Genomic DNA, 1063502 nt, shown 5'->3' with positions numbered 1-1063502 from the left:
TAAATATTGAGCGAGGTACAAAGTTGATTTATTTACTACCCTGCAGCACACGTAAATGCAAACTGAAGTTTGTTTCTGCTACTCACAAAACAAAATATACTGTATACATAAAGGGATGAATTAAAAAATACACCACATTTGTAAACCATGCTATTATTGATAGTGCAGTGTGGATGATGAAACGAGGATTATCACAGCCTGAGGAGAGAAGCTGCTCTGTAGTCAGGTGGTACGGCAGCAGATATATATATGTATCTTTTCCAGTAGGCAGCATGGTGAACAGACTGTGGCTGAGGTGGGTGTTGTTTTATAGTATCGTTTTGGGCTCTGTGCCAACGTCTCACTTCACTGATGTCACTGATGCTCTGGAGATGGGTACAAATGATGCTCTGGGTGGTTTTAACCAGCCACTGCAGAGTTCTTGCCGTCATGTTCCCTGCATGAACCGTGCCTGTTTGCAATGTTTCCAGTCAGGATGCTTTTAGTTTCTTCTCTGTACAAGACTTGGCACAGGAATTATTGACAGAGCGTGAGCACCTATCATTGTACCTGCCAATGCCACATTTGGGTTAAATCTTAGACCATTATAACCAGCAGCTGCGTGGGAAAACAACGCAGATTTAACCATACACATTTTTCGCTTCATCATTTTTGTATTTGGGTTTAAGAATGCATATTTTTTTAGTGTGTAGGTGTCATAAAATATGTTTCTGACATCAGTGTCAATTTGGTAAGAATGACACCGCTCTCCTTTTCTCCAACCATGGCCAACAGCTGAAAGGCAAGCATTCTAGACTGTGAAACATTTGTGAGAGCTCTTAGACTCCTACATTGGAAATTTGGCCAGCAACACTACTTGATTTTACAGCAGTTAGGAAAATAAGTAAGTCAGTAAAGCAGTTGAGGTAGCTGACCGAGGCTCCCTTATTAGCATTGACTGTTGTCCCAATCAGAGCTCATTTTGTCAGACCCAGCTTTGTCATTGTCATGTTCCCATTCTTCTTTTAAATGACTCGATGCATATACACCAACACATTTGTCATCATCACCAGCCTTGGGACGCTCTTTCTTTCCAGCACTGCTCTCATTTAAGTGCTCCAGTGTCAAAGGAATTGCTGCTCTGCACTAAACCTGACACCCTGTGCTGCACTATCATGTTACTGCTACAGTAAACGTTTTCATCAGAGTGTCTACAAAGTCAGAAGAACTTCATGTTTTCCTTTTTCTTCCCAGTCTGCAAATATTTTACAAATGCAGCATAAACATCAACTTGTTACTCTTGGCATGTTAGCCCTGACAGTGTGTACGGATAATATATGAAGCAACATATCCTAATTGGTGACCATCAGTAATACATGTTCTGCCAACGTTTTCTCACAGCTTCACTACAAATACACAGTCTTGTAGGAGCAGTTTATAAAGAATGTAGAGTAAATGTCTCTAGCATGTTGCTGCAACCGCAAATGCCAAGTGATGTCTGACGTCCGCCCACAGTATCCTACCTAAGACTATTCGATGAGTCATGTCAAGTTTACATTCTAACTATTCTACACTGAGCTTTCTGTAACATTACAGGAAATCTCATGCAAGTAATTCCACTCGGGATCATTCACTTGAGAAACTCGTACTTACTGGCTCTCAATAAGTCTCAAGCCAAATTAATTTGTGCAAGACTGTTTACAGTTTGACGATGGCTGTGAGAAAAATCACTCTTACACACACACACGCATGCACACACACACACTAAATGTTATTGCTACAATGAAGTGCCTCTTTAACTAATTCACTGATAAATGGATTCTCTGATCCATGGATAAAAAAGAATGTATTGTGCATCTGTGGAGTGAGGACTATCTAATATCTTAAAGGGCATTTTTTCTTTCCTTTGGTTCTGTATATGGTTCAGCGTGAAAATGTGTACGGATGCTTTTTCTCCGACAAAGCGAGCTATTTCTCAGGAAATGCGCTGTCTCCTTCATTTATGTATGAGTGAGCTCTGGGGTGTTCAGGAGGGTAGGCATCACAGGCATCGCTCTTCAGCCCTCAGTCTCCCGACTCCATGTGGCGCTCATCGATTTTAGCCCCTCGCTGCTGAAGTGCACCATCAATCAATACAGTAACAAGTCTTCATTTATACTTGAGAAATGCAGTTTCCAACTCAGTGGGCACGAAGTCTTGGTGTTGTCAGTGCGGTCGGGAGAGAGGTGCTGGTCTGCATCTGGCCTTGGGCCTCATCTGCCCAACAACTGATACCCGACTGTAAACCACCATCGTGACACAACAACACAGACTGTACATGCAGTGTAAATATAAAATGCAACCATGAACAGCAGTATTTCAGATGCATTGCTTTCAAATGTTAATGTGGATACTTTTCTGCAACCTAAGGTCTCAACACTTATTCAATTAGATGTCTATATTGTGTTTCTCCCTTACAGCCACCTTGACAACTTTATAGTGCACGAGGGCAGTCCCCTGGAGAGGAAGCAGTGGTTTATATGAGGCTGTGTTCTCCCAAGGCCACTCGTTTAATGTAAAGCAACAGACCAAGGTGTTTTCAATTCATCATAGCCAGGATTTGTATTGTGAAGGCCCATACAGACATGACTCTGCAGAGTAAAACTGTTGTCAAAGGTAATGACATTTTCAAAGATGTTACCTTGGTTGTTACATAGCCGTTCCATGAGCTGATAGTTTGCTATTTGACCAAATGAATATTAGATAAGGTTCCAACTCTCGCCACTGATAATAAATCAGCATATGAGGACAGTAAATACACTGTAGAGATCCTTATTGCTATTTAATTTATCACCTGTCGGTATGATATTCAAGATCTATCTTGATCTATATCCACTGCTGTCACATTAAATTCATATAGGGACTAACACTAGGTCAGTGGTTACCTGCGACATCATTATAATATGCCAATAAAGAATAGGCTTACTGTACATATATTGTGTGTTTAATAGGTTGACAGTTCTGTTTTACCCCAGAGAATATCGTTTGTTTCTGTAATCGTCCTGAAGGGACTCACAGTTAAGCTCTTATTTATGAATCATCACGTAAACTTTACAAGCTTCAATATCTATCGATTAAACACTTTAGTCAGAGAGGCGACAAATGTCATGAGTAGGCAATCACGTTAGATCAGATGCATAAAAATGCAGACAGTGAAATAATTCAGTGTGAGTAGTTTGCAAGAATAATACGATATAAATAAAGTCTGAGGGCCAAGGCCCCACAACATATGATAGTAAAGGCTAACTCCGCCGTTTTTACACATTTAAATTTGTTTACAGGTCATGGGGAGTACTACAGTGTATGTGGAAAAACTAGTATAAAGCCTTTTGTGGCTGTAGTGGAGCCATCATGTTACATGATAAATAGCCTTTAGTGAAGTCACTCAGTTGCTAGGTTGCATTATGGGTAAAGGAGTAGTGCTCCAGAAGACCACACACTTAAATGTGTAAAATTGGTGCTGTTGCCCTTTAAGGACTCAGCAGCTTTGGCTCACTTTTCACCTCATGTTTCTGCTGTGTATCATGGTATCCTGTGTGCTCGCTGCTACATGGACTCAATCCTGTAAACTGGTCGTCTGTGATTTCTACTTTAAATACTATCAGCTAACCGCATCACTGTATTTTATATATGATAGTGGCATGGACCTCCCGGAAATGAGAGAGAACATTCATACACACTTTACAGGTTTGATTTAGTGCTTGCCAAACTCCCCGTCTTCCTCTGTAAAAATGCTTTAAATGGCTTTAACACCATATCATCAGGATGAGAGATCTGAGCAGAGTCTGTTCCGAACCTTAGAAATTAACATTCTTGCAAAACGTTCAATAGCAAAATTCATATATCTGTTGGCTATGTGACAATATGATTACTTTTTTAAACAGAACACAATGAAGAAAAGATGCTCTGGGTAAATCATTATTACTAATTTTAAGTTTAATGTTTCAGTGCACTGATGTAATTAAGGACAATATAGTTTATTGTTAAACTGTAAAATAACCTGCCTCCTTTGTTACTTGCACATAGTGAAGTGTTGGATAACCACATTTTAAGGTCACTGCAAATTATTTTTCATATTTTGTGTATATCTTGGAATATTTACCACTAAATCAAAGCTGGAATTTTTCTCACTTCCTTAAATCAGTCTCAGCATCGGCCCCAGAAATCCAGAATTGGTCGAGATGCAGAGGTGCCCTGGACTACATGTTGTTTTCAACTGTTTTAAATATTGAAGCTCTACCAGTTGTTATGTTAAGTGCTATATGTCACTGCTGTACATTTTTTATGTGGGTGCATATTTACTCCATACTGCCAGATGACCAGGTCCCTCTTGTAAAAGAGATGATGTATCTCAACAGACTTCCTAGTCAAATAAAAGTTACATAAAAATACACAAACATGTCCAGTTTGGTGGTTCTTTTCTGAAAACTCAGATTGGAATAAATATGAAATATGTTGTTTCTTTTTAAGCGTGAATCATGACGTACATTTACACAGAAACTCCACCAATTTTACACGGTAAAGTGGGTTTACAAGTCTTCGGTAGTACTACTGCATAAGTGAAGACAAGTAATAAAAAGCCCTCTGCAGCTTCAGAGGAAGCTGCATGTAATCTGACAAAATGCCTCCAGTGATGTTACTCAGTGGTGATATTGGATTGTGGGTAATGTAGGCACCAGGTTTTGAAAAGCAGTCCACCGGTCTGCATTGCGCCCCTATAACACTGCTGGAGTCCTCATGGACAGCTTAAAATCCAAATCCAAATCCATACAGCAGAACCATAGATATCACTTTTATTAATCAGTGCATTCTTTTTCCTTTTAAAACCTGCTGTCTTCATTACCCACAAGGCAACTTAGTCACTGAATTACATCACTGGAGACAATTTATCGGATTACATATGTATGTATGTGCATATGTGTTCACTATAGTACACTTTGATGTACACAATCGGTGGAGTTACCCTCAGTGCTGAGAGCAGATGTAATGGTTGAACCTCTGAGCATGATATGGGATCACTGGCTGAGAAACTGAATTAAATTGATAATTCAATCGCTCCATCCTGCTATTTCACTCTATTTCCACACACTAGCTCCACATTTCCTCTCTTCCTTCACTTCCACTGTGACTCTCATCCCTACAGTACACCCCAGGATGACAGCTGCCGACCTCACCACCACCACCTCTACCACCCCCCCCCCCCCCCCCCCCCCCCCACCTTGCCGGGACGCTGGGTTGGTACGGTCCGCTCCTCCCCTGTCCTACGTCTCAGCGATGGTAGTTCCTATTGGGAGAAGGTCAAATGACTCCGCATGTCTGCCTCTGTGTACATTCCCGCGATGGTGCACGCCTGACGAAGAAACACTTCTGAAAAAAAAGAGAAAAAAAAAAAGAAACCCCGAGTGTAACCGAATGCAATTTGCGAACGTGTGCAGCGGCTCCTCGCATGATGCCCCTCTGAAAGTAAGTACCGGCGTGCAGCGGCGGCGTGTGTGTGCTATTTCCGAAACGATTCACCCGGTTTATATTTTGATATGGCCGGATTAGTCGTTTCCCTCATAAAGGTTTAATGTTAGTAAAGTGTTGTGTTTCCGTGCGGCGGGTGCAGCTCAGGAGCCCGGATGCTTTAAAAATAGTTATTTTTTAAGGGGGGGTGGTGGTGGACGCTGCTTCTTCTTGTGATGCTTCCAGACGGTGCAGGTGAAATTCAGGTGACGGGGTCGTTGTAGTTCTTCCTCAAGTCGACACTGTGTGCTTTTAAGTGCAGTTTAAACTACAGCCAGATGGTCGCCTTTATCTCCTTTACCGTTAGCAGTGCTGACAACACGTTTATCAGCCATTTCTCTGTCCTAGAGTACATTTTAAGAATGCTCAGTGAATTAGTATCCCAGCAAAAAATAGGTTGGGACTCCCTGCATGAATAATGAAGGAACACTTAGAAGTACCACAGCAGAGTGAAGAGAGGATGAAGTGCAATAAGGTCACTGAACTCTATAGAGGTAAAATATAATCATAAATAGAAATGTAAGAAATTGACATAAAGCCAATATGAACTCAGAAGTGTCTGCAAAGAAAGTTGGTCTTCCTTCATGAGTGAGTTGATAATTGGATGTTGGCTGTCCTCCCTGTAAGTGGCATCTGAGGTCAGTGTTTACATGGGGGTGTGGAAAATTCAGTCCTCAGCAGCTAGAAAGCTCAGAGGAAGAGAGACTTATTGAAGTGAGTCATCGGAGTCAGCCCAAAACTCCCCCCCCCCCAAACCCTGCAGGGTAGCATGCAGATAAGCCTATTACACTATTGCATAATGCAATAAGGTATAGCCACATAAGGTGCACAATGAGCTGCCTCCAGGGGTAAGATGGTTGGGGGGGGGGTGTCTGTATATTGTCCAGGCTCTTTAAGCTCTTATTATACAGCTTAATGAAACATGTCAGCATGTTCAGGCACTGTATCCCCCCGTCCAGAGACACACTGGGCTTTGCTGACACTCTCTGTAGTTTGTTGTTTAAGGACTGTGAGTTGTTCAAGGTCGAGTCAAAGCCAAGCGAGGCGTGGGAAGTGACAAGTGTTACAAGTCATGAAAGTGTGTCACAGTGCGAGTCGTCGTGTGATGATGGAGGCTCGTGTTGTTTAACTTTGTCCACAATAGTTAGACAACGCTGACTTTTTTTTTTTTAAATTAGCATAACAAACTAGTCATGTTGATCAGTGTCATGTTTGAAAAATGCCTGAAAATGGACAAAAAGTCACTTTGACGGTAACATTCATATTGCTTGTTTTTTTTCCAACTGATCATCCAGAATAGAGGTGGGAATCACAGACTACCTCATAACTCATGATATAGAGCCATTCACAGTGTGTAAATGACAGTATCGGTATTCAGCAAGTCTGCGGTAATCAATGCATTGCAAGACAATCATCTAACTGCGATCCCTGTGTTACTGAAGAATATGACAAAAAGGCAAAAGTCCATGAACTGAGATGAAACCATGTATTAAAAAGTGTCTAAAACTTGTCCACGTGTGCCATCATTCCAATGTAATATAGCCATAAAGCGGTGTCAAAATGAAAAGGAACAATACAACTATAGCTCACTAGATTATTTTCAGTATGTGTAAATTGAGTTTACAGAAAGTTGTATTGTATATGTCATGTTGTCATGAATTGTGGGATGAAGTGATACAATATACAACACACAAATCTTTACCATTGAGAAGCTGTAAATATGGAGGTTTTGCTTGAAACAAGACTCAAATGTAATTAGTAGTTTTTCAAAACAGTTGCTGAAAGAAGGTCGGCTGCCTAAGCAATCGATTATTAATTGTTTTTCATTAATGATATATGAAATTCTTCTGACATATTTTCATTAGAAAACTGTTTTTTTTTCTTTTTTTAACTAATATGATCATGAAACGCTACATTGGGAGTTAACAGAACAGATAAAGTTGGAAAAACAAGTTACTTGAATATGAAGTGAATAACACAAAACCAGACTTCATTTTAATTGCGGAGCACCTGTCTCAACTCATCCAACAAATTCCAGCACATATTGAGATAACTAACTGGCTGAAATTGTATAGAGGAAATGTTTGTATTCTCTTAAATTACAAATTCCTTTGATTTTGATTTAAAACATTTTGTCACAGCAATATTTCATATTAAGTTTTGATATCCTTAAATTTTTTTTTTTTTTTTTTAAATAAAAAATTCTTTTGATATTTTTGTGCCCATCTCAGAGTTTTGGTTAATACCGTTTCAATCAGCTCAAAATCTTAATTGAACCGATGAATCTATTATTTATTAATCAATAACATCAATACTAACCATCTTGTTGTTGTAAAATGTAAATTTGGACTAATCTATTCTACTAATAAAATCCACTTGTTGGGAACCTCCTTTGTTATACAAAAAAGAACCATCCCATCTGTCACTACTGTAAAGGATGGCTGTGTCACACAAACACACACACATACACACACTTTGAGTGATGACTCTAATGATTAAATTATGCACGGTCCTGCTGGCTTTGATTAATCTTTCACCCTGCCATCATCATTGAGGGCTTGCTGTTACCAATTGATTACTGCTTTGAGATTCCTGTTGATGAAACGGAGCAATATTCACTTAGTAGAATTTATTATATTCATGTTATTTCAAAAAGAAACAAATTGAATTAGCAGGCACCTAATGAAGATGTATTTCAAGTAAATCAAACTGTACTTTCACGCTGCTGGTGCTTTGTTGTCATGCTGATAAGGCGAAGTTGTCCAGGACGAGGCTTCATGTTCATCGAGATGGCTACGCCAGAAATGAGTATCTCTTAGATTCGTCTGTGAGAGGTTCAGAAGTCATGCAGTGTTTTAACAGCTGCAACTATCTTATCTGTCTCTGCAGCCTCACTAATGTGTGCGCACATGCACACATGCACACAAGCAGGTAGAGGCGAGAACCTCTGTGTTACCCTGAGGAACACAAACACAGAATTACTGACATCCAACGTGATTGGTTGCTAGGCAGATTTTCCTGAAGAGAAGACAAGTGAAAAATGACGGTTAAGCTGCTGCTCTTTGAGGTGTTGCCTATTAAGATATCAAGTAGGAACTGCTTGTATATTGAGGCGATGCTATCTGACCTTCCATAATAAAAGATTAAATCAGTTGTTCTGTATAACCTTGAGTGGAGATATAAGTGGTTCCACAGGGATTCTGTGGTTTCCAAGTACTGCAGTTTTATGTTAAACTGACTGGTATAACGTTCTCCCCGAGTCATGAGTGGTTCTCACTTGTTCTTTAATAGTGCCATGTAGCCAGTGAGGAATTGTTACTGCATGTATTTGTAATGCATATGGTTCTCCAGTGGTTCTTTGAGAGCTCTTAAATCAAACGGCCCAGAGGGAGCCACCACCACTGGTAGAGAAAGCCTTAAATCTGGCTTTGTAACTGGTTGGTGCTAATCTGTGTTAAAACCAAATAAGCACTCACAGAAGTTGTTGCAGTGAAAAAGAATAAAGAAGCTGTTTGAGGTTGAGTGATCCTTGTGCGTTGCCACGTGAGAATGATAATCTAGAATTATAAACCTCTAAAAGAGGGTTTTGTCTGCAACCAAAATTACCTTCCCTCTGGTCGTGTACCGAAGTTTCGACTCTGTTGAGTACTTTGTTTAGTTGCTCAGTCCCCTCGTATTCTGTTCTGCAGGCCAAGGAATCATGCGGTATAAAGGCATAGCAAGCTATATTCATGAAATATGTTGAAATGAGCGCACACATACTTTACTTGCACATTGCCAACTCGGCAGCATTCATTCCATACATCACTTTTATAAAGACAGTTTATGTATGTACCTCACTGCTTTTTTCAATATTCTGCTGTTTAACATTATGGAAAAAAAAAAACTTTTAGTAGAACAAGTAGCTGATAAATTGTGATCATTCAACCCAATTAAAGATGCACTGTGGACTTTTCTTGTAAACAAAGTTTATTTTGTAGCATTTTTAGATTTGCTCTCTACCACAGAAAACACTGCTCCTGCACTGCCTGAAATGCCTGGTTCGGAGTTGAGCCTTTATTTCTGTAATTTATGTGCATCTGGCGTTGTATAAATATATATTTTTATATATCTATTATGAGTTATGTACACTCCAGTCAGTCAGCAGACATACAGTTGTTACTGCTGTAGCAGCGTTATTTTAGATCACACTACCATGCTCTGCATGACCCGCCCTACTCTTTCTCTGATTCTGTTAAGTAATGCCCATGTGCAACTCTCACAAAATATTGAACAGAGGCAAAATGTCTGTAGCTAAAAAAAGAGTGTTCCAGACACAGTGAATTAAAGTATGTATAGCTGTTCTACTATAAACCCCAAATAAAAGTATGAGCCTGGAACTTAATATGACTTCCTTGAGACTCTTGCTGCCTCTGATGAACAGTAAACCTCAGTTCAACCTTGGGATTATTTCTTCCTATAAATTGTTGTTTATAAAACAACAAAAAAATAAAAATGCTCATTACATCAAATGTCTTGTTTCCTCTGGCTAACAGTCCCTAACCTCAAGTTTGTTTTCTAAAACAGACAAAAACAGCAGAATTTCACTTGCATATGTTGCAACCAGAGGATTCAGGTAATTCTTTCTTGAAATAATCACTTTAACCATAAATAAATTAATTGCAGTAATAATGCAGTGCTACCTGAAATAATCTCCTTTGTTCCAAACCTACTGGTAATAATTTAGAAAGTAGTAAAATAAATGTTCTCCGGTATTGGCAAGCGGCTGCATGTGCATTTGAATTTGGTCCTCCTGGTGCCAGCAATAAAACTGCTAGATCAAGGGATTTATTCAGCATTTTTTTTAAAAGCGTTAGCAGTTATTAGTTGTCACAGACTGTACTTTTGGTGAGTTTTTGGAATAATAGAGAAATGTGTTGTTGCACTATACTGATGAATAGCAATGTACAGAGAGAGAGAGGGAGGGAAGGGGAGGGTCTTGAATCAACAAGAAAGCAATTAGATATTGACAAGGGCAGTGACACAGTGATTTGTTGCCTTCTGTTGTAATGTGATTCCAGGAATCCAGTTGAAGATTAATTTTAAGGCTTCCAAGAAATACTTTCTCATTATGTTGCTTTATGGGTCCGTACTGACTTGAGGCGTTGTTTACAAAGATGCAGCCGATATTCTCAGACAGGACGGTGCTTTAATGCCGCCGTGACGTGTGGCATGGTTTGTCAGAAATTACTTGTGTTTACAGGAATGAGTCTTAGAGAAAGTTCCAGTGATGATTTAAGTCTTAATCTAGAGAAAGCTGTTATCACACAGCCAGACTGCAGGCTAGAAAGAAGCCCCCTCCGGCCCACCCTCGTTTTGGTGTAAATACCCTGAGGAATGTTTTGTTTTCTCACTCCTCTGTGTGAGATTTTCATCCCTTTTTGTCTGGCTTCCTCTCTGTTATCCCACTGTCTAATGATGATAATCTCCAAAGAGATTTACAGAGGATAGACATTGTCGACTGACGTCGTGAGAAAAAGAAAAAAACAAACAAACAGAAGAACAGTAGTGGGATGGCCTACTGTCGCAGTTGTAGGATGTAGCTTACATGATAGCGGGCGGGTTTGGTCTGAGTCCATAATAGCTTTACCCTACGTACAGTAAACAGCGCCATGGGACTGGTTGGAGGATTACAGAGGATTTGCCATGCTAAGCCAGAGGAACCCAGCCCAGTGACCCCCTCATGTCTCCTCCTCCCTTGAGCAAAGCAACAGACCACTATCTTCCTCCCAGTCTGCTCGTCCCACAATGCATCGGGGGACGGCCACGTGACCCGGATCACTGATTATCGAATAGGATAAAGGATGGCGGAGGCCGTCTTTGGATGTTGATGTTTCATAAAGTGATTAAATGTGTTTCCCTCGAATTGGTTCGGGAGTGATGAATCTGCGCTCGTTCCTCCTGTTCTGCCGTTTGTCACCCCTGCACAGGCAGGCGTTTTCAGATAAATCTGCCGATTTTGCTTTAATGATGAAAGTTATCATTCAAATAGCTGTCAGGTGAATTAAGGGCATGTTCTGAGTGCATTTCCCCCCCTGCGAATGGAGTGATAATGTGACAGCCAGATGACATACATCACAAAGCCTGCACCACGTAACTTGATGGGAAGAAGGCGATGCTGTCAGCAAACTTAAATCTGATTTGGTCTCATCACTTAAGTTGAGCGAACATTGCCTTTGGTTCCACTATGGGACACTGCTTGAAAGCTAATTGAATCAAAGCAAGGGGATGGGGTCGTTTTTGACTGACACTCCACGGGCATTTGTCTCTGTCAGCCTAATATCATGGAGTGAAGTGACTCAGCAGAAAGCAGTCCCCCAACCCAACTGTGTACGTGGCCTTAACTCAAACTGACAGTGTTCCAGCTCCCGTACATACCTTGCCATGAGCTACTCTGCTGGAAAGCTGAGGTTTTCTGTTTTTTTTTTTTTTTTTCCCCCACCATTGTCATCATCATGTGCAGCCTCCATACAAACCTCAGGAGCACTCAGACAGAAATAGATCAGCTCAGGAAGGCAGAGGTTTATTTTGAGAAAATGGTGAACTCTGAAGCCAAAATTCTCAGTATTTTTTTTTTTTTTTTTTTGGCATAATGTAATCTCATGAGGCTGTGTAGTTCCTGAATGGAATGACGTTGCAGTGTACAAGCAAGCCAGAGCAGAGAGAGTCATCGTCCCGGGTGTGAGGACTGACTCTGTTGCTAGGCCCCTCGTGTCGACATCTCTTCAAGTGGTTCATTTTTTTTTTATTTATTTGTTTTTTTTTATCGACCCTTTCATTGACTGTGCCATCTTTTTAATAGAGCCACAGTATGACACATTTTTTGTAATGTGAAAGAGATGGTGTCGCACAATGTTGGTGTTGTGATGGTAGCATCACATCAGAACTGCCTTAGGTGGTTTTATAGGTGGCTGTATATGAGTGAGAGATCTTTATTAGTGATGTTATGATACCTGAACTTTGTACGTCAGTTGATAGCGAGTACCGATCCAATACAGGTGCATTTTTCTTAAAATGATCATTGGAAGATTGTAATGATGAGAGGTCAGACCTTGACGAGACAAATAATATTTGAAAAGTAGTCCACAAGTGGTAAATGGCAAGCTTATATTCTTTTATGAGTTAAAGGCTACTGTTCAGCTTAAGGAATTAAAGGCCCTGTTTATACTAAATTGTGGTGATGTCCAAAATGATTGGTGATTGTTTCTCTGTGTTGGAATAATATTGACACATTTGTTTCAGCTTCTAATAAGGTTTGTGAATCAGTAGTATAACTCTGTTGGTATGATGTAGTATATGTGTTTCGGCAGCGATCAAGAGTCTTGATAGTTGCCAGTTTGGGGGGGGGGGGGGGGTAAAAATGACTGAGTTCTGCCGTATGCACCCTGCATTTGCTAGCCAGCTGTGTGGAGAAGCAGCACATAGCACCAACAGGGAAGCAGAGCATTGTACTGCTGAACACGACTAACATATATCTGATTAAGTGTACGGTATATTTATATAATGTTATTATAGCATTTTTGGTGCATTGGTACAGCGCGGGGCACAGCTGTGCTTGTGTGGGGGAACACAGATGTTGTATGGTTGTGGGAATGTAATCCTAACTGCTAGTAATACACTGACTAAGGATAATTACCTCATGCAACCCCACATGAAAAGACCCAAACTCTTTCAGGTGTGACATTTGTCATGTATAGAGACACAAGGTTTAAATCTCTTCATCTAACAATACATATAAAGCTAAAGCCAGCAACAAAAAAATGGGCTTATACAAGTTGAAATGGTTATAGCAGATAACTTGGTTAAACTACAAATGTATTATTAATTTAAGTTTGAGTTTTGTACTTATCAAACAAAGGAGACACGGCAAATGTCTTAAAAAGTGAGCTTTAAAGTTGCTGGTAGACAGCTTTTTGTTTCTTCTCTTTCTTACCTTCTCTCATCTCTTTACCCATGTCTTTGTCTCCGGTATCTAAGCTAAGCGTTTTTTGTTTTTTTTTCTCTGTGTCATTTCCACACAAATTGCTTTAACGCAAACAGTTTTTGATGAATACTCTATTTCTATTTTGGTACAGATTCACACATGGTTGTTTCACAGGATGTCAGGCGTTGTGTCTTTTGTATTTATGTTTAATATGTTCTCATTTCTGACTGTCAAGGCAAATAAATAATCTGTGAAGGTTGTGTGCAATAGTCTTACAATCTTAATTCAAATGTACCAAAAGAAAAATTGAAACATTTTTGTGCGTGAGCCCACATTATATTCCATAATATCCATTAAGCACTTAATTGCTATTTTCAAATATGAGTTCTCAGACCATTAATTTTACAGGGAGCTCACTTTACAAGCATGCTTTTTTTTAAACCTTGTTATCTCGTATTGAGACTCATTATTGAAATACGTTCAGAATGTTTAATAAAACATATGAAATGAACTCAGCCAGCCTGAACTTGCATTCTGTTTAGTGGAAATGGTGATTTAAGAAACATTTATAGTCCTCCATATTTTAACCTCATTGCAGTGGCATTCCCATAAGCACAGAGTGTGCATCTAATATTACCCAAAGCACTCTGTCTATAAAAGTTACAGCTGTTGTGATACAAGCTAGAATGAGCCTCCTGGTGCTCTATTAGGTGGTGGAATAGGAGGAAGTAAAGTGGAGAACTCGGATCCATTAGTTGCTGTGAATCTCTCAGTTTGTTATAACTTATTATCTCACTTTCTCATTTTGTCACAAATTCAGCTTTTGTGTCAAAATCGCTCCAGTTACAGAAAAAGAAGTTAAAGTCAAACTGAGGTCCATTGTCATTATTAGTCATAGTATCTAAAATGGATATCCTGATTATAGTGTCAATACAGGAATACAGTTAAGGCTGCGCAATCATTGGTCACTGAAATCAAACAAAATGAATTCCTTTAATATGACTATGAGATTTTTAATTTGCAGGGAACATGCTCTAATCTGGGCAACCCAGCAATCCAACAGTGACGCCACTGACCTCGAGTATACTGCCGAGTTCCTCCGGGAGACGGAGATAAGATGCCCTCGGGCAGATAACAACCATGCATCGCAACCATTAGACCAACGCAAGTATGAGAGTCAAAAATGACAGAGAGGGTGTTTATTCGTTGCCCAGTAATTGACTGAGCATTTCCATAATAGCATTGTGTTTCCTGCCAGGCTAATGTGACCCCTATTAGTTCAGGAAACGTACTGCAATCAGGCTACGTGTGCGCTGCCAGACACAGCCAAGGAAATTAACTGGGGAGAGAGGAGAGATGAGGACTACAGGGGGAGAGATGTAAACAATGGTGAGGTGCAGACAATGGGACAACCAGGGGGACAGGAGTGGAGAACAGAAGGGAAGATGAGTCATATCACTGCAGCAGAACGGACCCTTATTGAAATACCACTGCATCAGCTAGACCTCAAGCTAGGATCGGTTGGTTATTTTACAAGTATTTACTTTGTTGTATTTATAGAACATCTCTTAACATACAGATAACAACTGAGAAATCAAATGCAAGAAAAATCCAGTATCTGTGGCTGTCGCAGGCCTCTGATAAGCACATCTGGTCATTTTTTTTCATTTGGCCTGCATGAAACGACAGAATGACCCACCTCTCTGCCCACATCATGTACATGCCTACCAGCGCGCATTGCCCTTGCACTCATTGCATATGACTGGAGTCTTCCACACGGCCAGGAGGATCGAAGCTGTCAGTAACTATGAGAGAATGCAGCCAGAATTTCCCAATGCTAACCTCCTAGCTTCACAGCGGCGAGCGCTAGCAAAAGCCATGTTTGTGGTTCACATTCATGTTGATAATGTAAGATGCTTTCTTCCATGTGGAGGGAATATCAAACGGTTGGATACAGTTAGTGACGGCAGCTATGCTGCTAGTCTGCAGACGTTTCTGTTCAGCAGCTAACCCCGTCACATTAGCACAAAGCACACAGCGCCAGGTAACCTTTTCGGACTAAGCTACTGAGTGTTCGTGACGGCTGTTTTCCTTGCGTTTGAATGACTGTGGCCTTTAACAGAGTTATTTGTGTATTCATTAGACTAAAAAAGCTTAAAGGAAATTGTGGAATGTAGCAAACTAGCCTTTCACACCGCGAAGCAGTCTAATCAGGCAGTGTGTGTTAGTGTGTTTTGGAGAAGTGGTTTTGGAAGGAAGCTTGAAGGATGGGAGGGGATTTGAATGCTAATGTGGCTTGCTCTTGGTTGTTTATCTAATCTTAACAACCCCAGCTTTAACAGATGTGCTTTTTTTATTTATCTGGGTTAAATTCAGATTTTGGTGAAACTATACATGAATTTTACACTCACAAAATATTTAGCTGTTGGATTCTCTTTATTGAAAGCTTCACTTTGAATCCCTGTGCAGTGACTATAAGAAATCAGGGACAGTTTCTGTATTAAAGCTGCACCAGGTATTGTTCACCCTTCAAACCTGCTGTAGCTAACAGTACAGTCATAATACTTGGAATCAGAAATGACATTGGACAAAAAAAGGGAAATTGCTAGCCAGGATTCGGTCTTCCTCTTTAATGTTTCTGTAGCCTGGAGAATAAGATGGCCACACATTGCTTTGAAATGCTTCAGCTGTACCGACCGTGTTACATGACCGCTGTGTTTTCTTTCCTCTGTACTTCTTCATGGCTGTTACTGATTTAGCTGCATGCTGGGCCAGCTAATCCTGCTTCTGATCAATACTCCACTTCTCCTGCTCGCAGCCTGGATTTCATCCAGGAACCAGCACCGGCTGATATCTTTATTTACCTTCCCTTCTCATCAGTCATTCATAAAGCCAGTGGCAGGGAGAACTGAAATTAACATCATAAACTGTGCAGATGTGGTACAGTGGATAGATGTTTGTCCATTTGCCTTGGCTGGGGTAGCATTAGGCCTGATGTTGCACTTCTGACTTGCTTAGCTCATCGCTGTTTTGTGTGAAATAGCTCTGTCAGCCCTCAACTTAAAGCTGCGCGTGTCAGGCTGAACACATCACCCCTGTGTCATCCTTGTTTTATGGCCGGCAGCGTTCAGCAGAAGAGCAGACCCGAGCGCCGGCCCTACCTGCTGTCCCCCCTGTATGTCTGAGGGATTTTCCTCAATCCATTACATGCTTGGATGCTGATAGTGTTTGTCAGGATGCTCTGCATGCCCAGAGACAATTAAGCTGAAACACAAGGCTGGCTTAATGAAGCTCGGCAGCAAAAACATCCTCAAACAAGGTTCTTTTGCAATAGAGACAGAAGTAGACGAGGTCCATACATGACGGCAGGAACCGCATTGCTCCACTGGGGCATTGCTGCGGTGTAGGTTCATGCCTTGGCAATGGTGCAGAAAGAAAGAGAAACCATACAAATAAGCTTAAGTTAAATGCAACCTTCAGAGGCTCTATGATTTACTGAAACGCTTGCAACTACAGTATACATTCCACTCTCCATTTTAGGCAAGGGGCTTCTGATTCTCTTGCAGATCTGCCAGCACATTTTTCTTCATCTGCTGCTTAGTTGATCAAACCTATCATGATGTTAGTCAGAGAAAATGTACTAGTCACCTACTTAGCTCAGTTCATCAAACACACAGAGGAAGGCCCCATCCCGACACACCCCTTGCTCAGCCCTACCCCTCCATTTTTCAGCTGAACACTTTACAGTTGTGCTTCCTCATGCTTGTTTCTCCAATCTTAGCAACCCCATACGGTAAATTTAGATTTCGACTTGAATAAGTCACTCGCAGAATTCTTCTAATGAGTTGTCAGTTTTTCTGGGGACCTGATCCTAAATATGAATGAGAAGAATAGAACAAATGCAATGTTGCATGACCGAAATGAGACAGTGGTCAAGTGCAATAACCTCTTTGAAAAATGTCATTTTCGAAACGATGTGGAAGCTGGCTTCATTTCAATTCATGTTTTGTGCAACTGCTCCTATAGTATCCTCTGCTTTCCTCTCTGTTGCCTTCAAGTAGTTTTTTTTTTTTTTTTTTTTCATTTTGCTGTATATTGCTTAAAAAAGAACTTATTGGTTTGTACTCACTTTAAGCCCACTGGCAGGTGAAGCTGGCTTCATATAATCCCAAATAAAGTCTAAATGTATTTTCAGTTTTTGTCTTGGTTCAGTATAGACCACTGAAGGCTTGAAGGCCTGTTATTATTTTTCTGAGGGGAGTGCTGAGTTTGGTGAAGTACACTGTGTAATCATTTTAAAGCCCTGCAACACTGTGACGAACGGGAGGATGAGTCACATTCCAACAGGAATGGAGAAGGAAATTATTCGACTCTTTGAAATTATCTCTCTCGCTGCTCCCTGGGCTGTGAATTTTCCCTCAGATTAGATAAACAGGTCCTGTTAATGAAATGAAATATTTTAGAATAATTGGCTGTCGCCGCACATGTACCTGCAGCCCTTCATGACAAGGTATTTCTCATCTCATTAATGTCCCCCTGCTGCCATAATGGTATGACGTTTTTCAGATGGATTAAAACTGAATTTGTTTAAATGCCGTGTACATAATAAAGTTAAAGGATTTTCAAAACTGATGTGTCTTAACAACTGTCGTATGGAGTCCCATGATTTGTATTTCCTTTTGCGATCGACGGTTACTGTATTCCATGTGTCAGTGTAGTCTGAGTGGGACAGGTCTGGGCAGATGATTTGTAAACGGCAGCAAACTGTTGTGAAGATGATTTACGTGTCAAATGGTTGGTCCACGTACAGAAATAACAGATGGCGTGTCTAGCATTTAAATATGCTGTGGTGTCATAATTAAAGACACCTGAAACTAATGGAGCTGATTATAATGTAATCAGACACATTTAAAAGTGTTTTGGTGATTCCTGTACAGTGCAGACTGAAGGCTGATGGACAACTGTCTGACTTGATTGCAGTGTTTGGGGTCTGTCCCTTGCTGCTGCCGCCAGACATCATCCACTTTCAAGCTAAGCCGCAATGCATCTTATACGTGCCTAACAAAGCCAGCATAAATGACTTCTATCATGCAAATTAGAGAAATTAAATATCCAAAGCAAATTTGGCCCTATTTATTCCCTATTTTTGATATTGGCATAAAATCAAAAGTACGACAATCACAGTGTTAGTTGTTTTTTTGTATCACATTCATAAAGGAACAATGTCATTTTTTTTATTTTCCGATTTTGGATTCTCAGTTGAATATCAAATGAATGAATATGGCAATTTTGCAACACCCTTAATGCATTGTATGATAATTGTTAAAGAAAGGACAGCAGGTATTTTCTCTCTTGGTGTCTTGTCAGATTCAGTGTTTGACAGCAGCCGGCAGGCTTAGTGAAGAAGAGAGATGAACTGAAACTGTGGCATACCGTTTGCTCCCAGTGCCATTGTTTATGACCACAATGGCTTGTAAATGGTCCCAAGTGACATTTGCTGGGACACTGGCTTTACTGTGTGCCTAACTAGCAAATGTTAGCATGCAAACATACAGCACTAATTTGGCTTGGTATGCCATACCTGCCAAATATAAGGATGTTAGCTTTGTCACTAAGAGCATGTTGGCATTATGAGGATTTTCAGACAGAGGGGGAATGACAGAGAACTGATGTGTTTTTTGAACATTAAAGCAAGTAAACCTATTCTAGGAACCAAAAATAACATATGAACATATGAACCAGAAAATGAAAATGAGTCTCATTGTCTGCCACCTCACAGTGAGACAGCTCTAATCCATAATCCAGCTAATTGCATTATCAGTTCACGTCATACCTTGAAAATGATGCAACAGAACAATGTGATTTTACTGCAGGTTGTATTTAAAATATATTTATGTCTGCCAAATATAACATGTAGAAATGATAATTAGACATTTAAATGGCTTTCAGGGCTGCCCTAGATTACTTACAGAAGTGAGTACTGTACCTCTGCGCATTGCGTGTAACCCTGAATGAATTATCAGATGTTTCCACTGTCACACTACTTTGTTAATCTTTATTCCCACTTATCCAGCTCTCTCTGTTCCACCTGCCAGTATATGAGAGAGAAAACCCACTCCGGGGAACATAATGTGTATGTGCTCACATTCTCGTGCTCCTTACTGATGGAGGGGGGGAAGGAAGGTAGATGGAGCCGATCCCGGCTACTTTAATCACCCCATTCTCCTTCCCTTTCCTTCCCTCCTTCCCATTGGCCCTCCACTCATCTCATTACAGAGAGGAGAGGGTGAGAAGTGAGGCCTGCGTAGACCTCGGCATTAATTATTGAACCCCATCTTCTTTTACTCCAGCTCCTCCTCTACGGTCTCTGATAACCTATACATAAAGAGCAGAGGCTAACTCCCTGCCATTATACAATGTGGTAGGTATAGCGCAGACATATGGAGAGACAGGGATACTTGTTTGGGGTTTCAGCCGCCCCGAGACTGTGCCACTTAATAGCCTGCGTGTGACACGCTTGCCTACGGAAGCAGATATCTGGTTTTATTGGTTCACCTTTCCTCCAGTCGAGCTCCAGTGCTAATCAATTCGGCCCTGTTTTTGAAATGGGTGCTGCTGTGGCGATGTAAAGCAAATAATTATTCAAACTGACATTTGACTCCGTGCATTGTCGTCGTCGTGTTGGTTGAGTTCTGCTCCGCTCGCTGCCTCCTGCCGTGCCCAGTCAATTTGAAGCGCTCAGTTGGAGGCCGGCTAAAGGAGGTCGTCGGAGCGAGCGTGGCCGAGGCATCTAGACAACTTGAGGGCGATCTGACTTTGATGCTGAAAATCTCACGGTTATCTCCCTCTGTCCCCCCCCCCCCCCCCCCCCTTTTTTTCTTTTCTTTGTATGTGTGTGCGTGCATCTGCGTACGTGTCTGTGTGCGTGCGTGCTTCCCGCAGGTTTGAAAAGTCGACATCGAATCTCGACCTCCCAAAGCCTCTGAGCAGGAAAAGAAGACGCTGCCAAGATGTTCAGCACCAAAAGGTCAGCACAATGTCACTTTTGATCTATTCTTATCCGCTCATAAAAATACCAGCTGAAATCTCAGGGCATTTTAAAATGGCTTCTGCTGATAATGGCTGACATTTCTGGTCAGTGGCGTTCTGCAGATGACGCTGGACATGAAAAGACATTTATGCGAAGAAGTGTGATGGTTGATTTCAGGTCACCGCACAAAAAAAAAAAAAGAATCACCCAAAACAACACAAAACAAACTTTTACCTAGGATATTGTCTGCCTTTAAACAGAAGTGTAAATACTGTTACACAGGCTTAGTAGGAAGTTTAGGAAATCCAGGTTACACGTCTCCTCACCTGTGTGTACATTCTGTATTTTTAATGCGGCCCGTGGTAGCGTACAGTCTGCATAAATCATTTATCAGTTTGGCTTTTCTGGATGTTGACTGCAGGGCAGAAGTGGTCACATTGCTCAGCCAGTGCGTGTGAGGTTGGTTAGGTTGATCAAAACAAAATGCTTTTGGTCGTGTTGTTATAATCCCACAGTTTACAACTCGGGTGTGGTTGTACTGGAAACATAACTGAGAATAGCCCATTCATTCTTCCACTGAAAACACAGATTAATTTCTCTTAAATAATTAATTCCATGAATTCTAATTGAACAGTGCATTGAGAATCAATATGGTGTAATGTGTAGGCTTACCACCTTTAAAAACTAATTTTGTTTCCACAGCCTTCAGCTGTATAATTCAGGGGGGGTTCCTGTGCAAACACTGCAGCCTGCAAGACTGCAGTCTTTCAGCAGGAAATGCTAAAATTGAAACAGTGAAATATACAGTAACTTATGTATGGACAGCCCATAACTAGAAGAGGAAAAAAAATCATGATTATTTTCGGATTTATTGCCTAATTTTTTCTGAGATATTGAATTAAAATGTACACAGTTTGTGTAGAAAATGTATTTTTATACATAGATGACATTGAAAATACAGTTTGGACAAAGGAAATAACTGTAGGCCAGTCGGGCCCTGGTTCCCTTAACACAATGACACACAGTGTAATGGTAAAAGGTAAATGGACTGCATTTATAGCACTTTTCTAGTTCTCCTGGCCACTCAGTGGTTTACAACACAAGTCAACATTCACCCATTCATATACACATTCATTCATACACTGGTAGCAGAGGCCCCCATGCAGGACATGACTTAGTCAGCAGGAGTGATAACCATTTATACACACACTCACACTGATGGGACAGCCAATGGGAGCCCTTTGGGGTTCAGTATCTATTCCTCATTAATCCACTATTAATCGTAGTATTTCTGATTAGGGGACAACCCCTCTACTGCCTGAGCCACAGCAGTAAGACTAATGCTGTATGTTTAAAAAGTGATGCAAGGTTGGCTTCTTTTCTTTCCAAAACCAAAAATAAAAGAGCAGACGTGTTAGATGTTGAAAAAACAGTGTTTTTCAGCTCTCATGTGATTTGCAAATGTTGCCACGTCTGCCGAACGATCTCACCGGCTGCAAAAGTAACCCAGCACAAATTCCAAGGCCAAGATTTATTTGTATTTTTTTACACTTTAACCAAGTGTTAGATTTCATTGTTATCAATACATTTTTCCAGTGGCACCAATATGCCCGTGGTATCATTGTCAACAGAATGTGCCTGCAATAACAAGGTGCCTGACAGGCATGGCATTAATAACTGATGTGGACGGGACTCAGTGCTCTGATTAAGGTCATTGATTCTTTATTCTGTTTTGATTTAGCCTGGAAAGCGCAGACTTTTTCTTTTTCCTGATATCTGTCTCTAAACCTGCTGTACTCTGACATAGAAAGTACCTACATTTCACATCAACTTTTAATTCCTTCCCACAGTCCCCTCCTTCTTCCAGTTGTTGTCCCGAACTCTGGCTTTTGGGCTAAAAATCGTTATTGTTTCTACAGATCTGTTCTATAGTGACATGTAGTTTTTAGTGTTCTGCAGCTGATCCTTACAGTATCAGATGAGATTCTAATACTCACCTGTACGGTAGTACAAACAAACACCCACACCCTGAGCTCAGGGCTTCATATTGATGGCAGCAGAATCCACAGTGTAGGACCCGCATGTAGAGATTAGACTGACATTCACCCCTCAACTCCTGATTTACACTGACAAAGAGGAATCGCCACTACATTGGTAAGATACTGATTACTCCTTTGCCTACACTCTGACTGTCATACAGTAGCTTCACATATAAGCTACATAAGGTTTAAAATATACATTTTTTTTTTTTGTCAGGACAAGGATGTCCACAAAAAGAATAAGTGAATGTGTTTATAGCAGTATGTCTCTGTTTGGAGAACGAGCTGTAGGGGGAGGTTAATGTATCATTTTGCGATGGGACTGAGCGCTGTCACAATGCGGCATCCATCCACCTGTCTCCTCGCAATGTGTGTGATCATCATACTGTGGGTGAGTGGATGATTAAACCAAGCCAGCTCTCCATCTTCAGGGAGCTGTGTCAGCACAGTCGATGACACGGATACGCTCAAAACGACTGTAATAGGCTGCCATCTTGAAATTCAAAGACTCCAAAAGCTCATTCACATTTTTTGCTGAATACGGAAACAAAGTGCTTTCTCTGTCTCGCTAAACTGCTGAAGGAAACATAAAGTGGAGGAGGAACTCTGTGTATCTATCAGAGACTGCTACGCGCTGTTGTGGATTTCGTCCGTGGGATTTTGATATTGGTTCTCCTGTTGGGTTCCCTCGAGTCATCTCCAGCAACACGCACAATGCAAGAGCGTAATTAAAAGTCTTTCATTAAAATGTAATCAGTCAAACGTCTTAACATTGCAGTTTACTGTTTGATTTAAATGGAATGAAGTGTGGAACATGGATGATAAATCCACAGCGTTAGCACTTTGTGCCTCTGACTTTGTTGAGTGCTCTCTCTCCTGATGATATGAACTGTTTCATTATTATGGATAAACTATAAACTGCAAGTGCATATATCCACATCCTAATTGTTTGTGTCTACATGTCCTCATTAAAATGTAACTGGAGCGCCGTTAATCTGAGTCTTTCTTTCTGGATGAGAACATTTATGAAGTGACGCGCCATAGCTTTGATTTGAGTTACGCATTTGAACTGTTAGTGGCTACAGCAGCCTCTGCCTGCCTGCATTAATCAACTCCGTACAGAGAAAAGGTGGGATTGTTATGGAGTTTTTATGAAATTTCAGTTGTTTTCTGCACATCCTGAAATGTCAATCACAACCCCAACCCTAAGGCCTGCTCCAACAATCAGACTGAATTGCCATTTTATCATGCCATCTTTTACTTGAACCCTTGTCAGTGTCCTTAAGCGTCAAACTACGATGCTCAACCTACCCCCCTAAGCTTCAGTTTTGTGACATCCATGGTCAAGTTAACCATAATAAATATGAAAAGTCTGGTTAGACTTTCAAAATAATACCTGCTGATGGATGTTGTGAAATGGTTGTGGCAGTGAAGAGACCATGTTTACGGTTGAAATAACTATGTTACTTAAGTTGAGTCCAAAGCTCCAAGAACTCAACTAATTCTAAAGAAACAGGTAATTCCCACAATACTCCTGACTGTAGGCATTTTTGAAGCAATCTTTTTGCAGGTGTTGTTCAGTGTTTATTTCTGTCATTGCTCCAAGCAAAAGGGTTTCATACATGGCTCCTTCTCTGTGAACCAGTGTGGGTGGACAGGGATTCAGTTCAGGACCTAGAGGAATGTTGTTACCATGTTTTCAGCTGTTTGACTGTTACTGTTTATCCCATCCTGTCCTATTCTTTAGCCCTCTAATCGACATGCCATCTGCATGGATGCACCCTCTAGAGGTAACTCTACAATTGTGATCCAGCTCTCAGAATACACTGGCATTAGCAATGTTTGATCGGTCATTTTTGTGGCAATGCACATTAATAGGTTCAGCCCTCCTGTAACTGCAGTTCAAATGCAGAACCCAGCATCAGTTTGTCCAGTTTCCAGTTTAGGTCACTCAGCATTAGCGGACTAAGATAATAAGGATATGTTTTTTGTCAACAATATATTGATTGACTGTTTGTTTTTATCACATTTAAGTCCATCACTTTTCATTTTGCCACAGAATCCTGCGCTGTCAGCTTTGAACACCATCTGTCAAGTGCCACAGCTTGATCTGAGATGTTGTGGTGGAGACTGGTCTCTGAAGGATACAGATAAAACCGTCTCTGATTTCCTGTTGCTTGGCCAGCCTGAGTCCAATTTGTCCATTTGATTTCCCTGTGACTGGAAATCAGCCACAAGCACCCTAAAATCCAAGCTGGATTAGCATGGTTCTTATCCAGACTCTCTTCCTCTCTCTCCTGGAGCAGTCTGGCAGGTCAGATGGAGGGCTGAAAGATGCCATGGGCAGTTATTGTCATAAAGTCCTGCTGCTCTTAATCCAAAATGATTACTTTTTTTTTTTTCCCTATGCTGACTAATGTACAGTCGTGCTGAAAGGTTTAAATGCACTTGTAAAGAACATCTATATCATGGCAGTCTTGAGTTCCAATGATTTCTGCAACTCTATGTTTTTTTTTGCCATCAACAAGCTTCTGGTTGTCCTCTGGTTGCATTTTTCACCGCTGCCCTTGACAGAATTGGTGACCCAAATTCACCCAAATTTGTAAGCCTCCTGGCTTGACTTGTCTCTTCAGCGCAGTCCACAAAATCTCGATGGGGTTCAACTCAGGATTTGGGAAGACCATTCCTAAACCTTAAATCTAGCATGATTTACCCTTTCCTTTACCACTTTTGGTTTGTGTTTGTGATCAAGGGCTTCTTTCTTGCACGGTAGCCTCTCAGCCCGTGACAATGCAAAACACGTCATGAATGTTTCTTGTGATAAAGTAGTATGTGTTCCACTCATTCCATCACAGAAAAATGACAACTGTATAAATCATTGGAACTCAATAGTGCTGTGATATACTTTTCCTATCTATCATAGGTAATACTTTTTTCAGTGATAAAGCTGACAGATAATAAACAAAAATCTAGCGAAGTTTGAAGGAGCTACCGGCTGGTGCTGCTGTTGCCATGTGGACGTACCGGGACTGTGCGGGTGTTTGCTTGGATGGCTCTCTCAAAGAGTAATTTGGTTTCCACCCTTGGTTGTCAGCCATATTGGCTCATCAATTGAAAGTGGTTCCTCCAAGCTGTTTTTTGGAAACTGTCGTGACAGGAACAGGAAATAACAGTTGTGCAGGCAGCAACTTGTACAGAGATCTTTGGAGAGACAGTGTGAAGGTGTCACAACTGGACCAGTAATTGCTTTCAGTGGGAGCTGTAATTAAATTACAGCGATACGAGCTGGACTCGTTAGTGGCAAAACAATAGACCTGAAGAGGGTTTTTTTTTCGACACACATCTTTTCACAGCTTTCTTTCTTCTTTTTTTTTTCATCTGACAGCGTTGATGTTAAACATAGCGTGACTTGGACGTGTGCTAAACATACATTGTGGGATTCCCCGTCATTGTGATGCATTGTGGAAAGGTGGCTGCCTGTGATAGCCGATGGCTTCTTCGTCAGCCTCGCTGGATGACTCATCGCAAACAGTCCAAACAATGAAGAGAGCAAACACCTTTTTATCTGTTGTTGTACAGGCTCAGCTCACGATATCCACAGTGTGTCCTTGGCTTACTCTTGTAGCATGATGACATAGGGTTCATGTATATGGCACCTCCACCCTTATCTATAACACAATCAATGTGTCACATCCCCATCATGGTAATTAAGCTTATAATGAAACATTAGTAATTACAGTCTTCACAAAAATATCAGATCTGACATTGACCCCCCACTTATCCTGACCTTCGTAAGGAGTAATTGGATACCTCACTGTCTGTACCTCTGAGCTGTTGATCGACATCAAGGGGCCTTGCACTTGATTACTTATGTATGCGGAGGGAAGAGAATGGTGTCTGGGGAGTAGAGTGCATGCTGGGATGTGTTAACCCCCTGCAAAGGCCTGCTGATCCAATCATGATGAACAGGCTGCCATCGCGACACTGCACACTGGTTGTCCTTCGGGCAACCTTGAAGGGTGTTCCAACGGTGTGGCTGTGACTCCGGCAAGGAAAGCCACAAAGACATTATCTGTCCTGCACTTTGAAGACTTTGTAATGTAATATACATTAGGTTGGGCAGTGCATGATTGATTTAGTTTGAATACCAAGTGAGTTTTTGCATCTGATTATGCTGCAACTTGGCCAGGGAGAAAGAAGTTGTGTCTGAGAGGCTGGCAGGTGTCCATTATAATCAAATAACGGGGCAATTCAGTAGCCCCAGTCAGCTTTTTAAGTATCTTTGTAACGCTGTGCACCAAGTACAATATTTCAAGAGGCAGATAAATCTAGGAACAGAAATTCTGCTTAGTCCTGCTGTCCCACTTAAAGACAATGGTCAAAACTCTGAAAATGAGGATGTTTGAAACTGGACTTCATCAGTAACGATAACCTTGTAATTGCCAAAGTATGTCCTATATCTGGGAACCAGAATGACAAGTACTGAGTCAATGAGCATCTCTGACAGTAATTTTTGAATTGTAAACAAACCTCTAGATTATAGCAAAAATATGTTTTATGGAAGGGAAAACAAACGTCTCCATGTAAAATATTCCACTCACACAGGAGACATACAGACAGCTTAACACTCAGTAGATCTGGTGACAGTACAGGTATCACAGTGGAGCAATGGTGGAGGTTAATGTGGGGAAAAAAAGTTATTTATGAAAACATCCAAGGTAGTCGTCAGTTTTTTGTGTCAGTCCTGAATTGATTAAAGAACTTGAATCTCTTACGACTCTTCATTTAGCTCTGATGTTCAACAATCAAACAACCGACTGATCCATCATAGAAGAAGCTCAGACAGATATAAGGATCAGAAGATCAGAGTGCAGTGCAGCTACAATGTGTTGCCTTGTGTTGAATAAGTGATGATGAACCCTGAAGAATGTGGAAGGAACTCTTTAGTATTACGGTCTTCACCTACATGTAAAAGAGACAAATATTATGTGTACTATGTGTGTATATAAATATTTGTATTTGTGGGACAAAGATGAACTCATCCAATGCTCTGCTCACAAAGGACTTCATTAATACCTGCAGGCCTCTGGGTGGGCTGTGTGTTCTGTTTGAACCTCAGTCCTAACTCGTGTTACTGCTGAGAACACACCCAGAGTGGACTAGAGACGCCTGTAAGAACAATGTGGATATAATCAGTCTCACGGCTGGAGATGTCCAAGTCGCTCTGTACCTCCACTGCTTAGCCTAACGATGCAGACGGCAGCAGCATTTTGATCAGGCAGCCGTCGATGCAGTAGGTCCTGGCCATTGGAAGCGACAGCAGCAGTAATGGAGGCTGAGAACTGCTAAACTCTGCAGGAAAGTGATGAGGAGGGGGTTTTTTGCTGACGCAGGAAAGAGGAAGGTATCAAAATGCCAAGAGACACATTAATTCTCCTGTTTCTTCTTGGTCCTAAACAGAGTAAGGCTGGAATAAATATGCAGGAAAAGGTTTTGTATGCGTCAGTGTTTGTGCACTATTGGTGTAACAGAATGTAGATCGGCACGCATGTGAACCAAAGATCAATTGCAAAATCTGACCACTACAGTGTGAAATAACATTTTACTGCCGCTGTTGATTTTTTAAAAGAAATGATTCCCTAAATCTCGATGCAGAGTTGTAGTGGAAAGATAGACGAGACAGGAATGTACTATGTTCTACTCTAAAACACAGTGACTGTGTCGGGGGGCAAGCAACTGATTGAAAAACCGTCACTTTCGCATCCACTGAGAGAAGTCCTGCAGGTAACAGCAAAAAAAAGTTCTGTTCCACCGTGTACAGTTTTAGTCCTCCCTGGTCAGGAAATGTGGCTCAAGGGACAAACTTCCTCCATTGGAAAACACCCTGCAGCAACGCTAACACAGGCCTGAACCAGCACCACACACAGCAACAGAGGGAGCGGCTGCACTACGTCATTCTTACATCATCAACTGGCCACTAGTCATAAGTTATGCAAATGTGTGAAGCAGTGTGATGTCACAAAGTTTCTGAATTCAGGGCGCGACTACTGGCAAGGCGTTTCTGGAGCACTGTAACTTTTGAGAATTCTTACATGCACAAGAACATATATAAAACCTTTAAAGAAAATGGAATAAACGATAATAAATCTCCTTTTTCAAGAAATTTAACCCATATATGTTTTTAATCTTTTTTTTTTTTTTTGTTGCTGATTAAAAAAAAAAATCCGATATGTGACTCAAAACTATAATGCAATTAGAATCATGACGTTTGATTTGTTTCATCCCTGTTGTGAACCACGGCATACATTGTATACTTATTGTGTTCAGATACGCTGCTGAGTCTATTTCAGCTGTTAAATTCCATCATCATCTTTACATTGACCGTTAATATTAAATGTTTTAGCTGACGGATCTTTCACATCGCCCCATCTGTTCTACCTGCACAAGTCAGTTCTCTCCGTATAATGAAGGCATTGTTCAGTCCGACTTCTGTTGTTGATTGAAGGCAGTTGATTTGACCGACTCACCCACTCCACATTGATTTTGCATGCTATTTAAGGAGAGATTGACGTGGAGTTGAAGTCGATAATCAGTGGCCAGAGATAATATCATATCTCCTGCTGCGCTCGGAGGGTCACAGCCCATCGGGTTTTGAGGAGGAGAAGACGCCATTTGTTAGAGCTGATGAGGCCAGTTTACAGCTTACTGGAAAGTCTTGGTGATGGCATTAAAATCCTGACCTCATGCGCTACACTGTCTCCTCTAGTTATCACGAGGATAACCACTACCATGACAACTGCAGACGTATGTTGTGTCTGTCGAAAACACATGGCCTTGGTCCATTTCAAGTGCACTCTAGCATCTACGCTGACAGATGGCATCCTCCCACTTTAATTAGAGTAAAGTTCACATTAGTGCCTTTCTCTATTCTGGTGAAAAATGGCAGAGCCTTTTTACAATTAATTTCAGCCTATTATTTTGGGAAATGGTGGCCTCCATGCAAGTATACCCCGCCGATATCTTTTATGTTTTCATATGACAGGTGGGTTTGGTAGCTTTGGTAGTTGCAGGACAAAACAATAGGAGCTAACGACCACTTTCAGACCTAAGTAGCCGCTGCTCAGATGTTTCAAAAGACCTGTTAACGTGACAAGAGCATTGAGCCCTGATATTTTTGTGACATTTAGTGTTTTGCAAGCAAGAAACCACTTGCACTTTGCACTACCTTAGATTGCTGCCAGTGTCATTCATTGCTAATTTCTGTTGAGTAAAAATGAAGCGTTGTCCAAGTAAAAAGAAAAGGAATGTGCCAGAGATGTCGTCTGGACATTATTCAGCGGGATAGCTCGGGAGCAGCAACTTGACTCCTTTGTAATTCTAGTTTATTCCTTGTGGTCTCTTTCCTTTTTTAAAACCGTGTGCCTTCTTTGTCCAAATGCAACTTCACCACCAACAGTTAGGTTGGAGATGTGGGTGCATTATGCACAAGTGACCGCTAATGTAGCCTTGAGGTGCTGTCCTCAAGCAGAGAAGAGAAAACCACTACAGAGCTCTGGTACGCTCACTTCTTTCTATCGCCACATCTCCAGATTGTTGTACCTTCCTGTTAAACAGCCTTAAATGTCACTGCACTTGCATGCTGGAGAAAACATAAATAACCTTATACAGTTGGTACGGTGAACCTATTGGTTCACAATTACAAATCCAGCAGACATCGAGCAACGTAAGCGCCTACTGGGAATCATGTTTCTGGCCACCACACAAATGTAAGCCACATTAGCAGGTTCATCTGCTGACAATCATCTGCCTGTTTTTTATTTTTTTTACACATCACGTGTCATGATGCTTCACCAGGATGAATCCATTAAGTGTCTATGCATTGCATCTGTGTTTATTAGGGGTTACTGGGCTGCTCCCAGTACACACCCAGTGCATGTTTGTCTTTCTTCGTAACATGTGCGCAGCATTCTCTGGCAGAGGGGGGTAATCAAAGCAAGTGGTTGGAGATTGACTGTCGCTCCACACAAAGGATCCACCTCACCTCGTAAAGCCACAACATCAACATAAAGCAACATTAAAAAAATAGCATAAAGGTCACAGGTTTTGGTTTGAACATGTTTTCCCTTTGAGGCAGATCATGTGCTGCTGGAGGGCTGCCCCACCCCCCCTCCTGTTCCACTACCCCCCCCAGCACATGTCACTCAATTTGATGAGAGGTCTATTACAACCGAGAGCTGTCCACCTCTAGCTCGAGGCTATAAATCGTCAAGAAAAAAAACCAACAAAAAACAACAGGAATGTTCAGTGTTTTTTGTTTTTGTTTTTTTTGAACAGGTCTTGTCCCCTTGTCACGTGTTCCTCGCTGCTTTCTCCCGTTGTTGCTGTGACCTTTCAGGGCTCGACAAGCTGCGCGACAGCAGTAAACACCCAGCAGCAGGGTTCATGTAGATTTACATGTGACTTGTTATATAAAACACTGGCTAATAATTAATGTGGTTTCAGTGTGTGAATTGGTGCATGTTATGGTTTTAAGGGAACGAAGGATTTGGATTTTTTTTTTTTTTTTGATTTCACACTTGCAGCTGAGCTGAGGCCCCTTGATAAGCTCATGCTGGGGGAGGAGACCCAAAGACACAGCTATACGTATCCTCAGGAGCCCCAATCAGTCGAAATGTATTACCTCCCATATCAGATCAATGTACAGAGGTTGAATGTCACCCAGTGAAATTGGTGAAAGTGAGCCTGCAGGCCTTGGGCACCAGCTAATGAAATTTTGATGCAGCTTTATTTAGAACTATATTTTACAGGATTACGTTCCAGGCTCCGTTTCCAACTTCAAAGGCTGGCTTTCACCACTGCTGGGGGTAGCAAGCCTAGCTGAAGCACTTCCCCACAACGGGAAGGTTCCTAACAATTTTGTGCCTGGTTTTTTTTTTTCTTTTTTTTCTTTTTTTTTCCCTCCCTTCTTCCGTCATTCAGAGGGCTTTCAAGTGATCAGTTCTAATCTGACTCATTTTATTTTTCATCCCTTTCCCACTTGGTTCTGTTAATCCATGAAGTGAGATATGCGGCACGCTTGTGTGTGGCTCCCTCGATTAGATTAGATTAGTGCTTTCATCACTTGTGGCCAGATGAGAGATAGGGTGACTGGGGTGGTGGGGGGTTGTTTGTAGAACTGCCAGCGCTTTCCATTTAAATGGTTCTGGAGCGGTGACAGATTTACCCCAGAATTTACCCCAGAATAAACACTCTGACGGGCTGTGTATGTTTGATCATGTTAATATTTCTGCCGCTCATATCCGTTCATATCCCGTAGTTGATGCTAATGCGTTTCACAGGTTGCGTGTTGCGGTTGCCTCAGTGTGTGCGTACAGTCGCGCAGCGCGATTAATAGTATTGAGATGACAATCTTCACTGAGGCCTCCGTGCGATCTCATTTTTGTTACATTTCTGCTGTGTTTGCATTAGTGGGGAGATTGATTGCATCAAACCAAGCACTCCCAATTTCTCCCTAAGCTGCATCAACAAATGACAAGTGTGTATTACTGCTTGTGATGAACTGTGCGCAGAAAGAGGAGGGGGGGCTTGATGCTGCTGTTGATACGTCTGAACATGTGTGAGAGAACTGGGAGGAAAACGCTTCCATGGAACAATGAAAATGTGTCAGTTGTGGAAACTCAACAATGGCGAAGGAGAACAAATGGATATATCCACCCCCAGCACTGAGGCGAAGGCTGAGCTCCCACAAAATAAGTTGTGCAGTCTGCTGTGTAGAGCCACATGCGACAGTGATGTCAAAAGCACCCATGCTGCTTTGCAAGCAAATCTTGCGTCACCATGACGGTGCACAGCCTCTCATAATGTCTATACATTACAACATCACGAAGCTAACAGGGAGAGTAAAACTAGACTGTAGACGCTATATTGAACTTCTCCTCTGTTAGCCAACAGATCTGGCTCTGGCCCCTACGACAGAATAAGGGATTAATTCTTTGTAGGCCAAATGCTACTCAATGCCAACTGTTCATGTTGTGCAACTTGCATAAACGTCGAACACTAACAGTAAGGATCAAGCATCATTTTGAGGCCATGAGATTTACGGTCAAGCCAACTGTGAGATTAAAATTTGACAGTCTGTTTTTTGACCTTATGACATACACTCTGTGATGCTCGAGAAAAAACACTGTAGGCTCAGAGGACTGAAACAGGCTGATACCTGCTAGACATAGAAAAATTGGTGTCTACACAGAAAAAACATTTAAGTTACGTGTCCTAAGGAGCAGATAAAAGACCTGGCTGGTTATTCGTACAGCGTGTCTACAGAGGAGGTGTTTCAGACGTGTATTTCATTCATCTGTCTCACTCCATTTGAATAAATTCACCTGCGTAAACCTGCGTAACGGCTGACGTTTCACGCGTGTGATACCTGCAAGAATATGCCCCAAAGTGAAACTTGCATTATTAATGAACAAGTCATTTTCTTTTTTTCGTTTTACGTGGAGCGGAGTGCAGGTGACCCGTACTCGATACTGTGCCTGAAAGCACCTAATGTAGACTAGACTGACAGAGGACTGATGCTGCTGCTGCTCTACTTATGTGTTGCTTTCCCTATGCATGCTGTGTGAAAGTGTTCACTTCAGCGTTCCATGCAGTTGTATGTGAGTGTTTTTTTTTTAGGCAGTGTGTCTTCTGGAAAGTCTACACTATATTAAATATATCTTCATTAGAGGGTAACTCCAACAATTATTCACTCTAAAGTGTGTATACCGGACTTGAGGAGGACAGCTTTGTTCCTGAAAAAGTACTGTAAGGTGTTTTGTGGCTCCAGAGGAAGCTGCATGTGATTGCCTCCAGTGATGTCCCTCAGTGGCTAAGTTGCATTGTGGGTAATGTAGGCACCATGGTCTGAAGATGCTGGGGTAATGTTTTGTATTTTGTCTGAAAATGCTGACATTTGATTATCAGCATAGTCGCTAAATCATTGACATTACTCTAATTCTGACCAGAATCACAACAACCCTTGCATTCAGGTTAGAAAGCAGATTACATCATAAACCCCAAGTGTGTGCTGCATGCAGTCATGTAGAGGTCCTTAGCATATGATAAACATCCATCTTGCATTCAAGTACAGGCAGCCTTCCCCTTTGACCTGCTCCTCTCTGATTACAACCTCCCTCTCTCTGTTCCTCTCATGTCTTCCTCTCTCTCTCGTCGTCCTCCTGCGGGATGGATGGTTCGCGGCTCGGCTAGGTGCGGCAGCTGGCGCCCCAGGAGATCACTGACCTGGGGTGAACGCCGGCAAAGAGTCAAATTAACGTTTTATTTCATTACTCACGTCGAAGCACCAGCAGTTCTCAATGTCAACCAGAGGGTAAGCGCTGCTCAGCCAGGGGGAAACAACAAAAACATCAACCGCACCATCACATCACAGGAAGAACAAACACATTTACACATTTACATCTCCACCACCGGAAGCAAAGTGGGTGTTTATTTTAATTTTCTATGTATCTTAGACTGTAACAGTTATTTGTAACGCCAACAGCATCTCTGTCTTCCTGTTGTCTCATCCTTTCTTTATCTCTGAGGGCGCAGTATTATGTCATGCAAACCGATTGGGCCGGCAGTAGCCAGAGAGCAGCAGAGAGAGCACCTCCGGGTGGTTGGATGTGTTTGTTAAGCATGATAATTCACTGTTGGGAGAGAGCCAGAGGAGGAAAAAAAACAACTGCCACCATTTCAAAGATAGTTTGCCTCTGTTACTGTGCAACGTTTCTCTAGTCAGGGCTTTCATCCTGGTGGCTCAAATTATTTCATATCTTACATAAGGCCAGATTAAGAAAAAAATGTATAAATATCTGCCCCCCCCCAAAAAAAAAAACAAAACAAAACAGCGAGTCCAGACAAAACGGCTTCAAACAGCCCACAATTAGGAGTCAGATATGCAGCATGTACAGCTATCTCCCACTGCCTTTGCATCTAACTCAATTTGCTGACTGCTGTGACATTTTTGTGATCAGGGAAAAGTGCAGTGGCTGAATTTATTGTTGCAGGGCCTCTGCTTTTTGATGAATGCGCTCTGAGCTCATCCTTATCTGGCAGGAAGCATTTAAATATGAATCATACCATTTGTTTTTCTGCATTTCCGAAGTAGCTGACTGACAGTGGAATCTTAGGACAGCAATATGAGTTATGATGACTAAAACCAAAAGGCTCGGAGAAAAGAAAAAGACTCGTCATGTAAGGGTAGAGCAGCATGTAAAACAAATGTAGGGATCATCGTTTTAGTGTCTGTCATACACTGTAAGTAGGTTACATTTGTTGGTGAGGTATGCATATCTTCATGTATATTGTCATATGCAGTTGACTGGATGGATGGATGGATAATATCCACATATCACTTATAAGAATGGATTATGTCACTGTTCAAAATTAGATTATTTTCAAAAATACACATCGTGCTGCTCTATGATGACATTTGACCTCCAAATCATCAGCTTCCAAAAGGGTTTTAGCGTTGTGGTTAGCATGTGAAGTTTTCCACAACAACAGCCAGAATGCTCTGTGTCGCACTGGACCAGTGAACACTCCCGCTGATAGGTGAAGTACGTGACAGGTGATAGCTGATGGCGGGTGGTTCTTGGTTTTTTTGCTCATCACCTGTTTGGAAACAGGAAACTGTACGGCGGCTGGCTGGAAACAAACAATATCATATTACGGCTGAACAGTACACTAAAATATGTGATTCTGAAAACATTTGAGGACAAAAACAAGCAGCGCAGTAACATAATATTGGTTTATACGGTAGTTTATCAGCACTGCACAGTTTAGACATTTGAATCAGAGTTTCGACAGACACACCTCAATCGATTCGATTCAATTGGAGCTCCCGATCTCAGTCTGACTATACTTTGTTTCCGTGGATGCATTTGCACAGAAATGCTGTACAGTCTGTAATTGATAAGATGGCCCTAACATTTGCCATATTACTTTTTTGTGTCATCTGGTGAATCTCAGCAAAGATGCCATTAAATGATAAATGCACAAATGCACAACACACTGGATACATTTGGAGTACAGACCCATAAGTGTCACGTCAGATTATTTAATCTCGATTTGTAGCTAATGTATCGTCCAACTTAATTCCCAACCTTTTCATTCATCAGTTAATTGAAACTGATGTCACTTTTAACTCGCAGTATGTCATTTCTGCCACGAGGGGTCTTCTCAATGAAAAGATGTAAGTAGTGTGGGATCATGGGAGTTGTTGTTGTCTTCGTCAAATATCACAATTGCAGATGAAAATCTATCAGTGTGACACAGACAGACGTGCTCATGACCGAGGTAGTGTTTTAAAGTTTTATTCACGTTATGTTTAGTGATGTTCACCTCACATTTATGGATTTCTTTGGGTTTGAACATAGCTGGTTGATGGTCAGTCAGTGTCGTGGTAGAATGTTTTTCATTTCTCATGTGGATAAAACAGCATCTTAACATTGATTCATCGACCAAAGTATCACTTTTGCTGGTCACATGATCAGACACTTGGTTTGGTTAGGTTAAACCCCTTTGATCAGATGGGGACGCACAGCCTGTGGTGCTCTCTAGCAGACCTTTTGTTCAGGCTTGACTTTAGAGGTCTCAGTAATGGATGAGGAGGAGATATAGTGGTCTCAGAGCGCTGTTAAAAACTAAAAGCCACAAGCTTTTCTTCATTAAGACGTAAACCAATGTGACATTGCCTGTGATTTATGACGTTACAACAGATGGCATAGTAAATTTTCAACGTCATTACTCAAGCTGATATCACTAATGCGAAAAGTACTGCAGTGCCTTCTTATGGAGGGACCATTGTCGTGAGCAGGATTGTTGATCCCACATGTACAAAGCGAGTGTGGATAAGATGAAAACTGTGTGAACGAAGCCTCATCCCGACGATGACACATTGCAGGCGTCACAGCCCCACGAGGCTTACTTAGCTGATCACATTTGTCAGGGAATCAAATACAAGGCTGTTGCGAATATCCCAAAGAGCTCTACAGGTTCAGTCCTTTTGACATAAAGGCCCTTCAGCCACCTACACTCAACACCCTCTCAACCAATAGCAAGCAATAAAAAAGTCGAGTTTGACACGCAGTGGGAGAGTTGTAGAGGAATCGGAGCGTCGAGACATTTTCGCGGGGAGCGTGGGTATTACAACAGAGGGAAGAAGGTGCCAGTTCTGCTCATTTTCCACAGGGTTCACAAGAAGGCCAAGGTAGCCGACAACGACACGCCAGTGCTCATCAGCCTCCTCCACGGAGCTGGCTCCTCGCTCCACTTACTCCACTGTGTCGCCGTCTTTTTCCTTCCCCTCCTACAGCCCTGAAGTAGTGCAGCTAAAGTGGCCTTGAAGGCTGTAGAAAATGGACCATGTGCTCTAGTTTGGCAAGATTTTGCCTCGTTTTCCAGGTAATAGAGATTCTGAGGTCGCTTCATATTCACCCCATAGCTATCATCGTCTTATTGATCTCTTCATCTTTCTCTGTGAAACAAGTGTTTCACACAAGTTGTGAATGATCAGACATATCTTGTGTTACAGTCAGTGAAATGGCATCCAAAACAACAAGCAGAGGGATGATCACGTTATCAGAGTCAAGCATAAAAAAAATAACAGTAAAAAAGTGTAGCCAGATGTTGTAATCAACCCATTCGCCAAAACACATGTTGGAAATGCATATTGCTGCAAACATCGAATATGCTGACACTTTGCATTTCTGTATGAAAAGTCCACTTGGTAAGGGTCCAGAAAAGACATGTTTTTGATTTCCTGGTTCTTTTGGCACCAACACGGCAGGAGATGGAACCATCTTCTTGTCAAGAATCTCCACTTATGTTGCCACAAAGACCGCTGGAAATTGTCCTGACATCTCATCAAAAATGTCCAGGTTTGTTTTCATAGATATGGCTGGAAAATTTCTCCTTCAAAGTATCCAGTGGTTTCACGCTTACAAATGTTGAAACACTCACTTTGCAGCCGCCTCACCCGCCCACCTGCTGATGGGAAAGTTAGGCTGTACTGTGATAGGGACACATGTTTTAGAAATGTTGTCATTTCCTGGCACTTTCTAATAAATTCACTTTTGAAGAATGGTGTGGTCAGCCAACATTTTTTTTGCCCCTCAAAACCTGTGCACAATTATTCTTTTTCATACACACAAACACATACACATTTATTCATTTATTTATTTTTTTTTTTCAGTTCCACTGGAGCATCTCTAAATGATTTCTGACAAACCTACCCGGTGGTACAGAGGCATCTTAAAATAAACTGCCCTTTTCCCTCCATCTCCTCCTGACTGCTGCTGAATTCAAATCACATCTCTCCCCCCCTTTCCTGAGCGCCGTTGCCTAAGGTTGGGCCTGTGACTCATCATAAAAGAGGAGAGTTAGATAATGTGGTGCCGCCCTGAACGCAACACACACAGAGGATAGAAAGAAATACTGTATTAGAGCAAAGAAATATGGTCGGGTTCGATAGTGCTCTGTGGACATTAGGTGAATGCACATGAGGTGAGCCTGTGCAGCGGGATCATACTAATGAGCTCCTGTGCATAGGGGGAATAGGAACAAATGATGGAGAGGATGGTATAGGAAGCCTAAAGAACTGAAACATTAAGACAGCTGCAGCTCAGGGCAGGTTTATCATCTTTTTCCATAGCTGGTGTACAGAATTCCAGGATATCGTTCCCTAGAAGTTATCATCCAAAATGGGTCCAAAGTCAGGAAATAATCATGAATTATTTATAACTTTATTTCCCGTTCATATAATATAAAGTCTAATAACCCGTGTGTCAAGTTAATACATTTAAACTATAACTTATTAATAATGTCATAAATGATGAATGTCCTCACGCTTAATTGCCAGTGTTCAACAAAACAAAGTCAAATAAAAACAGCCACTTGCATATTAGAGGAAAGCATAGAGTAGAACATCTTTACCTGGTTTGTGAAAACTATGTATGAGGGCAATATTGTTCTGTCTTTACATATTAATACAAGACATGATTAATTTAAAGAAACAGATTTTTGTCTCCATCAGTAATGCTAAGCTGTCTCACTTACATTACCTCAAAATGCACCATTAGTTTGAGTGATACGATTTAGGTAATTTTCTGCAATCAGCATATAATATACACACTTCCTTTGATGTCGTGCAGTGCATGGTGCACATGGTACTGTAGTGCACTGTAAATACCGCTTAATAAATCATGTCACAGAAGAGGTGCTCCTGTATTTCCCAGTTGTCAAAGCAAATCTGCAAATCGTCGAGCTGCATGGCTGTAAAATATAGAAGCGATTTAACAGCTCTATATCTGGCAGAAGAGTATCAGAGCGAAGAACATTTGACTTTCATCAAACATGAGCTGGTTATAAAGGAATTCCCAGCTCTGCCGTATGTGTGCTTTGTGAATTGCACATTGTTCTCTTGTGCATTCGTCTCAAAACTTAAAAATGACTCTGCTCAGTCGAGGCCCATAGCTTTTCTCTCTTATTCCGCGCGTTCTTTTGACATCATGCTGCTGCTCTGTCTATATCTGGGTAATACAGTCATGTATATTGTATGGTGGCCCATGTGTGTCTGCTCCACATCCCGGCATCAGCCAAATCTTAAATCTAATTCTAATCAAATGCGATTCACTCTCCCGACCTGTGAGCTGTGAGCTATGAGCTCTGCGGTCTGATTGCAGCTTGTGATGTGTTTACAGTCTAACGGTGTTGATGAAGTGCTGGGAAGGTTGTTCTCCACCAGCCGCCGCTAAATTAAAATGAGGAGGTGTGATAGGACCTGTCATCACCAGCTTCAGCGCCTCACGCACGAGAGGAGACGTGTCACAGAATCAGCAGTGAACTGCTTGCTCACCTGTTTTGATTTCGGTAAATTAGCACCACTGTTTTGAAATGGCTTGCATCGAAGAAATAAAGGGTTTCCCCATTAACTGTCGAAATTCTGAGTAATGATCTTACACAGTTGCAGTTTACAGTTGACCGTTCGTTAAACTGTAACCGAGTGCGGCAGGCCTGTCGAGCTTCTGTCAGGGTTTCTCCTCATGTAGAGGCCGAGGAAATGGAGCTGTAGTGAGAGAGATGCTTGACATCTAAAGGCCTTTTTTTGCATTTCCAAAATCAATAAGTCAAGAGCAGAAGTGTAAGGAATGGATTAAACTATGTGCTGGTGTGCTCTTACATAGGCTGCAAGAGTTAGCATGGCTAACGGCAGTATAGCTTGTATATCGTAGTAACTTTAATCCTAATTGCTTCCTAGGCCAACTAAGGACCACTTTGTTAGCTAACTTCATTGTCTGAGTTTCAGGTTATAACGACGAAACTAAGAGGGGTGGGCTCAGCCGTCGTCTCCTTTTTAATACTTTCACATAACAGAACCTGAGAACCTTCGAGGGAACTCTGAACTGCTGATGGAGGAATTTATCTTAGAGACACGCGCCTTCCAGAATCATATATTCATTTCCACTCCACTTGGCTTGTGAAATTGAGACATCCATATTTCATGTCCTGCTCGTGTTTTCCTGAGAACCTCCTCTCTCCCACAGACCCGTCCCTGCTGCCCTGCCATACAAATCATTTGTTTCTGATATGTTTTCCATGTGGGCCTTGACACCCGTTCTCTTGTGGATGTCACAGTGGCGTGCTGAGAAATGCATGAATCCCATTTAAAGAGCATGTAAAGCAGTGAATGGGTGGCCAGCGGCAGTTAACTCGGGAATTAAACTGTCCGTGTGGCGGAGTAGCTTTAAAAATCTGTCAGCGTGATAGCCTGCAGATGCACATGCAGTTAATGTCTGCATAAATGGAGCGTCGCTTGCTAATGCTGACGTCTGACAGGTTAACAGTAACAGCTGTGTGGGCGTGAATGTCCGATGATGGGGACCCATGATACAGCTACGTTTTCCTTTTGAATACCAACAGACCCTCAGCTGTAATGAGCTTTGTTCTTCTTGGTTAAGGAGTTGATATACACTAACAGATCGTATCCATCCAGAGTAAAAAGCCGGCCCGAGCTTTAATGATGCAGGGAATATGGCGAGGTCAGACCAGACTGTCTGCTCATCTCACTAATCAGCCGCCCAAAACAGGAAAGGAACAGAATGACTCGCAGTATTCAGTCTCCTCTCTTAACTTGCATCATTTTGTTTTCCACGCTCGCCCTCCGTTGGACCATTTTTCCATCGTTGTTCACAGCATCAGTCCTCTTGTTTACTATGTGCTGTAATGAGAAAAATGAAATAAGATTGTGATTCCAATGATGGAATGAGACTTTATGACCAGCAAGCATGTGGACACCTGCATGTGATTAGATTGGATGAAGCTACTACAGCTGCACAAGTCACAGCATAATATTTTGGCAGCATCCTAACTTTATGGACCTGGAATTTTCTTTCACAGAATGTCACCTCAGAGTTGCATGAAATACCACTGTGTGCTGTTACATTTAGATTTCCCTAAGAACCAAACGGTGCCCCCCAGACGAAGGCCTCAGAAAAACCTATGTACAAGTGTACCTACATTAACACTATTTCCACGTCTTCTTCACAGATTTGGTCAAAGCAGATTCATGGCCACCTCATAATCATCCCACACACAGTCAGTGTGTGTCGATAACAGTGGCTCTTACAAGGCCTGATTAATGATCTGTTTTGTGACCCTAAGGAGGGGTGCAGGAGGCGGACACGAGAGACAGCGCAGTAAAACCAACAAGGCTTTTAAGGCTGCTCCTGTAAAAGGACCATTTTACTTTAAAGTTGACCTTGTCGGTTGTCCTCGCACTCATACAGTTCGTACAGCTCTGAGAGCTGCTTGTGCATTTGTGAGTTCAGTGATATGATTTCAGAATTTTTCTCAAAATAGAGAGGGAAGCTTTTAGCAAAACGAGAATTCAATTTTTTAGTTGTTGGACATCAACAAACTGATCACAATCATAGATGTTCTGAGGAGTATTGCTGTCTTAAAGCATGATGTTGACAGTTGATTCTTGATTCTGCTCCCGGCATGAAGCCAGCCCATCCAGAGGCGGTGCTGTGTTGCCATATGGCTGTATGCAAGGTGACGTGTCTGCTGCGGGCACAGCGGGAAATAAGTTGCTTTAGAAAACCTGCTCTCCACATCGCCTCCCTCTACTTGTGTTCATACAATACCAACCTGGCCTTGTCCGGAACCTGCATGGATTTGTGGTCTAACTTTGTTCATTTAACACTGTTTTGAAAGTGATTACTAATTGTTCTGGTGAGAAGGAAATGGTGGTGACAATTGCCCTTAACTACAAGGTGACATGTATACTATTTGTTTCCGATTAGCTCAGAGGAGAGCTAATGAGGGATAACTCTTCTGCCTGACTAAACTTGTATTTTTAGTGCATGGCAAGGACAAAGCTCTGCTGCTGTAGCAAACACTCGGCTCAACATTTTGCTGCCGCTCCATGTGAAATGATTCAAATTCAGATATATTTGAATGTACAAACCATGCTTGTAGGTATCAACCATCAGCTACGGTTTCGTAGATGTTAACGCACATTTTGACGTTTTTCACTTTGACATCTTCCACAGATCAAACCGTTAAACAGCTTCACGTACATTCAAGCAGGGTAGACCCTGATATGTCACACTGCAAAGCCATGTAAAAACGAGGCGTCGGCTGCGAGAACTTGCTCTTTACATGATGGGACGTTCCAGCTGCCGGGACCGACAGCGCTGTCGTCCTCTGCAGAAGGCATGTGCTGTGCGTTCCCCTCGCCTATCCTCCTCAGGATCATCCGGAGTTCAACGTGACACAGAGGCAGGGGAGCCTCTCAAGACCTCGAAGGAGTCATGACCCATACCTGTCAGCCCGTCGAGAGGAGATATCATCAAAGCCAACACTCGGTGGTATTTAGCTTGCATCGGCGCTTTATCAAAGGATAGATGACGTCAGAAGTTCTGCTGATGGGAAATTTGAATGCCTTTGGAGTGTTTTCTCAGAAGGGGTGCTTTTAGGTTATAGAAGGAGAAACTTGCATGGCTTTTTGACTTTCATTAGTCACCGCTAAAAGTGTGCCCTTCTTGGGAAATGGCTGTATTGTGCTTTAAGGTTAATTTCCGAGCACAAATGGTAAATGGACTACAGCATTTGCCACATTCACCCATTCACACACACATTCATATGCTGCCATGCAAGGTGCCAAGTGCACGTCACGAGCAATTTGGGGTTCGGTATCCTGTTCAAGGACACTTCGACATGCATCTCAGCTCAGCCCGGGGGAGGCGGGATTGGAACCAGCGACCTTCCAGTCACTAGACGACTCGCTCTGCCCCCTGAGCACAAATGCCTCTAGTATAAAGCGATTGGTGCCGCACACTATGTCGATACCATGGTGTACTGGTCTGAGCTTTGTGGGTATAGTTCCTTCCGACAAACGGACATAAAGACAGATGGTATCATGGGTATGTTGATGGAGGGTATGCAGAGAGGTGGGTTGGTAAAGGCAATAGCAATGAGATCTAAAAGTGAAGCGGAAGAGACAAATTTAAAAGCCTGCTAAGAAAAGCAGCCACATATGCGTGCACACTGTGATTACCGCCAGGGCCTTGTGTATAATTCCAATCAACAGCTTTTCATTAGGCGGCAGCAGAATCCCAGGCTGTCTTCTCCGGGGCTGAGTCATGTTGGAAATTCATTTAGCAGGCCAGAGGTATCTCAACACACTGCGCCTGCTTCCATAAAAGATGCAACAAAAGGGACGGTCTTCATCTGGCCTTGTTATCCTTGACTTGTTTGACATTTGAAACTAACATATAGTCCAGTGTAGTCATCCCCGTTGCATAATATTCACTCCGAGGCTGAAGGCCCAAGGACACATGGCCACAATTATCATGAAAGGTCATTTAGTGTAGTAGAATACGGCGCATCCACTCCGTTGCATACATAATTCAGGAGCAGGAGCGCAGGGGGAGAATATATTTGCTTGTAGACTTTCTTGCTAGTCAGACACAGCACAACCTGTTTAAACCTGCTCCGGAATTTTGTTGAAATGAATTAAATCAGCAATCCGGTTAAGTGATAGAGGAGAGATGTGCCGCTGTGCTCAGGGCAAACGTCTGAAGTGTTTATGTCAGAATCATCAGAATCAAATGGGTGAAGGACACAGTTGGAGCCATACCAGCAAACTGCCTCTCACAGTGTGCAAGGCATTTGAGCTCCCTGTTTTCACCCCATGGTGTCGGTGCTTATACTGTTGAACTCTGCCTCTAGTTAATGTTTGATGACTCATACTGAAGTAGCACATACATTTGACTGTTGAATAATCATGCACAGTGTAGCTGAAGCCGCTCCTGCGTGGTGGATGTTGGAAATGATGTAACTGGACTCTGCGAGCTCGTCTGTTTCCTGACTTAACTTCTGAGACCGGAATAAATTTAGATTACTCCTCAACGAAATGGAGGAGTTGAATGCGTTGGCCAGTCTTTTAAATTGAGTAGTCTGGTGAAACTGTATCGAGGCTCTGAAGCTCGGCAGGAAACATTGCAAATGCGTGTGCGTGTGTTTGTGTCTCAAATTGATTAGCTATAAATTATTCAGTGATTTCTGCCGCTAATGAAGATTCATCTCTTGGTGTACCTGTGAGTAGTCACCCGCAGTGGTGTGTGTGTGTGTGTGTGTGTGTGTGTGTGTGTGTGTGTGTGTGTGTGTGTGTGTGTGTGTGTGTGTGTGTGTGTACATGTGCAGGAACTGGGAAATCAGCTCTGCTCAGAGGTGTGAGTGAGAGGGAATCCACGCACAATGTGTGTTTGTGTGAGAGAGAGAGAGAGAGAGCATTAAAGCACCCAACAAAACGTGCTTCGCTCCAAAAAGAAAAATGAGGAAGGTGCTCGCTAGAAGGACTAGATTCTTCACCCCCGAGAACTTTACGGCTGCGTGCTATCGGCTGTCTGCTCTGAATGTCAAAACAATTCAGTTTTGCCCCGGTTAGCCCGGTGACACATGCAGCATTGTCTCCTACGTGTGTTCTTTATGATCCGCGGAGCTGTGTTGTCACTGAGCATCTTCATTCGAAGCTGTCAGACAGCTGCGGCGCATGAAGACTTTGCATCATTAGTTCTGCGCGCGCGTGTGTGTATGTGTGCATGTGTTTCTTTCGTGACTCTTGGTTGAAAGGTGTCGCCTCTCAGTGTGTTTGGACGAATGCATCCGACGCCACACTTTTCATATGGAAGGGCTTGTTAAAGAAGTACGTGACTGCCCACAGCTGGCTCATCGGGGACAGGTCTGGAGGAGGTTAAAGGGGCAGATCTCGAGCCAAAATGCTCCCAATAACTTCAGGCTGCTGGAAGCTGTGAAACACCTGTTCATGTTGCTGCACTAACCTCCTGTCACCAATAGAGGCCAGTAAGAAGATTACAAACCACTTGTAAATGTTGACTTTTAAGCTGTTGATGCTTTCACAAACAATTGCTTTTGTACTTGCACGCTGCAAAGTAGTAACCTGGTTTACCATCGTGATGTAAGCCCTTTCTAAATATAAATCTGACGAGATTAATGTCTACTCTGATAATGAGTTTTGATGCAGCATAAAACTATTTATGTAATGCACCGTCTTTCCCTCCGAGCTCACCCCTCCTGCCGCACTGGCCTGGGCCGGTCTGATTAAAAGCCTGCTCTCCACTGCTCCCTTGTCGCTGGCTTGATTCAATACATCACAGGGCAAAATGGAGATAAAGCTCTTTGCGTTTCTATTTGCCAACAGAGGATTTATTTTAATGTTTGCTCTGGATGTTCTCTTAATGAGTGTTGCCGATGTTATTTTTTTTCTTAATCCAATAACAACTGAGACACGTGACAACCATTGGCGAAAACGTCAGATTGAACAAGATATTACCAGAACCAATGCACATGATTCATGAGGGGGATGCAGTTAAAGTATCATAGGGAGAGAATCATTACACGTAGAATGTAGAAGAACATGTAGAATTATATAACTACAGTTAAGATTTGGATGTCTTCTTGGATTAGCTGTCACAATAAGATCGCTTTCTATTAACAAACAACTGCAACTGTTTCCTCTGAAAATATCTTGTTTATTCAGTTGTGGAAAATATAAATATTTCCTAATTTGTACTGACTCAGAACTGTTGTAAATATTAAAATTCTGGGTTTATTTTTTCATCTCCAAAACTACATAGTGCCCCTTTAAACCACTGGAGGTCAGCAAAAACTTTATTTTCACGGTGTGTTAAGTTACTGTCAAGGTAAAATATGTACAAAATTTGAAATAAAATGTAAGCCAAATAAAAAGAAGAAACTGAAATGTTTAGAAATGGTTTATATTGATAAGGGGAGCTTTTTGTTCACAGCCCTGGCTTTTTTTAAGAAGCTGAATAATTTGTATGTACTGTAAATGGTCAGCCTAGTCTTGAGTGCACATTCGTGTTTTAAGATGTGTTTGTTTTGTATTTCTAAAAGAAGACAGAAGACGGCATTATTGGTGCCCAATGTGAAGTAGAACAGATATATGTCATTGATCCAACACAGTGAAGAAGACTGCTTTTCTTTTTTCCGGAGTGAGCTAAAATTAAAAAAAAAAAAAATAGCTAGCTTGTGATTTTGTTAGGCAGGGAGACCCCGTTAATAAGATCGAGAGAATGATGAAAATGACAGTAAATAATTCCCTGTACTGGATCCAAATGTTGTCATGCTTAATGTATGTCATTTCAGTTTACCCCATGTGGCCATCATTCTTAGACAATAACTGTAGAGTGTTGACCATAGATCCAGCCAAATGTGTTGGGTCAGCATGGTCCCTCTCACTCTTCATCATTAACTCTGTCTAATACTGGACACGCAACATGAAGTAAAGTTCAGTGGCGCAGCTTTAGAAAAAGAAACTGTAGCCAGCTCTCTAGTGCAGATCAAATCTCCACACTGCTCCTCTGTGGTGGACAGATGCTCTGCGGTGTGCTGATTCAGTATATCAACTATTATATCCATTATTATATATCCGTACTGTGACATATGGTGTCTCTTTCACAACTCTGCAACACTTTGCGCCATGTTTTTACAGACATAATTTTGTTGCACAGTACCTAAAGAACAAGCGAGGCACCACGCAACCATCTGTTCCTCCGAGGACAAAATGACTGCATCACTTTTAGATCGTTTATAATGTAGACAACTCGTCTGACGTGTGCTGAGAGAGGCTCCAACAGCCTGCAGCCCGCCACAGGATCTGTGGAATATGGATGGATAGCATAGTCTCAAATGTAGAAACAAAGGGGAGCCTTTGTTTTGGTATTTATTCCTCAGTTCAAACGGAAAAGCTGCTGCCCTTCTGGTGGTGTTTTATTTACCATCCACCACTGACCAGTTACATACAGTTTCGTATGTTTTTTGGTTTTTTTTGTTGTTGTTTTTTTCTCCTGGACTCTTGAATTTCATTTCTACTAATCACCCCAGTAAGTTATTTCCATCCAGGCAGGCAGATCAGCATTCTGCAGCGCTTGTCCGTCAGGAAGGCATTACAGTGCTCAGCCATTTTTCACCCTCTGCTCAGAGACATCATTATGCAGTGCCCAACTCAAATCGGGCCAGGGATACGGATGGGCCAGGTGGAGTTTCATTACCCAAGAATATTTCAGGGCGAGAGAGGCGTTCCTCATGAAGATGGAGTCCTGGTATTGTCCTAACCTCTTCATTCTGCTCTCTGCGGCTCTCCGGCGGGGCTTCACAGTGACGGAGAGCCTTGTGGTTTAGTCAGCCATAAAAACTGCTGAGCCATGTGACTCTATTACCAGGCTACTGACAGCCAGCATAGAGACAGCACAGTTGATTTGTAAGAAAGTGTGCTTCCACCATCCATAACTTCACTGACTGACCTTAAACAACTCTTTTTGCTCTCTGAAGTCTGACAAGTGAAATTGGTATATCAAAATATCACTAGAGTAACATGTTAGCACCACTACATTCAGATTTGATGCAAGGTAGTCACAGCAGAAACAGTAGCATTATTAAGATTGTCAAATATGGAAAATCAGTGAAAGCAATGTCTGTGACCACATGTCCACTAATGACCAATGAAGTTTTAAATCTGGCTTTACAGGATCTTGACCCTTCAAGTTGCCATGAAGTAAAAAAACAAAAAAAAAAAAAAATGTTGTACTTGGAGTGCTTCGGCGTAGTTGTGTTTCCTGTAAAACCAGCAGCTTTCCTCATTTAGAGGCTGCACACAGCCCTGGTCAGGAGGCATTTGCTGGTAGGCTGCTGGTTAGCAGCTGTACCTTTTTTTTGTTTTGTTTTGTTTTTTTAGTATTTGTTTGGCCTTTATGGCTTTATTGATAGATTAGATGAAGATTTTGACAGGAAACAGGATGAGCGGGCCCCAGGCTGGGAGTCACACCCTGGTCCGCTGTAGTGAGGACAGCCTCTATACATGGGACACCCGCTCTACCCACTGAGCTAAACAGCGCACCTACAGCCGTTACTTTAATAAAGATTTCTGTCCAGAGTTGCGGCAGAGGAGCGAGAGAACATGAAAGTGAAAACCAGAAAATACGCTCTCGATTTAAAATGATCCAGTGTCAGTCGGCAAATAGTTGTAAATGTGTTTTTGTACTAGTTATAAATTAGCTTTTGTACACTGAGCCATGACACCTGGCCCCCAGACGCACTCTGCTCTGGCAGTATCCTTGTTTGTCATGCATTCATGGCAGTGCAATAAAAGTTTACGCATTTAGCAGACCCAAATAATTGAATACACCCCCAAGTGCAGGATTAATCACAATGTTTTTTGGTTTTTTTAAAGCATTTTCAAAGATGTTACAGACTCAAAAATACAATTTTTAGAGAAGAAAAAATCAGTATTGGAGCTGATACTGGCATTTATATATGGAGCCAGACATATGTGATTTAAAGCACATATGAGTTTGATTTTAATACAGACGTAATACTGCTTTTGAAAATGTGTCTTTCTATGAATATGGAACTTGAACAGGGAATGTTGACATCTTAAGCTTTAGCAACCAGATCTGTAATGTGTTATCAGTAAGACTTAATGTAACCGAGGTGCGCGCTCGTGTTACTGAAACAAAGTTTACTTTGTTTCACCATCGCTATATCACCGTATTTAACCTCACGCAGCAACTAATGGATACATGACCTCACTGCCATGTGTCCCGCAAACGGCTGTGTTCCAAAAGAAAAACAGTACTAAAGAGTTGTTGCGTTTTTATATTTCACTGGCTTTCAAAACAAATGCACAGCCAGATCAAGACCTTTTACAGCAGCAGGCGGTGGTGCTAACACAGCTTTTGTCCACAGGAGCTCCCAGAATCAACACGAAATGAAAGTTCCGTCATAGCCGCTTAAACGGATAAATATGACACCAGTTATCGATCTTCTCATCTAATTCTTGGCAAGAGAGAGAATTAGCATATCTCCCAAAGTGTCCGGCTATTTATTCCTTTAACACATGCTGTAGACTCAGCAGCTTGGCCGTAGGCCTAATGCAAATTATATTTTGCTGTGCTGCAAGTTGGCAGACACTGGCTACAGGTCTGTGTGTGTGATTAGAATGACACAGAGACACAATTCTTAATTTGCTAAATGTGAAAGATATCAGTCCAGTAATGATTCACTGTGAGTCCTCAGCCAGCAACTCTCTCTTTCTCTGTCTTGCCAGAGGTGCTATTGAGTTTCCATGACAATGATAGATGGAAGTGGAGCTAACGGAAATGTTAACTCTGCAGCTTTTATTGCTGCTGTTTCAGGACAGGACAGCACTTCACTATGCGGTGAACCGCACGTCGAAGCCTTCGTTTTTGTTTTTGTTTTTTCCAGAGCTTCGGGATTTGAATCCCTGCGCAAGAACATGTTGCGTGTGTTGCCTCTCCTTACAGCTGTAATGTAATGGGACAGCACGCTCAAGGCCAGCCTCCATTCAGCACCCCATACTTACAAATACTGTCACAATAGGAGCGCTGATCCTGAATCACCAGTCGGGTTACATTAATATAATAACAGTAATAGTGCCGTGGTAGAATACATATTGGTTGCTATTGTCAAACCACACCAGGGGAACATGAATGTCCCCTTTTATCTGCCAAGAACGCACCACACAAGCCCTGAGAGGGGTAAGTCGTCTTTAACGTGGCCATGAAGTGAAGTAAATAAAAGCAATGATGGCAGAATTCCATTTAGCTTCCTCACTTTCGGGGTCCTGGTAATGCGCATGCTGGCTTGCTGAAGACAACTAAGGCAGCATTAATGTTATTAGTAACGCCTGTGCCTTCACCTGCTGTGAAAAGTCAGAATGTCCGCTGTGAGATCGGCCCCAGTTTGTTTGTAGTGAAAGGCGATGGAAATGCACAGTTTCCCCTGCCGGATTCAGTGACTCGCTAATTTTACCTTCGAATTGGATCGAAAGGAAGATAGAAAAACATGGACTGAGGGGCTGAGCTAAAAAGAGATTGCAAAATTACTTTTTTCTTCAGATGTTTTACAAGATGTGAAAATGTAATTACTGTTTGTAGTTGAGTCCTATTCAAGTTTTATTTTCAGAGCGGAAGAAAGTGAAATATTCTTCTCTTCTGAAATCAAATTTCAAACTTCTTGAAACAAGTTGAATTCCATTAAAACTCAGATCCTTGTACATATAGAGTATTTCACACTTAAGAAAACAGGATTTTAAGTCTTACCTTTTAAAATATTTGTAACTTGAGTGAAGGTTCCAAGCCAATACAATGTGATGAGTCAAGTGAAAAAAAATGAAAAAATGAAGAATATTTTTCTTATTCATATCAGTAAGTCTGTTTTAAGTGAAATATACCTTCTAAAGACAAATCCTGCTTCCATTTTTATAAATGAATGTGCTGTAATGATGTGTACAGTGAAGCAGGGCTACATGTTGGAGGGTAGAGGGCAGTAGAAGTATGGCTGCTAAACCAGTGTGCCCAGCATGGTAATTGTATGAGCAATGGCACTGGGATCTGAGGGAGTGGAGTGCCTGCCGTCCCAGCCACGTTTTGTGAAATTGTGGGTAAAGCTGAGGAGAAAGAAAACATAGATTTGGGTCAGCGCTGGCCCGGAGGAGGGGAGCTGTCACACAGGAACAGGCCTGTTCATTGGCTGCGTCTATCTAGGAGGCAGCGTGCATGCTGCCATCAGGCGTGCACAATACTGGGGAGATTACTGCGCGCATGGCCTACAGCCAGGCTCCCATACTTTTTGCATTTTCATTTCCGTCACGTGGATGCAATCTGAAGCCATGTAGCTTTCCAGAATGCTGTTTGCCGTTTGCTCATTTTTGTCTTTCTCTACCATCATTTTCACCGAGTTGTCGTCCAAGTTAGCATCTTCTCCCCCCGTTCCTAACACTTGAATGGCGCGTAGGTAACGCTCCACAAGGCATACCTTCTGGTGATGCGCCCCCGTTGCTGTTTCATACACGGGACTTTAAGAGAGTCACAACCTTGCTTAATGAAATGAGTTGTCAAGGCCTCTCTCATCACCATATCGCAGATGGAATCCAGATATACTTTCAGCTTTCACTGATTACGTCTCCGCTGAGTTGCCATCACAATAAATGGGGTGCTAATGCATTAAAGGAACACAGACACACACACACACACACACACACACACACACACACACACACACACACACACACACACTCTCGCTGATGGCTTGCAATCTCATGCCCACTCAGAGCAAACAAGAGCAGAGACTGGAGTGACTCATCACCAGATGGCTGAGTGTGGCACATCTCTGCCACCAGGAGCCCTTATGCTTTTACCACCTGGAACAGACCCAAGTGACTCGGCCTTGGAGCCCTGCCACCCGGGATACACAGGGAGGACCAGGCCAAACATGGCACATAACACATCCCCGTCCCATCCCCATCCAGCCTGGAACTTTTCCCTCCTCTTTTATTTCCCCGCTTCTGCCCTACCAAGCCTGCTGTCTCTGTTTTGCTCGCTTTGACAGCTGCCCCATCCTTTTTCTTCTCCTGTCCTGTCCATCTCAATCTTTTCCTCTGTCATCCCGTCTACAGTACCTCCCCGCACACACACACACACACACACACACACACACACACACACACTCCTCCTCCTCCTCCTCCTCCTCCTCCTCCTCCTCCTCCTCCCACCCCTCAGGTCTTGGCTCAGGCATCAGTAACAGGCTGAAATCGGCTTGGCCAGCTCAAGCCCTGCCCCTCCTCCCCCCTCTCCTCCTCGTCCTGTCTGTGTGTTCCTGCTTGTCTGGGTTATATTGGGTAAATAAATTAGCACAGTGCCCCACTCGCCTAATGAGGACAAGGTCACATGACAAGCCTTTTCCTACGCTTAAGTTAAGCAGTTTGAGGGATCGATTCCATTATCTCCTCTGCGCAAGAGTCAATGGAACCCCTCCTGAAGCCTGCAGGGTATGTACCTACTATTTTCAGTGGATTTCTGCTTTTTAACCAAAAGCAATTTCTTTTCCTAATGGTCTCTTAAAAGCAGCTTTATTTTTAAATTGAGGTTTGTTTTGAAGGAAGTGAAAGCATAATGAGGGAAAGCTACAGCATAATCACAAATTCTGCCGTGCAAATGGAGACCAGTGTTGAAGGTAAACTGTGGAGAGACCTGTTTGTTGTATCGGGGCTTTTTAGCAAGTAAATCAAAGGCGAACTAATGGCAGGGCTTTTTCCAGCGAGAGCTTCTCCCACACAGCTTGAGCTTTGAACAGTTTAATAGCAAATTCCTTAAGTGCTATGGTGAATACTTGATATTCCAAGAAATTTCCATCTTCAAGCGAGGCTCCAAAGCCTTTCTGATAGCGGTTTGGGAACTACTTTCAATCGGTTCTGTTTGGGGATTGGAGGGGGAAAAAAAGGCTCTTATTCGTAAATGAAAAGACATAGTCGACAACACTGACATTTCCCCCCCCAGGAGAGCAGAAATGGAGAGATTTAAAAGGCTTCATGGAATCGTAGAGGAAACAATTGGTTTGTCAGAGATGGGTTTGATCAAGAAACAGGTAATTTTTCAGCGGTGGCTGTAGCGTCTTAATAGGCCACTTAAAAATCCCCTTCTGGTTTTTTGACACCAGATGGTACAGTCGTCATTAGGCTGCAATGACAAGCCTTCTGAAGTGGAGCGAGCTGAGCGTCACTTTACACACCAGCATTTCACACACACACACAAACACACACACACACACACACACACACACACCATTAATTTGCAAGATCTCCCTGCCATTGTATGAAGACACAAAATCAGCCATCCGTCTGGCTAAATAATGGGAAAACTTCACAGTGGCCTTGCCAGCAACCAAAAACGGTAATGGACTGTTAGAGTAAAGGCCTTTTTTTAAGACCGTAGTGGATATACAATTTTGGAAACAGGTAATGGTTTAAAAAGCGTTGTTTTGCTGTCCGTCCTTTCTACCAGGAGCTTTCATGTAAGCTCATTAACGTTTACACAGTTATTGTGAAGAAAGCATCTGATCTAATACCTAAAAGAAAACCGAGAGAGCCGTGAATTTGAAGTTGAGAGAGCTGCAGTGATCATTTGATCAGTAACTGTTTTGATAATTGGCACAAGCATCAAGAAAAGAAAAATTAAAACTCTCTGAATCTAGCTTGTGAATGTTTTCTGGTTTCTTCACTCCTTGCAGTAAACTGAAGATTTTTAGGGTCAGACTTGGCTGAAAGTTTTGTGCATGTCTGTTTTATTTTATCGCACCAGAGATCAGAAAGCGTAACCTCAGGAACGGGAATGTATTCTCCTAAAAATAACATGATTTCACGATTTTAAAACAAGTTCCGTGCAAAACAACAACACATCTGCGTCCCACAAGCTCAGGCCTTCGGTGAGATCCCAAGAAAAGTAAAATGGCAAATGTGTTGTTTTTTTTGCCATGAACAAATGCTTCAGGCCTCAGTGTGCTTCGAAGTTTGGAATGTCTAACAGCTTGGGAAGAGCTCTCCTTGACCGCACAGTCGAGGGTTTTGGCTGCATCTGATCACTTCAGTAACTTTCCCATATACAAACAAAAATTCAGCAGTCCTGTCCGCTCTCTGCAGCGATGGGCCAGGTGAGCAGAGGCACCCTTACAGAATGGAAGTACATGTGTTTTTTTTGTTTTATTATTGTCACTTTTCTTTTATACAAGTGAGGTCTGGCCCTCAATCGTTAATAATTTGAATCATCAGTCGACAAGCCCCCGAGGTGAATATCATTTTTTTTTTATGTAAATCATTTCATCTTCTTTTGTTGACTGCATCAGAGGATAACAGCTTAAATGTTTTACTGTCTGTCTCAAGTTGCTTGACTACAAAAAAATGATGGACATACGGGTGTGATAGACACTGAGGCCAGCGCAACACAACTCATTTTTGGCCCTTGCGTCCAAGCTCTCAGCTGTAGAACTGAATGCTGGCAAAGTTAACTAAACTGCAACCCCCTCTGTTGCTATCAGTGTGATCTAAACTTCAGCTGACAGCACTGTCACTGCGAGGAGTTTTTAATGGAATTATGATACTTTTAACGTCCCTGCCTGTGGGGAAAGCTGATCACAGGTGATGAACAAAAGAATCACAACACAAGGTGTCACAGTGAGATTCATGTAGGTGTTCAGTGTGGAGTAATTCACCTGCAGGTCTGCTGAACTGTGCTGTAACTGGCCGGATGCCGTGAATAGAAAAGATGGGTCTTCACTGTAGGTAAGGTGTGTATTAAAGTATTTATAGCATTTATAAACATGAGAAAAATGCTACAGATTAGAAAAATCAAACTCAGTCAAAAGTCAGATTTGAACACTTTTGCATTGAGATGTGATTGAAGACATTTTATGACCCAGTTTGCATGAAGTTCACCGAACCCTTTTTACCACCACAACTTGAAATAAACCTGCTGGGTTTAACCACACCTCAAGTTCCCAGGTAACTTGCCTGTATATCCCCACCTTCCCTTGGGCGAGATCCTTATTCGATCCTTATTATTGCCACCTTATTGGATCTGCGTCTTAATGATTTGGCAAGGATCTGGTGCTCTGGTTGTGCGTTACGTAGGTCCATGTCCACACCTTGGCAGAGTCAGTGAAATGAGCGCTCCAGGACATGTTTCTAATCTCCACCACTGTACCTTTAATCCACTTTGATCAGAAAAGAGTGGATTTGACGTTGTGGTGTGGGCAGGAAGCTGGTGGCCCAGATAGACTGCCTGATGAAAGTTGGTGGAGAAAAGGAGAGGAAGAGGGCATACGGCTATGTGTCTCCTCAAATTATACAGTCGTCTGCTAATACCAAGTTAAAAAAAAAATAAATTGCGCTCTTTCCGTCCCTGCACTCGCTGCCCGAGTAGACATCCTCCATATTTTCTGGTGAGATAGACCCAGAGATCTTACACATTCACACGAATAGCGGCGTGAAATACCACATAATCTCTCAGTTTAGACTTCACTCGTATGGCCACAGGTCATACATGTATCGGATTAACTTTAAGATTGGGGAGGCATGTCGTACATGTGAAAGTCAAATCAAATCTGTTCCACATGAAAGGGAAAAACATCAGAATTCAGGACACTTTCCAACTGCAGGGTGAACATGTGAGGCCTGTGAGAGAAATCTACAAGCACTGATCCTACTGACATGTAGCCCTCCTGTGGCTTAATGATATTTGCCAGCGGCTGGATGGCTGGATCACTTTAGTGTCCTTAATGTTGCGCGTTGCTGCATGTCAACGCCAGCATGTGTAAAGTCTGCAGGGATCATAAATACTCAACGGTGCCTGGGATCACCACAGTAAATCTGGTTGGATAAACGCGTCCTTTTAACATGACATATGCATCTGTGCTGACACAAACACACACGCACACACACACGCACATGGAGAGCCAGCATTAGCTGTAAAGTTCCCACTCCTCACTTTGCGTCCGCGACTCTCGACCACTTGGCCGAACCGCACCATCTGTCCCGAATGAGGACAGCGGACAGTTGATGAGATCGAGGCTTCGTCTGACAGGGTGGGAGATGCTGCTGGGGGTTTTAGTTGGGACACACGTGTCATATGAGGAATGCAGTGCAGTGTTTGTGGACAGGGAAATGTGCACACTTTTCTTTTTACGCGTGTTTTGCTGAACATTAAGCGTGTTCACAAATGCTTGAACACGTGAAGCTAGTGCATGAAGCTATTATGTGTTCTGTTTGTTGATTATCAGACAGGAATTAATGAGAACCGAGTCGCACATTACCAGGCGCACGTCATTGACCGTGTGTGTGTGTGTGTGTGCGTGTGTGTGTGCGCATGAGCGAGTGAGGAGGTCACACCTTGAAAGTCGTGCATGTGGCAGCCGCATTGTTCTCTGTCGGTTGTGATTAACATTCAACCCGTGAGCAACAGTATGCAGCGTTTATGTGTGTAGTCAGCTCTTTAGACGTGTCTAAAGACATTAAACTCTGACAGATATCCAGCTGTTAGGGTTATGTAAGCTAAGAACATTTAGTTCAAGCAACTTTATGAAAAACATCCCCTTCATTTGGGAGGCTGCCTTGCGTGGATGGACAGCGGTGCCCACACAAGCTTATATTGTGTGTAGCTTGTATTGTTGTCGTGTGATCGCACCTCCCGTCTGTGCAAATATCGAGAACACATTTGGTTTACAGTCTACTCAGCTTAGTCAACTTATTTGCATAGAGCAGTTAGAACTTGGGATGGGAGAGATTGCGATAAAAACACTTGTTTTTCTCATATGAGTGAGCTTGAAGAAGCTATTTAGCTTGATAATGTGCAGTTATATACCTATTTCCTGATTTATTGCCACAAGAGGAGCCGCATCTCTCAAGTCAATCCAAAAATTTTAAACCTGTCAACTTGAGTAAAGGCTCGACTTTGCCATCGCCATTATAATGTGAGCCAGGTTAGTCGTGACATGAAATTTTCCTGTATATAAGAAATTGCAGTACAGAAATGCCAAATATGTTTGAGATCATTTAGGAACTGCATCAGAACCGATCTTATTTAGAACTCTTCGGTAATTAGATTTACGGCATCCTTATGAACATTTATGTTAATGCCCTCAGAATTTGAAAAGTCAGCTGATGTTATATGAGTTTCCTTTTTTTTTATCAGCCTCAAAAATCCGATGTCGGCTGCCCTCCATATTAAGTGTAGTAGTACATTATATGATACATAAGTTGATCTGCTTAATTATGCTTGAGATTAATCAGCAGCTGTGGAAGTTCAAGGAACGTACCTGTATTGTCTTGTAGTTTTAAAACTTGACGTTGTTTCATTATGTCGGCCTTTCCTTTTTTCAGAGCTCACAGTTGGAGGATTGTTGTTTCTCCCTCTGAATTTGTATCTGGTTCTTTCATCTTGCTTTTGTTGGATCTTCTTTTTTTTTAATATGCAAAGCAAACAGTGGGAGCTTCCAAATTTGTTATCTACTACTGTAAATTACCATAGAACACAAGAGCGCGACATGTGTTTACCCGGTTCCTTTAGACGGAGCTGATAGCATTGGCGTGCACCTTCCCGCAGGGGTTTCACCGCGGAGTGAGGTAAACAAAGCAAATGTGAGTCGCGGTGTGGATAAACTCATTTGCAACCTACCGCTAAACAGGTTCGCATCTGCACTGCCATTTTCGGAGGGCACTGAATTAGAAAACGCGTATTTATGTCAGCAGCTATTAGGTCAAACACACGGGGAGGCAGTGTCTGTCTGTTTCCATCTGGATCATCGAGCAGATATCAATACTGCATCGTTCGGTGTGTGTGACAGCGACTCCAAGAGTGTGTGTGGACGGTGTGTGTTTGTGTGTGTGTGTGTGTGTTGCTTCTGAGGAGGTCTGAACTTGGGTGACCTGTGTGTATGTGTGTGCTGAGGAGCAGAAGTCAGCACACTTGTTTGTTTAGGAAGTTTGCAGGAGATTTGCACTGATGAATTAATGGTGGCAGAGCAGTGGTGCAGAAGACGCTCTGGGGGAGACAGAGAGACAGCCAGAGAGACAGAGACAGAGAGAGAGAGAGAGAGAGGAAGCGAGAGAATGGAGGGAGGTTGCCGCTCCATCCCGACTCCCCGTGTCTAAAAAACCCAGCTGGGGCCGACTGGCGCTCGCTCGGCAATGGTGGCGGCGTGGGGTGGGGAGGAAGGAGGGAAGGGAGGGAGAGTCAACACGACAAGGACGAAGCAAAGACAGGCCACAGGCTCACTGTGTGTTATCGTGTCGGGGGGGTGACGGGCGAGCAGAAGTTATGCTGAGCTGTGGCTGCAGCCCGCAACATCGACACGTCACTGCTACAACCAGCGGGCCACGGGAGGAGAACACTCACTGTTTGATTCACGGGGACTCATATCCGCGTGTCACCATTCCTTCCCATGACTGTTGCAGTGCAATAGGCTCTCAGAGTGCAGCTGGAAATCCAGACGGGAGCTGTAGTGCGTACAGACACACACACACACACACACACACACACTTGGTTGTAAACATGCAAAGGCTTTTGTTCTGATGAGAATCTCCCACTGATGACATAGTCCATAACCAGTGACCCTAACCCTTACCACTACATACTTAACCTTGACCCTTACTCCTAAATAAACCTAATCCTCGCTCTAATCCCCACCCGAAACGCAAATCCTGCAGCGGGTGGACAAAATAACAGAAACACCTGTAGAATAATCACTACTTTGAGGCTCTTAAGGTATAAAAACTGTGTTGAGTCATTAACATGTGTCTTGAAGGCCTTGATTCACCTCTACAGTTGTTTTTTGCGACCAGTCCATCATGCTGAGTTAGATGATGTAGTTACATGCCGGCACAGATGAAGCGCCGAAGCTGCTCTGCTATACACTGCTCATGCTACACCTCTTGCGCAGACATGTACGTGTAAAGCTCACCAATTGACACTATGCATCTTTTTTGTTCTATTTGTACAAAGATGTGGTGTTTGCAGTTAATACGCCAAGTTTGCCAGCTGTTGGCAGTAGCTTCATATTTTTCACATGTTAAAGCTAGATCAGTCTTATTGATTATTGGCGAGAGAGCGTATAAGATTTTCCTTTCACTTTTTTAAGCAAACATCGACGAGAAGTCCAGCAAAATATCCTGAACGATGGAAAAAGGTGTGTGACACTGGCGGTAACTTCACCGGCTGACAGAGCTCATGTGATGTCGCTGCTCCGGGTTCGGACCTCGCCTGACGACAGAATTAAAGCATCCAACACATTACCTGAAGACTTACGTTTTTTTTACTGTAACAACAAATGTTGGTCTCACAAAGCCGCATTACAAATCTCGGGCCCATTATCCCCAGCGTCCTAAAGCAGGTATCTGTTTCTGAGCCATTAGGGGCTAAAAATACACAGCGACCTCATTAGGGGCTAAAAATACACAGCGACCTCTTAACCGCCAACGTCCACTTTGTTGATGGACGGGTATTAGTCAGGATAAAGCCGCTCAAACGATAATAACTGTTTGGCGACCACATTTTCCAGTTTCACTCCTATGGATAGATGTGACACATAGGTCAAATAAAGGCCTTTGTCAGAGTGTGCATGTAGGATCACTAAGCTGTCCTGCAGGTCACCCACAGTGTTAACTGCTGATCCTCTCCGCTCAGTCCAGCATGAATGGACTGTAAATAATGCACTGGAGAGTAGGATTTTGTTGCTAGTCAGTGAGGGGGTGAGAAACACATTTTAGATGTGCCTACCAATGCACTTCTCTTTCCTTGCAGCACGAACCATTCGGAGTACGTCGCTGTGCCTTGATTGTTCCTGCAGTCGTCTGCGCTCCAGTTATTCTACTGACAGCAGTTGTTCGTAATGACTTCTGCCGCGAATGCTAGGATGCGCTTTTGCTGAAATTGCTTTGTTTTTTTTTCGAACAGTCAATAAACGTATACATGTTTTATGGGCATGTAATGTGAGGGGAAATGTACTGAGGCATGAACCTTGTTAATTTTCAGCCTGGCTTGAGATTGCAGGTAGGGTATTTGAAAAGCAGTTACAGGAGAGAACGAGGTTAAAAGAGATTGTTTGAGCCAATGACGTGAGGAAAGAGCCTCAGTCCCGCAACCTCTGGCATTCTGAGCAATCACAATTCTTTGAAAATAATGACGTTCACATGTGAATGCTTTATCTCTCGTCTCAACAACCCTGCCCACCACGGTGCCAGTTGTTCTCTGATGGACTGACATCTTCAGCTGGAGTTCGTCGTTCAATTGAAAAACCTTTTTTATTGAGCCGAGTGTCAGCAAATGAGGAGAAGCAGCATGGCCGCTGACAAAGGCGGGGCAATTTGAAGATTTCTCAGAAGCAGAGGAGTAGATTAGAGGGTGTTGAACTGGATAAACCTGTCAGCAGCATCTACTCTAGACCTGCTGAAGTACCGCATGTACAGGTTGTTGCAGCCTTGAGGCCAGCAGGCTCTCAAATTCACAGAATCACTCTACATAAGTGTTGGATTGATTTGCAGCTCGGGCACATTTTGTCCTCTAATCCCTTTTTTTTATCTGCATGCCTCTCTGTTTTCCTGAACAAGTATGAGATCGACAAAGAGGGTGGCCTGCGTGCTCTTAAAAACAACATACGCTTGACCGCTACAGCTGTGCAACCCAATTCACCTACAGGCCCCTTAATCACAGCATACACTCTCGATAAACAGTGCACCAAAATATCATCTTATACTGAATTCCATCAGTTTATGTTGCTAATTAATACCAAAGCAGCTGGGCAGTCCGTCCACATTCCTCTGAAAATACCTTATTGTGAGGGAGGTGGGTTTATGCTGGCCGAGCTGCAGGAAGCGAACAGATGTCCCATTTGAGCCGAGCTGTGCTGCGAATATCAAGTGTAGCTGCCTGCGTGGTGCTAGTTGGCTGCTGTAGCAGCAAGACAGGCTGTTCACTAAGTGCTGCCCGGTGGGAGAGATCAGTCATCTCTCTCGCTCTCGCTCAGCCTATACCCTGACACCAAAACTGCAAGTAGCATGATGACCTGTAGTCTCATTCGATTGGATGTGACGGTACTTCACGATGAGTTGCCGGTTTCTTTCGGTCTATGCACCAGGACTTTCAGGTACCATGGGGCGGCTGTAGCTCAGGGGCAGAGCGGGATGTCTAGTGATTGGAGGGTGGCTGGTTCGAATCCCAGCTCCCCCTGGCTGAGCTGAGCTGCATGTGGAAGTGTCCTTGAGCAAGATACTGAAACCCAAATTGCACCTTGCATGGCAGCTTGGATGGATCTGTGTGTGAATGGGTGAATGTGGCAAGTACCATTACCATTTTACTATGAGAACTAATGGGACTTTGTGTGAAGGAATACTTTGACATCGTTTAGAGTAAAAACATCATGTTTAGCTTTACCGTTGGTTATGTGTCAGACACAGACACAGACACTTAGAGTCTTTGCTGCTTGTGTGGTCACAACAACTCTCCATAAAGTTTTACCACCTGTAAAACCATGTGCTATTACTACACACTATTATTGTAATATGTGTAATATGTTAAATGAAAGCAACAAAAGCAAAAATTAAAACTTTTTTTTCTGAACTGAAAAATGTAATGTTGTGCTGTTTGCCGACTTTGTAAAAAGCATGTGCCTTACCTTGTGACAACACAAAGCGTTACCAAGCCAACGTCTCCAAATACCTGCAGACACTGATGTTGAGTCCCTGATACGTAACGCTTTTTCATTGGCAGTAACCTCAGTCATCCAGAGGCTGTATACAGCTGTCAGAAGCCCTCCACCCTCATGTCCAGCCAGTGATGAGTGTCAAGTTTAAGCTTTGGTTAGTGAGGCAACAATCCCGCCTACAGTCCGTTTTGCTGCTCTGCCGCTATTAGTGCATTAATATGTGTGTACATCTCTCTTGGGATAAAGCCGCTGCATGCATTCGGTCCATTTTCCGTTTACATCTTTTTTAGAGGTTTTAATGGAGTCACTAATGGCGTCCTTTCAGCCATGTTACAGCCAGTTAACTAATACATCCGTGGCAATGAGCCTTGTTGTCATGCAGATTATAACACGAGGGCGTACAGGAGCGCCATCAATCAAAGCTACGGTAAGCTCCACCTTCAGGATGCATTGATTGGCTTTGAGAAATTTCAAATCCTATTTACAGTTTACATTGATTCAGCCCACATTCAAACCACATTTCCTGGCATCTGTTCCCAGGCCAGCAGTTGTATAGAGCTCGCTTTAAATCAGCAACACACGAACCCTTGCAGTGTGGCTGCGGGAAGGCTTTTCTCACCATTTTCACAGCACAATTTAGGTCAGACATGAGTGCTGTGGTTCCACTGTAACAAAGGTATGAGTGATGGCCTTTCAATATGTCAAACATCTTTCTCACTCTTACTCGGGCATATGACGATTTTCGTTTGGCGAAACAAGATGCAGTTTTTCAGCATTGATTTTCGCCAGTTAATAATGTGCAATAAAAAGAATTCACTTGGCAACTTAACTTCATCTCTGCTTGTTTGAATAATTAAGTCAGATTAGAAGTCCACAGAGCCTGGGGAAGATTGATCCTTTCATAAATGCGACTGCAGGTTTTTCATTAATAACAAGCTGTTGGATTTGCCTGGCGCGCTTCACATGCACTCAGTTGGACTCTTCTTCTCCCTACTGAATCAGTTCGAGTCAGTTTTAATGTGATTGACAGCTGCCCGGAGACCTCCTGGATCCGGCTCTGTCTTCATTTGCCATGTCCATCGCGACTGTCACTTTCCATTTAGGAGCTGTTCTTTCTCTCAGTGGTCCGGCGAACACCCTTGTCTCGCTCTCGTTCTGGGAGATCCGGCCTCTGACGCTCTGTCATCCTTTCTTATTGAAATGTTAACTACCTGCCCAACTCATCTACTTTTTATAAACATATCATACATTCCCCCTCGTTTTAAGTGTGTTGGGGGGGTGTTTAATTGTAGGAACACACACCATCTTGTAGTTAACCATGTTAGATTTATTAAACAAGACAACTCCCATTTCCTCTGCGTTTCAGCTTTTGCATCAGTTTAATTGTATCACAGTTGAGTAAGCTAATGTCTGTGCTCAGTGAATTTCAGTGAGCCGCAGAATGTGCCAAGTGCTGCCAATGGTGCCTGCTGCAGAAGGGCATCAGGTTGACCAGCTTGAGCCAACCAGCCTGCCAACTGACAATACGGGGGCAGGGAGGGAGAGAGAGGGAGAGAGAGGGAGAAGCGTGTTGTGGGAGGATAAAGTCGAATAAGAAGTAAGCGGGAAAAGAGGAGAGAGAAGGACTAAACTCAGGACGGTGAGGCAGGGAGGGAAGGTGGGGGTGGAGATGTGTTGCCGGGTCACTCCAGGTAACTGCAGCCATTTGCGCGAGCAGCTGCAGCAGAGAAGCCATAAGCCGGAGGACATTAAAGCCCGTCTCATGAATATACATCCTGATTTATAGGTGTCCTGTAACAGATATTGCCCCCTTTTTGAAGCATCCAGGATTCGTGTGACCTGATCAGACGGTGCCAGTGACACCAGTGGTGACAGATGTCGGTGCCTCCAGCTGTGTGTCCTGCAATGAACAGATGTGCCAATGAGAGCAGTGGTACACACAGTCAGTGCATGGATCTCGTGACTGTGGAAAGTTTAGTGGAAAGACTGTACCGCACACATGAAAAGCTTGTGCTTTTGATCAAGCAAATTGATGGATTGGATGGGTTATACACTGGAATTTCCCCCTAAAGAAGGATTCCTTGGTATCCTCCATGACATGAGTTTACATTACTTTCAAGACTGAACATCATTATTTTAACCCAGGTAGTTTTTGTGCCCAGATCTGAATGAACCATGGCCAGTTTACAACATGCATAGCAGGCCGTAAGTTATCCTAAGTCTCAATATTGGATGTTTGTCAGCAAGCTTTATTTTGAAAGGCTAGCGGAGCCCTTCGCATGCAAAGCTGAGTGAGCTGAAGAGCATCACGGTCCGAAACATACTGTAAGGCCACTTGACCGAGTTGCTGGATTTGATGACTTGGAAATGAGAGCACGTCGAAGTGTTAGACCATACTTTCCTTGAAACTCGGCCACACGCAAATCTGTCTTCCAAGTTTCTGCTCTGCGTGTTCTGAACTGATCATATAAGGCTGAAAAGATGATTCCTAGACCTTCAGTTCAGCCGAAAAACTGTGTGAAAGTTCAGATTGTATTGAGCAGCATGTGATGCCAGCATCAGAGAGGTGGGCGTCCGAGTGCTCTCCACAGGAAAACAAAGGCTAAGCCAATCCAGGGCCATTCTGCCAGTGATGGCATGCGGCTCCCTTCATGTGTAGAGCCCGAGTCTGTCCGCATGGAGACAGTGGGGATGCTCTCTGCTGATTCAAGGACGTGGTGCAAATGAGATGGACGGGGTCTGGCACAGGGGCTTTTTTGTTCAAATTAGAGTGGGCAGCCAATCAGAGGTTTGTGCTTCAGCAAATGAGCGCGGATACACTCCCACCTCTGCTCTGGGTCAGATGGGATGCTTATGCTTGTTTATCTGTCTTTCAGACACACTTAAAGGAGACAGGGAGCGGAGAATGTTTTTTGTTAACTTTCTATTGATTCAGTCTTGTTTTCCAAAACGGTGCATCCAACAATCACACGAGCACAATGAATCGCTGAACCCTCTGCCCACACTGGTCTCAAAGCTTCTCCAATAACAACCAAATGGACTAATTAGTAACCACAAACACAGAAAGCAAATTGACCCCAAGAACGAAGCAAAAATAAATTCCTGCAACCGTAAATTCCTCTAACAATGTTTTCATAGGTGAAATGGGCGCCTGTCTTCACTGAGCTTCTTACCCTCTAAAGGGGTATTAGAGTTAAGCTCAGAGGCCGGGGAAAGTGCAAGCAAGTATCAAAGCAAAGCTTAATTTATACAGGACCTTACTTCTTAGTTGGAAGTGCTGCACAAAGCATTAGCTATTGTCGTAGCGACTGTAAATCAGTCACTTCTCTAGTGCAGATGAGAATTGGTCAGACACCAAGCTCCAACACTATTTCTTCTAGATGTTCTTTATTGTTTGCAAGCAAGAGTCATAGAGGAGATGCAGTCTGTCCTCAGCCTTTTATAATAATTAGGAACAATACATTCAATTTGTAACAGTAACAAGAATACACAGGATCCCTTTAAAAAGACTATTCCAGTCATCCTATGATACACACACACACACACACACACACACACACACACTTCTTATACACTTCAAACATTGTTGTGTGTCATACGTCAACCTAAGATCAAAACACTTATACACCGAAGAGACTTCACCTTCACCTTACCTGAGTTCCTTTATGTTAATTTTCACAGCACATTAGCCTGCATGCAATACATGAATACATCCATTCACACTCTGCAACCACATAGGCATCACAAGACCGAACTCATGTTGGAAGCACACCAACAATAAGATTTGACTTTACATGAAAATAAAAGTTTTGTACGTAAACACAGTATGTCAAAATAAGAGGGCACATTTGAGAATTTCTCTCACACTATCGAGGAAGTTGCAGCTACAAAAACGACTGCGTGTAAAGTTGGTGTGAAGATAAAACATTAGACATCAGTAAATGCTTTTAAAACAGACATAAACAATTAATGTTGGTTAAAAAGACATTAAGAATGTAGGAATAAAAGAAATGTAATGAAATAATGGTTTTAAATTGTGTGTTCATTTAAATATATCTGTGTTAGGGGTGCTGATGGGTGGCTGTTTTCCCTGTCTTCAGTCTTTATGGCACTGTAGGCTAGGCTGAACACGTATAATCGTGTAAGTCTTATAAGTTCAACACTGAAAGTTAGCGTCTCTCAGTCAGCAGGTCAGCTTAACATGCAGAAATGTGAAGTGTTACGAGAGGGAAGCACTCAGATCAAAATATCAAGAATAAAGTTTCAAAAAGCGGAGGCTGAAAGGAAAATTTATCTTGGCTGAAGTGGAGCAGCTCTTCAAAGAAACGCCTCTGAAAAATAGATAACTGCTTGAAGGCTCAACTAGCTAAACTAACATAACAGCATCGTAATTTAGTATTTCCTCTATGATAAATGAAGTACGCTCTTTCTAGGAGAGACCTTTTGAGTTATTACAAGGAAATCAAATCAGCAGAGCTATAAGACAAAAGTGTTACCCGAATTCAGAATTTTAGTTTCCAAAAGGCCCCAAGCAGATTTGACCTCTGTCTTTCATCCATCTGTAATGAAATGTGAGCACAGGATCTTTCCCTGCAGTTTAATAAGTGAATCTCTAGCAGTATTCTCAGGTTTCACATTATTGTTAGCTGTTGCTGGCTGTGTGAAACTCTATATAACATTTTTTTTTTTTTTTTTTTTTAATCACTTTTGTTGCTCAGAGATTTCTCTGCATGTTATTCTTTCTAACAAATGAGATGCAAAGTGGGAAGCCAATAACTGTGATAATTAAAACTCCCCTTTTCATCTCGGCTGTCTCGCCTGCCCCTCCTGCTCCTCTTGGCTGTAATCATCTCGCATGTCAACGCTCCACACGCGACTGAAAGCTGCCAATACTCGGAACACGTCTCTGATTTCTGTGCAGCCACAAGACACAGCGGCATTGTGACGTCGCATCCATTTCTTGGTGCTGACCAATCGCGTCGCTGCCTGTTGCCGGCGCTCGGCAAATGGGAGCACAGGAGCAGAACCGAGGCTAGCAACGAGGAGGAGGAGGAGGAGGAGGAGGAGGACACTGGAAGACTGCAGTAACGGTCCCAAGGCCCCGCGGATACACACTGAATCGAACGCCGAAGGCTGTGTGTGTGATTCGAGCGGCCGAGTCTGACGAGGTGTGTTTGTGTTGGTCGCCCAAGATGGGGACAAAGGAGAAAGTGTGCATTCTTTTTTTTCTCTTCTCTTCTCTCTTCTTCTATACGTTTGTATTCGCTGCTGTAGTGATACAGAGAGCCAGAAAAGTGAGGGAGAAAAACATGGCCCGGAGTCAGAGCCACACACTTAATGAAGCAGTGATGTGGGGTTTTTTTTTCTCTTTTTCTCTTTTCCCCCTCCGCCTTGTGTCAGCTAAGATAATTCCTCTGTTAGTCAAGTGAAAGGCCATGGCCGAGGGGAGTTTCTGTGTGATATTGATACATTTTTAGGAAATGAATAGCAGCCTTTCCCCCCACAGCCACGTGCTTATGAGCCAAACTGTTGATTTATAGACCAATTTTTGATCGAAATGGAGCCGTTCAACATTGTTGGCAGATGCTGCTAAGTGATGGAGAAATCATTAGACAAGGCTCGAGGGCTGGTTGACTGGTGAGGCACTTTGTGCGCTGGTGTCTTCATCCGGTATTGTTTTAATGTGCATGTATGTGTTTGAGTGTGTGGCTGGTTAAGGGGTGATAAGTGTCCAACTGGTGTCTGGGAGATTTGATTTTAAACTCTCAGCCCTACACCAGGTCAGACTATACATTTAAGTACAGATAAACTTGTTTTTATCATTATGGGTCTGTGGTGGTGTTCTGACCATTCACTTGAGTAAAGATTCCTAAAGGTTCTGCATATAAAATCCAGTGTAGTAAGTAAAGTTACAGAAGTATCATCAGCTAAATGTATTGAAAGTGTCAAAATTACACTTTCTGCAGAAAGATGGCCCCTGTGACTGAGGGATTATTATATATTATATTATTGATATGTTCAAAAAGGTAGATTAGTGCACAGGTAGCCCTTCATTTTTGTATCTTATTAAGACAGAGCTTTTAACTGTAGAATGTAGAAGAATGGTCCCTGATTTAAGAACAAAGTCAAAGGGTCACAAAAAGAAATTTGTGACATAATACTGAGGTAGGATAGAGGAAAAAACAAAGCTCTGTCTGAATATGACAGCAAATATGTCTAGCACCTTTTTCTTTCATTGAGAATAATATTAATAGTCTTTACTCTTATATTAAACCACTGAAGAAGTTTAAAGGTGAGAAGTGCCCTGCATTCAAAATTTCCTTCAAGAACGTGTTTAGGATTTAGCGGCATATATTGGTGAGATTGCTGATTGCAACCAACTGAACACCCCTCGTCTCACACTCCCCTACATTGGTAGGAAAAATGATGTTTCTTTCTTATCCATTCTGGGATGCTGTAGAAACGCTGGTGATGCAACATGGCGAACTCCGTGGAAGAGGACCCACCTGTATTGTATTTCAGTTACGTCAATAGATAAATCCTTCACAGTGGACCCTATATATAAAAATGAATTTGAAGCATCGAAAGCACTTATATTATATACTCCTTCTGCTGAGTGTGCTCAACATTTGAGTACATGTCCTTTTAATCAACGACAAATGTGGTGTTTGTCATAAGTATGGTTGGGGAACAGCCTCCATATCTCTGATTATGGTTTAAAGAAACAAACAGTGGTCCCACATCTTGTTAAAGCTTCCATCCACTCTGACCTACTCTCTTTTAGATCTTTAGGTATCTTTGGTATCGAGCAACAAACTTCCTTCTTTTCCCCCTGACTAAGAACATCATTCCTGTGGCTTCGTCACTTAAACACAAATAGATGTGATGTTGGGGCATTTGCTGAAACAAGGGATTCCGTCATTCTTTAGGGGAGGACAGAGAGCTTTTCTATGGCTATGGCTTGTCGAGGTGAAGCTATTTGATCCACTACAGGACAGTTTAATGTACTGAAAAAGAATTAATTATATTACGTATGCTCACTGCAAGTAATTAGCAACCAAAGCTGCCAAACAAAAGTCCAAAGAACAATATTTACTTTGACATTTAGTCGAGTAGAGGTATAAAGTTGCACAATTCATATTGATAAGTGTAGATTAACAATCTCAATTGGATGTTTAACTCTTTGGCGCAAATGAATAGCCAGTGAGGCTGTGGAACATAGAAAAAGCTGTACAAAGCCAACACTGCTCTACAACAGGCAGCCAGAAGGTCATTCAGAGTTTCCCTGGTTGTTTTCTGCAGTTCCGTCTTGTCTCAGCATCGGATCTCACTCCCTTATTACAGTGTAACAGCTCAGACCGAAACGCTCTCGCACACACTGAGCTTTTTCATCTTTGTATTCTCCCTTCCTCACAGGCAGCAGGAGTCGGCCTCAGTTTGCCTTCACCGGTGGGAAACAAAAAAAGCGAGGCATAAAGAAAGTCAAAGAGAATGTTGGGGGTCTCAAAGAATTTTGAAAAAACAGGGGGAAAAACAAGCATTTGCTGAAAAGGAGATGTGTCAGGAATGAAAAATCACATCAAACCTGATACGCAGCGGAGGGGGAATGCAAAGTGGACACCCACTCAGGGCGGAAAAAAAACGGTACATCTCATTTCTCAGTAATGGGAATGCTCTTTAATGTGTTACATAACAAATAAAAGTGATGGCGGGTTTCACTTTTTGATTGCATTGTTCAACTCCGGCTCAAGGACTGTCACTTAAAAGATGCTTCCACGCGGCGCAGTCAAACGCCGAGTGACAAATGCGTGCTGTTTCCCAGATAACACGCACGCCTTTAACGGCCCGAAGAATCGAGGACGCAGAGAATGAATAGCGCGGTGCAGGTTCTCACATCTCAGTTCACCTTTTTAATTGATTTGTGGCTGGCCTTTAGCTGCTACTCTCACCACTTTGATACAGAGGCAGACTAAGTTTAAAGCCTCATTGGTCCAAACTGCCACATAGCCCTTTGACTCAGAATTGCTGCTCTGGCATTTAGCAAGGGCAGATGAGCGTAATGCGGCGTAGAGCTCCATACATCATTATGCGGAGGTGTCCGACAGCAGAGCAGAGAGCGCCGGGGTCCAGCCGTATTTCATTAGGCTTCCGGATGCAACAGAGGGCCTCATTAACATGCACCGCCACAGGTTGTTGCTGCCCTCTCTCTCTCTCTCTCTCTCCCGTGTGTCGGCATCAGGAGCACAGCTTCCATCCGACGGCCTTAGCGGTGGCTGACTCATTCTTATTAAGCTCTAGCTAGTCCACAGTTGTCCAATTGTTTTGTTATGATTGCTCGCCTCGGAGACCGCACAAATTGAAATCCCTGCAATCCATTTCAAATAGTAATTTGATAAAAAGTCTGATGGCTCGTTGGTGTGAAGGCGAGAGGGTGCTGACAGGGGGGATGATTAGCAGATACTCTGGACATGATCCACTGAGGATTAGGAGACATCTCATGCTCTTGTATGTAAACCTAATGAGTCCTCATCCAAGTTTCCTGCGATGAAGATGATTCATTGCCCTGTTAGTATTTATGATGCATACTTGATTAACCATGTCTGTAAAACAAAGTGCCTGGGGCTGATATTGTACTTTTTTATTGGTACAAGGGCTGGGCAGTGTATCAGTATTACAGTATATCGCTATTGTGATAAGAGACTATAGAAGTTCTTAGATTTTGGATATGGTTAGATTGAGGTATCACAAAGGTTTTGACTCAAAGGCTGCATTACTCCTCAGGGAAATAACTGACTCTTTAGCTGCTAGGATTTGGATTTGGATTTGAAAACCTTGCAATGGCTTGGTAAAGATCTAAGAGCCGTGAGTATTAGTCCCTGTGTTTTCACTAAGTTGGGCTCCTTTGCATTACTAAATGTGATGAGGTGTTTTCCCTCTCTTTTCTTATGTTACACACGCATCATTGAGCGTAATGGGACTCTAAGGCATCATTACTGTCAGACAGGTCATTGTGTTGTAACAGACTGTAACAGAGTATGACGTCAACACAGCCCTCCCCCCTTAAAGGCTTTATATAGCCCAGCAGCACCCTCTCTGCTGCTGCTATATGTAAACACCAGTTCCCTGAAAAAATGTGTTTTATTGTTGCTGCACGGCAAGCAATGGGAAGCGATGCAAAGAGGAGGAATGGAAGGCGATGCAAACACAGCCCCCTTTTCTTTTTTCTTTTTCTAGGTCTAATCCCTCTTAGTAGGGAAGTGATAAGCGTGTTTTGACTTAGCCCCAAATTTCCTGTTGTTTATGCATCCTTTGCCAAACCACGTGGATCCCTGTAGAGTCGGATAATCTCAGTGATGCCAGTTTGGCAGGGCTGCAAATATACCAGTGCCTCCTGGCCCAGGTCAGATCACAACAGCGGGGCGGAAAACAAAATGCCTCCGCGCCTGTTTGCCTTCATTTTTTCCCTCCCTCTATTCATCTTTGTGTAAGCATTTGCTCATAGATAGGAATCTGTCACAGCTGGTGGCTTTGTTGACGTGTGCCTCTCATCCCTCTCCAGTGCTCATGAGATGGAGATTGGTGCAATCATAGCTCAGGACGAAGCTTATTTACCCAGGAAAAAAAAAAAAAAAAACCTTCCTAACGCACCATGAGTAGCCAGTTCCTCACTGGTGTGAGAGGAAAAGCCTCTTAATCTTACGATTTCCCAACGGGGTCTGTTTTTTTTTTTTTTCACATTTGTGTGAAAGGGTTTCACATTTTTAAGAAGGGCGTGTGTGGTGTTCACAAGGATTTTCAGTCAGGTTGTGAAACTTGTCGCTTTCTAACACCTCACACATTCAGCTTGATGTGGAGCAGGATAACAGGGACTCATTGATATACAGTATACATTACATGTAAAGCTGTAAATTAATATAGCTGTATTTCTGCTTGACACATAATTCCGATCGACTGTGCATCATGAGTAATTTGGCTTGCAGAGTTAAACATTTGACGTTTCTAATCGCACCGTAATGATCCTATTTATTTCCAGTTGTGGCGCTCTGTGTAATAGGTTTGGATCTTTTTTTTTTTTTTTTCCAGAACATGCCGGTTTTGGCTTGGTCGTCATTAAAGTACACTTAACAAGTTCATCGAAACCTGCTGTCACCATTTGGTTTCTAAGTTAGATAAGGAATATAATACAAGACTGAAGCTAAAGTATGCACATTGCATCACAGCTCTCAGGGTTCTATTACCTGTCATACTGTAAACCCAGTAATGTTGTGTTCACAGCTCAGCTAATGAACATAACGAAGGACTGTGCCGGCCGCGAGCCTCCTAATGGTGTAGAAAAACATCCGTAACTTAAAAATGAAGGGACAAAAATGGTGTCCTGTGCACGGTTTGTCACATTCTTGTCACTGAGCTGACTCGTGGGAGTGCGACCGCCGTCCCTTGTGGGCCGGCACAGGTGATCCGTGAGAGGACGTTGTTACCAGAGTACAGAGCCCCGAGGCAGTGTGAAATGTTGGCACCACGCTGCCTGTGAGCGCAAGAAAATGCTGACCCTACCTTATACGCTGTATACTGCAGCAAGAAAAAATAAAAACAAGCTTAATTGGACAGAAACTCAACAGTGGAGGGCTGCAGAGGGGAACGATTGGGGACAGTCAGGAGAGCACCGCCCTCTACTGATGGACCCAACAAGGGGACAGAAATGAACCTGGGATCTTTGTCACATCACTGTCAGTTTACCTCAGTGATCAATGGAAGTGTTAGCATTCAATTTTAGCCGTCTGAGCCCTTCTGTCAAATCGTTACAGTGTCGTATAGCATCATATGGAATGGCATTGTATGGCATTAGGCTTGTTGCAGTGGTTAAGTCCTTTCCCCCTTTTCACAGAATTAAACATTTGTCAAAATGGTATAGAGAACAGAAGCGGGTGGATCTCTCTGTGCAAGCAGCATCTCCTGTTCCTCAAGTCAATACATTCAATTCAGCCTCTGCTATTTCGATTTTTGGACACCAGTAACCTTTTCACTGTGTCAGTTATTATAAATGGTGATGCATGTCTGCAGTGACACTTACAGGATGCACTTTGGTTTCCAAACCAAAGTTAAAGGACAGTGTGAAGAGCCTGGACAGGAGGAGACACGTGTATGCTGGGGCATTGTATGACCAATGCTGCAGTGCTCTGCTTCAGTTTGGATTCATCTCTGACTTGTCTCAGTCTCCTGGGTGATCTGACTTGGATTCTTCTCAGAATGGGTCAGTGGTCATTAACAGTCCAAGGCCACTTGGCTGCGTTTTCGGCTTTTCCGCTGACAGTCACTGTAGAGCAGGTCGTGCTTTTAGTTTCCATTCTGTCTTCACCATGTAACAGCCGAGCGTCCTGATTTTCGATACGTTTTAAACACAGATGAAAAAGAAATCACAATTTCATGTTTTGCAAGAATATGTCATCTCTTGAATTATTTTCTGATTTTCTAGTTGTTTAGTCGTAAACATGATTTTAGAAAATAATGCAACATTTACTCAGATGTCATTTTCTATTCCAACCCCCCAACTTTTCAATTCTGAAGGACTGTATGGAAGTTATATCACGGTTGTTTTGACTAAGTGACAGCCAACAATACAACGATACAACAATAACAGCAAGAAAGTGTGATGTAGAAATGTGAATGGCCACTGCGTGTTCTTTTGATGAATCTTGACGTGGTCTCAAGCCTGTCTTGACTCATTCCTGTCTCAAATTTCAGCCCAAATAAACTTTTGTTATGATTGATGAATCATTTTAGTCGATTTTTCAAATTCAACATTTTCTGCTTGCAGCTTCTTAGATGGAAGCATTTGCTCCTTTTTGTTGTCATCCGTGGTAGTAAATGAAGAGTTGGTTGATCATTGAGTCGATCGTGAACCTTTTTTTATCTGTCAGTTTATACTGAACTGCTGAAAGTGGCATTAGTGTTGTGCTGAAATTATGAGTAACATGTTTTTGTTTTGTTTGTTTTTGTCTTTTCTAAAATGCCGTAGTGTTTCCTTATTGTTTATGTAATGTGTGCTGCATGATCTTGTTGTCCTAAGTTGACTCCTGATTGTTACCCTCAAAAACAAGGTCCATTTGGGATCCAACTGGTATTAGACTGAACCTGACTGTCATGCTATAAGAAAACGAGCACACGTGAACATTGATGCACTGTGTACACACACACACACACACACACACACACACACACACACACACACACACACACACACTGTATGCATTGTGTTTCCATCTGTATTTGTGGGACACACACTTTGACATACTGATCCCGGATCCTGTCTTACCCTTCTCATTTGACACACACATACACACTCACAATCTCATACACACACACACACACACACACACACACACACACACACAGTGTTTTGATAGCATTTGGCCTTGTAGCTCAGTGAAACAGAGCTAGAAGAGGGGCTTCTGCTCCACTGATGAGACAGTAATTAGTACCAACTCCTAAGGGAGTGGAGATAGACTTCACACAGCTTTTCTCTATCGCTGTCTCTGAGCCTCTCTCTCTCTCTCTCTCTCTCTCTCTCTCTCTCTCTCTCTCTCTCTCTCTCTCTCTCTCTCTCTCTCTCTCTCTCTCTCTCTCTCTCTCTCTCTCTCTCTCTCTCTCCACAGCCATTAACAGCAGCAGCAGGTCTCCTCTACTTCTCACTCATTCTCCAGCCTCATTATGTGCCATCCAAACAAACAGGCAGGCAGCTTCCTCAAAATAGTCATTAGCACAATCTGCCACAGTACTTCTTGTGCCTTTTGTTTAGCTTTGGGAAAAACTTCCACCACATGCACTTCTGTAAAGAGGAGAAGGAACATAAGGTAAATCAATAAAAATAAAAGAGGAACACAGTCCATTAAGGGCTTTTTTTAGTCTTAGTGAATATATGTGTAGAAAGTAGTCAGCGAGTGTTTTTTTTTTCTAAACTAAATGGACTTTGGGGAACAATTCTGTGAGGCAGAACATAATTTCTCCTGGTGTTTATTCACAGCTCTGCCCACTCCTCTGAACCGTTTAGGTTTGTTCAATTTAGGAGGAACACACAGACTGTGATAGACAGCATTTCCATGGAGATTATGCATTTTCATTAGCCAGTTAGACACTATGTCATGTGTGCCACTTTGGTCCATCAGGGGATGGGCACTTGGGTGAAATGGGCAGAAAGATTCTGTTCGCTTCAGCAGTTTTGCTGGAATGATTGAAAGTATGTGCGAGGAGGCGCAGGGCTGGGAAATCTTGTACTGCTGTTTCAGGACTTTTTTCAGACTCTAGATAGATAGTGTTTCAGCAGCCGTTTTCCCCTTATTTTACTCAAATTGTTTACTTGAGTGTGTGTGTGTGTGTGTGTGTGTGTGTGTGTGTGTGTGTGTGTGTGTGTGTGTGTGTGTGTGTATAGAGTGTCTTTGTTTTGTCTGTATGCACAAGCAAGTGTGAGAACATACTGTATGTATGTAAGTGGATAGACCTGCTTCTGAGTGTGCTGGGATTACCTGTTCAGATTAGCACAGTGGACTCCTTTATAAACTGTCCAAACCCAAACCCGGGATCTCATCATCCTTTTAATTGGCTTGGAGGAGATGTCGTGGGCAGATTTGATTTGACCTCGCTCAGCCAGCCCAGAACCTTTTGATACGTTTTACGTCAGCAGTCCACTTCCATAAATTGCCTCAAGTCATGTCGGCTACTTTAGCCGCTGCTAGCAAAGGAAACACCCAAATCCAAATCCAAACTCATTTAGTCTTTTTGAAGTGTGCGTAATATACGCTCAACAAATTATTTGCCTAGACAGTGGCTTTAGGTAGAAGGTAAACACTATTTTAAAATGCATTACTTGCAGAGTTGGGTACTGTACGCCTCTGCCTAGGTTGCTGTCAGATTGTTAGCATTACCCTACAATGTTAGCATAACCCTACATTCAAAGGTTTCATGTAAAGATGGCTACACACCGCCTGGACAATAGAGCTGACATGTGCGATAAGTTGCGACGGGGTTTCACCATCATATTTTATATCTCTGAAGTTCTCTAATGTGTTACTTTTCTCAATAGGTAACGCAGTGATGTAACAAGTTACTTTTCAATGGCAGTAATCTTGTAACGTTATGTGTAAAAGAAAAAAAAGAAGAAAAAAGGAAGAAAATGTCTGTTTTAAACTGTTAAATGCAAAATTTATTGAGTCCAAAAATGAGAGAGTTCCAAATTTCAGGAGTCATAATTTTGAATGCACAACATCATCTTTTCGCTCTGAGCCTGAAGTGAGGAATTACCAAAAAGCCCTTATCAGAGAGCCTTGGAGACCTAAACGTGATGTAGAGCTACAGTATATCTCTAATGTAGACAGTCTGACACTTTAAAAGTGATCACAAGAATCTTGAACTGGATCCCAAATTTAACATGCAGCCAGAGTGAAGAAACCAAAATGAAAGTTATATGAGACCTTTGATGAAGGCTTTGCTGCGGCATGGTTGACCACTTGTAAACCATCCATGTTTCGGCTAGAATAAACACCTGCAACATTTCCACCAGCACAGACTACCATAGCACCAGCATTTGCTCTTCAGGTTTTAACCCAATGAGAGCAAAGTCTTAACTGTCCTTCCAGTGGGGGATATCGGATATTGCTTCATCCCTTTTTACCATAGAGACGTCTCAGCACTGGGCGAGCAGAAAGATGCTAATAAATTCACCCCTAACAAGAGTGTGATTAGCCTATTGATCCTCTCTCCCAACTTCCTTGCCGCTGCAAAAAATTGTCTTGCACAGTTACCTTTCTGTGACATCGTCAACCTCGGATGCAAACAGGCTTTGATTCCTCTGCCCTTGAACAGTGAAGGTCGTTGGCGCACACCACAGTTTTCAATCATGTAAACATGACGCTAATGTGTTCTGCTTCTGTGATTTGCTTTTGCCTTGCAGACTGAAAAAGAAGTCTCAGTCGGTGGATATTGCCAGTCAAGGTTTCTCCCCGACTCTGGTGCCAGCCTCGCCCCTCAACAAGGCTGCACCACCTGTTGCCAAGACAACCGCTGTCCTCGCCGTGCAGGAAAACAACACGACCAACTCCCAGCGCCGCAGCCCGCGGTGTGGCGAGCTGAAGAGAGGCTACACCATAGGTAACTGACGCGCGGGCTGGGGATTTGCTTTGGGGTTTGTTTGCGTAGCAGAAAAAAGTTTATTTGTACATACATTCACTCAGTTTCCCAGCCAGTCAAGGGACTCAAACCAACAACCTCAGTGTTTTTATTATCAGTTTTTGTGCAAGTCAAAGTTAGAATTTAATTATCAGTTATGGCCAGCAGCTAGTCTGGCACATACAGTTTGGCACAGCTGCTCTTTTGTTACTGTTGGTGGTGCTGGGTCAGGCATGTGTAAGCTGACCAGTCGGAGAAGACTAGGCATTCAGCATTGGGGCCTTAAAGAGACGGGAGCCAAAAACATCTCAGACAAAAGGGGGAATACATTGCTGCAGCACTGGACAGTATGAGTAGACGGATGTGCTTTTGGTGCACTTAATCATGAACACCTATTCTAATAATAACCCAAAGTAAGATTATGAACCTGAAAATGAGCATAATGTTTCTCCTTTAAACTTTAATTTCTCCTCAGTGTATTTACTAGAATATTTCATGGATTTTGGTGTGTAATTATTACATTATTATATTACTGATTGCTAATGAGGTTCTTGGGAATGCTTATTACTCTGTGTGGGTGTGGGGGATATTTGAAGTTCACGCACTCTCTGAACTGTTGACATGGACTTCCTACTTAGACAAACTTCACCGTGTCACATCGACGGCCGTCTCTCCCCGTTCCTCAACTTCTAATTCATTTCCTGCCTACAAATTATAATTACGTGACTCTGATGAGATTTATTCCTGTGATGAATCCTATTTTTGGTGGGTGAGGTGGCGGAAGTGTGGGGGGGGGCAGCTGTCTGCGGCGAGTTTATTTCTGTGTCGGCGGGTAGGTTGCTACTTTGAGAGTAAGTACACTTGAGGGAGCTGACTTCTCATAGATGATGAAATGAGTTTGGGGTAAACTAATTCCAAACTCATAAATGCAATGCGTCTCTGTTCGCTTCATTGATGTGACTGAGTTAGTAAGCTGCTCGGGTCAAGGTTAGGAAGAGGGAACGTGCAGGGAGAAGTACGCAAGCAAGTCGTTCTTACATGCTGCTGAACCAGCTGAAGGTAATCTCAAGATCCTGTTTTTGACTGATTTCTTTTTTATTTGCGGCGACATCGTTGGTGCCTGTTGCTGTGCTGTGACTTTCCAGTGTGCCTTGTTTTCCCCAGCTCCATTTCCTTGATATAGCCTTAATGCATGCCACAACTGCATTTATTCTTAACGTACTGCCGTTGCTGCTGATTTCAGGCCTGCCAATACAAAAACTTTCCTGAAACTTTTAAAGTTGGAATCAGTGTTGTGTCAGCCACCAGAGGCAAATATTGACACAAATGGATATGAACCTTCCAAAGCTTCAACTGACGCCAAATAATGTTGTGCTGAATATGTCACCCAAGGTCTTAACATTTCATATATGTGTAAATCTGAAACTAAAGTGGAAAACCAAGGCTTATTGTTTCAGGTCTATACAGTGGCTTAATATTACCCTGGAAACAACAAACAGCAAAGTGAGAGTTGACAAAAATGATGGCATATGTTGCCTTTTATTGTCACGTTACAATTATGAAGCTGTGTCAACCTTCGTAAGCAAACTACAGTTCTACAAGAAGATTGGCTTTTTATATAAAGTTAATGCCTGTTAATGGGTCGGATTCCACTCAAATTCATAACAATATGAGGGAACACTGATAATTTGAAAATGAGAAATGTTATTAACATATTATGCTCATTTTTAGGTTCCAAATTTTATTTTGGGTCGCTACCGGAATAGGTTTACAAAAAGTCACAGAATTGGAGGCTAGACTACTGATGAGGCTTTTCAGGAGCAGTGTTTTCTGTGGGAGAGAGGAGCTTCTGTTTGTGCGGTTGTGTGGGCTTTACATTGTAAACCCTGAAGGGAAGGAAACAAACAAAAAAGCATCATGGGTCTCAAAAATCTTTTTTCTTTCACTGGCTACCAGAATCAACAACAAATACGAGTTCCTTGGAGCTGCTTCAAGTCTCTGTTCTTTGGACAGTTTTGGTGACATCATCATCAGAATTAGATCAATCCACATAGGGGAATCAAATTGTGGTGATTGACAGCAAGTCATGCAGCACTTTGCTGCTGCTAATGTGTCTACTTCTGTGTGCTCAAGAGTCACATAGAGCTCATGAGGACGTGACAATGAGCACTACTAGACTGCAACTAGACCTCATGTCACAGATAATGATAAACAGATGTAAATGGGAATCAAAACAGACACTTTGTTCTGTAATATTGTAAGCCCAATAGTTACTGTGTTCAAGTTGCTCACTTTTTAATCAGCAGCTGCCAAATCGCATGAATTAGGGCAGAAACAGGCTACCAAATGATCCTGTATAATTATAGTGATTGCTCAGACGGATTGCGCTCTTGGCTGTTCCCCATAAGCAGATGAATTTATCGGTAGTTTAGCCATTGAACTCGCGCTAAAATGACATATCTTCTATTACAAAAATCCATTTTCAGGAGCAATTCTGATTGCATCAAAGGCAGTACCCTCCTTTCTGGGTGGTTTCCATCAGATTTTAGGTCACACTGGAGGTTGACTGAGAGCTCTAACCATCTGCGGATGTGAGTGCATGAATACAGTTATGAGGTGCATTAAAGAAAAATTGCTCATGTGACTTCAGTCCCTGGCCGAAACGAGAAAGTGTCATCAGTGTGGATGTTTGATAACTTGAGCATCTCAGCTGAGTTTATGCTGATTCATCTGCATATTTTCCCATTGGCTCTCTTAAAATTGCTGTCTGTAACTATTTTTTGGTTATATTTGTTAAAATTGTCATTATGATCTGACAGCAGGATAAAATGCAGATCAGCTGTGTAAAAACCCACTGTCTGTGGGTCCACCCAGAGGCTGTAATTTGATTTGCAAAGATCCACCGCTCCCGGATCAATGCAACCAATCAGAACCAAGGGGAGTGTCTGAGAAGTGTCAATCAAGCTTGGTCAAGCCCAAACTGTAAACAATGGCGGAGAGGCAACAGAGCAGAAAAATGCCTGAACCATTGCCCACGTCAAAGAGAAGAGATAAGAAGACTGACGAAGATAAGCAATGTAAAAAGAAATAATTGGACCGAGCCAGAGAGAAAACAAGAATAAATATCGGAGCGTCATTTCAGAGGTGGAGGGAGCTTCAGGATTTAAAAGGACTCAAGAGCGACGCAGAGTTAGCTGCTTTTCTGCTGGACAAGTAAGGACCCCTGCTTGATATATGTTTTAACCACTACGCTATGGTGGCAGCGATTACAGTAATACTCGCAATAGCACATATCACCTTACAATGTTGCAGTCAAGCTATGTAGCTTGTTGGTAAATCTAGCTTGTATGCTAACTCCAGTGTTTAGCTTTGTCTTTATGGCTACTGGTTAGCAAAAGTGTCTTTCAAGTGACCGGGCAGTTATTGTGTGTTTGAATTGGTTTAAAGAAATAACGTTACTCATGTTTCAGAGAGGCAGCATGGCGAAAATGTTGCACCGGGTAATGATTACCTGGTAACTCCATCTACCGTGATGTGAGGAATATTGTTCGTTCCTCAGGATATCTACTTATGTTGTTGTTGTCGTTGTTATTTTGTCTTGGTTATCTGGCGTCCTCTGTTACCGTGGTTACAAGTCTGCTCGTCCACAGCAGGCTCCTCTGTGGGGAGGGTCTTTGAAGGCAGGGCTGCAGGGCAGCAGAGAGGAAGGAGGGACCCGGGAGCTGTATCACTCACATTTTCTGGCTAAGTTAATTTTTTTCTCAAAACTCCAGACTGCAGCTTTAATAGAGTTCTTGGATAATTTGAATTTCGCAGCATGTCCTTGAGCATGCGGTCTGGGATTAGTCATGTAAATCAGTGCAGCAGTTTAAAACTTTGCAGCAGTGGCTGTTCTGCCATGGCTGGCGGTGTCTTGGGGGTTGTGAGGAGCATGATGTCACGTGGAGTCATAGGTCACCATTTGAAATTGCTAAGGGGGAGAGAGCAGAGGGAAGGTGAAGCCGTGTCATTCCGCTTGTGTACTGCTGGTGTCACACTCTGATAAGCTTTCTACAGACTCATCGTGTATCGACCGTGCTTCTCAGGCCAGCCGTCAACAGGAGATCGGATTGATCTGCGGTCACTTGTATCAGTTCGGTCGTCGATAATCAATGAAGGAAATTGTGTGATAAAAGCTCGGCAGGACAGGTGGAGCGACTGTTGATGGTTCGGCCTGCTCTTATTCTCCATTATCTGTTCACTGGCAACCGTGGGCCCTTTTTTTTAAAAGCGTGGGGGTCGGAAGTCACAGTCATTCAGCCATTAAATGAATGCGACTGTGACTTATTGTGCTTTTACGGCTTTTAACTACAGAGTAACAAATTGTACAAGCCTCTAAAGCATGAGTCATAGCAGTTCATCATTTGCTCTAGCTAGCGTCGGTCTAGTTAGACCACATTAAGATCAGTGGCAGAGTTTTCACCATATGACCACAGAAATACCGCATCTGTCACTCATTTACGCTGTTGCATCACATAATGAGACGTTGATTAGTGACTGTCCCGTCTCTCCAGCGCCTATCTATATGGGATCCAGTAAGTGAAGCCCCTGTGGCATTTTTATATAGTCAAACCCAGACCAGGCTGCTCCTAGAGGGCTGATCATGCTAATTTATTCTAATGGGATAGTAATAACGTGGCAGGCGGCTTGCTGTGCTGTCTGCCAGGCCTCAGACAGACCTGTCATTAGAGGCACACGGCACATTCGCCGGAGACGTTTTAATAACCCGAGCGATGAGCCCCCTACCACGATGACACCAGCCGTGGTTCTCACCTACTGTATGAGGAGGAGCAGCGGTTGATAAGTTCACAGTGTTTCATTATAACAAGTGTGCTCCTTTTGTCGCAGCTGTTGTAGCGTCCTCACACTCTGAATGAAGAGACGCAGCAGCAACGCGAGCTTTGATGAGTGACAGTCCTCATTCAGGGTGAGCTCAGCAAAACAAATACGGGAGGAAGCAACATGAGAGGAGGAAGATGGGCCATGTTTAAGCTGTCACACTGACTCGTTTATAAAATATATTATAATCTACTGTATATTATACTGTGGATGGGAAGGGGAGGGGAGGGAAGGAGTAGAAAGGAGAGAGAAGAGAAAGAAAAGGACACAAGTAAAGCAAAACGAAGGAAAGAAGGGAATAAGAAGGATGGAAATAAGCATTATGATAATAAAAAGAAAGTGGTGGAAAGAGGAGTTAAAAGGAGATGAGTGAAAAGGAAAAGACATGCAAGGAGAGGCAGGGAAAGGGGGATAAAAGAAAGAGGAGGGGAGGAAAAGAATGACACAAGGGAAGGAAAACAAGGGAAAGAGGAAGGAAATTAGCAGAATGGAAAGGAAACGGGAATGAAAGAAGCCAAAAGAAGAAAAAGAAGTGCAGAAAAAGACATGAAATAAGCAGCAAAAGAGTAGAGCGTAAGAAGAGGAAAAACAGCAAATAAGAGGAAAAGAAAGGAAAGGATGCAAAAGGAGGGACATTGGAAGAAAAATAAAGCAAAGGAGAGGCCAGAGTGCCTGTGATCTCCCAGATGCCTGCAGCGTTGCTCTCCGAGAGGGTGTGACACTTAACACCAGCTCTCCTCAGCGTCTCTGTGTGACAGCCTCCGAGTCCCACCGCCATGTTTGACCTTTACGTCATTGTAGTCAGCCTGTAGCCTCCACTGTGAGCTCTACGGGCTGGCAAGAAGGCCTAGCAGCAGATGATCCAATTGTCTCCGTAGCTGTAGACTCATTAAATATGACTTGCAGTGGTCCTGCCCACAATGAGTGCGTTTGAAAACTGTTACATCACACAATGTTCTTATCCGATGTGTGCTGCACAAGTGCTCTTCTGTCTCTTTGTTTGACGAGGCTGACTCATGCTCTCTGTGCCTATATACAGTACATGTGGGTCTGCTTCTGAGTGTGTTTTGGCAGACTAAAGTTTACTATGGAAACAGTTTATGACTACATTAGGTAAGCACTTGCAGGCAGGAGATACGCCACTGTCCTCCTGTAGATGTCTGTGTATGGGTGCAAAAGGAGAGCCGTCATAACGTGTCGCTGCAGATAATGGCTTCTAAGAGCAGAGCTGCTGCACTTCTTCCCTCCTTACATCCCTCCACAGCCCCCCCCGCCCCCCATCCTGTTATTTCTGCTCTTTCTGTCATTCTGTTCTACAATCCTCCTCTGCTCTCTCACCTAGTCTCTCTCTATCTCTCTCTCACTCTCTCTCTGTACCTTGTCTCTCACTCTCTCCATCTTCACTCTCTCTACCTTGTTATCCTCTAATGTATTTCCTGTGTGTCTGACCGGAGGGTACAGGCAGAAGGGTAATCTGTCTCAAGGACAGACGGACAGCACCAACAGATTGCTACAAACTGTGGCAACAACCTTGGCTGCAGTCTTGAGAAGAGGCATTTTATCACATTATGCCCGCTTCAGACTTATTTCCACAGTCAAGAGACAGCAGAAGTCCTACATGTACACAAATATACAAGAAAAGGATGTTACATTGAAGCTTTTGCTGTTTGCAAAACAGGACATTTTTAGAAAAGTTTTGACCTGTAAGACTTTTAATTTACAATCTATAAAGCATTTTTTTTTATTATGTTTTGTCCAGATATTTTATGTCAGTAGTGTTCAGGGTGCTTAAATCTACTAAAAGTTTTAAAAGTGTGGTGTGTGCATGCGTGTGTGTGTGCATGCGAGAGTAATCACTCACGTTACCTCAGTGAGTGTGCGTGACTTGCAGGCAGAAACAGAGGTCTGACTCTGCTAACGCAGCATTGTATCTACAGCAGGTGACAGAGGAAATGCTAATAAACCAGACAGAACCACACGTGTGTGTGTGTGTGTGTGTGTGTGTGTGTGTATGTACCCTGACGCCCCAAAAGCGGCAGACCCTGCCCCGCCACCATGTGACTGATTATTCCCCTGTTAGTTATTCATTGGATTTTCACTGCAGGGTCGAAGAGGGGATGAACCGCTGCTGGGGGAGCAATACGCTAACTGGCTGTAGGCTTCCACCAAGCCTTGCTTGATATGCAGTTTCATGAAAGGGACTTGTGGGCTAGAATTAAATTAGCAGCTATTCAATAGATTGAAGGAAATGTCAGGTTGGAAGTTAAGTCACCCACCTGTTGCTTCCTTACTTCTGGTGCTTGTGTTTTTGCTTGAGTGTGGAATCATAGATTGAGCTCTTGTCCTTGAATCAGTATGTTTTCAGCATTCAGCTGTAGCTGATAGTCACAGCATGATGTTGCATGAGGAGCTAATCACTATGCTAGTTGACAGTTATAGCCAGTGCTTAAGGCGGTACACCGGTGTTGCTCTCTTTTTGTGTTTGATGTAATTGTCTCAGGTGGCATGTCTCTTGTGTTTACACATCCAGATCCTAGCCAGGGGTGGCTATTACACACAAACCACTGTGAGACACATTTCTGTTTTCTCTCTGGAAATAGGACAAATCTGTAACCATCTTCAAAGGAGAAACTGCTGTGTTTGGCCTTGGTTCGATATTCTCTGGATGATTTGAATTTCCATTTGCTAGTCAACCTTTTATTTTTATGCCCAAAAATGTGAGAATAGTCCACTCTGAAAGCTTGAGGAACATGTGGCTGAAACTAATGAGTACAGTACATGCCTTTCATAGTGATGCCATGTCAGCTGTCCACATCTACATGTTCTCTTGGACTGTGATAAGTTTGAGTGCTGGAGTCTATAAATGATTTGATGGCAGAAGTCAGTTTCAAGGAATGACGGAAGAACACAGTGACATGTGTAGGCCACTGAGGATAAAATACCCTCTGAGGTCCTGATGTGATGTCTCCAAATGGAGCAAGTAACTATACTGAAGTGAAGTACGGCAGCACTGCACCCACTCCAAAGACACGGCTGCTTTTTCATCAGTCTGTAATTGTAGCTATTTTCCATTGATCATCTGTCTCACTTTAAGTCTAACCAGCCAGAGAGATGCAGTTGTAAGCTAAGGGAATAACATGTACTGTATGTGAGACATATATAGCCTGTTCTTAGTTGTTTATATTGCCTACAAATGGCATGTGCCTCCAAGCAACCTCAGCTTTTATCTGTTGTATATTTCGCACAATATAACATGCAGCTACTAACATGTCCACACCTTTTGTTCATGTCAGTATATTTTGGCTAATGCCAAATCTTAATGCAGATCTTATGGACATCTTATTTCAATAAGTTCTTACGTTAAACTAGCCATTTCAGTCAGTAAAAGTGCCCATTGTGCAGTACTTCAGCTTTAATCCAGTACAAATGGGAAACCTGAAAAAGTGAATGACTGAGAGGGAGTTGGTCACCTCACTGAGAAGTTGAAGATGTGCAGCCGGTCGAACAGCTAACTGCTTATCTTCTGTCAACACATGCTGAAAATGTTTTTGCAAATGCATTTATAATGACAGTGCACTGTCAAACAGTTGTGTTTCCTGAGACTCATAATAAAAGTAAAATGCAACTTAGTGGCATGGCCCTACAGATGGCAATGTCACTTAACCTATCCATTGATTTGGCCCAGTCTTGAAGTATCTCATCCACTGTTAGAGCTCATGGACTTTGGTTCAGATATTCGTGGTCCCTTCAGGAGGAATTGTAATAACATTTTGGATTAGCTTGCTGATGTTAGCGGTGAGAAGGTAAGAAAGGAGCCTTGGGGGAGTTTGCACTTCTTTTTTTTTTTTTCACTTTTCACGTAAATATAATCAATGTCCTCCTGAAGAAGAGACTGACTTATGTACTATAATATGTACTATTAACTCTGCTTCATTTAGATGATAGTGTCCCCTCCGCCTCCTAATGTGGCCATTCAGACCAATATAGTTGACATAGAACTAGTTCTACACGCTTGGGGATCTCTGTTGGTGATTTGTATGAATGATGTCATTTTTGAAGAAACTGTTCATTGCTTCCATAAGGCTTTGAGGTTGGAAGAACTGATTTCAGATAGATGTCGAAAGTAATTTATTCACTTCACAGCAAAACTTTAAAAGAGATTTGTGGTCTGGAGAAAAGTGTTTTAGCAGCACTTTACCACTGCCTTTATCCTTTTGGACATTAGTTTCGCATTTAAATCAGACAAGTGGAAATATCCTATTCACTCACTTTCATGCTGTTGTTACAGACCATGTGAGATGCAGACTGTGAATGAGTGGTGGGGGGGAGGGTGAACGGGTGAGAGAGAATTATGGAGTGAAAGTGAGAAAAGGGGAAGAGAGTAAGAGCTACCCGTCACGCTCTGACAGCAGCACCCACAGCCATGCCACAGTGCCTTTGCCAGCAGAGCTGCTTGTGTGCGCTGAGATAAGGCCGAGCCCTCTTGCCTTGGCGGTATAGGCTGGTCACGTAGCACCAGAAGGCAGCTTAGCCCCACCACAAATCCAATGGAGAGTCGTTCTTTCTTTCACTTCCTCCCACACAGTCTCTTTCCGCCTCGTCCTCACTTTCTGTCTTCCTGTCTTTATAAAGGTCTCTGGCTTCCCTTTTCTCCGCATCTCCGTCACTGTTTGACACCGCATATTCACTCCATAGATCAGTATGTATCCTCTCTCCTGTCCCCTAGCAACAGCTGAGTTAACAACAACAACAACAACAACAACATCAAGCAGGAGATGACTTGTCAGAGCCCACTATAGTGCAACTTGTGTGGATGTTTGGTTTGGTTCGGCAAAAACCATTAAGAGGAGATGGTCGGCTATTTGTAGTCTATAGATGAAAAACAATTAGTCAATGAATCTGAATCAAGAGATCAGCTTCTTAAATGTGCCAGATTTCTGCCTTTCTTTGTCATATGTCATTGTAAATTGAGCATTTTTGAGCGTTTTTGACTTCTGGTGGGACAAAACATTTTAAGACATCACCTGGGAAAAAATTATGGGATTTTTTTTTTTTTTTATTATGAACGATTAAATGAGTATTTGATAATGAAGACAGTTGGGAATTGCTGCCCTTTAGCATGTTTGCAAAATCTGTAAATCCATTTAAAGTCAACATTTGTTACTGAATGCCATAAAGCTAAGCCAGAGGTGGAAGACATGACGAGTTACTGAAAGGCTCAGTGATTACTGGTCATGGTGACGTGCAGTAAATTCCATTGATTATAGACTTGACTGCAGCTATATGTGATATAAAGTTGGAGTTTTATCAAAATCCAGATCCAGTATATAATCTGATTAACGAATCATCATGCTTTTGGATCCCTTATCAAAAAAATAATGATTCTGATAGATTAAAAAAACGCCTTTAGCAGACGTGCAACTTAATCAACTTGTTGTGATGTGACCATTAAAATAAAGCCTAATCCACTTGGTCTTGTTAAAATATTAAAAATACAGTTCAGTTGCAGTCAAACAAAGCTAGTTAAGAAGGACTTTTACGGAAATCAGTGTCACAATTTTGATAGATAGCTGAAAAGTTTATTACAGTTTGTAATATTTGTCATTTCACCAGCGAAACTGACAGACAGTGCGAACTTATAGTGATGCATGTTTAATGTTTTCCATATTGAGTTTTACACTGCTCTTTGCCATATAAAATAGATGAGAGGAGATGTGTGCTGAGACTTTTGTCAGTGGCATATCTTGATGCCAAATGATTTTGGGATCCAAAATGGACCTGGACCCCTAAATGACTGCTAAAGGTTGCATTAGTGTCATAGTAGTAAATAGATATAATAGTCACTGGAGGGTGGTAAGTTTGGTTTAATCAAGTAAAACCTGCAGGTCTACCTTTGTTCTTACTTACATTACATAAGCTGTATATTAACATGACTGACTGGTGTGTTTCCACTGGTGTCAACTTACGTAGAAACTTAGAATATTCAAATCAGGTCCCTCATGACACTGAGCCACAACACCCGAACGTTCATCCATGTGCAAACACATCTAACAATGAAATAATGAAAACCAGCGATACATATCTATTCACTGGGCCTTTAATGTCAACACAGGCCAGCGTGCGATGTTTGACATCTGTCCTCAACTGAAAGGTCTGTATTGCACAAAGTGTTGTCGTCAGTGTGAATGACATTTTAGAACTTTATTTACACCGATTTTAAATAATGGTGCAGACCATTATACCAGCATGAAAACAGACTGCATTTATAAAGCACTTATCCGAGGCCCTTTACAATATTTGCTTCTCATCTCACCAATTCACACACACACTGGTTTCAGTAGGCATACTGTGCAAGGTACCAGGGAGTCCAGTGTCTTGCCCAAGGACGTTCCTGTACCACAGATGCTCCACAGCACGTCTATATTGTCCAAATTATGGCTTGATACAGTCTTGAAATGTGGGTTTCTAGCAAGTTAAATATGTTTCTCAAATTCTAAGTCTTTACAATAACAAAAGGCACATGAGCTTGGCACACTCTGGGGAGTCAAGGCAGACTGGGTAATATTGTACAAGAACCTCCCCAGTTAATCCTGTGAAAGTGGTACTGCCTACAGGGTCTCATAGTCTACACTGTGTGTTGATAAGAAAAGCCTGACAACAATGTGCCTCGAGGGCTGCATTCACATAAAACAGCACCAGAGGCAGCCAAATCACACTGCTCTTGCAAACTGTAATTGGGGTATCTGATATGTCTGGATCTCGCCCGCTGGTAAACAAAAAGCCATGATTTGTTTCCTTCAGGTGTTTCTAGTGAAGCTCATGCTCAGGTCTGATGGAGTTGTAGCACACAGACAGGAGTGTCCTGGTTGTCCCCGTGTAGATGTGTCCCCATACACAGCTCACTTTAATAACCACACGGAAATAAAACGGAGGTGGAAGCACTTACACACGTTTGCGCTCCTCCGGAACCTGGGAGGGCTTGGAAACCATTTCCGCAAAGGTTAATAATATGTTTGAGCTGTCCCCAGACAGCAATGGAGCACTTTGACACTAACTTGGTTACAGGCGGAGAATGTCACCTCTGTTTTTCCAGGTTTTGACTTTTTACTCTGCGCTTATTATTCTCCGAGCTCCCTCCACGTTCTTGTCCAGACTAGACTAGCTGCTCTGCAGAATTAATCACCGCTCCGTGCTGCTGTCCAGGACCTTAGCTTCTTTCACAGCAACAAATAATAGCAGATAACAGGCGATGCAAATGGAAACAGCATGACTATAAAGCTGTGTTTTTTTGACCAGAGACGGTTAGCCATATTAGGAAGTCGGAGAGAGGCTCCCTGATTGATTTATCCTGGCCTTGTCCCTGTTTGTCCCCCAAGAGAGGATGAAAAAGCACATGGTGCTCTCTGGCTCCATCAATCTTCCACTAACCAGATTGCATCCGGAGGAAGATTCTTGACTGAATTAAGGTGAACATCCATTTTCGGCCAAATTTTCAGAAATTGACTTTTGTATTGTAACTCAATGTCAAAGAAGATAGAGAGGTGGCTGCCAAACATTTACAGCAGAGGTCAAGATTTGTGATATCCGTGCATGGACTTATGCATGCAAGACACATGCAGACATAGCTGGGATATGAGAGTCACTTATCCTCAGGCTGTCTCAATGTCATGAAGATCAGTATGATGTTAGCTGTGCAACAAATGGTCTCTATTTGTGTGACATTTGTCCTTTCTTAATGTCCTCAGAGATGACACATGTGCTTTTAAGCTGCTCCTGTGTGTCCATGTCTTGAAAAGGACATAATATTATATATGTTATATTATCGAGAGCTTTTCAGTCACCTTTTTCAGTGGTACTAAATGCAGAACTCTATGCACAGCTCATTGTGCTGTCATGTGAGAATCAACACTGTGTAGATCTAAATCTCTACAGTGTAGTGAATCACCGCTTGGCCGGAAGCGAAGGCCACAGAGATTTGTAGCTACCAAGGCCACAGTGTTTTTTCGTTTTCTTCTTTTTTTTTCTTTTTTTTTTTTTTTACTAGACAGCAACAAAAACATTAACGTTTTTTTTTGTCTTTTTCTTTTTTATGTAGTGCAGGAAAGCAATGTAAGGGAAGAGGCTCACTGCTGGATTTACTGCAGTGCTACTGTAAAAGATCTGTGGGTCGGATTTATTGGCCTGCCGGTGTAATTACGTTGACCGGGAGTCTCTTGGTGGTCCTCTTCTCGTTGGGCTCAATTTATAAATGCCACAGAGCTAGTAATCCCACTGTTTCCCCACTTAGTTTGGAAAGGGCTCTGGCCATCCTCTGGCTAGGATTGATTACATATAGCTCAAATGAAGAGTAAGCAGTTTTCTGCTGTCGAACGCCAGCACCGGCCCCTGCTATTGATTCACTGTACAGCACAGGGAAAATAAGATCTGCCACTTCACAGTAACGGCTCATACTTGTTTCCCTTTTACTCATGAATTTATGGGCTCCTATTATTTAAACACAACTCTATTTTGCCTGTATGTAATGTATGTACATTGGTGCTAAAAAACTGAAAAAACCCTGTTCATGTAATGTCAGCCAGTGCAAAGCACTTTTTCTTTTCAGAAATGAGTAAATTAGTCAATGCCTCTAAGGAGCAGATAAACCATTATCCATTTATAAATTATATTTACATAACAGTTAATTGAATTTACAGACACATGGAGTGTCAGTGGAAACTGATTAGTTGCACTAGTTTATATCTGATATGTAGGCCTCTGCTTAAGTGTCACAAATATTGTTATTGTGGATCGTTAATAATGATGATTTATTATCGAAACAAAGCCAACAGTGTTTGCATGCCGGAAAATGTTCAGTATCAGTGATGACATCCAACTGAAGTATTATTAAAACTGAGCGTGGGAGTTCATTCTTGATCTCGGAAAGGGTTTGTACAAAAATAGAAAAAAAAATAACTCACTCACTCACTCACTCTGATTGGCTTTTGCCATGGCTTTTAGCCATACCTCACAGTCCTCCTCTGGAGATCTCATTTGCTAATACAGAGGAAGACCATGACATGCAGTTGAAAGATCAAGCTAGCTATAGACCTACATCCACTGAGGAGGACGACTGTACGATGTAAATTCAAACCTCTGCAAAAATCTACAAAGTGTACTCCAAAAAACTGTCATGTCAAAACTCTGACTTAGTATTTTCATTACAACAAAACTTTCCATCATATTGAGCTGGTGTTTAATAAATGATGTGTGACTTATTAGAGGAATAACCAATTTGAAAAATCATTAATGTGTAAAACTTGAATAATAAATGCTTGAATAAATACATTCTGTTTATGTAGTTTTCCTTAACTATATATGCAATAATTGTAAAAGAAAACACAAAAGTTTATATATAAGTTTGCATGAACTCAAGATATTTGATTTATATGCAAATTGACATGTAAAGAAGATGCCTATAGTCAATATTTTAGCCATATTTTTTTCTCCAATAGAAGTTCAATATTCATCTCTCCATGTAGTGGTTTCATTATTAAACTGCCTACCCTACGTACGTCTAAGAGATTCACAGGAAATGATACAGCATCTAATCCATTGTTTTCATTTAACTTAAGTTACTGATTACACATTTATACATTTCACTGTAGATCGGTTAGAAATACTGTATTGAGTTATGGAACAACACAGATGATTACTTTTTATGAGAAACCTTTCTTGTTGTATAAAAAGCTTGTTAAAATGTAAAACCTCACATGATTTAAGATAGTAACTTATTGTTATAATATAAACTGTTTCATATTTAACAATATATTTTTAAGTGATAACATTATACCATTATCATATTATAATGTGAAATGTTTCATGTTTCATTATAACGTCAAACACTTCACATCATAACAAGACAAGTATTCTTTGTATTGAGTTGAGTTTGTATGTCATAAAAGAGTGAAAATATCTTATTAGAAGGTGAAAAACATTTAGTTTTTAACAAGAAGCTTTTCATTTTAAAATACCGATACTGGTCTGTTTTTCTTTTCTGGTGTGGCAGCAGTACTCTTATGTATAAAACTGTCCTAAAACTGCAAAATGTAACTTTTTTTTTTTTATTTGGTAGGTTCAGTCAGAATGCTGTTTTTAAGATTTTTAAAGAGAAAACACAACTGAATGTTTCAGCATAAAAGGCCATCAAAATATGTTTAGCCTTGACAAAAGGAAAAACTCATATTATTCCAAGCACCTTCATTTACATAGTTTTACATACATGGCATTACTGAGCAAGCATCACTGTGGTGGAAGAGACATGCTTAAGTGCTTTTGGGTTTGTTTTTTGTAGCCTCCTTTGTCCTTGTAGGTTTTATCTAATCAGTGGATCTGATGACAAAAGATGGGACATTTGGATCCAAGCCAAAAGGGCTGGAAGTGAGCTTGAAAGAAGACATGAATATGACTCATCCACAACCACCTTGACCCCTACCAACCCCCCTCATCATCATCTTCAAGCTCTCATTAGAATGTGGAGGACTTTGCATTGTACATGCTCCGGGGCCACGTTTGCTATGCACCGGTTTATCCAAGAGGAAGAATGGCTGCGGGACAGGATTTAGCCGGCCAGTGCACTACGCTGTCTTCTCCACACGGGTCATTGCTCTGGACATTCACTGGATGGCAAGGATCTGGAAAACTGTCACAAAGAAGCGGGGTAGCAGAAGCTACATGCATCAGGTCTGAATGCCTCCTTTTTTTTCACTCTGGCTACGCAAAGTATCACAGAGTTACAGCTGTGTGGAGTGCACGCAGGCCTTAAAGGACAAACTTGTTATGAAAAAAGGCTTTAAAAATGGCTCTTGTCATTGGATAATTCAATTTGGCCCTATTAAATTCCAGTGGGTTATTTAGACTAAGTGTGTTGTCTATGTTTTTGCTATTGCCTCATCTAAAATCTGGTTATGCCTTCAATTCTGCAGCACTTTGTAATTATTATTATGCTGTGTTTTTGTAGAGACTCAAAACATCATTGAATTAAGATGACAACACATTGATCATACTCGCGCTGTATGGAGGATGCTGGGTAATGGCTGCGTGGAGTCAGTTCTCAGTCAAGCACTGAGCATGATATCAGTCTTCTGGTCAGACATGATCACGTCTAGCCTGTGGGCCTTAATCTGCCACCTTGGCATGATTGACACACGTTGTCTGTCCAAGCATATATGTATTCATATACTGAGTGCTGGGATGTAAACAGGATGGACTACTACCAGTTAAAGCTGATGGAGGCTGTATTCTGTATTGGTAAAATACTTTTATGTTTGAAGACATTCACATCCCAATAAACTGCATAGTTCTTACATATATTAATTTCGATTTTTACATCCTAAAAATGAATTTTACTATGATATTGACAACAGGAATTCAATCACTTAATTGTCTGTTGAGGATACATTTTATCTCTGTCTCTAAAACTTGAAAGAATTTTTAAAGATTTGGGGAAATGTTCTTTCTTTTTGAGAGTAAGTTGAGAAGAACAACATCATTCTCATGTCTGTGCAGTAACTATAGAGCTAGGCTAATCACAGTCATACTCTTGGTCTATAGTTGACAGCTTTACATGCATCTGACACTCAGACAGAAAGCTAGAAGCATATTCACCACAATGTGCAACCTTTCTTTCTTTAAGACATTCCAACTTTCCTATTTGCTCTTTTTTTTTGTCATATGTGCTTGTTGCATTTTTTGCTTTCTTACCTCCTGTCTCCCTTTCTGTGTTAAAATGACTTTATTGACTCCAATATATGAAAAAGATATATTAGAAAGGTACATTTGTGTCAAAATCCAGCTCTCAGCTCTCGTCATCCCAGCTATCCCTTGTGTAATAAAAGGTTGTAATACTGTTTATTTCGTGAGATTGGAAGAAAGTCCGACATTGTGTTCTTTCCCAGCACTACATAATAATAGCTATTGATTTGTGGCTCGGTCCTACAGGAAAAAAAAAAAACGAGCATTACATATGTTGCGTGATGGAAGGCAAAACATTTTTTCAGCCAAAGGGATTGCTACATTATAACTTCTGTGCCAACAGTTCAGCACCACATTTGACTCAAGCGTGTTTCATTAACAGAGTTAGCGTGACTCTTGCTAATGAGTTCCCCCTCTCACAGGTAATTATGTCTTCATTGGCTCCTAATTAATTCATATTCACTCCTATGGACTACAAAAGGTTGCATCCTCTTAACCACGCTAACGTCTCATACTTGGAATGATGCAATATGTCCCGGGCTAGTAATTTAACCAACAAATTATTAATCCGGTGCATCTCCTGGGGGGAGAGATTCATTATCCAATTTAGCATACTTGTGGAATGGGTCATATCAGGTGATAAATGGAAAGCGTCCAGTGTGAGGACAGTTTTACAGCAGATTGAGAGCGTGCAAAACCTCTTGTCATCCTTGTTGGATTTAAGATGTCCATTCGGCTCTAATTTCCTCCCATAGCGCATTGCTGTATTTCTTTGCTGTCTGATTATAATGCCTGTCGAGGTGAAGAGGCTTATGTAGAGCAATCTTTGTGCTTTTGTGCTACTGCTGTAGCTGAGTGACTCATGAGAGGCTTTTTACGGTAATGATGAAATATATGGCGGTGTCCGAATTTAAAAGGAATCAATTAACTCCTTTCCAAGAGTTCAGCACGGATAATAAAGTGGACACTGACATAACAGAGCATTTGCTTTGTTTATTTGCCTGACAATGCCTCATTCTCACAGCCCCTCTTTCTGTGTCCCTGTCAGGTTTATTGTGGGCTCAACCTTCAGCGCAAGGCTGGGCTTTATTATTTTAATAAATTGCCCTGTATGAAGAGAGCACTGGTGCATGTCTGATGCATGTCCCTTCCTCTTCCCTTCCTCCCTCGCCCTCTCTTTCTTCCTAATCCACCAACATCGTGTTCTTGCCCCTGAAATTAACGGCACACTTGCCAGGGAATAAGATGCATTCATAAAGGAGGAAGAGGGAGGTGAAACGGCTGAGGGAGAGAGCCCAGCGCTTAGCAGACGGATGTGTTCTTCCTGCTAAGCCAGTGGTCATCAGTCGTCGGGGCCACCCAGCCTCTCGGGGCGGCCTCAGACAGCGCAGACATCCACAGAGGATAGATGACCGTGAGCGGGGGCAGTGGAAGTGGCGGTGAAAGATAGCCCGCCCTGACGCCACCGGTCATCGATCACAACTAGCCACCCTGTAGAAGTGTCCTGAGAGAGAAACCCTGGCAATAACAGTGGGTTGAATTGTTGAGACAGCAGGTCAGTGTCAGACTGGATGGCACCACAACACCTCAGCTTCACCCCCTTGCTTTCTGTCTCTTGCAGACGGCATTAGGCTGGAATACTGAGGCTTATTTCCACACATCATGTATTAACTGAGCGAGGAGGCTTTTTCATCCAGCAAGCTCATTTGGTCTTTATTCTATATTCACTTTACATAAAACTCTCAGAGCAACAAAAGATCCACTTTTTGGATGATTTAGTTTGCTCCTTTGGTCACAAATCTGACTTAAAGTGAGGAGAAACTCTTGGCCAGGGTTTCCTGAATTAGTTAGAGGGAAAAACCCTGATGCATAAAAGAGCACAATTGGCTGTGACAAGCGGCTTATCTTCTAAAATTAGGACAGTGTCTCTGATGTGATTATGTTTTTTTTGCTTGGGTCCTATTTTTTTATCATGGGTAGGGGTAGTGTTGTGGTAGATGTGTCAGTGCTTGAGTCTTTGATGCAATATCTGTAACCCTGTAGCAAAAGAAGCTTTTTAGTCGACGTTAAAGATGGGAAGCTGCCTTGGAAGTTATTGGATACCTTTACTCTTGTTTCTATGTACATATATCTGCATATAAGTGCAGAATCTGTGGGGACAGGATTTCGGTATCGAAAGCTTCTGGTTTCCATTTGAATGGCCTTTGGTTGCAAGCAGGTAAACAAAAGGGCCAGAACTAATTGGCTGAAATGCCATCATGAAATCCATCGACTATCGTCTGACCAGCTGGCGAAGGAGAAAGTCTTGGCCTAGATATCCATTATTCGTTATAAAATGTTCTGTGGGCTACATTGGAGGCCCCAAAACATCGCCCGCCGACCACAGAGGCTAAATCACGATAGCTAATGGGTTCCAAGATTGCCTCCTCTCTCTTTCTACAGGCCAAGGCCCAGTGGTGGTTGGGTAACTGTATGTCTCCATTATGGTTAACTGCCAATTTTTCAAAACACTCAAACCACTTTCAGTGTGAGCCTGAAGGTTAACACTTGACCTTACAAATGTCAGCTTGAAAAAAGAAATTCTCCAAACAAGGTTAAATGTATTTGTTGCTTAGCTTTGAATCAAATCTCATGGTCTTCCACAGTGGAGGAAGGTGCTCAAGTGTCACAGAGATGTTTGATGCAACCTCCTCTATGCAGTTTTTTTTTATGTTCTGCCCAAGATTATTTTGGTGCATTACCTTAGAGACCAGAGATGGAGACGAGCAACATGTTGATTGGGGAGTACAAAGGTCCCCGAGCAACATGTTGATTGGGGAGTACAAAGGTCCCGGGCCAGAATCAAGCCAGTTATATGGTACGGTGTGCCTCTTATACAATACGCCATGAGGACAATTGTGCTGTTCCAAAGTTTACATTGGTTTTTGACTATCTTATCCCATTTCTTCCGATAGTCCGAAGATCAGGTGAATCAGAAGGTATAAACTTGTTTGTTTAGCTTTCTTTTGTATATGAGGCTGCAATACTGAAGTCTTTCAAATTGTATCGTCTCTCATTGCATGCTTATTGATAGGGCAGAGACTCACAGGTGGTATCAAATAATGAACAATGGGACAAGTTCCATAATTGTTGGTATAGTCCTTTAACTGTAGCTAACCGAAGCTGCATGACAGGAGGCTCAAGTACAACATTAACATAAAAAATAAAGACACTGATAAACAAGGTCTGAGTGGCAGCAGTCACACTTACGTAACCTGAGTGTTGAGTAATTAAACTGCCTGCTACTCTAGATGATCAGGTGACTCAGCTTGGCATTGTCACGTTCCTTACGAGAAGCACACAACATTTAATTCATGTTTGCCTCTTATGAATATTTGGGCCCTGCTGCCAGAGTGAAAAACATGTTCATCTGTTGTAGCGCTGACAGCTTTGGAGAGACGACGCCTCACTTCCCCGATGAAAACACCTCTGTGGAGGAGGGATTTCTGACAAGGGCTGTTAAACACCTGTGATTGCAGCCATTGTCTGGATGCCTCGGCCCGATTCCCGCAGCAGCTAACTGTCTTTATAGGTCGTCATCTTGTTTACGTGCCTTGCACAGGCTGCGGGATAATAGAGCGGAACGCCTGTGAAACACGGGACGGTGCTTGCTGTATGCTCTGTATTTACACTCCAGCTCCAGAGATGCTATCTAGAAATGCCATATGAGATCTGTGAAAATATCTCAGGCCATCACTTTTACCATAAACACCTCAATGAGCCTTTCCAATAACCACACACTGCTGTAAGGCTTGTTTGTGTTTGCCAGCAGGTGCATTTGTGTCGCATGAGTGAACTCCCTGCTGCTTTTATGTCATAGTGATTTCCACTGTAAACAGGAAAATTCTTGGAGGGAAGAGCAGATTGCTGTTGTGTGAAAATGTGTGTACAGTGTGCGTGCGTGTGTGCACATGGTAATTCAGCCATTCCAGCGCACACAAGCTGGTGTTCACACCAGCGTGCTGCTGCTCTGCTTACGTAACTGTGCTTGTGTATTCCGTCCATCCATTGACAGTGGAAAAGCGGCAGCTCCCCAGTGGCTTTCGTGTTTGTTGTTCCGTAATGAAAGTGTTCCTCTTCTCAGGATTAGGCTGCAGCCTACCTGGCTCTCAATAGGAAACTGCTGAGATTAACACTCGCTCCCCAGTGCCCCGCTCTCAGACGATGACAAAGCCTCACACAGAAGACCCTCTCAGGGCTTTTGCTGGCAGCTGCTGACACCAGGAGGTTTTTACACGGGTTCTTGTACCACTTTCAAGTCATTAAACAGGATGATTCCCTCACTAGTATATTACTACACTCTCAAGTGCTGATTTGATCATGTTGGAAATTAATAATTGGAAGATATGAATTGTGCTTTCACTATAAACATATGCACAAATTAAAGTGTACTCTAAATACTCAAAGGCAAACTCTGTAATGACCTATATGCCATTAAAAAACAGGGTAATTTGCAAAACAAATCAGAAGAACATAACTCATAAATGAATGGCATGTGAGTTTTTTAATCACCTATTAAATACAGAAAACAGACAATACATCAAACATGCTAGCTTAAGTAGACCAAAGTAACTCCCATCATTTCCATGCAATGAGGCTCATGTTGTTGGATGAGCACAGAGGGATTTCTTTCATTTTCCCTCTCTGGTCACACTAAAGCTTAATTAGAGAGTGGAGCAGTTCTCAGAGAAAATTGGCCTTAATAACTAGATTCAGCTTTATTGTTTGCTGCTAGAATGTATATCTCTCAGCCGATGAGGTTGAAACGCAGAGAGAAGTGGAAGCCAGTCAGCCTCCCTCCGAGGATGTTATGGATGATTTGATGAGCACTCTAGGCAGCTGTACAGCAACACAGTATATCACGCAGCTACAAGGCCCTGTGGGGTGGCACTGGGCCGGTCTGAGACCTGTCTAACTACACTGTCCAAGTGCCAAGTTTACAAGCAGGGCCCTGTCCAAGGTCAGACAGGAGCAGGGGGCCAAATAAAATTCACTGACTGCAAGTCCATCAGCAGCCCTCTTGTACATCAGTGTTAGAGTTGTTGACAGAAGTATTTTTTTTTTAAAAAAAAATGGTAGTTTGGTGCTTTTTCCTGTTTTATATTCCTGTAAGTCAAGGATGCACGTTTTTTTCCTTTTTTTTATTCAGCCAATACTGATTGCCGACGGTAACCAACTTCTCATGGCCAATACTGTGAACTAATCATTTCACTTTTATGTTATTTCACAGGTTGTGCAAACCTCAGGTTGCTATGCAGCTTCTCCTACTCTTTCTCCTTTTCCTTCTCCTTCGCTCTCTCCCCCTTCTTCTTCTTCTTCTTCTTCTTCTTCTTCTCCTGCTCTTTCTCCCTCTCCTTCTCTTTCTTTTTCTCTGTTTTTATTGGCAGATCACACACCAGCGTTATAGGTGCATACCACTACCTACTGCTTCAGACTATGTACATGATGACTATGATGATCCATATTTCTGTTATGATTGCTGCTCTTGTTGACCTAAACCTTTCACTGAGGAAGGACACCAGAGCACACACTATCCAGTGCAACCAGCAGATGGAGCACATTCAGTGTTGAAAATGGCCCTGATTCAGTTTCAAATCACATTGGTTCACTGTCCTCAATTATAACAGCTGTTCCAGCCTCGGCCCACCTACTACAGATGCCAGGAGAGAACCACAGGTAGTTCCCCTGTCAGATTACAGCTTGAAAGAAACACTCCCCTCTATGCCTTTTCTGATATGAATGAGTAGAACACATGTAAACCTCGTTTCGAACATTTCTCCAATTCATGTCAAACATTGCGAGGAATTCGTCACACTCCTGACTCCCGTCTCACCACAAAGCTGCACTTAAAAATGAATACTGCATCACGAGCTTTCCAGTTCACTACCTGAGCCTGCTGCCCAATTATGACACCCTGTTCTGCCCTGTTGGTTTTCCCCTTTTCCACATTCATTTACGCACCTCAAAATGCCATCTCCTCCTATCCCTCACCAGACGAGCAGACACTTATATGTCACAGGTCTCACTATGCCCCCTCGAGTCGCACATAGGCGCAGAGGAGTGCTCCAAATGTGAGAGTCTCAATTTATAAGTATGTTACTATGGTGGGTGTCAGCTGGATGTCATTGTCCCCGGGTGTCATACAGCGCCACAATGAAAAAGTTATGAAAATATCCTGGCAACAAAATCAGGGTGGGTCGAGCTGGGTTGCATTTGTAAACCCTATATTTATTAATTATTTATTTGCAAAGACTTTTCAAAGTTCAGTTTTTACCCATGACCTGAGGTATAATAACCTTTTTTTTCAGTAGTTTGAAAATTATTCATTTAGAATGAAATGCAAGCCTAAATAAATAGTGTGTCATGCAGTTAAACATAAACTAACCTATGAAAATGTTGTCTGCCATACACTTCCATAGGAATTTGGTGTTAAATCACACAGACTGTATTTTAAACATACGTGTATTGTCAGCTGTGTTAATATGTGCCAGTAAGGCAGTAGGCTGCTGTTGCCCCACTATGTGGCGCCACATGACTCCGTTAGGGGCAAATAAAAAAATAAAAAAAAAAGTTGCACTTGTTGACGTATTTCCAAGAGTTCCTGTTTCGGAATGTACACAGCACAGATAGTGATTGAGGCTTTTCACACTACGAGTTTGAGCCCGTTACGTTTCGCTGACACTGCGTTTCGTGCAATGACAGCGGGCTTTAGAACACTTTGAGCGCTTAGTTTTAAGCTAGCCGAGCTAGGTTTTGCAGCACTAACACTATGGACTACATATTATCTGTTACGGGCAGCGGCGCGAGAGTTGTCAGAGACGTAATAGCACAGAGACTGTGGCCCGGACCTGGACAGGACACTGTCCAAAACCAACAGCACCAGGCTGGAACAACACACGACAGTAACACCGTCCACTCCAAAACAGGTCAGTCTAAAATTCAGTCATAGTTAGCTTACAGTTTGGGGGCAGAAGTCAGCTTCTCCGGGAAGCCAAACCTCCAACGCATGCCTTCCTGCAGAGCGTAGAGCCGAACTCCCTTTCAAAAAACAGTCAGTTAAAGCGCCTGTCATCCTTTTAAAAGTTTTCTTATCTGGTAGAGCAGAGGTTAAGACCTAGAAACAAACATGTGTCACTTTCCAATTCGGCCAAGTTCTATTCTATTAAGTGTCGCTTATTCTGATATTATTTCAACTTGTAATCCGGTCGTTTCCGCACCCCTCGGTCTGTGTTCAAAGCATTAAGTCAGCGTGACATACAAAAGTTGAGTTATTTGAAATACAGCTACGATTTTTGAATCTCACTGATGTCACTCGCTTATTGGCAAGCGACTTTCATATTACACAACACAAATGAGTGCATGACATTAAACGACGAAATTATTAGGCGAAGTTTGCACCAACTCAAACATACTCTGCTGTTGCTGTCAGCAGAACTCGCATATTGACATGTCATTTTCCGTGTTTTAAAAACATAAAACTCAGTTTTACAGGGGCTGTTTTGTGAATTAGCCTACTCCAAGTTGGTAAATAATATCAGTGGAGACGGTGAATACAATAAAGGGGATCCTCATCCATTTTTCCTCTGATCCAAAGCTAAGAGAAAACACATAGAACCTCTGCCTGCGAATGACCAGACCCACCTTTTTTTCCACAGAACTTGCACATGTCATCAAACTTAGGATTCATACGGTACGTGTCAGTTTTTGAGTATGAAATGTGGAGATGGTGTGAGTACATTATGCAACACTTCCTGGACAGTGTAATCATAGGACTGAGGGTCTCTGCCTGCTTCCCAGCCTGATCTTCCTCTATTTGAACTGATGTTCGCTCATAAAGTAAGTTCATGTCCTCAGTGGTTGCACTTTGCTTGTCCAGTTGTGTTGTGAGGACAGGCTGCCCGCAACAACTGAGGCATTTCAAATATTTCACATCGGCAGGCAGTGCATGCTCAAACGGTCCAGCCAGTTTGTGAACAAGTATGTCCTCAAGGCTTTTCACATCGGGGAGTATCTCCATGTTAATGAAGATTGGATTTTTTTTTTTCTTTCCCCCTTTCTGCTTTGCCTCTCACACATAATTTAATATGAGACCCATCAGTGCCTCCTCTGACTTTGAATTAAAAGCGGAGAAATGTAGCACTGTTGAAATGAAAAGCAGAAACGGATCTGAGCTCTCGGCCACACGATCCGTCGAAATATCACACAGAATGCTTTGCACTATTAGATAACATTAATTGGTTGTTCTGGAAACACAAAGTTGCAGAGCGAGGGCACACTCTCGCCCTACTCTGGTTTAATGTACAGTGTTTTTGCAGCTTATGCAGAGTGATCAGGCTCCAGAGCTTGGTGGCAGGCAGGTTAATTGTTCGATCTAATTAGGACAAAGATTAATCAGATGCATGCTCTGCTGCTCTTGAAACGCCATGGATGGCAGGGTGGGTTCATTAACAGTCCCTGTGCCTCTCTCCTCCAGCGACAGAGTGGACCGTGGGGGCGGCTTGTGTCTGCAGGCTACTGCCCCACTCAGGGGAAAATAATGAGACTAACTAGACGTGGAGTCAGGTAGTGGAAGTGAGAAGATGATGTCGGAGATGAGGGTGGGCATGGAGGTAGTGTGAGTGAAGTAGTGGGCACTGCAATGTGTGACAGGCTGAACACTGACAGGACAAGTGGCCCTGTCCACACTTACCCAGGAAAAACAAGTTTGACACCTGTCTGATCATCACTCACTTGAGCAAATGTCTGGGCTCGAGATGCTTTGTGAGGAATGAGACAGCACTTTGTAAGTTTATATTATCGAGACACAGGCATTTGTCTGGTAAGTGAATCTTGTATTTAATCTGTGCTTTAAAACCCAGGGTTTATTGCTCACTTTCTGAATAGAGTTCTGTATTTTATTAATAATGTTTTTACCAGACAAAATATAAGAGTCCCATTCGCATGCTGTGTCTGAGACTTGAGTCACGGCTCAACGTACAATCACTTGCTAGCACAGGACCAAAATTCTCCACTCAAGTCGTGTCATGACACCTGAGGCAGATTCATCTGCTGAATTAAAAATGCAATATGCGGTTTAGGGCTGCAGTTATTAGATTCAGCAAGACAAATTCCTTGTTGGTGTATATACTTATTGGTAATAAATCTGTTTCTGATTCTGATTCTGATTAATTACAACCATTATCAATAAATCTGATCATTAATTTCTTCATTGATTGGATCTCAAAATATGTCACAATTTCCTAAAACCCAAGCTGCTGGTTTCAGATTGCTTGTTTGATAAGCCCTCAAGCCCTTTTTGATTTCACAGTGGGACAGCCCTGAGCTTTTACAGATTAATCAGGAAATCAGAAAGTTCAAGTTCACATGCGTGGTCAGTCGGAATGGGGAGTTTTAAACTGACGAGGGACCGATGCATAAAAAAGAGACAAAAGTAGAGATGTAGTTTTGCTTTTAGCTGCATGGAAAAAAATCACAGCTTCAAAATGACGAATTCTGACATCTATAATTGTTTTGCAAAGACTGTTTGGCATCCTCTGTGTAGTTGCTATTGTTAATATCTCACAGCTATCTGGGATATGTGTTTAGCTGGCATTTGCACTGAGATGAATGGACTTGCAAAGACTGAATTGAAACTCCTGCAGGCTTTCCTGCAAGGAGGCAAAAGTATAGACGACATAATAGAGAGATTAAAAAGGACCATCAGAGACACCGTGGAAGGCTTTCAGGTATCTACTGTTAACACAGAATTGCCACACCTTCTGTAGCCATTGAAAACACATGCTACGGCACAGCATGCTCCTGCAGATCATCCTCCAATCATACGGTTTGCTCTAATCAGCAGCTTATGACTCTTCCCTGGGTGTCCTGAGAGAGTGTCCTGGAATCTCATCCATAACACAATGGTATACTGTACTGCTTCAGGTTTCTAATGCAGAGTCAATATAATGTTCTCAAAGATTTAAGACCTGTGTATAAAATCTGTCATGGAGAGGGAAGAATTGGTAACAAAGAAAGAAGTCCACATCCAAAAGTGATGGCAGATATTATTTTAGGCCATACTTTACTACCAATCTTTTGTTTAACCAAGTCTTACAATTGACTCTATATTGAACTGAAAATGTGAATGTCACAGCTCTGTGCTGCAGCATCTGAGTATTGAGCAATATATATGATTGATCAGATTTTCCATTTGCTGTAATGCAGTAATTGTCAGGTAAAATTCCAGTAAATAACATTAACCAAATTATAGTTTAATGAAGCTTCTGAAATTAAAAAAAGAGATTGGTAAATTATTATTAGTATTATTATTATTATTATTATTATTATTATTATTATTAAGTTAGTTATCTTGTGTCCCCTCAGTTTTACTGTTCCAATGTGAATTTACTTCTGGACATGCTGTTAAAGTGGCCATAAGATCACATAAACTGACCGTGTGCCCATATATTATAAGCAGATGATTCACCAGTGCCACTGTGCATGGTTGTCCTCTTGACATTGATATACACTTATTTGTTACTGTTCACATTCAGCCCACGGCTGCACCAGCTCTGCTGAAATTATCAGGATGATTCAGAAAGTGCAATCTGCTGATGCTCTCAGCACTGTAATAGGTGATTTTAATCACCTTAATTTCCCAAAAGTCCTTGAGCAGTTTGTCTCAGTATGTCACTCGCTCTACGTGCCATATGTGATTCTCCTGGGATCTGTTATGACTCTGTCAAGGGAACATAAGTGGTAGGAGTCTCAGTGAGATCACCGGACCACAGCATCGTACACCTGCTCAGAGAACCTCATTCAGGGTCTGAACTAATGACTGCTCTTTGATTTTTCAAGGATCTTTGTCCACACAAACAGGCCTGTGTTTTTAAGAGTCAACAGTATCAATGATCACACTGACACTGTATCTTTCTCCAAGGACTTTGTCCCCAAAATGTTGACAGTCTGTCCCACTAACAGGGTGATGCATCTCCTGTAAGGAAAACTAGAGGTCAGTTTAGAGATGAAAACAAATCCATACTGAAATAGGGACCCAGAAGCTAAGCTTTGTAGCAACACATTTATGACTGCATGACAAGGAAGGAGAACTGACTGGAACAGATGACAAGACATATAACAGGGTGAGAGGTCTGAAAAGATTTAAATTAGACATGTGGCCAGTAAGCTTAGTAATGCTATACATGTTGTGATTGCCATTCCGAGATCAGCGAACAGCTTTTTCAACAGCAGATGTTTCAAAGAGGCCAGAGGATGAGTGCAAATGCTGAGTTAGAGCTGATGTTTGAGAGAAGGTAATTAAGACCTGTTCTGAGTGACTTAACTTCATCTTTAGCGTCTTCATCACTCCAGCTGAAAAGAGAACACAGCCACTGGATAGCTGCCGCCCTCATATTCGAGGACTCCACACCTGCGGTAGTAATTTTCCTTCAAAATGAATCTAATCAAAATTTTTTAAAAAACTGAATCCACAGACTTAAGAGGAGCATGCATATGACGTCAACTGGAGTTTTCTAAAGAGAACTTTTGAAGGTTGGATTTGGGTTTACAGCTTTTAAACTTCCTCACCATACTTTTTCTTCGCCTCTCTAAGCTGATGGACTTTTCTTGGCTCTGCTGGCTCTGGTAAACATGATGGACAAAGAAGCTTTTTCATTTGCTGATTGATATTAGAATTGCATCTTTTTATAATCTAGTCAGTGGGAAGCTAATATGAAGAGACATTTGATCAGCTGTACAGATGATTGTGTCATTCTGCAGCAGGAGGTCAGGGATCACATTATGAAAAACGTACTTCTCAAAGGCTCCCGAAAACTTTCCAAGACTTTTCGAGACGCGGCACACCAACAAAGACTAGTTGAGTCAATTGAGTAAAATAATGTGGGCTGAAAATAATCAGTTTAATTCTATAAAATATAATTCCTGCTCACGTTAACTTATCAAGAAATAAAACACTGTCTGGCTTGCCCAAACAAAACACAAATGTGTTTTTGCGAGGCACAACTGGGCTAAATGTTATCTGAGTTGATGTGTTGTGAGAACAACTTGTTCCATTCTCTATTGTCCTTATCAGCTGATTTTTCTGTATGTCCTCTGGGCACACAGTGGAAGGCCTTAACTTCAGTACGACAAGGCACTCATTAATCCACACTGCAGCTAAAATACTTCAGTCAAGCATAAATGATTGGTTTTGTAATGATTTGAGAAATCTTATTCTACAGTATTGACTCATTGTTTAGTGTTGCGGTCATATGCCACAGGTAGTCATTTTTTAATTATATGGTGTTGTTCTTTCTGTGTTATGCTTTATAATAGCAATTTAGTATATTTGAATGTGGCTCAGTGACTATGAACGAACTTTATTTTATGTTAAAGCAGGAGCAGGAGCACAGTTAGTCATCTTAGTTTTTATTGCTGATTATTGTATGAGGCTCTAAATGTAATTGCAGCATTTCTTGAGGTTTAAACTGTGCTGCAGATTATAATTTACATAATAATAAATTCTTGTTTGGAGAAGCCCTAAATACATTGGAAAATGTAATGATGATTATAGTGATTTCTTTGAGTGTATTATTATGATATACAGGTTTATGTGATGAATAGATTGATTCCCTGGTGTAACTGATATCGCTGTTTTGGTGTTGTTCCTTGAACAGTTAATGTTGCTGCAGGACCATCTTTTCAACTTATGAAACACTGTCCAAAGCCACACCTGGTGAGTCCGAGTCTGAAGACATAAGTGTGGCGAAAAGGGGCAGAAAAGCTGTTTTCATGAAGAATGGCAGCGCAAATTTGACAGAATAAGGTATCTCAGAGCAACGAATTCCATGAACTGCAAATTTTGCAGTCGATACCCGCAACATATGGGGAACACAAAATTTGAAGGTAATGCTGGCACTGCACAGTTAAACCATAACACATTGGTCAAACACAGTGCTAGTCTATGGCGTAACATATGCTGTGACCTGTACTCCAATGAAAATGCAACTCCACTGTCAATGCATTTATAAGGCAAGAGAGTGTTAATCAGTGTGCTGAGGAGGCCAAATTAATATTTTAGTTTAACACAGTCTTTTTTGTTGCCAAGGAAGAACTACTCTTTACCAAATATTACATACATTTAAAGTATTGGTTAATGGATGGGAAGGTTTTCAGTTAGGGGCCACTGTTTTCCTAGTAGAAATAGTTAATCTGGAGCCCTGCCCATTCACAACACAATTTTAGAATGAAACTGCTCCCGAGTGTATTTTTCCTATCTTTCTCCCAAGTTGCAAAGCTATGACATTACAAAAACTTGACTGGTCAGTTTCAGTGATGGTCCTGGAGCAACATCAATAATGATGTTCTAGGAACAACACCAATCAGGGGCTATCGGATATGTGTGTGATTGTCTACTGTGATACAAATATGCCCTGGTGGTTTTATTTTAGAAGCAAGAATCCATGACAATATAATACAATAATTACATGATTACATGGGAATAAATCCCAGTTTGTTTTTAATACATTTTTTTATTCTGTTGTTTTGTAATATCAAATTTTTTTGACAATACTTGGTAACAAGTAGAACTAAATTTAAAGGCCAACCTTTACAGTTGGCAGTCGAAAGGAAATACTGGGGCTGTTATGAATTGTAAAGTAAACACAGCTCTCAACACAGACTGGTCAAGGTGGGGCTGCTCTAGTGTCTGCAGAGAATAAGTGCCAATATGACAGATGGCAATGAGGTCAATGATCAGACTTTTCCCTGTGGTTTTTAATGCGTGGATCAACTCCTGAATGTGAAAGTTTACTGCTGAGGAAAATTTCACGGTTTTCTTTTTCTTTTCTTTTTTCTTACATCTTCCCCCTGTAAGCTTGCTGTATTGTGAGACTGTTTGTGAAATGAGTTTTGTTTTATTGTTAAAGAGAGAGACGGTTCATCAAGTTGTCAAGTCTTGCACCCCTGTGTGCGATTTAGTCATGCAGACGGATTTGAGGGGATGCTGTCTTCATTCTTTCCTCTTAATCTCAGCGGAAGTGTCTCACTAAACGGAAAGCAAGCTGTCTCTGGTGGTGATACAGACTCCAGTTTCTGGTTTGCCATTACAGACTGTGGTTAGATGGGAGGTGCACTTTGACGAGCATTTTACATTACTCACTCTGCTGATTGCTGTTATTTAATGCTGTAGTTGGAGATCTTTTCAGATATCTGTCTTGTAAGGAACTATCTTGCAATATAGTATAAAGTGTAATTACAATTTGAAGTCCAGCATTCAAATTGTACTTAATTATTTATCAGTGGACTGTATCAAATGTACATGCTATAGTTATGCAAAATGATCTTAATGTTTTAATGACATATTTTATTACATTATAAATGATTCCTTAAAGAAATGAGTCAACATTTTGGGGAAATTAAGTGTTACTTGTGAAGATGCGCACTCATGTACTCCGTTTTAACTCCATTATACGCCGTATCTACTACTAAAGTAGCCAGTGTTAAGAAAAAATTAATGTACTAAGTTGCTCTCCAAAAACTTATTAAATGCAACTGTTAATATTACAAGATGTATCAATATGTGACTGTTACACAGGTGTCGCCTACCTGCACCCAGTTCATTTGGCCCATACTGCCGGTTCAAATCTCGACTCCTGAACAGGACCCTTTGATTTTGGCTCAATAAGAAGATCTGATAATGCGGAGTTTGTGTTTCTCATAGCTGAGCTCATCACTTCTCCTGCTATTGATCGGAGCTGTAACCTGAGAGGTTAGTGTTGCTGACAAGATGGAGATTATCAGGGCTCCAAAGGGCGATTTAAACCATCAAAGATGCAATTTTGCGTCACAAAGGGCGACGACACAAGTGTTCTCATGCCAACCCTGCTCATTTCTTCAAACTGTTTTTCACCAAGTTTTCTCTTGAGGCAATTGAAAGGTTGTTTCATTGAGGGTGATTATATAATGATAATGAGTGGATGCTGGCTCTTCTACATATCATCGCACATGAGTTGAGCCACAGTGTTGCATTACTGTCATTGTAAAGATGAATCAGAAAGTTGTTGTGGAAGCTACCGCGAGTGTACATTATGTATATGCATCATCGCCATCGATCCAGCCAATGCAGCATTAGACCTCTGCCATACCATTCATCATGTCCCCCTTTACCTCTCCAACATACACACACACACACACACACACACACACACACACACCCTCCCACTCTTAACTTTGACTTGCAAAGATGTATTGCTCAAAGTGCAATAACCTCAACGCCAAAGGCTGAAGGAATCACAGGGTGATTAGCGAGGCAGGCATCTGAATGCATGAGGAGGAGGAGGATGAGATTCCGTTTTGAGCCGTTTTAACTGTGGATCAAAGTGCTTTTACCATACATTTTACTATGTTATAGTGAGCTACCAATGCAGTTTTGTCTTTGTTTATGCCATTGTATACATCAACAATTGTTGCCATAATCTCTCTCTAGTGAAAGTGAGAGAGTAGGCAGTAGGGCTTGAGTGAGGGCAGATTTTCCTCTAGTTCCACCGTTTGGGGAGAACCCTGCAAAACATGAAGTCAGATTTAAGTAGGTCCTTGTACTCACGTGTCATACAGACTCAAAGACATGTGAAAGAGTCACAAACAACCTTAAAAGGGTAGTGTTCATAATTTAAATTGAGTGCTGCCTGCTCAATTGGGAAAAGCTCTTTGTGAGGTCATTTTATATCCTGGGACCTTGCTGAAGTTTGAGATGACATCTAGAGTGCTGGGAGTAGAAGTATGAGCCTCTGAAATTAATAGATATCAGTCATCTGCATAGAGAGACAGCTTATGTAGCAAAGTTCCCCTGTGTAGGGGGAAGTATTGTGACATTATCTTGTTTGTACGAACTGCTGCCTGTGGCACTGAGTATAGCACTTTTATCCAGGAGATAAAAGATGGGCCAAATTCAAATTTCTCCAATACTGAAAAAAGATGGACATATTCAATACAATCAAAAGCTTTATGGGCATTGAGTGAAATAAGAGCTTCTGGTGCCTTGGTCATCTTGATGCATAAAAGAATTTTTAATAGCTAGCGTAAAATAATAAATGATTGTCTAACTGTGATAAAGCCTGACTGGTCTGTGTGAATTATTTAAGCATCATGGATTCCACTCCACCGGAAATCCGCTTAGTCAGTATTAAAAAAAAAAAAGTGTTGAGGTTCAACACACAGCCCTAGCCTGACATATTTACTCAACCAACCTACCCTAAACCTAATATAACAAAAACAGCAAATCTTCACGTTTATGGAGCTGAAAACAGGTTAGACTTTGTTATGATAAATGAAAATAATCACTTCATATTCCTGCTGAATTATTTTCTGTACTCAATTTCATCTCCTAATTGGCTGTATACTTGTGAACACAGTAACAAGAGCATCACATAACAGAAACTTGAACAGTGACTTGTGCAAAACACAATCATCATTTAAAAGCAACTTTAACAACTCAGTTTCAAGACATTATTTATATGATAAGACTATCACATTATTAATATAAATGTAATGAGAGCAACGAGTGGTAGCAGGGTAATTAATTAATTAATACTTAAATTAACAACCTCAGCAGCACAGCTTGTTATGGTGAATGTATCAGTATGATTACAGTGAGGCAGCTAAAGTGCTTCTCCTTTTCATCCTGAACAATACAGTTTTACCACAGGCTTAGACTACTACTGTATAATGCAGACAGGTTTGCCACTCTTATTTTTTAATAACACCTTTTCCCTTTAAGTCTGCACCAGGTTCGTCACTATGGAAACAGTAGTGTACACGCTGTCGGAATATTAATTAAAATGAGAGTGTGTTAGCATTAACAAACCTCAATAGCGAAAAGTGTCCGGCTTCAAATATTGAGAGTGTGGAAAGACAATCATCTTGCCGTGTAAAGAGTTTAGGCAACATTACCAGCGACACAACAGGAGTGTTATTAGCCATCATGGGGAGAGTGTTAATGAGAGGACAGGGCAGATCCAGCGCCTCCTGTTCTAGCATGGACGTGCCCACACACATACACACACACACAAAACTGCAGTTCAGCAAAGTTTCCCATAAAAGCTGAGTGGTGTATAGGTTGGTCCATGGAGGCTGGCAGTGTAATATAGAGCTGAGTGGTACTGAGAGTGTTGGCAAAGGGATGTTGCCTGTCACACTGTGTTCTCTGTGTTAAGTTGACAGCTCCACTAGAGCCATGTACTGTATATTCATTACAATGGAAAGACTACAGCTTATGCTAGCACTATAGCAAAGTTACACAGCAATAATGGCCTGTTTCTTAATACAGTGCTGTTGGCACTTCCCCTCTATTACGTGGTGTTCATAAGTCTTCTGAGACAATGGGACTGAGAAAGTTGACATTTGCTGTTGTTGGTATGATACATTCCCCTTCAGGAAACTTACAGTGAGAGAAGTAATTAGATGATCCATAAGTGTCATTACTTTTCTTCTGGTGAGAGACATTAAAGAATTAAAAAGTCTGAAGAAAAAACAGCCCAGCTTTATCAAATGTGATCCGGTCATTTAAGACTATAATAGCTCCTCTCTGTCTCATCATGGTGGCCCGTCTCCCTTAGCAGTTAGCCTATTAAACAATCGTGTACCTAATTTTTCTGAAGGCTTCATATTAGGCTTATTTTTAGGTTAATACTTTTATTTTGTGTGTTTCATAGAAAATATTTACACTCTTTAGTGTTGAAAGCATTTTTTTTTCATATTGTTCATTGCTGTAGCACCTCTTTTCACTCGTTTGCCTGAACGCTCTGTTTTGGAGCCTATAGTGGTGTCTCCATAGGGCCCCCCTCCTCCTGAAAAGCCCATTCTGCCTTGATTTGTTCATCTCCCACAGGCCTGAGCAGGCACCATCCACCGTGTTTCTGCACCTTTTCTGCTGGTGTTTTTGCAACCATGGGCATTGCAGAGGGTGGTGACTGTATAGTTGTGACGTGACAAAACTTACAGAAGCCAGCTCATTTGAAGGCACAGTTTCTGAATTAAGAAAAACATTGATTGGCCATTCTTATGCTTTCATGTTTTTGTATACACCTAGACCTGCTTTATAATAAAAAAAAAGACAGGAAAATCTTACTTTTTAAGATGTGGGGACCTCTAAATGTGTAATGTGACCTCTAAACTACATTAAAACTTTGCTTTTGGTCAGCATAACGCACTGTAGCTTCCAATACATAGTGGATATATTCATTTTGCACATGAGAGAAAAGGCCCATGAAACTTGTAGCTCCTCTTCTTTGCTGCAATACAGTTGTCATGTCCACCTATTAACTTGGTGTTGAGATAACACTAGCTTAGCTTTAAACCAGTTTATCACTGTGACCGTCAGCACTTTTTACTCCTGTTTTATTTGAGTAAGCATTTCAGTGCATATACTAGCTGATCAGTGCCTTTTTACAGACTCTTGACTTCAAGTCAGAAGTAACCACTTTCTGTGGCCCTCTTCATCCAACATGGTGCCTACTTGTCAGGATAAGAGCTTTCACAGTATTTCTTCTAACTATATTATATGTGTGTTCCTAAGAACAACAGTAACTAGATGCAAATTCTTGTAGCTGCATGATTTTGATGAACACAGAATGACCCATCCATTGCCCAACAAGGTGCAGACATCGCTACGTTTGAAATCAATTTTCTGACCCCTGCTTTGCTCTGCTCTCCGTCTTGTCAGCCTGTGTCACAACACATTTTGCTGTCAAGGCAGAAAACCAAACGGCAGAGCAATATTATTTGGGACTGTGAAACAGCCTTATCTCTTTACCTGACATTCATATTGGATTTCTGAGTTAACTAGCTAGCAAGCCTATTCTGATTTGAAAATGGCGTATGAACAGTGCTAGATGTTGCATGTATGCGTTGATGTCCGGAATTCCCGTAATGATGTGCTGTCATTCTGTTTGAGGAAATGTAGCAGCCAAAGTGCATGATACATAACTGCAGTTTCACATACAATAGGCTTGATAAAATAAGTCCAACTAATGAGTCAGTTTTATATTTGGTGATTTATAGGTTCCATTTGTATGCAAATCTCATTCTTTACTTGTCAAATACTTTTTTGCTTGCAGGTCAGGTAGGCTGCTGATACCAAAATGTCATTTATTGATGAGTTGGGAATAAGACTCAAAAGTGGACCTTTAAGGAAGTAGTCTATAAAAAATAGAAAACTTACAGCCTAGTTACAGCCTCATTGAGTTGCTAGCATGGCTGTCGACTCTAGTTCTTGTTGTTATTATTTGATAAACTTCAATTGATTATTAGAAGCCTCTCTTATAACAGTATATGTAATTTTATATCCCAGTAGACCACCAGATCAGTCTGTTTTAGCAAATCCAGCCAAATAAAAGCTAGGCAAATGAATATACTTCACATTGATGAAAATATGTAAATCCAGTGTTAATTCATTAGCAGCATTACCTGCAATTGTCCAATACGCTGTAGGTGGTAATCAGTGGTCATTTTCTGAATGTCAGCTTATCAATACTTCAGATAATCTTTTAAAACTAAAATGAACAGTATGATTCAAAATCTCTCAACAGTGACCACAGAATTGACTCAACAACTATTGACAAAGTTTTCAGAAACACTAACTATTGTAAGCCTCAGAAAATTCAAAGATGGTGTTACAGTATTTCTAGCTTATTGCATTATATTTCACAGGTATTTCTGTTACTGTGGCCTGTCTATGTACAACACACTGCTGTTCTCTGTCCGCCCTCCCTCACAAACTTTTGAGGACAGTCTCCAGTTCGTTAACTAGTCCTGCACAGCACCTGCTCAGTGTGGCTGTAGTGCAGGGCTCTTGCCTCCCCTGCTGTTTAGGGCTTTTCTAAAAATAACATCTGGGGAGGGCTGTATTGCCAGCAGGCAGGGAAAACAAGGGAGCAGAGGGAAATTGGCTGCTTGTGTATTCTATCAGACCATAAGGGAATGTTAGTCAGATAGTTGTTGACTCTCCTATTCCCTGCCTGCTTCAGTTTGTCATAGCTGTGCATAAAGCAAGGGGGAACTATATATTTAGCAGCCATGATTCATTCTCAACAGATTGCACGGGTACAGAACACATCATGTTTATAGAGTTAAATACAGTAGCATTTGCATTTAGCTCGAGAATCGTCCAGATTTCGTCCATGTCTTGGCAGGTTTTGGATTTGTTACAAATTCCCAAAGGTGTTCATGGTATCTGTGTGTTTTTAATGAAGGCACATTTCATTGTTTTTCTTTTCTATGGATATCCATCAGCAGATATAAAAGAATGACTGGAGCTTTGCCCTTCCCAAGCTTTTCATAGTGATGTCCTTGAATGGAATTGTCAGTGTTTCACTGCACAATACTTTATGAATAAGCCATTCCTTTTTGAAGGACAGAGGGAGAAAACCTATGAATGCATACATTTTGAAAGACATTTTTGCCCATATCTCTGAATAAAAGAAATAACAGAATTTTTAATTATCTTTTCAATAGTTCTTTGTCCTCGAGACACCTCATTTCAGAAATATGTCACTCAGCAGGGTGTTTATCACAGTTTTCATTTCACAGAACCACACAGAGACATTAAACCATGGAGATGCAGAGATTCAAGATCACATACACTCTAATTATGATTATTTGTAGTGGGTGTTAAACAAGAGCAAAAATCGTCGCCCTGATACCCACTGTGCTCCTGTCTTGTCCAGGGTTGTGTGGTTTTAAGGCAGTATGGTGGACCATTGTCACGCATTTTTTGTTAAGTTGCTCAGATAGGCATGACTTCTTGTGACCGTTTACATCCCCGATTGGTGAGAGGAAGCCTCTGTTTTTCCCGACACTCAGCAGCTCTTTTCCATGTCTGAGGGAGTCGCATTGCTTCTCTCACAGTTGACCCACTGTAATTGTAATTCAGCTCATTAATGAGCCAAGTAAAACGTTCTTTATGGGAAACGACAACAGTAAAATAGCTTATGTTGTGGCAACTGTTGTCTTACTTGGTTGAACAACAAATTAGATAACTAGCGACCTCAGCTCACCTCTGTCAGAAAATTTTCCCACTGTGCTGCTCAGCCGAGATAACTGGGTTTACTTTATCTAGATTGGCATTGGCCACAGGCCCTGTTTCTTCACGCCTTTCCCCATGCAGCCTCTGCATCTCCAGATTCTGCCATTTTGAGCATGTTGTATCACGCTGTCTCAATGCATGACGTGTAATGTGTTGCTGCCATGGTAAAGAAACAGAGTCTGTGTGTTAGAAGAGGAAAGAAAATCAAACTGAAATACTATCGGTTAGTATTCTGACGGTAAAAGCATCCTTGACTAAAAATCAAAATTCCAATACATCACTGGATGCGGATGGATCACATGTAACAAACAGGCTGTGATTTGTGGACTTACGATGTAGCTTCCCTCTAAAGAAGCGGGGCTTATTTAGAGACAACAGATGCTCCTGGTTGCCTGTGGAGTGGGATGAAACTAGAGCCTTTGTTACTGAAGATGCCCTGGTGCTGAGCTCCGCTGTGTGTCTGGAGTGTGAATAAAATGCCCATATCTTGTGCCACCATCCATGGTGAGGTTTAATTTTAGACCAATCACCGGCTCATGTGCAAACACCCCTGCAGCTGCTAATGCATATCTGTTGTTCTCTTTTGCTCTCCGTCACTCTCTCCTGCTCCTCTCATTCTGTATTGTTTGGAGTCTGATCTTGTGTTGAACCTGACTGTGCTCAGCCTGTGCCAGTTTAGTGTTTACAGATGTGTAGAAGTATGTTAAGCCACAAGAATAAAACAAAACACTGCACAAATCTTTATAGTCTTTGCAACCCTGCTGCTAACAAAGCAGATCGACACCTCCGCTGTTTACTTACTGCATCAGGTTACATGCAGTCTGCCAGACTGCCATGACCTGCAATTAAGCAGAGACACAGTGGATTATATTTCATAACAGGAAAACATGGAATCACAGTTGCAATGTGTTGCCTTTTAAAATAGCGACCAAAACGCGATCCTCCACAATCCACAGGCCGGGTTTGTGTTCTCCCGCTGAAATCATCTTTCCAAGGTTTTCATTTGGATGCTGAATAATTGATTTGGCACACGCCCACAGTTTGTGCAGCCATTGTGTTGTTTTTCAATACAACTCCTTTTCCAAGGTTTTCATAGTGCTATAGGTTATTTTATATCCTAACCACTGCTGGGCAGTGCTGGCAAAATGAAATATCACCATAATTCTGAGAGAATGCCTCCACATTGAATAAAATACAAATTATCTGGAGATGATTATTGGTCTTTTTCAATGATGATATACACAAAGAATTTTGAGAAAGTATTACTAGTAATGCAGATGACCAAATAAACAGGGACGTTAATTGTTGGATTTGTACTCTGATCTGTTCCCAACTTGGGGATCTAAGGGCTCAGCCAGCACTGAAACAGCATAGATCTGCTACACAGAATTTTACTTACTATTATAGACTTTTCTTAATTCTTGGGTTTTAGTTTGGGTTTTAGTTTAGCTTTTAGTTTCACCTTTTTGGGCCACAAAATCATCACTCACAGAACAAGCTGAGAAGGGAAAAGAATGCAGTAGAGGTCCTCAAAAAGATGGAGCTGATCCAAGAAAACCCAAGCACAGTCATACATAATTCCAATAAACCTGATGATAATGAGACCAGATCCAAACTGCAGTTGACCTGAACAGAGGGAACCAAAACTACAGACGGCAGTATGATAAGCTATTAATCATAAAGCATCTAGGACTGGAAAGAGCATCAGTATGATGATTATTATTTTATATGCTTCAAAGACTAACTGATAGAGAGAATGCTTTTTTTCACCTCCTGCACCAGCAGTAAAACCCTTTGTAGCCAACCATGCAACATTTAGAGAGAACATGATCATTTTTTTAACCAATTTAACCAGGGCTGTACCAAATGGTTCTGAAGTTTAAAGACTTAATTCATATGTGGGCATTTTAACCATAAGTCATCAGTTGTCTTCGCTTGATAGCTGGGCCTCATTCCCTGGTTGTTTAATACTGACGCTGGCTGGAACAAAGCAGCTAACTCACAATTTTTGGTATTTTTGGAATTAGACTAAACAATCGCTTACCTTTTAACAGGATGCCCAAGCAACAAACTAACAACAATGACAAAAAATCTACTTCCGCTCCAACGCTGTCATAATAATTGACTTAGGAATCATGTTTTTTATCTGTATTCACTGGGTCGTCAGCTCCATTTTGTACTTTATTATACATATATGTATTATACTTTATTTTTATTTTTGGGCAATGATTAAATATATGAAACTTATTTCAGCATCCTCAATAGAATCTTTAATATGACGTGTAAATCAATACAATAATGTAAAAGCATAAATCCTTTACATAGGCCACTGATTTTTATTTAAATATTTTCCCCTGCAGTGCTTATGAGCTGATAGTATTATAAACAAAGCCTTAGAACATATGTAGTCTCATTTGACAACATCAGTATGATATCCATAGATTGCCTGCATTTTATGAAAAGTAGACGAGAGGAATCGCAGATTATCACTGATATTTACACCTGAGGCAGCTCTGATTTCCCCTCCCCTCTCACTTTCAGCCAGGCTGTCCTGAGCCCCAGAAATAGCAGCACTGGTGTATGACTCATGTTTTGAGCTATCTGAGAGGCCTGATGAGAAAAACACAAATAAAGGGACTGATGAGTCATGTGCAACACCGACAAAAGAAAGACATTTAAGTGAGGCTTCTCGGGGCACTGGGTCAACTTATGTCCAGCATAAATCCTTCATCAAAGCTCCCCGAAACCTCTTCAGTCAGTACCATTCTTGACCCTCACACCCTATGTTTCCAATCAACACTGCCTTGCACATTATTCCACAAATCCATATGTCCTTGTTCTCATAAGTCAGAGACCAGAGTCAGCCCCTACTCTAGATCCTCTCCATTCCCAAGAGTCCCCTTCCAGTTTCTTTTATCTCCCATCCGATCCTTTGCTTCTGTCTTTCATCAACTTGCTTCAATATTCCATCCCCCATCTTGCCTTCATCTCCATGCTTTCTCTCAACCTCATTCTACCCCCCAGCTTCAGAATGTGCTTCCTTGCATAGATTTCTGTCACCATCAACCCTACATTAATTTGTCCTGTGTATGCCCAAAACCAGCCATGTCTTGTATACCTCTGCCTTCTACCCTGTCTTGTACCCATACAAGTTGTAGTAGTACCTACCAGCTTTATCAGCGCTTTTCACAGAAAGAAGAAAATCTGGATTATTCTTTTTAAAATGCCTACACACCTAAACAAAGCTACAACTAAAGTTCTGAACCTCTACCCTATCTTCAGTTACCACATCCCTAAACTACATCCTAAACTACATGCTCAACCTACATTTAGCAATAAACCCTCCCTTCTCCTCCATCCACCGTCTGGTTCAGCCCCCACTTTCCTTCTTCTCCATCTCCAGTGTTAGCGCCCCCCTCTTCCCAGCTGAATCCATCTTCTCCTCTCAGGCTCCCATCCAGAGCGGCAGTACCCTGATGGAGGTCGGCCTGATCTCCGTCTGCTGTGAAAGGCAACGGGGAGGAAGGCAAGGTGAACTGGTTTCAGCGGCTGTCACTGCACCGCACGGCAGGCGAGGAGGAAGAAGAAAGAGAGAGAGGACAGTGTGATAGAGGGAGAGCGAGGGCAGGGGGGTAGAAGCAGAGCGAGAAGGAGAGAGAGGGAGGAGAGAGAGAGAGAAAGTGGTCCGGCGCTCACAGCTCACATCGCTGGCTGGCTGGCTGGCTCGCTCACTGTTGACGAATGAGCTGTCTACCCACGGGGCTGGGAAACGGCAGCTTGTGACAAGCTGGGGAGAGAGGAACATGAATGTAATGCGTACCTTGCCTCGCTTGCTTTCAGATACCGGGCAGAAGAAGACTCCAGAGAAGAAGGATGGGAGGCGCATGTCGTTCCAGAGACCCAAAGGGACCATTGAATATTCTGTGAGTAAAGCACAAGCAACTCTGCTCTTTCTGTGTTAATGTCGCTGTGTGCTTTTGACGCTTTTCTGCTCCAGTGCTGCTGCTGCTTCTGCTTCTATGTGTGTGTCTGCTGCTGCTGGTGGTTTCTGTAGCTCTGACTAGCTCCTGTAATATTCTTGCTGTAGCCGTTGTGTTTGTGTGTTGTGAAGGCACCGTGTCTGACCATGCTTGGTAGCTCATTAGTGAGGGGAGAGGCATTTTGTGGATTTTGCCAGTGTAACACGTGTACCTCATTCTCAATCTGTTTACATAAAGGGGACTGTGTTTGTGTAGACCGACGTGCGGGGTAGCTGATAGAAAGCTCATGGAAACAGTGTACCCTCTGTTAAAGAGTCCCTGTGTAGCAGCACAACACTCAGCTCCATTTTGCATGTTGATGTATAGAAAGGAGACAGTAACTGTAGCAGCTCCGTATGTATCCCTCCAGCTGGCTCGGAGCAGGACAGACGAGCAGGAGCGCTGGCAGGATGTGTATTTGTTTTTCCATTCGTTCTCTTTGCCACCTATCGGAGAGCATTCCAACACAGAGCTTGCAGTGCTTGCGAATGACCTTCCAACTGCGTTGTCATTTCTATTGATTTAGCTGTTGTGTAGAAGAAGGGGAGGGAGGGTGAGGCGATTGAGAGAGAGTGAGAGGGAGAGAGAGAGAGAGAGAGAGAGAGAGAGGGTGAGGGTGAGTTAGCGAGAGAGGGCTCTGGTTCCCTGGCGTGATCTGAAAATGGAGCCTGTCTCTGCTTTTGCCTGGTTGTGTTCTTCAAATGACCCTCAAATCCAGCTGCAGTCGGACTGCTTTTCCCTGCCTCTCTCTCTGCGTGGCAACAGTGAGGAGTGGGATTGCTGTGGCTCTGCTCCGGCTGTCTGCCTGTCTGCTGAAAGGAGAGGAGGAGATGAAGAGAGGAAGGAGAGAGGAAAGGGGGGGGGGGGGCCTCTCTGTGGTCTCTCGCTGACATTCCAGTCTCTTCCCCCAAACTCCGTGTTTTTTTTTCCCAGATTTCTGGCAATTGTTTTGCAAAAATGTGAGTTTCTGCAGGTTTTGCTCCTGGCCCCAGGAGCTGCTGTAGCTTTCGCTGTGATTGGATCCCTTTCCCCCCATCTCCAACACCTCAGCAACACAAACGCCACCTCCACATCCTCCGCCTCCCCAACCTGTCAGTCATCCAAGACTTTCTGATTGACAAGGCCCTTGTTTATCTTGCTGATGTTTGACCAACCTAAACCTCAACAACAGGATATTTGTCAGACCCCAAGCACTGTGCCATGGCCCTGATATGAGCAGAAGGGCCACAACAAGTCAGCAAGATGGACAGAAATGCCTGTGGTAAAGAAAATAGGGAGAAATTTAATGTTTAGCTTGGGGGGAAAAAGATTCATATCTCAATCACACAGCATATCAATCAATGTTCTTGTCAGCCATCGCTCTTTCCTCCTTTTTGCCCCCCACCCCCCACTAGATTGCAGCTACTGTGATGGATGTATTGAGCACTGCCGATAATTGTGTCCTGTAGTCTGACATGCTGCAGCGGCACGTAGCGACGAGGTTTAGGGCCACAGAGAGCATTTAAGGCGGTATAACCATGCCTCCCCTACACTGTGACAGACACATGGTCACCAGTGTCCCAGTGATTGAGAAGCAGCTTTATCTTAAACTCATCTCCCGCACCGGGGGGACAGCAGACGATGTTTCCTTATTTCGCTCTCCGGCAGATAAGTTTATCATCTATTGCCTGGCGCCCACAGGAAAAGGGAGGGTTTCCTCTTATTCTGCCTTATCAATACAGTCTGTCTCCCTCACCCCTCTACATCACAAACAGGGTTCTTTCTCTGACCATTTTTCTTTTTTTTTTTTTTGGTGTTGAGAAATAACCTGAGCAGCTGCAACCCATCTGCCTAGACACTGATAATGCCAGTCCATTCAGCCAAGTCCAGCTATTGGCTGACCTGATCCAATTAAAAAAAAAAATGTTTGACGTGTGTGGGAACAACAGAGATAGATGAGGAGACAGAAAGACGTAGATAGAGGCAAAGAGCAGCACAGAGGTGACTCCCTCTTCTCAATGACTGGATGAGAGGATGGCCAGTCAAAGTCAAACTAAAAGAAGAGCTGAGAGAGAGTAGGCAGCAAATGTCTGTCTCCAGACGCACCAGCTTTATCACACCGTGGACATAGATGCTCGATTTTGGATGCTATTTTGGATTTTGCCCAAACTCCAGGGACCCATGGGATGTCTTGACTAGCAAATAGCTACAAATAGCTTTAAAGGAAAATTCTGGTTTATTACTTTACTTTATTAACTTTGGTGTTAGCTTTGGAAACTGAGGGAAGACACGCACCTATTTTTGGCTGCAGAAATACATCAAAAGAAGCATGGGAAAGCCTTACAACTCGTCATTTCAGTTTAATTCCTTTGGTCATCATTTCCATTGGTAATGCAAATTACATACTCTCTAAGGTCATTTTGATTGATCTTGTGAAATGGTGAAATCGCTACAAGGAGATCAGACTGGGGAAGAAACACAAGCAGTCAGATGGTTCTAGAAAGGTTACAGGTTAGGAAGGTTATTTTGGGGTGAAACCAAAATCATATCCAAAAGATAATTCTTCACTACACAGGAGCTCACATTTATGGGTAGGTTGAACCAGGATGTTGGTTTCTTAACTGAAATGGACGTTCACAGCAGGCGGTCTATGTGATATCACCGTGTTGGTGTTGTTACTATAACATCATAATTATTGTTGTTCTAGGACGATCGTTTCCACTGACCAGTCGTGTTGTTTTGATGTCTGTAACACCATGATGCTCAAGGACCATCATTAAAACTGACCAAGAAGCAACAGAGCCTGCACTTGGAACCAGCCATTGCAATTGATTGGGCTCTCAGGACTCTCACCTTGGTGACAGAGGCTTAAGACCTGTCTGATCAGAGCATCATAGTAGCACAGGGATTGTAAGACACTAGTGATGACTACATCCCCATTTAATTAATTACCTGGTCATCTCTCTATAGCTTGCAGTCAAATGGAGGCATAGGTTCCCCCAAATGTATAGCAAGATTTTTTCATTGTTCGTAGTTTAGTTTTGTCATAACCAGAAGCAACCATGGCCCAAACTACAAAGGTAACATCCACGTTGTGATATTAACCGAACTTTTTTTAATGTTGAGTCATGTTGAATTTTTTTGGCCCGAACCTTCCAGCCCACACTCTGTTTCAGTCTATTGCAGTGCACTCAGTAAAAACTGGCACAGCAAAGCTCTTATTACATTTTGTATAGTGACACTAGAGAGCAGTTTTTGGGGGAAGGACTGTCTGGATTCCAGTTTGCAGGCCTAAGGAGGAGGTTGTTAGCATTCACGATGTTGTTTACTCTTGCCAGCAACATGATCAGTCAGATTATTATATGTTATTGGTATTATAAACTGTTTTCTAGTGGCCTGTGGTAAACCAGTAGTCATAAAAATGTGCATTCGCTTTACAACATTTGAATATTTGGACATGTGAGCATCATGGCTCTAGGGATGGCAATGTTGGTCAGTCAGTCAACTGGTGGGTCCAGATTGAAATATCTCATCATTGTATGCAGTGCTAATTAGCAAATGTTGATGAACATGATAAACACATGTACCTACCTCTCAAATGTTAGTATTGTCATTTTGAGCATGTTAGCATTAGCGTTTGGCTAACAAACACTGCTTTGCCCAGGTTCAGCCTCACAGAGTTGCTAGAATGGCAGTAGACTTTGTTCTTTTCTTTTTGTAAAAAAGGCAAATCTATCATTGTCAAGCCTTGTCAAAACACAGCAAGGCATCGAGGAAGTTCCTCAGTGAAAGTGTCTGAAAATGACAATGAGTGATTTGAATTGGCAACTATCTGATTGAAGGATGAATTAACAAGACTATAATTCTGAGCAAGCATCCCGGGCCAGCTTTCTGTACTTGACAGTTTTTGATACTTATTACTGCAGGCTTGATCCAGTCTGTAACAAAACAATAGTGAGGGTTAATACCCAACTGCCAACATGTTTGCATACACTTAATCTTCAGTTGTATAAATGCCACTGTACTGTATTTGATCTACAGTAAGCGCCAGATCCAGTGTCATGAATCCACCAGATCTGGATAAGGTAAAAGGCTAGTAGAGCCAAGGTCTGGCAGTCGCACCAGACTGTAGGTTGAATGGATTTCTGCAGGCTTAAAGGAAGCATGGCAGGCATTGGGGAACTTGTGGACGTTAGATGAGTCATACGCCACACCAGGTGTGGGGGCATGTGCGAGACACATCCTTCAGCAGCAGTCTTAACTCTGCACCCTCCTGACAATCAGTCACTCTGTTTACTTTATTCACTGTTGGGCACGAGAGGAGAACCCTCTGTTAAATCTCTTTCTCAGCTCCCTGTCTGTGCGGAGAAGAACACGTCAATGGATGATGAAGGAAAGATGGGACTGGAGGGGTGTGTGGTGGGCAATGGGTAATGGATGTGGAGAAGATGGAACCTGATGGATGGGTGGCCTGATGTACAAAACAGCGGACATGACCCAGATGTCAGCATCTCACTATCTTACCTTTCATTCTTATTTGAACATGCTACAAGCTAGGGCCTGTATTGATAATGATTGGCTCAGTTGTACTGCCATTTTTGGTGTGGTGACACCTCCAGTCAAATCAAACATTAGCCAGCTTTCGAGCCAGAGTGTGCAATGTTACAGTGACACTATAAAAAAACAAACCTTCCCATCGCAACAACCGCCCTGGAACATACCATCCCCAAAAAAAGAAAGGCAGAATCAAAGCTGTCAGCTGGCCTCTCATTTTTAGATTTTATAAACAGGATTAACATTTTTGTTGTTATTCAGCCAAACTTGAAAACACTTTGGTTGTGATCTGGTAAACATACATCATAAAATCGCTCAGTCTTTATTCTTTACCAAATATTTTAGAGAATTAACTTGTCATTATTGCCATGTTAGTCAGAAATTCATCACTGAAAATGGTTACCTAGTAAAGCTTTGAATGTAGTGAAAATGAGTTGATTATGATTTATGAGTAACCTACTTCTGTTTGTCTGATATGTAATAAAAAACAGTTTTGAAGAAACATTTTTTTCATTGTCTAATATAATATATCAAATAATTCTTCTCCAGTCATTTGAATCCAGTCAGCAGATATACAACTTATACTGTATCGATTTTTTCCCCTCTCATTGAATAAATAGAAGTACTGACCCCCTCCCAGAAATAGGTGTCGGAAGTAGGAAGTAGGAGGTCGAAGCCTGGCACAAGAGATTCATCAGAGCTTGAAAGTGAGACAGCAAACTTGTTAGGTGTCACCTTAAAAAGGACAGAATAATGGGAATTTCTCCCCCGTCACTTATAGCGGGTCTAAATTTAGGCCTGCAAACGATCAGCAAGGGTGTAGTTGCACACAAGAGACATGCCATTACGATAGTAACGACAAAGTCACCATGGCAACTGTCATGCTAAACCCTGGCTTCACCCTTCATTATAAAATGAGGAGCAATAGCTGCTTTGATAGAGCATTATGGGTGATTAAACCTTACACTGATGAGCTTTATTTCCGGTTTGATGACGATACATGGATTCATTGGGTTGTTATGGTGTCTCTTTTACTCTTCTATCTTTTTAATGTTTTGGGGATTTTTTTGTTTTGTTTTTTTTTTCCAGTTTTTCTCTCTGTGACTCATTTCCGCATTTTTCATTGAGAAGCTGAGGCAGTCTAAGTGCGGGAACAGGTCCTACATAAAACTGTAGCTTAGCCAACATCTGTTAAAGGTTACCAATAGACACCTTTCTGCTTAATAATCTGACCAAGGAGCTGAAGCTATGAGATTGCATCTTCTTCCCTTGGTTGACCTTTTGCAGTCATAGATTTGCTCTCATGTTCCATACTTAATGTTCTTACCAAGATGCCAACAGTCTCTTTAATGGAGCTATTAGTCTTTGGCTGTCCGGCCTGACCACCTTTGTTGAATCTGTGCCTCCTCTTCTGTTCAACAAGGTGACCATTAGCTAGGTGTCAGTCACTCTCAGTATGGCTGCCACGGCCTTCGTCTACCCTTCTTCTCGAAAGGACAGATGTCACCCAAAGAGGAAGGAGCTTAATTATTCATCCCCAGTTTGAGATGAATAATGGGTATTATTGATTCAAAGGATAAGAAGATAGGGTTCACCTGTCATTAGTGGCTATGATCCTGATTGTGATAACTCCTTCTCTTACCCTCCCTTCCTCGTTCTGCTGTCAATGTGTCAATAACAGGTCTTTATCAGTGGGTCACATTTGCATGTCCTCTGCCACTTAATTGAGTTAGAGACGGCTCCTCTTACAGTACAATCAATTGCTGCACGTCATGTGTCATTTCAGAGGTGCCTTGGTGGTTCTGTGACGTATGAAGTTAGCTGCGTTGCGAATATTACTTGTCTATGTGGGGCAAGTGATTAACGATGCTTAAAAGGCAAACTTGAATCATACTATTATTACACCACATTAGGTGCCAAGACCAGCCCACCACCTGGCCTTGCCAGTGTTTACCTCTTTGAACACCAGATATTTTTACCCATATTGATTGGCTGAGCTCTTGATACAGGAACAACCAGAGCAGCTATTTGATACTACAGCCAGCAGCTTTCATAGGTTTGGCGAAGCTTTCAAATATCTGGTTTGTAGAGGAAAAAGCAGAGGTTTCTTCTGCATAAGCCAAATACTTGACCTCTCATCACAGAATGAAACCACACAAAACAGTGTTCTTGCTCTAAATGTCCTGTAGACCTGAAAGTCCTATAGGCTGGCTTTGTGCTGAGCAGCACAGGAGCTATAAAGCTAAAAATAAGTAGTTCATGGATGAGACAGTAGCAAATAGCACCCAGGGAGAATCGATGCTCTGTGCTGAAGCCGCCTAGACGAAGGGCTCTGACACTGTAGGAGCCCTTCTGATTATTAACTCTTTTCATGTTCCATACTTTGAGGTCTATCTTAACAAACCACCACACAAACACAAATGCTGAACAAGGGACTGTAAATAATGATCTAATAGCTAATAAGATGGGATAGCTGATTGTATATGACACACAACAGGAGTAATTTTGCATGGTCAGGCTTACTTTGAGCTTGGTATCCTGCTTTTGTATCCTAACTATGTTGTTAATACAGAGCAACTGCGTGTTTGTGCTCGTCATCGTAGAGTCATGGATACTTTGCCACTCTGGGTCTGATCTCTGTGACATCCGCCATCCTCTTTGAGACAGGATATTTATCAATCGGACGTGCCGTTGTCTGAATGAACAGTATGATTCCCTCTACAGACCTGATGAGATGACAAATCATGGAAGACCTTGATACTGTCGTAAGATGTCTAAGAGCAGTTGTTAATAACACAGTTAAGAGGAGATGTTTGAGATGGGACACATAACTGTCACCTCGTCCTCCTTATGTCTTGTTTGTGGTTTTGCCTCAGTGATTTCTTTTATTCACTAAGGTGAAAGGCACCAAGGTGTTTCTTAGTTTCTGTTGTCACACTTCCTTGTCTTTAGACCATATTAACTTGAATTGACTAGCTCAAATTCAGACAAATCTAAGATCAGAGAGTGTTGATTCTTAACTTTTTTGGATATGAACTTTACATGAAACATGGATAATCTGCATCAGTGTTGTTCAGCTTTGAATTTTCAACATCTTAGTTACCCTTAGTACTTCACAGCAGAAACAAGCATGTTCACAGCCTGGCACAAAAGAAAAAAAGTTTTTTATTTTATAGCTAATTTCCCTGTTCAGGACAACTGTACAGGGTTGATTGTTTTTATACCTCAGTCATTTTATTTACTTTAAGGCTTAATGTTACGTATAATTAAGGCAGCTAGCTTACTGGTAGCTGTCTAGCTATTTAGCAACCAGGGTGATGTCACAGAGGCTATGTCCATATTTTATACCATCTATGGGATGAACCCATTTTGATTTGCTGGATTTGGCCTCTAAGTCTGATCAACAGTAACAGTAACAGTAACACCTTTGTAGTGTCTATACATATAACACACACTACACACATACGGTAATATGTATCTTCTAATTATTACAATCTATAATTTATGCCATCCATGTTTTATCAGTTTATCCTCATGATATCGACCATGGTATCAATATTTTTTCACGTTGAATACAGTTAGGTATGAAACATTGTGTCTCGATAACATGTCAGTATCTTTCTCTCGGAGTATATTTGATATAATGCATTTAGTGGGATATTTTAAGAACCTGATCATAACATGCAGCTTGAATGCATCTTTGTGCAGTAAGTGCAGCTATATTATATTGTTGATGGTAACCCTGATTATTGATCTCGACAGCATGTAATATAATTTGCGCACAGGGTTAAAATGGGTAACCAGCTGTAAACTAGCATGTACTGTTGAACCTAATCTATATGAGTTTCTTCGATCAATGAAAGGCCTACAGTGACACCTGGAACACACATTTTGGTTTCTCAATCCCTCCTCTATTGAATTGAATGGTCTGATGAACAAGCAGTGAAAATGTGAAGCTATCAAATAGCATTTTTGAAATATGAGGGATGTCATCTAAATTGATTTGTTGTCAGAAAATGATCAAATAAATGTGTGAATCATTGTAATTTTTTCCCTTGTTAGTTGCTACACCAGCACTGATGAATAATAAAGAGTACTTTGTTTGCAATCTGTTCCTGAATATCCATGTCTGTGTTTTAAGGGTAAAGGAAGCCTAAAGGTTTGCCTATGGTCTTCACTTCCTTTAAATCTTCTGTTATCTATTTGCAACCAGTACAAGCTGAGAGTAGTTTATCCCCTCCCATCGCATCATGAGCTGCAGTGTAGTTCTCATCATGAAACCTCTGCAAGTGAAACTATCTCAGTCAGCCCTGCACAGCCTACCAACCAAATCCATACTGCACAGTGCATCCGTGCTCTGCCTTGTTCATTGTTGTCCAAACAAAGTTGCACACACTGCTGAGTCAGGGAGACTGTATCCCAGCAGTGTGACTGACCTCGTATCTGATTAGTTTGTTCCCCCAGAGGGTAGGGCAGCAAAACTCAGTGTGGCCTGCAATCTGGGCCTTGTTTTAGCACTCTCAGCCCAGATTTTTCCAAGCCCAGCTAGTGCAGTTGTCACAGTCCAGCCCAGTTTACAGATACAGGAAGAAATTATTTTTTAAGGAATAACCTGCTGTATTTCTGCCATCATTAGCTATTTCTTTATCAGTTACACAAAGAAGGGTTTTCGCAGAGACATATCTGTGTTGTCATTTCTTTGGTTGTCTGAAGTGGTGTTGGTTCACCCATAGCCTCATTATGGATAGGTGTTAAGCAGAATTAATTCATTTTAAGCAATTAAGATAATCACTTAAAAATAATACTCTATATTAGCACTCTTTGAAACTGAACAGTCACATTTTTCCAGATCGTAGCGAGCACCTTGGTCGGGGCCCCTGATTGGAGAATCACCCTAGAGTGCATGTTATGATGGTATGGCAAACCGAAGTATCCAGCCCTGCCCCAGCAAGATTCAAGCTGAGGACCCTCTTGCTGCCATACCTCAGCCAAAGAAAATGACTGGAAACTTGTTTAAAGTTGTATAAGGGTTTAACCCAAAGCATGTTTTCCAAACCTAACAAAGTGTCTTTGTTGCTGAATGTAAGCAAACGGTGACTAAAAACAGAAAATAACAAGTTGAAGTTGATGTGAAATGGATTTGTGCTGGAAGTACAATGCACGGTTAACATGTCTCACTGTTTCCTGCAGGGGTCTTTCACGTTTGAATGTCTAGTTTTCCTGCTTCTTGCTGGAAATGCACCACCGTCTCTTACTAGATCAGACTAAGAGCAAATATAGTACATATTTTATTTCATGTCAAACACTGATTTCTCTGAGGTGTCACATAACTGTCCATCCTGTCTCAGTCCTAACCTGACTACCCACAACTGCATAGCTCCTGTCATAAGCCTTGCCCCAGTCTCCAAAATCCTGCTCAGTCCCATCTTCAGAAGAACCTCACGCTAACAGGCTTAATAACACAATTTGGGTATTTGTACTGCTGAGTGCTTGGTTCACTAGCCTCTCTGAGCCACACATTCTGGGGATGATCCCATCTGGCTCTGTTGTTCCTTTGCTTAAATACACTTTATATATTTCAAATAGTTGAAATATTAATTCTGTTGAAAACTTAATCTTAGCCCAAGCAGTTTTTATCTCTATGCTACCGAGTTTACTAAGGATTTTGTGAGTGAAAGATATGAAAGCTTCTAATATTTAATTTCACTGTGACTGTCAGTTGCAACCTAGAGACGAAATGGTGTGTTTCTGGAGCTGAGATAGTGAAGATAGTAGTAGATACTCACTGGAAAACATTCACTGGTTGCTAATGGATTCTGAGTTTTCTGCTTCTTCCCCTCGATGTTGTCATGTGTTGAGACTTGATCATGATCCTCATCATGTCATGTGTGACTACCTTACACACAGCGAATTGTGTTACTAATGTTCCAGCTTCTCTGTCTTGGTTCCCCTTCCTCAACTACCTGTCTGTGACTGTGCTGTGTCTGTCTGTCTGTCTGTTTGGGCAAGAATATCCTCCTGGAAACAATCTGTCATGTCAAGAATTTGGAGAAGTTGTCATTCCTCTGTGTTTTTGTGGCACACACACTAACACACACACACACACACACACACACACACACACACACACGCACACGTACACACACACACTGATCGCCACGGAAGCAGTCCCATGACTGTTGCACTAAAACACACGGTTCCATTATCCTGTCCTAATTATACACAGCTCAGAGTCAGCCCAGCCTGTCTGGATTTCAGGGGGTTCTTTCCCCTGAGCACACTGTATTCACTTTTTCATACCACCTTCCTCACATGCAGGCGCTTTTTGACATGGTTGTCATCCTTATTTGGAAGGTAGAAACTCCCACTGGGCATGTTAGATGCTTAACTAGTTCAGACACGTGGAGCACATCTCGGTTGTATGGATTTTTACTGGTGGAGACGAGCAAATGCACCTGTGTCACACTGCAGGGTGCAGCAGCTGAGCACCGGTTATAGCCACAACAGCAGCCTCAATGATACGTTTAAGCTGGACTGAGACTAAATATTGTACTGCAGGTTTGTATACTTGATATGGCTCCAGATCTTATGCTTTATCAAATTGAAAGTACTGAGATAGTTCTTAAGTCATGGAAATATAGAAACACCATTGTTCTTGTTTTGCAGTTTAACACTATAACATAACATTTGGCCGCTTGGTTTCAATACTTGGACAAGCAAGACAGGGATTTGACAAATAGTTTTATATATTATTACCTTTTAATACTCTTTTTACTGCTAGCAATAGCCTGCACCATGATATAGTAGCATCCAGGACCGAGTTCGACATGGGGAACTAAAACAGTGAAGCCATGAACCAGACTTTTTTTTCTTTCCTATATCCTCGCAAGATAAGGTAGTTAGGCTGTACTGAATAGTTTGCCTTTTAGTTCATAATCAACATTCTAATGCTGTACATGCTAATGATTACAGCTACACTACACTTTCTAGCTTTAAGCCCCTGCACAATGCTTCATCATGGGGAGAAATCTAAATCTTGGCGGACCTACTGTGCCGGGTAACAGTTACCAAGCTATGATGGAAGAATCACTGTTTGGTTGTTCAGCGGATCCATTTGAAAACATCACCTTGGATGTGGGAAATCACAAGGGGATTTTTGCACAGTTATCTATGGCTTTATAGACTTTATATAACGATGAATCAAATAATTGAGAGATCAATCAACAATGAAAACAATCATTTTAATTCATAGTTGTAGCCCTAGACTTTCTGCACATAAAAGAGTAATGCTTGTTTGAAAGTGAAAAACAGTAGATGTTGCTACCCGAAGCTGCTGACATTCATGTCAGTTCATGTTTAACCAGCAACATTGCCTCCCATGAGAATCTATTCCTGGTCAACAGCTGACAGCTTTAATTTGCATAACATCCCAAAATCTAAGATGCTCAAACCAAGCAACATTAAAACCTTTTATAGCAATAAATACACAACTTTACACAGTTTTCATATTTTCTCTCACCGTCGCTCATCTGTGTCACATCATCAAGTCTTCTCTGTACAGCTTTATAGAATTGTCCTGAACAGGAGCAGGAGTGTGATTTTTGTGTCCTCTCTCTTGTTTTGTGGTCCAGGTGGAATCGCGGGACACGTTGAACAGCATTGCGCTCAAGTTTGACACCACACCCAACGAACTGGTTCAGCTGAACAAGCTGTTCTCCAGAGCAGTGGTGCCTGGCCAGGTGTGAACCGCCGTGCACGCCTCCACTGATATATTCAGCTGCATCACTTCATCACTGTCCCACAGCAACCTCACATCTACAGCATCTCACCTTGGGGTCGATCTCTTAATAGCTGTTTTTGACAGTTCATAATGCATTCTCAATGGTTTGACTTTATTTCACAATCACGTGGGAGTTTAGATGGAGGTTTTTTTGGGGGAATGTGCATGCGTTTATCCCTCGTACTTGCTCAGAGCAGTTTGCTGACTCACTGTTCACATCTGTACTTATCTGTCACCCCACTTAATTGCCTGCTAATTACAGTGTCCGTTGTCCCATTAGGATGCAATTTATTGCAAAAGACCTAATTTGTTTCTAAAAAGGTATAATAATGTGTGTGATCCTAAAATTCTCCCAAAGATGCGTCAGTTCCGACAACATGACACAAGCTACCCATCTTTAGGCAGCTAAACACAATGCCAGCTTCCTTGTTTTTTGTGTTTGTCATGTTTTTTAGCCATAAACCCACATTTTTATTTATTCTTTATTTATTTGTTTAATGGGGGAACATGACAGTCATCCAAAATGATATTTTGTATTTCTTGGCCCCAAAAATTAAATCCTGACAAGTGGAGACAAGGCATGTAGATCAGTCCCGCTGGCATTCCACATCTCAGCTCCTGGCAAACAATGCTCTGTTGAGCTGCATCCAAACAATGATTTGCGCCCCATATTTGATTTTTTTTTTTTTTTAATTCAGAAAGCCCCACGCTCGGCAATATCAATGTTCTTATCTAACTTTAAGCAAGAATGCAATAAAATATAATTATCCAAAAATCAGTTATCGACAGCTAACCATCCCTGTCTTTGTCATTGAACTCAAACCTCACTTCATGAAAACCATGAACCATCCCTACAAATTCTGACATGTTGATTTAGTCACTCTCACGTTCTCTATATGTGGGCTGTATGCATGTGTGTGCGAGAGAGATTATGTTTTATTGCCCCTTGTGTGTGCATGTGTGGCATGCAGTGTGTGTTTGCACAGAGGCAGTGCCTGTGTAAATACAGACGTGGACTGTGTTTGCAGGTTCTGTACGTTCCTGATCCCGAGTGCGTCTCCAGTGTCGGAAGCTCCCCCTCCCTCAGTCCCATCAGCCCCCTGTCTCCCACCTCCTCAGAAGCTGATTTAGAGAAGGTGACGGTATGTTGCAACACATCCGATGCACAATTTCACACTCAGAATATGTTAATAGAAAGGTTAAAGAACATTAACCTTTATTTTAAAATGCTACTGTATTTATGGATAGAATTGTAAATGCAATAGAAGTTATTGGTTATTTTTGTCACATTTTTGTTTTACGTAGTAGCCTCAGAACCACGAAAAGAAAAGGAAAACTTGGGCACATTTAATTATTTGCTGAGGGCCATTGTTTTTTATAAATGGTAATGATATGTCAGTAGTATTAAGCATTTTGTTGCTCCAGAGGAACTCCTATTTAATCTGATAAATTGTCTTCATTGATTACTCAGTGACAAAGTTGCACTGTGGGTAATGTATGGAACAGGTTTTGATAAGAAAGAAGAAAGTGTGGAATAAAAAAGGTCTTGCTGTACAAGATCTATAACCAAACTTTAAAGTCTAAAATTGGTGGAGTTACCGTTTAATTTGGTATGAGCTAGTTCACCATGATCAATAGGGAAATTAAACAGAAACAATACAACAGAAACTGTGCAATCCATAGGTACCTGATTAAACAGTGGCTCACACTCTATATCTGTCACCACTATATACAAGTGTCACACAGCCACACGTACACACACTAATACCATACAGGTGCACACTGACTTATCCTCCAGCCATTACTGTCACATTTTAAAGCTCTGTTCATTGTCAGCCTAAAGGTGAACATCCAGCATGATGTGTCATGCTGTCAAGGACAGAACAGACAACAACAGGGGCCTATATATTTCCAAGGAGAGGTCAGACAATAAAACCTGCCTTTTATTTTCCAAGAGGGGATAGGAAGTGATCTGTGTGAACTGTAATTCACATATAGGACATGTGTGGTGCTTCACCATAATAACTGCTTTTCCTGTGTTAAAAGCACTACTTGGGAGATTGAAATTATTTATTCTTGTGCATTCAGCTAGAAAACATTCATTTTCTTCATTGTGCTTCAAAACTGTAAAATAGAAATAAACAAAAATAAGGAGGTGTAGTTTAGTTGACTTTATGCTAGAGGGATGTTAAATCACACAAATATAATTCATTATAATTATAAGAATTTCATATGATTCATAAACAGGATCAAAAGTTTGCTTACACAAGTTTTACATAAGCCATAATTCAACCTTGTTTTTATGAATTGTAGTCGTTGTTCTTGTAATATGCAAAGGTATATTGCCAACATGCAAACTCATGGTTTCAAACCCAACTCAATCCTAACTACCTTGTTCTGAGATATTTTTTGTAGTTTGTCTTTTCCCAGTGTTTTTCTCAGATTGAAGAGTCGACACAGCTCAAACAAGGACTTCTTTAGCCGTTTTGTTAACTTTCTTTGCCAAAACCCTCTTCCTGTTGTTGACTTTCCTCGTGATCACTGATGCCATACTCTACCCAGATTACACTTTTAACAAACATCCTAGATAACTAAAAGAAGCTGCAGTAAAGATCTGACTATCTAGGACAACATTGTTTAAATTAGATTCGAAAAATAATTAAACTGGCAATTGACTTAGTTTGTTGCTGTAAAAATATCATCATGAATTACTATAAATGTTGATTTTACAATGTAATGCCTATGGAATAAAGACACCATCAATGTTTAGATTGGTTGGTTGGTGTAAACCTCACTTTTACTATGCTCACGTCACAAAATTTCCTGGAAAAAATCAAGTGCTGAATGGTGATCCATTGGCACCATTTCTGTCTGCTTTTAGGTAGACTAAATTAATGAATGTTCTCACACTGACCTATGAAAGGCAACACAGATTGCCAGAGCAACTTCTACGGATTAACATTTTGTGGTCCCTTTCAAATGCGATGCTGATGTAAAATTTCCAGAGCATTTACAGAAGCAATTGCATGTGTGAAATGGGCTATTAGAAAAACTGTCACTGCTAATGCTTGGCTCTTAATTTGTATCTAGGCTGGTGGTTGACAGCAATATTGGTTTGATTCATTAGTGTAGTTTGTATACATGAAGATGGAAATGCATTGCATTATCACATTGTTATAAATGTGGCCAGACTTGTTTCAGCCCACCTTCAAATGCTCACTTTTAGTGGTGGCATATTTAATGTGTTATAGTGCATGTAAACATTATATGGTGATAAGTCAAGGTACCCTCTCAATTAAAGAACAACACATTACCTCACTTTATTATAGTGTAACCTTGTTGTTTTGTGGTGGGGTTTTATCCTACTCTGATATATGGTCAAATCACATTTGTGTCTCATAAGAAACAGAGACAAGGTTAAGGCAGGTTAGAGGCCTGTTGTTTGTGTGTGAAGTGACTTCAGGTCTGGTCCAGTGAGGCGTACACATCCTGTCCTCACAGCTCTAAGACCGGCAGGATGAGCCATCTCCCTCAGGTACCATATCTGCAGCATCTGAATGAGCCAATCACTAAGCACCACAGGAAGCCCCATAGTCCCTTAAGAAATATGACTGTTTGCCGGTCTCCATGGAAACGGACGTCTTGTTTTGCCGCTTTTGAGAGAACATGGATACTGCTGTCTCAATTGCAATCACTGTCACTCCTGCTCCACTCGAGTTCAGAAACCCTCCCACCACATGCGTGCCCCTTCCTTTCGTCTTCTCTCCTCTCTGTCCGTTAATTTCTCCACGGTTGCCAAAAGAAAAGGGCCCCCGTTCATTTACTACTTATCTATTTAGGTCACGCCTGCGAGAACAGGAGCATATTCCATGGCTCTCCACGGGCGAGGATCAGAGAGAAGGGCTGTGACTGCAGAGAAATTAAGCCTTTAAAAGTGATGCCGTGTCTGATATTTAGAGCAACTAATGAACGGAGCAGCTCGCTCTCCCAGACAAGCAGCCAGGCAGCAATTATTCCAAGCAGAGGAAGTGTGCATGGAAGGCAGAAGGGAGGGCGCATTACCTCACCCGATTTGCCAACTCTGTATGTTTGTGGAGGCGTTTGTGTGTGTGTGTGTGTGTGTGTGTGTGTGTGTGTGTGTGTGTGTGTGTGTGTGTGTGTGTGTGTGTGTGTGTGTGTGTGTGTGTGTGTGTGTGTGTGTGTGTGTGTGTCTGCGTTTATCTGACTGTGTGAAATTGTGCGTCTGTATCTGTCAACTCTGCATGTTTGTGTGTATCTGCCTGCACTCTCCTATCTCTCTCTCCCCGATCGAGTCAGTCGGTAGTCTTACAGAAGCGAGCAGCATCCAGGTGCAGTTAGTTTTTAAACCACAGGAAGGACCTTTAATAACGCACTCAAACGCTTTTTTTTTTTTTTTCCTCCAGAATCCCCGGCATCTTTTAATTACAAGCCTATTTTGGTGCTCGGCACACTCATCTCAATGAGGATATTATCCAAATAAATGCTTCTGGGAGGTGTATAGTAATAGCAATGCAAGCAATAAATGGCTAGTATGCCCCCGATGAAGCTGAGTGCACTGAAGAGAAACTACTTTTCAGATGCTTCTCCCTTACTTTTGGATATAAAAAGAGTCACATCTAGCACCAGATGTTTGAAAAGCCTGTTAGACGTTCATATTGCCTGACAAAAATAATCTAAGCCACTTAACACAACGCAGGTTTTGACTGGAGAATATTACTGCCATATGTTTTGTGTGGCTATTCATTCACATCAGAAGTGAAATCATATACATTTATGAGACATGTTTTTAGTTTACCATGAAATAAAGCCAGTACAACAGAACACAAGCATCACAAGCCGAGTGCCGTCTAGTTCCATTATGCTGGATAGAAGGCAGATTTCTCTACTGCCAATATTTCCAAAACTCATCATGTCACACGAAAACAGTCCAGATGGATAAATGGCACTACAGGTAGTATTTGGTGAACTAGCCAAGTGCCTTGGGACAGAATTACATACCTCAGATTGTGCAGACACCTCCATGAAGATGCTTTGGAGCTTTATTGTCTTCAGAAATTGTTTTATACAGATCTTTTTGCCCATGGCCCAAGTTTTTGAAGTTAATGATTAACTTTAAACAAACATGTTATGTCCAGAGTTCAGAGATTGGCATGTTTGGCATAATGTTTGTACGTAAAGACTGAAAAATATGAGTTTGACATCAATAACAGAGTGAAGATATTTAACATAAGTCTCTTACTGTATGAATACTCTTCTAATTCCAAACTGTAAAATCTATTAGGTATTTACTGTGATATGCATTTATGCACTTTGTTAGAAAACACTGTCCTTGTTTCAATTTGCAAGGTAGAAGTTGCAGCCAGGTTGTTCAGTGTTTTCTGATAAGGCAGCTCTGAAGTGTCTTCATGCTCTCGGTCTGCCTGCTGGCCTGCTGGTATTGGCAGCAAAAAGTAACACATCTTGCAGTCATGGATCGTTGGCTGGCTGTCTGGATGACTGTGTGTGTGTGTGTAAGTGTGTGTGTTCGTGTATGTGTGCATGCATGCATGGGTAGCTGGCTGACTTTCTGGCTGGCGGTCTTGCTGTCGTTGGATTATTTGGCAGTCACCGGCTCACTGGCATACTTGCTCTCTGGTCATCTGTGTGGGCAGGCGCGTCCTCTTTGTCCTATCCAGACCATCCTCCTGCTCATACTGATACACACACACAGACACACACACACACACACACACACACACACACACACACACACACACACGCTTACTCACTGTGGTGGCACAGCTACTACTGTGACCTTCCCTGTCTCTTCCTTTTTTGGCGCCTCTTTTACCTCCCTCCTTCCTTCCTTCCTCTTCCGCTGTGGCACGGTCTAAAATTAGTGATGGAGGAAGTAGAACCAGTTTAGATTACCTACACGTCTGGTGCCACATACGTGCAGTACTGATGATCTCACTCAACTGAACAGGTTTCATCTCCTAAAATCCAGCACCTGCTTAGCCTGCTTTGTTTTAATGACAACACTGTGGTTCGTCCATAAGAATAACACATTTAAACTGGCCTTCTTGTCTTTTAGCATATCAGATTCACTTTATCAGCTCATCAGGGAGTCTGCTAGGCATCAGGCTGTAATTTCGGGTGATATGAATAACAGGACAGACTGTACCTCAGACTGTGATTTCTGGCTACTGACGTTTGATGAATTCCAATTATTGTGTGCTCCCCCTTGCAGAACACAGCAATGCCCACAAGGTGGAGCTGTGGATTGATTTTTGATCTCACCATTTGTCACTGTCAAGGTCAAAGCCAGATGGCACCTGCAGACTCCCTCTGAGACAGCTTTATTATTACATTAAGGCAAATGTTACTAGAACACATTCTATACGAGAGAAAGTCTGCTAGATTTGTTAAAGAAAACTTTTTTCTTCAGATACAGAGTGTCTTTCACTGATGCGTTGCCTTTTTATATTTACAATACATCCCTCTGTCCTTCACTACCACACTATGGCCTGGACTGAAGCCATATTTCACCGGAGCCAGAGCCACTATCTAGTATCTACTATCTATTTTTTTTCCTCTGCTTTTAGCTGAGAGAATTATTGGAAACTAAAAGGATATTGATCCCTGCAGCCCCACCACAGCAGTCGTCTACCACTGATCCACCCATCTCCTGTCCCTACCATCAGTGTCAACCAACCTCTTCCTGTAGAGTACATTATTGTGATGGTTTCCTCCATCGAAAACCTCCATCAAAACCCCCAGAGACATGCTCCTGGTGGCCCCCGTCAGGCGTTGTTTTGCCCAGCACCCCTCCTCTCCTTTTCTCACCCCGGCTTTTCTCTTCCTGTACGTCTGTTTGGATACTCTTCCATCCTACCCTCAGTTCCTCTCCCCCCCTCACAGTGGTTACTCGCAGTCTGAGGCCAGCGCAGCAGCTCTTTCATCTTTGAAATTCAGTGCAGCAGCCAGTCCACTATGCTGCACTGTACTCTTTCTCTCCCTTTGATGTCACGCACACAGAAAAAAATCTTGTTTCCAAGACTCTGACTGGAATCTGGTCACTTCGGGACAATGACATGTCGTGGCTCACCTGAAGTGAGGTCAAATAAAGTCAGGTTGTCTTCATTAAAGACTTTTCAGTAAGTTTGTGTTAGCTCACCCCCCTTTTACTCTTGACTAAGACTACTCACAATTGCCTTACCTTACTTTACTTTACCTTACCAGCTTCAATGAATAGTTTGTATGAAATTGAAGGTAAATATGGGGCATGATAAAGAGACGCGGAAGCTGAGTGTCATTCCTCACAGTACCACACTCCAGCACCATCTGAGAAAATATTGGATGCCTTGAAGGCCAGCGCTGGATAAACACTGGTCATATATTAGAGGATTTTGGCCACGCAAAGAGAGCAGCAGCCCAGAAAAGCAATATTCACTTGAAATATGTGAGGTGGCTGAGCCAGGGTGATGCTTACCTAGCCTGACACTATATTGATCTGTCAGCTATATATATACTGCCGATCCTAATATTGTCAGGTTGTGTGATTAGCACCTCAGTCTTTGAGGTTTTGGAAAGACTTTTTGTCATTTTTATATTACAATGTAATTGTCAACAATACCAACATGATCTTAAGTTCATCCAGTCAGTGGGCAATATGTTAAACATTCTACAAGGAGCTTTTGACTGGTGATGAAATGGTCTCAGTTTAAAGGTGATGCCTGTACATAAGTATACAAGACGATCAGCAACGAGATTAGCTATTTCTGTGAATTATTATAGATATTCTTAATATTTGAATTATTTGACTTGTCCTGAGGTTGCATTTAGTGGTCTCACAGGAAAAAAGGAAAGAAGCTCCTCTGTAGTATGGGGACACGGCACTACAGAAAAGTTGACTTTGTTTCCCTCTTATGATAGTACAGTTATTACTCTTACATCGCCTCAAATGGATACATTACCTCAAAGCACAGATCAAGATCTTTAGACACAAGGCACTGGTGCTCATAGAGTTTTTGTCCACAGGGGCTGCCAGAATCAACAAATAATGAAAGTTCCACGTAGTCGCTTTAAGTCTTCATCCGCAAGAAACAAAGGAGCAAGAGATTACAATTTACAGTTAGACATTTAGCAGATATTTAGACTTGCAGTACAGCATGTGTCACCAAAAAACAAAAAAGTGACAAAGTGTAAATTCCTCATGCATTCGAAGGGTAAATGGCCGTGCAGCTGAGACAAAATGTACCAACAGTGTTCATCAAATGACGTGATCCTTATTCCTGCAGTTCTTTTAGGACAGTTGTTGTACATAAGATAACTGAAATGAGTGCAGGTTCTGTCCAAAGAAAATAGATCATACAATAATGGAAATAAAGAATTTAATATAGCACCGATCGTCCTCCCCCATTAGGTACCACGCATGAGCAGTTACCCGGTGAAATTAAATTGTCTAGACATTGAGCCAAGGGTTGTTTGTTTCCGACTAGACTTTCACATCGAAAGATGAACAAAAGGACAGATTGTCAGCTTTTGACAGTATGCTTCCATTGGCAGCAATTAAACAGACCAAGTTCATCTCACTGTTGGTTCCTCTTTTTGCTGTGTTTGTTTTCGGCCTGTTATCATCCCACACAGCAACGTAACCTAGAAATACAACTTCCACAGCTTTTGCTATGTGCAAGTCAACATTTGGCATTGTATCGAAAGATATCATTACCTGTCATCTCGTGTTGCCATATGAGCTGCAGTTCTGGGCTGATGGACAGCATGCACGTCTTCCCAGTCCTCTTTTTGTGTGGGACGTGTGATGGGTGTTATCTTCCTATTAACACATAACGCCCATTTTTATCATACATGCCAGATTTAATGAGAGGGAATGGGAGACAGTGTTTGTTCTGCATTTCTATGAGGGAGGACATGTTTTGTCATCTGTTGCTGCTCATTCAAGCCCAGGTGTGTGCTGCTCATGTGAACAGCGCATGTGTTTCTTGTCCCAGCTGTGTTCTAGTCAATGTTAACTTTCATTTTTTTGGGTGGAAATGGCTGCTGCTCTTTACACATTTAACCTTGGAGCATGAAGGCCGGCTTGAATGAGTCACTAGGAAGTGACTCCCCGGGAAGTGGAGCAGTTAAGTGAAGTTGTGTAGGTGAGGTGTGTTCAGTTGAAGTGGATGACAAACGGGTTTAAATAGACATGTTCCTACGCACAGTCCTCATGTTGAACAGCTGGGCCTCTGAAATTCATGCACAGTAGATGCTCTCAGGGATCCTGCTCTTTTTTGTTTTAAGGATGTTCTTGAAACTTAGTGCCGATCCCCCTTCTCCTAATCCTCATTTTGCATTTTTAGGTCTCTTTTTCCACTTCTCACTCACGGAGGCTTGTTTTGGCTGTAACAGATTGGCCCGGCCCCCTCAGCCTTCCCTGGCTGCCAGTGTCTGGGCTGCTTGTGTCGGTGTGGGTCAGTAGCTGCAGGCTGTTTGTCGACTGTGCTGGGAGACGGAGAGGGGGAGGTGTGGGGGTGGGTGTCAGAAGGACAGCAGACAGTTGTTAAGGGCTCGGGCTCTCTTCTCTAAGCTCTTCACTGCTCTTCACTTCACTTCTCCACCGGTTTTTGACACCCTCCCGGTCGAAGTGCCCCCTGGATGAAAACTCCCACTCTCTCCTCTCTGTCCTCCTTTTCCCTTTTGTTCTTCCGTCCTCACTCCAATCACTCTTTCATTGCCTTTAGCTCTCTTTATCTCCTTGTCTTTTTATTTCCCCGCAGCAGCCTTGGACTGCTTTCCTTTTTTAGTTGCTTCTGCTACAATTACTACTTCCTTCTTGACTTCGTCATCAATATTTCTCCAGTCCCTCACACCTTTCTTCTTCCTTTCTGATCTGATTTGTTCAACAGTCATACAGTCTAACAGTCAGTCCATACTGCAGACCGCTGTTCAGACAATCAGACCAACAGTTAAGTCCATCCTACAAAATGTCTCCCAGGCAGGCAGTGTCCCTGAAGACAATTATTCAGACAGACATGGCAACAGGCCACTGGTAGAAACACACAACACCTCGTGTTTCCAGCCCAGCAGATGCACCATCTGTAGCAGATTGCTGAGATACCATGGGGTACACGAAGAAGCAATAACAACTGCTTTATCATGAGCGTGTCAATATATTTTCAGTCCTGCTCATATCTGTAAATTATTCTTTATAATGTTTAATATTTCTATTATTTTATATATGTTATATATTTCATACATTATTTTTATCTTTTCCCAGTGAATGTGTTCAGTTTACATTGAGCTGTACAAAGAATAAGCTTCTACTCCATATACATGAGGGATTCCCTGATCCACACACTCACACAGACTGATAGATTTGTGTTAGTGCATGAAGTACAGCTGCTAAAATACATGACGCACAGGGGGAACTAGTTTTGGAGAGCAGGGTTGGGTCACCCACAGAAGGGTCAGGGTGAGTGGGTTGACCAGGGTGGCACAGTCCTCTACTCCAGTCAGACGATGATGGGTATTTGAGTTGTTATCATATGGATCACTGAGTGGACCTACTGAGTCCCGACCTACTCAAAATGACTACAAAAACATGAAAAAGTACTACTACAAAAAAGATGTAACATGTCAAGAGACAGATGCAGAACAGCCGTAAAGAGAAACACAACATCTGAAAAAATGCACACTGTCTCAAAGAGATGCAATCCCACAACACAACAACAGAGAGGTGCAAAATGACCACAGAGAGAGAGACAATGGCTGCAAACACATTGTTTGATTTATTTTAATTAGTAAATGATGGAAAAATAGAGTGAAAATCAATTGAAAGAATTTCATGTTAGTAAATCATGTGTAGTAATATTGTTTATCGAGCATTCATTCATTACGCTGAACAAAGAGTACAACTGTTAATAGTGTATAGTTTATTACTGCAAGGAACCAGGATTTTAAATTGGTCTTAACACATCTTTACCCATTTTACCAATTTGCCCTCTTCTTGAAACATTCACTTAAGTCTTGCCCTCCCGATCAGAAGTTTCTAAACCCCTTTTACTCAATGACATGTTGAGTCAAACTTACAGTAACTAGGTATCAAGTCATGCAAAAAGCACAATAATCGCAGCTTCAGTCTCACATGAGTGTTTTTCACCTAATTGCCCGTGTGAAGCTCAGGCACACAGGAGGAGCATTCATTTGGATTATCTTTGGGTTCATTTTAACCTGATTGTCCCACTGTGCAGAAAATGTATGTTTATATATAGATATTACATTGGAGATTCAAATACATGAGTTTGATGAAATAAGACACAAATTAGTTGCACCACTTATTACCAAGTGAACCAAGCTCTGCCTGTTCAACAGTGCTTCTTACTTAGCCTGTTTGCTTGAATGCTATTTAGAGATTCAGCCATGATGCATTCATATAATAATTGTGTGTCGGCCCTAGGATAAAGTGGAGCATAGCTCTGACAGTTTATACTTTGTCTATTTTACATTCATCACTTCATATTATTTAACTGTAAAAAAAAAAAAAAAAAAAAAAAAAGTAAAATGTACCTATATGTGTTTATTGTAACAAAGGACAAACTGGTCAATTCTCAAGAACAGATGATAATCAAGTGTTATAGAGGTATGTTCTTACATATGGTTGCTTCTTCCTTTGTCCATTATCAACACCCCCACCTATACCACCTCCAGGACTCTGATGCACTCCCCAGACCAGAAGGTGTTCACCCTCCGGTGTTCCCAGCCCTCCGCCAGTCCAGAGTGGTGTCATCCACCTCCGAGGAGGAAGAGGCCCTCACAGAGAAGTTCCTTAAGATCAACTGCAAGTACATCACAGATGGCAAGGTACGATACACAAATTAATGACTATAGGCACAGTCCCTCTGTATTCTCCTCGTCATGTCACATACAAATAACTACAAACTGCTGTTGGCTAAAGAAAGAATTGTCATCAGCAAAAAAACCTACTGTGAAATCTCACCAATGGGAGAGAGAAGACAGGGTTGTATTGCTTTTATAGAATCATATAAACATGCAATAGAGCTACCAGCTACAGGTGTTCATCACACTTAGTATTTCAAAAGGATTTACTGTAAACGTGGAATTATGAGGCAAATGAAAAAAGTAATGCACTAGTAATGAAACCCCACAGTATAGCTGTTGTAAGTGCAGTAAATCATCAATACCATCAAAGATCAAGTGCTTCTTTTGATTTATTTCACAATAGTACAATGTAAAATCAACAAACAACAACTCAACTTCAGCAGACCAGAAGTCCAAATGCTGCACAATGTGATAAACATTTTTTTTGATATCCTTTTTCTTTTTCAATCGCTCCTTATGTTATGTGCCCTCCATGGTTTTTGCAGCCGTATATTAAACCACAAACTGAGGCAGACGCAAACAAGACATTTTGAAGGACAATCACAAAGCACACTGATATCCTATAAAATGCTTTGTAGTTTGATGTTGTTTGGTATTTGTGGAAGAAATAAGTAAGGAGGATGAAATGAGAGTACACTATGTGTGGGCAGATATGAATAACCCTGTGACCCGGAACATGAAGAGAGGCATCTCTCCTCCTGACTATACTTTAATTATGCTAATTATAGTTAATGTTTTTCAGATGACTGAGTTAAATTCAGAATCTTACAGTTCGATGTTCAAATTTTCTTTATTTCTGTATATTCCCTTTTTTTGTACAACCGAGATTTGATTCTAAAGGATGTTGGTCTCAAAAAGAATTGGGCAGTTTGATGGAATAATAAAACAATAACATCAATATTGAATAAAAAGACCAGCCCTTGGGTAAGAAAACATTCAATGCATGAACTTAAATGTTACTTTTAATACATTTGACCATTTAACACACACACACACACACAGACTTACTGGTCATGTGAGGTGTGTGTTTGGTCAGTTTAATTCAGAGCAGGTATAACGTCCGCCAGTTCCCTGGACGTCCTGCATTGAAGTGTGTGTGTGTGTGTGTGTGTGTGTGTGTGTGTGTGTGTGTGTGTGTGTGTGTGTGTGTGTGTGTGTGTGTGCGCGTGCACATGTCCTGCTCTCAGACACACAAAAATCACAGATCCATGTTATTGAACTGCTGCTGATTCACTCCCAGGCACCAAATGAAAGCAGTGAAGTGGTCAGAGCTGGCAGTCGATAACTTGTACTTGATTTAAGACATTTGTGGTCCAAAATGGATTTGGGCTCCAGTTGTTTATCATGTGGCAGTTCTGTGGATCAAATCATTCCTCATCCGTCCATCCCCTTTCTTTTCACGTGCTTATATATTCAGGGCGCAGTCAGTGGGGTGTTGCTGGTGACACCCAACAACATCATGTTTGACCCTCACCGGATGGACCCCCTGGTTCAGGCCCACGGGTGCGAGGAGTACGGTATCATGTGTCCTCTTGAGGAGGTGCAGTCTGCCGCCATCTACAAGGAGATCACTGACCCCAAGATCAGAGAGACTGTGCCAGAGTAAGAAAAACACTGACTTATACTTTGTTTTAGACAAAATGATTTGAAATATGCATGAAAAATAGTTCTATGATGAGTAGACATCGAATTATGTTAAGATTATGCAGCCAAAAACACTGACCTCCAACTCCTACATGCACCCCTATTTTTACACTTTCATCCACAATTAAATACCACATATCTGTCTCAACAGAAATGCAGCTACCTTATTGTAGTCAGTGTCACTCTCTGCTGCACCCATTGTCGGATTGCATCAGCGGCCAACCAACAGTGTAATTCCTTCTACCCCCCACATACCAAAATAAAAAGGAAACGGCAATTACACCAGGGTTAATGAAGTATGCCTTCACCCTCCTACGTTCTGATTGCTCAACTGTTTGTGCAGTAGGAAGCAGCCACTTCACAGGATTCACTGGTGTTTCCTCCCACAGATTCGTCTGAGTAATTTATTTATTTATTTTTGCTTCACTTGGATTGTTTTAGTGATGTTGAAGACTAATTTATGAAAAGACAACTATTATGTCACATTCGCACCTCCGTTTCTTTGTCTTCTGGTGGTAGCAGGGTCTGGGCAGTGCTGTGTTTAGCTGGTTGAGTGTTGCATGTGGAGCAGTTATTGTGCTGGAAAATGACTGTTTTTTGTGCCAGGCCCAGCTGTTTTCTCAGCTGTGGGCCATTGTCTGTGTCTCCTCTCCCCCTCTCTCTGCTGACCTCTCTGTCTGCACACACAGCTGAGCAACAAGTGCCAGCAGCATGTGATTCTGCAGTGTGCCGGTTATATACAACTGTTTTGTCTGTTTGCGTGCAACTTCATTAGAAGTTTTCAAGAAGAATAAATCGGAAGTTTGTATTAGCATGCATTACAAATTTTTTGCGCAGTTGTAATTGGGACAGTAAATGGGAAAACAGTGTTATCAAAGCATGTACAAAGTTTATTCAGCAGTATGCATCTGGGGACACAACTTCTCTCCATGCAGGTTTTTATCATGTCTGGTCTTGTGCTGGATTTGTACTGTAGTCAGAGCTTTGTGCTGCTGGCATGGCACAAATGATTTTCCATATACTGCAACAGGAATGGCGGTTAAAAGTGGTTACTTTCAGAGTTCATCTAACCAGTTCACTGTGGTTTCAGACTTGTTTTTGTTGCCAAATTCAACTGCTTTGCTAAAATTTGAAACAAAATTGTTCACAGGGAACAGACTGCATATATGACAGGTTCTATTGCATTGTTAGAAAACTGTTTTGAATTGCCCACTTATGTAGCATCATTGAACTTATATCCTTCAGTGTAAGTTGTCAAGAACTATCAAGTCTTCATCTCTTTAATTTTGTAATGTTGTGTGACAGAATATTATTATTAAGTCATTTTAATGAGATGACATAATTGAGTTGCATTATCTAATTTGTTAGTCACATTTTATTGGGTTGTGCTCCAAAATTAACCCATAGTAACTATGAAAATTAAGTTTCAACATGTGCATTTTGTATTCTGACTTTTAATAATAGATAATGGTTCATAAATGTGGTTGATGATTGGAAAAATAAATCAAAATCAAAGCGACAGGTTCTGGATAGTACATTTCCCACGATGCAACTAAACTGTAATAGTATGAGATTTGTATAGTATGATAACCATCTCTCAAGATTATTCTGTCTGTCATTTTTATTATAATTTCACAAAATGTTATGTTCTTACAGATATGAAAAGTGTGTTATTTTAATAACACTAATGCATTATGTCTGTATGAAAATGCAAACTTCATCATAACCAGTGGTTTTCATACCACGATATACCTTGAAACCAGTATACAGCTGTGCCCCTAAACACAACTGAAATGGTCAAACTTCCTGGTCACCGTTTGTATTACAAGCTTCTCTGTAACAGATATGAACTGTCAAGCTGAGATCAAAGTTATTTTCTCAGACTTGGGACGGTTCCTCCACAGAGGTTTCATACTGTTGTTTTCACAGGCTGAGGAATACTAACCATAACAACTAAACTTATCTACCTGTGTGAAATAAGTGTACTACCTATATCGGATTCACAGACAATGCACCTACATGCTGAATGATTTTATTATGTAAAGATTTGCCTCTGTCTCATTGCTTGTCTGTCATGTTGTCAGTGACCTGGAGCCTCTTCCAGCCGAAAGACACCCCTCTCAGCAGAAGGACCCCGAGCAGCGTTTGAGGGAGCCGGGGGCCAACGGCAGTGGCAGCGCAGCCCCACGCAGCACCGAGGGCTCTATATCCGAGGACGTCTTCACCGAGCCAGAGCTGTCTCCCATTCGGGAGGAGGAGCAAGCGTCAAATGAGGACCTCCGTCTGGACAAGTCCTCTTGCGCCTCCACAGAGTCTGTGCAAACAGTCACCCAAGTAGAGGCCACAGTTTCCAGCTCCCAGGCCCCAGGCAGTGCCCGCGGCTCAGTCAGCCAGCCAGAGGAGCCCACCGCGGCAAAAGCAGAGGACAATCCACCAGACACTGCCGCAGAAAATGATAGCCAGTCCCCCATGGGATCCAAGCAGCACAGTGTAGAGAAGCCACCAAGCACACCCACTACCACCAGCAGCAGCACTAGCCAGGCCCAGGGTTCGAGCAGCAGCACCTCTCGTCCAGGGTCCCAAAGCTCAGCCACCCCTGGTGCCGCAAGCACCACCTCCGTCTCAGTCAGTCCACAGGGGGATGCCAACGAGGGGACAGAAGTCTCCAGAACGGACACTATGCAACAAGGCAAGGAGGAAAAGGAGAATGTAGAGCAGACGCCAAAGGACGGCACGGAGAACTCTGCAGAAGGTAAACATACTTTATTAAGTAACAGGTAGAAAAAATGTGACTTGAGGAAAACAGGTATAGGACATTTCAGGTGATGGATCTGGCCTCATGTTGTCTTTGAGCTGCAACCCTAGATCCATATTCTTCTGAAGATGATCAAAGTGAGTTTCTGTCCTCTCTGGCTGCCTCAGAATCACTTCTCTCATGTTGGTTCCTGATAACCTTTCCGGTTCCACTCTGCCTTGGTGCTAGTAATTGGAATATAAAGACGAAAGGAAATGGCAGCCTCTCTGTTGTTATCAGCTTGACGGAGCTAGTCTGGCTTTATGGAGCTTTATGTAGCTCTTTGATCTCAGGTTCTGGATGGTCTGGGCCACTCCTCTGGGCGATAAGCTAAAGCCTCAAACACCACAATGCCACAAATACACCTAATACCCAAAGGGGAAACACGGTGACGATGAAACCCAACATCAAAACGCCTTCAGAGACAGCATTCAGAGAGGTGTTATTTATGTTTGACGTCTGTCTGTGGTTTTGCTTTCATGTGGGTTTAGAAAAAATAAGTCAGTTCCACAAAGCCGGAAATAAACTTATGTTGTGTTCATTGCCATGTTGAAGATTAAAGGATCATACCAGTGGTTTTAGATGTTTTAACCTGTCAGCTATGGGTAGGAAGTTTTATTTTCATCATCACAAACATTCGGTATGTCCCATTCCAAGACACTGCCATTAATCAAAGATAAAACAGGACAACTTCCAGAAACTTTTTTTTTTTTTAAAAACTCAATAAAAATATAATTTATAACTCTATGTATTCTTTTATATATTTTCTAGCAACATATGTTCTAGACACATATGTTACTAACATATGGAAACATATGCAGAAATGTCAAATAAATCATGCACAGGAACACCAGTAATAATGTTACAGTATGTTACAATTCACAAATTTGTCCCAGACTACACAAGTAACTTCTTTAATACTGAGTCTTCCAATGAATTAGCTAATTCTATTACAGAGAGTCTGATATTTTCATGCAATTTCTAAGAATAGACTTTTTGATGTGTTATATCCTATTAATTTAGTTTAAAGACTAAAAACAGAGCCAGGCTAGCTATTGTGCTTTTTCCGGCCTTTGAAATTTTGGAATATTCCCCCAAATGTTGAACTTTTCCCATTAAACAACTTGTTCTGTGTCTAATAGCTGTTGCGCTTCAATTATTGCCATTCATGTTCTGATGAAAATATCATAAGAATGATGTGTATTCATTCATGAATAATTTCTTTAGCCGTTAGCTTATCTTTTATAGTGAAAGATAAGGTGGCCCTATTTGTATTATTGTCTGGCTGCTCAACAGAAATGTGTGTCATGTAAAAAACAGAGGCCAATTTCACATCATACTTGCGTGTTTGAACTGCTGACAACATAACTTGTAAATTACTTTATAGTGGTGTGCTATCAAATTACATTATCCTTGAACGCACCAGCAAGTAGTTTTAAAACAGCCCATTGTCTCTGTATCACCGCACAGTGATGGCAAAGCTTTATAAAGGTAACAGAGTATTCACAGTGATGGATTACCCATCCCCAGCAAAATGATGTTCAATGTACTGAAATAAATGGAGTGAAGTAGTGACTGTGTGGAAGTTAGACTTTTACAAAGGAAAGCAAGATGTAAAGAGAAAATGGCTTGGAAATATTATGCAATTAGTTGTTAAAATATACAAAACTATGGCAGCATCCATTAATCAGTTTTTGTTTGGCACAGCTTTGGTCTTGTTATGTGTCAGTGCCCTCAGTCTGTCACACTCACTGACTCACTTGTGTCCAAATAACCCATTCTAGTTGGACACGTAATTGTGATTCCAAAAAGATTTCTCTCCCCAAAAGACAGTGGGAGAGAAATTTACCATTTTCTCCCCAGCAATTATTGTCACACGGAGAGCCGGGCTGTAAAAGCAGCTCTAATTCACTTGGATCCCAGCAGGGCAGCCCATTATTCTATGCGTATTAGCACAGCCCACACAAGTAACAGCAGCAACTTTGAAAAACAAGCTATATTAACACAGAATTAATGCTTTTTGGAAATTGAATTTTTCACACTGAGCTGTGTTGTCTTAGCAGATCAAGATTATTTTGTATTATGCTAGTTATGTTGAGCTGCCTAACCTGGACCTAATAATATTTGCCAGATTAATGTCACTGCCACATATTGTGCATATATAGGTTATCTAGTTCAGCTTCCTGGGGCTGTGACCTTATAATAAACCATTGATTGTGTACCACGGGCCGAAGACTCAGTGCCACTATTGATTATAGTGTGCCACTCTACTTATTTCTTTCATTTGTTGTGTTTCCGCCAAAATGACTAATGCCACCAGTAGCCAGTGGATATAAGAAAACTAGGTCACATGAATAATCAGTTATCAGAAAGAGAATGCATAGTTACTCAAGAAGATTTAATTTGTTTTTAGGTGACAGATATTTGATACAGAACAAGAACTCGTGATTTTTATAGGAACTGTTGACATGTTGGGAAATACACTTGCTTTTCAGAGGTGTATAAGTATAGACAGTAGGGAGAAAATTAAAAAGCTATGAACCTATAAGGAACATCCAGGTAAATGTAAAACTGGACTTCAAACTTTTTAGGCTTCATGAGCAGCTTTCCCAGTCATGAATTTGGCCCTGCCTCAAGTGCTGCATCCAGATGTACATGCTGGAAACAGATGAACAGCTAGCCAGAGCCAGAGTCCAGAGCTAACAAATCTACAAGACCTGTAAAGCTCACCAGTTAAGTTGTTGAATCTCATTAGTTTGCTTTGTTTCCAAAAAGTTTAGGTAAAAGCCAGAGCCAAACTTGCTCTTTCCATCATTTTCCAGTCTTAATGCTCACAGTAGCTAAGCTAACCAGAGGTTGACTGTGACCTAATATTTGGCATTATGACATGTTATGTTATGACATGACATAATATAATACTTATAGGACCATACGATGATCTACTCCTCTAGGTACAGAGTCTGCAGAGAAGCAGAAGCATCGCTCTCACAAGTTCCTGTGTCTGCGGGTGGGGAAGCCCATGAAGAAGACGTTTGTTTCTAATGCCAGCGCATCCATGCAGCAGTATGCTCAGCAGGGCAAGAAACATGAGTACTGGTTTGCTGTGCCCCAGGAGAGGTGAGTGCCTCTGCTACACCTCCCACTACCCCTGGACATTTGAATACAATGAGTCATCTCTGTGGTATCCTGAATAATGACAGAGCAGCCTCTGTTAAATAGGGGGATCAGTCCATGTGCAGTGCCGCAGACTTTATTTTTTATGTAGAATGCTGCAGGGATTTGAACCATGCGAACTTAACTTACATAATAGTGAGCTGAGGCACCTTACCTCCAGTACTTTTAATATTTGAAACCAATCAAATATGCATTCTTTGTCAGGTCTGACCCCCTCTGTGGCTTCTGCCCATCTCCCTGCACTGCCTCTGCTAGACAGCAGAATGATTTATTATTCATTCACTCTGCAGGAAACCGACACACACACTGGTGCACACACACAAGCTCTTTGCATCGTCTTTTAAAAGCGTGTGTTTTTTCTGTTCATTTTGTATCCTCAGCATGCTTTACCCCAAAGATGCTCATGCTCTTTTTCCGACCTGCCATGAATTCTGTAATGTTTGATATCAACTGAAAATAGCCCTGGCTTGTTTGTGTATTTCCAAGTTGGATCACTCCATCTGGATGTACAGTTTGCCAAGTCAGCAGTAGTCATAATTACATTAGCACTGTTGAAACTTGAACACATAACAAGAAATTGATGTGCCCTTCCACACAAGTTGCCTAATTTGTTAATGTGGAAAATTGAACTCAATTGCGGCAATAGCTTAATTTGATAAGTCCCCTGTCTTAAAAAAAGCCATTCATCTGAGCCAAATCTGGAATTGATTGTACATGCCAAAGTCATTGGTCTCCGTCTATAGCACAGTGGTGCCACTTTGTCTATTGTATCTTCTAAGAGATGAAGAGCCAAAAGGGCAAAAATGGAAATCATTTCATGAGATAATTCTGATCACCATCCCTGAGTTTCACAGCACATGTCTTGTTTTTTAGTACATGTGTCTATACTTTAACAGCATCAACACACATATTTCTCTCTCAGGCTGGTAATCACATTTGAATCAGACAAGCAGCCGTGTCTTTTGAAGTTAGTCATGGTACCATAAATGCTTCGAGGTTATGCAAAGTCTTCAGTGCCTCAGTGCAGTAATGACACTGAAATCCCCCTCTCCTCATTATTATTCACTGTGAACTTCAGTTCATATGAAGACTTGCTTGTTGCAGCTTTGTTGTTTTCATCCACAGGTTGCTTAGCTACAACATTTCCCACCTGGAAAACAAGCTTGCTGTGATCCACACAGCTCTTGGGGATGACAGCCTAGGGACATGGCAGATTCAAACCTTGTATTTAAAGACAGGGCTTGTACATGTTACTGCTCATTATCTTGGCACTCTAAGCAGGCTACGGTGCATGTGGGCGGAGCGATCATAAGCTGTTCGAACTGACAACACAGCAGCTCATACTTTCTTCAGACACTGCAAGACTCTCTGTAGCTTGACCTAGATGGGAGGCGACCCGCGTGATGTCTCTTTAAGTGCCCTGGCAATAGTGTGGGAAGAAAGGGAGGCTATTGAGTGAGCCATACACAGCCATGACACTGAATACAACCTACTGAATCTGCCACAGCTCTTTCACGTCTACAAGCCAAAGCAGTGCATGACACAAACTGCGCTGTGTATTTGCCAGTAACTTTTTCACAAGTTTTGCCATACCATCATATCATACCCTAAACTGTTTACATAGCTGACATTTTTTGTTTTAAACAGAGATGTTGTCCCTGCCCAGGGCAGGACTGCAGAAGTAAATTAGCTTTTAGCTAACTGTGATATGGTTAAGATTATTTGCACTGTCCCTGTCAAATAAACAAATATCATTACCACTTAACGTTTTTTAATATCATTTTGATAAGGCATCCAAATACGTATCTAGACACATAGACTTCAATACAATTCAGGGACAAAGCATTTTGAACACAGGACAAGTCAATGCAATACAATGGAATCTAATGCAGTTTTATACATTTGTTTTCCATGATAAATTAAATTCTATAAAAGTGATATTACTTGAGATTTGTTGGTCTGCATTGAGGTGTTCCAAACTTGTTGTAGAGTGGAGATGCAATCCAGAATTAGCAGCAAAGCTTCAATCAACAGATTAGTAAATCTGGGAGCATGCCATTTAACTTTTGACCAATTGTCCTGGCATTTTTAATGTGAAAACCAATTTCCGAATCTTCTAAGTCTTTACATCCATATTCACAATTTTAATGTGTATTGTGAAAGTTACCAATTGAAGTGACAAACTGGCAAAGAACTTTCAGCTGATTCTCATGAACTCTTTTCCAGCTGCAGCTCCTGTTATATCCACCAAACCCTACCTACACTTACACTTACAGACAGTTATAGTTCACGAGTAACTGGTGAATACATTGGAACATTTAGCAGCTAGAGAGCCAGATATTTTTCTTGTGAGATGGTAGAGAAAAGACCTAAAAGAGTGAATATTGGGCCTGGATTAATTGGTTGTCCTGAAATGACTCCAAATGCTAATGTTGCTCTGTGGCTGTTATGGTGTGGAGATAAGCAAGTGATGGCACAAATTTTTGCCTTGATAACTTGTATACTAAATGATAATATGCACATATTGTGTTTATACATTGTTTTGCTGCCCCCAAATGGACATAAAAAATCAATGTGTGCAGACTGTTTTTTCCCCCAAATATGCCAACAATTTCACAAAATGTGCTAGCTTGTGTGCCAAAATACTTAATAACATAACAACAACACATAATATTGCACTGAGAAAGCAGCTTTAACACTGCTTTATTAGCACAGAGGCATTGAATGACACGTCAGAAGATAAATCTCTCCAGCATTTAGCCAAGCCTCTACTCTCATAGTTATTCCTGTGTGTCTTTTCCCAGGTCAGACCACCTGTACGTGTTCTTCATGCAGTGGAGCCCAGACATGTATGGTGAGGGGGTCAGGGGGATGGGACAAGAGCCTGGGTTTATGGTTGTCAAGAAGAATGAGGTCTCAGAAACGGCTGAGGACGAGCCCATCACTGACCTCAATGTAAAGGAGTGGGAGGTAAGGTTTACACAGCTAAAACTGTTCCCTCATCTTGCTTAAAGTGCACTTGTTGTGTTGTCTCAAACCTCACAGACATGGATTAAAAAATATTGTTTGATCCATAACCTGTGAAACCAAAATCTTACGTGGTGTATATTTAAGTTTATTGTTGTATGTTAAAGTACATTTGAGATAAATGTGTTGATTTTCTTTCATTATGCAATGCATAGTGCAAGTGTATTGTGCTGACTTTGGTTTTTTATCCATCAGAATTGTGTAATCGTCAAGCCTAAGTTTTGTATTACGCTTCTGTATTTTGTGTACTGCTGCATATTTCTTGATTTGATAGTAAATTTTTGTGTGACCTTTCTATCACATGTAAGTTATCTGAGTTGTGTGAACACTTGCTTTGCTTGGAAATGCGCTTCTCTGAGCTTCCAACCAAAGTGTTTTGCATGTTTGTGTAATCGTTCACTCCTATCAGTCGATGTATTGTAGTTTCATCACGTGTGTGACTGTCACAAGTGTTGGTCAGCATTTGGCAACTTATTTTGCTGAATGGCAAATTATGAGTTGCTCAGCATATGCAACAATCCTGTTTTGGGTTGTAACCACACAAACTCATGTGGCACTGATGAAGGTTCAGACTGTCTTCCCTTTCAGTCAAACTAACTTCTCAAATTGTCTTTATTGTACATTTACAGAATGTAGAAGTAAGTCTAGGAAGAACTGTTGCTGGGGTTGTTTTTTGTCAGATGAGATTGTTAACAAGCCTGTTGATAATGAAAAGGATGCATTCATTGTATGAAGAAATTGATACGATGGAAGCAGTGCCCTGGATTTAAATTTTAATGTAAATGAATGATGTAGGAAACAAAGTGGACTGATTTGTTTGTCCTTGGACATCTGGCAAACAGAGGCTGCATGATCAATTACATTTGAATAAGTAAATAGGAACCTGCTGCTTTAGTTTGTCCTGCTGACCATGCCTGAACCAAATAGATCTGCCTTACTAACACAGGTTTGTCAAACTAATGGCTTTGTTTTGCAAAAAAAAGACTCGAATTTACTTGTAAAGCTAGTCAGCGTTTTATATTTATTATTTTATTTGTTTCGGCTTTGATGTGAACGATTGACGTGAATGGTGTTTTGTCGTTATTATTATTATTTCTTTAATCTCTGTTTATCGAAATGAAGGTTTATGGGACAGTGGTGTTACTGTGTCTTTAAACCAGTCGGGTATGGGACGGGATCGTCGTTTTTCGTTAAGCCAATGGCGAGCCGGGGAGTCTCCTGTCCTGCATTGTTATTGGATTTTAGCGATGTCACACAAATCGTTCGGCATAGAGACCCCACTGGAAAATAATGTTTCTATTTTAGTCGAGCAGGCTGCCAGGCTTCATACCAACTCCGTTTTGTCTCGGGGCTACACGGAGAGAACTTAAAGGATCTGTAATGTGACTTCCCAGCTTCAACCTCGCCCAGAAAGCAAGACATGTTTTCTAGGAGGGTGAAAGACCAAGAGAAAAGGCTGACCCCGAAGTACACATGTGTACGTTTCTTACGCTTAGTTCTTGTTTATGGTCTCCAGCAATGTATATTCGTGTATGTTCTCATGCTGTTGTTGTTAGCAAGCCATGCTAGCTCGCTAGCGAAGCTAACTAGCCTGCTAGCCATTTAGCCGGTCCGGTGTAGTTCAGTGACCGGTGATAAACAAAGTGGCTACTATCTGACCACTGTTTGTCAGTCAGGAGAGTGCTCTCATCTGTTGTCTGTCCTCTATGCGCCGTGTGATGGGATGTGTGTGGCTCTGTGAGCTGTCTCAAAGTTTCCAAAGCTAAGTGCCAGTTAATAAATGTGCCTCCTCTTTTCATTCACCAGTTTCTTTAACATTACATTAACAGATATTTTTCAGAGATAGTAAATACCATGTTGTCTTTATAGTTTGTTTAGTGACTGTTTATGATACATTTGACACAGTATTTGCTTCACTGGTCACATCCAAATGCTGACCTTTTTCATGATATTGATCTCTTCAGAAAAAGGACATTTCATTAACATTGAAAAGTCAGCAGCAAGCTAGCATGCAGCTAGCTTACCCCTTTTCAGGGGACAAATGTACTAAAGTGCCTTCAGCTGGAGGTGAAGTGAGGCGCAGATGTATTTTTAATGAGGGCTGTAGTTTACCCTCTCTGCTACATTATTGAGAGCTGTAAAGGGGCAGCTTGCTACAAAAAAAAGTAATTTACACCAAAAGTAACAAGGTGAGTGAAAGATTAGATGTAATTAAAGGCAGCCTATGATATCTGTGCCTAGACAGTTTGATACTTATTGAAATGTAGACATAAAACTGTCTAAATTCACTGTATGTATGTGTGTGTGGCAATGATGGCTTTGTTTGTCTCGTGCATGAGGCTTTAAATATCTTCCCTGCACTGAGACACAGTGGACTATTACACGCCAACGTTTTTTCAGTGGCAGAACAGAGGCGGCAGCTCAGTGTGCAGCGTGGGGTGTAACTTTGTTGGAATGTAGCCATGCTTAGGAGGTCATTGTTTTGGTCTGTCTGGGCTGTAGTTTTTCGGATTGTTCCTGACAAACAGAGAGTGCGTTAAAGCTCACGGACTTGCCAAGTGTTGTTGCATCAGTCGAAACCTCTGTTATTTTGTGTTGAGTGTTCCAGCATCAAAATCATGTGTTTTTCTGAACAGCCTTTACACTTATAAATATTTTTGTATCCAAGAACAGTTAATGGTTTAACATTTGCTTTCTGCTGCAGTGTTTTTCTTTTGGTCTACATTAACTTTTATAACCGAAGCATCTGGTGGTGACACTGAACATATTACACAAACATGCAAAATGACTGAGTACTCTGAAATGCCCCATCCCCTGCTCTATTACCTAAAGTAAACTCAGGTTAACATTGGCTTTCAGCCTTTGTTGTCAGTTAGTTTCTCCAAATTTCAGACTTTTAGCTTTTTTATAGAAAGATTTTACTGAAAGTACACTACTTGGTGCGAATAATACCTTCCAAAACTCACACTGTCCTCTTCATAGTCGGCAACAGATTGGCAGAGTTTTATGTTCCACCTGTTCCTGTCTTTGTACTACCAGGTAGTGTCTCTGACGGAGTACCACCGTCGGATTGACGCGCTAAACAGTGAAGATCTGCGCTCTCTCTGCAAACGACTCCAGGTGCCCTGACCAGCACTGTCTGCCCCCTTTCTCTGCTCTGCTCAGCCCTGCTGCTGTCCACATCAACATGGTCTCCCATAGGCTCTGTTACTGCAAGCTTTAGCTGCTACTGATATTGCATACTAACCTCCAAAACTCATGTTCCTGTTGCTTTTCATAGAGTAATATACATAGGTTTAATGAGTTTTTGGGCTCACAAAACCTATTCCCAAAACTTTGCTGTACAAAATTAACTTGAAATACATCCTCTAGAATTTGACTCAAAAAAGATCTATCAGGTCTTCACAGAAAACGGGTTCGGCTTGTTTGGAGTGATGAGGTTTTCACGTGACAGCAGCCTTATCTCCGTGTGTCAGGCTTTTCCCCTTAGACTTGTGTCATGATGTATTTAGTGCTTCAGCAAACTAGATCAGTCTGATTATGGCGATAGTAATAATTTGCTGTCTGTGGTGGCTGTAGACACACATGTAGATTTTGTATAGGCCACACATATGACTGCCTCTTAAGGAAAGTCACCTTTTTCTTCTTAAAAAAAAAAAAAAAACTTGGATGCTCAAATGAGCTGAATACAAATAATGTGGCCTATGGTGCAGAATGACCAAGAGATATTAAAGGACAAAGAGATGGTGTGTTTGTGAGAGAGTAGAAGTAAGACGTCTCTGTCAGGTTGAATGATGTTTTCTGAGGACAATGCAGGTAGGTCCTATCTGAATGAGAGCTGAAACATGAGAGCATCCCAGCCACCAGTGGTGAAGCGCTCCACAATCAGCCTCTGTTATCGAGAAAGATAAATAACCCGAACAGTCCACTGGCCTTAGAAAAAGTCAAACAGTGGAGTGCAAATTATTCATTGGGTTGATTTCCCATTCACTTTGCATTCTCCTCTCCCAGACAGTGTCTCTGTCTCCTAGTTCTGCCAAACCAGTCCTGCTCATCTGGCATTGGAGAGTGACAGGAGGATATTCACCTGTCATCATCAAATTGTTGGATCATCAGTGTGTTGCTAGCAAACGCTGTGTTTATGATTTTGCAGGAACTTGGAAAAATTGGAGCATTTGTTGCTCGGGTCAGGCTATGGTTAAAGGCTAGTTAAATTATGTTGACTCCCCAGCCTTATCATAGTGCTATTTAATAAAACCCTTTTCCTCTTTGGAGTTTATCACCTCAGATCATACATTTTGCTCATCTCTCTGTGTCAAAATAATACAAGCCTATAAATAGTCCTAGTTTTAGCAGTTCACAACTTGTGAATTCTGACTGCCTTAGTACTGCAAGTCTCACAAGTTAAACTTGCTGTATCAGTAGCCTTGTATGATGCAAAGCAGAACTGTAAATGACAGTAATGACAGTAGCTGTAGTTGAACCCACTCCATCTCAGTCCTTTATGGAAGTCAAACTACTCCTTGCCCTTGTGTACATGCCTGTCTGACATTTATTTGTACTTGTAGATCACCACCAAGGAAGAGGTGAACTCCAAGCATGGCGCATCCATCAAGACAGAGCTGGAGCCAGACACATTCAAACCCAACCTCAGAGAGGCCAGTGATCTCCTGGAGGCCGACCAGATAGAGAAGGTAAAGACTGCTTTATAAACCTGTTCTAATATAACACTACATACAAGTATGCTGTTCATATATAGACGTTAGTGACTTGTTTGGTGATATTCTATACTTATGGTAAACAATTCATATGAAGAAAAATGACAATGAATTGATTCTGCTTTTGTGTGTGTGTATATCAAAGATCGATATAAATAAGCTCCATTGTGTCAAAACCATTAAGAGCATGTTAATGAAGCATGTTGTCACACTGGGTGACATGTTCATTTATTCCACAAAACAACAGCACTGTAGTTGCATTTTGGCTAGGCCTATACAATATGAGTGATGACAATATAACTTGCGATGAATAAACAAATATTCAAGTTTGCATATTATTAACTATACAGTTAATGCGTCTCTCCTGAATCCAGATTAAGTCCATATAGCAGTGTGACCGAGCAGCTCCGTCACTAATTGTAGCGCATATGCACACACACAGCATATTTCTCTGTGGTGTCGCTGGCTGCAAGCAGCACACAAACACACACACATTCGCAGTGAGAGGAAACTTTCATGAACTCGTCACTTTCGCCAGCCGTCTGCATACCACAAATAAGTCAGTGTGTGGGGAAACACTGTGTTTTTAGTGTGAACCTGGTGGATTGCAGGGCTTGTCACAGATGAGATAGTAAAGTTGGAAATTATAAAGAAATTGACTTATGCTTAACTATTTTTTTCTATTCATGGGATACGTGAATACAACTGAAAAGAAAAATCTACTAACCTCACTCATTAAATGGATGTGTTTTATCTCAGATGTAGTCTGTGTTACCTGTGGTTGGCTCAATTGCTAACATGCAAAAATTGAGGAGTTGCTGATCATTTCACTGTCAAATGTTGTCACATCTGAAACAAACTAAGTCATCCCTTCCAGAGCTCCCTTTAAGGATCATTTGTCAACGGCATACTTGCACATCTGCCTCGCAGTTGTTCGAAAGGGGGTGAAGACTGTACCTGTGACAGAACACAAACAAAACATTTTTGAGACATAAACTTTGTATGTTGTTTGAGGTGTGGTGTACGTCTAGCAGGCTGTGGAGGTTAATACACAAACATTCACACATGCATGGCTCCAAATGAGTCCCAGTTGGCACAATGACCAATAGATTGCCAATATGCGGCTTCCTATAATCACCCTTAGGACAGAGCTCGGAGCTCAGGCACAGCTCACAGCAGAGTTGAGTTGAGCCAAGTCGGGGCTCATCTTCGCGTGGCTACGTTTCCAGCTTGCTGATTACAGGAAAGCTTCAGTTCCACCAGTGGAGGATGTGCTGCTGAACCAACATGAAAAAGGACTGACCAATTATTGGAAAGCAAACAGAACGGTTAATGGCCTTTGTTCCACTCAGAGGAAATGGTGCAGCATACTGTAAAAAGTTGTCATTTTAATTCCATGTTTCAGTCAGCGTCTGTTTTATCTGTCTATTAACACGAAGCATACTCTGCACTGTTCCTCCAGTGCCTTTGTTGGCTTTATCTCCCCATGCACCACAGCCGCCGTTAATCCTTCAGTCTGTCAGTAGCAGGGCAGCAGGCTCTCTCAGGGAGTGCTGGACCTCTCTTTCTCTTGAGACGGCTCTGTGTTTGGAGCCCTGTTACTATTCTTTAAACGCCAGACAGTGTTAAAAGGTCACCGCAGATGTAATTGAGCATTGGTTGCTGTGGCCTTTCTGTGTTTCATACCCTCTCTCTTTTTCCCTCCTCCATCCTTCCTTGTTCTTTATTACCCCCCCTCCCACACACACACGCACACAGCTTGCCCGGAATCTCCCACCACGGACCATTGGGTATCCATGGACGTTGGCTTTTGGTACGTCAAAGCATGGCATGAGCATTAAAACACTGTACAGAGCCATGCAGGGCCAGGACACCCCAGTGCTCATGGTCATTAAAGACAGTGATGGCCAGGTAAGCTTTCAGAGGCCTTAATTCATCATGGCAGATTTCTCTGGTTGATGGTTTAGTTACATCTCAAGTGTACAGTAGTCAGTTGTTCTTCTTCTTTGTTTCCAGGTATTTGGTGCGTTGGCATCTGAGCCTTTTAAAGTCAGTGATGGCTTTTATGGCACAGGAGAGACCTTCCTCTTCACCTTTAATCCAGAGTTTGAGGTACGACACCTTCCTCACTGTGAGGATTGGGTTTAAATTTTCTTAAATTCTTACATAATTTCAGGTTCACATTTTTATTTTGGGTGTGTACTAGAAAATGCTGTTGTTCAGAAACATAATATTTTGCTCATACTGTCTATTGTTGCAGCACTGCTTTTCACCCTCTTAGTCCCCATCTCTTAAAAACCGCCCTCCCAAAAAAATCTGGTCAGCAGGCACTGCCAACAGTGTTTCCACATCAGCTCTGCTGGTGTTTTTGTGACCACTTGCGGGCTGGGGGTGTGGCTAAGGGTGGTGACTGTATAGTAGTGACTTCACAACCTTACAGAAGTCTAGATGGCTTGTTAAAAGGCGAGCTGTGTGCCTTTCTTTTTGAAGTGAGACTTTTGATACTGCAAATCTTACTTTCTACAATATTGGCTTTTAAAAGTTGTGCATTTACATTTTCAGTTTTGCTAATATGTGCAGTACACTCTCAGAAGACATAGAGCAGCACTAGTGTACATGTGGCTAATACTGCTTTTTGAATATTTTCAAATTAACAATGGGTCAAATGACTGTTGGTAAAGGGAATGGTGACAAGCCATTAGAAAATTACTACCCAGTTCTACAGTTCTTCTCACCTCAACAAAATTTTAGCATGTTCATTGCTCATTCTTTTGCTTTTTCTGCTAACTTGACTGTTTTAATTTAGGCTCATCACTGTCAACAACCAGGTTTCTAGCTATTTTCGATGAAAAGACTTTGATGAGCAGACTGTGCACCAAATAACAAAAACCTTTATTAATAAACAAGCTGGTGAACACAGTGGAGCTAAAACCAACCTGAAAGGAGAGCTAATATTTGATTTACATTTATCTGGTGGACACAAATATGACTTCAAATGAATGCTAATGTTGCTTTGTATCTGCTGGATGTTTAAATAAGCAGCTGTTTGCGAATGCATTCACTAGGTCAAGTGGCACAAATAAGAAAAAGGTTTTAATGCTGTTAGAAGATACTGTTGTTGTTCCACCAGGGCTCAAACACTTCTTACATTAGAGAGTAGAGGCAGTATTGAAACACATGCATATACACACATTTCCAACACAATTCCTCTCTAAGTCTTTTTCAAACTTGTTCTTAGTTCCACACAACAGCAAAGTGTGTTTATTTACTACATACTTGAACACAACTGTATAATGCACTGTGTAATAAGTGCAGTGCGATACACCATATAATGTATTCTGTGAATTTGCTCGCTTGTCACATACCATTCTCGATGCATGTGACACTCTGAACACATGCAGTAATACAGATCTGTTTGTACATCCTTATACAGGTTAATATTCAACGTGTTATTCTTGAGAAACACCTCACAGCTCAGTGACATTTAATGTTTGTAGCTCACAGTCTTGATTATGCTCTCTAGTTGAGAGTATTTACACCGCATCTTTACAACCCAAGGTCACTGAGATGCATGGGCTGAAAGCAACACATTGACTGCATCTGGGTTAATAACAAGAACTTGTACCACAAGGGAAAAGAAGTGGTAAAATGCTACTCGCTACTCTTCGTATAATGTCAAAGAACTGATTTATATGGCTTACACTATAATGTAAGTTGTTACTCTCTAGGCGCCTCACAATTCAATTCTGATTCAGAGGGCTATTATGCATTTAGATAGTCATTATAAATCTGCATCTTGATTTCTATATATTATTTATTTATTCTCACTGTGTGACTACTTTCTACTTTTAAAGAGGTCATATTATGCTAATTTTCAGGTTCATACTTATATTTGGGGCTCGTAGCAGAATAGGTTTACACATAAAAAAAACGAATATACACATTTTTCTCATGTGGTGCATTGCTTCAGCATTAGCATAGTTTGGAGTGAGACATCTTGCTTCTGTTCAGTCTTTAGTGAGAGTTTCACATGGACATTACTTAAGAGGCAGATGCAGCCAATCAGAGGCAGAGTAGTGCAGGTCATGCCAAATGAGGTAGTGTGATCCAAGGACGCTAATATTGACTGAAAACACAGCTACAGCTGGTAAGCATGTTGTGGTACAGTCATATTATAAGCTACAGCAGTAAAGGCTCGACTCCACACCAGGTGTTGGAGGCAGTGCAGGAGCAGTGCTCTCTGGGGAAAGAGTAACTCCCTTTGGCCTGGACTTTGGGTTTTTTCACTCTGCAGACCTTTCACATGCACAAAAATGCTACAGATCTCGTTCCATATTAGTATTGATAAAGTGTGAACATAACTGCCATTAAATACTTTTGCTAAAGATGCCTTTTGTTCACAAAAAGTATTTTGTATCCCTGAGGATATGTAAACTAAATTAAACATCTGCATGCATTGCATAGTAAACATGACATGTTGGTAGATGTACAGGACATGAGGTGTGTGCTGGCTGTCTTTTTAACATGTTTTTGGCCAGCCAGACGAGCCTGTCTGCGTCCTCTGGCTTGAGGCATTTCCATTGTGGCTTTGGGGCACATACCAGTTTTTGGCATGTGGATGAACTTCCGGCTTTTCCACTGTATATACGGGCCATATCTATATGCGATATGCAACGTGACTGCATCCGTAAAAGCTGTTCACCGTGCCTCTTTCTTCTCATACGGGACACAATGATAAATGATTCCGCTAATTTTGTCTGCTTCATAGCGGGTGTTTGTGGGCTGCCGCACTCCTGTGTATCTTGTAATGAACAACAAGTGTCCCGCTGTGATAACATGCGTCTGTTTGAGATGCTGAAATAAATGGGTCGGTCCGCTGCCTTCAGTTCAAACAGACCGTGGTTAGTTCAAGGTCCGACACTACAAAACCAAGCTACTGACGAGACAGTGCCTTTTAAGGAATAAACTCTTGGCTTGCTGCCATGTTGTTGTGTTTGTGTCTCTGTGGAAAGTCAAAGCGGGGGGAGGGCATAGCCCACTATAAACTACGGGAGCCTATGAGGAGTCGTAGCAGAGCAAGTTAAAGAGAAAATAGGCTTTACTTTTTTTCTTTTTTTTTAATCATCCTAAACCACAAACTCGAATTAATTGATTTTACAAATGTATCGCCTATCCCTAGTAAACATTGAATATGTCTTACAACATTTTTCTAATACATGCTCTTTTGTGTCTGCAACAGGTGTACAAATGGACAGGTGACAACATGTTCTTCATCAAAGGAGATATGGACTCCTTAGCTTTTGGTGGAGGGAGGTGAGCACACAGTAACAGGAATGTAACAATTCAAGCCACATCTGTTTGATTTGACTCTGATGTTGCAAGAGAACCTAACGTGAGGCTACCAAATGAAATAATGATACAAAGAAGAAGATAAAGTGTGCTGATTCACATAGGCACTTTGAGAAATATTGACTTTTGTTCTCTTTTCCTTTAGTGGTGAGTTTGGCCTGTGGCTGGACGGAGACCTCTACCATGGGAGGAGTCACTCCTGTAAAACATTTGGGAACCCCATGCTCTCGAAAAAGGAGGATTTCTATGTGCAGGACATAGAGATCTGGGCTTTTGAATAACAAAACAGTGCACCACAGGGAAAAAAAACAAGTCCTGCTAAGGGCAAACAGAGGAGTCCTCCTCCTTTAGAACAATGGCAACGTCCCAAACCTAACTGCACATCACCAGGGCTCCCCAGGCCGGAAGCCAGCTATCGGATGCTTGTTGTGCGTTACTACTGCAGTTATTACGGAGCTTTTTTTCTTTGTGAAAAATTACCTTTGTGTGTATCTTGTTACAGCCTTGTGCAGCGTCTTTGCAGAGTAGGGGGAGTGTGTAAAGCAGTGAAAAATGATGGTGAGATGAGGTTGTGTCAGGGGGATGAAGAGAGGGAGGCATCCAGGCTTGAAGAGGCAAGGACCATCGGAGCTCCTCTCATTTGAGAGGTGGTGAAGATGATGGCGGCTGAGGTTTGGGACTGCTGCGAGAAGAGAGAACTGCCCCACTGGTCCAGATTGTGTATCTGAACTTTACAGAACCTCGAGGAGTCCCTGCACCCTCTCAGACCCCCTAGAACTTTGTTCATTCAGTAGGATGTTACTCACTGTGCTGTCAGCCTTGACGGAGAGAGACCCAGTTTGAGGGAAATAAACGAGACAAAAGCTGAACACATTCCATTACTCTTGATGATGGTGGAGTGTCAGAATAAGTTGTGATTTGCAGTAAAACTCCAATATATACAAAACTCATCAGCAGCAGGATACGATGACACTTAACTCAGAGAGGAGAGGATATTTGCCGGGGGGAGGGAGGGGTCGGTCTTTTTCAGTACAGTACAGTTTTGGGTTGTCTTCTGAGGCTAAACTATAGAGTATTGTGTATTGTAGTCCTCCTGTTGTTCACTGTCATAGCACATCATCTGAAAGCACATAGCTATAATCAGATCACCCATCGTCGTAATGTTCTGTTCAGTGGGTGTATGTGTGAGTCCAGCTAACACCAGCTCCTCTCGCAGGATGCTGGCTGTACTGTTTGTAGACAGTAACGTGTTGCAATAGATTTGTGGAATATGCAAATAACTGTCCTGTGACCTCAAATACCCGCAGGTCGTGGCATTTTTGCCGCCACCTGTCGCTCTTTCAAGAGAGAAACTTGTAAAGCTTTTACGTCTTGATACACAGTTGCTTTTCTGGGTATCATTTGAAAAGCCTGAGACGTGGTTAACTGTTTTACATGCATATATGACAATTATATATTGGTATATATGATTATATATGGATTTATATAATCATATATATTTTGCTGTTAAGTGTGACAGTGATCTCTTTGTGCTGATATTTCAGCTATTACAATATAATGTATATTACCCTGTAAATTAATGTTAAAATAGTAGATTTGTTCACTATATATATATATATATATATATATATATATATATATATATATATATATATATATATATATATATATATATATATATATATACCAGAATCATATATATACATATATATACTTATATATATATATATATATATATATATATATATATATATATATATATATATATAATATATATATATATATAAATATATATATATATATATATATATATATATATATATATATATATATATATATATATAAATAAAGTGTGGATTGGTGGGTTGCTTCTAGCACTTTAATCTGGTGTAAAAGCGTCATGGCCAGGTTCTTATATTCTCTTAGCAGTAGCTGTACAGTACTTCTTTGTTTAGATCATTAAGATGTTAACTGTTAGTAGAAAGCTTGCTGCTACCAATATCAATAAGGGTTTGCCCTAATGCTCTGTATGTCTAAAAAGGAGGATTACTCTAAGGTAGGAAGGGGGGGTTGAACGTGGTCAGATGTGGCAGCAGGGCTGGTTTCTCTCCTCATGTGGCTGTCAGGTGAGTCTCAGTAGGTACAGGTAGGTATGCAGGCAGACTGACCTCTGACAGGCAGATGATGGCGGGCGAAGGGAAGTGTGTACAGAACATTACCCTCCCCAGGAGCTTTCTTCCCCCCTTTCTGGTCTTCCACACCAGTATTTGTGTCCTTGTGGAGCGTCACAAAGAATAATATGGATAATTCTTCCAATTATTTCACCAGAATACAATGTATCAGTGATGTATAAATAACAATAAAGCTGAATTAATTGTTGTAGCCTGGGATATGACTGGATTTGTGCCGTGTCTTTTTCTTAAGTTTCGTTACCTTTGTTTTAAATCCTCTGACTTCATGACAAACCAGCGATAGACAGTGGTTGCTGGTATATTGAATCAAAAATGTGCCACTTCAGCAGCGTTGAATTAAGATACATTTATCTATTTATAAATGTCATTACAAATTGTCCAATTAAAGGTTCATCACCTTAGAATAACAACGAAATTTCAGATTAATAATTGAGCTGTTCAGTATTGGCAGGGGTCCTGCTGCTGCTCTGTAAGTTTTATAAGTTAATTAAGTCATTCACTGCACACACACACCTTTAAATTATTTACCTGGGCAGCTGTCTTTGAATAAGAGAAATTATTAGGGGGTAAAAACTACATGTTCAGGTCATTCATTTAAAAACAGAACAGTGAATTAACTGGTAAATGTAATTATGGCTTTATTGGTCTGTTTACCTTCATGCTGCGTCCTGTAAAAGCAGATTAATCTAATCGATTGATGATAGAAAGTAGATTCTTAGTTGTGAACTCTAGTTAAAAATGACTGTCGACCCTTACAATGGAGCTCGGCCACTTTGTAACTGACCATGGTTTGAAGTGTAGATGCAGGAGTCAAGAGACATAGCCAAAGGAAATGGATTCAACATCTTTAAACGTACTGTGACCACAACAGAAAAACCAACATAGCCTGCCTGACACATCGACCCCTTGGTCTTTGAAAATCTTTACATGCTTGTGCATCTGATGAGTGTGATTGTACTGTACCTACAGTTCTTACTGTGCCTTGTACAGTGACCTTGAATGAAGTTAGATTTCTTTCTAAATAAAACCACAAATTGATCAACTTGGTTCACCAGTTAATCTCATAGTGTCAGTGCTCCACATCTAGAAACTATAGTGATGAACATTAGCATTGCCACAATGTAGAAATTGTTTTAAAAGATGAATTTATATGGCAAGAATAACAAATGAGGCCCCTCTTTTGTCTACTAGCTGCTTTTACAATCATTAGTTTGTTTTTAGATCATCTTACCCACCTAGTTTATTTGTTCTTTTTACACCCCTGACTTATTAAACATAGAAACATTCCCTGGTCACTAGCTAACTACTACATTTATTCTAGTAGAAAAGAATAATTCCCACTGTGCTTTATTCAAACCAACCCAGATATAATTAGCCGAAGCAATATTGAAAACTCTTGCAGTCTCAACAGGTTATCATGGTCCAATACATTTCTCCTGCCTTTGGATGCTGGAGCACAGCAGGGTACCACAAGCCATACCATTGATAGCTGAACTGTGATAGGCAGGATGATAAGCAGGGCCTCTGTTTAAACAGAGCTCCTTCAGCTGTGAGTGAGCGCCATCTAATGGTTGCATTTGGTAGTGATGGTCCAGTAGGGGTAACACCTAAATGTACTGGCATGCCCCCAGGGGTCCATTAGGTGCTCACTCTGTGCTCTGATTATTCTCAGATATTTAATCAATACAAATAGCTGCAATTATACAAATGATCCAAAGAAGTCTGATGTAATAAGACAGGAATACTGAAAACAACAATTCTTGTCCGCAGGTATAATTTATTTAATGGCCCGTCAGGCCCACGGCAGGCACACCTTGAGTTTTCTTCCACGTGTCAGCTCAGGACAAAACAACAGCTGAGCATTATCCACCGCCTGCTCCTGATGCTGATCGCTCCTTCTCTCACAGGTCCAAGTCAAACCCAAACTTCCCCCAAGCAACATGCCGTGTCAGCTCCTTACTGACACCCGGCAGGACCAAAATAGTGCTGGGATCATTCTCGGGTTCTGAGATTGTAGTACTGTCAGCTGCACTGTCAGCATGTTTTAGGCTGGCTAAAAAGCACCAAAGTGCGCTACAAAAAGTCCCTTATCACAATAGGTACAGAGCAACAATATCAGGAAGGCAGGAAATGATCATTACAGGAAAGAATGTATGTGATGTGAACAAATGAACTGAAAGCCTTTTCCCAAACAGAATCATGGTGAAGTATGCTGAATTTTTTTTTTTTTTTTTTGAATGAATATGAAAACCCCTTCCTGTTTTTATGACCTCCCATCATCAGTGCTTTAGATTAAAACGAATTTCCACATTAAATACAAGCCACGGTAGCTCAACAGCAAAATGTACAGAACAAAAGTGGCTCTATTGCAAGATCCTCATAAAATTCAGATGCCATGTTCCACACAGCAGTTCTGTTTGGCAGGAATAATTCCACAATGTTGAATATTCAGTGTAATTCAGGGTGTGAGTTGATACACTGTACGTGCAATCCCCTAGCATATAGGCCAGAGTGTGGGTGAGCACAAACAGGTTTACACCAAAGGCATTGTTGCATAATATGTCCAAATTAAACAAGGCATTAAGTAGGCCACTGAGACAATGACATCCTCAGTAAGGCAGGGGGATACTGTAAAAAAAAAACCCCACGATAATAAAAAATCACGATCATGATTTAAGATGGCCAACAGCACCATTCTCAGCAGGAAGGCACACAGAGAAACTACTGACAAAAAAAAAAACAAAGTTTTGTTTTGCTTCCAAATAAGCCACGAGTCTGTTAGCACCCGGCCTTTCTGTGTCCGCATGAAGTGCTCCTCAGTACACCAGGTACTTGAGCTCAGAGTAGATGAGAGGCAGCATGACTGTGCAGGCCCGGTAGAGGATGGCTCCGCTCTTGAATAAAGCTCGAGGTTTGGTGCTCCAAGACTCTGACTTGAAGTTGAAGTATATCGCGTACAGTGCCACGGCGAAGAAGTGTCCGATGAGGGTCATGGGTTTGGGTGACAATCTGATGAAAAAAAAAAACAAAGATGGCATTTATTGTGTTTTTAATGTTGTATTCAAAAGCACACCATGTCATTTCTGCCTCTGAAAGTCTCTCAGTCGAAAAATAATAACAAAAAAGTGGCAACTAAATAAACAAAGTGACCCTAAAGGACGACAGTTTCATTCTGCTTCAGTTTGTTTATATTTGGCGGACCCTGCCACCTTTCTAGCTTCACTTCTTTAATAAGTGATCTTTACTTTAATGCTAACTTTAGCTTGGCATGAAGACTGGAAGCAGTGGGGAACAGCCTGGCTCAGTTAGAAGTTATAATACGGCCATCTCGCTAATTACCACTTAATATCTTGTTTGTGAATCTGTACAAAAACCAAAGTGCAAAAGCAAGTTGTCATTTCACAGGGAGTTATGCGCCGGATTATCTCTTGACTTGACACAGTAACTTCCTGGAGTCCAGTCGTCAACGGGTCGTGGTGCTTACACTGAGAGGAGTCCAATGGGCCCGTTAATACACTCTCCGCCCAGCTTGAAGTACCGGAAGCAGGCTCTCCTCAGCTCGTGAAGAGACTCTGTTTAACACAGAACACGCACATACACACACGGATCAAAAAGGCGATCAAGTGTTGTTTGAAATGATTACAGATTTTTTTTTTTACTTTTAGTACTTTTATTCACTGCAAAATAACAATCGTGTCTGATCCCCCGTCACTGTTTTTCCCGTGTGTTATTAGATGCAGAGGCAGGCAGAGACTCACTGTCAGTGGCTGCGAACAGCTCATACAGGGCCTGGGCCAACACATTCACCACGAAAGAATGTGATGACTTGCGTTCCCAGTGGAATTTTTTCTTTGCCTATTGAGAAGAAGAAAAAAAAAAGCAGAGTGTAATATTGCACGCTGGTCTGCAGTCTCTCACCCACAGCAGAGGGAATAATAGGACAAGCCAGATGTGCTGCAGTAGAGGCTCCAAAAATAGCTTCTATTATCAATGAACCTTGCTGCTGGCACTTGTGTTTTGTTTTTTCTGATTTCATAAATTTTTCAACAGTCTTAACGTGAAGACTTGTCAGTCCTGACAAGAAAAGGGTTCATGAAATGTGGGCATGAGAACGGGGCAGGTGTCGTTCTTGCGTTCACCTGCAGCATGGCCTCGTCGTCGTACAGATCGGGGATGTTCTTGAGCAGATTCCTCCAGATGCGAACGTCGTTGAGCGCGACGCTCATCCCCCCTCCCGTCAGAGGGTGCCTCATGTTGTAAGCGTCGCCCAGGAGAAGCACGCCTGCAAACGACAGACCGCTGTTTGTCTCACATCCAAAACACATGACCAGTTGTTGTCTTTGTCTCTTTTTTTTTTTTCTTTCTTCTCAGCGCTTTGTAATCTGCCAATTAGTGTCAAACACGGCGAGCGGGACGGCCGCGTGGAAGACGACTTGTACCGTTTCTCTGTGTTTTTATTTCAGATGTTTAGACAGTTAAAACCTTCCGGGAGTGTTTAAGTTTGTCACCGCTCAACATTACACCAGAGCTACAACTCAACAACGCATACACACACGAGTTAAATAGGAAGATGATACCACTCGTGTGTGTGTGTGTGTGTGCTGAAGCTTCACATTTACCATACAGATATGAAAATTATGTTTTTCCTCTCATCCAACTCTCAGCAACAATTCCCATGGGCTTATTTCCTAAAATGACTCATCTGTATAGTGTATGTATTGTCCAATTGGGTAAAAAAAAAGATATTATTTACACATTTTCCAAAACCCTCGGGAAGAGCATGCATTTATATCAATTTCTGAATTCAACTTAAAAATTCGGACTTACTGCTAAATTGGGAAAGCTGTTTAATTGGATTTGTCTCACAGTAACGACCAAAGTGATGCACTACACAGTTTCCAGGACATGCACTGTACACAGGCCGGAATCAGATCAATAGATTCCCTCTGGCGATCTCTAACAACGCGGCAGTCGATAACACTTCAGTACCTGGCTTGTTGACAGGCGAGGGAGGGAGGAAGCTCGCAGGCATGGACCTGAGTCGATCGTTCTGCAGCGCCACCATGAAAGACTCCTTTAAATGCTCTGCGGGGAAGAGAGAAAGAGAGAGCGCAGGCGGTCCGTCACTCAGCCACCTCTGCGGATGAAAAACCCAAAGGTGCACACCGGGCACACGCACAAGAAAAAAGCCCTTTTTCTTTTTTGGTGTCTGAATGTACATTTATCAATGTATCAGTGTGACTGACTCCACCGTTTCAGCAGGACTTCTGTCAAGGTTACCCGAGTCAGAGCTTTGATACTGTGGCTTTGATATTTCAGCTGAATAGCAGAGCGCACCATGAATGTCAAATCCTTCAACTGTAGCTTCCTTGGCCGCACACACACACACACACACATACACACACAACAGCACAGGAAGCGGTCCAGATATATTCCTGCCCACCCAAGAAGTCTGGCATCACTGCTTCACGAACAAACTCTGGATGGCTTTCATAAAAAAACCCGATTACAAAACCTCTGATCGTTTATCACGCTGCAGGGATTCTTCCTCAGGCCGAAGGTCTTTTCACATTAGCGATAATTAGAGGAACAAAAAACTCGAGAGACATTTTCAAAATGAAGTTCACGTCTGCCCTTTTTTTTTTCTTTTTTCCTTTACCTGGCAGCTGTGGGCAGATCTTCTCAGCCATGTACTCTGAGAGGTTGCGAGGCATGTCCCCCCTGATGTCCACCAGCACCCTGGTGTCTGACGAGGAGATCTGGTAGATCAGAACCGGGCTCGGGTTGGCCAGCACTAGCTCGGCGTGGTTGGCTTTAAACTGAGGACAGTCCTGGAGAGAAGCACAGTGATGACTCAGATATGAAGATAATAATAACTGAAATCCCGAGCCAGAGTTTGTCATGAGTCCAGCCGAGTTTGCAGAGTCGTTCACAGATACACGTTACATTGGAAACAGAGGGGGGGCCTTCAAATTAAAATATCATTAATGTGTACAAAATGATCACAGATTTAGCTACTTTACTTGGCACACCTGCAGCATCTAACTATGTTGTTCGATATGCACCCATATGAAAACTTTCATTTCACAGAGCGTGATGCAGAAGAAAATGCTTGGAGTAAATTATAATGATTAAATTCCCAGTGAAGTTTACTGTTTGAATCACTAATGTAATTTGTGATCATGTATATTGGCCGATACTTCGATATCTATATATTTTTTTAACTACCTGATATCGTAATCTGGCCCCAAAAATCAAGTATTGGCTGGGTTGTGCTAAGTTTTAGCATCAAGGTCACGGTTCTGTTGTTGTTGTTGTTACTGAGCTGCATCATATTCAGAGGTATTTCTAATATTCTGCGTTCATGGCGGGGCAGTTTAAAATGTCTCAGAGCCCACGTTGTCACCTTCAAGTTATTTTTTTCTGCGCGGACCAGACGAGTGTCAGTTGAGTCTCATATGTGACAGAAAACTGGCTATTAGGAAAGATTCATGTTCATAAAGCTAGAAACAGACTGTGTGTCTGCCTCCTCAGTGGTATTTACCTTCATGAGGCACCCGACAAAGTGAGAGGAGGTGTGAGCTTTCCCCGAGACCAGACTCTTTCTGAATTTGGAGAAACAGCCGTCGGCCACAACGGTCAGCGCTGCATGGACTTCCTGCAGGACACACACATCACACACACGCTCAACACTTGTATCTTTCCACGAGGTGAGGGGGGCTGGAAAGTGGAGTATACAGTTGCAGAGTTTGCCTCTCCTCACCTTGATGTCTCCGGTTTCTTTATCTTTGTACTGGACTCCGGTTACACAGCCTTCCTCCTCCAGTAAGCTGGTCACCGAGCCTTCTACGATTGTGACACTGGGGGGCGCAATTACACAGTTCAGAGACAGCACAGTCACATGCCAGTGAAGAATAGATGACAGGAAAAGAACAAACTAATCTAACAGGCCAAAATGCACTTGAGATATTAAGAGCTCCTCGGTAAAACTATCATTTCTTTGAGTTAAAATACAGCACTACATTTAACTAACTGCATAAGCAGTCCTTTACATGGAAATAAATCTGACATAAATACTGTCAAAATACTCAAGAAGTAAAATCTGAGGCCTGTAGACTTAAGGGAATTTACATCTTATTAGGATTTTGAGTCTCATTGTTTGGACACGTAAAAAAGGGAAATCGCCTCAACTTGTGCACTGCTTTGAGATCAAAAGTGCACACAGGCAAAACCTAATAATAGTTTTACTGTCACGTACAACATGAAAGTGTCAAATCTTAACTCGCAGTCCACGACTAGTGTTTTTTTTTTAAAAGATGCAGTTGAAAAAGTCCACCAAGCGGATCCCGAGTTAAGATTATTCATGTGGTTTGATTTCGCATGACAGAGTATGCCGAGCACGAACGCAAGATGCGAGGCGGCCACCAGATTTCAAATGACACTCCCGCACATTTGATCTCAAACACAGTCCGAGCGGCCAGATGGTCAGCTGGCACGCGGGCTCTATTCTCAGGGCTCTGCTCACTTTGGCTCGGCCAGCGCGGCCCTCCTCAGGCCCATGATGAATCGACCGTGATGGAAAGCGCGTCCGCACTGGATGCTCTCCTCCGCCTGGGGGTAGGGGATCTCCACCTCCGTGCTGCTCTCCATGTCATGGATCACATAACCGTTGACCAGATGGGCGTCCAGACCCTCCACTGCACCTGAGGGAGGACACGCGCAAACAGGTTGCAGTCGCAGTGCACACAGTCATCGTTCACTCAGTCTGCTGCTGCTTACACAGACTTGTGTGTGGGATTGAATGCATAAAGGCTGAATGGAACACTGTTGGAACTGGAAGGTTTGGTTTAAAATAATGAAGGAGTGCAATATACTCCGGTACTGTGAACTTGATTGTTTTTGCAGCAGTCAACACTGTGATGCCACTAGAATTTAACATTAATGTGATTGTCATGCCTGGCACACCTGAGAGAGCGGTTCATTTAAATCGATATCCTCTGGAGTAATCTTTAAACGTGTTTCAGTATTAATGATGATAATATATCATATCATACTTTATGATTCTTTTTAACTCATAGCAGAACATGATGTAGTCACTGTAGCGTCATTTCTGATAACCTCAGACTACATTTAGGAGATACTGAGCGAGTCCTCACTTGCTAAACTAATAAATAAATGATTTGAGGCAGACTAATCGTGTCAAATAGATCAAAAAAATCTGCTGGGTTTTTCTTGATCGAAGATCCAGAAAACATTTATTTTGGAAGAGAGTTTTAGAGAAGTAAAAATGAAAATGTCATTGGAGCAGGAACACTGTTATTTCCCATGCGGTCAGACAACTGCAGATTAAATAAAAGGCATCATTCTGTGTTGAATTTCCCTTTCAAAACTATTCTGACACGAAGCAGGTGGAATTTATATCAGTATTCACTGAAAACTTGGTTTAAAATGTTTGTCAAAAACATTCCCTACTTAGGACTGGATCAGCTGAAATCAGAGTTAAAGTAAAAAATAAATGAACAACTCACTCAACAGCTTTGTTAATACTGTACTGGTCAGATCTCAACTGACAGCGGTGGCAACATGAGCAAACAGCCAAACAACTGTCACCAGATTCTGATTTAAATGCAGCTGGTTCTGATTGGTGCACAGAAACAAGCATTGTCACCTGAGCCCGCCCACTTCAAACAAGTGTGAGGAGCGCAAGCAAAAGAAAACCACAGAAAGCTCTGATGTGAATCACACACAGCTGTATCTAACTTTGACAAGGTGGAGTGTTTCGTGTAGTGTGAGTGTGTTTCTCTTAAGACGCTCGCTGAGAAATCGTTTTTTCAGTGGAACTATAACAGTTATGCAAAAGGTCTATGAGGCGGAGGCCCCTGATAATGTGTCACTATTCTCTGAGTCACTACCAGCTTCTGTCACTGACCTTCCAGTCCCAGCTCTTTGAGTGCTCTGTATCCTCCAGGCTGCAGCAGCTCCCCCACGATCCTGTCAGGCTCCTTCATGTCTCTCTCCACCACCATCACCCTCTTCCCATCCCGGGCTAGGACGGCTGCCATAGCTGAGCCAAGGACCCCGGCCCCAACGATCACCACATCTGGCTCCGGTGCCGCCGAGGGGCCACTGGCTGAGGCGCTCTGCGACGCAGAGGACGTTATGTCCACTCTTTTCCTCATTCTCCGGCCCTGGAAACAACAGAGAGTCTCCTTACACGCAGAGTCCAAAGTGATTTGCACTGACAGGCAAACACTGGAACATGTACATTAACCAGGTATGTCCCTCTGATGTAAGCAGCTGTCCTCCAGGTGGAACATAGAAGTACACTTAGGTGCTTTACCTCAGTACTAATTCAGAGGGAAGAATCATACTGAACCTCAGAAGACTGATGTGACACCTTTAATTACTAGGTACTATACAAGTAGTCCTTAACACACAACATAGAAAGAATCAAGAATTAATCAATTGAAAATGTGACTAATTGGCACTATTTTCATAACATTTGAGTTTTTTTTCATGTTAAAGTATTTCAAGTTTCCAGCTTCACATGTGTGAAGATTTGCTGCCTGTTTAATCATTTTTCATAATTTTCATTTGTTTTTAATAATGTTTAGGTTTTAACTGTTTGTCGAACAAAACAATGTCAAAAATTCCACTTTGGACTCTGGACTGAGAGTGAGACATGTAAGAGCTTTTACAATTTATCATTTAATCAATTACAGTAACCAGCATATTAATCTATACTGAAAATAGTCATTAGATGCAGTCCTTTACAAAATACATCAAAATGAGCTCTAGGTCAGCCAGTATCAGTGGACATATCATTACATAGATAAAGATGTAATTGCATGACTTAGTCACAGGGGACATTTTACTTTAGTGAATAACTTTAAGTTCAATACTATGAGTATATTTTCCACATTATACCAACATACTTTAACTCGGGTCAACATTTTCAGTGCAGAAATTATAGTTGTGACATCACTTGTATTTAATTGAGAAATGCTTAAATAAAAGTTAAGAAGAAGAAACCGCGGTTTTTCTTTTTTTTTTTCTCAAAAGAAAACGGAAATAAAACAAATATGGTAACTTTAACCTCAGTTATATGGGAAAACAAGTATTTCCCATGCAGATATCTCTTTGTCTTCCTTTGTCCACACTAATAAAGCCATCGCGTCTCCGAATGAACTGTCTTACCTTTTTACACTTGTTCTCTGCTTTCTCGCTGCTCCCTGTTGAAGACTGGGGGATAAAGTTGCTGATGACAGGTAAAGACGACAGGAGGCTCAGAGGCAAATGGATCACCTGAGAGACTCTGAGCTTCTGGTCCTGAAAGTACCTGGTGTATGAGAACAGCAGCCCGGCTGTAAGTAATAAGGCTGCGGCCATCACCAGCTCTTTAGGAGCCAGAGTCAACACTGTGTCGGACTTTTTATACAGGTATGTGAAGCTCGCTATTCCCAGGAAAGTCCACATCTTTTTAAATTGTGAAGAAAAATAAATAAATACGAGGGGGAAAAAATCAGTTAAATGGTGAAAGCACTTGTGAGAAACGGGGTTGTGGGCTGACAACCAAAGAAGAAGAAAGAAATTGCAAAAAACCCAAACAAATAATTACCAACAATAATTACCCCTCTTCAGATATTGTTTCTCATGTGCTCCACAAAAAAAGTCAGCCGGCCCAAAACAAAGTATTACCTTATTATCTCATGATAACTTATCCAGGCAGTCGGAGCGATGCTGCTGAATATTTTATGATAATGAGAAACACGGACCACTTCTGATTCGCTGGTTTCACATCCCGCCTCCTCCACAGCCCGACCCCCCAATCAGGAGGGACGCGACGGTGAGCAGAGCTCACGCTATCCGCCGATTGGACGGCCGCTCCGACACCGGGCCTCCCCTTGGCCGCTGATTGGACGGCCGGCTGGCAGGATGGTAGTATGATGTGATGTCAGGGGAAAAGGTGCGTGTGTCATTTCACTTACGGAACAAGCGGCTGAATGAGAGGGCGACCTGCTGCAGAGATTGTTCATGTATGACAAGAGACATCACTCTGTGGCGTAAACCCGGACCATCCTTGAGTTCCTAGCTGCTCTTGCGCGACATCTCGAGATGACAAGACGTTACCATGGCAACCAAAGTTGTGCCAGCTCTATAAATCTCATTAACAGATCACAAGTTTAAAAACACACACTTTCACATGCTATATTGCCTGATAGTGAATATTAGCACATGCTCGGTGTTTGTAACAGGAGGTCAAAGGGCCACAGCTACCCTTCACTACACTCAGGGTCCTGCATCTGAGGCACACAGGAGAGACATTCATGGTACCCACAAAAGGTGGAGAGTGAGACCTCTTTTCTGCTTCTGTTGGTAAAGTAAAGCTTTGTTTGGCTGCAGTAAAACCTCTCTTTGCATATACAGGGAGTTTACCTGCAAAGTACACAAGATCATGCATCGTGGCTAAAAACACTAACAGATTGCTGCTAAAAGACTGTGGAAGAAGCTGTGGTGAAAAGAAAGCAACTGATTCACTTAGTTTCTTTTTTTTTCTGCACAGAACTGAAAACCTTGCTTGCAATCAGTCATATAGGAAAACATTTAAAACACGCAGTCAAACCAAACTGGATTATGTTAGGCAGAACTAACTTCGGAAATGGATAAATACACATACAGGGTCCTCAGGGTACCAGCTGTTCATCATATCACTGGAATTATGTCAGATCTGGAGCCCAACTGATATATCAGCTGGCCAATAATGGCGTACCACAGATATATTGGTGTCAGTGTATATCTCGTCCAATGTGTGCCGATATGAAAACTTATTTTCAGACACAACAATGCAGAAAATATGTCTGTGATGATTCATGATTATAAATTTACCAGAAAGGTTTACGGTTTCAGTGCACCGCGATAATTTTGACTATAAAAGTTTACTGTGAAACTGCAAAAGCTCCTGTCTCTGTTACATAACTTAGTCAAGAAGAGTGTCTAATAACAAAATGTACTGAAATTTACTCCTAAAAGTATCAATTGGAATGTAGTTGCAACCCTACAAACCTTTCTCCTAAAATCAGAAGTTAGCAATATTACGTTGATAACTTGTTTTCAAAGATATGTAATTATGTAGTTTTCTTTTATTTGTTTTCCCTCTCAGCAATATGTACTGTATGTTTATAACAATGTGAGATTTCACAAACTATGCTAAGAGATGTTCACTTACAATAAGGTCTAAAAATAGACAGACTGGATTGTATAAATGATCAGACAAATGGGGCGACTTTGTCAGGACAATGTGTTTTATTTCACAGTAAATATCAGTCTTCAGCTAACATGAATGATGCCTCTTGATGTTACATTGAATGGCAGATGAGCACTACAAATACATACTGATACACATCTGCAAAAGTCTAGATTCAGTTAGGCTTTCACTCGGTCTGTCACCGATACTACAGCATTTCAGGTCCCTTCCGACCCTGTTCAACATCAGTTTTTGTACTTTTAATTTGCGAACCAGCTTGAACAAGTGTAACTGTTGATCCCAGTGGATTACCGAGGTGCTCTAACTTTCTAACGCTACGTTTGATCTGCTCGCTCGGGTTTGAACACCGGTACCGACGCAGAACAGCTTCTCCTCAGGGTCATCGGTTAATCATATGCAGACCCAGATCGTAAAGTGCTCATATGTAATGATTAAAGATGGATTCATACTTCTCTTGCTTCCCTGATGTTACTTTCGGCTCCCCGTTCTGCTCGATGAAGGCCTGAGGACACAAAACCCAGAATATCATACATCTGAGACCAACATGTCTCACTGAAGATTTCTATTCCCTTTAGTGGCAGGGAGATAAGGTCAAAAATGTATGGTTATAGGCTCAAAATGTGCAATATGGAAAAACTGGCCACAAGTTGAATTCACGCTCAAAACAAATAGGGGAGATCATATCGCTGAACTAACCGCTAACTGCTGCTACCTGTAGCTGCCACTAGCAAGTTAGCTCAGTTAGCCCCGTGGCTAGCAGTCCAGACTGGTTGCTCCGAGCACCTGGAGAGTGTCGGTGTTTGTAACGCTAGCAGTGGAGCTTTGGAACAGGACCAGCCAGTTAGCATGCTAACCTTGGTAGATATCTCTGCACCACAATACATAGACATAATGTCAAAATTCCATACAGGAGCAATAAGTCTTCCTCATCCATCTTAATCGCATCTGACTGATACTGTAATTAAACCTAAACACAATACAAAGGATGAAATATACAGACCATCAGATAAACATATTAAGCGATAAGACAACAGAGGCGGTTGGTTAACAGTGTGAGAAGTTAAATACACAACAGTCCCAATTACCTCCATTTCCTCTAAGGTGGCAGAACCGTCCTCCACCTTCTGTCCGATGCCGTGACCGAAGCTCGAGTATCGCTCCTATTAAAAATCACACACACCCAGTCAGAGACCAGACATGATGTAGCACCTTTTATAACATCACTGTGCCTGACAGTTAAAGTCTATCTGCACACGTACCTTCACCATGCCAGCGATGAGCCCGTCCTCAAGAATGCGGACAGCATTTCGGAGTCCTCTTGCGAAGGCGTCCATGGCCCCGATGTGAGCGATGAACAGGTCCTCCAGGTCTGTGGACTCTCTGCGCACCTTGGCGTCAAAGTTCAGGCCTCCTGGCTGCAGGCCGCCCTGTTCGATGATAGTCTGCGGGAGATTAAACACAGAAGAATAACTATGTTTCCTGTATCACTGGGCTCACCTGAACTGGCCTTGTGCAGCTGATGAAGTACTGACCGCGAAAGTGAGCCAAAACTTTTCTTATTTCAAAATTCCCCCTTGTAAAATGTTGTCAGGGTGCAATAGACTTTCATAAGAATATCAAAGCTGCACTAATCAATATTTTAATGTCAAAAAATGATCGAGTGACTGTGTAAGGTGAGAGGGATCCATCCTTGTGATGAACACAATAAGGACGATCACAGGTTCTGCAGTATTTCTGTTCTGTTCATTCTCAGGTTCTCTCGCCAGCGACCTCCTCATAAACCCTGTTTACTGCCGCAGAACTCTGCTGATCTCAGCTCTCGTCTCCTCATAAACCAACATGAACCATAAACCACATAAACATGCAAGTGTGTGCTAACATTTGCTATATGTAAAACACTGAGTATATTAGCAATGTTAGCTAAAGCTAATTGTTTCCCATATAACAGTGTTCAGACAATTTCACCTTCACAAACATTGCAGCCAGTAAATGGCTTTTACAAACTAGTGCACTCAGCAGAGTGCAGCCTTCTGCCAGGCTCAAGAGCACAATTGTATTATCATTACATATTGGGTATGGAACAGATCTGCAGAATCGCTGGTTCGAGATGGGACCAAACTCTTCTACAAATGCGAGTTTTTGAGCCATGAGAAAGGCCAAAACATGACCTGCATACAGATTAGTTATTGCAGGTTGTAAGATTGGGCCAACTGCTGACAAGGGCAAAAGTCACAGCTTAATGATACACTCAGAAGGGTTTTATCAATATTTATCTGAATTCACAACTCAACCTGCAGTCAGGGGACTGAAATTTGGCACCAGCTGATCCAGTGTGATCGGGTACTTGGTAGCACCAACATACGCGAAACAAAGTACTTTGCGTCCCCAACAAAAACGTGGACTGACGCACTGCAGGTGTCTGGAGGGGACACCTGAGCTCACCTTCATGACCAAGGTGGTGTTCCTGATGTCCATGGGGAACTGGTCTGTGTCCCAGCCCAGGTCAGGAGAGCCAGTGTTTGAGTCAACTGAGCCCAGCATGCCAAGCCTGTCCATTAAGCAGCGATGACACGTACAATCAGAACAACGTCACAGTGCTGAAGTCAGCTAAGCTCAGATATTGAGTCAAATGTCTGGGAGCAGTGAAGATGTCTCACGCTGAGGCCATGACAATGTCATGCTCATACGAGTGTCCTGCCAGCGTGGTGTGGTTGGGCTCGATGTTCAACTTGAAGTGACTCTCCAGCCCGTAATGCTGAAGGAATCCTATAACACTCATGGCGTCTGAATACACAGAGACATATGACGTGTAAATACGACGGGCACATCAAACAAGCATAGTCACCAGCTCACGTCTGTGTCGCCTCACCGTAGTCGTACTGGTGTTTGCACGGCTCCTTCGGCTTGGGTTCGATAAGAAACTGGCACTTCAGCCCGATCTTCTCTTTGTACTCTGGTGACAGATGTACAGAGCACATGAGACTGAAGGCGCGGCCCATCCTCACCAACACTGAGATCAATCCTGCGGTGTTCATGTGCACACTTACTGACGGCCATTCTGAAGAAGCTGGCCATGTGCTTCAGTTCAACAGCGACATCGGTATTATGGACAGAGAGGAAGCCTTCCCTCCCTCCCCAAAACACTGAGGAGACAATGACAGAAAGAGGGGGCAGTGTTATTACACTGACGGAGTGTGTGGATGTTTCACACACCACCACGTCCTACCGAAGTTTTCTGCGCCCAGCTTCTTGGCGACATCGAGCCCTTTCTTCACCTGAGCGCCAGCGTAGGCCAGGACGTGACAGTCGGGGTTGGTGGCTGCACCGTTCATGTACCTGTCACAGCAATGACATGTCACGAGTGAGAATGCAAATAGAAATTCTGCATTGCTACTTCTAACGTGGCCCGCAGGATAAGATTAAAGCCTAAATGAGGGAGGAAGTTGCTGTTAAACCTCAGGATTCGCTTGCCAGGTTTTCAAATTAAAACACTGACCTCGGGTGGGCAAAGAGATTGCAGGTGACCCACAGCACCTTGATTCCAGTCTGAGTCTGCAGCTGGAGAGCCAGGTCTGTTATTTCATCCAGGTTCCTGTTGGACTCCTCCAGGGTGGAGCCCTCAGGGGCCATGTCCCTGTAGAAAACAGAGGACAGACACGGATCAGAGTACTAGAATACACATGGAAACATCTAAACCCATAGATTTCATTGTTTCTCATATTCTTTTAATGCCATTAAGTGGGTTAGGGTTTATTGTGGCAAACTGGCTTTAAAGACAAACAAGGTTTTAAGGATTTTGCCCACCACAACACCACTGAGCATGTCCTGCTGGTACTGGTTCATCCAGTGGAGGATGTTTGAGAGGCACGGACACAAAAAAGTCAAAGTGGGCACCAGCACATAGAAAGCTGTGATACAATTATGGTGAAGACAGGGCACTTCACCATGTTTTGTCCCCCCTGAATCCTCCACTGAGTTGATCTAATACTTCATTTAAATCATTACAAGTTAAATCGTATCTGAAAAAAAAGGTGTGTTACCTGTCATGGAATGTGTAATATTTCACCTGTGGAAAAACGAGCACATAGGGAGCACAAAGAGAAGAGAAATTATAACTCACACTAATGAAAATGTTTGTTACTAATGAGCTCAGTGTAGCGGTGACATTCATTATGAAAGGGAGGCGGTTTCTCTCACGCCAAGCTTGGTGAAAAACTCAAAAGCAGCCCGGAGTCGCTTCTTGGCTGATTCCATCGGGGAGCCTTCATTCCAGGGCCGGTGGAGGGTTGGAAACCCGAAAGGATCAGCACCTAAGAAACACAAGTTAATAATACACCGTAGATAGACACAATGCTGAATTCATTCTATTTATTTAGAGCCAGATGAGGAAAAGATGAAGAGGCTTAATTCAGGGGCCTGCTGTGTAGGTGTTACAGTACCGGTTCCACAGAAGGAGTGCCAGTAGCAGACGGAGAACCTCAGCCAGTCCTCCATCTTCCTCCCCATCAGCACCTGCACACAGGAGCAGTGTCACCTCACGCTCCCTCTGTATTCACTTGGTTCTGTATGTAAACTATTGCACATCATGTGTGCCTACCTCCTCTGCATGGTAGTGTCTGAAGCACATGACCTCTCCTGGTCCAGCACTGGGTACATACGAGATCTTGGGAATGCCTGTGCAGCAGAAATCAAGTATTCAGTGAAACAGATTTCCAGTGTCCAGCCGTCTGAACTGTACCCTGCATTGCATACGGCTGTATATAATCTGCACATAGACTTCAGGCCCGTGTCAATAGCCAGAAGCAGTACCAGTGTCATCCATTGCACAAACACTTTGGTCTGGTCAAGAATCGGATTTATCCGGATTGCACCTCAGCAGAGCTCCAACACGAGGCCTCCGACACTTTATGTCCACAACACACACGCATACACACAGCAGGGCCTGTACACGGTGACCCCGAGCGGTGAAATAAAACTTTATTTACCCGTGAAGAACTCCTCCTGCGCTGCCATGTCTCGATCACAACTTGCTCGGTTCCTGCAAGTGGGCTGCAACTGTGTCCGCGTCCCTGCTCCCGGAACAAAGAGTGCAGTACCGGGTTCACACCACAAGGTGTCACTGAACCCCTTTAAAACAAACATGATGGCCTCCATCCGTCAGTTCAGCTGAGTCAGCTGCTGCAGTCCTGTCAGTTTGCATTTTTAGCAGAAATTTACAGGGAATTAAATAATTAATTGATTATAGCAGCTACATGTGTTCTATCAATACATGTCTCTCATTAGTAGTCAAGACATGTATGTATGTATGCGCACGTCCAGGCACATATGTTTTGAATATAAAACAGAAACAGTTACTTTTGTACGCATTCCTTTTTATTTAACTACTTTTTTCTCTACCTCTTTGAAACATCAAACATATTTAAGTTTAATGATGTAATTATATTTTCAATTATCTTGCAAAACTTTTTTAAATTCCTGTCCTGACCCTTCAGTGCTCTTGTGGGTGACACACTTGAACATCCTACAGTGATGCTCATACTGTGTATATAAAATGTAATGTGTGGGTTTAGTTTTAGCTATAGTTTTGTAACACTTACAAAATGTGAAAATACATATAATATATAAGTATGTTTGCAGTGTATGCAGAAAACATATTTGGTCACGATATATGGAAACACAGTCTATTATTTACCATCTATATTCATATGTCAACAGATTATATATTTTCAAATGGAATTTTAAGTAAGGCTGAGGTTATTTTGTTTGTCACTGAATTAAAAAAAAAAAATTAAAATTGAGATTGTTATTTGTGGCAGGAATTTTATTCTCCAGTTGAGTCTGTGTGGATCAGAACTCTCCTCTTATTGTCTTAATGCCTTTATGTCTTAAAAGGTACAATACAGATAAACCCGTCCTGAAATAAGAACTGCATAAAACTGCAACATACATGACTTAACTTCAAGGCTGCGTATCCAAAGGAGATGTATTTTACTTTCATGGGCAAGTCCCTAAATTTCAGGTGCTTTGGTTTGCTACCTGTACTTACCAAAGCGGGCAGTGAATCTTTATCCTTGCCGTGAGAGCAACACGAGAAGCAAATGTGAAGCACTGAGCCGTGAAGTGAGCGTCACCAGCACACACAGTACCATCTGATGCATGTTTATTTTCCATTACAATGGCGCTTTTATAAAACATCTGATGCAGAAACATCAACAGAAACGTAGAAATCATAACAGGAAACCATACACACTGAACCCATAAATACATATTCACACACTTTAGAAAAGTACACATTATCCTTTAGAGCCTTTGGTCTAGAACGTTAGCCAGGTGGAAACAACAGACATTAGCAGAAGAAGAGTTCTCTGTGCACCACTGAAGCCCTATTATATTTCTCAGCAGTACAGAATATGCAGTGCACACACGGCGCCGTTCACCTTCTCCCATCGCGACAGAATGTTTTGCATTGTTTAGGGATTTATGACCCTGTGTAATCCTGACGGTTGTCCATTTTCATAATGCTAAAATCTTTGCATAAGAGAAAGATAGAATGGAAGGCAAAAGAAATACAACCAAGCACCAGGCACTGTAGAGTGAGGCACTTGAGCACCTAACACCTCTGGTTTGGCATCATGACGTTTGGCACATGAGGGTGGTGTTCTTAATTGTGTTCATTTGTGTGTCAAGTGTGTGTGTGTGTGTGTGTGTGTGTGTATGTGTGTGTGTGTGTGTTTGTGTGTGAGAGTGACAGTGAGGTGGGCCAGAATAAAAGCCCTGTCCAGGAAAACTCTCACAGCCGCCTTCTGCGCTCTCCGTACCCGCTGTGCATCTGAAAACGTCTGCTGTAGGCAAGTCACTTACATTCGCTCTCCACATATTTACACTTCCACCATAGAAACTACACCCTTTTGCACTCCAAGAGTGATTTCTGAGCAGCTCTCTCACAGAGCTTTAAAATGAACAATCCATATTAGTTCATCCAGATGACTTTACTGAACCACAGGCAAGGCTTCCTGTCGAGTCTGTCGAGTCATGAAAACGCACTCCATTGTTCCACAACTTTTATCTTTCCCACTTGCACTCCCTCGTTTTCCTCATGAGGTTAGAGGAGTGATCCTGGGCTGGGCTGATGAGAGGGGGAGCTGTTATGATGTGGAGGAGTCCGGCTGGCTGAGGTCCTCCTTCCTCTTCTTCTTCTTCTTCTTCCCGCTGCAGGGCTTACAGACGCAGCACAGGATGCAGGGCGAGGCCAGCAGGAGGAGCGGAGAGGTCACCAGCACGATGATGCTGACCCCCACCAGGATACCCACCACCTGAAGGGCATCATAACATTTTCAAAAGCTGCATTAATCAGTATTAACAGCGGGTGAAAGGGGTATGGAATGTGAGAGCCACACCTTTCAGTGAAGAATGTCAGAGCGTTTTTTTCCATCTCTCAGCTCATTGTTTGGATTTTAGGGACGAACACTGTGTATTTTAATTCAAATCTCAACTTTTCAGCCCTGATATAAACCTACAGCACACTACCTGCCCTGCACGAAACAGCCAACAGACAAAGTTAGCGCCTATCTGATGAACGCAGTGGAGCTTTTAGCAGCTGAAGAGCTGGATCTTCCTCAGGTGTCGATGCAGAGAAAAACAGAGCTAAAAGCAGAGTGAATATTGGAAATGGCCAAGATTTTCAGAAACAAAACTAAAATTGAAAAGGATTTTAATGTTGCTCTGTGTCTGCAGGATATGCAGCTAACACATCAAGCAACACCAGCTTTATCAAGTGATGATGTGTCAGTGTTAGATTGAACGACCTTCCGACTGGCTGGACTCATAAACTAGGAGACACTGCCACCAGTTGCATTAAATAATTACATTTTTGAAAGAATCCAGTTACTCCCCAGTATTTTGTTTGTGGTGCTAAACCAATGTCAAATATTCAGACTTAATAACATCCAATATTTCCAATGTTTTAGCAACAGTTTGAGTGTAGCCCTGTCCTCTTGTAACTTGGCAACGGCCCCACGCACAGAGAACACGGTTCTACATGTTAGGTGTGGAAGAATCTGACCTGCTCAGAGCCCCTGACCTCAACCTCACCCAACACCTGTGGGACGAACTGGGATGTCAGCCGTGAGTCACATCGCCCAACACTGCCGTCTAAAGTCACTTAATGCTCTTTTGGCTGATGGGTCACTGTTGCAGCAGCATATTAAATGGCTCTGGTAGAGGAAGTGATATGTTCAACAGTCACACGTTGGTGTAATGTTCACATGTCCATGTATTTTTGGCCATGTAGTGTACACCAACAGTTAGTATGGTCATCTATCGAAGTCTAAATTTAGAAAACATTTGATACCGATGTTGCTTACAGTATAATTTAAAGGCACTGTCACTGCCGTCAGGTTCGGAGGCAGCTGAGAGGGAGTTACATGGGCAGAGGAATTCGTGACGAGCAGATCATAAAAACTGTTAGACCTGTTAGGCGAGGGTGTAACCAAGTCAGTCATGAGTTGTTTTGCAAAGGCGCTGCCCTGCTGCACTTGGGCTCTGCAGACTTGTACCATTCAGGAGGTTCGCCGCAAACTTGATAGCAGTCATGTGATAATGGCATTGGAGCAGGAGGAGTGGAAAGAAAGTAGGGTCAGTGGCTGATCGCAATCATTAAGTTGAACGCGCAACGTCATCGCAGGGCAGGAATCTGAGATTAGTGCTGGGATTAGTTCAGCTTAATGTCTGATAAAGGACAGTTTGGGCACACTGGTGGAAAACAACAAGGAGCTAACACAGACTTTATGGGTCTTAAAGAGAGAAATTCAGCAATAAACGTAGCAGCTGATGAGCAGAACAGAGCTGACAAAGGTTCCCCAGGTCTGATGGTGAACACGACTTGATTTTTGCACCGCTTTCGACTTCTGTTAAAATGTTCAGCAAAGTGAAACCTGCCAGACTGGAAGTTTTACTGTCCTGCGTGGGCTCCTGTAACGTCCTCACTGCAGATTATTTCAACAGGGGCGAACGGAACTGACAGCCAAACAGTGCAGCAGCTGGGACGGAGTCCAAAATCTTTACAGTCCAATCCTGGTAGAGTGATGGCACAGTTTTACTAAAATCAAACCCATGCATGTAATAACCTACAACCCACAGATGAGTGGCTCTGCAGGCTAATCCATTCAGTCAATGACAGCGCCACCACAAACCCCGAAATGAATACTGTGCGTCTGCCCTGCTGTCTGCCAAGTGGCCTCACCTGCGTCCTGTTCCACATAACTGAAGCCCTGGAGTGTCCCAGCTTGTTTCTGCACGGTCCCTTATCATAATGCCGCAGGAAAATATCACCCTGCAATTACAAAAAACACACGTTAAGACATGAAATCTGCATACAGACATTACCAAGGAACATTCAGGGACAAATTAAAGACAGGTTAAGATGTCAGGAGCTCGGCTATAAAAAATGTAGATACATCTGAACAGGTGGCTAGGCAGCATAGTTCCCATGTGTTAAGGTGGGTAGCAGGGGAGACTCACATCCAGATTCTGCAGACAGTACCAGCAGAAGGTGTGTTTGCAGCTCTTACACAGCATCTGTGCACAGCCCTGGTTCCTCTCGATGTAGATACCGCACATAGGACACTGCTTGATTGGCATGTCAGAGTCACTGTCAGAGCGGGCCCTGAGGGAAACACAGGGGAGGTGTCAGGTATGGAGTAACCAGGGACATGCTGTATGAAGCCATGCAGGCCTCACCAGTCTCCAGGCAGAGTGTGAAATCGTTATGTAGCAGCAGAGTTGCGGGCCAGTGCTCTTTTACAACTGGGTTAATTATTTTGGGATTCAAAGGTATGAGGGGAGTGTGCTGCAAGTACAATGCAGGGCCATAGCCACTGTTAACAACACTGACTTAATGTTAAGTTCACCTTCGACAAGAATAAAGGTCAAATATTATGCTCATTTTCAGGTTCACACTATAATTTTGGGTGCTTACCAGAAAATGTGCATGTGCTTTAATGTAAAAAAAGAAAAATATAATTTTTTGATCAACATCCTTTTTGATGGATGTGAAAAACAGCTACTGGCACTGCGTCTGTGTTCAAGATGTGTCGCGTGCTGCTGAAAAATCTCCTATAACATAATCAGATGTCAGACTGAGTAATCAAATGAAAGCTTCATTTCATTTCAGTGTGATTATCAGCCGAGTTTCATTGGATCATCGTGTATGTGGGCGGATAAAATGAATTCAGTTAAGTCAAAAACTACTAAGGTGGACAGAGGACAGTAGTTCTAAAACGCCGGCTACAGCTCAGGTACATCGAGATGGTGTTTGATGAAGAACCCGGCGGTCTGAGGCAAAGTTATATCATGTTGTCAAGTTCATCTTGAAAGCTGAGCGTCCCCGTGCCTGCTCCATCCTGCTCAGCACACTGCAGAGACCACCGCGTCACTGCAGTGTACGGGCTCCTTCTGTACAGTCAACTAACTGGCTTGGCGCCCGCCCTCCTCCTCCCTTTGGCACGGAGACAATGGAATTCCAATATAAGTCAGTGACTCCCCAATGACATCAGTCAGTCTGGCAGAGCCACAGCTCGGAGCAGCACAGTAATGTAGCTGTACAACGGGGACGACACAGAGGGCACTGCTGAGGAACACCAAGCTATTAATCCTGAAGTAATGTTTACATTCAACTCGGGGCCTCTGCTGGGAGGGGAGGAACGACACGGCACTTGTATAGTCAACTCAATAACTGTCAGGTCTTTTTTATATTTAATGCAAGTGCAATATTAAAAAAAATAGGAAATTTGTCTACACATTTACACTTCAAACAGTGATTAGTGAAAAAAAAAACATTAATTCAATCATGAATATTTTAGCAGTTTGTTTACAGCAGTAACAAGTTTTGTCCTGACGAACACCCTCATCCTGCTTTCCCCACAGTATGATTTTCAAAGCACAGCTCAGACTGTGTGGCTGCAGTCAGTTGGGCGCCTGACTGACCTGCTTTCATGAGAGGGTGAGGGTGACATCATGGGCTGGCGCTCGGGGCAAGTGTGGCCGTCCTGCCACGGCCCTCTGCACCCAGAGCAGAAGACGGCGTGACAGGTCAGACACGGCACAGCGGTGGGCTGGCCCTCGGTGCTCGGCTGCAAGCTGCACACCGCCTGGCATTCAAGCACCGGGCACCAGGCTTTACTGGGGTCCAACTGCACTCCTGGGGAAAGAAAGGAAGAAGGTATGGAGCAGATATGTAGTAGCTGTTTTGCTATTTTCCACAAGTAATCTGTATCAGTATCAGTCACGCTCCTGATCTGACCTGGATCTGATCTGAAAATGCGCTTGGAAATGTCGCTGCATGGTTTGTGACTAATAGCATACACGATGAAGCAATTAGTTAGAAAATATGCAAATCCTCAGAAAATTGGGGTAATTCATTTGATAATTTCTCAAACTAAAAAGTCAAACATTTACTGCGTCCAGTCCAACTTTGGGTTATGAACTTTAATTGGTAGACCCAAGTCAGCAGATCAACTGACAAAGAAAACATGCAGCCCTGTAATGTTATAACAACTTCAGGGACGTGGTGAAGGTAAGAGTGCCGGGGCAGCTTCTTTCCAATGCAACTCTGTGTACTTGAATGGCTGCCAACAATTAAACAACATCAAACACTGCACTTCATTGTCTGACTTGCAGCTTGTCTCTCTGCCAGCCTGTTAATATAACAGGTCCCTTAGCTACACACACATTTACAGGATTATAAATATAACACACCAGTATATACATAGATACCTTATATATACTGTATGTAATCACCACTAATGAAAGTGTCTATTATCCTAACAAACTTTTGTAAAGTAGTGTTCTAGACAAATCTCACCTTACAAAACCTTATTGCACACTTAGCATCAGATTCAGAAACACCTCATAAAGAAGACAAAAGAACTGAAAAATAGACTCTAGCATCTCTTTAAGGCTGCACTGACGGTAGCTAATGCTAACATGCTCACACGCTCACAATGACAATGTTAACATGCTAATCTTTGCCAGGTTTGCGATCTTAATTCAAAGTGTTAGCATGCTGACATTAGCAAGTTAGCCCTAAGCACACAGTTTAGTGAGGGAGGCAGGAGCTTGGTCTGTGCAGACCTGGCTTGGGGAACTGAAGGGGGGGCCTGCTCGAATCCAGCACAGACCAGTCAGTGTGGAGCGTGAGGTCAGTTCAACTCTATCTGTGAAATAACAACTGTGTGACTACCCATGAGGGACTGATAAAGTCTACAAAAAGAATATAACAAAGCTGAGGAGGATGGGAAATGTCATGTCTTTGAGCTGATGATGATACTTGAAAAAGCATATTAAAAAAGTTATTATGGCTAAAAACGTCCCACAAATATGTTGTTCTAATTCCTAACTGGTTATCTGTGAAGGCAAAGGACACGCCTGTTTATACACTCGGAAGGATCAACATTCAAATGCAACATGCAAAAAAAAGAAAAGAAAAGAAATCTGTGTAACAACCCCAGTAGAAACTGGAGCTTTCATGATGTGCTGCAGCAGCTCATACTTTCATTGTGAATCATAACAGATGGCAAACATTGTTGCAAAACAGCCTGCACTTTGCACTTCTTTATACTTCCAATATTATGAGTCCTGTGATTTATGGCCAGAGTAAACGATAACTATTATTGGCTTCACAGCGTATTGTTACTGTTCAACTGGAAAAGACCAATATAGCTACAAGGCAAACTAACCTTGGTTTGCAATTTGTAAATGTCAACAGAACCCTTCCTGCTCTCAGGGTCTCCGCTGCAAAGCCGAGGCTTCACCAGCATTGTGGTGCAATCAGTTACAAATAGGTCACGCAATTTATTAGCACTGAAACACTCATTACTTCCAGTTTTTTACAGAATAGTCACATGGACCTCTTGAATTGTTATTGAATTTCCTGCTGCTGATGTTTGTGTTTAAGTGAAGGTGCTAAAGCTACACTTTCAGCAGCCCCCAGTGTAAGACTGGACCAGACCAGGAGAGAAAACGGGGCACACACACACAATATCCCAGGCATGTGAAGCTCAGCACACTGTGGGGCTGCTTAGCGTAATGCCGCCAGCTGAAGGGCGACCTGAAATAGCCCACTGCCCGACACCAGTCTCCAGCATGCTAATGCAACAATACCTACCTCTCTCAAACTTCAGACGTTGATACAGCTCCACCTGATCTTCTGGGGCTAAGTAGGCTATCTGCAATCACAAAGCACGGGGGGGCTTAGTCACATTATTACATTTAACTCTTGGTTCTTAGTGCATGCAAGAAGTCTGAAGGTCAAGTTTGTACATTAGGGTCAAGATTTAAATGTCTTGTGGTTGCTGAGAAGCTGATTCAATAGCCAAGATTCTCAAAGTTTAACAGTCATAGTATATGATTGTTGTCTAATCTAGCTTGGGTTCCCAAGCTACACACAGAACACAAAAAACACAAAACTAAGATGAGTTCAGGAGTCTCACAGCCTGAGGAAGTTAAACCTGCTCTGTAGTTTGATACCATATACAGTATAGATGTTACATGTTCGATATCCTTTGCTGATACATCTAGGATCAACTGGTCACCTAGCAACTGCAATTGTCTGCATTGGTCTTAAGAAACTTCAGAAGATAGTGAACTGCTTCTAAAAGAAAGAAAGTGTTGGTTGCAACATTTTCTTAATGACAAAAAAAGGCTGCCAGTATTCCGCCATTTTATTTATACAACAATCAAAATGCCATTTTTATGTTGCATCCATTGTAAGGCTGCAAGGTGTCATCTGCATACAATCCCTCAGACCAATATTAGCTTATTGCAGCTAATGCTGAAACAAGCCGGCAAGCTCTAGAAAAAATGTATTCCTTACTCAAATCTTTTAAGACTACGGACAGACTTGAATTAGTATTAACACTACTTACTATGCATGTTATTCCCCCACAGTAATACTGTTTCCATGTCCAACATCTGCCCTAATTTCACTATTGGATAATAGGGGATAGAAATTCGACAATCAAATCAGTTTTAATTGAAATGGGCCAATGAGCACCAGCTAAAGCAGCTTTTCTTACAATTAGTGTCTGAAAGCAGTCGTATCGAGACAAAAAAAAACATCACAGATGAGGAACTGAGGGGCAGAGTTCCCATCTGTTTGTGCTGTTAGAGTTCTTCTGATAAATGTGCGACAGCTTGTGGAGTTTCACTTTCTGTGTGAGTGCTCGAAATTACCTCACTGTAATCTTCGCAACAAGAATTTCCTTAGAAATGTCACTGAGACTGGATACACGGCATTTTCGCAACACTTCCTCATGATTAATCCAGCACACATAATGTACAAAAAAAAAAAAACAAGGGTGAAAATCTAATTTCTTTACGCATCTGCTTGCAGCCCTGCCAGCTGTAAACAAACTGGCGTAGCCAATAACCTAGAAATTCAATGACTTTTCAAAAATAACAGTTTAGCTAAACAGGTTTTGAGTTCAGGCTGTGCATCAACGTCATGTTTGTATGTTGTGGCCGGTGAAAACTCTTTGAAGCTTTCACTCATGACCTACATATCATTGGTATTAAGCAGGGCATACCTCAGAGTCCAGTAGCACTCCAGTCTTTTGGCAGGCCATATCTGGGCAGGTGATGGGGGCCCCCCCACCCTCCATGATGGCCAGCTGAACATACTGCTGCAGACACTGAGAGGGAGAAACAGCACCAGCAGCATTAGTGTGGACACTGAACAGGAACAGGGAGAATTGTACCATCATTCATAACGGCATACATATTTACCGTCCACAAGACAGAGCAAACAACACATCAAAACATGACATTTGACAAACGGAGTAAAAGCAAAGCAAGCAAAGGAAAATCAGCTGTTGTGTAAACAGGGCAGGCAGAATACCAAACAAACATGAGTTCATATCAGCGTTCACACGTCACAAGTCATATGGAAGGGTAGGACGAACCGTTTAAACATTGCGCAAAGGCAGACAGTTTTGAGGAACAGAAAAGGGAAACAAGTTTAATTGTCACTTTTCTCTGGAAGATGGAAAAACAAATCTGTGGCGGAAGCGCGGCACGTGTTTTCAGGGCTCGAGCCGGGGCTTATCATGTGCTTTCTCGTAAAGCATGATGTACTGTTCATCCTCACACCGTCTGAGCTCTGCGTGGAGGAGATATTTCAGCTTAATAAAAATGAAGTCCAACTGATAAGCAGGGTTTACTGTATCCATTTCCCTGCTTCTTCCCCCGTGACATGGTGCACGCGTGTGTGTTTTATCTGTGCGACCTTGTGCGTACACAACACTACACAACTCCAGCCAGCCTGGACAGAGATTAACACCTGCCACTATCGAGCAACCTTTGTGTGTCAGGGCATGATACCATCATCCCAGTTCCGATAGGCCAGGCAGGCGTGTGTTAGACAAGAGCAGAGTACTAGCACAACTCTGTACTTTTGTTCTAAGTAATTGAGCTCTGTATTCTAGTGGTAGCACACTCATAAAAGGGACTGAGAAAGAGTTTGATATATCACAAAAAAATTCCAGCGGAGAAAAAGAACGGTAATGCGAGGCCAATCCTGTGTTGAAACCACTCCATTTCACTGGAGCTGTCGTGTGCAAGATTTGCCCATAAAGGGTCTATTTTAAGATCCTAAAGGAGGAAGTGGTGCCGCAATAAAAAGGAGCATCCCATTCCAAGTTATTTAAATGTCGGAGATTTGCCTAAATTGCCCAAAGAAAAGTTTGCTGTTGGATCACTTGTGCAATCTTCACCGCCTACAGAAGGTGACTAAAGCCGTGAGCAACGTGAGTATCGAGGAGACTTGCGTTTTCTAGAAAATCTAAATATAGACTGGCAGCCTATTCTGTTTCAACAACAAAGGTTTGATTTCCAAAGCAGCTAATGTGTCCTGAGGAGTTATCCTGATCAAAAACAACACTTTGACAAGAGGATCATCTGCTGTAAATGTGTGTCTGTCCTCTCTTACCGCTGAACAGAAGACACAGTTGCAGCTCTGCAGTTCCCTGGTGGCTGCAGGCGGCTGCTCGCTGAGGCACAGCTTGCAGAAGACCTCGGGCCCTGGATCTGGATTGATGCCGGCCTCGGGCGTCCCCGGAGCCGAATCCCCAGCTTCCCGGCTCGGTGTGTGTCTCCTGCTGGCCATGGTGGGGCGAGGTATGCAGGGATGGGAAGGAAGGAGGAATCAGGCTGCTGCTAGCCCTTCTGCTGGGGGCTGAGAGGAGCTACAACCTCCATGTTCCTGAAAGCACAAACAACATGGATCCCTTCAGTGGAGGTGTATCACCTTCCTTCCTTCGTCGTAACTGCCAGGCCCTCTGACAACACTGCACCCTGTTTCAGGAAACCTGTCGGCTGTTCTGGTAACTGGCAGACCAGCAGCGATTACTTCACTTATCCCTGAAGCAACACATTGTCATTGTCTCGTTACTTGAGAGACGGATTAGTCACTGTTTAGAGCTGCGTGGCTCATGAAGTCAAAATATAATTATCTGGAATTACTGCAGTATTATAGATTTCTCATCATGCCGGTTATTTCTCCATAAATGGCTGTCATTCTTCGGGCCAAATCCCAAGGTCAGTGTTTACAGGGCCAACAGTTATTGACCAGCTCCTTATTCATTCTGACAGCATCAACTGATTGTTTAGAAACATGGTAAATAGCTTACGGAGGTAGCAAGTAGGTCCTTAGCACAAGCTGTTCTGTTTAACATGTAATGCCTACATTAAGCAGAATTACAGGGGCTGAAGGGCGGAAATAAAAAAGTTCACTCAAATAAATCAATAGTTCTGAAAACACTAGAAAAACATCCAGAGATGAGAGGATTCATCAGGATATCACAGAAGGACTACATTTCTCAAAATGTTTTTTTTTTGTTTCTGATGTCAGATGAGAACATTTGAACAATTTAGAGTAGAGGTGCCGTAATTACAATATTTTTACAATATATACTTTTCATTCTTTTTTAGAGTGATGAGGAGTGAAACCAAAAGTGGCCACTGTCCGATGTTACGCATGAAGCTGTCCAGTTTGAGTCTTCGCTGTAACAGCGCGAGCTGAGGTCGCAGCACCGTTAAAGACGGCATAAAACTGTTTTTAACGGAGTTTAATTGTCGTCATTGAAAAGCAACAATATTTTTGTCAGGCGACTGTTTCTACATTCATTCATGGCAAGTTAAAAAAGTTAACTTGATGGATATCTGCTGGCGTTTGCATGTCCATCTGGGTAAGATGTTCTGGTTAAGAATAATGTTTAGTTTCATATATATTATTGTTTTTAATGTTTATGTAATATATTGTTTGAATATAAATTCACACAAAGTATGCCTAAGTAAAGAAATGAAGAGGGTAATCACATCACAACAGGCTACAACTTGTTATTATAAAGCTAAATATAAAACCTTGTGAAGGGGCATCCTCCCGTATGACCCTGTAACGCCCCTAACGTCTGTTCATAATAAGTCCATTTTCTGTCGTCCCAGGAGGAGGACGATGTGCTGCCGTTTGTTTCCAGCCCTGCAGCATGAGAGCGAGCAGCAGGCAGAGCTCACAGCTGACCGAGTTAACAACTCACAGCGGAGCCAAACACACACAGCAGGACTGAGAGTTTCTGTTCAGAAGAATGTGAAGCCTTAAAAACAGTGAACTATAGTTTAATGCTACAACACAACACAACTTTAAAATGCACTGAAGTACTGAGTAGAGTCTGTAAAGGACGTTGAGCCTGGAGTTACACGTTGCATCTGTGTACATCTGATCAATATTAAACCAACCGGCTACAAGCAGTGACTGCATGGGACTGATATAACTGAGACTGAGGTTTATTTCATTTGAATCAATATAAGATGAATACAGTTATTCATTTAGTCAGCATGTTAATGGTGATTTTACTAAGCATTAGTGACTAAAAACTCCAGGTGCTAATAAAGTGAAAAAAACGTCCCTTTGATCAGCTGATACTGCTTCCAGAGATCGGTGATCCTTATCAAGCACCCTTCACATTTACTCACCCTACAACACAATTACTGAATTTGATTGACTGGAGTTGTAAAAAAATATTGTATAACCTTAATCTGATTCAGTATATAATTAACTGACATCTGAGTATTGGCCAATAGTTTGAGAACATTTTGAGGAGTTCCATGAAAGTGGGTACAGACTCTGGGTCAAACCATAATGTCACAGCCAAGTATTGCAAACTAGCTGCTGGGCGTACCCATGCATTGACGTTCCCATAGCGCGCAAATCTATGCAAACTGAGGAAGAGCACATTCGGTACATGCAAACAACTGTGTGGATGGTATCTCCACAACATACACACAGTTTAATAATGGAAAAATAACCCTGGATCTTAATTGTTACATAATTGTAGTGTGTGTCACAACTGTCAACACATTTAAGACTGTCGACTGTCCCCTACAGGCACAGAACTGAAGTTAAATATGTCAAATGGAGGTTTTTGTGTGGAATTATTTATTTCACTCAAATTTACAGCAAGCAGCTCTGAGGCTGTCTTAAATTGAGGGTTATCAGCATACTCAATATGTTTGAAAATAATATAAAAAAAATAAAATAATAACGCATAAATGCTGATGTTAATGAGATTTAATGCTTACTGTGCTCATTTTAGTTTAGCGTGTTAGGATCCCGTCATTTGCCAGTTAACACTAAACACAAAGTACAGCTGAAGCTGATGGGAATGTCAATTCCCAATTTTGCAAGTATTTGGTCATAAACCAAAGATCTGGTTAACGTTTTGACCAGATAATGGTTCCAAGTGTCCCAGTCATAATGTGAGCATTGCACCAAGCCAACACTTGTCAATGAACACTTAAAGACAGGTGAGGCTATGAAATGTCAGGGGATCACCAGAGTTATCAGAATGTATCCTAAGGGGTGAAGGAGTCTCTCTACGAAATTTCATGGCACTGTTTTTCAGTTGTCTAGAAATGTCCTTAGGTGTATAATCACCTGTAACTCAGAACTAGTATGTTATTGTTACCCAAGAATGAGCCATTTATATCAACAGCGAAAACAGCCACCATGTTCCTTCAGAAACCCTGAGTGGAAAAAAATCTAAAGACAGCTTGATACGTTTTTAGTCACCACCATAGGGGAGGGTGAGATGACACCAAATTTTACACACTGGACCTTCACGACAAACATGTAAACCTTGCAGTGGTGCTAAAGGTAAAGTCGGGGAATAAAAAGTTAGAATACAAAAAAAAAATCTGTTTAACACAACATCAAGCTGCAACTTCCACCTTGGGTTATCAGACATCATGCACTAGTTCCACACTACAGAGCAGCACTACACAGGTGTGTGGATAATAAAGGCCTAATCTTGTGTTGAAGGGAACCAAAGTCACCAAACCCAAAAATTATCCCTTTGGTTCCGTCCAATCCCAAAAAGCATGAGAAATAATAACGCCATAATCTGGGATTTGTGATTAATCCCGTAGATAACAGTGGTTGGGCACAGAACAGGGTCACACAGGAAGCGGTGGCGTTAAAAACACACTCTGCAGACTGAGCGGCTGTTGAAATCACACATTATCCCGCTCACAAGGCGCTCTATTTCAGCAGGCTGTTAAAAGTTGGCATGGGAACTTTGGAGCGGCTCAGTCAATACAGCCACCACCGCGGCTGTCCTAAATTTCAGCGAGCGCTCTTCTGTCATGTGCTATCGATCGGTGGCGACATACATTCAGATCGCTGATAGTGGCGCATTTGTGTGGCTGCTTGTGTTAGTATTTCTGCACTGTCACGGTGTATCCTCCTGCACCGCCAGCTGAGCCGGCTGCAGTCATCATCCCACAAAACCCCCGTCCTGCCCAGGCGTAAGCAGCCCCGCGGTCCCACATGGGAAAATAACAGGTCTCTAATCAGCCGGCTTCGCTGCACGGAAACTCCAGTGTGTATCTAATAACAATGTGGAGCCATTTATTCGTAAACATCTTCCAAGTTTAGAGGAACCTGAGAACACCTGTGTATTTTCTGTCAACACACGAGGCTGGTGGAGGTGTCTCTGTCTTGTCTGACAGATAAATCAGTGTTGCTCCACCCTTGATCGTAGATATGAGTAAGTGTGATGCGTCATAACCATATTTGTGCCTTTTAATAAACCGTATAAGCCATGGTTGTCAAATCTAATGACACACACAGAGAATGGATTTTAGTTTGAAATGCGTTCGAGGGCCAAATCACTGTCTGAACTCCCTTTCAGAAGCATTTCCACCCTGAATGTTTGCAGATGTGACTGAATTTCAGTACTTACTGTCAGTACAAAATGCTGACGGCCTTGACGCTTCCCAGGACATACATCACTGCCGGTATCAGCTTTCGACAAAAAAACCTGCTCGACTGCTGCAGTCGCAGCCCAAGAGCAAGCAATTAAAGCTGAGAAGTCCACATTCAAACTTGACTCTCCTCTGCTCGAGCTGTTCATTAATCAAAAACGCCCGTGTGTGCTAACAGCTTCCTTTTAGGTGTGGAGCTGGCCATTCAGTGATTAGCAGTCCCGGGCGGATTAAGGTCTAGATCGCATTCCAGCCAAGGGGGAGGTGTGTGTGTGTGTGGGTGTGTGTGTGTGTGTGTGGGTGTGTGTGTGTGGGGGGGATCCGAGCATCATTGCTGACCAGGGGGGGGGGGCAGAAACGGAAAAACTAGATCTGCTCGGTGAAAGAAAAAAAAACTGCCGCTGCTTTTACACAGACTGCCACTGTGTTGGGAAGCAGGCAGCTGGGACTGTGTGCTGGTGGAGTGAGTAGCAGAATTTCTATGGCATCATTTGTACAGCTGCAATCACTCCCCTCCCTGGCCCAATAACCTGTGTGTGTGTGTGTGTGTGTGCGTGTGTGTGTGTGTTTGGGAAGGAGCCTCCAACAAAGAGCAGCATAAAGTTGAAACACATGAAGAAAATGCACTTTAACCAGAATCAGTGTGCATGGTGGGCACTAACTCTTACTGCTGTCGCTTGAAACGTGCATTATCTCCAGAGTAACATCCTGACAGTGTGCGTCTGTCTCTCCGGTCACCCTGAGGTGGGTGTAGTATGTTTCAAGACAGAATACATGTGCATCGTCTTACCTGTCACTGTGCACGCGACCAGACCACGCATGAAATCTGACACATCTGCATCATCACCACACACACACACACACACACACCTCAAGGTTGCATTCTCGGATAGGTCAAAACTGAAATTCTGACGCATTCACGGTGTAATATTTCTTAAGGTCCACGCGTTTTTTTAGAGGGGGGGTCTCTGTGTGATGCAGACAAAAGCCAGAAGGGCAGAGGAGAGAGAGGGTGGAGGTGGAGGGGGAGAACCTACCTTGCCTGTGGACCACTGGGTGTAGGAGCTGCCCGAGTCCAGATCCACAGCCGCAGTGCTCTCCCAGTCACACATGTGTTGTTACAGCCCGCTGTCGTAACAACCTCCGCTGTCAACGCCTAATTCCACCGCAGACCCGCTGCCGCCTTTCTCACACACGTTACCGCGCTCGAAGAAAAACCTGAAAGCATGTTGGGAGCGTCCTGCTCGCTCCTGTCTGGCCCGTGTCGGTGTGTGTCTGTGTCTCAGCCCCTGCGCGTTGTTTCCATCCAGGAAGCAGTGGCCGCTCTCTCCGCTGCTCTCCACTCTTGACTGCTCCTGCCGGTTATTTCACTATTTTCATGCTGCTTTCAGGTGCGGTCGGAGAAATGGCAGTCGCACCGTGAACGGCTCAGAAACGTGATGGAGTGTGGAGGCCACACACTGACAATGATAAAAAGTGAAAAAAAAACTGTAACTTAATACATCAGTGAATGGTTAGATAATTAATAAACCAAGTGACTGGTGATGAATGAAAAAAGAGGCGGAAAAACGTGTGGATTCTCAGAGGAGGTATATTAAAACTGGATGCATCACACCAGTTCTCACAATGATCTGAACACTAACTTGCTAATGAAAGCCTATGACCCTGTTTTGTTTTTTGTTGTTGCTGTTGTTGTTGTAACACTGAGGTAAATGATGGGGAGGTTTACTTTTCTAAAAACTGAACTGAACTGAATAATACTGCAGATCATTTAACGCATGATTATGATATACAGTTTCCAACTCAATATATTCCTATTTAACTTCTCTAACAAAAAGAAACAGATAAATACTATATAATATTATCCTATTACTATATAATCCTAATATTTCTCCCTTCGAGTTATATTCCAGGTCATGTATAGACCTTGAACCTTCATAATGGGAAAGGCAGTTTGCATAGTAAGCGCTGTAAAACTAAAGGAATACTGAACATACTGAATACATTACATTTTGAAAAATCCTTGTACGGTGGGATTTAAAATAAATTCTTGATCTTGGACCATGTCGACAGGTTATTTTCAGGAAGCGTGAATGAGGACTTTTCAATTCTGTTATATATTCATGTTTGTTAGGTCTTATCGTTTGTTTGATATCTATTAAGCTGCTGGTTCTCCTTTTTTAATCTTAGCTTGTGTTTCTTTGGCACTTCCAAAGACTACGTGGCATTTTGTTTTAGTTGCACACCTCACTTTAAGAGGCACATTTTGGGAAACTTCTCTTATTCAATGTCCATATATGGTGTCATCCATATCTATCATTGGGCAAACACTTTGCCGCTCTACCAGTTCAGTAATATGATCTGGAAGAATATGACCAATCCTTACCAAACTCATCCATGTGTGTATGCCTCATTGGCTGACATGCAGGCCTGTGTGTATCTGATTGGTTACTTCCATTTACACTTTTGATATTTTGGCCTCACAAGGTTGTTTCTATATACTACAAGCTTTGGCTGAGTTTTGACCCCTTAAGACTATTTCTCTTCTCATACAAATTCAGCGTCGAATAAAGTTGGTTGAAGTTTCCCAACCAACTCCTATTACGGTGATATTCTCAGCTTACCTCCGAAGACGATAGTCCTGTTTTTTCACACCAGGCACTGACATTTAGCTTTGCATTACTGAATTTCTTACAATAGTATGGCATTGAAAAGATTTCATCACTCATCGTTTCAAAGGCAGGCTGTGTGGATTACTCTTGCTTTGTGTGGCATGCAATCAGGCATGCGTTCCTGTTGCATCATTTCCTCCTCTTTGTTCAAGCGGCTTCAGTGCAAAACAGGTCCAAGCCGTCTTATATATCCAGGTGTAAACAACATGTACTACTGTGCTAGCTCTGCGTGCATCCACATGTTTTATGAATCCTAACTCATAAATTGAGGCCCCTGCGTCATCTGCGAATTAAGAGAGTACGAGGTGCAGTGAAGGCATCAAGACAGAATAGGTGAGACTCGGCAGCGGGGCAGAGACAAATTCCCTGTTTATGCAAACTCAGGAAAATTTACATCAGCCTATGACATAACTCGATATTGAGAGTCTGCAATATCACTGATGTATCGGTGGCTGTATATCTTGCTGACTACAGACACATGCTTGGAAATACTGTAGATCCGCAAGTGTCACGCAGTAATGTCATGGGGCCACGGGCCAATCAGCTCTCTGCACATGCTCGGTGTTTAGATTACCCACAACAGGAAGACAGCCAGTAAACAAAGGGTTTTCTTCTGCCTTCGACCGTATGGAAAGTCCAAGTTAAAGTGCGCATGCGCTGCTATGAAGGGGACTTCTCCAAAAAAAAAAAACATCTGTAGGCTATATGAGTCTGTGTTAGTCCCTCGGAAGAGTAAAGTGTCACTGCCACATGAACGATGCACAACTCGGACCCTCTGTCTCTGAGCCCGTTGAGGGCTGACAACAGCCAATTAACTACAGTGAAGGAGAGATCCACGCTCAGTCAGGTGGGTCTTTTTAAATGATATATATATGTATATATATATATATATATATATATATATATATATATATATATATATATATATACACTTTCTGCCAAGTGCTTCGACTCGTGGTTGGGAGTTATTTCTAGAACAATCTGAGTTTAGACCGCGTGTAAATCAAAGTACTTGTCTGTGACTGAGGTCCGCCTGTCAGACACACACCTGGGCAGAGTTAGCCCAGGTGTGACCTGCTGCCGCTGTACATTTGACTGTACGGTAGCATGGAAGAGTTTTCAAATTGTTGATCTCAGTGCTTCTGTGGATTGTCCATTGTATAGTGATCCTTTTGCACCAGCCCTTGAAGGGAGACACAGAGACTCTGAACACCTGTTTGTCGTCTTGTAAATATATGCTATAGAATATGCACGCAGGCAACGGGTTCTTTTTTTCTTTCCCTAAAACAGATTAAAGATAATCCCATTAGTTTAATACTGATTTGATTTTGTGATTTATTTAAGAAGAAAAAGAGAAACCTGCCACCATTTACGGATACTCTCAGATTTTTTTCCCACCCTATGACATCATAAAGTTTCCAACCACAGCGAAGGCGCATGTGATCTAAAAACCCGAGCTGAGCTGTGAGATATACTGCGATCTGTGAGCTGTTGTCTGTACATCAGCAACATTTTAAAAAGTTAAATAAGAATGGCATAGTGTGACGTATTAGATCCCGTGTCTGTGTCTCTCCTGTAGGTGATAAGGTGTAAGGCTGCCAGCATGGAGAGAATCCTCCAGCTGGTGCACCGGGTGGCGCAGAAGAGCTGCATAAGAGCCTGCGAGCTGTTCTGCTGCCCCATAGACACCGTGCTGTATGAAAAGGTCACGTGTTGCTCAGGTAAGATTGAGATGTTCTGATATTATAGAATGATGACAAATCCCCCTTTATCTGCTCTGATATTGTCATGTTTACTTGTATGCTTGTAGCACAGAATATGAAAATGTAACTCCTCGCCTCTTATTGTCTTTAAAGCTCGAACTCAACAAACTATGGATGCTAAAACTGCACAAGGTAAGTTCAAGCTCAGTGTCTCTGTTCTTTCCTCACATCTTTTTTTCTTTAATTGCACTGTAGGTCTTATTGTTCTTGCATCCTCAGTAAAAATTTCCATGGTTGGGGTTTTTCCAACCTCTTATTTATCCATATATTTGTAACAAATAAACAGTTGAACTGCTGCAGTTTTAAAAGATGCCGGTGCCTTTTCCACCATTTAATGCATCAGTTTGACACAAACTGGTTTTCCGTCTCTGTGTTTTACATGAGTAAGGATGACTGGAACAAAGCCTGTCAACCAAGTAAATTAATATTAAATCATTCAGTCAGCAGCACCTTTGCACTGACCCAAACACTTTCTTTTCTGCAACCTTTTTCCAAATATACCGGGAACTCACAAGGAGAACCCTGAGATAGTGACACATCTCTCTTACGTCACTCTGGAACAACGACTTCCCTTTCTCATATTCTCTTCCCTTTTCCCCTTTCTCTGCCTCGCCCACACGTAAGCACTGGCAATCCGGAGTCCGCCGTCGACCATTTTAATCGTGAACATCTGCAACTCAACCTTGATCGACTGCGTCATTGGCAACGACACCTACCCATCTGTGATGGCGGAGAGTCAGCCTCTGATGACTGAACCTCAGTTCCACATGCACGGTTGGTAACAGCCAAACATACATTATTCTACAGAACATTCCAAGAAACTGAAAGCACTTTGAGCTGCGATTTATACTCAGCTGTGTTGTATGAGTTGCCAGTTTTTTTTTTTAAATAGTTTTACTGGACACATCACAGCGCTCAAGCTGCACTGATGAGAAATTAAAACATGTCATTTGTTCACGTGATCCAGATCTGGCCAGGTGCAGCTACAGCTGTGGACAGCAGGGGCCAGCACAGACCACCCCTGCTCCCCTGCCGTCAGCTGAGCCTCCACACATCAACATCCACAGTTCCCGGCTCAACTGTGTCATCTTCGGAGACAACAACTACATGCATGCCGACCAGAGCCACTCGACAGAAGCAGAGGAAGTGTGACGCTTTGGACGCACAGAGCTGACACTCACACTACCCACTCACCTGAAACTGGCATCTTTGGAGGGAAAACAACTTTAACTCAGTGTTCGGTAAAACAATCTCCTGACCACTGTTCGCCACAATCTATGTTCTGACAGTTGTCATGGGCTTGGCCACCATTGGCTTATAGACCTAATATCTGTCTTTTTTTTACTCTGTCAAAATGAGTTTTAGGGTTACATCTAACAGAGCTGGAACCAGTTACTTTAAATGATAAATCAGTGACTGCAGATCACCGAGTCATTGTTTCAGCTCTGCTATTTTGACCTTTGACTTCCATAGCAGTATCGGCTCTGGTTTTGGGTCTGACGTGACTCAATCCAGGTCTCGGCACTGATTTAGAAACATAACCATCGCTCATCATCACAGTTCTCCAAGTGTTGCAAGTGTCTGTACGCACAAACAAACGTCAGCTCTCCAATTTTATCCTGAAAATAACGGTTTCCTGTTTCGCAATGTTGGGCCTTCTGCTCCTCTGTCAGATGTGAGGACATAAAGTTGGGATTATTTTACTGCATTAATTTCCCTCACGGATGTGACTTTGGCCTGACTCATCTCTCTATGATCTTTTGATCTCTCTGTGTTTGATGTGTAGCGGTCAGATATGCTGACTAGTGTACTAAGTTTTGAAAGATGTGAAGATGTGTTGCTGTATAATTCAGTTCCCCAGCTTGTTGTATATTGTGTGATTGCAGGAACAAGCAGTGTTGGAATGCTGTTTGACTGTGACTGAAATCCTTATCATGTCATGATAAAGGCGTTGACATACGTTCAAATGTATGGCCTATGGTCATTAACAGTAGACTACTTAGTAGTGTTTGTTGCTGGAAGTCATGTTGATTTCTTGGAATTGTATTTTCTTGTTTTTAATCTTAAATCATTGTTTTACTGAGGTCAACCTGTACATAGAATATGGAGTAAGAGGACTTTGGATTAAAGGTGCTACTATTTTGTCTGCTCATATCTTTACATACAGTATGATATGATGCTGATATGCTCCATGTTACCTTCACACTATGTACTACTTATCTTAATCTTCTGAAATTAATGCTTGTATGTATTTTATTTTGTTATACACTGTACGTTTTAAATGGCAAGAACATGTTTTTACATTTTTAACGAAAGAACAAAGAAAAAATACAGAGTTTGATCAGGAATTGCATGACTCTTTATTATTGAATTCTGTGTGTTATTCAAAAGTCTCCAAGGAGTAAAGTCATTTCTTTTTCTTTTTCTTTCCATCCTTCTTCTTCTTGCCTTTCTTGTCTTCCTCTGCTTTTTTAAAACTGCCAAGTCCCCGACGGACCATGCAGCCTCTCCACCAGGCCTGTAGCTGCGGGGTCAGAGGTCACAGGATGAGAATTAGGAATCAGACCAATTCATCTGATCTGAGACGTGATTGGATGTTGTTACCTTGGTGGCAGTTCTGGCCTCTGCCTGCTGTTGCCGCAGTTTCTCCTGCTCCTCCCTGTCTTCTAACACCACCTGCTCCATCTCCCTGAGCTAAACACAATTCATTCAATGTTCATCTCATGGTGACTTTTGCATCCCGTTCAACATTGGCACATATTCACTGAGTCGTGTTCAGCACTAGAACTGCTCACCCTCCTCTTCATCTCCATCAGTCGGTCCAAATTCACAGTTTTTTTGCAGCCCACAGTGTTGAGCTGCTGCTCCTTCTCCTGCTGCATTTGCTTTGTGTCCTGCTGCCACTGCTGCAGCTGCCGCTGCAACTCCTGGATCAACAATAGCAACTAGATTAGCTGCTGCAGCATTTGATGGATAGTTACAATGAAAATTGTTTAATAAAACAAATATTTTTACTAAAACAAAATGATTAGCTGCTGGTGCAAAAAAAATATTATAAAATATTTGAGATAACTTTGAGAGACATTCCCCCCCCATCTTAAGAGTCCTCTGTCCTCTTAACTTGAAAGTATTTCTAAGTGGTAAGATTTGAAAACCTTTTTGTATTCCTGAATTTGCAATTACGAGCATTAAAGGAAGTTTTTTATTTTCATCTTTTACTCAAGACCAAAGTTTAATAGCTTATTAATACAAGGCACAGTGACCTCTAGCAGCTCCAGAGGCATTTCTACAGGACACAAGAACTGGATTTATACTAAACCTGTTCCTGTGTTGCAATAATAATTGTTGATAAAATAAAAAAGTTAACAGTACTGTTGCTGTGCCAACCTCATGGTGATTTTGCAGGAATTTCTCTGACTCCTCATGAACTCTCGCCTCCTCCTTCAGCTGTCTGTGCAGCAGCTGAAAGACAAGGAGATAAAACAGGACGTGATTTGGACACTGTTAAACTCTGGAGTCTCAGCGTACATTTGTCACTGTAAAAGTCTGACAAAAATTTAAGAACACCAGTAAACTGCATATTTTAGACCGTCAGTTTGAAAACATCCATTTCTGTAAATGGTTGGACTGACCTCCACCTGGTCCTCCAGCAGCTTCTCAGCCTGGCTGCACTCTTTTTGTGCCTGCTGGAGCTGCAGCTCATTGTTTTTCTCCACAATCTTCTTCCTGTGCAGAATCTTTAATGACTGTTCATGCAGCTCGTGCCTCAGGATATTGGCAAACTGGTACATGTCCTAAGAGGGGGTAGAAGTCAAAGCTCTGAAGCACTGCATTCACATGTTTGATTATACTCTCAATTAAAGGGTCAGTTCACTCAAATAAACAGAATCACACTCACCCCTAACAGATATTCATGTACACAGTTTTGATATTTGGATCGCCCCTCACCTGCAGTTTCTTAGTTTTCTGTTGGAGCTCCGATTTTTGACTCTGTAGACTTCGTTTTCTCTGCTCCAGCTGTCTCTTCGCCTCTCTGGGTGGAGACATACACACATTAGTGATTTGATGCATACATACTACTTACTCTCTCCCCCTTTAATTTTAACTCCTTTTACCCTTTTCTCTCTTCCCTAATGCAACACTCCCCTGCTCTCAGAAAACCTACAGCACTGTGTCGACAAGATCAGTAGTCGGGCATTCTTATGACAATTATGATAAGTATTATAGTTTTCAAATGGTGCAGTGCTAAACCTTCTCATGTTCTCGGCCTCCTTCCTCTGCTCCTGTTCTTCTACCACTCGCTGCAGAGAGCTGAATCGCTGCTTCTCCTTCAGCTCCACATGCAGCTTGGAGAGCTGCTGTGAGATGTACTGACTGCAGAGAGGGACAGGGGACAAACTTAATCAGAAAAAATGTTGATGAGACATAATGTGATTTTGTCTGTGCGACTCACCAGTCCCTTCTCAGCTTGGTTAGCCTGGCCTTTTCCTGAACACACACAGGAGAAAGAAATCGTGACATGGAGAATAGGCTGTAGCTATTACACACAAAACAAATAAATAAAAATATGATTTATGGGAAGCAACAGACAGCTGTTTGACAGATGTTCCTCTGGACTGTGAACAGGTTATAAAGACAGTTCTTCTCACCTGTACTGCTGCGGCCCCTCTCTCCCTGCTGATCTGCACCATCAGAGTGTGTCCCACTATGTCCAACTGATCTGAACAGTCCTCCAGTACAGCGGCCACAGTGAGACTCTGGCTCTGGGATAAAGACATCCTGTGGAGAGTGTAGGACATTACCGACACTTGAAATAAAAAATAAAATAAAAAAAGTTGTACTGCTTGGTGCTGTTGGGAAAATGTAAGATTTCAACAGCTCATCAATATGCCGAATTTATCAAAATACGATTACTAGAACTGTCATTTAGTACAAGGCACGTCATTTAAAAATACGCACCGTTACACCAAACTAAGAGACGTTTATGATGGTTTCTGGTGTAGCTATTAAGTCCAAATAGTTCACTCTATCAGGGTGCAAGCTAACTTTAAGTTCCGCGGGAGCAGACAGTGTCAGCATTAACAGGTAACAGTCACTTACTTCAGTTCTCCCCGTAACAGCCCATCTCCCTCTGGAAAAATATTAGTTTGTCATTCAAGAGAAACACCATCATTTTCTCAAGCACGGCTAGCTAATGTTAGCCGACAGTCTGACCGTTTACACGTCACCATGGCAACACATCAGCCCGGTAACATGTGACACTATTTTTTATGACGTGGTCATTATCATAACGACTGACCCGACGTTAAGTAAACTTTAACTGTTACTGGTCCAAGGACGACCGGACCCAGTACACGCGCATTGAATATGATTCGAAGGTAATTAATTAATATGGACTCACCATGGATGCAAAATGAGCTTTCAAGCTAATTGTAGCAATGATGCAATGGCATAAAGAACAAGTAAGTGAACATAAGGCTAATAGGGCTAATATATGATAACGAATTATCATCACACCCAGATATTAATCGTTACCTAATGATTAATAACTAATAACTAACAGTCTCTCAGTGTGTTCTGTAGTCATTCACCAGTATCTATAGACTTCAAATTACAGGTACTCAGGTATTAGGATTAATTAGTTATCAGGTCCTTCCTGATTCATTCTGCTGTCCTTCCTTAGAAACCAAGCAATGTGTGTATTTTATTTTCAAGGAAAACTAATGAAAGGCCTGGACTCAGGGCCAAAGACAGCACCATTATCACTTAGCGAAGAAGTGCAGTATAATGCAAAAGGGTTAAAAGAAACATTTTGAGACAATGATAATTTACCCTTATATAAAATATTGGAATAATTCTTTTTGGCAGATAATTTAATGTTTGGCTTGTTAACAATGAAAATACAACACAAGGGTGTGAGGAAGACAAACTTTCCACAAAAAAGTGCACTCATAAAGTTTTAGCATTTCCCAAACACAGTAGTTTTTTACTTTGGAAATGATATGGGAGCGAAACAGAGTCAGGATTACAAATGGAAGTAGAAAAGTCTGGGGACATCTGGTGGACAGATAAAAAAAAATGATAATAATAATGCTGAAGGGGGACAGGAAAGATTGAGATGTGGTGGTCCTGCATGGCCACAGCTATCTCCACAGTGCTGTGGGTTAGGGTTAGGGTTAGCAGAGCAGACATTGTGACAGTGAGGAACTTCACTGGCTAATATAATGGGTGTGTATGTAAATGTGGGAAATCTTGTTGGCTTTCAATTGATTTCAGATGTAGGATTTACAGGTTTGGCTGTAGAAGCCCCAGAGCGACAAGCACACCAGCAACTCCTCCTTAAGCGGCAATGTTAATTTTGAGACTAAATTACTGGAGGAAAGCAGACGGAACCAGTTTTGTCTCTCGCTCTGGTGCCCTCATTTTTTTTTACTTTTCAGAAAAAAAAACAAAAAAACAAACGACATGACCAAGTTCAACAATGTCTCCTGTTACTCAATATTTAAATATTTTGGCAGTAACCATTACAGTTTTTTTTTTTAAAAATCGCAGGGGTTTGGGAGGCATTTTCCTATTCATTCTTATGGAGACATTTTCATCTTTGGCTCTGCTCTGGCTCCAGCATGTGTGCAGCCATTTTAAGCTCTTTCTGTCTTTAACTTTCCACCTTTTTTCACCTTTTTAGGCTCTTTCTGCCCACATACTCCACAACTTTTCGGCCTTTACAGTCTTTTTTCATCTTTTTAAGCTCTTTCAGCCCTCTCACTCTACAGCTTTTTGGCCTTTTTCACCTTTTTAAGCTCTGTAAATGTTCAACTTTTTCAGCCTTTTGAAAATTCATTTTTTTTCTGCAAATTCCTGACCATTCAACCTTAAAGTTTTATGCATTTTTGACAGTACATTCAGCAGATTTCCGAAATTGCTTCAGCCTTTAGCATTCACACTGTATTTTCGCAGGAAATGCAATTTTTCTAGTTGATTTTTAAAATGAGCATCATTGAATTTCTCTGTCTCATCAAAGTCATGGATAAGTGTAATTCAAAGTCATTTTGTTTATTCAGTTTATTCAGGCGTGAAAACAAAGAAAGCTTGATTATTTAGAGAAAATATATATATATTTATAATATATACACTTTGAAATAACAGGCAGGTACACACCACAGGATAATCGGGCCGATTTTTGAATCTGTGCGTGGTGTGCACTACGGAGAACAACACACACTATAAGATCAGCAGAGAGAGATCTTGTGCGATCTGTCTTTTGTTATCATCAAGTGTGTGGTCTCCTAATCTGTGAAGGTTTGAAAAATCCTGTAGTGTTAAACCAAAACAAACATTCTGCTATAGCAACAGAACAGAACAACATCAAAGCAGACAATCCAAGGAGAATGATCAAAGCCCTGGTGATGTCATGAATTTTAGAATGTTCAAATGCTATAAATACAGGACCTGACTTTACACAGTCATTTGTAATCAGACCGTCACGATGAGAGGAAGGAAAAGCAGAAAAGACTACCGTACAGAAGAAGGAGGCAGTATGAGAGATCGCTCTCAGGAAAGGAGAAGACAGAGAAGCGTGAGCAAAGAGGACACAATGGTCCAACAGAGTAGGAAAAAAATGGCAGAGAAGAAGAAAGGGGCTGAGAAGGTTCTGGAAAGTACCATGACTCCCGATCAAATAATAGCTGAGAAGCCGAAAGAGGACACCAAGAAGATCGCCTCTGCCGTGAAAAACGCAGGTACGTCTCTGGACGTTGAGCGCCACTGCTGGCAGCTAGACACCTGGCTGCTGGACGAGACAGAGGAGTCCAAACCTCTCGTTGAGGATCAGATGGACAAGCAGATGGACAAGGAAAGTACATCCGTCATTCAAGCCACCAAGGGCTGCAAGCAGACGGTGCAGGATATGCAACAGGAAGAAGAGGAGCCTGTGAAAAGACCCCAGGCTTCCCACCAAGTCCAGCTTGAGGAGAACAGAAAGGAAACCAGGAAGAGTGCAGCTGCCCTGAAAAAAGCAGAGGATCATCTGGAGACTGAGCGCCTCAGCTGGCTGCAGGAGAAATGCTCATTGCTGGAGGAGATGGAGAAATCTGCAGCTCTCTATGAAGCTCTGCTGGATGAGGAGAGATGCAAGAACAAAACCCTCGCGGCTGCTCTGAAAAATGTTGAGCAGAAGCTGGAGAGTCATCAGGTGGAGTGGCAGGAGGAAAAGACTTCCCTCATTCAAGCCACAGAGGGCTTCAAGAAGACTCTTCAGGATATGCAACAGGAAGCAAAGGAGGCTATGGAAAGATCTCAGGCTTCCCATCAAGTCCAGCTTGAGGAGCAAAGAGAGGAAACCAGGAAGATCACAGCTGCCCTTAAAAGGGCAGAGGAACTTCTGGAGACTGAGCGCCTCTGCTGGCAGCAAGAGAAAATCCCCCTGATGGAGGAGATGGAGAAATCTGCAGCTCTCTATGAGGCTCAGCTGGATGAGCAGAAATGCGAGAACAAAACCCTCGCGGCTGCTCTGAAAAACGTTGAGCAGAAGCTGGAGAGTCATCAGGTGGAGTGGCAGGAGGAAAAGACTTCCCTCATACAAGCCACAGAAGGCTTCAAGAAGACTCTTCAGGATATGCAACAGGAAGCAAAGGAGGCTATGGAAAGATCTCAGGCTTCCCATCAAGTCCAGCTTGAGGAGCAAAGAGAGGAAACCAGGAAGATCACAGCTGTCCTGGAAAAGGCAGAGGAACTTCTGGAGACTGAGCGCCTCTGCTGGCAGCAGGAGAAAATCCCCCTGATGGAGGAGATGGAGAAATCTGCAGCTCTCTATGAGGCTCAGCTGGATGAGCAGAAATGCGAGAACAAAACCCTCGCGACTTCTTTAAGGAATGTTGAGCAGAAGCTGGAGAGTCATCAGATGGAGTGGCAGCAGGAAAAGACTTCCCTCATTCAAGCCACAGAGGATCTCAGGAAGACGCTGCAGGAAAAGGAGCAGGAGTGGGAGGAGAAAGAAAGCTCCATGAGGTCCCAACTGGAAGATCTCCTGAGCAAGAAGAAGAAAAAGAAAAAATGGTACAGATGGTTCTTATGTTTGGCCTGATCTACGTTCAGGAACTGTGACTGAATCAAACACACGCCTGAGCTATAGGTGGTTTTCCCCGGGTGCTCCGGTTAGCCAACCTTTATTAAAGAAGAAATTCTTTAATAAAAACTTTTAAAAAAAAAGTTCAATCAGTTCAGGCGTGTAAAACTAGGTACCGGTTCCTGATCTGGGTCTTACTTTCTATACTTCTAAACGAACCATTAAAATGTCCATTAGTCTTTGCACCATCCACGCCAAAAGGAACGTCATCGGCTGGTCAAGATCACAACAACACAAAGGCTCTTTTAAGAGCCACCTGACAACACCAGACTATACAGTATCAGTAGAACCAGTACCCGTTCCTGATCTGGGTCTGCAAGGGACTCCATCTAAGTTTTCAACACTAACTGTCCTTTGCCGCTGAAATGGTGAGCTTTGAAGGCTTTCTTCTGTGTGCCAGTCACGTCACCATGGCAACTACAGGAACCACAGCAATGAAGCGATAAGATGGCTAACCACTTGTACACCTAGTAATACTAGTTAAGAGTATCTTCTGATTTTAAACCATGTAGCTACAGTTGTTTTCGTCATAAAGCTCTGCATTCAGAGCCAAATTTAAAATAAAATAAAACAAGCCAAAGGCATTTCTTAACAGAAGATTATTGTGTATTATTGTGAGTTACTTATTTCATCAAATGGCTATAACAACTTTCAACCTCTCCTTGTCCCTCATACTTTGAGCTACAGACAACACTCCAACTTTTAAAGAGTAACAAGACTTTGAACTATTCAGAATCAGAAATCCTTTAATGTCCCACAGACAGGGAAATGTTGTTTGTCACAACAGCAGAATATTACAAGAACAGAGCAACAGCAGAAGTATATTGGGCATGTATTCAGCTTATTAAGATCTTTCACGGTTTTGAAATCAGTTTCAGTTTTAAGGATTTTTAGCTTGTCTTCTGATTTTAATAATGGGTGTGTATTGCATGAGCTAGAGTGTGTGACATTGCTAGAGTGGCGAGCAGCTGGAAAAACTGGAGGAAAAAAAAAAGGAAGGAAAAAAAAAATTCTCTTCAGCTTGATTTTTACATCATGTAGGAGATACACTACTTAAAAGGTAATTAATCACTGGTGATTAATTGTAGACTCGTAAATAGGCGAGCTTCATTGAACCGAAGCTGAATGTCAAACAAAACCAAGGACCACAAATGAAAATGTGTCCGAGGACCAAAAACGAAAGTAGCAGCTAAAACGGCTGAACAAAGTGCAACGGAAAATATTTAACAAAGCACAAATCAAAATGTAAAAATCTAAAACCAAAAACACACGGCAAAAGGCGACAAAGGCAGAAAACAAATAACATCCAGGAATATTTGTGTGTGGTCTCCTAATCTGTGAAGGTTTGAAAAATCCTGTAGTGTTAAACCAAAACAAACATTCTGCTATAGCAACAGAACAGAACAACATCAAAGCAGACAATCCAAGGAGAATGATCAAAGCCCTGGTGATGTCATGAATTTTAGAATGTTCAAATGCTATAAATACAGGACCTGACTTTACACAGTCATTTGTAATCAGACCGTCACGATGAGAGGAAGGAAAAGCAGAAAAGACTACCGTACAGAAGAAGGAGGCAGTATGAGAGATCGCTCTCAGGGAAGGAGAAGACAGAGAAGCGTGAGCAAAGAGGACACAATGGTCCAACAGAGTAGGAAAAAAATGGCAGAGAAGAAGAAAGGGGCTGAGAAGGTTCTGGAAAGTACCATGACTCCCGATCAAATAATAGCTGAGAAGCCGAAAGAGGACACCAAGAAGATCGCCTCTGCCGTGAAAAACGCAGGTACGTCTCTGGACGTTGAGCGCCACTGCTGGCAGCTAGACACCTGGCTGCTGGACGAGACAGAGGAGTCCAAACCTCTCGTTGAGGATCAGATGGACAAGCAGATGGACAAGGAAAGTACATCCGTCATTCAAGCCACCAAGGGCTGCAAGCAGACGGTGCAGGATATGCAACAGGAAGAAGAGGAGCCTGTGAAAAGACCCCAGGCTTCCCACCAAGTCCAGCTTGAGGAGAACAGAAAGGAAACCAGGAAGAGTGCAGCTGCCCTGAAAAAAGCAGAGGATCATCTGGAGACTGAGCGCCTCAGCTGGCTGCAGGAGAAATGCTCATTGCTGGAGGAGATGGAGAAATCTGCAGCTCTCTATGAAGCTCTGCTGGATGAGGAGAGATGCAAGAACAAAACCCTCGCGGCTGCTCTGAAAAATGTTGAGCAGAAGCTGGAGAGTCATCAGGTGGAGTGGCAGGAGGAAAAGACTTCCCTCATTCAAGCCACAGAGGGCTTCAAGAAGACTCTTCAGGATATGCAACAGGAAGCAAAGGAGGCTATGGAAAGATCTCAGGCTTCCCATCAAGTCCAGCTTGAGGAGCAAAGAGAGGAAACCAGGAAGATCACAGCTGCCCTTAAAAGGGCAGAGGAACTTCTGGAGACTGAGCGCCTCTGCTGGCAGCAAGAGAAAATCCCCCTGATGGAGGAGATGGAGAAATCTGCAGCTCTCTATGAGGCTCAGCTGGATGAGCAGAAATGCGAGAACAAAACCCTCGCGGCTGCTCTGAAAAACGTTGAGCAGAAGCTGGAGAGTCATCAGGTGGAGTGGCAGGAGGAAAAGACTTCCCTCATACAAGCCACAGAAGGCTTCAAGAAGACTCTTCAGGATATGCAACAGGAAGCAAAGGAGGCTATGGAAAGATCTCAGGCTTCCCATCAAGTCCAGCTTGAGGAGCAAAGAGAGGAAACCAGGAAGATCACAGCTGTCCTGGAAAAGGCAGAGGAACTTCTGGAGACTGAGCGCCTCTGCTGGCAGCAGGAGAAAATCCCCCTGATGGAGGAGATGGAGAAATCTGCAGCTCTCTATGAGGCTCAGCTGGATGAGCAGAAATGCGAGAACAAAACCCTCGCGACTTCTTTAAGGAATGTTGAGCAGAAGCTGGAGAGTCATCAGATGGAGTGGCAGCAGGAAAAGACTTCCCTCATTCAAGCCACAGAGGATCTCAGGAAGACGCTGCAGGAAAAGGAGCAGGAGTGGGAGGAGAAAGAAAGCTCCATGAGGTCCCAACTGGAAGATCTCCTGAGCAAGAAGAAGAAAAAGAAAAAATGGTACAGATGGTTCTTATGTTTGGCCTGATCTACGTTCAGGAACTGTGACTGAATCAAACACACGCCTGAGCTATAGGTGGTTTTCCCCGGGTGCTCCGGTTAGCCAACCTTTATTAAAGAAGAAATTCTTTAATAAAAACTTTAAAAAAAAAAGTTCAATCAGTTCAGGCGTGTAAAACTAGGTACCGGTTCCTGATCTGGGTCTTACTTTCTATACTTCTAAACGAACCATTAAAATGTCCATTAGTCTTTGCACCATCCACGCCAAAAGGAACGTCATCGGCTGGTCAAGATCACAACAACACAAAGGCTCTTTTAAGAGCCACCTGACAACACCAGACTATACAGTATCAGTAGAACCAGTACCCGTTCCTGATCTGGGTCTGCAAGGGACTCCATCTAAGTTTTCAACACTAACTGTCCTTTGCCGCTGAAATGGTGAGCTTTGAAGGCTTTCTTCTGTGTGCCAGTCACGTCACCATGGCAACTACAGGAACCACAGCAATGAAGCGATAAGATGGCTAACCACTTGTACACCTAGTAATATTAGTTAAGAGTATCTTCTGATTTTAAACCATGTAGCTACAGTTGTTTTCGTCATAAAGCTCTGCATTCAGAGCCAAATTTAAAATAAAATAAAACAAGCCAAAGGCATTTCTTAACAGAAGATTATTGTGTATTATTGTGAGTTACTTATTTCATCAAATGGCTATAACAACTTTCAACCTCTCCTTGTCCCTCATACTTTGAGCTACAGACAACACTCCAACTTTTAAAGAGTAACAAGACTTTGAACTATTCAGAATCAGAAATCCTTTAATGTCCCATTTGTTGTTTGTCACAACAGCAGAATATTACAAGAACAGAGCAACAGCAGAAGTATATTGGGCATGTATTCAGCTTATTAAGATCTTTCACGGTTTTGAAATCAGTTTCAGTTTTAAGGATTTTTAGCTTGTCTTCTGATTTTAATAATGGGTGTGTATTGCATGAGCTAGAGTGTGTGACATTGCTAGAGTGGCGAGCAGCTGGAAAAACTGGAGGAAAAAAAAAATTCTCTTCAGCTTGATTTTTACATCATGTAGGAGATACACTACTTAAAAGGTAATTAATCACTGGTGATTAATTGTAGACTCGTAAATAGGCGAGCTTCATTGAACCGAAGCTGAATGTCAAACAAAACCAAGGACCACAAATGAAAATGTGTCCGAGGACCAAAAACGAAAGTAGCAACTAAAACGGCTGAACAAAGTGTAACGGAAAATATTTAAAGCACAAATCAAAATGTAAAAATCTAAAACCAAAAACACACGGCAAAAGGCGACAAAGGCAGAAAACAAATAACATCCAGGAATATTTCTGAGCTTGGACACACGAGGGACGCCAAGCAGACAGAAGCAGGAACAGGAGCAACGAACAGACAAAGACAAGAGGGAGAGCAGAGACTTAACACACAGACACTAACGATGAGACGAGGAACAGGTGAGGAGAGAGAGCAGGGAGGAGGCCAGGTGAGGTAACGAGGAGGGGAAGCACAGAGGAGAAGACACTGACAGACAGAGGGAGACACACCGCAACAAGGGAATACTCAGGAGAACTTATAGGACACAAGAGGGCATGGAAAATCAAAACATAAGACACAACACACAGCACAAAGGCATGGAATCTAGTGCCATGACATAACTAATTCAGGGAAAATTAAATAAGACTGTAATGAGTAAAGTAATAGGATTCAGTGATAGCGGGCTGATGGTGAAATTATGAGTCGGCTTGTATGTATTAAATATTAAGGTAGTAATTTTTAATACTACCGGTACTCTCAATTCTTTAGTTTAGTTTATAAGACAGAAGTCAGAACTCAGACGCCAAATCATCCTCATGTGTATGGATCCAGCTGTATGGAGACGTGTCGGTCCAGTACCCAGGGGGAAGGCTGGTACTCTATTGAGGAACTCTTGGTCCAAAGGCCCAGCGGGGTGTCCGCCTTTTGAGCGCTGGGGGCAGGGTCGGTCTTGGTTGGAAGTACCCAAAGTCTCTTTCGTTTGAGGCCACATGTACGGCTGCACTCTTCTTCATCAAATGAGGATAGTCTTGGAAAAGACTTTTTCTTTGTGGTTTCTAAGGGTGGTTCATAAGTTCTGATTCTTCAACTTCTTCTGAACTACACAGTGGAGGTGCTGATAGTGTCACTCCTTCTGTGAAATTATGAGTCTAAAGTCCTGAAACTTTTTAATTAAACTAAACTTTTGTTTTTAATGTTTGTTAATGTTTGGAAATCGTGTTTACCTTTCCCAGAACTTCACCATGGCTTACAAGTGGAATTTTGTCTATTTGAAAAGATATGACATAAGTAAAATCACTTATCACTCAAAAAGATGCAGATACTTTGATCAGGTATTGCATTACAGTTTATTGTTGTAGTCATCATTTGTTGCACTCTCTGCAGGGAGATACAGCATGAAGGTAATACAGACTGAAGGTACGAGCTACACCGTAGTACATGCATGATGCTGTCACACTGTGAAGTTTCTTCTGTGGACATCCCTATCCTCCCCCGAACACACCGTACTGGGAGAGTCTCCCTCTCAGAGACACAGATTTACAGCAGTCTCACTGTCAAGATACCAACGAGGCAACACCGAGCTGATCTACGAACAAACCAGTAGAAACAAAGTATGTACACATACAGTAGATGACTGTTCAACATATGCGTGTGATCATAAAAGGCAGTTCTTAAGGCAGAAACATCTTAATCAGGAAGATGAGGAATGTGATGAGGAACCAGACAGACATCCAGGCCTCAAGTCAGGTGCTTCTTCCTGCCAGCAAGACTGTGACTGATGGAGAGAAATCATAAAGGCGTTTTATTAAGACTTTAAATATGTGTTGAACGGCAAGACGGTATGTTGTTAACTGTTCCTGCCTGAACAGTGAACTAGGTTTCATGGTGTCAATCTGTACAAACACATAAACATGAGCTTGTTGCATTATTACTAATCTTTACACAATACGGATACAAGTCAGGAACTTAAAGTAGTTAATATATACTATATATTTACCATTGAATTTATTTATAGGTATTTAAAAATGCAAAAATATGCTATCTCCTGTAAATTATTTAAAAGCAAGTCTGAAAAGAATCCTCCACATGGTACGGCAGGTAACAGTGTTTCTATACCTGCTTTTGTGCACATCTGAGTGATCTCAGTAAAAACAGTTTCAAATGAACATAAAGTGTGAATGTATGATGAAGAAATGTGCTTAAAGGGTAGCTCCACACATTGTACACATTAAAGTGTGTTTACAGGTCTTAGGGAATACTATTGCAAATGTGAAACTAGACAATTCCCCGCCGGGGAATCGCAAGAGTGGGCTGTGCGCTTTGCCCCGTGACGAAAAAACTATGAGAGCTAAGGCAAAAGTATGATATCACGTTGATAATTTGGAGTTTTAGCTACATTTTAAAGTTGATGATGATAGCATACTGAGATGTTTGTGTGCGCTCAACAATGTGGGACGAGTTAGCGACAGAAAAAATGGCTCTCAATGTACAGTGGATTGTAAAATAAACAGAGAGATAGAGAGAGAGAGAGACAGACAGATAGAGAGATATATATATATATAGAGAGAGAGACAGAGATAGAGACAGACAGATAGAGATATATATATATAATAGAGACAGAGACAGACAGAGAGAGAGAGAAAGACAGACTCTCTCTGTGCAGGCCCAGCTGATCTCGGTTGCCACGGTGATCGTTGCCGACCACCGTAAATCCGACCAAAAAAGCGGACACATTGTGAGAGAGAAGACAAGTGTGGCTACAACTCTGGAAAATATCACTGTTAATGAGCGTAATTTGTGGCCGGGATCATCATGGAAAGAGAAAATTTCTGAGTTTTGTTTTGAGTCTCTCTCACTCTGTCAGTTGGTCTCCTGCACTCTGCTGCGCGAACATTCCACCATACACACTCATTGAAAACCCTGAATTTTCCCAAAATCACTCATCATCGTTAAAGGGTCAGAGTTCAAAAACTATACATCGTTGGAAAAAAGTTCAAATACAACTTAAATAGACGAGACCTGTGCCTACGTTTCAAAGTTTGAATGGTTGGCGAGCACAGCCCACTATGGACACCTATAGCTCTGCTATAGAGGTGTCCATAGTGGGCTGGCGAGCACAGCCCACTAAAAAGTAGAACAAAGTGTTAACTGGCTCCAGAGGAAGCTGCATGGAATTTAAAAAAATGGACTCCAGTGATATCATTCAGCAGCTAATTGCAATTAGTGTAATTTAGCAATTTAGTAACTAGTGTAATTTAGGCACCACATTTTGTGAAGAAGGAAGAATGTGTGGATTTAAAAGGTGGTATCTCAGTGCTGCACTACTTCACACACACAGCATCTTAGTCACTGAGTAACATCACCTCAGACAGCTTATCAGATGACATGCAGCTTCCCTTAGAGCCATGAAAGGATTTATAGTACTTTATTCACTGTAGTAGTATCTGTAGTAGTACTTCCCAAAACCTGTAAACAACTGGGTGTGTAAAACTGGTGGATTTACCCTTTAAAGGCCCTCAAAACTTTTTTTTTTCTGTCTGATCCTCACTCTACGCATTGGAACGGAACATTATATCTCAAAGTTAGAGTCGATTTGGTTATATTATGAGGTTTTTTTTGTATGTTAATTTTTTGTGCTCTTGTGCTCTGCTCACTGGTTTGAAAATGGGCATCATGGGAGATGTAGGCTATGGGATTTTATTGAGCTTGACCTGTGTCAACATAAAAAATTTGGCATTAAAAATATTGCAGACTCTGCAACATTTCAGGTGATCTATTTGTACCATCATTTCTCTTCGAGATCTGGCGAAACGACTTCTCTTTTGTTAACATACAGATCAGGATGAAGTTATTATTTGGCACTAAATCTGCATAAAACGGTTTCTATTCTAAATGTGATGCCAAAGGAAAAAAAAAAAGACACAAGGATATTTCGAGACTTTCCTCTGCTTTCTCAAGACAGCAGGAGCTTGCTCTCAAGCAGCTTGGTGATGGGGGGACAGCAAAATAAAATTTAAAACAGACGGTGACTTTTCATCGAACAATCATTTACTGTACACACACATGTTAAAAAAAAAAAAAAACCCATACAAAATGATTTTTACTTTGAGTGTCACTCTCAGTTACAACACGATCCCTCCCTAGGCCTTGTGTCCTCTGTAGTGCCAGTGCCTGAGGAAGCCAAACACACTTCAGACCTCCTTGTGCTTATTGATTTGAGTGTGAGTTGGGTTGGACCACGCAGTAATGCCATCGGAGGGGAGGGAAGTTGACCCACTTTGAGGCCTTGCCAACAGTTCTTGTCTCTCTACTCAAACACCGCGTCAAGAGATTAAAGGATCATCATGATATGGTAAAAAAAAAAGAGAAGATTGTCCGATCTACAGTATGCTGTTGTCTGTAGGAGCTGTACACGATCATCAGGACACAGCAACAAAACACCACCACCACTGAGGTTCATATCAGCCATTCTGACAGCTTTATCTGACTGAAGTATACATGAACAGCAAGATCATATCCAGTGCTGAGTCTTTGCAATTGTGCCATTGATGCTGGAAGCAGCCAGAGAGAGATAAAGATAAAGAGTTTTAGATCTCCTTGATTGTCCGTTCAGAGGGCCGGTACTCCTCCCTGCCTTTAGGGGAGGACATGTAGAAGGACTGGGTCTTGCGTTTTAGGCGAGCTCTCTTTGTGGCCAGGGAGAGGCTGTGCTTGCTGGAGGCGATAATGTCAGTGATGAACTTCTTGCAGTCCACGCACACCTCCATGGTGGCCCAATCCTCCGTCAGCTCCGGGGGAAGCTCCAGTTCTTCATGAGACTTTAAGGAGCCGTGCTTTGAGAACCTACAGAGAAGAGACACAGGATGAACACAGCAAATCCTCACATTTAAGGAACTGGAACCACCAAATGTTTGGCTTTTCTTTTTCTTTTTTTTTTTTTTTGCAGCTCTGGAATTGTTTTAGTTTATTTGGTCAAAGTTCTGTGTTCATCACAGTGAGGCTGTGGTTTCATTGTTTTAGTTTGGATTTAAAAATATATATATATTTATGGTACTTTGTGTTTTTTGGAAGGTGCTTTGTCATGATTATTTATAATACATGGTAATGAAATGTGTTTTTTTATGTACTCAACTGATCATTGATCGGATGAGGAAGCTTTGTCCTTTGTGTAAAAATCTCACAAGTAGCAGTTGATGAAGTGAACAAATCAATGAAGATTTGACTCCTCTGTGTATTTTTACCATCTGTTGACACAGTACATTTCAGCCACTAGATGTCACAGTGACAGTGTACTATGGTACACAGATACAAACTGGATATACTGTATGAGCAGTAGCTAATATGATAGAAGATATGTTGTATTTTTATTTTGTTAAGTTTTTTCTTTTATATTCTGTGATTATGAGCAAAGGTGTTTTCATCTTTTGTATGTTTTAGCATTTGTAACAATTATAACAATTCATTTCTTTTTAAGTATGTGCTCTGACTCACTACAGTGTGTGTTTTAAACCACTGTGCCAATATAATACAAACTTTCTATAGGAGAATGTGCATTATATCATGACATAAATAGTATGACTTCCTCTATCTGAATAATTATGCTCTTACTTAGACATGGTCTTCTGAATGCCGTGGCGCTGTGGGCTGCCACTGGATTTCTCAGATTTAGCAGCAGCTGCTGCTCCAGAGGCTTTTCCAGCTCCTTTAGATGCTCCTGTTGTTGCTTCTTTAATAGGGGAGGGCGCCGTGGCCCCTTTTACTGCTGACGGCCCCGGACTCGGCCCTGGCCCTCCTGCCACAGACAGTCCTTGTCCTACAGCAGCCATGGCACTTAGCCTATCCCTGGGGAGAGTGCTGGTTGAGCCAATGGAGTAGATGGGCAAGCTGGAGTAAGGTTTGGATGGCAGCCGCATCTATTAGAGTGGAAAGACGTGAATGTTAATGGAGAGAAGCATGATGGTTATTGGCAAACAGTTCTGATGTCAATCAAATAATCAGATAACTTAATCCTTAAGTTTGCCTTCAACAGTATTTGCCCTTATTTTTAATGTGACACCACAATACTGACAGCTGCCTGATGAAAACAGCAAGAGGCAGTTTTTCCTGCTGCACAGGCATCTGATTGGACTATCTGACCTACCTTTTTGCAGCACTGCGAGCACACAGGTCTGCAAAGAGAAAACAAGGAAAACAGAGCAAGTGATGAATGAAATCTGCCAATCTTCCTCATGAATAGTTTTTGTTTGATGTGCAAAAGGTGAACATGTTTTACTTTTTGCAAAACTGGCAGATGTAGGACCAGGTGAAAAAGGAAAACCTTTTGGTTCGACAACAGAAGCAAAGCTGCAATTAAAAAAAGACAAAGAGAGAAAAAAACAGTCATGCAAACATTCTATTAGTTTGACAAAAATGTGATTCGTGGGAACTCTGAAGAAAGCTGTGTACTCTTTCCTTCATGATGAAGTCAAGAGCCCAACTCATTCACTTGATGTCTCACACTGTGCACCAAACAAGGAAGACGTGTCACAAAAGAAGTTACCTTTCCCTTCTTCATAGCGTTGTAGATTTCCTTGTACTGCTGGAACTTCTCCAGCTCTGCCTTAACCAGCACCTGTCTGATGTGCATCACCTCCTCTACGGTCAGAGACAGACACTCCACAGGGAAACAGAACTCCTCCTGCAGCAACACAAGCACGTATATTGTACGGACACACACAACTGTGAGTGATTCTGGCAGCGGCAGCTCTAACACACAGAGCTCAGTGTTTATCATTCAGAACACATGCGGCCATCCCTCTGCACCTTTCAGCATGGCCTGTGTGGGTCCAGCCTGCATTTGGCTCACAAAGCTGTTCTCACTGTTCTTACTGAAGAAACAGGCGGATTCAGAGAGGGCTCATGATGCGTAAACAACTGGACTGACGGGAAGACATGATCCCAGCAGCAGCGCAGGGCAGCGGAGCTCCTCACACACTAGCCATTAATTGCCTGGAAGAGATGTGTGTTTCCTGCCTCTTTATACTTTCTGTGATACATACCTGTGCAGCTCGCACTGATCTTTGTTTTGGACTCGATTAGTTCATTTCGCATTAAAAAAAATGTTAATGTGGCTGGTGTGTTTTGTTTGTTTTTTTGTTTGCCATGACATCCTGTTGGAAGCATTTCAACAGTCACACACATCGTGAGTCACTGACTGACTTCTGTAGTACAAGTTAATCCACAGTATTTCCTGCTGATCTCATGACTCCTGACAGCTACAGAATGCTGTTTTGTGACTGAATGGGAGGAAAAGCATGGGAAGAAGCATTAGACAAATTCAAATCTTGAGAAATATGTGTTACTGAACTGTTTCTTTATACTAAATTATAGTGCTACAAATTAACCAAACTATGGAGGTCGAAATCACACGATTTATTGTACTACTTCATACTCCCCGGAACTCACAGACGTATGCTTCATTTTTCGTTGAGCACCACTGCTGGTTTAAATGAATTTTAGTTGCGGCTACCTACTGTCTGGGTGTTAAAATGTGATCTAAAGCAGTAGGCTGAATGATTATTAAAGGTCCCATAGTGTGCTTATTTCAAGGTTCATGCTTTTAATTTCAGTGTCTACCAGAAAATGTTTGCATGATTTTTCTGGTACTGTCCTTTGCTGCAACACATCTATTCACCCTCTGTCTGATCACTCTGTTATAGTGTCTCTTTAAGGCCCCCCATCCCTACAAGCCCAGTCTGCTCTGATTGGTTAGCTCAGACGGGCCTGGGCGTGCAAGCATGAACGGCAGGAAATCTCACTTTCTGCAGTATGGGACCTTTAAATAAATAAATGGAATTGATCACTAGCTGCATGATCACACATCAAATAAAAAGCAGTCCTCCTCAGTTTATTATGGAAGCATTGTGCTCTACAGGGGAATGATCTCTAGTGAAGCAGGAAGCAGTAGGAGAGGATGGGCAGCTACAGTTATTATCATTATTCCAGAACGGACTATGGGAGACTGGCAAACCTTGGCCGACTCTCTTCCTCTGATGTAAATGCCCCTGCACAGGGCAAAAACTGCCTTCATCAACCCCAAAACAAATGCCTCGATAGGGCTGGAGCTCCGCAAAGGTTGGAGAGTGAAGGGAGAAGGGCGGAGGAGAACCTGAACGAGAGAAGGTGAAGGCGTGTGTGTGGAGGAGGAGGTTTCCTGCAGTTACCAGGGGATAATATGAGCACATACAGTGGATTCAGTGATAGAGGAAGAAGAGGGAGGAAATCCAGCAGGACACATGTCAGGCAGATATAAAAGAGAGATGACAGTGAGTGTTTCATTTCAATCCCGTCTCATTTGTTTCTCTGTAAGGATCCTGCCCTCCCCCCGCCAATTCTCCAGTTCTCCATCTTTTCTGTCTCTTTATTAAGTTACTGGACAGGATCTGTGGTCGGGGCTGGATTAAAACTTTGCCAAGCAACGCTGCCCTCAGAGAGCCAACAGCAATATGCTGTCATACTGCCGCGCCATTTGTTGTTTGTAAAGGCTCTTATGAACCGTTTGAAAATAATAAAACCACAAGGAATGTTTCGTAGTCTGCCTCTTTTTTTCAACTTAAGCATCATTTTTATCTCACATTTCCTCCATTGAGGATAAGCAGGTCTTAAAAGGTGTCTGACTCACCAGAGACTTGGAGTTCTGTTTGGAGGGCGGCAGAAACTGTTTGACATTGGTCGGGGTTTCCTTCTCAATGGAATGTCTCCTCTGGGGGGTCTTACGCCTCTCTGGCTGGGGTGTAGAGGAAATGGGCAGGAACATGGGTGGAGCTGCTGGTCAAAAGAGACACAACAGCTTAAATGGTAGGTTTCATTTCAGGGTTTTCACGGTTTAGTTGAGAAGGCATTAGAGCTGTTTCAGGGATATAGAAATAATTCCTGACTCACTTTTCTTCCCCACCGCAGACTCTGGGGATGTGTCATCCATCACAGATGTAGCCACACTGGAGCTGCTGGCTGATTGGCGCCCAATAATCTCATCCTGAATGAATGTAACAGCCAAGCACTTCATAATTATAGGCGCCGTACATGCCAGATGTAATTTCTGAACATTCGTACCAAACATGCAAACTCATACTGACGTCAGAGTCAGAGCTGTCCAGCTCGGCGAGGCTGGGAGCCTTCAGGAGCCTCTTCCTCTGAGGCACAGACTGAGAGCCGGAGGGTTCGGCCCTTGGAGATGCTGATCCATTGGTCAGAGACAGAGAGCTGGACGTCCTCCTGCCCATGTATGGACTATACTCATCTGCACAGAGTCGCACACAGGGGAGTCATTGAGATAAAAGGAGGATAAAGCGCTTGAGATGAATCTCAAAACACCTCCTCGTGTGATTCCTTGCATCCAGTGCTATTCTCGTTCTGCCTGTTCTGTTCTGCCCACTGGAAAGAGGGGCTTTTTTCAAATCACAGCTTTGATATGAGGCAAGACGATGCGATGAATCTGTAAAGAGGACAGAGTTTTGAGATCCATTCCAAGGTCAAAGAGGTCGGGAAGGGTGAGTTAAGTTGGTCTGAGGGGAGGCAGAGGAGCAGGCTGGTGTTACACAAAGAGCATGGATGCCTCTCTCATGAAATATTCAACCTCTGAACTCTTAAAATTGGATTCTCTCTCCTGACATCCTCCAGGGTATATTTTTGGGGGGAGCTGAATCTCTGAAATTGACAAACTGACTAACAAGATCATTCTACACGGAGAGGAGTTGTTACTGTATGTCAAAAACAGCCACCTGCCAAGCTGCCTGACACTAGCTGTTGTTGTTTCTAGGGGTGCAAAATGGTTGAAAAGAGGGAGGGAGGGAGGGTAAGAAGAGGAGACAGAGAAGTGCTGCAAAAGACAGATAAAGAGCTGCAGCTGATAGGATCTGTGGGAGCCCTGAAACCTCTCTCGTTTCTCCTTTCAGTCTCTTGTTTGTTGGGAAAAGCATCCACGTTGGCTCACCATTTCAGCTGCTGGACTGGAACTAACTGTCCGTCTGCAACCTAAGATGCCTACGAGACTACATCACCAGGCTTTGGATTTAACTCCAGACACGAATAAACCAGCCATAATCGGCCCCAATGGTGCAGTCTACCTGTATCTCAGCCAGGCTTCAAGCTTCAAACACTCAAAGCGGATATATTAGTTTACAGCCAGGGAGGTAGACAGACAAGGCCATTAGGTTTAGGGTGAACAAGGCCTTCCAAAACACCAGCAGGTCATACTTTACCTAGTCCAATACGGAACATATCCTGTGGCATACTGCGAGTCATGCCAAAACCTAAAAGGGGACACCTCCTTCATTAGGATAGATATAAGACTACTCCAATAATTCATTATGTCCCAATAATATCAGGATGCTTTTCCGAGGTGTAGCTTAAATCACAAGAGGCTGCTGAATACCTTTAATGTGTGTGTGTGTGTGTGTGTGTGTGTGTGTGTGTGTGTGTGTGTGTGTGTGTGTGTTTTTAAAGCTGTTGTGCATTAATGTGGTATGTCTGCAGCCACACAGATGCATTGATTATTTTCATGTCCTGTATATCACTTTGGTCTGATTCTTTCTGCCACTTTTATGTTTACCCGTATGAATGTTGAAAAATGTTGATCAATCTTTGTTTTTGATTCCAAAACACATCAAAAGCAAAACACACAGCGTTCATGGCATCAGCAGTTCAAAACTAGGGTAAATGTCCCTTATTTGGATTATCGCTAAAAATTTGATGAGCAGAGCTACCTGGCCACTTAAGCCAAAGATAGATACAGCTTAGAGAAGCAAGTCTCAGTGTGGAGAAGAAAAACACACACATTTAACTCTCATTAACTTAACTTACTATCCTCCCTCTGCTCCCAGTCCTTATGCTAAGCTGAGCTAATCACCCACTGGCTACATAGACATCTTTGACAGAATGTGAACGCTTGTTGTTTGGTCACACTCTGTTGATGATGTTCTAACCATATCTTACAAATTTCTCCTTCAATGTTTTATCATTTATCACAGGACTAGCTGTTTCCCCTTGCTTGCAGTACTTATGCTAATCTAAGATAACCACCTGGCTCTAGATTCATATTTAGTGCATAGCCATGAGAGAGGTTTCTATCTTCACATCTAACTGTGCCCGAAAGCAAACTCTGTGATTTTCCAAAATCTGAGGCTATTCCATAAAACTGTGGAAAATGCATTATAAACACTATAATATATAAATCCATTTAGCCAGTTACCGAAAAGGAAAAAAAACAACAACAAAAAAACACCTGCCAGACAAAACTAAATTGATCCAGAGGTGCATGAGTTGTGTAACCACCACGCTTATATCTCGTGAAATGGATTTCCCCCCTGAGGCAGTGTTTTCGTGTTCCTGATTAAAACCTTAATCATGTTTATTAGAGTGTCAGTGACTTGTGCCATCTCCCCCTGAAATATGGAGCAAAGTAAGATTCAACCTGCTCACTCCGAATGAAAATGATCCATTGTAGAGGGCAGGTCTCACACACACACTCACACATTATCAGTCACCATGAATGAGTAAGCGTGAGGCGATAAAGCTTGTGGTGTGATGAGAGACACTAGCTTCAGTAGGAGGGCAGTGGAGCCCAGCAATAATCTGATTCGCCTGCCTCAGCAGTATTTCCTTATCACCTCAATCAGAACTGTCTCTTTAGGTTGGTCATATGAATGTGAAGCAAAAAACATCCCCACTGAGAGAACATAACTCAGTTTGCTGAGTGTCCAGTGCTGTGCAGAGCATGAGGCTGCACACTGATCCGTCTGCACCATGATTAAATTCTGCAAAGTCATCGGGGTACATAAAAGACTCTTTTGTGTGAAGCTGATGGGTCTTGAGGAGACGGAGGTGGCAGGAAGTCTTTCAGCTGTTCCCTTTCACTCCTTGATTAGATATCTGGATGCAAACATATCTAATTAGTATTCACAGTATAGCAGTATATTTGATAGATGATGTACTTAGCAATGGTAAGACTTTTCTTAGTGGTTGGAAATCAGTAGGCTGATTAAATTCTGTCCATTTCTCTCACATGAGCTGCATATAAGACAAAGTATATGAGCTGTACCAGCTCTCAGTAGCACCATCACACCGAATGACTTCCTCTGAAGAAAGATTTGAAGTGCACCGAGGCACCAAAGTCATTTCACAACTCTTGCTATAATCAGTAGCATTAAAACTCAATGATGGAGATTTTTTTTTCCTTGAGGCCTGCCAAATGCTAACGAGGATTCCCTCTTGAACGATCAACTAATCAGAAGAAGTAGATTTGAAAAGGAGGAATAACGTAACATGTGTATTACTGTGAACAAAAGTATAAATCCACACTTTCAGCTTACTTATCTTGACTTCTGCTCTCACTTGCTAGGTAGCAAACTCTCAGTCAAAGGTTGATGGGCACTGTGCAGCCAGCCTGTCATGTCTGGAGTAACTACATGATTGTGGAATAAAACATATCTATGTAGAGTTGCTTTTATCTAAGGTGCTTCATTGTTTATTGCCATAGTTTCATTTATGAGGTTTCATTCGTGGTTTTCAATAAAATGTTATCCATTGTCTTATCTACTTATTATATTCTGTTTCACTTCCATTTCTTTTAACATTTTCATTTTACGTTTCTGGAATTCATCAGTCATGCAAACTTCTATTTATTGTTGGTGATTTATCTTTTTACTTTTGTCTGCTCTGTTTTTTTTTTTTTGCTTAGTGAAGCACTTTGGGCAAATCAAGTTGAGTTGAAGCTGAGCTATTGATATTGTGATAATCAATATGAGTTCAAATCCTATTTGTATACTTATTGCCATCATAAAAACAAATGTGTGGGTTTTTTTTAATTAGCTAAGCTACTCTTAGATCTTCTAATGTTCCCCCTGATAGCTGTACCTGGGGTAAGAATGCACCTGGTTGAGTCACTAAAGGTCCAAACACCAAAAAATAAAAGTATTTACATTAGTTTTATTTCTTACTCATTCAATTAGCTTATATTCTTTTTTTTAAGGACTAAAAAAGGATGTATACAACACCAACCATATGTCCACCTACCCACCAAATTCCCTAGAAAAATAAAATCTTGTTGGTCCATTCTGTCAGTCCATGTGTCACTCATCATTTGACTCCCATCATTGTCCTCCTACTGACCAGTGTCTCACATCACCATGATTCCACCTCCACAGACCACGGCCAACCATCACCAACCACTGAAGCATGACATGAGATGCGTGCGCGGTGCGCTGATACACTGTGTTTGATGTGTGTGCAGGCTGAGAGAGCAGATGAGCAGCCAAACAAGGAGGGAAAGAGAAAGATATTTTAAAAAATAAAAAATAAAAAAAAAGCCAGGTAAGCAGCAGGGTAGACTTTACCTGACGCATCAAAACTGAAAGACATGCTAAGTGGCCGAATTACTGCAACGAGAAACAGTCATGGCATTGGAAAGTTATTGCTTGGGATTAGGAGTCAGATTAAGGCAGGTGTTATATAATACATTCAAATATTGTGATCTGCTTCTATTTGCAAAGAAATGCAGGGCTATAGCATGCTCATACTTTAGTTTTAGGTATAACCACCCTCTTAATAGGATTTCAAATAAGTCACAGCCAATGGTGAAAGATTACTGACACTGAGAGACAACAGCGGTAACAGTGTTGTTAGTGGTAATGGAATTGCAGACACTTAGCATTAATATTAATGTACGACTTCCACTGCAGATCGCCATGTAGTACAACAAAATGATAAAAGGCATTAGTTGCAACACAAATATGAAAAGTTAGAGAGCATTAGCTACGACAGCCAAAAGCAGAGGCACAAATAACAGTGCAGTAATGTGTAACAGGAAGCTAAACAGAGTAGCTCAAAATAATGAAGCTATTTACACATTTCTCAACTGGATTTAGTTGCTTTGCACATGATGCCCGGCAGGTGCAAGCATCAGCTCCATACTTCAGCTTAAAAAGTACATTTCAGACTGAAGTATGTTTTTTTTTTCATGTGCATGAGGGTGAGCATATTTTTTGTGAAACAAAAGTGTAAAAAAAAATAACGACACCATGGAAACAGAGGCGCAGAGCATCCTTACCTAGCCTTCCCCTGCGGACCTCACCAGGTGACACAGGTCGAAGTTTCCTCTCTGATTTGATTCCCTCCAGGATCCGCTCATGGAGAGTCGGAGGAGGCTGGGTCTGTGGCTTCAGCTTACGAGCCGACACCTGGCGCAAGTTGAGCAAATTGTACATAATAAGACAGAGAATAAGTAGAGTGGAGTATAACTAGGACTAACAAACAGAGAGTACAGACATGTTCATCACTCCCTCCTCATATCTCCTGTGACTGATTGTTCATCTCATCACCAAGACCTGAGGGCCCTGCTGAAACAGCGCCCGCTACTTCTGCAGTAAGATTCATATCAGCAGAGAACTGATGAACGCAGCATTTCACTGAATTCCCAGTGCAGTGTGACACTGGAATTAGACAGCTGCAACATTCATATTTCACAGAGAGGCTGTGCTTATTTTTAAAATTCTGATTTTTAATCTACTACATTTTAAAAGAAATTTACTTTTTATGTGATGGCATTAAATAAATACTATCCAGACTAGAGCATCATTTTTCCCCCTATAATCTTTGCATTTTTACTCTCATTCACTGGATTAGTTCACCTTTGATTCTCTAAAATGTGCTCAAATTAAACAAGGGATCAATTCACCCTTTGGCTGAAATGGTCACCGGCTGATATACACATGACAGAACTCAGAACTGGTTAGTATGTAAATACACCCTGCTTTGCTTAAAAAGTCACAGACCTATAAAGGTAGGAAACCCATTTTCAAGCTAAGTATTCATTGAAGACAGTCCACAGGTCTGTTCAGGCTGCCTGAGGATGGGTTGTGATATTTAAGCCCGTGGACCTTAAGTTGTACTTACAGGGTTGAGAGGTGGTCTGGACCTGATGAACTCCAGGATGACTTCATGAGCGCTCTTCTTTAACCTGGGTGGGATGTCCCCATTTACCTGGAACAACAGATTAGGGTCAAAATGTAGGAAAAGTTAAACACAGACATGAAGACTGAAGCGACCCAAGCAGCAGGCATCTGGCATCAATATTACCATGTGGTCCACATTGGACACTGACCATGACTTTGCGCAGTTTGTAGCGTTTGGACCTGATGTCGTCCATGAGCATCTCATAGGGAGTGAGCTGGTACTCGATGGGCAGGGGGTTGTACTGGCGCTCCTGCACCTTCTTCAGCTTGACTCCTTCACGCAGGTCCCTCATCACCTGAACCCAGAATCGAGCCTGACGGAGCAAGCAAAGGGCAGCGTGACAAAAAGGGGAAGCAGCAAATACCATGACCCTGCGAACATGAATTTATTTGGACAACAGCGATCATCCATTCTCTGACCTCTCTGTGCTCACACAATAAGGAGCTTTCATCAAGGGGAGCAGTATCCATTGCAACATGGCTCCTGAGGTTTCGTTAATCGCTGCCTATTCAGAGTGTGACATGCATTCATAGTGATTTCTCTATGTGAACATGTAGTCATGAAGAATCTTCGATGTGAAACCATAAGGGCATATGATTCCCCCAGTTTGCTTTAAGTGAGCTAGACTTGAGATCAGCTGAGGCTGGAGGTCAGAGGTCAGAAGTCCAGTTGCCTACCCAGTCATCATTCTGTAGCTCATTCAGGTCTCGGCCAGGCTCCTCCGATGACTCTGCCTCCATCTTACGGAGATTCTGGTGGAAAGAGGGAGAGAGACAGACACAGTTTGTATATGAAAGAAGAAAATCAGAAAGGAAATAAATAAATTTAAAAAAAGCTAAATAGGGAAGGATAAAAAGCTGGACCAACAAAGTCACTGCTGTGTCTCCAGTTCTGCCTTGTGGAGGAAAAAACACTCTGGTGCTATTCTGTATTAATTGAACACTTATGTGATACACCACCAGGCACCATTTTCGCATTAACACTGTATCTTCACAAGACTGGTGCCACCTAAAAATAAGTGTTCACAGTGTATGAAAGATTGTCATTTTACATTTGCTTGACTGACATGATAGGATGGTTTAAAGAGGCTTACAAAGAATACAACTCGAAGGCAAAACAACACAACAACACTTTAGCATTTTTCGCCATGCTAGCAGCTATGCTCTAGTGACGACAATGTTGGATGATTGGTCATTGGTCCACACTGAAATTATCTCTCCTACTATTGGATGGAAAGCTATGAAATGTCTATCTTTGACAGTTCTTTTTGCCCAAAGCTAATTCACATGTAAAATCACATGTCAGCAAATGTAAGCCTGCTTACATGCTAAGTAAAGAATGCGCCCATGGTCCACATCATTATCTGCTAAACACTAGCATACTAGCATTGTCACCGCTTAGCATGTTAGCATCACAAACACAGGCTTTGGTGTCGTTTTTTTACATTAACTTCACTGTGACTGCTAAGAATCAAACGTACCCGATGTAGGCCTTCAGGTTGGTTAGCATGGCTGTGGACTCATTGACTTTCACTGAATACGTTTTGACATGTCACAACAGAAAATGCAGTGTAAAAAATGAAGAGTAAACAATAGCACAGTAACGATGACTGAATTCCTTTTAGCTGCTTCTGTTTCAGAGTATTGTTCATGCTAGCTGAACTAGCTAGCTAGCTAACTATCACACTGTCATGGCTTACTGGGACACTTGAATAATGTTATTAATGACACCTGTGCCTTTTCCTTGACCATGTCAAGTCAAAATGTATTCTGTACAGAAAAGGCCCATTCGCAAAATTACTGACATGTTAGCACACTTATTTAAGACGGTGAACACGGTAAACCTATGAACTTTAGCATCATAACATTTGGCGAATGTTGGCATAACAACCACTAAAGATTTAACCATTTTTTACATTTACTTCAACAGCAGCTAAGAATCTAATTTAGACTTCCATCTCAGGTTTTTGTTTTGTGCAACAGCTCGGAATTTTCTTTAAGCTCAGTTTTCTGGAGCATGCTCCCCATTTACAGAGACTGTGTCCTCACTGCAGCACACCATAGGTTCACATGTCAACCTGTGGCCTTTTGCTGCATGCCCAAAATATAATAAAAATCCCCTTTTTATGTTGGATACAACTTAAAAGTGACAAGACATGGACCTGAGGCAGGCCCTGAGTGAGGCAGTCGACAGTAGCCCTAACTCCTCCATCCTGACACCTGTGTGAACCTGCACAACGTGAGGCAATTAGTGTGTTGTAAAACACTAAGGGCCTGACTGACAGCATGTCTGTGGGAAAACAAGGAGCTATAGCTGCATTCCTCTGCTGCTTTCTAAGTTCAGCTGAGGACAGTGCCTGTGTGTGTGTGTGTGTGTGTGTGTGTGTGTGTGTGTGTGTGTGTGTGTGTGTGTGTGTGATAAAGAGAATAATAGAGAAAGAGGAAGTAGTAGAAGGAAACAACAGCATTTCAAAGCAGCAGGCTGATGGAATAAGTTCCCTCTGGTTAATATTAGCAGTGGGACCATTCTTGTCGTGTCAAAGCAGAGTCTGATAAGACCATCGGGGGACTGGAGTCTCCCCGGCCTGCACCGACCTCGACCCACCGTTGTGAAATCACAGTTAACCATCATCCTGACGGGGAACAGCTGCCTCGACTGAACTGTTAGGCTTAATATATCGCTTACATAATGTGACTCACAACATATTGCACTTTGCTGCATTGTAACTCTGCATGCCTTTAGTGTATACAGTACTTCAGCATCATGAGGTAACACTCAAGAGCTTAATGGTTTCTAACAGCCTGTCTAATTAAAACACTCAAATCCAGCCAAAGAGCATAAAGAGAGATTAGTTCAGTTGCTTTTAAACACCATTATCTTGTTGGTATGAGTGGCGTGTCATGAAATCACATCAAAGCCGCATATTTCCATTTCAAAAGGTTTGATTAAGCAGTGTTCTCTGCACTTCTTCGGGAGGGCATTTTAACGAAAACATGCACGGCGGCCCTTGTGTGGACAACACCGCTCTGCTGCTGCAAGTCCACATTGAATAATTAGAGCAATTACCAACTGCATCCACAACCTCATTTATTTCTAGTATATAATTCTGCTCTGTTTGTTATTCATTTTCAGCTCTCAACAGCTGACAAGAAGCATTTATCCGTGAGCAAATAGGAGGCTGAGTTGTTTCTGTAAATCGCCACTAATTCTTGCTGTGAGTCTCCAGCAGCAGGAGGCGTCTTTGCGGAGAGACGACTCTTTGGCAGCCATGGCTGGCACGGTGGATGGATAAAGATAGATCCCCCTGTGGGCTGGCACAGCTCTGCCATGCACACTGGCAAGCGGGGGTGGGAGGGCTGCGCCTGGGTGCCTTTGACACACATAATGTATATATGGACACTGAGGCAGAAAATCAGACAAACACAGGCGCAGACTCATATGCATACATTAACAGACAGGAGCTGTCACCCAACTGTTACACACCCACTCGTCCTGCTCACACTGAATGATCTGTGAATGCATCATGCAGGCGTAAATATGCAGTCACACAGTCACATGCAGGTACACATACTGGTCTCACACGCACCAGTTCACCACGAGGCTTCACAACATTTAAGTCTTCCATATGTGTTAATGATGACACCTAAGTAAGGTCTCATATACAATTTGCTTCAAGTATCGGGAGACGGTCAGGTTTTCTGTTGGCCTAAATTTTGTAATGTCCTCCGTTGCATTTCATATTTTTTTTAACCTCAATGTCATGTCAATATTTGATGTAAAATCAGGGGTCATTAGTCTGGAGATGATTAACGTCCGACCAACATCAATGATGTTACTAGCTAAGCTAAAAAAGGGTATAAGATGCAATAGAAACGTAGGATAAAATAATAATCAGTCAGTACACCACATTTGTTTCATGAGGGTCCAAAGATTCCCATTTCATTAAATATTTTTGATCTTTGTCCTCTTGTAGCTGAAGTCATCAAGTTACATCATGTTAAATCCTTGTCCTTTAAAATAGCACGCAAGAATTTTGTACCTGTGTTACACGAACTGCCAAATACAATGATAAACAAAGTGTTTTTTAAAAACATTACTTCTTTACTCTCTAGGCTAAAGAGGCCACAGTCCCTAAGTTTCCTCCTCCTTAGTGTTGTTTCTCAGCCTTCTCCACCCCAGCAATAAGTCGTCTCTCCTAACAGAGAGTTATGTAACCAACCAAATCCCCTCTATTCATTCAGATGCATTACGCACACTGAAAGGGCAACAGCAGTAGTGCATAGCAGGAAGGAACCCTGAGGTGGGACACACACACACACACACACACACACACACACACACACACACACACACACACACACACACACACACACACACACACACACCACTCCTCACGGGAAACATTCCAACCCACAGCTGAGCTTCAAAATGCTCCTGAGCAGAAACAAAGCCCAAATGACTCCTGCACTTCATCTAAATGAATGTGTTGAAGAATAACAGAACGAAGACCTGCACAGAAACAAAGTCATGTCGTTGTGTTTGGAGGAACAGCCTCAATGTGAGCTTGATGGGAAAAATTAACTGCTATAACGCATCAGTGATGAAATTATTATACAATGAGCACATGGTCATTCTCCCAAAACCCCTTTTCAAGCCATTTCATCGAGTGGACAGCGATGATTATGATACATTCTTACTGTGCAAACCTGCTAATTACACATCACTGAGGAATATAATTGGACATCACCAGCAGCTCCCTTTTGAAGAAGGACAAATGACCCATAACAGACAGCGCTCCAGTCATACATCGAACATTAATCCTTTCTGGTATGTGAACAAGGTGGAAACATGTTACATCACAGACCCACCTACCTACCAGGACCCTCTCTCACATGATTACTTGACTCAAGCCTGTCTGAATATCAGCTGAGAGACCCTGAACTAAGGGTCACCATGTCTCTGGATATTAGTATATACATCTGACATGCGCAACAAACGTCGCTCCTTCTTCACAGTGGCCCATTATCAAAGTTGCTGGCAGCAGGTATCTTTTCTGTATATTTGCCATTTCATGCAATAAAAAACTGCAAAGATGTACATATATATCATTGTTTTTGACAAGTTGGTACATCCTCTAAAACAGCGTGGATGCCATGTAACTAATAATAAAATCTACTTATAGTTATTTTTTTGGATTATTAATGTCATTTTTTATGTTATTGTAGCTGATATCTGGGGGGAGCTTCTGTTGCACTAGTAGTGGACAGCACAAGTTAAATGTCGATTAGTGTACCAAATCTATAAACTCAGTCCACTTTTTGAAATCTAGTGTCATTAATGCAACTGTCAGAAAATAATGGCAACAACCCTCCCGTGTATATACCTTTATATCTCTGAACTTCTGATGTGCACCACACATTATTACAACCCTGAAAGTGTTAATTCTCTGCAAAGGCAAATTAACATATTTTTTTTGACTCTGAACTATTCTGCTAAAGATTGCTGAACTAAAATACAAATTAAGGATAAATAACATTCAAAAGACCCTCTCCTGATCTTTCAAAAAAGCCAGACTTCGTCACATACCTTTGTTTTTATTTTAAGTTTTGTATTTTTTGCTTTAATACATCAACTTAAAATATCCCTAAACCTTTCATTGAACAGCATCATCAAGGTGCAATTGTCGTACAACTGTAATGGATAAAACAGCTTTATACAGTCACCAGAAGACCAAAGTAAAGCCTTATAACATACCCTATGTCTTCTAATGTTGCAAATTAAAGCTGCTATAAGCGTTGTTTTATTCCTGTCCGCTTTGGAGTTAGCAATCCCCTCTCTCCCCTTTACGTCACAACACTTGCAGGACTCCTTTCCTTTTTGAAGGCAACTATCTTTGCCTCTCTCTTTTCTGTGTCCTAACTGGTTAAGTGGGCATCAATACCAGAAAATGTTGTTTCTGTTGAACTGTATGAGCAGGGGGAGGAGAGACATGGGCTACTGACCAAACACTTTATAATAGTGATGAGTGTTGGCACTCATTTTAACAAGTAGGTATCGCTTACAGCAGCTTCAAGTCATTAAATATAGAGATTTAAAAGACCCAGGGTTTATTCAAATGGATATATGTATCAATAATTCACGATTTGAAAGGTGCTTTTCAGGGATGTTTGTCCGCAAGTATTTGTTGTTTTTTCCTTGTGTGGTGATTTCTGAAAAACAACAGTCTGGTATAAGCAGTCGAAAACATGTGTCAGCTGTTGTGAACAATGAAAAACGCCAACAACGAGGGTTAAGCTGTCAGTGAACGCCGTGAGTCGCAGTTATTGGATGTTATGTCATAGCTCGAGGAATATAGGCTGTGCGCTCATGTGTCTGTTCATTTCTTTATCCACAGTCATTACCACGGATGCCTTTCTGTATCAGCTGAGCTCCTCTGCTTGGTCACACAGGAAACGCGGCTGTCTGACTGCTGTCTTAATGTCTCTCCGCGTGTGTCTCTCTGTTATGTCCGCGCCTATTACACGCTACAATACAGCCCTCTCTCACAGAAGTGATGGCGCACTGGAAGAGAGGCAGGATGGCGCACTAACATAGGATTTTTATGCTCCGCTGGTTTGCTCATCTAAACCTTTTATACACAAGAGCAGAAGGAAAAACTGATTTTTAGACTGGCATCCATGCTTAACGTTAAATACTACAGCACCTACTGCTTTCACTTAGGTTAACATTACCAGAGTCACCAAAGACGGACATCAATTGTATGTGTGTGTTTCGAAATACATAGGGAGTGTGTATGATATGCATATCAGTCATATTACTTTCAGATGACTCATTGTCACAATGTATATCAGGAGTTCCACCGTGTTGACCCCTGCCAAAACTTTGATTAGTCTCCACAGAGAGTGAGGCTCGTGTTATTAGGGGTTAATGAGGGTACGTAAGGTCACAGTGCTAAATCTTCTAAAGTGACACCCGGCTATGTCATGCAAAGGTCAGTGATCATCCTGTAAGGAAGAGAGTAGAGGGGGAGCTTTTAAATAACACTGGTGTTATAAATCAAGAGTTTATGCATTCACCATACCCTTAAGTTACATTGCTATATATTTTCTGTGTACTGTGTAACTAAAACACACACTCCAGCAGCTAAAACTGCAATCAATGTGTCTAAAACAAAGAGCAGCACAAGCCCGCAGCCACGATGACGGTGACAAGGACCCACCTCTTTGGCACTCTTGATCTTCTCCAGGAAAGTGCGTAGCTCCCTGGTTTCTGTGTACAGAGCCCGGCACACTGCCTGGTAGTGACTGGGGGCGTCTGATAGGTTGGGCAGATGGACCATGCACAGCTGCAAGAGACAGTGAAGTAAAGCGATGTTTAGTACACAGCTCACGCGGCGCCCTGTCGCAGCCATGTTGGAGGTTATCGGCACTTTGCCAACAACCACCTGTGAACACATTTCTAAAAGAACGATGATAAGTTGACTGCTGGCTTGGCAGCTAGCAATGTTACACTGTTACATGTCATCTTCATTACCAATTCATCTGCCAGGTATTTACTCGACAAGTCAATCAATCGTGTGGTCTGTAAAATGTCAGAAAATAGTGAAAAATGCGAACAGTTGTTAAAGAAAATTTCAGAAGCTGGAACCAAAGAACTTTGCCATTTTTTTTTATCAAAAAAGTCTAACTTAACTGAAATGACTGATTCATTTCCTGTTGAACAACTAAGCCTGGATGTCCCAAACACACGTCTCCAATATATGTTTTGTGTCAATGTTGATTTCACAATTTTTACACACCAATTTGCCCGAAATGTTTAAATGTGCTCTCAACTTGTTTTTCCCCTAATTAAACAAAGGCTACCTACATACATACCCAATTATCACCTTCTGTAAGTATGTAATATTTTCACCTGTGTCCGTTTGTTGGTTCCATTGGTTGGCTGGTTTGTTGTTCTGTACAAACGGCGAAAAGGCCTTAAATCTAATGGGACTCTTGGGGCTTGGCAGAGCTATGCATTTCTATCTATATTTCTCCTCTGCACCTGCACCACACTGTAGGATTGGCGATGCCTATCCGTGAAGCCTTGCCAAAGGATGTAAAGGATATTGCAAAAAAAAACGAAACGCCCCCCAAAACAATTTGCAGAGACACTTGTAAACAACTGTTTTTGCCTTCTGAGCACAATCCACAAGACAGCTATCCCTGAGGTCATCCATGCTGCTACACACACACAGAAACACACAGAGAGAATTTGAGGGAAAACAACAGTGATGACAGAATAATGTCCTTGTCTCTGTCAGAGGAACAGAAGGTACCCTTGGTGAGTGCTAGGCATGCTCTTGGCATCTATTTGTCCAGACATTGTTCTTCCATTTAGAGAAAATGTCACTTTCGCAAAAAAATACCAGACAGCCGTCTGCTTTCACACATGGAATAAGGAATAACAAAGTGTTGCATCTAGGATAGATGTATACCCTATTGTTATTTTTGTAAATGAAGTGAATAAACGTGTTACTTAGTTAATGACAGTTAATACTGTATTCCATGTCATCCAGGGTGAGTAAAGTAGGACAAAGGGTAAACTAAAGGAGCATAGAGAGTGAATAGGCTGAGGGAGAAATACACTGAGACAACAATTGGAGTTGACAGCTAGCCCACCATCGGGTCGGCCACACTGCTCGCATACATCTCCTTGGAGGGCAGTGTTTGTGTGTGTGTGTGTGTGTTTGTGTGTGCAACTGGCTATGTGGTCATTATGTAAACAGTGTGAGGCGATGTGAGGACTGACACAGTGACTCTGTGCACCATAGGACATCAGAGATACATGACTCCCAGCAAGGATGAGGCTGGCAGCCAGACTGCACCGTGGTAGTAATCTGTGTTCGAAGCCACGTTTAACATTATCATCTCCTCACACGCCGACCCTCCCTGATATCGTCTGGTCTTGGAAAGTCATCTGTGGATTACGTTCAGTCTAGAACTGTCTTCCCATTTTAAGCTTCTTTATACTTGACACTCCGCCACTAGATTTATTTAACAGCTCTATTGCGTAGTTACTTTAATATGAACATTTATGTGTAAAACATTTGATGAGATTACAGGATGTGACATGTTGTTCCATGAAAACTATGTCAGTAATGTATAAACAGTAGTTAAATATTCTCCACCTCAAACAGTGTATGTCTTTAAATGCTTACAAGGAAATGTGTCGGTAATAATAATCCAACAATATAAATGATATAATCATAAACCACTGAACGGAGTCGTGCTTTACTTTTGATACTTGATGTATATTTTACTGACAATACTTCCTTCGCTAATGCAAAACCCTGAATGGCAGACTTTCATTTGTAAACAACATAATCTAAATTGTGGTTTTGAAGCTAAGGGTAAGTAAATGATTTGTATGAGCTTTGTCCATCACTAAACTCCGTGAATTCAGATTCCTCCCAGCTGCACATCCCTAAGAAATGATGACTTAAACATTTCTAAATGGATCTCCTGTCTCCTAATAGCTATTCAACAACCTATGTTCAGGGAAGGAGCTTGGTGGGACCCATGCCCACTGCCGAGTGGCTGTTCTCGGCTGCCTCCAAGAACAGGCACTTGTAAACTTGGGTGCCCTGGTTGTCCACTGAACAACCACAGGGAGGGTGGGAAGTCAGTGGGCCACAGTGAATTTACTGTTGAATCAAACAACAAATGAGACCAGAATTAGCAAGATAGTGTGCTATTTCCTAACTGTATGTTCAGCGGTGGTCTGGTGTTAATGGTATATGTCTCAGCAGCTAGTGGAAGAGCTGATACAGCGGATTGTGAGCTGTAGTTTCCCTGGTAAACACACCAACCTCTCCAGTGCTCACAGCTGTAGTGTCTGAGGGCTACATAGGCAGAGTGGACGAGTGAGGATAAGAAGCAGGGCAGTCATTTGCTTTGAAATATTTTTTTGGAGCAACCCAATGACTTGAAGTGTAACATTCACTCTCATTTTAGCTCTGTTTTGGTTTCCACCAGCTCCTGATGAAAAGATTTCTCTTTTTAATAGTGAAATGCTCGACCCTGCTGAGAAGAATGCTGATGATGGCCATGAGATTGACCCAGAACAGTGTGGACCTCTTGGACAGCTTGAACATAAAGCATAGTCATTTGATCCATTGCTCATCCAAAAATATTTGAGTGCAGGTTTAAAATTGTATTATCTGTTCATGCAACTGCCTTCCCCAGGAAAAGTCTACCTGAAAACAGGAAGTGATGTGTTTTATATCTCCAGCGATAGCAAAAAGTTGTTTGCAATCAGTCATGAGGGCAAATGGCCAGTAACCTTAAGAATAAATTAGCCAACAATGACCAAACAAAGATACACATGACAGCAACAGTCACTTTTCTACTGTGCCTACCTGAAGGACATCTCTGTAGCCGTGAACACTGGAAATGTTGTCAGGGTCATCCTCTGCTTCATCCTCTTCCTCTGTGGCCTCATAGCCTTCATCAGGGCAGGCATCCCTCTCCGTCTCGGCCATGTTGGTCATGAGGTCAATGAGCTCCTCCAGAGGAGGGCTGAGCTCCCTCTCCTCATTCTCCTTCAGCCCGTAGTCCAGAGCCTTGTAGATCATGATGCCCAGGGACTCAATCACCTGAGAGAGAGAGGAGATAACCAAAAGGTAGCGTCACATGATCTGTGCACATTCGTGTTCTTGCCACTCCGGCATATGAAATTCGTGATGATCTGTGTGCTCTCATGTCTTGTTTTGTTTTGTTTTAATCAATGAACGTTGTAATGTCCTCCTGCAGCAAATAACTAAAGCCTGGTAATGAAAATGGATAAATTCATTTCAAGCAAGCAACACTTTTAATTTGTGAAGAACACATCTTTTATCTTGGACACTGTTCTGTCGTTCATCTGCCACATAATGAAAACAAATATGGATAGCTGTCTTTGTTATATAATCTGATCCTCTTTTGTGTGCCAAGCCTGAGCTGAACAGCTGTAATATGTTGACCCCACGACCTCAACCTTTGATGAGCGAGCTCCCTCAGCCATTCATACACACATGCGCAACTACACTCGCTCATCGGCTTTTTCCAGGCTGGTCCTGGGAGCAGATTACAGGCGGGGGGGGTCTTGTGATTAAGTGACGCAGCGAGGAAAACACCATCCTCGCATCATACACGTCCACGCTGAGATACAGTCAGTCTTTTAGAGAATGTCAGAATTCACAAGGCAAGAGCCGAGGTATGTAAGCGGTCAGCTGACATTTGTTCACTGTCTGGGATTCATCCTAGATTGCGAGGACATGTAGACTAGAAAGGTTCTTGATCCAAAATGTTAGTATAAAATTCTCACACCCAAAGCCGGTCTTTAAGTGGATTTATGTATTCAGCCACGATGGCTTATTAACGGCATGACATTAGCATTATGACACGGAGGATGCATTTGTCTCAAGGGACTACCTTTGCCTAGCAACCAATAAAAGCATCCACAACACACCCAGCAGTTTTTTTCCAAAAACAATTTGACGTTTGGTGAAAATACAAGTGCTCACAAAACTCTGGACACACACTGTAAATAGTTTGAGATGTTTTTAAAGCTCTTTTGATACTTTGTTATGGCCATTAAAAACCTTAACTTGAGCACACCACCTTTGTTCTAAGTACAGTGGAACCCTGGCTTACGAAGACCTCATTTAACAAAAAATTCAAGTTACGAAGGCACTTAACGGCAATATTTTTGCCCGTGGTACGGCAAAATGCCCGCGTAACGAAATCCCACAAATACAGGAAAATTCACGTTAATTTCAAATTTCCCGCGACCGAAATTAAAAAAAATTATAAGTTTAAAAAAACATCATTGCAGTGTACGTACGTACATTAATTAACGTAAATGTAAGTTTTAGTTTTAATGTTTAGAATTAAATTCCATAATGTTATGTACATGTACACATACGTATGTATGCATGCATACGTATGCTTTCTTCAGCCTCCGCCACCTCCACCAAGAACTTCATCTTCAGCCAGCATCGCCTCACTCAAAAGGTACATACATAATTTATTTTATTGATATTTATTTATACATTTATCATTTATAAATTATTTTCTTCATTTCAGATTATATTTTGGAATATTCTTAGTGGGTTTTTTTCAAATATTAAGTCATATTTGTAGAAGAAATACACGACTGGTAGGGGGCCTGGAACGAATTAGGCTATTCATAGGGAAAAAGGTGCTTCGACTTACAAAAATTTTGACTTACGAAAGACCCTCTGGTACGAATTCATTTCGTAAATCGGGGTTCCACTGTATATATACATATTTTAAAAAAAACCTTAAACCTGCATTAACTGATCATTTGACCACTTTAGGGCAGCTTAAGATAAACACACAACATATCAGCTTATGAAGTTTTCGTAGCAGTATGTGACGCATATATGTATGTTAGCAAGCAAATGTTTCTACATATCCAGCAAACACACCGCATATGTCCCATTAGAGTTCATCTTGAGGCGTGTTTCTGGTCACCATTTATGTAATGTGACTAATTACCTTATTTCGCCACAACTCAGTACAGCAACACTTTTTCAAAGGTTCATGCAGATTGACACAAGCTTTTGAGATTGCTTTGCGAAACCACACTATTGTTTTCACAGCCAGGACGGAGGAGTCAGCTGAGCAGCAGTATCTCATTTCATCACATCTAAGTGGTAAAAAAAAAGTCAGACTAAGAAGACAAACAATAAGCTCAAATCGCCTGTAGGAAAATGGAAAATGTGACTTTGGTGGTGTCTCACATTGACCTCTGGCTAATCTTAGAAGTCTGACACACTGGAACACACTGCAGTTATACTTTTTCTTGGGAGACCACAACCATTCCTCAAAACTGAATTCGCACAATTCTATAACCTGGACAAAAAGGATCATGTAATACTGTCAGGAAAACCAATGGCTGCCTACATGGTGGACACAATGCACAATAATATAAGATAACAAAAAAAAACAAAAATAGAGTGGATCAATTATAATACTCTTCGAAATCCTTTTTTTTTTTTTTTAGAAAATGCCGGCCAATGGTAAATATATAAGATGTAAAAGATTAAAACACATAATATTTCTGTTCCAGGGGATGTCTGGCAGGGCCAGTCATCTTCTCATAAGCACTTCATAAGGGCCAACAAAATCAGATATCACAATATCAGCTTGTATGGCTAAATGTTGAACATTAACATGACAGACTCATAGTGCTCACGTTAATTAATGTGCATTGTCCCTTCTTCAAATAAAATAATAATATTTCTGACCAACAAAGCCCTCATTGGATACCGATATGGCAACAGTATTGCAGAGGTGACTATCGGTAATTTCACAAAATCTCTACACAATCAGATTCATGATCATCAGTCATGGGAATATAATAACAAAGTGGTAAAGGCAAGTGTATTAGAATGAGCAGAAAAGTCTGGTGAGTTTTACATTTAAGTTTTAATCACTTTACTGTAATGCAACCTTTAAAACCAGTAAATGACAACACTTGTGTCATATGGCAGTATAATGATATAAAAAATCTCAGATGGTATATTGTCTCATTTTACAAAAACCATATGTATTGTTTATATTGCCCAGCCCTAAGTGGTTGGTGCTTGTAGTTCAGGAGAGGCTAGGCTTAGCACTCAATCTGGCCTGGAATTGGACAGTCATGGTGGATAAAGGCAGCAATGCCAAAGCCAAGACAAAAGACAAGAGTGGGAAATCACACTGGGGATTATTCTGCAGCCCTGAGCATTGAGAAAAGACTTGGGGAGACAGCGAGACAGCATATAAACCACTGAGAGGAGAGAAAATGAAAAGGGGGGAATGAGGGGATGCAGGAAGGACGGAGAAAGACAAAGATCAGAGACCGACGACAGGAAAAGAAGCAGCGAATGAGACGATGAGGGTCATCAAATTAGATCGGAAAGGTCGCGGGGGGAGGAGAAGGTGAGACATCAAGAGAAACTGAATCATAAAGACTGTGTGTGTGCGTGTGTGTGCAAACGTGAAGATCAAGGGCAGATCAATGGACATTAATAGTGGGAGGAGGAGTCGTATGAGAGATCTGTCCTCCTCTCCCCCATCAGCACCAAGAGCTGAGCTGGGTTTTCCTCAGGGGGGAATGGCTGAATGCCACCTCTTTGTCTAAGCTCCACCCGGATCCACACCCAGTGATATATGACACCATGCAGGCGCACGCACGCACACACACACACACACACACACACACACACACACACACACACACACACAATGCACATGCAGACATACACCTCCAGGGACCCGGTGTAACCTCAGGCTATAACTGAGAGATCCCCAGCTGGAGCAGCCTGTAGTAGTAAATGGGACAGATTTGGATTGCTGTGCCCTGTCAGGCAGCTTATGCTTTCATGTGTTAATTTTGTGAATTTTCAGATTCCTATTTCTTATCTCATCTAAAATCCACGTCTTCAGGAATTCAGTCAAAGGCTAAAACATAATCTGATCTGCAAAAATAGATTCACTACAAGTTTCATCTTTCTGATTTTATAACATTCACCGACTGATAAAAAAAAAAAGGATTCAGAAATTAAATGTTCAATCTTACAGAGATTTAAGGCATCAGAAGGCTAAGATGTGCCATGTTTTGTAAAAACATTATTAATCTTTCAGTCTCTGTACCCTGCATCTTTGGTTTACTGTAGAAGTCAGAACACAGTACAGTGTCAGGAACTGCATGAAAGATGTTGCAAGTACAGCAACATGCCCACGATATTATCAAGGTTGAATCTGTGTCCATTCTAATCAGCAGTCTTTCAACTGACGCTACATGAGACATTGCTTAGCACAAAACTCTTACATTTTGTGTGTTCTTTTCTTTATATATGCTTCTTTACCTGCAGTACTTCCTTCTGATCTTTCTTTATACTGTCTTTTTTTTTCTATTTACCATGTTTACTGTTGTGGAAACCTACTTACCAATAAAACTTGTTTCTGATTCTGACATAGATCGGCCAATGTTCTACAACCAGGATGTTCATATGGGTGGCTATCTGTTACTGTTAATGAATGGAGTGGCGAAAGTTGCAACGTCAATTAGTATTCTTCTTACACAAATGATCCTTTATAAATTCATTCATTGGTTGTAACTCTCCCCAAAATGAGTATTTAGAATAAAAAATCTTCAGTTCCCTAATTGTTTATTTTGTGCTAACAGAAAGTCAGGATCTCAGGATGGGATAAACAGGGTCAATTCTGAGTCTTAGATAATTATACTATATTTTTCTTTTGGTATACCTTTCTCTTAATGTTGGCATGTACTGGAAGTATACCAAATGTCTGCATGTCCTCACTGGTGTTCTTGCTCCTGTCCTCCACAGGCTGAGAACTAACATATGTAATATAGGGGACCAACAGAAGACTGAAGTTTAAAATATTTTTTTTTTAAATCACAAAGGAGATGTGTTTTCCCCTGTCACAATCTCACATTGTGCACACTTCAACTTACTCCCTGATCATGACAGCATCCTGTTTAGGCTGTCACTCAAGCATAGAAAAGCCTGATGGAGTAATTATATACACAGTCTTCACAAATGATTAAATGCAAACTGTGACTGACTGCAGGAAATAAGAACTTCGCCCGTGACTGTGAGGCGAATGAGCATGAAGGCAGCCGAAAGCCAACGTGTCTCCAGTCCACTTAGAAATCTCCCCCGACCGGTTCCCAGGCTGCCGGGCGGCCAAGCAGAATGATGGGATGGAAGGAGGAAAGGGGTGGAGAGAATTTTTTTTAAAAAAAAGAAAGAAAGAAAGAAAGAAAAAGGAAAAGAAGGGGAAAAAAGTGGGAAGAGGATGTCAACCAAAGGAGATTTGTCCGTGATGCAAATTGCAGCCGCGGCCATCATCACAGGCAAGAACAGCATCAAACAGCTTGGCTTACATTTCAGCTTTCCTGTCACGTAGAGGAGGCAAGCCGGCCAAAGGCACAAAATAAAAACCTCTGTGACACACAGGGAAATGTTTTTTACATTGTTACCCAAAGCCACTTAATCGCTGTTGTCCTCATAACCTCACCTGAACTTTACATTGGTCGCAGTGACCACGGCGAAGTTAACGTGTCCTCAGTTATACACATAGGAGCACTATATCACCTTTATGGCCCTCTCTCCAACCTACAGCCAGTATCCATCTGCCATCCACCTACATTTCTGATATCACACCTGAAGGACTATTCAGCTTTTTACACTGCAAGCTGAAGTGTTTCTTAAAGGGAGCCCTGACTGTTATGTGCAGGTGTCAGTTTCTGATGCGGTCAAGGTTGAATTTCACTACAGCTTTGTAAAAGCAACCGTAGCACACAGTATAACCTCAGGTGAACACAAGCAAACAACAGAGCTTCATGTCAACAAGAGAACATAATATCATGTAACATCTAACCTTACTTCCAGTGCAGTACGTTATGTAATAGGACCCTCTGGGTTAAAATGGCCAGGTGTGTGCTGCCATGTATTGACTGTTAACATATGAAGACAATAAATGAAACCTTCCAATGCGGAGATTGAGAGTAACCAAGTGCAATTACAGAATACTGCAATTAAGTACAACTTTGTGTGTTGTGTTTGAGTGTTTCCATTTTCCGCCACTCCATTTACCACCTCCACTTCACCACAGTTTGGAGGGAAACACTGTACTTTTTCTTCCATTGCATTTGTTTTTATAACTTCAGTTACTAGTTACTTTGCAGACTGCATGCTGTATCAATGGCCAGAAGCTCTCTGACCAGCGTTTGAAATCTAATAACATAGCATACCAAGACACATAGCAACGTTCAGATTTAAAGAATTAACAGGAAGTTACCAGTTGTGAATTCTTTGTTTGAGTGATGAAAATCAGAATGATATATGAATGACAGAATGAGAGAAACATGAGCTTGTGACAGCACCGTCTGACTGAGGAAGGTCAGGAAGGATGACGCCTAGCAAGGAGACTTGTGGTAAACTGGTTTAGGGATCTTACAATTAGATGATGTGGTCACCAGTGCATGCTTAGTGGACTCAGACTCCAGCTGTTAGAGACTGTGAATCACATTAGTTTTAGTTATGTCGCTTTGTGTGACTCCCACGGACACCAACACCAGAGCCAATTTGCACTAATTAAACGCTAACGCAAATCTATTGGATCTACTTACTTGTACGCAAAAGCCGTCCTTCTATCAGTGCCAGCCAACCAGCAGAGGATTACCAGAATCAGCACAAACTGGTCAGCATTAAAGGATTGTGAAAACAATGTGAGGATTTCTCACATTTACATTTACTCATTAGTGGGTTTGCAGGAATTAGGTCATGGCAGGGAAATAAAACAGGAAGCGAGCTAAGTAGAATGTTTATTTCATTTTCAAAAAGAAAGCCCGACGAAGAATTATCTTTCTTCGGTTCTTTTACACCCTTAGAAAAGACCCTGCATCATCTGTCATTGGGATCTGACTACAGGAGCCAGGAATCAGGCTCAGTGCCAGTCCATCTGGGACATTTAATATTAATTCTTAACAACACATCCTGGGTTTCTAAATGTGACACTAATGAGCAGTTTACTGTCTCATTGTCTCTTCCTCATAAAGATAAGTGATGCACAACCACTCACGTTGACTAGCCAGCCCTACACAGCACTGTGTCAGCGCTGTAGAGAAGACCGACTAGGGAAATCTGTATGGCATTTTCATCGTCTAACATGAGAAACGAAAGCATTATTTATTTTGGATGAAGAAAAATACACTGTATTGTACCAAATCCATTCAAATATCTGCCAGGGTCATCCTCCAGATTGGACATATTGAATACGTTTTCTTAAAACCGGAGGACCCGCATAAAACAATTCATAATACACAACTCCTTATGCAACTAACCTATCATGTGATTTTAGCAAAAATCATTCTGTCCACTTTATAAAAGTGATTACCACAGTGACTGGAATACTGGGGGACGGAACAAGACAAAAAGTACACTGGGTGAACATGTTTCTTCAAAGATTTTCCCATAATGATAAGAAACATGCGTCATAACATGTTTCGATTCAACGTGACTCTGAGAGGAGAGTCGCGTATTTCCTCCTGGGCACAAACAAACGCTGTGGAGATTCCTCTCTGAGGCCTGACTATGCTGCTGTGACCTCTGACTGTCATATGACTGAGAACAGGCATAACGTCACATACAGAACAGAGAGCACACTTCAACTGAAGCGCGTACATTTCTATACCTTCATTGTCTGTTTTTACATCCCCTCCTCTGCATCTTCTCCCTTTTATGTTCGCTACAGCTCTTTCTTACCGTGCGCATACAAACCCTGTGGAAAGCACAAGCGCAGATGCTTTTCCTGCCAGACACTCGACTCCTGAAGTTTCTGTTTATATTAAACACCGAATGTGACACTAAACTCTAATCCCTTCCCAGACTTCAAAGCTTAGACGTTAAGAGATCACGGAACACGCGCAGTTAAACTTTGACAAGAGGGGAATGTGATCAAACATAATCCACCCATTTCTGAGGTTACACTGCATCATGGGACCAAGACGGTCGAGCTAGCATGGCTGCAGGGGTCATCCGAGCACATTCCTTGCAAAAGCTGCCATATGAAAGGAGGAAATGGGTAGCTGAATAACAGAGCTATGACATTTGAGTAAAAACATAGAAAATTGCAGACAAAATCATTTATTTCTTTAGCTGTAGTGATTACTGTACAAAGAGCCTTATGCTGTGCTGTGCAGGAGCTTGGCTCACTGGCTCTGAGGAAAAAACAGCATCATCTGACATTCACAACCACATCATTTGCTAGGGTTCACACTGTTTGAAGCCATGTGTGGATAATGTGTGTCAGCGTCGACTGCACGTATGTTCCTGTTCATCCAGCTTTGGGCTGATTCCACGCTGTACGCTTGGGGGGGAAGGACTCTGCTTCGGGATTTCTTTTTAGGCTGTCAAGAATCAAGCAGCTCCAACAACTTGCTACCAGTTTTGTTAGCCAGTCTGTAACGCACTGCATTGTGAGAAAACTCATTTCTAGTGCAAAGCTGCTTAGCCGGGATTTGTCTATATAGTTTCACTTTCTCTGCTTCGACAGGAAACTGTGCGTGTGTGTGTGCTCGAGTCATTTGCTGTCCATCTGTTTATACTGAAATCCATCCCCAGAGCCCCCTGAGAACTACGGCACATTGTCTCCAATAAACTGAGAAGAGATCCACAGTCGATGTGCAGCTTCACACACACACACAAAATATATTCCGATGGAAACCATTCTATCAACTTTGTGTTCATCAAACACATTAGCAGCATCTGCAAATTAGCATCCAGCAAAATATTCGTAACACACAAAAGCGGAAGAGCTTATCCCTGCACACTGTCAGACTCCCCCCCCCCACAAGCTATCACGGCATCACAGACATTAACAGTAGCTGATGTTAGCGCAGAGAGCGCGTGGAGGAGGGGGACATCTCACGTAACCCGTTAATTATGTCTGAAACGGCTCCCAGAATGTTCATCAAACAGGAGGCCTCACTGGGTGACATTTCAACCAGCCAATCAGAGGAGCCAGCTGGGACTGTTGGAGGAAATAACTGGGTGAAGACAGAAGCTGTGGAAAAAGGGGGCGGGGGGGCTGGGACACATGCCAGGGACTGGTCTTCCATTCTGACACAGCTCATCTCATGTTTGTGATAAAAATGTATAACTGACATTATTTACAGGTGTGCGGATGAAACAGTATTTTAGTGATAGACACTTGGAAAGCAATTATCTTGTATTGTCTCTTTACACTTTTACTTGCATTCTAGCACAGAGCAGATGAGAACAGATACCACTCCGATGTCTTGGCAGGAGGTTGTTTGCTTCGCTTAGCATAAAGACTATTGCAGTTGGCACCAGCCAGCCTGATTCCATACAGCTCACTAACTAACACTCTGAATCTTGTATGTCAAATCTCTCCACGAACAGAAAAGTAAAATACCAGTTACATGCTGTGAAGATACAAAATGTAATCATATGACTTTTACACTAAAATGAGCGAGTAGTTGCAGATTTTTTTTAAACAAGTGTAGGTCCACAAAGAATAGGTGATCAGCTCCTTTCCCATTGCCAGGAGAGCAGTTTGCCTTTCCGGTTTGTGTTTTTTTGCGTGTGTCATGTTCGACATCACGAAAGCAGCAGGTCATCCAGAAGGCATTAAAAGTTTAGGAACACAACATCATTCTGAATTAGAAACATTGTTTTTTTTCTGGAGCTGATAACAGAAGTTGCAAAGGAGTTAGACATCTCGCTTCTTTCTTATCCCTGTTGAGAGCTGCACATGCACAATACCGATCAGGCAGCTTACCAGGTTCAGTGGGTGACACAGACGCCACTGACAATGTAGTGTTGGTTACTTTTATAATATCTTTTATGTATCCTTCAAACTCAGAATGCTGCACATTTCTCCAGTGCTGTCTGAATAGAGACGGATCGAAAAGTATCAACAAGCCAGCGTTCTCCACTACAAGAGACGTCACAGTGTCACAGAAATTAGCGTGTCAACCCTGTGGTGTTGTGTTTTCATCACAGCCGATCGGAGCCAGAGCCGGTAAACACCCGCGACTACACCACAGTCATTTGACATGGGAGTTAATGCCAGTCACAGACGCAAGAGGGCTATCAATCGTTTCATCCAACTCTCAGCCTGGGAGTAACCAGCGCAATTCACACAATGTGGAACTGCTGTATTTCTTTAAGGTATTACCTTCTGGCAATTGGTTGATGACATCAACATGTTAGCAGAGATGTGATGATAGACATTGATAGTGCAGCATACCAGACAATCTCTGTTAAAAACTTGTATTGGAGATGTTTGTTTTGCGACATTGAATGTGGCGTTGAGCAGCAAAGCAGCTTGCCTATTGTAAAAATGACGTTTGCACGTGTTATATTTATATTAAAGGTGGTAGTTCAAGCAGCAGGGGTCCTGCAGCAGCTGGATTGCGGGCACGAGGATTAGCACATCACACACACCCATGGCTTATGACGGTTTCAACCACGGCACTACCTGACACTGGCTGCACTTGAAATAATCCTGCCAACTCTAATCTTAATGGAATCTCTGATGCTGTGACTGGCCGCCCACTTTGGCTGTAACTAGCTAATGTAAACAGCAGCGGAGGGTAAATATTTAAAAAGGAAGTAATGCTGTTATGCTATTGTGGTTAAAGGTGCCATTATCGCTCTCTCATACAGTATATTGTCATTCATAAATACCTTACTAATTGCATGACTGGTTCCTTTCCACTAACACTGAAGTTTCCCAGCCTTCATGCTGTGAGTTTAATGAGGTCGTCAACAAAAAACATTCCAGACAATGTTTAATATGTAGTTACACACCAAACGTGCTGCCGCTACTTTAACACTGCACAGCTATGCCCACATAATGCTGTTAAAACCTCTGCAAGCATGCAATGATGGAACACAATAACTACAAGAGAGTTACAGAGCAGTCACTCACCTCTGTTGTTGTGCAAGGGCTGTATTTACCTGCAGGGAAACAAGAACACAGTGTTGTGATAGCAGCTGAGGTAAGCCGGAGCATGACGCAGCTTACACACACATTGTTCAGTTGATACACATTGAGTATGAGTTCACCTCATGACTTTTGGTTGAGCAGCTAAATATCACATAATATCATGTGAAAATGTATGCCTACATTGTCTAATCATCCAGTACAATCACTAGGCAGGAGGTATCGACAAACAGTCTCAAACTGCATTAGGGTGAAATGCTCCCATATTGAGAGAAAAAAATCACAAATATGGACTGCAGCTGAGCACCTGAAACTGAACTAATATCAGATGTTACATGGAATTCCTAGTGCCAGTTTAAAGAAAAAGCTTGTATCCTGACACTTCAAACATATGGATTTTTGTCATCTTCTGCCATCCTACACTCTGTCCTGTGGTCTGGCACTCACCATTATAGCTTAGTTAAGTGTGATTACACACTCTCTTCCTCATTAAAACAATTCCAGGGAAAGTGCCCTGAGCCGTAGTTATCGTTACGCAAACTAGACCAGTTTTAATAAACGCTCAGTTTCATTTCTAATTACTTTCTAAGTAGAACCATGGCGACAAAACTCCTCCCAAGAAGCCATGAATGCGCTCCCTTCAAACAGGAGTCCTGCTTTAATGTGTCTCCAGGCTACGTCGGCGAAGCTTTTACCTCATGTACGCACAGCATGATAACGGAAGACCCTGTTAACAAACGGCCTTTTTGTATTGTCACGCGCAGTAACGCAGCACCACAACAGCTCTGACAACATCTCATGACGTTGACTTGCATCAGCAGATTTGAATGCCGTGCAGCTGTAAGGTGAATAGAAGTCAGACATGGTGACGTGTGTGTGTGTGTGTGTGTGTGTGTGTGTGTGTGTGTGTGTGTACTGCAGTTGGATGGGCATACAATTGAATGTGCTTTCTTAATAACTATATATAACGTATGAGGACGGTATCAGCATGAGTTTAAATATTCATGAGTCTGGGCATAACGCAAATATTTACCAAGTGTCCTGCTTGTTTGCTGTCGGCTATCCAGACATGATACTAAGTGTCAGCTGCCCCAGATAAACTGCTGGATAAAACAATACTAGATGTGGATGTGGTTTTGAGTGACAGTGGGGTCTTAAATGTACCCTGTCTGCTTGAAGTCAACTTCGCTGATGACAGCTTTAATGGCCCTAAATGCTTCAATTTTCCTCCACAGATTTGTCTCGTCGTTTACATGAATGACTTTGTCCGACCAGGCGTGTGCATTCGGGGGGGGGTCCTGTACTGAACAGCACAGATAAGTGGCTATTAGGCCCCGGCAAATCATCCAGAAAACTAAAACCATGTGTGTGTTTAAACTGATCAAAACACTTGCAAAGCATTCCCAAAATGACTTGGAATTGCTCGAAGACATGCACAGCTGTGATTCCCAACCAGGGGTATTTCTGCCGTTGGACAGATGAGAAGTTTTACATATTTAAATATGACTGGATTCACAATTACGTGTTGCAGTAGTGGCATTAGCAAGCAGGCAGAAGAAGACTGCGGTAATGTCTATTCGATTGAGATAGTTATCTAATAGTAATGTAGATCATTTAAAAGGAACAGATTCACAATTAATAATGCTTCAAGTAATGTACAGTGGCTGAATTAGTTAGCTACAAACAGGCCGAGCACAGCATAATGGTAAGTGGTTGAATTAGTTAAAATAAATAAATAAAAAAACAAAAGTAATGATTAAATAAAAAACTAGCTCATTGGAACGGATGAGAAAGCTAAAAGCACCTGATGGATAGGTTAATGGTTGATGTAGGCCAAATAATATTTAAAAATAAATAAATAGCTAGCTCAGTGTAATGGATTAACAGTTGGCGAGAGTAATCGATGGGCTAATGCTTGAATCAGTGAGCAGTGGATTAGTAATGGATTAATGATAAAAAAGAAAAAAAAGAAAAACGAAAAAAGAAAAACTAAAAGTATAAGCTGTTGAAATAGCTGAAAATAAAAGACACAAACAAGTATTCATATAAGCCACTGACTGGTATTGAACAGCAGCTTTAACTGTTTTATATGTCTAACTATATCCCCCTCTAACCGACATGGTAATAATTAACTATGTCCCCCTATTTCATGCCTGCCTCGAGGAGGGAAATCTGTATGGGCTGCTGCATCTCACCTTATCTGAGAACAGAATGTATGTAGGCTATAATCTTTTGCACATTTGGTGTTTGATGTTAAAAAGAAAAAAATGTTTTAAAAAAACAGCGAACGTGTTAATCTTTGAAAGAGCAGCACTAATGCTGAAGCAATATCAACAATAAGGCAACATGACGGCTACACGGCACAACAGCTCAAAACAATCTTGACACGTTTAGCATGACATTACACGAGCAGCCGAGGAATAAAAGCCCGGGCTCCCCTCTCCAATGGTTGCGTCCACGCTCCTAAAAATAGCCCATTCATTCTGAGCATATAGACCTACAGGCCACAAACCAGCACCAACACCGTCGCAGCTGTGCCTCTCAGATTTTCTCAGGGAAGTTGATTAGACGGGGCGTTTATCAAATCAGAAGCCACAGCATTGACTCAGCAGTGTTGTGTGTTGCGTACTGTAGCTGGGTTAAGAGCACATCCCTCAGGCCCTCAGGTACCATCCATTACAGACAGGGGGAATAGATAGGCGTTCACTCAGGCTGCTCCTCACTCTGCGCCGTCTCACCGAATGTGATTACAGCCGGAGATGGACATGCCAGGCCTCGGTTCTGACAGGACTCTGTAATGCGTTTGGTTCAAGTGCATGTTATGGTGAACAGACACAACCATCACATGGCGAGTGGTGTCATCCTGCATTGTGTTGTCGTGGTTTGAACTCTCACCGATCCCTTGTTAGAAAGATTTGTATTAAGTGAGATACAAATGCTGCAGAAACAGTGGAACTCTCTTCCACCTGAGACACAAATTGACTTTAAAGCACAGTAAAGTCACTATAAAGGGACTGCACAGCCCCTAAAGGGATATTTCCAGTGTATTGCAGTGCTTTGTAATTTGGCACACTTTGCTGCCAGCACTGTCTCCTCTCACTTTCTTGGCTATTCTCAGCTTGGCAATAGAAACAGTGTCATTCCAGCAAGTTGTGATTCATATAGCAGCTTATTAATGATGGTTTAATCAAGGAGGGTTCTCATGTCATAGGTATTAGAAACCAGCTGATATGGGGTATGTTGTGGGGGGGGGACCATCACTCCACATCTTCTTGGTCTATTCACACAACATGGAAATTGACCCGGACCTTGATCCGATCATTGGCTGTGCACATTTCAGCCAGTAATCACATGCTGTAATCAGATGAAGCTGAATGAACAGGCTGATCTGATATGGGGTGAGAGGGTTGTTAATGAGAGATGGAGCCCACATGATGCAGCTGCACATGCCTTCAGTGAGGAGAAGACAGTGAACATCAGACTGAAAACACTACACCAGTGTGAGGGGGGCCATGCCAGTGAGAGCAGCAGGGGGCCTCTGATGCAGGGGGTCTTCCTTTGTTTATCAGAGACCAGGTCATGTGCTCTGGAGCTAAAACCCCTGGCTGTTGTTTTCCTGCAGCAGATTATAAGCACCTGATCTGTAAGAACATGGAAAGCCTCCACATGTGCAGCCGAAAAACATGTGCACATGCTCTGGCACATTAAATTGCTATTGGTGGTTACACACAAGTTTGGCTGTTGGGATTTTGTAGGCCGTGTTGTCCTCCTGGAATTTATTTAAGTCTTTTACATAAGAGCAATCACAACACCTCAGCCCCGTTATTTGAGATCGGAGGGACGGCCTGGCCTACATCCAAGTGGCTGAAGTCGCACTTGGTCTGTAATAATGTTTTACCTTCACGGGCTTGCTGCTCCACCCTCACAGACCCGTCTCTCTGGATCCTAACATCACCCGGTCCGGAGATCTTCCTCGGAGCCGCCGCTGATGATGCTCCGGCGGCGGCGGCGGCGGAGGAGGAAGAGGAGGAGGAGGCGGCGGAGGAGCTCCTCCTGCCCCGGTGCTCCCTCGCCAGCGTCCTGCAGCATTGGTAACACACCGCCCAAGCCTGTTCCTCGTTGATGGGCTGCCCATACAGCCTCAGTATCTCCTCCAACGTGAGACCCTCAGCTCCCGCTTCCTCCGTTGTGCTCATCGCGTTGTGATGCTGCTGCTCATCCCGGCGAGTCGCTGCAGCAGCATCCGTCAGCCCTCCGTGGTCCCCGCGTCGCTGCTCGGCCATCCTCTCATTATCTCAGCGCAGGAGGCCCGATGACGAGAACAGGTCCAGGCCGATATGCGAGACGGAACCTGGAGGCATTGATGCTCCCCTGCTCCTGCTCCCCGGGGCAGCAGCAGCAGCAGCAGCAGCAGCAGCACCGGTGGTTGTTTCCCCGCCCGCCTCGGCTCAGGTGTCGGTACCAGCAGTGGTGAGACGGTGTGTGGAGGTTGTGTGTGTCCGCTGCCGTCAGCCGTGTGCGGTGTTTCTCACATCACAACTCAGCGGGCCAGGCTCACTCCTTCATCACATGATCTCTCTCTCTCTCTCTCTCTCTCTCTCTCTCTCTCTCTCTCTCTCGCTCTCGCTTTCTCTCTTTCTCACACAAACGCGCGCGCGCGCACACACACACACACACACACACACACACAACGAATGTCCCTGCATCTGTCTCTGGCTTTTGAGAGATTGATTGATAGAGACACTGGCAAACTAATGATGCAATTTGAGATGTTCTTCTTTTCTCTTTCCATATTCAGTGTGGTTTATTCAGGTTCACTTCATTCAGATTGTGTAAGAGTCAAATCTGGATTACAAACTCGGTTAAGCAGGTAATGCTCCCAGGCCCCAGAAGCCCAGGGGCCCCATAATCCTCAGATTCAATGTCAAATGTTTGTAGATGGTTCATTTATCAACCAGTTTTTTACGGGAATGATTTGATTTGTGTGCATTGTGCTTACATGTAGATATTCTTAAATAAATAGTGTTTAATCAAATTGTCACATGCTGATCGGCACACAGAAATCTTGTCTAGGGTCTCAAACTGGATGGTTTCTGGCTCTAGAGTGCAATTCAATTGTGAATGCAAGTACATTACTCAAGTACTGTCATTTAGTACTATTTTGAGGTACTTGTACTTTATTTGAGGATTTTATACTTTCATTTTACTACATTTTGGAAGCAGATGTCGTGATTTTTACTCCACTACATTAATTTTATCACTTAAGTTACAAGTTACTTTGTAGATTGCATGCTGCTGCCCTGTTATTTTAAATCAATTTATTTTATTTGCAATCAGATGAAATTTTTAAAAAAATTTCCAACAGAAAAAAAAATTCAGATCTGATAATCGGCCATAGGTCAACCCATAGTATACTGTGCTATACATATGTAAATACATTTTGGATTTACCTTTACTTATAATTTTGATATTCTAGCACATCTATTGCCAGAAAACTAGTTTTGATACTTGAGTAGATTTAACCTTTATACTTATAGATAAGTATAGATTATAGATTTATCCGTTTATACTTTTACTCAAGTACTACACAAATGCATGACCTTCACTTTTATCATGGTAATATTTTTGCACGTTAACTTGCAAACGTTGCTCAAGTATGACTTTTGGGTACTTTTTACAAGACTGCACTTTCATCACTCTTATTGGTATGTATCACATTATTTCCATCATAGATCTGTCAATCTTCAACCTAAGCAGAGGTTTTAGTTTTCTTTTATTGATATTAATTGTGTCCCATTGCTGCAGTAGCATTGTCTCGTTTTGAATTGTTGTGATTTAGATTCAGCATGTTCCTTGATGATTTTATTCCAGCAACATTTCCTATATTGTTTTCTGGATTGTTTTATATTGTATTTCATAGAATATGTGTTACCCAGTGCTGCCCTGGTTCATCCAACAGATTGACTCCTAATCAGGCACATTACAGACACCTGAGTGATGGGTGGCTGAGTGGCTCTACCTCAACCAGTCACAACATAATAGGGATTACAAGGAAATGCATTAATAAAAATGAGCCAGTTACATAACACCAGCAGGGGCACTTGACATAACCAGCACCAGCACTGTTGGTACTTGGAATCTAATTTGTCACTTCTAACAGAGTATTTCTATAATGTGGTGAGGGTATGCACCAAAACACTTAAAGCACATTGAAACATACAGGCAGCTCATCTAAAGTGTATTCGGTGCCCTCTGCTGGCTGTTGTCATCTGCAGCTGTGCTCCTTAATGACGCTGTAGTTTTCTAGTTGCTCGGTGGATCACAAATGAGTTCTGCTTGAAGAGGAACGTTTCTGGAAATTGCCCGTGGCGCTGCATGTGATCATGAGTCACCAGGAGGCTTCACAGAGGATCATTCTTTACTACACAGACATGCTGCCTGAATCTCTTCTTCATTTCTCTCAACATTTCACACCAACATCCTACTATTCTCAGTTCTCTTCCATCAAGAAGAAGAAATAATACACACATACCAGTTACACATTAATCAACTTAAAAGACACATGCGATATGATGTATTCACCAATCATATTTATTCAATCAATGGTTTACATGATACTCTGATACAGATCTCTTTATGACAGCAAATATACACAACATAAGACAACGCACATTCATTTAACACCTCTGTTGCACGACGTCTGCACAGGTGAGCCGACAATCTCAGAAACACGCACCAGATCTGGTTGCCATGGGTACAGTGATACCATTTCCCATATGTAAACACAAATCTCTGAACACCGACACATAAGATGCAGCTATCAATACACACCAGCACATGCGGAATGACAGTAAAATGCAACTCTCCAGTAAGATACCTTGATCCAGTTCACATTTAAAAAAAAAAAAAAAGGTTACTCATCTGTGTGACATGAAAAGAAAAGAAAAGAAAAGAAAAGAAAAGATGTAAACAAAAACAATTTTTAAAAGGTTTTTTTGTCCCTTGGTTATAAAAGTGGCAGAAGCTTGCTGATGAGTATTTTCACCACAAGGAATGAACATGCAGCATCGTGATTCGCCAGCTGATGAGGAGAGGCGGCGGTGTGGAGACTGACAGTGGGGACAGGGGAATGGGGGGGGCGTGTACCAACACTCAATATAAAGAAAATGTGGAAAATGTTAAACTTTAAAGTCCAACAGGTTGCAGTCGATCTTGTAGTAGACATAAGGATAATACTCCTGTTGGCTCAGGTTCAGCCCTGGGATATCCATCGCAGACTGGAAGCAAAAAGAGTGCAGGCTGTTAGTGTGTGAAAGCCACTTTTTGAGTGTTTGGAGGTTTATCTGTAATCATCTCACAGATGAGGAGTTGAATGAATCACCGTAATGTTAACACTACTGTTCAGTACAATGCAGGCACACTACATTGAATCCAATACTGAAAAATAAAACATTATCTGATGTGGTGCAGCAAAGGTTCAGGGCAGAGTTCTGAATAATTACTGAAATTAAATCAGTTTTTGATTTTTTTCATTTTTTTGATATATCCTGTACAGATAAAGTGTTATATTATCATGATAATAAAAGTGGCTGGTTGGGGGAGCCAACGTCGCAGAAAAAAATACAAGAACATAACCTATAGTGTCAAATGAGTTCGGAGAAAAACAGCATTCATGATGATGAAGGTCCTCAGTCATGGTAAATCTAGGCGCTGCAACGTAAGCAACTGGACTTGTTTCAGTTTCCTGAAGATGTTTCACTCATCCAAGAGGCTTGTTCAGTTCTAACTAACTGGAGAGGAGTTGGCTGGCTTTTAAACTCTGTGTGGGAGTGTCCTTACAGAGTCGTTAAGGACACTTGTGAGTCTGAGTTTAAGAGTCATTAGGGCCTGTCACCTGTGGGTCACTGGGAAAACTGGCCTTAACGTGGGTGAGCCCAGGTGTGAATAGTTGTCAAGCTGTCTGGGGAGAGAACTCAGTACAGCATTGTAGGTGGGTGATAAGTAATGTCTTAGGTCAGAGGAGGTGGCCTAAGAAATTACATATCACCCAATTACAATGCCACTGAAACAAGTCCAGTTTCCTACGATACAGCACCGGGGATCAACAGCATTTAGCACATAGCAAAAAAAAGGTTTTTAAAGGTTAGATCCTTATCATTTAAAGGTATTTACACAAACCTGTCAAAAGACCAGGATGACAAGACCAGCATCATGCCTCAATAAAAGGCCTGAATTATTTGATATGTGACTAGAAATACACACTGAAGACCTAAAATAGAGAGGGACACACCACCGCAGCTGTCATTTTTGTTGTAGTAACCACTCATAGCCACTGGGGGGAGCACCTATTATTCTCTGACACACAGGAATGTCTCACATCAACGCAGACTACTTTACACACTAATTTCACGCATAATGGACAATGAACAATTGAATTCAATCAAATCAAAAACAGGGGAAAAAAATGAGTGTTTTCAAGCAATGAACATCCAATATTCATTATGTGATATTATAGTATGTATAGTCATTTTGGCTGATTGTTATTTGGATCTATGCACATTTGTAATGGAGGTATTGTATCGAATAACATGTTGTAATAGGTATAATGTTGTATTGTGTTTATCATTTCAGTTACAGATTAAATACATTTTTAGATAGTATTTCTAATTTCTGTCATGGCAATCACTATGTTTTTATAGTTGCAAACACTTACCAGTATGTTGTTTTAGCACGTGCAGTGTTATTCTTGATGATATAACCTTGTATATAATCACAGTACTCACGTCAATGATTGCTGCTGCGCTGCTGTCCAGATGTTTGTACAGGTCATTGAGCACCTCCCTCAGCTTCTTCATGGTCTTTTTGCTTGGCTGCAGGAGCATGGCCTGAAAGTTCACCGGCAGCCCGTACCTGGAAAAAACACAATATATGAATACACTCATCAAAATCTTCTCAACTGCTGTTAATAAAAAGGATGTGAGCAAAATCAGATGATACTTTTATTTTTTGTTAGATGTGTGGGTGACATTAAGCTTGTATTTCTGAGCGCACTACCTTAGAACAGATTCCACAAACACCCTTAGTGCTTTAATGTGGATCCATGCGATGAAGGCCTCACTGAAGTTCACTTTCAGCCATCGTACGAGAGGGCCCTGCAGAGAAGAGATGCAGATTAGGGTTATATTCCTGTTTGGATGTGGCAGTCTTGAGTCTCGTCCAAACAGGACAGGACGTTTTATCTTGTTGCAATCAACAAGAAAAAATGTTTATTATCAAAACTAAATTAAACCTTTTTTTTTTTTTCAAACAACATTTCTATCTCTGTTCTCAGCTCTGCTTTAAAGATACATTAATTACAGCAGTGGATTTGCACAGTCAGCTTTTTCTGAATTCTGCTGCTGGCACAGCACTTTTTTTCTTCCTGGTTAAATTAAATAAAAATAAAAGATGGCTTAAAAACAATCAACCCAGCTACACAATCACAGTTGGAAGATGCCCAGAACAGCCACAGTCTGATCTGTTGGTCACTGAGCAGCTCAACTGGAGCAATTGGGGTTAAGAGTCTTGCTCAAGGGCACCTCCGTGGTGGATTTATAGATTCACCGTCTGTTCACAAGTTTGCATCTCTAACCTTTAGGCCACCACTGCTTGTTGCTCACTCGGTGCGATCAAAGTGTTTTTTTCTTAGTTAATTCTGGGTGTCTGAATGTTCGGTAAATTACCACTCGAAAAAAGCCTTTTGAATTTGAACCCATTACCTTTTGAAAAATGGTAACTTTGGTTAATAAAGGTATCTTTGCTGAAAAACAACAGAGCCTAAATCCTAACTGTAGGATGTAAGTGCTTAATGGCTGTTAGTTTATCTTCATAATGTACTAAAAATCGATCCAATGGCTGGACTGGAAAATAAAGTATGATTGGTAATATTGAAACAATTTGTATGGTAGATGATGAGCTACATTGTGTGCCAGGCCACTTGAGTGTTTTCTCAAAGAAATCAGCACAATGCCTTAAATTACCCACTGTTAAACTGTATCAGCGAGGACATTTAAGCAGAAAATTCTTTCCCGTTCCATCACTTACAAACTGCTTCTTCTTATCTGTGGAGAGCCGTGTCATCTCCTCTTTGTCTGCCTTCATCTCCTCTTCGTTGTACTGGAAGTCTCTGACTGTGAACCTAGAAATAAGACGTAGAGGGCAGAAAGCAGCTTTGTTTAATCACCACAGTGCTATATAGTTGATATATTTAGTCACGGCTATTTATTTTTGGAGTTTTGTTCATTTTCTCTTTTAAATACTTTTCAGTTGTTGTGCTTGTGATTGTCCTGTCCAGTGACAGTGTGTGTTTGCTCAGCCTAATAACTCTTACTTGTTCTCTCTGGCTTTGTGCTTGAAGTCATCAATAGCTTTCATAAATAGGGTGACACTAAACAGTCCACTGTCATTGTCTTCAAACAGCAGACTGAAAGAAAAGAAAGGTACAGATTACACTGCTGGTATTATACTAACAAACAAGATTAACACCAAAGTATTCACGGAAAAAAATCACCTACCAAAAACGCAGATATTTCTCTGGATTTTCATTCATAAAATGTGTTTCAGACATTTTATTTGACATGATGGCATTACTTACTTTGAGGATCGGGGCACCACCATCTCAGCCAGTGTTTCATATGTTTTCTGCCAGTCAGCGTATGCCGTCCTGAAAGAGCCAAAGACGAGGAGATGCTACGTAAGCATCCAATATATCTCAACAACCTGAACAACCCTGTAACATGCTTAGAAATCAGCCGTCAGTATCCAGACATGCTTTCAATACTAGCCATACTAGAGCAGCACTCACTTTGGTACAACTACCAGCAGAGTGATGAGGTACTCTGAATCAAGTACAAAGTCTTCCTTCTTGACAATGTCAGCAAGGCTCCTGGTCAGCAGGCTCCCCCTGGTGGCGAACAACAGTGTTACAATAACATGCTACAGGGCAAGAACGATTTTTTAAGATAATAGTTGAATAAGCTGGGGAAGAAGCTATTTGGTCTTTCCGACTTAGATGTAAACTGTACATTGATTGGCTAGCTACATTACTCCCTGTGAAAAGCTCTCAGCTTTAGACTTACGCATTCTTCCTCTCTAAGTTTTGCAGGTTTCCTTTCAGGTTGTTGTAAGCTGATGCCCGGGTCTTCAAGTCGTTGTCAATCTGGGTTACTTGCTATAAAAAGCAAAAAAAACAAGGTTTATTTATGACTGTCAGACAAAATACAGAGTAATATACCCTTTAAGACACACCTATTTTTCTAATCTTACTTAGAGACATACCTTTGAGATGATTTCAGAGATGTTTTTAAGTGACTGTTTGATGGGATATTTTGCCATGTCCCATTGAAATCTTGTGATGTAGGTGACAAGATCAACTAAAACAAGAAGACAACAAAAGACCTGTCAGGCTACTATCATCTTTTTATTGCATTATAGTAAGACAGAAGTTGAGTAAAATACATTACATGCTAAAGGGCTGTTACTTTTCCTTCCCAGGATTGTAATATATCCATCTCCGAACTTTTTGCAACCTCCCCAGATACAATGGAGCTAATGAAATGTAGTTCGTAGCAATGCAAAAGGACTTTTCTTTTCAATTCAACAGCAACAAGGCTTTCTAGAAACTGTGTCCCTGTTGGATAATCCATAGCTCTCACTGTGCAGTATTAATTAGAACTAAATTCAACTAGAGAAATAGTCCCAATGAAAACGGTTGAAAAGGTCTTTATAAATAGTAGTAGTAGCCTGGGCATCGTTGTGTCGAGTTGTTATTATCATTGCTGCCCAGTTTACTTGCTTGGCATTCAGTGTGTGCACAGGTATTGGATATTTAAATGTAAGACTGTTTCAAGATAACTTTTCACCAAATTTGAGACTATAGTATTAGATTCAACTGTTGGCTGTACAAATGAGGAATTCAGAGGAGCTTGACCCATTTTAAAAAATGGGATGAGCAAATGAGATTAGATAAAATTAAAAGTTAATCTCACACATTCAAATTTAAGACTATCTAATAACTTTTAAGAACATTTTTTAATTAAATCTAAGACATTTAAGGACTTTAACAGATGCCTGCAGACATCCTGTTCTTATATTCCTTTTGATAATCACAGCTTTTTCTGTGCTAAATTAATCGGCACACACTGTGTTGTAACCATCACTGTACCTCCGTTGGCCAGCAGGTTCTCCTGCACTTTGTCTCTGCTGTCCTCCAGCACATCGGCCATGTACTGAGCAACCTTCTTCACCACACTGTGAACAGCCAGGAGACATCAAAACACTGTGACCAACACACACTGCATGCACAGTTTAAACCCCACACGACCACCGCGACCTCACGCCCCAAATTTAAGACAAACATACACACACATCAAAAACTTTCACGTATTCTTGTTAAGGTATTTTCCCGACAAGGCGATTTTTTAACATGGCAGACCTGCAGAGTTAATGATTTTTAACCACACTGTACAGCAGCACATCAAAGCACGTCTGTGTCTTCTGTAGAGATGCCAGGAGAGACTGAGAGCCAAGTCACATCTCATGATGAAGTATACGTATAACTGCTGCTTTGGTTTCATTTTTACTTTCTAGCAGACATTTTTTTATCATTTCCATCCATCCATCCATCATCTGTACACATTATATGTACGCCGCTTAATCCTCTGCAGGGTCGCGGGGTTTTTATCATTTCATTTCATTATTTCCATTTATATCTATGTTGTCACATATTTGCCAGGACTGCAGGATATGGTGAATAAAAATACCTTGGAATTATTTGATAGATGTTGCCATATGATAAATGATGAGTGGGAACGATTGTTTTGGCGTGACAGTTTTTTTTTTCAGTTTTCAATGAAAAGGCTATTAAAAGCATGATGATTTGACATCATCACACCAAACAAAGATGTTTCGGACAACTGCAGAAGATTTGTAGACCAGAGCAAGTCAGCAGCTCCATGGCACTTCATTATGATGCTGATTTGTCACACAGTTTACCTATCAGAAAACTGCAGCTTTGAATTGTAATTCAAATATGTCACTGTGCTGATAATACATCAGTTAATTGTGCACACTCACATTAAGAGACAATCTCATCATTTTGCTATGTGCTTTTTGTTTGTAATCATGCTTTTTCCTTGGTGCGCTATGTATGTGACTTAGCTGTATATTTGTGTATTTTTGTGTTAGCGCCTTGTTCTGTGGGAAACAAAATTTCATGTCCATATGCTCTCTATCTAAGAATTACACAAACTTGAACTTCATATAATGACAAAGTCAGTGAAATAACTTGAATCCAAAATAATCAGATCAAAACAGGTGAAACTTTGAAACACTCATTAATTTAGGTTTTGTTTTCGTCCAGATAGTCTGGTTGGGTATGTCAAAAAAAAAGGAACCAGACCAAAGACAGACTGTAGTCAAACAAGTGAAACCGTGTTGCAAGGCGGCTCTTTCTCACAGTCTTGGAAAGATCTACAGAGGAAGCAAAACAGAGCTCAGCAGTAATGTCTGGGTGTGAGTTTTGGATGTCAATATTTCCAAAAGACTTTAAACTGCACTCAAACATAGTTGCGGCACATAAGTCATCAGGTATAAATATGACCAAAGAAAGAGCTGCTTCTCTGTCACCCAACTGTAAATTGCCAAGTTTAGACTGAGAAGCCTGCTAGCCTCAGGCCACTGTGAAATTCCTCATTGTTACAAGGTAAGGGAAGGGATTAGGGAATGGTAAACTGGCAACATCAGACAGTCAAGAGCGTTATAGAGGTTAGAGGAGATTTGAAAACACAGACTGTATTCAACATAATCGTTACAACCCTATAGACACACATTTAATCACTAAAACAGGCATTACAGATAGAAAAATGTACTGGTCATTCTAATCAGACAACAGCATGCGGCATACCTTTCAACAAAGGAATCTAATTTGGCCAGTTCATCCGACAGCCCAACCAAGACATCTAGTGTTCCCACCTGTATGTGAACACAAAAAGTCGAACATCAGCATATCAAGCCTTTTGACTCATCAGTCCTGAGATTTGGGTCGTTTTTAAACGGGGTCAGCAGGTTTGTGTTTAAACAGTGACATCTGGGGCTCAAACCGCCTACAGTGACATCCAGGGGGCCCTATGTGCTTAGGATGGCGCCTCTTTGTCCAGAGCAGTTCATGCATCGCTAACAGTTCCAGGAGAACATTACAGCCCCATGTGGCAGCAAGGTCAGCGGGGTTACTTCACCTTCAGCGAAGAGAGGAGCCGAACCAGACGAGCCGAGGCTCTCTGTGGATGAAAATCTCGCCGAACCGCCGCCTCACCATGCACGCAACGGATCGGTGCACAGGCTGCTTCCCGTACACACAGTCAGCTTATTCTTGACAGTGGATCACTCAGAAGGTGAGCAATTTTCATACGAGCCTTTTAAACTTTTACGTTTAAAATCAACATGTGACTTCTTTTTTTTTTTTTTTAAATAACAGATGAAAAAGTAATTATGACATTAAATTGTATTTACATTCAATGACCTTAATTCCTGCAAAGTACTAGCTCTGTGGTGCAGCATGGGAGAAAAGGTTGATGTTGGAAATGCATGCTAACCTTGAGATCTGGGATGTTGAACTTGTGGTTGGTGGAGAGGTTGTTGGTACGTGTGGTGGCTGCCATCATTTTGTCCCATGTTTGCTGGCAGGTCTTCTCACCAGGGGCAGAGATCAACCAAAACTCTGTCATGGTCACAGCTCTGGTGCAGCTGAGAGGAAACTGAGAGGAGAGGTCTATTTAGACTTATGCATGCTGTGTTATTATTCATCTCAACAGTTAATAAAACACTGAGAAACACTTAGTCGGTCCTCTTTATCAATAGCACTGATATGGCGACAACAGAGGTACAACAGTTGGGTTTACAATACATGACTTCATAGCTATAGCTACACTTTAGCTCCAGAAAGCTGCTGGTGCTGTTGTAATGAAATGCCCTGACACTGTTTACCACCAGGCGAGCTAACAGAAATGATGCTACACTAGCAACAAGTCCAGTACAGGCTGACGTTACTCTTTTGCAAACACTGCATAATTTCATTCCCTGGCTGCTTTCTGGCTCTACACAACTATATATAAGAATCAAACAGCACATATAAAGCGACGCCGTCAAAGATAAGATGGTTAAGGTCAGGCAATATCCACAAGGGATTAGCTACCGTTAGCCACTTAGCTTCGCCCACAACAACAACAACAACAACACCACAGGTGGACATTGCTGTTGTTGAACAGTGTTACTCACCTGTGAATACAAAATTTGTCCGTAAACTAGAAAAATAGAGCTGGTAATAGCGTTTCTACGGCTTGATAATGTTCATAGTTGCCATTCAATACAGTTGGTGAGGTCTCCTGACAGCAGCATCAGAGTCAGCTGATCTGCAAGAGGAAGCGGAAGGCCTCTCACACACTGTGCTCACCGGGGACTCAGCAGCGACCCCAGCTGGCGGGTGTTGCTCACTGCAGAGCAGGTAACCTTAGATGATGGCAGTGTAAGTGTGAATGAGTTTGATGCCCAGGTTCAAAGGCACTTCAGCAGGGTACATGATTGTGAACAAACGCGATAGAGGACTATGTCCTCCAAACAGAGGAGGGTTTGAACAACTGCGCCACACTCTATTTGGAACAATTGTGTCAAGATTTTATGAATGTTATGTAACAGTACATAGCTCAGTGGCAGCCATTATGATTTAGAATGATCAGGCTGGCATTTCCATGTCACAGTCAGTTTTACACAAACATATTAAAGGTACACTATGTAAGATTTTTTTTTGTTTTAAACAGTTCAAAGTTGTTTTCATATTATCAACCGAACGTGAAGAAATAACAGTTTTGGTGTCAATGACATCTATGTTTTGTGTTGCAGAGATATCTACTGAAGTTAACATGCTAACCAGCTAGCTCTGGCCCAACACTTTGTACCTAAAGAGGTGAGAGTCCGATAGGTCAGCTAAGACTGCTAGCTACATGGTTGATTTGGCTAACTAGCTAATTGCATTCACAGTTACTCTGGTGATGCTACGCCCCGCTTGTTTGGGGTATGATTTCAGCAGGTGGCCAGTTCTTTCACATAGCGCCTATAAAGCGAGACAACATTTTTCCATTCTTGATATGAAATGTAGCCAGATTTCTTTCATCGCACAGGATGTGATAAGAGCTCCATCCCAGACTTGAACGTCAGTCAAAATTCCAAGTGCATTATTACTGTATTAGACAGTAGGAGACAGGCAATATCAAATGCCAAGTCAGCAGCATTTGAGACTTCAGAGTTACTAAATTTAGGAAAGTCGGGTCAGGTTTCCTGACTTTGGGTGTCTCCTGCACAGAATCTGAGGAAAACGCCCCCAAAGGGACATGTTTATAGTTCAGTGGGTCTGGGGTTCATTGTTTGGGACACAATGCTTGGTCTGCCTGGAGCCAAACCTCGACATCAAATGGCAGGGTGAGCTTACCCATGGCTGGCAAGAAGCCAGTCTGTCGGGATGTTATCAGGACACACACACACACACACACACACACACACACACACACACACACACACACACGCCATAATCAGTCTGTCTGCAGAATGCAGACTACCGCTGAGAGTCTGGTGCGTGATGTTCAATAAGAGAGAAAAATGTTGTTTGAGCAACAAAAAGCACTGAATGGACAAACCCCTTTTTAAAAGATGCTTAAGCCATCTGCTCTCACGCACACCCTTTAAAACTTGCATGGACTCCTGTAGCTCTCTGGAAACAACCATCAACAATTTCTCATGCACTTTTGACTCAAAGTTGTGTTAATGGTTGCTGATTAAGGCCTTGAAATGTGGAATAAAATAATTAAAATAGCTTACAAATCTTGAAGCGTGGAAGGAGGAGTATTGCCATCACCCTTTCCTCTTCATCCATTCATTTAGACAAATGCTGTCTGATTTTCTTTGCACAACACAAGTTTTTATTGGCTCACTTGCACTTTCCCCCGAATTTAGGTCTCTCTTTGCTTTGCATACACTGTGTCACTGTACACATCCCCAATTTGATATCACCTGGACTACAGTGACCTACTGCTATGAGAAATGGACGCTCACTGACATACACACACATACCCTACATCCGGGAGTCTACCATCTGATCATAAGGTTCGAGGTTTTGTATGTGTATGGAGCACATGACCAAACATTATGGGGAGAACAAATTGTTCCCCCTTTTTGCTGGGGACCCCTGATGAAACCCTTTCAAGGATCCTGCTTTGACAACCACTGGCCTATGTAATACTTATGTAATACTTAGGATAAGCATACAGAATGTAGGCTCTATCTGTGCAGGTGCCCACACGCACAAATACAGGCAAATCCTGTTTGGCACTCCTCAAAAGGATTTACTTGCAGAATACAAATCATAGTGTCAATCAAATTCCATGGTAGTGTTCTTTCTCACAATGTTCTCTTACAGTAAACCATGTAATGATCTCATCTCCTGACAGAGTTATCTGGTGAACTCATTATAATGAATTATTCTGTAATCTATCTCGGCAGAAAGGAAACAAAGGTGAAATGTCCGGAATTTTTAGATTGTGTTATTGTTTGACCATCGTGGTCTATCTCGCTGTATCTCTCCACCGCTTTGATACTATTGTTAAAAATGACATGTGCTCGAAAAGCCCAGAGATAACGATAGTTCTTTATATGTGGCATAAACCAAAAATGGAGCCATTTTGCATTAATATTTGGGTGTGTTAAAAAGATTGCAGTCTGTAGTTGCAGTTATTGCCAGGGAAGAAATTCACCGACGGTCACAGTGACATTGATTTAGCATATGTGCTCTGTTCCTGCAGCCTGTTGCTTTTATATTTCGCTGCTTAACATTCAGATCAGTGTGAGGAAAAGTTTGTTTGGAGTTCCTTTTTACTAAGCAACATTCTTTGGCAAAAAAAAGAGCTGCTGAGTGACCTAACAACACTTACAACACAGCGGTCTGTTGCGTAAGACCAATTCATGGTGGGGTGAACAAGTCACTCATGTCCATGTAATGATTATGTGAATTACTGTCGTTCAAATGTGAGGACATACTGTGGTGTTTCAGGTTAGTTAACTAAATGATTGTGTTGTATACTATGTATTAATGCTTGTTCATGACATTCATTTCATGCTTAAAAGACAAAGAGGGGGATCAGTTTTGTTGAGTTTGCCGCATTATTTTATCTTTTCATCGCTGATATATGTTGTTTATTCCTCTCTGACTGGAGGCTGGTGGTCAGTCGGGGTCGATGTGTGCCGGGTGTTTCTAATTCTGTGTGTTGATGTCATCTGTTTGCAATGTTTGCAAATAAGAATTCCTGCTGCACAATGCAGCCACTGGAGTATTTGCCCTCACAGTGGGTGGTACACATGTCTCGCTGTCGCATACTCGGTGGCTGCGATGGCTATTATGATCCAAACAATGGAAATCAAACATTGTGCGTTACTGGAAGCCACTTTAGATGCTATGCGTGATTAGACTTATATATACATGGTTGCATTTAGTGTCAGAGAGAACAGGCACAAAACACGGAACAGCTTTTGTGTTGCAGCTCGCGGAAAAGACGTTGCCTGCACAGCCTTCACAATGGACTCCAAGCAGCAGTTTTATTAGTGCAACAAACGCTGCTATTGTTTGTTTTTTCCCTGTTGGGTGCTCAAGGCTCATCTAACACTCTGAAGAATTCAACAGTAACACAAATTCACAAGTGTTCTGGTTAGTTTGTGCGAAAACAACACTGCACTGTGCACTGTTAAGTCATGCTGGCAAATCTGGATGGTAAAGATTTAAGTAGCTCTGTTGTTCTTGATTGACATATGATTTCAGTGGAAGTAAGGACTGGGTGGACTGGGTTAAAAAAAAAAACACGTGTTGAATCCTAAATGCCAGCACTGAGCAGTATTTAGCTGTGAGAACCTAATTCATCGGAAGTGTATTCTTAGGATACCTATGTCAGTGTGTTTATAGTCATCAAAGACTGCACTGCATGTCCCTCTCACTCAGTCTCGTTGAAATTAACTGAGCCAAGGGCACGTCAGTTGGCTGAGGACCGAACAGACACTGCTCAAAATGGACTTTGAGTCCAGGATACAGGCGTGAGTGGATCATTACACCAAACAGAAATTCAGAGATGAACTTAATACACATTTTCATTGGTATTTTCCCTCCACTTGTAAATCAAATCTCCCAATAAATTCTACTGTTATAATTTGACATTTGATGTGGGGATTTTCATGCCCAGCTCTGTTATTAATGTGGGGTCAGAAGAGAGCCAGTGAAAACACTTCCCTTCTGTTTACCTAACAGTAGCCGAGACTTCCTTGGAACCCTCCTCCTCCAGTGTCGAGGAGGGAGACATGCAAATGTATCTCCTTGGAAGAAAACACTGCCCCAGACCCTGAATTCTCAGAGGCAGGCTCAACTTCTCAAAGTCACAACAACAAAGGCAGAGGAGCAGAGAAATCCAGTTCAAGCTCGAACTTGGACATGCACCTTTCGACTCGTAACTCGCGGGACTGATGCTTTGCAGGTGTTGATTTAGTTCTGGGAAGAAAAAGGAAAATTCAGCAAACTTTATTGGACATCATTTTGTCCTCATTACTGAGCCATGGGGAACACGGTGAAGACATAACACAGGTAAATCTTGGAAATTGAAATTTGACAACAGCCTGTTTAACTAACAGTATATAAAAATCAGGTTATAAATGCATCTTAAGTCCACCAAGGTGTGATCTTGTTGCTGAGGATACATTTTTCTTTGACTGTTTCTGGAATATTTCCTGAAATTTTGTGGGGGGAAAGTGTAGAATGGCAAAACACGTCATAAGATTATGACTATAATTGTTGTTGTTGCGCTTATCATTACTGTTATCATTGCACGTTATGGTTGTGACTGATCATTGTAGACATTTATGGCCATGTTATTAAACACTCCACACGTCACTTCTTATGGTTATTGTCACACTGAGGTCGTTGTGTTTGGTGGCGCTGGTTTTGACAGCTCTGAACTCCGCCCATGTAAGAGGTGTCAAACTCCCCTCACTTTCAGCAGAAGGAAACCGGAAATCTTTTTAAATACTATTTGTTATTTTTAAATAATTTTTTAATCAGCTGTCGAAAAACACCTTTATTTGATTAAAGTGTAATTGTATTGTGTCTTTATCCTCACAGTGGCGTTTTGTATTATTCAAAAACGTTTCAATATTTCAGTGACGTTGCATTTTATTTTGATACTGTAACCGGATATTTGACTGTTAATTTACGTGGTCTTGTTGCTACCGTCTGTCGGTCCGTCCGTCCGTCTCAGCGCACACACTCGACCTCCACTGTTGCCTCCGTTCGGTCGTAACAAATGATCCGTACAAGCTAGCCCTCATCGGCAAAATCTCGAAGGACAATAACTCAACCCTGTCCACCACGTCCATGGCAGATATCCTTTTCTCTTTTAGTAACCCCACCAGTGTTTAAAAATTCCGCCTAAAAAGAAAAAGCGTTCTGTCCCCTCTTTTGGGTTTTCAGCAGACGTAAGTAACGTTAGCTAACCGCGTTGTTAGCTTGCTACTTAGCATGTTGTTTAATCATCCGAACAACGTAGCCTCAGTTTGCGGACAAGCCATAAATGCTAGCTATCCGAGATGGAATATAAAGTCATATTTAGTAGCATTGTTACTTTCAAAATTAGTAATTGACTATTGCACAACAACATATATCTTAGGCGAGATTGTGTGTTGCTAGGTAGCTAACGTTAAAACCCTTTGCTTACGTTACCAGTGGATGCGAAGCGACAAGTGAAGATGGCAAGCTAGGCTACTGTAGCTGCAACAGTAGAAATAAATGTGGTTTTGCTTTGGCAGAAAACCGCTTGGTTTTTGCTTAACAACGAGCGGCTATATGGTGTGTTGTGAGATGAGTTTGGGTGTTTTCATTCATAGCAGTGTGAATTCAACAATTCAAAAATGCTAGTCATGACTGCGGTAGTTCAGTTTACCTAGATATGGACCACAGTTTAAAAAAAGAAATGTTGGTAAGACTAAAAAACACCCATTGCAGACAAAGTAAACCATTAACAGTATGTGTTATACCAGTGCTGTACAATTCCACGCCCCCTGCTTATCAACGTTACCAACCACTTTACAGATTTGATCGTAAACACTGTATAAATGTTAAGATGGTGGGGTTGTTCTCCTTCTCTGAATTGTTTCTCTGTCAGTGACTGATTGCTGTGCTCTCTGGCCTCATATGTCCGTCTGCAGGTGTATATTAACTATCCAGAGGATCTAGGGGCAGCTCTATACCGAGAGCCATTCGACTTCAACGCCGAGCCACCTTGGGATCCTAGCTGATAGTGGACGAGTTCATCCCAGGACTCATCCATGTGAGTACATTTGGTTTAAATTACAAAGATTAATACATCCTCTGTTTTCCTAGTAGAAACGTGCAAATATCTGTTAAATGAAAAATGTCACTGTATATGTTCATGTGCTGTGAGAATTTATTTCAGCGTAACTATTTGACAGACGGAATAAAAAGGGTGCATCAACAAGCTGCATGCTCGACATGATTCACAAACAGTCTGTAGTTATTTTCAAGCTTGCATTTCAGATCTATTTTCAGCTCTTCTATTAAAATAACAGGACGTGGTGCTCCGGACTGCTTTTATTTGCAGTAGTTACTCTCTTGCCCTGTTTTGGTTGTAGTACAAGAGATTTTTTTGATATAGATATTAATCCTTTTAAAATGACTGTATTTTTTTAATGTTTTGTAAGATGTAAACTCCCCTAACCCACCTCTTACAAAAGGAACATGTTGTGAATGAGTGACATAGTTAGGCATTTTCTAAGTTACATACAGTCTTGGTTGATTGAAGAGAGGATTGTGTTGAGTCATCTCACTGCCTTTTTAAACCTGTGTACTTGCAGATTATTAAAAAAGAAATACTTCATTTTTTCATTACATTTTCTTCATAATGACATGTAGGTGGCATTGCAAATTTCCGCTCGGTTAATCGGTTTTTGTCTGACTGTCTCTCCATTATTATTCTACAAAACTTAAGATGTCACTGGTCATACTTCAGAGGGTTTGGTGGAAGAGTAAAACACACTTGCTCCTATTCAGACAGCACTGAAAAGCTGGGGCCAAAAGGTGTTTGTAGAAAGGACGACATACTTTGTTGTCTCGTGTGAACAAATGTAACCCCAGAGGTGTGTCAGCGTCTTGATCATCCTGTGGTTTCACTTCCCTTGTATATGCATCTGTCAATAACTGCACTTTTATGGAGCATCAGCCCTGCCTTGTCGCAGTTGTCAGCAATATAGCAGGCTTTCTAAGCACATTGTTCATCTCCTAAAGCCCAAGCTATGTCCCATCTGGTCCTGTCCAGACTACTGTGCCTCTCCGATGTATTTGTGCATCATTTGTGAAAGTAAAGTTGTGACACCAACGCCGCCAGTATTGTACCTTGTTTAATGCCATCAAAAAGAACCGTTACGGGTCACCAGCTCAGGGATTCACGGTGATTGTTGGCAGTAATTGATGGTAAAGTAAATGAACCCCGTGCCCCAGACTCTGTGTTTTCACAGCAGCTTTTCAGAAGAATAGGCCTCTTCCACCGAGCTATCCTGTAATGTGGAGCCTGCTCTCTCCTCTGATTGGGTGCTCACTGAAAAAAAACTTGTTTGATTGGGGATTTCATGAGAATGCTTTAGGTTCCAGCCACTGAATAAACTAGAAAAGAGTTGGACAACATGAATGAATATGCGTTATCCAAATATGATTTAATTGTTTTCCTTCTTGAATTTTTAAGTCTTATGCTTTCTTTTCTCTTTTTCTGTATAGTTTGTTGCATAAGTCTAGGACCCCAGGGGCTCGAGAGGGAACGAGCAAGAACACTTTGGACTAGCCACATTCTTTATGCCTGTCGGATTAGAAGAAAACGGTTGAGAGGATGAAGGGAATTGCTGATGAACCACAGTATTCTGTCGGCCTGTTGGAGGCAGGCGCAACCCTTGGTGACGTGATTGACAATCACATTTGTGAACAAACTTTGGTAAGGGCTCTCACTGCTACAAATATGAATGAACTTGAGTTTCTTTAGATTCTCTCAAAGATAGGTAGTTGGATTATTGTGTTGTTCATTAAATATGGTAAAGTTACTTGCAGCTATGCTTTAGCAAAATCTTGCAGTGTGTATTTTTCTTATTGATTATCATGTATGTTTCCTTCATCTTCAGTCAGAGAAGAGTGCATTCTTTGTAGCAGACCTGGGAGTTATAATGAGGCAGCATGTTCGCTGGCGAACCCACATGGCCCAAATTCGACCCTACTACGCTGTCAGATGCAACAGCAGCCCAACTGTTATTGAAGTTCTTGCTGCTCTCGGAACTGGATTCATTTGCACCAACAAGGTACTCTTTCAGAAACATGATAGATAACTGCTGTCAGTTTCAGTTTTCTCCACAGAAAAACACCACAGCTGCAGTCCTTCATAGTGCATAGGAAATTACTAGGTTTAATGTTTTTAAAGCAGTTTACTACCATTATTTTACACTGTACTAAATTGGGTCCAGTTATACCCCCCTTTCTCTACCAGAGCAGGTATTGGTACATTTATGTGGTTTATTATTACACAACTCATGGTCCAGAAGCTGTAGAATAGACACCACCCAGTGGTCAGTAGACCTCAGTGATGACCTGACCTTTTTGATATTATTTATTATCAATTTTACTACAGTGAACAATACTGTACGTAGCATCATGAAATGTTTGTTGACTAAATGTTTTAATAACACTGTTTTAAAGGAATACTGTTCTGCCATCTGTCTCTTTGTATTTCAGTCTGAGCTCGAGCTGGTACAGGGCCATGGCATTCCCTCTGAAGATATCATCTACGGAGGTGTTTGCAAACAAGTTTCCCAGATTAAATACGCTGCTAAGAATGGCATTGACCTCCTTGTGTGTGATAATGAAGCAGAGCTACGTAAGATTTCTCGCTGCCACCCCAATGCCAAGTAAGTGCTTAAAAAGTATTGGTGCCAGTGATCATGTGACCTGAAAGCTGCTGATTAAACTTTTCGAGTAATTGGATTTGTGCAAATGTGCCTTGAGTCATTAGAAACTATTAATCTTAGAGGATATCAGTATGTTTCCAATCTACTTGTACATTAGGATTGCCATTAATAAGAGGCTTCATGTCAAATCAAACTGTATAAAATTTGGTCTCAGCTGCATACATTTTGTGATTTTAATGTTCTAGCGTCACAACTCTTTTGAGGGGTGTACCCTTTGTGTTTTAACTCATCTGGTTTCCTTTTTTCTCGGCATGCAAGTAACCAAGAGTTTTAATTTATTTCAGACTGCTGCTACAGGTCTCAACAGAAGCATCCAGCCAGGATGATGAGATGAGCATGACTTTTGGCTGCTCCCTCAAGGACTGCAGGCATTTGCTGGAGAGGGCTAAGGAGTTGGGTGTGCAGGTGGTTGGAGTCAGGTGAGGCCTGCAGAAATGCAATATGGGTAGTAATGACGCACTTAGAGGGAAAATGTACAGAACACCCAGTAATTATTGTACCTCCACTCTTCCTTGAGCAAATGATTCAGTCCATCCTGCTACAGGATCAAAGTTATTGTGAAGGGTTCAATGTTTAATCATTAACACTTGTTCTTCCTTGCTCTGCCCTCAGGTCTCACATTTCCAGCTCCTGTGAGGTTGACCAGGTGTATGTTCATGCCATATCTGATGCCCGCTGTGTCTTTGATATGGGAGTAAGTAATGTTAAATCCTGCTATGGTGCTAGTCAGTCTGTTCATTTCTGTGATTCTGTGCTTAATGTTTTGAACACCTGTGACTGCTCCAGAAATACTCACTTGTGTTTTGGTTACATATTTACAAGCGTTTGTCTGCCTCAGGAGGAAATTGGCTTCGACATGAAAATCCTGGATATTGGAGGTGGCTTTGCTGGCACTGAGACTCAGCTGGAACTGGTCAGTGTCTAGTATGATTTTATACGTAATACCACTACAAATGACACAGTGGTCAGTTGACCATGTATAGGCAAGACTGGTGGAGAAATATGTCACAACATGGATTTGGTGATACCCATTGTCTCTGACTAGAATAGATTATAACATGTCACTTGTACTGCATTTGAAAAGCTTTCTCTTGAAATAATGAGAAGTAAATAAAATGTATTGTTACTGTCCAATATTCAAAGTGGAATGTAAAACTGATTTCTTAAATGACCTTCCCATTTTGGCACTTGTCATCTCTTTTTCAGATCAATAGTGCAGTCATGTCTATGGTGGACCTGTATTTCCCTCCTTCTACTGGAGTGTCCATCATTGCGGAGCCTGGCAGTTTCTTTGTGTCCTCTGCTTTCACTCTGGCTGTGAACGTCATCTCCAAGGAGGTGGTGGCACGGGATTGCCACGCACATGGTCTGTAGCATGATATTCACATTTATATATTTATTAAGATGTTAGGGCTTATTTACAAACAAGAAAAGGAATATGAGTGTGTGACTGATAACCAAACTGTAAGCATAAATTGACATGTTGCATTCAAATTACTTCAGCAGTTGTATACAGCAGGTTTCATGAACAATCTGCACTGCCATGTAAAATGTCCAGGACTTGGCAAGATTTCAACTCTTGGATTAAAAATGCATCAACAGCTGCACTAAAGAAACTAGACAAATGTGTGACCCATAAACCATAATATGAAACCAAATGTAAACCGCCAGTTTGAAATTTAATCCACTGAACAGATGATCCATCCCCCAACGAGGAGCCAGAGTTCCAGTACTACATGAATGAGGGAGTGTATGGATCATTTGCCAGCAAGCTCTCTGAAACATTGATTGCTGCTCCATCTGTTCACAAGGTGAGTATCCAAGATTCTCTATAGGTCAAGATGTTACCACATTCAACCTTTCCATATAAAGAATCAGATTTCAGGAACACCATTTTAAATATGTGTTTATATTGCTGCATTCTTAATCGACTATTTAGATTTGTCAGCCCAGACCTAAGCCAGTGGAATACATTTCACTAAAGTTTTCATCTCCTTTTGGTGACAGTGTGTGTTGGATTTGTCAGTAAAAGATCTCTGCTCTTTGTTTTAACAGAAGAGCACCCTGGATTCTTCAGTGTTCAGCAGCAGCCTGTGGGGCCCCTCTGGGGATGACCTGGACCAGGTAGTGGAGCACTGTCTGTTGCCTGAGCTCAACATTGGAGACTGGCTCATTTTCACCAAAGCAGGGGCCTACAGTCTGGGTCAGCCACTCTGCATCACCACAGACTCGCCATCAACCCCAGTATACTACGTCATCTCTTCTAGAGACTGGTAAGAACTTCAGTGGTGAGCTTATTTTAAATGTGTTTGTTGCGGAGTTTATAGATATGCAGATTTTGTCCTTGACTCATGTTAATTTTCCTCCACCAGGTTTGAGATGCAAGACACTGGTGTCAGTCATGAGGCTACACTGAAGAACTTCTCCTTGGTCCCTTATTTTCTCAATTCCTGCCAAACGGAGGCTGCGCTTTCTGTCCCAGCTTAGCAATCATTGCACCAGGAAGACTTGTATCTTTCCTTTGCTGGTTTCTGCTGCTTCCTCTGGCCCTACATTCCAGTGCGATGAAGTGAAATGACTGCGCAGATAGAGCTTGAATTTGCAGGGACCAGACCAAATTCTTCTCGCAAATCCACATGTAAAGTATAGTAAGTGATTAAACCAGGAACAACCCAAGTAGATGTTCATTTATATGCAACAAAATGGATGACTCCAAGAAGACGGATGCATTCTTCCCTTTGCTTTGGGCATCCCATGGCACTACCGTTTACAATCATACAGTAGACACATAATGATTTAAATGATTATATTTGACAGATGTATTATCTATATCTCCATTACTGTTGCCAGTCTTGTAAAGTAAGATGTCTATCCCTGAGTGAAGCACTGTATTTAAACAGAAACACAGTTCTGAGATGTTGTAGGCTGTTTTGCTAAAAGATGTGTATTTATAATTTTAATTGGTTGTATAGTTTATTTTGTGTGATTTTGCTTTCATGATAACATTTAAAATGTGTTGTTCTTCTCAGTGTTTTGAAATGGAAACTTGCATACATGGAGGCGCATTTACTGCGTGCCAGTGTGATCAATGCAAAGTGTCTCCATGACATCCATATAAAGTAGTGTAGTCTGCTCTGGTGTTAGTTGGGATGCTAATGGCTCAGTGTTCACCAGTAATCTGGTGTTTCAGTGTTTTTATTAAGTGCTGATTAGCTTGCTTGGACCAGCAGGTGACTGCTATGCCATCACATAGCAAAGCAGGTTTATTATACAGTATGTGCTGCAGATGTAACAAGGGAAGTGTTGATGGATAAAGAATCAGTTGACTTTGGAATGGAGACTTTCTAAAACGAGAATCATTTATAATGCTCAAACACTTGCTTTTTTGCTATTTCTATTGAATTTGTTCAAGAGGAATTCTTTTCAACATCAATGGCTGTTGAAAGAGCAATAGTATTTCCCAACTGTGGAAATATACTTATACAAGTGTGTGTCATATCTTTGAAATTGTCTCCCCATCTGTGTCTAAGGCATGATGAATTATTGGGCATATGTCTGTTTAAAACTTGTATCTGTGCTTGTCAACGTGAACAGTAATAAACACCTCATTGACTGGACTGTGAATCATTAATATTTAGGTTGGGTATGTCATGGTGCTATTGCAAAGACTAAATAATTAAACATTTTCAGAAATGCTTTGATAACATAATGTCTTCTAATTCTCAACCTGGAAAATATGATGACAGGCTTCAGTGGTTTTGGTTTGATGAGCTTAATTTCTGATTGCTCAAAATAATGTAGAAACTGTTGCATGAAAAACAGACAGACAAGACAAAAACTAAAAACTATCTGCACACATCCAAGAGAAAATTTATTCAAGTTTATTATTCTATTTTCCCCGCTAGCAAACAGTGCTGTGCAAAATTGTTTGATAACAAACGGACTCTCTTGTAGCACAAAAGAACAATGCTGAACATTCTTTGGTCAAATATCAAAAAGTAAACCTATTAAGTATTAATTTATAAAAATTAAAATTGCTAACATTATACCATCTATAAGTTCAGTGTAACTGCTCATTTTGAGGCGGTACAGGTGCTTGAAGCAGAATGTAAACAGTCTCATTACCTCGTTAATATGCAACTCTAATCACAAAGGGATGACACGTAAAAATCAGGTACACACACTCTTCCTCCTGCATTCTTGACACTCGGACACAAAAAATCTCACATTCAGTTTCACAGTTTTTACTTTGGGGGCTCATCAGGATGCCTCATGGAGAGTTTGCTGAAGATGAAGCAGCTAGGTCAGCAGACTGGGTGACCCCTAACGTCCAGAAGGGCGTCTTCCTCGCTGCTAGGTGTCGCCGGGCGTGCTTGGCTAGGTGGTCGCTACGCATGAAGCGGCTGTGACACATGGGACAGGAAAACCTTTTCTCTCCAGTGTGGGTACGTCGGTGTCGCGACAGCTCGTCTGAGCGAGCAAAACGCCTCTCACAGCCCTCCCACTTGCATTTGAAGGGCTTCTCACCTATTGGGAGACAGACAGTGAAGTGCTGTGCTGACTTTGTAAAATGTACATACAAAAAGTGTGCAATAATTTAAATACATATCTTATTTAAGGTGGCAAATCCTTCATATTTTACCTGTGTGTGTCCTCATGTGGGCCTTGAGGTGGGAGCTCTTGAAGTAGGTCTTGTTGCAGTCCTCGCGGGGACAAACGTGACTGCGTACGCGGGACACTTCTGGCTGCAGTGGGCATTGTCTTTGTTCCAACGTGGCACGGCCAGGTGCGGGGGCGATGGCGGGCAGCTTGGTTCCACCAGGGGTCGCTGGCGCTGACTGAACGTAGAGGGTAGAAACTGCAGGCTGAGGGACGAGGAGCATTACGGGGCCTCTTGCCACCTGAGCCCCCAAGAGAAAGACCTGGGCAGGAGGGGCTGCTTGGGTTTGTGGTTGTGGCGGTGCCTGTTGTTGCTTGTGCTGCTGCTGTAGTGGTGTGTGCGCAGCGGTTATTGCTGATGAGATAGGTAGTAGATGCTGTCTCTGGCTCTCAGAGGCTGTGACAGGTTTCTGTACAGCAAGTGTGGAAGAAGAAGCGATGGGAAGAATCTGGCAGTAGACAGGCACAGGGGACACCCCAGCACCAACAGCTTGAACAGAGGAGACAGCCTGAGGTGTGTTTGATACAGTCTGGCTGGCCTCAACCACATTTGGCAAAGTCACAGTGGAAGGTTTCTGTGGTACAGCTGCATTAGAGTCAGACTCTATTAAAATACTTTTCCCAGAATCTCTACAGTCCATCCCATCTTCGCAGATGAAATCTGTTTTAGAGTCTTTTGTATGAACCTGAGTAGATCCGTCGGCTCTGGAAGAAGAGTGGCGCTGGCATTCTGAAGTGTGGCGGATCACGCTGGTGCACTGGAACTTGCTCTGAGAAGCAGCAGTGTGTGCGCGGAGGTACATATCCTCTGTTGGCTGCCAGCTTGGACTTCCAGCTGCTGCATGTTGGTGTAAGGGTGCTGGTGAGGGTGGACGGGTGGCCTCGAAGTGGGGCGGACTGTATGGCGGCGTCATACACTGGAAAAAAAGGAGGTGTCAAATTAAAGCGTATGCAAGTTTGGTGCAAAATGCGAGCGGAGAGCAGATCTCATAAAATACAGTGACAGTGACGGAACTATCCTTTAATAAGACACCTCTCCACACATGTTAATCACTTACCAAAGGTGATTCCTGTAGCACAGTACACCCGAGGGGGGTAGAGTCATCCTCTGAAAAGTCTGAGGATGGCGTTAAGGGTCTGGAGTGTCTGAACCTGAAGTTTTGGGTCTTCCAGTGCTTAGTCATGGACACCAGAGCTTCCACAGCCTCCAGGTCACCTCCACACAAAGGGGCAGGCTGGAATTCACGACGGATGCCCGAGTGGAGCTCTTCAACTTCCATGTTTCAACTCTGATAAAAAATGTTTTTAAAAAGATTGAGAATATGACACACTGTAGTCTTTTGGTGAACTTTACATCCACTCAAGTATGCATAGAGTTCTTAATGTAAGCAGACACACACACAGTCTCTGTGTACCAGCATGCTCAATTAATGTTTTTTTTTTTTAAAGTTCACTGATTTTGACATTCATCCACATTTGCTGAGAATGTAAGGCAGCATGTGAAGTGAGCATGATCAGCTGCTGCTCTTCAGCACTGGGGCCCTTTCACCTACTTCCCTGGGGGACAAAAGCTCCAACTGTGCTGCTTACACAAACAGTCCCACACTTAACAACCCCTCCCTGACCTGCCCTGCACACGCACACACACACACACACACTACAGTCATTCTCCTCGGTGACCATCACTGGTGAAGCTGGTGTTACATTAATGAACTATGACCTAGATATAAAATATAGCCAAAATGTGGCTTGACAACCGTCATTAGGAATGAAACCAGACAAAAGTGATTACCTGTGTTACATCAATATACCTCGGATGTTTTACACGTATTTGTCGTCATCACTCAAAATGACATTTAAGATATAACTGATGACACTGTAAAAAAAAAATAAAAATAAATAATAATAATAATAATAATAATAATAATAATAATAATAATAAAAACATTTACTTACATCTTATGAGTGTGTGTGAAGCGTTCAGGAGCTTGGTCTCACTGCCGAGACGACTTGCTGTCTTGTGTCTTTGACATGAATCCAATCAGTCGATGGTTCCCCAGTTTTCCCCTCGGCCTCGTTCCCATTCATCGTTTCAAACACGGTGGGGAAGCAAGGGGCGTGGCTTTACGCCTCGCCCAATCGGACCCAAAGGTGTGTTGAGCGCCGACCAACTGGAGAGAGGCTCGACGCGTGATCGGAGGCTGACGGCGCCGTGGAGGCAGCGTGGTACACAACCAACAGCGTGGGCGTGTGAAAAACATTCCTGTCTGCACCCCCCCCCATCGCCCACCCCCAAATACATACACACACCACACACACACACCATCGACTTGGATGGATCACTTCACACTCAGACACCTCCTATGATTAGGTTTATTTTATTATGGGGAGATGAAGCTGATGAACAGCTCTGTGATAAGCAGCTGGCAAGGTGCATGTTCTTAATATAGTTCACTCTAGATTTAATATCATATTTTAGCATCATAATAGATGTGTCTAAAGTACTTTCATCTTTAATCACAACAGGAAGTTTGTAGTGCAGTGCAATTTTAGTGTGTAGGCTGACTGACCCAATAGAAATGTGGACGACTGCCATCGCTAGTTATTGTCAGAGGGTTCCACATTGGATGATGGATCTCATCCACTTTACCTGAGAGAGATGAAACTCCTCTCAGACTATATTTGGCGACATTTTAGGAATACATTTAATTTATTTGTTAAAGTAGAAATTGTTATTGGCAAAATTTCTTTAACAGCCAAATGACAGCAGCCGCCGTCAAGGCAGACAAAAAGTGTCGATCCCCGAGTGCGACCTAACAGGAGGGAGAGTAATGGTGGACCGCTCCTCAGGCCTTCCTGTTAGGTCGCACTCGGGGATCGACACTTTTTGCACGCCAAAGATACAGCTGCTAACGTGAGTTGTTCAAAAATCTTCTTTTTAGTAAACTCTGTGTACACAAACAATGTTCTCAATGCTCGTGTTCATGTGTAGAGACCCTGGTGATACTACGAGCAAAGTTTCATGTTGTGTTGAGCCTTCTTAGTATTTTGAAAATAGCGATTTTGATGCTAGCGTAGAGTGCCCCAGCACTCCATTGAAAATGAGCTTGCCCAAAAATGAAACTATGGTAAATCTTAAAAGAGCCTCTTTCGTCATAATTATGCTTTTATGCGAAGGTTTGACTCATATACATTCACAAATTAAGCCTAGGTTGCTTTTTGGTGAGAGTTTCTCTTTAATGCAAAGCAATAACAGGTAAGCTTAAAGGTGCACTGTAGTTTTGGGGATGGCATTGAATAAAAACAATTTCATACTATTTGTTGTGTTTATATTTGCTCAACTCTTCTTAATAGCCACTTTTCTATCTTAGCTGAGCTTATTCCCCTCTGAGGACCTCATGTTTATTCAGTCAGTATTCAGCAACTATTTTTGTGTTTGTATTATTACCTCATGAATATGGTAGCATGGATTTTGAATTTCTTTCCCAAAGATTGCACAATGCACCTTCACTCAGTCAAACATGTTATAATAGGAGCTGGGCTTAGACATTTTGCTCTTAACAGTTTTAAACATTTCAGTCTCGCTTATTGATTCAATTTCTTCTTTCAGAATTTCTTCTGAAAGTCAGATTTTTCTTTTGGTAAACTGGAAGAGGCGTGAACTAGCTACTGTCTTGTGTGGGGAGACAGAGATCAGCCAGCAGGAGATAGCCTCAGGCAGCCCTGTGGATTAGGTAAGTGTCAGCTGTCTAGACCTTCCTACACAGCACAGAGAACCAGAACAAAAGGCCGGCTGTGGGCAGACAATGGAGAAATACACATGCAGTCTGGGACTGTGGGATGTTCCTCAAAAGCGTTTCCAGGAATGACTTGCTGGGAGAGAAAGGCTGAGTAACAAAGAGAATTGATTAATAATTGACAATATATTTTTTATCTTCAGGAAGATAACTCCAATTTGAGTGTTCTACAGTAGGACAGCTACTTCACAGTTCAAAACTAGTATCATAAAGTAACAGTACTAATATGTTGAATTGTCTTTTACAATGAAATCCCTTTCGATGTATGAAATGTCAGATTTATGTTTACCAAATGTATGTACTAGCCCAAAAACTACATGAAACATGGAATTAGTGTATGTACAAAAGTAAGTGAACCCCCAGCTGCACTGACAAAGTCAAGCGGGTAACAGACTCAGGTGAAACACATTTGGGTGCTTGATTAATCATTCAAGCAGACCAATGAAATGAGACATCCTCAGGAAAGGGTTTGTCCAGCAAGAATTAAAAGAGAAGTAACCAACCGAACCACTGTAGTTCCATACAGGTCAACACTGCTGAGAGGAAAGGAGGTATCTGAGGACATGAGGAAGAGAGTAGTGATGGCCCATCAGTCTGGGGAGGGCTGTAAGACATCTCCAAAAGATTCCAGCTCCATCCATCCACTGTAAGACAAATCATTTACAAATGGAGGGCCTTCAACATGACAGCAACTCTGCCGAGAAGTGGACGCCCATCAAAACTACATCTCGTGTGTGTCCATTATTTTAAAGGTGTGCTTTGCAAATTGGAATTTCAATGTAAATTTAATGGGGTCATTTGAATATTTTTTACTGAAGCAGTGGCCGTATCTGGAGGGCTCACAAAATTTCAAGCAGCACTGCAACTTCAAAAGGGAGCAGGTCCACTGCCACACAGACTGCCATGTTTCTACAGTTGTCTGGAACAGACAAACCAAACACTCACTTTAGATAGGGCCTTTTTTTTTCTTTTGATTTTTTTTTTTTTTATGCACACACTAAAGGGGAGGGCGTATTTCATTGATTGCAAGCTGCAATTTCATTAAATCCTACACACTGGACCTTTTAAATTCTTTTGCTTTTTTTGTGCATCTTTATAAAGCTGCAACCACAGCCTTGTTCATTTTACTGTGTGTAACATGGTCAAGCACTGAATTGACTGATGCAGTGTCTTGTGTATACTGTATTGTGTTACTGCAGCAATTAAAGGACTCCACCAATTCTATGCATGGAAATCAGTTTACACAACATGAAGAGTGCCATCCTGTGAGAACAGCTTCTCTTGTCTTCGGTGGTGCTGCTGGAAGCTTTCAAGTCTGAAAAGAACCCAGATGATATCATCACTCAGAATTCAGCATTTTCTAAGTGCGACCCTTACAGTAACATTTGTTTCTGACCATCCCCCCCTGCACCCAACCTGCCCCGAGCAATGCTAAATGGCGAAATGGTTGGACTGGCCCTGTTAAATGATGCACCTTAATGATGGAAGTCACTGAAATGTCAAATGGCCTCAGCTATACTGAACACTGAGACTTTACAACAAACTCAGTGCTAAAACCACATTAGTCCATCCTCTTTTGCCACTTGGGGGCAGCAGAACAAACACAACCTTGTCATAGTTTCACCTCATAAAGTTGCTACAGCAAAAGGGTAAACTAAATAGAATAACAAAAGACAGCAGCCTCAGCCTGTTCCCCCCGCTGCTGTTTGGCAAGCAATACAGATGCCACCAGACTCTGAAGCAGCTACATTCCTCAGGCTGTTTGACTCCTTAAAAAGCAGACTACACAGCCATAATTTTGTTGTACAGCCCTGGTTGTAAAATGATAATTTCACAAATCTTAAAAATTGGATCTAGACACAATTACCCATTTATACTTCTGGCAGACACAGAACAAAATTAGTGTTTCGGGCGAGCTGACCAGTGCTCACAGTGAGCTGGTAGTCGCTTGGTAAACTGGTAAACACTCCCACATCTCTTGGTGCACCAAGACTATTTTCTTCCCTCTTTTCTGCCCTCACCATATCTAGTTCTCTGGGCAATTCATAATGGCACTAAATAAACTGAATCACCTGCGATGCTAACCTGGTCACATTCTTGCCTGCCTGCTTTTCTCTGGCAGTGGTAATGTTTCTCTAACATTGCAATAATGTTGGCCTGGCTCCAAACAGACACAAGAGAACAAGAGCACAGTCCAGTGATGATACAACAGAGCTTCAAAAGTCCACTTCTACCCAGGAACTAGAGCATCCCGGCCTGACGACTTCTTTGCCCCACACACTAAAGCTAGTGTACTTAAACAATGACTTTTTACATTAATAACTGAAATGGATGTCACATTGGTTAAATGAATTGTGAACATTAGCAATATTACCTAGTATCTTTTATTCACTGCAGAAATTCAGATTATAATACTTGAGAATTTGATGATACTGGCTGACATGCACACCATCATGCGAATACGTTGAGTTCTGGCACTTCAAGCACTGGACATCTGACAAATCTTTACCAAAACAGTGATGCTAATAGACTAAAAGGTTCTGCTACCAAGCAATTTCAGTTGTTGAAGATATCATAATCTATCTATATCATCATAAACATTTTGCATCCTGTTGAATTCATATTGCAGAACTGTCTCTTACAGTGCAAAATAAAATTATTAAATGACCTCTGCAATAACGGTTCATGGTCTGTTATCCCTCTCCACAGGCTTATCGAGCTCCTCACACAGCAAAGTGAACAGTCGTGTCACAAAAGAACAAGCTTTTCATGGGTCCTGTGCCATGTAACTGGTCAGGTTTTGTAAGCATGATGCAGCGGAGACCCAGATTCCTGGCCAGTGTTAACTAGTTACAATGGCCATGCTCATTTGAGCAGAACTTCACAACATCCTGGTGGTATTGTGCAATAGACAAATGGATTTTGTTGGAATCTGGTTGCAGCATTGCCCCAGATGTTGAAGAGGTGTTCAATGGCAAGTGAGACTGGGCCAACCAAGACTCACTATTCACTTTTGCTGACACTGAAATGGATGTTTCTCTCTCTCCCCAAACAGTAAAAGCCTGTGCAAGACAGTGGACTATCTCATTAGTCCTCCTTATTCCTGGTATGCATTCAGGCCAGCGTAATGCCCTTTAAGCTGTGCAGCATCTGTGAGTGGGTGTTAAGAGTGGAAGGTTTGTGCCTGATGCCTGGAATGACCTGGTGTTAACAGGCAGAATTCTCCCCTCATGGTCAGTCCTGCCCTAGACTTGTGAAGATATGCCACAGACAGCAGTAAGAGGAGTTATTTTAAAGTCTCACTCTCCAACCAGAGATCGTGTTACTACTTTGGGATCAACTTATACTTCAGTTTGTGAAATATGCGTGACTGACAGGAGCTCGTGCTGGTCCTCTAATCTTGGAATGAATGCCGAAGCTGATATGTAAAACGGTATTGATCATAGCTTTAGTGCTCTGGGTCAAGAATTCAGTTTCATAACAAGTCAAAAACCTTGTCTCTTTGAGTAAAGACTCTTTTATCCATGTTAAAGGCCTTATTTTAAATCTGAAGTGTGCAATTATTTTAAGAAAGATGGTTGATTATTGAGCGTCATTCTCACTCTGTTAAATCAGCAGCATCCCAAAGCATCAATATTTGACGACCTGGGAATGAGACTCAGGTATACATCAGCTTTGATCAAATTAGTTTTTCTGCATGAATATACTTATTTTCTCGATCCTCAGACCCACTAACCTGGCTCTCATGACAGTGCAGTTTCCTGGCACTGACTCTTTGTACCCATATTTAACAACACTGGAGGTCATTTGATAACCTGGTGCTCGATACCTAAAAATAGCTCTGTGGATTTCTGGGGTTTTGTTTGACTTGGCCCTTGAAAAAGGTTGCAGGTTTCATTAACCTGTGTGTTGAGCTGTGTAAACACGGGGAAGACATCCTAAATGTGTGTTTCTGCTGGTTACATGACATGAGGCATTTGTATCAGAAAGTAAGGCCAAATTATCAAATGAAAACATACAGTTTCATTCCAAATAATGATATCTGCAATATCATTACACATTATTTGGACACCAACATTATGGTTTGTTTTTTTTTTAAGGATTTTTATTTGAGTTTTTTAGGCTTTATTTGGATAGAACCAAGAAGAAAGAGAGGGAGAGGGCACATGCAGTGAAGGGCCACAGGTTAGAATCACAATCACAATCAGATATACTAAATGATAACAACAATGACAATGCATACAACACTGAAGTATTGTATAAGTAAATAACTCAATGAAATACAATTAGAAATAGTTTAATTAAAAAAAGAGGCAGAGCGGTTTATGTGACATTTGTCTTTTTCGGTTTTAGCAGACCACCTGATACATCGATTCGGTTTGAGATGGTTATTTTGGTTTGTGTGTACATGTGCCGCAGCTGACAGGTCAATGAGGAACCTGACCTAGGCCAAGAAAAGGCTAGAACACGTTCTGTCTGCGTCATGCTTCATTTCAGATTGCCATGACATCTCCCTTAGTAAGGAACCTCTCAGTTTCCTGTTCCTGAACATGCTTGAATAGTTTCATCATAGTTCTTCAATCATAATACAGAAATATTTGACAATTGGCCATTGCTGGACAGTTGCAGAGGTCTGAGGCTACCTACCTATAGTATGTCTATATGCTCATATGCACACGTCTCTCTCTGGTCTTTGGCAGCAGTGCAGGAAAGGGACAAATACTTTCTGGTTTAGTGTGACTCTCAGAGAATCTGATGTCATCATGGAAGGTAAACCCTGCCACCTGCTGGTGTAAAAAAAACCCACAAAGGTTTTTAATGGAATATGCTGTAGATTAGAGAGATTAGCTACATATCCTTTTGATTTCGATTTGTAAATAATGATTTTTTATTTGCTTAACAAACTGACCAAGATTTCGGTATTTTTGTAATGGTTAATTGAACTTAACTTTTTCGTAAATTGATCGAGCATTATCCAACAAGGGATAATAAAACAGGCTGTTCAAGCAATCAGATCAGCAATCTGATTTGATCCATGCCATGTGATGATTGCTTCTGTCCCCTCTTCTCCTTAATGTCTGCCATATCTGGGCCACTTCCCCCTTACATTCAGTCCACAGGCCAAGAAATAAACTATCCTCAAAGAAGACTGTCAGATTTACAGATTTAGGTTAACCTTAAGCCTACATTTCTCCCTCCTGTGTCTTTTTTTCTTTGAACCAGGGTGCATGCCTGCGCCACTGCTGCTGAAATCATTTCTCGGATTTCACAGAGTTCAGACGATGTGGGAATATTGCACGCTAAAAGTTTTCCATGGGAGGAGGGAGGCCAACGTGAGCAAATGCCCAGTTCTCTTCCCTTTATAGAGCTCAGAACTGAGTTGGTTCAGTTTTAAATATAATTCTGGTGTAAGAATAGCAGCATTAAATTGAAGGTCCCACATGATTCTTTCCATTCCCTGGGTGATGCTGACAATATGCCAATTATAACTGTGATGTTCCTTTAAGATTTTGGGACATGATGTTAAGTTTTGGTTGGGCACAGAATGGCGGTTACTCACTTCATGATATGCAAAACCAAAAATGCATTTAGTACTACAATCTAATGATTCTAAGACTATTATAAGTACTGTAATTGTTAATACCATAACTACAGATTTTAGGGCTGTATCTATTTTCTTTTTAATTCTTCTAGGCGAAATGGAGGAACTGTATTGCTGTTAAAAAAAAAAACAAAGTTGCAATTAGAAATATCATGAAAGTTCACCTTGTATAAGTCAGCACTTTATATCAGACAGAATGATGAGCAAACATTATCTAATTGTTTCTTTCGATTCTTCGATTCATAGATGAACAAAGACGTTTCTTTGAATTATGATGCAACAAATAGGCATGTGGAATTATCGCTTGTGCTGTGTTGTAATTACACACACACAAAAAAACGCTGATTTTCTTGTTTTCCTTCAGTGTTGAGACGCCCGGATGATCGATCTTCCTTGTGTTTTCCTATCCCCTTTCCCCCTGCGTTTTTGGATTGCATTGTAGGCTATTTCTATCGTCATAGCTTGTGAATAAGTAACTTCACTGAAAATGACTGCAGGTGCTAGAAAACGCCAATAAACAACGATGCATTGGCTGATCTGTCTGAGAACAAAGACTTTGGAGTGGTGTGAAAGTGTAGTATTTTTGATTACAGTCTTCCTGCCTTTCTTCTTGAGGCCAATCCCGTCCAATTTAACACATTTCCTGTTTGTGCTCGGGGTCCAACCAGCGGAGCGGTTGCATGTGCACTAATCAACACACAGAGAAGAAGCTTGGTAGAGTTAAGATGGCGGCATGTGGGTGAGGAGGCTGGGATCTAAACTCGAGGTTTTTCGCCATTAAACGATTCCTATGAATCCGCATATATACAGTAATCGAAAGAATATCAATTTCCACATCTTTCACACGTCTGTGTGTGATTTTGGATTGACCCCATGACATCTATACACTTCGTGGTTCACCCGCTGCCCGGGACCGAGGATCAGCTCAATGACAGGTATTTTGTAGCGGCCCGTGGAGAGGAATTTAAATCAATATGTATATGTGGTGTACGGGATAAATGAATCGAGACTGCATTTACGAACGAGGCTGACATTGTCATGCGTGTGAATTCGGGTTTAAATTAATCTAAATGACCCCCCCGAGGGTTGAAATAAGGCCCGGCATCTTGAACAATCCTCGTTAGCCTGCTGCTACCTAAACATTCGGTCCAGTGCTAACATAGATGCTAGCCCGTTAACTGGCTACCGTACGAATAGCTAACGCTAGCAGGCTGTTTCCTTGGTTCTGTGGAAGGATTGGCTCACAGTCAAAGTTGAGATAGACAATGCGGGTTGGGGGATGGGGAAAAGAGAGGGAAATAAAGGTCGTAAAACACATTGTTGTCGAAAATATACGAGATTTCGTGTGTAAATTATACATCCACTCTTTTGACATGTGTCAGTGTTTGTTTTCTGGGCGTCTCGTTGATTATCATGATCAATGAAGTAGCTAACGTCAGCTAACTGATAGCTAGTTGCTAATGCTAGCAAGCGAAATTGCTACCACGCTCTTGACAAAGCCAAATATTTTTCTTTCGTTGTCTTTGTGTCGGGTTATTTTTGAAATGTCAACAGCACAATATGCTTGCGAACACAACTGAAATTGAACACCTAATGTGTCTATTTACAACATTGCGCACAGAGATAAATATCTAGTAAATGCAGTGAAGCACAGTTAGCACCATTGCATACACATTAATCCTGTTATCTACTTTAATAAGTGGGTAAGCCATGGCTTATAAAGTGTGTATGAACCATGGTGGATTTTTAAGTGTTCACGATGAGGCATCATTTTCTTTCTTTGCTTTGTTACCGAAACACTAAGTGGTTACAGTAGATTCAATTGCACACAATGTCGTTAGTAGTGACATGCTGTTGACATGCATCACACTGAGTTTAATGGGTTTTCTTAAGGAAATATCGATTCTGAACAGATCATTTTTCAGAAGTAGTTGTAAGAAAGGTCCAGGACATTGTGTGTGACCTGTATTTTGGCAGAACATGTGATTTATGATAAACCTATTTATATCATCCATTGAGATTGAACTGATTAATGAGCTGTTCTACTTAAAGACAAAGAGGTTGTGAAGTGTTTTTAGAATGACCTTGAGATTAGGAACTGGATATAGGCTCAGGGTGTTTGAACACCTTTTTTCGGGTTAGTGTGTATTGAACTCTGAGGGACCAGTTGTGATCTGACTGACAGTTTACTCTGCTGGTAAGGAATCTTGTTGAAAAAACACTCAAACATCTTGGTGGTATGAACCATTAGTTCCTTAAAGAGGTCATGGCTGTTCATCCCCAGGCATGCATGCCATTGCATGCTACAGTCACCATGTGCTGCTGGGAGGCCCCCCTCCTCTCTTCTCCATGAAGGAACTTGCAGTTGTCAAAGCAGATAAGTGCTTCTATCTGAAATAAAAAGGCTCGGTCCAGCTTGGCTCATTAGAAGAGCTTGCCTGGCATGAGCATCCGGTCACATTTCCTCATCCAAATGCCAGTGGTTTGTTTGACCTAACTGAGGTCTGCCTGGACACATTAGTTTTGCACAGTGCAAATAGCATTCCCTTGTAGTGAGATGGAAGTTCACTTTTTAAAAACACAATCACAAAGTGCTTAGTAGTGCACAGTAGACGGTGTCTCGTATTGAGGGGTGTCATTTGTTTGAGTGATTGGTCAGTGAATGACTGACATGTACCCGCTTTGCGAGTCGTTTTCGCTTACCTTCCTGTAGTGTTCGAATTGATGCATGGGAGTTTAATGTGCTTCTGTATTGCGAAAAGATTTCTACTTTTACCATTTGCGTGGCACTCATTTACACTTAAGGGTGAGTTTTATGCTGACGGATAAGAATGCTATTGCCTTTTGAATATATGCCAATTGGCATTTGTTGCTGTCCTTTCTTCTGAGTTTCAGTTAGGCCATTGATCAAAGCATGTGCCTCAGTGCATCTATAGCTGTGTGCAATGTACAGGTGTGGAAGAACCAGTTTGCTAAACTCTATATTCAGGAGTGAGGCATTGGCCAAAGAAGTGGGATGAGTTGCCAGTTGATGGATATTTCTTGACAAGGCGAATCTCCGAATCTGGGCACATGTGTGGCTTTGCATAATCGTAAAAATGCAATCTGTCATGTGTATGTGTTGTGTGACATGATAAATTGGCTGCAACTAATTATTATTTTCAAGTCAATCTGTTTAATATTAATTTACTGATTAGTTGATAAATAAACAGAAATTCACATTTTTCTGAAATTGTATAGATCAGAGATGTCGCTCTCAAATGTCTTGTTTTGTTCACAAACCAACGATATTCAGTTTACTGTCATAGAGGATTAAAGAAATCAGAAAACTTACATTTAAGAAGCTGGAATCAGAGAATTTTTACCCTTTTTTTCCTCCCCTTAAAAATAACTTAAAACCAATGAATGGATTATCAGGATGATTGACCGGTAATTTAATGGCTGACCACTAATCAATTAATCATAGCAGCTCTCATGTTAAACAGCAATCAAATTAGACTGACTGCTTTTAAAAATGATGGGCAGACTGTATTTAATGTTTAAACAGTTTTCCATTACATTATTCATTTCTAATTCAGACGTTGTTAGATTGCGGTGGCAGGCTTGAAACAAAAGTAGTGAGATGGCAGGAGATGTTCAGGGATTTCAGAAGTAACGGTCTTATTTATATTCTGTATGGTCAGTGTACTGGCAGATGCAGTATTTGGATGGTTATGAATCAATCTGGATTGGCTTATCACAAAAGCATGACCAAAAAAATTGGTTAATTGATACAAAAATTACTGTTGTAGCACGCAACATTGAATTATGAGTATACTGTTCTGTTATTGCAAACCTGTTTGTATAACTCAGGAGTCTTATTCATTTTTGAATTTGGGAATAATTTTGGATCAATGCAGCGCTTGATTTTTAACCCAATCTATTTAAAATATGCTTCAGTTCTGACTTTTGTCTCTGACTGGCATCTCCCCCATAGCAACAGCTACTGAGGCCCATTTTTGGAGCTATTTGACACACTAAACTGATTCAGACAATTGAATTTGTTATAACTGAAGTCCAGAAAAAAACTTTTTTAGTTGAATTCCTTAGGAGTTCCTTCTCTGGCATCATCAGGTTAGAGTCTCCCCATCAATCAGAGCTGTGACCTGTGTTCTGATGTCCTCTTGGTTGAGGGCTTATGACAGATGTTTACATGTTTAGCATCAGCAAAGCAGCAAGCACACAGTCATCTGTCACAACTGATGTTACAAGCAAAACAATCTAAACTTTTATGCCACTGTCATCTTGTTGCCTGATCTTGTCATGACTGGCATTATTAATGTCCAGTGTCGGTTGGTTAATAATACGTGGAGTAGATGATGTGCTCCTAATTTTCCTCATATTTTTTTGATGATTGTTTTTTAACAATTGGGAGTCAGTGATATATGCTAAATGTCCTGGAATTCATTATTATTACATTAGTTAGGCCTTAAACAGATGTTATATGCTCTAATATGGTCTTTATCTTTTTGTCAGGCTCCGTGAGGTTTCAGAGAAACTCAACAAATACAGCTACAACAGGTGAGTTTGTGTAACCATGTTGTTTGCTGCTTAGCTTAATTGGATTAGTTGCTGTAAACAGGATATTGTTTATTATCCTGTATACTGTCTCATTTGTCTCTTGCCTTTTTTTCCTTTCCAATGCAGTCATCCCCACCTTAGTCTGCTGGAGCAGGCCACCTTAAAACAATGTGTTGTCGGTCCAAACCATGCTGGATTTCTCCTTGAGGTAATTCTACTAGACTTTACCCCGTTAAAAGCATTAATCAAGGATCTAGAGTTCATATTTATTATTTACTGCCCCCTCAATACAGTTAATTATAATAGGAACATTTCATTTAAGCTGGTTTGCTGTTACCAGATGATTTGGGATTCTGCTTCTGATTTACTTTTCAGTTGTGTAGCAACTGTGGACATGGACTGGATTGAATAGATTGGAGATGTTGCTTATATACAGGACACCACTCCAATTAGGATAATCCAGTTCAAACAGGGTTTTAGACACACTGCAGAGGCATGTAGTTATTGACTTAAGTGAACTGGACATGCATGTGTATAAGTGTGCTCGGGATGTGTGTAGCATTACCTATTGTTGTTGTTCTTTGTACTGCAAAAGTGTATTAACAAACATCAGATGGATAATCTGATGGCACAGGCTTTGATGTGGTTATGATAACATGACCTCTGAGATGAATGAGCTGCAATAATTTGCATATAGACTCAGTATTTCAGTTTTCTATCTATTTTATCAATTGCACTCAACAATACATTTCAGTTATCTGTCTTCATGAGTCAAATCTGTGACTCTAAAACCATGAATGCATCTCTTCTAGGATGGGCGTGTGTGTCGAATCAGCTTTGCTGTCCAGCCTGATCGCCTGGAGCTCAGCAAACCGGATGGCAGCGATGGGTGAGAAACTTGTTTATGATGGGATCTGTCCCGGAAACTGTTTTAGCTTTGGCACTGAGTTGGAAAACAGATTGCTTGTGGAAATGTCTATCACAAGATGCACTGAGCATGCTCAGGCTTACTGATGGTGGTTGCTGTGATTTCATTTTGGCACTTGTGCCCTTTTTGGCTGAGTATGACGCATTTGGACTTGATTTCACGTGATACTCTTGCTCTTTGCTATAATGGTTTGCTTCTATAAGGAGTGAAACAAATCTTCATACATGACAGGTCTATTCCCAGGAAATCCTCAGACAGGCAGCTGTTGGACTGGGTGTTACTTTGTTGTTGTTATCTGCTCAATAATGCTCACTGTAGAGCTGCTTTTTCTAATTTCCCTACAAAGTTGCATGTATTTAAGGGACATACTTACCAGTGTATAAATACTGCTCACATTTATTCTAATCTTGACACCAAACAACCATCTACAAGTTGGGTTTTGTAACTTTCTGACAGTCAGCTTGCCTTTGGTTGTGCAAGTGTGTGCTACTTAATGAAAACACCTTTTTTATTAGCTGCTCTGTTGTGTGTTGGCTATGAGCATGTATTTTTGGAGAATGTCTCATTGGTAGTTGTCAATATACTGCCAGCAGAACAACATCCAACAGTGATTTCAGAGTTTTCAGGGCCCCTCTAGCTGCTAAATATGCATGTGAATCAGGCTATAAAAGGCTGAGGAGCTCCCTGCTCCAAACCTTTCTGTGGGATACATGCTTTGTTCTGCTGCAGACTTGCAAAAGAAGATGAGATGGTTTCAGATTTTAAAAGCTTTTCAGTTAGAACCATTGTAGGCTGCTGGAATGCCTACAGAAGACAGTATGGCAGGCTGTGTCTTGTGCAAGTTTGTCGGCTTATTGAACATGGCCTAATATTGCAAATTATAACAGAAGTCACATGGTTTGTGCCAGTTTGACTGTCTATATGAACTTGGTGTTTATCTGTAATGAAACTCTGTTTGTGTATTGTATTGCCCTTTGTTACACTATGGTACTAAATGTGATTGTATTATTTTGTTGGAAAGTGTCTAAATTCAGTCTAAGTAGTCTCTGTTATATGAAACATTGGCAAAATTGTCTCAATATCCCTAACCACAGAAAAACGACTTTTATATAACTGTCTGCTTAGGATACATCAATTAAGAAAATTGCAGTGAACTACTTTTGGTCAAGCTTAGAAGTCAATCCATTATAAGAAATCTTGAAATAGGAGAAAGCAGTTGCAGCCCCAAAACCCCAAGAACTTTTAAAAAAAAGGAAAGTCTTGAAAGCGGAACGAGTTGCAGCCAATTCTGATTCCCAAGGGTGTTGCCATGCTAGTCTCCAAAATACCCCCTCCCATTTCACATTATAATAAAGGAAATTAATCCTGAACCAAGGGGTATCATTTAAGAAATACCTGTGGTAATTTTAGTTTCTGTAAACCCAGGTAATAAAGAAAGTCTTTTGGTCCTCTGTGGGACTTCTGTAGGTTTGTAACCGATCTCCCATCTTTTGTTTCCAGTTCAAAGTTGAGCAGTGGTTCAGGGACAGGAAGGAGCTCCAGGCCAGGCAGGACTAGTGATCCGCCCTGGTTCCTGTCTGGCTCTGACACACTTGGCAGACTGGCAGGCAACACCCTTGGGTAAGTTCTGGCAGGGTTGACAGAGATAAAATGGTCCTTTTTTAAAGCTCAGTGTTCAGAGCAGAGCACTGACGCTGCAGCGGGTTAGGGGTGTATTCTCCACAGGGTTCCTCATTCTGAGACAGAAGTTCAGGGTGCTGTAAAGTGTCTCAGATAAATGTGTCCACTAAACAACATAGATTCCGCTAGATTTCCCGTATGCTGTTGTTTTCCTTGTGCTTTTGTGATGTTGACCGCTGCACTTCTCTCTTCAGAACATAGTTGTTGTTTGTCCTAATTTTCAATTTCCAGAATAAACTAAACTTGCACCCTTACACTTTAATAATGAACTCAAATAAAATTATTCTTTCAATTTCCAAAATGTGTTAAATTCATTATACTACAATGAAACCTTTTCTATTTCAACGCCTGATTAAATTAGGAAAAATGCCACAACTTAATTTCTTCCCTGCTCATGTAAGCTGCCCTGTCTCCGCTGCCATAAAGGCCGAATCCTTTCTTACCCAGATGCGTGCGTGCTTTGAGTATGCTCTGTTAGTCAGATGGTGTTTTTGGCACTTGTATCTGACCATGGCCTTGCATTATATGTAACAGGAGTCGCTGGAGCTCTGGCGTCAACGGAGGCAGTGGAGGAGGTGGGAGTGGAGGAGGAGCAGGGGGAGGTGGAGCAGGAGGTGGCAGCAGTGGAGGAGGTGGAAGTGGAGGTGGAGGCGGTGGTGGAGGCACGTCAGGCAGGTCATCAACAGCAGCTCGTGATTCCCGTCGACAGACCAGGGTGATCCGTACAGGAAGGGACCGTGGCTCAGGACTTCTAGGTAGCCAGCCTCAGCCTGTCATACCAGCTTCTGTCATCCCCGAAGAGCTCATTACTCAGGTACATCTTTTCCTTGTCAAACTATCCCTGTGGCATTTTCCTTAAACCTTTTCCTTACTGAAACAAATATTCTATAAATATTTGAGCAAAAATGAGTATCAATAAAATCTGTTTTCTGCTTTGTTGTCCTTGTGCTTTTCCCCAGGCCCAAGTAGTACTTCAGGGGAAGTCCAGGAGTGTGATCATTAGGGAACTCCAGAGGACCAACCTGGATGTCAACCTCGCTGTCAACAACCTGCTGAGCCGTGATGATGAAGATGGAGATGATGGAGACGACACGGCCAGCGAGTCCTACCTCCCAGGAGGTTTGTCAGGGAAAGAAAAACAGACGGGACAATGGCTTCGTTAGATTGATGATGTTGTGTTTTTTTTCAACAACAGCACTTTTCTGTTACTTACATCACCATCTAATGTAAATGTGGCATGTTGACTTATGTCAATGATTTAATTATGATTGCTGTAAGGGTCCTTAACAGTATTTAGCTAATCCATTCTTCTTTTGTCTTGTGTCTTTATCTCATGCAGAGGACCTGATGTCCCTGTTGGATGCAGACATCCACTCAGCACATCCCAGTGTGATTATTGATGCTGATGCCATGTTCTCTGAGGACATCAGCTACTTTGGCTACCCCTCTTTTAGACGTTCATCGCTGTCACGCCTGGGATCCTCCAGAGGTAAATTAACAACTCATCTCTGACGAGAACAGGGGAGGCAGGTTGCTGGACAGGCTTTGGTGATGGCTTTTGTCTGTGGGGATAGAGCTTTAATTGCTTATTAAATATACAGCAACACAGTAGACAAGTTGGAAAGCACTACCATTTTGATGTGAGATGGACTATAAAAAGGTTTTTTAACAAGCAAAGCTGTTTGTTGACAGATGTTGGCTGTAGGGCTAATGTTAAAAGGAAAAAACATTGTTGGTAGTGGAGAAAATATTTCCCTCTTTGCTAAATGTATTAGCTGTACTAAGCTGTATTGTTTTTAAACAAATTAAACATAAAAAAGATATAAATTTAGTGTTTGTTCCTGGGGAAAATGTTGTCAGTCTGTTAAACTGGATTTGTAATGTGGGTGTTTGGTGTTCAAGGCTATAAGTGTTTGGTGTTGTATGCTGCATGGCTGTAGTACATACTGTGAGCTCTCTGAGAAAGGCCCGCTAGGCCCACCTGTCTTAACAGGGACCCTTTAAGGCAGTCTATTCTAAAATACCTACCTAGCCCACTCTTAGCCCATATGCATGCTTTCTTTCTGTCTATCCACTTCCTCCTCTAGCTCGCATTTTAACATATGAACGCGCAAACTGACTCACCCACCAGTTTAATTCTGACTCCCACTCAATCTGTAGTACTGCCATTTTGATTTGCATTATAGTGATTCTAAAAAAATCTTTTTCTCTCTATTCTTAAAACTATGTTGACGGGTCTTTCCCAGAGAGTGGCTTACTTCTATCCAACTGGTGTGACCTTATTGCATACCAGTTCTCCTTCTTCCCTTAGAGCGCGACTCAGAGCTGTTGCGTGAGCGTGAGTCTGTATTGAGGTTACGTGAGCGCCGGTGGCTGGATGGGGCCTCGTTCGACACCGAGCGAGGCTCCACCAGCCGTGAAGGCGAGCCCAGCTTGGACAAGAAGAGCATCCCGGTCCAGAGCCCTGTCTCCTTGGGAGAGGAGCTCCAGTGGTGGCCTGACAAGGTAGGAGGAGCACAATCAGAGCTGTTGATGAAATGCCTCCGTGCAGGATTTTAAAACACAAAATTATAAACCTGTACTATGACATTGCAAACTTTATTTATTTTATTTCCATTGATTATGGAGGTATTATGGTGGACTGGATTGGAGTCCACTGAAAGAAAATTCAAATCGTTAGAAATCGAGACATTTAGTTTTGTGTTACCTGACATTCACTGAGATTTCTAATTTTCTTTGCAGGATGGTGTGAAGTTTGTGAGCATTGGAGCCATGTTCTCAGAGCTGGTGGCAGTCAGCTCCAAAGGAGAGCTTTATCAGTGGAAGTGGAGTGAACCTGAGCCCTACAGGAATGCCCAGGTGTGTACTGTACTATATATTTTTGAAACAAGATATGCATTTGCCAAATACTGTGACATGCTTAATTTCTAGAAAGCACAGGTTGTTAAAAACAAATTGGAGAGGTAGTATCACTTATGTTTGATCTGTCCTATCAGAATCCTTCCATTCATCACCCACGTGTGTCCTTCCTGGGCCTGGCCAATGAGAAGATCACCTTATTGTCTGCCAACAGCATCAGAGCCACTGTAGCTACAGAGACCAACAAGGTAAATTATGATCCCCTCTGACCTAAGAACACACGTGCTCTGCTTTGTTCATGGTAACAATATTTGTCCACAGAATAAGTTGTATAACCATATGATTGCGGCTGAATTTTAGTTTTGTATTGTTACATTACTGTTATTGACCAGTCACCGCAACATTTCACATTTATATGATATTTAGTTTAATAACTCATCATTTGTTTCTGTGTTTGGTATAGGTGGCCACCTGGGTGGACGACACACTGAGCACAGTAGCCTCTAAGCTGGAGCACAGTGCTCAGGCTTTCCCTGAGCTGCAGGGGGAACGTATGGTGTCACTGCACTGCTGCGCTCTCTACACGTGTGCACAGCTTGAGAATAGCCTCTACTGGTGGTGAGATAAAATAGTGTTTTCCAATGAAGCTATATTGAATAGGACATTTCTTTTTGTTTTTAACATTGAGTCCTCAATGTCCTCAATGTCATCATAACCCTGTGGAGTGTGGCAAGTCAAAACAATCAGTGGGAGCTGAATATTAGACATTGTGTTTCTCTGTGATGTAGGTTGGGAAAGATTATGTTATCAGTATCATTGGGTGTATAAGTTTTGTCCACATTTATAGTCACTTGAGGTAGCAATCAGCCACTTTGTCAATTAAAAAATGAAATAGTATGAACGGAAGGGAAGTTTTAATGCTTCATTGTTTGCATTTCTACAGGGGTGTTGTGCCTTTTAGTCAGCGGAAGAAGATGCTTGAAAAGGCCCGAGCCAAGAACAAAAAGCCAAAGTCCAGCGCTGGCATCTCCTCGATACCCAACATCACTGTGGGAACACAGGTCAGAAATAATTTTCTTCATGCAACTTTTGTCTGCTAGTGAAAAAAATGTCTGATCTTCTATGAGATTGACTGACTAAGCTCTTCTTCTGTTGTGAGTTATTTTTTTAGACATTTCTTTTTCAAGAATCCTGGTGTCAGCACAATAAAAGCATCAGAGTTGGTGTAAATAAAGAAATATATTCATTCCTTCTGTAGGTGTGCTTGAGGAATAACCCCCTCTACCATGCTGGTGCAGTGGCCTTTTCTGTCAGTGCTGGGATTCCCAAAGTGGGTGTCCTGTTGGAGTCTGTCTGGAACATGAACGACAGTTGCAGGTTCCAGCTACGCTCTCCAGAGAGCCTCAAGAACATGGAGAAGACCACTAAGACCCAGGAAATCAAGTGAGTTTCATTCTATAGAGAAAAACACGGTCAATTTTTGGATCAGAATAGTCTTCCTTGTGTGGGTATGTATGTGTATTATTGTAAGTCCAGAGGTTAAATTCATTCAAATCATCACTCTATATTGCTCTTACCCACAGGACGGAAAGCAAGCCGGAGCTGGTGAAGACTGAGATGGGTCCTCCTCCATCCCCAGCATCTACCTGCAGTGATACCTCTTCCATTGCTAGCAGTGCCTCACTGCCCTACAGTATGTCTGCTCCGTTATTGCTATTTCTTTCTCTTAACCCCAAGCTCTCTCAACAGCACTCAAGTCTTGACTTTCCTCTCTATCTCTCAGGCACAAAACCAATTTCTGCCTCACTCTGTGCTCTCATTAGTCCTTTGACTTTGAAACAGATGGTGCACAGGCTTTCATCAGCACGTTTTTTTTCCCCTGTCTGTTTGCCTGTGAAGCAAGTATGGCCAGCTCACAGTACATACTGTCACACATTTGGTTGCCTTTTTACCTCTCTACCATATGAACCATACGGCAAGCTGTGTTGATAATTAATTTTCCTGAATCCACACAGAAGTTTTCATCACCTGGTCAGCAGTATATTTTAACTTTCCCAACCAGGAGTTTTGAACCATTTGCAATTACTGCATGTACGTAATTATAGAAAGTCTTATTTTTATATTCTTTGATCAAAGGCCTAAAAGTTTACCTAACTACTTGCAGAGCGAAGGCGTTCTACTCCAGCTCCCAAAGAAGAAGAGAAGGTGAATGAGGAACAGTGGCCCCTCAGGGAGGTGGTGTTTGTGGAGGATGTTAAAAATGTCCCTGTGGGAAAGGTGGGTGCATTTGAAATATGGCAATACATGGATCAAAATTTGCAAGTGTAGTTCATATCTTGGAATAATGAGTCTTTTGAACGTCTAAGTTTCTGTTTACTCTCAGAGTATCAGTTGTGTCCATGTTCTTTCTCAGTGGGATTTTATGTTCTGATGTCCAACTTTTGTGACTCAACATTACATTTGTATTTTGTCCCAGGTGCTTAAAGTGGATGGTGCGTATGTTGCTGTGAAGTTTCCAGGGACATCAAGCAGCATGAGCAACCAGAGCACTGCTGCTCCCACTGATTCAGACCCATCATCACTGTTACAGGACTGTAGGCTCCTCAGAATAGATGAATTACAGGTATGGACATAGATTGATATATTGTGTGAACTTTGAATACAGACATGAAGACAGAGTATGTGTGCAGGTGAGAGCATCACATTCATGAACTTTTTGTTTCCTTCAATTTGTTCTGACAGGTGGTCAAAACTGGTGGGACACCTAAAGTTCCTGATTGTTTTCAGCGCACACCTAAAAAGCTCTGTATCCCAGAAAAGGCAGAGATTCTGGCAGTAAATGTTGACTCCAAAGGTGGGTCTTTGTTGATAAAAGATGTATATATGCTTTTGTGATACATTTTTGGTGTGAAAATTAAGATGTATCCCTTTCTCTCTCTCTCTCTTCCAGGAGTCCATGCAGTTCTGAAAACTGGTAACTGGGTAAGGTACTGTATCTTTGACCTGGCCACAGGCAAAGCTGAACAGGAGAATAACTTCCCCACTAGCAACCTGGCCTTCCTGGGGCAGAGTGAGCGCAATGTTGCCATCTTCACTGCAGGACAGGTGAGATAATCTCCCAACTAGGTGACATGTGTTTGCAGTATTGTTCCTGACTTTAGGTAGACAGCCTTTTTATGTACAAATCTTAAATGTTGAAATTGTTTTTCCTTCAGGAATCTCCCATCATCCTCCGAGATGGAAATGGCACAATCTACCCTATGGCCAAGGACTGCATGGGTGGAATACGAGATCCGGATTGGTTGGACCTGCCACCTATTAACAGCCTGGGAATGGGGGTGCACTCTCTGGCCAATCTCCCATCGAACTCCACAATTAAAAAGAAAGCTGCTATTATTATTATGGCTGTTGAGGTAATTTACTCTGTCAAACCGGTGTCTATATGTTTTTACCAATAAAGCCACAGTGAATAATCATATTGAAAGCAGTACTTACTCACCCTCTTTGTGTCTTTCAGAAACAGACACTGATGCAGCATGTCCTGCGTTGTGACTATGAGGCGTGTCGGCAGTACCTGGTGAACCTTGAGCAGGCTTTCCTCTTGGATCAGGGCAGTCAGGCCCTTGGAGCGCTTCTGGATCATCGCTGTGATGGAAATCGCAACATCCTCCATGCTGCTGTCTCTGTCTGCTTCCCTGTCAGTAACAAGGAGACCAAAGAGGAGGAAGGTAAGCTGGTGTTTCAGATGATTGAACAGAATGTCCCTGAGAACCAGGTCTAACACCGACATAATAAGAAATTCTTTCTATACTTAAATTAGATTTGAGAAAGCAGTTCATCTTGATTGCTGGTTACATTCTCTTCCTAATGTCTCTCAATTTTCAGACTTTGCCATCTTTATTTGACAATGAAAAAAATTGAAAAGAAAATCACCTTTCTTTCGACACAACGTGGTTTTTAGTCTGCTCACCTTAGTTAAATTTAGTTGCCTGGCTCCCTGGGAGACTCCTCTTCATGCTAAGTGACTGTGTTTTTTCATTCCAGAAGCTGAAAGGTCTGAGAGAAACACATTTGCAGAACGTCTGTCTGCTGTGGAGGCAATTGCCAATGCCATCTCTGTGGTTTCAAGCAACAGTTCTGGGAACAGGACTGGCTCCTCCAGTAGCAGAGGGTAAATAACTAATTATACTGTTTTGGCGGTGCTTAGAATATATAAGGAGAAATGGTCTGTATAGAAAGTGTTATTTGGAGTACAAGACTCTTTATAGGAAAGGAATTGTTTTGCATCCTACTTTAGTGACCAGCTTCCCCAGCTGTATTATAATGTAAGCATATCTGTTTTTTTTTTTTAACAGTGTTATTATTTATCTTTTATTTTTGTCCTCACCAGGCTTCGTCTGAGGGAGATGATGCGGAGATCTCTAAGAGCAGCAGGCCTCGGCCGTCATGAGTCTGGCCCTTCATCCAGTGACCACCAGGACCCTGTGTCACCACCCATTGCCCCACCAAGTTGGGTCCCTGACCCCCCACCTATGGACCCTGGTCAGTTCCTCTTTACAAGAATGTATAATATTTTCTCTACTTTTGCCAATATTAAGTCTACTACGCTCCAGCAAAACAAACTGTCTTCCCAGTTTGTGTAAGCTCACATTGCAGTTATCAAAGTAGTCATCACCATGTATCCTTGTCTTAATTTGCCATTTGACTTGTAAGCATCAATCCAGAGAGACTGCAATCAAAGCATAAACATCTTTGTCTGCTAGTGACATCAGCTCGCCCAGTTGTGTTGCCTCTTAAGTTATTTTGCCTTAGTTGCCAGTCTGAAGCCTTGCACATCTCTTTTGAAATGTCTTTGTGATCATGAATGTAGTTGTTCTTCTTTTCCTCTGTGAATGAATCTAAAACTTGTTTTTTTTTTTTTAAATTAAATCCACAGATGGTGACATAGATTTCATTCTAGCACCAGCTGTAGGTTCACTCACCACTGCCTCCACTGGGACCAGCCAGGGACCAAGCACCTCTACCATACCAGGTACATGCTACCTTCATCATGGAAACTGTGTCCCAAATCCATACAACTTACGTAATATATTATGCACGACATGCTGTGATTTTCAGTTTATTTTACTAGTTATTGTACAAAACTTTCTACACACAAATTATACAATATGTGTGATGTTGGCTGGCACTAAAACTGCAACTCACTATGCAAAGTCAATTGCTAATTCAGTGCTAATAAAAGGCAAGGCAAGTTTATTCATATACCTTATCATTCAGATTTATAGAAAATTGTGATCATGACAGGAAATCTTTATTATTGTGTGGACAACTTAAACATGCATTGGTCTGGGAAGACAGTTTGAAATTATAACTGGCCACTCATGAAATGGTGTTTATTACATTTGTACTAAGATAATGACACTGTAGAAAGGTAGAGAAAAGGCTGCAAGTTATTTCTCTAAAGGAGTAATCATCATTTCCATTCTGTTACCTTCTTGTACAATTTAGATAATCTCTAATACCACTGTAAATCAGACACTATATGTGTCTATGTCTCTCATCTATATCCATCATGAAATGGACTGTCTTCTCCAAATGAACAGGGCCATCCACTGAGTCATCTGTGGTCGAATCTAAAGACAGGAAGGCCAACGCCCACCTCATCCTAAAGCTGATGTGTGACAGTGTTGTTCTGAGGCCACACCTACGGGAGCTGCTCTCTGCCAAGTATGATTCTTAATTTCTAAATGAAAAAGGTTACTGTACCCAAATTGAATGCCCTTTCTTGTCTATTTAGAATGTCTTTATCTATCAGCTGCTCTATGCCTATCTGCTCCTCTAAAGAGCTTATGTATATTGTTTGCTAGGGATGCCCGTGGAATGACCCCATTCATGCTGGCAGTCAGTGGGCGAGCCTACCCGGCAGCTATCACTGTGCTGGAGGCTGCTCAGAAAATGGCAAAGGGTAAGTTATTAAGCCATCATTCTGCTTTCTGTTGGAAACTGATTTGTCATTTACAGGGACACAGTGCGTGATTATAGACCTGGACTTGAAATCTTTATGTACATATTTTGTAGATGAGAATAGGGAGGGAGAAATAAAAGGAAGTTTGCCTGACCAATCATCCACCATCACTGTGAATGTATTCAGAGAAAACGGCATACTTTTTGTGAATCTGATGTAATTTTAAGTGGTTAGGTAACAGCTGGAACATTGGAGGTTGTCCATGAGTTATGTGAATACTGACCTATTTTTGCTGCCCTGCTTTCAACAGCATTCTGACTTGCATTTCTCAGTATCCATATTTTCCTTTTTGTTCCTCAAATTCAGTGGGCGACCCTGGCATTGCCGAGAAGGAGGATGCAGATTCTGTGTTCATGGAAATGATTTGCCCCTCGGGGACCAACCCAGACGATTCACCCCTCTATGTCCTCTGCTGCAATGACACCTGCAGTTTCACTTGGACTGGAGCTGAGCACATTAACCAGGTCAGCCTGACAGGATGCGTGTACACTGAAATTTAGAGAGCGCTCATCACCATCACCTCGTCATCATCAGCAACTTCCTTCTTTATCTAAGGATGTGAATTTCTTTAAATCATTGTAATGTTTAAAGATGATTCTGCAACTAGTAACCAACTAAGTCAAACAGAGAGACACATAAAAGGATCTCAAATTTTTGGTACTTATTTAATTAGTGGCGCTTTCCAAGGTAGCAGATTTAAATATTACCAGCAGGCATCAAAATAGTGAGAGCCTTCATATTAGACATGCCTGACTAGCTTCTGTAGCTTCACAAAATGCTCATTTTTCACTGCACAAGTGGAATTTGACTGGTTTTGCAGACTGTGTTTGTTAAGATCATAATGTTCAGTTGAAAGGTGGCATGCTTAATCACAATGACTTTGTATTTAGGATATCTTTGAGTGTCGTACCTGTGGTCTGCTCGAGTCCCTCTGCTGCTGCACTGAGTGTGCTAGGGTGTGTCACAAAGGACATGACTGCAAGTAAGTTTGCGTTTTGAGAGTGACCTTTTTTTTATCTTTGTAAAGGTTTCAGTTTTCATTAGATCGCTTTTCATAACTGTTATTTCTCACTAGATCGTATGTATGATCCTAAATCTGCTTCTATTCTTTCCTAGGCTGAAGCGGACATCCCCCACAGCATACTGTGACTGTTGGGAGAAATGCAAGTGTAAAACGCTGATTGCCGGGCAGAAGGCTGCTCGCCTGGATCTGCTGTACAGGTTACTCACAACCACTAACCTGGTCACAACACCAAACAGCAGGTAAGACCTTTGTGTTCTCTGTACTGAATTTTGCTATCTTCCCTTAACATAGAGTAGTTTATTTTCTGTTGTGCTTTATAATTAACATTTAATGGGCATTTTAGGCTTAATCAGCTTAAGTGTATTATGGTGGACCACTACACACAGAAAATATTTTATATTGTGCAATTGAAGAAAAAGTGACTTTTCTAATTGATCTTTGTTTGCATCTGCAGGGGAGAGCATATATTACTGTTCCTGGTGCAGACTGTTGCAAGGCAGAGTGTTGAGCACTGTCAGTACAGACCACCACGTATTAGAGAAGACAGGAACCGCAAGGCTGCTAATGCAGAAGGTCTGTTTAGAATCATGTCGTACATTACGCATCTACAACCATCATTGAAGACTAACAATTTTCAATGTTGTAAACATTCTTTAAGTACTAACTGCAGTGTAGGCTGCACCTCTTAAACATTCCTTCAAAGGCATTTCTTTCCCTTTTCCTCTCTCAGACTCTGATATGCCAGACCATGACCTAGAACCTCCCCGCTTTGCTCAGCTGGCTCTGGAGAGGGTCCTGCAGGACTGGAATGCCCTCAAGTCTATGATCATGTTTGGTTCTCAAGAGAATAAAGACCCGTGAGTATCAGAGCAAAACGGTACTCCCAGCATTACAGTTTGTTACAGCCTTATAATGCTACAGTTAGAAGTATTAGCCAATCACTTCCACACAGTGCAGTTTACAGGTTAGTGTGCTGTGGAAAAAAAATTGTATTGCAAGTTCTGTTTTTTGGTGTGCGTCCTAGGCTTAGTGCCAGCAGCAGAATTGCCCACCTCCTGCCTGAAGAGCAGGTCTACTTGAATCAGCAGAGTGGCACCATTCGCCTTGACTGTTTCACCCACTGCCTCATTGTCAAGTGTGCTCCTGACATCACTGTAAGTCTAATTAGACGTCGTCTTCTCTGATGGCATGCATGAGGGAACAAGATTATTATTTTCGCCCTCTGCTTCTCTTTTTATTACACGCTAAATCTGAATCGTGTTTAATGTAATCTCAATGTCACACAAAACACGAGAGCACCTACATATGTTTTATTTGCTTTTGAGCCACTCTTGCAGTGGGAAGTATTCATCAAATGAGTTTTTTTTATTTTCCTGTATTAGTTCATAGACACCTTACTAGGTACTCTAGTAAAGGAGCTGCAGAACAAATACACTCCTGGCCGGAGAGAGGAGGCAGTCAATGTCACCAGGAGGTTCCTACGCTCTGTAGCCCGGGTGTTCGTGATCCTCAGCGTGGAGATGGCCTCATCCAAGAAGAAAAAGTAAGAACACACAGCATTAATATTTTCAAAGAGAGCTTTACATAAAAACTCTAGGAATGAATTGTAACTTGATTGAACAATGATTAGGGCCAGTTCTACACATTTGAATTTTAACATTTGAATTCATACACATACTGATTTTTCTCAATTTCCCTTATACAGCAACTTCATCCCCCAGCCCATTGGGAAATGTCGGCGAGTTTTCCAAGCTCTGCTACCATACGCTGTGGAGGAGCTGTGTAACGTTGCAGAGTCACTGATTGTTCCGGTGCGAATGGGCATAGCAAGACCTACAGCTCCATTCACTTTGGCCAGTACCAGTATAGATGCTGTTCAGGGCAGTGAAGAGCTCTTCTCTGTTGAGCCACTGCCTCCGAGACCCTCACCAGACCAGTCCAGCAGGTCAGTTAGTTTTGGTATTTATTTTCCTATTTTTGGCATGTTATTTTCACTGTGTAAAAAATATGCTTATATTCTATTGGTGGGTTGGTTAAGGACCCCAAGATAATGTACCAAGGGAAGATATGACTTGAAATTTTTCAAGTTATTGAGCCATTAACTACATGAACTACTTGAAGAGAAAAGAGAAAACAAGACGGTTGATTTTTTTCGTATTCACCAGATAATATCGATAATGACTTCTTGTGGTGTGTTTTTTCCCCAGTTCCAGCCAGACAGCTGCCTCTTATATCATCAGGAACCCCCAGCCTCGGCGCAGCAGCCAGTCTCAGCCTGTCAGAGGAAGAGACGAGGAGCAGGATGACATCGTATCAGCAGATGTGGAAGAGGTGGGGAGCCTCATTATAAAATCATTAAGGCCATAATGAACTTTACATGCAAGTGAATCCATGTATTTTGGTGCCTAGTTTCAAAGAATGCATAATGCTACCTTGAGCCCACACCCTGGTTTCCTCTTCCTGACATTTAGATGATTTAAATATATATAAATTGGTATACTCTTATTTCTGTAAAATGTTAGGCCAGAATAAGACAAGCGCTGTCTACGATTTCTCTGTAAGGATCTGTTGTTTTTCTCTCTCAGGTTGAAGTTGTAGAGGGAGTAGCAGGTGAAGAAGACCATCATGATGACCAAGAGGAACAGGGAGAGGAAAATGCAGAGGCAGAAGGGCAGCATGATGAGCACGATGAGGATGGTGAGACACATGCATACTATTTATATATTTTTACAGTAATGTTGGAGAATTAATGACACTGAGGTTGTTAACAAAGTTTTGTGAATAATTACATGATTCTGAGACTTTTACCCAACAATGAGTGAAGCATCTGTTTGTTTCTGTTTCTGCTTATAGGAAGTGACATGGAGCTGGACTTGCTGGCTGCAGCTGAAACGGAGAGTGACAGTGAAAGTAACCACAGCAATCAGGATAATGCTAGTGGCCGCAGGAGCGTCGTCACAGCAGCCACCGCTGGCTCTGAAGCAGGTTGGTCAACAGCTGTTTTTAATCTTTGAGTTTGGATTTATTTGAGATTGAGATTTCTTTTAAATGCCCTTACTTCATGAAACATTCACCTCAATTTTTAAGTACTGTTGTTTTTTTATTTTTTGTGGAAATGCGGTCACCTATCACTGAATTCCTTTCTATTTTGTAAGGCTGCTTACTAAATAGACATTGCATTTCTGTCTTGCTGCACTGTTGTGTATTTTTTTTTTTCTACCTTGAATTCCAGACTAATTCAGTCCTCACAAAGTCATTAGTGCTTGAGAGTCAGCATTTTGGATTGTGGGGATTTATGTTTGGAGAGCTAATGATACAGTAGACAAAATGGTCCCTGGCTGAATACCCCATGTATTTCATTTGCAGGCAGTAGGGTGTCCTTGGCATTTCCTATTTTTGGTATGAGCTCCTCTTTACTTCAATGCATATACAGATGTCAGGACAAGAGTGAATTTGCAAAGTGCATACACAGTATCCTGCTGAGAGTTCCTTCAGTTCGTCCCTTTCTCACATTTCACTTTTACTGTGTCATTGTGTCATTTTTAACTAATACTGTCCCTCATCACAAGTGTAGTCTTGTTGTTCTTTCACCCAAATAACATACTAATCAATCCGTAGCTTTTTAAATGGTGTGGTGTTTTTTCTCCTTGGTCATCTAAAATGTCTTTTTCTTACTAATGATGTTGGTGTTTCATTTCCACTTAGGATATTCAGTACAACTGAGACAGTGCTGTATTCCAATTATTCAAAAAATGCTGATTTAAAAAAGAAGTCATGTTATTTATTTCAACTTAATCAACTGAGAGTGCAGCTGTTTTGCATTACAGCCTCAGTGTCATATTAGTGCTGATTGGCCTTGTAGTGGTGTGACTCACTAACACGCACTCCTGCTTGGATAAATCTGATGTGAAAGACAAAAGAAGGGGAGAAGAAATGAATACAAAAACCATTAAACTTGTCTCTATCTTTTTTTTTCCTCATCCCTTATTGTCCTCCTCCTCTCTGAAGGTGCCAGCAGTGTCCCTGCCTTCTTTTCAGAGGACGACTCCCAGTCTAATGACTCCAGTGACTCCGACAGCAGCAGCAGTCAGAGCGATGATGTTGACCAGGAGACGTTCCTTTTAGACGAGCCCCTGGAAAGGACGACCAGCGCCTCCCATGCCAACAGTGCAGCCCAGGCTCCTCGCTCCATGCAGTGGGCAGTTAGAAACACCCCCAGCCAGAGGGCCACAGGAAGTGCTCCCACCAGCTCCTCGACACCAGCTGGTCAGTGGCGCTCTGTCAGCTTGTTGCTAAAATGTGTTTGTGGATCCACATGTATGTATATAATTCTACCTGTTATAATCTTTTTCACAGCAAGCTCCACAGGCCTGATATATATTGACCCTACAAACCTGCGTCGCTCCAGCGCTATCAGTTCCAGTGCTGCGGCTGCGGCAGCAGCTCTGGAAGCCAGCAACTCCAGCAGCTATCTGACATCTGCCAGCAGCCTGGCCAGGGCCTACAGCATTGTCATCAGACAGATCTCAGACCTCATGAGTCTGATTCCCAAGTACAACCATCTAGTCTACTCACAGTACCCTGCTGCTGTTAAGCTCACTTACCAGGATGCAGTCAACTTGCAGGTAAGATACACTGTTATAATGTGGTGATCAAATTAGACTCTAGTCCCCCTCTAAGGCGCCAAGATACTGGTCTCTGAATGGATATATAGTATTTTCATTATTTTTCTCTCAAGACTTTTTGCCCACATTGCATATGTTAAGAAAAAACACAACCATCATGGTACGATGGTAAAATATATGTCATGTGTTGAACCAGAACTATGTTGAAGAAAAGCTGATTCCCACATGGAACTGGATGGTGTCCATCATGGATTCTACAGAAGCTCAGTTGCGATATGGCTCAGCCCTGTCATCTGCTGGAGACCCGGGCCACCCCAGTCACCCGCTTCACGCCTCTCAGCACTCTGCTCGGAGGGAGCGCATGACGGCACGTGAGGAGGCCAGCCTCCGCACTCTGGAAGGACGCAGGTAAAAAAAAACAAAAAAAAAAACAAGTTTTGTAATTCTTCTACTACAAAATTATTGGTCAACTGGTAACTGTTTGGTGATTAGTGATGGGAGAGCATGTTTAGTCTTGACATACATAAAATCAATCAACAAGAAGACCCGAGACAGCCATATACGGGGAAGGCTATTAAACTTCGCAGTTGCTATTTCCATGAGTCCAACTGTGCATGTGCATAAAATTCTGTGGTCCACACTGTATCAAAGTGGTTCTCACTTCTTTTGTCTGTGTTTTGTATTTGTTTCAGGAGAGCAGCTACCCTGCTGACAGCTCGTCAGGGCATGATGTCGGCACGGGGCGACTTCCTGAACTACGCCTTATCACTGATGCGCTCCCACAATGATGAGCACTCTGATGTGCTTCCTGTGCTGGATGTGTGCTCACTGAAACATGTAGCATATGTTTTCCAGGCTCTTATCTACTGGATTAAGGCCATGAACCAGCAGACCACTTTGGATACCCCACAGATGGACAGAAAGAGGTAGATATACTCTCTGTATTAAAAAAAATGTGAAATTACTTTAACAGCAGTTAAATTTAATTTGGTCACAGCTACAAAGCGAAAAAGATACCAAGATGCCTGAAATGTTTTTAGCCATATAATCAAGAAATGACAGTTGCAATCTATGCTTCTAGACAACTGTCTGCATGAAACTGCATATGATAACCAACAGGGAACAAAAAAAAACGGTTTCAGATTATTTTGTGTGTCTTGCTTGACTTGACAGCAAGAATGATTGGTGTTAGAGAATTTGAATAACCATGGTTTTAAATTAAATACTTGTTGTAATTTAAATATTTTTTAACAATGTTTGTAATCCACTTTAACTTCAATTTGTAGGAATCGCGAAATTTTGGAACTTGGTTTGGACAATGAGGATTCTGAACATGAGAACGATGAGGACACCAATCAGAGTAAGCTAAATAACTCGTTTAGAATAAAAGTCGAATATGAAATAAGTGTTTTATTTCCTTCTTGTACGTTGTATGGGTCTGACAGTGTGTGTAGTGTATGTTTGTATGTAAATGAAGTATCAAAGAATCTTTTGTTGTGTGCTGACAATTGTTTGTTTCACCTCAGGTTCAACTCTGCAGGACAAGGATGAGGACCCAGTTCCAGCAGAAACGGGTCAGAACCACCCTTTCTTCCGGCGCTCTGACTCCATGACCTTCCTGGGTTGCATTCCACCTAACCCCTTCGATGTCCCCCTGGCTGAGGCCATTCCACTGGCAGACCAGCCCCACCTCCTGCAGGTAACAGCTGCTGCTCAGTCAGTTTGTGTGACTGTCTGGGTTCTTATGACACAATGAAGTTGCAAGGGTTATAGGTGCATAGTCCATGACCCACATAAATGTAACAGCATACGAGTATGCCACAAAATGCCTTACAGTGACATTGCTGGTAACTACTGTTAACTGTGGAACTCCTGAAGGTGCAAGTCAGCTTCCTGAAATTTCTGTCATGTCAAAAATTCAGCTGATGTCTGATTGTCCTTCAAGCTGTTAATGACAGCCTGTTGTGGAGAGCCTGTGCAAACACTTTTGAGTGAACATGCAGTCAAATGCTAGACTAGCTTAACTGTTACCATAATATAACATAATGGCCAAGCTCTGTCATTGGCTTTGACTGAATTTAGTTTCTTCTCTTGCAGCCTAATGCCAGGAAGGAGGATCTGTTTGGTCGTCCCTCTCAGGGTTTGTACTCCTCCTCCTACATGGCAACCAAAGGCCTGGCTGAGGCAAGCATGGACAGGAACTGCCTGGAGGTAAACATGGGCTCCTCTCTACCCTCCCCCTCTCAGGTATACCACCCCTCTCTTCACTGGACAAACACGCTGCCAGCTTTGTTCTAATATCCATGCATAACAAACACCATTGAAATGCTGAAGTAACTTCCCTTTTGAGTAGAAATCTGTAAAAACTATCCATGATTCATTAGTTCCTTATTATTTCCAATGGTATTTGAGAACAGTGGAAATAATAGGCAGCAGGAAATAATGGATATTTTGGATAGTCTTTTTGCTGTCACTGAAATTTAAGTGTGGATATTGGAACACAGTCTGTGTTCTGGCTCATTTCCATATTTCCATTCTTTCATCATCACACTGTCATTATCTCATCATCAGTTTACATGACTAAATAACCACTCTGAACCCCACTAAAACAGATCCTGCCCACCAAGATGTCTTACTCAGCCAACCTTAAGAATGTGATGAGTATGGAAACTGGCCAGAGGAGCACTGGGAACCAGTCACTTGCAGAGCAGGAGCTGGAGGCTTCAAAACCAGGCCCTTCACCCCATGACCTCGCTGCCCAGCTGAAGAGCAGCCTTCTTGCCGAGATTGGCCTCACTGAGAGCGATGGACCACCTCTGCCATCATTCAGGTATCAAACTAGTCTGTGCTCTAATGTTGGTATAGTTAATGCAACCGCTGGAAATATTCCTCAGCAATAAAATGCCATCTGTTTCACTGAAAATGTCAATTTATACAAACAGTGTGTTGAAAGAAATTCTAGGCATCAGTTCATTCTACATCCTATACAAATGGTAACACTGGGCAGAAATGACAACTGTTAACATTGTATTAGAGACGGAATGATGTCTTGACCTACTATAATTTTGTTTTCATATTCTACTGAAATGCAATAACTGCATCAAATGTTGTTCCCCTTTTGTTTTGTCTTTCCAGACCTCACTGTAGTTTCATGGGGATGATGATTTCACATGACATGCTACTAGGTCGCTGGCGTCTGTCACTGGAGCTCTTTGGTCGTGTCTTCATGGAGGATGTTGGAGCTGAACCTGGATCGGTACACTTTATCTAAATAAGCATTTAATATGATTAAGCAGTGATTGATCCTACATTTCCTACTTTTTTTGCTTAAGAGTAGATAAATAGATACTTGCTAACAATCAGCTGAAGGATTGTATACAGCTGCAGTCCTGACTACTTACTGTCATTTTTCTATTCAGTATTTAAAATATGTTGACGTGGATAATGATTGTTTTTGTGGTTGCTCATCCCAGATCCTCACAGAGTTGGGTGGATTTGAAGTAAAGGAATCCAAGTTCCGTCGGGAGATGGAGAAGCTGAGGAATCTGCAGTCCCGTGACCTGGCCCTGGAGGTGGATCGGGATCGAGACCAGCTAATACAGCAGACCATGCGTCAGCTAAACACGCACTTTGGCAGGCGTTGCACAACCACCCCCATGGCCGTGCATCGAGTGAAGGTTACCTTTAAAGATGAGCCGGGCGAAGGCAGCGGCGTGGCCCGCAGCTTCTACACAGCCATCGCCCTGGCCCTCCTCTCCAACGATAAGCTGCCCAACCTGGACTGTGTTCAGAGTGTCAGCAAGGGCATGCAGGCCAGCAGTACGTGTCATCACGATTACAATTCAAGTATGACAATACATAGAAACTACACTGTATTAATGAACCTGTTTTCATTGTTACATTCAGTAGTACTTTTTTGATGCTTTGATCCATTATGCCATATGTTAAGAGATTATTTTCACATAGAAAAAATCATATTCAAAGGCAAGCTTGTTTTTCTTCGATGTGTGTGTATTTGTCTGTAGATCTAATGCAGCGCTTGAGAAACAGAGATCGGGAAAGAGAGAGGAGAAGTGGAGGGCTTCGAGCAGGATCTCGGAGAGATCGAGACAGGTTAACTCTGGTTTAACACATATATACCCCTTTTACAATAAACAGAAGAGTAGGCGTTGTGTGAGTCTGAAACAAACCTGTGTGTTTATATTCTGCAGAGACTCGAGGAGGCAGCTGTCCATAGATACCAGGCCTTTCAGGCCTTCATCAGAGGGAAACCCCAGCGATGAGCCCGACCCCCTGCCTGCACACAGACAAGCCCTGGGTGAAAGGCTCTACCCACGTGTTCATGCAATGCAACCGGTAATAAATCATCTGCAATAAATCATTTGTATCCATTTCAGAACAGGTCAATAGATCTTGACTACCACCACTTGCATGAAATTGTCATTACCTATTCAAAAGGCAAGATTAGGAAACCATTTGATTTTAGAGAGCACAGTACCTGTACGTCATTGTCACCAAGCACCATCAATTTTCAAATGAGTTGTAACATACTTTGACTACTACTGTTTTACTATATGTATGGCTACCAGTCTGCTTAACTGGAGAAATTGATGGTTTCCATCACTGTACTTAACCCAGCTGTGTGTTTGTCTCCTCAGGCGTTTGCCAGTAAAATCACAGGCATGTTGCTGGAGCTGTCCCCTGCACAACTGCTGCTGTTGCTGGCTAGTGAGGATTCTCTCCGGGCCAGGGTAGAGGAGGCCATGGAGCTTCTCATCGCACATGGAAGGTATTGAAAACTGATCAGACGTGCAGATATAGATGCTTAACAAAGTGTCAACTCTGCTCACTATAATAACACATATGGTCCTACTCTCAGGTGTTGTCTGAGTAAACTGTAAAGGACATCAAAATGAAATTGTCCTGAACTAAATCTAAGCTCTGTCCCCCCCCTAGGGAAAATGGTGCTGACAGCATATTGGACCTGGGTCTCCTGGAGGCTCCAGAGAAAGCACAAGTAAACTCAACATTTCTTTTTGCACCTTATACTATCATAACATGTAGTTAATCATGTGATTGTGGGATGGCACATTAAGCAATACTTCTCTTGTTCAGACTGATCAGTCTTTGCACAATTGACAGTCTTTCCTCCTTGCTCCTTGTGTGGTTGTAGCAGCAGGAGAACCGTAAGCGTCATGGCTCAACACGCAGTGTGGTCGACATGGAGCTGGACGACCCAGATGACGGTGACGACAACGCTCCTCTCTTCTACCAACCTGGCAAACGAGGCTTCTACTCTCCTCGACCTGGCAAGAATACAGAGGCCAGACTGAACTGCTTCCGTAACATTGGCAGGTAATGAATTGTCTTCCTTTTTAGTCACACATGAAGAGAATTGTGTATAGCGTTTGATTCGTCAAACATAAATACGATTTTACCAAAATCCTTAGAAAAGGACAGAGATTGGGTCGCATCTTAAGGAAAGTAGGAAACAGTAAATGAAATGTATTTCCCCCACAGGATACTGGGGTTATGTCTGCTTCAGAATGAACTCTGTCCAATCACATTGAACAGACATGTCATCAAAGTGCTGCTTGGGAGGAAGGTAAGAGAAAATGCAGTTTTTGATATATTTTTGCATCCACATTAAGGCCTTATTACATGATTATGGTGTTTTTCAGAATTGACTTGCTACATCTCATCTCGCTTCTGTTACTGCAGGTGAATTGGCATGATTTTGCCTTCTTTGACCCGGTCATGTATGAAAGCCTGCGGCAGCTGATCCGCCATTCTCAGGCTGGTGAAGCAGATGCAGTGTTTGCTGCGATGGACCTGGCCTTCGCCATTGACCTCTGTAAAGAGGAGGGAGCTGGACAGGTAAAGGACTACATTGTCATTGTGTCAAAGAATGTACATTTAAATACAAAAATACTTAATTTGTGTTATGTCTAAAAACAGGTTAAAAGTATGATTTTAAATGATGATTTATCCTTGGTCTAGATGGTACAAGGAACATTTTTCACTGGAAATTTGTGAATTGAAATATGAGATTGATGAGGATTTTTTTAGTACAGTACTATTGTTGGTTGGAGCACAGTAACGATTCAGGCTCCAAGTATTAGTAATCTGCCAAGAAAATCAACCACTGTGTTTGGCCTGCTTTCTGTTTGTTATAATTATTTGCATCATAGTTTGAGCATTCGAATTTTGTAACTGAAATTAAAATACTGTCAATATTATAGCAATAAAAATGTATGACAAACATGTACTGAAGTGTGAAGTGTTTGTTGATAACTTTTTCTTCCTGGTTCAGGTGGAGCTTCTGTCTGGTGGAGTCAACATGCCAGTAACTCCCCTCAACGTGTATGAGTACGTGAGGAAGTATGCAGAGCACAGGATGCTGGTGGTGGCTGAGCAGCCTCTTCATGTAAGTAAACTTGTTTAAAATGTGACTCCCTACTAACTGCCACAAAGATATTCAGTGTTCTACCAAACTTCATCTCAAAGTGTGTAGGTTTTTTTATTGACCATAGACAAATGTTTTGTCAGTTCATCAATTAAGACAATGTCTGTGTGTTTCATAGGCAATGAGGAAGGGTTTGCTAGATGTACTCCCTAAGAATGCCCTGGAGGACTTGACAGCTGAGGACTTCAGGCTGCTGGTCAACGGCTGTGGAGAAGTCAATGTCCAGATGCTCATTAGCTTCACATCTTTCAATGATGAATCTGGTATGCTGCTGTCTTTAGATCTTTCACCGTCTTATCTCTGTTTTCTGCATTAACTCAGACAAGACAGATTTACTGTCCTACATGTTTTTTTGTGACATTGTAAGCAAAGACTTGTTCTTCATCCAACAGGGGAAAATGCAGAAAAGCTACTGCAGTTTAAACGCTGGTTTTGGTCCATAGTGGAGAAGATGAGCATGACCGAGAGGCAAGATCTGGTAAGTCTGTTCTCATTGGAATTCTCCTACTAAACAGAGACTGATCGGGGCTCTCGGCAGTGCTTAGCATTGCCATGAATTATGTGAGATGCATTACAGAGCATTCTCGGTCAGGTCCCCGATGCTGATGAACAATCTGAACAATGATTGTTGGGTAGCTACAGTAGTCTTTTAGTCTCTTTCTTAAACAAACTTTCCAAAACTTGTTATTGGAATGATGAAAATGTTTTTTTAGACTGTATTAGATGTCTTATTTTTAGCCCCGCTTACAGAGGCACAATAAGTGTGTTTAATACAGTCTAACTTGGTTAATCAAGTCAGTTGTAACTTAAGTCCAGTTGGGTGCCTTTGAGGGGACGCTAGCTGGGTTTTTGAGACTTCTGCCCATTTCATTCGGGACTTGTTAGTCTGGAAACATGTCAGTGCACAACCGGCTTACACAAGAGCCCCACTATAGTCTTTAATGGTTGCACCTTTTTTAGCCATGCATTCCAAATAGTAAAAAAAACAATGCAGGAGCAGTTAGGTGTTGGTCACTGAAATTTCAGCTCTTTGTGTTGTTTCTCCACATCTCAATCTTTTCTCTGCCTGTTCTGTTACTCTTAATTATCCTCCATGTTACCTACAGTGTACATCTCTTGCACAGGTGCAATAGAATAGGGATATAAATGAATTTGTCTTCTATTGGTTCCAACCTTATTTTGATTTATATGTGAGTAAAATGTCTGTTGCATCCTGTGGAGACAAGCCTTAAGTCAGGAATGTCATTCAAAGACATTAAGTGATGTGTACAACCAGCACTAGTGAATGCCAACCAGCTAAGACATATTCAATAATATAATTGGTTCAAAGCCTCTCTCTCTTGTTGCCCATTTTGGTTTTTACTCATCCCAGTACATACACATTTTAACAAAATAGAAAATATCTCAATTGCAAATGGAAAATGTGAGTAATGATTTTCCTTTTCCCCAGGTGTACTTCTGGACCTCCAGCCCTTCTCTGCCTGCCAGCGAGGAGGGCTTCCAGCCGATGCCCTCCATCACCATCCGGCCTCCAGATGACCAGCACCTCCCCACAGCCAATACCTGCATCTCACGTCTCTACGTGCCACTCTATTCTTCAAAACAGATACTCAAACAGAAACTCCTGCTAGCCATTAAGACCAAGAATTTTGGTTTTGTGTAGAGGTTCGACAGAAAAGAGTTTAAAAAAAAAAAAGGAAAAAAGAAAAACATGTTTACTGTTGTGTAATATTTACCTAGCTCCATTTTTCTAGATTTATTTTTTGTCTATACAATTTTATGAAATTCGACATACTGTCGCTATCTCCCCAGGCGGTAATATTTGTTTGTGTTGTGAACACAAACAGCTTGTTATTTTTATTTCAATTTTTATTGTTTTTTTTTTTTCTTTTGTGTTGATGAAGAAGAGGTATACAGTCCAGAACATTCCTGCATTGGCACTGTAAAATGTAAAGCCCACAGCCCTGCTCTATTGGCTTAAACCTTTGCTTCCCAGGAATGTGGTTTGACAGAAGGCTGTCTGCCGAAACCCAGCCAAAGATGACAGCAGTAGAAGTATTTAAAAGAAGAAAAGAAGACACTGTGATTATAAGTTTTTCCTTCCCTAGTAAAGTACTATCACTGACAGTTCACTGCTGCCTTTGTGGAAAGTCCTCTTTTTCTTGTACAGGGGGAGTAGGGAATTTCAAAATAAACTTGGATGCAAATAAGTTGTCCAGTCTTTTTTTCATTGTTTATATTAGGAGTAGTGGGGAATCACTGTTAGGTTAGTGTGAGAGGAGGCTGTGAACATGTCACAAAGTTTATACTTGCTAGACATCTGTTTAAGACCATTTACTCTTTTACCTCTGGTCTTCATAAACTACTGAGTAATTGCTGTTGTAGTGTTAATAAAATTGTCATTAGCTGTATTATTGAAATTATTGTAATCATGCAGTTTTACACTAGCTTGTTGAGCAAGGACGTTTTTGTATGTTTGCATTATATGAATAAAGAAATGTAAAAGAAAAAGCTGCAACTACAGTAAAAGTAATACTGTTTTAACGAAGAGTTAGAAAAAATACACTAAATCCAAGGTTTTCTTTAGTATGACTGTTCAGCCAATCACAGAGGAGAACTCGTGGCCCGTCCGTTATTGGAGCTGTCACGGCCCGTTTGTGTTGCCTTCAAATGAATTGTCAAAAAAAGGAAATAGTTGAATTCAGTTGAGGAGGCAGGGAAAGTCCGAGTAGATGACACCCAAAATCGGACTTTTTCCAAATTTTCTGCGGGTAAAGCACGTTGTAAACAACGTATAGCAAATATGATACAAAAAATGTTGCCAAATAACGATTTAATGCAATGGAATACCCGAAGCAATACCTCTGCCTAATAAAACACATAGTATATGTGTTGTTTTCAGAATTACAATAGCTACGAAAACAACATACATATTTTTTTTAAACTTTTGTCATATGACTGTTACAATGTACATTTAGCACTGCCACACATACGGATGCGATATTCAAAGTGAAAATCAAGTTTACAAGCAACAGTGAAGGCAACACTTCTCCTCCAGTCAAAACGGAGCCATATGAGGTGAACCTGCTTCACTCGCGGTCACAGTGGATGTATGGTGGTGGTCAGCTAACGTCGGCGTATTATCTTACAATGATATTAGCTAGCCCGATGGCTAGTTAGCTGTACGTCGCTGCAGCCTGTACACGATATAGGTAGCTAGCTGGCTGTCTGGCTAGGCCGATGTTGCTGGCGGAGGAGGGGATGAATTTATTGTCTTCCATCATGTCGAAGTCGTTCCGTTATTTTTAGCTAGCACCCTTGGCTAGCGCAGCTAATAGCGGTAAGCAAAGCGTGACTAATCGGTCTGTTGTCTGAAAAACAATAGTAATGGAGCAGTGGCAGGACGCGGCCTCTCAGCAGGTCAAGCTGCTTACAAGTCGTGTGAATGAACTGTTGTCTAATGGCCTGGGGCTGCTACGCTCCGAGCTCGGTGTGGATTTGGGACTGAAGCCTGAGCTTATTCCGCCATGGGTGATCCTCTTAGCGGCATGTACCGGGCTGGTGCTGATGGTCGCACTGTGGGCCTCAAGCTGCCGGGCTATCTTCAAGAAACGACCTGCTGTAAGCCCTGTGGACGACGGCCTTGAAATTAAACGTAGTGTCAGTAAACCTGTCAAGTCGGAGGAACCGAAGAAAAAGAAGAAGAAGGCAGAAAAGGTATGTAGAATAAATGAACCCAGTCTGCACCCTATCCTAGCTTGATAGCAGGACTGTTAGCAATGCTAGCTGTCAAGCTACCCCCACAGTGACAGTTGAATCTCGTCATAGCTAAAACCATAGCTAGCCCCAGGCTAGTGTCCGAACTAGCCCATGCTAGCCCTACTGTCAAATATGAATTGCTTGAAAGGAATGTAGCTGAAAATACTCATGACCCTAAACAGTTTTGTTCTTCACGTGTCTTCCAGAAAGCTCAGTCAAATGGAAGAGCTGTGGCTGAACCACAGGAAGAAGCCATTGTGTCGGAAGAGATAGTGCCACATCACCAGCCGCCCCCACAAGTGGTCAAGACGGAAAAGGTTGCAGAGGTAATTTGCCGTCCCAGTGACATGACAACACACGGGCAGAGACCTGAACATCTTGTGAGGTGGAATGGAGTGCCTAGGTTGTGCTTGTATAAATTATTGCACATGGCTCCTGTCGCTTGTCAGTCCCATCATTATTTCGTGGGTTGTCTTTCACGAAGAGCTGCTCAGAAATCCCCATTTTTTTCTCGCTGTCCCCTGCAATGATGTAACCAGGCCAGCTACCAGTGTTGGGTTACAGTTTTTAGCTTGCATATGCAGCAAAATCCAGGAGGATGGCTCCTGGCTTGGGACAACCTTTCATCTTATACTACACTCTGGATACTACAAAATAACACAAACGGCATGTCTAAAGGTCTCTGGAGTCAGGATGTATTTGGGTATACACTAAGAGGTGGAAATATTGCTAACAGAAAGGATATCTTGCAGATTTAGGGAGTCTTGGACAGTGGATGTAGTTTCACTTATAAATAGACGTGGCTTGAGCATACTCACTTGATTGAGTGTCCATGGTTCAGTCAGCATGGGGTCACTCGCCCAGTTGCTGTTCTTGGATGTGAAATCATGTGTCCTGCTTAGTATACATGCGCCATAGCCCTTTTGTCTTCTTTCAGCCCCTTTTCGCAAGTCCCGGGGAATCAAAGTCAAAGATACTGGTGTAATTTTAACCTTATGCCCAATGTTTCTCTTCTTAAAGGTGAAGAAGTCCAAGAAGAAGGCCAAACAATCCGTAAAGGAGACCAAGACAGTGACAGATGGCAAGGAACCAGAAGAAGGTGAAATATTATGAATTCCATTATAATCAAGTATTTTAGTCAAAGTGATATCTGGGTATAGTTGCACATATGGAGGAGGCCTATATTAGTTTTGTTTTTTAATGTAGCCACCATAGTCAGTAATCAGGTTACTGCACCACTTGGACAATAGCTAACATATGTGCTGTGTTTTTGAATTAATTTGAATGTGGCCTTGGTAAAAGAAAAACAGCCTTATTTAAAACAAACTTATTGCAGTAGAATGGGAGCTGCAGTGGACTCTCTTTCTCAGCAAAATATATTTAGCCTCTGCTTCTGTTCCTTTATCCTGCCCTAATCCATACCATGTTTCCTTACTAATCCCATAATGAACCCTACAGTATTTTGCAACTAATTCCTCACTGTGCTCAATATTACCTTTCAGGCACATGGGAGACCAAGGTCAGCAACAAGGAGAAGCGTGAGCAACGCAAGAAGGACAAGAGTTCCAGTGATGGCTCAGCCAGTCCTGGAGGAGGGGACACCCCTGTGAGCACTCCCCCGGAGCAGCTCAAGGCCCCTGTGGCACCTGCACCTGCCAACCAGAAGAAGAAAAAAGGTGCCTCTCAAAACTGTATTTTTTTTGTGTCTTTTAAGGCGGTTTTAAAAAATCAGAAAAGGAGTTTGCAACCTTACACTGCAAGATTTGTACTCCATTAAGACAAAGCAAAAACTCATAAGACCGTCTTGGATAAACAGCTTAATATGACACCTAGAGAGAGATATTTCTGTCTGTTGTCCTGTATAGGCTGTTATTGCATTTGGTTGGTGTCTTGTGGACAGGACAGACTATAAATAGAGGCTTTAGGGGAATTGTATTGAGTCTCGTGTGAGTTGTGTTTGTGCATGTGGTCCCTTCAACAGTAGGCTCTCATGGATGGTGCACTTGACATTTATTATTATGTTTTAAATGTTTTCTTTCCAGGAGAATCTGCAAAAGTGAAGGCAGAGAAGGTTGAGGCTGTTGTACCTCAAGGTAATTATCAGTAGAATATGCTTCATCTTTCATCATTGACTGGTCATATGTCAGTGCTCTGGGTGTCTTTCTTTAATTTCTCTAATCCACCCAAAGTTCATATGCCTTACTGGGAACTCCTGTAATGGATGAGTCACCTAACTGATCTGTTTATTCTGGCTGAGTACCAATTGTTTCTTTCTTGTTATTAGTTATCAACAGCGAGGTGGCAGCAGTTCCTGTTGCTATTACTGACATGGCTGTAAATGTTCCTGCTCACACCATTCCCACTAAGACGGTTCCCTGGGCAACCAATAGAGAACAAGCACCACGATGTACTGGTGATATTGATGGTAATAATGTTTTATCTCTAGTACAGAATTGATTTGTTGTTGAAACCTACATGTGCTAGTCTAATGCTTCAAGGCGTTTCATGAAGAAGTCAAAGGCTGATAACTCTATCACTGCCGTGTCGGAGGCAGTGATGCACTGATTGATAAGCTGGATTGGTATTGATGCCAGTGTTAACCACAATAAATGTGCCAGGTATCAGCAGATGTGTCTGATCTACATTAAAGTCTGTTTCTGAGTAACTGACACTATAACATATCGATATGATTGTAAAACAATTTATCTACCTGACTTGGGTTCAGAGTTCATTCAAATATCTACCTAAGAAGAGTTGATTTACTTCAAACTAGCTCTTGCAAGGGTTGGGCTTATATTAGAATTAGACTGGCAACATTTCATGGATTAGATGAAACGGATTAGAAAATATTTTAATAATTAAATAACAATTTAAAGTAATATTTCTAAGCAAATATGCAAAAAAACCACAAATGTGTATATACAACAAGAAAATAAGTTAACTAATATAACTGGCTCAATGGATGATTAAAGGATTAATTTAGCTGTTAATATTTTTAAATGAACATTGTCCGAATCTCTTGGGCAAGAATCTGAGGTAAAGGGCTACTGAAAGGTCTGCTTCAGTTCAGTGAGTAGAGCTAGCAATTATTTTGTTCTCCCCAGTTTCTATAGTGAATAAAAAATGACTGGTCAGACTTGATTGGCATTCTGTCAAAAGCTAGAAAGTTGCAGCTCAGATTGGAGGGGAACATATATAATTATCCTTTCAGTATGCAGCCAGAGAACTACCTTATCAAAAACCATGTCTGCACATTGTGAGAGAGCAGTTATTTTAAGCAAGCCGTGATATCATAGCATATGTGAAATGTGTGTGTTTCAGAGTCGTGGACTGTGATTGAGGCGGGGATACCCACAAGTGAGCGTAACCTGGTGTCTTTAGCTGGACTGAGTGCTGCTACTGCTGGTAAGTATACATGAAACTGTTGATGTGACACGTGCAGGTTGAGCCTGGCAAGGGAAGAGTTTTCCGAGGCTGCCCTCGTGGATGGTAGGCTGACTCCTTTTTTTGTGTCTTCTTAGAGCCCCAGCCTGTGATGGACCTGCCCTGGCTCAGTCAGCACAGAGTGGACGATGAGTGGTCTGGACTCAGTGAGGCCAATATATTGATTTTATATTGTGTTCTATTTAGCTTTGATGAAACTTTATATTTCTGACTCCAATTTGCACTTGTAAATATTGTCTGATGTTCTTTGTGTTTGTCAGATGGTGGCTCAGTCGACCCCAGCTCCGACTGGAATGCCCCATCTGAAGTCTGGGGCAACTATGAAGAGCCCACTCCTCAGCCCCCCCCTGCTCAGGAGCAGCCCATCCCTGAGTCAGCCAAGGCAAATCTGCTGATTGTGGCGGCTGTAAGTATGCTCAGGATCTGGGACTTAACTTGAATGTTATGTTTCCTAGAGGTTTTAGAAATGACAAGCCAGTAACTGATGACTCCCTTGGGTGCCTGCCCCTGGTCATTGACTGTGACCCCGCTGCTCAGCGTAGTTACTCAACACATCAACACAATAGACTGAGTACGCACAGCCTTTGTTGTGCTTTAGGTCTTTATTTAATGGTGAACAGAGGTGTGTTCTATAATTGTGGCAGATCAGACCACTTCTCAGGACTGAGGAGATCTACACAGATTATACTTTAACATGCTTCATAGCAGACATTTTGACTTGTCACTGCATGGGAAAAAATTAATTAATTGATTTGATGTATCTAAGTATAGTGGCATGCATAACTGTCTGTCGGTGGTGTTCTTAATACTACCACCAGATGGCAACCAAGTGCAGGATTTTCAACAAGTTCAGTTGGCGATTCAGATACGCTGCACTTGTAGCAGCTAAAGTGGCTTCAAGCAGTGATGAGAGGGCAAGATCAGTTTATTTGTATCACACCTTTCAAAGTGAAATTTGAAATGCTGTACATAATTAAGTTATTAAGATATAATAGAAACACAATGCAACAGAAAAGACTCATGTAAGTAAGATTTTAAGAGTAAAATGGACTTTACTGCAAGGCAAGTTTTTAAAGAGTTTTTAAAGTTTTTAAAAGACAAGACTAGAAAATAAAAGTCACAGTGCAGTTCAAAGCTTTAAAATTGCTTCAATGAAAAGCAGTGGCAAACAGGTCTTCAGTCTTGATTTAAAAGAGGTGAGAGTTGGAGCTGACTTGCAGTTTTCAGGGAGTTTATTCCAGATACATGGCTCATAATAATTGAACGCTGCTTCTCCACGTTTAGTTCTGACTCTAGGGACTGAAAGCAGACCTAAACCTGACGACCTCAGAGCTCTGGATGGTTCATAATGTGGCAGCAAACCAGAAATGTATTTTGGCCCGAAACCATTCAGTGCATTATAAACCAACAGCAGGATTTTGAAATCTATTCTTTGACTGACAGGAAGCCAGTGTAAAGATTTAAGAACTGGAGTGATGTGATCTACTTTTTTGGTCCTTGTCATGACTCGAGCAGCAGCGTTCTGAATCGGTTGCAGCTCTGGATCTTTTAGAGAATAAAGACAGTGTTACAGTAGTTACCACAGAGGGTTGGTCGAGCTCACTTCTCTCTTAAACCAAAGCCTCAAACTTGTTTCATTTTATAGGTGCAAATGATGACACAGTTAATGATTACTTACAAATGTTCAGACTTCATGTCATGTTCTATCCATGTCTGTTTGTCAGGACGATGATGAGGACGAGAAGGACAAGGGAGAGAGTGCTGTTGATGGCTCAGGCAAAACTAAAAAGAAGAAAAAGAAGAAGAAGAAGGCTGCTGAGGAGGCAGCAGGCCAGGTAACTGCTAGTGAGAATTAGCACAAACACATCCTATCTATCCATTCAGAAGCTCTTTATTCTCTTGGCCCAGGTGATCAACTAATGAATATTTTAGTCTTTGAAATATCCAAAGTTTTTTAGGAATTTGCTGCACAGTTTGACATAAACTTGGCTTGTGTCCTTGTCTCCTGTGAAGGGCGAGGAGCCAGAGAAGGAGGTGGCAACTGCAGCCTCGGTTAAGAAGCAGCCACCTGTTCAGGAGAATACCGCTACCGTCCAGCCTGTCAAAACAGCTGCTGTCGAGGTCAGTGCTGTTAATATCTGACTCGGGAGCTCATCATCCTAAAGAACCACAGGGCAGTTCCTGCTGTGTCAGTTTTAATATCAAAAAAGGATGTGAATAAACTATGTAATAATGTAATTCAGTCAAATTATATTGAGATTAGGCAGGTGAGCATACATTTGCATTTTTCTGTAACTGTAACAGGTTTATGGATTTTAATGTAATCAATAATTATCATGTTTCCTCCTTTCTTACAGGCCAGAGTGGAGCAACCAGTGAAGGACAACATATCCCAGAAACCCCCTGTCACACAAGTGCCACAGAAGCCAACTGATGGTGAGCCCACTGCCAAGCAGAATAACCTCTCTGCTCCAACACAAAGTAAGCAGATTAACCACACTGAAGGCAATACAGATTCCTGAGGGTAAGGTGCAATCACCCAGGGTAAAATACCTGATTGAGACATCTCCAACTTACACTTCAATTCTAAATTGAGGCCTATGATGAAACCCACGTTTTATCATAAAATAATGCAATTACTTGATAACTTGTGAGGTGGTAGGCTCCCCTTAAAAAAAGGTTGTCTGGTTGCCTGGGTTAGTGATTTATGGAGGTGGAGGAAGTGATGGAGGTCTGAGAATTATTGCTAGATGTCTGATCTGTCATTGTGAAATGGCCTTCCCAGCTCCAACCAGCATTTTCTAATCTAATTTGTTCAGCTATTTACAAGGTAATTACAATAACAGACATTAGCACATGGGCGAGCTCACTTATTGATACAAGTTGTTGGTGGTGTAGGTATGAGAAAATGTAGGTCCAAAAATGTTTCGGATTGAATCAAGTTCTAATTCCTTTAAGATGCTTACTATTATCCACATAATACCATACATTACAGTACATAATTAGAAGGCTATTGTGGATTTGTTTTTAGTGTATTTAGTGCATTTATTGGTTGTGAACCTTATTTTGTCATTTCACACAAAAAAAAACTTTTTCAACCACAGTTAATGCTGCTTATTGCTCCTTACTGAAGCTGAACCAAGAGCAGACTTGTTTCTATGTACCCTCCTTTTCTGAGCGTCATTCTGTGAGCCATCATGCCAATGTGACACTTTTGGAAAATAATGGTAAGAACAGAAGTTAATGAAATCTGTTCTCAGCAGTGAACCAAATGGAAGTGTGATCTTACTGACTTTGTGGTGTGAATCACATGTTTGATGTTGGGTGACTAATTTCTGTCTTTTTCTGTCTCTCAGAAAAACCTGAGGAGATCCAAGCGCCTAAGCCGGCAAAGAAGAAGAAGGCGAGGAGAGAGACATGAGACTGAGTCCACTCTGCAGACCTCTGTATGCAAAAGACTTCATATCCTGTTTATGCAACACCTTTTGTGAGAAGAACTTTGAACTAAGGTCTCCATGATGGACTTAAACCTTAAAACCTGTCTGGAAATTGAAACGACTTTTATACACCGAGTGTCAGCCGATGGATCATTGAAAACTGAACCTAGACGCAGTGCAATCTAATGTAATGCGGTGTTAATGATTTTTAAGAATGCATTTGATACTCTTGATTGTGTCTCCTAATTCCACTGAATCGAAATACTGATTGAGAGAGCTGTATTGTAGTAATTAGACATTTAGAAAATACTGATCATGTTTAGAAATTTGATGTTGTGGTGGCTAACGGCTGGAGTTTACTGTGTAGAGAATGAAAGCGGTCAACATGCATCAGGTCACATAACACTGGGCCATAATGATGAACTGGCCTTTGCTTTTGCGGTCTTTTATTTTGCTCTTACATTTGTGAGCCCCGATGGTACAGTGAGTGGAGAGATCAAATGTCTGTCACATCAACGGTTTGGCTCAACAAGGGTGTAAACATATGTCACTTGAATGATACTTGAGCATCATTGGGTGCAGTAAAGGGAATCATGGCTGCTCTGTATTTTTGCATTCTTATCTGTGACTACAACAGTTCAACTGACTCAGTCCATCTGGTTTGTCCCTTGTCTGATGTTGTACTGCGGTGTTTCGAGACAACTGTTTCCTTGCTGTTCTTACTATCTGTGACTGCTTTGTGGCCAGAGCCGTGTGGGAGCTTCTGATCGTAGGTGTACCATTGCAGTCATCAACATCTTCATGATTTTCCACCTGTGGTTGATTCGAAAGTCTTCGGAACCTTTTGTAAAACCTGTTTGTAATAAAAGAAAAGCTAAAGCCATATGTAAAAAGACTAAATAAAGGCCAGTTTTTCTATGTTTTGGTTTCTGTATATTTTTAGGTCGGCAACCCACTACCGTATTGTACTCAAAGAACCAGTGTGGCAAAAGGCTGTCATTAGTTGTCTGGGAAAAGCTTCATGCCTGCAGGTTTAAATATAGAAAATAAAAGCTAGCTGTACAGGAAATCAAAAAAGAAAACATGACGTTTGGATTAAAAGAAAGGAAACGTCAAGGGACATTAAATATGCAGGAGAACTATTTCAAATTTGAACACTGTCACAATGCTGGTTAAAGACACTACCTGTAATTTCTAGATTTAAAGTGATCCAGCTTCCTCTCCAACATTCTGGACATTCCGGGTTACATCACCGGATTTGATCCTATCTGGTCGGCCACACGCTCCCTTGTTTATCATCAGCGGGACTGGTTAATGCGCCTTTATCCTGCTCCGTCAAGTTGACCAGAATAAGACCGGAAGCAGGAGGAGCCGCACACCTGCAGCCTGTTACTAGGCAGTTTGAAAACGGGGTCTTAAAATTCACCAGAACAGGAGTCTGGGGCATTGACGTGGCCGGAAGCATGTCTCATGTGTTATTACTTTTGCAACTAAATTTTAATGCACAGATGATTGAATGCCTTACTGGATGTTTTAAAATAGGCAACTTCCAACTGCTTTTTCTTCTACATTTTGTAAACTAAACACTCGAGTAAATGAGAATGTATTTGCTCGATACGTCAGTAATGTAAGGCAAAATCTGAGCTATGACACCATCTTAGAGAGACTTTTTCCTTTCTTTACTTTTTACTAAAATAACAACTGATAGATGTACCTAATTATGCAAAATGTAAATGTAATTATTATCGGGGTTTTATTTTGAAACAGGAAGTGGTATTTTTACTCCGACGCTAGCTTGATGCCCGCCGCTCCGCGCCGTTAAGCCGCTCACGGTGATAAGTAGCGGACAGGTCAGACGCAGTCGGGTCCCAGTTCGTCATTCCTCGGCGTGCACCGACGCTCGGCGGACGCGGACAGGACAGCGGGGTCCGTCTCTTTTACGAACACCGAGGTCGCCTCTAAATGCGCGCTCAGTCGTGATAAATCAGACAAGATGATGATCTCCCCGTGGGACCGCTGGTACTCCACAAGCTGCTGTCTGTGCTGCCATGTCCGCACAGGAACCATCATCCTGGGGGTCTGGTACATGGTGAGCAACGCCTACTGCCTGTCACTCACTACACACATGTAGACATCCAGAGACACCGTATGGGAAACATGACCTCATCAGAAAGCATTCACACAGTGTGCAGGAGCTTATCAAAAGGATGAATTCTGGAGTCTGTTCCATTATTATTATTATTATTTAAAAAAAAAAACCTCAAGTCTTACTACCTGGAAATTATCACATTTTCTCCTCTGTTAAAAGACTATACAAGTGAACTTTAAAGTATAGCCTATATTTTGTTATATTTATTCATTTGTGATGTATATACATTGACAGTAAGGTTTCTGATGTGTTTGTATACCTGTAGAGGCCTGTAAAGGAGTAATGTTTTTAATAGAATAGGTATTAATCACTGAGTTTTAGTGTAAGGGATGCTCTACATGACTGATTGTATCCTTCAGATTGGGAACCTTTCACATATGAAACAGCAGTGTTGGCCTTTTTGTGAAAAATGCAGCTTCATTTTGTGCTGTTAAACTCTTCATGTGCGATGTCTTCTGCTGAATGCGTCGCACCGCTGAAGTGAACGAGCAGGAGAGGGTTAACTAAACCAAACACCACATGTGGAAAAATCCTCCCTCCGCTCCCTATGAATAAATTAGCACTCGGGCTCTTCAGGTGGCAGCTTTTGTGTCAGGCCGCCTATTGACTGCAGAGAATTTTCCATCACATTCACCTGATCAATGGGCATGTATGAGTCATCTGCATAATGAGCTGCACCAGCAAGACCAAAACAAAGACCCACGTATTTGCCTGCTTCTGCTTCAGATATGTAACCTAACATAGCTGCACTATTTCTAGGATAGGCTTTGGAAATAACCATTTGGAAATAATGCATAGAAAATATTGGTATTACAACCTTTACACATCGGAATACCTTCAGCATCTGCCCTTTTCTCATTCTAACTATTCCACTGACACCTGCCCATATTAGCCCCTGCCTGCCTGTCCATATTGTCGCCTTCATCTGCCCATATGTCCTTTCTTCCCTAAGCTCATCAATGCCGTGGTGTTACTCATCCTGCTCACAGCGCTCAGCGATCCTGAGCAGTACCACCTGACCAGTGCTGAGTTGGCCAATGACCTGGATGTCATGGATGACGCCAGTAAGTAGCCCAGAGGGCCAGTACTCTCCAGTAAATGTCCCATAAGTGGTATCACAAACCCACTATCAATCTGAATTGTTGTGAGCCTTTGTATTCCAGAACCGCAGCAGCTTTTCTTACATATAAATGTATGTGCCTGTTGGTATCCTGTAAGGGAACTCCATCTGTCTCTCTAGTGTTTCAGTTTCACCTGAAACGAAATCTCCTACAATTGGCCATGACAGATGACTTGATCTCTGCTGGCGGGCTGATTGGCTCAATAGGGTTGTCAGCTGACTAATAGAATGATTTATTGTGTTGTTGGAATGACCTCACACGTCCGTCTAGATCACCGTCAGCACCTCATCGAATCAAACACTTAAAGCCACAGACATGCAAGCATAATGTCCATCTGTGCAGGGCATTTTAAAAAAAAGCCTTCTTAACAGACCAGGTGTACTGGAACAGTGTGACTGAAAGTGGGCCGCAGCACATGCTGCTGGTAGCCTCTGATTGGGAGTGACTGTTTTGTCCCTGTTCCAAGTGATTAGGGTTTCCCATGATCCATCACAGCAGGCTGCCACCCCAGCATCAGAAACACTCTCAGCCTGAAAGACGGAAAGCAAAACACTGTAATGTTGTTCAGTTATTTTAGTGCTGCACATTTTTAAACTTCGGATAGTCTGTATTGGTTGTAAATATGCTGCTAACTGAATAATACGGCTGATGATCAACTAAAATGTGATTCTAGATCCTATCTTTTTTCAACCAAAAAAACTCAGCATGTGTTTGAAATTTGGCTTTTGTTGAAACAGACACTAGTCCTTATTTTTGGCGCATTGGCACAAAAATACCATTCAAAGCAGCATCAGAGCATGTGCAGCAGCCAGTTGGGGCTTCAAATATTAAAAAGCAGGACATTAAGCTGTGAGATAGATGGAAAATAAACCAGCAAGCGATGAACAGTGCTCTCTGACTTTTGTGGGAAATACATTGATTTGTTCTCTTGCTAAGAGTTAGGTGTGAACACTGATACCACTAGTACCAAACAGCAGTCATTAGTGGCAATTAGCTTAGCTGAACCATCATAAAGATTGGCAGCAGAAGCTCACGGTTAGCATATCTCTTTCCAAAGCTAACAAATAAACCTCCCATCTCTTGTAAAGCTAGTAACTTACAGCCTCTGTTTGCCAGGGAAACTTTCCTGTAAACATACCAATTGTTTTATATTTTGATGTCTTCAAATTAAAGAAACAAGATTTCACGACAGTGAATTAGCTTCAGAGGAGGTGGTAGCCTCATTTTGTTATCTTCGTACAGAGCCAAGTCAGCTTTCCCCATTGCTTTCAGTCTTTACTCTCAAATAAAAGTAACTCCCGGTGAAACTACAAATAGTTGTTTCATTTCTTTATGTGTCCAAATTGATCAGATGTCATTAATTGTGATAATAAGTGAGCTTTAGAAGAGTTGGTGAGCAGATTTTGTTGTCAGAACCAAGCTAGCTGTCGTCCCCTGCCTTCAGCGTTTAAGCTAAGCTAATCTCTCAACATTCCCATGCTGTTGTTTGGAGTGAAAAAGCTTGATAAACCCCCTGTACACTACATGTCCAGTACCAAATGACCGGCAGACAGCTAGCTAGTGATCACAGTGGAGCATTTAAGTGCTAAATAGCCAAGTATTTTTAAAGAAGTCAATGGAAGCCAGAAACAGAGTCAACAGGAAAGTGAATGTCGGCCAGACTCATAATTCAAAATGAATGCTAACGTAGCTTTATATTGACCAGATTTGCATAAAGCCACCTTTTTGTTTATAAGTTTGCCATATCTGCTGAAAAGGTGACAATAATGTCAATGTTGTGTTCACAGCTCGTTTCCACAGGCAGCAGTTACACAAAACTGCAGGTCTAAAACTCTCTCAGCTTTTTAATTGACTTGGAGGCTTTGTGCTTTCTTCTCTATTGACGGCATCTTGGTTTGTTTTGGGTAATTGGTGTTTGATTTTCTAAAGGCCCGATTGTGTTCGCCCTTTGGACGTTCAGCTAAATTAGACTGCCTCCCTGTATACTTTCACAAGTCCTTTTATCCGCAAATGCGATTCAGCCTTTGACTCTGAGCTACAAAATACTTGGGTTGTAAGAGATGTCTGTGGCATTTTAATGAGTCACAGGGCAGAGAGATAGTGAACTGAATTCAGATTTTTTTCCCCCCCATTGGTGCCACATGTGCTGTATTTTGCTGTATTATGCTTATGTAACAGAGTGATGTTATGTTATTATCTGGTGCTGATGTGAGGTCAGGCTGACATGGAGTGAAGTAGAGTAAAAGTTAATTCCATATCTGATCGGCAGATGCAGCTTGTCATTTATCTTCTTGCACAGAATTTCTATTCCCCAGATCAGCGGAGCATGTAAGGCTCTAATTTCAGAAATTTGATTTGGCATTGAATGTGCCTCAACCAAAGTGACCTTACACTGACTATGACTGACTTTTGATACTCCCCTCTCTCTCTCTCTCTCTCTCTCTCTCTCTCTCTCTCTGCAGACATGTGCATTGCCTCAGCCATCTCTCTGCTGATGATACTCATTTGTGGGATGGCAACATATGGTGCATACAAGGTAAAGTAACGAGTCATTAGATTTTTCTTAATGCTGTTAATGCTACTCACAAAACCCTGCTGACTACAACTGAGTATTCTGTGCTACTATGCACTAATCCTTTGTGTGTGTGTCTGCGTGTGTCCAGAAGGGGAAATCAGAGAATCTTCAGTGTTTTTCAGAATACTTGAACAGGCATGAATGTGACACTCTACTACTCTCTATTTTTGAAGTCTTTAAAAAAGGCAACAAATCCAAACAGCATCCCTCCTGCTTTGTTACCTTAAACACACCGTAATCTCCCTGCGACCCAGTTCAAGCTCAGATTTATGTCCGCAGCACTGGTTTAAGAGCTCAGCTCTGCTAGAAGACATCAGCCTATAATAAATACCTAAAACACATATCTCTGTTTCAGCTGCGTGCCGCTTGGATCATCCCGTTCTTCTGCTACCAAATATTTGACTTTGCTCTCAACACCCTGGTTGCTGTCAGCATTGTGGTTTACCCAAACACCATCCAGGATTACCTGCAGCAACTGGTAAGAAAGCTGCTCTCCTCCTGTGAGCCAAGTCAGCCACATTTTGCAGCAGGATTAATGACTTTGTTGTGGTTTTTGCAAGCATTTGATGTCTCGTGTGTCATTTCACACATGGATACAGCTGCAGCCGCCTCTGCTGTCCAAAGACCGCTGCTCTTTTTACCTAACGTGAAGTCTCGGCTGCTCCTGTTTTTTTACAGCCTGATAACTTCCCCTACAAAGAGGAGATTGCCGCCCTCAGCAACGTGTGCCTGGTCCTCATCGTGCTGCTCTTCATCGGCTGTATTCTCAGCTTCAAGGTGATGTTTTTTTTGTTTTAACATATTTTCTTCATACTTGGAAGCTGCACTTACAGTTCTTTGCAGTTTTGCCCGGCTCCCAGCACATTTTCTTTTGACAACAGAAAATATGTGTTATACAACCTCGTCATGTGGGCTCGTGCTTTTTTTAAAATAACTTCCAGCCCAGATGCGACTTTATGTTGACTTAAATGGAGTAGAAATAGATTTGCTTCAACCAATTTTGAGAGATAAAGACCCCAAGTAAGACCTGACAATGAACGAGCCTGAATAATACCAGGACCATGGAACCGAAGCAGCCAAATTAAAGTCAGATGTGCTTGTCCTGCTGTGAAACAGGCCGATAATGTTACTTCAGACAACTCATAGTTGAATGGTATCTACAGTAGCTACGTGTTGCTGTTGTTTTCCTCACATTATTGGCAAGATTTAATATCACAGTGATAACCTACTTCAGTCAGTCACTTGTGTATTTTTAACCGTGCGGCTCGAGTCTAGCAGTGGCAGTGTCAGTTGATCCGCCGCTCGGGCCAGACTGAAATATCTCAGCAACTATTAGATGCCATGACACGTGTTACGGTGGTACATACATTCACAGTACTGAGAGCACTCTGCTAAATGGATGAGACAAAATTGTGTCGTTGGCTCTACTTTGCGATAATCAGAAAACGCTGGCACAAAAACACGCTAACCAACACAAATTTTAAAAATAAATGAACAAATATAGTAATGTTGATGCTGTCATATTGTCTGTGAAGTAAAACATGGTCTTTAATTATGTTGGATCCCTGTTGGGTCTAAGCCTTTTCTCTAATAACCAGCGGTGAGCCTGAGATTGTAAGACAAACTGCTACAGTCGACAACAGCAGCTGATAACATGGTTTGGACTGCCATAGATAAGAGAATCCCTGTGTACTATCCCTATCTGCATGTGGATCAGCTGTTGTGTGATGCAATCACAGCATCATCATCATCATCATCATCATGCTGTCAGTATGAATTGCTGCGGGCTGGGAGCTAAACTGAGTGATCCCTGTCTCTCCGCACATGGACCTGTGCATATTCCTGTGAGGGCAGTTAAAATAACCTAGCTGTCAGAGCACAACGTGGCTCCTTAATTGGGTTAATACAGAAGTTACAGAGCTCGGTCTGGCATTGCTTTGTGCTAGCCGATGGCTGTAGCAGATGGTGTTGTGTTTGGCCGGGATGTTCCAGTAGCAAGCTCCCCGCTGAGAGCCAGATGATTCCTGGATGACAGAGGACAGCAGCAACTTGTTTTTGGTACTCTGAAGTGATGTATAACCTCAGGCTAGAACGTGAAAGCAGACTGAATGGATTATTATCTATATCTGATGTTGTTTTTTTTTAAGTATTAGAGAGTTTATTTGGATTACACAACAGTCTCTTGTGCACCATCAGACCTGATGTGCATGTTGTCATGGTGCCTTCTGTGTCTGACACCACAGCATCTCTGGAGATGAGAGAACTCAATTATCTTTAGGAACATTTTGACGCATGCATTTGCATGATAATGAGGAAAACATGTTTTTCTTGAACCCATGTTAAGCAACCCTGTACCTTGCAGCACCACTGTAGCACAGAGGTGCTTTGAGCTAATTGCTAGCATCAGCGTGCTACCATGCACATGTTTGGCTCTCGTAATTTAAACCATGTTTTTTACCCCTCAAAGGCACTGGACAAATTTACAAATTTAAGGAATTGTCAATTTTGTAACAATTAATCCTAAAAGAGATAAATGTCTGTAAAAAAAATAATCTTGGTAATCTGTTACACAGTTGTTGAGATATGTCTTGACCAAACTGGTGGACATACTAACATTGCCATCCATAGGCCAGGACACTAGCATGGCTAACAACCACTTGTGTGTCATTACGTGACGATAAATATTTAACCAAACCAAATAATTGTGCACCATAACCCTTAAGTAGAATTTAGGATTAGTAGGATTTAGTTAAATAATAATTGATATTGATGACAGGCAGTTCAAGCTTCTAATGTCTGTTTTTTTCATTCTTTCCATCAGGCCTACCTGATAGCATGTGTGTGGAACTGCTACAGATATGTGACCGGCCGCGGCTCCTCTGAAATCCTGCTCTATGTCACGACCAATGACACCACAGTAAGTCAGCTCTGGTGATCTAAACTCTACCATGTCTTTGTGATAACTTTATTGGTGCACTATGTAGTTTGGGGGAAAAGAAAGGTAATCAGGAGAGAAAGATCTTCATTAGCTGATTTACTTTTTGCCTAAACAAACTAATTAAACACACTCGTCATTTTCAAGACTGAATAAACTGAATAACAAAATGACAGTAAAGGACAACACAGTTTAACGTTGTCTATAGCTGGAACAGCTTCTTTATTCAGTTATAGAAAAATAATGAATGTTTCTCAGTTTGTATAATTACCTCATTAGTATTGTAAATATAAAGATTCAGAATTTGTATTTATTCTCCAAAACTACATAGTGCCCCTTTAAATAGATTTAGGATAATAATGGAATTCTTTGGCACAACACAGTGGCGTTTATCACAGTTTGGTTACGCAAGCAGCATTTATTCGTACGATTAAATGTGGTTGGTTGTTGGTATGTTTTCACAGGGTTTGTCGATAATAAGAAAAAAACAGAATACCACCAGTCTTTTGTGCTGAACTAGGGATGGAAGAGCATCAACACTGGGCTGCGTCTATGTTCTGTTTAGCTTTTCAGATCTCTGGTTAGGGTTAAACAAAAAAAATAATAAATTTGCTCCGCAGACCACCTGTGTGAATGCTAATCACATTTTCCGATGAGCTGTTAAAAAGCTCTGCATGGTCTGAGCACTCTCACGTCAACACTAATATTAAAGACACTGCTAGCTCACATGCAGTGTACAGCTGAAAAAACATTTTTTTTTTGTCAGCATTAACTGTAAGAGAAATATCAACATGTTAGAGTGAAGAGGAGAACATGAAACAAAAATATCATCTCTGTGCATTTGTGCTATATGTTACCATATTCATAGTCCGTTAAACTACCCCTTCATGTCTACACAGTCATCTAGGGATCCAACATAAAACAATATGTGATCTCGATGTGCTCCTTTCTTTTATATCCAATGACAACAAACTCCTGTGGAAAAATGGTTTCCTTATTCAATCCAGACTGTTTCCATCGTCTACGCAGGCTTCCTCTGCTCGGGCCAGTCTGGCAGCTGAAAAGTCATCATGTTGGGGGAGGAAGGAAGTATAAAGTGGGGCTGTAGTAGCAGGTACTTTCACACAGGCTAGCATGGACGAGTGACAGACTTGAACAGAGAGCTGAGGCTCCATGCTGGCAAAGTCATTATGACGGTGGCTGAGGCACAGTAGTAGTAGTACAGTAAGTGAGCTCTGTCTGAGTGCTGCTGGGTCTCCTGTCGGTGTCCTGTTGCCCAGGTCTGGCCCTCTGACCACTGTAACCACGCTGCCCACACACTCGTTACAACTACAGGGCAGGAGGGAGAAGAAAAATGAGGCTGTAGAAACGCTAAATGAACTGTTTAGACTGCCACGTAGTTCAGAGGAGTTCAGCTGTGAGAAATTGTGTTTCGGCACATACACATAAGGAGCTGTCAGTAACCGGCTCCATTAAGACTGCTATTTGACCTCGCAGTCTGTCGGGTTTCACAGGTGTTTTTGAGGAACCCGTGCTCCTCAGTCTGCAGCGTGAGACTCCTCCGAAGTGTAACATTCCACACAATTTGAAACAATCCACCACGCTCGACAGCTTTACACTCTTAATGTGATGTATTTAATAAACAGAAACGTTCACAGGCTCCTGACGGGCAAAACACCTGAGCTGTAAAGAGAGAAACAGAAGGCAGCTCTCCAACTCACCGACATCATTAGTGAGAAGTGGCAGCAGCGTGCCCCTTCATTTCCTCACATTATCCTCACCTCTGCAGGTGTGCTTTTTCAGTTAGAGCCAGACGTATTTAATTAGAGCTCCCCGCATCCCACGGCCACATCTTTGGCTGTACGTCAGTTAGGTCAAAAATCCACTAATGTGTTGCATATGAAGTGAATTCCCAGACGTAGAGGAAAGTCATCCACACCCACGCAGGGGCATTATATGGCAGAAGTCAAACAATAAGTAACCATTGAAAAGCCTTAGTGTCCACGCTGCCTCAAAACATTCAGTTGACTGAATTTGAGAAGGCAATTTGAGTTAACTCTGTAATGTTTGAAATTATTAATTGAATTATTAAGTCAGTTAGACTTTCTTAGACAATTCAGCTCCTTGAAATCTCTCTATTCAACATTAATGCGTCATCTATAATCCATTCTCCCTAAAATATCTAGTTTACCTGATGTAGTTATGTAAGCTTTATTACTATTTTGATTATAATTATAACAACAGCTGTATCACCTACTGGACGAGCTTCATTCTAGAATTGTTACAAAGATGAAACCACTCCCAGTATTTTTTTCAAAAAGTGTAAAAGTGTGAGTGGGTAAAGACTGAATTCAATACTAATCTTAAATTTGACTTGTCTTCGTTAAGTCCCACTCGTCCCTTAAATATTGTTGCAACGGCTGTAAATATTAATTTTCCTCAGAGGCACATACTGATAAAGGTGGCAGGTTTATGACTTGAAATCTTTTTGTAATTTTTAAACGTTGGGACTTTCAGTGACAGTGGATTTTATAGGATAAAATTGTTCCTTAGATTCCACCGGATTTGTTTTAAAATGATACGCCTGTAAACTTTATGCACAGTATAATTTCTGCCCTTTGGGGTCTCTCAGTCAAAACAAATAAAAAAACAAAAGACGCTGATTGATGATGTTTTGAGGCAGCATGGATTCATGGGAGTTGTTGTCTATATTGTTAAACAACCACCATTGCTGATTAAACTCTGTCTGACGTGCCCCAGGCGGACGAGGTAATGTTTTAAAGTTTTATTCACGTTATGTTTCTCCAACTTCCCTCCTGACCCATCTGATGTTTCCTGTTTCCATGGTAATTATAGTGACAGGAGATCAAATCAAACAGTCAGTTTTTTTGCCAGAATTGGAGCAAAACATCTCCTTACATTGTCAGTAGAAGTGAAGGAAGAACAATCAAAAGCCCCATGCTGAGGCAGGAGAAGCCAATAATAAAGCGGTGTAGCTTCTCGATATATTGAGTATACTGGGCATCCATCACACCTGACATGTCTGCTGGGTCTTTGCCCTCTAAAGCCAGATTCATTTCTGTCATTCTGAGAATGTGTTTTTGTCGTTTCTGTCAATTACAGGTCACTACAGTTCAAGTTAGCATTGATCCATGCAGGAGGATCCAGTCTGTAGCAGGGGCTGTTAAAGGTCATTGATTACTTAATGTCCATGTCACCTTTAAGAGATCAGAATGGTCCACCTTCACAAAGGGAAGAGGCAGTCTGTCTGTGTTTACTGAGGCCCTCAGTGACTCATTGTTTGGAGACAGGTCACACATATGGTGTTGTTGTATATGAAGTCAACTGAACCATTGAGAAAAGCCTCCAAGTCTGTTAGCCATCGCGTCAACAGCAAAACCAGATTGTTGAGTCACACTTCAGATGTTCTGACTGCACACCGTCAAATAACCAGGGAGACGATCAGAGAAGGGGGATGGAATCGCAGTTTTTTTAAGGCAAAACAAAACAAAAAAAAGATTAATCATTTTCTCTCCTAATGGTACGGCTCTTTAGTTCTGCATCTGTCATCTGCAAAGTTACCGGACACTAGACACTGTCTCTGTACAGCTTTAAAACTAAATCTGGATTTTAACACCTTCTTTTGTTTTCGTTTTCTCCCCTGGCATAGTGTCCTATATCTTATTCACCAGCCTCGTTATTCAGGACACTTTCTGTGTACCACATCAACCTTTTTGGTTTAAAACACAGATTATTTGTTTGGCTGCCACCCTGCAGACAGATGATGACCAGAACACAGCTCTAATCATTTATCAGTCAACAAAACATACCGTATCATATTGTTCATAGGGCTGCAGCCTACAGCTTCTCCTATGCTGTCATCCACAGTAGCTCTCTCACCCCAGTCTCATCATCACGCATCTATCTGTGCGGTGCGGCCACATAAACTTGTTTTTTATTCACACAAGCTATTCAGTATTTGTAACCGTGTCGTCCTTGCTGAACCACAATACATCCAAATCCATTCTCTCAGCCCACATTCCTTTTCATTTCTCATGATTGCTTTTTCGCCACAATTCCTGCATCGAGTCCTGTGAATGCGATCTTGTAAAGTGTGACCTCCTGTTGGTGATTAGTACAATCTTTTAACGTCTGCAAGAATTCCAGTTGCTCGAAAGAAGGTACTGTAGAGTGAAGAGTAACCAGAAAACTAAGAAAGTTTGAAAGAAAGAAGCATGGTTGCTGTCCCCTGCAATATGGTAAAATGAAACTTTATGATCCATGAAGTGTAAAAAATTAATTTGGAAACATTTGAATGGATTTTTTAAAAAACTTTTTCAAGACTTTTTTAACAATACATGGTGCAATAAAGAGAAGAAATGAACTATAATAATAATTTGAATTATTTTTGCCATTTTATAGGACTCCTTTTAGATAATTCAGTCAGTTGATTCATTTCAAAGTGCTTCCTTCCTTTTGATTTACTCTGTGCATGAAATGTCCCACGCTAATTAAGTTGACTTGCCTTACATGCCTCAGTTTAGATCTTACATAATCATATTTGGTTCAAATGCTTTAGTTTAAAGTATTTATTGGGGAATCATGATGTGCCATTTGAACTCCTAATCCAGAGCACCATTTTTATTTTTATTAATTATTTTTGTCTGGACTTGCACCAATCCTAATGTAAAATATGTTGCTTTATGGCTCAGAGATGGACAGACTTATCCTAATTTTCTATTTCACACTCGATCGACCCCACTGGTTTTAAATGATACCTTCAGGAAGTCACATGACAGAACAACTAAACTAACCAAAAATCTGTTTTTCCTCCTCCTCGTCTCCAGGTGCTGCTACCTCCGTATGACGACAGTGTCAGCGTCCCGCCCAAGCAGGCTCCTCCCCCTTACACCACCGCTACAGCATGAAAACATTCCCGGCATCCTGCTGACTGGACCCTGCTGTTGATGAAACCCCAGTGAAAAATGAATGCACCACACTGCCTCTCCGGTGTACAGTATATTCATAGATATATTGTTGCTACACACACACACGTAACAGTACAGCCATGCATGCCCTGACACGAAATCATCGCACACGCGCATACACACAACTCCACCACCACCGTGACCTCTCATCCCTTTCTGTTATTTATTTATTTATATGATTGATGCTGTAACTCTTCCGTGTATCCATTCTGTTTCTGTCAGTGTTATACCAGAAGTGATGCGCATTTGTATGCATTTGAACCTGGATGGAAAAAGGCACTAGAAAGTTTGATAGATGATTCTATATATTTCTACTTATGCTGTGTGTGTGTACCTGTAACAGTATTTTACGTGTCCTACCTTTAATAGACATATTTAACTTGTGCACTAATGCAAAAACAAGGATCTTATTGCCCAGAGTAACGCATGAAGATCATGTGTTTCCCGTCTGTCTCGTCTCTGCTCGTGATCAGGGTCGGATTGCCTTTATTCGTAACTTTCTCTCCGATGGGGTGTGCTTTCTGTAGATCCATGTGTGAGGTCTCACCTTGACTGGAAGTTTTTTTCCAAAGAACTGCATCTGCCTGTATTCTGACATGATCAAAGAGCAACCTAGTGTATATCGAACATATCACCCTCTTTTACTGTTTTATTCAACTGCAGACAGAGTTGTCTTGTGTTACAAAAAATCACGAGTGTTGAGTTGTGCTGGTTGACCTTCATAACTTTTAAATGTTATTGTGTGTTTCTACTGATTGACGAGAAATGTCTCGGGCTGATGTTTATCTATTTTGACAGCGCAGAAGTAGCACTGATCTGGAATCAGTTTGCTCTTTCAAGTCTTTGTGAATGAGTTACTCGAGGGAACCTGGTGCAGTGACTCTAGATTGGGCCTCTCTACAAAGGATCTGCAGGATCTCAATAAATGTGGAACCCGGTTGTGTTTTCTCTATCAAGCCAATGGGAGCTCCTGGTCTGCGTAAACACACAAGTCTGTTCCACCAGATGCAGTTATTGGCAGGCTGCTCCCTGGACCCAAAATGTCCTGCAAGGACACAAAACTCAAACACTAAGACTGCTGCTGTATGAAGAATAAAGATGTGACATTTATTTGTCTATTAAAATCTGATTTCACTGACAGATGTATGTGTTTTTATTTTGTTCAACTTGGTCTACTAAAATGAAAATTCAGCCCTTCGCTTCTAAGCTTCATGCTGATAGAAAGTAGGATGGTACGTAGTGCGTACGGCAAAACAACCTTAAAGCATTCTCAATAAAACAAGAAAAAAGAAAAAACAAACACATTAGATGGCTCCGTACATCCTGTCAGGCATACTCTGTGTTTACAAGCCCACAAATCTGAAAATTGATCTGAAAAACATTAATTATTCCCTTTCAAAAGCTGGAATCTTCACTGTAGCTGCTGAGCTAAAACCTATGCCTCATCTGAGGTGAGTGCACAAGCTCGACTGCACGCTGAAGGTGAAAATGACTTTTTATTTAAATCTGGGATCTTAAGACTTGGATTACGCCAGGCAAGATGTTTATTTATTTACCTTTTTGTTCATTTCCGCATCTACAGCAGTTGTTCTCTAGAAATGTTTTGTAGTGTTAGAAACTTTGCCCCACTTAAAAGTTAGTTTATGAGCAAATGATTTAAAAGTAAAATGTTTCTGATTGTTTGGGCAGTCTGCCTGGAAACTGCCACTGTGAGGTAACTGTGTATAAACGTGCTCATCGTGTGGCGGGCAGGTATCCCCACAGCGGTTAGCTCTTCTCTTCTTACCAGGTCTTTCCATAAACTGCCGCCTGAATGAGGATGTTGAGAGTTCGTCCAAGCATCACTTGTAAAGTTACAATGCACCTCTTTCACAGTGGCTGTGACCTGCTGGACTGCAGGACAGTGTAAGTGAACAGTATTTCCTTGTTAGGGGGGAAGACTTTAAACATGATAAATGTCTGATGTCAGTGTCTTAACAGCATTTCTTACACTTAGTAGAAATTAGTGGACCTAACTAAGACAAGTGCGATTTCTGATCTGTTCAAACATATCTGAGCCTTTAAAATCAAATGAAAGAAGAATTTCGATTGGAATATTTCAATGCAAAGTTGACTGTGAAACATTGTGCACACGTGATTTGTATACACACCTATTTGGAACACAGGAGGGATCCCTTAAATATCAGAACCACATGCTTTCAGTGTCCCTCAAAGGAACAGTACAACCCAAAACAAAAAAAAATCAGTCCTTATCTTTTCACCCTTATGCCAATGGAAAGGTTGGTGAGGTGTTTGCAGCTTCACAGCAAAACAGCATTGCAGCATTCTCCTAAACAATTAAAGGAGATGGGGACTTGTTCTAAAACACACTTGACACCCGGTCTAGGTTGGACGCTTGTAGCTTAGCTCCAGAAATGTTTTGTGGAACTTTGCTGACTTTCCATCGGCAGTGGGGTGAGTAAGTGATGACTGAATTTTCATTTCTGGGTGAACCTTTAAAACTGCTTTAAAAAACTTGAATTTAAGTTATGAAGTATTTTATTATTTAATGTGAGATTAAGGGCATGTTCAACCTAGATCTTAATGTGAAACCAGTCATAGCCCTTATGAGGACCCCTGTCTATATGTTTATAAATGTATCTACATAGTTACTGTTCTACATGAGCTCAACAGGAGGTTTCTCTGTGGCTGGAGTCAGAGTGGGAGTAAACAGAGAAACAGAGAGAGAACGGATGGAGTAAGGGGCAGAGCAATGCAAGTGCCTGGACAGATAGAATAAAGACTGAGAGCATGTTTACTGTCTGGAGCTACCACAGTGACTGATTCCTCCCGCTGGAACTCCTCTCTTGACTCAGCGTCCGGATTTACTGAGAAACTTTATCCAGGAGACAAGAAATTGTTGGTTTTGTTAACAGGGTAAGTCATTTTTGGTTTATTTTGAGAGTCTTTTCAGTTGCTGGAGAACTGCTAACTCTACCTGCATACTCTGAATGTTATTTTAGTGGAGCGCGTATGTTTTGTTGAACTTTTTTTTAAAAAAAAAAAAACAAGACCAAAACAGCTTTTACCAAAACATGGTGAGAGGTGGAATCCCCAGCTGCCACCTGTGTTCTGTGTTTACTCAAGACGTCATCTTCGTTTCCATCACCTGCATAATGAAAAGCCATTAAAGACAGAGAATGTGCAAAACAGAGGTCGGCTCCCATAACCCACCTTAGGTACATGCTGTTTTTGTGTTTCGTAGTAAACACGCAGCCGAGCATTGATTCATGAGGTAATGTGAGAGGGATTCTCTGTGATGGGATCCCACCACTGCAGCTTCACAAACCGTTTATGAAATGACATGCAATAATTCATATTTAAAAGAAAGTGGGAAGGATGATTACCTGTTTCAGTGCTTTTTTGCCATTGATATTGATTTTTTTCATAAGAAGACTTTATGTTTGGGAAATTTTTGATCCTTAAATAAATTGAACCATATGATGAGTAGAATGAGTGAAGGAAAACATCATGAAAAGTGAAGAACACTTGAGTCTGGGAGTTTGGAAAATTATGGAGGTCAGTGGCACTTAAATAGATTGTACATTTGTGACACTGGTCAGCGGTCGATGAGGAAAACACTGTCAGACCTGCAGCAGAGAGACATCAAGCAGATGTGAGGTCAAAGGTCGACAGCTCTCTGCGGGGATGCAACACTGATACGTGACCCCTGCAGGTCTCAGGTCAGCTGCTACCATATCCGTGTCTTTATGGGGCCGTTCATCGGCCTGAGCCGCAAACAGGCTGAGCACTGTGTCAGTGGCATCGCTCCATTAAGAAATCATGAAACCCTAATAACTTATATATCGCTAAGATTTCTCCTACATGACCAACACCACTTTATTCTGTTTTTGAATGTGGGTAATTCTGCTACTTCTGCACCAGTACAGACAGGTATCAGACAGCAGGGGAGGCTGCAGTCTGAGTAGGACAGGTATGAATATCTCTCCTGGGGACTGGATAGGGAAACAGTCTGCGGTGCTTTCAGCCTCTCTTAAATCACTTTAAACCACCTATGCAGCAAAACATCCAAAAGCTCCTTCATATGGAGTTTAGCTGACTTCATATGGTGGATGGGAAAACTTGGCGCTCGTGTCGCTCACACTCGTTTTGACACAAAATGGAATCCTGCCATAAAATTACGAATCAGATTATCTCATTTGGAAATGTGCTCTCAGCTGTGGTTATGCAACCCCGGCAACGCGGTGATCATCGCATCTATACACACTGAAATGGGAGGGCTGGAGCTGAGGAGGTCAAATATGCAGGAGGTGAAAGTTCTCCCTATTTTTATCCCTCTTCATCATTAACTTAAATGCAGAAATTCACCAGCAGTCACCTCACTCACACACAGTCACTATATTATATTTCAAGGAGCTTATGTTTAAATTCTGTATGGTGGTTTGTCTGTTTGTCAGCAGCAGTTTTCAGTGAAGACATTTTTTGTAGTTTGTGTTATTTCAGCATTTCACTTTTGATAAATAGGAACTGATTTGATATTTTTCTCAGAAATGACTTTTATTGATTCTTATTTAGTCATTAAGGCATCTGTGGAACGTCTGTGTTGTGCTGGATACCAGTCATGAGTACATGGGGTTAAATTAGTTGACCCCCTTTCTAAACTCACTGTAGCTACGCTTGCTATCTGTGGATTGCCCTGGATTGCCATGGAAAAAAAAAACAAAACAAAAACAACCCAAGTCCTTTACAAAGAAATTCACATTCCAGCAGCATTAAACAACTTAAACAAACTGCCCACGTAACAATCCGCTCACAACCAGCCAATAACAAAGTGATTAATACATGCAAAAAATCGTCACATAGAGCCCCTTTAAAGGTCCTGGAGATAATCTTTGTTTTCAGGGACAAATTCAAAAGATTTGGATCATAAATTATCTTGATCAGCCCAAGGGTTGTTTATTTTGATTTTTTTTTGCTCTTTGTCTTGGTCTGTTTTGATCACAGGTGCTCACGTCCAGGCTCCCGGCATTTGACTTTTCATAATTAGGTCAGCAAGACCTTTCTAAAAACAACAGTTTTGTGTTACGAATAACATTCTCCTGATTTTGTCAATCTCCCCCTTGTCTTCCCGTCTCTTTCTTTCTTTCTTTCTTTCTTTCTTTCTCTGTCCGTCTGCCTGTACTATGCCATGCAGGCTTGTGCTGTGCTTGCACTGCATTGTGGGAGTGAAAGCCTCTCTAAACGCTGTAGTTGTCACCTCTTGTCAGAATGAGGTCCCTAGCCTTCGGCCTCTTCTGCCTGTTGTGCTGCGATGCAGTCCGCCTGGACAGGCGTCGTCCCAGACCCATTGCAGCCAGAGGGCGGAATGAGACAAGTGCCCAGACCAAAGCAGTGGGTAAGTGACCAGTTAGTGACTAAAATGTGTGTTTGCCTAACAGTATGTTTGTCTGTTTCTATCTAAGACACAAGATGATGGATTTGACTTCAGCTCAGACTGAGCTCTGTGTTTGTATTATTTGCTTCCCTGATCACAAACCTCCATGTCTCTGGTCGCAGAGAGCTCGTGCAAAGCCACCCCGCTGGATTTTGTTTTCGTCATCGACAGCTCCAGAAGCATCCGCCCCCATGACTACGAGAAGGTCAAGACCTTCATCATCAACCTGCTCCAGTTCCTGGAGATCGGCCCTGACGCCACCCGGGTCGGTCTGCTCCAGTATGGCAGCGTGGTCCAGCCCGAGTTCTCCCTCAGCACCTACACCACCAAGGCTGAGGTGGAGCAGGCGGTGAGGAACATGGAGCACCTCGCCACAGGGACAATGACCGGTCTGGCCATCCAGTACACCATGGAGACGTCCTTCACTGAGGAGGATGGAGCACGACCAGCAAAGCTGCACATCCCACGAATAGCTATGATTGTGACTGATGGGCGGCCTCAGGACACGGTGGAGGAGATTGCAGCTCAGGCGAGGCAGTCCGGCATTCAGATCTTTGCTATTGGAGTCGGCAGGGTGGATATGGACACTCTGAAGACCATAGGGAGTGAGCCACACTCTGAGCACGTGCACCTGGTGGCCAACTTTAGCCAAATAGAAACCCTCATCTCTGTGTTCCAGTCCAAACTGTGCGGAGGTGAGGAATCTATTTTCTCTCATTTCGTTCCGGAGTCAGTCCTCATTGATCACGCATGTGTGTTTGCACCCTTTGTTTCAGTATCTGTGCGGGTGTGTGTCCATGCATGTGTCAGGTTCAGAGATGTGTGAGGTGGTGGACCATCAGTGCGAGCACATCTGTGTGAGCAGCCCTGCCTCATACAGGTGCAAGTGCAGGCAAGGCTTCACCCTCAACCCTGATGGGAAGACATGTAAAGGTGAAGGAACTCCTTTTCTTTTCTCTCATCGGATCTGTTCTTTTGACATTTTTACCCAGAAAAAGATGGTCAGTTGATTGGACAAACCATCCGCCTATCACCCTTATCACGGCGTAACTAACAACAGCAGGGCCTGTTTGAAAATCTAACTCTTACCAAAGTCAGTCAGCAGAAACCTATTTTCCATGAGAGCCAAGCCTTCTATGATTAAAAAAACAACTCTTCATCTCTGATATAACTGATGCCATAGCAGTTCACTGACCTCTGTTTTCCTTTAAATGAGCAGTCGCATCCCTCCCTGGTTGTCACACCTTAACCACACCCGTAGCCTCCGTCTCTGGCTGATTGGTTCAACACAAGCTCAAAGCCTTGTAAGGTACACCATTTTCAGTTGAAGTAGGCAGCTATTTTCAGGAAAAAAAAATCTAAAAACCTCCCGTATGCTGCCTGTCCAGCACCAAACAGCTGATAGACACAGTTTGCGACTAGTTTTAGTCACTAAAGAGCCAAACACTATCCTCAGGAATATGAAGAGGCCAAAACAGAGTTAAAAGGAGATGGCATTTCTGACTTACATTCATCAGGGGAACACAAACTTGATTCCAAATGAATGATAAAGTCGATCCGCGTCTGTTAGGTGTGTAAATAGGTGACTTTTGGCCAACAGGTTCGCTGTATCAGCTGAAGAGGTGGTGTCAGATTTTTCTGCTGCCCTCAAGTGGCCAAAAAAACCCCCCAAAACAACCCAAACCTATTTACAGGTTTAATTGTGCAAACTCAACTGTAGATGACTGTGGTATTTCTCTTCATGTTCTCACTCTGCAGCTGAAGATATGTGTGCTGTGGTGGAACATGGCTGTCAGCACATCTGTGCCAACTTACCTGATGGCTACGAGTGCCGCTGCCATCCAGGATACCAACTCACCATAGACCTGAAGACATGCAACAGTAACGATACATCTCTTAATTCTTTATCACTAGAGGTCCTAATCTCTCTCATCACTTCCTCTTTTGTAGCTACTTTAAGTTTGTTACTCTACTCCATTCCATGTGTTATTGCTGGGCCTCCGATCCAAACGAGAGCCAGCATTCTTCCTGCCACTGACGTCCCTCCACCCACTGTTGGAAAAAGGACCCTTTTGCTCCTCTGGTGGATGTTAACAGAAAGTGAAGTGGGGGAGATTTCCTGGAGGAAGTGTGCTTTTGTAATCATCGGAGCAGCTGCTGAAATGTGGAGGAGTATCCAGGGTGTCATAGTATCAGTGAATCAACACAAGAAGGACAGTCTGATCTTTCCTGTGCGGGGTGGATTGTTATTTTTTGACAAATCAATTAACTCTTATTAATATCTATTATCTGTTTCGCTAAATGTTAAGTCATACTTATAAGTTACATATGTGTTCTTGTTTTCTTGGGATATTCTGTATGTGTTGATCTTACGGCCATAAGTACAGCAACAAACAACTTGTAATAAGGGACATAATGTTCAACACAGCAGTGTTGTATGCTGGAAGTAGAAGCGCTGAAGTACAAGGAGAAGTACTCTTGCATTAATAGGTCGTTCGTCCTCCTCAGGAATAGACTACTGTGACCTGGGGAACCACGGCTGTGAGCAAGACTGTGTCAGCATTCCAGAGTCCTACATCTGCAGGTGTAAGAAGGGCGACGTCCTCAATCTGGATGGCAAAACCTGCAGCAGTAAGTGATTTTATCTTGTGGTAATCAGCCAAAAGAGCAGCCACAGAAACACACCGGAATCTAATAATGAAATAGTTTCAGGCTACATCAGCCTTTCTTTAAGTTGCTAAGTGTCTTCTGCAGAAATGATTTTTCAGTTGTTGATAGTGTTAACAATGCCTCAATCTCTGTTCTTTTATGTCACGCAGAGATTGATCACTGTGCTGATGGCACCCACGGGTGTGAACAAGAGTTTATGAACACAGAAGACTCCTGTGTGTGTAAATGCAGGTCAGGCTTCGAACTCAGGCCTGATGGGAAAACATGCAAGAGTACGTGTCTGATGTTTTTTCTACTTGTTATTAAAAAAAAGGAATTCTATAAGTTTTATTTTCTTTTACCTGTACGGTAGGAAAACACTTTAAACAATAACAGGCAATTGATTTATTTCTAATGATCTATGCATTCATATCTATTGTAGAAGTAATCTGATAATCATTTTCTTTACAGGATTTCTACATGATTTTCATTTTATCTGCTTGGTAGAGCAACAGCATGGTGTCAGTGTTCCCTACACTGTTAGTGTTTGTATAAGAAGAGAGCTGATTTGCTGATAACTCTTGGAAAAACCTAAATTGCTCTTAAATAGGGAGACTGTACATAAAAACGTGTCATGTTTAGATTTAGACCTCAAGTTTATTTAGCTGTCTGGATTTAGGCTCCCTGTGTTTTTGCCCACTGATACGAGGGAATATATAAAGAAGAATGTAGGAAAGGAACATACAGTAAATTTGACATAATATGTCTGCAAGATTTTTGAACTTTCTAAGCACAAACAAAAAGTCTTGGCCAGAGTAGCAGAACATCTTCTAAGTAACTGCTCCTTAATACTGCCTAACCTGATCAATTATTCATTGCAGAGACTGACCACTGTGCGGATGGCACCCATGGGTGTGAACAGGAGTTTATGAACACAGATGATGCCTGTGTGTGTAAATGCAGGAAAGGCTACACACTCAGGCCTGATGGGAAAACGTGCAAGAGTACGTGTCTGGTGCTTCTTTCCTCTCATCTTTTGTTCTTATTTCATGTCATGAAATGTGTTTCACAACGATTGTCTGATTGATTTACATCCTGTGTGATGATCTATACGGTACGTTAATAACTGCAGATGTCCTCCTGCTTTCAGTTAATGCCACAGGATTATACTGTATTACTATGATCCCCAATGGTGATGAATGCTTTCCATTGGTCTGTAGCAGTATTTACTCTGTGACTGTTTCCTGCAGAGATAGACCACTGTGCTGATGGGAAACACGGCTGCGAACAGGAGTCTGTGAATACAGAACATTCATGTGTGTGTCAGTGCAGAAAAGGATTCACACTCCGACCCGATGGGAAAACATGCCAAAGTGAGTCCAAGCTCATATGATGCAGATATGATGTAAATATTCATAGGCACTGAATTGTTGGATACTACGGAATAGAACTGCCTTGGATTGAATGACATGCAGTAATTGAAATGTAATTTCTGTACTAGTGTTACTTCTGTTGTGAGTGAGGTTGAGGTTTCTCGTTTATTTTATTTATTTATTTTTTTACTTCAATTCACATGAAACCGCGTGAGGAAAACCCTCATTTAAACATAATCTTAATCACGTATTTGGCAGTTTAAAAAGACGGAAGTGATGTTTGTGTGAGTCCAAGTGAACAAGTTCAGAATGTAATCTTCCATGTTTTCGGTGTTGCTATGACTGTATCTGCCCCCTCTTCTGGTATTTACATGTTACATCATTTCCATTGAACTTCGAACTAGTTGTGAGGTCAGTGCTAATCCCAGCACTCGCAGAGAATTCTATGTTTTCTCCTCCCCCACAGATTAAGGGAACGCTCTGTGTTTACTTTTCACCAGCATGCAGCATTCATGTCCTCAGATACCAATTAGTCTAACAATGATGCTGATGGTGAAAATGGAGGACAATTAAGAATGCAGATGAATTGTAATTGTAATGACTCCGTATTAGGGCCTTTCACAATGTATCTACGAGAAAGTATTTTGCACCACAGCAACATCACACTGATCTGTGCTTGTCTTTAACCTCGCAGGTCTGGATCTGTGTCAGACGGTGGACCATGGCTGTGAACATCAGTGTGTCAGCACCAACGATTCCTACATCTGCAGATGTTTTGAAGGATTTACGTTGGCTGAGGACAGAAAGAGCTGCAAAAGTACGATCTCTTTGAATACAGACCCTCTCCCTTTAGAATTTCAATAACAACACATAAAGCATGTGTTTGGTGTTCCTGACAGAGGCAGAGTGTGGCGATGGAGTCATGGATCTGGTTTTTGTGATCGACGGCTCTAAGAGTCTGGGCCCTGCCAACTTTGAGCGGGTCAAGCAGTTTGTGAACAGCATTGTGGACTCGCTGGACATTTCCAGGGCCGGCACACATGTTGGTCTCCTTCAGTTCTCCACAAAGGTGCGGACAGAGTTCACCCTGGGCCAGTACGCCACAGCACAGGGCATCAAACAAGCTGTGTCCCGGATGCAGTATATGGGGAGAGGCTCCATGACCGGCTCTGCCTTACGCCACATGTTTGAGTCCAGCTTTTCAGCTAAAGAAGGAGCCAGGTCTAACATCCCTCGTGTCAGCATCGTGTTTACTGACGGCAGATCCCAGGACGATGTGTCTGAATGGGCTACAAAAGCAAAGGACTCTGGTACTTTCCTTGCCAGTCAGATGCACCGCAGTTTTTAATCAAAGTGTTTTTCTAATAAGAGTTTCTTGTCATTGTCTTGTTTTCCGTTCTTTCCAGGGGTCACAATATACGCTTTGGGTATTGGCAAAGCCATTGAACAGGAGCTGAGAGAAATAGCCTCAGAGCCTGACGAGAAGCACCTTTATTACGCTGAAGATTTTGAGCAAATGGGAGAGATCACGAAGAAGCTCAAGTCGAGGATATGTAAAGGTACTAACTCTGTCAAATATGCTTGAACCAACCAAGCAGGGTGTCCAGAATCGTGTTAAGCGCTCATAGATAAAATCTATAAAAAATGTCTAACCAAGTGACCAGTCATGTTTCATCCTACAGGCCAGTTTCTCCTGAACATTTTCCTCTATTAGAGTGGTGCGTCACTGCCACCTGCTGTTGCCATCATGATCAATGCTTCCGGGCACTCTTTGCAGGCAGCAACATTGTGCAAAGACACATCACCTAACACACACACACACACACACACACACACACACACATCACTCCAGCATGTCCCAACCACAACTACATGTATGACAGTCTGTACAGGGAGAGACAGGGGGGAAACCTGCAGGGAAATGCTAAAAGAGATGGGGTGAGGAAAAGGGTAAGATAGGGAGGGTGAGGAAAAAAATAAACACAACTGAGGGCAGGAAGATCTTCTCATTTGTTTTTGTTCCTCTCCCCACAGACAAACCATCTGATGAAAGCATGTGCCAGTGTGAGAACGTGATAATGTTTCAAAACCAGGTGGCTGAGAAGCTGAAGAACCTGGTGCAGAATAATATCCTTTTCTAAAAAACAGTTACTTGAACATTCAATATGTTTGTTTTCTGGCGATCTTAGGCAGATTTATCCCTGCTATTGTCCAGTGCAAATAAACAGACAACTCCATGCAATAAATAAATAAATAAATAATGTGTTTGACTGTTTAACAACAGAAACATGATGTCTACATGTTTAAGGGTGCTTTCCCAGACTAAGCAGCAGTAGTGAAGAGACTAAAATGGATTCATGTGTCAGTTGTGGACTGTTTGTGCTGTTTTTAGCCTTGAACAACACTGGGAAATAACCTGGTACTAACTGTTTCTTGTCAGTTACTTGGTCCTTAGGGTAACACTTCAATATAAGATAGACAGGGGTCTTCGCCATGTTTTGTGATTTACAGAAACAGAATATAGAAAAATGAACTTAATTTGTATGACTTTACTCTGATTGAAAGCAGAATCCATAGAATGACGAGTAAGAAGTCATAACTTGGGTTAAGTTCAGATCACTCTATGCAAAAAAGCATCTTTCCTTAACATGCATACTTGAAGCCATGTCAAAGAAGCTGGAGACCCTCGAGAATCAGCTGGTGCTCAAATGAACGGCTGAGAGACCCCCACCACCACCACCACCACCCTGCAGTGTAGCATTCACAGGGGATCCATTTAATTTCGCTCCACAAGCTACACTGACTCATACGCAGATGCAACGCTTTCTACTGAAGCTATTTATACACATTTGTATAAAACACAGTGTATTTTTGTCTGTAATTTTCTTTGTGTAGTGCCAATCAGAGGAATACTTTTGTACAGTAAACTGACAAATAAACAATTTACATTTTAACGTTTTTGGTTTGTTTTCAATCAGGCTTTATGACAGTGTGGGGGATATTTAGACAGTATCCAGGTCAGCTGTGGCACCTTACCATTTCTCACAACAGACAGAAAAAAATATAAACTATTCTCATTCAGTAATAGTAATATAAAAAATACCCCACTACATCCGCTTAATACAGAAATGCATACATTGTGCATGTGCTAACCTAAACATTACCACCAGGTGGTGGATCTTCCAGATGGGACCCTCCTATTAAGGGGAGGAAACTTGCTCCAAGCACATGTTTTCCCCCTGCTCCTCCTCCTCTTCCTCCTCCTCCTATATGAATAGAGTGACTGTGAGCAGGACACATTCAGGGAACATTCAGCAGTAGTGCCTGCACTGCTCAGCTGCACTCTCACAACAGATCTGGGGCAAGAGGGCAGCAGGCCATGCATAAACACACAAAGTGACCAGAGGAGATAATGGTGCCCAGCTTCTCTTAGGGAACCGAAGAGCTGTGCTGTAGCTGTCCATGTTCTCGCTGCCAGACAGGCTCTGTCTTTGCTAACAGAGAGCACTGTGGACTTGCCTTTGCTATTATAGTAAGGTCCAAGTTTTTTCTTTTTTCCAGTCATCTCAACTCTTTTTTCCCAATCATGGGGTGCTCTTCATCTAGTGCACAGACTGTTGACCAAGAGAAAAGACCAGGTACAAAGCCTGAGGAGAGCAATGGAGATACACTTGGTAAGTAGTGATCACCTGTGTAGAGTTTGTTTCTTATCTTTCTGTCTTTGTTTTTTTGTTTGTTTAACTGGTGAGCATGAGATATGATTATACATTCAGTCAAGATGTGTGCAGTAGTTGCTCTAAGCTAGTTGGATACGTTGAGTCCAGTCTTGCTGAGGGGTGTGTGACTGCACATCTAGTACATCGTGTGCTTTCTCATTCTCCTCTGCTGCACAGCATACTACAGCACCTCCAGGACGAGAATTATTCATGTTCACCCACTTTCCCCGAAGTGGTTGCTATTTATTTTTAGTAAGTCATCTCCAGCTTGATGTCCATTGAAAGTGTGCGGACAAAAACTGCATGACTTATTGATGAAACAGAACCTGAGAAGTTGCTGACTTCCATGATCCTTGGTATTCTAACTAATCTAACTAACTGGGCATTTAAATGTAAATGTGAAAAAGTTAGATTGGTAGAATTGAGATAAATGCTCCTGTGCGAAAGCCATCTAGCAGTGTTTTGCAGTCTTTCTACAGCCTGAGGCAAGAGTTCTAACCCAACCTGTTTTCTGCCATTATGTAGTTGTCTGATCTGTGACTTTAAGTTGTTTTCACACATGTTAAAAGGGTCTTTTTCTGTGAGATCAAAGTGAAATGACGCAAGAGATAGGATGCATCTTCTGCGTGCCTATGCAAAGGCTTTCCCCAAACAGTAAGTCGCATAGATGGACATCTTTGCATGATAAAGGAGTGTTTGAAATTTCACTCCAGGAATTTACAGGTCACACAATGGATGCAGGATTGCAAAGGAGAAAGAGGAGGGGCTACAAGACTGATGCCAAACTGAAATGTTTTCAGGCTACTCTGAAATTCCTGTGCATGGGACAGCAAAGCCCGGCTCTAAAGCAGTTTAGCATCAAAACATTAGAGTCTGACTAATATTACTGGCTGATACCGACACCGGTATGAGGAAGTAAAAACAACTCTGATAGCAGTATATCAGGTGATAAACACCCATTTTTTGCAAAGATCCCTTGACTGTGGTTACGACAAAAATGTGCAATGGAGGCAGGATCAAGTATTTTATTTACATAATACTGAGTCAAACAGCAACAGAAAACTGTAAAGAGACCAAAATTTAAAAAATGAATGAATGAAAAATGAAAGTAATGAAATGAAAGTATATAGTCCAAGCAGGATTTAATCCCTGGTCTCCATTTGGGAGTCCTATACAGTACATAGCACCCTCAACCACAACTGCTTCCTCCAGATGTGGTTTCTGTTGCTATTTCTGTCAAGTAACGTTGAAATAATGGTCCTGGAGCAACATCGAGTATGATGTTCTCGGGATATTGCCACAACTTTTCAATGATGGTCCTGAAAAAGATGAATCATCATGCTCTAGGAACAACACCACACAGCAATATCACATGGACCATCAGGACACCAATACACTGATTCTGATATATCTGTGCTAGCCCAATATCAGCTGACGCTATCGGCCCACTGACGTGTCATCCAGGCTCTACTTAACATGTAGTCATGCTCTGTGGGCCTTGGTTTGTGTGGCTCTATACATATGGACTCTGTGTTCAGACCTGTGCAGACACCCACCAAGAGGCCTGACACAGACCATGATTGTCTATTCATGACTCCCGCCCACTTGCACATGGATATGTCATGCCAGGCACGGCTACATGTACAGTATGTTCTCACTGTATCTTCCCACATACACACGATGGTCACTGTCATTGTTTAAAAGTGTTCCTTTGTGCGAGCGCTTGCTCGAGTTGAGTCCACTCAACACATTGTTCAAAGTGAAAAAGATGCTGCTAATAGTTTTTGAGGAAAACAAGCGAGTGACCAAAGTGTTCTGTAGCTATTATTATAGCTGGCACAGCTCCTCTGTACTCTATGTACAGCATTTCCATCTTCCACTATGTCACTGTGTGATGTGTGTGTCAGGACATTGTCCCTCCAGCCAGCTATGGTCACCTGGAGGAGCTCTTGTTCCTTTCCAGGCTCTTACATCACCCATACAAGAAAACCAGTTATTGTGCTCTTTGGCCGGGCAGGCTTCTCTAAACATGGCTGAATGGGTGGAGGTTTAATTCATACAGTGTACAGTCTGTCTAACAGACCAGCTGTATGCCATCCAAGCCACCACTGGTCCCATCCCCTGTCCGGGCCTCCCTGTCTGCCCCCCTCCCTCCCCTCTGTGCTCTTGGCCAGCCATGGCACTGTTTTGACTGGGATCTCTGTCATCTCTGGCTGCTAAATCATGTTGACACACAAGTCATCCATGCCTGGAGAGGCCGTCTCCGTCCCGACCCGATCACACATTCACACTTTTCAATAGCGGTTCTAGCCTGCTGTGCAGACAACAGCTTTGTATTGTCTGTTATAGTTGGCAATATCTGCTAACGATGGAAAACGTTTTTAAAGGGAAAGTGTGTTAAGTCAAAGGCCTGTAATAGGAGTTGAAGCAAACATCTGGCTTAAAAAAACTCTGCTTTCCAAATTCTTCTCTCTTATTATCAGCAGTATGTCACTTCGCCTAAAGACTTTTTTGCGCTGCGTGTTCTTCCACCGGCTCATTTGGATCTGAGTTGCCAGGCCGTCACATTCCCTTCCACCCATCACTCTCGGATCTTTTCACCACATCTGACAGACAAGTAAAACCAGGAAGCAGCAGCGTCCAAACTGTCCACCCGTTCAGCTTCTGGTTTATCTCATTTGTGAGAGTTGCTGCTGAGGAAAAAAAAAAAAAACACCCAGTTAAAAGTCTCTTCAAAAGCCTCTGTCAGGTTGTTGTGATTCCTGTAACTGAGATGTGTGCTGCAGTTCCTGAGGATCCCAACCCTCTATTGTTCCTCATCTGCTGTTCACATCCACAGTTATGAGAGCAGGGTTCAGGGAATGAGAATAAAGGTAGGGTGTCTCCCCAGGGGCAAGCAAGCAGAGCCATCATCACGTGTATTTGATTTCCTCTGAGAGTGACTTGCGTGTCCTCGGGGATTTCTTCAACGAATCTTATTTTTCAACTAAGGAAATGAAAGGATGTTTTCTCTAGCACACTGTCTGTGTGCCATATTGCCTTATTTCCCATCATCCTGACGTCCATGTTAAGTTAAGCTGCTGTTTTGCTGTATTTGTGTTTTTTTTTATGTGTTTGGCACAAGAGGAGTTGAGGTAATGCTGATCCGATCATGAAAATGTTTACTAAATAATTTTTATATGTTTAATATTATTAGACTGTCACTTCAGTTTATATACACATTTTATATATTCAGGAAAAGAACTTGCAGGGAAATGTGAGACGATACAGCAGTTGGTTCCTGAATGGTTGAATTTCTCAGTTCGGATCCATTTCATTATATTTTAAGTTGACAAGAGTGTTGTCATGACAAATGTGGTCATTTATTAACAAAACCTTTCAATCTATAGATTAGCTCAGGGACCCCCCAAGAAGTTTTAAGCTCAGTCAACTGAAGAATCTTCTTTGAAAGCTTTACCGTTGCTCAGTGTTGTGATGTTGTTACTGTTACAGATTAACAACCAGTCGCTAAAGGACTGTTGAGGACTGATAAGCCATAATTGCAAGTCATAAATCCTAATCAAGCCTCTCTTTTGTCACCCTGTGTTGACAGCGGTCAGAAATGGGTTCATCGCAGAAGATGCACAAACCATCGAAGACCAGATGCAGTTGCCTGTGCAGACTGCCTTACCAGAAGATCTTCAGCCGGGAGCCGATGACGAGGCGGAGGCTGTGTTGATAGCCTTGGAGGCCCAAGAGGATCTCGGTTCTGGGGAGGACCTTCTGGCTGTTCCTGAGCCACAGCCAGAACTTGTCGTCCCTGCAGAGCCAGCTCCAGAGTCTGCTGCTCCAGCTGAACCCGCCACTGAACCTGAGGCCGCTGTAGTGGTGGTGGAGGCAATATCCCCTGTGGAGGAAGCTGCCCCCGTAGAAACTGTTGTGGCTGAGGCTGCACCCGAGGTCAAAGCCATTGTTGAGGCTACAGAGGAGGCCCCTCCTGCTGAATCTGCTGTAGCATTGCAGGCAGAGGCCCCTGCTGTTGTTGAGGAGGTGATGGCTGCGCCAGCAGAGGCTTCTCCTGAAGTCGCCCCTACTGTTGAACCTGTTATATCTGAGCCAGCAGAGGCCCCAGTGGTTGTGGAGGAGGCCCCAGCTGTAGTGGCTGAAGCCCCTGCTGAAGTGGCTTCTGTAGAGGCTCCAACTGACAATGCTGCACCAGTTACCACCTCAGCAGCAACATGTGAAACCTCAGCACCAGCACCAGCACCAAGCGAGGCTGCTGCACCAGCTGAAACAGCTGCACCAGTTGAAGCTGCTGCACCGGTTGAGGCTGCTGAAACAGCTGCACCAGTCGAGGCTGCTGCACCAGTTGAAGCAGCTGCACCAGTCGAGGCTGCCGCACCAGCTGAAACAGCTGCACCAGCTGAAACAGCTGCAACAGCTGAAACAGCTGCACCAGTCGAAGCAGCTGCACCAGTTGAGGCTGCTGCACCAGCTGAAGCTGAAGCACCAGTTGAGGCTGCTGCACCAGCTGAAGCTGAAGCACCAGTTGAAGCTGCTGCACCAGCTGAAGCTGAAGCACCAGCTGAAGCTGCTGCACCAGCTGAAGGTGTAGTGCTAGAGGCGGCTCCAACACCAAGCGAGGCTTCAGTAGCAGCTGCGCCCGGAGAGGCAGTAGATACTATAATAATCCCAGAGATTGCTGTAGCAACTATTCCAGAGATGCCTCCATTATCTCCAGCCACAGTAGAGCCCCCCACTGAGCCAACAGTACCTCCAGGTACAGCAGAACCTGCTGCTGCTGCTGAGCTGGTCCAGGTTGCAGAGGTTCCAGCAGCCACACCTGCTGTTTCAGAAGCCGCCCCAGAAGCTCCGGCAGCAACTGCAGCTGACTCTGCAGCACCATCAGCACCTGCAGGTTTGAATCTTTTTGATTCTACACTCCTCTCTGTCTTATATCGTCAGAAATTTTAAGTGGTTGATCTGCATAGTACAGTAAAAAAAAAAAAAAAAAAGCCTTACGCCACCTTAGTACTTAGAAATCATTTGTACAGCATTAATGGTGAGATGAACAGATCCCAATAACTTTAGCTATGAAGCTAAGTATAGCAGATTTTCATGTGTCTTCTCCATGTGACAGTTGGCACACTGCAATGCAGCACGGTCACATTTCTTCCGTAAAGCTTTTAATGGCTGGTGGATGACAACAATAGGATTCCAGTGAGTGATGGCTTCAATTGTTAGAGAGAGTAGTGTATGTCTTGAGGGCATTTATGACAGGTTGTCTGCCTCAGTGGTTTACATGATTAAACAAAGAACTGTTTCTGGGAAAACCTGTCATGCTAACTTTCAACCCATGGAGTCCCACTGTGTTTTAACCTGCCTGATAAAGCAGAATTGACAAATGCTGACAGACCAACCCTCCACCCAGAAATCGACAGTCCTCCATCAGTCCAGTGTTGCCACAGGCTAAACTAGCTGGGAAATCTATGCAGACATGCATCAGGCACTAAACATGTGCAAACAAGCAGAACAAGCTTGGACAGAGACAAAGACAGATAAAGCTAAGTAATGTGCACACAGATAAAGAGATTTTGTTTACATCCTAGTAAACAATTACACCAGCCGGTCCATCAACCTGGTGAAGACACGTCCAGAGTTCTCACTTTAACATCACCCCCTTCCACTGCTGAGAGGGTCTCCAACAGACACAAACACGACTAGCAACACAAAGCTCTGAGCAAACCATCCAACTGTTCATGCAATAAACAGCCCTTCACATAAGTTGCCGTCTGTGATTAGTCGGAGCTGACAGGATGAACAGGATATTGTTGGGCCGCAAGGCCGAACAGATAACACAGTGTGAGGAACAGAAAGCAGCTACACACTCTGCCAGTGAGAAACGAAGGCCTGTCTTGAGTGTGTCGATTATGGCAGGAGCATGTTGTCAGCACAACAGCTCCAGTCACGCAACTCTCACTCATTGTACTCTATTGTGGACTGACTACAGAATAATCATGCCCTGCTGCTTCGAATTACATAAGACAATGTAAATGCTCGACCAGCCTGACTGGAACCTAGTCATTACGCGTAAAAAAAACAAAAACAAAAAAAACAACAACTAATTTTTAGGAGAAATTCAGTCATAATGTGTTTGTGATTACTCTGCACCTTTACACTACTGCAGCTAATGGTTTTTAAGACAGGTACAGACACAGCAGCCCTGTTTTTGCATGCCTGGCCACAATGTGTGGAATTTGACACCTTTTCACTACAAAGTAAATTGATTCTCTGCTTAAAATCTGTCTTTATTTAGAAAAAAAACTGATGGCTGAAAGTATTTCAAATCCGTGTCCTAATTATCAAGTGTGTATTCGACATTAACTCATATTAACTCATTAAAAGCACAGTTCCTCCAGTGGTCAGTTGCCCTGGCTAAGGCGCTGAGCTTGCACAGCCTGAACCCCACTCTTCACTCTGAGAGAACATGCTGTACTTTTTAGGGCAGAGACGCCCCTCCAGGCAGCACGTGTAAAATACTGGTCTGGTGAGGAAGACCTATTACATAACTTTTATGAGACTTTTTCTCCAGAGGCTCGGTATAGCATGTGTGTATGCGCGTGTGTGTGTTAGAAGCCAGGTAAATCACTGGTAAACCTGTTCAACAGAACCAGATGTGGTTTAGAAGGAATGTTCGTGCTTCTGTGGTGCCATGTGACAGTAGTTACATCTTCAGTTTGGCGACGATGAAGTCGCATGTGAAACAAGCTCAATGTGCCCTCAGCATGAACGACTGCAGTGTGGCTTGTTTAGAATGAACATGTCATATTGACTTCTTTTCAATCTCTCTGTGTGTAGTGGTGTCTGCAACCGAGGCCTCTCAGGATACAGAGAGCGAGAAAGCCAAAAAGGAGGACTGAGTTGGTAAGAGCACAACCACAATCCACACTTTAACCTAATGAAAATACTACAGGATCAGCTCAGTAACCACTGCTGTATACACTCTCATAAAAAAACCAAACCAAAACAAAACAGTGAACATGAATAGTGGAAGTGATGTCCTGGGCTTGTCTCACTCATATTCTTTTATCTTCTTTCAGAGAGAAGTGGTTCAACCAAAATAACCAAAATCCCAAAGCTACCATTGGAAGAAAAGTGGAAGAAACACGAGACAAAGTGACAAACACTGCGTTTTCAGTACTGTCTGACCAAACTGTACACCAGATCATTAACATGCATGGTGCCTTAATAACATGCGGTTGAAGAAAAGATCAGGAATTTTCCTACATTTGTAAATATAAACCAAGTTTTGTACTGAGACCATACGTGCCTGGCGCCACATACTCTACATACAGGCCTATGCAAAGGAATTCTTCAAAAACACTTACTTGGATGGGTTGGATGAGACGAGAGGGTGCAATATCCTGTGAAATCTGTGCGAGCGTGATGGACCAGGGAAGGATGATGTTTTAAAATAGCTGCTTCTGAGGAATATAAGCCAAAACACGACTGTGAATAAACATTATGCCAAGCGCTCAAGGTGACGAAAAAAACACAACACTGGGTTGTTGAGCAACACCCTGGCGAGTTTACAATGCCGGCTTACATTTCTATCACTTCTGCGAAATTGATTTTAAAAGGATCACACTTAAATTCAGCCATGAATCCACACTGTCGTTTGGTGTTTACACATTCTTTAATTACAGCCTTTCTAATAAGGTTCATCTGATTAATAGGAATGACAGTACTAAGTCTTGAGTAACAGAGTGTCCAGTGTAATACTGATAAGCACTACTGTAAGTCAAATCCATGTTTCCTTCAACAGTTTCCAATAGAGAAATCATGAATAAAATGTGTGTTTTTTTTTTTGTGTACGTTAGAAAAAGGCATGCAGGTGGCATACAAAAGGTTAGTAAAGACACAATGAATCAATTCCAGGTTGAGGATGCAGTTCCATGAAGCCATTCTGTGCGGCTGTACTTTAGCTGGCAAATGTTCATGAAATTCTCTCCTTCAAAATAAAGGCATTTCCAACTTAAAGGCAACACAAGGCCGGGCAATGCTGATGTCATGCGCGCATTGGTTTTGATTTGAGTGCATTACATACATGTGTAGCACAGTAAGAGATCACCTGTAGGACACGATTTATAAATGATCTTTAGCTCTACACGCTGTGTTTAAAGTGTAAAGTTCTGTTATTTCCGTTGTGTAAGATGTGATGGGCGCTGTGGGAACAAAAACTTGTTTTGATGTCTGATATCTTTTTTTTCCCCATCTGTTTCTTCCTCTGTAATATATTCATTTCCTGAGCTGTGTCTATGATTCTGCTAACCTAGTGTACAGAATAAAGTTTTACTCACTAATAGATGTGCTTTTTGTTTTTTAAAGTGAAATGGGACTGTTTTAGTGCACGGAAACCATCTTGTATAGTTGTGTTAGGTTTTTTTTTGTTGTTTTTTTTTAAGAAAATGCATACATTAAAAAAATGCAAACAGACTGCTGATTGACAGTTGGACACTTACATTATCCAAAGGTACAGTTCTCACCTTAAAAGCATTGCTTTTCATTATGTGGCCTATGATCTCACAACTATTTAAGCAACACACTAATATCTGATGTAGGCAGGCTCATTTTAGACCAATGTTACTTAATTAACTACATATCTATCCAGCACACTGCTCTATGATTTTAACTAGGAAAGCAGTCCTTGATCATTTGAGTTTGTTATATTATGTGCTCAGAATATGCCCTGACTCAGCCTCATATCATTCAAAATGAGTTCACACCCCAACTTCTCACATTCCACATAATGCAGCTTGACTGTAACAATACTGTACTATGCACACAAAGCTGTGTGCGACCCTGGAGAACCACAAGTAACCAAACATCTTAGAAAACATGAATGCTTTTAAAGGATAAGTGCACCCAAAAATGAAAATTCAGTTATAATCTACTCGCCCCCATGTGGATGGAATGTCTGGTGAGGTTTTGTAGTCAGCGAAACATTTCTGGAGCTTCCCAACAAAATGTCATTCTCCTAAAACAAGACTTTCCATCGCCGTGAAGATGAGTAGATGATGGCTGAAATTCATTTTTTGGGTGAACTTTTCCTCTAGTGCATTTTACATTACTTACTGTATATGAAATTGTTTAAATGCCCAGCCTTCCACAGCATGTTTTAACCTGTCCCAGTTACACAAACGTGGTTTTGGAGTTCAGCCTTTCTCGAGATGTGAGAGGACAGGTTTGTGTCGGCCTTTCTCTGTGCATTATTTCCTGTTATTTACTCTGAAGTCAAATGAGTGAACTAACATTTGGGATCAACTCCTTTTGCTCACAGTATAAAACAGAGATCAGAACAATAGTTGGAGCAGGATTGCTATTATCTAAATTATAATTTCAACCACGGTCTGAAGCACAACCCATCCTGTCCTCATAAATCCTGTACAACCCCCAGGGCATCAACACATTCCCAATATATAAGAGTCGTCCCTAAGGAAGAACAAAAAAGACATGTCACCGCGTGATCATTTGCATACCAATCATCAGCATTTTAGCAAATTAAAACCATTTATTATTGAAATATATTTGATTATCCACCATCTGACTTTCTGAGAGAGGATACTCTTCCATGGGTATGTCTGGTGACAACATGAGTGACAGTGCAATTCAATAAGAGCAAACAGGCTTAGACAGTCAGCAGATATTGTGAGTGAAATGTGAGCAGCTGTGCCGCTGTCTCCAAACACGTCTCATCAATGTTAATGACAGCAGAGAAAGTGTGTGTGAGGCTGACTGCTGTTAAGTCTGCCAGCTGACCCGCGACATGGTTAATTTATGACAGCACTAAATCACTAGTGCCCTACAAAAAAAAAAATTACATCTCTAACAGAAATGATCAGCGCTGTACAGGAATGCTGTTTGTCAAATCCGGACTAGTCTGCAAAACAAGGCACATTTTTTGTGGGCGGTGGTGGTTTCCCATTGTTTGACAGATGTACGTGTTAGGGAGCACTGGTCAGAGGGCCCAGCACAGCAACTGCCTCAATCTCAACCAGCCCACCCTAGAGAGTAAGACAGAGAGAGCACATACAAACACTGTGAGTTGAGTGTAAATCCAATACTCAATCAACAGATAAAGAGCAAACGTATTCATCAGATACTTACCCTGGGTAGGGCAGCGACCTGGTAGGCAGCTCTGGCTGGGTAGTTGGTGCTGAAGACTAGAGATAGCAGCAAATTCAATGGCATTAGGTTTGCCAACACACTCATATCTAAACATGTTGACAGTTCTACAGGTGAAAGGGGTAAACTAATAAGTATCACCCTGACACTTCCCCAGTTGATTACTTACATTAAGGCAGCTGTTTTTTATATTGAAAGTCCAGTAATTTTAAGTTCAAACATGAAAATGAAGCCCAGTGTATTAAAACAAAATATCATGGGGCATTGGTACTAATGTGTACTCTACATTTCCCTTTATATTTGGCCTTCTCTTTCTGCTACACTGATGCTTAGATGTTCACCTTAAATGAAACAGACAAACACATGGCTGAGCTCTGGCAAAGGTTTGATCACTGGTAAGGTAACACTCGAGATTAACTTGTGGTTTCTATGAGGGACTTGTTTTATGAATATGTCAGTCAGTGTCTTCAGCCTCTGATTTGATGATCTGATCATAATCAGAAACATCTTCTGCTACTTTGTGCCACTGACTAAGGTAAAACAAAAGTCATGGCAGATGTTGGGAATGCCCAAGAAAGAAAAGCACATACATAGTGCAGAACAGGGTGTAACTAATAACACTAATTAGATACTCTGGTCCATTGTCCCAGTCAGGCTGCACAAACAGGCATTAGTGTGATTGGCTAAACCGGAGCGTTCCCTGCTGTGATAGGTCGTAACATCTCTTGTTGTTCATCCAGTTTACCAACGTTTTTGTATTTGCTGTTCATAATAATGAGTTACAGGTAGGAGTTCATTATATAAATCGTCTTCTATACAGGGGAGGGTGTGTTTAGGGGTGATGCTCACATGCTGTTAGGATGAAGAGGCATGCAACATCAAAATACTGAATCTTTGGGAAAACATTTGGTTTCTTCTTTATCAATCTTAATTGGAAAATGTTTTACAGTTTTTCAGGGTTTTTCATTACATAATCTTGTGCGCACAAAGAAAAAAAACCCCTCCAAACTAACTAGACATAAAGGCTCCCTCTACAGAAGCTCAAACTGCAACAACAGAAAAAAAAAGAGATTTCATGGAAATGTAGTTCGGTAAAGCCACAGCAGCGATGACTTAAAGCTCCTGCACAGCTTATTATTATCATGCTTTCACTTATTTGGTTCGATTAGAATTCTGTGAGCAGGCTTGATAGAATGTCTCCGTTGTTGTAGAACCTGTTGGGACGGGAGGACTTTTTTTTCATTCCAAACCTGCACTACTTGTTTTGATTGAGATAAATCTTCATCGCATAAAATCGCATATTGTAATGAAACTGGTCCTCTTCATTCAACCCATCCTCGAGGAGCAGTGGGCAGCCAACCTACGGCATCAAAATCCAAATCCAAACGCCATGCAGAAAGGCTTTGCCCCGGCTGGGAATTGAACCACGGATCCACTAACCACTGATCCATCTTGCTACAAATCCTTTAGGCCCTGCTGGTGTATTTTTAAACACATCTATTGAGGGATTCTTCATTCACATGAATGCCTAGAACCAAATTCTGTCGTACCAGACCTGACACACAGATGGTGGCATAGTTTCTTCCTCTTATTACCCCCCCAAGAACATCAATGAGTGTGGAGATGGTCCTATTACTGTTCTTTTTGTCAATATAAACCCCCCTCAAATCACACAGAAAATACAGTGCATCTGGAAAAAAGCCACACTGTACGGATGATTTATGTATTGCAGGTTTTGCAATTAGAGTTAAGGGATTGTACTGGTCGTCTGTGGATCATCAGATGTGGCATGTTGTCTGACATTTAGTTTAAGGCTCCGCTGGCAGCAGCAGCTCAGCAGCAGCAGCTCAGGTTTCACTCTGTTTAGTGACTCAGCAAACGTCAGCAGTCCTTGTACCGGTGTGGCCAGCTGTCAGCTGTGTTTCTGAAACTTGCTTCATACCTCCTCAGTGTACTCGCTTTGGCATATTTACTTTATGAACATGCAAATTCAAGGCTGAGGATAATCTCAAGGATGTGCCCCGACAAATAAAGCAGAAGGATTGATTGGTTTTCTGCACAGGCATTCACAGTGAATGAATAAAGAATATAAAAGCACTGTTGAGCATGCAAACCGCATGACAAATGAACCATCATACGATGTTGGGGTAAGAACAGATTGTACAAAGGCAATGAATGGGCAGCTTCCAGTCAACCAAGTGAAACGTCACCTATGTAGCAACTTGTGTGGGGCCTAACCCTGGTCGATGCAGGTTCCCTGGGTTGTGGTGACACCCAGTGGCAAAGTCTGTATCGACAAGTGAGGAACTATTGTTGTCACAATGAGACCTTGTTTCTTACCATGGATCATGCCACAAATTGCAAATGAAAAATAGTATAAATTACACTCACACTGCTTGTAAACATCGTTGACGGTGGTAAAGTCATTCATGTCGGCCAGCAGCACTGTGGTTTTGACAACTGCAGGAGACAGTGACAAAGATTTCCTCCACTGAACTTCAGAGTGATCGAGTCAAAATGCAATACGGCTCAGACGGCAGAGTTTTCTCACCATTCTCATAACCACATCCAGCAGCTTTGAGGATTTCGCCCATATTCACAAGAGCCTGTGGGAAAAGAATTTTCTGTATGAAGGTGCTCTGTTTTCTGTTGGTTTAACAGTGAATGAATGATTGATTGAAAAGGTGTTTTTGGTGGTTAACCTGTCTGGTTTGAGCCTGAACACCTCCTTCCACCAACTGTCCACTGGCAGGGTCCATCCCCAGCTGTCCTGAGACGTACACGGTCCGATCAACCAACACTGCCTGGCTGGGAGATACAAAGTGGGAGCATACATTCATCTACACTGGATTAAAGGCTGAGTTAGCTCTTTTAGAAAGAGTGAGAAGTCTTGACTTGACTTGACTTTCTCTCTTATCAACTCCAGGAGCTCATTCAGTGTCACGCCTGTTTACACTATCTGGCGAACATACACCTCTGCTGCTTAAACAAAAATAATGATTTACACAACTGATCAATTCCCCCCTTTAAGATCCATTATAATGCTGATTGTAAAACACTGACAGTCAGTTGTCATACAAGGGCTGCATATCATAAAGTCATACTGAACTTGATGGGGAGACAGATGCATAGAGTAAACTTCAACCCCAAATTATGAGCCTACTGTGTTGTGAATCTTAATAGTTAAGTTTAGCCTTACAACAGTTTGAAAAGAAAAAAAAGTTCAATCCAGGTCCAAAACGGTGAACTTTGCTCGTATACACATCTCAGTGAGTTGGAGGTGGAGACTACTGCTCCACCTCCAACCGCAGCTACTTGGCAACTAAGTTGTGCAATTAAACTCAGCCGTATGGCTTTACTGAGCAGCTATCAATAGCCATAACTCTCAACATCTTACCCTGAACTCTAAACGTGTGGTCTATATGTTATTTTTGACTGGTAGGCCCTACTGCATCAGCTGTGCGCCAGCTGTAACTTTACAACTTGACCTGACGTTTCAGCCTGAGGCTCCTCTCACCTGTACGGGCCGATAGCAGCTGGAGCTTTAGCTGTGCTGATAATTCTTCTGATAAGTGCAGCCATTTCACCCCCAACAAGTGATCAAATCAAGCGCTGTGACAGAGAGCAGTGATCAAGGAGAGGAGACGGCTGCAAGAGCACTGGGTGACGTAGCGGGAGCTGCCGGACTGTAAATGGTGTTGCAGACGCGCACACAAGCTTTTTATTTTCATTTTGTTTTGTACGAAGGAGGGTATATGGAATTATAAATATACATATTGTATTAAAAGGTTGTATTAAAAGTGTAGTCGTGTCTTGTGATGACAGAAGTTATCACTTCCACGATAAAGTCGGTAAATCCCCTGTTATTTTTCAGTTGCGCCGATACACCACATATTCCCCACATACCCGGAAGCAAACATTACGTCAAACAGCGTGAGGAAAACTCACATGGAAGCCGAGAGTTCTAGCTTCTCTTATCATTTAGAGAACAATTTCGGATATTAAGCATTCTGGGGAATCTAGAGGTGAATATATGCTGTGTAATCATTCTGTACTAAAATTAAATATCCGTTGTGTTTGTGTTTTTTTTTGTTAACTAAACCAACAACCCAACTTTATGTGGAGTAGCGTCACTAGCTAGCTACTGTTAGCAACATTGATTATCGTTAAGTCATGTAGGTGTTTCAGCCAGCATGACTGACAGCTGCTGTGTCCAACGTGCCTTTTCTGTTTTCGGCAGAAAATGTCTGCAGCCAAAGTGAAGATGCGGGAGAAGAAGCTGAGAAATCAGCCCGCCAGTGTGCAGTATGCATCCAGCAGCGCACAGAACGGAGGGGACAGCTCGGTCACTGGTACTAACACTCCTGTCTGTGTATCTGTTAAGGCCAGCCTGGATGTGCCCTCTTCTCTTTTTATCTCCATTACCTCCTCTCCTCTTGCTGCCACTTGATCCGCGTTTCAGGGAGTCAGCACATTTTCTCTGTACGTCTCTGTAGCCTAATTCTCATCCACAAACACAGACTTGAATACAGTATATACAGTTTTACTGTCTTAAATGCTTACTGCTTGCGGAGGTCAGACGAGCAAAGAAATAGTTCTTATACAGGGACTAACAGTAATGGTGATCTACATACAGGGCCGGATGAACTCCTTAGTTGGACCTAATGTTAAGTCAGCTGTGTTGATTCATTTTGAAAACATAGCCTCAAACACTATTTTTGAATATGATTGTATATTATTAACAGGATTAGTTCTTGAAACTAGTTTTTGACACTTTAAGGCAGAACCCCATGCAGAGGTAAATGTACAGAATAGAAGCCACCTTGATAAGATCCTCACCATTTCTGTTGTTATCATTGTAAAAAACATCAACCCCTGAGTGCCTGTGGTCCCATGTTGGTTATCTGTTTTGCCTGCCATGGAGAGGTTCTCATTTTTACATGTGACTGTGCTGAAATGACTAACTGACGATCTGCCTGAAGGTGGAGCGGGTGATGACGGTCCATCTACAGGAAAGCCAAAGAACACTCACCAGCGGAGCGGATGGGTCCGTGGACACCAGAAAGATGGTGGAGGCTATGTCAAGGAGATGCCCAAGTACATCACTGGTAAAGATGTTGTCCTACCACTGTTAAGTAACAGTGTGCTGGGTACTGTTTGTGATGAGGGATCGCATACTGACTACCCCACCAATTGTGAGAACTCCTGATGACTTTGACAGTTTTTCATAATTTGTTATCCTGCGGAATAATGAAAATGATCAGATTTATTTTTAGATCAGATTCTTTTAGGTGATACAGAGTCTCTCTTTTGTCCGCTGTCCTTCACGTAATCATTGAGTTTAGTCCAACTCAGGAAATATAAATTCATGATGAAGAACAAAAAAGTCCAAATGCAGCGTCACAGTCACTTTTCTCCCTGTCCAGCTGGAGCTTTTGCCAGGGCCAGGGCAGCAGAGGTGAGCGCCATGCTGAAAGCTGTTACCAAGACAACGGGCAGCTGCCATGTGTTTGCAGCCCTGCCCAAGCACATGAGGAGACGGGCCATGAGCCACAACACCAAGCGGCTCCCCCGCAGACTTAGAGACGTGGCCAACAGAATGGTACAGTTCACAGTTTCTCCTTTCAGCATCTTAATGTCCCACTTAAACCTTAAAGTCCTGGTTCAAGTAGCAGATTTAATACTCTCCTTCTCTGAGTACTTCTGAGCAGGTGTAATACTCTCCTTCTCTGAGTACTTCTGATTTGTTCAGTGACATTTTCTTCCTCCTCTTCCAGCGGGAGAAGAGTCTCCTAGCCGGTTCGAAGAAGAAGGAGCAGCCAAAGAGCAAGAGCCGCAAGGCCCGCCGCCGGCACGGGAATCTGCTGCTGGAGTTTAACCGCCGGCAGAGGAAGAACGTGTGGCTGGAGACTCACATTTGGCATGCCAAGCGCTTCCACATGGTTAAAAAGTGGGGTTACTGCCTCGGGGACAGACCCACATACAAATGCTATCGGCCCTCCTACAGGGCAATGAGCAGCCACTGCCTCCTGCAGGTAACCATTGCAAAATTTTGAGTGCGTGATGTGTTTCATGTTTGAAACTAAATTATGATTTTAATCAACAGCACTTCATTGCTGGTAAAATAAGAATAACCTTTGGTTTTGTACATTCAGGACCTTTCATACTACTGCTGCATAGAGCTGCAGGGAGAGGAACAGAAGCTGCTGGCTTCACTGTCACAGCTGACCAGCAAAGAGGCTGGTGAGTATACGCCCCAACCACACACAGACATCTTGTTTTTATTCAGAGAAAGTGCTGAAGAACATTTGGAAAGTGGACCTGTTTTCTCCATGCATTCTTTCTCTCAGAGTTATGTGTGGTAATCTGTGTACTGCTAAGAGACACAGTATGATCATAAAAGCAGAACCAATAGATATAATAATGATGATGATAATAACAACAACAACAATACTACTACTACTACTACTACTACTACTACTACTACTACTACTACTAATAATAATAATAATAATAATAATAATAATAATAATAATAATAATAATAATAAACAAATGTGAATGAAAAAGAGTTCAGCGTTTAGTTGGGAATTGTTTGCATGTGGATGTTTGTTTCCAGGTCCAACATTTGCTGCAGCACTGAGCCTATCAGGGCGAAGACAGGGCAGTGTGGTGGTGTACAAAGCAGGACAGTACCCCTCGCAGCCCCTGGGCCCCGTGACCTTTCTCTGGCGACCTCGTACGCAGGGCTCAACCCACAGGCAGCTTTGGATATGGGCTCACCCCACCATTAAAAAGGTACAGTGAGTTTTAGGCGGAGATGTGGACTTGACTCATTGTAACTTGTTTTGTTGTTTTGATGACCTTCAACTTCAGTTGACCAAACAAATTGGTATGACAAATACATTTAAAAATGTATGTTTGATAAGTATATATGAATGCAGAGACAAGCTCGGCACGACCATTAACTCTACTAACTCCCTGCAGGACCTTCTTCCTGAGTTACAAGCTGTGTGCCAGTGTTATGAGGCTGTGCTTCCCCCAGCTGTTCCAGTGGTGACACCAGCTGAGGTTATTCCAACCCTAGAAACAGAGCCAAAGCCTGAAAAGACCTCTGATGGCAAACAGGTAACTGGAATCAAGAGAAAGCGAACCAGTAATGATGCCAGTGGACCTCCAGCCAAGAAGATCCTGGGAGATGGAACCAGATCTCCCACCACCCCGGTTACCTGGAGGTCAAGCTCTGCTGGAATAGTTATAAAGTTAGTGTAGTTTAGAATTTCATTGAGATGTCGACTAAGTAAAAACTTGGCTTGACTTAAGAATTTTATTTAATTTATTTTATTTGAAGTTTGTGTATATCACTTTGTTGCAGTGATCTCACAATGGAGATTGTACGCTATCGCCTTATTGGACCACAATCCCATTCTGTTCTGGCAGAAACCTTGGAGGCTGCTACAGACTGTGATGTGAGACATTATTGAGTTGGTAAAATGAAAAGCAAAGAGCCATTGAATTGTTTTTGCATTTCATGCTGAAGAACTGAGTTTTATTTGATTTCTCGTTTGCTTTTAAGGAAATAAACAAATCCCAGCCCTCTTCCCTCTGGTGGCCTGAGCACTGCAAGGATGAGAGCAAGATGAATCTGCATAAACAACAGGCTGATCTCTACCAAATACTCAAAGGTCTATTGTTATGTTATTTTCTGCGGGAATCATAACATCATTGCTTTTACTCGTTACCATCTAGTTGGGTGTGTGTACGCATGTTTATCTAACCTTGACTTTGTATTTAATTCAGGCATCTATTCTACTGGAGAGCTGCCCTCAGGTGCAGTGCTGGGTCTGACTGTGGATGACCCCAGGCTCACTTTACCAACAAAGAAGGTTAAAGCTTTGCCCTGTGTAAAGCAGGCACAAGGTAAAGTCTGACCTACCAGGCAGTCAGCCAGATACATATAGTTAAAATGGTGTGGAAATCAGAGATTATGTCTCCAGACTAGAAACAGTTGTCATCATATCAGACTCATACAGTGTGCAGGAAGACATAATGTCTGAAACGTGACAGCTGAATAAGGCAACTAATAGTTTAGCAAAGAATCAGTCTGTTGCTTCTGGTCCTGAGGTTGTTGTCAGAGAGTACACATCTGGTTCTGTGCTCCGGGGGGCCTCTGCCTGGCCATGCAGATGTTCCAGGTTCGAATCCTGGCAGGACCCTGTACTCCAGACACACCCTCAGTTACTGACAACAGCTGATTCATCGGTTTTGAAGAGATACTAGAAAGATGAGGCGTTGATTTCAACCAGGGGCTTCATGTTTCTAGCTTTTTTTACCACCATGAAGGTTTTCTCAGTTAGCATATTTCTATTAAAAGTAACATCCAAAGAAATTCCCATGACATTTCAGTAAAAACACCATAATCTGTAATGACTAATGTGATGTGTTATGTCAGGGCTAACACATGTCCATGTTTGCTTTACAAGTCATTTGCTCATATATTAGGGTTGTGGAGGTAAAGCAACAGAATTGAATTACTTTCCCTTGAAGGGCATCTTGTATTATATGCACAGGACTACCCCATATACAGACATACAATAATAACAGCGAGGATGATAAAATAATTGGGATTATCCTTCAAGTCTGTGACATGTAATTGAGAATGCTTTTAAGGGTAAACATAAGCTTGCTTCCTTTAATATTTCTTTGCAATAATGTGTTCTCTCTTTTTAGGCTGATGTCTTAATGAATAAGACCCCGTTTTATATAAAGACACTTTTTATTTTTTCTCAAAAATCTCCTTATATCTGTAGGTCCATAATTGTATTATTACGTTGCCCATCTTTGGCCCTTTGTAACCATTCCCACTATCTTCTTGTGATGTAGCTTTGCCTCTGCTTCATCAACAGCTTCCTCTGCTTCTTGCCAGTCCTCACTTGAATCCCTGCTTTAGCCACCTTTTGGTCCCTTGAGTCCCTGTACTGAACCACTTCTTTGGCAGTTGTTACCGTGAACTCCTTCCAAGGATTTTGGAAGTTTGTTGTGCTGTCCTTAGAGCGCAATGCTGCTCAGACCCTTTGGCAGCCCCTGTCATCTCCTCGGGTAGTTGCCGATGCTCCTCTCCACATCTCAACTCTTGAGACTGGGACTGCATAGATGAGGAGGGGACACAGGACTCAGGGAAGAATGCCATGCAGAGACACCCAGGCTTTCAACTTCCCAGGTCGGCCAGACTTGTCCACAGATTTGTGACTCAGAACATGTAGACTGGCTGGATACTGCATCCCACAGCAAGCTGTCTTGTTTAGGCTCTTGACTGGTTTGTCTGTGATGGATGGCTATGGCTGTGTCTGCAATATTGAACCAGAGATTTTCTTCACCTTTCCCTTTCCTTAACACCAAATATCTGGATTTGGCTGGTTTGAAGCACATCCGGGCCCACTCTAACATCTTTGTGAGCCCCTGCAGAATCCAGCAGCAGCCTGGCTGGTACTGATACTGTTGTGACTTTGAGATCGTCTATGAATGCCCTGATGGGTGGCTGGTGCTGAGCAGATGTCGTCCTGGGCCCTCTGCAGTCTGGTTCAGCAGACTGAATGAGCACGTCCATGGCTAGGGAGAAGAGTTTCACATTCACCACTTTTCTGGGATGTTCCCCCCCTCCAGAAACACGCAGAATCATCTAGTTTGGGACACTTCTTGTACACTCAGGCTCCTTGGTGAACTTGAAGAGGTTTGAAATAAAGACGCCACTTTTTCGTTCCTTCAAGATGCCACCTCAACATCTGGCGTCTCACCATTGTGGACACTTTTTTTTCAGATTTTGCCATAAGTATCAAACCGCTTGCTCACAGTTGTTTGTTTGTAGCCCTTGGTCTTATGCCTTTGTGTCTGTCCAATTAAGTCATTTGGATTCGAAACTCAGATCATTGAGAAAATACATCATATAATCAGTATAGAATTACAAAGACTTAAGTGTGGACTTAATTTACTATATTGTTCTATGTTCAAACATTATCCACTCAATTGCAACAAATATATCAATAAATATTGTTTTGATTTATTGTAGCTTCTGTTTGGAGAACATTTCAGGAAAAGGCAACACACAATATTGAAATGGTACATGAACATTTTTAATTAAAATTTCTTCCTGCTCTATAACAAATCAGCATATAACACTATTTAAAATTTAAATCTGGATTTAACACCATAACCTCCAATTGTGAAAGCCTGTATTAGGCAAATTTCTGCTTTGTCAAAATACCCATTAGAGCTTAAAGTTACCACACCTGCATAAATTAAGCTAGATCATATGTAAATGAGAGGGCATAAAAGCATGTCCCTGTTTTTTCACACCTTAATGTGTTTACACTGATTTATAATCAGGTATATCTAAATGAGCAGAGGTAGATTGCTTCATATCTTTTTCCAGACTTTAGTGATGCTGGTTATACAGGAGCATGCCATGTGTGTGTGTGCTTTGTGTGTGTTTCAGAGGTGGACGAGGAGAAGAGGAGGGAGCTCATGTTGCGAGGAGTACCTGAACATTGCTGTCAGAGCTATCTGTGGGAGCAGTCTGTCCGGGATAATGTGACCGATAACAAGATATCAGAGCAGGTGGATCATCATTTTCTAACAGAAATGTCATCCAGCAAATGTCAGTAACCATTACTGTAATTGTGCTTACATAGACATGCCTTATTTGATATATTAATACTCTCTTGTACTCATTTTTTTTTCATCTCTATTTCTTAAAGCAAAGATGAGCTTAGATGTTGCACTTACATCTAGCATTTTCTGTCTCGTGCAGGAGTTGAACCGTATGAGAAGTGAGGTGCTGGTGCCGGGCTCCAGGCTGAGTCCCACTCCACTGCAGGGCCGAGTCCCGATCCTGCTGGTTCACCAACCTGGCAAGCAGGCGGGACATGAGATGAGCTCCTGGGGTGCTGGATGGGACCTGCTGCTTCCTAAAGGATGGGGCATGGCCTTCTGGGTGCCACTGGTAGGTAGCACAGACAGTGCTTTTACTGAGTAAATTACCCTGTATTATCCTTTCCTTTTCTGACATGAAGTAGTGGTTTTCGAATACTTTTTTAAAAAGTTTGGTTTAAACGTACCACAAGAAATGTTGTACTGGTTATGAAACAGTTGCAATTCAATAGTGAACAACCTCAAGGCCATCTATGCTATGATTAGCTGTTTCTGTGTTATCATAGTTGTAAATGCACGTCACCGGGTCGGATCCCTACTTATTTTCAGATTGGATAAGTGATAAATTAAAACCTTTTATGGCGAGGAGTGCTGAGCATGATTTGCAGTGTCACAACCGGAGGAAAGGATTGTCTCTACAGTATATCAAAACAAAATTACATTTGTGTAACGGCCTTCACAGTGGCTGCAATAATCTATAAAACACCGAAGCTCCTCAAATCTGCTTTAACTGGTTAAAACACGATTAAGATCAGTTTCATTCTAATGAGCTTCTGCCTATCATACTGCTTTACGTGGTGTTCAGACCAGCACCATTTCACATATTCTAACACCGGCTGTTTTACACATTATTACACATCAGCTATGTAATACCAGACAGAGTGATGAGGGCTACTTGGTGAGGGAGACAGGAGTTTATTCAAACTACAAATGTGCATGTTTCCACTTAAGGTGCTGTGAGGCTGTATGTATACAGCGTGTAATACAGTAGATGTCAGTATGGAACACTATGAAAGATGTTTTCATTATTTGGTTGCCTTGTCCGTGTTTTGGGGCAGTTGTATTTTTCTTGGACAAGAACTGTGAAAATGTTAAATGTACCTTGAAATTTAAAGGCAGACCAGAAGCCCTCCGGTTTGCTTTATATGTCAAGTTCCATAAAATCGAGTGTTTACTCTGTTCTGCCAGGTGTACAGAGGAGTTCGCATTGGAGGGCTGAACATGAGTCTGAAACATTCTCAGAATAAAGGAGCCCCCCACTTCCCCCATGACTACCCAGACTGCCCCGCAGGCATTGGTTTCCAGGAGGAGCAGGAGGCAGAGCTGCTGGTTAAGTTCAAAAGGTCAGCTGAAGAGTGAGCAGGAAAAGACCCAAAAACACTAATACTGCGTGTGATTATTATTATCAGAAACATGGTAAAGACTGTTTTCTGTGGGGACATCTTGTACTGCCAAAGCCTTTCTGTATCTTATAATATTATTTTGGCATGCAACTACTATGTCAGCCTGCTGATGGAAAACAGAATCTGAAGAACTTGGCCGGAATATAGAAGGTCCATTTTACTTGTGGACTGTGGACAATATATTTTAATCAACCACTGGCAGACTTAAACTGTGAGAGAAGACGTTTTCAGCCAAATAAAGGAAGGTGAAAATTATACTATGTTTGGGCTGATGATGCTGTAGTGCTCTGTTTACTGTGTACTGTATGACTGTACAATCATCTGTGAGTAAAAGATAGCTTTCGCTTGCTTGCAGTCTTAGTGAGTGGGGAAAATGTCAGTGGATTAGTGGTTTTGATAGTGGGAAGCACTCCAAAGCTGTGACCCCAGTTAATTTCCATTATTCAGATCTGTCCCATCATGCAGATGAGATGCTAATAAGGCTGCATGCTGCTCTCCCCCTACTATCCGCTGCTCAGCAGTCATGATTTGTTACATAAATTGGCAGGGTTGCCCCAACAGTTTGACAAGGGTTTGACCTCCTGACCTCTTCTGTAGGCGTCCGCCCGCCAAAAGGACCAATTACATTAAACATGGCTGTCTGGCACCGTTCCGTTGCCCATGGCAACAGCTGGCTGAGGAGTGGGAGCTTATCTGGAGGGAAGCAAAAGAGGAGCCGAAGGGAAACAGCCAGATCCAAATCACAACTGAGGCCGGTACAGTCATGGAGGAGGAGATGACGTTACATGGAGATACGTCTGTAACTACGCCTCAGAGCCACTTCACTGTACTGAGGTAAATGTTTGTCTTTATTTCGTTTTGTGCTTTATACTGAAGATTTATTCATTTTCTTATCCTCGCTTGTCTTGCTGTTAAAATAAAGTCATGTCAGTGTTGACTCAAGACACACCCACTGTAGGTCTACGCCAAGCTCCCTTCAGACATCTTGCACGTCTAAATCACACTTCTAACAATATCAACGCTGTTGAATTTTAAAGGTCCCTTGAGCAGAAATGTGCACTGTTTTTGGGGGCTTTTGGCTCCAGTCATCACTTACCTCTTTCCTATTTTTTATTAAGGGACCACAGCGCCGTTTTTGACAGGCTTGATGCATGGTGCTTCTCCGGTCTACCTCCCTTTCATCATAATGTCCCTGATGAGAATACCCAAAGTACATCCAGCCTTAAATTGCTGCAATAGATCACAGAGATTAGTGGAGGGGAAGAGTTGCATCTATCCTCATAAAACTATCACACCAGCTCTGAGTAATGACTGACTTTATGAGAAAAAAATTGGATTGATTTCCACTGTCCATTGGCTGCCTTTTTCTTTTCAGCATTAGGAATTAAGAAATGTTCTTGAACCAAATTTTATGTCCCTCAGGGTGCTTAATGGGGCCAATGAAAACGCAACTTCCTTGTGTTATTAATCGCCTGTTATGAGCGGATATTATTTGTTTTTTATGCTTCCTAGGAACATAAAGTCGCTGAGGCTGCTTTCTGGTTGGTGCAGACCCACGACATCTAAAGGTCAAAGGCCGTGCCGTGTTGGACAGGTGCCACCTCTCGACCGTTTAGCTGCAACATCGTTTCTCACAGCACATGGGATGAGTCTGGTGTGGGTGCGTCTGTCGCTTCTGTCCAAGGGCAAACCAGAGCTCCACGCCATGGTGTGTGTGCCAACAGCAGAGGACCTGCAGCTGCTGAAGAAAGGGCCTGGCAGCAGCGGGCCCCAGGAACCCCAACACAGAGACCACGTTAAGAGCAGAATTAAACGCAAAAAGAAGGGCTCCAAGAAAGCTGCTGCATCCTCTGCAAAGATCAAGGGTAAAGAGTCAGACCTCCCCTCTGCCTCGGAGCCAGACCCTAAATCCGCCACATCCGAAGAGCCCAAATCATCCTCAGACCTCATCTTCGGGCTGTGGCCAGATCCCCTGCCAAGCGTGACCTCTCACTGCTCACGGGTATCTGTGGGCTGGGTCACTCAGGGAGACTTCTCTCTGTCTGCAGGCTGTGGGGAGGCGCTGGGATTTGTCAGCGTCGTTGGTCTCCTCAACACCCTCGTCAACCAGCCGAGGGAACACAGAGGAATGTTTCTGCTGCGCAATCCCACCTCCCTGCACTACCGCTTCGCTAAAATCAACATAGAGATCTGATTGGAACATCTGTGCTCAGAACATGCGCAAAGCACTGAATTGTTCTTGGTTAATGGGGAAAGATCATCACGACTCATATCCTGCAGGGGCCTGATATTATATCTCATTAAATTGCATGATGCCTTGGTCACTACGTGATCCCTGTGCCTTGATAACTGCTCCAGTGTTATATGCTTTCATGTACTCTACACTGCTGGTTGAAGATCTAATGACAAGCATGGGGTAGAACCACAAGCTACCTGGTGTGCTGCTGAATAGACACTTTTTAGTTTGGAACTTTTTGAAAGAGTCCTCATCATGGTTTCAGTTGAAAAGGTTGATTGTTTTCATATTTGTTCCTATATCAATGCCATTGTGCGCCACAAAAGCTTCAGTTTAATACAGTACTGGAATGAAAGCTTTGGTTTTTAGTTATCAACCGGATTTCCAAAAAGAATACATTTCTGGCATACTAATGATACTGAGGGTATTTATGTTGGTGGCCTTCAATGATTTTTAAAAAAAGGAAAAGTGAATTAGTTTGATTTTGAGCGAACTGTCAGTTTCTGTTTAAATATGCCACTGCATTGAAAAGGTTTTGTTTGAACATTAGTTAATAAAATACCCATGCTGCACTTGACAGGTTATGCCATCTGTGGGTAATTACTGTCACCTTCTCCTGTGTTGAATCACACAAATCATAATTTAACCTCCATCACTGAAATAATGTGCGAGGGCCTGGCCCTTATGAGCAAACGCATTGAACTGATACTTTAACATGCATTCTTTTTATAGTTACACTGGCATGAATACTGGTTTCCCACACATCCCATAATGTGTAGGTGGCAGATACGAGTTTTGTTGCTTGGCAACACTTAAGTTTGGTAGCAGCTGAGTATGTAGTCTGAGGTTTATTTAAGGTAAATATGGGTGGGCAGGCTGTGCATCTTTTAGACAAGTTACATTACGATGCCATGGAAACAGGTTTTCAGAGTGAAGCATGTTCAATTCATTTCTCACGCAAATTCAAATCACCCATATAATGTGAGCAACTTTAAGTGATCAGCCATTAGGATGGTTTAAATAACTACTGCTGAACTTCTGTCATCTCAAATTACATGATTTCACTTGAACTTCACTACCTGATCAGTTTAGAGATCCCCCACCATTAGAGGGCAGTAGTGCACTTATTTTGCTAGTTGACATGAAATCTTCAGACTGGTGAAACACATTTTGTCCTTGTTTATTGACAACCAAATGCACCTACACCAATTTATTCAATTAACAGAATACATATGTTATATTGGAAGGCATTTGTCACAGTAGCCTCCTGGACCTTCATTAAATGAAACGTTGCTAGTTGGGCATTTGATATTGCACTGTGATTTTTAAAAAAACTCATTTAGATTCAGTTTCTCTTCATCAGTTATTCCTGACAACCCTGCTGGAAATATCTTGAACTCAAGAGAAACCAGAAATGGAAAAGATATTCAAAGAGATACGTTTTTGACATAAAAAGACCAATATGGCCACCAATACTTTGAATTAATGCCTTCCATTTATAAATAGAGATAAGAGCTGAAGTACCAATGAACAAAAATGCACACACAAATCCACAAAATGTCAGTCCCAACAGATGGAGCAGGTCCTATGAATCGTCTGCTTGACCAGCTCTGTTGCACATGAGTTTGGCTGCCAGCGATCCGTATGTCGTAGGCTTTGCCTCAGGCTGCACTTTGTCCGTGTGCCTTCTCCCTGTGAACACGGACAGCAGAGCTCATTAGATAGACCCTGCTGTCAGGACTGCAGACGTAGACGCTTTTCACAGCGGACATTTTGACTGGTCAAGGCGGGAAAGGCGCAGGTGGAATTTCTAACATTAATGATGGCTGCATTCCATTTAGCTGAGCCTCCTTCCAGGGCTCTGGGATTGTGCATGATCACTCATGTATATATATGGCGTACTGGGACAATTGATGGAAAGGAGCCTCTGTTAACGTTATTGGTCCCACCTGTGCTTTTCCTGCTTCGACAAATCAAAATGTCTGCTGTGAAAAGGGTCTGTTAGCAGTCTGATAAATCAAGGGTCATTGCCAGCAGATTCATACTGTTGATGCTGGCTAATCACTACACCATGCTCAATGAAGTAGAAGGGATGCACGATGTACATCAGGCTGATACAATAGGATTTTTTTTATAATGTTGGTTATTTATTGGCAATAATGAAACAATGCAACCGTCCGCGAACAAACACAGAGAAGAAAAAGAGCTAGCAGTGTCGACTAGAGAGGCAAACATGACGTGGATGAATTTTAGTGTAGTAGAGGAAGACAACAGGATTGCAAATTTGCAATAACGTGTTCCACAAGGGTTCAGAGAGGAGGGTAAAAGTCTGTTGGTTTTAACACAACTTATTAGAGCTCTGGGATATCAAACTATCTTTCCTTCTGAATACCAAGTCTGCTCTGATTGGTCATCTCTCACATGCCTGAGCTATTACAACACAACAGCTACATCCATTCTAACGTGCCAAACTAACCATTAGAAATAAATAATGTGAATGTGTGACACTGTGTGATGTCACAGAATTAAAGGCGGAACTACAGACGAGGCGCTTCAGGCACTGTTTTCTGTAGGAGAGAGAAGCTTCTGTAGGTGCAGCCTTTTGAACGCTCGAGAACTTTTACGTGCACGACAACTTAGATAAAACTCTGTAGGAAGAGGAAAAAGCGAAACAGTGTAATTTTTCAGGTAGCAATTTCCATCCCTATCATGCATCCTCGTCCATACGTCACAAAGTAATGTGAAGACAGCTGATCAACAACTTACCAGGAATTCTATCCATTGCGATAAAATTGCGATCTTGCTGTTTTATTTTTGGTCTGTTTCGGGCAATCAGGAACACTCCAAGGAAAGACAGAAGACAGCTAAAAAAAAAAAAAAAAAAAAAAAATCAAGGAGGACTGATTCCATCTTACAGTCAATTCCACATGCAATTGCTGGTGTGTTATTCAATGCTTACCCAAAAAGGAACATAAAAATGTTCAGTAAAGCCAAGCCTTCAAATTCCTGGTAAAACACTATCCCTGCAAAATAAAAAAAAGCACATTAAAATCCATTTCACGTCTCACCGAATATAACAAAATATGAAGCTCATCTCGAGTGCTTTGTTAAATGGAATCCGGCAAATCCTGAGCACACTCTACACCAGTTTAGGAGAGAAACAGGATTGATTTTTAACTGAACAGTGTAGTTCTTACCGATGAGCGGCACAGAAAACATTCAGGATCACAGACTAACCCTCAGAGTATCAAATAAAAACACAGTCTCCTCCTTTGGTAGGCTAAAGTGGGCAGAGAACAGAGTATCTTCACTTTCCCTGTGCTCACGTTACTCCACAAGTCTTCTGATGTGACCACGGTCAGGTGAAGGACCAAAACAATAGCATTATCAAATGTGGAACAAAGCTAATCTTTAAAGGAGAAGTCCACTCCCGGATGATCTTACACTGCCAGACATAACTCATCAGCAATTTGTTGTTCAATGCAGTCAATTGTGGGTTGTGTGTGTAGGCGGGGGGGCAGGGGGGCAGTAGTAATAAGAGCTATATCAAAGAAGGAGACTCAGAAAAGGTGAGAGTCACTCGAAAACCCTACACGCCTCATAGCTCTCCCTCTGTGATGGATGTCTTCCTGCGTGATTACAGGATGTAGTACAAAACGATGAAAAGAAGCAGATGTTCTCTTCTAAGAGACTGACATGAAAGCTGATGTATGCTGTTCATGTTTTGGACTGCTGGAATATGTTCTGCTCTTACACTCCGCTGAAGCAGCACCAGAAATAGCTCAACGTGACGTCATGACACCAGCAGGTTGTGCAAGTTCTCCACACGAAGAATAACAATGAAGAAAATAGATTTAGTAATGAAATGTCTCGAATTAGATGTTTAATTGAAATCCTTTTGACGCACCTTTTCCTAAAGCTTTTTTTTTTTTTTTTACAGATTAAATAAAGAACAGAACACTTTTACTGACAAGATAATAAAGACCTAACCTGGGTGAATGCACATGCTATAAATACTGGGGCTTTTGCTGAACAAGGACTCCTAAGTGGCTGCCAGATACAGGCGTGAATCATCATCTTGACTGTGTGTTGTCTTCCGCTGTGTAGCTTCTTGACTCGGTTTCAACCATCGACGCGGGTTTTGGAGTGGATCTCCATCAGAAAAAGTGCATTTCTTTAGTGTTTAAGTTGGGACTAAACATTTTGCTTCATGCAAACGATACCCCTGTGTGAACGTTCAGACAAGAAGACTACGCTTTCACGTGCTCGGTTTCTTTCTCGTGCCACCCTGTCATTCACCGCTCTCATCCTGGTCCCTCATAATTGCCTGTCATTATCTGGGGCTGTCAATGGATAGCAGCTGCTGGTATCAGCCCGGCACATCTATCCAATAGCACAGCGACGCACCTTCACTGCCAGCCTACCATCCTGCAGTCGTCTTTTTTTTTAAATACGATTGTCTCTCTGTCTTTTGTGTTCACCCTCCGCCGCCCCATCACCACCCGGTCTTTGCAGATTCACCAGCTTCATTGTTTCATCAGCATATGTCTCAGAAAAGTCATGTGCCAGTGTCTGGATTCCATGGGGGGGATTTTTGTTGATGGGGGGGCAGACACCCTTCAATCACAAAACCTCAGCTATTCGAACAACACTCATTATCATTTTCATTATCATCATTATTATCTGCTGATAGAAACAATTCTCCGGATTGAACTTGGTTATGAGGCAGGTTTTTCTTAATGCAGCCAGTCAAATTTAAATGAGATTTGCAACATTTGTGCATTCAAATGTCTCTAAATGACTAGACCTTAGCTGTACTTTTGAGTTGTGTACTTGCACTATCCTAAATGTGTTCAAACTCAGAGAAATACAAATTTTACTCAAGGTAATGGTCTGTTTTCTTTGGATACCTGTCCCTGTAACTTCCCGGGAAACATAGGGTGATGTGGCAGGGAGTGAGGACAGAGGTTGGTGAACATCACCGAATGTAGTTGAATAAAACTACCAAAACCAAAAACGCATTAATTTCACAGTACTTTCTGATTTCCCCACCCTGCTTGTGGCACCACAAATGACTGATTCATACTGAAGATGTGAATCTTTATCTTGTTTCACAGTTTGACAAATAATAATTTTGTAATTTGATACAAATTATAGGTGGAAAAGTATCTAATTTTCAAAAGATTATAATTTTTTATTGTTGATACATGTTGTATTGTACGCTTGTTCTATACTGTAGATACATTTTTGCATGTTCGAGTGAGGAGACTACAAGACTCAAGTTAATGGGTAAATATTACAATTCTAATCATTTACTGTCTTTGTTTTTTCTGTAATTAGTACCACAGTAAACAAATTCTCTGAGGAAAACTTCTTCTGGTCGAGACTGACAATCTTAAAGGGGCTCTATGTCACAATTTGGGGTAATTTAAGTATTAACCTCTTTTGTCATATTGTATTGTATTGTATTGCTGTCGACTTGTAGTGTTATATGAATAATGAGACCTCCCTGTCTCTCTCAGTTGCCTACAAGTCTTTGGAAAATGTGTTTAATTTGTTGAAGGATGCCGGACCGAGGATTTCTCAGAGTCAGTTTTTCTGTGACAGTACAAAGCCTGTGACTCTATGCATGTTCTTGATTGCTGCATCTCAGCAACTTTCTGCGCTCTGCTAGCAGAGAGTAGTAGTAGCTAATGGAGAGCCCCAATTAGCACGCTAAACACAAAAGTTATAAACCTAAACCTGCTAGACATCAACATGTTAGTATGCTAGTTATAACATTTATCTGAAAGTCTCAGGGTACAGACACACATGCACAAAATCTGAGAATACTGAGCTGCAGAATAGTACATATCTAATTTGCTAGGGAGTATATGCAGCACCTGTACAATGTTTGTTGAGTAAAAACATGTCCCTCCAGTACAACAGTGTTTCTCAACTAAGTATTTTAAATCATTTTTATACAACAGCGGAGCTGGAGGGCACAGAATAAGATATATCAGACTTTGCAAGAATTACCAGTATTGGATCATTGTTGGTTTGTTGGTTTCAGGGGATATGTTAATGACAATAAAACACAGAATATCACTTGGCTTGTCGTTTCATCAGAAAAACTGTAGGCTTTGAACCCGAAGAGTGACACCTTTACGACATACCTGCAACAATAGCACTGGCAGTGAAAAACACAAAGTTGATAGGAACCACCTCTGTGGCATCAAACATTTTCATTGCCTGATTGAGAAATCTGTTGAGAGAAGAAAATAAGATATAAGAGTTGCACAGAATATAATAACCTTGGTTATATGTACCGGTTTGTTCATCCATCATAATGTTGAAGGTGTGCTGCAGGTACAATGTCACCATGCCCAATATATTATTTTCCTCAGTTTGTTCAGGAACTGGAAAGCAAAAATTGCTTCTAGCCTGTGGCACACACAAGGGATTTGAGCAATAAAAAAGAGGCTGACAGGGAAAAAAAAAAGTAGCAGAGAAACAGAGAGAGAAAACCTTGACTAACTTGATCTGGAAGGCACAGGAGGCGACCATGATGACAAGCATGACGTAAAAGATGGGGTAGATGAGCTGCAGCTGGCCTTTTATTGACTCTGTGATCATTCCTGACACCGCTTTGACTGAGATGACTGTGAGTGAGGCTGCAGCAACACAGAGGCAACATCACTTCAGACTCATTAAGTTACACAACTTGTAGCAATAAAGAACTTCCTTAATGGTTCATGCTGATGCATGGTGGGGGGGGGGGCAACTGTCTCCTGGTGAGTTTCATATGATTATTTTCTTCCATCATGCTCTACTCAGTTCTTTACTGAAATGATAAGAGAGACATGGGTCCATTTTTGGTAGCCAGGCAACAAAGCAACCTCTGACTGTCTAAAATGGTTTGAATCCATAACCTCTGCCCTCAATCAGACAGCTTGCATTTGTTCATACCAAGCAGGGCCACCAGCAGCATCACAATGACGATGTGCTTCACATTCCTCCTCTTGTACAGATAGAGCAGGATGCAAAAGGCGAGGACCTCTATGAACTGTTAAGAGAGAGTGAGAGAGAGAGGAGAGGGGGTTTACAAAAATCATTAATGCAGATTCCATTTTCTCAAACTTTGCACACTAAACGAAACCCCGGCTTGCACTCAAATTGCACTTTTACCGACCATTTTATCTATATTAGAAAGTGCTACGTGCAGGCAGAGAGCAGTGCAATTTAATTGAAACAAATGACCGTGGCGGAAAAATGAAATGAACTGCTGGTCATTAATGAGAAGGGCCCGGGGCTGTCCTTGTGAGTCCAACAGCATTCAGCTGTTCAAGGACCCCTGATACAACACCACACAGCTTTAATGGATGGAGAATAAGAAAGGAGTACAAAAACAGAAATGAGGAAAAAGGAGCGAGCTGACCTTTAAATGTCTCTCAAAATCATCCTTGTGTATCTATAAATGTGTTTAATGGGAAGGCCTATTTCAAGATCTCATTGGTCTTTTTCAAATCGATTTTAAAAAGACCTGGCTCATTAGTGAGAAATACCATTTAAACACGACACACACTGTGAACGACACCAAAACCATCCTTTCTAGATGAAATCATTTGGTAATAGCGTGACCTCTGGAAATAATGACAAGACAGTGATGGATATTAAGTTTTCGTCTGATTAATCACCACCTCCAGTTAATCCCATGCTGTTGGAGGTTGTTTCTCCGCAGGCTGATGAGTATTCACAATGCACTGCCAGCAATGGAAAACAGCACAGCCTTTTACACACCATCAATCACTGTAGCCAGAGGCAGCGGGACTATCTCAATTCTAAAACATCTGTCCATCCATCCATCCATCCATCCATCCATCCATCCATCTGTGTTTTCCTTTCCTTCCTTTTTCATCCAATAGCTATTTTTCCTCCTTCTCTTCAGTTTGTTTGCATTGGTTTCGCCAATGAGGACTTGATTCAAGAGTGGAACATGGTTGAGACAGAGAGAGAGAGAGAGAGAGAGAGAGAGAGAGAGAGAGACGCCGTGCACTGAATAATGATGGCTCTGCTACCCAGGGCACACATTTCACTGTTTACACCACTGGCTAGCACCCCTGATGAGCCGCTAGCTGTTATCCTTTTCGGGTTTATCTGTGCCTGGTTTGATGGATTATGTGCAGATAATCAGTTGTTACACAAACAGTAAAGGGATATTCAGGATTTTGGAGAGAGATTTGGTGAGATAAACATTTAAGTGTTTAGCTTGTGTTGGAAAAAAAATAAAACTGGATCAACACCCTCTGACTGTCAACAAAACACCCGTTACAGGGGGATTAATTCATTTGGGGAGATTATTATGATTTAAGAAATAAATACAGTGTAGAATGATAAAAATACACAAGAAATGCAATAAGCTCCAGATTCTCCTCTGTTCAAGACTACCACTGTTTTTAATGAACAACGGATCAAAAGTGTCTCACTCTCTAGCACAAGATACTGCTTCTCTGTACTCCTCACTCTTGAATTACACAAAACCGCTGTGTTTCTACAAGAGAGGTTTAACCCGAAAGGTGATGAAACACACAGCTCCCTCTCTCTATCTGCCGCTATCACGGGAGTGCTGGGATCAGTGGAAAAGCAGCGGGATGTGACCTTCAACGGCAGAAACTGTTCCTTTAAAAACATCCAAGGTGTCTTCAGCCGGGACTGCTGGTAACGTTTGGCGCCTACATTTACATTTTTTGCGAGGTTTTAAGAGAAACGCTTTGTTTCAGCTCCGTACCAAATCTGTCACCATGGTAACAGATAGGTTTATGCCATCCCTGCCTGGAGCGAAATAGTAATATGAGAGCACTTGGTTGAGTGTTAATGCACTCACAGACCCTGAGGTGAGGGGAAGCAAAAACAGAGACAGTCTTAGTTTCAACGGACTCGCTCCCTGCTAAACAGAGAACTGTGCCATGCTTCCAGAGGAACCAAGAGGCCATCTTTCATGGGTGAAGGGATTAATTACATCATCCTAAGAGGTCGGGTTATTCGTCCACTCCTTGACAGAGGACGAATAAAAAATTAATACTTTAATTAACCCTTCAGAGCGCCCCTCTTCTTGCTCCTCTCCCCAAGGAGGGTTAAAGGTTGGAAGGAGCTAATTACCACCAGGGCAGGAGCTGCTATATATATGCTGGCATGTCTGAGGTCAGTAGAGAAATACAGATCAATATAAAGTTATTCAGCCATGCAGTACAACAGTAGCTCCAAGGCAACAAGAACATGCTTCCACATAAGGTATTACTAGACTCGGGAAGGAGAGGTTTACATACTAGGTAAAGCAGGAAGTGCCAACTGACGGCATAGTACTGCACCAGATGGGCTGTGATGTGTGTGGAGGTGTGGGGGGCAAAGGTCACCAGGAGATACGTTCCTGTTATTGCCAGGGTGCCACCTATGAGAGAAAGAGAGAAGAGAGGGGTGAGACCGGAGTGAGAGGGTTCTGAGACGGACAGATCCACCGAGTCTATCTTACCCTCAAAATATTCTATATCTTTATCTTTTTTGTCATTTCAAACTGGCAATAGAGATTTTTTTTTTTTTGCTTTAGCTTATTATTATGAAATAAATGGGGATATGATAACAATCATCATTGCAACCTGTATAAAAATGGGGCACTGCTAAAAAAACAAAACAAAACAGAACAGCATGCTCCCAGGGATTCATGAATAAAACATTCATGCAATTAGATGTTTCCAACATGTCACTCAGAAATTAAAAGACAATAGTGAAAGTGGGAAAAATTTGCTGATGGTTTATCGCGTAAACCAACAATGAGCTGGGCTGTGTGGCGCCGATATTAATTTTCCAATCTAGCAGCCGTAATGATCGTCAGTGTGACGACCATCACATTCATGTCGTTTAGCAGCGGGCTCTACAAATTGTTATGGCAAACAATAGCTTTCTGTAAAACAATAAAATAGGACAGGCCTGCTGAACAGATGGTGCCTTTTTGTTCCACTGGCAGCAACACGCAGAAATTAGACTTTTAACCTTGTGGATTAAAATGTTTGATTTCGATCCGAGGAAAAAACTGAAGTACGTGTCCTCTGGCACAGGATGCTCTTCACGCTGAGATGATGGGCAGAGTCACTTTGATATAGCTGAGCTCTAAGGTGTCACTTCTCAAGTCAAATCTGAGGGAACAAGTATGTTCTCAAGCGATACGATCCGAAAGTGTCTGTCCTTACCAACAATGTCAGAGGGGCGCACTGTCTCCTTGAGGAAAACCACAGATATGATAGCGCTGGCTGAGGAAGAGAAAACAGATTCTCGTTAGTTTAACTGCGACCAAAACATGCTGTGCTTACTGTTAGTCGAGTAGAATATAACACAGTTTTACACACACACACACACACACACAGTATGGATTTTTTAAAAAGCAATTAACCCAGTATAGACCGCAAATATTTTTAGACTGTAGATTGAACACCACTTGCACTCTGTTGTTTGTTGAAATATAATAATTTATGCTTGTCCCTTAATGAGAAGAACACCATTGGTGTCCGCTATTATTTGCAACCTCATATTCTGCACTGATTATTTTTTTGATGCATCAAGCCAGTTTAATCACAGGCGAGATCATATAAATGAGTGAGTATTGACTTTATAAAAATACAAATTACATCACTAGTATTGTAAACAGTCTACATAGCTGGCTGAATGCATGTACATGGTAATTGGAGTAATCAGATATGACTGTGCAGTGTGCAGTTTGAGAATAGCCCTGTAATTTCTCACATGTATCCCATGTACACACACATCATATGCAGTTCCACCAACACATGAGCACTCAGTCAGGCACAAGTGCACACTGTGAGACTACACTATGTGTGTCCACATAAATAGACACATGCACACACGATGCAAACACAGTGCTTGACATGTTTATTGACCAGCCTGATAAAATCTGTCAGCCCGCTCAGATAAATGGAACTCATTAGGACTTCATAACAGCGGCATCAAATTGCAGCAAGATGCTGTTGCATGCCACATTCTTTATCGACCCATTCATCAATATCATTGTCAAAAACTGCTGCGCTGAGAAGCAATCAGTTTCACATGAGCTCAGTCTCAGATTAGTCTACTTAATGTTTCCCCAGGATGTGCACCGACGCAAGGGAGACGAATAAACATGCAGCGTTTGGCTATCAGAGATGGATAGCGAGGCGAGCAGACATGCATGCCGACACACAGGCGTGCAGATACACAGATGGATGGCCACACGGGTGGAGTAACTGTCCGAGACAAAAAAACAAACTAGAAGACAAACGGCCAGTGGACAGACTGACGGGGGAGGCAAATAGATATGTAAGTGACACGCTAAGGAGATCAGTTTACATAACACTGGCTGCCCTGTTGGAGGTCCTCAGCACCACTAGGCGCCTAAATTCACATCCTTTTCTGTCATTATATTGTTATATACTCCACCAATATTCCAGCAGAGCCAGCCGTGGCAGCTGTGTCTGCTGCTGGGAGACTTTGGACACAACCACAATGAGCTGCTGCCAGGCATCCAGACGGGGTTGCAGGTGATGGCACGCAGACAGAGACAGACTAATTGAATGGAAAAATTGCTGGAAAATGCTGAAAACCAGACAGGCAGGCAGTTTGAGTTTGCATACAGGCTGTGCCACCATCATAAGGAGATTAGCTACAGAGCATAAACAGCTCAATATGTCAGAGACACACAGCATGTCACGCAGGGGATTACTGTGGCGTTGTGGCTTGACAGGCAGGTTCCCTACATGGATGTTAAACATTGTGGAACGCAATCCCAGCTTTAATAGCGAACGTTTCCACCTGAGGGCCAATTTCTGGCAACTCTAATGAACCTAATCCATGAAAAGCTCCATCAAAAACAGAGAAATTCAAGTTGAATTAAAGCAAAAAGCTCACGCTGATAGAGTGCCTGCCAGAGGAGACATGTGAGACACGGCGTAGATGTGCACATACAACAGGGACACTAGTGTCAAATTGGAAGTTTATAAAGACTCTCGTTGGTATTCTACTGAAACAGGCGCTTGTTAAATATTTCATACTGTGAGCATGTTCGCATACACATTTAGGACTCTTTCTTAGCCTCTGGGGCCAGCTCGATCTAACAAGTAACCATAGCAACTCTATACAAAGTGAGATTCACACGGCATGATAAAATGAGAAATGTGGCAACTGGAACCTCTGGGGTCCACAGTTCTGTCACTGCTCCTGTGTATTTGTGAAGGTGTGCATGTGCTTGTGTGTGTGTGTGTGTGTGTGTGTGCATCAGATCAGTACTGGCCCCCTCTATGTGCTCTCTCTCTCAGATGCGCAGTGATGGGAACGTCCCTGTGGGAAAACACACCATGTCAAACCTTCTCTCACCACACAGATCTGACATGAACGGATGAAAGCAGCGAAAGTTGAGCTGTCACCTCCCAGGCAAGCTTTAATGTAAGAGGTACTGTCACATTGCACATATTGCGCGCTCACAATGTCACAAATGACCAAAATAGTGACTTTTGAAAGCATCTGTTCTGTCATGTGAGAACAGGAGTGTCACAGGTCCAGCGTGTTGGTTTCAGGGGAGCAAGAATTTAATACTCTATTTATAATGATGTTTTTTTTTTTTTTTTTATGAGTGTTTGATTACCTCAAAAGAAAAAAGGAATCATCTCATGCCAAGTTTTCATTGTATTTAAATGTGCCAGCTGAAAGTGTGAATGAATCATCATCTGGCTGTTTCACACAGTGCTCAACAACACAATGTATTTGATGCTTAGGTGCTGCAGGTCTGACATCTGTGAGCGACGCTGATGCAGTGTGTGAATCGGTTTTCTGTTTCTTGCCGCCGTGCCAGCCTCTTTTGCATGTGACGACATGGTCTATGACAGAGCGAGCCGACGCGCCGCTCCAGACGACAGCGTTTGGGATGATGCTGTCATTCTTAATAGAGACTGGGGGGCTCTGTGGATGGGGACAGTAGTAATTGCTCTCCATGGAGCGTCAGACTGGCAGTGTGACATGCAGGGACAGGCGGATGACGGCAGCATCATCAGCTCTCACCACCTCCCCTCCCCTGCCCTGCCTCTGCTCTCCACACGTTATAAATCTCTGCCTCTTGTCGTATTTCATTCACATCCTTATTCTCTCCTCTCCTCTCTCTCACCCCATCATCAACTCCTCGCAACATCCAGTCTCCTTTCTCCTCTCTTCTACCACTTGCCTCCCTCTTGTTTACTCACCCAAGGCCTCCCGCAGTCTGTCCCTCCCTCTGAGCCTTCACACGGCTCTTGGAAAACAGGCACAACAAGCGCAGCAGGAGTAGTGTGTGTGTGTGTGTGTGTGTGTGTGTGTGTGTGTGTGTGTGTGTGTGTGTGTGTGTGTGTGTGTGTGTTAGCCTAAGAAGCGTCTCTGGTCGAAAAATCCACCAGACCAGAGTGTTTTTACACACCACTACAATTACGCACGTACTGTGAGTGTGTGTGTGTGTGTGTGTGTGTGTGTACTCATTTGCCTACAGTGTGAGTCACTGTGTGAGGTGAGAGGGGGATTCACGACAGCACACAGCGGCACATATATTTTCCCTGGGCTCTACTTGTTAGCTCTGAGGAGGGCAGAGCATGTCGCGGCTGCAGACATCTTCCTCTCCTGTCTCTCCTTTCACCTCTTCACGACCGGCTTCAAAAATTCTTTAAGGCACGACTTCAAGACAGATATGATTTTACGCACACTCCAGTGGAGCACTAGTGGCTGCAGCGATCAGTGCTTTTCATAGGGATTATAATAACACTAAAATGGAAATGAGTACAGCAATTGTTTATACCTGTGGCTAAAAAGAGTCCTCGTGTCAGTTTTACAAACACTGACAAAGCATCGAGAGGTTACTGCTCTCAACAGAATATAGTGCTTCAGTTCCGTCGTTGTTGTCGTTCAAAAGCATTTTATAAAATAATTGCTCAGTGAGGCGAATGCGGCATCATGCGAGGCTACAATGAACAAGAGGCGTAGCCTTCTTAATAAGATTTGTAGGTTTCGTTCAGAGCTTTATTCAAACCATTCATCCACTTGCGAGACGTGACCATAGGAAAATCGTTTGCGGTAATAGCTGTCATTAATATCCATGACTCACCACCACCTCCACCGCAGCGAGCGATGGGTGGCGGGAGGTAAGGAGCTAACCTGCTCAATATTTAACCTGTGTTTAGAGTGTTTGCACTGAGCAGGACTGCCAGCTGTACCAAGCGGCCTGGCTTTGTTTTGATTGGCTGATGAATCCCGCTTAGGTCACGACAGCTTTAGTTCACACAGTGGGCTGTAAAAATGATTATTTCTGGAGTAGGATGCTGGATTTATAATGTCAGAAGTAATTGGACTTCCTGAATCACCCATATGTGGAGGGTGGAAATGTACATACTCGCCTTCTGTGTCCAGCGCTTGATATAAACGAGGAACTGGAAGAATAATCAAAGCCCCCCCCGCCCGTGCAGCTACACACTGACCTGCTGTGATCACAAAGTGTTGGTTTTAATCTATTCTGTAAGCAATAGCATGAAGCTACAGTTGGATGTTTCTTTTTAAAGTGCATGTTTGTGAGCGTGAGAGACTCTGCTGAGTAAGGTGAGGACCTATCAGCCTCGCAGTGTAGGTAGCTGTGTAGTCGTGAGACACAGATGGAAACAACACTACCACTGTAAGTACAAAACAAAATGAATTCAGTTCATTTGCACGCTTTCGTTTGAAAAGAGGTGCTGTGTAGATTTGCTGCTTCCATATCAGTGGGAGAGCGACTGATCATCTAAACATACAGAGAGAAAAGACTCACCAAAACACGACAGAGGCACTGTTGGTGTGTAGGAAAGAAAAAGGTTATAAAAGTGCGCACATCCAAACAACAATGAATACTAGTTCTCTTGAAAAGAAGTTCATGTGCAAACAAAGACATTATTTTAAACATAGTTTAAAACCCTTCAGTTCAGTAGAAGCTTTTAAACCACTGCTCAAGGAAGGCTAATATGTGCTGATGGCAAATGTATCACAAACATTGTAAGGGCAAAGGAGGAAAGACATGCGCACTATACTGATAGCTCCCAGCGTATCTAGTTTAAATGTACGACAAGGAACTTTTAATCAATTCTAAAGCAGTCTATATTTAATACTGAGGCCTCTATATGACCTACATAAGCAAAAGAGACCATCAGCAAGACAATTTCGCTATTCTATTATCATAGTAATTCCTAATGCCCGTCACTGGATCTGTCTCTGATTTATCCAGTTTGGATTAAGTCATAAAGTTGAAAGTTTTTTTTCATGGCAGAGTGCTGAGGATGAATTGAGGTGTTTCAGCCTGAGGGAAGAAGCTCCTCTACAGTCTGGTGCTTCAGCACTATAACAAAGTTTATTTTGTCTTGCCATTGTCATATTACAGTTATTAATCTTACATAGCCACAAACTGATACATTACCTAATAGCCATGCATCCTAAAAACAGCTTCTAATTCACTTTTAAAACAAAATAAAGATACGACATGAGGCAGTGATGCTGATACTGCTTTCGCCCACAGGGGCCGCCAGAATCAATAAAACAAGGACGGTTCCTTCAGCTTAGAAATGGAGCTTCGAAACATTAGCTTAGAAATGGAGTCTGCTAAAGTAAAATAAAAAAGAAAGGTTACTTTAAGAGGGTAGAAAAAGCAGAAACAAATTAGTTATTTTTCAAGATTTTTCTTTAGTCGCTTGACTTTGGTTGATTGAGGAGATGCATTCAAGCGGTGACAATGTGTCAGAAGTTGGAGGGTTTATGTAGAGGTCACAGCCATGAAGGTTGGGGAGGAATCCAAAAATGGACGTATCCTTATTAATTCCATTTAATGTTTCAGTTAATTTGCTTAATGTTCATCTTTAATTAAACAAAGTTCAGTTTCAGCTGCTTAAGCCATTAGATTTACAGCCAGGACATTTAAAATGATGAGTTTCTGGGAGAGGTTACTGGGGAGATGATTATGGATGATACTTCCAGTGCCAGATGTATCATACTGACCAACTGCACTTTCAGTGGGCAATGCAGTAATAACAGTGTTTGCAGTAGTCACATGATTAAGTTGCTCAACTAGATCTGCATGAACAAATGATATGCCTTACCAATAGCTCTAAGAAAGAGGATTAGTGTGCTGTTACCATGGAAAATACCAGTTCTGGCTGAGTGGCAGGATGTGCCATGCAGGTGGAAGATCCTTACTGGATGTGAATTCTGAAGGCTTTTTGCAGACCTGTGCTTGGCCTCCTCGATTAAATTCATCCCAACTTTTAATTTTTAAGATTATTTTCTCAAATTTTCCAGTAAATGACAAATGGATTCCATATTGGTGTGGTGCTGCTAGGGAATGGATACACACAAATATCACACAAAAGAACATAACATTCAGAGAAACTCTTCAATAATACAGAGATGGATACTCGTTCAAAACTATGGATCCATATAAAAGTTTCTGTTCCTAATATAAAACTGAAAGCCTGCAGCAGCAATCTTGCCTTTGTTCTTTTTTGGAGTGTATGAAAACTTAACCCATTCTATATTGATTACGGTTTTTATCAGATGTCAAACAGAACAGTAAAAGCTTCCAGACTTTAAGCATGTACAGTAATGTTAGCACGTATATGCCTGTTTGTGACAAGATCAGAAGCAAAACGATAGACTTCACATGGCAGTGATTGCTGTTGTTCCCTGTCGCCTCAACCCTTTCCTCCTGCCGACATGCATGGATAATGTATAAAGAAAAAAAAAAAAAAGGTCACAGTTACCTATGACAGACACACAGCCCAGCGGGGCTATGAGTGACGCTGGGGCAAAGCCGTATGCAGCAAAGTTCCCCAGCTCCCCAACACCCATGAGAGTCACACCGCACCACCACATCACAGAGGTGTAGTAGGGCTTGGAGCCACGCTGGGCCTGACGGACGTGGGCATATTTCTGTCAGGGAGAGAGGGAACAGGAGCCCGGGGCATCAGTCAGATTAAGCAGAGCTGGGGAGCTGCACAAGGCAAACTCTAACATAAACCACAGAGATAACATTACAGCCCTATATAACACTTGAAGAATAAGGTGCAATTTAAGAGACAAGCATTAAAGAGGCTGAATAAACTAAACATCCCCTGACTATTAGCATTTCATCTTGGACGCAGAATGAAACCAATTAAAGCAAATCAAAGTGTTGGGAAGCTGTACAAGCTGTACAAGGCAAACACAAATGTACACCTCATAATCACTGACAAGTCTATCTGTGGAAACTTACACAGCCTTATAAACAATGGTCATAATTAGTTGAAGCTGTTATGCCTTCTCAGTCTGTCTTAGACACTATGCGTGCCACTGCCATAAAGACCCCAATTAAAGTTATATTGCTAACTAACTAGCTAATTAAGTTGAAATATGTTTCTTCTGTTTAAAATCCACTTTGCGGTATTCTAATTATAATGGGCTTTACTGGCAGAAAGTCACATCTGCTGTCTGCTGTCTGCTGCACAAAGCCTGCTGTGAACATGTCAGCAGATCACACAGTCAGTGCCTAAGTCTATGTTCACTAAAGTCCGGATGAACACATGGAGAGCCTGCTAAAGAGAGAGCAAACTGCAAACTGAGAACAGCAGTCCCAGAGTACTTAGAGAGTGAACAAATTGCCTGCTGCTTGCTGAGTGTCTATGGTTCAGCTGGATTCCAGTGTTCCTACCTGTATGTTGAGTGAAATGCTGATGAGGACATTCCCACATATGGAGATGATGATTCCCAGGAGATAGGTCTGTGGGAACAAACAGTAAACAGGCACAGATTAGGCGACGCTCTACTGGTCACACAACAACTCTGAGCACTCCATAATACTCCGTGCAAGTCTTCCATCCAGCTGTCACATCTGTCATTTCCATGACGACCAAAGAGAGCGTTGTTCCATTGGTGATCCGTTCAAAACCAGGCACCAGGTTACTAAAAATATATATTTACATAAACTTTCAGTTCTCATGTACTCACCTGCAGTAGATTCCAACAGACACAACACAGATATTTAACAGAGATACGCAAAAAACACAAACACTCCCTCACCCTCTTAACTCTCCCACATTATACGACACCACACAGTGGCCTGGATGCAGGTTGGTACACACCTTTAGACACACAAACTTCATGTTTAAATATGCAAACAAGACAACATCTCATGTAATGTGTGCTAACATTTCCAAAACTGAAATCCGAGCCAAAAAACACATAAATACATATTTGTAGACTTTTTTTCAACAAGTCTGAAAGCAAAATAGCCCAAAATCGCAAAATTGATCAATGCATGTTTTTATCTGTTGTGTCTCCCCTTTAAGAATATGGGAATTTAACTAGTAACGTGAATTGCAATGCTAGCATCTTTGCGTCAACATGCTAACATTAGTGGACGACAGTAAAATGCTGTTGTTTAACCAGGTGGATTAACATGTTTTATCTTAGTTTAGTGTGCTTGCATCCAGACATGTTCACAGCAATGCTAAGCTGCTGATGATTAGTAGGCCTAATGTAAATATATTCACTATATAGCATGCAGTATAGAACATCATCATGCAAACATTTCAGCAGTTTGCTGAGTGGACATGGTCTTTCTTTGTTTAACTGGAAGTAACAAAAAATGCCGGCTGTAATTGACACATGTCAGTTGTGTGGTGTGAATGATGAATGGCAGCCCAGTTAATTATCAAGAACATACTGTTCGAAATAAAAATGTTGGTGAGGTTAATGCATGTCAGCTGACATTTTATCACTCTACATTCCAGTTTACATACATTTATCATCACTTTCATTATTATGTAATAAGCATTTACATCACTTCACATTTGTGTTGTGAATGATAAATGATGAAGGTGGGACTCAGTAAATACAATAAACATGGCTCCGCTTTCATCAGATCACGAGTGTCCATTTTTATAATTTGATTTTTGTTACTGCCACCCTGCATATGTGACAGAACTTCATTCAATATTGTAATTTGGAAAGTAAAGAACCTCTCAAAAAGGGTATTTAGCTGTTTTGAAGCTGGCCTCAAGAGTTAATTTATTGGTGGGGCTCTACCTTGAATGTATGTAGCCTATAAATTTTCATGGCAATCCATTAAACAGCTGATAAGTGATTTCAGTCTGAACCAAACTGGTGGCCTGACTCACAGAAGTTGCCTTCCCTAGGAAACCGCCATTAGCAGAGTGGAAAAGCATGCTCTTGTGAAATGATGCCCTCCAAATATGCCTTGTATAATGAGACTTATTATTATTTTGATGTGTTTGAAAACTTGCACAATATCACAAGGTCCTTTGTATAGGAGGAGAAGAAAAATGGGTGTCTTTTTATAGCCAACTCTCAGCAGGAATGCATAATTGGTGTTTAAGTGATGGGAGGAGAAACAGGATCCATTTGCTTTCGTCGCTTCGAGAATACTCCAGGCTAAATTTTCCCCATATGCTTGGAAAATGATTGCCAAAAGGAAATTTAATTTTAGGTCATAAACATACCGGTGGCTGTGGGCGGACAAAGTTTACAAAGAAATGAAAGCATGCAGTGGGGGTGGAATGATGAAACCCTAAAGAAAGAAACTCAATCACTACAAAAGAAGTAACAGCAGCCAAGCACATCCATGTATTTATCCCTTGAAAGAGCATTATGAGAGGGATAGGGGAAGAGCATGGAAGCGATATACAGTGATGGGAGTTAAAACAAAGGAATACGAGGAAAACAATGGAGAAGGAGTGAGCTGGAAAATGAGAGGGAGGAAGGGGTATAGTGGGAAAAATAGAAAAGAGGACAGCAATGCTGGATTAAAAAATGAAGGAGAGGAGAGGGAGTCAGTGTTCATTCTGCAAGATAAGACAGGCAGTGGGTTATTGTCAATAATAACCATCTGATAATGTTGACAATGAGATAACAGCACTGCAGGCAAAGGCCGGCAGAATGAATGAAGTGTAAATTAATTCCTCTGGTTTCCAAACCCAACAGCTGATCACCATCACACAATCCAGAGGTCGTCTATCGCTCTGTCAGAGCACATTATTAGACACCCTTGTGAAATTATGAAACATCTCTTCGCACCACCGAGGGAAAAGAGCTGTCATCATAACTTATTCTTGAAGCCATTAGGGAAAGACCAAAGCCCATTCTCTGGACAAGGAAAATAGCAGTGACCCTCTGCTCTTTCTGACAGCCTCAGAGAGAGTGAAGCAGACAGAGGAACGCTAGACAAAATGATAATGGTACACTTCGCAGAACACAGTTTGGTAACCTTTCTTCAAATGACACCAGCAATAACAGTGTCTCATCCTCAGTGTGCTGGAATCACAGGGACGATATCTGAATTTGAAACAGGAGAAGCGCAGGTCTGAGACTGAGCATCAAAGATCTCATATCCCGGCTGCATAACTTCACTTGACTGTACTTCACCTTCAAGTATTTCCTCACTTTAGACATACAAACTGTCAAATAATCTTGTGTAGCACACATTGATGGCTCTTTGAGGGTATAAACAATCTTTAATTTCACTGGAGACACACCAAGACAACTACATTGATAAGCATTTGAAGCCCTGGATCAACTTAAGGGTTGGCCATTTTTTTTTTTGCATAATTTTTTGCTACCTTTGTAGAAATGATCTTACATTCCAACAACATTCAATAATCAAAACAATGCCCTGACAGGAAAAAATATGAACATCTGGTGCCTGTGACCGTCATAGGCTTCCACTATGCACATCTTACCAGTTCATTTGGCCCTAATGAAATGATTGGAAGACCCATCTGTCCATCTACCTACGCACTCGCCGTACCATGTGCTGTACACTTGTGCATGACCAGAATCTAGGCGGTAATATTGCTAAAGCTCAGCACAAAAATGGCAGCTAGTAACTAGTACTCACTGCTGCTGAGCTAGCATTTACTCACTGCTGTCTGGCAACCATTAAAATGTGTTCATTTGGATGATGTCATTTGTTTTCTTACATGTGAAAGACATGAAATAGCGTAAATAAAAGATTTGATGACAACAGTGTGCTAGGCTCTAAGCTCTCAGCCACTGAGCTGAAGAGCAAGCCACTGACACAGACTGACAGACTGTCGTTCAACAGCTAATCCAGTGGCACAAATCACACAGCTGCTCAGCCTAATGCTATGTTCAGACTACTAGCAACTGAAAATCCCCCAAACTACTACAACTAGTGCATTGCCTTTAGGAAGCATGTATTCCTATAGAAAAATGGGAGGTTAAGTAGTTTTTTCATGGATGGCCAAATGAGGTTGTGTTTTAAGGTGGGACGTCAGGGATATAATTGGCTGTTTTTGACTACTTTTGATTTTACCATTATATTTCATACCTTGCCTTGTTTGTTGTCCTTATTTTCAGCACAACCTCACATGTGTGACTGTACAATTGTTTTTTTTCATTTTGACATACTGTATTAACACAATGGACCTAAAATCACAAAAAAAATAAAATCCGAGTAGGAACATTTTTTTTTACTGTGAAAATGACAAATATGTTTAATGAACCATTTTTTATTACTTATAATGCAAATGTAAATTGCTGTGTGCTAAAGTTGTGAAATTTACAAAGTTATATGTAACTATTTACATTTAAATGCAGGCAATGCCTCAGGCTCAGGGCTCCCTCAGCTCTCCTGCCTGCTCAACATTCAGCCATCTCCTCATTGTTTTGAGTGACAAAAACAAAAAAATGACTACACTACTCACTAAACACACCAAACGCGCAGCTAACATGACGGCAAAGTGTGGCGGACATTATTCATCACAAGTCCGGTTTTGGACACTCTGGTGCATCCGTCGACTCAGGAGGTGGGCCATGCGGGTGGGCTAGCAGCTAGCTACACACGAACATCCACAGATTCCGATTCCAGTTTGTCCTCGCATATCCAGACCTCCTCAGACCCGAACAGACTCCGGACTCGTTTAGTCTCATTAATTTACAAAAGTCAGTTTAGATGCACAAAATGGGACTGAACCGCTGGCAAAATCCCAGTCCAGCTCGCACCGAGCAGGCATAAATTTGCTTGTTTTTTAAGGTATGTCATGGGTGTGGGCTCTGCAGTGACTGGCTCTGGTGCGCACGTGACTATGGTGTGCAGTGATTGGCAATGCTAGCGGAATTTGTAAAACATTTGTGAAATATTTTATTAATGGTATAATTGTAGTCCAAACAAATCCGATGTTGCACATCCTTGAACCACGCAGCAGCCATGTTGAAAATCTCAGGTCAGTCTGATCCTGATCTGCAGAGATATTTGAGGCACACACACACACACACACACACACACAGATTCCTTGCATCTATAGAGTCAAACTGAAAGGGACAAAACTGTGTTTACCAAACTGCACCCTGTGGTTCAGTGCTGGCCCCCAACAAACATCTGAGGCAGCCTCTGTATGAACACCGTCACTCTTAATACCCTAGAACTTATACACGACTGCATTAAACTGTTGTTCACTGACAAGCATCTGTCAGGTTAGGAATGACAAATTGTAGAAAACTACTGGTTGCATGGATACCAGCAACAGCTCGCAAGTGTCACAGAATTATGCTCTGTCATCAGTGCTGCACTGTTAGCTAAAGTAAGTTGTTTTTGTGGGCAACTTGGGAGTCAATGCAGAAGTGAGATGGAAAAGAGCATCACAATAGGAAAAAAAAGCTGCATGGCTGAGGAGAAAAGGAGCTTTCAGTATAATGGATCAGCTCTTGCTTTGTCGAGTCTCGGGGGACAGATAAATCAGTCTGCTAACAGGTGAATTCAGTGCTCAAGGATTTTAATGGTCAACACCATTATGAGAGCAATCATAAATCCTACGACAAGTCCTTTGGTTTTCCTGTATGGCCCTAAATCACATGCTGGCTGCTTTATTTTGCACACAGTCATCAATAACATTTAGAACCTTATTGCGGCACGGAAGGAACTCAGGGATCACAAAAATCAGTAGATCCGTCCTCTGCAGATCAGGGATTACTAGACCAAACAAACAAATAACTGATACCGCCATTCCTTAAGCCAGGCATCTAGAGTGTGGCTTTATTTTCCAATATTGGTGAAAAAGTACTTTGACAATGACTCACATTTTGCTGAGTCCGACATGTTGCACCTAAAGTATATTGGATTGACGTGCAAAGATAATACAGATCAGACCAGTCAAAGCTCAGAAAAACCCCTTGATCGATTTATCAGTCGCTGGATTGATTGCTTACACTTCTCAACGTGACAGGAATACACTTTCACTGAAACCTGTGGATAGATGTAGATAGGTGATCCAATGATCAACGCAACACATGGCCACAGGATCTGTAGTCGGTGCACCAAAAGCTCGCACTATAGGCGAGGAAACGAGGAAAGGTCGCCGCTCTCCCCTTAAACTGACAGCCCATTTTCAATTACTTTTGTCTCGTCCGATCACAACGCACCATAATTCCATCCAGCAGCACCACTTTACAGTAAAACCACTTGTGCTGTACCCTCTTTATTGTGTAACACAACTCATCATCTCCACATCAGCCCGATAAAGAATTTAAGCCAATTTTGAATTTAAAACCACAACAAACAACCCAGTCATTCTCCTCTGTTACCAAGCCTGCCCCTATCTGCTCCTCACCCTCTGTAACACATTCACCTTGACACCAAGTCTGATGAGTCCGCTGACCCGTAACACACCTACAGCAATGGATGATACCACACCAGAGGTAAATAGGATTTCGACTCTGGCTTGTGTGTGTGTGTGTTTGTCTATATATGTGTGTGATGATTGCAGTGTAACAGAAGTAAACAGGATTTAGGAGAGGGAGGTGGGGAGCAGATGGGCGGCTCGATGATGAGATTCCTTGGGGACTGATATCACATCAAGGTAAAAAAAAAAAAAGAAAGAAAGTGTGTGTGTTGTGCGGCGGGTGTGTGGGTGTGCGATGATAGGCTCCATCCTCAACTGTGGAGGCAGACAGACAGAGAGACGGAGAGACAATGGTGAGGGCTGACTGTGTGAGAGATGACTGCGGCTCGGAGGTAATTCACGATCAGACAGACGGCGTCGTACATCAGGCCAGCTGTGCTCTGCTCACTAAACCAAGATCAATAACCTTGTCGAGCTCTAACAGGACGGCATGTAAGTGGCCCACTGCTTTGCTGCTACTGAGCCAATCAGGAGGCAGCTACTTGATACTGAGGGAGGCCAGGGGGCAGAGCGAAGTGTCTGAATGTGTGTCAGGGTGAAAGAGTGTGTCAAGAGTACAAGGTGGTGGGAGTATAACCTGGGGATAGTTCATCCACGCACTTCACACTGCAGAAGAAGCAATTTTGAAGTGTCAGAATCACGTCACCTTTTAATGGACTCATTCTTGCTGGATTAAGCATGCCCAGCAAGTGGATTCAACCTGACCGCGCTTAATCACTCCTGTTTTGTTTATTCATCTTGTCTCAGTGTTTTGGTGGAAGAGAGAGCACACGCATTCGCACAGCAGGAATTATGCACTTCACCCAGACAGCAGGAGTCTAAAGCTCTACCCACCGGGGGAGACAAATTCACACAGCAGAGTGGGAGAGAGGGTGAGAGAGGGAGGGAGGGAGGGAGCTGGAGAAAGTAGGTGCGAGAGATAAAGAGAGAGAGTTTTCCTGTCACAGGAAGAGCAAACAAAGCTGTGGAGGCAGGCGAGGCCGGTACACACTGGGAGTGCCTCTGGCTTGTAGGCTTACTTAGCAAACACTACACACTTAGCTCAAGGAAAGCAGGAGGCTTCACCCACAGAGCTGTCTGTGCTGCACTGTACTGTGTGTTTACTACTATAGATTTCACCATTGACGTTAAACAAAGCTGAACATTTTTCTGCTGCTAAACTTCACTGGACAGTGTACTGTATTTATGGGAAATATGTCACTTCATCTGTGCAGTGGTGAGAAAGTACCAGTTACTAAAGTGCTGTGCTTAAAGGGTTATCCCATCAATTGTGCACATTAAAATGTGTTGTAGTATTTGCAAAGACCTATAAAAACACTAATGTGTAAAAAGCTACCCTTAAACAACAATTGTGAGGTATTTGCACTTTACATAATGGTGATAGCAGACAGAATCAATGAGTCTGTCTGTTTTTCCTTTATTTTTGGTAAGGTATGGCTTGAGGTGACTTAGTAGTTCCACTTCTATTAAGAGGTGAAACTAAGATGGTTTGTGTAAAAGTTATAACTCCTGAGGATCTTTATGGCTGCAAGTATTTTTTCTACATGCTGACTTGACCTGATACTGACTGTGAAGAAACTTGGCAGCAGATCACAGACAGATCCCAGTGTTCCGTTGCTCGCCACTTAAAAGTCGGGATGACACAAAGTCAGATTGCAGCAGTCGGGCGAGTTTGGATTTCTGTATCAACACGTGCGAAACTCAGCAAAAACTCTGCAAGCTGCATGAGCACATTCATCCTTAAGGCACAATCAAGGATGTGTCAAAAAACGCTCTGTTTACTGACTTCTGGAGGAATAACTGTACTTGGTTATCTTTTATATTAAACTGCAGTGCAATGTGCAAATTCAATTTCCTAAATGTCAGAGATAAAGTTTGAGTTTCCATTAAATTCTCTGTGGAGCTTTTTCAGCCTCGAGATACAAACCTAACATCAAGGCATGCACAAATGAAAATGAAAAGCGTTTGGAGGACTGGACTGAGCATCGGACTCAAATTTTACTTCAGTATACTTGTGGGCTATATGTCTTACATATATTCTTACTCTACATCTAACCTTGTAAGGGCATTTTTCTCATCTTCCTGAAGGCATGTGCAAAGCTCCACACATGTTTTCATGAATGCGTACTCATGCGAAGCAAACCTGAAACCTGCCAAAACTTGAACCCATCTGCCAAGCATGTTTAGCTGCTGACCACAAGTCTGAATCTGCTGCCTGAATCGAACTAACACTGACGCAACAGAGGCTGAATGAGCCTTCAAGTTGACGGAGGGACTGACAGCACAGATCCTCCTCCTCCTCACTAGGACACTGACGCACAGGCAGACAGACAGATAGACAGCACGGTCCTTTGTGTCCACTGACAATGGGGATCTGTCCGTCCTCGGGATGGGCTGATCTCTGGATGAAGCCCTACACTTTCCGCTCAGAGGTGGTGGGTACAGAGGAAGTGAGGGCGAGAGGAGAGTTAGCTCAGAGATGCAGTTGGGCGAAAAAAAAAAAGACATCGACAAGGCTGGAAAACCACTAAGTTGACATCTCAACTATGTTAGGTTAGTTTGTATGTTTGATTATATGAAAATATGGCTTGCCAACAAATTTAAGCAATATGATCATAATCACATACATCCTCAGTGCCCCCCACCCATAGCCTCTCTCAATCCTTGAAAGGGTTCCCACACCCTAGAGACAAAATTCCCTCAAATTCTAGGATCCAACACAACATATTTCGAGACACGGATCAGAGGTAATCACTCCTACAACACTCAAAACTTTTTTTTTTACAGAGAACTGCCAGGCTTAACAGAAGCTCACAGACAACAAGGAGAGAGGCTTGAATGTGTGAACATGTCTAAGCCGCGCTGCTGTCTTACAGTATGCGCAGAAAACTGCAGAGGTCGCATGCAGACAGTGGAAATGTAGCCGATCATTACCTCTAGTTCATTATGCAAATTTTTTTGCCTAAAATAACAGCTTCAAAGTCATTTGAGTGTCTCTGCACTCTTGTTTCTGCACTATGTAACTTCACATCGTTACATACATGTTTAGTTTTCATGACACTGTTATGATGAGTTTTGCTTGTGGTTTGCACCTATATCACGTCTGACAAATTGCTACAGAGCTGGGATTTTTACTGATGAAAGTTGTGTCCCATTGAGAAACTGTGGGGGTATGTTCTTGAGAAAAAATATGTACATTCAAACTAACTCTTGTCTATTAATGTCTACTTAAAAACAGATGTTTAAGGCCTTGATGTTCCCTTAAACTCACAAACCTTACCTTGCTTGCATTTAGAGTGACACTGTGTGCAAGGTCACACGGCTGGCCCGCTACCAAGGAAAACTCGCAATATTGAGTGTACATCCAATAATATAAAGGTCTTAGACAGGATTAACAGCATACTTGCAATTTGCTACTTGATGAAGTTAACAAGTAGTGGGTCTAAGAGGGAGAAGGGAATATGGTGTTGTTAAAGTCAAAATGATGTATTGCCCTGTTAGCAACAATGTCCTCTGTTATTAGATTATATGGAAAAATGCCCATTCAATTTTCATATATTTTTTTGTACAAGATGCTTATTATATATTGGCTCTATGATGGCACGGCGAGTACTCTCAGGGGGTCACCAAACACGTTTACACAGTCAGTTACCAGGACAAAGACGAAATATTAAGTCACCACACTGATGTAGCCAAGTTTGTTTTTCGGAGTATTTCCACAAAACAGTTATTTTCAGTGGAGTCTTCAATCACCCACAATCTCCAACTCAAATGGAAACTGGCAGTGTAGCGTTTGGTACCACAGAAGCTCCTGGAGCGAATTCTGCACAAATGTAGTTGAAAGTTCTGCACAAGTTCTGTCCCTGTTTTATAACAGGGGGGCCAACCAGTGGGATAATGTGCTCCTCTAACGTAGACATTTTCAGTTGCAGTCCGCGAACACTTCCAACTCTGGGAGGCAGTTAGCGTGCAAGACAGGCTCATATTGTCCCCTGGATGTCGGGATGTTCGCTGGGATGGTGGGTAGCAGTGGACAGAGGGGGAGCTGGGACCATTAGCCAGCTGTTCAGGACTCTTACAGTAGATCTATTCTCTCACAACCCACCCATAAGCCATTACTCATTACTCACGCCTCTCACTCCTCCTCTGTTACTCTCTCTCTCTCTCGCTTTCTCGCTCTCTCACACACTCTATCTCTCTCTGCCCCCCCAGTGGTAATGTCACACCGAGGGGAACATGGCAGAAAGAGAGCAACACACTGACAGAGGAGGATGTGCATGAGGGGAATGCATGTCTGCATAAGAGTAGGAGGGCAGAGGGCTGCACACACACACACACACACACACACACACACACACACACAAACACACACACACACACACACACACACAAAGTGAAAGAGACAGACCTTACATTAGCATACACAATCAGATGTGCGCATGCTCAACTTAATGCACAGAGTCAGGAGAGTAAGAAAGTTAGAAATTCAAAAGAAAGAAAAGGCCTTTCAACAGGATGATTTACTGTTGGTCACTTTAGAAAAGCAGTCCTGACAGCCAGCACCGATAGATCTCTGCTGTCTGGCTTCCTCGGCCACGCTGAGTGCTCATTAGCCAAAAAGCTTTGGAGGCTGAGGTTATATTTTGACTTCCAAGATTTTTTTGATTTTGATTTGATTAACTTAATCTCCTCTTGGACACTGGAGTGTAACTTCCTGCTCCAAATGAAGGTCAGGGAGGGAAGTTCCTGAAAGTAAAAAAAAACAAAACAAAAAGAGGAAGCACGGCTAGAGAGTCTTATCTCCTAGTCTGCAGTGTTGCAGTGAAGCTTAACGGCTGAAACAGGTTCACCATGATTTCTGTCACACATGAAGTAAGCAATGGAAGTAAGGGATCTACACTAGAAGAAATGAAGAGGGTGGAAACTACATTATGTACTGAATTCTTTCTATTTTAATGTTTTAGTAAGTGCTATGTTGTCAAATTATAGAATCCATAAACAAATCAAATTTTCACTCATTATTTAATTTAGATTCAAAGTAAGAGACTTCAGAGATAGAGAAATATATTAAATTGACGGTCTGATCAACGAATTTAAAGCATTCCTGGTTTCATCAACATTAAACATGAACCTGTTCCACAACCTTTGAAATGATCAGCTATAATAGCTGTTGCCAGGACAACTGTCTCATATCACGCCATTCTGCTGCGCTCTGTCGGTATCAACTTTCCCCACCGTCACCTGAGCAAACAACGTTAAAGTTAAACAAACTCACCCGGAGCGGATTTTCCAGGATCTCAGCGCGGTGCGCCTTAGCGGAGGTGTTCAGCAGGGGCACATGTTCAGAGCTCGAATTCGCCATGTTTCCTTATCGTTTGAATAAGGAAAACAGAAAAAAAAAAAAGTTTCTCTGTATCGGAACTCCCACTTTCTTCACATCCTCGACCGCTGCTTTTCAACTCATCCCATCCCGCGCAGCCCACGTCCCTGTCACTTCAGTGGAAACTCAGGAGGAGAAGTCCCCGGAGGCAGCGAGGCGGATCAGGAGTTTGTGTTGGCTTCAAGTGCAGTCGGAAAACGGAACTTGCAATTAACGCGCTTGAAAATACATTTGGGCATGCTTGTTCTTGGTTTTGTGTCTTGATCAAAATAAAGATATCTGTCTGGTGTAAAAATAAATCAACAACAACTCTCCAATCAACTTAATCAACACCAGAGTAGAAAGCTTAAAACGTTGACCTATACATTAAATAAGTAGAATTGACACTACAGAATAAAAACATTAGGTATATGCATGTATTTGTATTGATTTCATTTCTTAGTTTTTCATTTAATAAGGCAATGTCATTTATCTATTATCATTGGTGGAAGAAGTATTCAGATCCTCCTTAAGTAAAAGTACTCATGCCACACTGTGAACATATTCCACTACAACTACAAGCTCTAGAGAGGGTGAAATGCACAAGTGTTATAGGCAAAGCTGTACGTAAAGTATCACAAAAATGTAAAAAAAAAAAAAAAAAAAAAAAAAAAAAGGTACATGTTAGCATTTTAATATAATGATGGTTTTGGATTTATTTTATATATGTGTATGTTGCATTTTACTGCTGTAGTTGTTGAAGCTTGAGCTCATTATAACGGCGATGCATCGTATTTTACAAGATCACCTTACATTGTGTCTCTGAGCCAGTGAACAGGAAGAGTAAAAATGATGTGATCCGTAAAGTGACTAGTTACTATAGCTGTCAGACAAATGTAGCGGTGCAGTGTTTGCCTGGTGGAGTGAGGTTCAAATATGAAGGTGAAAAGTGAAAAGAAAATAGAATAGTACACACATATGGTACAAGTACTTTTAAATCACATACTCTTAGTAACGTCCTAGCACTGTTTGTTTGTATTAATTGATCAATTTCTCTGGTGTACGGTAATGAGGAGGTGCACTTGAAGGCATCACAACAGGTGCGGATCCCGTTGCGCATGTCAAGAGCGCTCCAGCGCAGAAAACCAAACACTGGCCCAAGTAGCTGGAATGAACTAAACCTTAATTTGCTTTAGTAACACTTAGTACAGAATGGAGCCCTCCAAAATCTTCATCAACTTGGCTCTGGGGCCCTGCGCTCTGCATGGTGCCACCTGCTGGGCACATTTAGCATGACTGAGAACTCTGGGTGACAATCTCCCAGGTGGCAGGACAACGCACCTGATTCAAAAGAGTCACGTGGCGTCCCACTTGTTGTAATACAGATGATATTCTCAATCAAGACAACAGGTGTTTCATTGTCTTTGAAACTGCACATTTATTACCATCTGCTTTGCATCATCAGTTTCAGAAAACCTCATCAGCAGCTGAAAGGGAAAAAAACAAAAAAACAAAACAGAGACCCTCACAACAAGCAATAATGCAAACAAGGCCGGCCACATCAGGAGGACCGTATCTGATCCTTTCTCACTGTGGTTCCAGCTGTGGGTATGTTCTGGTCAAAGGGATGAACTCAGATACATTGTTGTGATGTCCTTTATGGGTTCTCACTGATCCGGCTTCCTTTCTGTGAACAGATGAGTGATGAATGCTTGTTTGTTCTGGTGCGCTCAACATAAACAAAATTATCATGCACAGATGGGGCTGCTGCTTTCTTTCAAATATGAACAGCTCTCTCTCTCTCTCACACACACACACACACACACGCGCACACACACACACACACACACACACACACACACACACACACACACACACACACACACACACACACACAAATAGAGACAGAAAGAGAGAGATACACTGGTATAAAGACCAAACTTTCCTTTGCAATACCACCACATAACTCCATGTCATATTCCAAAGATATACGCTTTAAGATCTGCTTATGAAATGCATTTGAACCAGTAATCAGACTTTAAAAAGCCTCAGGTTAGCTACATAATGCTGACTGACACATCATGACTGAGCCGGACTGAAAAGGCAGTTTGAAGCATCTGGACCGCCTACTGACCACCTCAAGGTTGTACGCCTCTACCAGCCAGTCAAGCTGCAATTTAAACCCATGTCTGTCCAGAGTGACATAAGAAGCATAGTCATAACAGATTTTGGAAGAATTTAACAACATGTGACGCAAATGAACCTTGGAAGAATAAAAATGTGTTAAGATTCAAATCCAAAAGCCTAGGTACATGGCAAATAATCTGTAAACTATCATTGTTAATTTATTTTCTTCAATTTAATAAATGAATCCCCAATAACAGCTTTAAATTACCTACGATGGAATTATATTAGTTAAAGCTGTTGTAAGTGATTAGAAAATAAGTGTAAAGTGGTTCTAGATTCTAACAGTAATAACTGTAATAGTATTTGGTCATGTCTCATGTCTCTCCTCCCTCCTGCTGGCAGTTAAAGATAATAGCTATTTTCTGGTAGCCCTGCACACTTGATCCAATCAGGACAGAGAACTCCATAAAGAGGCACTCCTGCCTGCTCGTGAACACTTAAAGAGCAGGGTTCTCCTTCTTGCTTTGTTTGGAAATGACAGAATTCATGCGGTGTCAGAGAGAGGAGGGAGGGGTTTGATAGCTGGAACATGAACAGGAAGCTCACTAAAAGGATGATGAATCTTACAGCAGCTTCAATAGATGCTATTTGTAACTCCAAATGGTTTACAGCCACAATATGACGCCTGCATGTAAACAATATGCATGTCTTAGCGGTCATTTTGCTTCACTTTGGGTCTCTTTGTGGCTGTTCGATTGACTTTCCAACAAGAAATGTTAACAGTCACTTCATACAGAGATCCCGGCACTAACAAGCCAACTTCCACCTTACTCTGGTAACGGGGGATTTCAGGGGGCGCCTGTGTCACCCTGCTTCCATGTATAAAATTGCAGTTTTTCGAAATTGTGCAACCCTGAGGAACACCACTGATTCCGAATTAAAAAGAAGAGGAAGAAGAAGGAGAAAAGGGTGAAAGAGAGGTCAACAACAACTCAGTGCCAGAAGTCCTTTCATCTTTGTAGGGTTGAGGCAAAGCTCTGAGCTTTAACACTAACCAGTGAATCTGAAGGACACTGTGGTCCAGCTCCAACTGTCAACATCACATGAGGCTGAAGCACAGAAATAAATTGCTCGTAGCTCTTCCTCCAGCACAGGATCGTACTGTTCCAATTATTGTCATGGAGCTGCCTCTGTATTTAGGTCACCCTGTTGCTACTGCTACACATTATTACCTGACATCACAGCCAATTACTGCTCATCATGTGTAGACTGCACTCCAGTCATAATTTATTAATGTGTTACACGTATAACTACTGGAATTACACTCACGCTGTCTAACTCTCGGGCCTGGATTGGTCTGCACTCCTCTGCTCCTTTGGTGTCTGCGCCCTGTCCGGAGTCAGCCGGCTTTCCTTGCCATCATAATCAAGGCCCATTTGATGTGATTACTGCAGCGTAAAGGAGACGAGGGGACACAACTGAAAGTGCATTTTTTTTAATTTCATGTGTTGTAATAACAGGACTAAACAGATTCCCCCTTTTCACTGTGTCAGTGAAATTCTCTGGAGTGTGCTGGTTCATCCATCAGTGCTGGCGGGGATTCAGTTTGAACTTTGACTGACAGCCTCTGTCACGGATAGAGGTCCGTGGCAGTCTCCTTGGCGGTTCCGGAGTCCCCTGGCGATGCTTCAGATGACACCCTGACACCAAGGATGAGGTCAGCATACTGTTGAACCTTATCCTCAAACGCTGGAGAGAGGTGGGTGCCAGGAATTACGAGCGGGGAGTAAAATAGATGGGAGAGAGGATAAACAGTGGATATGGAATGTTAAGAGAGACACATGAAGGCAGCGAGGGAGTGGAAGAGAAAGCGAAGGAAGGATAGAGACAGATAAAGGCAGCCGAGCGAGAGATAGGGAGCAGCAGATTTAGTCGACACAAAAAAAACTCCTACACACTCTCACTTGAGCCTGCACCTCAGGCTTTGAAGGAGAGAGGAGATAGAGAGATAGCCACATCCTCTTGTTGGGTCCTCTCTTCTTCTCTATCTTTTTCTCATTCGGCCCTTTCCATTGTTCCCTTCTCCTTCTTCTCTCTCTCTCTCTCTCTCATACACACTTACTGAAAGTCTCAAAGAAAAGTCATCTCGACTCTCTCAGGGGGATTAATTGGCTGATTGACTGCCTCCTCTTGACCCTTGTGGGTATGATTATGGAATTTAAAATTTGAAACTGATTAAAAACTTTATAACTGATTGTTCCTCTCTCCGCTGAGAGACGTCCTTCATATGAAACCTTTAATCTATACCTCAGTCTCAAAACATTCACTATGAATTATGTTAAAAGCATCCTGTGGAAATCACCTCGAGTGAAATTTAATGGCAGAAAGGCTTCAGTTAAAACTGTAAATTCAAAATCTGCATGGTTTTGCTCAAAAAGGCCAAACACAATGTTTTGTTTCTCACGATTTAAGATCAGAACTTGAAATTCCAGCCATAGATCATTTTAATACGGAGGACATTTCATCTCCTTTATCTACTGTTCAGCTGTCAGGGCAGAGACATGACAATAAAGCTGTCCGTTATTTTATGATTTCATTTATACTGGGGTTCTGCAGAAGTCTCCATTAAAAGATATGGGATGTGAATGAAATCCCGCCAAGAGGGTGCAGAATATGAATGATGGCGATTTAAAATGCAGGAAGCATTTCATGTGATTAGAAAATGTTTTCGAATACACATTTTATGCTGCAGTTTGTGCCGCCTGAACAATCCCATTTAAGTTTAGTTGAATGAGTTGCAGAAAATGTTCAAACAACTGATGCTCATAACTTTTTTCAACATTAAATTTTTACTTGCAATGGTGGAAAGTAACACTGTACATTCACTGAAGTACTGTACTTTTGAGGTACTTGCTCCTTTCTTGAGTGTTTCCATTTGATGTAACTTAATACATCCTCTGTTCTTTATATCAGAGGGATTCTTATATTTGGCTTTGCTGCATGTGACACTTGGATACATTTATCTGATAGCTATTGTTACCAGTTAATGTTATAATTAAGCTTCTACACTGAAGTTTCCACATAATGCTCATTTCTAGGTTCATACTTTTATTTTGGGTGTCTACTAGAAAATGCTCACAAGATTTAATGTTCAAAACTAAAATGTTTTTCTCATACTGTTTATTGCTATAGCACCTCTATTCACCCTCTATCTAAGACATTATGCATTAGTGCTTGTCTCTTTAACTCCCGTCTCCCTAACTCCCAGTCTGCCCCGATTGGTCACCTCTCAAAGGCCTGAGCAGGCACCACCCAGTGTGTAACTGCATTGGCTCTCCAGGTGAATTTGCAGTCTGAGAGTGCTTTTCTCTGTGGATTGACATTTTTACAGTATTTATGTAGCACCTGGACCTACTTTATATTCAAAAAAATAAATGTCACTTTCTACAATATGGGACCTTTAAAACAATAACAAGCTCATTAAATACACTGTATCATTATAGATTAAACCTGTAGTTTCCAACATTTTTGGTTTGTGAGCCCACGTGGGTGAAACACTTGACTTTACTACACAAAATGAAAACAAAGTAGTTAAAAGTAGTTCTACTTCAATCAATAAAATGCTATTTATAATACATTAATCCACCTGTACGATCAATCTATTGTCATATATGATATATCAGCATGAGTTTTACTTACTTTGTGGATAATAGCTCTGTGTTTTTACTTAACAATGATCAAAGCAGATTCTTTATTTTACAATTAAGTAGTGGTACATTTGCGATAACGGATCTGAGTACTCCTTCCATTACTGGTAGATTGTAATAGTTGGATATAGCAAACATACCATAATATAGTGAGACAACGGGATTTCTTTGAAAAGCAAAGCGTGCTATTAATAAGACAGCAAATCTAAGCAGACTTGTTGAGGAATAAGCTATGAGGAATAGTTCCTCCTCCACAAAGCAGCACATTAAACTCAGCCATGTGGGAGCAGAATGAATCAAAAGCCGCCCAGTTCAATGGAAAGCTGAAAGTGAATAATCTGCAGATGATAGTCTGGTTAGCACAAATAATTTAGAGCAAACCGCCTCAGTAATCCTGAACAAAGTCCTGGTGACAGTCGCTATTGCAAGCATCAAGCTTCTTCACCCACGCTAATGAAATCTGAGGAGGTGTGTGTGTGCCGTCAGAGATATCATTCAGGACTGATGGAGCTTACGGAGTGAGATGACACCCATTATTTCACCTAAATCAGATATCCTGCGCAGAAAATGAACATTTCCCAGCAGGTAAGGGATAATCACTGACTGTCACCTAATGATGTAATCCTGACAGCTGCCACGTCCTGATGTTCCATAGTAACGGCTTGTTGTTGCCTATGTAGGATTATAAAGAGTCCCCACACAATGAGAGGAAATAAGATGAGAAAAAAAAATCTGAATAATACAAACATCAAGGAATCTTACTGAACAGAGGACGATAGCCAGGCACTCTACAAGAACCCTGCAGGATGAGGATAATGATAGCCTAAATAGGATTATAATCATTGCACAACATTCCCACACAACCACAGATGGATCCCACAAGTGAGGGGTATTAATAAGGAAAGGGCTGTAATTTCACAATATTGTAATCAGCAGAGACTGGTTGTGTGTGCTTTCAAGGCTCTTGTTAAGCTTTTCAAATCCTACCAATCTGCGGCATGAGGGTGTTGAGGATCTGTGGAGGATCTGTACTGTGCTGGTACATATTGGGAGTACCTGAAGAGCATAGGTTTTAGTTTAAGGCATCCAGAATGGAGGAGACGGCATGTGTGAATACAACTGTAAAGAGCCAATCCGCACGAGCGATCTCATGGGCTTTACAAGCTCATATTGAAGTCAAACTGTTGGAAGAAAAAAAAAAAACGTAATGAAATATCAATGTGCTGGCTGCCTGTGAGTAAGAAATCTGGGAGCGAACGATGCTATTTAGGAGTAAACAGTTCCAGCGAAGCCTGCTGCCTCTGGTTTAATTTCCAAACAAGTACTGCAATACAATACAGGAAGTGGAAAATTGCTTTCAAATGGATTTTGAAATGCAGCTGAAGCCTGACGTCTTCAACAGAGTGGCCATCAGAGGGAAGAGACGATCACAGTGGCACAGCTCGAGGGAGCAATAGCAGCTATTAAACAGGTCTCCTCATTCAGCACAATGAACTGCTACGGCCTTCGTCATGGCTTCTTAAAATTGTGGACTGGGACCGAAACATGGACCTTTTTCAAATGCTCAAACAGCCATAACTTTCTGGATTTAATCAACAATTTACTGACATTTCTCATGTGCAAAATACCTTCCTGACCAACAGCCAACTGATGGTATACTAGTAACCCTGCACCCGGGGGAAATTGCATAAAGCAGCTTTGTCTGCAGCCGTAATCACCTTCATCAGACACTCTGGGATATGTAAAAGAAAACCTTCAGCGCTTAATCAATAAAAGCAAAGCTTTTTTCTGCAAGGCCGCGGCTTTAACAGTGGCTCTGTGTTCCGCCAGACAGGACTCTTAATGATGTCGGCACTGCACTGATAAAAGGAGATTCAGGTAATGGTGGAGATGGCGGTGGCAGGCCAGTGTTTAAAGGACATACATTTTGTGTCCAGGATCAAACAGCATGATTCTGATACACTCTCTGTAGTGAGGATTAGTAAGCAGCACTTTGAGTGAGGAGACACCGGCATGTATTTCATAATGCTTTTGATCTGCACAGCATGACAGTGAATGTGTGTGATCAATGACCAGAGCCTCTGCAATCAATTATAACCTTCACATGAAAGCACTGGTCCCCATGCATTCAAATATTCAGAAAAGAAAAGACAACAATGTTTGTCACCGGTGCTTCATAAAAAAAAAAACAAAAAAATCATTATAAAACTAATGGGATGTTCTCACAGGATGCTGTTTCTATGGTACCCAGCAGGCTCAGTTTCATAGTACAGTCATATTAAAGGTGCAGCAGCTGATTTTGAATCTCATTCCCAGGTCATCAAATACCAACGCTTTGGGTGGAGGCGTGCGCTATGCACCAACCCAAGGTACTGGTATTTGATGACCTGGGACTGAGAGTCAAACAATTGAAAATCTCTCTTCCGAATCGTTTTTTTTTTCTTTTCTTTTCTTTTAAAGGGCTCCTCAGAGATTTTAGAGGAAAGTTCAGAGGACTACTTCTGAGCCTGTGAGAACAGCTGTATAACGTCCTCTGTGGCATGTGAGCTTTGTGAAGTCTGAACCTGCATTACAAACTGGGACAATGAGGTCACCTTCAAGGAACTTCCCAGGCAGGAATGGCCTGATGAAACGCGCAATTGAGCTGCATCATGGGAATTGTAGGAGAACTGTTTGAGCCTGACACACAAGGGATTTCAAGTAAAAATAAAAGAATCTTCCTTCTCTTCATGCGTCTCCTGCGAGTACTTCAGATAGTCCACCTTCAGCAGAGGCCTTTATTATTTCATGGTTATTCTCGTTTCTTTTCTATTTTTTTTTTATTTGCAACGATTTTGTGATGACTGTAAAATCTCTTATTGCATCACTGTAGTATGACGCTCATAAAACAAACGTTAAGGGCGTTTACATTTGTTGTTTTGTCACTGAGAAGCATCACTTTCACTTGATGTTGCGTGTCAGTGCGCTCCGTGTGCTCGCTGGTCGGTGACTCCCTCTCCTCCGGGAGCTGCGCCTCGCCCCGCAGCACCGCGACGCTGAGATCACTCCAGGAGGGCGGCGCACAGGGGAGCGCTACGTGTTGCTGCGCAGCAACAGATATAGAGCTGGGAGAGAGAGAGAGAGAGAGAGAGAGAGAGAGAGAGAGAGAGAGAGAGAGAGAGAGAGAGAGAGAGGAATTCCCTCGCACAAGCAAAAGCTGCTACCAGGGCGTGTTTCAGTCCATATGGCTCCCAGAATTTGTTGTTCCAAACGTGGCCGGTACCTGTAGCTGAAGGAGGGGTAAATCCCGGTGGACACAGGATGTAAGGACCAGCAGCTACACCAGGCGGGTATATATTTGAGGAAGGCGCGTCAATTTATTTCTGGCTGGAGGCAGCAACATCATATTTGACACCGCGCCGACTCCCTTTAGAAGAAGCTTCTTCCTCTTCTGCCCGGGCTGAGAAAATCAGCCTGACGGAGACGCGCCTGTCTGGACTCCAGGGACAGAGGGGCTCCGCGTTTTTTTAAAATTTTTTTTTATCACAGGGCCACAACTTGGCCATAAACGGCGCTATGCCGTCACCGGAGTTAAGATGCGGACTCTTGTTGTGAGGGGGATTCTGTGAACTGGCAGCGCGTTGAAGTAAGTTCATTGTTCTTAACGTGAGCTTCTGTTTGGAGCCCGTCGCTCTCCGTGTGATTGTTAACACACGTGGATGTGGCGAATGGGATTTTATTTTCGTTTATTTTTATGTCTTTTACTTTTAAAAAGCAGGTGCGGTCTTAACCCACATGATATTAATTCGCATCTTTTCCTTCTCTCTTCTCTCTGAAAGTGTGCGTCTCTCCGTGGTGCCCATCTCTCCCTCTAACTGTCTCTCTGTCTGTTTGTCTGTCACTCCTTCTCTCTCTGTGCGCGCCGTGCGTGTCCGTGTGTGTCCCTCTACCCAGACATGACAGGTCAGGTCCTGGGGAAACCGGGCGGCGGGGCTCACATGGACGACAACGCCGCCATCCGCATCAACGTGGGCGGCTTTAAGAAGCGTCTCCAGTCCGACACGCTGTCCCGGTTCCCGGAGACGAGGCTGGCGCGTTTGCTCCACTGCCAGTCCAAAGAGTCCATACTGGAGCTGTGCGACGACTACGACGACACGGAGAAAGAGTTTTACTTCGACAGGAACCCGGCGCTCTTCCCCTACGTGTTGAATTTCTACAACACGGGGCGGCTGCACGTCATGGCCGAGCTGTGCATCTTCTCTTTCAGCCAGGAGATCGAGTACTGGGGCATCAACGAGTTCTTCATCGACTCCTGCTGCAGCAGCGCCTACCACTGTAGGAAAATGGACCAGGACCGGGACGACTGGGAGGACAGGAGCGACGAAGGCAGCACCACCTCGTCCTTTGACGAGCTGCTGGAGTTTTACAGCGACGCCACCAAGTTTGACAAGCAGTTGCTCGGGAGCGCACGGAGGCGCGTCTGGTTAATGCTGGATAACCCCGGCTACTCTGTGGCCAGCCGCATCATCAGCATCCTCTCCATCCTGGTGGTGCTCGGCTCCATCGCCACTATGTGCATGAACAGCATGAGCGAGTTCAGCCTGTTGGACAGCGAGGGGCAACCCACGGAGGACCCCCGGTTCGAGACCGTGGAGCACTTTGGCATCGGCTGGTTCACTCTGGAGCTGGTCGCCAGGTTCGTGGTGGCGCCGGACCTTCTGCACTTCTTCGAGCACCCGTTAAACGTCATAGACCTGGTGTCCATACTTCCGTTTTATCTGACACTCCTTATAAACCTGGTGGTGGAGAGCACCCCGGCGCTGGCCAACCTGGGACGCGTTGCGCAAGTGCTGAGGCTGATGAGGATATTCCGCATCCTGAAGCTGGCCCGTCACTCCACGGGGCTGCGCTCCCTGGGGGCCACCCTCAGGAACAGCTACAAAGAAGTGGGCCTGCTGCTTCTCTACCTGGCCGTCGGGGTGTCGTTTTTCTCCGTCATGGCCTACACGGTGGAGAAAGAGGACAGCGAGGATCTCTCCACCATCCCGGCGTGCTGGTGGTGGGCCACCGTCAGCATGACCACCGTCGGGTACGGAGATGTGGTGCCGGTGTCCATAGCGGGCAAGCTGACCGCGTCAGCCTGCATCCTGGCCGGCATCTTAGTAGTGGTGCTTCCGATAACGCTCATTTTCAATAAATTCTCTCTGTTCTACAAGAGACAAAAGCAGCTGGAGATCGCAATGAGGAGCTGCGATTTCGACGAGGGAATAAAAGAGGTGCCCTCGGTCAACCTGAGGAACTATTACGCGCATAAAGTCAAATCCCTCATGGCGAGCTTGTCAAACATGAGCCGCAGTTCACCCAGTGAACACAGTCTGAATGAATCCATACACTGAACCAGTTTTAACGAGGACTCCCGGTCAGGTTGGATGACTCTGTTCAGTCAGAGCGGCTGCATGAGGAGCTGTCCGGAGTGCTGAAACTCTGCCCAATTTCTTCCAATGATGTCTGACCGTTCGCCTCTCTGTAGCTCAGTGCAATAACATGTTAACCTAAGTGTCAATCACAATGAGAAAGTAAGCAAATGTACAGGAGAGCCTGGATATGATGATCTCACTGTGCGCTGGTATGGCCCCTCACCAAATAGGCCAACAAGTGGCTGCGTACTATTAAAAAGGCAGACAATGCTGTAGTTGTTTACAGTCCTCAGTGGTGTCACACTGTAGCCCCCCCTCCAGCTATACCTGTCGTGATCCAGTATGTCTGAAAGTAACTCCAGCTGTATCTCTCTTGAAGAATGTTAATGTGTAATTGTTCTGTTGCAACAAGATTACTTCAGATGTGTGGTTAAAGCAAACTGTATTAAACAAACAAACAAAAAAGTACACAACACACTTCCTCATGTTTTTCATGTGCGGAGAAAGGGTCTTTTTGAGGTCTCCACAAGTATGTGTTACTGATCGAGACAACATGAGTAAGCCTGAAGGGGGAAAGATTTAGATTTAAAGCGGTGACTGACACAATGTCTAAGACAGGTTGACAGCTATAGCAACAAGCATTCAGAGCTGACACGCTCAATTCATTTATTATGAGGACTGGATTTTTATTTTTATCTTTTATTTTTGGGATGCATCACTGTTTCAGTCGACAAAAACTGTTGTTTTATATCAATCCATGTACTTTTACCAGTAATCCATCACAAGTAATGCAAACACGGTGTCATATCAGTGGCAAAAGCACACTTCAAAGCAGGCTGTCATGATATATAGATCCTCACTTCATGTTTGTCACGGCTAGATGAATCCACAATAACGATATTATCATGAGATCTACGGAATTAAGAAGGAAAAAAATTCAACCAGTGAAACTCATCTTAAACTTTATTCACTGTGTATGAAAAACACAGTACACGTGTAGGGAGGTATACAACAAAGAACAACTGCGCTTTATGTGAAAGTAGTGAAAAGGCAACCAGATGAACTCAAGCACACAGGAAGATCCAGAGGTCCTAACATCTGCCGTAACCTGCCGTAAACACGATGTCAGTTTTATCACATATGAATTTTTAACATGAATGGCCGGTTAGGGTCAGCTTTTTCTGACAAGTCTTAAGATTTCTGGATAAAACTAGAGCTCTTATTCCAGCAGGACTGAGTGAAGTTTTTGCACCCCTCTGCCTGCTCCTGGTCAGCATCACAATAAACTCCTCTCTCTCTCGCTCTCTCTCTCTCGCTCTCTCTCTCTCTCTCTCTCTCTCACACACACACACACACACACACACACACACACACACACACACACACACACACACACACACACACACACACACTCGATTGCAGTTGCAGGAATACAACAGAGGGCACTCACTTAGTAGCATTGATTTCAGTTTAAAGGATAAATAGCCATTTGATGTACCAGCTATAAAAGCTCAATTCTTTTCTCATCTCATATTTCTCCACAGTTCTCTGAATTGATTTCAGTTTTCAATTTAAGGAGCATTTAACTTTTGCAGTCCCTTGAATGATCTCTGTACAACAACAAAAACAACGATTGCAATTTTTAGCTCATCAAGATTGTTGTGATTGGAGAAACAGCAATGAAGCACATTAATCACTGACAGGGTTTTTAGAAAAAATAATTCATGCATTTATGCACATTTCAGCGACTTGAGTAATCAAGCTAATCTGCTCCAGTGGTCGGTGAATAATTTCAAATTGATTATCTCCAGACTAATATGTGCAGACAGGCTGAATGATCTACATTTGGTTATTTACAGCTCATTGCTTTGAGTATACAAAACCACTCCCAAAAGAGCCTAAATAAAATTAGTTAAACCTTTTTGATTTTACAAAAACTTCACTTTAATAGGAATTAATATCTTTGCTGTGAATACCAAAAAGCTCCTGGGTTTACATATAAGATCATAACAGTATCAGAATACTGAGGTTTGATTGACTTGAGGGGACGATGGAGAACTACTGCATGGCACAGAGGTAATCTCAATGCACTTCAGCAACAAGGCCGTGCTCGCTAAATCCTAATTAGAAATCAACCAATTGCCGCTTGTTTTCCAAGTATTTCTGGGGAGCTCATTTGAAATAATATTTACCCTTAGAGGCCAATTATACCACTCTCCTTTTGTTTACTCCTGAACCTTTAAAGGCTTTCCCCCCCCCCGGGAGCAAATCTCACCAAACAGTGAGAACTAACCACACAGCGACAAAGTAGCACAGAAAAATCAGTGAAATGAGTTCACAGTGACAGTGGGTGACATTTTATCATAAACCAAAAAAAAAGAAAAAGCCTTTTTCATTTTAGGGAGCGGAAAGTAATTACAGAATTTGGAGCTAGATCTCAATGTACTTTAGGTTTAAGAAGAACAGTAACAAGATAAGGAGATCTGGAAATGTTGTCCAATTCCAAAAGTCAGTACTTTGAGTGTGTGTGTGTGTGTGTGTGTGTGTGTGTGTGTGTGTGTGTGTGTGTGTGTGTGTGTGTGTGTGTGTGTGTGTGTGTGTGTGTGTGTGTGTGTGTGTGTGTGTGTGTGCGTGAGAGACTCCTCAGGAGGAAGATGGAGATGTCTGGCCCCTGCGCTGCTTCCCCTTGGCTCGCCTGTATCATTACCCTCTGACTGTGGTGATAGATGTAAGCAGGGCCCGGACCCTGCCTGGCACACAGCTGAGTACAGATGGCGGCTCAGGTCATTAGAGGGCGGCCACGGCCACACATACAAAAAAAAAAAAAGTCAGCTCTCCTCCTCCTTCACACCAGTAAGCTGCAAAGCTTAAACCAAGTCCAGCCATTTCTTTTGATCATCGAGACTCAAATTTGTGACTCATCATGCAGAAAGAGCCAGGGCACATTTGGGAGTTTTTAAAAATTGGTCTCACATGTAATCATCAAAGCTTTATGAGGTGCGCTTTTTAATGAGAGTTGGTTAATTATTTTCTTTTTGAATGGTTAATTACCAAATCAAAAGAGTTCCTTTGTTCAGATATAAAGTGGGCTGCCTGTAGAGTAGAAAAGGCCTTGGTTTGTTTGCTTCTTTTTATATTTCCTGTCAGCAAATACAGGAGTTGAAGATCATGAAAAGATAGTGATAATGTGTCAAGAACGCTTGCAATAATATATATTAATGCAGAGCTGACAGGGAAGAAAAACTTAATGGTGAATGTGCCTTGGTGTGTGTGTGAGTGTGTGTGTGTACCGTATAAAACTCTGTTACTAAGCAGACGTTCCGTGTTGTTGCACATTACCATCTGCTACTATCCCTTTGCTTTAAACAGTGTGGGAAGATTGGATCTTTTCAGCGAGCTTGTTTCTTTTCCCTCCCCTCCTTTCTGCCTCTTCCCACCACGTCTGATCTGTGAATATCGCCCAAAATAATCTCTCATTACATGGATCATGGCATAGCTAATTATCACCTACAGATCTGATGCAAATGAAGAATGCAGGTAATGCCGAACAAGGATGGCTAATCGTATTGCTTCATGCCATCATTGGAAGCCGTGTTGGATTTCTCTGGTTCGCAGGAGACAATCAGAGCATATTTGTTTTTCTAACGTGATTTTTGCGTTATTTGCCAGCCTGACATCACTGCTTTGAGTTAATATTTCACCTGTAATAGGCTTCGGCTCGCCTGTATTTCTTTTATGAAAGGGTAACCCCGCCAATTTCACACATCAAAGTGGCTTAGTTGTCCTGTGGGTAGTGTAGGCGGCAGGCTTTCAAAAGCAGTCCACTGGTCTATCAATGCACTCTTACGACACTGTTGGACCCGTTATGGACGGGTTAAAAACAAATGGTCAAATCGATACAGCAGAATCAGATATCAGATCCCCTTCCTTTCGAAACCTGGCACCTACACCACTCATAATGGAATTTAGCCTCTTAGAGTGACATCACTGGAGACTTCATTCTACTTATTTCACATATACAGTAGTACTCCCCCCAAACTATAAACGGTGAACCTGTAGATTTGGTGGAGTTACCCTTTAAGATAGAGGTAAATTGCAAGGAGTGGTATGAAGAAGGCAAAACAGCCGATTCAAGCCGATTCGAACTTCTTTGAATTCAAACAGGGATGCTTTGAGCTCAGTGAAAATGCCAACATGCAGATTTTCCTAGCTGGTAAAATGTTCACCATCTTAGTTAAACATGTTAGCATGCTCATTAGCACCAAAGTACAGTTCAGGCTTACGGGAGTTACAATCGTTTTGAAGATATTCGGTCGAGATCGGGACATAAAATTAATTTGAATTACAAATTTAATGTCTCACCTCTTACAATTTCCATTCATTTTAAGACACTCTGTGTACATATTTATTCAGCCTGTCTTATCGCACCACACCCTGTATCTACTAAAAACTACTTCAGACTGAAATAACAGCATATAAACTGTCACTCCTCACAAAACCTCCAGCAGGTGTTGGCCCTTCCCCAGAAAACGTCCACAGTCACCTGATCATACAAGAACTTCTGAAGGACACGAGCTCTAGAAAAATGGGACCTTAACATTCTTTCTTTTTAATGCAGCACTTAGGCTGCCACCGTTAAGTGACTCATCGACAGAGACAGATGTTTTGGGATCTAAATCACAACAGTGTTCCCACAGAATGTTAATGGATAGCACAAAATGGCCCATTCCAACACTTAGTGAGTACTATCCTACCTTTTACCGATGACTTTTATGAAAATCATCTCCCAGATTCACATTGAAACTACACATCTAGTCCTCTTTAAACAACCTGTAAGGCCGGAAATGCATTTCAGCTTCCTACTGCCAAGAAGGGGAGCCTAATAGTGTACTTTGGCAGTTTTGTTTGGATGGCTCAGATGGTGAGAGCAGAACATTAATTATATGAGCCTGTATATTTCAGCACTTTTAGTGCAGTCAGAGTCTCAGTGATCTCACCAAACGTCTGAGTAAGATACATTAATTGTGGGAGCTGGACTGGAAAAAAACATTGTCAGTTGGAGTGTTTTCCAGCACTTCAGTAACATTGTTCATTGTAAGAATTTTTGCTCATATCCACCGCCTGGATACTCTCAGCTGCTTGGAGGATAACTGAGTCTCACTCATCAGCTTCTAACAACTGCATAAACTGTAGTGAGAGTAGTGCACCGGGTACGTGATCGGAAATCACAAATGTGAGCAAAACCTACAGTGTGACACGATTAATATTTCCCACAGATTATCTGGAGTGAAAAAAAACCCTCACAATCCACAGCATTAGGCTGCACACACAGGGGGGATTCGCTTCCTCATTATGTCATGCACGACATCACACAGGTCTGAAAAATGGTCTGGGACAGAGAGACTCCCACATGGAGCCAACGTCTCTTAACCAACATGTTTCTACTCGTAATTCACACACATCGCCGTACTCCTCGGTACGTGGAAGCGTGACTCACTGCATTTCAGTTGCAGCGCAGCTAAATCAGTGTTCCTGATGGAAACATAACACCGGGTTACCAGCAAACCTGTAACCCTGGAGGGTTTTCTCAGAGGAGACGGGGAGGATACTGGCTCTTCTGAAGCACAATGGCAATTAAGAAAAAGTCTCCTGAAGCCCAGAGTTGGGTTGCGAAGGAACATGCGTGCCAACACACAGCACCGCACATGCACAGCTCAGACTAAATTGAACTGAAAGTATTTCCCAGAAACAGCTGTTCCCACAGGTGATACAGAATCAGACAGACACAGATTGGATCCATTATTATGCCTGGATGGGTGGAGGGGGTGTCGAGTGAAGAGGACAGACACAATCAGAGTTCAAAATTCAAAGTGAGAGCACGATCTGTTGGGAGATGCACACAGATCACTTATCTGTCGACCTTTGTGTGGAATGTGTTTGTGGGGCTTTTCATTTGCATGTGCTGTATATGCAATGCGTGTGCTTGTAAGTGTGTGTGTCATTACTTTCCTCCGGAATCAATTTCCTCTAGGATGTGCCAAGGACAGCGGTGCAGACGTTTGATTTGTAAAGCTTGAACAGATTGTGTCTGAGAGCCTCGGTGGCGGTCCACCTGAGCCCAATGGGATGACGTCTGTAATACCTCAGAAAACTGTGATAACTCGATGCGTGTTCTGCTAGAAATAGGAAAAATCATGGGCAAGGTTCTGCAGCAATAATACAAGAGTGAAGGTGAAAGTCTATCAAGCTGTCCTCACCCACAAGGCTCATGACAGTGCAGAGTGTGATGGAAAATGCATGTAAGATGCACGGGAGCAATACTATGCCTGTGTTGAAGGTACTGAAGTACTGAAGTACTGTGAAATGATTTACACCAGGGAGCGAGAAATATATGTTTTGATTTTATTTAATTTGAGACTAAGAAGAAGTGAGGACAAGAACACAGATTAGTAGAATGTAAGAAAAGTAAAAGCAACAGGGGCTGTGACAACACATTGGGAGACATGATGTGAATATAAGAGCACAGTACCGCTGCTAGCCATTTTGGGTTGATGTTGATCAGTATAGGAAAGAGACAAAATATTCAAACAAAGAATCTTATACCAAAAAGAAATTATAAACATTTAAAACTGAACCGACCTAACAGGCAGTAGAGTAATGGTTATGTCACACTCGGGGATCGACACTTTTTGTCTGCCATGATGGCGGCACGCCGGAGATCCAGCTCCCACAGTGAGTTGTTCAGAAACCTTCTTTTTAGTAAACTGTGTACACAAACAATGTTCTCAATGCTCGTGTTCATGTGTAGAGACCCTGGTGATACTACGAGGAAAGTTTCAGTGTGTCGAGCCTTCTTACTGTTTTAAAAATAGCGATTTTGATGCTAGTGTGCCAGTGCCCCATGCACACTGAAAATAAGCTTGCCTGAAAACAAAACTACAATAAATCTTAAAAGTGCCTCTTTCCTCGTAATTATGCTTTCACAGGAAGGTTTTACTCATATTCAACCACAAATAAAGCCTAGGTTGCTTTTTGGCAAGAGTTTCACTTTAAGCAATTAAATATATCTCTCGTTCTGCCTGTTTTGTGATATACATGCCTAAAATGTGCCTAAAATGTCTATACTGAGATAATATCGGCATTATAATTTTATGACTATGATGAGTTTTCATAATGATCTTTTTGGTGCCCCCTCAGCACTTGGTGCCCTACGCACAGTGCATGGTGGGAGTGGTGGCACTGAGCATCACAAGTCTGTTTCATTTTCTTAGAAATGCAGCCCCACTTTTCTTTTTTTTTTTTTTTTCCCTTTTTCCTCTCCCTCTCTCTCACTTTCACACCATTGATCTTCCTGGATCATCAACTCGCTAAATACGAAGGGCTACAGTCAACCCCCTATAGTATTGGGGAATGGTGATAATTGCCTAATTTGTGATAATTGCAGAGCTCTACCTTGTCTGGTGTGGTTAATTGCCTTTGAAATCCACCTGGTGTGAGAATTATGCGGTGCAAAGTGCTACAGCCGCTCCGGGGAGACCTCTGCGTCTAAATGAAACTGATTATGGAAACAAACTGAGCCTCAGCCTGTAGAGTGGCCCTATGTTTTTCATTATAACTAATCTCAGCTTGGCTTATGGTGGACGCTATTGTTAAGGTGAATGCACCTGGTATTCCATCTGACATATAAATGTTGGTTAATGTTGGTGATTAACAGCCCAGGAGTTTCTCTGCTGGTGTGACTGACTGCCAAACAGCACCAGCCCATTGCAGTTTTTACAATTTAAGGGTAAGAGCTCCAAAACTGTGCAGCTGCCTGCTAATTCTGACAAAAGTCAATGATTTGACTTTTCAGTTTAACAAGCACTGTGGATCTTGAAGGGCTTTGGCGAAATGTTATTTTCCTGTGGTAGAAGATGTGACCTGAGGAAACATGAACGTGACGACTTACATCTATGTTCAGTATGTTAAGGAAAAGCCCTCCGCAACTTTTTTCTGTAAGGTCATAATGTTTTGCTTTCACATATTTATCATGCCTTAAATGGTAGACAAAGTTGACTTGGGAGGAGAAGATCTGTGTGTTACTGTCCAGTGCTGTTGGAATACAGAGCTTTTTACTTTTTTCACTCTTACTAATTTTAAGCTTTAAGAATTTGGAAAAAAAAAAATTTTTTTAAAAACCTGCTCTCTAGCCTCACAGTTTGACTCAGTTGAAAATTTTCAATGGAGCTGTGCTTAGCATTTGCTGCTGCTCATTTCTTTCCTGCGAACCCCAAAATAGGACAAATGACAACATTCACAGCAGCACATGCGGCTGCCATTCACACAGAGGGATGTGTCTTTTATTTGAGAAGCGAGGGATAAGTAGGGGCGATTATATTGAAAAAAACTTTCTGGATTCAAGTGATAGGATTCACACACGGGGAGCCTTTTTTTCGTGGGTTATTCAGCAACCCAAGATTAGAGAGGGACAAACTGGGAGATGCTGCCTCTTGTTTATTATTCACCCGCTGGTATAATAGAGACGGTTAGCTTCCTAATATGGATGATTATAGCGTCCTGCGGGCTATATATCAGCTAATGTGAGTGTGGAGCACTGTTGCGTATTTTTATTGTACTTATTATATGTTTAATGGGGTTTAAACTGTTTCGAAGTTGCTAAAAGGGCTTTATGTGGCCGTTCATAAACGTAATGTCACTTTAATATCTGGATAACCCTTTGCCACAAATCACAGTTGACTGGCATGTCACCGTGAATGTGCAGTCAAAGTGTAGGCGGCTCGTATAATTCAACTGAAAAGTGTCCTTGGCAATAGAGGCACGGTTACCTGTGAGTTTGAAATGCCAACTTCCAGCCTCTGTCACATCAAATTGAATCACTGGTGAGAAAAGAAAATGGGGCAATGGAGGGGAAGAGGCAGAGAAATTTGCTCACCCCAGACACTTCTAATCTATTAGTCTGGGCTGCATGTCAGCATCCATTGAACAAACACTCCTGAGCAAGACCCCATTGTGTCCTGCAGAGACTGCCGCTCCTCAGATGGTGCTTCCCTACACACGCCTCTGAATATGTGTGTTCTGCTTTTTCGATAGGGTGTTCCCCCCCCTAACAACCTATCAGGATTCCAGTCACATCTCTGTGTGCAGCGATGCATTGAATAGGCACCTATACTCCCGGGCGGTGCCGAGGCTCATGGAGGATGCCGTGCATTGAAGACACAATAACAGGACCTTTGATGCTCTCACCCGCACTCCTGGGACCACAGAAGAGGGCAGCGCTGCCTCTGTGAAGCCGATGGTGGCGATTGCTGTCCGGTTAAATGTCACACCAATATTTCTTGCGTAAAAAGATTGGATTCCCCTGCATCCCTTAGAGCCACTGGGGACTGATGCATCATTTGGAGAAGCTCATTACTCTTTCATGGGCGCTTCTCGTCACTCAAGGACCCAAGTGCACACACACACACACACACACACACACACACACACACACACCCACACACACACACACCTTTTCCTAGTACATGAGAGGGCTCTCACACATAAGGTCACCATTAATTAAGCTTCTCACAGTTGTGGAGATGATGATGGATGGTTGATATTTCCTCAGAAAGCCCACTCCGTTGTGGACGCCCGGTAAAGGCTTTACTCCATCAGTCAGCCATGAATCTATTTCCTGCTGTCTGGTTGTGCCACTGGGCTCTAAACACAATAGTGAGGATGGCGTCTGAGTGGATGTGGAGTTAATGACATTCTGTCACCACTGATGTGGTGTAGACTCCACAAAGGATTCATCTTCCCCTTCAGACCTGAAAGTGACGGAGCAAAGACAGGGAGAACAGACAGTCTTTTTCTTCAATTCGAACACTGTCCCAAGTTTTGTGTTTAGTTCCTCATTAGTACCCTCCTCATTTTTGCTACATGTACATGTGCTTGTTCTTTTTTGTCCTTAGTCACAAGCTCTTGCTTCAGGAAGTATAATGAGCACATGCTACAGCTCTCATTATGTTATTGGCGTGAGGAGCAAAATACTACAAAACAGTTGCTTTGGCATCCGTAAGACACCATCATATTTCCAAAGTTCAGAAAACATACAATCTTCTACTCTTCAACAGGTGTGTCTAACTCCAAAATTGTTTTGAAAAGCGTATTTCAAACTGTTCACGTCATATTAAACAGCACTGTTGTGTTTACATGCAACAAATCATCCTTATTATGGAGCCTCTTATCATTTTATTGTTTCATGTTCTTCATGTGAAATCTGACAGAGGGACTTTAAAATGGTGATTAAACCAAAGGCCATAAAATTACAAAGAAGACTCATCTTTTCAAGTTGTTAAAATTCTTTAACTCAAGTCTATTTTACTTGGCAATTCTGAGGTAATTTGTTTCCTAAGTAAAATCAACTTTTAAACGAACACTGTAAGGTGAAGTGATCGTTTTACATCTATTTCTGTCAGAGGTCTTGAAATATACAGTACAGTCATTCAAAAACAAATGTGATGTAAAAACATTGCATTTGTCAGCTCTCTACTATTACATGTGTTGGGTAGCAGCATCTGGTGAATATATTATGTGTTCAGAAGTCTCCTGAGAATCCTGTTTTTGCAATTATTCTATTTCCCTCATGCCACTTTGGTAGGAATAACACACTGAGAAACACCATAGGAAGGTTATCGAGGAGTATTGTTACACTGTTATTGCCCATAAAAAGTATTTACTGAATGGTTGCATTTAAAAGTAATGCCTAGGAGCCACTTATGTGCATATATCCAAGCCATATACAGCCTGCTTTGAAAAGCTGACAGGTGTACAAGGCCAAGGCAGAGCCATTTTGGCTGCATCTGATTCTGTCATCAAGACTCCTTCCAAATACGCAGTTCTTCCACATCCACATCACCCGACCATAGCCTGATCAGTTACTCTCATTTTCGTAACTTTGATTTCACGTTCCACTCATCTGCCCTGGCCCTTGTCTCCAGCCTCCATCCTTGTCTTCTCTGCCAACTCAGCTCAAACAATCCCTTGACTCAGCCGTTACTTTCTAAACTCCACCTGACTCCCCTCTCCCCTGGCTCTGCTCAGTTCCATTCCCCACTCTGCTCACTCTAGCTCAAACCTCCTTCCTTCAACTTAGACAATAAACTAATAGTTTGCATTTATTCCCAGTCTCCCTAACTCTCTTTGTCCAGTACTTGGATTCACTAGCCTGGGCTCAACAAGAATTAAAAAAAACAAAGTGGCAATGTCTTTGCAACACTCTACCTTATCTAGGGTTTAGTGACTCTCACTGTGGGACTACTTGTCTACAATCAATAATTAAATAGGAAATTAACTGCATGGTGGACTCATGATAATTAGGCGCAAAGCCAATTTGGAGGCTCAGAAGAGGAGCTTTGAGAAGAATTTGTCTTGGTGTGCAGCACGGATTTGGATAAAATGTTCTGCTCTCTATGAATATCAGTATTTACTGTTACTGAATGAGTGTGAAGTAATATATCGGTGAAAAATGATCTATCTGTCAAGTCAGTCTTGCTCAATAACTAGATGAATAAATAAACAGCTGGTTCAGTCCCTCTGGACAGTGGAGTCACAAGGGTCGTGGTGAGTCACGCTGTCAATGCTAATTTTCAGCTGAACTGTGGGGGGAATAAATGGATTCTTATCACTGAAGACAATAAACAATATCCACACTTTATAATCAATACTGACAATTACAAACTCCTCCACATGCTCTTTAGATGGAGCTAGGGAAAGTGCTTAGAATAGATCCATGTCAGCCAGGGGCAAAGGGGTCAACCCTATACAGCATGGCATGGATGATAATAATGCCTCCTTGAGTTGTATCAAACAGCAGGGTAGGGTGAAACATATGATATGGGCCTAAAGCAGTGATTCATGAAATCAATGTTTCATGGTCAGGGTGGCAATTTTTCAAGATGTCCATTGCTGTGCCTTTTTAGCTCTGCACTTTATCCCTCCATGACTACTGTTGCCGACTCTGGGCTGTAATGTTTTCTTTGTCTTTGACTTCGGGTATCATTGGTCCGACTAACAATTCATTTCTTCCGCAGATATCTCAAAAAAATGAGGTGTTGCTCTTGCAAGACCTGTCTGATATAACATGTGAGACCCATTTTATATTTCACATGGTGAAAGTACTATCCCCTTTTGTGCTATGCCAACATCACTACTTTAAATGCAGAAGACAGCTGCAGAAAGCAGAAAACTTTGCAGCCAAGACCACACATGGGATCAATGACTGTGTTGTTGGGGGATTACTAAGACAGTTGTATTGACATTTGGTTCATATACACTGCTCAGAAAAATCAAGGGAACACTTTTATCACACATCAGATCTTGATGACAAAATTATTCAAGTTGAAAACCTTTACTGATGTACATTGTATAATTTGCAACATTCAATAGAAACCAAAGTCATCAAGCCATTGAGGATTAGAAATGTAAAAAGCATGCACACCATTGACCTGCTGGAGGTCATTTTGTAGGCTTATGACAGTGCTCCTCCTGTTCCTCCTTGCACAAAAGAACAGATAACCATCCTGCTGCTGGGTTGATGGCCTCCTACAGCCCTGTCCAGCTCTCTTCGAGCAACAGCCAGTCTCCTGGTGTCTGACTGTGGCCACTACATGCAAAACCATTCCCTTTTGGGGGGTTGTTTTTCTTTTGCATCTCCATTGCAATTGTTGTCTCTTTCATTTGCACCAAAGCAGGTGAATTAGTTGGTGTTGGTGTTATGGGTCAATTAAGTCTTAATTTCTTTGAGCAGTGTAGTTTTAAGACATTTTCAGAGTTTCCGTTAAGCCTTTTAAAAAAAGGATATGAAAGTATGCCAAATGCAAATATGCATGACAACTTGACAAGCTGTTAATTTCTGGGGCCATGAGAATGTTTGGACTTGGTAATTGGGTCATGGGCCCAAAAAGGTTATTAACTAGTGTCTGAGGGCTGCAGAATTTGGACAAGAAATGATATTAGCAGGGTTGCAGGACACACACGCCTGACAACTGAGAGCACACACACATGTGGGATCACAAAGCCCAGCCGCCGCAGAGATAGACATCACGGACTCTCACACACAGACAGAGAATCAGACAGAAATCCCCCATCCCGCTTTACACACACACACACACACACACACACACACGCACGCACGCACGCACACACACACACACACACGCACGCACGCACGCACGCACGCACGCACGCACGCACGCACACACGCACACACACACACACACACACACACACACACACACACACACACACACACACACACAAACACAGACACAGAGGCTCATTAAGGGAGAATTGTGGTGCAGTTGATCACAGGGAGTCCATGCAGATCTAAAGCATTATCGACCTAAAAATGTCCCAGTCTGTCACTGCTCTGCCACGGCTATCGACACGCTGTCTGCAGCTGGATGGATGTCTGCTCCCTGACTTTAATGGGCTGCCCTGATCTCTACAGAAAAGGCTTCCGGAGATTGATTGGTGGTTTCAGCTGTCTGCATGGTCAGCCAGTCACAGCTTACGGATTAATCACACAGGAAGTCACAGGATCAGCCACTTGTTGTCCAACACCTTCTGCACAAAATCTGATCAGAGTGAGTTAGACTGGGGAAATCTCCTCCACTGAGACTTTGTCCGGCACTCTCAGAGTGGGATTAAGTCACTGTTATTTTCAGCTGAACTAAAAATAAGATCACATGCTTATTTATGGCATTTATAATGACCCTATAAGTTCTACTGAAACTACAAAATTGTCATCATCCATCTCAGTGAAGGAGTTTCTCTATTTTAAGTTATATTTAAATGTTTCCTTCATCTGTGGTGCCTATTGCAAACCTATTGTAACCTATTGCAACATGTTGTATTATAGTTTTAGATAGTTGTACCTTAGGGAACTCAAATATTTCTTGCTACTTTATACTCATTTATACATTATACATTTATTCCGCTACATTTTGTTGACAGCTTTAATAACTAATAGTTTCCAGATAAACCCTAAACCTGATTTTCACATTATAGAGCAAGCTCTGAATAACCTTAAATTATTTCATGATCCCAAGAAGACAAAATGCATGAGAAGATTGTCATCTTCCTTTCTTATAGACAGTAGTATCTCTACATTGAATGAGACTCCTACTGAAAGGGTTTTAAATAACAAATACCTGGGTATCTGGATAGATGATAAGCTGTCCTTTAAAATTCATGTCTCTGAACTTACTAAAAAACTAAAGAGAAAACTATCATCCTTTTATCGGAACAGAGCTTGTTTTACTTTAAAATCTAGAAAACAATTTGTTAAGGGAACTTTTATACCTGTAGATTATGTGGCTGTCATCTACATGCATGCTGCTCTCTCAACTTTGAAGCCCCTTGATGCAGTCTATCATTCTGCACATGGGTTTATTACTGGTGATGAGTTGAGAACTCATGACTGTGTTCTTTACAACAAAGTTGGATGGACATCTTTATCTGTAAGGAGGGAACAGCACTGCATGACTATTATCTACAAGGCCCTGCTGCATGGTTTACTTGTCTGTGTCACCAGTTTTATCTTATTTAGGGCTTGTAACTTGCTCACTCAAGAGTCCTTGATTTTAAACATTCCCACTGTAAGGACCGCATTGGGGAAGACTGCTTTTCAGGTCTATCCCCCTCAGAAGTTAAATGACTTACAGCGTGCTCTTGAACTAAATCGTTTTATTTCTTTAGGTAATTTCAAATGCCTATTGTTCACTGTTCTGCAGTCTGAGTGTAATTGTGAAGTCTAAATACATTGTGTATGTTTGTTTTCACGAGGTTGTAATCAGGGCGTCATTGGAAAAGAGAGCTTGCTCTCAATCGACCTTCCCTGAATAAATAAAGGATTCAATCGAAATGCACAGTGTTGCATTCACTTCAATCTAACAAGGTCACTTCGGCCAGAAAAGATCGTCTGCAGGCATTTGCAGGCAGACTTACAGCTCCCATACTGACCTCCTGACCTCCAAAGTTTCAGTATATAGACGTGACTGCAATCTATAAACCTCCCTCTGGACAAAAATGGCTGTCTCTAATATTCAGTGAGCTGTACATAGTTGGCTTTAAAAAAAACACCTACAGGCTGATAATATTATCACAGTTGATTATTCCTCATAAATGATTACCCCATAGAGTTCCATAAAAAAAAGTCCTGCCATACTACGTGATTAAAAACGATAATGTAGCTTTGTGGTAAAATAAGAAAAAAAACTAAAATAAAAAAGGAAGAAAGAAATTCAAAGGGCAGTAAATGTAAAAAAAAAAAAAAAAAAAAAAAAGAAAAGAAAATAAAATAAAATGTGATTTCTCATCACAGATGGGAAAAGAAAGCCTGAGACCACTATGGGCTGAAAGTCAGTGAAGTGATGCACGATTCATCAAGAGAGTTCTCCATTGTTCACAGTCATTTGTATGACGGTACGGAAAGTAGGTGGAGAGAAGTAAAGGAAGGTGCTGCTTGGAAATGTATTAGTCAATCCTGAGGTGTACAAGATTGGTGTTGAGAACTGACAACAAAAAGGTAAAAGCACCTTGGTCACATATCTGACAGAGCTGCATGTACCTATGTCTGTGTTTCTTCACATCTGTGCAAGCATATGTTTGTGTCTATACCTCTGAGAGGGTTTATGTTTGTACAGATAGGTACAATGCTCAGTGATATGGGGTTAAGTGTAACCCATAGAAGGTTTATAGAACGCATGAGGTGAAAAAGTGTTGGAAAAAACACTGTTGCTATTGAAAATCATATCTAAATACAGTGCAGTCATATGCAGTTATGCAGTTCTATGAATAAAGTTAATTAAAAACAGAGGTCGGACCTCATCTCCTTAGGCATCTTGCTTTTAAATACTAACAAGATCTGATTATCATTGGTTTTAATCTGGAATGCGTGAACAAACATCTTCTCTCAGGCTGAAATGGGCACACAGGGCATGATGAATGTCAAGCTGGGTCTATCATGAGCCTTGCAAGTGAGAGCTGTGAAAATGCAGGACTTAAAAGAACCACAAACCAAAGCAATACGAACCTCTGATAGCCTGCTTGCTGACTGAAGGTTATGCTGTCCAAGCACAGAGGCAGGTGTTCCTGCTTACTGCCATGTTTTGGGCTTTAGTTTAGTTTGAGTCTCTCCTCATGTGCCTTTTTGTGTTTTACTTCCTGTCTTGGTGTGCAGCACAAAAACTGAGAAAAACACTATGTGTAAAAACAGACGGCAAGTGCAAACAATAGGAAAAGTAAAACAAGACATGACAAATGTAAAAAACAAACACGCAAAGACTATGGCCGACTGTCCTCCTATCTTTCATGGAATGACCTCCTTGACCCTAATCAGTCAGGCTTCAGGACTGGTTACTCCACTGAGACGGCCCCCAGTCGCTCTGTGCTGCCAGAGCCTCATCCAACTCATCCGTCCTCATTCTCCTCGACTTTTCTTCCTCTCAGTTCTGGCTGAACTTGGCATCGTTGGCTCTGCTGTAACCTGGTTCACATAATACCTGACAAATTGCACCTTTCAGGTCATATGGAATGGCTCCAAATCCTGCTTTCCGGAAACTGGTGTGCCTCAAGGCTCAGTTCTAGGGCCGCTTCTGTTTTCACTATACACTAGATCACTATGCTCTGTTATCACATCATATGGATGATCTTACCACTGCTATGCAGACAACACCCAGCTGCTCCTCTCTTTTCCTCGATCCTCCAGTACCCACAATGCAATGCGCATCTTGGAATGTCTGGCAGACATCGCCGCTTGGACAACTGTGCATCACCTCAGGCTAAACCTTCCATAGCATATCACAGGACACACTGTCTTTTCTGTGACAACTGTAGTTATGGACAAAAAGCTTCTGCTAAATGTAAATAATGATAATAATTTTAAATATAAAATGGGCTCATCTATATGTGCACAACATTGCTTTCCTCTGGAGTTTTTACGTAAAGTACATTTGAGTATGTCATGTGTTGTTGATGAAGGTTCTAAGTCATCCAGGTCATGGTAAATCTAGGTGCTGTATCACAGGCAATTGGACTTGTTTCAGTTTCTTGAAGATGTTTCATCTCTCATCCAAGAAGCTTCCTCAGTTCTAACTAACAGGAGAGGAGTTGGCTGGCTATTAAACTCTGTGTGGGTGTGTTCTTACAGAGTCATTAATGACATGTGTGAGCTCTGAGCTCTCTCTTGTGGGTCCTTGGTCAAACCAGCTTCATGTTGGTTGTTAGGGTAGGTGAGCCCAGGTGTGTGTGGTTGTTGAGCTGTCTGGGGAGAGAACTCACTACAGCATTGTAAGTGTGTGATAAGTAATGTCTTAAGTCACCTCCTCTGTTCAAAGACTGAAGCAGAAACTTGTCCATCCTAAAGAAAAACACCCAGACATAAACAGAGTGATGTAGTTTATGCAGCTAGGAATGCACAGATTTGAACATTGTACAAATACTGTATATAATGGGAGCAGAGAGGGAGCTAGCCAGCCATCACTCTCTTCTCACTTGCTCTGAACAGACACGCCAAGATGCAGCCGCTGAGAGTGAGATAGAGTATCTTGATTACATTTTTCATCAAAACAATAGGCTCTCTCCAAGACTCGCAGCCAGTAGCAGTCCAAGCATATAATTGAGAAGATGCAATACTGCCAGGTAGAGAAGCCTCTTTCCCCAAGGGTTAGGGAGGCAGATAATGGGAATACAAGCATGAAAGAACCATTTTCATGCCGGCACAAAGCGCATTGGCCTAATTACTGACCACTTTTTTAAAAAAGAAATGTGCCATAATATACGTGAGATGGATAAGAGGGCGGGCGCAGAATTAAAGATGGACAGTTCTGTCTGGAAATATATCTTAATTTACCCAAAAATAAAATCCTCTCAAAAATCACATATTTTGACTTATACCTTGTCAAGACTTAATCTTGAACAGCAACAGTTACAAATGTGCTTTGACTATTGATCTTAATAAGATGGACATTACTCAGAATTTCAGCCTTTTACGGAGAGCAGGGTATGACTGGATGGAGGTTAGAAATGAATGGAAAATGATGGCGAAGCGATGGTGACTCTCTTCTCCCAGACGGTGAAGGCTGCCTGTCTGGATGAGTCATTCTCTGAGCCCTCGTTTCCAAACAAATTAGAGTGAAAACAAGCACCAGAGGAGAGCAGCTTGATGAGGTCTGTGGAATCAATATGCTATTAAAACCTGTCTTTGCCCGCCTCTGCCCATCTGTGCCCCCTGCTCGACCTGACAATGACTGGTATAACTTGCTGTTTCCCGGCCAGCATTGCACGGCCTGCTCATTGAAGAGCTGTCAGGGCCTGTTGTCTTGTCAACTGACAAACCCACATCTATACAGCATCTGGCTAGTTTCCCTGTAGGCTGGCATCTGCTTCTGTTGTTAAATATTTTGTTTTGTAGCTAGATTACCACGCAAACTAAATGCAATAATAATTACTTGACATATTCCTTGTGTTCTTTCCATACAAAATCGTTTTCCGTGCCATGGCGGACTGAGGCTCACAATAGTGAAAGGAAAGGAAAGACCATGAAGCTGTAGAAAGGCAGACAGGCTCGTAAAAATTCTGACCTGCGGGCGGTCAGCAGTGTTAAATCCCCCTGACTTGCATGTCTTCGGACTGGACACAAATCAGTGTTTTGAGGACTGCAAGGCAGAGTTACAAGATTTTGATGTAACAGCAGCGCATAGCAGGTCATCTCACTCACTGGCTGCTTTGTGTACTTCAACTGTGTGGCAGACAGACTGGTTGCTGGGTAAACAGCTGAAGGATTATACATGCATGTCTTATCAGACTCTGGCAGAGCTGTCCTGATGGACTGCAGCTCGCCCTCTCTCTCCCCCGGCACACAAAGGAAATCTATTGTGTGACTGTGACAATATTACAGTTGCGATATATGTGAGACTTCTCTAAAAATAAAATAAAATCAAAAGCAGTGCTGCAAACTGTATATTGTCATTGTCAAAATAAGATTTTGAATGGTCAAAGTCTGAAAAGCACGAGTGTTATTTATAACATCAATAGCTTTGTGGGATTTCGAGCATCCACGTATGCCATGAACAGTAGCTGCATCCTCATAGACCATTATGATGCACTAATACTCAGAATAATAGCCCAGACATAAGAAAAAAGGTCTCAATCAACCACCTCAATTGGAAGAGATCAGGCCCAATCCGAATGAATTCAATCAGATCAAGAGGGGCGGTGTAATCCTTCCATAATATGTTCAGAGAGGAAATATTAGTCCCTAATAACCATGTAAGCGCTTAATCCAATCATTTTGCTTTTGTTGGAATAAATATATTCTTTTGTGTGCGTGTCCACCTTCACATGGGGCTAACATCAAGGGAAATTGCCTCTAGCCGTGAAACAGTACCAAAAGACCAGAAATGATCTGTGGCAGATAAACCTTTTTCATTGGAAATCTGAAAGGAAAAGAAATGAAAAGCTAAGAAACAACTAGTTGTTCAAACAATCGTTTGAGAGAGACGAATGGAGCTGGAATCCATCGAACCAGAATGGCAAACAGAGCATATGAATAAAATAGCTGAAGAGCTTTTTTCCATTATATTGGGGAAGAAAAATGTATTCTTCTGTTATATATTTCCAGCGGCTAAGATGCTTCACCGAGGGTGCGGAAACAAATTGGGCATGTCATTAAGTTATTTGGGAATGTGTGTAAAAGGACATCTTTTCAGAAAATTTTGTTTGGTGCCTGTCACCCAAATCTCAAATCAGAATTACAGTGTGTTAATCGCAGCGAAGAATCTAAGAAAGTCAGAACTGGTGTGGAATTGTAATTGGTTGAATCAGTAAATGTGTTTGACTCACACTGTAGTAAACACATTCGTAGTTCAATCTTCAAATGTTGCAGCATTTCAAATACTGCAGAGACTCACCATCTTGCTCAAAGACCCTGCACACACCCACAGGTGTCAATTACTCTGGCTAATTAGGCCTCTGTTCAGCTTCAAGGTGGGTGCAACTAATCTGACATGTGCACCTTCCTAACAACTGACAATTTTAGTTGTCATAGCAGTAAGCAGTCAACAGCATACCAAATTTAGCCTGCACACTAACCCTGTAATTGGTCAAATGAAATGCAGACACTGTCAGTGTATAAGTTACACCTGTGGTTTTCTTGCAATGGCATGGCAAAATGCCTGCTTTGAAAAAGGTCTGTTACAATAGGTTTCCTCAGCTTATTAGGTGCAGCAAAACCAAAGGTACATCAAGAAGATGTCAATCTATCAGCAATAATCTGTAAATAGGATTAAATAAGTATGGACCATGATCATGGATATGTACTGTACAGTAGGGGCATTCCTTAACGGCCAAACATTTAATTCACATCATCTCCAAAATTTGTTCCTGATTTTCTTGTTTGTCCTAGTTGTTTGTATTACTTGTATTACTGGGTTTACTAAAGCTGCTTGGTAAAATTCAGGAAAACATTGTAGTTTGGTTTATATACATCCCAATATAATCTAAGTTACTTACATCATGTAATATACATGACATATCTTAGCTGCATAATAGACTTAAAATAACTCATCGTTGACTTTTGGTTTCACACAGGCTAATACTGAAAGTCTCATTTAACCTAACCATCTACGTATCTCTGACCTCCTTCCTATATGGACATTTCACTCCTAATACTTGAAGCCGTAGTAATTACCACAGCCATTAGGTTGCCACCAAACAACAATAAAATGTTGTAATATGCTATCCTTTGGGCTCTGAAATCCTATACATATACAGTGTTCCTAAATTGCAGTATGTATGGGTCCCCCCTGTTTTACCCTTTTATTGCCTTTTAGAAATGGGATCATTGTCAATATAATTTGGCTTTTTTGACAAGAATGTACAAAAAACTTTAACATCAAAGTGAAAACAGATTTCTACAAAGCAATGTCAATTAATTAAAAATATTTCATGTGAAATAAGTGATAATTAATAATAAGTGCATAATTCTTCACCCCCTTTAATGTGACTTACACTAATTCAGCAGAGGATCAGCCAATCGGTGCAATTAGTTAGCAATGAGTGCAAATACTTAAAGCAAATGACCATGATTTCATTTATAAAAGCAAAGAAAGGGTGTATACTTTTTGTGGGCACTGTATGTCAATATGCAGTGTGCCAGTAGATTACTGGGAATAAAGCCATCGCTATTTTTCTGTTTTCTTTCTTTTTTTTTCTTTTTAGGTGGTTTGAAGAAATGGGCATGATGTCTTGGCTGTGTTAAGTGTTTTAACAACCTGTTGTTGCTGTTGGCTATTTCCTAAAATTCATGCTTGCCTTCACACTGCTGCCTTTATCCTTGGGTGTATTCCAGACGGTTGGCTGGGACATGCCAAATTTACAGGCAGCTAGGATATATGCCTTGCAAATTGCTGATTCTTGTTTTTTTTTTCAGACGCAAGTATAATTCTTATCGCACTGAGGTAGAGGTCTGCTCTTTTTTTCAGGTTCACTGTGCTCAGCAAACCTGAACAACTAATGAAATACTGTATGAAGGTGAACTGTCCACTATGCATAAATATGAGAAAACTTCCTTTCATGATGACAGCTATCTCTTCTCAAAGACTACTGACTCTGACTCTGGCGGTTTTAAAAGAAGCCTCAGCCTTGCTTTTGGTGTCACAGGTTTGGTGTCAGGACACAGAAACAGAACAGTAAAAGTCTAAAGCTTTAAAAATTTCACACCACACATTAACTTAAAGGTGTAATTTGTAAAATATGGCCAGAATTTGAAGGGAGCTCCAAAAATATAGGCGGTAGCAAATAACCACAGTAACCAAAAACTGCTGCTCTTTGATAGCTTTCCTTTGCTGTGGCTAGCTAACATTAGCTTATTAGCTCATGGATCATAGAGTTTGCCTGGGACCTTGGATCACAGTGGGAGTAACCATGGGCAATGCAGCCCAGTTCAACCAAGCATATCAGTCCAAGAGTGAACATGGCTGGAAAATGGGACTTAAAATGGCCTCCAAGACCTACAGAGGTTAGATGACAACATGGGCTACAGTATGGAGGTGATTTACTGCGGTTCTGACCATCCCTCCAGGGACAAAAAGACGCAGCATGTGGGGGCATGACAGGCATGACTTTGACTCGTTAATTAAACATGCATTTCAACTAGGACTTAACTTTATTGTGTCTTTTGTCAAACCAATAACTCTCATCACACAAGAGAAGGGAGGTGGAGAGAGAGTCAGTGTAGCCATAACTGTACTAAAGTGTTCAAAAAGAACAATTGCATTTAATGAATAGTGAAAAAGGCAACCAGATGAACTGATATCAGGTCCACATGTGACAGAGTTTGTGATTGAGACTGATGAATATCTCTTTTCTTCTTCACAGTCTCAAACAGTCTAGCTGACCTGAATCCCTGGTTCTCTCTTGCTTCTTTGACGCTTTGATGGGAGAGAGAAAAAAATGTCCAATGCCATGAAAACATTTACTGTTTCAGGGCTAGCAAACTAATTTGACCTTACTTTCTTGGCCGTGGCAAACTCTGTATGAAGATGGGGGAACAGGTTGATGGCATTTCTCCCTTTAGCAGGTACTGTTAATTGGCATTTCATACAGACTGGGCTGTCAAGAAACATGCTGTTCATATCTGGAATCCAAAATACTCCCACACTGGCCAACCCTTTCAGGTGTTTCATCTTTTCTGTTATCTCCAACACAGATTTGCATGGCAGTGATAAATCAATGAGTAGTAGCCACACTGTGGCTGTAGGATTAGGGTTAGTAGCTAGCTAGCTAACTGTTTCTGTGGCTTCTACTTCATCTTTTCTATTGGTGATAGCAACCAGTGTTAAGGTGAATCAATACCAGCTAGTATGTCAGGGAGAGAATGAAAGGGAACATGAATGATTATCTGATATATCTGTTTTATTAGCGTGACATCAATTTCTTTATAATATATGTCACAGTTAACAGTCGTTGCATCACACCAAACCCTTTCAACAAAACTAGAGGTGATTGTGGAAAGACAAACCAAGTGTGTTCTGACAAGTTTGTCTTGTTTGTGTCGAGTTTGAATGAAGTTTGTTTTACAATGAGTTATCTAGGCACTTAAGTTCATCTCTTTTCTGTAAAACTGAGCAACAGTACTTCAGACCATGTAGGGGTATATTTTTCTGTTTGGTAAGGAAAATTCATGCAAGAATATTACTTACTTTACAGTTTGTTGGTTTATTTTGTTCAGTTATTACATTAAAGCCTAAGAGAGCTTGTGAAATGTACTTACTTTTCAATTGTATACTCAACACAACACAATACATAGACATCTTTGAAGCAATGTCAACAGTGTTGTTTCTTTCCACTCTTTTACTAATTCTGGCCATATCTTACAAATTGTCCCTTTACGTTTCAGTTGGCACCTGCATCTGATTATGATAATCAAATCTAGTCTTAAAAGTGATTTACAGCCCTGTCCTTCATCAGGGATTGTCTATCAGTAGGTGGAGTACATTGTTATCTCATTGTCCTCAGAAAAAATGACATTTTAGGGGTCATGCATTCCATAGAAAAGAGAAAGTCGGCGATGACCTGTTTCATTTCTTAAGACACAATCTGTCCATCAGTACTGCTGCATATATGAGACATATTCAGCCATCCCACAATACGCAGGAAGAGAAGTCATTACAATCTGACACGTTCCCTAGGAAACAGCTTCCCACTCCACTGTTGGCTGGGATGACTTTTTTTAGCTTTAATTCCTCTTTTCTTAAATACAAGAAATGAAAATCATGCCCATCACAATAATGTGCCATATGTCTCACAACATAAAATGTGTCGGACGACATTCAGAGGAGGCAGGAAGAGGGACACAAAGAGAGGGAAACAGGCGGGGATAAAACGATTTGCCATGCTTCTAAAGCATGCAGACCATATCCAAAATGATTTAAATCACATTTCTCCGGAGCGTTCATCTCCATTCAGTGAACTCTCGGTTGGTTGGCTTCCAATTTAGAATGATTCAACCCTCAAATGAAGGATGGCAAGTATGGCTTTGAAATTACACCACATGAAAGGATGCTGGGAGATTCAAGTGAGGGGCAGGAGAAAGCTGTAGACAAGACAGCTCATTAAGTTGATATTACCCATGTGAATATGACAAGTTATTGCATATTTACAGACTAAAACATTCAGAACCACTTGCTCTGTGCTGCCTGGTGACACTTAATTCCTTAGTCATTTAAAATTGATATATATGATACACACCAACACCCACTGTTTAGCTATACAGAACTGGATTGTTTATGATGTTATCCTGAGGCATTTAGATGGTTCTCCATGTCTATTTCTTCCCTAATGTCTGTTAAACACACAACATTAACAACAGAAGCCTGTAGTGCTGACATGAAGAAGGATTAATGTGACACGCTGTTGGTTTGTCTCTGCTATTCAGCACAAAAAGGGAGCCATCAGAAAATCACCCATCAGCTGAAGTCAAAGCTGAGGTGGTGAGCTGCATGTTACGTCTGTCAAGGTACAAAAAGTTTTCACTGGACCTTCAGCAGTATGCTAGTTGACTAATGAGCCATGCCTGTTGCTCCACAAGGCGCATACTGACCTAATCTTTGATCAGTGCACAGTAAGCGAGATGGCAAATGTTAAAACTTCAAACACTAACATTAAATGAAAAAAATAAAAAACAGCAGTCTCTGAAACTTGTTTACCCACAGAAACCCACAGTAGCATGCAGTGACTGTGGTGGCAAGATTTACTTCTGAGACAAGGGCCATTTGAGGCCTTATTCGAATAAATGTGGTTCTTGGAAGGGCAGACTAAGTCAAAGAAAGGAATGTAATGCACATTTAGCATTGGATAAAGGTACATCCATGCTACTTCATACATTTGCCTCTGCTGCCTCGATGTATTTTAAGAGGCAAACTGTCATCATTCAGTCGCCTGTATGAAAATAATAAATAATAAGAGAGATTTTGTTCTAATGAGAATGAACTCGTGTATGGGCAAACCTCTATTGATGCTTAATGTATCAGTATCACAAATCACCAATCAATCACAGCATTCACATAAAAAGGAGGGAGACAATCACAAAGGGAGAGAGAGACCAGGACAACTCGCACAAAAGGGAGACAGGGAGAGAGACAAGAGTAGCGGCTGAATCTCCAGGAGGATGAAGATGCAAACTGGCACCGGAGAATCAAGGGATGGAGAGAGAGAGAGAGAGAGAGAGAGAGAGAGAGAGAGAGAGAGAGAGAGAGAGGTGGCATGACAGCCGATGGTTCAGCACAGAGAGGTCTGAGTGAAAAGAGAGAAAGGAGGGAGCGACCCATCTGTGCTCGCTTGACATGCAGAGATATGCAGTGGTTTTCATGAAGATCATAGCATTCTTGTCAGTATGAAAAACATGGGATATAACATGGGGCTTAATTGAGTGACTGAGATTTATACTGACCAGCCAGTGGGATAGTTGAAATAGGTACAAGGGAATTTGGGACTTTTTTGACAATCAGGCTGTCTGATGTCAGCAGGGAGGATAGTCCAGGGTAAGGGGGACAACATGAAAGGGCCTGCAGCCAGTCAACTTCTTTGTAACTTTGCAGGATGGGATATGCGGGATGGGAAGGTGGGATATAAAGAGATCAGACGGGCATGAAGGGAAGTGACCGTTTAGAATTTTGCAAGACACCAAAAGCACCTTCCAGGTTAATGTGACATGAACAAGCAACCAGTGAATGGAAACAAAGAATGGTGTAATATTGTCAAAATCTTCTCATTTTAGTTACGATTCTAGCTGCAGCATTTGGAAAGATTTGAAGACTGCTGTAGGCTTTTTTTGGCGATTTAGCTAATTTCATGTCCCTTCGTCCTCTCTACATCGAACACACGCATAACTGCCTTTTCTTTCGAGGCAGCTCTCTGTATTTTTCTTCTCTTGAAGTGTTTTTCATCCATTGGCCTCTTAGTACAAGTCATCACCTGGAGCAGTGGGATTGGTAGCTTTCTCTGTGCCACCGTTGCTGGTGTAGGTACCAGAACGGGGGGATCCTACTCTCTGTGTTTTGAGTGGGCAGACAAGACCACCTATTTATGGAGTTCTCTGTCCTGATTGGACAAAGCGGGCAGGGACACCTGAAAATATATTTTATTTTCTCTTTAACTGGATGAGCAGGGAGAGGAGAGGCATGGGTTACTGACCAAACACCAAACAGTGATTACTGTTGGAATATGGAGCTACTAAACTCTGATTTTAACAAGAAAATAATGCTTACAGCAGCTTTAGATGGTAGGCCTGAAAACACAACGTAAAAATAAAGCAGTTAAGTCTTGATAAAACAAAGGTGTGAAGTCGGGTCTCTGCATCACCCTTATCAGAAAAGACCTTATTATCAACCAAGCTAGCTGTGTTGCAAAGGTGAAAAAAGGTCTCTGTGACTTCTTAATGTGCTTATCAAAAGAGCAAGTAGGATCAAACCTAACACCAAGATTACTGGCTGTCAGTGTTTGAGAAATCCCACAGCTGTCGAGACTTATTGTCACTTGGTCAAACTGATGCGCCTGTTGAGTATGTTGAAAAAGCTAAAGTGAAATTAAAATCAACTCAACTAGTGCCATCCTTATTTCGTATTCATGCAGCTGCAGTATACAAGTAATTATATAGGTTTCATCTATAACCATCTTGTCTTTTGATCATATATTGAAGTCATCCATCATTCTAACAACTGTATTATGATTAGAAATGCTTAAATTGAGAAAACACTCAAAAGATTTTAATGTGTAAAAAATGTTTTGAACATCTCAGAACTATGGTTCTAGGTGAATTTAATCATTCTACAATCTTAGTCATTCTACAGCACAGTGTTTTCAGATGAAATGCAAGTTTTAGTGCCTTTATGCTGCACAAAGGACACTGAGAATCAACAGAACAAGGCTGAGTAGATCCCGGGGAAACAGGTTTCAAGTGAGTCCATAAATCAGCAACATGACATGGATGACATTACCTAATGTGCCAGATGGTTTGCGACACAGGACCGTCTGGAAAGGTGCATTAAGAAACAGTATGGTGAAGAGCAGGCACGAACCATCTATGACTTAATTCAACCAGTCAGATCAACAGTAGGAGAGCACTAGCACCAGCAGAGCCAGTTGGTAAATCAAACTTTTACCCGAGCCAATCGCTGGTCGCCATACCTTAACCATACCTGTAGCTGACTGTGCTTCTTCAGAGAGAGCTGATTGGTTTAGGCACTATTTGATCAGTCACAAGTGCCTATCTTGAAAACTGACAAGATGGATTCACAAGATCAGGTGAGAATGTGAATCCAGCTGCCTGACCTGGTAAGATAGGTCATAAGTTGTCCTCAGCCAGTGTGCTCATGTGATCTTCAGCAAAGGTGAAATACTGTGCCAGAGAGGAAAGAGAAAAAAGACAGTTAGTAGCCCCATGCCATGGTTCACTTGCTTTATACACCACAAAAAAGGGAGGGTCTAATAAGAACAGTAAGAGGATGAGCACATGGTAATGGTGACAGTGGAAACGACTGAATAAGCTGTTGGTCCCAAGTTAACCCCTGTTCAGGAGGTACTGGACCAGCGCTCTGTTCAAAGGGTCAGGTCCCTAAATGTGCAAGGTGGTCTTTTAATATGGATTTAACTAGGGATTGTTTAAGCTGGTGGCAAGGAGACTTGCCTAGGTACTCACTGCCTTTTTCAAAAAGTCAATCCTGCTTGTGTTGCACCTGATCACCTTGAAAAGCCTTTGAGTTTACTAAGCCCTAAGGCTCTGTTTAATTTAGTCGGCTTGTTTAACCTTGAAGGACCTAACTTTTTACCTACATCAAAGAAATATAAGATCTTTGTCAACAACTTCTATTTTAACAGTTTGAAAAAATACCTGTTGATAAGAATCATAATTCAGTATATAATAAAATTAAACCTGAGTGAGCTGAGGCTGGTTAAAACACCTAGATATAGCAGAGAGTGTGAGGGATAGGCTTTATGGCCGGTATGCCTTTCCTTTCCTGCTCAAAGTCCTAGTCTCTGTAACAACTCAAGACCCCATCCAAGGTCAGCAAGGTTCCTATAAGTCCTAACTTCATGTCAGCAACGCGAGCGAAAGAAACTCCCAAGTCCAAGTTGTAATCTGCCGTTGGTTGGAAAATGGTAAATCCTTTTTACCTTTTTTCTTGAAGTCCTTTCTGAGATGATCAGCTGCTCACATACACTGTCTGGTGTGTTAATCCAAGCAGAGATGAAGAAGAAGAACCTGTCTCCCCTGTTGCTTCTCCTCTTATACTCTTTTTGGCTTGCCATCCTCCACATCTCTTTCCCTCCATACACACACAGTTAACACACCAAACTTCATGAATGTGTGTGCGTAACCCGGGCCTGGTCCTAGGCATGGGGGGGGCAATGCCCCCCCGAATGCTTCGGCTGCTCCACCAAACCGACCCCGCTTCATTCCGAAAATCAAAAAAAAAAAAGAAAAGATTTTCAAATATATTCTATCTTAAATGCTTCTCAGAGTAATCACAGCCCACTGCTCTTCTGCCAACAGAGCCGGGTCTCTCTCTCTCTCTCTCTTGTGCCGTGCATACAGTCAGTAGCAGCTTCTCTCGAATAACATCACATCAGAAACCACGGGCACTCAGGCGTATTAGTTGTTAGGGTGCCTGCTAGCAACTGCAAGTAGCAGCATAGTCCCATCAGCAGCTGCTGCAGAGTTTGTCTCTGTCCCGCTCCACGGCATGGGAAGCCTCACAAGTGCAGGCTGCGTACCAGTTCTGAAGCAGGCTTCAGCTTTCAATCCTTGCTAGCCCTGCTGTTAGTCCTGTTGGCCTGCGAGTCTCCCCCACCCCGCTGACTGGATTAAACAACACACGTTGGTGATAGTAAATTCAGGTTAGTGTCGCCGGCCACTGTTTACTTCCTGGGGCCAGAGCCTCCGGCAGTGGCTAATTTGACGGTGCTGGCATCAAGCAGGGAGAAGCAGGGAACCCAGGCAGGCACACACGACTTTCCAACACGCGAGAAATTGGTGCACAATAATATAACATCAATCAATCAGTCAAGATTTATTTATTTATTTTCATAGCGCTGTTTACAGAATTGCTTTGTCACAGATTATAAAGAAATCTACATTTTGCATTTTGCCCCACCACCAAACTTCCTACCATTACATTGTAGCTTCAAATTTAAATAGAAAATATGTTAGTCGACTGACATCAATAATTTGTTGGCCACAAAATTTGTTTGCTTCGTCAATCCAGAAAAATAACACCTGTTAGAGCTTTACCAATGGAACCACGGGGAATCTGCGATGCTTACATCCAGGTTGGCATCATAGACAATTAAGGCAGTCTAGAACCGGGCCTAGCATAACCACAGTGAATGTGGGTTAATTTGGTCACGTACTCCATGCTATTGCTTATGACGGAAACTTATTTTCCTTATAAAGTCATGCATGTGCATTCGGCAGCTTGATGGCTACTGATTGACTAATGTTCAACTGATCTACTTTTTCACATAGTCATTGTGACAATTCAACTTTCAGCCTCAGCTCAGTACATTACTTTCGTCTGATTAATCTTTTTATTTGATTTACTTGTCTTGTTTTTATCAAGTTTTTACTTCATTATAACCTCACTGTAATTACAATCATTACACATTCGATCACTAATACAATACCCAAATAACCAAGCTCTTATGTATTTCTTAATCACAATTAGGACTATGTATAATGTCCTTTTTGTACATTTAGTTATTCATGTATGCATGCATTGCTGCATTCGCCAGTAGGTGGTGTACTAAGCTGTCTGTGACAAATAACCGAAATCCACATAGAAGTCTAGTACTGTGGCACCGACAGCTCATGTTTTGCTTGTCCTGCCGGTGAAGTATAAATAAAATGAACACTTTCTACACCAGTAATGCCTCCGCAGTCTGAGTGCTGTAACACCTGTCCTACAACTCTTGTAGTAAGAGCCTTTTCTGGCACACTCAGAAAAGAGAAACAAAGGCTAGCATTAATATAGCCCACCTTTTACCATTGACATCCTCAGCAAGACTACGTTTACTGACCTAAACTATTAGATTTAGCTTATCTTGATTATCAGAAGTTTTTTCACCTTCAGTCCAGCTTCTTTTATCAATTCATACAGAAATATAGACTACAGGTGATCACACTATGTGTTAACAGGTATGAACAAACTTGTAATCGGGGGAAGGCTCTCCAAGATGCCATGGTCATCGCCATTGATATGTCACAACTGTTTCATAAAGCAGGAGTCTTGACTCATGCTCTAGTGCTGGACTTAATGGTAACATCTGCTGTAACCAGGGCCGGCTCGTGGCATAGATAGGCCATGTAGCAGTCGCGTGGAACGCCACATGCTGGAGGGTGCCGCAAAGTGGGGGGATGCGCATCTCAGGTCAGAGGGAGAGAGTGGAAGGCCAGACTGACAGATGTCAGGAGGTAGATCACAGGTTTTCTGTTTTTACCTTTGAAGGTCCGAGGCCTCAGCTGCGCAATTTATAAAATGGAGAAAAGAGGAAGAGGAATAGAAATCCCAACATAGAGGTGTGTCGTCTTTTACATCATTAAAAACAACTAGTGCATTGCCCGTAGGAAGTAAGTAAGTAAGTAAGTTAACAGGAGGCAAGTGGTGGTCACACCAGATACTGACTGGTTTTCTCCCCCAAGTAAAGCAAAACTGCACATTTCAGAGTGGCCTTTTATTGTGGCCAGCCTGAGGCACACCTGTGCAATATTCATGCTGTCCAATCAGCATCTCGGTATGCCACACCTGTGAGGTGGTATGGATTATCTCAGCAGAGGAGAAGTTCTCACTAACACACATTTAGACAGATGTGTGAACAATATGAGAGAAATGGATCGTTTGTGTATATGGAAAAAGTTTTAGATCTTTGAGTTCAGCTCATGAAAAATGGGAGCAAAAACAAAAGTATTGCATTTATATTTTTGTTCAGTGTAGAATGACACAACAGACTCAATACAGTGGCACAACAGTATGAATGTACGGTATGTTTGAATACAGCTGCAGGTCAGGCAACAAGCAGCAGCAGCAGCACCACCACATCCAGCACCCCACCTACTTCCAGCAAAACACAGCCTGAAGCAGCTGAGTTCTGTCAACTGCATGTTAGTGTGGGCATTGGGAAAAAAAAAAAAGTTTATGCACTTGTATGTTCTTACCCATAGCACTTAACGATGCTCTGATGAGGGCTTGAAAAAATGACTCTATTGATGGTGATATGTTGCGGTCTCTTTCTTGTGACTAATATACTTATTGTAAATTGCTTTGGACCAAAGGGTCTGCTAAATACCCTAAATGTAAAGGGGGATTGCTAACTGCGACACAGACAGGATGTTAGCCAAGACAACAGCAATGCTTACAGCAACAGCAGCTTTGAGTTTATTGCTTTGTGTTCCAATAAGTAAAGGTTACTTTTGTGAGTGTTTCAATTTGTAATGTGTTGCACGTTTTTGTTCACGTCATGGTGGTCTAGGCTGGTTGTTGTAATTGATGTGCTTTTTGAAAATAATTCTAACCATTAGTAATAGGGCCATTACATTTTTTGTCCACAGCTGTATTTCCTTAATTGTTTTGCAGTACTTGACTCCAGTGTGACATGTTATGGAGGAGTAAGCCATGCATCTCTGCTAATTGTCACAACTTTTTATAATTGACGAAAATGAATAATTTAGGTCAAATCAGTTCAAATCTACATATGAGAGTATCATTTAAAAAACAGGTAAACATTTGAGGTTGAGGAACTTTAAAAAAAAACTTGCAGAACTTCATAAGAGGATTCTCTGTGTGGAAATGGTTCATAAGTGAACCCTCCATCTTACAAAGAACCATTGAAGAAGGGTTCTTGATAAGCAAACGGTTCTGGGTAGTACCTCAGCTTTTCAAGACGAACCCATTTGGAACCACAGTGTTAAAAAAAAAGTTAACTGTGCCTCTGCTGTAAAAAGAACTACCTCAAATAACAATATGTCCATAACTATTCAATATTTTATCAAAATCCCCATGATTTCTTCAAATTTCATCAGATATTAAAGTGTATGAATTGTTAGAGCCTAATTCATTTCCTTAGGCAGACTAGTAGCATTTCAAGTGTCTTGGGACCCAGGCTGGGGACAGCAAAGGGGCTGAGCTCAGCAGAAAAAGAGATTCTCCACATACTATCACAAAGCACCACAAGGCTACTCTACGATAGGGTTTGGGCAGTCCAGCTATGTTTTCCACCCACAGATCTGTTTTATAACACCTGAGAATGCGGGTCATGCACATCTCAGTCTCACACTTCATCAACAATGTGTTCCACAGGAGGAGAAAGATCACAGTGTTAAGATGCTCTTAGGTGCAGTGTAGAGAGTGGCTGTACAAAGAGAGGACTGCAGGAAACTACACAGGAGAACATGACGGTGTCATAGGCCTAATAACCAAAGTGAGAGGTGTGCACTTGAATAACATACCCACATTCATACATTGTGCATTTGCACAGGGGGATTACAGAACAGGTGGACTTCAGCTCTGGTCTCTGATGCATCAGCCTTTTGAAAAAAGCCATAAAACAAAGATGGCAGCACAAGACATATTATTTTAGTTCAAGGTTAACCTCCAACGCAATCTCTTCTATACAAAATGTCTGACACAATAATGCCTCAGCCGCACACATTGCTTATTTCATTCAGTTCTACCGTCGCACAGGATCAAAAGACAATGTTTGTGAGATGAGACCTATATTAATCTGTCTTCACTCACAGGTGGGATTTGCTGCTTTTGTACTACTTTCACCTGCTGTAATTGGTAATGATTGTCCCCCTTCATAGCCTTACTGTGGGGTTTTAGCTATGGCGCCTGCAGGGACCCCTTGTCCACTGTTTACGAATGAGAGAGAGCTCTTTATGACTGTTAGTTTGATAAAAAAAAAACAAAAAAAACCAAAAAAAAAACAGGTCCTGTAATAAATTCAGTTCATGAGAATTCTGTGCACAGTAAAGCCACAGAGTCTTGTAGCACCCGGGCAGATAGAATGGGTGGGTGGCACAACAAATAAATTACAGCATCAATTGTCAGCTGCCTCACGAGCTGTCTTTCGTGACTGACATTCCCTTTTATTTACAGCTCCTTTCACAGAATTCTTTTGTTTGAATTATTGCATGGCACAGCCCAAGCCTCATCCTCACACCCTCCCTCACTTCTCAGCCGCTTTCTCTCTATTCTGACAAGTTCCCCTGTTTTCCGTCCAGCCCTCCTCTCATCCTCTTCTCCTCTATCGTTTCTATTTGCTTCACTCATGAAGATTAGATGATAGTGCTGGTAATTAGCTTGTAAGAGGTGTAAGAAGATCCACGTGGGCTGAAGGAATGGGAGTGTGTGCTTGACAACAGGCTGGAGATAATGAAGAGATCCAGGTTGAGAGCCCTGAGCACCGGCCCTCTGAACTCTCTGGAACTGGTGTGGAGATGACTGACTTTGCTCGGGAGAGAAGAGAAAAGAAGAGGGGAAGAGAGGAGAGAGGAGGAGAGGATTAAGGACATCCTTTAAAAAGAAACCAATTACCTGCCAGTACTTGTCCACAGTCTGAGATGTCCCTGCACACATAAAATATACGCACGCACACACACGCACACACACACACACACACACACACACACTGTTCCTCCTCATTTGCCAATAATCAAGCAGCTTTCAACCACAACATGCTTCAAAAATTCACACATGCTCTTGATTTGTTCCACTTGGCTGCCAAAGCTTGTAACTGTCCAGTCATAATTTTGTGAAATTTACTGTGAAAGCTCAGCTACTAAACAGAGGGAAATATGTTGAGGGGAATGACCCTGAAAAATGGATTAGCCCATTAATTGTAGTGTGATCAGCGCTGTCACTGATCAGATTAATCGTGGTAGCTGAGGAGCTTGAGGGCTGTGAACAAACGCAGTCATTGGGCGATGATAAAAGAGTAATGTATGCAGAGTAGGTACACTGTGGTGCTTTCATGAAGTCTATTTCATGCCGTTCCACTGTGCAGATCAGACATATGGGTTTTATTCAATCACAGCAGCACTGGTGCCAGAAGTTTTTATCAGCAAGGGAGCACAGGATTCTTCATGGTCATAAACTAGGCTTTTTTGTTTTGGTTTTTTTGGTAGTGTAATATTATCCTATTTCAGTTTGAGTATGCAATACATGGATAAGTAAATAAATAAGTATTCAGCTAAGCTCTTGTTTTATCTCACATGTGTGAAGTGGTAAAAATATGTGCGACTCTGAATCTCTGATGCAGCCTTTGTAAGATGAATCCATAACGATAAATCCGAGAGTGGATTTGTTCTGTGATAAACTATATTTATGATGCATTCGAAAGCTGTTAAGTTATCCATGTCTGAAAACAGTTAGCCATTCACTGGTTATGAATGAATGGAATTAATTATCTTTGCATTGAAATATCGATGCAAAGTTTAAGACGAGGTTTCGGTCAAACTGTTGAGCTGCTACCATTAATCTCTGCTGAGGAAGGTGCTGCAGACGATAGCTTTCTGCGGTGTGACACAGAGAGGAACATCTTTGGACTTAACATCTGTATTTTAGCTCCCTAAGCCTAACTTCATCAAAAACAAACTTTTGAGCACAGTCATTTGAGGGTTTTTTTTTTTCGAGGCAGTCCTCTTTGCCTCTTTCTTTTCTTCCAGCATTTTTCTTCACTTGGTGTGTTTGGTAGAATAAGCCTTCATCGGGAGAGCTGGAATTGTTAGATCACTCTGCTCCGCCAAAGCCAGTGAACAGGAGGATCGTTTTCTCTGAGTATCAACACGCAACAACGCCTCTTTATGAAACTCTCTGTCCTGATTGGATAAAGTGGGCAGGGGTACCAGAAAAAGTATTTTCTCCTTTACTGGATGAGCAGGTGGACGAGGGACATGGGTTACTGACATAAAAACTCTATTGTGGTAACTTTTGGAATAGAGGCATATTAAGGACTTATTTTACAGAGAAAACACATCAGCTTTCACAAAAGCAGTTCAGTATATATGGGATTTTGAACATGAATATATCAGCTAATCAGCAAATCTTTTTAATTATTGTGCTTTTATTTGATCCTCTTACAGAGAGAGAGGGAGAGAGACAGAGAGAGAGAGAGAGAGAGAGAGAGAGATGCACAGGAAGCAGCCACTGGGCCTAAATGCATCTCTGCTGTACCTTCACATCTCCACTTGAGCACAACAGGCTAATGTGTTGAAGATTAATTCATTGTCAGATGGCTTTGATGTTTAATCAGGCTCCGGATTGGTGTCCACAAACAAAACATTCTATTATAGATACTGTATAATTAATGAAACGCTTGAATCTTTGTCCCGCTGTTTCCAGGGAAACTTTGAGTAAAGGATCAGTAACTGTCTTTCACAATTTATTAGGTTTGTTTCAAAGAATACCCTCAGTAGCATCAGGTGGGTGATTAATGACTCACTGCTGCAGATGATTTCTCTGCCATGATAAATGTTCAAATAAAGCAGAGGAAAGTGGAATTGGGAAATAACCATACTCCTTATCAATAGCATAGAATGTTCTTCAGTTGAATATGATGCTTGAAATCTAAATTGATTTTTGCTTGATTGAAACGTAAAATTTAAAACAATAACCTGCTCGTGGAACAGTGTCAATGTACTACTGATGCCTTTATATGACTGAAATAGGGATTCCCTGTAAAATCATACAAAATGATTTACAGCAGACCAGGAAGAGCCTGTGTTTATAATTTGGCAGGGAAAGTTTTGTAATAACTTGTAGTCAGTTCAAAGGAATTAGACATTATATTTTATGGTTATGGCTGGATCAGGGGTTGAATTAGGCCAGGGAGCCTGGATGGCCTGGCAGCCTACAAAAAATACGAACACTAATCAATGTCTGAAAAGGAAGAGCGGGGATAGCATTGACTGCAGTGGCCCATGAGATGATCAAGGCAACCTCCAGCCACCCAGCCAGACCAGCAGGACAAAACATCAAACCAAGCGATGCAATTGACCCATTAAGAGAGCTACGGGAGCTGGGAGTGAACCATGGTCAGTGATTCAACAGATGGAGATTATTGCTGGATTTGAAAGATTCAAGTCCGATCAAAACCGGCAACCAGATCTATAAGCAGTGGACTGACATCTAACCTAGGTGTATTAACAGCATTAAAACACAGTTGTTTCGGCTCATTCTTATGGATACTGCAAACAGCTGTGCTCAACTAAAGAAAAATATTCACTCACTTTCAGAACAAATGCATGGCCTACACAGATCAATACCATTATTACACGACACGCTGGAGCTCATACCGCGTGTGTCCATAGGGGCCGCCGGAATTAACAATACAATTCCCTGAAGCTGCTAGACATCTTCACAACATCATGTTGAAGTCAGCACTGATTGCACAGTGTAATGGCTGGTAACAGTGCAAACGCGACACTGCAAAAGGAAAAGAGCTCCGCTGATGGAGGCGGCAAAGAAGAACCTGTGGTGGAACAAGAGTGAACAGACAGGCAGTCACTCTACAAAGAGGGCTCCAGTGTTGTGTCTGTTACCCCGCTGATACGTGTTTCCACTCATCACTGGGACTGTGTGACACTCTGGCTTTTCAGAGCAGACAGCTAGCTTGAGCCAATGTAGTTCAGCCTCAAGTAAAAGAAATAGAAGTGGTGGTAAACAGCTCCAAATGCTACAAAATCTGCCTCTCAAGCTGACTGATTAATATGTCATATGTCATTTGTTGAATGCTGTAGGTACAAAAACTCTGATGCAATCATAGCAGTGACTTCATGGGGACCTGTCATCACCCCAAGGTTGCCAGGCTATTGAAGTAACTGCAAGATTTTGTTACTATTTTTCACAGAGCAAGGCTATGTGTAGGCTAAGCTAACTGGCTACTGGCTATAACCTTAGATCTAATATACTGACATGCGTATACTGTTGATCTTCTTTTTTTTTGGCAACATAAGATATCATAAACAAGTAATACAGTATAAAGTATGTCATGAAGTAGTATCCTTTTGTAAATTTAGTGACGTATTATTATTAAAACCTTGTCATAAATGCTGCCTTGTATCATGCTGTTCATGTGTATGCAAGGTAGTCATTCATTGCTCTAAAAAGAATAAAAGGTGAACCTAGGTAAGACTTGTAAATGATAAAGATAGAAAGATCAGAACAACTTTTCATCAGTATACACCAAATGCAATGCAATCACATTTTCAGTACAGTGTAATCTTATAACATAGAATTCCCCTAAGAGAGTATCATTATGAACAGATCATGATGAGAGGCAATCATGCTCAGCAAAAGCGATGCTGGAGATTGTTTTATTAAGCCTTCTGTCTGCCTACATATACAGTAGCATCAACAGAGCAACTGCCCACCCAAACCCACACACACTCCCTGCTGCACGCTGCCCACTCACTACAAAACAACAGGATAGATACAGCGAGCTTTCAGGACACAGAGACAAGAGAAACTGTTCTAGGTATGAAGCTACTCACAGACACATTACTGCTACTCCTTTACACATCAGATTAGATTTTGTGCATCCGACTCTTGGTTACCTCATGTAAGTATATGATAACCTGAAACACCACAGGGATTTCAACAATCCCACATCCCTCTTACAGGAATCTTTCATCCACCGCACTGACACTCTTGGTATTACATGCTCATTAAATAGCCATTTTTGGACAGGCTTCCTCATGTGATAAACGCTGTGTGTGTTACCTTCGTAAATGTTTAGGTCAACTGTTCAAGAAATATTCAATGAAAGGTTAATGAGAACACAATATAATACATTTCAGCAACTGACTTATTGGCTCATGAATGTTAGGAAGAGGATGATTTATATGTTTGAGTGTGCCTGCCATCCCCTATACAGTCTTCTTAATAGCTTCCTGCTTCTGCAAAAGTTTCATCTGCATGAGTGATTGGTGGGTTATATTTGGTCATTTGGCTTTTGGGACTCTTTCACCTCATGGCTAATGACAAATGCTCGGCAATCAAGTGCAAGCTATGTCTTAATATTTAATTTGTCTAAAAGTTTTTACCCTGAAAGCTACACCTACAGCAAAAAAAGAGCATTTAAGCATGAGTGAATCACAGAAGTGAAAGCATTAATGGTGAAAAATAACAGCAGGAGCAAGATGGCTGCTCAGCAGTTTCAGGTGCTGGAATATGAAATATGTTGGACGTGTCCTTTTGGAAAAATACACTGCATACTGCACACCAACTATTCAGTGATGGTGGCACTGATGGACTTGTCTGCCTCCTGGTCCCTCCCTCTGACTTTAGCATTTTACCTGCTAAATTCCTATCAGGGTTTATGTGACAGGTTGTTTCACTTCATATAGCTATGCTGCATTCTGGTAAGAACTTCACATGTACTCTATCTCTGAACTTTGGTCGGGTACTGCTCGAAGATACATGTTTGTCTGGGAGCAGTATCACCTACAATACACTAAAAAATCTTTTATCAAGTACAAAGCATACAGGCAGGGTTAAGAATTCAGATTCTGTTGGACTAAACAAATGCACAGGGACAAAATGTCTAATTTAAACAAATGCAAACTTGTCTATAAACTGTCAGTTCCATGTGCTGGTTCAACCACCTCAGAATACAGCTGCTTGGATGAGGTTTTAATGCACAACACAAAAGATAATCGTGCAATAAACAGAACACAGTCAGAACCAGATCTGCGAGAGGTCAAGAGAAAATAGCATCACTTGTTACTGCTCACTTGTGGGCATTTGGTATGCAAATCATAACTCAGCAGAACTTGCCAGTGTTGTCAGCTCTGAGCAAAAACTACTGTGGACATGTGATCAGGAGTGATGGATAAAATGTCTGTAATAGAGTATTCAGCCCTTATCCAAATAAAGAATTACCAGAATAAGTGGTATGTTTGCAGCGGGACAGTTCTGCAGCAAAAGACCAAGGTCTTTGTTACTGCTGTGCTGCAAGGAATTTAAAGGTGTCATTTGTGCGAAAAAAAAAAAAAAAAAAAAAGAAAAGTACATTTAAATGGCCAGAATTCAAAAGTAGCTCCAAAAGTAAAGGATAATGGCTGCTCGCATTACTCTTTGCTGTAGCTATCTTTGGCTGCAGTGACTATCCGTCAGCAAGTAGCTCAGTTGTCTGTGGGTCTAAGTTGCCTGCACAGCAACCTCAGATGGCAGTGGGAGTCACTGTGGTCGGTAGGGCTCAGCAGTCTCCCAGCACCCCAGACTGGTACTGCACACCTGCTCAAAGATGCCAGTTTGAGAACAGGGGATACAGTACAGAGGTGATTTACAGTGGCTCGACACAGCTTGAAGTTGTTGAGCAGCCAGAAAATCTTCAAGTCTTGCTGTTACTGTTACTGTTTGTGAGGGAAAATGAAGGTTGTTAGTGCCAGTGTTCAGCTTCATATTTATTCAAGGGAATAAACAATATGTAATACACTCTCCTTCTCCCCTTCCACATCACAACTATTGTTTGACCTGATTTTAGTTGATTCCAGATTTTTGTCCACTTGTTTTTGTTTGTGTGAAACCAGCTGGTCTGCAGTCAGCTGCTGCTATTTCAGAGGCTACAGTGTACCGTTTTTAGCAGTGGCGGTTAGAGCAGTAATGCAGTGACTCACCTGATTCTACCTTAATCCCTGCACCACCCTGGCCTACTTTATTTCCCATTCTTCACCTAAACTGCCTCTCGCTATCTATTCTAGCTCCTCGGCTCGTTCTCTTCCTGACTCCCACGCTCCTCCCCCTTCTCCCGATCTCTCTCCCCCATTGCTCCTATCTCGTCATGTCTCCTCTCCCTCTCTCTTCTCCTCTCTCCTCCCTGCCATCTCCCGTCCTCCCTATTTATTTGACTTGATCCGTCTGGAGTCTTGCTTTCTTCCAGTCAGAAACTATAAGTCTCACTCACAACGCCTCCCAAGGGACCTTAAGGGAAGCTGTTGATTCAAGTGATATGTGAAGTCAGCTTGTGCGGCTTTGTGTTTGTGTGTGTGCGTGTGTGTGTGTGTGTGTGTGTGTGTGTGTGTGTGTGTGTGTGTGTGTGTGTGTGTGTGTGTGTGTGTGTGTGTGCGTAAACCAAATATAAAAATATGTGTTCAAGGCTGACAGGTAAAAAATACTGTAAATCCTATGTTTTTGTTCTCATGTAGGTTGAGAAAATGTTTCAACCCCCTGGGCCTGTGAACGCCCTGCAAACCTCATTATATAAACTCGAAAATAGATGGTTGTCAAGTCTAACACAAAGCCATTTCTTTTCCTGGAAAGCTGACATTTTGGTGATACATGCAGGGTTTTCACTCAGCATCTCAGGATGTGACGGAAAAAGAAAAATAGACTTGAATGTCACACTTTCTGAGAGTCTTCCGGACCATGACAGCCATTGTTTAGGTGTATTATATCCTAGATCATACAGGGCAGGGGGCCTTCTTCATTTATTCTCTGCTAAAGGCTGAAGCTACAGATTCCATTCCTTATCTATCATCTATTATCTCAAGCTCAATAAAGGGCAAATGCAGTGGTGTTAAGGTGGTATCCGAGGGTCATAATTGTGAGATGACATGCACATGTGGGCTAGAAAACATACCAAACTGACTGACAGTTTAAAGGTGGTCATTTGTAGAAATGGCTCTGATGAGGACTGTGACTTTGGGGATAAAAGGGCACTGTAGATGGGGAGAGAGAGAGAGAGAGAGAGAGAGAGAGAGAGAGAGAGAGAGAGAGAGAGAGAGAGTCGGGAATCAGCTGTGTGTGAAAACAGCAAGTAGATAAGGAATATTTTCACATCTTGAGCAGTGAGGGTTGAGGATTTATTTCAACCAGACCTGACTGTGAAAAGACACAGTTTTGGCAAGTTTGACTCATTTGTGTCAAGTCTGAGTGTAGTGTGTGTGTGTTAAAATAAGTTAACGAGGCAATTATACTCGCCTTAGTTCTGTAAAACTAAAATCTTGTCTTGACATTTTGAGAGTTTACTTCATCAGACTAAGCAGGGAACTTTAAACTGAGATTCTGCCCATATCTTTCAGAGGAGAACTTTTTTAGCAGTCGCGAAAGAAATGAAGGAGGAATCCTTGTTAGCCCGGGGTGCTTAACTGATCATTCCTTAAGCCTCATACCTCTATAGTTATTGTTGCTACGGCTGCTTTCAAGCTTCCTTTTTGGAAATGCCTCTGACCTTGGCTTTTATATCAGTGCTGGAGAGAAACTAATAAAGTGCTTGTCTCTATGCCCATTTGGCACCTTTGTTGACATCATACTCTTTGACAAGAGATAGTGCATGTGTGTATAAAAATCACCTCTGCGAACTATTTTTACCTTTCACTGTCTCCATGGAGGTATGGCAGCTCGGTGCTCTTCTACATTAATCTTTATAACCAATGAATCAGAGACTTGACGTAAGGGTAAGGCCTTACAATAGGCCGGACACACTGTATATTGATGTGAGAAAAAGGGGCATATCAATTTCTATTTATGCATATATTGTGTCAGAGGCCTACACCAAATGCTTGCCAGGTTATTCTCCCATTCTCTTTCTTCTCCTCATCCCTTCATTCTCTTTTTGTCTTTCCACCGAATCATCCATCCAGTCATCTCTGCTCCTGGGCTCATGCCAGCACGATGGAGATAACATGACTTTGAGCTAAACTTCTGCTCATTGCAGAGTAATGGTGGTGGCTTGGCGGTGTGGGAGTTGCCAGAGGCTATAGATCCGCTCTGTGCACAAGGTGTTAGTTCGGCACGCCACCAAATCGGATCTGGGAGGAACATCGCCATTATTTCCTCAAACGTCTGGCACGAGTTCCTCAAACGGTGACTCAGACCCGCAGGGGCAGAGGCACGGCAAAGCAGATGATGCTTCAGCCCGAGCGCAAGTGAACACACCGTTGCACTCACACACATTTACAGTTGTAAGCCAGGAACGAAGCATTTATAAACAGATACAGACTTACTCGCTTACACTCAAGGTGTGAATCCACAGATTACTACATTACATTCACTCTCAGGCGTGCAGGGTAAAATACACTCACACTAACTTCTCCTCAAGGCTGGCTGTAAATAAGGTTTAGGGAATCAGCAGTGTTATAAAAATCCCAGAGTGAAGGTTGTTTGTATTTGCAGCGTGGTCAGCAACATGACCGCAGACAGAGGCATTTTGTTCTCTCTCCGCTGGGTGCAATCTAATTTTATTCTCTCCAAATAAACACTCTCTTCCAGTAACTAGCAAACCACAGTCTCAAAATGCAATTGAACATTGACGGAGAAACCCAAAATAAAACAAAGAAAAGACTACACAAACGGAACAGCTCTGCTATAACCCACACTATCTGCCATAAAACCAAATCCTTATTCTCATGGTTGCCTGTGTGTGAAAAACCCATAACAGTAAACAGCTGGTAATCCATTCAGAGGCCCCGCAGCTTTAGTATGTGTCAGCGCAGTGCAGAGCTGAGTGGCTTTAACAGGTCCTGGGATGCTTATGAGAGTCCCTCACCTGAATGTAATGGGCCCCAGATCCCAGAGACTCCCTCTTCTCCCAAAGGGCGGAGAAGGAGAAGGGCTGGGCAGATTCTTGCTGACATGTGCTGGGCAGATGTACCTGACTAAAGTGGCTGAGGTACACAACAGGTATGAGGCGTCCTGCGATGTTGCTCATGAATGATTCAGTCAGTCTGTCAGGGAATATTTCTTGTAAAAGTGGACGGATACTGAAATGGAGGATTTTTTTAAAATTTAAATTGTATGCTTTCATACTTGTGATGTCCCTTTTGCTGTCTTTGGCCACCAGCACTATGGTTCTGTAGACGGCAATATTGATCAGTGTGTCACTCACTGAAATGCCTCAACAAGTGACTTTGACTTTGGTGACTTCTTGTTGCACCACTGGCAGATTGAGTTTTTACTTATCCAGTCACACATCTCACCATTGACCGGATTTGTTGGAGCAAATTTCTGCTCAGACATTAATTGTTCCTGGGTGAGGACTTCTGACATTGGTGATTTAAGTGAATTGTGCCATCAACTATGGGATGGATTTGCATGAAATTTAGAGCACATTCATCTCCCCCCCTTAGAGAGAGTTGTAATCACTTAGATGGTCCTTTATCTTTTCATAGTTTCATCATCTAGTCAGACATTAATTTGTCACATTTGGTGATAGAGTGCCACAGGAATGAGTCCTGAAACCTGGAAATGAGTTAGCATATTTGAACTTCCAGTTCCCTCGTCTCAGTGTCAGTGGGTTTTTAGAATTGTTTTTTTTTTCAGTTAAATGTCTGAAGGAAGGTCTGTGGTTAACACAAGCTGAAAAGATGTTCAAGACCACAGAGCTTGAGGACATTAAACACCAGACACGATTCTCATCTATTTGTGGTTTGCCAACTCAAACTATCCCCCTTGTGGAGTGATTTATAATAAACTGTGGATAGTAGTGTTGTAAGGTGAAGTTGAAGTCATTTGACCATTGTGCGGTTTCTTTATAGTGTAACACTGGCTTTTTACTTCTGACTATTGTAATTAAGCCTCAGAAATCTTGAAAGTGATTTTAATTTGTGAAGATTATCTCTAAACGTGTTTTCGCCACAGGGCTTATTTTCCGCAATATCCAAAAATCCCATTGGCTTGTTGTTGATGGAACCAGGACTTTGCAAACTTCCAGGCTAGCCGACAAAACACGTCGTGCCTGCCACACTCTATAAATACCTGCAAAACTAATTAATAAATGCTATTTAGCAAATGTAGCAGATGTACTTTATCTAGTACAGCCTCGTGGTGCCACTAACATGGCTATGGATTCTTATCTTGTTGCATTGCAGTCTATGTTTAATGGCACTTTTTCAAAGACATGCAAAACACACAGAGGATGAAATCAAAGTTATGATACGACACAAGCCAAAATAATCAGATGGGGGAGAGCCTGTGATGATGAATATTTCTGTCCCACTTGGCTTCACACTCCTCCACATGGTTCATGTGTAGCTTTCAGGAGGCGTTCTCATTAGCTGCCACAGAACCCAGCTTCTCTGTAGAACTTCTTCTCCATTACAGAGTCAAAGTTCCCATAACTTAGTTTTGTATGGTTTCAGAGATACAAAGAGAGGCCATACATACAAGCTCTGCGTATATGGCAGTCTGTCTCTCTTGACCTTGATCTACCTGGGTGAATAGCAGTTGTCCTAGCTAAAAGCGACAAAATGGAAAAATAAAAAAATCAATCGCACTTTTGGAACCCACAAAAGCAAGAACAATAAAGTAGCCGGGTGAGGGGAAAACAGCTTTGTTTCCCTGTGAAGGTGGCAGAGAGGGAGGCAGAAAGCACAATTCTGAACAGAACCCAATCACACTGTCAGCCCCCAGCAGTTTGTCACTGTCCATTTCTCACAAACTGATAATGCTGCTGCCCAGAGGGCACCCTCTTATCAGAGACTAGAGCTCTGCTGGATAAAAAGACTTCCAGTTCTTTCTAACAAGCCTTGCACACACAGAGGCTTCCACGCTGTCTTTCAGATGTAAAAGAACATCTTCTGTTGCTTGTCATGCTGTCTCTCATCATCCAACATTAGTTCTTTCCCCAATCAAAGAGGACAATTAAGTCATTGTGCTCAGAACTATACAGTTTCATTATGTGGGCCAGTGTACTTGACAGCACGGGTGTGGGTGGCAATTTTGAAAAATGAGGTAACTTTTGTTTTCTTAAATGAGAGGTGGTGGGTGAAGTAATCATCATCTCGCAGTTATTCAATACTTACAGTTGTATGAGGATATACTGATTGCCTAAATGGGTCATTTACACCTGGTGCAAACAAACACGCTCTACTTCACATTTCGCATTTAATAGAATCTCCTAACACGTAGCCGTCAGGAAACCCCGACACTGCCAGCAGCTTTGGGCCAAGAGACAGAGAGGTAACATGATTATTTGAAGACAGATGAAATGTTTCCAACCCATGCTCTTGCTCATGCTTTTCTCCCTTGTATGCAGCCCTCTTCTCTTTCCCTCCTGATCATTTACTCACTGTGGCCCACCTTTCTCCTCCCTGCTTTTCAATCCCACCAGCAAATGCTGCTTTTCTCACTCTCTCTTTTTCTTCCTTCGTATGTAAGCAGCTTTGTTCCTTTAATCACAACCCACCTCACACTGTGATGCTTTTCAGACACAACTTGCGCCAGGACAACACAGCTACAGATGCCAATCATGGTCAGTTCAAGAATGCATAACCCACTCCACCTGAAGGAGAAGGAAAGCGAGTGTTGGATTAAGGGAAACAGCTGGTGCAACACTCACATCTAGTGGCGAAGAGTAAAAATGGCAGCTAAAGCACACATGTTTGAACCATGAGAAATCACCCAGCCTCCCAGTTGTGCCTCTGCTGTCTGAGCTGCTTTTAAGCACCCATCTGTCCAGAACAAGATGATGACTTCTACAGGAACAAAGCAGCTATTTAGAATCACTTCATCATAAGTCCAATGGGCCGTGGAGAGGCAGCAGTGACTTTTCCATGACTCTACACGTAACCCTGTCTGTCTGTCCTGACCCCTGGCTCTCCTATGGAGGGATCTTCCAAAACAAGTTCATAACATGGCTATTCCCTCTACGTATCTATGCTGACTCGTACAGTCCCTCGGGGTCCATTTTCCTCTAAGTCATCATCTCTAACCACTGTCGCCGACTCCATTTCATCCGAGTAACAACTGCTTCTCCACTTTGCCTCGGTGCTGGCTCACTGAGTGCTTTTAACTGTCTGTCTTTTGTGACGCTCATCTCCATATGTACAAGGATTTAAAGTAAAGTAAGTCTCTGCTGTCTCACACTAATGCAGGGTGTCTCTTCAGTTTCTCATTTGGGTGTAAGTTCCTCCAGTCCCTTTGAGGACAACCACGCCACATCTTGATCTTTCTGTGCATCTGCTTTCATAGCACAGATTTAAAGCCTACCTCAAAACAGAGAGCCCTCGTCAGACACAAAACTCATTCTCTATGCTAACTAGTGGACGAAGGCAGACTTGCTACATCAACACTGGCCCAATGTTCCCTCCGGGCAGGGGGATTTTTACTCTCCTGCATACGTGCAACAACAAGGTTCTAACGACAGCTGTTTGAAGCTGCTCCAAGGCGAGGACTACTGCTGCTGTGTTTAGGAAAAAACATTTAAAGGACATTAGGCGGCTTGGATCTGACTTCAAATGGAAACTCAATCAGGGTGTGAAATGACTCTGACTGTGCAGCAGCTCACACTATTCACTGTTGCTCGGAGTCTGGTTCTATTTGGGAGTGATAGGCAGTAAAAAGGCACTTGAGTTGTGAGGATCGCCCTTGTAAACACAATTTGTGGTCGAGGCGAATGGTGGGAGAAGCTTTATTGCCGGCTGGGTTTTGCTGTGCCAGTTTCAAGATTGTAACACTGACCTGAAATGTGGTAATTAATCCGAGTTTAAGGATTAATTGAGTCTTGGGTTAATGAGCGGGTATTGCTTGATCGGGTCAAAGTGTAAAGCTGACTACTTTGTTTTGGGCTGAGCAGACTTGAGCAAAGATAATCTGGCTGGGGACATGTCGAGTCGGGATGAACCGGCCCGGCTGGAAACGGCTGGGCAGAGCTAAACTGGTGTGAGCTAAAGCCCTTCTGACCTGGGATGGAGAGGGTAATGTTGGCTGGACTGCAGTGCAGCTGGGCGGATGAGATTCACCAAGCGGAGCACTTTTCACCTCTTCTTCTTCAGGGATGAGAGCGCAGTCCGCATGATGTCATCGTCATGGTAACAGCAGTCACTGTTTAAGGCTACAGATTCAAACCTTTTGCTGGTTACAGGAAGCTGCAGCAATCCATCAAATCTCCAGATTCTTTGTTATGATACCTCTGAGGATGATAAAATCGTACGCCTCCCATGCATTCATCCGCCCATTAAAACAGCTAAGGCTACTTCACAGGTCTCTGATGTGTGTGTGTGAGTATATACAGTATGCGCAGTGCGTGTGTGTGTGTGCGTGCATGTGTGCATAGGTGTGTGCGTGAAATCATGCATTCGTCAGTGTGCGCGTCATGAGTGTGTGTTTAAGTACAGGAGAGATGGAGGAGGGAGATTCGCCTCATTGCCTTTGCCACCAGCCAGATTCCCCCAGCGCTGGGCTCAAGGCCTGCTGCAGGGGGGCCCGGGGGCTGGGGTCCTGACTGGACGCCTGTCTGAACAGATGCCTGACAAGTTCATTCAGACCAGTGTTAGGAGAGGAAACCACCACTTCAGCTCCCCTCACATGAACACACACTTATCCATGTTGCAGTGTGTGAGTTAAACAAAGGCGAATAAACTGGACTTTTTCATGTGCTGTAGTTGCTCTGAAATGTTGAACCCATTCTCAAAAACTCAGTTTGTTACAGAAACCACTATCTTAGGCATTTAAATTGATTCTAAAATGCAACTTAATATTTTGTACACTTTGATTTGTATCGTTCTTGGACGTAATACATTTCAATCAATGTGCTTAACTTGGGTCATGGATGCAATATTGTACATTTTGACTTTAGCTGGACAACAAGCCACAGTGTCTGCTGCGTTGTAGCTAAACTGAAGAGGGAATGTTCTTGAAAAGCAAACAGGTACTGGAATTACATCCTGAGCAGCTCAGAGCAGCCCAGACTGGATGTGTGGTCACTAAAGATTTGTTCAGACACACAATCTGCTGCCAATGGCCAAGGGGGAGCAGTAATCAATTAGGCTCACATGGTATTGCAGTAATTATGTACTCCAATTTACTCCTGGAGGGGGGAGAGTGAGAGAGACAGGGGTGTGGGGTTGAAAAGAGGAAGGGAGAGAGGCCAGGGGAACCATTTCCAAACCACTACCATTTATGTATCTCTCAGATCGTATCACATTATAGCGCCAGCACACCAATTCAAACTGGCACAGAAGAAACCAGGTCCATATTACCCCCTAATTGGTCATTTCCAGGGGAAGCCTTGGTTTGCAAAACCTACTTCCAGGACAGGGCTTTCTTAAACAAGCAGGGGCTTAAGACAGAGGCTACATCTGGGCGGCAGGCAGGCTGACAGGCAGGCATTGATTGGGGCCGTCCCAGTAGTAAGTGGGCTGATTGCAGGGTAGGCAACAAGTTACATCAGCTTTTAGTTTCCTATTTACCTTATGTCAAAGAAGAAAGGTAAAGCTTCAAAGCCAATGAGGAGGAAGGCAGGCTGAATGCATTTCAATTACAGTGTCCTTGACTGTGAAACTACACAATTCACTGATGCTACTGATTATAGGGTGAGGGCCCCTTAATGTAAAGCCTGGACTGAATAGTCTTTTGCAACGGGAAAAACTCTGTATAAGTCTTGGCTTACCACAGTTTACTTGTCTGTGTAACTATCTGTTGATTGCCGACATATACAGCAGGTATACAAAAATTGGTGCTTTCCCTCGAACATACAAATGCAGTGGAGGAACCTGGAAATACTTTCTCCACACGGTGCATCATGAGTGCATGTTTAACCTCGAACTTGATCCATAAGAAGTCTTCATTTTACACTTCTGGAGGGCCTGATTAAAAACACAGCTTTCTATTTCACACCTTTTGCTCCGTCTCGCCTAAGGACATTTCATGCACAGGACCCTAATATGTAGTAATACTTAACACAGATATATCCACCACTCCACACGTGCACAAAGTATGCACACATACACACATATACTGGGCAGCTAGGGACCAGGCTGCTAAGCACTGCCAGATTTGAATCATATGACTGGCTATTGGATTTCTAGCTGCAGGTTACTGGTGATGAGCAGATCCATATCTAATAGATGCTAATGTGTAATTCCTGTGTGGCTCCTGAGTGTGTGTGCGTGTTGGCGCGTGCGCTTGCGCGTGTGTGCATCTGTGTGTTTCTCTTCTGTTGTGCACTTTTGTGTGTATTTGCATCTGCCACTGAAAGCGCACACTGAATGTTGTGTGCGAGTGTGTGTGTTAATGTTTGCACTCCTGTCTGTTTAGGTGCTCTGTTTGGTGTGTGTGAGTGACCTCCAGGGAAATGTGGGGCTGCAGTAAGGACTGTCAAACGGTTAGTGAATCAGTGAACAGCAGGTGACCGTGGGCCTGATTTCAGTCATATTTTACCAACACAAAGATGTGTTGAGCACATGGGGGCAGTGTACTGTAGGGCTGAACTTGCCCACACGGCCCATCACGCTCTACATGGGTGAGCAGGTCTAACAATAGACTGACTGTTACAGTGTTCGAGCCAGAGCTCTCCTCACCTCCACCAGCGGAAATCACTGACGGAATTTCTACAACTGGCAGCGCGCTGAGTGAGCCGACCTCTGCGCGCTCTAACAGTAAAATCCGTCCAGTACAGAGAGTCTCAGCGCCGCATGAAGAATTGAAAGGTTAACCAAACATTTTTGAGTCTGGACAGCTTGTTTAGAAAGTCACACAGGACGTAATGAGTATCTCAAATTAATTATGTAATAGTAATTATTTGTAAGTGCAGCATGAACGCACAACAAGGTGACGTCAGGCATAGTTCTGTGTAATTTATCAGGACCGCGAAGACAAGAATATGAATGGCTGTCCAAGTCTGTCGGAGTGTGTGTGGGTGTGTGCATATGTGCGTCCGTCTGGGTGCCGCTCTACTGTAATAACATCGGCAGGTGGCCCAGCTAGCCCTCTACCCACCCCGTCCCCTCTGCACCCCCACCCCCACCCCACTGCTCCACCGCAATGGAAAGCAGGTGTCCGACCCTGGTCTGGGGACAGAATTGAATTAATGTGCAAAAACAAATGACTCCATCAGCAGCGTCTAGAGGGGCCGCAGTGACAGGCCTGCGGTCTCGCACAGCCCAAAGCTGAGCACACTGTCACCCGACACTGGGCTGACCAGGCTAATATCCACACCTATTACACGAGGATTCATGGGAAAACAACAGCTGGGGCCAAAGGTGAGGATGAGAAAGGAGAGGAAAGCAGAGAGCGAGGAGAGAAGGAGTGTGGAGGTTAGGGAGGACAAAGCCGTATTCTTGGAACCACCTAGAGATCTGATTTAGACCGTAACGGCCTGTGTGTCTGTGGTGAGCATCCAAAAGGGAGTGCGTTAGTCCCTGTGATCTGCGAGGCTTTGAGGAAATGTTTTGTCTAATTGGAAGCGACAGTAGTCAATACACAGGCGAGATCCCGCCCTTGAATGACATGCCCAACTCTAATACTGTCTCCAATTTCAGGATTACCCTGATAATAACTGAGGCAGCCATTTCCAACATACACACACACGCACACGCTGACGGGCTCAACAGGCAGTTCTGGCATTGACATTGTAGCAGGGCACAGAGAGTAAATGTCTGAAACCATTAACTGCGTTGCCTCCAGTGAGGCTCCCTTGGCCGGGTGTCCATGAGAACCATCTAGAGGAGCTGTAAAAATGACAAAGTCAATATCGAAGATGACTGCAATTACAGGCTTTCAGGGGACCCAAGAGTCACTGGACTTCCTGAGAAGTGTGTCTGCATACATGCTGTGAACTTTTCTTTATCATGCTGTTCATTAGGGGTCACCCTGCACGTTGTGCTTGAATTAATGAAGAGTAACAAAAGTGCTTTTCATCAGAACACGTCCAAACGAAATGTCCGGTGTCACTTTTTGGCAGGAGAACCCCTTTTGTGTCCTCCGTTGCTTCACCCTGCATCCATGCGGTTGAAGTTTATGCTCCCCACAGTGAATACCATTCACATAAATAGGCTGCTAACAGTGGTGAGATCTAGAATGCAGAATGGCTATATTTACAAATGTTTCCCACAGGTTCCCAGGCAACCAAGGGCTTTCCCCCATGATGAACGGCGAGCTTCCAGATGCCCCTCCTCTCTACCCATCCTTGTTCCTTTTCACCCCCACCACCACTGCAGCTACCACCCCGGTAATCTTATCATCTCCCGTCATTATACCCTTCTCCCCTGACTAAAAAGCAGCCGACCAGAACTGACATCCCTGAGACTCCCTTGCCCTTAACTCGCCCTCCCAAAACTCTTTTCTATCATTTGGTGATTTGTAACAACCCTGCACCCCCCTCCGCTCTCCCCCATAGCTGCTGGATCTCGGACTCAACTTTCTGTCACTTCAAATAACAGCTGGGGGGGCGGATGGGTTCGGACAGAGGCCACTGTATCCCCTAATGCTCAAGCCAGCAGCCAAACTTTGATATTAGGGATTAGGCTCCCGTCGGGCTGGCACAACATGGCGAGGCGAAGCAAGGCGAGGCGGCCCCGTAATTTCAGCCCCCTAATTTGTGAAAAAATGTGTGGAATGACATCAGCACCTATCAAAACAAGGCAGAGCGGGGGAGGGGAAAATGGAGGGTGTCCTGGGGATTCTCGCTGGCCGACAGTGGCTGATTGAGATGGGGTGTGGTGTTGATGAGCTTTAATATTGTGGTCTATCAGTGTTGCAGTCTGGCCAGCTCAGGCAGACAGACATGGGGGTTAAAGGATGGGATGAATGGGGATCAGATGAGGGGGGACAGGCATCTCTATTTCCTTCTCCCCACTTAATCCCAGCTGATGCTGGAAAACCAGTGGCCCGGCATGTGGGGGGATGCCAAGGGGTCGAAGTGAGGACGGGGGTCAGGGGCAGTTATCAGCTCTGATAGCATTATCTGGGAGCAAACAGGGAACACGCAGAGTTGTGATGTATAGAGGCTGGACCGTGGGGTGGAGCGGGCTGGCCACTGTATTACGTACAGGCCCGTCTGCATTTTCAGACGCTCGCACCGTCTAAAGATATCAGCATTCTCACACATGCACATGCACAACAGGCTGTCAAATCATTCGCGATACTTGCTTGGACCAATGGGATCATCTGTTGAGTTCAGCAATAGATCTGTCTGGATCAGTGGAGGGGACATCAACAAGTTAATAAGGTTTGAAGGTGCCCTTAATTTTGATTCATTAGCAGGTAACACTTTGCCCAACAACTGTTTTAATGTGCTGTATTAATACCTAAGCCTGTTCAAAATGTAATATGTAACATTTCTGCATTGAAGGGGCAGTTTGTGAGGTATAGGCCAAACAATAGTGGTAACTGAATTGCAAAGATGTTCTTCATACTGCGATAGTCAGATAGCCCCTGCACATTCAGGCTTTAGGTCAGGAACTAAATGTGAATTAAATTTTAAACATTACATCTATGAAGATGTGTGCATGAGTCACGTCAGATAGATTTTCATCTACAATAGTGGCTGTTTAACAATGAAGACAGCAACTCCCATGATCCCCCTGTATTTCACTACGTTACCAAACTACATCTTTTGGTTTCATTGTTTTTAAGGGGACCACTAGCATAAGGAATTACGTATGCATTTTAATACAGGATTACAGTCAAATTCAAAGTTGTCATCACATTAGCATATCATCATGCATATCAAATTGTTACACGGTGCACAGAAGCTGCCAGTGTTTATTGAACTCAGTGGGTTCACTTTTTAAATGAAGGAAAAATGTAGTTTTTAAAGGTATTGGGAGTTGGACGTGCTTACAAGAGCAATGATTTGAAGGATCACCAAGCTACCATCCTTTCATTTCTCTGTCTGTGTTGCTCCTACCATTCCTCATCACTGAATTTATGACCTCCCAGAGAGGTCATCAACAGGGTTACACGTTTGGCATTCCCAACAGTGAAGAAGGAATGAGAGAGGGGGTTGGTGAGGGCAGAGGAAAAGAGTGTAGAGCAGGTAAGGGAGTAAGGAAAAAAACTCGAGACCAGGAGGGAGAAAGAGAGATAACAAGTTGGAGAGAAGTGCTGATGGCTGTAGGTCAAATGCCTGAAAGCAGCAGTCAATAAAATAGAGGCCCACCTCAAAAATGTGATAAGAAATTGCCCTAAGTGTGTGCTATATATCACAACACCAACCCTGCTTTAACTGCCATGTTTTGACCATAGATGGATGTTTTCCACACACATGGCAGGTGTTTTTTTCAGCCTAAGCAAGTGCAAAATTGCCTTCATTCCCAAAAATGTGGTGAATGTTTTGGTCCTGCCTGCGACTTGAACCACGGATCTTGTATCGTTTTCAGCCAAGGAAGAATAAACAGGGTCTGACTCATTTCTGCTGAGAGAGAAAAGTAGGCTGCAATCAAGCACAAGAACAAATACAAACAACAGGATAATCAGTTTTTCAAAGAGAGATTCATGAGTGTCTGATGTTGAACTTCAGTACACAAATTCACCTTCGCAAAAAAGCTGGACCCAGTCGGCGCACAGCTACAGAGGGAACAGGAGCACAAGTGTTTGGCTTTCATTTCAAAACCCTCTCAAAGTCCTCTAATCACTGACTTACATCAAAACATTCAGGAGTCTGGCTTAATTAGCCAAAATCAACTGGGGCTAAACTGCATTTCTGTGCTGAACACAGTGGAATTCGCATTCCAGATCAGGGCAAAGAAGTTCAAATATCAACAAAACGCCATCGAACTGTCAAACCAAATCAGCCTCCCTGATCGGTCTTTGTTTGTTCCATTGTTTCATACTCAGAAACATCGCGATTAATTTTTCAAGCTTAATAATCTTCATCAGCAAATACTCAGAGCTGGAGTCAGTTGGCATGGCCGTTCCCACAGTATAAACAATGGCATTACAGAAGGGGGAAACTGTACCGCGCTTATCACTACCGTGACTTACACAAACCCCATGGATGTTGCCTTCAGCGCACCAAATTTGCATGTGATTTCATTAAAAAAACTTTTTCCAATGACAACATTGGCTTTATTTTCAGCTCCTGGCGTTGGGCAGGATAAGTTGTGCTGTGATCAGCCCTCAACTTGAAACCTCAGAGTTAATTCGGATTGGAAGAGAGGACCCCGGGGGGAGGGGGTAATGGATATCTCAGCGTGGTATCAGTTGTTCTTATGTGGCCAAATACATCACAAGCTGACAGATGTTCGCTGCTCACTTAGCCGTTGTTGTGTAGGATGTGTCAGGTCGTTGCGGAGGAGCATCAGAGACTCAGAGGTTTGTCAGCCAAACACATCATCAATAAATGTGATTGACGATGTCATCAACAGGAACCAAAGTGAATGAATTTATTACCGTCATCTCACTCAACCGCTCGACCCTCAGTGGAGCCACCCACACACACAGCCAGCCCCCACTCACATATCCATACACACCCTCCCACACACACTCACAAAAGACAAATTGCAACTCTCTCTCACTCTCATCCATACGCACACATCATGCAGATGCTAGGACACACACACACACACACACACACACACACACACACACACACACACACACACACACACACACACAAAAACACTTAAGGTTGCAAAAAGTGAGCAGCAACCTATTCTTCATCAGAACCTTTCTTCACCAAGTCACCAAATTTGTCAGCCTGCAGCTTCAGCGTCCGGAGGATCCATTCGGGGGTTTGTGGGAATCCCGAAAATGGGCTGCCAAAAAGAAAAATAGAGAAGACAGGAGGGCATGAGACACACACACACACACACACACACACACACACACACACACACACACACACACACATGGTAAAACGAAACAGAGAAAGAGACAAGGAGAAGACAGAAAAAAAGTGCAGAAAAATATGAACCCTTGGTGCCTGAGATCCCAGGCAAATAAACACCTCCCTGTTCGATCCCTCCATCTCTATCGTGCTGTAAATGTGGTGAACAAATGGGGTGTGTGTGCATGTGTGTGTGTGCGTGTGTGTGGGGCAGTCTAATATTTCTACCGTGACTGAGATCCAGGAAACTGCTCCATCTGCTACCAATGTAGCCACTTCCATTAAATTTCCTCCCACAAAAGGGCATCACAGAGAGCCCATCACTTCTGAGTCTTTATCTCTGGCCTGCTCAAAGCTTCTCTGGAGGCGCCCCCACCCCCCTCGCTGCACTAACCAACACGTACTTCCATCCATCAGATAAAAAAACTATTTATTCTGCACACAAACACAGCGGAGCGCTGTCAGAGCACACACTCGTAGGCAAGCACGAGCAACACACTGAGCTAAGAAGTATGCCCATGTTCGAGAGACAAGAAAAACACAACCGTAAGGCCTGGAGAAACCCAGAAGATAAGGTTTGCTGCTACTTGTAATGCTGAAAATTTGAGCTGCGTATTCGATTAATCAGATTTAGTGATCCTGTCAGTGGACACTGGACACCTTGGACGTGCCATCACACATCCTGCAAGGGCTAGAAGTGCATCTGCAGGCTGGTACTGCGTTTGAAAATCCTGCTGGAGGGTCACAACCTCGACTTCAGTCCAGACAGCCTGCATGTGACGCGTTTCTCAAGTTCTGGGTGAACAGCAGTTCACTCGTTTCAAAAATAGATTTTCATCTGAAGGACCTGAGACCAAACTCTGCCCACTCTGTCGCTAACATTTTTGGTTCCGCTGGGTGGAAGGGAAAGACAGGGTGAGCACTGACAAATAAACACCACTCAACATCGCCGACCCAGACTGAGGAGGCCAAGACAGGCCCTCCTCCCTGCCCTTCTAACATTTATTCACCCCTCAGTGGAAAGAATAACAGGCTGAGGGTGAGGTCCAGTTGGTGTAGGTGGCTTCAGGAGGGGTAGGCAGCATAGTGACTGTAGAGCCCCAAACACCCACCTCTTCACATCTGTGCAGCGTTAGAGTAGGAAGAGAACAAGTGGGAGGACAGGAAGAGTAACTGTCCATAATTAAAAATGTGCAAGTTGAATACCTTAATAAAAAAAGGGGTAGGGAAACTAATACTAAAAACTTTTGTTTTTATACAAAAATCTGATCTTAATATTAAGCTTGTGTTCATTTTCACATTGAATATGTACTCCATGAAGCTGAACTTGAACTCCATGACTGCTGTCTTTGCCTCTAACTCTGGCTCAGACACCTCTGAAGAATGTCACCCATGCGGGAGGGTGGGTGAGGGCAGCGGGGGCCGGGCCTGGGTGGATGGATGGCTGAGCGTCGGAGACTGAAATAGCAGAGGCATTTAAACAAGTTAACTAATCAGCGCTCATTATAGACAATGTCTAGCCAGAACACAAACAGAGGCTCAACGAAGGCTCAGAGTGAACTGACACTCTGCGACAACTGAGCGACCGAGGCTGTTAGCTGAGCGCCCGCGACCGGGCGCAGGCTCCACCTTGTAAAATGTTTAAAGATTGCTATTAAAAATACAGTATGATGCCGAGTGATCTGAGTGCTTGCTCCATCTTATTGCTAAGTTGGCTCTATAAAATGTAATGGCAACATTAAAATAACTGAAATATCATATCAGTGTCAGTGTCACAATAAATCAAGCTGAAAAACAAGAATTATTCTATTATTCCTATCTGAGCTTACACACTTCTGATTAAATGTTGGTTGTCTGCTCTTCAATCTTGAATCTTTAATGGGACCAAATTAGCTTCCATGGAGTGGTTTCTAGCCTCTCTGGGATCCACTTTCACATTTAAACCACAATAATGCAAATAAGATGAATCAACAAGACCGAAAGATTAAGTACAATTCAAAGCAAACAGAATAGAGAAGAAGTTAAATGAAAAAAGTGACTATGAGGATTGTCGATTCTAGCGCCCCTTTGGACAAAAGCAGTACAATCTGTTACTAGCACGTGGTGAGATAGTGTATTTATATGTGATTTTATATGTGATATATGTGATCGGATGATTATCATTAATGATAATGATAACTATGTAAAAATAGCAGTCACAAGACTGTTTCATAAACACATTCCTCTAATCATTCTAACATAAAACAACAACCAACAACCCGTCAGAGAAACAAAAACTGTCAAAAAGAATAGGGTACAAAAAACACAAACGCACCAAAATAGTGTGAATAAAGTCAGATGACAGCTGCAAAATAGATTATTTGCTTTGATGCTTTTTGAAAGAGAATATCATGAGAATTCATTCCAGACATAGGTTGTGACCCAGAATTTCTCTAAAAAAGAAAACATTTTCAATGATATTTGGGTTTTCAGCCATGGCCAAAATATGTATCGACATTTTTGTGTTTAACTTCAATATATTCTATAACTATTAGATTAATTGCAATGACATTTTCATGGTGCCCAGAGGATGAATCTTTTTTCTTTAGTGTGTGTTAGCTGTTGATGATTTTATGTTATTACTCTTAAGTAAGACAGTGAGGATTTTTTGAATGGTGGTGAGCTCTGCTCCCAATACCCTTTGAGCCCAACAGCACTCTTCTCCTTATCTCAATAGATAATGAGAGATTTCCAAACAAGGTAGGTAGCCAGCTATCAGTATCGCCGGATTGATTGAAAAAAAAAAATCATGTGTAATGCCTGAATAATGTAGCAGCCTGTGGCTCCCAGAAGATGGAGTATGGCACCAATAAACAATTCACCTTTGTACAGGGCAGTCACTGTGAGCGCCGCTGATGGCACAAGCAGAGATGGGAGAAGGATAAGGAGATCATACAACAGACAGTACATATTTACCTGGAACAATTTATATTAAAGATTGATTTTGGACTATGCAAGAGTGCAGCGCAAAAAGGAAAAACTGTTGGTACAGCAGTCATTGACATGCAAAGGATTAGGGAGCAACTGTTTATTGATACAGCAACCTGTCCTTATCACATCATAATCAATATAATATAGCTTTAGCTACATCCCAGAGTAGTTACACAGGTGCACTTTATATTCTGAACCCTCTTTGTCCACCACTCACTTTTTCTGCAGGCCTCATTGCTCTAATGGGCCTGTTAGCTGTTCTGTCATCAGCATCGGCCACAGAGGACATATACTAGATGGCGACTGATATGTTATGGTCAACTTATTGATGTGGAAGCCAGATAGCAGCCTTATCATTATCTTATCGCCGACATCTGCTTGCATAGAGGATCTGCTGCCCTGCTCTGCTGACAATCAGCTCATTTTTATGCTCCCAATCGGTGCTCTTTGAAAGTCATAATGACAGTCATCATACCACAAGCTAATGAGGTCACTGTCCAATCGTCTGACGTGCAAACACATAGGGGAATAACACAAATGCATATCTCCAGGCCACATGAACATGTGCACGTAGACAAGCAGATGTACACATACAAACACATGCAGCCACATTAACGCTCTTTGTCTCACACACGCACGGAACTGGTGAGAGTGGCGTTGTATAGGAGAGTCAACAGACAGCAGACAGTGAAGGTAAACGGCTGGCTCCAGTCTGGAGGAGAAACTGTTATAAACCAACATAAAAGTATGTGCATTGAGCAAATTCTGGAGAAGAGAGTGGTCATATACATTGTGTGTCTTTTATCACTGGACAATAAATGAAACTATATGTAACAAGATCTTATGTCACTTTATCAAGTTGTTTTGAGAATCTTTGCTCGAGGATGTATTAGCAAGATTTTTTTTTTTTTTTTCTCCAAGGTCCTGTGTGTAGTATTGTGGGGAATTTAGGTGCTAAATGAAATATAATATTGGCATAAATGGAAGATATCAACCATACCTGTGTTTTCATTCATGTAAATAACAATCCTCGCGTGCTTGTTTCCTTAGAACAGGCCTTTTGAACAGGCTGGATTTGAACAAAGTTTTTGTGTACTGCAACCACACTGCTAGATTCCACAAAACCCTAAACACTGGACCTGTAACTGTTCTCTTGATCAGTTATTCTCTCTTCCCTCTCAGTTTGTGGTTGGCATACATTTAATAATGAATCAAATGCACCAGTTTATCAATCGAAAATCACGAGTGTCTCAGATTATCACAGTGCAACAGTTCTCTCAAAGAAAACTGCATAAATGATTATTAGAAATTCAAGAATACAACAAGAAATGACTTATGTAAATGTTCCACCAAACCAAAATACTATAGTTAAAATATGAGCTATATCTAAGATGTTGTTTGATATTGCTACAATTGGAAATTTCCGTTCAATATAACTGGGACACCATAAAGTTGCTGGTGTTGTAGGTGCTTCGGGGAACATTATAGCTCTCCTTTCTTTACGCATCGTCTAATGACACTAATAAAGCAATAGACTGAAGTGAAACAGATAAAAACTTTATTTTCAAGATATGAAGTGCAAGAGTCCTTTAATAAGGAAGCCAGAGTGAAAAAGAGGTCCAAAGTCACTTCCAGAAATCAATAGACAGTAGCTCTGATAACGCCTCACAACTTCATGTTGGTTTGGAGATTTTTTTTTTGGCTTATTCATCAGTTGGAGGGCACCCCTGGTATTGTTTCTCCTCAGAAGATAACACTGAGAACATGGGACAAAGTCTACCCAGTCCACCCACTGAATCTCCTATTGTTGGTAAAAACAACTCTGTCTTTAGCCCGTTTGTGCTCATCCATGTGCCACCTCATTGGACTGACAGCTGATAAGACTGACAACAGTGACACCCATGTATTGCCTCGTATTGCTTCTGAACTTGCAGATACATACAGTTATTATCTGAATGAACTCTGGTTGAGGACAACGAAACATGATGTGTGATAAAAAAAAAAATATGATTAGAAGCTACTATGCTGACGGTGCTGTACACACTGACGATGCACAGGAATCTTTTAATGATCAAGTTTTATCGCATTTGGTCGCGGCTAAAAGACATCTTGATAAAAAGCCATTATCATTTTCTTTGCTGTGCATCTGCTGCAGTGTGCCTGCAAACCGCTCGTGCAGCCACAGAGATTCCAGGGTTGCTTGAGGTTAATAAAACGGTTTTTGGGATGACTTCTCCACATATTGTAGCAATTTTGACTGCAAAGCCCAGATGGCGTTTTATTTTATTAAACAAGATTAATTTTTCCACTCATGAGCTGACTGGCTAGGAGGCCATTCTTGGTCCAACTATGACAGGTTGCAGTGTGTTCAGCTGGATTAGCCCTGGCATTTCATCGCTGGTGATTTATGCCTTACATAAAGAGACACTGACACGGATTCACTCTGACAAATGTACATGTACAAAACAGTAATGCTCCAAATGAGTCCAGTTTCATGTCTCAGCACTGTATGATGAAACGTCAGCCCGTGTGATGATGTTTACAGTTACGGTAAATCATTTTGAGCAAACAGCAAAAAAACGTAAAGCATCCGAGCTGAATTATAGATCATGTCATTCACTGAACGCTCTTTAAAAATGCTGTGGTCCGCTTGCATAAACACTCTTCAAACCGTCACACGTGTGTTACGCAAAATCTAGTGAGCGCTGACAGCACTTCCTCATGGCCTAACACGTGCACACAAAAAAACTGTTTTTTTGCCTTTAAAACATCATTAACCCGAAGCAGACAACCTCTGCGCTAAAAAAAAAGGAAAAAAAGAAAAAACCTTGAGTGTGAAAGAAAGAGAATTCCGTACAATTCAAGATAAGAGTCAGGGATGATGCGCTCAGCCAAAAAAGTGAGTGGTATCCTGCTTTTCTGCACTTCACCCTCCTATCAATAGAGGCCAGGATGAGCTCCAAATAAAACAATCTTCCCCATGCCTGGAACGCATCTTAGGCTTTATTGTGAGCAAAGGTCTGCAGCAGCTGGCACTGAGAGGTTCGAAGCTGAAATAATCTTATCTGCCATCAGCTATAAATATTTGACAGAGAAGGGAGAGAGGGAGAGATGAGGAGAAGGGAAGAGGCGAGGAGGAGGACAAGCAGGGGGCGGTGTTGTGGCGGGTGGTGGTGGTGGTGGTGGTGGGGGGTCTAGTCTAAGGGACCCTCTGAAAGCTCAGTGACAACTGCGCCTTGGAGACTTCTAACAAATTAAAAGTCAGGCCAGGCAGAGGATTTGCTGTCTCTTCGAAGGAGGAACACATTAAGATGCACTTTATGGGCTTGTTTTTGGCTCTCGACTGGCCTGTCGAAGCTTGCAGCCCGGCACAGACTGTACTTCCTTTACACTCAGTGTTCCTCATCACCATCACGAGCTCATTCTTCTGCATGGAAACACAGGTGGTACAACAAATAAACACCATAAAACCGTCTGGACAGCTTTTATATTTATACAGCACTCTCATAACACTTGTAATCAAAGGAAACAACCCCCAAAACACATTTCAGGTGGTCTGTGCGTGTGTGTGTGTGTGTGTGTGTGTGTGTGTGTGCGTGTGCGTGTGCGTGTGCGTGTGGGTGTGTGGGTGGATGAAGGCAGACAGAGGGGGTCATTCTATTCTTACATCCAACTACGTCACTGAAAAAAAAAAGGAGTCATTCCATATTATGTGCTAACTTGTTCTGTTTCGCTCTCCAGCTCATGGTCCAAACGCTCACACACAAAAGGAGAAGATTATAGGAAGAGTGGAAAAACAAAACTAATTACTTGAGGTATTTCAACCAGCCAATGCTGCTTAAAATGTAATTACATGGGTTTAGAGCCCTGGCTGAGGCTATGGTGGCTGCAAATCTCTCATTGGCAGACGTGTTCCCCGTGTAAAATCGGCCTGCCTCTGAAAATGACAGCAGGACAGCGGGGGGAGAGACGTGGTGCGGACTAGAATCATGTCACCCGAAAAGTTTTGAACGAAACCGACGTTGCCTGAGTTTGATCAAGAAAGTTCTACTTCCGCGAGAAGGCTTTTAAAGGATCCATTTCCATTGAGTCTTATCTGTCCATTCAGTATACGGCCTCAGCTAGCAACCAATTAGTTTAGCTAAGCATTTAGACTGGAAACAGGACATAAGAACTCGTTTGGCTCTGTCCAGTGGTAAAATAAAATAAAATGAATCCATGTACCAACACCTATAAAATTATAGTTATATACCTTGTTTGAGATTTCACTTTGAGAAAAAAATACGGAAATATCCCCGCGTTTATTGACGCTGTGCATCGTAAAAGCGATCCAATATATCAGGCCATGCCATCTACGTTTTACAAGTTTGTGTATCATCACCAACACGCCTGTAAATGCCCTTAAAACAACAAAAGTTCCTTTTAAAACCTAATGAAATTCTTAACATCTTTACAAAGTTTTTTAAAAACGCCACAACACAGGTAGCGACATTTTACAAGGACATCTAGTCGTTTAATCACCAATTAACTACTGTAAACTGTTATCTTTGGGTGAATGCACCTTTGAACGCTATCACAGGCAAAGGGACGCACACAAAGGGTGGTAAAGCAATAAAATTAGGGTAGCTATTTGACAAAAGGCAGATACCAGCCTGTATAAGGCAGAGGTGAAGGCTGAGCGCTGAGAGCTGATAAGAGAGGCTCATCTTTCCTCAGAGCACTGGCAGTTGGAGAGGAGCTCTCTTTAAAGTCGAGATAGTTATCTGTGGTAGTTTCTTTATTTTTCCATCCATAATGTCGGCAGAGGGTGGTGGAAATACACCCCAACGCATGCAATCCATGCTATACATAGACATTTTGTCATTCTGAAAACTATGTGAGGAGAAAAATCTAATGAATGAGGGAAGTTTGGAGCGCACTAATCCTTGTTGATCAGTGCCTGCGAGAACCTTTCCCCCGCATCTAATTCATTCACGTGGAGGAGTGAAAGATCCAAACATTTCATAAGAGCATCTACCTCAGCCAAAGCTTAACCTCTTTTCCAAAAGGGGCCTGCCCGCCTGCTTAGGCAATATGACAGTAAAACTCTGACCATAAACTACTGTTTATGCCCCGGCTGTAAAAGAAAGGTGTGTTTCCTCTGCCCGGTTTACTGCAGGCCCTCTGTAGTCCTTCCATCGTTTCACGGTCTTTTATAAGACTGTCTGTAAAAAGAATTGAACACAAATGTTTGGGAATAAAAAGCAAACACAAGCCACTGCGCTTTCCATGAATGCAAAGTTAATTGCGCTGTTAAACTGAGGTATGACATTATCCTATATGACCTATTGCAAACTCTTTTAAACTCTCTTTCTGAGTGTGTGTGTGTGTGTGTGTGTGTGTGTGTGTGTGTGTGTGTGTGTGTGTGTGTGTGTGTGTGTGTGTGTGTGTGTGTGTGTGTGTTGGATCAGCTCTCGTGTTTAACTCTTGACACCCCTGAAATATGAAATATTGCTCGCATCAAAAGCATCTTTCAGAACCTCAGGTTAAGTTTCCCTTCCATCATTTCCCACTTGGCAACACGTGTTCAGGCTTAGATTAAAGTGTAGAGGAGAAGGAGAAAGTATGTTACCGGTTATTGGAAGTGACAAAGAAGCAACCCGCTCTCTTTCAGTCAGCTCCTGTCTCCAGCCTGATGATATATGCTGAGGGAAACTCCTCCAAAAGCAACAAAAATCGGTATTTAAAGTGTCACGGTGCTATTAGAATTGCATTAAAAACCTGTGTAAATATGCCAAGTCCCTCGACAGCCTCAGCAGTGCAGAACAGGACTTCCTCCTCGAGAATGTGGATGGAGTTTTTGGAGAAGATGAAGCACACAACCCGGGGACCGGGAGGTGATTTAATGCAGCTAGCATTTAGAACAACAAAGCACAGACAAAGCAGCCACTTGGACCGTGCTTCAAAGCCCAGTGTGTTAAACACTTGCAGAGAGACATTCTTTGGACTCGTGATCATTCGAAATAGCGGGAAAGAAGAATTAGGGAGGAAGCTGAGGAGGAGAAAGGGAGAGAAGAAGAAGATGAAGAAGAAGAAGAAGAAGAAGAAGAAGAAGAAGGGGAAGCCAAACACACAAAACTGTCAACCTGATGATACCACAGCTACATGAAAGGGAGGGGAAGCTCGCCGTCCGCTTTCATTGAGTTTCCGCTTAATCTTCCGAGTCCATCTTCTCATTCCGCCGTCCTCGTGTCTTCCTGCGAGCGGAGCAGCCCACAGATATGCGTTCAAATTAACGATAATTCAACGCAGGTCATCTGGTGTCCCGTGGCGCCGAATGACCGGACGCAAACAGTAGAAGCGCTGAGTCAGCGGCGTGTAAAGGCCCATCCCCAGCCAGAACTCCACTCTGTCTCTCATCAGGTGGCTCAGCTCGGTTCCTGTACCAAATCTAAAACTCTGGCAGCCCCGTTTTTTTTTTTTTTAGGCCCGCTGGATCAGGGCTACTGGCACCGAGATCTAAGAGCCTGTACACAATATAATATGAAATAATAAACTTCCTCAAAGTATCGGTTCTGTAAGTCAGAGCCAGTTTAGCATGTGGTTTAAGCAGGCTTTTGTTTAAAAATATTAATGGCAGATTGTGTGGGACATGTCATTATTAAAAGCAGATCGAATGTATCCGCACTCCTTTGGACTGCGCTCGATTGAAGTCGCACCTCGGACAACAGAGGTCACCCAGCTGGGTTGTCTCTGATCGCGTGACACAAAGATGGGGGGGGACACCTCGCTCTGATATCCAAGGGAACATAACTGTGGTTTGAAGAAGGTTGTCCTCAGTGGGGGGAATCATAGTCAGGACGAAACAACACAATTCAAATACTATTGTCTTCGAGTTCAAATGAACATGATTGCGTTATGCAAATAAGAGGAATGAAAGAGCTGTTTTGAACTTGGCTGGTCAAAGCGTCTGTGTGCGGAGGATGTGGAGGCTTTTTTATCAAATTTAGAGATTCTAGAGTGTTTTTGAGCGCAAGAATGTGCTTCATTTGTATTTAAAGGAGAAACAGACGATGTTTCAACACGTTTTCCAGTAACTCAACCTTCATTCTAAATGCTACTGCGGCTAAGGGCAAGGGGTGTTTTCCCTTCTAATTATTTTACCAGTCCCACTTGCTTACTCTCCGAGTGATTAATCAAAGTTAAGAAAAGCCAACCATCAACTGGGGTATGTTTCGCATTTCCTTCTGCATGTGGAGGATCCGTCGAGGGTCTGGCTGCTTGGCCTTATTACAAGTTAATTGAAACCTTGTTTAGAAATACCAAGGTCAACATTTCCAGCCATGTTATCCCAATTAGTCTGCAATGAATCCCTTTAAACGGAGGGTATTGAGTGGCCGACCCCGTGCGCTACTTGAATTCCCGGCGGGACACCCACGTTCAGAGCCTGGGAATGAGATAGGGTGAGTCGTGGGGCGGGGAGGGGGGGGCACACTATGGAAGGAAGGAAGGGTGTCGGGTACTGCCACTGCCGCGTGTTCTCCATTTCCAACATGAGTAACTTCATTGCAGCAGCTCCTCCTGAATGTAATCAGGCTTTCTCGTGCACATACAAATGCTGTATAACTGTTATGATTGTGTTTGGGTTAATATGGCTGTTAGGTTACTGATGTACAAAATCGAAGCCACGTTATCCCCTCGTCAATGAAATGCTTTCCTTTCTGCCTCCGCCCTTGAAACAGGCCGTTTGTTGCGTGTAATACGGAACAGGAGAGGCAATTGTGTGCCATGGAGGTTGTCATGCAGCGTTTCATTCCAACTAAAGGCTTTATCAGCTGATTTCACTGATTAGAGAGGGGGAAAGACGTATAACTTATCATTGAAATCAGCTGGTCGGAATGAAAAGCAGGAAAACAGCCTTCAGTGGCACACGATTGCACTGCTGAAAAGCACTCGGCATATTTTGTGAATTGCAATGCATTACATGTATTACATGTGTTGGTTTTGCGCTGGAACGAACCTAAACATGTTTAAAACGAGAGTTATGTGAGCAACACTTTGATGACAGAGGTCTGATGCTGTTCATGCGCTCTAATCAAAGCTGCGCATCCGTCTCCTAACACGGCTTAGCTTTTAATTAGAATGAAGTACTGATCCACATGACCAGAACCACAGGCTACGGCGTCATAAATCTACATGACTGTCACACCACTACTGATGAGTTATTTTTAGACGCCGGTCAGCACTTATTATCTACACAGCCATGCTAGCAGGTTGTGGTTTTCCAAAGAGCAGCTGAAGCTGATGGATGTGCCATTAGTTTTGTGGATATCTGGTCATTAACCGAAGTGATGAACCAAATTAAAGCTTGACCTACTGGCGCAGTTCATTCAGAGGGGGACGTGAATGCATGTATCAGATTTCATGGCAGTGCATCAGACGGTTGATGAGAAATTGCACTGAAACCACAGATGTCAAGCTAATGCTGGCACTAAAGGAAAACTCAGGCACCGTGAACGAGCTATAGTGCCAATCCGTTTAGTAAAAGTGCAGTATTTTGCAAAGGATACTTTGACCTGTTGGTTGGCGGCACCAGATGAAAGGTCAGGGAATGACCAAAGCAACATATTCTTATAAATAAATGACTGAACAGGTCAACTGCCAGAAATTCCCCAAACAACATATATGACTGTTCCCAACCAAACTGCGACTTGGTTGTGTTTCAGCAAGAAAACTAGTCGGTCAGGTTTTGCCGCAATACACATTTGCTTAAGTTTGGTGAAGCACAACATCTTCGCTCTCCTGGCGCAATTACTGTGGCCACTAGAGGTCGCCACCTAACAAGTAACGCAGAAATGTGCCGTCACAAGCTGCTTTCACAGTCGACCTATATGGTTGTTTTTGTGCTGAGGACAGCCTGACTGAGGCGTAGCTTCATCCTCTGGGTACAGATATTGTCTGTAAATGATGCCCGGTTTCAAGTTTCAATGCAACTCATCTGAGAGAGAGAGACAGAGAGAGAGAGAGAGAGAGTAACTTCAGGCAGGGCCATGAGATTGGGGGGAAAAAAAAACCTTAACTGTGGTTTGCTGCATGCATTAATGGGGCAATTCATATAAACTGCTCACTGATACGGAGTAGTTGAAAATGTCCTCACAGGAACAAAACAAGGCAGATAAGACAGGATCAACACCAGATGCCATGATGACATTATTTGTGTGCATTAGATTAAAGTGTTGCAGTAAAAGATGAAGTCTTCTTTTTCCGCGAGCCTTGTGAAGTCACTCGCATTCCTACATTGATGAACTCCACTGAAGTCTTCTTGCATGTTATAAAGACGCAGAGCACAAACACTCTCTGATGGCTGATTACGGCTCTCAGAACAAGTTGCATGCATCTGGAAAGAAGGCGTGCAGTCATTTCTTAAAAATATCCAGCCGATTCTGTTCGACATTTTCATTTGATTGCGCTCCAAGAGAGAGATGCTGTTTGATTTCTGCTTACAGTCATGTACTATATTACTCAGTGCTGCTAGTGTATCTCGTAAGGGAGCGAAAGCGGCTCTTGCGGGACTGAAATGTGGCTGATTGCTGCTCGTCCGCTCCAAGACAAAAAACATGATTAAAGTGCTCATTTGAGTTTTGGTGCATTCGAAATGGCACGGGAATGTCGAGGATCTGAGCAGTTCCTACCGGCACAAATTCATTTTAAGCGCAGCGATTTCTACCTCACCACATTTCCTCCCCTAAATGTCCACAAATCGCGGAATCTGAAATAAGCCATTAACCTACTACATGATGACTTCATGGTGCATACTGTGATGAATGGATTTCATACAGGGGTGTTGTAAAGAAAAATGAGGGTAAATGGGTATGAGCTCAATGAACTATACCATTCCAGTGTTATTGATGTTAACTTCCTGAAAGAAAATATTTTTGCTGTAATTCTCCCTCAATTGAGCGAAGCCAGAAGCCTCCATCACGGACGAGACGCTGCAGCATGAGCAAGGACCCTGTGCGAGGGACTGCTTGTGTAAGTGCAGCATAGGACGGAGGGTAGGCATTCCAGCAGCAAATCAATATCAATATCTCTCTGATGTGAGTAATAGCATGGAATTACAATGAAGCAGTTATGGGGAGCTCCCTGCTGTGGTTTCACAGCTTCCAAAAACACAAGCAGACAGTGTCATTACTTTGCCTTTAAGCCAGCCACACCGAGCGCCACAGCTTCTCCTTTCACTGCATTTCCACTCCAAATACACAGATCACTGCGCAAGGTTAAGAAAGCAGGGTCTGTGTATTTTGGCAGGTGGAATATATTCTGAAAGAGCAACAAATCTGCTATATTTAGTTTTTGATGGCTGAGGGAGCGGAGGGAACCAAAGGCCCGCGTCTGCAAACTCCTGGACCAAAGGAGGGAAAGACGGAGCGCAGCATGAGCGAGAGGTGATACAGGAGACACAAACCACATGCTCGCAGCGGTGCCAGCCCAGATAGCAGCTCGACCCGTCTTTGAATGAACGATAATGTTTGCGCGAATTCAAGTCGCAGCACGGAAATCTCTGGAGTCGTGTGTCAGAATGTTGCTGATTACAGACCTGTTATTCATATTGTCACTGAAGGGCGTGCGGCCCATCCTAACCTCCCACCAGACGGTGACAGAATCGGGGCTGACATCTCTCTTTCCAGCACGCAGCTCCGCAGCCCGGCAGATTTACGGCCGAGCGCGGAGGCAGCAGCTGGCCGTGCCGCACGAGAGGGAAGGTAATCTTGTTTACATTCAATCTGCCATTTCCTCTCCTCTGAAACCTTGAGAGAGCAAAGTCATGTAATACTTGTATTAAAAATAAGTGTAGCAGAAATGGGCCTACTGGCAGCATGCAGCGAGAGGCTTTTGTGGCCTGGCCAAGAGGGCCTGTGGCGAAAAGCAATCGATACGCCCAATATTCCAGCACATACTCTCAAATAACAATAACCCACATTTAGACCCACACCGCAAGCCCCCGACCTGCTCCAGAGAAAATAAGGGAGCCTACTTTCTGTGTCCATGTCGATTGGAGCGGGCTGGTGAATATGATGAAATGTAGCATTCGCTTGTGTGTGCTGAAGTGTGTGTGAATGTCAGTGTGCGTATCCCAATGCTAGGTAAAGAAAACATAATAACGAGATCATTTCACATCGCGCAGCACAGGCTGGACATTCAGCAGATCCATCACGATACCTCAGTGTGACAACTTGTGATTTTGGTATTATGATGATTAGCGGTACTTGATGGGTGTATTAAGGAAGACAGCGGCGGTTAAACTCGGTTTGAATTACACAAAGCAGGTTATGCCTTCTGTAAGTCAGCAGGATACTGGGGTTTAGGGTCAGTACAACTTAATTTTTTCCCTCGTATTAGAATATCTCTGCCTGGGGCCTTGTAAACATGTTTTCTTAGTAAATGCTCGATTCTTGTTTGGCTGAATGTTCGATGTGTTTTTTCCTCTGTAGCAGATGCTGGCTGCACTGGAGGGGAAGACGCTGCCAGAAATGGAGGCCTGCAGGAAATGAGCAGCCAAAACTGCAGCCATCACAGCCCTCTGGTGTGCTCTGGAATGAAACAATTGAAACTTCCTACAAAAAAAAAAAAGAAAGAAAGAAAAAAAAAAGGTGAGAGGCAGTTCAGAGCACGAAAGATGGTGTTGAAAGAGACCTTAACATCTCATTGTAGGAGCAAGCTGCCGGCTTGAAGTGCCCGCAGCACAGCGGGGAAGGACGCAGAGGAAGCATGCCACTGCTGCGGTAGTGTCAAACCCAGTTCCTAACCAGCTGTAGCTAACCATAAATGAAAACGATGGCTGGGAGTACACCTCCCTCAGGTGCCGTATGACTTTGATTTTTCCAGGGCTGCTTACTTTTGACCAGAATCCCAAAGCTCCCTTCCCTTTATTCGTGGAAGTTTTCTGGATTTATGGAAGGTCTGGTGCCATAGCAGCACTTTCCCAATGAAGGCACACACACACACACACACACACACACACACACACACACACACACACACACACAGTGCATGCACATGTGTACAGATGGATGCACGAAAAAAAAAAAATGACGTCTTGACTATTCAACGAAACCAGCTGCAGCCACTAGAGTTACCACGCTCACTCTTCTCCAAGGTTTGAAAAGAAACAATCAAAATGTGGTCAAACAAAAAGAGGTGAGTTGAGGGAGAGTTCATATCGCACAAGTGATGATTTTGCGTTAGTACCTTGGAGAAAACACAGAGCTGATAATGTAAGCAGCAAATGAACGGAAATAGGGATAAAATAAGGAAAAAACACAACGGAAAAGCGTGTTCTTTTTACGGAAACTAAATTTCAAACTGAAACCATGCAATCACCACATTAAAGGGCTCCCATTCTTTAGAGAACCACTGGTATGCAGCGTGGATGCCAGGGCAGTGTTTTCCATTAGATTTCTCTGTTTTTTCAGTTGATCTGGCAAATTAACTTACAACAGGCCGAACACAAGATGCAGCCTGGAAAGGAGCGTAGCAGCAAATTGCATTTATCAAAAACACTCACTGGGACTGTTTACTTTATGTGATCTAATAAAAAAAAGCTCATGCTGAGAGGGTTTCAGTGATTGCACATGGGTATAAGAGAACAGTAAGCCCCAAGTACAGCCGCCCAGACCACATGAAGAAGGGCCACATTTAAACTCCATCACCGTCATTTGTTTATCGCTTCAACTTATTCATGGTATCTTTGTGAGACAGTTTTTTCCCATGCTGGCCCCGGCTGATGGGGATGCAATTGCTCACGCTCATTGTCGCATTCCTCAGGGATAACCAGGCTTATAAAAGCTGCAGGTCATATCCTCAGTGACCATATAACACTCCTAAATTTACACATATACAACAATTATTTCCACAAAAAAAAAGTCAAATGCTATTGAAGGTTTGGTTCTAGCACACGCAATTTTTTTTTGTTTCCTACCACAGGTTTTATAAAGCCGTGGGTTCAGCAAGAGAGGGGGCAATGTGTTGGGCAGGCATATGGTTTATTATACAGCAGCATTCTCCTCTATCCGCCAGTGTGGTAACGCTCCTAAAAGTTCATATGACCCGTTTCTATAAAAACTGTGTGACTGTTTCAGTGGCCTTTCCCCTCCGCCAAGGAAGATTTCGCCGTGAAGGCACAAAGAACACGCCTACTTAGGACGGGGTTTCCTCTACAGGTGTTTCAGAAATCATATAACTGCCGCCGCTCGAGCTTTTGAATGACACCTATTGTCAGCCTAAAGGGCTTTTTAAGCTCCGACATGACATCTGAAGAAGGACAGGGAACGAGATCAAACAGGATCGCCAGTGTGTGAGGAGAAGGCCTCCAAATAGGTCAGTGGAGTCTGGACCAGAACAAGGATGACCCTGTAAAATGCATCACCATTACACGCTATTATCCAGTCCTTCTCTCCCCCCCTCTCTGCCCTGACGGAGAAGCATGATGAATTTTGCAGATTCGTTGGCTGTAAATCGAAAAAAAAAAAAAAAAAAAAAATCCAAGCTCCCTCTAACCCCTTGCTCTTTTTCTTTTCAAATTATTTCTGTGTTACATATGTTAAACCTGGGGCTTAAAATGGTTTATTGTGCTATATATATATTCCAGCCATACTAAATTGAAACCCCCCCCGATAGCTCCACCTTGTTCCCGATGTCTCGGTCCACCTCGGTAACAGCCAACACAGGTTTTGGAGGGTCATGGTCCTGCAGTTTTTATGGATCTCTTTAAATCATCAAGTGCTTAGCAAAAACGGCTAAGTGTCCAAAAAGTAAAACAATGCAGCCAGGTAAGTAATGGGCCGCTTATGCTCTATAGACCATGGACCACCCAGCCGGCATCAGCAGTGGGCCCGGCCTGTTTGCAGCTGTTTGGTTCTAAACCAGGGGACGGACCTCCAAGAACTGGCCATCGGCTCTGGTTAGAAGCATCCCAGGAGCCTTCAGTGAATGAAGCATCCTTTTAATTCAGTGAAAGGAGAGCTGATGAAGATGGATTGTTTCCTTTGTACTCTTGTTATTTTCGTCTCTCTGTCACTTAGAAATAATCACTTGACATTTTTGCTGGTTCCCTAAGAGGACATTTTCTTATCTCCTGGTCTCCTCCAGAGGGAAGTCAGAGGTCAGGATCAGCCTCAGAGCAGCACTCCTGGAGCTGCCAAGGATTCAATGTGTTTTGCTCAAGGACACTCCAGCAGGGTGCAAAGCCTGCCAGTGCGTGGCTTGAGCTCCCTGTGCTTGAACTGCCACACACAGCTTTGTGCGCTCGTGTGCGCATTTCCCATCATTTGCATATTTTGCTAGTTTGTTTCTTCCTCATTAAACTCGTGAGGCCACAGTGCTGCATATCTCCTGCCCCCAGTTCATCGCCCACATGGAGTCCTCTGACTAACCACCCACAGGGAGCTGAAAGCTGCTCCCTGACCCCCTCAGAGGAGCACTGGCCAATCGTTATGGAGAAACAAGATGAACAAGATGAGTGCAGCGAAGATACGCCAGTGTGGGAAAAGTTAAACGTCCTCAGTAAGCACCGAGGGCCCAAACCACAAACTTCTGTTGGAAACATGAAGACGGCTCATAATGGGAATTAACAGAGCAGCTTGAAGAGCGTAGCTTCTTGTCTTCTATCCTCAGAGCATACTGTCTCTCTGGCAGCCCTCGGGCGCTTTCTAAAGGTACACTTGGATTCTGACGAGATTAAAGCTCACGAGGGGCTGTAAAAGTTTTGCGAGGGATCCCTGCCCGACAACATTTTTTGGACGTAAAATGTAAGCAAAGATCGTATGGAAATAAACACTTCCACATTGCTGCTCCCAGCCCTTTGTTTTGCATCAGAAAGGCCATCTTAACAGTTGTGAAACCACTGTGGACAGAAATGATTATCATGTGCCATACTCTCCAAGGGAGACCTGATTTTATTATGTTGACTTTTAGAGAGTGGAGGGCCCAGTGGAATCAGAGCTCACCGTCAAATGTCCAGCCAGGCCAGAACCAGCCAGTTTCGCATGACCTTCTCTGTCACAGAGTATATTCCCAGCTTTCATCTCCCGGTGGATTTTCCTCATAAAATGCAGATAGCACAGGCCCTTCAAGGTTGATTTGAGGATGTAGACTATCTCATCCTCATTGAGCTGTGCAACAAAAACATACTAAGATTATTTTTCCAGTGATTAAGACACTCCAAAATATCAGATGCCGAGAGGCCCTCGTGGAGTAAAATGGCAGTTAGAGCAGTTTAATTTGATTTCAGTTATGGAGCAACAGGTGTCGTCACTGGTGGTCTGACTTAATTTTAGTGGTTGTAAAACACGTGGAAGCAGCAGTCATGTCTGAAATGATTTCAACCATCAAAGCCTGTTTTATTTTCGGCAGTCAACGATCGAGTTTGGAAAATGCGGTGGCCACCTCTACGCAGCTCCAGGATCCAAGTACCTGAAAGTGTTGTATTGAACGTGTCACTGTGGATGCTGTTCTCATGTAGATCTGAGCTCGGGGGGCCGGTGGTTGAGTTTACAGGCGATACAGATCGAAAGCCAGTGACTGCAGCTCAAGTGGCACCTTTGGATATTTTCTTCTTTGGATATTTTTTTTCAAACTTAACCATAACACAAGTAGAAGCATCACAAGATAAAAATTGAAAATTGAACCTAAGTTGCAACATAAAGAAATGTAAAGTTTCAGCTTCTGGCTTGCCAAAACATACACTGCCGACATTTATGTCAGTGATTGGGATGCATATGTATGGTGTGCATCAGAAAACTAGCATACAACATTTTTTTTTTTTTTTGGACAAGTTCAACGCCATGTTCAGCTGTGTTAGCATGCTAGCTGCGTAACAGAGTGCATGCATAGCGTCGGTGGCTCATCTTACTTTTGACAAAATATTTCACAAAACTGGCAAAACTCATGGTGACGTGTTTTGTCACCATGCCTTACTGCGGCTGTTTTGTCTCGATTATGCTCCGTGCTCACACACATAACAGAGAAAATGAGCTTGTCTCACTTGGCAGTGGCCGTGTTAAGAACTACGTGTTGCTTGCATTTCATTGCATCACTACATCCCAGCTAACAGACACAAAACACGACTGTGAAAACGAGGCGTTAAACTCACTGTCACACAAGCATGCACACTTGTAGGCCTACACAGTTTTTTTTTTCCCACGGTGGACTGCTCAGCGTCACTCAGTGTCTCAGCCTGTAAACCTTTATCCCATTTTGAGCCACCCAGTCCTGCAATAAGTTAGCCCTTTAACAAGTCGGCCGACCAGTCCAACAGTGGCAAACAAGTGTAAGAAGGTTTATGAATCAAACATCCCCTGGCTGATGGCGGCCTGCTCAGGACATGAGTCACACACACCAGAGTGGCAGCGGCAAAGAGCGAGGCAGGCAGGGATGCATGGAAGACGGGGGAAATTCCCATTAAGGGATGGCCAATGAACCGGGCTCGGCCAAGCGCTCCAGCAGAATGTGCACTTCATTAGTGGGAAAGTGCCTGGGAGAACCGGGCTGGGCCAAGTTCTTTGAGGCTCGCGAAAAGCTAATAAAAGTCCAAGCCAAGGAACCATACAAGTACACTTGAACCAACAGACGGAGCAACGCAGCAAGACAACGGAGGTCTCGTCAGAAAGCTGACCAGAGAGACATAAATGCTTGCTACATTATTCCAGTGGTCAGGTTTGTCTCTGTATGTGGCATCATCTGTCAGAGTCAACAGAAAGATGGGGTTTCAGGGCTACAGAGAGATGTAGCCCGAACAGCAATTTTTAAAGCTTCGATTCCCCGCAGAGGGAATGCAAAGTCGACAGAAAGGTCCTGAGAAGCGGAGGAGTCTCCGTATTCTCTCCAGTATCAGTGAATATCCAGATTTTGTCCAGCTCCTACCTTTGCAGCTGGGCTGGAATTGCTTAGCTTAACTTACACCACCACAGAGCAGACCGGGACCCCCGGCGCTGTAGCTTAACACAGCCCCAGCAACCACCCAGCTGTATGAGCCGGGTGAGCTCACATAAAACACAAGCTGTTTCATTGCCTTTACGCATACGGCTACACTTACACCACACGTCGCTGCTTTGACTTATGTAAAGAGAATTTCTGTAGCAATACCACAAAGACCTTTAGCGAGAGGCACAATCGTAAAGAGGAAGAAAGCAAGCTGGGATGTGGAGTGAAAGCGGAATATTTATGGAATTCCAAAGCAGCTGGAACGAGAGGTGTTTTCTGAGACGCGATTTCCGAGGACGGACGGCGAAGTCGAGGATTTGATTCACTGTATCTTTCATTTAAAGGGAGAAAACACACATTATGATTTAGACGCACAGTGAAGCTCCCAGCGGACCATCAGCAGTTGGTGTTTGTGTTGCTGTTGAAGGTCCGCACACACAAAAGGCAGTCTGGCTGAGTATTTATAGGCCGGACCTCCCTCTTCACCGCTGAGCAGGGTTTGGCCGGCAGAGGCTGGGCCCGGGCTTGCAGCACCTGGACAGTTACAGATCCCCAAAGTCCACTTCAGCTGCTTGGACGCGCCATGCACCACAGGAGCCTGCTTCCCCCTACCCTCCAGCCACGGAGTGCTGCGCTTCCATTTCTCTCCACGCACTTAGCCCGTGTTTATTCTCTCAAATAGTAACAAAAGGACGGGGCCGCCGAGAACTGTATCTTTTTACAACGTGGTGACATCACTTGTAAAGCCAGCGAGGTAAACACACAGAACTCGGGCTCCTGGTCTTCCAGGTTTACAGTTCCCTGCCTGTCCATCCAGAGGGGCCTGATGTAACCCCCGGTGACCCCTGTAGCGCTGTCTGACTCCTGATTGGGGTCAGGAACATTGCTCACGTTGGTTTCACAGCCCAATGAAATCAGTCCAATGGACACGCTCCACTGTGCTGCTAATTCAGTCAGTGAGGAGCTGGGGAAAATGTGGGTTTTTTTGTTTTTTTTTTCTCGCTTCATGCCGTAACACAAAGCATATGAATGAACTTCTTGCACTTGCAGGGTGAGTGAAAAGATAATTGAGATAATGAATAATAATATCATCCAATTTATCATGAAGGAAGCAGGAGCCAGCTGGAAACATGAAGACAACAGCCACAGACAGAAACTGTTTGAGAAGCATAATTAATATTTTGGAGTCTTAACGGGTGTAAGAGGTTAAAAGAATAGATTTATTTAATGTCATTATTTAACACACTTTAGGTGTATAGGGCTTATCATACCCATAATCATCAGACCATTTATTGTGCTGACAAACAGACTACCTAAGAGCCTAAGGCTGCAGTTACACTTGTCATTTCAGTGGGATTTTCGATATCTGATCAAGATCTGAAGCGTGAATTTCTGATTAGCCACATTTGGCCTGAAAACAGCTCTTATGCATCTCATGTGGTTGCATTTAATTAAATCTGTTCATACTTTCCACCATCTCTGTATGTTCCTCAGATGAACAATGTAACTGGACAGTGTCCAGACAGTTCACTTCCACTGAAATCTGACCACCTCGGATGTGGTCTAACCCGCTTCGCGGTGTAAGCAAAATCCCACTTGGGAGTGTCCTCAATCTGTCAGTCAATCATCGTTGCATGTGGGGATTGTAAAAAGTTGTTTGGAAACGATAATGGGCATCTTGGCTTGAGCTGAGTCAGCATTAATCAACAGCTGCTACAGTGGTAGCCTTGACAGACACTTCTGAATCATGTATTTAATTTCAGTGTCTCCCCTGCGTTGGTACAACAATGGCTGCCACAATGGATCTGCTCTCAGCTGAAGCAAAGACAAAGCGAATGGGACTTGACTCTAAGTGAAACCAGTGGGGATCAGCTGAGCTCCAGCTGTATAGTCAAAGACATGGAGCTGGTTTCTGCTGGTTACTGGGCCACTGGGCTGCATTCGCCGCTGTAATGAGGAGCATTTGTCTCTGCTTCCTTCCTGCGGTCACTTTGACAGCATCTGTTGACTGCTGCTATACCCCCCCCCCCCCCCACACACACACACACACACACACACACAACCCCCCTGTTCCATTCCACACCCCCTCAACCAAAAGTCCCAGATACACAACAGCTAAATAAAAACACACAAATTAGCCATGTGGACCATGGTAAAAATTTCCAGCTTCCCGGTCCAGGCCAGCTGGAGCTCGCCAAAGTTACATGTGCTGTAGCGAAAAGTCTGCATCACAAGCTCTGTTACTCTAGAGGGTGAACCTCAGTCTCACCAGCCTTCCCCTCTGTCACTTCACATCTATCCAGCATACAGAGACTCTGATGAATCGGCACAAAACTTTGACAACAATTTTTTTTTTCCTCAATGTTTTTATTCGAAACACCGAAACACTGGTAAGAATTAAATCTTCATAATTATCCTGGTTGTCTGTAAAAACTGATTTTTTGGGCCACATGGTGGCAGCAGAAGCAAGCCTGAAACATGATGTATAATCGTTTAAAATTGGTATAGCAAACTTGTTACGTATTTATTATTATTACAGAGTTGCCAGTAAGTAAGTTGCTGCCTGCTATAGCCAAAAGCTATTTCATGAGAGCGGTGAGACGAAAGCTTAGGTTAGGTTTTGTCTAATCTCACTACAAGACATAGATTTCACATGTAAGTAGTCATGTGATAAATCGTTCAATACAAAAATATTGATTGCAGTCACTTTGAAGTCAGCTGTCTGTTGTTAAGTATGCAAGAAATAGCAAAGACATCAGCTTGAAACTTGAATGGCTCAGCTGTATCAGCGTTGCAGTAGAATAAAAGTACCACCTTGCTTTCCGTCAGTTTGAAAGAGACCTGTACAAGTCACCGTGTACTGCCACACCTACTGTGCCAGATTCTATAAAAGACTGTTGCCTTTATGGGCTCATCAAGTGCACTGTTACCAAGGGAGCAGCAATCAATTTCCATGTCTAACCCAGTAATACATCCACCATGAGCATTAGCAGAGGTTTATAAATCTAAAAAAGTCTGAATGATTGTGGATATGGAACTTTTATAGTATTTTTAACAACTCCCAGAGCTGCGGAGCCAAGCCCCGAGTCCCTGGCCCCAAGAGCCTCCCGCAAGCCCTCCATGCACATCCCGAGGACTGCCTTCCCCTTCTTCTCCTGCTGGAGCCCTGGTAGTCCGACTCCATATGTGAAATCAATACCACATCATTTATAGCCAATTCTCACTTGTACCATCAAATCTGAAACATATTGCCATAAGTATTACCTTTTTTTTTTTTTTTTTTTTTTTTTAATACCCTCACCTCAAAGTCGAAACTAACTCAATGAAAATAAAGGCCGAAAAAATGGAAAGACAGCGCAAGGGAATGATAATGACAGCACGTTTAAAGGCTGTCGAAGATTGCCCTTTCAGAATGCATCAGTGCACAATAACGCAATTCCTATTTCATGCTTAGCAGTGAATGGATTCTTGAGAAGCATTTTAATTTCATGCCCAAATGGCAAGGACGTGTGATGAGAGCCGCCGGAGAGCGTTAAGTTGGATGTGCAGGGGCCTCCACCAGCTCGAGGCCCTCTCATAGGTGTTTAATAATAAAGCCTTGGTTCATCCAGCCCAGCACTTTGACTGAGATTATGTGCTTCCCAGACCAACCCCAGGGTCCTTTTACTTTCATAAAACATAATCCTGGAACACACTTACACCATCCATCACTCTGACGTACATTGCACACGCAGAGACACATTTTTGTTGCAGTGACAGGTAAAATTCAAGGCTTTTAGGAAACTTTAAATCTGCCGAAACACCACTCCACGCTGACAGTTTTCTTCACCTGTCTCGTTCAGGACAGTGCGGTGTGAATTTAAAGTGCAGCAGCGATAGGACTGGTATAGCCGGGGAATGCCAGAGCCAGGAATTTGAACCTCCACAGAGGTGAGAAATATATGATTTGTGAGCAGTTTTAACACTACATCACACCTCTTTCTGCGAGCCCCTCAACGTCCAATTACAGCATTCAAACACCGGTGACAGGAGACCGTTTCCATCCAAAATAGTACGAGGGGAATGTGGTTTTCTTTCCTCGGTGGTATTAGGAGTATTTTACCAGAACCTGGGCACCAATCTAAAGTCTACGTAAAGACAAAGTAGCCTGTTTTTCTTTGCATTTCCACTCCCATCAGACACGGCAGCACAAAACACTCACATGGTCTTGCCACTGGAGGACTTTTTCCACCCGCTTCAAACAAATACTCGAGTTGTGACTCGACTTCCCCCTGGTTTTTACGACAAAGCACCAGTGTTGGTATAAAACAGGTCATTGGGACCTCCCCAGGACCAGTTCGGTGAAACCGTGCAACCTGCCAATATCCACAGCCGCCCAGGAGCCCCCCCTTGACCAATAACTCCACTCTCACCCATATGTCGTAAACAGCTTAAAACCCTATTAAAAGCACAAATACATTTCAGAAACTAAGTAGACATTTATAAAACAATATTTCCTGTCTGTGACTTGACTGTATGGCCGTATTGACTGGGTGACTGTATAGACGCAGGAGCTTATAATGTATTCCTGGTGGTGGTCAAACTTTTCCCTGGCTACAAGTTGTGAACATGCATCCTATAAATGCATCAGTAAAAAGCGGTGATTTACAGGGCTGGAAGGGAAGTGATTACGAGTGACTGATGAGAGAGCAAAAGCAACCTCCCTAAAGACCGCACCTGTGTACATTAACATTTACTTAGTGTGTGCGTGCATGTGAGTGTGTGTCGCCACTGTGAAACATGCCTGAAAGCGTTTTTGTGTGTGTGTGTGTGTGTGTGTGTGTGTGTGTGTGTGTGTGTGTGTGTGTGTGTCCTCACGTCTACACTAAATGCAACCATACATGCGTCCAAGCTATTAATTCAAACCACAGCAGAAATCCATCAATAGCACGAGAATCCATTCAGAAAATCATGTTATTTCAGTTCAAAGGGTGTGAGGAAAATGAGAGGGAAAGGAGCAACAAGCTCGGACTCCCGCCAACCGGGATATATTTAGCGCTAAGAAAAACATTCGCCTTTTCAGCCTTTTATGTAAATAGCATCTCAGTGACTCACTGGCAGAATAATGATAACACGCTGAAGAAATATTGCTCCGTGTGGGTAAATTTAATTAGATTGTCCTACGCTCGTACAAGAATCTGAGAAAAAGTGTCTGCCTGCGGAGTAGCTGTCCCAGAGGTCCTTCGCAGCCAGAGGTCCTTCTTGTAACAGTGTCAAGATTCTGCACTCGTTTTTTTTTTTTTTTTTAAGTGGAAAGCCATTTCCTGACTCTCCTTTGTAATGCGCATACGTCTGGCACATCACAAAGGGAGAGAGACGCAGGGGAATAAAGAAATTATATGAAATCACACAGGATGAATGTTATTGTTGTTGCTGTTGATGTGGGAAAATGACCCGGTCCATTGCATTATTCATTCCTCATCGAACAGCCTCACAGAATAACCTTCAAGGAGGCCTGATTACACCAAATCCTCACCGGCTGTCTGGATCAACAGGTTTTTGGTGCCATTCGTCCATCTCTCCATTCCTCACATCAACCCTTCCCATCCGCCTGTCCCTCCATCTTTCCACTGCTTCTTCGAACATCAGTCCCTCCTTCCATTCTGCCGTTCCTCCATTTCTTCATCTCCCTAGCCTTCAAAGCCTCCTTCACTTTCTCCACCCAGGCTCTGCTGAGTCTCCCCATCCCTTCCTTTCATCACCCCATCCTTGCTCTGTTTCCATCTTTCCGTCTCACCCCAGGTACAGGACGGATGCAGGAGTCACTGGGACCTTTTAAAAATGTCACTTCTGACAGAGTGGACGAGACACTTCGCCGCTCTGTTGATTTGTCCTTCCAGCGCACCGCAGTAACTTTGTTAACGTCTCTCATCAGCCTATTAACAGCACACGAGCATGGCCAGGAAACAGGTGCTGGGAGAGTTTTACTGTCCATCACCTCGCCAGCAGGAGCTGATCAGCAGTAGAAAGTGCAGTTGCACCCGGAGCTCTGACGCTTTGGGGCCACAAAGTCGCAATTTCAATAACAAGTAGTGTTAGACAGAGGAATTCAAGCTAAGGAAAAAAAAAGATGCAAAAGAGAGATGCTGCAAAAGCAAAGCGGATCAAAATGGGTTCAAATAGCTCAAAATGTCCAATCTCACATGAGACTGTGTCAGAGCAGTTTTAAAGCAGTTGTTCGACCTTTTGGGAAGTACACTTTCCGCGCTGTCTTGCTGAGAGGGAGACAAGAGAACTGATACCAGTCTTATGCTTCATCAGAGCTGCTTCTCGAATGGCTTCTGAAACTTCTCTCTCTGTGGCGAACAGTGATTTCGTGGCATCTTGTTTCCTGACAGCCAGCGTCGTCACCAGAGGGTCTCTGCTCCTGAGGTGCTGCTATTCGTCACCTTTGTACCTTTACCTCTCATCTAACTCTCAAATAGCTATATTTCCAAAAATGTCCAGCTATGATTCATAAAGACGATGTCATCACCGAGCCGGACTTCATCCTACAGTTTGTACTAAAACACAATCAAAAATGTGCCGGTGCCGCAGCCTCCACATGAAAAAAATACTGACACCATTATCCACAAAAGCAGAAAAGGTTCCACATAAAAAAAATCTTGGATTCATAGCAGATTTTATCTGAGCCGAGCCAGTAAACTGAGGTGCCAGTCAGTCAGCGTTCAGTGAGAAAAGAGGCAAAACAGCCATGATGCAATGTTCGGGGGCAATAAGGCATAAGGCACCTTTTAACAGGCACCACAGCCCTCACACCAGCCGAGCAGCTGAATCCAGAGAATCCCCACCCGGCAACAAAAAGGTCACGCCTGTCACAGCTGAGCCATGAAGGGCTTCAGAACATGCTCTGGGAAAATACCTTTTTCATGACGAGCGCACACAACAATGCAAAAATGCAGTGACCTTACAGCGGAGAGAACATGCTCGAGACAGTTTGATACGACCCGGTCTGCCTATATTGTAGCCCTGGAGGAAGCGGGGCCTGGAGTGCGCAGGATGCTGCTCACCTACCCCAGCTCTCCTGCTGGCCTTTAACACACAGCTCCTCCAGCACCGCCACACATATACACATATGGACAGAGCTGTTCTGGGCTGGGAAGTGATGGTCTGCATTTCATCTGTGACTTTGTGTCTACCGTTCCATCTACTCACTTAGAACAAATAATTCTGATACAGCTCTTCTTACAGACTATCGCTTTTGTTTACGGCCCCTTTTCTTAAATTCCCATTTACCTGTGAATTACATTAAAAGCTAAATAACACAAACAAAAGTGTTAGGAGTGACATCGGCTCTAACTCTAACAGACATTTTGTGGATTTTCAGTCTGCCGAGCTATCGGTTAGACCGATGATATTTCATCAGAGATCAGATGTCTGATGAGGCCGTTTTCGAGGCACGCTTATGATCATACACAGATCCCTCTCTTCGCTCCTTCCCTTCGCTTCGTCTTCACTGCGCTTGCCATCAGACCAGACAACGAGTAACTTAAGATGTCATGTTAATGGCAGGGAGCTCTACAGAAGCGCCGGGCCAGCACAGACAACCCGGAGGAAGCTATTTGCTGACAAATGGGATTTGGTGCTGGGCTTGAGCAGCATTAACTGGTGGGTTTTATTGGTTGAAGGAGCACGATATCATGGCGGTTTTCTTCTCTATGCCTCTCTGGCAAAGTGGATGACGTTGCAGGGAGCGAAGGCATTTGGTCACGCAAAGGTGCCGAGCGCTGTTAAACAGATGGCAGGAGACCAGTGAAGAGAGTGGCAATGGACAGCAGATGGAGAAGAGATCATGCAGGAGGCCAGAGGAATGCAGTGCATATACCCGACACGCTGCCAGTCCTCCTGTTCCTGCTCACACCAATACTTGATGGGTCTATTTTCTTGTTTTTTCCTCATGTATGAAGTTCTGGGTGACATTTCAACATTGCGCAGTTCTGGAAAAAAAACTGTCTGAAAGGGGCAGAATAGAACAGTTCTTATTTGTTAGAGCACAGAGGTTGATGATCTGTGTTCATTACTTTATGTCCCGTTCTGCACATTTACCTGCTCTCTGAAACTGACTGCATAATGCACTCATCATTGAGTTGTACAAGTGACACAACATGAAACGTTGCTGCCACAGTAATTTGATGGTGAACCAATAGGGGGCAATCTTGTACAATAAAGCAGGAGCACAGGGAATGTGGCTGTCACAGCTGAACAGCAGCATGTGCTGCACTGTCCAGAGAAGTGAGGCTCTGCACAGTGTCATTGTCATCCCGCCTCAGAAAGCAGTTTCAGACGGTGCATTCAGCCACTCGGCTAATTTGTGCAACTTGCAACAGTTATTTTCACTGGACTGATTTGTTGTTTACTCGTGTCATTTTCAATATTTCTTTGTCAGGCTCAGACAAACTGTGCTGACATCAGCATCATGCTCTCAGCAGCAGCTTTCAGTGGTATTATCTCATTTGAGAACTTTAACTTTTTTTTTATTCTTGGTTCTAAATTTTTTTCTTTTTTTATTACTGTCAAGGGTCTGCTAAGTGACGACATATTACAAGACTGACCCCTGTCAGCTTTAAAGATTAGATTTCTGCTTTTAGATATTTTATTACTGCAGGTATATCAAAGCCAACTTCTCAAATAGTCATGCATTCATCATTGTCTTACTTATGGATGGAATTTAAATGCAATACTAATTCCCTTTTTGCTGGGGAAAACCCCTGGAACCCCTTCGAGCACCCCTGGGGGTCCCCTGACCACACTTTGAGGGACACAGTCTTAAATGAACTGTTTTCAGAGCACAAATTAAGCACACTCACACACTCACTTATTTTATTCATTTTGCTGACTAATCTTATTACTTGAATACAAGCCCTGAAACAACATAATAACCCTATAGCCCAATCGAAGAATAACCCCCACACCTTAACTCGTCGAGACTTGCAGAAAGGTTAGTTATACAGAGGATGGCAGCCACCACAGGACAGCTAATAAACCTAAACCAGACTAGAGCAGTAAAAGTAAATGTTCACTTTTAACAAGAAATAATGAGTTATAGCACAGTAATGTAACTATAAACGCTGTCTTTATATGCCCAGCAGAGGTGTTTACTGTTTCCCTAATATTCCTGATAATTATCAGAAATCATTTTCTTAATAATTACTTAAAAATTAAAAATCTGAAAAACATTTGCAACACCCACAATATGAGGTACATATGAAAAGACATGTGAAAAGACAGAGAGAGAGAGAGAGAGAGTCAGAGAGAGACTGTATAATTCTGTTTCACTCTCAAAACAATAACAACCCATGAGGCAAGAGAGGCACAACCCCCTACACCCCTTTCTTCGAAATGGGTAATTTCAGGTAAGAGAGTATGATGTGGGGGGAAAATATGACTGCTGGGGTCTTCGACTGAAAAACAGCCATCCTTAGAGCTGCTGCTGGCACAGGATGAGTAAAAGTGTAGGTGAGGATGTGGGGGCTTCGAAACCACAGCAGGTAGGTAAGAAAGAGTGACAGGCTTACCTCCCCCTGCTCATATAATATGGACCTGACATCCTGTCAGCCAGCACTCACAGAGACACGGCGACACTGAGAGAGACAAGCTGAACCAGGGAGACTCGAGGGCAGGCCGGCAGCTCCGCGTTCACAGTGGAAGGACTCTACATGAGAGTAGAACAGAGGTAAGGAGGATTATTTGAGACACCATATGACAGCATACATGAAGGTCAAAATGTGTACACCGGACACCAAACTTGCATATTCAGATCTAGGAGCTGGGACGGTGGCTGAATGATCTAAATGAGTATCACAGTGACGTGCAGGAGCAGGTCATGGCAACATTTTACTGAAGAAAGAAATAAACTGGTTCTAGCCTAATCTCTAGGTCTGTTATTTAAATTCCCCCCTTCAGTAGAACTTCATTTCTCATCCTGAGTGAAAAAAAATGCATCATGAACATTATATAAATATTGTAAAGGAAGGATCTTGGTACAATATTACTGTACTTAGGGAAAAAGGCCTGAATGAGACCAGTATCTGAAAAATATGTAATTTCAAACAGAAATCTTTCATATTTAATTATGTCAATTCGTCTTTGGCTTTTCGAAAAGGGAAAACACATGGTGTAATAAAGAAAACAGAGTAAAACAAAAGGACATGACAAAGACAGTTCACACAAACAGACATGTTAAGAACTTCCTCTCCGGTGGGATGAATTGTTTCACATCAAAACAATAAATAACGTTTTAAAACCTCCGTCAGCCGAGACCAGGAGACGCTAGATCACACATCAGTGACATTGTTTTCGATCAAAATTGGATTCAGGAAATAATCTCAGTCCAGAATCAAATTCTGTCTCGACTCATTTTGTGTTTACCCCCCGAGAGCTCCACGGTTCCTTATGAATAATCTCTGCTGGTCCTCTCCTCTGTCACTCTTTGTTATTGGAAGAGGAGTGTCGGCCATTACAGGCTTGGCAGCTGCACTGAGCTGTAACACTGATACTCTGTGGGAGTCAGATTATCATAGAGAATGATGGCGGCTGCAGGGGGACTCAGGGCAGGGCCAAAGGGCAAGGCACTAACTCTCTGGCTCTCGGTATTACCCTCAAGTTGAGGGTAATACCGAGAGTCAGAGAGTATTCTTTATAGTTGAGGGCCTCAACTATAAAGAATACGGTAATCCTATCGCATAGACTGGTGTAACAGTAAAATAAGAACTGTATGCTGGAGGCCACGTACAGGTTGTTCTGTGAGGAACATTAAAAAGACGTAAAAAAATAAATAAATAATAATAATTAAATAAATTAAATTAAAAAAAGTTTTAAACATTTATGAACGATCTGAGCTCCGCGCGAATTAATATTAGAGCAGATAAGACCCAAAATAAAATTAAAATAAGACATATTTGCACCGTTATTAATGTTCTCTATCTGAACTGTATTAGAGAAGTTGTAACAACGCGATAAAATGTGGAAATGATTTGACTTTAAAACGAATTTGGAGTACCACAGAAATATGAGTCCACGTCATTATATTCCAATTATATTAAATTCATCGTGGATGCTCGCATGAAAAGACCTGTCGCAGTAGATTTAAACGTTTAACCCCGGTGTTCCTATTTTACATATTTTTGTAAGATTTTAACGAGTTTCGACTGTGTACACCGGCTAACGCACATTTAGTGTAAACCACTCCAAGATATATTCTGAAAAAAAACACGCTGTTTGCCTAAATGGCCTTTTTCCAAGGCGCAAAAAAACAAACAAACACAATTTTCCATTGTTACGCATTTTCGCAGTGTAAAGGATATGTTGAGAAAATGCCATCATGCGTAATGTTAAAAACGTGTGTGTGTGTGTGTGTGTGTGTGTGTGTGAGGGGGGAGTTTGTGTGTCTTTTAATCCGCCTGCTGTTGCTCAGTGTTTTGACAGTCGAGATAGAAGCATGGGTGATACGAAACCGAACGAAAACCACAAGCATGTCGTCTGCAGAAAATCTTCTGCAAGCGCTAAGAAAACGAAAATTCGGCAACATGAGATGAGCTTCAGGATGGTCTAAAAGAAAAACGACCTGGCTGACAGGCACCAGACACGCACTGTACACTGGATGTTGTCTCTCACACAGCGACCTGAGGACCAAGTCTGTTCCTCCCGCACTGATGATTCACTCTGCGTCCAGCGCTAGAATGTAAAGGCCAGGAGCTCCAGCGATCCGCTGCGGAAATGAAAAATATGTCTAAATTGTTTGGCTATAGTCTATAGTGAGCAGGTTGTCTCGTGTATTTATTTATTTATTTATTGGATATGTATTCACTGTTTCAAAAGCATGGATTCCCCACAACAAAGCATCCCTTTTTATAAAAGTTTTTTTTTTTTTTTTTGTCCCAGCGGCGTTGACAGAAAATATGAAGCTGCTGTGAGAGACGGTGTTCTGTCAGGAGCCGCAATCACTCGAGCAGAGGAGTGCACTCAGCATGTTACACTGCCGGAGTCCCAATAGGCGGCGCTGCAGACTTGCATTCTGTCCACCGGCTCCGTGCAGGACAAGAACTTCAGGAGCCGCAAAAAAAAAAAAAAAAAAAAACCCTGTTGCACTGAGTGTGACAGAGCGCATATTTATGTTGCGGAAAAAAAAGTTTTTTTTTATTTTGATGAGTAAAATCATGAAATAGAGAGAGTGAGAAAAAAAAAACAGATCAATTAATTCAGCATAATATGGGTCACAATCAGGCATTCTGACATTCCACTCGGAAAAAAAAACATCAGATATTTTTCAGTCATGATATAAATGCCACATTATTTTTTTTTAAAAAAAAAAATACTAATTCAGTTCACGTTCAGGTCTCTTGCGGTTCATTTGAAGATTCAATTCATTTAGTATTTTGCGTTTGATAATCTTGTTAAAGCGCAGCCTGCTCGTGCGTGCGTAAAGCCTCCCTCTCTCTCTGTCTCTGTGTTTACGCGGCACAAAGAGGCGCAGATTTAACTTTTTATTCGGCCTGTCAAAAGCCTTAATTACACTGCATCTAAATCTGCGGCCAGAGACAAACCGCAATCTAATTGAAGAGCGGTCCAGTTCATAACCTCATGCGCTCCGTCACTTTTCATAAACTCAATAAAACACACTCAATCTCAAGAGAGGATTTCAGTGTAAAACCGAGGCATCACTTTGGAGTCCGCGTTTTCTCATTAGGGCTCATCACCGTACACACATGCAGCATCCACACGTTACAGACCATCATCATGCACACACAACCCATCACGTGAAATAAAACGTCTGATAGTTTTGGGTTATTATGACGCGTGTGGTTATAATCCCACTTAGTTAAAGGTGAAAGCTGCCCAGGCAACATGTGAGGCCGTGGACATGATGGTGGAATCAGCCAGTTTGATTTCATTGTTCCCACATAATTCAATGAGAAGAATTACACCGTTACAGGAGGAGGGGGAACAACAACAGCGTTCTGTCTGAAGGATACAAGTGTCGCTTCCTTTGTATGTGTTCACCCTGCTGCTGATCTCCGGATGCTTTCTGTTTAGTTTTCTCTATCTCAAACCTCATCTTCTTTTTTTTTATACTCTTACCACAAATAAATAAAAACGACTTAATGTGGTGGTATGTGCCCTCCATTTTCGCGAATGGGTTCTATGGTTTAAAAAAAAAAAAGAAAGAAGAAGAAGAGGAGAAGAAAAAAAAAACAATTTTGTAAGCTGCTCAAGTATCCAAAAGCACGTTTTCAAAAGCGTGGAGTTAGAGGAAAAAACGAGCAGGGTTTCCTCCTGCGCTTCCAATCATGACTCCAAAAGAAGGTATCAGCCTTGGCTATATTGTATATGAGAGGTGTCAGAGGAGGCAGTTGAGCTGAACACGCTTCTCTACTATGGTCTGGGGCCCTAGTTGCTATCCAAACACAAATAAACAGAGGAGGAACATTGGAGTTAATGATAGAGGAGGGGGGTGGAGGCGTGTCGGAGGGCGGGCTGAGCACTCCAGCGCCCCGGAGCCCTGAAAAGTGCAGGACCGGTGCGCATTACGCACACTTCCAGCCACAGCTCCGGACGGGACTCCCACGCCGCCGCGCTCCCCTCCAAACTTCTTCGCCTCTTTTCCACAAGTTTTCACAACTTGTCACATCTCTGCAAAGGTCCGCGACATCAGAGCTGGCTGCATGGCTACATGAAAGTTTCATGGACTTGGAAGTTGGAAAACTTTTAGCGGCGCTTTATTGGAGCTCGTCGCCTCTATAGTTAACTGTGGATTACTGACACACCGCAGGACCTTTGGCAGCTATTTACCGGGGTAAGACTCAGTTTGACAGGATACTTATCAGTCCCCTGAAAGAAGGGAACCAAGCTCACTTGTTAGAGCTTCATTTGATCTTTAGAAAACATTCATCTGCTGCTGATTGAGCTATAAACCAAATAGATCGAACTGGTAGTAAACGAGATATTTTCCTGAAACCAGAGCTAAACTGAATCTTGTTTCCAGAGGTGATTATTGCTTCGTGGTGATCTCCAGTCCGAGGTCATAGTTCGCCTCACGTTTTTTTTTCTTTCTTTTTTTTTTTTTTACATCATTGGTCTCTGTCCACAGCGCAGAACATTACTGGCAGGAGCTTGTGGCCTTTGCTTCAGTAAAAAACATGCCGCGACTTTGCGAATCTAGATGGCTCTGCCAAAAAAATAATAACTGACAGGGATTCAGCGAACAAGACAGAACACTCAGCCCGCTGTCAAAGTGGACGTGAAGTCCAAAGGTTACTGGGAGAAGAACAGGTTGAGCAGTTATATGTGCGAGGAACAAGTGCCTGCATGGTGACTTACGTTGCACCTGTGCAAAATGACGCTTAACCCTGTCCCGTCTCTGAGAGGACAAGGCAGACAGAAGTCAAAGATCTGTGAGGCAAATATGAAGGACCTGACAGGCGAGCAGCCCTCCGGCTCCCATGCACAGTCCGCCGGGCTGTCACTCTGCGCACACTCCCTCACAGTCTCCTGAAGCTTTCAGGTTCGGCAGGTTGGATGAATATGACGTCAAATGCGATCTGGTCTCATCTGTCAAAAACAGCTCTAATCTTTCCTCTTTGTAATCCAAAACCAGATAAATAACAAACGAGCTTTTTTCTCTCTCGTTTTCACTCTCCGACCAAATCTACAAGGTCAGCTCGCCGTTGCATCGCTGGCTCGCCGCCAGTCCCGCTTTCACCATCCGGAGTCTCGAACCAACACGGTGGACTGTTTTTTTTATTATCTGTGTGGGAAAACACAACTTGTCATCCTTTGAAAAAAAAAAAACTAAACCCAAAAAAAAAAACAAAAAACATGAAACCAGGCCCTCTAATTTCTCGCACTGTCAGCTCACCTTATGTGTCCTGCACTGCGCGGACAGCAGGGAGCTCCTGTTTTTAATTAACGCAGACATTGTTCCGAGGGAGAAAGTAGGTTGAAATGCCCAGGAGTTGTTTGCCACCAGGTTCCCCTTGTCTTTAAGGGGAAATACCAAAACATGCAGCATGAAATAAATAGAATAAAAGCAAATAAAAATAAAAATAAATATATAGTGCCCATAAAAATCAACTTGCTCCTCTCTCCGCAACAATGGGAATAAAAAGCACATGCGCGTCCAGCGAAGATTACAGTATTTTTCTTGTGGACAGTAGCCAGCATCCGTGTGCTTTTTCTTTTCTTCCTCTCTGTTTTTTTTTCTCTGACTCATGTTCATGCGCTTAACAACATATCTGATCTCTGCTTGCAAAATTACAAACTCCTCCAAATCCGCATGCAAAACACTTGTTTTGCGTTGTGAAACACCAACTGCACCCGTCAAAAACAACAAGTGTCTTCTTTAATTACCTCGCCTGAGATTTAGTGCACAGCTCCAAGTGATCTGGATATGTAATTTTCAGTGTTGATCGATGCCATATGAATCGTTTCACACACACTTAATTTAATTACAGCGTCGATGACTGATTTGTTTCATAAAAAGTGCTTTGAACAGCATCTCCGTCTTTTAAGGGACGAGCTTTGGTTTTTTTTTGTTTCTTTTTTGCTGCCTATGCGTAAAATACCCACGCGGATGGTTACATTCTTTCTGTGGTTTTTGCTTGTGACAAACAGGGTTTTACTCAGCAGTTTCAGTGCGGGGCAATACTGCTGCATCTCAGCAAAAATGATCAGCTCCCCCCTGCTTTGTGTAAATTGTCAAAAAATCAAGGTAATTAATTTGCGCCATAATCCGAGCAGATATGATCCACTACCTGCTGGAGGAACATAATCCGTTCCTTCCGTGGGCGGACATCGTTTTCCTGAGATAAATGCGGTCGTGTCAGATCAGAATACACAGCGTCAGAACATGCCTCGGTGCATTTCATGTAAAATAGAAAATAATCAGACAGGTGTTTTGTCTTTTTCTTCCTTCCCCTGTATCATAATTACTAACTGAAGCTCTGCCATTGTTACAACATACTTACTGGCTGTAATGTTGCACTCACACACAGCACTAATCGCTTTGTAATTTGTATTTTTTCCCCCCAGGATTATCACCGTGTCTTCTGCAGAGGTCTGAGCCGAGATGGGGAGCAAAGCCCTGCACGCTCCGATCCCCCTGCACCCGGCCCTCCAGCTCACAAACTACTCCTTCCTGCAGGCCGTCAACACTTTCCCCGCTGACCAGCTGCAGGGGCTGTACGGCCTCAGCGCCGTGCAAACTATGCACATGAACCACTGGACTCTTGGTTACCCGCACATCCAAGGACTGAGGTCGACGATCACGGAGATGGCAGCCGCCCAGGGTCTGGTGGACCCCAGGCTTCCCTTCCCGGCGTTACCCTTCACAGCGCAACTCTTCCACCCCAAACAAGCCGGCGTTGCGCACGGCGTGCCCTCGCTGCACAAGGACAGACCGAGGTTTGACTTCGCCAACCTGGCCCTCGCTGCCACTCAGGAGGACCCGCCGAAAGCTGCGGATCTGGCGAAGTTAGGGGGGACCATCACCGAGCTGAGCAAGCTGTCCCCGGAGAGAAAACCCACCCGGGGCAGGCTCCCGTCCAAGACTAAAAAGGAGTTTATTTGCAAGTTCTGCGGCAGGCATTTCACCAAGTCCTACAACCTCCTCATCCACGAGAGGACCCACACAGACGAGCGGCCCTATACCTGTGATATTTGCCACAAGGCTTTCCGAAGACAAGACCATCTCAGAGACCACAGGTAAGACTGATTTATAACAGATTGTTCCTCAGAGTCTTAGGAGCAGGGTATGAAGTTCCCAGCAGTCATTTTGAGTTTGTATGTGATTTAATTCACAGGTATATGTGTTTATTTAAATGATCTCTTCATGGCCTGCATCTAAGAAAACAAATATTCTTAGTTTTGCTGTAACATTCAGACAGGCCTGTTCCCAGAGTTTTCTCCATGAGGGCGCTAAAGCACTTTTTACGCATTAAGTTGGACACTCACAACTTGACAGTAGAGCTTTTTTTCTCTCTCTTCTTCTTCTTCTTTTCGCCCTGTGACTCTGGGGTTTTGTAGCAGCTACAAGCAAATCCGCGCACGAGCAGACGTTTGATTAAGTGTCATTTCTGTTTCACAGATACATCCACTCCAAGGAAAAACCCTTCAAATGTCAAGAATGTGGGAAGGGATTCTGTCAGTCTCGAACTCTAGCCGTCCATAAAACCTTACATATGCAGGTAAGCTGGAAATATTAACAGTCACCATGATTTTTTTTTCTTTCTGGGTTATGCTCATAACTCACCTGTTGTGCATGGTCTACTGCATGCACGGGGATGTCAATAAGTTTCACTAAACGATTGAGTTTGGCCAATTACCAAATTAAAGCAAAAAAAAAAAAAAATATGTAAGTGAGAGTTAAAGTTAAAAAATATATATATATACATATTGTGTAAATCAGCTATACCTGACACGACAGAGTTATTGAGATGACTGAAAAGATACAACTGATAGACGTTCTATACAATTAAAGGGAATAATCCTTTGCTTGCTTTAAATCTAAACAGGAGTCTCCCCACAAATGCCCCACATGCGGAAGAACCTTTAATCAAAGAAGTAACCTGAAAACTCACCTTCTCACCCATACAGACATCAAGCCCTACAGCTGTGGCCGCTGCGGAAAGGTGTTTCGGCGCAACTGTGACTTGCGACGGCACAGTTTGACGCACAGCCCACATCAGGACTACTAGCCTGGACAGACTAACAAAATAACAATGGACAACAACAAAAAATAAATAAATAAATGAATGAATAAACGCAGGAAGACAAGTCGGCGACTCTTTTTTTTTTTTTTTTTTTTTTCCTCCTTCTTTTGGTTCAAAGACAATCTCCGAGTCAGGACACGTTTACTGCAGCACGTTTAAGAGTGGGATTTGGTTGCACCTCAAGTGGGACAGCAGCGGAGCCAACGTCCAGCTTTCAAACCACCTGTAAATATCAAGACCATGTACATAATGTTTTTTGTTTGTTTGTTTGTTTGTTGTTGTTTTTTTAATTTTCTTTTCTGACATTGAAATGATAAAGTTGTCAAAAAACAGTCATAAGTTTAAAGTATGTTAAATTGTATTTTAGAAATAAATATTTCCATTATAAATTTGCAATTGCTCTGTCTTCATTTCATGACCTCCCTCCCCCTGCCTGCCCGCCTGCCTGCCTTCAGACTGGAGACACACGTCACAGCCCAAAAGCAATATTTAGACGACACCATTCAGCATGGCCATCAGTTTAATAGTCTATATGTTTACGGCCAGCAGCCAGTGAGAGCTTAGTGCCGCAGACTTGTTGGGCTTTTTATAGTGAACCAGCAGATATCAGTTAGCAGCTCGGGAGCATGAAACGTCTGTCCGGACGAGTCTGACAGGAAAGTCTTTCTAACGCAAAATCATCTGTGTCTTTTTAAGCAGCCTAACAATTATGTGCGGTAAACAATACGATGGTTTTCTTTTCTCTCTTTTTTTTCTTCTTTTTTTAAAAAAAAAAAAAAAAATGATAATAATGATCACTGATTTGCATTTGCACTGCCACCATCCACATGCACGTGTAAAATACTGAGATCTTAAACATCTGGCCCGCTCGGAGGATGATTAAAATTACGTTAGCCTCCATATCGCCCGTCTGCACCGACGTCACCTGTCATATCATGATCGACGTGGCAGAGCTGCAGAGGACGTGACCGGCGCAGAGGAAGCGACTTAACGGGAGGAAATGAGACGCGGCCACTGTCCTCTACAGATTATTATTTTTTTTGCGGGGGAAATGAAAGCTTATTGATTTATCAATTACAAATAAACAAAAAACAAAAAAACAAAAAAGACTTTCTAAGACTTCGTGTTCTATGTCCTACACAGGCCTACATCTGCCCAGCATTTTCATGATTTCGGCTGTAGCAACATCACTGCCACTCAGAGGAGCACAAGCTTGAATTTGTAAGATTTTTTTAATAATCCACACACATAATGTAATCATCACACAGTATATTATATCAGGCACGTTCACGTTGAAAGGGAGTGCGCGCTTTGGCCGCCATGCCCCAGCACTCAGGTGTTAACAGATTTGTGTAAATACGTATGTAAACTCCAAGATTTGGATTTCATCCAACCCACCTTTGGTCGCGTCGAATTGAATATTAACCATCACAGTTACGGCCTGAGACGGAGGGAGTTGATCTGTAATCTTTTTTATTATTATTAATATTATTCGGTGAGGACACAGTGGGAATCTCTCCCTCTGACTTCCTCTTCCTCTCTCCGTCTCTCCTGTGTTACTTGGCCTTCAGGCCTGTTGTTTCACGATTTCTCCAGCCATTATTGGCTGCTGGGAAAAAAAAATCCAATTTCCACCTGACAGTGCAATCAATTGTTTGAAAAAATAGCATTTATATTTAATGGGCTCGATAATAGGCTCTGGAAGAAGTGGTTTTCAGAAGATTTAAAACGACTCTCATTGCTGCTGAAATGCCATTAGGCCCCGTTTATTACGCACTGCAGCCTTTTCCTAATCATTCTCTGAGTGAAAAGACAACAGTGTGCAACGTCTCCAGCAAACTCATACTGACAAAAAAGATTTACATACTTAAATTAAGGCTTTATCGCCAAAAATGAAAACCTGAAAACAGTGCAATTATGAAAGATGGATGATGCACACGCAATAAGAATAATAAGAAGAATATCATTGCCAAGAATATTAATAATATTCACAAAAACCTGCAAATTTGTATTTTATTTTCAATCAAATGTTGGGGAAAAGGTTATTCCTAAAATTTATATTTTTAATCTGTTTTAAGTCGTGATGAACTAATTCGATTAGACTCATACAAATTCTCAATCAATTTAAATAAACGGAACGATCCTGAAGTCTGTTTGTGACCTCACATATTAATGCATGTGGCAAGAAATTAGAGTGTTACGTAAATAAATTTAAAAAAAAAAAAGATTTAAAAAGGAAATACGTTTTAAGCAAATTATGGAGTCCTGTCACATGTAAATATAACGTTGATTTATTTTTCACAAGTCGTCTAAGTTTTCTACATTAGGCTATTGTTATGTATGTATGTATTTATGTATGTCTGTATTTATTTATTTATTTATTTATTTATTATTTGAATTTGTTGAGAGCCTCACCCATGGGAAAGAAGCAACTGATCAGCAACTTTCCCCCTTAAATTGATGGCCTTGATAGAAATACAGTGTTTTCAGGGGGATCGCATATCTACATAGAACAAATTCATTGTAATTCATCACCGCTTATGAAGAACGTGTGAATTGCATTTTTGACACCACAGTGTCAGACTGGAGGTGACGGCCTACAGGGCTGACGAATGAAATGAAAACTGTCTCACCGGCGCGCAAAACAGAAGACAAGTAGTTTCTTACATTCTTCAGAGCACATCTGGGTCTGAAATGACCGCAGGGGGAAACAAAACAACAACAAAAAAAAACATGATAGTGAGGTGAGCGCTCGCACAGTTGGCACAGGGTGGACGGTCACATGATGAAGTTCATCGGTGAGCGGCCGGCCTGTGTGGACTGTGTACTGAGGAAGCTCTATCTGGCAGGGGAGAGGCGGCACTGAGCTCCTCTGCTCTCAAATGATCTCCAGATGACCCTCAGCGGCCTGTGACCTACATCCACTTTTTTCATTGATTTATCAATTTTCATTTATTTTATTTCAACCTAACCGCCTCCAATGCCACAACCTGGAAATTCCCTAAAAGACACATTTGTTTCTGTCGACACTGACGCGACACAAATGACACGATAACATAGACCCTTTACAGCTTTCCGAAGTGTGCAATCACTTGGCTGCATCTGTTCTCGCAGGTTACGACTTGTTCGTGTGCTCCGATCAGTCGTGTCAGCATTGTCTAAAAAACGACCAAGGGGCAGCAGGTGACAACTGCAGAAACAAAAGTGTTAAGAGAGGCGCACAGAGCCAAAGAAATCACTGGCCGCAGAAATTACTGATGTGTCCAAGTTTGATTGTGAGGAGCAGATGGGGCCTAACCCTGTTTTTCACCCTGATATCATATTTATCTGATGAGCCAGATTTATAGGATTCCAAGGTCACCCATGGGCCTGAAGCAGCAAGAAAAAGCCGGACCAAAATAATGGATTTAGGCCTAATTGGTTTTGTTTGTTTTTTCACTTCAATTTGGTATTTTCCGGCGCGTTTTAATTTACAGTAGGCTAATTTATTCCGGTAACATTCGTAAACTTCAGCGTGCCCCCAGTTGCATATATTAATATCATAATGTCACATTCACACTGTCATCGGACAAGGATTACATCAGCCCCCAAAAGAGATGACTAAAAAACTATAATAGTCAAGTGTGCCCAAAAACGTCAAGATCGCTCCACTATTTCCTTCATTGTTCACTTGCATTGACTTTTCCATAGGTCCTCGTCTCAGTGGACCATCTAAAGAGAATTTCTCTCGCTGAAATAAAACTTGGATTTGCGATGACAGTGGAGGACACGCATTGTTATTTTTAAAACTTTCCAATCATTCAGAAAGTTGCCAACGCGTTCACTCTTGCTCAGCAGGTGCCCGTTGTGGAGCTCACTCTACACCCTCGCAGCAAAGGTGAACTTCTGCAGCCGTATAAGGGCAAGGGGCGTGCGAGAGGAATAACGAATGTTACGTGCGACGATGCCTTCCCGTGCCCCTCGTAAATCCTTAGTTACACAGAGCGCTCGGTATTGTGACCACATGCACATTATGATAAGAAAACATAGATACGAGTGCCCATGAAACGCCAGCCATGTGCTGCTATTTTATGCATTCTTTAAACTAACTGGCACTACGGTACCTGTTCCTGCACTAGTTTATCCATATTAGGAGGCGGAGGATGACGATGGAGGACGATGTTCATCCAGCGCCTCTGCTTTTTTAATGATCCCCCGAAGTCTGTCCTATAAATATCACATGTATTATAGGAAATTCGAACGACACTCTCTCCCTTTTTTCGGTTGAATATGTGCGCTGAACACCGATGTGCATATTTCCTACAGACCGAAAAGGCAACACCAGGCATACGGAAGCCGCGTTGGTGTTTACTGATGACGTTTAGGATGGAGCTGTTGAGAGATGCGGCTAACGTCAGTTAACGAGATGAACACGTTTTAATAAACGTCGAAATCAAGAAATAGCTACAGAATACACGCGGGAGTCAAGTAAGGAAGGGGGGTTGTATTTTTTACCTGTGGTCAGACGCTTTAGCCAGCCGAAGCGAAGTTAGGGCGATTTCTTTTTCGCAGTTAGCTTAGCTTCTTTGCTCTGTGTTGTGCATAGCTAGAATGACAGGATAGCATAGCTAACCTTTCTGACTAACTACCCCGCAGTAAGTTAAATCTTTAACTATGTAGGACGGCACAGTTTCATTTTAAACGCCAAGTTAGACTTATCTTCAGTGCTATGCATTAGGAAAAGGGGGTGTTTATGATATTACTGCTGGCGTGTCTCCGTCAGTCGTATGCATAAAAAGTGAAGACACATTTACAAGCAGGCTAATTCCGGCGCTCCTGTGAGTGTAAATGAAGCCACTTAAAAGTAGAACCACTGACATTTAGCCAAAAGTAAGGCAAGCATTCACCTGCACCGCACATGAACTGACATATCATTGTGCCTCTGTCGGGTGGAAATATCACTTCAACCTGACAAACTGTAGCTTCATCCTCCGTCTGCCTAGATTATAGGCTACATTTAGGTCAGCAGAATTTGGTTAGTTTTTAAATGCGCATAATATATGTGTGACTGTTGCGTAGGATAAATTAGTAAGTATTTTGTCATACGTGTTATTAAACACCGATTAGCCACAACATCAAAATCACTGTCACTGATGTGAATAATATTGATCATATTGTTAAAATGCCTAAAGTGGAGTGCATTTCACCTGTGTTCTATGCCATAGAATTCCCTATGCTTTGGTCAAGCCCTCAGAAGCAGTAGTGTTTTAATGAATAAAGTTTGGATTTAATAATGAAGAGATATTTAATACATAAATACTGTGATGTACAAACACAGTGTTTGTTTTTCTTTGCAGGACAGGGACAAGATGTTGGAGTCCTATGTCACACCACTCCTGATGAGCTATGTAAACAAGTATATTAAGAATCTGAGGCCATCTGACCTGCAGCTGTCTCTCTGGGGAGGAGATGTGGTGCTCAGCAAGTTGGACCTGAAGCTGGATGTGCTGGAGCAGGTATGTTATGTTGACTGTGTCCCCTGCTTTCTCTAACATTTCATAACTTTTTTCCTAGGAAAGACAGATATTGGATATGTAGTGGCCCATGATAGGCAAAGTGTTTTTTTTTTTGTTTTTTTTTTTTATGTTTGAAGGAATGCCACGCAGTAATGATGGAAATATTAACATCTCTTTCTGTATCCGTACACATTAAATGGTCCTTAATGACCATCTGTGTCACTGTGTTAATGTTCACTGAAGTCACATGAATAACTGTCTCTTGCAGATATTGGTAAATCATAGGTTTACATTTTTTTTTCTTAATTTTATTGCAAGGGATTGAATTTGCTCATGACTCTTGTATTTTGTTAGGAGTACACAACAAGGATTTATTTCAGCTGATCCAATAATCGATAATTACCTGCTTTTAATAACTGATACTGATAAGATAACTGATATTTTCACATTTTGATGTTTTTTAAGATGATAATAATCTGTATTTCGCATAAACCTGTGGGTAAAACTGGCTAAGACTAAGATTTAATATTCTTTTAAGATTTGTTGTGTAAGATCTCGTACACTTTTAACCTCCTGTTTGAACCGTTGCAGAACATGTATTGCAATTTGCAATCATATTCTTTTCCTCTGAGACTATAAAAAACAATGTTAACACTAGTAACAATATGTTCGGCTCTCCAGTGTACACTGCGTAGCTCTACCCAGGTGCAGCAGTTTGACGTCCTGAGTGTGACAATAGCATGCTGAGCTTCTTCTCCCTCCTCTTCTTCTTCTTCTTCTTCTTCTTCTTCTTCTTCTTCTTCTTCTTCTTCTTCTTCTCTGTGTTTGTTGATGGAATGCAAGCCACATGCTCCCGCCTACTGTGTCAGGGGTGTGTAATTGTTGTGCTTGTTGAGTGGAAGCAATTTTGCTTTATGCTGTTGGCTCCATTTATTAGGTTTAATTTCACTAATACGACATACAGCTGACAACATACATTTCCCAGTATCAGGGCGATAATTAATGGGGATGATATTTATCTTGCATTACCAAATTTTGTAGTGATTTTTGTAGTTTAGTTTGCACTTCTGTTTAGATCTAATGGCATCTAGAATTATTAAAATCATTTTGTTCTCTCGACAGAAGCAGCAGCTAAGTATGTAAACATGACAGTATTCACATTGTAGAATGTCTGTACAATAAAGTCAGACATTTAGTGTTTATTAGAATAGAAAATGAAATAAAAGGTTTGGAAAGTAAGCATGTGCCCCACTGTTTATTTTTTCCATCAAGACGTCTCACCTATAGTGAATGTTGTCATGATCTTAGGACTTCATGCCATGCTGTTGAGCCAGTATCTTTACTGTTATTTTGGAGGAGTTTGATAGATTTACTCAGATATTTTGCTCTGCAGTGTTATTTTGACAGTGTTCTTTCTACACTTGCAATGTCTGGATTAGATTAGTCTGTCATGAGTTAAAAGAATTTTCTTTTCTCTTGAGTGGGTTCTGACTGCTTCTGAAGAGCGAACCAAAACACTACCTAACCCAACAGAGATTGTGATGAAAGTTCTTATTGAAAGCAGCTTCAAGTCAGCTGACAGTAGGAATTGTGTTTGGATTTTGATGTTTAACATTATGTCAAAAGCTTGGCAAATGTCCTTGCTTTGCCTGTGTTTTATTGCATTTTATTTGGACAGTACCCCCCTTTAAAATGTGCATGTAGAGATATTCCTCTTAAAATAAAGAGTAATTTTTTGTAAAACATTATGGTGTTTACAGCAAACAAACTATACGTTTAAGACAGTTTTCCCTCTGAATTATGTCTGGTTATTATTTTTATGGCTTAGATTTACTGAGGAGGCACATGAAGCCTATGTGTTAGCATGCCGGTTTCATGGGACTCGTTCTCACACAGATTAGTTCAAGATGCAGAACAGGGATTCATCTGCTTTTGAGAAAATCTGACTGATTTAGTTAAAAGCATGACCAGTTTGTAATCTGTATTTGTTGTGTTTACTGTCCTCTCGTCTTCATTTATTAGTTTCAAATAGTGGTTTACTAAATGTGTAGATGAAGGTTCAAAAATGTCCTTGAAGCTTCAGCAATCATATTGCCACATACCAGATAATATTGCCTGCATCACATATGTAAAACTGCAGTACAGATTATTCTAACTACATTCTATTGGTTATCAGATTGTCTCATCTTTATATGTCTTTGGATATTTATAGGAGTTGAAGCTGCCCTTTACATTCATGAGTGGTCATATCCATGAGCTGCGTATCCATGTACCCTGGACCAAGCTGGGCTCGGAGCCTGTTGTCATCACCATCAACACCATGGAGTGCATCCTCAAGCTGAAGGATGGAGCCCAGGTTAGTCATGATACTGGTGTGAAGAACAAGTTATCCTTGATTCCATTACAGGGCGAAATAGTGGCTGCCCAGATCTTCTTATTACTTAAATATTTCATTCTCATGCCAAAGTTAGGCTTTCTTGTTCCTTTTTCTCTCTGTTTTTCCAAAGAGTATTATAATGGCCCCTGTTTTATGGTGTAATATTTAATTTTTTAGCTTATACTGGATCCTAAAGTTTTGTAAGGTCTGTGGAACTTCTGTGTCATGCTAGAAGATGGTTTCTAGTTTATGATAGCGGACTCCATTTCATAATTATCCTTGAATACTGAAGCTCTGTGTTAGTGGAGTGGGGAGAAGCTCTGAGATGAGGCCAATCAAGAACGTGCATAATGACACATCCTTTAGACTGTCCTGACAAATCTGACCCGGGTCCTTCACAAAGACATCCTCTGTTCAGCAGCATTAAACAATTTAAACAAATTGTCCTCAGAGTTGTATAGACAACCAAGAGAGAAAGGCATGGAAGAAAGATTAGGACATGTAAAGGTATTTAATGCTACAAATTGATACATAGTGCCCCTATCATTGTTTTAATTACGTGTCCAGGTATGTGGTCTTGTAATCACATCAGTAACCTGCAAATGATATTAACATCTATCAGTTTGAAAAAACTACCGTAACTGAAAAATATTATTTTGTTACTGTTTCAAGTCAAGGTGTTTCTCAGATCAACTCCATTAAGCTCTCTGGCCTTTAGTAGTTTTAAGTCCCTCAACCTGTTCGACCCCTTACTTCAAGTTGGTCTGGTGTTTGGGCAAAGGTGTGCTCATTATGTCAAATAAGTCATTTTGTATCAGGCCAGACTCTGTTTCAGAGGTTTCCATCTGTAATGAGCAGTCAAACCCACATAATGGTATAAAATGAAGAATGTGAGTCTTGGTTCTATAAATTGGGAGAGTGTTCTTTTCTTTCTAATTTTCTTCAGCCACACTTACAACAGAGCTCACTATATCACTGTCACTTTACTAAAGTATGGTAAAGTACTACATAGGTAGGACTTAAAGCTTGCAATTAGCAGCGAAGTAGCAGTCGCTTCTGTCTTTTTTTATCCATGCTTTGTTACTCTGATGAGAAATGCACTGAAAAAAAGAAAATGAGCAAAGACACCAGCAGCCAATAAATCACTGTCGCATTGAGGGTTATGTATGAATTTGTGCCTTTTAAACAGGGATTGGATTGTAATCTGTGTTTTCAAAAGCTGCTGTAAAACACAAATTGGCAAGTGCCATAATGGCAGTCTGCAATGAGGAGCACATTTCAGAATTCGGGGATGAAAGTGTGTTGTCATCTGTAATACCACTGAATTCACTGTTTTGCAAATGCTCTTTCAATTTAACAAGAGGTGAATCAAACTTTATTTTTGAATTGACAGCTTTAAGCATAAAACATGCCTTGTTTTCCACATCTTTTTATCATTTGAATATGGTTGGATGAGCAATATGATTTACCTTTAGGAAATCACAATACTCGCTCTCAGCACATTTGTTCCTTAAAAAGAGGTAAGCATCATTGACCACTAACCATAAATGTTAAGGGAATTCAAAACTGTGAGGTGACTTTGACTAGTTCTACCAACTATGACTGCTTCATATTAAGAAGATTTGCAATTACGGACACCCCTGCAGTTTAGTTGGTAGAGCGTGTGCCCCATGTACAAAGAATGTCATGCCATTTCCTGTAATCGAATAAAGCCATGAAAATGCCCCCAAAAAACACTATAAAAAACAATAATGATAATTTAAAAAATGTAATTACATTCAAAGGCAAACTGAGATTGTTTACATTCCTGTGGCTTAAAAGTTCCTTGTGATCATGCTATTGCAGAAAAGTTTTTTTTGTCTCATGGGCAGGGAAATAGAATACTGCAAGGTAGTAAATATAGTTAATGCAGGCGATGCAGATGCAGAGGATGCTGCTTTCAGACGTTTAGGACAAATAAGCTTAGCAAATGTTTAACATTGAAGTAAATGTATTCAACACATTTATAAGACCTTGATATGTACAATGCATTTTGTAATCAGTAATACACGATCTGAATAGAAACATTTTTAGTTTGAAAAGGGAACCCCACAGGTTACCTTTTTTAAAGGTGCAATATTTAAGATTTTTTGTTTAAAACAAAAAAATCACCAACAAAAATGATCAACAGAGTGTGAAGAAATAAGAGTTTTGACTAATATATGTGTATGTATATATATATATTATTTATTAAATCAAATATTTGTTTTGTTGCAGATATCTACTGAAATTTGCAGCTTACCAGCTAGCCCTTATCTGTTCTCTTTCAAAACACTCTCAGCTCCCAGTTCGACCACTAGCTCCATGGCTTACTGAGCTAACTAGCTAATGGTAACTGCACTTAGCTGCAGTTAGCACTTAATCTGGTCTAGGTCTGGTCTGGCAGCCCCCATCTTATTTGGAGTATGACTTTGAGAAATACTCAGTTCTTACATATTACACCTCTCCTGTTGTCTTTGGGTCAGTTTGACCCGTCAGTTGTCTTTTGAAAACGGGTCAACAGGAAAAGTGTTTTGTCTTCACTCAAGTTTTAAGCACTAAGAGTGAGATTGAGGGACAAGTTAAGCCCTGCCATGCATCATCACTGACAAAAATCTAAGAACAGTTATCCAAGAGTTATATTATATTATTGTCTTTAGTTAAGTTAGGCATGCTTTATTTTCTGAAGGGTGGTAAATGTAAGGCATTCTTAGTAGATTTATTTTTGCAGAAGAGCCTGGTCCTACCTTTGTCAGCCATGCTTGGTGCTGGCTCATTTATGGGAAGGTTGAAGTTTCAAGGCCAGATGTCCCAAAAGAAACACATTTCAAGGGAAGTCAATTACAGCTAATTATGTAGACTGCGGCAAAAAGATTTGTAACACATGAGCTTGAGCTACCCAGAACTAACGGTAAATATCATACTATGCAGGTGGCTACTGCTTGTGAGATCAAGTTTCTAGCTCATTGGAACTTTAAAGTTATTATTATATATATGCTTTGTACACAGGTTAAGGTCATGTACCAGTACCTGTACTGGTAATACATGAAGTATAAAAAGAAGTATTTGTTACAGATGTTCTCTAAAAGGCTTTCAGTCAAGAAACGATTTTTGGGCAATTGCAAATGACGTTTGGACAAATTATTCAGTGGTATGTACACCCATGAGACATAATTTGGAACAAAGCCAGACTTACAGCAGAAGTTCTTCTAGCATGTGGAATTTAAATGAGCTGCTGCACTTCTCTCTTATGCGAGTGGGAGGCAGGAGGCTGACTACTGTGTTGTTAATTAAGAAAATGCAGTCAGTCCACTAATATGTGGTAGATTTGAATAACCTGGTCACTCATTTTACCTTTTTTTCACCTTAATCATTGCTGAACATTAAAAAGCAGTATCTCCCCTTGGGGAAATTTCCCACTCTGGGCAGCCCACAGAAACAGGATTATATTTCTCCTGTGGTTATATATCCTGCTCATATACTTCTCAGGCCTTGGTCCAGTTTTAATCATATTCTAGCAGGGACACAGAGAGTTTGGCATAGTTACCTGCAAACTATGGCAATGACAGTTCTCTCTGACGGTCTGGAATTTGGGTGAGGGCCTACAGGATTTTTAAAAGAGCTGAAAAAATTGATCTGTGTACGGAAAATATTACCTTTTTAAATTTAGTATATTACTAGTGTTTCTTTTGTCCAATAGAGACAGGAACTTTGTGGTCGGCCTCATGCGGCCAAAGTGTGGAAATGATAAATGATATCATTAATATGGTTTGTTTTCATAATTACTGTTAAAGCCTGAGCACTGGCCTGTAAAAACATCCGTACGTCTTTTGAAGTTCATTAAGGGTTGTGTAATTTGACCGGAATTATTTGGACTTTGTGTGTGCGTTTCCCCTTGAGAGGAACTGGGTAATATTAGGGATATTCAGATTGCTCAATAGGGCCCATCTGCAAAGCACCAAGAGCAGCTCTCAATTATAGTTTCCAGCAAATGTGGAAATTTGGGCGTTTAGCAGCAGTTGGAGATTACAGCTCCTGCTGACAGTGTAATTGCTTAAAATAAGCTATAATGAGGACTTGTAGTGCAAAAAGTATGGCAAAAAATGTTGTCAGCTTGTTTTTGACATTCATTTTACAAACTAGAGGCTATGTACAAACAAAATGTATTAAGTTTTATGTGTCTTATTGTGTCCTGAAGTCACATGGTGCTCTGCAGCAGAGTTAGAAATCTCCCACGATTGTGTTAAGGCTATTTGTGTAATTTAAAGATTAGACACAGTACATACTTTCTTTAATACACATTTATTTTCAGATTTATTGTAGATCATTCTGCCTTTATATATTTGTATTTAGTTTGAATCCCAAAGTTAAATCTTTCCTGTGTTAAATAAATTATTAGTGTGGACATCTCCATGTGAAATTAGACTAATCCCTAGTCTATGCCTAAAAGCTCACTGTATGTAATAGTAGATTGGTCATGGGGATGAAAGGTTATTGTAGTAGTTGACTTTAACTACTTTCTTCTTGCGCAAATATGCACTCGCTGTGGCCCCTCTTGAGTTACTTATATTGAATAACTGTTTGATCAGAGCCCTTTCTAGATTAAAAAGCAATCTGAAAATTTGAAGAGCTGCATTGGATTAAAACAATGGTTTTAAAATCTCTCATTCTATATAAAGAGCCCCTAATGAAATTGGAGTTACTAATAGAACTCACAAGGTCCCCATCTAGTATCGTATTTGCCCCATGGAAATCTCATAGGAGCTAGCAGCAATCTTCAGTTTTTCTAGTTTCACACCAAACTGCTCATATCCAGGACAGTCTTTCTATATTGGGTGTATTTATTTTTTTTCATTAGGTTAATGTTGTCATTTTAAGGTTTACCACTCAGATGTGGTGGATTGGAACTGGTCTCTCTGTGATGTTGAGCATTTGGTTTAAGGCACTGAGCTTCTCCCTTTAATGAGGAGACAGATTGTAGGAGATAGAATTTATTGTGTGGCTGTTTTTAGGAGTTTTGTTCTTGTACTTGTAGCTAGTTGTAGCAGTAAAAGAGAAATTGGCAAGATTGAACTCAGGCCTTAATGAAAGACCTAACAGCTAACATTGATGTAATGTTGCAAAATTACGGGCACTTTTTTTCCTTCTTGACATCTTGGTAAACTGCTCCAGATGTTGAAGATGAGGTGTGATCAGCAAAGATGGAGAGGAACTGGCTGGACAGCAGTTACAGTGGATCATAACACTCTCAGGCACTCTTTATTTTTTATGAGAGAGAGATAAGGGCTTGGGTCTACCGAGGAGAGCCTTTCTGGTTTTGGCTCGACTTGCTGCTTGATCTGGGAGTTTTATGGCCGCTGAGTGCATTTGCCACTGATGTGGAGGTTCTGATTGATGCATTGCCTCAAGATGATTTGGGGAGGTGCCTTTGAGACTTGTTGGTTTGGCATATGGTCCAACTAGACTCTTTCTTCTGTTAGATTCCTTCCAAACTATTTTTAGGGCTTTACACCACCAAACCTCATTGCTCCTAAATAATGGGTAATACATGTGAATTAGGGAACCCCATTTTGAAGACTTCTTAAAAACCCCAAGTTGTTATTCCATTGCTAAATCTACCGCTAACTTGACAAAGGATTGCTGTTTTGACTCTGAAATTAAACGGAAATCTATAGATGTGATAATATCAAACAGTCAATTACATGCAGGTTTTCAAACGCCGTAACCTCAGATGCACAGCTGATTCCTTGTTGTGGAGATGTACACTGGATGCTTCTGCATTAACATACGGTTTTGCCAACCAGTGGTTAAATCCACAACCCACTAAATGGCAATCCTGGGATGTATGTACTGTTATTGGCTCCTGTAAGTAGCCTACTGTTATTGTGCTTTACTGTGATTTGATTTGAGAAACCTAATTCTTGTTGACAGAGAGTGAACATGTTTTAAAGTGGAAAAAAAGTGAAAATTGTATTTTTCGAAAATGTCATTGTGTCATCCAGTAAAACATTAAACATCCAATCAAATGTTCTTTCACTGTGTGCCTTCGTAGTATATAGTCTTTCCTGACAGAATGAGACCCAGTATGTTTATGCCTGTGCAACTCTTTTACAAGTCAGAAAACACAAAGGAAAAAGTTAAACAAGTAAAAGAAAACAGCCTGTGGAAGTTTGCAATCAGATAGCACAAACTGGATAATCTCTGTCCCAATGCTATCCGGAAATCTTGCCTTTGATTCTACGGCTCGCAGGGAGCAAATGGCTTACAGAGATTGCACCATAAATCCGTCTGATCATCAGCTCAGCGGGGCCTTGTCTTCAGGACTAAGTAGACAGAGGGCGAAGACATAGAGCTTTGGAGAATCGTTTTTTTCTTGAATCCAACCCCCCGTAGCAGTAACAAAACCCATCTCTGACTGTAAATAATAAAAAGATGGAGTAATGTTGGCACACTCTGGCTTCCTCAGGCAGGTTGGAAGCTAGAGTAAGTTCTGATGAGAGACAAAAACCATAGAGAGACAGAAGTAGATTGAACATCAGAGCGGTACGTGCTTGGGAATGGTTATGAGAAGATCTTTGTGCCCGGCATGTGTTCACATTTGGCCATTTTTTCATGACAAATTGCATTATTTCCATGGCTATTATGAAGCCTCCAGATTGTTTATGGTCGGTCAGGCTCTCATGATAACTTAGCCTAAAAGCCCACATCCATTGTTTGTTTTATGAGCCTTATGTACAAATGTAATGTAATAACTCTCAACTGTAATATCAGTGTTTTGTCTTAAATGCGCATTGGCAAGTTTGGGGAACATTTTAGGTGAGACTGGATCTTATGACAGTCGGGAGAGAAGTTTGACCAGAGATGAGTGTACCCACTTGCTTTGTCGCATGTATGTATGTTAGTAGTCTGAGGCCAACTTGTTGACAGGATTGTTCAGTCTGAGGAAAGCTGTGATGTTGGAATGGTGCTAACATTTTCTGGTCTGTGTTTCAAACTGAACAGAAAAGTTAAGTTAGTAACCATGAAGTGTGTCTACAAGCCAGATAATTATTTTCCAACAAAATTATTCCAGGTCTTATTTCAGACATGTAAATCACTACACTGTATTTATCTGTCCTCTCATTCAAATTTTAACATAGAGTGACCAATTGTGGTGGTTTCTGTTTGGCATTCCAAACTGATTTAAAGCATCTGGTAAAGGCAATGCACAAGTGTGTCATTCCAGCAGAAGGCCTTGCACCCAGCCACTATTGCCTGTGAGTCAACCAAAGTGACACAACCCACAGCGTTACTCTGCTTTGTCTTTGAGGTTTGCTGGAGTTTTGGCTTCCTTGAGGTTACTTTAGCTCCTCAGACACAGGAAAGCAGTCAGGGGAAAAATTAAACCCGGCGGCTTCCTGCATCCAGTGAGTCAAGTGGTGATCAATACACTCTGGGCAGGATGCTGCGCTACACGGTTTAATCCTCGCTCTCAGGCAATCCGGAATACAGCAATCCTTCAATGGAGCTTATTACTTGCTGGGAGCTCCTGGTAATATGGCAGTCTGGGAAACGATTACCTCGCAATTAAGGCTAATGTTCACTTTATTAGTGCTTTCTTCGGACAGAAAATCTGGAAAGATATTGTGTTGCAATTAGGCACACCATTTGCTTCGTGAGTCTTGAATCCAAACAGGCACCATGAGAAGTGGTTGCATTTAATAAAGGAATTCTTTTTTGTCTTTGTTCAACATCTTTGTGTTGTGTTGTGTTGTGAGTGTGACTAACAGGCTTTTTTAAATTTTTTATTTATTTGTTCTAAATACGCTTATAGAGATGGGGTTTCTAATTTAGTTTGAGTGAGACAGAAAGTTACAAAAAGGAGTAACACAGTAACTGGGTGCCTCTGTTTGTCATTTTTCAATGGAGAAAGGTAGGCTTGTATTGACTCCATGTTACACAAACTGTGGGTGGTCTGTGTTTTATGTCTCAGGGTGAGCGTGTGCTCCATTTAGCAGACCCTCACCCCTTTGACCTATGAATAATTCCACTCTTATTATAGAAATGATGATGCCATATAAGGTGGGACATTTTAACCAGTAAAATTACCCATGCATAGCTAGTCAGTCGCAAGCTATTTGGCAGAGCATTTTTCTAAGGCCTGAGTTAACTCTGTTTGTAGATCCTGATTTGTTTTAACACATTTTTGTATGTATCACTAATTGAATCTTAAAGCTAGAGGAGTACTGATTGTAGTGTGTTTTTAAAAGTTGCTCCCAGTGCTCTATTTTGTGTGTTTGTATTTGACTTCACTCTCCATGGTGGCGAGAGAGAAGAAAAGGAGATTGTGCGGAGAGGGCATATGGTTAGCTGAAAAGATAATAAACATGCAGATCTTGAAGGAGTGTATCGCCCTGGCTTGACATTGAACACGTTGCTTGTTTAAAGTGACCACCATGATAAGAATTCACATGCTGTAATTGAGTTGTATATATTACTAATCTTTCATAAAAAAAACTTTTTTGAACGTTACAATTGATATATAAACCGATGAATTATCATTATCAGTTGACAGATCAACAGAGATGGAGATATTTGGATGTTGGTTGGTTGAGATACAGCATTACAGAGCTCTCAAGTAAGAGGTAAATTCAAAACTGCATTTCCTAAAACTGAAATATGTATTGGCAAAGTTGAAATAAGCTGTGACTTAAAAGTGAAATTTTTAATCTTGGAATATCTTACTTTTATTCTTAATGTTTGCAGTGCCACGTAACTTTAATTAAGAGTTTTCAGATACAGATCAACATATTTCTTTTAAAGATTGGGATTTTCTCAAGCAGTTTGACTTTGGGGTGAGCTTTGAAACACGAAGACAAAACAACTCAAGCCAGCCAGGGCAATAATAGAGTGATGTTCCTCTGACACTTTTGTCAACAAAACTTTACAAGCTGTGTTCAGAAACACAGTTCAATGCAGTTATTATAGACATTCAAATTTTAAATCATAGCTTAAAACATTTAACGTTTCAGATAGTATTGCTCTCTGGCTATTACCCAGGTGCGGGCCTCTTGTTTTACTGGTTTGTTAAACAAACCTAAGTTACGAAATGAAACATGTCTCCTTTCATTACACAGATGAAGACAAGATCACATCTATGATCCACTGGGTTATGGCTTTAGGATGTTACAAGGATGAAGTTGTAATGATTTTAATCCAAAGTAAGGTTGACAGTTTTCCATCCCTCAAGTAAACTGATGAATGTTGACAGTACTTCAGTTGCTTTGGAACCTGGTGTATAAAAGCTATGCAAACACAAGGTCTGCTGCATTCCGCTTGCACGCTCAAGCCTCCTGCAATATGGCTTTGGTATTTCTCAACACTGTCCTCTCCCATTTCTCTCTGTTTGATTTATTCTATCTTGCTGGTTTCGGAACATTGATACTCTCCAAGAACACTTAGGCATTCACAGATCTTGCCTTCCAGTTACACCTCACATGTGCAATTAAGTTGTCAGAGTAGCCTCAGCCACTCACTGCGCTGTTCTTAGATGCTGGTGCTTACATCGTTCAAAAATTGCTCATGTCTTGTGTCTCTTGCATAATATTTTGCATAAAATAATGAGCAAAGCTCAGATCAGGGGTGGTTCAGTTTTTGACAGAGGAATAGCAGTTTCATGGACTGCTTGTTTTTTTGAAAAGGTACAGAAAAGTATACTTTTCTTTACTTTTCATTTTATCAGAGAATTTGCTATTTTTATATCATAGAAAATAACAATTATGGGCTTGAATAGATTAACTACTTGATAGATAATTGCCATATAACTGGGGACTTGTTATGGTTTGGATTCGGAATTAACTGGTTAGATTTAAAACTCTTGGTTTGGAAATTCCCCCATGTGTGTCGTAGCTGCCTTGACTAAGATGTGTGTGTCTTTTTGCACATGCATCTGTGTGTGTACGTAAAGGGTCTGTGTGGACCGTTTTATTGTAGCTAACACATTGCAGTTATTAGCATTAGGGGGTAGCTGTGCCAGCGTAAGCAGCATGCCTCACATGCTCAGCCTGGGCTTGTGGTTAGCTGATGGAGACATCTGAAGGACCAGAGCCTCTCAGATCTAAATCAGGAACAATTTCTCCCTCTTTCCCAATCTCTTTTGATCCCACCCCCCCCCCCACTTTCCTGTTGTCTCACTCCTATTTTTCTTCTTTTCTGTCTTTCACTAATCGTTTCTTCCTTCACTCTTTTTCACACTCTTTTCTCCCTTTGTTTGTCTTTGTCCCTTTTCCTTTGAGTCTCTCCTTTTCATCCGTGATTTAGGTGTGTCAGGTGCAATAATACTTAAAGTACTGGTCACCAGCAGGAATGTGGTATGTTAACATGAAGAGGTCACGGGGCAGAATTTGACTGGGCTCTGATGAAAAGAAAATGGAGACAGCAGTGATCTAGACAGTCCAGCTTGGTTCCAAATTCCATCACGGCAACTACATCAGGACCAGTCACTAACCTGTCTCAATTCCTTGTTCTTGGCTTTTAATCAAGTCTTGGGATTGGAGTTACTATGACTTAAAAGCCTTTGTTTGAACAGCAATTGTGGAAAACAAACATTGTTAGCTAGGATGAGAGAGCGCTGACCTCAGCGCTCCCTCGGCTTTATAATGTCTTACTGCTGATGTGCTTATTGTTGTGGGGAAAAATATCAGCAAAAAAGCAGCTCCATAACAAAGAAATTGAATACACTGAGATTTACTTGATTAATAGAGTATTATGCACACTTTAACTGGAGCAGCAGCAGCTACTGTACTGTAAACAAAATATTGTTTCTTCTGGTATTACATGAGGTTTACTTATAAGACTAAAGAACGTGTGTTGTGAGTTTTTTATCGAACTCTACCTTTAAGGTTTGGTTTGTGGCACTTAACAGTTAAGGTGGTTTTACTGTGAAGTGCTTATATCAAGTGTACAGATATTTTACTGCCCCTCAGTTTAAGAATCTGTCCTACAACTGCAGCCAAATGTATCCTCTCATGTGAAGATGGTCTAAGGAGAAGGACTGAGCAAGAAGCTCAAATGAAATACTGTGAAGTCAGCAGTCCCCCTGTTGCCCCCTGTGGGTCTGGGATCCCTGTTTGTCTTTGTAATGATCCTAGGCATGTTGGAGGTAGATATTAAACATAGCCAGTTTGACTTGGGTACAGTGGAGGCACTCTTGGCAAAGACCTCCAGCATGACATCACCAGTGCCATCGTTGTGATTCCTAATGCTTTGAGTGAAATAGTTTTGTAATTGTGCATTCTACTTCTGGCAGAAGCCTTGGAATCTGTTTCAGTTCTCTGCTCCCTCCTCTTTCATGAACATGTTAAATTTTGGGGCTTGCTAGGAAAATGAACTTGCTTTCATTGTAAAAGTTTGCAGGGATGAAATGTGCTTAGTAACACTTATGGTATTACAGACCTTGTAAACTGCTCCCTCCCCCTTCCCACAAGTCTGTCTTTTCTCTGTTGTGGTTGTGGTAATTATATAGGTATGAAGGATTGGAAAACACTAATTACAGATAATTCATTTGACTATAAAGAAAATAACAAGAGTTTCAAGTTAACCGGGGTTTGATGCATACTTTATTGATGTCTCTCCTTTATATGACGTCAAGGATATTTTGTTTATGCACCGCATGTTGACGGTTAATATGCAGTATAAGCTGAGTAGTTGCGATGTGTGTGGTTTCACAAAATAAAATTGAATTGACACACAGAAGCATAATGAAGCATAATAAGCATACTCATTTTAGCTGTACATTTGTGCTTAACAACTGTGCTTAAAAGGCTGTGTTGTTGAGTTTTTTTTTTAGTATGAACACTTTGCATTACAAAATTGTGAAGGTAGCATTTTTCTTTGGGTTGACTTCTTTGTAAACTGAGCTTGTTCTGAAACTATTTGAATTGAGCTTCCTCTGTTACACTTACACTTACTTAACTTGCTCCGAAAACCGGTCAGTTGAACTTCCAGCGCACATTGTGTACTTTTCAGGACTGTAATATTTCATTAATGCAGTACACGCATTATAAATAGGGATTTTCTTTCCCAGTAGTGGATTTAATTACTTCAAGACAAGGGGAAAGAGTGAGAGAGAAAGAGCACATTTTTGTAATGAGCTGTTTTCACTGAGATAATTATTCAGAATGTCACACGATGTGATATTCATCTGGGTTCATTTGGGGCTCTAATCCCTCCAATCTGCCATGGTTTCCAGCTGCACAGCTCTGCTGTGTTTTTAGAGTATGGGTCTTTACATTTAGACTGTGTGAGAAACTGGGCCACATGCATTTGTGCATTTGTGTGTGTTATTATATGGAAGTATTTGAGTTTAGTGCAAGTTTGTGGGTTAGGGTGTTGGTATCTTCAGAATATGATATTGATATCAATAGCCTTTGCTCATTTTAAGTGATTTGAATGCGTGTGAAATTCTGTCTTGACAGCTTTGGCTGGCAGCAGCCTCTATTCTGAGGAGAAAATGAGACCCATGTCTTTAATCATGGTGTAATGGCTTTCTGCATTTGTTACAGTTTCATTAAAAACCCATTAGCAGTTAATTTTTAGTTGAGCTGATGGATTTGTTCGAAGCCAAGAGACGTTAAAGAAAAGGTAATTTGAGTCAACTGCGATGAGCTCTGTTCTCTTCAGTTTACATTCCAGTGTGGTCGTCATCAATGGGTTGAGCAGCTTAAGTGTAAAAGAAGTGGCTGCATACCATTTGACGTTACTGGAACCATCCCAAACTGTGACTGTATGTTTGAAACAGGGAACCACTTTTCAAGTCTCATGCCTCTCGTTGCCAGCTGGAAACTGTTCTTATGAGAACCAGGGTCATCAACGTTGAAATGAGCTTTAGACTAGCTGCTTTTAGATTGGGTGAGAATGTCTAGATTAAGCGTAGGGATGCGGAGGATGACAGTGTCAAAATAGAAGACAATGAAAAGGATGTTAAGGAGGATGGAATTTGGACAGGTGAAAGAACAAAATCAAGGTGACATTAGGACAAGAGAAGACAAGTAGCAAAGCATTGTGCACTGAATGTGGTGTGTGTATCACATTAGCAGTGACTGTTTTTAGCATTGTTCTAGAAAAATAATCTGAAACCCATCACATCTACAGTGTTCCATAGCCAGTCAGTTTTGGACAGATTTCCTGTTATGAATACGGTTATGCAGCTAAATGTGTTGTCTGCGAGTGTTTTTGATGAAGGAAATAGGCTTTCTGTTAGCTGGATCCTCCCCAGGCATGGTGCTCTGAGGGCCCTGACATATGGGACAGGGCCTCGACTTGTCTGACCCAGTGTGTTTGTCTATGTTTGTATGTGTATATAAGTGATTCGGAGGAGGGAGGGGGGTCTGTCTGAGATAAGGAGCTATTGAGTTTCCTTCATTTATTTTTTCACTCCATAGGCGTTCGCCCTCCATTGCCTGGCCTCCATTCTCTGGGCCTGCTGCTTTGATGTCAGCATGAGTTCACCAGCAACCTGCAGAGGAGAAACAACAATAACACAGAGCATGTTTATCCAGCAATGGTCCTCTGCATGTTCTCATTAATCTGCTGAAACTGTGTGAAATTGAACAGTTTTAAAAATGTTTGGTTTTCAAACAGGCAGTTGCAGCAGGCAGGCAGGGTAGTAGACTGCTAATCTCTGCCAGCATTTTTTTTTCTCCTTTCTCCTTTCTCCTGTGTGTGTGTGTGTGTGTGTGAGTGTGTGTGAGTGTGTGAGTGTGTGTGTGTGTGTGTGTGTGTGTGTGTGTGTTTAACTGAAATTGAAAAATTGCTTTGTAAATTTGTTTTGGTTTAAGCCAACACATGTCAAAGTGAAACCTGAAATGATGAGCAGTAATGCCACTATTTGTTTTCCCCCACACAATATCAACTCTAAATAAAATGAGTTGAAACTTATTAGATTTCTGCTTGCTGTGACCTGTAATGGCCCACTTACCAAAAATATATATTTTTTTTCCCTGCACAATTTAAGGGCTGCAACTAATGATTATTTTCTTTTGTTGCTTCGTCTGTCGATTATTTCCTCGATTAATCAGTTTGTTTTTGTGTGTTTCCCATTGCCCAAGATAGAGTCCCCAAATTGTTTGTTTTGTTCATAATCCAAAGATATTCAGCTCCATGTCTTAGAGGTGTAAAGAAAAATGAAAAAAAAAAAAAATCACATTTAAGGAGCTGGAATCAGATTATTTTGAACTTTTTTGTTAAAGAAATTCCTCAAACAGATTAATGGATCAACAAGATATTTGGTGATGACCTTAATGGTTGACAACTAACAACTAAGCAGCTCTTCACAAGTTCAACTTTTTCACATCACAGTTTACATATACATTACAGTGCCAATGGCAGTTAACATTTCACTGGTTTCTGGTATCTGTGAGTTATAGCTTGTTTGTTTGCACTAGGGGAACTGTGACAGTATCTGCAGAGTTGCTGTTTCTAATAGCTGGAGGTGGTGGCGGAGTTCAGCTAATGTGTTGAGCAGCTCAGATGTGGGTCGACCCTCCAGACAGGCTCAACACACTGCCCCTGACTGAGCCAGACGTCTGCAGGGGGACAGAGGTCAGGCCTGTCCTTCCTGTGCCCTAACCCTCCATGGGTGCCCACTTACCCTCTGAGTAGGGGGTCCCCCTCGCCTGTCACTCACACTGCCAGTACTTGCTCCTTTTTTTCAATCCCTCTGTTTGGGTCCCATTATCTCCAAGTCTCTCTCACAATTGTTGTCTCTCAGCTACTCTTGGTTTCAATGTCTCACTTTAACTCACTCTGTTATTTTTTCCACTTATCTCTTTTTCTCTTGTCCCTCTTTTCCTTTTTTGCTACTGTCATCTTTGGTCAACAGCTCAGTTGACATGCCTGCAGGGGAAGCTACGCCTCCTTTTCCTGGCCCTTGTGTCTTTCCCTCCTTCTCTATCCCTCCTTCCCTCACTCCCTGTCCTGTGCCCTGCCGTGGCATTGGAGGGATCAGTTTACCCGGCAGCAGCTGAGGCAGGCTTCATTTGTCCCAGGGCTTCCCTCTGAAAAGGCATTTTTTGCCTCTGGAGAATTGTTCACTGCCCACGGTGACATTGAGTGCTTAATTGCGCTACTTCCAAATTTGGCAGTCGTGTTCTTTAGTGGCAGTTTGAGATGCTGAACTCAATGTACTCTTAGCCTGAAGGATGAAGCATTTCTTTAGGTATAGATATGAGAGTCTACATGGGAGGAAGACTTTTTCTAATTCTAATGTGCTCAAGAAGCATATTGTGATGTACACTAAACACCTCAACATGTGGGCATGTTTCATTCTAGAGTTACCTCATCCAAAAAGCAGCCCTTTTATTGTGACAAGTTAGTAAATGAAGTGTGAATAATGAGCAACAAATTTACATCTTATTATTTGCCAATCTCTGTTCTTTGGAACCTTGATGAAGTATTTATTATTCTTCTCCCTCTGTTTACAGATTCCCACCACTCACTAATGGGTAAAAAACTGCTTGCTTAGTGCAGCTCTACCATAAAGGCCTTTACTGAAGTAAAGTCTAAATATTTCTGCCAGAGCCTCTCTCGTCTCTTTTGGCAATTGTGTGTTTACCTTACTGCACTGGGGGATACTTGCTACTCAGTCAGTGTGTCCACAACTCAAATTATGTAAAGTATGTTTAAAACCTAATCTTTTTTACTCAACCACACAGAGGGAAAGAGGCTCACTGTCGTTAAATAGTGTCAGAACCAGGAAATTTGTGTTAATTGTGTGGGGTGCGTGTATGTACAGCATGTACAGCATGTGACTTGCCTGAAAGATGTGGCTGTGGGTTTTCATGTTCTCATTTGAGTGTGTGTGTGTGTGTGTGAACTAAGTGTGTGTGCATGGAGTAGCCAAATATATTTGGTTTTGACACCCTCAGTGTTTACATTAGTCAGGATAAGGGTGACTCCTGAGACACTCTGCCACGCTGATCCCCCATTTAAATGCTAAACACATGTGATCACCCCCTTTCTTTGTCTAGATTGTCTGACTAACTTACCACCCGGGCTGACTGTGAAGGTTACAGTGCCGCACCAACCCCTAATCAATGCCATACTGGAGGTTAAATCACTCAACTTTGCACCTTTTTCCTGACTTCTCTGTTTTCATAATGGCTCTAATGTGTTTGGTTTCTTTTCTTTCTCTCATTTCTTCCTACCATCCACTGTTGCAGGCAAATGTCTACTGTGAATATGAAGATGAGGTATTTGCCTTAATTTTACATAGTAGTTCTAGAGGAATAGAACTTTAGCTATAATAGCTACAGTATGTCTTTTGTGCTTTTACTTAGATGCAGTAGCCCATCCTCCCCTGTTCTCCAAATTGAAAATCACATACGATTAGAAAAAAAATCTTTCTTCTGCATACCAAAACAGATTTGAAAAATGTTAGTTCATTTTAATGAACTGTTGAATCAAAAGCTGTGAACATGTTCCCTCCTAAAACTTGGAAACAAGACAACGAGCCTCCTCTAAGACTTGGAAACATGATGACCAAGACCCTCTGGAGAAGGTGACAATCTGCTAGTAGAACATTTTACAAGTCCACAAAGTCAGTCTCTTTATTGCAAATGGAGGTTCTCCAGGGTTTGTCACTTGATGACATCAGATATGAGAGCAGTGTTTTTTTGCTTTAGCTTTAGGAAAGTGTTTAAACATATTTCAGTCTCATGACCCCTCCACTGTTTGTCATCATGCCCCTACTGTTGTAATCACGCCTCATATCTTGGTCACAATGCACCCACTTGGCTGAGGCACTCTTCAAGCTGAACCAATAAATAACCACCTCATCCTGAGTCGTGGCTCATGTTGTTTATCTTCAGGCTCATCTCTAAAAGGGATGTCCATTTTATCGTCATTCCTACACACACACACACACACACACACACACACACACACACACACACACACACACACACACACAGGCACACTCACACACTCTCACAGATCTTGTACTTGCATTCCTGGGCTTAGCAGGCTGTTGGTCTTTGAGTTCAGATGACGTGCTGCTGTGGAGGAGAGACCTTCACCCCTCTCAACCACAGACACAGTTTATTTGTAGAGCCTATAGAGATGGTGGTAAATGGGGATGGGAGGAAGGTCATTGGGAAGGTTTGGTGTGAAGGGGGGCTTAACAACATCGGTGTGTGGCAGATGCTCCTGTAATCACTCCTGTGTTCAGTTTGGACACAACCATGCAGGAGAACAGGTACTCACCTTACGAGCACTCTAATGATTTGATTACCCTCAGTAGTGAGATAAAAGTAGCAGTAAGATTAGACTGGTTAAATTTTTCCCTCTAACTATAGTTTACTACTTAAGCTCCAAGAGATAATAGCTGGAAATTAGGGATTTGACTGGTGTTTCCGATGTGATTAATTTAAAGATTGTTCTTTGTACCTTCAGTTTGAACTGAACCAAGACACTTGACTGAACTTAATTATAGTTTATTTGGTTGACTGACCCTGAATAACTGTCAGACTGATGCTAAACTCACCAGTTATGCAGAGCTCTTTGAGACTGCTGTGTTTACTTCATTACCTGTCCTCACAGGCATTCATGTTTGTTTTTCCTTCAGGATGATCATGAGAGCGGCTCTAGCTCCACCAGTCGCAGTGTCTCAGACAGCTCCAAGGCAGTGGCCAAGCCCCGCCGCCTCCAACAAGCTGCCCCCAGCGACCCGGACCTGCCCCCAGGTGAGTGATGGCCCTAGGGCCAATTTGGCTATTCCACCTCCCTGCTCAAAGAATGACCACCGGGACAGGCAGGGCATGGGAGGGGGAGGTTTGGGCCACAGAGTGAAAGCCAAGCCTTTTTCAGACAGGGATTTTGCAATAGCAGCATAACAAAGGCTCGCCTCTACACCGTCTTTTTTTTTTTTGTTCACAGTAAATTGTGCTCCAATGTTTCATTTCATACAGCACATTGCAATCACGTTGTAGAACCCAAAGAGGTGTGATTTTACACATCATAATAGCAGTGAGAGCCAGGCAGTGGAAGCTGCCCGGGACAGACGCTGTTTTTCAAGTGGAAGTGTGATGAAGAGTTGATGGGACAGACAAGTTGACAGAAACTTTTCTAAACAAAATTTAGGCATATTTTTCCATCATAAGTTGCTAAAGACACTACCTGCTACCACATTAAGTTGCTTCAGCGGTTTGAAATGTGGGATAATTCTCTTTTGTTTTGTGTCATATTCAGAATAATGGCGGAATTTTCACATCTTGCAAAGACAGTGTGAATGGCGCTCAAGTTTAGGACCTATTTACACTACAGGAAGATGTTGATTGTTCTTTCCAGCCTTTAAGAATGCTATAAAGGCAATGGATTCAATCCCACTAGCTTCTTAGTAGCCAAATGCCTGCAGTTGTTGGTGTCAGTTTCAGCTGAGAGAAACAATCTTTTTTGGATGAACACTGCATTTTTAACCAGTGTAAATCAGCCAGAGAGAGTGTGGGGGATGTGTCTGTGATAAATCACATAGTGATGGTTCTTATCAACAAGGCCACTTGACCACATGCCTCCTACAGGGCCAGGGATGCTGTGCCTGCCCTCCTCCAGCACTTTCCTGCACCTCAAAAGAACTAAGGCAGGATAATGGTCTTTTGAAAATATTTATGACACTTTTAAAATCCATTTGTAACAGTCTTTTGCAAAAGAGAAACATACATGAGTGTCATATTAGCTAATACATTTTTTTAAATGTCTGTTTATTATGGCACAGACAACTTTAGATATAATTTCAATATCAACAAACGGTTAATAAATAGTGTCAACCTCTTAAGCACAGCATTATGTAAAAATAGTAGAACCAGTCAAAAGTTCAAGGGACATTGATAAAGTTTCCCGAGAAAGCAAAGGCTAGAAATCATGTGGCATAGGGTAGACTAGAATAAAAAGAGAAGATATGGTTTGTAGAGGAAAAAAAGGAGAGAGATGGGGGTCTTGAGCTTTAAGAGCTAGGTCACAGTATAACACCCAAACACAAGGCTCACTCCCAGAGTATACATGGATGTATGAACCTACACTCCTGGCTGGTTGTATCTGGGGAGGATCCATTTCCAGGCCTGACGTTATGAGATAATATCTCTCCCCAGCTGTTAAAGCAGGGTGCCTCACACCCCAACATCTCTCTTTGGGCCTGCCTTCAACAGATCTCCCAGGTGTGTGTGTGTGTGTGTGTGTGTGTGTGTGTGTGTGTGTGTGTGTGTGTGTGTGTGTGTGTGTGTGTGTGTGTGTGTGTGTGTGTGTGTGTGTGTGTGTGTGTGTGCGCGAGTGTGCACATATGATTTTCAGTGTATCTGTGTTAATTTGTGTATACACCCTACACTGCTCAAGCACCGTACCTTGTTTCAACCCATTACAGGCTGTAGAGACAACTCTGAGGTCAAAGGTTGCTGCACCTCAATAATGGCAAGGAAACAGATGAATGCTGTAATTCCAGCCCTCCTAATTAAAAGGTAGAGGTTAAAGGGTAGTGGAGGTAAAACTAACCTGCTATGACTCAGACAGAGGATGTTTTTCTAAGAATAAGATACAAAACAAACCTATCGGAGTCTTTAACTTTGTTAAATGATGTTTTTTCAAAGTGAGGACACAGCACAGCATGTCATGGCAGTACACACACACAATTTTGTTGACCTTCAGTTATTAGTCTCTTGAGTACCTGCATTTAGACTTATTGTTGAGCACTGTACATGTTGTCTTGAATATCTATTGTATTTCTGTTACTATCCAAGAAAATATCTATGATCTGCATGACCTAGTACTTTTACGCATACTATATACCTTCAGACACACTAAAATACATTGGGATGCACACCACTACTGTCACTAAAGAGGTCTATAGAATTACCAAAGGAAGACACTTCCAAATCCTGCACAGGAGCTTTAATAAATGTATGAACAGATGTATGAATCCAAATCTGTCTCTAGACCCTTCTTTGTGTGGCCAGAGTATGTCAGCTATCAAAAATGCCTACTGCGTTTTAGGCCTACCATAACCGATTCTTTCCGTGATTAATCAGTTAGTTTGTTTAGTCTATATAATGTCAGAAATAATGTCCATCTCGTCTTCAAATGAGTTTTTTTTTAAACAAACAATCCAAAACCCCAAGACTCTTAATTTACTATCATAATGGCATAGATAAACTGGCATCAGCAAATTTCATTGTGCTTAAAACACAACTGAAACAATTAGTCATTGCTGAAATAGTTTGCAGTTAATTTTCTTTTAATTGACTAATCTGTTAATCAATTAATAGACTAATTGTTACAGCTCTGTTGTGCGCTCCCAAACACAGTGAACTGTTCAGTGTTGTGACTGTGTGAACAGTGAGGAAACCACAGAACCCATACAGTAAACAAATAGCTGCTAAGAATTGCAGTTAATCCATCGAGATCAGTTAAAAATAGGTTATTGTTTTTTGCAGGTTAACAAAACTTAACAAGAGCTATTGTGATTCAAGGCTGCATTTTAAACTTGAGTCCTCTGTTCATACTGTGATTAAAGATAGGTTGTTGTCAGAGCTTGTTTAAGCTTCATGCCACAACAGATTGATACTGACACTCCATTTCTCATGATATAAATACTACTATTATTATATAGATATTATATAATATACAGCAAGGCAATCTAACTTTTTATGGGAATATAAAAAAATATTATTGGAAACCATTATAGTAAAGCCATATATGTTGATATGATTGTAAATATTTTAATATAAATATGTAAATAATGCTTTGGATTGAATGGATGAAAAACTGTAGTCCAATTGTGGCCTCTGCCCTTATTTTTTTAAAGACAAATAAAAAATGAAAAATTTAAAGTTAGTTGCACTTCAATTCCTTTGTCCCAGAAGGCAGTGATGGATACAGGCAGATGTGTATCAGTGGGTTGGAGGAGAGTACTAGTGTGGGTAGATGTGTTTGTATAAAGAAGACCTGTTAGCAGTGAAACCATCGCATGGCAGATGGCCAGTCTGACCTCTTTGTCCTCTGTCAGCATCTACACTGTGTAGACAAACCTCTGTGTTGCGTCTGCTCCTCTCCCCTTCAAAACAACCAAAACAAAACACGGGCCGACACTAAAAAGCAGCCACCAGTAATTATCCAGTCATTTGGCCCTAAGCTCTCACATGCTGAATGAATTTATTCTCCCTGTTCTCCCTGTGGTGGAAAATAGTGATGTTAATTCATATGCCATGGGATTGGTAGCCACACAAAGACCAAAGACCAAGTGCTTCCACCTTGGGCGATTCTGTGAGTGATTATGTTTACTGCTGCTTGTGGGGGACCAGTGGCCACCGTTTGTGAGAGCCACATTTCTCTGTTCGAGGGGATCCCTACTTTAGCCCTATTCACACTGTTGAAAATGTGTTTTGTTTTACACGAGTTCAAAGAGATTTAATAGTGCAGTGTCTTGCTTTGAGGCTGGTGCTACCTGTGAGTTGGGTGGATCAAAGTTTCACTTGATACGGTATAGATAGAGATTGACAGTTTCAAAGCTGAACTCTTCTACAGAGCCACAAATATATTTTGTATTTTTTCGTGTACATTTATGTCATTTAGTATGAAGTGTCTTTGCATTATGACAGTTTCTATAGCTTAAGGTAGCTCACCCCACAGCTAGGATGGAAGACATTCTCTATCTGTTAGGGAATCATCTTGAATTCCCACATTATGCCACATTTTTGTTTTGTCATGGACATGTGAATCAATGGACACTCTGCATCTACATGCATCATATTAATGTGTGTGTAAGTTTTTCACATGCCTAGGTAATTTCTTTGTGTATAATTAGCTACCGCTGTTTTGCTGTATATCATCCTTTTCCATTAAGGGTACAAGATTTCCTATTTAACCGATAGCTTGAGCTGGTTCACACAAGATGGTGGCCATACAGTGTATCATCCTTACTTTGTTAAATAATTATTCTCAAACAAATGTTTATTATGATAGCTTAAGATACAAAATGTTTTCTGGAAGTGATTGTTGTTTCTAACCCTGCCACAAAAGCACAGAATTTGCATTAGTCAGTGTGCATGTGGGATTCTCCATTCTTATGCTATGGCTTGTTTGTGTGTTTATGTATTAATACTATTATATGTGATATCATGTGAGAGCCTATATCTACACTAATGCGTCACATATTAGTGTGCCTGTGTTGCTTTGAGTGTGTCCAAGAAATGTGCATGCATGCATGGTTGAGTAAGTGTGCGTGTGATTGAAGGAGATTGAGAGTTGAATGGACTGAAATGCAAATGCACTCCTGAGATAAATCTGTGGTCCAGTGCTACTGCTGTCCTGGTACTGGGGCCTTTGCTCAGAAAATAAATACAGCAGCTGTTCTGGTATTAGTGGGAAATGCTACTTATGTATAGAAAATATCCCATACTAGTAGAGGCTGGAGCTTTCTCCAGCTGAAGCTTTCTGCTGTTCTGGAGACCTGCTGTACCATGCATGGTTGGTTTCTGTGAATCTACAGTTTTACTATAAGAGGCCCTTGAGCTAATAGTATAGCTAACATAATTAAGTGGCTTGTTAGTGATAGCAACCCTGTAATAATATGGGATTGCAGTATTTTCTGTGGTTCTGCAGGAAACTTGCCATTGTGAAAGTAAGCGAATTTTATCAGTGTGCTTAGGTTGCTGATATTTTATATTTTGCAGACAAAAGATACAATAATAAGTGGGAATTTAAGATGATGTCTCCCACAGTAGCTACTGTGTGTATTCTCTTCGCTAAATTACTAACTATACTAATTAAACTTCAGAATAACACATCAGGACTAACTAACATTACATTTTTTGTCTGATGGACTTGGCAATCTTTCTCTTCATGGAGCATAACTGGCAAGGCTGATAGCTGCTAATAATTTCCATGTACAGGAAAAAAGGTGAGCACGGACTGTATAGTGTTTCTTTCCTGTATTACACAGAAGAGAGTTGGCCTGTTCTGAGATCACATAAAGGAGCTGGTTTTTCCAGTCATTTTATGGTTGAACAGTTTTAAGTGGGCTCCTTCCCTGTGGGCCACAGCACAGGTGCTGGCTGTGTCAATTGTTTACAGAAGTTCAGAGCGGCGCGATGGTTGCAGAGAGACTCGTTGGGGCCCTGGACTTGGTGCGAGGCAAGAAGAGGTCTAACAAGTGTAAGAGAGTGCAAGAGAGAGAAAGAGAGACACTCTGACACGGGTAAATTAGATCCAGAGAGGGAAATAGCAGGGGGTAAAGTGCTGGTTTTACTGCCAGGGCTGCAGGTGCGACAGCAGCTTTCTGACTGACCCCAGAACCACAGGCACGCACACACACACACACACTAGCCACATTCATACACGCAAGAGAGCAGCCAGGCACACACTCCAACTCAGACTAGCACATGCATGCATGCAAGGCCATGCACAAATGTCACGAACACACATTGCGTTTATGAGTTGAGTTTATATTATGTCATCCTCTCTTCCTGCCAGTCTGTTTGGTCAGGCAGCAAGCTCTTGAGAATTTTGTCAATTGGATTATGCTAATGCATACTCAGGCCTGTGTACAAGTGCTAGAACAGTTAACCAATTCATATAAATATTTTCATCAACAGCACCATTTATTTCTGCCTAATTATCGGTTCTGTTCTGCCCTGGGCCAGGCATGTAGATACAGGAAGACAAACATTTGGTTTGGAAAATAGGGGAAAAGCATTAAAGGTTTATATGTTTTAGCTTGTAGTGACTGTGTTTAACAGTACATGGGAGGAATGAATAATGCCATTGGTTCTGTGGTTAAGAGGATTTATTGCTGTATATTTTCATATTTTATGGTCGAAACTCCCCTGTCTGTAATATTTTAGTTCTTTCTTACTTCGTTGAGTAATGACCTTTCCATGTATGTTTTCCTGCAAAGCTTCTGTTTCTGGGCGTCACTGTAGCCATTAGGAGGTACTGGTAACACTGCAGGATGGCTCCCCCAGCTCTGCTGAAACACAATCTGTCGGTCTGCTCTTTTTCTTGTTCTTGGTCACTACATTCCCCCACATCTTTACCACAAAGCTGCTGGGCTTCACCTTTCACCCTCACCAAAAAAAATCTACTTCCATATTCCTGTTTCTTTCAATTTGTTAAGTGATGTTATAAGTGCAGTCATCATACTATGAAATAAAGGCATATTACGTGCTTTCACACAGTCTGCCCATTTGTTTTTGTCTACTCACCATTAGCAAAATGTGTTATTCATTTCGAATCCCAATTCCAAAGAGTGTTTTTTGATTGCACTCTCAATAACTCTACCTTGTATAAATATGTCCTGTATTTTATGTTTGAAAATGCTTGTATGCTAATGCTTGTTTAGGTGAACACACAGGCCCCTTAGTGGTTTAACAGGCTTTGAAAAGGATATGTGTGAGGCAGTATGTACATAGTTTTGATTTAAATAGGATTTTGCATCTAAGTGGAGAGGAGAGCTCCTCAGAGATTCATAAATTCATGCAGGATTTGTGGCACTGCTCAGGCAGTATTAGGAGCAAAATGTTTTCTTTTGGAAATATAGCTATTTTTACTGTACATTTCCAAGGGATAGCCTGTGACAAAAAATAACATGTCAGGACCTCCTCTTATTTGCAACCCCGTAGGATGGCAGGGTTCAGTGGTACTGAGCGTGGACCTTCAGGGAACCAAGCTCTGGATTTTACCCCGTTTCACTGTCTCTACATTAATGCCCTCATATATGCATGTGTGTCTTTTTTATCTTTTTCTGTAGACTTGTTGTGCATTTCAACATGTCTTTCATGTGTTTTCTCATAGGTTACGTACAGAGTCTGATCAGACGTGTGGTGAACAACGTGAATATCGTGGTGAACAACCTGATCCTTAAGTACGTGGAAGATGACATCGTGCTGTCGGTCAACATTACCTCAGCAGAGTGCTACACTGTAGACGATATATGGGAGAGGGCCTTCATGGACATCACTGGTGAGCAATGGTTGCTTACATTCTTTGGTAGTGGGATTAACTAGTAAATCCACTGAGACAAGAACCTGTAAATTACAGTAAGTGTTTAATTTTGTTAGTTCAAACTGAGGTCAAACAGATGTATCAGTTTAAACTTGGCTGTTTGTGTAAATGCCCAATGTTAGCTGCCAGAATAGTCTCTTATAAAGACTATTGATAAACTCTGCAGTCTGATTGGAACATGTGAAGCTCTGAATGCACAGTGGTCTTTGACACAGAAACAAGCTCACATTTAAAACCACAGATGATGTATCATCTGACCCTAAGAATGCCACTTTTAAATAGAGGGGTAGGAAGTGAAATTATTAATGCTCTTCCTTTTGATTGCTATATAGTTCATGTGTTGTTTTCTTGGTTTTAATTCCTTGAGGTGGAGGCCCTAATTGCTTCTAGGAAAGAGTGAGAATGTTGAAAAAAATGCTACCTATTCATGTTGGAAGACCTGATGAGATCAAAGTAATATGTAAACTTTTGCAATCCTTACAATCAGTGGGCTATGTTTCCCACAGGAATTTGTGAGACTATGGTAGGTGGACCTTGGGCCCTCTAGGGGGAAGAACATTTTTGCACCTTTTAAAGTTAAATGCATCAGTGGTGCACTTTGAGAGAAAAAATAAGAGAGCATCTCATTAAGAACATAACATGTAACTGTGCTTGGGCTCTGCTGTGTGGTGATTAGTCCAGTCCTCACAATTTACTGTACTACACAGCTCTGGCTATACAATGTTAACACTAGCCTCTAAGGGTCAGTAGTCAATATCAACCTATTGCTTTCAATCTTGTGAGCCTATTCTGACTTATAACTAAACCTTGACTGAGAGACCTGAAAATCACTGTCTTGTTTCAAAATTAACAGCACCCTTAAGTACCATGTTTAGTATACATTTTTCTGTGTGGTTGAGGTTGCTGCTCGAAAACATGACCGTTATTTCAAGCGCGTGCATGTGAACGTTTGTACACTGCTGCCTGTTGGCATTTTGGTACTAGGTGCGTAATAAATAACATGAGTTGTGTTTCAGTCTCAGGTTTTTGAGAGACAGTCACAGAACATTGCTGGAAGTGGCTGGTAAATAAAACACAGACAGAGAGATATAGACTCCTTTCTGCCCAGCTAGGTTAACAAGACAGACAGACAGATAGACAGGCAGGCAGGCAGGCAGGCAGGCAGGCAGGCAGAGAGAGCATACAGCAGGGAGCGGGAGACGTTGACTGATTGAGAGTGAACAGACCCCGGAGGATGCTGCGCAGCCTTGCTTCCAATCTGGCATGGTGGCCACTCGCAGTATTGCAGTGAAAAATTGCCCTGTCACCCAAAAAATAGACTACAATTCTAAAAGAGATTACAGTGTAAAGTGTGTGGGCCAAGTGGGAACTCGCAGGCAGGACATTGGTTTGAACAGGTGCAGTCTTTCCATCTGTTCCATGTTTTCTGTCTTCTGTATGAATCTATTGGAGTGAAAGATGCTTTGCTGAAGCAATGGCGCAAAACATTGTAGATCTTCAGTGCTATTATGCAAGGTTAAAATATTTTTTTGATCAATATGAGACTATGGCAGTATTCCAGGGTCTTGTTGATTAATGGAAAACACTGAGTGGGTATCCACTGCAATAAAACTGTAATTGTTTTTCTATTCTCTGTAACAAGTTTCTATCAATTGTAATTACAGTATCTTGTGCAGTGGGTTTCTCAGATTACTGCCAGAGTATTACAGTTATTTAAACTTGAACAACCATCATAATCATAATCATGTTGAAGAAAGAATGGCTTTTTATAGTGAGAGACAAATCATGTTGCCTTTTTTAGTCATTGTGATCACTGTGGAATGTCTTGTTAATGAGACCCTGTTTCAACATGGGAAGCAAGTAGTGGTTCCAACATTAGTTACTGGCATTGTTGAGAGGATGAAATAATTCTGGGAATGATGAGTCCTGTTATCAGTCTGTCAGGGGAGCGTGAGTCAAACATCATCACTCACTCACACACACACACACACACACACACACACACACACACACACACACACACACACACACACACACACACACACACACACACACACACACACACACACAAGCACAAACACAAGCACACAAAAGAACCCCTTGGTTGTACCTCTTGTAAATGTCACATTACACAACAGCTCTGTGATGTCTGCTGAGTGTCATCTCCTAGATCACAGATAATGAGGATATACTGTCAGGGCCTGCTCTCTGTTAGTGTGTTTGCATTTGTTTGTGTTTAATGATACCTCTCTGTAGGGGTGCTTTTTCCTCTGTGAGCATTCATGTTTAATTCACGTATTTCAACAGCTTTGATTAGTGTCAACTGCTTAAGTGTTCAATGCAACATTATCTTAACTGATTTTGTTTTCTTTTTTTCTCTCTCTGAAGCTCCAGAGCTGGTCTTGAGGAAAGTGATCAACTTTGCCGACTGCACAGTGTGCTTGGACAAGCGCAATGCCAGCGGCAAGATAGAGTTTTACCAGGACCCACTGCTGTACAAATGCTCCTTCAGAACACGTCTCCATTTTACCTACGACAACATCAATTCCAAGATTCCATCTGTCATTAAAGTGAGCAGCTCCTTTTTTTAGCAATAACCTGATAACCACCATTACCTTCCCAACACTCAAAATCAACAAAACCACTTTATATGGATTAATCTGATATGAAGTTGTAAGCTTCCAAGCATGTGACACGCGCTAATTACCATAAAGTTTAAATTTGTCATAGCCGCTTGAATTTGTCAGGGAAACACAAAACTCACTTTTGTTAGGTTAGCTGTTCTCAAATTGATAGCAGGATAATGACTCATTTCAGTCCATTGTTCAGCACCACTAATGTTGAGAGTCAATTTCAGGTCGGCTTGATTTCAGGACAAGAGTTAATAGTTTTGTTTAGAAAATAGTACTCATCTCACTAAAGAATTATCACAGGCAGTCACAGTCCTTTGTCTACTCATTGTCACTAGACTGATGGAAGATATTTGTTGTCTTGGCTGGATTGTTCCTTAATGTAGTTTGGTGTTTTTTTTATATACTTAAATCCAAAGTCTCTTTGATGGAAAACGGAAAATTTTGATTATTTTACTGATGCGACTTTAATGTTTAAAACCCTTTTTATCATTGTTAAGATTCTGTAAAACTTTGTTGACTTTAGCTGTAAAATTGATTGTTGTTGTCTGTAATTTATGTTTGTCTGTGTTGCATTTGTCATCTGTCCACTATAAAGGTATATCATGGTAGATTTAGTTTGATTCCATATATATGTTAATTCTTTTGGTAGGCTGAAAAATTGATAGGCTGAAATAAAGCAGAACTGGATCATTCTCAGCAATACATATTCAGTTACAATCTTTGTGGTTCAGTGACCTTCAGTAAGGTTTTCATGATATCCCATCAACAGAATCACATATTAAAAACTGCCATTGCCACATTTTGAGTAGCAGCATGTTAAGCTAACACTGGTAACTCCACCTTTGTCTGTATAATACACAATGTATAATACATACACTTCCACCAAAGTTTGTAGCTGCTGTAGACAATAACAGTTAACACATTGGTTTACATTGGAATGTGTTATGTGGGGACATTTGTTTTCATTTGGACCTGACTTATTTTGTCTCGACATTGCCTTCATTTTATGGGATGTATCAACTTCCAAGTTGTTACTCTATATTGGACATCTACTTGCATGCAGACCATGATTTGTGGTTTGTAGCTGTAGATCATCATATAGTTTTATTTAACAGGGCAGAAGTTGCATCTTCGACACGCCACACTCAGCTTCCACCAGTTAGCTAGAGGGGAATACACACTAGTTCTCATAGGGCCTGGGGACAATCTATCAAAAGTTCCTATTCATATTATGTGGGAGCCCACCAGAAGTGGTTGGGCCTGTTGCCTATTTCACATCTAAACATGTCATTTCAAAAGTTAAACCTTTCTTGTGTATGTTTCAGATCCAGACCATGGTGGAGAGCCTGAAGTTGTCCATCACTGATCAGCAGCTGCCCATGTTTATCCGCATTTTAGAGCTGATTATTGCCCTCTATTATGGGGAAATTGGAGGACACAAAGAAGGCGAGGGAGAAGAGGGAAGCAGTCATGTCAGGGAGACTGGAGCAATTTTATCGGGTGAGTGAGGTCTCTTTGGTATGGACAATTGACATTTCTGTATCTGAGTGATTTTTTATTAATTATTATTTATTATTATTATTTTTTTATTTGTTATGGAAAAGAAACTCTTTGAAAAAAAAACTTGCTTATTTTGAATGTTTTTTAAATATCTGAACAAATTTTGTTTCAAACTTTGACACTTGATTACAGGTACATATTTGAATTGCCCACATCAAGGCCCTGTCCACACGTACATGAGTATTTCTTTAAGAAGAGGCTTTTTTTATGCATTTTAGCATTTTGTACACATGTAATTAGCATTTTAAAACCAACCATTGGAAATTTCCTTCCTGGTGGAACAGATTCAGAAACAGAGGTTTTTCTTTTAAACGAGGGTGCAGACACCCATGCTCACTTCCTAGCTTGCACTCAGAGTATCTGTTCTGAGTTTGTGTAGTATTTGAATTTGTATTTTGTACATTAAGGGAATCGATGTTATATTGTCGATATTTATAAAGACACAAATGGGCAGTGAAAAAACACTGATGTAAAGAGAAACAAAATAGCTGTTGACATAGTATTATCCCAAAGGATTCTGAGGGGAGTGGTCGAGTTTCCCTTTCTCATCGTTTTTTCCACATGTTTTCAGCAAAAATTACTTGTTGCCTTGGTATACCAGTAATATACAGTGTAAAGGCAAATAAAAGAAACTAAATGTAAGTGGGCCAGTAAAGAATAAGTAAAAATAAAGATTGTTCATAGTATTTTCAGCTATTAAGCAACCCACATGTAGAGTGGAGATGAATGGACTGAGATTATTTCTGAAATGGTGCTAAAACATTAAGCCTCAACAGACATTTTTTTGCTTTAATACAGTGTTTTCAAAAAATACCCATGGACGTGTAGTCTAGGCCTGAGTGAGGTATATTAGGCTGTAATCTTTGCACTTCAATTTTTCTATAACTTGCGACGTAGTAGAATGAGGCAGTCTTCCTCTTTATTGTGGGAGGTCCCTCCCTTTTGCAAATACTACTTTGCTGGAGCTGCACATTTCTACGTATTTACCAAGCAAGGGATGTGCACAACAAAGCAAAAAAGTCAACATTTTTATAGCCATGATTCTGGTCTATGAAAGTTAATTTGGAAATGATATATTGAGGTCTCACTTGGATGCAGCATTTATGTGTCAGTATGTAGCAGTCATATTCTTCAGACAAAATGTTGCCTAATGCTCTGAAGTGGTTAATGAGCCATCAGACCACGCAAACAGCTTTGACTTTTTCCTTACACAGCGTTTTGGTCTCATGACGCTCTGCATGTTGCCCTGCTCTGTTCAGGGGCTGTGTTTGTCCCATATGCTGCTGTTGTTCCTGAACGGGACATTTAACATCACTTTGACCATGGTGTGCGCTCCTCCTGCTTTTTCCACAAACAAAAGCTGGAGCGTGTAACTTAACACAGACTGTTGTCGTCAGGCCTGATCCCCTCCATGTGGATAGAGGCTGGAGAGAGGAAGATGAAGAGAAGAAACAAGGATGAATCAAACACAGGCCCATATCTGTCTTTCTGATTGGAGCACCATAGGATATTACACTCACCACATCCAGGAGCTGAGCAAAACACATGCAGTTGGCTTCTCTCACAGCGTACCACACAAATGCACACACACACACACACACACACACACACACACACACACACACACACACACACACACACACACACACACACACACACACACACACACACACACAATTTCACTATATCACTATATACTTTTAATAGCTGCAGCCACCCCCTTAAAAAAAAGCCTCCTCATTCCCTAAATACCCATCTCATCTCTCCCCAACTGCTCATCCTCATCTCAGCCAACTAGAACAGGATCAAACCCCAAGTCCCACTGGGCTAAATCAGCTTCTGCAGCACCAGGAGCAAATTATGGTGCAGGGGAAGTGGTGGGCAGAGGGGAAGCAGGCAGCCCAGCACAATACAGCCCATTCCTTCACTCCCTCTAACTTGCTCCCTGCCTCTTGGCCTGGAACTTTTACTGCAAGTTGGCGCAGCTTCCAGTTCGGTGTCCAATGCCAGATGTAAGAGTCGGTGTCATGCTACTGCTATGCAGAGCCTCTGAGAATGAATTAGTATCCCATCACAAAAATATACAAGAGGGGACCAGCTCTTGGAACCTGAGCACCCCCAGATCTTGTTATGCTGGAAGTAATCGACAGAGTGAAGAAGCTAAGGGGGCTGGGGAGCTTTTTTGGGGGGGGGGGGCTGCAGTTGTGTGTGTGTATATGTGCTATACTAGGTGTGTGTGTGTATGTGTGTGTGTTTTGTTGGGAGGGCTTATGTTTTTTCATGAGCATATGCTTTTAAGTGTATTCATATCAAATTTTAGGAATCAAGCTGAATAGTAGCAGAAATACTGCTCAAATGATCTATTATTTAAAGTAAGAGAATAAAACGTATTTTTCTTAACCAGTACAAACAGCCATTCCCACTGATTACTACAAAATTCATATATGTTTATGCTTGTAGTGACTGACTTAGCTTCCTTGCATATTTATTTTCAGTGGGTTGTAGTTGGTTGGAAACAATTGTTGCCACACGATTGCTGCAACATGATCCCTGCATTGTACTCCATTACAGTGATTTGATTTCCCATAGGCTGCTTGCGGTGACTCTTGGCTTTATATCAGGCTCAAATGTGCCTCTGAGTGTGTGCGTGTGTATGTGTGTGTTTCCTTCTTCTTTTGTTTTTTTAGACTCACTTACTCTTGAATATTAATTTTTCCCACATGTGAAGGTGTTTTCCTTTTTGCCAATTAACGAGGTGGAAAAGGCCTTGTAATGTGTTTATGTGCCCATGATTCACTGTGGCTGCATGTTGTTTGTTTGAATCTTTCTCTTTTAGTTAAGAGCCAATGTCTCATTAATGAATAGCCCTAATAAGTGAACGGCGCGGGATACTTGTGTGTGTCACTAACCAAAGCAACCCTTCAGTCAGGATTAGACGGCAAGTTTTCCTACTGTCTGACATTCAATGAAGTCTGTGAAACACTGTAAAAATTTCAGCGGTTGGAAACATAGATGACTAACATGCTTGAATGGACTAGCTGGTCACGGCACCGAAAGCTGTACGGTTTCAACAAGTATGTCAAGAATTATAAACCGTTGACTGTGGCTGCTGACTGTGGCAGGTTGTGTGTGTGCATTGCTGTGTAACATATATGTCAGCATATGTATTAAGACCTGGAGATGTTGGTTTGTCTAGTTGCATCTGTAGATTTTTTCTCTGTATTTGTGTGTATAGGACTGAGTGTTTTGTGTTTTATTGGAGAGGGTCCTCGGAGGCCCATTGAATGGAATGGACCATCACACACACATATCAGCCAGAGGCCACAGGCTATCTCCTCCATATAAAACTCATGTGGCTCCCTTATGCGAGGCTAGTGACGTGACAGGGCCTCTTTTTAATCATCTTTTTAATATTGGTGCGAAGACGTGGAGGCCATGGAGTTTAGAAGTCTATGGATGAAACAGCTTTTTGTCTTTTGGAACGTTTTATATTTCTCCTTAAAACATTTTGATGTTAATGTCATGCTGGTAGTATTCAAGTAAAACAATATGTGACACACATGTTGATATGTGTTCCATTCTTTTATATCAAAGTAGGTAGGCTTATGCACCAAAAAGTCCCTCAGTGTGTGTATGTGCTGTATAACAAGTGAGGAAGTGAGAGAAACACAAAGGTATTGCACTAATTTGCGTGCGTGCGTGCGTGCGTGCGTGCGTGCGTGCGTGCGTGCGTGCGTGCGTGCGTGCGTGTGTGTGTGTTTGGATGCACAAGATGCACATGACCAACAAAGTAGCCTCTGCTCATTGTTCAGGTAACCAGTCCACCTCTTCCTCTATAAACATGGAGAGACATCTACTGGCCTGCAAGGGCACTGCCTTTCTTTTAGTCCTTCTCTCAACGTCTGCATGTCACTCAGCTGTTCACTCACTTACACACCCATTCCCTCGCTAGACATACAAAACTGCTTGGAGACCTTGGACCCACTGAAACCAACCATGACCCTGACACATCCTATTACAAAGTGCTCCTGAACTTTTCTTATGGACATATGCATGTCTACTTGGTGCCAAACTGATACTGTTAGTTGTCCAAGATAAAGATACAGTCAGGCTTACGTTGTTGTCATTGTGAAACAGAGACCAGTGTGTTGCTTGTATTTCACACCTGTGTAGTCAAAGTACTCTACCCTACCACAGCATACATTTTGGCCAGCCCACATCACTCTCTGGGAATTTTTCGCTCACTTCTTTGGATTAATACTTCAAAGTCTCCTTAAGCCGGTCTGTTTTGATCACTTGATTGGTAATTGTGCTTTTATTTTGATTGCCTTGCAATTCAAACGTAGGCCTCGTCAGGCTGTGACGTGAAGCGAAAGAGCTTAACTTGTTGAACTGACACCTCAAAGGCTTCCACAGAGTGAAAACAAAAAGGAAAAAAAAAAGAAATGGGAGATCGAATTGGATAGAGAGTTTTGGGGGCAGGGGGGGAATAAAAACCCATAACATGGGATTTCCAACTGCCAATTCGCAAAGTGAAAGATTTAATTAAAATATGTCATAATTTTTACCGCCTTAGCCTCTGGGATTCCTAAGTTGTGACCTCACGGACAGTATTGTTTTCTCACAGAGGACGCGAGGCCATGAGGAATGGGATTACACATTCTTGTGTATTGACATCAGCTTCCTGTGTCCCGACGTGTATGGAAACACACACGATGGGACAAGTTCCGATGTCAGGACCAGGGACAAGGGCATTGCATGGTGTTTTTGGGGAACCTGCGAGCCCTCAATAGTTTCCTGAAAAAAAGCTAAAAGATGATAATAAATGGGCTTTCTGACATTTCTGCTTGTCTTTTGATACATACTCAACCAAAGTGCCAGTCTAAAGACATTGGTTACTTCCACATTTTTACAGTTTTCTGTTGCTGACACGAGGACAAATCTGTTGACAGTGTTTAGTTTTGATTTATTTTTAACCTTTGAATCAACCATTGGAATTGAGGCAGTCCTGTCTCCATCAGGCTGAATCTTCTTTCCTCCTCTAGGGTACCATATTACCCTATTCACCTGGTGTGAGGCTTTTATCTTATGATAGCAAGTACTCATCACCCCACGTCCTTCAGTTGATTACCACCCTGATCTAATGCTCTGCTAGTGCTGATGGCTAACAGCTACCCAGCCATCATCATTTCTGTCTGCTGGCTTCTAATAAACGACTATGTGACGCAACCTAACGCTGCATGTGTTTGTGGAAGTGGTCTGTGCTGTTGGGTCCAGCACAGACACCTCTGACCACAGGGCTCACTGCGCCCAGTCAAGGCTCTCCCCTGCCAGGATGCTGGCTGACAGACTTTGCCCTCTGTCCTCCATTGGAATGGACTTCCCCTCTCTCTGTGTCTCTCTTTCTCTCTTGAGTTCATGCAGTTGTGAGTTTGTGCAACACACATACAGTACTCACACACCTGCATGCTGTGGCATTGACAGGAACTACTGTTAAACTGCCTTGGTCTGTGCTGTTTCTGTGTGTTCAGTTGACAGCTGAAACATATTGCTTGTATTAACTGCCCTGTTGGCATGGACACATTAATTTAGTGTGCTCTCTATTGGCACAGGTACTTCCATTAACAACATTTTTCTCTCTGTTTGACCAGTTTGTTCTCAAGAACCTGCCTCTTTGAATTGATTTATCTGTTGGAGTACACTCCAAAATTAGGAGTTGTTTTGACATTTATGCAGAAGACCATGACCCACTGTTTTTTGAAATTCTTATTTGGGATAATTAATCATCTTTTATGTAATGTTTTGTCCATTTAGTGTACAACGGTTCTTTTTGGTATGGATTGATGCATTGTAACTGCCAAAATATTCATCTTAAAATGTCTAAAAGTTACAAAATCTTTGCTATATATTGTGCTAAGGTATGAACTTGCATTATCCCCAATGTCTCCAACAATCCATAATTTACTCAAGCTAACTGGTCACCTGTCACTTGTGTCATAACCCTTAACCTTCCCTGGTTGCTATAATTATGAGAAACACAGGGAACAACAGATTATACGTCTGAGAGTGAGGAAAGAAGTCCATGAACTAACTGGCTAGTAATGTGATTTAATCTTTTTACATTACCTGCTGCATCTAAGCATCTTAAAGAGACTCCATCTAGAAGTAAATGTAGACCGCCAGGCACTTACCCTGACCTTTTCTTCCAATTTTTATTAAAACTACTCTGAAACACTGTGCTTGTATTTGTATTATAAAGATTAAGACCCTTTCCCTTTCAGGGATGGATGTGGATATGGAAAGCCAGGGGACTAGCCAATACTCCAGCCAAGACCTCTACATGCTACCCGAAGAGGCAGACCAGGGTTGGGTGTCCTGGGCTTGGTCCTTTGTTCCAGCCATTGTCGGCACAGAGGAGGAAGGTGAAGAAGGCCTCTACCAGCAGCGAGAGACTGGAGGCATCCCCAGCAACCCACAACAACACACACCCAAAGACCCCATTGTTTCCATTGGCTTCTACTGCACCAAAGCTTCTGTTACCTTCAAGGTAATCTGCTGTTTAATAAAAAGCATACATGCTCATAAATGATCTCACTACCTTATATTTTCTAAATGTCACATAGTGACTCTACTTTTCAGCACAGTTTTAAAGCATTCTGCATCACACTGGCAATAAATAAATGTGGTATGAATGTGATTTAGGGTTAAGATGTGTGTATAGATGGTGGCAGTAAGAATGTACCTGTTTTGGGCAAGGCTAAATCCAGTTTGTGTAGGGGATTGGAATGGTATGTCTGAAAATTATTTGGAAAATTCTGCAATTAATGGTATTACATGGTGATTTAGAGTTTTCTGATATTGTTGCGTTAACAATTACAGTTACAGTACAGTTTTTTTCGCTTGCAACCATTATTGTTTATTCATTCCCTCTGCCCTCCCCACCGCTGCATCTTACATTTTGTAGTCATTTTCAGCTTGAGTCTAAAAGAACAACTTGATCCCAAGGAAGTTCCAATCCTCTTTGTCTCTGTGTGCGGTACAAGTGAAGGGTAGTGTAACCACTAACTGGCGTCTCAGGTCACGTTAATGTTTTAAACATTATACATGGTATGATGACTATTCAAGAATGGGAGCCCACACTTTAATCCTGCCTGCTCATTCAGAATAGTTGGAATTCATCTGCGTTTCCTGTCAGGTTCAGCCACTTCAGATCACATTACTGCTCGTGTGTTTGTGTGTGCGTGTTGTGTGTGTACTTGACAGTGTGTGTGATCAGTGAATGGTAGGTATTTCTCAGGCCAAACAGACCTCGGCGCTTTTCTAATAATGTTTAAATTGTTCCTGTATTGTTTGAGTTCTTTTAATCAATTAATTGCCTCTCGTCTTGAGTAATTGCAGACAGCTGAAAGGATGGTTTTTAAACGTTCTCGTCTCTTTCCTACAAGGAAGTATTTAGTTTGAGGGAATTTCATGTCTTTGAACAGTCAGTGCCTGAACCTGAGTTTAACATGGATGTAGGTATTTTTAGATTGCTGACCCATTACTCCCCAGATCTGTTTGATCAGAGAAATTGGCAGTATGCTTTAATGACTTTTACACACATTATGCATAGTTCAGCTATGACCATTTATTCCTCTCTTTCACTTTTGCACACATGCCAAAACCTCATTGCATGCCAGACATATTTTTTATTTTAAGAAAATAATCTTTTTCATTTATTTCAATAATAGCAAATGTAAAGTGTTCCCAAAGTCTTTTCCAACAGATCGTTTCAACTGTGTTACATTTCTGAGAAATGAACATAAAGACAAAGTATCCCAATATTCACATCCAACATTTTTACATTTCCAAAATGCCTCATAAAGAATCATTTGATTTGTGTTGGACTCCCAAAGCCTTTAAATGGGCCGGAATATAATAAAGAAGTAGCAGGGAAGCTATTGGCAGCAGTAGCTCTGTGCATTACTGGCTGCATTAAGTGTTTGTGTTGGTGCTGCACTTCTTCTCTGTTGTTTCAGGCCTAGGTACAGTCAGGAATATCCTACCAGTCTAGCTTGGGTAGTGCCAAAGTTGCTGTATTTTTATTAGATAAACAAGGACATTCTTAAAATCTTCTCAGTGTGATTGGCAGATCTTCCGTGTCCATGCTGCTCTACACTGATGTTGTCAGACAATGCAATTCTCAGATTATTTAACATCCATGCTCACTGCTGCTACCAGGGACCTGCGGACTGGGGTGGGGTGTTCCCTGCACGTGATTAAACCATTGGAATATGGAAAGGGAGCGAGGGTGAGAGAGTCTGCTCCATCAGTAGGGATAATAAGGCACAGCTGCTTCTTGCTCTGCACCTGCTTCCTGTGTTAAAGTTGAATGGGTTAGGGACTGCACAGTTCTTCTTTACACCCACAGTTTTAGACAAGACCTCAAAAGAATCACAGCTCTGTACTCCTGTCACCCCAACCAAGTAGTTTTGACCAGACGCCAGTCCCTCTCCTTTTGTCTGAATAATCACTTGTACATTATCAGTTTGTCCTTCCTTGGTATCCTCAGTGCTTTATTCATGTTCTGATTGTCATTCCCAATAAAGCCAGAGTGAGTCTCCCCCTAGAATCAAAGAGGAGTGGCTGTGGTTTGATGAATGTCTCTGACATGGGTCCAAACTTCCAAAAAATTCCCAAGGCTGGCATCCAGTCTGTGATCTAAGAAAATGTCATCTGTCTCTGTTTGGATGCTGGTGTTTCTGGTTTTAAGCATTATTTTCCAAGGCCTCATTGCCTTTCACATCCAAAGACTTGCATAGCTTTTGTTTACTTTTCAAATCATGCATCAGTTTCGGCAGTGAATTGTGGGTACACGTGCAAAGACACACACAATGAGACATGAATTCGAGTTGTTGAGTTTTATTTCTGCGACACTGGTAATATTGCAGTACTTGGTACTTATTTTTGTCAAAATTTCCTCTATACCTATCCTGTGTTGCTCACTTTTGTTGTTGGTTTTTAGGTTTTGATCTGTTTTTTTTTATATGCAATCTAGAATTAAACTTTAAAGCTTCAATTTTCACTGTTGCTTTGATGGATTTTATGTGACACCTGTTGAAACAATTCAATTTGAGATTTTTTCGCAGATTAAATCTAAACAGTTGAAATATTATACCTTGTTTTTTACCCTTGTCAACTCAAAGGAAAAATAGCTTTAACTGCTGCGTTATGTATCTATTTGATCTGTGTTTTATTATTTCTGGACATTTTTGAGCAGAACAATATTAAATGGATCCTGTCCTTTGTCCAAGCTGACAGAGACCCAGTCAGAGAGCAGCTATTACAGTCCTCAGAAGGTCAAGTCCAGAGAGGTCCTGTGCCTGGAGCAAGAGGGAATGACCATTGAGGTAAGACTCCCTTCAGCTGGTATCCAAAACAATATCTCGGTTAAAGGGAGAGCTGACCATAATTTATGATTAAAGTCTTTTACTGTCTCTTTTACTGATTTATTTGAATTGAGATGATTGAATAATTACCCACTTCTTTAAATATATATAAAAAGATTTGCTGCAAAAAACACTGACAACCTTCAAACATGTAACCAAACAACCCACAGTCCTATCCAGATGTTAAAATTCATGATTATGATATTAGAAATTAACAAGATGAATTAAATGTGTTAGTATTATATTTATTGTTATTGAGGAAAATGTGAAAATGTATCCTGATTTGGATTAGATATATAGGTATTGTCCATCTGTGGACTCTAACCAAAATAACTGATGATGAATATTTTTGTAGTAAAATCAACATCAGTAGCCAACCATTCAACAAACGGCAGCTAATTTTTCTTATGATATCTGGAAAGCAACATCACTGCCCAGCAAGGCAAGAACAGACCAAGTCTTCCCTTTAGATCCTTCACTGTTATTTTCATTGTCTTCTTATTCACTGTTGGACAGAGGTTCCTCTTAATTCCCTCCTTAAGTACATTTATAAAGCCTCTCCAGGTCACTAATCCGTTGCCTCTTGTGAACACAGTGGAATCTGTCAGTCGAGCCCAAGTCTGATCATTTCCGCATTTCCCCCTCAGCCTAGAAATATTTTTAAACTTTTTTCTCTGATTACCTGGTTGGAGAGGGAGAGGAGTTTTCTCCTCTTAAGCTTTCTACCAGATGTGAGAATTCTGAGAGATTTCCAATTCCAATTTCTGTAATTTATGCTTTTGCTGGAAAAGAGAGAGCGAGCAGTCTGAAGTGAGACCAAAAGTGAGAGCGTTGAAAGGCAAAGGGAAGGCTAGTAAAACAGGGAAAACTAGGCCTTGTAATTATTGTGTGGTGAAACGTAAAGTTTTATTGGATTGCTCTCTGTTTAGTTGTCTGCTGTGTGAAGCAAAGGCTCGTGGGGTGAGAGAGAACCACACCTTGCTGGTTACAGGGGCTGTTTGACTGCTACCGCACACACACACAGGCATTGCTCCCGAGGAAAAATGGAAGCTGTCTGACCCCTGCTCTTTTTATCACAATGAAATGAGCCTGTAACCTCAGCAGCACCACAAACCAATGTAGCTTTAAACTGGTCATGATGGAGAACCTTGTGATAAGTCCACAATAAACTGGTTCTTGAGCTGGCATTCATTTCACATTTTGTGTTTTATTGCGATGTTAAACAGGTAATTCAGTCAAATTAATTTATGTTGGTTATTTCATTATTTCATGAAGTGAATAAATCTGGAGTATAAAAACTGGTTAAAGGTTTTCCTCTGGTTTATATTCCAGGTGCTTATGATGGGGGAGCCCTTCTTCGACTGTCAGATTGGCTTTGTGGGATGCCGGGCACACTGCCTGAAAGGCATCATGGGAGTAAGGGATTTTGAAGAAAACATGCACCGACGTGAAGAGGTAACGACAGCCTTGAAACCTCAAGGAAAATGGGAAAAAAAGAGTAAAAACCTCAGTGAGAAAGATTAAAAGAGAATCTAAAAGCCCAGAAAATAGATTGCTTTCACCTCAACCATGTCTCCTCTTGCCTCTATTGCTCCGAAGAGCTTTCAGAGGGAGGCAGAGATGTGGTCTGGTTTGTTTTTGGAAGAGTGTGATCCAGCTGCCTTTTGTAATTCACCATAATGTTCTGTGTTTGCCACATGCATCATTATGTCAACAGCCATCTCACAATCCCATGTGTACTGCTTTCTGGGCCCTCTTGAAATCAATGTATTTATCAACTGAGTGTTAACTATGTGTTTTTCATGTTTTTCTTTGTATATTTACCTATGATATATCATATATATCATATTTGCAGAAATATATCTGATATAGTGTTTTATAAAGTATGTGGGACATTATATGTTAGTGCCATCTAAAATAATGACAAATATTTCTAACGTCCTCTGTGCACCCTCTCTCATACCTTTTCTCACTTACCTTCTTACTCTCTGTGTCTCTGCAGGATGCCGTGTTCTTTAGCTGTGGGGACAGCCTAAGCAGTAAAGGAATGACCTACCTTACCAACTCTCTCTTTGACTACCGCAGTCCAGAAAACAATGGAGTCAGGGCTGAGTTTATCCTGGATGCTGCTAATCACAAGGTCAGAATGAACTTAGATTCTGGACTTCTAGCTGCTGTCATCCCTAATAATACTGAGATATAAATATAAAGTTTGCAAATACTTTTATTGGAAATGTTAATAAAAAAAAAAATCCTTTTTTCAAAATCTAGTAGCATACCATACATGTCAGATTTATGTCCACAGATGGTAACTACCTCAAAGCAGCCTTTTAACTACATCAGTAACACAGTTGTCCTGTAGTGAATTCAACCAATATTTCAGGTTGTTTGCAATGTATACAGTATATTCACAATCAGGCATTTTTATGCCACAGTAGACTTACCACAAAGCATTTAAAGGACATCCGCAGAACTGATAGAAGAGACCAAAGCAGATGGCAAAAATCAAGCAGTCAGTTCCAAGCCAGGCCAACAACCACCTTAACATGCACCTCACAGCTGGGCTGAGAGGCCTACACAGCAATGGACTTCAACCAACAGCAGTCCTCTAAAAACTGCATTAAACTGCATTAAACATAATTAATTTTCTGTTGCTGTTTACTTTAAGAGCAGCATCTGCCATTGACACAATCTCCATCTGTAGCTCAGAGGTCGTCAAGCTTTTATGAGAGCAAATATTCACAAGACTGATAGAAAGACATTTTATTGAGTTTGGTTTCTTTATTTTCTGAAAATGAAGAAACCAAACTCAATAAAATGTCAATAAAATGTTCATGAAGGCCTGCCAAAAGACGATCACCAACACGTGTTCATGAGAATATAGCTTCAGTGACTTGCTAAAGTGAGCACACTAATCCACACTTTGCTAATGAAGTAATTTATCTAGGTTAATAAACAATAATCTGATATAATCACATCTTGTCTTCTTTAGCTTTCATCTGGCAAAGCTGCTATAATAGCTGTCACCGTAATTAGTGGTTCTAAATTAATACAATATTTTGTCCAGTGATTTCTCTCCTAAATAAATCACTCTGATTGAAATCACTGCCATTGAGATTATTCCTGTCAGTCAATCGGCTGCTGACTGCAGTAGAGGAATGTTCCCACTATCTAAGTAGTAGTGTTAAAGCCATTATTCCTGATAACTCTCAGCTCCCCTCATCAGCCATCACAGCTCTAGTGTTGACTCTGCCCAGAAATGTTCATGACCCTCAGTGAAGCAATTGTTTGGACATCCACCCATCCATCTATCCGTACTTGAAAGTCTAAGAGTCAAAGGTTTTAGTGTTAATTCATTAGTGGTTTTGAAACCTGCCAATGGCTTTGATCCAAAAGCATGCCAGAGCCATTAGAGGTCCCCTAATAAATATTACTCATTAACCTGCCTCTCTGATAAGGCTCTATTGAAATCTCTGTTTAGAGAGCCAGTAGGTAAGTCTGAGGTGGGGGTGTTAAGTGTGTGTGTGTGTGTGTGTGTGTGTGTGTGTGTGTGTGTGTGTGTGTGTGTGTGTGTGTGTGTGTGTGTGTGTGTGTGTGTGAGGTGCCTCTCTCATACTCTATTCTGGTTCCTTGCCTGCTCATTCATTCTCTCTGTTTACTAGTGGTTTGATGTGCGGTAGAAGTATAACTTTCGTATGTTGTCTAGGACAGGGTCAATAGCTTTTGACCCGCAAACTAATAAATGATGAATGGTAAGACAACACACTGACAACCAGCTAGATCAGTAATATGATTTTAAAAAAATCCATAGCTCTTTACCTATATCCAAGTCTAATTTTAAACAAATAGCTTAGGGGTGGCACACTGCTTGCAGTGCTCCCTATGTCTGTTTTGCTTTCCTCTGGGTGCTTTCGTGTGCTGCCTTAGTCAAAGACTCTAAATTGTTCAAGGGGTCCTAATGTGTGTGTGTGTGTGTTTGTATATATGTGTTAGCTCTGTAATAAACTGGTGACCCTGTCTCTTCCTAACATGTGCTTGGATGGGCTACAGTACCCTAAATCAATTTCCAAGTAGCATTTCACAATTTCAGACTGAAAGTATCAGCCGTAATCTCAGTCAGACAGGTTTGATTTGTTGTGGAAAAGTCCAATCTTTTAGTAGATAAGATACGTGTTTCCGCTGGCACAAATCCAGGCATCAGCTGAATGAGGAAACTTTCACTTCGTTTTATCAATAGGTTATTACTCAATAAATAACAGACCTGATATCTAATAAATCACCTCCCTCTGCATAGTATAGTTTAATGCAGTGTAGAGTAGTTCAGTGTCTTCTCTCTGACTGAATGTGACTCTTTGTGCTCTAAGAAGTTAATTGAAAAGCTAGTAAATCATAATTTGATCCCAAAGTATGGAAACTTTTTACTAATTCTGCTCTGTTCAAGCATTTCCTTCCATTTTCTAGTTGTTGTTAATAGTTCCAAATACCAGTGATGATGTAGTTGATTTCTCCCGTCAATAACTCCTTTTATCTTTGATTTGACCTCCTTTGCTGTATTCACCATGACCCCCGTGACTGCCACTCTTAAACGCTATCAGCATGTTTGCTTCCTTACAGCCATGTTTACCCAACTCTGCCTTTGTTTGACAGGAGACCTACACGGAGATAGCTGGCATGCAGCGCTTTGGTGCTTTCTACATGGATTATCTCTACACAATGGAGAACAGCAGCGGCAAAGGTATTGTCTGATCCATTCCTCTTCACAGAGCCTGTTTGCTCACCTTGCCACCTCTTCTCTCTTTTTCTTTATATCTATCATGTTCTCCTTTTCTCTGCCTTGCTCTCTCTTTCTTCCTGTCCATCTTGTACTCTGTCTTTATAATGCTCTCTCTCCTCTTCTCTCCTCTCTGTCAAACAAGCCCCCTGGAGACTTGAAGAAAGAGCTTGTCTTGTTTGAGTCACAGCCACCTGGTCCTTGACCCCTCCTGTCCTCGCTCTCACCCCAAACTTACCTAGAGGGCAACTGTCAGAAGTGTTTAGTCTGCACTGACACGTATTTGAGTTTCTTTCTCTCCGCTGCTTGTTGAAACATTGTTTCCCCCTGTCTCTTTACCTGTAAGCTCTTGAGAAAGTGAATAGGCTCTTCTTGCCTAATTAGGTGTCACTCTTTCTCGCAGAAGCCTTAAGATGGGAAGGATTTCTCATTCCTCAGCTGCAGCACTCAAGAATGTTTATTCAAGTCGGAAAGATCTGAAGTTCCAATCAAGAGATAAAGCATTCGCCATTCAGTTTGAAATGTTATATTTGGCCCATAAATGTCTCTGTGCTTGAGTATGTGATTATTGAGCATTTAATTTCAATGCTGCTGGAAAGCTGCTTTCTTTGTAAGCATGACAGTGACTCCTGAATGACATCCCCCAAGCTTGAAGATGAAACAAAGACACTCTTTCATGCCTAATGTTAATCGAGAAAAAAAGGTAGTATCCAGTAGGATAACTTGACGGCTCATGTGTCGCTGAATGTTGTGCAGAACTGGTGACGGGTGATCAGGCTTCATAGAGAGGAAACCACCAATTAGTCATGATTAAATTAATTTAAGAACACCGTTGCCCTTTTTAACAGAGATCTGATTGTACCAAGTCAATGACTTGAACAGGCTGATTAATTAGGAGTCTAATGACACCTGTGTTGTTCCACTTCTGCCTCACCCTCTTTTTCTGTTTCATTTTACTTCTCTCTGCCTTTGCCTTTCTCTGACTAGGCTTTTGTTTCCTCCTGCTGACAGCTACAGATAAAAATCTAAATTAAAAAAAAACATTAATAATGTCATCCTGAGCTGTCAGAGTCATTTCTGACAGTAGGATAAGTGTCATTCCCCTGTCCTGCGGGACAGCTGCGGTTACCCTTGCCAATTGGAATGCTTCTCTTCTGTCAGTGTTTCTCTTCTTCTCGGACGCGGACCAGATCCAGTGTCAACCAAACAAATTAGCTTCCATTGCCAAGGGACCGACATAAACTCTGACTCAACTGAAATACAAACCAACGCAGGTCACCCTCACCATTGACTTCACATCAGAGCAATGCTGCAGATTAAAAACTTTTTTTCTTAATCTTGGGAAATGGAGACACTTTTAAATCGCCTAAATCCTGGCTAATTTCAGCCACATCGTTCCACCGACCATTCTAACTGCAGCCATATGGTTGATATTAGGCCTAATCCATTGCAGCCAAATGTCAGTGAGGAAGGGAAGGGGAAGTGGCATTGCCCGTTACCCATTCTAAATCTAAAGAATTCTCTCCTAGCACTTCTAGCAAAAAAAAGTTAAATTCATAGTGACTTTCTCTCAGTGGAATGTAACAGGGAACAAAAAAAATATTGGCCACCTTTTGTCCTCTTCCTCCCCCACTGCCATTCATCCACCCCCTCCTTTTATTTTTAGTTTCTCCCTTTTTATTGCTGGGGAGCCGAGGCTTTTAAGTAGACCTCTGGAACAGGGACCTGCGATGAATGAAGGGACAGGTGTGTAAGAGAAGTGGACATTTGGAATATTCATCATTCCAGTGGTTCACGGCTATGTGAGCTGCTCCCTGCTGCTGCATTACACCGCTGCCATCTTTGTTGTGTTATTGCCAAGTGAAGCGATTCTGTATTTATTCCTTAAGTAAGGAGTGGGATATGTGAATAAGATTAAGCTTATACATGAATAAATATACATGTCAAAAACCCACAAATCTGTACATTGAATACAGGAGGTGAAACGGTCTTGGTCATAAAATATACATGCTCTTCTAAAGAACAGCAGTCTTGAGTTAAAATGGTTTCTACAGCTACAACTTCTAGACACTCATCCACAAGCTTCTGGTAGTCCTCTAGCTGAATTTTTAACTACTCCTCTTGAAAGAATCAGCAAAGTTCAACTAAATGTGTTAGCTTCCTGGGACAGACTTGTTTCTTCAGCACAGTCCTCATGTTTTCAGTCAAAGTAATTTCTTTACCACTTTTGATCTGTGTTTGGGATCATTGCTCTGTTGGAACACCCAACTACAACAAAGACCCAATCTTGGCTGATGATTTTAGGTTCTTTCTAAAGAACTTGGATAATCCTCTTCAGTCATTACATTACACCTTTTACTTTCTTCAGGGCACCAATGCCCCACTGCATTATACAATAACCACCATGCTTGACAGAAGGTATGGTGTTATTAGGATTAAAGGCATCACCTTTGCCTCCAAACATATTGCTGGTCATTTTGGCCAAGCATCTAATTTTTCTAGTTTGTCCTTGTCTATGTGATCAGCAGCGAACAGTGGCTTCAGTGCTTTAATTGAGCTTTAAGGTGTTGCATTCTTGCATGGCAGCCTCTCAGCCCATGGTAATGCAAGACACACATGACTGTAGACACTGACAGCTGTCCCTCAGCGGCTTCTAGTTCACCGTGGACTTGCTATTAATTGGTTTTTGGCTGACTCTTGACCATCCTAACCAATTTTTCTCTCAGCAGCAGGGAATGGTTTGAATCTTCTTCCTAATTGTTGCAGCGACACAACTGTACTTACAAAAAAAGTTTGCACAATTGATCGTGGGACCCTTTAACTGAAATGGATCCAAGTGACTTTCCTGACTTGTTCAAATCAATAATGTGCTTTTTCAGATCAATGCTGAGCTGCTTAGAATTTTCCATCGTAGTGTTTGTGGCTGAGTCTAATGGAGGTAGCAAACAAGCCCCATTTAAATGACCCCAGAGAAGTCACCAGCTGTTATTGATCAAAATCACTTAGAATATGTTAAGAGGCCATCCCACAAAGCAAATAAGATTCACACAACTTTCTGCATCACCAAAATTGGTCATTCAATTTATTGTATGTCCACTCATTTCATCAAAGAAAAATGAGAGTTGTAAAAACTATTTGACCTCAAGATGACCATGATATACATGTTCTTTACAAGACTATGTGAACTGTATGTTTATTCTGCGTGCACTTTTCAAAATTTACTTTTAAGTTTGCAGTAGCACGTACTGCATATATTTCAAGTTTTTTTTTTGTATGTGTGTTTCTGTTTGTAGGCTCTCAAGACTTCTCGGTAGTGAGTATGGAAGAGGTAGCGCCCACTGTTCAAGAGACCTCAATCAAGAGGCTGGTGGTGGGACCTCTGGACATCAGATTGCACAGCAGTGCTGTCCACCGCATACTCAAGATGGTCACCTGTGCCATGGACCACGAGTACGAACCCTACTGCAAACCACAGCAAGGTCAGGCTACTAATGCTTATAGCTGTTCCATATGTTTTACTGGGCTGACATTAACAGCTAAGAGTCAGCTAACAAATGATAGCTCACCAAATGTTACACTTGTTTCTTCTCTTCTCTTCTCTTCTCTTCTCTTCTCTTCTCTTCTCTTCTCTTCTCTTCTCTTCTCTTCTCTTCTCTTCTCTTCTCTTCTCTTCTCTTCTCTTCTGAACTGCAACAATCTGCACTTTACAGTATCCTCATCACATTGTTATTTCCTTGCACAACCCATCTTTCAACACACAGCTGTACATGAAAGTAGTGACCTTTTGGACCACATAAGGGAGGATAAACCAAACACCTTTGTTAGCGATCGTCGCTGCACAGCTATTGATGAGCTCATCCTTGGGATGTTGTGAAAGAACGTGGAATGTGTGTCTGTGTGTAATATCTGTAGCAATAACTCTCATTTTTGCGAAACAATAACATCCGTAGGTTTCGGTTGATTCAGCATCTGCGATAGATAATAGATGATGGGGTAATTACTATAGAGCTTTTGACTAAAGCTGGGTAGGTCAGTGTGTTCCTTCCTGTTTCTATATGTATCTGTTCTCTTTGGCATTTACCGGAGACGGGTCAGTATAGTTATGACCCCTGAAACGAGGGCTCCTCTCCTCTCCTCTCCTCTCCTCTCCTCTCCTCTCCTCTCCTCTCCTCTCCTCTCCTCTCCTCTCCTCTCCTCTCCTCTCCTAGCAATACCAGTACTAGTATTTGTTTTATTTCTATGCTATTATTAATTATCAACAACGATATGTCCTTGTTCTGAGAAAGCTGATTTTAAAGTTGTCATGTCCGTTCATCAAATTAGATGATTACAATATGTTTCTTCCATAAACCAGTACCTTTATGCCTTTACACTAGCTTAGATGTAAAAATACATATTTGCCTTCATGTAATATGCATTTATCTAAATAGTGCCGGCCTTTATCTTCACTGCCTCTCCACTTTTCGCATGCAGCTTCAAAGCTGAAAGCATGAGTTTACTCTGGAAGTTTGGCTTTTGGATTTTAAGACTGTTTTGGTAACACACAAAGGTTTGCCATTTCCCCATTTTGAACTTTGCTACTGAAAAACAGGGTTACAGGTGTAACCATGATTTTGTGGACCCAGGATGACTGCCAGAGGCAGTGCGTGGGACTTGATATATTCTGTCTTGCGCAGGCGCAGGTTGTGTATTTATATCAACAAAATCATGTGTGACCTTGGATGACCCCGACCAGGTATAACTACCGGTGTCCTCTGTGTAATTATTCCAACAGAGTCTTTAAGTGGCTCATCGATTTGACTGAGATGCTTGCAGTCATCGTGGTGATATAGATTACTGTTCTATTTCACCCTTCCTGACTGCCTGAGGTAGTGCTTATCACCGGATGATTTTATGACAACAGAGTTGCCAGGAATCCAGATTACCTACCTCGTAAGGCAACTTAAGGTAGCATCAGAACCAATTTATTTAAGCATCTCAAACAGAAGCATGCAGCCGAGTGGGACGAATGTTGTTCACTACGAGATGTAGTGCACAGCAGTGGCTGTGGCTCAGGTCTAGATTCCTCTGGTCTGCAAGTGTCTTTGGGCAGGATACTGAACCCCAAAGTGCTCCTAATGTGCTGATCGGCACCAGCCACCACCATAAGTGTATGAATGTATGTATGAATTACTGTAAGCAGCTTTGGACAAAAACACCTGATAAATATCCTAAATGTAAATATACAAGACCACATACACCAGCTAAAAAGCAGCCAACATCAGTGAAATCATTATTATTGTGTCCTGTATGGTGAGAAAGGGTCCGTCAGGTTGCATATCACGAACGATATGGTACCCAAATATTCAGTGGAAAAGCTGGGGTTCATTCACATGCTGAATACCTTCGACCATAGGTATATGCTACAAAGCCACAACAGGGCATGCCTCATGCCTACCAGAGGTAGTAGACTTCAATGCCAAAAAAGCCTAAAGGGCCAAAAAATATTAAAATGAAAACATTTGTTTAATGAAAGTTATGTTCACGCTTCAATCCAAATGGGGATATTGATCTGTTTTTGTAAAAGCATGCAGGCTGACATGTTAAATTTATGTTTACAAAAGCTTGATATCAAAAGGGCACTTTTATTTATTGTTTCAAGTGAGTTTTAAGGTGTGCTGTTTACAATGGCAGGGCCATTTTGTTTACAATAAGAGCAATTAATTAAAAGCAATACTTTTAATAATTTCTTTTTGAGAAGGAAAAGAAAAATAGATTAAAACTGTAAATCGAGTTTGGTGAGGAAAAAATTTGAGATTAAATTTTAAGGCCATATCGCCGATGGGTTACAAAAACAGCATTTTTGTTGGATGAGGTCTTCAATATAAATCTTGGTAGTTTCAGCAATGTTTGCATGTATATCAACTGAGTTTGACTTTGCAGTGTAAAAGACAGATGTTCTTAGTTCTGTGTTTTGGGACAGTTCAGGTTTTGTCTGGTCTGTCTATGTTTTTGGTGACAAAAACATAAATAGATGCAGATGCTCTATACTCCAGCCTTGGTTTTATGGGATATGCTTACTAAGACAGAGATAGAAGTCAGGAGCTCAAAGACATTATACAGTCAGTATACAGTACTTTTCAACAGCTCAGGAAGTACCACTTTCCTCCCCAAAACAGCCAAACTGGCTGGTGTCTGTGTTATTTATAAGATATTACACTGTTTAGAGTCTGAGGCTCCAACTTGCAAAATAGGTACAAAATGTCCATTTGTGTGAATGTTTTTTTTTTAATAAACTGCTTAAGAACACTATTAGGGACAAAGTAAGAAGAGTTGGACTTGTTACGTGGAGCAGGAAAATACAGTGCAGGGTTTGTAGTAATAATTGTGTGTATGTTGGCATGTGCACTTGTTCTTTCTTATCTAATTGTTACCTTTTCTGTGTGATTTGAATACTTAGTGTTTCAGTGTTCATTATCAAGCCTCTGTGAACCATGTGAGCTGCATGTTTTTAGTAATTTAAACGTTGACTGTGGATGTTGACTTGAGCCCTGGCATGTCATGATTAGATTGGACATGGCAGTGCCAGATGAACCTGATGCGGACTGCAGCGGTAGGCCAGAGAGCAAACAGCTTTGGGATCAGGTTGTGAGCCCACCTTGGAGCTGGGATTGTAGCCCAACAGAACTTTTACTGAACTGAAAAATACCCATGTCCTGGGACTAGAGCCAAGGCTGCTCAGTAACAAAGGTCTCAGGTTTTGGTCCACCTCAGGCCCCGGACATGGTTTAGTGGTTCAGTGCTCTGGTCACTCCATTCTTTTGGTGAGCACTGACCTTACTCGCCTCCATTTTATGTTTACTTGGTTCACTTCATTTTCTGCCTCTCCGGATGTTTCTGGTTATTGATTGAATGAGTGGTTTTATGACAGTTCAAAAACAAAGCTACTGGGAAACAGCCACTGTAATGAATATTGCTTGGAGATGCCAGTATTTTTATAGTGATGTTTATTTTATTTAGTGTATGAGGTGGTGGTTTTTGTGGGAAAATACTTTTTATTGTATTAATGCTGCAGGCGCAGAGGAGAGGCACCCACTCAAATAAACTGGTGTGCTTTATAGCTAACTTCTCTCACTGGAAGTCCTCAAATCCAAATGGTTTGGCCTTTTTTCCACTCTACTTTATTTCAAATAATGCACCACAGGTCACGTACTTGAGGTTAGACTCTATGTAAAACATAGGGAAATCAGTTGTATTTGTATTAATATATTTCATCTTTCATCCCTTTACTGCACCTCTGAAATATGTTTCAGTATTTGTTCCAAGGCTAACATGATTCTGTCTGTTGTGTCACTGTCTCTGTAGAAATGGCTGAGGAGAGCCATGGTCCAGCTACTCCTGAAGAGCTATCAAGTTTAGAGGAATTCATCCCAACCAGACTTACGTGCATCACTCTGCTCCAAGTCTCAGTCACTGTCTCCATGGCAGAATTCAACCTCCTCCACACACTAATGCCTGTTATCATGGGACACAAGGTAGTGCTTACAAACCTACTTTATTCTGCAGATGTCCCTCTGTGTATGTTCTTATCTTCCTCGAGAATCTCTTTTTTTCAGGACCATTAATATGTCATGGGTGACTGATTTACGTACATGTACAATCTGAAAATCTAGTATGCAGAAAGGAAGGGAGAAAGGATTATATGCACACATGATGATCAGACACTTCTAGTGACTTACAGTAGACACTGATATGGAATCTTCTGTACGCTTGTCCGAACAGGCATCAAATTGATAGATAACTTAATCACTTATTCAAAAGATACTCATACAGAACAAATTGTAATAGGTGCTTATTACCAATTTAAACAGTTAAATATCTTGCTAAAAGGTTCTCATAAATATATGAATATTTCAGTCATCTAAAAGAGGATGAATACATTTGGCATTCTTCTGCTAAAAGGGAAAAATCAGATTTCACTGTATTTTATGACTGGTTTAGTTTAGTATTATTTTTTAGTATCATTTTATCATTATTTATTATTATATTATTATTATTTTTCTGACTACATTGTGACAATACAATAAAAATAATTAAAAATTCAATTTGAACATGTAATCCAGCCATTATTCACATACATAGACAATACATACATAATTTAAGCCACAAATTTAGATTTAATTCAATGTAACAAATCATCAAATAGTGAACCTACAGCTGTACGAGGGAGACTGATATGGACAACTTGACTATGGACTGTAAAAATAGGATATTTGAATATGTACATATGGATATGAATTCTCACTTGTTTTCCTTCACCCCCTTTTATATCTTCAACTTGCCAGACGGCACCAGGCCTGGTCAACATACCAGTGTTTCAGCCGCTACGCCCTCTACCTGCTGTGCAGTTCCAGGTGGAAAGGGTGAATGTTGAACACTCTGTGCCCATGTATGCTCCAGAGCTAGTCAGGGCTGTCAGCAGTCTCAGCCAACCATCTGACAACCTGTTGCATCACTGTTATGCACACTTCTACCTTAAGGTGAGCACAACAATATTGTACTCAAGCTGTCCTTTCAGCAGACAGAACATTGGGACATACAGTCAACAACACTAACAATTTCATTGTTCACGATTCTGCTGTTAAAAGAGTTGTTTTCTAGTTAAGAGGTGTATCTTACATCTACACCTGACTTTTCCAAATAGACATCTGTTCTACAATATACTAAATTGTTGAAATGTCAGTCTCTACTAAGAGAAACCATTCAGAAAATCAGACAATGTAGATTGCAGTATAAACCTGTATATTTTAGGTTTGTTTCACATTTGCAGAATTGACTCCCTCATCAAAAACAGTTATTTGCAGTTAAAGACAGATAGGGCAGCAAGATGGTGCAGTGGTTAGCACTGTTGCCTCACAGCAAATTGGCCCTAGGTTTGAAACCCTGCTGGGGCAGGGCCTTTTTCTGCAGAGTTTGCATGTTCTCCCTGTGTCGTGGGTTCTGTTCGGGTACTGTGGCTTCCTCCTACAGTCCAAAAACACAAAGGTTAGTTTCATTGGTCACTCTAAATTGTCTGTCCGGGTGACTTCCAGGGTGTACGCCACCACTCACTCAATGTCAGCTAGGATTGGCTACGAACTAACGCATGACTGTGTAACCAATAAGCAGTTATGGATTATTAATGAATGAATATATGATGAATAAATCAAAAAGAGATGAGAACCTATACCAGGTATTTGATAATATACGGTGAAAACTTACGGTAGAGGGAAAACAAAACTAATGGAAATCACCTGGAAAGCTAATTCTGTTCCTGTAATATTTTCCCCCTCCTTTAGTATTTTTGATTAATAAAGGTTTGTATGTGTCTTTATTTTGTTAATTTCACTTTGTTTTACCTATGTCTCTTTATCTTTCATCTTTCAAGGTGACACATCTACTAATTTTTGTAGTTAAGAATACAGTTTTCTATACACATAGACTGAAGTCAGCCAGGTCAACCGCATGGCCACAGCTTTGTCTTTACTCTGAAATAACCTTAATGACCCTTTTAATGACCTTTTCACCTGGTCATAAAAATCTCAGCACTAAGCTTCCTGATGAGCCCCAGTCCAACTCTGGTCTTCTTCATGACTTTTTTCTCCTAGCAAGATTGATAGAATCCTACAGGCTTGTATTGTGCAGCTGTGGCATTCCCCTGTTACTGCATTGATTGTATAGTTTTGACTGGTAGTTTGAAGCTCAAAGCTCACTGTTACAGTGACACATCTAAGTGGGGATTAAGACAAAATACACTGGCTCTTCAGAGAACACATTTATAATCACAGGACAAGATTCTTGGCCACCCATAAGTTAACAGATTGTTTAGTTTGATCAGACCATTTTTTAAGCACTTATTTAGTATATAGATTTGTGATATTTGAACATTTTAGCTGTTGCTCAGGGGGATGTGGAGACACTAGTGATACGGTTCTGAAAATTCTGAGTACTCAGCTGCGAAAATATTTATTTCTACATACTACTCATTCCATTTGTTGTTGATGTAAAAATTGTAAAGCTATGTCTATAATGTATAGATAGCCAGTTATAAATTTCTTCAAGAAAGCGTATGTGTTTTGTATACATAGCTGTTATGCAAATTGTTTGCGTTTATTAGTTGATTGAATATCGGATGACTGCAGTAAATACATTTTTGACTCCCACGTTTCATTTCAAATTGAGCTATGAATAAACTATAAAGAATGAGGTGTATTCTAATTTCCTTGATGGCCCCATGAAGTATGTTTAAAACTATGTAAGCTTCAGAAAACTCATCTTATTCACCTTTTAGCCTGGATAACAGATATGGAACAATCTGGGGTGGCCCAGTCTGGCCTGGTATGGCCTGGTTATGTTTTTTTAAGGCAGGATGTTTGCTGGACATCATGCTGGTAGTCCTTATCACAGGGTCACTGCAGGGTTAGCAGTCAACTGGTCAGTGGCCAAGGATCATTCTGACCAATCAGCCAGTCAGTATCTCTATCTGCCAAGGTACTAATTCTACCTCTGGATTTTGGCACAGGGATCATGACAGGGTGGAGGTCATTCTGGATGCAATTCACCCACTTGAGGAAGTGATTTGAAACGGGTATAAACCAAGGCTTATCTTAAGCTGTGTTTTATTGACACTGGCAGTCAAAGCTAAGGTGTCTGTCTTGAAGGTAGTGGTTAGCTATTGCCTCACTTTTCCATGGTTGTAGACAAGAACTCAAAGTCAGCCTGTTTGCTTGACAAGGAGGTCACAGAAGTAAATAGATAATTAGAAACTTCAGTAGTTGCTTCAGGCCTCTGAAGGAGAACAGAATTTTGAATCTGGTCTCCTAGAAGTTGCTGTATGGTCCAAAACTTACATTTCAATAGCTGGTTTTATTATGTTCTGTATCTGTATCTGACAGTCACACAATCCAACTTGATATACTACTCTTGTTTGTAATAGGAAAAGACAGTTAATTATCATTCTAGTTTTATCCAAGCTTTCGTCTCTCTGCTCTTGGTCCATCTGCGTTGCAATGTGGTTTGGTGGAGCTTTGCTTGCGGGAATTCAATAAGTCCTGCTCTGTGCGCATATAGCAGCTGCATGTTGAACAGCTGGGCCCAGCCATCATACACTACCTCCAATATTAAACAGGGCTTCATCCACTAGGCTCACTTCATGGAGTATGCAAATGTTGACGTTGCAGTATAGTGTGTGGCTGATTGTGTGGCATGTGGCATGGATATCTCTTAACGGTGCCTCCCATCTCTCATACACTTTCTTACTTTTTCTCTTTTTTTTCCCTCCCTTACCCCAGGTGTTTGGGTTCCAGGCAGGTTTGACATGCCAGGAAAGTACAGGGGGTTTCCTGCCTCTCATCCCCATCATTCCGTCCTTTAGCACTGCCCTCTATGGGAAGCAAATCCAGATGCCTGCATACTGGTGAGTTTCCAAAATTTTCCAAAATGAATGTAAATTTGAGTGATCCCAGAGGCAGGACGAGTTTCCTTTGTGAACTTAGATTATTAGATGTAAATTGATAACTGCGGTTGATTTTTAAAGGTAAATGGATCCTCATCATATTGCCTTTTAAAATCTTTGGGGTTGAAGTGATGTCCATTGAAATTAAGCTGATGAATGTCAGTTTATCTTTTATCTATTTATTTTTTGTGTTCATGTTTGATTGACTGACCCAACACTAAAGGTTTCTAATGATTGTCTCCAAATATTTAGTTTTTCTGCAATTGCTGCTCTTGGGCTGATACAACAGAAAACATTATTCTGATCTTCCAGAGGAAATTATTTAAGGATGTTTGGTTCATGTAAACATCTGTGAATCTTCCTGTGCTCCAGACGCATGCTGAGAAGACCTCCAAAAATGATTTCAGTCTGCAGTACCAATGTCAAGTTGCTTATAAATAGTGCAGAAAATCCCTACAGGCTGAACACCGTACTGCTGTACCCATTTTGAGAGATCCAGTTCAGGCATTGTACAATTTAAAATTTTTATTGAGATTTTTACTCACTGCACATGATGATTAAGGTCAATATATGCATAGAAGTTGTGTGATGGTTAAGCTACAAAACTACAATAACTGGACAGATGTTTTACATTCTACAAGCACCTGTGTGTGGCATTATAGGTAATAATCACCCTCAGTCACTCAGTAAAGATGCCTACCAGAGTGACATCAGGCTGATTCTGGAAAGGCTTGAGGGTGCACCTCCTATGTATATTTGTATTTTTGAATTTTTATATCTGTGTTTGTCTGTCTGTATACAGTGTGTTTGTCTATGTGTGTGAGTTTGTGCTCATAGGCGCATGTATTCTATTTTATTAAGAGGACTGCAGCCTTCTGCTGGCAGTGCATCAAAATGTATTTAAAGTGATGGATGAACCACTTCTCCCGCGGTCAGTTTGGAAAACACTTTGGAAAACAAAGGATAGGAATCTAAGACAACGCTGTGTAAAGGGATGAAAACACAAATTTGCTATATCCCAGTCTTTGTACCAGACAGTGAATGACTCATTTGGGATGTCCCCTTGAGAGGTGAAGAGAGGACAAGAAGGAGAGGACTTAATGTTCAGAGGTGGAACAGTTGGACAAATGTAGGATTTGAGAGAGGTAACCAAGAAATTGATTGAGAGTCTTTAAATGTTGAAGCTATCAAAATTCAAAGGAAATGGAAGAGAACAAGGAGAAATGGAAAGGGAAAGACACTGCACTTGTCAACAGCCCAGTGTTTAATTTTGTGCAGACAGCATCACTGAAGACAGAATGGAGGAAAGAGAATATAAGAGAGGGTGGAAGATGTGTTGAGAGGAAGAGATGATGATGGGAAACAGTGTAAATGGACTGCATGGAAGAGGGATGAGACAGAAACGTTGGAAGATGGATAAAGTGGAGTTGAAATTGCAGTATGGTCACGTGTAATATCCAAATCACAGGAGCTGCACATTTTTGATTAATGTAAATTGTGTGACAACATACCATTAGAAAATAAACATTGTCGTGCTACAGAGATGCCCCGATCTACAAAACATTTTTTTCATTTACAACTGAACATGCTTGTTTGGCACAGACCCCAGCAAAAATCACCTCACAATAATTGCAGTATGCTTATGCAATATGCTTTGTTCGGCCCTAGATTACGTCCTGTCTTTCATCTACGCTCATCCCACTGAGACAGCATTGTATCATATCTATGTACAGTATATTAGATATTCAGTTTATTATCAGTCTACAACACAAACAATGTATGCATCTTTTTCTTTTTACTGCTAGAGTAACACAAGCACATGCGCACACACACACACACACACGCACACCTTGGGCCCTCTCTCTCACACCTTGCAGTCAGAGTGCTTGTTAAAGCAGGAAACCTGTGTGAGACTAGCTTGGGAATCGTTTCCCCCCCATTAGTTTAGATTTAAACATGTCAAGGAGCTGCAGATGGTTTTGACTTTTCCTGACTTCTTCTCCAGGCAAACATTGTATCTACTGTACAGTGGTTAACTGACCACATAGGGACACACAAGGCCCTCATTCATTGTGGTGTGTGAGTGTGTCTGTAGACAGAACCTGATTCCCTGTGCTTTTCTGCTCCCAATAAGAGACTCCTAGCTGCTTGTTTGATCTCCAGCTCCCCCCCTTTCTGCCTTGCCTGCCTCAAATAGTGGAATCAGATGTAAAACGGATGTTATTTTTCTCTCTGACAATCACTAGATGTTTCTCATCTCCAGAGAGGCTCCTAGATCAATGCTCCCCCATGGCTTTTCTTTCAGCCCAGACCTGCCTGAGAAATAACACTGGCAACCTCTCACAGAGTCTCTTGACACATTAAGAAAATACTCTGTTATTCTTTGTCGTATCAACCCTTTGATGGAATACAGTATATATATGTCCAGTAACAGTGTGCACTTGCAGTCCTTATCTTCGTCTTATTTGAATAGATGTTAGACTTTGTGATGGTATTGCAGTCATACCTCAAAACATGTCAACATGCAATACCCAAGATAATTGTACTGGCCTTAACAGGATTATTTCCACTCCATCTATTTTTCCTCATTCCTCTAAATGTTTCCGACACCTGGACAGGTTAGAAGCACTTCTAGCATTTTCTAACAGTTGCCGGTTTGTTTCCCTGTCAGACTCTTTCCTGTCGATCATAATGGGACAGGGTGTATTGCGCGGGGTTATGAGTTCTGAACCTGCCAGTTCAGGCTTGATGTGACTTGCATTTGACCCTCTCTGTCTAAACTGGAGCTATGACTGTCTTGTTTTCTGACCTGTGTGTTGCTACAGTCAAAATCTTATTAACACAGCCTGACAGTTTGCTCCTGGAAGAATGATGATGAACAGGTTTGACAGAGAAGAAATAGAAGAGCGTATCAGAAAGGGCTGGTTCACAATCAGCAATGCTAACAAGTGAATATTGGTCTCTACATTTGTTTCCTTTTGTGCTGATGTCATCTGCTATGGTTAGGTACAATTTTGGTGAGTGAGTTTAAAAACTGGAAAAGGTCCTGGGTGGACAGTGAGATGAAAGACTAAGTGCACATTTTAACTTTGAGCTGACTTAATTCTCAGTGTGTTTGAACAATGGCTGACAGATGCACAGTCAGACAGACGGTTCCTCTCCTAAATGTGAGTGACACATTGAAGGAAGCCAAAAGATGCACTCCACCAGGTGGTAGCATTTAATTTGACTGTATTGATGTTTGTTTTGGGACTGCTGCTCAGCGCTGATGTAACTCCAACAACACCCCTTTCCAAGATGTTCTGTTCTCTGAGCGGACACTGAGCAGAGCTGCACAAGCTTTTGAAGTTTTAAGGAAATATAAAAAGAAAGTGGAAAGCATGAGACCTTAGTGAAGGTGTAGGAGCATGCCAGTAAGAGAGTAGTCTGAGAGAAAGAGCTGTCTCAGTTTCTTTGTCAGTCAGTAGTTTTGTTATGCAGAGTCTTGGATCAGCTTTTCCATTACAAATATAAAAGGTAGCTTTAGATTTGTCCCCCTCTGGACTCTATTAAAAGTAAATGGTGACTGACAGGAGAGAAGAGTAGCTTGGAGGAGCACAGTATAGAGGGTGATGTCATATGCACGCATTTTGAATCCCTCGCTTGTGTTTGTCATTGTGCAGCCAGCTCGTGCTTAAGCAATCGTATATATATGACTGCCAGGTGATCATGGGGGATTTGGAGAGGCACTGGGCGTTTGTGAAGACCCAGCACCTCTCCTGATGAGTTGGCTCACAGTGTGTACTGTAGCTCATGTTTCCTTCAGTCTCACCACAAAGGCTCCAGCCTCTCACAGTGGGCAGCATGGGGCTTTCATGGGGAAAGTACACTGCTTTAACATCTTCTCTCTGCCAGTCTTGGCTTCCTGGGCATTTAGTATTGTGTGTGAGACCTTGGATGTATCCAATTAGACTGAAATGTCTTTTTCTCCCTTTTCAGGCATAACTTAATTTTAAGAAAGGTTAATTTCTCCAGAGCACTCGCAGACTCTGACCTTGTAGTTTCCCATTTGGCATTTTTGATGAATTGAAAAGTTTACCCACCACAAGCCTCTGAAGCCTCTGACAGCAATCTCTTCTTTTTAATCACTGGAAAATTGGCAATATGAGTGTTTTCATGTTGGAGTAGGCAAGGGTGGCTCATGCAACCTTCTCTACCAACATTCCCTATAATGCCCTGGTAAGGGTACCTTAGCACCTCCTGGCCTTAGTTAAAATGACCTCAAATGATGTAATGCAACCCATGTTGTGTCTGTGTAAAGATTTGGGGAATAAACTTTGGAGGCTGGAAACTGCCCAACCAACTGAAATGTATAATTTGGTTGTATAATAGTGGATTATCTGGACTGACACTCTGACATTGTGTCCAGGTATCATGTTGGCTAATAAATAACTAAAAGTTAGTGTTAGCTGTTGTTAAACAGTAAGCTTAGGGCCATTTGATCACTGTCGCTAGATCTTAGGTTAGAAGGCACCAACTGAGACACTGAGATAGTTAAGAATAATGCCACTGTCTCTGACATGAAGGACTACATGGTAAAATTTAAGACTTACTTGCATATATTTAAATCGTGTAAGGATAGTAAACTAAGATAACTATTGAAAAATAATATAAGAGTTTCCTCTACCACCATGCTAGCCAAGTTGTCAGATAATTTGGTCAGCCGAAAAGCCAAAATCCTCTGAAATGAACTTTCACTCCCAGTGAATTAAAATGCAGCTGAGAGGCATCAGGCTGTACTTATCCATAATGAAAGGCACTGTATGGGGCCGCTAACTTCACAGCGACTCTACTGAGAGTTTCAATTGGTCTGGCTGTGAAACCAGTTATCCCAGTTAAAATCGGTGCCTGCAAAAAAAAAAAAAGAAAGAAAAAAAAAACTGTGGGGCTGGAAGGTGGCAGTAACGAGGGGATGTTAGAAGTGCCACCTGCAACGATCTCACCAAAACCTAACCTCACTCTCTCACTCATGCACGCACACACTCACACTCACACCATATAATATTCCTTATACTGGGCCACCTGACGGCAACAGCATATGGAGGCAGGCCAAGGCCGGGGCCCACCAACCAACCAACCAACAAACCAGCAGCAGCCCAGTGTGGCTCGTCACATTGCAGGTCGTAATTCAGCCCCATGCCAGCTTTTATGTGGCGTTTTTAGCAGCCCCTATTCCTCGCTCAGCTATTTCTGAGGGGATAATTTCTCAAAGCTTGTGGCATTACAGGTGCATGTTATATAGCCCCAAACGCTGACTTGCCTTGCGAACATTTCTGAATAGAAAAGAATGTTGGCTCTCCCTTGATATCTAATTATTGATCTAACTCTATTAGAGTGTCAATGATTAGGTCAGTTTTTAGCACTACCTGTTGGATTTTTTTTTTTATGTGAAGTTGAGAAGTCCTTTACTATGTCTGGACCAGTAGTCTAGACTTTAGATTAGCTCATGTTGTGATTTATGAATGCTGCTTGAGGCATCTGAGGCATGAGGCTTCTGGTGTGATTGTAATGCCCCATTACCCCTGTTCATAGTTAGTCATAGCAAGCTGCTCCTGGTCTATGTCTCCAAGCACTGCCAAGAACAGGAGGACAAATGCTTTCTGTGTCCTTCAGTGGTGAGCCAGAGAGATCCAAGTCAAATTTAGCAAATGTACATGAACAGCATTCACCGGTGGGAACATTGACTGTTGCTGTTACATTTGTCTACTCGCCATTTTGGCAGGTAATATCATTAACAAGTGGAATTGGAATAATCATTTTGGCTGATGAAAACTGATTTGGGAGTGGCAGTTGGATGGAAAAGTTCAATTTCTGTGCACTGGGTATACATTTATATGACTTAAGACAGCGATCTTGTGAATGATGTCACACAGGCAGCTTCTGCGTCAACTGTTGTGCCCCTAAACCAAACTTTGATTAGGGCTTCTTCTGTAATGAAGTAATCGCTTATATTACTCATCAAGGTCTTAACTGAGATGTCTGTGGAGGCAGGGTTAAAGTAACTGAGAGCTGTTACGGTGAAGGATAATTGAATGACCTTAAATCAACGTGTGGTTGCTGTGGTCATGCTCTGCACTGAGTTGCGGTTCGGAGGCCTTAAGTGCAGCAGGGAATTCATTTAGTTGAACGCATGAACTAGGCCCTTCCCTGTTCTTAAAGAAACATGGTAATGTTTGGAGAGAGAAAATGTTTTCACATGATGAAGCTGAAGGGATGTAGGCACACACTGCAACAAGTAGGCTTTATGTATTAACAGGTGTGTATTAAAAGCCTGGAATGGCATATGATGTAATATTGTTCCACTTTTCACTCCGATGTTCGGGAGTGCAAAGGATTGCGAGCTGCAAGGTAAAACATCATATTCCGTGTGGCACATTCTATAAAGTCTTTCGGCCAACTCTGTCATGAGGACTTTTTTTCTCCTCTACATCTGGTGTCAGACAGTTTTATTTGGTTTCATGGCTGACAGGGATCAATGGACGTATTGAGGAGCCTTGTATTAAGGAAATTGCATCAGCGAATGCAAGGCTGGTGCACTCACTGATTGATGTCTCAGTTCTGAAGGAAGCTTCCATGCCTTTCTTTTAGCATTCAGTCAGTGCTACAGAAACCATAGTTGCTCTGCTGTCGAAGCTGTTTACTTGCCCTTATGATTACAAGTGTCATTTGGTAGCTTAAATCAACATGGGTTTCAGCTCTCAACTCAAGTGTGTATTATAGGCTGTAATGTTTTCAAGAGTCAGTATTCTTGCAATACAAGAATATCCGTTGAATGTTTAACTATACCATGAGATGTATTTGGATGTACAGACCTGAGCCAAGATAGGGAATTCAGGAGCAGCTGTAGATGTTTTCAGTTGACTGAAAGACTCCATTAATGCCTGAATTAGTCATCTGAGGAGCTGAAGCTTGAGGGAGGGAAAACAGTGGGAAATAGGGAAGGGTAGATGGATTATCAGCTCTGAGTGGATTATCATCTACTGTGGTGTGCATTCCACTGTCCTCTCCTCCCCACCAGGCCTCAGTGCTGCTCCATCGCTTCCCAGAACCAAGCCCATCCACTTTTCACTGCTAAAAAAATTGGTGTCACCATGAAAAAAAGATTGTTTTAACTTGGGAAGGGGACCTCACTGGAGTCCGTTTTCTTATCCTAATGACCATCTGCATGAAGGTCAAAGGCCTTGAGAGAATAACACTGAGGACAACTAGTCTGGATCAAAATAAAGGGCAGCCGGTGCTTCCGTTGAATGCTGCTTTTGTTGCTATGACAACGCGACGAGCAAAAGTTTGCAGCAAGATCTAAAAGTATGAATGTGATATTAGGTCTGTAGTCTCCGGTCAAAGGTCTTCTATCTCTGTGTGTCCTTATAAGGAACCGCAGGTCCTCCACAGCTGGACATGTTGGACAGAGGCAGGAAGCTACGTGCACACATGTACGCACCATTATACCCACACACATACACAGGCCTCTTGATGTGTTTTCCTTTAACGCCTGATGAACCACGTCATTGCCATTTTCTCGCCTTTCGGTCTGCAGCTGTCTGCACAACTTGATTAAAACATTTCTTTTAGTAATCCCTGTGTAATGAAGCCCTCTCCTGAGAAGGAACTGTGTGTGTGTGTGTCTCTCTCTCTCTCTCTCTCTCTCTCTCTCTCTCTCTCTCTCTCTCTCCCTCTCTCTTTTGGGTCAGGGGTCCTCCAGATGGGAGGAAGGGGAGGGCCGTGTGTGAATGAAAAAGAGAGTGGAGTGTTTCTTTCTATGAAGAGCCTGGGCTGTTAAGGGCCGATGATTGAGAAATGCACACATGGAACACCTTTGACCTTGGGGAACCACAAAACCTTGAGCTGCGGCCACAATTACAGTCCCTGCTTCCCCCTAACTCATACCCAGATCCAACACAAAGGTTTTAAAAAGTTTGGTTAGGTTAGAGGATGGATGTCACCACAGATTGTGGTTGAGAGATAAAATGAGAAATGCAATGAAAAACGTCAATTCAGTCTTATGGTGTGATGTGAGCCAAATTAGAATATATTGTGTCAATAAAAGATGACTGGCAGTTATTGTAATGTTTGTATAGAACAGGAAATGTACATTGTTGTTTTTTTTTCTGTTTTGGCCTTTTGTTGCTGTATTTGATAGTACAGCTTGACAGGAAATGGGATGAGAGAGAAGGGGGGAATGACATGTGGCTCTGTGCTAGTGTAGCAGAGAGCCACAGGTTCTTCTTCTTCTTCTTCTTCTTTTTTCTCCTCCTCTTCTTCTTCTTCTTCTACTTCTTCCTCCTCGCCTTCGTCTTTGTCTTCCTCTCCCAACTGACATCCAGGTGGTAAAATGATAAGTTTCCCCATCTCCTAATTCAGCCACTTAGGTGTTATTGTTCAGCATGAAGTGCTTGCATGATTTATAATGTTCATTTGGAGGCTTTGCAAGAGACTGTAGCAAGTCTTTTGTAGATAAAAGAGGGGACTTGAGAGCAGCCCATAACTCACTCTGGTTATTTTCAAGAGGGGTCAGTGACCTTGGCTTGGAAAGATGGGGAATTCTGCAATACTTTAAATCAATCTGCACCATAAAGAAAAAAAAAGGTGCAAGCTGTCAGTCTTCCCTTTCCCTCCAGTTTCAGCCCGATTCCCTCCAAAGAAGCAATAGCGTTAGAGGATTTTGCTAACTGCTTGAGTTGGGGAATGTTTGTGTTGGTTAATTAAGGTAGGGTGTGACAGTGAAGGATTTGTAGAAACCTCAGATAACTTATCACTTGTCTCAAGACGGTGGCTATCTGTTGCATCTATCAGACAAATATGTCAGCCCATAATGGATTACATTGTCGTTGCTGTGGGCTGTAGATAAGTTTGAGTCAAGAGAAAGTAGCACATTGTGAGGCAAGTCAAAAGTGATTGACTGCTTTGTTGACTTTTTGTTTGTTCTACTGACTTGAATCTAGTCTACGTGGTGATTTTGAGAACTTCCACCAACTTCTAACTTTTGTGAGTTCATTGGAGTATCATGTTACAGTTCATGTGAAATTTCCCATTTAGCTCCACAGACATAATCCACCTGTGTCAGGGATTGCGTGTTTGCTTGAGTGGGCCTCCTTCATTCTCTGTGGTCCATTGATGGTACAGACACCTTGCTACACATCTCCCGCCCACCTCCCGGCCCCCACAGCTGTCTGTGTCACTGTATTTTGGAAAGAGTGAGGGGACTTGTGTTTAGTACTGTACAGGATATGAGTAATAACAAAAATGAACATTCTGGAAAGTGTGCACAGGTTCCAAGCTTGTATTCTGGGACACTGTGTAAACCATTAGGACCAGCTGCTCTTGGCGATATTCCCTCAATCACGGCAAGATGCTGATCTTAAAAAAAGAATTTGCTGACCACATTTGGCTGTGCTGTTCAGGCATATACACTTGCTTACTCAGTATTGTCCTCTTTCAGAACATTTACACTAATGCCAAAATATGCAGATTTCAACACATTAGTGGACATCTACAAGCATGCAATATAAACTCACTTAACTGTATGTACACACAGCCACATCCCCCAACAGCCTTCTTTAATTAGGCTACATTTATTCTTGTCTGTAAAAGTACAAAGCAACAACCTACCAGTTCTGCTACTCCTGAGTTTGTACTGGACCTTTTCCAAATGGCTTTTTTAATGAGACTCCCCATGTTAGGTATTATTTTACCTGGAGAATAACATATGACCTGCAGGCTTGTGGTCTTTATCCTCATGGCTATGCTTTCTTGTTTTTCCCTCATTTTTGTTTGTGTTTTTCTTCGTGGTATGATCATATTTTTCCTTTTCTCTCCCTTTTTGTTCAGTTTGCAGAAGATACATCCTTTGACTATTACATACGCTTAGCATGTTTTACATGCACTCACATACAGCAATTCTTGTCAGACTTCAGTATTGGCAGCTACTTTTAGAATTGTTCCAGTTCCAGGTTGTTAGAGAAGGAGGCCCCTTGTCAGCTGTTGCCTCATTACTGCTGCTGATTGTGCTCTGGCTGACCAACCTGCTATTATTGTTTTTTTTTGTGTATGTACAGGTGTGTATACACGTGTGATGTTGTGACAGCGTACTTGTTGGCATGTGCATATTGGCAAACATTAATTTATTTATGTCTGTACAGGTGTTGGCATTTTTGTCTGTGTGTTTAAATGTGTGTATGTGCACTTCTGTGCCTGTGTGTGGCCTCCCTAAAGCAGCAATCGCAGCCTGGTAGCTAGAGCCACAGCTGTATTTGTCTAAATATAGTTGTGACCACAGTCAGACCAGACCAGGAAGCTGATTAGCCTGAGAACCAATGGTCCGAATGGATCTCAGCTATTATGATGTGAAAAGGATTGGTACAGACATGGCTTGAACTAGAGGCTGTTTAAATGGAATCCTCGGCACAAGAAGTGATACCTTATACTAGTAATGGCATAATGTCACCAGATGACTCTGAGCCAATCTTTGTAGCTAACAAAAAATATTTTGTGAGGGTCCTCTGTGAAGTCAGAACCCTGTTAAATTTCACTCATTCATCTTAATGACTAAAAATAATTTGCTGTCCCTGCTTTATGTCTGCATTAGAGCATGTACACAGAGGAAACAGTCTAGGCAAAGAGCACCACAGCTGGTATGGTGCTCATGACTCTGACTCACCCCCTGCACAACACCATGCCCTGTTCTGCCTGATTTTGACAGGGACACTGGACAGAAAGAATTTGTGCCAGCCAGGCAGTTACCCAGCCAAGCAGTCAGCAAGTCAGCCAACTTGCCTGTCCTAGCCCCGGTCTAGTTCTTCGTCACTCAGTCACGGCTCCAACAGGGGACAGGTCGGGAAATGAGGCCTAATGTTGTTGAAATACACCAGAGGAAAGCATATTTCATTGGCTGAAATTGAAACACCTTATTTTTCATAGCTTCTGACTAATTTTGATTTCCTTTTAACATACTCCTGGTGGCCTCTGTGTTTTAATAAAAAAGTTATTGACTTAAAGGACTACTGTGAGGTCAGAGACAGCCTATTCAATGAGGCACTGAAGTTCAAGCCAAGGACCTGATTTCTTAAATTAGGAGTCAGGATCCAAAATGGGTTGTGGGCCCACTTCTGGTGGGTCTACACGTTATGAGTAGAAGAATGCTGTAATGAGTTTTGCTCCCCAGGCTATGGACTCCGTTTATAATATGGATTGTGCTCTGTAGCAGTAAACTGCATTTTGTGAGTTGCCCCTTGCATATGTTTCACGTTTTAAGATATGTTTTATTGTAGTCATTTGTTACTGCTGTTGATGATGCAGGTATTAGGACTGCTATTTTTACCTCTTGGATACTTTTGTTTCCTTCAAGCCCTGTGGTAACAGTGAACGCGCTGACTGCCAGAAAGCTGTTTACCATGTTGCAGCAAGAAACACTGACTGTGCCAGCTACTTAATGAAATCCGATGAGTGTCTGGCCGTCCTCACATCCAGCATTCCCAAAACACCCTAATGAGAGTTTCTGCTTCTCATTTAGCTCCAAGATCCAAGTTGCCGTTTGCAAAGAATTGGGCATAATATAATAAAAACAGGTGCATAATTACAGTTTGAGACGACCACATGCACATGACAGCTCCCCTGAAACGCTATAAACACTCGAATAAGCCAACAAACTTTCATCCTTTGCCAGTCCTCCCATTGAAGTGGCTTTGCAGGCACATTTGCTCTGCATGTGGGGACATTGTTGTTGCCGGGTCGCCTTCACTTTCTTTTGTTCAGCAGCAATATCGCGCTACATACACGCACACACACACACACACACACACACACACACGTGCGCAGGCATGAAAGCATTCGAACACACGAAAACACATGAAAATCAGTTTGATTGATGTCTAGCTGTATAGTATGGAACAGTGGTGATTTCTAATAGTAGAGGAGCATGACATTGCATGGTTTCACAGTGGTGCCAAATGCGCCATATGTTGCCAGCGAATAGAAAATATATATGTGCACTGTCGAGGTAAACTCATTGACCCTGTCAGGTTTGGAGTTTCTCTCTCCTTCTGCCTTTGTTTTTCCCTGTACTCTTACATCTCTCTTTATCAAACTCTCTCTCACTTTTGGTCTCATAGTAGTCCCCCCTGAGACAGCAGGCGGTTTAGAACTCTGGGTCTGCCTGTGTGCAGCTAACAGCTCATGTCATCCTGCCGAACCACCCAGGAGCAGAATAAAAGGAAAGATAAAGAGACACAGAGAGACGGAGAGGGAGGGAAGCAGAGGAGTTAAACGATTGCAGAGCTGCTGAGCGGAGGGAGAGACCCCGTGACATATCCCACACTCTGAACTGGGACCAGACCAAAATGGATGTGTGATTAAATGAACTGTGATGCTCGTTCCTGACACACCACAGCCATCTCTGGAATTAGTCACGGTTCTATTTTCACTAAAAGCGCCGCAAAGAGGGCAACGTGTCTTTGCTTCCATTACAATACGTAGTCAAGCGAGCACATGTGCCTGCACACACACCCCAAAAAGGTAGATGTGTATCCAGGCATGAGGCATTGCCAGATCAGAAAAACCCATCAGGAGAACCTCGCAGAACAGAAGAGAGAAAAACAGGAGTGGAACCATCCAGGCTCGTTTTGAAGTGTTTAGTTCAGGCTCCCTTGGCATTTTTCCAGTGAACTGAGGTTCCTGGGGACTTAGAGGGAGCTAGGGAGGGAGAGTGAGACATGAAGGATAGAAATCAGTAGTTGTGATAATGACAAGTGCTCAATCACTCTCAGCAGTGTGTAATGCCATACCTCGGTTGGTGTGTGTGAGCTGGGGAATCCCTCCTCCTGCTGTTGCTGATGTCAGGAATGGGATCTTAAGGAGGAGCCATGACTTCACAGCCTGGATAGAAAACAAGCTCAGAGACGTGATTCGGAGATTTGAAGGGCTATGTATTTGTGTCAAGATGTTTACGTGTGTGGAATCAGAGTGCCTTAGAATGTGTTAGCCTTTGACTGAGTGATTACAGAATGAACAGGGGAGACAGTGACTCGGATACTACAAAGGAGGAATTGAAGAACAGATTAAAAAAAGTGTGTACGTGGGTGTTTTCTGCGTGTGTGTACACGCATGTGTGTCAGATGATAAATGAGAGCACGGTCCACTGAGGGTGTGATGGACAGGGGCCTGGAGGACTCCCTCTGACTGTGCTGTTACCTCATCCCCCTGAACACTCAACTCATCAGCTTGTCATACACACACACACACTCACACAAACACTCTTCCACCACACTCTTGGAGACAGATGAAATGTTAAATGCGTAAAGATTCTTTTCGGGGTCAGGTTTCTGGGCTGTACATCTCTTCACATAAATCATCATGACGGAGAGGAGAGAAGGGTCGGCGGCAACTACACCAACCTGCCAAGTAACTAAGGAAAGCTTGGCCTGCAATTGGTATTTCTTCAGTTTGCTGTTGGAATGTAGTTATACCTATTTGGCTACCTCTGCTATCAATGAGCTGTTATATATTGTGTTGTGATATTGATGGATTTGTGGAAGTTGTGACGTGAGCCATTTGTTTCCACTGGTGTCTATTTCATTAAGTATATGTTGGCATTTATGTGCGACTCTCCATTCTTTCATTTATTACTGTCACTATATCCTGACTCTCTGCGTCTCTTTTCTCCTCGTGTACTATCTTTCGTATAATCCTGTCTTTCTTTGTCGCATGTCCCTCTCTTACAGGAGCAAAAGATCTTCAGTCCCTACCACAGAGTGTATTTTTGAGCTTCCCCACTTCACTGTGCAGGCAACAAGGGCCCAGACGCTTTTGCTTCAAGCTGTTTGTCAGAGCTGGACCCACAGCGTTGTCAGCGGTGCCCCATTGACACTAAGTGAAAGCCTGCTCAATGAGGTGTACAAAGCTCCAGGTAAAGACCACACTCTGCAATAGACCATTTGTACACAATAATCCTGTTTCATGAATTTCTGATACCTCACCTGGTAATGATGCAATTCTTTTCCTGGTGATCTTTGAGCAGCCACAATAGATCAGTCAGGCTCTGATCAGAAACTGCTGCATTCAGCTCATATGAACTATCTTTCTATTTCTTGTGAATATATCAGTGAAATGTCATCTGGCCTTTCCACTAACAACATGCTGTTTTGTTGTGCTTTGGATCTCCATCCAACAACAGAAGAGAAAGCAAGCTTTATCACAGCCTGTCCATGGTGGTACTCTTAAGTCAGCCTTGCCATTCTTTAGAAAAGGTACAATGGAATTGGCTGCCTGCGGTGTAGGTAGTAACAGAGATGAGTGGTGAAAAAGAGAAAACCAGGCGAGAGGACGAGATAGCATTTGAAAGAAGAAGAACAGCAACCGGAAATATCGGCAAATTTAGAGAGGTCCAGGACCTCCCTACTCTCTGAGCAGAAGATGAGGTCAGCAGCCATTTAACAGGGACAGTAAATGATTGTCATTCCCATGTTATTCCATTGTTTCAAACCACTTTCCAACATAGATGTAAAATGTCACATTACATGCAGACGCTGCTGTTTTACACATCACACCTCTTTTGCTTGTAGAACCCCTGCATGCTATCTAAAAGCACACAGTAGGTGTGGCAATTTTGCTGCTGTCATTTTGTCCAATTAAAAAAAAAAAAAAAAGAAGGGCAGTGTAACGAACGGTCTGCATTATGGTGGCATTGCACAATCTCTGGGCGAAAAGAGCTACAGATGAGCACAGGCTGTTTATGCACTTCATGTGTATGTCATTCTTTAGCACGGCATGGCTTTGTGTTTTTACAATTGTTTTCGTAATGCAGTTGTTATTGTAGGGTAGCCATCATAAGTCTGCAATGGCAACTCAGTCACTTGGCAAAATAAATAAAATACCCACACAGAAGATTAATGTGTCCTTTAGCAACTCACTTTGTATTTAAACCATGAGAAATCATAGAACAAAGAGCAAGATGCATAACATTGCTCATCTGGTCTCTTTTAGACTGTTGTATTAGTCGTTAATGCGTTCATCATTGTAGTTTTGATTTACTGAAATATCATTTTTCTCGTAAAGTACATTTACTGTGCTTTGTTTGTTTAGCTCTCCATAAAATAAAGCTTGTTTCTCAGGACCAGTAAATTGTCAAGAGAGATATATGGACCTGGCTTAAGTTAAAGTGATTTGACTCTCCTATGAAAAGTTTTACAGTTATTTCTCAGGGCTCAGCTCATCATGTGCCAGACTATCATCCCAAAACAAGTCAACCTGAGCTGCAGAGCCTATACCATGGGTGCAAGCACATTTCCAAACTTAAGGTCTCTGAATGTACACGTTCACACAAGACACCTTGGCACAAAGATCAACTTGTCATGTGCCCAGTGTGGGGTACTAGACCTGCAGCCAAGGGCAAATTAACTCTGAAACGGTTTTACGCTTCATGTCGCCTAGGATGCCTTAATGGTCAAATAATAAATTTTGCCCCTTGTTAAAGAAAGGGAGGGGAGCCTGAATTCAATAAAACAGTAGCGTTTCTCATGACGGTAGCATCTGGACAGTCCTCTGGAGGGCCAGGGATTTTCCAACTCATTAGGATCATGTTGTTTGGTATGCCGTCAACATTCTCCCTCGGCCGAGCAAGCCAAGCTACCTTTTTCACCGTTGTGTAGCCGCCAGAATTTATGAAACTGGTCTCCCGTGGAGTGAAGTCAAATATTCCTCTCCCCTCACTCTGCCTTTCTCTTGGAACAGGACTTGAATAGCAACATGGAGAAACATTTGCACATCTGGTCCGTGTGTTGGCAGCTTAGAAAATGAGCAGCGGGAAAAAGAGTTTGGGTTTCGAAAGCGTTAGTGAAGGGGAATAGGTGATGTGTTGTGTAAGTATATGTTTTGTGGGGAAAAATCTTCGCAATAATTCCTATGATATAACCAAAGATGTCTAGTACTATATCTGCTTTTGAAATTGTGGTGACACTCATGGTGCTTAAGGAAGATGTTAGCTGTCCCAATCCCTCTCCATCTTTAGTGTGACAGCTTAAGTGCGGAGGAGAAATGGAAAATGAGCAGACGCAAGAAGGGAAGAGGAGTGAAGTTAGCAGAATAAACTGTTGTGAACTGTTGTGGACTGTATTTGCTTTAATGCATCGTCCTGCATACCTAATGCAACCTTGCTGAATCATTTTGGTTTCTGTGGGTACTGTGGTTGTGTCCACATTGTAATGTCATGATGGGACATTGCTTGCCGTTCTGTGCTGGTTTCTTGCCGTCCCGCTTGCTTCTCTGCTCGGTGTTGCTCTGAGTTGTTGCCTTAAATTAAGCAAACCCTGTGTGTTTTCTAACTTTACGTTAACATGACTCCTGATGCTCATTGGAGGCAGTGCTCTTTATTTTAACCTATCCAATGACAAATATAGGCGCTGTTCTGTTAATTTGCTGACATTGTGGTGCTTATTTGGCCCTCCGTGCAGTTTGTAAGAGTGGCTATTTTTTTCCCGGCTAGTATGACTTGCTTGCTGGCTGAATGGCTGCAACTGTTTGAGGTAAAACGTAGGGTCTGTTAGGATGCTCACAGCCTGTATCCAAATTGAAGTCTTGTAGACAATCATTCGTTCTTGTGTCACCAACCAGGAGCAATCTAGGCATCGCAATGATAGAGTTCACACATGCGCACGCATGCACACACACACGCACGCGCGGGCGCCCACAGATGCACACGTGCTGGCCTAATACTGAACATGGCTAACAAATACTGTTCACTTTGAACGTGCTTTTTTCATTCCTTTAGGAATTTCTCCTCCCTTCTGTCCTTTTGATGTTACAGGGTTTTTCAATAGTAGAAGGTGTTTCATATCGAGCTCTAGCTGATAACACAGATGGTCAGTGTCCTTCGCGGGGGAGCCATTTGGGTATGAGATTTCATTCCCTGTCCAAAGGAAATTTCACAATTCAGGAAGGGGGGAAACTCAAGAAAGCTTCAGTTTTAATCTCAAGGTACTGACACACTGTAAACTGTTCTTCAGTATAAGTGGTGGACTCAGATAAAAGCAGCAGTGAGAGACTTAAAATCATTGCAGTTGACTGGAAAATTGCTGTTAGGACTCGGGACATCGACTGCCTGTGCTGCTCCCTGGCAGCTAGAGCAATAACCCAGTGAGCAGCATATACAGTGTAGCCCATGTTTGCTCTGCAAACCCAGAAACGATTCAGTGAAATCTGAAAACAAACTGTATAATCTTATTTTCCCTAAGAATCAGACATTGTCAGTCACTGTTTTGTTCATGACAGTTTGGTTTGTCTATAGGACAGTTTTGATCTCTAGTGCTGCTGGAATGTGCTTGGCTCCGACATGAGCAATCTATGGTGACACTTTATTCCAGCGTTCTCCTTTTGCATTCCAGCAAAGCTTACACTAGTGTTATATTTTATTGGTGAGCTCTGCAGCAAACAGTATGTCGTGCTTTATGTGTCTGGTGTAAACGGAGAGGTGGTCCATAGGGAGGTGTGTGTGTGTGTGTGTGTGTGTGTGTGTGTGTGTGTGTGTGTGTGTGTGTGTGTGTGTGTGTGTGTGTGTTTTCTGCACACATTAGTACCCACATTCTTACAGTATGTGCCCCCAAACCCTCAACCTCCTCAGCTGCCCAGTGAGGGTAACAACAACTCTATGCTTTTTTTTTTTGCATCTCTGCCCTGCTGCATTCCCGCCTTCATTACTCCCATTTATGCCTTAAGAAAACCTACTCTGACTTTCTTGCCAGTTTATTTACTTCCTTTTGTGTTAATCCATCACTTTGCTTTTTGCATTTTGCTATTGTCTTCTTTCCATCTTCCATCTTTTCTGCGCAATTCTGATTCTGCCAAGTTTATCCTCTCCCTCCTTCCCCTCTTTTCCATCTGTCATTCTTATCTCATTGTGTTGCTACATTCAATGTCTCACACCTTCTCATTTTCCTTCCTGTAAGCCCCTGTTCTTTTTCCTTTTTCTCCTCTTCCCCCTATGATTTTCAGCAGCCAGCCCGTCTTACACGTTCTCTTTTGTTTATACTTCCAGGATGCTTTTGTGGTTTGCAGTTGCAGCCATAGTAGTAGCAGTTGCCGTAGCCGTAATAGTAGTAGAGAGGAGCCAGTAATTTCTGCCCACCGCTGCTTCTAGCCACTGCTAACCTCAGATTCAGCGACACACTGACCACAGTGACCTCCCACACCCTGCTGTAGACTGCATTAATGTGTGTGTGTGCATAGTACGTTGTGCAGTATGGTGAGTTAGTGTCTGATTTTGGGACAGGGAAAGTGTTATCATTTAAATTAGTTTACTCATTGTGAAAATTAAAAATTGAAAATTAAATTGCTGAAAAGTAACTATGCCTTTGCATTACTTCAATTTGGTTTATTTGGTTTATTTTTATTTTTTCTGCTGTTGTTGATAGTTTTAATGGACTTTGATTCATACACTTTTGTCCCCAGTGGACCTGAGTTTTTCAAACAGATGTATTTATAGCTCTGTACATAGTGATGAGCCACAGAGAGCTCTTACACCTACAAATGGTACAACTCTGACTGAGGGATATTGGCCCAGTGATCTTTTGCCCATGTGTTGTAAGAATTGGTCATATTGTGGCTGTGTGATTGTGATAATGAAATCCTAATGTATGTGTATTAATGGTTGTGCAGTTCACCTACTTGCATGCTGCTTACCTGTGTGTGCTTTTGATTTCTGCTCCTTGTCTTGCTTATCAAATGGAAACATGAAACTAGTCTCCTTGCATCCTTGCATCCATGACAATAAACCATCCAGACAACACCAAGAAGGGCTGGGATGTTCCAGACTTAGAATTACTTTAGACAGCTCATTATAGAAGATGGATGATTGTGCCTGGCCATTGCTTTTAAACATAGCCAGTGGTAGAAATACTTCACAGCCTGTTCTTCCTGCTTGTTGTATTTGCCTGAAAGTGAAGTTGAGTAATAGCTGATTTATTGATTTTCAGGTCACTTACATCCACCAAAAACTCTCCATGATGAACTGAAATTCTCTTGAGAAAAATAGGCTTTGGTGTCTTCGCCATGTCAGAGTGAAAGCTACAGTAAGCATACATTTATCAATAATTTTCCCCAGCAATTGAGCCAGGCTCGGCTGTTGACTGGTCTCACCAGGCTTTTCCTGAACATTTTCCTCCCTCGATCAACCATTCTGGGGCCAGTGCAGGATCTACGACAAAGTTGGCAAAAGGAAGTGGAGCAGAAACTTAGGCCAGTGCTATTAACTTTCTACAGTCTGAACTCTTGCCCTTCAGAGCTGAAAGTCTTGAGTATATTTTTTTTTCACGCACTTGCTTTCCTGCTAAATTTCTTGCAAAGTGCTGCATTTTGAAAGATAAGATATCAAGGTCATTTAAATCAGCATATGATTGTTGTTTCCTCCAGTGATGGATTTAGCTTTAATGCAGCTACCACAGCTGGTTTTCTGGCCACATAGCTCTGTGGTGGTCTGGACTAGGACAAGGGGGCGGGGGGTTGGTTGGTTGGTTGGTGGTGGTCACCAGACATGCTCTAGATGATTTCTGGGTGATATACGAGCTGTGACATAACTTTAGCATGACAGATATAGGGGAGAAAGAACAGAGGAAGAGGCAGAGAGAGAGTCAACGATATAATGAGCAGAATGAAAAATGAAAGAGAAAAAAAAAAATAAAGGTTGAAGGGAAAAGTGACAGAAAGAAGGAAATGAGGAGATTGAGAGTGTGGGGTAGACCTCAGTGCCCAGAAACACAACTGGCCATTGGTTGTCTTTATTAAACCCAGCTTCTGCAACTAATTGAGTGTCAGGTCAGACACACACACACACACACACACACACACACACACACACACACACACACACACACACACACACACACACACACACACACACACACACTCACACACGCATGATCGTAAAGAGATGTGAATATGCACAGATGCTTGCCCACCTCCATCGTTAGCAAATCCTATATACACTCCTGAACTCAAAGAGTATGATCCCATTTAAGGCAAATGGCGGCAGGAATGTTTGGATTCAGTGAGCCTATGCTCTCACTGCATAGCGACTAGAAGCATGTTGATAATAATAGCCCCAGACTTATGCTCTCACTCATAACAGTATCATTATTAAAACAAGTCTTTTGTTAGGGTTAGGGTTCCCCCTACATATACAGTGGGGACTGGCTGGTTTGGGAGAAAAATGAAGAAAAAAAGTAGAAAAAAGACCCAAGAATATTTAAGATTACGTCAGGGAGACTTATTTATACTTTTCTTCACACTGATATTTCCCATTGCTTGGAAACAAATGCAGTCTCTTAGAAGGCCATGTCAACAACAGTTTTTACGCATTTTTGCACTGCATGAAAAAAGCTGCTCCTGTCATGGCCAGCAGTTCACATCCCTGTGATCTAACTGCCTTCAGGAGCATGGGTCTGACGCAAATCCCCCTGTGACGCTGTGGCATATAAGTGTCGGTAATAGCTCTGTGTTATTGGAGGGGAAAAAGTGTCCATTTTCATATCACTCTGTCACCTCTGGAAACTAATCCCCGGTATGCTGTGCATTTACTGTTGTCTGGTCCCAGAACTTACCCGTCTATCTTTTCTCCCTCTCTCTGTCACCCTCCTTGGTGTTTCCCTCTCATTCGCCCATAATGCAGCTGTTGGTAGCCTGTGATACTGAACAGCAGAGACTGCTCCCTGCTCAGTTTTTCACTGTTTTCCTGTGCAGATTTTGGCTGACAAGACCTTCTTACTCACAACCTTAATGTCTCCCATCTATTAATCAAGACAAGCCAGAGGAACATGCAGCTTTGCCCTGTCATATAATGGGCCCATACACTTAGCTCATGGAGATTATTTTGATAGTCCTTTTTCATTGTTCCACAATGAAAGTGAAAGAAGGAAGGGGATAAGCTTTTTTTCATGGTCTGTGGTTGTCACAAATGTCAGTTAAGAGATGGGAAACTTAATGAAAACCCTGAGATGTCTGTTTCAGCATGGCCTGGCCCCTCAATCAAGTATCCATACTTCTTTGAAGAGGTAACTTATTGGTTTGAGAAAAATTTCTGCCTGTCTACTTGTCTGCCTCACGGATTGACATCAGGGCAGGAAGAAGCAGGCAGGAAAGGAAAGAAAGAGGGCTTTTTCATCCATATGCAACCATATTCCTGACATTAAAAACACGTTGTGTCAGCATCAGAGAACCGATAAATAAATCTTGGATGGAACTTGAGACGGCTCTTGTCAATGAAAACTTCAATGAGCTACAGACGGCCCTCGCTCCACTCCAGGCAGATTGTGATGATGTTTTAAGCCAATCCAGACTCGGGCCTTCCTCTTTTCTTTTGTCTCCCTGCTGCTCGCTGCTCTGTGTCTGTCGCTTACTTTACTGCGCAGCGAATGAGAGAAGCCAGTGGAGGCAATGCAAAACAGAAGTTTGTTGTGTAGGGTTGTCCCACAATTGGACATCAGATTACATGGATATTTATATATTTAATGGGATGATAGGAATATAAAGTGCCTGAGGTCTGCTCCTCAGTCCAACAGCATCTCAAGTTGACTTGATACTTTCACCAAGCACATACACATACAGATAAAAAAATAACATACAGACACACACATATCTCCCCCTTGTGGTTGGTGACTTCAGACACTCATCGGGGGACATCAGGCTTGTCATTTCTCACCACGATTCTCCATTAATCATTCCCCTTTTCTTCGCACTGTCCGCTGGCTTCTGGAAGATGATATTCAAAAGAAATCAGAAGTCAACTGAGAGTATGCCAGGGATTTTCTCTCTCTGTTTGTTTGAATAGTAGCCCACTTTTCTGTCATGGGAAATAAGACTTGATTCCAGGCATGTTGGAGGACATGGATGATCCCAGCACTGGATTTGGAAGCGTGACTTTGGCTTCCTGTTATTTAGTTTTGCTCTCTGATATGAATCATTGATGGTTTCTCAGAGGCATCTTTACACTTACCAGTGTGATATTGGATTTTTTTGTACCTCTAGATCCAATATGACACTTGCATAGTGTAGCACTTAAATTGCTAGCTGATCTCAAAGACCTATCCTATGGTTGGTCATTGGTAGTTGAAGAGGGAAGTTTAGTTAGTTGAACAAGCTTGGTTAGAGCAAAGTTTTCTGTAGATTTAAGCTTTCATCAGTTAGAGCTGAAACACTTGACTCCCAACTCCCCCTCCTTTAGGGTAAACTGAAATATGATAGGAAAACCCCCTGCACCTGTGGTTTAATGAAGCGTTACCATGGTGAAGACTTGTAGGCCTCCACAGTGTATTATCATTAGATAATGTATTAAACAGCTAGGAAGACAAGTCAGACGTGTACAATTATAGCATGGTATGAACTGTTAGGTTAGGTTTGGACGACTGTGATAGTTTGTGAATCAAAGAAATGTTCACAATGTTTTTGCCTTATCGACTTCAGTGATATTTGCAATGACATACTTTTTGTGAAATTACAACTTGTGATTGTCTAAAGGATATTAGCTCATGGGCTCACCACCAACACTTGGATGGTAAACACAGTTCATTTGTGAATAATTTGCATTCAGTTTTTATTAACATCTTCATTTAACAGTGCCACAACTGCTGGGTTGTTTATAATACTCCTCTAATAAATTCACAGAATAATTAATAATGATAATAATTGCATCAGAAAATCACCAGGAGCATCAATGAAACAGTAAAGCCACTAAAGGAGAGACTGATTAAACACAAGCCTTTACTTTCATCCCAAAATAATGATGCAAGGAATATGAATCATAAAGGATACAGTACAGTGAAAGAAGTGTTAATTTGATAATTAACTGAGTAGCTTAATAACTGTCTAACATGTTTTAAGAAAGTAAGCGTAGACACAAAGCGATGAGCATCTCTGAAACATTAGATAAACTGCACTATAAGTAGAATGGGCTTTAAAGTGGCCACAGCAGACTGCACTGAATGTTACTAAGCCCTGAATCAATGACAGCCCCAAATAAATCTGTTTGTATTTATGTCATCTGGTAGTGTCTGCAGAGCTGGCTCCCTGCTGTGAGCCAACCGTCCCATCTAAGGGCAGTGACTAGTGCCGACTGAGCACATAGCTCCACGTCACAAGGCCATAAATTTCCACTGTAACTCCCATTGAAGTGCCTCAGCAGCCCCAAACCCCAGTCACGTCTTGGCTACCACCACACACAGACACAGTCAGCCTCTGCAAAGCTGAGACATAAATATTGATCTCAGTGGATTATTGATAAACAAGAACTCTCTGCTTGGTTTCTCTTTAATTCTCTTCCATAAGGGAAGAGGGGAGATGGGGAGAACGCCTGAGAAAAAGAGCCCGCGTGAGTTATAGAGTCAGAGAGATCTTGAGAGTCAGAGAGAGCGCGCCGTAATCCAGAGTTACATTTCAGTGACGAAGGGGCTGGTTTAGCGTCATTAGCTGCGGTCTGTAGTTTTGAGCATCTCTCTCATGGTGGAACCACACTGGCATTCCATCCTGGCTGCTACTTCAAAGCCAGTATGCCCCTGTTTCTTATGCTTACCAAATTTGTCAGGGCAGCATTAGGCTGGGGATATGGGAGATTGAGAGGCAGGCTCTCTCATCCAGAACTGTGTTTTAATGGCCCATCTCACCACTGGCTAATCGTCTCCTTACAAGTGGCAATGCGGGAATCCTCTATGTCACAGCACGTGTTTCTCTATCACTCTTCGCACATCTGTCGCTCCCTTTCCTCTTACTCTCTTACTTTCTCTTACCCTATCTATCTCTCTGACTTGTTTTATAACTCTTTAACCCCCCCACCCCCAAATTGCCAAAGCCAAATTGCTTCCGCCTGAATATTCCTTAATTGTGGTAATTCGGTGGCAGAGAGAACCAAGGTTTCAATGTGTGGAGAACATGTGTCACTGCTTTAGTGGGCAGACGGAAAGGCAGGCAGCACCTGGAGGGGATGGTAATCATGGAAATTAGACCCCCAGCCTCCGCTACCACCAGCCCTTACTTACACCCCATCACTGTCTTTATACCATGACCCTTATAGGCAGCAAGTACCACTTGCATACCCCACCACTCTAACCTCCAGTCAGTGTGCTACTTCATAGGAATTAGCATTTGTGTGTGTGTGTGTGTGTGGACTTTTGTTTGCTTTCCTTATTCTCTTTTCTGTCTTTGACTGTAGGTGGATTTAGTGTTTTTGTCGGTTGCTGGTAGAAATTAGCCAAAACATGTTTTATGAAAATATCACAAACCCTCAACGAGGTTTTTATGAACATTTAATGCATTCGTCATTTAAAGTTACTTTTATGATTCTTGGGTCTCGACTATCCTAAGACTAATTTTCTGGTTGTGTAGGGATTAGATTTAATTTAAAGTGATGAGTCTCATCTGCAGACTTTTGTTTACCCACTGCCAAAAGTAGTCTCTCTTCAGCTTTAACTGCAGGACAAACCACTCCTGGTTCACCTTGTCTGTTTCCCTGTCCTACTCTCTCTGCGTGTGTCTGTATTTTTGCTGTGTGTCAGTCGCTGGGCAAGTTGCCAGCAGACCTCCTGCTCCTACTTACTGCTTCTACTTCAACCCCTCCTGACTTAGGAGAGACAGTTATTGTTTCTGCATCAGCACTTAATGGCTCAGCTGGCTGCTTTTGGTCTACCCAACTTGTCTATGTCTACCTCTTTTTCTTTCAGCCCCATTGCTGCTTCGGGCCCATTGCCAGACTTGGAGCTTTTAGTACATTAGGTTCTCTTTCCTTCTCTGTCTGTCTGTGTGATACTGTACATCCTCTCGTAAGCCAATCATCATCACATATAACACTGATCCCTGATGCATGAATACAAGGATAAGTTTTGTGAAAAGTAGAGCTCTTCACTCATGTGTTAATGTGTTGCTGTGTGACTGTGTGGACTTTAAAGGTGTTTTAGCAAATGTTGCAGTCTGGTTTTTTTTTTTTTTTTTGAGTGGGGTGGTGGGTCGGGGCTCATGTAGTAATTGCCAGAGATTGTTGGTTTTTAGGTTTCACCTTTAGAAGTAGGGACAGTTACGGATTCTTCAAAAGCTCACAATTGGACTCCTCTAGATGTTTTCTACATTCTGAGAGTTTGTCCATCCTTTAATAACTTTTTTAAAAACATTGAATAAATTCCATGTGAACTGGCTTACTTGATTAAAAAAAATGTTTCGCTAGCATTAGAAAAATGGATAGGCCACATGGTCTATAGAATAATACTTAGTATTCTTAGGCTATATTACAATCCACTACATATCTCAGTACTTTGTAATCTCCTCAAAGGACTTCATAAATGCTTGGATTGAGCGACCAAATCAAATATCACAATATTCTTGACCAAATGCCTGGATATCAACATTGCCACAACATTGTAGGGATGACTGTTTGAGATCTTTGATCAGTCATCAGTAATGTGGATATAATGCCTAAGTCTGTAGATTCAGGAACTTACATCACTTTATTGTAATGCAGCTTTAAGAATGGAAAAGACAACATTTATGTCATATCACGATATAACGTGATCCAAAATCTAAGTTGACCTATAGTCTGATATCGATATAATATCAATATCTTTTCCCTAGCCCTTATTAGAAATGAAAATTGCTTGTTGTATCTGAGTTACAGTATAATTAAAAGTGTTTTATGAATGCCAGTTAAACACTGGGCTTCTAGTTTCCCTGGTCCAGTGTTATAGGCAGACAACTTTCCCATACCATTCCTCAATGCAGTGAGAGCAGGACATGTTGGAATGTGTAAAACATGGCTTTCAAGTCTGCAGATGTCCTGCGCACACACATACACCCACAGACATACTGACACATGTGCAAGCCAACTATTGAGGTATGCAGGGAGCAAAAATGCTGCCTCCACATCCCATACTGCCCCATCAGTGCGTGCTTTCTCTTTTTATCTTTTCCTTTATACTGTAAGTATTTCTTAACTGACCATCCATCTTTGCTTCCCTTCATATTTTCCACACTCTCCTCAGGATGGCAAACCCAGCTGCCAGTGGTTGCCCTCACAGTGTTTGATGGAGTGCCGTAGCCTCTGGCCCCTAGCTGTGTGTTTATGTACTTCTTGCACCTGCCCTTGCTTGAAGACTAACAGCACCACACACGTTCACTCACTCAGTCACACAAAGAAACAAGGAAATCACACACACACGTCTGGCTGTAATGCACGCACTAATGTATCCCACACACATAAACCAAGCTGAATACCACTGTTAAGTCGACAAACTACCAACCACTGTGCTTTTCCTCTTCCTGTGTACCCTGCTTTTTTATAGTCTAACAGCTGGACAAAACATTGTCCAGAGCCCCCCCACGCAACAAGCACCACCCCAGCAGGTGCACCGTGCCCTTTAGGACATCTACGTGGGCAAACGGGGGATATGTTATAGTGATACCCCCTAGTGCCATTTATCAAAGAGCAAATGGTAGAAGGAATGGCCCCTGTCCTGATCCAGATTGGTTTGCTCTTTTAACATCTCCATCTTTTCCAGAAAGAATGAAGTACTCAAGGGAGCAATCAGTGTGTGTGAAGGCCTTCTCCTCACTGTTGCAATCACTTTTCCTTCAGCACTGAAAAAGACCAAATTGTCACTGAGTCTGGATTTCCATTCACTACAGTGGTCTGTTCTTTTAAGATGGATGGGTCATGTGTTTTAAGGTTCACTGAGACACACTCAATAATGTAGCCAAATGTCTGGTGCAATCCTTTTATGGCAAATATATGTAAACTATTGTTTCCAGGAAGCGGAGTCTGGCTTTATGTAGTACCTTTGTCATTTTTTATCTTTCTCCCTCGTACTGGATCACACAAAACACCCAAAGTTTGTGTGTGTATGCTGTGTATATATGAATCTTAATGTGCATTTATTAACGAGAGCAGATACTAAAATGGTCAGTAACTCAAATCTGTTCCCTGCTTTTTACTTTTTTATTTTAGTTCATCTTTTTATGCACTTTCCTAAACTCATCGAAAACATCAAAACAAAAACACTAACACTAACCCTTTAACAGGCCATATGATGATAGACCGTATGGACCTTAGATTAATGTTTTTTCAACCAACAGTATATGTCCAGCACACACAAACATATAAACTCAAGCGTGTGCGCGTGCACGCACACACACACACACACACACACGCTCTCTGAAGAGGAGTGGGGATAAAGGACTTTTGATATGCTTGTATGTTAGAAAAACCAACACACAACAGTGGGAAGGAGAGACAAGAAATGAATAAATTATCCTCATGGTCTCAAATCTTGAAAAATATCACTTGCTTGAAACAGAAACTGTTGATCATGCACTATTCTGTCTTGCTTTGATATGAGAAAATCTGTCCTATAGACTGAGGAAGCTGATGCAGAAGCACCAAAGCCACAGAGAGACACACAGCACTGCTCTGCTTGACCTGCAGATGCATTAAGTGGCAGGCAGAGAGACAGAGGGAGGGTTATTAACGTTCCCATCTTCCATCTGGGCTGATAGAGGGCCTCTCAGACAGCAGGTGAAGAGGTTGCTGGGTAATTTGTCTGAGATGGGGAGAGGAGGGAAGTCAGTGGTTAGGGATTTTAGCAATTGCCAGTAATTCCCTTGGTTAAATGTGCTGTGTGTGTGTATATGTGTGTACTTAAGTGTGCCTGTATTCCCACTGCCTGCTGTTAAAGCTACCTTCAGACTTTAAGTTGATGGGGATACACAGCTGCAAACAAAAATATACTAATTTTGACCACACTGAAGTTACTGCCAAGTTAATTTTGTTTATGCTGCACCCAGAACTTGACTTACCTTAGTAACTAAAAAATATGACCAGTAGTAATCAGACCAAACACAAACACACAGAGAAATGCATGAGTAGAGAGGTGGAGAGGAAAAAAAAGTTTGGGTGAGAAAACAGGTAGAGTTATATAGTAAGAAATATAAGAGGGAAAGTCAGAGAGGAAGTTAATGTAGATGAAAGAAAGCCTTTAGATGTCAGAACAGCTTTTTCCCGGTAGCTTCAGGAGCTATTACCAATAATGACCTGTTGTGCTTTCATAGCCCCTCTGGTCGACTCACCGGTAGGTGCTAAATACCTGGTATCAATCCATCTGTTTAATTTCTTGAATTAATGAATTTCTTGATCATTCTGTCTTGTATTTGTGTGAGTTTCTGATTTGTTTGTTCTGCATCTCTGAATTGTTGATCTTGGAATCATTGGGTCAGCATTTGACAGAGGAAGCCTCCCCCCTGTGTTCTAAGCTCATTCAAAAAAAATGCCATGGACACTTGTAGGAAATGAAGTGCTATCACTGTGAGAGGGGAGTATTTTAAGAAGTAAAGCCTTATTGGAACAGGTGATGTAAGAATTTAATGTGATTCCCTCAGACAGCTCCAGCTCACTGAAAGAATGTAGCATGTGATGGATGGATCCTCCTCTCTTCTCTCAACAGGCGGTTTGGCACAGAACTCCTTAAACTTTACAGTATCTTTTAGCCATCCAGCTATTTCACCCTCCCCCTCCTATTTTGAGTTTGAAATAGCCTCTCACCATAGAAATAACATTGACATATCATAATGGCAAGTGTGTAATCCCCCCCCCCCATTCCTTACCGTGATGCAAACTGTTTCGGTTTGGAAAGATGGCAGATGGAAGGTTCTTCCACACTAAGCTGCCATTAAGAGAAATAATCATAGAGTGAAGAGCACTTGAGGCTCCTGTGATGTAATGCTGGTTTTAGGTGAGTTGTATTTGACGCTAAGCTGGATACCGACATGGCTGTATTGGATATTGTTTTGGAAAGATATTTCCTTTATATTAGCCTCTTACTCATATTCCTAATGGCCCCTGTTATTTAACTTAAAATGTTCAAGTAGTAGATTTACAGGGACCTTGTAAAACGGTTTGAACAAGTACTTGACAATTTAAGGGGTTTTTGTCTATTTTGATATCCTTCCTGGGCACCTGCTTAAAACAATATGGCTATGATTTCAGGACTTTGCTGTAGTCTATCCAAATTCCCATCCGTATACTGTACATGTGTTCATAGGGAGCTTTTAATCCAGACGAAAAAATGAATGAATGAATAAAATGCACCCCTGTCAGCTTGTATTCACAGATAAATTCACACATTCATAAAGTCAAGTGCTAATAAAGGCCTGTCATTTATTACAGTAAAAAGTGTCATTTTGATTGTAGCTTTGGAGGATTGATTCGCAAACTTTTACAGCTTACTATGATATCCTCAGAGAAACACAACAACAGTTTAACCTGACCCCAAAGAGAGGGCGCCACTATTATCTCTGCCGGAGGTGAGATAAATGCAACACACTCTGCGTGGTGTTGCTTATATCTGTGTCTAAGAGCACCTGGTTTCTCAGAACTTTGGGAAAAATAGAGGGAAAGAAAGGGGTCAAGAACAATTAAAGGCCAATCAAGTGTTTAACGAAGCCACAGCAGCGGTGTTTAAACCTGCCGGACTGCACTTCATTTTCACTTGTTTTTTTCTTTTTATTAGGTGTGAAGTCTCCGGGCCCGTCACCGACTCTCGAGGGCTCGGTCCAAAACCTGGAGCTGAAGTTCTGCAGCCTTGCGACGGTGAAATGCGCCTCGGGAACCGTGGGAGCTGTAAAAGTGTGCGCCAGGACCCCAGGTGTGTGCAGCTGTGCCCTGTTAAAACTTTACTGCCTGTGTAGGAGGGAGAGAGTGAGACCGACTAGACTCTTCTTTGACTTTCCTTAAGTTATACATTTACACACTCCAGTCCGACTCTCTCCGTCTCTCTGTCTCTCTCTCTCTCCCTCTCTCTCTCTCTCTCTCTCTCTCTCACACACACACACTCTCTCTCTCTCTCTCCCCCTCGCTTCTCGCTCTCTCTACCACTCAATTTTTATCTTGATTTCTGTCCAGCTGTGTGATTCAGTTGCTGTTTTCTCCTGGGGCGCTGTCATTGGGCTCTGGCCATGTCTTTGATGGCAGGGATGTTATTGGAGCTAGTGTCTTAGCACAGAGTTTACAAGGTCAAACTGCACACATGATGTCAGACAGATTATAAGATCTATTGCAGCTGTCAACATAGAAATACAAAGAAAAAAAAGAATGTGCAATCAATTTTCTTATTTTAAAATTAAGATCCATAGGGGATGCATGAAATGATATGGACATTAGGAGTTTAAGTTTAATAAATAAATCAATACTGCAAACACAGCAATACATCAGATAGGTCAGTAGCACTGTTTTTGTCAACACCGAAATTAATGTGCTGCTACATTATATTCCTGTCAATTTTTCCATGCGACTGCTGTTTTTTTGTCAAAGTATTTTTCCTCTTTGGTATATTTGTTATGATTTTCAGGAACACTGAAACAGATCTGACAGATTCCCTTTTGACACAGTTGATATGGTGTTTTTTTTGGTTGTCTGAAGTTGCTTTGATCCAAACTATCGATTTACAGTTGAAGTTAATTGACTTGTAGTATTAGTCTAAGACACTAAAACACAAATTACATAGTGACTTATACGCCTGTACTATCAGAGAAAGGACCTGTTGCAGCATAGGTATATCAATTATTACTGTAATGCTTTTTCACCACTTCATATGCTTAATTTCAACTTTGAAAATACCATTAACTCGGGTCATAAAGTGATTCCAGATAAAAGTTTTTGTGATCCTGAAAAGTGTATGCTCATTTTTAAATGTGAATAACTTTTAATTTTGGTAATTGTTGACACTTTATTGTGTACTAATTAGTACTTAACTCTTGTCTCTTAGGCTTAGGAGAGGGGGTTAAGGAGAAGCTGGTTCCTTTGGTTCAGGGCCCATCTGACACCAAAGAACTCCATATGAGCCGCTGGCTTAATGAAATTCGCAAGCCTGAATCTTTGTTGGCCCCTGACCTGCTGGCGTTTTCTGTTCAGGTCCCTCAGCAGGGAGATGATTGCAGGAACTCAGGTACAAACTGGTTAAATGTGCTCCTCTCCTCTCTCCTCCTCTTCTCCTCCTCCTCTCCTCTCCTCTCCTCTTTTACCTAACCAGTGTCTTTTTCAAACTAACCTGTGTCTTTTTCAAATCACCATCCTGTGTTGATATATCAGTTTTTGAGCTCATTTTCCGGTCGTGGTTTTGGTGGTTCGACTTGTAACATGCACTGGTAGTCCATATTCCATCTCAATTATTGGTGATCTAATGCAAGAGTCTCGGTTTGTTTAGGTCGTCATATTTTCCTTCCACACACAATGTCACGCAATGCCCCTTTTCGGTTATTTGTTTAGCAAAGCCGATAAGTGTTTTCCACTCCAGTATATCCTTGAGGCAGGGTTGGCAACTCTTCGTCTCTTTACAGGCAGCATGAGTTCTCTAAACAGCAGTTAGTCTCTGTCAGCGCTGGGCTCAGCTGGCTAACAACAGCTAACCACTCAAGGATTGCTGTTGAAGGCTGCGCTGATGTCAGGTTGCAGTTTTTGATTGCGTCCTTAGACCACAGATTATATTTCTGGTGTCAGTGTGAGAGTGTGTGGGTGCATGAATATGTGTTCAGGGGGAGGGTGTGGGATCATTCAGTAGCACTTCCAAAACGACTAAAAATGCAATTCAGATTCCAACGCTTAAAATGCTGTGTTGCCTGATTTAGTAAGTTATGTGTTTAATTACTGAGTATCTCATGTATCTACAACAGTAGCCATGTATGTCCTCATCTATACAGCATGGTCTCCTGTGTTCTCTAAAGTTGAAATTACTGCTGTGGTGGTTCCTCTGTGAATGAGGCCATGAATATCACGGTGTCATCACTAAAATTCCCTCCCCACCTGCAACTCCAACTAGCTCTCTTATTGAGCAACTCCGTTGGGCTCCTAGGGAAGTTTGAAACCTTTGGAGGTCAGTGCATTCTTCCCAGTCTCTCCAATGTTTTTGCCTTCAATTGCTCCCAAGTCTCTAAAAGCCCACTAAAAAGTAAGTCTCTAAAACATTCTGGGCTGTTGTCTCACCCAACAGCAGATACAAGAGAAGCCTGGGGTGACAGTGTAAAACAATATACCTCCAGTATTAGTTTTCAGAGTTGTCTACAGAGTCACAACTGTACATCACTTTTAATACAAGGCTGCAGAGATTCATCGTGTGGCCTTGGCTCACACAAACCCCCAAACCAAGCTCTGAATCACATCAGGCCCCTGGGCCTTAAACATGTCAGCGCTGAGATGGCAGTAGATTTGGCCTCAGGTGGTTCCAGATTGCGAGGAGAAGATACAGCTGTAGCTTCGGATGTAGTAAAGTAAGACGATACATAAGTATGGTTTAGCAACAGTGGATTTGATAGATCATCCCTAACCGAGAATTCCATTGCTGTTTGAATATCAGCCAGTCAATCACTGTCCCATTGCTAGTGAACAGGGTGCCAAGACACTGCTATAAGTTAAAAATGTTAGGCAGGGAAAAGCTTCCATTTCATAAGCAATTCAGGGTTTGATGAATGTGAGGACAGCCACTAAATACATATCCTGAAAGTTGAAGTGACATAAGAAAAGATTTTAAAAGCAACATTGTATTTCTGACAAGTGGTTGTTCCACCCTTTATAGCCTCACAGACATACATATATATATTTTTAGGATTAGGAACTCTGCTAAATTCTATTTAGTGAACCGCCCTCAGACTATTACTCTGATTTAGAGAGCATATTATTTCAGCAAAGCAATGGCTCATAAAGACAGTACATATTTTTGAATATTAGAACCTGACCCAAACACAAACCAGAAGAGCAAAAGGAAGCGAAATGAGGGGGAGAGAGACAGAAGATGAAGGTGAATGGGTGGTGGGGGGCTGGCTCCCAGAAGCACTGGATATATCTCCAGCAGATGTGGAGCAGTGGAGGCCTGCAATACTTCTCATCACTGCCTCAATACCTTCCTTTTTTTTCTCCCTTCTTCTGTGTTTAATGTTCTTTGCTTTCTTTTTCACTTGCATCTATCTTCCGTGTCTTTATCTTGTAGTTTCTTTTAATATCACTTTGAGAATAGTCATGCATACATGCCTGTACCCTTTTTCTTAGAAGTCTGGCAAGATATTAATTTCTTAATGACTTGCCTTCATCGCAAAGCAACAAAGCTTAATGAATTAAAGCCATTTAAACAATATTCTTTTTTAAAATTTATCTTAAATGTATGTTGTTTCATCCCTTGATGTCTCTCAATGAAAGAAACATTTGCATTTACATTTACATTCAGGGTATTTAGCAGAGGCTTTTGTCCTAAGCAACTTACAATGTGAACATTTGTCACAAGAAAGAAACCACGACATATCACCGTTGACAGAGTTAAAAAAGGAAAAATGGCATTAAGAAAACACAAGGAGCTTGAGATTATCAGCACTGTTTGTCTGTGTGTGTGCATGGTGTGTTGTGTCAAACATGCTGCTGAAGGAAGAGCTCGCAACTTTCTTGCGCACACAGGCTTTTTGGGGTGTCACTTATGGGTCTGTGTTTTGTATGTTGGTCAGGCATACATCAAAGCTATTGGGCAGTCCACATGTCCTGTGTCCCCCCTGTCATACAGACGGTGACTGGGAGCCTGTTAGAGCAGTGTTAATGGAATGATGGATGCAACGCCTCATTCAGCCAGAGATGAAAGGTGGAGTAGCTCGACTCTAAATGGGCTGCACCCTTTGCTCCCATAGGACCAACTTAGAGGCTCAACATTTTGTGATCATGACATTTCTGAATTGTTTGAGCACTTGGCCTTGGCATCAAACACATTTTATTCATCCCATGTGGCTCTGTTGATTCCATTTAGCAAATTCTTAAAGCGTGATCATTACACATGGAGTGTAGAACTCGGATAGGGTCGTAAGAGAAAATCTAACTCCTTACACCATAAACATACTGAAAACATTAAGATATAATGAGCTGCAATCAACTTTTATATTCTATTTTACTTTTGATTAATCGCTTCTGGTTTTTGTAGAGATGCAAGGCAACACACAGCTGTCTCATGGGATCTGTCCGCCCAATTCTCTAAGCATAATATTTATTTAAGGAATGGGGAGTGGGGGGGCGTTATTGGTAATCAACTTCATGCCACCAATGTATGTATATATATATATATATATATATATATATATATATATATATATATATATATATATATATATATATATATATATATTCAAACACTTTATATATATTTATACATATACTCACATGCTGTGCTGTTTTCAGATGCATATGCCTTATTTTCATGCTTCAGTGTTTGTGATTGACTGCAGTGCTTTCAGTGTTTCCCCACTGGTCATGTATGTGTGATCTCTGTGTTGTCTCATTTCTTAGAGGATGTGACAGGCTCTGGAAATTGCCAGCACTTTCCTTATGGATCCTCTAATTCATCCCAGAAGGGATTTCCTCAATATCTTACATCTTCCCTTTATTTAGAGCTCAGAAAGGACCCTATCGGTGACGTCACTTCTGAAAAGATATATTAGGTCCATTAGACAGCTAAATTCTGTACTCATAGCCAATCATAAGTCTCCACGCAAGTCTTGAGCACTGTCTTGGCATCTTTTGAGGACACATTTGTAATCTTGAAATATTTTAAGAACAAAACCACAAAGCACATTGGGGAATGTTATTTTTTATTTGTGTTGATATTTTGAATAATTGAACGCATAGTCCAGCATTTAAATGGCAGCTTTGACACATGTTTTAATCACAGCTCTCTCGCTCTTTCATGCAAAGTTAATTCACCAAGGAGATAAGTGCCTTTAAATACTGCCAGTGACATCTGTTTTTTGTCTATTTGTTTACTAGTGAATTAAAACAAAATTCCACTTTACTTAGAAAATGAAGAGATTATTGGGTTGGGTGGCTGGGGGTGGCGGTTTGAGGGAGTCCCTATACACTTGTAGAACTCCTGCAGATCCAGACTAATGTGTTTTCATTTAACACAGTTGAGGTTGGAACATTCTAATAAATTAAACACAGTTAAAGGCGTTGGTTTGAACGCTGAAGAACTGAGCAGCCCTGCTTTGAACTGGCCTCTTTTATAGATCCAAAGGCTTATATGAATTTCATACTTTGCCATTAACCCTTCGCATTACAACGTGATTGTCCTCAGATGATTCCTCCTAATTGACTAGTCATTCCAGATGGACCTACCAGAGTTAATATATTTTTGGCAGTGGCAGAAGACCACTATAGCCAATCTTCTTTTTCATTATCTCTCTTCACTTTTGAGTTAAACAAAGCAGCAATCCAGGTTGGGAGGCTGAATAAGAAGGACACAGGTTAGTCGCCCACATCGACCTAGCTAAGAGCCAGAGACTTGACATCCTTCATCAGCACAGGACTGATACCTGTATTCCCTGACTGGTATTAGATCTATAAATTATTTGTTAATTTGATCAGAGTAGAGCAGTGCCTTAAGGATCCCTAGGACCAGAAATCAGGATGACCTTCATTGCAACACTGAGCATAAATTATCATTGCTACTCAATTCAGGTTGTTCATTTTGATCCCTGGACAGTGGCTCGCTGGCTTGCTATCCTCTATGGCTTGGTCTTGGGCCTGTCACAGCTGATGGATGGGAAAGACTAAGGGGGCCTTGGACGGGGCAAGTGTGATGGAATAGAGGGCCAGAGGGCGTGTGAGGAGCTGGGGTTTATGTTGAGCCTCAGGGCGAGCAGCAGCCTGCAGGTGTCCCCACCCCCACCCTGACTTGCACCAGAGGAGGAGGGACCAAAGGGTCGGGTGGGCTTTATGATCATAGAGAAGACGAAAAGAAAGAGAGTGAGAGAGAGTGAGGGATAGCATGTGTTTTCCCCAGGCACGCCAGCAGCTGCGAGACAATGATTTATGCTTTTCTCAGAACTCTGGGATCTCAAAATGTTACATTTAATCAAGCACACTGAGAGCAGAGCAAAAGATGTTCCCTATAAAGCCCTCCAGTTTTGATCTCTTTACCATACCATGGGAGCTATGGGAATAGGGGAACAAAGTGATCTTTAATCTTAATTTAAACATATTGGAGGGAATTATGAAAGCTACATGGAATTAATCCATGGAGAATTCCAGTGGCGCAGTAATACTCAACATATTTAGTTTTTAATAGATGTTAAAGCTGTTTTCTCCTCAACTGTTCTCCCCACTGTTTTTGTACCAAACAGATTGAAGGAAGAAAATGTTTCAGATATGCAATTGTATGCACACACGCACACACGCACACACACACGCACACACACACGCACACACACGCACACACGCACACACACACACACACACACACACACACACACACACACACACACACACACACACACACACACACACACACACACACAGAGTAAATAAAATGCAACCAAACTCACTTTGGTGATTTTTGAGTTTTGGTGTTCCACTCTCCAGAACGCACCTTTTTAAAATTGCTTTTAATGTATAACTTGTCTCTTTCTTTATATTTTTGTGTTTCTAACCTGTCAAGTGCACTTGTATACCTGAAAAGTGCTATATAAAATAAATGTGTTATTATTAATAATAATAATAATAATAATAATAATAATAATAATAATAATAATAATAATAACAACCACAGTATACAATCTTTTTTGTATCTGGGTTAAACATAAGCATCTTCTTCTTTGCTGTTTCTTCTGTATGAAGCATCCATATAGTTGTTTGTGTGTGTGTGTGTATATGTGTGTCATTTTCGTGCGTGTGCGCAAGTGTGTGCGTGTGTGTGTGTGTGCATGTGTGCTCTAAGAGACCTGTCCACAGCATTCAGAAACAGGTGGGATCTTACAGTGCTCAGGGTCTGTAGACCCAAAGACTAATGAGAGCAGGTGGGAATGAAGCGCCACCTGACTTTGATCTGACCATTTCACACCCAACACATATGCATGCACTGCACTCGTTGAGTAGTGCATGCACATACCCAAGCATGCATACACATAGGAACACTTGCTCTCATTGCCTTTTCTCTGAAACCGTAGCCATTGAATGGGTTGCACTGACACCAGAGACGTGGTGTGAATTTTGGGATCTCCCTCGGTAGCCTCCTTCATTACAATCTGTCAAAGTTCTGCCGTACTTTCATATGTCCATCTATCATGCTCTTTTTCCCTCCCTTGCATGTGTTCACTCACTCCATTGAGTGTTAAATCAACAGTCTGGCTTTGTCTCAGGCAGCAGCTTGATGGCTTTAAGCTGCTGGCCTGAACCTTCTCTGGCTGATAGACGTACAGTAGACAAAATGGTACTAAAAGTACATTTATTGCACATCCTTGTGAGAAAACACAAGAGGCCATTTCTTAAACTAATCTTGCATTTGATGTGAGTAGCTCTGTGGCTGTTGGGACCTGACCAAAACTTCCTTGGTAGTGATTATGAACACCTGGGAGACTATGTCTGTATATAAATACTGTACATTTTTTCAGAATACAATTACTCCAGATTTTACAGCATCAGATTAAAATGGGTCCACACTCAATTTTGGATTAATTCAGTTGCATGAAACTTGACCATATGAGTTAAGTTGTTCCATTTGTTTATTTGTTTGAGAACCCTGTAATTTCCTCAACAATCTGTGTAATCTTCAAGGCAGCCACTCTCATCATTTCTTGTCAGTCAGTGTGTGTGAAGCAGAGCAGGTAATGTGGAGATTAGACCCGAGGGAACCCACTCAGAGCCGGCTTTTGAGGTCAATCACGGCCCATTACTGGAGCTGTTCATCTGTGAAGTGTTGGGCTACTTAGGCCACTCTCACAGTGCTTAAAGCCTTGCTGGAGTGTGAGGCTGAGGGGCAGGGGGCAGAGATTGGGTACAAGGGGATCACGGCTGAGGCTAGCGATGGGGTTGGGTTGGAGTGTGACCAGGGTTAAAGCTGCTGTGCAGGCTAGCCTCCACTCTTACATGATATTACAGCTCCCATGTGACGACTTTGGCATTGGTCATTTCACATCTCTACTGAGACTTTTTCAGTGTATATCAGTTTCAGATTCAATATGGATAGATATTTGGATTTGAGTTTAGACTTGAGAATAGATGAGGGCAAATGACGCTTTAATGATTCCTGGGGAAGCTGGTCATGGTAACAGAATACACCAAACAGAAAGTGGAATATAAATAGCACATTGTGAAGTCAGGGAGTGTCAATGTAATACAGCCAACATTACACAAGCAACACCAGAACAGCTAATGAAAACATTAATCAATGAGAAAAATATGATCATTTATAGCATGTGAACAGGTGGTAGTAACAACGCAGCAATGTTTAGAAGAGCTGCGTCTGAAGATGGACTGACTGGAGCTTAGGGGAACACAGTGGTCAACTTACAGGCTTTTTTGGTGGTAGCTGTCAGTCTACGGCATCAAGGTGACACTTAAGTGAATGAGATAGAGATGAAGATTTAGTCTTTGAGTGTGAAGAGAGGTCACTCTGGATCACTGCTCTTTCACTTCTTAAAGTTGTCGTCTAGGTAGAGCAGGGTCAGAGAAAAAGAGGGAAGTAATTAGCTTTTTCCCCCGTGTGAAAGTGGAGAAGATATTAGCTCATCAGTTGCATTAAGATGATCGCTGTAAAGATCTAATGACTGCCTTTAATGACTATGAGAGGGCTTTCTTTTATCACAGTTGCTTCAGTTTAAATTCAATTTCATTGCTAATGCAACACATTCTAAAAGTCAACTTATTTGTCAAGCATTTTCAACCCAGTTTACATTCTCTGCGTTACATTTAGTTTGTTGGCCAAAAGTTTTGCGTCACACTGAATGTCATTTCTTGTCATTTGAATCTTCTATTGAGGTTCTCAAAAGAAGAGTTTAATGTTGTTGTCAGATTTTGTGATGGGATTACCCTAAAAGTTTTAAAGCTGAATTACATTTTGTCAGTAGTTATATATATGACAAAAAACCAAAACAACAACAACAAAAAATAAACAACGAATGAATGGTGCTCTTAGATTTGTGCAAGACAACCGGTTTATACAGATGTGTGCCTCCCTTTGTGTGGCAAGCAGGAGATAAAAAGCAGTGAAATGTTTTTTTTGCAAATTAATAATTATACATTTTCAGTAAATTTTGAGTTTTGGACACTACGTCTCTCTGAAGTTATTGGAATTAAGATCGCATGTGTGGAAAACCACTAGGATTTATTTCTATACATAGCATAATATTAATAATATAATGTTGCCTTATCTTTATCGGCAACTGTACAGGAATCACTGGTTTTAATAGAATGAATAGATGAATAGACTTGCAAAAAAAACTTTTTGACTTATTTTGTACAACCCTAGCCTAAAAAACAGAAAAAAAACCTCCTAAATCTCACACTAGTGAAAGGAATTGTATGCCAGCCCACATGATTTTGAAAATCTTCGATTTCCTTGTATCCAGTTTTGAAAGCATTTTAAGAAATCTGTTTTTGGGGTCAAGAGGCCAGTTTAGGACACCTTTTATCAATTGTTCAACAGAAGAGCTGGACTGTGATGTTTGCCATCAGATGAGTAGTGTCTCATTTAATGTAAGGTTTTTATGTTCTGTTCAAACGGAGACTTCACCTACAGTACTTTTGTATGCAGCTGTTCCTGCATTTTTTTGTTTTCTTTGTGCGGGAGGGGGAGATTCTTGCCCCTTGGTTTCTTCAGCAGCTGGAAAACAGTAATCTAGCTTGTCAGCTACTGGGTGTAATGTAATTCCCAGGGCACCCTGATTCATTTCCCGCTAAGGTGCAATTCATTTTTAATGTTTGTCAGTGATACATTCAGTGAAGAGCCTGACACAAGCCCCCCACAACCACTCCAGTTCTATATACTCCCATCGTTTCAAAGTCCTATGTGACTGCAGAGTTAATACAATGAGTAATTACAAGTTAAGCTCTTTAGAGAGGGAGAGATAGAGTACAGGTTCCACCAAACCCAAAGTACTTCACCAGCTGTATTCTTAAGATTCTTCATTCATCATTAGTAAGTATAGGAGAAGGAAAGGTAATTAGTGTAGTTTTCACTGGTTGTAAAGCAGAAACACACAGTGCATGTTGTTGTGTATGTGCTGTGAATGGGATAGGGCATGCTGACTCTTTGCATAAGTGGACAGTGTTAATCCCTTATTCACTCTGTAACATACAGGCTGTTTATACTTTGTCAAGTTCTGGGCTGAATAGGAGGGATGGAAGAGGTCAATTTAGTTAACCTTATCTAATTGAATGTTGTCACTGGATCAAAGGTCGTCACATTCCACACAGTCGGATCAAACATCGCACAGCACAATCAAAACAATTGGCTTCCCCGGATCAGCTAATCAGGGGCTTGGGGTTTTATTCTGACAAATCAGAGGGGATAATGTCCGGACTGACTGCACAGGGCTAGGACACTGTCTTATGGTATGCGCATTTGAATTAGTTCAGTTGTACTGGTACATTTTCTGTTTTATCCTGTGACAAGTTTAGTCCATAAAATATTATTATATCCACTCTTTTTTTTATAAGTATAACTATTTGTAGAAAAAATGATCAGAATCCCCTTTTCTTCTCTTCTTGTCACTGATAATGTTTTTTCTGCCTTCTCTTTTCATTGTTCATGATAGATTGTTTAGATGTGCTGATGTGACAGGCTGTGGTTTAGCAGTTGCCCCGCGACAAAGAATTCCCCCTTCAAATACCTCCCCATCTTTGCTGGTTACAAACAAACATTAATTTGTGGTGGTTCCCTGATCATCACTCCACTTAGTTTATCAGTGTCACTGTCTGTGTGTGAGCCATGCTTCTGTCTTTCATCTCTCATTATTGCCGTTCCAGCCATGAATGAGATCAACATTATTAGAGGCTGGTTACTGATTCATACTGTGCCAGTCTAAAGTCACATACAGGCTAACCAGAGTTCAGACAGATGCCGGATTGACCTAGCAAAGCAGCACTGAGGCAAGCTGGCTGGAGTTCTGTGCCGGTAGCCAAACCAATATGTGTCTCGCCGCTTGAGTGCCCATCAGAAAACACGCGGTGGGCGTGGGAAGGGGATGAGAGCCCATTAGCTTCTTCACAGCTCAGCTGCCACGGCGCACCTCCTCCCTCATACCATGCCCTTCCCTCATCTCGTCCCCCCCTACACTCCTCCACATCCACTTCCCTCCAGTTCAATGCTCCACATGCATTTTCCCATGCTGCAATGTTGCCCAAATCATTTTGTGTGCACACAGTGGGCAAAGCTTGACCACACAGAAGTCCAGCAGCACTAGCTTTTCAAAAGAAAAAGGAGGAAATACTAAAATTCAGTAGGCAAAGTACAGTCCCACATTAAGCAGCAGTGATGAGGATGAAGAGATGATTAAAGGGGTTGAGGGGAGAGAGGAGCTGAAATGCAAGGAGGGGTATGACCTTATGTTCTTGGAAATTTCTTTTGATGCTGATGTGGGGATTATTACTGGAGCGCTCTGTGTTAAGATGTAATTAATTAAGCTAATTAATCGAATGGTGGTTATGGCGTTGTGGTGTAGGTTTGGGCGGGTTGGTGGTGAGGGAGATTTCTCACAATTCTCACAGAATAAAAGAGGCACAGTAATTAACTAAATCAGCCGGTAGGAACCAGACCCAAGGGGAGGAGGGGGTTCAGTGAGGCTGAGTAAAGTATGGAATGTGACACAACCCACCCTAATGTTGAATTCTCCCATATAACTGGCTTATTCTTACACACTCTCATTCACACACACAGAAGACTCTCAATAGTACCAATTACAAGGTCTTTGGCTCTTTTTCAGGGTTGGCTCGTGTTCAGAAACACTGTTGGTGCCAGCAAAGGGGAGAGTTTCGCATCATCTGTTTCTTCAAGCGAAAAGCTGAAAAGTTAATTATGAAAGGTTTTGTTTGCCACATAACTTCTGTTGTTCAAATTGTATTTCTTTCTATAGTCCAAAACCACTGTGATTTGTCCCACTGACAGACAGACTGAAGAACAGCTTCTCAGAGTCTTTACTCTGTCGTCATGTATTTATCCCCTAAATATGGAAGCAGTTGCCTTTCCTTAGAGTTCTTTAATGTTTCTTTTTTTTCTATGCACGGCTCTCATTTGTCTTCAGAGCCCCCCAAAGACCACACAGGAACATCTTTTGTGTCATGTCCCATAAAAAGAACCAAGAGTCATGCTGGGATGACTAAGTAGATACAGGTTTGACCAGCTCAGTACAGAAGAATGATTGGCAGTGGACTGAAACAGATTCAAAGCAGCATTCTGTAACTATCTTTGCATTCAAACTACAGCAAAGAGCATGTGTTGGTACTTTAGTTTCAACTTGTGGTTGTTAGAATTGTCATCAACTGACCAGCTACATGTAAAGAATATATTTGTTAAATGGTGAGAATAGACATTGCAATGCGGACATTATGTTCGGTGGTCTATGTTCATATATATGAAAATTCAAGGGAAATTTTCATATATTACTATTATCTGTTTATTTATTTCTTACTTCTGCTGCTGAAATCCACAAAAAAATAAAAAGCACATTGAGAAGTAATCGCAAAAACAAAGGCACAATGTCTTCATTAGCAGATGTGGAGCTTTACCATGATGCTGATCTTTGTTTCACAGAGTGACTGAGGTGGTTTGGCTCTGCTCTGATCAATAATGGTTAGAGGGAATGGGTGCTCTGTAGTCTGGTTTATGTCAGCCTGCTCTCCACTGTTGACCTGTGACATCAGTAGTCAGGCCCCAATGAATTTGAACCAGTTCAAGAACCAACTCTCCTCCCGTTGTTTTTCTTTGTTTTTTTTCTTTTTGTACACTGGCTACATTTATCAATATAATACTAGTTTTGGATTTTATGTTCATTGTTAAGGCAGAAAAGTTTTTGTAAACCAAAAATGAAAAATATTGTTATACAATATTGGTGGAATGACAGAGACACAGAATGAGCATATATAAAAGCTTTAAGCTTTAAGAAAAAAAAAATGTTTTTATGTATTTTGGATGTTACATGAGACATTTAGTCCTTTTCTGTTGGGCTTTACATTCTTCTCTTTTTCTTGCTTAGTGACACACTAACATGCTTTAAGCAGACTTTCTAGCAGCAGCAGAGCCGACCTATAAGTGGTGTTATTTGTCAATGATTTATTGTGTCCTTCTGCACTCAGAGTGAAATATACAGACCAGGTCCAGAACACTGTGCTGGCCTGCCCTGCTTTGTAACCCCCATCCTACTCGCCATCACTCTCTCTGCTCTTTTTTTCATGGATCACACCCCTTCACCCTCCCTCTGTGACTTATACCCTCCTCACTTATGCTCTTCTTCCCCCTCAATTCTTAAAACTGATCCCGGCCCCTAGTTTCTTACCCCCCACCTCTCTCACCCCACTTAACCTTCATCTGCTCTCCTGCCAGGTTGGGCAGGAATGTTAATGGAAGCTGTCGATGGGAACAGATTTGGAAGGTGATTGGGAGATCCACCCAGAGCAGTCTCTACTGACTGGGCTCTGGCCCAGAGAGAGTTATGGTGTCTCGGGTGAGGAGAGCATCCAGCTCCCTTGGCCCCTCAGCCTCTCCTGGTAACATGAGCCTGAGTGTTTCTGAAGGCCATACAAGCCCTTGTGCTTGTGACTGGTCATCTTCAAATCTACTAAACTTTTATGGCCACTTGTCATTCTCTGACTCTGTTCTCTATGCCTGTTTTTCTCTCATTTTTTCTTTCCCTTTTACATAATATATCTGTTAAATAGGCTCAAAAAAGTATAATGATAACTTTATTTTCCCAACTTGCCAGCTTGTGTGCTGATGAGTCATTTTTTTGATTAAGTTAGGCTTGCTAGTTTGTAGCTTGTTCACCTCTATTTACCTTTCTCTAACCTTTTGCCTTCACCTTAATCTGTGTGTCAACTGTATCAGTCACTCTGGCGAAAATCAGCACTGTGGATATTCTGATGCCTTTGCTTTCCTGGGATTTCTTTAAATTTTCACAGGAAGAGAAATAATAAGGCCTAAAACGAGCACTCCCCAAAACCCAAAGGTTGTCATTATGTCATGACTCGCAAACAGACATCATGACATTTAAATCTCTGTGAGATCAGAGAGGGGGAGGGGGACGGATACAGACCGACCTGGCAACACACTCATTACCGAAATTAATAAGGAAAACATTTTACCCGAAATGTGATCTTGTGTTTTGAAAGCTGTCACTAATGTGTGTCAGTAACCACAGTATGCATTAGCTTAATCAGCTTTCAGACTGCACAAATGTCTGGACTGGGACGGAGGTTTGACACCCAGCCTAAGGGCAACATCCTCGCTTCTGTGAGACTGAGTTTCACAGCCAAGGTGCAGACTTTGCTCCAGGGCCTTTTGGATATCATATTTGTCTGTGTGAATTATGTTAAGTATGATCGAAACAGGAGCAGTTCTGGGGTTCAAGATGTTCTTGATACAGTTTCCAGCACTCTCTATCCTGCTGGGGGAGAAAAAGGTGGCACACTGGCTAGTAACCAGCAGGCAGCTAATTTATCTGATCGAAGGCGAGATGAAAGCAGTGGGGTGCACTTAAAGCTCACTGCAGTTGTCTGGCTGTGTGTGTGTGTGTGCTTTTGTGTATGCATGAAGAATGTGTAGTGTGTAGGTATTTTGTACCCATGTGTTGAACTGTATGTTAAACTACTACACATGATAAGAGTTTCTACTGTGCTTTCATTGGTCAGTATCAGCCTGAGGCTCCTGTCTTTAGGAGTTAAAGGCTTGTAGACCATGTAGCCTACTACGTATCACTTTAGAATTAGTAATGATTAAGCTTAGACCCACATCTGTTATATAAATACCAATATATACAAGAAAACACACTAGCTTTTACCCCACAAACCACTAGCACTTGCACTAGCACTAATGACTCTTAAAACACATGACACCGCAGGGTAAAGCCTCAGCTTCAACCTCTGTCAACCCCTTGCAGCAGGGAAGTAGTTAAAGGTCATTACAACATCAAATCCTTCCCAAAAGAGAGGGCGTTTTGAGGGTTGGTGTGTGTTTATGTGACTGTATTTGCCTATTTGCTATCAAGGACACAGAGGACGATTGGGGAGCATAGCACAAATGCACTGGTATTATGCAATGAATCTCAAACTACTGGCTAAGCAACACAGTGCATCACAGGTTTATTTGTATGAGATGTTGATACAACATTACTTATATGTATCAATGAAGAGAATTAGAATCATAATAGAAGAGGTTGTTACAAATCGCATAAGGGGAGGAAGTGAACACTGCTGACTGACTGCTGAATGAGTCTGCTCTGTTTTAAAGTGTCACTTTGAGGCCTGGTTTTTCAGACAGGCAGAAGATCTCGGGCCAGGTGCAGACACTAAATCCAGTCTGCTTCTCCACACGGGGAGATAGATGACTTGTCTACATGTGTGGTGCTCTGTGTGCAGTAGGCCAGAATACACAGGAGCCTGTTACCTCATACAGAAAATTGGATATGTCTGTATGACTGCATAGTAAATAACATCTATGAGATGTGGATAATAGATTTTAGGCAACATTGTTCAGGCATTTTACATCAGCATTTATAATGAAACATCCTGATTTTGCTTCACCTTTGTGCAGCATTAGCCACGTAATCAACAGTTACCATACTGTTCCTGAGTTCTGGCCCTAAACACCTTGTGTTATGATAGAAGGTGATAAAAAAAAAAAAACATCAGCAGTTGTTGACAAAATTCATGTTGTGACACAACTTGGTGTCTCGTCATGTTGCATTTCATCTATTCATAAATTGTTTTGTATAGGCGATAACAGTTCAAAGATTTTGAGGGAAGCGCCACCTCTAGTGGATTTGTTGGAAATCCATTTGGTGGACTAACCGTTAGTTGACCCCTACCTTGGTCACTATTACACTGGAGCATGAGCTAGAATTATTGCCCTCTTTAAGTATAAGTTATTGGCTTTAGCTCCTTTATCCTAGCCGTATCAACACATTGATCTAATTCTCATTTTCTCTCTGATTAATCGCCATGTTTTGTGACTGGATCATTGTCCTCTCGGTGCACTTTGCATATTTTTCACATGCCGTCAGTTTACCGCTTGTTACAAATCATTAAAATTCAAAAGAAAAAGTCTTTTATCTATGTGGACATGTGCTAATGCTGAGTTTTGTTGTGGTAAAAATCTTGGAGCAGAACAGTCTGCACAAGACTGTTGTGCTTTGGTGCGTGTGTGTCTGTGTGTATTTTCTGTTGCAAGTGGGTGTCCGGGGTTTGTGTGCCTTTTTGTTGCTGAGCTTGGCGCCTCTTCTTGGCGTTCTCCAACATTACAGGATCATTGAATCACTCTCACCCTTTTACCTCCATCTGCGTCTGACAGACAGACGCTCTGCCTGTATGCGACAGGGCTTAAATGGGCAAGGCAGCAAAGTGACGTGTGACAATCCTGAGACGTTGGAAGGCCCCAATACTGAACTAATAAGCCAGGCTAATCTGTAAACCCTGTGATGGCCGACACTCTCCCACCACCTCTGCCACCTCAAGTGTGTTGGCGACGGCATTTCAGCGCCGCCGCTTCTGGATCCTTCTTAGCCTCTGGGCCAGTCAGTCAGTCGCCCTGTCAGTCCAATCTGCCCAGTCCGTCAGTTTTGTCTAAGAGGCTTTTTAATGCCCCTTGATTAAGGTGTCAAAGGTCACGCCGTCGTGCTTTTCCTCAGCGTGTAGAGGAGTGTGAGGTGGGATGGTGGAGGGGACTTGTAGTGCGACAGCGTGATAAGAAGCAGACGGGGGGAGGCTCGGCAAAGGAACCTTATCTTTAAGTCACATGGTAAATTTATAACCCAGTAGAACTGTAGAATTGTATGAAGTCCCACATCAAGTCCTAGCAGTACTTCTAATGGTGTGCACTTCAACCCACGCCACCACCATAACCAGCCTTCAACTGCAGCCTTGTCAATCCTCCATCGATTAATGCTGACAGATATCTGATTTTGATCTTTTGCTCCCACCAACAAATCCCAAAACCAACTTTGAATTTATAGTTTTTATTTTATTTTTTTTATTTTATACATTTATTTTTAATAAGTTGTTTTCAAAGATTGTAACAATATGTGCATTTCAAAAGAAAAAAAACAGAAACAAACTGTCATCATTCAAACAGAAAGAAAAAGGCCTTGATGCATTTTGATTTCAAGTTTTCAAATAGCCTTGAATAATAATTAAATAATAAATGAAAGTAGAAAGAAACACGTGTTATACATGTGCGTATGGATGTATATTCATAAAGGTAGCCATATTCCCACATAGAAAAACAATATTTTTGATGACAGGTAGATCTAGCATGGTCTAGTTCTGTGATGTCAGGTCGTGCAGTCTTGTGACCCTCTAACCTCTGATGGTCTGTCATTCCAGACCCCTGCAGTGACAAGCTTACGCTGCTGTTCACACCTCTCTTATCAGCCACCAGTCCTTCACTGCTATCAGAAACCTTCACAGGAGCTTCCTCTGTTGCCACAGGGAAGCGAGAGAGGCTAGAGAGGCCACAGAGTCCTGAGCCAGAGGTACACCATGTACAGGAGTGAAGCAGTTTGGCAAATGGATTTACCAGTAGATTTAGATCCATAAATTATGTCTACATAATGTATTGATGTATTATTTTAGAATTTAAGCTACCATAATAGGTTCTTCCTGCAAAATCCAGTGTAATCTAGTGTAATCCATGGGTGTGAGTTGAACAGACCTTTTTGAAAGGAAGATGCCTTATCTTGACATCCAACAGATCCACTCAGCTGGTGCCCACACAGTTGGTGGTAGGGTGAACATGTGGTCCCACAGCAGCCTGACAGGGAGCTACCAGGGTATCAGAGTTGTAGAGGGGCATTTCAGAGACATTGTTGAACCCCCTGAGCTTGTCCCAGGTGTGAACATGGGGTCATCCGTGCCAAGGGAGGGAAAGAACAGCATACAGCAGCAGGGTGCTGGAGACGACTGTCAGACAGACAGACAAAGGTCTGATGGTCTCACTCCATCGACCAGTAGACACTCTGGATAATGGCTCACTCCTAGTACTTAGTATGTGTTGTAAAGTTTTCTCATGTAAGTTGATAAATAACTGAATATCTAAGAAGTTAGATACAGTATTTAACCCCTTTCAATATAATGCATTCCAACTTAACACCACCGCAACATTTAACCACAGTATGTGAAAATGAGTCAGCATTCTTATGAATTTAGACGTAGTCTAAAAAGAAACAACACTTTTCTGATTTAAGCACTGTGTATTACCACTGGTTTGCTACATAAGTAATTGATCATGACTCTTGAATCATTTCACTTGTGAAAGTCTGTGCACCAAGTGAGACTCCACTGACAGAAAATGTGACTGAGGTGAACACTGCAGCAGTCTGCCTCTGAGTAAAAATGCTGCACTTTATGGACACTGAAAATTTGGTCTTGAAACGGAGGCTTAATAAACACCATTTGGAACTTGAAAAGAGTGCGGCATCATGGCTGTTTGTGGTCTCTGCTTTAATGCATGTGAGTAATTACTAGCAGCTTTTGAAATGAGCACACAAAAATGTTACAGAAAACCCAATTACTGCATTGGGACTGGGGGAAGACATACAGAAAAGGATTAAAGGGCTATAGGAAGGATTTGAATCCTTCTAATGTATTAGTTGTTGTGCACTTGTTCACTTTTGGTCATATTTTTTCTTTACAGATAAATACAGAAATCATTGGTTTCTCTGACTCAGGATTGGTCTGTGCTTCTCACGTGTTTGCATGATCTTCTGAATTGTTTATTGCCCACGCTTTGTCAGGATGACGCAGCATTGGGTGGGGTGAGTGTGTGCCGAATTTGGTTGGAATTGGTTGCGGTTTGGTAGCAAGTACTACAGTAATACTTGGTTTTATATGAGTGTGTGTCTCTGCTTTGCCACATGTGTTACACTGGTCACTGGGCTCTTCATCTTTGTGGTTTGCCCTTGCAAGCTGCTATTAAGACAGGCAGGCACAGAGAAAAACAGTATGAGGCAGAGGGACGTGTAAAGCTATGGGGAGTTCAAGATGGGGCATTAAGGCAGACAAACAGACCAAAGGCTTAAACATCTGGGCTGGCAGAATATCACACACATAGACACTGGGAATTGGACAGTGTTTGTGGCAGAGATGGTATGAACCAGGGCAGAATGTTTGAAAGAAAATCATACAAGCAGTAAACACAGTGTAACATGGATATCTTTGTTGTGGAATTTGAAATAAGATTTTAAGTTTCCCATTAACAGTATTTCCATTAGTGTCTCCCAGAAATATTCTGTTTCAGTACTGCAGTGTGTTGCCTTTTATGTAGTAGCCAGACAGTTCGGGCTTACAGTGGTGCAAGCGAGCACATAGATGAAGGGCTAACAGGACAACAAACCAAACAAACCCACACAAAATGTAAGATAGGCCACAGATGTGACTGTTGTGGTTGCTAAGCAGTTTGACAGTCCAGGAGGTCATACAAACTTCTGGTATGGGGAGCAATAGCACAAAACTCTGCTTCTGCAGCATGGTGTAGCAGTAACATCTCCAGGCCTGTTTAGGGAATGGGTCACTACAGAGAGACCAGGGCACCTCCCTCTGGGATCTGTGGTTTTACTGAGACAGCTTTCTGGGAGGCCAATAGTTCTTGTTTGTGTGTATACATCTGTGTTTCTGTGGACGCCATTCAAAGGACAGCGCTGGCAGACTGGCTTTAATATTTTTAGTACAGTATCTAAATGAAGATTTTATTGTTTGGTTTGGTCTGTTTGGATGTTGGGCTATATTCAAAAAATGGAGAGGTCAGGGTGCTGTTATTTGTAGAGTTGTTTGAAATTTTGATTCTGTTTGCCGATTAATCCTCGACTTTTTAGCTTACAGGTGTTTGTTAGTTGGGTGGTCTTTAAATGGACGTTTCTTATTTAGGCGGCTTGTTTTTGTTTGACACTCAGTGGCCTTAATCTTTGTTTTTAACGTTGTTTCCTGCTCTCTCTTCAGTTGTATATACGTCATAGCCATACTAAATTCCTTCCCGACATCTCCCATTCTACTTTCCCTCGTTTCCCCTAACTTTTTCTTTCTTTTCTTCCCTTGTGTGACACTTTGATATTCCTCCTGTCTTATCTTTTTTCTATCTCCTTCTCTCCTCCAAGTAAACTCCCCTCTCCTTCAACCTCCACCCCCATATTCCCTGGTCCGTTCTTGCTCCTCTGTCAGTTTTTAATGAAAAAGCCTCCGTGACCTTTTCCAGGTCCTTGTTACATCACTGCCCCCTTGTGGTGTGCTGATCATTATGTTGAGTTTTCCCCTCACTGTCACATTGATGGTAGACCATGGTTTGGGCACACTGAACTTACCAAATAAATTATCTCGGGATTGATCGTTTAGCCTGATAAAACGGAGTAAAGCAAATACTCCAAGTCATCTCTGGTGTTTTATTTAATCGTTATTTGATAAGGCCAAGCTGGGATGACATATGCAGATCTGTTTGACCTTGCAATAAGTGGTTGGCAGTTCAGGAGCAGAGTCAGCTTAAGTCAGCTTATTAATAGATAATTCCAAGGTACTAGTGCAGCAACATTTATTAGACACATTGTTGTGGTTTGGTTGTGGACTTGATATCTCTGATTTGCAACAAGAAGAATTATGTCATGATGATGACAGCATGAGCTGACGCAAAGCAGGCAAGTGGACCAAATCACTGTTATTGTGAACGAAATAAATGGAATTTGTTAATCACTCTGTAATAATATAATAGTTCTCGGATGTATAATATAGCTAGGCTGTGTTTCTCCCATTTCCTCTGACGGAGTTATACAGACACAATCTGGAGGATGCTCAGCAGTGGTTTATACAAGAGGAGGGTAGAAGGCCAGGAGTGTTGGAAATTATTTTTTAGGAAATTGCCATGATCATGCAAATATCCACAGTCACTTTCCAAACGAAGCTGACGCTCACCGCGAACACACAGGCACGTTATGAATATGCAGGATGGGTGTGTGAAATTCTCTCATAAACACATCTAGCCTTGGCTTAGGCAGGCGCGCGTGTGTGCGTAATTGTGTGCGCGTGTGTATACATGTGTGTGTTTGTGTGTGTGTATAACTGCAGAAGGAATGTGGCCCTTCAGAGGTCCTCCCCTTTATAAATAAATGTTTGGTGATGACAATATTAGAGATATGTTAAACATGAGGAGGGTAATTTTCTAGTCAAATAAACCTCAGATCTTGTGGTGCTGAGGGGGGCACAGACGTGTCTGCATTTCTGACATGCTGAAAAGAAAGAAAGAATGAATTAAAGAGAGAGAGTAAGACTGCTATATAGAGAGATACATGAAAATATGAAATGTAAAAGGTTGAGGGGGGCTGATGGTGATAGAACTGGTCTGATTTTTAACACAGCTTCATCTACACATCCCCTCAGTGATCTGTTGTTTGTGATTCCTTGTCCCTTAGTTTGCCGCTGTCTTACAATAATACTTGCAGCCTACTGATCTTTGATTTATCTTTGGTGATTTTATACATAGAAAAAACCATGTATACACTTATTAGTAACAATAACATATATAACCTGCATCGTTTCCTTCCATACCTTAATACCCACTGTGTTCTTGCAAAGTGAATAATGACATGACATCCCTGCAGACTGCCAACATTTAGCCAGACTTGGTAACAACACAATACTTTATAGTAGAAATCTCACACAATCAAAATAGATATATTTGTAATTAATGAAATATGTAAGGGAGAAGGAACAATAATGTTTGAACATGGGCAAGGCTTTTGGGTGTAGTTAACAGTTCTTTCTAACTTCAGGTGTAACCTCTAATTCAGATCTCCCTCCTCCAAAGTCTTCAATATTAGATTGAGTAAGATTAGGCTGTGCTTTTTGAACCATGGCATCTGTTCTCTAAATTAGTTCCTTATGAACAGAGCTGTTTTATTTTTTGTGCAACTCACTTTAATTAAATTGGTATTGCTCAGAAGAGATTAAAGATTTTGTAGATAACGCTAAACCAATAAATTCTGTTACTCTTGCCACATGAAGAGGTGTTTTATATTTATGTATCTCTTCCATAAAATGTGCCTGTGCCTTTGTATGATTTTTATGGCCTGTTTTCAAAATTATTTAATTTAGAAAGTCATGTTGTTGTTTTTTTTGTTTTGATTTTCTTCTTTTGCAAAAATCATAAATATTACACAGTGAAATTATCACAAGTTGAGATCACAGTACAGAGTTCAAAGCCAGTGTATTATATTACACCCCGAACCAGACATGAAAGTCTGGTCCTTACGTTGAACTTTGTGAATTCCAGACTGTTTTCTCAGTCTCTCTAATTTAAATGATGTTTTGAAATGTCAGGTAAACGTCTGTGATCCTTTCTCCTCGGCCTTTTGTCTTCATGGCCTTCCTCAATATGTGTCTTTGATTTACACCATTCAAAATTAGATTTTTAGAATTGAGAATATGATAATGCTGTTTTTATCCATTCAAATAAACATTAGTTTATGCACAGTCATTGAAAAAACTTCCTGGACATCCTTCCTCCAGGAGTCTTACAGCATACCCGGTAGGTTGCCTAACAATCCCATCTTGCTTTTCTCAAACCAGACCAGTGTCATGGAGTGAGGCTAGCCTCCTTGTATGGTGTCATGGACCCATGGCATTGCTTTGTTGCTCATCTCCCTTTTTATCACAATGGTGCATTACACTCAACACATGGTGCATTATGTAGGATGTACCCCAAGCAGCAGCAGCTTTCCTCTGAGGGATCATCCAGTGACCTTTCCTGTGAGCTCCTTTGTGTTTGACAGCAATAGATGTAATCAGACATAGTAAAGCACTGGAGGTAGGTCGTTGTGGGGTGAGCCAGCAGCTCCACCGATTATGTCCACACTCCCAGAACTTTATGGTGGGCTGGGATGAGAGGAAACCTGAGAGGATCAGGCAGGGATCAGGACCCGAGGACAGCCTCAGTATGACTGAACCCTAAATGTGAAATGGACAGAAGTTTAGAGTAGTCCCGCAGATGTGACTGCAGTTACCAGTTAGAATTTGAGAATTATCTGCTGCAAGATATTTTACAAAGTTTAAATGTGCAACTTATGTCCGTTTTTATGACAAAGATTCTCATTGAGAAAAAGATCATTAAGATGATCTCTGAATGTAACGCACTGGTCATCTTGAGTACTTGATTATGATTTCTATAACTTAATTTTTTTATGGAATGAGTGAAACACATACTACTTTGTCACAAGAAACATTAATAAAGTTTGGTTCAAGAATTAATTTATTATAGGTCTTCTGAAAATGTGCTAGGTCAAAAAATATACCAACAGTAATTCTAATATTTGGTGTAATGTCTCTTGGCCATTTTCACCTCAGTTAGCTGCTTATGATAGCCAACCACAAGTCTCTGGTAGTCCTCTGGCTGTATTTTTAACCACTCTTCTTGACAGAATTGGTCAAGTTCAAAGAAATGTATTAGCTTCCTGGCACAGACTCGTTTCATTGGCACAGTCCATGTGTTCTTGATGAGGTTCAAGTCAGGAGCCAAAACCTTAATTCTAGCCTGATTTAGCCATTCCTTTACCCTATTAATGTGTGTTTGGAATACCCACCTGCACCCAAGACCCAATCTTCTGGCTGATGATTGTATGTTTTGTTTGTCCGTGTGATCAGCAGCAAACTTTCATCAAGCTTTAAGGTGTCGCATCTGATCAAGAGCTTCTTTCTTCCACAGCAGCCTCTCAGCTCATGTTGATGCAGAGCACACTTGACTGTGGACACTGAGACCTGTCTTCCAGCAGCTTTTAATGTGTTGGGTTTTGGTTTTTTTTAATACTCTTTTTTAGTGTTTTTTCAGTTTTATAAGTACAAACAGAGCACAACAAGAGAAAAAAAAGAAAAGAAAAAAGAAAACCCACCCTGAACCAACAGTGAGTGCTGCGCTGTACGTATGCATAAAGTGAATAAGTAAATAAAAAAGTTTATTTTTTTTTTCTTTCTTTTAAAAAGAAAAAAGAAAAAAAGGGAGACAGGTAAATGAAGAGCACATACATGGAATAAATTAAAGAAAAAACAGGCAGTCCTCATCTTGCAGGGATAGATGCTGAGTTAAAGCTTCTGTAAGAAGGAGTGCAATGGTTCCCAGATCCTCCGAAACTTGTCCGATTTGTGATTGAGGTCATGAGTCAACTTCTCGAGAGGAATAAGAGCAGAAATCTGTGATGTCCACATGTCAACCGTGGGGACCTGGGGAGTTGACCACCGCAGCAAGATACATTTTTTAGCCAGGAACAAAAGAATTATCAACAGAGATTTGGTGTCTGTGTCCAAAGAATTGTCTGGAGCATCATGGTTAAGTAAAAAGAAAGAAGGAGTCAGCAAGAGCTGTTTACCAGTGACCTCCTGGATTACAGAGTGAACCCCCTTCCAGAAAGTCTGGATGTGGTCACATGACCAAAACACATGGATAAATGTACCTTTGTGTGTCTTACATTTATAACAAAGGTTGGAAGTGTCAGGAAACACTTTCTGGAGGCGAATAGGAGTGTAGTAAGTTCTGTGAAAAAATTCAAAGCTCTGTTCATGTATAGAGATTGAGGTACATTTAGGAAAAATCCCACTGCAGATCTTGTCCCAGTCTACAGGAGTAAACGTCACCTCCAGATCATGATGTGTTGGTTTTTGGTTGACTCTTGACCATATAGCAGTTGAACGTGCCATGCACTTTAAACTTACCAAAAATTCTTTGTGCAGTTGATCTTGGGACCAGTATCTGCCTTGAAAAGGCTCCAGGTGACTTTACTGACTTGCTCAAATAAATAATGCTCTCTTTCTGATTAATGCTGAGCTCCTGAGACTTTCCCATTGTAGTTTTTGTGACTGAGTCTAATGGATGTATCAAACAAACCCTGTTAAAATGAGCCCAGAAAAGTCATCAGCCATTATCAGAGTCACCCAGAAGTTAACAGGCCTTGCTGCAAAGAAAATTTGAATGACACGACTTTCTGTTATCAGTTTTGATTGTTGCGCGTTGTATGTCTGTTTTTGACCCAGCAGATTTGGCCGCATTTTCAGAAGACCTATAATAAATTCCTTATGAACAAAACTTCATGAATGTTTCTTGTGACAAAGTAGTATGTTCCACTCATACCATGTTCAGCAAAGCAGTTACTTGTCCTGCTGGAGAAGGAAATCAGCAGCTCCATACAATATGGAAAAAAGGCTTGAAATATTTCACTTTTTGTGTAATGAAATGAGAGTATATGAAAGTTACCCTTTTAAATTGCGGGGAAAAAAACAACTTTTCCATTATGTTCTAATTGTTTTAGATGCACCTGTACATGTTCCTTACTAGTGTTCTAAACTTTTGACGACAGCTGTATATGTTGATATATGTGGGGCTTGCATACACATACAGCATACATCCAAACAGGAGCATGTCAGAGCCAGAACTTGCATTATAAATGGGTGTAGGCAGCTGTCATGTACTGTAATGTAGCATTTTTGAAAATGTTTACCTCATTTTAGGCAAATAAAGCAATCAGTTTTATAATGCAGGCTCCTACTCTCATAACGTCCATTGGTTATGAGTCAACAGCAAGTAAGTAAAGCATTTTTTTAAAATTTCGCAATGAATGAGCACCTCTCATGCCCTGTCCAGATGTTCTCTGCATGTTGCAGCAGTCCTGCACCACTACAGAGGGGTGGCCCTGACATACACTACATGGCTCAAGTGGTGGGTGTTACACCAGTGGTACTGGTGAGGCCGGGAGATGTGTCAGATGGCACGATTGCCTGCGTGCCTGAGGAGATGCCAGGGTTTATTTGAACAGCAATTCTACTTAACATTTTTGAAAGTGTGAGTAGCGATTTATTGTTTAGCCATGAGTCTGTCAGTGAGATTCTTATTTCATGACTTATCTGATAGGTCCAAGAAAAATAAACCCACACCTGAGCTGGGTTTATAGGTCTGCCTGACGTCAGGCCTATTATCCACAGCACTGACTGCACATTTTTCCACTACAATCAAGTGTGTGTGTGTGTGTGTGTGTGCGTGCGTGTGTGTGTGTGCGTGCATGTGTGTGTGTGTGTATGTATGTGTGCATAATGTTTGTGTGTTTGCGGACCACATGTGTACTTGCAAGTAAAAGTTTGGTTTTGCTCCTGCACAAGACTCATGATGTCGATGCGGTCTGTGTCTGCCAAGCTTGTTTCTGTCTGGCCAGTAGCAGCAGCAGGGAAATGATGTGCCACTTAATATGACTACTGGTAAAAATGTTTTGTTAACTTGAAGCACGTCTCTAACACACAAGCTAGAATGACATTTAGAAAAAATGACTTCAAAATATGCAATGACAAACTGTCACCAATACATTTAAAAGAAACAGAAAATACTTAAATGCACAATATATAACTTCTGCCTCTCTGAGCCTCCGAGTCAAGTGAAAACTAAATGATTCGTTTAAAGACATTCTGAAGTAGCATGGGATTATGGGAGTTTTTTGTCTCCATATTTAAACAAAAGCCACTGCCAATGACTGATTTTGACTCACAAATGTTCAGGGACGAGGTAGTGTTTTAAAGTTTTAGCCATATCTGCATCATAAAACAGCCACATCACAATTCCAAAGCTAATTTCATTTTATTAACATTCATGTTGACCATACTACAATATTTTTCCACACCATTGACACGTAAGAAACATTTAAGAAATACAAGCATGTGCCTTGTGTGCATGCAATACGTGCATAAAAATGGGACCCACTAAGCAAAAGAGCTCCACAGACCAACTAAAGGTCTGAAACCACTCAGAGAACTTGTAATCCAGGTGAATGACATCATGCTGATCAGGTCTATGTATTGAATGCTTTGTTGCAGCAGAACTCAACTATTTTGCAATACTATCCTATCTGATCCAAAGTTGTTTTAGGGCCCTGACCTCATTGCAGCCAAAATGCAAGCAGAATACAATCCTTTAAAGTTAGGTAATGACTTTGGTAATGCATTGCGGACCTTTGGTGACCATCCCTTGGGCTTGGAATAAAGGATCCATTCATTTAAGCTTGTTGTCTGGTCTTAATTACTTTTATCTGGTGCTGAAAAAGATTACTGGCTGTACCCAGCCCTTGGTCCTGATTCCCAAAAGTATATCTTCACCAAGATTATATTAGCCCATTGACTTACAGTCAAAGTAAGACATTGTTAACACTCAGATCATGTTTTCCCCCATGTTGTCAAAGACAAGGCAGCAGGTTTGAAAAGACTGACTAATGTAATGTTATACTTTTAATTTGAAACATTGGAACCTGGAATTCTAAAGCAATAATAGACCTCAGAGAGACTGATCCCAAAAAGACATTGGCATAATGGAACATTAATGGAACATCTACTCAGACACAAAACATATTTTTTGGTACTTGGAGGATCTGATGGATTGATAAGTGATGGAATAATTCTGCTGGCTGTCTCTGTGTACTTGTGTACGCATCTCCAGAATGTAGCTTCGAGGAAATGGAGTTAAACATGAAAAGGAAAAAAGTCAAAAGAAGAAGGAAAAACAAATGAAAGACATGAGTAAGGGATCAGTTTGTGGTCAGCTTGTCTTTAGCAAATCATCTTCTCTTCTCCCTTCCCTCCCCATGCCAGTGAGTGATGCTTGGGTGGAGGGAGGACTCATAGACTCATAGGATAAAGGTTGATAATCATGTTCCATCAATGGAACTCCTTTGATGTGGGCTGTTGTTGTTTCGATGGGGCTCTCTGCCTGGACGCATCCCCCTCCTGCAGCTGCGAGCGGCCAGCTTTAAGAGCATAGAGGGTGAGATGTGCTGAGGTTGAGTGTCCCGAGTTACTGTATACACACACACACACACACACACAAAACCAGGCCTCACACTGAAAACTAAAGTGCGTCATTGTTGGTACTCGAACCAACTTGCTGTCCAGTTTGGACGTGTAGGGTTTGGTGACATGCATTATTATGTCAAAGGGCCACAGCATACGTAACACAAGAAAACCAAACATTATTTTTTAGCAAAAAATGTACTAAAGAAATTAAATGATCTTAAAATACTACACACAGATGGACAATGAACACACGCCGAGCAACCTGCACTTATTAGACTCGCACATATACAGCATGCATACCCACAGGCACATACTGTTAGTGCAGCAATTTAAGGGGCAGGTGCCTCCTAGCACCAGTGACCAGTGTTATTGTAATGGGCAGCTCCCTGCACAGCTGAGATAACGTGTGTAGACATAACAGCAAAGATGAAAGCAGGTTGGAGAGAGATCCTGTAAACTTGAGGCGCATGTGACAGTAGTTTAAAGGGAGGTATGGTGTTGCTATACTTCATTTTTCATCCTTTACCAATCGTAGTCATTAGCCTTTAGGGGGGAATATATAGTTCCCGGGGCATAGCTAAGGCCCACATGGATGGCCCTGTGTCAGAAAGCCAGCCTGCTCACTTAAAATGTAGTATTCTACCAAAGGGTCTTAGTGCTTCAACTTGTTCTTTAGAGTACTCTCATTCGCTGTCTTTTTAAAAATTTTTTTACCCTCTCTTTCTCTCCCTTACCCCCCCTCCCTTTCCTCTCTAGTTCCCCTGCACCTCAGGCAGTTGTGTTCATTAACCCTGGATGTAATTATTTTTATTTTAGTCTCATATTGCTGACATTTCAACTCAGGGGCTCCTCAATCAGGATTAACCCAAACCGCAAGAAATCACACTTCACAGCCTTTTTCTTACAGGAGTGCTTGTTGCCTCCAATTTCAGTCAAATTAAAGGTTTATTTTATTTAGTCCTTTTTTTTCACTCGGCCCCTGTACCGTGAGAAAACAAACCAGACTGCTTGCCTTTGATTTGCTGCTTGCTAGTGGCTTTCTCAGTATCCCCAACTCTGTCTCGCTCTCAGTAGGCACAAAGCAGTCCTCTGTGCAGGCGCTGGTACTAAAGACCGAGATCACACAGGTGGTAGCAGTGTGACCATCTGCTCTGAGGCAAAATTATATCATATATTTTCTCACTGAGCACCATACAGTAGGTGGGTGTAACTGCACCAAATTCACTTGTCGTCCGATGCTTGTGATAAGGATTACGTGTTTTCTTTCTGAAATTCATCTCAAACACACTGCAAGCAAAGAAGCCTCGTTCATTGTTTTGATTATGTCTAGTAGTATTTTGTCTCTAAACTACGAAATGAATGGAGGTGAGCCCACACTGTTAATATATGGGTAGCTTTAGATTATAATTGTGTATTTTAGTCCCAGTGTGTAATGTAAATATCGCAGATTTAAAGTAACAATCTAGTATATACATGCTTTGCCTTCTCAAAGCTGTGTTGCTCTCTCTTCGCCTTGGGGGCCTTAAGGTCCACAGGAACCCTTGACTTGTCTTCCTGCCCCTGGGGCACTTTGTCTCAACACAGTAGTAATAAACTCTCATCACTCTGAGTCAGGGGTGTGTGTATGTCAGTCTGTTCGCATGTGTGAGTGTGCAGCAGCAGCAGTAGTCATAGACGGAGCAGTAGTTGTAAAATCTCATCACTTTTAGTGGTCCTCCGGGGTTCCTGGAGTCCTCTCGCTGTGTGTGGTTTGACCTGTCGTGGCCCTCCAGCCCCCCACATGCCCACTTAGATAAACAGGCAGTAAACACAGGCAGTCCTAGCACCACTCTCTTCCCCTCACAGCATATACAAGGTCCGCAGATAAAAGGACTAGTTCCCGACACTAATAGCCACTAGAGATTAGCTTCCACCAGCCTCCTCTGGTGCATGAATAAAAGTTCAGCCACCGTGTTTGTAAAAAGCTTCTAATAATAGTAAAATAGTCATCTTAGATTACCTGTCCTGTATCTCATAGATGACTACCCTCACCTGAACTAGAAATGTAAGCTGTTCACACATACAATGTGAGCACAATCCGCAGCCATGACACTATGATAAATAAAGGGCTGGCTGAAGTTCAGGGGAATGTTTTTTATTAGCTTATCAGGCTTGCATGCATATCTGAAGAGGTCCATACATTCGATGCAAGGCCACTAGGCTTGGCACATGAAAATGTTAGCGATAATGTCAGAATGCTTGAGAAATAACATGTTTCTGATATGATCAACTATTTTCTTGGTAGGTCTTGGTTTATGGAGTAAAGGTATGGTGTGGATTTTAACCTAAGAGCAGGGGTGTAGGTCTACTTTCTTCCACTGAATGGAGGTTTTTGTAATACCACCTACCAGGTTACTGACCAACTATGGTCAGAGACAGAGATTTCCTGCTGTTTTCCTCACATCAGACCTACTCGGTCATTGTGATGAGTCATACTTTTCACTCTTGAAAAAGTATGTGCTGTGGATTACCACAAGGGTTCATTATGATAAGCAGTGCTCTAGGTCAGATGGTTAGAAAAGCCTCTCCTCCAACTACTTGGCTCCTGCTCTCCCATTACTTTTCTTTAAATGGCGCGGGGCACTAATTCTCAAGGCTCCTTCCTACATGAGCTTCATGAGTCTAGACAGAAAACATTTTCATCAAGTTTAAAATTTCCATGGAGACATTCATGTTAGGCCTTTTTGTATCACCTTGGGATTTGTCCCGTCGCCATGGCCAAATATGTCATCTCCCCTTTTTTCATCAGCCGACAGACATCAGAAAGGAGGGGAGATGGATTGTTGGCAAGCTAGCCTTTGCTGCTCTCGCCGTCTGTCATGTCTCAGCATTGCACGTATCACGAATGGTCCAGTGGTGTTGTGAGATGAACAACAGTCTAGAGAATAAGTCCAGTGTTATGCTGTTCTTAGTTCTGCCTGACAGCGGTATGTGAGCACTAGGGCCACACAATTAATCGAAATATTATGGAAATGTGCCCAAGTGCAGTTTCAGTAGTGCAATTGCAGAAGCGACATTTATTGATGTTGATAACTGTGTGACAAAACAGCATTATAATAAAGCACTGTGGTGCTGCAGAGATGCCCTGGCCTTCTCCAGATGTAATCAGGATTTTAATATGATGAATGATTAATTTATTTCAGTGAAAATGAAAATGTTGATGCTGAATTGATCATTCCTTCTAGTAAATCATATTACAACTGTAGTATAAGATAATCCCAATATAATGTTCACAACCATACCGTGCATTACTAGTGTTTACAGTGTGTGTTGGCATAGTGTGTTTTTGTTTAGTTAGTGTGTTTTTTTGTTTTTTTTTGTTTTTTTTAAACATTAGGGAGAAACCTAGGCAGATGTTTGTCACTCTCGGTTTTCGACCGTGTCCTGATGATAACTCTCAGATTAGAAGTTGAATGATAAGTGCAGCCTCTCTTTCTACCTTCAAAGTCTTGTCCTTCGTCCCGCCCCTCCTTGCTCCTCCTCCCCATCTTCATATATCTCTTCAGCCTTCCCTCCCTCTCTTAACCCACTTCTTTCCTCCCATCATTTCATTTCCTTGTCCTCCTCTGTGTTCTTTGTCCCTATGCCCCCCCACCCTCTCCTCCATGTCTGACCTGCTGGTCTGCAATGAGGCAGTCTGGCGAGCATTTAAAGTGTGTTTAGAGTAGCTGACTCATCACTGCTTTGTGCCCTGGTTTGTTAATGTTGGGCAGCTGATAGTATTTTGGAAGTCCTGTGTTGCAGGTGGCCCAAGCATTCTTTATTTGTGTGTATGTGTACAAGCACGTCTGTCTGTATGTGTGATGTCGAGCTGTATTAAATACAGCTCGGATGGATATAAACACATCTTCCTTATCATCAGTGTATGTGTGCAGACATGAGTGACATCCTGCAAAAACAAGACGCACTCTCTGCCTTTACTCTGCTGTCAGTGAGGAGTGCTCAAACCATGGCTTCTTTCAACAGTGACTAATTACAGGCCAAAGATGTAAAGAAGCTCTTCTCTGACACACACACACACATGCAGGCAAGCATGCATGCATACACATACGACTACATGTCTTTGGTGAGCTGTCATGCTTAGCTGCCTTTAGAAGTAAGGAACTTGTAACACAAAATTTCATGGGTTTAGAGGTTAATTGATAGACCAGTGGAGAGCATTAATCTCTCCCTGTCTGTCCTAATCCACCAGAAAAGGAGCACTATATCAGTTTAGCCATGATCTTACTCTAACACAGGACATTTATGAAACTGAAACAGCCATATACAGCCTTTGTCATTACTTTGCTGAAAATGTCTTGGAATATTTTACTTCTAATTGTTCAGTGGCAATCATCCTATATCTGTTTGAGCTCATCCCTTGAAGTGTTGACACCTCAGTGACCCCCACCCTGGGGAAACCCAGCCAATCAGAGCTAGTGTTTCATTGTACTTTACACCCCTTCCTTCTATCCCTCTATCCTTTTTCTATCCCTCCATTTCAGCTAAAATAGCTCATCCTGAAACCATTAGACCAAATTGCTAAATGGTTCAAATGTGCAACCACTTAAGGGTATGTCTTTAAAAGGAGTAATCTTCAATCTACTGTGGCAAGCAAGAAGCGGATGAGGTGAGTAGTGGGAGCAGGAATTGAGAGGGACCCACAGAGACTCACACTGAGGAAAGTAGAGACAGATAGAAGGAGAAGGGGTTAAGAAATATTGACTTCTTAGTATAAATATCTCCCCTCTCCCCATGTTTCTCTCTCCTTTCCAGTATTCAACTCATGTATGTATTATACTCCTGCCGTTTTGTGGAGAAAGTGCAAAATAACATCAATGGGAATTTGAGAGGCCAACACAGTGAGGTTAAGAGAGAGTAAAAACACACTTTCTCATGCTTGATTTCTCTAGCACGTGCACGCAAGTACTGCACAAATAGGTGTGTGTGTGTGTGTGTGTGTGTGTGTGTGTGTGTGTGTGTGTGTGTGTGTGTGTGTGTCAAAGGTGGCAGAGGCTGGAAAAGTGTTTGCTAGCATCTGCTAGCTTTGCCAGATTTCTACTGAAAAGACAACACAGCTCACCGCTCTCCTGCAGCAGCTTGCTCGGCGTGGGGATGCCCTGAGGAGTCGATTATCGAGTGCAGTAGGGTTCTGCAGCTCAAGAATGAAAATGTATGATTATTACTCCATGGAAATGAAATCAAAGTTCTTATGTGTGTTGCCTGCCAGCTTATAACAGTTATTATCAAGAGCTGACAGGGAAAAGAACGGAAATGAGCATTTCTAACTGCACTCAGTAATCGACTTGTCAGGGCTTCCCCACAACAAGCGAGCTGCTACAGGAGAGTGGTGAGTTGTGTTGTCTTTTCAGTAGAAATCCGGCAAAGCTAGCAGATGTTTAATGCCTCAGACTATGTGCTGGGATCCTATTTGTACTGTTGCTGAAGTTTGGTGCTGTTCTGAGCATTATTTGTGGCTGTGAGTGGCTTTTTTATGGTTGTTATTTTGGTTGGTTGCATAGACTGCCATGTATTGTTATTGTGCGGTCTTTTCTGAGGCTGCTAAAACAACATAGGCTAGCGGTCGGAAAACTTGATCTCCCAAGGGGGGTCTTAATCGTTGTCACTTTGTGTTAGACCATGGATTAATTGCACATCAGCACATCAAAATAGGTGTGATGCTTGAGACTAATTAAGGATAATTTTTTTATCATAATTTTCACATATGGGCAAAGGTAGTGAAAATGACATAAGTTTGGTGTCATTCAAACAGTAATTAATAAAGGTCCTAAGTGAAACACGTAAGAGTGAGGGCTTTGCGGTCAGCTAACGTCCACTTAGTGCCAACATTTGGTGAAACTGAGTAAAATCATGCAGCTAGACCTGGAGTGAATGTCCCATTATTGTCCACCTCTGAATGATTTTACTGTGAGGAATTTCTGATTTCTGAAATGGTCTGTCAAGTATCTGCACTAGGCTTATGTTACTGAGGTTTGTTATCAGTTCCTATTAACTTCTGTAACTTAAGCTAAACTGGCATTTCTTTGCCTCACCCTAATAGAAAATTCATCAATAATTTGATCTTGCAGAAATAGTGACATTGTCATTCCCCTATTGCCTCCTCAGTCTGTTGGCACAGCTAACATGCATGCTTGGTACAAATGCATCAAGCAGCTGCTGATAAAGGTATAGTAGTTTCAGGCTTTGCGCTTCAGGAATTTTCAAGACAGCAGCTCAACAGAGACTGCAGCTAATAATCGAGACACAGCCCTTTGGGTTAGACAGACAGGAAAAACCCTAAATATTATACATAAATGATCTTCTGAATAAGTTATAGGTTACAGCTGCCTAAAAATTGTGTTATGTAGTCACAAACACAAATACACAATGATGGCCGCAAGAAGAATAATACTTGTGGAGAAAGCAACTGCACTAGCAGAGTGAAGCATTGATGCCCTGGCAAATGTTCTCTCTGTGAAAACATTGTTAAAAACATAATCATTCACTTTAATGAATTTATTTTGTTCAGCTCTCATTTGTTATTAGAAAGAACAAATTCCCTCTATGGATCCTGAAGGTTTTTACGAGAACGTTTCTCAATACTCAGTAGTGTAGGTTTCCCAGTAAGAAATCCTCTGGTGTACAGAAAATTATGTTTTCCCACATTTCTGGCAAGAGCAACAACGTTTTCTTTGGAATAAACGTAAGAACCTGGTAGCTAACACAAGCAGTAATGATCTGAACATCTAAGGAAAAAACATATGTAAATACTGGCCATGCTCTTATATTGATCTCTGAGGAATACAGTGTAAAAACGCCTGATCAAGGACTGCTTATCACCTATGATCTTGCCAAAATGGAAGAGCATTTAAGATAAACTTGACTTCAATCATGTACTGAACAGACAAATTGCCTGACAGGGATACTCAGACCAGTTGACTGAATGACAGCCAGACCGGTAGACAGTTAGATATGGTACACAGACAAGCAGACCAAAGGAGAGGATCTGTTGCATTTTGCCGTGCAAACGTCAAATTCTTCACTGCAGCATTCCCAGCTTCCTGAGTGATCCCAAATCTCAGCCAGAGGACTTTGATCTGTCACTGAGCTCATTACTAAGTCTACTGAACTGACAAAAGGCCAAGCTGAAAGACTGGGGGAACAGAGACTCTGTGGAGAGACTTGAAGGTAATTGAAGACAGGATCTCATCGTCAATTGTCCCATATGCTCTTCAAAAATCTGAGGACTGTGGAGAGCCCTGAAGAGGATGACTGGGGAAGATGGGGTTGGGCGCCCACCGCCTGGATGTTTGTTGTAAAACACAGCTGGATTATAAAGCTGGACAGTTTGTAGATAGAGACAGAGAATAGGAGCGGCAACTACAGTCAACACAACAACAGCTGCTACTATGACGGACTTCTGATAAAAGAATAGAAGGAAAAACACAATTAGCAAGGGATGTAAGTTAAACCAAGGAAGTAGAAGTCAAAATTTACTACTATTTTATTTAATTGTGTCAAATTTTAGCCACATTCTGTGCTGTCTAATGATGAAAGAAAAAAAAAATTACATTATATAATAAAAACATCATGTCATTATCATGCTATAACCACAGAACATCCCTTGTACACGGAAGTAATAAACAATATGTAATTTGCGTGGTTCGTAATGGATTTATGTTTAACAAACATTTTAGAACCTCCAAAGCTACTTTTGAAATGTTGTGCAAGTGCATTGGATCAGTTTTGGGAATCCACATCAAATACAGCTGGAGTCTGGAGAGACCCGGAGAGAAAAACAAAATAAAGAATAATGGAAGCTCCTTGCTTGCAAAGAGTGAAATATTTCACGCTTTTAATGCGATCAAATAAACAAAAGTCCACAGAAAGTTGACATAAGGATGACTGTAACACACAGCTAGGCATTTAAAGTGCTTGTTCCTCAGACAGCCTGCTCTGACTGTTGCAGCACAATGAATTTGCCTTTTCTGCTCCATGTTCATTTTGATTTTTGTCCATCTAAAGCTTCACCAAATATTTATATTTTTTTGCCAACAAATAGCTTCGAGTTGTTAATATTTGCATGAAGACAGACTTGCACCATTATTTATTTGACAAAGCATTTCCGCTGCTTTTTAAGTGCCTAACTTCTTTATGGACGTTTTTAGCCTCAAGAGGATAAGAAACGGTATTGCAATTGAGTAAACTTGAAAATTTGCAGTTTGCATGAGAACTTTCTATTTGTTACAGTGTAATTCATATGAAAGTACTTGGACTGAACCCTAGCTAATGACAGACCCTAGCTTGCTTGAAACCCCTCCAGCACCCACCCCTCCAGCCCCCGACTCATGACAAACTGAGAGAACTCAGCTTGAACTGTAGAGAAAGCCCATGAGCCAGCTGAATGATAGCAGCGATAAGGAGTTTTCAAGGTAACTATGCAAAACTGAAACTGTCTGTGGGAAAGTAGCAGCAGAAGCTGAAGTCTGTTTATTTTAATGAGCTCAGAAGTGTCTCTCCTGTTCCTCTTACATTACATTGGGGCTCATTTAGAGTTCACACAGAGCACTGTACGTCCATGATGGATACGATAATGATGCATTAATGCAATCAGGGCCGAGTCTGTTTTGTCTCTCATTAAGAAGGCTAGCTATCTTGCTGACAAGGGCCAGGTCACATTTGGTCGCGGCTTTAAGCATTTTTCTTTGGTGTGATTTGAAGTGAGGGAGACAGTCAGAGAGCGTATTATTGTGGGCATATCAGAGGAGTGGTGTAGGGGAGAGAGGATAGGAAGAGAGATAACAGCTGGAGTAGTCCAAAATCAGGGCTGCTTGGGTTTCAGCAGAGGCACAGGCACCGATTGTGCAGCGTCTGGTTGTCTTTTCAACACCAGAGAGCTGATGTGGATTTATAGAGGTGAGAAATCAACTAGACGGGGTTAGGTATGGCCATGGAGCCTCTTATCAACATGTGGAGCTTTAGAGGGCTGCTGTTCCGCTGCTTCCAACCCCTCATCTGTCCTCACTACTGGTTTACAGTACCAACTAAGGATGTAGATTAGTGCATTAATGGTGAAATATTTTGTGTTTAATTAAAATGTTTTATTTCTTTTTGATACACCATTTTAGATGTTTTTCACGGCAAAAACACAATTCATAATGTGTGTTGGCAGACACTGTTTGGCCATGCTAGTGCCAGGCCCTGCGCAGCATGTAATTTCGGTTGCCGGGGTCTTTCATTAGTATTTTCTGTAAAAAGCTGTGTGAATTGGATAACACTGCGTTTGCCACAAGTTTATCAGTTGGTGGGAAAATGATGTCAACGTGGCAACCCTAACATTTAGTCACATTCACTAACATCCTTCCTCACTCCCTGAAACCCATATTGAAGTCTCAGCGACAGTTGACCAAATGAAATGTACTGTTGCTAGTGAAAGCACAGATTTTTCTGGGTTTGATCATAATTATCATAATTTTTTTTTTTATATTCCGGACAATATAAGCACACAGCTTGACAAAATTTGTAACAAAGGTGTAGTCGTTTTTGTGCATTTTTATGCAGAAATGTTGTTTAAACAACAATTTTATCGGGGATAGACTTTATCATTGTGTGTACAGTACCTGCATGGACATACACTGCTTTGAATTCTATATGTCTATGCACTTGGACCTTTCAGACATGCATGTAATACACATTCACATGCTGTTTATCCAGACTTGGCTTTATGTGATATATCCGGTTCACGGAACTTCGCATGTATGGAGACTTGCTGTAGTCATCCCATTAATCACACAGATCCATGGCCAACTACTGTGACCTATTCACTTATCATGTAGATTAGAAAAATGACTTCTCAGAAAAATACTTCTCATCATCCACTGTTTTATATGTTCTCTCTGCTTGCGTAATGTATCCCTGTCCGTCTCTCTTTGTGTTTCTCTAGATGTGTCTGTGATTCTGTCTACCAGTGTATTTTTAGGTGTTTCTCTGCTTCTGTCACTCCATTTTTCTCCCCATCTGTCTTTCACTGACTCTCGCTGGCTGAATCACTCTCCAGCCTTCTTCCCGCCCATTACTGTAACTGTACCCACAGCCATAGTCAACCTTTACGAGGTGGGTCTAGCTTGTCAGCTGCAGGCTACCGCAGTATATAGTGGCATCCAGTGCAGAGATTTGTATGGGCCCAGAGTGAGAGCAGGCTTTCCGTAGGCCAAGATCTGTTTCCAGTCAACCTGCCTGTGTCCTTCCTGAGCCTCTGGGCTCCTGCGGCGGCATTGCTCCCAGGCCCCCGGGTCACAGCACGGCAGGGGAACGGCAGTACAGTCAATGTGTGTCAGAGAGTGTTTTGTGTGTGTGAGTGTGTGTGGGGGGTGGGGTTCATGAGTCAGTGTCTGTTCACTGTCCTATAGCACACGCACAAATGAATACAAATAGAAACACTTCCTTATGTTCTCAAAGACGCGTGTACACATCTCGTTCACACACACACACACATCATCATCACACGCACATAACATAAACTGCACACACTGTTCCTTGCACCCACCCACACACAGCTGAGTCCCTTTTCAGTGGTGTCAACAGCTCCACCTCTCTCTCTGTCTGTCTCTCTTTCTCTCTCTCTCTCTGTCCCTCTCTCTCTCTGTCCCTCTCTTTCTCTATCTCACACACACACACATACACACACACACTCATAGTCACTGAGACACATGCACACATACACCAGTAGAACACCTGTCGGGCTGCACGGCTCGCTCCAGGACACCTTCGAGTCATGAGCTCATCGGAAAAGCAATTAAAGGCAGCGTAGGCCCTGCACGCTGGCGTAATGTTTTGTTTTGCTACTTGGCTTCGAAATTAACCAAACCTGTCAGAAGTCATCTGGCTGACGCGGGCTGGGCTATATTTATTTATTTTCTGTTGGAGAAGCTGAACGCAGGGTCCCAGTGCTGCCTCACATCCAACAGTGAAGCGATTCTGAGGGGGCGATTAGCTGGCCTGGACATGAATCCTCCCCCATGTGTCTACCTGGGGGGTGGATGGTGAGCGCCTCCCACCTCTCTTTGCATGTCTGTAACTCTGATGGTGGGGTCATGGCCCTGTAGTTGGGAGGTTATGCCCTTTGTAACCCCAATCAGGCTTTGGTCTCCACTGTGGGACTTGGTTTTGAACTTGCACTGACCTAACCACTCCCAGTTTATTGAATTTCATGCTTGCAGTAACTGAACAAAAGCAGATTTTGCATTAAAAATGTCAATGTATAAACCATGTAACCTGATAAAAAGACAACATGAAGATAGAAAGATGTGTGGCTGTTAGGGTACTGCGGCCGTTGGACTAGAAAAGAGGAGACTGACGGGAGAACTTAGACAGAGCTTAAAGGTTAGAGGCCCTGTCTCAGTCTGACCTAATGCTCTGCTGTAGCCTCAGGCTGTGAGCAGCTTGATGTCAGACAGCCATAAAACAACACCGGCAGCCTCGTGCTCTCTCTTAACTCTACTGGTCTTAAGCCTCTGAAGAAAAAAAAGCGCCCACCTTTGACATTAATAGGCCCACTGTGGATGAGTCAAGGTAAGTGTGTCTTCACAGATGCCTGTACTCACATTCTGTGGTTGTGTGGTGTTTCAGAATCTACGCCACTGATCAATTTTCTGATGTTTTCTTCAGGAATCATTTAGGAAGTAAAAAAAACACCTCTGTTATCTTTGTCATCACTTTCTGTAATTACCCACATGCCACCCTGTTAGAGCGGAGAAAAACAGCAGTAAGCCTGCTGCCGAGGTCGCCCTCTAAGCATGTCTTGCCGTTTGGTGGTGCTGCATGCTTCAAAGGAGGTGTCACTCTCCTGCACTTATGTCAACACAGTGATGAAACAGAAAAACACAGTGTGGATGGTAAAGCCTTGATCTTCAAAACCTGAAGGCCTGGTCAACACATATTTTGTTTCTGTGCCATTGTTAAACTGGCAGAAAGAGTGAAAAGATTGTTTTTTCTCTGAATCTCTGTAAGAGAGATTTTTGAGTTGTGTTTTGATGTGTGAAAATGGTCCTGATTGTTGTTGACAGAAGTCAAACATACATTACGATCAGCCATGATAAGATGTCAGCTGCTGGACACTTAAAGCACGTCCAGTTTATTCAGCTTACTTAGTTAAAAAAACAACCAACCTGCTAAACTTAAAAGATATATTTAACATTTCTGCATCAAAATGCCTAAAAACAACTACACCAACAACTTAAACATTTTCAAACATATTTTCAGACTGTGTACTTAGATTATACCACATTTTCCAACAATGTGTAACCGCAGAGAAATCCGTAATCTTATACAAGATAACTGTGTGTTTCCTTTGGTTGTCTGTTATAACATCTTGTATAACGTTAATAAAACTTGAAAGCATTACCTCATCTGCGAACATTTCAACCTGAGTAATGTGGATGGATTTTAATCAACAATCGTGGCTGTTTGACAGTGAGGGCAGCAGCTACCATGCTTTTGCGCAACCAAGTGAGAGACCCCAAGTGGCAGAAATGACATGCTGTTCATTAAATACACACAATACAAACAAGCCAGCACCCTTAATCTGATGATGACGAAATGTTGTTATGATGAAAACGTTTGTGTGGATTTTTGTTTGCTGTATTTGCACTGCAGAGCATCCACACAATGTTTCACAAGATAAGATGCAGAGAGTCCTTCTCCCATTGTGAACACTATTTTCTTTGTGATTTTACAACTAATGCCTCATTTGAAAAGCCGTGTCTGAAAGCTGTACTGGCTTTAATACACACTGATGCGGTGCAAAGACCACAGTTAAGCTGCTCTGGTGAGAGTGTTATCTGCAATTAGGCATTTTATGTCTTTTTATTTGCTCATTTATTTCTTGTTAAATAACTGTTAAATAAACAGTCTATCTACTAAGTTGTATGATTTATGGCACTATGACTAATTTCTGCTGAATGTGCTTTGTCATGCTCATTGCCTTCCGTAGACCACAGTTTAGGGTCAATTTATTGAATACATCTTCACTACTCAGCCCATTCCCAGTCTTTTGGGTCCTATACAGCTCATGCTGTTTTGGGCTATGATGAAACCGCTTGAAGTTGAGCCCCAGCACTACAGCCACAGCCAAAGCCTATTAAGCCACAAACTGTGGTGTAGGAGTTCAAGCCACAGGGCTGAGGTTATGAATCCTCATCGGGAGGAGGGGGAGAGAGGTGGATGTAGGATGACGAGGAGGGGTGGAGGTATGGTTTCAGAAGGAAGTGTAAAGCGGGTTGAAATAGGATAAAGTAAGAATTGATGTCGAAGGAGGAGTTGACAGAGGGACACGGAGGGGAGGAGATGGATTGTTGAGATGTAGGGATCAGGGATACAACTTCAGTATTGGGTAAGACAGGGTCTCAGTATCGAACAAAACAAATGCTGTTATGAAGACAGGGAAGATTGGAGGTGTAAATGGAAAGGGAGATTGAAAAGCCAAGAAGATGGAAGTTATGGAGAGTAAAGAAAGTAGAACGATGGATGAAGCAATAGAGGAAGAAATGTGAGTCAGTTTGAATTGATCCATTGATAAAGTTGCTGATCTGCCCAGAGAGGATTCTGTATGAGTAATAAACCAGAGGATTCAAGTAAAACTGGTGAATAATGATCCAACTTGCAGACACTTGGACTGGTCTGATACATACGTACACCATATAACATCATAATTTAAATCCACATGCAAAAAACAGGCTTCACACATTACACAAACACACAGGAACACATTTGACAGCACTGACACACACAAATTTTGCATCGCTCATGCTTTCAGTCATACACATTTACTTTACACTGCAAACACACACACACAGGCTCACAGGCCACAAATCATTGAACGTTGTAAAAGTTGAGCAAATTAGAGCAGTTTTATTTGCATTGTTCACAGGGAATAATGGAGGAGGGAGTAAATCCTGCCAAGCTAAGGAGCTGGTGCACACATATGTGTGTGTGTGTCTGCATGTGTGTATTTGTAAGTGTGTGTGCGTGTCAAGAGAGAGTTTGTAATTGTGCTTTGTCCATGCTTTTCGAGGCCCCAAAATGTTAGGTAAAGGAACAAGCAATCGGGCTTTGTTCTGAGATGAAATGCACACACACATTTACGCATTCACACTTACACACACACACAGGGCTTTGCCTCAGGGCTTGAAACAGAAGACCGGGGTCTTGTCCAAAGCTCCATTAAACTGCTGAAAGTCCTTCTAGAGCTGAAACATCCTCCTATCGTCATGCTGGGACATTCCACAGCACGCCAGAGACCCTGCGCTAATCCTGCCGGCATGGGAATCATTATTGATAGGATCCTAATGCATTACCTCAGGGCCCGCTTATTGTTGGTAAAGATTATTATTTAAGAGTAAACCAAAACCCAGAGAAAGTCTCGAGTTTCATAGAAATTTATCAAAAGAAAATGTTATTCTTGGCTTAGTGTGATACCACTTTGAACAGTGCAATTGAAACAAACTGTGCTCCTTGCTGTGCTCAAACAAGGAGACTCAATACCCACCAGCAGGTCATTAAGACACAGTATCAACTGCGCAGGAGCAGAAGAACCTGACACTCCATCTGAACAGATTTGCTTTAAGTCTCTTTCACTGGTTGGTTATTACCTTACATTGATTTCAGTGATCCATATCAAAGTGCCTCGTACTTTACAGAAATGATTGCGACGTCAAAGCGTTTTTTTTTTTTTTGTGCATTCAGATGGTTTGAACTTCAGTCAGTGTTCATCTCTTGATCTGGATCATATTGGTTTGATCACACACTTTAAGTACTGTCAGACCACTGCTTTTGTGCATTTGAACAACTGGTCTATATATTGTACTGTATGCCCTTTTCTTATATGTCCTGTTTTATTTTGTAACTGCCTTCAGACTTGCACTGTTAAATCTCTGATTTGCTGTTTTTCTGCATTTTTCTGTTTCTGTTCTCCAGGTGGAGTCCTCTTGGTTAGTGTCCAGGGCATAGCTGTCAACGTGGACCCAGTCTTCTGCACATGGCTGTTGTACCAACCTCACAGAGGGAGCAGCAGGCAACAGGTACCTAATCCTCTGGCATCCTGACCCTGTGTGTCAACATTTTAACATATTTTACTTTTGATTGATTGACATGATCAGTTGTATTAATACAGTACATGGCACATATTCTACTGTTGCATTTATTCTAAGATACTTGGGATTAAAAGCATGAGGTGAATATAAATGCATCCCTCTCCCTTCTCTTTCCCAGCTACCTTTTTCCATGTGCTCTGCTCCCTGTCTTCCATCCAGTCTCTCTCTATTTATTTGACAGGGGTCATGGTGATGGTAATGGACATTGAATGCTCTGTGCCCACACTACACACACACATGCACACATGCAGACATACTCAATCTGATTGCCTGGGATATAGCCCAGGTTCACCCCATAAAGGCACACAAATATATATAGCACATGAAAGTATCATGTTGTAATACTTTAAATGTTTTTTTTTTCAACAAGTTGCTCTGTTTCATGCCTCCTGCAGTTTGGAGCAGCTGTCAGCATGCATGTGTGTGTGATAGACAAAGAGAAAGGGAGTTAATTGCGCCAACCCCTTACTCTGGCGGTTGTTACTGCACAGGGGTAAACAGATGTTATGAGTTGAACTGCAGCCAATGTGAAGGATACACAACACTGGCTGCTGTGTGTGTGGACGTGCTGCAGCAAATGTGTGGCTGAGTATGTGTTTCTGTGAGGCCATCTACCTCAGCTGCCCGTCAGGGTCACTTCTCAAGGCCTGGCTGGTTTGGCAAGGCCTTCAGCTGAAGGCTAGACAACGGTGAAGGACAGAGGAGAGGACACTGACTGGTAGGGTCAAGATGGCAGGAAACGATTAGGAAGGATGCACGTACAGGAGAAAAAAGGACAGGGAAAGAGTTTACAAGGGGAGAATGTAATATACGAGAATTCGAGGGAGGCACATTGGGGTATGCCAGAGAGAGGACAGATAAGGAAAGAAGTGAAAAAGAACATATGGAGGGACAAACGAAAACACCAGGGAGCGGGGTAAGGTGAGACGAGTATGGAACAGAGCAGAGACAGCAGAAAAGGGGAAAGCACTGGACAGTATTGACAATGTGCGGAGAAAGGAGAGTGAAGCTAAATTAGAAGTAAAATGAAACTACTGTAGCAAACAGGCTCCACAAGAGAAATCAGAGAAGTGGAGGGAGATGGTTGGGGAAACGGGTAATGAAGAGAATGGTAATAAGACGAAAAAAGTAGGTTGAGAACCAAACAGGATTTTTCCTTGGCTTGTCTATCCAGTATTTTTAGCATCAGATATTTATTTATATTAATGTATTTTTTTCAAACTTGCATTCGTTCTTAAAGCCTCTTGTACAGTGTTTGGTTAAGTTCACTGTGGATGTATTAGAAATTGTCTTTCATGGAGTGTTTTGAACATTCTCAAAGCAAATCTTAAACATACCCGAATATGGTTTTCAAGTCAAACCTTGGGCAACTAACCCACTGGCCTACAGTATTTCATTCACCCTATGTTGCAAAAACCAAGGAAGGATTTGGCATTTTACTTCTGTCAGTAGTTTCAAATACTAATGTAATTTGGGGGCCCATTTTTACCCTTACCGCAACCAGCCTTTGGGTCCCGACCCAGTCTTTGGAAAACAACTGCATCACTGCGTGTGTTTGTGTGTGTGTGTGTGTGTGTGTGTGTGTGTGTGTGTGTGTGTGTGTGTGTGTGTGTGTGTGTGTGTGTTTACACAGGCTGCAGTACGTGGTTGGCCTGCAGCCTTGTGCAGCTGCATCATAGCCTAGCCTAGTGCTGCTTCTGGCGGATGCTAATGGGGTTTCCTTATTTCTGACCAACCTTCCACTCTTCTGTCTTTCAGCTATTTCCCTGCCAGTATATGTGTGTGTGTGTGTGTGTGTGTGTGTGTGTGTGTGTGTGTGTGTGTGTGTACGTGTGTGTGTTTGGCCTACCAGCAGCATGGGAGACTGCTCAAAAACAACAGGGAGCTGTCGCTAGTCCTTGTTGGTCTTGGAGGCCTCTGTTGTGTTCCATTGCATTTTCTTTTCTCTTTTCTCTTTCTGCCTCCCCTTCTGTCTTGCATTGCATTATACATTGTGTCTCCTGATTAACCCAGATCTTTAATGCTGTCTTAAGCCATCCCTGGGTCATAACCTTTCTTAAACAGAACAATAATTGAATATGTGCTTTCACACCCAATACAGCTTGTTTTTGTAAGGACTGAATGAACATACATCTAATGCATTCATGTTACAATACAATTCCCTTTGGCCTCATAGGTGCTCAGTCATGCTGTGATATCATTGCAGAATCCAGGTTCAGCTCTTCTGGCCAAAAGGAGAGAGGATGAAGTGTCCGTAGGGAGCACACCGCTTGCCAAACAACCCTCCAATCAAGCTTCAGACTATGCCAGCAGCCCTGTCAAAACCAAGACAGTGACAGGTAGGTTTGCTAACCTCAGGCTGTGCCATCGGTACAGTATAATATCACGTAATAACATGTCATTGAATCCATGCTGCAGATTTACACACACAAAGGAAACAGCTTTGGCCCCACGTTTAGTAAAAGGTCTTCTCTCACTGTTTGTTTTCAGATGTGTTTTTTGTCAAGATTAATAAGCAAACGAAAACTGCTCTGACATTTACCTCTCTCTTGATATTTGCAATAACTGCCACTGTTTCTATGTTTAATGATATGTTCTTTCAGTTGCAGATTAACAACAATTTGCTCTATTTAAGCTTGTTTCTATGCAATGAATCCATGTTACTATGTTGTTACATAACACACTTCAGCTTGCTGACACCTGAGTGAACCCGTTTCTCAGAGGACACCACATATCCAGGCATGTCCTTTTCTGTTTTCCTCCTCTGGTAGTATTACTGTGGGCTATGGATGCCCAGAATAGATGAGTGGCTTGGCTGTGTGGAGCCTTCCTCTATGCCAGTTTTCCACTTTCTGGGACCCCCCTGTTCAGAAGAAAACCCATTTAGTGCACACACAGGCAAACACAAATCCACATAATACATGAACATATCATCATGTATGCACCTGTGCATGCCAAATGCAGATACCGTCACATGCTTGTGTAGTATCGCTGTGGTCCATCCTTGGATACTTTCCAGAATATCCCAAATTGATAGGAATCTCCGAACGCTTTGGACTGAGGTAGTTAGATTGGAGAAACAGAGGAGGTGGAGTGATATGACGGAGGATGGATGTAGTTCCAGACCTTGTCATCGATGTGACTGCTTGCTTTAGTGTCAAGAACACACTGAGAAAAACAGAAGAGAAGAGAAAGAAGAAAGAGAGAGAAAAAGAAGAGTTTTTTCCAGTATTGAAACCAGTATCAGAAATGTCCTCAATAGTGCCTAGAATGCTGGAATTGGTCTTGGCAAGTACACCAGACCGTGCACCGATCTGATTCCACATGATTATTACAAATGGGACCTTGCTACTTCCTAGCAGTTTCCTGTACACCTGTATGCAACCAACAACGTAGCTGCTGCAGAATCAAACGTTGTCCATAGACAGCAAGTGACTTGTGCAACGTTATTTTAAATGCACTGGTATTGGATCAGTACTATCTAACCAAAAGCATCCGAAAGGTTTTTTGTTTTTGTTGATGGTGAAGGTTAGGGAGGAATTTAGTTGCTGAAAATTCCTCAAGTATACAGATGCAGGAAAAAAAAATCCTTCCAATGGTATTTTCATCAATGTAGGATGTCTGTTCACCTCGGGGATATTGGTTATCTCAAAAAGCTACCTGAAACGCTGCACGCGCACGCACACACGCACGCACATACGCACGCACGCACGCACGCACACACACACACACACACACACAACCTTACCTGGGAGGACGGTTGGAGCAGCCACTCTGTTTAGGAGCTGTCCATGACACAACACAGAGCCTTACTGACTGCAGAAATGGTTCTCATTTAATACTCATATGGTGTATTTATGAACCTAATAGCCCACCTCGTCTCTCTCATGTTCCCCTATAGATATTTAATTAATGGGATCCGAGGGGATGTCTTGGCTGGCTTCATGTAACTGAATTAGTTTCAGTTGTTAGTTGTTGTTGTTATAGTTAAATAGAGTTTAAAAAGCATATAAATAAATACATTGAAAAGTCTTACCGCTCTCTACTATTTGACTTTCATAGTGTTTAGGCTCCAGGTCCTCTGAACACTTTAATGGTTGAAAGGTTCTCTGCCAAAGCATCTCTGTGACGAGTCAGGGGAAATAACCAAAATTGCTGCTTTCCTATTTTTTCTTTTTTAAGTCCCTGGGAAATATGTTCCCAGCAGGAGTGATGAATCCCTGTTTTGGGTTAAGTCATCCTGTAGCTGTAAATAACATTGCATGTGTATGACGTTCTCCCATGTCAAGTATTTTGATAGGAAAAATGCTCCTTTGACATTTCGGAGTCTAAAAAAAGGCCATTAGGGTTCTTCCCCGGCTTGCTTTAAAAGCTCACAGCTGAAAGGTCAGGCCGCCTTCTCCTCCTGGTTTTCCCTATGTTCCTTGTTTCATCCAATCTGCACTAATGGCTTTTCCATACCGCAGCATCTTTGCTTACTCACATCTCAACAGTGTATTCTGTCATTAGGGGTCATCAGTAAACAGCCACATTGGCTCCAATACTGCACTCAAAGCTAAGTCAAGCTGCAGATTGTCAGCAACACTCAACTGACCAGAGTACACTGGCTATCAATGTGCATGGCCTCCTATCCACCAGCTGTCCATCTCTTTGACTGGTCTCTGTCTTGCTGTCTGTCTGACTTTCTCTCACGAACAAAGCCTTAGCTGGACTTGAATGAACAGATGATACATGCATATATACACACAATGTGTTGGCCTATGAAACGTAAAGTGGTCAGCACTTCCGCCTGTTGGAGTGTTTAATGTATTTGTCTAAGGCATCTCATTGTTTGGCTGAATTAGTTAGGAACATATACTGAATCAGTGTCTTTCTTATATTTCAGATATTTCTCTTGCAAAGTGAAAGCAAGACATTGGTAACTAGGTGCTGGTACTTTTCTCAGCGTATTTCCTCACCCCAACGCTTCATGTTGGAATAAATCTTGCAAGTAAATTAATAGCTTCTTCTCTGGAAACTGCTGCAGTGTTACGGGAGTAGATGTAATGAAAAGTAACAAATTGGTTCCGTGAGCAATCAGAATAAGAAAAGGACAGAGGCATTTAGACCTTGTGGTTTTAATCATGGTGAAACAATAAGCCTCCCGACTGTCGGAAGATCTTGGTTGAGTGCAGCTCAACTTCACAGAGGAACTTAGAACACAGCAGGTACTCTGTTCCCTTGTTGCACTATTAAGCATCCTTCCTAAAATTAACTATTTTATTTTTCTATAGTTTGTAAAGATGATTTGATGTTTTGGGCCGTGTGTGAAGAGGTGAACTTCCCACATCTTTGTGAGTCATTAAATGGTGGTTATACCTGATATGGTGTTGGAAATGATATATTGAAACCCTCTTCCACCTCGTTTATCTCAATAATTCAGTGTTCCTGATTAACTGAGGGAAGATGAATTGGATGGTATTTCTTTATATTCCACAGGGTTGGCTGGCCATGGTAAGGTGGATACTTGATACACAAGCTCGATATATAGACTAATTTATCCTGATATTTAACTTTATAACAACAGGTTATAATTGCTTAATGCTGAACTTTATGGAATTTGCTATTTGCTGAGGCAGCCCAGTTAAAAATCCACCCAAAAACATAATTCACAGAAGTTAACCCCATAACTGTACACAAAAGGGAGACACCAGAGCCGTGGTTAGCAGGGACTCCTCAAAGTTCCAGGTCATGGGAATAACATATGTAGAATCTGCTGGTGGGGTGTCAAGTCACCTCATGAGAAGAGCTGCTGACATCTAACATGTTATGATTGGAGTAAGGCTCTCTGAAGATGATTTATTAATTGCCTTACCATGTGTGGAGCACACTGAGAATAAGGAGCTGGATGTTTAAACTGGGGGGAGATGATGGGAGCTAACTCTGGTCTAGATGTAATGTTTAAATATTTGAAAAAGAAAACAGAGGCCAGGGTCAGCCCATCAATCCGACGTCATTATTCGTTTATCATGTTTCCATTGGTGTTTATACTTGGTTGACTATTAGCTGGACATAAAACTGTCTTTTGCTTTTTTTGTCAGCAGGATGCATTTCATCTCTAAAGCCGTTTAGAGACAGCGAGTCATCTGGAGGATTTTTCAGAATCTAGATCTAGTTTTCATATTCAGATATACAGAGGCGACATGTGCCGGTTGTTTGCCAGTTGGAGTTGACACATGTTAAGACCGCCATTCACAGGGATACTTGGGAAATAAACACTTAAGACTGGGGCAACCACTCAACTGCGCTGCCACCGGTGCTGCTGCTCGGTTGACCTTCAGGAGAAGACGTCATGAGGTTCTTACAGGAACCATAACAATAGTATTTCTTTGCAAATTAATTGACCATAAGTGTGCAACTCAAATATTTATTCCCTAAATGTTCGTAACATGCCAGCCAGGTCTGCTTGTGTCTGCCCTTCTCTAGTGCCAAGCTATGGTTACTTCTGAACATTGTTAAAGTCTGCTTTAGGTTCTTATTAGTTCTTGTGGGTGGGTGGTCTGCCAGGGGTATGTTTAGGGCCAAATACGTTTGTAGTTTATGTTATGAGCTAGTGATATACAATCCAATAGGTGATAATTTGGTTAGGTATAATCTTCTGAGCTATGGTGTAACTGCTCGAAAATCTCTAAAACCAGGGTTTGTAGTGTCAGAAGGTAAAAGGTCAGCCAGCCTCAGAACTAGTTAACCCACTCTCTCTTCTGTCTCGCCTGTTGAGCCGGGGAGGCAGCTTTAACTTTGAATAGTGTATTTACAAAGAGCAGCAACAAGTCCTGCATGGTATAACCTTTAAACACGTTACACATTTGTTTTTAAAGCTTCTATTATGCACCTCACCCTTATTGAAGCACACTGAAAAAACCAAAACAGTTTCTATTCCTTAATAAGTTTAAGTCAAGATTTTCTGCTCCAGGAAACATACTCCCTCCCCTGAGGCCCACTGAGGCCCACGATGTGTACTCTAACCATGAATTAAAGTGGTCAATTCAACAATTTAAGTGAACAGTTTATATGTCCAGTGTGTGGTTGTTTGAAATACTGTTAAAAGATTAATTGACCCAATGTGCTGGATATATGGAATATTGATATAGAGCTGTGTTTTGTTTCGCCTGATTATGAACTGGTGGAAGTAATTTTTCCTATGCCTATTGATTATCATAGTTTTCCAGTGGAGCTAGTGACTTCCCCACCGAAATCACCTCAGGGAATCACAGTAAAATCCTAATCCTCTGGAAGAAAATCATTTTCAGAGTTTTTAGCAGTTCAAAGACTCCTCAGAACAATTGCACTAGCTAGATGTCCCTGCTTTCAATTGGCCATTTGAATGCATGCCTGGCACTTTTATGATGTAAAGAGAGTGTTATGTTGTTTTGTTACCACATTCAGCCTAGCTACAGTTTCGTAGTAATCAAGAGGGACTTTCCTGCAGGCTTTTGTAAGGTGCCTGTTAATGTGTAGGCAAATGTACAGAGACACACAGAGCCAGTTCACTGCAGATCATTTCCCCAGAAAGCGCTGAGGGCAAGGTGATATCATACTGGGGCTGTGTGGCTGCCCAGCTCAAATCTCAGGGCACATATCCACTCAGCCCCATTTGGCAACAAATTATTTCACTCTGTCTCTCTTCCTTTCTGGTTTTGGTCATTGCGCATGTTAAATATACAGGGTACGTGTTACAAGACACCGACTTTCAGAACCAGCGTTGACTGAATTGGACCAAATCCAGTTCCTACGGATGACAGAGACACAAAGCATATAGTAAAATATATTATAGATATTTTCCATGTTACTAAACACACACAGGTCTGCTCACATAAGGAATCACATTTCTGCTTAAATTGGTGGTTAGTCTTTTAAAACAACATATACTGTGTACACATACAAGCTGTTTCTCCAAATTCTCCTTTTTTGTAATTGTATTGCTGTGGTAGGCCTATAGGAAAGTTAATTTTTGCTCAGTCAATTAGGCTTTATGTTAGTAGTCACAGTATATGACCAACTAAATATTCTGGTGGATAGACTACAGAGGTTTTTGACTTTCTTAAGGCAAGTCATTTAACTCGCATCACAGGTTTGTTTGAATGTTGCTTGGTAACATCATCACAGAAGTGTTAACGGTTGTTTTTTGTGTAATTATCCTTTATAAGAAAGGCCGTGGAACGACGACTTTGAAAACAAGTTGTTTCTCCTCAGTTTGAGGTCGATTTCTGTCTGCCCGCACAATTACACCACAAATTGGTTCACATAAAACTAGCCTCTAAGTATTTTCTTTATTTGTCCCTAATGAATGTTCTTGTTGGCAGCAGCAACTGCCTTTTTGATCGAGAGCCTCCCAAGTCCCGAGCTTCTCATTGTTCTCTAACATCTACCAGAGTAATGATCTCACTGGCTTTCTTTTTCAATCCTAAAATTAGTCGTTGGCGCTCTGAGAACATACATCTTGTGCTGAGAAACGTATCCTGCGATCTGGCTGCACTTCCTAAAGGTTGGAACGAGAACTGTTGTCTTAGTTCCTTTCTGCTAGTGGTCTGGTTGATGGGATTAGATGTAATTTTCCTGTTTACTGGGAGGACTAGAGAGAGAAAGAGAGAAATGAAAACATTTGTATTGTTCATGCTCTAAATCTCAATGTAGAAGACAATATCTGGTGGTGGTCAGGGCTGTGGGCCCCATAAAACTTTCCTATACTGATGACTTTTCTGTGATTTTAACCGTAGTGTGTCGGTAAAAGGAAAAAAAAAGGGGGGTGTTGGGAACAGAAAAGAAACTCCAGGTTTCATGGTTGGACAGACATAGATTAATATATTTCGGAGAAAGAAACGTATATACAAATATATAAAAGAGAGAACTGATGAGAGGACTTCAGGCAGAACTACACGGTCACACACTACTATAGCCCAAACCCAAGTAGCCTGATGGAAGTCAGGCAGGTTTTTATTGGCTGCTGTGCACTTTTCAGAAGGGGATAATATTTTCATTGTGGAGTTATTTATATAGTTTAATTTTTCTGGTAAAGTCAATAATTTATCAAGGTAATGATGGTTGGAGTGGGGAAAGAAAACAAGAAAAAGGAGGAATAATGAGATAGGAGGCCCCCCCCTGAGAAGAATGGTTGTAGTCTGTGCGGGACCCTGCTCGCTAGATTTGAAAGTCTTTGGCCTCTGCACAATGATGAGCCCATACAAACCTCTCTCTGACTTTCATTCTGCAGGGAATAGATTTGTCCTTATGTATCCCTTTTCTGCTTCCATGAATGATAAGGGTATTAGGCCTTGTGGATGTTGGCTGTGGTTTTCGGGGTTGAAGTGAGAGGAGCAGAGGGGGAAGTTGCTGCTGAGTCGCGGTTCCTCAGACGTAGTGTGGATTAGCGTGCACGCCGGAGGGGGTTCGGTTCAAATGACAGAGGAACGGGAGGGGATTTAAAGCCAGGTGAGATGACTTCACAAGGGACGTTTCAAGGGCTCTTGGTGTCACTCTGGGAAGACAAGTCTTTTTGCTTTCATTCTTTGCGTGTTGTGTCATGGTCATGGCTGGCAGAAGCTCTCTTCTCTTCTCCTCTCCTCTCCTCTCCTCTCACTCTGATGATGATGATGATGAAAGTGATGACGACCGCAATGACACGTGTGTGATCCTCTTCTCACTTAGGTTCCTTTGCAGTCTGTCTCCACATAGTCGTATCTCCACATTTACCTTGACTGTTAGGGGTACTTATTGAAGCATAGCTGGCAGAAAATGTTCTCATGCAGTGTGTATATGGATGTAGTGTGTGTAGAGTAGTGTGGGTGTGTAAAATGGGTAAGCTTGAAACCTTTAAAGCATTGAGTCATCTGGCCACATTCTCAGCCCAATTCCTCACCCGTTCAGTCAGCCTGGCTGCACCACCGCTTTTTAATGGCGGCTTCAATAACGCCATAACAAATGGAGTCGCGTAAATATTTAAATAAACACCGATTTGCATCCAAAACAAATAGGCGGGCAGGTTTATTAAAGAGCCCTATTGCTGCCTCTGCACGCAGCTGTAACAGAATATACAACACTTCAACTCACTGTAAACCATTTATAATAGGGAACATACCAGAAAGATAGCGGGCGGCATGGGGAAATGCTGAGATCTGTTTTTATGGTTGACTTGCTCAACCACTTGAGAAGGACCTACAGATACTTCGTGCCATTGTTATAAAGACTGTTAAATCTGTAGTGGAAATTTCACTGCCGATGTTATGATGTTAGTGTGGTGTGACTGTGGGCGTATCAGAATGAATTTGTGCGCGTGTTTTCAGTTGTGAGTGGGAAATCGCATATTTGTATCATGTGCGATTTACACTTGCCACACTATGCGTCCTCATACAGTTTTACTGCCACGCTACTCTGCTGCAGCCACACATTGTGTTGTGCATGGTGAAGTGATGCAACACCGATTTGTTTCTCGCCTTACAGTCAGTGTGTTGTAATGGGGCACTGGTCACTGCCTTTTTCTCTGATCACTTGACACATGCTCAGGCTGTGGGCTTCAAAGACCCGGGCCTTTCACTTGCTGGGAGATGTGATGGAGCTGTTAAAGAGGGTGAATAACCACCGTCAGAACACTAGAATGTTTATAGGGGGACTGGACTGGCAGCTCCGCACACCAGCTGAACACTAAGAGAGAAAGACAGAGGGAGTGGTTGGAGAGAATGAGAACTAAACGGAGGAGGGAAGGAGAGGCGCAGGGTGTACGGTCAGAGTTTGGCCAATAAGATATTAGCCTAATGGCCTAACAGAGGGTGAAAATGAGGACATGGCTGAGATGGCACGAGACAGGGGGAATAACCCCACTTTTAAAGGACCCTCAGGACTTGTTAGGCCTGGGCAGGTTTAAGAGCTTCGGGCGCTCCTGTCATATTTCTCTTTCATTTGAATTTAGACCTCTTGTGTTCTCTCTGTCTTTCTCATTCTCTGTCCCTGCCTGCCTCTCTCTTTTTCTCAATCCACTCCCTGTAGAAATAGTGGGCGCCAAGTCACTATAACAAGATATGGCAGTTTCATTCCAAATAATGACCCCAGGATTAACAAACAGAGTCCTGGAATGGTATTTAAAACAAAGCAGGGAGTTGCATGCAGACTGGCCCTACATTGTTACTGCCTATGCTTTCCTTTAGCACATACTGTGATTAGCCTAACAGACTCTCTCTGGGGACGGACTTTCACAGTTTGGCCTACCCCCAAAGATTTCAGGTGAAGGTTAGCCATAAGGTCTAAAGCTGTAGGGCAATAACCAGTTTTTAGATGAAAACTGCAGCCAGTACCACCTTTGAGCCCTGGCCAAAAAGTAATAGTCTTTCCAAGAGTGATTGGTTCCTCTAGAACATGACTCAGATTACATTTTTGAAGGTGGTAATGATTGGAGCTGTGAAGGTACTTTAGTAGAAGGTCAGTGTGTAATGGGGTGGTGGGGGGGTATAAGCTGAATTTAATTGTAATTGCTGCATCTGCTCATGGCCTAATTTCAGCCTCGAACCTGACATGTTTCTGACTGATGGTACAGTACACGTGTATTAATACCGAATACATGTTGTGTAATGTAAAATTAGCTACGCAGGATTATGTGAGTGCGTGCTGATTGTTGCACACTGTATACCTACTCACGCAAGCTTGCATATTCGTAATTGTGCATAGCGTCCAACTTCTAGACACGGAGGGTCTGCTCCACCCTCACTCTAACACTCACAGGGTGTGTAATAGATTATTTTGGTGAATTGGAAGGACATGGGCCTGTGAGTGTGTGACCAGGAATGATGTTTGTGAAGCTCAGAAGGGTGGTCTCTGTTTGTTTTAGGAATTCATCGATGATGATTGCCGAGGGTGTTAACTCATTTTGGGGTCTGTTTTAGTGTTTTTTTTTTCTGTTGTGTGTTGTCAGGGCAATGTGTGTGGATATATGTTTGCGTTTTATTTTCCGATGTGGTGAGGCACTGTTTGGTTGGGCAAGGATGTATTCCAGGAGGGGGGGGGGGTAACCAGGACTCTGACGTAAGTAGTGAGACTGTGGTATTGCCAGTGATAACCACCAGTGGACTTGAAAACATACGCACCCACACTATCGAATACACACTAGTTTGTGTGCGTATGCATTAACGCAGTGTTGTCGCAGCCTGCGTTACAAATGAACACACAGACACAAAAATGAGTATGCGCACACAGCATGCCCAGTCCCAGGAGTAAAGACTCCTCAGTCTAGACAGCTAGGCCACATGACAGGCAGCAGCAGCCACAGAGCTCTGTCATGTCTACATGGATCCCCTGCAGAGCTGAACAGGAAACTGTTCTCTAATGCAGTGTGACAGGAATACTCTAACACACACAGCCCCCTACAACAAAACACTATTGACAACTTAGTGATATCACAGTGGTTTGTGCAGCACTCCTTGCACATTACTCAAAGACATTCCATGAAACACAATCTGTCCTGTCAAAGTCAATTTTTGCCATCTGTGACTGTATAAAATCTCTGAACATTGGCATTGGTTGTGTACGAGGCGCACATAAACAATGTAGCAGAGGAACAAGAATGAATGTGGAAATAAATACGATATGGATGGTTAAATGTACAAAATGTACATTGTGGTCAAAGTACTGTGCTTAATATGGTAGTGATGTCATGCTGATTGTATGCATCATGACAAATATAGTCTGTTTCATTGTCTCTGAATGCCAAAGGCACCTGGATGCTGCTGAGTGTGAGAAAATACTCCAAGAGAGTCCAGACATGATGATCTCGGACTTCTGTCTGTTTTCTGCTTTCTTCCACACACACACACGTGTGCAGGCACACACTTTACACACTTGCACCTGTAACCTTAGACGCTCAGCTGTACATACACACATACACACACACGCTTCCACCCACACGTTTTAGGCAGGTTGCCATGGCAGCCACAAACCAGGGTGAGTAACCATCCTTTTCACCCATTCCCCCAGCAACACACTTTTGTTGCCATGACAATTAATTTGGCTGTTTTAGCGATATTTGGGGGAATTGCGTATGAGGAGGCACGGTGATGCTGTGACATCACCGCTGTTTCATGACTGTGGGATAGGCCTGCTGAGCAAGGCAGACCTTTAAATCATGGAATATGTCTTAATGTGTCTTCAGAGAGACCCCCTTTCCCTCACCTCTGATGGCTTTAACATCCACAGACCGCAGGCTAACCTGGTTGAATGCGTGTTCCGTCGCCGTCTGTTTCTGCTCCGGCAACTCTCCCTTACACTGAGTTTCTCCTTTATCTGTCTGCCTTCTCACACAAGAACTGTCTCTTGAACTCTGAGGGTGTGTATGGACCTTCAAGCTCATACGGTCAGTGCAAAGGCTAGTGGGGGCTTGTTGCTGTGTGATTTGTGTGCTTGGCTGTTGCCATGAGTGTCAGCACAGACAATCGGCCTTCGTCTGGACCACAGAGGGACATTTCATGTCTAGGACTGTGTGCTTGTGTGTGTGCATGCATGCATTCTCTCAGTTCTCATAGTCTCCTCTCTGTAGGAGACAAGAAATCTGAGTGCCAACATTACATCACCTCAATGAAGTGTCACTTAAACATCATATAACATGATACTGTACAGTAAATGAAAATAACAGAGTTAAATTAAGGATGAATGCAGGACAGTACATTGTCTCACTGACCACATATTGAGTTTATATAATGCGTTACAGGGTGCCACAGTACTCCTGAGGTAAAGCAGTTACTTTTATTAACAGGAACAAAAGTTTAAAGTGGAATTTGCATTAATACTGGGTAGACATGGAACTGAAACATGAGGCTAAACCAGAACAACTGATTGTTTTAAAACAACTTTTCTTTAACAATCTATGAATCTAATGCATTTTGATATTTTGTTTTTCACATTTCTTCTTTCCCAGAATCGCGTCCCCTGTCCATCCCAATGAAGGTGATGCCTGACACCACAGCAGAGGATTCGTGGACAACCTCAGAGGAGAGAATGAAAGAGCTCATTGCCCATGCTTGGGATGCTGTTAAACGCCTTACTCTACAGGTACTGAATTGTGCATGTATACAAGATACCCATTTCCTCCCATTCATTTTTTTTTTCACCAAAAAAAAAAAAAACAAAACAAAAAAACAAAACACCACGTTCTGCATTGTTGATGTATTTTTCTGCTTGGGACACATCAGGATGTATTAGTGTGTGTGGTCAGATGTGTCCTCAACTCCCTTAACAAGTGGTTTGAGTGATCGGTTCACATTGTGTCTTGGTGGTCATTAACACTTGTATTCAGTCATGTCCTTGTGATTGAATTGCCAAAGACACATTTTAAAAACAAATTTAAACAAGGTCTAAATGTCTTGGCCTCTTAACTTCAACCTTGGGGTTCAAGCAACGGCATGGGTACCAACTTATTGTTCTTTGTCTTGACTCTATACAGAAGTTTTTGACACATCCAGGAGCAGCTGTACACAGTGCCATATCTACTTAAGAGACCATAAACCCTTCTCCCTGTCCCCCTTTGTCTCTCCTTTGTTATTTTAAAGCACTGGGGTTTAGCTTAGCCCAGCTTAAGCTCTCTCTGTGGTTGTGGCCATGTGGCTTCCAGGGACCTCTGTTAGCTGTTAGCCCATTAGCCTGTTCTACATACGGATACATACGTAACGTCTCATGTGCCTTTGTGGCGGACTGACTTTCTGGTTGACTGGCTGGCTTGGTGGATGTCCCTGTCCGTCTGTTTAAGTGTCTAACTGGATAGTTAAGTGCTCCCATTGTGTGGCTGCTCACTGCATCTTGACTGCACCAGTTAGCAGAGCCCACATCACAACCAGCCCCATCTGAAGTGCATCAGGAAGTGCTGACAACTCCCTGACAGGGCTCCAATTGATGCAGGAACGGGACGTCATGATGTATGCACATGTGTGTGTGTCTACGCAAATAGTGCTCAAGTGGTACGTTACTGATTGGGGCGTATGCATGTCTTTTGTGTTGTCTAGTGTGTTAGGTTCATTTATTACTGCTGGTCCACTGTGTGCAAACATTACTGTGAAGATGGTGACCACATTTACCCAGAGTATTAATTTTGTATTTTTGTTATCTAAATATCCTGGTTTTTGGTTTAGCCCTAGTAAACATCCAAACTGTTGTTAAAATACATCAGTTAGATTCATGTTCTCATGATGAGAGACCTGATCAGAATGCCTTAGATATCCTACAGATCACTGCACCATGGCGGTAGTCATTTACTGTCAGTTTTCTCCGTCAGCACACAGTCAGATTCAGGCTTGTGATGTCAACAGAATATCATCTCACAGATCATAACTTCACTGGATTCTATTGTTGTAAGTTTTGTGCCATCACAGAAGTTTTATCTCAACAAGTTTATTTGTTGCAGCAGGGAAGAGCAGGTAAACTAAATCATTCTTTAATTGGAATATGGCTCATAGGCACATTTCTGTGTGAATTTAAACAATACCCAGTAATGCAGAAGTCCAACAACAATTCTTAGTTCATCTTAATTCTTGTTGCTAGGACCACACAAACTGGTGTCAGTCAAACATGAAAGAAAGCATGACGCATGTTAATTAAAATAATGCTCCAAAGCCCAGGTCCCATGTCAGCCCGTTGAGCTGTTTACAGTTCTCCCACAAAAGTTAACTCAACCCTCTAATAGTTTGCTGAGCCCGTCATTGCCTCCACTTTTCTCTGTCCCCTTCGGCTGTGCGACTGGGACCACACCACATACTACAGCAGTAATTAGGAAACAGTCTGTCCTGTTGACATGGGAGTGGAAGCGGACCAAACCGAAAGACCCGACAGCTGGTACCCCGGGCCTTGGATATCCCCAAACTTAAACCACTCCATTTATTTTAGTGTGGTGTAAACAGAATACCTAATGGTTCTCACTTCTGCTGCACATGTGCCCAATTTGGCATGTGGGGCTTTCTCGTTTTTTTACAGTAGAGAGGCGACTACAAGGAAAGGTGGGGGAATGAGTTTGGGGGAGAGAATGCTACGAAAGTATTTATTATTCTACGGCTGCTGAGACCACTTAAGGCTGTTTAAACAGAATAGGGACACGTGATAGCTGGAGATAGTTTAAATTGGTTTTAAAAAATCTTAGTTCTGGTCTCACAAGCAGTCGTGATGCTTTGTCACTGTGAAATACGTTCTCTCCTACAAATTTGCAGGAGGCAATGGAGGTGCAGGTCTTTCAGAGATGCTAGACTGTGGGCTCATTTTAATAGGAGTAGGTAAGAAAATAATGATTATGGAGAAAGGAAAAGTTGCGGTAAGACAAGGTTCTTATTTTCAGCATATTGTCATTTGTTCCACTGGTGTCTGCAGTTCTCAAATAGCAAAGAACAATGAGAATAAAACTTTTTAATTTTAGTATCAGACAATTGGATCACACAGTGAAGTTGTTCAAGATCATCCCTTATCTTACCTCAAGGAACAGCTTAAACTCAAAAATCTGTGCAAGCAATTCTGTCCCACCGCACTTGGCATTTCATTACAGCATGACCCTATGCTTGAATATAGCTTATGTAATGTCGAAGACACATATCCCACTCAAAGTCTAAAACCAGAATAACAGCTGGAAAAAGCAGAACATGCACTGTTTCTATTTGTAGCTTTCTGTTCCGAAGTCATTCTTTACTCCATACTTGTCTTTTTCAATGACAGATACAGTTAGCATTGATTCCTGGTGATGTCCCGTCATGCATGGTTAGGGCACAGATTATTATCTGAATCCATGAGTGTCATGCTCTATCTGTAGCTGAGTGCTGCAACCAAACCCCAGAAATGATTCAGAGTCATGGTTCCTCTATGAATTGAAATCCAGTACATTCCTTTCTGTTTCAGTATGTAAGACCCCCTTCTCCTGTTTCTTCAATATGAGTGATTGGCAATATTCACCCTGCAACAAAAACAGCCATAACATTATTTGTGATCCATCCAAAGCCATCAAAGACCTTCATTTAGTCCCCTCAAGAAGCTGTCAATGATAAATACGGACAAGCAACTAATGTTGAAAACAGACTAGGCGGCTGGCTCAAAGAGAAATGGCTCAGTTTACACATAAAGCTGTGTGAATCACTGCTTGGACATAAAGGGCTTCCCACATTTTTAAACAGTAGTTGATTCATTTTGACATCCACAGGAATAATGAACTGAGGACTTGAACCATGGTGACATCCGTAACTTCTGTTCTATTTCATCTTTCCTGACTGCCAGAGCCAGTGCCCATCGCTGGATGACTTGTGACAACAGAGTCACAAGGAATCCCAAGTACCTACCACATAAGATTGAAGCAAATAAATAGCAAATGCTCCCACAGCAACTTATGCGCATGTTAGTCTTAAAATAAGGTGTGGTCAGACCGATTGATGGTGGACTCCTATCTTGAGGCAGCATGAAACCGCTGTGCTACAGACCAACAAAAAGTCATTGATGCAATATTTGTCCTGCTATTTAAAGGATGCATTATTCAGCTAGTAAGATGCGCCTACACGAGCCGGTTCACAACGTGCAATTTTCTGATTAGAGAGGCTGTTGTTTTAACATTTCAATGCATGCTGTGATGTCACTGTAACACATATTGCACAATCAAGTAGCAAGATTAAAGCTGAGGAAATAAACTCAGGATTAATCAGCTATGCGTCACGCTAAACTGTTTTACTGTATGAATCTGGACTCTGTGTGTGTTACCTGTTGACATGTAGAAAAAGACAGAACATAGATTAACAAGAAATTCTAGTGAAATCCTGAGTTTTAAATTTTCAGTGAAGAAAGGAGAGATACTTATATATTTTTCTGCTTTTGGAAGATTTCTGCAGGCAGTGCCATAGCACTGGCACGGCATGCCTCTTTTAAGTTTTTATGTTCTTGTGTATAGGAAGATACTTTGTAAAACAAAAGTCATGTTGACAGGGTTTTTGTTTGAAACATAGGTGGAAAATATACATTTAGCAACTATCTATATGTGAGGAAAAGGCCTGAGAGACAGACAGATGTGGATGTGGTAGAAAAGACATTGACAAAGATTGAAAGTGACAAATTCTTTGTCATACCATTGCAACAGCCATGGTGAGATCAGAGGGACGTACCATCCAAACTGAGCCCCTTAGGCCCAAGATGGTGTCTCCTTGACATTACGTACAGCACAGATCATCTGTGTCATGCCCACAATGAGGGAAAGAGAGAGCGTGTGATTCCCAGTGGAGGCAGCTAAGTTTTTGGTCATGCAAGGCTATAACATGTGTATGTGGTGTTATTTTAGTAGTCGCTTCAAATTAGGGCTGAAGGGCCATGCTGCAGTTGTCACCCTGGCCAGAGTGGCCTGGCACATCTTATGATGGCCACCTGCCCTCAGCCTTAGCATTTTGAACTTTTACTTTTTTCTCTCACTCCAGCTCATTGTGTTACTCTCTGAATGCAGTCCAGCTACTACTAAACTCCTCACTTTGCCTCCTATGTTCTTACCTCTTGTGTCCTTCTCTGTCCCCTGGGTTTCTGTCCCTGCTTATTTCCTGCCTATGTCAGCCCCCATACCCTTACCCCTTTTCAGCCTGTCATCTAACCTTCTCGCCTTCCGGTTCTCCCAGAGGACACCCATGTTCTCTCTGGGCCCTGATAATAATTGCAAGTGATCAGGATGGTGATTCTATTTCAGGAATTCTGCAATAATTCCTTCTATTTAACACATTAATGTGTTCAGGGCTGGCAAAGAAGAACGTTGCTACCAAAACTGAAATGGGATCTGCTGAAACAGAGAGACCGTTGCCATGGAAAAATGAAGTAACACTGCTCCCTGCAGCTGCCATGCATTAATGAATAGGATATTTTTGAGAGAGAGAGAGAAAGAGGAGAAACTTCAGTGGAGTAGAAAAGATAAAGTGTTGGAAAGGAGATGGATGTTGAGATGCGAGGAGGGAGGAAGAAAAAAATGGGCAGAAGGGGAGTTTGAAGGCAGGAGGAAGGGGAGAGCAAGAGATAGAAAGGAGGATTATGTATCCTGTATGTTTGGTGTGGCTCAGATCGAGCTTGCCAGATGGTTTCCATGAACAGGATCTGACCCCCGGCTGGAGCGCCTTTTGCAGGCACATTACTTCATCCTCTGCCCCCCTCCCCTATCCTATCATCCCTCCACTCAACACCTCATCCTCCCTGTCTGTCAGATCCAACAGTTTTCCAAATGATTTGCAAATACAAGTTCAATTTTGTGCCACTTGAAACACTTTGTTTCTTTATGGATTGGGGTAAGACATGGTGAACTTAACAAATGTGACAGTCATGTCTCAAGCCCTGAGGATCCCATCTAAATCATTTGCATTTATTATGAGAGATGCTGTGATCTGTTGGACTTTTTTCAGTTCTGATCCGAGTTTTTTTATTACCCTGTCTGCCCTGTCTGCCTTTAGTTGTTACCTGAATTGGGATATCCACCGATATCAACCTACCAATTGGTGCTATTCTAGCACTTAGCACAACGTGTACCCTTCATCTTTCTTTTGCCAATTGACTCATGTTACTTTACAGCTGGTGTATCGTCCTGCCAAGCTCAGCATGTGAGTCTAACTCACTTAATTGTGGAAAACAAAAAAAATATGGGGACACAAAATATTGAGACCCTGCAGTGTTGGTAGGTACTTTGCATCTCTAATTCAGTGAAATGCAAATGTAAATACACTATCAATGCATCCAAAGGATGCAGCATATTTTTTACCTGATAATGCTACACTGTGAACAACAAATCCATGTTTTGATAGTACTAAAATAAAACACACTTCTAAACATCTATGTGTATGCGCATCATCTCAATAATCATGACATGCTACTTTCTGCTGCAATAAGACCAATCATGGATACAGATTTTATTTCAGCAGCGTCATTCATGCCAGGCTGCTGGCAACGCTGTCAGACGAGGGCTGACATTTTGGTGCAAATTGCAGCTTCTCTCATAAGTTAACCACCATCCAATGACCTTCCAATCGTCAGTGTGCCAGCTAATATAAAACTATATTTAATGCTTACTAATGCTTCCCCTTATTTATAATTCCTCAGTGAAATGTTATCCCTGTGCGTTTTTTAACTTTTTTTTTTGGTTGATCCTGTTTTTGTAATGCACACTGACTCACAGACTTTCAGAGGGGAGTAGTTGATGTGACTTTGTTATGTCTTCAGATTTGGCATGTTAGTTTTTATTTTGTTTGGTTTATTTGTTTTTTAATTCATTTAGATATCTGTGAATCTAAGTGTAATTTCAGTAATATAGCATTAGACATAAGTCCAACACTGCAATCAGGCAGAAATCACAAACATTATTGGGGACCCACTCAATTTACAGGTATGAGCACTTATCTTTGTACAACTATTTGATTAGTTATTGATTATTATTGTGCCTTATTTTGGCTATGATCTTAAATTATGCAGTTTTATACACATTATTTATAATGTATACCAATTATGATGGTGGAATCTGGATCTGTTAGTGGATCCCTGATAATATCCAATGAGTGAATTACATCAGTATATAGGCACCCTATACTGATAATGTATTGGATCGGCCCAAAGTTACGATTAATTTATTATGATGAATCTCATCAAATAGCTCAAGCCAAGGATATGGCTCATAATCTACCCACTAAGTAGGAAAGGCCCTAAAACCCCTAAAAGACGCCTAAATTAGGACAATTCAGTCATTCAGTTAATCTGTAATTACCCTTTTAAAGCAAAAGCTTGTCACAAACTCCCCAGTACTTTCTCTAACAGGTCCTCTGAATATTTATTAATATTCTATTTCAAATATGTTATTCTTGTTGAAGACACATCCACCTACACTGACCGGCCAAAAACAGGGTCACAATCTCTGATATTTTGTTGGACTGCCTTTAGCTTTGATAACTGCACACTTTCGCCATGGCATCAGTAAGCTTACGCAATGTCACATTTATTTCCATTCAGAGTTGCAATCATTTTTTTGCCAAGATCTTGTATTGATCATTGGAAAGTCGGGCCACTGCATAAAGTCTTCTCCAGCACATCCCAAAGATTCTCAATGAGATACTCTGAATGAAATACTCTTACTTTCACTATTAAACATTGCCCTTGGTTATACTGTTGATTTTTTACAATTTGATTTCACCAGACATTTAAGTGATCTCCGATCACGATCACACAAGATTTATTTTCGACCACACTTCTTTCTCAGAGACAATGGTTCACCACCATCCTTTCAGGTTTTAATAATGCATTGGGCAGGTGCCATAATTTGACCATTAATTTTCAACTCTTGTGGATCTGTGTTCTAGCATACCATGTTGCAAAACAAAACTTGTTTTTGATTAGGCTGAGACTGAGATAAAATTTAAGTGCTTGGCACATGGTTGTTTATCTCTAAGTGCTTGTATTAAAGCTTGCAGTTCTTAGTTGTCTGATAGAAAGCCAGGTAGTGATTGGCTGTTGTGTGAACAGAAAGAGGGGTAAAGCTAAGAGCAGGGCACAGTGTGTTTCTCATGTCAGTGAGTTTCCACAGATATCTCCACACAGACAGCAGTTTGGGTAGAAAGAGAGAAGGAAGAACAGAGATGGGGATACAGCAGAAGCAATGAACGAACATGAATTACAGAGTGAGAGAAAGGGTATACAATCTCTCCTGATTCTCTCTGGTATCGCCTGATCTAAGTCAAGACCGCACAGTCGATGTGTCATTAGCTGTTTACCGGGTGAGAACACTATGTTTGTGTGTATCTGTGTGCACATGCTGACGGGAGCGCTCATGTGCATGTGTGGCCAGAGTCCCATTCCATCATCTGCTGCTGTGTCAATACGCTGATGACCTCACAGCTATTATAGACGCACACACATATTTGACCCTCTCACTGGACTGAACTGGAAAAGTGCTTACCGGGATCCTCTTGTGTCTGTAACCTCTTGAACCTCAGAGGCCCAGAGACCTGGAACTGATTTTCATTAGGATAAAAACTCACAGCAGCTACAATATCAGGATTGGAATGTTCTAAAAATTGTCAGGGAGAAATGATGGTGGGTTTCACCCTGATCTTCTGGAAGTGTTTTGGAAAGCATGGTGGAGGTGAATCTGGTTAAATTGTTGGAGCATGCATCCACCCTTTGTCTTGGGACAAGGGGGGAAGCTGTGCCAAACATAGGTCAAATCAGATCAGCTGAGGTTCAGAGCAGCCCAGTTTGGCCTACTTGATTCGGTCACACTGCATAAATCAATAGTGGTGAAAATTTGCCAGAGTTAGCCAATAAAAGCTCTTTTCATCTGCAGTCCATCACCATCCCATCCAACTTGGCCAACTATTACATACTGCATAACATAATTGCAGCAACCTCAACTCACTTCAGCTGGCCCAGAGAAAAATTGTCTGGCCATACCACTACTGTAGATAAACCAAGCCAAGCCTATTTCTTACATCTGAACAAACTGCAGTCCAGCCTGCTTACCATTAGTCTTTTTTTATGCGAGGGCTTTTGTCTAAACTCTCGGCTGTACCGTGAATTTGCATGACATGTTGTCTGATCTTAAAACTCAGGCCATTCCAGTCAAATTCACCCCTTTCCAAATTAACAGGTAGTCTCTAAGACACTCCATCCTTGTTGTCCTTTGGAGTGGCCACCCCCTGGACTCCATCTGTAGTGGCTCACCGTGCGGGGGTAGTGGAGGTGTGATTGTTTGAGATCAGGGGTGAGAGCAGCCGAGGCAGACCAGGCCAGCCGCACTCCTAAGGCCACTGCTGGATCAATAAACGCAGCGATCAAAGTCGCAATTAACCCACCGCGCTAACACAAACAGCTGGGCCAGCAGAAACAAACAAAGCCTTCATGTCACCTAAAGCGTTTATTTTTGCAGATTTCCACCTCAGCTAGGGAGACCTCCAGCGCTTGTCAGCTTCTGTAAGCAGTGTTAGAAGAGAGGAATGCAGGGCCACAGGGATGGCTGACTGCCTGGCCGTGCTGCTGTGCCAGGCCACGAGCTTATTGCTTGCGGTGGCATGTGGGTGAGACCTAGCCTATCTGTTGTCAGGAGGCATCATGCTTAGATGCCTTTCTCGCAGACATCAGAGGAGAGGGCTGCTTTCTGAGGTTGCAGGAAAAACTTAATTTGTGTATATCCATGAACCACAACACACATCTGCACAGTGTCATCTTCAGATACACACATTAATCATGTTAATTTACAGGGAGACACTATTTACACTGTTTTTTACTCTATTTACTATTACACTCACAATTCCAAATGTGTTTCTGGACAGAGCTGAATGCAGGAGGATGTGCAGGAGAAGGGGTAGCAGAAGGTTAACAGTGGGTGGGGTATCCAGAGGGAGGGTCGGGGGGGGGGGGGGGTTGTGCTCTGTGGACCTTCTGTTCATCTGACCGGCCACTTATGAAACACAGTGTCCCGTCTGGTGCAGGAACAGGAAGATTACATTTGGAGAGGTATCAGGTTTTTAAAAACAAAGGGATATGTTTTCCGTTTGCTGCCGATTTCTCCGCTGAGATTTTTCTGTTCCAGAGTTGCAAATGTTTTCACCCGGGATGCTGGGAGGGTGTTTCTAATTTCCTCTCCTCTATCTCTGGGTGATTTCCTGTGTGTCGTGGTTTGCTTATTGTGCGTGTGTAAAGTGCGCGTGCAGTCGAGAAAATGAGGGAAAAATGTGTCAGAAGATACGTACGTGAGTGTGCAAGTGTGTATGTGTTTCACATGTTGTGGGGTCGCTCCACAGAGAGGTGATCTTGGCCCACAGGGTTTGTGCTGTGCTGTGCTGAGGTCTGTGCAGAGCTGGAGCCTCCAAGTTTCTCTTCCCTGCAGTGATTTGAAAACAATGAGCCTAACAGCGGATCTGACCACAGCGCCACAGGACAAATTTCTGACACATAGTTCACTGCCTGGGTCCAAGTTAGATGACTGTGACAGAGATTGTGTTTAGCGCTGTCAGAATTGCGCAGAAAGACGGCCGTGCTAAGAGGGCACTGCATATCATACCATCTTTACATAGTGCAGTCACAAAGTAAATTAATAAGTCAAAAGAGGTATCTCTCTCATACCTTGAACACCACTTGTGCTTCAAGACATTTGTTAAAACACTGTCCATAGTGTATAATCCGAGTTGTTTAGCATTAATAGCTAATATTCCAGATCTCTCTTTCAGACAAGGCAAATCTTTCTACCTTTGCTGCAATCTCATGGCTCATTTCTGAAACATTTAACTGTACTTCTAAGAATGACTATCTAAGAATAATGTACTCTATGCTGAAGTTGCTATTCAGAGGAGACAGGCTGTCCTCCATCTAACTCACCGTTCTGTCATTTACTGGCGAGGCACGGCGGATCCTAAGAGCCTCCTGTGGTTATATAGGCCATTTCCACATGGCCCCAGCCTTTTAAAGCCTAAGTGTGTTTGGCCCTCAGCTTCCTCTCTATTAGAAACTGCTCTGCTGGAACCAGATAAACCATCTTCACAAAGACCCAAGAGAGAAATGCTACAAAGACAGATCATACACATGCAGTGCTGCTCAGAAGAGGAGGAAGTAAGGGACACTTTTCGGGGGTATCAAGACTGAAAGATTTGAAACAGGGTGCACACATGTGGCTGGATTGTGAACGCTATCTGATGGCACGGGGAAGTGATCAGGAATTAAACTGAGAAGAACTTGCTGCAAAAAATGAAACAATCCCATAATTAGAACTCTGTGATGTGACGCCAGGCAGGGATGAGAAGGAAGACAAAAATGTGTCTTTAGGCATCTTACCATTTAATCAGAGTACTGTCCAAATGGATATGGATGGTTTCATTTTTTTTTTTTAAATCATTCAAGCTTTTTTTCCCCCATCAGTCTCTTTTCTAATAGTATTTATTTACTCCTTATAGCATATTTTGGCTTCCTGATCCAGGATCCAGATTGAATTAGACTCCAAGTGATTGTAGATCAAAGTGTAAGAAGATCCTTGTTCATTTAGAGGCCTAAGAGGAAGGGATCAAGGCCTAAGTCTCAGGATAAGCAGTGGTCACCTTCTAAATAACCAGGCTGTCACTCAAAAACTACTCGCGCTCCCATTCTCTTAGCCTGTGGACCTTTTTATTGAAACCTTCGTTCTTCAGTGTGCACACAGAGAATAGTATATTAGGCTACATGATTTCCTATATTATTTCAAGCTAGTCTCTTTCCACTAAAGGCTGTGTACTGTTAGATCTCTCACTCTCATCTCTGAATGTGCCAGCCAGATAACGATTTTTTTCCGCATACCGAGGATGTACTGATGAAAGGCAGCAATGGGTAAACTGCATCTCTATCAAAATTTAAGTACAAACACACACTCAGTCTTTGCTCAGTCTCTGATTGCGTGCCAAACAGCAGTATCCTCGCTACTCTCTGTAAATCATGTTGAAGGGGAGTCTCCTATCAGCCCAGCTTTTGGAGGTCTTTTGTGGTGATTTCACCCTCAGGGCAAACACGAGAGGCAGAGGAGGCGGAGGAGGAGGAGAAAGGAAACAGCAGCCAGCTCGTTGGGCTGAACTAATTCAACACCCAGCAGTAATACACGGAGAAATAACCTTATAACTTCAGCAGGGTTGTATAACAGAGTTCACTGCTGTTGCAGGTGCCATCCTTCAGAGGAAGTGGTAAGCACAGCGCCAAGCCTCAACAAGGATATTAAAAAGAGATGGAGGGAGTGTTTTTTGTTTTTTTTTCTCAGAGCAGCACTTGTTTGAAGAAAAAGAAGACGGGGGTGTTAACTCAGGTGTCTTGGCTTGAGGCCATCGGGTTTATTTATTTAGCTATTGTTTTACTTTTTCATTCTGCATTTAATGACTGATGACTGCAGTTGGAAGGCCATATGATCTGTAAATTTGTGTGTGTGTTCAGGTTTGCATGTAATGTATGGAAACCTGTAAGTACACATATAATTTATGTGTATGTGCGCGCTTTTGTGAATGTGTAAGTATGTCATCTGATCATGTTTTCACAGTAAAATCCCGGCACGTGCAGCCTCATAAGGAGTTGATTGGCTTCAGTCTTTTTTTTTCAACAGAGATTTCCTGGTCAAAATTGAGGAGAAAAAAAAAGTGTTTCCGCTGTTTTTGAAGTATATTAATAGCGTGTGCTGCGAGTGTTACACCCTGGCCCCGAATACACACACAGACACACACTCACATTGTCCCTCAGTCTTTTTCCTGAATGAATCTGTTATTAGAGCTAGTGGGTAACTGAAGCGCAATCCCATGCGGCTGACAGTTAACTCTATTTGTTATGTTTAATGATTTAGTTTCACTTTGACAGGACATGATGTCATTGTACAAAAGGAATAAAGAACTGTGGCTTTTTGACTCCTCTTTTCCCCAGTGAACCTTTCATAATGACGTATACGCCAATGAACACACCTGCCGTTCTTGAACTTCTAACAGTAGGCTTCAACTTGGATCCAAATCTATATGGTTAAGCTCCAAAAACCCCTCCAGAACCCTGCACTGTATTTACTGTTTGTTGTACCTGAGTCATTTCCAGAGGCCGTCTATCTGTCATCTTTTGCTGCAGTTTTATTCCACATTACCCTAAACCCCACAGAGGGTGAAGTTGTGTAACAGATATTCCACACTGCAATTATACTTCTGGCTTTCAGATATTATTTGTGCCCATTTCTATTTTTAAATTCATTTCAGAACTTTCCTTTTGCTTCACTTGGAAAAGTTGCCTTTCCACGGGTCTACCCTAACAGAAAATAAATTTTCACTATCCTATTACGCATAGAAATTGAATTTAGTTTGCTGAGCCTTGTGAGTCTCATGCTGCAAATGTGACCCTTTGCCTCCCATGCATGTGAGAGATTGAACTGAGCTTTAGGTCAGCCTGGCATACCTGTTAGTTTCCTGTCCTGTCATAGGACATTGTGCATGCTTTTTCCCTTTCACACACATATACCCACAAACATACACAAAGCTGGCATGCCCATCAGCTCACAGTAGGATGACATTGTCAGAAAGGCTAACAGATTTCCATGCTGTGTTTATTGGAATGTTACAAAGCTGTAAAACACAATTGTGTGGAATACCAAATGTGACCCTGCACAACCTCAGGTGAACTCTTACACCTGAACATACTCTTACTTTCTGCTTTGACATGTTAGGACACAGAACGTAGAGGTTTTTTTTTGCAGCGTATGCAACCATTTCATAATGCAGAATACAAACACTGGATCCATCTCCTCTCACCCCTCCTCTAGGGTTTTCTGTCCACCCCATGCTCCGATCACAACATCTCTACACAGACTTTCCACCATGAATCAATGCATGGTCATGGTGAGAGACCTTGGACACTGACAACCATGCCTCAGCAGAGAGACAGTCAAAAGGACAGAGGCATGGGTGGGTTTGCTGATGGAAGGATATAGAGTTGGTCGGGGAGAAGAGCTGTCAATGGTTTTGGCAGTAGTCGAAGCAGTGATGCATATGGGACATTGTGACCTCAGACTATTTCTCTCTTTAGATTTGTCAGCGCTGCTCAGCACTGCCAGTGCTCCCTCTCTCGCCTTTTGTTAGCCCTGCCGTCTTTGTTTGGATACTGTATGCCTGTCTTCTTGTGTTTGTGTGTGTGTGTGTGAGTCACAGCTCAAACATGAGACCACAGGAGGGGGAGCCTTGGAGAGGTCCGCAAGGTTAACCAAGGTGACCTGCTAGCAGTAACCCAGAGAACAGCTAGATAGCCAGTGGGTTCTCATGGGGTCCACGTTTCTAGAAGGGTCACATAGCACAGAACCAGAATGGACATTTACTTTTTCTGTCATTATGTTGGACTAATGACTGCCTGTGTGCATGAATTGTTGCCAGAATGTTGAATTGTGACTAGTGGTTGGCTGCGACTGAGAAAGGAGAAGGTTTCCATGGTCAGGACATCATGTCACCTTAAATCCATTCAACTGGAAGGCATGTTGTATGTTCCTGTTTCCTGCGTCTCATTTAGTGTTCACAAGGGACCAGAAAGTGTCAACTCTGCAAAATGGGGCATTTTTAAAACATTCTCTTTTTCTCTCATGAACAATAGCACTTATTTCAAGAACACATTTCTGGCACATTTATCCCATTATTGTCTATCACTTGAGATCCAAATGAAGATTAAGGATTCCTAAACATTTTCTATTATTAAGATAACAAATGATTGTGCAGCCTTGGCAGAGGCATGCTCTCTCTGACTCTGTCAACTTCTCATTACTTTTGAACTTGCCATATTTGTCTTGGAACTTCAGCCAGTAAGAGTGTTGCCTCCTGGAGTAGATTTAGATCATCAAGTAGTTTGTTCATGGACTGTCTGGTTCCTCGGACCTTAGTACAATTTAAACCAGACACTGACAAGATATTTGTCTAACATCACAGTTATCCATCTGCGTGGTATGTCATCATCATACCACTTCTCTGTCTGTTTCGTCCTGTCTTCCTTCTTCCAGCGACAGTTCCATAGTCAGATATATATCTGCGACTGCATTCTCTGGTTCCACGTACATTAACTACCAAGTTCATTGTCGTTCTAATCTACCCCGCTGACCTAAACTCTCTCACTCAAAAGTAAAGCTTAACTTCTTAACTTTATTCACCACCCTTTCCTTCAGACAGACTCTTGCACTGTTGCCATTGTGAATTGGAACGTGTTTGTTTCTATGTTTTTTGTGGCTTTTATTAGCGGGGGGGGGGGGGTTACTAAAGATTAGTTTTGTATCACCCAGATTTAGAACTGACAGGCCATTTACTTTTCCATTACATACTTAGGCCCTTTGAAGTATTTTCAACCTCTTTTGCCATAGTGTAAACATGTAGAAACAGTGGTCGCTACGCCCATAGAGTGCCGTTCAATTGTTCAACTTTTTCCTCTCTTGTCATCTGTGAGATGTTATCTGATTATTGTCAGTATTTTTCACTGTGTGATGTGGCAAGTCTATAGCTACCATACACTTGACATCATCTTTGGTTTTGTGTTGCCATGGGGAGCAACAGCAAAGCATTTAAAGTCAAAGTGTACAACATTAAGGGGTATTGCACTATGTTTTATTTTACGCACTCACACTAGCAAGTATGGTGGGCACTTATACAGTAGGTGCCCACTACTAGTTGCCTTGTTGTAGACCAAGAAAGATTTCTAAATACATTCTCTTGTTACACAACCTACTCTACCGAAAAAAAATCATCTCGTCCTTTCTCAAACTCTGCTGAAATATTTGTTCTCTATTATTAGTCTTAAAATGATTTGCCAATAATCAAACTCTTGATGGAAACACTTGATAGGAAATAATCGATGGCAATTTGATAATGCCTTCATTATTCTAGCAATTTATTAAACACATAAACATACAGTGCAAGCATTTCCCGGGAACATTTTCCTAAATCGGATTAGTGCTTGTTTTTTTTTTTTTTTCAGTTTCATATGAATCTTATTTGGTTACTTTGTTTATTTAGATGGTTGTTGAGCCAAGCAGTTAGTATAAAGACTTCACTCTGACATGCTAAAAAATAATAATTGATATTCCAGTATGGTAGAAGACGCCATTAATAAACTCTCAATAAGTGACTGCCATTTCTCCTGGGCTCTCCTTACTGTGACCTTATGGTCTTCATGCTGACACACCCAGTTATTGAGTAAGGGCCATTAACCGTGCCATTGCTCCAAAAAAAAAAAAAAAAAAAAATGGTGGTTGAGGAATAGCCTGAGCTGAAGAAGAAATAATGTGTAATAATGTGAAGTATGACTAAACCAAGATGTCCAGCAGGAGAGCATTAGCCCCAGGCAGTGAGCTCAAGGTGCAGACCAGAGTCAAAGTGTTAAACCCAGCGGTTTCCGTGTGTCTGCCTGCTTTACAGCTTAACCCTGTTAAGATCTGCAGCAGACCAGGCAGTGTCAATGGATTTTCTTCCTGCGTGTCGGCTCTTAAAAAAGGCCAAAGACTTATGTGTCAGTGTGCAAAAGTGTTCCAATTTCAAACCCCCCTTTGAAGAGTAATCAAAAGAGGAAGCAGCGCGAGATGAATTTGTAACCATATCTATCCCCCTTTCTCCTTCTTTCTTTCTTTTTCTCTATTTCCCTCTAATGTCTCTTAGTCTTTTTCACAGTTTCTGCTGCTCCTGCTCTCTCATCAGAGCTTGGATAACTGGCCTCCATACATATGTCTTTCGGAGGCTCCCGAACATTTGTGTTTGCAATATAAGCACAGGTTGTGCTTATATTGCAAAGTGCATATGCAAAACTATGTGTGTGTGGTACACTGAACATATTACTGTGTAAAGGCGCCCAGTCATCAAGCAGAACAGCTCTCTGACTGACAAACGCACACACACTTTCACACAGATTATCTTGGCAGCACCTGCCGTCTGCCCCCTGGACCCTGGACTCCTCTCCTTTCTGTTAACGGCTCTTTTAAATCAGAGCAGCCCCGGTGTAATGGAAAAAAGGCACTGCTCGTACACTTGCTGGCTACTGGTTACTGACCTAATGGCTTGTAAATTTAGCTTTTTTGGTGGAGAGAAATATGTGTGACATAATGTAGCCGAAAGTGGTCCTTTAACTAGACTTCAAAAGTGAATCAGGTTCAAGATTTAACTGACTAAAGTCCCTAAAAAGTTGTAAAAGGTGTTTAGTTTCCTAGTTATGGAATTTCATATTGGTTTTAAAGGAGCATTCACAGTCTCACATTTACTTTGCAAAGTTTTTTGAAGGCCTGTCCTACTACCCAGAGCATGAATCTTAGATACATAATATTACAATCATGTTCCTTTGATATTGCTAAACGCTGTATTGTAGGCAACTGCACCTGTCTCAGTTTCTTGGAGACATTTCACCTCTCATTCAAGAGGCTTCTTCAGTTCCATCTAACTGGAGGGGAGTTGCAGGCATTTAAACATGTGGGAGCATCCTCACAGAGCAGTTGGGGCCACTTGTATGTCTATGAGTGGTTCAGGTGAAAGTAATCAAGGCTCTGCTATCAAGAGTTAAATAATCCATCTACGTCAAACTTGAGGGTCCATCTCCATCACCACCTACGATGCAGTGCACAGTTCCATCCCCAGACAGCTTAACAACCATTAACACCTGGGCTCACCTAGCCTTAGCAGCCCACATGCTGGTTGGGTCAACAGCCCACAAGTGGACACTGAGGACACTCCCACACAGAGTTGAAAAGCCTGCAACTCCCCTCCAGTTAGTTAGAACTAAAGAAAACTCTTGGATGAGAGGCGAAGTCCAGTTGCTTACGATACAGCACTTACAACTATCATGACCTGGATTACGGAGAACATTCACCAACAAGTCCTTTAATATTATAATACATAATAAAGTTAATCATGGGCATCATGCAGAACAGCATGCATGACTTAATATGGGATGGACAGTTTCCATTTTTTAAATCAAGGAAAGGTTTATTAAGCATGTCCAGTCTTTTCCAGCAACACCCAGCGCTTTGCACTCACTCTTTCTTATGCAATCCAAGTCCTCTAAATTTGGCACAAGGTAACTCCCCTTGAGCACTTGGACCATGGGCTGCTCACTGAAAGTCATACAGGGGAGGCCAAGACAGGTGGGTGATTAGTGATCAAGCGATACAGAATTGATTAACGTGTGTCTTTTATTTTTATTCCTCTCTCCAGTTGGAGTTGCAGTCATGCTGTGTGTTCCTGCCTAATGACAGCCTCCCGTCTCCGAGCACCATCATTTGCGGTGACATTCCCGGCACTGTCCGTAGCTGGTACCACAACCAGGCCTCCATGCCAGGCACTCTGGTAGTCTGCCTGCCACAGATTAGTGTCCTCAGTGCTGGCCACAAGTACATGGAACCACTGCAGGAGCTCCCCTTCGTGGTCTCCAAGCCCATCTTGGAGGAAGGTAAGTTTTCATACTGTATCTAATGAGATCAACTTTAATTAGAATGTTTCAAATGCGGGGACAAGAGAACACACCCAGGTACACAGTGAGAACACCCAATGACCTGGTGTCAGAAAGATTGATGCAAAAGTCTAAATGAGAAAACAAAATACTACACCCTGGAAAACAATGACGGTGATTGGTTCATAGGTTAAAAATGGGAGTCCTGGGTAATAAATTTCAATAGGTGGGAGAAATGTACTTTACTTTATTGCAAATGAATTTGCTTTTATTGATAATTGAAATAAATGGTTTCATGATATTAATAGGCTGCATAATGTGAATTCATCATCATTATAGCCGTTTCAACACTGAGCAACCTTTGACCCACTACCACTCATTTACCATGACAAAAGACAAACAAACTTAAGTAGAGCGACTTTGAGAGATAGATCTTGCACATGTGGTGTGCACACCTGGTACAGTTGACATAAGCAACACTCGGGTGAGCAGTGTTTTCTCTTGAGAAGGAGAAAAAAGGGGCCACTCTTCTTTTTTTACTCCCTCTTCTTCAATGACATCAGGCATACAGATTTCAGAAACTGAGGAGAAAGGAAAACAACAGCAAAAACTGTGACATCAGCATACTTGTCAATGTTGCCGTTAAAATTAACAACCCATGCCTTTAGTAATTCATTCCTACTCTTTGAAAAGCTCTTCATCTCTCATTTTGAATGCTCCTTCCCACAGTGCATGGGAAATGCGCTCTTCATGGCCCTGTGCTAGTGATCAAGTTCCCCTTTTCTTTAAGATGGTTCTACCAGGGTTGGCAAGCTCACAAGTTCAAGCTCTCTCAATGTGGCATCTTGTCTCAGATCCACAGATTTAGAGACAGTCATTTTCCAGTTTGTTTTGATGGGATCCTCTGCCTGCTTAGTGGCTATGGAGTATTGTTTTTGAGACAGGATACTGCTGCTTAGTGCATCTTTAAAGCTTCCTCATTCCATGGGCTGTAAAGTAATGGGTTTTGAATTTAAAGGTAAGCGAAAGGAATATTCTAAGGCTTTGTCAAGACTGCAGGTTGATTTGTTTTTCAAATTACATCATTAAAACAAGCTGTCCACACTATTAGTGATCAGTTTGGATTTGTGTTTCCTAGTAACAGCATGGACGAGCCTATTTAAGTTGATGTGCTTCTATCACTCTGGATTTGAATAATTAATTTGCAAAAGACACTTTGACATCCAATTTGACCAGCCAGAATCGGAATCGTCTTTCCACCATAATCACCAAACAACAAAAGCTTGCAAAAATTGCATTTTGTGTGTGTTTTTGTTTTGTTTTTAATCATTCCTCTCATTTCTCCCACCAGGTGATGCCTTCCCATGGACGGTTAGCTTAAGTCAGTTCAGTGTGTACACACTGCTGGGGCAGCAGCGAAGCCTGAGCCTTTTGGAGCCTATGGGCTGTACCTCCACACTGGCCGTCACATCCCATAAGCTGCAGAGCTGCTCTGAAGGAAGGAACTCCTTTGTAGTCTGCCTCCATGTTGATCTGCAGCCCATCCACGTCAAGTGCTCCAACCCTCAGGTCAGTCAGACAGTGCCGGATCTCACAAAGTAGTCATCAGATTTGCATGTATATTTATACAAATCATCCCGTTGTAAACTTTGTTGAAATATGAACACACGAACCCTGGCATGAAAATCTGGTCTCTGCATGATTTTCTGATATAGACTGACTTCAATAAATAAACTGCCTCATCTTCTTACCTAGTATAATTTTGAATGAAATGGAAGTGTAAACAAGAGAGTGTTGCCTTGTTTGTTTTGGCCAAACATTCTGAGGTCTGAATGAAGGAGAGTGGAGAAATGCAAGACTCATCATCATTGTTTTACAATGTGTTATTATATTTTGGTGAGAGCATAATGAATATGGACAGATTGGAAATGGAACATGTTTGTCTCCCACTTGAGTCCCTATGTTGATTTTCATTGCACTGTTGCAGCACTATAATCACATCTACATGTACCATTACACATGTTTTGTTTTTTCACAATTGAATTAGCTGTATTGAATTAGGCTCCTCTGTAAACACTTAATTGGGGCGACCTTTTGAGTGGTCGCACTGTTAAACGTCTTCGACCACAGTGATGAGCTATGGTGATATTGAGGAGAATTGGTACCAGAAACAAACGAAAGGCCTTAATCTGTTAGTGGTGAAAACTTTCCCAGAGATGAGGCAGGCTGGTCGTTTATTGAGGGAAAGTTTATTTTCTTCCTTCTTCTGTGTTCTCCCTTTCAAATGGAGCGCCTGTGTCTGGCAAAGCTGGGAAGGCTTATTGAGATTATATGATGAGTCATTATTAATTTATGGGTCCAATGAAACCTTCTCTTCTCTTCTCTTCTCTTCTCTTCTCTTCTCTTCTCTTCTCTTCTCTTCTCTTCTCTTCTCTTCTCTTCTCTTCTCTTCTCTTCTTTCCCACCTGTTCATCTCTACTCTTTGTCTGTAGATTATAACCTAATACTGAACCATTTCAAGTCATGCAGCAGCACTTTGAGAAATGCTGCCAGAGTGACCCCACCCTCCCCAGAACAAAAGAGACCTCACACCAGTTACTGCTTTTTGTAATTAGTATTGCCATTTGCGATTGTTGATGCAGATGGGGGTATCAGATAGCTGTGCTGTCGCTGCAGCGTGAGTTAGCCCCGACACAGTTAGTGGAGAACGTTTGGGTGGTTGGTATTTGAAAATCAATCATTATCGCACTAATTTTAAGATACTAATGCGTTTAAAGTCAACAAATAAAACCAACAAGTTTTGCTTCTTAACTTCTCTGGGCATTTCAGCAGCATTTTTGTGACGTTAAATCAGATTTTCCATAACATTAGATGGATTACTTCATGGCACAAACACAGGTATTTTTAGAGACTGGGGTGAAACGGCCAAGCCTTTTGAGAGTTTTTAGTCAACTTTGTTCTATGTTTTTACATGTAGCCACACAACGGATATTTGGCTTTGATGTTTAAAAGCGCAAGGGCCTTGGTCATTTTTGTAATTCTGAAGTGACTGTGCACATGAACAGGCAAGTTTCTGAATGGTTTATTGAGGCTCAGTAAATAATAGGGTGCAACTGCAGCTAAGATAGGAAGTGAGGTAAGTGTCTTTGAAAGGGTGATAAAAACATTAGGAGTAAAATAAGGGATCAGCAGCACTAAAAGAGAGTGAGAGAAAAAGGGACCATGGCAAGCAAGGATACAGTTGCATGCTCACACATGTGTACATACATAATATGTGCACATTAGCGTTGATACATGTTACCAACACGTTTGTTTCTTCTTAACGCAGAACACCCAAGGTGAATCGTCACATCTCGGAACACTTAATGGAAAGCCACACACAGACACACACACTTGTGCCAATAAAGTCACTTCTAGATGAGTCAAGTCCTAGTTACATAGGTTAGAGAGTTGATTTATTGTCAGTATAATACAGTCAGTCTGTTCACCAGCATCATTACCCTGTTCCCTTTACACTTCCTTTCACTTATACAGTATCAAGTGACTTTTACCTCATCAGGACCACCTTGAAATCAGCAGACACATGCAAACCGACACTGCCACAGTTTGCTTTGACCTTTGACATCTGTACAGTAATTCAGGTACCACACATGCACACACACACAAACACACACATACAGAAACATATGTACACATTTCCACTCTCATACACCCCACATACTCATGTTTTTGAAGTTTCTATATAAACTTTGCTTAGATAAAGGCACACGAACGCTCACCATCTGCATGCTCTCCCATCTTTCATCTGTATGTTTTTATGAATGACTGCAGAAGCCTCTGTTCAGTCTCCAGTTTGTACTACTGCAGCCTAGCAGGCCTCCTGATCTGCAGATGACAGGTCTTTGGAGAACTGAGCTCTCCAAATGTTGTGCTCACTTCCACAACTCACGAAATGTGGCATGTGTACTGTGAGCTCATGTAATCGTGCAAGTAAGTTTGTGCGTGCGTGCGTGCATGTGTGAGTGTGTGTGTGTGCATGTGTGTGCGTGCGAGCGTGCGTGCATGTGTGCATGTGTGTGTGCCCTCTGGTCTGACAGCAGTAGCTGAGTTGAACCAACTGACCCTTCTTTCCACTAATCTGGGATATTATGAACAGGAAGTAGAGATTGGATGGAGCAAATGGCAGAAGGAAGATAAGAGATGAAGGAAAAGAAGGATAGAGTGTCTTAAGAATGGTGAGAAGGACAAATGAGATATGAGGGTTAGATGACATGAATGGGGTTGCAGAGAAATGAACTAAAAATCTGACCATGAAAGCAGGGACAGAGACTGAACTCCAGAGGACATGTAACAACACTTCTCAGCCTTTTCTTTTCTCCTCTGCTCGGCATTCTTTACCCTGTTCCTCCACATCTGCTGCTGAGTGCAGTAGGCCTTGTTGTGCTTGGTTGGACTTCCAGGCCCCAACCTCTCAGAGAAGAGAGCACAGAGCCGTGCCTCCTCTGTCGGCAGCGCAGTTCACTTGGGTATGGCAGACAGCTGTTGGCCCCGTCCCTGGACGGCTGCTGGATCGGCATTAGCAGCTCTTCCTGGACATGTTTGAAATGGCCCAGCTGTAATGTATTGTGCTGCTTTTCATTTGATTTATGCTTATTTATGGAAGGCCTCCCTGTAATGTGTGCGCTAACAGGCATGCATGTGTGTGAGTGAGCAACAGCGAGTAAAAATGTGCTCGGAGTAGAGGGTGCTCTCATGTGTCTGTGCACCTTTACTTTTGAGGGACCCTCAGTGCTGGGGCAGGGGGGTTAGTTGGCTGCAAAAGCGAAGCATTTGAAATCCAGAAATTAGCTCACTGCGAAAGAGCGTCACTTTTCTCCCTTTCTTTCCCTCTCTTTACTCCAAAGAACACTGACTGAATGCATGAATAACTGAAAGCATCACATCACATTCCCCTGCCGTCCCCTCATGTTTTCCACTCTTGTTTTTGGCTTTGTTGTTGTTTAAGGCTGAGGCCTCTTTTCATGTGAACACATGATAAATAGTTGAGAACACTTGACGCTGAGCCTTCAGTTTTTCCTAACCGTGGTGAGTTTTTGCAAGGGAAATTGATGACACAACTTAACTTTCCTCTGTGGGTGTTTCTTTGGAAGTTTTGTTGTTATGGATAACAAATTTGTACAGTGGAGCACGTGTATGAGCATGCTGTGCCCTTCAAATAATCATCCATTAAAATAGAAACATGAACACATACGTTTGACATCACTTTTGTGAAATAAGGCCTCTCTGAATGACAAGTACAAAGTCTAAAAGAGTGCCCAGTTGGAAAGTGAAAGAAATGGGAATGGATAGTGGTCCATTTTTGGCTAATATTTCCTCTTTCTCTCTTTGGTTTTCTCTCAACTTTAACTAGGTTTAGTGTCACATAACTACAAAGCTGCCAAGCCAAATCACGGTAATGGCCTCAGAAGTCAGAACTACATGAGAACTCCCCAGTGCAGCTGTTTGAGTCAGACCTTGGCAAAAATACATTTGAATCTGGTTTCATATATTAAGCCTGCTTGTGGTGTGTTAGGTTTATCTTTTAAGGCACTCAGTTGCCACAGTAAACTTCATGTATTGAAAGAGTATTCAACTGCATTGCCATGTTCTAAGCTGTATGTCTGCTGCATGTATCGTGAGAAAGATCAGACATAGATTGATTGACAGGAGAATCCTGCATATAGCTTATGCTTACATCAGACTACACTGCACCAATCAGTGTACATGTGTACGTATACAATTCCATTAAAATACTGTATCAAGCATTGCGATCTGAGTTCCTCTTCTCTGCTTCTCTGTCACTCTCCAGGTTCAGCTATTGTACGAGCTCCTCCTCAGCTGGAGCTCTACATGGGCTCGTCTCCAGAGGCACGGCATCTTGCGTCAGACCTCCAGCATTCCAGAGCCCCCCGCTAGTGCTGCTCCATCCTCCCCGGTGCGCAGCAGTGCTGGCACCGCCCTACCAGACACCAGCACCTGCAGCCCCTCTGCAGATTTTGGTTCCCCCACAGAGGTTTGTTTTGCTCACCCAGCTACACATTTCATTTGGTCAGGTTTTATTAACTGTGAGCACCAGGAATCTTTACATCTAAGTTTCTGTTTCAATCAGTCAGCTATATGTGTACGTTATTTTACACTGCTCTTGCTCTTTCTACCACAATATACATCTCAGTATCAGGCATTTTTTAGCGTTTTTGTCATCGAGTGCGTTTTTACTTGCATCACTCCTTTCATGTTGTGCTACTTGATTAATAAGAGGCCTAATGACTTTACCCTGCCAGCACTCAAATATGAGCTTTTTTCTTTCCCCCCCCCCAATCTTAGATGCTATGAGTCATGCAATAACATGTGCCATGTAAGCCTTTGTTGTATACATGATTCTGCTGCTGATCTATGTGATTTATGTTTTTAAGTGCAAATATATTATTTTTTATTGGAATGAGTAGTTGAGTCAGTGCTAACACGTGCAGTTTGTGTAAAAAAAATCTGTTTTGTTTGGAAAGGATTTTGAAAGCTGGAAAAAATCAGTGCTTGCCTTTCATTCATTATTTTTTCTTACCCAGAGCAGATACTTCAGATAGGCTGTGAGCTCTGTTTGATTTGTGCAAGCTGCAGCTTGATTGAGTATAAACCTGCCTCTTAATTTGGGGAAAACAATAACCTGTATTTACATTTCTCACTCAGATAAAATATCAAACCCAGAGAATGAAGTATGAAGTGTAGCGGTGCATGAAGGCATGTGCAAAGCCAATGGAAAACTTAGAGTCAGAGTTTTAAAGGAGCAACAACAAATGTTGAGTGTTATTTTTCCCTTTGTCTTTTCCTCGGCTTAGATAACGTGGCTGGAGTTTGTTCTCCTTTTGAATACAGTAGCAGCATCAGCAACTAGCTAGGGGTCTATGGCCATGGGGCCTCTGTCTCCAGGGGCTTGTGTAATATGTAGGTGCATGTTTGTGTGAAGTAGGATGCATAAAAATGATTTTGTTGGTCAGTGTTTCTATAGAAACCAGCCTAGAATTTATTTTTCTTTGACCACCAGGGCCCCTTGAATCACCCCTGGGATTGAAGTGGGTCTGTGTGTGGAAAAAAAAAGTGTCTGATATTCTGTTGTGCAACTGCATCTGCATGCGTTTCTGTACTGTCAACTTGTGTGTGTGTTGTTGTGTAATTTGTGGATCCACAGAAGGGGCAGCAGTTTGGTATGGCAGTGGAGGCCCAACGGTATAGTGCACCTATAACAAGGCCACAGAGGCCCCTGACAGCCCACTTGTCACTGTTTACCTAAGTACAAACACTGGTAGAAGTGTTTAGTCCTCTGGGAGGCTGGGTGATTGAGCAAGAATGTAGGAGCTGTTTTGATAAGTCTCAGCAGTAGTGGCAGCAGTCTCTCCCCAGCAAGCCCTCCTCCTCAGTCCTCTAGTTCTTAAAACTACATCCACACACAACACCCTCCAAACCCCCTGACCTGCAGCCCCTTGCTAACCATTTCTCCCCAGCTACTGAGCTGACACCATTAATGTGGCCATTTTATGTACTTATGTTAAGCACATATTTATTCAGCAGGATTTGTCTTGAGTCTGTTTTCTCTTCCCTTGTCCCCTCTGTCTTTCACATCCCTCCGTTCATCATACCTTTTTATTTCTCTTTCTTCTCATGTTGATCACGACCTAACAACATCCTCTCATAATCTTAATCAGCCTGAACCTGACCATAGCCTGGGAGAAGTTCTTTCCTATCCCGCATGAAGCCTGACTGCCAGCAGTTGTCAGGAATTTATGGGAGAACATGATGGAATTAGGATAAGGCCCTGTCACCTGTCAAGTTCTGGTTTTTGCTTTTTACTGCCCTGTAATTGGTTATCAGTCTGTCTTTTGGCCGTTCATGCTTTATTCCATCCTGCCCACTTCCCCTTCTTTTCTTCTCTCCATGTACAGCTCTGTCCTGGCTCTCTCACTGTCATTTCCTTTTTGATCTTTTCTTTCTATTAATGAACCCATCCTTTGTACCCTCCCAGCATTTCTCTATCCCGTCACCTGTCCCTGAAGTGTTCTCTCTTTCCACTCTTCTTTCATAATCTGCCTTTGCCTCCATCTTTCTTTGACACTTCCAGCCTGCTGTTGTCTTCCAAATGTTTGGGTCTCTCTGATGAGCAAAGACAAACTCTGCAAAGAAAATAAACCTGGATCCTCAGCCCGTTTATAGCGCAGAGGCCCAGGAATTAAACTGTATACTTTACAGCTTGGCTTGTGGAGGTGTGGGAAAATAGCTCCCTCTCCGAGTGTGTGTGTATGACTCCGTGTGTGTTTGGGGCCCCAATCTGGAAGCTCAAGAACGTGGCAGAGCCCACCTCTTCCAACACCACACCACACCACAACATCTGTTTCTCAAGGCCTCACCTTGATATGTGGGGGGGGTGTTCCTACACTGATAAAAACAGGAACTTTGGCTTTGCTAGTGACTAACTTCCAGCATTGGTTTTACATTTCTTTTTGATTACTTACTTTTTTGTGTTCTTTTTATCACTCTCTCTTTTTGCCAATATTACAGCTGTAGGAATTGTTTGCAGTATTCAATTTAAAGTAGCCTTCTCTTTACATGTCCTACAAATGGATATACCTTGGATTTTGACAACTCATGTGGGGTTTATTTCATTTTACTCACATGAAGCCATTCACAAGTAACAAGATTCCTTAATTGAAAGTCAAAAAAATTGCTCTCAAAACTATTGTGTGATGTATTTATTTATTTATTTTATTTTTAAATATGTTCCGGCCCTGGTAAAATCAGCTTGTGAGAGACTGAAAGTTGCGACAGCTTTGGCTCTGGCTGAGAAGCAGGAGCAGTCGGGTGTCCGATGTTCCAGCGTAACCACGCTGCAGTACACAGTGGTCTGAGCTTCCCACATCGCCAGCGGCTGGCTCCTGTTTCCACACATGATATTACAGAGCCTAATCCTACCGACTGGCCAGAACTGTAAACTAAATAATCCAAACCACACACACACATACACACACACACACTAACACACACACACACATAGTTTTCTATGTTTTGACTCCAGCTCAACAATAATTAGTCCCCAAATGGCAGTTGACACTAGAATATCTCTCATTGAGACTGACTGAACACCATTAATACTGGGCTCGTATTACTCACTACCAGTCACTGTTATTACACACGCAGACACACAGACACAAATTCACATGCACTCACACTTTAACTGTTTGGTTCCATCGAAACACAAAATGACATTGCTAGACACTAGTTTGGAATAAATGCTAGCTCTGGGGGAATTAGGTGATTCACTGTTGTTTTTTTGTTTGTTTGTTTTTTGTTTATATGTACAGTACTTAAGTTCATTGTAAGGGTCATGAAGCTGTATATAATGTTATATTCTGTATATAGACTGTGCATTTGACATAGTGGTCCTGTAGTCTTAGTTCATGCTTGTGGATCTGGTGCAATCCTTACTTAATTTTTTATATCCATTAGGATTTAATTCTTTAATGATTTAACAGGTGTGTTTAACCTTTCTTATTCTGACAGCTAAAGCTTCCAGTGTAGCACATGTTTCTCATTAGTTTCTAGTGCTCATACATTCACATGCTGGATCTATTTTTGAATAAGTAAAATCCTTAATTTATTTATATAATTGTCATCCGTTGTTATTAAGCTCTGCTTTTAGCCTACCTCAACTGCGCGATTAAATTAAATTTGCAAATTAGCATGGGGCCCTCATACCGCCGCCCAGCTGTGGAACAGGGACATAGTTTCCTCATCTGGATCCTCTTTAAGACACTGTAATCAGTCCAGCAGCTGTGGGGTTTCTAATTGAGATGGTTGATAACCTCCTCACCAACCACAGCCAGGCTCGATAACCATGACACAATCTGTCATTACCCCGCTGCGATGGGAGAAGCTGTGGAAAAAGTGAAACCCCACAATGCCAGTGCTGCAAATTGCTGTATTGTTTGTTTGCAGGCTTTTCACTTCCCCTGTTGGCCACACAGATACATGCTTGGAAAGCAGATTTACCAGGACGAGGGCGAGAGAAATAAAAAATGTCCCCAGTGCTGTCATCCTCAGTGCCTTGCCAAACCCTCAGTAATGAGATGAGAGCTCACAGAAGGCAGCCTCCTCCGCCGCATCCTGCTTTCCTCTCCACCTCACCCCCCCACCTCCGCCCCCGCCTCCGGTCTTCACTTCCCATCCTCTCCCAGGCTGTGAGATGTGTGTGTCCTGGCGCACTTGAGTGAACGCAGGCCATGTGGGTGCTGGTGGCTTAGTTTGGGGTTAACACCAGTGACAGCTCCACACAATGGAGTTCTGATCGGAGTTCTGTTCACCAGACACTGATGTCATCTACATACAAAAAGGCTCAAAAGCCGGTGGTTTCTTTGTTATGGCTACATGCACAGCGACGACACTTTCAAACATACGAACACATTCGTCGAACACATGGTGGGATAGACAGATAGACAAAGAGTCACACAAAAAAAATCTGTTTTAAAGTGTATTGTTTGTTTGTATGTTCTTATGGTTGTATCAAGTTTTTTTAACTCACTGATATAAGCACAGAAATACATTAGGTCTAAGGGATGCAGTTCAAGATCATATATGCATGGTTGTAAGTTTGTAAGGTGTTAAGGGCCACGCTGCTAACTTCAGAGGAAAAAACTAAACAATTTTTTTTAACACCAAGAACCAAGTTATAACTTTGCACAGTATACCTCCCAATTACAGCACATTTTCAGCAGTGCTGATGTAAAAGAACAAATCAGGGGCTTAAGGAGCACCCCTGAGCCGTGCAGCAAAACAAAACCTTGACTCTGATTCCCATTTTAGACATTTTAAAATTTAATGAAATGTCAGTTTTTTTTCTTTGTTCTTTTTGGCTGTTGCTTCCCTTAACTGTTTATCCACGCTTATCAACTAAAGTGTGAGGTGTTAATTGCTCTCACACTGCCAAAAACAGGTTTTTGATTTGTTGAAAGAATCTTTGTTAAATTTAATGTAAATGTTTGAGTTCTGTCACAGTCTTAGAGCTTATGTGGTAGTTCCAAGCTTGACCTCAAATCATTGCTTGTTACCATCTTACTAGCACTGAATGAACAGACCCAATTTTGACTCCCTAGGGTGACTCAGTGCCTGCTGGAGACGACAGTCCATTTGCTGACACGGTTACTCTGGAGCAGAAAACCAGCAGCATCGGTGGAACCAGCGGGAAGGTCAGCCTCTGGATGCAGTGGATGTTACCAAAGGTCACAGTTAAACTGTTTGCTCCCGATCCAGCCTCCAAAAAAACAGGTATCCCAGACTTGACTAACACTTATCAATACATGTCTTGTTGCTTATTGATAATCTGAATAAACAAGAAATTAATTTGTTTTTTAAAATAAAATTTCAGTGTGTAGGATTTAGAATGATCCATTGGCAGAAACTGAGTATAGTAATTATAATTATGTTGTCATTAATGTATCTTTGTTTTTTCATCACCTTACAATGATCCTTGTATATTTAGGGAAAGCACAAGTCCTGCCCCATGAATTTGCACAGCCTTGTTTCTACAGTAGCCCAGAATGGACAAACCCAGTACTGGGTCTAGAGAGGGGCTTTAGCATTTTTAGAGGCCACTGTGGAGGAGGGTGAGATGAGGGGTGTTCAGTTGTTTGCAAGCTGCAACCACGCCACTAGATGCCACTTATACACACTGGTCCTTTAGGAGTACGATCTGAAGAACGTGTATTAGAAGGCAATAGGAAACACATATGTAAATCTGGACACGTTTTTAATGAAAGCTTGTCAGTGTGTAGTGTGAAAGAGTGCAGGAAACATTCAGGGTTTTTACAGTCTTGCTGTAACACAACACTGCAAGTGCTTAACTCCAGCCTCTATTCTCATTCAAATGTTGAGCACTTGGGAGGGAAAAGCAGCTGGAGAGAATGAGGGACAGAGGAAAAGACAAATAAATAAATGGGTGATGAATCCAAAGCTAACCGCCTCGTCCCCTTTAGATTTACTGGGGCGATGAAAGGCTAGATTTACCTTTAATTGGTGGCTGTAATATTTAGCATCTGCCAAGCAGATCGTCCAGCTTAAAGTCTTTTATAGTGGAAATGGAATGTTTTGGAGGACATCACAGAGATGGTTTGACTTAGAGACATCCTAAATAGGCATTACTATGGATTTGGGCTTAATATGTGCCATCTGAGTTGCGAGATGAACTTACCACTGGATTTTCTGTGCACACCACATTAAGCATGCTATTGAAAACAAGAATTGTGTGTATGCAATATATTAAATGCCTAATATCACCAGTGCATTCTTGGAGGTGAGTTAGCCACAGATATGACTGCACACAATCTGCTATGATGTAATATGTTTTTCAACTGCAGAGGAAATAAGATTCTTGTCTCTCCAGAGAAATGGAAAAACAGCCATTCCAGACGTATTGGTTCTCGGGGTATAATGTTATGCTATTATGTGTTGGAAGATTAGAGGTAGAAAATCAAGCATGAGTCTCCAGAGGCTCTGCTGAAGGCACAAATCAGTGGTACACTTTCCTTCTTTCAAGACGAGCCATTTAAGACGCAGGGATTAAGGGTTTCCTTACAGGCTGGGTTCAGAAAACTCATACATCAATATCAGCACCATGCTCGGAGACTATGAGTGTATGAGTATCTAACAACTTTGGAGAGTTCTTTCCACACGGTATCCACAATAAAGCTGACAGGCCTTGTGTTTCAGTTTTAATAAGCCATTCAGAACCTCTGCATTTCTCCGAATCACCATAAGGCAACAGTACAACAACAACCATGGTCTCACATGCATGAAGTCCATTTTCCCAAGCTAGCCTATGATTGTGGGACTTTGTCTGTGGAAACAATGAGAGAGAAGCAACAGTTAAGCTCACAGGCTTGGTTCAATACAAAGTTAATCAGTCCTTCTATGAAGCTTACTCACTTTGCCTGCAGTGGGTGGGTTTGTATTCACACAAGGTGCACTGAGGCATGCACATACATTTTAATGAATACACACACTGAAGAGTCTACGTGAACATTAAGTATTGTGTAAACACATACAGTATAAGCGAACACACACACACACACACACACACACACACACACACACACACACACTCTTCTCATTATAACCAGCTGAGGTTATTCCTGCTTTCCCTTCTTACCCATGTATTTCAGTGCAACTTCCTAAGGCTTTAATCAGCTTCAGAAACACACTGTGTGTCCACTGTGAAGGAACTGACCACAGCAGTTGGATCAAGACCAGAAACAAGACCTGATCAGGGTTAGCTACAGTGCAGTGCCCACAGAAATGAATTTCACCCACACAGATGAAACTTCATCTATGAATGTCTGAGTTTAGCTGCATTGCCTATTTTCCAAGTACAGTGGTGCCATACATGTTGCAACAAAAACAGAGAGAAACTGGCAGCAATCACATTTACTGATGGTGGAAGAAGAGTTCAGAGCTTTTACTGAAGTAAAAGTAGCAGTACAATCATATAGAAATATTCTGTTTCAAGGGAATGTCCTGCAATCTAATGTTAATTTGAGAAAACGTACAGAAGTGTCAGCACCAACATACACTTAAACTGCCAAAAGTAAAAGGACTGGTTCTCAACAACTTCACATTTCATAGGCAGTATTCCTGCAGTAAAATTATTGATATGTTAGTATGTGAGCATCACTAACATTGCAGCTGACGAAGCTGCTGATTTAAACTTTACTTTATATACTTCTGGGTAGCGTCACCAGTAATAATTTATCAGACTTTCTTAGTTAATGTATATTTTCTATTTATCATCAAAATTCACAGAGTAGCTACTAACTAATGTTCTCAAATTAAAGTAAAAATTACAAAAAAAAAATAAAATCATCCAAAACCTTGCTATCACTGTACAATTTTTTTCTGCCACCAGGCACTAAGTTACTCAGGAAAAGGAGGGTCAACTGGGGATGTATTTCTAGTGTAGACTAAAAGATTGAAAAAACTGTTATTTGTGACTCTGAAGAAAACAGAAATAATCCAACTGTCTTTGCAACAATAATACTGCATGAAAACACGAGCGGGGAATGTTGTCTGTTGCCACTTTAAGTACACTTGACTCAATGTATTTGTATATGTTTGCAATGTTGCTTAAGTTAAGAAAAGTTAAGTTAAAGTAAAGTTAAGTAGCCTAATGAATGTATGTCTTTCAATTGTGATTCGCTTCCTCTTTTTAATGTATTAAACCATTATTTCAATCATTTTTTCGTGTTTCTGTTAGAGATCTGTGTCATTGGTGAACTAGAAGACCTGAGTGCCTCCGTAGATGTCCAGGATGTTTATACAAAGATCAAATGTAAAGTTGTCAGCTTCAACATCGACCACTACAGATGCAGGTAAAGCACATCCGTACATGTTAATACATTTATGCATCAGCGTATTTTTGGTAACCTTTCTGCAGGTAGGAATGTTATGTCTACATGATATGGCACCAGGGGAGCTAGTGATTAAACTGGGACCCTCCAGTTTGAGGACAGTCTATCTACCAAGTCACTCTGCACCCACACACACACTTGTCTAAACACATACTTTCCACCAATACCACTAACCCTTTGTTTGTTTCTACTTCTCCTCATTTGGGTAATTTTTCACATTATCACCTCAGCATCACTGTCTCTCCAGACAGCTGTTGTGACTATGACCACAGACAGACAGACAGAGAGACAGATAGATCACCAGGACTAGACAAACGAGTTGAATGGGCCTTGGGTGGGCCCAATACTGACTCACAATACAGAAGAGTTCAGTCAGTCCGTCAGTCGTTTTCTCTGTGCCTGCTGTGTCGGAATCGATTTGCAGAAACATTAACACGTTGTTAGGGGAGGAAAACCACCGGGCGATGTTCCACTGCATCCTTATGGTAATCTCTCCCCACGTGAAGTTCCAGTCAAAATGGGGTAATTTAGCTCCGGGCTCTGAAATTATGAGAGCACGTCCTGCAACATGCTGAAACTGAAGCTGTGCCTAAATAGTTATTTTATGCCCTATATGCGCATTCTTACCATCAATTACATTTTCCTTTTCAATACCTAAATCATGATTTTTTTTTTTTCCTGTAATTCTTCCTCTTTGCCTTGATCACATTCCTCAGAGATGGAATCAGCAGCGTGAGTGTGCGCTGTGTACGTGCCTGAGGTCTTGCTCTGTTGGGAAGAGACCACTTAGCGGGAGGCAATTTGCCCTGTGTCTGTCTGAGGAGATATTGAAACAGTGCTCTGTAATACTCCAGTGTGTTGCATCCAGCAGACGAATGCGTGTTTGCATGTCTCTGTGCCTTCATGCCTCAGTGCATACGCTCCTATAAGTGCCTCCTTCTCTGATTGAGCCAGACTGAGTGTAAAGGAGATGGGCCTTCATGGGCCCTTGGCCTATATTGAACCCCCATCTTTAACAATCAATGCTCTAACCACTGATATGTTAATGGTTATTGACTCTGATTTGCCAGATTTTAAAATCACCTTAGCTGTGTCCTGTACAGGTCACAGAGGGACTGAGGCGATCATCTTGGCTTTGAATCTGACTGTCTAGCAAGCTTCTCACAGACCTCCCTGCTTCACTGTAGTCAGATGATTTATATTCTGTCAGGCCACATGTGTTGCATACAGTATGGAGTATTAGCTTAAGCCAGGACAACGTCAGTGGTTAGACAGTTTTAGAGCGTGAAGGTGTCGTGGGTCATTATATCACACTACTCTGCTCTCCACAGGTGTGTGTCCAATTACTTCTGAGACAGAGCCAACCTTAATCTTTTGGGTCGATCTCTATGCCTTCTTAAGTAGATAATGGGTCAATTTTCTCATTCTTAGGTTATTTCAGTTTAATGTGCGTTTAACAACGTGGTCTCAACACATTTAAACCGACCAAAGTTCTGGCAGGCAGAAGCACTCCATCATCCAAGCCAGGTTATAGTCATGGCTGTTTAGGACACAGTGGAGGATCTCTGAGCTCCTGGCGCACTCTAATCTGTATCATCCACACATACAAGAGAGCCCACAGGGGTTGGAGTCCATATTAATCATTCTGAACAGATAATTGTGAGATATTTCATCACCCAGCCCAGGTTATTTGTGTGCATTGGGTCAAATTAAATCAAGCTTGACAGAGAAAATGTCTCGTCTGGCCTTAGCTATCTCACTGCTGGAAAATGAATGGAAAGTTAGATAGATCAGGCAAATATGGGCGGTGAAACCCTTATTAAATCCTTGATTGTATCAAAATAAGAGGAGGACAAGAGAGATTGGAGGAGGGAAGGAAAATGATAGAGTGGGAATATGAAATAAGGTGGGCTTTGAGTCCTGTAGGTGTGGGGCTCACTCTTAATGGAGCAGTGGAGGTGAATAAAGGAGAAACATGGAAGCAAGATGTCGCTGGGTTGATTGGGTATTAAACTGTGTCGGGGAAGTTTAGAAATTAGGACGCGTCTTCCCCTCCTTATTTCAGCGAAGTCTCCCCTAGCAGCAGCTCCCCTTCAACTACTCTGAAACACACAGATGCCCCCTGATGAAGGAGTTCGGCCAGCGACAGTCCACCCTCATTCACACAGTTTAGGGTTGATGTCTTCCAGCTGTTCTGAACCAAGTGTTTCAGAGCGAGGGATGACTAGATAGGAGAAGAGAAAGAGAGAAAAGAGAGGGATGATGGGAGCGATGAGGAGTTGTGGGCTGTGGGGGGTCCATATGTATTAGTCACTCTTACAGCTGAATGGGGGTGATTACAAAGAGATATTCAAATAGAACACACACAGAAAGAGCTGACATATGCACACAAGATAATGATGCATGAAACACATGCAAATACATACACACTTACCAGTAGGCCTACTCTTTTCTTACTGAACTAAAGAGGGGGGCATCAAAGAATTGACACACATGGTGTTGAACCACTGTGTGAACCGTTTTGCCATATGTGTGATGTGCATGATTGTAATTGTAGAGCAACCGTAATAATGCTTTGCATGTAAATGTCTGTTTGTGTTTTATATATATTGCTCTGCATTAAGACTGATGTTTGTTTTGACTGTCATCATGTCAACCTCTTCTGATTTCTGCTCATCAGGTACTTTATGGATGCCCTCAACAAAAGATGGCAGTCAAATCATCATGCACCACATTATTTTTGTGTATATGCAATTTCCCTCAGTAAAGACATGTGTTGCATTTTGATTAATTGTGACCCTAACCCTAACCCAGTTCAATAAGAATGGCATTTTTTCATACTTGATTTACTTGCATTGAAGTTTCTGTCCATGCCTCCAGGCTGTTGAAAGTTTGATACAAATGATACTAATGCCTGTGGTCCACTTATCTAAATGCAATTTTGTAACTACTGTTGCTACTCAAGAGATAATATCAGTTCCTGCCACAGCATTATGAGTAGTGCCAGATGCCCGAGTTAAAGCTTGGCCTTGTGTGTTTCTCCAGGCCAGGGCAGGGCTGGCACTCTGGTCACTATGAAGGACTCATTCTGCAGTGCAAGGAGACAGCTGTGGTGAGGCCTCTGCCTGTCCCAAAACCAGCCGTAGCAGCCTTAGGCCTCTATATACTCTGCCACTCTGCTGCTCCTAATCAAGGCCCCTCATCTCTGCTCATGCTGGACAGACAGGAAAATAAAGACAAAACAATTCTTCTGGTTATAATAGAGGCTGCCCACATGTGAAATATTATGGTACACCCTAAGATATTCATGGAGAACAGAAACAAATCACAAATATATTATATTTACATTATAAGTTTCCCCTGTCTTTCCAGTGTCTGTGCTTGACTAAATAATCAAGCCGATGTAATCTGTTACCAGCCGTTCTTCTTTCTCTCTTTCTGTGTGTGTGTGTGTGTGTGTGTGTGTGTGAGAGAGAGAGATAGAGAGAGAGAGAGAGAACTACAACATGGGCCTCCAGTCTCTGGTTGATGAAATCTTATTCTGGTGATGGTCTTATACTGATACCTACAGAATGAAAATGTCTTGGATAGAGAACATTACACATTAATTAACCAAAGAATGTACGCACAAATTGTTTAGAGTATTCTTCCAGCGTTAAAGCGTGAAGCATTTTTAGAGCCTGTGAACTGTAGTTTTTTTCAGTCAAGTGTGTAATGCTTCGGGGTGCTTATCACTGGATCGTATAAGGCCATTCCACATTTTTTTTAGCTGATTCAAGCTGGTGCAACTTCCTGTGGTTTTAATCACTTTCCTCATAATTTTTCCAAAATGATCTTGAACTTTCCCTTCTTTTCTGTCTTTTCTCCTGTATTTCTTGCTTCTTACCTTCCCTGACCCTTTTGGCATCTACTTTCCCTTTCTCCCTCCTCCTTCCCTCTCTTCACCTCCAGTATGGAGGAGGGTGTTCGGAGCTCAGGCAGCTGTGGAGGAGTGGTCCTGTCTTGCACTGACAAGCTGAACAGACGCACTGTGTTGGTTCGACCCGTCAGCAAGCAAGACACTTTCAGCCACTTCTCTGGCTTTTTCCCTCCTGTAAGAATCCAGCTCTTCTCCTTTTCAGATGACTCTGCTTAACCTCCATTAACAGTGGCCTAAAAGCGATCTGTATTCTCCTCAGAGATAATTCAGAAGCCAGTGCTTACATTTTTCTTTAAAACGCTTGTAGTTTTGCCTTGAAATCTTCTACATGTGCTTGAATGTAATCAAAGTAATAATCATTAATTGATAAAAATTAATCACATAAAGCTCTAAATGAAAACACCACTGTTGGTAGTTATATAACACTTGGTCTCTGAGGAGAATTCGTTTTTTTTAATGTGTTTACATTTGGTTACAGAACATCTCCCAAAAGGATGCTGATTTTATGCTTTTAGCAATGAATTCTCTTATTAGTAGTCCACTGTTACTGGAAGTTTTTTTTTAGACTTCATGTCTTAAACAGACCTGTATTTCTCATAGTCATGTAACAGTTGGATGTTATTTTTCTTAATGGGCATTTCACAGCCTGTATTTGTTTTGCAAATGATGCATAAGATCAAAGGCTTTTCTGATAAATCAGAAATAATTCAGCCTCAGTAGACAGCTGCAGTTTAAATTGGTTTCCTAAAAATGTATACGTCCCATAAAAGGGGCTGATGTGCTGATCTGATCTAAATGAATGCACAGAATGTGAATCAGTTTGCTTAAGATACTCCTTTTTAGCTAGAAGCTTCAGCATGCCTCAAGGGCAGATTTTTTTCTTTTTTTTTTGGTTGAGGTTAAGTCTTTCCTGAAGTGCAATGGATAATTATTTACCTGGCTTTCCAAACTCCATATAGAATTTTTTGATGTAAATCTTTTGATGTGATCTGTATTGCATTAAATCCCTTCTCTTAAAAAAAAGATTAACTAAACCTAGAATATTGACTTTAAGTATTTGAATTACCTGTAAATTCCATTGGATCTGATTACATAAGTCCAATTTAAAGGATCACATTAGATGACAAGTTTTTCTGTCATGTTGAGTCAATGTGTATAAATTGAATAACTAGATATATGATTTGTCACAGGTGACAGAATAACCAATTTCGACCATATTACTTTTATGTATAAAACCTGAATAATAAACACTTTAAAAACATGTAATGTTTATGTAGAAGTTCCCCTCGACCTTGGACATAATAATTGAATAATTTTGTGTTGTATAAGTCTGCGTTCGTTTATTTTAATCAAACTAAGTTGTTAAATGTATTCACAATGTTACAACATGAAAAGAAACACTGAATTAAATGACTCTTCATATTAAATTGATGGAATAACATTAATGAAGAAATTACATGTAAATAAAATACTTAATACTCAACATTTTAGGCATAATTATTTAAGTGTATCTATCGTTCTATTAATTGTTGAATAGAAGCATGGTATTCATATGTCACTTTTAGCAAGGCTTAACCCTCATCCAAGAAATCACCCCAAAATAAAACTGAATAAGTTAAGTTTTGTCTGCCTTTGCTCTGTGTGATAAACATCATCAGTGTGATTTGTCCTCTCTTGCCACTGCCCAGACTGCAGCCAAGGTCCTGGAGGGCTCTCACCAGCAGCACGGCTTCCTGTCCATCACCTACACCCAGGCCGTCACCAAAAATGTCCGCCACAAACTCACCACCCGGCAAGAGCGCCCAACACGCAGCGGTGCTACCACTGCCAGTCAGCGGGGGGCCTCTGATCCCCTGGCAGACAACTCTCCACAGTACCTGAGAGAAATCCTGCTCACAACCCAGCCCTTCGATGTGGTGCTATTCTGCCCCTTATTGGCTACTGTAGCAGGGGTGTTCCAGGTAGAAGAAAAGTGTCTGACAGATCTTATAACTACGCAGTATGTTGAGGCTTATGAACCCATATGAAGAGTCAATGACAAAAGAGCTTGCATGAATAAGTGTCGATGTTGAAAACAATGGTTTTAGTTCTATATATGCCCCTGCAATTTGATTGTATGTATACTCGAATGTACCCGCTGCTACAATAACCTAATTTTCCCCTCTGGGATTAATTTAGTTGTATGTCTGTCTGTCTGTCTGTCTGTCTGTCATAACTGGCTTTGAATTCAGGATACTCCTTGATGAGGATGTTCTTATTATTTTCAGGCTACAGTACCAAGACGGTACAGAGAGCGTGGAAAGTCAGCAGGTCAGCCAATGAGAAGCCACACGCTGACCTCTCGGTGTTTGCCTCTCATCTACATCAACACCAGTGTGATCAGGGTCTTCTGCCCCAGAGCACAAGACAAGCACGCAGCATCAGGTCAGAGAACTACTTGACACTTTGGAACGCACACTTGGGTTTTTTCACATGGAAAACTTTACAACAATTGGACAGTGTTTCGTCACAGGCGGTGTCTTAGATTCTTCAGGTCTGTGGTGCCTGTATAAGTCCCTGTCACGGCCAACCAGACATAGCAGTGTTGCCACACTGGTATGCAGAGACATTACTCAGACAAATAGCTGACCACAGTTGTATACACTCCTACAGAATATAAAAGTGTCACAGTGTCTTGTTTTGTCTGCTGGTAATGACGAATAGTGGTAAGTTTGAAGAAATATGTTGACTGTTTACAGTATATGTGTAATATCCGCCCCTCTTTATACACTGTATTGATTTTTTGTGTGTCCTTGTAGATTCCCATGTGAAAAAGGAGGACACCTTGGTATTAAAGCTGGGCTCACTCAGTATGGCTCCTCAGGCTGACAACCCCCTGACCCGCACCGTGCTGCGAAAAGACATCTACCAGTAAGACCAGTTATCATTTCTCCACAATCTGTCTGCTGATGTGACATTATGTGGTCATGTGGAGGGCAGAAAAATGGATATTTACAGTTTTGAATTGAAACTTACTGTCTTTTGGTGACTTTTTTGGTGAAACATTCACAAAATGAGTCAAAATAATTTTCTGCAGTAAGTATTGCTAAAAAAAAAATTGCTCTGCCCAGATTATCCGGTAATATGCCGGTTTCACACACCCACTCATAAACCTCCTGAGCTGCTTGCAGGCTCATTGAGGCCACCCTGATTATTTCAATGATTACAAAAAAAATTTGATGATTAAGTCAGTACTTTCCAAGGATGAGCACAGTCGCCAACGACAGAGGCATCCTGGTGCAGCTGATGTCAAGGAGCAGTAAACATGCTCCCCCTTGAGGATAACTAGCACACTAGTGTTGACAGATGTTAGATTTGACAGCTAAGATCTCACCTCCAGCTCTCACTGAAGAATAGGCAGCACGTGTTGACTGTTTCTCCCCAACAATTTCATCCAGACTCCTTTAACTTCACTGCAGAGCAATTGTACAGCATGTTGTTGTGCCACTGCTGTCTCCATTTTGTTAACATCTGCTCCCCCATGACATCATGTGAGATCATGTGAGATGGTGCACAAAAATCTGAACAATGTCCTGTCGTGTGTGATGCGCCATTGTTTTCATATCTTGAAGTGTGTGCCTGTTTTAGAGAAGAATGTCTGATGGTTTGGATTTTAAAACTCCTGTAGTCTGAGCCTGGCTTCAGCCAACCAGTACCTGTTTGCTAATAACAACCCTTGAGCAGCCTGTTTGTTGAGACGTAATTGAAACTTTGCTTATCCTCATTATTGCAAGTACCATATGATGTGCAAGACACCTGTCACTGAGTCTACCTCAGACTCTTTACAGACTTAAACTGCTGGTTGAGAGTCTTTTGAAATTATATTAGACTATCACATTCTGTATGAAAATACACACTGCTGGTAGTATTAGACCACCAAAAAACTTGCCATTTGACTACAGGTCATTACGGGTGCTACTCAAATTTGTCTGACCTCAAGTCACACTTCATAAAACCTGTTGTGAGGCAAGTGTTTTTCTGGTGTCTTTGTGTCGGAGATTGTGTGCATTCATATGTGAATGCGATTCAGTGTCCTCATGATGTTTGCTGTCTCATGGGAAGTTTTTAGTGTACAGCGGGTGACAGCGCCACATTGTGGTTAAGCTGCCCTAGCAATGACAGAGAGCAATGAGTGACACCTTGGGGGTCTGCTGGGCCCTCCAGCTGAAACGCAAGACTGTTGACACAAGCCCCCCATGCCATGTGGATCAAAGCTGCGAGGCAGGGAAAATCTTGACTTCTGAGGGAAACGGCTCTGCGCAAAACACATTTCCCTGCTATAGGCAGCTAAGAGAATCTGGATTGTGTCATAGCTGCCTCGAAACCGCAGCCCCTCGGTGTGAGTGTGTGTGTGTGTGTGTTTCTGTGTGAGCAGTTGTGTGAATGGGCAGATATGGAGCTGGCAAACACATGTAATGAGGGAGATAAAAGTGGTGCCAAATGCTTTGTGCAGCTGCAAGTGAGATGTGAGCTGACACAAGTCGTGAAGTGGGGAAAAGGGAAAAAAGGAGAAGGTAGACAACATAAGGCTACGAGAGTGCACTTTAGGCTTCTTTGCTGCCTTCAGCTGGTAGAAGTGTCATATGCGGAAAGATTGCAGGGAGCGGGGAGGCAGTGGGGGTCTTGGCCTATGAGCATGTCTGCTTGTAACCATCAAGGCAAGATGAAGTGGACTGCCACACTGTCCAATACTGTCCACATTTCTTCCAGAGTACCTAAGCTGTCTCCCTCCACACAGTCTCTCATTTACTGTACTCTCATTTTTGTTTGATGTATTGGAGCAAAGATGGTATTGATCAGTAACCATAGCTACTGTTTTTAGGGAGTTTTGGCCTGTTTTTTTTTTTTTTTTTTTTTTTTATCCCCACTACTTTCACGCAATGTACCGTGCTAAAAAAGACCTTTGTTTTGCTACAAGTTAGTACAGCTAATGGGATGTAACTGCTCTGTTTCCATGGAAACTGTGCCCAGATTTATTTTGTTGACATGTTGGCCATGTTGTTATCATGTCAGATGATAAATGATGATCTTGTGGGCTTGGAAAATAATCTGGTGTTTTTCTCAGTCTTTCTGCCCTAAAACCAGTGAGACCAGCCATGCAATTTCACTCCATATTGGCCAGTAATGTTCTTCCTCTGGTAGTTAGAGGATTGGTGGCTATGTGGCTGTGGTGCCCTCATTTGCTCGTACACATAGACTGCCTCGCACGACGCTCCACCCTGGCGTGAACGAACACACGCTTCCATGTAGCCCTCTAGATGCACATGGGCGTGCAATATACACAGTCAAGCACACATCACAAATACAGTGACTTGACTTGCCAAATGTGAGCTAGACAAAACACAAACTGGATTTAAACACGCATAAAATACAAATATACATACTCTTTCACAAACACAAGCAGGAGGCATGGCCGTGTGTACAAACACATCCACATTCACACACTCTCTTATCCTCTGCACACAGAAGCCAAGAGTCACCACTTCCCTCTCTGCACTGAAACCCAGGAATTATGACAAACCACTCTCTGTGTTCATTCTTCTATTCCTAACCATGCATTATCCTCACCACCTTCCCTGTTCACATCTGCCCTCCAATTTAGGATGATCACACTTCTGAGTCACATGATTGATAACCCTGAGATCAGGGCCTTGTTGACATACCATTTCCAAGCACCATTACGGGCTTTATCTGTGCTGAGTTCTGCTGCTTGTAGGCTCCCCCAAGTCGCATGGAGAAAGTCATGGTGAAAGTCTGTAATCGTGCAAACCAATGTGTGTTTACAATCTATAACCAACTGTGGCTATAGGAAGAAATATGTCTTTGAGTGCCGGTAGCCATTTACTGCAATTCTGTTTAAAGCCCACCACTAATTACATCCGTTGTCATAATTGAATGACTGATCCAAGCACCCATGCTGTTATTGTCTACTGTACATGAAATGATTGCCTCACCCTGTCTTTTACCATGATTTACTGTAATGCCACCCTGGGAGAGAAGACAGGAGTGAAGGCTAAAATAGCAAGTATGTGCAAACATCCTGACAGATCATATCTTGGTACTGCTAAGCTAACAATGTCTCTGACACACTTCAAAGCTCCGCAGCTTCCCTTTCAGCCTGCACGTTTCCAGGGTACATTATGTATTTATCATTTGGAGGAGATAGATTTCTTCAAAGAATGTAAAATAAACCTGCTTGACTGTAAAGCGGTAGGGCTACAATGTTATCCACCACCAGGTTCATTTGGTAACAATTAACACAGTTTCATGTGATCATGTGATGTTGAATTTCATTTTCCTTAAGGAGTAGGTCCCCAGTGGCTTCGCCACTAAGCATGAATTATGACACAGTGCTGCAGGCTTCCCCCTTCTCTCCCTCTCCACCTTTAGCTACAAGGCCGCTGTCAATTTGCACAGCTGAAATCATTTTCCTGTCTTGAAAAAGCGGGATTTTTCCAACTACATGAGCGTCGGCCCGGGGAATGTCCAGCATGCATTCAGCCCTGACTTTCTTGTGGTTTAGGCCCTCTGTAAAATCTCACAGATCTTTTACTCCCCGCTCTTATTTTCTCTCATTCTTTCTGTTTCTCTCCCATTTTTCCAATGAGATTTTTTTTTTCACTTATGGAACACAATTGCAGGCTTCTTATATGCTGTGGTAAATGGGGGCTACTCTTTTAAGTACCATGTGGAGACTGGGTGTCCCTATTTAAGTACAGGGATTTGCATGTTGAGATGTCTGTGTGTGAGATAAACATTGTTTATCATGTGTTAATATCCTGGCCTTGTAATTGGGCTTTTTATCAACTCAAAATATTTTTTTTTTTTAATTTTTGAATTACATGAACCACATATTTATTGATAAGACTGTTATCCAATTACTGATGATTAGCTGATTCCTTTGCCTAATTGCCTAACAATGACTGATGTTGTTCAGATCGATTTGTGGCTTTGTGGATCCAGTTTTAATTCAAGGTTTAGGTTTTGGTTGTTTGACAAACACTTATGGATTTTAAAGTTTTATTTGCCACCAATGCAAAGCTATAAAATGACATGATGAGACTTGGGCTCAGGCACCTTTAAACCCATGTAAAGCAAACACAGACTCTGACTCAGTGTAAGAATATTGGGAGACTTTGGGTCTAAAATGCAGCCTTATTAATTCAGTGTGTGTGTGTGTGTGTGTGTGTGTGTGTGTGTGTGTGTGTGTGTGTGTGTGTGTGCGTGCGTGCGTGCGTGCGTGCGTGTGTGCGTGTGTGCGTGCGTGCGTGTGAGTGAGTCTGTCCTAAAATATCCTGCACATTTCCCGACATCCCCACACCTAGATGACACAGCTCTAGATTCCATCACATGCTGTGTTACATCATGGTCTGTCCGAGGGAGACTCAGGGAGCATCCCGCTGCTGCAAAATATGTTTTTTTGTGTTTTTGTTTTGATCCATGCACATGCCTCTGTCTCTATGGTAACGGCAGAGAAGGCTGCTGTGTCAGTGGTGATGCAGCGCCAAGTCAACATGATGTGGCTGTATCAATGGTCTTTCAGAGTATGTCTGCTCTTATTGTGGCTTTTTTTTATTATTCATCCCCCCTTTTCTCCCTTTTTTATTTAGTCTTGCCACATTTGTTTCTGGTGTTAACCACCTAGTCTACCCCTTTAACTTATACCTTCCCTCATTACCCAATTTATTATTCCTGTTTCTTCCACATTTCTTTCTTTCCCCTCTCTTTACTTTCTTGTTAAATGCAACTGTTCCTTCCTATTTTTATTTCCTTTCCTTCCCGTTTACCCGTCTTTAATGTCATTAATCTCCTCTTTTTCTACATGTATATTTGATGTCTTACAGTGTCCAATATGAACACTTGCATCCATTACTTTCCTTCTCTTTCACCTTCTGGTGTCCTTTTTATCCCCACATGTTTTTATTTTTCCTCTCTGTGTCTCCATGTGTATTTGTTATTTCCCTTTCCTCTCCGTCACTCCAGTGTTGGTTAGACTGGTCCCAGTCCCAGCATAGTGTGGTCTGTAAGCAAGCCCCTTATTGCTGTTGAATAGCTGCCTGGTTAAGCCCACATATATGTCCTAATAAGTGGTTGTGATGGGGATCTCCCCTCCACAGATAAACACAGCCTGTTGAAGCTGGGACACTGCCTGTTACTAATAAAATTCCCTGGCAGTACGTTATATGCACCCCTCTCCCGTAGTAACATCCTTGCCATTACTGTGTATGTGTGGATATAGAGACAGAGAAAGGTGGGACAGAGGTGTAGTACTCTCTCCTACTACGCAACAGTAAGTGATTTACCTGGGGAGGAGAAACTTTGAGTTATTTCTATTTGTCTTCTAAATGGATCCATATATTTTGTGATATTGATTTATATAATTAGGAATTGGTTTGGCAGATAGCCTCTGCAACAAAGACAAACATCTGTAATCCTGGCATGCTATTAAACCAAGAATTAACCATGTAAGTTGTGGTAAACTGTCACTCTGTAGTTAGCATGTTTTTTTGTGGGAACTGTTTGTGATGCAGATTTCAAAAAACAGCTTCTATAACATATAATCAGTAATTATAACATATACAATTTAATTACACAACCACTTAACCATATAGTAAGTGTGCCCTGTAGATAGATAAATGGAAATAACTCTGTAGAGCTCAGTCGGCTTATTTACTATGAACACTTTCACACAGGGCATCAGATGTATCCTCCAGTCGCTGTTTCATTATTCAGGAGTAGCAAAAGTAGTATTTCTATTTTTATTGGTTTTAAGGCAGGAGTGAAGGCAAGGTGTGGAATAAAGCAGCTTAAAGGCCCCTCAGCTCTGTTCAAAGGTGCAGACCTGTCACAGCATCAGCAGTCACCTCAGTAAATTCACCACCGGTCACTGGGGTTCACATACTGCTGCTGCTGCTGTGCTAGTAGTAGGATTAGGAGATCCTGCGAGATTTATGCATTATAATCTCTTGTCCTCACATTGGGGCAGAACGCTGAATGATTCTCTCAAGTGTGTGACAGCTGATGCGCCCTGACTTTCTTTTTCTTCTCATATGAAATGCCATTCTCATTTTTCTGCTCTCAGCACGTCCCCCTCTTTTCTTGTCTTCCCCCTCATCTTTCTTTTCCTCATAAAACCCAAAGTTCCCAGCAAATGATTCATTAGATGCTTCAGTGCACACTTGCCTCATCACTCACTTTAGTCGGCTGCCAAGTGCCCCATTTCCCCGTTTGTTTACACCAGCAAAAAGTGCGCCGGCTTTGCTTCGCTGCCGCAGCGGAGGGGAAGAGCTGCTCGGGCCACACACAGTGACACCCAGGACCTACACTTATATATACTGATTTAGGAGTTGCTTTAAAAACTTCCCCGGCTGCAGAGCAGGTTTAATGATAAACTCCTTCCAGAGGCAATGATGGCAATAATCATAATATCTGTATTACAAAGCTAAAAGAACTCATAAGTATGCTCTTTCTAACTGCTGCACAGAACAACATGAATGATGAGGAGCATTTATACATCAGTGAATATTTTTGACCAAAATTAAGTTTTATGATAGTATTGTTGAAAGGAGCTATGTCGTAAAACTTGGTAGTTATTCCCTGCTGGTGTAGTGCATTTTCTAGACGGTGCTTTGAATATGCAGAGTAGCATTTTAGAACACTAAAAGTGATGTTGGTGGGGATTACCCAGCCAGACATGACCCATTTTAAGTTCAAAGTTCTCTTTATATATTTTGGTCTTTCCTTTCAGGCTTTAAAAAATATAATCAGAGGAGCTTCCTTCTTTAGTCTACACTCTTGCTATTCTAAATTTTGTCTTTTTGTGAAAATGTGCTAGTGTGTCATTAACACGGAACTGTGGGAGAAACCAGACCAGAAGTTAGTAAATCTCTTTAATTGCATTGGTCCGTTTTTGGCTAACTAGTTGTTCTGATCTTTCAGTTGGTTCGTATGTGTATACTGATGTCATTACCGCCTCTCTTATGACTGTGACTTAAATATATATTATTACAGCATTCCCCTTTCATACTACATGATTGAGTGAGAGTAGTTTCAGTACGTTAAAGACAAATGTTTAGTAATCATAATCTAATTAAGTTGTCATTATAAGCTTTTAGGGCAGAAAAGGGGAAATGGCAGTGAGCCATGAGAGGTTGTTGAACATGAGCCTGCCAGCAGAGGAGCCCTAATGCAGACCCACCCAGCAGTCAAACAGAGGTAAAGTGGCTAATAGTGCGCAAGATTTCATCAACAAGAATGCGTCTGAGTGCTCCTGAGGCGCGGCTTCATTCCTATTGTGCTCGTTTTGGTACTGGGAGGCTGAGGAAAGAGACGTCCAAGTGAGATGATTATAGCTAGACCTCTCTTGTTCAGTTGTTAATCATTCAGTACCATTAGTTTCTCCCCCTTTCTTTTAACCCTCTCTTCTACTCCTTTCTTTTACTCCCTCTCTTCGTGTTCTCCCTCTCATCTACAGAGAAAGAAGATAAAATAAGCAGGGATTGGAGGGTCAGCCAGAATAAACATTGTTTTTTGTCAGTCCAGCAAATGAACCACCTGGTGCTGGTAAACACAGTGGACATATTTCACATTGCCTTGACACTCAGGATTAATGCAACATCAAGTTGTTTTAAAAATGGGAAGAGCCTCTACCCGGAGTAAATCAGACGCCCCCTTTTATTAAAGTTTGCCCTAGAATTTATGTTTGGAATCGGACAGGATAAGCTGCGCAGAGCCGACAGATGAGATTTCGGAGGTTGGAAGTTCGGAAGGGCTCATGTTGAAACAGCCCTCAGACAACGTGTCGTAATGTGAACAGGAAGTTTAGATTCAGCCACTGAATACTGCTGTGGCTTTGAGGTGGATTATTTCACCTTTTTGCCCTGAACATGAAGTGATATTTGTCGTTCTTTTCTGTGGGAACCAGTGTGATGGATAGATTTCTCTGCCTCCCTGATGATACAGCGAACATATCATATGACGCAAGCTGATTTCCTGGTGGGGGAGAAAATTTGCCTCTACAGCCCTGAGAGAGAGGGGGAGACTTGGTTTGTGTTTGCCGAGCTCGTGTTACAAGCGCAGAATAGTGGAAAAGTGATGAATGTAAGTGGATTTGATCTTTAATCTCTGAACCAGAGTACCTGACCACTGTGTTCAATCAAGCCAACCACTCTATGGGGGCTTCAGTCTTCTTCATGGTGTACTCCACGCTGTCCACCAGCCGTCCCTCTTTCTATCCAGTTAGAGGCCCTCCGACAGATTAATACAAGCACAATCCACATGAATACTGAATAAAATCAATGATTTATAGCTGCATCTATTTACCGATATATCATATTGTATCTTTATCATCTCATTTTCTGTCCCTCTAATTCCACTTATCCATCATTTGAGGGCTTTTGACCACAGCTCTACACTTTGTGTTTAGTCGACAGTGTCTTGTGCTGTATATGAGTAGGGAGCTGTATACAGCGTCTTGTGTGCTGTGTTGTGGTGTCTGCTGACTTCTGTGTACAGCCTGTGGTTCATTCCATAAATATCTGTGGCCTCTGTGATGTTATTCTCAGGCTCTCTGCTCTGTGAGAAGATTGCACCACAACACTTGTATTCCTCGGCCTGCAGTTAGAGGTTTAGGGGGATTAGGAGGGAGAAAACCCCAGCCTTGGCCCTGCTATGCATTTTTATGGCCATTTTAATGCATACGATTCCAATGTCGTATATAGAGAAAGTGGAGAAGAGGGAGAGTCGGAGGTATTAGGACTCACCGCAGGGGAATCAAACAAGTAAACCACAACTTATTTTCCCTCTCTTCTTTGGCACAGAGTGATGGGGCTGTTGGTTCTGCGATGTCAGTCCGTTCGTCTTTGGGTTCATTTGTCCGACACGGCCCAGTCTGAAATGTCATAGCAATGTTTGGATAGATCGATGACATGTGGTATGGACATCTATCATCCAAGGGTCATTTCGACTTTGAGAATACCTCGATCTTGCCTGTGGTGTTCACAGACTGTCCAATTTGTCCCACATTTGACAAGATCGGGTAAAACTGAATGATTTGTATGACCTCATTTGATGAAGTTGTCGGTCTGAAAATTGGTAAAACGGACTGCCTTTACATTTGCAAAACACATTCATTCAATTCACATTTTCATTTTGACACAAGATAAGGAGGGCTCTGAAACAGGTGATTAGAACTGGCCAAAACATAATTGGCTCTCATCTGCGGAGCACTGGTGATATCAGTGATGTCAGGTGCCTATGCATGACCAAAAGAATACTGAAAGACATCACCCAGCCCAGCCACAGTCTGTTCTCTGTTCTACCAGATGGCATCTGGTAAGCATTACAAGTGTACCAGACTGTGGGACTACTAATATAAATAGTTTTTACTTTTCATTTATCCACAACAACGATAATTTCATTGTACAATTGCAGAGAGGGAAGGCCCTGTGTGTTATAGTTTCCCTCTCTCTTGCACCTCCTGTAGGTTGGAAATAACTGCTTTTCCTGTTTTCATTCTCACCAGAAACAGCATGGCTCTTTATTGGCAACGGCCAACTATGCTACTAACATGCAAGCTGACCAGATGACCTCATTAACTCTGGGTATATGTGGTGCAAACTGCATAATGTTTTTTTTTTTTTTTTTTTTTAACCATTAACATCTGTTGCTGTTGAAAGCAGCATGGAGCTCTGCGTTCCTTGTTTGGTGGCACTGAAGGTGACAGACCCACAGCGCTTCGCGGAAACCTCGCTTGTGTTTTGGCATACCGCTGTCAGTCAGGTCGGGATGCATGCTGACAGAGGCGAGGGGGATCACCACTCAGCTGTCCAGCACTCATAAAAGGGCCTGATCCAGGGGTTGACCGCCTGGCCACACTGCTCCGTGCTCGATGATTGGGCTTGTATGTGTGTGTGAGTGTAAATGGTTCATCCTGAAGCAGGATGTAAGGGTTCTAAGAATACACCCATAGCACCAACCTAGGAAGCTCTGTGCTCGACTGCAGCATGCGATACACACAAATCTACCAGTGTTACCCGGTCAAAGTCCGGTGTGTGTGTGTGTGTATGTGTGTGTGTGTGTGTTTGAAATTGTAGGTGCATGTGTTTTGTGTATCTGTCTATGTGTGCAGTCGAAGCTCAGCCTTGTGCATCATTGTGTTTTAGTTCCTTTTCTTCGCTGCTCATGACATGTTGATGTTCTGGCATCCTGTGTGGTTGGTTTGAAGCTGTCACTGTACTGACAGGGAGGCTCTGACTAACCAATCACAAAGAAGTAGCAGACGCCAGGTGGACTGTTGGGGGAATTTAGGAATACCATATTGATAGTCAGTGTGTCTCCACTCTCTGTCTAGTTTCTCTTCTGTGGATTTTCATGTAAATAGCTTAACTTGAGCCACGTGTTGATATGTACAGCGAGGTCTGAGGCGATAAATTTGCAGTTTCTGGCTTCTCGTCTTTACTTCTCAGATAAGTAATACTTTGGGTATAGTTACATGTTAGTGATCTTAAAGTTGTCAGCAGTTTATTGTAGCTCTTTGGGAAATTATGCAGAATTCAGCCTCTCTCTTTCCATGTACAGTTATGTTATTTGTAAACAGACATGTGCCCATGTGAATCCTTGTGTGTGTGGTCAGTGTCCTGCCAAGTGGCAGTTATCAGTGCATTACACAGTCGAACATCAGACCAGAGCAGAGTCAACTGGAGGATTGAGTTGAAGTACGCAAGAGAAAAAAAAAAGAAGTCAACCTCAAGAAAGAAGGAATGTGCAGATGCTTTCAAATGTCCATGTGTGAAGCCACAAGCGCTTCTGTGGCTCTGGGAAGCCAATGTGAAACCAGTGGTGTAATTGCCTAATACTTGTGTAATAAGTGGCACATTACAACCCCAGGAGGCCCAACCAGACTTGAAAGAACCAGAGGCTGGCACTAAAGTGGCCTCAGAACTGTCATCCTCCGCCTGGTCTTTACCAGTTGTTTTTACTACCGCTCAATACCATGTGGCTTATTTCCTGTACACTGTGTATGATCGGATGTAACGTATGTGTTTGGTTAGTCCCCATAGGTTAAGTCTTGTTCTGCCACTTTTGTACCATGTTGTTTCACACACAAATCTTCATCTTAAAGTAACAAATGCAGTATGTGGAAATGAAATATCGTTTGTTATGTTTTTGTGGTCTTGAGGGCAGTGACTTCTTCACAATCCTTACTAGTGTGTCTGTAATTGTATAAGTTTTCAAATTATTTAAGTACCATGCTCCAGGTTGATCCCAGCCCACACTTTTGTCATGGTTTATGTGCGATTTTGAACATCTGCATGATGAAAATAAACTAAATATAGAGGCTGTTATTATGCACCTACAGGCATCATGTTTTGTAGACCATCCAAATTAAACACGGGAGTTGATTATCCAAGGGTGGTACGGAGAAAGTGACTCTCTACGCTGAAATAATTCTGTTGAACTCACAACTTTAATCCATGGGATCAAGATTAGCCGGCTGGCAGGTATATATACAACATCAGGCTGAAACGTTGCAACAGTGTGCTGTCTGCGTGCATGTGTGCGTACGTGCGTGCGTGTGTGAATATGTGTATGTGTGTGAGAGAGAGAGAATGTCAGTCATGTTACTTCAGCTGCAGGTTTGAGAGAACCACAGAGGGAAATGTGAAGCCACCGTGTAGACAACTCTACTGTGGTGGTCCCCTTTCTTCTCTCCATAACTTACCCCACACACACAAGCACACACACACAATAGCCCTCCAATCAGCACCCCACCCCTGTCACTTAATCATTGCACGAATGCACGGCTCTAGTTTTGCACATCTAACCAGGGCAAAAAAAAAAAAAGTTAACTTGAGGAAATATGCTTTGCTCCATATATTTATGCTGAAATGAAACGTCCAACTGTTGGCAGGACTTAGCTCCATTCCTCAGTAATGACGAGTAGCCAGTGTTTAAAGCATCAATGTTCCCCCTTGATATTTTTCCATCTCCTCTTCTAACAACTGAGAAGGCATTTGAAGGGCTTTGAAGGGAGTTTTTTTTTTTTTTTTTTTTTTTTTTTAAGGCCTCACAATATGTGTAGACTGGTAATGGACTGATATTATTAGCATTTTAAAGCCACAGAGGAGTTTTTTAAGGAGCAGGAGGCTGGTTTGAAGGCTGAGGGAGACATCCAGCTGTCAGGCACATGTAGGACAGGCAGCACAAGTAGACAAGAGTCTCACACGTCACGCCCTGACATGTCGCTCTTAACAGAGAAGCACACAAAATACCATAAACTGCTCAAACAGTATATTCACAACCACCCATGTTCTTTTCTGTGAGTCATACACAGTAGAATTACGTATCTGTCCGTGATTTAACCTGTCACTATTATATAAGAGTATTTTATCCTAGCCATATAAAGCCCACTATGAACATACCAGGGACTTTTAGCAGTATATATATATATATATATATATATATATATATATATATATATATATATATATATATATATATATATATATATATATATATATAGTGCTGAAAATGAATTAAAGAACCTCAAAGCTTAAGAAGCGAATCTGCCAGACACATTTCAGTAGGCACATTCCCTCATTGCCATGCATCCAGCAAGCAGTTGTTTTTAAAAAGAAGATAGTATAAAATCAGCATTTTGTGTTTCTTTGTCACTTAAAACATGATTAAGATCTTTATCTCTTCTGTCCACATGAGCCGGAAAAAAACAAAGCACCTAGTAACTGCTTTAATAAAGAGATACTGATCGAAGTGTACTCATATTTGCAAAATGTTAGCTTGGAGAATAGCTTCCATCCACCCCCCCACCACTTGTAACATTTTCTGCTCTGTATCATTAAACCCTTCCAAATACAATGTTCAAATCTCTCCAGTGTTCTTTTTGCCAATTCATTCTTCTTCTGCCCTTGATTATTTTCTTCCTCCCCTCCACCCAACCCTAACAGTCCCAGCTCAGCTTTGTGCCTGCTTTGTATTGCTCCCCTGCCTATACATGATTCAGTCTTCGTGTATCCTACAATTTTCCCTCCACCCAGCCCACCAGTGGCAAGTCATCTCACAGGATGTTTTCCTACCTTCTCCTCACTTCTCCTTACTCTCCCTCCCTTGTTCTGCAAAATTCTCCCTCCTTCTCCCTCCCTCCCCTTCTCTTGTTTCTCTCTATGTCCTTATACTTGTCCCCTTATCTCCCGAGTCCCTCCTCTGTGCAGGATATTGTTGAACATTTTCTGCATGTGCCCTCTTCTGTTTTTCACCTCCCACTTTATGTGGTCTCCAGCTTCTGGTCAGCTCACAGGATGCTGTAGAGCATTTCCTGCCACTAGGGCCACAGGAAAGAGGCCTGTTTGATGTGCCATCTCTGATAATTCTTTACACCTGGACTGGTTTTTGCACAGATTTTCTGCTCAACAGAAGCACTACTCATTCCCATTCCTTCCTTCCTTCCTTTTCTCCGGCATCCCTCACTCAAGTCCCTGTAGCCCCTTGCTTTGCAATATGTTCTTCTGTTCAGTATACCTCTAAGATTTCTACAGGGAGGAGAAACTCCATTCCACCAAGGCACAGGGGGTGACATGTTAGCTCTGCTTTGCATGGTTTTGATTTTTAACTCCCCTCCTGCTACTTCGTTTATTATTTTGTTCCTTTTTTCAATCTCTTTCCCTTTGTTTTTTCTCATTAAAGGTTTTCAGTGCCTGCAGCTGTTTGGATGTTGGCGTGGCGGTCAGAAGTTTTGGCATGGTGTTTTTTGAATGCCATATTTTCACAGTACTGCCTGTTTAGAGTTGTGGTTTGTCAGGAGCCTGGCCTGCCGGGGCCACTTCCTCCCCACTGTTCTGGAGTCACTGTACCAAAACACAGACTGGCAAGAGAGGATATATTAAGGGAGGGAGGAGAGAGTGAAGTATACTGAAAGAACAGAAGAAAATGATTGCTGACGGAATTATGCAAAGATGGTAAAGATGATGCAAGATGAGCAGCAGCAAAGCCAGGGGCAGAGGTGTTGCAGTGGGAAACTATCACAGTTATCACCCACATGAATGTTGCTCTTGTAATTTCTCTAAAATTGTCGCTCTTTTATACACCCTTCCTTAATTACTACAATTTAGTCTTTCTAATCATCCTTTGTCTCACACAGCAGTTTCCTCGTCTGTCACTTTCAACGACATTCATACCCATTAGCTTCTCTTTCCCCTTTGTGGTTCTTACATTCTGCACGGTTCTTCCGTCCTTATTGGAACAAGATGCAGTACCAGCAAGCACAGAGACAATCAAGCTCAGGCTGATTCCTAGAGAACACTGTCATTGCACATGTTCAGTTTGACAGGCTCCAGATGATGCTGATTGAATGCAGCCTTTATTCCAAGTCTCACCTCTTGACGGTCTCTGATATGTGGCCATTTCTGCAACCTGTTGAGAGCATTCTATTTACACCAGATCTCGCAAGACTTTTCCGTCTACTTCATGTAATCTGTTCAACTTCTCTCTCCTGTTTTTTGCACAAAACTTTTTTTTACAGGAAGTGGGGAGAACGTTCACCCCATTTAACCCACAACAGTTGGACCATCTGACTTGCAAATTAAGCGGTGGGATGGGCGTAACGACAAGCTAGCTTACTTGATGACACCGCTTAACAGAACAGAAATCAGCCAGGCGGTCCCACCCGTTATGTATAGCGGGTAGTGTTAACATGTTTCCGGATAATTGTAAATGGAGGGAGTAGAAGACTGTTTACGCTTAACTTGCATCTCTGCTGTGGATTTATAAGTCACAAATTTGCGCCAGTGGCACAGAAAGTGAGCCATGACTGTCACACCATCATGGAAGGATGTACTGCTGTAGAGGAGGTCAGCAGCAAAACTTGTTCCAGCCACCTACATAAAAGCACACCCTTAAACAATTTGTATCAGTTTCAGTCAATGCTATGTTAGGAATATTTGTAACTTATTACCTGGCTGTCAGACAGCCCTTTGCTTTGGCATTATATTTTCTCAGTAATAATTTTTCTTGAAGAGAATTACACAAAACCACTGCCAGATAGGCCAGATAGACACAAGCGTATCCTCTTGTCTCTACATTGAACCACATTTTGTTTCGTAGTTGTCATAATGCAATTTTTTTGTTTTTTATCTTCCTGTATTTGTTGTCTCTTCAATAAATTCCTGAAACTCTGACTCACACAGCTAATCTGCAGCCTGCCTGCAGCGTAATGCAGTTTATGGCATGCATAGGGCAAAAAAAAGTTTTGCTTTTAAATATAGTTGGTCTTTTCTCTCGCAGTCAGTCGCTCCCATGCTGTTTCCTGTACATTTTCTACATTCTGCCCCTCTCCTGCCCCAAATCAACAGCATTGGTAGTGGAATTAGGTAGGTACAGGAGTTCACTCCCCCCATGTGATTTCCACAGTTAGGGGGGAAAGAGGGAAATCTCTCATATAGAAATGTCACTTTGTATAAATACACTTCGCGGTTTGGATGAATGCGAGATCCGCTTCAGAATTATAAACACTGGCTCTGCAGTCATTTATATGGGAGGAAGAATTAGCTGATGTAGGAAGCATGTGTGCCCCAGATTATTGTAATTATTTTACGCTGTTTTTCCTTGCTGACATAAAAGTATTTGGACACCATCTCATGAGAAGAAGGTTATAGTCCTGTTGTATTAGGCTACACCAGGGGTTTCTAAGCTTCTTTCATATTGTTGAAGTCCGACCTGTCTCCCCTCAAAGCTTGTGAATTAGACATAAGTTTTTAATTCCATTATGTGGGAGCTTCCAGCAGCAAGTCATTGTATTTAGTTTCATTCCGCCCTTTGTTTGCTGGAAGGAAATTTGAATTAGAAAAAAATGTTGTTTGAGGTCAAGGCAAACATCAACGAGAAGGACCTACTGTTTCAGCTATCGGATTACATGTTTGTTCAGCCTGTCTGCTAAACCTGTTGCATACGTTAACCTAATCAAATATGGCCATCGTTTCCCTGACTTTGTTTAGGAAAATGTTCATTCTTTATCCAAAGAAGGATAAGGCCTTGATATGTAATCTGGTTGCTTTAAACATTCGTCAGAATTCAATAATTGCTGTAAACAGTGTGTAATCAACTTCAAAGTGCTCTGCCAAAGACCCTCATTTTCACAGATAAAAATGAGCATCTTCAAAAATACACACAATTCGCATCTGTGCGTAGTAATGTGAAGCAGCTTGGCAATCCTGAACCGCTTAATCAATATCAAGTGGAAAAAACAGTAGTGGCTCATGCTGCTGGATCCATAAAGTGGGCCTAATTTTACAGCTCCATAAAACACTCTCCTCGCCGGAGCACGAATTGTACAATTTATGTGCAGGAGTAAATCACAAAGAATGCTCTGAAGACTGTAACCATCTTGGTTTTAGGCTTATATCTTTGAGTGAACATGTGCCTGTGCATGTGAGCATTATGTTTTAACGCACAATAAGTTTCCAGCTAGACCATAGATATTTTTCCGTGTTTATGTATGCTTTTCTGCCGATTTGTCCTGATAGTTAAGCTAATGTGTACTCAAAAGTTGTGTGTAAATTATAGTATTTGGGAATTAGAAGAGGGATCTGCTCCATGTATTCTTCTGTAGTGACAATCTGGACCGCATGTCTGATACAGCATGTGAGGTGCAGCTGTACAAGTATTGTTCTCACTGCATCATCTATTATTGTCAATCTACTTGAAACTGCGTCAGCTGGAATAAATGATTTTGGTCCTTTGTGATCCTGACTCCTTCAAGTTTCAAAAGAGCATTTATTCACTTCAGGCTTTGTCAATCAGACCAGTGAACCCCCTGAGTGCCTTGCCAAAGACCAGGAACAGACTTGGATCTTGAATCTTCCCTCAGCAAAAGGATCATTTTCCTTTAATTAGTGTAAAAGTAGCATTGAGGTATGCGCCTGTTCTACTTTAGCTTGATGAAAATGACTGCATATGAGGGCAAGCCAGATCCTTGGCTACTCCTGCCATGTTCCCTACTGCAGCCAGTTATGAATAATCTATTCCACGCATGTGTTTAGCGATTAATTAAAGATAAGGCCTCTCAAATTAAAAAGGCAGTGGGATTACGTCATTGTGAAACTGCTTGGTGGGGACACAAATCTGGTTTCAATCTGAGGTCTGAGGAAGTCAGCGAGGCATTCCCTTCACACCTCTGCATCAGGGACCCACTGCTAAAACTCTGCCTGACATGTTTTATAAAAGCAACATTATGTCTGTTCTCAGAGCCGGGAGGAAGCATATCAAATCTGTTACTGCTAACAGAGGAAGTGATTTCACAAGCACCAGCCCACTCAGTTTTATGGGAAAAATGGTAGCTTTGTCCTTCAGTGATACACACACACAGATGACTAATTCTCAGCAGATAGTTCAAGTGAACATATTGTAGTTGGAAGTTTTAAGACGGATTGATGCACACAAGACACAGACTCACACACAAACTGCCAGTTACAGCTTCAGATGTTCACAAATGTTGACTATAGGGGCCTTTTTTAGTCGATACGCTACAGATGTACCAACTGTATGAAGGCATTGAGTGAGAAGCAGTTTTGTATAAAGTAACAAAAAACCATGCTTGAGTAAAGGTAAACATATTCTGTTAAAAGTCACCCATGCAAATAGTGCATGAAAGTCTAATTTGATACTACATGTAATCATGTATCGACAGATTTTCTGGCAATTAATGATTTAAGTATTAAAAGTACAATTAAAAGTAAAATTATACATATATTACATGTATTTCATTATGCATATACTGTATACGATAGGCCGATAGTCAGTTGACCCTTTTTTTTTTTTAATTACCGGAATAAGCTGATAACATAGATTCAATCCAAAAACGTGTTACTTTGGCTCTCATGTATCATGCAATGTGATTAACAGGTCACTAAAGATGTCAAATCAATGTTGTGTGTAAAAAATACTGTATTTGCCTCCAAAATGTAGTGGAGTGGAGGTGTAAAGTAGCAAAGCAAAATGCAAAGTACTTAAGTAAATGTACTTGGTTACATCACTGGTGAGAAGTCATTGCCCTTAAATAGCCAGTGAATTAATGTCCCTGTTAACCAGGAATGTTTCTCGAGCTGCACACAAGCAGAAGCAGTAGAAAAGTTAAAGCTAAACAGACCAGGCAAAGTGTGTGTACGTGTGTGTACGTGTGTGTGTGTGTGTGTGTGTGTGTGTGTGTGTGTGTGTGTGTGTGTGTGTGTGTGTGTGTGTGTGTGTGTGTGTGTGTGTGTGTGTGTATATGTGTGTATTTTAAAGTGAAGCAGAACAGAAGCAGTGGCGATGAGACGGCATCAGGACGTTTCAGTAAATGGCCCTTGCAGTGTTATTTGCAGGGACAAACTGCAGAATTCTAAAGACTGAAATGTAAGTCTGGAGTTGCATCAATAGTCTGACTGATGCACAGCCAAGGACATGGGATATTATACAGCTTTAAAAATACTTTCTTGTTTTAATGTGTTAATAAATGAGTAAGTGTTCACTCCGGGATTGTAGCAAACTGTATGTTTTTACTGTACAGTGAATCATGGATTACGATGAAAGATTAGCAGTGTAATTTGTATAGTCATTGGCCTGTGCGAATTCCATGGAACACACGTCAGCCAGAGCCAAGTGAAATATCTGTTCAGTCTTCACTCGTGGCTTCTTTGCAACATGGAAGTGTGATGCAAGAAGCAGATTTTTGCATTAGTACATGATGAGCCCATAAATTACACTGGCAGACTGACATTTTAACAGGCCATCATGGCGAGCACATGTTAGCCAGTGTCTTCAGAACAACACGTCTAATACCGGCCATGTTTATAACAATATAACTACACTGACATGTAAACTAAACGGGAGATACATGACTCCTGCAATTAAGATATGTTGAAATCAAAGTGCAAATACTGACTTTTGGTATACACCATGTCATTGTAAACGGGGGGGGGGGGGGGGCTTATCCGGTTTCCTCCCGCTCCTTATTATCATGTACCATTGTCATGAGGGTGGTATGAGCTTGAGCTGAGCCCTGCTTGTATTGTATATAGAAGTAATAGTTTCCTGCTAAGCTCTTGTGTAAATATGATATAATTGGTTGAGAATGGGTGTCTTTAAGTTGCAATCAGACTAATGAATAACAGGCTTCTGTTGGGAGCAGCAGTGGAGATGAGTAATGCTGCTGGGCTGAAAAAAGAATAGATGTTTGAGTTATTGTCATAGGAATTCATCAGCACATCAAAGCCTGGTCACAATGCAGGAGAACAGCAAATTATGTACATTGCCTATTGTGCCAGTGAGAAAAAAAAACTCAACTATGTATTGTTGTACTTGACAAGTAAGTACTTTGTTATTGCCAAGTGTGACAAATTTGGAGAATTGTTGCAGCGTTGTTGTCGTGGATATTTTGTTGTTTCTGTGACTGTGTTAGACTTCTGTCGAAAAAAGGCTCTAGCCATCAAAAATAATTTTAGTAGCAGCGGTCTCAAAATCTGGGTCTTGTGTTATGCTGACTCGCCATGTTCCACGACATCATTTTCCCCTTGCACTCCGAGGGCTGCTCAGTGTTCTAATTCAGAGCCTTAATTACTATAATTGGTAGATGCAAATTAACAGCAATTGGACTTGACTGGGGTCATAAATCCACAGCTCAAAATTTGCAGAATTTCTGGCAATTCAGAGCGGACCACCATAGGCAGGGGTGCTTAACTCACTAAGTAATTGCAAGTTTCATGAATCATAATGCTTATGAATTCCCCCTCGGCACACACACAGGCCCAGTGGGACTCCACTTTAAGCCACTGGGAGTCATATCGAGCAGATTGAGAAGCCACTGTGCAGCGTTGGCCTCTCCACAACAGAAATACCATGAAGGAGCTGCTGGGTGCTAATGATGTTTGGCTAATAACATTTGGAGCCACAGAAAGGAATATCAAAACCTCAGTTGAAAACGTTCTCTTTTAGAATTTATGGGTGACTGATACCATTTATGCTGGTCTCACAAAAACCCTTTGCGTCTTGGATGTTACGTTTGCATTTTAAATGAAGTAGTGGAGACCCCACCACAAAATTAAACGACACAGCGAGATGTTCACTGTTAGTGTTTCATGCAGCATGTGCGCTCTCAGTTCAAATATACAGTAGTTGGGGTCTGCTCAAAACAAAGAACACGGAACACTCGTGAAATAAAGCACATCTGTGTACAAACCTAATTTAGCTTGACTTGGCCGAATTAAGCCTGAGATCTCAATGAAATTTCTACTCAGTACATATGTTCAACCAAGAGAGCAGAAACAGAGGGCCCCATCTCTCTTCAGCACACACTCACAGACACATGCATACACTCCTTCCTCTGTTGAACGTGTAAGCAGACATGTATTGCATGTGATTGTTGGGGAAATGGAGTGAAAAACAGGTCCGGGGTTGTGGGTTCAGGTTGCGGGTTTCAGAGTGACGAGATCCAGAAGCCAGCGGCGCTTGGTATTACCCTGGTGCTTCCTGCCCCACCAGCTTGGGGCAGGGAATGGGGACAGGGGGGATTGATGGAGCCTGAGAGGAGAAGGTGGGAGGACATCTAAAGCCAAGGGCCAGGATAGACTCTGCCCCACAGGACCCCCCTCGGCAAGACCGTGTAACACAGCCCACTGCTCCCACACTCCTACCATTGAGCCTCAACCAGATCCCGCTGTGGTTTGTTTTACAACCTTGAACCACAGTTAGCCTTCAGAACCTTAGCATGGTAATCAGGCTCTCCCAAGATTCCACTTTCGCTTTTTCTCAACAAGCTCTTTTACTTATTTACCCATGGGCTCTGTTCAATATGAGTCTGTGTCCGCAGAACCCTCTTTAAAAATATTTCACTTTATTTTTCTTACAATTCGTTCTCTCCTGTTGTGCAAGTTCTCTACCCCAAGTCTGGATGTTATTTCAGAGTTGTGTGCAGCAGCAGAGTAAATCCTTCACTGGTTACGCCTAATGCGTCCATGGCATGTGGCAGCAGTGTGTCTCGGCATGAGCTCTTTTGCCGTTTATCAGTATATACATGGGCATTACCTAATGTGAGTGTTAAGCGGTGTGTTCTGCATGTGCCCAAAAGGCTCCTCCTCGAATCTCATTACCACTTCAGTACACAATCCAAATCTGCTACATGTTAAGCACCCAGTCCTCCCACACATCCACTTAATAACACAAATCATGATTGATGCTCTGCCCAGCACATGCATACACCCAAAGAATGTTAAACAGAGGAACATAACTTGCAATTAATTGTCCATTTGTAAATGTGTGCCTGCATATCTTGTGTTCAGTGGAATTTGGAACATCATTTTTTTTTTCTTCCTTCAGTGATGAAGTACCAGTGAATCGCTCTTTCCAAGTCCTGCATTCTACATACATAACACTGCCATGGCTTCACTATTTTGTCTGCTGTTTCCCACTGGAGGGTTTGAATTGGATGGAGGCTTTGACTTTGAGCCATAATAACGTTGGAAGGGGGCCCTCATATTTCAGCTCTGATGCGAAATCGGGCCAGTGGCTTTTCAGACTCAAATTGGGTTTAAATTGTGTCAGAGGAGGGAGAAATGTTTTTTAAAATAATAACCATGAATGCCATGAAGCAGAGCGTTCTTACTGCAGAGCTTTTGATCCGTTTTTATAAATAGCAGAATTTTGTCGTAAAAAATAATGTTTCTGTGGTCTTTTCCTGCAATTAAAATAAGGTTGGCTCAGGAACAAGGGCAAAAACTAAGTACTTGTGTTTGAGAAAAATGTCTCTCCCCGCTCTCTCCCTTCCCCTCCCTCCCTCCCTGCCTTCCTCATCTGTAAAAGCATGTCATTTATGACTTGTTATTTTCACTTTGCTCCATCTTTTCCACATGGTAGTGGCAGGCAGATGTCTGATAATGGCATGTGAGACCCAGCAGAAGGGTGTGTTCCACCTGCCTCGCTCTGTGTGTTTTTAGTTCATCCGTGTGTATGGTGGGCAGAGCAAGTGCTGTGCTTTCCCCATGCATTCTCTGATTCCTCTTGGCCAAGCAGTGTGGTCTTCACATGACCAATCAAATATGTCAAACCTCCAGTGTTTTCCCCCCACATGTACAGCAAGGAAATCTGGCTTCAATTATTATTGCACCCCAAGGGGAACTTCCAAAATTCCTCCCCTCCTCATTTGTCAGAAATGAAGCTCTCTCGTTTCCTGCGATTGGCTGAAATATGTCTTTTGATATTAAATCACAAAGGTTTCCACTGGCTGCATGACCAAGACAAATGTTTATCATATTTATTTATGTCATTGGAGATGACCCTGCAGCTCAGCAATGCAGAGACTTGGCTGCAGACTCCCATGTTATGTTGATTGTGAGTAAGAGAGTCTCCTAAATAAGCTGAAGTTAAGAGATAATTTGGAAAGCGCATGAGGTAACTGTGGTTTGTTTAATGTGAAAAATACAGTTTTGGGGTTGGGGAGGGTGATGGAGGTACTGTTACAAAAGCCCTAATGAATCTAGACTGACACATCCCACCCAAATCTTACAGGGCTCTTGGTTTGATTTGTATTATACTCTGTTGATAAATGTGGTTCCAAATGTTGATTAAGGATCTGTTTCACTTGTTTGTATGTCAACAAATCCAACTAAATCCAGTTATACACCTCTGATCTCCCATTGCCATTGCTTTTGTATTCAGTGCTTATTGTCATAACATCACGCTCTGGTAGAGGCCTTTCCAGTGTGGCTAAGGGAGGGAAACGCTATATGAAAATTGCCATTGACGTTGCCGAAACAAATAGGACTACTCAAGCTGCCGCTACATCTGTAGCCATTTTAAACCCTTATTTATACCATTTAAGCTCTCATTTGAATTCACCAGCACAAATAAACATATCATAACGAACCGAAAGCCCTGATGTCATATGCAGATGTTGAATTTTGATTACTTCTTTTGCCTCGTGAATTCGTCAGGATCTTGTCTCTCAAAGGCAAAATACATGACATCATTTTTTCTTGGCTCTCAACCGACGGTGTTTGCTCATTTAATTGTAGCAGTCCGACTACAGAGACGGCATTGCCTGCTCCTGACATATCTCTACATCTCTTCTACTAACTTATTACGGTTGTGTATACTGTAGAAATCCTGTGTTTCTGGAGACAGAAATAGAAAGAGAGAGGCAGTAAGAGCTCCAGTCTCTAGACTACTGTGCTGTCCAGACCAGGGGTCCAAGCAATGTTTACTGCCACTGATAAGCTGGCATAAATCAGAACTTTATAAAAAGCAAATGATTTCACCTGAGGCCTGGGGATATTTATCGGAGCCCTGGCTGTACAAGTACCCGAGGCTTTGATTTAGTCATAAATCATTCTGTAAGAAACTTTTGCTGCTAAACCACCGAGTGGGCAGAGGGAAGAAAGAAGTCAGCAGTGGTTAGGGGCTCCTGCCAGAAGCGCTTTACTGGTTCAGTATAACAGACTACCTGCTCTACTCCTGGAGTCATGCACTTCATTGTAATTGGCTATACAGTATAAAGTACAGCCCAACTGTGACCCCCACAACAATAAATAAAATCTATGAATGTTTTATACATTGAAGTTAGTTTTGCTAAGACACATTTTTTGAACGTGTATGTGCGATACCCACCGCAATATGTTGTCAACCTGAACTTTAAAGAACATCTTATTTAAAGTGGAATTATTGTTGGCCCCACTGTTGCAAAGACAGCTTCAGCAACATGGCTACTGCTAGCAACCAAGAAACCCTGATATTAGTGCTGTGAAAAGGCAGAGTGTTTAACGTGATTGTGGTAATAAGTAGGCAGGTGTCTTTACTGACTGATCTTGTGAAAGGAATGCTGGTTTTTAACCATCCCAGGTCCTAGTGCTGAGAGCAAACATATACAGACCTTGATACAACTTTGCCTTATTTGCCTCCTCCATTGGCAAGGTTCCTTTTTCTTTTGTAGTGTAGAGTTTCTTCAGTTACTCAAGTTGTTCCACTGTTACCTGGGGACATGACTGATGGGAACAATGCCACAGTTCAGCCTCTGTTTTTCCAGGAAATATCCAGCCCCGTGGCAGGATGGTCAACATAGTGGAAATGAAGTTTATAGAGAACCAATCTATACACGGGTGGTGTCATTTTTCCACAGCTGTTATACTGTGCCATCAGTATTTACAGCAAAATGTTGAGTTTAAGCCAAAACGTTGTCTGTTATGAGCTTGATTAAGTATTATTTAACAACATAATTTATAAAGCGACTCAGCTAAGTAAACTTTTTCTCTCTTCCCTCTAGACGTGCATTGAACCTCGGCATCCTGCGTGACCCAGGTTCAGAGGTGGAGGACCGTCAGTACCAGGTTGACCTCCAGTCCATCAACATTGGAACGGCTCAGTGGGAGCAACTCAAGCCAGAGAAGGAAGGTATCAAAGGAGGTGTGTCAGTGGAGAGTGAGAGGAGCTCCCAGAACCCAGCCCTGGAGTGGAACATGGCCAGCAGGTCAGTATTTGCCTTTTAAGACCAAGGGGAAGATGGGGTTGTATGCTCGTTATTCAGATGATACATTCGTGCCACTTAACTTATCGACACAGAATGTTTTTTTTTTCTGTTGATATAGTTGTTGGTGCATTTTGAACATAAATCTTGGTGTATCCCTTGTAAAACCATCAACGCTCAACCAACAGAATGAATTAAATTGCATTTGGGGACAGTTTTTACAAAATGTTCAATCATTGATAACTTCTTCCACTACAAGCACATACACAAAACAACTGTTTGCTACATGCTAGAGCAGCAACAATTAGTCACTCAAAAGAAAATAGTCTGTTTTGATAATTGATTGTTTCCTTTATTTTCAAGAGTCTTTGGGTGAAAGGAAAAAGGAAGCAATTTGCAGCTGTCACTTTGGGCTCTTACTGTTGTGATGAGCATTTTCCACAAAAGCATGTTTTGATGTTTTCCATCGCCAGTAAAAATACGAAAGTAAACCGTTAATAAACTCTTAATAGTCAGACGTAATACCTGTACAGACAAAACCTGGCATACTGAGCTCTCTCATACTGAGGCCTCTTTGCTATTCAATTATTAGAACACCAAGACCCATACTGTTGCATTTGGATGACTAACTTACAATGATCACAGGAAATAAAATTGCCATTGCTGCTAGATTACATCGTTTCACCCTGGCAGGTGCTGTGTGTATTATCGGCTGTGAATGTCCCAACATGTATATCATCAGTCTTGATGTGGGAGGGAGCATGTAGTTATTGCGTAAGCTCCCTATCGTGGAGCCTCTCCATGCACAGTCATAATTACAAACCCTGTCATTTTTTTATGGACTTGGGAGCTAAAACAAGCACGAGTGTAACAGCCTGTTTGGCCACACATCCTATTTTTCCGCTCATGTTTTGAAAGGGAACAGGTCCAAAAATCACAGAATCACGGAGTCCAGATTTGTTCCCTGTCAACAAAAAATAAGCCAGTGTGGAAGAATGCAGCACAGTGTCAACACAGGTCTGATTCAGACTAAGACCTCTCAGGTCATCAGAGCTTAGACACACACCTTTCACACAGGCACAGACACAGACACAACCAAAAAAAGACAAAAAGGAACAATGCTCGTCTTCCCCTCTCCTATGCAGGCGAAAAACTTGCAAATAGCCCTCTCTGGAGCTATTGTTTGGTTTGTCGATTTTGGGCTACTGTAGAAAAATGGCAGTGGAACATGGCATGGAAGAGGACCCGCTCCCTCTTAAGATATAAAAGGCTCGTTCAAATGTAATGAAGCATGAGGATTCTTAGTTTCAGATTATTATATACACTGATGACAACATAATTAGGAATTTTATGTTCCATTTCTGCCCACCTTTAAGGTGCTGGCTACACCCTTTTAAACTCGAAGCTTACGTAAGAAATGGGGCAAACATCAGTACGAAAGAATGGCAAAAGTGATCATGTGGTTTTTACAATGTTGTCAGCCAGAGTGACTCAAAATGAGCAAGTATGAGGAGCTTTTGACATTTCAACAAGGAGTGGACCTATGGGATGGTGCTCCTAATCATCGGACCACCCTGATCTTTTTACTCTCCCTCTGTCTCCTCAGTAGTTTTGACCATCTATCCCAAAATCCTCATTTGCTCATTGTGGCAGCCTGGGTCTGTTGTAAAACAGCCCTTTTATAGTAAGTAGCGGACTTGGACCTGCGTTGGAGTCTCACACTCTTCGTCTGACGAGCCCATATGAGCAAGGGACTACTGAGGCTCAGTCCACTCACAATCATTTTTTTCTTTTTACTCTCAATTTGTCTCTCGGTCGATGAAAACAGGGCTGCGTGGGCTTCATGCCAAGGCCAGATTGTCTGACAGGGCAATGAAGTGAGATTTTGGGCTCACACTTTGGGCTCCAGAAGATGCTGAATGCCTTTTGAGTGGACTCAACTTTCTTAAGACATGCTATAGCTGCAGGTCTGGATTTGTATTCAGAGCTTGATCACGGGATGACCTAACATGTAGCTTAACAGTATTCAAAGGATTGACACAGTATTATACAGTTACGAAGGTCACTTTAGTTGGACAGTGCTTGTAGTGAATCATCCAAAAAGCAGGATGTTTTTAGCTTTAACATGATTAGCTTCTTTGCTTATTTTCATATTCTAATAATTAAGATTTGCACCGGTAAGCTTCTGTATGCTCGTGAGTACAAGGTCAAACCTGTTGTAGTTGCTGAGGTTTTTTCTATTTCACCCTAACTATTAGTCCTAGCTTCCAAAACAAATCATTCATGGTGCCTGCGGCTCAGGAGGTTCTGTTTTTTGGCTTCGCCGTATCGCACTGCTGTGTGCTACATACGCTGTATACCTCGCCCTCAGCCACCACCACAACGGAGTCATAACTGAACATGTGATTTAGAACGTTCCAACACTCTGCGGAAAGGGGAGTCAAGTTCACAGCTTTACTTGTCTGCTGCAATCACCCGCAGAAGTACACCACCTCGGTTGTAACAAGTTTTGACACACACCACTTCCAAAGTTCACACCTTTCCCTTGTTCCCTACATCGATACCCCCCTTTTCCCTCTCCAGCTTTGGACTCGTGGCATGTTCGCTCCTCAGTATTTCAGGTTCAATTCCAGTAGTTGCGGATCTGCAGTGGCTTCAGTTGGCTTCCTGAGGTTTTGTGAGGAAATTCCAGCACCATGGATCCACTGACAGGATCTGTCCTCGTCACAGTGTGTAGTTGCCGGCGAGGAAAGACCTTGTGTCATGGAGCCGTGAACTCTCTCCATCGCCCTGCCTGTCAGCCACCCAGCGCAGGCCTCTCTCTTTATGTCCACATGCTGATATCTACATTTGCTGTGCACACTGTGTGGCTTTGCACGGAAACAAAATCATTCTTTTCATCTTTTGTTCTTTGCACCACACCCGTTCAAAGGTACACACACACACAGTCACACAGAGTTCTCCAGCTCAGTCAGAGGACCCCATGTTACTGGTAAACTGAGCCTCACGCCTCCTAGCCCCGCTGATGAATGATAGCACCTGTCCCCTGCAACGAGACACTCATTGTTTCAATCCCTGTCTGAGGGGAGATTAGCCAACACCAATTGGCCTCACAGATCATTTCACCTCCGAATTAGGCCTCCCTCAAACTCTCTGCACAGAGAAATGTGTCAGAAAATAATCCCTTAAGGGCACTGGTAATGCACATTTGTGTAGCAGAAGTGAATATGATATTACTCCAGTTAAGTACTGTACTCGAGGCCACCTAGAAACGGGGCGCTTTATAATCCTAGCCAACTATAAATATTGGAAGTCGTACCACTTGATTGTTTTAATAGCAGCAGATGTGGCAATTAACACCACCTTATAAAGCCCACTGGTATATTTGTTTTACTTCTAACAAATGTTCCCACAAATATGACTTGATTGTGGGAATGAACATTAGTGAAATGGAGAGAGTTGATGTGAGAAGGTCTCCATTTGATCGTGTGTATACAATTAAGGGGTGTTCCCAATTGAGACTTGTCAAATAACGTCTCACTCTGTCTCTGTAACCATATTCAAGCTTCCAGCTCAAATGTGTTACACCAGAAGTTTGAAAAAGCTCACTTCTGGGAATATTTCACAGGTCTGGCCTGCAAGAGAAAATCTATTTTGAAGTCTCTTGTTGTGAGTTCAGCTTTTCGTCCTACTGGTTTGAATTTAAAAAGCCAGAGCATGTTTGAAATGTGTGTCTGCCTGTCAGCTAAAGGCAAAACAAAAGCTCAGTTTTGAACATTTTGTGGTTTTGACTGTGTTGTGTTGACTTGTCAGTCGTGGGCAGATGGAACCGTCTAACAAATATTTTACGTCTGGTAATCATAACACATTATTAGTAAATAAAGGTTGGGGGGGATGTTAGTGAACACATGATCCCTTATGGTTGCTGTTTTCTATTCCAGTGTAATTCTAGAATGACTTCAACACCAGGACTATACACTTTTTACTTAAGTAAAGTCAAATAATACTTTTTAAATGAAAATGTCCGTTAAGTGGCTATAATAAACATTAGAGCTGGAACGATTCATCAATTAGTTGTCAGCTATTAGATAATTCACTAACTATTTTGATCTTCAAGTTAATTAAAAAAAAAAAAAGATGAAAAGGATACATTTCTAATTTCTTAAATGTGAATATTTTCGGGTTTTCTATTTAGGGCTTTAGGAAATACAGATTGATATTTGTCACCTGCCGTTTTATGGACTGAACATGGGGGAAATAACTGACAGATTATTATAAAATGAAAAGATTTGTTAGTTGCAGCCCTATTATACGTTTAGGTGCTTGACAGGATGTCTAACTCTCTAACTGGAGTAGTAATGATATCATACAAAGAGAATATCATGTTATGGAATCTGTCTGTCTGTGAAGAATTTGCTAACAGTTTCTGTGTGTGTCTTCTTTCAGTATCAGGAGGCACCAGGAGCGGCGGGCCATCCTGACACCAATCCTGACTGACTTCTCTGTTCGGGTGACTGCTGCCCCAGCCATCATCTTCAGCAAGAATCTGTCTCCAGACTGCGGACAGGCAGAGGTCAGTAACTACTCAACACAGCTTTTTACAAAGTACTCATATCTGAAGAGTGAATTCATCTTCACTGGGGCAAACTTATGAAACAGAGTTTGCCCGAGACAGGCAGAGGAGACCTTGATATTTCATTTATAGAACTTGCATGTGATGGGCGGTGAGTTAAACTAGTAAGATAGCATGAAACTGCTCACAGCAAGGTCTGTGGATTTTCTTGAATGATCAGGTAAAGATTTATGTAAAGATACTTATCTATTTAGTTAACTTGCCAACTCACACCAAAGCAATCTAGCTGGTAAACAGCACTTCTGGTTAGGAGAAAAAAATACATATTTTAGATTTTGGGGTATCTTTCCTTTTTAGCAATAGTTTTCTACAAAGTTGTGGGTCAGTCAGAGGTTGCATGTTTTTCTTCATCTCCGTTGCTTACACTGACACTGTGTCCCCTTTGACCCTGACCTGTTACAACCATGATTGTAACCATTACTCTCACAATCCGTTGTCCGGTATTAGACACTGATTATGTGAGATGTCAGAAGTATTTACGTCCTGCCTCTTAACGTACAGTAACTTCCTCATTAGGAATCCCTCAGCCAGTCCACCATGTAATGGAGGCTTTTGACCCACAGAGTTCAAACCTTTCTGCTTATACAGCTGATGTTTTCTGGCACAGCTCTCTGAGACTTCCTGCCTCTTTGATGCCTTGTCCGTCCATGCTAACGTGCCCCTTGACAATGGGTAACAGCTAATCCATAGATGCACTGAGACACACACACACACACACACGCACACACACACACACACACAGTGCGATTTGTATAACTCAGTCAGTACCAACACAAACAGGACTTTGAAAACTTTCTATATTGAAAATCATATTCACTATAAAATATCTTCTAACTGCCTGCCCTTGCCACACAAATATAACAGCTTTATTCCATTATTAATTTGTTAATTATGACATACACTCACTGATCTCCTATCAATATTCTGCGGTTTAAATTCCCATTCGCCCAGCGATGCGTTCTGTAACTATTATTGCAACCATATGAATTCATGACCTTGTGTGTTAAAATTACAGCTATTACTACACAAATCATTGTTAAAATGATAATGCTCCTCTACATATGTTTTATACATTGAAAATGAGAAAAATACATTAGTATATGTTTGGATATTGAATGAAATTAGCAGTAAATTTTATGTTTTTAAACTGTGGGTCTGAGTAGATTAGGTTTACACAGTAGTGGCCAAATACCATTGTGTGTAGTTACTGTAGGTCTGGCCCATGTGTGTGCGGTTCAACCCAAAGTGTTAGTGAGTGATATCCTGTTAGATGTAGCCTCCAGGCTGAGGTTTGAGGGTGGGACCCTGGAGAGCACAGAGGGAAGAGGGGAACATGGAACAACTGAGCAAAACTGAGCAGATAGAGGGGACATAGAAACTAAATAGAGTAAGAGCATAAAGAGAGAAGCAGTTTGTGAGGTCACACACAAATCCACTTGTGTTGTTGTATGTTTTTCATGCTCTGTCCGCTAACCTCCCTCTTTCCATTTCCCATTGTGCTATCTCCCTCATTTCTCTCAAGGAGGTGGTGGTGTGTGGCCACTCTCTGGAGGTAAATGTGACCAGCAGTCTGGATTTCTACCTCAGCGTTGCCCAGGTGCAGCTCCTTCAGCAGCTTTTCCGAGACAACATGGTGGGGATGGATGCTCCTGAGAAGAGTGCTGAGGTACATACTGTAATTAACAAATGAGTGCACGTCACACATGAATCACATCTGTCTTACTGATAATGAACATCTTGTGCCTCCTCGTGAATTTCCACGGTTTGACACACATCCATTTATAAATTGCAGCGTGGGGCTTTTGCTGTTTAGCCCAAAAAATCTGTCATGGCCGTTTTCCCGATACAGCACCCCAAACTTTTGCCCCTGTCTATTTTGGGTGAATCTAACACATTTAAATATTTACTTGCTCAGAGCAAGACAGTTCTCTAATTTGACCTTAGTTTACTGCACTGTGCTCAGCTGCAGCTTTCAGGGCCCTTTCTATTGTTTACAGGACAGGGAGCTCCCAGGCGCCATTTGCGCTGTCTGACCGCTTAATAAAGCTTTCTAATGGAACACAATATAAAAATATTTACCAGCTGCGGTGAGGGGACCGGGGAGAGAAGAGGTTGTCAAATGGGATGAAATTAAGTGAGTTGACAGAGTGATTTTACTGTTGTTGCTCCTCTTAGGACTCTTTACGGGAGGATGTGAGCATTGACGTGCAGCGACTGCGTCAGATTACTCAGACCCTGTAAAGGCTTCTGTGAAGTGATTCGGTTGGCTTCCTAGGAAAACCTAAAATACACATTCATGGGACAGTACAGTGGATATGCTTTGTCTATGTTACCACTACAGACTTGAGAATGTTGTAGTGACTGATACAGATAACTCTCTTTAAAAACAAGGGGCAGGCTACACCTAAAATCACACAAGGCAGCATATAATCAACTGTTAGGATCAACATCAATCTTTTTTTTTGTTGTTGTTGTCAGATTTGTTAGTGCAACACTATAGAAACAAAAGTGAGAAAGGCATTGTGTGAAATTTGCCTAATTTATTAAGTTATTTATACAGTTAGTCGTAAGGAGGTGCCTGCTGTGCATCTGGTTCTGATTTGGCTGATCTCGGAGCCCTCACCCCTGACTCGTAATGATTCATGGCTTGATTCTGTTGAGGGGCAGCAAACGTCTGCGCAGGGTTCATTCAGGTTCAAGGCAGGATGTGAAAGTTCAGCAGGCAGCTACTCTGGGAGGTCTATTGGCAAACGTTTAAAAATGAAATAATGTAGTTGCCCCCCCCCCCTTCCTAAAATGTTGGTTCTCGGGCAATGTGAACTGAACATCTTTTCAGACTTTTCCATCAACAACTAGCTTCACGACTATTTCATTACATACACACAAAACCCTCTTTGATTTCGGTTTTCTGTGCATTTCTGTGCTGAGCAGCTCTAGTCAGAGGAGCTGGGGATTAAGGGCATTGCTCAAGGGCACCGGGACGGTAGCTGCAAAGTGTTATGTTCTTTTCCCCAGCCATGTTTCCCAGTTTATCCGGGGATGGGAACAGTCAACTTTTTGTTCAGAAATTCACATCTAACCACTGTGTTATTGCTTTCCTCAGCTGGATTTAGTGAAATTGAAATGACCCGTGGGTCCAGAGTGATGTAATATAATGATCATCCGTCCATTATTGAGAATGAAGAAATGAAGAATATATGCTTGGGAAAATACCTCTGATTTCATTTAATATTCCTTTTTTGGTCACCGTTGTTGGGAAAATTTTTGCTTTTATTGTATCGGATTAATTTCAGGTGCATTATACCATGTTCTTTAGCGACTCGGTTTTATAGTAGTGCCATTATGGAGAGTAACAGTATCATTAACACTGAGGTCAGTCAATGCGTGTCTTCACCTCTGTGCAGCTGCAGAGCATGGAGGTTACTCACAATAAATGTGGTCTGGCTTTGACTTTTTTGGACACTCTGTGAAACTATTTGTACCTCCATCTATCTGAGTGTCGTAAGGCTTTGGCGACCGCATCTGTCTAGCTGCTTGGCCTGGACCCTGCAGAAGGGAGGTCAGTATGACTAAGACACGGCTGTCTCTTGTGTGTTCCCGTCTCCTGGAGTTCATTCTACAAGCTGCAGAGCCCTCTAGTGGTGCATTTAACTACAGCATCGTGTGATACTGCGGCTCGGTTCAGCTCATGAGGGCTGTTTCTCTTCCATCACAGTCTGCTCTGCCAGCAGCCTGTCTACCTGCTGCGATCACATTCGACACACCACCATCAAATCGCATTAGCAGTGTGTGCCCAGACATTTTTTAGACTAAGACTTTTGATAGAGTTAAAATAGACAAACTGGATGGAGTGAAACAGATGCATGTCCCCTGCTATCAGGTTGCCAGTAATTATCATAAAGTGAGGATGGTTTTCCATCGCCAGTTTGCATGATATCAGAATCTGGATTTGGAGCATGTAGCTTTCTTTCTTTATTCAAACCCAACCTCCCTGATGATATTTATAGTAGTTGACAGTTTTGTTTGTACCTCATTTATACAACCTGTTCAAAGGTTTCAATTAAAAACAGGTCCTGCATCTCGAGCATCTGGTGCAGGGGAATTGATTTTGTTGTTGAGCCTCTATAAAGCATCTCCGCTCACACAGTCAACACTGTCCCCGGCAAGAGTTTAAATTAAACACTGCTCCTTGCTCACACTCTCTTACTTCCAAGTCCCCCCTGTCTCTCTCTCTCTCATTTTGTTGCGTTCTTCTTTCCTAGGCAGTTTGAGAACAGGCTGTTTGCCTTGAACAGATTCTCCACAATACCGGGCACTGATTTCAAACAGTTCCCATTGCTCGTCACAGCTGTGTTTTATTGTCTGGGTTAATGAATTTGTTTTGTAGGGGCTTTTGGGTTCCCTGGCAGTGGTGAGGCAAGCCAGGCGCGTGGGCAATGTGTGCAAGCCTCATGTGTGATTTCATTCATTTCTATTCACTGAGCTGTTCACACAGACCCGCGTTTATCATCAGTGCCTTTCCATGCATAGATACAGATGCTGTCCTAGATTATTATTTTCTTAAAATCTGTTTACTCCGTGTCACTGTGCACTGCAGCCAGTTGCCCACAGTTTGCATGCTGGCTTCCACTCAAAATCAAGATTGAGATGCAAAGCAAATGCAAAATGATTTCTGAGCGGTGCATAGACAGATTTGTTGCTCTGTAAGTTGTTGCATTATTAGAATGTTTATCGCCGCATTAGCTACGCTCCGTCACAGTTTGACTTCATCTCTGTATTTTTTGGCTGATGTTAATGATGATAAAGTGAGGCTGGGCTGAGATCAGGCAGCTTTCAGCAGCAGGAGGTACCACGGCCAGCAAAGCTATGAATAGATGACAGTGCGGCTTTTGAGACTTATCTCACTGCTCTGTCATCGGCACTGTCACCCAGCAACACGGATGTGTGTATGCCCTCACACATGCACACACACACACGCACACACACACGTCCAAACACACTAGCAGGCACACACATGGCCCCCACATTCTCTGCATGGTAACTGCCTGCAGCCTTTTATTTGGGTGCCAGTACTGTAATACTGCTTTATGACTGAACAGCTGACCTGTGTGTGTTTGTTTGCAGTCCGTGTGTCAGCCCTGCTATGACGTTATTTGCTCTTCAGAAAGGCAGACAGAGAAGTCAGTGACTTTGGTTAAAAGTGGGAAAATCTTCCCAGCAGCTTCTCAATTCAGCCGCTCTTCTTTTTGAACCGCCACTTTCTTCCTTCTCATACATACACCATATCATTCACTTATTTGCAACCTACTCCTTAATGAAGATTTACACTGTCAGCTCTCATTGTTGGCATCGCTGTCTGGCTGTCATGCAGTTGCCGCAATGACAAGCTCCCAAAGTATTTTAGTAATGTCCCACCAAACTGGTAAAGAGGAATAATAGAGAACATTTGAACATTTGCTCGCCCGTTGCCATGGCTCTCTCTTTTTCTCTCTCTGGCGCACACACATGCAGAAACAGCCCGGGTCAGCCATGTGCTTGTACCACAGTGTTAGAGGAAAATACCCTCTGGTGCAGGGGAAGTCCCGCTCGGCTTCATCCTCCACCTCATCCTGGGATGATTACACGCATGGGAAACAGGGCTTTAGACTTCCTCCAACACTCATGCACGAACACACACACACACACACACACACACACACACTGATGCCAGTGACACACAAACATGCACTAAGGCAGTGCCCAGGTTCAGGACTAGGTATCAGGCCTCACAGGAACCTCTGAATTACTGTTTTTAGTAAACACACATGGGGGAAAACCTCTCTATCACCCATTACCTGCCTTATCTCCATTCTTCCTCTCCCCCTCTTTCTCTTTCTTTTCCTTTACTTATTTTTGCATCACATACTATCTTTTGATCATCTCCAATTACCACTTACTTTGTCTTAATTCTAAATCTTAGGTATCGTTTAACCTCTATCCAATGATTCTTTCATCCCCTTTCTTCTGTCTTCCTTATCTTTTCCCTGCTCTTCATCGTCTCTCATTTCTATCGTTTTCCCTCTTGGGCCTGACAGCTCCTGGTTAGAATAGTGTTGGTACCTAAAGCTGGCAAGGGAAGTAGCTAGCTGACTGACAGTAAAGAGGGTCCCTCCTCTAGAGAGAGTCCATCGAACAATCTGCAGATTATGACATTACTGTAATGTGCTACTGTGTGGTCTTGAGCGCTCGGGCTGAGGACACAGACAAGCTGCCCTCTCACACAGAGCTGCAGCACTATGGACAGCAGGGTGGGATGCCAGCTAAGACAAACTGCTGTTGGAAGTGAATTCGCAGAAGGCACAAACACGCGGGTCGGTAGCTGGTTTGGTCTGTCAGTGGGTTTGGGCAGCAGTTTTAGGTTATTAGTGGGAAGCAGTCAATGCTTTACTGATGCATGTGCGTTTTTTCTGCACATCATCCACACACCCAAACTCTACTACAGCTAAATGTGTTTGGACAGTGAAGATTTTTTTTCTTTCATAGATTTTAAAGTTTTGTACTTCAGAAACTCATGGAGAATCAAAGCTTTGTGATACTTATGATGTTATGAAGGGCTCACTGAATGGTTGGATATGGTCTTAGTTGAAAATGTAAAATGCAAGTGTGCTTTAGAAATGTTAGATGGCACAATTTGGGGTTTGTGGAACCAACAGATCCTCATCAGGGTCATTGTCAGCACTGGCTTACACACCTACAGTATATTGTGTTATGATGCTCATGTGTTGAGCAGGAGGGTGGCTCTCTTTCAGTATCACTTTATTGATGAAACGTCATAAAAAATAAATCATCTATAAAAGGGAGGAGGAAGGAGGAGAGAGAGGGGATGAAAGGAAATACATATTGCCATGTAAAATACTGGCATTTTAATCCACAGTGTGCCCTTAGATTGAAAGCTCACGCACACTGTTAACCTCACTTGAAATCAATTTTGATATATGTAACCTGTTGAAGGTCTTTGTACTGTTTTGATTAAAATTTATTGCAAGTGAGATTAACAGCATGCAGGACTTTTTCCTGATTGTGTCGCCCCTTGGTCTCCTTCTATGCACCTGGCAATCCACAGGTGTGCGGAAACATTTTATATTGAAACTATATTCACCCCATGCAGAGAGGCCTTCACAAGATGGAATAAGCACAATACATGATACTCTAGCACTTGCATTCACTTTGTCTTTTTTGTGCCACTCTGTGATTGGGTGTCAACAGTCAGCAGTTTGAAAAGGACAAGTGAAATGTCTCTGAAACAGAACTTTTGTGTGCAGATAAGGATGATTATGAAACAAAATGAAGCCATTTCTCCACCTCAGTCTTCACTCCAAATGCTACTAAATATTACACTGTGGGAGAATGGAAGCTTGGTGACCTGTTCTGGCCCCTTGTATAACAATTTAGCTGTCGTGCATGTAGGAGTATTAGCTGAACGTCAAAAGCACATAAGACGGCTTATCTAAGCCATGGTGTTGTTGACAAGCTTGGCTCGGTGAGCGACCTGGGGCTGGATCGTTGTCTGTGTATGTTTTAAAGTAAACCATTTCCAAGATCACTCCTCTTTGTGATGAGTGTTTCATATTGTCTCGTAGCTGTTGAGCTTTGAGAACTGCAGTTTCTCTCTCGACCTCCGATCTTTCCAGGACAGTGAGGTGTCAGAGGAGCTTTTATGCGCTCAGCTGGCCAACAGAAATAGGGAGACATAAGATGAGAGTTAAAATCCGAAGCATGGAAAAGGAACAGAGCAGACAGTAAGAGAGTGGAGACAGCTTGAGAGAGGATGGCCAAATGACAGAGAACCCGAAGAGGGAACAGGGAGTAAGGGAGAAGTCCGCAGAGATGAGGCATGACAAAGTGAGAAAAAGAGACTCTGATCCTGGTGTTTGCTTTGATTGCTGGCTCTGTCCAAAGTATTTGTCTGTAAATGTGGGAGCTGACGGCCCTAAGAGGTCAGCTCTTAACCAGTCTGCTTGGCTATTAACCCTCTCTGAGGAGCAGATCCCTTTCACCCAGACCTCTTCCCATCCTGCATAGTACTATTTTCCTTCGCCCTGTTGCTGCTGAGAGTAATAATAAATAAGGCTCCCTGTGCAGCCATCTCCTTTTCCATTTTGGCTGCCTTACATCTGCTAAGTAAGCGTCGTTGTCTCAGCTTATCTTAAACATACATATTTTCATAGCCAGTGTTCATCTCACTGCCCTTCTCTTGTTATGAAACCGTATCGTTTTTTCCCATTTTTGTCCATGTCTCACTGACCCTCCTGTGTGAATCAATTGCTAATTGACAGCCAGTCATAACAACTCACCTTCCCTGTTTAACCCAGGCACTCCAACTAACCGTCTTCTCAAAGCCTAACCGTGGCACATTCTTAAATTGGCCCCTTGGAAACTTGATCTATTTGAGATCAGTAGCAGCTGAATTTGCTCTCTCCTCAATCAGTTTTGGCAAAATTGGCGTGAAAACTCCAGATAAAATCACAAAGGTTGGAATTCTATTAGAGCCTGGAAACAAACGGCGCCTTTGAGCAGAGGCACCGGGGCCCCCACCACGAAACCCTGGATCGGGTGTCGGCTCAGGTGAGGGAGAGTCAGAAGTGCCCCCTCTCTGTGCCTGCAAGGGAAACAGGGTCACACACCCAGGGGACCAGTAAAAGCAGGGCACACCAGGCCAACTAGAACAGACACTTATGTACACACACCATAGTAGACTTTGTTCAGTGAAAAAGGTCAGAATTTTTGTCTGAAGAGGTGAAAAGAGGAAACAGATTTTTTTTTTCCTCTACACCTGTATAAGCAAGATTCCTCCTAGAATAACAGGTGATGGAGAGTATTGGGTTCTCTCTCTGTAACTGGGATGGTGGAGTTAAATTATGTGAGAGTGGCTTTACATGTCCGTGCGTACATGTATGTGAATTCAAATGTTTATATTCGACTACAGCAATTTACAGTGTCTGCCTCCTCCTAACTGTGATTTTTCAAGTGCTGTGGTTGACTGCTGCACTACCGAGTTCCTCTTGGACAGCTCCCATTAAACTAAATATTTACCCTAAAACAAAATTCACACATCATTCCAGGCTTTTTTGGATTTTCCATGGATGCAGGCACATTTTTAACTTTTTTTCTTTTCCACATCTCACTGCTACTCTATTATCCAGGCCACGTAGGGGTAAATATTACGAGACCCGCCATTCAGTCTTAATCAGAGTCACCCAACACTTTATTTAGTGCTTAAATGATTAATTGATTATTCAGCCATCCATCATCTGTAATTGCTCGCCCAGCCGACATTGAGCGAGATGCTTGATACACCCCGGAGAGGTCGCCAGTTCATCACAGGGCTGAGCTATATAGACAGAACTGTTCCTGCTAGAGCTGCACAATATATCATTTAGGCATTGGTTTGCAATGTTCTCATCCCCAAAAGTCACATCACAGGATGGGCAATGTCACGGCAAATGCAGATGTAGGGCAAATTAACTCAACCAAGTCATGACACATCTTTTATGCTGTTTGATTCAAAACAAACCTCACAACATTCTTATATTCCACGAGATCTGTGTATGTCTACTTTAGTCCAATTTAAGGGTTCTTGGATTCATGGGAGTTTGTTGCTTGAGAGTGACATACAGGCTCACACAGTAAACCGCAAATCACAGTAACTCAGACAAAACAGGACAAATGGTGGTTGCTCAATAAAATGAACTCCAACAAAATCATCATAGTTTCTCCATATTGATGCATTCATTCTGAATGGAGCTATTCAAGTTATAACCAGCAACTTAAGGGCTCTGAGAAATTTAGACAATTATGGACAGTTCATAGATCAACCAATTAATCATTTATTTACAAAATAATTGAGAAACATGTTAAAAATGCAAATAGACATAAGCTGGAGCCCCAACTGTAAAATCAGTTTTTTTAAGTGGGTGGTTACTGTAAGAACTGGCCTATTGTGTCACATGTTTCTTCAAGTTCATGTTTTGACAACGCAAACAGGAATCTATGTATAACTCAAGTACTATCTACAAATGTATGCATGAAATGAATAGTGTCTTTGTTCTTGAGGCTTGTGACTGGCCCTGAAACCTGATAGAGCCATGTAAACCCAAATGAAGTCGAAACAATGATAGATATGCACGGATAGGTGCCATACAGCCACTTGAGACCCATAGCTCAGATGTTTTGGATAATCAAGAGGTGGGCTTGATTTTATACCTCACCTGTTTCAGTTTGTCTGTCTGGAGCTGCTCCAGTGGTTCAGATGTGCATGACAAAGATGAATCACCATACACACACCTCACATATTAAAACACTTGGAATAGTCCACTAGCTAAAATCAATTTTTGATACCGTGTTCATTTGAGTTACAGTATTTTGATTTGCCAGTGCTCCTGCCAGAAGGCCAAAAAGTTGAAGTGTGTGATGATGAGCTCATTTTACAGTTTAAAGTATTGCAGGTGTCCCTTCCCTGCTAAATTCTGCATCGGAATCCTTCCAGTGTAGCCAAGTGATCCGGTCCTAAACACCTGAAATTGTTCTCTCTCCCGCAACGCCCGCATGAACTGTGCTTGTCCAATTAAGCCAAGGTATTCTGTAATCTGCATGTTGCTTTTGCGGTTATCTTTATTCCTTGTCCTCTACGTCCCCCTCATCAAGGCCCTCTCCACTGACCCAGATGAGGGGACAGGGGGTCTTGCATCATTTTCCTCTGAGAACCTAACATACAGCACATCAGAGCCTTTGTCTCACTCTGCCCTGGGAGCAGATCCAGAGAGAAATTAAAGGAAGATTACTTCAATCCTCCTCTTCTAATTTCAGCTCTGTAAATAGACAGCGAGCCAGGATTTTTCTTGTCTTTTTACCGCTCTTTGATTCTTTTTTTTTTTTAATCTTCTGTGTGTGCATGCATGTGTGCATGTGTGCGTTTGTATTTGTGTATGTGTTTGGGCTCATTTGTGAACGTATGTACGGACTGGTGTGTGCTTGCACGTGTGTGTGTGTGTGTGCTGGCTCCCCAGGGTGTGGGCTGATCACAGCAGCATCGCTCACAGTCCTCAGCAGACCACCTGGGGCTCATCTGCCCCCCTCAATCCTACACCTCCCACCCCTGTCCTGCTCCAAACATCCTCGTCTCACCTCGGGTCGCAGTTGTTTTCCCCCGCTGTTGCTGTTTTCCTACAACCGCGTTACTAAAGCACAGAATACAGACATGGCCGCCAGGCAACGCAGGGAGCTGCTTCAGAAGAACGCTTTATGACCTAATGAAAGGCATCTCCGCTGCTTTTTGAAGTCTCTCAGACGTCTGTTTTCATGAACCACCGAGCTCATGCTAAAGACAATGCAGTATGAAGTCTCTTCTGTTGTTTGTTTGTTGAGAACATAATGCCAAAGCTAATGATGTTAAGTTGAAAGTTTGGATGAGTGATCTTGAGGGCCAAGCTGAAACCTGATGATTGCTCTGCTGCAATGCTCTCTGCTGTACTGAGGATGTGTTTTCACTGTGAACTGTGAGTTGCGGTGCATCACCACATTGCATTAGCCACCAAATAGAAATGATGGTAAAATAAAAGAAGAAATGCATTGACTCAGCGATCTTGTGTAAATTGATTAGGATTATTAACTGTATTGCAGAGAAGGGGTAGGATTAAATAAGTATATTTACTTATTTGTACTCCTTTCCAGGCACGTCGATGGTTGTTAATGGAATATACTTTGTAACATGCTTTTCATTTTATTATGCTTATTTATAACTTTTTGTTTTGTTTTGACAATTTGACACAAATTAGCATTAATTCATTCTACCTAGGGACCAAAAATATAAATGGCTCTAAAGCTGACGCATTCTCTGATACCACTTTCACACTGAACAAAAACCTCACTAGCACCCAGTAACATCTGGCTTTCTGTCTTCAGTGGGAAAGACTACAGTAGGCATTCATTTCAGGCCCACGTGACTCTACAGGTAGTCACAACTCTTTTCCGTCATGATGCTATGTAGCATGGTGTAAAATGGTATTACGCATACTCCCATGCAGGATTTCTCACAGTAGCTCAACCACAGACAGACAGACACTTCACACCCACAGCTTACAGACGCCACCGTCACCATCAAGCCCACCTCACTTAGGGATTCTTGGCATGCATAAATGCTGGAGCCTGAATATTAGATTAGAAAATTACCCCCACACAAATCTCAAAGCTAAATGGGGACGGTGACAGCTAATGAGAGCCAGTTGTTCTCTCCTCCATTCCCATGGAAAGAAAGAGGAGAGGACAAAGGAAAGAGAGTCTGAGGATGACTCTGCTGCTATGGAGGCCGGGTTCACAGCAATTAAAAAAGGACCCCAGGGTGTTCCTGTCTCTCATTCACTTTCACCTTTGCTGTAGTGTGTCGTCTAATTACACGTTTCTCTACATCTGGCTTTCATCTTAATTTAATCAGTCACCAAATAAAAAACTTAGGAGTCTGGTTGCACTGTTCCAGGGATGTAGGACAAGGACAAATATAGATGTTTTTGTATTACATGTAGGAAGACCATTCATCTGTTTATCAGCTTCATTCATTTTGCCAAGTCCTCCATCTAGCTTTAGTTCCATGATAACTTTATCATAAACGTTCGCTGTCTTTACTGTCCATATTTTGTTTTCCATATCTTGTTTATCATTAATGATTGTACATTTGGTACTAAATTCCATTCCGCGACATCTGATTCCTGCCAAGAGATTATGTTGTATGAACAGAGAAAGTCGGTGTATCATTTCTGAGCCACTTTTCTCCTTTGCTTGTTTTCACTAACACACTTGGTGTTAATCTAGAAATTGTCTTCTGGCATTTTTGAACACTTCCTTCACTGACTAATACAACAACATCGCATCCTGCTTATACAAACAGCCAGTGTTATTGTAGCAGTATGGGGTAATTCCTGCCTTTCCTCACAATCACCCCAAACCAAAGCATTGGTTTTGATTGGTGGATCTGAATCACGGTTATGGCTTACACTGGGGGATCTTTTTAGGATGACTGAAGCAATAAGTCTCGTGTTGCGCTTTAAGGGAGGTGTCTGTCAGCCCTTTTAAATCATTTCATGATTGCCTAAGCGTACGAGCAGGGCACGGCGGGTCTGGCGAGCTCCTTCGAAAGCCTGACGCTGTACGGCGAAGGCCTCGGCTTCGTACTCCACATGTTGCGCACAGCTCTGCAACCTGCTGGAAGTCAGAGCTCTGGACGCAGCTGTGCTTCACTAAGCAATGGCAGCTCGCATTCTATTTGTGGCAAAATATTTGTAAACAAACTAATGTCATGTGCAAGGGTTGGAGAGAGCTGGTTTTGAAGTTCAGTCAATTATAAAACAGAGGCCTTGGCTGCCACATTTCTCAGAGCCAGGTTTTTGTTGCGCACTGTAGTGTAGATCCCCAGATGGACCACATTAACTCGCTCTTTCACAATTTTTCTTTTCATTCTCCAGCCTTTATCGGTTTGCATCTTTGTTTTAGAGCCAGGGCTTTTGCCGAGCCATAAAGCAGCCGAAAGCCGAAGAGCATTGTCGCGGCCTTCGTGCTCTCTTGTCTGTTCATCTTTCCTTTGTTTCTTCTGTTAGGTGTTTCACAGGCATTCCTCTGTTCAGACCAGTCACGTCATACTCAGCCCTTGCCTCTCCTCACTTCCTCTCCTCTCCTGTTTTTTCGGACGGAAAGTGTTCCGACTGACCCAGCGCTTTAGGAATGTCAACACGCATAAATTATTACTGTCACACGGATGTTTGCTTTTCCCCCCGTATGTAACGTGGCATCAGGGGAACAAGCGATTTTTTTTCTGACATGGTAAGCAAAACGTTCTCACGTTGTTGGTCCAAAGCACAGATAGAGGGACAAAGGAAAGATGCTTCGGGGTCTGGACTGTGAGGAGAGAGGACGAAAAAGAAAATGATCTCCTGTGCGAAAAACACGCTGTTAAACCCTGGAAGAGTAAACCCACCCACCAGCATTACTGAGTGGAGGGAGCTTGTTAAAATGACCCCACTCGGCGCCCTGAGCTTTGGAGTACGCTGTGTTTAAAATACAGTTGACAGTAACTCTCAAGCACTCGGCATCCATTTGCGAGCTCGGGGGTCGCGACCTTCCAGTGCTTCTTTGTTGTGGTTCAGCTGAAGTGCATAGCAGGTTGCCTTTGTTATTGAAACAAAGTCGAATGTATTAAATGGCCGCCTTTGATGCCCTTTTTTGCTTTGTGACCGCTGTTATGCTGTACAAAGAGCGGTGACTTCATATAATAAATGTCTTCCCCCCTCTGTTTTCCACGAGAAAATGAGAGAATGAGTTGCAGCCTTTATGGCATTTGGTTAAGTATTATTGTTGTTATTTTTGATTAAGATGAGGCTTTTTTCTGCATTGAGGTTTTCTTCCATTAGCACAAAAGCACAGGGGCCGGCAATCAGCTTTATGGTTCTGGTAAACAATAGCGGGTAGCACAGCAGGCGCTTAACCTGTAAACTCTGATGTACTCAAGATACAGAAGTTAATTTCCATGCAGTCCTCCTGCGCGCAAGTAGCTCAAATGAATAGTACTGTCAAAAAGATTTAGTGATATGACTTCCATGTTTTTCAATGGGAATTCTACTGGGGTGACATGGGAAAACTGTGATAAACAATAAACATTTTTCAACATGAAATGCATGACAAGCATCTCAAGTTTGCTAAAATGACCTCACCTGACTACTGCAACTGCTGCCGCTGGTTACTAAATGCTACTAATTGTAGCTTGTTTTCTATTCACATTTACTGTTGTATCTGTTAAAGTTAATAAACAAGCATATATTTTACCTGGACTGGGAGACCAGAGGGGGTGACGGCAAATGGAAATAAAATACATGTGCATAAAAAAAAAAAATGTAGTAAAAGCTTTATCCTGAAATCTGTTTCTGTTTCCGTCCCCACATACTTGAAGGTTCTCTTTGAAACACTTTTCAAATTCAAATTCTCAAATGATGTCAAGTTGCTGACACCTTCGCTCAGCACTAGTGTTCGTGTTCTTTTCATATAGCTGCCTTGACCTTCTCCTACAATTATCAGCCAGCCTTTCCTTGCAACAGTGCTTTGATTATGTCAGCATTAGTATTGATGCTATGCTGTCACAATCCTTTCGTGTTTTTAGTGGCATTTTGTACTTTCCCATGCATTTCATTCATATGTATTACTACATACAAGCTAGATTTCTATTAATTTTTTATATTTCCCTGCTTCTTTTTCCTGTTGTAAGTAAACTTGGGTAACCTTGAAGATTGTCTTTTATATAGTTTGCCTTCTGCGAGTATATGTGCCTGTTACATGGACCCTTTTGAAAGGAATGATTGTCACCTTTGTTACTCTGACTTTATTTATTATATTCTCTCCTGTCGACTGCCATGGAATTCTCTACCATCTTAAAACATCAAGATTTTCATGTTCCCTGATCTCTGAACCTGAATTGCAACCTATTCATTTCATTCATCTGGAAAAAATCAGCCGCATATGTGGTATTTAGATGTAAAAGTTATGTTGTCATATTCCACTAGCCAGCCAACAGTATAAACGGGTGGCATTTGGATGATGTGACATTTGCTTCCGCATATTAGCCTTCCTCTAGCCAAGCTGTTCTGAGTTATACTGACAAAAATGGGGGTCAGAAGTCGTACAGATGCACTCTGATATGATTGGCACTTGGGAGACTCATGGTTTCACACTTTGGGGATTATCCTCCATTTTCCAGAATGTTCTGCCTAGAGACTCTGACAGGATGACCTCATGATTGGCTGATGGGGGTTAGGGGGATGTTGTGCGTATGTGTGTGTAGACACACGTTCATGATCATGATCAGCTATGTCCAGAGAAAGATTGCACTGGGATCTGGAAACAGTGCTTCAGTACAGCTATTATATAATATAATAGAAAGTAATGGTTGGAAAAGGGGATTTCAGCTGGGAGCAGGCCTGCAGCTACAGTGCATGTTTGTATTCTGAATTTATTGCCCTCTGTCAATGAATAAATTGGCGAAAGGTTAAAGCATATAGACTACAGAGCCATAGGTTTATGTTTTATGTGTATACTTGTTCTCTTTTTCAGTGAGTAAGCATGATGGGAATATAACTAATCTTAGAAACACGGTAAAGAATCCACTTATGTGCTTTAGAACTAGAGCTGAGATCAAACCCTGGGAAAGCAACTGACTTCGTGTGTGTTTATTGTATGTGAATATACTGATTGCGTTGATCATAACTGTATGGACAACTGTGCGGTGCGGCATGTTCTCTCATTGTCTCTTTTCCTCTGCGCCCCCAATTGTGTTCCCCATTATCCGTTATTCCACTTGTAAGTACATCTAAATATAGACCAAGAATTTGCTTAGGGGGCACTGTCTCAGTAGTGGTGCTTAAAGAGAAGACGGGGTATTTGCTGTAATTGTAAATGCATGTGTACAGTCTAAGCTTGGGAAGAGAGACGGAGAAGCGTAAAGAGTATCTGGCAGTTTCTCCTGGCTCTTGCTGTTTCCCAGCTGCTGTGCAGCTTATTTGTCCCTTCCAAACGTGGGGTGCTCCTTGGAGTGGACGTTTTCGCCTGTGCTGAATACCTTTTCAAATACCTCCTAACCTCAATACAAGTTTCACCAGCTTAACACAACACACATGGAGACAGGTCCAGGCCCTTTTCTGTCCTTTCTCCCCTCCCCATTGCTTGGAAAATCTTACATTTCTACAGAAAAGAAGTGCACACATCCTGTCCTCATTAGGCCAGGGAAAGGAGAGGGATCTGGCAGGGCCGATCCTATGGAAGCCCCACACATGAGCCTGGGTGAACAGAACGGGCAGGCAGGCAGGCTTGCCGCAGCGTTTTATATGGCTCTTGTTCTTAGCCTTTGATGACACTGTTTAGAATAGGAAATATCTAATAAGTCAAGTATTCTGTCTAATGTGCTGCCAGTGGGTTTAGTATTTGCCTGGAGGTCTTGAAACACTATCTCCACCACAGCAATAATATACATTTAAACTTCTCATGGAGTGGGTGGGAGGGAGAGATGTAGAGGGGGAGGTGGGGCAGCTGGGAGTACATGCTGTAATAGCAACCATGTGCAGGTTGCAGGAACAGACGAGGGTGGGCTGGGATGGGACATACCTTGAGTCTATTCTCTATTTTTCAATTCATCATAATCATGTCTCAGAAATGGAAGTAGCTAATTGAAACCGACATTGTATCCATTAACATGTAAGGGGAATACGGGGGGAAGGCTTCAGTAATGGAGTTCCAGTGTTGGCAATGATAATGATGAATAGACTGAAGTCTGTTAATGATGCACCTGACAAATCTGCAGTAGGGGTGTTTAATTGGTGCGATGCAGTGGTTGAACTGACACTGCCTTACATGTTCACATGTGCCCGCCTTCTGGTATTTACTTGTGTCTCAGGCTAAAAAGCTCTGCTGTATGAGTGAAAAGGGAGTGCTTTTGTGGGGGTGGCTTCAAGTGTTTTTGGTTTTTTTTTTCCTGAACTTCTACAAAATATTTTCCATTCACTTGGGAAATTTTTGAAAAAGTAAACGCTTCTGTTTATTCCAGCTTTTTACCCACACGTGTCAGCCCTATATAAACATGTCCAGTAATTTATTATTTGCTAGGTAGCATTTAGTTTTATATGTTTGTCCCATTCCTGTCCCATGGGAGCCAGTGGCGGCTTCTTTATAGTCTTGAAGATGGCATGCTTTGGTAGCAGAATAAAGATGCCTGTTTTCATTGTTGCTTGAAACTCAGCAACCTACTCACATTGATTTATATCATCTGTCACTGAGAGCTTTTTATTGCCACAACGGCTGGAACTCTCCCGACATCCGTTCGTCTGAGCCAAGCATAAAATCTCGGCTGCTTTATACACAATACCACAGTCGCTGCACGAAACAATTCGATTTGCCGGGGTGAGGCCCTTTTTCAAAGACATATCCAATATTGCAAGAAGTGCAAAATGATTTTAAGACCACAGAAAAAGTCCCAAAGCATGCCTTTAATGTCTCTGTGGCTATATGACGCTCTCCTTCTTTGGTCAATTTGTCCATGGTTTCAATCAAGCAAGTTATTTGGTTTGTGTCCTCTTGTAAAGCCAGGATCCAAATAAGAAACAAACTTTGCAGAAGAAGAAGAAAACGTTCTTATCCAGATCCATTTCAGCACTTCTCAGCATCTTGGTCTGGTTTGAGATAAAGCAGTTTTTTATGATGCTAATTGAATACTCATGTTCATCACATTTATCAAGCTGTTGCACATGTTTAGTGGTGTTTGTGTAGTCACTCAGGTATCAGCTGCCCCTTATGGTGCATGTGTGTGCGTGTGTTCTGGACAGATACGATCTTAAATATTACAGTTTGGCTTATGCTGATTTAGTTTTTATTGTTATTTATGTATTCCCTTTTGTGCCAGGGAAAGAAAGAAATCTTCATTTGCAGAAACAACTGAAATTGGCATTGAAACATTTGTATTTGAAAAAGTTGTTTTGGCATGGAAACCGATATGTGGCACTGAAAAGAAATACATTGAAAAATAAAACACAGACATTAAAGATCATTCCATTATATTCTGCACTCCGGCGGTGTGAATCAGGCTCTTCATGAGCTTGTAAATCAACACCGCAGCGGCACTTCATCTAGAGAGTCTGAGTCTCGCCTATTTCTTCCCCAATACAGATACCGTTTTTCGCTAAAACCGACCTGAAAACGTCCTGTATCATACCAGCGTTTCACTAATTTTTAGTGTCTGTATCTGTAGAAAATATCACAAATGTAAGAGAATACACACAGCAGGTGAAGGACAGATTTTTCTCCCTCGTTCTCTTTCTCTCCCTCCCTCCCACTCTTTCACCTTCACTGCCCTTTTGCTCTTTCAGCAGGAGTTAATGAAGCACTGCAGAAGAAAAAAGTCTTTTTACTGACAATGTTTAGTAACATAGTAGAGCGAGAGGCCACTGGAAGTCATCTGCAGTGGACTTCAAGGCTCAAAAAGTCAGCATTGGTGTGAACTCAGCCTTACATTCCACTCTTTCTCCATGCAGGTGCGGCGAAGTGAGCAGAAGCGCGGCAGTCGAGACCCTGCATCCAGTGTTGACTCCTCATCTCGTCACAGTGGGACAGGGCAGGATAGCGGCTTTGGAAGCGACAGTGCTCATATTCGCATCGTCCAAATAGAGCAGCAAAGCGGGGCAAGCCACCACTGCATCGCAAGGCCTTCCCACAAGTCCACCATCACCAAGAACCTCAGCTTCATCCCTTTTGACATCTTTCTCACCGCTAGTAGGCTGTCTGTCATGACCTATGCCTGCTCCAGTCCCCCAAAGGCCCTTTCATTATCCTCGGACACCACCAGCACAACCGAGAAGAAGGAGCCAGGGGATAAAGTGAGAAAAAGAAAAGCCTGTGACATGTGGCTCTCTCATGAGACAGGCCCTAGATTTTTGTCAGTTTTATTTATAATTATTCATCCCATAGTAGGATTAGTAATGTGAGGATCATGTTGCTGTTTAAGCATGAAGCATGAATATTAAAAGTCTGAAAATCCACCTTATAATTTGGCAATAATTTGAGTGGTTGATAAAACAAATTTCATACAGTTCAAATTTATAAGGTGGATAATGTGATAAATGCAGATATGAACGTGAAAGACTTGTGGGCACCAGCCTAATGCTGTCCCACACTAAATAGAAAAACAAACACATAGTTGTCAGAGGCATTTGGAACAGTCAGGTTTTCTCTCCTGGTAATGTCTTTTTGCTCACATCTACACCATTTTATTGTAAACAGCTAGTTCCTCCAAGCAATGATTTGATGTATGAATGAGGTCGACAGCATCTATATAAAGTGTTGATGCTGGCACATCATGATGGACCAAATACCCTCAGTAAAGTTTCTAGCATCTACCTGAAAATATTCCTCAAAGCACTGACTGAATGAATTCTGGCACAGTACAAAATGATCTGTCTGCATCTGTTGTAGGTGGGAAAGAGTGCCCTAAACCATCCTGACGTCCTGTCTGAGTCTCCTCCAGCCTCCACCTCTCCGACGCCAGACCCAGCGCCGGCTGCCCAAGATTCACTCGCTGGCCTGACTGCTGACGACATCCTCAACAGCAACACGTCCCAGCCAGCCTCCCCGCTGCTGAGAGGCAGCCTGCTCTCCTTGGACGGCCTGCCAAATCCCAGCCGCTCCTCGGCCCGACAAGCATTGGGTGTGACTATTGTGAGACAGCCCGGGAGACGAGGAGCTGGGGACCAGGTGCTGGAACCCCTCCTGTACCTCCAGGTGATGCAACCATCTGCTCTGCTCAGCTGCCACCATCGTAAGCAGAGGATGGAGCTGTCTGTGTTTGACGTTGCCTTAAGAGGAGTAGCTTCTGACTACAAGTGTCTGGGTAAGAAAGCTCTGGAGAGGAGGATGGATTAGATGGTGTGGGGAAGGAATGAATGGAACCTGATAGAGTTCCGGATGGGACCTAAATGTTCTGATTTAGATATAGACAACTTCTGTGTTTTGTACTGTACCACCAGACTGCAGGGCAGCTCCTTTTCCTCAGGCTATAATCTGTCCGTATAGACAAATAGCGAGTCTTCTTGTTGATTGTCTTGTTTGCTTATAGTATTGATGCAACCGTAGTAAATTGAGGCTATTTCTTATTGGATAAAAATTCCTCGTTGTAAGTACAGCAAATACAACTTTTCTACCAACCCTTTATGTCCACAAAGATAGACTAACAAGTACATATGACATTTATAAATGTTACATATGTTTAAAGCATGTCCTTGTCTGTCTTTTTCTCTTCCTTTCCTCATGCATCTATTCTCCTCTTTTTTGTCTCTTTCTTCATCTCTTGAACTTTCATCAGACCCAGGAAAGACTCTCCCAGAGTCTCTGGACTACAATGTGTTTTGGCTTCAGACAGTAGCAGGAGAGGTGGACAGTAAGACGGGCATCCCTCCCCCTCTGCTCTGCCTCCAGATCAAAGATTTCCTCAATGGCCCAGGTGGGGTTCACGCCCAACAGAACACAAACGCACTGTTCAACGCATGCAACTTCTGTACACTCACGCCATTTTTAAGGCCACTGATGTTGCCTCTTTAACTCACTGTGTGTGCGTGGGTGCGTGCAATGCGTGTGAGTGTGTGTAACATCAATCTCATGTGTATTTGCCTTTCACAGGGTTTGGTTGTCTATTTTTAGACTAATATGAAATCCATATGAGCTTTAAGCTAAGGTTGTTGACCTAAAGGTGTGGCTGACATCCTACTCAGATAGAACCGCAATGAATAAAAGTGCGAGTGGGCTTTTAAGCGTATGAGTGTGTGCAACCTTGTTATCCCTGTGAGGGTTTCATGGAGAGTGTGTGTAGGCGCAGGATATCCTTCAGAGTTCAGCCTCCTGAACCCAGCAGGCCAGATGCTGCACACACACAGACATCTAACTATGGATGTACTTTGACATATGTCTTTCTTCCACATACATACAATCATTTACATGTACAGCATATAAAAATGAGCTCCGTAACTAAAATGTAGGCATAATGAATGATAGTTCGTGGAAGCGTATAGCTCCCTTCTCCGCCACATGCATCCCTTCCTGCCGTCAGCGGAAAGCCTTCGGCTTCTCTCCACCTGGAATCACAGAGCACAACACAATGCAGCTCTCTGTACACCACAGGAGTCACACAGTACAGCCACACATCACCAGTGTCCGTCTACCTCTCTACCTATTCCCAATGATGCCGGCAGTGAAATGATAGCAAATGTGATCTTTCCATGAATGACATCAGCAGGTCGGTCAAGTTTTGAGCTTTTATAGTGAATGAGACTCCTTTTTAAAGGGAAGTCTCTGTATACATAAGAGGCAAATTGGTGTAGCCAGTAGTGAGAGACTTAAAGAATGCATACTGACATTAGATCTCCCGTAGAAATAACAATTTTGCTATTACTTGCTATTAAAAATTATTATTATTCACATTTATTTAGGTTCACTCAGTTTATTTGTTTATTAGAAAGTGCATAGTGTTGTGTGTTGATTTTTTAACTTTCATTTGATATTTTAAAAGGACGTTTCTCTGTCTCGCTGCACAGGGTTACTGTTACTCTAAAGATAATTACATTATGCCGTGGTTACGTCTGATTGTAGTGTTTAGTTGAAGTACAGATGTTGACTTTGTGCAATTACAATCAGGTGTTTCCCTTGAACTAGGGAAGAGCAGAACTATCCTTGTATCAGTAGGCTAACTTCAATCATAATCACTCACATTCATTTGCGTTACACACACATAAACAACACTCTCCCTTGTGACTCAGACAGGATCCAGGCTCAGTGTGAGGTTGCCCCAGGTCAGGCTGTGCTGGAAATTTCTAGAATTGACCACACATGCTACTGGTTCCCCTTTACCCCCACACACGCACACACATTTTCAACTGTTAGTTGTTATGGTTAGATGACTCTCTGGCGGAGATGATATTCCTCTTTAGGGATAGGGATGCAAAGGATGGAATTTACAAAGATCAGGAGAATCAGTGCCCTGATGCTAGTTTGTGGAATACACTAATTCCTGTATTTTAGACAATACACACAGATAAATAGGAAGACTTGTAATCTAGAGGGTTTATCAGTCAAAACTAGGGGGTGTCAAGATTTTGCTTCTAAATCAAAAATTGATGAACTGTAAGTTTGGATCTTCGAAATATTAAGCATTTTTGGGGATTCACCCAGTATTTTGTTTTCCTCCCTAAGCTCTCAAACACCACCCAACTTGTGGATTTCCGCAGACAAAAAAAAAAAAAACATAGACTCGGACATATTTAGCGTATTGGTAGCCTGCAGCTCCACTTCCAGACACTTACCCTGGGTGCACAATGACCCTCATCTGACTAGTATGGGAGGTAGCTCTGACAGAGTTGTTGGCTTTCACTTTATTTTTATTTTTTTGTCTATCTGTGTATAACCTTATTTGGGAAGGGTTCACTGAGAGCAATGCTCTCTTTTTCGTTAATGCCCTGAACACATTCAGTCACACATTCACATCTGCAAGCTGCCCAGTACAACCACACTTTAATTTGCCAGCCACTGAGCAGCTCTGATAAGCAGTGGAGGTCAAGGGCCTTGCTCAAGGGCCCCACAGTGGTGGTGGTAACGAAGAAGGGGCAAGTGCTGCTTTTCACTTTGCTTACCCAGATTTATCCTGCTGGTCCGGGGTTATGAATCGCCACCCCTTTAGTCACAAGTTGACTTCTCAAACCTTCCAGCCACCAATGATCTATTGATTTGGGAAGAGGGTTCAATTGGGACACATTTGAGAAAACTAACTTTGTAACAAACTGAATTTGTATTACTTGTTGTTAATTGTTGAACTCTCGAAGGGTGGTATTTAATTTAGGTGAATAAAATTAAAACTTGCCTAAGCCTAACCTTGCTCACATCTACACCTAAGTCTTGTTGTAAAATACGCCTAAATAAAATGTAAGTGACAGTTGTCAGGGCATAAAACCAATTATCTGTTGATCTTGGCACAGCCATTAATACTGAAAAAAAAAATCATATTTAAATGGTAAAACTAATCAAATTGTAGCCTTAAAACCAATCAAAGTGAATCTGGGATTTGGAAAGCAGTGACATCCCTAGTTTAATTGAAGCAGCAGCATCATGAGTTGGAAGGTTCAGAGAGTTTTCTACCTGCTGAGACATATTTTAGTGCTTTGAGTGTAAGGAAGAATAAAGGACATTGACAAAGGCAGGATTGGGAAGAAATGTGCATCCAACATTTTATTTACCTCTCCTGCAGTGTTTTCACAAATGGTTTATTTGCATGTGCAAGTTTTTGTAACTGTCTGTCGCTGTGTATGAGTGTGTGTGTGTGCGTGTGTGTAAGTGTGTGTGTGTGTATGCGTGTGTGTGTGTGTGCGTGTGTGCTTCAGTGTGTATGTATCATGTCTGGCGGCTCTACTTTGATTCGACAGTGTTTCACGTTTGATTTATTTCAACGAGGCGCAAACAGAGAGCAGACTGCTGCAAGGCCACGTCGTGCTGTGTGTTTACAGCAATATGCTCGCAATTTCAGCAGCATTTATTCTCCAAGACCAATCAAAGCTGCCCTTCCAAGGATGCCGGGTGGGAAACACTTGTAACATGTGTACTGTATACTGGGTGGTGTTTCAACAGTAACCCTCACTCAGCAGCCGCTCATCACACACACACACACATACATATAAACACTACTAATGCAGGCACATAAAGGAAGCCATATTTTTCAGAACCATGAGGGTTCAAGGCTTGACCAGCGAACACAAAAGAGGCAGGGGTGGGTTTGTGTTTTCTCAACATGAGGAGGGGTTCAGAGATTGACCAGCGAACACACAAACACACACATACACGCTCATCACTCCCTCTCTCACCTTTCTTGCTCAGTTCCATTCATTGAGAGGGTCATTGCAGGAGTACAGAGATGTAACTGCTACCACTTGGAGACAAGGGAAGCAACAGGTGATAGATTAGCTAGAACAAATTGGAACCATTACTCTCCTGCGTGCCTGGTTCCCGTCAAGCTATGGGTTCGTAGAAATGTTGTCAGTTACTGTATACAAGCCTGTGCCCCTTCGAACTGTCCAGAACCACTTTAATTTGAGTCAGATGGCATCTGAGGCTTGTGTCACTGGCCTTGCTTATGAGGTTGAGTTCTTTTTTTTTGACAGTGGGATTTTACAGATACTCCTCCTAAAAATGATGGCCCCTTACAAACACACTAATTGGACACACTGCCACCTGTGTCTGACAGAGGTGTTCTGCTATGAAGAGTCAAGCGTAAAAGTCAGCTAAAAAAAAAAAAATCAAAGGTGGGGTCGGAATGAAAACAATGTTCTTGGTGGTTGCACCCAACACCAGGTTCAAAGTTAGGACGGCGTCATGCATGACCTCGCCTAAAAGGCGCAGCAACCTGGGTAATAAGCATATTTGATCTCCCCACCACTTTAGAGAGATGTATATGTGTGTGTGTGTGTGTGTGTGTGTGTGTGTGTGTGCCCCTCTGTCAGACCTTGATCTCCCACTTTCTCCAGCGCTAATAGAGGCTGACACCTGAGGAGGGCCAGTCTATGGTTCTCGCCAGCCTGTTCACATTAGGGCCCGTTCTTTAAAGGTATGTGAACGCCAGCGACACCTCTTAACCTCTAGGCTTGATGCTCGCTCCTTGCACAGGGCCTTCCACTGACAGTTTCCAGCTTAAAATAGCTGTTATTCTTACAGCTGAAGACAAGGTGTTCGCAATAAAAACACTCATGTGTTTGAGATTGCCACTGCTGCAAAAAGCCTTCTTTGACTCCCATTGCTTAGTGATGAAAGTGCCACCACATTTCTTTCAATAATTAATATTTCCTTCCTTTTTAAAACAAAAAGCTCTGCAGTCTTTCATTGCCATCCTAAAGCATGGCAGATTTGAAAGCAGTGTTGAACCTCCTGGTTTTCTGTTTTTTTTGCTTTACAGTGTTAAAGAGGTGCAGCACTGTATTTGGTTGAAAGTCTTGAGTGCAGCATTAAATCTTAGTCCATAAATATCAGTTTTTGCAGCTTCATCTGTATATAAAAAAAAAGTCTGTCATGCTTGTAAATTGTTTGTTTTATTTCTTATTTTTCTGTTGTGAGGTATGAGTTTCCTCGTTTTATGCCTTTTTAACCTGGATAGTGAAACCATATGGAACATCACTGTAAAGGCAGTCTTACACACACCCCCATATCAATTCCAGAGACACAACCAAATGTACGGAGGGACTTGAAGCCATATAATGCTGTGGTGCAATTTTATTTGAGTTCCTCAAAAGATTCATCTTTTGACATTGCGCCACTTCAATAAAAACTTGCTCCATCGGTTAGCAAATAAAGCCGGTGGGTAAACTATACAGATGCTGCGGTCCCCAACCCTTCCAGGGTTCTCATGGAGCCTTCCCACGATTTAAAATCCAGATACAGACTATCCTGCTGTCTTTTGACGGATTTTCCTTTCACTGATCTGTCATAAATTTAGAAGTGAGAAGTGCATCAGCCAGCTGAACTGCAGGATGTTACATGTCTAAAGTTATTTAATGGCATGCATTATGATGGAGCTAATAAATAAGCCGCATGCTGTACTTCATTCTTTTCTTCATTTATTATAAAGATTGTCAAAAATGATAGGGCCAAAGAACATGAATCTTTTCAGAGGAAAATTGTAACATCTTTAGTGGCATGGTCTGTAGTTAACAAGTAGTTGCAGGTAATATCATTGCTGCTTTATTGTCCTCTCTGCTTTTGAGTTATGAAAATGGAGGTTACATGATTGATAAAAACTCTATGTGGTACTGATATATAGTCGGAGACAGCTCCTGCAACCATGGCTAGTCCAAATACTTGAGACAATTATATGCTATATAATAGATATAAAATCCTGATGACAAAAATGTTAGAGTGCTTTGTAAAACACAAGTAAAACAGAACGTGATCATTCGGTAAGCCTTTTTGACATAAACAAATTTGACAAAGTACAAAGACACTATGTTTAATGTTTATCTCATCAACTTCAGTGATTTATGTTGTTATATGCTTATTCTGAAGTTGATGTCCGCAGCACTTTTTAGACAAGTTGGGAGAGTTGTGGAGGGGTCAAAAAAACCTGTTTTGAACATCTCACACGTGAGAAGGTTCAGTGGTAACAGGTGATAGTATCATGATTGTGTATGAAAGGGACATCCTCCAAGTCGTTCCCAAGCTAGTCACCACTTTATGAAGCTCATGATGGTGAAGATAGAATACATAGAATAGATGTTTATTGTCATTGTTTCAGAAACAATGAAACACAGCTCATATATTACTATATGAGCTCAGGTAAACTTTGTAAAACTATATCTCTACATGGTTTGTTTGCAAATGACTGCATTCTGTTTTTAATTACGTTTTAAACAACATCATAGCTTTTTGGGAATCAGGGTTTTATTCAAATGTGAGCCCATTTCAGATGGTAGGAAAGATGTTGTAAGGATGATTCTGGGCCACCGAAGGGCATACTGTATACCAGACTTTCTACCACTGACTAATGACATTAATGTCTCCAATCAAGGAAAAGTTATGTAAGTCAATTATTAAAAACCCTGGGGTTTCAGTGAGCTTTATCCTTAGTGCTGCTCACTTAAGCCACACATAGATGTTGGGGGGTAGGATGAATTTTTCATGGCGGGGGAAGAGAGGGACCTCGACATGGGAGGACAATCGATAATGAGGACCAGGTCCCCCTATGCAAAGAGCCAGGCATGGCCCCGGCGCTGGCCCTGACTGGGTGATCAGAGACAGCTTTATATAATTACATGGGGGGGGGTGGGGGGGGGGGTATTGAGATAGAAATGACTGAGAAAGAAGCAGAAGGATGAGCTACATGGGAACGGAGGAAGTAAATGAGAGAGTGAAAGAGGAGAGGAGGGGAACAGAGGAACCTGGATGAACAGCTGCCTACGGGCTATTTATTCCACCACTGAAAAGTTTCCTGGTGATAAGTCAAGTGGAAATGATAAGCTACATTGCACAGCAAATTCCACCTATCTTTCCTCCAATTCCTCTCTCCAGCCATCCTTCCATTTGACCGTGTGCAGCACTTCCACTGGATTAAACGAGATAGAATCCTTAGGGCAATGTGTGCGTGTGTGTGTGGATACTCGCCTGTCTGACTCTTTTGGCAGCGCTCCCGCTCATGTCATCCAGTGCTCCTACCTGGGAAGGAGACAGAGACGAGGCCTAAAACCCCTAAAAACCTTCCAAACACTGGTGCCTTGATGAGACCATGAAAAACAGCTGCGCTTGTTTTCAACTGCTTCCCTCTCCCATCATCATGACCAAGTGGAAAAATGGGATAATGGAAGTGGTGTAAAACGGCATTGAGTTAATTCATGTGTCTCTGTAAATTCCAGTCAAGTGTTTGAAGGCTGCAGTGCACCGGAGAGTGAGAGAGAGGCAGAACAGAAGACGAGCCGAGGAGTCTTGGATTTATGTGGCTGGCATTAGGAAAAGATTCCCTTCTGCTATTCTGCAGTGTCACGTCAGGATGTTATGCTGAGACAGCCTGTACTTGTGTGTGTGCATATATGTGCATATAAGAGAAGGGGAAAGAGACTGAGACTGGACCCAGCTGTTCTTTAACAGGTCCTTGCATGCAAAGCTGAGTGACTAGAAGAAGAGAAACGAGTTCAAAGTTTGATTTATAAGACATGGTACCATGCAGTATTCCATGGGTTAGATAGCAACAGATCTTGCTCAGTGGGACTTGAGTGAAGCCTGCCTTTTCTTAAAACCCCCAAATGGATTGTGTCCAGTTTATGTGGGTTTCCAAATGTCAAGAAAGGCTTTAAAAAGCGAGGGGCAACAGTGACAGACTGAAGACTAGATAGTCTGTCACTAGATTGCTAATTATATATGTATAAAATATAAATTTCCCACTCCTAAATACAAACAGAACACACAATCCCACAGAGATCTGGGTAGAGTGTGTTTAACACTCACTGTACTTGACTTGTGTCATAAGGTAGCTTCATTCTAAAATAAAGTTGTGTTTTTATTACCTGCCTAAAAGCATTGCTCTCTCTACTTCCTGCCCTTCATAAATATGTCAGTATGAGCACAAGAGATACTCCCCAATTTTAAAAGCGACTGCTTCGAAACTGTACACAGGGAGTTCTTCTGTGTTTTTTGTTGACCGCATGGTTAAAACCATTATTTTGTTTTGTCTCTTTCCATCACAATTTATTGTCTTTGTTTTTTCCATCTCTCTCCCTCTCTCTCCCTCTCCCTCTCCCTCTCTCTCTCTCTCTCTCTCTCTCTCTCTCTCTCTCTCCACAGCTGAGCTAAATGTAGAGCTATCACGGCCACTGAAAATTAACCCCACACTGGCCAAGCTGGAGCAGGCCAAAGCCTACCTGACGAAAGTCCTACCAAATCACATATGGGATACCTCCAGTAAACCACCGTCTGCTTCCTCCACCCCTCAGTCCTCCCCTATGAAGACACTTCCTAGGGCTGGCCTCTCTCGTTCAGACCCACATCATCAGGCCTCGGCCCTGGGCAAGGCCAACAGTCTCAGGGCCCTGGCGCTGTCCTTCCATAAGGTCTCCCTCCAAACTGCCCAGATTGTTGTGGTCATGGAGACAGAGGCCCATCCAGCGAGGCCCCACGTAACAGTAACAGTGTCGGCCATGACGGGAAGTCTGAACATGAAGTCCGCGCCCAGGATAGAAGGTGAGTTAAAGGCAAACGTCTTTCATTTTTTGCAGGGACTCAAATATTGATCTTATGTGGCCATATGTACAGAAACACGGATGCACTGCCTCACAGGTGCACAAACATGAAACTCGATTTAATGTTTAAACAGGTGATCTGTGAATTAATTAGTAAATGAAAAAGCAACAGCAAAAGCAAGTGACAAAACAAAAAACATATCAGTTGTGTTTTGCCTTTAGGCCAGCCAATTTTGTCATAGTTATTAGTGCAGGATGATGAATCAGTTTTAAATGAAAAATTGTGATTTGAAACAAGGCAATTAGCAAATTAATGAGGTTGATGTGATTAATGGTGAATAATGCTGCAAAAGTCATGTTGTGGATAATGTAAGTACACAACTCAACAAAATAAATAACAAAGGTCTAGTCATTTCTAGATATTTGAATACAAAAATGTTACATTTTATATCTTTAAACCAGAAACATAAACCAACCAAACACTCTAATCTTAGTTAGAATTTGTATCAGCTAGTATAAAAGTTTTGTTTAATCACCTGTGCTGTCACCTCAGTTTTACAGTGTGATCAGGGACAGATGGTAAAATATACCAAAACACCTCTAAAGCTTACGCTTAGTTGCATGGTCTCTAGTGCCTTTGACTCAAGTTGAAACATTTTATTTTTTTTAAAACCTCCTGCTAAGACCTCTCTGAGCTCAGTAAATGGCACGTTGTGTAACGCCAAAGTAACAAGGGCCTGGTCCTTAAATGAGTCATTGTTACTTTCTTCTTCATGTGTAAAATAAATCAGAGCAGTGATGTGATCTGTCTTATTCTGCTGTATTTCAAGATATTGCCACTTGTTTCAAGGAAATTCCTGAAACAGGTGGAGCTGCATTGGAAACAACTGTCATGACTTCACCCCATTTGGCAGATTTTATCATCTTTTAAAGAAACCACAATTTTAAGACTCAGAAATACACTAAACGACATGTACATGCTTTTTTTTTGTGGTGTGTCATTTGTCCAGTACCCAAGTTCACCGTGTGAGCCAACTGGAACCAATCCAGGCCCTTTGAAAATAAAGCACATTAAACAAAGCTCCAAATATTCAACACAAAAATGTAGCGGGGAACAAATTGTTCTGTTTCATATCATAATGTTACTAAACAAATAAGGAAAGTAGACAAAACTCCAAAGAGCTATTTATCCTGATACCCAGTGCACACCACACTTGAGTTTATTTTAGATGAAAATGTAACTGACATGTTTTAAGGAGTCTTGTATGAAGAAAATATGCCTGAGTCCATTCTAATAGCATACCGATCAGTGTCTGTCTTCATAGCACTTACTCAAACTTTCCACTTTCCACCCTTGTTTGTTGAAAAATATGCGATGTCTCAGCCTTTTTGGAAGATCTGACATCCACTCAAACTGAGAGAACGCTGGGAACCAAATACCAGTATTGATTTCAGTATTTTTTGGAATATTTCTTTTTTTTTTTTTTTACACATGCTAGCAAAGCCCTCACTGCCAAAAACAAGGTTTGTCAGTAAACTGTAAAGTGAGATGTTTGTGTTAGTCTTGGATCTAAAGTTGTTGTGAGACTGTGTGTGTGTATCTGATCGCATGGACATAGACCCTGAGAGAGAAAGATGCTTTCATGCGTTTATGTACATGGGCGTGTGTGTGTGTGTGTATGTGTGCATGCGTGTGTGTGAGAGAGAGTGAGATGGTTTGTTTTCATGTTCGGACCAAACCCTGCCTTCATCAACACTGACTATTATCCAGGAGTCATCACAGTGTTTCCATTATGACAATCAGAACTGCTAATGCTAATGTAAATTAAAATGCTTCCAATTTCTCTGTGCCGTTGGGTGTGAGCCGACATGCTGTAACAGATGATCTGGGATCTTTGGTTTGTTTTTTGCTGTTTTTTGGCTCGTCTTCCAGATTGGACAGCAGATGGAAACAGCACGATAAAAGAGAGTGGAGGGCTGACATGCCACATGCAGCAGATAAAAAGCAAGACTAGACTTCTACTCTTGACTCATAATTTTGCAAGGAGTTGGTTTGTACCTCGGTACTGCTGAGCGACATGTCCCCTGTTTGCAGAGGGACAAGGACCGGGAACTGGGCGCCCTAAGTGCCTGCATCTGTCTGACAGATGTTATGTTCAGTTACTTCAGATAACATGATTGTCGAAAATGTTAATTAAAACCTCAAACAATTTGCACTTTGTTTACTCAAATCTGCATAACTGCACAGTGACACAATGCTGAGCGCTGCTGCCCCGCTCTGATTTTCACCAGCTTTTCAGCTTTCATCCATCTTTGATGTGTTGACTTTGATAAACACAGTTGAAGCTGCGTGTGCAGTGCAATGGAAAAAGAAATGGATTTTAGAGACGGTTGAACTAATATGAAAGTGAATCCCCTCCTACTCACTTGGCTTTCAAGCGGTTCTTCGATTTATAGTGATTGTTCTTCCTTTGCCCATATGATAAACAGGATTTGTTATTAATAGCTCTTCGGTTTGTGTACAGTAAACACAGGAAATAGAGATTAGTGTCCCGTCTCATGGATATTGTTTTGCCCACAATCACCAGCAGTAAGACAAGACGCAAATAAAAAATGTTGGGATCACAACCACTGGTGTTTATTGACATCTATTGGATCTTTCGTCCCCAGTTGGGCTCTAAACCCCCAAAAATCATAACAGCATATACGTCTGTTCTGAACAGGTCTTTATAATTACTGCCGTAAAGGTTTTATGCTGTCATCTGGCACAGCGAACGTTTCATTCAGCTCCTCGTATATCATATTTCAGTGCTCTGTGAAATACCTGAGAGCTTTAATATCCTCTGTGTAGATCTCATTATAGGCCTGATTGTTCATGTCCTTGCATCATCTCTAAGCACATGTTGTAAGTGTAACTGTAACTGTAAGTGTCGCCAGTTGAGATTTACAAAGTTTAAGAGAATCTTTTTGCCCTGGGGGAAGGCATTGCAACTCGAATGTCAGAAGTTCTCCTGCTGAATAACATGTTTGTCTCACCCAGTTGTTTCTCTCTCTTTTCTTTTTCCCCTTGATAACTTTAGCGCTCTTATAGATCTTTGTCACAACACACACTGCTTTTTTCCCTAAGGGCTTCTTCACATAGTGTTTCCAGATTTGTTGCCATCCAAAGGAGACAAACTGTCTCCAATTACGCTGACTGATCGCTGGTGACAATAGATGTATCTGCTGACTTTCAGCCTCATCTGCACCGCCTCCATCACTCAGCACCTCTCCAGTCCATTCCGTAGAGCAGAAAACGGATACCTTGGAATTTTACGAAGATAAAGGTTAGGATTCCCCTTCTGTTCGGTTGAGCGTTTGAGCTGCCATAATAAGTCAGCTGGAATGACCCCCCTGGGAGAGGCTGTACATGAGAGATGTAAGACAGGAGAATGTAGTATTACTACTGCTACAGTATGTAGCACTACTGCTGCTGCTGTTGTTGCTCTGCTGGTCCTCAGTGACAGGCCGAGATTGATGGAGCACATCCTGAGCAAACCACAGGATGATGCCAGTGTGCAAGAAGAAACAAAAGAGGGAGAGGGGGGAAGAGGGGAGGGAAGAATTGTGAAAGAAGGGAAGCAAGAGGATGATGGAGACAGAGAAGCAGAGGGAGAGGGAACACAGAGATGTAGGCGCCGACATGTAAAGAAGAGAAGAAGTCAGATAAAGAGATGGCCCAGGAAATAAAACACGATTAGTCAAAGAGAAAGATACAGATGGAGCGGAAAGGGAAGTTACCAAGAAAAAGTATGATGGAAGAGAAAATGAGGAAAAAAGGTGGAGTCCAGAAGTTGCAGAAAGGAAGAGGAAGTCAAAAAGAAAGAAGATATAATACAGGACAGCAGGGGAAAACAGGAGAAAGGCCGACTACTATGTGTGAGCAGTAACAGGGGTCTCTTCAATATATGCCATTACATTTACCCCACCCCACCCCACTCTGTCTTCATCAGCCTGCATCCATAGCTGCGACGGGGTGAAGACCCTGTCATCCTCCCCCCTCATCTGTGGAACATCTGGTGCTCTGTACCTGGTCACGGCAGCCCCCCCCCCCCCCACCCCCCCTCTGCCAGGGGACAAGATGGAGAGAGAGGGGATTAGGTTGACAGTGAGGTGTGTTACCAGATCCTGTGCTAATGAAAAGCAAGTGGAAGCCCCGCATTCCTCCCTCCGTCCACGGCTCACCACTCCCCAAGGTAGGGGGGCATTTGTAGTTCAATGAAAGAAAGGAGGGAGGCGGGCAGTAGAGAGAGAACATATGTCTTAGGGTCCATGAAACAAGACCCTCCCTAATCTCTCAGCTCTCCTTCAGACTGCCCATAGAGTGCCCCCGATTTCCTAAGAACACACACACATACATGTCGACAGACCCTGTTACTAGTGCACACTTTTTCATATGCATACATCAACATACACACACAAAGCTTTCTCATCGGTCCTTTGCCTCTGTGGACCCCCTGCTTCTTCACGGTGATTTACTCCAGCACACTTGTAAAGGAACATTTCTGTTCATTGAACAAAGCGAGAGCTACCAATTATTTATTTATTCCTCTTTTGTTTTTCTTTTCTTTCTTCTCAAGCTTTCTGTTTTTTCCCCTGGCCTATCTTTGAATTACGATCACGTCAGTTTGTTTACTCTGCCGAAGGAAAGCCACTCTTTTCCATTTATCATATTATTTCTTTGTCAACAGTCTGGGAAAAGCAGAGCCAAGCAAAGCCAAACTTTTAACGAGATTTATATTCTGAAATACATGTTAACCCAATCATAAATTGTTTTCAATGCATTAATCATACCAGTATATTGCAGAGAAGACATAGGGGATGACACGCATGGCTGCTCAGTCAAGGTAATTATGCACAGGTGAAAATTAGTGTTAGAACGCTGCAATACTGTTCAATCAATAAGTTTTTTCTCTGTTAAATGTTCGAAGCTCAACATTTTTGGATCTCAGTACTGAACGTGAACTGATCCAACATTTAAAAAGTCTTATGCCTGGCATGAGTGGCACGAAGTGCAACGCAAGCATCATTCTGGTTTCTGGCAGACATAGTTTCACACCCGGCGCCCACGTTTTGTAAAGAGCAAATGTTCTTGAACCCATCTGCGTGCGCGCATTGATTGTGCATTGCTAAACTTAAGTCCACAGACAGTAACTGTGCTGTAGACCAACAAAAGTCTGGTTATTCGGATAGCATGATGTGCCCACAAAGGTGGGTTCACAACACGTGTACAACTTTTTTTTAACATTTTGACATGCGCAGTAATGTCACTGCAGCAAATAGCATGGCACATTCAAGCAGCAAAACTAAATTCTGTAACACAAAGAGGGCAGAGGAAAGTCTCCTAAGAAAACAGAATTAGACATTTACATTCAAAGCAATGCTTCTCCTCTTTTTTCGTTTTCTAAAAAAGCTACTTGAGCTCCCCCGCGCTCGTCTTCTCTGTTAAATATTTGTGCATTTTGCTCATAGGCAGTCAAATAGTGTTGTTAATGGAGGACAGAGGATTGGGAAATGTCAGATCAGATGGTCAGTCTGCCAAGGCGCCACTGTCCCTCAGTGAGGACATGTGCTGCTGTTGAAATAGTAGTGAGCCAGGTCTTAGAAGATGACACACTGGTTGCACCCAGATTATCTGCTGTTTAACAAGCAAATTGGTGTTGGACAGGCACTTGTGCCATGCGCTTTAGACCATGCCTGATAGATAAACTTGGCCCTTTATGTCATCTCTGCTTTCTCACAACTGACCAGGGAATGGCTGTCATACTGACCCACAAAGACATAACACAAATTGCAGCCAAAATCATCTGCTTTAACCATTTTACCATATGAAGTTGCTCTTCACCTTTTTCCAGACCAGATGAATGTGGCCGGTAAACTCAAAATCTTGACATCTTTAACGTTCATAATCCAGAACAGTGCTTTGTACAAACTCGATCATGGGTCATTTAAGGTCACTGGGTTCTGTAATAAAGCAGCTGGTCCTGAATCAGTTAACAGTTTAGGAAGTTCTCCTTTAGCAGCATTGTACTCATATTTTATCCATCACTGCCCTTTAGTTTACCAGGCTAATGTAACACATAACATTGAACTAGTTTTGCCCTTTCTTTCTCATTTCCTGCTGGGCACTGCATTTCCTACTTGCAGCGTATGACACAGACCACTGTAGCAGCCAGACAGAAAGAGAGAGCAAATTCTAATTAAATTACTTTTCAAAATAACCAAAACCGAGCTGAGCTGACCTAAAACCTGACAATATTTCAGCATCAGGCTTAGGCTGGGCAACTGTGAAAATTCCAGTTGTGGAAATATGATCTCTCTACTTGCTGAACTATCTTCATACATGTCTTCCTATAAATAGCTGACATTTAGAGTTGAATGTTACGACATTATCATGCATATAATGATAATTATCACATATCTACTATAAATTGTTTATGAGTTGCAACCGGCAATGAACCCATATGTAACTCATCAACACTCATCAGTAACTGTGTAACGGCCTGGATGACGCACGGCTCCCTGTGTTGTGCCATTTTGGCCGACAGTGTCCCCTCCTATGAAACCATATTCCTCTAGTGTCCTATAGTGGTCTTGTGGTGAGTGAATAGTGTATTTCTGTGGTGAGTGACAGTATATTACTTCTATTACTCTTACCATCCCAGACAGTCTTTGGGGGCCTCTGCTAGTTAGGTAATGACTCCTTTAGGTTTCCTCTAATTGATACCAGTACGTCCCGGGGTATAAATCAGCCAGGCAGTGGTCAGATAACGGCTGCCAGGGAGAAACCGACACGGTAAATCAACTTCTCCGATCTTATCTAATCTTACCCAAGCATTTGCCAGAAATCTATTTCACTTTAGAAAGATTTCCATCCACCCTAGCCTCCACCACCCACTTTGTTCCCCGAGTGTCATAGGCTGTACGTTCGCCTGCAGAGGACGTGCTTGTGTATGCTGGTTTGCTGGCAGGTCTACTTTGGCAACATGAGATACATCGTATGCAGGTGTAGGTTTGTGTGTGCAGATCTGTGTCACCGAGTTCATTGTGGTTTATATTTTACAGCATTTGGACATACAGCAGTTCCATTACTGTAGCTCACTCTCTCACTCAAGGGTGCTTGTCAGCAAGGTGACAGTACAGCAGCCTCTAATTGGTGCTGTCTCACAACTTGTACATAGCTTGAGTTTAGACTGTGGCTGTTCAAATGAGGTCCAGAGATTAATATTGAGGGGTTTGTCTTTGTATGTGAGTTGTATTGCATAGTGATCAGATGACTACTGCCCATCTACTGGCCGTAAAATTGTATTGTTTCTCTAACTAAAATGATGTATCTAAAGGCTGGTATATACTGTAAATACTAAAAATGATCACCGGGAATGTGGTGACATCTTTGATTATGGCCCCAAAACACTGACTCTACGTCACACTGTAAGAGAGGTTCAGAGATGGCCGTTGTTATGGTCTTGCAACCAAAGCTTAGCCCGGGACTGACAAAAATGTACTTCTATTGTTCCCAAGGGTAAATTTTGCTTGAGCAACAGTGCTGCAAACAACTACGATCAGTGTGAATCAAATGTATACGACTGCTGACACCTCGTAGTTTATAGGTGCCGTCAGGTCAATTCTTTCCAAAATCTTGCTTATGCTCCTGTATTTTCTTCCCGTCATTAAGGAATCTCATGCCCCTTCTCTCCTCTCTCTTTCTCTCTGTGTCCATGTCTTTGCACTCTTTTGCATCCATCTGTCTCTGTTTCCTGTTGTCTTTTGGTTACCCTTCATCTCCAAATATGTTACCCACTCTATGTATGCAAGCACAGGCACACAGGTACCGCCTCATCCTCTAATACTTTCCTACCTCCCTTTTTCCCCTCTACTCCTCCCTGCTTATGGCAGTACTTCATAGCCCGGCAGTGTAATGTCTTTGGCCTGTCTCGCTGGCGCGTCTCAGGAGACAAACCTACAAAGTTGCAGTACAGTCATACAGGGCAAACACAAGGATGAAGAGAGCATGGAGAAATGTGCCTCTGACTGTTCATCAGCCTGGACAGAAGAATGGAGTTAGAGATGAAGAAAGAAAGGGATTCCCCCTTTCAAAACCACTCCCAATTAGGGTGATTATTAAGAGTCCTGGCTGCTTCTGCTGGCTTAAACACCAGGATGCTGCGGTCAGCTGGGCTGTAAATGATGCTTGGTGAGACCGAAGAGAATGCTTTGATAGACATTCTGTGTGTGTGCGCTGATGTGTGTGTTGCTGTATTTGTTTCCACTTGTTCACGCAGGTGTGCATGGATACGTTCATACGTGTATGTATGCAGGCATTAGGCTTTATTTCTCTGTCTACACTTCTGTGCTTGTGTCCATTTTTGTGTGTGTGTGTGCGTGTGTGTGTGTGTGAGAGAGAGAGAATGACAGATTCTCCATTTAACAAGCCAGTTTGGGAGTTCCCATGCTCTGTCTAATAAATCCTAGCCATGAAAATAAACCCGATGTCCACAGTTCAGTAAGTAATCTCTAATAGCTCTCTGCACCGCAACACTAGCAGATATTAGCAGGTAAACTGCCAACGTGTTTCAACAATGCCTTGAGTGTAATGACTCATCCCAGTATAATATTTCCCCCTACAATGATTTACGCAAGAGAAGCCTGCATCCATTGGTAACCCCCTGTTGTGTTAATGGGCTCTAATGTTCTAATGAATAAAATGTTCCTTAGTTCACCATGCCTGAAATGATGAGAGTGTGCTTCTGTGTCATATCTTCATCATATCATAACTTGTTCTCTCTCACACCCTTTGGCTCTGTGTCACTAACTTGGTTCACACACTCACTCCCTCCCTTCATGTCTAAATCCATTTTTCTTCTCATTTATCACCACCTCCCCCAGTTCCTTTCTATCTCTTGAGTCTATCCTGCTTTACCCCAAGTGAACTCCAAGCACACTAGAAAAGTCTCTCCTTCAAAAAAAAACTGTAATTAGTTGCTACTCTGAGGAAAATGGTTTTACACATGGTTACTCCTTGTGTTTTGGAGATACCAGTGTTTATGGCTGTGTTATGACAGAAAAAAGTGCTCATGACTGTGACTATGACTGGGACAATCAAAAACATATTTTAAAATGTCCCTGTTTATTCTGTGCTACTGTTTGAATTCTAAATGACAAACAATTACATAATTGGAACTTTCATACATAACTTGTAGTTCGAGACTGAAACAATATGCTGCTGCTTTATTACTTTCCCAGACTTACAGCCAAGCAGACTGGAGTGAGAATGTATCTAGCTAAAAGGCCACTATTAAAACGAGGTGTTTCTCAGGACATTATTAGTCATGTAGTGATGAGGTTTCCAAGTGGACTGATGCTGCTGTAGTAGCTTTAACTGACCAGATCAGCCCTCCCATGTCAGCAAACAGTAGAGAGAGGTGCAGTCGGCTGATTTTTTTGGTGGAAAAAAAGCCACGTTCAGGGGCCTTATTTAAAAACCTTGAGTACACACAAGAAAAGGGCTTGAAATTCCTGTACAGACTGGCTGTCAATTTTGTCGAAGTATAAATCATGTATAAAGATTCATTAAGAAAATGCTTGATGAGGAAATGTGTGTAAATTTATGGAATCTTTGACCCATGCGTACATACATCTTGAAGGTGAGGAGAATTGGCAACACCAATGGTGAAGTGATGAATAGAGGCCAGATTGTAGAATTTGAATGTGAAAGACTATCTCGTAAACACCTTCCAGTTGTAAAAGGTTTAAACCCCCAATATTTGATTAGCGCTCAATATGTGATCAGCACTAACTCACCATGAAGCCATTGTATAGATGAATGGTGTTAACGTATCACACCAAATTCAAGTGATATCTCAAGGTGGTGGAGACAGTATCAAGTTGCTTTGGGATTCATGAAAGAAAATGGAGAACTGTTTGGTGTATGCCAAGTTTTATAAAATGCAATACTTTTTGGCGTACGTACATTTCCTCATTTGTACGTATGCAAAGCTTTAGTGTGGATTCTCCGCAAAGTTTTGAAAATGAGGCCCCTGGACAGCCGGTGACTACAAGGACACATCTCTGTTTTAAATGCAAAGGTTAGAGAATTCTATTAAGTATGGGCTTGTGCTACATTTGGTTGTGTCTGGCTGAGTGGATGTTTGATCCTGTCTCTGGATCCCCTCAGTGTTTTCTCACAGCACATCATGTCTGCCTAACCTCTTTGGTTTACCAAATCACATCAAAATGCTGAGTTTAAACTTAACCCTATACAGGCTCAGGTTGGTCAACATTGACAAAACAAGACAAACAGGAGACGCACAGGAGTCACATCTGTTTTACTTATTAACAGATGTATTTTTTTTTTGCCTCAAACCCAAATATTGAAAACGTATATTTTCTAACAACTCTATCACCTTATAATTTAATTCATCACTTCCTCTAGTAAATAGACCACTTAAAATTAACTACTGATCATCAGGTAATCAAGTGAGAAACAGTCTAAGAAGTCTAAGGCAGGGACATCTAGCATGCATGTAATTGTTAGGGAGGAAAAATCCTGAATTCCTCTTTTGTGGAGCGTGTGTTTATGCGAATTAATCAAATGAGTACGATAATTTGGAGGCCACTGATGTGGTTGGTGTAACTGTACGGTATGTTTTGCTTGATATCACATAGCCAGACTGTCATAGTTGAACTCTGTAAAAACACAGACGCAAGCATTCGTGCAACTGAATTTTGAGGTTGAATTGTTTGTGTTTCAGTTTCATCTGGCTTAGTTGCACCTGTATCAATGAACTGTGTTATTGTTAATATTTAATTAGACGTATCAATATTTCACTGTGAAACCAGTATTTATTCTAGAAATCGTTTCCGTCTATTTGAACCCAGTTTCTCTGTTTTTTCCAGTGTGTTATCAATAAATTAGTGATGGCTGCTCTTTTATCCAGAAACCACTTTGTATGTAGGCGTCGCTGACGAGACATTTTTCCTCATTATAGGCCAAACTTTTTTTGACATATCAATTACCTCCTGTTTCCCTCTTTATTTCCACCCTGTGCTCCACATGCCATTCATTGCTACTCTTTCTGTCCTAGATGCTGTTCAGGCTGCGTCTGTGCAGCTGGAGCTGCAAGATGTGCTGGTGAAGACGGGGCTGAAGGACCGAAGCCGTCTCCTGCTGGGGCCGTTCTCCTGCAGCTCTTCCTTGGAGGCTCGTTGGTGTCGGCACAGCGGCAGCCCTGGACCTGAGCCCGGTCCGCCTAAACTGCTGCTGGACTTAAAGGGAGGCCTGCTGCAGGTTTGCATTCATTCAGCATTCTCAGTCACAAGATTTATTGCCCAGTTTGTAGAGGCCAGGGTCAGATCAGCACCTCTGCACCTGGTTAGAATTGAGGGTCTTGCTCAAGGACACAGACACCCTGGGGGGTTTGAGTGAGACTCCATAGGTTGATAAGAACATCCCCTTATCATAAGGCTATAATGACTTTAATGTCACCTCAGTTTGAGTGTCGTTGTAGCAAACAATTAGGATTTTAATCCCCTTTTTTAAGTCAAGTTGAAGATTATGTTTTCCCATTAGAGTTTTCCAAAATGATCATCGCAGTATTCATTAGCTGATTCTCAGAGGCACAGCTCATCACACCCCCTTTAAATCTGCTGCTCCGTTTCAACCCTGCCGTGGCTTCTGTCCTCTTTAAGTGATGACAGTAGGAATTGCATGCTGTAATTCCACTTTCAGTCACATCTGCTCGTTCAGTGATGGAATATTATAAGGCTATTTATAGTGATGGTTGTATCTGATGTGTGCCTTTTTTCCTGTGAGAAGTTACATAATGTCCACACTGAAAAGTCCCTTCACAATGTGACTAACTGAATGCATTATTACTAATGTATTATTCCACATTACTTCTCCAGGGGGAACCCCCTACCCCTTCCCCATTTTTCATTGATTCCCTCATTGCTTTTATTGCGTGCCCATTAACGGGAACATGACTCTCCACTCAACACTTAATACGTAACCATACATTTCCCTCTGTAAATATTGGCGTTTGTGGTGTTTTAATCAAGTGCTGTACAAAAACCACCGGAATTCCTTCCGATTCCTTCTTCTAGTGCGCTCTTTCCAAAAACCTGGGAAAAAAATCCCCAAATGTTCCTGTTTTTAGAGTTTAGTCATAACCCACCCTTGCAAGCTAGTGAGTAGCAGGCAAGCAGGCAGGCAGCTCCATGTGTGAAGAGTTTTTGACTCAGAGATTCCTGATCCGTAGTCCAAACCCCGGGCAGACCCACTTTGATGGAGCATGGGAAGGGGAATGCCGCGGGTAAGTAAGGAGGATGTAAGGTTGTGTCGGGTAATGTTAGAAAGGATGTGAAAGGTTGATGACTAGGTTAACCCTGAGTGCTTTTCTTCCTGCTTTGGAAAATAATGTTGAAAAACTGTTGACATCAGCTGTGAGTCTGTGTCACTGTCTAGCTTCTTTGTTATCAAAGTCTGTGTCTGGAATTGTGTTTCTCTACTTCCCCAATATCACTCTCTGTCTTTCACTCCAATTACCCTGCATCTTGTCTTTCACTGTCCACCTCTATCTCCCCACCTTCCCCAACCAACATTCTGTACTTGCCGTTCTCTCCCAGTCATCTTTACCCTCTTTGCTTCTGTCTCGACAGGTCTTCTGGGGCCAGGAACACCTGAACTGCCTGAAGCTGGTAGAGGAGCATCTACAGGTGTATCTAAACCTCCAGAAAAGGGATTCAGCTGACAGCTGTTCCAAGGGCAAAGCCTGCCACACCCAGCCGCCTCCCTCTCCAGGCTCTCCCTCTCCTCGGACAGAGCACAGCTCAGATGACCTACGAACAGGCAATTTTCAATACCTCCAGGACTCAGGTGAATGTTTGTACTGTCCATGCTAATCTCATGCAATGATGACAAAGGGCTTCTGTAGCCAGGCATTGGTAAAGCTCTAAATCTTATGTCAACATGATTGCTTTGTAGAGCTTTTCATTTCTTAGGATGGGATGTCAGTAGATGCTTAGCAGTTACCCAGCATCCTGAAGATAGCTGTTTGCTTTATAGGTAGGCATTCATAGCAGAGACAGACAAATCCAGTAGTTAATATGTTAAGTTAATATGACCTGTATTTTTTTGTTTTGTTTGACAAAGTTTTAAATATGGATGGAACAGTGGTAAGCACTTGTTCCTGAATGCATAGGATGAACAGTAACCATCGCTAATCATTCGTAATCTCTTATGAATGAGTTTGTACAAACTAAAAACAAGAACCTTTGTGCCAAAGTGAGATGTCACTTAAGATACACATTGCCTTAAATCAAAGTCAGATCAAAGACCTCTGTGAAAAGAAGTTTCATCAGACATGTCTGCCTGGTTCCACTCTGAGTAACATGCTGTTTATTCCCCCTCTTTGTGCTTTGTGTGTGCTGTCCTCTACATGTGCACGCACACACAGACACACATAGGAACATTATACACAGAGGATCAAACTTCTCTCTGGCTGTAGACCAGCCGTCCACTCTGTCAGCTGTGGTTGAGTCTTTGTTTGTTGCACTGTTCGACTAGTCTTTGATGCATTTAATATGCTGGCTGAAGCAGGAGAACGTACAGTAGTGAACGAGAACAGAGAGCACAATCTGTCGGCAACATGTTGTCAACAGCCAGAGAAAACCGGGCCCCGGAGTACAGAGAACAGCGAGTGGCCCCCTGGGGCCTGACACAGGGAGGGATGGGATAGATGGACAGAGAATGAAAGATGGATGTAGACAAGGGTAGACGCAGTCCATGTCCCTGTCTCTCACTTTCTTTAAGTTCAAGCTAACTCAAATGAAAGCAAAACCTCATGAAAGTGACTGTTTTTTTCTTTCACCCATACGTTTTTGCAAAAGAACAATACACTGCCCACCTTCGAGTGGGCAGCTCACTCCTTCACATAAAAGGGAAAATAGGCCACAGACAGATTTTGCAGCCCCTTGAAATCTGTTTCCTACAAAGAGACTGTCAGTGTTTGTACCCCCAGGGGCCACATAAAGCAGCAGTTCTCTGCTTGACTATTCTTTTCAAATAAACATTTTTCCAAAGGACTTGAATCCCAAACAGCAGCCACAGCTTAAGTCAAACACCACTCAGAAGTTTGAGATCCAGTGTTGTCCAGCTTTTGCAGGTGCTTGGCATGGTTTAATCAATGGTTGTTTACTCAAAAGCAAAAATGTTTTCTCAGCCACTTTGTTTATATACGCCTTCTTACACATGTAAACATTGTGAAAGCGTGGAAACTTGGAGAACTACCTTGGAGATATTGTTTTGGAGAGTTCAGATTCCATAGTAGAAATAAATATAAAAACATCACATCACCAAAGATGAATGCAAGTGAGATGAAGTTCATTTTCCTTTTTGCTACAAAGATGAAGTTTGTGATGTGAAAGGAAGGCATCCCATTCTGCAACCTCTGTGTTCCTTTCTTTCAGTTATCTTGAAATGTTCAAGGAAACCATTAAAGCCTTGAAATGGGCGTGTAACTTGTAATCTATTTCATATAATCACATAATGCTAATTTTCAGACTGAATAGCGTGGTTCATGCTTTTGGGTGTGTCTTAGGGCACACTCACACTTGGCCCAGTTGCTCCAGTGTACCCTTAGAAAGCGCAAATATCCAAAAACACATTTTTCTCTCATCACGCCCATTGCTGCAGCACCTCTATTCTGCCTCTGGCTGAATGCTTCGTTTTAGGCCTAATGTGCCGTATTAGGCCCGCCTCCCAACAATTCCAGTCTCCTCTGATTTGTCAGCTCTCACAGGCCTGAGCAGACACCGTCCCCCATGTTTCTGCATCACTTGTGCCAGAGACTTAGCGACCACGGCTGCGCTGGGCGCACTGCTGCAGGTGGTGACTATATGCTTATGACATCCCAACCTTGCGTCCTGACGGCTCCTTTGGGGCATAATTTCTTCATAAATGTTCTGTGCATTTTATCTGTCCATTGAGTGCCTTGCCACTTTTACAGTATTTACCAAGCACCTAAATCTGCTTTATAATTAAAAAAACATGAACCTCTCCCTTCTACAGTGAGGGACCTTGAAAATAAAAAATGCATGGGTTTCTTACAGTTTATCCTGTGCTTTCCAGTTGCATCATCTTTTATCTGTTTTAGTCATGTATCATGGTTTATCTTTTTCTCCTCTTTTCTTTGTGTCTTTGGATTATTCTCCTCACTTCATTTTCTTATACTCTTGGCCCCCCACTGCAGTTTTCCCTCTTTTTTTTACGTTTTCCTGTACAGCACAGCATAAGCCTTGCCTATAGATCAGTGACAAATTCAAGTGAGGTTATTCTCACATTGTCGTAATTGTTGTATTCTTGCAGCTTCCCAGAGAATGCCAGGACCCCATGAGGTGGTGTTCTACAGCGAGACAGAAGATAGTCCAGGGGTAATGCTGTGGAGGTATCCTGAACCCCGCGTCCTTACCTTTGTCAGAATTACTCCTGTCCCTTTCAACACCACGGAGGACCCTGAAATCAGCACTGCTGACCTGGGAGATGTCCTTCAGGTAGAGTCTGACACCCATAGATCATAATTCAAAAAGAAATGTAAATGTTGTACAAACATATACCACTGGAGCACTAGTGGTAGTTGTCTCTTTATACTCCTCCGTCTCTGCCATGATTCTGAAAATCCTTCCCCAACAGAAACACACGGCATATTGTGAGGGAATATGGAAACTCCCGAGAAGTAAGGAGTGGTAGTGTGTTAGGCAACTGACTGTTATATTCATCACTTGTATCTGGATATGTTGTTGTTGTTATAGTCCTGCTACTATAATGGAAGAAAAGCAAACTTAGAGTAGAATCCACTCATCTCTCACACTTCTCCCTGTTTAACATCACCTGCAATCAAAGAGAAATAAACTGTCTTAGAGTTGGAATGTATGCCATTATAATTCTCATGACATGAGTCATGAGAACTCCCATACCCTTTGTGTTATTGAATGTCAAAGACCCCTGCTGCTCCTCCAAACATGTAATACATGGTCAGACAGCTGTGGAAGTCATCTGGTATGCTCTGGTGTGAATAGCCAGGTGTCTCCAACCCAAGATGAGGTTATAATTTGGCAGGCTGTAGCAGCTACTGAGTCTGCTGGGCCTCAGTGGGGGACAAGACATCCCACTTTTCCTCCTATCACTCATCCTCCGCTTTTCTATCCCCCTCCTCAGTTTCCAGTTTAACATCCTCAAAGGAAAGCAGTCCAAAGTCACGTACTTTAGCATCCTCCTCTGTACTTTTTATGTTTTCCTGGACCAAAAAATATACAATTTTTAAATCAAGACAGTTAGAGTCACTCTCTCTTTGACCAATATACAACACATGTTTTTGTCATCTAAGCTTAACCCAGTCATGCTCTTGAACCAATAAATTTCCCTTTTCTTTTCCTACTCATATGAAGTGTCACAGCTTGTATTGGCGCTGTTTAGTCGGATTCTTTTTTAATCCATTTTTATTTCTGTTTGTTTTGTGGTTGTAATTCAGTTTGATGTAGTGAAATGTTGTCAGAAGTCACAGTGTGCAGAGGAAGCTGAAAAGCAGCCCTCTAGAGACTGGTAATGTAACAACTGATGGATCATCAAAATGTAACGCAAGGATGGTTGAAAATGTGATGAAATAAGATGATGTAATAAGCTGATGGATATTGCTCCAACATAACATTACTGCAATAGCTGGTGAGAATTACTTCATAAATGCTCAAATAATTTTTACTATTCATTACCTTGAAATAAATAACTTAAGTACAGTAACTATCACAAATTATATGTTATAATCTCATGTTTTTGATTTATTGTGAAATACTTTTTAACTACATTGTTTCATTTTAACCCTGAGGGCTGGGTTACCTTCCCTCTTTCTACTTCTTTCCTCCATCTGCAGCAGACGTTTCTCTTCCCCCCATATCCTCCCTTTATCTCTCGGATTCTTTCCTGGACTCTGACAATCATTTCAGCTACAGTGCAGATGTTTTTTTGTGTCTGTATGTCAGCCAGAAAGAGACAAGGTATTTGAAGGTGCTGCAGATGTCTGGCTTCCCTGCAAGGCTCCACAGCTGTAAACTCTGTAATGAGCAAAACTGCAAAGCCTCTGGCTGATTGGCCGCATATCAAGTTACAGTAGAGAAAGGAGGGAGTGTAGAGGAAGAGGAAGAGATGGATTGAGATGGAGATGGTTGCCTGCATTTATTTCTGTATCTAGAGCGGCAAATAAAAGTCCATTAATCAGTTAGTCAATCGTAAGAATAGTAATCACCAACAACTGTATATTTATTATCAATGAATCATTTCAGTAAATTTTCAGTAAGTTCGGACATTTCTGGTTAAGAATCTTTGGGTTTTCGGCTGTTGGTTGGATGAAAGAATATGTAACTTTGGCACTCCTGGAAATTATAGTGAGCATTTTTCACATTTTTTTGACATTTTATGGAGCAAATGTTAATCAGTTAATCATGAAAATAACCCTTAACTGCATCTGTGCATCTGTGTCGATGCAGAAATATGGATGCCTGAGAGCACAAATATAGTTTTGTGTGTATGTGTGTACGAGTGTGTAATACACTGCATGAGATGTGGAACCAGCGGTTGATGAACATGTGGTTTCCACATCTTCTACTGGACTCATCTGGCATGGTCCTGTCTCTTCTGACAAGTCTGTTAAAAGGAATCAGGTGATGAGACTTATACGGGGGAAGTGGTGAAAAGAGGAGGCTCTGAGCACCCAGCTATAACTGCAACCACTTCATGTGGAGATGAGATGCAGTGGGGTCACAAACTCTGCCTGTAGATAAAAGCAATAAATGACAAGTATTTAAATGTGAGCCACTATTAATGACAGAAAAGAAACATGGTGAAAAAGTTGTGCAGATTTATTAGCATCTGTTTACCACTGTACCAGTCATGAGTAGCCATTTCATGGGTCAGAAGTGAGTGTTGTAATTCTGCTGCTTCTGTTTCTATGACCTCTGTGTAAATGGCCTGGATAGGCCTTGCAGCTGATATGTCTGCAATAGGACAGTATAGGACTGGGCATCTTAACAAAGGTATTGTTGGTCAACATTACTTACAAAGTGTGTTAAAGTGGTTTAAAGCCATTGTTGAAAGCTAGTCTCATGCATTTTTTCACCACTGCTAAACACAGTATCATATGTCATGGACTTTTTGGAAGGAATCATTAAGTAATTATAAGTCATTATATCAGTTTACTGATATGTTACACAGTCCTTCTTACCTCATCTTTGTTTCCAAACACTCCAATGGCACTACACCAATTGGGTGTGAGGGGAGGGGTTAGGTTTGTGGGTTATTGTAAGAGGACCTCTTGGTCATCACTTAAGTCACTGTAATCCCAAACATAATTGATTTCAGCCTCTAGCAGACAATGGTTATGCTTTCTACAGAACTTTAAAAGTCTCGATTAATTCATGTTTTATTTCTTCAAATGCCAGAAAGGAAGTCATTACAGTGAAAGGAAATGCAGCCATGAAAATCAAAAAACAGTAATGGCACAGAGTAATGTTCCAAAGGAATTAAATTTACTTTACATTCAGAGAGAGGGGGGGAGCGAGGTGGAAAGAGAGAGAGAGAAGAAGAGAGAGAGGGGGAGAGAGAGAGCATGCAGGAAAGAGAAGGGAGGCAGTTATAATTTCTCAGGCCTCTAAAATTACCATGTGGCCACATAGAGATGGGGGGGTGATAGATTTTGAGAAATGGAAAGTGAGAGGCATAGAGAAAGAGACGAAATAAGAGAAATGAGAGAGTGATATTTAGCATTGAGATGTCTTGTCATCCTTCTCCATCAATTAGGCAATGATGTTTTTTTTCCAATCTATGGCTGTCAACCAGCAGATTGAGAGTGAAAAATGGATTCCCTGAGGTGAACGAAATATGAAATAAAACATTTCTCCATCTCCTCATTCTACTTCTCTTTCTTCTCCCACCTTTTGTCACAGTCCCCCTCCTTCTTTCCTTTACTCCCTTGCTCCACTCCGCTGAATAGATGAAGGGGGGGTCGGAGGGGGCTTGTTTCTCTGAGCCATTCTGCTCGCTTGTCCCCAGAACAGATCATATTAACATTTTATAAAATCAAGATTTCCTGCATTTAAATAGTTGTGGTTTCCCAACTGGTTCCAGTATCTCCAAGGGGGAATTCAAACCTCCTTCCATTACTCAAAGTCAAATTGCTTTCTGCACTGTTTTTACATACAGTCGATGGCGAGCGATGTCATGGTGATGAGGGGGGTAGTCCCCTTATGGAGTATCCACAGGTTCCCACCTGTAGAGAGCCCAAGTGGTGACGGGATAGAAGGCGAGAGGGAGGTGACTCATTCTCACCTTTTCACCACCGTGTGGTCCAGTTCTCTGAATCATAAGCAGGTGTCCTTACTGCTCTTTTTCCATCCCTTGCGTTTGTCTTCCCCTCCTCCTGTCTCTCTGTGGGGTTCTGAAGCCTGAGAAACAGGGAGTAAACACAGGAGCTATGATTCAGCCTGACCCCAAATCAGGGGAGCAAGAGGAGGAGATACAGTACAGAGTGGGAGAGTGGGACAGTGGGAGTGAGCAACAGCCCCAGCATATAGTCTGTCAAATGTAACACATTCCGTTCTCATGCGCATTCACTTTTGCCTTTTATCAACTTTTCCTAATATGCAAATGTATAAAGTACTTAAATCCACTCGCTGGTTTGGGCAGTTGACCAAATCATTACGCCTTTTTCAGACAAACATCACTCCATCTGCTCCCCTGCTGTTGCTTTCGTGCATGGCACTGTGGGATTGCCTTTCATGTACCAGCAGGGCTCTGTACTGCCATCGTGGCCCTGCTGGCCTGCGACCGATATCATAAAGCCACCATGGCCTGAGATGAACTGGCAACATTGAGCCATAATAACCACTGCTGCAGCTGTTGTTTCTGTCATTGTTTTCATTATGAGAAAGGCAGGTCCACCACCAGCTTCACATCCATGGTGCGCCCATTTTTATTGATTCACACTTTTTTTCTCCAACCAGTAAAAGAACGCAAACTTTTGTTAATATTTCAGGGGAGTCTGTGAGGTATTTCTCTTCAGAGCAACACACCGAACCAGAAAGAGCGAGCGTGTGTTTTAGCCAAGATAACTATTATTTTAGTGGGACAGCACTCAAGCAGACCTGCATTAGTCACAGCTAATGCACTATAAAAATAAGACCGTCCATGTGGTTAATTTGATCCGGAGCTTTTACACCTCATCCACCAAAGCTCCAGTCCCCCTTTTTAAAAGTTTGGCATTACAAAGGAAAAACAAAAAAAACAAAAAAAAAAAGTTAAGCATGAAGATCTCAACATGGGCTTTTTCCTGATTTTCCACACTGATTAATGTTAACGTATATTAGCCCACCTGAGACAGCATAGCAGGAGTCATTTTCAGAACAATTTTCATTACATCTCCTGAGTAAACATTTGCTCAAGCCGATGTCAATTCAATTTGTCTGCTGGCTGATAAGAGGTAGCAAGCAGTGGAATTGTTAGACACATAGGCATCAGTGAAATAACAGAAGACCTAATAGCAGTGTTGATATTGTTAATAAAGGTAATGGCAGACAAGGCTGTGGATGTCTGCAGCCACAGCCTCAGAGAGAGCTAGGGGAGTCTTCAGTTGCAAAGACATATTTATACTTTAGCAGTGATCACACATGGGTTGAACATGGAAATTGAAATAACTGCTTTATTTTTTTGGTTAAAGGGGGAGATGGCTGTTTTAAAGCCTGGGCCCTTATATTTACATATTTTGGTGTGTGAATGATTCATACTAACCAAACTTTTTGGTGTTGTTTGATTGTTTTTGGCTAAATATTCTAGGGATGTAAGATATCATACCAAAATAATCTGACTCTCCTGTCTAATACTGAGTAACTGAAGTAAGAAAGGCTAGAATGTAGTGAGAAAAGATGGATGATTTAGTATTCATTGCTCTAATACTATTTGTAGAATGTTAACACATAGACTTTTTCCCGCTTTTCTGAATACTTACAGAACATGCACCGCAATTTGCCATTGTCTTGTCTTCCTCTACTATATTGAAATGTGTACATACTGTTCTTGTTAAGTAATGAAAGCAATTTGGCTTCATATTATCGGCTCCGTTTATCAGATTTAATTTCAAGGATTTGGTTATATAGCTGATCATGCATTTCCTGGTCCCCCCGTCCTTGCTGGTAGACATTGTCCATCCCTAAATTACTCTGCCATGATTTTGAAAATAAATTCCTATTAGCAGTTTCTCTAGGTGAACTCCAAACTCCTCCCTCCAACTCTGACTCACATTTCCATCTTTGCTTTCCTGCAACACCTCACCTCACAAGATTACAGAACAATACTTCACCTTGAGCAAGACTTAAGTTTCTGATTGCCAATCTTACTCTTTAACTAAATGGTCCCTCTTTGAAGGAATTGTTTCCATAATGTTAGCAGGCTTTTGGAATGGCAATCTCAGCCTGTCAGTGCAAGAACAAGCACTTTTAGGGGTAACAGTGATGGAAATCCATATACACAATGCTGCACAAGTGCTGGATTTAGATGTATTTGTAACAAGTGTTGAGTATTGTTACTACTTGAAAAGTCCTCAGCCTAGATTGCCAGACATTTGAACCACCTCCAAAGTGGAATCTAGACTCAAAGTTAAGATAGCATTTAAGGTAACCTTTCAGCTAATATTTTGCCCTGAGCTTTAGCTGCCAGGCTTACTTTTTGTAGCCCCTGAAAAAAAATATAGTTTGGGGCCATCCAGCCAAGAGAATGTCAGATATTCAGGGTTACATGTTGTTTATCAGATAAGGTACACACACAATCAGGCAGCGGAAACTCACACTGCCCAGACTGTATCATGTACTCACATACATACGCACACCTGTGTATACACATATGTATACATGCATATTGTCTTTCATACGTACAATTATACATAGCTGTTTTCTTGGACACATACACAATCCATCTGACATATACACAGGTGCCTCCTCCTCTCAAAAGTCAGTGCCAGACTTCCAACTCAACATAGCTAAGAACGTTTTTTTTACACTTTCTTTTTTTTTTTCCATCATGTCTACAATTTTAGCTGGTTATAGATTTAATCTCCACTCTGCTCCAAGGCCAGGGCTACAAGTTGAAGGAACCATGACGCAAATTCAACCATGCAAATGTATTCCACTATACCATATATGTATCTCACATATTCGTTTCTCTATGCCGTCACATGTATTGAATATCACAGGCAAAAAAAAACAACAAAAAAAAAACACCTTCGATGTTTTAGCAACGCGGTTCTGGGAATTCTCTTTGGAGATTCAGTGAGTTTCCGCTCCGGCAGCTCAGTGTTGGGGTTGCGGGTGCACCACTCTGTCAGGTACAATTATGAGAAGTTGATTCCTGGAAGACCTGTGTGGCATTTCATACATGATGTCAGTTATGGTTACCTCATGCATTCCTCTCTAACAGTACACCCCCACACATATAAAAGCAACACATATTTTGCAAACACAAAACTTTTAACATACACACATACCAGCTTGCTGACAGCTCCATCAGTTTGGTAATCATCTAGGGAGGTTTGTACCTCTGGTAAATAATTGGATTGGTTTGTCACAGATGCATGTGCACTACCAAATGTAGTCTCCCAGCCATAAAAACCACACACACACACAAACGCTCACACTCTCATCTCTTCTAACCCGGCATCTTTCAGGTGTGCTTCTCAGAACCCCCTGCCACCACTGATCCATCAGTAGCTGAGTTGTGAAGGTGGTCGAGGGAACCTGAGAACCTGGTTTAATTCACACAGGAGCACCAGGCACATTTATGCTAATTTTGGCACAATGTGAGAGGAACAAATGGAGGCCTCCCAGTCATCACATCATGTGAGAATGCTCACACAACCTGATTGTTATTCAGTCTGAGAAACAGCTCCAGGACTTCAACGCTAATGGCTGTCATGTAGCACATAGATGCCTGGTGTTTAGTTATGCTGTGGTTTTGCAGTGTTGTTATGAGTTGTCGTCTTGCTGCGTTGGTGGTCTGTGTTGTCGTTTTTTCCGACTAGACGAGAAATTAAAGATCGGTTTGTCTGAAGTGAGTAAAAGTGAAAGTCGCAATACAGATGCCATAAAACCTTACTTGTTCGTTCCTTCTCCCAGGCGGGGATTCCCCTTGACTTGAAATGGTCAGAAATATCAATGCTTGATGATTAGCAGACCATCAAGTTGAAACACTTTATGTGTAACTGGGGGATCCACAAGGCTCAAGTAGTACCTGTTGTGCAATAACAAAGCCTTGCAGTAATCTTACTGTTGATGAGTATTCAGGGTTACACTGAGGGGGTTACAATAGTCTACACCAGTTTGTTTGGACTGGAACCTCAAGTTAAAGTGATGAACAACTCAGGGAGACACCACCGGCGTCTGTCTGTAGAGGGGACTATAAAAACACTGCCGTCATCTGATGGAGCAAAGCCACCACCTAACCCCCAGATTCCACCGGGCCCGTCTCAAACATTACGGCCTAGACAATGTTCTAGACAATGTTCCGTGTTTCCACTGGCTGTGCCACCGCACGTTTCAACAGCGTCCCTGAAGCGACTCTCCGCTCTGCTTGGTAGAGAATACCTCCTGGGTTTTTTTTGTCAGAATCGGACCACAGTTGCAATAATCTGCACAGAGTAGATCAAGCCAGGCAGGAAGTCAGACAGTGGAACAGCATCATGCTGCCAATTTTCAAAAGGTCATTGCGTGTCAATTTTCAAAACAAATCACCCTGGGCCAGTTCTGGTTCTACAGCACAACAAATTAGGACATATTACCAATGAACACACTTAAAACGGACTAATTGCTGAACAATTAAACTACAAAGCCTTCTCAACTACAGTAGAGACACAAAAGATCAAGGAGAAAGAAAAACCTGACCCACTGGTAGAAAACAGTATACTTTTTACAGCAAAACCATACTTAAGACATCCACTGGCATGTTGCACATGAGTAGTAACACCAACAGTAAATATTTGAGTCAGTTTTTCAGTAGAAAGTTTCTGTTGTTGCAGAGCACATTGTAACACTATAGGGTAACTCAAAGGGATGCAAAGAAGCCCTTTATTTATCTACTGTCTTTAGGGCCTCACAGAGAACCCAAGAGAGCCATTCCTTCTCATTTCCTTCAAGCTCTTTAGGAGAGAAAACATCCAAATATACATACATCAAATATCTTCAATCATTTTTAGTCTATGTTCAGTGTTTGTCAGTAACTGGATGTATGGAAAAAAGGAAGGAAGAAATGATAGTGTGAGACCTTTGTGCTCATGTGAGTTTATCCAATTGAACATGGTCGTATAGCTATTATTGACTGGCTCCAACTCTGTATGAGGGAGCAGAGGGATTGTTTTCATCAACAGTACAGAGATGAGGTGTTATTGTATTTGACATCGTCTGTATTTTCTCCTATTGTGTTTACTGTGTGATTTCAATAAACTGCAGTTATCCTCTGTTCAGCTTTTTATTTTGCTTCTGTGTAGCCCTTAGCTTACAGGTACTATTCATGTTTGTATATATGCATGTAAGTATATGGTGAGTTTTGGTTATTATAACTTTATACTCTCATAAGAAAGATTTTGTGATGTTGTGTCTTAGAACGTTCAAATAAGTTATCAGCGTCCATGCAGGCCAGTTGTTTGCCATTAAGAGAACTTGAATCTGAGTCGAAGGGCACTAATTACAGTCCTGCTGCAGCTAGGAGAAATAGAAGAAAAGGAAAGAAAACAAAAAAAATCATATTTTGCTGTTACATTTGTAACTTGTTGTGTCTTTCCTCCCAGGTACCATGCAGTCTAGAGTACTGGGATGAGCTCCAGCAGGCCTTTGTTCCATACAGGGAGTTCAGCCTATCAGAGAGCACTGCCTGCCAGCTGCAGCTGCCCAGCCTCAGCCTCACCGACCAGCAGAAGGAACTGGTGGCCTCAGACCTGTGGAGGATAGTACTGAACAATAACGGAGAGGGAGGAGACGAACAGAGGTGACAGAAAAATGTCCAGTATTTCGTATTAACTATACAAGATGATAATAATATTTTGTTCCTTTTTGCTTGTAGGTATCCACGCGTGTTGTGTGTTTGTTTGTATGCAAAGTTTTTATATAATTCCACACAAAAATGTGTGTGGGTCTACGTGTACCGTCCAGTGTGAGGGAAAGCAGAGGGAGAGCGCACCCAGGCCGCCGAGCACAAAGAGCTCGCAATGTGTCCCTCGCCCCACATCTGGTGTGCAGGAGCAGGGAGCGGGCTTGGAAGGCGTTCAGATCGGCCTAATGAGATTTCCCAGCACACCAAGTGCCTGTCAGGGCCCATCCGGATTCCTTCCTGCTTACCTTGAGTGTATCTAATCGAGGGGAAGCTCACGGGAAGCAAGAGGAGTAAAGCCCCCTTTGGGCTGGCTCATAAGTTCTTAGGCCTGGCCTGGCCTGGGTTGGGCTGGGCTGGGTTTAGATGGGATGGGATGGACTGGGCCTGCCAAGCACTGTCAAACGTCAAAGAGCATGCCTTTACTCCCCCCTTCTCGCTGCCACTGCTTCCTCTCTTCATCGCTCACATATCTCCCCCAGCATCCTGTTACATATTCTGTGCTTCACCCAATTTTAATTTCTTTCTGTCTTTTTCTCATCCCTTCCTCATCTTAATTTACTCTCTCCTTTTTGCTCTCTCCCCCTTTTTACTTCCTCTCGGGATTTAGGGAACTTTTAGTGGAAGAGAATTGCCAAGCCCACATTCTGTGTGGCTTAGAGAGCTCCAGAGGAGCAGAAAGGGAGGAATAATAAAACATGTACGAGAAGAAACAGAGAAAACTCTACAGTACCAGATATAGTGTAAAGCAAAATATACATCTGCGTTTCATTACAATCATACTCCAAACACTACATTTCCTTTATGTTTAAATTATTTGTCTTTTTTGATCAAAATTGATTCCCCATTCCTTACTTGCTCGTTTCATCTGCCTTACTTTAGTTTCCAGCAGAAAAATAACTTGGCTGCACTGCCAACTGGAAGTAATGAAAATTGTCAACATATGATGCTTATCTTTTTAAGGAGCACTCTGCTGCACCAGCGTTTTTCAGGTCTTGAGCGTTTCCTGCTGGTGTTTTTTATGGTGGATCATGGTAGCAGCAAATTACAGAGCAAATGGTCATTCACTTCAATTACCTTCCATCCAACATCATCAACCATGACATGCAATTAATGTCCATGGAGAGGTTCCTCCGGGAAACTGCAGCAGTATTAATGTACCTAAACTCACAGCCTCGGACAGCGAGGAGGCCCTTGCTTCAACACATTGCTGTCTCTTTTCATTCCTTGTCTTAATAATTGTAGCGTTGGTCGCACTATGGATTTCTTACAGGGATGTCTCACAATTTGTTACTTGCTGGGCAAGAGACAATAGCTCTCCACAACAAATAAGATTCAGACCATTTTAATTAGTGAGTAGAATGTTTATGGTTTTATTGCACAGCTGTGCCAATTCTTTTGATACTACAAAACAAAGTTTGACAGAAAATAAATAACCAGTTTTTCACTTAAAGCTGTCAAATTCTGAATGTCATATATTACTAATTTTTCTGAATTACTTTAACCATATGAAATTATTTAATATTCACATAATGGCTTTAATTACTACCATTTTTATGTCTTGGATTTTACTTGGATACTGCCTTTAGTGTTGTTCACAATCAATAAACTAAATAACACTAAATCTGTACCTATGTGGCTGTATCTCCTCCTCCTCTCCAGTTCCGACAGTGAGTGTGGGTCCCAGCTTCCCTGTGATCAGCTGGTATCTCCGATGGCGCTGGCAGCCTGCACCCGCGTGGACTCCTGTTTCGCACCCTGGTTTGTGCCCTCCTTGGGAGTGTCCCTTCAGTTAGCACAGCTGGACATTCACCTCTGCCACCACCTGGAAGAACTGGGCACAGGTAGGATACTGAATACACCATCAAAGTATTTGGTTTGAGTATTAGGTTTACTTTGAATCTTTCCTTTTTATTTTATATAAGGTTCAGCCTTCTTTTCATGTGTTTTGATGGCTCATGGCACCAGCAAACAGAGAGCCAATTGGTATTCACTTTAATTGCAGTAATTTACATTCAGCTGGAGTTAATGTTCACTGAGTGGTTTGTATTGAAACTGTGGTCATAATCTAATTAATCCCTTATAGTCATCTACTTGACTTCCTCAGTCCGGTGCTGACTCAAGTCAGTTTTGATAGTAAGGTCTTGTATTTATTAAATATGCATTGCAGTCCATTCTCTTGATGCAGATGCTTTGTTTCTTCCCTCCAGTTCCATCTGAACAACTTCGTCCCTTCCTGCCAGACAGGAAGTTACCTCAGGAGCAGGAATTCATGGTTATTGGTGCTAGGGAGCCACGGGTCTTCCTACACCAGTGGAACAATGGACCGCGTCACTGTCAGGAGATCAGCTTTTCTACCCAGCTAGACTGCAAACTGCTAGAGTACCGAAACCTGACACACCTTCAGCTCCTCCAGCCTTGTGTACTACAGGTAAAGTTGAGCTGTTTATAATGGTTTAATGACTATCTAGATATTTCAAGGCACTGATCAGAAAATGTTAAAGTGATTAGTAGTAAATAAACTTTCTGTTTTAGGGCCAGGCTGCAGCTACCTGCTGCCCTCAGAAGACCACATTGGATGTGAATGTCTTTGTGGACCCAGTATTCCTCAATATCAGCCAGTATGCCATCCACACTGTGGACATGGCCCTGCACAGCTGGCAACAGGTAACATAAATTTTAGGCTGATGGAAATACAGCCAGTGACAGTATATATAAAGATGGATGACATGTCAACAAAAAGTAAGCAAAAATCCAGCATATGGGCACTACTTTCTAGCTTTGGCAGTTGTGATCAAGGGGTGGAACTCAAGTCAATCATGAGCAGGGCTCAGCTGTCAACCATGACCTGACACTCCCTTGTTATGGCATCAAATAACTGATTAAAACCAAACTTACCCAAAAAACTGAACACTTGAACATACATCAGTGTGTTTTTAGTTTGGCAAATGTTCCATCTGCTAACATTGAGGGGATGGGATTTACTTTTGGGGAACTGGCCATTCTGTCCATCTTTATATGTTGTCAATGACTGCAACAAACTTTATTGTGTCTGATCATACTCCAAAGAATGCAATAAAGTAAAAAACTCAAAACTCAGGGACATAGCTAATTATGCACATTATTGATATTACCTTCAGAACTTTTAAATAATATAAGGAGTCCTTAAGCCTGTAATTGTCCTTCAATTTCATAATCTTACAGTTAATGTCAGAGGCAAAATAGTTGTTAATCATAATGTACAAACGCAATCTCCAGGCAACTTTTCAATGCTGTTTGAGGAAGCACACTTGAAATGTAGTAGTGGGATGCATTAAGACATTTAAGGTAACAAGGGATTTTCTCTTTTTTGATCGCTAGCACTTGTAAATAGCTATTACAGTATATGAGGAGCCAGGGGCTGGTAAATCCACAGAAGAAATCCATAGAAATGTATGTACGTTCAGAGAATATCTTGTAAGACGGCCTTTTCTCCCAGATGGAGTATCAGCTAAACAAACTCACAACGAAGTGGATTTCATGAGAATGGTTTGGGTTGTATGCCAGTGGCAATAAAATTTGCAGGATGGAACTGCCTTTCAGTTTGCTGTAAACTCTGACTAAGAGGTAGTGTGTCTGATCTTGGGCTTCTAGTCCTATGGTCCTCGTCATCTCCCAGTTCTCAGCTCTCAGCATTGCCTCTAGTAGCCAGGATCTGTGTGTGTGAAGTGATGCCCATGAAAACACGGTAAAACTTGAGTGGTGACACCTGCCAAGACTTCATCTGGCCTGAGTCCTCCACCCACTTGTCTACTGCACGCACACAAACACACACACAGACACACCCACACACGCGTGCACACACACACACACACACACACACACACACACACACACACACACACACACACTCTGGCCTCTCTGGCCTCTCTGGCTTTGGATGCCCTATCATGGCTCTGCTTGGCTCAGCCGTGGTGTTGCTGACTCATATACTGGCCTCTGGAGACATGAGGTACTCTCATGGTTTTACATGCATACTGACTCCCACTGCCAGGTGAGAGAAATAATAGCTTGTGTTTTTCTAGGAACAGCTGTGGCCTTTTACCTGTGGAAAATAAAATTAAACAGGCTGTATAGAAAATCTACTATAAAATGATTGTCCTGGCTAGCGCTTTAATACCTTTGTTTTCACCCAGTGGCATCACTGACTCATCTAAAGCTCTTAACGGACCATGTTGGATGATGGATCATAATTGACCCTTGGCTTCATCGCTGCATCATGTTGCGCGTGCTAGTGAATGTTCCCTATTTCTGCTGGTTAATTTAGTCATAAATAAGTCCTTAGAACGTTGGTGTTGTTGTCATGAATGGTCATATTGCAGCTTTACTGGAGTGTTTTGGACATGTTGGTATCCATGGTGGGCTTCACCCAACATGCCAAGCATGATTAGTTAGGTTATTAATTTTTCATACACTCCTAGCCAAGGCTTTTCTGATACTGATTGGGTGATATATTTGGCTTTTTGAATGGTATCTTTGCCCAGAATCTTGAGCTCCAAAATAGAGGCAATGCTTTAACATACACACACACAGAATACCCTCTTTATTTGTGCATGAGGGATACAGTGATTAACCGATTTTACTACTAACTGGGGTTGTTCAATATGATGAATTACCAATCTACAAAAAAAAGCTGCTGTTAAAGTTACACCTTAACTTAACTGCAGAAGGACATAGCTTTCAGTGAAATGTACCGTTAACCAATAGCAACAGCAAGAATGCAGTCTTTATAAATCAACAGTCACCTCAACAGTAAGGACATAATATCTTCATAAGAAATGTCCTTCTTTCATTTTCCTCTAAAATTGCTCTTTGACCTGACTTTTTGTTGATTTTTATTCATTTTTTGTGCTGTGTTATTTGGTTACTGTATTACTGTACAATATGTCTGAAAACATGGCAATTGTTAAAAACAAAAGCCAACAAAGACACCTGCAGACAAAATACAAGAAAACCTTTAATATAAAATGCTCATGTTATTTTATACATCTGCACTATTGTGAAATGCATTAACACTTTTAATCGGGAAACTGTGAATCTTGGAATTTTCCTCAGACTATAAGTGTGCCATCAAAATCTGTCATCAGTGCATCCCTATTTTACACTGTACACTCATTAAGACAGATATTCTCACACTGTAGACAAACCCAGATGGCTGATGTTCATTGGTAGGGGATTGATTCATAAAATGATTACGGCTGCTGTATTTACTTGATTGGTCTAAACAGCAGCAGCCTTGCAACTTGTACAGAACCTTTTAACTACCTCCAGCCTTCACCACTTTGCTGAACTCAAGGGAAAAACACACCATAATTATAAGGCAAATGTGCTGCATGTGGGTATGGTAGTTCTGGAGTGAGGGGCAGAGAGAGGTCATGTACAAAAGGCATTTTTTTTTTTTTTTATTTGAGAAAATGGTCTTCTTAAATATTTGGTCCATTTCAGAGAACATAGTGAACACTTCAATCATGGAATATATTTTCCCTTTTTGGGGTTTTTGATTTTGCGCGTGGCAAGAGAACTTTATATGTGTGCAATTAAGCATGAGCTGCCTGGTGGTTATGCTATAGGGATGGGTGTAAAGGAGTGCCCAGTTAAGCTCAAATTTTTCTGTGATCTGATAGAGGCTTACATTCCAGACACACTCATGCACACATTGCGCATGCATAGAAAAACATAATCGCAAGCAGTTGGAAATGCTAACAGGCTCTCTGTCCTTCCGCAACAGAAGGATGTATCCTAACGTGTGTAATTGTTCCAGTGATTTTCATGTTTCCTGGTGTCAAGGCTGGCGGGCAGGCCTGTTGTGATGTGGCCTGTAGGGTCGGCATTGAACCGTGGAGAAGATTCCCCAACTACCACACAATTCAAACCTCACGACCCAGGCATGGTCATACCAGACCACCACCACCAGAACAGCTGGAGCACTTCCAGATGCATAGCAATAAATAGATCTTGGTATATGGTAGTAATTTTATTCTCATAATTTGTGACAATATTCAGTGGTAGTCATGGTAAAGTGGACTACTCTTGTATCCTTGATAACATCACCAGGAACTTCTCTGACAGTCCTCAGTATACATGATGTACAATATTCTCGTTGATTTTGAAATGAATGTATATTCCAGCAATAATAATAATCCTCTGTATGTCCCAAGCCAGCATGGTCGCCTCCTGTTCCCTGCTGCAGTGCTTTCTATAAATTCTAATCTTAAATTATGTCCTCTCTAACAGGCCGGACTCTAGGTAGAAAGTTCAAAATTGAGGTCAGATTAAGCTTCAGTTATGAGGTTATATGTAAACTTGTAAGAAGATTAAGTTAAAATTACAGTGTTATACGTTTTAGGGTTTTTTTCATTCTAAGAATTAAGAAAAAATCAAAACCATTTTTTGTATTTCATCTTCTTTTCCCACTACTCCTTGCTCAATAGCCCCATATGGCCCTAACCTCAGCCCCCCTCCAGTTTAACCTCAGGCCCCATGCCTTCATTCTCAATCCTCGGTCCCCAGGCCCACTTTCAGTCTTTGCTCCCCCCAGTTCCTAACCCCAGGGAAGTGGCTTTGGTGGAAAGCCACACAAAAGCCCAGTAGTATTTACACACTGCTTTCTCACAGAACGTTCACAGGCTGTTACATTTGCAATTGAGACAACAGGAATTTTCCTCCTGTTATTTTTTTTTTTTTTCCCCCCGTTCCTCCCATGTTTGAATGATTGTCTGCCTTCTTTTGCAACCGGAAAGAAAGTGACAGAGAGATCAGGTTCCTGTTTCTAGAAAATGTGTGGGCAAGGGTGATCTGTAGAGGAATATATAGGTGATTTTAGATCTGATTATTGTCCCTTTTATGGGTTTCACTATCTCCTTCACCGTGTTGTGTTTCATGAGCATTTCTCTTGAGTGGGTGTCATTATTTACAATCTATTTTCCAGACATTTTACTGTACCTTGCCATTTATATGTGTGCCACTCTGCAGTGTACATCAGGGCTGGACTCTAAAGAAATAGTATCTGGGTGGATTAGTGAAATGGATACTTTGATTCCTGGTAGGACTGCATCTGAAGAAGAAGCTGTCATCTTGTGCTCTTTAACAAGGAAGATGTGTTGACTGTTTAAATATCTTTGTCTTAATATTTGTCCATTTAAAATCCCTGGATAGACAGGGAGTGATTATGATTACCGCAGGAAGCTTTTCTGATGTGTGTATCGTGTTGCCTCATGAATCGGAGCAGAAAGACGATACCATCAAAGAGCTGGCTTAGCAATGGCATCTTAAGATGCCCGCAGGAAGTTTGTAAATCGCAGTGTCAAATTCGAATGGGAGCACAGATTGTGTTCCATTATAAAACGGGCATGGACTGAACCCACCGACGCAGCTGTCCCATCTATATTTTGCTCTCCCTACCTCCCTCTCACACATGTATCATCAAGTGTTCTTTTTAATGGTGTAAACTTTCCCATCCGTTTTCAATAGCATCAACAACCCCAGGACCCTGAACGTGCTTGGCAGTCAAACTCTGAGCTTTTACTGCCAGCCTCTTTTAACCATCAACCATCAGCCCCCTGCCATTTAAAAGTACACAGCAGGCTGGGGTCCCTCTTTGTTGGGATAGTTGAGTAGTTATTGAGGAGCTGTCTGAACCACAGTCATGTGCGTCAAGAGTCAGGGAGGGGTGTGCAGGAAAGATCCCATCAGGGCCTAAGAGACATTGGATGGAGCTCAAGTCAAACTTACTTGCACCCATGCACTCATGATCCAGCTCACATGCACTCTATGTACTGTTTTGAAATTGTGTACTCAAATTCCTGTATGCAGGAGACTTGACACAATCCCCTCCCCCTGTATAGCCAGTGTTTTCAATAGCAGGCCAGTGAGCTCTTCGCTCTTGCATGCAAGGTGACGTAAGAGTGGACAGCATCCCTGTACGACTCGTATGACTTGAGTTTTCTGTGAGGCTCTCTCATTGACCCATTGCTGTAGGTGGGCCAGGCTCCACCATATTGTTTTCTCCTAACAAACCACAATATATTGATGACTCTTACTAACAGGAATGTCTACTTAAAGGCCTACTTTGTTCCAAGCATTGATAAAATGTTAGGAAAACAGACACACTCCAACAGAGTTGCCATTGGAAATTAGTTGACGTCTGATTGTTTCACCAACGACCAACATTAAGCTGCTCAAACAAAGCTGTTAAAACTGGGATTTTGGTAAATAGAAAGGCCTCCTCGAGGTTTTATGTGGGACTAGGGTTTAGATTTGGCCCTGATGTCCAGTCGAAGCTGCTTCAGTCTGGATAGTTGCAAGACTGTCATTCATTTAATTTCCTGTTGAGGTGGTGTTGCTCTCATGGATGATGTCACTCATTTCTTTCTCCTATTGGCTGAAACCTGCACCACGAAGATCTGCATTTATCTACATTATTAACATGTGCATATGTACATTATACACCCACAATAAACATACACACCTGCAACTATTTTCTTACTCTTTTATTCAAAAGCTCTTTTTCTCATGTCACCCCTGTTCTTTCTCCTTCCTTTCAACCATCCATCCACCAATACCAATGATGATAAAACCATCCCCCTGTATTTTTTCTCAGAATGGGAACTCAGAGGCAGAGGAGCTGGTGTACAGCCACTATGTGATCTGCAATGACACCCACGAGACGCTGCGCTTTGGCCAGGTGGACACAGATGAGAACGTGCTGCTGGCCAGCCTCCATAGCCACCAGTACAGCTGGAGATCCCACAAGTCCCCCCCCGTAGCCCCCCCCCCCCCCCCCCCACACACACACACACACACCACACACGCTAAAAAAAATCTGATGGCCCGCAGCCCTGTGGTTTTGGTTCGAGTTCTGGTATACTTACACATAGGTACCCATGTCCAGTATATCCAGAGAAACATCAACACATCCTCAATGTATGTACTTGGAACATATACTCAGATATGCACACACATCTACATGTACAGAATTCAGTGTCAATTAGATGTGCACTTAGCACAAATATTTACATAATACGAAGATGGTACCCACATAAACTTGCACACACACACATTCTGAATCAGTGTGTACTTCAGCCAACATGTATAAAAACACACACGTGCGCCCACACGTACTAATGTATAAAGAATGATTTACACACACACATTTATACTCAAGGATTTGAGCATACAAACTCTGTCCACAAGCTCATAGTGTTACACACACACACACCGCACACACCGTCATCAGCATGCGGCCTCTATCTGTGTATTTCTGTCAGAGCTCTCAGACAGTGCCCTGACAGCATTGTTAAAGAAGATTGATTATATTTAACCCTTTGTGGTTTTGAGGTTGAGCGGAGGGTGGGCTGGCGATATGTGGCATGTGTGTGTGTGTTTGGTGCGCACATGTTTCGGGACCCCCATGTGCTCCATGGCGAGTGTGAGAAAGTCAAGCTTGAGAAAAGACATGGCCATAATTACTCACAGTAAGTCAGTAAGTCAAGTTGTATTAATCATCGACCATAGTTAATCTGTGCTCTTACCTCGCACTCGCGCACACACTTGCACACTCACATACACATAAACATACTTGGAGAGTGGCAATCTGGCATATGTGCACGGCGAATACCACATCTCATTTGAGCAGTGAGTCAAAATGACCGCTGTATTTTCAGTGATGTTTTGGAAGAAAGATTGTCCGAATGGGCCAAATGTCATCAGAGATGAAGAATGTGATTCCAGGATGGTTCTGTCATTTGTTATTCTATCATGTGTTTGTGGTATATGAAATATGTGTTCTCAAGATGAACATGATTTGTGAAACTAGATAAATAAGAGCAGTGCAACTTTGCCAAAAACACTCTGCTAACTTATTGAGCTTGATGATAAAATGCCTGCCAATGTGTCCGCCTCAGCAAATTGTAGCACACACTCCTAATTACATTTCGGGGTTATAAAAATAGAGACTATGATAAGAGAAAGGTTGTATTTCTTTAATGGTTGCTTGGTCCTGTAAGTGTGTTTTTGTAGCTCTTGCGAATCAGTTTCCAGGCTGAGTATAAGTGGTTGTGTTGTTTTGCTTTGGTCCCATGGTGCTTTGGAGTGTCTAAAACTCTGATCACCACAAGCCATCATTTGCCAGATCTCCTTGCTCTCCCTAGTCACCTTTCCTCTTTATATCTGTGAACCTGCTCCCTACTTCAACCCCAAGACCTTCTCCTTAACCTGTTTTCCCGCAGTAACATTTTACTCTTTCAGGATGTCCATTTGAGCTGTTATTGTATTGATAAACTAATCTGTTGCAGAAACCAGAACTTTATACCTTTCTTCTCATAGCACCTAATTTTGTCCTTAACTCTCTCATCTCTAAGCCCCTAACCCTCTCTCATTATCCTCTGTTTACTTTGTCTATTGAGATGGGTTTCAATTTTAAGCCCACTGTGCCTCCAGTGTTGGCCAAAGTGCTGGTCATTTGAATGATTGACCTAAACTCCGTGATGACAGTAGTGTCGAGTCAGCTGTCTGCTCCATCAACACACTGGTCCAGCCAGCAGACCTGAGCTTTCCGCTATTTTCCTGTTGTCGGAGCTCCATTCATGATGAAATCTAGTCTTGTTCCCGTCACACTTCCTCACATCCCCTCACCGTCTCCCCGCTCCCCAAAGCTGTAACCCCTCCAAGTACATCAGTAAACACTTTTCAGCTTGGGACCCACAGTGCAATTAGCTCACTCATACCAAGGATATGCTAATGCTGTGCACAGTATTCTGTGTCTTTTCTTGCCATGCACTGTAGGGACCCACCAGACACAAGCCAAAACCAATTTCAGGCCACACACCCTAAGCTGTAGTTTAGAAAATAAAGCTGCACAATATCCCCTCGACGTCTGCGTGGTCCAGTTCTCTCCTTATTCCTGATACCTCACCTCCATCAGCTCGATGAGATCAGTAGACCTGGACAGTCTCTGGCCTCCACACTGTTTTGGGGTCTCACTTAGACATTTGCACCTTTCTCTTAACACTTTCCAACAATAGCACACTTCTTCCCAGCACTGCCCCTGTCCCTTTCTCAATTCCCCCCTAACACAGCCCTGTTTTCTGGTGTTTACGACCATGCTGGCTGAGCTCATTAGCCCTGTCTGGCTTGTCCTGCTGCTGGCCTCCCCCTGGCTTTCCAGTTCTGTCTTGGAATCTGGTTGTAAGGCAACTTTGTCCTCTTGTATCCTCTGTCACACCCCAGTAAGCGCTATCCTCTTATTCAGGATCATGGCCTTGAATTACCCCTGAAGCCTTGCTCCGCATCTCGCCTGGTCCTGTCGGTTCTTTGGCCATCCCAGTCCCTTCTCTTTTGAATTCTAGCAGCTCTCTTTGCGTACCTTTTACCTTCTGTACATCATTGATGGCCACATTGCTCTATCAAGTAGCTCTGTTTTGACTCTGTCCTCTCTCAGGTCAGACACCTTCCTTCACTTTTGCCTGTCAGTGGACGCAAAATTTTGCAGGTCTTTTGACTGCAGTGGAAGCGGAGCAAACTTAAGTATGATTGTCTTTCCTTGAATAGTAGTTACTGGTTCTAAAAGGTACAGGTACTTCAGGTGAAAATGCAGCTTATCCCTACCTCCCAAATTTGCCCATTTCCACACTTTAGAGAGCGCACAAACACACACACTGAAGCACACATTCCTATCCCCTGCTTTTCACGGCCAATCTTGTCTTGTCTGTTAGGACTGGGGCCTGTCGGGAAGGCAGGCCATCAGCCTGTCCTCATGGCTCTGGTATGATGTGTGTCCCAGCTGACCTGTCCCCCAGGCACACACACAAGCCAGAGCTACTAATTTGCTGTTGTAAATCAATCTGTCCCCCTTTCTCTGTCTCTGGGCTCCCCCGAGAACATACTGGACATGAGATCATCTTGAAAAGAGGAAGATGGGGGGGTAAGAGGCAGAGAGATGGTGGGAGTGAAGAAGAAGGGATGGAGGCAGAGTGGACAGGGAAACATGAGAAAGTCTAAATGAGGGTAGCAACGAGTTGTCAAGGGGAATACTGTACAGGCCTAGTTCAGAGAGTATGGGAGGACATGGAAAAGGGAAGCAGGGGCAAAAGATGAGATATGTTCTTAACACTCACCTATTGGCCCAGAAAACTTAGTGACAGTACAGCCAAACATCATGTCTGCTTGCTATCTTCTCCCTCCCACCTTCTCCTTTTCTTTCTGTTCATGATGCGCAAGCAATACAGTGAAGTATAGATCAATAGATTTGTGAACTGTAAAAATGGTTATTGCCAGCCCATGGAAATAGTCAGAAAGAGTCAAGAGAGTGGGGAAAGAACATCCTAAATGAACAGACCTGCTGCTGTTTCAACTTGAACTAAAACAGGGAGGCATATTTTAAAAAATCTGCAATCTCCTGTTGTTGTCTTTTTGCGTCCGTTTGCAAAAGAAGAATGCTTTATTGTGTCACCCTGAGCAGTCAAACCAGTTTACACTTCCCACCATGTTGACATACCTCCGAATATCTGTCACCTCTCTCAGAAGAGTGTTCAGGCAGAGTGTTTTTGCAGTGAAACGTGAACCTCAGCTCAGGTCACACTCCCTCTCACTGCTCCTCAGTTCTTTCTCCCCATCTCCTTTTCACTCTCTCAACCCCCGTTTCTGCTGTCACTCATAACCATAAGATGCATTAAAAGGGTCGATTGAGGCAGTCACGTCCTCAGAGCCCGCTGTGGTCTAACGCTTCGTCAAATTCATACCCACACACACACGCGCACACACACACACACACACACACGCTGTGATAAAATGTTTCCTAAGGCCTGGAGTCTGTCAGACCTCTCAGTCTAGTTTCTCTCTTTCAGGCTCAGCATGCCTTCACACCCCAGCATTTACCAGCCAAGGTGAAGAAGTTTAAAACACACACAGTTTCCCCCATTCATATATGTTTTAATTGTTTTATCGCATAGAAGTTATATTAGAAGATGGATACAAATGGGTAGATTGATACATCGATTAAAAAACCACCAGGACGGTCATGCGTTTAACGTCACACTCTCTATAATTAAGAATAGTTTATATCTGTCTCACGCACACAAACACACTCACTGTCTCCACCCTGCTGTTTTTCAGGGCTCTGGCGTGTGGTGTGGTGTGAATGGTTGAAATATCTGGCTGCTTGGTACAGGATGCAGCCTAGCTGTTGGAAATCCCTGTGGTTAGTGCGGTTAGCAGGGAGAGGGGCGTAAAAAGCCCCCTGGATTTGGGAAGTACTTTTTAAGTGCCTACAAGGAATATTCACAATTTGAATAAATTGTAATTTACTCCAGGAGCAGGCTTCTACAGAAGAGCTTTCTCTCTCTCTCTCTCTCTCGCTCTCTCTTACTAGATGTGTGTCTTTGTGTGTTGGTGTTGCTGCGTCTGGTATTGGTCCATGTGTATATGTGTATAAGTGTTGTGTGGGTATGCGTGTGTGTGGTTCCCAGGGGTAATGTACTGGAGATAGCAGGCCAGGACTATTAGTTTGTGGTAAGATTGGCTGTGTTGTTGGAACCAGGCATGACAGGGAGGTATTTGGTGTGTGTGTGTGTGTGTGTGTGTGTGTGTGTGTGTGCGTGTGTGTGTGTGTGTGTGTGCGTGCGTGCATGTGTGTGTACGTGTGTCTGTGTGAATTTTCACATCAGTGTACGCTATGTGCTTGATCATGTGTGTTCATCTGTTGTTACTTTCTTTTCTGTGTCAATCTGATTCAGTTTCTTCTTCTACCCTACAGCAGTGTTTTACCGCTCCTTATTCAAAATAAGTATATTTGTTCCTTAAATATGTCAGTTCTTTTGTCAAGAAGGATTTTATATTTCATCGCCCAGTCTGAACCATTGTTTAAGAAACACTGCCCTCAAGTGAAGTGGTTTAGTTGTGCTGTTCATCCAAGATTGTGGCTTTAACTGCTGTAGATTAGGCTGACCCTGTGGGAGATATTAGCTCCAGTCAGGTTAAGCCACAAAGTGACTGATCAGAAAAGGGGGGGGAGCCGATGAAAGGGACTCTTGTCCATTTTGATCCCAGGAGAAAACCCACACTTCCCTATTGTGTATCCTCAGAGCAGGGTCAGGTCCAGAAGGAAGCCAGATTTTTGTTTTAAAACTGTCATGTACTTACAGGTGAACATTTTATCATTCAACAAGGCTTAAACATAGGCCACTCGCTGAGTTACAGTTTGATGAATGTTTTTTGTCTAATTGTTGATGCATGAAACATTAACCCCCTCTGTCATTATTATAGTTTACTGTTGTATAACTGTACAGTCGTTTATCTTGTACTGTCACACTTGTTATCTTGTTCAGGCATGACTTCTTAAACACCCCAATCATGAATCAAAAAATGATTAATAAGGCAAAGCCTCTGTCATTGCCAGAATAATTAAATTTGAAGATACATTATAAACTGGCTATTTTAACATTGTATCTATGGCAACAAGATACAAATTGTGTGTGAGTCAATGAGTAGGAAACTAAGTCAGCACTTGGGGGGGCGGTCCCTAATCATCATGACTTCCTTGACAGGATAACTACAAACAAAAAGAACATTCATTGTTGAGTGGGGTTAGAGCCATATTCAGCTATGCACACTTCACATTCCTGATCCAGGTCAGATGGTAAATGTCCATGATGAGTGAAAAATACTTGGCCTTCTATGTAAGCGTAGTTAAAATAATACAATTCTAAAAAGCTCAAGTTAAGGAAACATTTAGGGAAAAAGAAAGAGGATCCCTATATTTAACCAAAGGTCAGATTTGCAGCTCAGGCTATATACTAACAAACCACAAAGAAAGTCCCAAATATATGAAAAGCAATTCAACCAACTTTCTCCCTCAGAACCTTCAAAATTCAAGGGTCAGTGACTAAAACATTTACCGTATAATACTGGTTATATAAATATAATTTGAAAAAATGCAATAGTTCATTTTGTCTTGTTTTCCAGGCTTTTGAGATGTGGATAGAACACCATGCCTGAATATATTTGGGCTGTGTTGAGCCATGTCATGAAATAATTTTAACACATTATGATATGTAGAATGTAAAAGAAAATGGGATTCACCTCTCTTATCTCTTCATAATCAGTCAGTTCACCAAGGCTGATTTTCTAAGTGATATTTTCTGTCAACCTTAACAGCCAGAGGAAGAATATCAGGTCTGTGAACTAAATCGATTAAGCGATTTCCCATCAAACGCAACCAAGAGCTTTACCAGACAAAGTATTCTGGACAAACACAGCATGTCAGCCTCCTTAAAGAAAGAACATAACTCTTTTGCCACAAAGAACAATTTTATTTACACCACATAATCACTTTCCTGTTAACAGTCCTACAGTCTTATCATTTCACATTTCCTTGTGCTGTATTTGTTAATGTACTTGCATTAAGATTTCTGTGAAGATGTGTTTGTGGTGTTTATTACTGTAATTAATTCACATAATAAAAAAAAAAAAAATCCACTGTTACATGTCTTGAAAGGCTATTCAGCTAATATACCATATGTCTCTTCATTGGACAGATAATCTGCCTAACAGAATTACTTGTACATATAACACCTAGTGGTCAGAGGTCATTCTGGGTAATCTTACATTCTCAGAATGTTTACATTTTCTGTCACACAAACAACACACAAAATCATTCTCTCATTTTCTCACACTTGAGCTTGAAGGTTTCTTGTGCCTGCCTCTGTTCATCGCAGTGGCTTGACATCCAGTGAATAATTTTCAAATCTATTTATTCACTGGGATTATTAGCCAAAGGGTAGAGGCCTTACCCCCAATTTCCACTGGATACATCTCCATTGCATTGCGTCTCCGCCATGCCAGCGGAGCAGATATGTTTCAATTTAGTCTATATGTCAATCCCCACCAGGTCCGCTGTGCTGCATATCTGCTCTGTCCCAGCTCCGGCAGTCCAGAGCCCTCCGGCACAGTTACGCAGGACTTCTATTTCTAGCGGATGCCAGAGCATGATGCAGCAATTCAGCTGAGTTTAGCAGATAGGAAGTCAAACGCCGAAATAACACACAACATCCGGTTACTTTTCAAAATAAAACACTCCGTGTTGACACCAGCACACAACTCTCAAAAAAGAGACAAACACAAGCTCTTCTGCTAAACCTTCGGTCGGGAACACTGTGTGTTGTTTTTTTTAATAATACAGACCTATAACTGCAGTCGGGAGTGATTATGTGATTATCACAGGAACTCCTCGCCTCGTGACGCCAGCTGTCTACCGTACTGTGCCGTACTGCAACCGGTGGGGATTGCTGGACAGCAGAGCAAAACCAGATTGGAGCTGCAACGCAGCAGACACATATCCAGTGGAAACTGGGGGTTAGCCTCAGCAAGCAGCAGACCAGTATACCCAACCTCCTGTACCCCATTCCTCCGTAGTGCATACTGACCTCCAACCCTCAGGCAGAACAAACAAATCAGCAAAAGTTGTGTTTTCTTGAGAAACTGGCACTTGTGGTTTGTTAGTATTTATTCTTTGTATATGTCACTGAAGGGCTGAAACATTTTCTCCCAGCAGTAATTGTTGGGAGTGGTATTGATTAGTGATTAATAGAATATGTCTCAAGAAGTTCTCAACCTCATGTTTGACTTGTATTTCAAAGACAAACAAAGACATGTTTCCAGTAATTTTTGAAATCAATGAATAATCTGGGGACCACTCTCATCTTTCTGCAACCCAACATTTGGTCCTCATCCAACCATTTTAAAACAATACATTCCCCAGTTTTCTTCCATATCCACCACAGCCCAAATTTTCATGAGAAATACGTGGAGGACAGCAAGTCTCCACCTTCACCACCGCCTTTTCTTTTTATCGCTGTACAATTAAATCCTGCACATCCCTCTAAACTCAAGCCCAGTCTCTTTGAAGTGTTTGTTTTCTCCCTCTTACTGACATTCTGTGACATTTTATTTTGATTCCATGTTGTATATCTAATGAGCCATTGGTCTGTCATGACTTGGTGTGTGTGTGTGTGTGTGTGTGTGTGTGTGTGTGTGTGTGTGTGTGTGTGTGTGTGTGTGTGTGTGTGTGTGTGTGTGTGTGTGTGTGTGTGTGTGTGTGTGTGTGTGTATTTTAGCAATTCCACTCCTTGTGTAGTTTCTCCCAGAGGAAGCTCTCCCTCTAACATGAAGGAATTAATTTAATTATCATGTTGATGAGAGCTGAGCTGCTAGAATCTCATATTTGTTTTTCTATGTAAATCTTTTTAAACATTCCAATGTGTTAGCAGTTTAAAAAATATGTTTTCATCCAATACATCAAATCCTTGGCCTTGAAACTACAACAAAGAGTCTTAAACCACGGGTTGCAACCCTGTTTGGGCAGCAGAACTGTTTCTGGTTGGTCTCCACATGACAAAAGTGTTGGTATGTTTTAATGACCCTGGGCCACATTGTGACAGCAGATTTATTCAATTGAAATCCCAGTCTTAACAAGTTCAAAAGCCCCTGTTGCACTATGATGTCAGTTACCGAATGAGGTCTCTTACTGTGGCTGATGTCTTATGTTCTGCAGTGCTGGTGTCTTTTGACAACCCCTTGTTGTCACATGACCCAAGTAAAAGTGAGGTTCACTTCTGCATGTGAACACTCTTAAATGCCGTTTTAACAATTAATTTAGACCTTCATCCCTGGAAACCAGACGGCTGCCGGAAAAGATCCACCTCTCTGTGGTCCATAGCTTACAGACACAGTCTTACTGTTCTTGCACATGGTGTTAACTCAAACTTTTCATTTTAATTGGACGTTCAGCTCTGCTAGAAACTGTGACTTTATAGATATACAGTGTTTGCCTTGAGAGAGTTACGTCTCTATATGTACAGAAAGTAGAGAGAAAAAGAAGAACAGTATGGAGCCACAGATGGTTGGAAGATGCAGAAAGTATTGACGTATTCTATGTGCTCAGCAGTGAAGATATATACTGATCAGCCATAAAATTAAACCACTGACAGGTGATGTGAATAACATTCAGCTTGTTACAATGCAGTGTTCTGCTGGGAAACCTTGGGTCTTAGCATTCATGTGGATGCCACACACCACAAACGCAGTCATCGACTAAGTACACATACCCCCCCCCCCCCCGCCTTGATGACAGTGGCGGGGCCCCCTAGGTAGTGGTCCTTGACATACCACAAAAACTGCTCAGGAACAGCTTGTGGAACATGACAAAGAGCCCAAGTCGTTGACCTGGACTCTAAAATCCCCACATCCCAAACTGATCTAGCATCTGTGGGTCATGCAAGGAAAGGTCCAATCCATACACACTCCTACAGACAAGACCCAAAGGATTCAGTACAAATCCCTGGAACCAGACACAACAGCTTACTCCCAGAGGTGTTATGACCATGGCTCTACAAGTCAAAGCTGTTTTGGCCACACACAGTGAGCCTAAGTAGGTGATTCTAATGTTGTGGCTGATCTGTGTATATCACAATAGTATCAAGACTATAGTTTTCACTACAACATGTAAAATACAGCTCCATAAGTTTTAATATAAGCTCATCACAGTATTGAACAGACCTATTTGACAGCAGTCATGACAGAAACTGGAGTGAAGAACTGTACAAAACTGCAAGACAGCTGACTAAGATTATGATAAGCTAGATATCCAACCAATCATCTGATCATGAATAGTTCCCTCAATCTGCAACCAATAAGAAAACAGATTCTAAAATTGGTCAGGTGCGACCAATATTGGCCATGGGCCGCGCTGCAACCATACAATGTCTGCCAGGGACACTGGCTGCTTGAATCTGAAAGACATGGAGGTGCAGGTCAAGAATCGGTGAGCTTTGTGGTCCCATTGTTGATGCCCTGAGTTCAGCACCATGGACAGCACCTCAGTGTTGTTCTAACCCCACAGGAAGTGCACTGGGCTGCATGGTGATTTTGGCGTAAGAACATGACCAATAGGTCACACGACACCCTGGGACCCATAGAGGCATCTTGCCTTATATCGCACATCAAGAGAAAGGGCTTTATGACTAAGAAGATTTTTTTTCCTAGCATCACACACATTAAATATAGCATTTCAAATTTCATCAAAATTTAAAACCATATGTCCAGCATATGTTGGAAAGCCATCAAGAGCTATGTCAAGCTTCATGTGTGTTAGCCAGGCAGAGGAAGAGCAGTGAAAAACACTAATGCACATGTTTCCCCATCCCTCCAGTTAGAAGCTGGAGAAACTTTTCTAGTGTATGGCCTGTGATATGTTTTCTTCATTTTTCTGGGCCTCAGTTTCATTACACAATCTACCACTCTGTGGTTAGTGGTAGCTGTGTGGGGTTAACCCATGCTGCATTTGTTCTTTTGCAGGAGAGCTTGTGGTTTCATTGTAGTGAACCAATCCTCTCTGTAGTCAAGTGTTGCATTGCACTATACATTGCATTGTCAAACCACTGGAGACATCAATTATATCCATGTTGTCTGAGTTCTACTGCAGCCAGCCCCCAGTTGCTGGTAGATTAGAGGCACTCTAGTTGTGGTCATGGTACGGGTGACTGAGGCCTCTTGTCTCTTCTGCCTGTGATCAAGAAGATACCAGTTTTTGTCCACTTGGATGTACAGTATGTGTGTTTCTTTATTTGTGTGTGTCTGAACAAATGTATTTATGTAAAGTATGTGTTAGACCTCTGTTGGACTGATGGTATCCTGCTGTTTGTTCAGCGTAAGTGAAGAATCGACTGAGCAAGAATAAGCAAATAGAAAGGATTGATTTTTGGGTGGATATGAGTCTGAACATGCTGTTGGTGAAACTATGTTTGTCAGAGTTTGCTCTGTATACAAGTGTAGTATTCTGTATGTGTGCAGCCTTTGTTTTATTTCTACGGCCCACGGCAAGCTTTTGTTTTCTGTGTTCTTAGACCATGACAAGGTCTCTGTCCTTCCAAGGGTCTTCGACCATTGACTTTTCCTTCCCCCCACCATGCGGTTTGCAAACCTCTCCTTTCTCAGACAGTACTCCTTTTGTCAGCTCCCTTCATTTGGAGCAAACACTTGCCGCGTCTGCATCTCCTGGAACCCTTGAGGTCCTGAATGTCTAAGATGCTTTGGTGGAAACCAGAGGGAGAACTATGGAACAGTGTTAGTGAAGCGTAAACCTCTTAACATCTCCTCTGTCAACCACGGACCCACACAATGCCTTCTCTCTGTACCTTCATCCAGCTCTCAAACCGCTGCTTAGACTTGCAAATCTGAGCTTTGAAGTTGCACCGCCTTGCCTCTTTTGTCAGAGAGAGAGAGCCAAGGAAGAGAGAAGCATTGCAGACAGCTGTTAAATCCACCATAATTCCCTCATGTTACAAGGGTTAGCCCTCACTGCCCTGGCAAGGGCACTGTTGTGTCTCTCTGTTCTTCCTTTAATTCATTTATGCTCTTTTTTGTTCTCTCTCTCACTGCATTTCAACTTTGTCTACTTCTGTCTTCTTTCCCAGCGCCATCCTTTCTAGAGGATAAAGTAATCCATATCCTCTTTTTGTTGTCTGGGTATAAACCTGTTTTTCATTTGTTAGGTGGCTAGCTAGCTCTCTAGTCCCAAAGTTTTTTCAGCAGACAAGACAGACCACTGTTCCACATCACTCTATGCCCAGATGACATTGAATAAGATGGGTACTTTAGAGACTTGTCAGACTATTTTTGTAGCTTTTGTATATAACATTTAATTTTCATTATTTTCACCTTTCAACAAAAGTTCCACGGTTTACAGAGTTCAATTCAGCTTGTTCAGGTGGAATTAAGTGGTAATCTGCCATCTAAGACCTGCCGCAGCCTCTTTAGGTCTGTTATGGAAACTTGTGTGCCAAGCTACTGGTGTTGTTTAGTCCTCCACTCCATGTCTCCAGGTCTCAAATTTCCTATTATAGTCTGAGTGAGATGGAATGAAGGAATGGTAGTAATGGGTAGACAACCAGCAACCACTGTGGCTTTTTAAGCTCGTCTTTGCAGCATCCAGGAACCCTGATCATATCTCCTCTGCAGACAGACACTTGATTTGTGCTATGTGCACCCAAGCACATTCCTACTTGAGGACAATAGACGGATAGTGGTTACAGTGGCAGGAGTGACTTGTTCTGTCTGCTGGAGGACAGGGGTCAGAGAGTGTTTGGGTGTGTGTGTGTGTGTGTGTGTGTGTGTGTGTGTGTGTGTGTGTGTGTGTGTGTGGGTGTGTGTGGGTGTGTGTGTGGATGTAATACTCAAGATGTGAATCTATTTACACGGTCTCATTGTGGGGAATCACCGTCTTTCTTGTGGCAAGACAAGACATCCAAAAGTCTGAACAACTTCAGTCAAATGTTACTCAATTGTAGGGTGATGACTTAGTTTAAGTTTAGGATAAGGGTAAGTTTAGGTTAAGGTTAGAGTAAAGGTTAGGTTAAGTCAAAGGAATGTTCTCAGAAGTGATAACACAACTGTGTGTGCCTGTGTGTGTGCGTGTGTGTGTATGTGCTCATGTGAAACATAGAGACATTTTGTGTCTATCCAATTGTATGTGTTTCTCTGTCCATCTGTGCTTTTGCCTACATTTGTCCTAACAACTTTATCAAAGCAGACATTTGAGTGTTTGCCATTCCGATGATGTAATGGCTCTGTGTTTACCAGGAAGGTCATAGTCATTGCCTGGTTATGACTGACTGATATCTTACCGTCTTTTACAGGAAACTTTGTTGCTAATGACTTTCTCTGGGGACAGGATTAAGCAATGGACAAGGAAGTAGACATGACATCGTAGCCGTGATGGAATTTGGTTGGTTGATTGACTCACTGAATATAACTTACTCTTTAGGTGGGTGGTGCTCCTAATTCTCAGAAGTTAACACCATTTCTGAATGTGTCAGTCTCATGTTTGGGTTCTGCTTTTAGTTTCCATAGCAACAGGGTAATGTGTGTGATGGGGTTTCATAAGGTTCATGTGGTACTGATATGTGATAAGACCATACATGGTCCAAACATAATCTGTGTGGATTTTAACGTCACCATTCTGACCCTCTGATATTTGATTTAGTCGACAGGTGTTCCTTGTTACATTTGGGTTAGTCAGAATTTCAGCAGACTGTTTGATTTGAAAACACATGTCAAAGTACTCAGCATTCACCAGTACCTGCAGTTATTTAAGCAGATTGGATTGTGGCAAAGCCAGTAAACCCAGTGGGAATATGGTAATATACAAACCATGTCACACGTCAGCTTTCATCATTACCGTGTTTGACCACTACAAGGCAAGTCATCCCTGCGATGATGTGGCCCTACAGTGTGACTGTGGACATCAGACCAAAGACGAATGGAGGTGACTCAGTTGAAAAAAAAAAAAATCATCTGGATCTTAGTGATATTCGTGTGTATGGACAAACATGTCAGGGTGGAATGTACATTCAAACCATTAATCATATCGGTAACTTGTCATCAGTTCATTTTTAAAGAATTGGGATACATGTTGTTGTTTGATTACATTGAGTGGAAAATATGTCAGACGAAAGCCTTTTATTGATACAATATTTAAGTCCAAAACATTTTGATGAATGCTTGTATTTTGTTAAATTCAGGGCTTGTGGCCAGAGTTGTTATTGGAAAAGAGGCAGTATAACATGACCCAGGTCATATCTCGTCACTATCAGTGAAACAGATAAAAGACAATTTTATGGTGCAATGCAGTCACAGAATGAAAATGCTTTGTACAGTTACATCCAAATACTTAGTTTTATAATCCTCACGCAGATCACTCCAGTACCAAAGCTGGAGCCCAGTAATGTTCTGGAAACTAAGTGTCCATCATCAGCCAGCCACAATCAATATCTTCCCCTGGGGATTTAAGGGAAATGAGGAGAGATTGAGATTTCAATTTCACATTTCTTTCGCACTCAATACCCAACCCGGGAAATGATCATAATATGACAGATGGGTTCTCAGTTAGTTTTGGACACAAAATCTTAAACTCAGCGCCAGTTACTGAGGGTGAGTGAAGGATTCTTTTAAAAGATTTATTTGGAAATGAGATAAAAAACTTCAATCACGTTTGAGGTTACAAGTTGAAGGTAGGTTTTCAAAGGGTCAGGTTTTTTTCTCAGTTTACTAGAACAGAAAATAATCACATTTTACACAGTCATTTTTACTTTTAAACTTTGGAATACTTTATACTTTCGTACTTAATACATGCTCTATATTTTCCACTTATTTCAATCCAGTTGTATTTGTCACCTTGGCATGCTTGCCTGTCAAGTCATTATACAGACAGCTTTGGGCTTTACTGTCATGTAAGGGCCTGTGGGGTATTTCATCATTTTTGGTTCTTGAGGTTAGAGATCTTCAAATTAGACAGCAGATGTGATCATGGTTTCTTAACATTCCTGAGGGCACCACAAGCTAAATGAAAAACTGAGTGAAAAAGTTAACTCTTTTAGTGGATTGACCAGTCATACATTTCCCCCTCTCCACTGACATTTTGTCACTTAAAATATGTTTTTTAACTCTCAAAACAATACTGATATGCACATATATACATTGAAAGGCATAGTGGTTGTTGAAATTGGACGTCCTGCACATTCTGGCAGCAAAAAAAAAAAAAAAAAAGCAATTTCAAAGCAAGTGATGGCAGACAAAGTCCAAAGTATCTGGCCAAATTCTCCAAAGTTCTCCAGTTCGTCAGAACTCATGTGACTTGGGGGGCAGCAACATAATGCGGGAATTTCATACCGAAAAGACTGTAACTGTCGATATCTCTTTGATTTGTCTAAATCACACCGCTGAAGTTGCGTATTAGCTTTCACTCTCTTCTGTAATACTTGGGTAAATGTAGTAAACTGCTATTGTGACTGCTTTGTGGCAGAAGGAGAAAATATGTCAGAGGTTTTGACACAGAGGCTACATGCATGCGTGCGCATGCTTGTGTGTATGAGTGTGTATGTGAGTGTGAGTGTGTGTGTTTGTGTGTGTGTGTACAAATAGCAACACTTTCCCCTATGTGTTGTCCCCTAATGACCAGTATGTACAGGAAGAAAGATTACAGTGACCATTAACTGTCGGTAAACATTTGAGTACTGTTTTGAGGAAGACTTAAAATGAGAACTTATCCTTTAACTAAGCAAAGAGACAGTGTGACCTTTGAGTTTTGCGTCACATTAAGTGTCACCCTCCTACAAAGACATTTTTATTGTTAAAGTTCACTGTTCAGATGAGTGTTGCTGGTGTAAGGCCAGACTCAATGCATTTGCATGAAACCACCACATGTGGCTGACTGGGTTTTCACATGGTCACAACAGTTGGATAAGACACAAAGAGGCAAAACAGCTTCTTATTTTTCATTCTTGTTGTCCTACGTGTCCATTTCATCTGTGTCAGTTCTGTGTTTTTTTTTCTTTTCTTTTCTTTTCTTCCACTGCTTGAGTCAGAGCAGGGATGAATTTAAACAAGAACACAGTCACTGTTTGAAGTTTAAGGACAGACATTATTATGACTTCTCCCTCAAAGGTCAAGTTGAGCCACAGGCATGATAAAGTGCACAGCCAGAGAGGGAGAAACAGAGGGGTTAAAGGAGAGAGACGTGTTGAAATAACAAATTGGTGCAGGCAGATGGTGCTGAGGGGCAGCAGGGTGGTTTCAACGCCACAAGATTGTGACCGAAATTAACACCAATGCAGTACCACCAGAATTATTAAAGCAAACAGAGGCTAATATTAAGAAGTAAAGGAGGATTTTTAAGTTAAATGCAAATGAAAAGATTCATGTCTTATCGCTTCAAAAGAGAGTAAGACCAAAATGGTAGAAATTCCCATAGAACAGTTACTTTCAACCACCATGTTCTTAACTGGTCTTGATTATAGTGTTAGTGCTTGTATAGGGAATCATCTAATGTTCCTCCACCCTTAGGCTTAACCTTAACCTCCGCCACCTGGCTGTTTACATCACCCTGCCACTTTCCCCATGAGTAAGTCCACTGAGCAGGAGATCTGAGAAATTGTGTCATTTTCACTCAGCCGACAGGGAGGAGGGATGATCTTGAAGAAAGTAAATTCAGGCTTTGATTAGGAATGTTATTGTAAAGAAATCTGCCTTCAAACAGTGAGGAAAGACTGTGGTGGAGAGAAACATTGAAGGTCTCCACCAGGGTCCCCCCATGCTCTTTGACCTCAGGAGTAATTTGTTTTTCTTTAAACAGATTGGCTAAATGTTCGACACATTGAACGACGAGCCAAAGTGTAAATCTTCAAAACAGCTTTTCAGGGTTTCAGTCCAGTTGCTACTCCTCAGGGAAGATATTGAACCCGTCCCCCATCCCCTTGTCTCCTCTGTCTCTCACCAACATACATTCTTTGCCTTTCTCACCTTTTCCCTCCCCTCCCCTCCTAAACGTTGTGAGTTTGAAGTTGTGTTGGCAGCAGGCCTGAGACAGAGAGTTGAGACAGAGAGTTCAGTCAGGTGGAAGGTCAGACACGCTGCCTCCGGAGGGGAGAAGGCTTCAGATCTCCCTCCGTATTTATGGTTCTGCTCCTGTATTTTGACCACAGTCTCATGACATCACTCGCATTGTTTGACAAATGAGTTTCCTTGTCATCCACTGCTCAGCATCCTGTGGTGAGAAGTGGACAGATAGTCTGTGCATGACCTCACTGTAGCACAGATGTGGTGTGTGACTGGACTGGACATTTGACCAGGCCTCTTGGCTTTTGAACCCAAGGTTTTATGAGTAGCTTGAGTTATTGAGACATGTAGCAAAGGCTGCAGCTATGTGCACTCCATGGCGCTTTATTGAAAACTAAGTCAGTGTTTTGCACACCATGGGCTGAAATGAAAAGAGCACCTAAAACACTTGCTGCAGACTGCCTGTCGATACCGTACATATGCATCTATTTCAGAAATCATACTTCTTTCCATATTTTCAGCCCTGCCGCCATTTCATGGACCACAATACAAGAAATTATGTGGAAAATTGTCGGTTGGAAAATTGTCACCAAGTTGTTTGAATATAAAGAGACAGCACACCGTCTGTTTACTGCTGTCCCCCTAAATCTATGTTTCCGTCCAGCCACACACGTGGATGTGCTCCACCGTGAAGTGATGGATATGAAGCTGCAAAGGTTGAGAGACAAACTATCTGCTCTTATTTAGACGTGTGGAGAACAGAGCCTTCAACATCCAACCGCACAAATACACACACACACACTCATGCAGCCATAATGAGCTTCCACATCAGCTGTTTTCCAGCAGCCAGTTTATTGTGTGCGACCTTCATTTTCTACTTCCATGGCAGCAGGCCTGTTCAACACCAGTAAACAGGAACTTTGTTGTCCCCCCCACCACCACCACCACCAAAATCTTCTAAACAAAGAAGCTTGTTGTTTACTTGCCTTTTTGCTCGGGGATAAATAAAGGGCAATGAATCTAACCTCTGATGTCTGGTGTCTTCTGTCTCTGTTGGGTGTTTGTATGTGTGTGTCCTGCTCTGTCCCATCCTGCAGCTGCTGCACATCTGCATCGAGGGATGGGGGAACTGGCGCTGGTCAGAGGCCTTCAGCGTGGACAATGTAGGAACTCTGCTGAGGACCATTCAATACAAAGGACGCACTGCATCACTCATCATCAAGGTGGTGCAGCTCAACGGTGTCCAGAAACAGGTACAGGAAGTTTTGGTGACTGAACGATTTCATTGTTTTCTTTTGTCATGTTTTCGTTGTCATAAAAAGCATGCAGAGGCTTTTTAGTATAAAGTATAAGCCTTGAGAAAATATGCACAAAAACAGAATTTTGTAATACCATTTAGATTCCCCATCTATCAAACATCATGCATACACATTTGCATTTGCTCCTCTGATGCATTATATAAAAGTCTGTTTTGCTACAATACATTTAAGAGATGCTTATAATAAGCCATACATTTGCTCCCCCAAGAACAGACTTGTTTTGACAACTTCTTCTCGCTGTTTTTATCACTGGATTGAGTTTACTCACTTGTCATAGATTTGTGTCCCTGGTATTTCCCAGTAAGAATCATGTCACAAAAATACATTTTAAAATGTTCCTATAGCAGGATCAAGTTTGATCTGAACAATTGTAACAAAAAACTAACTTTAGCTTTATCTGGTTAGCTTAGGCAGTTTAAAGAAAGACAATGGAGGGCTTATCCCAACCAGAACTTAATTCACGAAAAACAAAGGCAAATGACACAGAGTACATGCAATGCTTTTTGGATCGACAATTGATATTGAATTGAAGAGATTTGGTGCAAATACACCACAGCAGTAAATAAGGACCAAAGATTTCAAAAAAGGATCCATTATCATCCTGCTAATCAGTAAGAAGTTGTATAAGTGGTTTGGAACTACACAGAAAGCAGGAACTTGTTTGCTGCATTACGCCTGTTGACCGCTGCTATGTGTCACTTTAAAAAGCCTGGCCTTTTTCCCAGCACTCATCCTTGGATGAGCACTTTTTAATCTCCAGTTTTTTTCCATTTGTATGTTATGATTTAGTTGTTGCTCAGCTAACAACAGACTGTATCTGTTTTATAGCACTAAAACAAAAGCTTATGAGTTTAAAGCCATCCAAAAACATAATGAGCCCCATCAATCCACACTGAAGATCACAGGAAATCATAAACCAGCATAAACCAAGTCACAAACCAGCCTCATTTGCCTTTTTACACCAAGAATAGTGGTGGATCATGTTTGGATTTTTCCACAAGGCACAGTTGTATTCCTGAAAATGCAGCGATGCCATCAGATTATAGCGGTGACACTTTGTTATGTAAACAGTGTCAAGTGTCGCACATGTCTCCCTCTCGTCCTCCAGACAAAACAGACTCGGCCTCTCACATTCCTTCCTCCGTCTGTCCCAGACTTTGCTTACATCTTGTTCCCATTGGACCCAATGATAGGGTTTGAGCGTTGCTCACATCCAGTTCACAACACAAAGCCTCAGAGTGGAACAACGCTGCCACTACAGAGGAAGCTGGCTACTGCCTGCATGAGCATACCTCATCTTTTGTTTTCTTGGGATGGGGGGGCTTTATCCTTGAAATGTTACACAGTGCTGTACTCTCCCTCCCTGTCTAGCTCCCCTATGGTGAAAACCTCTTTGTTCTTCAGATTGGCAACTCATGTTGACTGCTATTAAAAATCCCCCCCTGTATAAATCCCCCTAATATAATGGTTATATACACAAATGAGCCAGAACATTTAAACCACTGACATGAATCAGCCACATGTTGTGGCCGATTGTGTCCTGTGAGTTGCGAGTTGTGGCCTCTATAGATCAGGCTTGTTTCAGTGCATCCTGTAGATGCTCAATCCAACTGAGATGAGGGCAGTTTGTGAGCCAGGTCAGCTCCTTACGTCTTAGTCACATTCCTCAGGCCATTTCAGTTTCTGTGTTTACTTGGACTATTATGGTGTTAAAGTGGGTTGTATGTATTAAAGAACCTCCGTGTGAATGTCAGCACCCATCGTTACCCACCATCACATTGTAAAGAGATGATCAAAGTTATCCACCTCACCTGTTAGTACTTTTAATGTTTTGGCTGGTCGGTGTACACATGCATCTACTCGCACATGCATTCTCTAATTACACAACCACACTGGGCAAACTTTGATTCCTGTGGTAGAACATATGATGGCAGGCGTATCCGAGCTGCTACTGACAATTAGTGTCAGTGTGTTTTATGTCTTGATTGCCAGCCGCGACCGTTAGGCTAATATTGCTTTCACCGTCTGAATCCAAATTCAAAAGATGACTATCTGTCGTGTTTTTTTGTATTTTGTAGACAAGTGTGTCAGTGCAGGATATGCCACCAAGAATTATCTGGGGAAGGATGGGTATTCAGTGAAAGAAAGTGTGTGTGTGTTATTTAATCTCTAATAGCAGAAATTCTTCCCTGCAACCTTCTTCTCTCTAGGTCATAATCTGCGGGCGGCAGGTGATGTGCAGCTACCTGACTCAGGACATTGAGCTGCGGGTGGTGCAGCACTATGTGGGGCCTGACAGTCAGACAGTGGTCAGGGAGCACTGTGACTGCCTGGAAGCAGGGGCCAAGCTGCCATCTTATGTGCTGGAGGACGCTGAGATGACAGAGCTGTGTGTGAGGGCCCGTGGAGATGAAGACTGGTCCCAGGACGTTCAGCTGGAGAGGAGAGACAAGGGCAGCAGCAGCTCTGTTGTACAGGTGTGGTGACACATGACACAACATGACCTGTCTGAATGCTCTTTGTTGTTACTGTATTAGATATTTGAAGTGTCACATATAAAGATGTGTACTGACTGCAGCATCTCCATCCCGCACAGGATTTTACACATACAAAGTTGTTGAGTGTGATAGCCAGAAAAACACTGATAGGTGCACACATTGCACACACTACTGCTTCCAACTGGCAGTCCATCCACACACACATGCTGAGAGCTGGTGACTGGACCACCAGGCATGGCCGGATCCTCTTCTCCTGGGTGGCCACAGTGGCAGAGCGTCCACGCTGCTACTCACAGTTAGGAAATAGATTGAGATCTTCCCCTCAGATAGGCTTACAAAGGCCCTCCAACCCATAACCCAACGATGTTGAGAGGCAGAAAATACAGTTTATCCTCTCTCATAACAACACTAACCATAGACAGGAAACACAAGCTGATATGTGGGCACAGGCAAGGACTTTGAAGGCACTTTCACACCGCTGGATTAATGCCAGAAAATCCCTCCCTCACTCCATCCCTGCTGCTCTTGCTCTTGTTTTCCCTGTCTTTGTCTGTCCCTCTGTCTTTGTTTTCCTCCTTCATAAGCCCCATGCTGTTAACAGCTAGCCACCCTCAGCTTCTGTGTGTGCGTCTGAACATCTCTGACTACACTCCAACCTCCACTGTTATCTCTTCTCCTCAGATCAGTCGTTCATTACACATGTGGAGAGTTGGCTCCGATTGAGAGAGCTGCCTGGACTAGTAGCTGGAGCCTTAGATCTCTCTATCTCTGTCTGTCTCCTGCTATTTCACTCTCGTTTCCTCCCTTTCTTTTACTCCCCCCCCACACACACACACACACTGGCTCACTCATCTATCTTGCGTTTGTTAACTCCTCTTCTTTATTTACTTCATCCTCTGGCATTCAGATTGTCCACCTGTTCCAGCCTCCACTCGATGTTTCTCTCTTTTCTCATCACGCTCCAGATTATCTGTATCAGTACATATCCAGTGTAACTCCTCTTACTCATATCGCACCTTCCCCCTCTCTTACTCTTATTTTAAACATCTGTTTTGTGCCATTTTCCTGACTTTTGACAAAGCGCAGGAGGTCGTCTTGACCTTGTCCCAGTGCTGAGCGTTTTTGGTGGATCAGACCTGTATCTTTTTCACTCTCTCCTCCTAACAGGGCTGTTTTGCCAGGCTTACGATATTAAAACTGAATGTTCGCTCCACTCTGCTGTCCCCACCAGTAAATGAAGTCTCTGGGCTGTCATAAACTAGACCACTTGTTTTGTGTCTTGGCATCCCAAGGCTTTAATGAGGAGTGAAGAGTAACTGGGACAAACATCAGTGATATATTAAGAGAGCTCAGCCTTTGGTGGGCACATTCTCAGCCTTTAAATTTTGCAGAGATTTATCTGCCTGTAATGGCCCATTATCTGGCACTAACAGTTGTCAGTCGCCTCAGCCATTAGATTGTGTTGCAGGGCTTAAGGGAGACTTAAGTTTTAACTACTGGATGAAGCCAAGAAACAAGTTTTTAGGAAAGAACATGATAATGCGTTACTGATGGAGGCAATAAACATTCTGTCACTGAGTGAGAGGCAGCAAAGGCATTTAAGTCATGAGATATCCATATTTTATATTGTAACCACAAACAAACACAAACAAGTTGCCCTTGGGTGTCCTTGATCTGTGTCTTTCTTGTTAACCCTTTTGCAATAATGGAGATGTATTATATGTACTGAAAACACCAACATTTTCTCAAGTGCACTGTGTCTTTCATTAAAAAGTTTGGAATGTGACATTTAGATTCCTGTGTAATGAGACTATGAACAACAGTTAGTTTGTCTCCTTTCAGGTGCCTTGCTCCAGTGGGTCTTTGCTCTATGTGTGGTGTACACTTATCACAATTGAACCTGACTCTCACATGCAGCAGAGAGTAGTGAGTAACACTCACACACACACACACACACACACACACACACACACACACACACACACACACACACAGGTCTTTACAGGCAGTGAGAGTAATACCACCCCAACAGCAAAAAACAGATCCTTTTCATCTTATACTCAATTAAAATACAGTACAATACATTTCATATTCAAACTGAGAAACTGTTACTTGTAAGTACACACTCATTCTGGATTTAATGTCTACAGCAAGCAAAGTAAGATGAACCAGTCTCCCCATTTGTTTTGAATCAAGGATGTATATCATTGATTATTGGAATGTAATACAACAAAGATCAAATCAGACATTTGCTGAATAATTGAACTTCTGAAAGCATCATCACATTTGTGCACTTATCCTGCAAGTTCAATTGTGTACATTCAGTTTCAGTATGTTTCACTGCTAATAGTTGTGAATCCCCCGTTTCAGGTGGTTTTCAGTCCATTGTTTGTCATGAGGAGCCACTTGCCTGATCCAGTAATCTTGCACATAGAGAAGAGGAGTTTAGGACTGAGAGAGAGCCAGCTGATACATGGACAGGGCCACCAGGAGCCCCTGTTAAACACCGAGGCCGACCTCACCCACCACCTCACTTTCCAGGCCAGGTAAAAAAAACGGAACAAAATCCATGGAGCAGTATCTGCTTAATCTTTGATACATTAAGATTGTTTTGTACATAGTAGTGCCTAAAATGTGCAGTAGATTTACTATATAAGTACTTTAACCTTTCTTCACATCTCACAACATATTAACACAGCTCCATATCTGTCCCCATGACTGAAGCAGAGCTTCATCTATCACTTCATCTTGGGCAGGTCCTCTGGTTCCATCCTCACTCTTTGCGCACAATGTGCCCATCAGTAGGACAAACTCGTATTCAGTCCAGTGTTTTATTATGTCATCAGCAACCAGCTCATACTGCTGTTAAGGACAGAGTCTCACTCTGGTCTTTGGTAATGGGTTTTTTTATGCCTCAGTTTAGAAAAGAGGGAGAGACACTTACTTAAGATTCTCTCACACCACATTCTGGTTTCTGTGAGCCAACATGAAGATATGATCCAGGGGAATGCAGGCACATTTCAAGGGAACAGGAAGCCAGTTTGGCAGCAGCTCCACTTCCAGCATGTCAGGTTGGACCATAATTACACCTCATTTAGATTCGGACCCTAACAGAGAGCAGGTTTTTGGCCTCATATCGGCTCTATGTTTGTCTGTGTCTGTGCGTAGTGGATTATATGTGTGTATCCACACATGGTTGCGTGGGCGGATGAGTGGTGTATTTGCACATGTGTCCTCGTATCTGTGTGTGGTCTGTGTCTATCATTGTCTTGGTTAGCTGTGTGCCAGTGCAAGTGTGACAGTCGCCACTTCATCATGGGCAGAGTCTGTCACATACATCACTACTAGGCCTGTTACTCTGTCCCAGTTCGTCAGTGTGTGTTCACACTTTCTCATATTGTCCATGTTCTCTTGTAAGAGACAGCTCTTCATACATTTTGTCATAGTAGACTTAACGAAACTGAATAAATTGTCGAGATGTTTGGTTGCATTCAGATTTAAAAGAAAGATGAAAGTAATGCCTTGTATGTGTATTTTGTGAGGTTGTGTAGTTTGATAACATCACCATGGCAACGTCATGCCACCACGTACAGATGACAGATACTTTGGTCCAAATAAAGAGTGTTTATTTTTCAGCATGGGTGGCCCCAGTAAACACCACATGTACATCCTGTATTGTTACTGTTCCTACTGTATTTGTTATCTGTACATCTGTAATCTGTGTTGTTTTATGCAAACCCACGGAAGAAAAATCACCCCTTTTGGTAGCAACTGGTGGGGATCTGAATAAACACAGTAAACGTTGAGTGTAATTGACTCCCCCTGAGAGAATTTTTTGCCATAACCGTTGTGTGTTTAGATATCTGGTCACAAAGTTTGTTTTCATTTCAGCGGCCATAAAGTAACCACAGTGGCCATACAGTGACTGGGAATATATTTGGCCCCTGTTGTTGCAGATAAATCCTTTTCATGTGCGCAGAAAGCAAGCTCAGAAACAACCAAGTGTCTTGTCTCTCTGTATTGAAACCACAATGCTCCTTGTGTTTACGATCCGTCCCCTGCCCTAAACCGCCTCTCACCGCAAAAACTTACATACCCGTCTCCCTTGTCCCCCCAACTCAATCCATCCCTCATCCCTCTCCATCTTCACAAACACACACAGAAAAACCACAATTGTAAATGTACCCCCGCGCAGTTACACAGATATAACACACACACATACACATGCGCGCAAGCACCTCCTAGAGCAACCTCTAGGATGGATCCAATCTTAAATGTTCGCTGGTCAACAGCTCGTCTTTCCTTCCTGTAATTACACATAGTTGCGGTCTCTAATGGACGAGGTAGAGAGCAGAGCTGCGGTCTGCTACACAAGAGACACAGACAAGTCTTAACCAGAACTGTTATGTCCTGCTCTCCTCATATTGGCCACCACGAGGGTTACAATCAGAAGCCTCTTCCAGTTTTTCCCCTCAGGAACTGAGCTGGATGAATAGCTTCCTGTCAACACCTTGTCCCTCTCCTCTGTCTTGCCCCAGATCCATAAGCAATAGCCCCTGTGTTCCTTTTATAGCACAATGAGCTCTATTAATAAACTACCGCTCGGGGTTAAGGGGGCTGCGTTGCTTAAGCCAAGTGGAACTGAATGCTGCCCAGAGAAAGAGAAGAAGTTATTACAGTGTTTGGATTTAGTTTGTTTTTTTCTTCTTGTTGCAAAGCCATAATCGACCAGTGTCTAAGGCTGAGATATCCAGTAGGATTATTTACTGCTGTTTAGCTTTTTCTGTGATCTTTATGAATTAGTGTTTGTAAGGCAAGACTGTTTGTCTGGAAGAAAACTCCAGAACAAAAGGCAGATTCAAGCCTCTGCTAGGTTTCAGGGTAAAGCAGAGTTAAGATGGAGGTCACTTTAATTGTTCTGAACAGAACAATGGGAATAGTCTGGGGTTGTCAAGAGATGTCTCGTTCTATACTGAAATAAAAAATAAGTTTAAATTGTTTCTGGCGTAGAATAAGCAAACATGCTGCCAAGGCAGATTTGCTGACAAAACAGACAGTAGTGGTTCACAGCCGTGTGCCTTTATGACCCTCGGAGTATGTAGGATTTCATTTCAAGCAATCACCTATCACACCATTCACCACAGAGGAGAAGATAATCAAGATAAGTGAAATCAGCTGGTGCAGTGCCTTGGCAGGAGGGGTTGCAGATTGTTGGGCAAAGATAGCCAGATACGTTTGAGAATCACTGTGGATATACATGTCCTATGAGGCATCTATTACAAATGAACTTCTACTGCATTTTCCCACAAAGACATGTAAACATATGCATCACACTTGGTCTGTGTATGTCTTGTTAGAGAAATCTATAATGACTTTGTGTTTGTGCTTCGTCCTTCAGGGAGGATGAAGATGCTTCCCACTGTGCTGTACCGATCTCCACCAGCCTAATCAAACAGATTGTCAACAAGGCTGGAAATGAGGACAGCCTGGAACACATCCTGGCTGACTTCTATGGCCCAAAAACCTCCAATGAGCCATCGTGGCCCTATGTGACCAAAGATACTGACAGGTACACATAAGTTATTATTCAATCTTTTATTTGGTTTTCAGAAATTTACAGTACATACTGTATTATACATTATACCATCAACTGCATTTCTGATTTTATAGTTATCCATTACAGGCATGACGTTCTGTTCATAGTACAGGCATTATTATAGCAGTCCAGGGATGGTTTCATGATCAGTGTTGATTATGTTTTTTGAAATGAAACATCAATGAACTGATCTGCACATCTGAGTAGGATAAATGATGTGAAACACGGCAGTATGGTGAATAAATTACACATAATGCTTGTGAGCCAGACAAACTTTGTGATCCAGATTCACACTCACAGTATCAAAAGTGAACAAGCCTTCATCCTTTCAAAACCTTCAAGACACGATTCCTTGTAGTGAGTCAACTTGTAATTCTTTTCCGTATTTATTGTAGCACTTGTGTGGCACGCACTAAAATCTGGGTGTTTGGATTTCATAACACGCATTTTGTAAGGACCCACCAGAGTGTTTTTTTTTTCTAATAGTGGGCGTCATACAGCATCCCTCCTCAAAGCAATAAGTTGTGCAAGCGAGCCCTTTAATGAGGGAGGCTTCTCTTTATTGCTTGCTCATTGTTCGCATTATAAAACAGTCAACTGCAAAGACAATGCCGAGCCATGCATCAGGCATTAACAGGAGATCCCACTGCCTTCCCCACAGACCAGAGATTAAGTCTGTCACTCTGTCACAGCCCCACTTTCTCACATAAGTCACAGGGCCTTGCACTCAGTTATAACTTGGCACAGCTTTGCAGAGCGCACAGTGTGTATACTGTATATTTGTGTATGCACATATGTGTGTACATTAGACGCATGCATTCATTTGCCTATACTGTCGGGGCAGCACACACATGAGTGAATCTGTCTCTCTGGGAATCATCTTTTGTCACAAAGCAATCATATCCTGATAGCAGTGGTAAAAGACGCTGCCACATGCTCTCCCACAGGCTCCAACCTACAAAGAGTCCCAGTGGATCTGCTGGACATGTGAGCCATATGTCTGCCTGCGGTTGCCTTGGTTTCTCTGCCCTCTACACATGCGCAAATACACACACACCCACACTCACACAGAGTGTTGCCCCTGCACATGTGTACACTTGTGTTATATACACACACCACCCTACTGTACACATCGCTCACCTTCGAACGTCACACACACTGCACTCACTGGAAAGCTGCTATCTGGTGGTTTGGTTGTCTGCTTTCTCCACTCTCTTCCCTGTGAGACAAAAACCCTATGCCAAAGCACAATTCTCATCATGGAGAGCAGCACTTTGTCTGAAACACAGAGATCTTCTATTTTATGTTTAGGAGCATGAGGGAAAAATGGTAACAGAAGAAGTTTTAAAAAAAAAAGGATTAATAGCATTGATTTGTATCTCTAAACAAGCCCAGAACTTGGGCAACAAGTGAAAACCACAGTTTAATTTGTATATTTTTCCTGGATGTTGATAACAGTGATACATTTTGCAGTTTGGAAAGAGGGTTCAGTCTCCATGGCACAGCAGACAAACTAAACCAACTGAACTGCTTGGCAGGGAGTGTGTAAATATTGTGTCTTTAAGGGGCAGAGGAAGTTGAAAGTGGTAAATGTTATTTTTCTTTCTCTGTCGGATTTTTAATGGCAGAGGGGCACCTCCACAATCATTAAACAAACATCTTGTAGTGGTTGGGGTTAGGGTAAGCTCTGGCTGCAGGGTGTATGTGTGTGTATGTGTCAGTGTGTGTTCAGAGCAGTGTGCTTTTCAAAATACACGCTTCTCAAACCCTCAGCTCCAGAGTTGGTAGGTTTTGACAGAAGCTGCTGAGCACATTTCTTTCAATTACTTTTTTGTGAGCTTTATAATGTGATTTATGAGCCCTGTACTTTACTGCCCTCAGCCTCAAGGTCAATGTCCTTTTTAACCACACACTCACACAAACACACACAAACAGTTGCACACAGATAAGCGCCAGAGAATGGTAAAGACAAGCTTAAGTGTCCCTTTTTAGAGCAGAGAGTCTTGTGACAAGCTCACTGTGGCAGGTTGGTAGGTTGAGCGTAGTCTAGGAGGCCTTAGGGGACTGAGAAGGCCGGGTCGCCTATGATGGCTTTGAACTTCAGAGTGAGTCTGAGGGGAACTGTTTGTTTGGCTCTCTTCTGGCAGTCAGCGCTGTTTAGGGTTCACAAGACCATGATTACTTTGAAATGACTGCAGTGTCAGAGGATCAGTGGAAAAATGGTTGAGTGTTTCTGTCTGTCTGCCTGTTTGTCTGAGTCTCCACATGCCCATGTGTGTTCCCAGTGCCTTGTCAACCGTTCTCTGTATCTGTTTGTATTGCATAACTTGTTTGCCGACCTTTTCTTTCTGTGTATTTGTTTAGCCTGACTGTTAGTGTGTTAATGGTCTGCGTAGTGTAACCATATAAGAATTGTTTGTATATATATACAACACATTTAAATGCCTGTTTAAGGCTGCATGCTGCTCAATATTTGGCACTGTGGAAAACCTGTCCATAGTCCAGATTACAGGGGAAATTAAGTCCTTTATCTCAGTGATTGAGCATAAATGGGTTATATTACCAGGCTGATTTGACAATAATTGTTGTTTATCAATACTGCATTACGGGTAGCTGTGTGTCTGGTGAATGTATAGACAGAAAGACAATCAGCCACGACATTAAAACCATCCTGCTTAATATTGTGCAGCTTGCACTTGTGCGGCCAAAACAGCAGTGATCTGTAGAGGCATGGTCATAAGATCTTCGGGGTCTGTCCTGTGGTGTCTGACAGAGACATTTTTAGTGGATCTGCCTGCTTGTCTTGTAGCTTGTTGAACCCACTGTACATAGAGGTGTTCAGTCAAGGAATCGACACTGTCAAAATTGAATATTTAATTAGCAGATGTTCCACTTGTTCTTCAAATGTATGCAGTATTGTATCTTACCACAAGCCCAAAGCTGCCACCTGACTGCCTGTAGGATTGGATCGGTAGCAGTGTACTTACAGAATATATATCTGTTTTGGAGACAGTTCACCTATCTCTGCCATTGTTGCTCAGGGATGAGTTACCACTGCTACCATGCTAAACACCGGGTCATATTGGATGTTATATTTGGAGACTTCTGTGACCTAATAGAAGACAAAGACCTTACAACTACATGGATGCTATTGGAAGTGACACACAACATGAAATTGAGGACCAAGCTTAAGTTGATAAGGGAAAAAGACTTCCAGCACTACATGATGAATTATATTTCAGTTGTAAAATGATGATGTACATATTTTTTGTCAATGAGTCATTGTAGGATCTAATCCTAATGCTTTTGGAATGTTTTCTATAATAGTGTGTTCTCTCCCCACAGGCCAATGCTGGAGCCCCTTGCCCAGTGGGACAGTCCCATGCAGGTGAAGTTATCCTGCTGGAAGACCGGCTTGAACACTCTGCTGGTGGAGCTGCTCCCCTGGGCCCTGCTGGCCAACCACTCCCAGTGGGACCTCTGGCTTTTTGAGGGAGAGACAATTGTGCTTCAGATACCAGCCGGCAAAGTCATTGTTCCACCCAATTTTAAGGTAGGGGTCCACTGCAGAGACCAAGATATCCGCACTGTTAGTTCCAAGGTCTGAAAAATGCTAGATTCTGCATTTCCCATGATGCAAATTCATAGCGTCTTTCCTTAGACTTACTAAGACTAAGAGATTTTACAATTTTAGACGACTACAATTGTAAAATGTTTTCCTTCCCTTAATTTTCCTATTCCACTAACACTTTTTCATATGATCCTTACATAGCATTAGCTATGGTATATCAAAGGCTCATATTATATGAATGTCAACTTTCAAATGTATGCCATCAGGTCTAAAGTTTAGTATTGGCAAAGAAGCTTTGCCTGTAATAGTAATTCTGATTCTGAGAGACATTAATGGACTGTATGCTTTCCAAATTTTCGTCATGCATGATCTATAATGATGTTCCTACTGCACTGAAGATATACTTTGTCTTCAGATTAAGACTTACAAGTCTGTCTTTTTCGTGGCATGACAGCCTTCATTATGAAACCGTCTCTTTTCAGTTTCGACTAATAAGCACAAAACCTTAGCTCATTCACCAGAACTGCATTACTACAATATTCCCTGCTTGACTCTTTATCTGCAGCCAAGCTCTGTCATTGTATACTGTAGGCATGTCTTCACACTGGCTTCTGAGATCAGAAGAAGAGGACTGCAGATGGTTTTCCCCCTGTGGAACACAACACAGATTTTTCTACCACTAACACAGAGCTAAGCGGGAAGGCAGAATATCAAAGAACAAATGCTGATACGGTTCAGCACAAAGAAACAAATAAGAAAAGTTGTAAATATGTAATAGCCTGTGAAATGGAAACAAATAATGTTTCCATAGCACCCTGCATTTCATCATGGCACGGCAAATGGAGAGGAGATTTGGTTTCCACTGCAATAGTTTTAGACTTGATGGGTTTATGTGAGAAGGTTGATGTTTGAGCGGCATGTTTCATAATGCTGCGGAGCTGCATGGCCAAATTAACAATCAGTGTGTCACTCAAGCATCTGTGGGGCACATAAAGAGTGTTCTCCTGACAAAGCCAGCACTAATGGAAGTTAAATGCCGCTCAGTTCCAGGACTATTTGAAATGCTATGCAGGGAACATGGACACTGTTAGAAACATTGTACTCAGTGGTTGGTAATGAAGCCACAGCGGAGACTCTTTCCAAAATGCAATCAAATACAGTCCATTTTAATAAGAACTTTTCTCCAACATGACTGATATTGGTTTCATTTTTGGTCTAAATTGTTCATCTGATTGCCTCCCCTCCTTGCCCTCTCATTGTTCCTGCTCTCCCCCTTCCATGCCCTCTTGTCCCCCACCATCCAGGAGGCCTTCCAGATTGGCATCTACTGGGCCCACACTAACACCGTCCATAAGTCTACAGCACTGAAACTGGTCCATGACCTGACGTCTCCTCGATGGAAGGAGGGATCAGGTTCAGAGGTGGTCACTCTGGATGAGGAGGGATACGTGGAGGCTGACATCACCCTGGGAGCCTTCCCCGGTCGGCAGAAGGTGAGAGAAACAGCGGTCACACATTAAAGCTTCTGCAGCATACAGGCAAAGATGCTCATTGAATATCTCTGAATTTAGGGTGATGTAATCTGTCAAAAGGCTGTCACCAAGTGCTTGCGTGACTGGTGATCCAGTCAATCTGGCAGCCTGGCACGAGTTCTATCTGCTTTCATGTCTCCATTGTGGAATAAATTTATGGATAATCTCACATTTCATCCTGTGTTGTGGGAACTCGCTGCTTTGAGCAAAATGGAAAAAGATCTGGTCGTCCCTGACAATGCTGCCACCAACAGAACCACTTGGAAACACCAAAGTTGTTTTTTTTATCATTCATAGCTAACGTCTTTGTGTCTGTTGTTTCCTCTGTAGCTGTGTCAGTTCTGCGTGTCGTCTGTAGTAAGACACGGCATCCAGATCCTGCAGATAGAGGACAGAACAATTCTTGTCAACAACACTCCTTACATGATCCAGTACAGGCCTCTGCTGACTGACCATGCACTGGGAACTGATGACCAGGTAATGTGCAAAGACTAAATGTTAGACACACACGCTCTCTCCTCTCTTTGTGCACTGAGCTGAACTGAATCACACTCTGTTTTCAAACTTTACGCACGCAAACATGCAATAAGTTAACCTCAGTGGTGTGACTCAAAGGCAGTTTCACAAGAGTACAGAGGATTTCTTCTTTGACTTAATGAAAAAATGTCAATCATGTCAACTCTGGGCTATTTTTGTACAAGGCAAAATATGGGATGCACAAATACAGAATCTTTTTGTATGCGTCTTTCTCCACCTTCATTTAAACATGTAAAACAGCTGTTTGTGCTGGCATGCTGCTAGAACATATAAGAAGTTTCAGGCTAAACAAGGTTAACATTTCATTCATCACAACGCCCAGTCTCTAAGTCCCACCAGCTTAACTGTCAGCTGCAGCTCTCAGTAAAACTGTGAAATAATGTAAATCACGCACCCATAGCTTCAGTTCCTCACTGCTACCTCATAACCATAAGGCCCGTGTGTGCGCATGGTTCTGCAGCACGTCTGTCCTTTCTGTTTTCTGAAGCTTCACACATGCACTGTATTCCCTATGCACATTACTCACACACATCCAGCACGGCACTGCCACACATGCACATACTGTAGCTCATATGCAGTAAGCCGTTTTCCATCAGATCATGTTGCTCTCCTTCTCTCCCTCGACCGTTCTCACCATGTGGCAATGGCACTTCATAGGGACATTAGACAAACAACCAGAATTGGATGCAGGTTTCCCTTCTCGCTTTCATCTGCTGCTTGTTCCCAAAAGAGACCAACAATGTAGTGATGTCATTTAACAAGCCTTCAGACCCTCTTAAAGAAGGATGGCAGAGCTCGCCAGTTGCCACTAATTGACTGAAAAAACCTTTAAAAAAAAAAAAAAGTGAGCTTAAAAAAACTAAATAGCGGGCAATGGGCTTAACAATAACACAGACCACAAACAAGGCTAGGAATTCCTTTCTAGTTGGTCTATTCATCATGCTTAGTGCCTAATCCCTGTAGTCTTCAACTACTTGCTGCTCACTGGCTGCTAAACCAGCACAGCAGGGCTTCTCTGCTACCAATTTATCGCTAAGCTCAGTGGGAGAAAGAAGAGAGTACAATAACAATGTGGTTTTACCATGTATCTTTGGTTGTAATGACTTGCATCTTGTTGCTCTCTTTCTTTTCTTTTCCTCTGGGCCTTCATGTCTCATCTCATATCCCTATTGTGTTGTGACGTTTGTCTACTTCCCTTCTTTCATTCTCATTTGGTCCCCTCACTTCCATTCTTTTTTTTTTTTGGTCTTTTCTCTTTTTGTCCGTATTTATCCTGATCTTCCCTCCACTCCTCTCTTCATCCTCTCCTGTTCATCTCCTCCCTCTTCTTATCTCCTTTCCTCTCCTCTCCTCCCCCCCTCCCCTCTCATCAGGCCTGTGAGATACCAGAGACAGCAGTATTCAGCCTGGCACCCTCTGAAGAATCGTCTGTGGCCAAACCCTGCTCTGTTCCATGCTGGGACCTCCTCCAAAACAGTGTCCAGGGAATGGTGGAGTTCCCTGTGTCGCTCAGACAAATGCTCTTCAGCTTGTTCCCCAGACCTGACAATGGAGTTGGATCTGCAGAGTGGAGCATCCCCGCTCCCATCCGACCAGACTTCCCCAGGCAGAGTCTGTCTGTTCCTGAGGAAGCTGACTCTGGGGGTGGCCTGAGCAGCAGGTGGGTGAAGCAGAGCATTTGTGGCTTGCTGGCCGTGACAGTCCATTTAGAGCTGGGTACCGAACCCCGGCTGGCACACGACATGAAGCGAGGAGGTACTGTTGCTGGTCACAGCTAGTTAATTGCTGCAGATGAAGCAAAAAGAGAAGTTCCCTCAACATTTCCACTGTCAGTCTCTCTGTCTGTCTTGTGCAATTGATCCCTTTCTCTCTTTTTTTTTTGCTCTTTTCTTCTTTCTCTCTTTCTTTTCTTTTCTTTTTTAGCTTAACTTATAATCCCCAATGAAAAGCTTTTTCATCTTTCAATCACCAAACACAGGTTACATGGAGTACATGGGCCAATGAGCATGTATTTTTCCTCTGATACATCGTTGTGTTCTGCTGTTTGACTGGCCAGCTCGGCTCTCATTTACTGTGTGCAGCCAAACATAGACAACTCCTGGCTTCAGTTAGGTCTCTCCCCATGGATAGATTCGCGAATGGACATAGCAATAATGTGACGTTTGACATGTTAGTGGGCGTGTGAGCTCTTATCTGTGTGCGGCTAGAAAGGGTTGGGATATAATCTGTCTGTGGACAGTTTATTTATGGGTTTGTTTATGTTTAATTTGTCTTTTGCAGAGGGCTAGTACTGACATATCAAGAACACCTTGGGGTGACATACATCATTCTGAATGAGGACCCCTCTCCTCGCATGCTGATCCACAACAAGTGTCCTATCCCACTGCTGCTAAAGGAAACTGTCAAAGGTCTCCTCTTCAATCATCTCATACTGCTATGCTGTTCATACCACTAGGTTTTGCTACCTGCTCTTATCTTTTCATATCTTCAATAGAAACTCCAAGGACTGAGGTGTACTGCCGTCCTCTGCCTGCTAACTGCTCCATGCACCACGAGCTCTACCACCACTTTTCCAGTTTCCCTGAGTGCCGGCAGAAAGAGATGCTGCCCGCACTGCTGTTGAAAACCACCTCAGACCACAGCTCCCCCGACTGGACTGACCCCATAGATATCAACTGCCCCGGCACTCAGGTAAAAACGTGCAAAAAAAACCCTGATTCTCTCTTAAAATTTAAGAAAAAGTAAAAGCAATCATTTGAAAGGGGACTGTGTTTTCAGACCTTAGTTTTACCAAGTGTTCTTGAGCCCATCATGATACCATCACCTGTTACCAACAAACCTGTTTGCCTGTAGAATATTCCAAACAGGTGTTTTTAGAGCATTACACACCTTCTTTTGTTGTTTGAGAAGCTTTATTGGCATCAAACCTATATTTACATAAGTCAGTAATGTTGATGCGGTAAAACATTTGGTGTATAGTCTTTGAACTTTTTTCAGTAGAGCTTCACATCAAAAAGGATGAACAAATGATCGCATTCTGTCTGTGTGTATGTTTGATACATCCCAACATTTCTCAGGGTTGGCTTTGTAGATTATGACGTATGAAGGTGTGAGGGGTGTGTCTCAGGTGTTAGGGGAACTTTCACACCTTTCAACACTAAATATACAGTATATTTCCTATTTGATTTTAGTTAGTTAGTGTGGGAGTATAAAACATTTTAAAACAAATCTTTATTACTTAACGATGTAGATTAAAGAACTCATTATCACTGCTATTAGCAGTTAGGTGGAGCCCAAGTTCATGATAAGTTAATAGCAACTATGATAAATAATAACTGATGTTTTTAATTAGCTTACTAATGACAACCAGATACATGATGATCCTTGTTGACTCTGACTTTCTCTTCATATTTTCCTCCAGAAGATGTGTCCCACCCTGCACGGCATGATTGCGTGTGCCCCAACAAGTATTAAATAGCCAGCTAGCCAGTATTGTTAGTTTGCTCAGTGTAGTAGTGTGGGGTTAGCAACATGTGTCTATATTGTTTGGTGTTGTGTCTAGCCAGCTGCAGGGTTGAGGGTTGAGGTTGAGGCTGTGTATCTCTAGTTACTGTGAGGTCTGAGTCTGACTTCTGTGGTCAGGGTGAGAGGTCAAAGGTCAGACTTGTTATGACTGCTCAGCGAAGCGTTCAGGCGGGATCAGGCGGGATTCGTCACATGCACATGCAGTGCTGAGCGCTCTGAACCTGGAGCTGTGGAGGTTAAACTCAGACACATGTATGCTCCGAAACACTCTCACACACATACGAAGAATGTTGAATAGAGGCTGAACTGTGAATCTGTGAATGGGTAAACTGTCCTCCTCAAAGTTTATTTAAGGTGAAAATGAGCATGTGCGGTAGAGAATGTATTGATATACCTCACCACACATCTGTATTATGTCCTTGCTCAGGTGGTGTTCCTGCCAGGCTTTGGCTGTCTCTACATAGACGTGGAGTATGAGAAAGGCACCTTGGTTCTGTCTCTGGCACCAGAGGGCAGCATGGATGCTGTAATCAACCAGCACAACAGGTATGTGTGCACAGGAACCACAAGAAATCATCCATGCACGTTGTTCTTCCTCAACCTTGCGGTATCTCCCCAAGAGCCCTTTACTGTGTTCTCTTCAAATTGCTTTATAATTATTGTTAACAGCAATGTTTTCGTGCAGCAGTTGTTACTTGACTCCAAACATGAAGAACTAGGCATTTCTTTTCACCACAGGAGGGCAATAAACCCTCAGTGTTGTCTTGAGTGAAATTAGTACAGTAGAACATGCTATTACAGCTTTATTCCATTACATCAACACATAGCTGCCTTGTCATTTTGCAAAACAGGAAATTAACATAATCACATATTAGGTAGATGTAAACAGATTACATCATTCACTGGTCCCCCTTTTGTGCTCTACAAAGCATCTGAATCATAAGATTTAAGCTGTGTTTACAGGGTGTCTACAGGTCATTAAAAACTCTTGAATTCACTTTTATTTGGTATTATTATATCATAATCTCAGTCATTAAATCTCAAAGCTGTGTTTGTGAGGTCTGATATGCCACAAACATTTGGTCAACTTTTTTTATTCCTGTTTTAATTTCTTTTTCGCTACAATGAGTGTCACTCTTCTGTGTGGATACTGTCTCTTGACTTTATACATGCACTTCTCATTTGGTAAAATGTAGATAAACTTTACTCACTATAGTTATCATATTCATGCTTAAAGCTTTCCTCTGCACTGGACCATCTGTTCACAGCATACATTTATACTTACCTGCATTATTTGAACAAGAAAAGAAATGATCTTGAGAAAGTCTTAAGTTTAAGTGTCTGATACCTGTAGATGTGCTAGTGTAAGATGGACATGTCATCTTGCGTATAACACTTACAAAGGGAATTTAAACATCTGATGTTTTGTTTTTTTTTTCAGGTCGTTTAAGCTGTCCTGTAGAGTCCTCCTCAGTGAAGCCAGTGTGGTATTGAGTGATGACATCACCAGCCCCTCTAGTCCTGTGGAGCTGCTGAGACTCACGCTGACCAAGCTGCTCCTCAGCCTGGCTCCAGCACCCACCTCCCTGCCGCCAGAGCTGGCAGCTGACCCCAGCTTGGACGCAGCACCCATCTCCGCTCTGATGCCTGATGCCTCTCTGATCGAGCTCTGCTGCTCCAGTCTGCAAGTGGACAACCAGCTGTACAATCGAGCAAGTTTCCACTTCCCTGTGCTGCTGTGCCAGGATCAGAGAGGGGGAGCTGATCCCGGGGGTCCGTGGAGCAGAGACGCTACCCCCACCCAGTCTCCTGAAGCCCTGGAGGAGTTCAAACGCTCCTGTTTCCTGCAGCTGAGGATGCTCCTGTCTGGAGACGGATGCACTGTGGAGGAGGTTGGATCCATTTTTCTGTCGTGGCATCTCCATTTTCTTTCTTGTAGCAGGCATTCCAAATTTACTAGAACACTTCTGCTGCTAAAAGTGTTGTAAGCGCTACTTCTGTGACTTCTGCAAGCACATTGTACACCCCAGAAACCAAAACAGCAACCATCTAAACACCAAAGAAAGTTAAATACACGGAATTATGCAATGCATAGCCACGTAAAAACCACCTGATTAGCAACATACTAGCATAACGTTTTATTCATTCGAATTTATATTGATCACAAACGGTAATTTCTTTAGTTAATTAAGTAACAATCTAGAACACTGGTGATCCTGCAGCAAATTGGTGCATTTTTGCTCTTGTCAATGAGGACAAAATTCCTTCAACACTGAAATGCTCTCTAATAAAATGATTTATTGGTGTGTCAAGGTCTGTTTATTCCCTTTATAAAAACTCGGTGTGCTTTTCTCCTCAGGTCACCTTTCAGCTCCAACCTGCCAGAGTCTACCTTGAAGACACCTTTGTTTACTACATTAAGACCCTGTTTAACACCTACATCCCTGACAGTGCCATGGCCTCAGCCTCGGCAGAGACCCAGAGGAGTAGGAAGCCCAGATCAGCCCCAGTCCTGCCTGAACAGGTGCACTGTTCATAATTGTTTTATTTATGTGCTGATTCAGCTGGATTTTGTCATTACTCTCATAAGTATTTGATTAATCTTTTATATTTCCTTGCTCTCTGGCAAAAAAAAATCCCTCTCCCACCTCCAGCCCATTAAAAACCCTGCTGCCAGGATTTCAACTCTGGCTAGGAAACCTGACCACATTACATCTATCCTGGCTTCCTTACACTGGATACCTGTTGCTTTTGGAATTGATCTTGATTTTATTGATTACTTACCCCGAGAGGCCTTGCTCTGACTTATTAAACAGATCTTTTATTGCCCTATTTAATTTCGTCAGATATATTCCCTGTTGTTCCAAGGTCTAGATTAATAAACAAAGGTGATAGAGCATTTGCAGTCAGAGTCCCTCAACTTTGGAATGACCTGCCTGATTGGAATAAGGCTGCAAATTCAATCTTGACCGTTAAACTACTTTTGAAAAATAACTTTTTAAAAATGCTTTTTGGTGATTTTATTTGCTTTATGACATTCTGTTTTACTACCTTTGTGTTTTATGTGTTTAGCCTTTATGGATTTCAGCCTGTTTTATTTGCTTTTTGCTTTAATCAGTTATGTTTTTTATTGTAAAGCCTGTGTAACTGAGTTTATTATTATCATCATTATGTCAATCCTAAAATTTCTTCCAGGTGCTTCAGTCGGTGCAGGCGTTGGTGCATCCTGTGCGGCTGCAGAAGCTGACCATCCAGCCAGTCAACTTGTTGGTCAGCATCCACGCCTCGCTGAAGCTGTACATCGCTTCGGACCACACTCCCCTCTCCTTCTCCCTGTTTGAGAGGGGGCCGCTGTGCACCACGGCCAGGCAGCTGGTCCATGCTCTGGCCATGCACTATGCTGCCGGAGCGCTCTTCAGAGCCGGTGGGTGCTGAATGGAGGGAGTCGCACTCATATTCACATGCTTCCACATCGTTCACACATATACAGCAAATGGTCCTTCAAAACAGCTTTTATTTCATATTTTGACACTAGACATTGAATATACCTTGTTTTTCTTGTCACACTGCAGAGACACAGAATCACAGTCGGTTAGGGTTACACTCGTGCGCACTTAGTTTAGGCCAACGTTGACAAAAGAATAACAGGATTTTTGCTCAAGTGAGAAATTCCACAGATTATTCTCACCTAGTCTAGAGTTGAGCCTTAAATTGATTGCACCCAAGGGCTCACATTTGTTTGTGAAAGAACATGCTGTAAAATTTAAGAGCTCAAAAAAGCGAAATCTGAATCACCGGAGGCTCAAAAAAAGATTTAGATTCTCTCATTGTCATGATTAACTGTTTTATTTTAAGGTTAGACTGATGACTCGTTATACATCAGGCTTATCAGGCCCTATTAAGGCTCTGTGCCTCCTCCTGTGTTGTCCTCCTGTCTAGTCAAAGCCTCCACACATGTTCCGATTTAACCCAGTAATTTCCACATCAGAAATCACCGTTCTGTGTGGACACTTCCTTCCCGCTGTCTCTCGTTAGAGCCCTCATTTCTGCTCGTATTTCAACACGTCACCTCACCGCGCTCTCCTCATCCTGAGTCATCATGGAGCGAGGGGCACTGGGAAGCATTGCATTCTGGGGCTGATTAAGACTAGGATGTACATGACTACGACCACACGTACACCCACAGGCGTAAAACCACGCACATCCACATGCAAAGACTTAAGAACATATGGATATTTACAGGCGTACGCTCACAATGCATACACTCCTGTGTGTGTGTCTGTGTGTGTGTGTGTGTGTGTGTGTGTGTGTGTGTCTGTGTGTGTGTGTGTGTGTCTGTCTGTTAAAAAGCATGACTCAGCCCTGTAAACATCAGCTCCTGTCAGGACTATACGCTTTACCAAAACCACAGCCGGGAGAGAATATGAAGCAGAAACGACCACTAGGCCCCACCGGAGTTGGTTTCCTACCATTAGAGTCCATCAGTCAAGTGCAAATTGACAGAGAATAAGAGCAGAGCGGGCTCTGGCATCTCGAAAAATGGCTATTTGATTTTTGTGATGCAATTGTCAGTGCATAAATATCAATGAGCCATGCCATCTGAAGGGGACTCTATGGTTGAATGAGAGAAGTGAGATAGTAGGAGGCTGTAAATCTCACTGTGGCATGTATGATTTCATACAGGAGTGTGTACGTCTGTGTGTGTGAGTGTATGTGTGTATATGTGTGCACGCATTTATGAATCTTAGAATAATTCCAATTCAATGAACGCAACGCTTAACATATAATCGTGATGAAATAACATTTTGTAAGTTTCCTCTGTAAAATGTTTAGGTTGGGAGAGCCTCCCACTCTAAACTGCTTTTGGCGAGTAGAGGAGAGTGAAAGTGAGTTTGCTCATGGGGCTTGTACGCTTAATGTTCCTCCGAAGAGCAGGTGTCTGTTTCTGTTGAGAACAAAACTCATTCTAGCCGTTTAAAAAAAAAAATGTTGCGGTATTATGAAGTATGTTCTGAAAGTTGTGTGTTATAACACCATTTTGGCTCCCTCCAAAAATAATACAATTAAAGTTTATGTGTTTAAATATTTGCTTTCCGTCCAAGGTTTTCTTGTAAAGCTAAACTGAAAGAAAAAAAAACGTCCCAGAAAATGGAAAGAAGGCTGGTTAGAAACTGTAGCTTAAAGGAAAGGGAGATTGAACGCACTCAGTCATTTTTAAAACCTCTATTCTTAGCGGCCCTTCATCGTGAAAAGAAAAAATATTTTTGACACTACTTATTAATGTTCGTGACTGTGTTGCATGACATGACTGATTACAACACAACAATTATGATTTGTCTGTCTCAGGTTGGGTGGTGGGCTCTTTAGAGATCCTGGGCAGTCCTGCTAGTCTGGTGCGGAGCATCGGTAACGGTGTGTCCGACTTCTTCCGGCTGCCGTACGAGGGTCTGACCCGCGGGCCTGGAGCCTTCGTCAGTGGGGTGTCCAGAGGGACCACTTCTTTCGTCAAACATATCTCAAAAGGTAACACAGATGCTCATAAAGTTTGGTTCATTTTTGAAAATGTTAATCTTTTGCAGATACATTTGTAATTATTGAAACCTTCTGCCAGACAGGTAAAACACAGACTAGAGATCGACTGATATGTTTTAGATCTTTTTTTCCAGGGCCGATACCGATGATTAGTGTATTGTATTTAGAATAAATACAATTTACTCTAGTATCGTACTTTTGAGGTACTTAACTTGAGTATTTAAATGTTCTGCTGCTTACATTTATATTTACATTTAGGGCATTTGGCAGACACTTTGGTCCAAAGCGACTTACCTGTACCAAGTACATTTGTCACAAGATAGAAACCACAACATATCACTGTCAATAAACTAAAAAAGAAACAGAAAAGAAAATTACAACTATTTTTTACTCCAGTACATGTATTTGATAACTCAAGGAACAGTTGTTCTGCAGATGCTGACAGCCTGTGAATCATCATTTTCCATTTAAGATACAATTCTAACAGCATTTACTGTCTCTATTCTTTACCACATGTGTGCAGAGGTGTCCTCCAAACAAATACATTTTGAACATGATGTTTTTCTTCAGACAAGTTTCCCTGTTTTAATCTTGCTTTCATTCATTCATTTGAGGCACTTTAATGACCTTTACCTCGCCTGTGAAGTTACCAGCAGCATTCATAACATCACTGTGAATTGTGAACATTGAGTTTGAATGTCTCAAATTTGTGTGTAGGCACGCTGACGTCCATCACTAACTTGGCAACGAGCCTGGCCAGGAACATGGACCGACTGTCTCTGGATGAAGAGCACTACACCAGGCAGGAGGAGTGGAGACGGCAGCTACCAGAGAGCCTGGGAGACGGGCTGAGGCAGGGGCTGTCCCGACTCGGCATTAGCTTGTTAGGTATGTGAGGATACACTCACACACACACCAACACAAACCTCTTACTATTAGGCATCTTCTCAATAACACAAAAGCACTGTTAGTGTTTTTAGATGAGAAATGGCACAAATGACAGAAACATTTAATGTCAATACAATTGAAATTGAAGATTATCCAGATTTTAATGAAAATCTGTTGAGCACAAAGAATCATTACAAGTAATAAATCAACCCTAAAAAGTACTGTTATGTGCTAAACTCGCATTAAATATAGTTTATATAATTTTATGTTTTATTGCTTATCATCATCAAGCCCAATATAGGTTCTCTCTTTCCATACATATCACTGGATATGCATATCTTCTGCTGTCCGTTGGCTTTGACTCAAAGAGGCACACACCCTGTGGTGTGCACAATTACAGAGAGCTATGAGACGGAGCAGTGGAGACAGCGCAGCAGGGACTCAATAAACACCCAGAGGCCAGTAAAACTCAAGTCTGTCTCCTATCAGACTCGGGGAGACACAGAGCATATTGACACTGAAACCAAACAGCTGCTCGCATCGCTCTGGGTTACAGTGGATTATAATTCCTAAAATGCACTGTCAATTACAACATCTGCGTCATACATAAAATAAAAGGGTAGATATGTCCCTGCAAGTCCCATTTAGGACATTTAGGATTCTGTTAGTCTGAGGCTATACCCCTTGTCTCACCAAAGTGACATCACTAATTACTATTTGTCCGCGAAAGATGTCACTAATACTGTGTTTGTCTTGGATGTTGTAATTGTAAGTGTCTCATTCCGTATTTGACAAAACACAATAATAAAGAGCAACAACCGTTCCTTGTTGTTTTAGGAGCAATTGCAGGCATTGTGGACCAGCCCATGCAGAACTTCCAAAGGAACTGGGAGATGCAGAGCTCAGCTGGAAGCAAGGCCAAAGGGGTCATCTCTGGAGTGGGGAAAGGCATTGTGGGGGTTTTCACCAAGCCCATCGGGGGAGCAGCTGAACTAGTGTCCCAGACTGGATACGGTGAGTTCAGGAGGGTTAAAGATAACAGCATGCAGAATGAATCCACCATAGTGTTTTCCTTTGCAGGGCTGTTTCACACGCTGTGTTGCAGGGTGTTTTTTTGTAGAAAATCAGTGGCTGAAGTGCTTGTCATTAAATTTTGATTTGTTTTGGATATTATAATGGCCTCCTTAATTTTTCTGTTTCACATACACACAAAACACAGTAAAATTAAAGCATAATTGGAGCATAGTAATTGTTGTGAACGAGTCCAACATGACAAACCCATTTTGGAAAACTTTCAGAACTTCGAGGGCAAAAAGCTAATATCTCCTTTATGTTGTCATGTTTGGCAACAAGCTCCATCATTCTGTGGGGAAACACTGAGCAAAGGAAATGTTTTTGAAATGTTTGTTAATGTAACCTGAAGTCATTTGAATTACATTTGCAAAAGAATGAAAAATGTCCTTAACTACACACAAGCACATTCTGACTGCCACACTGCAGTAAACTGAAGTGTAAAGAGAGATTTGGCCGTGCAGCAAGGTCTCAAGTTTACCACAACTCAACAAATAGGTGTCACGCACAACTTTCCAAGGAGCCCTAGGCAACAATATCGTAATAAACACATATATGAATTAGAGTTAGTGTGTCAGGAAGATCATAAATCCATCAGTGGATGGACAATCACTCCCCCTTACTGCTCTTGGCTCCAGCCAGAAGCCAAGTGTTTATTAGACCAGGCTTTCAGTAGTGGAGGACCCAGAAGGACGGATGAAAGACCCCGTGACACGCGAGCTCATATCCCTAATCATACACACACAAACACTTTTGTATACAGGCAGTCAGCCTATTTGGAATTTGAGTTTTATTGGGGGCAGAGGATAGGGTTGACGGGGAATGGGTCAGAGGGTGGTGTGTGTTTGTTGGCGCTAACAGGTCTTGGCTACAGCACATCAACAACCAATGAGGTTCACAGCTCCGTGTAAGAGCAATGACTCCCTGGGTCCTGGCTCTGATCTGCCTGACCCTCTGAGCTCAGGACAACACGCACACAAACTTAAGCATATGCTCGCTGCAAGATACACCAGCTTGCATTAACATCGACACTCACTGACAGAACAAAACTCAGTCTGCTGGCTATAAATTCAGATCGACAGTATCGACTAGTGTCATAACTGTGTCACTCTCCATCCTGCCTTATGAAATCCGTGGATATACCTACACACGCACTTGCAAACACCCACACAGAGTTGAGCAGCACTGCAGAGTACCACTGCAGTGACATCATTAATGGATCCCACTGTGTTCTTTATGGCTCTGTTTTAAATCGTTGATGACTTCACTGGCTCGCTGCTGCTGCTGCTCTGCTGACAGCTAGAGTGGGATGAAGGAAAACTGACCACACGCACACGGGTTATGAACTCACACACACTGACATGTACACACAGAGCCATCCTAATCATCTGGTGGTTTTCTGACCAGTCTATCAGATGTATTCATATGTAGCATAATCACGCTAAGAGGAACTGTCTGTTTCCGTCAAGTGTCTAATTAATCAGATTTTTAGTGAGATTTAAATCTTTAAATGTGTTTTCTTTTCGGATCCATGTACATGATCCACAATAAGGTCAAACACAGAAGACAAAACATCCCTGATAGTTACATTGACTGTCTTTGTTTGTGTCTCCTCCAACAGGGATCCTTCATGGGGCAGGACTGTGGCAGCTTCCTAAACAACTGTATCTGCCCACAGAGGAGAAGTCAGCTCAGGCCCCAAACAGCCACCTTAAATATGTCTGGTATGATCCCCGGAGTCATTCACTTTTCCTGCAGGCTCCTTTACTTTTGTCCAGTTATTCGTTAAATGTGGGACACGTGTACTCTCCTTTGCTTTCCTTGGACTCGCTCCAGGATCTGCTGTTCTTTCTCTCTGCCTTACCTCTCATCATTTTTGCTGTCTTGTTTAAAAAAAAAAAAAAACCTTGGAGGGTTCATTACCTACTTTCCATGAAAAAAAAAAATCTGGAAAGATGTTTGACCTTGATCCCACACATGGTAGCCAGCCTGCCCTCCCTTGTTCTCATCGAGCCATGTTAAAAGGTTTTTATAAGCCCTCTGCCAAAGCCGCCAGCTAGAAATTGTTCTTGTTGTTTAACTGAGAGTCTATCCAGAGATGTTTCCCAGTGCCATCAGATGGAGGAGGAACACCGTCCTTTGTGTGTGTGCCTAGATGGTTTGGTGGTCAGGACCAACTCAGTTTACAAAGGTTGCATGCTTTCGCCGAGCAGAAGGTTACCTTTGGGTCCTGCATTGTAAAATCATGGCTTGAAGCAAGGCCGCATTGACAGCACAGCATTACATCTGAGTGTTTCAAAGATTCCAGTATGCTCTCTCAAAGGAATTCTTAATATTATCATAAAAATTAATAAGAGGCCTCTGTCATGGTCAGGTTATCAGGAGCTGTACAAAAAGCATTTACGGCATTTTATAATGAATTTTCCGCAATTTAGTTTGGTTTCCATAGCTATCAAACATTTACTTCTAATAGCAGTCAGCATCGACTGTCAACTGCCATGAGGAAAAAGGCCAAATGTGAGATGCAATATTTTTTCAGGGCATTACACTTTAGTTGTCATCACCCGAGGGGTTAGCAGTATGTTGTGCTGATGTTAGAGAAAGTTGAAAATATATGAAAGCTGAGATAATGCTCCCCTGTGGTTTTATTCAAGCTGCGTTGCAGTCAAACTGGCTTCCATCAGGCATCCATCAATTATTTTTACTACTACAGGTAGCACAGACACTTGAGGGGTCAGACTATGTGAGCAGAGTAACACTGAACAGAACCAAAGTGTCCCTACTGTGGCTGCTGCAACATCTGCTCTGCAATTTAAACACCTGCCTTCCAAAGTAAACTGTCAGAGAAACATGACTGAAGACTTCAGTTGCTGCACACGTATGTCTCTCTATAGAACGTGTGTGTAATAGGAACCACAGAGAGAACGTGGAGAAATGTAAATTACAGGATGTGTGTGAACACATATGGTGACTTGTTTGTGTGTGTTGAGGTGAGCTGGACACTTTGTGTGGTCTTGTGTTTATCTGAAGTAAGGAGGGCTGCCATTATATGAATGGGTACATACACACATAACCCACACATGCAGGGGACATAGTGGTATTGTTGCTTAAAGCACATGTGGTGATTAATCCTAAAATTACATCGGCTTTATTTTCCATTAAAGTTAGAATTGTAGATAGTGCAATGTTTATGTCATAGATACATCCCTCTCTGCTCTCTGACCACAGGAAGATGCTCCAGTCTCTGGGTCGGCCAGAGCTCCACATGGCCCTGGAGGTGACCATTGTGAGTGGGTCGGGTCAGGAGCATGCCGGCTGTCTGCTCCTCACCTCTGAGGTGCTGTTTGTGGTCAGCCTCAGTGAGGACACCCAGCAACAGGCCTTCCCCATCACAGAGGTAACTGACAGGATGTGTCACACATGCAAGCAGTCTCCTTAGGGTGTGAAAGAACTATTGTAAAAGGCTAACTTTCTGTAGCTGTGCTGATGTGCAGACAGTGAAGTGAATGTGAAATCTTGTGTCGTCTGCAGGTGGAGTGTCAGCAGGAGCCTGGACAGCAGGGCGAGCTCACCCTCACTTTGCAGCAGCAGACAGTCACCAGCGACACAGAGGTGAGACTGAAACTAAGAGAAAGGAGCTGCACACAGACTGCACTGTACAAAACATCGATCAAAGACTAATGATGCAGTGTTGAATTTACACAGGCTGATTATTAGTATATCAAGTTCCACATCTACATTTTTTTTACAGAAGGGAGAGCAGCATTCATAGGAACTGCCAAATAAAAATGACACGATCAATTGTTTTCCTTTCTGTGTGGTCAGAGATGAATTTAGCTGCTGTAGTGTTTGTTGGCATGACAACATACTTTTACAAAACACTCCATCATGTGTCCTTGATGGCACATGATTGGACGCCACCTGCAGAAGATTTAGATTCATTAGAACCAGTGTATTGTTCATCATCTGTCCGTCTGTCTTCCCTCAGGGTGACAGCATTCGTGAGCACCTGTCAGAACAGCAATATCGGCGGCTGGTGGATTACGTGACGCGAGCCTCCCAGTTTCTCTCCCCCTCTGCTGCCTCTCTCCACATGCAGCCCCCAGTGACACTCGCAGAGCCACCGCCCTCTGTCACCAAGTCTTACCGCTATCTGGTGGATCCCGCCTTCGCCAAGGTGTTTGTCAGCAAGTTCACCATGGTGAAGAATAAAGCCTTACGTGTTGGATTCCACTAATATAGTAACGGAAAAAAAGATCAGACCTTTTGTTCCAGTTTTAATTAAGCCTTAAAAAAAAAATCACTGGATGCCCAATAATTTGGCTCTGAAAGGATAACTACCCATTTATGCAAAACACATCTGTTGAGCCAAAATAAGAATTTATTATCAAGTACATCTGGTCAGCCATGCCTTAGTCTTGTATTTGAAAGATATTTTTTACTGATACAGTAAACTCATCATAGAGAAAATCAGAAGTATTAGAATTAGTTTTAATAAGAGAAACACATTTAGGTTCAGATATTTCAATGAGTAGATACTGTAGCAAACACTAAAACAAATAGTTGCATCAACTTTAACCTAATTGGACCAACAGTGTGAGCTCTGTCAACTTCAAGTCTGAGCTCATGCAGGGTGAAACTGTCAGTGTTGCAGATAGAAGTGCCCAGCTAAGAGTCACTCTGACCTGTTACATTCAAAACAGTCTGTAATGTTTCACTCTGCACAATGAGCTGTTGGTGTTTACATTTTCCATGTAGTGACTATGTCTCATGCCAATGTTAAGTGCAATATTATATACATGTTGATGGACGCTAGAGATACCAGCTGTCAACCAAAATGTTTTTATAGATGATGTAACTTACTTGTTTGACAATAACACTGAACTTTGTAACCTTACGTTGATGCCAACCCCTCATGATGCAACCATGTTGTTATCGTTGCCTTTTATATTGTTGAACCACTTGAGTCGTTTGCCTTCAATGTATGTAAATGGTTAATATATTAATAGAGAAACATTTTATTAAAATAATGTTAAAAATAATGACTTGTTATTCTCTTGTTGTGTACTGACAATTTTGTAGACAAAAATTAAGCCTGACATCAACAAATATCAAATACATGATGAAAACACATGCATCTAACTCAAACAGATGTATGTGTTAGGTGTTTGTCACATGGGATTTAAGAAAACATTCTTAGATCATGTGTAAACCCAGCCTCACCATCCAGATATCAGTGGCAGCTCTGTTCTCAGTTTTCACTCATCATGCTCCAGTAACGGTGTCAGTCATCCTCATCTGCTTGTGTCAAAGTTGTGCTGCATGAAGTCACTTCATACACGTTGGTTTAATTTCATGCCGCAGGCTTTTACACCCCCTGCAGTAACACATGAGAGCCAGTTATGTCTGAGAGCAGAGAAACTGCTTGGTGCGCGAGTGTCGTTTTTCACTCACTGTTACCTGTTACACTGTTTACTCTCGGCTCTGGAGGAGTGACGTGAGGGCCGCTGGCAGCTGAGGTTGCTGCTTGCTGACTTGACACTGCAGTCAGAAGAGGAGTCTGAAGAGAGACAGTCGAATGACACCATATAAAGCATCTGCTCGCACCGTCTCATGTATTGAGTACAGAGAATTAGAAGCCCTAAAGAGTGCTGATACATTCTTGTTTTTAATGTGCAAATTAGTGATGATCTCCATCTGTGTTCCCTGACAGTTTTCCTCCTCTACACCATCCCATTAAAACACAATTTGCACTATGCCTCATTTCCTCATTCACTATGGGCTGTAACTAACTCTTGCTTTAGAATCATGCTTCATTTACACGTCCACACACTGTGCTTGGACTAATTCCTGCACAGAACATTGACACTTAATGGACAGGCTGAAGTGGATGTTTTGGCCAGGGATCCACATAATGAGACAGTTTCTGACATGTGGAGGGGGTCAGTTCGACAATGCTTCATGTTCCTCTGCCAGGTAATATCAGAGCCGTGGAAATTCAGCCTGGATTTTACCGTGGGAACGGCTAGATGTCATTTCATTGTTATGGTTTCCCACATTTGTTCTGACTAGTAGCACAGAGTTGTCAAAATCGTTGTTTGTGGGGGTCTTGGGAGACTTAGGGAGGTGTGTGTGCATGTGTGTGTACCTGAGGCTGTGGAGAGGGAGACTTCCAGCTGACTCTGTCTCCTCAGCAGCACCTCTTCTCTCTTCAGAGCTGCCATGTACTTGGAGTAGGACCACGACAACTGAGGGAACATTTCCAGAAATCCAGTCAAATCTAACCTGATTAGAAAAACGGTTCAATTAGAGGATTGAGTTTCTCCTTCCTAGTCTGTGGTTGGAACTGATGAGGCCTTGTTTGGGTTTCATGCTGTAATTGAGTTTTTCTTCATCACTGCAGTTTTTATTTTAATATCTTGTGCTCTCTGATAGTTATCAAAAGGAAATCATTTGATCTGGTTTGGCTCCTTTCATTTGATACATTTTACACAAACATCTTCAGTTCTACATTCATAATGTGTCCCCATTACGGGCACTGCTTCTTACTGGCTGTGTGGGAGTCAGCACCGTGCACTGGGTCCTCCGCTGCTGTTTTTCACCACCTCGCTTTTGTTCTTCTACTTCATCTTCATCATCAGTCTCTTCCTCCTCTCCAAAACTGGAGTCTGGCCTCTCCAGCTCTTCCTTTACAAGAGGTCAGACTTAACACAGTTAGTTTTTATCTCTCATTCATTGCCCTTTATTCTCTCAGGATTAACCATTTGTTCACCTGAGCCTTCCTCCTCTCGTCCTCCTCCTCCTCTATTCTCCTCTGCCTCCGCACTCTGGCTCTATGTTTGACCCGTTTCTCCTGCAGTAGAGGAAGGAGTTGCTCATCTTGGACACTGCTGCTCAGTTCTTGAAACTCGGGCCAAAACTTCAGCAGTTCACTGAACACTGACATCTATGTACAGAGACAAAGAACATACATGCAACCTACATACTGGAAGAAATACAATATTAACCTTTTAGACACACACAAAGACAGACAGCACCTGTGCCTCTCTGAAGATGTAAGGCCCCAGCTCACGGCGCTTGTCTAGAATGTGCTGGGCCTGTTCAGGAGGGATGTCTATCTGCAGGGCGGGGGGCATGGAGGAGTTAATGAAACAGTTAATGATGGTGGAGATCTTCTGCTGAATGGTGGCCTCATCGCTGTGGGAATGACAGAGGTCCTGCACACAGGAAGAGAGAAAATAAATGTCCTCACTGTGCCTGAAATGTTTGAGAGGTGTATTTCAGATATTAAAAGATGTATTTTTTTAGGGGTTAAAGACAGTGACAAACGTATTTTCTCAATCAGCTCCTTACTATAAATAATGCCAGCTTGCGCATGCACACTATTAGTATCAGTTATTCTTATTTTCACTTGAAATGTTTCTGAGTTTGTTGAGTCTCTTTGTGCTCACTGCTTTCAAGTGGGCAGGTTTTACCAAGAAAAAGTCAAGAATACTTACCTCTCTGAACCGGACCTGATGAAGGAAATTAGCTGAGTTTATGAGTGGTATAAAAACCACTAGTTTATTAAGACAACTACAACTTTGACTGTGGCTTTTTCGTGAATATGTTAAGTTCAAGAAAAACTAAGTTTCAGGGGCTTTTAAGGTCAAGTGTAAAAATACCACCAGATTTCAGCACCTTCAGTTTGTCTTGCTATTAAAGATTCTCTGCTCACATTATGTCTCTCATTTCACTGGAAAGTCCATTCTCGGTGCATCATTGCAAACCTCTAATTTAAGTGACAATGAACATTATTTTATTCTGTGGGAAAATCTGAAAAGTATGTTTTACTTAATATTCGGTGATAGTGGAGAAAGCAGAGAGGCATACAATAAAGGTGTCATTGCAGTTACACCATGTGACCCACCAGCACAATAACCTCTAGATATTCTTGCTCCTTTTACCTTATATCTCTGCACCTCCAGCCAGAAGAGCACATCATTTTCTAAGAAGTCTCCCCTCAGAGAGACAAAGTGCTGGAACTGCGTACAAGTGACGGGGTTGAATAGGATCCGCCGAAACAACAGAATCTCCTTGGAGGAGCTCATCCACAAGCCCTCGGCCTGCAAGGACACACCGTAGACGTATGTTTTAAGGACACTAAGCAGCCAGTTTAGTTCATTCCAAGGAGACAAAATTCCCTCAGGGATGAATAAAATACACATAATCACCTGCTCCAGTGTAAACATTATAACAAACTCGAAACATTTTTCGCTTGTACAGCAGTAGAATCTGCAGTGAGCTCCTGCAGATCGGCAGTAAAGTTAATATGTGACCTCTGAGCTACAGTCTAAGCTCACAGAAAACTGAGATAATGACACTCCTTTATTTAGAAAACCTGCTGTTTGCCAGTGATGAGATAATGAGCATAAGAGCAAGATGAGAGTCACAATCATGTATGAAAATTCCTTCCTGTAATCATCCTGCTCAGAATGTGAACTGTTCATGTTTTATATCTGCGATCTACTGTGAAGCTGAGATGAGAGGACAGAAACAGGGCTGTGTGGGAAAACACTCCAAACACTATTAAAGGAAGGTTAGTAATGCTGATGCTTTAATCTTATTTATCCTGGATCCAATTTGGGAAACTAACCACACGGCCAAAATGGTGTTTGACAAAGCCAGTGCTCAAAGCCAAGTCATGAACTAAATCACACATGCTCTCAGGCCAGGAAATGCCTTATTTCTCTCCATTCAAAATATCCAGCTTCCCCCGGAGGATTTTTTCCTTACCTTCCAGGCTTCTCTCCTTTTTCTGCGTCGACGGTAGACGTACTGCGAGAGCCGGTCTGTTGCTTGGGGCTACCACACACACACAGAGGTCAGAAGTCAGAAACTGAGTCAACTAGGTTTTACAGAGACACTGAACACCTCTCAAACCTCTCCGCTCTGCGCTCTTTGTAACTGGCAGTAACTTAAGCTTTTCCTCCCCTCTTTCACCTTCCCTTAATCTTTATCTGCTCCAACGCTATTCCTCCACTCTCCTCTCAGAGAGATCTTTAGCTCTCTGATGTCATCGGTCTCCCACTGCCAGCCTCCTCCAGCCTCCTCTTCACCATCTTTTCCACCATTGTCCTTCTCCACTGTGTAATGCTAAACTCTGGCTACATCTCATTACCTAATGAGAGGATCTGTGTGACCAAACATTGTAAACATGATAACATAATGATGCAGAGCAGCGGAATCTGTGGTTTATGTGTTACCACCTGAGGAGGCAACCTGAGAGACTGATGGCACAGTGACAGCGTTTAGTGGTTTCTCACATAGCAGAGCCACTAATGTCTGTCTGACTTTGTAACTTTGTCCACTCTCAATGCCTTTATACACCATCCACTGCTGACACCATCAGTTAGCTGGCACAATGATTAGTGCAAACAAGCTTAATTATTTTCAAATGTAGGTTTAACAGTTCTTTCTTTAACCTTTACCTGATCTACACATGCACCCTTGGACAAAGAAACAAGTCAATATGATTCAAATAAATGGACACAGCACCTTCATGTTTGGTTGTGTACAAACAAAATCTCTGTAATGTAAATTTAAGAACTTTCTAACTGAAAAAAAAAAAATCACTGCCTTTTTGGGAAATACCCTCAATGGCCTTCTTGCCGAGACTTAGATTAGGGGACTGATATTACTCTCAGGTCTGTGTATTAAACATAAGCCCACATCCAGCAGCCAATAATGTTGTCATAGCATAAAGGAGAGGACAGATAGCCTGGCTCAACCCAAAGTAAAGTTGTATCAGGTAGTCGATTGAAAAAAAAAAAAAAAGCCAATTGCCAATTATTTTGCCAGTTATTTTGATCAATTGTTTTCGTAACTCTTCAAACAAAAAATGTCTTTTGGTGCGACCAACTTCCTAAATGTTAAATGTCCCACTTTTCTTTGACATTAATGATAGCAAATGAAGAGTCAATGGGTTTTAGACTGCTGGTTGGAAAAAAATAAGCTAAATAAAGACGTCACTTTGGGCTCTGGAAAAATAATGAGTGTTTTTCAATTTTTTGACATTTTTTAGGCAAAAAAATAAAGATTAATTGATTAATCATGAAAATAATTAGCAGATTAATAGATAATGAAAATCATTAGCTACAGCCCTAGCACAAAAAAAAATCCACCTACTAGCACTTCTAAAGCTCATAATTAATGCATTATATCTTGTTTGTGCAATCTGTACAAAAGCCACAGTTGAAGTACTGGGAATATTGCTTGGCTGGGAACTTCCGAAAATCTTTGCCTGTTCCCTGGCCGCTGCTCAGAGCCAAGAAACAGTCAGGCATATAAAACCCCAACTTGTATAAAAACCTCAACATGTCATTTTTAAACTTTGGATTTGTGCGGATTACAAACACAAGAAATAATGTTACTAGTGAGCTTTAGATATTCTGGTGGATGGATTTTGTTATCTTTGGCAAAATCAGGCTAGCCGTTTCCTTGGTTTCAGTCTTTATGCTAAGCTAAGCTAATTGAGCTGGATGTGGCCTTGTTTAATGCACAGACTTAAGTGTGGTATTTCCCAAAAAATAAAGCCATATTTCTGTGCGTATTAAAGGAGCAATTTGTCAGAAATGGCCAGAATTTAACAGTAGTGACGTCCAGCAGCAGAGGAGCAGAAGAGAATCTGACATCAGTAGATGTGTTTTAGTGTGTTGGTCAGTGTTTTAGTGTGTTATACCTCATTTCTGTCTGAATTAAGTGTCTTTGATGATGAGGTAACCAGACAATTAGGATCTCAAACTTGAATTCGGTGTATGGGTGTATTTTTCTGACTAGTAAGTAAAATGGGAGTGAACATATGAATTTATTTTGTTCACCTATAAGACTAAGACTTTGTAGCAAATTTGTCCCCTGCATAAATCTGAAACCAGCTGAGACTACGGGGGCTTTTAATTAGAGACAGGGCTAGCTGGTTAGCATGCTAAGTTCTGTAGACATGTCCTCACCAAAAAATGTATGTATTTGACATAACATCAACACTACTGTATCTTCATACTCTCATGTAAGTTAAGTTTTTGACTGCTTTAAACAAATAGTCTCACAAATTTCTCCTTCAAGTCATTTCTGTTGGAATACGATCAGTTAGTTGTGTTAGCTTTTGTTCAGAACCAGGATGTCCACCTTTGGTTGGTGTCTCTGCCGCTGTGTGAACTCCGCTGTGGACAGGAAAAGAGGCAGCCAGTTTTCCTCAATGTGACTCCTGATGATGTCCTGGATCTCCATGACGACAGGGTTCGAGAGACAATCCAGCTTAAGACGCTCCAGCCCACCTGCCAAACGCAATATCTACACGCATGCACGCACACACACACACACAAAGAAACAAGCCAGATACAATCAAATCACAGTAGAGGCAGATGGTTGCATGTGTTTGATTTGAATGTTAAAGATGACTGAGTGTACATTTCTATAGATTTGTATAAATCAACATGAAGACCAGATGAGGAGGTGGACGAACTCAGAAGAAAACTGCCCACAGTGGGAAACCCGACTGAAGACTCCTGACTCCTGCTGTGCCCTTCATCATTCCCACAATCCCTCTGTTCTCTTCATCTCCCGTCTGCTTTCTGTCTTAATACATCGATCTGGCCGTGTCTCCCTATTTATATCTCCTTTATATTTTCTCTCATCTCATTTTGCACGCACACAGGCGTGCATGCACATACACTCGCACACACGCTTCAGAAATGAGAACCAGTCGTGGCACTGGAGTGGGAGTCAGTAGATGAAAGGAGGCCAATCTGTGACTGGATGACTGAGTGATTGAAAGAGTGAAGGGCCAAAGCAGTAAAGCTGTCAGTCTCTCTACATCGCTCACGCAGACAAGAACCAACGCTGGGATGTAAGAGCTGCAGCCAGACCCAATCATACAGAGTTAGAAGCACTAGAATTGGCGTCTTTATTAAAATCCACATAATCATTATTTTGATGGTATTTATGAGATGAGGATGACAAATGAGAAAGCTTGTGCACCAGAGTTATGTCAGCAAGTAAACTATATTACTCTTTGTTAATGCTGCCTGGTTAAAGAACATTGAGGGTTCATCAGTGGTCATTACTGTAATATGGCCTGTAACAGTGATCCCCTACCAGTGCTAATTGTACCCAAGGGGTATGTAGGAAAACAGCTCAGCTACTTTGACGAAAAAAAAGAAAAAAAGAAAAAAAGAGGAAAACCTCAACACTGCCTGTATATGTGCATGAAAGGTAGTTAGTCAGCTAAAAGAATGTTTTGAACAATACTGCTTAAACTTAAATGGGGACCAAATAGTGAATGTTCACGTAGCTTGCTAAAAATAATGGATAAAATGTTGAAATGGATATTTAAAGTACCACGAGTTAATGGTCTGATGCTAAATACCGGATTTGATATTTGATTTTGATTACTATTTGACAATCTGGGCATAACAATGGTGTACCCTGACACTTGCCTCAGCCCCCTGGAGAGGATAGGTAGGTTATAGATGGCTGATGGATAGATGGAAAGAGACTCAACAATTAACTAGCTTTCAGAAGAAAGTTGCATACTGTTGCTTTAAGTAAAAGATAAATGTTTGGACTAGCCAAGTATCAGTTAGTAACGCTAGTAAATAGCAACAGATAAACAGCTGACCTAGTTGACATTGGTCTCGCTTTTCATATGTGAGTCACACTAACCAAGTACAAAAAATAAGGAAATTTGTGTCCAGTAGATTACTTCTCTTTTGTAACAATTCTTCCTGGCAGTAAATCTTATATCATTGCCTGTTTATTCCTCTTTTAAATGGTGCCACATTTGTAAGTAACATGCATTTTGTGGGTTGAGCAGCAGAGCAGAGTATGTTGGTTGCGCCCATGAAACAATTTCAAATATTCTCTGCCAGTGTCAAACAGCTTATTCTGTTGTTGCTATTGATTCTTGTTTTGAGCTTCTGGTACCCCATGTGAGCACGGGCCCTGCTACAGTGGTCAGTTGGTGTCTGCTCTAAGAATCGGCATGCCAAGTTTGACTGATCTGGATAGGGCCTGTGTGATGGGTCAACTTCAAGCTGGTGTTCCGCAAAACTACGTTGTAGCATTAGTTGGAGTAAACCCTAAGACCATCTCCGAACTGAAGGCCAAGTTCCATATAACAGGGGATGTCAGAGACAGGCCGCAAAGTGGGTGTCACTAGAAGATAACAGCCCAAGAAGACCGTTTCCTCACCTTGTCAGCACTACAGAACTGTAGGCAGTTTTCTACAGTCTTCTCCTCTGCCAGGAGGCCTACCATGACTGCACCTCACTGTCAAGCCCATTCGCACTGGTGTCGACAACACGCGCACTGGATCCTGAACATGTGGAGGCACGTTATGTTCAGTGATTCTGCCTACTGCAGTTGGATCATAAGGCCAACGTGTGGAGGAGACGTGGAGAATGCCATACTGATTGCTGCACCAATGGTGTAACATCTTTTGGTGTAGGCTCTTTGTGATGGTGTGGGGCAGCATCTCCCTCACTGGAAAAATAAGGCTGGTCATCACTGGAGGAATTCTCAACACGGAGAGATATCAAGATGAGATTCTGCAACCAGTGGCAATCCCGTATGGGGTTTCTCAGAGACTACATGCAGAACTTGAGTGGAGAGGATGGAATGGCCTGCTAGCAGTCCTGACCTCAACCCCATTGAACACTTGTGGGATCAGCTTGGGCGTGCTGTTCATGCCAGAGTGACCAACACAACCACATTGGCTGACTTGTGACAAATGCTGGTTGAAGAGTGTATGACCAGGCTGCTGACCAGCATGAGGACAAGGTGCCAGGCTGTTGTGGTTGTGTACGGTTCTACAACACACTACTGAGGCTCCTGCTTGTGAAATTAATAAATTGTTCAATCTTCAATGTCTTGTTTCTTCAGTCTTCAATCATCCAACAACACCAAGCAAAAGTCAATAGCATCTACCAAACACAAATTTCCTCGCTTTTTGTGCTATGTTAGAAACATCAGTATCAAACTGAGACTGTTTCATGGCCAGTTTAAAGTTTGTAGTTTTACAGTTAAATTGAAGTAAATAAGCAGTGATGTCAATGGAGGGGTGCTGGAGTTTAAGAGTGTCGTATAACTCATGTTAAAATGGCCCTCTTCTATTTGACAGTAAAGTGAACACAGCATAGCAATCATCTTGGCTTTCACAAAAGAGGAAATCCAGCTCACTGCTCAGTGTCCCATCTACTCATCCTAACTCTACACAGCGTGCCCTCCTAGAATCCAGAAAACTAATATCAGACTATAAATGTCAAGAGAGGTTTCATCCTACTGTCATTCTTACTGGAGCTGATCTTCTATATCTTTCTGGATCCAGACCACTCTCTTATTGTTTTAATTCTAACCATGTCCTCTCATCCCCTGTTTCCCACTGACACCCTGCTGTCAGAGCTGTCAGCATGAAGTCTGCAGGATGCCAAAGAAGGGAGCTAGGAAACAGTATGAGAGCTTCACCTTCTGATTCTAAAATCTAAATATTATGTGTCAGGTGAGGCTCACATCTCATTTGAGTTTCTTTTTTTTTTTTTTTTTTTGCACCTGTCTAATACTTCCTCCGAAAGTTTATAAATATTTAATTCAAGCAGCGTTGTCACTATGCCAAGAAGGAAACGCTGGAAAACAACACTGAACATGTTTTCAATCCATGTGACGTACATCATTCTGTTGTTCAGATGTGGCGGGGCTGTCAGAGCCAAAGAAGTACTTCCTGTCGAGGTATTTGGTTGCAATGTGAGACGATCTCTCATGTCTGACAGCTTTCTCCTTCTGAGGAGTCCTCCTGTACTGCTCCAGATCCAACCAGCAGGTCAGATGGATACTGAGCAGAAACACACATGTTTCAATGTCATTTTCACAATAACTTTGGTGTATTGTATGCCTCTTGAATATAACATCCCATACATTCTGTGGATGTTCATGCAGCCTCCATTTCAATAATGTGAATATGACAAATGTGTGCATTTCATGCAGTGTGAAACAGTAAATCTATTGTACATGCATATTTAGGTAAAGTGGAGGACATAAATCTAAAAAAGAGCAAAAGTGTGATAAAAAACTGAGTTGTTATACAGCTCACCTGGCATCCTGATTCTGTAGGAAAGACATAAAGTGCCCAATCTCGTGGCGGTGACGAAGTAAGGAACCTAGACGGTAACCTTGGTATTTTGGAGACACTCTGGACCAAGAGTCAGACACCTGGGAGCCCCTCAGGAGGGGAGTAGAGGTTGTAACAGAAAAGGGAAATGCCACATTCCCACACTGCTCCTCCTGTAGAATAGATACAGCAGCAGGAGGGAGTGAATAAGTGATGGAAATGGAGAGATGGAACAGGAAAGAGAAAAAAAGGTATAGTTTAAAACTCTGAATGGTTATTTTCCCATATCACATCATGCCTTAGCCATGCCAAGCTTTTAGTCTTGGAACAATAGATAACGTCATTTTTACCAAGCAATATATAAATACTGGAAAGAGACTATATTCACATTAATGTTTACATTAGCTGGTTCATTCTCACAGGTGTGTGTTTATTGGCTATTAAATGAGCACCAACATTTTATAAATCGGTGGAACTTGTGGACGCTGGCTGACCTGTTTCAGCCTCTCCGCTGATTCCTCGTACAGACTCTGGAGTTCTCTGTATTCCTGACTGTCGACACAGCGCACCTTCTCTTGCACACACACCTACATGCACACACATACATACACAAAAAAATCACATATATGCTCCAAAGTTAGTTGGGCAATCAATTAGAAAAAAAGACGTTACATTTGATTCACCAATGTTCTAAAGTCTAAGAATTTGGTCGTCCGTCCCTTAAATAAATTTTTTTTAAAAATAAAAAATACAAAAATGAAGATTTCAGGACTTACTGTTGGTGAGAAAATACAAGACTTAATGACTTCACCTTCACCTCTGTGATATTTGTGTTTTTTTGGCCCAAAATGACTGTTTAAGAAAAAAAATCACTAGTTGTGACCCTGAAACCAATCAAGCACAGAACCACACTTAACCTCAGACTAATAATTCAAATTAATTTGGTCTTTACTTGCTCATACATACAACAAAACACTGTAAGACATTTGACAGTTATTTTGCTTCTGACTTTCTTCTGTCAGACCTGACGTGTGTGTGTGCTGCACATCCAATGAGCAGTGCAAATTCTTGTCAAACAAGGATATCAGTCCACTTGATGAACAATTTCTCTTTCTGCAAATTAAATGTGTTTATTTTCTGGTTTCTTTATCAGTGTATTACAGAAAACTAACTATATCTGGGATGTGGACAAGATATTTCTGGACATCATCAAAGCTGATCAACTTTTTTTCGTCCATTTTTCAACAAATAATACATGAAAGTCAAGAAAATAATCAACATTTCATTCATTTTCAGCCCCATTGTAGACTGACCAACACAATCTGCCTTCTCCAGATAAAAGGGAAGTGAATTATACTGTTGATGTACTGTAGTTACCTTCTGGGAGGACTCTTTGTCCTTGCTGACCAGCAGTGTCCACGGCTCCAGCAGGATGTTCAGTGTGTGATCCTCAACCTTGTCAAACAGCTCCTCAAAAGCAGGCATCATTTGGTCATACACCTCCCTCCTGGTCTCCTCATCAACACCCAGGCTCCTCCTGGCAGAGCTGAAGAGATAGGTGGAGTAAAGGAGCTGAGAGGAGAGGAGAGGAGAGGAGAGGAGAGGAGAGGAGAGGTCATAAAAATGTCATCACTTCAGAAACATTTCTCTCCAAAACCGCCATCACTTCCATCATCACCATTGTACAGTGCTCTCATACACAATATTCACTATCTCTCATCACTTCTGCCATCACACCACATAAATGTCACTCATGTAACCCTCTTGGCCACAGCATTGTGGAAAGATCATCTAAATGTCAGTCTTCTGGTGAACTAAAGGTTAACTGAAGGAAAATAGATTTCACTGTGAAATATTCTGGACCGGACCGCTCAGCTCTCCTCCCTGGTCCAGCTGCAGTCAGACTGGGTGGTTCTGGGTGACTGGACTGGCGCAGAGCTAGGGGGGTCTGACTCACTTGTTTTCATTGTTTTCATGGGCGTTTAAATCTCTCCACTTAGTGAGGAGTAAAGAGGGCAGAGAGGAGAACAGGAGCGGCAGGCAAAGAGAGCCGGCAAAAAACAGCAGGGGTGTGTGTGTGTGTGTGTGTGTGTGTGTGTGTGTGTGTGTCTGTATAATCAATATGTAATCAATCTGTGTTTTTGAGTTATTTGTTCTCATTTGTTCAACTTTTATTTGTGGTGATTCATGAATATAAAGTTTTCCTGAGAGTAGTGTTTTGTGACAGGAAAATGCAGAAGCATAAAAATAGAAAAAATAGCTCCTGGAATCAACTCCAAGTGGGGATGAATTATCTAATGCACTCAAATTGAAACTGCAAAAAGATGCATACCGTCATGGCACATACTGACAACCATTTTAATCATTTGTGCAATAAAAATAACAATGTGTGGGTTAAAACACAAAAAAATCAGTATTTAACAGCTGAAATAAATTAATTTAGTAAACACTCAAGTGAAATCTAGAGGAACAACCCTGCCCTTGATCTTGTGAGTGTGTGTGTGCTGACCTGTGCCTCTCTCTGTACTCTGTAAGGATCCAGTCCATCCTGATAGAACAGCTCATGGTAGTGCTGCAGGTCACTCCAAAAGTTAATTGCATTCTCCCACAGCTAAAACAAAAACAAACCTTGGTAATTATCGTCATCATTCAATTGGAAGACATGTACACGTATAAGTTATCGCTCCACATAATGATTATATCTAAATTTGCGATTACGATTAAATGTGATGGACTACAGAGAATAAAAGCAGACACAATCCAGTGGCTGCTATTTTACCTGGTTTCCAGATTGTTCACAGAAGTTTGTAAAGTATAAGCCAGCACACGAGTCAACACAAAGAGCCTGCAACATCTTTTCCATTCTTCTGCTGCCCAGTAACTGACCTCTGCTAGAATATAACTGATGATACATACAAAGAAGACAAAGCATTTGATTAAAAAATAAATAAATAAATAAAAATCAACACAACAATTTATGAAATGTAGTGATATAAAAATTGAAATACAGCAGTTTCTCCTGAATCCTAAGTTCAGCTCTGGGTCTCTTTCCCACCTTAAAACTGTAGTAGTATCATATAGTAAGACTCGTACCTCTGTTTGGATAGTATGGGGGGACCGGGGCCGGCCGGTGTCAGGGCAGAGACGAGGTAGGGTCACAGAGTAATAAAGGGGCTGTATGCCAGATAGAGAGCCAACACACCACTCTGTCCACAGCCCTAAATGATGGGAGTCATTACCGTCTTCCTGAACACACCGGGACGTCCAGAACCGCGGAGCCCTGTAGGATATATATACAGAGACTTAACTAGAAATGCAAAGTTGCTGAACAGCATATGCTGTACTAAGCTTATGTTGGATGCAACTCATAGTATAATGTCTATCACATTAAAAAGCTATCAATATGTATGGACACACAAAACCATTTTAATAGACACTTGACACAAATATAGTTTCTATGAAAAACATCAGGGAACTTGAATACTGTGAGATGTGAGTCTCACCAGTAGGACAGCAGTGACTCAGTGAGGATGAGCTGAACTGAGTGCAGCTTCTCCTCTGTCCAGCAAGGGGAGGTAGTCAGCTCAAGTCTGGAGAGCAGCTCCACATTTAAACTACTGCGGCTGCTGCTCAGCAGGTACCAGCTTCGCATGAGGACTAAATACCTGATCAGCATTACAGTACAGCACAGAACATATTAAATAATATTACCTATAATACTTCTATCAATACATTTGAAAAAATGCTTTTTTGTTTTACTTTTTTCATAGTTGCAGTTGCCATCCAAAATGCTATGAGTTCAATATCAAAGTAGGACCATTAAACAGATCCTCTCAGCTTTTGTATCAACAGTAAAAAGTTCAGTTCACCAGAATAATGAATAGTTTGTTTTACCATGTTGTAATGTTTACCTGTTCTTCCGCTCTCTGTTCTGTATGGCCTGCAATCTCGCTATATCTATCCACAGAATAAACAGCTTCCATCCTGGCGTTCCTCGCAAAAATTCCTTGAAGTCATCCAAGCCTAGTCTGCTGCCATGGCTACAGGCTCCATGGCAACAAATATCAATTACATTTTCCTGGTCTGTACCCCTACTCCCCACCTCCCAGTTCTTCTTAAACCAGTCTGTTTTTTCTTCCTCTCCATCCCCCCTCTCGCCTTCTTGAACTTCATCTTTCTCCCCCTCCAGTCTTTCTCTGCAAACTTCACATTCACAGGATCCATCTGTGCAGGCACAATGTGTCTGGTCTCCTGACTTGTTGAAATAATCACAGGTGTTAGCCTGGCTCTGTCCATCCACCACGCTCAGTGCACTGTTCAGCACCTGGTCAACTACTTCAGCAGCCAGGTACTCCAGCTGTAGTTCAGAGGACTCAGAATCCTGGCTACTAGACACTTTGACACGTTTGCCCTCTGAGTTACCAGTTGATGGCACTGTTTGCAAGCTCTGGAGTTCCTGGGTATTGTCACATTTAAGGAAGGTGGTACATGGGAAACATCTGGGTGATTCACCAAATTTTCTGTTGACACGTTCCTTCTGGCCAGTACTAACATGAATCCTCATAGACCCTGAACAGTAAAGGCAGATAGGACATTATCTTAATAACTTGACTTCAGCATGCACACATATACAGAACACAAAGATGCACAAATAGTAAACACACCGGTATATACCTTGCTTTGTTGAAATCTTCTCCTGAGAATGTGAGCAGGTTAGCACCTTCACAGCATTGTTATTTTTCTTGTCAAATTGAGAGGAAAAACGCTGCTGTGGAGCCGACTGGGTGGTTCGTCCCGAGCTGCCTTTCCTCCTCTGGACACAGAGGTTGAGTTCCCACTGAAACAGCAGCTTGGCTAGTCTGAGAATTACCAGAATAAAAAACCTGACCTCACGCAAGTTGCATGAGGAATAACATTAGACTATCCTCCCTTGCTGATAGACTACAACAGGGGAGGATAGAGGGCAACAATCTGAGACACAATCACAAGGATTCCAAGAGGCCACAAAATAACCACACTGTGCTGCATTGCTAGAGGTGAAAACTTAAACGTGTTAAAGTCACCATTAAGCAAGTATTGTGGGTAAGGTTGTAAGTAAAACTTAACTTTAGTAATAATGTAAAACCTGTTATAGTACTACCAGGATGTAAACAACAAGAAAAAGGTCAAATTAATGCAAAATATAGGATTTAAGCTGTCTGTCATGTAGAGTAGGGTACAAAAAGAAAACTGCCCAGCTCTTGTGGTACCTGTATTCATGGTAGCAGTCGCTTCGAAGGAAAAAGGGCAATCTTTCTTTCACGATCCACTGAATTCCTTGCTCTCTGTCCAGGCACTGCAAAGGTCAGGGAGACAGATTCTAGTCAACCCACTCAAACTACAGCGCAGGTTTCTGCTCGCCTTCAAAACTTGTCAAACTTTTGCATTCCACATAAAGGAATTATTCACTTCTTACACAAACAGTGTAATGGTTGTCTACTGGAGGGGTTCTGGCCAGTGCTGCAGGGTCACCAGTAAGGAGCTGGGCTTTGCTGTGGTTCAGGACTGATCTGATTCTTCTGGAGACAAACTCAGCTGCTCCATTCTCCACCTCAAACAGCCCAGTGTCCTGATTGTATATCAAAGACTCTGGGAAACACTGGACAGAGTTGTAAGGATATAAGATCTAGGTGCTGTATCGTAGTCAGTAATCATCAAGGATATCATCAGGATATAAGAGTATAAGGAGTTTTATCAAAAATAGGCTACATCTGTAAAATAGGGCTACTTTACCGGCAAGCTTAAGAAATCATTGAAGAAGTGAGCCAACAAATCATCAGAGGCCAGAGAGTTCTCCTGCATGGAGACAATACGACATTACACCACTGAACTTCGGAAATTCCACTAAACCCAAAGACTGATAATTATGAAATGTAAATAATCACAATGTATACTCACAAAATTGGCAGCTGTAAGATGGGGTAACTCTGTACAGACAAAAGGACTAAGTTACCAACATTACAAACATAAATTTAAGTTAAAGTTTCTTAAAAGTACTCTTACCTGTTGAAATGACTCCACACATCATTTGTTTCAAAAATACGAATGCCTGTATAGTATTCTCAAGATGGTAGCCAAGTTGAGCCAGGCCGTCACATTTGAACATTCAGCCAGCCACAAAACCTCTCAGTGTAATTACAGACACACTGCAGGTTGCTATGGAAGTGGACTCATTTTCAAAACACAGGGGGCGGTAAAAGTTTAACTAGAGAAGACCAGAGAGAAACATATGCAACATTATTTCTTATTGAAGTTTGAGAGCCAAAAATGATGTAATACTAATTTATCCACAGAACTGACTTTACTATTACCATCACTTTCATGTAGTGAAAAAGCCAACATTAGAGAATGACATTGTTGCATTTAAGACAAGGTAAGTACAGGGGCATGCCACTAGAGGGCAGCAAACACTGACAAATGAATTCATACAAATTACAATAAAGACTCGGGCCAAAATGGACCAATTATTTCACAAATGAGACAAGCTACACATATGTAAAAAAAAAAAAATATTCAAATTTATTTTAAAATCGCTTTGAAATCACTGTGGTAAAAGCTGAAAATCTCAAGAATTCAAAAAATAAACATGTACAGTTGATCACTGTGTAGAGAAAAATACATCAACAGGAAAATTCAGTCATCGTACTGCTGGTGAGACTTCCATCACATTCATTATTAAAAACACACGAGTGGGAACTGTGTTGAAAAATAATAATAAGGGGGGTACAGTATATAGACAGGCACAAAGATACATTGATAAGTACAGAAGTTGTTCTCATGAACTGGCTCCAAATCAGTTTCCTTATTGCTAAACCTTGTCTTCTCCATTAGGCAGAAAAAATACTGAGACATTGGCATTAGAAACAGGAATACAGATAACTTTCTGTTCATAGTCTCCTCACATTTCGCTTGCTTTGTGCGCTTCCTGGAAGAAGTATATCCTTCTTGCGACGACCTGCAGACTGACTGCCACACTCTCTAGAGCCATGGAAAGCACACAAGCAGGCCGTGCAAAACTGGAAGCCACAGTCAGCTCTGCTGCACACACCCTCCCCTTTCACCGAGTGACACCTTGCAGGATGCTGACAATGAGGGCAAGGCTTCAAGCATTCATCGCTGAAGAGGGTTTTGGCAACCTGAAAGGAAAAAAAATATTTTAACTGACAATAAATGTTAATTGTGTTCATCCTCCACTGAACTGAATTGGAATAAATCCAATTACAAAATATAATTCTTTTAAGAAAAATCAGTACAACTGTTGTCAAACTCACTTCTAGAAATTTTTCACGTTTACTGCTGCTGCCGTGCTGTAATGGGGTTAAAGTGCTATTTCCTGACTGCGGGGTGCAGAAGCTGAAGGATCTAGACTGTGCCTGCACCGTCTTCAGGGCTGATCTCTTCAACAGTGAGTGTCTGGTCTCTGCATCAGGGACATGGACAGCACCACCAAGCTAAGACAAGACAAAAGCACAACGTTAGAAGCTAATTCCAGCTGTTAGTCACTATCAGATTCACACTGACAGTCAGTCTGATGTTAACATTATTTTCATTAACAGTACTAGACCCATCATTGTCATCGATGTGTTTTTCTTTGACAGCACATAGAAATCACCTGCTTGAGGCAGTCAGCAAAAGTCACAGTACCCTAAGTGTCACCTGTAATCTGATAAGACTAATATGTCACTGGCCTGCCATTAGCAATGGTGACCAATATGTCAAATCTCCTACCTCAAGAGCAGCACTCAGGTGGTTTCTTCTCCTAAAACTAGCTCGCTTGTCTTGTTGGATGATTTCATTCCAGCTCTTGCAAACCTGACCACACCTGCCAAATACAAACAAATTGATGCATGAAACCTTTTTTTAAGTAAAGCTGCACAACAGGGGTGGTTAATCAGCCCAATTTCCCGATTCGATTCCGATTATTGAAGCCTCAAATGGATTACAAATCGATTTTCGATTATTAATGATTACCGATTTGATTTTCAATTATTAATGATTATTGATCTTCTATTTAACATCAGTCAGTCAATCAGTTTTACTTCTCTTTTGAGTAACACCTTACAGCACCTTCAATATTGTATAGTGTAACTGTAATATCAAAATGGTTATTCTTTTACTTTGTTTTAAATGTCGTCTTTCACTGTTAAAAGAAAGTTGCCAAGTTCAGCAGCCAGCCTCGTGTTAGAAGCATTGTCTGTGACGAGAACCAGGTTGTGTTTCTCTATTCCCCACTCGTCTGCCATTACTTTGAGAAAATCACGCATATTTGCACCTGTGTGGCTGTCATCCATAGCTCTCCTGAAGTACGTAGGACATTAGCTTCCATTAACTTGCTGACATAATGAGCTGCAACGGTCACAAATGAGACTGTAGCTCTGGATGTCCAGGCATCACAGGTCATTGCTACCCTGCAAGCAGAGTCGAGGGACTCCTGCAGGGAAAGCTTTGTCTCCTTGTAAAGATTTGGAATCAATTTAAGCGTGAAAAAGCTCCGGGATGGAATAACATATCTTCCAGACTATATGATCCAGACTGTGGACCATGTAGCGGAAGCCAGTAAGAGGAGGACTCCAGTTTGTATTACAATTTATTTATTTATTTATTTTTTTAAAAATCGATCTTTGGAAATTTAATAATCGACACATGATCATCAATGTGATAATCATGATTAATCAATAATCAGTTTTTTTCCACCACCCCTACTGCACAATATGGTTTCGTTTTTATTATCTTAAGTTTAATTTTTTACAATAAATAAATAAAAATAAATTCATGATGAGACATTTGTTGGGGTCCGTATCAAATAAACATTTTTTGTCACATCTCAAGAACAAGATTTGTAGGCCAGGACATCGCTGCCGAGCTATAATACTTTATAATAGTGCTCTTTGAGAAGTAGGATGGTGTGCTGAGTTATATAGTACATGTAACGAAACATAAAAAGTAGTTTAAATTTTACTTTGTATACAATTATGAGATCTGAGTGTGTAAAAACCATGAGCTCCTCACCTGTAGATGCTTTCAGAGGACAGGTGGCTGAGTATGACAGCAAGAATGTGCCTGAGGCTCCTTTTCTTCAGCTCTGTGAGTATGTCCACCGTCCCCAGGCCCATCTTCCTGCCGATTAGTCCTGCCAATGGCATTGCGGTCCTGAACAACTCTGGGGTCTGGGTCAATGTTGTGGTTGACTTCAGCTGCTCCTTCAGGCTTGGACTTTGGCCAAAAAACATCTGGGCTTTCTGCTGGATCATAGCATGAACTAGCTGCAAAGCTGGAGTCAGGGAGAGGTTGACTGGGGTTGTCCTGAGAGGAGTTACATCTGCGTTGGCAGGACCTGTGCTAAAAGGTGTCATTTTTTCTGACTTGATCGTACTCGTTCTTAGTGGGGTGGCATAGTCTTGTTTTGCCAAGGCCAAACTATCAGAAGTCATGCTATTACCACATTTAACAGAAAGAACTTGGTGAGGCGTGGCACTGTCAGCAAAAACTTCATCATCTTTGTGGCACTGATGAATATGTTCAGGCTTTCTATCTGTTGGGTCTTCCTCAGACAGAGAGCCCCCTTCTTTAAGTGTAGAAAGTCTGTGCTGACGCTGCATACGGGAGCGCCGCTTTGTCTCGGCCAGATTTGGGGTTTCACAGTTTCCTCTGGAGGCAGAGAGCAGCAGCTCTTGGAATGAGCCATCGTGGTCCACCGAGGAGTCTTGGGATTTATCAAGGGTCAAGGAACTAAAACCACTGTCTTCACAAACAGACCTGCACCAGGGTAATAAATTCATAACAATAAATATAAATGTTTTCTGATAATGAAGGTATTCAATTTACAACTAAATGTAATAATCATAAATGTATGAATTTAGAAAGTAAGAAAGAAAACACATACCTGATGTATTTGGGTGTATGTGTGGATGATGGTGTGTACAAGACACTTGAGCTGTCATACAGGTTATTTGTTACACCTCTGACTGGTGATTGAGAGTTATCCTTAGATGAGGTAGGCAAAAATTTGCTAAAGCACGGAGTCTCAATATTAATCTGATCAGAGGCAGAAATGCCCTCAGTGAATTGTGCATCTGAGAGTGAAACTCTTCTCTCAAAACTGGAAAGGTGACCAGAGTTGAGTTTACCATCTTCAAGAGTGGAGGTCCTGACTTGCATGAAGAGGAGACGGCGTTTTCTACCTGACAGCAGCAGATCCTGCTCCAGTTTTAAAGTGCTTGATGTCAAAGACCCTGCAGTGTCTACAGTGTCAAAAGATGCGCTGAGCCAGTGTTCAGACCTGACACCAACTGAGGATTCAGTCCTTCTGGTGCATGGTGATCTCGTGTTGTCAGTTTTGACAGCTGTGGTGGGTCTGCACATTAGAAGTCTTTGTCGCAATGATGAGTCTCTTTTAGGGGTTTCACACCAGGTAAGTGCTGCTGGCCGCAGTATTTCCCTGCAGTCCTTGCCGACATATCTCGCTGGTTCTCTGCTCCGCTCCTTGGGTGTGACAAAAAGCCTGAGGTTCTCTTTAGGTGTTTCATTGAACTCTACCGAAGACGAAGACCTACTGGAGTCAGCTCCACTGATGCTCGGTGGGCTGTGGAATAAACCTGAGTATCCGCTGTCAGAGCAGTCATCGTAACAGTTCTGGCCTTTGCAGCTTTCAAGGAAGATGTTTGATTCAGGAGTGCACTGCATCTTCCTCCTTCTGTCTGCACTTTCTGCCCCAGCCACAACAAAGACCAAATGATGATGATGTCAGCTGACCTGTGGACATCATGAAAGTAATGAGTCAAACTACTCAAGGACAACTTAGCAGCAAGAACTGTGCATGTCAAGTTACTTAAGCGATACATTTCAAACGAGACACCGTGTCTTCAAGAGGGTATAATTCACGAGAATAGAGCTTACCTAGCTTAAATGTTGCCAGTGTCAGCAATTATTTCCAATTCATCATGTTGGACTCACTTTGTGATTAAAATAGATGAGCCAGTTGATAAAGGTGACGTGTTTTCAGTCGTTCTCAGCGTATTTACGATAAGTATTGGTTTGTTTAACACAAATTGACAAAATAGGTCAGCTTGGGGGGTAGGTCACGTTAACGCCAAACGCTCTCAGCTGTTTCATTAGCGTTGCTATGAGAGCGACTGTTGTCGATTTAAATCCCCCCGCTGCATGCTCCCTGATGCCGCTTTAAAATGAGCTACAGCCGCCAAAATGAGAAGCTCCCGACAGACAGACAGACAACCTCGGGGATTTATACCAAGAGTCAACAAGGGGCCGTGCGACTCCAAGACCTTTTTTTTTTTTTTTTTTTTTTTTTTAAGATAACGTTACTTAACGCTAGTAAACTATAAACAAATAGATGAGATAAGTCATTATTTGACAATTCAAATTCGACTGCGTTGCCTGCGAGAAGGCCAAAACTAACGACACTACCGTGTACAAAAAAGCACAATTGTTTCACAAACGTAATCCCTGAAAAAGGGCGCATAATTTAGTTAACTGCATTAAAGTTAATCGTAGGATAGACACCGTCTCCCCGCCCCCCAGGTTACAGACATCCGCAATTAGCTTGATGTGAAAACACCTGTGTCACCTACCGAGTTAACTTTGCTAGGAGGGTTCCATGCCGAGGCCCAAGTTAGAAAAATGTGCCTGCGTGTTGTTACGTTATGTCTATGTGGATTCCCTCCTACACACACACACACACACTTAACTGACACATTGGCGAATTATAAGTATAACGACGTTGGCCTCATGCTACCACAAACACTGCTAGGCGCGCCACACACTGCCAGCTGTGTCGTGAATTGAAAAATAAAAACATAGCCACGTATTTAGCATTAAACATATAATTATGTTTAAAAAAATACTCACTTCTAGATTGAACTGGGTTAACTCTAAGGTAACAGCCGTGGACTCGGCCGGAAATGCTGTGTCCTTATGCTCAGTTCTAGACCTCTGCTTGCAACCCCCTCGTTGTTTCTGATTGCTACATGTTCATCTACAGGCAACCAGCAGCCACGTTTTCAAATTTGGAGCCCTGGGTTGACGGTGTCACGTGTTTCCGCTTTGGCCTGCCGCCTCCTTCCGTGTATGGTTACCATAGTAACAGACCCGGGCGAGAGTTTGGGCGAGCTGCAGCAGGTGAAGTTACTTTAACAGCATTAAGTTAAGGTAAGAGCTGCACTTCGGTTTCTTAAACGAAAATTCGGCCTAGTCTTGACGTAAAGTCCTCGAATACGAACATATAACCCACATTTCAGCACATTCTGTAGAGCTTACACTATTTACGTTGGGTTAGCTATATTTTGCAAGCTAACACGTTATATCCGTCTTTCCGTGCCATTGCTATTAAATGAACAACATTGTTTGACAAACTAACTGCAAATTGACACTCTTCCCAGCCATGAGTGCAGATGCAGTTTCCTCTCTTCAATATCAGTACACCACTGGTGACAACAGTGGGAAGGTCCCTGTGGAGCACCTGGACTATAAATATATTGAAGAATGCAAAGATGTAAAATACCTGGAAAAGATCTTGAGAGTACTGAGGTAAAAGTCACACTGACCTGCAGGCATGAGGAAGCCAATTGATCTTGTATTATCATCAAATATTCTATTTATATTGTTGGTGAACATTTTTCCATGTATATAATCATCATAGGTAAAAATGTGCAAGCAATATTGAGATACTATATACTACAGACTACAAAATGATAATCGAGCAAACACACTTAATCTGATGAATCTGACTGTAAAGATGGCTAGGAATTCATCTTAATTATTTCATAATATTTGACTTTGCGTAAAGGTCAGGTGATGAAGGCATTTATCCTCATCTTATCAATTTCTGTGAGAGTCACTTGGAGAAACTGGACCCAAGAAGCCGAGCTCTCAGGAAGACAAACCCTGTGGCCACAGCAGCCAGCCTCTCTAGAGATGAGTGGAGCCAAATTGTTGATGAGTTGAAGGTATGCTACTCATTATAGTATAATTGTGTGTTGTTTTGTAATCAGTCCTGTTTGATACCACCTCTCATCTTATGTGACACATTCTCTTAAAATAAATCATGAACATTTTTGATACTAAATAATAATTTATTTTACAGATGTGGCAAGAGGAAACCCAAAAGACTGAGACCTCATTAAAACAGCATTCAATGTTCGACGATGAAGTGAACAAAAATATACCACCTGTGAGAGGTTCCAACTTCTCCGTTCCGATAAGCCAGGTAAAAATTCTATGTTGAAACATAAGCATGTACATATATGTATATATATACAAGAAAAATACAAAAAATTAGGTCTTATGTCATCACAGACTTTACTTCCAAAAGAAAAGAGGAATTCTTCAAAACACACTCTCCCACGTGATTATCGAGAATGGGACAAGTGAGTGACTTCATCTCTACATTTGTCTATTATATTCAGAAGAAAGAGCACTCTGTTACAGCAGCTGCAGGCACTGTACATAAAAGGGTCTGCATGTGTAACTTTGTAAAAGGCCTTAGCTTTGCCTCTTTAATTACAATGATACAGATGCTGTTTCAGAGCTGTATTTGCAAAATATCTTCCTTTACGTATTTATTCTGTATCTTTCTTTATTTCTAGGTTTGATGTGGAAAAGGAATGTGAAAGAATTGACAGGAATGTCACTGAAAAGGATCCACATGTCATTATGAATAACGGACAGCCCAAAATCAAGACTAAAGTTGATGCTTCATGTAATGTATTATGTATTATGCATGTTATATTTGTTTTATGGCAGTGCTGGCATACTGGATGCACTCCAGTTCTGTGGGTATGTGTCTGAAATGTCTGGTCTTTACAATATACCCAGTGCTGACACAACAGGAGAAGCTCCTTTTGGCAAATCGTGAAAAGGACAAAGGCAATGAAGCTTTCAGAGCAAACGATTATGAGGAGGCCATTGCCTACTACTCCAGGTCAGGCACTTAAAACAGCTCACTTATTATAGAAAGCAGTTAACATTTCTGAAGTGGTTTATATTATGTTGCTGGGGACTTAATTAGACTTCTGTCCTTCATTCAAGGCTGATTTAATTCCCATTTGTTATACCTCTAAATGTTTGTCCATTATAAATAAAGGTGTGTTTTTTTTCTTGGCCTTCCATTACAGAAGCCTTTCCATTATACCAACTGTGGCTGCATTCAACAACAGAGCCCAGGCAGAGATCCACCTCAAGCACTGGCACAGTGCTATGAGAGACTGCCAGAGGGTACTGGAGCTGGAGCCAGGCAATGTTAAAGGTGCTTTCCTTTTATGCACAGTGGCACTTTTATGGAGTTAGAATGCATGGAAATAAAAATATATAACGTTGGTATCATTTTACCTGAAAAAACAGTTGCTTTTGTGATGCCTCTTTTTTTCTGTGTGTTTTAAGAGTAGCTTCAATGTAAGTAATGTACTGTATGTGATTCAGGTTTTTTTTTTTTCACCATCAGCCCTTCTACGCCGTGCCACTGTTTATCATCACATGGGCAACTTCCAAATGGCAACTGAAGATTTGAAGATCGTACTGATGGAAGAGCCGCAGAATGCTGCTGCCACTGTGGGTGATAAGTTAAATACAAGAAGTCTTTTTTCCACCAGGTATCACTGTATTTGTTTGAGCTCAGGTACAAGGTATTAATAAAATCATATGTAGTCTGTTAATACTGTCAATATAGAATGATGTAGCTTTTCTTTCATGTTAGATGATGTACCCAGGATGAACTTTAATTTGTCACCCTGTTTATAGATGTCCTAATAATGTACTATATATTAGGACTTGAATGTTCTGTAGGTGAAAGGGGGGCAGGAATGTTTCACAAGCCATTCCCTGCAGCTCAGTAGTATATAGATGATTGGCGCATCAGTAAGTGTTTAACCTTTGCTTACTTACTGAACCAAATACTTACAAAAATATGCTTCAAATACTGACTAGTATTTTAACCTCATAAAAGTTATCCATCTAATTTTAATGCATAGGTTCAGTGTTATTGTTTACATTTATTGCAGAGTTTTTCTTTCATGTTGAGTTGATGTGCATTAGATAACTCAATGTGTGATTTATTGCAGGAGTCAAAATAACCCATTTTAAATGCGTTACTTTAATGTGTCAAACTTGAATTATAAACACTGAAATAAACACACTATTTTTATGTAGACATTCCCTTAACTTTATGGCTACAATTCAAAAAACATAAGGTTTATTTGTAAGACTGTGTTAAGCTAATCTAATCACACTCAGTTATTGAATACATTTACATTGTCTCATGGTAGAAAACTTTGATTTGAATCAACTTAAAATAAAATAAAAATTATATGGAATTAGAATACCTAAGATCAATATTCTAGGCTTTTTTATGCAAGATTGAGTTTCTGCTGATGACAAATTCTTGTGTGTGAATTATTTTTGATATAGCAACTCCTGTCTAAAACTGAGAAGAAGATAAAGGAATGTCAACCAGAGCAACGCAAAGGCAAAAAAATCCCTATCCAAGAAGTAGAAGAGGAAGATGACAACAGTTACGATGAGAGAAAATCCGAACAGACTGGTGAGCTTGTTTGAACGCCTTCATTTGGGGTGGTTGTAGCTTAGTAGGTAGTAGTAGGTAATCGGAAGGTCACTGGTTTGAATCCCGGCTCCCCCCAGCTGCATGCTGAAGTGTCCTTGAGCCAGATACTGAACCCCAAATTGCTCCTGGTGAGCAGCTGGCACCTTGCGTGGCAGCATCTGCCATCAGTGTATGAATGTGTGTGTGAATGGGTGAATGTGGCAAGTATTGTAAAGCACTTTGAGCAGTCAGTAGACTGTAAAAGCGCTATAAAAATGCAAGACCATTTACCATTCACCATTTATATCCATGATATACACGTACAGAAACTAAAAACAAGCCTGTGACAATTTATAATTCCTCAAGTCCATCCAGAAATATATCCAAGATTGATTTAAATGAAAGTAGCATTCTCTTAGCTATATTTAAGATAACGCTGACACAACCAAATAAACCAAATAAAGATCCTAGTTAGATAAATAGCTCTGTGGTAGGTTAAACAACTGAATTTGATTAGTTTTACAAATATATTGATATGATTGAAACTATCTGCAAACTTAAGCATAATACAGAATACAGGTATGGATATATAAGAGCTATACCTATCAGTCTGCAAATTGATTGAAAGAAAATTATTTGCCAACTATTTTGATAACTGATTTATCTTTTGAGTCAGTTTTCAAGCACACGTGTCAAATGTTTGCTGTTCCAGCCTCCCAAATGTAAGGATTCGCTGCTTTTTTTCATTTGTGATGGTGGCTAAACAGTCTTTGAATTTTAGACCCCTGATTTGACAAAAGAAGCAATTTTCTGGCTGTCACTTTGGGCTCTGGGAAATTATGATAAGCATTTTTCACTTTATGACTTATACTTTTTCATTGATGAAAATGGTCGCATCCCTAGAATACACACTGCATGACAGCCTATAAACAATTGTGGTTCAGAAATACTAAATATTCTTTCTTTAAGGTAGTTTAGAATCAGTGTCATCATTACATAGCTTTTCCAAAAGAGGAGCATTGTGTTATTTTTACATAACGTTTGTAGTTTACAAACGTGTGGGTTGACACAGTATCTCTTTTTCAAATAACGATAGCTGGCCTCAAAAATTCAGTAACAGTTTACTGTAATTTAGACTTGCTGAATACTGTGTGTACTGTAAATATTCAGTATTTTGTGAAGACATGTGTATTTTTACCATATGTATCATGACTGTATATTAGTGCTTGATTTAATCCACACTGTAGCTAGGCTGCCATAGGATTTGCCCTTTAATCTACTCATTATTTCAAATCTGAGGAAGCTTCAGCAATTCTGATCATAATAGACCAGTCATTTTCATTATAATAAACCATTCTGTCTGCCTGTGCTATAGATAGAGGAAACTCCCCCTGTTCCCCTGGGTAACGTGACATAGTGCGTGTGTTGGCCGCCCTACCCCCACCCAGTACTTCTGTAATTCAGTGGTGAGAGCGGCTGCTTCCTGGAACTCCCCCTTTGAAGTGGCTCTGTCATGTGTGTCCAACCCTCCCCCACTGTGATGTAACCACTGACTCCTTCCTGTGGGTGTGTCTCCCCCTTTGCTCTGTGTCTCCCTCTGCCTCTCCCTCCCTCCCTCTCCCTCTTCCAGCTTGTCCGGTTGAACCTAGCCAGCCTGTGGGAGGGGAGGAGAGCTCAGCCGCTCCTGCTGAAAGGGGAGACATGGGAAACGCTCAAAAAAAGCCCCACGGCAGAGGGGACGGGGGTCCACACAGTGAGCACAACAACTCCCACCATGGACACTGGAGGAGCAAAGGAGGCAACTCTGACAAGTACAAAGTCACACAGGAAAAGGTAACCAATGGAACGAGCAAGAGGGGCTCGACAGCTTCAGTCCAGGCGGATCAGAGCAGCAGCGGTAAGGGGACTTCGGTTGGAGGAAATACAGGGGAAACTGTCAACCTTGATGCTCCATGTGGAGCCCTGCCCCCACCTCTGTCCCGGCTAAAGAATGAGGGAAACCTGCTGTTTAAAAATGGACAGTTTGCCGATGCACTGGAGAAATACTCACAAGCCATCCAAGGCTACACAGATTCAGGTAAGGTGGAAGAGTCCTTACAGTAGGTGCTATTCTTGTTATTATAGTCTGAGGTGGCTGGTGGTAGCTTAGTCATTAAGTGTGTAAGGTTTTAGTTTGTGTATGACATTGGGAAGAAGGTATTGATGTGCCTCCATGACAGTAAAAAGAACATTCTACTTCACATCAGTGTGTTATAAACATGCTGTAACTTGTAGCCCATAGTTTAACTGACTGATGTTCCATCACCAGTCACACCTATATTTGAATGAAATTTGTTTTATGGTGTTTAATTGCCAAATCTTATAGAGCTGTTTCTTCTACCTTGCCATTGTATTTGTAAATGAAAGGCCATGACCTTGCAGTTATAATGCTAGGGCTCCTATTTATTTGGTGTGTTATTTAACACAGTGCACCAAAAAGGAAATTCTCCATAAGATAAATGATACCTAATCAACAGAAGTATTATTATTTATCGCAGAAGCAGTCCACAGTAGTGCACATAGAATTTAATAACAGTAACAAATATGTCATTTTTCAGGAGTTCAAATGTTGGGCTGTTTGTTGGTATATTTAGAGACTTGACCCTACAGCAATGCGTCACAATGTGGCTGTTGTGGACAGTGTTTCTGTTTTAGCCTCAACCCGGCGCTAAGCCTCTCAGCTCAGGTCTGTCCGGGTCACGTGACCACTAACCACTCACTGTGAAATTGAATCTGTGGGACTGCAGCTATAAATCTCACAGAGAGGGAGAAAGTGAGCGATTGATGGAGGGAGAGAGAGTGCTGCATGTTCGGCCCATCCACCATCAAACATACACTCTCTGCCTTAATGTACTCACTAGCCAGTGTACTACTGGATGTGAATATGACTGGACATAGGCATCATCGTCTGACAGACGTAGGGAACATGTAATGCAGACAGACTGGAGCTAAGTGCAGAAATGATAATATATTGTATAAGCCCCTTTAAACCTCTTAAACACACAGTGTCACAGTGGACTGTCATAAAAGGACACTTCCAAAACAAAACTAACAATAATGGTCTTTTACAGGGTCTTAAAGTCGTGTATTGGTCAGTATATAAATGCCCTAGTTTATACCTTTAACATAGTGTACATGCTCTACTGTCACAGTATCCTCACTTTGTGTGAGCAGTTGCTGAGACATCATCATCATCACTGCCTCACTGTGTCATCATCCATAATCTGATTTCATCTGATGAGGTGGCATGCTAAGCTGACTGTACTTAGTGTCGCTATGGCTGTAATATTCATGATATGCCTATCTGATTTGACTGTGTCAGTGATAATATTGGTGGTTGAAACTGAGTGGAATACCTGTTAGGAAAGTGGACAGAATAACCAATACACTGTGTGCTATGTGGTTAAGTGCCATAAGTGGTTTGATGCACTTTTACTTGGTCCTCATCTACCTTGTGTCTTTCTAACTTGTCAGCCCTGGAACTCGCCATGGTACTGTGTAATAGTAGGATGTATTAGTGGAAGACAAGGTAGGCCTTCTTCCTGCTCTAGGTCTCAACAAAGAGTTTAAGGAACTTGTATTATCCTGTATGGAGTCCAGATTATTACAAGTTTCAGTTAAAAATATTCAAGTTACTCAAATTAGAAGATCAATGAACATACAAGCACAAACGATTGTTGCTTGTTCCAATAAAGATTTAAAGTAATCATGTATTCATCTGTGTGAGGTAAATAAAATGCTTTACAATTAAGTGGTTTTGAAACTCAACGTTCCCATGATGTTGCAACAGTACAAGTTCTTAATTTAGTCAGCAGAGCACCCCATCATTGCTACACACACATTCACAGCAAAAAAGGTAATATTTGACAGACACTAAACTTTTAATTGAAGCTTTAGCAAATACAGACTTGCTCTTGTTAAAGCCTCACCAAGGCCAGCCAAGAAGTTATTTGAAGCCTTATTACAAGAGCCCAACTGATTTTTTGGAACCATTGTTGATACCAGTGTTAGGGAGTAAAAAAACTAGATATTGATACATCGGCCAATATCAATTGTGGTTATCACCACTTCTGATAATGAAATGTATTATTTACTAAAATGATATCAGTGTACTATTATAGTTAACTTAAATAAGAATTTCATAATTGTAAATGACCACAAGTACAACAGTCTGTTAGGTTCAGAAAATGTCATCCTTGTACTGTAATGAAGCCTTTAAATCAGGAGAAGACATCAAACGCCAAAGAATATCACGAAATCTGAAATCGAAGACAATTCGTAAGTCTCATATTGCAATATCAATATAATATCCATGTATTGCCTTAGTCCCTAAGTATTATACCTATTATTATACCCTAAGTTGTATATGTTATTTTCTTATAGTGATATTCTTTTTTTATGCAGGGCTAGATAGTCCAGAGGATCTATGTGTTCTGTATTCTAACAGAGCTGCTTGCTACCTGAAAGACGGCAACAGTCAAGAATGCATACAGGACTGCACAAGGTGAGAAAATGTATTTACTGATGTAACACCATGTTTATAAGTGTAGCAAAAAGTAATGTTAGCAGTGGGTGTCAACCTATGTTCGCTCGGTCTTATCTTAAGAACTCAACACACCTTTCCAATTTCTCATAGACACTGTGTTGTAAGGGATTTTCATTAATCTCTTAAGAATTTGTTTTATACTCAGCAAACTCACCCATGTGAAAGCCTTGAAATACTTGGTATTTAAAGATGTTTGCTCAAGGTCCAACTTTGAGGACAAACAAGAAAATTAGGTTGTTTGACAGTTTTTTCACACATACATGATGGTACACATAATAAATACGGTACAGTGAGTCTACTTTGAAATCTGTTACATATATATAGATTTCCAATCCAGACCTACAGTATTCTCAGAGAGTAGCATCTATAGCAGAGGCAGCAGACTTGATCCTTTGCTCCTGTCTCACCTCGTCTATTTATACCATCCAGAGCCCTGGAGCTGCAGCCATTCTCACTCAAACCCCTCCTGCGCCGGGCCATGGCTTATGAGTCCCTGGAGCGCTACCGTAAGGCCTACGTGGATTACAAGACCGTCCTGCAGATAGACATCAGTGTGCAGGCAGCACATGACAGCGTCAACAGGTATAAGCCTTCACGCTTCCGCTGAGAGGCTGCAGAAGGCAGAGTGACATCACTACTGGAAACACACAAATGACTGAATTAGTTTTAACATTCATATTCACCCTTTTGAATGGTGTCATCAGCAACACAAAGCTAGCAATTGGATGTAACTGAATGTTTCAGTGCCCATGGCAGCTATTCCAATGACTACGGTTTTACCAGAGATAAGGAGATTTTATTGAGTTTGAACAATTATATAACATTATTTCTGTGCTTTAAATTCAGAAAATTGCATCATAACAATCAGAAGACAACATGTAACAAATGAAATAAATAAGCAGGCAAATTCTAATAAGTGGCCAACAGATTTAGCTGGTGTTCAAAAGCAGCTTTAGCAACAAGCTAATTATGGCTGTCAGGCTGCATGTCCTCCCTCTGTTATGCAATAGGACTCTTACCTGGCTGCTTTGTGTTCAAGAGTACCTGAGGGTGGAAGTCCACAACTCCACATACACTAAAACTGAACTATTTGATGCTTGTATAAAAAACACATTATTTTAAAGATATATGTTATTTGCAAACACTTGCTTACTGTGAGCCATTTATACTTTCTCTGTGTGACTGTGTACACTATATCCCATTTTTGTGTGTCCATGTGTAACAACAATGTACTGACTGATCTGCATCCCCCTCCAGGATCACACGGCTGCTGATTGAGCAGGATGGTACAGAGTGGAGAGAGAAACTTCCAGAAATTCCCCTGGTACCTCTTTCAGCTCAGCAGCACCGCAGAGAGGAACCACCCAGTGCAGAGGTCCTCCAGGCTCGAGCAGAGAAGGCGGCCCGGGATGCAGGTCATTTTTGAAAAAGTCATAATTGCCATAACCATTGAAGTTTGTCACCCAAAACACAGACTACACTTACTGGTGTGAATTCGGTGAAAAATATTCTTTTGAAAATTAAGTCTTGAACACAGCTGAGTGGGGTGAAAACAGGATGGGCAGTGTCTGCTCAGGCATGTGAGAGCAGAGCAATCAGAGCATACTGGGCTTTTCCTGAGGGGACTCTAAAGAGACAGGCATGAAAACGAAGCGTTCAGACAGACGGTGAATAGAGGTGCTGCAGAACTGGACAGTATGAGAAAAATAATGTGTAGTACGAGCTTTAAAGAATGTAAACATTTTCAAGTCGACACCCAGACATTAAGTAAGAACCTGAAAATTACCTTAGTATGTTTAAAGTATGTAAAGTATTTTTACATTGTTAATCAATAAATGAGAATATACCTTGTAGTTGTTTCCTGGTCTCTCTGCACTAAGACAGAAGGAAGTTGTTAAAGGCCTAATTTTTATATAAGTGGACGTGTCACCTCTGTTCACTGACCATGCAGTTTCTCCGTTCCCTGGGCTGTGCTTCAGCTGTTATTTTTAAACTCTAACGAAAGAACAGACCTGCTGGCACAGTTTTTACTCCCAGAAGACACTTTGCAGCAGATTGATTAGCCCTTAGTCCGCCCTATAACTGATTGCTGACTTAACTCCCATGCTTCATGTCCAGCTGGCACAGCATTAATTTAATGGTTTTAAACCCTCAAGCTGTATAGCACAGAAGACTGACACATTTCCTTGTGTTACGTTTTCTTGAAAAAAAAAAATGTTGATTAAACTGAAATCAAGGTGTCAATTAAAACAGAAAGGAGAGTTTCATTGTTCTTTGTGTAAATGTGTCTGGGCAACATATTGACATTTATCATTATTGTGATATGAGACTATAGGATATGATGGCATAAGTGTTGTCTTTTCCTGGGTTTAAAGGCTGCATGGTTATGCCTTTTTGTCTAAATAAGTTCCAAAAGTCTTTATCGTCACAATATCGACATTGAAGTATTGATGAAAAATATTACTGTTAAGATTTTTGAAGTGCTTTTGAGGAAATTGTAAAATACTGCAGCATACATTGTATAACAATATAGCCTATAAAGTATAACAGTCGTATCTCCCAGTTCCATGTGTGACTAAGCAGTAATCACCACTTTACTTTGTCTGCCAGAAAGAAGAGCAGAAATCCATTTTACAGCTTTGAAGCAAGAAGGGAATGACTTTGTGAAGAAGGGCCAATACCAGGACGCTCTGGGAAAGTACACTGAATGCCTTAAGATAAAGCCTGATGAGTGTGCTATCTACACTAACAGGTTAGAGACTCACCTCAGCATGAAGACACACAGATTGTCTCTTTCATTTCTGTTCCTCACTTCTTTCCTTTACTTCTCATGGTGTGTTTTCTTCATAAAGCAAGGATGTCAGGAAACACGCAGAAAATCTATTAATTTGTTTGGATAAATTAAAACAGACTAATTATCCCCAGCTGTCGTCTGTCAGGAGGTTGATTCAGCTCTGCATTCAGCTAATCCTAAGCAGTCGTCAGTCTGTCACTGGCAGTAAATTAGCTGTATTGTTGGTGAGTTTGAACTGAATGGCAGAGGCTCAGGAAACAGCTGCCTGCTAAACCTGTGTTTATCACATCTCCACTTATAGCCAGTATCATGTTATCTTACATCTGAAGGGAAATACAGCCAGCATAGTGCATGCAGCAGGCAGGTCTGACAGCATTGTCTGCCCCCTCCTTTCTTTTTTACAATAGAGGGTAGATTGTTGATCATGTTACAAAGGAAACTATGATGCCGAGGTTAGAAATGTCCATTGTGTGTTCATTTTTGCGTGAAGCAGCTGAGACCCATGTGAGTGAAAATACTGACAACACATTCATGAAGAAAACAAAGCTAGTAGAGAAAACCTCAGAAATGTAAATTATTTCTCAAATCATTTGAAAATGATATATTTCCTGCCTTCAGCCTGTACTGTGACGTCTGATCCACAGACTCATAAACTCATAGTGCAGTCATGGTCAAAAGTTTACATACACTTGTAAAGAGCATGTATATCATTCTTGAGTTCCAGTGATTTCTACAACTCTCATTTTTCTGTGATGGAATGAGTTGAACACATATTACTTTGTCACCAAAACATTCAAGTGTGGTTCAATAATGAATGTATTATAGGTCTTCTGAAAATGTTATCTGCTGGGTCAAAAATAGACATACAGCACCTTGAACTATCAATTTTGGAGACCCCAAAAAATTGTGTCAAACAAATTGTCTTGCCACTTAACATCTTCTGAGTGATTTTGATTGATAACAGCTGGTGAGTTTTTCTGGGCCCATTTTAGGGTTTGTTTGATACACCCACTAGTTTCAGCCGCAAACAATTGGAAAGTCTACGGAGCTTAGCATTGATCTGGAAGAGCACAGGAAAGTCAGGAAAGACACTCTGAGCCTTTTCAGACCAGTTACAGGTCCTATTATCAACAGCGCAAAGAACTGTTTCAGGATCAGGAAGAAGATACAAACTGCTGCTGAGAGAAAATTGGTGAGGATAGTCAAGAGTCAACCCAAAACCACCAAAAGGCAAGTCAAGTTTAAAAAACAGAAGGTGCCGGAAGACAGGTTTCAGTGTCCACAGTAAAGCCTGTTTTGCATTGCCATGGGCTGAGAGGCTGTTCTGCAAGAAAGAAGCCCTGGCTCCAGATGTGACACCTTAAAGCTCAATGGAAGTTAGTTGCTGATCACATGAACAAAGAAAAAACCTTCTGGACAAAAACTCTGTGGTCACATGAAACACAAATTGTGTTGTTTGGCCACAATGAGCAGCAATATGTTTAAAGGTGAGAAGGTGATGCCTTTAATCCAAAGAACACTATACCTACCAACAAGCAAGGTGGTGGTAGTATTATTCTGTGGGGTTCTTTTGCTGCCAGTGGACATGGTGCTCTCAAGAAAGTTAATGGAACATTGATGAAGGAGGATTATCACCAAATACTTCAGGAAAAACTAAAATCTTCAGCCAGAAGATAGGGTCTTTGGGTGCAGTTGGATGTTCCAACAGAACAATCCCAAACACACATCAAAAGTTGTAAAGGAAGGGTTGAATCAGAATAGATCTGAGAGTTTGGACTGGCTATCCCAAAGATCTGACTTGAACCCCATCGAGAACATGTGAACTGTGCTGGAGAAACAATTCTGAGCCAGGAAGGTAAAAAATTGAGTTAAACTTTAACGATTCTGTCAAGAGGAGTGGTTAAAATTCAGCCAGAGGACTGATAGAAGCATGTGGATGACTTTCAAAAGTGCGTAATAGAAGTGAAAATGGCCTAGAGACATTTAACCAAATATTAGAATTACTGTATGTTTGTTTGTTTGTTTGTTTGTTTATCCAGATTTGGTTTCATTTTCCGAAGACAGCTATAATCTGTTAATTATTATTGACAAACTTGAGCCCCATGAATGTTTTTTTTTTTTTTTTGACAAAGTAAAAATGAGTAGAAAAATGAGAGCTGTCGAAATCATTGGAAATTATAACTGCCACGTTCTTTACAAGTGTATGTAAACTTTTCACCATGACAGTACCTTTTGGCTATGCATGGAATACGATTAGCTGCTGGTGACAAATAAATATCACAAGTGACGTGCGTGTGTTTGCAGAGCCCTGTGCTATTTGAAGCTGGAGAGGTTTACTGAAGCCAAGCAGGACTGTGATGCAGCACTGAAAATGGAGCCAACCAATAAGAAGGCCTTCTACAGACGAGCCTTGGCCAATAAAGGCCTCAAGGTAAAGTGAGCTGACTGGGGAGAAATCTTTGAATGCACCCCAAATTGTGTTGCGAAAGAGGCGTATAACATTTGATATCTCACAGACACTCTGCCTCTTTGTGAAATGTCACTTGAAGCTGATTTCGTCTGTCCCTCCACCAGGACTACCTGGCATGCAGCACTGACCTGCAGGAGGTGCTGCAGCAGGATCCCAACGTACAAGAGGCTGAGAAAGAGCTTGAGGAGGTCACAGTGCTGCTCAGACAGAGTCTGGCCAATGCCAAGGCTTCACCAGCCAAAAACAGGAAGACTGTCCCCATCACAGAGGTATGTACAACTCCATAATTCTCTACGTATATGTCATTCAGGGTATTGAATATGTGTACACGTGCAAGTGTTTGGGAGGGCAGTGAGGATAATAACAGAGGGCAACAGAAGGAGCCTGATCAGGCTGCCCTTCAAGCCCTCTGGAATTGGTGTGAAGATGGTTTAATGGCCAGAGTGGAAACCTATCCTTGTGGCTTTGTGACTTCAGCGTCTTCAATTTGATTCTACAAGCTTTGCTACACACAGACACCATACATTTACGCACATTGCACATGTATTCTTATGTCGACATAAACTGGACCGTCGAGTCATATATACAGCATTTTAACATTTGAAGGTGAAACACACGATAATCACAGCCGCGAGATAAAGCACTCAAGCAACAGTATCTCAAATGAGGGGTCATGACATCAGATTAACCCTACACAATTATCATGACCGAGCAAATGATAACTTTATAAATAAATATAGTCGCAATATGAGATGAGATCCAGTAATACTAAGACTGAAATTTTGCCATCGTCTGTATTTCATTGACTGTCATTGAGGAACTTGACAAGAGCAATGCTGTGATGGTCAAAATCCCGATTGGAAGACATCTAAATAGCCATTTATTATTGGATAAAATTGGGAGATTTGATATGGGCCTACAATTATTAATTGTCGATGTGTTCACAGATTGTTCTTCAGAAGTTGTTTAATGACCACAGTCTTCATGGCTTGTGGGAAGATGCCTGAGAGAAGAGACATGTCAACAGTCTGTAGCAGATCTGTAGTCATGCAGTTTGAAACTTTTTGAAGAACCCTGTTGGTAATTTGTATACTAAGGAGGCAGGAAGAAGATTTCAAGTGTTGTATTATGTCTTGCAGGTTTTGTAATTGATTTGATCAAATTGTGTCATGCTATTTGAGCTGGTTTTAGGTGGTCTCTTGGACAACACACATCCTTCATCTGGTATGGTGGCACTGACCGCTTGTCTAATTTTCTGTGCAGATGAGAGACAGGAGTAATCAAACACTCTTTACACTATTTAGATGGCCTGTGGATATTTAGAAATATAGCCAGAGAAGATGAGCTTACCAGAGAAACACCATCAGTTAAAGACAATTGTTGCTCTGTGTCTGATAAATGTGTGTTTTGGTTCAGGATCCTTTTCAGGAGTTGCAGTTGTATCAATCAGAACTTTGTACACACAGTGATGTTCCTTTCGGTTTATTTATTTTTTAATCGAATACCCCAATTTGTTTTTATCCAGTGTCTCATCTTTTGTACTGACAAAAGTGCCTCCTGCCCATCAAAGCTATAGAAGTACTCTAGCTAAAGCTGTCTATGTACAAAATGAAGGGGGGGTTTATTTCCTGCTCATCACAAAACAGCATCTATTCAAGGGCCAGCTGACATTCATAACTAGCACACATCATAGTGGATAACTGTATTAAAATCAAATGATTTGTATAAAAGGAGAGAATGATTTCTTAAGATGTGCTGCTAGTGTGCCTTTGTCCTCATAACACCTGCCTACTTTGTTCTGGCCCCTCTCAAGCTGATATTGATGTATTTGCATGAGGCAATATGTGCAGAAAGTTAGCATTGCCATCTTTCATCAAAGTTTAAAGCCTTGCCAACAAACCCTTTCCCATGTGTCCCCTGTAAATTCACTTCCATCCCCATCTTCTTCGTCAGGTTGAAGGTGATGAGGAAACACCAGCCGTTCCTAGCTCAGAGAGCAGCCGCAGAGGAGCGGACATCTCCATCAACCTCCAGCCGGCCAATGCATACGAGTTCGGCCAGGCTCTGAACGCAGCTCGCTGCTGTGGGAACACAGGTGCCTGCGCTGACCTGCTGGCCTCCACAGCCCCGGAGATGCTTCCCCAGCTCCTGAGCACCCAGCTGGATGGACACACCATCAGCTTCATCATGCAGGGGCTCGACACCCACCTGGAGAAAGACCCCAACCTGGTCTATCAACACCTCAATCATCTGCATACAGCCGACAGGTTCTCGGTAAGACCCGGTTCATTATCAGTTCATGGAGGGTTTTTTTGATTCACAAAGTCCTACAATCTGGAAAGATATTTTGAGAGAAAATATGCTGAATATTGTTAGTAGTATATTTCATTTCAGAGCACACATTTAATGTGGGAGCTAGTATACCTAAAAAAATACATTATTGTTGTTTGGAAGTGTCCCTAGCAGCTGAGGTTTTGGTGAGAAATGATGACATGTAGTTATTGCAGGTTGTACTGATGCTGCTGGAGAAGGACGAGCGTCGCCACATGACTCAGCTGTTTGAGCATCTGTCCGCCGTGGAGAGTGCCGAGTTCACTAAGAACGATGTTCAGAATCTGGCCAACAAATACATCTGAACCTCCTCCCACTACTCTCTGCTGCATGAGCTGCTGCACCACTACAACTCTTGGATCTATGCAAAACACTGCACAAGAACTGACTACACAAAGGCGGGAAGCAGCAGAATGTGCCCCAGAGCAATACAATGGAACTGAGTCACATTCATACAATTGGTCTGTGCTGTAAATGATTTGATCACTGTATGTTTGAGTGACAGTTTAAGGAATATATTTTTCTCTCCAGAATGTTTTACTATGCAGATTTACTTTTGTACCACCACTAAGCATTAGCGTTGGACAGCAGGAAGTGGGACACTGTGGACCTTTCACTTTAATCTACTGATAATTTGGGCCCCATGTAAACTGTTATGTAAGGCTAAAGGTGCTTCCCTGACAGGCAGGTGAGTTTGCTCAGGACAGACTCATGTTACCACAAATGAGCTCCAGTTCAATATGGAGCATTTCCAGCTTCTGTCAGACACCAGCTATGAACAGAGGTATTCAGTGCTTGCTGAATATTACAAAGTAAAGGAACATGTGAGGTCATTTGCTACTTAAGCTAATTAAGATGTCCCTTGCTGCAGGACAAAAACTCAAAATAAAGGAGGGGGTTTTATTATGACCAGATGTACTGCATTATTGCTGCAGAATAAATTATATTGTATTGCTATGATAACAGTATCTGTTGGACTGATATCTACTAGCAATGTTTTAGGAGAAATACAGTTTGTATCCATACATGACTCAGATGCTTGTTTGTTTATTCAGCTATGAAATTAGCAAATCTGAGTTCTGATGTAAAATCACTCTTAAAAGGTAACTCCACCAGTTGGTCACATGTATACATTAAAGTGTGTTTACAGGTCTTGGGGAATACTGCTGCATATTTGAAACAAGCAGTATAAAGCTTTCTGTGGCTCCAGAGGAAGCTGCATGTAATGTGATATATCGCCATCATCTCCAAGTTGGTATGCGTTGTGAATAACTTACAGTAGGTGGCAGGTTTTGAAAGGCACTCTACAGACACTGTTGGACTCATTATGGGCAGTTTTAAAACAATTGATTAAAACATTGCCTCTTTAATCAACACAATCATCATCCTTTTCAAAACTTGGTGCCCATATTACCCACAATGCAACTTAGCCAACTGAGTGACATCACTGGAGGCAATTTATGAGATTACATGCGATTTCCTCTGGAGCCACAAATGTTTTTTCTACTATATTTTACATATATGCATTGGTGCTCCTCTAGGCCTGTAAATACGCTTTAATGTGTAACATTAGTGGTCACCCTTTAAAGGCTGGTGGCATCAAGTTACTCATCCTGTTTGTTTACCAAATTAGCCTGCCAGCCAACTTATGTTTGCACATCAATCTTCACAGCAGTGCAGCTGTGCAGATGTGTACACACACAGGAGAAAAGCAGCATCTTTATGAGATGTGTGCCTTGGATATCAGTCTAGGGGTCGACTTACATTTTTGGTGAGTGTGCACATACTCCTAAAGAGAGAGAACATATTTATGTCATTCAGTAGATTTTTCAGAATGTTAAATGGCTTGGATTTATGCATCATAAATCAAACATGTATTCACTTAGCCACATGCACGTAATTGTTTAAAATGTCATTTATTTGCTAACTTAATCTGTGCGTGTTAAATATTAAACTGCTAAATATTCCAGTCACCCAAAACTGAAGACTGCCTGAATCCAAACCATTCTTTGCTTTCAGTTGTCTCATCAACATGAATGTACCAAATTTAGTTCAGGGTGGGCACATTGGTGGGGCAAGAGGCAATAATTTCACATGTTCCACAGCTTCTTCACTGTGGTTTTAACATTATATTTCAGTAGAGATGTACAATATTCAGAGAGGGCTGTTCTATAAACTTGATAAAATGTAAAGATTTTTTTTTTCTGTGCTAAGATGAAATGAAATAGTTCAATAAAAACAAAAATGTACAACCCTAAATTATTTAAAGGACTTGCATTGACCTGAAAAAACTAAGACAGGATGACACTTCATACATTTCTTTTTTTTATTTTTCTGATATGCATTTACACGCATATAGTAAAGCAAATTACCAAACACATGTACAAATACCTTATGCCATTCTGCACAAATTACAAATTATATCTGGCACTAGTGTTCAAATTAGGATCAAGAAACTGGAGTTTTGGTGAAGAATCAAGAGAAACAGAACCTGGTAGGAAGAACAATACATTTTTGCTTTAATGTAGGGAGACTGCAGCATGAAGCCGTATCCATAAAACCAAACTGAGTGTTCATTCGATAACAGACCTGGGTCAAAATACCATTCAAGATGCTTTTTACCTACCTGGTAGAGGTTCACCTGAGCCAGCTCAGTGGCTTCAATAAATCTGACCACTGAGCAGTCGAGACAGGCTTAAGCAAACTAATTTAAGTGTTGAGAAACAGAATTTAACTTGAAGTCTGTTCAGCAGCACCGATTGGCAACACAAACAGGAATCACAAGACAAATCAAAAGGGAAGGTGACCCAGAACTATCCTATGTTTCCCGATTCACCTTTTGTGCATTGCAGATCATCAATGTAGTAAGAAACACAGGTAACAGTGCAGGTGCCTCAGGCTGTCCTGGGGTTATTTGCGTAGCATTTGTGAAGCATGTACAAAACAGCAGTCCGCATGTCTGTATAATCCTGGGTGTTGTCTTCATTCATCCCAATGGTGTAAAAAAGGATGAACTATACTGTGTCTACAGCTGTCAAGTCAAAGGTATAAGATTTAACAAGAGCCTGAGTGCTGTCTTTGGTAGGCAATTGAAAAGTCTTCATTTACCATGTCTACCACAGTATGTTCTGCGTGTGAATGAGCGTCCCTCCTACACAGACAGACATTCTGCAACCTAAAATGAGTCATCGTTGTTGGGAGTCTTGAAGACACAGTGGAGGGAGAGACAAGAGAGAAAACACAAACAGCTTTTTGAAGGCACCATGAGTTAACAAAGAAAGATATCAAAGCTCTCTCTTACTCAGTGAGGTGAGACCGTCAGCCTGAATAAGTCACCTTTGAACAGGACAAAACATTTTCTTGATACAATTTCACAGAATTGACCAACCCATTGGTTAATGTTAATATAATGACTTTCAGCATTATCTCGACAACCGTGGCCTTCCAGAGACCTTTCTTAAATCAAAGAACCCTCGCCCACCCACCCCCAACGTATCACCGTAGCTCTCCACAGAACTAGACCAGGCCCAGGCTTCCAAACTCACCTTGGCACCAAAAACACAGAGTTTTAGGCAACAACAGCTACAGGTCTAAACTCAGTGGTTACTAAGAAGCTTTTCGAGCACCATCTCCAACACAGATCAGTGTGCATCCATCCAATGAGAATCTCCGTTGTGTTGATTTTAGTGCTAAAATGATTAAGGATGTTAAGCCCAGGCCTAACAGACATAACTATAGATTAGAGGGTTCATCTGAAACAAACATCCAGGGAAAAGACAAAAAGAAAGTCTAATAATAAATACAGACAAGAACGCAAAGGTTCCTCTGTAACTAATACATTTGGGAAAAAAGTGGGAATTGTGAATCATATTGCCTGGTCCCTGTTTGGGTTCACTGCTAGAAAGCTGTGACATTAAGATTCCTGCATGGTGTTGCATCCACACTGTCGAGCCAAAATTAAAATGGTAGCAAAACCGGCACAGTGGTTTTATTCAACCTACACAGATCAATAGGACAGCAGCCGTATGGGTAGGCTGTCTCTGTTCTAAGTGGTGAGTGAATAAACTGTCAAAAAAAAAATAACTATCAGCAGTTGGCAGGTCGCACAGGGGGAAAACACCAGCATTCACAACCTTAACATTTCTCACATGGCTGCACTTTGGAAAGCTCTTAATATGTCCAATAAGCCCTCTGACAGCCAGTGGACACACACATCTGTTTTAATCAAAGGTTGCTTTCAATGAAAAAAAAAAAATAATCCCCCTTTACAAGGGAAGAACAGAAAATGCAGGTTAACTGTAAGCTATGATGGTTAGTTCAGTGGAGGAAAAGATGTTAAATAAAAAGAGCATCTGTGCAGCACTTAAGGTATTGAGATTTCATATGTCAGTCTGTATACAGGAGTTCTTGGACTGCTGCTGGGTCTGGGCTTGGTGTTGTGGTTGGTGGTTGTTGTTGGTTTCTTTTAGCAGCTCTCTGGTGTTGCTGTGAGAGTCCAGCTCCGCTGGGCACACCAGGTTGACATTCTCCTCTGTGATGAAGCAGAGAGGGGAGAGCTCTGCACTGTGGCCCAGGGAGGAGGTGGTGGAGGTGGGGGAGTGGGGAGTGATCACAGCTCCTTGTCCCTGGGAGGAGGATGAGGAGGCAGGACAGGTCTCCAGACGGTCGTTTTCCACCTCCGGTAGGGGGCTGACGGTGGCGAAACGTGTGTGGTAGTCGCCTCCACCGGAGCCGTGGCTACAGGATGTCTTCATGCTCTCCAGATCGGAGCAGCTGAACTCCGAGAAATGGCTGGAGTGGGAGTCTGCCACAGACGGCAGGCTGCCACTCAGTGACGGAGAGTCGAACTCGGAAGAGTTGGTACTGCGTTGCTCTAGCAGCTGAGCGTCCATGTCCTCTCGCGTCTCATTGATTTTGGTGCCTCCACCGCCTTTCTTGCGGAGCTTGCCTTTGCTCTTTTTACCCCCCGAGCTAGAAGACGAGGAGCAGGACGCCTCTTTGGCCCACTTAGTGGAGGTTCCTTTGCTTTCTGAGGAGGTGCACCCGTTGGAGGGGCAAGTCCAGCCACAGCGGCCAACATGGCTGCCATCATCTACGCTGCTGCTGCCACTGTGGTGGCGTAGTTTACCGGGTTTGGATTCAATGTCAACCTGGACCTCCATACTGTTCCCATCTCTGTAACCAGGAAGGAAGAGGGCAGCATGAGACAAAAGACACCTCAGGCAAATACTTACTGATGGACTGTATGAAGATGAAGTACAAGTGCAAGTGTATGAGTTACGTTTTTTAAAACATCATTAGACATGATGCAAAAACAAGAGCTGTTGTAGAATTATTTACTACATGATTCAATAGCAAATACTAGATTATTATAATCAAAAAGTAATGCAGCATTTCAACAGTCCTGATCATTTCTGGGAATCAGTACTGGTGTGAGCAGTGCAGTTCACTTTCTTTTTACATCATGTGATCACAGGTGTGAATTACATGATATTTCACTTTGCTGATTTTTGCACAGACTTCTGTAACAGCACCATTCAGAAAAGAAGGACAGGTGCTCACCTGTCAAGGGGCATGTAGGCATTAAGAATGGATCCAGCCATTGCTTTGGTGCTAGCGTTGTCACTGATTGTACCCAGGCTGACTGTGCCAGACTCTCCACTCAGACTGCAGCGCTCCTTCTGTACATCAGCCTGCACCTCCAGCCTGACAACATGTAAGGGGGCAGATTTAGACAAGGTGTGCTGGCACAATGAAGTCCAAAGCAGCACCAACTTTCTTAAACCCATGGCGAGTGTCTGTTTTAGTACCTGTTTAAGTAATTGACCATGGCACTGCCAGAGAGACTGCCGGTGATGCTGGCTCCAGCCAGAGCCATGGTGGACGCCGTCTCACTCAGGTTGTCTCTGATGGCCCCCAGACGATCCATGTGGCTGCCGCTGGCACTCAGGCTGCCTGTCATCCCTCCAACGCTGCCCTCGCCTATACTGGGGTTGTTCCTGGTGTCTGCCACTGATGTAGTATCTGCATAAAAATGCTATATTAAATATCTTTTCAATACATAACAATACCAGATAAAACTACAGTCTTTTGTGGGAACAAAAGGCAGTGCTATGTTTGATGAAATAAATGTACAAACTCTGGAATTCTTATCTCACAGTAGAAACACAGATGGACATTTTTCTGCTAAAAAAAAACACTGCAAAAAATGCCGACATATGTGAACCCAGCGGCAGATTTTATCTGAACAGGGACTCAGTAGTCCATCGGTCAGCAAAAGGCAAATTCTGTTGTTTGCTGACATGGGCAAAACATACAGGGTGACTTTTGGGTGTCAGTGTGGGTAATGGGGGGTGGAGGCTGGGGCACTGAAGCTTACCGGTTGCAGCTGTCCCACTGCCAACATTCATGTCATTCTCATCATCAAATTCTATGCGGACTCCTTTGCCATTCCCAGCTGAGACACCACAACCTCCACTACGGCACAGTGAGATGGGCACCACGCCATAGACATAAGCCAGCATGATGGGAACTCCAATGCCTGAAAAGTGAAAGAGACAGAGACACCAAAGACATGTTAAACCAAAAACATGTTTTTAAATTATTATAATAATCAAAAGAAATCAGAACACAGTCATCTCTTTCAATGTTCCCATCTTTGTGTAACAGCTCAAGAGAAATCCAATTGGCTTTGAAAACAAACTTTAACATAAGATGAACTCTAAGATTAAACAAAAGAAATTCTTGAAGCTAGCAAGGTCAAATAAATAAACGTCAAAAAAGAAAAAAAAAAAAAAAGATTCCTTGGCATGCAGAAAGCTGACACAGAGAGGAGGTGGAGGTTGGAGAGGGTGGAGGACAGACTGACCGACAGTGACTGCAGCCACCACTGGAGACACGATGACAGAGAGAGTCACTCCACCAGCGATCACCAGGTTCCTCTTGTGGTTGGAGATATCTTTGCCTTCATAACGGTTATGGATCTGACAGAGAAGAGGGAGGAGAAGGACAATGTGAGTCAAAGCCAGACAGACGAAAACAGAGGAGGAACTTCAGTTCTCACATCCAACTAACAACTGACTCCAGGTTTGTTCAGCAACAATGTCAGTTGATCAGATTTTGAGAACTGATCATGGCATGTAAAGGATTGTTGCCAAAGTGACGTAAACCAGTCGGCCAGCAACGGTAAAATATTCTACAATGCAATTATTAGAAAGTAATACAGCTACTATTAAGAACTTGGAGACAAACAAGGCTGCGGACACAGGACAAATAGTAGGTTATTGTTAAGGAAATCTTTTATTCTCCCTCAAACACATCTTGAAACTACAAGAAGCACAACTGGAAGAAACAAATGGAAAAAACTGAGGTCTAACTAGTGTTGTTGGCACAGAGCTAAAAGATGAACTCATAGCCCAAATAAAAAGCAACAAGCATTCATTCTAGATGAATGGGATGAAATAAAACCCATCAAAATAGAAAATGAAATGGTGTGTAAGCCGGTACTTTAGACAGGGGATTTCTATCCGGAAGTTACAGTAAATAAACATTGTGATTGGTTCTACAGGACTGCATGAAAAATTAAAAACTGTGACTATAGATCAACAAAAAAAAAGAAAAAAAACTCTTACCAATAAAAATTTAACATGCTCTATGTAGCAATTCTTATCAATGTGCATGTTTGTATCACCTTTAACTGGCCCAGATTGAGTAGACTGCAATGTGACATAAAAAAAATGGGACTCTCCCCATTGTTAATGCTGCTGGACTGTGGATTTCTTTGTGAAGGACTTGGGTCAGATTTTCCATGACAGTCCAAAGGATGTGACTTTATGCACATTCTTGAGTGCCTCCCTCTACTCCGCAGTATCTGTTAGTGTCACGTAAACTGATGATGACCAGCTTCCAGCCCAACACAAAAACATCACAGCGCCCCTTTAAGTAAAAAAAAAAAAAAAATGTACTCTTAATTAGGTTGCTGTAGGCCTGCTCACTACTACTACATTCCCACAGCTTTCCTGCTTTTATAATTCAGTTAACAGTGACAAAATACTCCCAATATGACTGTGACCATGTTGCTACTAAATGGCCATGGCCTTGGTGTAGTGAGTCACCAGGACTGAATGGCTACATTCATATGTGGAATGCAGGTGATTCATGCTCAGATGTTTCACATGTGTCATGTAATCACTTGTGAATGTGGTCTGGTTCAGTCGGGGAAGAAAAGCTTGTTGGCTGTGGCTTCTTCTTGGCAGCTGTGAGAGGGGAATTCTGAATACTTTCATTTCAGTGTAATGTCAAATGCTTATTAGACCGACTGGGACTGATGAAAGATACTGAACAAAACAAGTGTACAGGCACAAGACCGAAGGGCAGGTTACTGACAATTAATGACCTCAGCTGGCTTAAAATAACTAAAGAGCCTGAGAAAAATACACAACGGTACGGGCTTTTATGATATAACTAGTTAGTTACTGATTGATACAGGGCTTGGTTCTGGTCATGAGGCATGTTTACTTCCACAACTGATAACTCTGATAACTACATTTATGCAACTCTGACTATGTTTACAATTGAAAAGATAGTGCTTTAAAGCTATGCTTTGTGGGAAAGCAGAAAAATCAATAAGACGATTAAATGTGAGACTGAAAAGGAAACCCTGTGCCATCATAATAATCCATACAGCTCACTACAGCGACATTTTTGAAAAGTAAATCTCAAAAATGACAGCTCCAAATGTGTCCATGTCAAACTTGAACATGTTCCAAACTACATGTATGTGAATGTGTTTCCAGAGCCTCACCTTCCTTCCCACATACACAGGGATGCCAATAATCATGGCAGGGATAGCGATGCCGGCGATGAGTGCAATGCCAACAGGGGCACCCACAAGCGTTCCCAGTTGCCAAAGAATCTTCTTCTTCCTGCTCCATGGCTTCTTTCCCCAGAAAGTACAGCCTGACGGACTGAGAAAGAGGTAAAGGGAAAAGAAAAGTATGTTTAATATACATTTGTATTTTCACATGTTTTATTCATACAGTCAATACTGTAATTTGTTTTCAGCTGTTCCTTCCTTGTTCATTCCTTGCCACACATCTGAGGGAAAAAGTTTCTCCCTGGGAAGTCAAAGGTCTTAACTGACCAAAAATACTTATTTAGGGCAGGGACTTTATGAGGTAGAACATTTAAACTTGATTTAAGTGGTTCCTAATCTCACCCATGACCCATGACCCAGGCAGCACAGCTATCAACCAACAACACCAACATTTCAATAAGGTCTAGGCATTACAGCCCTTAAATAATATCTATGTCTTTATACACAATGAGACTAGGACTGGACAACAAAATCAAATATCAGATGCTTACTTACAAAGTTAAAAAGTTGTATATCAATGTAGCAGCAATATTGTAGGGATGACCATTGGTACTTCCACACAATATTAACACAATGACACTGGATAATTAATCACCAGTAATGTGGATATAAGTGGGTAAAGACAGGTATAAGAACAGTCTAGTAAGTCCAGTAACATGACATCACTTTACTGTAATGCAGCCTTTAAAACCAGGAAGAGACAAGATTTATGGCGTATCACAATATATCATCATCCAAAATCTGCAAGAATATATAGTCTCATGTCACAATATTGATACGATAACAATATATTGCCCAGTCTAACAGTAAACATAACAGTTTTTATTGCTGATGACATTGTTTGAATCACAGTGATGAGAACTTTCAAATAGTGATTTGTTCCTACAATTCTTGGCAACTGTAACTTTACATGTCTTAATTTTTGTGTGTGTGAGGATCTGTGTGTGCACGTTGATATGCTTACCTCAGGTAGTGCAGGTCTGAGATCTCCTTCATGCAGAGCCAGCAGAACTCACAGCCGCAGACAGCACAGGTCATGTGGTTACAACTGCCATCGTTCATCTTGATGATGTAAGCAGCACAGCGTGGACATGGCTTGATGTCATCAGCTGAGAGGCAAAAAAGAAGGAAAGAGAAAGTGATTTAATTATGTACTTAGTTTCACTGACTAGTTATACTACTGCCATCAACACACTCATTCAAGTGACATCTTTCCAACTTTAAAATGGTGAGAAAAAACATTTCCTCCATATCATTATCATGTTACTGAATAATTTGCAAAAAAATCAATGCATTTACACAATGCATCCACTCTGTACTTGTGGTAATGCACTGCATGTAATCTATGCTCATAATGTGTGAGTAATTTGACATGGGATGAGAACTAGGGATATAACGATGAACTGAATTCTACAATATTGTAAATGCAATAGTAGCGTTGTGGGACTGTGACGATATGTACCACGTTATCACGTGGCTAAACTCACAGACCTAACAAGGAAAATCAGTATGAAAGCATTTTACTATTTCTCCTTGTCATTGTATCGCTCTGTGTGAACAGCAGAGGATGCTGGTCATGAAGACGGACTCTCATCATTATGGGTCAAATCTGATTTGTCACAAGACTCGCCACATTCTGCCTCTAATTGGTGCCCTGGAGGTCCCACTGTACGAGGGAGGGAGGGACTGATTGGTACTGCTACGCCCTGCTATATTGTTTTGCAAAAGTACATAGTCCAATCATTCATCGCCAAAGATAATTCATGGCTACTTTTTGCACATGCTTAGAAGGAAAGCAAAAGTATCTTAAGTAAAAAAAAAAAGACAAATTGTACACAAATAATAAATGCTGTACACATCAGATTTATCATCAAAGGACATTATTGAAGTTCTCTTTTTCTTTGTGTTCTTTTCTAATTTCATTATAAATATTGTACTGTGGACTATTTATCGTACCGTGAGCATTTGATATCGTTACATCCCTAATAAATACAGAATGAGAAAAGAGCAGAAAGAATGAATGAAATGAGCACTCATGCAGGTGTGTGCTTGTGTGTGTGTCCAGTCGGCAGACCTGCAGCTCCGCTCTCTTGGCTGTAGCTGAGGGAGGACGAGCGCACCGTCCTCAGGCGGAGGCTCTGGGCTCTCTGCTGACGTGCTGCATCGCAGGTCTGGTTGGGATGCCACAGCTGCTTACAGTGGTAACAGAACTCTGTGCCGCAGCCTTCCCTGCCGCACGTGATCTTAGGACAGCTGGCACACCCAAAGGCAATCACTGCATACCTGGCAGAAGACACGTAACAGAGATCAGGCCAAAGTTAAGGTTTAATATACTGTAGTGATATCACTGTTTCTACACAGTAATAATGCACATGTAAGTAAAGTTATGCATGTAGAACTGTTTCTATAATGCAAATGTTAGTTTGCATTTAGAACAGCTGAATCCATCCTCTTGTAGTTGTGATTTTAGCAAACTTCTAAAATGGCAAACTGCCTAACAACTTTGTCCCGCTCCATCCAGCCGCTGCAGAGTACTCCTGAAACGGTTAATGCTGCTTTGTCCATCCTAAATCACTATGGTAACTGTATGACTGTCACATGTAAATGCTAATGTAACGTGCTGTGGAGCCAACTGAATCCTTAATTGCTTTTAACAGGGTAAAAAGAGAGCACATTTTAAATAAACGCCTACCACTTAGGCAACACATTCTTCCAAAGAAATTGTTCTGTCACCATTCACCGTGCATGCTGCCTGCCCCAGCTAATCACACAAGAAACAAAATCACAAGTGGAGAAAAGAGCAGCAGTATTACTTTGCACATCACCATATGTTTGATGCAAGACTGTTGTCCAGACCATCAGTGAGTAAACAACGATTTGTGCAATATGTTGCTCTGGATAGGGTACAGTGTGGAGCTGAGTCTACTACAGTTAATCTCGTTCAGTAGTTGTTTCTTCTGCAGTTGTGTGTGTATGTACATGGAATGGTTCAGCACAGAAAATTCATCTCGGACAGAGTGGTGGCTAAGGTGCAGTGATGCATGATGCTTTTAGTCAACACACAGAAGACAAAAGCTGCAGCTGCATTGTCTTGCTGACAAAAAGGCAGTGATCAAAAACAAGTTCATCAGTTTAAAAATGAGTGGCAAGCCAGTTTCTTATGGGAAATCCTGGAGCGTGTGACATAGTTCTGTTTGACTCTAGCAAAAGCCTCCCAGTGCCTCAGTGACTGACCCCAAGATTAAGTTTCAATCACAGAGCAAAGGAGAGCCTGGGAGACTTCCTCCACTGTTGATCAGTTTACTCTACTGAAAACTGTGTCTAGAATGCAGACAGACAGTGAGGAATTGCAGAGACATGTCAGTCTCATTTAAAAGCAGTCTCGGTAAACCACAAGCACTAAACACTACACAGAATGGGGACTGGAGACAAAGACAAGGGAAAGATAAAACCGAGGTTTTGGTGCTGCAGTGCGGGTGTTTATTGTAACACCAGAACGGTTTACAGTTTAGAACCAGATGAGTTTATGTATGACCACTTCCTCTGAAAAACTTTTATACTACTTTATACTAATAGTAACTAACACCCAGGTCCTCGCACACTTCCACACCAGAGAATGTGGAACAGAAAGGCTAAGTACTGAAACATTTTATATCAGACTTCAGCAGTGATAATACAGCAAAGACACCATTTAATAATGTCGGATTAATATAGCTGCTTTGGGGCATTTTGCCACTTTGTCAATAGATGCTGAGAATATGAAGGTTTTTGCCCTGGCTGGCTGGCTGGCTGGCTGGCTGGCTGGCTGGCTGGCTGGCTGGCTGGCTGGCTGGCTGGCTGGCTGGCTGGCTGGCTGGCTGGGGAGAGCTCTAATCCCTGTACAAGGTTCACCTGATTATGCGGAACATATTACAGCAGGCTGGAGCTATTGTTTCCCGGAGGAGGTCATTGGTTTAAATGTGCCTTCTGTATAGTTCCCAAATACTGCCCATGGAAAAGTGAGTAATAAACTGAGTGATGCTGGCCAAAGTCTTGGAGGTGCAGGAAAGAGGAACAAGCAAGAGGAAAAAGAACAGAAGAAAAAGAGTAGAGCTGGACAGATATGGGAAAGGGTGCAAAGACATCTCTCAGCAGAAGAGATACACATTTGCTAAAGGAAGGTTTTTTTCTAAAAGCAGTTACAAAGAGCTAAACTCAATGGCAACTTGCATGGCAACCATCACCTTCAGTGTAGGAATGTATGTATGAATGAAGTCGTTTTGGACAATAGCGTCTGATAGTGCCCTAAATGTAAATGTATAAACCGATCAGTGGGGCTTCACAACATGTCACACACGGACCATGGAGTGTTTCCAGTCTGCATGGAGCCTATGTAAATCAGTCTTAAGACTGGCTCATCACAGTGCAGTGTTACAGCTATCAGCCAGCTGACCACACATATGCATATATTCTGTGTCTGTGCGAGGAAATGGCTGTTCAGTGATCTGTGTACAAACTGAGAATATGTCTGATAAGTTGCTATTAAAAAAAATGGACTGCACTCTGTCACTGACTGCTGCCACCATCATTTAAAAGACACTCAAGTGACAGTATGGCCATGAATAAGGCTGACTAGGACTGGGTGATATGGCCTTAAAATAATCATTTTCATCTAACCACCTTATTCACAGCCCTCATGATACCTCGTACGGATTACAGTCATTGCTTTCACTGCATCCTGTCACTTAACCAGAACTGGCATTTTCCATGGTTACAGGACACTTGGTACAGCTTAGCGTTAACATATAATAGAGCTGCTCCAAACAATTGTTTTTCAAGCGATTAATCTAGCGATTATTTTTTCAATTAGTCGACCAATTGAACAATTAATTTTTTCGATTCATCCAACAATCAATTTTTCAGTTACCGATCATTTCACGTTACTTGAACAATGTAACTATTCACAAAATATGGCCATTTCAATTCAACATTTCAATATTTATTAAACATTTCTTTAACATGGCACTTAGAGCATTGCTCCTCAAGAACCTCTCCTAAATAAAATTCTGTGTGACGAATTAAATACAAAATGCAAAATAATGCATTCTGATGCCAGATGTAGCATCTAACAAAATAAATAATTTAAAAAAGTCACTGAGGAGGAATACCAAAAATTTCAATCTTACCTATGTATGCGGGCATAATTAAGTCAGTGTCAGCTTCCCTACAATTGGACATGCTAAAATTCTTCTTGTGGGAGCAGAACATTGTGTACGAGGCAGTTGAGCCTGTTTTGCCTTGTATTATTTATGTAGAAAATACAGAAGCTACATGTTGGCACAGGATACATGTTATGTTAAATTATGGGATTTCATAAAAATCCCAAATGAATGGGCGTGCAATGGGGACAGTGAAGGGTTGATATCATCAGCCTCCATGGGTCCTACCACTTCCGGATATTCGCCTACCTGCAAATTATTCATGTCGACGATTCATGTCCCAGCCCTAATATATAAAAGAATCTCGTTTTGCAAATCAATCCAGTGAATACTACTAACCCATGGATAGAGCAGCAAAATCAAATACAATAATTTTTTTAATAAAAGCTTCCACATCAATGCTGCATTGCAATGTCGATATTGACTATTGGTGCTTCCACCAACGGATTTGCTGCATTCTAGCTCCAGCAGGAGAGATTATCCCAGAAAAACATAGACCACTGCTATCATTCTTTTTCAAAGCACAAACAAAATATGCTATTCCTCCAATGCTCACCCCCACCCAACAATATATGTGTTACTATTTTGGTCAAGGTCACAAAACAGGACATCCCACAAAACATAACAAAACATCCAGCTGGCAAAGTATTCAAGGTTACTATAGAGCAGGAATGAGGTACAAAAAGTACTTCAAGATAGTATGATGGGATGTGGGGGCTTTATAGCCACCTGACCCCAAACAATTCCTGGAAGAAAAGGAAATGGCTGCAAGAGACAAGCATAAGCAACCAGAGTTTTTAAAACATGATGCTAACCGGTTCACTGAGCCAGTCTGTTGAGTGATTCTCCCAAATGAGCAATGTGTCCTATGCCTGGTGCATCTTTATCACTGGTTCAGAGTTATCAGAGCTCAGCTCAACATTAAAACCATCCACTTAATATTATGTAGCAGCTCTGACGTGTGGAGGCATGAACATAGGACCTCTGGGAGTATCCTGTTGCATTTGGCACCAGGACTTTTGTAGTGAATCCTTTGGACTCTATATGTTGGGGGTGGGGCCTCCATGGGTCAGACCTGTTCTGGCATGTCCCACAGATTCTCGATCAGATTGGAATCTGGGAAATTTAGAGGCCTGGTTACCTTGGGCTCTTTTTTGTGTTTTATTCAAGACGTTCCTGAGCAGGTTTTGTGGAGTGGCAGGGAGCAGTGTTCTGCTGGGAGGGCCACTGCCATTGGAGAGAACCATTGCCATCAAAAGGTGTTCGTGGTCCACAGCTGTGTTTTGAAGGGTGGTGAATGTCAAGTGCAATGTCATTGCATTGTCACAATATGATCAATGCTATTCAAATCACTTGTGGGGGGGCAATATTCCCCAACAAAATGATAGCCCACCTTTAACTTGTAATCTGTGTAATCCTAATATATATTACATTTGAGTGTGAACAAAAAGTAACCAGTAGTAATTAGGAGCCAGCCTTCTTAACCTACTGTGGCAGGGGCATGATCAGAGATCATGAACAGAGTAGAATGGGTTAGTAGCGGAGCATGTTTTTGGCATGAATAAATGCTAGATGGGGGACACAACGGCCATTGATTTGTATAGTGTTAAATTTTACTTTCACTTTGGTTTGGTCTTGTCCCCCAGTTTGAAACACAGTAATGATCTGATGCATCCTTGTTGTGTACCGTTATTTTGAATCCATCGATGGGGACAAACACTTACTAGTACGACAAGCATGCCAGTAGCACAACACAGCAACTTTGTCTTTCGGCAGACTGATTAGCAGGGGTTCACAACACGTCACATACAGTGACAATGGAGTGACCCCCACACCAGTGCACCAACCTGCCGAATTTCGCTGCACTGCCGGGTCCAATGAATCAAGCAGCCTCGGGATACTTCCGCTTCAAGTGCTCCAGCATGGCTATAGTACTACTTAAATCCAATGCGTTGACGCACATTATGTAAATCGATGTATTGCACCAGCCCTAGTGTGCATGCTGCTCATCGTTCGGTTATAGGTTATAAAACAACCAAAACATGTTGTCAACTAGTGCAGCAGCTAATATACAAGTAGATTAATAGTTACCTTTATATGTAATTATTCACTGAGATGTTATCCCTGAGAATTTTGGTAAGCTTCTATGCTTCGTGCTGTTTTTGTACTAAGTACTGACCTTCGATTGAATGGCTCCTCAACTTTCTGGGATCAGCTGTAGGTGTGCCAGTGTTTTTTGTTTGGATTTGGGACTTGAGATCATTTCTTTTTTACTTGTTTAATTTTCAGATACATTTTCATCAAACACAAGATTAACACTTAAAATTAGTCAGAAATCAAAATAAATGTATTGGGGACCAAAAGTATTTTCCTAGGAGCCACTCAAAGAACCACCACTACAGGTGTGTCCTGAGGACTCGCCACGTCAAAAACCTAGCAACATCACTGGTATATAAATTCACTTCTTACCCGCAGTCCGGCGCAGGGCACCAACGACAGTCAGGGTCAGCAACGAGCCACCTCCTCAGCATGAACTCCTCGTATTTGTCCATGAGTGCCCGGTCACCAAGGATCATGCGGATGTCGTGCGGGTTAAAGCGCTCCGAGCACTCAGGGCAGCTGATGTTGACACGTGACTCTGAGATCTCAATGCGCAGGTACTGACGTAGGCAATCGATGCAGGAGCGGTGGTGACAGGTCATGATGTCAGGAAAGCTCTCCCTCGAGTGGCGCAGAAGGCACAACGGGCACTCCAGTAGCTCACCCCCCACCCCACCCCCCACCTTGGAGGAGGAGGAGGAGGTAGAGGAGGAAGGCCCTGAGGCAGATGAGGTGGAGGCAGTAGCAGCAGCAGCAGCAGCAGAGGCAGCTCCGTTCCCAGCCACAGAGAAGAAGGCAGAGTTCTTGTCATTACACATCTCGGAGTGAATGCTCTCAATGCTGGCGATGCCATCCACCCCTCCAAACCCACCGGGTCCAGGGTGCTGAAGCTCTCGGGTCCTTTGGCGCCCTGATTTAGGCTCCCTACCTCGCCGTCTGAACAGAGAGGCAAGGGAGAGGCGCCTCTTTTTTGGTGCCTTCTTCACAGAGGGCAGAGAGATGGAGGATGCAGTGGACTGCAGGTCCCGATCAGAGCCCATCACCCCACCACTACCACCACCCAACTGCCGGTGCTTCTGCAGGCTCATCTCTCCGGAGGGAGGAGAGGGGTGCGCCAGCGGGGAGCCAGGGCTGGGTAGCCTGTCCCTCACATGTGCAGGGAGGTCTGGGAGGGGGATCGGGCTGGGAGAAGGGGTAAGGTGGTGGATGGGGGAGGGGGAGGGTGGTCCAGGGTGGGGGGACAGGGCTCCAGAGGGCCCGTCTGTGTTTAAGACATGATGGCTTCTCCTGATCAACCTCGTGGTCACATCTAATAGCCGGATTTTGGCGAAGGGGTGGGGGTCACCTTGCTGCGAAAATGATGCAACAGAACCTGGAGAGAGCAGAAATGAAACAGTGGGGAAGGCAAGACCAGAGGAAAGTGGGGGGGAGAAGAGAAAAAAGAATAGATTTTACATACATAAAAAAATTCATTTCAATAGCTCTTACACTGGGAACACAATGAAACAGAAATGCAGAAAATATTTTTCTTTCAGACACAGACATAAAATCTTAAAGCAACACCTCAAAGCACAAAACCTAATAATTAAAATCAACAACTTTTTCTCTTTCCCTAAAAATACGGAGAAGAGGAGAAATGAAAAGGAAAGGAGGGTTTTATGATTTTCTAAGCTGTAGGCAGTCAGCAAGTACACCATTCTGTCAGAAATATTGTGTGTGTGTTTAACCTAATAATAGTGTATAACTGTTGAAGACATGCATTTGCATTTCCAAAAGCCCCTCAGATATGACAATAATACTGAATTAATCAACCTCGCCTCTCCACATGGCTTTCTAAACCACAAATGACAGAGAACACTACAACAAATCTAAACATTTTCTTTTAAACAAACTATTTACTGTGTTTACAGTCATGGTAAAACATATTGTTTGTCATATAGCATTTGTAAAGCTCAGTTTTTAAAACACATTTGAAACCATCACTGTATATTGTTTTTTTTAAGTCACCACCTCAAACGTGAAAATAGTCGTTCATTGCGGCCCTAGATAAAGCTGTAACAGGTCAACAACATCGACAGGAACTATGATAGCACATCAATGTCAATGCACCGCTAATTTCATGCTGTTCATTCCCCGAGTGAGGCCTTCCAATACTTTTTGCTCAGTCACAGTTGGCAGAGTGCAAGTTTGCATAGCTGATCTGTAGAGATCAGTCAGAGAGCTGAGAGGAGAGGACAGAAGGTTGACAACCTTGGACTGTATTGACGCACAGAGAGAGCGCTCTTATGTGCCTGTAAGATCAACAGTGGCAAGGCCTGATGCCAGACTGTCCTGTGCTGATAACAGCAAACAGGAGGATGTCTGAGATAACAGGGGCTTAGTAAGACGCCACCTACAACAAGAGTTATCTTGTATAAAAGTATCAAAGACATAGATAAACATATTGTGGTCTTTACAAAACATCTTTTAAGAGTGCTTGCCCTTGCATCTGAATTTAAGCAGAACTTTGCTGTAGGTCTGCTCATTTCACAATTTCCTGTATGACAAAACATTATTCCTTCTCTGTAATCGCCATGTCTGAGTGTGTTTGTGTGTCTAGTCATTCCACAAAATGATATCAGGACAGATGGCTTCAGAGCCAAACTAATGAGTGTTATGTCCACTTGAGAATTTCACACATTTGAGAGGGTGAAAGAAACAATGAGCTAAAGAGAGGGAGACAGAGGGAGACTGTGTACACTACTACAGTGCACAGCTGCAGAGGCAAGAGGAGCTACACCACAACCAATACCAGAATTTGGGCATTAAAACTATTGTTCCATTTTAACATAATTCACTTGTTTGCAGCGATCGCGCATGAAGTACCAAAGAGGAAAGGACTTATCATGTACAGTAACAGGCAATTCTACAGTTGAACACCATTTCTCGTTTGTGATAAGTAAAGGTGTAGCAGTACTTTAATTCTTTCAGCCTGTAGATGTCCAAGCAGCCAAAACCAACGACATTCATATTTGTTTGTTTGTTCTATTTATTTTTTTTGCCCTGCAGAAACGTATGACCTATGCTTGCTTCACTGCCTATTGCGCTAGTGGTTGTGCTAGCTATCTCATGTGGAACTTTGTGGACACTGTAACTTACATGAATGTGTGTTAAAATAAATGAAAGGAAACGTAGCCTATTGCATTTGGTATTTTATGTTGCTTTTTTCCCGTTGTACGAAACTTTTACCAAACTATTACCCTAAAACCAAGGCAAGTACCAAACCATGACCAAGTGAAAGGCCAAGTCACATGATACGTTGAGATATAACAACCTGAGCCAACAGATTTATGTAGAAGAACTGGATAGCGAAAGCAAAGCTGGTGCCCACACAGTCTTCTTATAACTCCTTTTTTACATTTTTCACTTGGCCTACAGACTAAAACTGACTTCACAATTATTTAGCATCCATGGTAAAAACATTCATAATCCAGAGTCAAAATTGACTTTGTTTGCAGTTTGAGTTTAACTGGGAACAAGGCTGAGAGGCACCACGGTATCCAGATCTGAACAGTAGATTCATGACTGAGCCTTCAGGATAGTCAGTGTAATCTTGACATGGTTTGCTCTTTCCAGTATCACATGTGTAATTTGCTAACTGCAAACACCATTAGCTTTCTTTCAAATTGGTCAGGCTTTCCAAGAGACGACATTAGGTGAGTCAATACATGCACAAGTCACTGGTCAAATGGACAAACTCCCTTTCTACAGAAATACAAATGCAGATTTAAAATTTGCGTGTTAAAATAACAAATGAGCATTTAATTAACCTACACTTGGGCCAAAGAACAGAAATTCAACCGAGTAAAAAAACTTGATACTGGCCACAGAACGATCATCATCATAGCAACATTAAGCCAAAGGTATGTAGTGCAGTTTGTGTCAGTACTGACTGTACACCGTGTGATTGTACATGTGTGCTGTGCTTTGTGTTTCTGGGAGGGGTGATCAGGGATGTGGAGAAAGAATGTCTGTGATCTTAGGAGAAGGCTGCTACTGAGGTCCAGCTTGTTCAGTGGGTGTCCATCCCTCAATGTATATGTGTGTGTTTATCACAGTCTTTGGTTATACCTTGGCAGTGAAACATGCTGTCCGGACACACACACACACAGACACACGCAAAGCTAAAGGGGCCTAGAGCATGCTCTTACTCTCTCTCTCACACACACACACACACTGTACATGTGGCATGTGCATACTTTGTAATCGCTTACTGCAGTAAACCAGACCCTCCGCATTCTGTCAATTTGCACCACTATACTGAAAGATCAAAAGTACCACTCAGCACAGCAGCTTTACAGCTGCAACCAAACCACTGACACTACCAGCACCACACTTTTCTCAAACACATGCTGCTTTCTCCCCACAACTTTCCTCCTTCTCTCTTTCTCTCTCTCAACACTCCAGCAGCGAGAAATGGTGATCTCCTCCCTGTTCCACTCTCCTTGCTTTGAGGCAGGACTAAAAACAGGAAACTCTGATGTGGTGTGTAGCGCTGGCCTTAGTATCTCCTGCACATATGGAAGGGGGCAATGGATTGAGGATGACGTCTCTCTGATGGACACACAGAAATTAATGTTTTAAACATTTCCTTTTCCATCTTGGTGTGTTCTAACATGCACACTTTTTCTCCCACAATTCAAAATTTATACTTAAAAAGGCATAATACTGGTTATGAAACAGTCTTGAAACAATATTGATGGCTCTATATGACCATCCATAAAGACCCTCAGTTAGGTTATTCTTAATGCCTGCAACTAGGTCGAATTCCCTGTGAAATAGAAAGTCAGACATAGAAAGTAAAATGAAAAAAAAATTGACAGCATATTGAGGAGTCTCACACTCTGAGAGAAGAAGCTGCTGCTGCTGCTCTGTAGTCTTGTGATAAGGTAGCAGTTACAACTGTATTACCAGGCAGCAGGATAACTTGCTTACAATGTCATAGCTTATGCTAGCCCTACTACCAAGGTATGTTTTTCTTTTGGCTTGTTACCACATATATCCTTAAAAGCTTTAACTTGCCAGTGAAATCTACAAAACAATTAGCATATTTAAAAAAATATATATATAAACAAAGCAGTCATAACATTTTTGAAAGAAACGCAATATTACCACTTTCACATTAAAAAGTTTAAAGTAGGGACGTCCTGATCTGATCTGCAGGACTGGGATCAGGCCGATATGGGCATCAATCAGGGATCAGCAATTTTGAACGTGGACCCAAACTTTAAAAATGCATAACTTATAAAGTATTTGGTGTACAGCTACAGGATTTCCATTCAATTTAATAGACATGGAACATGAATTTCAACAGGATTTTTTTTTTTTTCAAGAAAATCCCTAACATGACCTCGGAGGCCTTGGAGGGTAAGGAATGACCCTGTAATTAAGACATTACTAGGGAATGTTGATAACTTTAGCTTTTGAATTTGTTAGCTGTAGGCTTTCATCTAAACTTGGTGTATGAACAATACTAAAACAAAGTTGACTTTGTTTAACCATTGTCATGAATAAAACATTACCTTATCGAGGCATCCCAAAAACAGAAAAAGAAGAAAACAGTATTAAAAATATTCTGAATCCCTCCTTGAGCCATTTCCAAAACAAATGCTCGCCTGACTGAGATCTTAACTACAGGAGGTGGTGGTAGTCATGCTTTCTTTGTCTACAGGGACCTCTAGATTAAAAACAGGCATTCCTTGTGGCTCTACTGTAAGACTTCTTAAGAACCGCACATGGCTTTGGCTCAGGGTTCCGAGCCAGCGTATTGTTATTGGAGGGTCGCTGGTTCGACTTCCCTGGTCTGAAAGCCAAAGTGTCCTTGGGCATGATACTGGTCTGCACCTTGCATGGCAGCCACCGCCTTCAGTGTATGAATTACTGTAAGTCGCTTTGGTAAATGGGATTTGATAAATGTAAATGGTAACAGGTGCTTTGGAGAACAAACATTTAACATGGAGATGCAAAAAAAAGTATGCAAAGCACAAGACATTTTTTAATTTCTTTTAAATCCAGTAAAAAAAAATTCTTCAGATGTTTTTCCTTGAGGTTGTTCTGTTCAGCCACATGCAAGGCTGCAGTCCAGTGGTGCTGCTGAGTGCAACGTACAGTGGGTGAGATATAGGGGTGCAGTGTGTAGTAAACACAGTGTGAAAGGCTAATAGTGAACACTCATCCATGAAAAGATGATTGCAGGGCAGGTGCTTTACCCTGACCTTGCTGTCTGTCACAAGGCAACCACCACATCTAAATCAGCCAAGGAGTGACAATCGGGGCTTATCGCTGCTGAGCAGATAGCTGTGTGTGCGAGTGCGTGATGGGAGGACTGATGATGCAGGTAGACTAGGCCAGCTGTCTCATCTGAAGGCCCTGGCTAGGTCCCACTCACAAAATGAAACACCTATGTCAGCTCATTGGCTGCAGGCTTTGGTCAGCAGTAAAGGATTTTCTCACCGAGCATGCCGATTTAAGTACATTAACACAATCCAAATCTGCCCAGTGTGCCTCCAACTGGCGGACAGAGCTCAGACCAGCAGGAAGAGTGAGGGGAGAGAGAAGACAAGGAGAAAGAGAAATGAAGCAAAAGGAAGAAAGAGGAGAAAGAAGGTAAAGGCTTCCTCAGAACAAAATCCTGCTCTGTGATTTGGCTGCTTTCCACATAGCTACAGTACATTTCCCCTCATAGATTAAATACCATTTCTGAAGGGGAACAAGCAAACATTTTTAAAAGAAAAAGAAGAATGGACAGAGAGTAAATGGAAAGAAAATAATAAAGTGATTATGGTTTGTTACTCAAGGACTTGCGCATGTGGCTGTGAGTAACAGCACACTTTTAGGGCTTGTATACAAAACAAAACAGCTTTGTATGTAATTGCACTGCACATACAATTGCCTGATGTTTAATTGAAACAGACAAAACTGACATATGAACATACCTCAAATGTTCGCCAAATGTTACAAGAATCAAAAGCTCTTGCAAACCCTTCTGTAACACATACCCTCTACTTCTTTAACTACTACACCACCCAGACATTAATGAGTAGTTTGTTGGGACGCCCAGTAGCTCAGTTGGTAGAGCCGCCGTCCCATGAGCAGAGGCCTTGTCCTTGCTGCAGTGGGGTTCAAGTCCATCCTGTGGCCCTTTGCTGCATGTCACCAACCCCTAATCCCATTTCCTGTCATCTCTGAGATGTCTTATCAATAAAGTCATAAAAAACAAGGCTTTATAGATAAGAAGAGAAAAATAGTTTGTTTAGATTTAATCCAAGACAAAGCAACCAAATTTGATTAGCTGTCCTAAGCTGTTGAAAAACAGTCCAAAACAAATTAGCGAAGAGAACATGAGGCTTTAGGGAACAAAATGTTTGTTTTGTTACAGTCAAACCCTTGATCTCTGAGATATAAAGTGCGATCACGTTGGAAAGCCAAACATTTTTTCTCACACCGCAGAAAAGGAGCTATTTGCTAGCAATGAGGATGTACTGACAGAGAACATAGCAACAGTGGAAGGTTGTTGCCATAAAAAACAGGGTAGTGAAGGCATTCCCAAATAAATATGTCACCAACAGAGGCATGTGAAGTCACTTGAACACAACAGCAAACATATAAAATTGCTTTGTATATATAGTCCACATGCTTTTCATAGCATCTTTAATAGAATAGAGCATGTGCATGAAGGCTTGTAATTTTAGTATGCTGTAGGACACAGAGTGTGAACACAGAAAGGACCACTGAGAACAATTAAAAAAAGGCTCATGTAATCTGAGGTAACAACAAATACAGTCTCTAATGCTGATGTGAGCACACCCTGGGTATGGTGCAACTGAGTAATTTATATGCAGATAAAAGTGCAGTAAGAACTTCTGCGTGCAGAAGTATGAGCATACACAAGAACAACAAACTGAGAACGCAGATCGAAAAATGAGAGCTGGTAGATGTGCCAGAGCTTTCCTTGGGGACAGAGTTCATTTGGCATTCCAGTAAAAGAACAGATCCAGGCTGACCTCAGCTGACCTGCTGGAGCCTGAGAGAGTACAACTCTCACTATACACACAGGCTCAGAAAACCCTGGTACATGCAATTTTTAAATGCATTACCAGATTTTATAGTTTCCCTATAATAAATATATCTTTGTTTAGCTTAATTACTATAAACAAATATTGAGGACACGGTCAAATAAAAAATTATACAGCCTCTAGCCTGAAGTGTGGACTGAGCGACAGATCAAACAATTACAATATAATCATTAAAAAAATAACCATCGGTAAATACCTGTCTGGCTCTCAATCATAAGGAGGGATGCTGTTTCCCAGGTAACGCTCACTGGAGTCTCTGCCAATCAGGCTGACCTTCACAGTGACTTTTCCTCATTAAATCATTTGGTGATTATTGTCTATATAGGTGCCAGAGAAAGTAACTACAATAGCACATAAGTGGAAGATGACAGAGACATGGGGAGTTAAATGTTTTTTGCCTGAAATTGTATCACATAAACACTGCCAGTCAACAGTGGGAGACTTACCAAAGACACTTGCTGCAACCACATTACTGTTGTTTGGTCTTGTAACGTTGCTTTGTGGGTTGACGTGTGGGACATTTCTTGTATTTGATGAGCAAAAGATCTGTTGACAGACTGAGCACCATCAGACTGACAAAGCACGACCGACCTATCCTGTGCTGTTGGCTTTTCCATTCGCACGGACATTGTCTCGCCTCTGTCTTCTGCTAAAAACACATTCCAACAACTTATGTAGTAAAAGAGTATACTGGTGCTGTCAACATTAAAAGAGCATCTCACACAATCACTCTAAGCAAAGATTCTCACAACACACGGACTTCAAACCAACTTCTAATACAATAAGCCAGAGTGCCTTTAAGGCTTTTTCAGCCATGTTGACATGCTGGTTAAAGATAGGCCAGGTCAGGCCAAGTCAGAACTACATGGAAATTATAAAGGGCAAGCCCCTCCATATCTAAGCCTAGCCTTTCCTTGACTAAGGGAGGTAAATATCAGAAGACCACCCTGAGTGACTCAGCAGCGCAGGAGAATGCCCGTCATTCCACTCAACTGATAATTAGACCTAAGATTCTACTAGCTCTAAACTTAGCCTGCAGAGACTCACTAGTGTGCTGTGTTAGCAGTGAGTGTGGAGCAAAGAAACCACCCACAAAACAGACTGTGGCAGTTACCGCCTGGCATGGTGGTCATGCAGCGACACAATGTGAAATTAGTTATCCTATTTCACACTTGGAACTCACAATACAGCAGAGGCATAAACAAAACAAGGGAGTATACACAAGATGATAAGACATACAGCTGGGCTCAAGCAGAGACACAATTGCTTCAAAGAAGGACTGGTAGATGGACAGGTATTCAGACAGTGATGACAGCATATAACTGATTTGCACACAGACAAATCTGAGCAGTGAAACATGCATCAGCTGAGGCAGTGTAGCTGGCCAGTCAGTATCAGTCCAGTTGCATTCCTGGCCTGCCTGTCTCCTGTGTAATGCTGCATCTATGCACATTCCTGGGCTCTATGGGGCTAGGGACAGTCAGTGCATTAGTGAGGCTTCCACTGCACCATGAACAGACACAGAGCAACCTCCTGGCAGGCAAGCTGAGCAGCTATTGACTGATGTGGGCTGTAAGTCAAACAATGTCCCTCCCTTTTCACCAAAGTGTGGAGCAAGCTGAAAACTGGGGGTGTGATCAGTGCTTTATTCAAATGACAGGTTTAACCTTGACCTAGTGCGTTCTGGGAAGACATTCAAAATGTTTCAGTGTAATTAATTAACTATCCTCCACTGCTGCACTGAGTAAAGATTACACATAATATACAGTAGTTTAAACAGAGGAGAAATATTGCCTTGCATTGTGTTTTGAATCTGTCCCTACAAGGGATTAAAAATGGCTCAAACAACAACGACAATAGCAGAGTAAACAGGGAAGGCATTGTTGAATATACAAAGAGAGGCAAGGCAAGCCGACAGGGAAAAGAAAAGGAAAGGTTTCCAGCCCCAACAAAGCCAGTACAGTCTCAAGCAGCCCCCCCAAACTTCCCCTCTTTCCTCCCTCACTACACTCGAGAGAAGGAAATGAGGTAAGCATCCTGGCATTTCTGCTCAGCTGAGAGAGCTAAGAGCTCAGGAAGAGGGTGTGAAATAGAGAGGAATTAACTGGAAAATTGGCAGTATGTGTACATGTCCCCTGGTAATGCTGAAGAAAAATAAATAAATGCACCAATCTAAGGATATATTACTGTACACTCATCAACTGAGACCTGGGGACAGAAGTATTTTGAATTGAATTCAACTGAGATAATACCATACCATAAATATCAAAGTAGCCAATCCAGTCAATATTTCTGGTTATATTAGTGGTAACTATGTAGTGTGTGCCCAGTGTTTTTTTCAAAACTACTTTCACAAAAAATGTTCCTTTTCTTTCCTTGTTCTCTCTTGTGTTCTGTCCATCTCGGTCACCCAATGTTGCTAATGTGCATGACTGTGCTGCTCTTTCATGACAGCCACCTCTTCAGTGTGAGTATTCCACCACAGAAGTGAGTGAAAATTAAAAGTGTATGAATAAAAAGTTATTAGCATGCACTTCAAGTGTCCACATTTTAAAAGACGATTGGCAAACTCAATCGAATTGCTCAGTTGCATAGCTATTTGTAGCAAAAACCAATGTACGAATCATCCTGGTGCATCACACTGGACAGACTCATTTGCATAAAGTTGAGGTTGAGTTGTGATTATGCAAATCAAGATGCAACGATTGTGTCGTCATTTTGGCAAAAAGACTTGCTCATGACATACCTACTTTCCCCCAACCACTTTACATCCAAGGCCACTAAGTCTGGTGACTAAGGTGATGATTTTATTTACTTCCCAAAAGAACAAAAGGCAGTTCAAGAAGAGATGTGTTCCTTCGGGTCATCCAAAGAGAGGATGAAAACTGTAAACTGTGAGACCCGGCCTGTCAATACGTGTTTGTGTCACACACCTCATCATTAGTTAATGATGTTACTGAGAGAATGTTGTGCACCAATTGTGTATATAGATAGAAGTGAATTAAAAAGAGCCTTTGTACTGTCACTACAGTAACTATAGTTTTTACTGTGAAGAAATAAGGCCCTACTATAAAGCACCTGCTTTTATAATAGAGTTTGGTTTCCTGGTCTGTCCACTCAATAGACCACTAGGATCAGAGGGTGTTTTCATCTTAATACACATAAAATGAGCTGACCTGCCTTCTAATGATGAAGCTTGTAAACAGCATAAAGTAACATTGGAAGTGGAGCTAAACCAGTCTGTTTTCATATCCTCTCAACTCGGAGGAAACGGTTGCATAATCAAATGGCATAAATGGCTGTCAAAACAGCTCTGCTTCCCCCCAGAGATGTGATTAGTTTATGATAAAGTCACATTAGACAGATTATAAAACAGCTAAATAAATTGTTTTAATGACAGAAAAGATGACAGATGACAGAAAAATGACCTGGACATTTAATGGGGTAGTTGTGTGTGTGAGGTTCGTCCACTTTGATGGAGACTGGGACTGGAAGGACACTCATTATCCACTACTTCTCTTTTTTTTCCCGACACCGATTGTTTATTGGCAACAACATAATATAATATGTTTACCTGAATGGCCATAGTGTTTTGGTTTCCAATACCAAAAAATAACTACTGTTTTCTTAGTTTATGCTGTTTATTCAGCAGAGTTGTTACAATTTGTAGTCAACTTTGAAAGATTGCTTTCACCCAAAAGGGGGCTGGTACGTGATTCAAGGGCAGAGTACCTGGATGGGTTTATCTCATCTATTTGGGTTGTCAGGTTTGTCAAGTTTGATACAATGACTGACAGGAGTGTCATTTGTCCAGATGTGAAAAGTCACACAGCACACGTTTCACTGCCCTGTAGGTCTACCCAGATGCGTTTAGTCTACAGGTTCATCCAGGCTCGCTGTCCTCAGATCAAAATTTTCAAACTAGGCAGAACTAATCAAATATTTCTCACCTAAAATTGTTTTCAACAGTTCATTTAAGTGTACACAACTTGCATGCATCACTCAACGCTATTGCAAACGTATCATTGCTCTGACTGGCACTGTGGGAGTCATGTTTTTTTACTTCTCCAGTGCATTCAGCACCATCTGTCCAACTCTACTGGGAGAGAAGCTGACAGCGATGCAGGTGGATTCCCCCCTTGTGACCTGGATTATTGACTATCTGGGCTGGGCAACATGACTTATGCAGGCAAGCATAGTGAAGAGTCTATTACATATTCAAATGAACAGCAGATGAAGGCTAATGAAAGAAAGTTTACAACACTATATGGGTTAGTGAGTGCTTCTGCATTGCAGCTTAGATAACATTCTTTTTTGGGAGGTAAGGGACAATTTGTAGTTTTTAGCTTGACAAGATCTACTAATCCACCTGACTACCAACCACCCCAGAGTTTGTCTGACAAATCAAACCACCATCTCACTTTCATGCATAAAAAATGGATATACAGTAAAGAACAGTAAGACAGGTGCCTGATCATACAAGATTCACAGATGCAAGTCATCATCAATGACAGCTCCCTGATGTTATGGTCAGACCACCACCACCTAACCTTGCAGCTGTGTTTACCACATACGAGGAGAGGAAGGTCACACATGTGTCCTTACAACACAGACACACATAGAATGAGAGAGTGAGAGACACGGAGAGAGAGACAGAGAGAGAACACAGGTCAGGACATCATACTGCTAAGCCCAGTGAGGCTTATGACACCCAAACACTGGTGATGCTGTAGAGCTGCCTGTAGCACTCATACAACAGAATACATGTCCTCTCATCACAAAATGTTAATGGTGAGAGTCTCCATTAGATATCTGTGGTGCTGACCAATAAAACTCTGGTGAGGACTTTCTATGTATTTAACTCTAATTTACAATATTTTCTTTTTAGTATATAAGCAGTATTGCAGTCTTTTTTTCAAACAAACAGCAAACAGAATAGAAAGAGAAGTTAACTTCATTCACCACCACCAGCAGTATTCCTTTTTTAACAAATATGAACTGAAAGACAACTGTTTGGGATGACAGCTTATTCAGAAATTGTAGAAAAAGCACTTCAAAATAGCTCATAAATGTTAGCAGTTTGGCATTATTCTAGTCATAGTCTGACCAGAAACCACTGACTGTTCATAGTAAAATAAAGCTTTACCAGCAAAGTCCTGTAAATTTTAAGGATCTAACTGCTGTTGTATGCAACCAATTTCTAACAGTGAAACAAATCTCTGGAGAAAACATTACTTTTGGCCAGTAACCTTAAAACTGAGCACTACTAATAGTCAATTTACATTATAGCATCAGTATTACAAGGCCAACAACCAGCAACTGACTTCTGCTTATGTACAATTTAAATAAACTATTACAATTATTTGTTCCATGCTGTATGTGTGTTATTATTATAAATATTTAGGGTGAACAATATATATCAACCTGATAAATCAGATCAGCCCTATATTAGGAAATGTATATTATCCACTATGTATCAGCCTATTTAAACCACCATTAACTTGAGAAAACTTATGGATTTCTATATGTTTGGTCAATTTTAGAAACATTTGGGGTTTTGGACATAATCAGAATTCTCACATATTATATTATATTTTTTTACATCAAGAGAAGCATTTAAAAAGTCTGATGCAGTCAGTGGCTGTTTGAAAAAAACAAAACATCCACCAAAGGTTGTTCAGTCTTTCTTCAGCTATGGATGATAAGAAAAGCATAACAACTACACTGCAGGGAATCTGGCATAGAGAAACACAACTTGCACTCCGCTTCACTGTACATTCACTTTAATGGTACAGTCCCCCTGCATAGTGACTAAATGGGGCTCTTACTTGTTTCAAATTCAGGCTGGGCTGTCTGACCCCCCAAAAACTGCAGCTATGTCTGTACAATTAAGTCCCTGGTATACAAATACATACCATATCCATACTTAAATGGTATATCATGACAAAGATCAAGTTGACTCAAGTGACTCCTACTGCTAAAAATATACTGTTATCAGCTTCTAATTCATTGCTTCAATATAAGTAATATGTCTCAGGGTTTTTATATATATATATATATATATATATATATATATATATATATATATATATATATATATATATATATATATATATATATATATATAAATAAAGGTAGAAAATCCATGTTTGCATTATGTATTATTTATCTAAGCAGAGTGGTGGTCAGCATCTTTATCTTGGAGTGGCAGGTACTGACAGAAGTATCAACGGTAGTGACATAATCATCTGCATGTCACCTGACAAACCAACGAAAAGGACGGATAAAATATTAAAAGCATACACTACCGGTTTCCCTATTTTTCACCCTCCAAAAATGGGCAGACGTAGGAAGCACCTAGCCACTGATGCTGACCTTTGTTTTACATTACATTTTATTTTTTTTCTGTTTGACAAACACAAAACCTTCTGAAATGCCAACTTTTTCTTCCCATCAGTCCTGTAGCCTTAGTTTAGCACACAGCTGCAGCACTTAACGTTGGTAAAGAGACAACTCAACCTCTTTAACGTTGATTGACTGAGAACTAAAGTGTAGCACTCCCAGTGTGTTGGCCAGAAGCTGAATTTATCACGTAATGCCAACAGTTGGCACTACGTTATATACGTTACTGCGCGTTTTTTCCGATTTCCCAATAACGTTAGATTGATAGCTAGGTTAGCCAAATAGTTCATTGTGTTTAATGCCAGTTTACGTCACCCCACAAATGACCACCACCTGGTACACGTGTCCAGACAGAAAATAGGACACATGACGTTTGTAAAATATAGCTATGAGCCACTAGAACTGTTCCATGTGTCTCAGCTTGCTTTACTGATGTTAACCAGAATACCAGCCAGCTAACCACCAAACACAGCGAGCGTTAGCAGCTGGCTAGCAAGGTTAGCTATAAACGATGAGAACATACCGTCTGTTGCCAGTGACACTTGTTCCGCAGACAGTAACAGAAGCGAAAGGCAACGTAGAGCTTTCCACAAACGATTTCGGGTTAATTAATCAGTGGTCCCGGTGCAGTGCCGTTAATTACTTCCCCACTGCTACTGGCACTTATTTTCCTCTGTCTTCGGTCCCACCTATCCGTTCAGTTTCGAACGACAACAGCTTGTACAGAGCTTGCTCTGTTGTTCACTGTTCTCGTCCTAGCTCGGAAATTCAAATCGTATCGCGAGACTTTGACCAAGGTTTCATGGGCCTCTGTTGACTTGTTTCACATTTCATTTTCCAAGAGGGCTGCTTTATAATCTACAAAACGTAATAATGATATTAATAATCATATTAAATGATTAATGATATTGTAATAATAATATGATTTTGATAATTATCATTATCATCATCATCATAATCATGAACATCATCATAATCATTTTCTGTTGGGAATAAGGCATGTGACTGTCAAGATCAAAGCTAGAGGGATCAAAAAGCACAAATACATTTTGACGTTTTTATGACATATACACGTGATTAAATATGTATATATGATTTTTCTTGTATTTTCAATTTGGTTTTGACCTACATGGGCAGACATTCGTATAGTACATTAAAGATGAACTGGCATACAGGACAGCTGCAGACAGACACATCTAATCCAAACTAGAGAGGATTACATGATAGCTCTTGGTGCGTTTATCACTATTTAAAAAGACACGAGGAAGTGGGTAAATTTTACAGCTTTGATAAATACTATCACTCACAAATTCACAGACATTTCAGAAACACCATGTTTACTTGTGGCGAGGATTCGTTACAGCAAAGCCTAACTAGGGAGGAAAGCTGACCAAAACAAGGAACAGCCTGAACCAGACTGTGGAAATCATGTGATAGCAGGAATTTAGGGTAATCTGAGGGTTTTTTCACAAGTAGGTGCAGGTCGGAGTGCATTCACATCATGCACGTACAAGGCATCTTGTCGTTACTTAAGTGTGTATGTGCACAATTACAAATCTTGCACAACACAGGACCTTACACTAAGGCTACACAAAGGCTTGATCCTCATGAATATGACGCATGAGAATCAGCACAAAGACTCCTCTGTGAACGGAAGGCAAACACAGCACTGGTGGTGCTGTCAAACTGTGGAGATGGAAAGGTATTTACTCAAGATCCTCCCTCTGTGAAACATGAATAGATATGAACGAACATTGTAAGAGTCAAAGCGGGATAATCCCATGAAATCCCTGTGGAAAGTTGTTTTGGGTCAGCCATGTCTGGAAATATGTTTACAGTCTGGTCCAGTTTCAACAAGGGCTGTTTGAAAGTGCTTGTTTGAGTGTTTGTGTCATGGGAGAGATTGGAAGGCCCTCCAGTCTCTATAAACTCTGTAGTGACATATTAAATGGGTTATTGATCGAATAAAACAATGTAAGTATAGTACGCATCTGAGAAGTGATAAAGGCACAAATCCCTCTTTAAAAGGAATATCTGATGATCAAAAACTTGGTTGGAGAGAGACTGAAGACTGATTCCAACCAGAGCTTCATCTCATACAATTTGTGATGGTCCTCTTAATAAATGAGTGGCAATAAGATAGAGTGATTTGCTTTTACTCTTATACTTATGGGGTTGGATGCTGCACGAGTTCTGGTATCAATGTTTCATACAATTTTAGACACAAACATGAAAACTTCTGTATCCGAAAGGACAGCAACCTGATTGTCTACAGCATGGTTCATGCACGCCGCAAATATGACAACAAATGCAGTTAGTGTGCATGCTCTGTCATCCTCTTGACAAGCTCGGCTCTCTGGTCTGGATGGAAGGATGTGACTAAATGAGGGGTGATACTGACGTGTTATTTGCCCCATTCCGTTAAATATGTAAGAGACAAGACTATTTCAAGTCCCAAACAGAATAGGCACTGTAGGAAAAACTGTAGAGGCTGTGAGAGAGACACAATAAACAAGACAGCCGCAAATGTAAACACATGCCAGCTGATAGGTACAGTGCCATTCTTCATTGGATGGACCGGGCATGGCTTCCACACATTGACATATATGGTTAAAACTCTCATTTCCTTTAAAAAATAAGGGACATTCCATAGTTTCTTTAATGACTGGTAGCTGCCTCCACTCAGTCACCTATTTATGCAAAGATGTACTATTTTCTGTGCATATCATGTCATTGACGTGGATCAGACCCACACAATGTTGATCTACCATAGTGACTGTTTGATCCACAATACACATTCAATCACACAAAATATACTTCTTAATGTATATCATACAGTATGCCCCAATCCAAATCCCATAACAAGTCTGGAGCTGTATATCAGATACTGTACAAATAAAGTACAGATTAATTATAAACCCCTCATAAAGGTTCAGGTAAGCACTATACACGACACAGGGAAAGTGTATGTGATGTGCTCAGTAACAGTGACATCTGCTGGAAGACAACAGTACATAGCCATCATGCTCTGAGATACAAGAACATTGACTTACGACTGGAAGCTGAAATAAAAAGAAGGGAGGGTCAATATGACACTGAATCTTGCTTTGGAGCCAGGCTGTGGTGCTGACTGAAGTGGAGTCAATGGGAGATGCCTTGACGAAAATGCTAAAACCTTCAATATCTATATCATGATCTCTTATGAAGAAATACCTCCCCAAAAAAGGCCACTCTTAATACAATTGTTAATGACAGACCTTTTATACATTTTCTTTAATAACATTTCTGTAGGAGAGGCTCCTGCTGGCACTGTAATTGCAGTCTCATCATCAGCTGGACCTGCCCTGCTTTATATCGCAGCTTTGTCAATCATTAAGAGAAAAACATCTGTTAACCTACTCTGATGTGGCCTTCTATGTTCTGAAGGCATTCTGTCATCAGAAGTCATATTGTGTAGATGCTGGGTTTTAGGATTTGCATCTCCCATTCAACACACTTCAACAGACTGGACAGTCTGGCCTTTCTTGCACCAACCCAAGAAAACACCTTCACAATGACAGCTCAGTGCAATAAACCTGGGACTGTTCTGTTAATCATTCAGTTATGAAATTGACATCTAATCTTTGTGCAGAACTCCTCCTGTTGACATGAGGACAACGCAGAAATAAAAAAGGCATAAATTTTGAATGAGAATTTATTACAGCCAGCAGTTTACAATACAAATCACCTTTCAAAATGCTCAGCTACAACCTTTCTGAACATTGCTGATAATCTGAGCACTGACACAGTAAAATGACATAAAACAGAGGAATGCATTCAAATTTATTATCTCAATTTTCTATGTTTTGCTTTTTTTTTTCAACAAATTTTTGTTTATGATCAAGGTCTAGTCAAACCATCCATAGACCTGGCAGAGTCAATTGTTTTATTCTTTTTTTAAGAAATGATTTATCATTTTGCGATGTTTTCAGAGTTTTAGGTTTTTCAATGTTTAATTTTTTTTTTTCTCTTTTTCCATCGGTGAAGCAGGTTTCAAAAAGCTCAATCTGTAAAGCAAAAAAAGATGGGATAGAAAAGCTTATGTTAAAGTGCAATTTGTACACCATTACATTTAGTGTAACAGTACATCTGTTATCTACAAAAAAAAATCTCCACACACACCTCAGACGCTGGGAACACCAGCGGGGGTGGTTGACTTCTGAGCAGCCTCCTTCGCCTGGTGGGCCTGAAGCACAGCAACAGCCTCATCCACCTAAAACAATAATAAAAAAAAGCTTAATGATGCATATGAAGCATTACCGATGAACTCATTCAAGCAGCATGATTTGTAAATCCTGAGTCTTGTGATGGTGTTGCAAGCAACCAATCAAATTTAGTGGAGAATAGCAACAGACTTTCAGGTATACAACCAACAGATTCCCCTGTAACTGACCTTTGAGCGCAGTGACTCAGGTGACTCAAGCATGTGGAGAAGCTCTGAGTTGTCGATCTCAAGCAGCATACCAGTGATCTTGCCTGCCAGGCTGGGGTGCATGTTCTGGATCAGGGGGAACAGACGCTCACCTGCAGAAAGAAAAAACATCATTAACAACGTTCTTGACTGTACAAAACTAAATGTGAATACACACAAAACTTACAAACTTTAAAGATACATTTCCTACTGCACAAAACTCTTCTGTTCATGCAAATCCCATATAAATGTGGGTAGATGGTGTACTAACCCAGCATCTGCTTCTGTTCCTGAGGGGGGGCAGCGGCCAGCATAGACGCAGTCAGGGGCTCCTGTCCTTGCACATGGACAGCAGGCTAAGAAAAGAAAAAGGGAACAAATTGTTCTGGTAAAGAACTGACCCATCAACTAGAAACCATCAAAATCTATTTTTATACAATACAAACAGGTGAATTGTGGTGTGTGGCAACAACTGGACCGATTCAGATTCAAATTCAGTTTATTGGTCAGGCTTCTTGCTAAATCCAGGTTACTGTCCTTGACATTAGTCTCATCATAAATTCTATGGTTGATATCTTTGGCTGAAAGGTAAATTGAAAAAAAAAAAATCGAGAAGAAGCAGGAAGTCAGTCACAAGTATTACATTAACTTCCTCATGGTACTTTTATATTGAGCTGGATACACCCATAGCAGGTACAAGGGAAGAATGATCTTAACTCAGAACATTGGAAAAACTAATTTACTATACCACGCTGTCAATTCTTTGCCTAAGTGAAATATAATCATTAAAAATGGTTCCATGTAAAGGGTGAATTCTACATAATATGAGGCCAAAAGTTTTCTTTCAGTAATCAATGAGTACAACACATGAAAGTACATATCTTATCTAAGTCAACAGAGTTCCTACCTGCTGCATGGCAACCTGTGGTTGGGAGGCCATGTGTTGCTGGGGGTTGCGCACACCAGCAGCATATTTGTACTGGGGCATGGTGCGCACTGGGGCGGCGGTGGCTGAAGCACCAGCAGGGCGCTGGCCGAGGGCCTGGGTCGCTGAGGTGAGAAAAGTGAACAATAGATGAGCACGACAAGCAAAAGAACAAAACAAAGTATATTATGTGTTCTCAATGCTGAAATACTTACGCATACGCTGTGAGGTCATCATCCGTGGGACCTGGGTGTTGGCGGTGGTGGTGGGACGGATGGTATTGAAGGTCTGGGGCCTGGGAGCAGATGGGCGCATAGCATTGGGCATGTTTTGGAAGTCTGAAGGAAGAGGAAACATTTGAAATCACCAGTGGAGTAGTTAGAATTCATTTTGTGCAGTGGTTTCAGCTCTGCAGTCCAATTTCCAGCAGTGACCAAACTGTTAGTTACAATCACATGAATAATGGTAGTTTCATTCAATTATCTACTTACGCTGAGGACGCACTCCTTGAGTGGCCCAACGGGGGCTGGGGCGAAGCTGGGCCAATTGGTTGGCGGAGTAGTATGCAGCACGATTCTGGGCCTGAGGAGGATGGAGACTTATCATTTCATGGTCTCTGCTAAAGTGGGTACTTAAACATTACTTATCATCATAAACATTTTTTATCCATTTCCCTTCGAGGAACACAAGTCGCTTATTGCAGCTATACACCTGTGACTAACCTGAGGTATAGCCGCCATGAAATAGCCTGAAGGTGGGGCAGGTTGATATGGGTTGAGGACCGGGTTGGGCACTGCACGGACTGTGGCCATCCTCTGCATATACTGGTTGGTAAGGTGGGCCTGGCGCTCCTCCTTGCGCTGTGCCAGGGCCACATACAGTGGCTTTGTGGCAACAATACGCCCATTCATCTCCGTTACAGCCTTAGTGGCCTCCTCTGGTGAAGAGAAGCACACAAAGCCAAAGCCTTTGCTGCGGCCACCCTCCATCATCACCTTTTGGAGGAGAAACTAGTTAAGCATCCATTCTGATAAATTACTGTCTTGTTAATCAAAATTATAGATTACAACCTAAGATAACAAATTCAATCTGTGATCAAATCTTACATTTCGGCATCACAACTCAAGTCAATTAAGTCTTCACCTTAGCACTTGTTATGGTTCCAAATGGAGAGAATTCTTTACGCAGACGCTCATCATCGAGGCCATCGTCCAGGTTTTTCACATACAGATTGACACCCTGTTATATGGAAAATGACAATGACATATAAAAAAAACAAGTCACATTCGAGCTACAACTGTTAAGTTGCGTGTCAAAATAACTGCCCTGTGATATGACAGCTGAAACAATCTCTTAAAGCAGAACAGAAGGCACCCAAACCTGGTATCTGGTCATTCGATCCTGTTTCATCTGCTCAAATTTACGCTTGAGCTCATTCTGGCGCTCCCCTTTCTTCTGTGCACGACCCACATAGACTTGCCTACCATTCATTTCTTTACCGTTCATGTCATCCACTGCCTGCAATGATAAAAGCAACATTAAAAAAGACAAATTCAGTTTTCAATAATCTAGATATATAATAGGGCATATCCCCCAGGAAAAAGAAATAAGGACGTTATCCAAACCTTCTGTGCGTCTTCATGTCTCTCGAAGCTGACAAACCCAAATCCCTTGGATTTGCCACTCTCGTCAGTCATGACCCGGATACTGAGTGCCGGCCCTAGAAAATACAACAGTTCATTTATACATGGCCACATCACACTGGTAACATGGTTAGCGCATACCATGTCTGATATTGTGTCAGCGCCTTACCATATTTACCGAATAATTCCTTCAGCTTCTCATCGTCCATGTCCTCCCCAAAGTTCTTGATGTAAACGTTGGTAAATTCTCTGGCACGTGCCCCAAGCTCAGCCTCCCTCTCCTTGCGTGATTTGAATCGCCCAACAAATCTGTTGGTCAAATGTAACATTAGAACAAATCACACATAAGACAAAACTATGTCCAAATTTAATTCAGCAACTCCTGGATTACCATAATTTGACAATTACTTTTTCTGGAGTATCAACAGAGAACCCTTCCTAAAGCCCTGCTCAAAGCTGTTAAGAGAAATATCTCAGCTTTTTCAGCATCTCTTCCAACCAAATTATAAAGATGGATTTCTGGTGCGTATTGAGAATCCTATGAATTGAGAATGCAGTGTTGACTGTAGTTAAGATTTGCCCCAAATCAATTCAGAGTTTATAGTTTATAGTAACCAACTTGCATCCATGGACTTCCCAGAGTGCAGTATTTAAAAAAAAAAAAGTTTTGTACCAATTGTACACATTAAACATGTGAATGCAGTCTAGGACTGCCCCTTAATAGTTGTCAAAAACCATTAGCCATTTATAAGAATCTTAGCCAACCATCATTTGCGAACTGCGTCTTGCCACACATGAGCCAGAGAAGATGCAACGCTGAGCTTATTTTTGAGACACAGAGGCCTTTTGACTGCTGTTAATACAGCCACTGATTAGTCAAAATGTCTGGGGCGTAGACAGTTTGTTGGACAGACTCAACCCAGTACATCGTGTCAACAACTGATCAACAATTTTATAAAGAACATAAGCGTTTCTACAGTGTCCAACCGGCTTTTCAATGTCAGGCACCAAGTTCAAGTGGACCTGGTCCACCTTCGCTGTACAGCACATTATTTCCAAATAGCATCTCATTGCATGAGGCATTTTAGATGACCAAACAGTTTGCTGGACCAGGGGACGTGTTAATGTCAAGCCCTGCAACATGGTGATGCCCCTTAGTATCTGTTCAAAATGAAGCTAAAAGTCATTTTTTGCTGTTTGAAGGAAGGGACTTGGGCAAAAACATACAGTGACAAATAAATTAACAAAATGTTTGGTGTGGAAGTTTAAACACATTCAGAATCTTTAACAACACTTTTGCTGTTAACAGATATGTTTTTTTACTCAACTGGCTGTGTGAGACCAAACAGATCAGCTTCAGGACAAGATGCAGTTAAAGACACACTTTGTTTAGATGTATAAGGAAAACAAGGACACGACTCTCACAAAATTTCATCTAACCTACAAAGTAGTTATAATCCACACTTACACTTTTCTGTCATTGAGCAACATGCCATTCATTTTCTCAATGGCCCGCTCAGCAGCCTCGTGGGTTTCAAAGTGCACAAAGCCGTAACCCTTTGAGCCATTTTCATCACAAACCACCTTGGAAAAGGGAGATTTGAGCATGTCAAAAACAATCCCAAACACCATGCATTTAAAAAACACAGACAGATCGTCTGCACCACCCTGGTGCAATCTTAGTCATGCAAAGTAGTTGTCTGTATGTAAAGCACTCAAACACAAAACAGAGTGAATGCAGCCCCACCTACCTTGCAGGACAGGATGTTTCCAAATGCAGAAAAGGTGTCATAGAGAGCCTTGTTATCAATGGACTTATCCAGGTTCTTGATGAAGATGTTGCCCACTCCACTCTTCCTCAGGGAGGGGTCCCGCTGAGACCACATGATGCGGAGAGGTCTGCCTTTGATCACATCGAAGTTCATGGTGTCCAGGGCTCTCTCAGCTGTGAAAAAACGGGGCCCAAACAACAAAATCCTAATCACACTGGGGTTCAATGTCCATTTCGTCTACTACAGTAACTTCAGCAGTTCTATAATCAATTAAGAAGGTCTATATCATTGTTCAAGTAATTGTATGACAGATGTACGACATTTTCAGAACTAAATCATTAAATTGTGTCACATCAACTTGTTAACTACCGCTATGCCAATTCCAAATTAACTGCTATAACATGGCTTGAGTGCTGGATGTTCAAAATGGAGTCAGATGGTGCAACAAACTAGTCCTTGCTGTACTACATGGTGGTAAACCTACCGTCAGCAGGTTGCTGGAAATTGACATAGGCATATCCAAGGGATCGGCGGGTGATCATGTCTCTGCATACTCTGATGGACAGAATGGGCCCAGCCGGGCTGAATTTCTCGTAGAGCATGGCCTCGGTAACGTCTGGATGCAGGTCTCCCACATAGAGTGAAGCCATAGGGTAGCTAGGCGCGCTGGGATTCATGTCTGACGACGCGTGTTCTCAGGCAATAAGACAAACTGTATGGTTGTAATAACTCCGAATTTTGCTGACAACTGTCAGTCAATATCAGCCTCCTATGTGGACTGGTTATTTATGTCGGCCTCTTCGGCGGCTTCACAAAAATTACGAGCGCACACGCTATTAGCTGTTTTAACAGTTAGCAACGTGGGCTAGTTAGCTTGATTAGCAAAATGTCGGAACGTGGCCTAGCTGATGTGGCTCACAGACTTAACAAATTGTAATCTGTACTATTTCACAGTTTGTTCTTTATATAAACTGCCTATAGTATTCGAAGCAAATGTACTCGTTTACAGTTACTGGAATGACAAAGCCCTTAAAAGGAAAAAAAATGTTGTTAGCTAAGATAAGTTGCTAACGTTGGTCACCCACGCTTTCAACAATACGGCTAATAGCTTAGCTTTCTAGCGTTCTTCTCGTTCCGTCTTTCGTTTTTTCGAAGGCAGCGTCTTCTTCGCGTTGCTTGAGTTGGCAAATGAAATCCTGCTTCACCGATTTTTTTTTTCTTATAAAAATATGTCTGCGTGTGCTCTCTAGCTTTTGGTTTGTTTCATAATAATAAAATGTGTGCCGAGACTAGCTCCGGAGCACACCCTACGCAGACGGATTACCGGAATGAAAGGAAGGTCGGCGGAGGTTGTTTCCCGATTGCAGTCGAAACCACGGCGCGTTTGCCACCAAGGTTGACGTCACAAATCTCGCGATACTTTATATTTCATTTCATTCCGATCATCACAGATAATTATCTGAACTGAGTTAACATGTTTCCTGGTTCCGTAAAGGAATGCGTGTATAATTTGCTGGGCCAGTAGCCTGAGTCATATCTACTGTCCTGTGCACTGTTGTTGGCATATATTTTTCCTCTAGTGAGAAGAATCAATGACAGAATTTATAAACAGCTGTTTTAAAGCAGACTGTGGCTGAAATAAAACAGCAAATGTAGCAGACACACCTGTTGATTTTTGTTGTTACAGCCATGATCATTGATGCAAGCAACATCTTTTTTTACCTAACAAAAACAAACGAACAAAAAAAAAACAAAAAAAAAACAGCCAAGGCAAAATGTCAATATCAATATAATGCTCATTTAAATATGTGAGCATTTATGAGTCAGTGATGTTATCAGCACATATTTCTGACTGTTTTGGCTTGACAAGAGTACATTTTATGCATAACTATTTGGCCGAGGGTTAGAACAACTATATCAAGGAAATGCTATTCCAACTGGTTTTCATCACTGACTGAACTTGATCACTCCTTAATGTTCATTAAAACCCACATCATCTATCACTGGTAAACTTGGCAGGAACGATGCAGTAATAGTACAAAGGGCACAAACCGCTTGACTCCATACTCATGGTGAATACTAACTTCCTGATTATGTATTACAATAGATGGCTTATTCTTATACATCACTCACCGAGTTAAGCCCTACCTTGTTTTAAACCCTGTGTGCTCTTACCTGAACTCCACTCATGGTTTCAGAGATGGCACAACAGCTCAACTTTCCTCTATGTAGTCATGGCAGTGGGCATGACACACCCTGCAGGCTGTGCAGATTGTCGTTTTTTAAAACATTTTTTAAAGTTTTTTTTTTTTTAAAGTTTTAAATATGTATTTATTTTTGTAAAGCAAACCTACCACCAGACCAGAACCAGCGCTTTGTTCACTTTGGTTTAAAAGGGATAAATGAGATTTTGCATTTGAAAATCTTAGCTGGTTCTGGCCTCCAACAGCACAATGTATCGAGGGGTGTGGCGTCTGTGCTTGCAGTAAGTCTGGTTTCATCCAACAAGAACGAGTCTGTACGATGTAGTTTAAGGAGGATGCATCACAAAGGAACAATGGCATGATTGACCAGTAACAGTGGGGTATTTGCATCGGAGACACTGAACCACACTCGCGTAAAATAAAGAGGACTTTCTGTGGGTCTACTTGTCTGCTCCCAGCCTCCACCTCAGGGTGACTCACTTATTCTTGTAGTGAGTCACAGAAAACAGAACAGCTGGGTTATGTTGGTTGCTGGGTTTACCATCCAAATACAGTAAAAATGACTGAACTGAAAAATGACTATGAGCTGAAATAACCACTTTAGAGTTGAAAGTCATCAACATTAACTATAGATGACTTTAGATACTTTAACTGTTAAAATATAAACTTGAGGCCTGTGACATCACTACAACTGGACAAGTTGAAACTTTTAAATTATTATTTTTTTATTCCACTTACATGAAATTACACGTTTCCCCCAAAATAACAGTTATGCTTGGGTGTTCTGTATGAAAATTCCAAAGACATGAACAAAGCTAGCCCGCCCCACAACAATCTCCTGACATCTCCACAAACTACTTCTTATCAACATGCAGTTTAGGCAAGTATTGAAAGAAAAAAAGGAAAATAAAAGACCAAACAAATAAAAATCTTCATTTGAAAAAGCAGTAACTAGATAAGCACATGGGATTTTGTTTCTTTCACTGCTGTGCTCAGAAAAACATCAAAAATAACAAGCTTGTGTGCTCTTTTGTTCTTCAAAGTTTTATATACCTCGTAATTGAAACATAGAAATACAAAAGCAGGTAACCCATAAACAAAAACGAAATTTTAAGGAATAGAAAGTTGAGCAACTAACAGTAAATGGAATGTAACCTTTGTGTTCCAACAAAACCTTGCCTTCTGTCTCCAGCACTTCCCCCCTTACACCTCCACTGTCATATCTCTTCCCTAGTTCAGACTAACAGATGCTGTCCCCTCTGGTGTGCAGAGCCAACTCCTGACTTTGTGAAACCACAGATGTATCATTAAAAGATGGTGCTAATCAAGAACAGGACCGTTAATATGATCAAGATACATATACAGTATAACTGTTTTGACTCCAGAAACTCAATCCGCTAGCATTTTTCATGAGTTGAGACCCGCCACCTTAATGCAGCACCCCTGTTGCTCCCACACAAAAAAGGTCAGCAGACAAGCAACAAACCCCAAACACACTTAACCCTTCCACATAGACCCTCCCACCACACAATTAAATTACCCTCCCTCCCTATCCCCTTTCCCCACAGTTACTACAAAAGGAGGAATAGTAAACCAATAGGAGTGAGATGAGCATTGAGAACTAAATAGAAAAAAGGATGGAGAGAGATGGACGACAATGATGATAATGAGGTGATCATGATGAAGATGAGTTGGGACGATGGCAGGTAAGACGGGGATGACTCTTGGGGTCTGGCTCAATCTTTGGGCTCCTCTGTATCCTCTCCTTCCACCTGGTTATCAGAGGTCCACAGCTGAGGAAAGACAAGAGGTAACACAGGTGTAAGTGGTAAAATATTCTCTGGTTGCATATGATATTCTTATTAGTGTATCATAGTAAATTGAGTATGTTTGAGGTTTGGAATGAAAAAGAGTAATCTGAACCATTGCCTCTGTAAACCATGCTTAGAATTTTATAGACCAAACACTTGAGAAAATAATCAGACTGATCAAGACAACTAGATGCAGTCCTACTTCCATTAATCACCATCCTTCTTTAGCACACAAAATCTGTCCATGTCAGTGGAGTTGGTACAGTGTTTAAGAAATGGAAACTTACTGTCAAGTTGTCTCTCAGTAGCTGCATGATGAGTGTACTGTCTTTGTACGAATCTTCACTCAGTGTGTCAAGCTCCGCTATGGCATCATCAAAAGCCTGGAGGAATCAAAACACGTATTTAACAGCTTGAAGAATGACAGTAGACTAAAACAAGCTACATTTTGTATAGATTGTGTCGGTTTCAAGTCAGTTGTACAGAGATTTTATTGTTGTCTCTAAATGTGTATTTACCAACAGATGCACATTGAGTCTTACAAGTTCTCAGGAAAAAAAAAGAATTGATGATTTTCATAAATTAGCACTGTCAAGTACCAATATGAGTACAAGGAGTTTTTAGTAGTGTTATTAACGTACGTTCTTAGCCAGCTGGCAGGCCTCTTCAGGTGAGTTGAGGATCTCATAGAAGAAAACAGAGAAATTCAGGGCAAGACCAAGACGGATTGGGTGTGTGGGCTGCATCTCTTGTTTGCTGATCTCAAAGGCGCTTTGGTAGGCTTCCTTTGAGTCCGTAATGATTTCTGAGGGAGAAAAGAAAATGGAATCAGAGCTATGGAAGTCGACAATGAAAAATACAATTCTCTCTTGATTTTTTAAATTGTTTTATATAGTACAGAAAAAGGCTTCATACAATGATCTTAGTTCCAAGTTTAATAAATACACAAGAACCCTCAACTAATGCCATCTAAGACAACAACCCTGCAATAAATCCTACCTTCCTAAAAGCGGTTTTCAGTTTTTGTTTTAACAGTTTTACACTTAAGGGCATTTTGGAGACTACTTTGTGATGCTGTTTATTTGTATTGCATTATAATAAGGTTTCTGATATTTCCCATTCTCAATTATTATCAGTTCAACTAAGTTACAGATGAATCAAACACCTCTCATACCTCTCAAACACTGGGGAAAAAAAGCATCTCTAACTGTCCAACAATCTACAGCAACAAGGTAACATGAAATGGATGGGCAACAATTCTCTATGCTATTAACAGGGGTTATATTTATACTTTTGTTGAATTTAGAGCACAATGGAGGTTTGTTGGGAGATATAACGCATGATTGTTTCTGAAAGCCTATCAATGTAATGCAACCACACCAATTCAGAGATAATAATTTTGTGCACAGTATGCTTTAACACAGATTAGAGAAGGACCAAACCACCATCAAACATGTCTACTATATTTAACTAAAATCAGGAGCCTGCTATCTAATCTGGATCAAGATTAGCATAGACAGAAAACATCATGGACCTAGAACTACTGGACAGAGCCCTTTCCTATGAAAGCTGTTCAGTGAAACATGAAGCCAAAAACTTCTGGTGGTGGTTCTTCCGCATAGCTTCCACATTGTGTGGCCCATAGAGCGTGTGCACTAGAGACCTCCACCCACAGAGCCAGCTAACTTCCGGGTTAGCTTCCAGCTAACTAGAATGAGGATACAATAATCGTGATGCTGTAATTACACAGTTTTCCCACCACAAAATCTGGCTTCAGAGCCTGGTGCTCCTCCTAAGGCTTGGGAAACATAGGCAGACTGCTATCCTAGCTGCATCCAGGAACAAAACCCATGGAGCTCACTAATTTACACATTACATGTTGCTGGTTTAATCCATGCAAAAAACAAGTAGAAAAACATAAACTTGAGGTTTTATGGGGGGTTATTTGAGGGACCATTTCTTGGCCGGGTGCAGCAGCTTGCTGGAGTTGTGTAGACATCATGAAACTGGCAGACAACTGGAAAATGCTTCCACCCACCATAACTTAATTTTTACTTTGCTTTTTGCATAACAGGCTGGCTCTGTGAGAAATGTCAGTTATTTGGAAAGTAGCAATGACTGCAGACTGACCGACTTCTACTTTCTGACTTTATGATTGGCTGTATGCCATAATACTATTAAACGCAGACAGTGTGGACCTGAACTGACACGGTCCCTTTTCATCAGTTATAAACATCAATGCTTGGGTGAGATTTGGATGCATATAGTTAAGAGACTGTGTCAGTAATGTTTCCTAAATACTAACTAAAATACACTCACTGTATTGCTGCAAAGATGAATTAAAGCCACCCTCAAATTCAACAGACAAGCTTCCACTATGTCAGAAGTTCCTTTAGTTGTTTTCTGGCATTGTACCAAGGTGTTAGGGGAAAGCTGAAACGCAGAGGCAAACATTCTGTGGTACTCTTTTTTTTTTCTTTAATAAACGATCATGGTAGGAAGAAGAGGGCTAAAACAAGTCAGTAAGGAAACTCACTGCCTTACAATTTCTTCCCCAAACTTTTGTTTTGTGAGCCATTTGAACAGTTGTGAAGACTCATAAATTGTAAACATTTGTGAGATGTGAACAGTGATTTTCCTTCCTCTGTTTTCATTTGATAACCTATTACACAAGCCTAAAAAAATTTACAGTACACTAAAATAAATTAAAGAAAACCCAAATGTTTTTCCCTGTCAAGTACTGTAAACTCAGGACCATTCAAATTTGTATTGCATCCCTTTGTGGGGTCGGGGCAACGTATAGTACAAAGGCTCAAATAAAATTACGCCAAATGTGATATTTCTGTGGGCTTACGGTGGTCACATTGCCTGAGCCTGTAAAAGCCCACCAGAAACCCACACATTTTTTTAGGTTAAAGTTAAGGTTAAATTCACAACAAATGATAGGTTTACTTTTAAAACTTGTTACAGGCGTATACAGAATAAAAAACAAAAATCAACTTAATAGCTGCTGATGACTGCCTTTAACAGTCAACAAAAATGACAGGAATTGTTGGCATTCAGGCACACTGTAAGCAACATGTCTTGGCCTGGCTCAGATTTGTAGATATACGTCTTCCCAATCCAGATTTAAAAAAAAGGCAAAACATACACAATATTTGAAATAATACTAATAAATAATAAGCATAAAAAATGGGCAGAAAGTTTACCCTTCTTCTTGTCTCCAGTAGCCACCTCAGCCAAGTAGCGGTAGTAATCTCCTTTCATTTTCAAATAGAAGACCTTGCTCTCTGCAGCAGGGGCTTTGGGAATGAGATAATCATCCAAGAGACCCTGCAGCAAAAAACATACAATTGCAACAGCAAACTGTCAGAAAAGAGCAGACTTCCTATGATAATAGAACTACAATCAATATGGCTTTATTTACAATTGCAAAATGAGCACGGCTTGATTTGTATCCTTTCTCTATTAGCATGAAATGTGAACACAATTTGTGATGAATAAGACAGCTTGTTTAAATCCTTCACTTATGCACTGATGCCAGAATAGCAGTGGCTGTCATTTCAGCCCATTCAAATAAATGTCAGCATTAGATCTAAATGACGGTTTAGACAACCTGGCTACCTCAAATGGTCTTAGGGCTTGAGCCTGGGCCTGAGCTACATCACAGAAGCTTCACAGACCGCTGAAGGGGGGTGGACAATATGAAAATGTGGGGGAGGAGAAAGGGACGGCTGGACAGAAGAGGAGGGCATGAAGATGGTGGAATATGGAGGAAATCTGCTGGGGGTGGAGTAAAGAACCAGGCTGCTGAACTCCTAATGAGCATTTGCTGAGGAAGTAGGTCACTCAGAGCCCAGCTCTTTACATCAGAAGTGTGCACCACTAGCAGAAAAATGTTAATCTACTATGTTAAAGCACTGTGCGGCAGAGAGGGTTAAACACTGCTTTTACAGAATTAAAAGAAATTAATACTTCATTCTAACACTGGGACACACATAGGAGGCATAGTGCTGCCCAGTTCCTTATGAAACACATGTTTACCAATTGTTCAGAGAGTGCCATGGTCTGTAGCTTTAGTTTAGGCATCTGTCCTATTTTTTTCCCCCAAGCACACCATGAGCAAATCTGGCAAGTTAACACACTGACAATTAGAAATGGTACTGTACATTAATATAAATAATCTGATTCAAATAAATAACTTCTCAGCTGTAGCTACCATTGAGGGTGAGTGTTTAGAGCAAACTAATGACAGTTTGAACAGGTTGTTGGATGGGTCTTCTTTTGGCTGAACAAAGTGAATGTTTTTTTTTTTGCTGTCACTCAGTTGTCCGTTGATGATTTAATTTACATCTGGCTAAATCTTATGCAGCACCATACAACAGCTGTGCAATAATTCCTAGCTTGCCTGCACTGTATAATAATCCGTCCACAGTATTTGTGTCGGTGACATAGGCTTTAACATTAGCAATCCCTCTAAGAATAATGCGATAAACAACAAAGAAGATGGCCATAAAGTTGAACCACCACCACCCTTTCTAACAATTAAAAATCATCATATAAGAAGGCTTTATTGAATTGCTGTTGTGTTAGACAGTATTAGCTCATAAATTGGCAACCATTTGTATAATATTGTTGTTAATTTGCTCTAGTCTAGTCTAATCCATATGATAGGCTGATACATGTACAACCCTGATAAATAGTACTGCATTATCCTTGAATGGTTTAAATTGTGTATTTTAAATCTGCATCTCTGTTGTCAATAGCCAGGCTAGAATGATAATTGGCAGTGTGTGCTGTTTTAAGTGCAGATCACTTCACTGCTTAGCTGTAGATTTCAATGTAGTCTCCATATGGACATTTCATGTTACAAACAGCCATGACCAAAATTCTGTGCCGTACAGAATAAAACAGAGAAGAATCCCCCAGTATTCTAAACTCAGAGACATGAGCGTTTGCATAGTCTTTAAGATCGTGTTTGAGTACAAGAAGCTGATCTAAGAGCCTGCATTTGCAGAATGCTCTTAGACTGATGTGAGGGCTCAGGGAAGTCCTCTGGGATCTGAATGTAGAACTAGGCCACTGGCAAGGGCAAAGATAAATCTCTACATCCAAAACAAGAATAAGAATGTATATTTTGGGTACTTTTTTTTTTTTTTTTAAAAAAGGGCATGTGTAGGTGTCTGCTCACTTGTATAGACTTGAAATATTGTTTTCTGTAGCACATCCAATAAATAAAGTTCTCATCCTATAAAGACTTTTGTGTGAACTATTGTCACTATCCTGGAAATTTTAACATTGATACAACATCCGAACACCAGAAAAATCACACACTCATCCACAACAGCCCCCAGAACTGATGGGAGAGGGTGGAATTTATCTATTCACTCATTCATTTATTTTCCACTGACTATTTAGCCATGCTTTTTTGGTAAAGCCATGATGTTGACACGTTCTTGATGTAGTGAATCCACAGGACCCACAGATGTTAATTTGAGTGGGTCCTAGGGGAAAAAAGGTCCCAAATTCAACATGTTTTCTGACAAATTGTTGTGTAAAACTCATGTTTGATGTTATATGGTTATAACTATGGTTATGTTTGATGAAAGTAATCTGAAAATTAAACTAATAAAATCCCAAACCTGAATCAGAGTTTTCTGATCACAAATGACAAAGAAATGCATTAAAAAAGTCTGTTGCTATGCCCCATCATGTCATCCTGATACACTTGTCTACAGACTTCTAAAAAACTAAATAGTGGCTTATTTTATTATACACGTCCTGAATGATAAAGCATTTGCCATCATTCACGGTCACGAGAGAACACAATTGATCAGAGCTGATTATCCTCGACAGTGACCCAATTTATTCACCAATACCACGTTTGTAGCTTTGATTGGTGAAAACTGACAAGGATTTGTTGAAATTGTAGCAGCAGAAAGTATCATGTCACAATCATTAAGGTATCCACAGATGGTCGGAAGGGCCGGATGGTCAGATTTTATTTATTTATTTATTTTTTACTGTTTTGAAAGAGTTTTGTTTAATAATCCTTACAGTATATTTTTGGTGATCACAATAGAGCATTTTCTGGGTTAAATTATGGTATATCCACAGACTTCAGAGCGTCCTTTTTTGATTGTAATGTATTAAAGATGCAGGATGGGTCCATATGAACAACACTGAACAGAGTTTTGGGGGGTTAACAAGCAAAATAACCATGCACTTTAGGGTTTGCTAAGGTGAGTCTTCAGTTGATCTTCATGCAACTGCTTCTGTCACTATGTGTACTGCTATTACAATAATGTGATGTGCAAAAACATGAATGTCTAAAAGGTACACACTTTTCTCCCCATTTGATTCATAGTGTTTGTCCTTGCAGAAGCAGAATTTGACGTAACCAACCACAAATCGTACAAACTAGATAAATTCAAGTATACCCTAGCTTCAACCCTGTCCTACACCTTCCCTTACTCTCCGTTCTTTACTGTCATCCATCTCTAATTTGGTCCCCATATGGCCGTTTCTGCTGAAGTGGAGGTCAATGAACTGGTGGCATTATAGGATTAGGACCTGGTGAGTCACCAGGCAGAGAACGCACAGGCTGAGAGAAGAACAGAGTTGCAGAGGTCCTGCAGATGGCAACAGTATTTCAGAGGACAATATGAAACTTGTCAGGATATAATTGAAACACAAACCAGAGAATAATCTAGTAATATTACAAAGGCCCTGTCCACATGTACCTACTATATACAGCATTTAAAGTCACTGAAATCTGAGCTTTTGGATAACTCCTTCCAGGGTGGAGATATTCAGAAACTCGGTTTTCACATTCATCAGCGTTTGAATTATTGTATCTAAGTGTGTACAGTGGTTGAATGGATGTTGGTCTATGACGAGCAGTCATGTTTCCCTGCCTCATCTATAGTATTTTCTACTTCTGAGAAAGAGGGCAAAATATACAACATGCTTCCCATTTGTAACGACTCACACATGCCAAGTATATGGCCATGAGATATGTGTTTCAGTTGTGCCACTATGGATGGAGAATATTTCTGAAAGCTGGACATATCTGCTTAGAAGAGTTATGTATGGACTAACCTAATGCTCTGTATACCAATACATTCTAAGCGTAGAATGATACTTGGTAAGCCATATGCTTAGCATAGGGTCAAGTTACCCTTGTTGCTGTAGGATAACAAAAGCCCTGTTCAGGCAGAGATTCTGCAATATCACAACAAAGGCTTGTCTCTACAGCACCTTTGTTCACATTGAACCATGCCACACTGTGTCATTACATACGGCATGGTGCTATTGAAGAACCAAAAGAGGTGTAGCGGTACACAACACTTTGAGATCTGTGAATTTTTATTTTTGTGCGATACCATTTGGTTTCTACCTGTAAATCTAAACCCTTTATAAATCATATGGATGCGGTTCTATACTGTGTTGCGATCCTGACTGACCATGCACCGTTCAAAGTGCCAGTTACTTTTTTTTTTTTGCACAAAAATACAATACATAATCACCATCAGTAAAGTGCAGACCCCACCTGGCTCTCACTAGTGAAGAGGGATGCCATTTTCCTGAGGGAAGTTAACCAAAGATTTTGTAGGGACAGCTAGATAGTGGTGACTTCTCCACATTAAAGTAGCACTACCTGCTACCACATTAGCATTTGGGTCTAGTAACGTTGCTTTCTGGGTTGAAGTGTATGGCAACCATAATTGATTTCTTCCTGGTCAAAAAGAACGTTTTGGACATCCACAATTGATAAAGAGTAATCAGATAAATTACAGATATATCCAGCTGTGATTTTGACTAGTCAAAATGAGGTGGTTTATATCTATAATCTTCATTTGGGATACTCAGATTTAGTTTATAAATGTTGAAAAGGATTGCCTTAGGAGTGTGAGACATTCCTCTCATTTTGAGCGATATCCAGTGAAGGATCTGTTCAGTTATCAAGACTATAAACGCTATCAGACTGAACGGCAATAGACAGCCACACCCCTACCCCGCAGGCTTACAGGCTGGCCAGACTGGATGTGCGAGCAGTGCCTGTGCTTGGCATTACATCTTCCTTTTCCTTCTCAGCGTCCATGTAAACAGGTTAGAACTGGCTGGGTGACTAGCGCTGCAGTGGCGCTTAATCTAGAGAGTTGGCGTCTTGCCTATTTTTACTGCAATACTGAGCAGTTCTTGCCACAAATGGACCTGACATCACATCAGCATTTCACTACAGTTTTAATGTCTGTGTCTGTAGACAATGTCAAAGAGATGGCGAATACACACAACTTTCTCCTTCCCTCCCTCCATTTTTCAACAGGGGTAGATGAAAATCATCTTCATATTCATTGATAACCATCAAATGATAAACTCCATGTAAACAGATAGGGCAGGTAGGGCCCATGCCACAGCAGCAATGCTGTGTACGTGAACATAAAAGTGCGAGTGAGTACAGACAGCTCAAATTCAGCCACCACGCACAACGCAAGCATCCGGTGTGGCCAGCCTGTTACACTTTCTCAGAGAGATTGAATTGCCTCCATCGCAGCGTTGTTACTACCTATGCTGGTGGATCAGAGGCGGACCAAAACCGTCCCCTACTTTCATATAGATGGTGCGGAGGAATAAAGCACAATGTTCTCTCTTTAAAAAAAAACCAGTGTGAACGGGGCCATATTGCCATACATAGGAACAACACTCAGTCTAAACAATTTTAACTACTGCATAGAGAAATGAAAGTAACCTCAGCTACGTTTATTTTACCTTGTGATAACCACAGCATACAGTCTAACGCAATCTGATATAACTGGTCTGCCACAAAGTGTATTTCCTGTAATGCTCAGTTTGTTGAAACAGGCAGCAATTGAGTTATATTTTAGCACTGAGACCATAGCTGATGGTGTTGTAGTGGACTATCATACTGAGGTGTTTCTTAGTTTCTTATATACCATGCCTCTCATGTACAAATCTCTCATGATGTTTTCAAGTACAACACCCCCACTAACAAAGACTTAAGTAAAAAAAAAAAAACATTACATTTACACATTTATGATAGATTGAGGTATGGCAGCATTTTTATCAAACCCAAATCCAGTATCAAACCCTATAGCAAAGCAAAATTGAATCCTTTTAAACCCTTAGAGAATCTGATTACGTTTCATTTTTGTACCATTTGTAGTAATTAACTTTAACATTTAGCTTAGGTCCAAGATCATCTTTTTTGGCTGAGAAGACAGATAAAATACAATTTTCAGTGGTAGCTACCAAGTTAATTGAGAAAAACATTGCTAGTATGATTAAATGTTACCTGTAGCTACAACCTGAATCTGGTATAAAGTTGTTTAACTCAAGTTATGTGTGTGGTCTTTACTGCTGGGCTGTTATACCGGATTGTATTAGATTGTACAGATAGATACATTGGTCACTGAGTATTTACACATAATTTCCTGTGGTGTGTGAGCTCATGCTTTACATCTACTTCTGGATTCTCATCTTGGGGCCATCCATTTATAACTTAAACGCAACCTTAACTGCTGCTCAAATAAGAATGTTAATGTCATTTCACTGTACCTACTCAAAGGCTTAACACACTAACCACCTCACATAGTGTTAGAAAAACCTGGCTAACCAGGACTATGATTGAAAAACTATATCCAGAAAACCAGGTCAGAATGTACCACATTTACTTGTTCACATACGGCACAAGACTGGAGATCGTCAGTGTCAGACATGTTCAAACAATACTAAGTATGTTTTGGGCATGAGGTGGCGCATGGGTAGCTGGGTACAGACTTCTCCAAAACGACGAATGCTAATATTAATACACTGCTAATCCACAGTTAGGGTGAATTTGTGAAAGGGACTTTAAAAACAATTTGTTTTCAGTACAGGGGCATGTATGAAGAAGAATGTTATGATAAGCTGCAGGTCATCACGGATGAAAGATAATTAAAGCTTGAAAACTTCAGCTGGGTAGAAATGAAGCAACCACTGGAACATAACCAGTTCCACTTCGTCTTGTTGACAGAATTGACACACCCAACAACATGAGCTGTTGAAGAGAGGTATGACTGTAGCGTTAAGACTCACCCCTCAGTCATCCAGCATTTGTTCACATTATCTGACTTTCAAAAGGAAATGAATGCCTTGAAAAAAAAATAATGCGCTACAAAAAATATAAAATAAAGGCAAATTACAATTTCATTATATATTTTATTTTTTGATCTTGCTTTTGTCTCATCAGTTCCTGTCACTCTACCCCGCTAGTCACTATATTTTGGCACGCACAATGTCTTGACAATTAGTGTTGTGTAGTTATAGTGAAACAAATCCCTTTGAGACATGCATTACGTTATGAAATGATAGCAATTTTACTTGTCTGTTTAAATGTCTGTCTTAAAAAAATTATGTAACATTTCCAACACAACAATTCATAATCCAATGTGATCAAATTCAAGGAGGACCGGTACAAGTTGTTGCATCTTTGACAGTACTGAACAGACAACAGTTGACCCAAATGTTAAATAGCCGTTACTTTACCAGACTGACACATTTGCATGCATGTCCAACAATGTTGTATAATGAAATGTTATCTCACCAGCACTTCCCTGCAGATTTTTTCAAGCTCGCCTTCAATCTTTTCCCGGTATTCTTTGGCCATTTCCTTCTTTTTTTCGCTCCCCTCAGCAGCCTTCTGCTCAATGCTGGACACCACACGCCATGAGGAGCGCCGAGCACCCACTACATTCTTGTAGGCCACAGAGAGCAGGTTACGCTCCTCGTTCGTCAGCTCTTCGCTGTCTTTCGTCACAGACATCATTGCAGCAGCCATGTCGTCATAGCGCTCAGCCTGCTCGGCCAGCTTGGCCTTCTGCACCAGTTCCTTCTGGGGTGGCTCAGTCATGACTGCTCACTAGAGGAAGGAAAGAAGAGAGGAAACATGACAGCTGCCGGTCAATTAAATTAGTGACAAAAGTACATTTTCTAAAACGGACTGGTGACCAATTACCAGTATTTCATGTAACTTAAGAGGGATTTGTGAGACTAATGTCAATCATCAAGAAGAGAGAAACCTTATGTATTGGCTCTCAGCTGAATTCTTAGGAGATGTGGCTCTCCACTCAGTCCAGGGAAGATATCATGCCAAATTAAATAGGTTAACTGAAGTTGTGGCACGTGATACAAGTGCCATCTTTTAGGCTTGCTGCTTTATCAAGGAAACACAGATGTACAAAATCATGGCAGCTCAGTCTATGGGACCATGGGAGTGAAAGAAAGAATATTAAGCTTCAAGAAATCTGAAAATAACTGCTGCAGTGCATCTTTCTTGGACACATAAGGCACAGGAACTATGTTGTAGTACAGCACTGCAATAGCCTCACTGTATTGAATGCTATGGGTTTCTAAGAGGAGAAAAGACATCAGCAGAAACAACGTAAAGGCAGTCGATGTGTAATCTTCACACACGCCTGCCCATGGGAATTATCATCACTAGATCAATAGCCTACATCCGCTTGACCCATCCAAAACAGCCAGCGGGCTTCCACAGAATCAATCACTTTTTCCATTCCAAATGGCATTTTGTGTGTCCTGTTCACAATCTGCTGATACAGAAAATGAAACTATTTCTATCGTGGGTTTCACCCTCACACACAGAGTTCGGCAAACTAAACGAACCCGAATTTTGAAATCTTCCTCTTATTTTTTTTTAATTTTTATACACAGCACGTTTGTAGCAACATGGATTTTATACCTTTTTTTAACGGCGGGGAAAAAAAGAATTCACGCACATACACAATGATTACGGTTTTGCTAAAAGTAAAAGAATACTCGCCGAAGTAGCGCATGGTACATGCATGCAGGGCTTGTTCTCGGCGGGCCTACTGCTGGTAGCCGTTCATAGCAAACGCGGATGCGTCTCCCGGTACACACACCACACCCATCCCTGTACCTGTGGCTCCTCAAACGAGCACAAGGAAACTAAAGTGCCAAATTAAAGTGCCTTTCTGTGGCCGATATCGGTCAATCTGGTCGGCATGAACCCAAACGCGCGTCAACTACATACACAGTGCACAATTCTGACGAGAGAAGCGGTGACTGGTGAAGCTACAGCTAACTGCACCGTTATATATCATGTAGCCTTTCACCGTTCAGGCCTCGTGACCCGTTTCCAGTATGGCGCCGACTATTTCCTGAAACAGGAGCATTCAAGGGTAAGCGTTTTAGGGCGAGTCGTTATACCAATATTATTGCAAATCGGACACGTTAATAATTTTTATACACAACTCCAAACGTTTGTATCAGCATTTGACCGAAAGGAAGCTTGGTTTGTTGGCGTTAGTTTGGTTGCCCGTCGAGGGCTGATCTGATCTGTATCCTGTGGATTTTGCTAATGCACTTCTTGACCACTAAAAATTGCAAATAACACTAAAACACCACAGCACCATGCGATAAGATGTTACTGTGCCTTTCCGGCATTGTCAGCTGTCAATTAATCCCAATCGCATAGGCTCTGAAAATAAAATTGAGATAATACCTCAAGAGAAATACATAACCGATTTACTTGCGATCTTTACCAAGACACAGGCACTCTTAACCAACCAGCTAACATTACCCGACAAATTACTTGAGTTAATCGGTTTATTTTTTTGCTAGCCAACCCCGCAGAATATCAGATCTTCAGTCGTCGACCTGACACGCCTTCCCTATTCTGCTCGTCTGATGTTCGAGTTTGAAACCAGCCATTAGACATATCCCATACCGTAGCTAAGCTAACCATTGTTCTTTGGTCCGACGATTGTCGCCGCTAGATGCAGCGCCAGTCATTGGCGACACTACGCTTCCATTGTTACTCTGTTTAACGGTAAGTTCGAAGACCTTACGATTAATTATGCAAACGAAAGAGTGCTGTTGAAGAATCTGCATTTCCTTTCATACCTGAGTGCTGGCAGATAGCAGTGATGTCGGCGGTATAGTCTACAGCTGATTCTCTCGGCCGGCCCGTCTGAATGTGTTCCACGGGGTTTCCCTCCTATCACACCAGTCCAAGACACGGCCAGGGAAGGGGCTACTGACGTCAAACATTACCAAGGCAACCGAACATGAGCCATTGTGGGAGTAGTAGTTCTGTACCAATCGACGCTACTGCACTAGTCTATATGAGGCAAATACCATCAAATTATTGCAAATAATGTCGCCAATATGAGGACATTTTGATGTTTTCCTAAATTAAATAAAGTAACACGTTACCGCTTTGTCACAACACTTCATATTGTGTGATATATTCAACACTGGATTTAATGCAAATCTATGGAAACGTCACCCCATGGCCTTTCACCCAACATATCCTCAGCCCAGCGGTAAGAGTAAACACTTGTATAAATTAGCTGTTTTCTCGCACACAAACTTGAAACCCAGCATTTAACGAAGCCCTAGGCCAGACAATTCACACTGCATTCTGACAAGCGCCGGGTTATCTGTCTGTTTAAACCTACAGTTCCTACTACTAGAATGCAGCATGACTACTCTATTTACTTTAACCCCATTTCACCCTGCTCTGGAGCAGGGCAAGCGAGCCCTAGGCTAAAGTCCATCTCTCAATCTTCTTACCAAATCCAAATCAAGGGTGTCACATCTTGTACAAAATGTACAGACCATTGAGGAACATTCTGATTTGGGATTCTGAGCTGTATCAATAAGAAATGAAATAGACTTGAACTGCATTTAGGAGTATTTTTTGCTGGAGATGCTGAGAGCATCACAAACTAGAACACAGGACACAGTGCTACGGCATATCTTGCCTAATAGAAACTACTATTTCTGCATTCTGGTTGGTTTCCAAGGGGAGAGAGTGAAGCTATTTTTGCCTTGTCACATGTTTTCCCCCCGGGCCAAGATTTCAAGCTTGTAACCTATTTAAGGGCAGACCAGATAATGTCGGCGGTAGAAGTGCACAAAGCGCCAGTGCTAAACAATGAATGTCTCCTCTCACTTGACAAAGTCCGGTCCAGGAAGTGTGTAGTGTCAAGCCAGAGCGGATTTCAAGTATGGGAAAAAAGCAAAGCGAGAATCTAAACATGCACAACCGGTTAAGTGAGTTCCAAGTAAGTCTATCAACCTCATCTTGAGATCTTGAGCACACTTTCTCCCGCATTTCACATTCACACACACACGCACACACGCACACACACGTTCTGTTAAGTGTTAATGTTTAGTATTTCTCAGCAACAGCTTGAGATGTATTAGTATTTTTTTTTTTTAAAGGCTTATGTCATACTGAAGTCTGAAGTCATTTGTGATAATAATGATAGAATTTGTAGTAGCTGTAGCAGTGATATGAATATAATTAGCATGAATATGTAGGTCACAAAATACAGTCTTAAATATCACATGCACATAGGAAGTCAAGGAGAACTAGAACTGAAAGGTTATTTAAGTCAGTGTTTGTTCTTAGGTCGTTTACTACTTTGACAAAGTGCTGTCTCTGCTATGTTGGGCTCTAAAACCAAACTGAAATGTCTCAAAGATGTCACTATTTAAAAAAAAAAAAAAAAGAGTGTACTGGATTAAAAACGACTTTTTCTAAAATCTTAGCCAAAAAAGAGATATGATATGGGTCGTAATTATTAAAATCTGAGTTGAAAACAGTCAGTATTGTGTATGTATCATAAATTACTCATTTGTGGTTGAATAAAATGTTTCTGAGAAAAGACTTGAGAAATGTCACTAACAATAATGAGAGTAATAATAATACTGATTGTACATTTAAACATGTACAAAATGTAACCCCAAACTTCACAAAGTGGATCCTTGAAGAACATTTCTGCTACTGAAAAGGTTCCTCCACAGCAGCAATGGTGAGGAACCCCATCAGGTTCCTCGAGGCTGCTCTCCTCTACTCCTCTACCTTGAGGCTTTTAATTCCCTGCTCTCTTGTGTAACTTTTACCTTTGTCTTGATCTTGAATCACTTTACAGTCTTGATCCAGGCTTGATCCAGTGCTACAGGGGTTATTAAACTTAACCCTTCTTATTAAAGTAGTACCACATTGTTATTTTAGTGCATGCATATGCAGTAGTAGTATCTGAGTGTTGTGTATTCAGGGGTTTCCCCTCTTGCTTCTGGATGCATCTGTTAAAAATGAGATTGTCCATCCAAATATTATTTTGGATCCAGGTAGATAGAGGTTTTTTTTTTTTTTTTAACAGTATCAAAGAATATATTGGTATACTGCTGAGAAAAAAAAAGGAAAAAAATACAGAAAATACAGAAAACAGAATACAAAAAACACTGAAAAGGAGAATATTTACACTTACAATATGTGTAGGTCAGGCATCATGCCCAGGTATGCATATCTGTGTACCAGTTATAGTTTAACCACATACAATACAGTAAGTTTATCCAGTAGTGGAATATAACTAAGAATATTTACTTTAGCTGTTGAAAAATTCTCCTTCTTCTTCAGTAAAGGATCTGAATACTTTTTCACCACAAAGTATAACTAAGTATAAATCCCTCACAAGTGCTGTGTTTCTATATTGCTTCATCTTCTTCTATACATGTATTTTGATATGTAAGCATGTATGTTCATATAATATATGTGCTTGTATTTGTGTTTATGGGATTGCGTGTCACTGGAAACATGTTCTAAGCAACAAACAGTGGATTCATATATCAAGAGTGTAACTAATAATAAACCAGCATTATTAGTGTGTCAGTTCTTGTAACTTTCCACCAACACTGTGATTCATTATAAGCTTCATGCTACATTTCTCTCTCCTAAATACAGAACTTATTTGATCACAAGCCTTGTGGATAATCAACTGCTAGGGGTCTTGTTCTCACACTGGGGTACAAACTAACAAGCTAATAAATCTCATTGCTGAGGCTCAATGTATTGGTCTAGAGCTTTAACTTAAAGGACTGGAAGAACAGAGGTATATGAGGAAGTTATGTATTACACTGATTAAAATCCTCCATCTTTACAGTTTATATATGGTGCCATAACATTAGTAGTGACTGTACACTACTTAAATGGGGCTATTTTAATGTTTCACTTGATATCATATCTGAATTTTTACTTTGTGAATATTTTGCTCCCCAACAACAATGTGACATGTTTCATTTGATTTTGGCTCACGCTCCTCTAGACATACTACAGTACACATCAAATATTGTTTGCTACGTGGTGCACTATTCTGCAGCGACAGCTACTAGGACTTCCTGGGGGTCATGTGGTGGTGGGTCACACAACGCTTCAACTTGCTCGAACTGGCTCTGGGGAGTTTAGGTCGGGTGACAAATGCCCAGCCGTTTCATGATGGACAACAACCTGCTGAATATGGGTGGTGACCACACAGGTACCACAGATACTTTTTGGATGCCTCCAATGTGAATCTTTGGCGGATGGAAAGATGAGACACAGTGGTTCCTCTGACAGCCCTCAGATGTCCCTGGAGCTGTGTTGTAGTGGGGTCCTGGTCATCTGCCTTGTGACTTGAGGGGCAACACTACGAGGCCTTTCATGCACCAGTAATAAAATATACATACAACAAAAAATAATTAAATAAATATTTTTTTTCCATGCATAAATGTAAGGCTAGTTTACAATTAGCCTTACATTTACAAACTATATAGCTTGTGGAAGTTCACATGCACGAGAAATAAACCACCACCCAACAGCTTAGTAACGGTTCATATAAAATTAACACCTTTATTAAAAGGATATACATAACATTGCTTGGACAAAGATATGATCATTAAAAAAGTAGAAACATGGCTGGTTATCAGTCCAGACTATATAGCACAGTGATACAATATCAGTGGTTAATGACCAACAGGCCCAAATGTATTGAAAATATTTCATTTCTATAAATTATTCATTTGTCTGTTAGCATGCTATGAACAGAAATTAATATAAAAATAAGAACCAAAGCTCACTTACAGTGTAATGTAGTTCAGACTTTAAATGCAGGTTCAGAGTCAAAACATTTGTGCACCATCATGACAGAATCACTCTAAAGAATGTGGGACTGCACTTGGGATCGTTGTCACATATGCCATTAAGATGACAGTTTAAGACAGCTTCCACTGCAAAAATACAATAGTGAAAAACTAAATCATTTTCAAATACTACGGTGGAACACAGATTTATGCCACATACTTCCTTTTACAGTGAATAAACTTGGAGGATACGAATAGGTCAGTTACAACACCCAGTGCAAACTTAATATATTCACCCTACTTCACTCAACAGACCATTTCTTCCAGGGAGAATGATCATTAAATATTTAATGCAGTCAGGAGTTGAAGAAATTGTATAATGGAAGGGTTTGCTATGAGCTGATTTGCAGTGCTCTTTTGTGAACTTCTGCAACATAGTTGCACATGAGAAAATTTCACAGTTGACATGAACTGATGATACTTTCATGGAAATCTGAGGGGAAAATGCGATGCACAATTTCAGTGCCCGTGTAGTACAGCATGTCCAAAATTCTTCAGATTAACAAAAACTACAGACTTGTCTTCAATATTCTGAAATTATCAAGAGAATAAATCAGTGTGTTTGTAAGTAAATCTGAATCTACTCATAAGAACACATTGCCGGTTTTGGGAGTGTCTTTCCAAGCACATTATTAACTTCAAAGTCATGCTGAATAAATTGTAATTACGAGCCTAACCATGGTACATCACAAATTATATTCACGCAAAAATTCCATAATGGGTTACACAGTACAATGGATAGCCATTTCCAATTCATGTTTTATGAAACGGTGGGAGCCCTGAGATTGTGTAATGGTGCTAAAGCCCATGGACAAGCTGGTTTTGTGGGCACAACATTTTTAAATGATCAGATAGAAGTTTTGCATACAATCAACGACAGAACGTTTAATTTGTTTGCACAAGCCCAAATAGAATAGGGTAGCTGTCTACTAGTGTGTCTACCATCAGTAGTGGTCCCTGCTTGAATTTTGAGTGAGAATAGTTTTGCTGAAAGTCCAATCAAGTGGACCTCCTTACATAAACACCCATATATCAATTACCAAATTGAGCAGCATGAAGCACTTAAGTTTTTTTCATTTTATCTGAAACATTGTTAAATGTATGAGCCTGTCCTGAATCAGACCCAACGGTCTTACTCAAAGTAAGAGATCGTGTTACGCCTCCACATCAACCAACTCCGGGGGCATTGGGGACTTTGGATGCTTGCTTTCAAAGTGTTGCTTAAAGGTCTTCGGGTCAGGCATTTGTGTCTGAGAAATTGTGGGAAAGAAAAATAAGAAAAATTAGAAAATCTACATTTACATAAACAGTATGTGAAAACCACAATAAAAATGGTAGCTCTATATTCAGCATCAAGCCAAATTTTGCTTATATACAGGTACATAAATAACACCACAGAAATGTCGATATCTGGCCTTTCAAATCAAGGTCACTTGAACAAAAGTTGCATTAGCCATCACTTACCTACTTTTACCATGTTTTAAAAAAAGCTCTTTACCGAGAACAATTTAATGTATCTCAGTACGGAAGGGATGTGGCTCATTTGCTTGCCACCCAAATATACTGAGTTCCATCCTTACCTCATTGATATATGACACCAAGCTCATCAAAGAATAATTTTATGTTCTTTTTACCATCTAAGCACATACCCGGCACACTGTGCACGTGTATACTAAAGCAGCCTTAGCTGCTGCCTTCTGGTCATGGCCTTTGCTCTTCTTGATGTCTGCCTGCTTTTTGGCATTCTTCTGCTGGGACTGGAACTTCTGGTGCCCACGGGCCATATCTGATGCTAGAGCTGAAGAAATTTGAGGGGATTTGATCAGCACAACACCACGAAGAAGGAGCCATAAATTGAGAAAGAGAAACCTAGCCTGCAAACAATGATTTCTGAGGAGGGGATATATAGGGAAATATAGATTACAGAGAGGCTGAGAGATGCATTAACAGGAAACATAAAGCAGTTACACCAGCTGAGATGAAGCAACCTTGATGGTTATCAATTAAAAGACAGCTGTCTTATGAAATAAAAAAAAAACCCTCAGATGTGCAAGGCAGCAGTGGCTGTAAAACATCTTTTAGAATTAGGTTAACTGCAGCTTAGTGGGTCACATGGATCAGGCAATTAACTTAGAAATTTCCCCTAAGAAAATGTGACTGCAGATTTCCGAACTTATTATACACACACACACACACAACACTAGAACTGGGTCAGTGTTATGGTTCTTATGAACTTTGTTTTTGGTTGATTGTGACGGGTGAGGGACCAATATTTTATCAATACACTGGAAGCGATCATCAGTGCAGTGTCCACTCCTTTCGCTTTTTCTATATGGCCCTACAATGTCGCTACTTGCCAAATCTTTACATTAAAATATCATCCACTCACAAACACTGTGATAGGAGTGAGGTCACTTTTCGACACATTTTGCTGTCATACGGTTAGCTACATCATCACAGCTAACATCCTCTGGTGGACTAGTTTAGCATTCACGTTAGCCAACTTTAGCTAGCCATTGTACATTTAGTTTAAGGGCGACAGTTTCAAAGGACAATCAAGAGCTCTAACGTTTGACGCGGCCGTCCTGGAAACACAAAAGAGCACATATTTTAGTGCATTTATAGCACATACACAACACAAATGTAATGTTATACTAATTAAGAAAGACAAGAATTGTGTTAACATTAGCCGCTTGCTATCGCTGGTGCTAAGTTAGCTTGGCAGAATAGTATGGAGAACACATAGGACTACAGAAAACAGTCATTTTAACAGACAGTCGGTGTTGACATTCATAATTGTTATTTTACAAAAGACTTACCAGTGTAAATTAAATGTCTTTCTGGTGATAGACACTAAAATCAAATTCAAGACACGTTGGGTGAAGTTCCCTGGACCTTCCGCCGCCTCTGCTAATATGTCCTCACTGCGCTAATGCGCATGCCCGAACCACAAACCGTGTTGCCTTCAAGTGTTGTCAGTACTTGTGAAAATGAGGCTTTCACAAAAGATCAATGTGGACCAGTTTAGGACAATTTCTTGCAGCACGCAAACGCAGCATACATTTAATCGGCTTGCTATATTAGACAGCTTCAAGGCCATTTACAAAAAGACAACACAAAGTGTAACAAAGATTGTAAACGTGAAGCAGCCCATTTACCCTGAATATGTCTTAAACCACGTACAACCAAGCACGTTAGTGAATTCCACAGGTATATACACTTCTACCAAGTATATGATGTCATTTTCTGTGTGCGCGTTGTAAAATGAAATGCCGACCACAAGGTGTCACGGTACAGACGACAATGAGGCCAAGTTAACTCAGACCCGTTACTAGTCGTTCCTCCACACTGTATGTTAACACTTGTACAATATAACCACGGTTAAATTAATACATGATCACTGGCATACTAGCTTTAGTGATATTAACTCTGAGTAACATTTCCTCTGATTAACCAACCACTTTCAATACAAATTCTTGAAAATGTCCTAAAACTTACAACGTTTTAAACGAGTCATTCCTTTTTTTTCTCAGTTTCTTCGCAGGTTTGTAGCACAGCACAAGACTGCTGTAAAAAAAACAAAAAAACAAAACAAAAACAAAAACCAAAAAAACCCCCTAAAAAACAAAACAAAAAACCAACACAAACGTCAGAACAAAATTATATTTCACATCCGCGTGTCAAGCACCTCTCTTCATTTCAGGTCACGCTCTCTTGTTATCCACCAATGGGAGGCCGACCGTGCCACCTGTGTGGAAACATCCAACCAATAAGCGAGGCAGCTTTTCGTTTCATTGTTTATGCTGCCTTTTTGATGCTTCAATACCAAATTCACAATTTAACAACTTCCGCCAAACAGGATACAGCCCGGGCCGTGCAACATTTGTAGGTTTCGTTTAAATGTTATTTAGTGAGAATAGGCTCCACATTTATGTGACATCAGAGACATTATTGCCAGATGATTTCATTGGCTGTTTTTGACTGAGAGGCTACATAGAGCCAGCCTCTCGCGCGCCTTCTTTTCTCTCCCACACGAACTTACCTGCACCAACTAGAAAGTCCAGTTTTTCTCTAACAAGTCCTAGACAGCGTCAGACAGAGTCCTGGAAGCAACATGGATCAGGACAGGTAAGAGAAAATCATTCAGTCTAATAAACTTTGTAGTTCACTTTTTACATTGCTTAAAATACTAGGGATGTCTTTAATCTTTTTGTTCTGGACATAGGCAGCAAGGTTGTATGTATTCTTTATGTAGATTCTATGAGGAGGACTTTTTATTTTTATTTTTATCAAGCATGGAAGTACAAATTAAAGGCCCTAAATTACCAAAATGAATGTAATGGTAAAGTTAATATGTATTATATTATGAAAACCTTACTGTAATTCATTGAGGTTGAGTTTAGTGTTCCTTTATTTACAACCTTTGCACTATAGTTATTGATAAAGATTTGTGACTTACCTATGGAAGTTGAGAACTGCGTCCCTTCCTGCCAGCTTCTCTAAATACTTTGTAAATGTGAAAGATAACTCAAGCTAGCTTGACATTTTTAGAGCAAATCACTGCATCTGTTTATTTGATTTAATGTGATATACAAGCAGTTATTCTCACAATTTAACTTAGATAAACACTCCCCACATGGAGTGGGAGATTAGACTGAAGCTTGGTGAGAAACGGCCTGGGGCACAGTCTGTGGCTTGGCAGACGTTACTTCTGTTAATGACAGATTGGCTTTGCGGTAACAGCATGGCTTATTGTCTCCTCTTCCCATTTTCCTGTCATCCTGGCAGTAAACGGCTGGTGGTGGTGGTACCAAACGAAGTGATGGTGCCGCCACGCAGAGTGTTCAGCAGTGAGGATGAGGCTTGGAGGAATTACCTGGAGAATCCACTGACTGCTGCCACTAAGGCCATGATGAGCATTAACGGAGATGAGGACAGTGCAGCAGCACTGGGGCTACTGTACGACTACTACAAGGTGTGGAAAGCACGACATTACAGCCAGACTAATGCCATAATAAGATGATTTTCACCTGTTTGATTTGTTTCAGATCTTATTTTTTGTATTTGCTCTAACCCCGTCAGGTTCCCAGAGAGAGGAGACGTGCCTCCAGTGCTACTAAACCTATAGACCCCTCTGCTGTTGGACCTGACAACTGCGGGAGCTTGGAGATGCTCGATCACCATCTTCAGGCTTTGCGATCCATGCCCGTCAACCTCTCCCTAAACAATAGTTCCACTACAGAACATCAGGGCTCCAAGTATGAAGGTACCTGCCTCGCCAGAGATGCTAGTGGGGGAGATGGTAAAGGTGGAGGTGAAGCGGCTCTTTCTCTGGTCAAGACAGAAGGCCAGACGTCTATCAGAGTGTCCTGTTCGGGAGGTGCCTACCAAGAAGAACCCAGAGAGCAGATAAGGATGGTTTATGAGCAGCACAGCCACTATGATTTGCCCCTCACTGGGTACTTGAAAGATGAACAGAGGAGCACTCCTGACAGCACATATGAGGACGCTGCTGAAGGAGAGGTGAGACTTGATATTTACAGGGGGAGATGGTATCATTTCATGCATTTTAAACCAGGATCACATTTGCAGGAGTTTGTAGTTCCACTATTGTCAATTTCCTGCTTTTCTTCTTTGACAGATGTACCACAGAAGTCCCTCTTCAGGTGTTGATGAATTCCGCTACAGTCTAGGTCCATCAGTGTAAGTTAAAATTCACATGTAAGCAAAATAATTAAACCCAGACACATGTAAGAGATTCACAGTGGTTTTATGTGTGCGTATGATGTTCTGATGTGTTTATCAGGTGTTAAAGGATAAGGTCTGCATTATTTTGTGAAAAGACCAACCAAGTCCAACTCTGAATGCTTCTCTAGACCTCCTCAGCCTTTCTGTGGCTCCCATTCCTACTGAAGATGGAGATCCACAGAGAACTTTATGTTTACCTGGGTCACAATATGATAACAATGACGATTATATAATAATCATAATAATACTTTTGATTATTATTATTATTATTATTATTATTATTATGGCAAATTGCCATAAAAGTGACTTAAAAGTGATCAGCAAAATCTTAATAAGTACTAAATTGGACAAGGAGCCAATAATACAGGAGTAAATCACTATTTTCAGCTGTAGATTAACACACATATGCACAAGCATTAACTGTATATTGGTGGGACAGTTTATGTTGGATTTAGTCAACATGAAATGCAGCCTGTGTGTTCATGGTAAGGATGGAACAACAGTGTGGCTTCCTCATGTATTTTTAATAGTTTTTTTTAGACAGAAAATGTAGCTACAGCAGAAAGAAGGCCTTGGGTTGCTTATTATTTACTTCGAGGCACCAATTCAGTGTTTGTTTTGATCTTTTCTATGGGATTTGCTGACAATTTTAATTAAAAAAAAAGTAATATCTTGGACTCATCAGCTAAAAGCAGATGTCCTAATATCCTTCGTACAATCGTATGATTCTCAAAGGTGAACCTAGTCCCATCCTTGCTTGTAAATCCTTCATACCTAATCGGATATTGTCGCCTGTCACAAATGAAGCTGTTTACTTGTGGAACTTGTTTCAAATTTGGTGTTTGCATAATTTATAATATGCATATATGTACTAAAAGGAAGGATGATGACGTAAACCATCAGATATACTGTGTTTGCACTGTTTTTGATTGAGCATTTGTCAAAAAGGATTAGCAAAACTGAAAAATCAGCAAAAAAAAGATGCTGACAATAATGATAAAATCACTAAACCAATAAAACATTAAGAATAAGTAAAACAATTAAAATGAAAAGTGAATAAATGAACTAATAGAAGAACAGCTTGAAGTTAAACAAGATGAAATTAAAAATTTAAATTGCCTTGAGGATAAAACTGAGACAACCCATAGACTGTTCTGCATGTTATTCCGGGTTGCAGGTGCACAATGAGAAAAACTGGATTTACCGAGCTCTGTAAAAACAGCTGGCACCTGAAGTACAATCCTTTTTATTTGAGCGTGTTCTATAAGATTCCACAGTAAAAGACTGCCCCAAAGTAATTTAAGAGGGTAAAAAAAGAGCAAGGTCCAATAAATGAATAAAACCCTGTGTGTGTCATGCCTTACAGAGACAGGGTCACCCAACCGTAGAATGTACATCATAATTATGAGTTTTATACTTGTCACCAGTAATAAATCTCAGTGCAGAGTGATCAACGGCATCCAAGGACTTCAGAGTTGTAGCTGAAACATGCATGTGTACAGTACCATCATAAGACTAGACTTTGGTGTAATCTACATAAGGACTACTTCTTTATTTGAGGAGGTACTCAACCTTTTCCCACGCATGCTTCTGTACTTACAGTGACAGTTTCCAGTACTCTCTGGAGGCCAGCATGTCTCTGCGGCCGCGGCAGGGAGAAGGACCCATGGCATATCTGAACCGGGGCCAGTTCTACGCTTTGACATTGTCCAAGACCAGTTTCACATCGTCCCTATGTCAGGCCAGGGGCAAAGTGCGGGTGAGTGGACTGACGCCGTCACACAGGCCTGATGGGAGCCCGTCCAATAGTGAGCAATGCACCATCGGAGGCTCTGAGCTGCAGCAGGACAGTATTGTACAGGTGAGGGAGGGGAGATAGTACATGGAGAGTAGGTGGAGAGTAGATGTTGAGGGTTTTACTGTTAGCTTGATATTGGGCGCTGTTGTGGTATTTGTTTTTGATCAAATTTCTTTCCGTTCTAGCCTGATAGAACTATAATATATTTTATGTGTCTTTGCTTCAGAGTGTTATCATGGTTGTCTTTGGGGAAGAAAAGTGCAGAGATGAGCAGCTGAAGAATTGGAAATACTGGCACTCCCGCCAGCACACTGCCAAACAGAGAGTCCTGGACATCGGTATGATGACTATCTCTTATCCTTCCCACTGACAAGGCTGATGGGTTTTACAAGTCGAACAGATGGGGAATGGGCCCAGATATGCACGCACACACACAGACTTCAGTATTGAATATCACACACATCTAAGCTCCACAAAAGTGTGAGGTAAAAAGAGTAAGCAGGTGGCAAACCTACAGAAGCCTCCAGGAGAATCCGTCACATGTCCTGAGGTGAAACCCGACTCAATTTGAATAACTGTCGATTCTAGATTGTCCCAGGACTACAGTGAAGAAACAGCCAATGAGTTTTCATTTGAATAGACGTTAAGAGGAGAAATGGGTGGGGGCCTGGACTGAGGCCATATCCTGAATGATCAGCAAGAAACAGGCCTCAGCCTGTGGTTGAAACCTCATGGAATGAAGAAGAGATCTCAAACACGGGTTTTGTCAGTGGCAAGTTGATGCCAGTACCATGGTAAAATCTTATACCTAAGTTGGTGGATAAAAATTTGCAAGTGTGAAGTGAATGTTTTAGGAAGTAGCAGTGGGAATTTTTTTATTCATTTGGAACTTAATTTGTTACCAGAATTTTTTCAAGGGTGAAAAAATCCCAGATTATGATGTGATTGTGTGATTAGTTGTACCTTGACCAGCTACAAGAGTGAAATGCAAATTACACAATGATGTAAAATAACTGAGTAATCCATTAATTTAATAAATTGTAAATACTTGAGTACTTTTATGTTTAATTCTTGAAAGTATCCTGAAACATTTGAATGAGGGCCAACTCCAAATCTCAGCATCTGATCCATTCTTATCCTGACTTTATATGCAGCTGACTACAAGGAGAGCTTCAGCACGATCGGGAACGTGGAGGAAATTGCCTACAACGCTGTCTCTTTCACGTGGGATGTCAGTGAAGAAGCGAAGGTAAAAAAGCTGAAAAAAGATATGATCTACACGTAAAACTGTTAAGTCGTCATTCTCTTGCCTTCATGTTGTCATTGAGTCAGGCGGATGATAATTAGGATTTATCATATTATTCTTTGGTTAGTGCAAAACTTGTATCCACTTGTGGGAGGAATTGCTCAAGGAAGCAACAGGAGTTTGAGTACCAGAGTACTTTTCAGCAGTAGAGGCTCTCAGTCTGTACTCAACTGTTTATGGACTGTTAACACCTCAGGGTATCAGAATAGTTGGTGGAGCCTTGTAGCAGGCTCCTCCATCTACCCCCAGCCTCTTTGTCCCACATCCCCATTCTCTTGCTTTGTGTTGGGTCATGATTTGGCAGACAATGCCAGCAAGTGGAAACAGACCTTGAAGGACACTCGGATTTCACCTTCATAAAGGTGGGCAGTTAAATGAAGACACACTTCAAACAATGTGTAAACGCATACACATCCACACACACAGTGTCAGCCCAGCCTCAGGGTGTACTGGGCTCAGAAGGTGGGGTTGTGGCTTCGTTCAGCTTTAATTAAAACTCCACAAACAGATTTATTGTTAGAGAGCTTTGTGGATTTGTGGGTAAATATTTACTGTTGGGGATAAACCTTCACAATGCTTTAAGGTGTGTTCAGGTGGTGCTATGATAATACAGCCTCAAGCTGACCATAATGATGTAAGCTCACCACAGAAAATACAAGCAAGAAACGCATCATGTTCATTATTTTTTTCAGACATTCCTTCAGTTTTCGTTGGATTTCCATCTTCATCGCAGCTACACACTCCAGCTTTAGAATTCTTATTGTTACAGCTTTCTGCATTTCATCTCAAAGTAAGTTAGTCCAGTACATCTGTGGAATTCATGAGAGACAAAAGTGATGCAGAAGAGGTGGAGGGATCCTGCCTTGAAATCGCCAAAATGGAGTCAAGTTGTTGTGTTTGTTAGGATGTATCTGCCTGGTGAACGTCCACATTAGAGCCTCACTATGACTAGTTTTTGGGGCCATTGCTGATACTGATATAAGAGAGTGAAAAATTCCAATATCGATATCAAAGGTCAACATTTTTGGTTCCTGGTGAAATGTCTTGACAACAATCGGATGGATTACCATTACATTTTGTAAAGACACACAAGTTCTCCATAGGTTGAATTTTAGCATCTCTAGGATAAAATCAATATTATCTGTGGGTGTGATGCATCGTGTGTGTGTGTGTGTGTGTGTGTGTGTGTGTGTGTGTGTGTGTTTGTTTGTGTCTAGCACCATAATCAGGTCAAAATGTAACTGTGACCCAGATCAACCTGCTACCTGCAAAACTAATGACATTCCCATTAGCCTCAGCTCAACTTTATGTTCAGTCCTAACTGACAAATTAGTATGTTTATGCTAATGCACACAACTAAAATGGTACATAAGGTTACATCTGCCATACATCAGATTGTTAGCTTTTTCATTGTGATCATGTTGTCATGATTCCATTTGCATTTCCCTCAAAGCACTACAGTGCAAGCCTTACAGAGGAGTTTGCATGGCTGCAGATGTTTAGAGACTGTATGAAAATGATAGTGGTTAGGAGGGGAGCTGCCCCCAAGAGACATATTGATCCCGTTAGCTTGTGATTGTTGTTTAAAATGTGTGAATTGTTTTACTGATGTAATACCTAACAATGGACAGTTCATTGCACAGACCATCATTTAAGTTGTGTTATATGTGATCTTTCCAAATTTTCCATATTATGATACATTTGAAATCCTTCCCAAATATTGCAAAATGAAAGGATAAATTCACCCAGAAATTAAGTTGTTTAGGGGAATACTCAACTACACTGCATTTTCATTTTTGGGGCGAACTTTAGTTCCATCCAGCCAGTCAGTCATTACTCTCTTCAGGTCACACTTTTTCAGCCCTGTATGTCTCCTGAGCTAAAGGGTGACAGAAACACTCCCCTGAGTATTTGATTTATAATCAGAGTAGTGAGTGCTTGGTGGTGAGCAGGTTGACAGATTTTGTTGACCGTGAATGTATGGCTGTGCTGTCTGAAGCACACCAGATGATCATTATCAGCCTTGCTGCTGCACTCTGTGCAGATGCCTCCACACGAACAGAGCTGCCTGAAAATAAGGTGGAAGAGGTTGAGAGTGAACACCTCTGTTATTGGGAGGAAATAGGTGGGCTAACATGTCACTGCTGTGCTCTCTCTCTCTCTCTCTCTCTCTCTCTCTCTCTCTCTCTCTCTCTCTCTCTCTCTCTAAGTAAATAATACATTTTAGTATAGTAAAAATTTTTTTCTCCAAATAATTGGATGTCCAGTTAGGCTCTGGTGGGGCTTATATACACAATTGGTATTTTGTGTGCAAATTATCCCTTTTCCTTTGTCGCCTGGCAACAGCAGAGCCATGCCAAAAAAAAAAAAGTAATCATCCTGGAGTAATGAGGAATAGTGTGAAATCTGTCGGAGGGGAGATGAGTTGCTTCCTGCACCATGACTCTGTTTTCGTGTTGGTTGGTTGGTTTGTTTGTGCCTGGTTGAGCGGATGGCACTGAAAAGCCATTTACCAGTGCCCTCATGAACTTCTTTTTCGTATTTGAATGCTGACACATACAGTAAAGGCAAAACACAACAAACCTCCTACACACACACACACACACACACACACACACACACACACACACACACACACACACACACACACACACACACACACACACACAGATGCTAGCCGCAACACATCCAGTGCTTCTGGAGAAATTTAAATGGCTTGAGTCTGCTGAAGTGTGATCCGTGGAGGTGTGTAGGAGGCTCATCTGTGCTCCAGGCCTTTTTTTTCAGCAATCAGCAGTCACCTCTGCAGGTTGAGACACGATGCTGCTGATGAATACTGGGAAAACTGCTGTCGAGCTGCGGTGACAAATATTTACCGTTAGTCGGGCTTGTCAGTCCTGTTTAACTGGAAAATCTGTCAGTTTCTATTGGTTTAGATCGTTTGGCATTAAACAGCTATCACCGTTAATCATGGGAATCTGCTCAGTCATGTAACCACATCTCAAGTTGACTTTGTTTAAAATGGTCCTACTGTACAGTGATCTGGGAAAGATTTTGTGAATTCTGCTTTTATCTTGCAAGCTCTTAAAAGATTCAGCGGATCAGCAGCACTGCATCATACAACATTATACGTCTACTACATTATTTAGTGATTTTGGAGCAAGGCCTTGCATTTCTAGAAGCTCGGCACAGTGACGTCTGGATGGATAGTAAAGCACCAGTGATTCAGTAATTCAGCGCACAAAACACACCATATTCTACATTATATCATTCATTCAAGTGTTTGGTTGCCATGTAAGACATTAAACATAAGGAGTGTTGAGAAGTGGTGTGACATACATGCCTTTGGCCTGTGAACTGCTGCTGCTGTTGACTCATGAGCGTCTCACACATCACTGCACCATTTATGAGTCAGGCGGAGAATCACTAGGGAACGAAGATCTCAATTCGATTTGACTCTACTGCGAACCAGACTGTCTATAAAACTTGCTGAGCTGATGTCAGATGAATAGCAGGTTCCACATGTTTAAAATAAGTACATAAGTAAAACCTTTTATTATCGGCTCTAAGCTTTAAGTCCCTCTGCTGTCAAAAATGAGCTTTTGTCCTTTGTGTATCATACTCAGTTGACCCTGGTTGGTAGCGTTTGGACAACGGAGAGTGGATTTCACCCATTTAGTGCAGTTTCTCCTTATTTTTTTAGCCTCCACCAGTGTAACTTTTATCAGACATATTCTCAATCAGAAGTGACAACAGTGGTGACAACGAAGCCAGGTGTTTTTCTATTTCCATTTGTTTAATGATGAATACAAGTTACTGCTACCTGGTGGTATGGAGAGGTATTTTTGTGGCGTGTTCAAGTGCAGCTTTTTGGCCATCACACAGGTGACATGAGATGAGCCAACTTTGAGCCATCATACCTACTAGTTCCTTGATGTTTGTCTGGTGTGTCTTTGTGTCTTTAACACCTCTAGAAATGGACTGCATCTTATTTTATGTTTTTTTGTTTTGTAGGTCTTCATCTCAGTGAACTGTCTGAGCACAGACTTCTCCTCGCAGAAGGGTGTGAAGGGGATGCCTCTGATAATCCAGATAGACACATACAGCTACAATAGCTGCAGTAGCAGGCCCATTCACAGGGCCTTCACTCAGATCAAGGTCTTCTGCGACAAGGTGAAGATGGAATTATCAGGCAGGCACCTACACTGTCTGGTCAATAAATCATTTGGACTTGGATGAATTACTTTTTTTCTGTTACTGTCTTTTAGTCTGCCTTTTTTCTGTCAAGTCAGCCCCTTGTGTGTTTTGCAGGGTGCTGAGAGGAAGCTTCGTGATGAGGAGAAGAAGCAGCTCAGGAAGAGGATGAAAGGTAAAAATTTTCTTTTTGCTAAATAATGGAATTAATGATGTTAATAACTTATAATTTTGTGTACAGAAATAGTTGATGAGCTTGATTTGTAATCCACTGAAACAAGGTTACAAAACGCTTTTCAGGAAATTACAAAATTGAATAGAAGAGCACAGCAGAAGTCAGATGTAATCAAATCTTATCAAATCTGCACTTGGAGTGGTTGCCAGGCAACTGATGTTAAGTTCATGCTCTGTCTGGACTAGGGAAACATGGCAGCTCGGGGCCGACCTCTCCCATTAAGAGGGCTGAAAACACATTGCTCAAAACCTTGCTAGACCTGGACTCCCAGCCTGTCCTCTTCATCCCTGATGTCCACTTTGGAAACCTACAGAGGGCGGGGCAGGTGAGGGGCCCCTGACTGTCAAACATACAAGGAATGTTTAGTCCAGTCATTGTACAGTCTTGCGGTGTGCCTCATGTTGCATTTTATTATTTTTTTTTACTCTACTTGCAGGTGTTTGCTTTTAACACTGAGGAGGTCAAAAAAGATGGGTGAGTATTGTACTCTTACCTTATCTTAACATAACAGTTCAGGTTTGTGCTTAACTTTAATGTGTGCACTGTGCTCACTGCAGCATGTGCACTTGTGTAACAGTTAATTTTTTAATAAGAGGTTCAATAATCCCTGATGTCTTTGGAATTATAAACCTCTACAAGTATCAAACTGTGTAGCACAAAACAGGAATAAAATGTCTCTAATGGTTAGAAAAATTAGACAATCATAGCCAGGATCCAGTCGTATTTCATTTTAAATGATGATGACTATGGCGATGGCAATGACGCCGATGATCGTGTGTGTGCATGTATGTGTCAGAAGTGTTCTAGTGAGAAGGATGTCATGTGCGGCTGAGGAAGATGTTGGTCCACCTCAGCCCAAGAAGTCCAAAGTGGACAAGAGAGGTTTGTAAATATCACATATCAGTTATTCATCATCTACCTTATTATTAGTATCATTATTATTATTTGACTGAATTATTTATTTTTACTTGTCCATTTCGTGCCTCATCAGTTCTGCTGTATGTGAGGAAGGAGTGTGATGAAGTGTTTGATGCCTTAATGCTGCAAACCCCAACCCTCAAAGCTTTGATGGAGGCAGTAAGTATCGATGACCTGTTGTTTTAAGCGCTTCTGGCTAAAAGGATTATAAGACAAACACACTGCATCCACTGTGCTTAATGGGATTAGTCAACCCTAGGTCCGTAAAGGTGCAATATGTAAGAATTGTCCAGCACGTGGATTCATATTACAAACAAATAGAGGCCAGTATATCACCAGAGTGACCGCTAGCTGCATGGCTAACTGATCTAACTAGCTAATGGCATCCACAGTTAGCCGCAGTTAGCGGTCCCAACTGGCATTACAAGACCAGACAGGTCAGGACTAGCTGGTTATCATTCTGACTGAAGAAGATGTCTCTACAGCACAATGCAAAGATGTCTTTGACTTGATGTCAAATCTCTTATTTCTTCCTATTCTGTTGATGACTTTAGTTATTTCTTTGATTTTTAATAAATTCTTTTAAAAAAAGACATATAGTTGGGCCTTATTGTCCTTCAGAATGTTCTTAATGTGCTGTTTCTTTATTGTGTTTCACAGATCTCAGAAAAGTATGCAGTGCCTGTTGACAAGATGGCCAAAGTTTACCAAAAAAGCAAGAAAGGGTAAGTGGGTCAAACTTCTGAAACCACCTCAAACACTTTGCCAGCTGCCATAAAACAACATCGGAGAAGCTGCTGTGTTATGCCATAGCATCTACATCGACAGATAAAATTTCAAAATAAACATCCAGGATAGGAGCCACATCATTTCAAAGTGAGTGAATACACATACATTAATACTCCATTCTGTTTTGGGCATTTTTGCTGCTGCCCTGATCGCTGTCCTACTTGATTGGCACACCGGAACGTTTCGGCTGTGATCCGCACCCCTGCAGCGTGCGTACACTATTCTTGTTTAAATGAATGGGAAGACTGGTGTTTCTGCTGTAACACCTGATTTAGTCTGAGTCCTGAGTCTTCAGTCGTGCTCACCTCTCTGCGAGGCTGTTCTCGGCTAAATGCTCACTGATGTTTTGCAGGTAAAGGTATTTAGTCATAAACCAGAGTAGAGGGAAGGTTTATCCATTTCAGATTATCCTGAAGGGGACGTGAATGTCTGAATGTAGTTTCAGACCATTTCCATGGCCCACCAGTTCATAATACACTTCACCCTAAATCACCAATAACCTCACACAGCAGCTTGAGGGAAAGTTAGCCAGTAGGATATATTTTGGAACCATGAGTATTTGTTAACATTTAATGGCAATTCATCCAATAGTTTCACTTTAAGACAGACATTTCACTTTAAGACAAAAAATATGTCAGCCCCATAGAAGCAGAAATGTAAGGGAATCACCAGCATCAGACTGATCCATCCCCTGGGGACAATGAATGTGTGATTGTGACAAAGCATTAGTTTTTGACATATTCCAGTGGTGGATGACCTGCGGACTGGAGCCATGTCGCAAACATGAAGGAGGCTTTTGGCTGCCGTAGTCTTTGCCTTGAATTAAACAGAACACCCTTGTTTTGTCTTCCTCAGGGTCCTGGTGAACATGGATGACAATATCATCCAGCAATACTCCAACGAGGACACCTTCATCCTGGCTATGGAGAGCTCAGCGAACTCCCTGCGCGTCACTCTGTCAGAGATCTGATGGTTGTTTGCCGCAGCAGTGACTGTTGGGTAGACGTGTTCACTGGCGGATGAAGCTTCAGCTGTGCCGTGCATACAAATTGTGAATGCTTCTCACAGTATTAGAGTATTAACAATGCGAAATGTGTTCCTTGAGGAAGGCAGCAGAGGAGTCTCAAGGGTTTGTCGCACTGCATGGATCACTGACCAAACCTCACCTGCTACATTACCTGTTTATTAGACAACTCTTGGGAGTGCCAAGATTTGTGGCTTAGGTGGGAACATGTTTGATTTCTTTTTTTACCTATGAAAGTCTTGACTAGCTGATATAAATTCACTTCTTAATACTTAGTGGACCGGAAGAGATGTATTCATACAAGCCACCACAAAGCATCAAGCCAGCTTGCTGTGGTTTAACAGGCGGACGACACTACAGTGTACAGCAGTTTTATTGGATTAACCGCGGATAGTGCTGTCCGTTTCTTCCTTGAAAGGCTTGATTCAAAAGTCTATGCAAAGACTTTTGTTGGTACTCAACAATTCAAGGTGTGTTGGACTGTTGTGTGTTATGTATGTAATTATTTTTATGTGTCTTAAACCGTTTTCATAATTTTAAGTCAAAGTGAACTTAATCTGATGCTTCTTCTGATGTGTTTGGACCTACTGCCATTATGCACAAAATGTTTGCAATCAGTCCCAGTGAAACAACACATGCTATAATTACATGAGGCACCATTATGGTTGGGGACTACGAGTGCCCAGGATGCTGTTAAACTGTTTTTGCTTCCTCTGTGCATGTGTTTATAGCATCTCCTCTCGCTGAAGAGGCTGCAGTCATTAGTATTTATGACATCAGTTCGAGCCAACCAGTCCATCCATTTACACAACCGTTTTCTGAGGCGGCTGCAAACCATCAGAGCTTAAGAGCCTCATCGCTACGTTCCTACTCACTGCTTGTGTTTACACCTAGTTCATTGACAGCATTTGTATCCTTAATTTCTGTCATGCAACATGATGTACAGTCTTTTAACGAGTCAATAAATATAGTTTTATATGGAGGTACTTATGGCTTCTGTTTTTACTTCTAACAGCAGTTTTATTTGCTACCAAATGGCCAGTACCACTTTCTAATTAGCCCCCCTTTATGAAGGCTTTATACATTGGAATTAAAGACTTTTAATAGTAAATAAATCAATTCTAAGAGCTTTTAATGTATCTGTTGCCAAGTTATTAACAACCCCTGTTTTGGTTGTTATCCACTCTACTGTGAAATTAAAAAGTGATGGGATGTAACTAAGTACATCCACTGAACTACAGTTTTGTGGTACTTGTAGTTTACTTGAGTATTTCCATTTTCCACTACTTAATACTTCCAGTCCACTACATTTATTTTAGTGATGTGATTATTTTCAATTGAAAAAAAACCCAGACAACTGACACAATCATAATACTGAATATCAGACGTACATGTATTGCCAGCAGATTACTTACATGATATTTAAGTACATTTAATATCAGATACCTGAAGACTTTTAGTCAAGCACTGTTTTGACACCATATTTATTTTTACTCAAGTATGACTTTTGGTACTTTTTACAACACTGATAATAAATGCACTTCTGGATTAATAAATAGTTATTACTATTTTCCATCCTTTTCCATAAGGTAGGCATTCCTACAAGCAAATCCTATTTATGGTTCACATGTAGGCTGGTTTTCTGTGAAGCTACTCAGAGTAAGTTGTATTTGCCTCAAATTACTGAGAATTATACAATTCTGCTCCTATTTTTAGAATTAAGAATGGTCAAGTGTCAAATCTGCTGTCAGCTCCCAGGGACAACAGATACAGATTAGCTGCAAGCAAGCACTGGTGCAATTACGTTTAATTGTGTGTTGTTCCTGTATAAATAAACAAACAAAAAAAAAAGATGATTGCAGAGAACAATTACCAGCAGAGACAACCACTACGTACAACTTTGATCAAGTGGAATGATAAATTGACAAAACAAAGGAAGTCTGTTTTGACACTACAGCATGAACAGGTTTCAGCATAAATACAACAACATATCAAATTAAGTGAGCTTTCCAAATTCTAGTGAATTTTACAAGCGATTACAAACATGAGGAATGACAATCTCAAACGTGAGATTATCGACATAGGAAATGAAAATAATTCTGAATATATAAACTTGCTGGTAAACTGTATGTAAATGCTTCATTTTTAGGCTAAAGCTGTGTTCCATTTCAACAAAACTATTAACAAAGGTATAATTAATGCACATATAAACATTTTACAGGACCTCCACTGAAGACTATTTCTTAAAAATGGATTCCATAGCCTTCCTGAAATTGTTTAAGATTACCAATGAAAGTATTATATTGTCAACAAAGTTGTAGGTAAAACATAAGTGTGTATATTAGATATACTGAAGCACTCAAGCACTGGAACCAGTGACTAATAGGTAGTCCAGTCTAATCATGAAAAGCGATGCATGAAGCTCTGATGATGCAGCTCTCACTCATCACTTCTGGATTATATTATATTATACTATTGGCTAACTAAGTGCTTGAGGGAAGCCATTGTTGTCAGACATAAGCCTGTCAATCCTGATCATTATTTAAAAAAAAAATAAAAAAAATCATAGGTTAAAGACATTCTGAAATGCATTATACATACCTAAACCGGTGTATTAAGCATTATCAAATGATTTATTAACTCTTCATACAGCTTATAAAGATTGCTCTAACAGAGAGCAGTACCAATTTGTGTTGAATGGAGCCTTAGTTTTGCAGTTAGTGGCTAAAAGAGAAGATGATCCTAATGATAAGATTCTGGGTGACAGCATGACAATTTATAGATGCTGTCAGTTTAAGGAAAAGGTAATAGACGATACATGAAGACATTCTAGCTTCATCAATTTTCAGCTTTCCAACGGGTTCTCTCACTGTGTTCCTGTCTGTAATCAAGGATCAAAGCACTTTATGAAGACTGCAGCTCAGTGTGACAGGTCACAGTAAACTCATTATAGCAAGATGAACTCTCAAAGCCTCCGTTTGACATTACAGCTGGGAAAAAACACTCTGAAAAGTTCATGAATAGCATTTTGGATGCTGTGAAAGCAGAAGCAGAAGCTTTCACAGCATGATGGATGTAGAGAGTGGTTAGTCCACCACTTTGATCCAGACTGACAAATATTAATGACTGTTAGACAGATTGCCAGGAGATTTTATATGATTTTATAAGAGAAAAATCAAGTAAAGGCCAAAAGTAATAATTTTGGATACATATCTCATCATATCTCAAGTTTCATTGTAAAAGTTGGTGCTTTCTGTTATTCTAAACTAAAGAACTGTAAAAACAACACTTTCTAATCTTGCTCAAAACTTAAAAAAATCCCTTAACTGATACTTCTTGTTTGCTCTGGACCAACATATGCACCTTTGCTATATATCTACGATAAGAAAATATACCGGTCATGCTGTTACTAAGACCACAATATTAAACAATTAACCAGACACCATATAAATGCTTGCACACAATAAATTGTAAATTTAATTCTTGCTTTTTAAAGTTGACCAAAAAACAGAATCCTGTGTTCCAAAACTGCAGTCACTAAATACAGGATACCATACAAAACCTACAAAAAGGCAACAATTACAAACATTTTGTTCAACAGATAACAATTGTATAAATTTATACAATACTATTTTTGTTTTTTTTTGTATTTGGCACTCAACCACAAGATGCTGTTTTGTGTTTTAACAGAAATGTTACACCTGACTCTGCTTTTTTATTAAAAAAAAGAAAAGACATCATAAAAATACAATAAAAGCAACACATTGTGACAGTATCACTGCAGTAGTTGTGATCCTTGTTTGTCTGCATTTTTTTTTATCTTCACAAAAAACAGCAGTTATTTAGTAAAACATTCAAAGCTCTTCTAATTGGAAAACAATGCAAATAACTGAAACGGCTTTGCTCAGCCCTGAGGAGGGCTTAGTTACATTCAGGGGGTGGAGGTCGTGCGTCTTAAAATCTCTTTTTTTTCCCTTTCTTTGACAGCTAAGTGAAGGAAAGAAAGAGAAAAATATCAATCAAATCCAACCCAGTCGCAGCCCAAACGTTGGAAGTTAATGCTTCTGCAAACCACTGATACATTCACATTTGTACATGTCACAGGCGAGGTAACATCTTGACATGCCCCCAAAGCCTGTCATAACACATTCACATTACATGTTGATGACCTGACTTTCAGCTCTGGAGGTAGAGGAGGAGGTGGCAGAGTGACTACAGGATACAGGATATTTTGGGACCACAGTGTTTCCACTGTTTTTCAGCTGTGTTTGTGGCGACCAAAGCGGGTAAAGCATTTAAAAGCCAAACCATGATGTTTCTAAGCCTAAGCAAATGGTTTTTGTGAGGAAACCCTAACCAGAGCATAGAAAAGGTTTGTCACAAGATACTGCACCTAAAGAAACGTAAGGTAGACACATATCCTCGGTTTGCAGAAATGTAAGCCGCCAACATTTATTCTGATGATTGGGTTGATTTAATCCTTCCATTTGAGTTTAGTGGGAGTCCAGCACTTCAACTGATGTGTGACCAGTGCGAAATACTGTAAACTCAGATGGTGATTTCATTATTGGGCTGAACTTTAACAGAAAAAAAAAAAAAAAGAGCTCCGACTATCCAGCATCCCCATGAAACAGTGCGTCTTCATGTGTATTCATTTTTGTGCATGGTGGCCTTCCTAAAGCTCCCCTTGGTTTCGCTCCATCCAAGTTATCCACATGAGCCATTAGATATGTCAGCTTTGGCAGTCCATACGCTGTCAATAACACTGACTACTGGTAGCACTAACGATGACAATACTAACATACAGAAGCGAGCACACAGCCCAAAGGGTGACTGGCTGTTTCGCCGCTTATATCCATAAACATAATGTAAAAACACACACATGCGCTTAAGTCACATGCATACGTGTTATTTAGTCTATGCACTCCTGAACCCAACTGTTTCGACAACTGATTCAACATGCGGCATTTAAAAAACATCTAAAAGTGAACGTGAAGAGGTGCGACTTTGTTCTTCACAGAGTAAAAGTCGAGAAAAAAAAAAAAAAAAAAAAAAAGGAACTGGTTTGCATGCTTGACAGCTTAAATAAACAAACTTTCACAATTGTATTATTTCACAACATTTGTTATGAACTAAGCAATCTGGACTATCTGGAACTGGATTTACACATTTTAGGTGCACTTGAAAAATATCTACACTGAACTCAAATACTTTTCTATTTTTGTTAAGCTAGAGCGCAGTAACACGCGGCCCACTCCAAAAACCTCGGCCAAATTCTTCCTGATGAAAAAAAAAAAAAAAAAAAAAGGATAAAGGGACTTCACAAAATCAAACTACCGATGAGGGCGCATACGCCATGGAGGCACAATATTACATGTTCGTGTAGTCTTGTCCCAGAGCCAAAATATGAAACAAAGTCTATCAAGTTTGCAAAATACACAAACACACGTACACATTCTCACAGTAGAAAAGAGGAAACTAAAAGCAGTACTCGTTCTGTGTGAAGGACAAACTTCACGAATCCTCTCTGCAGATTAAATAACCTCACCTACAGTATGTCCTGTTAATCAACACCATCACGTCTCTGTCTCTCCCTCTGTCGTTGTCTCACGCACACACTCTGTCTATGGTACACATAAGAGTGACTGAGGCTCTGTATCAACCCAGCTGGAGCCTCACAGGGCACAGAGAGCCAAGGAAAGACACTGATACAGAGACTCCAGTTTATACTGTATATATACACAACCTACTGCAGACCTTCTTTATACTCTGACATGCTTTTAGAAGAGCTGAGGGATCCCGGTCAACTACAATCTGTGGGGTTCGATAACCTGACGAGGGTTTGGAAAAGTGTTCAGGTTCAGTCTTTGGGTTTGGAGGGTTCAGATAAAAGGCTCGTGTGGGTGGGCGTGTGGGTGGGGGTGTAAGGAGAATGTGGCTCCTGTGCCCATCTTAGAAGTCCTCAGTGCATATTGAAGGCCTGTCTTCATCATCGTCATCAGCTTGTCATTCTTCATCATCAGTCTGCTCCTTAGTGGAGAGAGTTAAGGGCATTTAGAGTCACCCCAAAGAAGCACTGCGAAGAGACAGATCAGAGTCAGATTAGTGTCGTCGTGACAACAGGTAATGTGTTGGTCATTATCATAGCAGATCAGTGCGTCATGATTTGGAATTATGATGCCATAATCAAAGAGAATGCCACCAAATTCCAAAAACATTCAAAAATATGTCACTACTATTTTTTAGCTTTGTTGTTCTGCAAATAAAAAGACAAAATGTAGCATATTTGTGAACAGTTTTCTGTAAAAATGTATTGACAACTGTGTTTCAGTTAACACCTTTCTCAGAATTCTTTGTCGTCCCCTCCAGATGTGGACAATATACAAAAATGATGGATACTGTACATTATATAGGCAAACTTTTTGAGGTGATGGATGAATAAAAATCAGGATTGCGGAGCCCCCGCCTACTTAATATGACTAAAAAAATACACTTTAAATATGATACAGCTAGCTTAGCATTAGCCCACAGCTGTGCTTCCTGACACTTGTCCTGTATGAATGATACCTGAGAGATGTTGCGTTCATTTTCTTTTACAGAGATATGTTTTCAATTTGTTTGTGAAGAGGGTTTACTTGGGACAGATTTAAGGAACCAAACTTTGTATTAAACCAAATTTCTTTTTTGTTGTTGTTTATTGTTGAATCCTTGAAGCGAAGTGGTTTTTGTTAGTAATAGTAATAATACAATTATGTTGTATAGCGCTCTACACAAAGACACTTTAGAGGTTAAAAAGCACTAAAAACATAAAAAGTGACAGGAGTTGTGCATTAATAGCAGTATTAAAAAGGTGAGTTTTGGTGAGTGATTTGAAGATTGTAAGGTCTATACTGTCTCTGATGTGTTTGGGGAGGGAGTTCCAGAGGGAGCAGGCAGCTACTAGGAAGGCTCTGTCACCCCAGGTTCGGTGTTGAACTGTGGAAGTTTTGATGAAAATACTATTAGAATTTGCCCAACTCTGTTGTCCAAAAAGTCACCAGGATAATAAAGTCAAGCTGTTAAACCTGTAAAATACCCCTCTTCTTCTCAATGAAGAATTTGAAGCAGTAAATGTAATTTGTATGGATCCAAAATTCAATCAAATCTTGACCTTAAAATTGAAAATCTAATTGAATTTGGAGAATCACCCCTAGTACTCACTGAGGCCAAATACAACCAGAGACATCAGAGGGAGTGATGCCATGGGAAAAACTGCATGGCAAAAACTGACAGTTAACACATTTAGATCATCATATCACCAAAACTGACCATTGTCTCTGCTGACACAATTGAAAGAAGAAAAAAAAAAAAAAATATATATATATATATATATATTTTTAAATTTAAAAAGACTGTGTGTTGATGCAGGAATCATGCTGAACTGTGTTAAACATCTTCCGAAATGGTGGATCACTGAATAGATCACATGTCAAAGATCTCGTGGTAGCAGTCAACCCTGAAGCTTTAACACTACATTATAAAGGCGAACACACACACACACACACACACACACACACACACACACACACACACACACACACACACACACACACACACACACACAAAGCTTCACCCAGGAAAGAAAATACAACCTCTTTAAACTATGAAAATAAATCACATTAAATGTATGATTCATCTCTCATTAAAACATAAACATGATATTAAACATCCCGTCTGTCATTTACCTTATGATGCCGAGGAAAAGTCACAATAACCAACAATAAACAAAACCTTGTGACTACCTCATGAAATGACAGGAGGTTAAGCAAGAAAAACAAACACACCTTAATCAAGCTCAGTCTGTAACGTATCCAACACGTATGAATAATATTCCAAATATGCCTATGGCACAGAAGGAGGTGCTGATGACATCGCCGCGTTTCTTCAGGATGCACAACACAAACATTCAGGGACCATCAGAGACATCTGCTAGTCAGCTGTTGGCTCACTTCACTTCATATTTCCATCTGAGTTACAAACTGATTTTATGATTCACTAACTTCTGACTGTACACTCCACCTTCTTCTGACTGTCAGCTCAGACTCTTAGGCACAGCCGAGTGCTAACAAGTCAGGTCTTCATTAACACATTCACAAGACAGTAGTGTTAACAAAACTGGAATTTCCATATTCGATACATACCCTGACAAATATCAATATTCAGTTCAAAGTGGGGGAAAATTACACTATATTTCAGGCATCAAATTTGATATTTTTATGAAAAGATTGTATTCATTTTCATTCTGTACATAATAACACTAAAAAAATGGAAACAGCAGTTTGTATACATTTTATAATAATTAATTTGTATCAGTTAATGCAAATCTTTTCCTACCTGCACTCTGAAATGACTTATTGCACTGAACAAGAACTGTTCTTTATAGGTTACAGGTGATTTTTACAGACTGGCAGGGAACATTCCCTAAATGTTCTCTGAGGGTATTTTGTGTAACCTTCAGCAAAGCTTCTCAGACGCTTGCGAGAGCGGAGCACTGCACTTACACTTAGTGCACGTGCCATGAAATCAATGTGTTTTAACTGAAACACTGTGAATACTGTGAAATTGTTAAAACTGCCAGTGGGGGAGCTCCATGTGTTACTAGAACCTTTATTCATAACATGTCTTGAAAAGATTAAGGCATTTACTTTATACCTTGAAAAAAAATATAGACTCAAATACAGACCTTACCGACAGAGCTGAGCTGCAGTAAGCAATGCTGTCCATATGTCATCTTACTGACATAGAATTGTTCTGAAGTTTGTGTTACAAGTTTAAGTCCAAAACACGTAAAGTATACAGTCACTACAGCAGTATGACTGTTGGTGTGTACAGATAAAGACCTGACAGTGAGCAGAGCAGCTGAACTCTCCTGTGTGTCCACAGACCAGCTCGGTGAGGGACTTCCTCGTTTCATCTTGGTTTGTTGCAGCAGTCTATGTTCTTGGTGTTTAACAGTTGTCGGGCTTACATCAATTGACCTACTTGCCCACCAACCTCGCCATCGTTTTACTTATAATAAAGATTAATAGACCGAGGAGAGACGCTACAATTACAGACTGTCGGAGGCGTCTACTCTGTGCAGCAGCGGGGTCAGCAGCAGAGCTGCAGTACCGAGTAACATGAGACACATTTCACTTTAACTGTGGAGAGTTCAGAGAGCAGACCAACAAGACGATGGTGGAGGATTTGTTGTCAAAGCGAAAAGCAAAAGTGCATATGTGGCAAAAATGATTATAGAGAACCAGAAATGGCATTGAATTAAGTTTTTTTCTCTTTAGCTCTTTGGCTTAGAAAATTAATTAGCTTATCAGCTAGTTTTAGATTTAAAGTTCATAGCACAATGGCATCTTAATTAAGGAGATGAAGTGCTGAGAAGATGCAGAGACTGCAGCAGTGTGTGTAAACACTGTTGGAGCGAAGAGACAAAGAGAAAGCTAAGCTGGTACCCCTGTATCAATACTGTGGGAAATAAATATTCAGAATCAATATGTTTGCAAAATGTATATTTTTTTAAAACATAAGACAGTAAGCCTTTTAAGAGAATCACACATAAATGAAATCTTGGGTTTATGATCTAGGAAGGAGCCATGTTTTAAGAGAATACTGAGGATAACACAGCAGGCGCCTGCAGAGACATATTTCAGAAATGGACAAATCCTACACATGGGGGCTTTAAAATCTGAAACTTCTTCAAAATAACAGGCCACCTCCTACAAAGTCTCTGATGTCAGTCCATGTATTACAAATAGTCACAAAGCCTGTGACACCGTGGATGACCCATCCCACATCCTGCACAGTGCACACAGCCTCCAGCAGACACCTCCACTGCCTGGGAGGCACGACTGCTAGGAGGAGGAACACCTTCGCTCCTGACGCTGAACCGCGAGCCTTCCAACTAACGGCTATAAAACTGTAACTACAGCAGTGCACCTTCACTGACTCTCACCTCGACCTCACCCGACCTTGCTACACTTTGCTGTTTAGCTTTAGCCATGAGTCGTACTGCAGGTAGAGATGCTAAATGTGAGCCTTACAGGTTGGGTTGATGCCTCTGGTTTAGAACTGTCCAGCGCTGCTGGGGTCACACTGCAACAGGCGGACGATGGAGGGGTCGCTCTTTGCTCCTTTGATGAACTCCTCCAGAGACAGCTTACCTAAAACACACAGAGCACCAGCATAACATTAGAAGAGGCGTGATGTTTTTGTCATTTACACTTGAACTTTAGAACTTTCTGTATTTCTGCATAAATGTGACCTAAACTGGGATCACAACTTTACTGAAGTCTTGAAGTGTACTTAATACATCAATTCATTTGCATATAGATTTATTTATTCAGCAAAATTATCATTAAATGTTGCTGTAAGATTGACCGTTGGATGACATGTAATACTTCAGGGGCCATATTCACAAACATCATTTCTCTCAGGGAGCTCGAAACTCAGCCAAACACGTGTTGCAAGTCCAGACAGAATCTTTAGTGAGCTGTGATTGGTTGATGAAAGAAGAAACATAAAATGCCTCTTTGTGATGACGGGCAGAAAATATCCAGTGAAACTAACAGCTTTTCATTTACTCAGTCATTCAGCATATGGAGAATATTTCTCCAACTTCTTTGGTTTTCTACCATTTTCTCCTCGCTTCAGGAAACTCCTAGGACTCTCAGTCCTCCTCCCTACTACTAACAGATTTCCAATAAGAGCTAAAATCCTTTGTGAATAACTTTGACTTTATTAGTATCTTGTCTTAATTTTAAGATCTTTTATTAGGAGCAACTCTTAGTACTAAGAAGCTTTATGATTACACTCCAGGAAGACAGTAAGAACCCTAGGGTAACAACTGAGGATCTACCGGCTCTCTTGTTTGGCTTATTAATGTTCATGATTCCACTGTCAGACAAACACTGAACAAGAATACTGTGTATTGCATGACTGAGAGGAGAAAAGCCACTAATCTCCATGAAGAGCATTGACGCTCCTCTAAAGTTTGCTCTCAATCACATGGATGAACCAGAAGGCTCTCGAAACAGTATTCTCTGGACAGATGAGAACTTTTGGGTTTATAGAAGTTTGTTGGAGACCAAACACCGAATTTTAGCCACAAATTTTTTCATGATTTTAGGGATGCTCTGCTGCCTCAGGCCCAGGGAGGTTTGCAGTGTCAGCTCAATAAAAGGTAGGTCATTGAACAAGACAATGACAATAAACACTAAAGACGACAGTCTGCCAAAGAGGAATACAAGCAAAAAAATTTACCATTTTGAATTGGTGTGGAGTCACAATGGATTCAAAGTGGATTTGTACACAGGAACTGGCCAAAATTCCCTCCAAGCAGATGTGTGGGACTGATCAAAAAGCTATAGAAAACTTGTGGTTTAAGTTATTGCTGCTCTATGGGGGTCACACCAGGTAATAAAAGCGAAGGTTCAAATTTCCTCTCAATTAAAAAATGGAGAACGGTACAATGTAGACTTCAATTAAGTTTCAATCACATTTTAGATTACAAAAAAGGGTTCAAAATACAAACCGGGCAAGTGTATTTAAGGGCAGAAGCAGAAACCCAATGGACAGTGTAGGGGCTCAGGGCACAGACAGATAAAAGATTAGATCAATATATCTCTCAAGAGTAAAAAAGAGAACCTCTACTGCAATATAGGACCCTGTATCCACACTGTACAATGCACACAATTACATCCAGTTTTAAGGAGAGGCAGAAGTGACTCTGCAACAGCCCTGAAAACAGTAAAATGACAGTAATTACTGACACTGACAGAATTATGTTGCATTTTAGGTCTTCACTAAATGTGTTCTCGTTGGATCATCTCTCGTCTAATTAGCTCGTTCACTCAGTTCGCTGCAAAAATATGCCCATGTAATTGGCTGCCTCACGCTGTGACAGGGAGAGGGACCTGTTAAAGAAAATCAATGCTGAACATGGAGACTGAACGCCTTAACTAACCTGGTACCTGCTCAAGAGTACAAAACATTTCACACAAGGTCAATATCTTTACAATATCACAATTCTTTGTGATTGTTCTCACTTTGGAGCCGTCACATTCTCAATCAGAGCGTCCTCATAATTCCACCTCTCACCAATAGGTGGCAGTGTTGAGACAGCGCTCCCCCTCCTGTCCATCCCTCATAATAAACAGACTGGATTTGCCCGTCTATGAGTTGCCCACCACTCATGACTTTCATTATAAAAAGGAAAAAGAAAGACAGCAATTTATTTATTTTATTTTTTTTTTATGTCCAGGTCAACACACTCCCTCTCACTTTGTGCGGCTGGCTTCAATCTGCTGTCACTTTTCTTTCTCCCTTCTCCTCTCTCTTCAAACCCACTCCTCTTTTTTGTCCTCCTCCTTCCCACCCTCCTCACGGATTCCTCTCTGTCCATCTCTCTGTTGCTTCAGTCTTGTTTCTGTGTATGAATGTGCAGTCTGAGTGTCCATGGTACTTTTGTGTATCACTAGAAGTGCGGGTCAGTGTGAATTCTGATCAATGTCAATGAACTGCTGCTTCAGGCTGGAGGGCTCTGCAAGTGCCTGTGTAGTGGAAAACCAGGCCAGTTCGTACAATGACAACAGCTGCCGGTAAAGCAAACCAGGTGGCAGTGACAAGCTGTTCAATACATTTGCATTTGAAATGGCAGTCGTGTCCTGTTTCAGTGAAATCAGCCACTAAATACACCAATTCTATCACATTTTTTGCAGTTGTTGGAGCAGGTGCACACTAACGCACACACGCAGCAACTGTTTTTCACTCAACAGACATCAAAATGACCAACAAAGTGTTCTGTACAATCATTCTGCTGTTCAAACTAAATGCTGGTAAAATAATATCCTGACAAAGCAGCAGATCAAGTTATCCTACCGTCTCTGTTGGTGTCCATCTGCCTGAAGATCTTCTCTGTCCTCTTCTCAGGCGTCGACTCGTCCTCAGGCATCTTCATCACAGAGGACACCATCTTATATATTGCCTATAAAAGGGACACAAGTGAGGTGACAATCAACGATTGAATTTATAGCGTTGTGGCACGAACAGTCGCCTCTGGAAATGTCAAAACTCTGTGGATGTCCACTGATATGTGACTGTGTCTAACTGCAGATGTGATTTTGCTACTGCGTGGTCTTGATCGTGTCAGCTGTTCATCTTTTATTTGGAAATATTTCTCAAATTAATTGCTTCAACATATGTTAACCAGATGGAGCTCTAAAAATATGGAAGTAGAGATTTAAGTATACTTTTGATCCACGCCTATGACCGCGGTTTCTAACAGCTAACACACATGATCATCCATATGGATTACTTCTAAATTTTCCCTTTAATGTGTCATCATATAGTTGCATTCCTGGTCCGGACAACAGAGAACTCTCATCAAAGCTCGGCCACCTTACAAACCTTGTGTCATTACATAATGAAAAAGTGCAATGACATTATGATGTAGTGCTCATCTTATATGTGTTATGTTATGTACATTGTTTGATACAAGCCTAACTTCAAAAAAGGTTTGACACACAGTCAATTAAAAACAGTGCCAACACAATATTTTTAATCTTTTATATCATTAACTTAAATGATTTTTGTACAGATATGCTTACTGGGAATTTGATGCCAATTCAAACAAATTGGGACAGGGGCAACACAAACACCTGTTTTGGAGCATTCCACAGGTAACACGTGTCGTGGCTGGGTATTGAAGGGACAACCTCAAGTCATTCACAAGCAGGGATAGAGCAAGATTTAACCATTTTGTGAAACACGACTGTGTAAAGGGTGTTATCATAAGGGCTTATGACCAATTCGTCAAAGCGTTTGCAGTAAACACAATTTGATTGCAAATGATTACATTTGTCTGTCTCTGTACACATTTTCCCCACATTTACACATTTATATTTACAATGTTGGGGAGATGTAAGGGAGTAATCATCTCTACAAATGGTTAGCGTACACACTTTCTTGCTCTGCAGTGCTTCTCTTTTAATTTTGCATAGCTGCTGCTGCTTCTATTCAGTGTACTGAACGGACAATTTATGAGGGCTGGTTGGAAAAGCGACAAGTGTTAAATTGCCAACCTTGCGTGTCTTGATAGAGTTAACGGAAAACACCCTTTTCTGTGTATTGATTGCAGCCTGTGACGGCGGGAGTCAAACAAATTGAGAAATGCAGGGAGGCGACACGCACGATTGTTATGCAACACGCCCCTGTGATATTTCATTTGCTGGTATAACTAACATTTATTCTGCTGTGTCATGAGCACGAGCATTTATTCCAACCTGCTGCACTGCCTCACCATCCCGTCGCTTCATCTTTGTGCTTTGTGTAGGGAGGGTGGATGCGATCATACACACATATACAGCCCCTCACAGACTATTTATCTGTGTTGTGTCTCCTGTGCTCTCTGTTGAATCGCAGAGGCTGTTTGGCAGTAAACAGTGGAATCACGGCCCCCCTCTCTCCGTCTCTAATAAGGAGGCGGATTTGAGGGGAATGGGAGCTGACATGTAAGAAGAGCAGGGCTGATGGTGATTACAGTGCAGCGGGAGATTTAAATGGTTGCTGCTCATGCCTCCTATTACACAGGAGCAGGGCAGCTCAGCTCCGGGGTAATATTGGCGCTGAGGGACACGCTGCAAGCACGGCTAATATCAGTCTTCATTTCAATTCAGAGCTGGGTCTGTTATCAATCAAAAGCCTTCAAACTGCTGGGAATGTTTAGGACATGTTGGGGATTTAGCTGTTGAGCTCATCCAGAGCAACGCACTGGAATAATCTTACATGTCTAAATCCAGAAATTACAAACAACCAATGAGAAGGGAAGCCATCTGGGGCTTACAGTGCGCTCAATATTCCCAACTACACGCAGTGTTATGAACGCAGCTAGAGGGACAAAAGAGTTTTCCTCTTCCACAGTGGTCCACTCTTGTCCCAAAACTATCAAAAACACAACAGTGAGCCACAACTGTTGCACTGGGTGACATGCTGAGGTTATTTTGAACCAATCCTACACACATCTGCTTTTATAAATAGTCACTAGGGAACCACTGTACATGCTGGTGAGTGATGGGCCACTGCTAAAAAGCCATTTTCCTGTATTTGTGGTGGTTTCTTTGTTAAGATGGACACTAATTAACACCACTACAGGTACACTGAGGCAGTGTGGAAAGTAACTCAGTCTGTTTAATCAAGTGCTTGAGTCTAAAATTTAATATATTTGACTTAAGTATACGCACTTTGTGCTACTTTATACTTCTGCTTCACTACAAATCCCAGAGAGAAATGTTGTAGTTTTTATTCCACTCCTCTACAGTTGTTTGATACCTTTAGCTACTAGTTACTTTACTGATATCTTGTGACGTTCATAAGCTAACAGCAATATGTCAAAAAATAAGTCCCAGCTTTAGCAGCAGCCACAATTACAGTGACACTTACATGTCATTACTTCAATCATCGTAATAACTGAAGTTTCTGTTACTTTTATTCCAATGTGTTCACTACAATAGCAGTATGTCCTGCAACTACTGCATGTAGAGCATGTAGATAGTGGGAAAAATATGTGAAGTAAGAATCAGAACACTCATCCACACTGGAGGAGTAGATCTTACAGATTTGTAAGGGAGAACGGAGTATTAACATGCTTTAAACATGTAAAAATAAATAAAGTGCCTTAACAGACATTACATTCGATTTTCAAAGATTTCCCTCGTACTATGAGTCAGAACTGAAAGAATTTTTCAGTATCACTTACATACACCAATTTTTTTCCCAGTTTTGTTTCCACCTATATTGTGAAGATTCTTACAGAGGGCTATAGTTATGTATCATTAATAGCTTAATAATGGAGTCATTAAGAGTGATGAAAAATTAAGTGAAATGAAACAAGAATTTTTCACTGGCTTTATCTAATGTTCAGATTTCTATTCTGAAAATATATGCAAATCAGAGCATTTCTCACTAGGTAATGCTTCATATGCAGACATAAACCTTAAGCTTCAGAAAACAATGGATCATCAGCTGTGGAGGTTTCATAGTGATATCTACTACAGTGATATCTATAAGTTAAGACTGTATCATAACACATTCTTGAAAGAAATAGTACATATATTTATCTATTTCCTAAAGAAGGACATAGGTACTCTGGTGCAAATGCACTACTTAAACCTGCTTGGTTTGCTACTGCCAAAAACTGCAGTCCCCAGCTGTTTTAGCACATTATTGAGCATTTAGAAAAAAATGACCATATTTTTTTACGCTCTTTTTCTGTTAAAGATGCATGTCTTCAGTAGTATGACAGAGTAGTGAAATCCAAAAATCATGGGATTCTTGATAGAAATATAGATCACCAAGCCTTAGCAGTGAGTGTCCTGCACTAGAAGTAAGGCCAGTGTTAGCCCTCTTGTATCTACAGACCACACAACCTTTGTCTTATTTGGTTGTCTTCCAACATGACACTCTGCCAGCGGGTCTATCCTCGAAGACTGATTGTTGGCCACCTACTCTGGATTTCCTTTATTTCTCTCACAGTTTCAACAACATCAAAACTACCTGGATATTGTTCTTTCTTCTTCGCTAGCATCTCCTCTGTATTGGTCTTTAACACAGAAGTATTTTTACATTTTGGACAGAGTCCACATAACCTCAGAGGTCTAAGCAGCATCCGTTCTTTAACCTGAATGCCACGAGGAGAAAAAAAACACACCGCTCTTTCATACCCTTTCAGCAGGGAGCCTCCAGACGAGAACACAACATCGTCTCCCGTGGAGCTGGAAACAGCCTGAGCTACAGTTAAGTGAGGACAGAAAGCAGAAGAGAAAGCTACACGGCTGCTCTGCAATAGCTGTGGACTATTACCTGGCCAATTATGTATAAGAGTGAGAGGAACGTGTCACATATATGCTATTACCTTCCCTCTACACAAACCACAAGGACCATACAGGGTGACAGACACAGAGAGGTAGAGCGTAAGAGCACACACCGAGGGAAGTCATCCGCTTTTTGCCATGTATTTGCCATCAGCCAGCTTCATCTTGCATACACACACACACACACACACACACACACACACACACACACACACACACACACACACACACACACACACACACACACACACACACACACACACACACACACACACAGAGGCGTCTTGCCTCAGTCTCACACCAAAGATGAATACGTTTCCCAGGGCGACTTCAAACGCGCCCGAGCAGTGATCTATTCATTTTACCATCTATTCTGTTCAATCTCACCAAATTACCAGTATGAACACTCTCTCCATTCTTTTGTGACAATCGAGACAATGTGCTGTCTCTGCGCGCGTCTGATCTGCTGAGACCGCCGTGTTTCGAACAAAAGGTGGACAGAGGTTAGATATCAACTACTGACGAGCGGAAGTGAAGGTTTTGCCTTTGTCACCGTGCTCCGATTTTGTCATTATCCGAAGAAGATGAGCCCGGCTAGCTGTGATCCTTTTCATTCAATTACTCCCACAGCAAGGCTAATTATGAGCATCACCAGCATTTACACACTCTCTGCAGGAGAGACCATTAGCAGTGAGCCGCAGCTCGCAATCACTGCGGCAAATGGAGGCAAGTGTGAATAGAAAACATGGAGACCACTGTGGAGGGAATGACAGGGTTCTTTGGGTGATGCTTTTCTAAGGGCCGGCCACAGTAATGGAGGAAGAAGTCAAACAAAGAAAACAGGACCGAGGACGGGGAATACGGCGCATAGCACATACGACAGTACATGAAACAAGCATCCAGTTTGTTTTTGGAGTGCATGTACAGTACAGCATGCTTGCAGTGCCCACAGACCACGCAGTCACGGATTCTGGCTGGCGTCTGCATGGGCAGATCTTCAGACGTGTCACGTGGACCCATGTGTCCAAGCGGATAAGGCAACCATGTACTGGCCTTTAGAGACCACATGTATGCTAAAGGCTCCGGGAGACTATATTAGCGGCGCTTCGATTTCAATTGGATTAATGCATGCCATCATCAATGCTTTTTCCACTAATACGGACTTCCATTGTGATTAGAGATCTTTACCTCACGACATGAAAACAAACAAACAAACAAACAAAAGTCTACATCAGTCACTACATGTTGGGCTAACTATAGCCTGTGCAGCTTTAACCAGACCATGTGGAGCAGCTACTGTACATGTCCTGAGCACCAAAACAGTGGGCTGCGCTTGTTGCTCCTTAAAAGGTGCATATTGCTAACAATTCCACTTATCGGCTTTAATTTTACCCATATGAACATATAGCTGATGATAAAGATTTCTCAACAATTTATAGACCTGACACACATCGTGCATCCCAACCTAAAACAAGGAGAAAGAAATGCAACCAAAAATGACTCCAAGACCTTGTTAAACTTTGGAGTAATTACTTTTGGTTCTTGTTACTCTAAAATGGTTTACAATCCCCAAATTCCATCTGTTACTAAATTTAAACCGATGCTCTAGTAAAAATACTGATGTTTGTGAATATCATGTTGCCTTTTAGGGTGATAACGCTGGTAGAAAGATGCTGGAGCTACTTTGCTTAGAATGCTACCATCACGACTCCTACTCAGACACGGAGCATGGAATGGATGGATTTAGCTTTATGAGATCCACCTGCCAACCTGCCCTCTGATACCGCTGAAAGCAGATACTGTGATCACACTAAGCTGCCGACTTTACTCAAAGACTTTGAGGTCAGGCATCATTTGAACTTCAGCAGTGACTTGCAGAAGTCAGCGCAACCTGAAAACTTTTCCCTTAAGCCTGCTTCCTCTCTGCAGAGGCAGGCGGCTTTGAACCAGGAGAGTCTAACAGAGAAGATCTGCATGAAGATAGATGAATACCTTATGTATAAATGCTCCTGTGTGTGCCTGAGACAGAGAGGGAGAAATGGCCCTGAGCTTTTATGAACCTGCACTTCAGCAAAGAGGAATGGCAATGTCTAATCTAATGAGTAAGACACTGGGCTCCTGCTTCTGCATTTGAAAACCTTTAATCATATTAGAGTTTGAGCTACAATACTGTTTTTTGTCTGCATGGTCTAAGTGGACAACATCTCTGAGCGTCTGATAAACGGCGGCCAATTAACAAATGCCACATGCACAAACACATTCGCTAAAGAATCCGCAGACACACTCACACTCATTCCCTCATTACGGCAGAACATTTCAACACTCTTGTCCTCTTCTTCACTTCAATAGATGAGTCCTGCAGACAGTCAGACATGAGCGTCTGACTCACTGCGTTCTATTCTTTTGTCCTTGGGAGCAGCACCACCTTTCAATGGAAAGTGGGCAGAGGGTTTGTGTCATCAAGATCTAAAGGAAGTGACAGGTCTGAATCACTGTGGCCTCGAGGTAAGGAGGCTAATTTAACCTTGTAGCAATGATACGTGGGCACATGTGAAACAATACAGATTCATATTTCTCTGTCTACCTTTAAAGATCAAATACACATTAAAATATGAACCAAACGTCTGTGATAAAGATAAATACAGAGAGTATCATAAATACAAATCCACACACATTAACACACTGAGCCGATTAACTGGCATATATCTGTATTCAAAAACGTATAATAATATGATCATTTTGTTGTTGTTAAAAGCAGGACAGGCACAAAATAGTAAAGTGAACAACCTTTAGTGTTGACTTCATCAGGGCTCGCTCTCTCTCTCTCTCTCTACAGTGAAACCTGGGCTTTTGTAATGTTAGTAAAATAGAATAACACCAGAGATGAGCGGGACAGTCTTTAATTTGAGTTGAAAAGCTAGCAGTAGTTGTCTGTTGGATATTAAGACACATCTGTATGTAATGTGAGATTACATCTCAGGAACCCTGCACATTATTGCACATTGTTGTTATCTAATATGTCACAACTCTGCACATTTGCACAGTCACATCTATTTAAGTGTATTGTGTATTGCACACATCACATGCACACATGGACAAGGACAGTTACTGTATATAGTATGCTTATTTTTATTCTAATAGTTTTTATTATACTTTAATTCAACTGTTTTATTCTTTGCTACTTACTTTCCCTCTGTGCTGCTGTGTTACCTGTGAATTTCTCCCAAGTGGGATCAATTAAGGAACATCTTATCTGAACTGATCTGGAATCTGTTCTATGTACAGTGGAGGATGAGCTGTTCTGTTGCTGAACTGGCCAGGATTACTTCTACTGTTCGTCCCGGTACGTTATGTTAAATGACACTCTTACAAACCATTAGCGTTGGTGCATATTCACCGGGTAAAGAGGATCCTAAAGTGTGCGATTTCACATATCTAAATGTGCTTACGTGCTGTTAAGCTTCCAGGTATATGCTTCTGGCTTTTATCAGTGCCTAAATGCTAGATGAAAAACTGTCCTCTCACGTGTTATGTTCTCGAATGCCATCAACCTGCCACGGACAGCTGTCATAGTGTGGAGTTTTTTTTTTTTTTTTTAATGCTATCAAGCTGCCAGGGACTGCAGATGAATATTAAACCCTATAGCAAAATCTGGTAAATTTAAATGATCGACTCTGGCGCTCATGTTAATTAATGTACAGTATCCCTTCTTTGAATAAAATTAACACACATAAACATAAAAATAAGAAATGAAATGATAAAAATGGAGGTAATTAAAATGCATTTAAATTATAAGTAGAGGGCTAAAAATGGACATGAAATAAAAATAGTGATAAATTATCATATCATTGATGATTATTTTAAAGCCAATTCAATTAAAACAGTGTTGATGTGATGAAAACAAACCCATGTTTTATCAGTATCATCACCATCACCCCAATTACCACTTGTCAACTGAAGGACAGTTGACTGAAGGGTGGAAGCAAAGAGAAATGCAAGTGATAAAATAAGTGAACAAATGAATGATCGGGCGATGAAACGTATGTGAGCTGAAAAATACTGTTATGAATTGTCAACTGATCTGGTAAACTTTAAATTTTTTTCACTAACTGCTTCACATCTGTTGGCTTCCCTTGTCAGTTTGTGTTGCTGTAATGCCCCTTTTCAAAAGTCTGCAGTTTAGTGCGTTATACTAAAAGATTAAAACCGCCCGGCACAATCAGTGAAGATTCCAATGGTGTTTTTAAGGAGTCTGTGCTCTGTACTGTATATAGATCACAGAAGTATCAGAGAAGTAAGAAGTAGTGTCTCTGAAATTAAGGAGACTGCTCAAGGAGAGGTGAAACAAGGTGAAACTGAAGTGAGAGCAACAAAGCTGCTGTTACACAAACGTGGAGGAAGCATGAAAAAAAAAAAGTGAGGAGGGAATGCTTACACACCCCCACATGCACCCACATACAGTGTTTGTGTGCGCTGCTCTAATTGTGTGTTTACATGAGAAATGCTTGCAGGAAAAGCCACCAGTGCTTTCCGTTTTCCTTGTTGTTCTCTTCTTTAAAGGTGAGCTGTGCCCGGCCACACGGCCAAGACAATGTTTCCCATTCCAAACTTAATGCTGCACAATCCACACACACCGATAATATGTCAATAAACTAAACCTGTAATTTCAGAATGAACAGGGTTTTGTCCTCAAATTGCTTGTGTCAGATTCATCTCTTTTCTGACAAAAGAATAATATGTTGGTAAGAACAAGAGAAAGCCCACATAGCCTCCTGGGCATTGACATTTGCCTTCATTACCTTAATGAATAACAACAGTGTCAGGCATTTTATATAAACGCTCTTCCGCATCTTTTGAACATTAGGCTGTTGGCAGCTATAAAAGAAACCAAGTAGGCTTTACAAAATATGCCAGTGCTTTAACTAGATAAATCATGCCCACATAATCAGCAATAATTAATACTTAATACGGTCTTACAGACTACCTTAAAAAGATCTGAATTGAGGAGCAGATACAGTATACAAGTAGGTGTTCAGCAGACATGTATCAGGGTTGCTTTAGTTCCAGTTGTGAAGCTAAAAAGGCACAGAGCAGATGGAAAATTGATCATTTTCCCTTGTAGATAACAATAAAAGTCCCATTTTAGAGGGAGTGCAGCTAATTAATTCCTCACTGTTTACAAAACTGCTTTCACTGGCAGGACAAGGACTGTTTCCACTTAACGTTAATACCTAAATGCATCTTTTAAGTACTGACTGAAGTATTTCAATGCAGGCAGTAAACGAGGTCCTGAAGGACACATCACTCATGTGTCCTGCATTAAAATGGAGGCACAGCTCCATGTCTGCGAGAGCTCCCTCCCTCCATGGAGCAGAGCTGTATGTCCTGCTGGTCTCAAAATGCCAGCACTGTTTTTCTCAGCCTCATAAAGAGTTTGTTATGGATACAGTGGCAACACTGTTTGTACAACAGTGTGTAACAATCACTGCCCTGGCTAATGTTACAATTAATGTGTGTGTGTGTGTGTGTTGAGGCTACCATGTGCATCAAACCTTCCTGTTACAATCACTTTCTGTCTTGTTTTGATTTTTTTCTGTGTTTCAGACATTAGCACCTTTTTGTAACCCATTTTCTGTTCAATATTTGCTATCCGTATCTTTATGTGATATGTCTATCCAGCTCTGTGTACACTCACCTGAACAATCTCCAGCATCTCCGCTTTACTGATGTACCCATTTCCGTCCAGGTCGTACATACTGAAGGCCCATTTCAGCTTCTGCTCCAGCTTGCCACGTGACGTCACACTTAGTGCGATGATAAACTCCCGGAAGTCTATTGTCCCGTCGCCGTTGGCGTCAAATGTGCGAAAGACGTGTTCAGCAAACTTTGAAGCGTCCCCGTAGGGGAAGAAGTTACCGTAGATCTTCTTGAACTCCTCCATGGAAAGGTTCCCGCTGGGGCAGTCCCTCAGGAAGCCTTTGTACCACTCCTGGATCTCATGCTCGGTGAAGTCGGTGCTCTCCAGGAGGTCCTGCATCACCTCAGGACGGAGCTTGCTGTTCTGCTTCCCCATGTCTGTCGGTCCTGTCGATCACTCTGCTCACAGCTGGGGAAGAGAAGGAAGTGAGAAGAGTTAGCTCGGGGATTCGACAAAGAGGCAATTTAAAGTGCAGTTTTAAAGATGCCTTGGGTACTCGCTGATGGAGTTAGATGATCAGAAGAAAAACTGTTCATCACACACACATGTTTATATGTATATGTATATACGTCCAATACCAGTTTACAAAGTTCAGTTAAATCTCTAGACATGTTTCAGAGTGATGTCCTCCTGACTTGCTTGTGAACGTGGGGCTGTTTTTGTGCCATAAACTGCAGTATTTGCATAAGTAGAAAGGTGCAATCTCCTTTTCAGCTCTGACTGCATAATTAGCTAGTAGCATGTACCCAAGCAATCTGGTCATAGCCCTGGATTTTACAGAAGGCGTGAAATGACGTTGCCCTTTTAAGGTAAGATAGCTCACACCTTAAATGCCTGTTTATGACTGTTACATGAATAGTACAAAAGTGTCAGTGTCAGTGCATCGTGCGTTTCAGTATGTGACTGGTGACGTCTGATTGCATTCGGAAAATGCATCATAGGCCTGTTTACAGCCCTGTCGCGCATGTACGTCCTGCTTATACTGCTGGTATAATGGTGTGCACTGCTGAATTCAGAAGTGTCCCCTTTTTCTGTGGTTTGATCTAATTACTATTGGTTCTTTGAAAAACATGTTTTGAGCTGTCATATGCCTGTTGAATTCTTGTTTACTTTGAAAGGAGAGCTCAGTAATTGGTTAGACTGCAGTGTCTTGCTTTCATTCCTAAATTCTGTGTATGAATCAGCTAAATAACCAACAGATGAAGCCGAGCTCACAGCTGCTGTGTTCTCAAGTGGATTTACTGAGGTATGAAGCAAAAATGTAAGCAGCCCTTCTTTGAAGACGTTTATCAGGACTTACACCTCTCACTTTTATAAACTGTTGGAACTTTCTGTGTACTCACACACACACCCCATACCACATATGCATAGGTTGAGTGGATGGCACCAAAGAGCCAAAAAAGGCAAAACACACACACACACACACACACACACACACACACACACACACACACACACACACACACACACACACACACACACACACACACACACACACACACACACACACACACACACACACACACACAGATAACCTCTTGGTGTGTTATACATCTTTGTGAACAGGATAAAGCTTTACAATCCCTGTTTATACATTTACTCAATATTAGTAACAATGAGTCATCACTACATGCAGTTGAGCTGGAATAAAAGCACATTTTATCACTTTTTGACTATAAAAGTCAGGCTGCTCATAAAGGTGATCAATTGCTAGCTACAGTGTTGGGTGATTTGTGACTTTAAGCTGGGAAATGATAGTTTGACCTGCACATTAAGGTCGTGAAACAAATGCATAAACTGAGTTTTTACTGAATTCACTCTAGAAACGATTTAATGTTTCATAGATCCATTGGTCTTGTTAGTTGATTAACAATACTGTGTTAAAATGGACAGAAATTGTGAGTCACTCAACACTCTAGTTATATCAGCAATATAATAACAAATATTGTTCTAATTATGGCAGAACCAGTTGTTTGATTGACTGTGGCTTTAGACTGAATGAGCAAATAGCATGCCATTTGGAAAATGGTAGTGTTGAAAAAAAAAGAAAGACTGTATCTATCCATGCTGACTGTGAATTAAACAGAATGACATGATATTTTATCAATACAGAGTTCAGTCCTAAAATTCTATGATTTCACAATCATAGTGCATATATTGTCTGTCCTACTTTGTTTGTTTATTTATCTCATGATGCCTTTTTAAATTAATCTATTTAATATTGGCAACAATGGGTCGCCAATGACATCATATCATTAGAGACAAAAGAGGTAGCAGACACATGGACAGAGAGATGGAGGCAGGGAAATAATGAAAGTGAGGCAAAAAATGACAGGAGCCGAAGAGGAACACTTCTGAGTCTGTTTTCTTTATCTGCCCTTTTGGTGACACAAACAGGAAGTGCCTGCTCCTGTCTCATCGAGATTGCGCTCTCAATACAGTAGCCATGCTCTCTTTGTGTATGTAAAAAATATGCACGCTCATGTTTTAGGATGTGAGTGATTATAGGCTCTATATTATATATATATATATATATATATATATATATATATATATATATATATATATATATATATATATATATATATATAAATAAATAAATAAATAAGAGAGAGAGAGAGAGAGAGAGAGAGACGGATACAATTATAAGAACCAAACATGCTTGAGATGACCATCACATATGCAGTAATTTCCCCAAAATACTTAATATTGCATGTGTTTAGTTTGTATGTATTTGTCTGTCAGACCTGCCTCGGCCTTCACACTGAAAAGTCTGAGGAAATGAGTCACTTGTGTACTAAAAACCAGCCAGCAGGGTCCTTGAATGCAGCTGTGCTATAGAAAACCATATGAAACGACAATCAACTGCTACTTTCTTGCACATCCCAGGGAGCGGGTCACCTACTGCGTTTAGGTAACTACTACAATCACATATTGAGACAACTGAGAACAAAGAGTGAGATCTCAGACTTTCGACCGACATCATGTCAAACCATGGCAGATGCTAAGATGACAGACCTCCAAGTCCAAGTCACACTCTTACAAACCATTAGCGTTGGTGCATATTCACCGGGTAAAGAGGATCCTAAAGTGTGCGATTTCACATATCTAAATGTGCTTACGTGCTGTTAAGCTTCCAGGTATATGCTTCTGGCTTTTATCAGTGCCTAAATGCTAGATGAAAAACTGTCCTCTCACGTGTTATGTTCTCGAATGCCATCAACCTGCCACGGACAGCTGTCATAGTGTGGAGTTTTTTTTTTTTTTTAATGCTATCAAGCTGCCAGGGACTGCAGATGAATATTAAACCCTATAGCAAAATCTGGTACATTTAAATGATCGACTCTGGCGCTCATGTTAATTAATGTACAGTATCCCTTCTTTGAATAAAATTAACACACATAAACATAAAAATAAGAAATGAAATGATAAAAATGGAGGTAATTAAAATGCATTTAAATTATAAGTAGAGGGCTAAAAATGGACATGAAATAAAAATAGTGATAAATTATCATATCATTTGATTATTTTAAAGCCAATTCATTTAAAACAGTGTTGATGTGATGAAAACAAACCCATGTTTTATCAGTATCATCACCATCACCCCAATTACCACTTGTCAACTGAAGGACAGTTGACTGAAGGGTGGAAGCAAAGAGAAATGCAAGTGATAAAATAAGTGAACAAATGAACGATCGGGCGATGAAACGTATGTGAGCTGAAAAATACTGTTATGAATTGTCAACTGATCTGGTAAACTTTAAATTTTTTTCACTAACTGCTTCACATCTGTTGGCAGAAATTGTGAGTCACTCAACACTCTAGTTATATCAGCAATATAATAACAAATATTGTTCTAATTATGGCAGAACCAGTTGTTTGATTGACTGTGGCTTTAGACTGAATGAGCAAATAGCATGCCATTTGGAAAATGGTAGTGTTGAAAAAAAAAAGAAAGACTGTATCTATCCATGCTGACTGTGAATTAAACAGAATGACATGATATTTTATCAATACAGAGTTCAGTCCTAAAATTCTATTATTTCACAATCATAGTGCATATATTGTCTGTCCTACTTTGTTTGTTTATTTATCTCATGATGCCTTTTTAAATTAATCTATTTAATATTGGCAACAATGGGTCGCCAATGACATCATATCATTAGAGACAAAAGAGGTAGCAGACACATGGACAGAGAGATGGAGGCAGGGAAATAATGAAAGTGAGGCAAAAAATGACCTCCAAGTCCAAGTCAGACCTGACAAGGTTCAACCAAGACTACCGCTGACTAGAAACTCCACAATGTAAGCGAGGACATTTGACAGAGACTTGAATTATTTCCTGATGGAAAACCTCGAGCTGTTCTAAAACACGGTAAAATAACCAGCCAGGTGGCCACAGGGCAGCCTCTCTTTATCATTTTTTTGTTTTGTTTTGTGTTTAACATGATGATGAAAACGGCTCTGATGTCTGGGTAGAACACCGTAATAACTGAGGGCAGCTATCATGTGAGTAGCAGATGAATGAATGGAAGAATGATTTTTGTGGGGAATTATTACTGACACTGTTTTCTTTACTTCAATCACTCAGTCAGGCTTTTGTTTGCTCAGCCACACAGTGTGCGGCAAAACACAACATTTAAACAGCAGGATATTAAAACTGGGATGGGGAGATAACACAGAAGTAGACAGAAAAATGCACACGCACATATATTGTATACAATATGATACTACACGATACATTTCATAATCCTCAAGGAGAATTTGTCTTGGACTCGACAACGCTACAACCCATATTGCATATAATACACATGTTGCGCAAGCTACACAACTAGTAATGATGAGAACACCAGAGGTCCATATATGGAGCCAAGAGTAACAGAAAACTTGTTCACAATAAGAAATTAGTTCTATCCTCATCCCAAGTCCTTTGCCGCGCTGTTTGGATGCTCTTCACTCAACATTCGATTTAACAAGTCCCTAGATTTCAGATAGTTTTATCTGTGTTTAATCCACATACGAAGTCCTGTTCTTTTGAACAAATAAAAGAGGGAGGCAAACAAAACAAATGCAAGGCCTCCGGCATTAATGAAAAACAGTCTAAATATTTTTGTATCCAGCTTTTAAACCTGGAGCTGAAAAACAACAAGAACGCCAAAGCATTACACATGCCATGATGTTTTTATCCTCCTCCGTCCAATGATGGCAGGTGAATCAGCCTTCAGACTTTGCTCCAATTACTGCACTGTATAAGGTGCAGCTACAGCAGCTGACCCTCATACCCACACACACAGACACACACACACAGCCTTGATTACTGACCCAGTGCCTTTACACCTGTTATGATACACTGTACATCCAGTCTATACATATATAAATGAAGATAAATGAAGTCAGATGTGTGTGTGTGTGTGCATGTGTGTGTGTGTGTGTGTGTGCACATGTGTTTAAAAGAGAGAGCTTTGTGTATGTACTGTACTGTGCATTTCAGATTGACAGCAGCTGGCATTAAAAAGTGTAGGCACTGGTAAGTGACAGAAAGCATTTTTGCAGCAGGCAGGCTGCTATGTGTTTGCCACTCAGAGTGTCAGTGCTGGAAAGCTGCTTTATTTTAGTTAGGCTGGGGTGGTATACCACAATAACCACAATACATTTTGATCATTTTCCAAAAACGGACAATCTGAACAATAACTGTGCCTTGAACTAAATGTTAACATCAGCATGCTAACATGCAAGGTGCCAACATCAATCAGCTGTTTGCCATGTTCGCCTACTTATTACAGCTGAGGTTGATGGGAAAGTCATGGCAATCCATTCAACAGCTGCTGAGACACTCAATCTTAATGATCCCGACAGCAGTTTATTGCACCAACTCAAATTTCAGCTGTAGTTCTACACCTTTGGTGATGCAATGTGATTAGCCGACTTTAAAGCAGACAAAAGCTTCCACCACTTCTGTCTCTCATCCAGTCACAATTCTTATGTTACCTCCAGCTGCAAACCCATTTGGGCTGTATTTCAAATCACTCCAAGCAAATGGATTATTATTCAAAACGAGTGCACGGACAGAAGTGGACGATATACAACCTGGGGAGAGCTGGTTCCACGGTTCCACTTCACACACAGACTCACCAATAAGTATTATGCAGCCACTTCCCCTGTGGACAAAACAATTTCTATGTAAAGCGTGAAGCCTCTCGACGACGGAAGCCTGTGGAGAACGAGACTGTGTCAATTCTGTATGAATACATCAATGAGATGGCTCACGTACACCGATCGAGAGGTTAGGGCAGGAGAAGAATCGAAGTAGGATGAAAAACATATCTCTGTATTTTAACCCTTTCAACTTCTAGACGCACCTTGCTTTTCATTCTCTCCAATGCATTTCCTCTTTTCTCATCTCCATACTCTTTGCTGTCCTTTCAAACCCCTCCGCCTTTCCACCATCTCATTCATAAACCCCCCCACCTTTGTCTTCAACCTTTCCTGTACCTCATTTCCATATTCTTCACCCCGTTTTTTCCCTGTTTTATTTCATCCTCCTCATGAACAATCCACTCTCTTATGAAGCAATTTCACTGCAGTTACCATAGTAACATTCAGTAAAATCCCACGGCCATTGATGAGCTGTCTGGCTGAGTGCGCTGCATACACATACGCATGGGTACACACACTATTCAGAGTCAAATAGAGAAAATCAGTGATAGAGGGATGTGTGTGTCTGTGTGCGTAGGTGCGTAGGTAGGTGGGTGGGCGCAGGTATGTGAGGTGAGTAACAAGAAGCCAAGTGTGATCTACATTATAGGAGCCTACTCTGCATGGCCTGCTCATTTGAAGCAGCCACTCAAGACCATTCTTTTTTACCTCGATACATTCAAATGACATTTTATCACTAGTATGTTGATATTTAGTTTAATGGCAGACGTTTAAGTCCTTACACATTCCATGACACCTGATTCAGTGGGAAACCCTCAGTTTGTGGATGTCAAGTCAGACTGGTTGTCTGCATCATACGCTGAGGGTGTTGAAGGGCAGTTTGTTTGCGTGCGCATCACGACTGAGTGTGTGTATGTGCACGCGAGTCTGTGTGTAAGTTTGGAAGCAGAAAAGGGGGTTATGGTTTGGAAATAACTGAAAGAAGATTGTGATATAGAGTCACAATATTTCTATAGAAGGCTTAAATTGAATTAACTAGAAGTTGTGATCTTATGGATTTTAAGATATATGGCATCCATTCCACTGAAGGCAAAAGACCTACGCTGCAATGTGAGCAAGAGTGAAAAATAACGTGCATCTGCCCTATGATGCAGATCCATGCTACACCCTTTCACCGAGTTTCATTGTAAAAATCGGGCTGGAAGGTTTACTGCGATCCTACTGACAAAAAAATAAAACAAAACGGACTGAAAATGTTACGGGCTGTATCTAACCCTTGGCGCAAAGCATCGCGCAGCGCAAGTGTCACTGCTAGATTCAGACTGACGCAGCTGTCATTTTCACACCCAGTGCCCACATTGTGTAAATACCAAATGTACTTGCCCCTGGGTGTGTTGCTCTTAAAGTGACGTGTGGTGAGGCGCACTGATGGCAGATTATTATCTTGAAGCAGCAGAAAGCGACAGCACCATATACCAATCTGCAAAATTGTTGATTTCTTTCCAGTTTTAACCGTATTGTATCAACTGAGGGGGGGGGGTATATCTGATAAAAATCAACAGCTACTATGAAAATTCCATCTGGTTGTTTAGTCATATACCATAATATTAACGTGTGTTCAACCAAAAGGAACCACCATAAAAACACTACAAACGACTAAGAAACGAACCACCGCTACTATTAAATGCTCCCTTTAGCCTCGACTACCCTCTGTTCCCAAACACACAGCACAAGCTGTTGCAGAGGGTAGAAAGGGGCTTAAAGTCCAGCTGCAGCAGATTAATGTGGAGAAGGAAATTCAAATGCAGAAGACTAGTGTAGGGACTGAGTGGATATCTGAGTTGTTGGGGTTGAAGTATAAACAATCCAATGAACTGAGAAAACTAACAAATGGAATAGACTGCCATCTCCAACACTGCCAGTTTTATGACAACTTCAGAACAAACAATGCCTGTCTCCCAATTCTGGGTCTCAATTCTGAGGACTTTTAGACCAAATCCACCATTAGTCTCATGTGAGATAAACTTGAGCACAGTTTCACATTTACATTATGACCATTTAAGAGACACTTCCAGGCACTAAAGTTCACAGGAGTTCACCAAGGCCATCCTCTGAAGGATCCACCGTTGTTTGGTTCATCCTCAGGATGATCTGACCCCTGTACCAGGACAAAGCTGCATTCAGAGCCCACTTATCAATCACTTACATATTTTTTGTAACAAATAAAAATACACACTGGTCCAGTGGTGGTAATAATAGTCTTTCTACACATGTATTGTAACCTTCAATACAACTGCAGGATGTCTGTAACAATTCCTCTTTCTCCATCTCTGTAAAGTAATACTGGAGCATGGCAAAGAAGCAAGTGTATAGAAGTGGGCCCTCTGTGGTGTTTGTATTCACTGGCTCTTGTCAAAGTCTTCACTACATGTATCCCTCAAAGCTGATAAAGCTTAGAGGAAAATACCCAGTCTTGGCTATATTCAAAGAGCCCTCGAGCCTTGATAATTCCAGCTGTGCTCACGTCTGCTCAAACTGTGGCACAGAGTTCCTCCTCTGTTTAACTCTCTCTACCAGATGCACACATGTATGCAGACAAAGAGCAACACACCACTAAAGCACACATATGGTATGAAATGCCAAACCAGTGTTAAAAAGGACTGGCGTGCCTGCTGTAATTTTTTTTGTATCAGGTTCAATGGCAAAGTTATTCAGAACAAGGTTTGAAAAATTAGTGTAAGTAGAGCACTTCACCTTGGAAACCTCAAGTTTGCTTCCTGAAATACTTTGTATAAAAGCTTATTCATAATTTGGTGCACTTTGGCCTCAGAGTCAAAATGTTGAGAGTCAACATATGGGCACATATGGCAGTTATCAAACAGTAAGTGACCTTTACTTGATCTCTCTACCCACTGCAGTTAGATCTAAATGAGTGTCCAAGTGATGATGCTGTTTTTACGATGGAAAACCAAAGTTATTCAGGATACACACCCCCAAAATACCAATGCTTATGGAGAGTTACTCTTAGAGAAAGGATAGAACGTTTCAGAGGGAAAAAAAAAGTTTCTTAATCCACTGCAGCAGCTGGAGTCTCCAGAACAATGGACAGCAGGAACAACAGAGATGAGTTTGTGGAGGTGAGACAGAAGGACACAAAGAGACACACAAACCGAAAGAAAGTGCTGATGAATGGATGATGACTGTCACTGCCAACATCCATCTGGGCCTGAGGAGACACACCTCTACTGTCTCTTTTCCAGTCCCAACAGGACGATTCAAGCCATTCAATACTAAAACCATCACTTATTCACCTGGTCCAAAATAACCACCAATATATTGGTTTTATGTTTTGTTTTTCCATTGGTAAGACAGCAGAAATCCATAAGCGTCTTACTGAACTATGGTCTTCATTACTTGTTTTGATTTGACAAGCATACATCTGTGATGTGATTTTGTGTTTAGATGCGTGCATGTCTTAGATGCTCTTTTTTTGTATTACTTTTGTAGACTGCTTTTACTCTGTACTGTTTGTTACTGCACAAGAGACAAGACATGAGAATAATCTTGAGATTATAATTTGGTCTGGTGCATCCAATGTTGACATTTATGTTTGAGCTGTGCACTGACACCTTTAAATAAACTGAAGGAAAGGAAGGCTGTAGCTGGATAGAGGGTGACCCAAGATGGTCAGATGAGTTTGTACTACTTGGATGAAAGACAGCTTTTCTAGAACCTGACTACTTGATCCTTCCTTTATATTTATTCATAAGCTGACCGTATTCACGCTCTTTCCCATCAAATCAACACCAGACCTGAGACAGCAGACAAACAGCATTTGAAGTCTGAAGGTGTATTGATTGGGGTTGCTAGCTGGTTAGCCTGAAGCTGCCCACGGTCGATATTTTCAGCCCATACACTTGTAAATGGCCTCCTTAGCCTTCATTAAGTTGCCATGGTAACAGACCTGATAGGAGGAGGAGGAGGAGGAGGCAACCACACATTGTGCCCATTGATTTGGGAGAAAAACAGTGAACCAGCGAGAAGCACAAGATGACACACTTCCTCGAGTCAATTTCATAATCAACTTAAGGGTTATGTAATTTCATCTTTGTAGCGACAGTGCAGAGATATGTGGCCACTGTGCCTGTACAACTCTGCTATTAAAACACATTAGAGGCATTACATTTGGATTATACAACATCTTCAGTGTTTATACTGACTTGCAAGCATTGGGTTAATCAACTTCTCAACTGAGTCAGATTTGACAACTATTCTGGACAGTGGACAGTTATGCGAATCAGCTCTGGTTGCACGCCCGTGTGGAATCTCTCTTCTTCTTCACTTCCTTTTTGTCCAGCAGAAAAAAAGATCCCTGCCTTGTTCTCTGAGGTTGTGTCTAATTTGTTTGGCTCCCTGTCCATGGTGCCGCGGTGGGAGTGCTCTATCTGCCTGGCACTGGATCATTGGACCTGGTAAACTGGTTGGATGTCTAACTCCTGGGTCCCAGCAGAGGGAAACAGAATGTCTGTTATTCGAATTATTATGCTTCTGTGATCTTGTCTTCAAAAGCTTTTGCATAAAGTATGTGTAGTCTGACACACAACAAACCACCAGGAAAACCCATCCCCTTTAAGTCCCAGTACGTTGCAGTTTTCAGTGATGAATGTTAATACACATTACCACTTCAAATTCTTGGCAAGTCCATTTTATTTCAGAGGGAAGACAAAAACAGCCTTCTCATTTCTCGCCAGTTAAAGACGATTTTGTCAGTTGAATTGAGAACTGTTTTACTTCACTAGCTGTGGCTAGCTAGCCTATTAAGTTTAACCTAATGAGGTTGCTGGACTGTAAACATTCACAAATCCAATAGTAGCTTAGCCTACAGTTAGCCTACAGGGAAGTGATATGTGGATATGATAGATGTGAACACTTTGTTTTTTAACCTGTAATCATGCATGATAATGTAGCATGAAAACTCCCTGCCTTTTGCAGTATTACTGGGTCACTACTACAGGCAGTCAGCTTGAAATGCTAAAATTTGTAGCTGAGCTCACTTTGAGCGGACAAACTCAATGTTAATCCATTCATTATGTGAAGGTATTTTCCTTCACACTTAGTGACCTTCTATTCTGTGTCTGACAGCTGAGGGCAGCTGTCTTTGAGAATACTGAAGCAAACTTGATCCGTTTCTGTGGAAATAAACACTTCTTCTTAAGACATCTGGTCTCCTGTCCCACCAGCTCTACAGAATTTCCATTACACCTGTACTCATGGTTTGGAGAGGTTAGAGAGACTAAAGCAACATCCACCATCTTTATATAGCCAGTATAAATCCCTTAATACAGTCCCTGACACACCCATTACACGTATGGACAAAATCTAAGGCGCTACCTGCCACTTATATTTACAGTTGCTAGTTATGACTGGACAATAGAGTGCTGGTGATGAGTGGTGTTCATCTTTAAACATGATCTTGCTGAAGAAAACATGCAAGCGTCATAAACCCGCCTTAGCCACACAGCCTATTTTCTGCAATATTTCGAAGTCCAATGGAAAAATTCCACAAGCTTTGGTGTCCAGGGCACCAGGGAGATGCTAACTTCCGGTTTAGCCTAAAAAAATACTTTATCCCTTATTCCTTCAGCACTCAGGGGATAGGTTTAGCAAACTGTCAACTGAATTTATGCTTACAGTATACTGTATATTCTCAGTTACATTGCTTTAATTGATTGATATAATTACTGCCAACTGGGTATGGGAACATTTAAACCAATCTAATCCTCCAGACAGAGGGACCCAGTTAAAGTAATTCAAAACAGTTCTTAAGTTTGCAGTGAATTTTCAATAAAATTGATGAAGAAAATAACTGTCCCACACTATAACACCTGTTGGATACAAACGTCCATTAGCATTGCGACAGTTGAAGTGGGATGGCTGTAAAGTGTGTCAAAGCAGAACAATAGCTGTTCAGCTTGCCAACATATTGTCATGACAGAATAAGGGAGTAGTCTGTCATGGTCTATGTCTAACAAAGTGCAATGCAATAAGAGAGAGAGAGAAAGTGTAGAGGGAAAGAGAAAATGTGACTTGGGCATAGCTGGAGCCTGGAGATGGTTCTGATAGAAGAATGCTCTGGGGATTCTACAAAGCTCAGTCTGCTTCCTGTGGTCAAAGAAAAATTTAGAAACAGGATGTAACATCACGGAAAATAACAAACAGTACGGAAGTTACATCACAGTGCAGGTCAGGGGTCAGGATGAAGTCAGGGAACTGGGATGTGTTGAGCAGTGTGAACATTTGGGAGCATTACACTTAGTGAGTATTTTGACTGGTTGGCAGAAATTCTATTGCTGCTCTCACAAGAGCTTAAATGCATAAAACACTGATTTGATCTATAGCTATACAATCTGTACACTCGTCTGCAGCTTTTGAAGTATGTATTGCTTATCTGTGAAATTCCGTAGTGGAGTGCTGTTTTATGTTTATGGGAACAGCCATAACACTAGATGCTCGTTTAATATCGGAATGATTTGAACTGCTGAATATCAACACCAACCAATCCTGACTAGAACAGGTCTGACCCAACTTGTGATCAGGTGTCATGGTCGGATCATATCTAAAAGCAGTAATATATATATATATATATATATATATATATATATATATATATATATATATATATATATATATATATATATATATATATATATATATATATATATATATATATATATATATATATATATATATTTATATTTATATTTATATTTATATATTTATTTATATATTTATTTATTTATTAATAGCTGTGTGTCATGGCCATCGTGTTTAAGGGGAAGGTTCCAAAGCACTGGTGACCACTAAAGCTACGACCTAATCACAAAGGTGTTTGTCAAAATGTGCAATCGGGGCTATGATATCACTGGAATGATCCCATATTGACAGCATCTTTATGGCGTTATGCTGTAGGCCCTAAACAGTTGATGAGATTCACACTCACACACACAGGCACACACACACTAATAATAGATCAAAAGAAACGAGTGAGTACAAGAGGTCACTTCTTAGATGAACTCTAAGAAAAGTATCACCCAACTCTTAAGTTTGTCTTTCAGCTCTTACAGCTGACTGTTTTGCTCTCATGGTTTGCAACATAACTGTTTTGGTTCACTCACAGCTCTCGTCAGCTTTCAAACAGCAGCAGGCAGCTGTTTTTTGCTTACAGTATGTGCCCAGCACTAAATGCCAAACAGACAAAAATAGGGACTAGCCAATACACATAGTTGAGCATTCAGCGGCAGTTGGTGGAGACCGAAGAGGATCTAAAAGAAGAGTGGACACTGGACATTCAGCAGGTAGACAAAGGACTCAGGACTAAACAGCTGTGTGACTGCTGAATGTGTATATAAGCGACTGTTGGCTAACATGTTTGACTTCAAACTTTATAAGGAGAAAATAACTATAGTAGTGCTGCAAACTTTGACGACGTAAGTCCATGTTAAAGAATTAAGAGTGTACACAGTTTTACTCAGTTATCCAGATAACAGAGTAAACCTGCTTACATTTATCTATTTAGCAGATTTCGTTGTCCATAGCAACATATCCATTAAGTACAATCCATGCCACAGTAGATCCCTCTTCTGAGAAACAGGCTCCAGGTGTATGTCTCCACTTACGATCAGATGGCAAACCTACAGAATTGTAATTTTCTATTTTATTAATTCATGTATGTGAATATTCTTCTAAATTATGCAATCAAACAAAGAAAGAATTTTGGATCAACTTAAAATAGATATTCCCATCCTGTTACTGCATGAATGGCTCCTGATTTATATTTGCTACTTTTCTATAAAATGTAGGCACACGTGCTACAAGCACCCATGCAGGTTTGGGAACAGAACATGCAAAACAGGCTTAGATCCTTCAGGAATGTCCCTTCTGCGATACAATGTTAGATTTATGCAGAATGACTGCAGACCCAACAGGAAGTCTCACTCACTGTGTAGACAATAAATCAAAGAGCATCTGATCAGCAGTGGAGGGAAATCCTAACATAGCATTTATCATATCTGTGTAAAATATATTAAAACCCAACATCAATGAAACAGTAATGTGTGTGGGCTTACAATATCTATCTGCTTTCACGAACAGCTGCCACAACAACACACAAGGCTTAAAAAGGAAGAACTCTGCTTCGGTACCTCCCATCCACGAAAGCATCTTCATTTCTGACACCTCACAATGAATGAACAGCCTCAGAAAGCAAATTACAAGCAGATATTACATTCAAGTGATTTTAAAGTGACAATTCAGTGATATCACTCTCTCCCCTTTTCCTCACTGGGGTATGTGAGGAATGACTCTTGCTTGCCAAAGATCTCTGCAAGCACTGGGGAATTTTAAGTAGTTGTGTATCTGAGATCCATCACCTCCTAGCTGCCACACTGTCATTTGCAACATTCCCTTTGGGAAATAATTCACATGCTATATTGTGAATAATTTAATATCTTCCATATTGGCTGAGAGCTGCTTCTGTGCTTCCCGTGAAAGGTATAAAAAACAGCTAGGTTTGATGTAATGTCAACAGGTAATGAAGATCATTTTTTGTATCAGTATCAAATAAGGATTCCTATAAAACACAGCTCATCATTCATCCCTATGTTGTTTCTTTACTGATTCAAATACATCTTATTTAATGCCAGCGCACTCTATTCTGTTCAGCTATTCATCAGTTAGTACATATTGTCAAAGAAAGATCCATTTGAATATTGAATTCAGTCAGGAGAGACCAATTATTGAATGATTAACGCCTTAATCTATGACGAGTGTACAGTGACCCAGCACTAAATGTTCCTTTGTATAGTCTTTATAGTTGACATCCCAGTCTGGAACGGCATGAAACCCCTCCAGGCACAGTGATTACAAATAGTACATTCAGTCTTGAAAAGATGGTTTTGAAAAAGGTTTCTTGAAATAAGAACAATAATTTTGAGTAACGTACCCAAGAGCAAAATTACCCTGCGTATCTCATTTTATGATGGCCGACAACATTCTCACAAGTGAGTGAACCACAACAATCATGTATCAGTTTTGCTGGTCAAAGATGCAGAGGCTATTCCAATTCTGAGGGTAAGAAGGTCTACAAGAAGGACTACCTTAGCAGACACATGCATCCATGGCAGTAATATTGAGCACATTTAACTGAACCCAGATCATCTGCAACTGGTTTAAAAAAAAAAATAAAAATCTAACAACATTTGCTTCAGTGGTAGTTCCCACGGCAAGATTTTGCTGTGGTGACAAACGCGCACAGAAGTGTGAAGTGAAAACATTACGAGGTGATGCTATCGTGGCTGGTAATAACGTCATTTCTGGTATTTTGTTTTACACCAATAATCATCTTAACTCACAAAGTGAGAGTAGTACCTTTTGATGTAGTGAAACTGATTGTGGCAATGGCAGCAGGGGAGTTCATTTTGGTACAGTGTAACGCAGCAGCAACAAGTATACTCACAGACGGCACACAGAAGAAGAAACCTTTCTTTTGGCTCTTGTGTCCAGCATGACTTGACATTGTGTCTGAATTCCTCTCTCTGGCAAAAAATAGAACATCTGTTTCCCATAGTTCCCCTCAACTGATGCATGGGAGCCTATAGACCAAGGTTATCCTTTAGAAATTATCTATGTTTGCGCCTGTGTGGGACCCTTTAGCTGGGGGCATTCTCTCAGAGCATTCTGCACCACCATTGGGGCTAGATTTTGGTTGAGTGACCTATAACCCCTTCATAAAGAAGCTTTTTAGAGGATGAGAAAGCTATGGTTGGACCAGCTGTCCCTCGATAACAAAATGAACATGTGTCTCTCTGCAAGCTCCCATTCAACTTGTACGTCACAGAGAAGAATGCTTTCTATACACGAGAGTGAACTTATATGATGTTGCTGGGCTATACTTGTTTAATTTATTGATAGTTCTATTCTCTCATGTCCAGTGTCTTTTGCAACAGCAACTGATATACTCATCTCTAGGTCACATGCAACCGGTTTTGCGAAATATGCTTTGAAAGAATAGCTTTGCAAGTTACCAATTACTTCACACTGGATAAAGTTGAACTATAGCGAAGCGACCCTAGAGATAAATCCAGTTTGACTGACTAAAACTATTATAAAAAGTAGTTGCCACTCACTTAATTTTATCGCAAAAGGGTATTTTTCCAAGATGGTTAGCCAAGTTATGTTGAAAAAAACATGCAATAACGTTTCTGAAAATGTGTTAATCCCCAAAAACTGCAATAATCAATACTGAGACCTCAAATTTTTCATAGCCCAAAATTGTAGTTTCACTTATTAATCACACAAAAAAAGAAAAACAAAAGTTAAATATGAAAGTAGTTGAATGACCAGCAAGCTTTCACAAAATGTAGTTAAACTACTAGTTTAATTAAAGGGAAGACCCAATATCAGCTCTGGACGATTATCGGGGCTGATATTCAGCATTTTTCAGTTACTTGTATCTGTGATCTTTCTGTCAGATTGCCGGTAAAATAAGCGAATTCAAAAACGGATCATTTGACTCAGATGCAACATCGTTTCACAAAATGTTTCAAAATAACAAAATAATTGGAATCTTCAAATTAACAGGTAACTAAGGTATCAAATAAATGTAGTGGAAAGGAAGAATAAAGTAGCAGATAATCAACAGAGATCAAAGACTTATTAGCATTTAATACTGTATGTAATGAAGACAAAACAGTGTCAAATGAGGGCATGACACAGTATAGTAGTGCTATGACAGTGAGTAACTGTAAACTCCAACCACAACAACGCCTCTTCAGAGAGATGCAATTGTTTTGACCTTTATGGTGTGTGCAGAGTAGTGAAAGACTTCAAAGACGCTTTAGAACAGTAACTTCAGTGACGGACACACTTCTCTGAAATGTGCTTCAACGCCTCCTTCTTCAGTGAACTCAGGAACCTACAACACATTTTAAGATTTGAGTAACACACTCTAATTTAGAAAAATAAAGTGTGAATTACATTGTTGAATGTACATTAATGCAAAACTGCACTGACTGTCAGTCTGTCAGGTATCTTTATTAAACCCTGACATTTTGACATCAGAGCAAATGTGGGAAACCTCAATGATTTTTCAAAAGGTGAAATAAAAGTCTGAATAGGATTGCTGAGGCCATCACACATGGTAGGGTTGACCAATACATGAATAATATTGCAGTACTTTTGTTCTATCACAAAAGTATATATCTCAGTATTATGAAATCTCCTGCAAAGCACTTCATACATATTAGGACCAGGTCACAAAATCAAATATTTTTTTCGACCAAAACACTTATTTCAACAATTACTGTAGGGATGACTCTTGGTTGTGTAGCAAAATATCAGCACAATAAGACTTTTGATAAATAATTATCAGTAAAGACAACAAATAATGATATCCAAAATCTAAGATGATGTACAATCTTAAACACTAGAGTGATACAATATCAATGCATTTTCCAGCCCTAACACACACCCTAAGTTGTTTATTACTGCCTACAACCACAACCACTTACTCACACACACATCTACACCATAGTGTTGCTTTCTAAAGCACAATTCTCACAGGTAGAAGTGTATTAGATCAATCTCCTGGTGGACATCTTAAACAAACAGAACCAATCTCTTTTTTAGATTAATAACAGTTAACTACAACAAAGACAGTTCTGTACTCCTTGATACAGTCTGCTGGTTTTAAAAATCTCCCACTACTTAGCAGACATTATTTAACACCTGATAAAAGAGTGAGAGGAATCCAGAGAGGAAAAACATCTAACTGCCTCCATAAGTGTCTGTCTCTTCTCTTCTCTGAGTGTCTCTCTCGCTTCATCTCCTTCATTCTATTTCTCTTGGTTTCTGTCTCTGTCTCTTAGCTGTGGCCATAAATCAACAGTTACATAAACTGCCTTCAAGTTAGTTTCCACCAGTGTTACATGAGACTCCCTTAAGTATAAAACAGGATGTTATAGAAGCCTGGTTCACACAGTTCAGCCAAGTTAGTGTGTAGCAGAATTAAACAGGTTTCTCCAGGTTTTGTCAACAGATGTGGGCATAAAAACAGCAGATACAAATGCAACTGTCTCTTTGCGTATGTGTGGGCTATGTTGCAGGAGCACACTGGGAAGGAGTCATGTCTCCATGATATAACTATCTTAAATCGATGTAGACGATCACACTTGCCTGGATGGGCAGAAAACACCTGCATTCTGATGTATGGAACAGACACACACTCAGTGTTAGGCATGAAGGTAACTTTCACCCACCTCCAACAACAGAGACACAAACTGCACACTCACAAAACGCACAAGTACTCTAAACTCGGGTAGTGCTGCAGACTTCTGATGGTAATAGCCATAGAGCAGACAAAGGACATTGGCAGCCTTGCAAATAATATCCTTTAACAAATGACAAATGTGGATGAATGGTTATGTAATCTGTAATATTGTCTGCTATTGTACATTTTTTGATGAAATTGGTGCAGTGGCAAAGCAATGTGTTATCTACATTTTGTTTGCTTTAATTCCTAAAAGTGGGGTACTAATCTACAGTGCAACCCAGGCCATTCAACAGTCAACTAAGATTTTTGCTTTTTTTGGTGGTTGTGGTGGTGGGGAATTGTACCTTTTTGTGATAGTAGCCCTGTTTTGAATTATCTCCGCAGTGGATTTTCGCCAATTCTCCACCTTTGTTTGTTTACACAGATCCCAAGCAGCTCCGGCATAAAGCTGCACCAGCGTGTCAATTCATGCCAAAAGAGGTGTGACAGTACATGTCATGATGATGATGTCTGTGTCAGGTTGATCATCTGGACCAGTTCTAAACTTTCTGTACCCATTTGTAACACCAAAATATGCAGGTGTGTATGCATGCTCACAGACATATCAATGATACATTATCATAGCTCAACTCTGCACACTGTAGTCTGTCACTTAAGCCAAGTCATACGTTCCTCTAACAGGTCATAGGTCTATCCAGAGGTATATTGTTCTGTGCCCATTGATAGAATCCCTTAGAAATAGAAAATTAGAGGTTACAGACAAATACATATTTGTGAACTGATCGGCCTAGACTTAGTTCGCCATCATCATGTCATTTATTTTATCAAAACCCTTCAAATTGAACAATAACTAAAATTCAGCAAAATAATGCAGTATATATTCAATTTGAGTGCTAAATAATGGTGAGTTTGTCTTTGTGTTATCATTTGTGCCAAATTTCCTTTTGGTTTACACACTTGGAAAAAAAAAACTGGAAACTATGTCAAAATGCAACAGAGACAGATTCAGTGAATAATTCGTGAAATACAAGAAGCATGTGACGGAGTGATGAGGAAATCATCAAGTTCCTCAAACAAACACGCGAAACAAACAGAAATGCCATATTTCCATCTACGTATTCCACATTTTTTCCTCCATGATGTTTGATAGCAGTCTTTTTACTACTGTATCTGGTTGCACCCTCTTCTTCCACAATGGCGTAATAGTACCTGCCTGCTGCATTAGCACCACCAACTGTTTATCTCAATAAGTAGTGGACAGAAACCTGCATAAATTATGTAGATCTTTTGGTTAAAATTGGCACTACCTTTGGGTTTCCATCCAAAGGTAGTGCCACCCAGAGGTAGTGCCTGGGTAGTGCCTGGGTTATGGCTATAAGGATTTTAGTGGTGTGTCAGTGGAGTTTAAACTCTTGTGTTATGCTGGTGTTCTGCAAAAATCTGCAGCTCCAAAAAGCTGTAACTAGCAAGGCAGATGAGAAAACGTGTGGCCCATTTGTTACAATAAACTTAACTCTACAGCATTCAATACTGGCCCTATGTAATAAAATGATGTTAAATTATTTTAATATTGAAAAATATGCATATACAGGATTGAAAAAGCAGCATTGTCACCTTAAGACAGAGCATCTGAGAGATAAAGCTATCGCCAGTGAGAAAAGTAGGAAAAAGGCCAAAATGACCAGGTGTGTGGTTGGCAAGTACCATTTCAACAAACCCAGTTATGCTCTCTGTTCTAATTTGTGTGTGTGTGAGGAGAGCAGTTAGCCAGAGAGTGAAAGTGAGTTTGAATTATGAAATAAAAACGTACACAACAGATTCCAGTAACCCGTTCAATGCAACCAAATGAAAATTCTAATTCTAATTCTAAATAACAGCACCACAATACGTTGTTTCTTGACATCTTGACAATAAATATACATGCCATCATGTGGTCATCTGTAGCTGTCACCTTGTTCACTTCAATGTTATGCTTCTACCAAATTAAAACTTCGGAAACATTTGTGCTTATTTCATTGTATCATACTGTATTTGGCAACCTCCTGCCGCACGCGTCAAAGAATGAACCACCGCTGCAGGATGTCAGATAACACTACTGGCTGAATGCTAGAGGTATGTGAGCCAGTGGCTCTTTCTTCAGGGTAAATGCCCAGCTTGCAACACATGTAATACGCAAACACAATAAGTAAACAGAATGCTTGTGAGCTAAAGTATCATTTTGTATGACAGACATGTAGACAGGCATCACATTACTTTTCTGTCTCTTTACTCAAAATGGCCTCTTGTGGTTTTCATGCAGCTCGTTTCACAACAGGAAGACACTTGTGAATGTACCTTGTGGCTTGCAGGACATTTGGAACAGCTTTACACAGACAATATAAACTAGAGGAAGACTCATTTATGATTCAACCTGTAGCTTGCACAGACCATTGAGTCATTTTATTTTCACATAGACTGAACATCCTCCTCCTTAAAGTGTACTCAGTATTTTACTGACCTTTACCTACCTAAATGTTTTTCATTGATACAAAAAATATATATATATATTTGTATTCCAATAGGCTATATGAAATACTATGTTACCACAACCTTTCTCCGAAAACACAAACTGTAAATCCAATCTAATAAAGGCAGCAAATGCTAATTTGCATCTTAATCTTCTGCACACTGCTGAGCATTTAATTGGATGGAGTCAGTAGATATCTGCGATTAGGACACTTTAGACAGTGACAAAGACCTGCTACATGCTCTTGGCTGGTCTCCACTTCATTAAGTTAGAGGAGAGAGGTACAGCTAGGGGGTGGAATGAGAGGAAGAGATGAAGTCTCACAGTAGATGAGTTCTAGAGACATAGAGAGAGAAAAACCACTTGTTATGCACATTTCCCTTTCTTTCCACCCTATTTGGGCTAAATGTGGGCTGGTATGCTATTGTTTGAAGCACACAGGGAGGCGGGTGTGTGTGTGTGTGTGTGTGTGTGTGTGTGTGTGTGTGTGTGTGTGTGTGTGTGTGTGCAGGGTGACAGTGTGTGTGTGTGTGTGTGTGTGTGTGTGGGGAGTTCTCAAGTCAGACACTTGTAAAGGCAATTTATGAAAAACTGAAACTTCTTTGCAAAAAAACAAAAACAAAAAAAAACAAAACAACCTTATCTCACCCCATTATTGAAGACAATATTACAGCTGACCTTGAGATGAGGAGCGCTACATTTCTGCAGCGCATACCTCTGAGGCTCTCCCATCCCCACAGAGGGGGGCAGGTGGCAGCTGCTCTGCCCCCTCCCTGCCTCTGGCTCTCTCGCAGACAGAGCCAGCAGTTCCAGCCCACACTACTGCCTCTAACATTAGCAACGCTTTGGGAGAAAATAAGCCTTGTGGAGCTGCCCATCACTTCCAGCTACACAACACGCGAGACAACCTGTAACTACTACACTCTCTTTTTCATTTTTCACATGCACTCACTTCCTGCGGGGGGTGAAACAGATCTGGCTGTGTTTGCTGAGAAAGAAAGCAACTAGTCTCACACCCTGATCAGGGATCTCCCTCAAAAACCTCACGCTGCATTTACTCTGACTCTAAATTAGCTCTGAATTTAGCGAAACAACTAAAAGGTTGATAGGTTCACTCTCTGTCAGGGATTTCATCTAAAAGACAACTTCCCTCCTGCACAAGTATGCAACTCAAACTCCTGAACTGGGAGCTTTCCTGTATCCAGCTGTAACTTGTTGCACACCCCTCTGGAAGCAACCACTAGCTACTAAATGACACAATGCACACACAAAGAGAAAACACAGGAAGCTTACCTCACTTTGTAGCAATGTACAAGCCGTTCAGCAGCCCATCACCCGGCAATTTCTTTCTAGGCTAAGTTTGTGGAAGCAGCAGCAGCAGCAGCAGCAGCAGGAGTAACGGCAGAAGAGGAAGCAACAGGCGAGAATAAAGAATAGCACCAGACAGAAGCAAAGATGGGAGCAAGAGAGAGAGAGAGAGAGAGGGGGGGGGGGTGGAGAACAGCAGAGGGTAGAGAAGGAGAAGACGGACTGGGTGTCTGAGTGACTGAGACAGCTAACGGTGACTGACTCCCAGAGACTCGTCGTCTGAGCAGGAGGTTTGTTAAAAGCCCACAAACTAATTCATTCCTCTGCCTGCCTGCCTGCCTCTCCGGCTTGACGTCAGCGTGGTCACATGACCTCTCTCTGGTGTGGAGGGGAAATGAAAGGGGAGGGGAGACAAGAGGGAGTGAGAGAGAGAGACAGAGAGAGAGAGAGAGAGAGAGAGAGAGAGCGCAAGACGGAGAAGCCTGTGTTGCTGTGGTAACAGGCACACTGCACCGCAATGATTTCAATAGGTCATCTGACACACACATGCACACGCACATTCTGACATACAGAGAGGCTCGTTAAGGAGGAGTTCAGTGCCTTACAGACAGCCGGATCTAGAGAAGGTTAACAGAGTGAAGGAGCTAAAGACAGAAAAGACGAAATGGAGTTAGGAAGTGGTACAAAGTGGATCCAGTTTCCTATGTTTTGTGGGTTTTTTTGTACCCCTAGTTCTCAAAAACAGATGCAGGCAAAAGGAATGCATACCAGCTAAACTGCAATTTTTGAACTTGTGCTTAAACTCCTCGAACTGAATTAAGTAACATGTTCTGCTCTTTACGCAAAGTTTGTTTTTCCTACATTGTATGACCTTTTTGAGGGACACTGATGTATAGAGGAAGTGGTTTTTATTGTGTCTTTAAGACCTTTCTCAGTTCAATAGGAGGGTTAGGGGTTTTTGTTAAAAAAAAAAAAATAAAATCCATATGTTTGCCATAATTTTGTTATAAAGATGAAAGAGGTACAACTAGCAACTTTAGTTATTAGAAATAGACCTTCCCTCTGTGTTGTCACTCTGAGATGGCCAAGAATCCTCATTTCATTTGGCCTCAGATGACTAATTCAACACATGACTAATAAAAGAACTATATCTGTACAAAGAAATAGCGAGAAGAAAAGAAAATGTCATTACTTTAGGGAAGTGGGGAATACGGTTGCTTCAGTTTCAACTGTGTTTTTATTTAACTTATATAATAATGCTGTGAGACAGGCTGAAGAAGAGCACCTCCACAAAGAGATCAGATTTTAAGTATAACACTGTGATTAACAGCCAATAATCCACAATAACAGGGTAACCAACAATGGTGTCAATCAAATGTTGAGATATGCATGTGATTACAACTAAATGTCTCATTAGCAGAGAAGAGGTTAGAGACGTATTGTTGCCACTGTCACAGCTAATGACGCACATGACTCGTCCAGTGTGACTCCTCCAGGTCATAGTGTTTGACAGAAAGATGCTAAAAACTAGCAGATTATTCAAAACAAAATCAAAGTTACAGTTTGACATTGTGGGAAACACACCTCTTTGCTCTCTTGCTTAAAAAGAAGACTGACACAGTTCTCGTGTGTGAGTGCAATATAAAGCTACAGTCAGCAGCTTCTAAGATGTTATGAAACGAGCTCTTTCCAAAAGAAACTAAATCCACCCATCAGCACCCCTAAAGCTGACTAATTAATATGTTATAGGAGGAACCAGGTTTTTACTCTGCAGCTTCAGTACAGATTAAACAAACATGATGTAACATGTTAATTAGTAAGCTTCAGAGGCACTGGCAGATTGTGTTACCTTTGTTCTGTATCAGGCTCTCTGGGTTCAACGCTGATGGTTAAGGTCTACCTTAGAAAACTGTGCGATCCATTTTCTTTCCATTACTACAACATTTGTGCACAACAAGGCAACCTACATCATGTTCTGTATATGACGGGGTTCCACATCAGATCACCTGGAGGCCTGTCAGAAATGTTTCATGCAGCAAGACAACATTATCCAACTGGTAAAGGCAAGTTCTGAAGAACTTCCAGTTGTGAATCGTAGCTGTTAAAAAGCTGATGCCAAACACTGGCTGTAAAAATTACATTGGAATTGTAATATTACCAATATTGTGTTAAAGATGTAGCTGTTGAAAAGCTGCCAGTCAGTTAGTATGAATGAAACTGAAAAGTTAAATGCATCAATATTAATATCTAAATGGTGTTTCAGGCTTTAAGAATGAATGAGGAAATACTATTTACATACAGTTTCAATGGTTAGCAAGTGGGAAAATGTGTGTATTTGTGTATGTGTGTGGGCATTGTGTCCCTGTCTGTCAAAGCTTGCCATGTGATGGTAACTATGTTGGTTGTGGCAACTTTGAGATAGCTGAGTTTTTTTAAAGATTTTAGCTGAGGCTTGATACAGGTGTAAAATGCGGAGTTTACACATTCCCTCTGCACAAAAAAGTCTGATCTAATTGTCTTTAAGTGGGATTTTTGACCAGTAGAAAAGGGGTATGAGAATACTTTGAAAAGTTTTGATGGCATTTGAAAGATAAATCAAACCTAACACATAGACAAGATGTGGAACATTTCAAAGTCTGAATGCAGTTTCTAGCTGAAAGCACGAATTAGTACTTCAGTTTTCAGCATTTAATTAAATGGGGATAAATGTCTGTAAAATCCTTAATATTCCTGAAAGTATGAATGATGTGAATGCCAAAAGTTCATCAAAACTCCAGTTCCAACATGTGATGTGCATTGTGTCAAGTTTATCTGGGGCAAAGCTTGAGTACCAGACAAAGACTGAGGGTGTGCAGTGTGGGAAGAGAAAGTATTTCTGGGCCAACCAACTCCTTACCCCATCCTCCACTCACTCAAGCTGTGAGTATGAACAGCTTTGGGCTTATTGCATTCATCTGAATAGCATCTGCTCGCCTGTTGAATGGAGCGCAGTGGGGCCCAGATTAGGGTGGGGTAGCGTGGAGAGTGGGGCGAGGTCAGCCAAGAGAAAACCAGCCCCCACTGGACCACTGTGACTAAGGGTATGTATGGTTGAGTGAGAGGCACATGGACGAAGAGACAAGATGAAATGCCACATGGGGAGATTCAACATAGTGCAGAGAAAAGTAATCTAATAAAGCCTGCAGCTAGGGTAAATTTGACTGTTTATATCCTGGTGCAGAATAGAGAAGAGAGTTGAAGTCATCAGATGAAAATCAAATGACAAAAGAAACTGAAATGAGCGTATGACTGTCAGGTCGCTTAACTGGTCAGAGATTGATTATTTAGACTCCTGGATTAGCGGGCTGACCAGTGAAGCCCTAAGGTGATAGTTGGGTCTTTTGATGTGGAGTTGTATGAAGTAGCTAAATCTAGTCAGCGTGTTACCTGTAGTAGATGACTGTCAGCTCTCCCCCCGTGTGGACAAGTGGTGCTTAGCACCGGCAGGGAAGCAGAGCATTGTACTGCTGTAAATGGTGCCGACAACAAGATGTAGTTTAGCAATCTAAAAGAAGGTCCAGCTAAAAAAATATTTTTTAGTTTAGGTGTACATAATATTTTGAACAGCTCTGGTATTTTGCAGCAATTACAACGCTCTGCTACACACTGCTTCTCCACACATGGGGAGAGCTTACTGGTATCTACTGCAGGTAATACACTGACTAGAGATAAGTACCTTAAAGTCAGTGCTTTCACCTTAAAGGGAACCATGCCTTTAAGGCGAATGCAAATAAGCTTGGGTGACGCACTGTTCAATATGCTGAGTTGTTCATACTAATTTATGTTATTCACTTTAATGCATGCAGAGCACATAAGCAAAACCAGCTATGGTTATAAACCCTCCAATGGAAACATGATTAAACTTTTAGCTTCTGTGATAAGATGTTTACACAGGATCTCAGAGTTAATCAGGAAAGCTGCTTCACTCCAAACTATTTTACTATATGAATCTGTCCTGCTGCTGGAGGATCGATGCAGGTTATGTTATATTTCATATTTCAACCCTCTCATCCCACCCATTATTGATCAGGATGATACTCTTAATGACCTGTCCAGCCTGATCCAAGGACTGAGATCTGCAAGCACACAGGGATGCGCAATAGGAGCGTCCTGCAGCTGAGGTCCACATCCCCGTCCCTCAGCGAAGACAAGTGCCACTGTTAAATATCTGCCAGGCCCTGGTGGACCGGGCTCTTAAAGGGAATGGGAGTCGACACTTGGATTGGTTTAATTCATGTTCTGCCCCAAAACACAACCATGACTAAATCAGAGTCTAAATACAACCCCTTTGCACAGTGCGCCTCACTTTATGCACATATTACCCGCCTTTAAACTAGTAAAATGGACTTGGACATGCCCTAAACACAATAGCGCTGTGCACTGTAGACCAAGCTCTATAGAACATCTAAATAGGGCCCTGAGTGTGTGTGTGTGTGTGTGTGTGTGTGTGTGTGTGTGTGTGTGTGTGTGTGTGTGCGCGTGTGTGCATGTGAGTGTGTTAGGATGTAGGGTGGGTAACCAGCACTAGAGGGAATTCCTTCCTCTTAAAGATTCAGGAAACAACAGCATGGGAGGAAGAAAAAAAAACCTGTCTCTTTCCAAGGCAAACCCTTTAGAAGTTGTTCCTTTGGAAAAGGAAACACTACTCACAGTGTGTCACTGTTAGAAACTCCACCCTGAATAACTCCATCATTGTCTGCTGCAAGTTTCTAGAATAAACTGAGGGAAGGAAAAAAAGTTAAGCTATGAAACAATAGACGCCTACAGAAACAAAGCAAGCTACACTGAGAGATAAAGTGAAAAGTGAGTCAGAAGAGTGAAAGTTATTGAGTGGTGAGATGTTAAACCTGAAGGTTGGACCTGTGTCAGAGAGCTGTCATGTTATATCTCAGCATATAAACTAGAGGTATTAGATAACAACAGATTATAGATTAGATAATCATCTGCCGGGGGGAGGGGGCAAAACTTTTGACGGGCATGTGCACACCCACAAATAAAGTATTTGCTGTAGGATGAAACTGTTTTGAACAATTTCCATAACAATCATCTCAAAATTCTGACTTTCTATACAGTTTGGATACAATACCTACACCAACCTGTACAGTGAGTAACTGTCACTAACCCTGATATGGCCTGTATCCGTCCATATACTTTATAACCCCTGGGAGCACCGCAGATGCTCTCTGACATCTGGGGGTGAATTACATCAGAACTGCCAGAATCAGGCTAAGTGTAGTTACTCGTCAAATCAGGCATATTTTCTGCTACACTGACCTACGTCTGTGGTGTTGGCCTTCAAATAATTCAGTCCTATTATGTGCTGTTTGTGTGGTGTCAGTTCATTCCAATTCAGTCTCCCTTTTTTTGTTTTCTTTAATTATAACCATTGGCATTAGTAAATGCTTTGTCAAGTAACTATCAAGTGTTTTTCAACGCTGTTCCTGGGGGCCCCCTGCCTGCATGTTTAAGATGTTCCCTGTTTCAACATACCCGAGTCATTGATAAGCTTGTCATCAAGCTGTACTGAAGCCTGATAACGATCCATTCATTAGAATCAGGTGCATTCATTTACAATCAGCTTTATGAACCATGTGCAGCAGAAATACAATCCCAAGAAGTGTGTGTGACTTTGCGTGTTGTTGACGTGTTACCTGGATTCAATCTCCTCCACCATCACATCGGTCTCAAAATAAAGTGCGATCAGGAGCTTTGCTGGCATTTTACCTGCTATATAGAGGGCTCAGTTTTCATATACTAAGATACACTTTCATAGGCAGGTTCACAATGCATGTACATTGTGCTTTAATGGTTTGAGAGGCTACTTTACATCATTTAAATGTTTCCTTTCCCTTTCCATGCACATAGTAATGTCAGTATAGCAAACATCATGACTCATCTAAGCAGCAAAACTAAAATCTGTAGTCATAAACAAGACAGTACAGAGGATACTCTCCAGAGGAAACAGCAGTGATGGAAACTATACTCATCAAAGATTAATTATATCTTTCTATCATGTCCATACATATATGTTCTACAGTTCTGTTGATCTAATTCTCAGAGTGAAAAACTCTTCTGGCAGCAGAACTATGATGTTTTCTAACAGTCTGGACTTTTGTCAGTTTATGATGGCATATGTGGACACTGACAAGTTACAGTCAGTGCTGTTGTGCTGTCACTGGAAACAAGTTTCTATTGCCAGGACATCATCATCTCCAGGTTTATTGTATTCAAAACTGCAAAGATTAAAAAAAACAAAACAAAACAGCTGAAACAGGACCCATTGCAGATTTGCCATTATGACCCCCATTGTAAAGCAACACTGTAAAGCAACATTTCAGACAGTTAGTAGAGTTAGCATTTATTTTCCCAGTCCACACCAACTTCACTGTCTGTCCTTTTTTTCTGGGATGATGATCAACAAGTGCAGATGCAGGTATCTGATGCACTGTTGCTCTACCCTCAAAAGGAACAGCACTTCTGTCGACACAGCACATGGTGACTGCAATGACGCTGAGACTGTGGTGTTGCACAGTTACAAGCGTCGCTTCTCTATGTAACTGCCAATTACAACACATACAGGAATCAGCAGAAACCTGGCTGGCAGACAGGGAACTGAATTCATCTCCCACACACCATATGGTTATGAATATACTGTAACAATGCACTGTCCTGAGAGGAGGGACGGACAGGGAAAAGGACATCCGCCTTCACCCCCGCCGCCCCCCCACCACCAACAGACATGTAAATTTGCAGCCATGCATGAAATCACATATTGTAGGAAACCTGGTCCGAAGAAGCTGCACTGAATAACAGTCCACTCAGAGAGACTACTTTTGACAACAAACATTAATTTATCCTTCAACAGCTGCAGTCAGAGTGGCTCTTACAAACAGCAGCTGTTCTCATAACTATACATGTACATCAGTGTAGTAGTATAATTCACAAGTCTCTGACATGAGTAGACAGGATTGTTCTGAAACAATTGTCCTTGTGTGTTATGTAACTTCAGTACTTGAGGTGGGTGTGCTGGTGCACCTCGCTGAACAGGCTAATCCACACTGCTTGCTGAAACAAATGGTTAAAGCATTTTAGAGATCTATGTGGTTGTGTTATAAAAGAGGTAATAATGTAAATCAATATAAGACAAAAATAGCAAATTAAATAAAATATTACCATTTGTCAATTGATTGGGCAAACATTAGTAAGAGGAAGAAAAATCATTGACGGTTGTCATTTTCATGAAATCATTGGTAGGTTAATTACATAACTTTCATTTAAGATGGTACTACCCTGATTACAGTGTGTAAATGTAGAATATTTTCAAGTAATACAAAGGAGACCTTCCTCAAAAATCTCACAAATCCAATCCTTTCTTATAAAATCTAGGAACAGAATCTTTACTACAGAGATCATACAAAGTGAGGTTTGCACACAGAAGAAATAAATCTTCCTGAACATAGATATTTACAGGACTGAACAATAATGGATACATGATCTGTGATAGTACAGTGAAATAATGTATTACCACCTGAATGAGGGAAGAGAAGAAGAAAAGCCTTCTCTCTCCAGGAGAGAGGAGGTGAAAAATTAATGCTCCCAAACTCAAATATCATCCAATTTGTTGCACTTGCTTTCTTTGTCTTTTTCTGCCCACCACTTTTTGTTTTTGTTCGTTCTGAAATGGCACACAAACACTGTATAAGCTTACACAACTTGCTTTGGCAATATTGAACTTAATTACGGTGATGCCAACCAATAAAAAAATAAGTTTGAGTTCACAGCGAGACAAACTGTAGTTGCCCGCTATCCTCCTCCATCTCTCGCCTCTTACTTGTTTTCCGTCACCCATGTTTTATTTTCCTGCCTAGACAATCTGTTATGTACAAGAAATAATTCCAAGTTATCAGCGCTCTGGACAGTTTTTATGCTCAAATTACTGCAACATTTTGTAGGAAAGCTTTCTGGGCTGTCAAGTGATTAGCTGAGGCATTCTGGCAGTTGATGCCAGGGAAAAAGGCAAAATGTACCATTATAAAAAGGTATTTTGGTATTAAAAATGTGATTGTGCAATGGAGGAAATGACGGATCTAATCTTTATTTGAGCTGGGAAAGAAATCCAATTAATTGAAAATGCGTCAACACAGCACTCAGGCCCATGACTCATCGTGCCAAGTCAACTATCCTGTATCTAATATAGTATATTAGTAAAGCTTCCACCGTAACCCTCACCGGAAAAATACACTTCATCAGCAAAGAAGATTAAAGAAATAACATTATTTAATAACTAAAGTTGGCGACTAATGGATAATATAACCACAGTAAAGTGCTCACAGTGACAACACGCATGTTCTTACTGTTGGCTTTCAACTTGATCTTACAATTCATCCAGAAGGGAGCATGACTGTATGTACCAAATTCAATCCACCCAATAGCTGTCAAGATATTTCACTCATAACCAACTACAGACCGTCTTGCGACGGGGACAATGCTGCAGCCTGAGCAACAGTTTCTTCTTCTGAAGCACTCATTACTACATACACATTTTACATGAGACCAAGCACATCTTTAACTTGGCTTTCATTTGTATCTCAACTGCACACCTGTAAAGTTTTGTGACTGCATCTTGCATGGTCAGTAGCAACACTGATTCTGTGGTAGTTCCCCTCACAGTAGGTGTTTCCAGGACCACAAATGTGGGCCCGTGACAAAAAAAAAATGGTTTGGGTCATATTCATAATTCTTGCCATCTTGTTTGAAACATGCCCATGTTTGAACTCAGTCTTAATTTTGGACAAACACACAGATTCACAAGGTGAAAGCCGCCATTGTGGCTGGTTAAAATGTATATCATGGTCTTGCAAGTGGAAATAACAGGAAAGATTTATCGTCAAGGAACCATGCATGTTGGTACATGTTGAGACTTTCACTTTGAACCGAAGTGGTGGATTGTCCGACCACATAGACCCAGTGACTGCTGACTATGACAAAATGACTGTAGTTCATGCAGAACAGGCAAAGGAACTGAGGAAATGGTGAATTTAGTTAATATGATGAATAAAGAAACATCAGTGTCAGGTACGACATGTACTCTACAGAGAACTAGAGGTAAGTAAACTGGCTCTACTCCTGAGCCATAGCCACAATAACCACTTTCTCCTCTGGATTCACTAAGCATCATTATGAGAGAACTCTCATCTCTCTTGGTAGACATAATAACATAACACTGTGTATTACTCAACCTCTGATGTGTCTATATTTTCTTATAATCCAGAGTGGTGAGTATTATTATTTAATCCAATTTACAGCTGGGGAGGTGGGCTGAAACAGGAACTTGGGAGGGAAAAGGTTTGTTATACAATGCAAAGTACAGAATTACTCAACAGCATTGCAACCCACTCCATCCTTGGTGATTCAGTAGCTATAAACAGAAGCCAGAAGAAAAGATGGATGACCAGCCTGTCACATCTATTGTTCTTCATGGCAGACAGCAGGCTGGCTGCAGAGAGAGGATTAACCAGAGCCCACAGTTTCAGTTTTATCTTATCGGAGAGCAGTAGGTTGGGAATCGGGAGCAGGAAAAAGACACATCACCACCTCCCTTATGAGTCACGCTCTGGTTCCATGCGCACTATTACTGACACACACTCTCACACACACACACACACACACAAATCACATATATACAGACCCAGCACACACTCACACACTCCCACATATGCATCAATAATATTCATGCAGAAATAGAGCTGTTGTCTCTGCATATTGATGACTCTACTGGCATGGAGGGGAGCAATAGACACAGCTTGCCTATCAAATGTCAGACACAACTTTATTCACGGCGTAAGCTCACAGCAGCAGCCACGGCATTGATTGGCAAATCTCTTCCTGCGAGTCAGTTTTCCACTTGTTACATTAATACAAAAATGTAATTTCCACTGGCTGACAGTGTTTTTCTATTCACAACTGATAAGACTGTGCAAACTGTATGATTGGAGTGATAATTACTTTAGCGGCTGAAAGAGTTGGAGTGATTAGAAGCTGACTGATAGAAAACTAATTTGCAACAATTTTGATGATCCCTTAATTGTGAGGTCATTTTTCAAGGAAGAATAGCGGGAATGTGCCAAACATTTTGTTCAGTGTCAACAGCATTTTCTCAACCAACTTTACCAAAGCAACTCGTTAAAACCAAAAATAAAAGCAGCTGCTTGAACCTCTGTGAACCACTGCTAAAAGTGAAAGGCTGTCAGAGAGGGTGAGGTAATCCTACCAAACATAACTTTTGTCAAGTCAAGCTTGACTTCAGGCCAAGGTCTAGAGGCTCTGCAAAACAACAAGGCCACAGAATCCACATCTAACATGAAATATACAAAGTTAATAATAAAAAAATAGATAGTAAAGTATAAATAGTGTTGAGAAAACTGAGGCAAGATTATCTAAAAAGATAAGCTTTACAGGTGCAGCATCTCCACCACAGTGCTATGACTGGCTGATTAATGAACAAAAACTAACAAACTTCAAACCTCTTCAAAACTTTCTCTGTGGCTCATCCAGAAGATATTGGTTCAATTAATGGGACCATTCCATTTCTTCACAGAACAGTTTAATATTTTGGTACCTTGTTGTTGAGAGTTGTGTGAGAAAATTCATAACAATCTTTTGTCTGTTTAGTAAAAATGTATACACTTAATGATAAGCTTCGGTGAAACACTGCTACTACTTCTATACAGCCTGCATAAGCAGTCCAAAAAAACTGGATGTACTAACAACATATTTTGTTTTATAGCGTCACATGCTGAAACAAATTCTTGACCCTGTAGTCACAGTGACACCAGGGGCCTTATATAGCACATGGTTCAAAGTGCAAGGAGCAAGTGCATTTAGGGCAAGTCCAGGTCCATTTTGCTACTGAATCGGTGGATAATCTGGGTGCAAAATAAGGGGTTGTGTTTTAATTCTGAATTAGTCATGGGGGTGTTTTACGCAGAACATATATTCAACCAATCCGAATGTCATCTCCCATTCCCGTTAAGAGCCAGATGTGCCAGGACCCTGACTGCTGGTGCCTCTGCCTGCTGTTTCACAACCATCTGTCCCATCATCAACTGTGTGGTTGCATAAGTGTGCACCCCCTCTTATAACTAGGGATGTGGCTGTGTTCAGAATTAACTAATCACATTCAATTAAACTGAAAAAATACAATTGTTGATTTACAACATGTAAAATAATGAGCTATAAAAAGGTTCTTAGCAGATTTTTCTACTTTTACAATGAACAACGCTTACAGTTTCTCACCTGTTTCCTGTCTTCATGTTACATTAAACGAGCTACTTGTTGGCTCTAGATTTTTATTTAGCCTTTAGCATGAGAATGGTATCAAACCTTTGGAGAGACAGCCAAAATGCTATTTTAGAGAATGTCAGGTTACTCCTTTAATTACAGTTGTTCAGATCTATCTATGAACTTGTAAATCTAGACTTCAATACACTTGATCAGTTTGAACATCATATTCATCACAATCGTAAACTGAACGTTTTACATGCATACTCTGTCCATAAACAATTGCCATCACCTTCACTGATATCAGGCTAAAGGCAAACAAAGATTAAAAAAAAAAATAATGTAATTATCGCTCTTCTTACATGGTTTCAGAAGTAGTTAAATTTCCTTTATTTCTAAGTGAACATCATTTTAAGCAAGTGCAGCGGTTTCAATGTCAGCAAGTGACCTGAAGAGTGAGTGCGTGAGGCAGAGTTGCAGACAACTCTTGTTTTATGCAGTGGGCCTCTTTACTGGACAAGCTGCAGCTGTCCCCTTCTGTGAGGCCCTCGGGTCTGTATTGTGGGTGTGTTTATGGCTGACAATTTACACAGAGCTTGTGTGCATCAAAGAGCAAAGGACAATTTATCTCTTTTAATGTTACTAACACACACTGACACACAGGCACACACACACATATTTGTCCCCTATTTATCAGTGAGTGTGTATGTATGACTGTGTGTAACAGTCGGTGTGTGTGAGGGATCTGGGGGCCTGGGAACTGTGTGGAAATCACATTGGGCTTCCTCTGGCTCATCTCAGAGTCATGGGAAACAACACTGACCAAAAACAACAGGAATTGTGCAGGCTGCAGCCTGACCACCCAGCATTAAACTGTTTAGACTAGACATTATACACCAACCTCTGTCACAGATAAAAGGGAGGCGGATGAAGCATTTAAGATCAAAAGTTCTTAATATAAGAATAATTTATGACACACAGATTGACAAATATAAATATAACAGCCATAAACTTAGCAGATGTAGAGGCAGATCGGGGATCTGGGTGGAAAAATAAGATACCTAATGGCGTAAACTTAACCTTTTAAACAAATCTTTCTATACTATAAAAATATTTTTTTATACCAACCTTACGCGTCTTCTTCCAGGGCTCACAGGACAACTTCTGCCTTTCAGACCTCACAGACTCAGATCTGTAAAAAAATATATATATTTGAAAGAGTTAAACAGGACTTAAAGTTTGTAGCCATTATAACATTTCTCTAAGGTGGTATACTGGCGCAGAAGTGTTTTGAGCTAATTGCTAACGTCAGAATACAAAGGGTAGAGGTTTTTCCTTCCCATTGTCAATTCCAATACCTGAACTTGCTTATTGTCCAATAGCAAACCAATCTGACACCAACCTGATTAAAAAAACAAAGCAAAACAAATAAAAGTATCCCCACTAACCTTGTAGCAATAGCTACATCCAAGAGAAGGGGGGAACATGATAATCATTTAAAAACAGGGGCACACATTTTCAGTCTCTTCTACAAGGTAGTGTTGCCCTAGTACTGTGCATGTGAAAAGTTGTTTGTTGGAAAGTCACAGAAATTGTTGGACATCATCTTGCTCAATTTTGACATCAGCAAGGTTTTTTCAAACCTCATCTTTGAGCAGTTCTAATGATGCATACTTGTGCCTTATATATATATATATATATATATATATATATATATATATATATATATATATATATATATATATATATATATATATATATATATATATATATATATATATATATATATATATATATATATATATATATATATATATATATATATATATATATATATATATAAAAATATAATGCCAATGCTAGAATGTGACTATGTATGCTGAACACAAAGCACTAAACACAAAGTACAGTTGCGGCTGATGTTAAGGTCATTCAGTTCAGGTATCTGGTCTCTAAGAATTGGACCAGTTAAAATTTTGACCTGAGTGATGGTGTTGGATGCAAAGTCATGGGACCACTCCTCTATGTGCATGGTCACATGAGGCTGATTTCTTTCTGATTTCTGAAATCACAGACATTTGTATACAAAAATTGTTTTACAGGCCAAACTTCTGACTAACAAACTGATGAACATTTCCATCCTGTAGCTTTGAAGCAAGCATCGCTAAAAAGCAGTTGTCATATGAACTCAAGAGTTAGCATTCTGCTGGGAAACATAGCTACAGAGAAATAGCCTAATTACCCGGAAATGACTGGAATGAAGCTCCAGCCTAAAGTAGAACTCTATGTTTAGATCAGACTTGGAAAAATTCCAAACCTCAAACATCCCTAGAGACTTGAGCCTTAATGGATCAAACACATGTGTAATATCTGCATTGTAAAATACTGTATATGGTGTGATAAATTCTGACATAGTTGGAATAGGAATCAATTAAAATGACTACTACACTACCTTTTTTTGTGTGGAATGTGTGGAGGACTGTGGAAATTAAAACAAGACAATCAATAGTGAGCAAGAATGGAAATGACTACAAATCTGGAGTTAATTTGTTTTCATCCAATCAGAGGACATTCAAAAACAATGGAAGCTGTATTTAAGAAGCCGCCAAGAACAGAAGGAAAAGCTCATCATATGACTATAATGTGCAATGAGAAGTAAATGGAGGCTGTCACATTGACAGTGGATATCTATCTCTATAGCCGGGTCATTTCATGATAACCAATTCCTTCTAAATACAAATAAACATGTACAAAGTGTTTTTTTTCCTGTTTGGTGATAGAGAAGAGGAAAGTAAAGGGAAAGTATGAAGAAAGCTATCTTCCTTCCGTGTTGCAGTGCCTGAGGAACAAGAACAGCTCCTGAGATTCCATTTCTCTCATTTCCCCAAGCTCTATCAAATAATACATTTTTTCAGGCAGGGCACTGCGTGATAACCATATAATCTGCAGACAAACTGAACACTCTGTATGAGTGTGAGAGGGAGTATGTGTGTGCTTAAGTACATGATACAACATTAAGCTAATTTGTGAAAAGGGAAGGGAATGATCCCAATCAGTTCCGTGCAATTAGGGATACAGTAACAGGATTAATGCATTATTTGTGAAAATAATCTTCCGATCAACTGATAATGAAAATAGTCATCAGCTGCAATCCTAACAGGGATGAAAAAAAAAAAAAAAAAAAAAGCTGAACTATTCCTTTAGGAGTTTAACCTGCCAATCCTGCATTCAGGTGCAAAGTTGTTAAAAACAGCTGGAACCTGTTTTACAGTGGCACATATTTTCTAAGAAAATGCCAATGAGAGACAGAGCTGCCACTAATCGTACTGCCCCTTCTAGCACTAACATTGTTAGTGTAGAGAGCATGCCAAAGATAATCTGTGCTTACTATGACACTTGTGAAAACAGCTGGCTGCACCATCCTTGATTGAGCTGAGTCAACAATCAATTATTTGGTGTTTTTAGCCATGCTTAAATGTAGCGTCGGCCTGTTCTCCCACCACAATGGTCCACACTGAAATATCTTGACTGGGCGGCTTGACATCAAATTGGCTACAGACATACATGGTTTGAATGCCAGGGGATTGCGCTTTCGGTGATCCCCTGACATGTGACTTGTCCCCAAATCTCACCAACAGGTCAAAGTTTTCCACTCCTGCGAAACATCTCAAAATCTACAAGATGGATTGGCACACAATTCTCTGACGATAAATCCACTAACACAATTCTCTGACACACACACTTTCAACACTTTTTAATCTAATTGAATGAATCAGATTTAAACCCAGGCTCTGACAGATAAATCCTTTGCTGGTCTGTCTGTCCTCACAGTATTGTTGTGCAGAGGACACTTATACAGTACCTTCTAATGGAAGAGTGAGTGAGAAACATTTTAAAATGTTTATTTTTAATTATAAAGGGGCAGCACCATAGCTGCATTGTTTTGGAAGAACCCTGCTAAGGGGCCTCCGTAACAGCTCCAACTATAACTCCACACATGAGGTGTTGCCGCTGTGGCTTTTCCAGAATAGTTACTCAGTGGGGAGGTTTTGCACTACAGACAAATAGACACACATTTTATCATGTAATAACACTTTAACAACATTTTAAGTGTAATTCTGCTAGGGAGCTTCTGTTACAAACATTTCTCTTGTCTTTTTCAAATGTGACAAAACCACTTTTTTTTTTTCTGTAACAATTCAGTTTTATGTCAGCACCTTACGACCAAACACCAAGGGAGGAAAGAGATTGCTGCCTGAGAAAAAGCTAGGATTTGTACCATGGATAATAGTCAATCCATCAAAATACATTCCAAGAACAATTGCCTCAATCCGCTGCTGCCTTCAAAAACACAGGGCATTATTTCCTCTGGTTCTGTGAGAGCTGGTTTGGCTTAGGGCAATTTTAGTAGTCCCATGAGTAAAAGCAGAACCAGTAGAGTTTATGCACATTCATGTTCTCACTCTCACACGCTCGCTCTCTCACACAGACAAACATACATGTGTAACATCACAGATTGTCCTGGGCTCAGGCATATTTTGCGCACCATTTGCAAAGCTGCACAAACACTACTGACCTAGAAGTTGGCCTTCCTGACAGCCGTATATGGAATGCAACTTCTGGCTTAATGACAAAATTACTCAAAAACTCTCATGTTACAGTACGGGGGTGTAACTAAATATAGAACAACTTTGTCTAAAAATCCAGATTTTGGATCCAGATCCAGTTAAACAGACCATAGCAAGCAAATAGTATCAGTGAGATGTTATTATTGTAATCAGGCATCAGACACTCTGATGAAAGTTATGACGTCGTCTGTAACAGTATAGAGTTACTGAAATCACCATGTGGGAGTAAGTTAGCAGATATATATTGTCTTTAAACCAGCTTAACAGTGTGGCTTCTTCATTGCTTCCATTTTGGCTTTTGTAAAGATTATCTCTATGGAAGTGATATGCTCACCTGTGGAGACACATGGCTTCAGTCTAAGGGTAGAGGAGTTAGAGACATAACGGTAATAAATGTACTGAGAGACAGGGAAAGAGGAGGGGCTGGAGAGCTCAGGTTGTCTTTGAACAAAATGTGACAACAGGGAGACCTCAGCCTTTTCACTGATGCCATGGCAACATGTTCAATGCAGATGGTTGGTAAGAAACATCAGCTAGAATCAGGTGTTAAAACCAGAACAATGTTCAACCAGGGGAAAATGATAAAGGATTAAAAAAGCCCGTGGGTGTGTGTGTAAACGTGTGTCCATTCATGCATAACATCAAACGCTGACGGCAATGAGCAAGAAGACTGTAATTCAAGGGATTAACATTTCATTAGCAGCATGCTCCAGGGCTCAATTTCTGTTATATTCATGAGGCCAAAACATCCTTATAAATGACCAGTCACCACTGATACTCACAGCTGAACAAGGATATTATGTAATTCAAGGGCCTAATCATGTTTTAGTAGTGAGCTACCACATTTAACTTAAGTATCATAAAGTTTTTTTTTGCAGTGTTTCCCCTTGACACAGGGATTTTTACTGCGCATGGGAAACCAACTGTGCCGTGCCATGCCATCATTACAGGCTGTGATCAGGTTAGCTCACACTGTGGAGCAGCTACCAGCAGATCTGACTCTGCATGCACAGGAGGATACCAGGTGCTTCTCATTTCTCTTATTTGTGGCTTCCTCGCTTGAACCAGAAGTTATTCCAGTCCGCCATCTTGCAAGCCTTCCCAGTGCTCCCATTTGTGCTCAGAGGATCCAGGATCGAGGAGCAAGAAGTTATCTCTGAGGGGCGATGAGCTAGGACACATGACACACGCCTTCATGAATGTCTGACATGCCGCACTGTAGTCACTGACTGGATGCTGCAGTGGAGCAGACTGATCTGACACATCACAACATGACTGTCTCATACCGGAGTGAAGACAGATAACAGATTAAACACAAGTGTGTCACCATCAAGTTTTGTATCTCGTTTGTTTTCTGATTAAAATGTGTCAGCCTGATTGTAGGCGAACAAAAAGGACCCAAAACAAATTTCTTAATTTATTAGAAAAATGTCATGGTCTGTTTTACACACATGAGGCTGATCATTCTTGAGTGTTGGGTTTGATGCATTGCAATTTTCCTTGAAACATTTGGTCTAAAATTGGGTTTCCAGTGTTCAAAAAGACACCATAATCACATTCTGAGTTATTAAATGATAATTCCACATTCAGAATATCAATGAATACAGAGGCCAATGATGAATAAATAATAGAAATGCTGTCGGCCAGTTGAGATGGATCCTGTGCCTCTGAGCAGACACACTACACAGTATCAATACAGACTGCAGATAACCTCACAGGTACCATTTACACTTCAAGGTTGTGGGTTAAAGAAAATATCCAGACGAAGTAAATGCATGTAACAGAAGCTCTGTTTGCACAGAAATGAATAACCAGCATGTCAGCAGGAGCATCACATCCCCACCTGTCCAATGACATTCAAATTGTGTGAAGGAACTGAACTCGCACAAACCGCAAAACCAGACAGCAAAGTAGATGCAAATGCAGCTGTTAAGAGTTTGTCCAGGGATCAGCCTTTGACCCCCCCCAAAAAAAAAGCCTGTGTGCAATTAGGCATGGGGCATCAGGGGAAGCTGTGGCTCAGGGGTAGAGCCAGCGTCTTGCTATCGGAAGGTTGCTTGTTTGATTCCCCTGGTCTGCATGCTGAACTGTGCTTGGGCAAGATACTGAACCCCAAACTGCCTCTGATGTGCTGCCTGGCACCTTACATGGCAGCCACCGCCATCAGTGTATAAATGCATGTATGACTTACTATAAAGGATGAACGGGTGTCTCATTTTGCTTAAAAAACACATTTCCTTGTCTCATCTCTCCTCCAGTGGTTTTCTCGCGTGTCTCCACAAATCCTCAGTGGGAGGGACCAAGACACATGGAAAAAAATGCAAGTGAGGAAAAGGTGGATGGAATTTAGTTGAAATGGGATGTACGTACAGTCAGGCAGGTCAGTATATTGGACAGATATACAGACCTGACCCACACATTTAATCTTTAAATGGTCTGTTTTGCTAAATGTGAGCTGTTAAATGTGAGTGGCAAAAAAAAAAAACAAAAAAAAACAAGAGCAGAGTAGGGATGCAACAACAAACAGATTTTTTTGATAACTGATTAACCGGTTTGCATATCTTGGTCAAAATTCTCAGAATCCAGCTGCTTAAATGTAAATACTATCTGGTGTCTGGTTTACTCCTCTGTGTCAGTAAACTGAACATCTTTGGACCGTGGACAACACAAAACATTTGAGGACCTCATCTTTGGCTTTGGTAAAACACTGACAATTTAGAGACCAAACAAGTAATCGATGAATGGAGAAAATAATCAACAGATCAAATGACAATTAAATTATCATTAGTTGCAGCCTCGGAGCAAAGTTAAAATGAAATCCCTTTTATAATACAACAGCAGTACTAAGGACTACTCCTTGAGGTATCTACTTCAACAGGTGCACCACAGTAGCTGGCCCTGTACCCCAAGGAAAGGGGGGTACATTAAAATGATCAGGACTACACTTTGCAACAACACAAGAGATAGTACGAGTATGTTTGTCACATAAGAACAAATAGCATGAAGGAATTTCACCAGGCCTATTATCTAATATCTCTGGAATGGATATATAAAGAAATGGTACAGTGTATTTAAAACAAGCTAACACTGAGAGAGAAACAGAGAAAGACGTAACAATGTATTGCTAATCTCCTTGGACACCAGCCCGGGCAGTGTGGGTGTCTGGACCAGACACGCTTCCTTGCTCATTCGCTCATCTGCTGAATAAAATCTGGGCTGCGGCTGCATCGTGTTGTCTTCTTACCATATTTGCTGTGGTATACTCCCACGTGTAACCCCCTCCTCTTATTCACTCTCTCTCTCGCACTCCCCTTCTTGTGGCAGACCGGCTGTCACGGTTTCCTGCCCACTCATTACCGTTCCTCTCATAACTGTCGCTCCAAGAAGCTTTCTTCCTGCTTCTCCTCTAAAGCTCACTGGGTGGCAAACTGAAACATTACATAAAGACAATGTGGGCTGAACCTGTGTGGTTGTGAGGCCGTCTGCATTTACGTGTGTTTATTCACCTGCATCATAAAAAGGTTGGTTAATTTAATCCATTTCTATTATGGTGCTACAAGTTGCTCACATTTAACAAACTGTAAAACCAAGACAATGAAAAATAAAAGAGGTGAAGGGAAAATCTTTATTAGAAATTAATTAGAAGGTAATTACCACGTTTTGTTTGGTACAAATAGAGAAGAATCCAGTTGCAATCTATTATGATTAGGACTATAGCAGAGGGTTTCACTGCGTTACGCTTTGGAAGAGTCATCTACGTCAGCGACATCAACTCCTTACAGAAACAAAATGAGTCTCTCAAAGGGTTTAGAATAAAAGTAATAATCTGTACTATTTTATGGAAAAAATGTTTTTTGTGGATCACAAAACACCATTATGCCGCTTTGTGACTAAATCATGTTTCTCTAAATGAATTTTTGTTATTGTTTCACCAGATCCACTGATCATTCACAAAATATCAAACATTTTATTTGAGGATCGTAAAAGATGCATTTCTGCTTTGGAGACTTATTCCCCTTCATATCATTTGTGCTTAAAAAGTATTTAAATGCTGAAAGGATGGGCCTTGCATACTACTGGGCTGTCATACTACTGGGCTGTCTGTGCAGTAAACAGATTATTTCAGATATTTCTGAACATGACCAGGGTAAACAGAGAAAAGGGGCTGTGGTAAAGGTAAAAAGAAAACACAAAAAAACCCAAGAAGAATGTACCGTGCCACACTGGACTAATAAACATGGGTGACGGAGGCTTTGAGCAATGCTTTGTGGGAGCTCTGCCCATTTTGCAACGGGTAACAGTATAGTGGCCAGCAGACATTTGTATTACTGCTCAACAGTACGCTAAAAATGTGATGTTGAAACAGACAATCAACAGGATTGTAGCTGATGTTTGATCAATGCTGCTTTGGTCTGTTTGTCCTCTTGCTTCCTTCCTTGGTATGGAGAGGAATTGTATAACTTCTCTTGGAATAGTGAGTGAGAAACATTTAAGATGATCATTTTTTAATGATTATAATGTTGCATCACCATGGCTTCATTCTTTGTGAATTTTTCAGCCTGTTTTCAAAGTACAGAAACAGTATGGCAGCCAATTCTGGTTCACAATCTTTCTCTATCGCAGCTATATAGTGTGGTAAAGTATGTTTCTGAAAACCTTTTAGGGGAGACATAGGCTGTGTTGTACCTGAATCTTATGCTTATCAGTATCAGCACTGCCTAGTATTGACAGAGATTAATCGGAATTCGGCGATAGAGTGACAGAGGGGCGGCTTGCTGTCTTAACTAATTGTGTCCTTGGATGTGCAAAAACACAAACGCAGAAGCACAACGTGTAGTTGAAACAACAATCCTAAGATCCACCAGATGACATGTTTTGTTTTGTTTTATTCTATGACTTTCACTGGCAAAATAGTGGGGGCTCTGGCTGCAATGCAAATGGAGGGAAGTCTACCATTGTTCATTTGCATAAAATACCAACACTGATACAAAGCTGGCTGGAAATTGGCAAAGTTTCCCTTTAATGCTGCTCTGTCTGCACCTTTCTAATCGCAGTGTTTCTGGTTTGTTATGCCCATTCTTTCACACTCGCCAAAATCAATTGCTCATCCTATTTATGTCAAATCTGTGAATGTTTCCCTTTAACTGTACAACCAGAGGCTCATACTCAACAGGTTAAAATAACAGGCATCCTAGGTCCCTAGACATCCCTGTGAAATCAGTTGCATACCCAGGTATTCACACTTGACTGCTGTAATGGGCACTCCACTCGCCATGGCATTCACACAATGCGGGACAGCCCTGTGCTAATTCAGGGCTTGCCCATGGACTCTTGGCCAGCCAGGGCGTGAAGCCAAAGCCTGTCAGCGAAGCTTAGCAACTCGTCATGGATCCCCCAGCGCAACCCTCAGCTACTGATGCCCCGACTTCTGACAATCTGTCTGACCTTGGAAGAGGGGCATCAATGTGTAGCTGGTCAGTTAATGGAGTGTAGGGTTAAAGGGTGTGTTCAATTAAAAATGCATGCATATCACAAACTGTTGAACTCTCACTCAGCTGTCTGCTTGCCTGTGTAGGATGCTGTATGTCTTTGTGTGGCTTTACCTGTATGTGTGTATCTGTGTGATCACTCACAGCTTCATAAAATGCGTGCGTTCTGTTTCATCATCACTGCCTGTTAGTCTGTCTCAGTCAATGGCATGGAGACCAATCCATCAAGATATCTTAGTGCATTTTATAGAGGCCCATTGTTTCGTGTCTACTGACTACAATCTCATAGCTATCTGGATGAGGAGCTGCCACTGGTCTCATTCTAGTAAACACTCATCTACAACAACAGTAGTCTCTCATTGACTAATCAGTTGAACTGATTAGTCAGTGTGAGAAAACCATAATGTTATCTTATGAACATTGTCCCCTCCTACATTTACACAATCAGCCCAGTGGCCATGGAGCACATGGATCCTTTCTGTAGAAGTCAGCGTCGTATACCTTGAGGTTAACGGTTCACAACAGCAGTAACATCAACATCACTGTCAAAATGCTGACCACTGACCTCCTCCATCTTGGGGAAGAAGTAGTGGTTTGAAGGTGCCAAATCAGGTGAATGAGGAGGGTGTGAAGCTCTGTCTCAGACAGTGCTGTCTTGCAATTTTGAAATACCCAAAACAAAAATACCATGAAAGTTATTAACTTTGGCATAATGAGTCAAAGAGCTGTACTGCAAGTGAAGGGAATGAAAGCTGTACAACTGTGTTCCTTCTACCATGGGCTAAACTTATCAGCTTTCCCAATGCTAAGCCCATGCTGCATGTACTGTAAGTCTGAATACATTCTAAGCAGGCAGAATTACACATAGACAAACACAGACCACTGTGAAATGCCACAGCTGCTGCCCATTAAGGCACTTCATAAAAGGATGCATCATGATATGTTGCCCACTGGGGCAGTACGGAATGGGGTATTTTACTTTGCCTTTCAGTACTGAATGTATGTTACTGGGGCCCATTTCACTAAACAGATTTAGTGTACACATCGACTGCAACTGGTGCTAGCATTCCATTTCATAAATGATTATTGCTGACAAATTAAAGACACTCTCACAAGGCCTACTTCCCACTTTCATGCTTCTCCAAGCATATATAGTGCTGTTTTTTCAATCGGTTAAATGAGTCAAAATCATTAGTACTGAAGATTTGCTTCATTTGGTGTCAATAACTGTTTTGCTTGGCCAAAGGAAACAAGCTGTAAACACAACACTGACATATAATCACCTTTTAAAGGAGCAATTTGCAATTTGCAAAAAGTTTTCATTATTGATCTGTCACATATTTATAGTCAGGGCTTAACATACGAATCCGCAATTAAAAAAAATCAAAACATTTTATAAAATGTCATATAGATGAGTCAACATCTAAGCCAATAAGCTATAAGACCAGGCAACAGCCAAGTGTTGCAGCTGGTGGAAAGCAACTGCAGCGCCAGGCTCAAAAACACTGTAGCCACCTCGATCCCATGGGATTACCGCTGTCCACGTGTGCATGTCATCAGAGTCAGGATCAAGTCAGACACAAACCAAACAGCAACATTCTACATTGCATCGTTCTCATTCCTCTGGAAGATCTTGACTACTGTTCAAAAATAACGCCATGTGGGCTCTAACAATGCATGACAATTTCCCTGTAATAATTGACAGACACACCGGAGGGCTTTTCAGGTTCATAGTAGTGCTCAGTTTGAAGGCTATTAACAGCAGTACAGACTCCACTGCAACTTTATGACTCAGTATGGGGGAAGAGAAATTTGGCCCTATTCAGGCCCGAAGCCCATCACCAGATTGTTAGATGCTGGCAGTTGGTCTCTTTCTATCTGACCTTAATTGAGGGAAGTCATGCCATACAGGCAGATCTACATGACAGACACACACACAGAGTTGAGTAATAGCAGCCAGCTGTTTCATACAGCTGACATTTGACTGAGAGGCCGCACAGGGATATGGCATTCTAGTCATACCAGCAGAAGGGTGCAGTGACGGATGCAGATCAAGAGAAAATCCTCAGAGTAAATATGATCAAATGTAAGAAGATAAAAAACATACATACTGAACAATTTTTCAATGTGAAAATATTGAAGAGAGGGGGAAAAGGAAAATAAAAACAATTTGACTCTTAACTACAATAAGATGATAATTTGAATAATAACAAAAACATAGCTTAAGTCACCAGAGCCTGTGTATATAACAGCAAATCATTAAGTGCTTAGAGGGATGAAGAGATTTATCTACAGGTTGTCAGCGCATTTAATGCCAGCCATTGTTGTGATCTAAGATATAAAAACAGGCTGGCAGTGCAACGGCTCGGTGACTCACAGGTCGGAGAAAGTCATCTGACCAATCAGAGGGGCAGGTGTCAGCACTCAGTCATCTACAGACTGAGGGCTCACTCAGACACACGAGACTCATGCGGGGGCTTTCATCCGAGGTAATGCCTTTACGTCATTTAACATGAAACAAGGCAAATCAATCACAATTAGATGATATTAAATCAGATTCTAATAAATGTAATAAGGTAGGCATACAGAAGGGGAAGTGATTTTATTATCTTTAGAGCAAACACAACTGAAACATCCTGGATGAATGTGTCCATGTACATACTGTTTACTTTATGCATGTGGATGTAATCTGGAACAGGAGATATTAAGTGACACAAATGAAATCGGACAGCGGTCCTAAATTAACATCATTAAATAAATAACATTCTATATGTCAAATTGATCCGATTTGTGAGTGTTCTTAAACTTTGACACAGTGTTTGAAAAGTTTTTTTTAAGTAAGACTAGCTCTAGGAATTACATGTACAGTCAGAGGAAAATCCCTGGGAGATGTTACTTGAGTGGTCTGACTTTGTTAACACTGGCTCAGATATCTAGTCATATCTTCATATTTATGAAAGTTTAAAAATATCAGTAGGTACTCCCACATACAATCTGAAAGGGACTAAAGCTACTTTTTTATTTAAAAAAGTTAGCACGCTTAACATTTTCTTTAATTTCAATTCTTAGTTTAATTAAACTATAATGGAGTTGAGTGATACATTTAGCCAGGAAATGATGAAATAATGATGTATCAGATACGTCATAAGCACATAATCAGATGTAGTCATTACCTAGTTTCAGTCCCTGGGCAGGGTAGACAGTGTAAATAAGGATACATACTAAAGTTGTGTTCAACCTATATATATTTTTGGATGACTTGCTGCCAGAAATGTGAGTAGTTGTTGAAATTTAGCTGGGTGATAAATTAATCAACGGAATGGAGTGAGGGGCTGCAATGTGCCAGGCCTGCTCCTGAGGGCAGTGGGCATCACATTATGTTCCCTTGTTCAGACTGTCACCAACATGTCTGTGGGAAGCACGAGGCTGACAGTTGATGATTCCGTTTGATCTCAGGCACCAAGTAACAACTGCAGAGCTCTGTACACAGAGGGTGGGTGGGATGCTGTGATATTTGTCTGTACACTAGCGAAGGATATGAAGGGCATGCCTTAACATTTAGAATTTCAGCATTTTATTTTTTCTACTTCACAGGACATCATGGAAATACTGTGTGAGTATTTCTCTTTAAATTTGCCTTATATGGAGCATCCGGACAGCTTTGCGGTCTAAGGGCACATACCACGTGACTGTGATCTTACAAAGTCAGATCTCGCATGTGTTGCATGTCATCCCCCGCAAGTTCTCTCAACCTCTCCAGACTCATTATCCAAAATTAACTTGCCAATAAAGGCAGACATAAAAAAATAAAGAAAATCAGTCTCTAATTTGATTTGTTCAATATTTTCATTGTGAGCATGGGGACTTAGCTAGCTGCAGAACAGTCGTGTCCTTGGTTTCAATGAGGAATGCCAACAATTCAAACCATCTATCCTGGGAAAACTGACTTACAAATGTAGACACTGTTTCCCACACTGCGTCTGTGTTTGATAAGGAAACAGAGCCAAAGAAAACCAACCACCACAAGTGATGCAACGCTGTCGGTCCTGGCTGAATTCCTCCGTGGTCATTGCTCCATTACAAGGAACATGTAGACTGCTCTCATTCTGCTCACTACTGACAGTTTGTGCCACTCACTATGTACTTCATAATAACTTAAAGACACAATACTTTTTGACTGATTTTCACTGAGTGAATAGGAATTCGGTTTGGTGAGCTAACACAAAACAAAAAACTAAATCTCACACCACCTACAGTAACCACCCAGGGCAGTAAAAAAAGTGATTCCTCTGTTATAATAAAAAATACAAGCTATCAGAGGAAGCTATCTGTAACGCAAGCCATCTATGGTACATTCAATTGTAAATACAATTGTAAATACAATTGTATTTACACACCCCTCTTACAGGTATGAATAATAACAACACATTGCGATTTTGAAGGGCACCAGTCTGGAAGAATGTTGTGTCGCTTTGTCCATGGTGTAATGGTGTAGATTTCAAAGCTCTACATCTCCTGGTCTACAATTTTTAATGAAGTGCTCATCCAGACGGCCCATCTTGTACTGTATATCATGACTACTTTGAGCAAATTCATTCTTGGCAAGGGCACTGACCGAGAGTTTCAAGGACCATTATAGATTGACCAATAAAGAAGCAACCTCACCTGGTAGAGGAATACTGGGCACAGGGACAACAATCATAGCGAGGGTAGGAAGAGTAACGCAGTATGTATGTGACACATACTACAGCTACATGTAAAAAATAGGTTTGTATATCTGTGCCATGATTGGAATGTCATTGGATCTGCTCGACCGCATCTAGCTTGCATTGTGTGGTATCTAAAGTAGGTGTAAACATACTCTGTACAACTTGCTGCTATCAGTACACACATATATATCTATATCTATATATCTATATATCTATATATCTATATATCTATATCTATCTATCTATATATATATATATATATGCTATATATGTTGTTTCAAATTTAGAGCTTTGAAAAGGCTCAAAGGGGATGGGCTTCTACTGATTAAACATTTAGTCTGTGCCATGACAGTAACAAAAGATGCCTTATACAAGACAACTGTATGAAATAATGAAAGCAATACTGGTGGGGATTGGACCAACGTACAGGGAGATCTATCTGTGTGCAGAACAATGTGTGCTGCACTCATCTGTTCAGCTGATCTGCTGGTAAAAAAAGGCATTTGATGAATTTAGTCACAGAGTAGCCTACACGCTGTTGCTGCAAAAAACCAGGACATAAAAACATCTAATCAAATTTGCTCAATTTACAAGACGGAACAGGACAGAGAGCGGACTCAATGTTAATTCATCAAGTTAACGTTAATTAGTCACAGGTGATCCAATCTGCTGCTAGCGATGTTTGTCATTTTAAGCAGTGACCTGCTTGGCACCTGCCAGATATGTTGTCCATCTCTCGAATTAAGGAGTAAGGAGTGACAACAGGTTTGAAAAGACATGAGCAAATCTAGATATGTAGTGGACCTGGAACTGAATCCAAAATTCAGACTATTGGAACCCCCGCCCTATTGGTACCACAAAACCAGACAAATGTGCAAATTCGGAGAGAATGTTTAGTTATAAACAATTTTAATACCAGGAGCTACTATCTATTCAAACAGAGTACACAGTGAATGCAATAATTTTCTATATAATCAAATGGAAATAGTTCTGAAATGAAGTAAACCTACTCTGTTAGATGGTTACCTCATGACATATGTGGATACTGGCTGCCAGAAAAGGTCGCAAGTCTCCTGTATATCCAACCAACAGTTAATGAGAAAGCTTTTATACTCCATTAATTTCTCCTCCTCTTAACTTTTTATCACCTTTGAACATAAAAAAATACATTGGGAAAGAGGCAAGTTTCTTATAGTGCTTACATCAAACAGACATCAAGGACTTACAGTAGATATGAGAAAATTCCCCTGAACTGCTTGTCTGTGGACTGTGCAGAAAAACAGGATCAACCCATGCTCTGAGACCACAGCATCAACCACAGCTTTTACTACCAAATGCATTGTGTCATGGCATGCGGGTGCTGACAGAGGGCAGTATGATGAAATTAAGTAAAGGTGTGATCAGTGTCATTTTCTTGTCAGCTTACCTAAAAATAATCACTGATGCCCCACTTCAGATACATTTGCATTACTGAAATCAATCTTTTCCAACGCCTGACGTCTTGTTTGACGTCTAAGCATCGACGTGCCCATATATTTAAACTCCTGCAATTATTAACAGCGTCTCATAACAGTAGACAAGCTATAAAACATGTCAGCTGACTCATTATACTACTGCACTTGTCTCACTCACTGGGTGGAACGTGTAGAGACCTGCAGCCCAGGTGGGTGGTTTCAGACTGCTGGGTCACTTCTGGTGATCTGGTTTAGTGGCGTCCCTTTATCCACCTGTGAAGTAATCTGGAGGCGAACAGCACCTGGGGAAAGATGAAGAGACACACCTTCAAACTTCAGCTTTACTGCCAGAATGGATGTCACACTGGTATCAGGCTGGCCAAACCCAATAAATATCAGAACTATCGTCCCCGGTCTATAAATCTTGACAGATACCTGTCTCCACCACAGCACTGTAAGGTCAAGCTGTTGCACTCTATGGGCGTACCACATTCAGAGCTGACAGTGATGCTTGGCGCTCCAATGTAACGTAAATGGATAGTGTTTCCAAGATGTAAGACTTTAAATATGAACATCTCGTTTACACTCGCCTCAATGCAAATTTGAAAAATGCACAACAGAAATATTTTCTGGGTGTCTGTGTACTTATGTATATAAATCACTGCATGTTGCTCTGATATGATTCTTCCCCTAATTGAATTACCTGTGCATACGTTATATGTTATACAAGTGCAGCATGAAGGCTATAAAAAACTGACTAAACAATTTTATTGTGCATGTCAGGGTTGTACAAGGACAGCTAAATTACCATACTGTACTTCACATGTGAATCTGCACTGCCGTGTACATGTCAGTCCTTCTATCCATAAATATGAGCGCACAAACTTGCATGCATGAATCCAAAAAAACAAAAAACAAAACAAGTTATGGGTTAATGAGTTTGCATGTTGAGTAAATGTGCGGGTCAGAGGGAGGTTGTGTATCACTGACTGAGGTCCAGACATGTGTGGCCTGTTTAATTCAGGGTCTCTGACCTGCAGACCTAACAGAGGCATGAGATCCTGGTTTGACATCAGAGTAAACACTGAGTGAGAGTAAAGCTTGGATGATGTTACTGTATGAACTACTGCTCTGATGCTCACTGACTACTCTATAAAAGAGGTTATTTATTGGAGCTGGCAAAAAAATTCCAACAACAAGTCTGATTTTAAAAGAGATCATGTCATGCAGTGATGGTAAGATCCCCAATTCGATTTGTAATAAACGTTATCCTAGAGGTACATTCTCACTGTACTGGACCTGCAAATGTTTGACAATTTGATGGAAAAATGACTGAAAAACAATGAATCAATTGTCAAAATAATTAGCAAAAAGCTTTCTTTCTGACCTTCCAACTGTTTTATTAATCGCTGCAGCTTAAAGTAAGACGCCCACCTGCTTAAGCTTTTGACGCTGACTACAGCTGTCCAACGACACAGCCTGATGATGTGCGAGCTGCCCCAGATGTCAGCTCATCTGTCTCACTGTACATGTAATGAACTGATGATTTAAGGTGAGAAATCAACTTTGCACATACAGAGGGGGGAGATCTCCACCTGACAACACCTCCCTAACACTGTACGCAGATGTTGATGTTTTTTTTTTAACAATTCTTTAATACTATATAAAACATGAAATCTATCTTTTCTGAGATGAAAAAATTTTTGTAGCCTTGAAATTTTAAAACCACACAACCCAACGCCCTGTGTGGATGTATCTTTAGTAAGTAAGTCATGCATTTTATTTCCTTTTGAAATAACGCTAAAGTTATTAATCAAGTGTCAAAGTGTGAAGATTTGCTTCCTTTCACACCACAATAAACTGTGTGTTTTTGTCATATTGGGCTCAAGGAAACCGTGACCAGTACTTTTCATTATTTTCTGACGCTTTATTGCTCAAATAAGGAATCGACTATTTGATTTGATTAATCGATAAAGAAAATTATTGGATGCTGCAATGGAATCAAAAATACAACACCTCATCTAGGTTTGTCCTATGCATCCTCATACAGCCCAACCAATACTGACTGCATGGGGCTGCTACTGATATAGAGATCTGGGAGTTTAAAATATGACAACAATGTGTCCTGTCCTGTTTATTGCAACTTGGCAGTTTCTTTCAAAAATCTATACTGGTATTAAAAAAGGTCTCAAACCCACTTTGACATATTTGTACTGACATGTCTTGTCACTCGTCAGCAGACATATACACAGATATTATACATTCTGCTAAACACATGACCTGACTGTGGCCAAGTCAGTGATGTACTGGCTCAATTTGCAGAGAATTGCTAAATCTCTGACGGGGGGGGCGTATTCAACAAGACTACACCTCAGTTTAGATACGGTTACAATATTGGATTGACGGTCCCGATTGTCAAGAAAATTAGGAACTACTTCACCCCATTACAGTTAAAAACGCGGGGCGGGGATGACAAGTTCTGCTGCAGCTGTACAAGTTGTCTCTCTCCAGTGCACAGCTGGGATTCTGGAGCTGGAGTCATGCATCTTTGCAGGCACGACTCTGTGGAGTCCCGGGCTCCTGACGCGCACATTTAGGAACTGTTATCTCATATACGTCTACAAAAAACACCTTCACTGCAACCCAAGTCTCTCTCTCTCTCTCTCTCTCTCTAAAAAAAAAAAAAATGCTCACAGCACAGGAAACAAAACGTCTCTGTCCCGGCTATGTCTCACTTGTTTCGCGCTGTGTCCGCCTTACAGCACCAACCTGCGGAAATATCTGGGGCACTTCTTACATACATAACAAGAACACATGTTGATCAACGTGCCCGTAGAAATAACGTGGTGATAACGCTGGAGCGGGACGCGGAACACGAACGACACGCCGCGTCAGAAGTGAGCCAAAGAAACTAGTCCACTGTGCAGCGCTCAATTAGCATAAAGAGCTAAAAATGCTACAGTTTGTGGATGCGCCAAAGCAAAGACTAGCACGTTGTACTGTATGTAGACCTAAGCTGCTGCCCGAAAAAAGAAGATAACAAGAGCTATAGTTAAGCGCTTTATAAACGTTGGCAGAGAGGCAACGTTCACCAAACTGCTTTCATTTGGACCAAGTTAAGAAGATGCGCTACGTTTTGAGTTCACAACCCCGTAACGGGCGTATATACTGAGTCTCTAAGAGGGTCCCTCTGAGGAACCAAGTCAGTATGAGCTGACTTCACGCAGAAGACTTACCGCTTAGGTTAGAGATGGACTAGGGTTGTTCATCTGCCGGTAACTCGGTAAACTAACCCACAGAACACATGCACCCCAACAAGTGTCGCTGTGTACAGAGTTGCCTCAAAGATAATATATTACGAAGATGTGCTGCATGAGAGGGAAAATGTATCAACTTCCGGTCTGAGAAATCGCATCCGTCACGACGCATGCGCCTTCGGAGCAGGTATAAACTTAAGCTTTAGACATTTCAAGAAAACATCGTGCGAGGTGTAGTTTTGTATTTATTTCCCCAAACAAAACTCGACAAGAGATGTAAGAAGCTATGAGAATGCTACATCTGCGTACATTTGTGATACCCAGAAACAAGAGCAGAGTGAGAGGTCTGTCTTCTGTCTCCTCTCTAGCCACCTCGAGCTGAATTTCACAAAGATTTAGACTATGGCGCCATCTAGCGGTCAACCAGGGAATTTAGTGCATTTCCTCAGCTAACATTGGAAGACTTTACTCTGAGTAACTTTACTGACTTAATTCTTAGTTAGATAAAAAGTCAGCTGTGATTGTGCCTGGGCCAAAAAGAAAAAAAACCCAACCCAAGCTGTTTTAACGACTGTAGACACGTTACTTAACATCTATTAATATGAAAATCTTTGAACGCCCGGTGCGTAATCATCTTTCCAGATTTGGCACTGAGCCTCATCAGTTTGCATGTAGAGAAATAGGTCTGTTGCTGATGCTGTCTCACTGCGCCTGCACTATATTGTTCACCATCTGAAGCTGATGGTACTTGTGAGGGTTCTGTCGTTGATTACAGCTCAGCGTTAAATACTACTCTCCCATTCAGATTGTATGACAAGCTTCTCCATCTGAGAGCTGAACAAATCTTTGTGTCAGTGGGTCCTTGATTTTCTAAGAGAGATGTTGCAGGTGGCCTTAAGGTTTTAAAGGACTCTTCCCCAACCAACTAACAGCCCTTTTAAATGTCTCACCTCTCACAAAAGACTCAAAAGTGTTCACACAAGATCAACCAGATTTTTATTAAAAAAAAAAAGCACACTTCCCTGCAGCTGTCAGCCTTCCCTAGAACTCCTAACATGCCTCTGGAGGCTACTTGGTAGGTTTTAATTACTGGGAAGGTCGCAAATATTTCTGCTTTACTATGCACTTAAAAATAGGCTAAGGCAAGATTTACACGGTCATCAGTTGTTGTTGTTGTTTTGCATAGAGCATATTTTAATTTGGAAGCCATTTAAAGGCACGGCTGGGTGACAGAACGGGCCTAACGGGTTCACGGGGAAAGTTGGCCAGTGTTTCTGACTGGAGAGATTGTTAACATTCCTTGTCAGCAAATCAATAGAGCTCTGCCAAAAACCAGATGATGTTTTTTAATATTGAGAATACGCCAGCCACATCCAATCTAATGCTTGTGTTTTTTTTATCTATGATTTAATTTCACATTGCAGCTGCACACCACACTGAAAATACAGTAATGTTTAAATGAAATACAACAAAATTAGTCAAGCAGTTTAGATAAAAACAGCAGAACAGCTCTGCCTTATTAAACTAGGAGCTGTGCTGTAGTTCTAAGGATGATACCTTGTGAGTGTTGCTGTGATAACATTTACTCAAGGGGCCAGGTTTAAGGTATATGTACTTCATTTGACTCTCTCCATTTCAAAACACTTCTGCCCTTCATGGCAATATTGTACATAACACCATTACACCTATTTGGCAACAACATTTGCCAGCTAATTCACAAATCAAGATCTGGCACCCAAACAAACGAAGAAACTGAAAATCATGCCAATTAGCAAAGTGGAAATCAGCAACTATTTTGATAACAGATTCATCGTCTCAAGTTATTTGTCCAGAAATGATTTCAAACATGAACAAATGTGTTAAAAAAAACAAAAAACAAAACAAAACAAGGAAAGGCAGCAGCTGGAGCAAACACATTTGAGGGTATCACTTTGAGCTGGAATGCTCCAAAGCGACACCGCCCTTTGATTGCTATACACTTAATTATACATACATTTTTTCTTTAAAAATGTTTTATTTGATTGTTTCTGGGAAGGGACACACAAGCTTTGACCAAATGTACCAACAATTATCCATCACTCCATCAATAAAACGCTTTAAACCAGGACCTGGTGTTGCGTTTAAGGCCAGCAGGTGGTGGTCAAGTGCTGCTCTGCAGTATAGTAACATTTCCTGCATCTCACTTCATCTCACACAAGCTGATTGTGCCCAAAAAAAAAAAAAACTATTTTGTTTTTCTATTGTGTTGTACTCAGTTCAGATCTTATCCATGCTATATTTCAGTTTCCATACAGTTGGTTAGAATTAACGCAATGGTTGTCAAGTCCGAGTCCAATCTAGGCACACGAGACCACATATGTCCATTTGTTGCATTATGTACATCAAGAGAAGAGAGTTTTTTTTCATGAGTTTTGTCCACAGCATAAAGAGATTCACCTCGCACTTCACCGTACAACCCAGTGCTGTGGAACTGATATATAAATGTAGAGAACAGTTTAGTTTTATTGAGTACAAGGTGTGTGCTCAGATATCACTTGCCTCTATTTTGTTAAAAAGGTTACCTCCCATAACCCCTGCCTCTGACTCAATCAGAGTAACGATGCTTATTAATCCCCGGCACCTTTTAAACCATCAGCCACACTGCAACGGGTCCTGTAGAAATTTGTCACCATTTTGACATAGTGAGATTTCTTTTTTTTTTTTTTTTGCCCCCCACCCCGGCCCCCCCTCTCCTCTCACCCTTGCATCAGTCAGATCTGTCCATAAATCTACTCTCACTTTAATGAGTAGAGAGGTAATCAACAAGAAGTGATGCCAGGCGTGGTAATAAATTCTGCGGGAATACTAATTGGGGTTTTGAAGGGTCAGAGGACTGAGCCTGTGACATAAACCACTTTGTCACATGCTTCTCACATCGCGGCTCGCTTCTCCTGCACTAATGTTTCTTCCATTAAAGCGCCGATCAATCAAAACCATAGATCTTATGGTGAAACATTTTCAGTATGAGTCTGACGTACCATTTATGATTAAAGTCCATTAAGATTTCAGTAAACACAAAACATTGCTACACTTCCTCTGTGGGTGTTGATTTTTGTATAGGAGCTGATCTGCCTTCATATAGACGGTATAAGAACTTGTTATCATGCGACACATCTACGCTGCCTTGTTGTGTGCGGCTTAATTGAAATTGTTTCAGAGAAAATCCTTGCAGAATGTGGGTGTGGCAGAGGAAGTGTAGAGACGTCATCGTTCATTGTGCACAGCCTCAACAAATCCACTTTTTTTTTGTTCAGCCAAATCTTAATTGCTGCTAATCACAATTAACTCGCCAATAAACCAGATAGAATTAATGGACAATTGAGGGCCAAATGACCATTCTTTACCTCGACAAAAAGAAAAACAACTGAATGTAGGCAGAGAATTCCATAATGAGCAAAGCCTGGTGATCAGAGGAGAGCGTCGAAATGGCCCAAAAACAAAAGAGTGTGTCCAGAGGAGAGGATTACATTTATCAGGGCTGCAGAGCCGCCGTGCAGACAGAGACGGGATCAGAGAAGGATAACTCACAGAAAGCTGGCTTAGCCCGAAAGGAAAGAGAAAGCGGCGGCAATCTGAATAATAAAAGAATAAATGTATGAAATAGGACAAAAGGAAAAACAAAAAAAAAAAAAAGTTTTTAATTATTTCTGTTGTATTTTGGAACATGAAATTGCTAATTATGTCAACAATGATTCCGTAAAATTGTTATCTCCAGAAAAGATTTACTCATGCCTTTTACGCCATGCAGCATTTTTAAATGAATTAATTAGGCGATCACAGTAATTACTGTTTATATTGTTGTTAATGAGCCCAAAGGCAAGCGAGCTGCACTCATCCAAATTACACTCATGAGGCACGGAGCCAAGAAAAGGTCCAAACCAGAGTGCGGCATGTTAAACATTCCCCGAGTCTTCCTGGTGAAGAGGTAACCAAGAGCTTACCGAATTACACTTGAAACTAATCTTTCCCTCTGACAACACTTCTCTCCTATTAGTACATGTCATTTTTTTTTTTTTTGTATTAAATGTATTAAGCCCAAAGCAGCACTACTGATCTTTAATGCAGTTTGACATGTACATAAAAACAAGGCACCTCTGATCACCATCACTGTCATTTTGCCCATTTTTCCATTCAGTTTTTCATTTTGTCAGGAATCCGTCTCAGTGTTTTCCTCCCTGTCTGTCAAATTGGCCTGACATTTACTGTCTGCATCTTGCCCACGTTGTATTTCATCACATACTGCAGCTATCTGGAGCACAATGGCGGAGCGTTATAATGGAAAGGTCTTATTGTAAATATGATAATTCTATCAGCTGCTGTTATCGGGTTTGTGAGTGAGTGACACACACAGATCTCTGCCAGAGAAACGTCTGTCCTTTTGTTTTTTTTATTAGTGAAAATGTCAACGCAGGGGCGTCAGCAGTACAGTGGAATCAGACTGTATAGTTTGCATGCAGGTCAAAGCACTTTTGCCCCACAGTCACACACATTAAACATTGTGCTGATGAATGGATAAACACTTACCAACACTCTATCAACACTCTTTCTTTCTTTTTTTCTTTTTTTCTTTTTTTCTTTCTTTCTTTCTTTCTTTCTTTCTTTCTTTCTTTCTTTCTTTCTTTCTTTCTTTCCCCTCTTGTTTGCAGTTTCTACTCTAATACACATGGTGTAGGTAAGTATTAAGGGACTGGTGTAAATCATCCTGTCTGACACTTTTTTAAAAAAGGCCCTCTCAAGCATTAATTATAATTTTTTGGCAGACCCTCCCCTTGATTTATGACTAACTGCCACACCCTCCTTCTTAATATCTTAATTTGATATAACAATATTAAGTTTCATTTGCTTCCCGACCAATAACTAGCATACATGTTTTAAGACGGTGAACTCTAACCTAACCCTTAAGCTAGTTGGCTCAGAAGAAATACTTACACTGCTAAACATTTTTTTTTTACAGATATTATTACCTGTTTATCATTTTTAGTTTGTTATACCTTATCACATTTTGTCTTGAGACTTCTTTTATTGCAAGTATAAATGATAAATGTTATAATTTGTATTTTATTATATTAGACTTTGTACAAATATTGATGCCTAATACTTGTTAGTTGATTCAACTTTTTCCTGAATCATACAAAGTACAGTATGTAAAGTGGGTATGAATGCATGTAGAATGACAATGACAATTATCAGTAATTGTCAGTGTCATTCTACACATATTATCATAATAATACGATCTTTGTGTTCTGTGTTTCTGACACGTCAGTCGGCATGTGCATTTTCAAAAGAAAAATTGTAACAATATATATTCATATATAACAACAGAAATAATAATGAATACAAAGTTATATAAATAATGGTTTTATTGTAATTAATTGACTAATAATGACCATATAAATCCATAATGTAGAAGGTACATGAAATATGGTCAGCCAAATATGCATGTACATGTATAGTGACATACATATGTATATATTACTCATTTACATATTCAGAATTAGAGTAATGTCTAAATTTCATTAGTGATGAATCTTAGAATAATTTTCTCAAACAGCTATTTAACACCCCTGTGTTGTTTGACCAACAGTACGAAACACTTGCAAAAGACAAAGAAAAGTAGCAAATGCTCAGAGATGAGAAGGTAGAACTTTATAGAATGTCTGGCACCCTTTCTAGAAAATATGACACATTTTAAAGTAAATAGTAGCAGTAGTAGAGCACATGCCTAATCGTATTCTGTTGGTTGACTAATTGATCAATTGGCTAACCACCCCTGGCCAATTGCAGATGGTGGGAATAATGTTGTGTGTGTGAGCTTATCAGTGTGGGTGTGTTGTATGCTTATGTATATGTGGGTGAGAGACATTTAGAAAGAGAAAGAAAGAACGTGATAGGGAAGATGTTACACCTGTGTTTCTGGGGGGTCATCCAGAGTTGATGAAATCTTCCTGCTTCCCCGCTGTAAAAGAACAGGGAACAGCTCTTTCTGTCGCCTTGGTAACCATCCTGCTACCCCCCACCTTGGATACACACACACACACACACACACACACACACACACACACACGCACACACACACACACACACACACACACAAACACAGACAGACAGACAGACACACACAACTGTGTAGATAATGACGGCAGCATTAATACAACAATTCAAACATTCACAAAAGCAAAAAATACCCTGAATATGAAAATCTGCACCTGTGACCTGTTGCACAGACAACAGTTGATTGAGAAACAAACAAAAGCGTGGATGTTGGTGGTAGTGAGCTACTTAATTTGTGCTTGAGCAGAAGAAAAGAATGGAAATGGTGCTTAATTTTGCATTAGGAATACAGTCTAATAGAACAAACAAAACCTTGACGCACTTTCATAAAATACATGGCAACTCCTGTTAGATTACTGGCTCTTAAATGGTATATCTGCATTTTAGGACAGACAATTTCCCTGCCATAGTTACCCCTTTTAATCATGACCAATTCCTAATAAATACAATTTATCAGCACTTGAATGCAGCACAAGATTAACGAAGTCTAGGGGAAATAAATGTTTGCATGATCAGTTAAGACAGAAGTTTAATTGTGCAACAGTGACACTGATTTTGTGCCTTTTGTCTCATTTTGTGTCCCACACAGAATCTGACTCAACATGTACTGCGAAAGGCGAATGGAACGTGTGAGCTGTTTCCTGCAATTTGCAGTGTGAGAAGAAGGTGTGAGAGCTGGTCCCAGTCTGTGTGTTTGGGCTGAGGGGCTGGGCAGGTGCTGCACCGACATGAGAACAACACCAATCAGCAGCTCTGATTGAGACGCTGCCTCAAACTGTTCCGACTGGGACCAGATGGAGCACCAAATCGCATTTGCAGAGGGTCACATGCATACATGCATGCACGAGCTGCTGCAGATGCACAAGAAGCAAAAAAAACCCCACACATTTGATCATGTAGGCTGTTTACATGCAATTACACACCTACACATACCTATGTGCATACGCAGGTATGAATACACACATGTTCACACACACATGCAAGACATAGAAGAAAACAAGTGGAGTGTGTTATGTGCTTTGTCTTTGCTGTTTTCCAGACCAGCTGTGTGTCTGTTGCAGGAGGCACACACGCTGACAACAAGCCAAGACAACTGCAACATGTTAGTGTCCTGACCTGAAGAAAACTGAGACTTGGTATCACTGCAGTGATGGGAAACCAAATGTTTGGGTGCCTCACAGAGCAACACGCTGCACTGCAAGCTGCCAGATTTTAAATCACAGGACACACTTCATGACTGCAAAAACAACAACATTATTCAAAACAAAACTGATATTATAAATACACGTGGCTATTCAGCACTAATGAAAATAATACAAACAGGAAACACACATAATACTCAAGAACAGAAGACGTATTTGCTAAAAGCAAAGGTGCCGTTTCCACACATTAAGACAAATTGTGTGCAGTTGTTTTTTGTTTTTCACATCAATAATTTTCCTTACATTCCCTCTCCGTCTCTCTCTCTCTCTCTCCGTCTCTCTCTCTGTCTATCTCTCAGGCGTTTATCTAAATAGATGCTCTCTAATTAATGTGTCTAGCGGCCTTATTATTCTTTGAGGGTGATATTTTCCTGTGATGAAAGGCAGAGAAGGTCAATTTTAACAGAGACCCATGGGAGAGAGCAGGAGGAGCACAGACCCTGTTTGTGTATGTATGTGTTTGCATGTGTTTACCTGTGTGCACGTGTTTTTTTTTTTACCATCAGGCTGCTTTAGCTCGCAGCCTGTTGAAAAGAAAACAATAAACCTGACAGACTGACCAAGCTTTTTCACAAAACCCCCCTGAAGATTGACTGAAATTGAACTGGAAGTATGATGGAAACGGTTAAATAATTATGCATGAAATTAATACTGTGAATTGAATTGTCGGTAATTGTGGCTGGTAAATCAACTCATATATACCATACATACATTTATAATATATTATAATTTAAACTTGATAGCTACAGTGTTATAATGCACTTTTCAAGCAATGGAGGAAAGGAAGTAGGTACATTTCTGAGGCTTCTGAACTTTCTGCTACAGTAATAAAATGTAAAAAAAAAAAAAAAGAAAAGAAAAAGTAATTTAAATGTATACATTCATAATATGCGGTGTTGTAGTAGTAAAATGTTCAACAATATACATTTTAGTAACGTATACTGTAATAATAATAATAACAATAATAATAATAATAATAATAATAATAATAATAATAATAATAATAATACACTATTACTTCTTTTTTTAAATGTTGTAATATTTTGCTATTATATCAACAATTTTCTCACATAAGATTTTGAATGCTTCAGGTTCACTTAATTGACTGACTTCCTGCACAAAGTGTTACCCTCTTATGAAAAGTGATTAACAATTTATGGACCTACTTTTTAGAGAGCATTTTTACCTCACAAATAACAAGCACTATACATAGTGATCTACATTATAATTTTTAAAATGAAGCTTTATCTTTATATTCATTTTCGTGGGAAATACCTGGCACAAGCCCTCTGCTATGAAATGATAAAAGAACCTTTCTGTTACTTTGAGCACCTGCTGCGTTGGAAGAATAGGTGGGAATTTAGTCTGTTACAATTGCACTTATTGCATGTATTCTTCATACTTCAACTGTATGCTAACATGTCAATATCAGCAATGTATTTGGCTCCGTATTTGGAGTTGAAATGCTATTGTTTAACCCCCTCCTTCCAATTCTGCTTTAATTGTTGCATGAGCTCTGTAGAGTCCAGTGATGAGTGAGCAGACCCACTCCAAAATGAATATCAGAGAACAATTTCTAAATAGAAATTTTGGATGGGATGCATATTTTCAAAGGGTACATTCTTTGCCTTCTTTACTCTCCTCCGCTTGTAATTAGCTAAAACTAACATCAGCAAAGTGAAGCAGAGAAAAGATCCTCACTTCACTTGATGGCTTCTCCTGCAAGGCATTTTTATATTACAAGTGGATAAAACTGTCGGAAGAAAATGTGAGTAATGCTGCTGGAACTTTAGGCCATTCTTCTGCAGAGTATCTCCTTTGTCACCAGTGGAAAATTCAGTCTGCTATCTGTTCACTTTAGGCTAAAATAACAGTGAAGCCAGTAATTACTCACAGTTGCTCTTGTAACAGACAGCAGAACTGCTATGCGAGATAAAATGAAGCTAAAATGCACAAAAAGGTTTCTTGTATGGCAGAAGCAGCAGAATGCTGTGAAGTAAAGGAAACCATCCCGTTAATAATGACCAGTTAGTAAGTGCATCCATCTCTCTATGAAGCTTGTCATGTAAACAATATCATCAGTAGTGTGGAGATCCATATGGTGCAGAAATGTGACCATACAATTGCTTAAGGCATTTGTCACACAGTACAGTGATATGCTGCTTTGAGAATGAGACACACATATTATATTGTGGGCAGAGCATGTGTGAAGGAGCAATTAAAGTACAGTTAACGCAAATAAGAAAGATGCATTACTCAATATCACACCAGAAATGTTCTTGAACATTTAGATGTCATGCAAACGCAAACAGCCAAAATACATAAAACTCTGATTTTATGCATTTATTTCAACAATAAAGCTAATCTGCATGCTTTCGTGCAGCCGTGGAAAACTACTTTTGCACTGAACACAAAAGACACTCATGTACAGGATCAAAGTCGGACCATCAGGTACACGATTTACATAGTATTTATTTCCTGACTGGTTATATCAAAAACGTGTTAAACACTTTATATGAAGGCCATATCTAGTGCTAGATCGGGGCATTCATAGTGCATTATACAGCAATGCATTCATAATGCTATAGGACTCATCATTAAACACAAATGATGCTTTCTGATACCCCGTACCAAGAGTCATAAAACATTATATGTGTGACTTACAGTACAATAAATTATCATTTCAAGTGTCCTACAGATGCTCTTGACTATTTGTAAACTGAAAGTTGACTGATGATGCTTATATTACATACCTCAACTCATGGTATGCTAAAATTGTCCATCCAGTATAAGAAGTTATCAGTGGACTGCTGTGTCCCAGTTTGGTGTCTGCGAGGGCGTGGCCTTCATATTTACCATAAAGGCCAAACACAGCGCTGTTAAACGAGACCGTCTGGTCCACGGGGAATTTCCTACATACATCACCAGCATGGCCTTACCTTTGCGCCGCTCCTGTCGCCTAGCAATCTTGACAGTGCTGGGGTAACTTGTTTTGTTAACATTTGTATCGTTAGCTGTTGGAGGGATTTATAATCTCATACTTACATTTAAATGTGCACAAAGCTGCTGTTTCACTCCATGTCTCCACCATAGTTGACTTTTGGAAAAACCAATCCTACTGATACCAGTGCCCAATGCATCTTGGGATAGGATACAACAGTAGTGTTCCTCATGACATGGGAAAGGAAGGCCCCACTCCTCAGTTCACATTTGTAGGAGCCTTTGAAATGGGACGGCCTTGTGGCTGTGATGCACTGGGTCTTTCAAGGAAACGGACATGAAGTCAAGTGTTAGAGTCATCATTACACTGCTGCCCTTGCAGCAGAACCGGTGTGAAGTTGCCCTGACCTCTGACCTCCTGCCGCTGCAGAGCATCAGGCAACTTTCCTACAAGGTTTGATAGAATATCTCATTATCGCGATCCAGGTCAGATATACAAGTATGGATTTACAGACTACAATCCCACTGATCCCTAGTGCACCTGTATGCATTCTTATTCATGCTATATATGTTTTGCAGTTACTCCTCACTGGTAACCCCCTGAACTCAGCTGCCGTGATAGCGAGTGGCTGAAAGCTGCAATAATGAGACCTGCAATTAGCACTGGCCAATCAATGGGGTAATTGCAGAGTGAGACTGATGGACTGTGAGGGGAAAGGAGGGGTTTCTGCACCATATCGATTTCCCTCAAACCAATTAGTTGGTTTCCACCACTTTGGAGTGTTGGTCCCAAGCCATCTGCTTCTGTAATACAGAGAGGAGAAAACATAGTGTTGTATAGATTGTATGCTGCACAGATCCACTTCCCATCTCCGTGTGGCTGCTGAGGGAATCTAAATTAGGATCTTTGTCCATAAACACAGTCTCTTATATTTTGTGAGAGGCACATACTTTGCAGCACAACACACTTGTGTTGTTGATAAGAGTGAATTTCACATTCCTTCATCATGGACCGGATAACAGAATGATGGAGTCAGTATTTAGGGGGAGGGGTTCAAATGTGCTGCTGCGTCTGCCCTCCAAAAATAAACACATTCTTTCCTTTTTCAAAACATTAAGAAAAAATGGAAACAAAGGGGATGAACCGTTGATTCAGTGCTAATACACTGAATGTATGCAAGCTAATGTTATCAATTCAGCATAACATTGTGATTATGCAGTATATTTGAGTATTGGGGGGGAATATATGTTATAAAAATGGCCCTTAGTACAACAGTGTGGCACAGGCTATTCCCACCTGTTTTACCTTAGAAAGCTAACTTACAGTAATATGCGGTGGCTGGCTAACAGGTTTAATACAGAATTAGGCTACCTCTGCTTTGCATGTGAAGCGTTCCATTATCGCATGTGGGTTAGGGTTAGGGATTTGCCCCTTGAAATGCTTATTCATTTCTTAAACAAGTAGTTGGCAGGCTTGTGCTGCCTGGTATTAAGAGCTGCCGTTGAGTTACTGCTGTTTGGGAGAGCGGGTTAAAAGAATTGTCAGTTAATGCCGAAACAGGAAAGATGACCTTTACCTAGAAAGTATAAACGCTCACAGTAGGTATTTTTGGTTGGCATCTGGGCAGCAACGGTTATAAAATATACATATCGACAGGATCAGTTCTGTCAGCTTATAGGCAATCCTAACAAGACTTGTTAAACAGAACACAGTGGCTCTATAATCGTTTTTCCTCAGATTACCTCCTCTGCTCATTATCCTCTCTCTGCTGAGGTGAACACACAGACACATACGGGCCTCGTATTGATTTGGAGAGCTATTTCCAAAATGTCCTTTTTCTATTCATGCGCTAGTAATGTGCAAAAGGCCAGTCTCTCCCCCAAGTGAGGCCATTAATGCATGCAACCTGTCCACCCAACCATAATAATGGAGCCACTTGAGATCAGCACTACAGCATTTTTTTTTTCTTCTTCTCCTTCCAGGGACCACAATCACAAAAAATTATTTCGTGCTTTTCACAGAAAAGCTAAATGGATCTCTAATTATAAAGACCTTCTCTGAAAAGGTTGGACTGTAATTGGAAAACAGCCCTAGAGTACAGGCCATCTTCTGCAGAAGTGGCAGGGATGAAGGAGAGACAGAGAGAGAGAGGGAGAGAGGGAGAGAGGGAGAGGAGAGATGCAGAGAGATGAGGGATTTGCGAAGCAGATCAATTCTGGCATCAAAATGGCAAAATTATGAAAAATGTAAGCAGCTTTTTACCTCCTCTGTGTCTGTTTTTCCAATCCCTCTCTGCTCTGCTCTCAGGGTAAAAACAAGTTGTTTATTTGGATACAGAGAGGTAAACGGAAACAGTGCTGTTGGCGTATGAGGGCTGGAACATGATGATGATGCATGATTGATTCAACAATAATTTGTGTTTTGAAAATGCCTTTTCAAAAATGAAACACATTTGAGATATAATAAAAGGAAATACAATTTGTGGAACTTTGCCCACAGCCAGTGTGTGCATTGTCTGATGAGTTCGCTGTCTATTCGGATGAATCCAATTTAAAGTATGTCTCCCAAAGCATTTCCTATACAGCAAGTGAGGAAAACTTAACTAGAATGATCTCTAAGGGAAGAGATAGAAGAGGGGAATGGATGGTAATTGCTGCAGAAAATTAAAAAGTCCTTTCAGACGAGCTAGGCAGCATTTTTTCCCCCCCTCCCATACCGTATTTACATATTTTATTTCTGCAGCCAAATTAACATAGGGTGACTGTTTCTGTGCTTTTCATTACCAAACTAATAGATTTTAATCTATTGTTCTTTGCATTCATTTTGCTCCGACTCATCAGGACGTGACACACACACACACACGCAAACACAGACTACGCTGTCTGTCTGCAGTGTGTGCTACCCATCCTTCTCTCTTTTCTGCCTCTTTGAGAAACCGTCACAATGGAGCTGCTAGCAAGAAGAGAAAGCAAGAAGAGAAAACTGCTTCCTCAAGCACACTTTCTCCTTCCCTTTATTGTCTTCAACAAAGCCAGTTTATTAATCCAAAGGGGAAAGAGAGAAGGGAAGAGAAGAAAGCAAAAAAAAAAAAAAAAAGGGGGGGGGGGGGGGATAAAAAAAAGGGTGTGCGGGGGTGCGGTGAACAGAAAGGCAAGTCAAAGCAGTTTTGAGTTTCATCTCATTTTTCTTTGAGAACTGAGGGGTGGAAAAAAAATCAATTATGGAGCACACCTGAATATTATTTCAAGCACCCAGCCACCCACTCTCTGCCCGTCCCCTAGAAAACCAAATTACTCAGCAAACTTATCGCTTGCTGTAGCAGGTCTGGTATTAAAGAAAACAATCAAGCAGGCCTGGATTAATCTCTGACAGGCGCCTTATCTTTAACTTGCACCTTTGTTATTTTCTGATGAGCTGCTCTTTTTTTTCCCGCCACATTGTACCATACCTCACTGCCCCCTTTCATTTTCTCTATGGGCCACGGCAGAGGACCTTTCAGTTTATTAAAAAACCCTTTATTTGTGAAGAACAAAGAGGAGGCGAAGGCAAACAATAAGGTCAGGCAATCTCCTTTCTGCCAGCAGTCGCTCACCTGTTATTTGGAGTGTTATCAGCGCTGGGGAGGGATTCGCTGTAGGTGAGAGAGACGGACAGGACGGCAGACGCTGCCGCTGTGTGAGGGGTGAAAAAAGGAGCTGATTGACATATATCAGCCTCCAGCCAAAGACCTTTCGGATGCTCTTCATATCAAAGAAAGGAGGCCTCTGGCCGCTGCACACCTCTGCTGGATTGTTATACAGGAAGTAGAGATTCAGAGGGCAGAGCTCCAGAGTACACACGCACATTTAACTTATAAACGTGTGCAGAGATTTGCAAAAAAACCCCACAAACCTGTGCACCACAACATACACGTGCAATAAAAAATGAGCACATCAACGGTGTCACTCGACGTCCTCCGTCAGTGCCGGTTGCCAGAGTTACTGCTGCCTTCATTTAGCCTGCAGCTGATGGAGTTGAATGGAGCAGAGATGCCTTATAGATTGCCTTTCATTACTTAGCACTGACCCTCCTGTCTCCCACCATTTGTCCTTGACAGCCCAAACAGAGAAACACCTGCTATGACTGGACACAGAAGCACAGGGTCAGGATGATGGTCAGGTATTGATTACAGGAATGAAATACAGACATAGGGCTATATAATGATGATAATTCAAAAATAGACAAAAATGAGATGAAAAGCCTCGGACACAGCAAGGTTAAAAAGGTTTTGTATACCTTTATGCAATGCAAATATGATTTATTAATAGGACTTAACCAATACCAAACAAATGCAAAAACATATTTTATTCTACTTTGGTTGCAGTGCTGTGAAGCACAAATCACCACCACCACCATTAGCTTATTTGCCCTCAGCTCATCCGTTCCTTCCGAGATTCCGTTAAATCCCAGTCTGAAGGCTTGGGGTTTGTGACGAGTGTTGCTGTTTACCTTTTCTCTCTTCTTGCCCTCCTTCCTAGCCTCCCCTCTTCTTTTGCTTTCTCACTATTCTTTATTCCCAGGTCTTTTTTTCTCATCTCCCTCCTTAATCCCCTGGACTCTTACATGTAACACAGAGGAAACATGCAAACAGACGCAACCATGCACACCCAAACACAAGCCAGCATTTATGCAGATGACACACAGTTTTACATGGTAATACATTCTGGAGGGACAATGACAATTAACGTGAGTTGTAATCATTAGGTAATCAGATATATGACTTAAGATGAGAGGCTGAGCACGCAATGCATACAGAAAGCATCAGATTCTTTTTTAAAAATATCTTTGTGCTTAAGGAAATCAGAAAATGCAAACACGGTTGCAGTTGTATGCTTTCTGTCTCTCCAGGCTTGATGTTGCCTCTATCTTCAAATTGATTTCTCTTCAGTTAACTGCATTAGTCTTGCATAAACATCTCTTAACTTGGCAAAGGCTGATTTAGTTTGTCCAGCTTTTCTCTGTGGACATCCTCACCAGAAATACGGCCCTATAGGTTGTTCGTACAGGCAGCTTATCTAACCCCCATATTTACATTTATTGGTACAGGGCAACCTCTAGTGGCTGTAGTAATTATGACGGGAGTAAAGGAGGAAGTTGGGTATAGGATATGTATAGGGCAGCTGTGGCACAGGGGTAGAGCCAGCGCCTTGTTATCCGAAGGTCACTAGTTTGATTCCCCTGGTCTGCATGCTGAACTGTCCTTGGGCAAGATACTGAATCAGCACCTTGCATGGCAGCCACTGTCATCAGTGTATGACTGTATGTATGAAATACATACTGCTAAATGTAAACATATAGGTAGTATAACACAGGACAAAGTAGCACAGATGGAGAAGGGTGGGATGGTCCAACACACCCAGGAGAGTTACAGCATTTAATTTTTACTTACATAATGTACTTAACTTTCTTTACATAAGAAATCAACATGTTTATTATGATCGTTTTGGTAATTATACCTATACAAAATTGCAACCTTTTCACAGCATTAACCACAATGATGGAGATCTGGAACGCCAGTAACTGGTGCTCTTCGACGGTCACACATGGTAGCCTATGATATTTTAGGGAGGTCATATACAGGGTGTCCCAAAATAATGTATACACACTTTAGCAACTGATAACTCAATTGCTGCAACAGTCTGTCATGCCAAGTATTAGCGAAGACTTTGAAGATGAGGAGTTTTATTTTCAGCAAGATGGCGCGCCCCAAACCATCATCGCGATGTTAGACCCATCCTTGATGAGATCTTGCCAAACAGGTGGATTGGATGGAGGGGTTTTGTTGAATACCCTCCACGTTCACCAAACCTCACACCACTAGACTTTTTTTATATGGGGATACCTAAAAGACAAAGTCTACGCTATGAGACCTGCAACAGTCACTGAATTGAGAGCAGCCATTGAACGTGAATGCACGCAGATACCAAGGGAATTGTTTCGTGTTGTGTGCAATTCAGCAGTGTCTGGACCAGAACAGACGTCAGTGTGAGAACAGGCGGTGACAAAACAATAAAATGATGTTTGTAAATTCTATTACGTTTTGAAAATCAAATGAATTTTAATAAACACCAACTTTACAATTATTTAAAGTGTGTATTCATTTTTTTGGGACACCCTGTATGTTATTTTCTGAGTCACTGGCAATCATTGACTCAGTCGTTCAAGTATGAGACAGGCACAGACCCACACGCTGTTTTCTTTTAATTTGGAAGAAAACTGACGTAAATCAGATCACAGTAGAAAATACAGTGGGAAAACAGAAAATGTATATTACAGCTTAGCTGGGTCTGCACTCTGCCGAGTCGGCTCATCTTGGCTGTGCCTTAATGAAGACCTGCGGTGGACGCCGCGGTCTCCACACAGTGCTGCTGATTCGCAGCATTCACATTTTCTACGGGAGGGAGGACTCCTCTCATTTCTTTCGCTCCCTCTCTTCACTCTTTATCTCCCTCCCTCCCCCTCCCCTCCTCCTCTCATCATCCTCCACAGCCGGGGCGTCATTGTGGCCTTGTGCGTGCATTGTTTGATGTTGTTCTAGAAGTAAATAGACGCGGCAAACACTTGACACAGTTGTTAAACAGAGAGCATCTAAATGTCTCCTAACTCGACATCAAACACTATGCTAATGTCTGTTGCATTAGTGATAGGGAGCGCAGCAGAGAGGAGGGAAGTGTACACAAGCGACACAGCTCAGTGCGACACGGCAGAGCACAGCGCCGCACCGCACATCACAGCACAACACACCTAGTGCAGCACAGAACAAGATAATGAATACAGAGGACTGGCATAAAGAGGCTCTTTCTTGATGCTCAGTGTGTGTCAGAGAGGTTTGGCCCTCTCTGCCACCGAGAGCAGTCGCACTAAAAACACACTCGTGCCACTGGTGATATGGAACACCTAGCTACACCTCAGAAATGAGTATGCTCACGTAATCTTGTATTTAATGGAGCTGATTTGTGCACCTAGTGGGCTGTTTGTCTGGACGGTGGTAAAAATTCAATCGGCCCCCTTGTATGGAGCAGCCACCAAGGAAAATGTGTCTACTGCAGTCATCTTTTATAACAGGACACATACATCTAAGTACAGCTAATTTGCTTCGCCAAGTACACCGGAGCATTACACCGATACACTGCAAGGTGATCGATCATTTCTTCCCCAAACCATTGTTCTTCTCATTTAACAGCCTCCACTCTTCTGGTTTCAGTCTCTACAACAGATGCTGGACCCGGCTGCAGAGATCTTTTTTCACTCGGACACCGGAGCATTAGCAAGGTGACACTGATTGTCGGGTGGTAAGCCTCGCAGTCAGCATTCCAGTTCTTTGCAGAGAGCTGTGTCGGGTTTAGGTCTGGACGACGTGTGGAGCAGTCAAGTTCTTCCACACCAAACTGGGAAAAACTTGGACTCGGCATTGTGCACGTAGGCACTGTCATGTTGAGACAGGAAAGGGCAGAGAGAGTTAAAAGCCTGCAGACTGTTGCGTGCAGAAGCGTTCATGGGCGAGGTAATGTGAGAAAGTTTGATTCTTCTCTTTTCTTCCTCATTCTGTGATAGATTATCCGGTGTTTTCCAGGGAGTTGCAACAGCAAGCGGCACAGTGCAATCCACCGATACCTTGAGTAAACATATGGATTACTCCAGGTTTGGACATTGTTGGAGACATTCAAGATAATTGACGGTTTATGGTAGAAATGTTACATGTTACATCTTTAACTGTATACGAGAATAATCATTATATGACAGGGCTGTCCGGTCATGACACTTTAATGGCAACCAAGAGTTATTGTAGAAAAGTGCACAAAGAGTGTGTGTATGTGTGTGTTTTGTGTAACACTGTGTCCATCAGCCTCTGTTGACCCGGTGTTTTCTCCTCCCTTCACTCGTGTTTTCCTCAGACAGGTCCCACTGAGCTGTGTGCTTTAATGTGTGTGTGTGTGTGTGTGTGTGAATTTATGACAGAGTGATGGTCTGACAGGAGGCATGATCCTCTCTGAAGGCTGCTTCTTTCAGACCCCGCTGTCATCCTCCAGTCTCACTTTCTTTCCATTTTCTCTTCAGAGACCAGTGAGGAGTGGTCCTTCACCCCTCCCTCTCCCTCCGTCCTTCTCTGCCCGTCGGTGTACTTTTTTCTTTCCCTCTCATTCCCTGCTACCTCACTGTCTTTCTTCTGCCGCTTATCTCCTATGTCTCTTATGCCTCTTTCTTACCTCCCTTTGCCGCGTCCCTCGTTTTTCTTCTTTTTTCACGAGGATATTCTGTCAAAATCAATTCAGGCTCAGGAGAATCGACATCCACTCCTCTCTTTTCTTTCTGTATTTTACAGCAGAAAGGAAAAAGGATAAACAGTACTTTAAGAGAACTAGATTCATTCAACGAAAGCTAAATTAATAAAGGGACTATGCTAAGCTTCAGGTGTGTAGTAGTAAACATTAATTATACTATTTACAGACCGTGATGAAAATGCAAATTACATGAACAGCATAATTCTGGACATCCATCCATCCATCCATCCATCCATCATCTGTACATATTCTATGTACGCCGCTTAATCCTCTGCAGGGTCGCGGGTAATTCTGGACATTCCTGTAAAAATTTTTTAATAAATATAAAATTACAATTACAGTGTAAAAGTAATCAGGGAATTCCTTCAGAATGTATCACGTCTTTGCTTCACACCAATGAGGGGCTGCAGCATGCCATGCCGGTCTGTCACTCTGATTGATGTCAAATGGTCTTTCCCCGTGTTGAATCTCTGTACTACATCCCCGGCTCCCTCCCATGTTCCTGAACCCACTGAGGAGGAAGACTGCTGATGAATTAACCAGTCTCCCTGGCTCCTGACGCTCCAAACAGAAAGTGATGGATGTGAATAAATGGCCCACATAAAAGCAGTGAGACTCATCGACTCTGTTTGGTCGGTCCTCTGTGCCATATTAGACCTCAGCGTGTCACCGCGATGTGTTTTGTGAAAATGTAGGCCATGACTACATAGAGGATGGAGAGAATAATGCTTCACGCGCAGACAAGCGCATTAACAGAGACCAACATGTGATGCAGATATGTCTGTATGGAGATAATGGCTTTATTTAACTTAACTGCAAAAGGTGCAAGTCAATTCTTGACTTATTTTTCAGGTTTTAACCACAACAAAACTGTCTGTGTCATCCATTCAAGCCCCTGTCGAGGATCCACTAGCCATCTGTAAAAGTTAAACAAAGGAAAGTTCAGGTGTATGGAAGACAAGGCAAGGCAGATTTTTTTTTTCTGACATAATTAAAATTTATTTCCAGCTATATTAGATAAATTCAATGACCGAATAGAACAGATAGGAAACGTCAAAACCCATGTTTATTCCACAGCGTCCATCCTTTGCAAAAAAAATCAAGGTGCAAGCTGAGTCTGTTTGGAACTTCAGAACATCCTCTTCTAAAATTCAAATTGGTTGTTATTTCTGTTGCATTATTTACATTACATTAAATTTTTCTCTTTGTTTCTTCTTCACATAATGGTTTGGACAAACGTGTTACTCCATCCTTATTCGAAGCTTGAAAGATTGAGTACGAGCAAAGAATTCAGAATTCATAATTTTAATGAAATCTTTCAGGTGCAAAGACTTTGTCTCTAAATCATTATAATTATTGTAACCAGATAGGCCCACAACTGAGATAACTGTCAGCTTCTTACTGCTCCAAACACTGTATGTGACAGTGGTTAATGAATCATATAAACTGATCATGTGTGCAAAAGCTCTGCTCATCCATTTCATGTATCGTCACTGCTGCATTTTTGTATTGTTCAAACTCTCATACATAAACAGCCTTACTTAAGTCAGTACAAGAGGAGCATCTACTACATGCCTTCTACTGCATGTCAATATTTTATCAAAAAGCACACACATCCACCTTAGATAGTGTGATATCCAGATCTGTGATATTGTCTGATATAAGTCTCATCCACTCTTCATTGTGTCATTTTGGTCTTGGGCTGTTATTTTGCAGCTGTTTTGAGGGATAAGTCATCATGAGACTGTGGTTTTCACAGAAAAAAAACAGCTCAGCTCAACAAGCTGTAAAGATGTTTGAATCAGCTTACCTGAAAAAAATGTATACACACATCTACAGTGGGTGTAGAGATTCACCAATATAAATAGGAAATCATTTTTTAACAAGTACATCGATTTCATCGATGGACTGTATTGATATGAATGATCTATGAATCACATGATGGCCTGATTTTAAAGTTAATAATTGTTTGACTGAGGCTTCAAATCTCGTTTGCGGTTATTGAAGGGCGAGACTCTTGCATTACTTATATTAGAGTTAAAGGCTGGCCACAGTGGATTTGTGTGCAGCGCTGGTTGGGCGTTACCTCTTGCTTTTCATTTCGCCGTCCAATGTCAAACTCCATTTAAACAGATAAGGGCAGGCAGGAGCCATGCTGCAGAGCAACGCTGTCTGCAAGAACACAAACATGCATGTGAACAGCAGCAGCTCAGCAACACAGTCACCACGCACTAAAAAAGCATCCTGTTTGGCCAGCATGTTACATTAGCATTGCAATTGGATCCAAAAATGACGAGCTACACCACGCGAGGTTGCCATTTTCTTGGGACAGACTTTGCGCTGTATTGTGACGTAATTCGCCGTCAAGTGCATCCTCCGAAGGATGCAGACCCTGAATTGAGACACAGCATATACGTCTGTGACGTACTGTACAGATACAGACATTAGAACCGTGAAATACTGATATGATGTTGATATGACTGTCTACAGGACATTTTCAGGTCTATTTTTCTGCAATAATTGTGTGTGAGTTGCAGCCTTGCCTGACACACTTGTGAGAAGCGCCACTCAAGTGGCATGGCTGCTTTAACCTGGTAATATGGTTACCGAAATGAAAAGCAAGAAATTATGCCATGCACATGTGCTGCTCATGCAGCCAGTGTGGCCAGCCTGTAAAAGTCAATTTCTGAAAAGGAGGACAATGAAATGACCAGCACTAGCTGTGCTGAGTCTGAGGCTGGTCACTGCCTCACACCAGAGGTACAGGTACACACACTGCAAAATTTAATACTGCCATTTTCACATACAAGTACAAGAGTGTTACTAATTGCCCTAAAGGGTACTCACTCCGCCTGGCAGAGCTCCTTGCTCTGTTGCTGTGTGTATGTTGCATCGTAACACTGGTTCCCCCTTGCTGCTGGCTGGTGTCTTGTTTATTTTTGGGGTTGCCGCTGCTCTCTTAGAGAGCAGAGCTGTACAGCTGCAGGTAATTCAGGTCAATTAGGCACTGTCACAACTTGAGACACCAATACAAACCAAAATAAAAGCGTACAATTAAGCAGTGGCAAAAAATACACAGACAACAACAACATTTAGCTATGAAACACAATATATAAAAGCATATACAAATGTACACAAAAACAAAAAAACAATACTTCCACCTTGTAACAGGAGCATAGTGCTGAAAAAACTATGGTGAAGACTTAAAATGAAACAGCTGATTACTAAACTATTATTACTTTAGCATTGATATATTACAGCATAAGGACTTGCCGGTAGCAGCCTGCGAGTGGCTCACTCCAAAAGCAGGGGGATCCCCGATATATCTACAAAAAGATTTAAATGACTAATATATCAACAGCAAATTACACTGAACTGGAGCACAATCAATGCAGCACCTGATACCATACCTGAGACAATAGTGGCAGCCAGATGAACAGGAAACAAGGCTAATTGGAAATGGGCGTGCCGTCGGCATCAGAGAGCAAGTGAGAGATGAGATGACAACTATCTGACTTTATGGAATGCCCTCCTACAACGACTGGATAATGAGGGTCAACTGGTCGGGAAAGCAGAACAGTACAGGCCCACTTATAAACAGGGATGCAACATATAATCCTGCTATATGGGCCTGGTTTGTCAGACAGTTTATATTCATAATGTCAGAATGTTTGTTCATGCAGTAATGTTTTTGTTTGTGTCTACCGTAAAAGTCAGAATTACAATAATGATTGGTAGCAGCCACTGAGTGAAGACAATATTGATGTGGACATTAATGATAGTGATACCAATCAGTCTCATTGCTGCTCCCCTTGATGTGGTTTCAAAATTACATTTCTCTTCCACTTTTTCTCCATGCCATAGAGTAACATACAGACTGGGTTCCCTGTTCTTTCTTGAAATATCAGATATAGTATACTTAATAAAACACCAGGGAACCCAGAGTACTGCCACTTTCATAGAAATGGCTTATTTTGATTTATAATTAAAAAGAACGACCACATAAAACAATAGATTAGAACTGTATTACATGGCATCACATAGCATTGAATTGCAGTGAATTGCACCGAATACCAGTGAATTGCACTGAATTGTATGAAATCTTCCTGTATTAACAGTTACATTTCCTCTATCGAAAAAAGCTTCATGTTATCTTGTTGCTGGTAAGTCTGAAAGTAATTGTAGAGCCAACGTTTAAGCATTATGTGAGGAGGGTTAGTTGAAATATTTAATCTTGTTTAGATACCTTTTGTGTAAATTGTTGTGAAACTGTTGATTCTGAGTGGTTATTAGTTAAAAAATGTACAGTAGCTCCAGTGTTTAGGCATTCTGTGAGAAGGTTTATTGAACTATTCAATCTTGTCTAGATTCCCTTTGTGTACATTTTCGTGAAACTGCTGATGAGTGGTTAATAGCCAGTTTTGGCCAGCTCACCTATGGTAAATAGGCTTGATGGCATGTCAGAGCTAACCCTGCCTCAAGTAAAACTAGTACATATGGGCTAGTCACTACAGTGTCAGGACAGCCGAACGGAGACTCAGGAGTCTGCAGTAGTCCATTGAGGGAGCCCAAATCACTCACTGTCCACCACCCATCGCAGCCATGAGTCCTATCCAATCCCAGTCATGACATCAGACCCATTGCTCGAGGCTGTAACCCAGCCAATCCCTGTTACCCAACATTTTCCGCTAGTACTGAACTTGAAGATTTAGGGTGGCTATGGAACTGCCAGTTTGCAGTCAAGAAGGCGGACACCATTTCAGCCCATGTCTCTCTGCAGACTCTCCACTTCCTGGCCCTTATGGAGACCTGGATCACCCCAGAAAACACTGCTGCTCCAGTTGCCCTCTCAACTGCCTACTCATTCTCACACTCACCAAGACTAACTGGTCACAGAGGAGGAGCTGGACTCCTCATCACACCCATGTGGTCCTACCAGGTCTTTCCCCTAGACCACCTACACAGATCTGCACTTGAATTCCATGCTGCCTCTGTCACCCATCCTTTCAAGCTCAACATTGTAGTGATCTATTGCCCTCCTGGTCCTCTCCGTGACTTCTTTGATGAGATCGACACCCTCCTAAGCTGCTCCCCTGATGATGGCACACCACTTTAACATCCACCCAGGACGGGAACCAACTTGACCCTGTCTTCACAAGTTCCTGTAGTATTTTGGCACTCTCTATTACCCAACTCACTGTGTCTGACCACCACCACTGTCAATTTCTTTCTCCACATGAAGTCTATCACCTCCTGCACCGCCATCTGCAACAACCAGAAATCCCTCTCTCCCTCTACTCTCTCCTCAGCAGATCTTTCCTCACTTCCATCCATATAACAATTCTCTCTAATGTCCACCGAGGAAGTCTCCTCCACTCTGTTATCCTCCCTCTCTACTTCTTTAGATGCTCTCAGTCCCCTCACCTCCCAGCCAGCACAATCATCCCCCCCCCAGTATCTCTTATTTCATTCCTCTCTAAAACCCTGGAACATGGCGTCTACAACCAACTGCTCTCCTATCTTTAAAAAAGCCCACCTCCTTGACCCCAATCAGTCAGGCTTCTGAGCTGCTCACTCCACTGAGACGGCCCTCCTCACTGTGACTTAGTCCCTCTGTGGCGCCAGAGCCCCGTTCCACTCTTCTACATTTGACACAGTCAACCACCAAATCCTCCTCTCTGCTGAACTTGGCATCTGTTTCATTTTTAGTCATCACCAAAGCTGCCTCTGCTCTCACGTGGTTCAAATCATACCTAACAAATCGCTCCTTTCAGGTCACATGGAATGGCTCCTTGTCCAAACCCTGTTTTCTGGAAATTGGTCTCCCTCAAGGCTCAGTACTAGGACCACTTCTGTTTTCACTATCAACTAGATAATGGGCAAGGACTAGGCTCTGCAATCACATCACATGGATTATTTTACCACTGCTATCCAAAACACACCCAGTTGTTCCTCTCTTTCCCCATCCTCCGATACCCACATTGCAACTGGCACAGAGTGTCTCGCAGACATCTCCGTTTGGAAAACTGCACATTACCTCATGCTCAGCCTTCACAAAACTAAACTCCTCTTCATCCCAGGGAAAGACTGCCATCGCAAGGACTTGTCAGTCAGTGTCGAGGATGTCACAGTATCGCCTTCAGTGACTGCAAGGAACCTCGGCGTAATGCTGGACAACCAACTATCCCGCGCCCCCAAAATCTCTGCTGCGGCACAATCCTTCAGATTTCCCTCTACAACATCCGGATCTGGTCTTTCCTCACAAGGGACGGGATGCAACTCCGGGTCCAAGTGCTGGTCATCTCCCGCCTGGACTACTGCAACTTGCTCTTGGCTGGACTTATAACCTCTGCACCTAAAATGTTGCACTGTATCCAGAACTCTGCAGCGCACTTTGTTTTCAATCTACCCAAATATCTGGCAGTGTCTTTGGTGAGTAAATGAAGCTTCCAGCCGGAGTCCAACAATTGTCTGTCAAGTTGTCCTCTGTACACCTGCCGTGGATCCCCTTGTCCTCCTCTGTCCTCCTTCCTCAGCAGGGTTAATGACTCTCTTGTTCAATAAATACCCCCACACTCATACACATACCCACAGTTTCCTTTCTATCGTGCCAACCACAGAGGCATCCACCATAACCTGTGCGTTTTCCACTGCATTGTTTCTGATGATCATACTGAATGTATCTCACTGTGAGGCCAAGTCATAACAATGGAAGAAGTTCAGAATACAGTTTGGGGGGCTGCAAATTAAAGTAGGAATCCATATTTTGTAATGGGTCTATAAGTTCATTACATTTGCTGAACCATGTTTTCCTGGTAATCAGTATTCAGTGGTGCACAGGAGGTGATGTGTTATGACACTGACAGCTGAACCAAAGTACAGTCATCAGTGCTAAGCAAAAGAAAAAAAACCTTATCTATACAAACTGTGTCTGCTTAACATTTCTGGGAACAGATATCGTGACAGTCGCAGTCCCTGTTTATCATCCTCCAACTTCTAAGGCTACCTGGAGCTGCACCAATTTGCATTTCCATCAACGGTTTTACTGCAGTGAGTACAGCCAGCTGTGCCTGTGTTGTGCCTTCTTGAGAGTAGGGCCAAGCTGCAACCGCCCCATCTCCAGCGTTAATAAATTCATAACAAAGGAGTTTTATTGTGAAGAATTTATAAGAATTGAAATGTGTTTGCCACTAAATTAATGGAGCTTTGTTAGCACCTTTTTTCAATAGTGCTCTGGGGAGGAAGCAAGTAAACAGCTGCTCCTCTGACCCCTACACAGGCCAAGCACATTGTCAGTTTAAGACAACAGGTAGCCCTGTGGTAATGGAAACGCAAATCCCTGCCATGCTGGGCTGACATGCCGAATCAAACTGAATAGAGCCAGACAGGCAGATGTAATGGAAACATGCAGGTAGACCTCCGGTGATACCTTGGAATTGATTTGTATTAACTTATATCAAGCAGCTCTATTGTGACTTAAATATATTTGTGGAGACGCAGCTGGGTGGTTTTTCAAAGCTTTGTAGATTATAATAACAGGAATGGTGCATCTCTTTGATGGCAAAGTTGCATCTAAGGTCAGTTCAATAAATACTTGACTTAGTCCCATTTGCATTCCACCATCAAACATCCTTTTTAGAATAAAGGAAAGCTAGAGTGTGATGCCACTGAGACAAATATAATATGCTGGGTTAATTAGGACAAAGCAAAATCATACATCTGTGGGGGTCCCAAACACATAACAACAACCATTATTTTAAATGTTTTAACTATGCACCCTATTGTCGTGAATGTCAATGACACTGAGTGCATTTCCACCCAAGCCACCATGGGGCACAGCAGAACAGTGTGGCCTTTGCCTTTGAAAATGAGTGAGCCATGAACAGGTTGTGGAATCATTTGGAGGGGAAGGCTACAACCTGTATTGACAAATATTATCCTAATAAAATGCATTGAGAAGGTAATATAAAACAGACTACCATTCTGCTGACGAAAAGACGGTTGCTAGTTGCTATCAGTCAAACCCTGATATTTTGGAATGGGATGCCTTGTCTGTAAGGAAGCCAAAACTTGGTTACTTTATGAAACAAGGTTTGGGGTGCATTCGGCAGATACATGGATCAATGGTTTGGCAAGTAGCCCTGTTCAAAAACAGTTGCAGTAAAACATTTTCACTTACACTGAGACAGCAGTGCCCATAAATGAGATGTTGAAATGTCAAAGCAAAGCTAAGTCGACCTTAGCTCCAGTGTGTTAAAGGAGAAAGCCTGTTCATTCAGGGCAGCCTATAATACTGCTGCTAAAGAAAGATGGACTTATACAAACCTGAGTCCTATTATGAAACTTAATGAGATGAATGGAGTGACAGTCAACCCTGCTCCTCAATCTGATCATTCATGTGCTCAGATTGCAGAGCATATTACACAAGGAATGAAAAGGACATATATTTTATTTAATGTCAAATCACTTGATTCACTTGAGATGAAAACACAATTCATTGATGACCATAGATGATTATCTATGCTGGGTGCGATGTCACTGGGAATGGAGATGTGGACAATGTTTTTTGACATTGTTGAACTGGACCATGGCACAGATTCAGAGTCGCTGGTGATGCACTGAAAAACAGCCAGCAGGCTGCGGGAATGGACTAGGAGTTTATCCGAAATTTTTTTATTTTTATCCCAAGAATAAAACCTAATCAGCATAGCCACAGACGGGCTACTGCTCTAACTGGGAGACACACTGGACTCATAAGGAGACTGAAACAGGATTTCCTTTGACTTCATTTCCTTCGACTCATTGAAGGCGGATGCTGGCTGTAGTCAGTTAAGAGAGTTTTCCCCTCAAAACGTCATTATCGCCCACCAGTCATCGAGAAACACAAGGGAGTTCAAGAAAAAGGCTGTGGAATGGAACGTGCCAATTCTGAAAACTGGACAAGTGTTTACAATAAGATGGGTGTCGAGCAGTTTCAGCACTGTCAAAGCTTTACTGAAGGATTTGCCAATGTTAGCACAGCACTTTAAATCTGCAATTGAAGATGGCTCATGTCCTGGTGTAGAGAAAGCCAAGTACACCAGTTTAGATAAGCATCTGACAGCCACAGGATTACTTGCTGCTTTAGGAACAATGAAAGACTTGTTACGTGATCTGCAAAGTTTCTCCTAAATTACAGAGACATCCTGGTTGGTGCAAGCCGCCACATCCACAAAACTCTGTACTATGAAGGACCACAGGGGAAAATAGTATTGAAAGTCACTGAGGTCCTAACCAGCAGCAAGTTGAAAAAGGGGTTGAACTCACTGAAAGCCACCATGTTGAAGCCTATAGATCAGTGGATCAATGCTTCTGTCCGAAAAAAAGGAAAGAACTTGTTCTGTTTGGAGTATAGGGAAGTTTGTTAAACTTCTTGGAGAGTTGGCCAGTGAAGCTGTCAGTTAGTTCAGAGAACAGAAATTACAAGGGAAGGAACATCAAGGTAAAACTCTGTAAAGACCTACTCCTTTATTCCACCAGTTGCGTGTCTGCTGCATCACAGCTCTGCCATGGCACCGGAGCTGATAGGTTTCACTCTAGTCTATGTGTTAACTTCCACCAGGTCTGTTGCGTATCTGCCCCGTACCAGCTCTGGCAGTCCGAAGCCCCCCGGGAGCAGATACGCAGGACTTCTATTTCTGGTGGATGCTGGAACTATGATGCAGCATTTCAGCCGAATTTAGCACAGAGCAGACAAGAAGTCATTTACCCAAACAGTAACAGTTACTAAATATGATGCCAGCACAAAAATCTCAGAAAAGAGATACAAGCTCGTCTTCTAATCCTTCGGTCGGGAACACTTAGTGATGTTTATGTATTGTGTTTATAACACATACCTATAACTGCGGTCACGAGTGATTATGTGATTCCTCGATCTTGCAACTTCAGCTGTCTGCCATTGCTGCGCCATGCCGGACTCAAAACACAGCTGGTGGAAGGTGCCAGACGGCGGAGCAAAACCGGACCAGAGCCGTTCGTGGACCTAAATTGACAGATTTGACCCTCTCCCATTCATCCAGTCTTGGACCACTTTGGTAGCCTGTTTATCAATCAACCCCCACAAAGCTCAGATTATAACTCGCACCCTGTGTGCTGTGCATAAAATGACATAATATATATGCATAATTAAACTTACAAAAAGCATATATTTCTTACTATGATTTTGACTTTGTATACATTGATGTATCAATTTTCTACATTGTCACTAGCATGTAAAATGTAATGTAAAAAAAAAACCCAACTGTATGACTAAATCATCATTTTTTAATATTTTACAAATAGAAATATATCCATATTTTTATTTATATATAACTGCCACTTGATTAAAAAATATGAAAAACAGGATGTTTGAAGGTTGCTGCACGAAGCTAAAAGTAAAGGTTTTTATGCTGGGTCCATATGTTCTACCTTCTGTTGTTTGTCGTACAATTCTCATGTTAAAGCCAGTGTTGTCTCTCTACAAGCAAGGTCACAAACAACACATTTTTACATTTTTACAAGTTATCACTTCTGACTGAGAATTTTCCATTAAAGTTTGCCTGGTGAGGCTTTAAGGCTTTACCTGCTCTGCGCTGAGAGTCTGAAAACCTGGCCCAGTATTAATGTGATGTGAAATTTACATATTCAAATTTGGGAACAGGACAATGAAACAGATGATGTGAGAGAGACAAAACAAGAAAACAGATGCAGAGCTGAAGAATGGAGTACAGACTCTATATATAATGTTTCAACCAACGAACAGGCAGAGTTAAGAAAGATGGAAAAAGCAGGGGGTTAAGAAGAGGGGCAGCTGGTGAGAGAGGCCAGGCAGACACAGAGAGAGGAGAGAGAGACTTATTACAGCCAGCGACTAATTACAATGTACTCACCGACACTAACAGGCACACGTCTCGGCCACAACACCCACACCTGAGACCTGCCACCGGCCGAAAGGAGGGCTCATTTCAGCCAACGGGAGGTCTGCAGAGATTCTTTAATAAATAACGATGCCCCTGGATTCAGACATGTGCACCTGCACCAATTAACAGGTGACTAATTGGCCAGTACAAAGCAGGACATAACAAAAAAAAATATCTGTTTGCCTCACCAGACTGATTGATCCACAGGGGAGGAAGTGTGCTGTTACTGTGTGCTGTATGGTTGATCAGTCAGAAAGCAACAGATTTCAGAAACAGAGTCAGTGTCGGTCTATGTCAGATATTTACACAGAGGCCATTGTTTAAGGGATGATTAAACCCTTCACATTTCATTTGAAACCAGTGCACATTGGTGCAAAGTGCAAATTGTGGGTTTTAGGGAAATTCATGTGGTAGTGGTTTTGTCAGGGGTCTACTGAACACGCCTCAAAGAGGTACTGTTTTAATGGAATCTACTGTTCATCTAGAAATAGTTTCACTTCCTTGTGAAATCAAAGATCATTTTTAAATGTCTGCTTTTGAACACGTTAAAATAAGGTGTGGCCTGACTAGCCGTTCCCCCTGCTAAGCTAAATACAGCTTAGCTCTTGCTTCATAGAGCAACCATACAGCGCTATCTATAAATTTCATCGGCTGCTAGCTGGTAGCAGCTATGAAAAGATACTGCATGAATACAAACACATAATCACTTCCAACAAGAATCTCCTATCGTAATGATAATCTACAAAGCAGGGCAGAGGAGACAAAATAAAATTGTCTCCTGACCTTCGAAGCAGTCTAGCAATTCAATAGTTCTTGACAACTTTATGTAAAAATTAATTTAAGGGTCTAATCTCACTCACTGGATATGGATTGCTGGCATAAGCCTTTAATTGGCCAAGTACTTTTAGTCGGCATTCTCCTCCCATCCGCTATCTGCTAAAATGCTAAAAGGCTAGATTTCCTAACCCTGACTGTGTCGCTAACTTAACACAAGTAAACAAGCCAGCAGCGCTAACCTTTTCTTTCATAGGGATTTAACCATTTAATGTCAGGGCTCGCCTCCCAACGTATAGAACAAGTTCCCCCAGTGTTACTATGCAGGGCACCGATGCTGCCTCCTGGGCTCAGTGCCACCCAAGATGATTGTGATTAGTTTAAGGAATACAAACAAGTCAGTGTTTTGTCCCCTATACCAGAATGTGAATTGGTGCAGACAGACCTTTCTCCAATGCTGAATCCGAGCTGTTGAGGTAGGTCTGGCTACGTGAGAATACTTGTTGATTAAAAATCAGAAAGTCTATTTGTTATAATCTAGGTGGCTCAGCGCCACCACCACAAGATTTGTGGGTACTGGAGGGTAAAATAAATGACAGGCTGCCGATCTCTCTGGGGGGTCCCTCACCTCTCGCTCAATATAGAATAAAGATTTCTGCTCAAGTAGTTTGAGTGCCATTTTTTGGCTTCTACCACATGTGAAGGGGGCACATGTGTCATAATTCCTGATGACACTGACATTATCAATATAA

At 41.7% G+C, this 1063502-nt stretch overlaps 32 protein-coding genes and 4 long non-coding RNA genes across 82 annotated transcripts; 18 read left to right on the top strand and 18 right to left on the bottom strand.

The window, feature by feature from the left end:
- The first annotated feature begins 5320 nt into the window (after nucleotides 1-5320).
- Nucleotides 5321-163937, top strand: oxr1a (oxidation resistance 1a). 6 transcript variants are annotated; one of them, XM_037073884.1, is made up of 17 exons: nucleotides 5321-5481; nucleotides 20429-20513; nucleotides 76140-76336; nucleotides 117900-117982; nucleotides 130243-130350; nucleotides 131420-131527; nucleotides 142101-142253; nucleotides 143710-143894; nucleotides 146021-146688; nucleotides 149682-149847; nucleotides 152709-152874; nucleotides 155971-156051; nucleotides 157500-157625; nucleotides 159408-159560; nucleotides 159666-159761; nucleotides 162889-162962; nucleotides 163144-163937. In XM_037073884.1, the coding sequence occupies exons 2-17, from the start codon at nucleotides 20497-20499 to the stop codon at nucleotides 163277-163279; spliced, it is 2517 nt and encodes an 838-aa protein (XP_036929779.1). In that variant the 5' UTR covers nucleotides 5321-5481; nucleotides 20429-20496; the 3' UTR covers nucleotides 163280-163937. The 6 variants fall into 6 exon arrangements, with proteins under 6 accessions (XP_036929779.1, XP_036929778.1, XP_036929781.1 ...); XM_037073883.1 differs by having other exon boundaries at nucleotides 5322-5481; nucleotides 131420-131533; XM_037073886.1 differs by lacking the exon at nucleotides 155971-156051 and having other exon boundaries at nucleotides 5322-5481; nucleotides 131420-131533.
- Nucleotides 163938-166949: 3012 nt separating this feature from the next.
- sqlea (squalene epoxidase a) lies at nucleotides 166950-176315 on the bottom strand. Of its 2 annotated transcripts, XM_037075951.1 has the most exons (12): nucleotides 176179-176315; nucleotides 175388-175529; nucleotides 174120-174378; nucleotides 172716-172893; nucleotides 171954-172050; nucleotides 171735-171848; nucleotides 170850-171021; nucleotides 170180-170275; nucleotides 169330-169472; nucleotides 168949-169045; nucleotides 168675-168762; nucleotides 166950-168199 (listed from the first exon to the last, which is right to left on the bottom strand). In XM_037075951.1, the coding sequence occupies exons 3-12, from the start codon at nucleotides 174367-174369 to the stop codon at nucleotides 168007-168009; spliced, it is 1428 nt and encodes a 475-aa protein (XP_036931846.1). In that variant the 5' UTR covers nucleotides 174370-174378; nucleotides 175388-175529; nucleotides 176179-176315; the 3' UTR covers nucleotides 166950-168006. The 2 variants fall into 2 exon arrangements, with proteins under 2 accessions (XP_036931846.1, XP_036931845.1); XM_037075950.1 differs by lacking the exon at nucleotides 176179-176315 and having other exon boundaries at nucleotides 175388-175882.
- Nucleotides 176316-177470: 1155 nt separating this feature from the next.
- Nucleotides 177471-182592, bottom strand: LOC119005983 (xylose isomerase-like). Its single transcript, XM_037074220.1, has 14 exons — nucleotides 182441-182592; nucleotides 182053-182129; nucleotides 181895-181967; nucleotides 181653-181765; nucleotides 181496-181521; nucleotides 180952-181089; nucleotides 180682-180791; nucleotides 180503-180598; nucleotides 180325-180408; nucleotides 180113-180239; nucleotides 179898-180003; nucleotides 178715-178897; nucleotides 178541-178615; nucleotides 177471-177957 (listed from the first exon to the last, which is right to left on the bottom strand). The coding sequence occupies exons 1-14, from the start codon at nucleotides 182466-182468 to the stop codon at nucleotides 177874-177876; spliced, it is 1320 nt and encodes a 439-aa protein (XP_036930115.1). The 5' UTR covers nucleotides 182469-182592; the 3' UTR covers nucleotides 177471-177873.
- A 982-nt stretch (nucleotides 182593-183574) lies between these two features.
- On the bottom strand, nucleotides 183575-199134 carry rnf144b (ring finger protein 144B). Of its 2 annotated transcripts, none has more exons than XM_037075258.1 (8): nucleotides 198806-199134; nucleotides 193438-193710; nucleotides 192038-192142; nucleotides 190618-190678; nucleotides 188439-188652; nucleotides 186975-187119; nucleotides 186697-186786; nucleotides 183575-184768 (listed from the first exon to the last, which is right to left on the bottom strand). In XM_037075258.1, exons 2-8 carry the CDS (start codon nucleotides 193612-193614, stop codon nucleotides 184601-184603), a joined length of 960 nt encoding a protein of 319 aa, XP_036931153.1. In that variant the 5' UTR covers nucleotides 193615-193710; nucleotides 198806-199134; the 3' UTR covers nucleotides 183575-184600. The 2 variants fall into 2 exon arrangements, with proteins under 2 accessions (XP_036931153.1, XP_036931154.1); XM_037075259.1 differs by lacking the exon at nucleotides 198806-199134 and adding an exon at nucleotides 197747-197959.
- A 1890-nt stretch (nucleotides 199135-201024) lies between these two features.
- LOC119006284 lies at nucleotides 201025-204551 on the top strand. Its single transcript, XM_037074812.1, has 5 exons — nucleotides 201025-201287; nucleotides 202020-202161; nucleotides 202297-202335; nucleotides 202828-202977; nucleotides 203171-204551. The coding sequence occupies exons 1-5, from the start codon at nucleotides 201198-201200 to the stop codon at nucleotides 203353-203355; spliced, it is 606 nt and encodes a 201-aa protein (XP_036930707.1). The 5' UTR covers nucleotides 201025-201197; the 3' UTR covers nucleotides 203356-204551.
- Nucleotides 204540-207459, bottom strand: iqcg (IQ motif containing G). Its single transcript, XM_037074811.1, has 10 exons — nucleotides 207304-207459; nucleotides 206853-206982; nucleotides 206657-206691; nucleotides 206455-206577; nucleotides 206152-206236; nucleotides 205836-205997; nucleotides 205591-205665; nucleotides 204999-205130; nucleotides 204808-204897; nucleotides 204540-204727 (listed from the first exon to the last, which is right to left on the bottom strand). The coding sequence occupies exons 2-10, from the start codon at nucleotides 206979-206981 to the stop codon at nucleotides 204611-204613; spliced, it is 948 nt and encodes a 315-aa protein (XP_036930706.1). The 5' UTR covers nucleotide 206982; nucleotides 207304-207459; the 3' UTR covers nucleotides 204540-204610.
- A 167-nt stretch (nucleotides 207460-207626) lies between these two features.
- Nucleotides 207627-211768, top strand: LOC119006281 (putative uncharacterized protein DDB_G0271606). 2 transcript variants are annotated; one of them, XM_037074807.1, is made up of 3 exons: nucleotides 207627-207665; nucleotides 209681-211286; nucleotides 211455-211768. In XM_037074807.1, exons 1-2 carry the CDS (start codon nucleotides 207642-207644, stop codon nucleotides 211283-211285), a joined length of 1629 nt encoding a protein of 542 aa, XP_036930702.1. In that variant the 5' UTR covers nucleotides 207627-207641; the 3' UTR covers nucleotide 211286; nucleotides 211455-211768. The 2 variants fall into 2 exon arrangements, with proteins under 2 accessions (XP_036930702.1, XP_036930701.1); XM_037074806.1 differs by having other exon boundaries at nucleotides 209681-211768.
- Nucleotides 211769-212839: 1071 nt separating this feature from the next.
- Nucleotides 212840-214936, top strand: LOC119006282 (putative uncharacterized protein DDB_G0271606). The gene is made up of 2 exons (XM_037074808.1): nucleotides 212840-214454; nucleotides 214623-214936. The coding sequence occupies exon 1, from the start codon at nucleotides 212858-212860 to the stop codon at nucleotides 214451-214453; it is 1596 nt and encodes a 531-aa protein (XP_036930703.1). The 5' UTR covers nucleotides 212840-212857; the 3' UTR covers nucleotide 214454; nucleotides 214623-214936.
- A 5001-nt stretch (nucleotides 214937-219937) lies between these two features.
- On the bottom strand, nucleotides 219938-256560 carry spire1b (spire-type actin nucleation factor 1b). 7 transcript variants are annotated; one of them, XM_037075836.1, is made up of 18 exons: nucleotides 255908-256560; nucleotides 251995-252023; nucleotides 240876-241112; nucleotides 237696-237821; nucleotides 231154-231228; nucleotides 230625-230789; nucleotides 230417-230503; nucleotides 229572-229701; nucleotides 228859-228900; nucleotides 224602-224765; nucleotides 224408-224501; nucleotides 224148-224293; nucleotides 223497-223679; nucleotides 222027-222164; nucleotides 221760-221830; nucleotides 221628-221655; nucleotides 221096-221400; nucleotides 219938-220330 (listed from the first exon to the last, which is right to left on the bottom strand). In XM_037075836.1, exons 1-18 carry the CDS (start codon nucleotides 256290-256292, stop codon nucleotides 220075-220077), a joined length of 2661 nt encoding a protein of 886 aa, XP_036931731.1. In that variant the 5' UTR covers nucleotides 256293-256560; the 3' UTR covers nucleotides 219938-220074. The 7 variants fall into 7 exon arrangements, with proteins under 7 accessions (XP_036931731.1, XP_036931734.1, XP_036931735.1 ...); XM_037075839.1 differs by having other exon boundaries at nucleotides 223497-223634; XM_037075837.1 differs by having other exon boundaries at nucleotides 220075-220330; nucleotides 224148-224290; nucleotides 255908-256292.
- A 2019-nt stretch (nucleotides 256561-258579) lies between these two features.
- On the bottom strand, nucleotides 258580-267479 carry atp6v1c1a (ATPase H+ transporting V1 subunit C1a). Its single transcript, XM_037075736.1, has 13 exons — nucleotides 267322-267479; nucleotides 266640-266801; nucleotides 265952-266019; nucleotides 264212-264297; nucleotides 263326-263420; nucleotides 263127-263218; nucleotides 262853-262951; nucleotides 262643-262711; nucleotides 262379-262471; nucleotides 262093-262186; nucleotides 261064-261161; nucleotides 260793-260919; nucleotides 258580-259286 (listed from the first exon to the last, which is right to left on the bottom strand). Exons 2-13 carry the CDS (start codon nucleotides 266769-266771, stop codon nucleotides 259188-259190), a joined length of 1152 nt encoding a protein of 383 aa, XP_036931631.1. The 5' UTR covers nucleotides 266772-266801; nucleotides 267322-267479; the 3' UTR covers nucleotides 258580-259187.
- Nucleotides 267480-271490: 4011 nt separating this feature from the next.
- On the top strand, nucleotides 271491-279761 carry LOC119006067 (antizyme inhibitor 1-like). Of its 2 annotated transcripts, none has more exons than XM_037074404.1 (12): nucleotides 271491-271714; nucleotides 273331-273452; nucleotides 274913-275123; nucleotides 275308-275481; nucleotides 275912-276084; nucleotides 276429-276563; nucleotides 276757-276838; nucleotides 276983-277057; nucleotides 277351-277510; nucleotides 277840-277955; nucleotides 278200-278417; nucleotides 278517-279761. In XM_037074404.1, the coding sequence occupies exons 3-12, from the start codon at nucleotides 275022-275024 to the stop codon at nucleotides 278629-278631; spliced, it is 1350 nt and encodes a 449-aa protein (XP_036930299.1). In that variant the 5' UTR covers nucleotides 271491-271714; nucleotides 273331-273452; nucleotides 274913-275021; the 3' UTR covers nucleotides 278632-279761. The 2 variants fall into 2 exon arrangements, with proteins under 2 accessions (XP_036930299.1, XP_036930298.1); XM_037074403.1 differs by lacking the exon at nucleotides 271491-271714 and adding an exon at nucleotides 272347-272601.
- A 241-nt stretch (nucleotides 279762-280002) lies between these two features.
- On the bottom strand, nucleotides 280003-282986 carry LOC119006066 (Krueppel-like factor 10). Its single transcript, XM_037074402.1, has 4 exons — nucleotides 282760-282986; nucleotides 281862-282092; nucleotides 280787-281720; nucleotides 280003-280671 (listed from the first exon to the last, which is right to left on the bottom strand). The coding sequence occupies exons 2-4, from the start codon at nucleotides 282081-282083 to the stop codon at nucleotides 280415-280417; spliced, it is 1413 nt and encodes a 470-aa protein (XP_036930297.1). The 5' UTR covers nucleotides 282084-282092; nucleotides 282760-282986; the 3' UTR covers nucleotides 280003-280414.
- Nucleotides 282987-283132: 146 nt separating this feature from the next.
- On the top strand, nucleotides 283133-287014 carry LOC119006154. Of its 2 annotated transcripts, XR_005070696.1 has the most exons (5): nucleotides 283133-283234; nucleotides 284414-284537; nucleotides 285117-285352; nucleotides 285800-285964; nucleotides 286772-287014. It is a non-coding gene; the product is annotated as an uncharacterized LOC119006154 (long non-coding RNA). The 2 variants fall into 2 exon arrangements; XR_005070695.1 differs by lacking the exon at nucleotides 286772-287014 and having other exon boundaries at nucleotides 285800-286678.
- Nucleotides 287015-290875: 3861 nt separating this feature from the next.
- Nucleotides 290876-320581, top strand: ubr5 (ubiquitin protein ligase E3 component n-recognin 5). Of its 9 annotated transcripts, none has more exons than XM_037073970.1 (59): nucleotides 290876-291137; nucleotides 294718-294762; nucleotides 294889-294970; nucleotides 295575-295651; nucleotides 297191-297310; nucleotides 297905-298184; nucleotides 298330-298489; nucleotides 298710-298859; nucleotides 299664-299875; nucleotides 300113-300229; nucleotides 300367-300477; nucleotides 300693-300847; nucleotides 301173-301290; nucleotides 301488-301672; nucleotides 301813-301922; nucleotides 302394-302506; nucleotides 302706-302852; nucleotides 302972-303083; nucleotides 303180-303334; nucleotides 303445-303642; nucleotides 303747-303957; nucleotides 304274-304400; nucleotides 304620-304771; nucleotides 305166-305261; nucleotides 305833-305956; nucleotides 306097-306194; nucleotides 306561-306718; nucleotides 307145-307236; nucleotides 307371-307517; nucleotides 307733-307851; nucleotides 308009-308135; nucleotides 308303-308432; nucleotides 308661-308821; nucleotides 308984-309223; nucleotides 309486-309609; nucleotides 309864-309975; nucleotides 310132-310263; nucleotides 310645-310677; nucleotides 311287-311544; nucleotides 311635-311903; nucleotides 312100-312311; nucleotides 312596-312829; nucleotides 313190-313263; nucleotides 313430-313602; nucleotides 314001-314114; nucleotides 314516-314733; nucleotides 315039-315159; nucleotides 315377-315749; nucleotides 315929-316016; nucleotides 316115-316259; nucleotides 316562-316692; nucleotides 316860-316920; nucleotides 317077-317258; nucleotides 317424-317508; nucleotides 317625-317780; nucleotides 318217-318330; nucleotides 318488-318632; nucleotides 318762-318847; nucleotides 319820-320032. In XM_037073970.1, the coding sequence occupies exons 1-59, from the start codon at nucleotides 291076-291078 to the stop codon at nucleotides 320030-320032; spliced, it is 8544 nt and encodes a 2847-aa protein (XP_036929865.1). In that variant the 5' UTR covers nucleotides 290876-291075. The 9 variants fall into 9 exon arrangements, with proteins under 9 accessions (XP_036929865.1, XP_036929860.1, XP_036929859.1 ...); XM_037073965.1 differs by having other exon boundaries at nucleotides 314001-314150; nucleotides 317080-317258; XM_037073964.1 differs by having other exon boundaries at nucleotides 290877-291137; nucleotides 314001-314150; nucleotides 319820-320581.
- An 853-nt stretch (nucleotides 320582-321434) lies between these two features.
- LOC119006506 (protein LYRIC-like) lies at nucleotides 321435-329929 on the top strand. Of its 2 annotated transcripts, none has more exons than XM_037075268.1 (13): nucleotides 321435-322086; nucleotides 322335-322454; nucleotides 323149-323227; nucleotides 323631-323804; nucleotides 324171-324221; nucleotides 324413-324553; nucleotides 325450-325533; nucleotides 325650-325718; nucleotides 325833-325978; nucleotides 327297-327407; nucleotides 327586-327693; nucleotides 327930-328053; nucleotides 328929-329929. In XM_037075268.1, exons 1-13 carry the CDS (start codon nucleotides 321757-321759, stop codon nucleotides 328991-328993), a joined length of 1602 nt encoding a protein of 533 aa, XP_036931163.1. In that variant the 5' UTR covers nucleotides 321435-321756; the 3' UTR covers nucleotides 328994-329929. The 2 variants fall into 2 exon arrangements, with proteins under 2 accessions (XP_036931163.1, XP_036931164.1); XM_037075269.1 differs by having other exon boundaries at nucleotides 321436-322086; nucleotides 327930-328008.
- A 621-nt stretch (nucleotides 329930-330550) lies between these two features.
- Nucleotides 330551-343919, top strand: LOC119005338 (lysosomal-associated transmembrane protein 4B-like). Of its 3 annotated transcripts, none has more exons than XM_037072875.1 (8): nucleotides 330551-331098; nucleotides 332111-332222; nucleotides 334742-334815; nucleotides 335210-335332; nucleotides 335533-335631; nucleotides 337676-337771; nucleotides 340913-340979; nucleotides 342637-343919. In XM_037072875.1, exons 1-8 carry the CDS (start codon nucleotides 331003-331005, stop codon nucleotides 342654-342656), a joined length of 687 nt encoding a protein of 228 aa, XP_036928770.1. In that variant the 5' UTR covers nucleotides 330551-331002; the 3' UTR covers nucleotides 342657-343919. The 3 variants fall into 3 exon arrangements, with proteins under 3 accessions (XP_036928770.1, XP_036928773.1, XP_036928772.1); XM_037072878.1 differs by lacking the exon at nucleotides 340913-340979 and adding an exon at nucleotides 338819-338903 and having other exon boundaries at nucleotides 330552-331098; XM_037072877.1 differs by lacking the exon at nucleotides 340913-340979 and having other exon boundaries at nucleotides 330743-331098.
- Nucleotides 343920-345555: 1636 nt separating this feature from the next.
- Nucleotides 345556-355159, top strand: LOC119006098 (matrilin-2-like). Its single transcript, XM_037074465.1, has 14 exons — nucleotides 345556-345693; nucleotides 347972-348172; nucleotides 348334-348906; nucleotides 349022-349144; nucleotides 349970-350092; nucleotides 350720-350842; nucleotides 351031-351153; nucleotides 351742-351864; nucleotides 352111-352233; nucleotides 352928-353050; nucleotides 353133-353543; nucleotides 353640-353792; nucleotides 354268-354360; nucleotides 354890-355159. Exons 2-14 carry the CDS (start codon nucleotides 348046-348048, stop codon nucleotides 354943-354945), a joined length of 2274 nt encoding a protein of 757 aa, XP_036930360.1. The 5' UTR covers nucleotides 345556-345693; nucleotides 347972-348045; the 3' UTR covers nucleotides 354946-355159.
- Nucleotides 355160-355498: 339 nt separating this feature from the next.
- Nucleotides 355499-363973, top strand: LOC119006666 (skin secretory protein xP2-like). 2 transcript variants are annotated; one of them, XM_037075619.1, is made up of 5 exons: nucleotides 355499-355907; nucleotides 359542-360410; nucleotides 360447-360846; nucleotides 362787-362852; nucleotides 363029-363973. In XM_037075619.1, exons 1-4 carry the CDS (start codon nucleotides 355820-355822, stop codon nucleotides 362846-362848), a joined length of 1419 nt encoding a protein of 472 aa, XP_036931514.1. In that variant the 5' UTR covers nucleotides 355499-355819; the 3' UTR covers nucleotides 362849-362852; nucleotides 363029-363973. The 2 variants fall into 2 exon arrangements, with proteins under 2 accessions (XP_036931514.1, XP_036931513.1); XM_037075618.1 differs by having other exon boundaries at nucleotides 359542-360846.
- Nucleotides 363974-365455: 1482 nt separating this feature from the next.
- On the bottom strand, nucleotides 365456-369789 carry LOC119006667 (2-iminobutanoate/2-iminopropanoate deaminase-like). The gene is made up of 6 exons (XM_037075620.1): nucleotides 369631-369789; nucleotides 368816-368921; nucleotides 368665-368719; nucleotides 368505-368573; nucleotides 366096-366151; nucleotides 365456-365992 (listed from the first exon to the last, which is right to left on the bottom strand). The coding sequence occupies exons 1-6, from the start codon at nucleotides 369693-369695 to the stop codon at nucleotides 365933-365935; spliced, it is 411 nt and encodes a 136-aa protein (XP_036931515.1). The 5' UTR covers nucleotides 369696-369789; the 3' UTR covers nucleotides 365456-365932.
- A 229-nt stretch (nucleotides 369790-370018) lies between these two features.
- On the top strand, nucleotides 370019-381035 carry pop1 (POP1 homolog, ribonuclease P/MRP subunit). The gene is made up of 16 exons (XM_037074560.1): nucleotides 370019-370138; nucleotides 370354-370465; nucleotides 371096-371221; nucleotides 371540-371715; nucleotides 371891-372148; nucleotides 372269-372356; nucleotides 372732-372910; nucleotides 373100-373374; nucleotides 373488-373581; nucleotides 373689-373797; nucleotides 373913-374032; nucleotides 376605-376726; nucleotides 376920-377111; nucleotides 378008-378162; nucleotides 378820-379056; nucleotides 379735-381035. The coding sequence occupies exons 2-16, from the start codon at nucleotides 370357-370359 to the stop codon at nucleotides 380414-380416; spliced, it is 2922 nt and encodes a 973-aa protein (XP_036930455.1). The 5' UTR covers nucleotides 370019-370138; nucleotides 370354-370356; the 3' UTR covers nucleotides 380417-381035.
- Nucleotides 381036-381617: 582 nt separating this feature from the next.
- Nucleotides 381618-409813, bottom strand: LOC119006153 (NIPA-like protein 2). 2 transcript variants are annotated; one of them, XM_037074561.1, is made up of 11 exons: nucleotides 409478-409796; nucleotides 398196-398264; nucleotides 397270-397438; nucleotides 390682-390741; nucleotides 389764-389885; nucleotides 387407-387503; nucleotides 386976-387111; nucleotides 386614-386702; nucleotides 383418-383481; nucleotides 383225-383322; nucleotides 381618-382150 (listed from the first exon to the last, which is right to left on the bottom strand). In XM_037074561.1, the coding sequence occupies exons 1-11, from the start codon at nucleotides 409562-409564 to the stop codon at nucleotides 382044-382046; spliced, it is 1098 nt and encodes a 365-aa protein (XP_036930456.1). In that variant the 5' UTR covers nucleotides 409565-409796; the 3' UTR covers nucleotides 381618-382043. The 2 variants fall into 2 exon arrangements, with proteins under 2 accessions (XP_036930456.1, XP_036930457.1); XM_037074562.1 differs by lacking the exon at nucleotides 381618-382150 and adding an exon at nucleotides 382168-383106 and having other exon boundaries at nucleotides 409478-409813.
- An 8760-nt stretch (nucleotides 409814-418573) lies between these two features.
- On the top strand, nucleotides 418574-421259 carry LOC119006143 (potassium voltage-gated channel subfamily S member 2-like). Of its 2 annotated transcripts, none has more exons than XM_037074531.1 (2): nucleotides 418574-419020; nucleotides 419329-421259. In XM_037074531.1, the coding sequence occupies exon 2, from the start codon at nucleotides 419331-419333 to the stop codon at nucleotides 420768-420770; it is 1440 nt and encodes a 479-aa protein (XP_036930426.1). In that variant the 5' UTR covers nucleotides 418574-419020; nucleotides 419329-419330; the 3' UTR covers nucleotides 420771-421259. The 2 variants fall into 2 exon arrangements, with proteins under 2 accessions (XP_036930426.1, XP_036930425.1); XM_037074530.1 differs by having other exon boundaries at nucleotides 419214-421259.
- A 7048-nt stretch (nucleotides 421260-428307) lies between these two features.
- LOC119006252 lies at nucleotides 428308-431261 on the top strand. Its single transcript, XR_005070730.1, has 2 exons — nucleotides 428308-428577; nucleotides 429882-431261. It is a non-coding gene; the product is annotated as an uncharacterized LOC119006252 (long non-coding RNA).
- A 77598-nt stretch (nucleotides 431262-508859) lies between these two features.
- On the top strand, nucleotides 508860-513162 carry osr2 (odd-skipped related transciption factor 2). 2 transcript variants are annotated; one of them, XM_037075954.1, is made up of 4 exons: nucleotides 508860-509136; nucleotides 511371-512042; nucleotides 512425-512524; nucleotides 512852-513162. In XM_037075954.1, the coding sequence occupies exons 2-4, from the start codon at nucleotides 511408-511410 to the stop codon at nucleotides 513032-513034; spliced, it is 918 nt and encodes a 305-aa protein (XP_036931849.1). In that variant the 5' UTR covers nucleotides 508860-509136; nucleotides 511371-511407; the 3' UTR covers nucleotides 513035-513162. The 2 variants fall into 2 exon arrangements, with proteins under 2 accessions (XP_036931849.1, XP_036931850.1); XM_037075955.1 differs by having other exon boundaries at nucleotides 512934-513146.
- A 4225-nt stretch (nucleotides 513163-517387) lies between these two features.
- Nucleotides 517388-842382, top strand: LOC119005768 (vacuolar protein sorting-associated protein 13B-like). Of its 5 annotated transcripts, none has more exons than XM_037073678.1 (68): nucleotides 517388-517516; nucleotides 518386-518544; nucleotides 520757-520900; nucleotides 538542-538659; nucleotides 545753-545920; nucleotides 548351-548532; nucleotides 549921-550095; nucleotides 556437-556702; nucleotides 559449-559544; nucleotides 560916-561038; nucleotides 561586-561723; nucleotides 564231-564318; nucleotides 567648-567833; nucleotides 571699-571868; nucleotides 572679-572873; nucleotides 575664-575788; nucleotides 589582-589766; nucleotides 605383-605517; nucleotides 606637-606816; nucleotides 648657-648760; nucleotides 651039-651171; nucleotides 662766-662899; nucleotides 680503-680737; nucleotides 682089-682306; nucleotides 686586-686789; nucleotides 691912-692083; nucleotides 695064-695178; nucleotides 699169-699310; nucleotides 700825-701097; nucleotides 701404-701560; nucleotides 701935-702046; nucleotides 726474-726677; nucleotides 731121-731247; nucleotides 732830-732973; nucleotides 750399-750740; nucleotides 751336-751750; nucleotides 752222-752359; nucleotides 760216-760611; nucleotides 771734-771936; nucleotides 773307-773523; nucleotides 776014-776198; nucleotides 785522-785718; nucleotides 787483-787664; nucleotides 788031-788251; nucleotides 788356-788487; nucleotides 794459-794616; nucleotides 812336-812495; nucleotides 814772-815038; nucleotides 816902-816985; nucleotides 817430-817605; nucleotides 820458-820628; nucleotides 824001-824208; nucleotides 825531-825719; nucleotides 826089-826235; nucleotides 827669-827955; nucleotides 828576-828703; nucleotides 828790-828986; nucleotides 830248-830366; nucleotides 831262-831712; nucleotides 832180-832344; nucleotides 833016-833244; nucleotides 835167-835343; nucleotides 836070-836240; nucleotides 837078-837254; nucleotides 838933-839035; nucleotides 840540-840708; nucleotides 840843-840923; nucleotides 841300-842382. In XM_037073678.1, the coding sequence occupies exons 2-68, from the start codon at nucleotides 518398-518400 to the stop codon at nucleotides 841546-841548; spliced, it is 12186 nt and encodes a 4061-aa protein (XP_036929573.1). In that variant the 5' UTR covers nucleotides 517388-517516; nucleotides 518386-518397; the 3' UTR covers nucleotides 841549-842382. The 5 variants fall into 5 exon arrangements, 4 of the variants coding, with proteins under 4 accessions (XP_036929573.1, XP_036929574.1, XP_036929575.1 ...); XM_037073679.1 differs by lacking the exon at nucleotides 699169-699310 and adding an exon at nucleotides 698263-698329; XR_005070578.1 differs by lacking the exons at nucleotides 701404-701560; nucleotides 701935-702046; nucleotides 726474-726677; ... (34 more) ...; nucleotides 840843-840923; nucleotides 841300-842382 and adding an exon at nucleotides 698263-698329 and having other exon boundaries at nucleotides 700825-700954.
- On the bottom strand, nucleotides 841673-858643 carry LOC119005769 (regulator of G-protein signaling 22). Of its 4 annotated transcripts, none has more exons than XM_037073682.1 (24): nucleotides 858493-858643; nucleotides 858388-858416; nucleotides 858223-858285; nucleotides 857906-858088; nucleotides 857700-857785; nucleotides 857125-857309; nucleotides 856362-857019; nucleotides 855954-856115; nucleotides 855544-855730; nucleotides 855230-855352; nucleotides 854960-855061; nucleotides 853828-854022; nucleotides 852945-853037; nucleotides 852433-852623; nucleotides 852012-852174; nucleotides 848475-848639; nucleotides 846087-846155; nucleotides 845258-845416; nucleotides 844349-844528; nucleotides 844084-844257; nucleotides 843861-843998; nucleotides 843460-843559; nucleotides 842772-842871; nucleotides 841673-842688 (listed from the first exon to the last, which is right to left on the bottom strand). In XM_037073682.1, the coding sequence occupies exons 1-24, from the start codon at nucleotides 858593-858595 to the stop codon at nucleotides 842640-842642; spliced, it is 3657 nt and encodes a 1218-aa protein (XP_036929577.1). In that variant the 5' UTR covers nucleotides 858596-858643; the 3' UTR covers nucleotides 841673-842639. The 4 variants fall into 4 exon arrangements, 3 of the variants coding, with proteins under 3 accessions (XP_036929577.1, XP_036929578.1, XP_036929579.1); XM_037073683.1 differs by having other exon boundaries at nucleotides 844084-844164; XR_005070579.1 differs by lacking the exons at nucleotides 841673-842688; nucleotides 842772-842871 and having other exon boundaries at nucleotides 843861-843994.
- A 343-nt stretch (nucleotides 858644-858986) lies between these two features.
- fbxo43 (F-box protein 43) lies at nucleotides 858987-864505 on the bottom strand. Of its 3 annotated transcripts, XM_037073689.1 has the most exons (7): nucleotides 864355-864501; nucleotides 864078-864169; nucleotides 862373-863241; nucleotides 861499-862245; nucleotides 860218-860311; nucleotides 859761-859940; nucleotides 858987-859625 (listed from the first exon to the last, which is right to left on the bottom strand). In XM_037073689.1, exons 3-7 carry the CDS (start codon nucleotides 863170-863172, stop codon nucleotides 859377-859379), a joined length of 2070 nt encoding a protein of 689 aa, XP_036929584.1. In that variant the 5' UTR covers nucleotides 863173-863241; nucleotides 864078-864169; nucleotides 864355-864501; the 3' UTR covers nucleotides 858987-859376. The 3 variants fall into 3 exon arrangements, with proteins under 3 accessions (XP_036929584.1, XP_036929582.1, XP_036929583.1); XM_037073687.1 differs by lacking the exon at nucleotides 864078-864169 and having other exon boundaries at nucleotides 864355-864505; XM_037073688.1 differs by lacking the exons at nucleotides 864078-864169; nucleotides 864355-864501 and adding an exon at nucleotides 863386-863971.
- A 5-nt stretch (nucleotides 864506-864510) lies between these two features.
- Nucleotides 864511-881249, top strand: spag1b (sperm associated antigen 1b). The gene is made up of 19 exons (XM_037073685.1): nucleotides 864511-864654; nucleotides 864885-865032; nucleotides 865292-865451; nucleotides 865589-865711; nucleotides 865801-865871; nucleotides 866091-866203; nucleotides 866320-866425; nucleotides 866619-866749; nucleotides 866945-867051; nucleotides 867907-868039; nucleotides 869670-870116; nucleotides 872483-872582; nucleotides 873054-873206; nucleotides 873882-874039; nucleotides 875235-875376; nucleotides 877723-877849; nucleotides 877993-878157; nucleotides 879842-880162; nucleotides 880396-881249. Exons 2-19 carry the CDS (start codon nucleotides 864887-864889, stop codon nucleotides 880522-880524), a joined length of 2832 nt encoding a protein of 943 aa, XP_036929580.1. The 5' UTR covers nucleotides 864511-864654; nucleotides 864885-864886; the 3' UTR covers nucleotides 880525-881249.
- On the bottom strand, nucleotides 870124-876610 carry LOC119005774. Its single transcript, XR_005070581.1, has 4 exons — nucleotides 875390-876610; nucleotides 873032-873261; nucleotides 872779-872832; nucleotides 870124-872337 (listed from the first exon to the last, which is right to left on the bottom strand). It is a non-coding gene; the product is annotated as an uncharacterized LOC119005774 (long non-coding RNA).
- Nucleotides 881250-882531: 1282 nt separating the features above from the next.
- Nucleotides 882532-900931, bottom strand: LOC119005772 (E3 ubiquitin-protein ligase RNF19A-like). Its single transcript, XM_037073686.1, has 10 exons — nucleotides 900806-900931; nucleotides 896762-897764; nucleotides 891169-891377; nucleotides 890059-890203; nucleotides 889023-889185; nucleotides 887088-887202; nucleotides 886599-886760; nucleotides 886030-886243; nucleotides 885782-885925; nucleotides 882532-885394 (listed from the first exon to the last, which is right to left on the bottom strand). Exons 2-10 carry the CDS (start codon nucleotides 897478-897480, stop codon nucleotides 884599-884601), a joined length of 2667 nt encoding a protein of 888 aa, XP_036929581.1. The 5' UTR covers nucleotides 897481-897764; nucleotides 900806-900931; the 3' UTR covers nucleotides 882532-884598.
- A 13653-nt stretch (nucleotides 900932-914584) lies between these two features.
- LOC119006209 (polyadenylate-binding protein 1A) lies at nucleotides 914585-921073 on the bottom strand. 2 transcript variants are annotated; one of them, XM_037074689.1, is made up of 15 exons: nucleotides 920183-921073; nucleotides 919678-919871; nucleotides 919395-919510; nucleotides 918105-918235; nucleotides 917909-918003; nucleotides 917664-917801; nucleotides 917427-917522; nucleotides 917006-917278; nucleotides 916775-916865; nucleotides 916499-916621; nucleotides 916266-916408; nucleotides 915630-915714; nucleotides 915341-915471; nucleotides 915070-915160; nucleotides 914585-914954 (listed from the first exon to the last, which is right to left on the bottom strand). In XM_037074689.1, exons 1-14 carry the CDS (start codon nucleotides 920373-920375, stop codon nucleotides 915071-915073), a joined length of 1899 nt encoding a protein of 632 aa, XP_036930584.1. In that variant the 5' UTR covers nucleotides 920376-921073; the 3' UTR covers nucleotides 914585-914954; nucleotide 915070. The 2 variants fall into 2 exon arrangements, with proteins under 2 accessions (XP_036930584.1, XP_036930583.1); XM_037074688.1 differs by having other exon boundaries at nucleotides 918096-918235; nucleotides 920183-921072.
- A 1533-nt stretch (nucleotides 921074-922606) lies between these two features.
- On the bottom strand, nucleotides 922607-936799 carry LOC119005875 (14-3-3 protein beta/alpha-A-like). The gene is made up of 6 exons (XM_037073940.1): nucleotides 936659-936799; nucleotides 934320-934634; nucleotides 926923-927046; nucleotides 924355-924518; nucleotides 924001-924096; nucleotides 922607-923695 (listed from the first exon to the last, which is right to left on the bottom strand). The coding sequence occupies exons 2-6, from the start codon at nucleotides 934623-934625 to the stop codon at nucleotides 923639-923641; spliced, it is 747 nt and encodes a 248-aa protein (XP_036929835.1). The 5' UTR covers nucleotides 934626-934634; nucleotides 936659-936799; the 3' UTR covers nucleotides 922607-923638.
- A 3608-nt stretch (nucleotides 936800-940407) lies between these two features.
- LOC119006085 (zinc finger protein 706) lies at nucleotides 940408-943701 on the bottom strand. Of its 2 annotated transcripts, XM_037074440.1 has the most exons (4): nucleotides 943543-943701; nucleotides 942373-942521; nucleotides 941860-941973; nucleotides 940408-940810 (listed from the first exon to the last, which is right to left on the bottom strand). In XM_037074440.1, exons 2-3 carry the CDS (start codon nucleotides 942505-942507, stop codon nucleotides 941878-941880), a joined length of 231 nt encoding a protein of 76 aa, XP_036930335.1. In that variant the 5' UTR covers nucleotides 942508-942521; nucleotides 943543-943701; the 3' UTR covers nucleotides 940408-940810; nucleotides 941860-941877. The 2 variants fall into 2 exon arrangements, with proteins under 2 accessions (XP_036930335.1, XP_036930334.1); XM_037074439.1 differs by having other exon boundaries at nucleotides 940408-941973.
- A 796-nt stretch (nucleotides 943702-944497) lies between these two features.
- On the top strand, nucleotides 944498-957721 carry LOC119006084 (grainyhead-like protein 2 homolog). 4 transcript variants are annotated; one of them, XM_037074436.1, is made up of 15 exons: nucleotides 944498-944851; nucleotides 945512-945698; nucleotides 945806-946246; nucleotides 946365-946426; nucleotides 948074-948332; nucleotides 948496-948607; nucleotides 949424-949518; nucleotides 953590-953748; nucleotides 953887-953944; nucleotides 954190-954329; nucleotides 954441-954478; nucleotides 954804-954886; nucleotides 954996-955081; nucleotides 955583-955647; nucleotides 956567-957721. In XM_037074436.1, the coding sequence occupies exons 1-15, from the start codon at nucleotides 944838-944840 to the stop codon at nucleotides 956679-956681; spliced, it is 1914 nt and encodes a 637-aa protein (XP_036930331.1). In that variant the 5' UTR covers nucleotides 944498-944837; the 3' UTR covers nucleotides 956682-957721. The 4 variants fall into 4 exon arrangements, with proteins under 4 accessions (XP_036930331.1, XP_036930333.1, XP_036930329.1 ...); XM_037074438.1 differs by having other exon boundaries at nucleotides 944501-944851; nucleotides 948074-948230; XM_037074434.1 differs by having other exon boundaries at nucleotides 944503-944851; nucleotides 954801-954886.
- Nucleotides 957722-958555: 834 nt separating this feature from the next.
- Nucleotides 958556-1032605, bottom strand: LOC119006250 (neurocalcin-delta A). Of its 2 annotated transcripts, XM_037074757.1 has the most exons (7): nucleotides 1032465-1032605; nucleotides 1029407-1029530; nucleotides 1014077-1014140; nucleotides 979329-979739; nucleotides 969645-969750; nucleotides 966809-966928; nucleotides 958556-962811 (listed from the first exon to the last, which is right to left on the bottom strand). In XM_037074757.1, exons 4-6 carry the CDS (start codon nucleotides 979704-979706, stop codon nucleotides 966831-966833), a joined length of 582 nt encoding a protein of 193 aa, XP_036930652.1. In that variant the 5' UTR covers nucleotides 979707-979739; nucleotides 1014077-1014140; nucleotides 1029407-1029530; nucleotides 1032465-1032605; the 3' UTR covers nucleotides 958556-962811; nucleotides 966809-966830. The 2 variants fall into 2 exon arrangements, with proteins under 2 accessions (XP_036930652.1, XP_036930653.1); XM_037074758.1 differs by lacking the exons at nucleotides 1014077-1014140; nucleotides 1029407-1029530; nucleotides 1032465-1032605 and adding an exon at nucleotides 1001615-1001963.
- A 19212-nt stretch (nucleotides 1032606-1051817) lies between these two features.
- LOC119006490 lies at nucleotides 1051818-1054022 on the bottom strand. The gene is made up of 2 exons (XR_005070815.1): nucleotides 1053887-1054022; nucleotides 1051818-1051956 (listed from the first exon to the last, which is right to left on the bottom strand). It is a non-coding gene; the product is annotated as an uncharacterized LOC119006490 (long non-coding RNA).
- Between the last annotated feature and the right edge of the window lie 9480 nt (nucleotides 1054023-1063502).

This window comes from Acanthopagrus latus, chromosome 17 (assembly GCF_904848185.1).
Source record: "Acanthopagrus latus isolate v.2019 chromosome 17, fAcaLat1.1, whole genome shotgun sequence".
Classification (NCBI taxonomy): Eukaryota; Metazoa; Chordata; class Actinopteri; order Spariformes; family Sparidae; genus Acanthopagrus; species Acanthopagrus latus.
The sequence above is the reverse complement of the archived record's forward strand: the minus strand, read 5'-3'. Positions and strand labels throughout refer to the sequence as shown.

Bases quoted from the DNA above. Each gene is read 5' to 3' on its own strand.
- oxr1a (XM_037073883.1), top strand. The intron at 146,689-149,681 runs GTAAACATACTT...CTACTCCTCTAG, and splicing joins CACGGAGAACTCTGCAGAAG to GTACAGAGTCTGCAGAGAAG. The intron at 157,626-159,407 runs GTAAAGACTGCT...ACACGCACACAG, and splicing joins AGGCCGACCAGATAGAGAAG to CTTGCCCGGAATCTCCCACC.
- sqlea (XM_037075950.1), bottom strand. From the start codon at position 175,666: ATGTGGACTTTCCTGGGAATAGCGAGCTTCACATACCTGTATAAAAAG. The intron at 172,894-174,119 runs GTCAGTGACAGA...GTCCTCCCTCAG, and splicing joins CAAAGAGCTGGGACTGGAAG to GTGCAGTGGAGGGTCTGGAC. The intron at 172,051-172,715 runs GTGAGCAGAGCC...TGCGCCCCCCAG, and splicing joins GCCGCGCTGGCCGAGCCAAA to TGTCACAATCGTAGAAGGCT.
- LOC119005983 (XM_037074220.1), bottom strand. From the start codon at position 182,468: ATGGCAGCGCAGGAGGAGTTCTTCACGG. The intron at 181,522-181,652 runs GTGAGAGAAACC...GTTTTTCCACAG, and splicing joins AGTTTTTCACCAAGCTTGGC to GTGAAATATTACACATTCCA. The intron at 178,898-179,897 runs GTGAGCTCAGGT...AATCTCCCGCAG, and splicing joins ACACCACCTTGGTCATGAAG to ACTATCATCGAACAGGGCGG.
- rnf144b (XM_037075258.1), bottom strand. From the start codon at position 193,614: ATGGCCAGCAGGAGACACACACCGAGCCGGGAAGCTGGGGATTCGGCT. The intron at 190,679-192,037 runs GTATGCCCTGCT...TTGTGATTGCAG, and splicing joins GAGTGCTACTGGACTCTGAG to ATAGCCTACTTAGCCCCAGA. The intron at 187,120-188,438 runs GTCAGTCAGGCG...TGTTTCCCTCAG, and splicing joins TCACCCTCTCATGAAAGCAG to GGCCCGCTCTGACAGTGACT.
- LOC119006284 (XM_037074812.1), top strand. From the start codon at position 201,198: ATGCACAACTCGGACCCTCTGTCTCTGAGCCCGTTGAGGGCTGACAAC. The intron at 202,162-202,296 runs GTAAGATTGAGA...TTGTCTTTAAAG, and splicing joins AAAGGTCACGTGTTGCTCAG to CTCGAACTCAACAAACTATG. The intron at 202,336-202,827 runs GTAAGTTCAAGC...CCCACACGTAAG, and splicing joins GGATGCTAAAACTGCACAAG to CACTGGCAATCCGGAGTCCG.
- iqcg (XM_037074811.1), bottom strand. From the start codon at position 206,981: ATGTCTTTATCCCAGAGCCAGAGTCTCACTGTGGCCGCTGTACTGGAG. The intron at 205,998-206,151 runs GTGAGGGGCGAT...ACCCCCTCTTAG, and splicing joins AGAAAACTAAGAAACTGCAG to GACATGTACCAGTTTGCCAA. The intron at 204,728-204,807 runs GTAACAACATCC...CTGACCCCGCAG, and splicing joins AGGCCAGAACTGCCACCAAG to CTACAGGCCTGGTGGAGAGG.
- LOC119006281 (XM_037074807.1), top strand. From the start codon at position 207,642: ATGATGCAATGGCATAAAGAACAA. The intron at 207,666-209,680 runs GTAAGTGAACAT...ATTTGTAATCAG, and splicing joins TGCAATGGCATAAAGAACAA to ACCGTCACGATGAGAGGAAG.
- LOC119006282 (XM_037074808.1), top strand. From the start codon at position 212,858: ATGAGAGGAAGGAAAAGCAGAAAAGACTACCGTACAGAAGAAGGAGGC.
- spire1b (XM_037075836.1), bottom strand. From the start codon at position 256,292: ATGGCCGAGCAGCGACGCGGGGACCACGGAGGGCTGACGGATGCTGCT. The intron at 223,680-224,147 runs GTGAGTCAGACA...TGGTAACTGCAG, and splicing joins AACAGAACTCCAAGTCTCTG to GAAACCTCCTCCTCCACACA. The intron at 221,656-221,759 runs GTAAAACATGTT...TTCTCTTTGCAG, and splicing joins ATCTGCCAGTTTTGCAAAAA to ACCTGTGTGCTCGCAGTGCT.
- atp6v1c1a (XM_037075736.1), bottom strand. From the start codon at position 266,771: ATGACAGAGTTTTGGTTGATCTCTGCCCCTGGTGAGAAGACCTGCCAG. The intron at 262,952-263,126 runs GTAAGTCTAAAG...GTTCGCCACCAG, and splicing joins AACTTAGAGAGGAAGAATGC to GGGGAGCCTGCTGACCAGGA. The intron at 259,287-260,792 runs GTGAGTACTGTG...TTTTGCTTCCAG, and splicing joins GCGCAGCAGCAATCATTGAC to TCTGCGATGGATATCCCAGG.
- LOC119006067 (XM_037074404.1), top strand. From the start codon at position 275,022: ATGAAGGGAATTGCTGATGAACCACAGTATTCTGTCGGCCTGTTGGAG. The intron at 276,085-276,428 runs GTAAGTGCTTAA...AATTTATTTCAG, and splicing joins CGCTGCCACCCCAATGCCAA to ACTGCTGCTACAGGTCTCAA. The intron at 276,564-276,756 runs GTGAGGCCTGCA...CTCTGCCCTCAG, and splicing joins GTGCAGGTGGTTGGAGTCAG to GTCTCACATTTCCAGCTCCT.
- LOC119006066 (XM_037074402.1), bottom strand. From the start codon at position 282,083: ATGGAAGTTGAAGAGCTCCACTCGGGCATCCGTCGTGAATTCCAGCCT. The intron at 281,721-281,861 runs GTAAGTGATTAA...CTTTTTTTCCAG, and splicing joins TGCTACAGGAATCACCTTTG to TGTATGACGCCGCCATACAG. The intron at 280,672-280,786 runs GTAAAATATGAA...GTCTCCCAATAG, and splicing joins CCACATGAGGACACACACAG to GTGAGAAGCCCTTCAAATGC.
- ubr5 (XM_037073964.1), top strand. From the start codon at position 291,076: ATGACATCTATACACTTCGTGGTTCACCCGCTGCCCGGGACCGAGGAT. The intron at 313,603-314,000 runs GTAACAGCTGCT...CTTCTCTTGCAG, and splicing joins ACCAGCCCCACCTCCTGCAG to CCTAATGCCAGGAAGGAGGA. The intron at 314,734-315,038 runs GTATCAAACTAG...TTGTCTTTCCAG, and splicing joins CCACCTCTGCCATCATTCAG to ACCTCACTGTAGTTTCATGG.
- LOC119006506 (XM_037075268.1), top strand. From the start codon at position 321,757: ATGGAGCAGTGGCAGGACGCGGCCTCTCAGCAGGTCAAGCTGCTTACA. The intron at 322,087-322,334 runs GTATGTAGAATA...CGTGTCTTCCAG, and splicing joins AGAAGAAGAAGGCAGAAAAG to AAAGCTCAGTCAAATGGAAG. The intron at 327,694-327,929 runs GTCAGTGCTGTT...CCTTTCTTACAG, and splicing joins TCAAAACAGCTGCTGTCGAG to GCCAGAGTGGAGCAACCAGT.
- LOC119005338 (XM_037072875.1), top strand. From the start codon at position 331,003: ATGATGATCTCCCCGTGGGACCGCTGGTACTCCACAAGCTGCTGTCTG. The intron at 335,632-337,675 runs GTGATGTTTTTT...TCTTTCCATCAG, and splicing joins GCTGTATTCTCAGCTTCAAG to GCCTACCTGATAGCATGTGT. The intron at 337,772-340,912 runs GTAAGTCAGCTC...TGTCAATTACAG, and splicing joins TCACGACCAATGACACCACA to GTCACTACAGTTCAAGTTAG.
- LOC119006098 (XM_037074465.1), top strand. From the start codon at position 348,046: ATGAGGTCCCTAGCCTTCGGCCTCTTCTGCCTGTTGTGCTGCGATGCA. The intron at 349,145-349,969 runs GTGAAGGAACTC...CTCACTCTGCAG, and splicing joins TGATGGGAAGACATGTAAAG to CTGAAGATATGTGTGCTGTG. The intron at 351,865-352,110 runs GTACGTGTCTGG...TGTTTCCTGCAG, and splicing joins TGATGGGAAAACGTGCAAGA to AGATAGACCACTGTGCTGAT.
- LOC119006666 (XM_037075618.1), top strand. From the start codon at position 355,820: ATGGGGTGCTCTTCATCTAGTGCACAGACTGTTGACCAAGAGAAAAGA. The intron at 355,908-359,541 runs GTAAGTAGTGAT...CTGTGTTGACAG, and splicing joins GAGCAATGGAGATACACTTG to CGGTCAGAAATGGGTTCATC. The intron at 360,847-362,786 runs GTTTGAATCTTT...CTCTGTGTGTAG, and splicing joins AGCACCATCAGCACCTGCAG to TGGTGTCTGCAACCGAGGCC.
- LOC119006667 (XM_037075620.1), bottom strand. From the start codon at position 369,695: ATGGCTGCACTTATCAGAAGAATTATCAGCACAGCTAAAGCTCCAGCT. The intron at 368,720-368,815 runs GTTAACCACCAA...CTTTTCCCACAG, and splicing joins TTCAGGCTCAAACCAGACAG to GCTCTTGTGAATATGGGCGA. The intron at 368,574-368,664 runs GTGAGAAAACTC...TGTCTCCTGCAG, and splicing joins TGGATGTGGTTATGAGAATG to TTGTCAAAACCACAGTGCTG.
- pop1 (XM_037074560.1), top strand. From the start codon at position 370,357: ATGTCTGCAGCCAAAGTGAAGATGCGGGAGAAGAAGCTGAGAAATCAG. The intron at 372,911-373,099 runs GTACAGTGAGTT...AACTCCCTGCAG, and splicing joins CTCACCCCACCATTAAAAAG to GACCTTCTTCCTGAGTTACA. The intron at 377,112-378,007 runs GTAGGTAGCACA...CTGTTCTGCCAG, and splicing joins TGGCCTTCTGGGTGCCACTG to GTGTACAGAGGAGTTCGCAT.
- LOC119006153 (XM_037074561.1), bottom strand. From the start codon at position 409,564: ATGGCGAATTCGAGCTCTGAACATGTGCCCCTGCTGAACACCTCCGCT. The intron at 398,265-409,477 runs GTGAGTTTGTTT...TTGTTCCCACAG, and splicing joins TCCTGGAAAATCCGCTCCGG to ACCTATCTCCTGGGAATCAT. The intron at 397,439-398,195 runs GTAGGAACACTG...TCTCCCTGACAG, and splicing joins GCATTTCACTCAACATACAG to AAATATGCCCACGTCCGTCA.
- LOC119006143 (XM_037074531.1), top strand. From the start codon at position 419,331: ATGACAGGTCAGGTCCTGGGGAAACCGGGCGGCGGGGCTCACATGGAC.
- osr2 (XM_037075954.1), top strand. From the start codon at position 511,408: ATGGGGAGCAAAGCCCTGCACGCTCCGATCCCCCTGCACCCGGCCCTC. The intron at 512,043-512,424 runs GTAAGACTGATT...TCTGTTTCACAG, and splicing joins GACCATCTCAGAGACCACAG to ATACATCCACTCCAAGGAAA. The intron at 512,525-512,851 runs GTAAGCTGGAAA...AAATCTAAACAG, and splicing joins ATAAAACCTTACATATGCAG to GAGTCTCCCCACAAATGCCC.
- LOC119005768 (XM_037073678.1), top strand. From the start codon at position 518,398: ATGTTGGAGTCCTATGTCACACCACTCCTGATGAGCTATGTAAACAAG. The intron at 548,533-549,920 runs GTGAGCAGCTCC...TGTATGTTTCAG, and splicing joins AGATTCCATCTGTCATTAAA to ATCCAGACCATGGTGGAGAG. The intron at 575,789-589,581 runs GTGAGTTTCCAA...CCTCTCTTACAG, and splicing joins ATCCAGATGCCTGCATACTG to GAGCAAAAGATCTTCAGTCC.
- LOC119005769 (XM_037073682.1), bottom strand. From the start codon at position 858,595: ATGTTCAAATGTGACGGCCTGGCTCAACTTGGCTACCATCTTGAGAAT. The intron at 858,089-858,222 runs GTAAAGTAGCCC...AACTCTGTCCAG, and splicing joins ATGATTTCTTAAGCTTGCCG to TGTTTCCCAGAGTCTTTGAT. The intron at 853,038-853,827 runs GTAACTACAGTA...GTGTGCATGTAG, and splicing joins ACAAAGAGTCCTCCCAGAAG to GTGTGTGTGCAAGAGAAGGT.
- fbxo43 (XM_037073687.1), bottom strand. From the start codon at position 863,172: ATGCAGTGCACTCCTGAATCAAACATCTTCCTTGAAAGCTGCAAAGGC. The intron at 859,941-860,217 runs GTAGGAGATTTG...GTCTTGTCTTAG, and splicing joins ACCTGAGTGCTGCTCTTGAG to CTTGGTGGTGCTGTCCATGT. The intron at 859,626-859,760 runs GTGAGTTTGACA...TTTTCCTTTCAG, and splicing joins AACGTGAAAAATTTCTAGAA to GTTGCCAAAACCCTCTTCAG.
- spag1b (XM_037073685.1), top strand. From the start codon at position 864,887: ATGAGTGCAGATGCAGTTTCCTCTCTTCAATATCAGTACACCACTGGT. The intron at 874,040-875,234 runs GTCATTTTTGAA...TTTGTCTGCCAG, and splicing joins GAAGGCGGCCCGGGATGCAG to AAAGAAGAGCAGAAATCCAT. The intron at 880,163-880,395 runs GTAAGACCCGGT...TAGTTATTGCAG, and splicing joins ATACAGCCGACAGGTTCTCG to GTTGTACTGATGCTGCTGGA.
- LOC119005772 (XM_037073686.1), bottom strand. From the start codon at position 897,480: ATGAGCCTGCAGAAGCACCGGCAGTTGGGTGGTGGTAGTGGTGGGGTG. The intron at 889,186-890,058 runs GTAAGCATATCA...CCTCTTTCTCAG, and splicing joins TCAGACCTGCACTACCTGAG to TCCGTCAGGCTGTACTTTCT. The intron at 886,761-887,087 runs GTCAGTCTGTCC...TTCACTTTTCAG, and splicing joins GGTGGCTGCAGTCACTGTCG to GCATTGGAGTTCCCATCATG.
- LOC119006209 (XM_037074688.1), bottom strand. From the start codon at position 920,375: ATGAATCCCAGCGCGCCTAGCTACCCTATGGCTTCACTCTATGTGGGA. The intron at 919,872-920,182 runs GTAGGTTTACCA...GTTTTTTCACAG, and splicing joins TTTCCAGCAACCTGCTGACG to CTGAGAGAGCCCTGGACACC. The intron at 919,511-919,677 runs GTAGGTGGGGCT...CCCTTTTCCAAG, and splicing joins GAAACATCCTGTCCTGCAAG to GTGGTTTGTGATGAAAATGG.
- LOC119005875 (XM_037073940.1), bottom strand. From the start codon at position 934,625: ATGACTGAGCCACCCCAGAAGGAACTGGTGCAGAAGGCCAAGCTGGCC. The intron at 927,047-934,319 runs GTGAGATAACAT...TTTTTGCTGCAG, and splicing joins AAATCTGCAGGGAAGTGCTG to GGTCTCTTGGATGATTATCT. The intron at 923,696-924,000 runs GTAAGTTTCCAT...GTCTTTCCTCAG, and splicing joins TACTGAGAGACAACTTGACA to CTGTGGACCTCTGATAACCA.
- LOC119006085 (XM_037074439.1), bottom strand. From the start codon at position 942,507: ATGGCCCGTGGGCACCAGAAGTTCCAGTCCCAGCAGAAGAATGCCAAA. The intron at 941,974-942,372 runs GTATGTGCTTAG...ACAATTTCTCAG, and splicing joins ACACGTGCACAGTGTGCCGG to ACACAAATGCCTGACCCGAA.
- LOC119006084 (XM_037074434.1), top strand. The intron at 948,333-948,495 runs GTGAGGGAGGGG...TCTTTGCTTCAG, and splicing joins AGCAGGACAGTATTGTACAG to AGTGTTATCATGGTTGTCTT. The intron at 955,082-955,582 runs GTAAGTATCGAT...TGTGTTTCACAG, and splicing joins TCAAAGCTTTGATGGAGGCA to ATCTCAGAAAAGTATGCAGT.
- LOC119006250 (XM_037074757.1), bottom strand. From the start codon at position 979,706: ATGGGGAAGCAGAACAGCAAGCTCCGTCCTGAGGTGATGCAGGACCTC. The intron at 969,751-979,328 runs GTGAGTGTACAC...TCCCTTTTATAG, and splicing joins AGATGCTGGAGATTGTTCAG to GCAATATATAAGATGGTGTC. The intron at 966,929-969,644 runs GTAGGATAACTT...TGTGTGTTTTAG, and splicing joins GATGGACACCAACAGAGACG to GTAAGCTGTCTCTGGAGGAG.